Source organism: Hydra viridissima, unplaced genomic scaffold (assembly GCF_058129835.1).
Source record: "Hydra viridissima isolate aposymbiotic clone 2 unplaced genomic scaffold, HvirCarnegie_v1 scaffold_1, whole genome shotgun sequence".
NCBI lineage: Eukaryota > Metazoa > Cnidaria > Hydrozoa > Anthoathecata > Hydridae > Hydra > Hydra viridissima.
Genome location: NW_028324300.1, coordinates 18,953,334 through 20,106,766, shown reverse-complemented (window position 1 = coordinate 20,106,766; position 1,153,433 = coordinate 18,953,334). Strand labels below are relative to the sequence as shown.

Genomic DNA, 1,153,433 nt, shown 5'->3' with positions numbered 1-1,153,433 from the left:
CTTACAACTACAATAATATTACAAGTCAATCTTATCCCCATCTACAGGGTAAAATTGGCATTTGAGGAGATTGAAAAAATTAATAAAGTTTAAAGTATATTTCCCAGAACTTAGATATTATAATAGTGAGTGATCAATAGAACTTAGGGAACCATGAATCAGTTGAAAATATTTTACTCTAATTAGAATTATTTACACATGTCACAATTACCCTGGGTTCCCTTAATTGATTTTGGTTAGTTTGGATGGGAATCATCAATCAAAAAAAATTATTTAATAAAAATGTTTAAATAGGAATAATCCTTGTATGAGTTGAAATCTCTCCAACAAACATAATATTTTGTTTGATGTGATCTGATGTTTAAAAATATTTAAAAAATATTCAAACAATAAGATGTTGCATATTGCCAAATAACTTATATACAGCTAAGAATAACTTACCAGCTTCATCTTCAATGGATGATTTCAGGGGGTTTTCTGTCTCAAATGATTTATCTAATAAGTATATTATCAAAATTTTGTTTGTGTAAAAAATAATTTCAGCTTCTACTAATAAAAGCAAAAAACAAGAGAAACAATATTTTGAGAATCTTTTTATTTTGTTTATAAACTTCGGAGAATAAATTTTAGTTTATTAAATTCTGTGAATTCTCAAAATTAGAAAAAAAACAAAAAAGAACTGAATTTTCAAAATAAAAAATATTGCTACAAATTACTTTATTTCAAATGTATTAAAAAAAAAAAAGTTTGTACTTGAGAGCTTTTCCATCACTCTTATCAAATCTGATCTATTGATCTTGTATATTGCATTTGCTAAATCATCTAAGGTAGGAGACTTTTGTTGGTTTTTCCATGCACATAGCATTCTGTGTGCTTTCTCTTTCAAATCATCATATTCAAGATCTATAAAATTAAGCTCATGATCTTTGACTGATAAAAAGCGTCCTAAAATCAACCAGTCTTTCCCAACCATCATTTCTAATTGTAACAGTAGGTCTGAATTATCAACAATATCACTCATTTTTTCTTCATCTTTTAACACAACAACATTTTTCTAAACAAGAAACATTATTATTGTAGTCCTTGAATAAATGTTCTCTTTACTTTTCCAAAACCAGTTGTTTTTTTTTTTAGTTTTGAAATAAAAATTATAATTAATATAGTATAAAAAGTATAATATGAAATTCTCAAAGTGAATACAATCTCTTTTTTCCACTTTACCAGATGCCAGAACATGAGGAAAAAATGATTTAAAAAAAAAGAAATTTAAAATTTTTAATTCTATATACTCATTTTAGTTTTGTATAAAAAATTAGAGGTAGGGCTGAGGGTGAGGGTGTCTTTAATGACTATTGTAGACAGCCAATTTTTTTCTAATTACACTGATTATAAAAATGAGCTTTTTAAATTTGCTAAAACTCCACATTTATTAACCATTTTACCATTATGATAGATGCTTAACTCCCCTTATAACCCATTATGCAAAGAAAAGTAACAATAAGCATAAAGCATAAAACATATTTTAAAGTATAATATGTAATATAAAAAGTATTATAAAAAAGTTTATAATAAATATGTGAAAAATACCTTATTGTCATCAGTAGCTGATGATGGTACAGATTTTGTCAGATTATGATCAGTTGTTGTAGAAACAGCTGCTTTACCACTTCCCGAATCATCTTGAGCTACAAACTGTTCATCTATAAATAGCATGTATGCTACATATAGTTAAACATTATACTTATTCAAGGACTACAATAATAATTGTGATGCTATAACTAATAATACAGTGTTCAAAAAAGACTAATGATTACTATAAAAATAAAGACTAATGAAAAGTGACTAATGATAAAGACTAATGAAAATTGTATATAGTATACTTGCTAGAAATAGATGAACCAATCATTCACCTATAATTAGCATGTTTGTTATATATAGTTGAACATTACATATATTCAAGGATTACAATAATAATTGTGATGCTATAGCTAATAATACAGTGGCGTGCAAATGATTAATCTCAGTGACATTTTGTGCTCTAATTAATTTTTTAAAAAGACTAATGATATTTAATCATTATGAGTTGATAGTATGAGATATAAGAAACAAAATAATAGTAAAAGAATGATATTTATGTTTGTGAATGTATTTGTTACAAGTGTTATATTTACATGTGAAAAAATATCTGGTCGCATAGCATACAATGATGCAGTGGGAGATTCAACTAAAGGATGAAATGTTATTCATAGTACTATGACACAAAGACTACATGAGTAACTTTTTGGCAATAGTAAAAAGAACAAGAAGGTCCATTTAAAATTTGTCAAAGATCTCTGACAGTGGACAAAGATTAGAAAAAACTAGTTTTCTAAGAGGATTTTAATTTAATTTTTTTGGAAGCAATGGTAGACTACATGCACCATTAGTACAAGAAACAACCTTTGGTATTAAATTCCAACTGCAAAACATGTTGACGAAGTGTGTTGGTATTGGGCATTTTCTCTGCACAAGAAGTTAATTATTGGTTTACTAGGGTGTCCCAAAATTATCAAGAAAAATTTATTTGAAAACTGTTACATATACCCTCCTAAAAGTTTCTCCTATGTCTGATAAAACCTCAAGAGATAATTGAGTGGAATTAGAGATAATTGAGTGGAATTAGAGATAATTGAGTGGAATTAGAGATAATTGAGGACTGAATCTTAATATAATTAGTACAGAAACGTTTAAGGTCGTTTTGTCATTAGTCACTAGGCTTTGAAAAAGTGCGTTCTCTTAATGCACGAGGCCATTGAAGAAAAATCTCTTAAGCAAGTTAAAACTTTTTTCCTTATGAAATTTTATTATTTGTTTAGATATATTACATAAAGAATCTTATTAAGATAAATGATAATCATTAAGACCATATTATAATTGAAGTAAGTATATAAAATAGCTATATATACATTTTTATTAGAAAAAGTAGAAAGGATCTTAATTTTTTAAATCGTTTGTATTTTTTTTGTTTTAGCTTTTCTTTTAGCAGATTTATTTTTGTTACTTTTTAGAAGGAAAATAAGGGTATGGATGTTATTTAAAGTTTTACTAATGCTATTTCCATAAAATGGTTATTACTACTTTGAAATTATTACTACTTTGAAATTTCTGTGATGCTATTAACTATTATTGTTCTTTTTTAGAAAATAAATTAAAATTTTGTGCCAACACTGACATGGCATGTCACATGTTAATAAAGGTAAAGAGTAATGTTTGTAAATATATATTTTGTATCTTTTTAAATTTTCTGGCATCATTTTTAAAATTTTTATTTGCACACTTATAGCTGTTTTATCAATGTGTTTTTATAATAATGTAAAGTGTTTTTTTATTGTTTGTGTATGTGTTGATATGTGTTATATAATTGTTTGAAAAATGTGTTTAAATATGTATATGAGGTATATATATTTAACCTTATATACTATATATTAAATACGTTTATTGTGTTTATAGTTGGTACGTATGTTTATATTATGTTGTTTCTGTGTTTTAAAAGTGCTGTGACTTGGTAAATGTGTAGAGCAAGATTTGTCAACTTTGCCAGCCAAGTGATGTACTTTTAACAGAGGGTTACACATTGGTGTTTAGTGTCAAACTGTTACTGCTTTAGGTTTAGCTGTTTTCAAGCCTTTATTATTAAAGATTATTCTAAAAATACATAATAATGTATTTTAATAACATTTTGCGTAATGTTGTTACTTATGTTTTGTTTTATATGAATGTTATCTTACTTAAGTTATTATATACATACATTATATTAACTTATGGTGTGTGCTATTGTTGTGTTGTTGCTGTTATTTTTTTATGTTATCTTTTGAGTTAGTAGACATTTGGCTTATCTTCATGTTGGTGTCTATTGTTAAAAATGGTTAATAGGTAGTTTTATTAAAAATCAATAATCTAAAAGCCAATCGAAATTATTTTGCCATATATACAATTTGATTTATCTCAATTTGATTTTTTGTCTTTAGCGCTGTTTACTACATGATTTTGCTATAAATATTCTGGAATCATGATGTTCCAGCATGAATTATTTTTTAAAGCTAACATAAAATATTAATATTTTACAACTCCTTCTCTGGTAAATCATTACAGCTTTTCTCTATAAGGTAAATTGATTTTCATTTTTTGTATGTAATATTTTTCTTATTTATTTATTTTATTCATTACATTTTTTTATTTTAGATTTATCAGATGATGTATTTATGTGGTATAGAAGAACAAAATATTGTAAAGTTTTGTGAACTTTTAAAAAATGTTTGCTAATAATTTTTTTTGAAGAAATAATGTTTAAAATTGCAAAAAAGAGTTTACAACGTTTTTTTTATTTTTTATTTTTCTTTGTTAGCAGTATGTTTATTATTAGAATTGTATGTTTTTAATAACTTTTTAATTATTTGCTAAGCTAATTTTTTTCAAACATCTAGCTGATATATTTATTTTTTTAAGGTCATAAGATTATTGTATAATTTAATTTAAATGACAGTCTGTTATATTTAAAAATTATTTGTGTTTGCTATTTAGAGTAGAAAGGAAATTATATAGGAAAGATCGCAATCTTCAGGATTCGTTTCTTTTCCGATTCGTATAACTTTCAATTGAAAATGAAGTTTAAATGGATGATATTAGGCTAGAAGCAGATATTAGTTTAGAAAATGGAAATGTTAATAAGCAAGTTAATCGTCGCAGAAATGGAAGAGATAGGCTTAGGCGAGATGAAATTAATAATTGACAAAATGCTAAATGCTGCTCGGCAAGCAGCAAATAATTCAAACCCAAATGAGGAGAGCTTGGTTAGGCAAGTTGAAAATAATCGTTGCAGAAATGAAAGAAATAGGCTTAGGCGAGATGAAATTAATAATCCACAAAATGCTAGAAATGCTGCCCGGCAAGCAGCAAGTAATTCGAACCCAAATGGGGAGAGCTTGGTTAGGCGAGTTGAAAATAAACCTTGCAGAAATGAAAGAGATAGGCTTAGGCAAGATGAAATTAATAATTGACAAAATGCTAGAAATGCTGCTAGATACGAAAGAATGTATTGTATAGCAAGAAGTAATACTATTCCAGATTATAATTATTTAGGAGAAATGAATTATGTTTGTCAGCATTGTGGTGCTAAGAGATTTCCTGATGAAACATTTTTTATGTTGCCATAATGGAAAGGTGGTTTTGTCGCAACATTCATCATTTCCACAAGATATAGAAGATTTATTTAAAGGAAACTATGCAAATAGAAATGCCAATCTGAATTTTTTAAAATATATTAGAAATTAAAATGCCTGTCTTTCTTTTGCTTCATTGAAGCTAATGTAGTTCAACCCATGAACCATGGGCCGCCATGTTTTAGAATATGTGGTCAAGTTTTTCATCGTATAGGTAATCTAAGACCAAATCAAGATGTTCCGCCGACATATTGTCAACTATACATCTATGATCCACTTGCAGCAGTAAATTTTAGAATGCAACAACGTGGTAATGATCTTTGCTTAAATGATTTAATGTTTCAATTGCAAACTATTATTAGTGAAGAGAACCCATTTGCTCTTGCATTTAAAAACATGGCTGAAGTGGAAGATGAAGAAGTTCGTCAAGCAGCTCTAGAAGGGCGCTCAGTGTCAGTTGTAAAAATGTCTTTACTTGAAGGGCAAGATAGACGTCACTATAATCTCCCTTCACATAACGAAGTTGCAGTTGTATTTGTTGGTGAAGATGGTGCACCACCTGCTTCCAGGGAAGTTGTTATTTACCCAAGAGGTCATCCTCTTAAAACTATATCAACTTTATCTGCCAACTTAGATCCTATGGTTTATCCTCTATTTTTTCCGAGGGGTGATGCTGGTTGGCATAATCAATTGGTTCACAACCCTGAACGTGCTACATTGGTTAGAAATCATGTTACATTATCTCAGTATTACAATTGTAAACTTTCAGTTAGACAATTTTTTTCTTCACTCTTTTATGGCAAAAAACTGTTTCAGCAAATGCTGTTGATGCGAATGTTAAAATTGAAGGCCAGCGCCTTGCTTTCATCAGAAATAACCAAAACAAACTAAGAAGCGAGCAGTATGATGTCTTACACGAACATGTAAACAACCTCGGAAATGATCATAATGTTAGACCAGGGCGTGTTGTAGTTTTGCCATCAACTTATGTAGGAAGTCCTAGAGCTTTAAAACAAAACTTTGAAGATGCTATGGCTATAATTAAAAAGTATGGTAAACCAGATCTTTTTATTACTTTCACTTACTTCTCAAAATGGCGCAAGATAACTGAAAATTTATATCCAGGTCAGACAGCAAATGATAGGCCTGACTTGGTTATTCGAGTATTTAAACTCAAATTAAATAACCTTCTCAATAACATTTTTAGGCACAGTGTATTAGGGAAAGTTGTAACACATGTTCAGGCTATTGAGTTTCAAAAATGTGGTTTGCCACATGTTCATATTTTATTTCACTTTGCAAATGATGATAAGCTTGAAACAGCACATGATATCAATAATTTAATATCTGCAGAAATTCCAGATCCGATTTTTAATCGAGACCTTTATGACGTTGTTAAAACTTGCATGATTCACGCTCCATGTGGCATACTGAATCCAAATTCTCCCTGCATGAAAGATGGAGTGTGCAGTAAAAACTATACTAAAGAATTTAACACAGTAGCAGTTCAAAATGGTTATCCACGATATAGACATCATAATAATGGTTTGGTTATCAATATTAAAAGAAACAATGTAGATAACCGCTGGGTGGTACCTTACAATCCATGGTTATCAAAGAAATATCAAGCTCACATTAATGTTGAAGCTTGCATGTCTGTTAAGGCTGTTAAATATTTGTACAAATACATATACAAGGGTCACGGTTAGTTTGCTTTTGCTTGATGAAACATCCATGATACTTAAACATGCCTTAAATGCAATTGATAGGTTGTTAAAAGATATTTGCAACAACAACTTTCCGTTCGGAGGAAAAATCATTCTTTTTGGTGGTGACTTTAGGCAAATTCTGCCTGTTGTGAAAAGAGGACAACCAGCTGAAATAGTGGAATCAAGTATAAAATGTTCTTTGCATTGGCAATGGGTGCAGAAGTTTGCATTAACTGAAAATATGAGAGTACAAGATGGGAAAGGTGAATTTTCCCAATGGCTACTAAAACTTGGGAATGGAACAAAACCTGTGAAACAAGAGGATTCTTTTAAAGGATGCATTGAAATACCAAATCAGTGCATTATTAGAGAAAATGTTTCGATAGTTGAAAAGATTTTTGGAGATGCTTATCAAAATGATTATTCAAAACGTGTGATTTTAACATCAACTAATGTTTATTCATTTTCAATTAATGAAGAAGTGCTTGAATGTCTACCGGGTGCATGGTCAACTATATGTTGCATGTTCAAGAACTAGAGCATATAATAGTTTGTTTTTCAAAATTGATAAACATCTCAAACACAAATGTTATATTTTCTAATGTTCTTAATTTATAGTCTTCAGATTTTCATTTTGAAAATTTACTGTTTGTAGGTTGTGAGTACATTTTGTATGTATAAATTTATTTTTTATTTTAATATTTTTTTTCATAGTTTTTGATAAATATATCTGTCATTTAATATTGTATATATGTTAAAACTATGTTGTTTCCATGTTTTCAAAGTGGTGTGAGTTGGCATTATGTTGTGCAAGATTGATAACCTTGCCAGACAAGCGATGTACTTATAGCAGTGGTGTGACTTGGCAGCATTTAGTGCCAGGCAGTGTTACTGCTTTAGAGTTAGGTTGTGTTCTCTAGCCTTTTTTAGTTATTCTGGAAACACATAATAATGTCTGTTAATGTTTAGCGTAATGTGTTTGAGAGAGTATGCAACCTTGATCTTTAAATCTAGGGTGTTTTAATGTCCTAAATTTGAAGTAATTGAATAATTAATGTTAAATATAAAAACAAATATACTTTATGTATTTATATGTTTAGTAAAAAGATAAATATAGTTAACTTTAAATTAGTTCTCGAATTTTGCCTTTCATATTTTAATTTGGTTTGTTATTTTTGCTGGATTTTAGGATCAAAGGTGTAAATGTTCTATTGTTATGTGTTATTGTTGTGATGTTTTGTGTTGATATTCATGTGTTTAACAATAGACACCTTCACGTTAGTGACTATTGTTAAAAATGTATAATAGGTAGTTTCATTATTGGAACTTACTGCTTTTATTTACTAAAAGCAAAGACAGCATTATGCTAAAAATGCAATTTACATTTTAATTTGATTTTTTTTTTTTTAAAATTAGTATTGTTAATTCTTTTGTACTTTGAAACAGATTTTATAGTTACATTTTCGATAAATGTTTATATTAACTGCCATGTCAAAATAGGTTACTATAAATAGGTACATCGATTTTCAGTTTTTTTTTTTTTTTTTTTTTTTTTTTAATGGTGTCATTTTTTTTGTTATGGTATCAATTTGAATTTTTTTTTTCTTTAAGATTTACGATTGACACATTTATACGATTTATAAAAAAAAAACCTGATTACCTTTTATTGTAAGTTTTCTTCAGTCAAAATGATATAAATATATGCAATTACTTCAACTTTTTTAAAATTTTCTCTATTTTATGCTTATTAATTTGTGGTACGTAACTTAGGGGATCTTTTTAAACGGGGGGTGAATATTGTAGTTTTGCGCATTTGTCAGGTATGGAATTACTTAAGTTTTATAAGGTGTTTAACTAATTAATTAGCTTAGTTTACATTTGCAACACTTTTGAGGAAAAAAAAATTCTTATATATGTTAAATTCTTATACATTAAAAAGAAAAAATTCTTATACATGTAAATCATTGTGTTATTTTTTATTATTCTGGTAAAAGGTCTTCATCAAAAACTTTATTACTCTTAATAAAGATAACTCTATTCTCCTCACCACCATTAAGGCAAAAACATGAAAGGGAGGTCTTTATTAGTGTCAAATTATTAAAGATAATTAAATTTTGAGTAACAAAAGAAGTTTTTAGTAAATGGTAGCAAATTACTGTTTACCCAAAGCTATTGAAACAAAGAGGCCATATACAAAAATGGTCAGATTAGTGCCATATATAGTTATGGTCAAATGGTCAGATATTTTTAATAAATTGACCGTTTATTTTGAAAGTGATGCAAATCCATTTTTTCCGCTCTCAAGGTATTTAAAGGTTAGCATTTTAGTTGATTAAAAAGTATGCATTAATTGTACTAAGTTTGGCAATGTCTCTACGAATTTAGAAATGTGAAATTTGATTACATAAATAACTTGCATGTGAATTTAACTAAAATAACATATTCTTTCAGGGTCGTAAATGGACATTTTTATAATCAATTGTTATGCAATTTCATTTATTGACAAATTTTAAATTGATCAAAGCATATGGATGTTTAAATAATAACTGTAAATTGATTACAAATAAGAGTGCACACTAGGTTTTATGTAAACTGTGATTTCTTTTTTTTGAAAAATGGATTTACACCACTTTCAAAATAAATGGTCCAAATTTATTTAGTTGTGTGCATTTAACGTTTTAAAGACAATTTCCTTTTTTAAAGAAACATGTATCAAGCGGATAACAAAAAATTAATAACGTCAAAAAGAATTTAGCTTTACTTTTTCATCAATTTAAAGCATGATGAAGTGTTATTATTTTGTGTCAGTAACTAAAAACGTATTGTTTAGAACTTAGTAATGTCGAGGAAAATGGTTCTGCCTTACACTGATATGACCTATGTCAGTTGTAAATTACTCAAATAATGTCAAATAATAGGTAAATTATTTACCTCCGCATATTTTTTATTTTAATTTTACAGATGGTTTGGTTTTTACAATTTGAAGGCGTTTTTCTAAAAGGGTATAGTAAAGGTTTCGCAACTTTAAATTGTGGAAAACAGCCACTATAAATTAAGTAACAGACCGACCATAACCCGTATTACGGGTTGCTTTTTGCTAGTTTAAATTATCATTACCTGAAAGTTATTGATCCTATCGATTCCCTAACATGATAACCTGTTAATAAATTATTCTTGAACAGTTGTTCCAACATAAAAGATATTTCTAAAAAAATTACAATAATTACATTTTCACTTGGCCTTTTGGCAGTTAAACAAAATTTTATATATTTCCTCATGCTATTTACGCGATTCGGTTGGCAAAAATCTTACCCTTTATTTGAAATGCTCAAGTCTGATTAGTTATTAAGAAGACCATTAAACAATTTGTAAAGCCAACTTTATTTAAACTTTACACTATGCTTTGTTTTTAGTGCTCCAGCATTTTAGGGTAGGAGCAGCAGCTGGAACTTCTATGAAAAGTTAGACAATCTGGAATATTTAGTACACATTTTTCCTTAGCTTATGATTATTTTAATACCTAGCTTACTAAGAAATATAATTGAATAGTTAAGTTGTTTAAATACAAAATTAAGGAGTAGGATCTCCTCAAAAATCTTTTTTTTAAAAATGAGAAAGCAAACCTAACAAAAATTTTTTGAATAACACCAAGACCCATTTTTTAAAATTAATGAGTTCATATAAAAGTAAGAACCATATGCCCTGATAACTTTAAAATTTACAAAGTATTTTAAATTTTAATAATATTTGTGAATTTGTAAAGTGGAAAAATTTTCAACCTGGTTTAAGAAGTTATAACCCTCAAAATTCATTTGAAACTTAAACTGAAGTCTTTTTTAACTTCTTGTTTCAAATATCAATTTATTTCTAAATTCTTTAAGATAGAATTAACATAAAAATGAAAAGAAAAAGATCACTCACCATGTTTAACTTCTTTTTTGATTGATTTTGACTTGTTAAAAGTATCAGAAACCATTCTTTCATATCTGAATATAATAATACAAAATGATTGAAAAAGAAAACTTTAACTGCTGAGAGATCTTTCTAAATTCATAAAACAAACATAAAAAAAAAAAAAAAAGAAATTATATTGAAATTTACAATAAAAAAATATCTAATACTTGATAACCAAAGCATACAAAAAAATTATAACCAGAACATATATTATTTATCAAGTGCTCTATATACTTTAAAAAGGCTCTACATACCTTATCAGTCAATAACTGATAAAGTATGTATGTAGATCCTTTAGCACATGATAAATGGATAAGTGCAGAACTGTTTTATGTTTAAAACATCATTAAATTGTCAAATGAAATAACATTCCATCAACCTCATTGAAATTTTCTTCAGATTTATAAAAGGCTACAAAAAAACTTTTTCTATTATTTCTTTACGAAGAATTCCTTACAATTACTTTGTTTTTCAACATGTATCAAAATATATCAAAAGATTCTTAACCTTTTAAAGAACTTATATCAAAATATTTCATTACCATCCCTTCAAATTTAAGATTAACAGAAGTTTGTTGTGAGGAATTTAAAAATAAAAAACTCAAAAAATAAGCGCATAAAAAGGGCAATATAAAAAATTTGTTCAGACGTTAAAAAATCTCTAGCATTTTAACATGTTTTTTTTTTTGATAATTTGAGAATGGAGTCTTTTTGCGATTGATCATACTGATTTGGGCCTTTAAATATTTTAAAAGGCCTGCAATTCCAATCTTTTTTCTTTCAGAAGCTCTTTTCATCATTGAATCCAGAAATATATTAGATAAAGTTCATCCTGATCTTTATTTCTGTTAAAAAAAAGACTTACAATATTTTTTAGCTTCAAAAAAACACTAATAACTCTTCTACAAAGTACATCAGCATCAGCTTTAATAATATCTAAACCGCCTCCCATTTATCTAGCAGATACTTGGGAGGTTGTCAAATAGTATTAGACAAAGAAATCTTGAAATTATGTTAAACAAAAAATCTTCAAGACAACAGCACCAAAAATCATTAATTATCAGAGGTGACCTTTTAAAATTTTTTTTAACAATATGAATTTTTGGTGTTTTTAATTCCATCAAGCTCACATAGTTCAAAAGTATCTTCATTAAGGTAATTTTTCTCAATTGACAGAAGTTTATCATTATCAACTACTTTAGCATCCTCTTCTATGTTGTCACTGCAAGTCTTTATTTTCTACTAGATTGTTTCCTTTTTTATAAGGTACATTAACTAATGCCAAGAATATTTTATAAGAAAGTTGGTTGATGAGTTATTCTAGAATCTTACGCTTTTTTTCTTAACTTGGCTCCATCATTTACCATTCCAAAAATATGGATTCAACTCTTTAAGCTCTGTTTCAATCAAGTTAAGACCATCTTTAGCCTTAATTGAACTAACAATCCTCATCATTCCAAGTCATTGAGCTGAACTGTCTGAAAAGTGTAAGTTAAGCCACTAATACCTTTGATTTCTATTAGAAATCCATTCAGCTAGAGCAATCAAAATCTATCATCATAATCCATCACTTTTGAAAAATCATAAATCATTCCAATTTCTTTTTTTTTTTTTTGTATTCTAAAAACATTGAAGTCATAGTTTGGCTTGAACTCTGAATTATAATATTTTGAAAACAGCCCATCCTTTTGAGTATCAATACTTTATAATGCCTTTTATGCGAGAATAAGATCAACAGCAACGATTCCAGCGATAACAAGTTCCTGAAGATCTTTCTTTGGAAAAACTGGTAACAATTCAAAGTTGATTTCATCATTTAGTCTCGGATTAGGGCCTGAATTCCAACCTAATGTTGATATTGTCAATGAAGTAAGGTGAGAAACTCACATCGCTTTTTTTTATTTTCATCTTTTCTACTTTTTCTAAATAATGAAGTAATACTGTAGTTGCTTGATTTGCCTTAAAATTTCAAGGACTTTATTTGCACTTAACAATATTTCAATCCCTTGTAATTAAAACATATTTCTGAATTTCAGATAACTTTTTTCTGTGAAGGCTCTCCCATTCACTTCCATTTTTAGTTATTTTTCAAATATTACTAAAAATATACACATAACAAAACAAGATAAAAATAAGTAATATATGAGACAAAACTACTAGAAACAAAACAAAAACAAAAAAACAAAACAAATTCTTAAGACGCCTGGCTATATATTCAGCAAAATCCATTAAGGTTGACATGGTAAAACAACGCTAATAAATCAAAATGTAAACCAAAAAAAGGTAACATTTTACTTTTATAGAAGCTGTGTGCAAAATTGATAATCACTTAGGTATAACACAAGTATGGAAGAGTACAATTTTATGGTTTTATAATTTTATGTTAGAAATGAAATTCATCAATGGCCCAAAAAGGATTTGTGTAAGCTTATGATTTGTTATTGTTGTTGTTGTTGTTGTTATTTTTGTTATTATTATTATTATAATTATTATTATCATAATAATAATAATAATAATAATAATAATAATAATAATAATAATAATAATAATAATAATAATAATAACAATAATAATAATAATAACAATAATAATAATAACAATAATAGTAATAATAATAATAATAATAATAATAATAATAATAATAATAATAATAATAACAATAATAATAATAATAATAATAATAATAATAATAATAATAATAATAATAATAATAATAATAATAATAATAATAATAATAATATAATAATAATAATAATAATAATAATAATAATAATAATAATATAATAATAATAATAACAATAATAATAATAATAATAATAACAATAACTATTATTATTATTATTACTATTATTAAAAATGTTTTTTTAACTACTTTGTACATGATTATAAATTTTTATAACTTGTTTTTTGCTCTAAGAGCAAAAAAAAAAACAACCTAAATGTCTTAGCTAAGATAAAAAGTAATGATAATAATGATAATTATAATAAATTTAATCTTTTTTTATATGACATGTTATCAGTGAACTTTCCAGTATTATTGTGTTTACAGAAAGTTTAGATTATTTAAATAAAACCAAATAAAATACTTACATTATGTTATTTGCATCATTAATTTTGAAGCAATCATTTTCAATATATTCATTAAAATTCGTTTTTTTGGCTCCACGATCTTTAAAATCTTTGCATTCATCATTTATATACCGAAAGCAGTCTTTACAACTCCATAGTTGATTTTCATCATTACTGATTTTAACTTGGATCTTTTCAACAAAGTCTTCAGACCAATTATCTAACACTTCTTGAGTGGTTCCGCCCTTTTGGAAATCTGCATTTTCTGAAGGTAAAACAAAAACTATTAAATACGAATTGCATCTTGAACAAATGTCTGCAATGACATGTCTAAGATAATACTCTTCTGGTTTTACTAAGACAATAACAACTTCTGATTCTGCTCCACACATTGCCCTGCTGTCAGCTACAAGCACATTTAGTTTACTTTTTTTAACTTCATTGGTCACAAAGATCATTTCTTTCATTGTTGGAATGTATTTTCGTAAATGTGGCGTATAAACTACTGGTTGATGAATTTCATCAATATATATTGCATACGCAACCACTTTAACTTCATCCATATTGTTACATATAACAGTAGTGCCCCTAACGTTGTCAAAACAAATCTTCTCCAATACAACTGATAAAACCTTTGCAGAGCTTACTTCCGTCCAGATTAGGGAAGGAAGAAATACTATTTTAGGTTTTTCGCCTTCAATTGAATGTCCACTAAGCCCAGGTTTAAAAACAAACTGAGTTTCAATATAATTATTTGATCCAACAACATTTTGAAGGTTTGATACTATCTTTGCCCCTTGATCTAAATCATAATCGTGATAAACTTTTGCAGGTGTGGCATCATCTTCCTGTTTAATATTATCTTTCTTGTTTGATACTATCTTTGCTTCTTGATTTAAATCATAATCATGATTACCTTTTACAGTTATAGCATCATCTTCCTGTTTGATATTATCTTTCTTGTTTGATACTACCTTTGCTTCTTGATTTAAATCATAATCATGATAACCTTTTTCAGGTGTGGCATCATCTTCCTGTTTGATACTATCTTTCTTGTTTGGTACTATCTTTGCTTCTTGATTAAAATCATAGATCATGATATCATGATAAGCATCATTTTTTTGTTGAACTTTAGATGAATGTCCTTGCTGTGTCATACTTTGTGCTGTGTAAAGATTAGTGATCTCTGTTCTTATTGTTTTAGTTATTTGTTCATCACTTTTTACACTTATTTGTTCAACTGTTTTTTGTTGTTCTAAGTTGCTTATGTTATACTGAGTTTCAATACTATGTGATTCAAAAACAGAATTATGCTGAGTTTCCATATCACTATGTGAGCCATTATCTTTTTCATTACTTGATTCTATGTTGGAATTCTGAAACAAAATAGTATTTGATTTACTAATAGTGTCTTGAGCCAAATCAATTAATGATTTAATAGATTTTGTAACTCTCATTGACTTATCAAGAACTATCCTCTTCATCCCTATCTTTTCTTCATTAAAATAAGTACTTTCTAATATCTGTTTTTCACTATCTTTATTTAAGTATCGATTCTTCTCAATACTTTTAGGTATAAAGACCACTAAAGATTCTTTTAAAAGTGAGGAAAACAACTTCTTCAACTGATTTGCATCTTCTTCTCTGACATATTCTCCTGGAAGTTCATCAAGTACAAAGTTTACTTTAGTGCCACCATTTTTACTGTAATGTTGCAGTAATTGTGGGAGAGAAATATCTTTATTTTCAAGCATTTTTTCGTTTTCACACATACGTTGCCATAACTCTAACAAATTTTCACACACGATTTCAACATTGGTATTTGAGTCATTCTTTAATCTATCAGTAAACTCTTTCATCTCACATTGAAATAAAGAAAAATGGTCACAGCAAATGTAATACAAAGTGGACTTTTTTAATGATTTTTCATAAAATCTTTTTACAATCTGTTTCCCTACCACAGATTTTCCAAAGCCAAATCCACCAGAGACGACTTTTTTAAGCTCTTTGTCATTTATTGCAATAATTTGTTCAGGGTTAAGAATCAACGAGTTAATCTGTTCTAAAGTATCTGAATTGAGTGTGGGCAAGTTCTCATCACATTTAGCAATAATCAACATGGTCAACCCTATAACTTTCTTGAAAAGTGCTTCATCCTTTGTCTGGGAATTTTTTTCGAAACAGTATTCATAAAATTCTTTGCGCCACCAACTGTTTAAAGTCTGATATGTTTTAAGTTCATCTCGGCATAAAAATAAAATATTGTACAGTTTAAACTTTGAAGAAAACTGGAAAGTTAGCTCTTTTTCTAAATCCTTTCTTTCAACTGAACAACAAGCAACTACTCCTAATATAGTTAAGGCTTTTTTTTCAATAACAGGTTTGTTGATACTTGCAAAATATTTGACATCAGCAGAGCAGCTTTTAGATTCTTGGTTGATGCAATCTGATGAAGAAGCAGCACGAACAATAAAAATCAAGTTTATTTTTGAGTAAAATATTACAACTCTATTGACTGAAGATCGCTGAAAATGTTTTTGAGACATAAAATTTAGTAAGGTTGCATGGTGATATAGGTCATAATCAGATAATACAGCACGAATACCTTCTGTAAGCTCTTCTTTAAACAGTTCAGTAAACAACCGCGGAATGCATATGGTGTCCATTTGTTCATCGATTGTCGAGGGAAAACAAATTACTTGGTTAAGATCAACAAAATTCCTTTCGAAATATTCCATCGCAAACTCTTGAATGGGTTTTTCTTTTGATATTTTAGATTCAGAACCCACTTTATCTCTCCAGTCCAAATACTCTGCCATAGAAGGATTTTGATCAATCCAAGGGAACTGATTGCTGAAACACGGATCAGGAATTATGATGCTCAATTGATTACATGAAATTTCATAGCTACACCATTCTTTAAAAAAAAATTTAAATAATTTTAAATATTGGAGAAAAAAAAAACAAATTATTCAAAAACTTCTTCAAAAAGAATATAAATATAAAAACTATATATATAAGAATAAAAGAATTTTTTAAAGCTAACAGGTAATTAAAATGTTTTAAGATTCACACTTTGAAGTTAAATATATACCATTAATCAAAACCTCAAAACTATCTGATTGCCATTTTTTTCCTTTTGAGTCTTCAAATGAAAATTGAAATTCAACTTTACCATAATCTTTAAAGTTTTCAACTTTAACAAATAAGACTTTTTCTTCCTGTTTGACGATATAATAAGAACCTGATTTGTGGTAACCTTTACTGATAACTTCCCATTGGATTTCGGCTTTTTTAGGTTTAAACTCCACTTTTGAGAGTTTCTCATTGCCTGTCAGTAAATACTTGAATACACAGCCACCTGGAAATTTTTCTACAATTCTAAATGGAACAAATTTTTAACAGTAACTTTAAATCATTTGTAATGCTTTTTTAAATTCTCTTTTATTTCAAAATATGAAAGAAAAGGGAAGAGCTATGTTGTAAGATTAGGCACAACATCTAAGAGTTAGGATTCACAGCACCAAAAAAGTTGATGAAAAAATATGTCTTACAGATTACTGGTTATGTCTGGACTCTTTGGTGGTTCTAAAAATTTTAAAATTTCATTAAAAAACATTTGAACTGACTTTGGTTTTAAGCCAAATTATTTAGAAAATTGGCCGATAAAATATGTAACATAGTTTTTTTATTTAAGTTTACTTGAATAAATTAATTTTGCTTAAAATCTTCAGTATTCAATGTTATAAAAGAAATTAGTATAAAAAATCATAAAAGTATTTGTGTGAGGTGAATGAATTAAAAACCAAATATCAGCTTTTATGACAATAATAACAGAGGAGATAGTGATTTTGCCGGTTATCCGGTTTTTTGGTTAACCGGATTTTCTTCGAATATCAAATATCTATTTTCGAATAATAAAAACCGACTTAAAATTTTAATAGAAAGTAACAACTTACTTATGACGCTTAATGTTTGACAAATCTTAATTGATAAAAGATTATAATAAATTTCTTTTATTATTTAAATGTTAATTTAATCAGTTTTGTTTGATAATATATTCTTATAACAACTTACAATAGAAATCTCAAAGTATTACTTATTACTTATGCAACTTAAACAATACATTTTTAAGAAAGTTTTTTCGGAATATTCTGGAACTTTTTTTGCTTACTCAGCGTGTTTTTTGAATCAATAGTCTATTGGCAATAGAATTCGTTTATTTGTAGATTTGGCGGTATTTTAGTGTTATCAAATGTTCTTTAAATTATGTTTCCGGACCAAGATGTTTTGAGAACATTCAAGTTTATCCATGTTTCAATCTATGTCCGCATAACAATAAGTTTTTTAAATACACGCAATTTAACTTTATAACAACTTTCTTTTCCTGATCAAATGTTCTCATATGAGAGAATGCTTTTAAAAATCCACTGATATTAAAACATATTGGTAAAAAAAATTTGCAGAAGTTTGTAATTATAACTACATAGTAAAACTACATAGTTTAGTTATGTAACTTATGTTATGACCTTAACTTTTTTAACTTAATAGCATGAATATGTCATCATTTTAATTTTTCTATATGACAAGTTATTTATTTGTTTAGAGCATGATGTCTAGTCTTAAAAAGAGTATTGTATGGAATTTTTTTAAAAAAGTTGACAGTAATTTTTCTGTGTGTAATGTGTGTGGTGAGAAAATCATCATAAAATATCGTGCAAAGGAGGAAGTACATCTGCTATGCAGAATCACTTAAAATTGCGTCATCCTCCTAATCTGGTTGTTGCTGGAAGATCTGATGCAGGTTCGTCAACAAGTGCTAGAAATACCTTCATAAGTACGTATTTTAATACAACAACTGTGGTTATGAATCGTGCCAAAAAAGAGGAGTACTGCAATAAGTTGGCAATGATGTGCGTTCAAGATCTACGTCCTATCAGTTTTGTCTTAGGGAGAGGATTCCGTGCAGTGGCACAATTTTTGTATCCAGGTTGGTGCCACTTTTTTTTATTAATTTATTATTTATGTATATATATATATATAGATATATATATATAAAGTTTTGCATAGTAGATATCTGGCTGTTCTAATAACAGCATTTTAAAATGTTATTAGCGTATTTTGAATCGTAACTAACACTTGAAAAGTAATGCAAATAAAATATCTTATATTAATATGATAATTTCCATTACTTCCATAACTTTATTACATTATTTACATTTTACTTACAGGTGCTCCACCAATAGGATACACATCAATTGTCTTACGAATAGCTTTGCAATTTGAGGCAAGAAAGGCTGTCATTTTTTCAGAAGTTCACACAATTATGGGACAATTAAACATATATCCTTGTCTCACAACAGATGGCTGGACATCAAATTCTAACGAAAGCTTCATAGCTATTTCAATTCATTTAATTGACAAGAACTGGAACCTTGTCAGTTATGTTATCAATTTGGTTCACTCCCAGGAGCGTCACACAAGCGTCAACCTACAGAAAAGTTTGGAGGCTGCAATGGATGCCTGGCAAATTCCGGAAGCCTTTGCAGTGGTGTCAGATAATGCTGCAAACATTGTGCTGGCACTAACTTCAAGCAAACATGTGCAGCATATGGTACGGTGTCGGTCACACAAGCCAATTGGCCATTAATGACAGCATAAATGCTATCCAGACAGTTAGGGGTGCGCTAGCAGCCATCCAAAGAGTGGCACAGTTCTTCAGAAGTTTGAATCCGTCCTGGAATGTCCTCAAACAAATTCAGAAAGACGAAATCAAGAGGAATTATAAAAACCGTGGTACTACAGTATCTAGACTTCCAAAGCCTATCCGCCCTATCATGGACTGTGAAACCAGGTGGAGCAGCAAAATCCATATGGCAGAAAGAATGGTGAGGCTACAACAGAACATCATTGCGGCAATGCAGGTAAGATAAATTGTTATAATTTACTATAAATAATTGATTGATTATTGATTGCAAATGCAAGCTTGTGCGCTTTTATTTTTATGAATATCTTTTCGAAAGGATCCTCAAGTGAAGAAAGACATGGCTAGATCAAAGTGTGGCATGCCCAATGCTGACTATTGGGGCGTTGCGCAAACAGTGGTGGAAGTTTTAAAACCCTTTGCTGCCCAGGTTACTCGCTGGAGCGGTCAGAGGTATGTTTTATACTTGGCGATTTATCCAGCAATTTTTCGGATTGCTAGATTTTCTTAAGCCGGATGATGAGAACGACACGTGGGCTGCTGTACAGCTGAAAGAAAAGCTGAAAAGCAAAATAAAGCAACGGTTTGGTTTGGTTAGCAGTATTAGCAATGATTTTCCTTGCTATTTAGGCATGGTTGCTGCCCTCTTGGACCCTCGATTCAAAAGCCTCCCATTTCTGACCACCGAAGAAAAAGCAAGTGTGATAACGTATGCAGAAGAATTGCAGGCTATCTTGCAGCAGCAACCTGTCATGGGCCCTGCTGCAACCACTTCTGCATCTTCGAAATGCAAAGACTTTGATGCTTTTCACATAAGTAAAAAAAAAGTTGATTTACTCTCGCGTATTTACAAGCCAACAACAAATGCCAGCTCATTACCAACAACTTTTTGTCAGGAAATACAGATTTATATAGCAGAAGCTGCTGAACCGCTCACAGGAGATCCACTAATGTGGTGGAAGTTGAATAGTTCTCGATTCAACCTTCTTTCTCGTTTGGCTGCACAGCTTTTCTGCATCACAGCAACCAGCTGTCCGAGTGAATGAATATTTTCAACCACCGGAAATGTTATCACAAAGAAAAGAAATCAATTAACGCCAGAACATGCAGAGATGCTAGTTTTTCTGTGTGAAAATTCAGAGTTACGTGGAAACTTGGTTGATGATAACGAAGAAGAAGATGATGATGATGATGATGATGAAATTCAATTTAGCATCGATGTTGAGATGAATGATAATGCCGATAATTAAACAATACTTGTACATTATTAATAATGTACAAGTAAAAAAAAGTACAAGGAATATATTCCTACCTGTTTTAATTATATAATTAAAAATCGTATATTATATTATAATATAAAAAATATATGTTTTTTATATCTTTTTCCATGTTTTTATTCTCATGCTCCTAATAAACATCCCCCCCCCCCCATTTATTAATTTTTGATTATTTTTCCCACTCACCCCAAGCTTATTAAGACCCCCCTTGTTTATTAATTTTTACTTGTTATCAAAGTTAAATTTATATCTTAGATTTAAAAAAAAAAACTCTGAAAATCAGCCTAAAAATTAAAAAATAATTATATCAGTCACAAATAAAAACAAAAAGTTCAGTGAAAACAAGCTTTAAAAATTGTCGAACTTAGTTTATTTCTCACCAAAGCAAAAGCAAATTAAATTATATTGAAATTATAATGAAATGGCTGATAGAAAATGTGCATTTGACAGCAAGCCGCGCTAGAATTAAAAAGTTTTATTCGTATTTTTAATTTGAATTTATAAATTAAAATTTTTTACAAAAATTCCCCCCCTTCCCCCCATAACCGAATAGTCGGTTAACCGCAAAATGATGGGAACTGTTATCTGGTTTTTAAAACGGTTAACCGGCGAAATCACTAAGAGGAGAAGTAGGAGGGAGAAGATAGATGTTAGGGGAAGAAGAAACTGCTGCTTCAATAAGTGTTATTTTAATAAATATTTTTTGAAAGACATGAATGAAAAATATTTAGCATGAGACATGATTTTTTTTTTTTTTAAACTGTTTTTAGCAACCTTCTGTTATATGCTAACCCCTCATAATATCTAAAAACTAGAGGAAATATCAAAACATATCAGCTCTGACATAATTAATAAGAACATTTGGAACTACTAATTATCTTCCTAAGTAGAATTTCACAGTATGGTGATCATTTCACAGTATGGTGATCATTTCACAGCAATTGTGAGATTTGCACTATATTTAGGTCTAAGTACAAACTAAAAGATGGTGAAAAAAATGGTATCTTTTAGTTTCTCTTGTTTATCTGTGGTTATTGCACATCTATGCTAAAAGTATATTATTGTCTTTTTGTGTAGTCATTGTGCAACATGTGCAAAATAAAAACTACCAATGGAGGCTTCTCTGTTGTAAATAATGGTATTTTTATCATATAGTGCTCATATAAGTAAAGTAATTAGTAGTCATGTGAAACTATAAATTTTGTTTTTCTAAATAAATATTAGCCAAAAATATTTTAATATGCGTAAACAAGTCAAAGTACAAAAATTTATTATTACAAATAGAGAAGATGAAAAGGGCCTAAGAAGAAATTAAGAAATTTTTTCTATTTACATTGGTTCCTTCAATGTAGGAAACTTAATCAAAATAGATTTTCATATGTCTGTTGCTAAAACATAGGAAACTTAGTCAAAATAGATTCTAAGATGTCTGTTGCTGGTTACATTAACATTTCGGGTGAAAATCTTTATTTCAGTGCTGCTTAAAACAGTTTGGAGTTATATTTTTCAACAAAGATAATGACCCGAAACATATATCACCTATAACGTCTCAGAACTTTGAGACAAATCCATTTAATAAAATGATTTAGCTTTTACTATTTCCAAATCTAAACCCCATCAAGTACCCATGGCCAATACTTAATAGTAAAATACCATAAAAATGTATAATCTACTTTGGATCTCATATTATTCTTAGCGTAATATCTTTGTGTGGAAATTTCACTTTTATTAGAAACCCTTCTTATTTTTTTAATAAATGATAAAAGAAAATGTTGAGCTGATTTTAAAACTCTGAAATATATAACTCTTATAAGTTTCATATATACATTAATATAAATATTTCTATAAATATACATACAAGCATGTATGTATGTATGTATATATGTATGTATGTATGTATGTATGTATGTATGTATGTATGTATGTATGTATGTATGTATGTATGTATGTATGTATGTATGTACAAAAGAGTGAAAAAGTAACCGGAAAAGCACATAACTTTAGAAAACTTTTGAATGAAAGTCAAATTCTTTCAAAATTTCACTGGAATGTCAAAAAATTGATTACAATTCTAAAAATAAATAAACTTTTACTAAATCTAAACAATCTAATCTTAAAAGTTCATTTTATTGAAATATGCACGTCCAAAAGTATCCAGGCAAAAAAAAAATATTTGAAGTAGATTTTTTTTTAAACATTTTTTTTGGTTTTGAAAAGGTCTTTCACAAGGGTTAAAATGTGCTTTGGGTCATTGTCCTGCTGAAATATCCATCCTCGAGCCATTTTGTCTTTAGCATGTGGTTGCATAACATCCTTAATGATATCTGTGTACATATTTTTGTCCATTATGCCATCAATCAAATGGATAGGAGTGACACAATCTCTATTGAAGCAACCCCAGACCATACCATTTCCACCTCCGTGCTTTACTGTTGGTAGCTGGTATTTAGGATTGTTTCTATGGCCTTTTGGTCAACAAACATATCTAATACCATCAGATCCAAATAATACAAACTTAGATTTATCACTAAAAAGTACTTTCCGCCATTGTTCTCTTGACCAATTCAAATGTTCAATTGCAAATCTCAAGTGTGCTTTTCGATTCTTTATAGAAATAAAAGGTTTCTTTGCAGGACGTCTTCTAAATAGATTTGCAGACCTCAAATGACACTTGGTTATGTCAACACTACATTTTTCATTATAAAACTCTTTCATTTCAGCATTTAACAAGACACCATTTTTGCATGGATCATTTTTTACAGCACGAATTAAAACTTTGTCTTTCAGATGTAATTCAAGGCCTTCCTGACTTTAGAGAAATTCTATTGTGATTTCTTTCATTACATATTTTATATATACCCACTACTATTGATTTTCCTATATCAAAATGATCCGCTATGTCTCTTGTAGTTCTGCTTTGTTCAATTGCATGCAATACCGCTTCTTTGACAGCTAAACTTGTATATTTTTGCTTTGTTATTTTAAAAATTGTGACACTATGTAACATTTTAGATCTTCACAAAATCTCCCTAAATATCATAAATGTGACTAAACTAGTCATTGTTACAAAAAGTCAGTAAGAATATATAGTTTCTGTAACAGGAGTTGCAGTTCTTATAACAAGTATAGAGCAAGAAGAAGTTTTTCAGTTTAGTTAAGGAAGTATGATATTATGGATGATTGGATTGTGAAATGAAGGCAGATTACCTCTGGAATTGAAAACAAGATTGTTTTGAATACAAGAAATAATTTTCAGACTGTGTTGAATCCTTGCTGACTAATGGTTTACATTCCAGTAAATAAGATGAGCAATAATTGGAAGTTATATTGTAATACTTTGACTTTAACAGGTTGCTCTAGTAAAAAAAGGTGGGTTAGAATGGCTCAGTGAGGATAAAAGTGTCTATTTAAAGAGAAAGATGTTGCATTGTTTGAATGAGGTTGCAACTAATTTGAAGGTAATTTCTGATTTTTAAAAACCCTAAAGTACTTATGTAAAAAAAAAATTTTTACAGGTTATTAAAGCTCTTAAATTTAGCACCTTTAAATTATTTTCAGAATTTGTATATGTAAATGAATATTTGTATATGAAAATTCTCAAAATAATTTAAAGGTGCCAAACTTAAGAAGGCTTTTTGTTTATTTTCAGAAGTTTATATATGAAAGATGTGTGCATCATTTGTTAATTTTCAGAAAAAAAAAATTGGTAGAAAAAGAAGAATTGAACTGATCAAGTAAAAATAACATGATTTCGAGCCTTGAATCCTCAAATAAGAAAATTACATCATTTTAAGCATGATGTGCAAAAACCTCAATGACATAGCAGAACATTTACAAATAGCCTGCACCCAATGAAGTACTAAAGGTTACTAATTTTGCAGTTGTAAAACAATATAACATGATTAGCATATAATATTACCGTTATGTGGTTAATTGTTTCAACCCTATTGAAATTGTGAAATCAATATGTGTTATTCCAAATGATTTATTTTTTATCCTAGCAACAAACTTTGTTTGACAAACACTAACTTATAAATTGCAAAGTTCAATTGCTTATCTCATGGCAACAATAAAGAAATAAAGCACTAAATTTGTGTTACTATATAAACAACTTTTTTGCTGACTGTATTCAACTGTTTTGTTAGTTACAGTAAAAAAATCAGCAAGAGTAAGTTAACAAATCAAATTTTGACAAAATGTCTCTGAAAAGATTGCAAGGATATAAAACTTGTTTATGTTAAAAATCATTAACTGCCTTTTGTAAAAGGTTTGATGAACAGAATTTGAAACTGAACAGAATTTGATTTTAACAATAAAAGCATAAAACCAATTTGTGCATAAAATATTTGCAGCAAAAAAGCACTGCTATTCCCTTTTATGTCCATTTACATAAGCTACAATACCTGGCTTCTGATTTTACTAAACTTGGCAAATAGAATTTATAATGTTATATACAGTGATCACAGAAATAGCATTTCTGTGATCACTGTATATAACATTTTCTTCATAAGAGTTAAAAAAGCTTCTTCCTTTGTTAGAGAAATAAAAAATATTGATTTCTGTTTATTAGCTGTAAATCATAAAAAAAATTATTTTCAACTGAAGTATAGCTACAATTACTGAAAAGTTTACAAAATACCATGAAAAGTTGTGATCATAAAAATAACACATGGTGTCCCATTATGTCCCAAAAATGCTCCATTTGGTTCATATCTGAACTGCAAGCTGGGCACTCCAAAACTTGAATATTAACATTAAGTATTCAGTAACAATATATGCTGTATGTGGTCTAGCATTGTCCTGCATAAGAAGGAATCCATCTCAAATGTACGGTGCAAAAGGTACAAAAAAAGGTTTCAAAATGTCTGCTATGTATTATTGATAAGTCAGACATCCACCACCAACAATAAAAAGCCATGTGCAAGCTGTTAAAGATATTCCACCCCATACCATCAATTAGCTGCCTCCACATAAAGTGGTTTCTCGAATGTTACAAGCGAAATATCTTTCATTTGGTCTTCTGTACACTCTTGGGTGCCAATCAGAACTTACAAAGCAAAACCTTGACTCGTCTGTAAATATGACCTGTGCCCAATCACGTATTTCCCAATTCATATGCCTTCTTGCAAAAGCCAGTCTGTTTCTTTAGTGGTCTACAGACAATCTGGGACCAGTAGCTGCTGTCCAAGGTTATAAATTTAAAGCACAAAGTCTTCTTCTTATGGTATCTTGACTAACATCAGTTCCATGAACATCAGCAAGTTGGATTTGGAGACTTTGTGCATTAGTGAATGGTTCTCTCAGTGTTCAAGGCATTAAAAATGCTTTGGATCATTGGTTTCTACAAACCTTTGTAGAACCCTACCAACTGTTGTATGAGACACTTCAAATCTTCTATTAAGTTCACAATTTGTCAATCCTTCATTGAAAAAGTAACAATTGCAAAACATTGATCACAACTTAAATTTTGTTTAGAATGCTGAATTGCAAACAGATGTGTTGCTCAAATGATAGACATCTTTTCTGCTTTTAAAACAATTAAAAACCAATACTTACTTTTCTTTTAGAAGTGAGGTTTCCATCAATTTTGAACTCCAGACCAACACCATGCCAGAACATACAATCGGTTGTTTTTTTTTTTTTTTTGTTTCATAGGACTTCAATTTTAGTTTTTATTTTATGAGAAGTTAAAAGAAGATTTTTTTAAGATATCCTCTCTACTAGCATTTGCTATTTCATCGAGCACATTCACATAACAAAATTTGACAAAAAATTTTAAAAGTTTTTGTCAAATTATTGTATGTACATACTTACAATAATGCAAGTTCCAACTTGTAAGTTATCATAAGAAATACCATCATAATATAATTCCTACAGAAATGCTTAATGTTTAATGTTCAACGTTGTTTCGTCATTAGTTCCTAGGCTTTGAATTAGTTACTAGGCTTTGGTAGAGCGCGTTCTTTAAATGCACGCGGCCATTGGAGAAAGATATTTTGAGCGAGTTAAAACTTCTTTCCTTTTGGAATTTAATTATTAGTTTAGATATATTACATAAAGAATCATCTTAATCAATTATATATCATATTATGATTGAAGTAAGTATATGAAATAGTTATATATACATTTTTATCAGATAAAGTAGAAAGGATTAAAACTTTTATTAGATAAAGTAGAAAGGATTTAAAGTAGAAAGGATTTTAATTTTTTAAATTGTTTAGATTTTGTTTGTGTTAGTTTTTCTTTTAGCAGTTTTATTTTTATTATTTTATATTTTAGAAGGAAAATAGGGGTATGGATGTTATTTAAAGTTATACTATTGCTGTTTCCATAAAATTGTTATTTTTACTTTGAAATTTCTGTGATGCTATCAACTATTTTTGTTCTTTTTTAGAAAATTTAGAAAAAAAAAATTAAAATTTTGTGCCAACACTGACAATGCATGTGACATGTTATTGTATGTAAAGGTTAAATGTTGTTATGAAGATTACAGTTCTTATGAGAAAAAAAAGAATATAAAGTGAATTGTTTGTAAATATATATTTTGTATCTTTTTAAATTTTCTCGCATCATTTTTAGAATTTTTGTTTGCACACGTTTATTGTTTGCATATATGCTTTTTTGATATGTATGTGTATGTGGTAATAAGTGCTTTATAGTTGTTTTATCAATGTGTTTTTATAATAATGTAAAGTGTTTTTTTACTGTTTGTGTATGTGTTAATATGTGTTACATAATTGTTTTAAAAATGTGTTTAAATATGTATATAAGGTATTTATTTATTTTAGTATTAGTATATATTTAACCTTATATACATATTTAAACACATTTATTGTGCTTATAGTTTGTACATATGTTTATATTATGTTCTTTCTGTGTTTTTAAAGTGCTGTGACTTGGTAAACATCTACCTGAAAATCAATTAATTTATTTTAGAGAAGGAGCAGAACATAAGGCTTTAGATCGTGCAGCTCAGCGTGATATGCACCTAATGGCATGGTTTAAGTTAAATACTGAAAATGAAAGAGCATATTGCTATTCGTATGTAGACATTCCTTATCACTTTATATTTGATGATAAACATTGTAAATGGAAGGTTAGACAAAGGGGTGGTAATAAGGTGATAGTAAGAATGTATAAAGTTAATCCAACTGGAGAATAGTTTTTTCTTAGACTGTTACTTTTGCAAGCAAAAGGAGCAACATCTTGGGAGGATGTGCATACTGTTAATGGTATTGTCCTTGAAACGTTTTGTGTAGCATGTGATTTGAAAGGTCTGTTGCAAGATGACACTGAATGGCAGAATACTCTTTCTGAGGCGGTTTTAAGACATGCCAAAGAAAATTAAACAGTTGTTTTCAATTATTTTGACCTTTTGTGAACCTGACAATCCTTTACATCTCTGGAATATACAAATTTTTTATGATGGAAGATTTCATTCACCACTCAGTCCCACTTCTAATAGCTGAACAAGCTACTCTTCATCAAATTGAAAAGATTATTAATCAAATGTGTTATATAAAACCATATTTGTTTATAGTTGTATATATGTTTAAACTATGTTGTTTCCATGTTTTCAAAGTGGTGTGATTTGGCATTATGTTGAGCAAGATTGATAACCTTGCCAGCCAAGCGATGTACTTATAGCAGAGTTGTGACTTAGCAGCATTTAGTGCCAGGCGGAGTTACTGCTTTGGAGCTAGGTTGTGTTGTCTGGCCTTTTTTAATTATTCTCAAAACACATAATAATGTCTGTTAATGTTTAGCGTAATGTGTATGAGAGTATGCAACCTTGATCTTTAAATCTAGGGTGTTTTCATGTCCTAAATTTGAAGCAATTGAATAACTAATATTGAACTTAAAAACAAATATACTTTTATGTATTTATATGTTTAGTAAAAAGATAAATATAGTTAACTTTAAATTGGTTTTCTAATTTTGCCTTTCATATTTTAATTTGGTTTGTTATCTTCACTGGATTTTAGGATCAAGGATGTAAATATTCTATTGTTATGTGTTATTGTTGTGATGTTTTGTGTTGGTATTCATTTTTAACAATAGACACCTTCATGTTGTAAAAAATGAATAATAGGTTGTTTCATTATTGGAACTTACTGCTTTTATTTATTTACTGAAAGCCAAGACAAAATGGTAAAAATGCAATTTATATCTTAAATTGGTTTTTTTTTTATATACATATATAGTATTGTTAATCCTTTTGTACTTCGAAACAGATTTTATTGTTACATTTTCGATAAATGTTTATATTAACTGCCATGTCAAAATGGGTTACTATAAATAGGTACATCGATTTTCAGTTTTTATGCGGTGTTTTATTTTTGTTTTTTTTGTTGTTGTTGTAATTATAGTATCATAATTCCATTTTTTTTTTTCTTTAGGATTTACGATTGACGCATTTATACGATTTATAAAAAGAGACCTGATTACCTTTTATTGTAAATTTTGGTCAGTTAAAATGATATAAATGTATGCAATTAGTTCAATTTTTTTTAAAGTTTTCTCTATTTTAAGCCTAATAATTTGCTGTAAGTAATTTGGTGGTTAATATTGTAGTTTAGCGCATTTTTCAAATATCGAGTTACTTAAATTTTATAAGGTTTTTAACTAATTAATTAGCTTAGTTTGCATTTGCAACACTTTTGAGGAAAGAAAAAATTCTTATATATGTTAAATTCTTATAAATATTAAAAAGAAAAAATTCTTATACACGTAAATCATTGTTTTACATTTCGGTATTCTGGTAAAAGGTCTTCATCAAAAACTTGACTACTCTTAATAAAAATATTCTCCTGACCACCATTAAGGTAAAACGGCAAAAACGGGAAAGGGAGGTCCTTTATTAGTGTCAAAATATTGAAGAGAACTTAACGTTTTAAAGACAGTTTCCTTTTTTAAAGAAACATGTATCAAGGGGATACCAAAAAGTTAATAATTCATGTATAATTAATGTTTGCTTTATATTAATCTTATAAATTAAAGTTCATGTTATAAAAAATATCACAAGAATTTAGCTTCACTTTTTCGTCAATTTAAAGCATTATGAAGTGTTATTATTTTGAGTCAGTAACTAAAAACGTATTGCGTTGAACTTGGTAATATTGAGGAAAGTGGTTCTGTCTAACACTGATATGACCTATGTCAATGGTAAATTACTCAATATTAAATAATTGGTAAATTATTTTACCTCCGCATACTTTTTATTTTAACTTTACAGATGGTTTAATTTTTTAAATTTGAAGGCGTTTTTCTAAAAGGGTATTAGTTATGGTTTCGCAACTTTAAATTGTGGAATACAGCCACTATAAATTAACAGACTGACCATAACCCGTTTTACGGGTTGCTTATTGCTAGTTAAAATAAAAAACATAGAAAAATGCTATAAAATGCAATTAAAAGAAAACATTATGAGGTTTGCTATTTCTATGATCACCACTGTATAATTTGAATGTTTGTATTTCATTAATACAAATTTTCTAATAGTTTCTACTTACAACCAAATGTTTTATCTAAAACTTAATTTACAAACAAATCTTTACTTAAACTTTTTTTTTTAAGCAAAAAAAACTTTTAAATTGATATTCTAACATAATTTACTATGATAGCAACCTTTTAATTCAATTTCAATTTTAACACAAAACCTTTTATTAAATTTCAAAAAAGCTAATTCTTTTTTGGATGCACAATTAGCAATTTTTCATGCTAAAGGAAAACAAACTAACAATTTATGGAACATTTTTAATGTAGCTTTTTTATATAAATAATTGCCAAAAGATTTTGGTTAATAAAAAGTTGAAGTCTTACTTGCTTTTACTGTATTTACCAAATCATGCCTTCCTGCCTTTTCCAATTCTTTCACTAAAACATCAAGTGTTGGAGACTCATGATGTTTTCTCCACAAGCATAACATTCTGTATGCTTTCTCTTTCAAACAGACTTTTTCATGGTCAATGTTGTCCAGCTCGGCATCTTTAATAGATAAGATACGACCCAACATCATCCAGTCTTTTCCAATCTCTTCACATAATGATATGAACACTGATTTTAAAATGTCATAATTTTTAGGTTGGTGTTTTGACGTGGCTTTTCCTAAAAGAGAAACAGTAAAAGAAAGTACCTTAAGAACAAAAACGTAAAACTCAAAGCTATTTATTAACTTGCTCAAACTTTATAAATGTATCACCTTAATGAAAGTAAAAAGTTCAAATTTTAAGGTAATTTTAAGTATACTAAAAATTGCATGCAAAAAATTTTGCATATTTTCATTTGAGTTTAATGCAAATTCTTTGATTTACTTTTATTTACCATATACAAATATTTAAATCATTAATTAAAGAAGTTAGAGTTTAAATCTGTAAAAATTTTATAAAATTTAAAAAATTCTAGAGAAACTTAATAAAAATAACAACAATTTAATATACAAAACCAAATTTTCCCAATTCAACATCCAGAACTTCTTTTTGGCAAAAACTAATACTATTATGGTGATATATCAGCTCAATAACTTTGTTCTGACATGGCAATCTTAACAATCACTGCTTTTTTTTCATCACAAACTCAATAGTACCTTTCTTTAAAGTTTTTAACAAAGTTTAATAACAACTTTTTCATGAACGTTTCATGTTTATATATTATTTTACACTTGAAAAGATATGTATCTAAAGCAGAAGATTTTGTAGCAAAAAAAGCAAAATTTTGCATTTTAAATTTTATGTTTTAACTTCCCAAAAATAAAAACTCAGGCTTAAAACAATAAAGGCAGTGCAAAAGCTTGATTAAGGACAAATAGAAATTAGTTCAAATAGGTAAATGAATTCACAAAAATTGGCAAAACTGATTCATTCATACATACATACATACATACATACATACATACATACATACATACATACATACATACATACATACATACATACATACATACATACAAAGTCATACTGTTGAGAAATCTTTCTCTAGCAGTTTGAAGAATCTTAAAGTATACTAATTTCAGTTACCAATTTGATGGTCAAACAACATCAACACAAGGAGAAATATTCTAAAAATTCTTAAAATTGTTAATTATCAGCTTTTCTTGGTTGTAGTTCTTTTTTTTTTTCAAGCTGATTCTGCAATTGACTATTCAACAACACCACAGCTTTTTTGTGTTAAACTTCTTGTCACATCATTTTGTGTTTGTTTTGGCATCAAGATTGACTTGTTGACAAATGAAGAAAATGATTCATAATAAGTAGGAAGAAAAACTTTTTTAAATGTTTTTCTTCAAATGTTTAAAAAAATTCAAAAACTTAGAGTTTTATCTGAGAACTTAGGTGGTAGCATTGTTCATTTGAGGTTTAATATTCTGATTTTCAATCTTGTGAGATCAATATATTTTGGAAAACAGTTTATGAAAATTATTTTGTGTAATAAGCTGTTCATGTTAAAAGTGCATTCTTTACACATGGAGTTAATTTTTAGTGCTTGGTGACATAGAGACAGTAAAACATTCAGAAATACAGAAAAAAAAGAAAAATTTGCAGTTGTTAAACATTAAAACACTCTGTAAGTAAAATTTCTCTTCATCTGAAGAAAATTTTAACTTATGCAACCTCTTTTTCTTTTGTTTTGTTTTGTGATAGGAAAGGAAACATTTTGTTTTGTTTTGTGATGTGAAAGGAAACATGTTAATATAGTAAATTTGTTCAAAATAATTTTTTAAGGGAAGATTACAGCCCAATAGCATTAAATTCTTAAATTAATATTTTAATCAGAACACAGAGAAACCTTCATTCATGTGTTAAACTTAAGTAATAATTAAAATTGTTTGAAAAACTGAAACTTGTAAATTAATTAAACAATCTTGATAAATTTTCACTAAATATAGAGGTCCTTTTAATAAATTTCATCATTTTAAGTTCACTAACTTTAAGAAAGAAATGTTTAAGAAATAAATAATTTTGTGATCAAAAATAATGTAAAAATAAGGTTTAAAAAAGCCATGAACAGTTTTGAAGGATTTAATCTTCACCATAAGTTTTCTTATCCTAAAGCCTTATTATGTTGTTTTTTTAAAAAAAAAAAGAATAACAAATTATAACTGAATCATTATAATATTGTATCATAAAAATTGTAAAATCATAAAGGTTTTCGAATATTCTATTACTTAATGCAACCTCTATTGTATGTAATTTTCACATATAAACAGATACATATAACAGAATGTAAATAAACGCATATATACACATACATGCATATACAAACATTCAAAATATTTAATATAATATTTATCCCAGGCTGCTTGTATTTTCATACAAAGTGTATTTGTTTATATATGGTTCACCATCCTGTTGGAGAATACAATTTTTATGCCTTCCAAAAAATGATCTAGCAGTAAGTTTTTTTTCAAAGCTTTTTTTCCAAAGTCTTTTTGTAAGTATACTGGTTAATTCTCCCTATATAAATATTTTGAAATCCTATCCCTTAATGAGAAATAAATCCCTGTATACCTATCCAGCCACCACTGCCTTTTACTCTTGGTACCCAAAATCTTTTCTTATATTTCTCTGAAGCTAAATCTTTTAACAATTAATACTGAATGCTTCAGACCCGCTGATTAGTTTTAACTTATTTGCTAAAATATTGAAAAAACAAGAAAACTTCAAGAAAGAGTTGAAAGTTTTTTAGTGAATTTTCACTAACAACTGATATGAAATCAAATGAGCTTTTACTATTACCACTATAAATGAAAAGAATGATTTAGAAGAATTATATTTTTTTGTTGATTCAGTTGAATTATAGATTATCTTGAACTAGATAAAGATGCAGATAAGAAATGCGCTGAAATCAATTCAATTGCTTTTGAACTGCATACCATGTATAAGCTTGTTGACATTTGTTTATTATATAAATTTAGTAAAGAAAATAAAGAATTAACAAATTTTGCATTTTGTGTTAAAGATAGTCTGGATTAAGATAATCTGGATTTCTTCAAAGATTTCTTCATTTTTTCTTTTAAATAATTATTTTAACATTAACATAACTGTTACTCAATAACATACACATAAGCTTACCTTGAAATATCATTTTCTAAACCTTCTTGCATTCATGTAAAAAAAAAAAAAAAAAAAAAAAAAAAAAAAAAAAAAAAAAAAAAAAAAAATCCATACCATTTAATGGTTAAAAAATATGAAAAACCATCCTGCCTATTGAGAGCATTTTTATTATAAAACAAAAATCAAAATTTTAAATAAAAAAAAAATTAAAACTTAAAAAAACATTCATTTAAATTAAGTCTGAAAACTTTAACTTTTGCAACATTTAACATTTAGCAGATTGAAACACTTAAAGAATTCCAACTAACTATATATTTTTGAAATTAACAGAAACAAATTATAAAGTTAAGATTTCCTCAGTTCTGAGAACTGAAGTTTTTTAAAGTTCATTTTTAACTTGTAATTTTCTGAAGAAAGATAAGCAAAAACAACAAGAAACTCACCCAAGAAATCTATATCTTGTAAAACATCATCCCTTCTCATAACCTTCAAAGAATTCTGAATGCAAGTTCTGTAATCATTTGGATGTTGTTCATAAAGTTTCTTTAAGAAATATTCAATTTTACACTTTTCTTTTATCAAATCATCTTGACCTTTTAGATCAATATCCACATCATGATCTATTTGGTCAACAACAGCAGCCACATCATTAAAACCAGTGCAAAATGCAAATATTTTCCATTCTGATGCCACCTCATCTTTTAAAATATTCACTAATTTTGCATCCATTCCTAAATAAAAACTATTCATTGTCTACTATGTTATAAATAATTCAATCAACAAACATATTCATTCAAATGTGTTTCACTATCACTTTTAGTATAGACTACAAAATACAGAGGCTTAACTGATACAATAAATAATTGAGTCACAGCTCTCATCAGCATGAACTACTGGAAAATGAAATAAGTGCCCAACAACTTATGCTCTTTAAACTTTATTTAAATGAATTGAAACAAAAATAACTGATACAAATGCTTTCTCCTGTACCAACCTAATTGTGAATAAGATGCAAATATGAGGCTGAATGAAACTGAATGCAACAGCACTTACGTTTGGTGACATAAAAATCTAAAATTCTTGATAATTTCTTACAAATTTAACAAACAAGTACAATAATGTTAATTGAAGAAGACTTACATGAATGAAGTTTTCATGAAAAAGTCACCAGTTTCTACCTAAATGATTTTTTCAGTAAAATACCTGCATATGTAAATGTAAATTAGATTTACACCAATTAATATGCTAACCACAAGAGAATGACAAGGAGTAACAACCCTTTGTTGAAAATACAAGAACAACATAATGCATTGATAAATAACAGCAATATCCTGGTTTCCTGGTTTGGCAGCCATAATATCACTGTTCTTTTTCATTTTAAACACAATAGTACCTTTCTTTAAATTGAGATTCTAATAAACATTTCAAGAAAAGCTTTTTGATGAATGTTTTATGGTTATATATTTTTTTATATTTCAGAAGATATGTACTTAAAACAAAAGCATAGCAGAAGATATTTATATCAGAAGCATGGTAGCAAAATAAATAAAGTTTTGCATTTTTAAATTTCCATTTTATCTTTCCTTTACTACCCCTCCTCCTAATTAGTTAGTCTTTAATATTATCCACTGTATTTGTTATTTTCATTCACTTTATCTTTAGGTTGCTTGATTAAGGACAAATAGATATTAGTTCAAATAGGTAAAAGATTTCAAATATATTGACACAGTTGAATTGAAACTAGCAGTTTTAGCAAATAAGATATACTGTTGGAAACCCTTTCTCCAGCAACTTGAAGAATCTTAAAGTATACTAATTTTCATTAGTTACCAAGCTGATAGTCAAACAATATCATTACAATTAGACACATTCTAAAAATTCAAAAGATGGCAATTGTCAGTTTTTCTTGATTGCAGCTCTTTTTTTTTACACTTATTAAGAAAATATTTTTGCTTTCAAGCTCATTTTGTACTATTCTTCATAAGCCTAACAAATACAACATGATGTGACAAGAATTTTAACACAAAAAAAGATCTTCTAAGCCACAACTGTTTTTTGTGATGAACTTCTTGTCAATTCATGTTGTATTTGTTAGCATAGCAAATAACATCAACACCTCTGAAACCAGGTGATTAGGATTGTTAACAAATTATTTAGACAATAATTTAAAAAATACACAACTTTTACATTTATAATAATTTAAAAAACACACAATATTTACATTTTTAAATTGTTAATATCAATTAAATTAAGATTGATTTATTGACAAATAAAATGAAAAGATAAATAGGTGGAAATAATTTTCAAAATTGTTCTTCTTCAAATGTTATTTTATTGCTTCAATAAAAATTCCACAAAACCCAGATTTTTATCTGAGGTTTGAAGCATATTTAGGAAGTAGCTTTGCCCTTTAGAAGTTTACTTTGCTTGTAACTTTGAATAAAATACAAGAGATTGCTGAAACATTCACCTCTGATTTTTAACATTGTAGGATTTGTCAATAAATTAACATAACCAGTTTATAATAATTATTTTGTGTAAACAGTTATTAATCAATTCATTTTACACATTATGGAATTCATTTTGAGAGTTCTGTTAGATAAAAACAGTATAATATTTATAAAAACAGAAAAATTTTTTTTTTAAAATTTGTATTTGCTGACTTTAAAAACGCTCTGTAAGTTTATCTGTAAATAATTTTCTAAGTAAATTTCTCTTCAACTGAAAAAAAAATTTTTGTTTTACGTTTTAAGGAAGTATGTAAATAAACTAAAACTGTTCAAATCAACTTTTTAAAGGAAGATTATATCCCAATATCTTAACATTTAAGTCAGAAACACAGAGAAAACTTTAATCATGTGTTAATCTTGTAATTAAACAGTTTTGATAAACTTTTGTTAAATGCTTTTCATCATTTAAAATTCATAAACAACCTAGAAAGAAATGTGATCAAAATTTAATGTAAAAAGTCAGGTTACAAGTGAGAACTTGCTGGTAACATGTAAGGGTCAGTAACATCATCTAGCTTATTATTACTTCCTTGTGTGTCAATAATGCTTTGTTCATCAAATGTTTTAACTTGAATGTTACCCATTGAGCCTAGTGTGTCAAAAGCAAGTGCATTTTGTAAAAAAATATAATTTTGATATATATATTTAAATGACTTTATACATATGATTTGAGTAAATATACTGAACCTTTTTGAAAAAATTTTAACTTTAGAGCACATCTTTTGACATTACAAAATTTCTATTTCATTTGAAAAGGTTTTTTGAGCGTGAACTTAGTTTTTTTTTAAAAAAAAGAAAAACCTAAAGCAACTTTATGACAACCTTTGTAAATCATGAAGACCTTTATAAATTTTTTACAATGACTTTTATAAATACTCTATAGATTGCTATCAGGAGCTGTCTTATAAATGAACTAAAGTTGTTTTCTGGTCTGTATATCAGTAAGTTGCTTAATTTTAAATGACAGATTGGTTTGTTAACTTTTTGCCTTCTAAATGTTCAAAGTTGAAAAACGTTTAAATGTGCAATAATTAATAAATAATCACACAAAAAATGAATCTTAAAAAAACAAATTTAATTAAGTCAAGCCCTGTCTGGGAAAACCTTCTCAAATCAGTACCCTTCCAGTTCAGCAAAAAGTAATATTTGATAACTAGATGCCTACCTGTTTGACAGCTTATCTCTCTCAAGCAAAGGAATGCAAACAGTGTGAAGCTTCGCACTTTGCTGACAATTTTGATCACTCCCAAAATTCCTGCGGTCATGTGATACTTAAGTGACAGGCTGGACCGCGCGCACTCGTTTACTTATACAGAAACAGTGATGTTGCTGTGTCTAGGCTATAAAAGGGTGATATAGAAAGCTTTTTCTCTCCTAATATTTTCTCACCTAACTTAACAACTAGATATCTTCCGAAAAATTCTGAGTTGGGAAAATTTTTTGTTATAAACAAGATTTACATTTTGTAAAAAAACCTCAAAATAGTAGATTTAAAATGGGGGTTTGACGTCAGTGACTCGAAAAGTCCAATGGCTTAATGCCTCCATTTTACATCTTTTACCTAAAAATCGTATTTGAGTTAGTACATATTGACCAGTTTCCACGAATGTGAAAAAATTAGAGCTAGGAAAAAATGGTTGCTAGCAAGTGAGCAAATTAGAAATACAAAATTGTTGGGCCCGAAAGAACTATTATGAGAAATTCAAATTGCTCACAAATATCAACCATCTTGATAAATTTGTAGTTTTCTACAGTTACATATAGCAATTACTAAAGATTCAGTGGTATGGTTTTCATAAGTTTTACATTCATGCAAACAGTGGGCCTCTGTCTCAATAAGCAAAGATAGAGGTTAATTCTAAATTTGACTCTAATGTTGACTCTTGGTGAGCGCTAATGACATATCACAGCGCGCACATTCGCATACATAAGAGCACACAAGTTGTTTTCTGCTTAAGAAATCAGGGGCGTGTCTAGGGGATGTCTGCTACGTCGCTGGACATAACCAAAAATATATATATATATATATATATATATATATATATATATATATATATATATATATATATATATATATATATATATATATATTCATAAATTTAAATATTTTGTTGAATAAATATGATGCATCGGTAGATAAAAGCAAACAGAGCGAATAATTATAGCAAACTAAAGCAATAATTAAACAAACTATACAAGGTTAATTGTTCGAACGGATGGTATTTATCCGGGATAACAGTTAAATTTACGGTTAGGTATTTTATTATAGTGCTTGTCAAATCGAGAACGGTCTAAAGTTTATTAAAAAAAACGATTTATACATTTAAACGGAGGTTGTTTTAATTTTTGACTTAAACAAATTAATAAGAAACTTAAATGGACATACCTTTTTTTATTAAGTTATTATGTATTTCATTTCTTAAATATTTTCTTTTATTAATTTAAAAAAAATAAAAGTTATTATTTCTTAGAGAACAAATTCCTGACTTTCCTTTTCAATTATACCCTGAGTAAAGTTTTAGTCAAATTCTATTGATATTTATCATCAGGAGGAGAAGACTATAATTAACAACAAGCATATATTAAAATATATCAATGGACATCCTCAATTATTTTATACGAAGTTGTTTATCTTTCTAATTACTTGCATTTTGAACAATATAAAAAGGAAGAAAGGGTTTTAAACATTAAAAATTAAATTCGGACTTCCCTCAATATATACACCCTGTTTGGTATGTATTTATTAAACATGTCTTAAACATAAAATTTAGACAGTTTTTTAAACAATTTTTTTTGCTTCATATAAGAATAAGTCGTGTGTAATTGTTAAGCGTTGGTGCTGACTATGGTTATCATCATTTTCTTCTAAAAAAAGATAGCGTGCGAAGCGATTATGCTTGATAATGGTTAGCATCATGTGCGATAAAATATCGGGCGATTGCTAAGCTGTCTTGCTTCATATATGCGTTTGTCAATGAGGAAGGAAGGGGGGGGGGGGATGCTAAAATTTAGCATTTTTGGGGAGGGGTTAAAATTGCGACTTACCCAAAAATATTTCTGTACACGTCCCTGGAAATGTGTGCATTTTTTAACATTCATGCATATTCCACACCTTATGTCACCCCTTATCTCCCCCCAATAAGTGTTGACTGTGTAAGTACTTGTGCCCCGCACCAGCGCTTTCTAACTGATAAACCATGAAGAGGATTTGTTTGTAAAGAGCCAACCACCAGATCGGATTCTCTTCAAGAAATGCCTCTAAAGCAGCAGCAGGTTCAAACCAAAGCGTTAGCGTTGGTTCCCGATTTATGAGGTTAAGGCTATAGGCTCTAGTTGTAACACCATCGTCTGTGATCTCCGTTTTTGTGTCAAGATGGACTCTCTGCTCGTAGACTACTATTTGAAGGCCGTAGCTCTTTAAAACTACCCGTTTTTGCTTAAACTCTTTGCGCTCGAGAATCTGCTTGAACTATTAATGGCGCAACTCCTTTTTGACCTTTACGCGTTGAACACACTTGGCCTTGAGTTTGCAGGTACAACATGCCTCCTGAATCGAGTACATTTTTGGTCGAAAAGCAACAGACTCAGCAATGAGTTAGTTGTTACATTCGTTTTTGAATTTACCAACAATCTTGTTTTCTGTATTATAATATGGACTATCAGTGCGTCTGTATGTCTTTGTAGACATCTTCAGTCTCAACCTGGAACAACAAGCTGTTGGTATCGGTTGTATCAGAATCGATACCGATAGCTTGCCTTTTCACCATATTGAGCTTTAAAATTGCTAGACCAGTAGTCATACATTAATTGTTTGAATATATTGAGAACACTCTGGCCAACATATATTGCCCTATTCAGTTCGACTTCGCCGCCTGGTTGCAGATCCGTGGTACACTGGACCAAAAGTCTAGCGTACCACGGATCTGCAACCAGGCGGCGCATCCTATCTATCTTATAGCTACAGGTTCAATCAACCCTAATGCGGATTCGAAAATTTCCCATGGTCTTGTCAAAGAGCTAGTTGTTTAATAATTTGAACCATTCCTTTTCAAACTTCGTGGTGACCCTCGTCCGAAGATCAGTATTCAGCTGAATAAATGGTGCCATCATGGCTTTTATGTTGATAAAAAAAACTTTAACAAATAAGGAAAAAAATTAATTTGTTTTTAATAAAGAAAAGTTTCTTGACGAAAAGAAGAACAAAATTTATGCAGCAAAATTGAAACATCACAATCCAAAACTTTTATGTTTGAGAAAGAATTGAATCAATCTAAATCAATCAAGAATTTCCTCAGCCAGTTAATCAAGAATAGCCTCAAATTTGCCTCAAACTTTTGTTACACTCAAAATTGTGTCTAAAATTTAAAATCTGCTTAGCGATGAATTGCGCCTTGAAAGCTTGTTGGAAATGTTATGTCGCTTCACATAAGAAATGTTTAGAAAGTTAATTTTGATTCTATTTCAATTATAGGTATTTGATTCAGTACAGTTTTTTTTTAATATATAAAAAATTGAGACTGATAATAGATCAATAATAAAAAGTTAATGTTTTAAACTCTACTCATTATTATAATAAAATATTTTTTTTTTTTTTTGTTTATTATTAAATATTTACAAAAACCACAAAGAAATAGTTCATGTTAAAAAAACGAAATCCAGAAATTATCATTATACCATGCTGAGCCACTGTGAGTAATGCTCATCTTTTAAAAAACGGTTATTTTAGTAGTCTCGATTGATAAAAAACCTGATTTAGAATCAGAACCCTACAATTGACAGGAATCGAACTCCTGGAATTTTTACTTTACTTTTATTGATAATCAAAATACTAATATCTAAATTTTAAATAAAAAAAGGAAATAATATTAATAGCAGACCAAAAAAATTCTTTAACCCCTCAAAAAGGTAAACTTAAAAGCTAAATTTTTACATTAAAGTTACACAAATGTGAATACAAAATTAATATATAACAATAATAGCAATAAGCATCAGCGGCATTTGAGATTATGTTTAAACAGGATTTTAATAACATTTTTGTTTAGTAAAATTTTAAACGTTTTATGATCAACTTTCATAATACAAATTCACCTCAAAAAGTTTTTGTACTTTTCAAAAACAAATTCCCACAGGATTTTGATATTGTCCGCTTCATTTTCTGATTTTTATGCTAAAAAGTCAGTTAAACAATATTCAAACGATAGGAATTTGCATAAAAATAAAAACCTTCATACAAAGTTAACAACTTACAAGATTTGTATTCATGGAGCTCTCTGTTTCATATCCAAATGATTTATCTAAAAATTTGATTTATCAAAAGCGAAAGAAAATACTTATAAACTTCATAAAAAATGCGCTTAATTTAATAATTTTTATAAAAAAAACACATAATTCATTTATTACATAATTCAGTAATTACCAAAAGACAAGATTTCAGTTTATAAACAACTGAAGCCATACTTTTTCCGTGCTACTATCATTTTCATTCAACCAACTTCTTTTGCCAGATGTAATAATGCACTTGCTAAAACGTCATCGCCTCGGAAACTCTGAGCTCGAATTGCGTAAAGTTTTTTCCTAATCGAAACAGAAAATTTCTATTAAAAGCATCATCACGATGTTTCTTAAAAGTTTCATCGTAAGTTGTAAACTTTTTTCTTGATTCAAAAACAAAACAATCGAAGTTTTATTTTGCTTCATAAATTCAATCCACGTGATGAACAAGTAAATATCCATCGTTTAGCATCACCTTGCTTTCATTTGCACCGTGAATGGAATCATGTTTCCTTTATGAGTATCCGGTCTACTCACGTCTTTGCATTCAGGCCATGACGATTATGACCACTCTCTAAGTTTTTCGGTTATTTTTTTGACCTGCACAAGTATCAACATTTATATTTTTCAAAAAACATGAATTAAACGCAAAGAAAAAGCAAAAATTGAAATCCTCATCGAAAACCTCCAAGCTGACAATTTTATCTGTTAAACGCTACAAAAAACATTTTTTTCGTTCCCCTTAAAAATGATCTTCTCGAATTTTTGCTTATGAAACCAAGAGCCTTCATTATGAAACAACATTTAATACAGAGTTCTTGAAGATTAAATGCACAATAAAAATTATGAAAATTAGAACATCATGGTTCACATTTTAAATACAGACAACCCTGGAATGTTTTTGGTAGAGATGGAACAAGAGCACGTGGTTAACTTCGAGAAGTTTGCTTATCGTAGTTGCATATCTAGAGATAAAACGATCAACAATTAAAATATTTGTAAGAGTTGTAAGACTGAAAGTCACAACTCCTTAAAAAGTATTTGTGTAAATGAAATATACGTTTCCTTTGTACATGTATTCATAAAATGGAAGGTGCAGTGTTGCATCATTTACATAAAGCATTTTATTTGAACTTCTCAGCTTCGTGTATCAGCAAAATTTTTTGACGCATTAAAAAAAAAATTATTTCTCTCCTTGTTTAAAAAAGATGAAGCAGTTAATTTAACGAAAGACAAAGGTGGATGACGTAATTTAACACGAAGTCGTCTAGACAGAAGTTGCTGACTAAGTAAACTTTAGGTCAAGATATTGTTGCGAAACATCCAATAAAGTCCTTGCTTACAGAAACAAGAAGCTGAATATAGCTTTAGTTTAAATTTTGGAAAAAACTCCCGATCTGCTAAAGTTTTGTCACAATATACGTATTGATATAAAATCAAAAAGAACGTTCTTCTATTACAAATCGCTCTCAATTCTTTCGCCTCCAAACTAAGATGTTCGAGATGACGAGAGGTGAAAGTCAAAACAAAAAATAAAAAAAATCACTGGGGAGAGAACACTCACTTACACAACTCGTCAACAAATAACAACTTATTGAAAGAAGCGTCTTTTTTTTATACAAAACCCAGAAATTAATTTAGTTTCCTTCAAGTTATGAGAAAAAGAAAATTCGAATAAGATTGTTGTAACAAAATGAATTCAAATATAAATTAAACTTACAAAAGAATTTTTTTAATCTTCTCTTAAAATATTTTTATCCTTCTTAATCGTGCATCTTCTTCCGATATGATTCTCTATTACTTTTAATACCCTCATCATATTTTCTTCCTTTTTGCATATAGTTGATGCCTCCCTCTTCTTCACTAAAGTGAAGAGAGCTATTTTGTAAAAAGATGGAGCCAGATAATTTTCAACTTGTTTACTATGATTATTTTCTGGCACGAGTTAGCATGGGTGTATGCTGATATAGTTATAAGTATTCTCGTTTTCTGTTTCTGAAATTAGTAATAAATGAATTTCAGAGTTTGCTATACCTTTTGCCATTTCACTTTCTAACACACCAGCCATTCATTTCTTCTATCCAAATTATTTACAAATAGTCATCAACCCAAACTGTTTATATATGTAACCTATCATACGTATATAGCCATTTTCGGTCAAAACTTTACACAAATCATTTGGAAGTTCTTCACTCGTTTTCCAATTATATGATATTAACATGCCTTACTTCTTGTTTTCTGCAGATCCTGCTGTCAGTTTTAACATGTTTTCATGCAAATTTCTCATCTTTAGTCTTCTGCAATCATTTTAAGTTGTCGAAGTTATATTTCAGTTAAAAACTCTCATTTTAAAAGTTTAAACCTAATGAAAACACTCAAAAGGTTTTAACGCGTTGATGACGAAGTTTTGTTGACAAAACGGTTTAAAATCAGCACGATAGCTAACATAACAAACATAACAATCTTAAATCTAAAAACTTTCATTTGCACAAAGTAAATATAATCAAATAATATATTAATTCATAAAAAAAGAAAATGTTTATCAAAAATTAATCAAAATTATACAGAATTTGTTTCATAAAATCAAAAACTCAAAACAACAATTTTCATCAAATAAATTCAATTTTTACATAATTACAAAAATAAATATGCGAAAAATGCAAATTTAAAGTAACATCAAAAATTATATAGGTTGCTGTTCGATGCATCCTTGGTCATACATTGATTTAGCACCTTTAGATCGTCCAAATCAATATATCTATGGCTTTCTAATTGATTTCTAGCAATAGCAAGGTTGGTTTGGTCGAATGCGTAATCGCTTATCTCTTGTTGTTCATATTTTAGTTTATTACTAATGCCTTCATTTGCCCTGTTTAAAAGTTCCGTTATTTCTTTGAATTCTGTAATATCTTCTAATTTTTTATTAATTCCTCTCAACGTATCCTTGTGATTATCTAATACCTATAAAATCGCTTTAGACAAAACAGTTACATCTCCACCGGTCTCAAATCCTTAATGGAATACATCTTCCAAAGAAGCTATCTTACCCTCAACCCAAAAAACTCCAGAAAAGGAATGGCTTCATTCCTGATACTTTCACGGATAAAGTTTAATATATCAAACAACTCTGTAACGGCTTTTAGTAGCAGGGGCGGTTTCAAGTGCTAGCTCAACTAATAGATGCTTAAAATGTTAAAAACAAGTACAGAATTACCCGTAGCATATTCTTCTTTTAATTCCTCCGGAGTTGTTAATCAAAGATTATAGAATTCTTGAATTTACCTTAGACAAACTTTCTGCTACCAATATGAGCAGTTCTTGTGCCGTGACCGATTAGAGGCAAACCAGCGGAGAATATACTCGTTTCTGAAATGTTTTTTAAAGACTTGCTGATACCGTATTCTCTTTGTTCTAAATCCATTTGCCTCGCAATTAACGGCTCTAATGCTGCTTGTCCTATGTCATCACCTATTGCATATTTTTTCATGTTAGTCTTTGCGGGATTATATCAATAAACTACAATAACGCATTGAAGTTTACTTTTCTGCCAAATCCTAAACCAAAGTTTACTTTGACCGAGATCTATGACACTGTACATGGCTATTCTATTGCATCAAATTTTAATTTTATTGTGATTTTAACATTATCATTCGTTATTTTATAGTATTTTTCATATCATTATTGTATATGAATGTCATTATTGTATATAAAGGTCATTTTAACATTAATATAAAAATGATAATATTGTTATTTTTATATTGTGAAAAAACATTCTCAAATAGGCTCTCGTTTCAAGAAAGCAAAATTCGATTCGGGCTGCTATTCCTCGACCACGATACTTCAAAAACCTGCGTTTAAATATTTCAGTTAAGTTAATTGTTATGAATAAATATTTTAGAAATTACATTTTTGTGCCGTGGTTACAACTAATTTAATCATTTGTTAATATTAATTTCGCGGAATGTTATTTTTTTTTAAATGATCTATCCATTATCCTTGCTGAAATATTAGTTCCTGTTGCTTTAAATTTTCTTGTTACTTTTGCCACTTACACTACCAGACATGAATTTTTATACAAGACAAACTGTAACGAAAACATTTAGTTCTTAACAAATGATGAAAGAAAAAGTATAGTTTTGATAGTCTAGGTCGAAACATTTTTTTTGTAAAATGGAAATTTTTATTTCTCCATTTTTCATATACTTTATACTAAGAGTAGTCGATGGTTAAAATTTCTATGATGCTTTTACTCTAATGAATGCATAGGACAAATACATTTATTTGACTTGATTTTAAAAAAATTATCATGTATTATCACTTAACATTATTATTACTTGAGCTGAAGAACAAATTAGTGAAAATGGTGATAATTTTAACTGTTGTAATGAACCAATTTATTTTTGGCAATTTTATCTAATTCTTCATCGACCGTTTAATTCATGTGAGCAAATGTTAAGTTTCAGTTTTGATGAATTATAATTCTTACTATTTTATAACTATTTTTGCTATTTCAGATTATTTGGAATGTCTCAGAGACGGAAGTGCTATAACGATCCTAACAAGTTCTGTTACATTTGCGGGAGGTTTATGTTTAAAGGAGATGAGCGTTCTATTACACCTCGAGTTAAGACCCTGTATTATACTTATTTCAAGATGAAACTAGGGATGAGGACAAGGTTTTCGCCCCCCATAAGATCTGTGTTAAGTGTCTGTCTAACCTGTCCCTGTGGTCTAAGGGTAAATTGAAGAGAATGCCTTTTTCCACACCTATGTCGTGGCGCGACCAAAAAGATCATTTAACTGATTGCTATTTTTGTTTGACACACATAGTGCAATTTACCAGAAGGACAGCTAACAACATAATTTACCCTGACTTACCATCAGCGATAAGACCGAGAGCATATGATGAGGCAGAAGAGCATCCTGTGTTTTCTTCTGATCTTTTCGATGTTGTTTTAAGTGATGATGATGATGATGTGCTGAACATGAAGAAGAGCGATGAAGATGATGATGATTGGCTGCCTAACGACGAGCCGAAGTCTATCAGCCAGAGACAGCTGGACTTGTTTGTTAGGAGACTTGGCCTGTCCAAACACGATGCGTGTTTGGCTGGTTCAATGCTATGAGAATTCGGTGTCCTTGCTAAGGAAACGAGAACGTCTGTTTATAAGACAACAGACGCAGCTTACGTGCCATTTTTTAAGAGAAGTGAAAACAATAACTTTGTATTTTGTTGTGATATTCCTAGTTTGCTGATGAAGATGGGTATCTATACACAAGTGGAAAATGACTGGTGGTTGTTCATCGATGGCAGCACAAGAAGTGTAAAGGCAGTCCTTTTGCATAATGAGAACGCATATTCAGCCATCCCGATTGCTTACTCAATTACAGCAAAAGAATCTTATGAAACTATGAAATCTATTTTGCAGCTTGTTCGTTATGACACATTTCAGTGAAGAGTTTGCTCGGATCTGAAAGTTGTAGGTCTGCTGACAGGTATGCAAGGAGGTTCCGTGAAATACACATGCTTCATATGTTTGCGGGATAGCCGCGCTAAACATGAGCATTACATCAGGAATGAGTGGCCAGCACGAGGCAATGCGACCCTTGGTGTTCACAATATTCGCTTTGAGCCACTTGTTCAGTCTGACAAAGTTATTATACCTCCATTGCACATAAAGCTTGGCCTGTTTAAGAACTTTGTTAAGGCATTACACTCTGACGGCGAACCGATGAAAATCATAAAGGAGACCTTTCCAGAACTGTCACTTGCAAAAGTTAAGGAAGGGGTATTCGTTGGACCAGACACTTGAAAACTTTTGAAAAACCAACAGTTTACTGATTCTTTGTCCCCGATTGAGCTCAGAGCATGGAAGGCTTTGAAAGACTGTGTGGAGAACTTTCTGGGTAAGTATCTGAAAGTTTTAGGAATTAAGTACTTAATACTTGTATTCTATCAAAGAATTTCTTCTTTGCATTCATTTATTCAGGCAAGCACCGGTCGGACGGCTATAAAAACATCATCTCAGAACTGTTATCAGCCTTCAAAGAAATGAATGTGCACATGTCCCGAAAGATTCACTTTTTGCATAGCCATTTGGACTTTTTCCCCAAGCATTTTGAGAGAAACATTACAGACGAGCATGGAGAACGTTTCCACCAAACGATTTCAACTATTGAGCATTGTTACCAGAGGCGCGCCGATGAGAGAATGATGGCTGACTTATGCTGGCTGACTTACAATCCTATTTAGTTTGTCTTTTGTCAATTATACACTCATACCTTAACAACATCGCTTAGTTTTATTACAAAAATGGGAAAACCGGTACCTCTAGTTTACCAAAAAATGGTTCCACCCTGACAAATTTGGCTATGCATTTGGTCTTCAGGGCCATCCAAAAAACATTATTTTCGTTTCAAATCTCTTGTATAAAGTGAAAAGTGAGAAAATGTCTAGAAGTGTTATAGGTTGCGGTAAGTGTCCGCCAAGTAAGGTTGTAATTCAATTCTTAAATTGGAGCCCAGACCTTTACGCAATCGAGTGAGTACAGCTTTTTTTTTTTTCTTACCACTTACAAAAGCTGTACATTGTTCTCTGAAGAATTTAAGTTAATAAATCGTATTATAAAAATTTAATTTAATTACGTTCGCAAAGTTTGCTCAGTTTTATTTTGAAACTTAAAAATAGTAAAATTATAGTGTAGAAAATTATTGAATTATTATTTCTGATTATCTAAATCAATGTTATTGTAAATCAATTTAAAATTGCTTGAGTGGCTCACTTGATGAAAAATCAGCAGACGAATGATAAGTTTGCTTTAGATAAGAAAATTGGCAAAGGAGCTTTAAGTACTGTTTTTATTGCAAAAATTAACGCATGGATTATTGCAAAGACAAAATATGCGAAAGAGAAAGATGAAGTTGCTTTACTTAAACAACACAAAAGATTCTGCTATTAATGTTGCTGTGAAACTTTTAAAAAGTTATTTTTTTAAAAGATTGAGATTGAAATGTTTTAAGCAAGTTTAGCTAAAGAGTTTTTACAACGAGAAACATATATAATTACTTGCCAAAACACAGGACCGCGAAATTGTTTTAAATAAAGCTTAGCAGCACACGCAGACTCTCTCTCTCTCTTTAATACACTTGGTGCCTCTCAAGTCTTTTGTAAACGGTTATCTTAAGAAATATACATAAAGAATCTTACCATAGTATTTAATCTAGAATTGAAGTAAATAAACGCATTTCTTTATGAAGCCCAAAGATGAAGAAGATATTTAAAGATTAGCGAGTGAAACATTCTTCGTGAAGAGTTTGTTTATCTCAAAGAGCAGGGTACCAGCTAAGTAATTTTATTATTCGAGATATAAATATTAAGGTTTTATGTTGAATTAAAATAAGTTATGTGATATAAGGTTAAAATAAATAAGTTAAGAGAGTTAAGTTTACAAATACTGAGGTAAAATTCGACAACATAAGGGATACTCTTTAGCTAAACTTCATAAGTTATAAATTCAGTCGCTAAAGTTAATTTACTAACATTTTTGGATTGCGGTCGTCGATAACTGATAAGTTTTTTTTTTAACAAATTATTACAAGCAACAAAAATATTTTATTAAAAGTTCATTAGAAACGTTTAAAGCGTTTAAAATTCAACAAAACATTCGAAAATTAATTGCCGTTTGTGAGAAAAATACTTTGAGTTAGAAAATCCCGTATAAATTTGAAATCAGATTTGCGAAATGTCTGTCCTTACAACTAAAAGAAGAGTGAGAACTACGAATGCTAATTCTATTTAAAAAATAATTCGATCAGGCTAATGATTTAATAGAAGATGTAAATCAAAATGATAATTTATCAGAACTTATTAATTTGAGAGAGACTGCAAATGATAGATTCGAGAGAATTCTAAATGATGAAATTTCAACGTCGATTGAAGATGCAGATGAACAGCAAATTAATGATGATTTAGCAATCGAATTTGAAGAAATATATGTAAAGAATCTTGTCATAGTATTTAATCATAGAATTGAAGTAAATAACAATTCTTTACTGTGCTTCATTAATTTTCCATTTAACGATAGGTAATTTTCCTCTTTAATTCTCCATATTTCTTGAGATAGTTCTGTGTCGTTCTTATACTTTTCAATAATAAAAGATTTTAGGTGGTTTGCATACCTTAAATTGAATGGTGTTCCACTGATGCCGTAATATGCTTTTTCTTTCATTTCTGGTTTGCTGGAGGAGACGATGGCTTGGTAATGTATGTTTCTTGTAAACTATGTTTCTTATAAGGCAGTTCTTATGTAAAGGACACTTTTTTTTATCCATGCAATTATAAGTTTTTACTCTCATATTGTGTTAATTTTGCAGAATGTGCTGGTTGTGTGGATATATGATGTCTTTTATGCTTGGCATGCAGCTGTAACTAACTTTGATGGAACTTCTATTGAGTATTTTACGGAGTTTGTCGACCAGATTTAAGACCGCGCAACAATATTTGTGCAAACATTTTTACTGTAAGGTGGTTTAAACCAGATAATTTTTTGCTCACAACTTTTGTTATTAATGGTTTGTAAGTTGGGAATGTATTTAAGCTTTTGGTTGTAACCGGATATTTTTAAAGCTTCCTCGTACATATAGGAAGAATTTCTGAAGAAGTGTTCGCTAGATGAATTGGTCGACAGTTGTAGCTCAATAGAATGCGGAATTTGTTTTAAGATGTTTGGTGGATGGTTGGATTCAGTATGAATATAGCTTCGAAAATTCTCGGGTTTACTATAAGGCCGGAAAGAGTTGTCATCGAGGTTTAAAGTAACATCAAGATAATTGACACATTTAATATTACATTGGATGGAAATAAGCAGGCCATTGTCTTTGAAGATTTGAACTAAGTGCTTTTTGATTTGCGGACCACTGGTGTTTTTAAATACAGCTAAACCGTCATTTCGATATAGTCCAAAATCAGTCTGGTTTTAATGTAGCGATAGTTGGAAAGGAGGAAAATACTAACAAGTTCACAAACCTCAGCCCCGTCGAAAGCACCCATGTTAACATCAAACAAACCGTTTTTCTTTTTATCCAAACTTGTTCATTATTGAAGAGCAAAGATTTTCTTGCGTGTTTACTTTTTTTAATTTAAAAAAATCTTTTAATAGAAAGGAGTTTTCCCCATTTAAAAGCATTCTCATTTTTTTGTCATCAGCCGTTAATTTTAAAAAACTTGTTTAATGATTAAAAGAGTACTTTACTCTTATGAGACTCAAATGTTACTAATAAGAATATATTAAATATGAGTGTAAAACTAATTACTAGTGCATTTTAGCGACAATTTTGTCAAGTAATTTACTTATTTTTATATTAAAAAGTGATCTGATCAAGAAAAAACAAACATGATTTGCAGTTTCAGTCTAAATTCTTCAAATAAATGCTACCTTAAGTTTGAATTTGAAAAATAAAAGCAAAATATTCTATTAATGCTTCCTAAATTATTAAAACAAGTACAAGATATTAATTGCTTAGAATTATGAAAATGCGCATAGTATTTTACTTACCTAATGAAAGCACGAAATGCAGGTTAACAAGGACAAACACGTATGTGAAGATGAATTTCTTAACCAACATCTTTAACCTGAGAATTACTGTAACAGATATATTTAAAAATATACAAATACATATATATGAAGTTGTTAATTTATTAATTTCTACACTTAAAAAAATTTCCTTTTTTATTTGAGAATCAAGAAAATGCAAATTCTACTTTTATTATTATTCAGATATCATTAGCTAACGAAATGTACCTTGTCCTGTGGTATAGATAAATAAAACCTTTTCCAAAGTAACGGGAAGAAATTCCAGGTGCAAATGAAAAAACCTTAGAAGACTGACATTTTAATATATTAGTTTATTATCATACTCATATTAATTTATGTAACTAAATCTTGAAGAAATGATTGCTTCAAAACATTTTATTAAGTTTTTTTTTTTACTATTAAAAAACCCCAAGCAAATATCTTTCTATCTTTCGTTACGTATAACAAGTCTTTTTTCAATACATAAAAAAATCATTTTGTTACTGATACTAAACTTGATTCTAAGAAATGCGCAATATATTTTTTAAAGAGATATTTATTAAAACTAGATGCGTGCCTCTTCGTCAGTTAATTTTTGTCAAAGAAAGAATGCAAAAACTCCCAAGAGAACTTTCACTGTACCAAGCAAGTACAGTGAAAGTTCTCTTGGGAGTTTTTCAAGTGTCTGCTTCTCCAAAAAGAGCTACTTTTTTGTTTCACCAAAGTTTAGATGTTAATATTTATTTTTTTAAGAGCAGTGGAAATGTAATGGTGGTAATCATCCATTAGTTTTATATATTTTGATTTATTTTGGAAGAATGAAACTTTATAACGTAACTTAATCTCATTTAAAATGAGCGGCGCATTTGAGCCATTTGCACATGCGCCAGTATAAAAAATTAGAAACCAAAATGTTCCAGATTACATTTATACCAATACCCACTTTATTGTGTTAGTGCATAAAGCACTAAATGTTTTAGAAAAAGTTGCTTTTAGAAGAAAGAAAAGAAATGGAGAGTGGAGCAGAGTTTATGTACAATATTTGAGAAAAAAGAAAATCAACACAAATCTTGTTTTTGCATGGGTATGAAGCGGGAAGGAAAACAAATGATTAGATCAACTGCATGTTTTAGTAAGCGAGACATCGAAACACTCATGAGTATATTCAGAGGTAACGCCCAATATCAAAAAATAAAATTATTATCTTAAGTTATCGAATTAAGAAAACACAAAAAATAATTTAATTAAATAGTAGTTAACGGATTAACATATCCTGATCCGTTGAGTATCATGCAGTGTATCAATAAATAGAGGAACTCTAACTCTAGTTATTAAAAAAATATAGATTTTTTTAAAATCTTGTTTTTGAGATTAACTAAAGAAAGAGTTTCTCTATTTATTGACACCTTTTTTGAGCGTGTGGGACACTTCCCTCTCGTCTTTTGATAATCGATCCATTACCGATTTTTTTTACCTGGGAATAAATGAGCATTAAATTTAAACAAATTGTGTTTGATTTGTGTTTTGTTGAACCTGTCCAACTTTCGTTTCCTCTGAAAATGACAATATTTGTTATTTATTAATTATATAATATCCCGCCAAAAATATGCATGAAGTATCAACTAATTTTTGAAATAATTAACGAAACTAACTGAGATTGCTAAAGATTCTCCAAGGTCTGATTGGTCATACATCGCTAATAAAAAACCACTATTGACAGCAAAAGACCGCCTAAAATATTAGAAGTTATGCCGAGAAAGGATCAGCTGATTTGCTGAAGAATGGTCTCTTGTAAGTTTTAGTAATGAGGCTAGTTTTGAGTACAATCGCAAAGGTACAATGTTAAAAGATACAAGCATGAGAAGTATTTATCATGCTAAGTTATATCAAGATTGCAAGGAGATGGAAGCTTGGCTGGAATATGGGGATGCAATTCTTACAAAGGTCTAGGTGTAAGCAGTGTATATACCGGAAGAATTAATCAATATAGCTACAAAAATACTCTAAAAAAGTGTTTATAACAGAAAAATAGTGTAGAGTTTGTCATTCTTTACCATTACCAATCTTTGGTGTTTTATTAGCTTTTGTAGACGAGGAAGGACAGGAAAAAAAAAAAATGTTTTTAAAAATGGTTTTTTAGTGAGATAGTTTTTGTTGTTTTATCCCTATCCAGCGTTTTTCCCCTGTTGAGTACTCATACTCTCTAAACTTTAGCAACCCTGGGCTGGGATGATGCCCACTTTAAACAACAACCATGTTGTGTTTGAAAGTGCTCACTTAGAGCGTTTCAATGGCTATTATTGCTTAATTCAATAATAATAATAAAAGCGAGCAGCGAATGTCTCAGCGAAGAAACAGCCCTAAGATTAGGAGTAGTAAAAATAATTTCGAAAGTTCACAGCAAATTAAAGACTGACGAAGATGAAAAAGGTTTTTACGTCGAATTGATGCATATGTACCAGATCGTTATACATCCCATCCTTACATAATATTACCTAATACATCTAAGTTATCCCTAAAAATCTTTTTTTTTTGTTATATCCCAGGTTCAACAAATTTATATGTAATAATACCACTAATAATACTAATAATAATAATTTTTAATAAATTTAGTTTCTGGTCCGTGTACTTCTAGCTTAATGTTCCAATAGCTTGCTTTGTATTAGTGATCGTTTTAAAGTGGATCAAGTTTTCAAATTTCTTGCCCAGTGTCACTATACGCTTTAAAATTGACATTTCTTATTGGAAGAAGTTACTGTTTGACGTATATCTAGCTTTATTGTCCAAGTTCTAGCCTGGTGTCAATATTCACTTTTTTCTTTGAAATTAACATTTCTAATTGGATTAAGTTTCTATTCGGTTGCAGAATGAATTAAATATTGGAGCATCTTTCATGGAAGTATTTTGCTTTTGGTATTATTTTTTATTATTAGAGCGTTGCATTTTACTGGAATTCACTGTGATTCACATGAAGTAAAACAAGAAAAACTGGTTTTAGCTTTATTACACATTTTTTTTATAAATGTTATAAATTTTTCACATAATGAAAAGAAAAGAAAGGGTATAGTTGAGTAACTGAAATATTCTGTTTTTCTTGATGCGATGGGAGTTAAAAAAAAAAAACTTCTTAAGAGTCTAATTTTGAGACTTTTTTTTCAAAAAGCTGGAAACAACGTTTTACATTTAGAACAAAGAAAAAACGTTTGAAAAAAAACTTTTTTTCTGACAGAAAAATATTTCTCTTCAACTGTCATTGGTTACTTTTTTATTCAGTTTTATCAAATGAACGTAAAAAACGTTCAGAAATGAAACTATGAAAAAGATTTATCCTACAACTTCTAAAAAAATGGATCAACTTGAGCATAATTTAACAAGTCACACTTAAGGTTGAGCTTTTTAACAAATTTGTAGAATCGAGGCGTTAGATTCAAATGAAGTTGTAAAGAGTTCTGTAATTGTTGCTGATTGAAAACTATTTCTTTAGATTCAAATGACCCATAAGCCAATTGAGTTTAGCACAGTGTTTTCAAAGAACTACCCTTACACTTGGGTTCTTGCGGAGAAATCATATGGTTTGGTGCCGACACATAATTTGGTTAGAAGTATAAAAAATGACTTCATAAAAAAAAAAGATTTTAATGTAATTAAAAACCATTTCATTTTTATTTATTTTCGGTTCAAAAAATGAAAAAACTTTTGATCTTTTGCGAAGTAAAAAAAAAAAAAAAAAAAAAGTGTCAAGTAAATAGAATTGGACAAAAAAAAGGTGGCCGAAAAAAATCAACTTATAGAGCTAAATTACTAATCAAATGTAAATACAACTCAGTATTTATATCGGGCCTCAGAACTCTGCTGGGTGGCGTTTTTAAAAAAAGGCTCATGGTTGTTAGTAGAAAAAAAAAAAAAAATGAAAATTAATAAATTTCTTTTCATTTCCACTATTTTGTTTTCATTATTTTTTCAGTTTTTGATTGAATCTTTTGTGTATTTTTTTCGATTTCTACCATCAGGTAAAAACTCAAAACGTTTTTGAATCAATTTTAAAAAAAAGGGCTGATGAGCTTTTGTCACATGAAAAACTATTTTTAAAGAAGGAATCCAAATCAAATCAAAATCAAAAAAATAAAGAATTTTTAATGAAAATAATAGATAAGTGACTTCATAAACACAATTCATGTCAATCCACACGGCGAACATTTCAGTTAAAGTTTGCAATATCAAGTTCATATGAAAAATAAAATTTTTTTCCTTCGTCAAATATAAACATATAACTAATAAACATTTTCTAACAATTTAACAAAATAAAATAAAACTGGCACTGAAAACAAAAACTCACAAAATAGAAATTATTGAAAATTTGAAAATTAAAACGAAGCTAACAAAGTGAACTGACAAAACCATCCGCATTTTTTTTCTTTAAAAAAATTTAACGTAAAAAAAAATTAAAAAAATAAACCCGTAAAAAATTACTTTCTTCAAATTTATTTCATTGAAACACAATCTTCATTACTTTTCACTTAAATAGAAATAAAGCCTAATAAATAACACAAACTCTGAAGCATTAAATGTTCATTTCGAGTTATATAAGAAACAAGCTTTGTTTTTAAAGATATGATTCATTTAACTGACCCGAGTCATGTTAATTATTTTTCAGGTTTTTAAAAAGGTATAAAAAGGTGGTTAGTGTTCCTCCGATATTGCTATTGTTCTTTTAAAGTTTTTAGCTGCTGACGAATAAAAAACATCTTAACAGAATATAATGTACGGAGTAATTATTAGTTAATTTTGCAAAAGATATTGACAAAAAGAAGTTATCAAATGTAGTAAAAGGTTTTTTTGTCTTAAGAAGCGAGTTATAAGCTAGATTAAATTCATTCATAAATTTATTCATTGGTCCAAGACAACTTAAACCTAAATTACTTGAATATTTCTATCATTACCAAAAGCCCACAACCTTCCTTCAAAGGTACTGAGGCTACTAGTCTTTAAAATATTTATTGCTTTTTTAGGTGTATCTCTAAACTTTTCATCGACTTCTTTGTCTTTGTCGAACAATATTTGTCTCTAATTTTATTTTGTTGTGGCTGCTCTGTAAGACATGTACCAGAAAAAATCTGTGCGAATATTTTAAAGGATATTTATTCAACTATTTTATTTTGATAATAAATGTTATATATACTTTGAAAGTACACACAGTGTTATAAAATGGGTTCTAACCTTGACTTTCTGACCCGAGAAAACCCTTTTATGGAATGATAGCCCACACTATGGGGATCACTTGGATATAAGTATTAAAATCAGATTACAACGTCCTGGCAAGTTATTGATGTTTAAATTTTCTGAATTTATTGATTACACACACATTCGAAATGACAGCTTGTTTTGCATTTTTACAGTAAGATATAATTTTAAATTCAAGTAAACAAACATACAGTAGTATAAAGAGCATTATGTTTTATGAAAACATAAAAAAAAGTTGAAAAATTATAAGATATCAAGAAGATAAGCTTCCTTTATTACAAAACAAATATAATATTTTTTTATTCTACTGTTTTTCTGTTTAACTTTTCGTAAAAATTATTTTTAACTGTGAAAATAACACAGTTTTTGAACTTCGGGAAAATTTCGGGAAAATAAAAATTTCGGGAAAAGGCATGATTTATTTACTTTATTCACGAGAGCAAAACTGCGCACATCTAATTTTATAAAGAAATGTCGAATACCGCAAAAAACCACCAAGACTGCAGGAAAACTGTCTGTTTTCTTTGCTTCAGTAAATGTCAGTGGGAACTGACACCTTTCCTAAAAGAAAAATGCCAAACAATACTCAATGAGAGGATCAATTATAGTAATGACAAAGTTCCACTTGGAATTTGTGAAAAGTGTCGTTCTTGTTTAAGAAGAAAGGATTCTGGAGAACACATCAATCTCCCATCACTTTACAATTTTGAGACTATAAAAATTCGACCTCAAACTAGAGACACACAATGTGACTGTTTGATTTGTTCTGTTGGAAAACTGAGAAATAATGGTCAACAGAAAACTCAGCTTTTGCAGAGCTCAGCACAAAATACTCCATCTTCAACTGTCCAAAAACGATGCTCTGACTGTTTTTCAATTATTGGAAGAGGATTACCTCATCATTGCACAAAGGGCACTTTGCGAAATAACCTTGTTGCTGTTGCAACCAAGGATCCTGTTGCATCTGAACGAGTTGCTGCTCTTGTTGTTTCAAGTAAGGATTCTTCTCCACATGGCACTGTTCGATTGAGTCAACCACAAGGTGGAAGAATGCTTCCAATAATGCCAGGTAAAAGTTTAACTTTCATGAAAAGATATTTTAGAAATTTCAAAATTAAACAATATCTGCATTTATTTTAGGTTCCTCATCAGCTAGAAAACTATTTCCTCCAAACCCATCAATTAGTATAAAAGAACTTGTTCAAGTTCAGGCAAACACAGGGCTTTTAAACAATGGCATCAAGAGACTAGCTGCTACAATTAATCAGTCAACTTCACAACATATTGTTGAGAAAAACTATGCTGTAAAATTTGATGCAGTTAGTAAGCAGCTTTCTCACCATTTCACGAGTTCATTGATTAAAGATCATGCTGGATGTGGAAGGACTGTCATTCATTGCAAGGACTTCAAAGAGCTTAAAAATGAACTCATTTCTATGAGAAGCACATCAAACAATCATATTGTGAAAGTTGGAATTGACGGTGGGAGAGGATTCCTGAAAGTAAGCCTTGGAATTATTGAATTAAATCGTGAACCTAACACTCCCCCAACAAAACTCAATTGCACAAACAAGTTTTTCAAGGACACTGGAGTTAAGCGGCAACTTATTATTGCTGTCTCTGAGGACCTGCAAGAAAACTACTCAAATGTGTCTCAAATTTTCGAATTGACCAATATGAGAGACCAAGATTTTGTTTTGTCCTGTGACCTAAAACTGGCAAATATAATTTGTGGTCTCCAAGCACACTCAAGTGCACACCCCTGCACCTGGTGTGAGTCAAGTGCAACGGACCTTTTAAATCAAGGAAAATTAAGAACTTTCCAATCTCTTGATCAGAATGTCTCACTTTTCAATGCAGCAGGATCAAACATCAAAAGAGCTCGTGATTACATGAATGTTGTTCATTCTCCTGTATTTGATCTTGCTGGTGGCACATTAGTTTTGGACTTCATACCGCCAATCAAGTTGCATCTCCTTATTGGTGTTTTCAATCATCTCTTTGCTGCCCTACTAAAAGTTTTCCCTCAAGGAACTCTTTGGACTGATTCACTGCACATTAAAAAACAGCCTTATTATGGAGGGAATTTTGCAGGAAATGAGTGCAGGAAGCTGCTAAAAAATATTGATCTTCTTCAATCTATTGTCGAGAAACACTCATGCTATGCTGCAATACCATTAGTTGATGTATTTCGAAAATTCAATGCAGTAGTGTCTGCCTGTTTTGGATACGTTCTTGATCCAAGTTATGTACAAAAAATTGAAGCTTTCAGAGTGGCTTATGTGGCACTGCAAAATGTTTCTGTGACACCAAAGGTTCGTACTGTATTTTTTCATGTGAAAGATTTCATTGACAAACACGGCCAAGCTCTCGGACTTTACTCAGAACAAGCAACAGAGGCAATGCATCACAACTTTCAAGTGCATTGGCAAAGGTACAAAAGACCTAACCATCATCCTGAATACAGTAAAAAGTTGCAATGCTGCCTTGTGGACTTTAATAGTAAACATTGCTTGTGAAAAGAGCCATTTTAGAATGATTTTTTCTTGTATTAGAATATTTATTTTAAAGCATAATTTTCATTTTAGATACACGATAAACTCTCAGAATATGTCTTTTTGTTTCCCTAGTTCATATTTATTGGAATAACCTATATTTTGTACTATATTCTGTCGGTTTTTGACGGAAAACTCGAAAATTATGGTTTATGTCGGTTAAAACTGAAATTTGGCTTCTAAAAAAAAAAAAAAAAAAAAAATCTTGTCGGTAAAATTTGTTTTTTTCATTTTCACCCCCACCTCACCCCACGTCTTCGTCGTTCGGTACGGCCCTGTCAATAACTTGCCAGGACGTTGTAATCTGATTTTAATACTTATATCCAAGAGATCCCCATAGTGTGGGCTATCATTTCACAAAAGGGTTTTCTCGGGTCAGAAAGTCAAGGTTAGAACCCATTTTATAACACTGTGTACATATATTAATATTCTTAAATTTCACTTCAGCTTGTGAAGTTGTGTTCCTGAGAACGCAAGTTGAGTTAAACCCTCGACATCAGCTTTGGCACGATCTTCGGCTGAACTTTCTTGGTAGCTCTGATCGATTTACTTTTGAAGTTTTTTTAGCTTCTTTTACATTGAACTTCAGTTTTCCACAGTAACGGATTACCCGTATGAGATATTAAAAACTGCAAAAGACGCTTCTCGAGGCATTCTATGATCAACATTTCGGTGTTAAATGTTCCCGTAGTCACAAAACAAGAGCTTCTTTCACTACATTTGCAAATTGCTTGCCAAACTAAATATTTTTTAGCAAGCTTTTGCGTTCCAATCAGTTTATATTTGGAATTTTTTAGAACATGATTTTTTATAGAGAAGCTTTGAAGGACAAGTTGCAACATTTTCTAGCTTTTCTTCACGACGTGGAACTTCTTTTTTTTATAAGATTTATTGTCACAATTTCTCTTCACTCTTTGTATAGTGGAAGCACTTATCTTAAACTTATTCGCTAAACCTCGAACGAAAATCTCCGGATTTCTGTCAAAGGCTTCATTCACTTTTTTAACAAGATCTCGTCGAAAAATTCCGTTTTCTCATCCACTTCCTGATTTCCTTTTGATTGTACTGATGTCCTTAAACCGTTTCACACAACGCTCTGCACTGTTCTAAAAGCAATCTGCAACTCTTTAGAAATTGTTTTGTTTGATACACCAGGATTTTTAACAAGAAAATGCAAAAACTTTTCTCGCTTCTTATCTCGATTTGATGACATTTCAATTAAAGCTAATTGTTTTGATAAAAAAGTTGATTAAATTTTGAATAACACTAATGCAAAGACATTTTAAAACAATTAGCTATTTAAAATAACGCACGGTTACCGTAAACACCACATCAGAACACGCGCAGACTTTTTCAGGTACATATCTTATTTACTATCCGTTTTATAGCTATTTAACATATTATAACTTATTTCAAACTTTACGACTTTTTTTTCAAGTCTCTTAGATGTTACAAAAATATAATGCACGTTACCAGACCTCCAACATCTGGTAGTTCGAACTACGAAGCCATTCACAAATAGCGAGTTTTCACGATATGACGAAATCTTCGAAACTATCCGTTCAAACGAAAAAGTAAATGTCCATCGATAGATGAAGCCCAAAGCATAAGTTGAGTTCTTATAATATGTACTCCGTCCATTGATCTTCAACGGATCATGGAAGTAGACAGAAAAATTTAGAAAAGTATGAACCTCTAAAAAATAATAATTATATTATCATATAATGCTATTAATTTATTTCAAAACTCATTCCTTTTAAAAATCTTGAAAATATAATTTTTTGAATTTAAGAAAGAAATGAGAAATAAGAACAAATTAAAATTTACATTCGATACTTTCCAACTCTTGTGAAGCTTGTAACGAGAAAATCTTCTTGCAGGTAAAAAAGTTTTCGCTTTATTTGCACGTTCAAATATATTTAGCCATAACTTTGAGTGAACACATTATTCAATGTCCAACTGGCAGCTCAGTGTGCTTTTATTAAAAATTATTGACCATTTTATGGTTCTTCTGATTGTTCTCAAAAAATGAATGAGAAATATGTTTCATATTTCTTCTAAAAATTTAAAGAAACAAAAACTATAAACCTCTATAACCATAATAGAGAAATAATAAAAATAGAATAATAATGAAAATTCAAGAATTTTGGAAATTTTGAAAATTCAAAACTTTAATTTGTTGAAAACTTTTCATGAACTTACCAAAGTAAAGAACTCCTTTCTTCATTTGAATTCTTTAAGTCAGAAAGAAATCTAACAAAATATCCTTTGTTTTTATTTTGTAGTCTGGAGATCATCAGACAAACTTTAAAAATACTTTTGTTTAAAATATTTTCAAGACACACACGACTGTTTCTTTGAAGAGAATGTCAAGAACTAGAAGATCTGTTCGTTATGACGGTGTCAAATTCAGTTGCTCAGCATTTAAATGCAATGAAGAACGCCTTTAGGATCTCAATTTTACGGCATATGCTCGAAATCAGCTCTAACCAATCCAAAAGTATTTGTCAAAGTTTGAATGTGCTCTGTTGTAAACCTTTTTGCTGAAACTTCTTACAATCATCGTCATCAACGACGTCATACATGCGATACATACATCGTGCCGAAGTTGGTAAAGAATGTTCACCGTTCAACTAAGTCATAGGAGCATTTGAATAGACTGGCAATGCTAAATTGGAAATTCCGATCATTGAGCGCAGACTAAATTTTTCATCAACCATAACCAAATTTGCTGCAATAATTGCATTATTTGATAATTTTAAGAAAAGCAGTTCTGTAATTAAATTTGATGTTCAATCATTGGAACTTTAGTTTTTTGAACATAAATATTTAGTAACAAAATGGTGCAAAAAACAACGACGGTTTCATTCGTTTAATGTGTTTCTAATAATCAACAAAAATTGATGTTAAAATGGTTAAATTAAACCGTTTTATGTTTTCTCTCTTCTTTAAATTAATGAGAAGTTTTTTAGAATGTATATGTTCGAGTTTTGTCCTACGCCTCACATTCGAATTTGATGTGTTCAATTTCATTTCCTTATTTTTCTACGAAGATGAATTAATTACGTGTTCAAAATCAATAGAAAGCAAATGATGTTCAAGATCATTAAAAAGAAAAATGGGTTATTGAAATTAAAAAAAAAAAGACCAAATGAAGTTTAGGAATTCGGCGCTTCAATTACTTCAAAAATCAGTTATGTTAAGCGTTGTGTCAAATCTTAATAAGAAACTTCTTTGTTGGTGAAAATCATTAAGGTCAACACAATGCTTTCCTTTCACTTCGTCCCTCGACTGTGGTAGCACCGTAATAGTTTCTATAAAGTTCCATTTCAAAATTTATTAGTGAACCATTACAACTTTTGTACTTTTTTTAATAAAAACTTTCAACAAAAACTTTGTTTTCAATTTTGTTTGAATTCAGAAACGTTTGAAATTATGATTAAAAAAGTTAAAAAATAAAACTGACTTTATATCTCTCTAAAGTTACAAGAATGAACATTTTGGTTAAAAGAAGAGTTTTTTTCTGTTAACAAAACGTTATCGAGTGTAAGTAAATTTTCATTTACAAGTGAAATCATTAAGTGAGGCTTTTCATTTTAAAATTTAGATTAGCATCATAAGAAAAGTGGTCAGTCTGATTAAAAGAGACCACATGCTTTATCTTTACTTCCAAAAAATGTGACACTTTTATTACATTTTTACCTCAACAAGTAAACAAATTAAAACCAGAAGGAAAAAAAAAAAGACACTGATAGCGAATATGATTTGTTTAGCACTTTAAATAAATTGTTTCTTCTATCTGCTGATTGGTTAGAAAAGTCGTAAAACATAAGACATTCTAAACATTTCTTATGTATTGCAAGTTATATTCGCAAGAGAGCCATTACATCTCTTTGAACTATATTTTTCAGTCATATTACAAAAGTACATTTTTTTTTATATGAAGGGTACAAGATATTAAGATCGAGTTTCAATTTTTGTAGATATTACTGTCAACGTAGGGTACACATTGTATCTAAGCCTAATTAATTAATAACTGCCAAGTGTAAAATCCAAAACAATCCGTTGAAATGAGTGATTAAAAATATTCTCTGCTACTTAAAAGCAGGGATCACCACGCTGGTGCTACAATAAAGTCACAAAATATCAAAAGAACTTTTCAGCTCTTTACAGCCACACCCTTAATATTTTTTCTAAAAAACGGGCATCGAGAGACAATCTGATTAACAAAAAAGAGTAACAACAAGTCGTAAAATAAGCTTTTTGAAATTTCTTAAAAAAATGACATTTTCTTTTCCCTTGCATCCTTCAAATATTAAGTATAATAAAAGATTTCTTTTAGTAAGTTTAATAGAAAACTGAAACATCAGAAACTATTTTTTCTAAAATTCCATTACTTTTGAATTCTTACGTTTTTTGTTAACGAAAATCGGAAATACGTCATCTCAAAAAACAAGCCAATATTGAAATAGATGACTAGTAAGATATTTAAGCCAATACCTATTGAGCTCCTTTACTCTATTGGGTGTGCTTTAAAAAAACGTTTTTCATCACCTATATGTAACAGCATTCTTAAAAACAAAAGTATATTGATAAACGAGTTTTTAGTTTAACTATCCTTTTTCAAGTGGCAACCCCCCTGTCAGTTCCCAACTTACTGTTAGCAATGTTCAACAACGATAATTTTTTAGTAACTAAAACTTTATGAACCTTAAGCCGAAGTGAATGCAGCGATAAATTGTCAATAAATGATGTTGAACTTAAAACGTTGTTACGGGTGTAACAGCTCTGAGTGCTTGCTTTTAGCAGCAATTTGACTAACACTCTTTACTTCAATAATTTTATGAATTCAGTGTCATAAGATGCTATTTTAGAGCATAATGATGGATATTGTTTTTTGATCTGGTGTTAATATCAGCGAACGACCTACTAAAAGTTAAAGTTTATACTTAGAATGAGTTTTAGTTTCTACTTTCGTTTAGCAAAGAAGGATGAACTTCAATGTGCTGAGGATGATCTGAGTCTCATTGCTGCTGTCATTTTGGTGATACTCATGAAGACTTGAGTAACTTCTAGTATTCGCTTTATTTCTGTTTAAAATTTGTGATAGATTTTTTTTTTTTTGATCTTTTATGCTAATAAGTATTTCATTTTTTTAAAATTCAAGAAAACGCGTAAATTAAGATTTTAAATGAATACTTTTCGTGCACATGCGCGGCGTCCTCTCCTTTCTTACCTAAATCTTGGTAGGTTGGAAAATGCTGGCCCAAAGGGTTTTGTCTTAGGATAGAACAATACGTTTCTGTTTAATGAAAGGGTAAGGAGAGGGTGTTTTGAAAAAAATAGAAAGTGGTTACATGTGCATTTTTTGATTAAGAGGAGCTGCAATTTTTTCCTCATTTTTAATAATGTGTGGGTTTTTAATTCTCCAAAATTAGGTCCCTAAACAAATGGAAGGATTAATCTTTAAAGATTGTGATTCGGAGTTGATTTTCTTACTTTTTTTGCTCCTATAATATTTAAGTTGTGAATCAAATTAGTTCGTTGATATATTCCTTTAAAGCTCTAATGATGATGAAGGGGTAGGGGAGGGAGGGGAAGGAGGGTATTTTTTAGAGAGAGAGAAGTTTTTTTTTATAATAGAGTCTACGCCTATGTATAAGAGTGACTTGTAGGTCTGAGTTTTCTTTACATTAAATATTTTGCCACATGTATAAAGAAAATTAGTCATTAAAACACTCTTGAACATTTTTTTTAAACGAAAATTTCTACGGGCCGCCAAAGTTTTATAAGAGGTTAAAGAAAGTTTTATCTGATTCCTACAAATTTTCTGAAATGCATCCAATCCTTTAAAATTTTAAACTTTGATATCAAATTATTTGATTAAGAATGAAATAATTAGAAAAACCTCAGATGCTTCAGAAATATCCAAATATATTATATAACTACTTCTAAACTAAATCAAGAACAAAATGGTAGACTACAACAGAAACTTATGGAATTGTTATTACAGGTATTATGAAAGAATCTAAAAGTTTTGAAGAATTTAATGGATACTGCATATTCTTTGGGCACAGCAAATGCAGAAATTGTAGTTCAGTGAAAGAGGTTATAGTGGCAACTGTCCAATATCAAAGGATTTGAATAGAAAAAGTGGTTTTAAAGTGTCTCTACAAAAATTCACTTTTAAGGGTTCATTGTTTTAAGAAAAAGTTTAAATGATGAATTGAATATGTTAAGCTTGAATATTTTTATGTACTCATTGTATTATATTACTATAAGATATACTATCATAAATTACATTATTTTTTCTTACATCACATATTATTTTTCAATATATTAAATTATATTATTGTATATTCCATTATAACATATTACATTATATCATTACATATTATACTTAATTATATTATACTATATTATATTATTTTATCAACCGAGTAAAGTTTAGTGTTTAAAAAACTCTCTTAACGTTGTACACAAAGAAAGAAAAATCATACTTATAATCTGGGCAAAAACTGCTTCGCGTGAACTTATAAAATTTATTGGCAAAAAAAAATCTCATCTAAAAGAAACTTTTTTACATCATCACAGAAAAGATAATCTACATGCAGTTTGGAGGTGGTTTTGCTAATCAACTCTTCGCTTGATAAACACTTTATAATCACCCAACTCTATACACTGCTACAGAATCTATGCACCATTTCATTAATATTTTGTCTATATTTTTTAAAAGAGCTTTGTCATCATTTTTTGGCAAAAAACTTTTTTTCCATTTTTGCTAATGTCAGTAGACTTTTTAAGTATTTTATGCTGGTTTATGATGATTTGGGGATTTAAAGTAGATCTGTGCCAAAATTAAAATTTTGACCGATACCGATACAGAGTTATTTTCCGATTCTGACACCGATGCTTTAACCGGTTCTCTCAAAGACAAAAACATGGAATAATTTTTTATTTTAAAATTTGTATATTTAAAAAATAGGTTGAAGAGACAAAATCAAATATTTTGAATTTCTCATAATATAATTCAGAAACATTAATATTTCATCATGAGCTCCTGTTAAGCAATTTCTCTTTGCAGTATATTATAGTATATGCATTTCCACCAATACTAAAAAGTCTTTCACTCTCCACAAAAGACGGTGGGTAGCTTAAATACTTTAAAGCAAGCTTTGCTAATAGTGGCATTTTGGTTTTCTGTGATTTCCACCACAGCAAAGGATTGCTTTCTTTGTCAATAAGGTCTTCATTTGAGTTGAGTTGAATTTCTTTTAATAAAGTTTAATTTGAAATTGAAGTTTGTGGTTGACCGATTTGTTTAGAATTAAATCTTACAAGTTCTTCAAAGCAATTGTCAAAATCCATTTCTACTATATCTTTTTATTCATTTTGTACTGTACCATTATTTGCATATTCTGAGTCAATAATTTCAATGTCTGCAGACCGATCATTTTCAGTAACTTTGATGTTTTTTATGTTTTCATGGGTTTTAATACGTTGAATGGTTATGTTCTCATCACTTGTTTTAGCAGCTGAGAAGGTGTTTTCATTTTTGAACATTTTTAATTTGAATCTGGGATCACGGAATGTTGACAAAATGGTGTTATAGTTATCAGTATATTGTTTGAATCTATTCTCCATTGACTTAGTTAAATCAGTTAGTGTACTCTCCAGGCCAATAAACTTGTCATCAATTGAAGCTTTATTAATGAAATGCTTCAAAAACTGTATCTGTGGTAAAATGCATTCTTTATATCTGAGACAATAGAATTTCTTTCACTCAAGTGAACTGTTGTTTTGTGGAAATTTTTTAGCAAAACACAAAATTGTCCAATAATCATGTATTTGTTTGCATTTAATGAAGGAAGCTTACCATTTTCAAGTGCAAATATGGTTAGAGGTTTCCTTTGTTCATAAATTCGTTCTAACATATGATAGGTACTATTCCACCATGTTAGAACATTTTGAATAAGTTTGTGCTTAAGAACATTGTTTGCTTTTTGAGGAGCTTTAAGTTCATGTCAGGCTTGGGGAGACTGGCTGAAATGCCCAACATTTGAAAGACAGTTTGCAATAACATTCTTGACTACTGTTTGTTCAAAAATACACTAATTAATTACTAGTTGCAATGTGTGCAAAAAACAAGGCATACCATCATATGGGCCAGCTTTAATAGCCTTAACATTATTTGCACCATTATCTCTAGCTATTAAATGACTTTTTTAAAGGTGATATTTTAAATTCAGCCGTTATATCATCAATTAATTCAGAAATATTTGCTGGTGTATGTCTCTCAGGAAATGGAGCTACTTAAGTATAACAGTTCTCTGATTAAATGTATTGTCTAAACAGTGACCTGTCAGGCTCATAAAGCTTTCATTTGAACTACTGGTCCATATATCAGTAGTAAAGCTTATGAATCCAGCATTGTGCAATGTAAATTCTACCTTATCCATTATTGTTGATTGAATTGATGGTTATACTCTATTTGTACAAAACTTTATTATTTTTTTGTTAAAGTTCATCTTACATTTAGGTCATAGAATGGAAAACCAGAAGTTTCAAGCCAGAACTGAAAAAGAGAAGCTTTCTGTAAATTTAAGGAAGAATTTAACTAAATCAAAGTTCAGAGAAAAGTTGAGTCTTATTGTTGACCAGCCCAAAGTAGGTTTTGATAATAGCAATGATGGAAACACTTCAAGAAGAGCATTTGAGAACTCTGAGATTTTCTCTGAAATAACAGGGCTTAATATAGAAGTTATAAATAGAATGCACATTGTTCTTACTGCAATGTCATGTGGGTACCATATTGATACTGACCAATTTGAAGTTTACTGAACTGATACAGCTAAAATTATAGTTAATAAATATGGTTGGTATATAATGCCACCCAGTGTTCACAAAATTAAGATACATGGTTGCTCTATTTCAAAGCAATTTGATTTGCCGATTGCGCAATACTCGGAGGAAGCTCAGGAAAACCTAAACAAGCAAATCCGAAATGCATGGTTGCACCACACAGCAAAAGTATCAAGAATCAGCACTATGAAAGATCAGATGCACTACCTTTTGATTAGATCAGAATTTATATGGAATTTATTAACATTTAAAGTTATATTGTGCTGCAAGCATTATTTATATAAAAATGAGAGCCTAATTACCTTATTTTAAAAATGATATTCTTATTCGAAGTCTACTCCGTTACGCTTTTTTATTCCGTAAAATAACAAATTTTTATATGGCGTGTTTTAGTACTCTTTAAATCTTTTGGACAATATAGCAATAAAAGATTTTAAAGATGTTTTCCAATGAGTAATAATGAGATATTATTGATTATGTATAATTATGTCTACTCCGTTACTGTCAACTCCGTGATTTCCTCTTAATAACGGAGTTGACAACAGCATAACGGAGCTGACATCACGAATATAAAAAAAATCAAAAGCTTTAAACTAAGTTATTTCTTGCATTAAATAAACACGTCAACCATTAGGGACTTACTGCAGCGATAAAATATGATTACCTTGCAGCGTTAAATATAATTACCATATATACGCAGCGTTCTTTTACTTTCAAGTTATTGTAAGAGTAATTTGTAAGTATTTTAGTATTAGGATTTCATTCATTATTTGGTTTTTATTTACATTTGACTGTAATAGGTTTGGCTTTTAAAATAAGTGTAAATCTTGAAATATATTTTAATAATAATAAATAAATAAACTTTTGGTGTATTAACAATTACAGTTATTATACTATTTTTCCAAAAGAAATACAACTAGGCATATAACATGAAAACTTCAAAGAAATCTCGTGCTGAAATTCAGAAAGCGTTTTGGGACAGACAATTAGAAAAAAATGCAGACATATTTCGTGAAAAAGAACGCAAACGTTGGCATATGCGGCAGAGCAGAAGAAGGTTAAAGTGATATCAGAATTATCAGATAGAAAAAAACGAATTGTTCGTCGTTGTTGGCGCGTCCAGAAAGCAAAATTTAGAGCTGCAAAAAGAAAGATTGAAACATCGTTATCAGAGTCACCGGAACGCGAGTTGAGTAGGAATAACGAACGCAAACAAAGAGGTAGAGCAAAGGTTGCTTACCGAAAAACAAAGGCTTATAGAAAAATACAAACATTAACGGACGAGTTGGAAACGGCTAATTGTTCAGCCCAAAAATACAAAAAACGTTGGTTAAGGCTTAAAAGTTTCCTGCCTGGTTTACAAGCAAATTCACCTACAACCACTGATAGATCATCTACTTCTTCTGAAGAAAACGGTTTTATTACAAATGAAACAAGCAGGATGTCAAATTTATTAGCAGGTAATAAAACCCCAAACTCTTCTTTTTCATCAAAAAGTACAACTCCAAACAGCGAATGCCATCGTGGTAATGCATCGCTTGATGCTGAAACACAGGATTTGATCAGAGAGTTTCTTACACGTGATGACAATTCTAGAATAACAACTGGAAAGAAACAAACTGTAACAAAAAATTAAGATAAAAAACAAAAGCGACTACTACTCGATTCATTAATAAACCTTTATGAAAAATCTAGCGCGGAATATACGAGAAACAACATTTCATATACAACGTTTACTCGTTATCGCCCATTTTTTGTCTGCAAACCGTCGGCTAAAGATAGAGATACATGTCTGTACAAAAAACACGAGAACATACAATTACTTTGTGATAAACTTGTTAACCTGCGTGTTCTGAAAGAAAAAAATATTGAAGAAGTAGTGAAACAAGTTTGTTGTAGTACTGATAGAAGAGAATGCATGTTCAGAGAATGTAACATTTGTTTTAAGTCTCGTGTTCAATTTCAAGCAAAAGGATTGCTAAAAGATGAAAGTATTATAGCTTGGTTCCAGTGGGAAAAAGAAAAACAGGAATATGAAAATATGGGAGAAAAGAAAACAACAAATGTTATCAGGAAAAGTGTGAAGCGTGGAACACTTAAAGATCTTAAATAAAAATTCTGTGAATCAATTCGAAACGAGCTATGCAAGCATGTTTTTATAATAAGACTCCAGTTCAGAATGTACAAACAATTAAAAGAAACAGTAAATGTGAACGAAGCTGTTATACATATAGATTTTTCTGAGAACTATGTGTGCAAGAATTTTGCTGCAATTCAATCTTCACATTTTGGAGCAAGTAACAAACAAGCTACATTGCATACAGGAGTAATTTATAAAATGGATGGACATCAGTCATTTACAACTATATCCGACTCTTTGAGGCACGATCCTCCTTCTATATGGGCACATCTGGAACCCGTGCTAATTGAACTCAAGATAGATAACCCACAAATTACAGATCTTCATTTTTTTTCTGATGGACCAACCACACAATATAGGAATAAGCTAAACTTCCTCTTATTCTCTACATTGGTATACGAATTAAAATTTAATTTAGCCAGTTGGAATTTTTTTGAAAGTGGGCATGGCAAGGGAGCACCAGATGCGATAGGAGGATCTGTGAAACGTCAGGCAGATCAATTGCTTAATATGGTTTGTGACCTTCCAGATGCAGAAAGTTTATATAACTTTCTTAACAATGGACATTCATTAATAAAGTTTTACTATATTGAGGGATCCAAAATTATTTCTTTTGACTCAAAATGTTCCAAAACATTAAAGGCTATTACAGGCACTATGAAATTGCATCAGCTGCACACAGACAGAAAATTTAATGTTTTGTATCGAGATTTAAGTTGCTTCTGTAAGAGGGCTACAGTTTGCACATGCTACAATTTAAAGCGATATATGTTTTCCAAAAACACTAGCACGGTAAAAAAATATTTGTGCATTTTATTATTTTGCTAATTTATTTGCTTCTAAAATAATTAAATTTATTTTAAGTACTTCCGTGAATTTCTTTTTAATATTGCAGAATTTTAACAGTAATGAAAGCATTACTTCGGCCAATGCAATGGATGTCAATGATTACCAATTTATACATTTAAGCAACAATATCATTGATCTGGTTAATTTCGATGAAAATTTGAATATCTTGTTGATTGAAGCAAATGATGTTGCGAGCGACCACGACTTTCTTCACATTAATGATGTATGGTAATGATCCAGTAACGGAGCGGACAGTATTTGTACAATTTAAATCCGAAAAAGATTTCTGTCGAGTTAGTTTCTTTTTTTAAAGACGCTTTACCTTTTTTAAAAAAAAAAATGTACTGAATTTATTTGTATACTAAGATTTTCCCTTTAATTTAAAATGTAACTTACACTGTTTTGCTTTTAAATAATAAATAATTAGCAAATGTCAGTAACGGAGCAGACATTGTCACATAAATTAAATTTTTATGTCATTAACTTTGGCTAATATACTTAACATGTAGGGTGTAGTTATAGTACCCAGTATATTTCATTACAAAAATAGAATTTGTTACAAAAATAATAATAATTCACAGATGTAGTTACATTTATATTACGGTAAAGGAGTGGAAAAAATTATTGGGCCTCATTACTTGATGATATCCAAAAACATTTAAAAAGCAGATTCGTGCAACACCAAATCTATTTTGTACATCCCTAATGATAAAATTTACCATACTTGTTAAAATTTTATAGATAGTCCAAACTTTATTTTCATGCAACATTACTTGCGACAAAACCGTCTTATGAGAAATTGACTCGTAAACATAAAATGCCGTTAATGAAGTTGCAACTATGGGAAAAAAACACCTTTTCTTTTAATTTAAAAAATCAAACTCAAAAGAAATAATGCTGTCCAATTTTGATTTTATACTTAAAATCATTTAAACAATATTCAAACAATAGGAATTTGCTTTTTAACAAAAAAACCTTTATAAATCGCTAACAACTTACTCGATTACGCTTCAGAAGGAGGTTTCATGCAGCTTTCGGTTTCATATCCAGATGATTTATCTAAAGATTATATTTATCAAAAAAGAAAACACTGATAAATTTTATATAAAAAAAAAAAAACTTAGGAATTGCCAATAGACATGATTTAATTTAAACAACATAAGTCATTCTTTTTCGTGCCTCTATCTTTTCATTCAACCTATTTTCTGCACTTGCTAAAATATCAAGTTTCGGAAACTCTTGCTTAATTCGAATTACATAAAGTTTTTTCTCAATTGAAGCAGAAAATTTCTATTAAATGCATAATGACGATGTTTCTTAAAGATTTCATCGTAAGTTGTAAAGTGTTTTTTAAATTGAATGGAATCAAGTTTTTTTAACGGTCTGCTCACGTGTTTATATTCGATCTGCTCACGTGTTTATATTCGGTCTGCTCACGTGTTTATATTCTTGCTAAAACGATTATGACCTCTCTCTAAGATTTTCGATTATTATCGTGATCTGCACAAGTATCTAATTATCTAAATTTTGCAAATGACATGATTTAATCGCATAGATTTCGGAGCTCTAAGAGCTTGCTGTAAATATGTAAGAGCTTGCTGTAAATATTTTTTAAGGACATACTGCAGTGCGTGGTGCCCACAGAAGATACTTGTTCATTAGTAATTGTTGAGAGTTTTCAAATACTGTTGCATTCAGCGGTATTTGATTTCTTTGCAAATCGATTGAGAAACAAAAAAATTTTCAACGAAAACCTCAGAATTTCACCTGTTTACATTTTAACATTCTATTTGAACTTCTCAGCGTCCTGTTTAAGCAAAAATTTTTAAACATTAAAAAAAAAATGAAGCTGTTAAAAGAAAGAAAAAGAAATGAGGATGAAGTAATTTAACACGTTTATCGTATGTTAAAGTCATCTTTAACGAAAGCTTCTGACTATGTGAGCTTTAGTTGGAATATTGAAAATAAACTCCTAATCTGCATAAGACCTTCTCACAATATACGTATTGATATGAAACCAAAAGAACGTTATCCTATTACAACCGCTCAAAATTCTTTAGCTTCAAATTAAAAGTGTTCGAGATGGCAAGAATTGGAAGCGAAAACAAAAAATAAAACAGTTATGGAGGAGAGCACACTCGCTTACACAACTCGTCTACTAACGACAGCTTATTGAAATATGCAGGACCGGTGCAAGGGCTATGCGAATTATGCGGTTGCATTGGGCACCGGCTTTTCTGGGGCGCTGCGCTGGCGTAGCTAACGTTTTTTTTTTTCGTTTTTTAAAAATTACTGATTTCAAATTCCTCTGCTGTTTGGTCATTTGGTATGATGTTTTGTTCAAAATTAAATTAGTAAGCAAAACACTTCAAATGAAAACTGTTGATTTGCGGAGCGCTTTGAAACTAATTGAAAGTGTCAAGTATTTTTTGGAGAACTTGAGATCAGAAAATGGACTGAATAACGTTATTACAAATGCAAAGGAACTAGCCGAAAAACTGGACATCGATCCAAATTTCTCTGATGAAGTAGTTCTGTCATTAAACTTGTTGGACGTTACTGACATGCACGGTATTAGAGGCGTAATAAACAGGTGACTATAGTATTGTCTATGCAATTTATTTATTATGGAAGTGGAAACCTCATATGTCTTATTTTAATCTTTTGCAAAGCTCCTCAAGAGGCAATCCAGGAGCTTCTTTGTTAAGCCTACGTCATCTCTAGGTGGCGTCAAAAACTCTCAACTTTATATATCTCTGCGAGTTTTAAAAAAAGCACACTTTTAAAATCTGGCAAAGACACCAACCTTTAATTGAAGTAAACTCAGAGTTAAAGAATTTCAATTTATTTCAAGGGAAAAAATATCTTTTAATGAGTTTTATTTCGAAAACTTTATTATCGCATCATATCGAATTAGTTATAAAATTTTAAGCTAATCATACTACTAGTTCATGACTGCACCTATTATAATGAACAAAAATTCCAGGATTTGTTTAAATCAGGAACTAAGAATATTTAGAAGGGTATAGAAGATTTATCTTTCATTAATAACGCGACAAACAATTTTAGATTCAGAGTTAAAAACGATTTTCAAAACAAACCTTTCATGTTTTATTTTCTGTTCATAGATGATTTTCTCACAAATTAATATAAAACTGATGGTGAAACTAAAAATTCACTAAATACTGATTTGGATTATTATATATAGAATCATAGAAAAATCAATTTTTTTACAACGTCGGTAAAAAAAAACTTTATACCAAACAGCATTCATTTTACAACAAGTTTATGTTTCAAAAATAGAAATCCCTCACCCCACCCCCACCCCCACCCCTACCCCTTTTCCCCACTCGTGGAATTTTAGAAGAAGATAAATTAATAATTACTTTGCTTTTTATATCTGTATCTATTAATTTGTGCGAAAGAGAGCTGAACGGAAGTAATATTCCCGTTCAGTTTTATTCTCATTACTGCAACAGTTCTATGTTCTTCCGATTGTTAAAACGAAATTCCCTTCCATTCATATTCCCATATTTTCGTAATAATGGATGATTTTGAAAAAATTTTTTTCGATTGCGATGCATATGACTTAAGAGTAAACAAATTTCGTAAAACTCAAATTTTCAGTTAAAATCGTGTAACATTCTTTTTCTCATTTTTAGATTTTTTAATGAATCAGATCTCGTTCTCATTTTCGTAGAATGGATGAGATTTCCGCGTCTCTCATTTTCTCGCCAACCTTTACTGTTCAAACGTTTTGATTTTGCCAACTTGCAATTCCTTACGAGCTTATGCACTCTAAAACTTTAACACAAAAAAGTTTGAAACACCTTTTAAATAATGCAAGTTTGAAAGAAGATAATTTATTTTGCTTTTGTAATTTTTTAAATTCATCTCACCTTAAAATAACATGGTGATAAATGTCATACTGGTTATAAGAGAAACTAAATAAATATATATACAATAAGCATAAGTGGTTCTCACAGGCTTCTACTGAAACCAGTTAAATTCCATTGAGAAAATTCTGTCGAGATCTCAATAAGTGATACTCAGAGGGTACTATACGGTGGATGCAATAACATTTCCTATTTCAATTTTCGTAATTTTTAACGGTTCATGATGAAAGACAACACCTTTCTTTTTATTTGATTTAGACTATTTTCTTTCAATAACCTGGTGTATTCTATCTACTCCATAAGACTAAAGAATCCATTGTCGGTTCAACTACCGTAGTTCATAGCGGACAATACCCTTCCAGTCCCAACACATCTCAATTCTCACTTCACGAACTCTTATGACGGCCCGGATCGTGAAAACATCTTTCCCATAGACGAAAAAATTAACTTTTGGTGAAAGTAAAATTCTTGTGAACGCAACAAAAAAACCATTACACTTCTTGATAAATTAATACTTTTTTTTAACAAACGCAAAACAAAATTTTAGAAAGAAAACTTAAATAAAATTATTTTAATATAAGGTTTTGACTTATCTTTATATTTATATATTTATCATATTTCGTTTTTTTTAAATTATTTATTTTAATCCACAAATATTATATTGCGAAAGAAAGAGATATTTACTCAGTTTGAAAACACAAATAATTTGAAAACAAGAAAAAAGGTAAGCACATCTATGTTTGAATTAATTGATAATTTATACAATTTTTTAAAATAAATGTCTTAGCATTTTCTTATTATTATAAGTAATGTTTTAATAATATAAATATTAATGTTTTCTTATAAAAAAATTACTGAAGAAATAGTAAATAATTTATCTTCAAATTAGAAATGTCTATCAACAATACCAGACAGTAGTTCAGCATGGCATTCTCATTATAAAATCTCATTACAAAGATTAATTTGCAGCCAAAACAAGATTGAAAGGGAATTTGCGGTTAATGATATTCTGAAAACTATAAAACATCAAAATGAGAAGCCTCCCAGATAATAGCTACCAGAGCATACGAGAGTCCTAACTTAAACTTACATACAACCACATTGACTGACCTTATAACATGGAAAGAAGCCTTTAAACCTATCTTAACCTGTCAAAAGAATAATAGTGATCTAGAAAAATTCCTGAAGGGTTCTTGGCTATTTCTAAATTTCCCTGTTCACACACAAGGGGTTGAGAGGGTAGTTAAGGAGGTAAAGTTGATTTTCCTTATGCGTAACAATATGTTTAATAAAAATTTAAGAAATATTTACTGCTATAAAATAGTTTTTAACCAATCAGATTTTTTTTGGTAACTGTAGCTTCTGAAACAGTTTTTGGTTTCGAAAGAAAAATAGTTTTATCCTAACAAAAGCAGAAAATAGAGCAATGTCTCCTTTTAATAGCAAGAAGGACCTCTATCCATTTTCGCATTCATTTTTGTCATTTTTAGTGCCTATAACAGAACAAGTTAGAGGAATTAAATTATAAAATAAAATAGAGATATTAGTTTTATTTTTGTTTGTTAAATTTTTTAACTTTAATATCGTATTGTAGAATAAGCATTTATGAAACCTGGCACTTACACATGGGATATGAAGGGGGGCTTATGCATCTCTCCAATTTTTCAAAAAAATTCCATATTTAATTACATTTAATCAAGTGAAAAAAAAATCGTTTTTTATATAATCTGTATGAGATTGTTTTACAAATTTTAAACTTCGCTCCTCCCTCACCATTTGAGTTAATATTTGCAAAAATTAAGGTCAATTTTTGCAAATGTTTCGTTCATTTTATAAATTTATCTATGCCCCCCCCCCCCAAAAAAAAAAAAAAATTCCTTGGGGCCGACCTTGCTAATGAAAGTTGAAACGTACAGGATGCCTTAACACATATACCTATTTCATTATTGAAGTATATTGTTTATTTTATACTGATATGTAAAGCTTAAAATAAATAGGTAAAGAGCGGACGAACTAGTGAAGAGAACAAATATACCAAATAAACACCTATAGGCTTTATATGAGTATATAAAAGCCTTGTTTCTTCAATATCGGAATGGATTACGACTTCATTTAATCGTGAAGAAGTAGAGTTTTTACCGGCTTCAATTTGAAGTTTAACGATTCAAGTTCATGAGTTTTTTATCGTTGATAAAACCAAAGATTTCAGGGATAAGACATGAAATCTTTGGTTTCCAAAAATCTTTTATAAACAAAAAAAACTTCACTAGACTATAAAAAAAATATCTTACATTGAAGATTGGTCATACAAAAATAGCAGTCTATCGTATGGTCCTTGCCTTCTCTTCATACCTTCGGTACACCAAATGACATGCAGTTTGCTTTTTCTCATTCCAGCGCCTTGAGGCTACGACACAGGCTGTGCTGCATATATGTTGGGCAAAACTTTTGTCTTGATCGCCAAGCCTTATTCCAAAATATGCATTGTAAAGGGACTTTACGTATTACGTATTATGGTGCATTGCTGATCACTAAAAGTTACCTTTCCACACAATAGCAGAATCTGTCGGGACTGTTTTTACACTTTCTATTAATTTTTATGAAATAAATTTTATTTATCTCTTATATTAGCCTTTAAAAAATTGAAAATAATAAATAAAACTTTACAAATATACTTTAGATAGCGTTTATAGATACATTACTACACAACTGTCACCTGGGAATTGCAATAAAATGGACACTTAGCTGTTATATGCGGTAAAGAGCCTTAAGTCTGTATCTAAAACCTGATTGAAAAATTTGAATCCTTTATTCGGATTTAGAAGGCAAATTTTATTGAGAATCATCAAAGAAAACCCTGGGAACATTTTTGACGCAGGCCAGTGTTATCTTACATCACATTATATTATTTTTCAATATATTAAATTATATTATTGTATATTCCATTATATTATATATCATATTTAATACAATTCAGCTATTTTATATAATTTTATCAACCGAGTAAAGTTTAGTGTATAAAAAACTCTCTTATCGTTGTACACAAAGAAAGAAAAATCACACTTATTACCTGGACAAAAACTGCTTTGTGTGAACTTATAAAATTTATTGGCAGAAAAAAAATCTCTTCTAAAAGAAACTTTTTTACGTCATCACAGAAAAGATAATCTACATGCAGTTTGCATGTGATTTTGCTAAACCTAATCAAAAACTCTTCGCTTGATAAACACTTTTTAATCACCTAACTCTATACACTGCTACAGAATCTGTGCACCATTTCATTAATATTTTGTCTATATTTTTTAAAAGAGCTTTGTCATCATTTTTTGGAAAAAAACTTTTTTTTCAATTTTTGCTTATGTCAATAGATTTTTTAAGCATTTTATGCTGATTTGGGCATTTAAAGTAGAGCTGTGCCAAAACCAAAATTTTGACCAATACCAATACTGAGTTATTTTCCGCTACAAACACCGATACTTTAACCGCTTCTTTCAAAGATAAAAACATAGAATATTTTTAAAAATTGTATATTTAAAAAATAGGTTGAAGAGACAAAATCAAATATTTTGAATTTCTCATATAATAGTTCAGAAACATTAACATTTTACCATGAGCTTCAGTTAAGCTATTTCACTTTGCAGTATATACATTTCCACCAATACTAAAAAGTCTTTCACTCTCCACAGAAGCTTAAATACTTTACAGTAAGTTTTGCTAATAGTGGCATTTTGGTTTTCTGTGATTTCCACCACAGCAAAGGATTGCTTTTTTTGTCAATAAGGTCTTCATTTGAGTTGAGTTGAATTTCATTTGATAAAGTTTCATTTGAAATTGAATTTTGTGGTTGACCAATTTGCTTAGAATTAAATCTTACAAGTTCTTCAAAGCAATTGTCAAAATCCATTTCTACTATATCTTTGTATTCATTTAGTACTGCAACATTATTTGCATATTCTGAGTCAATAATTTCAATGTCTACAGACTGATCATTTTCAGTAACTTTGATGTTTATTATGTTTTCATGGGTTTTAATAAGTTGAATGGTTATGTTCTCAATATTTGTTTTAGCAGCTGAGAAGGTGCTTTCATTTTTGAACATTTTTAATCTGAATTTGGAATCAAGAAATGTTGACAAGATGATGTTATAGTTATCAGTATATTGTTTGAATCTATTCTCCATTGAATTAGTTAAATCAGTCAGTGTACTCTCCAGGCCAATGAACTTGTCATCAATTGAAGCTTTATTAATGAAATGTTTCAAAAACTGTATCTGCGGTATAATATCTGAGACAATAGAATTTCTTTCGCTTAAGCGAACACTGTTAGCAAAACACAAAGTTGTCCAATAATCATCTATTTGCTTGCATTTAATGAAGGAAGCTTACCATTTTCAAGTGCATATATGGTTAGAGGTTTCCTTTGTTCATAAATTTGTTCTAACATATGATAGGTACTATTATACTTTGTTGGAACATTTTGAATAAGTTTGTGCTTAGGAACATCGTTTGCTTCTTAAAAAGCTTTAGTTCATGGCAGGCTTGGGGAGGCTGGCTGAAATGCCCAACAATTGAAAGACAGTTTGCAATGACATTTTTGATTGCTGTTTGTTCAAAAATACACTCATTAATTACTAGTTGCAATGTGTGTAAAAAACAAGGCATGCTATCATATGGGCCATCTTTAATCGCCTTAACAATATTTGCACCTTTATCTCTAGCTATTAAATGACTTTTTTAAAGGTGATATTTTAAATTCAGCCATAAAATCATCAATTAATTCAGCAATGTTTGCTGCTGTATGCCTCTCAGGAAATGGAGCTACTCTAAGTACAACAGTTCTCTGATTAAATGTGTTGTCTAAACAGTGACCTATCAGGCTCATGAAACTTTCATTTGAACAACTGGTCCATATATCAGTAGAAAAGCTTATGAATTCAGCAATGTGTAATGTATATTTCACCTTATTTATTTTTGTTGAGTGAATTGATGGTTATTCTCTATTGGTACAAAACTTTATTATTTTTTTGTTAAAGTTCATCTTACATTTGGTTTATAAAATGGAAAACCAGAAGTTTTAAGACAGAACTGAAAAAGAGAAGTTTTCTATAAATTTAAGGAAGAATTTAATTAAATCAAAGTTCAGAGAAAAGTTGAGTCTCATTGTTGACCAGCCCAAAGTAGGTTTTGGCAATAGCAATGATGGAAACACTTTAAGAAGAGCATTTGAGAACTCTGAGATTTTCTATGAAACTACAGGGGTTAATATAGAAGTTATAAATAGAATGCACATTGTCCTAATTACAATGTCATGTGGGTACCATATTGATACTTTTCAATTTGAAGTTTACTGTACTGATACAGCTAAAATTATTGTTAATAAATATGGTTGGTATAGAATGCCACCCAGTGTTCACATAATTCTGATAAATGGTTGCTCCGTTTCAAAGCAATTTGATTTGCCGATTGCTCAATACTTTGAGGAAGCTTAGGAAAGCCTAAACAAGCAAATCCAAAATGCAAGGCTACACCACACAGCAAAAGTCAAAAATTGACACTATGAAAGGTCAGATGCACTACCTTTTGATTAGATCAGATCCAAAAATCTCAAGCATTTCATTTGTAAAACACAGGAGTTATCAAGTAAGAACTTTTTGCCTCCAGAAGAATTGAACTTGTTAGTAATTTAAGTTGTGAAAAGATTTTAATATTTTAGTTTGTTTATTTTTGAATTATAAAATGTTTGTGTGTGTGTTAAACACTCATAACGCATTTTATAACGCTTTCACGCGTGTTTAACGCGTACGGCAATTTTTGTGTATTGATAAAATAATGATATAATTTGGGTCAAGGAAGCTAAATTTTTACTAAAATTAGAATTTACAAATTGAGAATTATAAGTCCACTAACGCGCGTTTTAACGCGTACATGTGCGTGAAACGGGTAATTGGTGCATGTTAAAATAGTTTTAACTTCCTTATTTGAATTCCTTGATCCCAAAATGCCCTATTTTGATGTATAGTTTATGTTTAATGTACATGCATTTAGTAGTTAGGTAATATTTGCCGCTTTTAACTTTAAAACTTTAAAACTACAACTAACATCCTTTCAAGAAACGGAAAAGGAAACAATTCTGACAACACACAATGATGTATTACGATCGCTTTTGCTGTTTTTGGATCAGAGTGGAGCATTTCAAATAAAGGTTGAGATAGAGTTATTTTGTCAAACGGTTGGCGTGAATTGTGTGAAGAAATATATTACATTTTGTTTAACTGCCAAAAGTTCAAGTGAAAATGTGATTATTGCGATGTTATGGCTATTACTTTTGGTAATTTTTTTAGAATTATCAATTATTTTTTAACAAAATGGACCTTTTTCACAGAATACCCGACAGGACTGTTCGGGAATCGACAGAACTGGTAATCGGGTACCAAAAGTATCAGTTAGAGTTAAAGAGTGATTAGGTTAGCTCTGACTACCGTAACTTTTTATAAATCATCCTCATTCAACATCATTCTAAACATCCTAAACATTAGATTGTGCCCATGCCTCTTTGAGAGCTATCTTAAATTTTTTTCAAAGTTTTTTTCTCAAGGTCATTTTAATTGCTATGGAAACAGGAGGTATAAGTTGATCCAAGTTATTGATCCAAGCGTATAATAAAGATAAACAAGTTAGATATCTGAATACAAAAATCTATGTAAAATTTTGATAGATATTGCTTTTGTCTGTTAAAATAGTGTTTAGTATTGTTTAAAGTTAGACATTATTTTATGTTAAAAAATAATCAGAAGCTATTATTCAAAATTAAAAAAATATGAGTTTTAAGGACGGTTATGGCAAAACGACATTCGGCCGAAACTCTGTAGCCGCCACAATTGGGCCAGTGTTGGCCCAATAACAAATGCCATCGCAATGGCGTACGACTACTCGCCAGAAGCATGTCAGATTCGGGCCTGTACTGACCCGTTAGTAATCTAGTCGTCACGGCGTTCGATGATTCGCCGGAACTCTGGCCCAGTGTCGTAGGCTGTCTGGGAAGAGTAAGTTGAAACAATGCGGTTTAAAGAATGGTTTTACCTATTTTTTTACTTGTTTCTTAAACAATATAACTATAACTTTAACACGTCAGCTGTAAAAAACATACATTTATTAAAAAAAAATTTTAATATCCTAAAAACAGAAAAAAAACAGAATTTAAATATCCTAAATACTCCTCTTGCCATTTTTTAAACTTAATTGTTGTTTATCTGACTAAGAGAATTTTTTTTTTTTTCAAAAACAGTTTATAGTTTACTAAACAAGTCAGGTATTTGTAAAGTGTAGCATAATAAATTTTATTGCAGCTCAAAGAAAATACTACTTTCTTTTATTTTATTTATAAAATTTTTGTTCTCAAACAGAAATTACACATTAACAAGTAATTTTTCTGTGAACTCTACGAAGCTTATACTATTAGAGTTTTGTATTGCAACATACCCCGTTCACTGTTGCAACCTGCCCCGATGCAAGGTAAGGATTAATACGTCACTAAGATCTATTTAATAACCCTGAAAAAAAAATTTTTTTAATATTAAAGTTTAAGGAGATAAATGTTGTTTTTTAAATTTTGTTGCAACTAGCCCCGGTCTCCCCTATACAAATGCATACTTTTTTTTTTTATATCATTTTTCTGTTTGACTTTACAAATTTTAAATATATTCAAGTCAAAAAGCGACTAAAACAATATGATAAAAAGAAAAAAAAAACATATAGGTGAGCACTGGCGCACAGTGGGACAAATCCCGATTTCGTTGCCAAAAGTCAAATTTTTGAGTTTTATATTTTCGTCTTTTTACGTTCAGATCTTGTTTACAGATAGTCCTAGAACAAAATTCCGAACAGGGCAGGTATATACCTGCTCTAGGGTGGCCTGGACATCAGTTGACATTTAGCCTCCGTTCGGTACGCACTAAACAAGTGGAAACGTCGAAAAATTCTTCGCCTGTTTTAAAGTGCTGTAAAACTGAAGAAACTATTTCAATTGGAATTCGGCAAAAAAATGGAATCACTTTCTGGAGGAATGTAGAATATATGGTTATGCACTGTTATTGCTCATTTTAATTTTTTAAATATTTAAATCGCGCGACAAGTAAACATAAAAAATTGTAAATTTTTTTATCTGAAATCGATTTTCTAATGTCGTTTTAAAAATTTAACCGCGGTTATCCACCTCCTTTCGACAAGGAATTGATAGTGTATAGTGTTAAATATAACATGTTAAAAAACTGGCTGCCATTGAGTGCCATTTTAACAGAGGCTAGTTTTAATGGAGGAATACGTGGTGCGACATTAATCTATTAACATAGATTAATGTCTGAAAATGGTCATGGAAATTAGTGAATTAACATTATTTAATGGCACTAACTACTTTTTAATACAATTTATTATTTTAAATATATGCTTTAAAAGTTACTTTTCATTTCGTTTTATGATAATCTCAAAGTTTTATAAAATAGTCCTCATAGAACTAGAGCAGTTATAACTGTATTTTTTTTTTACAGAGTCTTCCAAATCTTCAAATATGGAATTGTCAAGAAAAGATACATTCTTTATGGTGAAAGACAGTTTAAAAAATGAATATAAATTCATCATTGATGTTTTGACAGATGCAATTTTCAAATAAACGGAACATGTGATACAGGTAGGCGAGGATAAAATGTCATTATCACGGTTATTTTCAATATTTCGATCGAGATGGAGAGCAGCAGGAAGATGGGAAAATTTTTTCTAAAAAAAAAATTAAGAATGGTTGAATGGCACCGTACAATTTTCAAAATTATCCAATACTGAATGCACAATATCTGAGAAAATTGTGAAGAATGATAATAAAAAAGGAACATGTGGGCGACCTTCGCAATCCTTTGCTTCATTTAGTGATAGATCAAAGAGGCGAAAGACTCAAGAAGTCCGTTCAACTTTTTCTACAGAAGAATTGGCATATACTGCTCAAATGAGTTTAAGGACTTCTGGTCAAGTACATGCTGCTCAAGTTGTTAAAGATGTCGCGTTAACAACCCCAACAAGAGCCTATATATATCCGCTGTTAGTTCACAAAATGAAGTACCTTTAACCCCAGATGAAGCACTTTCTTTAATGATCGAGAAAAGATAATCTGTACATAAATTGGTGATCCATGGAGCAAAAATTGTAAAATATGCCCTTTTACCGATTGGACAATTTTCTGAAGATGCCCAAGAGTCACGCAATAAGGACATTAAAAACTTCAGATTACATCATTCAAGAAAATGCTCAAGGGAATTGAATACGAGAGACATTTTTAATAGGCTCTTATTGTCGTAGTACTTATATACAATGTAAAGAATTTTTATTTCGGTCTTCATTTCTTGTAAGAGAGAGATAAGTAACAAAATGCTCGTTTTTATATAACAACTAAAAGGAAGCGTTAGAGGCTTGAATGACTGCGCGATTGCGCCCAACATTCGCCCAACATTAATTTTTAACTAAAAGTTCAATGTCATCTTCATCGCAAAATTTCACTTGAATAACCTTTTCGTCCATTGTTTTATATGAGGCTTCCAATAAATATAGCTTGTTTAAAGGTCGTTCGATGACAATCGGTTTTCCATTATAAACGTATCTAACTTCTGCTGCTCGAGTTTGCTTGTCATGTGATTTGATTAATTTCTGTACTATTCCAGTTTTCCACAAACCGCGTTTAGCATTTGGGTCATGAATTAATACAAAGTCATTTAATGCAATTTGATTTGTGCCATTTCTTTTTTTTTGTTTATGATGTTCTCTTAGCTCTGTGATGTACTCTTCTCGCCAGCGCTTCCAATAATGATTTAGTACACTCTCAATATATTTACTACGTGTATCTAAATTGTATTCTATTAGGTCTCTCTTAATTGCTTTAAAGTTCATTGTTCTACCATATAACATGTGATTCGGTGTTAATGGGGTGTCTCCAGGCATTTCGTATGTAAATGTAATTGGGCAATTATTAATAACGGCTTCAACTTCGGCTAATATGGTCAGAAGTTCTTCGTATGTAAGGCGGGCATTTGCTATTACTTTGCGGAGGCAACGTTTTGTTGAAGCAACAAGTCTTTCGAAGAATCCTCCCCACCAGGGCGTAGCGGCAGCGTTGAAATGCCATGATATACCGCGAGATGAAATGAAATTTTGAGTAATTTTAGATATGAATTGTGAGCCGTTATCGGAAATGATTTTAGTAGGCGCGCCTCGTTTCGCAATAAACCGTTGTAAACTTCGTACACAAGAGTCAGCTATAGTTTTCACTAGCAAGATTTATATATTGTCCGTTAAGAGGAGAACATATATCTTTTACGTAGCAAACTATTCGTATTGTGCGGCCGAGTAGACATTTAATTCGTAACTCAACTTTTTCTAAGATTTCTGTTGTATTGTTGTTACCAAATGTTTTTATACATATTTCTTTCGTACCTAATGTTTTGACTTTTAACTTTGAATGTAACTCAGGTGATATATAACTTAACGGAGAGCAATTGTCGAAAAGTATTCTGCAATTATGTAAATTGCCATCGCTGTCCAAGACTTGAGTTGATGCAGTTTGTAGCAAAACAGATTGTTGACCTTCAGATGTAGCTTCTGCAACTGAGGTCAATTGTCCTTCAGATTGATTATGATGAGATTGATTTTGTAGGTTAGAATTCTGTGTATCGATACATAATGCAACATGATGACGACGTCCACATTTAAAACATTTTATTTGAGATGAACACTGTTTACTTATGTGACCACTTCCTAAACATTTGAAGCAAAGTTTTTTATCACAAATGATTTTCTTTTTTGATTGAATATTCGTAACTGATCGACAATATTGTGATTTATGTGGCTGGTCACAAAATAAACATTTATTTAGTTTTTTGAGATCTCTTGGATTTGAATAGGAATTGTACCGATGGGGTATCCTGTTAAACGAACTAGAGGAATGAATTCGATTTGATTCCCTATTCTTTGCACTAGTAAGAAATATTTCTGTCTTCTATCTTTTCCAAAATTACTGGGATAAGAAGAGGTCCGTACATATTGCTATTAATACCTAGGTTCTCGAGACTTCTTACTTGTATTTCTAAGTTGTCAAAAAATTGTCTTAACATTTCAATTTTACTAGTACTATGAATTTTTTCTAATGACAAGAGTTTACGCATATGTGATGATATAAGAGCTTGCTTATTGTCATAGCTTCGTTTAAGTATTTCTAATGCAGCCTTGTAGTTTTCGTTTGTCAAGGCGAGACCGGTTTTAGAGGCTAGGGCAGGTCCCTGAAGTAAGTTGCGTAAGTAAGTCATTTTTTGGATGTCAGATAAATCCTCATTAAGATCGATTGCACAATTAAAATTTTCTATAAAAGTTACCCAGCTTTCTGGTCTGCCATCAAATGGTTCTAGTTTTAATATAGGAAGTTTGATTGTTTTATTTTTAGAATTACTTGATAAACTTAAGGAATCAATCTTGGGATCGTGTTTTTTTAAATGCCTGTTAATAATTGAAAGCTCGTTCTAACATAAGAGTGTAAATTCTGTGGATGATTCTGCGTCCTGTTGTAGTTCATCATCATTTTCAATAAGCAAGGAAATTTCTTCATCAAATTGAATAACCTTAGTGAATTTCTCATTAATAGTGTCGCGAATATCGATTAAAAGTTGATATTGGTTTTCGTCATTGTTATTAGATAGAATTTCGGATGATTTTTTAAAAAGTTTGTTTAATAAATTCATATTAACCGTTCTAAGTCTACGTTTTGATTGCAGGTTTGACATTTTGGCAAAATTAACAAACTTTATAACTCGACAATAATAATAATAATCTAGTATCTGAACTGATTGGAGCGTGATGTGAATTTAATAATTAATCACGAGCAATTGCAAATCGAAATAAGAATCAGCGACCTAGAAAACCCATGTGTAGGTAATTTGGGAATTTTGGACACAAAATCAGGATTTCGTCCCACTGTGTGGCGGTAGTTCAAAAACGTAGGGTACGAACATTGGAAACACGCCTCTTTGAGAGCGTGGGCACAATCTAATTTTTATGATTTTAAGAAAAAAATTTAAATGATCTAAACAAAAAAACTGTTTTCAAAGTTTTTTTCTTCAGGTCATTTTAGTTGCTATGGAAACGGCAAATGTAAATTGATCAAAGTTACATGAAAAATGAAATCAGCCAACTTAAATGATTGGGGTTGAAAAAAACTTGATTTGAAAACAAAAAAGTTTTTCGAAACAAAACACAAGTCTAAAATCTTTAATAAAATTATACTACTTTATTTACAAAAAAAAACTTTAAACCGCCTTCCTCTTTCGAGAAAAAAAAAATGTCCGCCGTTCGAAGCTTTTAAAAAATTCGCTAGAATTTTGTTTTTCGATTTTCCGAGTTCCAATTTTTTTTTTTTTTTTTTAATCATCATCAAAAAAAATTTTCCGTTCTAAAAATTTATCGAATCTCATCTTAAAAACTCGAATATTTTTTTCATAACTGTTACCATTGACAACAACAAAAAAATAACCTAATTATTTTATATTTCCATTATTATTACATTAAATTATCCTCATTAGTAGTTCTTAAAAATCTTCTTTAAGTTTTAAAAAAGAACAAATATTCGCAACAAAAACTCGAAATAAAAATGAAAATCTTTCCATTTTTTTCCACGTTTCAAGTTTTAAAAGAAAATCGTTTTTTTTTCCTTTTAAAATTACTTTATATTTACAAATATAAACAAATTTACAATAAAAGGTAATTTTCAACGTAAAATTGAAAGTACTAGTAAAATTGCAAAAGTACTAGTAAAATTGAAATGTTAAGACAATTTTTTGACAACTTAGAAATACAAGTAAGAAGTCTCGAGAACCTAGGTATTAATAGCAATATGTACGGACCTCTTCTTATCCCAGTAATTTTGGAAAAGATAGAAGACAGAAATATTTCTTACTAGTGCAAAGAATAGGGAATCAAATCGAATTCATTCCTCTAGTTCGTTTAACAGGATACCCCATCGGTACAATTCCTATTCAAATCCAAGAGATCTCAAAAAACTAAATAAATGTTTATTTTGTGACCAGCCACATAAATCACAATATTGTCGATCAGTTACGAATATTCAATCAAAAAAGAAAATCATTTGTGATAAAAAACTTTGCTTCAAATGTTTAGGAAGTGGTCACATAAGTAAACAGTGTTCATCTCAAATAAAATGTTTTAAATGTGGACGTCGTCATCATGTTGCATTATGTATCGATACACAGAATTCTAACCTACAAAATCAATCTCATCATAATCAATCTGAAGGACAATTGACCTCAGTTGCAGAAGCTACATCTGAAGGTCAACAATCTGTTTTGCTACAAACTGCATCAACTCAAGTCTTGGACAGCGATGGCAATTTACATAATTGCAGAATACTTTTCGACAATTGCTCTCCGTTAAGTTATATATCACCTGAGTTACATTCAAAGTTAAAAGTCAAAACATTAGGTACGAAAGAAATATGTATAAAAACATTTGGTAACAACAATACAACAGAAATCTTAGAAAAAGTTGAGTTACGAATTAAATGTCTACTCGGCCGCACAATACGAATAGTTTGCTACGTAAAAGATATATGTTCTCCTCTTAACGGACAATATATAAATCTTGCTAGTGAAAACTATAGCTGACTCTTGTGTACGAAGTTTACAACGGTTTATTGCGAAACGAGGCGCGCCTACTAAAATCATTTCCGATAACGGCTCACAATTCATATCTAAAATTACTCAAAATTTCATTTCATCTCGCGGTATATCATGGCATTTCAACGCTGCCGCTACGCCCTGGTGGGGAGGATTCTTCGAAAGACTTGTTGCTTCAACAAAACGTTGCCTCCGCAAAGTAATAGCAAATGCCCGCCTTACATACGAAGAACTTCTGACCATATTAGCCGAAGTTGAAGCCGTTATTAATAATTGCCCAATTACATTTACATACGAAATGCCTGGAGACACCCCATTAACACCGAATCACATGTTATATGGTAGAACAATGAACTTTAAAGCAATTAAGAGAGACCTAATAGAATACAATTTAGATACACGTAGTAAATATATTGAGAGTGTACTAAATCATTATTGGAAGCGCTGGCGAGAAGAGTACATCACAGAGCTAAGAGAACATCATAAACAAAAAAAAAGAAATGGCACAAATCAAATTGCATTAAATGACTTTGTATTAATTCATGACCCAAATGCTAAACGCGGTTTGTGGAAAACTGGAATAGTACAGAAATTAATCAAATCACATGACAAGCAAACTCGAGCAGCAGAAGTTAGATACGTTTATAATGGAAAACCGATTGTCATCGAACGACCTTTAAACAAGCTATATTTATTGGAAGCCTCATATAAAACAATGGACGAAAAGGTTATTCAAGTGAAATTTTGCGATGAAGATGACATTGAACTTTTAGTTAAAAATTAATGTTGGGCGAATGTTGGGCGCAATCGCGCAGTCATTCAAGCCTCTAACGCTTCCTTTTAGTTGTTATATAAAAACGAGCATTTTGTTACTTATCTCTCTCTTACAAGAAATGAAGACCGAAATAAAAATTCTTTACATTGTATATAAGTACTACGACAATAAGAGCCTATTAAAAATGTCTCTCGTATTCAATTCCCTTGAGCATTTTCTTGAATGATGTAATCTGAAGTTTTTAATGTCCTTATTGCGTGACTCTTGGGCATCTTCAGAAAATTGTCCAATCGGTAAAAGGGCATATTTTACAATTTTTGCTCCATGGATCACCAATTTATGTACAGATTATCTTTTCTCGATCATTAAAGAAAGTGCTTCATCTGGGGTTAAAGGTACTTCATTTTGTGAACTAACAGCGGATATATATAGGCTCTTGTTGGGGTTGTTAACGCGACATCTTTAACAACTTGAGCAGCATGTACTTGACCAGAAGTCCTTAAACTCATTTGAGCAGTATATGCCAATTCTTCTGTAGAAAAAGTTGAACGGACTTCTTGAGTCTTTCGCCTCTTTGATCTATCACTAAATGAAGCAAAGGATTGCGAAGGTCGCCCACATGTTCCTTTTTTATTATCATTCTTCACAATTTTCTCAGATATTGTGCATTCAGTATTGGATAATTTTGAAAATTGTACGGTGCCATTCAACCATTCTTAATTTTTTTTTTAGAAAAAATTTTCCCATCTTCCTGCTGCTCTCCATCTCGATCGAAATATTGAAAATAACCGTGATAATGACATTTTATCCTCGCCTACCTGTATCACATGTTCCGTTTATTTGAAAATTGCATCTGTCAAAACATCAATGATGAATTTATATTCATTTTTTAAACTGTCTTTCACCATAAAGAATGTATCTTTTCTTGACAATTCCATATTTGAAGATTTGGAAGACTCTGTAAAAAAAAAATACAGTTATAACTGCTCTAGTTCTATGAGGACTATTTTATAAAACTTTGAGATTATCATAAAACGAAATGAAAAGTAACTTTTAAAGCATATATTTAAAATAATAAATTGTATTAAAAAGTAGTTAGTGCCATTAAATAATGTTAATTCACTAATTTCCATGACCATTTTCAGACATTAATCTATGTTAATAGATTAATGTCGCACCACGTATTCCTCCATTAAAACTAGCCTCTGTTAAAATGGCACTCAATGGCAGCCAGTTTTTTAACATGTTATATTTAACACTATACACTATCAATTCCTTGTCGAAAGGAGGTGGATAACCGCGGTTAAATTTTTAAAACGACATTAGAAAATCGATTTCAGATAAAAAAATTTACAATTTTTTATGTTTACTTGTCGCGCGATTTAAATATTTAAAAAATTAAAATGAGCAATAACAGTGCATAACCATATATTCTACATTCCTCCAGAAAGTGATTCCATTTTTTTGCCGAATTCCAATTGAAATAGTTTCTTCAGTTTTACAGCACTTTAAAACAGGCGAAGAATTTTTCGACGTTTCCACTTGTTTAGTGCGTACCGAACGGAGGCTAAATGTCAACTGATGTCCAGGCCACCCTAGAGCAGGTATATACCTGCCCTGTTCGGAATTTTGTTCTAGGACTATCTGTAAACAAGATCTGAACGTAAAAAGACGAAAATATAAAACTCAAAAATTTGACTTTTGGCAACGAAATCGGGATTTGTCCCACTGTGCGCCAGTGCTCACCTATATGTTTTTTTTTTCTTTTTATCATATTGTTTTAGTCGCTTTTTGACTTGAATATATTTAAAATTTGTAAAGTCAAACAGAAAAATGATATAAAAAAAAAAAGTATGCATTTGTATAGGGGAGACCGGGGCTAGTTGCAACAAAATTTAAAAAACAACATTTATCTCCTTAAACTTTAATATTAAAAAAATTTTTTTTTCAGGGTTATTAAATAGATCTTAGTGACGTATTAATCCTTACCTTGCATCGGGGCAGGTTGCAACAGTGAACGGGGTATGTTGCAATACAAAACTCTAATAGTATAAGCTTCGTAGAGTTCACAGAAAAATTACTTGTTAATGTGTAATTTCTGTTTGAGAACAAAAATTTTATAAATAAAATAAAAGAAAGTAGTATTTTCTTTGAGCTGCAATAAAATTTATTATGCTACACTTTACAAATACCTGACTTGTTTAGTAAACTATAAACTGTTTTTGAAAAAAAAAAAAATTCTCTTAGTCAGATAAACAACAATTAAGTTTAAAAAATGGCAAGAGGAGTATTTAGGATATTTAAATTCTGTTTTTTTTCTGTTTTTAGGATATTAAAATTTTTTTTTAATAAATGTATGTTTTTTACAGCTGACGTGTTAAAGTTATAGTTATATTGTTTAAGAAACAAGTAAAAAAATAGGTAAAACCATTCTTTAAACCGCATTGTTTCAACTTACTCTTCCCAGACAGCCTACGACACTGGGCCAGAGTTCCGGCGAATCATCGAACGCCGTGACGACTAGATTACTAACGGGTCAGTACAGGCCCGAATCTGACATGCTTCTGGCGAGTAGTCGTACGCCATTGCGATGGCATTTGTTATTGGGCCAACACTGGCCCAATTGTGGCGGCTACAGAGTTTCGGCCGAATGTCGTTTTGCCATAACCGTCCTTAAAACTCATATTTTTTTAATTTTGAATAATAGCTTCTGATTATTTTTTAACATAAAATAATGTCTAACTTTAAACAATACTAAACACTATTTTAACAGACAAAAGCAATATCTATCAAAATTTTACATAGATTTTTGTATTCAGATATCTAACTTGTTTATCTTTATTATACGCTTGGATCAATAACTTGGATCAACTTATACCTCCTGTTTCCATAGCAATTAAAATGACCTTGAGAAAAAAACTTTGAAAAAAATTTAAGATAGCTCTCAAAGAGGCATGGGCACAATCTAATGTTTAGGATGTTTAGAATGATGTTGAATGAGGATGATTTATAAAAAGTTACGGTAGTCAGAGCTAACCTAATCACTCTTTAACTCTAACTGATACTTTTGGTACCCGATTACCAGTTCTGTCGATTCCCGAACAGTCCTGTCGGGTATTCTGTGAAAAAGGTCCATTTTGTTAAAAAATAATTGATAATTCTAAAAAAATTACCAAAAGTAATAGCCATAACATCGCAATAATCACATTTTCACTTGAACTTTTGGCAGTTAAACAAAATGTAATATATTTCTTCACACAATTCACGCCAACCGTTTGACAAAATAACTCTATCTCAACCTTTATTTGAAATGCTCCACTCTGATCCAAAAACAGCAAAAGCGATCGTAATACATCATTGTGTGTTGTCAGAATTGTTTCCTTTTCCGTTTCTTGAAAGGATGTTAGTTGTAGTTTTAAAGTTTTAAAGTTAAAAGCGGCAAATATTACCTAACTACTAAATGCATGTACATTAAACATAAACTATACATCAAAATAGGGCATTTTGGGATCAAGGAATTCAAATAAGGAAGTTAAAACTATTTTAACATGCACCAATTACCCGTTTCACGCACATGTACGCGTTAAAACGCGCGTTAGTGGACTTATAATTCTCAATTTGTAAATTCTAATTTTAGTAAAAATTTAGCTTCCTTGACCCAAATTATATCATTATTTTATCAATACACAAAAATTGCCGTACGCGTTAAACACGCGTGAAAGCGTTATAAAATGCGTTATGAGTGTTTAACACACACACAAACATTTTATAATTCAAAAATAAACAAACTAAAATATTAAAATCTTTTCACAACTTAAATTACTAACAAGTTCAATTCTTCTGGAGGCAAAAAGTTCTTACTTGATAACTCCTGTGTTTTACAAATGAAATGCTTGAGATTTTTGGATCTGATCTAATCAAAAGGTAGTGCATCTGACCTTTCATAGTGTCAATTTTTGACTTTTGCTGTGTGGTGTAGCCTTGCATTTTGGATTTGCTTGTTTAGGCTTTCCTAAGCTTCCTCAAAGTATTGAGCAATCGGCAAATCAAATTGCTTTGAAACGGAGCAACCATTTATCAGAATTATGTGAACACTGGGTGGCATTCTATACCAACCATATTTATTAACAATAATTTTAGCTGTATCAGTACAGTAAACTTCAAATTGAAAAGTATCAATATGGTACCCACATGACATTGTAATTAGGACAATGTGCATTCTATTTATAACTTCTATATTAACCCCTGTAGTTTCATAGAAAATCTCAGAGTTCTCAAATGCTCTTCTTAAAGTGTTTCCATCATTGCTATTGCCAAAACCTACTTTGGGCTGGTCAACAATGAGACTCAACTTTTCTCTGAACTTTGATTTAATTAAATTCTTCCTTAAATTTATAGAAAACTTCTCTTTTTCAGTTCTGTCTTAAAACTTCTGGTTTTCCATTTTATAAACCAAATGTAAGATGAACTTTAACAAAAAAATAATAAAGTTTTGTACCAATAGAGAATAACCATCAATTCACTCAACAAAAATAAATAAGGTGAAATATACATTACACATTGCTGAATTCATAAGCTTTTCTACTGATATATGGACCAGTTGTTCAAATGAAAGTTTCATGAGCCTGATAGGTCACTGTTTAGACAACACATTTAATCAGAGAACTGTTGTACTTAGAGTAGCTCCATTTCCTGAGAGGCATACAGCAGCAAACATTGCTGAATTAATTGATGATTTTATGGCTGAATTTAAAATATCACCTTTAAAAAAGTCATTTAATAGCTAGAGATAAAGGTGCAAATATTGTTAAGGCGATTAAAGATGGCCCATATGATAGCATGCCTTGTTTTTTACACACATTGCAACTAGTAATTAATGAGTGTATTTTTGAACAAACAGCAATCAAAAATGTCATTGCAAACTGTCTTTCAATTGTTGGGCATTTCAGCCAGCCTCCCCAAGCCTGCCATGAACTAAAGCTTTTTAAGAAGCAAACGATGTTCCTAAGCACAAACTTATTCAAAATGTTCCAACAAAGTATAATAGTACCTATCATATGTTAGAACAAATTTATGAACAAAGGAAACCTCTAACCATATATGCACTTGAAAATGGTAAGCTTCCTTCATTAAATGCAAGCAAATAGATGATTATTGGACAACTTTGTGTTTTGCTAACAGTGTTCGCTTAAGCGAAAGAAATTCTATTGTCTCAGATATTATACCGCAGATACAGTTTTTGAAACATTTCATTAATAAAGCTTCAATTGATGACAAGTTCATTGGCCTGGAGAGTACACTGACTGATTTAACTAATTCAATGGAGAATAGATTCAAACAATATACTGATAACTATAACATCATCTTGTCAACATTTCTTGATTCCAAATTCAGATTAAAAATGTTCAAAAATGAAAGCACCTTCTCAGCTGCTAAAACAAATATTGAGAACATAACCATTCAACTTATTAAAACCCATGAAAACATAATAAACATCAAAGTTACTGAAAATGATCAGTCTGTAGACATTGAAATTATTGACTCAGAATATGCAAATAATGTTGCAGTACTAAATGAATACAAAGATATAGTAGAAATGGATTTTGACAATTGCTTTGAAGAACTTGTAAGATTTAATTCTAAGCAAATTGGTCAACCACAAAATTCAATTTCAAATGAAACTTTATCAAATGAAATTCAACTCAACTCAAATGAAGACCTTATTGACAAAAAAAGCAATCCTTTGCTGTGGTGGAAATCACAGAAAACCAAAATGCCACTATTAGCAAAACTTACTGTAAAGTATTTAAGCTTCTGTGGAGAGTGAAAGACTTTTTAGTATTGGTGGAAATGTATATACTGCAAAGTGAAATAGCTTAACTGAAGCTCATGGTAAAATGTTAATGTTTCTGAACTATTATATGAGAAATTCAAAATATTTGATTTTGTCTCTTCAACCTATTTTTTAAATATACAATTTTTAAAAATATTCTATGTTTTTATCTTTGAAAGAAGCGGTTAAAGTATCGGTGTTTGTAGCGGAAAATAACTCAGTATTGGTATTGGTCAAAATTTTGGTTTTGGCACAGCTCTACTTTAAATGCCCAAATCAGCATAAAATGCTTAAAAAATCTATTGACATAAGCAAAAATTGAAAAAAAAGTTTTTTTCCAAAAAATGATGACAAAGCTCTTTTAAAAAATATAGACAAAATATTAATGAAATGGTGCACAGATTCTGTAGCAGTGTATAGAGTTAGGTGATTAAAAAGTGTTTATCAAGCGAAGAGTTTTTGATTAGGTTTAGCAAAATCACATGCAAACTGCATGTAGATTATCTTTTCTGTGATGACGTAAAAAAGTTTCTTTTAGAAGAGATTTTTTTTCTGCCAATAAATTTTATAAGTTCACACAAAGCAGTTTTTGTCCAGGTAATAAGTGTGATTTTTCTTTCTTTGTGTACAACGATAAGAGAGTTTTTTATACACTAAACTTTACTCGGTTGATAAAATTATATAAAATAGCTGAATTGTATTAAATATGATATATAATATAATGGAATATACAATAATATAATTTAATATATTGAAAAATAATATAATGTGATGTAAGATAACACTGGCCTGCGTCAAAAATGTTCCCAGGGTTTTCTTTGATGATTCTCAATAAAATTTGCCTTCTAAATCCGAATAAAGGATTCAAATTTTTCAATCAGGTTTTAGATACAGACTTAAGGCTCTTTACCGCATATAACAGCTAAGTGTCCATTTTATTGCAATTCCCAGGTGACAGTTGTGTAGTAATGTATCTATAAACGCTATCTAAAGTATATTTGTAAAGTTTTATTTATTATTTTCAATTTTTTAAAGGCTAATATAAGAGATAAATAAAATTTATTTCATAAAAATTAATAGAAAGTGTAAAAACAGTCCCGACAGATTCTGCTATTGTGTGGAAAGGTAACTTTTAGTGATCAGCAATGCACCATAATACGTAATACGTAAAGTCCCTTTACAATGCATATTTTGGAATAAGGCTTGGCGATCAAGACAAAAGTTTTGCCCAACATATATGCAGCACAGCCTGTGTCGTAGCCTCAAGGCGCTGGAATGAGAAAAAGCAAACTGCATGTCATTTGGTGTACCGAAGGTATGAAGAGAAGGCAAGGACCATACGATAGACTGCTATTTTTGTATGACCAATCTTCAATGTAAGATATTTTTTTTATAGTCTAGTGAAGTTTTTTTTGTTTATAAAAGATTTTTGGAAACCAAAGATTTCATGTCTTATCCCTGAAATCTTTGGTTTTATCAACGATAAAAAACTCATGAACTTGAATCGTTAAACTTCAAATTGAAGCCGGTAAAAACTCTACTTCTTCACGATTAAATGAAGTCGTAATCCATTCCGATATTGAAGAAACAAGGCTTTTATATACTCATATAAAGCCTATAGGTGTTTATTTGGTATATTTGTTCTCTTCACTAGTTCGTCCGCTCTTTACCTATTTATTTTTAGCTTTACATATCAGTATAAAATAAACAATATACTTCAATAATGAAATAGGTATATGTGTTAAGGCATCCTGTACGTTTCAACTTTCATTAGCAAGGTCGGCCCCAAGGAATTTTTTTTTTTTTTTGGGGGGGGGGGGCATAGATAAATTTATAAAATGAACGAAACATTTGCAAAAATTGACCTTAATTTTTGCAAATATTAACTCAAATGGTGAGGGAGGAGCGAAGTTTAAAATTTGTAAAACAATCTCATACAGATTATATAAAAAACGATTTTTTTTTCACTTGATTAAATGTAATTAAATATGGAATTTTTTTGAAAAATTGGAGAGATGCATAAGCCCCCCTTCATATCCCATGTGTAAGTGCCAGGTTTCATAAATGCTTATTCTACAATACGATATTAAAGTTAAAAAATTTAACAAACAAAAATAAAACTAATATCTCTATTTTATTTTATAATTTAATTCCTCTAACTTGTTCTGTTATAGGCACTAAAAATGACAAAAATGAATGCGAAAATGGATAGAGGTCCTTCTTGCTATTAAAAGGAGACATTGCTCTATTTTCTGCTTTTGTTAGGATAAAACTATTTTTCTTTCGAAACCAAAAACTGTTTCAGAAGCTACAGTTACCAAAAAAAATCTGATTGGTTAAAAACTATTTTATAGCAGTAAATATTTCTTAAATTTTTATTAAACATATTGTTACGCATAAGGAAAATCAACTTTACCTCCTTAACTACCCTCTCAACCCCTTGTGTGTGAACAGGGAAATTTAGAAATAGCCAAGAACCCTTCAGGAATTTTTCTAGATCACTATTATTCTTTTGACAGGTTAAGATAGGTTTAAAGGCTTCTTTCCATGTTATAAGGTCAGTCAATGTGGTTGTATGTAAGTTTAAGTTAGGACTCTCGTATGCTCTGGTAGCTATTATCTGGGAGGCTTCTCATTTTGATGTTTTATAGTTTTCAGAATATCATTAACCGCAAATTCCCTTTCAATCTTGTTTTGGCTGCAAATTAATCTTTGTAATGAGATTTTATAATGAGAATGCCATGCTGAACTACTGTCTGGTATTGTTGATAGACATTTCTAATTTGAAGATAAATTATTTACTATTTCTTCAGTAATTTTTTTATAAGAAAACATTAATATTTATATTATTAAAACATTACTTATAATAATAAGAAAATGCTAAGACATTTATTTTAAAAAATTGTATAAATTATCAATTAATTCAAACATAGATGTGCTTACCTTTTTTCTTGTTTTCAAATTATTTGTGTTTTCAAACTGAGTAAATATCTCTTTCTTTCGCAATATAATATTTGTGGATTAAAATAAATAATTTAAAAAAAACGAAATATGATAAATATATAAATATAAAGATAAGTCAAAACCTTATATTAAAATAATTTTATTTAAGTTTTCTTTCTAAAATTTTGTTTTGCGTTTGTTAAAAAAAAGTATTAATTTATCAAGAAGTGTAATGGTTTTTTTGTTGCGTTCACAAGAATTTTACTTTCACCAAAAGTTAATTTTTTCGTCTATGGGAAAGATGTTTTCACGATCCGGGCCGTCATAAGAGTTCGTGAAGTGAGAATTGAGATGTGTTGGGACTGGAAGGGTATTGTCCGCTATGAACTACGGTAGTTGAACCGACAATGGATTCTTTAGTCTTATGGAGTAGATAGAATACACCAGGTTATTGAAAGAAAATAGTCTAAATCAAATAAAAAGAAAGGTGTTGTCTTTCATCATGAACCGTTAAAAATTACGAAAATTGAAATAGGAAATGTTATTGCATCCACCGTATAGTACCCTCTGAGTATCACTTATTGAGATCTCGACAGAATTTTCTCAATGGAATTTAACTGGTTTCAGTAGAAGCCTGTGAGAACCACTTATGCTTATTGTATATATATTTATTTAGTTTCTCTTATAACCAGTATGACATTTATCACCATGTTATTTTAAGGTGAGATGAATTTAAAAAATTACAAAAGCAAAATAAATTATCTTCTTTCAAACTTGCATTATTTAAAAGGTGTTTCAAACTTTTTTGTGTTAAAGTTTTAGAGTGCATAAGCTCGTAAGGAATTGCAAGTTGGCAAAATCAAAACGTTTGAACAGTAAAGGTTGGCGAGAAAATGAGAGACGCGGAAATCTCATCCATTCTACGAAAATGAGAACGAGATCTGATTCATTAAAAAATCTAAAAATGAGAAAAAGAATGTTACACGATTTTAACTGAAAATTTGAGTTTTACGAAATTTGTTTACTCTTAAGTCATATGCATCGCAATCGAAAAAAATTTTTTCAAAATCATCCATTATTACGAAAATATGGGAATATGAATGGAAGGGAATTTCGTTTTAACAATCGGAAGAACATAGAACTGTTGCAGTAATGAGAATAAAACTGAACGGGAATATTACTTCCGTTCAGCTCTCTTTCGCACAAATTAATAGATACAGATATAAAAAGCAAAGTAATTATTAATTTATCTTCTTCTAAAATTCCACGAGTGGGGAAAAGGGGTAGGGGTGGGGGTGGGGGTGGGGTGAGGGATTTCTATTTTTGAAACATAAACTTGTTGTAAAATGAATGCTGTTTGGTATAAAGTTTTTTTTTACCGACGTTGTAAAAAAATTGATTTTTCTATGATTCTATATATAATAATCCAAATCAGTATTTAGTGAATTTTTAGTTTCACCATCAGTTTTATATTAATTTGTGAGAAAATCATCTATGAACAGAAAATAAAACATGAAAGGTTTGTTTTGAAAATCGTTTTTAACTCTGAATCTAAAATTGTTTGTCGCGTTATTAATGAAAGATAAATCTTCTATACCCTTCTAAATATTCTTAGTTCCTGATTTAAACAAATCCTGGAATTTTTGTTCATTATAATAGGTGCAGTCATGAACTAGTAGTATGATTAGCTTAAAATTTTATAACTAATTCGATATGATGCGATAATAAAGTTTTCGAAATAAAACTCATTAAAAGATATTTTTTCCCTTGAAATAAATTGAAATTCTTTAACTCTGAGTTTACTTCAATTAAAGGTTGGTGTCTTTGCCAGATTTTAAAAGTGTGCTTTTTTTAAAACTCGCAGAGATATATAAAGTTGAGAGTTTTTGACGCCACCTAGAGATGACGTAGGCTTAACAAAGAAGCTCCTGGATTGCCTCTTGAGGAGCTTTGCAAAAGATTAAAATAAGACATATGAGGTTTCCACTTCCATAATAAATAAATTGCATAGACAATACTATAGTCACCTGTTTATTACGCCTCTAATACCGTGCATGTCAGTAACGTCCAACAAGTTTAATGACAGAACTACTTCATCAGAGAAATTTGGATCGATGTCCAGTTTTTCGGCTAGTTCCTTTGCATTTGTAATAACGTTATTCAGTCCATTTTCTGATCTCAAGTTCTCCAAAAAATACTTGACACTTTCAATTAGTTTCAAAGCGCTCCGCAAATCAACAGTTTTCATTTGAAGTGTTTTGCTTACTAATTTAATTTTGAACAAAACATCATACCAAATGACCAAACAGCAGAGGAATTTGAAATCAGTAATTTTTAAAAAACGAAAAAAAAAAACGTTAGCTACGCCAGCGCAGCGCCCCAGAAAAGCCGGTGCCCAATGCAACCGCATAATTCGCATAGCCCTTGCACCGGTCCTGCATATTTCAATAAGCTGTCGTTAGTAGACGAGTTGTGTAAGCGAGTGTGCTCTCCTCCATAACTGTTTTATTTTTTGTTTTCGCTTCCAATTCTTGCCATCTCGAACACTTTTAATTTGAAGCTAAAGAATTTTGAGCGGTTGTAATAGGATAACGTTCTTTTGGTTTCATATCAATACGTATATTGTGAGAAGGTCTTATGCAGATTAGGAGTTTATTTTCAATATTCCAACTAAAGCTCACATAGTCAGAAGCTTTCGTTAAAGATGACTTTAACATACGATAAACGTGTTAAATTACTTCATCCTCATTTCTTTTTCTTTCTTTTAACAGCTTCATTTTTTTTTTAATGTTTAAAAATTTTTGCTTAAACAGGACGCTGAGAAGTTCAAATAGAATGTTAAAATGTAAACAGGTGAAATTCTGAGGTTTTCGTTGAAAATTTTTTTGTTTCTCAATCGATTTGCAAAGAAATCAAATACCGCTGAATGCAACAGTATTTGAAAACTCTCAACAATTACTAATGAACAAGTATCTTCTGTGGGCACCACGCACTGCAGTATGTCCTTAAAAAATATTTACAGCAAGCTCTTACATATTTACAGCAAGCTCTTAGAGCTCCGAAATCTATGCGATTAAATCATGTCATTTGCAAAATTTAGATAATTAGATACTTGTGCAGATCACGATAATAATCGAAAATCTTAGAGAGAGGTCATAATCGTTTTAGCAAGAATATAAACACGTGAGCAGACCGAATATAAACACGTGAGCAGATCGAATATAAACACGTGAGCAGACCGTTAAAAAAACTTGATTCCATTCAATTTAAAAAACACTTTACAACTTACGATGAAATCTTTAAGAAACATCGTCATTATGCATTTAATAGAAATTTTCTGCTTCAATTGAGAAAAAACTTTATGTAATTCGAATTAAGCAAGAGTTTCCGAAACTTGATATTTTAGCAAGTGCAGAAAATAGGTTGAATGAAAAGATAGAGGCACGAAAAAGAATGACTTATGTTGTTTAAATTAAATCATGTCTATTGGCAATTCCTAAGTTTTTTTTTTTTTATATAAAATTTATCAGTGTTTTCTTTTTTGATAAATATAATCTTTAGATAAATCATCTGGATATGAAACCGAAAGCTGCATGAAACCTCCTTCTGAAGCGTAATCGAGTAAGTTGTTAGCGATTTATAAAGGTTTTTTTGTTAAAAAGCAAATTCCTATTGTTTGAATATTGTTTAAATGATTTTAAGTATAAAATCAAAATTGGACAGCATTATTTCTTTTGAGTTTGATTTTTTAAATTAAAAGAAAAGGTGTTTTTTTCCCATAGTTGCAACTTCATTAACGGCATTTTATGTTTACGAGTCAATTTCTCATAAGACGGTTTTGTCGCAAGTAATGTTGCATGAAAATAAAGTTTGGACTATCTATAAAATTTTAACAAGTATGGTAAATTTTATCATTAGGGATGTACAAAATAGATTTGGTGTTGCACGAATCTGCTTTTTAAATGTTTTTGGATATCATCAAGTAATGAGGCCCAATAATTTTTTCCACTCCTTTACCGTAATATAAATGTAACTACATCTGTGAATTATTATTATTTTTGTAACAAATTCTATTTTTGTAATGAAATATACTGGGTACTATAACTACACCCTACATGTTAAGTATATTAGCCAAAGTTAATGACATAAAAATTTAATTTATGTGACAATGTCTGCTCCGTTACTGACATTTGCTAATTATTTATTATTTAAAAGCAAAACAGTGTAAGTTACATTTTAAATTAAAGGGAAAATCTTAGTATACAAATAAATTCAGTACATTTTTTTTTTTAAAAAAGGTAAAGCGTCTTTAAAAAAAGAAACTAACTCGACAGAAATCTTTTTCGGATTTAAATTGTACAAATACTGTCCGCTCCGTTACTGGATCATTACCATACATCATTAATGTGAAGAAAGTCGTGGTCGCTCGCAACATCATTTGCTTCAATCAACAAGATATTCAAATTTTCATCGAAATTAACCAGATCAATGATATTGTTGCTTAAATGTATAAATTGGTAATCATTGACATCCATTGCATTGGCCGAAGTAATGCTTTCATTACTGTTAAAATTCTGCAATATTAAAAAGAAATTCACGGAAGTACTTAAAATAAATTTAATTATTTTAGAAGCAAATAAATTAGCAAAATAATAAAATGCACAAATATTTTTTTACCGTGCTAGTGTTTTTGGAAAACATATATCGCTTTAAATTGTAGCATGTGCAAACTGTAGCCCTCTTACAGAAGCAACTTAAATCTCGATACAAAACATTAAATTTTCTGTCTGTGTGCAGCTGATGCAATTTCATAGTGCCTGTAATAGCCTTTAATGTTTTGGAACATTTTGAGTCAAAAGAAATAATTTTGGATCCCTCAATATAGTAAAACTTTATTAATGAATGTCCATTGTTAAGAAAGTTATATAAACTTTCTGCATCTGGAAGGTCACAAACCATATTAAGCAATTGATCTGCCTGACGTTTCACAGATCCTCCTATCGCATCTGGTGCTCCCTTGCCATGCCCACTTTCAAAAAAATTCCAACTGGCTAAATTAAATTTTAATTCGTATACCAATGTAGAGAATAAGAGGAAGTTTAGCTTATTCCTATATTGTGTGGTTGGTCCATCAGAAAAAAAATGAAGATCTGTAATTTGTGGGTTATCTATCTTGAGTTCAATTAGCACGGGTTCCAGATGTGCCCATATAGAAGGAGGATCGTGCCTCAAAGAGTCGGATATAGTTGTAAATGACTGATGTCCATCCATTTTATAAATTACTCCTGTATGCAATGTAGCTTGTTTGTTACTTGCTCCAAAATGTGAAGATTGAATTGCAGCAAAATTCTTGCACACATAGTTCTCAGAAAAATCTATATGTATAACAGCTTCGTTCACATTTACTGTTTCTTTTAATTGTTTGTACATTCTGAACTGGAGTCTTATTATAAAAACATGCTTGCATAGCTCGTTTCGAATTGATTCACAGAATTTTTATTTAAGATCTTTAAGTGTTCCACGCTTCACACTTTTCCTGATAACATTTGTTGTTTTCTTTTCTCCCATATTTTCATATTCCTGTTTTTCTTTTTCCCACTGGAACCAAGCTATAATACTTTCATCTTTTAGCAATCCTTTTGCTTGAAATTGAACACGAGACTTAAAACAAATGTTACATTCTCTGAACATGCATTCTCTTCTATCAGTACTACAACAAACTTGTTTCACTACTTCTTCAATATTTTTTTCTTTCAGAACACGCAGGTTAACAAGTTTATCACAAAGTAATTGTATGTTCTCGTGTTTTTTGTACAGACATGTATCTCTATCTTTAGCCGACGGTTTGCAGACAAAAAATGGGCGATAACGAGTAAACGTTGTATATGAAATGTTGTTTCTCGTATATTCCGCGCTAGATTTTTCATAAAGGTTTATTAATGAATCGAGTAGTAGTCGCTTTTGTTTTTTATCTTAATTTTTTGTTACAGTTTGTTTCTTTCCAGTTGTTATTCTAGAATTGTCATCACGTGTAAGAAACTCTCTGATCAAATCCTGTGTTTCAGCATCAAGCGATGCATTACCACGATGGCATTCGCTGTTTGGAGTTGTACTTTTTGATGAAAAAGAAGAGTTTGGGGTTTTATTACCTGCTAATAAATTTGACATCCTGCTTGTTTCATTTGTAATAAAACCGTTTTCTTCAGAAGAAGTAGATGATCTATCAGTGGTTGTAGGTGAATTTGCTTGTAAACCAGGCAGGAAACTTTTAAGCCTTAACCAACGTTTTTTGTATTTTTGGGCTGAACAATTAGCCGTTTCCAACTCGTCCGTTAATGTTTGTATTTTTCTATAAGCCTTTGTTTTTCGGTAAGCAACCTTTGCTCTACCTCTTTGTTTGCGTTCGTTATTCCTACTCAACTCGCGTTCCGGTGACTCTGATAACGATGTTTCAATCTTTCTTTTTGCAGCTCTAAATTTTGCTTTCTGGACGCGCCAACAACGACGAACAATTCGTTTTTTTCTATCTGATAATTCTGATATCACTTTAACCTTCTTCTGCTCTGCCGCATATGCCAACGTTTGCGTTCTTTTTCACGAAATATGTCTGCATTTTTTTCTAATTGTCTGTCCCAAAACGCTTTCTGAATTTCAGCACGAGATTTCTTTGAAGTTTTCATGTTATATGCCTAGTTGTATTTCTTTTGGAAAAATAGTATAATAACTGTAATTGTTAATACACCAAAAGTTTATTTATTTATTATTATTAAAATATATTTCAAGATTTACACTTATTTTAAAAGCCAAACCTATTACAGTCAAATGTAAATAAAAACCAAATAATGAATGAAATCCTAATACTAAAATACTTACAAATTACTCTTACAATAACTTGAAAGTAAAAGAACGCTGCGTATATATGGTAATTATATTTAACGCTGCAAGGTAATCATATTTTATCGCTGCAGTAAGTCCCTAATGGTTGACGTGTTTATTTAATGCAAGAAATAACTTAGTTTAAAGCTTTTGATTTTTTTTATATTCGTGATGTCAGCTCCGTTATGCTGTTGTCAACTCCGTTATTAAGAGGAAATCACGGAGTTGACAGTAACGGAGTAGACATAATTATACATAATCAATAATATCTCATTATTACTCATTGGAAAACATCTTTAAAATCTTTTATTGCTATATTGTCCAAAAGATTTAAAGAGTACTAAAACACGCCATATAAAAATTTGTTATTTTACGGAATAAAAAAGCGTAACGGAGTAGACTTCGAATAAGAATATCATTTTTAAAATAAGGTAATTAGGCTCTCATTTTTATATAAATAATGCTTGCAGCACAATATAACTTTAAATGTTAATAAATTCCATATAAATTCTGATCTAATCAAAAGGTAGTGCATCTGATCTTTCATAGTGCTGATTCTTGATACTTTTGCTGTGTGGTGCAACCATGCATTTCGGATTTGCTTGTTTAGGTTTTCCTGAGCTTCCTCCGAGTATTGCGCAATCGGCAAATCAAATTGCTTTGAAATAGAGCAACCATGTATCTTAATTTTGTGAACACTGGGTGGCATTATATACCAACCATATTTATTAACTATAATTTTAGCTGTATCAGTTCAGTAAACTTCAAATTGGTCAGTATCAATATGGTACCCACATGACATTGCAGTAAGAACAATGTGCATTCTATTTATAACTTCTATATTAAGCCCTGTTATTTCAGAGAAAATCTCAGAGTTCTCAAATGCTCTTCTTGAAGTGTTTCCATCATTGCTATTATCAAAACCTACTTTGGGCTGGTCAACAATAAGACTCAACTTTTCTCTGAACTTTGATTTAGTTAAATTCTTCCTTAAATTTACAGAAAGCTTCTCTTTTTCAGTTCTGGCTTGAAACTTCTGGTTTTCCATTCTATGACCTAAATGTAAGATGAACTTTAACAAAAAAATAATAAAGTTTTGTACAAATAGAGTATAACCATCAATTCAATCAACAATAATGGATAAGGTAGAATTTACATTGCACAATGCTGGATTCATAAGCTTTACTACTGATATATGGACCAGTAGTTCAAATGAAAGCTTTATGAGCCTGACAGGTCACTGTTTAGACAATACATTTAATCAGAGAACTGTTATACTTAAGTAGCTCCATTTCCTGAGAGACATACACCAGCAAATATTTCTGAATTAATTGATGATATAACGGCTGAATTTAAAATATCACCTTTAAAAAAGTCATTTAATAGCTAGAGATAATGGTGCAAATAATGTTAAGGCTATTAAAGCTGGCCCATATGATGGTATGCCTTGTTTTTTGCACACATTGCAACTAGTAATTAATTAGTGTATTTTTGAACAAACAGTAGTCAAGAATGTTATTGCAAACTGTCTTTCAAATGTTGGGCATTTCAGCCAGTCTCCCCAAGCCTGACATGAACTTAAAGCTCCTCAAAAAGCAAACAATGTTCTTAAGCACAAACTTATTCAAAATGTTCTAACATGGTGGAATAGTACCTATCATATGTTAGAACGAATTTATGAACAAAGGAAACCTCTAACCATATTTGCACTTGAAAATGGTAAGCTTCCTTCATTAAATGCAAACAAATACATGATTATTGGACAATTTTGTGTTTTGCTAAAAAATTTCCACAAAACAACAGTTCACTTGAGTGAAAGAAATTCTATTGTCTCAGATATAAAGAATGCATTTTACCACAGATACAGTTTTTGAAGCATTTCATTAATAAAGCTTCAATTGATGACAAGTTTATTGGCCTGGAGAGTACACTAACTGATTTAACTAAGTCAATGGAGAATAGATTCAAACAATATACTGATAACTATAACACCATTTTGTCAACATTCCGTGATCCCAGATTCAAATTAAAAATGTTCAAAAATGAAAACACCTTCTCAGCTGCTAAAACAAGTGATGAGAACATAACCATTCAACGTATTAAAACCCATGAAAACATAAAAAACATCAAAGTTACTGAAAATGATCGGTCTGCAGACATTGAAATTATTGACTCAGAATATGCAAATAATGGTACAGTACAAAATGAATAAAAAGATATAGTAGAAATGGATTTTGACAATTGCTTTGAAGAACTTGTAAGATTTAATTCTAAACAAATCGGTCAACCACAAACTTCAATTTCAAATTAAACTTTATTAAAAGAAATTCAACTCAACTCAAATGAAGACCTTATTGACAAAGAAAGCAATCCTTTGCTGTGGTGGAAATCACAGAAAACCAAAATGCCACTATTAGCAAAGCTTGCTTTAAAGTATTTAAGCTACCCACCGTCTTTTGTGGAGAGTGAAAGACTTTTTAGTATTGGTGGAAATGCATATACTATAATATACTGCAAAGAGAAATTGCTTAACAGGAGCTCATGGTGAAATATTAATGTTTCTGAATTATATTATGAGAAATTCAAAATATTTGATTTTGTCTCTTCAACCTATTTTTTAAATATACAAATTTTAAAATAAAAAATTATTCCATGTTTTTGTCTTTGAGAGAACCGGTTAAAGCATCGGTGTCAGAATCGGAAAATAACTCTGTATCGGTATCGGTCAAAATTTTAATTTTGGCACAGATCTACTTTAAATCCCCAAATCATCATAAACCAGCATAAAATACTTAAAAAGTCTACTGACATTAGCAAAAATGGAAAAAAAGTTTTTTGCCAAAAAATGATGACAAAGCTCTTTTAAAAAATATAGACAAAATATTAATGAAATGGTGCATAGATTCTGTAGCAGTGTATAGAGTTGGGTGATTATAAAGTGTTTATCAAGCGAAGAGTTGATTAGCAAAACCACCTCCAAACTGCATGTAGATTATCTTTTCTGTGATGATGTAAAAAAGTTTCTTTTAGATGAGATTTTTTTTTGCCAATAAATTTTATAAGTTCACGCGAAGCAGTTTTTGCCCAGATTATAAGTATGATTTTTCTTTCTTTGTGTACAACGTTAAGAGAGTTTTTTAAACACTAAACTTTACTCGGTTGATAAAATAATATAATATAGTATAATATAATTAAGTATAATATGTAATGATATAATGTAATATGTTATAATGGAATATACAATAATATAATTTAATATATTGAAAAATAATATGTGATGTAAGAAAAAATAATGTAATTTATGATAGTATATCTTATAGTAATATAATACAATGAGTACATAAAAATATTCAAGCTTAACATATTCAATTCATCATTTAAACTTTTTCTTAAAACAATGAACCCTTAAAAGTGAATTTTTGTAGAGACACTTTAAAACCACTTTTTCTATTCAAATCCTTTGATATTGGACAGTTGCCACTATAACCTCTTTCACTGAACTACAATTTCTGCATTTGCTGTGCCCAAAGAATATGCAGTATCCATTAAATTCTTCAAAACTTTTAGATTCTTTCATAATACCTGTAATAACAATTCCATAAGTTTCTGTTGTAGTCTACCATTTTGTTCTTGATTTAGTTTAGAAGTAGTTATATAATATATTTGGATATTTCTGAAGCATCTGAGGTTTTTCTAATTATTTCATTCTTAATCAAATAATTTGATATCAAAGTTTAAAATTTTAAAGGATTGGATGCATTTCAGAAAATTTGTAGGAATCAGATAAAACTTTCTTTAACCTCTTATAAAACTTTGGCGGCCCGTAGAAATTTTCGTTTAAAAAAAATGTTCAAGAGTGTTTTAATGACTAATTTTCTTTATACATGTGGCAAAATATTTAATGTAAAGAAAACTCAGACCTACAAGTCACTCTTATACATAGGCGTAGACTCTATTATAAAAAAAAACTTCTCTCTCTCTAAAAAATACCCTCCTTCCCCTCCCTCCCCTACCCCTTCATCATCATTAGAGCTTTAAAGGAATATATCAACGAACTAATTTGATTCACAACTTAAATATTATAGGAGCAAAAAAAGTAAGAAAATCAACTCCGAATCACAATCTTTAAAGATTAATCCTTCCATTTGTTTAGGGACCTAATTTTGGAGAATTAAAAACCCACACATTATTAAAAATGAGGAAAAAATTGCAGCTCCTCTTAATCAAAAAATGCACATGTAACCACTTTCTATTTTTTTCAAAACACCCTCTCCTTACCCTTTCATTAAACAGAAACGTATTGTTCTATCCTAAGACAAAACCCTTTGGGCCAGCATTTTCCAACCTACCAAGATTTAGGTAAGAAAGGAGAGGACGCCGCGCATGTGCACGAAAAGTATTCATTTAAAATCTTAATTTACGCGTTTTCTTGAATTTTAAAAAAATGAAATACTTATTAGCATAAAAGATCAAAAAAAAAAAAATCTATCACAAATTTTAAACAGAAATAAAGCGAATACTAGAAGTTACTCAAGTCTTCATGAGTATCACCAAAATGACAGCAGCAATGAGACTCAGATCATCCTCAGCACATTGAAGTTCATCCTTCTTTGCTAAACGAAAGTAGAAACTAAAACTCATTCTAAGTATAAACTTTAACTTTTAGTAGGTCGTTCGCTGATATTAACACCAGATCAAAAAACAATATCCATCATTATGCTCTAAAATAGCATCTTATGACACTGAATTCATAAAATTATTGAAGTAAAGAGTGTTAGTCAAATTGCTGCTAAAAGCAAGCACTCAGAGCTGTTACACCCGTAACAACGTTTTAAGTTCAACATCATTTATTGACAATTTATCGCTGCATTCACTTCGGCTTAAGGTTCATAAAGTTTTAGTTACTAAAAAATTATCGTTGTTGAACATTGCTAACAGTAAGTTGGGAACTGACAGGGGGGTTGCCACTTGAAAAAGGATAGTTAAACTAAAAACTCGTTTATCAATATACTTTTGTTTTTAAGAATGCTGTTACATATAGGTGATGAAAAACGTTTTTTTAAAGCACACCCAATAGAGTAAAGGAGCTCAATAGGTATTGGCTTAAATATCTTACTAGTCATCTATTTCAATATTGGCTTGTTTTTTGAGATGACGTATTTCCGATTTTCGTTAACAAAAAACGTAAGAATTCAAAAGTAATGGAATTTTAGAAAAAATAGTTTCTGATGTTTCAGTTTTCTATTAAACTTACTAAAAGAAATCTTTTATTATACTTAATATTTGAAGGATGCAAGGGAAAAGAAAATGTCATTTTTTTAAGAAATTTCAAAAAGCTTATTTTACGACTTGTTGTTACTCTTTTTTGTTAATCAGATTGTCTCTCGATGCCCGTTTTTTAGAAAAAATATTAAGGGTGTGGCTGTAAAGAGCTGAAAAGTTCTTTTGATATTTTGTGACTTTATTGTAGCACCAGCGTGGTGATCCCTGCTTTTAAGTAGCAGAGAATATTTTTAATCACTCATTTCAACGGATTGTTTTGGATTTTACACTTGGCAGTTATTAATTAATTAGGCTTAGATACAATGTGTACCCTACGTTGACAGTAATATCTACAAAAATTGAAACTCGATCTTAATATCTTGTACCCTTCATATAAAAAAAAATGTACTTTTGTAATATGACTGAAAAATATAGTTCAAAGAGATGTAATGGCTCTCTTGCGAATATAACTTGCAATACATAAGAAATGTTTAGAATGTCTTATGTTTTACGACTTTTCTAACCAATCAGCAGATAGAAGAAACAATTTATTTAAAGTGCTAAACAAATCATATTCGCTATCAGTGTCTTTTTTTTTTTCCTTCTGGTTTTAATTTGTTTACTTGTTGAGGTAAAAATGTAATAAAAGTGTCACATTTTTTGGAAGTAAAGATAAAGCATGTGGTCTCTTTTAATCAGACTGACCACTTTTCTTATGATGCTAATCTAAATTTTAAAATGAAAAGCCTCACTTAATGATTTCACTTGTAAATGAAAATTTACTTACACTCGATAACGTTTTGTTAACAGAAAAAAACTCTTCTTTTAACCAAAATGTTCATTCTTGTAACTTTAGAGAGATATAAAGTCAGTTTTATTTTTTAACTTTTTTAATCATAATTTCAAACGTTTCTGAATTCAAACAAAATTGAAAACAAAGTTTTTGTTGAAAGTTTTTATTAAAAAAAGTACAAAAGTTGTAATGGTTCACTAATAAATTTTGAAATGGAACTTTATAGAAACTATTACGGTGCTACCACAGTCGAGGGACGAAGTGAAAGGAAAGCATTGTGTTGACCTTAATGATTTTCACCAACAAAGAAGTTTCTTATTAAGATTTGACACAACGCTTAACATAACTGATTTTTGAAGTAATTGAAGCGCCGAATTCCTAAACTTCATTTGGTCTTTTTTTTTTTAATTTCAATAACCCATTTTTCTTTTTAATGATCTTGAACATCATTTGCTTTCTATTGATTTTGAACACGTAATTAATTCATCTTCGTAGAAAAATAAGGAAATGAAATTGAACACATCAAATTCGAATGTGAGGCGTAGGACAAAACTCGAACATATACATTCTAAAAAACTTCTCATTAATTTAAAGAAGAGAGAAAACATAAAACGGTTTAATTTAACCATTTTAACATCAATTTTTGTTGATTATTAGAAACACATTAAACGAATGAAACCGTCGTTGTTTTTTGCACCATTTTGTTACTAAATATTTATGTTCAAAAAACTAAAGTTCCAATGATTGAACATCAAATTTAATTACAGAACTGCTTTTCTTAAAATTATCAAATAATGCAATTATTGCAGCAAATTTGGTTATGGTTGATGAAAAATTTAGTCTGCGCTCAATGATCGGAATTTCCAATTTAGCATTGCCAGTCTATTCAAATGCTCCTATGACTTAGTTGAACGGTGAACATTCTTTACCAACTTCGGCACGATGTATGTATCGCATGTATGACGTCGTTGATGACGATGATTGTAAGAAGTTTCAGCAAAAAGGTTTACAACAGAGCACATTCAAACTTTGACAAATACTTTTGGATTGGTTAGAGCTGATTTCGAGCATATGCCGTAAAATTGAGATCCTAAAGGCGTTCTTCATTGCATTTAAATGCTGAGCAACTGAATTTGACACCGTCATAACGAACAGATCTTCTAGTTCTTGACATTCTCTTCAAAGAAACAGTCGTGTGTGTCTTGAAAATATTTTAAACAAAAGTATTTTTAAAGTTTGTCTGATGATCTCCAGACTACAAAATAAAAACAAAGGATATTTTGTTAGATTTCTTTCTGACTTAAAGAATTCAAATGAAGAAAGGAGTTCTTTACTTTGGTAAGTTCATGAAAAGTTTTCAACAAATTAAAGTTTTGAATTTTCAAAATTTCCAAAATTCTTGAATTTTCATTATTATTCTATTTTTATTATTTCTCTATTATGGTTATAGAGGTTTATAGTTTTTGTTTCTTTAAATTTTTAGAAGAAATATGAAACATATTTCTCATTCATTTTTTGAGAACAATCAGAAGAACCATAAAATGGTCAATAATTTTTAATAAAAGCACACTGAGCTGCCAGTTGGACATTGAATAATGTGTTCACTCAAAGTTATGGCTAAATATATTTGAACGTGCAAATAAAGCGAAAACTTTTTTACCTGCAAGAAGATTTTCTCGTTACAAGCTTCACAAGAGTTGGAAAGTATCGAATGTAAATTTTAATTTGTTCTTATTTCTCATTTCTTTCTTAAATTCAAAAAATTATATTTTCAAGATTTTTAAAAGGAATGAGTTTTGAAATAAATTAATAGCATTATATGATAATATAATTATTATTTTTTAGAGGTTCATACTTTTCTAAATTTTTCTGTCTACTTCCATGATCCGTTGAAGATCAATGGACGGAGTACATATTATAAGAACTCAACTTATGCTTTGGGCTTCATCTATCGATGGACATTTACTTTTTCGTTTGAACGGATAGTTTCGAAGATTTCGTCATATCGTGAAAACTCGCTATTTGTGAATGGCTTCGTAGTTCGAACTACCAGATGTTGGAGGTCTGGTAACGTGCATTATATTTTTGTAACATCTAAGAGACTTGAAAAAAAAGTCGTAAAGTTTGAAATAAGTTATAATATGTTAAATAGCTATAAAACGGATAGTAAATAAGATATGTACCTGAAAAAGTCTGCGCGTGTTCTGATGTGGTGTTTACGGTAACCGTGCGTTATTTTAAATAGCTAATTGTTTTAAAATGTCTTTGCATTAGTGTTATTCAAAATTTAATCAACTTTTTTATCAAAACAATTAGCTTTAATTGAAATGTCATCAAATCGAGATAAGAAGCGAGAAAAGTTTTTGCATTTTCTTGTTAAAAATCCTGGTGTATCAAACAAAACAATTTCTAAAGAGTTGCAGATTGCTTTTAGAACAGTGCAGAGCGTTGTGTGAAACGGTTTAAGGACATCAGTACAATCAAAAGGAAATCAGGAAGTGGATGAGAAAACGGAATTTTTCGACGAGATCTTGTTAAAAAAGTGAATGAAGCCTTTGACAGAAATCCGGAGATTTTCGTTCGAGGTTTAGCGAATAAGTTTAAGATAAGTGCTTCCACTATACAAAGAGTGAAGAGAAATTGTGACAATAAATCTTATAAAAAAAAGAAGTTCCACGTCGTGAAGAAAAGCTAGAAAATGTTGCAACTTGTCCTTCAAAGCTTCTCTATAAAAAATCATGTTCTAAAAAATTCCAAATATAAACTGATTGGAACGCAAAAGCTTGCTAAAAAATATTTAGTTTGGCAAGCAATTTGCAAATGTAGTGAAAGAAGCTCTTGTTTTGTGACTACGGGAACATTTAACACCGAAATGTTGATCATAGAATGCCTCGAGAAGCGTCTTTTGCAGTTTTTAATATCTCATACGGGTAATCCGTTACTGTGGAAAACTGAAGTTCAATGTAAAAGAAGCTAAAAAAACTTCAAAAGTAAATCGATCAGAGCTACCAAGAAAGTTCAGCCGAAGATCGTGCCAAAGCTGATGTCGAGGGTTTAACTCAACTTGCGTTCTCAGGAACACAACTTCACAAGCTGAAGTGAAATTTAAGAATATTAATATATGTACACAGTGTTATAAAATGGGTTCTAACCTTGACTTTCTGACCCGAGAAAACCCTTTTGTGAAATGATAGCCCACACTATGGGGATCTCTTGGATATAAGTATTAAAATCAGATTACAACGTCCTGGCAAGTTATTGACAGGGCCGTACCGAACGACGAAGACGTGGGGTGAGGTGGGGGTGAAAATGAAAAAAACAAATTTTACCGACAAGATTTTTTTTTTTTTTTTTTTTTTAGAAGCCAAATTTCAGTTTTAACCGACATAAACCATAATTTTCGAGTTTTCCGTCAAAAACCGACAGAATATAGTACAAAATATAGGTTATTCCAATAAATATGAACTAGGGAAACAAAAAGACATATTCTGAGAGTTTATCGTGTATCTAAAATGAAAATTATGCTTTAAAATAAATATTCTAATACAAGAAAAAATCATTCTAAAATGGCTCTTTTCACAAGCAATGTTTACTATTAAAGTCCACAAGGCAGCATTGCAACTTTTTACTGTATTCAGGATGATGGTTAGGTCTTTTGTACCTTTGCCAATGCACTTGAAAGTTGTGATGCATTGCCTCTGTTGCTTGTTCTGAGTAAAGTCCGAGAGCTTGGCCGTGTTTGTCAATGAAATCTTTCACATGAAAAAATACAGTACGAACCTTTGGTGTCACAGAAACATTTTGCAGTGCCACATAAGCCACTCTGAAAGCTTCAATTTTTTGTACATAACTTGGATCAAGAACGTATCCAAAACAGGCAGACACTACTGCATTGAATTTTCGAAATACATCAACTAATGGTATTGCAGCATAGCATGAGTGTTTCTCGACAATAGATTGAAGAAGATCAATATTTTTTAGCAGCTTCCTGCACTCATTTCCTGCAAAATTCCCTCCATAATAAGGCTGTTTTTTAATGTGCAGTGAATCAGTCCAAAGAGTTCCTTGAGGGAAAACTTTTAGTAGGGCAGCAAAGAGATGATTGAAAACACCAATAAGGAGATGCAACTTGATTGGCGGTATGAAGTCCAAAACTAATGTGCCACCAGCAAGATCAAATACAGGAGAATGAACAACATTCATGTAATCACGAGCTCTTTTGATGTTTGATCCTGCTGCATTGAAAAGTGAGACATTCTGATCAAGAGATTGGAAAGTTCTTAATTTTCCTTGATTTAAAAGGTCCGTTGCACTTGACTCACACCAGGTGCAGGGGTGTGCACTTGAGTGTGCTTGGAGACCACAAATTATATTTGCCAGTTTTAGGTCACAGGACAAAACAAAATCTTGGTCTCTCATATTGGTCAATTCGAAAATTTGAGACACATTTGAGTAGTTTTCTTGCAGGTCCTCAGAGACAGCAATAATAAGTTGCCGCTTAACTCCAGTGTCCTTGAAAAACTTGTTTGTGCAATTGAGTTTTGTTGGGGGAGTGTTAGGTTCACGATTTAATTCAATAATTCCAAGGCTTACTTTCAGGAATCCTCTCCCACCGTCAATTCCAACTTTCACAATATGATTGTTTGATGTGCTTCTCATAGAAATGAGTTCATTTTTAAGCTCTTTGAAGTCCTTGCAATGAATGACAGTCCTTCCACATCCAGCATGATCTTTAATCAATGAACTCGTGAAATGGTGAGAAAGCTGCTTACTAACTGCATCAAATTTTACAGCATAGTTTTTCTCAACAATATGTTGTGAAGTTGACTGATTAATTGTAGCAGCTAGTCTCTTGATGCCATTGTTTAAAAGCCCTGTGTTTGCCTGAACTTGAACAAGTTCTTTTATACTAATTGATGGGTTTGGAGGAAATAGTTTTCTAGCTGATGAGGAACCTAAAATAAATGCAGATATTGTTTAATTTTGAAATTTCTAAAATATCTTTTCATGAAAGTTAAACTTTTACCTGGCATTATTGGAAGCATTCTTCCACCTTGTGGTTGACTCAATCGAACAGTGCCATGTGGAGAAGAATCCTTACTTGAAACAACAAGAGCAGCAACTCGTTCAGATGCAACAGGATCCTTGGTTGCAACAGCAACAAGGTTATTTCGCAAAGTGCCCTTTGTGCAATGATGAGGTAATCCTCTTCCAATAATTGAAAAACAGTCAGAGCATCGTTTTTGGACAGTTGAAGATGGAGTATTTTGTGCTGAGCTCTGCAAAAGCTGAGTTTTCTGTTGACCATTATTTCTCAGTTTTCCAACAGAACAAATCAAACAGTCACATTGTGTGTCTCTAGTTTGAGGTCGAATTTTTATAGTCTCAAAATTGTAAAGTGATGGGAGATTGATGTGTTCTCCAGAATCCTTTCTTCTTAAACAAGAACGACACTTTTCACAAATTCCAAGTGGAACTTTGTCATTACTATAATTGATCCTCTCATTGAGTATTGTTTGGCATTTTTCTTTTAGGAAAGGTGTCAGTTCCCACTGACATTTACTGAAGCAAAGAAAACAGACAGTTTTCCTGCAGTCTTGGTGGTTTTTTGCGGTATTCGACATTTCTTTATAAAATTAGATGTGCGCAGTTTTGCTCTCGTGAATAAAGTAAATAAATCATGCCTTTTCCCGAAATTTTTATTTTCCCGAAATTTTCCCGAAGTTCAAAAACTGTGTTATTTTCACAGTTAAAAATAATTTTTACGAAAAGTTAAACAGAAAAACAGTAGAATAAAAAAATATTATATTTGTTTTGTAATAAAGGAAGCTTATCTTCTTGATATCTTATAATTTTTCAACTTTTTTTTATGTTTTCATAAAACATAATGCTCTTTATACTACTGTATGTTTGTTTACTTGAATTTAAAATTATATCTTACTGTAAAAATGCAAAACAAGCTGTCATTTCGAATGTGTGTGTAATCAATAAATTCAGAAAATTTAAACATCAATAACTTGCCAGGACGTTGTAATCTGATTTTAATACTTATATCCAAGTGATCCCCATAGTGTGGGCTATCATTCCATAAAAGGGTTTTCTCGGGTCAGAAAGTCAAGGTTAGAACCCATTTTATAACACTGTGTGTACTTTCAAAGTATATATAACATTTATTATCAAAATAAAATAGTTGAATAAATATCCTTTAAAATATTCGCACAGATTTTTTCTGGTACATGTCTTACAGAGCAGCCACAACAAAATAAAATTAGAGACAAATATTGTTCGACAAAGACAAAGAAGTCGATGAAAAGTTTAGAGATACACCTAAAAAAGCAATAAATATTTTAAAGACTAGTAGCCTCAGTACCTTTGAAGGAAGGTTGTGGGCTTTTGGTAATGATAGAAATATTCAAGTAATTTAGGTTTAAGTTGTCTTGGACCAATGAATAAATTTATGAATGAATTTAATCTAGCTTATAACTCGCTTCTTAAGACAAAAAAACCTTTTACTACATTTGATAACTTCTTTTTGTCAATATCTTTTGCAAAATTAACTAATAATTACTCCGTACATTATATTCTGTTAAGATGTTTTTTATTCGTCAGCAGCTAAAAACTTTAAAAGAACAATAGCAATATCGGAGGAACACTAACCACCTTTTTATACCTTTTTAAAAACCTGAAAAATAATTAACATGACTCGGGTCAGTTAAATGAATCATATCTTTAAAAACAAAGCTTGTTTCTTATATAACTCGAAATGAACATTTAATGCTTCAGAGTTTGTGTTATTTATTAGGCTTTATTTCTATTTAAGTGAAAAGTAATGAAGATTGTGTTTCAATGAAATAAATTTGAAGAAAGTAATTTTTTACGGGTTTATTTTTTTAATTTTTTTTTACGTTAAATTTTTTTAAAGAAAAAAAATGCGGATGGTTTTGTCAGTTCACTTTGTTAGCTTCGTTTTAATTTTCAAATTTTCAATAATTTCTATTTTGTGAGTTTTTGTTTTCAGTGCCAGTTTTATTTTATTTTGTTAAATTGTTAGAAAATGTTTATTAGTTATATGTTTATATTTGACGAAGGAAAAAAATTTTATTTTTCATATGAACTTGATATTGCAAACTTTAACTGAAATGTTCGCCGTGTGGATTGACATGAATTGTGTTTATGAAGTCACTTATCTATTATTTTCATTAAAAATTCTTTATTTTTTTGATTTTGATTTGATTTGGATTCCTTCTTTAAAAATAGTTTTTCATGTGACAAAAGCTCATCAGCCCTTTTTTTTAAAATTGATTCAAAAACGTTTTGAGTTTTTACCTGATGGTAGAAATCGAAAAAAATACACAAAAGATTCAATCAAAAACTGAAAAAATAATGAAAACAAAATAGTGAAAATGAAAAGAAATTTATTAATTTTCATTTTTTTTTTTTTTTCTACTAACAACCATGAGCCTTTTTTTAAAAACGCCACCCAGCAGAGTTCTGAGGCCCGATATAAATACTGAGTTGTATTTACATTTGATTAGTAATTTAGCTCTATAAGTTGATTTTTTTCGGCCACCTTTTTTTTGTCCAATTCTATTTACTTGACACTTTTTTTTTTTTTTTTTTTTTACTTCGCAAAAGATCAAAAGTTTTTTCATTTTTTGAACCGAAAATAAATAAAAATGAAATGGTTTTTAATTACATTAAAATCTTTTTTTTTTATGAAGTCATTTTTTATACTTCTAACCAAATTATGTGTCGGCACCAAACCATATGATTTCTCCGCAAGAACCCAAGTGTAAGGGTAGTTCTTTGAAAACACTGTGCTAAACTCAATTGGCTTATGGGTCATTTGAATCTAAAGAAATAGTTTTCAATCAGCAACAATTACAGAACTCTTTACAACTTCATTTGAATCTAACGCCTCGATTCTACAAATTTGTTAAAAAGCTCAACCTTAAGTGTGACTTGTTAAATTATGCTCAAGTTGATCCATTTTTTTAGAAGTTGTAGGATAAATCTTTTTCATAGTTTCATTTCTGAACGTTTTTTACGTTCATTTGATAAAACTGAATAAAAAAGTAACCAATGACAGTTGAAGAGAAATATTTTTCTGTCAGAAAAAAAGTTTTTTTTCAAACGTTTTTTCTTTGTTCTAAATGTAAAACGTTGTTTCCAGCTTTTTGAAAAAAAAGTCTCAAAATTAGACTCTTAAGAAGTTTTTTTTTTTTAACTCCCATCGCATCAAGAAAAACAGAATATTTCAGTTACTCAACTATACCCTTTCTTTTCTTTTCATTATGTGAAAAATTTATAACATTTATAAAAAAAATGTGTAATAAAGCTAAAACCAGTTTTTCTTGTTTTACTTCATGTGAATCACAGTGAATTCCAGTAAAATGCAACGCTCTAATAATAAAAAATAATACCAAAAGCAAAATACTTCCATGAAAGATGCTCCAATATTTAATTCATTCTGCAACCGAATAGAAACTTAATCCAATTAGAAATGTTAATTTCAAAGAAAAAAGTGAATATTGACACCAGGCTAGAACTTGGACAATAAAGCTAGATATACGTCAAACAGTAACTTCTTCCAATAAGAAATGTCAATTTTAAAGCGTATAGTGACACTGGGCAAGAAATTTGAAAACTTGATCCACTTTAAAACGATCACTAATACAAAGCAAGCTATTGGAACATTAAGCTAGAAGTACACGGACCAGAAACTAAATTTATTAAAAATTATTATTATTAGTATTATTAGTGGTATTATTACATATAAATTTGTTGAACCTGGGATATAACAAAAAAAAAAGATTTTTAGGGATAACTTAGATGTATTAGGTAATATTATGTAAGGATGGGATGTATAACGATCTGGTACATATGCATCAATTCGACGTAAAAACCTTTTTCATCTTCGTCAGTCTTTAATTTGCTGTGAACTTTCGAAATTATTTTTACTACTCCTAATCTTAGGGCTGTTTCTTCGCTGAGACATTCGCTGCTCGCTTTTATTATTATTATTGAATTAAGCAATAATAGCCATTGAAACGCTCTAAGTGAGCACTTTCAAACACAACATGGTTGTTGTTTAAAGTGGGCATCATCCCAGCCCAGGGTTGCTAAAGTTTAGAGAGTATGAGTACTCAACAGGGGAAAAACGCTGGATAGGGATAAAACAACAAAAACTATCTCACTAAAAAACCATTTTTAAAAACATTTTTTTTTTTTCCTGTCCTTCCTCGTCTACAAAAGCTAATAAAACACCAAAGATTGGTAATGGTAAAGAATGACAAACTCTACACTATTTTTCTGTTATAAACACTTTTTTAGAGTATTTTTGTAGCTATATTGATTAATTCTTCCGGTATATACACTGCTTACACCTAGACCTTTGTAAGAATTGCATCCCCATATTCCAGCCAAGCTTCCATCTCCTTGCAATCTTGATATAACTTAGCATGATAAATACTTCTCATGCTTGTATCTTTTAACATTGTACCTTTGCGATTGTACTCAAAACTAGCCTCATTACTAAAACTTACAAGAGACCATTCTTCAGCAAATCAGCTGATCCTTTCTCGGCATAACTTCTAATATTTTAGGCGGTCTTTTGCTGTCAATAGTGGTTTTTTATTAGCGATGTATGACCAATCAGACCTTGGAGAATCTTTAGCAATCTCAGTTAGTTTCGTTAATTATTTCAAAAATTAGTTGATACTTCATGCATATTTTTGGCGGGATATTATATAATTAATAAATAACAAATATTGTCATTTTCAGAGGAAACGAAAGTTGGACAGGTTCAACAAAACACAAATCAAACACAATTTGTTTAAATTTAATGCTCATTTATTCCCAGGTAAAAAAAATCGGTAATGGATCGATTATCAAAAGACGAGAGGGAAGTGTCCCACACGCTCAAAAAAGGTGTCAATAAATAGAGAAACTCTTTCTTTAGTTAATCTCAAAAACAAGATTTTAAAAAAATCTATATTTTTTTAATAACTAGAGTTAGAGTTCCTCTATTTATTGATACACTGCATGATACTCAACGGATCAGGATATGTTAATCCGTTAACTACTATTTAATTAAATTATTTTTTGTGTTTTCTTAATTCGATAACTTAAGATAATAATTTTATTTTTTGATATTGGGCGTTACCTCTGAATATACTCATGAGTGTTTCGATGTCTCGCTTACTAAAACATGCAGTTGATCTAATCATTTGTTTTCCTTCCCGCTTCATACCCATGCAAAAACAAGATTTGTGTTGATTTTCTTTTTTCTCAAATATTGTACATAAACTCTGCTCCACTCTCCATTTCTTTTCTTTCTTCTAAAAGCAACTTTTTCTAAAACATTTAGTGCTTTATGCACTAACACAATAAAGTGGGTATTGGTATAAATGTAATCTGGAACATTTTGGTTTCTAATTTTTTATACTGGCGCATGTGCAAATGGCTCAAATGCGCCGCTCATTTTAAATGAGATTAAGTTACGTTATAAAGTTTCATTCTTCCAAAATAAATCAAAATATATAAAACTAATGGATGATTACCACCATTACATTTCCACTGCTCTTAAAAAAATAAATATTAACATCTAAACTTTGGTGAAACAAAAAAGTAGCTCTTTTTGGAGAAGCAGACACTTGAAAAACTCCCAAGAGAACTTTCACTGTACTTGCTTGGTACAGTGAAAGTTCTCTTGGGAGTTTTTGCATTCTTTCTTTGACAAAAATTAACTGACGAAGAGGCACGCATCTAGTTTTAATAAATATCTCTTTAAAAAATATATTGCGCATTTCTTAGAATCAAGTTTAGTATCAGTAACAAAATGATTTTTTTATGTATTGAAAAAAGACTTGTTATACGTAACGAAAGATAGAAAGATATTTGCTTGGGGTTTTTTAATAGTAAAAAAAAAAACTTAATAAAATGTTTTGAAGCAATCATTTCTTCAAGATTTAGTTACATAAATTAATATGAGTATGATAATAAACTAATATATTAAAATGTCAGTCTTCTAAGGTTTTTTCATTTGCACCTGGAATTTCTTCCCGTTACTTTGGAAAAGGTTTTATTTATCTATACCACAGGACAAGGTACATTTCGTTAGCTAATGATATCTGAATAATAATAAAAGTAGAATTTGCATTTTCTTGATTCTCAAATAAAAAAGGAAATTTTTTTAAGTGTAGAAATTAATAAATTAACAACTTCATATATATGTATTTGTATATTTTTAAATATATCTGTTACAGTAATTCTCAGGTTAAAGATGTTGGTTAAGAAATTCATCTTCACATACGTGTTTGTCCTTGTTAACCTGCATTTCGTGCTTTCATTAGGTAAGTAAAATACTATGCGCATTTTCATAATTCTAAGCAATTAATATCTTGTACTTGTTTTAATAATTTAGGAAGCATTAATAGAATATTTTGCTTTTATTTTTCAAATTCAAACTTAAGGTAGCATTTATTTGAAGAATTTAGACTGAAACTGCAAATCATGTTTGTTTTTTCTTGATCAGATCACTTTTTAATATAAAAATAAGTAAATTACTTGACAAAATTGTCGCTAAAATGCACTAGTAATTAGTTTTACACTCATATTTAATATATTCTTATTAGTAACATTTGAGTCTCATAAGAGTAAAGTACTCTTTTAATCATTAAACAAGTTTTTTAAAATTAACGGCTGATGACAAAAAAATGAGAATGCTTTTAAATGGGGAAAACTCCTTTCTATTAAAAGATTTTTTTAAATTAAAAAAAGTAAACACGCAAGAAAATCTTTGCTCTTCAATAATGAACAAGTTTGGATAAAAAGAAAAACGGTTTGTTTGATGTTAACATGGGTGCTTTCGACGGGGCTGAGGTTTGTGAACTTGTTAGTATTTTCCTCCTTTCCAACTATCGCTACATTAAAACCAGACTGATTTTGGACTATATCGAAATGACGGTTTAGCTGTATTTAAAAACACCAGTGGTCCGCAAATCAAAAAGCACTTAGTTCAAATCTTCAAAGACAATGGCCTGCTTATTTCCATCCAATGTAATATTAAATGTGTCAATTATCTTGATGTTACTTTAAACCTCGATGACAACTCTTTCCGGCCTTATAGTAAACCCGAGAATTTTCGAAGCTATATTCATACTGAATCCAACCATCCACCAAACATCTTAAAACAAATTCCGCATTCTATTGAGCTACAACTGTCGACCAATTCATCTAGCGAACACTTCTTCAGAAATTCTTCCTATATGTACGAGGAAGCTTTAAAAATATCCGGTTACAACCAAAAGCTTAAATACATTCCCAACTTACAAACCATTAATAACAAAAGTTGTGAGCAAAAAATTATCTGGTTTAAACCACCTTACAGTAAAAATGTTTGCACAAATATTGTTGCGCGGTCTTAAATCTGGTCGACAAACTCCGTAAAATACTCAATAGAAGTTCCATCAAAGTTAGTTACAGCTGCATGCCAAGCATAAAAGACATCATATATCCACACAACCAGCACATTCTGCAAAATTAACACAATATGAGAGTAAAAACTTATAATTGCATGGATAAAAAAAAGTGTCCTTTACATAAGAACTGCCTTATAAGAAACATAGTTTACAAGAAACATACATTACCAAGCCATCGTCTCCTCCAGCAAACCAGAAATGAAAGAAAAAGCATATTACGGCATCAGTGGAACACCATTCAATTTAAGGTATGCAAACCACCTAAAATCTTTTATTATTGAAAAGTATAAGAACGACACAGAACTATCTCAAGAAATATGGAGAATTAAAGAGGAAAATTACCTATCGTTAAATGGAAAATTAATGAAGCACAGTAAAGAATTGTTATTTACTTCAATTCTATGATTAAATACTATGACAAGATTCTTTACATATATTTCTTCAAATTCGATTGCTAAATCATCATTAATTTGCTGTTCATCTGCATCTTCAATCGACGTTGAAATTTCATCATTTAGAATTCTCTCGAATCTATCATTTGCAGTCTCTCTCAAATTAATAAGTTCTGATAAATTATCATTTTGATTTACATCTTCTATTAAATCATTAGCCTGATCGAATTATTTTTTAAATAGAATTAGCATTCGTAGTTCTCACTCTTCTTTTAGTTGTAAGGACAGACATTTCGCAAATCTGATTTCAAATTTATACGGGATTTTCTAACTCAAAGTATTTTTCTCACAAACGGCAATTAATTTTCGAATGTTTTGTTGAATTTTAAACGCTTTAAACGTTTCTAATGAACTTTTAATAAAATATTTTTGTTGCTTGTAATAATTTGTTAAAAAAAAAACTTATCAGTTATCGACGACCGCAATCCAAAAATGTTAGTAAATTAACTTTAGCGACTGAATTTATAACTTATGAAGTTTAGCTAAAGAGTATCCCTTATGTTGTCGAATTTTACCTCAGTATTTGTAAACTTAACTCTCTTAACTTATTTATTTTAACCTTATATCACATAACTTATTTTAATTCAACATAAAACCTTAATATTTATATCTCGAATAATAAAATTACTTAGCTGGTACCCTGCTCTTTGAGATAAACAAACTCTTCACGAAGAATGTTTCACTCGCTAATCTTTAAATATCTTCTTCATCTTTGGGCTTCATAAAGAAATGCGTTTATTTACTTCAATTCTAGATTAAATACTATGGTAAGATTCTTTATGTATATTTCTTAAGATAACCGTTTACAAAAGACTTGAGAGGCACCAAGTGTATTAAAGAGAGAGAGAGAGTCTGCGTGTGCTGCTAAGCTTTATTTAAAACAATTTCGCGGTCCTGTGTTTTGGCAAGTAATTATATATGTTTCTCGTTGTAAAAACTCTTTAGCTAAACTTGCTTAAAACATTTCAATCTCAATCTTTTAAAAAAATAACTTTTTAAAAGTTTCACAGCAACATTAATAGCAGAATCTTTTGTGTTGTTTAAGTAAAGCAACTTCATCTTTCTCTTTCGCATATTTTGTCTTTGCAATAATCCATGCGTTAATTTTTGCAATAAAAACAGTACTTAAAGCTCCTTTGCCAATTTTCTTATCTAAAGCAAACTTATCATTCGTCTGCTGATTTTTCATCAAGTGAGCCACTCAAGCAATTTTAAATTGATTTACAATAACATTGATTTAGATAATCAGAAATAATAATTCAATAATTTTCTACACTATAATTTTACTATTTTTAAGTTTCAAAATAAAACTGAGCAAACTTTGCGAACGTAATTAAATTAAATTTTTATAATACGATTTATTAACTTAAATTCTTCAGAGAACAATGTACAGCTTTTGTAAGTGGTAAGAAAAAAAAAAAAGCTGTACTCACTCGATTGCGTAAAGGTCTGGGCTCCAATTTAAGAATTGAATTACAACCTTACTTGGCGGACACTTACCGCAACCTATAACACTTCTAGACATTTTCTCACTTTTCACTTTATACAAGAGATTTGAAACGAAAATAATGTTTTTTGGATGGCCCTGAAGACCAAATGCATAGCCAAATTTGTCAGGGTGGAACCATTTTTTGGTAAACTAGAGGTACCGGTTTTCCCATTTTTGTAATAAAACTAAGCGATGTTGTTAAGGTATGAGTGTATAATTGACAAAAGACAAACTAAATAGGATTGTAAGTCAGCCAGCATAAGTCAGCCATCATTCTCTCATCGGCGCGCCTCTGGTAACAATGCTCAATAGTTGAAATCGTTTGGTGGAAACGTTCTCCATGCTCGTCTGTAATGTTTCTCTCAAAATGCTTGGGGAAAAAGTCCAAATGGCTATGCAAAAAGTGAATCTTTCGGGACATGTGCACATTCATTTCTTTGAAGGCTGATAACAGTTCTGAGATGATGTTTTTATAGCCGTCCGACCGGTGCTTGCCTGAATAAATGAATGCAAAGAAGAAATTCTTTGATAGAATACAAGTATTAAGTACTTAATTCCTAAAACTTTCAGATACTTACCCAGAAAGTTCTCCACACAGTCTTTCAAAGCCTTCCATGCTCTGAGCTCAATCGGGGACAAAGAATCAGTAAACTGTTGGTTTTTCAAAAGTTTTCAAGTGTCTGGTCCAACGAATACCCCTTCCTTAACTTTTGCAAGTGACAGTTCTGGAAAGGTCTCCTTTATGATTTTCATCGGTTCGCCGTCAGAGTGTAATGCCTTAACAAAGTTCTTAAACAGGCCAAGCTTTATGTGCAATGGAGGTATAATAACTTTGTCAGACTGAACAAGTGGCTCAAAGCGAATATTGTGAACACCAAGGGTCGCATTGCCTCGTGCTGGCCACTCATTCCTGATGTAATGCTCATGTTTAGCGCGGCTATCCCGCAAACATATGAAGCATGTGTATTTCACGGAACCTCCTTGCATACCTGTCAGCAGACCTACAACTTTCAGATCCGAGCAAACTCTTCACTGAAATGTGTCATAACGAACAAGCTGCAAAATAGATTTCATAGTTTCATAAGATTCTTTTGCTGTAATTGAGTAAGCAATCGGGATGGCTGAATATGCGTTCTCATTATGCAAAAGGACTGCCTTTACACTTCTTGTGCTGCCATCGATGAACAACCACCAGTCATTTTCCACTTGTGTATAGATACCCATCTTCATCAGCAAACTAGGAATATCACAACAAAATACAAAGTTATTGTTTTCACTTCTCTTAAAAAATGGCACGTAAGCTGCGTCTGTTGTCTTATAAACAGACGTTCTCGTTTCCTTAGCAAGGACACCGAATTCTCATAGCATTGAACCAGCCAAACACGCATCGTGTTTGGACAGGCCAAGTCTCCTAACAAACAAGTCCAGCTGTCTCTGGCTGATAGACTTCGGCTCGTCGTTAGGCAGCCAATCATCATCATCTTCATCGCTCTTCTTCATGTTCAGCACATCATCATCATCATCACTTAAAACAACATCGAAAAGATCAGAAGAAAACACAGGATGCTCTTCTGCCTCATCATATGCTCTCGGTCTTATCGCTGATGGTAAGTCAGGGTAAATTATGTTGTTAGCTGTCCTTCTGGTAAATTGCACTATGTGTGTCAAACAAAAATAGCAATCAGTTAAATGATCTTTTTGGTCGCGCCACGACATAGGTGTGGAAAAAGGCATTCTCTTCAATTTACCCTTAGACCACAGGGACAGGTTAGACAGACACTTAACACAGATCTTATGGGGGGCGAAAACCTTGTCCTCATCCCTAGTTTCATCTTGAAATAAGTATAATACAGGGTCTTAACTCGAGGTGTAATAGAACGCTCATCTCCTTTAAACATAAACCTCCCGCAAATGTAACAGAACTTGTTAGGATCGTTATAGCACTTCCGTCTCTGAGACATTCCAAATAATCTGAAATAGCAAAAATAGTTATAAAATAGTAAGAATTATAATTCATCAAAACTGAAACTTAACATTTGCTCACATGAATTAAACGGTCGATGAAGAATTAGATAAAATTGCCAAAAATAAATTGGTTCATTACAACAGTTAAAATTATCACCATTTTCACTAATTTGTTCTTCAGCTCAAGTAATAATAATGTTAAGTGATAATACATGATAATTTTTTTAAAATCAAGTCAAATAAATGTATTTGTCCTATGCATTCATTAGAGTAAAAGCATCATAGAAATTTTAACCATCGACTACTCTTAGTATAAAGTATATGAAAAATGGAGAAATAAAAATTTCCATTTTACAAAAAAAATGTTTCGACCTAGACTATCAAAACTATACTTTTTCTTTCATCATTTGTTAAGAACTAAATGTTTTCGTTACAGTTTGTCTTGTATAAAAATTCATGTCTGGTAGTGTAAGTGGCAAAAGTAACAAGAAAATTTAAAGCAACAGGAACTAATATTTCAGCAAGGATAATGGATAGATCATTTAAAAAAAAATAACATTCCGCGAAATTAATATTAACAAATGATTAAATTAGTTGTAACCACGGCACAAAAATGTAATTTCTAAAATATTTATTCATAACAATTAACTTAACTGAAATATTTAAACGCAGGTTTTTGAAGTATCGTGGTCGAGGAATAGCAGCCCGAATCGAATTTTGCTTTCTTGAAACGAGAGCCTATTTGAGAATGTTTTTTCACAATATAAAAATAACAATATTATCATTTTTATATTAATGTTAAAATGACCTTTATATACAATAATGACATTCATATACAATAATGATATGAAAAATACTATAAAATAACGAATGATAATGTTAAAATCACAATAAAATTAAAATTTGATGCAATAGAATAGCCATGTACAGTGTCATAGATCTCGGTCAAAGTAAACTTTGGTTTAGGATTTGGCAGAAAAGTAAACTTCAATGCGTTATTGTAGTTTATTGATATAATCCCGCAAAGACTAACATGAAAAAATATGCAATAGGTGATGACATAGGACAAGCAGCATTAGAGCCGTTAATTGCGAGGCAAATGGATTTAGAACAAAGAGAATACGGTATCAGCAAGTCTTTAAAAAACATTTCAGAAACGAGTATATTCTCCGCTGGTTTGCCTCTAATCGGTCACGGCACAAGAACTGCTCATATTGGTAGCAGAAAGTTTGTCTAAGGTAAATTCAAGAATTCTATAATCTTTGATTAACAACTCCGGAGGAATTAAAAGAAGAATATGCTACGGGTAATTCTGTACTTGTTTTTAACATTTTAAGCATCTATTAGTTGAGCTAGCACTTGAAACCGCCCCTGCTACTAAAAGCCGTTACAGAGTTGTTTGATATATTAAACTTTATCCGTGAAAGTATCAGGAATGAAGCCATTCCTTTTCTGGAGTTTTTTGGGTTGAGGGTAAGATAGCTTCTTTGGAAGATGTATTCCATTAAGGATTTGAGACCGGTGGAGATGTAACTGTTTTGTCTAAAGCGATTTTATAGGTATTAGATAATCACAAGGATACGTTGAGAGGAATTAATAAAAAATTAGAAGATATTACAGAATTCAAAGAAATAACGGAACTTTTAAACAGGGCAAATGAAGGCATTAGTAATAAACTAAAATATGAACAACAAGAGATAAGCGATTACGCATTCGACCAAACCAACCTTGCTATTGCTAGAAATCAATTAGAAAGCCATAGATATATTGATTTGGACGATCTAAAGGTGCTAAATCAATGTATGACCAAGGATGCATCGAACAGCAACCTATATAATTTTTGATGTTACTTTAAATTTGCATTTTTCGCATATTTATTTTTGTAATTATGTAAAAATTGAATTTATTTGATGAAAATTGTTGTTTTGAGTTTTTGATTTTATGAAACAAATTCTGTATAATTTTGATTAATTTTTGATAAACATTTTCTTTTTTTATGAATTAATATATTATTTGATTATATTTACTTTGTGCAAATGAAAGTTTTTAGATTTAAGATTGTTATGTTTGTTATGTTAGCTATCGTGCTGATTTTAAACCGTTTTGTCAACAAAACTTCGTCATCAACGCGTTAAAACCTTTTGAGTGTTTTCATTAGGTTTAAACTTTTAAAATGAGAGTTTTTAACTGAAATATAACTTCGACAACTTAAAATGATTGCAGAAGACTAAAGATGAGAAATTTGCATGAAAACATGTTAAAACTGACAGCAGGATCTGCAGAAAACAAGAAGTAAGGCATGTTAATACTAACAAGGCATGTTAATACTAACAAGGCATGTAAGGCATGTTAATACTAATACAAATCAAAATACTAACATTTAGGAAATAACATATGTAGCAGACCAAAAATGTCTTTAAACCCTCAAAAAGATAAACTTAAAAGCTAAATTTTTACATTAAAATTACACAAATGTGAATACAAAATTAATATATAACAATAATAATTAAATGCCGCAGATGATTATTGTTAACAATAATCATGAGCGGCATTTGAGATTATGTTTAAACAAGATTTTTATAACATTGTTTAGTAAAATTTTAAACGTTTTATAATCAACTTTCATAAAACAAATTCACCTCACAAAGTTTTTGTAATTTTCAAAAATAAACTCCCAAAGGATTTTAATATTGTCCGCTTCATTTTCTGATTTTTATGCTTAAAAATCAATTAAACAATATTCAAACAATAGGAATTTGCATAAAAATAAAAACCTTCATAAAAAGCTAACAACTTACAAGATTTGTATTCATGGAGCTCTCTGTTTCATATCCAAATGATTTATCTAAAAATCAGATTTATCAATAACGAAAGAAAATACTTACAAACTTCATAAAAAATGCGCTTAATTTAATAATTTTAATTAAAAAAAAACACATAAGTCAGTAATTGCCAAAAGACAAGATTTCCATTAATAAACAACTAAAGCCATACTTTTACCGTGCTTCTATCATTTTCATTCAACCAACTTCTTTTGACAGATGTAATAATGCACTTGCTAAAACGTCATCGCCTAGGAAATTCTTGCTGAGCTCGAATTGCGTAAAGTTTTTTCCCAATCGAAAAATTTCTATTAAAAGCATCATCACGATGTTTTTTAAAAATTTCATCCTAAGCTGTAAACTTTTTTCTTGATTCAAAAACAATTGAAGTTTTATTTTGCTTCATAAATTCAATCCTCGTGGTGAACAAGTAAATACCCATCGTTTACCATCACCTTGCTTTTGTTTGCACCGTGAAAGGAATCATGTTTCCTTTGTGAGTATCCGGTCTTCTCACGTCTTTGCATTCAGGCTATGACGATTATGACGACTTTCCAAGTTTTTCGGTTATTGTTTTGACCCAAAATAATAATTTTGCAAAAAACATGAACTACTCGCAAAGAAAAAGTAAAAATTGAAATCATCACCAAAAACCTCCGACTTTCAACGCCACAAAAAATGTTTTTTGCGTTCCTCATAAAAATGATTTTCTTCTAGAAGTTTGGCTTATGAAACCAAGAACCTTGTTTATTAAACCACATTGAATATAGAGCTTTTGAAGAAAAAAATACACAATAAGCATGATGCAAATTAGAAAACCATGGTGCACATTTTAAATACAGACAATCCTGGAATATTTTTGGCGGAGATGGAACAAGTACACGCGACTCACTTCGAGAAGTTTGCTTATCGTAGTTGCATATCTAGAGATAAAACGACCAACAATTAAAATTTTTGTAAGAGTTCTAGGACTGAAAGTCACAACTCCTTAAAAAGTATTTGTGTAAATGAAATATATGTTTCATTTGTACTTGCATCCATAAAATGGAAGGTGCAGTGTTGCATCTTTTACATAAAGCATTTTATTTGAACTTCTCAGCTTCGTGCATCAGCAAAATTTTTTGACGCATTAAAAAAAAAAATTGTTCCTCGCCTTGTTTAAAAAAGATGAAGCAGTTTATTGAAAGAAAGACAAAGGTGGATGACGTTATACAACACGAAGGTCAAAATTTTGTCGCGAAACATCGAATCAATGATATATTATATATACTAGATGTCTAACTTGAGGGACGAAAAGTGAAGTCGCTTTTTTTGTTTACAAATTGAATCCGCCATTTGTAATAAGGGCAAAAGCTGTATCCGACGTGCGAAATAAAAGCTAAAAATGCATGTTTTTGCCAGAATTAGAAATGGCTTCCACGGCTTAACTTTTCTGATCGAAGTTAGACATCTAGTATATATAATATACAACTGCATTGAATAAAGTCCTTGTTTATAGAAACAAGAAGCTGAATATAGCTTTAGCTTGAATTTTGGAGAAAACTCCCGATCTGCTAAAGTTTTGTCACAATATACGTATTGATATAAAATCAAAAAGAACGTTCTCCTATTACAAATCGCTCTAAATTCTTTCGCTTCCAAACTAAACTGTTCGAGATGACGAGAGACGAAAGTCAAAACAAAAAATAAAAAAATTACTTAGGAGAGAGCACTCACTTACACAACTCGTCAACTAATGACAACTTATTGAAAGAAGCTTTTTTATATATAAAACCCAGAAATTGATTTAGTTTCCTTTAAGTTATGAGAAAAAGAAAATTTGAATAAGATTGTTGTAACAAAATGAATTCAAATATAAATTAAACTTACAAAAGAATTTTTTTAATCTTCTCTTAAAATATTTTTATCCTTCTTGATCATGCATCTTCTTCCGATATGATTCTTTATTTCTTTTAATACCCTCATCATATTTTCTTCCTTTTTGCATATAGTTGATGTCTCGCTTTTCTTCACTAAAGTGAAGAGTGCTTATTTGTAAGAAGATGGAGCCAGATAGTTTTCAACTTGTTCAGGTATGATTATTTTCCGGTACGAATTAACATGCGTGTATGCTAATAAAGTTATATGTATTCACGTTTTCTGCTTCTGAAATTAGTAATAACTTAATTTCAGAGTTTGCTACACCTTTTGCCATTTCACTTTCTAACACACAAGCCATTCATTTCTTCAATCCAAATTATTTAAAAGTAGTCATCAACCCAAACTGTTTGTATATGTAACCTATCATATGTATATAGCCTTTTTCGGTCAAAACATTACACAAATCATTTGCAAGTTCTTCACTCGTTTTCCAATTATATGATATTATTATGCCCTACTTCTTGTTTTCTGCAGCTCCTGCTGTCAGTTTTAACATGTTTTCAAGCGAATTTCTCATCTTTAGTCTTCTGCAATCATTTTAACTGGTCGAAGTTTTATTTCAGTTAAAACTTTAAAAGTTTAAACCAAATGAAAACATGCAAAAAGTTTTAATGCGTTGATGACGAAGTTTTATTGACAAAACGACTTAAAATCAGCACGCTAGATAACATAACAAACATAACTATCATAAATCTAAAAACTTTCATTCGCACAAAGTAAATATAATCAAATAATATATAAACTCATAAAAAAGAAAATGTTTATTGAAAATTAATCAAAGTTATAGAGAATTTATTTCATAAAATCAAAAACTTAAAACAACAATTTTCATCAAATAAGTTCAATTTTTACATAATTACAAAATTAATATGCGAAAAAATGCAAATTTAAAGTAACATCAAAAATTATATAGATTGCTGTTCTATGCATCCTTGGTCATACATTGATTTAGAACCTTTAGATTGTCTAAATCAATTTATCTAAGGCTTTCTAATTGATTTCTAGCAATAGCGTGGTTGGTTTGGTCAAAGGCGTAACCGTTTATTTCTTGTTGTTCATATTTTAGTTTATTACTGTCTTCATTTGCCCTGTTTAACCGTTATTTCATTGAATTCTAAAATATCTTTTAGTTTTTTATAAATTCCCCTCAACGTATCCTTGTGATTATCTAATACCAATAAAATCGCTTTGGACAAAACAGTTACATCTCCGCCGGTCACAAATCCTTTATGGAACACATCTTCCAAAGAAGCTATCTTATCCTTAACCCAAAAAACTCCAGAAAAGGAATGCCTTCAGTCCTGATACTTTCACGGATAAAGTTCAATATATCAAACGACTCTATAACGGCTTCTAAAGTAGCAGGGGCGGTTCCATGTGTTAGCTCATCGACTAGATGCTTAAACTGTTGAAAACAAGTACAGAATTACCCGTAGCATATTCTTCCTGTATTTCTTTCGGAGTTGTAAAACAATTATGGAATTCTTGAATTTACCTTAGACAAACTTTCTGCTACCAATATGAGCAGTTCTTGTGCCGTGACCGATTAGAGGCAAACCAGCGGAAAATATAGTCGTTTCTGAAATGTTTTTTAAAGAGTGGCTGATACCGTATTCTCTTTGTTCTAAATCCATTTGCCTCGCAATTAACGGCTCTAATGCTGCTTGTGCTATGTCGTTACCTATGGCATATTTTTCCATGTTAGTCTTTGCGGGATTAGTCGCCCATTATGCTCTTTAAAATGTGCTACCTACAGGTATGAAACCGAATGCAACGTTAAGAGCTAGATTAACGGAAGCAACAATACTTCCTAATATGCTACCTGCTAGTTATCCCGTTTTATCAAGTAAATCACCTTTGCCGCTAGCTATTATGTCGTTGTCAATAACAACCTTCTTTCTTTTTTTCAATTATTCTCACAACTGTTTCTAGAGTAGAATTAGTACTATACTCAAAACCTGAATCTCCATGATGAGTTAAGAACTCTTCTTTTGTATATTTTTTATTTTTAAGATCTGCATTTTACATTTCCTGTAAATGTAATATATCAGGATCAAATTCTCGTTAGTTTGCTAAATCAGAACCTGTTTTAGGTATATCAAGAAATGCACTTCTTGCAACAGCTTTTAATGTAGTTATTCTTGAGACTTTTAGGGGATAGCAAGTATAGTGTCCAAAGTGTTAAGTTGACATTTTATGCGCTGTTAAAAGTAAACAAAAAATCGCGATCGAAATGCAGCGAAATTATGAGGAGTATTTTTATGCTCTTGAACAGGAATACATGTCCAAAATAATAAGCCAACAAGTCAGTAGCGGGCAATCTGGCAAGTACCACGAAGTTATGCTTGATAAATACATTATTATTGTAACAAAAAACAATATATTTCCAGAGAGAGTAGTAAAAGATGCTAAAAAAAAAGGAAAAATTTCAGAAGATTTACGATTTAGACAAAAAACATAAAAAAGATGAATTTTATTACTTAAAAGAGGTGGTCCCAATGACTAAGAAATATAATATAGAAATACCAGATAACAAAATGCACTGGGTGTTTTGCGAACTATCGAAATTCAAAAAACAACAACAAAATCTAGTAATAACAGGAGAGAACTCTTTGAAAGAGCAATGGAAGGATTTTTTTATTAATGGTTGTAAAAAGCGAGATATACCGAGGAACTTAAATGAAATAATAAATAAAGCTTATGAAATTATGAAATCAGTCCTAAGTAACGAAGACTCAAGAATACTTTGTTGGAAAGAAAAAAGAGACAGAGAATCGCAAAAGCTCTAGAAGAAGAAAAATCCTTAGCTTTTAAGGAAGGCAAATTAGAAGGAGAAATCATAGGACAACTCAAAGGAAAAATCAAAGGAGAAATTAGAAAAATTAAAATGGGTATTGAAGCTAAATGGGAAGATGATAGAATTCTCAAAAAATTAAATAAAACGAAAGATAAACTGTCAGAATTTAAAGCATACTTTGAGCGACATCCCGAACGTTTGGAGATTAATGATAATGAAAGTTTAATAATGGAGGATATGGGCTTAGAATATCAAGATATGATTTGAGATTTTTTGGTGTTCAACTTGAGTCGAGTCTTTTGAACTTGTTGTGTTAATTGACTTTAGCAAGTTGTGTTAATTGACTTTTGATCTGTTTTTGAAGATATTTCTCAAAACCCTTTTTAAGATTTTCTACCTTACATTAACAGACTTCTGTGACAAAGTTGGAAATAAAAACTTGAGCCGCAGTACTATCAGTTGTAAGCAAATAATTTTGAAACGATTGAACTTTGACTTTTGAGAACACACAATTCTTCTGAATCTTTTGATCACTGTAAACTGTTCATATGAAACTGTCTTCATTCTTCAAAAACATTTTGAAGCTTATTTTTTTCCGAATTTTATGTCTAATTACTTTTGTGTTTTCTTTTTAATTCTGATTTCTCATACGCTATCTTAAAAAAGAATTACTTTGCATCTTCAGTTTTAGTAATTTTAACACTTCAATTTACCTTTAAAAAATATTATACTCTATTTCAGGACAAGTAAGAAAAATGTATGGCTTTTTCACATCAGACTTTGTAAAAGTAAAAATCAACACTAAAATGTAAACAACTAAACATATTTAAAATTTTACATTTCTCAAAATAATTTTAAGTTAACTTTTAAGTTAACTTGCGTTAAAATGAACCTAAACAACATAAAAACTGATGAAATGTGCACTAAAAGTTTTTCTAGAAAACAATAAAATATAAACTTTTTTAAATAAGTTTGCAATCGAAGCTTCGATTGGCTCTCGTTTCAAGAAAGCAAAATGCGATTCGGGCTGCCTATTCCTCGACCACGATACTTCAAAAACCTGCACTTAAATATTTCAGTTTAACTATTTGTTATGAATGAATATTTTAGAAATTACATTTTTGTGCCGTGGTTACAACTATTTTGATCATTTGTCAATATTAATTTCGCGGAATGTTATTTTTTTAAAAATGATCTCTCCATTATCCTTGCTGAAATATTAATTCCTGTTGCTTTAAATTTTCTTGTTACTTTTGCCACTTCGAGGTTGCGGTAAGTGTCCGCCAAATAAGGTTGTAATCTAATGGAGCCCAGACCTTTACACAGTCGAGTGAGTACAGCTTTTTTTTTTTCTTACCACTTACAAAAGCTGTACATTGTTCTCTGAAGAATTTAAGTTAATAAATCGTGTTATAAAAATTAAATTTAATAACGTTCGCAAAGGTTGCTCAGTTTTATCCTGAAACTTAAAAATAGTAAAATTATAGTGTAGAAAATTATTGAATTATTATTTCTGATTATCTGAATCAATGTTATTGTAAATCAATTTAAAATTGGTTGAGTGGCTCACTTCATAAAAAATCAGCAGACGAATGAGAAGTTTGCTTTAGATAAGAAAATTGGCAAAGGAGCTTTCAGTACTGCTTTTATTGCAAAAATTAACGCATGGATTATTGCAAAGACAAAATATGCGAAAGAGAAAGATGGAGTTGCTTTACTATATAACACAGAAGATTCTGCTATTATAGTTGCTGCGAAGCTTTTAAAAAGTTATTTTTTAAAAGATTGAGATTGAAATGTTTTAAGCAAGTGTAGCTAAAGAGTTTTTACAACGAGAAACATATATAATTACTTCCCAAAACACAGGACCGCGAAATTGTTTTAAATAAAGCTTAGCAGCACAAGCAGACTCTCTCTCTCTTTAATACACTTGGTGCCTCTCAAGTCTTTTGTAAACGGTTATCTTAAAATATACATAAAGAATCTTGCCATAGTATTTAATCTAGAATTGAAGTAAATAAACGCATTTCTTTATGTAGCCCAAAGATGAAGAAGATATTTAAAGATTAGCGAGTGAAACATTCTTCGTGAAGAGCTTGTTTATCTCAAAGAGCAGGATACCAGCTAAGTAATTTTATTATTCGAGATATATATATTAAGGTTTTATGTTGAATTAAAATAAGTTATGTGATATAAGGTTAAAATAAATAAGTTAAGAGAGTTAAGTATGTTAAGTAGAGTTACGTTTACAAATACTGAGGTAAAATTCGACAACATAAGGGATACTCTTTAGCTAAACTTCATAAGTTATAAATTTAGTCGCTAAAGTTAATTGCTAACGTTTTTGGATTGCGGTCGTCGATAACTGATAAGTTTTTTTTTAACAAATTATTACAAGCAACAAAAATATTTTATTAAAAGTTCATTAGAAACGTTTAAAGCGTTTAAAATTCAGCAAAACATTCGAAAATTAATTGCCGTTCGTGACATAAATACTTTGAGTTGGAAAATCCCGTTTAAATTTGAAATCAGATTTGTGAAATGTCTGTCCTTTCAACTAAAAGAAGAGTGAGAACTATGAATGTTAATTCTATTTAAAAAAAATTCGATCCGGCTAATGATTTAATGGAAGATGTAAATCAAAATGATAATTTATCAGAACTTATTAATTTGAGAGAGACTGCAATATTACATTGGATGGAAATAAGTAGGCCATTGTCTTTGAAGATTTGAACAAAGTGCTTTTTGATTTGCGGACCACTGGTGTTTTTAAATACAGCTAAACCGTCATTTCGATATTGTCCAAAATCAGTCTGGTTTTAATGCAGCGATAGTTGGAAAGGAGGAAAATACTAACAAGTTCACAAACCTCAGCCCCGTCGAAAGCACCCATGTTAACATCAAACAAACCGTTTTTCTTTTTCATCCAAACTTGTTCATAATTGAAGAGCAAACATTTTCTTGCGTGTTTACTTTTTTAATTTAAAAAAATCTTTTAATAGAAAGGAGTTTTGCCCTTTTAAACGCATTCTCAATTTTTTGTCATCAGCCATAAATTTTAAAAAACTTGTTTAATGATTAAAAGAATACTTTACTCTTATTATCTTATGAGAGTCAAATGTTACAAATAAGAATATATTAAATAAGTGTGTAAAACTAATTACAAGTGCATTTTAGCGACAATTTTGTTAAGTAAATTAATTGTTTTCATATTAAAAAATAATCTGATCAAGAAAAAAACAAATATGATTTGCTGTTTCAGTCTAAATTCTTCAAATAAATGCTACCTTAAGTTTGAACTTGAAAAATAAAAGCAAAATATTCTTTCAAACTTTGTTGTTTAAAATTTATATAAATTATATCAAAGTTATTTCTAAGTATCACATTTTACTGATTCACATACCAATTGACGGTTAAAAAACATGAATAAACCTTCAGCATATTAAAAGCATTTTTGTAAATAAAAGTACTCAACATATTTGTTTTCTGCTGCATTTAATTTGCTTTATTTGTTTTCTGCTGCATTTAATTTGCAAAATAAATACTGCCAGGACTGGGATAGGCGGTTTTAAAGTAATAAAAACTTAAGTAATCAGAGGGGTTTCTCCTTTTTGTAATATTTTATTGAGTTCAGACTGAAACAGGAAGTTATTGCGCTACAACTCTCATCATCATGAACAACTATAAAACGAAACAAGCGGCACACAGCTTAAATTCTTTAAACTCTTTTTACATGAAGAACTAACGATCATTAGAACTGACGATCATTAGAACTGACGATCATTAGAACTGACGATCATTAGAACTGACGATCATTAGAACTGACGATCATTAGAACTGACGATCATTAGAACTGACGATCATTAGAACTGACGATCATTAGAACTGACGATCATTAGAACTGACGATCATTAGAACTGACTATCAGAACTGAAACTAAAAAACTGACGCGGTTACTTTCTCCTGTAACAAACAAATTGTGAACAAGAAGCAAATGTAAGAGAGAATGAAATTGAATGTAACAAAAAAGCATTAATATTTACTAACATAAAATCAAAAATTATTTATACTTTCTTATACATGAATTTTAAGTAACAGAATAATTACATTAAATTGCTACCTAAATGATTAAAACAAGTACAAGATATTAATTGCTTAGAGAAAAGATTTCAATGAAAAAAAAAAAGCATTCTTTCTAACGCCAAATCAAAAAAAACTTTGGAAGAATTAATGAAAAATTCTCTGAAACAGTTTTTAAATTAATGCTTGTTTTTAGAAAAATACCAGCATGCATTAAATGCATTGCAAATATTGGAACAAAAAAATTTGAATATATTATTAGCTAAAGAAATGTACCTTGTTCTGTGGTATAGATAAATAAAACCTTTTCCAAAGTAACGGGAAGAAATTAAGGTGCAAATGAAAAAACCTTAGAAGACTTACATTTTTAATTTATTAGTTTATTATCATACTCATATTAATTTATGTAACTAAATCTTGAAGAAGTGATTGCTTCAAAACATTTTATTAAGTTTTGTTTTTTTTATTAAAAACCCCAAGCAAATATCTTTCTATCTTTCGTTACGTATAACAAGCCTTTTTTCAATTCATAAAAAAATCAATTTGTTACTGATACTGAACTTGATTCTAAGAGATGCGCAATATATATTTTAAGGAGATGTTTGTTAAAACTAGATGCGTACCTCTTCGACAGTTAATTTTTGTCAAAGAAAGAATGCAAAAAGTCTCAAGAGAGCTTTCACTGTACCAAGCAAGTGTCCGTTTATATTTTGTGAAGTGATTACTCCTAAAAATCCTGTGGTCGTGTGATATTTAAGTGACTGCTTGAGTGGCGGCTCGGTGTTGTCATTTTCACATGAGACAAAACAGCGCCGGGTATTCTAGCTTGTATTTTGTATAGGGTAATTGAAAATCAAAGTTTTGACTTTCTAATGCTATTCCTACCTCTAACGGAAAACGTTACTTGCATAATTTAGGCCTTCAGCATCCACAAACTTTTCTTGACTTTGTCGAGTAGAATTAGTTACCACCTCACTTGAAAAAGTGTTGCGTTTGCCGCATGTATAACTTCCTCAGCTGAAAAGAACGAACTGTCAATGGGGCATTTTAAACTGTTTTTGGTTTACATTTAAATCAAAATATAGAGTGTATACAGAAAAATTTAATGTGGAGTGTATGTATATTGAAAAAATAACAGACATTTTTCTACTTTTTTGCTTCTCCAAAAAGAGCTACTTTTTTGTTTCACCAAAGTTTAAATGTTAATATTTATTTTTTTAAGAGCAGTGGAAATGTCATAGTGGAAATCATGCATTAGTTTTATATATTTTGATTTATTTTGGAAGAATGAAATTTTATAACGTAACTTAATCTCACTTAAAATGAGCGGCGCATTTTAGCCATTTGCACATGCGCCAGTACAAAAAAGTGGAAACAAAAATGTTCCAGTTCACATTTATACCAATACCCACTTTATTGTGTTTTAGAAAAAGTTCCTTTTAGAAGAAAGAAAAGAAATGGAGAGTGGAGCAGAGTTTATGTACAATATTTGAGAAAAAAGAAAATCAACACAAATCTTGTTTTTGCATGTGTATGAAGGGGCAAGCAAAACAAACGATTAGATCAATTGCATCTTTTAGTAAGCGAGACATCGAAACACTCATGAGTATATTCAGTGGTAACGCCCAATATCAAAGAATAAAATTATCTTAAGTTAACAAATCAAGAAAACACAAAAAATAATTTAGTTAAATAGTAGTTGACGGATTAACATATCCTGATCCGTTGAGTATCATGCAGTGTATCAATAAATAGAGGAACTCTAACTCTAGTTATTAAAAAAATATAGATTTTTTTAAAATCTTGTTTTTGAGATTAACTAAAGAAAGAGTTTCTCTATTTATTGACACCTTTTTTGAACGTGTGGGACACTTCCCTCTCTTCTTTTGATAATTAATCGATCCATTACCGATTTTTTTTACCTGGGAATAAATGAGCATTAAATTTAAACGAATTGTGTTTGATTTGTGATTTGTTTAATCTGTCCAACTTTCGTTTCCTCTGAAAATGACAATATTTGTTATTTATTAATTATAAAATATCCCACCAAAAAATATTTATTAATTATAAAATATCCCACCAAAAAATATGGATGAAGTATCAACTAATTTTTGAAATAATTAACGAAACTAACTGAGATTGTTAAAGATTCTCCAAGGTCTGATTGGTCATACATCGCTATTAAAAAACCACAATTGACAACAAAAGACCGCCAAAAATATTAGAAGTTATGGCGAGAAAGGATCAACTGGTTTGCTGAAGAATGGTCTCGTGTAAGTTTTAGTGATGAGGCTAGTTTTGAGAACAATCGCAAAGGAAAGGTGTATGTTAAAAGATACAAGCACGAGAAGTATTTATCATACTATGTTATATCAAGATTACAAGGAGGTGGAAGCTTGGCTGGAATACGGGGATGCAATTCTTACAAAGGTCTAGGTCTAAGCAGTGTATATACCGGAAGAATTAATCAATATAGCTACAAAAGTACTCTAAAAAAAGTGTTTATTACAGAAAAATAGTGTAGAGTTTGTCATTCTCTACCATTACCAATCTTTGGTGTTGTACTAGCTTTTGTAGACGAGGAAGGACAGGAAAAAAAAAAAAAAAATGTTTCTATAAATGGTTTTTTAGTGAGATAATTTTTGTTGTTTTATCCCTATCCAGCGTTTTTCCCCTATTGAGTACGGATACTCTCTAAACTTAAGCAACCCTGGGCTGTGATGATGTCCACTTTAAACAACAATCATGTTGAGTATTGAAAGTGTTTACTTAGAGCGTTTCAATGGCTATTATTGCTTAATTTAATAATAATAATAAAAGCGAGCAGCGAATGTCTCAGTGAAGAAACAGCCCTAAGATTAGGAGTAGTAAAAATAATTTCGAACGTCCGGAGCAAATTAAAGACTCACGAAGATGAAAAAGTTTTTTACGTCGAATTGATGCATATGTACCAGATCGTTATACATCCCATCCTTACATAATATTACGTAATACATCTAAGTTACAAAGGTTATCCCTAAAATTTATTACATTAAGTAACAGAATAATTAAATTAAATTGCTACCTAAATGATTAAAACAATTACAAGATATTAATTGCTTAAAAAAAAGATTTTAATGAAAAAAAAAAAGCTCTCTTTCTAACGCCAAATCAAAAGTAACTTTGGAAGAATTAATGAAAAATTCTCTGAAACAATTTTTAAGCTAATGTTTGTTTTTAGAAAAATACCTCTAAGGAAACACTTTCAAACACAACATGATTGTTGTTTAAAGTGGGCATCATCACAGCCCAGGGTTGCTTAAGTTTAGAGAGTATGCGTACTCAATAGGGGAAAAACGCTGGATAGGAATAAAACAACAAAAATTATCTCACTAAAAAACCATTTTTAAAAACATTTTTTTATTTTTTCCTGTCCTTCAGTGGATTAGATAATTCCTAGATCTAATTCTAGTCAAGTTTTCAAATTTCTTGCCCAGTGTCACTATACGCTTTAAAATTGACATTTCTTATTGGAAGAAGTTTCTGTTTGACGTATTTCTAGCCTTATTGTCCAAGTTCAAGCCTGGTGTCAATATTCGTTATTTTCTTTAAAACTAATATTTCTAATTGGATTAAGTTTCTGTTCGGTTGCAGAATGAATTAAATATTGGACCATCTTTCATGGAAGTATTTTGCTTTTGGTATTGTTTTTTTATTAGAGCGTTGCTTTTTACTGCTATTCACTGTGTTTCACATGAAGTAAAACAAGAAAAACTGGTTTTAGTTTTATTACACATTTTTTTTATAAATATTTTAAACTTTTCACATAATGAAAAGAAAAGAAAGGGTATAGTTGAGTAACTGAAATATTCTGTTTTTCTTGATGCGAAGAGAGTTAAAAAAAAAACAACTTCTTTAGAGTTTAATTTTGAGACTTTTTTTTCAAAAAGCTGGAAACAACGTTTTACATTTAGAACAAAGAAAAAACATTTGAAAAAAAATTTTTTTCTGACAGAAAAATATTTCTCACCAACTGTCACTGATTACTTTTTTATTCAGTTTTATCAAATGAACATAAAAAACGTTCAGAAATGTTATCCTACAACTTCTAAAAAAATGGATCAACTTGAGCATAATTTAACAAGTCACACTTAAGGTTGAGCTTTTTAACAAGTTTGTAGAATCGAGGCGTTAGATTCAAATGAAGTTGTAAAGATTTCTGTAATTGTTGCTGATTGAAAACTATTTCTTCAGATTCAAATGACCCATAAGCCAATTGAGTTTAGCACAGTGTTTTCAAAGAACTACCCTTACACTTGGGTTCTTGCCGAGAAATCACATGGTTTGGTGCCGAGACATAATTTGGTTAGAAGTATAAAAAATGACTTCATAAAAAAAAAAGATTTTAATGTAATTAAAAACCATTTCATTTTTATTTATTTTCGGTTCAAAAAATGAAAAAACTTTTGATCTTTTGCGAAGCAAAAAAAAAAAAAATAATAAAGTGTCAAGTAAATAGAATTGGACAAAAAAAAGGTGGCCGAAAAAAACCAACTTATAAAGAGCTAAATTACTAATCAAATGTAAATACAACTCAGTATTTATATCGAGCCTCTGAACTCTGCTGGGTGGCGTTTTTAAAAAAAGGCTCATGGTTGTTAGTAGGAAAAAAAAAATAATGAAAATTAATAAATTTCTTTTCATTTTCAATATTTTGTTTTCATTATTTTTTCAGTTTTTGATTGAATCTTTTGAGTATTTTTTTAAATTTCTACCATCAGGTAAAAACTCAAAACGTTTTTGAATCAATTTTAAAAAAAGGGCTGATGAGCTTTTGTCACATGAAAAACTATTTTTAAAGAAGGAATCCAAATCAAATCAAAATCAAAAAAATAAAGAATTTTTAATGAAAATAATAGATAAGTGACTTCATAAGCACAATTCATGTCAAACCACACGGCGAATATTTCAGTTAAAGTTTGCAATATCAAGTTTATATGAAAAATAATATTTTTTTCTTCGTCAAATATAAACATATAACTAATAAACAATTTTTCTGACAATTTAACAAAATAAAATAAAACTGGCAATGAAAACAAAAACTCACAAAATAGAAATTATTGTAAATTTGAAAATTAAAACGAGGCTAACAAAGTGAACTGACAAAACAATCCGCATTTTTTTCTTTAAAAAAAATGTAACATAAAAAAAATTTAAAAAAGAAAACCCGTAAACAAACCTTATTTTTTCTTATAAATTTTGCAAACGACAGAAGAAAATAAAAGAAAAATTTTCAAATGAAAACTTCTTAAACAAGAAAAATCTTTCCATAAAAAATATTGCTAAAAAATAATTTCTATGATAAATCTATTATCATTTTAAAAAAATGAGTTGAAAAAAAACAAAAATTTTTATGTAAACTTTAATAAAAAGGATGGAATGAGGGGCCCTACGTGTGTTTCTCGTGCACAAAAGAAAATAATGGGAGTAACAAAAAGAAAAAAAGATTTCAAATTTTAACATTAATTATCAACCCACGAAATGACAAATATTCTCCATAACTTCCATGAATGAAAGATTTTTTCTTGCAATTGAAAAACACGTCACACTACTTTTGTAACCATTTAAAAAAAATTACTTTCTTCAAATTTATTTCATTGAAACCCAATCTTCATTATTTCTCACTTAAATAGAAACAAAGCCACAAATAAATAATACAAACTCTGAGGCATTAAATGTTTATTTCAAGTTACATAAGAAACAAGCTTTGTTTTAAAAGATATGATTCATTAAACTGACCTGAGTCATGTTAATTTTTTTTCAGGTTTTGAAAAAGATGTAAAAAGTTTGTTAGTGTTCCTCCGATATTACTATTGTTCATTTAAAGTTTTTAGCTGCTGACGAATAAAAAACATCTTAACAGAGTATAATGTACGGAGTAATTATAAGTTAATTTTGCAAAAGATATTGACAAAAATAAGTTATCAAACGTAGAAGATAAAAAAGAGACGCTAAACACAGATAAAGGTTTTTTTGCCTCAAGCAGCGAATTATAAGCTAGATTAAATTCATTCATTGGCCCGAGACAACTTAAACCTAAATTATTTGAATATTTCTATCGTTACCAAAAGCCCAAAGCCTTCCTTCAAATGTACTGAGGCTACTAGTCTTTAAAAGTTTAAATTGTTTTTTTTGGAGTATTTCTTAACTTTTCATCGACTTCTTTGTCTTTGTCGAATATTATTTGTCTCTAATTTTATTTTGTTGTGGCTGCTCTGTAAGACATGTACCAATAAAAATCTGGGCGAATATTTTAAAGGATATTTATTCAACTATTTTATTTTGATAATAAATGTTATATATATTTTGAAAGTACATATATTAATATTCTTAAAGTTCACTTCAGTTTGTGAAGTTGTGTTCCTGAGAACGCACGTTGCGTTAAACCCTCGACATCAGCTTTGGCACGATCTTCGGCTGAACGTTCTTGGTAGCTCTGATCTATTTACTTTTGAAGTGTTGGATGTTTTTAGCTTATTTTACATTGAACTTCAGTTTTCCACAGTAACGGATTACCCTTATGAGATATTAAAAAAGGCAAAAGACGCTTCTCGAGGCATTCTATGATCAACATTTCGGTGTTAAATGTTCCCGTAGTCACAAAACAAGAGCTTCTTTCACCACATTTGCAAATTGCTTGCCAAACTAAATATTTTTTAGCAAGTTTTTGCGTTCCAATCAGTTTATATTTGGAAATCAGTTTCTCTTGATTAATTGCTGAATAATATTGGTGTCCTGGAAGAGATTGGAAATATGCAGCACAATAAGTTTCATCATCAATAATTAAACAAGATTTTTTAGAACATGATTTTTTATAGAGAAGCTTTGAACGACAAGTTGCAACATTTTCTTGCTTTTCTTCACGACGTGGAACTTCTTTTTTTTTATAAGATTTATAGTCACAATTTCTCTTCACTCTTTGTATAGTGGAAGCACTTATCTTAAACTTATTCGCTAAATCTCGAACGAAAATCTCCGGGTTTCTGTCAAAGGCTTCTTTCACTTTTTTAACAAGATCTCGTCGAAAAAATCCGTTTTCTCATCCACTTCCTGATTTCCTTTTGATTGTACTGATGTCCTTAAACCGTTTCACACAACGCTCTGCACTGTTCTAAAAGCAATCTGCAACTCTTTAGAAATTGTTTTGTTTGATAAAATGTGTTTATATTTTCAACAAGAAAATGCTAAAACTTTTCTCGCTTCTTATCTCGATTTGATGACATTTCAATTAAAGCTAATTGTTTTGATAAAAAAGTTGATTAAATTTTGAATAACACTAATGCAAAGACATTTTAAAACAATTAGCTATTTAAAGTAACGCACGGTTACCGTAAACATCACATCAGAACACGCGCAGACTTTTTCAGGTACATATCTTATTTATTATCCGTTTTATAGCTATTTAACATATTATAACTTATTTCAAACTTTACGACTTTTTTTTCAAGTCTCTCAGATGTTACAAAAATATAATGCACGTTACCAGACCTCCAACATCTGGTAGTTCGAACTACGAAGCCATTCACAAATAGCGAGTTTTCACGATATGACGAAATCTTCGAAACTATCCGTTCAAACGAAAAAGTAAATGTCCATCGATAGATGAAGCCCGAAGCATAAGTTGAGTTCTTATAATATGTACTCCATCCATTGATCTTCAACGGATCATGGAAGTAGACAGAAAAATTTAGAAAAGTATGAACTTCTAGAAAATGATAATTATATTATCATATAATGCTATTAATTTATTTCAAAACTCATTTTTTTAAAAAATCTTGAAAATATATTTTTTTGAATTTAATAAAGAAATGAGAAATAAGAACAAATTAAACTTTACATTCGATTCTTTCCAACTCTTGTGAAGCTTGTAACGAGAAAATCTTCTTGCAGGTAAAAAAGTTTTCGCTTTATTTGCACGTTCAAATTTATTTAGCCATAACTTTGAGTGAACACTTATTCAATGTCCAACTGGCAGCTCAGTGTGCTTTTATTAAAAATTATTGACCATTTTATGGTTCTTCTGATTGTTCTCAAAAAATGAATGAGAAATATGTTTCATATTTCTTCTAAAAATTTAAAGAAACAAAAACTATAAACCTCTATAACCATAATAGAGAAATAATAAAAATAGAATAATAATGAAAATTCAAGAATTTTGGAAATTTTGAAAATTCAAAACTTTAATTTGTTGAAAACTTTTCATGAACTTACCAAAGTAAAGAACTCCTTTCTTCATTTGAATTCTTTAAATCAGAAAGAAATCTAACAAAATATCTTTTGTTTTTATTTTGTAGTCTGCAGATCATCAGACAAACTTTAAAAATACTTTTGTTGAAAATATTTTTAAGACACATACGACTGTTTCTTTACACAGCATGTCAAGAACTAGAAGATCTGTTCGTTAAGACGGTGTCAAATTCAGTTGGTCAGCATTTTAATGCAATGAAGAACGCCTTTAAGAACTCAATTTTACGGCAGATGTTCGAAATCGGCTCTAATCAATCCAAATGTATTTGTCAAAGTTTGAATGTTGCTCTGTTGTAAATCTTTTTGCTGAAACTTCTTACAATCATACATATTGTCATAATCATCATATCATACATGCATACATTGTGCCGAAGAAAGTAAAGAATGTTCACCGTTCAACTAAGTCGCAGGAGCATTTGAATAGACACACAATGCTCAATTGGAAATTCCGATCATTGAGCGCAGACTAAATTTTTCATCAACCATAACCAAATTTGCTGCAATAATTCCATTATTTGATAATTTCAAGAAAATCAGTTCTGTAATTAAATTTGATGTTCAATCATTGGAACTTTTTTTTTTTTGAACATAAATATTTAGTAACAAAATAGTGCAAAAAACAACGACGGTTTCATTCGTTTAATGTGTTTCTAAAAATTAAGAAAAATTGATGTTAAAATTGTTAAATTAAACTGTTTATGTTTTCTCTCTTCTTTAAATTAATGAGAAGTTTTTTAGAATGTATACGTTCGAGTTTTGTCTTACGCCTCACATTCGAATTTGATGTGTTCAACTTCATTTCCTTTTTTTTCTACGAAGATGAATTAATGACGTGTTCAAAATCAATAGAAAGCAAATGATGTTCAAGATCATTAAAAAGAAAAATGGGTTATTGAGATTTAAAAAACAAAAGACCAAATGAAGTTTAGGAATTGGGGGCTTCAATTACGTCAAAAATCAGTTATGTTGAGCGTTGTGTCAAATATTAATAAGAAACTTCTTTGTTGCTGAAAATCATTAAGGTCAACACAATGCTTTCCTTTCACTCCGTCCCTCGATTGTGATAGCACCGTAATAGTTTCTAAAAAGTTCCATTTTAAAATTTATTAGTAAACCATTACACGACCTTTTGCACTTTTTTTAATAGAAACTTTCAACAAAAGCTTTGTTTTCAATTTTGTTTGAATTCAGAAACGTTTGAAATTATGATTAAAAAAGTTAAAAAATAAAACTGACTTTATATCTCTCTAAAGTTACAAGAACGAACATTTTGGTTAAAAGAAGAGTTTTTTTCTTTTAACCAAAAAGTTATCGAGTGTAAGTAAATTTTCATTTACAAGTGAAATCATTAAGTGAGGCTTTTCATTTTAAAATTTAGATTAGCATCATAAGAAAAGTGGTCAGTCTGATTAAAAGAGATCACATGCTTTAACTTTACTTCCAAAAAATGTGACATTTTTATCTTATTTTTACCTAAACAAGTAAACAAATTAAAACCAGAAGGACATAAAAGATAGTTTTTAGACACTGACTGCAAAATGATTTGTTTAGCAATTTAAATAAATTATTTCTTTCTATCTGCTGATTGGTTAGAAAAGTCGTTAAACGTAAGACATTCTAAAAATTTCTTATGTATTGCAAGTTATATTCGCAAGAGAGCCATTACATCTCTTTCAACTATATTTTTCAGTTATATTACAAAAGTAGATTTTTTTTTTATATGAAGGGTACAAGATATTAACATCGAGTTTTAATTTTTGTAGATATTGCTGTCTACGTAGGGTACACATTGTATCTAAGCTTAATTAATTAATAACTGCCAAGTGTAAAATCCAAAACAATCCGTTGAAATGAGTGATCAAAAATATTCTCTGCTACGCTACTTAAAAGTAGGGATCGTCACGCTGGTGCTACAATAAATTCACGAAATATCAAAAAATCTTTTCAACACTTTACAGCCTCACCCTGAATATTTTTTCTAAAAAACCGACGTCGAGAGACAATCTGATTAACAAAAGAGAAACAAAAAGTCGTAAAATGAGCTTTTTGAAATTTCCTAAAAAAAATGTCATTTTCTTTCCCCTTGCATCCTTCACATATTAAGTATAATAAAAGATTTCTTGAAGTAACTTTAATAGAAAACTGAAACATCAGAAACTACTTTTCTAAAATTCCATTACTTTTGAATTCTTACGTTTTTTGTTCACGAAAATCGGAAATACGTCATCTCAAAAAACAAGCCAATATTGAAATAGATGACTAGTAAGATATTTAAACTAATACCTATTGAGCTCCTTTGCACTATTGGGTGTGCTCACCTATATGTAACAGGATTCTTGAAAACAAAAATTTATCGATAAACGAGTTTTTATTTTAACTATCCTTTTTCAAGTGGCATTTCCTTGTCAGTTCCCAGCTTACTGTTAGCAATCTTCAACAACGATCATTTTTTAGTATCTAAAACTTTATGAACCATAAGCCGAGGTGAATGCAGCGATTAATTGTCAACAAATAATGTTGAACTTAAAACGTTGTTACGGGTGTAACAACTCTGAGTGCTTGCTTTTAGCAGCGATTTGACTAACACACTTTGGTTCAATAATTTTATAAATTCAGTGTCATCAGATGCTATTTTAGTGCACACTGATGGATATTGTTTTTTAAATCGGAGATAATATCAGCGAACGACCTTTAAAAGTAAAAGTTTATACTTAAGTTTTTGTTTCTACTTTCGTTCATCAAAAAAGGACGAACTTCAATATGCTGAGGATGATCTGAGTCTAATTGCTGCAATCATTTTGGTGATATTCATGAAGACGTGAGTAACTTCCAGTATTCGCTTTATTTGTGTTTAAAAATTGTGATTCTGTTTTTGTTTTTATCCTTTATGCGAATAAGTATTACATTTTATTTAAATTCAAAAGAAGGCGTAAATTAAGATTTTAAATGAATATTTTTTATGCACATGCGCGGCGTCCTCTCCTTTCTTACCTAAATCTTGGTAGATTGAAAAATGCTGACCCAAAGGGTTTTGTCTTAGGATAGAACAATACGTTTCTGTTTAATGAAGGAAAGGGTAAGGAGAGGGTGTTTTGAAAAGTAAATAGAAAGTGGTTACCTATTTATTTTTTGATTAAAAGGGGCTACAATGTTTTCCTCGTTTTTTACTTTGGTGTGGGTTTTCAATTTTCCTAAACTAGGTCCCTAAACAAGTGGAACGATTTATCTTTAAAGAAATAGGTGATTCGGAGTTGATTTTCTTATTTTTTTTTTTGCTCCCATAATATTTAAATCAAGAATTAAATTAGCTTGTTGGTATATTCCTTTTAAACTCTAATGATGAGGAAGAGGTGGGAGAGGGAGGGGAGTGTATTTTTAGAGAGAGAGAAGTTGTTTTTATAACAGTCTACGCCTATGTATAAGAGTGACCAGTAGGTCTGAGTTTTTTTTACATTAAATATTTTGCTGGTTTACTTAGCCACATGTATAAAGATAATTAATCAATAAAAAACTTCCGAACATATTTTTAAATGAAAATATCTAATGGCCACCAAACCTCATAAAAGATTAATGAAAGTTTTATCTGATTCCCACAAATTTTCTTAAATGCATCCAATCCTTTGAAATTTCAAATTTTGACATCAAATTATTTGATTAAGAATGAAATAATTAGAGAAACCTCAGATGTTTCAAAAATATCCAAATATATTTTATAACTACTTCTAAACTAAATCAAGAACAAAATGGTAGACTTCAACAGAAACTTATGAAATTGTTATTACAGGTATTATGATAGAATATTAAAGCTTTGAAGAATTTAATGGATGCAGCATATTCTTTGGGCACAGGAAATGCAGAAAGTTTAGTTCAGTGAAAGAGGTTAAAAATGCAACTGTCCAATATCAAACGATTTGAATAGAAAAAGTGACTTTAAAGTCTCTCTACAAAAATTCACTTTCAAGGATTCATTGTTTTAAGAAAAAAGTTTAAATGATGAATAGAATATGTTAAGCTTAAAATATTTTCATGTACTCATTGTATTATATTTCTATATGATATACTATCGTATATTAAATTATATTATCTTACATCACATTATATTATTTTTCAATATATCAAATTATATTATTGTATATTCCATTATAACATTTTACATTATATATTATATTTAACAAAATTATGCTATATTATATTATTTTATCAACCGAGTAAAGTTTTGTGTATAAAAAACTCTCTAAACGTTGTACACAAAGAAAGAAAAATCACATTTATTATCTGGGCGAAAACTGCTTAAAGTGAACTTATAAAATTTATTAGCAGAAAAAAGTCTCTTCTAAAAGAAACTTTTTTACGTCATCACAGAAGATAATCTCCATGAAGTTTGCATGTGATTTTGCTTAACCTAATCAAAAACTCTTCGTTTTATAAACACATTTTAATCACCCAACTCTATACACTGCTACAGAATTTGTGCACCATTTCATTAATATATCGTCTATGTTTTTTAAAAGAGCTTTGTCTTCATTTTTTGGCCAAAAACTTTTTTTCCATTTTTGCTAATGTCATTAGACTTTTTAAGCATTTTATGCTAATTTATGATGATTTGGCCATTTAAAGTAGAGCTGTGCCAAAACCAAAATTTTGAACGATACCGAGTTATTTTCCGATAATGACACAGATACTTTAACCGGTTCTCTCAAAGACAAAAACATGGAATATTTTTTTATTTTAAAATTTTTATATTTAAAAAAAAGGTTGAAGAGACAAAATCAAATATTTTTAATTTCTCATATTATAGTTCAGAAACATTAACATTTCACCATGAGCTCCTGTTAAGCTATTTCTCTTTGCAGTATATACATTTCCACCAATACTAAAAAGTCTTTCACTCTCCACAGAAGACGGTGGGCAACTTAAATACTTTAAAGCAAGCTTTGCTAATAGTGGCATTTTGGTTTTCTGTGATTTCCACCACAACAAGGGATTGCTTTCTTTGTCAATAAGGTCTTCATTTGAGTAAAGTTGAATTTCGTTTAATAAAGTTTAATTTGAATTTGAAGTTTGTGGTTGACCGATTTGTTTAGATTTAAATCTTACAAGTTCTTCAAAATAATTGTCGAAATCCATTTCTACTATATCTTTTTATTCATTCAGTACTGTACCATTATTTGCATATTCTGAGTCAATAATTTCAATGTCTGCAGATTGATCATTTTCAGTAACTTTGATGTTTTTTATGTTTTCATGGGTTTTAATACGTTGAATGGTTATGTTCTAAATACTTGTTTTAGCAGCTGAGAAGGTGTTTTCATTTTTGATCAATTTTAATTTGAATCTGGGATCAAGAAATGTTGACAAGATGGTGTTATAGTTATCAGTATATTGTTTGAATCTATTCTCCATTGACTTAGTTAAATCAGTTAGTGTACTCTCCAGGCCAATGAACTTGTCATCAATTGAAGCTTTATTAATGAAATGCTTCAAAAACTGTATCTGTGGTAAAATACATTATTTATATCTGAAACAATAGAACGTCTTTCACTCAAGCGAACTGTTGTTTTGTGGAAATTTTTTAGCAAAACACAAAATTGTCCAATAATCATCTATTTGTTTGCATTTAATGAAGGAAGCTTACCATTTCCAAGTGCAAATATGGTTATAGGTTTCCTTTGTTCATAAATTCGTTCTAACATATGATAGGTACTATTCCACCATGTTGGAACATTTTGAATAAGTTTGTGCTTAGGAACATTGTTTGCTTTTTGAAGAGCTTTAAGTTCATGGCAGGCTTGGGGAGACTGGCTGAAATGCCCAACATTTGAAAGACAGTTTGCAATGACATTCTACTGTTTGTTCAAAAATACACTAATTAATTACTAGTTGCAATGTGTGCAAAAAACAAGGCATACTATCATATGGGCCATCTTTAATAGCCTTAACAATATTTGCACCATTATCTCTAGCTATTAAATGACTTTTTTAAAGGTGATATTTTAAATTCAGCCATTATATCATCATTTATTTCAGAAATATTTGCTGCTAAATGTCTGTCAGGAAATGGAGCTACTCTAAGTATAACAGTTCTCTGATTAAACGTATTGTCTAAACAGTGACTTGTCAGGCTCATAAAGCTTTCATTTGAACTACTGGTCCATATATCAGTAGTAAAGCTTATGAATCCAGCATTGTGTAATGTAAGTTCTACCTTATCCATTATTGTTGAGTGAATTGATGGTTATACTCTATTGGTACAAAACTTTTTTATTTTTTTTGTTAAAGTTCATATTACATTTAGGTTATAAAATGGAAAATCAGAAGTTTCAAGCCAGAACTGAAAAAGAGAAGCTTTCTGTAAATTTAAGGAAGAATTTAATTAAAGCAAAGTTCAGAAAAAAGTTGAGTCTCATTGTTGACCAGCCCAAAGTAGGTTTTGGTAATAGCAATGATGGAAACACTTCAAGAAGAGCATTTGAGAACTCTGAGATTTTCTCTGAAATAACAGGGCTTAATATAGAAGTTATAAATAAAATGCACATTGTTCTTACTGCAATGTCATGTGGGTACCATATTGATACTGATCAATTTGAAGTTTACTGCACTGATACAGCTAAAATTATAGTTAATAAATATGGTTGGTATATACTGCCACCCAGTGTTCACAAAATTCTGATACATGGTTGCTCCATTCAAAGCAATTTGATTTGCCGATTGCGCAATACTCTGAGGAAGCTCAGGAAAACCTTAACAAGCAAATACGAAATGCAAGGTTGCACCACACAGCAAAAGTATCAAGAATTAGCACTATGAAAGATCAGATGTACTACCTTTTGATAAGATCAGATCCAAAAATCTCAAGCATTTCATTTGTAAAACACAGGTAGAGATCTCAAGGTAGAACTTTGCCTCCAGAAGTATTGAACTTTTGTTTGTAATTTAAGTTGTGAAAAGACTTTAATATTGCAATTTTTTTATTTTTGTATTATAAAATGTTTTTGTGTGTGTGTGTGTGTGTGTGTGTGTGTGTGTGTGTGTGTGTGTGTGTTAAACACTCATAACGCGTTTTGTAACGCATTCACGCGCGTTTAATGCGTATGCGAACGTTTGTGTATTGATAAAATAATGTTATATTTTGGGTCAAGGAAGCTAAATTTTTTACTAAAGTTAGAATTTACAAATTTTAAAGTCCACTAATGCGCGTTTTAACGCGTACATGTGCGTGATACGGGTGGTTGGTGCATGTGAAATAATTTAAGTTCCTAATTTGAATTCCTTGACCCCAAAAACCCCTATTTTGATGTATTGTTTATTTTTAATGTACATGTATTTAATAGTTAGGTAATTTTTGCCGCTTTTAACTTAATCTGGCCCAGTGGGCAAAGCGACGTCGGAACAACGTCGGATCGATGTCGGAGCTGACGTCGGATCGATGTCGGATTTACGTTGGAAATGGAAAGGTTGGGCGACGTCGAAAAAAAGACATCGGGCGACGTCAGAATTTCGATGTCATTCAACGTCGAGCGATGTTAAACCAACGTCGGAACGACGTCAGATTACTGACGTAAAGACGATGTCATTATGTGGTAGAGCGATGTTAAACCAACATAATAAATACAATTAAAGAAGAGCACATATTTTCTGGCGTAAAAGTATTCATTACAAAAAACAACTTTCTATTTTGCATCAGTATCTTTCTGGAGACGCCCACCATCCCCGCCAACAACTTTGCTAGAGCCTACCGCAACACCTTTTGAATATCCACTTGGATATCGACTACCGTTACCTCGCTTCTTTTCGTCATGACGCTAGCTAAATAGAAGTTGAAAGTATAACGGCATAAATATATAAAGACTAACTTTAATTAATTTAGAATTTCAAATCATATAAGTAAAGTTATTTCGGTTTCAAAAACAAGCAGCTAATGAAATTTAAAAAAAATAATCCATTGACTACCCGACAAGAACAGCTTAAATTGACTGAAAACGTTAAAAACTTTCAGAAAACTAGACCCATTTACCATCTTTATTGGTAAATAAAACAGATTTATATTAAGGCTGTTTTGTTACTTCAGGATTTCGTCAATGTCGAAATCAGCTAAATTATTGTCAAACTTAGGATCCAATTGTTAAAAGGATATCTGGTTCTCAAATGAAGTGTGTATCCATTCTCTGTATCAGACTCTGAAGTTGATTCTAAAAACAAAAGATACTGTTTTTGGAATAAATATCATAATTATAATTCCTACAGAAATGCTTAATGTTTAACGTTTAATGTTCAACGTCGTTTCGTCATTAGTTACTAGGCTTTGAATTAGTTACTAGGCTTTGAAAAAGCGCGTTCTTCAAATGCACGCGGCCATTGGAGAAAGATCTTTTGAGCGAGTTAAAACTTTTTTCCTTTTGGAATTTAATTATTAGTTTAGATATATTACATAAAGAATCATCTTAATCAATTATATATCATATTATAATTGAAGTAAGTATATGTAAATAGTTATATATACATTTTTATCAGATAAAGTAGAAAGGATTAAAATTTTTATTAGATAAAGTAGAAAGGATTTTAATTTTTTAAATCGTTTAGATTTTGTTTGTTTTAGTTTTTCTTTTAGCAGTTTTATTTTCATTATTTTATTTTTTAGAAAGAAAATAGGGGTATGGATGTTATTTAAAGTTATACTAATGCTATTTCCATAAAAGGGTTATTAATACTTTAAAATTTCTGTGATGCTATTAACTATTTTTGTTCTTTTTTAGAAAATTTAGAAAAATAAATTAAACTTTTGTGCCAACACTGACATGGCATGTCACATGTTATTGTATGTAAAGGTTAAATGTTGTTATGAAGATTACAGTTCTTATGAGAAAAAAAAGAAAGTAAAGAGAATTGTTTGTAAATATATATTTTGTATCTTTTTAAATTTTCTTGCGTCATTTTTAGAATTTTTGTTTGCACACGTTTATTGTTTGCATATATGCTTTTTTGATATGTATCTGTGTGTGGTAATAAGTGCTTTATAGTTGTTTTATCAACGTGTTTTTATAATAATGTAAAGTGTTTTTTTACTGTTTGTGTATGTGTTAATATGTGTTACATAATTGTTTTAAAAATGTGTTTAAATATGTATATAAGGTGTTTATTTATTTTAGTATATGTTTAACCTTATATACATATTTAAACACATTTATTGTGCTTATAGTTTGTACATATGTTTATGTTATGCTCTTTCCGTGTTTTTAAAGTGCTGTGACTTGGTAAACATCTACCTGAAAATCAATTATTGTATTTTAGAGAAGGAGCAGAACATGTGGCTTTAGATAGTGCAGCTCAGCGTGATATGCATAGTTTAAGTTAAATACTGAAAATGAAAGAGCATATTGCTATTTGTATGTAGACATTCCTTATCACTTTATATTTGATGATAAACATTGTAAATGGAAGGTTAGATAAAGGGGTGGTAATAAGGTGATAGTAAGAATGTATAAAGTTAATCAAACTGGAGAATTGTTTTTTCTTAGACTGTTACTTTTACAAGCAAAAGGAGCAACATCTTGGGAGGATGTGCATACTATTAATGGTATTGTCCTTGAAACGTTTCGTGAAGCATGTGTTTGGAAAGTCTGTTGCAAGATGACACTGAATGGCAGAATACTCTTTTTGAGGCGGTTTTAACACATATGCCAAAGCAAATTAGACAGTTGTTTTCAATTAATTTGACCTTTTATGAACCTGACAATCCTTTACATCTCTGGAATACATACAAATTTTTTATGATGGAAGATTTCATTCACCGCTCAGTCCCACTTCTAATAGCTGAACAAGCTACTCTTCATCAAATTGAAAAGATTATTAATCAAATGTGTTATATAAAACCATATTTGTTTATAGTTGTATATATGTTTAAATTATGTTGTTTCCATGCTTTCAAAGTGGTGTGATTTGGCATTATGTTGAGCAAGATTGATAACCTTGCCAGCCAAGCGATGTACTTATAGCAGAGTTGTGACTTGGCAGCATTTAGTGCCAGGCGGAGTTACTGCTTTGGAGCTAGGTTGTGTTGTCTAGCCTTTTTTAATTATTCTCAAAACACATGTCTGTTAATGTTTAGCGTAATGTGTATATGAGTATGCAACCTTGATCTTTAAATCTAGGTTGTTTTCATGTCCTAAATTTGAAGTAATTGAATATCTAATATTGAGCATTAAAAAAAATATACTTTAATGTATTTATATGTTTAGTAAAAAGATAAATATAGTTAACTTTAAATTGGTTTTCTAATTTTGTCTCCTATTTTAATTTGGTTTGTTATTTTCGCTGGATTTTAGGATCAAGGGTGTAAATATTCTATTCTTATGTGTTATTGTTGTGATGTTTTGTGTTGGTATTCATTTTTAACAATAGACACCTTCATGTTGGTGACTATTGTAAAAAATGAGTAATAGGTTGTTTCATTATTGGAACTTACTGCTTTTATTTATTTACTGAAAGCCAAGACAACATTATGCTAAAAATGCAATTTATATCTTAAATTGGTTGTATGTTTTTTTATATATATATATATAGTATTGTTAATCCTTTTGTACTTCGAAACAGATTTTATTGTTACATTTTCGATAAATGTTTATATTAACTGCCATTTCAAAATGGGTTACTATAAATAGGTAAATCGATTTTCAGTTTTTATGTGGTGTTATATATATATATATTTTTTTTTTGGTGTAATTATGGTATCATAATTCCTTTTTTTTTTTTCTTTAGGATTTACGATTGACGCATTTATACGATTTATAAAAAGAAACCTTATTACCTTTTATTGTAAATTTTGGTCAGTTAAAATGATATAAATGTATGCAATTAGTTCAATTTTTTTTTAATTTTCTCTATTTTAAGCCTAATAATTTGCTGTACTAATTTAGGGAATCTTTTTAAATGGGTGGCTAATATTGTAGTTTAGCGCATTTTTCAAATATCAAGTTACTCAAATTTTATAAGATTTTTAACTAATTAATTAGCTTAGTTTGCATTAGCAACACTTTTGAGGAAAGAAAAAATTTTTATATGTTAGATTCTTATAAATGTTAAAAAGAAAAAATTCTTATACACGTAAATCATTGTTTTACATTTCATTATTCTGGTAAAGGTCTTCATCAAAAACTTGACTACTCTTAATAAAAATAACTATTCTCCTGACCACCATTAAGGCAAAAACGGGGAAGGGAGGTCCTTTATTAGTGTCAAAATATTTAAGAGAATTAAATTTCGAGTAACAAAAGGAATTTTTAGTAAATGGTAGTAAATTACCGTTTACTAAAAGCTATTGAAACAAAGAGGACATTTATAAAAATGGTCAGATTAGTGCCATATATAGTAATGGTCAGTTATTTTTAATAAATTTATTTGGTTGTGTGCATTTAACGTTTTAAAGACAATTTCCTGTCTTAAAGAAAAATGTATCAAGGGGATACCAAAAAATTAATAAATCATGTATAATTTACGTTCGCTTAATACTAATCTTATTAATTAAAGTTCATGTTATAAAAATATAACAAGAATATAGCCTTACTTTTTCGTCAATTTAAAGCATGATAAAGTGTTATTATTTTGTGTTAGTAACTAAAAACATTGTGTTGAACATAGTATTGAGGAAAATGGTTCTGCCTTACACTGATATGATCTATGTCAGTTGTAAATTACTCAATGTTTAATAATTGATAAATTATTTTACCTCCGCATACTTTTTATTTTAATTTTACAGATGGTTCAATTTTTTCAATTTAAATGCGTTTTTCTGAAAGGGTATCAGTTAAGGTTTCGCAACTTTAAATAGTGGAAAACAGCCACTATAAATTAAGTGACAGACCGACCATAACCCGTGTTACGGGTTGCTTTTTGTGTTGATAAATAAATATTCTTAACTATCAAATATGCATGTCAGTAGCACACTCAGGTCTCCAAATATTTGATAACCAGTGAGAACTTCTGATTTTTTTAAAATGTTTCTGCTGATGCAAGGTAAAAAAAAATATTTTTTCAAAAATTCAAAACATACTTTGAAATAACTCATAAATAGCCATTTTTTTAGTCTGCATAGAAGAAATTGTTAAAAAAATTAACACCATGAACTACAATAGCATAGAAAAATAAAATTTTATAAACTTGAAAGTTACTCTACCATTAATACGCTTTGACAAATTTTTGTGTTTGTTATTATATTGCCCATTTAATGTTTACTCAGTGCTATCAGTCCCCACAAAAGCATCATAATATTACCTTTCTAACATGTTGTTAAAATTTTCTTTTAATTTAGTCCCACCATCTCTTGAAAGACGAGCAACCTAAAAGAAAAGCATTAAGATACTATTGATATTATGTTTTACTTTTTATCTTATTGCTTGTTTTACTGTAAATAGTATAAAAACAGATATTTTTATTATACAATTTGTTAATAATTTTAAATTATAATAACAAGAGAGAATTTTTATGTCTATTCACCCTAATTTTTAAACCCCAGTTTTTATGGTTGTTGTGATGTTGATTTGATATGATTTGAGGGATGTATTGAACTATTTTTTTATTAGGATGACGAATAACTTAACAAAAAAACATTAATAACACATAACAAAATTCCTATATATTTTAATATGTATTCTAAAGTCTACCCTCTTATTTACAAAGTCATTTACAAACTTGGATCCCTTAACTATACCAACCGGTTATTATTTTATCATTATTATTGTATTAGGGTCACTCACCCTAATACAATAATAATGATATTTATTAATAATAATAAATAATGATCAATTACTACTGTTAGCTGACTCAGAACGAAGAGATTCAACTTCATTGTTAACAAATTGTACATTGTCATCAGAATCATTTCGCAGAGCATCATTAATTAGATTATTGATTTCTTGATTCTGGGCTCTCCAATTATTAATGTAAGACATCTAAAGAATAATGATAAAAAGCTGTTGAAAAAGTTATAGATTGTGAATCAATCCATTTAAATGCATTTTTGAATATTCATGTTTATCCCACTGTGTGTCTATCCAAAAAAATTAACATGGAAACAAAAAAGTGGGACAAGATCCATAAAGCATGATGAAACAGTTAATACATCTAACAAAGTGTATATTGGTATATCCGAAGAAGAATGGAAATAAATATGTGCAAACCACAAACATTTATTCACAAAAAGCTCAAATAATGTATTTTTTACCTGATGATTGCAATAAGCATGAAACTTAAAGTAGTAAACATTATGTAGTTTTATTTTAAATTTATCACATAAAATAAAATATATTACTCTGATTTTATTCATTGAGCACTCTTGTTGAATAACATGCACAAATAACCTTAAAAACAGTGCAATAATGAATTAATAAAAAAAGTCAGATAAATATTTGGTTGAATCGTATTTTATGTTATATTACAAATAACCTTAAAAACAGTGCAATAATGAATTAATAAAAAAAGTCAGATAAATATTTGGTTGAATCGTATTTTATGTACGTAAACTAAAGCAGTAAAAAGCGCAACTTTTTCATTACGTAATAAAAAGTAATTAAAAAGTTCTTTTGTTTTCGGATTATTTTTAAACAAAAGAGCTTGCATAATTAAGAATTTCACAAAACTTTAAATTTTATTTTAAAGAAAAGTTTTAAATTGAAAATATTTGTAAAATGGAAATAAGTGTCTTTTATTTAAAAAACTGTAAAATGCCAAGACCTCGAGCATCTCGTATTATTGTTCCAGATAATGAGTTAGGTTCATTATCTTTTTAATATACAATCTTACCACATTAGATCGTCTTTTATCAGACCTAATGGCTAAGGTCAAACGAGGCTGGCCTAGACCGGTGTGCTTGTATTAAACTAATGCTTTTCTTTTTTTTCTCGCCCGCTCTTCAAAAGGGAGGCAAACTCAGGGTCGACGTTCTTCTGGGTTTTCCCTGGAGAGGAGTGAGCAGTTTGCAAGGCAGTTGCTGGAGGACTTAAAACACTACAATAACTCGTCTTTTATCAGATGAAAGTTCGGTCGCAAACAAGGCTTTAATTTTAAATGAATTTCTTAAACTAGTCATATTAACTTACCTAGTTTGAATAAATTTAAAAAAAAGAAAAAAACAAAAGATAAAATTTAAGAAAATGATAATGAAGAACTTTTATTGTAGAAGTACTTAAAGAACGTGATTTAAAAACATATATTTGAGGTCTTTAGAATTGTTGCATAATAATAGACGGGTTCGTGATGACGCGTTTTGTTTTTATTCCCCAGTCCCACGCGGTTTCGGCAGTATAGAAAATAAACATAAACAACCGCATAACAAGTTTCATTCTGCTAATATAAAATTTAAATTTAGTATATTTTATATATTATTAAGTATAATAATTTATAATACTATAATAAATTTTATATATATTATTTAAATAGCTTCAAAAAAATTTATTATGTGGAATAAATCAAAATATTTTCTAACTCTTAACAATGAAGAGCAAGTAAAATACAAAGAAAAATTAACTCTTGGAAACGGATCGGTCTTGCCAGATCCATTATCAATTGATGACTGGCATGTTGAGAAAACCTGACTGTATTGTAATTTGTTTATCTGAAACACGGCCACCCCAGCCTTCAGAACAGAAACTTACAGAACCTGTTGGGGTGATACTTATAAGATATTTAATTGTATTACTATTTTATACGATGACCAAGACTGAGCCCTAGAGTTTAGTCCTAGGGATCTTTGTATAAATATTTCAAAGCAGTCAATAATTGAAATACAACTTCTGAAATTATAAAAACAACGAGGTAAAACTTTTCTCATTGCAATTCGGTCAGGCCAATTTATTAAAAATTTAAGTCTAGTTGCTATAACAACAATCCAACATCTAAATATTTTTGATGCCAAACCATAATTTAATGAAAACCTAAAAGCAAGATCTTTTATAAATAATCCTCTACGTAATCGCATTAAAACCAACAATAAATGGTCTTCTAAGGATATTTTTTTTGAAAAGCTTTTGACATGGTTTTTAATTCTTTCAAATAGCCAGATAAAGTTTTCTGCACTTATACCAGTGTAAAATCGAACCTTTGCATTGTTTTTTGAAATACTTTTGTATGAAAACTTGTGTGACTCCAATTTTGTAATTTTATCACGCAACTGATATAGCTCCAAATTTCTTTCCATAAGTTCTTTTTGTAGGCTTTCAAATTGATTACACTCAATCTGTGTACCTAAAGATGAATGTTACTGTAGATAAAGTTACACAAAAAATAACTTTGAAATGAGAGGAATATAAAAATGAAGTAAATAATAAGTTTATTGTTAAGAATATTGTTCTTATAATAGTTATTTTTATTTTAAATCTTATTTATCTTATTCTTATTTATTTATATAATCTTAGTAAATACTTCAATAAAGTTTAACAAGTAGCTTATAAGCTACAAAAGCTACAAAAAGTAAATAATGCAGGTAATAAAATATTATTTAATTATATTTTATATGCTGCATTATTTAGATTTGCGTTATTTACTTTTTGTTACATAGTATATAAAAGTATTTATAGATATGAATATAACAAGTTATTATCAAGATCAAATAAAAGCAAATGCAAAAATAGAATTATAAAAATATGTACCTTTTTCAAAAGTTAATGGTTCCATATTGTCTTCTGCTGGAGAATCTAAATTAGAAAAAAATTATAATTTTTGTGATGTGAATATAACAATAGATTATCAAGATTAATTGTATGCAAATAAAAAAAATTGAATTATAAAAGTATTTACCTTTTTCAAAAGTTAATAGTTCCTTGTTGTTTTTTGCTGGAGAATCTAAACTAGTAAAAACTTGGGTTTTTCTTTTCTGAGCACGTTTAAAACGATCTTTTTTTTGGCTTAAAACATTTTCTGGAACATTTTTATAATTAAAAATGCTTGGTACATAATCAAGAGTTAAAGGATTGTCAGACTTTTTTCCTATAATAAACCAAATCTGAAATTAGAGGACAATTTAACAAAAAGAATATTTGATTTATGCTCTATATTCAATGTTTATTCAAAGTATATATAAAAAAAGATCAATAAAAAAAATAATATAAAAATCTATAAATATTTACCAGAAATAAAATGATCACTGCAAAGTCTAACACATTCTATGGATTTTTCAGACCAGTTTTTTCTTCGAATTGCTATTAGCCATAATTTGCGTTTCTCGACTTGTTTTTTATCTGGTATTCTGTAGAAGCTTCTTCTGATATCATTATAATTTGTTCTAACATTATTACAACCAACAGCACAACAATTATCTGGCATATTTCTTAGTTTGTTGCAGTTTAAATACCTTTAGTTTGTGTGTGAAATACGATACTTCGTTTTTTCTATACTGCCAGCAAAATACGCATGCGCAAAATAATGTAAACATCTAAACCCGTCTATTGCATAATTATGCGCTTTTCCATTACGCAAAGTTGCGCTTTTCACTGTTTTAGTTTACGTACATAAAATACGATTCAACCAAATATTTTTACTAATTTAAATACATACATACATACATACATACATACATACATACATACATACATACATACATACATACATACATACATACATACATACATACATACATACATACATACATACATACATACATACATACAAACATACATACATACATACATACATACATACATACATACATACATACATACATACATACATACATACATACATACATACATACATACATACATACATACATACATACATACATACATACATACATACATACAAACATACATACATACATACATACATACATACATACATACATACATACATACATACATACATACATACATACATACATACATACATACATACATACATACATACATACATACATACATACATACATACATACATACATACATACATACATACATACATACATACATACATGCATGCATGCATGCATGCATACATACATACATGCATACATACATACATACATACATAAATACATATACATACATATATATACATATATATATATATATATATATATATATATATATATATATATATATATATATATATATATATATATATATATATATATATATATATATATATATATATATATATATATATATATATATATATATTTATTTATTTATTTGTATAAAATGAATAAAAACACCTTTTTATGGAACTCTGAGTTTGATGCCTTACGGCAATCATCAGCCATAGTGTATATCGTTATTTAAAAACCGTTTAAAAATTACAAATTAAAATCACGGTAGAACGAGTTCTGACGTTACTAAACATTAATAAAGGACAAAACATTAATAAAGGCAGATAAAACATCTAATTTGTATAAGTTATCTAAAGATGAATACAACAAACTGCTAACAAATGCAGTTACTTCTACCTACAAAAAATCAGAATTAAAAGATCAAATAAATAAGGATGGAAAAAACCTTTTAATCCACCATGAAGTGTATAATAATATTGAGATAAACGGATCATCCGGTTGTTTTTTCACTTTAAAAGACCATAAAGATAACTTTATTAACAACCCTTCAGTTCGCCTTTTAAATCCATCGAAAAACGAGGTAGGAAGAATTAGCAAAGTCATTTTATCAAAAATTATCCACGAATTAAAAAGCAAACTACAGTTGAATCAATGGCAAAGCACCCAATTTGTTATAGATTGGTTTAAAAACATCAAAAATAAACCCCTTTGCAAATTTCTAATTTTTGATATAAATGATTTTTACCCATCTATTAGTGAAACCACTCTTACCAATGCAATCAGTTTTGCCGAACAACATGTTGTTATAAATGATGACGATAAAAAATTAATATATCATGCAAGAAAATCTTTAATTTTTAAAAACGATGAAGCTTGGATAAAGAAAAGAGGCGGATTATTTGATGTCACAATGGGTGCATTTGATGGAGCTGAAGTTTGCGAACTAGTTGGTATCTTTATATTGTTTCAGCTTTCTCAACATTACGATAAAAATAATTTTGGCTTGTATCGTGATGACGGACTCGCTATTTTTGAAAACAAAAGCGGCCAACAAATGGAGAAAATTAAAAAGCATTTTACGCATATTTTTAAAGATAACAACCTAAATATCTCCATTCAATCTAATATTAAAATTGTCAATTATCTGGATGTAACATTGAACCTGATCGACAGTTCTTATCAACCATATTGTAAACCTAATAACCAACTTTCGTATGTTCATTCTGATTCAAACCATCCACCTAATATAATAAAAGAAATCCCTCGCACTATTGAGTCAAGATTATCAACTATGGCAATAAATGAAACTGTGTTCAATAACTCTATTCTTCCTTATGAAGAGGCTTTACGGAAATCAGGATACAATTCAAAACTCACCTACCAACCACAAATAGACAAGCATCAAAGTAAACATCGCAAACGTAAAATTATATGGTATAACCCCCCGTATAGCAAAAATGTTGAAACTAATATTGGAAAGCGCTTCTTAGCTTTAATTGACAAACACTTTCCAATAGGACACAGGCTTCATAAAATTTTTAATCGAAACTATATTAAAGTTAGTTATAGTTGCATGCCCAATATCAATTCTTTAATAAATGCACATAATAACAAAATTCTTCAAAGCGATAAATATAAAACAACAAAAGAATGCAACTGCATAGACAAAAAAAATTGTCCGTTAAACAACCAATGCCTTTCTAGCAATGTCGTATACCAAGCCACTGTAAGTTCTGGAGATCCTCAATTCAAAGACAAAGTTTATTTCGGTATAAGTGAAACTACATTTAAACTTAGATATGCCAACCATCTTAAATCTTTCAACGCACTAAAATATAAAAATGACACCGAACTTTCCAAAGAAATATGGATGCTAAAATCTAAAAATCTGAAACCGGTGATTACATGGAAGATTGTAGCACAATGCAAACCCTACAATCAAGCAGCAAAAGTTTGTAACCTTTGTCTCCGCGAAAAATTTCATATATTATCATACAAAGGAGAAAACTTACTTAACAAAAGATATGAAATAATATCAAAGTGCCGGCATGCAAAGAAATTTTTGCTATCCTTATTCGACACCAGGGACTAAAACCTTTGACGTCTTTTTGTTTTGTTTCGGTTTAGTAACGTCAGAACTCGTTCTACCGTGATTTTAATTTGTAATTTTTAAACGGTTTTTAAATAACGATATACACTATGGCTGATGATTGCCGTAAGGCATGAAACTCAGAGTTCCATAAAAAGGTGTTTTTATTCATTTTATACAAATAAATAAATATTGCTCTATTATTCAATAGTATCGAGCACTCTCAAACGCACAAGAGTATTTGTATTATTATACTATAACAATACATTATATACTTTGTATATATATATATATATATATATATATATATATATATATATATATATATATATATATATATATATATATATATATATATATATATATATATATATATATATATATATATATATATGTGTTTTAAAGTATCACAATTAATTAAATCAAGTAAAAAAATAAACTATCTTTCGCTTGCCATAAAAAGCATGCGTTTTATGGTTTGTCGCACGATGTCAGAACAACGTTGGTAAGACAACGTCGTTTTGATGTCGTTATCGCGATGTTATAACAACGTCGTAATAAGTTGGTTGACATCGCCGATGAAAACCCAACATAAACCCGACGTCGGTTTGACATCGGGTGCCCATTGGGGGGTCACTGTGCGCCGTGAAAAAATTTTCTGGCTTTAAGCAAAGAAATTAAACTAATTATATTAAACAATTTATCACCTGTTGTTCCGGCTTCGCTTTCATGGGGAGGCAAGTTATATAGATCTGAAGATTGTGTTGGATTTTCTTTTTCACGTTCTCTTCCTTCTTTGTTTTCAGTAACAACATCGCCTAGTCTTTGTGATGGCAGAGCACTTGACTGGCTAGCTAATATTTTCGAAATATTTTTCTCTTACGCACGCCCGATTTTATTTTCAAAACTTTAAAACAACAACTAACATCATTTCAAGAAACGTAAAAGGAAACAATTCTGAAAACACACAATGATGCATTACAATCGCTTTTGCTGTTTTTGGCTTACCTTGGATTTTTCGTAACAACCAATCAGAGTAAAGCATTTCAAATAAAGACTGAGATTGAGTTATTTTGTCAAAGAGATGGCGTGAATTGTATGAAGAAAAATATTAAATTTTGTTTAACTGCCAAATTGCCAAGTGAAAATGTGATTATTGCAATATTATGGTTATTACTTTTGGTAATATTTTTAGAATTATCAACTATTTTTGAACCAAAGGGACCCTTTTTACAGACTACACAACAGAACCGTTCGGGAATTATTATTTTAACGGGTAATCGGGTTCGGGTACCAAAAGTATCAATAACTTTCGGGTATCGATTATTTAAATTACCCGAAAGATTGTGTTGGGTTGGGTACGAAAAATTTCAATTACCTGATTTAATCGGCGTTATCAGGTAATACCCGTTCGGGTAATCGGAGTCTAATTATTATATTTTTAGCTTTTATCGGTGTCCGATACCCGTTCGGATCGGATCTCGCTCGGTTCCTGTTGAGACCGGACATTCCCTTCATTTTTGATATCAGTCTTTTGTTTGTCTTTATAGATTTTAAATACATTTAAGTCAAAAAGCGACCAATAGAATATATTAAAAAAAAAAAAAAGAAAACATATTGGTGAGCCCTGGCGGAAGTTCAAAAACGTGTGGTGCGAACATGTGAAACACGCCAGTAGCCGCCGTTCTTTATTTTATGGAGCTATAGTTCCCTTATTTATTATCGGAGGTCATTCGTTTCAAGGGCATCGTAAAGAACAATCTTCTCTCTTTACGATCAAACTTCGAGATCGATAATTTATTAAAAAATGAGTGAGAAAATGATTTTTATATGGGACTTGGTCGAAAAATCGGCAAACACTTGGTGGTTTACCCTGTCAGTCAATAATGATATTAAACAAAATAATGAGACAGTAAAAACAAATAGTAGACCTACAAAATATAGAAAAAGAAGGCCTTCTGCAAATGACTCATATTATTAAGACACAGTGAGCAGTAAAAACTTTATTCTGAGAATTTCTTCACTTGACGATTTTCAGAATTTAACAACTTTGTTCATTTAATGAATGTCGATCTAATTTATGAAAAAGCCAAAAAAAAAAAAAAACTGATTTTAGAAGACGTAGTTCTAGGAAGAGGGCAGTTAGGGGTTAAAGCGGGATTAGGTTAACTCTGACTACCGTAACTTTTTACAAATCATCCTCATTCAACATCATTCTCAATATCATAAAAATTAGATTGTGCCCATGCATCTTTGAGAGCTATCTTTACAAAAACTTTTTCTCAAAGTTTTTTTCTCAAGATTACTTTAATTGCTATGGAAACGGCAAGTATAAATTGATCAAAGTTACATGAAAAATAAAATCTGTTAACATAAATGATTGGGGTTGAAAAAAACATGGTTTGAAAACAACTGTAAGTTTTTCGAAACAAAACACAAACTTAACCCTTTGAGGTCTTTAAAAAAAATTTTTTTTTGCCTATCAGGTCCAAATTTTTTTTTTACTTATTGACCTTAAATATAACAGAAAATATATGTTTGACCCATGGCTTTTCTTTATTTTTTACAAAAAATAGGTTTTTAGTGTAGCACTAAATTGTTTAATTTTTATTCTGCCAAAAACACTATGACCTAAGTGCAAGTACTAAACAAGAAAGAAAAACCAAATATATGTACAAGCTTGTTTTTATTCTTAAGTAAATTGCAATATTGACTTTGGATATCCTATTTTACATGAAACTCAGTCTCTGTATGGTAAAGTTCAAAACAATCAGTAGGGTGTAGTCCTGGTTTTCTAGTGCAGGTTTTACAATAGTACACGGTTTTTTTTCTACCACCTTGTGTTTTTCTGTCACTGCATACTAAACAGTCTTTGGCATTATTACTTGGAACTTGTGCAATAAAATGTGGCTTTTGGTTGAGGCGCTCATTATCATCTAGTGATGATCGCCTTCCTTTTCGTTCTTGAATGTTACGAACTGTTCCTACTAATTGCTCAATGAGGTTTTGTCTGTAGGTTAGGTGTCGAAGTTTGTTTTTACCATTGCTTTCACAAAACTTATTGAACAATATATAACTGTTTACAACTGCAACTTCCAACAACCAGAAAAATATTTTTCTCCACCATTTTAAAGACTTGCGTAGAAATGAATAGCTGGAACAATAGTGATCAGCTCGATCAACAGCTCCCATATGTTTCGAATAATTTACAATAACAGTTGGTTTATCAATGTCTACAATACCTTGTTTTGTTCTTTGTTTTGCAACTTCAGTTGTTGAATCATGGAAAGTACTCAGCATCAGAACTTGTCGCCTGTCCTGCCATGCCAAAACCATAACATTGGAAGAGTGTACATATGCAGAAACTTCGTGCTTCTTTAATTTGAGTTTTTTTATATCTTCAGGTAACTGTTTTCTATTTTTCATTATTGTTCCTGTAGTTTGTATGCTCATTTTGAGGAGTTCTTGTGCAAGAGGAAAACTAGTATATAATCTGTCAGTGAATAAGTGATAACCACTACCTTGGGCAACCTCTAAAAGCTCATCACACAAATGCAACACGATTCGACTTGTAAACTGCATCATAGGTCTTGCCAAACTTTCAGTAGTGCAATTACCATAATACGGTTCAAAGAAACTAATATAACCTGTTTCACTATCAGCTAAAACAAAAACACGAATGCCCCACTTTGTGGGTTTTTGTGGATTGTACATGCGAAATGCAACTCTACCTTTGAATCCAATAGTACTTTCATCAATTGCAATATTACGAGATGGGACAAAATTTCTAGAACAGGAACTTTTCATTTCTGATACAACTCGATGCACTTTCCTTGCACGTTTATTCAGTTCATTAGATGAATTTGATGGTGGGGATACATGCAGCATCCAATGTATCTGAAGAAACCGAGTTCGAGAAAAAACTGCTGAAAAAAATGGCATGTAGTTTAGCCAATCACAAGAAAAATAATGTTTTATACTTGATTTTTCATTCAAAGCCATATTCAAAATAGTACCAAAATAAGCATGAATTTCTTCAAGTGTCACATCTTTCCATTTATGCCAAATAGAATGAGATTTCAATTTGTTATTTTTAATTTTTGACTTAGCATAACGATTAGTTTCAGTTACAATATCTGCAAGTAACTCATCAGTAAAAAATAACTTGAAAAAATCTAGTTCACGTCTTAAATTTATTGAATGCTGAGGGCCTACATTTGCTACTGTGAATGGCAATGCTTCAAATGCAGGAGTATCTTGCACTACTTTTATCCATCCTATGTTTAAAGCAGGTTCGTTATCATCAATTTCATTCAGTTCAATATCTTCCTCTGACTCTGATATCTCTGAGAATTCAGTCTCAGATTCACTAAAAGTGTATTCACTGTCGTTTTCAGTACTTGTTTCATCCAATGCCATCAATACTTCTTCAGTTGTAAAACGCTTCCTTGCCATTAGTAAGTAAATTTTTATAAAAATTTCTAAGAGTATAAGTAAGGCTAGACGTTCAAAAAATGTTACTGAAAAGCACAAAGTTAAAAACACACTATAATATTACCAATTGAACCTATTAAATTATCCAAGTTAGCTTAAAAAGATAATTTTTTCTGTATAAACATCAACATAGTAGATGTCCCGTGGCACGGGACATTAGACCGCAACGACATTTTCATAATGTCCCGTCACACGGGACATTGGACCGCAAAGGGTTAATATCTTCAAAAAAATTTAACAACTTTATTTACAAAAAAAAAATTTTTTTTAACTGCCTTCCTCCTTTGTGAATAAAAAAAATGTTCACCGTTCGAAGCTTTTAAAAAGTTCGCTAGAATTTTGTTTTACGATTTTCCGAGTTCCAATTTTTTTTCTCTCTTTTTTTTCTCAACATCAAAATAAAACTTTCCGTTCTAAAAAATTGTCGAATCTCATCTTAAAAACTCGAATATTTTTTCATAACTGTTACCATTGACAACAACAAAAAAACAATTAAATATTTTTATATTTCCATTATTATTATATTAAATAATTATCATTTTATTATATTTCCGTGATTTTCGCAGTATTTTAAAAACTTTTTTTAAAACTAAGTTTTAATAAACAACAAATATTCGCAACAAAAACTCCAAATAAAAATGAAAATCTTTTCATTTATTTCCGCGTTTCAAGTTTTAAAAGAAAGTTGTTTTTTTCCTATTAAAATTACTTAATATTTCATTTCATAAATAACTTTTGAATTATTTATACATTTTACATTTTTATTTAACATATTTAAAATATTTAAACAATCAAAAGTATTTCGTATCACTTCAATTTTCTCAACTCTTCGATGTTATAAAAACTTTCTTGTATTACATATACTTTTCACATATTTACATTTGTATTTATTTTTTATTTAACATATTAAACATTTTTCGAGTTTCTTACTTTTAACTTTCCGATGTTAAAAAAATCTTCTCCACGGTACTCGATCCACAACTCCTTGAAGTTCGAACCACAAAGCCATTCACAAATGTCGTCGATGAAGTTCGTGTCTTTGTGAAGGTAAATTTTTAATTCTTCAGCGAGTCGAATCCACGGGACGAAACCTTCGAAATCGTTCTTTGATACGAAAGTATGACTGATGTTTATCACCAACCTTTCAATCATATGCTTCGGTGTCCATCCATCGATCTTCACTGGATGAACTAACAAGACAAGACGAACGTTGGTCGAACATAAAATGATAAGTTTTTTCTCATCTTCAGATAAAATCTTTTTATCAACAAATAATACATTCAACTTGCATCCTGCGTTTAAAAATTTCTCCATGAAATATTTCTGATGTGAAACTTCATGAGCAGTTTTTCCATCGCTTATAAAAATCTTCCACTCTCGTTCATCGACTGATCTTTTCATATCCTCGGCAATCAACGCCTGCGCTTCAAAGAAGCATTCCATGAACATCTTTCGATCTGAATAATTATAAAAAAATAATATTGATAACATATTAACATTATTATTAATATTTATTTATTTGCAACAACAATTATTCAAGAAAATCAACTTTCAAAAATTTGAAAACACGATATCGTGTTTAATAAATATATTACGGATATTATTTTCTTTATAAAAAACATCAAAACAGTTCAAATGATCACAATGCAGTTCAAAAAATATTTTTTATTTATCAAATATTTATAAAACAAATAAATAATTTACGAAATACAAAATTAAAATATTTATTGAAACTTGTCATACATCGTTTTCAAACTTTGGTTGCGCTCCAACCAATAGAAATACGAATAACAAATCAGCCAATCAGATGCTTGACCAAAAGCATTAAAAGAGCGCTCGACTTTATTTAAAAGTCGCGTGAGATTTTTGATACAAAAATAATTTATTTTCAATCTGAAATAAAAACATTTTCGCTTTCTATTTCTTTGCTGTAGCAACGAAAGATATTAAAAACTAAATGAAAAGTATGTCAACTTAAAGCGGTATTAGTCGAATAAAGTTGTCAAAACGGTTGGAAATTATATTTTAAAAGTTTCACACGAAAAGAACCATATGAGGAGTCATTTCTTTTAGAGACATCTTTCTTTTAAACTTTCAAACTTATTTTGAAGAGAAAAAATTATCAAAAAACGCGTTTTTTAGTTTTTTTGGTGACATTTTGATGTCACCAAAAAAACTAAAACTCTTTAAACTTATAACTAAAATCATTGTATTAATTGAACTTGTTATCGCTTTTTCCCTAAAAACCTAAGTAATAGAAATATATTCTGCTCTAAACTGATTTTAACAGCTACTTAGCAACAAAATCTTAAACACTTACTTCTTTCACATCGTTCGTTCAGAAATTACAAGAAACAAAAAAATGAAATTAGAAGTTTGCGATTTTCACCAATGAAACAACTCAACTCAAAAAGAAGGACAATGACCAATAAAATCAATAAGACATGAAACATTGTCAACAAAAATTCAAAATTTCTTTTTGAATTTTTGATGATTATGTTTCATGTCTTATTGATTTTATTGGTCATTGTCCTTCTTTAATAACACAATCAAGTTCCTCTTCAGTACTTAAAGTATTGCTTTAAGACTCATGTCCCATTTCAGGTTCCTCAATCAAATCCACCATGTCAGACTCAACTAATGCTCTTACTAGAGCAGGATTGGAAGCATTTAATCTTTCCAGCAATTCTACCGAAAGTTTTCGACATTTAAATGAAGAAGGCACTGTTATTATTTCCTCATCGAGGCTTCGACCGTTATGCAGGTATTGCAGAAGTCCACTCATATTGGTTCGGCGTTCATGCATGCGAGTCATTAAAGCTCTACGCATTTTTTTGCTTGTATTATTGTCAGCATTTTTTAATTTTGAGCATGAAATTAATAGCAATGTTGGCTGTAAATAGGTTGGAATCTCGACGACATATTGCTTCAACCGTTGCTTTAATGGGAACTAAAGTTGTAATAATCTCTGATAATATTGTCAGTTCATCATGTAACAGAGCTATAGAATTATCTTGCACTGGGTAAATATCAATTAATGCTTTTTGTATACAACTTTTTACTTTGTAAAATTGTTTAAGCATTAACAGAAGGCTGCTCCACCGTGTCTTGCAGTCCATTATTAAAGACAGTTGTTTACCAAATTCAGCCTTAATATATTTTTATAAGATGTCGTTCTTGGTAGGTGATCGTCTATATTTTAGCATTAGTTTGCGTACTTTTTTAATGACTGGCCCATAATGAACTTCATTAAGTAAATTTTAGGTCTTAGATTTTCATGATTGTGGTCCAACAAATCTTCCTCAATGTCCTCATTTTCGGATCAACTACTGTCAGAAAATTCATTGTTAAAATCTGGCTGATTTGCATCGAATTCTCTCTTTTTACAAAGAGCATCAATTACAGCAAGTTGTATGCCGTGAGCAAAACATAACTGTTGGTTAGCAGGCAGCAACCTGCCAACCTTTTTCACGACACTAGCTCTGTCGGTCATTATAGCCACAATGTCGCTGTATAGATCAAGAAAATGGTCTTTAAGTCTTTTTTCTAATAGTTTTCAAAAGACAAAGAAAATCTCTCTCCCAGACCGAATTCCGTTTTCTTGCGCACTTCAATTTGATGAACTAAACCAACTAAACCTAATCTTATTTTTTTCCTGTACTCTACTACATGATTACGAATTGTGTTTACTGACGCTGGTAGATTTCTGAATTCTATAGCAGTTAGAGCGGCACGTAAGTCTGTTGAAGAACAAATCACATTAAATGAAAGCCCGTCAGACGCCGTTAAACGAGCAAGTGTAGCACAAAGTGTTTTATCTTCCCTTTCATAAATCGAAAAGTATTCTGTTAGTGGTTTAGATTTCTTTTTTGGTGGTTTATTTGGTGTGCATTCTCCGGTAATATTAAGTTGGGTTGGAATTTCGACCTTCACATTTTGCACCGACAACATGTGTGTATGAAGTCCTTTTGTTGAGCCACCACTAATATTTAAAATCTTCTTGCAGTTTGGCAATTTACTTATCGCTGTTTGGCTTTTTTCACCCCGTAGAAAATATTTCCAAGCAGCTGAGTTACTTTGAATTGTATAATGATACAAAGTCTGGGTATTATACATTGCTTACAAATCTATTATTTAAATCAGATTGTACTCAATTTTTAAATAGTGTAGATGCTAACCAACATGACATAGTGCGAAGATTTTCTCTTTTGTTGTTCTCTAAATCAATCCTTTTCGATATCGTATTTTATTGTACAACGGAAAATTCAATACTTTTTACAATTTTATACTAAATAAAAGTTTTTTTATTGATACGCAAAATTGTTGTTATTTTTATATATTCTTACATTACGCTTTGTTTTGTTCGATCTTATAGGAAATCCCTGGATTGATGTTAGACAATCCCGGGATTTCGGGATCATAAAAAAGGCCGGGATCCCGGGATTTCGGGATCCCGGCCTTTTTTATTTTAGCTTAGTTTTTAAAGAAATAATAATTTATGCTTTAAATAATTTTGATTTAAACAAATTATTTAGAAAAAAATTTAAAAAATAAAATATATTTTAAAAGTAATTATTACTTACTAAAATTACTAACTCATTTTCTCCCAACACTTAAAATGAGAGATAGAACAAAATAATTCTAAATTCGCGGTATATTACACATTAGGTTATGTATTGTTATGTATTATGTTATGTATTGTAGTGATGTGCGAATTGCAAAATTTTCACTTTTTCAAACGAATTTGGTTTGGTTAGGGTAAGGACAGTTGGATTAATTTGGTTCGTTCCCAACAGTTTTAAAGTTCGGGTTCGGTTCGGTTTGGTAACAACTAAAGTTCGGGTTCGGTTCGGTTCTGTCGTAAATGAGGTTCTAGTTCGGTTCGGGTTCGGTTCGTTTCCCATCTCTATTGAAAACTCATCCAGAGTGAGGGTTTAGTTGTAATTGAAAACTCAAACGTGGATTGTGGAACGACAGTTTGCAATGTTTCTCTTCGCTTAATTTGTCACGGTACGCTTTGTATATTCTCAGTTCTCCTGAGAATATTTAAAGCATCTCATGGCAATTTTTGAAAGCAAGAAAGTGATTGAAGTATTTGTACTTTTAACAGGAACTTTCAAACAAATAAAAAATACTTGTTTTCAATTTTCTTAAAATCGAGAAACATTTGCTTTATAATAAAAAAACTCAATTCTTACCTCTCTATCTAAAGTTATAAAAGCGACCTTTTTGGTTAACAAAAGTTTACTTCTGTTAACCAAAAACTCAAAATGTACAGAATGCAGATAAAACATTTTATTTTCAACTGAAATTTTAAAGTGAATCTTTTCATCTTTAAATTTAGATCAATATCATAAAAAAGTAGTCAGTCTGACTAAAGGAGACCACACATTGAATAAGTAAGGAAATTAAAACTACAAACAAAAGTTCTGTAGCCATCATTTTTTTCAAGAGTCTTTTGTTCTCTATATCTCTTAACTAGTACACTAAATGTTGATTTAGCCACATCACAAAGCTCAGAAATTTGCTTACAAGAATCTTCTTCTCTCCAGCGCGTATTATTAAATTTTTCTTTTTTCGTGACAATTCCTTAGACTTTCCCATTATTTTTCATATTCAACTTAAGTTAAATATTATCTTCAGTAAATTAATTTTAACATAAATACATTTCTCTTAATGAAATTTTGATTTTCTGAATGGGAATGGAACTGTAATCAATATTTGCACGGTTATGTCTTCCATTACAAGTTATCATTCTTTTGAGTAAATTATACGATCACATTATAGGAGCAATTGTTGAAAACTTCATTCATTTTCAGTGAAAAGTCAAAAAGTTATGACAAAAAAACTTGAAAAATTTAGCTAATTATAAACTTTTGCACTCTACTGTAAATCTGGATGGGTAGGAAAATGCTGGCCTGAAGCTTCATGTCTTAGGGGAGGATAGAATGTGTCAGTTTAATCAAGAACAGGGTTAGGAGGGTGCAACTTTGATAAAAAGGGGCTGCAATGGTTTTCTTGATTTTTAGTTTTATGTGGGTTTTTAATTATCCAAAAGTAAGTACCTAAATAAATCGAAGGATTTATTCTTAAACAATAGATATTTCTAAGATTATTTTCTTATTTCTTTTTTTCCTCTTTAATATGCTAAAAAGACACATCTCCCTAAAGCTTTAAAGGTGAGTAGGGGGTGGGTGGGGGAGGGCTGTTTTAGAGAGAGTGAGAATTGTTTAGACAAAAAAGTTTATATAAAGCTTGAATAAGAGGTTATTTGGGTGTATCACCCTCTAGAGCTGATCTAATTATGTGGCCGAACGAAGTGGATTTTCGAAGGCTCTTAAAGTAAAACACAAGTGTAAATGAATCTATTTTTCAAAATTCTGTTGATGGGCTTTCATCACATTGAAAACTAATTTTCACAAAGAATTTCAATGGATCAGTGAAAGTATAAAATCAAATCATTTCAAGTAAAACAACAAGAGCAATACTACAATTATAGCTTACGGTTTCAAGTGCACAAGGAAAATGAATGTTTTTCAATATAAACATTTACAGTTGTCTTATACACATTGCTAACCTATTGATACCTAACAAATTGATAACTAATAACTATTTTCTACAAATTTAACAAACTAATAAAACTGACACTGAAAACAAAAACTCACAAAATAGAAAATATGTTAAAACTAAAGTTTATCATAAAAACGAGGCTAACAAATAAGACTGACAAAACAATCCACCTAACTAGGTAACAAACGCAACTGATAGAAACATCATTTACACTGCTATTACTAAAATACTGAATCTCTATAATATACTGAAAGTCATGAGAGTCTTTTTTTATAGCAAAACAGACCGAAAAAACTCATGTCATAAAAATCTTCACAATTTCCTTTCAGCTATTGAAACTTTCTTCAAAAGGCTTTCTTCCCGTGTTTTTATAGAAAAAAGAGCATTTTTAGCTAGTAATGCTCAATGGTGTTTTGTAAATGAAAAAAGAAAATTAGTCCAAGTCATCAATTATTTTAAATTTGTGGCGCGGGAACGAACCGATGAAATATTCTCCAAAAATAAAGCAATCGCATTTTCAAAGCATTGATCACGTAAAAGTTTCCCTAAACAAATTAAAATAAATAATTCTCACCACTTAAAGTAAGCAGATCAAATTCTTTTGGTACCAAACCTAAAAACAAAAAAGCAGGATGTATGAAATTTTATTTTAGAAAAAACTTATTTAATTAGAAATGAAAACAAAAAAAGGTAGGGGAAATAAAATTAAATCGTTTATCCTGTGGCTCAGCAAAAGTTCAAAAAGTGAAATTTCTAAAACAATATTTTTTGGCATAAGCAATCCCGAGTGATAAGGAATCAACATATTTTCCCCATATTTTAATTATGTTATTGTCTTGTAGCCATGTTGAAAAGTCAAAGTTCGTGTTTTTGCTACGGTAAAAAACAAAAAAAATTGCAAAGAAACTACAAAACTTTAAAACGCCTTCTGCCTCTGAAATGTTTATATAAGTCTTTTTCCAAATAAAGGTCAATAAGGAATAATACTATACATTATGTACATATCAATACTCATAATAAGGGGTCCACATTTTTTTTCTCCATCTTTTAATAATCTCATGGTCTTGTAATCTTGAAAAGTCAAAATTGGTGTTTTTTTATGATAAAAAAAAAAAAAAAATGTTCTGGTAGTGTAATAAAAGTCAAATATTTATGTTAAACTTTTTATGGTCAAAAACAATAAAACTACCCTTAAACTCTGCATAATGTTTAAACGCTTACATTAATCTTTTTTTAAAAATTGACTTTTTTATTATTTTACTTTTTTTGACAGATATCTTGACAGATATTTTGACAGATATTTTTTGACAAATATCTATTAATCTAGAAGCAAAAAACAGAAACCTTTCGTTTTTAAAATGATATGCATATAAATATAGATAACAGGTATGTTATGTTTATGTCTGAAAATTTTTTAAATGAGCATTTGTTGCAAATGCTGGTCAATATATTTTTTTAAAAATGTCTTATTACTAAGTGATTTAATTTATCTTAAATATCTAAAGAATTGTTATTTTAAAGGAGGATAAACAGCTTAAATTTTGTAAATTAACACTGAAAAATATTTCACTTAAAAGTAAAATAAATTTATACTCCCACTTTATACAACTTTATGTAAGGAGGTTAAATTATTTGATTGACCTTTGAAAATTTAACTTTGAAAAATTTACTTTTATAAAATTCACTTAAACTTAATTTATTCAAAGGTGATGAGTAGACTTCTTAGTTAAGTTAACCTTATGTAGTAGTACTTTACTGGAAACAATATAACATGTAAAGTAAACGTATACATAAAAAATTTGAAACAATAAAAATATAACATTTAAAGCAAAATAAAATATCAAAAAGATATTAACAACATAAGAACATCAAAGTATACATTTTTTTTACATTACTTCTTTGGCAAAGTCATTGATTGCATGTTGCATATTCAACTTATTTTACACTTTTAAATTAAAAGATTAAAAAAATTCTTATTTCAATTTTCATGTTTTTAACTGTTAAATTATTTCAAAAGTTGTTCTTCTAAAAAACTTACTTATAAGCATTTTTTAAAAGCAGGTTACAATTTGAAACTTGATAATAAAAAGACACAAAAGTATTTTTAGTAACTTCAAATGAATAAGTTGAGATGACATCTGTTGTATTATTTCTAAGTTAACTTTAATTACCTTGAATTAGCTTTTACATGGACGAAACCATTTTTTAACATGTAATAACGAAATTTTATTGAATATTACATTTGAAAATACTTTAATAACCTTGTCATCTGTTTTGTAGAACTTAACACATATTGAAGAAAAATTATCTTTTAAAATTCAAAATGTGTATTAAAACTTCTTAAAAAAAACCAAATTCATGTAACTTAATTCTTTACTTAAGGTTGCAATAAGTTAAATTCACTAGTACAATCAAATCTGTAAAAGTACAAAGTTAGCCCTGTAGAGCTACTTCATACTTTTAAAGGCCACATAAAAATTGTTTGGGATGTTCTTCCAGAAATATTGAGCTGCAGAGAGAAAAAAGTATTTCAAGATGAAACATAAATTAAAGAATAAAATTTTAAAAAAAGGTATTAAAAAGGTTAAGGGAAATCAAACTTTTGCAGTACAAAATTTCACAACTCAATTTTTTCGAATCTCAAAGTGTTGATTGACTCTGTTTGCATATAAACAAAAATATATATAAAAAAAATACAAGAAATTTCAAAAGTTTTTAAACATTTTTTCTTTTACACTTATTTAATATTGTTTGAGGAACATCTTTTAAATATTGAATAATTTATCGTCCTTTAAAATGTTGCTTTGTCTAATTTTATTACATTGCTAAGTATTACAAGTTTTTGATGGTTATCATTCTTTTTTTTTTCAGTTGATAGATATTTTTAACTTAATAAAGTCAGTCAACATATTTAAAAGTAATATTAAAAAATTAATTAACTTGAAAAACGCAGATATCAAAGATAAAATATAACAAGAAATCTCCCAGGTCAAAAAGAATTTGTTTAATTTGTAGGTTCAAATAATTTTTTGAGCAAACACTCTAATGATACTTTAATGTCCAATTGTCAAGTGTATTTTTTTTTGAGAATAAGTAGCATTGTAATCAAATAATTGACGACTTAGTCATTTTACTTTTTATAATTTTTATTCTTAAAAAAAAACAAACAACAACAACAACAACAAAATAAACAACAAAAAACTGGGAAAAACAAACAAAAATAATTAAACAAAAATTAAGGGGAACAAAAACTAGAACTCATTATAACCATAATATAAACAAATAAAGAAAGCTCAAACAAAGTTGTAGTTTATAAGTAATTCTTTAACATCTTAAATGAACTTCCGAAGTACAGAATTAAGTAATGAATTTCTTCATTTGAGTTCTTTAAGTTAGCAAAAAATCCCACTAAACCACTTTTGTTTTCATATAAAATATATTTCTCATAAAAAATAATTTTAAAATATCGGAAAAACAGCACTAAATAAAACAAAAATTCTATATAATTAAAGAAAAATTAAGAGAAACAAATATAGAACTCGTTATAACCATAATAATCTAATGATGAAAATTCAAACAAAGTGTAATGTTTTTATAAATATTTAATTGGAACTTACCAAGTACAGCATTAAGCAATGAATTCCTTTCTTCAATTGAATTCTTTAAGTTAGCAAGATATCTCACTAAACCACTTTTGTTTTCATTTGCTAGACCACAGATCATAGGCAAACAGCTAAGCAACTTTTTATTACTTATAATCTCCTCAGTTCTCAAATAAATGTGTGCATGAACTGAAGCACAAAACTCCATTAAAGTGAGGTGAGCAAACTGATATTGATAACCAAGTTGTGAGTCAACTCTTTCAATGAAACCCAAAAGTTCATTTTGAACTTCATCAAAGTCATTCACAATATCTTTCATTTCATCTTGGGAGAAAATAATTTTACCTTGATTGAACAACTCCCATGCAACTTTACAAACTCTTAAAACATGTTGCTTATTACTCTCACTTTGCATCATAACATGAATTGCTTCATCGGTTTTACAAATGTGTTTTTGAAAAAAGTATAAGAAAATAGAGCAATACAACTCAGTCATAGTGTTGAAAGAATAAGAACCACTTGCAGCAATAATTGTACACATTGTTGATAAATAAAAGGGAACAGATGCCATGGCTTTAGCATAGAAAGAATCTTTCAGAACACTTTTAATGACTTCTTTTTTGTTGCGAAATTTTTCAATATACTCATTTTTTCCCTTGTCATTTAAACCCATTATTTGAATTGTTAACTTGTCTGTACATTCCCTAACTTTATCTTTATATTGTGATATAGCTCCAACTCTTCCAGCAACAACACATTTGTACTTTTGAATATTCAATGCTTCTGCTAATGCATAAATAATGGATTCTTTGCTTGAGTTAAGTAGATTATGGTTTATTAAATCATCTAAGTGAGCAAACTCATCCAACCCATCAATCACAAACAAAACAGAAAAATGCTCACAAATATTGCATTCTTGAAAAACATCTTTGTAGAAAACTTTTAACAGCTCATCTATGTTACTGATTTTTTGATGTTGATTTAACTTTCTACATTCAATATATAAAACAAGATCCACATTTTTCCATAATATACCATTGGCCCAGTCAAGTAAGCACTTCCTGAGCAAACAAGTTTTTCCGATTCCAGCAATACCAGATATCAAGAGTAAGGGTGAATTTTTTGAGAACACTTCATTAAACTTGATTGGTTTATATGTCATTTGTTTCTTAAGAAAAAACTCTCTTTCAACAATATTTACAATGTCATTTTCCACTTCATCTGCATCAACTACAGTCAATTCAACAAACTTATTTAAGAGTTCAACTTTAGCTGGAGTCTTTACTAAACGCCCAATTTCATCCATTTTTCCATATGTGTCACAATAAAACTTTTTCAGTGCTTTACGCATTTCTGAAAGAGCATAAAAAAAAACTTTATTTTAGGTTTCTAAAAAATTTAATGTAAAATATTGTAAATCAAACAATCTGAACAAAAACTTGTGATTTTGTTATCATGATGAAATTCAATAAAAAGTTTAAAAAAAAATCCCAATTTATGTTTATTTTAAAAAATAACTGAGAATGTTATAATTTTTATTTCTTCTTTTTTAAAAGTTTGGTTTATACATTCTTGTACTTGTTTTGTAAATAATGTGATTTTATTACTTAGTAGATTACTTACTTAGTAGATTACTTGTGCATTAGATCACTTGTGCATTTTAATGCCTTTTTTTAATGATCATTTTAATGCCTTTTTATGATGTGAATTTCAAGTATTTTTTTATCATGCAAATTATTTAACTTTGATTTTTTTTTTTTGTTGCAAGATTACTGAGTTTTCTCTTGTATTGTGCATACAATTATTTCTTTGTTACATTGAAAAAATATTTTTTAATTTTTTTTATAAAATATTTTGTGTGATGGTATTATTAACAGCAACAACAAGAACAACTACAGCAACAACTTAAAATAATAATAATATAGGAATTATGAATTTGTTTTTACAAGATTTTAAAGGAAAACTTGCCATGGCAATAACAATCAATTTTTATGCACTTCAATTCTTCTATACCTTGTACTTTATTTTTATTATTTTGTTATTAAAAATCAAATTAATTGCAAAAATGCAATATTAATGAATCAACAAAACCAACATATTTGATTGACTCAGTTAACACACAGATTTATTTAAGAGACAATCTGGGAGAAACATATAAAACAAGAAAGACAATTTGAAATTTAGTGAAATTAAAACAAACAAAAAAAAGAAATATAAAAATTACATGTTTAAACAATCAATTGCTTCTGGTTTTGACAGTATTTTTCAAAGACTATTTATACTTTTTTTTAATTTAATTTTATATTCTCTATTTTTACATTCATAATTATGTAATGGAAATTGCATCCACTGAGATAGATCACTGAGATAAATAGAATCCACACAGATTTGCTGCTGTTTATAAGCCCTCTTAAAATAATCCTTTATTTTTGTTTGCTAGTTGTCATAGCCACAAGATGCTTAAGGCAGATGTCACATTGCCTCCACACTGTAATCATAAACTTCAGTCACGCTAATTTTTTCAAATTTCTTAACAGCAAATATAATAAGACAAGAACCTGGATGCTTAGCAATCCTGGATGTAAAATTTTTTTTTAAAGTTGCAACTATGTTTTAAGCTACTGAGTTGATACCTAAGTTAAAGTTTTAAGTTTTCTGAGTTTAAAAAAAACATAAAAAGATTATTAAAGAAAATTTTTGAATTCCTACATCTATAAAACAAGAGCAGATTTCAAAAAGAGCAAAAATAACACCTAACACTTGGATGGTACAAATCAATAGAAAGTATCTTTTTATGAAAAATATATTTAGAAGCAACTACTTTTGGACCATTTTACTTTTATTTAATATTTTTTTTTTTTTTTTTTCAAGCAATATAAAGATTTTAATATGGCAAAACTAATAAAAGAAAATTATAATTAATCTCAGGTTAACAAAGATAATCTAGACAGATCTAGACAGGTTAATGTATGAAATAAAAAACCAGTTACAGACTCTGACCATCATAAGGTGTAATAAAAACCAAAATCTAATTAGAATCATGGACACATAAGATTTTTTTAGAGGGTCTGAGTATCTTGATAGAGCTACACCAAAAGTTAAAGAAGAACAAAGATTCTATCATTATCAGGAAAAAAACTTGGAAATCCTGCTTCACCAAAACAGTTAAACTAGTAATTGACTTCTATCTAAATGATGCAAGGGCAAAAAAACTTTATAAGCATTCAGAAGAACCAGCATGTTCAAAAAATACAGCTACTACTCAATTCCAATGAAATATTAATTACATTTAAAAACCTTATCTGAAACTTAAGTAGTGCACTACAACTAATGCTTCAGGCAATCAAAATGTCTATGCATCCACTACCAAAATGCCATACAACATTACTGACCAAACAACACTAGTATTACAAACAGTGCCACTCAATGAGCTTACTAATCTGTTATGCAAACAGAATTGACAACCTTATCACGCATATACATCTTAACCACAAAGTAGCTACCTAAATAACTGTAAAGAAAATCTGAAGCAAAAAGATGCCTAATATTGATCAAAGTTAACATGTTGTCCAGAATGAGGTTCAAGAGAATCACTGGAGCAAAAGTTAATGCTCACTTTACCCAATTGTGCTTTAATTTAAAGAGGATACATTTCTCGGACAAAAATATTTTTGATTCTAATTGTTGTGAGCCCGCAACAAAATACAATATTAAATATTAAGCTTTAATCAAATATATAAAGTCATTACAATAACAACAGCAAAGTAGGTTAAAAACGCAAGGAATAATTATAATTAATAAATATGGATCACTGAAGCGTTAAACCATAAACGAAGGGAAATGACGTCTTTCGTTCAGAGCTTTTAATATATAACACTAATTAATAATCATGTTAGATTCTGTAGACCAAATGTGTTGGAGTTTTGAAAGAAAACCAAGAAATGATATTAAAAATTAAAGAGGATATTGAAAAAGAAAATTGATTTTTATCCAGTGAAGATGGACCTTCCTGGAAGTAAGCATGTTATGATGGACCAAATTTAACTTCATAAAGATTGATGAGGAAAGCAGCAAAAATTATCAAAATAATAGATTAGACACAATTTTAACACAATGTTGTCCTATTTGACATGTAATGTGCTATGGCAGTTCACTACTACATACTTGACTTATAAAATTTGACAAATACTGCAAAGAAACTTACCAAAATTCTTCAATTTACAAAGTATTTGAACATGCTAGCGAAATCAGAAAGTACGGAAGTCAGCTGAAGAATTTGGATTCTCAAAAGGCAGAAAAGATTGCCAAAAAATACAGAAAGATTATGCCAGCATTTAAAAAAGTTGATATATGTCAAAAAAACTTTTAGTGCAGCTTCACTAAAAAAAACTAACCATGTATATAACCAGCCTTATGATGTGTAACCAGCTTTATGATACTGTGTTACAATCTTTTCAGGGAGTAAAAAAAAGGTTGTTAAATGTGGTAAAAAGAGTTTTTTCAACTTTTTAAAACATATATCCACCAACATAAGTAAATGTGATCATCAAACTACTGCTCGATAATAAGGCTTTTTTAAATCATAAATTTAAGCAAATGTCTGACAGTGAGCTTTGTTGCTAACACCCCAGACAAGACTTCCCCAATGTTAAGATATAATATATAATACTCATGACAGCATAAAGAATACCAGATTCTTAGTCTTTTTAAAAATTCAGAATCAATAATAGAATCAGAAATTTATGGGATGACATCTCTTAAAGTATTAGTTCTGTATACCACTTATATTAAAGTTTTTGAAGAAATACTAAAAATTAAAAATTAAGGATGAAGTACAAAAAGAGAACCAATACGTTAAACCATTTGTTGTGAACCATATGTTGTGAATATTGACTTTCCTGAAGATATATGTAATTTGATGGAGTATAACTTTACCCTTTCAATCATTTGATGGAAAAAATCTTACTACTTATCATCATGGAGACTTTGATGCAGTGTTATTTTATCTGTCCTGCCATGTGTTATGGCGTTTCACAAATTACATAACACTCTAACTGCTACCAACTGCAAAGAGGCAATTAATCCAGAAAAAACTGACAAATACTGTAAAGAAACTTTTAAGAAATGTTTACAGAAATATGACTAGTTTAAAGTCCCAGCTTCAAATAACAAAGTATTAGAACATGTTGGTAAAATCCACAGTTTAATGGGAGCAGAAGCAGCTAAATCTAGACAAAAAATTTGTAACCCTTATTGTGAAAACCATCCAGAGAAAACATACATAGAGAAACTTATTTGACATTTTCATTCAATCTATGAATACTTCAGACCCACTGATTAGCCTCATTTGCTAAAATATAAAAAAAAAGGAAACTTTAAGATAGAGTTGAAGGTTTTTTAGCAAGTTTTCATTAACAACTGATATGAAATCAAATGAGCTTTTACTATTACCACTATAAATGAAAAGAATGATTTAGAAGAACTATATTTTATTGTTAATTGAGTTAAGGATAATCTTGAACTAGATAAAGATGTAGACAGGATAAAGGAATGCACTGAAAATATGTATAAGTTTGCTGACATTTGTTTATTATATAAGTTTATTAAAGAAAATAAAGAACTAAAAAATTTTGGATTTTGTGTTAAAGATAATGTGGATTGATTCAAAAGTATTTGATGAATAAACCACTTTTAAAAATATTATGGTTTGTGCATGAAGAGTAATAAAAGTTAATTAAGTATTATAATTTATTACAATTGTTTTAACATTAACATAACTGTTACTCAATAACATACTTATACACTTACCTAGAATTCATAAGCTTCTGATTTTATTAGCAATTGGTAAAGAAAAGAAATCAAATGGAAAGAGAATTGAAAAAAAAAAGCTATGAAAAATATGGAAGATGAACAATGCTCATACTGAAATGATTTAAAACTAAAAAAAATCCATACCATTTAATGGTTAAAAAATAAGAACAACCATCCTGCTTATTGAGAGCATTCTTATTAAGAAAACAAAATCTTAAATAAAAAATCATATAAACTTAAAAAAAAAAAAAATCATTTTTATTAAGTTTGAAAACATTAACTTATGCAACATTTAACATTTAGCAGTTTAAAACATTTAAAGAATTCCAACTAAATACATATTTTTGAAATTAACATAATAAAACAAATTATAAAGTTAAGATTTCCTCAGTTCTATAATTAATAAGAGAACGGCAATAAATTGGATAGTAACAAAAAATCTAAAAAACTACCTTTTTTTTTTTTGGAAGAAGGCTTCATTAGTTTTACTTTCTTACATCCAAATGACTTATCTAATAGAAATATTTATTAAAAGTGACATTTATAAATCTTTACTGAAACTTTTTTCAATTAATAAATAAATCCAATACAAGGAAAAAAACTGAGTATAAAATTGAAATAAAATATTGAGATCACTGATACCACTTACAGTTAATAAAAGCTCTGTTTTAATTGAATACAGAAAAAAAAAATGAATACAGTAATTTTGATGTTAATTTATAGAATAAAGTAAAAAAAGAAAAAGTATAGCTATTAAAATAACACCAATAATCAAAATTATTTCCAAAAAGAATCTCATCTCGAAAGAATATTAAATAACCACTGTTAAAAGATGTACTATTTTGGAAAGAAAACTGATTATATTAAAAAATATCTATAGTTGTAATACTTTAATAATAGCAATATTGTTAATAACAACAATAATGTTAATAACAACTACAACAAGATAATAATAATAATAATAATAATAATAATAATAATAATAATAATAATAATAATAATAATAATAATAATAGTAATAATAATAATAATAATAATAATAATAATAATAATAATAATAATAATAATAATAATAATAATAATAATAATAATAATAATAATAACAAAAATAATAATAATAACAACAACAATAAAAATAACAACAACAATAAAAATAACAACAACAATAATAATATTAATAATAATAACAACAACAACAACAACAACAACAACAATCAGAATAAGTTATTATAATGTAAGGATAGGAAATAATTATTTAATACTAATTTTTTTTTTAACATTTTGTAAAATAAAACTTTACTTATAGTTATTGATGATGATGATTATAATGATGATGATGATGATGATGATGATGATGATGATGATGATGATGATGATGATGATGATGATGATCATATAATGATGCTGATAATTAGAGCTATGACATTATTGTCATGTTGGTTGACATGCTTGCAGATTTGACATTATCACTTATTTGTTATTAATTACAATTACAAATAAGTATGTCCTTGAAAATCTTATTTTTTAGGTTTTTACAATATATGCTATATCAAAAATTTCTTTCTTTGTTTTTAGTATCTTTAATAGGGTATTTATAAGTATTTGGAATATGGTTTGGTATTTTTATACTTTAGTCTCTAAACTTCTTTTATACTTTAATAATTTAAATATCAAATTAAATAATTACTTTAAGGATAAATGTAATTTTAAAAAATCTTTAAACAGCAAATAAAAGCAAGGTTTTGGAGTTCAAAACAAAATTAAGAGGTATGTTTCCTTAAATGTCAATTTTACTCCCAGTAATGGGGTAGCAATGATATTTGAGGAGATAGAGTAAATAAAAACTTCAGTAAATTTATTTCAACTTCAGTAATATTGGTAATATTATATGAAAATAAAGTTTTACGATGCAAAGTGACAGAGTTGGCAAAACCCAACTTACAAGGGCTTTTGCAAAATAGCTTTGTTTATTATAATTTTGTACCAAAACTAGGCTTTTTGATAGGATAAGTGAGGGTGAAAAATGCTTCACCATCGACTATAGAGTTATTTAATTGATTGTTAAAAAAATTATTTTAAAAATTCAATATTTTAAAAAAATAGCTTTTCAAAATAAAGTTTTTTAAAGTTCTTTTCTAACTTGTAATTATCTGAAGAAAGACAAGTTAAACAACAACAAACTCACCTAAGAAGATTAAATCTTGTAAAACATCATTCCTTCCCATAACTTTCAGAGAATTTTGAATGCAAGTTCTGTAATCATTTGGATGCTGTTGATAAAGTTTTTTTAAGAAAGATTCAATTTTAGACTTTTCTCTTGTCAAATGACCATGACCTTTTTGATCATTATCCACATCATGATCTATTTGATCAACAACAACATCCACATCATTAAGACCAGTGCCACGTGCAAATATTTTCCATTCTGATGCCACTTTATCTTTTAAAATATTCATTACTTTTGCATTTATTCCTAAAAAAATTATTTGTCACCCACTATACTATAAAGAATTCAATCAATTCTATGACCTTGTTTTCAATAAATTTCAATCAAGAAACATATACATTCCAATGAGTTTCATTACCAATTTTAGTACTGATTACAAAATGCAGAGGTTTAACTGACACAAGAAATCATTGAGTCACAGCTTTTATGTTAACCAGAAGAGAATGACATGGTAAAAAACCTTGATTGAAAATACAAGAAAAATACAAGTGCATCAATAAATAGCAAGTGTTTAATCAAACCACAATTCTCTTTAATCAATAAAGTCAGTCTTTGAAAAACTCTTTAAAAATAAGTCAACACATGTTTTGTTTAACAGTTGTGTTATGTGTTACCCATTAAACCTAGTGTGTCAAAAGAATGTTCTAAGTTTTCAAAAAAATCTATAAATTTAGTAAGTTTTAAGTCTTGTTTTGTTAAGTAAGTTTGTTAAGTAAGTCTTAAGTCTTGTTTTGGACTAGGAAAGAAATGATACTGATATTGTTGTTATAACTAAACTTTACTCTGAAAAGAAAGAGCAATCACCACTTAAAGTGAGCTTAAAGTGTCGCTTTAACTCTTAAAGCCAATAAAAATGCTTTTAAATTTATGTTAAGATTCAAATGTAACTTAATAACACAACTGATGTATATTCAAGTTCTGACACTGCTAAAACAGGGATTGAGCATGTGTAGTGAGATTGCAGTCTCTAATTAGTTACGAAAACCCTTAATTTTTGGTACAAATGTAACATAAATGCAATCCACTCTTATTTTATAGCAAAAGCACCTTTTTAAAAAACTGTTGATTCTCTTCAGATAAATATTTTAACTAAAAAAAAGAATGGGTTTATTTAATATTTGGGTTAAATTGACACCTGAGATTGTGAATAAAGGTTTTTTTAAAAATCTCTTAACAAACAATCCTCTTTAATGTTTTTTTTTGAGTGTAATGATAAAAGTAGAAAGAGTGTAAAACTAATTGCTAGAGCATTTTGACTTTTACTTTGTGAAGAATATTTGAACATTTCTTTTTGAAGTTATTTTGAAAATAGTTTTCAAATAACTTGCAAATAACTGCACTTTTCCACTCAAGCTTTTTTATCCTTACTTATAAGCAATAAGCAACAATATGTAAGCAAAAAGTAAGGAGAAAAGCAGCCATTTTAATTTAAGAAAAAAAGTGCAAGCCTATTTTTGAACTTGAAAAAAAGATTTTACTCTGCTCAACTGTATTGTTTACAGGTCAGTTAAAAGTTATTTCTAAACTTCATATTTTACTGATTCACAAGAACAAGGCTTTGTTTAATAAAATGTTTCTTGCATTCATTAGAAAAAAAAAAAATCCACACCATTTGATGGTTAAAAAATATGAACAACCATCCTGCCTATTGAGAGTATTTTTATTAAGTAAACAAAAATTTTAACTTAAAAAAAAAACATTTTTATTAAGTCTGAAAACTTTAACTTGTGCAAAATTTAAAATTTTGCAGATTAAAACATTTAAAGAAACGCAAAAAAATGTATAACTTTGAAACTAACACAATGAAACAAATCATACAGTTAAGATTTCCTAAATTCTGTGATGACGTGAGAAAAGCAAGAAGTTGCATATTGACAAAAAGCCTCACACATATAAAAAACTACCTTTTTTTTCTTTGGAAGAAGGCTTCATTAGTTTTACTTTCTTACATCCAAATGTTTTATCTAATAAAAATATTTATTAAAAGTGACATTTATAAATCTTTATTGAAACTTTACTTAATTAAAAAATCCAATACAAGGAAAAAAAACCGAGTATGAACCTAGAAACAAAAGATCAAGATCACTGATATCCAATTACAAATAATAAAAACTCTTTTTTTTTAATTATTGACTACAGTAAAAATAATAATGATAAAAATAATAATAATAAAAATAATGATTAAAGAAAAAAATGTAAGGTTTTACTTCTTTCGCAGCAGAATAATTGCAGCAAATGAAATAAAACCTCACATTTTAAACTTACATTTTTTCTTTCTCTTTCTATCATTTCCACCTTTTTTTATTAACCTTTAATACTATCCCACTAAATTCATTATTTTCATTTTATCACTTTATTATGGTTGTCTAATGGTTAAAACCTATTCTAAATGAAAATAGGATGAGCAAAGGTATTCTGTTGCATAATAGAAATACTCATGCTTCGATGCCTATTGCTCATTCAGGCCATATAAAGAAAACTTATGAAAATCTTAACACAATTATTCAAAAAATTAACTATACAGCTCAATACTGGATGCAGTGTGGAAGTTTAAAAGTGGTCTCCATCCTCAACAAAAACGTCTATGTTTTGTAAGTGAGTGGGATAACAGAGCAAAGGATTAGCTTTGGTTCAAAATACATTGGCCTATAAGAAAAATATTGACACCTGCCAAGAAGAACATTTTGCATGGTAGTTAAATAGACCAAATATGATTCTTTTACCCTTACCAAAACATAAAGTTGGCCTAAAGAAACAATTTATAAAAGCTTTCTCTAAAGATGGTGATTGTTTTAAATATGAGTAAAACATTTCCTAATTTATCAGAAGCTTAACTACAAGAAGGAATTTGTGTTATATGTGATATTCCACTCCAGCTTTGAAATAACAATAAATACAACAGAAAAGGAGGCTTGGATATCAATTTAAAGAAGTTGTGACTAAGTTTTTGGGTAATCTGAAAGCATCTAACTATAAACTTATTTTAGCCAATATGACATATAAGTTCAAAACTCTTGCTTATCTACTGAGCCTTAAAGTTCACTTCTTGCACAACCATCTTAACTTTTTACTTGAAAATTTTTCCTGAAAACATTTTAGGGAAAGATAGAATATCAACATAATGGGTGATTACTGTTGGTCACTTTACAGAGAACAACAAAATGCATTGCATCAGAAAAAAATGTATACAAGAAACTTTATAGAAAAAAATGACAAGAAATATTAAAATATAAGCACCTAAAATATTTGTGTTGTAATTTTATATTATTGTAAATAAAAATTGTGACCTGATAAAAAGAATGAGAAGGCTTTCAAAAATATAAGGTCATTAAGATTTTTTAGCAATTACTTAAATTATTTCAATGGTTTAAAAAAAGTAAAAAAAAAAGAAGGGAGATTTTTTTAAAAATTTCTATTTGGAATACATTGTATAACAAAAATAAATAAAAAAATTTTAAAAAAATATCATTTTGGTTCTGTAATAAATCAAAAAAGAGAACCAAGTCAAAAAACTATAATAAGAAAAATGTGTCAAAAAGGTCACCCTTTAACTTAGTATTTTGCATGACCACCTCATGCTTTTACACAAGCTTGAATATGTGTTGGCATAGATTCAACCACATGCATACATATTTCCTTTGGAACTTTGTTTCTTATTTTTTGAAGTGCAAGTTTCAATTGCACAATATTTTCCTCTATCTCTCTTGATAATTTCTTGTCCATCCATGATCAAATATTTAGATGGGTTTCAGGTCTGGTGATTGTGCTAGCCTGGGTAGAAAAGTAATATGTTTCCTTTAAAACCACTCTATCATCGAGTTGGTAATATGTGCTGTTTCACCGTCTTGTTGGAGAATCCAATTTTTACGCCTTCCAAAAAATGATCTAGCAGTAGGTTTATTTTCCAAAGTCTTTTTGTAAGTATACTGGTTAATTCTCCCTATATAAATATTTTGAAATCGTATCCCCTTATGAGAAATAAATCCCTATATACCTTTCAAGCCACCGTCACCTTTTACTCTTGGTACACAAAATCTTTTCTTATATTTCTCTGAAGCTAAATCTTTTAACAATAAATCTTGATTTACGATTAACCACCTCAAAATTTGATTCATCTCTAAAAAATGACCTTAGACCAATCTTTTTCAGATCAGTGAAGTCTATCCTTACACCAATTACATCTTTTAATCTTAGCTGACACCTTTAAAAGCGCATTTCTAACAGCAACATAACAGTCAATACCTTTTTTATTAAGACACCTTCTAACTGTGTTGTAACTAATACTAATGTAACCAGCCTTATTACTAAACTCTACTGACAGTTCTTGGTAGCTAATTTTAGGATCTTCCCTTACCCTTCAATACAATAAGCTTTGATCCCAAGAATTAAGATTTGACGGCCTACCAACTCTTGGTGAATCTTTTACGTCATTTGAAAGTTTGTAGTTTTTCTGCATTATTTGGACACAAACATGGTGAAACACCACATATTCTTGCTATTTCTTGTTGACTTTTTGTATTATCTTTGGATGGATATATTTGGAATATTTGCCATTTGACTTCTTATGATACTGATTTTCTGCCCATTTTTCTTTTTCTGGTGTGCCAAGAATTTACCAGCTGAAATATTTCTTGAAATACTGGTTAGATATTGATTTTTTTCAAATTTATTTGTAATTTATATTGGTCAAAGCAAGTACAAATTTTCAGGATTCTCATATAATTAATTTAAGAGTTATAAATTTAAATTAACTGATATTTTTTTATCATAGTTTTTTGAAATAATTCTCCTTTTGAATTGATTTTGGTACCAAAATAATATTTAAAAAAATCTCCTTTCTTTTTTTATTTATTTAAAAAGCATGAAAAAAATTTAAGAAATCACTTAAAAATCTAAGTAACCTTATATTTTTGAAAGCCACTGTATAATTTTTTAATATCTATAAATAAAGTTTTCTGTGTTAGAAATATATAATTCAATTTCAAATTATGAGAGTTGTAGATAATTTAAAAAAATGATGCTAAATATGGTTTCTACACACAAAAATACATAAGACTTTAGCTTTTATAATTATCTTTTTTGTTGGCCTGTGCAACCTTTTTTGCAGTATAAAGTGGCCAGAAACTTTTTCACATGTAAATGCATCAATTATAATAATAAGAGAACAAAATGTCACTGGCCAGAAACTTTAATATGCTTATCAAAAAAGCTACCATAGCAAAAACAACAGAAAATTCACCAGAGTATTAGAACAATAAAAGTCGAAAAGGTGTAGCCTAGAACAATCTGATATCTTTTGATTTTTCGTATAAATAAGTGACCTCATTAGCACTCCATACATTTCTTCAGACTGAAAAATGGTCCAATAATAGATACTGTATTTCAACTAATTACACAGCTTTCTTTCTATTAGATTTCATACCCAGTTTAAATGCTAAAGAACCCACTTCATTATCTTTATTATAATTTAACATATATTTTCCTGTTCCACTTCATGGTGAAAAAAATAAAAAGTATGCTGCTTCTATATATAAGACTGTATTACACTATCTTTTTTTTAACATTATGTTCTGAAAATTTTTTTTTTATTTGATTTAATTTTCTTTTAATATTTTAATTAAACTTTTTTGTTCACTTGTATGGGTGTACATTAGGGTGATGACTTTTTGATTCTTTTAAAAAATAATAGTGTTAGAGGACAAAAGAATAGTGCTAGAGGACGAAAAAATAATTTTCTTATAATTTAAATTTTTCTTTATTGGTTACATGCTAACTTTTAAATGCTAAAAAAAAAACTGAAAACTTACAACAAATACATATTCTAACAATAGACAAATAGTTAACATTAATTACACAAAATACTATTTATATATAAAAAAAACTTCAGCTGTATCAATTAACATCATTACGAATTAAATGAAAGTTATTTAATGGCTAGAAAATCTAATATTAAAAATAGACTTTTTAAATATTTTTAAAATTAGAGTCATCCATAAATTACGCAAGAAATAAGCAAGAGAAAAAAGATGGCAAGTATTCTGTCACAGAGCCTTTAACTAAACCAATAATTAAAATTGACCTTTAAATTCATGTCTGTGGAATGAGTGACTCTTCATTTGCACATTGTCTTTGTTTGATATATCAGACTATACAAATCAGGCTATCAACTATCAATTAAAAATATAAACTTTTTCCCAATCAAAAAAACACAATTTTTTCTAAACCTGCGCCTGCTACATGGATCCCTAGAATGTGTGCTGTAGACCCCTCAGAGGTGCACAGACCATAGGTTAAAAAACCCTGTTTTATGTTATCTGGTTGTTTTATATTTTTTAAAACTAGCTAGGAGTAAATGATAGCTTAATAGTTTTACTTTTTTTCATAATTTCTATGGAAAGTGAAATTCACCTGAGATTTTCAATACTTTGCTGAGATTAGATCAGTTTACTATGTTTGAATTGATTATTATCATCTTGTACAAGAATGAATTTTTGTTTTTACATTATTATTACTAAGCATCTGCATATTGAAACTTTTTTGTTACGATGAGATACAATACTGGGTAGTGCGCACTGTTTGTTTTGATATATAACAATAATATTGTTTCTGAAAAATACTTATGATGAAATTGATATTTATTGTTGACTTACAATAAATATAACTTTTACAATGCATTTGTAATTCATATTTTAAATACAACAAATAATGATACGTATTGATACATTGCAACATTAAACAATATTTTTTACTCCTTTTGACTAAAAAATTAATTTTTTTAAAGACCTAACTAACTGTAATGAAATTACTGACAAATGCACTTTTTAATTTAAAAAAGAAATAAACAAAACTTTATTTGTAGCTTTGATTTTTTAATTTATTCAAGATTTAATTTTGATTTTTTAAGTTATTCAAGATTAAGCTGAAGCAAAAACCAGCAAAAAACAAAAACAAAACGTTTTACTTGATAAATTGTTGACTTGCCATATTAAACATGTTAAAGTTTGTGCTTGTAACTTAATTTAAAAAAAAAGATAAAAGATTAAGTTTTAATCTCAAAGACTAGGTTTATTGAAATCATAAAATCACCAAACAGCTAATTTTATAAGTTTTAAGCAGTGAAGTTTACTGATGACACCACAAAGGCAATAAGGCAATTTAAGTTTGTCATCAATATCAACCACTGGTGAAAGAACCAAAATAGGAGGTCCCTGACTTAAAGCAGCTGAATCCTGAGAGTGCTTGGCAAAAACCTCTTCAAACAAATCTTCTTTTTCTTTTTCATCCAGACTGTTTAGAAGCCATCTGGACCTTAGGGTAGTTTTGATCAATGTACAACAATTTTTCAACTTGTTGAGGCTAGAATTTTGTTCTTTTATAAGAGACAATTGCATCACTGGCACTGAAAGCTCTTTCTGAAGATGCTTAGGAAGCAGGCACACATAACCATTTTTGAGCACTCAGAGCAAGGAGAGGAAATTTCTATTTGTTTGCTCTCCAAAAATCCAGCATGTTCACACCAACAAACCCAGGGACTTTTTCAAACATTTCTCATTCAGTGACAATGTGTCTGCCAGCTTGCAAATTCCAGAACAATACTTGCATTTTGCAATAACAACTTGCTATCCATTAGGTGTAGTATTGACTTCTTCCTCAAAGTGATTCCAAATTTTGGTCCTTGGCCTTGGCCATCCTTCAAAATGTTGTTCAAGTACAACTTTAATACTAACTCAAACTAAAATTTTAACATCTTTCTTCAAAAAAAAAAAAAATTTTTCAAGAGCTTAATTATGTACATCTAAGTACTTTAAAGAGGATCCTAAAACTTGCTTAATCCCAGTTTTTAAAAACATTTCTAATACAATTAGCAGCAACATTTCAACATGACATTTTAACTACAAAATAAGTATTTATTATTAATTTAAAAAATGATCTTACCTGAATTTTAATTGAATTAACCACAATTGTTATAATTATTTTTAAAAAAAAACTATTTTGTTTTTAAAACAAGTTTTCTTGAATGCTTTTCTTTTGCTTGTTTTTATTTTAAAAAAATAAACAAAGAGTTGATATGTTCTCCTAACTGGCTTCATTGTTTTTAAAAACTTAATCTTAAAAATGGCATTAAAAAATAGGCGATTTTTAATTTTTATCAATATTTTAGTCGATAGATTAAGAAAATATTTTGCAAAATAGGTAAAAATAATATTTTTAACTTAACATTTACTTATAACTAATACAAAATAATGTAAATTATAGAAAAGTCTTAACAAATATTTACGATAATATTGATTTAATTATCATTAAAAATGTATAACAATATTTTTTAAAAATAAATGCTGTAATACATTTTTAACAATAATTAAATCAATATTATTGTTATCCAGTCAGATGATACTTGCTCAACCAAAATCTTTCTAACTCTTTCACCTGTATCTAGATTTAAGAGAATAAAAAGGTTTATGTCATAAACATTTTTGGTGCCCAAAAAAAATATTATATTGCTTTGGAATTAATTGTTTTCTAAGGGAAAAAAAGTGACAGAACAATCTTCAAAAAAACACTTTTAAAAATTCTGGTTTAGAAATTTCCTTTATCATGAAAATGCCTTCTAACATTTGCTCTTTTCTAAAACTTAGAAATCCTAATGTTTTCAGTTTGGTAATAAATTCCATTTTTGATTATCAAAAAAATTATTTTGTGAAAAAATATTATATTGTTTTGGAATTAGTAGTTTTCTAAGGGAAAAAAAAATAGAACAATCTTTTAAACCTTCTACTTTAAAAATTTTTATTTTCTGAAAATGCCTTCTAAAATTTGACCTTTTTCTAAAGCCCTTTGAAATCCTGGACCTTTCAGTTTGGTATTTAATTTCATACTTTTTCTTTTTTGATTTTGCACTTGAAGATTTCCAGTAAAATATAATTAAATATTAAGCCATTGCAAACAGTTATTTAAACATACACAAACGTTTCTAATAATCAGAAGGAGGATATTGTTATATTATTTAAAGAAGCATTTATTTCTATAAGAAACCATTTTTTTCATTAGTACTTTAAAGCTACTTGAAACAATACATTGATAAATTTTTGCATTTAAGCATTTTTAACATTTTTCACAGATTTTTTTGATGATTACCAAAAAAAATTTTTAATTTTCTAATTTTCCACAGAATTTTATTAGAGATATTTCAGTCACCAAAGAAGATTGGTTACAATTTTCTTAAAGGACCATATTTTTATAACATTTTTGCAATTTTAAAATACTGAATTTGGATGTTGAGCAAAAATCATTTATTACTTTATTATCTCAAGAAATACAAAAAGTAAATTAAATTTTAGGATTAGGTTAATTTCATTTCATAAAAAGTTAAAAATTAGGAATAATTTTTCAATAAATTTCCATGACTATAAAGTTGATGATAACTGCTTGATCTGATATAGAAACACAGGGGAACCTTTCATTCAATAAATTTGCAAAGTTTGATGGCTATTCTGATGGCAACAATACAGAAATACAATACAATTTTTTAGCTGACTGTTTTCAACTTTTTTTTACTTTTGTATAGCTAGTCAAGGCAAGTTACCTTAGTGGCACAGTAAAAAGATAGCAGCAGAATTAAACAAATCAGATTTTGACTAAACATGTTTCTTAAAAGATCTTAAGGATATTGCTGTTTTTGTTAAAAATCGACTGCATTAATGTTACTGAACAGAATTTGAAATTGAAGAAAATATACTAAAGAAAACCAAGTTGCATAAAATCTGTCAAATTTGGATTTTATATTGAAAATAAATTCAACTGCATAATAAACAAGGAAAAAGTCAAAGCTAATCCAAGAGCCACATGCCACTACAACTCAGAAATATCCCCATTTACTTGAGCTAAATGAATTCGAATTTTACTAAGTTTAGCAAGTAGACTATATATTAAATCTTTATAATTCAATAATGAGTCATTCCATGCCAACTGGACCAAGGTCCAACATGGACCCCCTCAGATTTTGATGAAACTTAGTGGGTTTGTTAATATCAATGAGAAAAGCAATTCCTGAAAATTTCAGCATAAAATCTTTTGTGGTTCATAAGGTACAGTCGTTTGAAATTTCTGATTTTTCCAAAAATAAAAACTTCAGTAGCAAAAACATGTCTTGTTCATACTTTGAAGCTCTATATTTTAAAAACAAAATGTCAGAAAACCTTCTAGTTTTTTTAATTGTATACAACTCTTGACTTACTTTAATTAAACTTTGACATTGAATTCTCAAATGTCACATTTTTTCCATAATGGCTACCTAAAAAAGCTAAAAAATTGTTTGCAAATGTAAAAAGTTGATTTTTGATGAGTCAATATACATAAACTGCAATTTAAGAAGTGAAAAGACATATTTTTTTAGTTTCTATATATGGTAGGCTTCCAAATTTTGTAAAATTTACTGATAAGATACAAATCAGTAAAAAGTTATAGACTTCTAAAAATGGCTGCGGCTAAATCTTAGGAAAATGTGCCTCCACTTCAAGCCACCGGTAACCAAGGACCAACACAGTGGTTTTAATAATTTTTTTTTTTCTTCTAATTTAATAGACTTTATTTCAGTGATTTCAGAAAAAAAAATAGTGGGTACTCATGGGGAAGTTACAAAATCAGAACAATGAAAATTGCCCAAAATGCATTAAAAACAATAAAAATAAAGTTGTTGTTGTACTTTAGTTTGTGTTATATATTCTAATACAAAGTATGTATGAATTTAAAAGTATTTCACAATAAGTACTAGAAATAAGTTTTTAATTAAGTTTGAATTAAACTCAGCTTTTAAATAGCCCCAGCTCATACCTGCTCCCTCCCCCCCCTTCCACCCCTCCCCCAACCATTTACTTTTTCACATTTTTGCCTAGAACTTAGAAAGAAATATGTCTGATGTATGAAGTGTCTATATACACAAACAAAGAATTCACCATACACATTTAAAAGCTGTGACATAAAAAACAAGCAAATTATTGAGTTTTCTTTTTATATCTTTTTTTTTTACTTACAAATTTTATCAATTCCTATATACTTGTTGTGCCAAAACATATGGAAACCTTAGTTTCAAAACTTGTTTTTAAATAAATTTTTTTAGGACTTTGCTGAAAATTACAGTTTTTTAATTCAAGATGCAGTACAAGGTTTCCATTCGAACAACAGTCAAGCAACATTGCATTCTTTTGTTATTTACTATACGGAAGAAAATATGATAAAAAGTAAAAGTGTTTGTATTATTTCAGATCATTTGCAACACAATACAAACTCAGTTCATTGTTTCATTTATGAAGTAATAAAACATTTAAAAGAGTTGATGCCTTACTTTAACCACTGCATTTATTTTAGTGATGGTGCAGGTTCACAATATAAAAATTATAAAAACATATCTAACTTATGTCACCATGAACAAGATCATAGAGTATCTGCAGAATGGCATTTTTTTGCCACATCACATGCTTGTGATGGCGTTGGGGGCTCTGTCAAAAGACTTGTAGCTAGGACCAGTTTACAATCACTAACAGATCCTATCAATTCACCTGAAAAAGTGTATGATTGGTGTAGACAAAATATTAAAGGAATATATTTTCAATACATTTCCAATGATGCAATTGTATTACATTGCATAAAGTTTAAATTAAAAGAACATTATGCTACTTGTTCAACAATTCCAGGAACAAGAACCCACCATTGTTTTATACCACAATCATTAACTACTTTACAGATGAGACGGGTGCCATCTGATAATAAATTTAACTAATGTAAATGTTTCTAAAACGCATCATATGGTTCCACTAGCTTCTCTTTCACCAGGAATTAATATAGCATGTGTTTATGATGCAAAATGGTTTTTAGGCAATATTGTGGAAATATCTGAAGAAAATCAAGATGTTCTTATCAAGTTCATGAAGCAGTCTATTTTGTTAAACACTTTTACTTGGCCACATAAAGAAGATATTTGCTGGGTTCCAATAACGCACATTTTATGCAAAATTTCATCTTTAAAAGTTCAATCAACAACTGGTAGATGCTATGAACTATCAGCTCAAGAAAAAACTGAAATATTACATTTGTACAATAGCATAAGTAACATAATTAAATAACAATTTAGCAAAATTATTATAAGTTAGATTTATTTTTTTAGCAAAAATTTATTTGAAAGATTCAATGTTGATTGTTTATTAGATAATGTTTTTTATTACATAATCAACTTGTGTATTGTGTTGACAAATCAAATAACTTATATAAGTTATTATATTAACTTGGTATAAGTTGTAATCTAAATTTGAACATGATAATCAAATAAGTCAAATTAATGGGGAGGGGTGGAGTAGTGAGTATTAGAAAAATATTACAAAATTTATGGTCATGGTATTAAATATTGAGTAAATTAGACTAGAAAGTCTTTTTTTTTCATTTAAACCTAATAGGCTACTTATAAGTTTTATATGTAGTCTTTTTACTGTTTGACATTTAAAACTAAATTTCACAGTTTTTATATATATGTATGTTTAGTGGTGTGTTTGGGTATTAAGGTACTTCATACATCAGAGATAAAACCAGACACACCGTGTAATGAAAAGTGTCCAATTACAAATTTTTTTTAAGTTTTCTATGTCTAACTTTGTATAATTTGGATGAGCAATCAATAAAATTTATCAATATTTGTTAAAAATAAAAGATAGTGAAAACTGAAAACCTAAAACAAGTGTTGTATTTATTTTTTCATAAAAAGTGAAAACTTGCTTTACAATGAAAATTTCTTTAGCATTTTTTTTACCTTCATGATCCAAACATTTTATTGATAACAAAATAGGATATGGTAGTGCATCTTCATTTACTTGGTCTTCAGTTCTAAGCTCCTTAACACAGATGTTACCCATTACACCTAGTGTGCGAAAAGCAAGAATGATCTGTAAAATATCATATTTTAATATAATCTAAAATAATCATTTTAGATTGCTACTATATTAGTAATATTTGCTACTAAAATAATAGAGACAAGTAGGAAGTGTTACTTTCAGAAAACTTCAATGATTAAAAATCAAATCTTCTTTTTAACACAGAATCAAAAATCATGTAGTATAGAAATGACAAGTTTAAAATGAATGGTTTTCATGTAAAATTCTCTCAGATCAAATACAGTTTCTACCTAAAAGTTTCTATCAGCAAAATACCTGCATACATATATGTATGAAATTTAAAAAAAAACTTCAATATATTGTTGGTTTGTTAATTTTACCTTGTCCTGTGGTATAGATAAATCATGACTTTCCCCAAAATATTTATAATTTTTAGTTTTTCTGTTATTAACAAATAAATTACAAGCCATGTAAAATAACTTGAAATTTTTAACTTTATTAAAGTAGAACTCTTCATGAGTTTAAAACAGCAAATCAATTTGGGTGGCAACTTTTTATTCATAAACTATGTTATCTTTTAAAAATAAGTTTGGTGAATTTAATCAAATAGTACTTCTGTGCAACCTCTTGAAGGGTATAGACAAAATAATATAAATTATATGAAGTATTGCATATTTATTTCAGGAATATTATAATTCTGTATGCTTAAACAAGTAAAATATTTTAAATTCAATTCATTTCAAATACTGATATAGAAGTTTGCACTTTATTCATTTTTATTTAACAATGACAGAGTGAAAAATAATGACATAGTTTAGAACATTTTACTTGATTCATTCGAATGGAAAAGGTTTGCATTTTTAAACTATGTTGATCTTGAAAACAAATTTTTTTCTTAGAGGAAATATTACAAATGTTTAAAAAGTAAAAAGCATCACTTTAATTGCAAATTTAAATTTTCCAAATATTTTGTTTCAAAGAATCAATGAGTATGCTTATTTCTGTCCTAGATATGATATTCCACCTATCATTAGATTATTTTCACACAACTACACTGTCACATGCACTCAACAGCTCACTTTTTTTTTCAATATTAAAAAAAAAAACGTGCAGTCAATCATAAAGAAAAAGTTTCTAACTGAATATTTTATATCATTATGGTTCAGCATGTAATTTTCATCTTATAAGTGAGAACTTGCTGGTAACATGTTAGGGTCAGTAGTGTGTAGTGTATTATTACTTCCTCAAGTGCTAACAATCCTTTGATCATCAATAGCTTTAACTGGAGTGTTACCCCTTGAACCTAATGTGTCAAAAGCAAGTAATTTTTTAAAATAATACAATTTTAGAAAATACTTTTGTCAGGAACTGTCACTTGTAAGTTGCTTAATTTAAAATGACAAATTGGTTTCAACTTTTTTTTTTCTAAATGTTTAAAGTTTGAAAATGTTCAAATGTTCAATTGTTAATAAATAATCAGGAAAAAATATGAATAAAAAAAAAAGTAATAGTCAAGCCTTGTTTGCGAAAAACTTCTCAAACCAGTAACCTTTTAGTCAGGAAAAAGCAATATTTGTTAAAACTAGATACTTACCTATTCGATAGTTTAACTTTCTCAGGCAAATAGATGCAAAGAGTTTATAGTCAATATATATATAGACTACACTGCCGAACTCATCTATTTATATTTTGACAACACCCTAAATTATTGCGGTCATGTGATACTCAAGTGGCAGGTAAGGCACACTCGTGCCTTTACTGACACTTAAGCTGGATGGCGCATGTTCGTTCACTTTCAGCGAAACATCGTTATCAAGTTATATTATGTTTTTATGCTTAGGCTTCAAGAGTGTGAAATCGAAAGCTTTTTCCCTCCTAACATTTTCTCAAATAATTTCACAACTAGACGTCTTTCGAAAAATTGCAAGTAGGGAGCATTTTCTATTACAAACGAGATTCTCATGTTGAAATAAAAACCTCGAAATAGTTGATTTAATACGGGGGTTAGACGCCAGTGACTCGAAAGGTCCTATAGCTCTAAGCCTTGAATTTATTTTTTTACATCTACAGTCAATCAAAGATATTTGAGTAAATGTTAACCAGTCTCATCCCAAAAAGTGTTTGCTGTGTAAGCACTTGTACCAGCACCTGCGCTATGCTAAATTTCAACAACTGAAATCATTAAGTAGTTTTAACGGAGAGTGATTAACTATTAAAGATATACTATGTACTGAAGGTACACATTATATGGTAGGCTACAAAACTTATAAATACGCGCTGATCATTATTGACTTTCTTTTGCGATATTAGGAAGCTGAAGCCCTCATAGACAAAAGTTCTGCTGAAGTTACTGCAACTTTTACTCAAATTTATAAGCGAGGGTATCTTACTTTCCAAATCTGCTACAGATAGAACCAGGTCGCAAGATAAGGGACACCTTTAATCAGTTGCTAGCCTAACACTATAAGCAGGTGAGTAGTTATGTCAATCTGGACAGGAGCTTCTGCTGAATGCAAGGGGTTCTTTCAACGTAGCACTCTGAATGGATGGGAAACTTGCATGAAGTTGTGCGTACGCTCAAAGAATGAGCCAACCCGTCTGACAGAGAAGAAACCTTCAGAGGCAATAAGATCCGAGGTTGTTGCACAAAAACCCGCTCTTTCTGCTTTAACACGTGCCGAAGGACTCGAGGTGCCATTTCTTTCATCTGTTGTGCTAGTTCACAATTTGTGTCAGCGAGGCGAACTCGAGGGTAGACGCTGTAGTGCAATCAATTCAGTTTGGTCGCGAAAAGTGTACAATTTTAAAATTTTTGTGGATTTGTTTGTAAAGAGCTAAATACCAGATCGGATTCTTTTCAAGAAATGCCTCTAAAGCAGCAGCAGCAGCAGGTTCAAACTAAGGCGCTTGCGTTGGTTCTCGGTTTATGAGTAATGGTTACAAACTCTAGTTGTAACACCATCGTCTGTAATCTACTTTGTGTCAAGAGGGCTGAAGCTGATCTTGATCTGCTCGTAGACACCCAGTTGATTACCGTGGCTCTTTAAAGCTACCTGTTTTTGCGCTCGTTCTTTGCGCTCGTTGAGAATCTGCTTTTACTCTTAATGGCGTAAATCTTTTTTGATCTTTGCTTGTTAAGCACACTTGGCCTTGATTTTACGGGTACAACTGGCCTTCTGAATGGAGTACATTCAGAAGGCCAGTTGTTTTTAATGAAAAAAATTTTCTTAATGAATAGAAGAGCAAAATGCATGAAGTATAAAAACAAAATGATGATTCAGCTAATAAATGTACTTAAGCTAAATTTTGCTGGAAGCTTAAAATCTACTCTTTTTTTTTCCAACTCATCGATAGAAATATTGAAATATCAAAATCTTAAACTTTTTATGTTTGAGAAAGAATTGCACCAATCAAAATCTCAAAAATCCCTCAAATTTTTGTTTTACTCAATAATGTGTCCGAATTCTAAAATCTGCTTAGCTATGCATAGTGCGTTATAAGCTTGTTGTTAGTATTAATTTTCGCTCCACATAAGGATTGCTGAGACATGTTTAGAAAGTTAATTTTGATTCTCTTTCAATTTTATGTAATTGAATCTGTGAGTACTTTTTTTTTTATATACATATTTAAATTTGAATGAGAATTTGATTATAGATCAACTCTATAATAAATAGTTTACGTTTTAAACTTTATTCTCTATAATAATAATAAAACATTTTTCACTTTATTTTTTTACTCTTTTTGTTTGTCATCAAATAAAAGTCGAAGACAAAAGGTTCATGTTAAAAAAGCTAAACCAAGAAAGTATCATTAAAATATGTTGAGCAGCTGCAATTCATTTGCAACTCTTAAAAAACGGCTATTTTCATAGCCACTTATTGTTAAAAAACCTATTTTAGCATCAGAATCTTCATTCTGCAATTCAAAAGAATGGAGCTCCTAGAAGTTTTACTTCAATTTTCATAATCAAAGTATTAATATTTATATTTTAGATAATAAAAAGGAAACAAAGTAGGAAACTAAAAATGGATTTAGCCCCCAAAAAGATAAACTAATTATTAGTTTTTACATTGAAATTTTACACAAAATGTAAACACAAAATAAATATATTAATTTAACGATGAGCATCAGCGGCATTTGAGATTTTGTTTAAACAAGATTTTTGTAAAATTTGTTTTTAGTAAAATTTTAAACGTTTTATCATCAACTTTTGTGATATAAGTTCACCTCAAAATGTTTCTGATATTTTCACTGAATAAAAAACTCAACAGTATTAATACTGTCTAATAATGCTGCAGATCATTAGCTTTTGTTACTAATATATTTCAGACTAAATTCGGGCTGATAGTAAATAAAATTTCGCATGATTTTTGCAATATTTGACCCAAGTAATAATGTTTAGCTCTGATTTGATGCTTAAAATCATTTAAACAATATAACCTTTACACATAGCCAGCAACTTACCAGCTTTGGCTTCGGAGGGAGGCCTCATGGAGCTTTCTGTTTTATATCCAGATGATCTATCGAAAAATTTTTTCTACTAAAAAAGAAAGAAAGCACATAAATTTTATAAAAAAACTTAGAAATTTTTATAAAAAACGCAAAACTTAAGTAATTGTCAAATGATAAGGTTTTAGTTAAACAACTAAAGTCATACTTTTCTGTGCTTTCGTCTTTTCATTATTTTGTTAACTTTTTTTTGCTAGGAGTAATAATGCACTTGCTAAAATATCTATTCTCAGAAACTCTTGCAAAATTCGAGTTATATAAAGTTTTTTCTCAAACCGAAAGAGAAAACTTCTAATAAAAGCATTATGATGCTATTTTTTTTATAGATTTCATTGTGAGTTGTAAACCTTTTCTTGATTTAAAGACAAAATAATGGAATGAAGTTTTGTTTTTCTTCTTAAATTCGATGCTCCTGGTGACCAAATAAATATCTATCGCTTACTATCACCTTGCTTTCTGTTGTATTGTGAAGTATTCTATCTTTTGTGATTTTTTTTATCTGATCTGCTTACGCGTTTGTTACTTAGACGATTAAAACTAGTCTCTAAGTTTTTCTGATGTTGTTTTGACCCGCACAAGTATCAACATATATAGTTTTGCAAAACGATACCTAATTAAGTAATTATTAAGAGTTTTCAAATACTGTTGGATTCAGCGTTACTAGATTTCCTAGGAAATCGATTAAGAAACACTGAGATCTTCACCGAAAACCTCCGACTTTCACCTATTTTTTCATCACAAAAACTTTTTTTGCGTTGCCCATAAAAATAATCTTCTCGAAATTATGCTTGTGAAACTAAAAACCTTGTTTATGTGACCAAATAGAAAACAGAGTTCTTGAAGAATGATTGCAGTAAGAATGATGATAAATTAGAAAATCATGGCGCTTATTTTAAATACAGACAACCCTGAAGTATTTTTGGCGGAGATGGAACATGAGCACGTGAGTCATTTCGAGAAGTTTGTGTATCAAAGTATCTGGAAATCACATAATCAATTGACCAACAAATAAAATATTCTTTAGAGTTCTACGAATGAAAGTCACTGCTCTTTTAAAAGTATTTACGTAAACGAAATATATTCTTCCTTTTTGCATGTATACATAAAATGGTAGGGGCAGTGTTGAGTCATTTACATAAAGGATTTGTTTGAACTTCTCAGCGTTTTGCATTTGCAAAATTCTAAGAATGAAAATCAAAACTCGTTGAAAAAGTATTTTTCGCCAAGTTTAAAAAAAGGTGAAGCAGTTAGCTGAACTAAAAAAGAATGCAGGATGACGTCATTTAACACGCAAATTTCAAATAAGAAGCTGATCATATTATTGGTACAAATATTGGAAAAAACTCCTCATCTGCAAAAGACCCTCTCATAATATACGTATTGATATGAAATAAAAAAAAAACGTTCTCCTATTACAACTGCTCTAAACTCTTTAGCTTCCAAACTAAAAACTGTTCGAGATGACGAAAGGTGTAAACAAAAACTAACACAACTCATCAACTAATGACAACTTATCGAAAGAAGGTTTTTCCTATATAAAAATCCAGAAATTGATTTCGTTTCCTTCAAATTATAAGAAAAAAAAATTGGAGTATTTAGAATTAGATTCTAATATTGGAATAAATTCAACTGAAAATTAAACTCAAAAAAGAATTTTTTTTAATCTTCTCTTAAAATATTTTTATGTACCTTTGATCGAGCATCTTATTCCGATGTGATTCTCTGTTTCTTTTCATATTCTCATCATATTTTCTTCCTTTTTTCATATTGTTGATGCCTCCCTCTTCTTCCTTGAAGTGATGAGAGCTAATATGGAAGAAGATGAAGTCAGGTAATTTTCAACTTGTTTAATTATGGTTATTTTCCGGCACGAAATAGTATTCTGATACATTTATATGATTTCTCATTTCTAGTAAAATTAGTAATAAATTATTTTCAGAGTTTGCTACACCTTTGCCATTTTACTTTCTAAACAACCAGTCATATTCTTTTCATCAATCCAATTTGTTTATAATATAATCATCAATCTAAACTTTGTATATGTAACCTATCATGTATACAGCTTTTTTTAGTCAAAACGTTATACAAATCGTTTGCGTATTCTTTACTCTTTTTCCAATTAATATGATGTCATTATGTCCCAATTTTTGTTCTTCTGCTATCAGTTTGAATATGCTATCTAGCAAAGTCTTTTGCAATCATTTAAAGTGGTCGAAGCATGAGAACACACTTTTATTTCAGTTAAAACTCTCAATGTAAAAGTTTATACCAAATGAAAACATTTGAAAAGTTTTAACGCGTTGATGACGAAGATTTGTTGACAAAACGGTTTAAAACAGCACGATAGCTAACATAACAAATATAACGATTATAAATCTAAAAACTTTCATTTGCACAAAGTAAATGAAATTAAATAATACTTAAAGTCATAAAATAAAAAATTCTTGATTTAAAATTAATAAAAGTTAAACAGATTTTTTTTCATAAATCATCAAAAGTTATACCCTACCACATCTGATTATTTTTTCAACTTTCTCTAAAATACTTGATTTTTGATAAATAATATCACAATATGTTTTAAAGTCCCTGAAAACAAATGTGATAAAAAAGGTGGTAAAAGTTGGTTGAACGAGAACTACAATGTTACAATGCAACTTTTTTTTTGTTGATAAAAACTCCATGGACTTTGATTGGTAAAACACAACCCAAAATACAACTTTGAAGTTTACAACTGAATATAAAACATAAATCAGAAACAAACCCCTAATAACATGTGAGATATTTTATCAGCCTGCGTATTTAAATTTTGTTATGAAACTTTGTATCAATTTAATTTTAATTTGATTGGTCAATAAGCGCTCCTGTTTCTTTCTTCTGCTTTTTTCTCCTTTAAATATTTTTTACTAAAAATGTAAAGCTACACAAAAACAAGAAAAAAATCAAAACAATAAAAACTGCCATTGATTAATGAAATAAAAAATCTCTTTTACAAAAGGAGAATTTACTTTGGGTGTATTTTTCGATCTTTCCACAAAATGTGACGACCATGGTCCTACACTATGAGAAAAAAATTGAAATGGGGGAAATATATATTTATTTTTGGTTTTTATTTCAAAAATATCATCCACCAAAAAATGTAAGATTTGTTCTTTGTGTAATAATGTTATTGAAAGTGAAGCAACAAGTTATATTATAAATTCTTGTTACTGAATATAAAGCGTAAATTGAGACTCTCATGAGTTTTGCAATTCAAAGACTGCATAAAATTTATGTGCTCTATACTAAAATGGTTATCAAAACACTTTTTACCATTTTCATAATTTTGAACACTTTCTGTTAACTTAGTATAGGAGTTTTCTTGAAAATGGTGATCTGAAAACCAAAGGTCCAGCCTAATTCCACAAATAAATAAACTAATCTGCTACAATCGATTTCTCGTTTAAGGAAATAAAATAAAAGCCATGACAGCATAGATTCCACATGAATTCCACCGTGCATTACTCAAATTTGGCAGTCAACGAAACTTAATTTACGGGAATTCTCAAGTGATGAGCAAATAGCGAAAGACATATCCGTTCCAAAAAAAGTCCAGTTCCATAGTAGGGAGATTTAATCTTGTCGGTCTCTGCACAATTTTTTTTTTTTAGAGAACCATATTCCCCTACAATAACATCGACGTAATTGTACGCAATGTCTGAAAAACGAGTAGCACCTCTAAGGTTTCATCCATGACGTGTTTTAAAATGCGGTCCAAAACATGATGTTGGCTGCCGACATATTGTGCTAAATTCAGCAATTTCTGCTGACGCTGTATGAATGACTACAACTAAATTTCTCCTGCCAGTATTCACAACCGTTGCATTCGTGACAAACATTTTTATTGATGCCAACAATTCAAAATAATCCAGAATATCTTTTATGCCCATGGCAATTGATGCGCTCTCGATTTTTCCAGAGTTTGTACCCCGAATCTGACTTCTTTTTCAGCATTTTTGATTAACACCACTAGCAATTTCTTGCCATTAACCTTCTTTCTATCAAAATGCAGTGCCCAATTCTTTTTCTTTAAAGTTCTCTTCATATTTATTTTCATCTTTTCAGCCTGTTTCTTGATTGCTTTCAGAATTCCTACATGGGAGGGCGTGGGCAAGCTGATACCGTCAGCAGAGAACTGCTTGCATAATGCAGACACCTCCTGGTGCTAGTGTTAACATTGCTGATTAAGGTTACTGCTGCAGTTGTTGAATGGTGTGGTAAGACAATATCCATTTTTTCAGGAGGCTCGAAGGATTCGTCGTTGTTAGTGTCTGAGTAGTTTTCTGAGTCGCTAGACGAGAGAGGTTTTGCCGAGGAATCAGGGAATGACAAAGTGGACTGACTGGACTCCTTTATTGTTTTACAGGGATGCACTGGTGTGCATTTCGACGTTGTATACCCCACCTCTCCGCCACTTAAGACTTACTTTTCATACAGCTGCTTATCTTCCCCGCTAAGCCACTCTCCATTTGTACAGCTGATGTCAAATACACCAGTAAAAGTTACTTTTTTATCTTTCTGACCAGGGCGCTTTATAAAGATGTTGTGTTCAGATATTAAATTTTCTACTCTTCTTACTATAGATTTTAATTTTATGAAAGGGAAATTTAATTTTCTAATCCACAAAGATTCTAATTCTTCCGCGATCATTTTAAATCTGCTTTTGCAACACTTCTCGTTTTTTGCAAGATAATTGTATCTACCAATGATAGCACTTTTTAAAGGTATTTTTCATTAATTCTCCATCGATGCTTCTATACATAAGATGCTTTTCGTAGTTTAATGTCTTTTTCAAATCTTAGTTTTATTTAGTGGGTGAGGTTTTCGATTGAACAATAAATAAAAACAATATAATAATGTTTCTAGACCATTCCTCATAATGTAGTACGATGGCCATATAAATTTAAAAAAAGTTACCTCCCTATTGACCACCAGTTTCTATCGTTAGAACTTCATGGACATCACTGACATGCATGGCATGAGAGGCGTAACAAACAGGTGGCTGGAGTACAACCAATGCAACTTTTATATAACGGAAGTGGAAACCTCACATGTTTCATTTTAATCTTTTGCAAAGCTCCTCAAGAGGCGATGCTGGAGCCTCTTTTTTTTTAAATCTACGTCATCTTTGGGTGGCGTTAAAAATTCTCAATTATATTGTATTGTATATATTTAACTCTTAATTATATTGTATTGCATATAATTATATTATATGATTTTGTATAAAAATCTCAATTGTGTATTGTATATATTTTTTGCCACATATAAAAAGTAAACTCACAACAGTAAATTTTCGCAAATCTTGCAAAAAGAAAAATCAACCATTTTTTGATGTAAACTCAGATTTTAAGTATATTTGAATTTGTTTTAAGACGAAGTTTTAACTTAACAAAAAGTATATAAACTCATAATGAAATCGCGCAAAACTTCAACCTTTTTTTTATATCATAAAAGATTTCTGCCGGCGTCAAATTTGATAGAGACGTCAGACCACGAACTTTTCAACGAAATTAAAGTTATCGCTAAACAAAAGATCAAAAACTTAAAGAATAAAGCAACAATAAAAAGATTTTTAAATTTTCGTGTGACGTCTGATTTTCTTTGTATATATTTTTGTGTGGTTTATTTAAATTTACACAAAATACGGAATATAATCTGCATTCAGTTCGATATTCATGTGCTTCAGTGAAAGAAGAATCGTCCCTTTCGGTCATCCATTTCAAAAGTTTTCTTTATATGAATATTAATATTATATGTGATATATAGATATAGGTATACAATAAATATACACCTTGTTCAGAAAGTTTAAACGCACTAGTTTTTTTAACGTCATATTTAGAAGGGAATATTCCCTTCTAAATATTCTTAGTTCCTTATTTAAACAAATCATGAAATTTTTGTTCATTATAATAGGTGCAATCAAGAAGCAATTGCATAACTAACTTAAAATTTTGTAACTATAAGATATGATGCGATAACAAAGTTTTCGAAATAAAACTGATTAAAAGATTTTTTTTCCGCTCGATAATAAAAAAAAATGTGCCGGACTAAAAAATGAAATCTTTAAGATTTATCTTTCATCAAAAACGCGACAAACAACTTTAGACTTTCAAACTTTCATTAAAAATATTTTCAAAACAAACCTTTTATATTTCATTTTCTGTAAATTCATAGATAATCTTACAATTAATAAAAAAAAACTGTGAAAACAAAAACTCAAAAAATAACTTTTTTTAAGATTTTTGATCTTTTTAATGACCAAAAAAATTCCTTCTATGGAAGCATTATAAACTTCTATGGAAGCATTATATGGACCTTATAGGTACATTTGGAAGTGTTTTTAAAATCTTTTAATTTTGTCCAAGCCTGATTTTTTCGTTTTAACAGGTAGATTTTTTGTGTTCGAGATGGTTAACTTCCCAGCATGGTGCAAACTCAAAACTTTTATAGGTTCATGATGACGTCAATTGAGGATGGTTAACAAAAAATTATGACAATCGGAGCGTAGGGAAAAAAATACCCTAATAATTTTGCCCTCTTGACCCCCGTCGAAGAAAAATTATTTTGAAAAAAAAAAGTTCCGTTATTCTTTTATATAATTCATTAACAATGCTCTTAGTGTTTAGAAACGGTGATCATGTGACTGTTTGTTTATAACCTATTACTATATACACCTTGTACAGAAAGTTTAAACGCACTTGTTTTTTCGTATTTTATGGTAAATTTGGACTGATGTAAAGAGAAAATCTGATGCAAGGTCTTCGTTTTTTGTTTTGTTTTTTTTTCTTAGTCAATTATTAATTAAGAAAAAAACACAAAACTTTAAAAAAAAACACAAAATCTTTTCTGAAATGTAATATCAAACAGAAATAATCAAAAAATTGATGAGAAGAAAGTGCAATAAAGTTTAAACGCACTTATTAATTTTTTGTCATGGAAATATGATAATATGGGATATGACCCCCGTTGTTTTTGATACATGCTTGTAATCGCCTTGGCATTGATTCAATAAGACTTTCAATCATCTTGATTGGTATTTCAAGCCACAATTTTGTTAGTTCTTTTTTAACCAGTTCGTGACTTGTTATTTGCTTTTTGTTAGTTGTTAATCCATCCAGCTCCATAAATTTTTAATCGGGTTTAAGTCAAGGTGATCGTGCTGGCCAACTCATGAGCCAGCGCGATCACCTGGTTTAAACCCGATTAAATTGGTTCAATCTTCCTTCGTATATTTTATGACAACCAAAGCCTGGGCCTTGATATGCATCCCTATATGCCGACAGAGCCACCACTTTTTTGAATACAGATTTGTATGTGTTGCCTCAATTATTTTTCCGTATTTTTGCGACAAACAAATCTTTTGTTTTTTCTGTTAATAGTTTCAAAATTTGACTTATCGCTAAAGATACTCATTTTTCATTGTTCCACTGAATAATTTAAACGCTCTTTGCACCATTTTTTTTGTTTTAGACGATCGGTTAACGACAACATAGGCTTTCTTACAGCATGAAAAGAATTTAATTCTTTTTTGCGTAATAACTTATTTATTGTCGTACGACTAACTGTTTTGTCTACAAGCAAACTATCGATTTCTGCACTCAAAGCTGATACTCCTGCTTTTGGGTTGCGTCTACTAAGCCTGTAAAGCATGTTTTCATCACGAGCTGACAGTTTTTTTGGGCGCCCAATTCGAGGTTTATCATTGACACTACCAGTCGATAAGTAATTTTTTATTGTTGTACGAACGCTAAATTCAGAAATATTTAAGTGTTTGCCGATTTGTCGATTGCTCATTTTTATTTTATGCATGCCAATGACTTGCCATTTATTTTTCGATGAGAAAGCTCTTTTACCACATCTCATCGATTTATCTGTTTATCATTTCTTAAAAAAATTATACACGTTAAAAAAACTAGTGCGTTTAAACTCTCTGTACAAGGTGTATATTTATTGTATACCTATATCTATATCTATATCTATATATATATATATATATATATATATATATATATATATATATATATATATATATATATATATATATATATATGACTCTCATTCAGAATAATATTTTACTTTCTTTATGTTATTTTAGTTACAGCCAATAAAGGCCTTGTCTGTTTTAATCTGAACTAATGAATTTGATTTCATTGCATTCTGATTAACGATTATGTACAAAGCTGTTATTTACAACTGTAGGTGGAATAATATAAGGTGACATGATAGTTTAGCGCATGCTACGGTGTGTATTTTTGTCTTGGAAAAGCAGAAATTTAATTATTTGATTTATAATTATTAAAAATTTTAATTTTACACTGAATATTCACAAATGAATTATTGCACTTTTCCGTAAATAAGCTTGAGAGGATGAGAGAACTTTTAGCTGTAAATTAGCTGTATATAAAAAACTTTTACCGTAAATCAGGGTAAAAAAATAATTCAGCTAGCTTAAAAACCGCCGAGTTTTTTGATGAGCCAGCTTTAAAAAATAGGTTTAAAGGTTAAAAGAAAATTCTACAAACGGAAAAAAAATTGATTTATGGTTAAAAAAGTTGAAAAGTACATGCACGTGGCCCTTTTCTTGGAGTGTTATTGATTAATGCAGTCAAATAGCATAATAATTCGCTTCCGCTGGAATTGTGGTCTGTCTCTCTACCAAGGTGTCTGGCCAGCTATTGGTAAAGCAAATTTTGCAATTTCTAAAAAACTCATATAAAATGATAGTTAAAAACTAAAAATATTGTAAAGACTACATTTTACATTCCCTTTTTATTCTATTATAACCATCTTTTATGACCATAATGTACAGAAAATTATTTAAAGAAACTAATAAAAATATTAGCTATAATAAATAAACTTACTGTAAAATCCACTAAACTATTTTTAAATGACATAAAAAAGCAACTAAATTATCTCCCTAAATTCAAACCATATTCTTTATTTAAAATGTTTTCCACTTTGATGCATAAATTTTTTTTGTAGCATTAAATTCATAACTGTTATTTGGTTTTAGACAATATATGATCACACAACCTATATATATATATATATATATATATATATATATATATATATATATATATATATATATATATATATATATAACCATATATGGTTATAATGATGATAGAACCAGTATTTTAAAAATATATGAAATTATATTAATCAAAGCCCAAAATAAATTTCATTTGCATTGATATTATTAATTGATAATAGGTATTGATAAAAAATTATAACCTGGTTATTTTGAACATCATCTCACTTACAAAAAGGTTGATTAAATCTAAATCAAGTTTTATAAAGCTCTTAATCAGAATTACGAACAACGAGTGACCTGATTATTTCTTCAACTTATTTCTTTTACAGAATTCTACTGACTATATTTGAATTTGAGACTATTACAACTTCTCTTTTCACTTAAAGGGGATGTTTACTTCACCTATGTAAGAAAAATTTGTAGTCAAAAAGTTCTTAGAAATTTAAGTCAAACATAAGAATTAAAATCAACCATTTTTGTTGCCTTACACAACGGAACTAGGCAAGGCCGGATTAAGGGTCTTGGGGGCCGGGAGCCGAAAAATATTTGGGGCCCCATTCCTAAAAAAGTGTATTTAAAAATGAATGCAAAATACATAACATTACTTTTTTATTTAAATAGAAACTTTTCTTGCTTTTTTATTTGCAAAATCAATTACAACATCTTGAAAATTTATATTTTTTAACAGTGTTCTTTCAATTGTCATTAAACAAAGAGCATTTAAACGATCATTTAACATTGAGGAACGGAGATCATTCTTAACTATTGCCATTTTTGAAAATGCTCTCTCTGCATTACAATTAGTAATGGGAAGAGTAAGAAAAATCCGATATGCGATGTCAACATTGGGAAAAACTGATTCTAACTTATTCCTACGAATTGCTTGTAAACATTCAAGTGCTGATATATTCTTCTCATTAGATAATTTCTTCATAACTTGTTGATGAAATGTATGAAACATTTCCTCTGCCCTGGTTTCCTCGGCTTTCTAAGTGTTTAGCAAGGAATGGATCAAATTTTGCTAAGAACTCTAAGGCCCCGAGAAAATTTCCATTACTGAAGCCACCTATTTCTTCTGAATCACCTCTAAGAGCTAGTTATCGACTGCACAAAAACTTCAAGCATTCAACAACACTTCTCAGAACTTCTCTCCAGTAACGCTTTTCATCCTTCAACTGCTGTTTTAAATGAATATCAATTTTTCCTTTTAATGTAACTTTTCCAAAATAGTACTGGACTGCATCAGAATGCTGCTTGCTTTGTTCGTGTCTATGTATAGAACGCAGTCCATGCGCCCAGTCGTTGAATTCAGATCTAAAATTGTCGTCTGAATCTTAAAAAAGCAAGCAGAAGAAAAAAAATATTTTTCCTGTGGATGGTGAATAAGTAAGCCAGTCTCTCTTTCGAATTTGATCATTTTTCAACTTAAAAGAAAAATAGATAAGAGAGCAGCACTTTATTTTGGTGATTGTTACTTTTTTAGATTTTTCAAAACTTTTGTATTCAACATTTTGATCAGGAATTTTTTTTATAGAAATCCAGTAGCGCTGTGCTTCTTTCAAATCCGTCCACAATGCTGGGTCAGATTGACATATTAACAAACTGGACTAAAACAAAAAACAACGGTGCAGCTTAAGTTAACGATTAAAGATAATAATGCGTTTAATAATATTACTCATAACAAAAATAATAACAATAATAATAATAATAACAATAACAAAAGAAATAATAATAATGGTACTAACAATAATAACAATAAATTTAACTATTTATTCCTTCCTCTAAATTCAAAGCTATTCTTACATTGCCATATGACACATTTTTTTGCTGCGCTGTTGAATTGGATAACACCGATACATTGTTCATTGAAGAATTATCTGTTACGTTCTGCAATTGTGAACTTTCTGCAGTTGGGTTTGATTCAGTTGACAAACATTGATTCTCCTCTAATGCTTTATAAGGAGATCGAAAAAAACTAGTCAAGTTTGGGATTTTTTTTAATATTGTTTGCTGTCTGTCACATTTTTTTTTTTTCAGTTTGAGTTTTAAATTCCCGCTTAGATATTTTCTGTACATTATTGTCCAATTATTGCAAAAATAATTGTAATCTTAATTTATAACTCTATTGTGGTAAAAAAAAAAAAAGAAGTAAAAAACTAATATTTCAAAAAATATATAAAATATTTAATACATATTTACCAATAAATAAAAAAAAATAAAAAAACAAACAATTATTAATTTAAGTGATATTATTTGTTCTCAAATAAAGTAAAAAATTCAAATCAAAATGTCAATTCGCATTTCTTGATAAATAATGAAGCAGTTTAGCATTTAGCTTGTATCCGTTTATTTCACTTTTTCAAGTAAGTAAAAAAAGATAAAAATTGTTCGAACTTTTTTCCAATACAGTTCGAACGTGTTCAAGTTCGAACTTCTTTTTAAAAGTTTAGAGTTTTTATTTTTAATTACATGAGAAATTAATGGAATTAATTTGATTAGAAGTTATCAAAATTAATTTCCTTAGAAATTAATAAAATTAATTTAGAATGTCAAATCATATACAATAAAAAAAATAATATAAACGTTAAAAATCGGGGGCCCCACTGATACCGTAATTTTTGGGGGCCGGGCGCCTAAGCTCCCAGGAACCCGGGTTAATCCGGCATTGGAACTAGGTATACATAGTTTGATGACATGGAAAAAGCAGCGCCTCATGGGTTGTGCATGCATGACTGACGAGATAACAAAACGCGTAGAAATTTTATTTTGAGGAAAAAGACAACCATTACCTAGGATCGGATGGTTACGAGGTATTGCCAGTTACCCAACAATGTTTGTTTCGTCGTAAACATGTTAAAACTTTAAGTTAAATAAGGAAATTTAAATGGGCTGCAATTTAAATTTTTTTAAATTAACCATGATAAATCTGAATGTAAATGTTAACTGGTTGTTTTTATGGCAACCTAGAAGATTTCATCGTGATCATTTTTTTATGATTTTTGTTTCACAAGAGTTTATTTATGAGTTGGAAATGTTTTATAAATCTCAAGAGCAGGGCTATCAGTAAGTTTTCCTAAAAATAGACCCAACAATGTTTCTTAAAAGTACCAATAACAATTTTTAGACTTTTAGAAGACGTAGTCCTAGGAATAGGCCAGTTAGGGGTCCGGGGCGGGATTGTTGGTAGAAACGTTTTGCAAATCATCCTCATTCAAGATCATTATCGACATTCTAGAAATTAGAGTATGCCCCATACCTCTTTGAAACCTATCTTGAACAAAAAATTTTTTTTCAAATTTTTTTCACTTAAGATCATTTTAATTACTATGGAAACGGCAAGTGTAAATTGTATGAAAAATGAAATCAGTTAATATAAATAATTAGAGTTGAAAAAAACTTCATTAGAAAACAACCAAAAATTTCACGAAACAAATTATCTTATAAAATTCAAGCATTTTTTTACAAAAAAAGAATTTTTAAGCTATTATCTTCCTTTGAGAAAAAAAAAATGTCCACCGTTCGAACTTTTTTTTCGATTTTCCAAATTCCAATTTTTTTTTTACTTCTTAACAACTAATAAAAAAAACTTTTCAAAAAATTTCGAATCTCATCTTAAAAACTCGATTTTTTTTTATGTCTGTCGCCATTGACATCAACAATAAAACCAAGGTAATCTTTTTATATTTCCATTATTGTTATTACATTAAATTATTATCATTTTATTCTATTTCTGTGATTTTCTGAAGAATTTAAAAAAACATTTTTAAGTTTTAATAAACAACAAATATTTGCAAAAAAAACTCCAAATAAAAATGAAGATCGTTCCATTTTTTTTCCACTTTTCATGTTTTATAAGAAAATTGTTTTTTTTTCTTTTTAAAATTACTTAACATTTCATTTCATAAATAATTCTTGCATTACTTATTTAACATTTAACATTTCTATTTAACATATTAAAAATATTTAAACAATCAAAAGTATTTCGTATCACTTCAACTTTTTCAACTCTTTGATGTTATAAAAACATTCTTGTATTACATATACTTTTTACATATTTGCAGTTGTAGTTATTTTTTATTTAACATTTTAAACATTTTTTCGTGTTTCTTTAAACTCTTCGATGTTGTTAAAACATTCTGCACAGTGGTCGGTAGAAATCATCAACCTCCTGAAATTCGAACCACGAAGCCATTCGCAAATATCGTCAATGAAGTTCGTGTCGTCGTGAAGGTAAAGATTTAATTCATCAGCGAGTCGAATCCACGGAAGAAAGAAACCTTCGAACTCGTTCTTTGATACGAAAGTATAATGGGTGCTTATCCGCAACCATTCAATTTTATGTGTCGGTGTCCATCCATCGATCTTCACTGGATGATTTAAATTGACATCACGAACGTTGGTCGAACTTAAAATGACAAGTTTTTTCTCATCCTCAGATAAAATATTTTTATCAACCCATAAATGATTCAACTTACATCCTGCTTCAAAAAATTTCTGCATGAAATATTTCTCATGTGAAACTTCAATAGCAGTTTTTCCATTTTTTATAACAATCCCCCACCGAGGTTCATTAATTGATCTTTTCAAGTCCTCTGTAATCGACGCCTGCGCTTCAAAGAAGCATTCCAAGAACAACTTTCGATCAACTGAAGAAAGACCTTCATATGAAGAAAAATAAGATATTAATATTATTATTAATATTTATTTGTTTGCAACAAAAATTAATCAAGATAAAATTTGAAAAATTTGAAAACGCAATATCGTGTTTAATAAATATGTGGATTTTATTTTTATATCAAAGAGATTAAAACAGTCCAAAAGATCACAAATTTCAAAAAAAAAATTTTATTAGTTAAATATTTGTCAAACAAATAAAAAATTTGCGAAATACAGAATCCAAATATTTTTTGAAACTTGTCGTACGCAAATCTCAAACTTTGGTTGCGCTTCTACCAATAGAAATACGAATAACAAATAAGCCAATCAGAAACTTGGCCAAAAGAATTAAAAAGCGCGCTATTTGATTTTAAAAAGAAACTAAAACATTTCAAATTTATAACTTTAGGCAAAGAGACATAAAGTAATTGAATTAACTGAGCTTTTTATCGCTTTTTCTCTAAAATCCAAACTAATAGAAATATAATCTGCTCAAAACTGATTTTAACAACTACATGACACATAACAACAAAATCATAAACACTTCTTTCGCATCGTTCGTTCAGAAATCAACAAGAAAATGCACATAGAAGTTTGCGATTTTCATCAATCAAACAACTCAACTCCTGCGGCGATGTTTTCATTTGAAAAACGTCCGTTTGCTCACAGAGTTGTTTTAAAATATCAAACAGAGTGAGGGTTTAGTTGTAATTGAAAACTCAAACGTGGAATGTGGAACTACAGTTTGTAATCGCTCTCTAGGCTCACTTTATCATGTCACGCTTTACATATTCTCAGTTCTCCTGAAAATCTCTATATTCTTTTTATTCTCATTTTTCCTGAAAATATTAAAAGCATCTCATGACAATTCTTCAAAGTAAGAACGCGATTGAAGCTTTTATACTTTTTTTGGTATTTTAAACAAACACAAAATACTTGCTTTCAATTTTGTAAAAATAGAAAAATTTTTGCATAATAATAAAAAAATCTATAACTCAATTCTTATCCTTCTATCTAAAGTTATAAGAGAGACTTTTGGTTAACAGAAGAGTTTGCTTCTGTTAACCAAAAAAGTCATAATATACAGAATGCAGGTAAAAAATGTTATTTATAAGTGAAATTTTAAAGTGAGGCTTTTCATTTTTAAATTTAAATCAATATCATAAGAAAAGCAGTCAGTCTGACTAAAGAAGACCACATGTTGAATAAGTAAAGAAACCAAAACCAGAAACAAAAAAAAAAAAAGAAAAAAAAAAAAAACTTGCTTAAGTCTGATTTGTTCAACGCTCTATATAATTTGTTTCATTTCATCATTAAACGTAATATTATCATTAAACAATAATATCATTATTATCGTAATAGGGGCATTCCACGTCAAGTGGAACCACTTTTTGGTCAAATTCGACATCACCGACTCGGATTTTGATGAAAATTGGCTCACATGTTGGGCATATGGACAGAAGAAAAACTTGTAAATTTTTTTGACTTAGGTCAATTATTTCCTGAGATATGACCGTTCAAAGTTTTGACCTTTTCACTTGACCATGGTTATTTAAAATGTCATAACTTTTTTTCTATTATACTTAGGAAGTTGATTTTGGTGGCAAACAGAAGCTCTTGCATAGACGAACAACTTTGTGTCTATGCAAAAAAGTGATAAGTTCAATAAAAAAAAAGTTATTGGTCATTTGGTCATTTGACCTTTGACCCCGGTCGATGGCAAAGGTCAAAGGTCATAATTTTTATTTTACACATTGCTTTTTCTATTGTGGATGTCCCATGAAAAAATCTTTTTGGGATTCCCACAAACAGCTTTGGGATTAACGTTAAAGTATAAGTAGGTTCTAAAAATTTATTATTTAAATACCTTATAATTATACAGTATTTCAAGGTAATTTATTGAACGTAGGCCCTAAGTTATATAATAGCTACCACATACCAAGTATATTACAATTTGGTGATACTTGGCCTGTATATATATATATATATATATATATTTATATATATATATATATATATATATATATATATATATATATATATATATATATATATATATATATATATATATATATATATATATATACATATACATATACACATATATTGTTGAAAAGTAACAAAAATGCCTTATTTAGCAGTTTTAACTACATGGCAGTACAGTACTGAATGCATTATGATATTTACACCATTGCAATACATATTTGCTAATAATAAATTAAAAAAGCTATAATAGTTAACGATGATGCAAGTTAAGTGCTTTGGTTGCTCTTTTAGACTCTTTAGAAGTAATGAAGTATGACCAACCAGTTGTAGTTTTGGGTTCGACTGCTAGCAAAAGATCATTCAAATCAACAGTAAAAATATCTGGAGGATCTCTGAAGGAGAAAAGTTGACTTGGACCATGAGGGTGAAGAAAGTTCATGGTTACTTCTCTTTTTTCTGGATTGCTCTCCAACACACAACCTATCCACCAATGTTCATCATACTCTACAACCATGTAACCAGTAATTGAACTGAAGTTGAGCTGGCTAACTTTCTGTGACGTAATTTTTTCAATTCTAGACACAGAACTGAAACTATAATCTTGTACTTGAAGTTCATTCGTGGATAATGGTTTAAAGCAATGAAGTTTTTTGGTACCAGGAATTGTTTTAGCATTCGAAAATCTTTCCTTCAATATTGTGGATTCGATTTGCCAATCATTTGCAGTGAGGTATTCAAAGGAAATTCCATGGATATTTTCTTTAGCAAAAGTATATAATTGATAAGTGGTCATTATTTGGTCATGGTACGGACGTTGTAAGCTTGCTTTTGCGGCTTCACGTTTAACAGTTCCTCCAACTCCATCACAAGGGCCCTTACCATGACTTGTGGCAAAGAAATGCCATTCAGCTGGAATACCAAAGTCCTCTTTGTGATAGCACAGATTTATTAAATTCTTGCAGTTTTTGTATTGTGCTGCACAGCCATCACTAAAATATGTTATTTTTGATACCTCAAATTTCACTTTTAAAAAATTAATTAGTTTACGCTGAAAAAGATGAACTGCAATTGTGTCATGAGTATTACATTCCAAAAGCAGCACATAACTTCCATGACATAAATTTCCTTCATATTTATAATAAAAAACAAAAGGATGTAAAGTTGCTTGACTATTTGTCCAATGATATCCCTGTGCTGCATCTTGTATGATGAATGCATAATTTTCTGAAAAATCACCAATAACCAGAAATTCTCCATCAGATAAATTGTTTTTCTTCCAGTCTAAGTATTTTGCCTGCTCTTGAGCAATAAAATCATGTCTAGTTAGTGTTTTCAAGCTCCCTAAAAATCTTTCAATAAATTCATCAGTAGACTGTATAAAGGTTTGAAGCTGGGACCTATCTGTTGTAGTCCACTGTTTATACTCAATTTCTTCAACTCCTTTAATTTCAAAGCATTGCAACAGCCATTCCTTTAGCATAGCAACTCCAGGGCAATTTTTACACTCGCCTAGAGGACATGCTGGTAAGGAAGGATTGCATTGGATTTTAGCCAAAGCATGTTTGTAGTTCTTAATAGGGGTTTCTAGTTCATCTTCTAGTTGTAAATCATCCATATGTGATCCGACTATCATGAGTATAACATTTTGATGAATGGTACATACACATACACAGTGAGTACCACTTGCTCCTGCAAAGACACATTCTTTTGGACGTAGCTCTGCAAACTTCGAAAAACCAATTCTGATATTTGGATACTTTTCTGAAAATAATTGATAAACTTCCTTCAAATTACTTAAAACTAATCTTTTCTGAATATGTTTTCTTTCCCCATTTTCCATAACAGATAGAAAATCTTTTTTTCCAGGCATTACACGGCTAACAGTGTCAGAGTAATAAAACTCTTTTACCATATCTTTCACATGTACAGGTAGTGATTTCCCTTTTTTTGGGTTAGAGGTTGATAAAACACCTTTGGTTATTAAAACTTCTTTTGCTTGAGATACAAGTCGATGAGAACAACTGAATTCTCTCATCACTTTTCGATTACTCCATTGAGCAACAAATATTGTTAAAATCATGATTTTTTCACTCTTACTTTGTGTTGATTTATACTTATCCTGGAGCACTTTAACAATGTCATCAGCACATGTGTTGGAAACTTTTTTTTTAGTTGCTTCGTATTCATCATCCTGTGAAGTATCAATGGCAATATCATCTGAATAAGGAGATAAAAGGTCTAACTTCCTTTTTACAAGTTGTTTAAGCTTTTTCTTTTTCTCCGGAATATAACTTTTAACAGTTTGTAACTTGCGTTTATCCAAGGGTGACTCACCCAAAAACGACAAGGATTTATTAAAAATTGAAATTTCTACATCCTGGCACTGATAATTTTCATCTCCCTTATCACTGTAAGTATCTTGAGATCTGGAACTGCCTTGAGAATCTAACTCTGTATTACAATTTGCAGAACTTTCATCATCACATAATCCTATTTCGGAAGGTAAGCCAGTGATCCTCTTTCGACAAGTATCACATAATTTTGCTCCAGCCATAAGTTTTGAGGGATACATAGCTACCTGCTGACTAGTAACTACCCTTAAAGTTTTATATTGTTTTTTCTTATGGTGTTGGAAAGGATCATAACAATAGTGCTGTCTCTTCTTTAACTCTTTCACTTGCGCTTGAAATGCCATTTTTAATCTAAATTTAATTTGAAAGTTGCTAAAAACTTCTTTCTAAGTTGTCTTTTGATGACTAATTCAATGGAAATGAATTGATTTTTTTAATATAAAATATATATTGCTTTATATATTGCTCATATCATTTAATACTGACTTAGTATGTATATATAGTACTAGTAATTAAATTACAACCTATAAAATAAAAGGAAAAAAGGAAATAATTAATAATATATATCTACAATAGGTTATTTACAGAAAATGACCTCAAAATATCGCATTTGTAAGGCCGATAAATAATAAATTTTTAGAACCTACTTATACTTTAACGTTAATCCCAAAGCTGTTTGTGGGAATCCCAAAAAGATTTTTTCATGGGACATCCACAATAGAAAAAGCAATGTGTAAAATAAAAATTATGACCTTTGACCTTTGCCATCGACCGGGGTCAAAGGTCAAATGACCAAATGACCAATAACTTTTTTTTTATTGAACTTATCACTTTTTTGTATAGACACAAAGTTGTTCGTCTATGCAAGAGCTTCTGTTTGCCACCAAAATCAACTTCCTAAGTATAATAGAAAAAAAGTTATGACATTTTAAATAACCATGGTCAAGTGAAAAGGTCAAAACTTTGAACGGTCATATCTCAGGAAATAATTGACCTAAGTCAAAAAAATTTACAAGTTTTTCTTCTGTCCATATGCCCAACATGTGAGCCAATTTTCATCAAAATCTGAGTTGGTGATGTCGGATGGGTGGTTCCACTTGACGTGGAATGCCCCAATAGTATCATCAAACATAAGGTATTTTAAACGTTTCCTATATATTGCATATTACAATCCCAAGGGAGCCATTATATCTCTTTCGACTATATTTTGCAACCTTATTACAAAAAAGATTTCTGTTTTATTTTAAAGGTAATAGAGATTAACATCGAACTTCAATTTTCGTAGATTTTTAAATATTGCTGTCCGCGTATAGTACACATTGGATACAAGCTTATGTATTAACTGCAAAGTGTAAAATCTAAAACCATGCGTTGAAATAAGTGATTAAAAATATTCTCTAAGGCTTAAAAACAGGGTTTGTCTCGCTGCAGCTACAAAAGTTCTAGAAATATCAAGAGATCATTTCAGCTCTTTACAGCCATTCCCCAAATATTTTTATTTCTGAAAAACCCAACATCGAGTAGCAATCTGTTTTACAAAATTATGACAAAAAGTCGCTAAATATTCTTTTTTTAATTTCTAAAAAATCACATTCTATTTTCCCTTACACCCCTCATATATTAAATATAAAAAAGAATTTCTAAAAAATAACTTTCAATTGAAACATTAAAACTCTGATATCAAAAACTCATCTTTTTGAACTCTTGTTACATTTTCAGGGGGTAAAAACTGCATGATAAATAAAGCCGATTTTGAGTTCAGATTCAAAGTGTCGTTTTTAAAGGGAACGATTAAGTTCAACAAGTCGATAAAAATAGAGAATAGAACTGTTAGAGTCGAAACAAAAGCGATGCGCTTTATTTTAGCGGTAAATTTATTTTTCTTTATCGAAAGAAATTTGCTTACAAGAGAATAAACAATTTAGAGACTTAGCTGAGAAGAGTAAAAGGAGCTACTACCCTCCCAGCAAAGCACACAACGTTGAAATAACGTTGATCAACGTCGATCAACGTTATTTCAACGTTGTGTGCTTGCTGGACTATCTTATCTATTTATTTTAACCTAATATCCTATTTTTTAAGTGGTGCTTTCTGTTACTAATGTTCAATTTCGAACATTTTTCTTCACTAATACTTTATGAACTTAGGGCCGAGGTGAATGCAGCGATAAAAATGTCAACAACTTAAAGTTTAGCTTAAAGCGTTGTTAGGGTTGTAATAACTCCTAATGCTTGTTGTTAGCTGCAACTTTACTAACACAATTTGTTTTTGTAATTTTATAAAATCAATGTCAGCAGGTCAATATCAGCTAAACATCCTCCCGGAGTAATAATTTTTACTTCTTATTTTAACAGGGTAAGAAGGGTGCAACTTTTGATTAAAAGGGACTGCAATGACCTTCTTGTATTTTAATATTGTGGGTTTTCAATTATTCAAAATGAAGTCACTAAATAAATGGAAGAATTTATTTTTAAAGAAATGCATGTTTTTAAGTTTTTTAATATAGTGGATTTTCAAGAATGCAAAAATAAGTCCATAAAAAAGTGGAAGAATTTATTTTTAAAGAAATGCATATCTCAAAGTTGATTTTCTAATTTTTTTTTTCCACTTCTAATATGCTAAAGGGAGACGTTTCCGTAAAGCTTTAAAGGTGAGTAGGGTATGGGTGGGGAAGGGGTGTTTTAGTGAGAGAGAGAATTGATTAGACAAAAGAGTTTACATAAAACTTGAATAGGAGGTTATTTGGATGTATCACTCATGCTCGTATGTATTTTGGTTATATGGGTGTATCGCCCTCAAGAATTGATATACTCATAAGGCCGAACGAAGTCGATTTTTGAAGGCTAGTAAAGTAAAACAAAAGTGTAAATGATTCTATTTTTCGAAACTCTGATGGGTTTTTATCACATTAAAAACTAATTTTCACAAAGAATTTCAAGGGATCTATGAAAGCATAAAATCAACTCTTTTTAAGTCAAACTACACGAACAATACTACAATTAACCTTTACAGTTTCAAATTTACAAGGAAAATGAAAGTTTTTCAATATAAACATTTACAATTGTCTTATACGCATTGCTAACCTATTGATACCTAACAAATTAATAACTAATTATTTTCTAGAAAGGTTTTTTCTAGGGTAGGGGAGGGGTGTTTTTAGAGAGAAGTTGTTTAGACAAAAGAATTAACATAAAACTAGAATAAGAGGTTATTTGGCTATCTCCCTCTTGAATTGATCTACTTACAAGTTCGAACGAAGTCAATTTTCGAAAGCTAGTAAAGTAAATCAGAAGTGTAAATAACTCAAAATTTGTCAAAATGTTTTGCTGATGGTCTTTTGTCACAGTGAAAACTTTGATTTTTAAAAGGAATTTCAACGGATGAGTGAAAGCATAAAACCAACTCTTTAAAAGTCAAACTACACGAGCAATACTTCAATTAATGTTTACGGTTTCAAATTTAAAAGGAAAAGGAGTGTTTTTCAATAGAAACATTTACAATTGTCTTCTACCTACTGATACGTAACAAATTGATAACTAATAACTATTTTCTCGCAATTTAACAAAGTAATAAAACTGACACTGAAAAGGAAACCTCAGAAAATAGAAAATATGTTAAAGTTGAAGTAAATCATAAAACGAGGCTATCAAATAAAACTGACAAAACAATCCATCTAATGAGAGCCAATTTGTTCATAAAAATCTTCACTATCTCCCTTCAGCTATTGAAACTTTCTTTAAAAGAGTTTCTTCCCGTGTTTTTATTGAAAAAAGATCATTTTTAGCTAGAAATGCTCAATGGTATTTTGCAAATGAGACAAGAAAAGTAGTCGAATTCATCAATTATTTTAAAGTTGTGGCGCGGAAACGAACCGAAGAAATGTTCTCGAAAATAAAACAATCGCATTTCCAAAGCATTGATCACGTAAAAGTTTCCCTAAACAAATTAAAATAATAAATAATTCTTACCACTACGACGGACGAACTTTTAGTAGAAAATCTAAGAAAAAAAGTATCAAATTTTATTATATAAAAATAGGGAGTTTTGTCACGTGATATTTTATCGCGGAAAAAAATATATCGTACGTTTTTGAAAAACTTTGTCTAAAAAACGCAACAAATGAATTTATGTAGGTGTCGAATAATGAAAACCCACCCATGAAAATAAATAGTATATATGTATATATAGATGTTATTTTTTTTAGAAAAGGTTGCACTACAATAATTTTTTTGGGGACATCGTTTTGCTTTAAATGTTTCAGTTTTATTTATATACAAGTAAATTAAGCTAATTCTTTCGTCCCCACATAAAAATAGATTCTGCAACTATTTACTTATTATGTCAATCAGCTGTTTTTTTTGTTTTTGGTTATCTAATAGGGTGGGTTTTTTGTTTTCTAAGTAGAAATTTTATAAATTTCCCCCGTCTTTAGATATTTTATTGTTAACGCAACTTTTTGCTCAAGAAAAAAAAAAGATAAAGTTTTTTTTTTTCGGTGCCAAAAGTTTAACGAGAAACTTTACGGAAATATTTCATAAAGTGAATATGAATTGAAAATATTAAAACACGAATATCTTTGGAACTAAATAAGCTACAGAAGTGGTTGAAACCATTTTGAAAAGAAAATATATTAAGGAATCCAATGCATTTTAAATAACAAAGATTTACATTGGCTATAAAAATTGCCTAAGCTCCCTACTCAAAGTTTTATTGTAAGAAGTTTATTGAAAGAAAGACAAAGGTGGATGACGTTATATAACACGAAGGTCAAAATTTTGTCGCGAAACATCGAATCAATGATATATAATAGATGTCTAACTTGCGGGATTTTATTGGACGAAAAGTGAAGTCGCTTTTTTTGTTTACAAATTGAATCCGCCATTTGTAATAAGGGCAAAAGCTATATCCGACGTGCGAAATAAAAGTTAAAAATGCATGTTTTTGCCAGAATTAGAAATGGCTTCCACGGCTTCACTTTTCGGATCGAAGTTAGACATCTAGAAAATATAATATATCATTGCTTCGAATAAAGTCCTTGTTTACAGAAACAAGAAGCTGAATATAGCTTTAACTTGAATTTTGGAGAAAACTCCCGATCTGCTAAAGTTTTGTCTTAATATACGTATTGATGTAAAATCAAAAAGAACATTCTCATATTACAAATCGCTCTAAATTCTTTCGCTTCCAAACTGTTTTGATCTTTCATTTAATCTCTCATCATCACAAACTGTAAAGCTGTTTGTGATGATGAGAGATTAAAGTCAAAACAAAAAATAAAAAATATCACTGCGGAGAGGACACTCACTTACATAACTCGTCAACTAATGACAACTTATTGAAAGAAGCTTTTTTTTTTTATATAAAACCCAGAAAATGATTTAGTTTCCTTCAAGTTATGAGAAAAAGAAAGTTGGAATAACATTGTTGTAACAGAATGAATTCAAATATAAATTAAACTTACAAAAGAATTTTTTTAATCTTCTCTTAAAATATTTTTATCCTTCTTGATCGTGCATCTTCTTCCGATATGATTCTCTATTTATTTTAAAACCCTCATCATATTTTCTTCCTTTTTGCATATAGTTGATGCCTCCCTCTTCTTCACTAAAGTGAAGAGTGCTAATTTGTAAGAAGATGGAGCCAGATAGTTTTCAACTTGTTTAGGTATGATTATTTTCTGGCACGAATAAGCATGGGTGTATACTGATATAGTTATTTCTATTCTCGTTTTCTGCTTCTCAAGTTAGTAATAAATGAACTTCAGAGTTTGCTACACCTTTTGCCATTTCACTTTCTAACACACCAGCCATTCATTTCTTCAATCCTATTTATTTACAAATAGTCATCAACCTAAACTGTTAATTTATGTAACCTATCATATGTATATTGCCTTTTTCGGTCAAAACTTTACACAAATCATTTGCAAGTTCTTCACTCGTTTTCCAATCTTATGATATTATTATGCCCTACTTCTTGTTTTCTGCAGTTTCTGCTGTCAGTTTTAACATGTTTTCAAGCAAATTTCTCATCTTTAGTCTTCTGCAATCATTTTAAGTGGTCGAAGTTTTATTTCAGCTAAAACTTTAAAAGTTTAAGCCTAATGAAAACTTGCAAAAAGTTTTAACTCGTTTATGACGAAATTTTGTTGACAAAACGGCTTAAAATTAGCACGATAAGTAACTTAACAAACATAATAATCATAAAAACTAAAAACTTTCATTTGCACAATGTAAATGAAATCAAATAATATTTTAAACCATGAAAAAAAAATTTTTAATTGAAAATTAGTTAAAGTTATGCGGAATCTATTTCATAAAATAAAAAACTCAATTTTCAACAAATAAATTCAATTTTTACATAATTACACAAATTAATATGCGAAAAATGCAAACTTAAAGTAACATCAAAAATTATATAAATTGCTGTTCTATGCATCCTTGGTCATACATTGATTTAGCACCTTTAGATCACCCAAATCAATATATCTATGGCCTTCTAATTGATTTCTAGCAATAGCAAGGTTGGTTTGGTTGAAGGCGTAACCGCTTATCTCTTGTTGTTCATATTTTAGTTTATTAATAATGTCTTCATTTGCCCTGTTTAAACGTTCCGTTATTTCTTTGAATTCTGTAATATCTTCTAATATTTTATAAATTCCCCTCAACCTATTCTTGAAATTATCTAATACCAATAAAATCGCTTTGGACTAAATAGTTACATCTCCACCGATTGCAAATCCTTTATGGAACATATTTTCCAAAGAAGTTATCTTATCCTCAACCTAAAAAACTCCGGAAAATGAATGCCTTCATTCCTGATACTTTCACGGATAAAGTTCAATATATCAAACGACTCTGTAACGGCTTCTAAAGTAGCAGGGGCGGTTTCAAGTGCTAGCTCATCAACTAGATGCTTAAACTGTTAAAAACAAGTACAGAATTACCCGTAGCATGTTCTTCCTTTAATTCTTCCGGAGTAGTAAAATATAGGTTATGGAATTCTTGATATTTACCTTAGACAAACTTTCTGCTTGTTCTGCTAAAGCAGTTCTTGTGCCGTGACCGATTAGAGGCAAACCAGCGGAAAATATACTCGTTTCTGAAATTTTTTTTAAAGAGTTGCTGATACCGTATTCTCTTTGTTCTAAATCCATTTGCCTCGCAATTAACGACTCTACTGCTGCTTGTCATGTGTCGTCACCAATAGCATATTTTGCCATGTTAGTATTTGCGGGATTAGTTGCCCATCATGCTCCTTAAAATACGCTATCTGCAGGTATGAAACCGGTTGCAACGTTAATAGCTAGATTAACGGGAGCAATACTGCTTCCTACTATGCTACCTTATCCCGTTTTATCAAGTAATTCACCTTTGCTGGTAGATCTTATGTGGTTGTTAATAACAACCTTCTTTCTTTTTTTTAATTATTCTCTCAACTGCTCCTAGAGTAGATTTAGGATTATACTCAAAACCTGAATCTCCATGACGAGTTAAGAACTTTTTTTTTGTATATTTCTTATTTTTAGGATCTGCATTTTACATTTCCTGTAACTTCCTGTATCAAATTCATTAGTTTGCTATATCAAGTAAAGAATTTAAATCAGGTGTATTAAGCCATGCATTTCTTGCAACAACTTTTAAAGTAGTTATTCTTGAGACTTCAAAATTATCATTGAGAACAGCATGTTCTTCTATGCTAGATTTTTTTATTAAGAGATTTGGACACAGTTGTCAAAGCGTCATCAAAATATGCGTCTCTATTTTACTCAAGCCCTTAAACCTATTATCAAAATTTTCATCTTGTGTAGGTAGCAATGCAAACCCATTTACCTATTTTCAATCTGAATAAGTCACACGGCAATAATTTTTTGTTTTTATGTTCTATCAACCAAATATCAAATTTTTTTTAAATGTTCTTTTTGAGATACTATGAATTCCGTTTTATTTTTTTCCAGCGCAACTGTGTTGAAGAAATGAAGGAAGATGGAAAACTTTTTAACTGTTTGATTTGTGCAATTAGGTCACCTTAAAAGTAGTTTGTTCGAAAGTTATGACGTAAAACGTCAAGTGTACAACTTCTAAGTTTTTAACTGTAATATGAAGTTTACAAAAGTAACCTCACTTGAATAAGGTAAAATTAACTTAAAAAAAAAAAGCATTTCTATTCGTTTATAATTTAAAAAATGACAGTTGATCAAATTAATTTCCAACCGAAAACCTTAAAATATATTTTGGATCTTTTTCTAGTGCGAATAGCTTGTTGCGGAAAACTTAAGGTATAAGACCCCTTAAAAAATTTTTTAATTAAATTAACTCTTTTAACAATAAACCAACTATATACTGAGAAAGGACTAGGTCACAACATTTGCAAAAAAGTTTAAAAAAAAAAGTCTATTAGTTGTCATGGCTACCAATTATAATGGTCTGCATTCAAAAATGTTTGTACCACCCCAGTCATACTCTCAGTAACCGAAAGCATTTAGGGTGGTATGAAATTTTAGCAAATGGTTAACAACATGTTGATTTACAAATTTAACTAAAACTATTTAAAAAAATAAAGTATTTGACTTTCACTGAAATTTTCAAAATGGTACATTAAAAAAATAGAATTTTTTAAGATCAAGCTTGTGTAAATAAAAAAGTTCTAATTGTAAAACAATATGAAATAAACGTTTGCTGAAAGTTTCATGCAAATTGAACATACCATTAATGAAATAGGATGGCAGGGTGGTCAAAAGTTTTACATATTGAGAAAAACGCGTCGAAATAAAATATTCACAATTGCACTAAATATATTCAATCAAAATCTTAGTTTAAAAACAGTTAATTATATGAAGATGAACCAGGGTCATATTGGTTACTTTCTTGGTTATTATTTGCATATAGTTTTTTTTTTTTTGCATCCACCCATAACTTTTCGTTGCTTTTTAGATAATGTCCAATTTTGATATTCTGCAAAAATTAGAAGCTTTTTGTTTATGTTTGAACAACCTGATAGAGTATATATTCCAGGAATCATATTCATCTTTTAAAATAAAAGAACGGTTGAGTTCTTCCAAAGTTAAAATTTGAAACAGCATCATAAACTCCTAACTCCAACTATGTTAACGAAACATACTTTGTTTTGGGTATGCGCTGCCGTATTATCTCATTAAAACTTTCATTTTGGTTTTGGATCTTACTATGAAGATACTTTTTTAAGAGTTCTTCTTGTGATAGGTCAATTTATATAGTTTTTAAATGACTGACAACTGAAAATGGAAAGCCAGTGCCTGGTTTGTAGGTAGAGGTTTTATTAGCTTTGTCCTGTTTATAACGACACCAGCTATTGATAGCATCAGGGCAATGATCATGCCAGTTATTTTCAGCTGACAAGGCTACATGAAACTAATTTGCATATACGGCCTTTTTTATACCTTCAAACCGTGATCACATGCATGTATGGAATAAATTTTTCTATTGTTTACATCAAAATTTTTCTTCCAGAGCATGTCTTTGAGGTAAAGAATCAAGTTTTTTCGTTGCAGTTAAGACACCAAATGTATAACATTAAACTGAGTCCTTTTTTCTTAAAAAAAGATTCTGAAAGATTTAAACCAGATTGTACACGTTTTTTACAACAATTGATAAACCACACTATAAAAAATTTCCATGTCAATAATATGTCTCTTTTTTTTCAATTTTTTTGAGGATATCGATAAATTAAACAAAGTGTTAGAAGATTATCGTTTTGACTACTAATAAAAATTCTAATAAAAGAAGGTTTTTGAATTCGAATTTCATGTTCAGCAATAAACTTCGTGCCAGAAATGCATAAAGAAAAAAGGAATTTTAGAGATTTTTGAGGGGTCTTATACCTTAATAAACCATAATCGTGTAAATCTTTTTTGAAAATAAACGTCTTTGAAAACACAGAGCAAATGTGACATCATCATAAGTATTTTGTAAAATAGATAAAAAACTACTCCAATTTTCATGAAAGAGTTTTGCATTTTGTATTACATTAAATATTAGAGCGTTGCTGCACTAGATAATTAATAAGTATTTTGCAGAATATTGAAAAACTGTAATTCACCATGATTCACACAAAAACAAGAATTCATGGCTTTAATTTTGTTAGATCTTTTTATTAATGTTATAAATTTTGTAACATTAATAAAAAGATGCAACAAAATTAAAGCTAAAGAAGGGCATAACTGATTAACTGCAATATTCAGTCTCTATCAGAAAGTTAACAATAAAAATCTTTTTTCTTATAAGTGCTAAAAAAAAAGAAAAACTTGAGCATCATGTAATAAGTTCCACAAAAGTTAAGTTTTTAAATAAGTTCGTAGAATTGAATGCAGAGGATTGAACTGATTTCTGTATATATTGCTGAACTATTTACAGAAATCATTTCAATCTACTGAAGTCATTTCTTCAGAGACAAATGACCCATAAGTCAATTTAGCTTTGCACAGTGTTGCCAAGGAATTACTAGTAAACTTGATGAGAGCCTCATTTGGTTCGTTAAAGCTCTGTCGTTTAAAAGACAATTTTAAAGTAAGCTAAGAGCTTCATTAGAATTCGGTTATTAATCAACTTCATTTTTTCTCTAAAGTTTATTTTCATTGCTATGGAAACGGCAAGTGTTTATTGATCAAATTTATAAGAATATTGAAATCAGTGAACATTAATGATAAAAATGTCAATAAAAACAATTGGGGTTGAAAATATTTTTGAAACACAAACTGATAATCTTCAGTAAGATTCAAATTTTTTACAAAATAAAACATTAAAACTGGCAATTCTCCTTCGAAAGAAAAAATGCCCATTGATCAAAGCAATTAAAAAATTCTCTGGAATTTAGTTTTTTGACTTCAGAGATTCTTTTTAAATTTATTGACATCAAAAAAAACTTTCCATTTTAAAAAATGATTGATCTCACATCATCATCATCATCATCATCATCATCATCATCATCATCATCATCATCATCATCATCATCATCATCATCATCATCATCATCATCATCATCATCATCATCATCATCATCATCATCATCATCATCATCATCATCATCATCATCATCATCGTCATCATCATCATCATCATCATCATCATCATCACCACCATTATTATTACTATTATTATCATTATTATTATTATTATTATTATCAATAATGAATATATATTTGATGATTCAAAATGTAACTGTGCTTTGATTACTGTTACGCATTTTTTTAGTTAAGCCTAACAATAAAGAACGTTTTTTTTGAATAATGGACAATAATGATTACTTAAAAAGTTGTTTACAAAAAAACAAAAAAAATCAAAATTTAACGATTGAAAATGAAAATAAACAAATCTAATCAAGAGCTACTCCGTGAACATGGAAATGGTTTTTAGCTGGACAATAAGCAGCATGGTAAATATTACACTTATTTTCATTTTAACGCAGAAAAATATTAAAAGCAACCATATATCATATAATTGAACGCGCAGAAAATGGAATTCAACGATGCAAAGGAAATGGTTGAATCGCTAAAAAATTAATAGAAAGAACATTACTAAGCTGAAGATTATGTTTGACCACAAGGATGGCATCTCAAAAACTTTTTTTTAGTAACAGTTCTTTAACACCACCAAGTGTAAAAAATAATCCAGTTGAAAAATACAAGCAAAAAAGTGTTACTCTATATTTGTATTTCAGCTAAATGTATTTCTAAAACTTTATTTGTACCTTGTAAGCAATCATTTAAGGAAGAAATACACGAGAGCGAATGCTTCATAAAAAGAATTTTTCCTTTCATCAAAGCAACCATCTAGATGGTAATTACATATTCTGGCCTAACCTAGTAAAATTACATTACGCAAAACTTGCAGTGGAGTGTTTCAGGCAAACAACATGAATTTTATTAAAAAGGAAGACGACCCTCCCAACGTAACTGAATGCAGGCCTATTGAACGTAACTGAATGCAGGCCTATTGAACGTAAATGAATGCAGGCCTTTTGGTCTGAACTGAAAGGAGAAGTATACAAGAATAACTGGAAAGCAGAAACTATTAATTACATTTGCAATAGAATACAGTATTGTTTGAATAAGATCGGTTTTACTGTCATACAACGTCTTATTGGATCGGTAAAAGATCGAATCGATAATCAATTCGTAGAAATGGAGTTATAGAAGATAAATAATATATTTTTTAAGCTTAAAAATTCTCTACTTGATACTTTTTTATAATTTAAAAAAATCTTTTAAAAATAAAAGATTTTTGCCCTTTTAAATAGGTGTGTATGTAAAAATTTCAAACCATTTATTTATTCAAGTTTTATATATGGTTCGAAAGAGCTCTGAATTTGTAATAAAATGGTGAAAACTTTATGAAAAAACAATCATTACAAAAAAAGTTATGCTCATTTAAGTAACATTATTTTTATGAAGCATTGCTTAAGAAAAATGCAACTTTCGTATTAAACTCGCGTTCGGCTAACGGCAGTTTTGTAATAGAATCATTGTTGATTTGCGCATGATTTTGCATGGTGAAATGTGCAAAACGATTAAAAAACGTAACTAAAAAAGTTTCGAATTAAAGAAACAAAGTATTTTTAATGATTAAAACGTAATAGTAAAATTTGAAATAATATTTTATAAAACATGCATAAAAAAATATCGCGTTTTTTTTGCAATATTTACAAAAGTTATATATATATATATATATATATATATATATATATATATATATATATATATATATATATATATATATATATATATGGAGGTGATCTTTAAATACATTAAAAGCCTAAGCGTTTTCGCTTAAAAAATCAAATATACTGAATTCTCTACTGTCAAAAACCGCCCCTCCCCCTAACACTATGTAACGGAAGTGGAAATACATACCTCCACTGGGTGGAACAATAGGGTATGTGGTCATGAATATTTTTTGATGAAATTTGGCAGGGACATAGAAAATAGATCTATACAGTTGCCTGAAAAATTTTAAATATGTACCAACATGGCTTCAATATTAATGCACCTCCGGAACAGAAACGAAATTTTAAAACCGAATGAAAATCACTGGTAACTGTAAAAAAAACAACAGAATTTATTACAAAAAGTAACAGTAACAATAGCAGAAACAGTTTTATAAAGTGTAACAGTCACAGTAACGCTAAAAGAGGTGGAAATGGTACCTCCACTGGGTCGAAAAATACGGTATGTGGTCATAAATATTTTTTAATGAAATTTGGCAGGCACATAGAAAATAGATTTATACAGTTGACTGAAAAATTTCAAATATGTACCAACATGCCTTCAATATCAATGCAGTGCCAGAACAGGAACACAATTTTAAATAGCAATAAAAAAACTGAAAAATTTATTACACGTAAAAAAAAACCATAATTTATTCAACATAAAACATTTTACTTTTTTAATAAAGTCTAAGCTGATATAAAATTCTAAAAAAAAAAGACAAATAAATACATCATTACCACACCGACTTCGAGCACGCTGTGAAAAAAAAGGTCACAGTTTTTGTCTTTAAAATCGGTGCCGTAAAAACCCAGATACGCACATACCTATTTTAAACGCACTCTGATTTTTTTGTCATCAGCCGTAATTTTTAAAAAACTTGCTTAATGATTAAAAGAATACTTTACTCTCATGAGAGTGAAATGTTACCAATAAGATTATATTAAATAAGATTATCTTATGAGAGTGATATGTTACCAATAAAAATATATTAAATAAGATTATCTTATGAGAGTGATATGTTACTAATAAGAATATATTAAATAAGAGTGTAAAACTAATTACTACAACATTTTAGCGACTATTTTGTCAAGTTATTTACTTATTTTCATATTAAAAAGTGATCTGATCAATAAAAAACAAACATGATTTGCAGTTTCAGTCGAAATTCTTCAAATAAATGCTACCTTAAGTTTGAACTTGAAAAATAAAAACAAAATTCTGTCAAACTGTATTGTTTAAAATTTATATAAATTATGCTAGAAAGTTATTTCTAAGTATCACATTTTACTGATTCACACACCAATTGACGGTTAAAAAACATGAATAAACCTTCAGCCTATTAAAAGCACTTTTGTAAATAAAAAATACTCAACATATTTGTTTTCTGCTGCATTTAACTTGCTTTTAAGTTTCCAAACAAATTTTAACCTGCAATTTAAAAGAAACTTGTGGTTGCAAAATATATACTGCCAGACGAGGGATAGGCGGTTATAAAGTAATAAAAACTGAAGTAGTCAGAGGGGTTTCTCCTTTTTGTAATTTTTTATTGTTTAACAAGAAAGATTTGAATTTTATTTATTTGATTTAAGTGACTTAAATTCAACAAGTATATATCCTCACATCAATAAGTATCTTGATTTAAAGATTGAAGATAAAAATACTAAACATATTAATTGGCCTGTAAATATTGTTGCCTATAAAATAGAGAGTTTAGACTGAAACAGGAAGTTATTGCGCCACAACTCTCATCATCATGAACAACTAGAAAACGTAACAAGCGACACACAACTTGAATTCTTTAAACTCTTTTTACATGAAGGTCTGAGGATCATCAGAACTGACGATCATTAGAACTGACGATCAGAACTGAAACTAAAAAACTGACGAGGTTACTTTCTCTTGTAACAAACAAATTGTGAACAAGAAGCAAATGTAAGAGAGAATGAAATTGAATGTAACAAAAAAGCATTAATATTTGCTGACATAAAATCAAAAATTATTTATAGTTTCTTGTACATGAATTTTAAGTAACAGAATAATACATTAAATTGCTACCTAAATGATTAAAATAAGTACAAGATATTAATTGCTTAGAAAAAAGATTTCAATGAAAAAAAAAGCTCTCTTTCTAACGCCAAATCAAAAGTAACTTTGGAAGACATGTTTAGAACAAATGGTTATAATGAAAAATTCTCTGAAACAGTTTTTAAGTTAATGTTTGTTTTTAGCAAAATACCTGCATGCATTAAATGCATTGCAAAAAAGTATTGAAACTAAAAAATTTGAATATATCATTAGCTAACGAAATCTACCTTGTCTTGTAGTATAGATAAATAAAACCTTTTCCAAAGTAACTGGAAGTAATTCCAGGTGCAAATGAAATAACCTTAGAAGACTGACATAATTAATATATTAGTTTATTATCATACTCATATTAATTTATGTAACTAAATCTTGAAGAAGTGATTGCTTCAAAACATTTTATTAAACTTTTTTTTTTATTATTTAAAACCCCAAGCAAACATCTTTCTATCATAAGTCTTTTTTCAATCCATAAAAAAATCATTTTGTTACTGATACTAAACTTGATTGTAAGAAATACGCAATATGATTTTTTAAAGAGATGTTTGTTAAAGCTAGATGCGTACCTCTTCAACAGTTAATTTTTGTCAAAGGAAGAATGCAAAAAGTCCTAAGAGAAATTTCACTGTACCAAGCAAGTGTCCGTTTATATTTTGAGAAGTAATTACTCCTAAAAATCCTGTGGTCGTGTGATATTTATGTGGCTGCTTGAGTGGCGGCTCGGTGTTGTCTTTTTTACATGAGACAAAACAGCGCCAGGTATTCCGCCTAGCATTTTGTATAGGGTAATTTTAAATCAAAGTCTTGACTTTCTAATGCTCTTTTTACCTCTAACGAAAAACGTTACTTGCATAATTTAGGCTTTTAGCATCCACAAACTTTTCTTGACTTTGTCGAGTAGAATTAGTTACCACCTCACTTCAAAAAGTGCTGCGTTCGCCGCATGTATAACTTCCTCAGCTGAAAAGAACAAACTGTCAATGGGGCATTTTAAACTGTTTTTGGTATACATTTAAATCAAAATATAGAGTGTATATATTTCTTGCTTTTAGAATTTTTACCAAATAATATCATTTCATTTTCTTTTCAATTTTATTTAAATGCAACAAATTTGACGTCATTAAACGTGCCACCGTAAAAAATTCAAATATTAGCAAATACTTTTTATTCATTATGCTTGTAATTACTTTCTAAACGTAATTTTTCAAGAACAAAATTGGATAAGAGGGAGAGGTGCTAGTTCTTATCATTTTTACCAGAGCTTAAAAGGGTTTTGGAGCCCAGGGGAATGTTTTTAAATTTTTTTCGCTAATGGCGGATTGAAGCCTTTATAATTTTTTTTTTCCAGATCATAGAGCAAGCCCACGCGCACACCATAAGACTTTATAAGGATTCATTATTTTAAGAAAAAGTTTAAATTATGAATAGAATTTATTAAAATTGAAATATTTTATTAAACTCATTGTGATGCTTCTTTTTTTAGATACTGTATTACATAAAATTATTTAGTATATATTACATAGAATTATGCTATTATATGGTATACTGTGTTAAGTTACATTATATTGTCTTGTATTATATCATATTTTATTGTATTAAGGTATATTTTATTAATTGTATTATACTTTATTATACTATAATATATTACAATATATTATATCATTGTATTTTGTCAACCAAGTAAAATTTAGCGTTTGAAAAAACTTACTTAACATTGAAAGAAAAATTGCAATTGTTACCTAGGCGAAGACTGTCTATCATGAACTTATAAAATTTATCATCAGAAAAAAATCTCTTCTATAAGGAAACTTTTTTATATCATCAGAGAGGAAAATGAATTTGGATGTGATCTTTGATGGAATCTCGTTCAACTGGTTTCTTTCTTTTAACACTTATTACGTTTTTTGTACATCTAATCTAAAACTCTTCGCTAGATTAACTTTTTAACCACCCAACTCTGTACACTGCTACAGAACTACTAGAAAGTGCGGATTCTGAGCCATTGATACCTTTCCATACTTAAGGAAATTCAAGATGGTGTCGTTTTTAGATTCTGAGCCATTGATACTTTTCTATACTTAAGGAAATTCAAGATGGCGTTGTTATTTCTAGGCATGCATTGATATTTTTCAAGATGTGCATTTTGTCGTTTAAAAAAAATATAAATGGTTATATTTTTTATTGTGACTATCATGCCGTAAATTAATCTGTAGGAAAGAGTTTATCATAATCCATAAATGTAAATCATGGTTTTAGTTTGTAGTGTCCGAGAGCTAGAGTGTGAATTCCGTCTTGTAAGATGTGTCTTTTGTCATCGTTAGAGCTGAGAGCAATTTTGTTGATTTCTTCGGTGTAGATATCGTGATGATGAGATCGGATAACGTTCATGGCTGCAAGCTTTTCTGTCTTTTTCATTAAGCAGTCGTAATAGTCTTGATGAGTGATGTGTTTCTCAACGACTTTCTTTTTAATCCCTTTGCATTTTTTGTGTTCTTTTTTATCAATTTTGTAAGAGTAGAGTTTGGGTCGAAGTCCAACAAACTCTTTAATTTGTTTTCCTCCAGCCTCGTCTTTAAACTTACCTATAACCTTTTTATTTTTAAACCCAATATCAAATCCAAATTTTTCAATAGCAGGATGATCATTAGGAAATTCGCTTGTGTCAAATTTAGCTTCAATATCGTTAGCAATGTCTTGATAAAAATCATCCGTTTCAATTTCATAGATGAGCGAGTCAGTGTCGGTCATGAGTAATTTCGCGCGGTCTCCGTATTTAGGTTTGATATAGTCATAATGATGTTCAAACATGAGAATTTTGCTTATGTCTAGAACGCTTAGTCCTAAATAAACAGGCTTGTCGTAAAAGAGCTTTGTTCTTTTCATGTGAATTGCAGTAAGGTTTTCATCAAAAATGGTATTTCTATCATAATTTACCTTTCTTGACAATTTTAAGACTTCTTTTTTAGTGGTAACGAGTTTAATATTAACATGCTTTCGAATATTCTCCATGGTTTTTCCAAAGACAGAGTTGTTCATCAATTTAAAAAATTCTTTTTCAAATTCGTTTTTAGCTTTTGCTCTTAATGTGGTGTTGAGGTCAATGTATTGTTTCATGAAGGTTTCTTCTTCAAAGGTGATTCCTCGATGAATTTTGGTAATGATCAGTCCCAATCGCTCATATATTTTTAGACTTTCATGATGAACGACATATTTTTCTTTATTGTTTAAATTAGGAACCAGCTTGTCTACTTTATTAATTTTTAGTCTTTCAGGAGCTAAAGGATAGTCGTTGTGTAAATCGTGTAGACTTTTAAGATAATCCAAGTCCACTTCGAGAATACAAGGCATGGATTTCCAATTTTTTAGCTCTTCATCAGTCATCCATCTGAATTCTCTAACAGGAAGAGGCTTACACATAGCCCATCCATATAAATTATTGGCGTCTAAATACTGAATGAATTTCGATGGTTGTGAAGGATCATAATCACTCATGTATTTATTGTTAGCAGTTCCATGTCGTTTGCTGATCATGCAAATTCCACCGCGTATCCCTTTTTCTATCATATTAAGCATATCAATATCAGACAGAAGCTCTAATTGAATTCCAGTGAGTTTCAACATAGCATCCCAAGCCAAACCAGGGGAGGTGTAATACCAAGCAGGATCAAGTTTGTAATAGCTGCAACACACGTCTCTGAAATTTTCAAAGATATCGGCAAGTATCAGCACGTCAGACTTGTTGTACAGCTCATGATAGTCTTTAAACGTTTTACATCCAAATACATTCCAAACGTTTTGAGCATGTGTATAGTCTTCACAGTTTATTCCATCATCATTAAGTTTGGAATAAAAGGCTTCAATAGGTGGCAATTGCGTTTCTTTAAACTTTTCAATGGAGTCAACCCAGTCATAAGGGTAAACGCCTTTTTTTCTTAATAAACTAAACTTTTCTCCAGAGTAATATCGAGCGACGTTTTTGCATTGGTCATCAGTCAGATTTTTAGATAAAGCGTCTAAACTGAAGGACATGAATCTGATGCTGTCGATGAACCTCAATTCTTTCCATACTTCCTGAAGTTCACCTTTCTTATCAGTAAATTCTCTCACTTTGATTTGTTTAGAGAAGCTGATATACTTTTCTTCATTGTTGGGTATGCAATTGAGTTTCCCTCCTAATTTCCTGATGAACAAATGGCTGTCATAGCCGGACAAATTATGTAAAATGATGGGTATGAATTTTGGAATTTGATAATCCAAGTTGCATTTGTTATGAGCAGCTCCACGATACTTTCCAGTCAAATGACAGTGATCCCATACTTTATCATCGTTAAGATCTTTTTCGCAAATATGACATAGGGTTGTAGTCTCAAAATTCTTTTCATCCTTATCAGTAACCACTTTCTTTTTTACTATATCAATCTTGTATAAAATCTTTATAAGGTCTGCTTCAAGCATGGTTATAAACTTTTGAGCCACATCATCCTCATCGCTTTCTGCTGTGTACATGACAGGTTCTCCTTTGTAAAGGTTATCGTCAAAGCATTTGATGTAATAGCAGAAAGAGCTTGGTACGTGCTTTTGGTATTGTTTGGTGTATGACTCTTTAGAATTTGGTGCGCAAGTGTTAAGAGGTTTGATGAAACTTTCAAAGTCTGCATATACAACGTACGGAACTCTCATAGACTTGTTATAGTTTTTAAACTGAACGGTTGTTCCTTCTTTTGGAAGTTCGATTCTGACTGCATCGTTATCATAACAATAAGGCTGATGTTGTTGGAGCTTTTCTTCCAGGTCATAGCCTTGCAAGCAATTTCTGCAATAATGTTGTTTTCTTTTACCTTTTGATGTTTGTGTAGACAATAAGCGACTCAAACTTTTAATCACGCAATAATGATCAGTGTCGTCGTTTGAAATGAGCAACAAATCAACACAGCGCTTTCGATCTTTAAATTTAGATATTTGCAAAGGATAAAGTTTTTCATTTTCATATCCAAAGACGTTTATTCTGATGTCAGTATTTCTTTTTTCAAACTTTTTAACTTTAGCAGTCTTGACAGGAAACTCCATTCCATCCCAATTCAGCTCTTCAGATTTTAAAACCAAGTCTTCATCGATTCTTCCGTTATGCATATTTTTAAGATTAACGCTCGAGTGACTGACCATTTAAAGCATTGATTGTCATCGTTTTCCATGTTGATGATTGCCTTTTTGTCTTTCAGCTCTTTAGGAAGTTCAATGTAGGAAGAGCCGCTGAGAGGCTTGTAATCGATAAAGTTAATATCCATTCTTAAAATCTTAGATATAGTGCAATTGGAGCCTAAAGCATTGTATTTGACGCTATTTTCCAAGATTTTTTCTTCCATTTCGCTCATTAATTCTCTTACATCTGTAGCTGCAAGAATAATCTCCGACCTTGATGAAAAGCTTGCTTCCCGAGTCACTTCTTCACCAGTCATGATGCTTACAGATTTCATTTCACACGTTAAAATAATTCTTACCTTTGTGTTTCTTTCTCCTTCCATGGTTTGAATGGCTGACTCTCTCACCAAATTAAAAAAGGCTGTAAGGTCTTGATATTGAGAAGACGGAGTGTAAGAAAATTGTCTAACAGATTGCTCCACTGCATGTTCAGTCAACTTGAATTTTATTTTAATTGGTTTTACCGCAGGCTTCTTATACACTGTTCTTAATACAAGCGATTTGATAGACTTTATCTTTTCATCGATTTGTTCCACTGATTCGTTTACTTGATTCTTAACTACTTCAGGAACGTAGGGCTCTACCCATTCTTTAATATCATTAAATTTAGTTTTAACATAAGATGCCACACTTTTTGCAACTGCATTCAGACTTGAAAAAAATGAAGGTCTAGGTGGAATGACTGGTCTAGGCGTCATGACAGGCAATGAATCTGAAACAGGATCATCAAGAATCTGTTTTTGCAAATGAATTGGTTTAGGAGCAATAGGAGGTTTTATAACTGGTTTTATTACTGCAGAAGGAACAAACCTTACTTTTGTCGGCTTTATTGAAACTTTTGTAGGCTTTACAGAAACTTTTACAGCTGGTTTAACAAACCTAACCACAGTTTCTCGTCTACGAATAGAAGCAGGAGCAGAGACAACTCTAGGAGGATCTAAAATCATTATAAGATCACTCTTTCTCATTCTAGAGTAACCTCTTATTTTTTGCTCTTTAGCAATTTCTTTTAATTCTTTCAACGTTTTGTTTTCCATTTTTATTAATGAAAGATTTTTATTTAAGCCATTTTCAATTTTTAAATTCAATATATGTCAAATTTAAAAATTCTTCCGAATTTTCATGGATCTGAAGGATCTAAAAAATCTCTACCTCCAGAAATCTCATATTTGTATCCATCTATCACTTTTCCATTTCTGCATTCAAAGTACTGCCAACTATGTCCTGTCTTTTTATGTGTCTCGTAAGCAGACTTGTATTCCACCACCTCGCCAGTATCCACATTAGTTATTTTCAAATGTAAAGGATTATTTCTAATTAAACCAAGTCTAGCATATTTTGGATCAAGAGGTTTCTTTTCTTTTTTCTCATGTATTCTAGGTCTGCCAACAGGTTTCTTGTCTTTAGATTTTTTTAAAACATCTTCTTTACTAATCAGATTGTTTTCAACCGCAAGCATCATGAGAGACATTTTATTGTCTGACGTTTTGGAAACGCCGTTTTCTTTTAACAAATTTTTCAAAAGCTTTCTTGTATATCTCATCTTTTTTATATGTAAAGATTTTTTTTAAATCAAATTCGATTTTTTTAAATTTGTGTTATTGATGAAAACTATTTTAAAATTTTTATATACAACATCATTAGGAGAAAGAGAATGGTTTAAAATCGCGCTTTTTAGATTTCCAGAAATCTTTTTCTTCTCCTCGAAATCACAATCCAAACCAAGCACATACTTGTCAATCATTCTTAGCTTTTCTTTTTTAGGTAAGCCTTTCCAAGTACTGAGACGCTCTTTGATTTCCTTTTCTATTTGCGAATATTCTGTTTCGCTATTCCATACAAGTCGGTAAAGCCTGTCTCTCTCTTCGTCGCTGTACTCTTTTGGAATATTAAAATCTCCGTTTTCAGTGATGTAAACAGATTCGCGAAACATACCTGCTCTTTCAAATGCAAGAAGCTCAAGATGTCTTTTTTTATTTACGTCAGTCTCTTTAATACTACATTCTAGAAAAAACGGAAAAAACTGTTTCATTTTATTCTTCTTGAAAATAGATTTAACCCTTTTTCGGTCTACCCACTGGTCGGTCTTCCTTCACGTCTTTAATCCATTCATCTTTACTAATCAAGTTGTTTTCAAACGCGAGCATTAATAAAGACATTTTATTGTTTGACGTTTTGGAAATTCCGTTTTCTTTCAGCAATTTTTTCAAATCCTTTTTCGTATATCTCATTTTCTATTTAAAATATTATTTTTGAGTCCTTTAGACTTAAAATTCAACACTCATTCTGCTTCCATCTGATTTAAGTCTAAGCAATCTATCAGAAATGACAACAGCAAAAGCCTGAGTGTTTGCAGGAACGTTCGCATTAAATGTGGCTTTTATTTGTACATCTACCACTGAAGTTTTTAGTCTCTCAGCCTGTTTGCTCACATCAAAAACAAACAGAGGGCAAATGTATCTATAGTTTAAGGCTGATATATTAGGTTGAGTTATGATATCGCTTACTCCATAAAGCTTATTGTCAAATTTAGAAGCGTCCTTATAAGCTCTTGAGTATATTTGATTGTTAAAGTCCAAATTGTAATCAACAGCAGGATACCTTTCACTGTTTAAAGTAACATACATGTTTTTCAAGTCGCAGTGATCAAAGACTGCAGGATTTAGTTCTTGACTTCCAGATTTATTGGTTTGGAATCCAACAATGATATACCTAGGTCTTTCGCTAGCTGATCTTGTGCTTAATCTCCAACTAAAGTTATTGGTTACAGGAACAGCGATGGTGTCGCATTGTCTAGATCTGAACGAAAATGGAACATCCACTTTTGATTCGATGATTTTGTAAAGATTGTTACTGCTCGCTACAGAGGGTAAGACATGAGGCATAAACAAAGACAGTTTAGTCAAATCCACTTTTCCTGCAGCTGTTGCATTTGTTCTAAAAATAGCATCGCTATCGCTCTTTCTCACAAGAGTAAGTGTATGTCTGAATCCATAGAGCACTTTTTCGTAATCATCGCAAAATCCAAAAATGTGCTTTAAAGGAATGCAAAACGAAAACGTTCCTTTTTCTTCACTTTTTTGTATGATATATTCTTGTCTTTGCTTAAATCCAGTGTTGGTGACAAGATCTGCTAAAGCTGTCGTGTCTCTATTCCACAGCTGATTCATTCCTTCCGACACTTGGAACTCTATAGGATACTTGAGATATCCAATCATGGTGGTCGTTTGTCCAGGCTCAACAATGGCTTCCACCAATTGACTCGATAAATGATAAGTAATCTCTCTGAACATGTACATGATACCATTGTTAACCAAAGTAACAACATCTGCATCAGCGTAAGAAGTTCCATCCGCTTTTAAAAGTCTTCCTTCAACCAAAATGTAGGCTTCAGATGGAAGCGTGAACAAATCTTGCTGTTCAATATTGATTCTTATTTCTCCATCCACGTTTATATTTTTAAACGAGGACTCGTATTCGTGAAACTCAAATCTCTCAATTTCTTCATCCACAATAATCTTTTCTGTAAAATTTAAAATATCGGAATTTACCATTTTTATACATCTAAGAAAAAAAATTTCTTAGATTCTTTGAATCCGTGGAAAAATCTTTAATTTTTTCTCCTCATGCAATCAAAAGTCCATTTCCCCTTTTTACCAAGTCTTGTATTCTAATCGCGCTGTTCTTCGACAATCCTGATCCAAACATAGAATATTCATCATCTATCACCGGAGCTGCTGCTGCTGCTTTGTTAACAATGCTTGAAATAATTTCTTTGCTTTTAAGACTGAGATCATTCTTTGCAGCTGGCTTTGGAGTTCCAGTCTTAGCATACAATTTTTCAATAGTTCTTTTACCTTTGTCAATAGCTACATCTTTAGCAGTGGAAATGGCTGTTGAAGCTAGCTCTTTTCCTGCAGATTTAGTAGCCATGATAGCTTCTCTTCCTAGTTCAGTTTTTGCAATTTTATTAGCTAAAGTAGATGCTGCTCTTGAAGCGCCTGAAGATGCTGCTCTTCTCAATAAATTCTTAAGCGTGTCAATTATTCCACTTCCACCAACAACATGCTTCTTCACATATCTATTTCTATAAACGATCATTTTTTATTTCCAAAGATTTTTTTATTTCATATCGATATACGCCATAATCGACTTGTACTGATCTTTATTAATTATATTTTGTCTCAACAGCTCATCGCAAATGGAAACAGCTACATTTCTAGACTCTTTATTTCCAGCATACCATGCACCAATACTCAATTCAAGCTTCTCAACAAGAGCATTTAGATCGCTTGGAAGTATAATCACGCCATTACCTTTTTTGACTTTGGTTTCACTTTTTAATCTATCCAAAAGCGGTTTTATAATTTCTCGGTATTTTTTACTTTTTGAAGATTTTGGCTTGTTTGGATTTGATCCCAAATAAATAGCACCACTGTTTAAAATAATTTTTTCATAATTTTCCAAATCTTTATCCGTATACTCGCTCAATTTTTTGTTTGGAGGTACAGGTTCTGTCATAAGCTTCCAAAGACCATCTGTTCCTTCATACTTTTCTCCTCCAACAACGATATCATTTCCATCCACCTCCACACCCATTTTTCCAATGTATAATTCATTATTATAATTTTTACTAATTTCGAAATTTCTTTTAATATGTTTTACGAAACGCTTATTACACCTATTTAAATAGAAGGAAGAAATGTCTCCTAAATGATATGTCTCATCCAAACTGGGAGACGCTTTTTCATTGCGACTTTCTTCGATGCTTTTGATCATCTTTTCATTGCGACTTTCTTCGATGCTTTTGATCATCTTTTCATTGCGACTTTCTTCGATGCTTTTGATCATCTTTTCATTGCGACTTTCTTCGATGCTTTTGATCATCTTTTCATTGCGACTTTCTTCGATGCTTTTGATCATCTTTTCATTGCTTTCAATCAAAGGCTTGTAAAGCTCGCTCAAATCTGTCTGAAGATTAGCATCGTAAATATTTTCATTCAAACTATCTTGATAGATTCTTTTTCTTCTTTCAACATATTCTTTCACCAGTTCATCCCTCTTGTTAGGGTCTAGTATTTTAAAAAAGGACATTTTTTAAAACGCAAGAAAAAACTTAAACGCAAACACAGATAAGTTTGCGTTTGCGTTTGCGTTTGCGTTTATTTTCACTTTTTGTAAAGGTTGTTAAACGCTTTTATCGCGTCTTCTCTTCCTTTTTGGATCAACGACTCTTTAGTTATCTCGTCAATGTTGATTTTTGTTTTAGCTCTTATTTCTTTCGTCAAGCTCTTAAACTTTTGAAGCTCGTCTAAAATCAATTCATACTCTGAATCGCTCACAATGTTGTCTACTAAAGCTTTTGAAATGTGACTGTTGATGGTGTTCAATTTCGACTCTGCCAACACTTTTATCTTCTCATGCTTCTCCGCTTTTAATGCTAGTTTTTTGTTCACATGTCCTCCTACAATGGACAAAAGCCCCATTCCAATAGCCACACCTTCACACGCAATCGCAACAGGAGCAGCAGCGATGGTGCTCAAAGTTCCAATTCCAACAACTCCAAGTGCAACGCCACCTGCTTGCAATGTAGTATCTACAAAAGAAATGATTCTGAAAGCGCGATGATACTTTTTGCTTAGATGCACTCTCTTTTTCCTCTCGTTGTCCATCTCTCTTTGGACTTCGCTTATTTTCTGAAGACGGTAATTATGTCCTCCATCATCTGCAGGAGCTGTTGGAAGAACTGGATAAAGTTTAGATTTAGCATCGTAATTGTATTCCATTTTTTATTACAAAAAAAATTATTTTTTTTCACTCATTTATGAAATTGACAAAGCATAAACTTTCCCCTTTTTTAATAATGACATCTGACTTGCTGTTATTGTAAATCTCCATGATCACATTATCCACCGACTCTGATACTATGATACTGTGACTGTAATAATCCAGTTTTGATTTTAGGCTTTCTCTTAAATTCACTAAAGCTAATCCGCTTTTAAGCTTTATTCCAAACATAAAAGTTATTTTCTGATGACTCAGTTTATTGAGCGTAATGTCTTTTTGAGCAAATATTTCATACTTAGTTCCCACTTTTACAGGAGGATGCTTCAAGTACTTGTCGAAAAAAAGATATGATTTATGACTCGTCTTTCGATTATTATGAAATAATTTTTTATGTACATGTTTTTCCATTTTATTATCACAAAAAAAATATTTTTTATACATCATTTTATTCCTCACAGGTAAAGAATAAAATGACTATTGTCTACGTCCATTAAGTATTACTGTTGGTCCTCTTTCAAGTATTTCATATCGTTTTTGTTTTTTAAGAGTTAATTTCTCTTCTAATGTAATTTCAACTACTGACGGTCTCCTAATAACAAGCTTAACTTTAATTTTTCCACCAGGTTCAGCTGGTTCTGTTATAATTATTTCAGACGGAGGTCTTTCAATTATTCGACGTCGTTCAATAATATCATGTTCTTCGTCTCTTTCTCTCTCATCACGTATTCTGTTTGCTCTAGCTTCATAATTACTGTGAGCAACTTCCATTAACGCTGCATTTCTATACCTTGATATAGGTACTCGTTCCATAATAATAATGTCGTCGTCGTCAATTATACTTCTAGTTCGTTGAATTGCTGTTTCACGTCTGTTACTCATTATTTTATATCGTAAGAAATTTTGTTTAAGTCAAAATCAATTTTTTTATTTTCACTGTACATTATGCGTAATAATAGGCTTGTCCGAGGAGAAGGTAAAAGCTTCCGGATTGTCCGACTTGCTCGTCGCCGGAGTTGAGAGTGACCACAAGCCTTCTTCCGGCTGCGACGCTGGGCATTGAATCTGCTTCTCCGAAATTTCTGTAAAAGGAAATGGTGGTAGTGGGCACGATGGAAGCATTGGATTGGTAAAGAAGACCTGTGGATTTGTTGTTGAAGGAGGTGATGTTTGATCCGTTCCACGAAGACAAGTAAAAATCTTCCAATCCGGAGGAGGAAAAAATGCATGTGCTGTCAGCGTCGTATCCAGGAAAGTAGGTGTAATTGTTGGTGTTGTAAGGAGTTCAAGGAGTGAGAACGGTTCCGTTTCCAGGAGGCAAATTCCCATCATACATTCTGACTCTGGATTCCCACCAGTTTCCAGAAGAGCCGATGATGTGCATTCTGATGTATTTGAGAAAGACTCCGTTTCCTTTCCCGTTGGTGTTCATCAAAACGTATTCGCTGCCATACGTTGTGTTTAAATATCGGAACGTCTTGCTGTACAGCTTGTAAAGAGGAATGGAGGCAGGAATGGAAGCAAGTGTGGAAATGAACGGTTGAATCCAATACGTTATGGCTGTGGCATTTTTGTTGGCTAGTTGAATGGAGACGTCGTTTCTGAAAGGCATGTCCAACGTCAAGTATCCTCCCAAAGAATTGGAGTTGAAAGCGTTGCATCCTTGCAAAGAGTTGACGTAAAACGATCCTCCGAGAGGGGAAAAAAGCAAATCGGTAGCAAGTCCTGTTTGATCCACTCCAATTCCGTCAGTCACTTCTGCATAATTCCCCACATTGATTTCTCCGTCTGTGAAGATTCGAATAAAAACTTGACCAGGAACATTGGTTCCAGAGATGCTGTATAAAGCCAGCCACAATCTTCTCAGCACTCCAGATTTTCCAGAAAACGAAAACACAGGAGCAGTCGTTCCCGCTGCCAACGTCTGAGACTTAAAGCCCAAACTGGTGAATCCGGATCCTGGAACAACGCTGGTCAAGCTCGATTTTTGCAAAAGCAAGTCCACATAATTTTTTGTTGCTCCGTCTTGCGCTTACTGGATCAGTCACATTGATCAACTTGTGAGAATTTAAATCCAAGTCTGCTGTTCCAATAGTCGTTCCACCTGACGCATGAGTGTCCACGTAATTTTTGGTGGCTGAATCTGAAGCTGATGTAGGCTCTGCTAAATTAGTTAATTTGTGCGATGTCATGTTAATGTCGACATAAGAAATGTTATTGTATGCCACTTTGGTGTCTACATACCCTTTTGTCGCTGCGTCTTTTAAAGCGGTGGGGTCGGAAACGTTGATCAACTTGTGAGAGTTCATGTCGATGATTCCAGTGATCGTGCTGGATCCGTCCGTTTTAACACACTGACTCGAACTCACATCGACGTAATTTTTTGTGGCAGCATCATGAAGATTAGTCGGTTCGTTCAAATTGATCGCCTTGTGAAAGTTCAAATCCAAGTCTACCGTTCCAATCGATGATCCTCCACCTGAAGCATGTGTGTCTACATAGTTTTTAGTAGCAGCATCGTGTGCGTTAGTCGGTTCACCTAAATTGATGATTTTATGAGAATTGTAATCCAAATCTGCAGTGATGGTGCTGTTTCCATCTGTTCTGACATAGAGATCACCTGTTATAACTGTTGATGAGGAAGGATCATAAAAGTACCTTCCTAATTCAGTTCTACCAAATTTGTCAATCATTTTATATAGACACGACTTTTTTTTACCAAAGTGTGTTAATAACGCTTTGAAAGTCATTCCCCTCTTGTAATTTTTTCAAGACATAAAGACACAAGTGTCCACAATAAGACGTGTTACCAAACTGAACTCTTTCGCTGTTATAATAGACTGGTCTTTTCAAATAATGGACTATCTCTACAAGAGGAGGCTGAGCATAAGAGTCAAAGCTGTATTTTTTGTCTCCGTCTTTATACCAACAGACCCAATGAAATCCATCTGTGCTAGAATCTCCCGTATTGGTAATGCCACATTCTTTTACTCTTGTCTTTTCTGGCAATTCATCCCTCACAAAAACACCTCTAAAGTTTTTTATTTTAAGCTTTTTTGCAGCCTCTATTAATTGAAAGTTGGTAAGAGGTTTGTTCGGCAGTACAATCCCTTCAACGTTGATCATTTTTTAAAATTCAGAAAATTTTAAAAATTCGAAGAATTTTAATTAATCCTGCTCTATTTCATCTGATTCTTTCACCTCTAAATCAAAGTTTTCACACAGCATCATGCTATGAGGCAAAGGCGCATTTTTTATGATGACAGCCTCCACCAGTTTAACTTGAATAGACACAATCGAAGGACCAATATACACCCCCTCAATTCTAAGTCCTCCAATAGCATAACATCTTTGGTTGATAAAATCATGTCCAGAGCATTTGACCAAATTTCTATTACTGCGTTCTCCTTTAACTCCATTTTGTATATCAAGATTTGTTTTCTTTCTATGGAATAAAGAAGTAATGAGTATTTCATCTTGCACATTTTTAGTATACGTCTTTGCATAAAAGACTGGAGCAGATTCAGCATTATCAGCTTTATATTTTAAAATACTCAATTCTTCAGAATTAATTTGCTTTTTTCTTCCTCCTTTTTTAAGTTTGGTTGACAATTTATCTACTTCACCTCTAATAAACAAAGTAATCTTTTCCATCATGCTAATAAACTTTGCTTCTTCTTCCGTCTTTCCCTTTTTAGCATCAAAGCAGACAAAAGACATGGAATAACCAGTCAATTTTTGCGTTGCCGGTTCTTTATTCTCGCATACACCATACGAAAATAAGATGGGAGATCGTAATACAAGATGAGCATCGCCATTGGAATAAGAATATTTTAATGGTATTTTTTGATAAGTGACTGGTTTGGTCGCTGAGTAAATTTCTCCGACTGATAATTTACTCTCATCAAAATTTTCAATTGTAATAAAACTCATCTCTTTTATATAGAAAGAAAATTATTTAACTCGTTTTTCGGAATAATGAAAGTCTTTGAATTTTTAGATTTTTTTAAGATCATTTTTTCATAGAAATCACTTTTTTATTGTTCAGCCAAGAGTTAAAAGAGTCTGGATATCCTAACCATTTGACTAGTGATCTGTTCTTTTGCTTACGAATGACTTTTTCAATTCTGAATATGTCTTGTTGCGTCTTTTGCATTTCTTGTTCATAAAATGTACCTTGTATTTCTTCATTGTTAGCATCAGCGATTTTATACGTAGGCGGATTAGTATGCTGAACTTTTGACACTGTAAAAACCTCCTCGGTCCATCTCGGAGTGTACCCTTTTTCAAAATGTGATTTCTTTTTAGTAATCCTCACTTTATCCCCTATGGAAAATTTTGGTTTTTCTGGTAATGCTTGATCCTTTCCATACAGATTCCACCATACCCTACCTTTATTCTTTTCATCGCTAGCTTCCACTGGAGTCATTTTGATGGAAGAATGCACTGTGTTGTTATAATTTTTCACCATTTCATCTAATACGTCAATGTATTTATTGGTATTGTTGGCTGAAAAATATTTAAACATTCTCTCTTTCATTGTTCTGTTCCATCGCTCGACGACAGAACTTTTTTCTTCATTTTCAGTAGAGTATAATTGCACACCTAGAGCTTTTACATGCTTGTTATAAAACTCTTTACCTTTATCCACCCACATTTTTACACACTTTCTCTCCTCAAATATTTTACTTAGAGCGCTAGCTACATCAACTCCAGTTTTACTCTTTAACGGAACGATCCACCCATACTTTGAAAACACATCAATCACCATGAGCAAATATTTTACACCGTTGTTGAATTTTGAAAACGATTGCATGTCAACCAAATCTACAGCCCATATTTCATCCATGTCATTCACAAACACTTTTCTTCTTCTAAAATGATGCATTACTGGTTTATGAAGCTCGTTTGCAAGTTGATCTGTCCATTTCAGGTTCTCCGGTGCTTTTTTTTAGATCTGTTGAAATTTTTTGCAACACCTAATCCAAATTTAGCTTTTGCTTTGATGATGGGAGTGATCAGTTTTCTTTCGTTTATTTCTTTCTGAGTTGGGTTTTGTATGGAGTTCATTTCTTCAAGCATCATTTGATCTGCTACATTTCTGCTTTTAACGTCATTTAAATATTTGTAAGCTAAATCGTGGTGATATGCAGCATTGTCTACTCTGTCTACCGGTTTGCTCCACTCTTGATACATGTCAGTGGAAGTGAGTCTTTTGTCTAAATTGGTTCCCGGTCCTGCAAAATTCATCCCTGGAATGTGCATTTCTCCTGGAAACTTTGCCCATGGGAGCTTTATTTTTTTTGAAAAATTGTTGATCGATTCCACCAAGTCTCCTCCATTGACTTTATTCGCAGAAACAAACTTGCATTTACCCTTTCCGCAAACAGCGCAAGTTCCTCTAAGCATATTTCTATTGCTTTTGCTTATAGCTTGCTGCACGTTGTTCGTTTCTGTTATTCTTTTGCATTTGACACAATACATTTTTTATATTCAACATAATAAAAAATGGAAGTGATTGATTTGTCATGGAATGTAAATAAAAACAAAAGGAAAAACAACAAGCTTTTGCCTAGAAGTATACGCGGAATCATTATTGGGAAATCAGGATGTGGAAAAACAACGTTGCTACTCAATTTACTTTTAAGACCTGGATGGCTAGATTACAATCGTTTGCAAGTCTTTGGAAAATCTCTTTTTCAACCGGAATACAAAATACTCAAAAACTCGTTCGAGAAGAAATTGCCAAAGGAAGTTATTCTTAATTTGTTTAACATTCAAAACAAAATTGATGAATTAAACGTAAGCCCCGAATGCGTTATTAATGAAATTTCAAAAAAATGGGATAACACAGAAGATATGGAATGTCAATTTTTCGAAACGGCTGACGATGTACCTAATCCTGAAGATCTTGATTCATCCAAAAACAATTTAATGATCTTTGATGATTTGCAATTGACTAAACAAAACAAATGTGAAAAATACTATATCCGAGGAAGACATTCTAACGTTGACTGCTTTTACCTCGCTCAAAACTACTTTATGCTACCTAGACAAACCATCCGAGAAAACGCTAATTTCATTTGCTTGTTTCCTCAAGACTTTAAAAACATTAACCACATTTATCAAGATCACGTTTCAAGCGATATGAAAATAGAAGAGTTTAAAAAGTTTTGTAAGTATTGCTGGTCTCAACCTCACGGATTTGCAGTCATTGATTTATCCTCGAAAAAGGATTGTGGAAAATATCGAAGCGGATTTGACAATTTTTATTTTCCCATCTCTATATAAAAAGATGAGCAAATTTTATCTCCTTACAAAAGCAAAAAAAGAAACCCCCACCATAGGAAACAGCGTCATCCAAACCGTATTTGACAACCCCATTGAATTTAACCCTAATAAAAAGTATGAAATGGCTCTTGTTGGCTTTGACACTATTCACAGCTACACCAACATCAATTCGACAAATAATGTTTTCAGATACAGTTCCAACGCTGGTTCAAACAGTTACACCATTTACATTGAAGAAGGCGCGAATGAAATTAGTGAGATTAATGATTATCTTCAGAAGGAAATGCAAAAACAAGTTGGAACCTTGTATAGAGTGGATGGTGTTGTGATCGGTGCAAACCTAACCACGTTGAGATCTACTCTAACATTTGGAAAACCAGGAGCAACAACAAAATATTGGGTGGATTTTAACGTGAACAACAGTTTAGCTCCTGTTCTTGGATTTAATAAAGCAGAGTATACCTATGTAGAGAAAAAAGAAGATCCGACAGACCCAAATAAAGTCACAAGTTTTATTAACTATTACGAGTCTGAGTCGATTTCGAGAATAGATGATGTAAGCATCATCAGAATCACAAACGATGTGATTGGAGCCTCTTATGATAACGGAAAAAGAACATCTGACATTTACTCTTTTCATCCTGACACTCCTCCAGGCTACAAAATTACCGAAAAGCCGTTCCACTTGATATACTTACCTATCGATGTGGGTAGAATTTCAAGAATGGAAACAAGAATTCTAGATCAAAACGGTAACTTGATCGACTTTAGAGGTGAAGACATTATCCTCAGATTTCACGTTAGAGAAAAAATAACCTCTATGCTTCAAGACCTTTTTACGAGCAGCGCTGTTCAACGATAATTTTTTTTCTTTTATTTAAAAAATGAGTTACCAAAAAGTAAAATTAAACATTTCACAAAGTCAATCTGACAAAATAAAAAAAGCGATTCAAGACAAGACTGATGTTAATATAAGACTATCTCATCAAGACTTGAACGGTGAACATGTTCTCGCTCTCACTCATGCGCAATTGAACAAAATCACAAAAGCTTATGAAGCCGGTAACGGAGTCACTCTTAAATTGAGCAAAAGACAACTCGCACACAACTCAACCATTGAAGGTGGCTTTATCGGTGCTCTTTTGCCGTTATTAGGCATGTTAGGTAGCACTTTGGCTACAAGAGTAGTTCCTGCTCTCGCCACTGGATTGTTAGCAGGTGTAGGTTCTTCTGCTGGCTCTGCTATGGTTGATAAAATTGCAGGAAGAGGAATCGTTTACTTGAAAAAGAATGGAAGTGGAATGAAAATGACTGCTGCAGGATCAGGAGTCTTTTTAAGACCTTGGGTGAAACCTACTATAGGCGAAGGACTCTTTGTTAAAAATGGAAAAGGCTATGAATCTATTGGATCTGGCTTATTGCTCGGACCTAATTCACCCTTTTCAAGCATTCCCTTTTTAGGTGCTATTCTATAAGTCTCTTTAAAATTTTAGATCCTTTGGATCCATGGAATTTCACAAGTGAAATTTTATATAAAAAAATATATAAAATTATTCTTTACTATCTGAATTTGCTTTCGAATTACTAATAATATTTGCTCCATAATTTCGATAAAGTCTTTTTGCTGAAAAAGCGTTCGATAACCTTTTATTCGTTGTTTTCTTCATTTCAATATGATTATATGTGTCAATAGAAGATTTTAATATTCTAAAAAATTCTTCGAATGGTAACTTTTCAATCATTTCTATAAACGACATCTTAACACACTTTGGAAGCTTTCGAACGTTCTTTTCAAACTTGATATACCTGCTAGATTTATCAGTAGAACATTTTACTTCTTCTCCATGAAGCATGCTAATAAGATCAACTTTAGTTATCGAATCCATTATTTTATTACATTAGAAATTTATTTAAGTCAAAATTAGAAATTTATTTTTTCACACTATTTTACTGTAGAATAGAAAAAATACGATGAATTAAAAAGAATTAACACGCTCTCATAAAAATGAGCATTGTCTTATTAAACACGAAAATTATGGGCAAGTTTGACAAGGATAATCTTGACGATATAGCACACTTAAAATCCATAGTTCTTCTTTTAGAAAACAAAAACGACCTGTCAGATGAAGCTCTGAAGCATCTGATGGAGACAAAAGACGAATTGGATAAACGCAAGACAGAGAAAATGACGTTTATCGCCAAGACAAACCATCTCATCCAGCGATATCAAGACATCCTGCAGACGCAGCTTTCGTTTGAAGACCGTGCTAAATTTGACGAAGAAAAAAACCAGCTTCAACGTCAATATTTTACCATTGCAGAAGAAACGCTTTCTCAACGACAATGGATCGATATTAAAATTGCCCAAAAACTCATCTTGCACACCAAATGTAAATTTTGCATCAACAACGATCTGAGTCAGTTTGAAATGGACGACAGCAATAAAAAATTTTGTCTCGTATGCTCGGGGCAGCAAGAAATGTTAGAAACGGCTGTTCCGTATAAAGACTACGACCGATCCAATTCAGTAAACAAATACACTTATTCGCGTATCATTCATTTTCAAGAATGCATAAAACAATATCAAGGCAAACAAAATTGCAAGATTCCTGAAGAAGTTTTTGAAAAATTGGAGAAAAAATTCAAGGCGCTCAACTTGCTAATCGATTCTGAAAACACCAATGTGAAATATTCTCGCATCACCAAAGAACACATTTTGATCTTTTTAAAACAACTCAACTACACGAATCAGTATGAAAACGCCAACTACATCTATTATGTGCTCGTCGGAAAGCGAGACGATATAGAGTACCTAGAAGAACAGCTCATCAAAGATTTTAAGGATTTGTCTTTCTTATACGATCTGGTGTACGGAAAAGACAAGCCAAAAGAATTAAAAAGAAAAAGTTTCATGAACGCGCAGTACATTTTGTTTCAGCTGCTCCAAAATAGAAATCATCCGTGTCGCCTGGAAGATTTTTCAGTTTTAAAGACCATTGATAAGAAGAGATTTTACGACGACATTTGCTCCCATCTGTTTGCAAAACTCGGATGGAAATTCACACCCACCTTTTAACTCTTTCCTACAGATTAATTTACGGCATGATAGTCACAATAAAAAATATAACCATTTATATTTTTTTTAAACGACAAAATGCACATCTTGAAAAATATCAATGCATGCCTAGAAATAACAACGCCATCTTGAATTTCCTTAAGTATAGAAAAGTATCAATGGCTCAGAATCTAAAAACGACACCATCTTGAATTTCCTTAAGTATGGAAAGGTATCAATGGCTCAGAATCCGCACTTTCTAGTAGTTACAGAGGCACCAATTCAGTAGTAATATTTTGTTAAACTATTTTTTAAGTGAATTGCCATCATTTTTTTAACACTTAAAAGTTTTTTTCCGATTTTCTTACGCTAATAGGATTATTTGTACCAAAAATCAGACTTTTTTGAGCATTTTATATTGCTTTGGGCGTTTAATCGCTAAAAAAATGTGAAGTGAACAACAAAATTTAACGAGTTCACATTTGTAGTAAAATACAGTAATATATTCAAAAAAAGAGTGGAATTTTTCATTATAAAACAAATTACTAACACAAGACATAACATTGGTTATTAATGTAACTTGTGTTTTGTTATAAAAAACACAACTTACATCACAAACACAATTTTACTAAGTCTTGTTTTGGGGCTTTCTTATTGAAGTTGCATTTTTTTTGTTCGTGGTTTTAAAAGTGCATCAACATCAATTTTGAATTTAAAATTCTATAAACTAGAACGCCCCCAGCATTTTTCTTTGTAATTGTTGTTGTTACTGTTTTCTGGGCGGTAGTTTTAAGTCTGCCTTGCGGACCTTGCGAGGTGTAGACAAAAGGTAGGGCATTTTGAAACTAAACATGAACAAGAGCTGTGCTATTTTTTTTTTTTTTACTTCTACTGTCTCCATTATATTTAAAACACTAAAATGAACGAAAGAGGAAGATATACTTTAAAAAGTATTAGATAATCCAGTCCGAGATTACCAAGATGCTAGGTTCGACGGAACCTTATAGTGGTGATCTCGCAGTATCGGATAGACCTGATTTTGATGTTGGAGACATAAAAATCCTTTTTGACTGATCATAACTCAATAATCACTGACTGTGTTTCTTCATGTTCCGGAAGTTCTCGAAGCCAAAAAAATTGGTCTTAGACTCTTTAGTGAAGCAATAGAAGACCTTCAATAATATTTTAAGACACATTGGAACCAATAAAAAAGAAATCCAGAGCATCCAGACCACTCTATGCAGCTCCTGTACCATTGAGACTACAACAGTAAAAAAGTTCTCTCAAATTTTCGAGTTCCTGTTGAAAAATGAATATCACTTTGAAGAAGAGAATTGGAATATTTGAATTTTTAAGTGTATTTATGGTTTAGAATTGTGTTTTGTTCTTCAAAGAGAGTAATAAAAGTTTTTTACGGAAAGAAAAATAAGAATGAAAACAAAAAAAGTTTCAACACAGAATAAAGAAATCTTATTCCATTTGGTCAAGTTTTGAAAGATTCTCAGAAAAAAAATGAATAAAAAAGCATTTATAGCCCAAATTAAGAGGAATATTTTATTTTTTATGATTTTATTTTATTTTATTTTTTTATTTTATTTTAGATCTTACACTTTATGGTTTTTCTGATTAAAACTGTTTTATGCAAGAAAACTGTGAAAATTCTAAACTAAAGAGTAGCAAAGATTTTAAAGAATTGAATTTTAAAAAAATCTCACTGACGCTACTACTCTCACCATTTAAAAGAATTTTTCGGGGGTTTTTGTTGATACTAATATCAAAAATTTTCAACAGTAAACAATGGATTGAAGCCAGCGGAAGTGAACTAAAGAAGCCAAATAAGCTCCATCAGCAAGTAAGATTACAGTAACAATTTTTCATATTTTTATATATGAAAAATTGTTTAAATTACTTAAAAGTACAAACTGAGATTTGATTGAATCTCCTTTTGAGAATAAAAGTTTTTAAAACATTGTTTAAAAAAAAAACAACTTCCGAAGTTTAAAAACTTCTTAGAAAACAAAGCTTAGAAATGCTCCGAACGTCCGAATAACCAGACTGAACGCATTTTACATTTATCTTATGATAAAAATATTGATGCTATTTTATGACAAATATATAAGTTCTCGAACGAAAAGACTAGTTCAGTGAGTTTCATATAACTGCATAATTTATACAAGTTTCTTATAACTGAATAATTCATTTATTTTCCTCGTAAAACCATTGTTATTAATTTATTACATTGTTAATATTGTTAATAGATATTATCTAGCTAAAAAACGACAAAAAAACGTATGTAATTATGATTGCCATAAACGTCTGCAAACATTTTATCAACCGAGTAAAGTTTTGTGTTTAAAAAACTCTCTTAACGTTGTACACAAAGAAAGAAAAATCACACTTATTCTCTGGACGAAAACTGCTTCGCGTGAACTTACACAATTTATGAGCAGAAAAAAATCTCCTCTAAAAGAAACTTTTTTACATCATCACAGAATATAATCTACATGAAGTTTGGATGTGGTTTTGCTAAATCTAATCAAAAACTCTTCGCTTGATAAACACTTTATAACCACCCAACTCTAAGCACTACTACAGAATCTGTGCACCATTTCATTAATATTTTGTCTATATTTTTTAAAAGAGCTTTGTCATCATTTTTAGGCAAAAAACGTTTTTTTCATTTTTGCTAATGTCAATAGACTTTTTAAGCATTTTATGCTGATTTATGATGATTTGGGCATTTAAATTAGAGCTGTGCAAAATCCAAAATTTTGACCAATACCAATACCGATACTGACAACGATATTTAAACCGGTTCTCTCAAAGACAAAAACATGGAATGTTTTTTTATTTTAAAATTTGTATATTTAAAAAATAGGTTGAAGAGACAAAATCAAATATTTTGAATTTCTCATGTTATAATTCAGAAACATTAACATTTCACCATGAGCTCCTGTTATTTCTCTTTGCAGTATATACATTTCCACCAATACTAAAAAGTCTTTCACTCTCCACAGAAGATGGTGGGCAACTTAAATACTCTAAAGCAAGTTTTGCTAATAGTGGCATTTGGTTTTCTGTGATTTCCACCACAACAAAGGATTACTTTCTTTGTCAATTAGGTATTCATTTGAGTGGAGTTGAATTTCGTTTAATAAAGTTTCATTTGAAATTGAAGTTTGTGGTTGACTGGTTTGCTTAGAGTTAAATCTTACAAGTTCTTCAAAGCAATTGTCAAAATCCATTTCTACTAAGGTAAGTATGGGTATTAAGGCCCACCTAACAGACTTTTGGTCATTTAGGCTTTAAAAATTAAGTTTAAAAAAATATTTTTGATTGCTGCTTAAGATTAATCATTCCTTGATGTAAAAATCTTATCTGCATATTGAGGAAATAATTATAACAAAAGTTATTCATGTTTTTGTAGCATACCTTAATTGGGCCTTATTACCCCCTTATGGGGGTAATAAGGCCCATGTAAAAAATACAAAAAATAAATAAAGAAAAACCAGAAAAAAGTTTGGAAACATTCTTTTAATGCATAGTTTATCTCACATTTATAAAATAATAAGTAATCTTGCATATTTATATACTTTAAAAGAATCAATTTTTTATACAACAGTGAATAACAACAGAAAATTAAAAAATTCAATAAAGAAATGTTACAAAGAAAAACATTATTCTTCGCAGAATGGACATATTAATTCTTCCTCATCTTCAGAATCATACCCCATGCACCCCTCGTGGTACCATACTTTACATTTACAACATTGTCGCATACTTTCTACAGACTTTTGCTGGCATAACAAACAAAACCAATCATTCACATCCACACTTACAGACTTACTTTTCTTTGCACTTGGTTTTCCTTTGCCTTTATTCTTTTTATTAACAGCTTTAGAAGTGGAAGATTGAGAATAATCTTTTTTCAGGTCTTTAGAAACATTTGCTTTTCCTTTGCCCTTATTCTTATTATTAACAGCTTTAGAAGTAGAAGATTGAAAATCTTCTTTCGTTAGGGCTTCAGCAACATAGTTAAAACTTTTTTTGCGACCGACCATAGCCATATTTTTCTTTTTAGCAGGACTCGGCATTAAATCATTGAAACTTGCACTAAGATTAATTTCAGGTTGATCGACTGAAACTGTTGAGGGACTAGGTTGGGTGACTGAAGCTGGTGAAGGACCAGATTCAGTAAGGCACGTGTTAAAAGATGCACTATCAATTTCTGTCAAAGTACTTGGCAAAAAAGCAGTATCTGGAATGGCATTTGGGTTAAAAGGATAAATCCCAGTAGCCCTGAAACCACTTGTAATATTCCCAATTGACATGCACTTGTTCCATGCTGGTGTAAAAAGTTTGCCAAATAGAGATTTGGTTATTCTTCTATCTGGATGTCTCCTCAAATATTTCATGACTTCTTCATCCCAATAGGGCTCGAAAGCTTTAAAGACAGATTTGTCCATGGGCTGCAGTTCATGGGTAGTATTGCTTGGTAAGCAAAAGATGTGAATCCCAAAGCGTTCCGCCTTTTCAACTATTCGAATATTAATATGGGAATCAGCACCATCAATAATTAACAGAGTCTCTCCACTTGTTTTATATTTGTTGAAGTGGTCAAGCCATATAAGAAAGGATTTGATGGTCATCGACCCCTTCTCCGTCATTAATGTAGTTGAACCTGGAGGCAAATCATCACTGAATTCACTCTTCAGGCGAATACCTTTGAAAAGCACCATTGGAGGTATAGCACTTCCCATAGCATTGGTACAGCCAACCACAGTCACATTTTCTGCATGTTCCTGAGCAACAAGATGAACTCTCTTCGCTCCCCGTTGTACTAAAACAGCTTGTTGGTGATGAACTGTAAGCCTGACTCCTTTTTCATCCATGTTGTAGAGCCTTTCTGGAGTATTAAAAAAGCCATGCAATGACATTAGTTTTTCTAATTTGGTGAAATAGTCCTTAACAATAAACGGATTCATTTTTTGTGCCCTTGCTGGGTTCATAAATTGCGCCTTTCGGCAGCTAATTTTTGGGTAGCGCCTTAAGAAATTATTACACCAGTCTCTACCAGCCAGTTTTTTGTTGACATTGAAGCAATGATTAATATTGTTTGCTTCGACAAACTCAAAAGCATATGCCCTCAAGAGTTTTGGTGTTATTGGCATACCAATGTCTGACAATCTGAAAATTCTTGACACTAACTTTTGCTCCTGCTCACTAGAAAGCGTAGTTTTTCTTCCTAAAGACTTTTTCTGGGATCCTGTACACAATTGATTTCGTAGAGTTCTACGAGGAATTTTGTATTTTATGGCAGCTTCTCTTTGCGATGCTCCGTTTTGCACAGCTTTGAAAGCCTCCTGCAATTGACCTTCTGTCCAATTAGCTCTACTTTTTCCATTAGCAGTTGCCATTTCCAAAGACAATATTTTAAATATATATTTTTTTAATAAATAGTATTTAAGTCTATAAAAATAAATATATAATTTTTTCTTTTAAAAAACAACATTTTATAAATTGATTAAAAAGTAAAAAATAAATTTTTTCAAAAGTAGTAAAAGTATAAAATCTATAAATTCCAGAACAACAACGTTTTTGTAAATAATATTTAACAATTTTATTTATTTACACTAAAGTTTGTTGTTTATTGTTTGTATTAATTACTTTTCTTAACTATTTCTTTTATTTACGCTAAACTTAAGTCAGTTTCAAGTTATTTGTTTTAATTACTTTTCTTAATAAATTCTTTTGTAACGCTAAACTAAAGTTTAGCGCATTTCTTTTATTATTACCGTTGACCTCGTGTTTGGGCCTTATTACCCGATTTTTAGTGGGCCTTATTACCCGCTTTGAACCTGTTACGTTTATCGATAATGTATCCTTTTGTTTCAACACTTGCATAAATCTTACATGATGAGTAATGATAACGAATAAGTACTTAATGCAAATAAATGCAATTGAAAAAAATAGAAGCTTTATAAAATATTTTAAAATGTAAAAACACGTATCTTAAAAATTAGACTTAAGCAATTTTTGACGAAACTAACAAAGTAATCTTGCTTTGTCGAACGCGCGGTAAAGAAATGCTGATTTTTTTTTGCTGCCAGTGATAAAACCAGATAACTCTAATATTTTAATGTCGAAAAAAAGTTTCACAATTTATTTTTTCCCTAACTTTGGATTAGTGGGCCTTATTACCCGCCGGGCCTTAATACCCATACTTACCTTATATCTTTGTATTCATTTAGGACTGAACCATTATTTGAATATTCTGAGTCAATAATTTCAATGTCTGCAGACTGATCATTTTCAGTAACTTTGATGTGTTTTATATTTTCATGGGTTTTAATAAGTTGAATGGTTGTGTTCTCAATACTTGTTTTAGCAGCTGAGAAAGTGCTTTCATTTTTGAATATTTTTAATTTGAATCTGGGATCAAGAAATGTTGAGAAGATGATGTTATAGTTATCAGTATATTGTTTGAATCTATTCTCCATTGAATTAGTTAAATCAGTGTACTCTCCAGGCCAATGAACTTGTCATCAATTGAAGCTTTATTAATGAAATGTTTCAAAAACTGTATCTAAGGTATAATATCTGAGACAATATAATTTCTTTCGCTCAAGCGAATTGTTGCTATGTGGAAATTAATTACACTCATTAATTACTAGTTGCAATGTGTGTAAAAAACAAGGCATACTATCATATGGGCCATATTTAACAGCCTTAACAATATTTGCACAATTATCTCTAGCTATTAAATGACCTTTTTAAAGGTGATATTTTAATTCAGTCATAATATCATCAGTTAATTCAGCAATATTTGCTGCTGTATGTCTCTCAGGAAATGGAGCTACTCTAAGTATAACAGTTCTCTGATTAAATGTATTGTCTAAACAGTGACCTGTCAGGCTCATGAAGCTTTTATTTGAACTACTGGTCCATATATCAGTAGTAAAGCTTATGAACTCAGCATTGTGTAACGTTAATTTTACCTTATCATTATTGTTGAGTGAATTGATGGTTATACTCTATTGGTACAAAACCATCAGAGGTATAGAGCTATCTTAAAAAAAAATTTTTTTCAAAGTTTTTTCTCAAGGTTACTTTTAATTGCTATGGAAACGGCAAGTATAAATTGATCAAAGTTACATGAAAAATGAAATCTGTCATTATAAATGATTGGGGGTTGAAAAAAACATGGTTTGAAAACAACTGAAAGTTTTTCGAAACAAAACACAAACTTAATACCTTCACAATAATTTAACTACTTTATTTACAAAGAAAAAATTTTTTTTAACTGCCTTCCTCCTTTGGGAATGAAAAATATGTCCACCGTCCGAAACTTTTAAAAAATTTGCTAAAATTTTGTTTTTCGATTTTCCGAGTTCCAATTTTTTTTCTTTTTTTTTTTTTTTTTATCAATATCAAAAAAAGCTTTCCGTTCTAAAATTTATCGAATCTCAACTTAAAAACTCGAATATTTTTTTCATTACTGTTACCATTGACAACAACAGAAAAATAACCAAATTTTTGTATATTAACATTGTTATTACATTAAATAGCTATCATTTTATTATATTTCCGTGATTTTTTGCAGTATTTAAAAAACTTCTTTAAGTTTTAATAAACAACAAATATTCGCAACAAAAACTTAAAATAAAAATGAAAATCTTTCCATTTTTTTCCACCTTTTATGTTTTAAAAGAAAATCGTTTTTTTTTTTCATTTTAAATTACTTAATATTTCATTTCATAAATAATTCTTGCATTATTTACACCTTTTACATTTTTATTTAAAATATTAAAAATATTTAAACAATCAAAAGTATTTCGTATCACTTCAACTTTTTCAACTCTTCGATGCTATAAAAGCTTTCTTGTATTACATATACTTTTTACATATTTACATTTGTATTTACTTTTTCTTCTTTACGTGTTTCTTACTTTAAACTCTTCGATGTTATAAAAAGATTTTCCACGGTACCAGATCGTCAACTCCTTGAAGTTCGAACCACGAAGCCATTCACAAATGTCGTCGATGAAGTTCGTGTCGTCGTGAAGTTCAAGATCTAAATTTTCTGTGAGTCGAATCCACGGGACGAAACCTTCGAACTCGTTCTTTGATACGAAAGTATCTCTGATGTATATCCGCAACCATTCAATCTTATGCTTCGGTGTCCATCCATCGATCTTCACTGGATGAAATAAGGCGACACTACGAACGTTTGTCGAACATAAAATGATAAGTTTTTTCTCATCCTCAGATAAAATCTTTTTACGAACATTTAATCCATTCAACTTGCATCCTGCGTCAAACAATTTCTCGATGAAATATTTCTCATGTGAAACTTCATAAGCAGTTTTTCCATCGCGTATAACAATAAACCACTCTCGTTCATCGATTGATCTTTTCATGTCCTCTTTAATCGACGCCTGCGCTTCAAAGAAGCATTCCATGAACATCTTGTATTGTATCTGACCTGAAGAATAATAATAACATATTAATAATATTATTAATATTTATTTATTTGCAACAACAATTGTTCAAGAAAACCAAATTGCAAGAATTTGAAAACACAATATCGTGTTAAATAAATATAAAACGGATATTATTTTCTTTATAAAAATCATCAAAACAGTTCAAAAGATCACAAATTAGTTCAAAAAATATTTTTTATTTAAATATTTACAAAACGAATAAATAGTTTACGAAATACAAAAATAAAATATTTATTGAAACTTGTCATACGCCGTTTTCAAACTATGGTTGCGCTCCAACCAATAGAAATACTATAAACAATTCAGCCTATCAGAAGCTTGACCAAAAGCATTAAAACAGCGCTCAACTTTATTTAAAAGTCGCGTGAGATTTTTGATACAAAAATAACTTATTTTCAAACTGAAATGAAAATATTTTCGCTTTTTATTTCTTTGCTAAAGCAACAAAAAATATTTTAAAATATTGTAAAAAAGTAAACTTGTTATCGCTTTTTCCCTAAAAACCAAACTAATAGAAATATATTCTGCTCAAAACTGATTTTAACAACTACATAACAACAAAATCTTAAACACTTACTTCTTTCACATCGTTCGTTCAGAAATTACAATAAACAAGAAAATGAACGAAGAAGTTTGCGATTTTCATCAATGATATAGCTCAACTCATGCGGCGATGTTCCCACTTAAAAAACGTCCGTTCGCTCACTCACTCACAGAGTTGTTTGAAAACTCAACCTGAGTGAGGGTTTAGTTGTAATTGAAAACTCGAACGTCGAATGCGGAACAATAGTTTAAAATTGTTCTCTTTGCTCTATTTGTCATTGTGCGCTTTAAATATTCTCAGTTCTCCTGAGAATATTTAGAGCATCTCAAGACAATTCTTAAAACTAAGAACGTGAATGAAGTTTTTATACTTTTTTCAACAGTATAAATTTCAAGACAATGCGTAGAAATGAGGGATTAAAAATGTTCTCTGAGACATAAAAAACAGGGATTTTCATGCTGCTGCTGCTACAAAAGATAAAGAAATATCAAAATATACTTTTAGCTTTTTACAGCCACACCCCTAATATTTCTACTGAAAGACCCAACATCGAGTAACAATCTGTTTAACAAAGCAATAACAAAATGTCGCCAAATATTCTTTTTGAAACTTCGAAAAAATGGAATTCAATTTTCCCTTACATCCCTCGTATAAATAATATAAAAAAAGATTTCTCAAAGTAACATTAAAACTTATACTTTACATGATTTTATCCATTTCTCTTTTCTTAGGATAAAAAAAATACATTTTCGTCAGGTTTTGAAGGCCGAAAAGTTTTATTAGGGGGATTGTGTTGACGATAGAGTAGAAAGCAATTAAGTACATAAAGAATTGAGTTTCTTGATATACAAATAAGGTGTAATTGAACGATTCATTTATCGTATGGTGCAAACTGTTTTAGTCCGATTTATTAATTGCCCTGTTACCAAGTTGCTTCGTTACTTGATCTTTCATTTCCTTCTGGCATTTTAGAAGTTTTGTTAGAAACAACTCACAAAAATGTTGAAAACCATGCTGTCAATAATTCCAAAAAACAGTGCCTACAAACTGAAAGTGCATGAGTAACAGCGATGAGCTTTCTTTAAGCAAAAAAGATTTTTTTATAGAAAGATATTGCTTACAAGAGAATAAACAACAAAAGACCAGGCTTAAAAGAAAAGAAAGAGATACTACCCTATCTTATCTATCTATTTTAACCTAATAAGGTAGATTAGGGTACTATTTGCACCTTAAGCGAAAATTGGAATATTTTCAAAAATGATTATGCTTGATCCAAAATTTTTGCGAATTAACAATTTTTAGGGATCCCTACTCATAGTTTACCTAGATATTTGGGCAACCGAATTTTTTTTTTAAAAGCACAAAGGTTCTAAAAAAGTCGCAAAAGTGCTCATATTACCAATACCACTCGGTAATATGAGCACTTTAATTTAGCTCAAAAAAATTAGCATTAATTAAGTAAAAAAATATCAACCTGACATATAGAACTAATTTTTGGAATATAATGATTCGTTATCAACAAAACTTATCGTTAAAAGATCAAATTTTAAGCCACTTTTTGTTAAAACAACACGACTATATTTTCCGCAAAAAAAAAAAAAAAAATTTTTCGTTCATTTTTCAATTTTATCGACTCATACATTTGAACGATAAACATTCAAATATTTTGAATTTAAATTACAGAAGAATATTCAGTATTGTTAAAATAATATAATACTTTGCTATGTTTTGTTTTTATTCAAATAGTTATTAAAACCACTGCTGTTTTACGACTTTAAACTTGGTAATTTCAATGAAAAACATGGGGTAATTTGAGCATGCTCATATTTCACAAAAATGGCATCTTTAAGTAAAGTCAAAACTAAATGTTTCTATGCATTGTTTTTCAAGCAAAAACGGAACAGATTTTTAGCTAATATATTTTTCTTCATAAAAAAATTAATTTCATTATTTTTGCACCAAAATTTCGCGCCACAGATACATTCGTGCGTGACGATATTATTTTAAAAATGCAAAAAATTTAACAGCGTTTTAATTAAATAATACCCTCTAATTACTGCTTATAAATTTACGCTAATTGTACTGATTCCTGTTATCACCATATAAAGTCGATTCAAAAAATACAAAGCAACTTTAATGCTTACGTCTACGAAATCTTTAGGTATGTTCATATTACCAAGGTGCTCAAATTACCCTAATCTACCCTATATTTTTTTTAAATTGTGCTTTCTGTTAGCAATGTTCAAAATCGAACATTTTTCGTAGCTAATACATTATGAACTTAAAGCCAAGGTGAACGCAGCGATTAAATGTCAACAATTGATGCTTAACTTAAAGAGTTGTTACGGTTGTAATAGCGCTTAGTGCTTGTTTATAGCTGCGATTTTACTAACACAATTTGTTTTCATAACTTTACAAAGTCAAAATCAGCAGGTCAACATCAGCCAAACATCTTCTCAGAGCAAGAATTCATACTTAGCATTTGTTTTCGTTCAACAAAGCAAGATGAACTCAAAAGTGCTGAGGATGATCAGAGTCTTGAAGTGCTGTAGTCATTCTAGTGATACTCGTGAATAAGCTTGTAACTTCATATATTCGCTTTGTTCCAGTTTAAAAAATGCTTACAGAGTTGTTTGAAAACTCATCCAGAGTGAGGGTTTAGTTGTAATTGAAAACTCGAACGTGGATTGTGGAAAGACAGTTTGCAATCTTCCTCTTCGCTCTATTTTTTACACAGTTCGCTTTACATATTCTCAATTCTCCTGAGAATATTTAGAGCATCTCATGACAATTTTTGAAAGCAAGAACGTGATTGAGGTATTTGTACTTTTTTTAATCGGAACTTTCAAACAAATAGAAAAATACTTGTTATCGATTTCGGTAAAATCAAGAAACATTTGATTTATAATAAAAAATTCAAAACTCAATTCTTACCTCTCTATCTAAAGTTATTGGAGCGACCTTTTTAGTTAACAGAAGAGTTTGGGTCCGTTAACCAAAAACTCAAAATGTACAGAATGCAGGTAAAACATTTTATTTTCAAGTGAAATTTTCAAGTGCGGATTTTAATTTTTAAATTTAGATCAATATCATAAAATAGTAGTCAGTCTGACTAAAGAAGACCACATATTGAATAACGAAAATAAAACTACAAACGTAAGTTCTATAGCCATCATTTTTTTCAAGTGTCTTTTGTTCTCTATATCTCTTAACTTGTTTACTAACTGTTAACTTAGCCACATCACAAAGTTCAGAAATTCGCTTATAAGAATCTTCTTCTCTACAACACGTATTATTAAATTTTTCTTTTTCGTGACAATTCCTTAACCTTTCCCATTGTTTTTTTTAATTCAACTTAAGTTAAATATTATCTCCAGTAAACTAATTTTAATTTTTCTTAATGAAGTTTTGATTTTCTAAATGGGCATGGAACTGTTTATAAAGTTTTGTTCGGTTATGTTTTCAATAAAATTTGAATTTCTACCTACCATTACAAGTTATCATTCTTTTGAGTAAATTATACGATCCCATTATAGGAACAATTGTTAGATATTTCATTCATCTTCAGTGAAAAGTCAAAAAGTTATGACAAAAAAACTTGAAAAATTTAGCTAATTATAAACTTTTGCACTCTACTGTAAATTTTGATGGGTAGGAAATTGCTGGCCTCACCGCTTCAACACAAAGCTCAGAAATTTGCTTATAAGAATCTTCTTCTCTGCTGGCCCACAGCTTCACTTCTTAGGGAAGGATAGAATGTTTCAGTTTAATCAAGAACAGAGTTAGGAGGGTGCAACTTTGATTAAAAGAGGCTGCAATGTTTCTCTTGATTTTTAATTTTAGGTGGGTTTTTAATTATTCAAAAGTAAGTCCCTAAATAAATGGAAGGATTTATTCTTAAAGAATAGATATTTCTAAGTTTATTTTCTCATTCTTTTTTTCCTCTTTAATATGCTTAAAAAGACTCATCTCCGTAAAGCTTAAAAGGTGAGTAGGGGGTGGGTGGGGTAGGGTGTTTTAGAGAGAGAGAGAGAGAGAGAGAAATTTTTAGACAAAAGAGTGTAAATGATTCTATTTGTCAAAATTCTGTTCATGGGCTTTTATCACATTGAAAACTAATTTTCACAAAGAATTTCAATGGATCAGTGAAAGTATAAATTCAAACCACACGAGCAATACTACAATTAATGTTTACGGCTTCAAATTTACAAAGAAAATAAAAGTTTTTCAATATAAACATTTACAGTTGTCTTATACTCATTGCTAACCTATTCATACCTAACAAATTGATAACTGATAACTATCTTCTAGAAATTTAACGAAGTAATAAAACTGACACTGAAAACAAAAACTCACAAAATAGAAAATATGTTAAAACTAAAAGTTTATCATAAAACGAGGCTAACAAATAAAACAGATAAAACAATCCATCTAACTAGATAACAAACGTAACTGATAATAACATTATTTACACTACAATTAGTAAAATACTGAATCTTTACAAAATACTGAAAGTCATGAGAGTCATTTTATTAGCAAAATAGACCGAAAAAACTCATGTCATAAAAATCTTCACTATTTCCTTTCAGCTATTGAAACTTTCTCCAAAAGTATTTTGTAAATGAAAGAAGAAAAGTAGTCGAATTTATCAATTATTTTAAATTTGTGGTGCGGGAATGAACCGATGCAAAAATCTCCAAAAATAAAGCAATCGCATTTTAAAAGAATTGATCACGTAAAAGCTTCCCTAAACAAATTAAAATAAATAATTCTTACCACTAAATTCAGTTATACGTTTTGGTACCAAATCTAAAAACAAAAAAGCACAATGTATGAAATTTTATTTTAGAAAAAACTTATTTAATTAGAAATGATAACAAAAAAAGGAAGGGGAAATAAATTTAAATCGTTTATCCTGTGGCTCATTCAAAATTCAAAAAGTGAAATTTCTAAAACGATATTTTTTGGCATAAGCAATCAATATTCCCAAGTGATAAGAAATCAACATATTTTCCCCGTGTTTTAATTATGTTATTGTCTTGTAACCATGTTGAAAAGTCAAAGTTCGTGTTTTTGTTACGGTAAAAAACAAACAAAAAATTGCAAAGAAACAAGAAAACTTTAAAACACCTTCTGCCTCTGAAATGCTTATATAAGTCTTTTTCCAAATAAAGATCAATAAGGAATAATACTATACATTATGCACATATCAATACTCATAATAAGGGGTCCATTTTTTTTTCATCTTTTTTTTCCATCTTATGGTCTTGTAATCTTGAATAGTCAATATTTATGTGAAACTTTTTATGGTCAAAAACAATAAAGCTACCCTTAAACTCTGCATACTGTTTAAACGCTTACATTAATCTATTTTTAAAAATTGACTTTTTTATTATTTTACTCTTTTTGACATATATTTAATAATCTAGAAGTAAAAAACAGATACCTTTCATTTTTAAATTGTTATGCATATAAATATAATTAACAGATATATTTGTTATGTTCATGCCTAAAGTTTTTTTAAAGGAGCATTTTTTGCAAATGCTGGTCAATATATATTTTTAAAAATGTCTTATTACCAACTGATTTAATTTATCTTAAATATTTACCATTCCAACGAATTTAAATATACGAATTTATCAAATTAAATCTCAAAAGTTTTTCTTCTAAAAACATTTTTTTAAAAGCATTTTTTAAAAACAGAACGCAATTTGAAGTTTAATAATAAAAAAAGGCTTTAAAGCATTTTTAATAACTTCAAACGAATAAGTTAAGATGACATCGATTGTATTATTTCTAAGTTAACTTTAATTAAAATAAATTAACTTTAACATGGAAAAAACTATTTTTTACCATGCAGTAAAAGAATTTAATTCAATATTAAAATTGAAAAATACTAAATATAACAAAATTCTTGAAGTTAAAAACCTTGTCATCTGTTTTGCAGAATTTAACACATTGAAAAAAAAAATATCTTTTAAGCAGTAAGAGATGTCAAAACAACTAAAAAAACTGTTTTATTCTTTTGAAGAAAGATTAGTTAGACACTTAATTAAACTGCAAAGTTGTATAAAAAAACATTTTGAAATAGTTTAAAAAAATTGGGTTTGGATGAAGTCAATGACAATCTCGATAATAGTTCAAAGAAATATTTACTTTGTAAAAAAGGCATAAATCTCAAAAGTTATAAAACAGACATTTATAGTTAGCATAAAAAAGCTTGTTCCCACTAACTTTGTTTGATTTTTGCAATTTGTAGGAAAATCTACCCAAGTTAATTACCCGGGTAATGCAATTGCTTATAGAATTGAAGTTTTTGCTAACCCTGATTTAACTACACTTAACTACAAGCATCAAGCAACCTGCAAACATGAGAAAAATGTTGAACAACTCGATTTTAAAAAAAATGCTTGAAGGAAGAAGAGCAACTGGTTTGAATCTCGTGAGTTTAAAATTTAATTTCAACATGAAATCTTTTTGTAAACTTTGTTTTTCTTTTTAATTATCTAAAAAACATTTTAAAAGTTTTTATCTCATTACTTTTATTAAACATCTAGTGAACAGTGACATTCAGTGAAAAGTATCTTTGAACAAGTATACAAAACTTCATCTCACACATCATATTGTTTTCTGTCCTCTCCTTCCCCTTACAACCAATACACAAACACATAAACACAACATATATGAAAACAAAAACACACTAATCTCTAACACATAAAAATGCGATGCAAGGCCTACTAAAAAGAAGGTAAAAAACAAAACAAACATTCAATCAGTTTTTGTAATTTCTCTGTACTGGGACTATACAAGAAATATTTATTAAAACAACAAAGTAAAATAATAGAAAAAGATAACTTAGCATTTCAACTTACCAAGGACTTCTAGTAACAACGAATGCACTTCTTCTTGTGACTTCTTCATTTTGGCAATAAAATTTACAAAGCAGCTGGAATCTCTATTAGCTAATCCACATATCATTGGCAATAAACTTCGAATTCTTTTGTCTCTCATTATCTCACTTGAAGTTAAACAAATGTATGCATGTACAGATGCACAAAACTCCATTAAAGTGAGGTGAACAAACTGATACCGATAACCAACATGTGACTCAATTTTTTCAATGAAACCAAATACTTTATCATTATCACGATCATCAAAGTTACCCATCTGTTTCATCTCAGAATCAGTGAAAATAACTTTGCCCTGATTCAGCAACTCAAAAGCAATTTTACAAATTCTATATACATTTTTCTTATTACTGGCACTTTCCATCATCTTCCAAATTGGCTCCTTAATTTTGTTGATGTGTTTTTGTAAAAAGTATATAAAAATGCAGCAGTACAACTCCGTCATAGTGTTAAATGAATAATACTTTTCCAATGTAGAAGTGATGATTGCACACATTACTGCTAAATAGAATGGCACAGATGCCATAGCTTTTGCAGCATAAGATTCTTCAAGTACATTATTTACACTTTCAATTTGATTTTTATTTGTGTTTTTTTCTATGTAATCTTTAATTCCATCATTATTGAAACCCATTATTTGAATGATTAACTTATCTTTCTTATCCCAGACTTTATACTTGTATTTTGATATAGCACCAACCCTTCCAGCAATAACGCATTTGGCTTTATCAAAATTTAAAGTATCTGCTAATGCATTAACAATGGGATGTTGACTCAGTTTATTTGAATCGTGTTTTAAAAGTTTATCTAACCAGAAAAACTCATCCAACCCATCCACCACAAACAACATTGAGAGATGTGGAGAAATATCAAAACCATTAACAAAATCTTTGTAAAAATAATTTAGCAGCTCATCTACACTGCTAATATTCTCAATCAGATTTAACTGCCTGCATTCCAGAAAAAACACAAGATCTATACTTTTCCATATTGAACCCTTCGCCCAATCAAGTAAGCATTTCTTAAGAAATAATGTTTTTCCAATACCAGCAATCCCAGAAATCAACAGTAAAGAAGGACTTTCTGATAACACTTCTTGCAAACTTATTCTTTCATAACTCAAATGTTTTTGAAGAAAATATTTTCTTTCAGAATTATTCACAGCATCTTTTTCTACTTCATTTGCATCAACCAAAGTTAGTTCTACAAACTTATCAGAAAGTTCAACATCAATAGGGGTTATCATTTTATGTACAAGTTGCTCAGTTGTTTTATAGATTTCAAGATAATGGGTTTTCAGTGCTTTGCTTATATCTAAAAAAAAAGTTTTCATTAAAAAAATGCCATTAGGAAGTTTCTTTTAACCATAATAGCCCAGTGTTATATGCTAAAGACCTCAATCATTTAATTCACATATAGTTTGGGAAATTAGAGTTTATTGATGAGATAATCAATGCTAATTTGTTTATTGATGTTTTGGCCATAAGTTTAAAACATTCAGCTCAAAGACATAGATAAGGAAATGATTTTTTGCTTCATCAGGACAATGACCCAAGACACACCCACCCCTTTCTTTAAATAAAATGATGTAAAAATGTACTATTATTATTAATATGTGAAATTCTATTATTTTTTAAAGGGTGAATTTTTTCTTGTACTATATATTTAATTGTTTATTGTTTATTACAGTATTAAGCTTTAAAAATATTTTTTTAAATCACTTGATAAAATATCTTTTATAGCTATGATAACAATAATAATAACAATTAATAATAATAATAATAATTTTTTTTTTCTTTAGTAAACATTTGCATGATTTTTAACTATTCAATTTTATTTACTTTATTCTATAAAAAAAAAAATAAGCTAAAGATATCAAGAGGATAAGGACTACCATGAACTACATGAACTTTATCTACACTGACCTCCATAAAATTTAAGGAGCTCTAAAAGAAAATACTTTTCCAGGAAACAAAAACATTTAAGATAATTAAAATAATTTTAATTTAAATACCTTTATAAGCTACGACATTTGCTTATAAATATGGAATATAAAATTAATCAAGGTCAAGATGAGGTTTTACCAAAGATGGCTAACTTAAACAATTTCTGTATGATAGATGAATTTGATGTCAGAGATACTGAATAAGTTATCATATGGTAAAATAAGAACTTTAACTTAGAATAGTCCTTTTCAAAACATAAAAAATTTCTTCCAATATCTTGAAAATGAATCTACTTTAAAAGATTTTTGTTTTGGCTTTTTCAGCAAAATGAATTGAATTAAAACTAGAGGAAAAAAAAGGCAATAACAAATCAAACAAACAATTATTTTTAATAAACTTTTATTGAAGTTTTTAGAGAATAAAATGATAATTTTACTTGTTTTTACTTTAAAGCATTTTGTGCTGTTTGATATGTTGTTTACAATAATGGTAATAATTTATAGGAAGTACAACTTTTCATAATATAACATTATCATTAAACTTACTGTTTATGAAAATTCTATTTGTGCATGCTTTTAAATTATCTCTTAAGTTTCATCTAAAGGCTCTACGTAAGTACAGCTGTTTTTTTGCTCACACTCATTTAAAAGTAAAATTGTTCAAATAAAATGATAACATGATAACAATTATAATAACAAAAATGATTTATAATAAAAAATTCATGATGACAAATAAAATTTTATCAGTGGTTTATCAATGTTGCGAAAAAATTGTTTTTATTAAAAATCAAAATAAAAGAAAAATTATATGTTATTTTTTATAACATTTCATTGAAATGTCTAAGTTAACTAAACTTATCGATATAATAGTAGTTGTAGTAGTAGTAGTAGTAGTAGTAGTAGTAGTAGTAGTAGTAGTAGTAGTAGTAGTAGTAGTAGTAGTAGTAGTAGTAGTAATAATAATAATAATAATAATAATAATAATAATAATAATAATAATGATGATGATAATAATAAATAAAAATAATAATAATAATAATAATAATAATAATAATAATAATAATAATAATAATAATAATAAATAATAATAATAATAAAAACAACAATAACAAAAATAATAATAATAATAATAATAAAAACAACAATAATAATAAAAACAACAACAATAATAATAATAATAATAATAATAATAACAATAATAATAACAATAATAATAATAATAATAATAATAATAATAATAATAATAATAATAATAATAATAATAATAATAATAATAATAATAATAATAATAATAATAATAATAATAATAATAATAATAACAATAATAAGAAGAAGAAGAAGAAGAAGAAAAATAATAAAAGTAATAATAATAATAGCAATAATAATTATATAATAATAATAATAATAAAAATAATGATAACAGTAATAATAAAAATATATCACTAATATACCTTTTACAATGTTTCTAAAAATCTATGGATATTCTTTCAGAGAAAATGTTTTGTATTACTGATCTCTCAGTCTATTCAATTTTTTAAAAGATGCTAATATCTAACATTAACACACTTTCTTAGTTTGTAAGATTGGATTTCAATAAATCCTATCACAACTCCTTTAGACTTCATGACTTTGACAGAAAAGGTAACTATCACAACTAGCTATTTCTAATCTTTTGAGCTTTGCTTGAGGTTTTAACAGGTGTTGAAATGTGGTAGTAAAATCTTTATAAAATTTTGTTAACTTCTTTTTAACTTTACATAATTTATTAAAACTAAAAATTATTTTATTCAAAATACAATTTGGTATTTACTTGCTTACCATCTTTATGCTGCTCTGCATCTGGAAAAATGAACAGAAAAAAAACCATAAAAACTTTTAATGAACACAGAAAAACATGTGATAGGAAAATATATTATCTTCTATATTATTAATATATTATCTTTTATGTTATTTAAAAAATTAACCAACAGTTATTAAAACAGCAATTATTCAACAAAGATGACTTAAGTAAAAACTATAAATCATAATCTCAACAATGTTCTTGGTTGTTAGTATAACAAATATTAACATATCATCTTTTATGTTATCTAAAACATCAACCAACAGTTCATAACTCATAATCTCAACAATATTCTTTAAATTATTGTTTATAACTTGGTTGGTAGTATAATAAATCCTAATGAATGTCCTTGGTTGGTAGTATAATAAATCCTAATGAATGTATTAGAGGAAAAGAAAGAGTTACTAGATACCAATTTTTATTTTTTATTTTTTTTTTTTTATTTTTTTTTTACTTTTTTTTTTATTTTGATGTTGATATTTAAATTTGAAATTCCTCTTAACTTTTACGTTTTTTCATCTTTTTAATCTTGCATTTTCTTTCAAAATGTTAAAACCTTTATTTATTTCAGTGCTTATGTTTACAAAAAAGAGAAATTCTTTTTAAAATATATATATATATTTTTAAGAAATTCTCCTTTTTTATCAAAGTTACTTTTCTGATTTAAAAAATATTAAATTTTAAATGAATTATTTGAGCTTGAAACAAAAAATGAAAAAAAAATCTCTCTGATGCTTAACATTAACATAACTGTAATTTGTTTTTTTTAACATTTTATAAAATAAAGCTTACTTATAATTATTTTCTGTATATTTTTTCAATCCTTACATAACATATTCTTTACTTTTATTCTTTTGTCATAAAAATTGATTTTACTTAAGAAAACAATTTTACTAAAAATTATTCCTACTTTCTACAAATAATTTCTTTTGAAAATAATTTCTTTCTATTATTTATTATACTCTTTGCTGCTCTTTTCTCTTTTAAAACATTTTATTATAAAACTTTGAAATGAAAAATAATTATAGAAAAATGCAATATCATTCAATCAAGTAAATCAATTTCAATCAATTTTCATTAATTTTGTCACTTTAGCATGGGATAGTAGGGTGTGAAGATTTTTTTTTTTTTTTATGTTAAAAAAGAGTAGTGAAAGAATTTAAGTTTACAATTAGTTAAACTTTATTAGGGAAACTTTCAAAACTAAATTCCAATAAATGCTAGCTCGCTAAATATTGATTTCAATACTAAACCTTTTTGGTCATTTTAGATGTTAGTCATTATATTTATATTTGTTTATGGAATAGCGCTACTAATTTTTTTATCAATTTGTATGGTGTACAACGTACACCATGCATAGGGGTAGGAAAAGAGTAAAAAAAATAAAAAGTGTATATAACAATAAAGGTCGAAGTTTTTAGCTATTTAAACATTTCTGAAAGTCTTTATCTACTTCCCTACATTTTTTCGAGGGTTGCCATATCTTTTTTGCTTCTATTTCATGACATTAAATGTCTACATACAAGCTGAGCACATATAAATGATTCTCTTCGCTCATGTGTGTAAACATGGCTTGCAGCTTCAGTTACCAATTTGACAAATTTTTCAACTGACTGCGTATGAGAATTCCAGTGAGGAGCTTCGATAGAATAGTTAACAAAATCTTTGATTGTAGCAGAGGTAAGAGTGCAGGTAAGTGGAGGCTCAGTTACACTTAAATTCCATGTTATAAGGTCTGATAGCTGTTTAGCATTAGGATTTATTTCTGGTGTTCTTCTTACTCTGAGACTACTATCTCCAACTTGAGTTACCTCATCTCCTATTCCTCGTATGTTAAGAATTCTGTTTACAGCTTCTTTTCTTTCTTCTGCATTTTTGCTGCTAAGCATGGATTGCAAAATTGCTTCAGAATGTGCATACCACACTGATCGTCTAATTGTTGGCATAACAATATCTAAAACATTTGTACTCTGAGTTCTAAGTAACTCTAGTTGATACAAGACATGTCTAGGTCCCTCAACCCAACTTGAATGCACTTTAACATTAAACCAGTTAGGTATATAAGCACTAACAACAAAATTTACAATTATTTTTAAATTATCTAGATTTGTACCAGTAAGCCCATGATTAGACACCCAAATTCTGCAAAATCGAAGTGCTGTTGTTAGCCATCTACTGTGACAGACTAGTCCAATTTCCAGCATTGCTAACCTGGTAGGCATATCTCCAGTCTTTATTGCTTGACAAATTTGATAAGCATAATTTTGGTCAGTGCTTAAATCCTTAACAATTTTCTGACTGAGATAAATCAAAGGAGGACCTAAACTTATTTTAACAAAGTTGGTATTGATTTCAATCTCAGTTGCTGTGTCAAGCAATTTCCCAAGTGGCCCAGACCATTTATTATGAGAAAGCATTGGACCATCTAAATGTTCAATTAAATGTCTTAACCCTAATTCACCAGTATGTAGATCACAAACAATCCAAACTAATTTTCTATTTAATCTTTTTTCTACCCATTACATGACTCCACCCGCCCAACCAGTATTGACATTTGTGCTATCTCCTCCCATAACCATGAGATTTTGATTTTGATTTTTACTGTTTAACCAGTCTACTATGTGATCTGCAATAACTTCAGCTTTTTTTTATTATTGGTCATATCTGGAACAAAATGAAAAAGATGGTCACCACCAGAGTCTTTCACAACAGAGTAATGTTTTTCTTTAATCAGACTAGGAAAACTTCTTTCATTTACCTTTATAAACATTTTTGTGGCATCTATCTCTCCCAAAATAAAAAAAGACATGCACAGGGTTTTTTTCTAGGTCTACATCAAACTGACTGTCTAATTCTTTTGCCAATCTTTCCTGAGCTCTTTTTACTTTATTATGATCTATAATAAGATGGCAATCACTCTTGCTTATAATCTTTGTATCTATCAAAGTTGCTGTAGCTATTTCAGCAGTTTCTCTTAAACTTGTTTTGTGTCATACTAGCCAGAGCAATATTTTCAATACCGATAGTATTATAAATTGAATATGTTTGATTCAGAGAAGATTTACATTGAAGTTGGTTATCAACTTGGATTGTTTTCTGACCACTACCATCTTTAAATGATGAAGAGCAACTGTTTATGTAAATTGTTTGAACATTTTCCCTATACTCATAATCCTGATTTATAAAATAAATTGTTTATATTTTTAACCTGTATTTAAACTAAAGTATATACAACTAAGAGTTTTAAACTTACTTGCTCAATATGTGGCAATAAAAGAGATAAGGATTCTTTCTTGTTCTATTTGATTGTAAGTTTCATCTGGCTTTAAAATTAGTTTTATATATATATATATATATATATATATATATATATATATATATATATATATATATATATATATATATATATATATATATATATGTTTATATATTATTTTTATTATTAGTATTATTTGTATTCCTTCCAAAAATAACAAATTCTTCCCTTTCCTTCCCAAAATAACAAATAATTTCATTAAAATTTTTCTTTTTTACCAGTCTTAACAAAGTTCACAGAAAAAGTCTAATACTCCAAAGGATTTAGTATCCACTTAAACTTCTTTGAACTTAAATCAACTTAAAATCTGTATGATTATTCATTTAGTTTATCCATTTAACAAGTTAGTCATTATAAGAAGATTGACAAAAGTTTGTCAGTAAACTTATGTCAATGGTTCAAGTTGAATATTATAATATTCAACTTGAACCATTGACATAAGTTTACTGACTAACTTTTGTCAATCTTCTTATAATGGCTAACTTGTTATAAATTGTTATAAATGAATATATTCAAATATTAAGTGCATATTTTTGTTTAACTTGCATTATTTTGCCAATTAAAAAATTGGGGTTTTTAGGTTTTGCAAAAAGACTTATACTAATTAATCAATTAAAAAATATATTTAATTGTTAAAAAAAATATTTTAAAAATTCAATAACTTAAGAACAACTTTTTTAAAAAATTTTTATCCAACTTGTAATTATCTGAAGCCAAATAAAACCCAAACAATAAGCTACAAGAAACTCACCTAAGAAGGATATATCTTGTAAAACATCATTTCTTTTCAAGACTTTCAAAGAATTCTGAATGCAAATTTTGTAATCATTTGGATGCTGTTGATAAAGTTTTTTTAAGAAAACTTCAATTTTATACTTTTCTCTTGTCAAACAATCATGATCTAATTGATTAATATCCATATCATGATCTATTTGATCAATAACAATGTCCACATCATCAAAACCAGTGCCACGTGCAAATATTTTCCATTCTGATGCCACTTTATCTTTTAAAATATTCACTACTTTTGCATCCATTCCTAAATAAAAATTATTTATCGCCTACTATACTTTAAATTATTTCTTTCAATTGATCAAGAAACAAATACAGTCCAATGTGTTTCACTATTAATTTTAGTGTTGACTATAAGATAAGGGGGTTTTACTGAAACAAGAAATCATTGAGTCACAACTCTTGTGAACTACTTGAAAATGAAATAAGCAGCAAACAACTTAAATTCATTTAATTCTATTAATGTAAAGGACTGACTTTCAGAATCAGTACTAAGAAATTGACATGGTTACTTTCTCCCTTAACAAATAATTATAAACAAGAAGCAAATTTAAGAGGGAATGAAATTGAATGTAACATTATTAACATTTGGTAGCATAAGATCTAAGTTCATTTATAATTTCTTGTACATAAATGCTATGTAACAGAATAATTATATTAGTTTGTTACTTAAATAATTGAAACAAGTAGAAGCTTCTATTTGCTTTGAAGAAAGATTTCAATTAATGATAAAACAAGCTTTCTTTCTAACACCAAATCAAAAGTAACTTAGGAAGATATGTTTAGAATGAGTGGTTTTAATGAAAAATTCTCTCTAAAAAAACTGCAATTTTTTAGTGAATGTTTGTTTTGAGTCAAATAGCTTCATGCATAAATGCTTTATATAAAAATTTTGACTAAAAAATTCGAATATATTATTGGTTTGCTAACTGTACCTTATCCTGTGGTATAGATAAATCAATAATATTCCAAAATAATGGAAAAAAATTCCGGGTGCATATGGAAAAACCTGAGAAGAATAACACTTTGATGAAACATTTGTCAGCTAAACTGTTATTTTATTGTATTAATTTAAGTAAATCTAGTGAAACAGATTGCTTCTAATTATATTATTTCATTTATTTATTTTTTTCATTTTCAGTTTAGTCCCGGTAAGTCGAATCTTCAAGAAAATGGTTCGACATAACTAATGTTCGATCATAGTGATATAATTTAGCCTTTCTTGAATGATTTTTTTTTGTGTGTGAAATAAATCAGTGATATAGTTTTGGTTCTTTGATTGAAGGAAAAATGATTAAAAAATATCAGGCCAAATATATAAGAAATAATCACCTAAACGGGTTGAATGTAAGATGCAAAGAAGGGTAAGCTGTATATTTTTTAAAACTACATTTGATAAAACTAGATGCCTACCTGTTTAACTGTTAATTTTGCTCAAGAAAAAACGCATAAAAGTCTGAAGAATTCTTGCACTGCACTAACAAATTTGTCGGCTCATATTTGAGCACTGATTACTCACTCCCGAAGTTCTTTCGGTCACGTGATACTTAAGCGATATCTTGAGTGACAGGCTCGAAGTTGTGATGTTTATATGAAGCAAATTAGCGCTGTTATTATCCCCATGCTACAAAAATAGAAATCCATAGCGAAGTAAACATTTTACAAAATTTTACAATTTATAAAAGAATTTTAATAGTTTCTATTAAAAGCAAAGTTCACGTAAAAAGTGAACTATTATTTCATAAAAAAATGTTAGGATGATTCATCACACTTATGATATCTATATCACATGTGTATTAGTCTGTATTTCTAAAATCTTATATTCTTAAAGTAAAACCGACTTTTTTGTTTGCATTTTCTTACATAATTAAGACAAATAAGCAACACAGTGCTACCAATTTCTCTTTGAGCGTTTTTTGAAAATGCACTTTTAGGAAGTTCATTGTAATTTTATATTTGAAATTGCAAAAGAGTTGGTGGCGTCATGTATCAGTCATGTTTTTTAATAATCATTTTAGAGAGGGACAATATGAAAAAGAAATAAACGAGTATAACAATAACATGAAGCCATTTGTTGAACCAAACGTAACAACGATTTAAATTGATGTAAGAGATTTCAATCAAAATAAGAGAATCATTTTTTTTTCGAAGTCAAAATAATAGTTTTAAGCATTTTTTCAGAATTTCAACGAATTCGTAACTTTGCTTGATAAATCTGGATAAGGTCAACATTGTTATATCTAAAGTCATTTTTGTCAAGTTGAGATGAGCAGTTTTTTAGTTTTTAAAACAAAACTTTTTATTTCAACTTTTAAATCTTAAACTTGTTTTTAATAGTTGCTTAAAATTTAATGAGTTCTTTTTAAGAAAACTTTTCTTAAATAAAATGAACCTACTTTTGATAGAGTTTTTGAAAATAAGCAATTACGTCATTTCAAGCAAAGAAAGAGCAATTAAGTAATTGTAAGTTGTTTAAAAAAACTTCATAATCTTTAAGATAAATAAAATAACCTCATCCTATATCTACCATTCAATTGTTGTTTTCAAAGTCTCTTTCAAATTTCCTTGTAGACAATTATTTGTGAACATTGTTTCAGACAACAGGAAGTACAACTATGACCTTGATCATTTTTTAAAAAGCTGAGAAGCAGGTGGGGCCTTTCCAACTACTTTAAGATATCTTAAAACATTGATCAATATTTCAAACAAAATTCACTCAAGTTTTCAAAACTAATTCAATTTAGTTGTTCAAATAAAAAGTATAATCTATTCTACTCTGCTTCAATGTTTTACTTAATATTTATTCAAAAAAAAACTTCTACTTGTCATTTAAATTAAACAAAAAAGAAAATAAGCTCTAGAAGACCATCAGTGTAGTTTGAGAAAAAATCATTACGAGGAAAGCAACTTGAAAACATGAGCTTGGTGCCATTTTACTTGCTACCACTCAGCAAACAACAAAAGCGGTAATTTCTGAGGGCTGAGATGGTGTAAGGGTGGGGATAATAGGGGATATGTTCAATCTTTAGGGAATGTGTTTTTTTTGTTTGGTTGCGTTAGGGTGTTTGGGTGTTTATGATTGGGTTGTTGGGTTGCTCAAGTTCGTTAGTGTTTTTGTTTCAACCCTTTAGACATGGCTCTCTTAACCAGCTATCTTTTGATTAGCGTTTGCCTTTGGTCTCGACTTGTATGTAAAAATCATAAAATAATTAAAAAGTTGTCGCGTGCCTTCCTAATTGAACTATTACCATTTATCAGTAAAGTTATAATGGAATATCTGGTTGTTATTACAAAAACAGTCTTAACTTTTGATGGCGTAACTGATTTGTTTTGTTGCTACCTCTTGTTTTGTCTGACTCGCACTTTTCTACATATCGACTGACCTAGTTACTAGGGTCAATGATCCAAAAAAAAGTTATATTCAAAAGTGTCACCAACCCTTTATATTAAGACATACGAGCTTTAAACTCCTTAAATAAACGTTTAAGAAGAAGACTTAGGCTTTGAAGACTTACACTCTGAAAATGAAGATTAGCAATAGAAATCCCTTAAAATGTTCTTCATTCATGCTAATTCTTACTATGAAGTAGAGGACTGATTCTAAATTCCATCCATCCAAGCTCTTCAACTTTTTCAATGATGTCTTTTTTCAATTGTTTAAATATTAAAAAAAACAGTCCAGAAAATAAAAATAAAGTAACTTTAATCTTGTATTTTTTCTTCTGTTTTATTTTGTAACCAATGATCTACTCGGATACCTACGGCAATTAATCTAAGGTATCAAAGCAACTATAACTAGGAGTAGTTGTCAAGGGATACGGAAGATAAACCATTCTTAACATCATTGATTTAACTCTCGTAAAATAAAACTGGTCGTCGACTGAATACAATAAGAAGCCTCTCATTTTTTCAATGAATCGATGAACTTAATTCATATATTTTATTGATCAATTAAAAAGAAAAACACAAAAGTATTACAAAAAATAATTTTTATATTTAATTTTTATACTTAAACATGTTGTACTTTAGTTCAATAAAATGAATCATCTTTTATACAAAATATATTATAAAATATATTATTAAGGTATAACATACAATATAAAAGTTGAACTTGTATTCATCTTTCATCATTTAAAAGACTTCACTTTAAAAGATTCAAACTCAGAATTTGAGCCAGTGCCACATACACTGCCCTGAAACTAAACATCTGCATTTTGTTTAATTATCTATATGCTACTTTTTTATGATTTTTAAAAAGTGTAGTCTTTTATTAACAACGGTTATGAAAGATGATAGTTTAGCAATTCAAAAGATTATAAATATCATACTGCGATTAAAACACTAAAAACACATATATTCTCAATTTTTAAATCCCAATTTACAAATTTTAAAAACCCATAAATATAAATGTAGTTGTATTTTACACTTCAACAAAAAACTTGCACAGACTTTAGCATCGAAGAGAAAAAAACAAATTGAGCGGGTTTTAGTGGTTGAAATATTTCGGATTTGTCAGCTTTGTTTATTCTAGCGGAATTAAACACGTGTTTTAAAATCCCAAATTAAGTTGCTTGTCAGTGTAATTTCTAGCTTTTTTATTTATTGACTAAGACAGAGTGAGTCATTTTTAAATTATAAATTTACGTGGGTGACTCATGTTTATGTAAGGACTAGATGCTTAATTAAATTTGATTAATAAGTGTTAGATAATTATGTAAACATTTAAAATAAATAAACTGTTTTCAATTAAACAAGAAATCTTTTTATTTCAGTTTTTCTTCATAACTTTCTTCCGAAACTTGTAAATTCAATTCTGAAAAAAGGATCATCGTCAGCAGAAATTCTACTACAAAACCACATTTTTATGTTAAGCACGAAAAGTTTTTATTTACGAAACTGGGGAGTCGGAGAGTGAATAAAAATTTAAAATAATTTCTTTAGAGTAACTCCTTTTAAGTCGTGTTAAAGTTTTTAACTAAAAACCAAAGAGTTTTATACGGTATGATAGAGAGCAAAAAAATTCTATACAAAAATAAAAATAAAAAATTCAAAATGTCTTTCCTTTTTAAAAGATAATTTCATAAAAACTAAAAATACAAAAGTTGTTCAATTTTATTTGCTTTTACTCTGCAATTTTTTTGTCTTTGAATCAAGAAAAAGTCTAAAGCTTTGGGTGAAATCAAAAAAAATGTTTTTGATAATGCTTTCACTTGAAATTTTCTGTTTTAATTGAGAAAAACTTTGTTATGTAATTCAAACTCAGCAAGATTTTACATGCTTTAGCAAGTGAAGTGTTACACGAGGCAAAAAGAATGGATGTCAAGATAGTGCGCGGGAAAGTTGGACCTCACTTGTGTCAGTTTTGTAGAACGTTGAGTGAAAGAAAATCTAGAGAAAGTTTAGTGAATTTAACTTTATACATTTTATTGGCAGAAAAATTTGCTGATTATGTATTAAAAGTATTTTAAAATTATTTGAAGAAAAATAAAGTATCTTTGTGTTTAACTATAATTGATGTCAAATGCTAGAATTTACTCTTTACGGTAATAGGGTTTACACCTAAAGAAAGTTATTGTGATGATTTATAAGTACTTCCCCTCATTTTAAACAAATATATTTGTTAGATAAATCATTTGTATATGAGACAAAAAAAGCCAAGAAGCCTTCTTCTGAAATCAAAGTTATCAGCTATGTATGAAGTTTATTTTAATATCAAATCGCGTAACTGAACATTATTAATCCTGTTTGTAAGTTTTTTTTAAATTGATTTTCATTTTAATTGGTGAAGATTTCAAAATGCTTTTGTTTTTAAAGTTGTGTTTCTTTAACTTTTTAAATCTGAGAAGTTTGATTTTTTTTCAATTCCTGCATCTATGTAATTGCACAACGAGAAAGAAACTACGTCAAGTAGAAATTGACGAAGTTTCTTTGAAATGTTTTTAATATTGTTTGCGGCGTTCTTTTTTTAAATGTATTTGAGGTAACTTTGTAAAGTTCTAATTAAACGCGATATTCTAATGAGAAAAGAAGACTTACAATTGCAACTTTGTATTCTCTGCGAGTAAACTACAATCTGTAATGCTCAGGTAGAACTTTTATTGTTATTTTGTTTCGATGCAGAACAGTATAAACTTGAAAAGCTAGTTAATATCAAATTATTTTTTGATTCACTCAATATTTTTATATGATACTTATATAATAAAAGATTCGAAATTTTACAAATACCAAATTAAAAAAAACTTTCCTGGCATAGCTTTTCAAAACTTTCTGAAAGGGATAGTGATAAGAGGTTTGCATATAAAAAAAAACTGCATTTTTTTGCTTCAATCTGCCTATGAAGAATTAAGACTCCAATATTTTAAACATGCCATTGTTTATGCAAAATGATATTTTCGGATAACTTTTTAATACAGGCAAATCTAATGACTAACATGTACTAAAACGAAGTAAAAAATGATGCTCGGGTAGAAATATGATGTTTCTTTAATGTACTCATAAATTTGGAACAAAAATGACAGAAAAAAAATGCTGTCTCACTTCTCCTTTGTCCAACTTTTCCCTTATATTTAAAATGTCTTTTAGTTAAAAATAATCAAATGAGAAGCCAGGTTTTCTAGTTTAAATTTCTGGGCCTGTTATTGAGGTGTAAGTGAGTAGCAGTACAACTGTGCTTTTGAATTAACTTAGATTTTCTTCATGCTTAAGTCTGAATTGATCAAGTATAGATTTAAAAAATGTTCTCGAGTAAAGACTAGGCTGGAGAAAGTACAGAAGATAAAACTAAAATCTTAAACTCATTGCATTGAAGATAACTTCAGCTACCAACAGAACAAAACCATGCAAATAAATAAATGTATTGAATTTCAATTACTTATTTTATTACTTGTTAATTTTGCTTTTTTCAACATTTTTTTTTAAAAGCCAAAAAAGAAAAGGGAAATTATGTTTTATTATCATTCTTCTTCTTCTTCTTCTTCTTCTTTTTATTGTTGTTGTTGTTGTTGTTGTTGTTGTTGTTGTTGTTGTTGTTGTTATTATTATTATTATCATCATTATTATTATCATTATTATTACATTATCTTAAAATGTAAATCATGATGTATAAAAACCCAACAGCTTAGAAAATGAACAAATCTGAAACCAGCAGTTGATGTGGCTATTCTAAACAACTTATATAATATTATATTAATATTTATATAGCACTAATACCAAATTATATTGTCATAATTTTTTAAATGTGTATGTTCTAATTTGTATAATGCATATAGGGTTGAATGAAACTTAAATAAAAATGGCTTACAAGTCATTATGAAGCCAAATTTAAATATTTTTTACAACATTATACAAAATTTAAATATTTTTTAAACAATTTTACAAATTACAAGCCTAATTTAAATATTTCATTGATACAAGTATCAAGGAAATATTTTAATTCTCTATAAATTTATTTAAATTCTCCATAATAATATTTACAATAATTGATTATTCTAAGTAAATAGATACCTTGGACATTTTTAACAGAGGATTTAGGAAAGAAATTGAAAATAAAGTTACAATAAAGATTTCTAAGTATTTTCTTTCATTTTTGATAAATATAATTACTGGATAAATCATTTGGATTCAAGACGGAAAGCTAATCAAAGTGTTCTTCTAAAGCCAAAGCTGGTATGCTAGTATGTAAATTCATATTACTTGAATATTACTTAAATGTTTCTAAGCATAAAATTACATAAGAACGACATTAAATTCAAATGCCACTTGTTCAAATTCATTATTTTGTTAAAATTATTTTAATTTTAAAACAACTTTATTAAAGCTTAAATAATTTGCATTCTATATCTTTAATTTTAATTCATTTTGGAATACAGCACATTAAGCATAGAGCTTAATGTGCTGTATTAAAAATAAATGCTGTAAAAACAAATACAGAGCTGTATTTTTTTTTAGATTCTTTCAATTCCCTTGTTGTTTAATCACTTTGTTTTCTGTTCATGCATCTTTTATGTTTATGAATGACTATTACAGGTAGTTTCATTTCCCAAATGCAAAACAATTTGAAACTGAAAAGCAAGTTAATCTCAGAATTTTTTTTTGAATCATCTATAAAAAAATTTTTGAACTAAAAACATTAAAGTTTTTCTTCAAATTATTATGAAACAACTTGACAATTTTATAAAAATCTTGTTTAAATGAAATTTTAAAGTTCAACATTCTATTTGTAGAACGTAATTTTTATTTCATTGAATCAAAAACCAGGTATTCTTGCTTTAGTTTGTGAGTATGCAAGTCAGTAGCAGTATAATTGTTCTCCTAAATTAAGCTGTCTTCAAACATAACTAATGTAATGTAAAAGAATCTTAAAGGATCATTAGCTAGTGAAATAAGTAATGTAAACAAAACAGTTAAATGATTTAAAAATGACGTCTATATACCTTTTGTATGATGGGTTGATGAATAATTAGAGAGCAAGAAAAATAAATAAATTTTGTGATGGAAAAGATTTTCATGGAATTTAAGTAATTTTTTTTTAAGTAATTTTTTTCTCTTTCAAAAAAAGTAAGCAACAGTTATTTAATGTAAACATAATGTAAGAGGTGAAAAACAAATTTAAAAAGAAATGTTAGCTCAAAATTACATTTTACAAACTACATAAAACTTTACTTTTAATAAAGTAAAAATTATGATAATAAATTAACTATTAATTATGGTCTTCCTTTCTTTTTTTTTATTTTACTGCAATAGTTTTATTCTCTGTAAAATTTCAGAATTATTTTTTGAATAATTGTATTCTTTTAACAATAAAAATTTCAAAACAACTTATTTAATTTATTAAGAAATAAACAAATAAAATTATTGTATATTACTTTAAAGTTTTAATTGTTTTCTATACTGATTATTTTTTTAGTGGTTAAGAATAGTATTTCTCTTTTGCTTGGTTCGTACTTAATTTTAGTAATGATAAGTTTATAATTCTTTTAAAGTTCAACTTGATAATTTCTACAAGAATTTTTTCAGCAACATTACGATTGACAATTACTGCAGCAAATATTTTTTGAAAAATAATTCAATTTTTTTCATAGATTTAAAGAATATTAACTGTTATTTTTTTTTTCATAATTTAATTTGTTTTCTATGTTTATTAATGTATCTATGATTATAATACAAATGAGAGATTTAATTAAGCTTATAATTTTACTCTTTTGTGCTTAATTTATTATAAAGTATAACACAAATAAGAGATTTAATTATTCAAGCTTATAATTTTATTACAAATTGATTTTACATTGATGTAAAAGCTTATCATTTTACTTAATTCCCAGTCCTCAACCTTTTTGTAAATCTTTTAGAATTTTATATTTAACATTTAATCCTGTGGCAGATTTTTATTAATGATGTATTAAGTTTTTTTAACAATTATATTTCCATTATTTTGATTTGCTGGTTGCAATAGAATTAGTTGTAGAATTAAATGTCTTAGGAATGCTGTATTATAGTTTATTGGTAAGCCTATAAATTATATTATTAATAAGAAAATATATAGTATTCTTTAAAGGTTGGGGATATTTTATTGAAAAAACTCAAAGCTTGAAGAAATTTGGTTGCAAAAAGTTTTAAAATTGGAACATTAACTTTTTGTTTTACACTTAAGTACAAAATCTTTGGATTGAAAGGGACGTAATATGTGCTGATCTTTATTTTTTTAAGTATGTTTTCTTTGTAATATTTTTGAATAAACTTTTAAATTCTTTTTTCTGGCAATAAAATTCTTAGACATCTCTTTTGGTGTTTTATTGTCTGCGTGAGTTTAAAATTCTTATTTATTTGAAAGGAGTTGGTTTTCAAACAAAATGGTAGCACTTTCTGTATCAAAGTTTTTCGATTATAATGATTTTTTGTGATTTTGATTTTTCGATATTTGGTTGGAATTCAATGTATGTTGCCATAATTAAGTAGCTTTAAACAGGTTGAAAACATTTTATTTCATTCATTTTGTATGAAATAAATATTTTTTATAGTCTCTTGCCTTCCAAAAAAAAATTAAAGTAAAAAATCAGTTAAAAGATTAAATAATAAAACCATTGTTATTTCCATGGCAAATTTTATTTTATAACATGTTGTAAAAACGAATTTATATTAAGTTATTATTTGATTTCTTATCATTATATTGTATAACTAATTTTCTTATAAATTAAATTTTTATTACTAAAAAAAAGTATTTTGACTCAGTTACATGCACCTGACATAAAGTTTGAAAATAAGTAAAAAGTTTGTAAAGCCAGCTTTTCTTGTTCCTCTCCTAAGGACTTCTTGTCTCATGAACTGACCTCTGATATCTTCCTTAAGATGTTTCTTTTCATTTAATACATTATTTTGACACAAAACGTCAAATTAAATGCAAAGTAATAAAGTTAAAATTATGTCAACATCTTTCTTCTTTAGATGAAGATCAAAAAATGATCATAAAATGGTTCTTTGAAGTGCAGGCGTCGATAACTTAGGACTTGAAAAGATCAATCGATGATTGATTGATCTTTTCATGTCCTAAGTAATCGACAGACGATTAAGATACGCGATGGAAAAACTGCTCATGAAGCCTCATGTGAGAAATATTTTACGGAAAAGTTTATAGACGAAGGGATTCAAGTTGGATGAACTGATTGTTCATAAACATATTTTGTCGGAGGAAAAAAAAATTTTCTTGTTAAATGTTCGACTAACGTTGGTTGTATATTCTTAAGTAACCTATTGCAGATCGATAGATGGAGTCTTAATCATATGATTGAAGATATGTGGATAAACATCAGGAAAATACTTTTGTATCAAAGAATGTGTTCGAAGGTTTCCTTTCTATGTTTTTACTCGCTGAACAATGTTAAATAAATATGTAAAATATAGAAATAATACAAAAAATGTTCATGAAATATTTAGTAATTTTAAAAAGAAAAGATTTTTGAAAAATTTTCTTCTAAAACATGAAGCCTTTAAAAAGTTGTTACTAAAAATATATCAAAATTTTAATTAGAAAATAAAAAATGTTAGTTCTCCAAGTCGTCAATGGTTACAGTTTGAACAAAATTTTGTACTTTTAAATTTTTCTTTTGACGTCGTTGAAATTTGTAAAAAAATAAAATTAAAATTTGAACTCTAAAAATCTTAAAATTCCAGTAAAAAGTTTATACTATAAAAGTTTATAGTGACTTTTTTTTTCTCTAGAAAGAAAATCGAAAGTTTTACATTTTGTTTTTGTGAAAAAATGTTGCATTTTGTAAAAAAATGTGTTATTATTTCGAAAACCTAACTGTTTATCTTAAATAAAGTTATTCAAACCTCAAGATTCGCTAGTTGAAAGATAAAAGTAAGTACCGATTTTTTGATTTGGAGTACACAAGAATTTATATGTAAGTCTGGAAAAAATCCCGGAAAAATTTACTTCTTGTCTAAACACAATTAAAGAGAAACAAATTTTTCATAAAAGAAAAAATTTAAAAATGATGAATGCTTAGCATCAGATTAACACAAAATAGGGTCAGAAGTCCAAACATTTAGAAAACGAATAACCGCAGTTGCTCATCCTTTTCTACCGCCTTTCAGTTAAGTGCAAATTTTCAGCTTTTTTGGTCCAAAGATTGTGTAATTTTTCAAAGTACGAGTATTGGCTGATTTTTATGTCATTTTCATGGGTTAAATATAATTAAAAGTAACAACGTTTTATCTTTAAAAAAAAGTAGAGTAAATAGTATCTTTCTTTAAATCATAAATTTTTCAAACCTCTATTTCAGGTTTACGGTAACGTCTTATCTTTTGTTCTCTTTCTTCGCTAACTATCAAAAAATGTTCTGAATTTGCTTCTCATTTGTCGAAGTTGAGAAAAAAGTTTTAATCAAACTCTTAATGATGACTTAGCATTTGCTTTCAGATGAAGATCACTTATTGATAGCATCACAATCTTAGGAGAAAAATACCATCAGTATTTGCTCGTTTTTTTTTGAAGCTCGAAGTTTTCATCTTCATAATTCCATTCTATTCGAACTGTTTTTGCAAATATGAATGCATTTGAATAATTGAGAACGGCATGATTTGCTTCGCTGGTTTTTTTTTGTTTAGACTTTTGGGCGCTGTTTTTAAAGCGTCAACAAAATTGACATCTTTATCTTGCTCAAACCCTCAAGTTTATTGTTAAAATTTTCATCTTCAAGTGAAGATTGTTATGCAAACCCAATCACCTGTTTTCAATCTGAATAAGTCTCGAGGTAATAATTTTCCTTTCTATGTTCAACTAATCAAAATTGTATTTTTGTAATCAAAATATAATTTTTGACAAAATTGTTTAAAGCATAGAAAACTTTATTAAAACAATTATTTCTCGCACTTTTTTTGACGACTTTCATACATAACTCAGCAAACTTTTCTGTTTTTCGTTTTTAGAATAAATATGATAAAATAAAATACCAATTCTCAATAAAGCTAAGTACAAATTTTAAATTTAGTTTGTTTAATAGTGTGAATAAGTATAAAAACTGAACTGAAATTTTATTGATGAGATTTTACATTTTTTTCCTAAGCTCCTCTTTTTAAACTTAGTTATTTTAAATCCATTTTCTCCAAGAAATTTTCTCTAGGAAATAGGATTTTTCAAATCTATCAAACAAACTTGGATGTTGTGTGCCAAAAGATCTACTCCAGTCACGCCGTAGAACTTTGAAAATAAAAGATGAAGAAGTAGATGTTGTATTTCCCAAAGGGTGATTGAGTTTTGCGTTTGTGTCCTGCGAATAACACTATTTAACCTGATGTGAGGAATTATTTTAATCTTCTCTGAGACACTAATAAGAGTCTGCTTTTTAGTAATTTTATATTATTTTTACCATCTGACTGCGAATCTGCAATTTTACAAACTCTACTCCTTTTTATAAAGTTTTACAATCGCGTCATTTATTAACACATTAAGGTGGTCCTATACCATCAAACTTGTGTCGCTGACGTTTGACCTTAAAACACTTTTTACTGCATATAATAGGATGCCCAGGTATAAAAAAAGAAAAAAAACTAAAAAAATTAAAAAAAAATAATTTTACGGGGTTAATAAACCATGTTGGAACCCGAAATACCCCAATTACTGTTTCCTTAATAACTTTTAAACCGTATTTACTTATTGAATAAAATTTTACAAAAAGTTTTGTATTACTATGAAGAACAATTTGAACTAAAATCAATAAAATTTATTGAGTAGTTTGTATTTTATAGACAAAAGACCATTTATATCAAAAAGTAACTATAGTTATGTTAGTTCTTAGACCGAAATTTCAAAAAATACGAAATAAAAAACTTTCATTTTAGTTCAAGTTGTAGATCAAACTTAAACGAATAACTTGGGAATTTTTTAGGTCAAATTGTAAAACCTAGGAAATTTTATTCTGGGAACGGTGACTAAAAATAGGCAAAAATCAAAAACTGAGAAAAGCGAAAATAAGAAAATAAATAGAAAATAACGAGCATCAAAATAACATCACAATAACATCAAGTTGCCAAACTATACTTTAAAAATGCATTGGTAACATTTTCAAACATTCATTTTAGCAGTGGGTAAAAACTTTTTTGATTTTAAAAGTGCCGTTGCTAGGGGCGTAACTACGGAAAACAATTTCAGCACTTTGTTTAAAATTAAAAATATATCAACTTGTGCTCTGAATTTATTTAAAATTATTAAAAAATCTTAAACTAGTATAAATTTTGCACAGAACTAAGTAAAAAAAAAAATTTGAAGTTTTCTATTTTTAATGGTATAGGACCACCTTAAATAAATTAACACCTTACATACAATAACACCTTACAATATTTTGTAGTTACAGTTATCAAAACCCGCTAAAAGCATCTTGAAGACGTTATTCACGACACTGACATCCAGATCCAGAATAAAGGAACAGGCTTGGGAAGTTGTTGATTACAACAGCACAAGGTTGTAATAGCAATTAAACTTTACTAGTTTTGAATATAAGTTTGTGAGTTTTGAATATAAATTTAGTATAAATTTTGAATATAAATTTAGCAATATAGTAGATGGTGTAGTTCACTAAACATGGAACCAGTGTGCTCCTGGTAGCTACAATACTATTTGGTATTTTGTATTATTTATAACATCTCAAGTTATACATGTATAAAGCAGTCAAGTAAATGATCTCAATTTCTTTTCATCATCCTCGTTATTTCTTAAAATATTAAAAATGTCTAGCTATATAAAATTAAGCTTAAAACTTGGTTCTATTGCTGTTATCTTTAATAAGTAAAAGAAAGTTGATGTGACTGGTTAGTCGAGACCAAATATTTTTGACGAGTCCGACAGACTTTGAGAGAATTAAATTTATAGCGTTTAAGACAATAGATTTTTAACAATGCGCAACTGCATGGCTCGCAAAAAAACAATAACGTTGCATGTCCATCTCTTTTACGTCTATTATTAAACTGGTTATTCCGAAAGACGTCTTGTTTAAGTGTCTTAAAGATGTCTTAAGCTGGTTTTTCCGAAAGAGGTCTTGTTAAGATGTCTTAAGAATGTCTTAAACTGGTTGTCGGAGATGTCTTAATGACGCGTGCAAAAGCCGTCTTAAACACGTTTTTAACTACATGCAGACGTCTAGACGAGTTAAAGATAAGCAACAGACGTCTTAAAGACGTCTTATGTTGGGTGGGAAGACATACCAAACATCTCCTATATATTGCAAATTATAATCACAAGATAACTATAACATCTCTTGCAACTACATTTTCTAATCTAATTACAAAAGTATGTTTTTCTTTTATATAAAGGGGGTAAGAGAATAATATCGAGTTTCAATTTTTGTAAATTTTTTGGATAATGCTGCTTTTGTTGTAATATTTATTGTATACAAGCTAGTTCTCATGCTTTTAAGCTTATTTATAGAAAAGTGCAATAATTGAGGTGTGGTAGGGCTAAGTAATTTATGTGCCAAAATTGTGAAATCAAAAAAAAAAGCTTTGGCCATCCCATTTTCATAAAAAAAATTACATTTTTGGCCATTTTATTTTTTATAAAAAAAATTACATTTTTATTCAATAAATTTTTATCTAATAAGAAGCGTAAGATTAAAAATATTTCAAAAATATTTAATATAATATAAAAAGTGAACGTTTTAAAAATAAAAAAATGACCGAAATGATCTATATCCATGTTTACACAAAAAACTCCAACAGTTTAAAAATCTAAAATTTTTTCAAAATACAACCTATTTTCTTCATCTAAATACTGCATCATTGAAACTATGATATCACCAAAGGCTAAAAGATCTACGCTTGTCCAAAACAACCCATTACAAGACATACGACATCGCAAAAAAAAAAAAAAGAAATTCAAAAATATTTTTATTTCTGTATTTTGCAATCGAAAACATGTTTTTACGCGGTTAAAATATATATATTTTTAAATTAACCTTGGGTGGGCTCTAAAGGGTTACTTCAGTTTTTAAAGGGTTACTTCAGTTACAGCAGGAAAAGAAGAAGGTTACGGAGATCTTGGTTTTTTTCGACTATGAGTTCCATATCATCTGGCTCTATCAAAGAAAGTATTAAGAAGCAGAAGTATCAGGGCTCAAAATAATATGAAAGAACAAAAGAAAGGCTAAAAAATATTACACTAGCTCAATTGCGAGCCAGTAGTTTTAACAAATTTTCTTATTTAGATAAAAGAACGGCACAAATTAATTGGACAACCCAATGCTACTATTTTATGATTTAAAATGAATATTTGCGCCCCATAAAAATTCACATTTTTCTCGCATTAAAATAAATGTTTGCATCAAAACTTAAATGTCATCTTTAATCCTCTCAAAACCTCTCAAAAAGTTTTTCATGAGAAATATTTCATGGAGAACTTTATTGAAGTAGGATGCAATTTGATTAAATCATTTGTTCATAAAAATATTTTATCTGAGGATGAGGAAAACATAAGATTGAAGAGGTTTGTATAAACACCCACTATACTTTTGTATTAAAAAACGAGTTCGAAGATCTCGTCCTCCTATGGAATCGACTCGCTAAAGAATTAACTCTTTCCCTTTACAACGTTACGAGCATCGACAATATCTATGAATGGCGTCGTGGTTCAAACTTCAGGAAATTGAGGATCTTGTGTCGTGGTAAATTTTTTTATAAATCGAAAAGTTTAGGGTAAAAAAACCTCGTAAACCCTCGTGTCAAGAAAAAAACAAAAAATGATGTAGAAATAAACAAGAAAAATATATTTACAGTAAAGCTGAAATAGAAAATTTCAAAATCATATTGAAACAACTAAAAATTTTTTAATGTATTTTTTGATAAGAGACCTATATGAGAGTTTACTTTTTCGTTACTTTAATTCAAAAGATGAGAAATATTTAATCATTTTTTCTTCTTCACTTAAAGTTAAATAACTGTATCTTTCTTAAAATATTTACAGTAAATTTTGTAAAATATCGTAAATTTATATTCAAAACTCACAAACTTATATTCAAAACTAGTAAAGTTTAATTGCTATTACAACCTTGTGCTGTTGTAATCAACAACTTCCCAAGCCTGTTCCTTTATTCTGGATCTGGATGTCAGTGTCGTGAATAACGTCTTCAAGATGCTTTTAGCGGGTTTTGATAACTGTAACTACAAAATATTGTAAGGTGTTATTGTATGTAAGGTGTTAATTTATTTAAGGTGGTCCTATACCATTAAAAATAGAAAACTTCAAATTTTTTTTTTTACTTAGTTCTGTGCAAAATTTATACTAGTTTAAGATTTTTTAATAATTTTAAATAAATTCAGAGCACAAGTTGATATATTTTTAATTTTAAACAAAGTGCTGAAATTGTTTTCCGTAGTTACGCCCCTAGCAACGGCACTTTTAAAATCAAAAAAGTTTTTACCCACTGCTAAAATGAATGTTTGAAAATGTTACCAATGCATTTTTAAAGTATAGTTTGGCAACTTGATGTTATTGTGATGTTATTTTGATGCTCGTTATTTTCTATTTATTTTCTTATTTTCGCTTTTCTCAGTTTTTGATTTTTGCCTATTTTTAGTCACCGTTCCCAGAATAAAATTTCCTAGGTTTTACAATTTGACCTAAAAAATTCCCAAGTTATTCGTTTAAGTTTGATCTACAACTTGAACTAAAATGAAAGTTTTTTATTTCGTATTTTTTGAAATTTCGGTCTAAGAACTAACATAACTATAGTTACTTTTTGATATAAATGGTCTTTTGTCTATAAAATACAAACTACTCAATAAATTTTATTGATTTTAGTTCAAATTGTTCTTCATAGTAATACAAAACTTTTTGTAAAATTTTATTCAATAAGTAAATACGGTTTAAAAGTTATTAAGGAAACAGTAATTGGGGTATTTCGGGTTCCAACATGGTTTATTAACCCCGTAAAATTATTTTTTTTTAATTTTTTTAGTTTTTTTTCTTTTTTTATACCTGGGCATCCTATTATATGCAGTAAAAAGTGTTTTAAGGTCAAACGTCAGCGACACAAGTTTGATGGTATAGGACCACCTTAATGTGTTAATAAATGACGCGATTGTAAAACTTTATAAAAAGGAGTAGAGTTTGTAAAATTGCAGATTCGCAGTCAGATGGTAAAAATAATATAAAATTACTAAAAAGCAGACTCTTATTAGTGTCTCAGAGAAGATTAAAATAATTCCTCACATCAGGTTAAATAGTGTTATTCGCAGGACACAAACGCAAAACTCAATCACCCTTTGGGAAATACAACATCTACTTCTTCATCTTTTATTTTCAAAGTTCTACGGCGTGACTGGAGTAGATCTTTTGGCACACAACATCCAAGTTTGTTTGATAGATTTGAAAAATCCTATTTCCTAGAGAAAATTTCTTGGAGAAAATGGATTTAAAATAACTAAGTTTAAAAAGAGGAGCTTAGGAAAAAAATGTAAAATCTCATCAATAAAATTTCAGTTCAGTTTTTATACTTATTCACACTATTAAACAAACTAAATTTAAAATTTGTACTTAGCTTTATTGAGAATTGGTATTTTATTTTATCATATTTATTCTAAAAACGAAAAACAGAAAAGTTTGCTGAGTTATGTATGAAAGTCGTCAAAAAAAGTGCGAGAAATAATTGTTTTAATAAAGTTTTCTATGCTTTAAACAATTTTGTCAAAAATTATATTTTGATTACAAAAATACAATTTTGATTAGTTGAACATAGAAAGGAAAATTATTACCTCGAGACTTATTCAGATTGAAAACAGGTGATTGGGTTTGCATAACAATCTTCACTTGAAGATGAAAATTTTAACAATAAACTTGAGGGTTTGAGCAAGATAAAGATGTCAATTTTGTTGACGCTTTAAAAACAGCGCCCAAAAGTCTAAACAAAAAAAAACCAGCGAAGCAAATCATGCCGTTCTCAATTATTCAAATGCATTCATATTTGCAAAAACAGTTCGAATAGAATGGAATTATGAAGATGAAAACTTCGAGCTTCAAAAAAAAACGAGCAAATACTGATGGTATTTTTCTCCTAAGATTGTGATGCTATCAATAAGTGATCTTCATCTGAAAGCAAATGCTAAGTCATCATTAAGAGTTTGATTAAAACTTTTTTCTCAACTTCGACAAATGAGAAGCAAATTCAGAACATTTTTTGATAGTTAGCGAAGAAAGAGAACAAAAGATAAGACGTTACCGTAAACCTGAAATAGAGGTTTGAAAAATTTATGATTTAAAGAAAGATACTATTTACTCTACTTTTTTTTAAAGATAAAACGTTGTTACTTTTAATTATATTTAACCCATGAAAATGACATAAAAATCAGCCAATACTCGTACTTTGAAAAATTACACAATCTTTGGACCAAAAAAGCTGAAAATTTGCACTTAACTGAAAGGCGGTAGAAAAGGATGAGCAACTGCGGTTATTCGTTTTCTAAATGTTTGGACTTCTGACCCTATTTTGTGTTAATCTGATGCTAAGCATTCATCATTTTTAAATTTTTTCTTTTATGAAAAATTTGTTTCTCTTTAATTGTGTTTAGACAAGAAGTAAATTTTTCCGGGATTTTTTCCAGACTTACATATAAATTCTTGTGTACTCCAAATCAAAAAATCGGTACTTACTTTTATCTTTCAACTAGCGAATCTTGAGGTTTGAATAACTTTATTTAAGATAAACAGTTAGGTTTTCGAAATAATAACACATTTTTTTACAAAATGCAACATTTTTTCACAAAAACAAAATGTAAAACTTTCGATTTTCTTTCTAGAGAAAAAAAAAGTCACTATAAACTTTTATAGTATAAACTTTTTACTGGAATTTTAAGATTTTTAGAGTTCAAATTTTAATTTTATTTTTTTACAAATTTCAACGACGTCAAAAGAAAAATTTAAAAGTACAAAATTTTGTTCAAACTGTAACCATTGACGACTTGGAGAACTAACATTTTTTATTTTCTAATTAAAATTTTGATATATTTTTAGTAACAACTTTTTAAAGGCTTCATGTTTTAGAAGAAAATTTTTCAAAAATCTTTTCTTTTTAAAATTACTAAATATTTCATGAACATTTTTTGTATTATTTCTATATTTTACATATTTATTTAACATTGTTCAGCGAGTAAAAACATAGAAAGGAAACCTTCGAACACATTCTTTGATACAAAAGTATTTTCCTGATGTTTATCCACATATCTTCAATCATATGATTAAGACTCCATCTATCGATCTGCAATAGGTTACTTAAGAATATACAACCAACGTTAGTCGAACATTTAACAAGAAAATTTTTTTTTCCTCCGACAAAATATGTTTATGAACAATCAGTTCATCCAACTTGAATCCCTTCGTCTATAAACTTTTCCGTAAAATATTTCTCACATGAGGCTTCATGAGCAGTTTTTCCATCGCGTATCTTAATCGTCTGTCGATTACTTAGGACATGAAAAGATCAATCAATCATCGATTGATCTTTTCAAGTCCTAAGTTATCGACGCCTGCACTTCAAAGAACCATTTTATGATCATTTTTTGATCTTCATCTAAAGAAGAAAGATGTTGACATAATTTTAACTTTATTACTTTGCATTTAATTTGACGTTTTGTGTCAAAATAATGTATTAAATGAAAAGAAACATCTTAAGGAAGATATCAGAGGTCAGTTCATGAGACAAGAAGTCCTTAGGAGAGGAACAAGAAAAGCTGGCTTTACAAACTTTTTACTTATTTTCAAACTTTATGTCAGGTGCATGTAACTGAGTCTAAATACTTTTTTTTAGTAATTAAAATTTAATTTATAAGAAAATTAGTTATACAATATAATGATAAGAAATCAAATAATAACTTAATATAAATTCGTTTTTACAACATGTTATAAAATAAAATTTGCCATGGAAATAATAATGGTTTTATTATTTAATCCTTTAACTGATTTTTTACTTTAATTTTTTTTTGGACAGCAAGAGACTAAAAAAAATATTTATTTCATACAAAATGAATGAAATAAAATGTTTTCAATCTGTTTAAAGCTACTTAATTATGGCAACATACATTGAATTCCAACCAAATATCGAAAAATCAAAATCACAAAAAATCATTATAATCGAAAAACTTTGATACAAAAAGTGCTACCATTTTGTTTGAAAACCAAGTCCTTCAAATAAATAAGAATTTTAAACTCACGCAGACAATTAAACACCAAAAGAGATGTCTAAGAATTTTATTAACAGAAAAAAGAAATTAAGTTTATTCAAAAAATATTACAGAGAAAACATACTTAAAAAAATAAAGATCAGCACATACTACGTCCCTTTCAATCCAAAGATTTTGTACCTAAGTGTAAAACAAAAAGTTTTTTATGTTCCAATTTTAAAACTTTTTGCAATCAAATTTCTTCAAGCTTTGAGTTTTTTCAATAAAATGTCCCCCCAACCATTAAAAAGTACTATATATTTTCTTATTAATAATATAATTTATAGGCTTACCAATAAACTATAATTCGGCGTTCCTAAGACATTTAATTCTACAATTAATTCTACTGCAACCAGCAAATCAAAATAATGGAAATATAATTGTTAAAAAAACCTAATATATTTTTAATAAAAATCTGCCACAGCATTAAATGTTAAATATAAAATTCTAACAGACAGACAAAAAGGTTGAGGACTGGGAATTAAGTAAAATGATAAGCTTTTACATCAATGTAAAATCAATTTTTAATAAAATTATCAGCTTGAATTTTTATATCTCTTATTTGTGTTATACTTTAATATAAATTAAGCTCAAAAGAGTAAAATTATAAGCTTAATTAAATCTCTTATTTGTATCGTAATCATAGATACATTAATAAACATAGAAAACAAATTAAATAATGAAAAAGAAAAATATAACAGTTAAATATTCTTCAATTCTATGAAAAAAATTTAATTATCTTTCAAAAAATATTTGCTGTAGTAATTGTCTATCGTAATGTTGCTGAAAAAATTCTTGTAGAAATTATCAAGTTGAACTTTAAAACAATTACAAACTTATCATTACTAAAATTATGTACGAACCAAGCAAAAGAGAAATACTATTCTTAACCACTAAAAAATGATCAGAATAGAAAACAATTAAAACTTTAAAGTAATATACAATAATTTTATTTGTTTATTACTTAATAAATTAAAGAAGTTGTTTTGAAATTTTTATTGTTTAAAGAATACAATTATTCAAAAAATAATTCTGAAACTTTATAGAGAATAAAACTATTGCAATAAAAAAGAAAAAAGAAAAAAAGAAAGGAAGACGATAATGAATAGTTAATTTATTATCATAATTTTTACTTTATTAAAAGTAAAGCTTTATGTAGTTTGTAAAATGTAATTGATTTTGAGCTAACATTTCTTTTTAAATTTGTTTTTCACCTCTTGCATTATGTTTACATTAAATAACTGTTGCTTACTTTTTTTGAAAGAGAAAAAAATTACTTAAGCTAATTCCATGAAAATCTTTTCCAACACAAAATTTATTTATTCTTCTTGCTTGCTAATTATACATTAACCCATCATACAAAAGGTATATAGACATCATTTTTAAATCATTTAACTGTTTTGTTTACATTACTTATTTCACTAGCTAATGATTCCTTAAGATTCTGTATCCCAAACTAACTTGTTTTTTTTTTTTTAATATTCTAGGGTTTGCAGGAATGCCAAATTTACTCAAATTTTCTAGTCTTTATGTTGTAATAAATCTTTATTGTAACTTTATTTTCAATTTCTTTCCTTAATCCTTTGTAAAAAATGTCTGAGGTATCTATTTACTTGGAATAATTAAACATTGTAAATATTATTATTGAGAATTTAAATAATTTTATAGAGATTTAAAATATTTCATTACTACAAGCCATTTTTATTTAAGTTTCATTCAACCCTATATGCATTATACAAATTAGAACAAACACATTAAAAAAATTATGACAATATACTTTGGTATTAGTGCGATATAAATATTAATATAATATTATATTAGTTGTTTTGAACAGCCACATCAATTGCTGGTTTCAAATTTGTTCATTTCCTAAGCTGATGTGTTTTTATACATCATGATTTACATTTTAAGATAATGTAATAATAATGATAATAATAATAATAATGATAACAACAACAACAACAACAATGATAATTACAAAACATAATTTCCCCTTTCTCTTTTGGTTTTTAAAAAAAAATGTTGAAAAAAACAAAATTAACAATTAGAAAAACTTAATATAAGTAATTGAAATTCAATACATTTATTTATTTTTTTGCATGGTTTTGTTCTGTTGGAAGCTGAAGTTATCTTCAGTGCAATGAGTTTAAGATTTTTGTTTTACCTTCTGTACTTTCTCCAGCCTAGTTTTTACTCAAGAACTTTTTTTAAATCTATACTTAATCAATTCAGACTTGAAGCATGAAGAGGATCTAAGTTAATTCAATAGCACAGTTGTACTGCTACCTCAATGACAGGCCCAGAAATTTAAGCTGGAAAATCTGGCTTCTCATTTGATTAATTTAAACAAAAAGACATTTCAAATATAGGGGAGAGTTCTGAGAAGTAGGGCAAAGGAGAAGTGAGACAGCAAGTTTTTTTCTGTCATTTTTATTCCAAATTTATGAGTACAAAAAAGAAACATCATATTTCTACCCGAGCATCATTTTTTACTTTGTTTTAGTACATGTTAGTCATTAGATTTGTCTGTATTGAAAAGTTTTCTGAAAACATCATTTTGCATAAACAATGGCATTTTTAAAACATTGGAGTCTTACTTCTTTATAGGTAGATTGAAGCGAAAAAAAGCAGTTTTTATTAATATGCAAACCTCCTACCACTATCCCTTACAGAAAGTTTTGAAAAACTTTGCAAGCAATTTTTTTTTAAATTTGCTATTTGTAAAATTTCGAATCTTTTATTAAATAAGCATCATATAAAAATATTGAGCGATTCAAAAAATAATTTGATATTAAATAGCTTTTCAAGTTTATACTGTTCTGCATCGGAACAATATAACAAATGATTAGCCAATAAAAGTTCTACCTGAGCATTACAGATTGTACCCTACTCGCAGAGAAAACGTTGCAGTTGTAAGTCTTCTTTACTCATTAGAATTTCGCATTCAATTAGAACTTTACAAAATTTCCTCAAATACATTCAAAAAAGAACGCTGCAAACTATATTATAAACCTTTCAAAGAAACTACGTCAATTTCCACTGTGTAATTACAAAGATGCAGGAATAGAAAAAACAATCAAACTTCTCAGATTTAAATAGTTAACCCTTAAATGCATGATTTTTAAAAAAAAACATTAGAAAAAAGCATATACATGTATTTTGATATGTCTGTTCGCTTAAAAAAATTTTTGAAAATGATATTTTAAAGTTATAATTTTTTTAAAAGAAAACCATGTGTTGGATATCTGCAACAGTATAGGGGAGAACGCGGTGAGATGGGACAAAAAAATTTGCTTGCGTGCCGCGCTTTAAATTTTCCACAATAACCATACAAATCGGTTTAAAACTATAGTCCAATGAATTGTCATGTTAAATTATTGCAAAACCCATTATTTAACCATCAAATTAAGTTCAAGAGCTTGGTTTTTTAAAGTGACACTGTTTGTCCCATGTCACCCCATGTTGGGGTGAAATGGGACAATGGTTGGGGTGAAATGGGACAAAAATAGAAACAAATAATTTTAAGCATTATTTTATTGTTTATTCTACTCCTTATAAAACATAACAATACAAAAAATTTATTTATGTTTAACAAAATAAAATACTATTCTAAATGCATTTGTAACTTTGTTCAACAGATTGCTTGATGTTTAAATTGAGTCAAAATTACGTTGATGTCTGAGGGGGTAGCTTTTTTTCTTTTTCTTATCTTTATCTTCTTTTTTTCTTTTACATTCTGATAAACTTTCAACTAGTTCATTTCTTGTTGGTGTGTCAGTCAATACCAGAGACCTAGAATATTTTTTTTTTGCACTTTTTCTCTTTGCCACCCTTTCACCCGCTTTTGGAAATGGCCTTATATCTTCTGCTGTCCAATGGTAGGCAGAAGTGCTGATTTGCTGTTTCTTTTCATTAGTAACTTCAGATACAATACACAGTGATGTGGGGATTGTTTGTTTGTCGGAATTGTCATTTGCTGGAATTGGTCAATCAGATACATAAGAACATAAAAAGTCGACATCACGGAAAACATATGGATTGTACGGGAAAATGCCAGCTGCTTTAAAACCATTTTGAATGTTTTGGGAAGTAAAGGCTCTCGTATAAGCTATTCCTAAATTTTCAGAAATGTCATATATCGTCATAGGACTATTTGGATGTGCCTTTAACCATGAATCACATGCTGAATTGTAAAATTTCTTTAATGGCCCAAATACTGATCTGTCAAGTGGTTGGAGTTTGTGGCTGCAATGGGGTGGCAATGTCAAGAGCACAACATTGCTTTCCTTAGCTTTATCTATCAGTTTAATCGATATATGAGTTTTGTGGTTGTCCATTATTAAAAGTAATGGATGATCCTTGCTGGGATGTCCATACTCCACAAAATGATCAAACCATTTCAAAAAAATTTCTGTATTTATCCATCCACTAGGATTAGCATCACCTTTTGTACCTGTTGGTGCACCTTTAAGCATATGGCTACGAAAGTGGACACGAGGAAATATCAAAAACGGTGGAATAAAATTTCCAAGGGCATTAATGCAACCCACCATTGTAACTAGGGTTCCCCTTTCAGCAGAAGTTACCTGTCCTACTTGCTTTACTCCTTTACCAGCAATCACTTTCACTGGCTTATGAACAGTTGTCAGACCTGTTTCATCAATATTGTAAATGCAATCAGCAGAAAAGTTATAGCGCTTCTGCACACTGTCAAGGTTTTTGAAGAAAGTATCTACATTTGTGCGATTGAAACTAGTTGTTTGACTGAGGCTGGTAGCTTCTGGCGTACGAATAGATAATTTTGTACGATTTAAGAATAAATAAAACCATTCAGTTCCAGCTGTTTCACTCTTTTTCCAGTTTTCTGGTATTTTAATGTCATTTTTAATTGCATATTGATATGCAAGTTGCTTTGTTTCTCTAACATCAAGTCCATAATGCATATTAGATGCTTGACGAAAATATATTGAAAGTTCATCTTCTTGTGTCTTATCAAAAATATATTTATGTTGTTCATCAAAGTATAAGTTACTGTAAGAAGTTTCTTTATTAACGTTTATTTTCCGCTGTAAACTTGATTTTGAAATTGTATACTCTTGTGCAGCTGCTCGTAGTGATAAACAGCCAGATTCGACAGCCATCACAGCAGCTTTTATTGTATGAGCATCAGGCTTTAACCGACTTGTCACTCGTTTGTACTTTCTTGGCATCTGAAAAATTATTACTCATATTACTCACTCCATTATTAAAAAAAATTATGCTCTTTTTAATTGCATTAACCAAAATCCAGATTAGGCTATAAATTTTAAATTTATTTTAGTGAAAATAAAATAGTATCACAACCCTATAAAACGTATAATGTGATTAAATTTAATAAGGCTTGTAGTGAAGAACTTTATTTAAACTGAATTTAAAATACAAAAATGATTGGCATTAAAACAATACTTACTGTGAAAGATGTCTTCAGAACAAAGTAACAAAGAAATCCAATATAATTATTATTTTCTATGATAAAAAACACTTTACTATAAAGTAAACATTGAAATCTTATCATAAACATAAGAATAATTTTCTGTTCACTTGCTTTTTTACAAAAATATTGATTATAAAAGTTAAAGTACAGTAAATTAAAAAAATGATAAAATTGAACAGTGTCCCATTTCACCCCATATCTCCTGTCCCAAGTCACCCCATTACTAGTAAGTGTGAGAAAACCTTTATTTTATATAGTTCTCGTAGCCATATGCTAATCATATTTCTTCAGTAGTTAAATAAAACAATAGTGACTAATTAAAAACCATAAACATAAAAATATATGCAAACAACACATAAATATTTAATATTAATGATGTCTTCAAAATCCAGGAAAATTGTTAGATTTTTACATATTCGCAAATAATCCGAAAAAAAAATACTTCTGAAACTTAAAAAACACAATAATATAAAGAAGCTATTGCAAACTTATAACATATATAAAAAACTTTTGCTTTATTAAATTTTTCACTGAGATATTGCCAAGTCCCATTTCACCCCATGTCCCATCTCACCTCGTTCTCCCCTCCATCAAAATCTAATTTTATTAAGAAGTATGGTCATTTTTAAAACAATTCTTTTTCTTATTGCAGCATATATGCACCCCACATTTCTCATATAAAGTTTGTGCATACCCTTTGCATTTAGGAAATTTACATCTGACTCGTCCATCAATCCAAGTTAGGCAATGTCCTTCTTGATTAGGCGAATTTCCTTTGGTGGCGCATACTAAGACGATCCACTTTTTTGGCCATCATTTCCTCCAATGTAACATTACTTTGGCGACCTCATTTTATGGTATTAATTTGTCCAATTATAATTAGACAAAAAGACAATTCTTTCCGGAATTCAAAATGTCGTTTTTTTCTTGGTGATTTTCATAAGATATTACAAAGAATCCATGAACTTGCTAATGACATGTTAATGAAAGGATAAAAAAGACGCATAAACCATTTCTTGCTATTTAATACAATTTTTTTCCATAGCAATTAAGGCATCCATCAAATCATCATCTCTCATGTTACAATTGTACTCTTTAATTACAAATGGACAGCTAATATTTATCATTTTCCTTGTTTGTTTTTTTTGTCGAAGCGGTTTATGGTAGTCAATGGTAGCTTGCCTGCGTATGTGGACAACAGACAAACTGCTTTATTATCTTTCCAGACCAAGGAGCTTATTTCTATTCCGTTTACATCTCCAATAAACTCATATGATGCCCCTCTAACATCTTTTTTAACTATTTTTTCTGTTGAATGTTTGCAATCAGGTATTCTAATGGGTCATATAGTGTCTAAGCTTAGAATATCTTTTTTAGCTAGAAAAGCTGATGGAGCAGGACAGAAAAAGTTTTAGAAAAACGAAAATAATTTTATTTGTATATAGATGAACGCATTATATTCTATAAAAGTCACTGGAAAATCAAATAAAGTAGTAAACTCAGAAAAATATGATGCGACCAATTAAAACCTCTCTTGCGCAGTGGTTCAGAGCATGCGCAAATTTTAGTTTTACAATATGTTAATACGGCAACACCATCCTTTGCTCATAAACTAATTTTAAAAAAGTTCTATATGTGTTAAATAAGTATGTTGCATTTTTGCAACACGATGGATTTAAGGGTTAAAGAAACACAACTTTAAAAAAAAAAGCATTTTGAAATTTTCACCAATTAAAATCAAATTCAATTTAAAATAAACTTACAAGCAGGATTAATAATGTTCAGTCACGTGGTTTGATACGAAAAATAAACTCCATACATAGCTGAGAGCTTTGATTTCAGAAGAAGGCTTCTTGGCTCTTTCTGTCTCATATACAAATGATTTATCTAACAAATATATTTGTTTAAAATGAGGGGAAGCACTTATAAATCATTACAATAACTTTATTTAGTTGTAAACTCTATTATCGTAAAGAATAAATTCTAGCATTTGACATCAATTACAGTTAAACACAAAGAAAATTTATTTCTATTCAAATAATTTTAAAATACTTTAAATAAATAATCAGCAAATTTTTCTGCAAATAAAATCTACAAAGTTTATTTCACTAAATTTTCTCGAGATTTTCTTTCACTCAACGTTCTATAAAACTGACACAAGTGAGGTCCAACTTTTCCGTGCACTATCTTGTCATCCATTCTTTTTGCCACGAGTAACAATTCACTTGCTAAAGCATGTAAAATCTTACTGAGTTTGAATTATAAAACAAAGTTTTTCTCAATCAAAACAGAAAATTTCAAGTTAAAGCATTATCAAAAACATTTTTTTTGATTTCACCCAAAGTTTTAGACTTTTTCTTAATTCAAAGACAAAAAATGGCAGAGCAAAAGCACGTAAAATTGAATGACTTTTTTATTTTTAGTTTTTATCTTTTAAAAGGGAAAAATATTTTGAATTTTTTTTTTTTACAATATTGTGTAGAACTTTTTGCTCCATCATACCATATAAAACTATTTGGTTTTTACTTAAAAATTTTAACACGAGTTAAAAGGAGTAGCTATGAATAAAGTATTTTAAATTTTATTCACTCTCCGACTCCCCAGTTTCGTAAATAAAAACTTTCCGCGCTTAACGTAAAAATGTGGTTTTGTAGTAAAATTTCTGCTGATAATGATCCTTTTTTCAGAATTGAATTTACAAGCTCCGGAAGAAAGTTATGAAGAAAAACTGAAATAAAAAGATTTCTTGTTTAATTGAAAACATTTCACACTTATTAATCTAATTTAATTAATCATCTAGTCCTTATATAAATATGAGTGCCCCACGTAAATTAATAATTTAAAAATGACTTTGTCTCAGTCAATAAAGAATAATGCAAACAATTGCAAAAATAAAACCAAGATATTACACTGACGAGCAACTTATTTCGGGATTTCAAAACACGTGTATAATTCCGCTAGAATAAACAAAGTTGACAAATCCGAAATATTTCAACCACAAAAACCCGCTTAATTTGTTTACAACTTCCACCAGCTGTAACTCCACTACGTAAATCTATCGAGTCGATAATAATAACTTATACACTCACACTAGTCTTAATTGGACTTAATCAGTAATTGTGATAAAATCCGAAAGCAAATGTTGATCAAATTTAAACTGCTGTTCAAGGAAACAGAATTGCTCTAGAAAGTGGTTTAAAAGAATAATTACGATGTCAACATTATGAAGCGAAAAAATGCCAGAATTAGCATGATCTGAAAGAGAATGTCTAAATTTCAAAAAAAAGAAGACTTGATTTTAACACTACGCAAATAAGCCAGGCATTGGAGAGTCAATTCACGCAACAAACATTGAAGGTTCAAACAAAACAAAGAAAATGCAAGAAGTGTCCCAAATGTTGGAACGAAAGTGCAACAAATGAAAATGACCGATGGTTTACATGTGAAAATTTTACTTCCTTAGCTTTATAGTTCAATGTAGTAATTAATCTATTTAACTGCTTTATTTCTATCAACTGCGTAATTAAATTTATATTATTTTTGTTAGTTAATAACAGCTCCATTAAATTTAAAACTAAATATAAAATATAAATAAGAAAAAATTTTCTAATGTCACGTGACACATTTTATCAACATTCAAAAAAATGTTCTATCACCACACTACTAACTACAGTTAATTATGTTAATTATGTCTTGAAAAATTGTATCAAATCAATTTTAATTTGATTGGTCAAGAAAATCAATTTTAATTTGATTGGTCAAGAAATGCTCTCATTTCTATTTTTTGTTTTATGAAAATTTTATGAAAACTAAAGTTTTCTAAATAAAAAAACAGAAGCAAGATACTATAAATGAAATAAATCTTGGATATAGTAAATTAAAAGCCCGTTTATAAATAGAAAATCAAAGACAAAAACATCGAGATGATGGAATAAGCAGTAGCAAGCAGTTCCCCTGGTAGTGAGCAATCTCATGCAGATCAGTCAACAACAACATCCTACTGCCGACAGCTTACCGATTGTAGAAAACTGTAAAAAATGTGGAGCTGCAGTGATGGAGAAGAATAACGAGTAGTAAAAATATACTGGCAGGTCAAAAACTAATAATAAACTGAAATAAGAATATCAAAAAACTTTTAAAAAGTTATTCAAAATACTACAGAACACAGTGGACCTGCGGTGAACAAAAGATTTATTTTGAATGTACCCGGCTGCAAGAGGTAACGTTCTATTGCATCCTTAACACTCTAAAGCGTGATAAGGTTATTAAGCCCAAATGTCAAAAATTTTAATAAAAATTTCATGGAGAAAGCTTCAAAAACGAAGGAGTCATTAATTTTTGCTTAAAAACTGCGCATCTTGGTTCACAGTGCAGAGGCTTCATTTTCTTTTCTAGCTAATTCATTCTTATTTAATCCTGATTTTTCAAACGCTTGTTTAAAAAGCTCAGTTCACTGGATTCACAAAAATGAATCACAACAGGTTATTGGTTTGCAATTTTATTGTGATTTTATATTGTCGAATTACTGTTCGTTTTTTTAATTCAAGAGGATTTTGAAATTCACAAAAGGAAAAAGAAATTTTTCGTTGTTTTCTTCTCTTCGATGCTTAAAATCTGTGCAAGTTTTTTGTTGAAGTGTAAAATACAACTATATTTATATTTAAGGATTTTTAAAATGTGTAAATAGGGATTTAAAAAATGAGTATATATGTATTTTTAGTGTTTTAATCGCAGTATGATATTTATAATCTTTTGAATTGGTAAATTATCATCTTCCGTAACCGTTGTTAATAAAGGATAACACTTTTAAAAAATCACAAAAAAGTAACATGTAGATAAAAAAACAAAATGCAGATGTTTATTTAGTTTCAGGGCGTTGTATGTGGCACTGGCTCAAATTCTGAGTTTGAGCCTTTTAAAGTGAAGTCTTTAAAATGATGAAGGATGAATACAAAATCAACTTTTATATTGTATCTTATACCTTTATAATATATTTTATAATATATTTAGTATAAAAGATGATGCATTTTATTGACCTAAAATACCACAAGTTTAAGTATAAAAATTAAATATAAAAATTAGTATTTTTTGTAACACTTTTGTGTTGTTTTTTTTAAATTGATTAATAAAACATATGAATTAAGTTCATCGATTCATTGAAAATATGAGAGATTTCGTATTGTATTCAGTCGATGACCAGTTTTATTTTACGTGAGTTAAATCAAGTATGTTAAGAATGGGTTACCTTCCGTATCCCTTGATAGCTACTTCTAGTTGTAGTTGCTTTGATACCTTGGATTGATTACCGTAGGTATCCGTGTAGATCATTGGTTACAAAATAAAACAGAAGAAAAAATACAAGATTAAAGTTACTTTATTTTTATTTTCTGGACTGTTTTTCTTAATTTAAACAATTGAAAAAAGACATCAATGAAAAAGCTCAAGAACTTAGATGGATGGAATTTAGAATCAGTCCTCTTTTTCAAAGTAAGAATTAGCATGAATGAAGAACATCTTAAGGGATTTCTATTGCTAATCTTCAGAGCCTAAGTCTTCTTAAACGTTTAGTTAAGGAGTTTAAAGCTCGTATGTCTTAATATAAAGGGTTGGTGACACTTTTGAATATAATTTTTTTTTTGGATCATTGACCTTAGAACTAAGTCACCCAAATCCTTCAAACAAGTAACTAGGTCAGTCCATATGTAGAAAGGTGCGAGACAGACAAAACAAGAGGTAGCAACAAAACAAATCAGTTACGCCATCAAAAGTTAAGACTGTTTTTGTAATAACAACCAGATATTCCATTATAACGTTACTGATAAATGGTAATAGTTCAATTAGGAAGGCACGCGACAACTTTTTAATTATTTTATAATTTTTACATGCAAGTCGAGACCAAAGGCAAACGCTAATCAAAAGATAGCTGTTAAGAGAGCCATGTCTAAAGGGTTGAAACAAAAACACTAACGAACTTGAGCAACTCAACAACCCAATCATAAACACCCAAACACCCTAACGCAACCAAACAAACAAAACACATTCCCTAAAGATTGAACATATCCCCTATTATCCCCACCCTTACACCATCTCAGCCCTTAGAAATTACCGCTTTTGTTGTTTGCTGAGTGGTAGCAAGTAAAATGGCACCAAGCTCATGTTTTCAAGTTGCTTTCCTCGTAATGATTTTCTCTCAATCTACACTGATGGTCTTTCACATCATTTTCTTTTTTTGTGATTTTAAGTGACCAGTAGAAGTTTTTTTTTGAATGAATAATAAGTAAAACATTGAAGCAGAGTAGAACAGATTATACTTTTTATTTGAACAACTAAAATGAATTAGTTTTGAAAACTTGAGTTAGTTTTGTTTGCGATCTTGATCAAGGTATCTCAAAGTTGTTGGAAAGGCCCCACCTGTTTCTCAGCTTTTTAAAAAATGATTAAGGTCATAGTTGTATTCCCTGTTGTCTGAAATAATGTTCATAATTCTCTACAAAAAAAATTTGATCGAGATTCAGTGTTTCATCCAATGCCTTCAATACTTCTTCTGTTGTATAACGTTTCCTTGCCATTTGTAAATAAATTTTTTATAAAGTCACTCCGTTAGGGTTTGTAATCCCGTGCTATATTTAAAATCCCGGGATTTTGGAATTACATTTACCTATTCCCGGGATCCCGGGATTAATCCAGGGATTTTGAAATACCTGTTCTTGAAAGATTTTAACATATCATTTTAGAAAAATGTAAAAAGTATGTTTAGAAAAAACTATTTATCAAATTACAAGGAAATTCTTTGGTTTTTTAATATTATGCATACTTAGTTATTAAATTATAAAGAGTTCGTTGTTTTTGTATAAATAATATACATATGTAATTATTTTTGATTATTTTTAAAATACGATTTGAGGAAGCAGAGCACATCCAAAGTTTCATTGACCAGACGACTTCTTATTTTTGTTGCAAAAAGTCCGGCCGCAGAAAAAGCTCGTTCTGATTCCACACTGGTAGGCTTAATAGTCATTAAAAAATTATACGCTCTTTGCAAAAAATCACCACGTGTTCCTCCATTTTCAAACAACACCATTTCCTTTTGAATTTGCTGGGCAAATATGCTTTTTTAATAGCTTTATTAAGCTCGTATGTTAAAAGAAATAGATTAAGATGAAGAGTCAGAAGAATCAGAAACAATTTCGAGTAATGCCTCATTTGAAACAGAAAGTTCAACTTCTGATTCAGACTCATAAGCTGTTAATGATATAGCTGGATTTGTAACGTATAGTCTTTCGAGTAGCTCAACTATTGATTTGTGATATTTTTTTGAAGTCGAAACTGTTACTAGCTCTATTTCAGATTCGGACTGAATGTTGGTTCTACTATTGTGCAGATACTGAAGGATCCCACTTACATCGTACGCCTTTGTTGCATTCGAGAGATGAATGAACAAGAGATTGTTAGCATCTTTACATTTTTTTAACATGAAAGTTATGGCAATATCGGCTGTAAACAAATTAGCATCCCGACGGCAAAGGGCCTCAACTGATGCTTTTACTGGGACTAGCGCATTAATGATAGCAGATACAGTTTTAATCTTAATATTAGATAAAGCCAAAGATTCACCTTCCGGTAGACTTATGTCTATTAATGCCTTTTGCATACAACTTTTTAATAAATAGATGCATTAAAGCATTGACAAAAGACTGTTCCATCTTGTCTTTTATTAGAGTTATTTGTTTCCCAAATTCAGCCGCAACATACTTCTGCAAGATTTCGTTTTTTTTTGGTGATCGTCTGAACATTACTATTAATTTTCGTACCTTTTTGATCACTGAACCTCAATTTACCTCAGTAACATCACATTGGTTTCCTCGATGCCAATTATGACTAGCATCGGGATCAACCAATTTATCGTTGTCAGAAAAATCATCATCCTCGCAAGAGTTACTCTCTGAAAAATCGTCTTCTATATCTGAATGTTCGTCTTCGTCTTGCTGATCTATTTCTCTTTCTATATCCTGCTTTTGATATAGTACTTCAATAACGGCCAGTTGCACACCATGGGCAAAACATAACTGTTGATTTCCAGGTAAAATTCTCCCAACTTTTTTTATCACACTTGCTCCTTCAGTCATAATACTAACAATATCTTTTCTCAAATCAGCTCCATGTTGTGTAAGCTTTTGTTCTAATAGCTCAAAACACTTATCTGCAGACATTGATCCCGTTATACAAATTAAGCCTAGGCTCTAGAACAGACAATTTCGTGCATGTAAATTAATATTCATGTAGCAACGATTACGCAGTGATGTTCATCAAAAGATAAAGGAATTCAGGTTTTTTTTTGCAAGCTATTTCAGTAATTAAAAAACTCCTTATTTTTTTGCTGTAATCTACAACCATTTTACGCACAGTGTTGACTGTTGTTGGTAAACTTTTGAATCCTGTAGCTATAAGACCTGCACGTATATCACTAGAACGGCATATTACATTGAACGAAATCCAACAAGGGCTGTTAATCGTGCAAATGTAGCAGGATGTGATTTTTCTTCTCGCTCCAATATCGGAAAATTATTGGTTAACATTTTTTTTTTTATTATTGGTGGTTGATCTCGTGTGTTTGCTGAAATAGTAGTTGGTGTAAGGTTAATTTTATGGACGGAAAGTAAGTGCGTATGGAGACCTTTCGTTGAACCACCTCCAATTTTTAAAATCTTTTTGCAGTCAGCAGACTTACACATTGCTGTTTGTCCTTTTTCTTCTTTTAAGAAATGTTTTCAAACAGCAGAATTACTTTTTTTGTCATATTCCATGTAAGAAGCCATTATAATTTTAGAAAATTTACTGTTCAAATAACCAGCAATTTTATTTTTTATTAAAACTTGTACTATAAAATAGTCACAAACAGATAACGTCTATTCGAGATAAAAGTTGTCAGAAACTTGAATAAATGCGACTAAGCACCAAAAATTTTTAAGAATGTAATTGCAATCCAATTTCAATTGTTATAACAACTTTAATCCAATTATTCAAAAACATAACTGCAAGAATTTCGATATTGTAAAGTTCGAATTTGATTCGAATCGAACGAAAAAAATAATTCAGGAATTTTCAATACGAAAGTAGTCAAATCTTAAGCGAAGAAATTTTAATTTAAAAATTTTTAACTGAAAACGATTTCAAAAAAAATCCCAGGATTAAATGCTTAATCCCGGGATTTCGGGATTGTTAAAAAGCGCGGAATCCCGGGATTCCCAACCCTAGTTGCAGTAGACTTTACTAAAATTACCGAGATTTGCAACATCATCATTGATGATGAACCAAATTTGACTTTAGATCACAGTTCGATTAATTGAAAACCTAATGAATTGCAAAACTGAACCATACATGCAAAATCTTGAGAGAAGTCGCTACAAAAAACAAATATCATTACGCTGGGTGTGGAAAGGATAGTAAGGTACTCCATAGGAGAATTTATTACTTCTTATAAGTCTTTTTTTGTCATATTGGATGTGAAATTCGGCTCCACGACTTGTTCATTACTTCAGTCAATGAGTTCAAGGAGAGCCACAGCATCAAAGTTGAGTGTATGTTATTTTCGGTTTCTTACGCTTGCATCACCTTGCTCTGAATCTCCTATAACTTTTAACTGCAAAAGTTTCATTTGATTAGCTTGTAAGAAGAGAAATAAGAATAGACTTAGAATGAGCATGAATGGCGTCATTTTGAATAGACTTTGTAACGACATCCTTAACTTCTTAGTTTATACATAGTTTTGTGTAAAGAAGTTTGATTAGATGATGGAGCCCATTGGCAATAAAGTGTTTTACCTTGATTCTAAACCGTATATAAAAGAATGCTTGAGCCACAAGCTGATAAAAAACTTTTAGATTTTTTAAAATATCACCTTCCAAGCCATGTTCACTAATATAAAGTCAAAGGATTACCTGACCAATTTTGAGCCACCTACTATGGTGTTGTTTTCTCGCAGCGAACACAACGTTTCAAAACTACATTTTCTCTTCTCCTAAAAAACTCTCCTTACAAAAAGTTTGCCTTCAATTTATAATTTACAAATAACCTCAATTTTTCTCATAAAATAAACCGCTTTAACTATATTTACAACATTTCAAGGAAACTATGTCAATTAAACCCGCTTAACGTAGTTTCTTCACGCAATTCAAATACATCCCAGCAAACAAAAAGACGACTTTTAGACGTCTTAAAGACATCTGTTCAAGATTGAAAAGGACGCCTTAAAGATGTATTAAAAAGGTCTATGTTGTCCGTCGAAAAGACGTCTTACTCAAGATTGCGTAAAGACGTCTTACTGAAGACAGCTTAAAAACGTCTTGTCCAAGACGGACTACAGTAGCTTTATTCAAGACGGTTTCCTGAGTATAATCAGCACACATAAGACGTCTTTTAGTCGTCTTAAAGTCGTCCTTTAAACATGTCTTAAAAAAGACGTCTTAAAGATGTCTTAAAAAGGTCTACGTTGTCCGTCGAAAAGACGTCTTACTCAAGGTTGTTTAAAGACGTCTTACTGAAGACAGCCTAAAGATTTATTTAATTATATTTTAAGAAAACTGTGTAGTATTAATGATATATATACGTTGCAACTACCGATTATAATGGGTATTGACAACATTATAAACACCATTAAGCAAGTTCAAGTTCTTACTTTGTTTTTTAGAAACATTATTAAAGAAGAAAAAGAAAATTATTTAAAAAAAAACAACGCAAATAAATTAAAAAGGTACATATAATCCACACTTGTCCAAAATTGGAAATAACTACTCCGAAGCTTCCCGAAAAAACCCTTTGGAGCGGAGTATCTACATATGTTCCTGATTAGAAAAATGAAAAAAATGAAATCCTTCATGACCGTCCGAGCGAGAAATTTCAGTTTAAAAAATAAGATTTTTGCCAAAAAAAATTTTAATTTTTTTTTTCAAAATTTGATGAAAAAATCAGTTCTTAAGTATTAGTGGCACATCCCTAATAAAATATTGAACCAAATTTCGGGAAAAGGCATTTTAATGACATATTCATGTTTTCATTCGTGGAATGCACAACTCAAAAATGCCAAACTCAGCAAAAGATTATGAAGACTGTCGGAAGTCAGTTTGTCTCCTCTGTATGAAAAAATGTTCTAGGGAGCTAACAAATTTTCTTAAAGACCAAGTCAAGAGTCTGATTTCTCAGGATGTTGACTTTTGTGACACACGAGTCCCACTTGGAATGTGTGATTCTTGCAGACTGCTTCTGAGGAGAAAGAAAAATGGTGAGAATGTCTCTGTCCCTCCCATTTTTGATTTCTCATCTGTCATGCCTAGGCCTGAGACAAGAGGACAGCAGTGTGATTGCATCATTTGCAAAATTGGACACCTGAAAGCATTGCAAAAGCACCCATTTGAAATGCCACAACAGCCTTTACCATCCCAAGACCAAAGAAGATGTTCTGATTGCCTCTCCTTAATTGGAAGAGGAGTACCTCATCAATGCAATCAGTTCACATTCAGGCATAACATAAAGATGTTGGCATCAAAAGATTCCAAAGTCAGTGAACAGATTGCTTCAGCAGTCATTTCATCTAAAGAGGCTTCTCCTCATGGAACCCTAAGAATAGCACAAAGTGGTGGTGGGCGACCTTTGCCAATTACTCCAGGTAACAGTAACTTGCAAATCTTTTATCTGATAGTAATTAAAACTTTGTCATTGTCTTTGTCTTTTACAAAAGAAAAAACCTTTAACAAATAAAATTTGCAGTTCAAATCTAAACTTTACTTTCCATAAAGAAAACTTGGTTGTTTATGTGAAAAATTTGCTCCTACTCATAGCAATGTTTTTAATACAGGTGCAGCAAGCGCAAAAAGACTCTTTGGTGATGAAGTAGTTCTAAAAGCCCAAGACCTTGCAAACATTCAGACAAACACAGGGCTGTCTAATGCAAGCGTCAAAAAATTGGCCTCAACATTGAACCATGTTGCACAAGCCAGAGTTGTTGAACCTCAATTCCGGGCAAAATTCCATCAAATAGGTACACAACTATCTGAACATTTCACTCACACAAACATAACTGTGACACATGAAAAGTCTCAGACAAAGAAACAAATTGTGGTTCACTGCAAGAATCTCTCTGAACTTCTCAATGATGTCTTGCTCAAAAGACAAGTGTATAAAGAGCACATAGTCAAGCTTGGAATTGACGGTGGTGGTGGTTTCCTCAAGATTAGCCTTGGGATTCAAGAAGATGAATTGATTTCTCAAGTTCAAGCTCCACCAGACAAGAAGACACTTACATCTTTTGCAGCAAAAGACAGTGGTGTGAAATCTCAACTTCTTGTTGCTGTAGCAGAGGATGTACCAGAAAACTATGAGAATTTGAGAACAATACTATCTCTCATCTTCTCTGAGCGAGTTGACTTTCTTCTTTCAAGTGACCTGAAGGTGGCAAACCTTGTGTGTGGGCTTCAGTCACATGCCAGCTCACACCCTTGCACATGGTGTGACATTGACCACAATAGGTTATCACAGAATGGTAACTTTCGAACCTTTGGATCCATCAGAAGATCTTATGCCTCATTTAAAGCAGCTGGTTTAGACATGAAAAAGGCTAAACAATTTCAGAATGTGGTGCATAGGCCCCTCTTGGATTTTTCTGACAATGCACTTGTTCTTGACATCATACCACCAATGGAGCTACATCTCCTTCTCGGTGTAGTGAACCATCTGTTCAAGGCACTAAAGGACTCCTGGCCTGAGGCTGAAGAATGGCCTAAAGCTCTTCATATCAAAGAACAGCCTTTTCACGGAGGGCAGTTTGCTGGGAATGAATGCCGCAAACTCCTCAAAAATGTTGACCTTCTTCAAAGACAAGCAGAGAATTGTTCAGCTTTTCATGTTTTTCCATTCATCGACACTTTGAGAAAGTTTGATGCAGTTGTGAATGCCTGCTTTGGAAATCATCTGGATTCAAACTACTCAAAGAAAATTGACCAATTTCAACTGGCTTTCCTCTCCTTGCCAAAAGTAAGTGTGACTCCAAAAGTCCACACTGTCTTCTTTCATGTCAAGGATTTCATTGATCGTCACAAAAAGTCTCTTGGACCATTCAGCGAACAGACAACAGAAGCCCTTCATCACAGTTTCCGAACCCACTGGGAGAGATACAAAAGGCCTCTGGGTCATCCAGACTATCCAGAAAAGTTGCTGAGTTGCATAGTAGATTTCAACAGCAAGCGTCTTTAATGCAAAGTTATCAAGAAAACATCGTCTCTTTGTTTCAGTTTATTTATGTTTTAGTTTTTCAAAAAAGCTTGACTAACTAACATTAAAGCTGCCCCCAACTCAATTTTTTAAAGAGTACATTGTTTTCTCACATTGTTTTCTCACATTATTTCTTTGTTATGTGTTCATAAAATAAAAAGAATAAAAGCAATCTACAGTGGACAATTGTTAAATCATTTTAAAAAAAATCAAAATTAAACTTGCTAAACAATCATTTTACTTTTGATTTTGAAGTTTTTTAAACATTTTAGTGACTTACCCATGCATCAGGGATCTGTTATGTAGTGTAGATCAATGTTTAGTGAATAAAAAATGTGTTTTCTTTTGATTGCAAAAAAATATTTTTTGTCGCAATTTCTTACATTTTAAAACTAAAATTTCTCGCTCGGACGGTCATGAAGGATTTCATTTTTTTCATTTTTCTAATCAGGAACATATGTAGATACTTCGCTCCAAAGGGTTTTTTCGGGAAGCTTCGAAGTAATTATTTCCCATTTTGGACAAGTGTGAATCATACATTGGAATGCAAAAAAAACTGCGTTTTGCGTTTGCGTTCCAAAATAAAAACTCACACGCAAACTCAAACGCATTTGAAGCAATTTATTGCGTTTACTTACGTAAACGTAAACGCAATTTACGCAAATAACTGCGTTTACGCACGCATTTAATACGCAACTTACTCATATAAAATGCGTTTAAAAAAGTAACTCAAACGCAACTTACGCGTATAAATGCGTTTACAAACGGAACTCAAGCGAAACGTACGCATATATATATATATATATATAATCCGTATCATAAAATTTACAGTAAGAAAGATCGTGTATATATAGCATATATATGTACGATATATAATAAAGTTACTTACTTTGACTCAGTCTTCTCCCCCTTCGTTCGTTGCACCTTGCAGTTTAATTTTTTCATTTCATTTTTTTTAACAATTGTTTTTATTCTCTTCTTTTGCTTTCTTATTTTTTCAAGTTTAGGATAGGGTTGGGCAAGATGTCCATAAAGTCAACATTATTAATTTACCTAGGTCTCACAAATGCGCAAGGGACTTGACTTTAAGAACATCTTGCTCCACTAAAAGTTACAGAAAATTAGTTGTATTATTTGTGTGATTGTAATAAAGAAATATTTGTTTTGTGGGTAATTTATTCCACAATATTCCAAGTATAAAAACTTTAAAACTCAATCAATAAAACTAGTTTATTTGCAATTAGCTGGTTTTGGATGAAGAAAAATGCCCTTTTATGTGGGGGCAAAACGTCCTATGATTATTTAGTGTTTAAAACTTTTAGGTAAGTTTATTTCTTTTGAAACAAAACATAAGTAATTAAACTAAATATATACAGGGCGTTTTATATGTAAGAAAGATTGCTTAAAACGGGCAATTAACCACAAAAACACTATGTTATTGGTCAGCGCACGAGCACACTTTAAAAATTGCTTAAAACAAAGGAAAACTCATTTTCCGCTCACAAATTGAACACAATAATACTCAGTTGTATACGGTACTATTATTTTAACCAAAACTATTTTTAGAAAAAAGTATAGCTTAATACCTTTAACTAGCAAGCTCATTTCAATTATTATAAAAATCTGGCTATATTCACTCAATTTAAAAACATAATTCACTCATTTTAAAAGGAGCCATTACAATGAGAAATTAAATATCATTTTTAACAAATTTGATTAATAATTATTTTTTAAATTCGTTATAAAATGACCTAAATACATGTAAAACACGTAATAATTTGTTTTAAGGGATATGTCTAATGGCATTTCCTTATAGCTTAAGGAAGTTCCTATAGGCATTTCCTTATGGTATGCAGCTTATACATAAAAGTATAAAAAAAAATAGTTTAGGAAACAAAACCAAGTTTTACTAAATCGTTTCATAAATATCTAATTTAATATGACACATCAATCTCGCAAGAGTAAAATCTATCATGAGGATATCATAAAGTCTAGTTCAAAAAAGCGACATGAAGAAGATATATTGCAATCACAACAGTTGCAATTGCAACCTTATTTATCTCAAAGTTCGTCTGCATCTAAATCTGGAGAAGCAATTTCAAAAAGAACAAGATCTGTAAATCCTACAAAAACGACGAAATCTACTATACAGACAACAAGTGCTGCGTTGACATCATTATCGGGAGAGTCTTCGAATAATACTCCAGTTTCCAATAGTTCTATTCCTCCTATTCAGCAAGACCCAAGATTAAGGTTTCAGAGTTATAGTCTTTTGGCAAAATTATCTGAAGACTCGTGTAATTTGATAAAGAAAATGCAAGATTTTGGTCAAAGAAACATTTTTCCCAAAAAGAAGTTTATTGTAAATTTAACTGAACGGGTAATTAAATTACTTTTTCTTAAATTTAAAATGTTATTAAGAACAATGTAGCGTATGATTTTTATATATTTTAGGAGTATACTTCTTATCTTCATTTCACTACACCTGATACTCAAATAAATAAATCACAAAATGATGTTGAGTTTTTCTGCATATTGTGTAATCAAAAGTTTACTGCTCGTATTGGTCGAACATCCAACATTAAGAAGCATTTACAAAGAAAACATCATGACATTTTGGGTAAGTGGTTTGACTCATACGATACACTAAACAAATCAAATAAAAAGCGAAACGTGCTAGATGCCGATACTTTGAACGCTATCAAGTTCTTTATTACATCAAACTGCTCGATTAATGCATTTAATAATCCCTTTTTGAGGAAAACAGTCAAAGTTCCACTTCCTTTTGCAAAAAGTTTTAGAGAAAACTTGATACCAGAAACGATGGCAAAATTATCAAACATAATTAATGAAAAATTAGACGATGCCCTGGTTGTCACTTTATTTAGTGATATATGGACATCTCCTGAAATGTTGGACTTTATTGCAGTTGGTGCAACATTAACGAACAGTGATTTAAAAAAAGAAATCATCATTATTGGTATGGAACAGATGACGGGACGTCACAATGCAGAAAATATCTTGAAAATTGAATTGGGAACATCGAAACTACCGCGGTTTTCTTGCGCAGCTCATAAAACAAACATCGCTGTACGAATCGCTATTATGAAACAAAAATATGTGTCGTTTACTTGCGACGCTTTCAAAGTACGCAAGAAGCATCAATCAATCTATAAATAGCGTTCAATACCACATAAAAAATGAAGCTAAATTACAAACAAGCTGTGATGGAATTCGTTGGTCAGCTGCTTTCCTAATGTTACAGAGTTTTCAAAGTGCTTACAAAAGAAATGCATTTGATCCGGAAAATCAATGCCCAATCGAATTAGATAAGATTGAACTATACCTACAAATCCTTCTTCCCGCGTACCAGTTCAACTTAATTGTACAAAAAAATCTTTCATCGATTGCTGATGTTTTGCCTGCATTGACTATTATGATTTCAAAATGGAGTAGAATGGAATTACAAGGAAATGGAAAAGAATTTGCTTACTTGTTAATTTCTTCTTTTAAATTAAAGTTTGAGTACGAACTTAACTCAGGAATTTATCAAGTAGCATCACTGTTGAATATCTCAAAGCTTAAATTGTGGTTCTTTAGACCTGATTGTCAATTTATTGTTAAAGGTATTTAGTTATTAGGTTTTATTATTTAATTAAGACAAAGAAAAAGTTTGAAAATTTAGTTTAAAAAATAGTTCTTCAAAACCTAATTTTTAAATTTAACTACTTTTATATATTAATTTATTATATTAAAGTTTGTATCGCAACCTAAAATTATTTAGGAGCAGTAGAAAAGCTACACGAAGTTCTGAAATTCTTTACACCACGTAATATTTATCAAAGTGCTTTAGAATCGCAACCAGGATGTGAGCTTACACAAGCGAAAGAACGATTGAATTCAAATGATCAGCAAACTGATTCGCTCAGCGGATTTATGCTAGATGATAACTATTGCCCAGAAGCTCGGCATTCTAATTTACAACTCTATTTACTTGAAATCGAAAAAGGAAAACTTTACTTTTTTAAGCAAATTGAAGAGAAAGGACTTGCTGTATCTGTGTATCCTTCTTATGATTTTTGGTTCAAAAATTCTAAAATGCCAATTTTACGAAAGCTATTTGTCACCTTATTAAATATTCCATCATCAGCAGCTTTTATAGAGAGATATTTTAGTACTTCTGGTTTTGTATGTGAAAAGAGACGAGGCAACATGACTGCTGATCTGATTATCAGTCGCTCATTGTTAAAAGTAAACTTAAAACTTCTTGAAAGTTTAAATGATTTTTCGGACGACGATGACTCAGATAGTGAAATGTAAACTTATCATATAAAGATAATATATTTTTTGAACTTGAAAAGCACAAAAATAAAATGAATATATAATGCAATAGTTTCAATAAATAAAAAGTTATATTATATCTTTGAATTATTCGATTCGCGTTTTCTTAAAAAGACACATTTTTTATAATAGATTAGGTAAGTCGCATTTGTGTCAAGTTTGCAAACCCATTTATTCGCGTAAGTTCCGTTTGAGTTCCGTTTGTAAACGCATTTATACGCGTAAGTTGCGTTTGAGTTACGTTTTTAAACGCATTTTATATGAGTAAGTTGCGTATTAAATGCGTGCGTAAACGCAGTTATTTGCGTAAATTGCGTTTACGTTTACGTAAGTAAACGCAATAAATTGCTTCAAATGCGTTTGAGTTTGCGTGTGAGTTTTTATTTTGGAACGCAAACGCAATTTTTTTTGCGTTCCAATGTATGCATATAATACAGTTGGATTGTTACCAAGTATCTTTCTATTTATTCGAATCGAACGAAAAAAATAATTTAGGAGTTTTCAATACGGAAATAGTCAAATCTCAAGCGAAGAAATTTTAATTTAAAAATGTTCAACCGAAAACGATTTTAAAAACAATCCCGGGACTAAATGACCTGTGTTTTTTGTAACATCCTTAACACGAAATATATTGATATTGATTGATAAAAATTTCTAAGAGTATAAGTAAGTTTAGACCTTTAAAAAATGTTACTGAAAAGCACTAAGTTGAAAACACACTATAATATTACCAATTGAACCTTGTCCAAGTTAGATTAAAAAGATATTTTTTCTGTATAAACATCAACTTAGTAGATGTCCTGTGGCACGGGACATTAGACCACAACGACGATTTCATGATGTCCCGTCACGCGGGACATTAGATCGCAAAGGGTTAAACAGGTAGGCATCTTGTTTTATCAAATGTCGTTTTAAAAAATTTACAGCTTACCCTTCTCTGTATCTTACATTCAACCCTTTTTAGTGATTATTTCTTATATATTTGTCCTGATATTTTTTAATCATTTTTCACTCAATCAAAAAACCAAAAATATATCACTAATTTATTTCACAGACACACACAAAAAAATCCAGCTCATGCAAAGAAGGATTAAACTCGGAAGCTTGAACACCGATTAACTTGATCACCTCGAACTTATTTCTTTGGTCCTTGGAAAACTCAGTTGTGGAAAAAAACTTCACTTAAATCGAACATTCGTTAAGTCGAACCACTTTCTTGAAGATTCGACTTACCGGGACTAAACTGAAAATAAGATAAATAAATAAGTAAAAAAGCATAATTAGAAGCAATTTGTTTCACTAGATTTACTTAAACTAATACAATAAAATAATAGTTCAACTGACAAATGTTTCATCAAAGTGTCAGTCCTCTCAGGTTTTTCCAGTTGTACCTGGAATTTTTTCCCACTATTTTGGAATATTATTGATTTATCTGTACCACAGGACAAGGTACAGTCAGCAAACCAATAATATATTCGAATTTTTTAAGTCAGCTATTTTACTCAAAACAAACATTCACTTAGAAAAATTCTCTCTAAACAGTTTGTTTAGAGAGAATTTTTCATTAAAATCACTCATTCTAAGCATGTCTTCCTAAGTTACTTTTGATTTGGTGTAGAAAGAAAGCTTATTTTATCTTTCTTCTAAGTAATTAACATCTTCCACTTGTTTCGATCATTTAAGTAGCAATCTAATATAATTATTCTGTTACATAGCATTCATGTACCAGATATTACAAATGAATTTAGATCTTATGCCACCAAATGTTAGTACTGTTACATTCAATTTCATTCCCTCTTACATTTGCTTCTTGTTTACAATTATTTGGTAAGGGAGAAAGTAACCATGTCAATTTTTTAGTAATAATTCTGAAAGTCAGTCCTTTATATTAATAGAATTAAAACAATTTAAGTTATAAGTTGCTTTATTCATTTTCAAAAATTAATTATACAATTGAAAGAATTAATTTAAAGTATAGTAGGTGATAAATATTTTTTACTTAGGAATGGATGCAAAAGTAGTGATTATTTTAATAAATAAAGTTGCATCAGAATGGAAAATATTTGCACGTGGCACTGGTTTTGATAATGTGGATGTTGTTATTGATCAAATAGATCATGATGTGGATGTTAATCAATTAGATCATGATGATTTGACAAGAGAAAAGTCTAAAATTGAAATTTTCCTAAAGAAACTTTATCAACAGCATCCAAAGGATTACAAAATTTGCATTCAGAATTCTCTAAAAGTTATGAAAAGAAATGATGCTTTACAAGATATATCCTTCTTAGGTGAGTTTCTTGTAGCTTGTTGTTAAGGTTTCATTTGGCTTCAGATAATTACAAGTTGGATAAGAATATTTAAAAAAAGTTGTTCTTAAGTTATTGAAATTTTAAAATAATTTTTTTAGCAATTAAATATATTTTTTTGATTAATTAAATAATTAAGTCTTTTTGCAAAACCTAAAAACCTCAAATTTTTTAATTGGCATAATAATGCAAGTTAAACAAAAATATGCACTTAATGTTTGAATAATATTCAACTTGAACCATTGACATAAGTTTACTGACAAATTTTTGTCAATCTCCTTATAATGGCTTACTTATTAAATGGATAAACTAAATGAATAATCATACAGATTTGTAATTAAAGAAATTTAAGTTGATACTAAATCCTTTGGAGCAACAGACTTTTTTTCTGGGAATTTTGTCAAGATTGTTATAAAAGAAAATATTTTATGAAATTATTTGTTATTTTGGGAAGGAAAGGGAAGAATTTGTTATTTTGGGAAGGAATACAAATAATACTAGTAATAAAAATGAAAACAAAAATACTAATAAAAAGCTATGGAAAGGAATGATTTGCACCAAGATATAGCCTGTATATGTATGTTTCAAACATTTCTTTCGGGTTTTATTCTTTTTTATGTGATCTCTACAAATAACTATTATAACTATCTTTATTTTCAGATGCAGAGCAGCAGAAGATTGGTAAGCTAATTTATTTTAGAATGTTTTTTTTTTTTACTTAAATAGGTTTTTGATTTTTGATAATGATAATACTATTGCTGCTGCTGCTGCTGCTACTGCTACTACTACTACTACTACTACTACTACTACTACTACTACTAGTAGTTATATTGATAATTTTAGTTAACCTAGACATTTCAATGAAATGTTATAAAAAATAACATTTAATTTTTCTTTTATTTTGATTTTTAATAAACAATATTTTTGAAACATAAATAAACCACTGATAAAATTTTATTAGTCATCATGAATTTTTTATTATAAATCATTTTTGTTATCATAATTGTTATCATGTTATCATTTAACTGTACAATTTTACTTGTAAATGAGTGTGAGCAAAAAAATAGCTGTACTTACAAAGAGCTTTTAGATGAAATTTATGCTCATGAAGAACTATTATGGTACATTTTATCCTTTAGATGCAGGACAGTATAAACTTGAAAAGCAAATTAATCTTAAAACAATTTTTGAATTGCTCATAATATTTTTAAAGTTGTAAAATAAATTTTTTAAGTTAAAACTGTACTTTAAAAAAATATAACTAAACAGAAAATTTTGAAAGAATATAAAATTTTAACGTGTTTATTTAAACTGAATGGATGAAATTTAAAAAATTTTTTACAAATTTGTTTCTTTGTTTATTATTTAATCCAAAGATTGCACATTTTCATGCATCTTTTAGTGGTGATTATTTAATATTCTTTCATGGTGAGTTGTTTCATAGATGTTTCATAGATGTTTCAATAACATTTGATGTAATGATGAGTTCATGTTCATGATGAGATGTTTCATTAATGTTTCAATAACATTTGATATAATGCAATTTTATTATAAGAAATGTAATTTGAAAGTAATTTTGATTAGCGCTGACACTTTAGTTTTAATAACTGCATATTCTTTTTTTTTACTATACTCAATAGATAAAAATGTATGGCTTTTATTAACTATAATTGACAGTAACAGTTACACATTGTCTCAAAAACTATTACTTTAATCTTATAAATATTTTAGTTTTCCATCTGGTATATTATTTGATTCATGCATGGTTCCTAACTTTGATTTAAATGAAGGTAATTGTAGGTTAATAGAAATGATAGTGGTTTAGTTTCACTTTAGTTTAGTACTAAAATTAAGTTCGTTGTATCAAATGCAGCTGTTAATCATTGTTGAACTAAGACATTAGTTTTGTGTTCATTCCTGTGTAATTTTACATTTTACAAAAATTAATATAATTTCACTTAAACCCCAGTCCTTTTAATAAATCTTTTGAAGTTTTATATCTAATTTTTAATGCTGCTGCTGATTTTCATTAAACAATTTATCCTTTATAATTAAATTTTTTTTATTATAATTGCAGGCCTTCCCAGGAGAGGCGTGCGGTCGATCGCTTTGAGTGACCATGCATACATATATATTTTTTGAGAATTTGGCCACGGTTTTTCAGCGCCTTTTTAAAAATGCGTTATTTTTAATATATGCTAAAAAAGCGTGGCCGAGTTATCCAAAAAAAAAAAAATATCCGTGTTCACTCAAGGCGTGCGACCGCACGCCTCTCCTGGGAAGGCCTGAATTGTGTGTGTACTGTTAGGGAATTTTTTAAACAAGTTTAAAATTTGTTTTATTAATTTTGTCTAAAATATTTGATAACTTTATGAAGTTTATTTTCATTTTGCTGTAAATTCATTTTCTGTTTCTTTACTAAAAACAGTGTAACAAACAAAAAAAGTATTAGATTACTGTAAGAATAATATATTAGAAATGATTTGCCAACATATTCTAATAATTTGTGAATTGAAGATTTTTCATAACTTTCTTTGCAGTATTTGTCAATTTTTTCTTTACCAAAGTATTTAGTAATGAAATACCAGAGAACATGACATGACAATTAGGACAACATTGTATTCAAGAAGTGTCTAAGTAATCTAAGTTTTTCTCATCAATCATCAAAAGGATAAATTTAATCCATCAAAACTTATTTCAAGGAAAGTTAAAAGTATTTCACAGGATAAAATTTATAACATTTTTAAATTTGATTAAAATTTGCTTTCTTGACACTCCAGTTTTGTGACATTGAATGCAGAGAGTTCTTCCAGTTTTAATGTTTCTCCATATTCAGTATATTATTTATTTAATTGGTATAATAAAAATTGCAAAAAATAAATTACCCATGCTTCTTAACGTTATTTAAAGAAAATGAACAGAAGTAAAGTGTATGATGTTATTTTTTTAATGCAGTCTTTTGTTTGCACAATTAGTAGCCATTTAATAAAATATAAAGAAATTCAAGTTTAAAACTTGTCTTTGCAAAGCATTTTTAGGTTTTCATCTTAAACTTTATGTATTAAAAATTCTACTTATGAGTTTTGAAAGAATATTTTGATGAACGATTAATGAGAAAAAGCAAGAAGAAGGTTTTTTTTGAGTCATCTCAAAATAAGATAATAGTATACAAGTTGGGTCACTTTTGCTTTAAAAATCTATAGTCTTTAATCAATATTTTAAATTAAACTTGGCTAAACAAAGCATTTTTATTGTATGTAAAGCAGGATAAGCCACAGCAACTTTGACCTTTAATATCTTTAAAATTTTTTTAGGTAAACTTCCTAAAATTTGGTTCCCTGTAGATTTTTGCTCAAGGGATTCAAAAATGACACTCTAAAGTCTTTAGAGTGTCGTTTTTCATTTCCTTAAGCAAAAATCTACAGGAAACCAAATTTTAGGAGCTTAACCAAAATCATCATACTGTCACTAAAATGCTGAATCTGCAGAATCGTCAATATCTCAAGAACCAAAGTGTATTTTTATTTTCATTTTTGTAACTTTATTTATTATGAACAACAAAAAGTGTAAATGTCAATTAATTTTGAGATGTAAGGGTGTCATAGTTTGGATGACTTGATGTTGATTTGATCTGGTTCTAATAAAGCAAACTTATAGAATGTAAAGTTTTCAACAGTTTGTTATCTTAAGTAAAGAGCACTTTAATTTTGCATAAAAAAAGATTTGCTGACATATTTTAACTTTTAAAAATGCTGGCATATAATTTTTTTTTTTTTTCTGAAAAGATCCTTATAAACTCATACTAAATTAGTAAAATTACCTAACTGTAGTAGTATCTTTGCTTAGCTGTAATAAAATTTTTGCTTAGGTATAACATAATCTGTATATTTATATAATTAACTCTAATATTATACAAGACTAGAAAATAAAATGAATAACTAAAAAGCTGTAATAGTCAATTCCAGCAAAGTTGAGTATCATTATAAATGATTAGATCTGCTACAATTTATGGGGCTAAATCCTCCAAATTCAAGCTTGTGATTGCCTTTTGCTGAGAGAGTGCATAGCTATATTTATGTGGATTACCATCTGGTGCATAAAGTTTTATAGGATGTTTTTTTAATTAAGGAGTTTTTTCCATATTTTATCAAAAGAAGTCTGGTATTAAGGTTTGATTGTCATTTGAATAGACTTTAAATGTTTCACAAAGTTTGATGTTAATCCTAAATGATCAGTTGTAGCAGTTGTTTTGTGGCAATGTTTGCGCGGCAGAAAAAATAATTCTTTAATTGCACCATTTTCAAATCCAAAACTCAGAGCACATGTTGCTGCCTTTTTAAGTGATTTTACTGGAATACATCAATATATTTCAATATATTTGAATGATTTTACTCTAACATATCACATGATCAGAAAGGTGAATTTAATACTGCACCCAACACAGTTCTATGCTTTTTTATCAGCCTTTGACCTTCTACTCTTATTGTTACTATTGCACAAAATATTTTTTCAAGTGAATAAAAAATTATTTTTGAAATATAAAACTGTAATAAACAATAAAGAAGTATATTTACCATTCAACAGATTCAGCAATAAAAAAGTTAAAGTTTTATCAATTTTTAATAACAGTACGAAAAAAAAAATCAAAAACAAAAATGTTTCATAATAAAAATAGACTTAAAATTTACATAATAAACATAGACAATAAAATGAGATTGTATAAGAAAAGAACAACACACAAGTAAACTAAAATAAATAGAAACACAAGTTGTTTACAAAATAAATAATTGTTATTTTTAAAATGAAGCTTTTTTATTGTTCTATGTATAAAAAAGTTTTTATAAAATTGAAATCTTTAATTTGATATTATTTTAACTTGACATACCTTTCAATTAATCTTAAAAAGTTTCTGATTAACGTTTTTAAACAAAATTATTTGATTTTAATAAAAACCATAATCTGATTAAATGTTGTCAGTTTTGTATTTTTCAATATCAGTAATATTACTTCAATATTAGAAATCCGTTCAAAGATTTTTTTCATTTTTTGACATCAGGTTTCTTATACTAAACTTGTACCAATGATTTTTTTAATATTTATTTTCTTTTAGAAATGCGTGGAACACTAAAGATGTTTTATCAAACAACTTATGGAAAAATTGACCAACTTGAGCACAATGTAATAAGTCCCACTAATGTTGATCTTTTAAACAAGTTTGTAGAATTGACGGTAGTTGATGCAAATGATACAGAGAGAGATACTGTAAACATTGCCGAGCGAGAGTTGTTTCTTCTCAAACAAAGCAATTATAAACCAATTGAGTTTTATGAATTATGTTCAAAAGAACTGCCTTTACTCTTAATTTCTGGTATTGCTGGAATAGGAAAAACTTGTTTGCTCAGGAAATGCTTACTTGACTGGGCCAGTAATACGTTCTGGAAAAATGTTGATTTTGTTCTTTATTTTGAATGTAGAAAGTTAAATCAATATCAAAATGTTGCTACCATAAACGAGTTGCTAAAGGTTTTTTACAAAAATGTTTTTAAAGAATGTAATATTTGTGAAGACTTTTCAATATTATTTGTAATAGATGGGTTGGATGAGTTTGCTTATTTGGATGAGTTAATAAATCATAATCCACTAAATCCTAGCAAACAACCAATTGCTAATGTGTTAGCAGATGTTTTGGACTTTCACAAATACAAATGTGTTGTTGCTGGAAGAGTTGGAGCTATATTACAATATAAAAATAAAATGACAGAGTGTAGTGAGAAGTTGACCATTCAAATAATGGGCTTTAATGATGAAGGAATAAATGAGTATGTAGAAAGAGTTGGAAATACAAAAGGCGCTATAAAAAATGTACTTAAGTCTTCTCATATTGCTAAAGCAATGGCATCTGTCCCTTTTTATTTATCAGCAATGTGTACAGTTATTGGTTCATCCATACTCAGTGATTCTTATTCATTCTTCACTACAACAGAGTTGTATTGTTGTCTATTTATATACTTTTTGCAAAAGCATATAAACAGAAACAAAGAACCAGTTTACAAGTTGATGGAAAAAGAGAGCAGCAAGCAATACATTTTAAAAGTTTGTAAAGTTGCTTTTCATTTGTTTAATGAAGGCAAAGTGGTTTTTTCTGAAAAGGAAATTAAAGTACTTATCAATGACATTGATAAAGTTGAAAATGATAATTTGGGTTTCATTGAAAAAGTTGAATCACAGCTTGGTTATCAATATCAGTTTGTTCACCTGACTTTGATGGAGTTTTGTGCTTCAATTCATGCGCACATTAACTTTAGTTCTAAGGAGATTCTCAGTAATAAAAAGTTGAAAAGCTGCTTGCCAATGATCTGTGGACTGAAAAATGAAAATGGAGGACCTTTTTTGAGATTGCTTGCTAACTTGAAAGCTAACTTGAAAGCTAACTTGAAAGCATCAAAGGAGGAAAGTAACTTCATGCTTGGTAAGTTCATGAAAAGTATTTATTTAGAAACGATTTTGTAATTTATTTGATAGTCATGTGTGTGATTTATAGTGAAAATCAAACGACTTTCATCTTTTTCAAATGAAGAAAGAAAACCATTGCTTCATGCTGTGCTTGGTAAGTTTATTGTTTAAGTTAAAGAGTTTATAATATTACTTTTAAATATGTGGACTGTTTTTGTAAAATTTAAAGTATCATCGACTGAAAAAAAAAACAGCAAAACAATGATGGCCATCAAAAACTTGTAAAATTTAAAATAGATAAAAGACTAAAAGTATACAAATGAATATTATAAAGTAAGATAAATTATCAAATATTTAAAACATATTTATCATAGAAATTTAAAAAAATGTAAAATAGAACATTGTTTAAACATTTACAAAGTTTTTTCTATTTTGTTAACATTTGTTTTTTGTTTTCATGTGAACATGGACAACATAATCAACTCCGTAACACAATATAATCAACTTAGTTTGATTTCAAGTAAATGAATGGAATTGTAAAATTTTGTAAACAATTGATTTAAATAGCATTTTTTATCTACAGCTGAATATTTCTGGAAGAACATCCCAAAAATGTTTTTTATGTGGCCATTAAAATCATGAAGTAGCTATACAAGGCCAAGTTCATAGTTTGGTAAATTTGATTGAACTTGTGTACTTAGCTGATTAGCAACCTTTAGTTAGGAAATGTTAAGTTTCATGAGTTGGACATCAACATCTGTCACAATTACAAATAGTGCTTTCCAAAACAAAAAGGGCTTTGTTATTCATTTAACTTGATATAATTAACTAAAAATGGCTTATAAGTTTATAAGAGGTAGGTAGCGTTTGAAAGTTATGTTGTTCCTTTGGAATTTTATTATTTTTGACCTTAAAATATCAATTTTAACTTTTCAGCATCATTATGAGACCATAACATAATTAAAATATGGAAAATTTCTTATCACTGAGAAATGAGCATTGATTGCTTGAACCAAAAAATATCGTTTTGCAAATTTCAGTTTTTGAGTTTTAGCTAAGCACAGGATAAATTATTTAAAATTATTTCTCCTCGTACTTGTTTTCATTTCTTATCAAACAAGAAGTTTTTTTCTTAAGTTAAATTTTATAGGGTAAAACACCCAGTGTTTGCCAATTTTTTCGATCTAGTCCCATGTAAAATTTATTTTCTCACTCGCTTTTTGATAAATTATCGATCTCGAAAATGATCGCATAGAAAAAAGATTGCTCTTTATGATGCCCATAAAATGAATAACCTCCGATAATAAATAAGGGAACTATAGCCCCCAAAAATCAAAAACGGTGGCCAATGGCGTGTTCGCTATATTCGCTTCCCACGTATTTGAACTTTTCCACCAGTGATCGCCTATACGTTTTTTTTAATAAAAATATATATTCTTTCAGTCGAATTTTGACTTGAGTCTATTTAAAATTTACTAAGACAAAAAAAAAATGATTTCTAAAAAAATTTACATATTTGTATGCTTTACAACTAAAGTTTGTAAAGTTGCTCATGTAGTTTCACCAGCTCAAACTTCTTTGCACCTGCTCAATGAGGTATCTCCTGAAAAATAAAGATAAATTTAATTAACACATTTTGTATCAAAATTGCAATTAATTGATATTAGTATAATCAAAAAGTTCGTATAATTCGTGTTTTAATATTCTTGCCAATAAAATTTTTTATAGATATTCTTAACATTAACTTATGTACTTATATCCTTAAGAAAATAAATATTTTTAAATTTAGATCATTTAAATAATTAAAGCTATAATGCAAATTGACAAAGTTGGTATTAGATTGTTAATTGAGACTTGTCGTCGTAATCAGAAGTCTCCATCTGATGCTCACAAAATCATAACTACTGCCTGGGGTGAGGATGCAACTTCCATTCAAACAGTATACAAGTACTATCAAAAGTATTCTACATCAAACATAAGTGATTATAGTCAGTTTTCAGATGAATTAAGGTCAGGTAGACCCAGTACCTCAACAACTATAGACAACATTGAGATCATTCAACAACTGCTTGATGAAGACAAATTTTTAACAATAGAGCAAATTTGTGATGTCGTAAACATTTCTTTTGGTTCAGTTTATTCAATAATCACCGAAAAATTGATGAAAAGATCAATTTGTTCACAATGGATTCCATATGGCCTCACCCAAGCAAATCAACAAAATCGGGTTGAATTTGCGCATAAATTTCTGACCATCCTACGAGATGAATTGAATGTTGAACAACGTCTAATTGTTGTGGATGAGAAGTGGATTTACCACAGATCGATCGGGTGCAAACGCAGTAATCGCGCTTGGATTTCAAAGGGTGAAGAAGCTCCGAAACGTATCAGGAGATCACAATTTGATGCAAAAAGTATGGCAATTTGCGCTATCTCATTTGATGGCAAGGCCTATGTTGAGGTACTTCCAAATGGACAATCGGTCAATTCAGAAGTGTACATGCTTTTCCTATCAAATATGCATTCTAATTTTGTCAACAAAGGCATGAAAAGAGTAACATGGAACACAATGCTCCTTCAGCACGATAATGCCAGGCCACATGTGTCTGCTGCAGTCAGAGACTTTCTTGCTGAGAAAAAAGTCACCCGTGTCATTCTACCTCCATATAGCCCAGATTTTAACTTGTTGGACAGATATGCTTTCTCTTCATTTGAATTTTATCGCAAGGATTTGGATTTTCAGACAAAGGAAGAGGTTCAAGAAGCCATGGAGACAAACTTAAGGTCACATTCACATGATCATATGCAATGGCAACTGGAAAAACTGAAAAGAGATTTAAATGAGATTATTTTGAAGCATGGTGCCTACTTATGATCCATTCTTAATTTAATTGTTCTATGCTTATTCTTTGTTATAAAACAAATTGATTATATGAACTTTTTGATTGAGCCTAGTAGATATTTTTATGTTACGTTATAAAAGAACAGAGATGTTACATTATAAAAGAACAGAGAGGTAGATAGACTTATGTTAAGTTTAAGAAGTTCTTACCAGAATCATAAGTGTATTGCACAACTGTTTTTTTTTCTTTTTTGGCCTATTCTTAGGTTTAGCTGACACTTTATTTTTAATTAATCAATTTAATTTTAGAAAAACTACGTTTTGAGCTGTAAAAGGTTTTTTGACATTTCTTACTGCTCAAAAGATAAATTTTCTTCAATATGTGTTAAGTTCTACAAAACAGATGACAAGGTTGTTAAAGTATTTTTAAATATAATATTCAATAAAATTTCGTTATTACATGTTAAAAAATAGTTTCGTCCATGTAAAAGCAAGGTAATTAAAGTTAACTTAGAAATAATACAACAGATATCATCTCAACTTATTCATTTGAAGTTACTAAAAATACTTTTGTGTCTTTTTATTATCAAGTTTCAAATTGTAACCTGCTTTTAAAAATGCTTCTAAGTAAGTTTTTTAGAAGAACAACTTTTGTAATAATTTAACAGTTAAAAACATGAAAATAGAAATAATAATTTTTTTAATCTTTTAACTTAACTGTGTAAAATAAGTTGAATATGCAACATGCAATCAATGACTTTGCCAAAGAGATAATGTAAAAAAATGTATATTTTGATGATCTTATGTTGTTAATATCTTTTTGATATTTTTTTTATTTTGCCTTAAATGTTATATTTTTATTGTTTCAAATTTTTTATGTATATGTTTGCATGTTATATTGTTTCCAGTAAAGTACTACAACATAATATTAACTTAACTAAGAAGTCTACTCATCACCTTTGAATAAATTAAGTTTAAGTGAATTTTATAAAAGTAAATTTTTCAAAGTTAAATTTTAGGTATATCAAATAATTTAACCTCCTTACATAAAGTTGTATAAAGTGGGAGTATAAATTTATTTTACTCTTAAGTGAAATATTTTTCAGTGTTAATTTACAATATTTAAGTTGTTTATCCTCCTTTAAAATAACAATTCTCTAGATATTTAAGATAAATAAAATCACTTGCTAATAAGAGACTTTTAAAAAAATATATTGACCAGCATTTGCAACAAATGCTCCTTTAAAAAAATTTCAGACATGAACATAACATATCTGTTAATTATATTTATATGTATATCATTTTAAAAATGAAAGTATCTGTTTTTTGCTTCTAGATTCTTAAAAATGTCAAAATGAATAAAATAATAGAAAAAGTCAATTTTTAAAAATAGATTAATGTAAGCGTTTAAACAGTATGCAGAGTTTAAGGGCAGTTTTATTGTTTTTGACCATAAAAAGTTTAACATAAATATTTGACTTTTGTTACACTACGAGAACATTTTTTTTTTTTTATCATAAAAACGCTAATTTTGACCTTTCAAGATTACAAGACCATAAGATGGAAAAAAAAGATGGAAAAAAAATGTGGACCCCTTATTATGAGTACATAACCCCTTATGATATGTACATAAAGTATAGTATTACTCCTTGTTGATCTTTATTTGGAAAAAGACTTATATAAGCATTTCAGAGGCAGAAGGCGTTTTAAAGTTTTGTAGTTTCTTTGCAATTTTTTTTGTTTTTTACCGTAACAAAAACAAGAACTTTGACTTTTCAACATGGTTACAAGACAATAAAATAATTAAAGCATGGGGAAAATATGTTGATTCCTTTTCACTTGGGAATATTGATTGCTTATGCCAAAAAATATCGTTTTAGAAATTTCACATTTCGAATTTTTGCTGAGCCACAAGATAAACGATTTAAATTTATTTCCCCTTCCTTTTTTTGTTATCATTTCTAATTAAATAAGTTTTTTCTGAAATAAAATTTCATGCATCGTGCTTTTTTGTTTTTAGATTTGATACAAAAAGGTTATAATCTGTTGACTAATGACATATTTGGAGATATATTATTTGGAGGTAAGAATTATTTATTATTTTAGTTTGTTTAGGGAAGTTTTTACGTGATCAATGCTTTGAAAATGCGGTTGCTTAATTTTTGGAGAATATTTCATCGGTTCGTTCCCATGCCACAAATTTAAAATAATTGATGAATTATTATAAATTTGTATAAATTATAAATAAATGAACAATTAAAAACATGATAGAAATAATTTATCCTCCTTTAAAATAACAATTCTCTAGATATTTAAGATAAATTTAATCACTTGCTGATAAGACATTTTTAAAAATATATATTGACCAGCATTTGCAACAAATGCTCCTTTAAAAAAATTTCAGACATGAACATAACATATAATCTGTTAATTATATTTATATGCATATCATTTTAAAAATGAAAGGTATCTGTTTTTTGCTTCTAGATTCTTAAAAATGTCAAAATGAATAAAATAATAAAAAAAGTCAATTTTTAAAAATAGATTAATGTAAGCGTTTAAACGGTATGCACAATTTAAATGTAGTTTTATTGGGTTTGACCATAGAAAAACACTAATTTTGACTTTTTAAGATAACAAGACCATAACATAATTAAAATTTGTAAAAAATGTGGATTCCTTATCCTTAGGGAATTGATATGTATATGATGTATAATATTATTCCTTTTTGATTTTTGTTCGGAAAAAGACTTATATAAGCGTTTCAGAGGCAAGAGGCGTTTCAAATATTTGCAGTTTCTATGCACTTTTATTGTTTTTGACCATAATAAAAACACCAACTTTGACTTTTCAACATGGTTACAAGACAATAATATAATTAAAACATAGAGAAAAATGTTGGTTCCTTATCACTAGGGAATATTAATTGCTTATGCCAAAAAATATCGTTTTAGAAATTTCACTTTTTAAATTTTTGCTGAGTCACAGGATAAACCACTTAAATTTATTTCCCCTTCCTTTTTTTGTTTTCATTTCTAATTAAATAAGTTTTTTCTAATATAAAACTTTATGCATCGTGCTTTTTTGTTTTTAGATTATGTTATGCCGTTAAGTGGTAAGAATTTATTTAATTTGTTATTTTAATTTGTTTAGGGAAGCTTTTACGTGATCAGTTTGAAAATGTGATTACCTTAGTTTCAAGAACGTTTCTTCGGTTCGTTCCCGCGCCACAAATTTAAAATAATTGATAAATTCGACTACTTTTCTTCTTTCATTTACAAAATACCATTGAGCATTTCTATCATTCTAGCTAAAAATGCTCTTTTTTCTATAAAAACACGGGAAGAAATTCTTTTGAAGAAAGTTTCAATAGCTGAAGGGAAATAGTGAGGATTTTTATGACATGAGTCTTTTCGGTCTGTTTTGCTAAGAAAATGACTCTCATGACTTTCAGTATATTATAGAGATTCAGTATTTTAGTAATTGTAGTGTAAATGATGTTATTATCAGTTGCGTTTGTTATTTAGTTAGATGGATTGCTTTGTCAGTTTAATTTGTCAGCCTCGTTTTTATGATAAACTTTAGTTTTAACATATTTTCTACTTTGTGAGTTTTTGTTTTCAGTGTCAGTTTTATTACTTCGTTAAATTTCTAGAAAATAGTTATTAGTTATCAATTTGTTAGGCATCAATAGGTTAGCAATGTGTATAAGACAATTGTAAATGTTTATATTGACAAACATTCATTTTCCTTGTGCATTTGAAATCGTAAACATTAATTGTAGTATTGCTCGTGTGGTTTGACTTGAAATGATTTGAATTTATGCTTTCACTGATCCATTGAAATTCTTTTGAAAATTAATTTGCAATGTGATAAAAGCCCATCAACAGATATATGGAAAATAGAATCATTTACACTTGTGTTTCACTCTACTTCCCTTCGAAAATCGACTTTGTTCGGCCACATCAGTAGATCAACTCTAGAGTGTGTTACACCCAAATAACCTCTTATTCAAGTTTTATGTAAGCTCTTTTGTGTAAACAATTCTCACTCTCTCTAAAACACCCCTCCCCCACCCACCCCTTACTCACCTTTAAAGCTTAACGGAGATGTGTCTTTTTAGCATATTAAAGAGGAAGAAAAGAAATAAGAAAATAAACTTAGAAATATCTATTCTTTGAGAATAAATCCTTCCATTTATTTAGGGACTTACTTTTGGATAATTAAAAACCCACATAAAACTAAAAATCAAGAAAAACATTGCAGCCCCTTTTTATCAAAGTTGCACCCTCCTAACCCTGTTCTTGATTAAACTGAAACATTCTATCCTCCCCTTAGATATGAAGCTGTGGGGCAGCATTTTCCTACCCATCAAGATTTACAGTAGACTGCAAAAGTTTATTATTAGCTAAATTTTTCAAGTTTTTTTGTCATGACTTTTTGACTTTTCACTGAAGATGAATGAAATGTTTAACAATTGTTCCTGTAATGTGATCGTATAATTTACTCAAAAGAATGATAACTTGTAATGGAAGGTATAAATTCAAGTTTTATTGAAAACGTAACCGTGCAAAAGATTAATAACAGTTCCATGCCCATTAAGAAAATAAAAAACTCATCAAGAAAAATGTATTTATGTTAAAATTAATTTACTGGAGATAATATTTATTTTAAGTTGAATTAAAAAAACAGTGGGAAATTCTAAGGAATTGTCACGAAAAAAGAAAAATTTAATAATACGCGCTGTAAAGAAGAAGATTCTTGTAAGCAAACTTCTGAGCTTTGTGATGTGGCTAAATCAACAATTAGTGTACTAGTTAAGAGATATAGAGAACGAAAGACACTTGAAAAAAATGATGGCTATTGAACTTTTGTTTGTAGTTTTAATTTCCTTACTTATTCAATATGTGGTCTCTTTTAGTGAGACTGGCTACTTTTTTATGATATTGATTTAAATTTAAAAATGAAAAGCCTCACTTTAAAATTTCACTCAAAACTAAAATGTTTTATCTGCATTCTGTACATTTTGAGTTTTTGGTTAACAGAAGCAAACTCTTGTTAACAAAAAAGATCGCTCTTATAACATTAGATAGAGAGTTAAGAATTGAATTTTGAATTTTTTTATTATAAAGCAAATGTTTCTCGATTTTAACGAAATTGAAAACAAGTAGTTTGTATTTGTTTGAAAGTTCCGATAAAAAAAAGTACAAATACTTCAATTACGTTCTTACTATCAAAAATTGTCATGAGATGCTCTAAATATTCTCAGGAGAACTGAGATTATGTATTAAGGTGTATCGAAAAGCAACTTTTTTTTAATTTGAAATTGTAATAGAGCGGAAAAGTTGCATAATGCTATAAAAAGTAATTGTGCCAAATTTTTTTGTATATTTTTTATGTCTTCAGTTCGCGCTAGGGTTTTATTTTTCTTACAAAAACACGTTTTCTGACCTTTTTTATAAAATAAAAATAACAAACTCTATGCATATGCTAAAGTTGTATTAGAGTTTAAGCATTACACAATGATCAGGTTAGAAATGGTTACAATTTTTAAGAAAATATTTTAATGTCTTCAGTTGCCGCTAGAGGGCTGAGTTTTTAAGAAAAAACACTGTTTAACGAGTTTCTGGCAAACAAGCTCTGCAATCCATAATGTACAATTAAAGTTATGTGGAAAATATTTTTGAAAAATGTTTAAAGTTTAGCTGTAATAAAGTTCAACTATCTAATCCATTTGGATCTGTCTCATATTGACTTTTTGTGTTGAATGAAGGTATTATTTTTTGCGATGCAAGTCTTGCACGAATGAAGCCGTCTCTTTTAGCCAAACCGCAAACCTGATCTGAAGCTTCGGTTACAAGTTTGATGCATCTCTCTACTACTTGAGTATGGCATGGAAAATGCTGCACATCTGGAAGATAAACATTTGTTAACATTTCAATTAGATTTTCATCTGAAATGTGAGTAGTAATCAGAGGTTCATTTAGTTCACATTTTTTCTAATCAATTAGATCTACATAGTTGAGTTTTTAAGAAAAAATACAATTTTTACTTAAAACAAAGTAATTTTAATTAGATAAAGTGTAAATAGAACAGGTTATAATTTATTTTATAATTGATTTACATCTGTTTATTATTAAAATAGATTGAAATCAAAGAAAATTTTAATGGCAAAAATGTCTTCTGCTGCAATAACAACAAGAAAAAAGTCTTCTTGTCCTATCTTCGGTTCACCAGCAGACTTACGTGAAAATGTCTTGCCAACATACAGACATGTCATGCTAAGTTGTCTTTTCTCAATGCAGAAAATGAGAGTGGAAAGTGGTGGAAAACAACCTTCTTTGAAAGAAATATCGGAAAATTTGGCGCACAAAATAGAAAATTTGCGGAGAAAAGCATCGATACCTACTGTGTCTCATAAACGCATTGTAAAAATGTTTCTTGATTACAATCAAAAGTATAGAAATATTATGAAGTCCGTTAACAAAGCAAAACAAACAGACAAGTTAAAGTCCAAAATAATAACATTTCAAAAGCATGCAGAAAATACTTTATTTGACGTTGCAGCATGCAAATGCCTTGATTTTTCTAAATGCATCTGTGAAAAAGTAAAGAAGGTACCAGAGAAAGAACATGATTTTCTCAGCGATCAGAGATTTATGAGAATTATGTATATGGAAAGACTCGATATTCAAAGTACTTTAAGATTACGGCGAAAAGAAGCAAGAAAAAACAGAGTAAACAGCCCCTTACTGTCTAACCCATCTGTGTTGATGGGTCTTTAGCTATTACAGGTATTAAAGCTCAAGCAATATCATCAAGCCGCATTCAGAATTCAATTTTTTATTCTATATCTCAAGATTCTGACTCTGATGACACTGATTTGGAATACTGACTTTTTCAGAAGCTGATTATTTAGACACAGCTGAAAGCCGCAAGCGAAAATGGAACGGAAAAGATAAAACTGAACAAATGAGATCACCGTTACTATCCTTAGCACAAGCCTGCGATAGAGTACTCTTTGGTACCTAATAGACGTCCCCTCCCGCTAATTAATTTTTCAAAAATTTTCCACCCAAGAAATTCTTATTCCTACCCCCCCCCCCCCCCCTACCCCCCGGCTATTAAATTTTAGAAAAAATTCCATCCAAGACAAGACAATACCATTCTATCACTGACAAATGTTTCAGATGATCCATTGATTAATAAGGACGCAACGTTTTTAGATGCACTGCAGAAGGTGTTTGAGGAAAATGAAACTAGTATTATTTTCAAGCCACATCTAAAAAAAATGAAATCAGCTTTTTACGAGGCTCGAAAAAGCGTCAATAAACGAATAAAAGAGGCTCATAATACCGATGTTGAGCAAGAGGACGAGGGTAACATATTTGATATTTTACAAAATATGTAAAGAGAGAAACTTATTTGAACTGGACTTCTGTTGATATTTCTTCTTTGGACTTTAGTAATTCTTTATTATATATTTACTTGTTTTCAGACACTAATATATATGTTAGTAATTAACAAAAACATTACTTAGTTATTGCTTTAAGTATTTAAAAAAACTCGAAATTTTCCAACCCCCTCCCCCACCCCCACTTCCGCTTATTCCAGCCCCCCTGCTTATTAAGTTTTAGTGATAATTCCAACCCCCGCTTATTCCAAACCCCCCCCCCCCCCCTTCTGTTAGGCACCAAAGAGTAGGTGTTTCAAGCAGAGGTGCAGCATTTATAGCGTGTGCTGTGCTGGAAGATATGAACATAATTTCAAAAGGAGACAAATCTAAAGTAATTGATAAAAACAAGATTCAAAGAGAACGAAAGAAAAACAGACTTAAAATGCAACATTTAGACCATGAAAATATTCAAATGTTAGAAGGTTTGTATTTTGATGGAAGAAAAGATATAAGATTAGAAATTGATACAAACAAGGAGAAAAATATACAAAAAACTATAAAAGAAGAAAATGTAGTTTTAGTACAGGAACCAGGTTCAAAGTATCTAGGGCATATAGAGACTGCATCAGGGCATGGATACAGCATTAAGTCAAGTATAAAAACATTTTTAACTCAAAACAACATTGATACATCTAAGTTAGTTGCCATGGGTTGTGACGGGACAGCTGTCAATACCGGATTTCTTAATGGTGTTATTCCTTTGTTCGACATAGAACTAAAAAGACCTGTCCACTGGTTTATCTGTCAAATACATGCTAATAAACTGCCTCTACGGCATCTAATTCAAAAACTAGACGGACCTGCATAAGGACCTAACGGATGGTCTGGACCAATCGGAAGAGAAATTAAATTGTGTAAGACCTTGTCAATAGTCAACTACATTCCTGTCAGTGGCACATTGCCAAAAATAGACAAAAAATCTCTTAGTTCTGACCAAAAATACTTACTTGATATTTGCAAAGCAATATCTACAGGTTATTGTCCAAACGCTTTGGCTAACCGAAATTCTGGAAAACTTAACCATGCCAGGTGGGTGACCACTGCAAACAGAATATTGAGGTATTATGTTGGATGTAGCGAACCGTCACACAGGCTGAGAGAAATAGTTGAGTTTGTTATTAAAGTTTACTGCCAAATGTGGTTCAATATAAGATGTAATCCCTCGTGCACGGAAGGTGTTAGACATATATGGCTAACCATCAATTTATCCTGGTATGCCAGTGAAATAAAAAGTATCATCGATCCAGTTATACAAAGGAACGGTTTTTTTGCGCATCCAGAAAACTTGCTTCTTGCTATGATATCGGATACTCGCCCAAATGTGAGGAAATTGGCATTACAACTGATAATGAAAGCAAGATCGGTGAAAACAAACAAAGTCCGAAAATTCTCTATACCAGAAATCAATTTTGAAGCAAAAGACTATGTAGATCTAATTGATTAGAAAAAATGTGAACTAAATGAACCTCTGATTACTACTCACATTTCAGATGAAAATCTAATTGAAATGTTAACAAATGTTTATCTTCCAGATGTGCAGCATTTTCCATGCCATACTCAAGTAGTAGAGAGATGCATCAAACTTGTAACCGAAGCTTCAGATCAGGTTTGCGGTTTGGCTAAAAGAGACGGCTTCATTCGTGCAAGACTTGCATCGCAAAAAATAATACCTTTATTCAACACAAAAAGTCAATATGAGACAGATCCAAATGGATTAGATAGTTGAACTTTATTACAGCTAAACTTTAAACATTTTTCAAAAATATTTTCCACATAACTTTAATTGTACATTATGGATTGCAGAGCTTGTTTGCCAGAAACTCATTAAACAGTGTTTTTTCTTAAAAACTCAGCCCTCTAGCGGCAACTGAAGACATTAAAATATTTTCTTAAAAATTGTAACCATTTCTAACCTGATCATTGTGTAATGCTTAAACTCTAATACAACTTTAGCATATGCATAGAGTTTGTTATTTTTATTTTATAAAAAAGGTCAGAAAACGTGTTTTTGTAAGAAAAATAAAACCCTAGCGCGAACTGAAGACATAAAAAATATACAAAAAAATTTGGCACAATTACTTTTTATAGCATTATGCAACTTTTCCGCTCTATTACAATTTCAAATTAAAAAAAAGTTGCTTTTCGATACACCCTAATATAAAGCGTACCGTGACAAATAGAGCGAAGAGAAAGATTGCAAACTGTCGTTCCACAATCCACGTTCGAGTGTTCAATTACAACTAAACTCACTCTGGATGAGTTTTCAAACAACTCTGTAAGCATTTTTTAAACTGGAACAAAGCGAATATATGAAGTTACAAACTTATTCATGAGTATCACTAAAATGAATGCAGCACTTCAAGACTCTGATCATCCTCAGCACTTTTGAGTTGATCTTGCTTTATTGAACGAAAACAAATGCTAAGTATGAGTTTTTGCTCTGAGAATATGTTTGGCTGATGTCGACCTGCTGACATTGACTTTATAAAGTTATAAAAACAAATTGTGTTAGTAAAATCGCAGCTATAAGCAAGCACTAAAAGCTATTACAACCGTAATAACACTTTAAGTTAAACATCAAATGTTGACATTTAATCGCTGCATTCACCTTGGCTTTAAGTTCATAAAGTATTAGCTACAAAAAATGTTCGATTTTGAACATTGCTAACAGAAAGCAAAAAGTATATTAGGTTAAAATAGATAAGATAGGGTAGAAGGAGAACATGGGGTAAGATGACGAATGGGGCAAGATAAAAACATTTTGTTATCTTCAAAACTCAACTAAATATGAAATCTGACTGTAGCTGAGAGGGAAGTAGATTACATCTACTAGATTTATTTATGCTTTCTTTATAAATATTATTTTCGTAATCAAAGATAATTATTAAAAAGTTTTTTCCTATATTAAGGGGAAAAAAAATTTATCCACTTGTATTTGATTTATCTCATCATTACATCACCAGCCAAAGGTAAGCAAAAATTTCTCATTCAGTTTGTTCAATTTGGAAGCCACACAAGTAGTATTAAGTCATGATGACTTATTTATGTAGAGTCCTGAGTCATTTTGAAGATTAAGTAGCCTAGGGGCAAGATGAACGGGGCAAGATGACTCGTTTGTCGTTTCGCCAAAGTACATGTTTTAATATAAACCTGTACTGTAATAACTTTTGTGTAGCTTAGTTATTATTAGATTGCTTTATATTTTGTTTTGCATTTGCTTTATTTTGTTGTATTGGAATTTGCTTTGAACTGATTAATAGACTTTTTTTTGCATAGCCCTATATAAATATATAGTTTAATTGTTTAAAAAATTACATAACCGTTTGTATTACGTATCTTATTAACTAGAATTTATGATATCGTGTTATTTGAGAAGGTAATGGTGTAATGGAATTTACTTTTTTTAAACTCGCCATCTTGCACCGCATACGGGGCAAGAGGATAATTTGAGGTAATTTTGGTTAATGAGTTTTTTCCAGGCTATCTTTAATTTTTATATGGGTTATTTTTATACATATGTGACGCATAATAATTTTTTTTCCACTTTTTGATAAAGTTTTACTTATTGAAACAGTTATTGAATAAGATATAAGTGCTTTTCAAAATGTTCATCATCTTGCCTCATGTTCCCCTATCTCTTTCTTCTCTTTTAAGCCTGGTCTCTTTTTATTTATTCTCTTGAAAGCAATTTCTTTCTAAAAAAAAAACTTTACCGCTTAATGAAAGCTCATCGCTGTTACTTTTGCACTCTCAGTTTGTAGGCGCTGTTTTTTGGAATTATTAACAGCATGGTTTTCAACATTTTTGTGAGTTGTTTATAACAAAACTTCTAAAAAGTCAGAAGGAAATGAAAGATCAGGTAACAAAGCAACCTGGTGACAGCGCAATAAATATAACGGACTAAAACAGTTTGCACCCTACGATAAATGACTCGTTCGTTTACACCTTATTTGTATATCAAGAAATTCAGTTCTATATGTACTTAATTGGTTTCCACCTCTATCGTTAACACAAGCCCCCTCATAAAACTTTTCGGCCTTCAAAACCTGACGAAAATGTGTTTTTTTATCCTAAGAAAAGAGAAATGGAAAAAATCATTTAAAATGTAAGTTTTAATGATACTTTGAGAAATCTTTTTTATATTAAATATATGAGTGGTGTAAGCGAAAATTGAATTCCATTTTTTAGAAATTTCAAAAAGATTTTTTGGCGACTTTTTGTTATTGCTTTGTTAATCAGATTGTTACTCGATGTTGGGTCTTTCAGAAGAAATATTAGGGTGTGGCACTGATCTCTATAATAACTGGATAGCGCATCTCTAATATCAAATTGACGCCAAATTGCCATATTGGAAAGCCCCAGAACAATGAAATCTGATATGTGCGATAAAGCGATAAAGCGTTAAGCCGAAAAACAGAACTTAACGCTTACGGGATTAAAATTTTTGGGGCTTTCCAATCTGGCGATTTTGGCGTCAAAAAATAAGAAGTTTTGCTCGGAGTTGCGCTATCCAGTTATTATAGAGATCAGTGGGGTGTGGCTGCAAAGAGCTAAAAGGATCTTTTCATATTTCTTGACCTTTAGTAGCAGCAGCGTGAAAATCTATTTTTTATGTCTCAGAGAATATTTTTAATCCCTCATTTCTACGCATTGTTTTGGATTTTAAACTGTTAAAAAAAGGTTAAAAACTTCAATCACGTTCTTACTTTTAAGAATTGTCTTGAGATGCTCTAAATATTCTCAGGAGAACTGAGAGTATTAAGAATATAGAGATTCTCAGGAGAACTTAGAATATTTAAAGCGTACCATGACAAATAGAGCAAAGAGAACAATTGCAAATTCTTATTCTGCATTCGACGTTCGAGTTTTCAATTACAACTAAACCCTCACACTGATTGAGTTTTCAAACAACTCTGTGAGCGAATCGACGTTTTTTAAGTGAGAACATCGCCGCAGGAATTGTTTCATTGGTGAAAATCGCAAACTTCTATTTTCATTTTCTTGTTTAAAGTAATTTTTGAACGAACGACGTGAAACAATTAAGTGTTTAAGATTTTGTTGTTAAGTAGTTGTTAAAATCAGTTTTGAGCAGAATATATTTCTTTTAGTTAAGTTTTTAGGGAAAAAGCGTTAACAAGTTCAATTAATACAATGATTTTAGTTAGAGTAAGGTTGCCAATATTGTAGCCCCTAAGACAAAATTAAAACATGTAGGCAAACTACTGAGTGGAAATATGGATTTTCAATTAGATTTCATAATTTAGTGATTGTTTGATGTAAAGATGTTAAAAAAACTCAAAATTTAAAAAGCGTTAAGTCTCGAAGAATCAAACTAAAAAAATAGCGCTAAGAGTACAATTAAGGAAACTAGATCCTTAATTGTACTATTGCAATCCAATATTGTACCACTTTCTTGATTTCAATTACTTTACATCTTTGCAAATATTTTATGATTTTAGATTTAAGGGATGAAAAGAACTGATTAAAACGAATGGTTTTTATAACTGCCCATAATATAATGAAATGAAGTTTTTTATTTAATAAACTCTATGCAACTTGAATTTTTTTTCTTCTGGAAAATGCCGAAAACAGTTATCACCACATGGTACAATTTTTATTTAAATTGTTTGTTTACCAATGGTTTAGAATAGAGGAGGAAGGTAGGTATTAAAGATATATATACTAGATAATGTAAAACAATATATACTATATCTGTTTTAAAAACAGCCACACTAATCATTGTAAAATAAAATACGTAAAAACTTTATTTTTGGAAAAAGTTTCAGATATATTGTGTCTGTTTTTTATTAACACCTGCACAGTCAACATGACACCAGCCTTGACATATTGGTAAAACTGAACAAGAGAGTGCATCTTTTTAAGGACTACTTGTCAATACAAGAGTAATACTGAAATTTTTCTTTTTTTGTTTAAGTGGTGAAGTTCGTATTGTAAGTATGCATATTTCTGTAATTGAAATCTCAAAAGGAATTTGTTAAACTTTACACGCGTTTTTTAGCGGCCAGAATGGTTGCGTCGGCACAATCAAGGACGTATTAATAGATGGACGTTCAACGCATTGTTATAGATCAAAAGTGCCGCCAATCAGCCAAAAACTGTGTGTTACCGTCAGTTTTCTAAATTCATGATACAGATATTCCGACTGCTACCCGTCAAATTTCCGTCAAAAAACCACCCTCAGTAAACCCATTATAATTACGCATTTACTGAAGCTTATGGTTATAAAAGACAAAAATATTAATCAAGAATAGTTCACAAATCTGAAAAAGGTTGATTTGAGCTATGAACTTTGCTTAATAAAAATTTAACTGTTTAAACTTTGACGTCTAAAACTAGGCTTTTGCAAAAAATCTGTGTATGGTTTACTAGAATGGATAGAGTAAAGTGAAACAAATTTTCCTTATTAAATTGAAGCTGCTATGACATAGTTTAAAGGTCGAAAAAGATATTTTTAGTGTTCTTTTCACCCCACTCTCAGATTATGCTTCCCAATTTAAGGTTCAAATCAGAGAGTATTTCTTATTTTTGTCGGAAATGTCCAACTTATTTGCCTCGCTTTTTTTTTCTCTTGAGTTTGTGATTTTTTTTTTTTTCGTCCTAATTATAAATTTTCTTATTTTCGATACCTAAATCGCATTTCGTCTAAATGTATTATAACTAAAATCATCTTAACTCTTTCATGCGCTGGGTTGTTTTATAACAACAAATTAAACTAAGCTTCCCCAATGCAAATAGTGCATTCTAACCGATTGAAAACAATATTTTCTAAAGGAGAGTTGAAAAAGGCTGTAGAAAAAGTCTACTTTAACATTTCATAGTACCACTGTCATTTTGTAGATAATTTTTTATGGGTTATGTTAGTTATGGGAAAATAATCGGAGCATGAAAAGGTTGAAGTTCATAAAAAACTATTGATTTCAGAAGTTGGAAAGAAATATTAAGTATTATTAGAAATATTAAGTATAAGTATTTTTAGTGAGCATTTTTAAGCAATCAGTCATGTAAACCTACTTTAACTTATAATGATCTTATTATTTTTATTATTATTGTTGTTACTAATAGTAACAGCATATGATAATAAAAATGATAAGATCATACCTTTCGTTGCATATTCTTGAGCCTTCTACAAATGATGTACAACCTTATTTTTAACCTTTTCTAGATATATCAAAAGAAGTAATCTTATATTCCTATCTATTATCTCGTTACTGGATAAATAATGAGTCTTCATGAGGAGTCATTAAAACGTTTATGTAGAAAGTGTGGCTGCATAATAAAACCGGATAGTTACTACCAAATAAAACCTGTTGTTATCTTTAAACAAACAACTCTTAGTTTTTACAAGCTGGATATAACCTCAGATTATCAAAAAGTTCATCCTGAATATTTATGCAAATCATGTTATATGGTCTTATACAGGTTAGATTTAAAATTAAAAAAAAGGCTTTGAAGTTGAGAGGAATGATAAATTCTTCACTTTTTCTGAACACACAGAAAGCTGTTATGTATGTAACACACTCACAAGAGTTGGAAGAAATAAAAAAAAATACATGCGATAAGTATTCATCAACAGTTAAAAGCATTTGCATCAAAACATGGTTTTGACTGTTACAATAAAAATAACAAAAATTATTTTGTAATAGTTAAAATCAATAGTTATCACCAATCAAATGGCATGTGGAGACTAATTGTTTAAAATCGTGAAGTGCCATTATCCATTAATATTAACAAATCTCTTCCAGATCAACTAAATCTTCAATCTGCTAATATTATATTCTCCAACATTTCATGCATAAACATCGGTAAAGGTAATAATGACTTCCACTATCTTTTTTTCTAATCAGAAGTAAATTTTCTGATTTTAAAATTTCCGAAGCACATCAAATGAGGATGTTGGAATAATTGAAACAAAAGAAGGCAATACAGTTGAAAACTTTAAAGTTATTAGAAATAAAGATTGTTCATTAACATGGTCAGAAGTCTGTTGTTATTTTAGTACCATCTACCGTACTAACTTGTGTATAATAGAATGCAGGTTAAAGAGTAAAGAAAGTCAATCATCTATTACCTTTAACTAGCCATTTTTTAACTGTGCACATTTTCTTACACCAGTATATGTAATAAATGTAATAAAGACAACTTGCATTTTTCTACATGGAAGTTCAATAGAACATTACAACAATTTATAGTTTTGAATAATTTCTAAAATCAAAGTTAAGAGTTATTGAAATATTTTTATAATCTAGGAGTGATCGCAAATATAAAATAGCACCACTTAAGACGTTAAGTTCCATAACATGTGGGTATAAACACACCTTTAGTACTAATGTAACATTTCTTTTCATGCTTTTTAAAATTCGATTCTCTAAGATATTTATTGTGACATTTCGGACAGGTAGATTTAGTTATTAAGCGTTCTTCTATTTTTTTCAGCATTTTGGTTTCTTTTTCTGCAATCAGCTTCTCTGTAGGAATTGCTGGTGGTATGAGCTCCAATCCAAAATCCTCTGATAACAAGTCTGCTAACTCTTCAAGATCTATCTCAATAAAATCATCCACAACTATTTCAATTTCGTTATCAATATTTTTAAGCAAAAAAGAATAATCTTCTTGATTAATAGCAAAGTTTTCTGTCATACTCATTTTATGTATCGCTGCTCAGAAAAATATTTTTTTAAATATTTATATTGGATCTTTTTCCGACGTCGAATAAAATAAAAAATACTCCCTGGTTTCGCAATTATCACCTATTGTTTCGGTTTTGTTATCTAAACAATACCGTAACACGCATATCTTTTTTATGAAACAATGCGTTGAACGTCCATCTATTAATACGTCCTTGGTACAATTTAGGATATGCCTTGAGGTACAATTTACGCAACTAATCTGACATTCATTTAATAAAAAATTTGACAACTAAAAATAAGGTATTTTTAATTCTAGGTATTTATTTTGAATTTAGATAAATTATGCTTTAACATAAATACACTGAACAAATCATATCTTCTACTTTCTTTAGTGAAATACGCTTAGCCATAAATCCCTAAAATAAGAAATCTCCAATAACAAACCAACAAAAGCTTACTCTCGCCTTAATGCAGTTGGATGACAAAAAAAAAAACAGTTGACTACTTAATTTCAATCAGCAAAGATAAAAACTAAATTAAAAAATTTCTTGTGGTTTGTAAAAATAACAAGTTATGTTAAAAGTGTAATATAGGCATCGGTACAATATTATTAACCTTACCCTATAAATTTAAAAAGTTTTAGTTTTTTTGGTGATATTAAAATGGTTTTTTGATAATTTTTTCTCTTCAAAACAAGTTTGAAAGTTTAAAAAAAGATGTCTCTAAAAGAAATGGCTCCTTATACGGTACTTTTCGTGTGAAACTTTTAAAATATAATTTCCAACCGTTTTGACAATTTTATTCGACTAATACCGCTTTAAATTGACATTGACTTTTAGTTTACTTTTTTATAATACTTTAAAATATTTTTCGTTGCTTCAGCAAAGAAATAGAAACCGAAAATGTTTTTATTTTAGTTTGAAAATAAACTATTTTTGTATCAAAAATCTCACGCGACTCTTAAATAAAGTTGAGCGCTGTTTTAATGCTTTTGGTCAAGCTTCTGATTGGCTGAATTGTTTATCGTATTTCTATTAGTTGGAGCACAACCAAAGTTTGAAAACGGCGTATGACAAGTTTCAATAAATATTTTAATTTTGTATTTCGTAAATTATTTAATTTCTTTATAAATATTTAGCAAATAAAAAATATTTAGCAAATAAAAAATATTTTTTGAACTAATTTGTGATCATTTGAACTGCTTTGATCTTTTTTATAAAGAAAATAATATCCGTTTTATATTTATTTAACACGATATTGTGTTCAAATTTGGTTTTCTTGAATAATTGTTGTTGCAAATAAATAAATATTAATAATAATATTAATATGTTATCATTATTCTTCAGATGAACACAAGATGTTCATGGAATGCTTCTTTGAAGCGCAGGCGTCGATTAAAGAGGACATGAAAAGATCAATCGATGAACGAAAATGGAAAATTTTTATAAACGACGGAAAAACTGCTCATGAAGTTTCACATGAGAAATATTTCATGGAGAAATTTTTTTGACGCAGGATGCAAGTTGAATGAATTACGTGTTTGGAAAAAGATTTTATCTGAGGATGAGAAAAAACTTATCATTTTATGTTCGACCAACGTTCGTGATGTCTGGTTAGATTATCCAGTGAAGATCGATGAATGGACACCCACACATAAAATTGAATGGTTGTATATAAACATCAGATATATTTTCGTATCAAAATACGATTTCGAAGGTTTCGTCCTCCCGTGGATTCGACTCGCTAAAGAATTACATCTTGAACTTCACGATGACACGAACTTCATCGACGACATTTGTGAATGGCTTCGTGGTTCGAACTTCAAGCAGTTGGTAATCAAGTACCGTGGAAAAGATTTTGATAACATCAAAGAGTTTAAAGTAAGAAACACGAAAAATGTTTAATATTTTAAATAAAAAATAAATACAAATGTAAATATGTAAAATCTATAAATGTAATACAAGAAAGTATTTATAACATCAAAGAGTTGAAAAAGTTGAAGTGATACGAAATACTTTTGATCGTTTAAACATTTTTAATATGTTAAATAAATATGTAAAATGTATAAATAATGCAAAAATTATTTATGAAATGAAATATTAAGTAATTTAAAAAGAAAAAAGAAACGATTTTCTTTTAAAACATAAAACGTGGAAAAAGTTGGAAAGATTTTCATTTTTATTTGGAGTTTTTGTTGCGAATATTTGTTGTTTATTAAAACTTAAGGAAGTTTTTTAAATACTGCAAAAAATCACGGAAATATAATAAAATGATAATTATTTAATGTAATAATAATGGAAATATAAAAAAATTAGGTTATTTTTCTGTTGTTGTCAATGGTAACAGCTATGAAAAAAAATATTCGAGTTTTTAAGATGAGATTCGATCATTTTTTAGAACGGAATTTTTTTTTGAAACTAATAAAAAAAATAAAAAATAAAAAAATTGGAACTTGGAAAATCGAAAAACAAAATTCTAGCGAATTTTTTAAAAGCTTCGAACGGCGGACATTTTTTTTCCCGAAGGAAGAAGGCAGTTCAAAAAAGTTTTTTTTGTAAATAAAGTTGTTTAATTTTTATAAAGATATTAGGTTTGTGTTTTGTTTCGAAGAACTTTCGGTTGTTTTCAAATCAAATTTTTTTCAACCGCAATCATTTATGTTGGCTGATTTCATTTTTCATGTGACTTTGATTTATTTACACTTATCGTTTCCATAGCAATTAAAATGACCTTGAGAAAAAAACTTTGAAAAAATTTTCTTTGTTAAGATAGCTCTCTAAGAGGCATGGGCACAATCTTTTTTATTTTTAGGATGATGAGAATGATGTTAAATGAGGATGATTTGAAAAAAGTTACGGTAGTCAGAGTTAACCTAACTGCCTTGACCCCTAACTGCCCCCTTTCTAGAACTATGTCTTCAAAAATCATTATCTTTTTTTCTTGGTTCTTTCATAAATTAGATCGATATTCATTAAACTTTAAAATTTGTCGAGTGAAGAAACTCTCAGAATAAAGTTTTCACTGCTTACTTTGTCTTGATAATGTGGCGCATTTGAGAAAGACCTCCATTTTCTACATTTTGTTGGTCTACTATTCGTTTTCGCTGTCTCATTATTTTGTTTAATATCGTTATTGACAGATAGGGTAAAGAACCAAGTGTTCGCCGATTTTTCGACCAAGTCCCATATAAAAATTATTTTCTCACACTTTTTTTGAAAAATTATCGTTCTTGAAGTTTGATCGTATTGAGAAAAGAATGATTGACCTCCGAAAATAAAAAACGGCGGCCACTGGCGAGTTTCTATGTTCGCACCACAAGTTTTTGAACTTCCGGATATTAAAATTTATCAAAGTAAAATGAACATTTGCAAAAATAGACCTTAATTTTCGCAAATATTAACTCAAATGGGGAGGGGGGAGCGAAGTTTAAAATGTGTAAAACAATCTTATACATATGGTATAAAAAACGATTTTTTTTTTCACTTGATTGAATGTAAATAAATATGGATTTTTTTTGAAAAATTGGAGAGATGCATAAACCCCCCTTCATATCCCATGTATAAGTGCCAGGTTTCATAAAATGCTTATTCTACAATACGATATCAAAGTTAAAAAATTTAACAAACAAAAATGAAACTAATATCTCCATATAATTTTATAATTTAATTTCTCTAACTTGTTCTATTGTAGACACTAAAAATGACAAAAATGAATGCAAAAATGGATAGAGGTCGTTCTTGCTATTAAAAAGAGACATTATTTTTGCTCTATTTTCTGCTCTTGCTCGGACAAAACTATTTTTCTTTCAAAACTAAAGACTGTTTCAGAAGCTACAGTTACCTAAAAAAACCTGATTGGTTAAAAACTATTTTATAGCAGTAAATATTTCTTAAATTTTTATTAAAATGTATTGTTGAGCATAAGGAAAATTAATTTTACCTCCTTAACTACCCTCTCAACTCCTTGTGTGTGTTCAGGGAAATTTTTTAATACCATAGAACGCTCCAGGTATTTTTTTAGATCACTGTTATTCATTTGACAGGTTTAGGCTTTTTTCCATGTTTTAAGGTTAGTTTATGTGGTTAAATGCAAGTTTAAGTTAGGAATCTTGTATGCTCTGGGAGCTATTATCTGGGAGGCTTCTCATTTTGATCTTTTATAGTTTTCAGAAAATCATTAACCGCAAATTCCCTTTCAATCGTTGTTTTGGCTGCAAAGTAATCTTTGTAATGAGATTTTAGAATGAGAATGCCATGCTGAAGTTCTCACATATTTTTCAATAATATTATGTGCATTTTCATCTTGAAGTTTTATAAGGGTGAGTTGGTTCAAGATGTGTTGTGTCCCTCTATCCAACTATCCTACACTTTGCAACTGCATGGGGAAACAATAAACTTAACTAATAAGTCTAAGTTTTTCAGCTTCTCTCCATATGATCCACGTTTTACATACTCACAATGAAAATAAGGAAGAACTTTTATTGAGCCACCTTAAATGGAATGTATTGCCTTGTTTTTGGTTTACCAAACTTTCAGCCATGAGTTCCTGTAATTACTTTCTGGAATTGTTTATAGGGATATTTCTGAACTGAAGACAACTCATTTACTAATTCTTCAGTAATTTTTTTTTTTATAAGAAAACATTAATATTTATATTATTAAAACATTTCTTATGATAATAAGAAAATGCTAAAACATTTATTTTAAAAAGTTGTATAAATTACCAATTAAATCAAACATAGATGTGCTTACCTTTTTTCTTGTTTTCAAACCATTAGTGTTTTCAACCTGATTTAACTTTCTAAAACTTTGTTTTGCGTTTATTAAAAAATGTTTTAATTTTATCAAGAAGTGGTCAGCGGTTTTTTTTGTTGCGTCCGCAAGAACTTTATTTTCGCCACAAGTTAATTTTTTCGTCTAGAAAATGAAACAATGAAGTCCATTTTTACAAATGAAGATTTATATTATAAGTTTTTTTAAAATAGATTCAACATTTATATACCTTTAAGTAAAAAAATTCTTGGAGCCTTAATATAATAGAAAGTTGTGTTTATGGTAAAAAACGGCGATTTTTGAAAAGTAAGGGATGGGCTATTGCTCCTGTTTGCGAAAAAATTTGTATTGCGTACGGTGAAAGCTGTTTTATCAAAATCTGCTTCACAGAAATGGTTTTCTCGCTTTCGTTTTGGTAAGTTTAATGCAAAAGATCGAATGGGAAATGTTATTGCATCCACCGTATAGTCCAGACGTAGCACCCTCTGACTATCACTTATTGAGATCTCTGCAGAATTTTCTCAATGGAATTAAACTGGTTTCAGTAGAAGCCTGTGAAAACCACTTATGCTTTATGTATGTATATATATATATATATATATATATATATATATATATATATATATATATATATATATATATATATATATATATATATATATACAGTGGGCAAAATAATTGTCCGTACATTAATGAAAAATAAGGATTTTTCATTAATGTACGGACAAGTATTTTGCTTTTTATTTGAGTTGAATAAATTTAATATATGAACTTCAATAAATACGAATTCTCTCAATACTAATTTTTTATTTTATCTAAGAAATTTTCGCTAGATTATTGATACAAGCATCTTCAACTTTAATTACAAATATTTATTTAATTAAATTACAAACAAACTTTAACGGTAATGTCACTTTTTAATGGCTTCTTTAAACTTCGCTTTAATTGGGCTTCTTTAATATTTCGTAGGTATAAAAAGTATGGCATCCAGAATTGCGTTTTTACATATTGATCGTCATCTAAATTCATACCTCCATTTTTAGGTCCGCATTTGTTGAACTGAATTTCGATTGCCTTTCGAACTTTTCGAACAAAGCCATTGAAAAAATTCGTCAAGAGATTGGCAAAACAAAGATAATTAAAGAGGACCCTACCATTACATTTGCTAATAAAATTAGAACTTACCTATCAAAATTGAATAAAAAAGGGCAATTTACCAAAAAAGAATATGAAAGTCTTTACCCAAGCGACCCAGTACCGCCACGTATGTATGGTGTAATTAAAGCGCACAAACCGGAAAAATCATACCCTATGCGATTAGTAGTTTCAACCATCGGGACACCAAGTTATGGAATATCACAATTTTTTTTTTTTTTTTTTAATTATTTTTAGGTGCCCCCAAGAAGATCCAACGATCTTATCATAGGGCACACCGCGGAAGTGCATTTAACTAGGAAGTTCACGCCTCCTTCCTTACCGTGACACGAAAATTTGTCCAAAGCTCGTATTGATCCTGGAGCTCCTTGCTTATTATGCAAGCGCTTGCATAAGTGCGCCGTGGCGCACTGGTTAGAGCGCTTGCATAATATTTAGTAAATATTGCACAATATCTAGTAAATATATTTTTACCAATCTTAGATAAAAACATAACAAAGTTAAAAAGTTCGTCAACTTTTGTAAAAACAGCTAAACTTTGGAATATATCAAATGATGAAATACAAGTATCTTATGACGTTGTCAATTTATATCCATCAATTCCTCTGGGAGAGGCTACAAAAATTCTTCTTGATATGTTAGAGCACTTCCCAAATTTAAATAAACTAACAAAACTAAGCGTTTCAGAAATAAAATCACTAATAGAACTGTGTTTATATAAATGTTATTTTTTATGGAATGAAGAAATTCATGAACTTTTAGATTCAGGTCCAATAGGACTTTCACTCATGGTAGTACTTGCGGAAGGTTTCCTGCAATTTTTTGAAAATAAAGCAATCAATATTACGCTTCATTCTAATCCACCGTTAGAAATAAAATCGTTTTTCAGGTACGTAGATGATAGCCACGCAAGATTTACAAATAAAGATAATGCCATCCGTTTTCAACAAATATTAAACAGTCAACATCATGCCATCAAATACACAATTGAATTGGAAGATGAAAACAAAAGATTAAATTTTTTAGACATCCAAATAACATATAATCAAAAAGGTAAATATGATTTTAACATACATCGAAAAAAAGCAATAACAAATATTCAGGTTAAGCCCAATTCAAACCACGATCCAAAAATCTTAGAAGGAATATTTAAAGGATTTATTCATAGAGCTTTATCAATTTGCTCTGAAAAATTTTTAAATAAAGAAATCGATTTCCTAATAAATGTGTTTGCTGAAAATGGATACGAAAAGAAGAAATTACAAGACCTTGCAAATATTGTTATAAAAAAACGACACTCAAATAATGAAATAGTTTTATCTAACAACAAAGCAACTATGCCAACTATATCACTACCGTGGATACCAGTATTATCACCAAAACTTCGAAAAATCTTTAGGAAAGCAGGTTACAGGGCAGTCTTTAAATCCAGTGCAAATCTTAAATCTTTACTAACTTCGCGCAACAAAACAAAACTACCATCAAATAGCCATCCCGGAGTATACCTAATAGAATGCGAGTGTAAACAAAAATACATCGGTGAAACAAAAATGAAAATAGCAACAAGAACGAAACAACACCAAAAAAATGTTTTTGAAGAAAAATTAGAACAATATGCAATTGGCCATCATAAAATTAAATGTTCAGGTAATATAAAATGGGATCAAGTAAAGACGCTAAAAGTAGAACCCAAAAAATTTGAAAGAAAAGTTCGAGAGGCAATCGAAATTCAGTTCAACAAATGCGGACCTAAAAATGGAGGTATGAATTTAGATGACGGTCAATATGTAAAAACGCAATTCTGGACGCCATACTTTTTATACCTACGAAATATTAAAGAAGCCAAACTAAAGCGAAGTTTAAAGAAGCCATTAAAAAGTGACATTACCGTTAATGTTTGTTTGTAATTTAATTTAATAATATTTGTAATTAAAGCTGAAGATGCTAGTATCAATAATCTAGCGAAAATTTCTTAGATAAAATAAAAAATTAGTATTGAGAGAATTCGTATTTATTGAAGTTCATATATTAAATTTATTCAACTCTCATACAAGATGTCGTCATTTAAAATATATATATATATATATATATATATATATATATATATATATATATATATATATATATATATATATACTTAGGTTAATTATTTTAAAAAATTATTTTAAAAATTCAATTACTTAAGAACAACTTTTTAAAAAATTCTTATCCAACTTTTAATTATCTGAAGCCTATAATACCCAAAAACTTCAAGAAACTCACCTAAGAAGGATATATTTTGTAAAACATCATTTCTTTTCATAACTTTAAGAGAATTTTGAATGCAAATTCTGTAATCATTTGGATGCTGTTCATAAAGCTTCCTTAAGAAAACTTCAATTTTATACTTTTCTCTTTTCAAGTCATCATGATCAAATTGATAAACATCCACATCATGATTTATTTGATCAATAACAACGTCCACATCATCAAAACCAGTGCCACGTGCAAATATTTTCCATTCTGATGCCACTTTATCTTTTAAAATATTCACTAATTTTGCATCCATTCCTAAATAAAAGTTACTTATCATCTACTATACTTTAAATTAACTTTTTCAATTGTATGATTTCATTAATTTTTAATCAAGATGTATATACAGTCCAATGTGTTTCATTATCAATTTTAGTATTGACTATAAAGTACAGAGGTTTTACTGAAACAAGAAATAGTTGAGTCACAACTAAGGGTCTGCGTCTCGGAATCGTTTTCTCGGGTTAGCCTTAGAGAAGATGCACTAAAAGGTGGTTTTGATTTTTTGAAAAAACGCCGACCTAGAAAGCGCGTCACAAGTTTAGCGCATGCGTTGTTCTGAAGTGTTCCGTCGTAAAAACCTCGTGGATTCAAAGTAACTTTTCATTCTAGAGATTAAAATGATTGAAAAAGATTTGGAAGATGTAACGAGTAAGATTTTTTATTATTAGTTTATTATTTATCTACTATTCAAGTATTGAGTAAGATTTTCATTCAATTTATATATTTAATAAAAATAAATTTAAGTGTAAACACATATATGTTACAAATATATATATATATATATATATATATATATATATATATATATATATATATATATATATATATATATATATATATATATATAAAATATATATATATATTATATATATATATATATTAGGGTGTTTCTTATTTTTGAAGATTCGATTTTTGTATGGGCCACCCTGCCATTTGGTTCATTAGCATAAAAAAGTAATGCACTTTTTTTTTTTTTTTTTTAAAAGGATTTTTAGGGGTCGCTACCGACCCTACAGTATTGCGCAAATGTACCCTAAAAATGCTTATGTTGCATATGATGTTATGCAACAAAAGTGGTTGGTGCTTAGGGTACAAACCTCTTTCAACTAGTAATTTTTTTACTTTTAGTGTGCAGAATTGTGTCTATAATGCTTAATTGTTCCTTTTGCAGGTTAAACTAGTGTAACTACTGTACAATGATGGCTTCATCAACCAGTGTAACAATAGCTACCAGAAAGAAAACGGAGATATGGCTTATTGGACAAATGTCCTCTTCTTTAGATTGTGTTATGCTTCCATCAAAAAGGGAAGTCTTGGCCCTTTTCTTCCATTACAAGCAGATTGCCAAGCAAAGCATTAGGGAAGCATTACATTCCACAGCAAATGATGTTTTCGAAGTTTGGTCAAAGGCCCGAATACCAGTGCAATTAAAGAAGCACGTTGTCCCTAAAATCGAAAACATTTACAAGGAATGGGAAAAGTTGAAGAAAAATAAAGAGGATAAAGCTAAGCGTTCAGATGATTTGAAACAAAAGGAAGACCAATGGAATAAAGGGTTAGAAGATGGTCCAAGCATTGAACAATGTTTCAGATCAGATACATATGAAACGGGCTACTGTAGACTGCTCGGTTATCCAAGAAAAGAAACTGGAGGACTTTTTCACGTTTAATACATGAAGATTTTTCAGCATCACAGGACTTCCATCACACTTTCTTCAAAACCGTGTGAGTGAATGGGAACATAATGATGAGTTCAAGACTGTAAAGTCCACTGTTCGAAGCATGAAGGTTGTCAACGACATTGCAGAACGTGGTGTAGCACTAATGGGCGAATATAATAGACTACATACAAACTATGAAGAGCAAAAGCAGTTCCTGTTGTTGGTAGTTCAAAAATATAGACAGAAATATCCTGACAGAAAAAAGACAACTCTCATGAGCGATTAATCTTAGTACAGTAACTATTGTCTTAAATGAACCTACAATCAAATTAAAAAAGCATATTTATTGCTGTCTTTTAATAAATAAGTAGAAAAGCAATGACAGAAAATGGATGTTTTTAATGCATGTAATAAGTAAATAAATGTGTACCAAGTAAATGAGTCATTATCACCAGTCTCCATCAGTTTTATGATTTTTTCCTATGTTAATGACTAAGAGCGCATAGTAAAATATGCCTTAAATTTCAATGACTGGTAGCGCCCAGTAAAAATGTTTTTTTCCCCTTTAAATTTTTACACATTTATTTTCTCACCAAAATGAACCATTTCAGTGGGTGGCCCACTGAAAAACAAAAAAAAAAATTTTAACCCCAAATAAGAAACACCCTAATATATATATTATATATATTATAATAATATATATAATTATGAAAGAGTGGGGCTCAATCACTCCAGAAATTACCTAAAAATTAGTTGATACTATAAAAAAACAGACTGCATGAGACAATAAAAGCTTGTGGTGGAAACACAAGATATTAAAACATTAGCAAATTGAGTTTGCACAACAATTTTATTTGGATTTTGTAAAGTGGATCAAAAATCTTTTGGCGCAAAAAACAGGCATTGTGTAGTTTAAAATGCGATATTTAATTTTCTATTCTTTATTTTGTAAAATCTTTTTTTACAATACTTCTTGAATGGTTAACTGATATCATTTAGTTGAAATTTTGCTTATATCTTTGTTCAATAAAAAGTTATCGCGTCTGAAAAATGAACAGGACAGGTGGATGAAAACTTTTTTGGCACAGTGTATATATATTACAACAGTATTTGTATTGTTGCATAAATGAGATCATTTAAAAGGTTTATTATCTTTTTAGATGCAAATTCTGTTGCATCAACTTCAATTTCAAATTCAACTTCCATTATGGAAACAAAGCATATTTTAGGTACATATGCAGATGTTTGTGCTAAAATAAAAGAGCATGAATTATTGCACACTGTTCATTACATTGTTGGTTTTACAAGAAGCATGGAAAAAAGTTTTGAAGGTTTTTGTTATAATTTTCATATTTACAATAATATTTTATTTTTATGTGACTAAGTTACCTATTATATTGTGTGTGTTGATGATAAACAAAAGGAATGAGGTGTTACACAAATTGCATAACTATCTGGTTTATGAAATGAGCAATATTAATTTAAGTATGTATATTTTCTGAAAATTTACATTATATGCTGTAACTACGTATATAAATATCTGTCTTTTTAGAAGTATTACTGAAAAATCATAAAGTGTTTTTTGAGGATAAAGATGTCACTTACACAGGAGTACCATTCATTGTTTCATCAAATAGCACTCTAGACTGTCAACACGGCAAGGACAAAAATAGCAATAAAAAAGCTCTGTACAAAATTAAAAAAAACACAGAAGCGGTAAAATACTTTTTCAGATCTAATGACAAACTGGAGAATTCGTAAGTTAATTTTTTATTTCTTTTCTGTTTATTTTTACTATTGCTAAACCAAAATGTTTTCTAACTAAATTGCCTAATACAATAATTTTCTCGTGTTTCACTTTTTTTATGATCAGAGTTTAGATCATTCTTGCAAAAAAAAAAGAATGGCTCTCCAGGTTACCAAGAAATTTGATTGTCCGGCCAAAGTTTATATCAAAGAAATTATTGAATTTCCTGAATATAAGGTTTGTATTCTTAATTTCCATAAATCCTTAGGTTTTAATATTCATATGTATTCATTATATTCATAACACTTTTAAATATATATGTAATTGTTAAAAATTTGTTTAGCTGGATCGAGATTCAAGTTGGTTAAGAAAAGAAATTTCCAAAAAATTGCGTGCAGTTTTAGCTTTGAAAAATACAGTTTTAATGTGCAGAAAATATATATTGCTAATTCCTTCGATTTCTGCTCATAACAACCATCTTATTGGTGATGTAAGTAACACTATAAAAAAACTCTACATTAGCATCTTGTTATTGACTATTTTGCTTAATCTTTTTTAATTGAAAATAATTCCCACTTTTTTCTAATTATTAGGTAGGAGGTCTTAATCAACCTATATGCCAAGAACTCATTATTAAAATCGGTGAGTTGGTCAAAAAGGGTGTAAATTCTGTTTCTGAAATTAGACGTCATCTAGATGCCTTTATTCAGGTCGAATTTAATTCAAATGACATTCTTCAGAAGACAAACAAACGTTTTTTCCCAAGTAATGATACAATTGCAAATCATATATTGAGAGCTAGACAAAAGCTTTGCAGATCACTGATAGATCAAGAATGTCTTTTGGACAAGATTAATGAATGGAAAATACACTTTCAAGATGCAACAATCAAGTTTAGACCCAAAGGAGGATTTAATTTAGAAAAGAATGATTTAGACCTTAAAAGTACACTGTTGTTTGTATATCAAGATATATGGCAAAAGAGACTACTGTTACGATATGGTAATGAACTTGCTTTTCTTGATGCTACATACCGAACAACCAGATATGCACTGCCTCTCTTTTTCCTTGTTGTTAAAACTAATATTGATTACCAAATAGTGGCTATTTTTGTGTGTGAGAATGAAACCACTGAAGCCATAACAGAAGCACTTACATGCATCAAAGAATGGAATCCATTGTTCCAGCCAAAGTTCTTTTGTACTGATTATTCAAATGAAGAAATAAATTCACTTGAATCTGTGTTTCCAGGTTAAAATTGTAATTGTTAGTTAATTGTAATTGTTTGTAATATATATATATATATATATATATATTACAAACAATTACAATAAATATATATATATATATATATATATATATATATATATATATATATATATATATATATATATCAACCCTCAGAATTAGGGTCGGCATTCGGCAATGCCGACCTAACTGCTTACCTGAAAGTGTTTGAGGTTGGCAAATAATAACCGACCTCGTTTCTATATTTTATGGTAAGACCTTTGTATGAAATAGTTTTTGCCGACCTTTATATATATATGTATATGTATATGTATATATATATATATATGTATATATATATATATGTATATATATATATATGTATATGTATATATATATATATATATATATATATATATATATATATATATATATATATATATATATATATATATACAGTAATTATTATATATATATATACAGTAATTACATATATATATACAGTAATTATTTATCTTAAAGTAATTCAAGTCTCAACAATATGCATACATACGCTTAGACTCTTAGAGACCCTTTTCTCCATAAAATAAATATAGTGGGAGTTAATGAATTTCTGTATTACAATATACTCTTCTTTTTATATGTATTTTTATATGATTTATTGTCATTGCATCAGCTGAGAACCAAGAGGCTGTATTTCCACCTTTTGTAATGGGATGGGGTGTGTGTCCACCAAAAAATCTAGTCAAAAAATGATAAGCATTTAGGAACTATTTAAACAGTTAGTCGGAAATTTTAACAGGAAGTCTTCACAAATTAAAATTTAAAACTCGATTTTCTTAGAAACACAAAAATTGGAGATACAGCCTCTTGGTTCTCAGCTGATGATTGTTTGTAGTTCATAATTGCAAATATAGTTTAATATAGTAATTTGACTTAGGATGTAAATTGTCCATTTGTGATTTTCATCGAGAACAAGCTTGGGAACGATGGCTGTCTAAAACTACTAATGGCTGTAGCAATATAAAATATGATGTTAAAGTTAAGCTTCGTGAAATTGCACATGCTAAAACAATAGATGATTGCAAAAAAGCTATTCAGAACTTAGAGGAATCACTAGAATGGCAAAATAACCCAAAACTTGTAGAATATTTGAAAAGCACTTGGTTATGTATTCAAAAGGTTGTTTCTATATAATTAAAACAAAAAATTTTATACTCTCATAAAAGTTGATGTTTTTATTGAAAAAAGTTTTATCTTAATTTTTGAGTATAGCTTTGCCTTCATTTAGTACTTATATTACTGAAGTATTTATAAACTTTATTTCACTTTTAGAGATGGGTATTTGCTTATAGGCTAGATCGAATTTTGCTGAATGTCAACACCAATAATGGAACTGAAAGGCAGAACCAATCTTTCAAATACAGTTTTTTGGAAAAACGAAAGAATTCTTCACTAACAGCTATGCTCAGCATTTGCATAGAAGAATTTCTTCCGCACAAATATGATAAGTTAGTTGATACATTTACTACAACTGCTTCTTTTTTTGGTTTCATAAATGTCCTTTATAAATAATTAAGAACACTCTTTTTATTCTAACTTCACTAGTTCTTTTGATAGTTATCAAATATTTTATGATTTTCTTTATCTTTAAAAATATTTAAAACTCATTTCATTCCAGATTTGTAAATTGAACAAACAAAAAAAATCTTTAATTTTTTGAAACTTATGATTAAGACATAGTCATAACTTTCTAGCAATATAAGATTAGTTTATTAATGAACTTAAATTTAGTAACAGAGATAAATTTATTTAGATGTTCGTCGCTTCAACTACATAATTTGTCTATTCATAATTTTTTTATGTCTAGTTACACATAAGCAGTAATGTTGTCATACATACTACAAAATTTAAAACCATTATGGCAAGTAGAATCCAACTTAGGTTTTGTATTTTTGTCTAGTTACCAGGTAAATGAAACTTTAAGAAGAAGTAAATTTAAAAAAAAAAAATGAAGGTTTCCTAAATTCCACTGTTAAAAGAATTTGTCTTCCTTTTTTTTAGTTATTGTGATGAAAATAGAAAAGCACATTCCTCATATAGGAAATACCATGACAAAATTCCAGCCTATTTGATTAATCGGCCACCATCTTTAGTTAAGCATTGTATGAAGTTGATAGATAAATTACAAGGTGTGGATTTGCGTGGCGTTAGTGCCGTGACAGACAAGCTGTACAATGTTGCTTCTTTTAGTTCGAACAGAGAAATATACCAATGTTACCTTGGGGATTCAGAACACTTGCCGACTTGTTCATGTCCTAATTGGTTTCGTAGCTTCTATCCTTGTAAGCATTTCTTTGCCATTTTTATTAAAGAAAATCTCACATGGTCTGCATTTGGCACCTCATATGCAAACTCTCCTTATTTCAAGCTGGATTTATTTTCACAGGAAATAAGTTCACCACAATCCAATGAAATTTTCTTACAAAATATTGATTTCGGACATACACCACATTTCGAACATACAGCATCACTAGCTAAATCGCCTTTATCTCCACTTACTAAAGAGAATGTAATAGAATTAAAAAGTATTCATTGCACACAAGTAAATAATAGTCATGGTCTGATAGCTGAGGACCATACATCTGCAACTTGTCGTGAGCTTTTAAGTGAAATTAGGCAAATGAGTTATTTATGTCAATCACAACAAGCCATTGATAATTTGTTTGAAGGGTTACGTCAACTTAAAAAAAATTTAGCTGACAGTCTTCCAGCAGAAAAAGGAATTCTGCTGCGCCCAGAGCTTCAACCTGATACTTGGAGTAAGTCGCTAACAAATCGCTGCTGCATGTTCTCCCTAAAAGTCAGTCGATGCATGTGGACATTTTTTTTTAAGCACAATTTCCGATTATCAGACACGAAGGACGCCTAACGTTGGAATAAGGATTTGACAAGAGTGCGTACCGACAATCTAAAACTTGCAGAGAGAAATAAAAAGGTTGCTCATTATAAAGCTGGAAAGTTGAAGAATATTACGTATCAAAAAAATATTAAACTTTAAATATACTTATTAACAATTTTATTTACCAAGAATTGCTTTTCTTTTTGCTAAAAAAAAAAAAAAAAAAAGTAATAACTCCAGCTTACTGCAATCAAATAATTGAAAATTTAAAAAAATGCTGCAGCATAACTGTAAGTTAAGTCATTTTACTTAAGTAATTCGGTTTACTGAAGTCATTTTACTTAAGTAATTTAAGTACGAAATTCATAACTGCTACTTGGACTGACACAGAATACAGTGATTTGGAATTCAGTGATAGGTGTTACACTCCCTATGCACCAGGACCTGTTAGCAGTTATGAAATCCGTGTCACTATAGACAGTTATTTATCAATAATAACTATATATAGTGACACAGATTTATAATATTACCTATTAATAATAAATACCTATCTGCTTTTCAAGTGATTCTAAAAAAAAGATATGAAATTAATAGGTTTATTGCAAAATAAATAAGATTCTATCGTAAGATATTAAATTTAAAAAATGAAGATATTTAGTAAACAACTCACCTTTTCTTGTTTCTAACTCTTTTAAAGCTAAATATATAATATAAGTTAACAATTAAATATATCATGTATTATATTTGTTAATAGTTAAGTATGAAAGGGTGACTAGACTTTTCATTTTAAAACTCTTACCTATTTCGTTCTCTTCCACTCCTAGATACAAAAAGAAGATTGTAATTACTTAAATCAATAATCACATACAACATATAAAACAATTACTTTTAAAACAGGTACAAATTTAGCAATTTGTACCTGTACTTCATTTGTAAGAATTTTTTATCGAGCCCTTTAATACAACCTTCTCAAATAACATCGTTATGTTGTGGAAAAAACTTGTTGAAGATAGAGAATATAAGGCGAGAGAAAGTCAGAGGAGAAAGCTTGTTGAAGATGAAGAAGTGTTTTGTACTGCTCTTTTCATTAAGAAAATTGAGCACTCTATTTGTAAAATATACTAACATAATTTATATATATACATACATACATGCATACACACACACACACACACACACACAAACACACACACACACACACACATATATATATATATATATATATATATATATATATATATATATATATTTGTAACATATATGTGTTTACACTTAAATTTATTTTTATTAAATAGATAAATTGAATGAAAATCTTACTCAATACTTGAATAATAGATAAATAATAATCTAATAATAAAAAATCTTACTCGTTACATCTTCCTAATCTTTTTCAATCATTTTAATCTCTAGAATGAAAAGTTACTTTGAATCCACGAGGTTTTTACGACGGAACACTTTAGCAACAACGCATGCGCTAAACTTGTGACGCGCTTTCTAGGTCGGCGTTTTTTCAAAAAATTAAAACCACCTTTTGGTGCATCTTCTCTAGGGCTAACCTATCCAGATAGATAGTTTTCAGTTCAGTTACATTGTATTAATGCTACAGAGCATATTTTTAAGAAATATTATATTTTACAGAACAATAGAAAAGCATAATAGATCTAACATTGAAAAATACTTCAAAACTTTAAGTTGAAACCTTCCAGAAGTAATGAATAAATTTGTTGTTTATACCGTTGCTATGACGTTGCTAAGGAGTAGGAAACTGTATTAACCACAAAAATGGTATTTTTTGTTACTTTTTAAGCATATAATAGTAAAAATATATTATGGATTTTGTACTTCAATGCTTAAAATAACATAATTCAAAAGAAAAAAAAAAAATTTTTTTTTGATTTTTAATGGGGGTGAGCCACCTTAAAGCGAATATTAACTTATGGCTAGAACATAGAGAATAAGGCTAGAAATGCGTTTATTGGAATCTTAATTTAATCAGAACTTTGATCAGGGACTTCAGATTTAAAGGAAATAAAAGCGTTAGGTATAACTTTGATGACTCTGATGTATTAGGGAATATTGATTGAGGAAGGGCTGTTTGACGATCTTATGCGTGTGCGGCGTTGAGCATAGAAACTTTTTCATCGACGTGACTCTTTAATTTCTTCATCTGTGAGAGTCTTTAGTTCACTCTGGACATCTGTCCGAAAACAATTTTACTAATTCCACTCTTAGGGCTTATGCTAGTTCTTCCCTGAGGCGTTCACTGCTCAGTCTTGACCAAGCAACGCAATTCTATTTCCAAATAAGCAAAAACAAAATTTTTTCACTTCCAAACTAAACTGCTCGAGATAACGAGAAGTAATTTTCAACTTGTATAGGTATCATTATTTTCCGGCAAGAACTAGCATGCGTGTATTCTGATACCGTTATATGATTTTTCATTTCTTCAGAAATTAGTAATAAATTAATTTCAGAGTTTGCAACACCATTTCACTTTCTAAAATCAACAGCCATATTCTTTTCATCAATCCAAATTGTTTATATATAGTCATTAACCCTTTCTCTCCCGGGATATTTCCCGCTATATTCCCAGAGTCAAAATTCCTGATTCTGACTCAAACACTTTGAGACCTTGTAGTGACTAAAATAATAAACCAACCTCTCTGAAACTTGGCCTCTTTTTTACTGATACATTGATCGAACAAAATAACTAAAAAAAAATTATTTATCACAATTGTAATGACCCGCTGTGCCGGTCACAGGGAGTGAAAGGGTTAATCCAAACCATTTATATATGTAATCTATCATATATATATAGCCTTTTTTAGTCAAAACTTTACATAAACCATTTGGGAATTCTTCACTCGTTTTCCATTTATATGATATCATTATGCCCTAATTTTCGTTTTCTTCAGTAGTGGGGGCTCTAAGCATAAAAATAGTTCAAATGGTGATACCAGCATAAAACTTGGCAAAATTGTTGTTAATAACTATACAAATTGATATAGAAAAGGACCCCACTAGTCAATGTCTTAGGTTTTGAGTTATGGAGTCTCCTATTTTTAGTGGAATGGGCTTAAAGAATTTCATTTTATATAGAGGGGGCATTAAGCATAAATAATTCAAGTTGTGATACCAGCTTGAAAATTTCAAGATATTGTCTAAAAACTAAAAGAATTAAAAAAAAAAAAGAGACCTCGTTCTAAAAATATTTTTTTGGTCCTGGGGCGACCCCCAAGTTTGAACCTCTTTATTTTATATAGTGAGGGCCAATAAGTTCAAATAGATCAAATATTTATACTGGTTTAAAATTTTCAGGAAATTCTCTATGATTTAAAAAGAAAAAAAAAAAAAAAAAAAAGACTGTTTTAAAAATATTTGTTTGGTCCTGGGGCGAATTTGTAGTCAAAACCCCTTTATTTTATATAGTTGAAACGGTTGAAACTTTCTGGAATTTGTCTAAGAACTAAAAGAATTCAAAAAAAAAAAAAAAAAGAGACACCGTTCTAAGAACATTTCTTTGATCATAGGGGGACCCCCGAATTGACTGTAAAAAAAAAAAAAATCTTCAAAACTTATAAAAATTAAAAGCAGAATTTAAAGAAGAATTAACTTCAAGTAAACAAATATATCATATTATATAGAAGAATAAGGCTAAAGATATAAAACGAAATTAAAAGGGTGGATAACAGATTTATTCTATGGATGAATACTTATTGGATTTGAACAAAACTAGTTTTTTTGAGGTAAGCTCAAATTTCTTCTAAACACTGACCAGAACACTCGCATAACTCCGTGCAGCTTAACCCCGCCCTGCAAAGGATGACACAGTATCACAGCCAGTGAATGCAAACCACAATGAAACAGCTTGTGCTTTTTCACCTAACTTTTGAGCATAATAATGTATGGGAAGCCAACGTTTCAGTTTTCCAACTCCAAACTCTATCCAAAGTTGTTTGATACCCGTTAATTGTTTAAAAACGGAAATTGAGATTGCAACAATATCTGTGTCAACTGTCTGAATACAAACAACTTGGTGGCCACCGTCAACAGCGTTTTTAACGTGTAGCAAAATCCGAGTGTCACCTTCCTCGTGGTTACAAGGTGAAATAGATTTTTGGTTAAAATATTTGGAATTAGATAAAACAGTTTCATCAAATGTTGTTACTAAAAGTAAGTCAAATGTCGGTACTTGTACAAAGTTTGTTGCAAGCATTTTAAACAACTCATTTTTATTTTCATCCAATCGTAAGAACTGTGACCAATTTTTCCAAATAGGAGTTGAATCAGAAACACACACTCTAACTCCATTACCACGACTATCCCTGGTCTGGGTTTTTAAACTACATTCAAAATAACGGTCAAACACAATGTCAATCCTTTGTATTTCTTTATGTTTTGCTGATGAGATATTGATTATTTTGTCTCGAAATTCAATTTCTGAATACTCCTTGAATGTCTTCGAATTTACTGGATGAAATATATGAACAATTGCTCCTCCATCTAAGACTTTTGCAGTGATACCATCAGGAGTAGTCAAAGAAGGTGCCGAATATTCTTCAAGGCATTTAAGATAATCCGATTTATTAGTTTTTCGGAGTTTGCCGTATTCAGATATTGCTGGTGGATAAGCATGATTTTCATGTCGAAAAAAATCATCTAAATCTCCATCTCTATGTTGAGATGCAACGTAAAGTGATGCGAACATTTTACATTCTTCTTTGAGCATTACTGTTTTTAACCTTCCTTTTTGAGTGGCAAGGATTTTTTTCTCTCTAAACAAGCATAAGTTATTTTTGGGGATTGTCTTATATATTGAATCACTTCCAATTGTTAAACAATTCTGAATATAACATCTGGATGACTCAATACCCATTTGCTTAGCTTTTCTTACGGATGCTCTAGCTTCTGCATCAAGTAATGTCTTTGTTGATAAATTCATGAGAATGTCTTCTTCTACTAAAAATGGATTTCCAAAATCTTTTATAACTTCAATAAACTCTGATACATGTTCTTTATAATTTTTTTCAAAGGCAGGTGTATCTTCGTGATGATTTTTCTCATCATCATCTTTTTCTTCTCCAAATCTTTCTAGAAGCTCAGCAAGTAGTGGTTCACACACCATCCACTTTATCAATGCACTTGGGTTATCTAAAATGCCAATTGAGCCACCATTTCCCTTTATGATCTTATTGTTTTGTTCATGGGCTTGATCTGTAGCCATAGACGAAAAAGGGTGTCTTGTCTTTTGAAACGCGAAAAAACCTTTGCAGAACTCGGTGTAAACCTCAGGGTGTCTATGAGGTAGCATCTTCATGTCAGAAAGAAAAATTGGAAGCCATCTAGAGTAGTGCGTGTGATCTAAAGCAAACATCCAAGGAATAACTTGTTCCAAGGCACTGACAAACATATTGAAATTTCCCATTCTGAAACTCTTAACAAGCAACAAGACTATTGCTTGTAACTCCATAGCAGTAAACCAATAGTTAAATTGGATGCTGTTCTTTGTTGTTGGATCCACAGTTCAAAGGAAATTGTAGATAGTTTTTCAAATGCTTCAGTCAATAGTGAGTATAAACCAGCTAATGAAACTTGAACTGCATACCTGGAGCGTTTTACTTTTCGACCAGTTAGCATAGATTCGGCTCGACCAGAAGTTGTTATACCGGCTTTAACTATGGCATCACACCAACCACTGCCTTCTAACCAATCTCCAACCAAAGATAATGAGGCCATTTCTATGTGTAACCCGCCCATCATCATTAATAATTTATCTTCACCATATAGTTCCAGGTAGTGCCACTGAACTTGTTTACCTAATGCATACACTGGTTGGTCAGCAGTTATTATGGGGACTTGATCTGGGTTGATTTTTGCTAAAACTTTTTTAACTATGTTAAAAGTTTGTCTAACCATAGATGTCGAGTTGATAGATTCATTAATAAGTGGTAACAAAACAGAAGTATGTTTTGTTTTCTGGTTATCTTTTACTGTCTTCGAATGAAAAGCTGCCCAGGATATTTTTGCTATTTCTTCTCCTTCTGATTTTTTCTGTAAAACTTTAAATACAGCTGTCAACCATTCTCTTGATTCACTTAAAGCGTCAAAGTTTTCGAACTGGTTGAAATTGATTGTTTGTAATGGATATTCTACAGAATGGTCTTTATTAGGCTCTATTGTAAAGTAATATGATGGTAACTCCAAAATATTTTTAGTAACTTTTCCCGAAAAATCATAATCAAACTTCTTTACAACTAGTTCTACTTCAGCATGTTGAAATATGGATATTGATGTTCCATGAAAAGATTTGGTAGCTGTACTAGAAGTTGGGTTGTGATCAATGTTATCAATTGCTGCAGTTGTAAAAACATTTTCGATAAGTGAAGGAGGACACACGATGTTATTATCATTGTAGAGTTTACATAGTTGATTGGTAAGTGTGGTTTTAATGGCATCAACTCTTGAGGTACACTAACTCCAAACTTTGCTAAATTATTTACAATGCCTTTCTTTCTTGTTTTGGAATGTATATTTAAACCAACATATAATGGAAAAGGTGGAATTCTATCTTTTTTATGAAGTATATATTTTCCTTCTTGTTTGTTTGGAACTTTTTTTTTTAAACAATTGTAAAATATGAGTTGAGAAATAGTAGATGCAACTTTACTATGTGCTGAATTAATGTTAACATCTTTTACCTCTTTTCCATACAACACCATTCTAATAAAGCTTTTTAATATGTTTGGGATTAGTTCACTATCTAAACCATTCAAAAATATTGGAACATTATCAGTATCTAGGACTTTAAAAACTTGGTTTCGCAAAATAATTGCTGCTTTTACCAAACATAAACCCTCTTCCTCGTTTGTTAAATAACAAGCATCAGAAATAGCAGTTCCCAGGTTTGCCTTAAATGTCAGCAAAACTTCTCTACCTTTTTTAAATTCTCCTAATTCTGGTACTAGGTTTAAAATTTTTACTTTTAGTCTTGTTTTGTTTTCACATTTTGAATTTATACCATTACTCTTTAAACGATTGCAAAATAATTGGTATAGTCCTGAAAGTTGAAACACAGGAATAGTTGATTCATCTTCATAGCACTGATAGATATATTCCACTATCTCTCCTAGAACAATCCCATAAACAATGTTGTTTTCACTTTTAATTACTGGTTGGTCTTTCTGTAACGAACGCAAGGGGTTATATAACTGGCTAAGACACGTTTTATGATAATGAGCCTCAGTAGCTACCAGATCACCTTCACTCAGCTTTGCAAGTAACTTAGCATCTGATAGAAGTTCAGCACAACTGCGAACCTTTTTATCTAGTTCAAGAGTCATCACTTGACTTAGACTTTTGTTATCCACCTTCTCACACAAGAAACAATTTTCTTGATAGTTGTTGGCCTGAAACTTTAACCTTGTACCATGGCTAAGGATTGGTAGTTCTTCTGTCGTGTCTAATGTCTTTCTTCGTTTAGATGCTCTCTGGTAGTGATAGTTATCAAAATTTGTATAACATTTTTTGTGATATACTGCATTGTTGTTGCAAAGCTGTTGCAGCAAATCTTTGCACTGCAGTCTGGAAGTTAAATCAGCTGACAAACTACCAGTATAAAATAAATCTCAAATTTCAGCAAAATATTACTCACTAGTTTCTTTGAATAATATAAAAAAGATATGGGGCATTAAAAAAAGGCTAAACTTTGCAAAAGAGTAACAAAACAAAAGTCTGGTTTAATACTTGGGAAAGTATGAAAGCAAAACATGATTATACCTAAGATCAACTAACCTATTCTCTCTCAAAAACAAATGTCAAAAAAGATGTATTACTAAAATAAATATATTGCTATAAAATAAATATATTGCTATAAAATCAAACCCATTTCTTTGAACTTCTCTAGATTACTAAGTAATGTCTTATATCCAGTGTCTCTTGGTAGTTTTTTGGATTTAGAAGGATTAACAATTTCGCAACTATTTGATGATAGCTCTTGACATATGAAGTATTTATCCCATTCATGGCATTATCTGTTGTTGTTAGTAATTCATAACCAGTTGCAGCATTTACAAATTTAAAACTCTTCTGAGACATTTATTAAAGTTACTTATTTTGAAAGATACGTTTACTTACGAACAAAAAACAACTTTAAATAAACATTTTTTGTTTACATACACTGTTTGCACTAACCTAAACAAATTTTTAAATTATGTTTGTTATAAAACTTTTACAGTATAACCACGCACATAATTTATGTCTTTATTTCAAGCCGATTTTACACTATAAGATGAAGTTTTTTAAGTCCATTACTAAAAAAAAAAATCTCTATAACTCAAAACCTAAGACATTTACAATTGGGATCCTTTTCTAAATCAATTTGTATAGTTGTTAACAACAGTTTCGCCAAGTTTCATGCTGGTATCACATCTTGAACTATTTTGCTAAATATTTATGCTTAGAGCCCCCACTACAGTTTCTGCTGTCAGTTTTAACATGGTGTCAACCTAATTTCTTATCTTATGTTATCATTTTAAGTGGTCGAAGTTATATTTCAGTTAAAACTCTGACTGCAGAAGATTAAAGCTTATGAAAACATGCGAAAAGTTTTAACACGTTGATGACGAAGTTTTGTTGACAAAACGTCTTAAAATCAGCACGAAAAGCAACAAAACAAACATAACGATCGTAAATCTAAAAACTTTCATTTGCACAAAGTAAATGAAATCAAATAATATTTTAAATCATAAAAAAAGAGTTTTAATTGAAAAGTTAAAGTTAAACAGATTTTATTTTATAAAATCAAATTTTCTTAGCAAATAAGTTAAACTTTAGCATAAAATTACACAAAGTAATTTGCAAAAAACGAAAATTTAAAGTGACATAAAAAATTATACCACATTTGATTATTTTATCAACTTTCTCTAAAAAACTTGATTTGTGATAAACAAGAACACAATATGTTTAAAAGTCCCTGAAAACAAACGTGATAAAAGAAAAAACACGATTAAAGTTGGTTGAACGAGAACTGCAATGTCACAATACAACTTTTTGTTTATTGATAAAAAAATCCGTGGACTTTGATTGGTTAAACACAACCCACCATGCCATTTTGATAGTTTAAAACTAAATATAAAAGAAAAATCAGAAAACAAACCTCTAATGGCACGTGACATTTTACTTGCCTACGAAATAATGTTTTAATATTGTCATTGAATCAAATTTAATTTTGTTTTGATTTGTTTTGAACTTTGTGTTATTTCAATATTAATTTGATTGGTTAATAAGCACTCCTATTTCTGTCTACTGAAGTGACATAAAATACGAAGAAGTATTTAATACAAGTCATCTTTAGGTTAGATAAAAATTATTTAAACGAACTCGAAAGATTTAAATACTATGCACAAATAGTTGTTGCTACAAATAAGTCGGCAAAATTGCTTAAACTTACATGCAACCACATTGAGCGACCTTATAACATGGAAAGAAGCCTATAAACCTATCTTAACCTGTCAAATGAATAATAGTGATCTAGAAATATTCCTGGAGGGTCCTTTGCTATTTCTGAACTTTCCTGTTCACACACAAGGAGTTGAGAGGGAAGTTAAGGAGGTAAAATTTATTTTCCTTATGCGTAACAATATGTTTTAATAAAAGTTTAAGAAATATTTACTGCTATAAAATAGTTTTTAATCAATCAGATTTTTTTAGGTAACTGTAGCTTCTGAAACAGTCTTTAGTTTCGAAAGAAAAATAGTTTTATCCAAGCAAAAGTAGAAAATAGAGCAATGTCTCCTTTTAATAGCAAGAAGGACCTCTATCCATTTTCGCATTCATCTTTGTCATTTTTAGTGCCTGTAACAGAACAAGCTAGAGGAATTGAATTATAAAATAAAATAGAGATATTAGTTTCATTTTTGTTTGTTAAATTTTTTAACTTTGATATCGTATTGTAGAATAAGCATTTATGAAACCTGGCACTTACACTTATGCATCTCTCCAATTTTTAAAAAAAAAAACATATTTATTTACATTCAATCAAGTGAAAAAAAAATCGTTTTTTATAGCATCTGTGTGAGATTGTTTTACACATTTTAAACTTCGCTCCCCCCTCCCCACTTGAGTTAATTTTTGAAAAAATTAAGGTCAATCTTTGCAAAAGTTTTGTTCATTTTAATAAATTTATCTATGCCCCCCCCCCCAAAAAAAAATAAATAAATAAAAATAAAAAATTCCTTGGGGCCGACCTTGCTTATGAAAGTTAAAACGTACAGGATGCCTTAACACATATACCTATTTCATTATTAAAGTATATTGTTAATTTTATACCGATATATAAAGCTAAAAATAAATAGGTAAAGAGCGGACGAACTAGTGAAGAGAACCAATATACCAATAAACACCTATAGGCTTTATATGAGTATATAAAACCCTTGTTTCTTCAATACCGTAATGGATTACTACTTCATTTAATCGTGAAGAAGTAGAGTTTTTACCGGCTTCATTTTGAAGTTTAACGACTCAAATTCATGAGCTTTTTATACTTGATAAAACCAAAGATTTCAGGGATAGGACTACCCAAAAATCCTGCTAAACTACCGAATAATGCTATAATTTTTTTATTTACTAATCTTTTACCGATCAGCTTCTGGTTCGGATTTGTCAACTAGAGAATAATAAATAATAGACTCCCAACCATCCTGATTTCTTACCGATTGTGTATGAACCTTAATAGTTAACTTTCCAGAATAATTTTTTAATCATGTTTATGTAACACCCAGCGCCGGCCTTAGCTTTTTTGACAGGTTGGGCAAAACTTGTGAACGCGCCCCTAGGTATATATGGGTGGGTTGTTACCGTTAACAACGACACCAATGCTCTTAAATGATGAACAAGAGTGCTAAAGGGAATATATAGTTTAATGCAAAGAGATCAATATTGTGCATCAAGTTTCTTATTTAATTAATTTTTTTATTAAAATTATAAACTTAGACTTTTCATGATATGTGTTTATAGAAATGAGTGACTAAAATAAATAGACAACGCAACGCTGCTTTTAAAATAACAAATGTTTTTATTAAACATATAATAAATCCTCTAACTATATAAACAAGAGTTAAAAATTTTAAAATGTAACTTTTCTAGCTTTTTTGTCCGCGAAATCTCTTATCAAACTAGAAAAATCTAAATTTTCAGCTATTTCTTGCTCGATTGATAACATAGAGAATTAAGTCGATCTTGCAACATGGTATTTCTTAAATATGTTTTGATAAACTTCAGTTTAGAAAAACTACGTTCTCCACTAGCAACAGTAACAGGTATTGTAAGAAGAATGCGCAGAACAATCCATGTATTTGAATATAACTCTTACAGACAATGTTTTTTAATAAAATTCAGTACAAAAAGTGGTGTCATCTCTTTTGTATTTATTTCATTTTCAACATTGCCTAATTTATCTTTAATAAAAAACTGCACACTTATTAGTTCGTCGCATAGCAAAGCACCATCAATTTCTGATTTTGTATTTACAGTTAATTTTTCTTGTAACTGTTTACACAATTTTAAAAATTCATTCTTGATGGGCAAATTATCCAAATTAAAAAAAACTCCATATATTTACATATTCATTAAGTTGTTCAAATCTTTCATTTATTGACGACAGACATGTATCTAATAAAGGGTTAAAAAGTGTCACTTCAAGTTTCTTCTCGGGATTTTGAATTGGTTCGTCAGCAGCATTTTCATCATAATGACGTATCACTCGTCGCACTCTTTTAAGCGGCTTAAATATTGGATCGATGTTTAAATTTTCATCTAACTCTTTGGCATCAACCGTTGCTTGTTTAAAGCCAAACGTTCTGTAATTTTCCAAAAATATGATGCATTTTTTCAATATTTCAGCGCACTGTACTAGATCCATGTCTTTGGCTTGCATTGCTTTACTAACAATGTTTATTTGGAATAGTACATCTTCAAATTATCAACTTTTTCTGCTTTACGTTTTCTGTATTGAGCACCAGATGGTTTCTTATTATTATGAGTTTTAAAAACATTTTTTTCTTTATTATGAGTACTCTCCATTGATTGCTGCTGACAGTTTCTATTTGTCTAAAATTTTAAAATAAAAAATTACTCGCAAGCTAATAATTCATAAACAATTTCATTATTTATACTTACCTGCTTTTTATTACCGCAAAATTTGAAAACTTGACAAAAACTGAATTTGAATCACAAATACAACTTTAAATTTCTTCTACAAATTAATAAACAACGCGCTCGCAACTCGTACCGAAAATAATGTTTAAAATTTAAACTTTAAATAGATGGAACGCAAAATAATTGGCGCCGAGAAAGATACAAGTAAAAAATGAATTTAAGTCACAAAATATATGGTATGATTGAAACACTTTTAATCAAATTATTAATTTTGCATAAAGAATTTTTAACAGTGCAATAATACAATAAATAAATTATTTAAAGAAATTATTTTTATAAAAAAAACAAACATTCGAAAAAATTTAGATTGACTTAATTTTTCTATTTATTATATTGTTAAAGTTTGCATACAACGTTTGGCGCCCCAGTTTCCTCGCGCCCTTGGGCGGCGCCCAGCCTCGCCCCCCCCCCCTAGGGCCGGCACTGGATTTCATATTTTGAACGTATGAATAGTTTTGGCCGCCATATTGGAGCCGCTATTTTGAATTTTTTAAATCTGGGGCCAATGCTATAAACAATTCGAAGTTTTTTTCGAGAAAAAAAATGTTTCGTAAAAGCGTAATTTACTTAAGTAAATTCTTTTCACGTAAAAAAATGCGTAAACTCGAAGAATTTATCGCTGTTTGTATTTTTTTCGGCCAAAAAAATAAAATATGATAGATACTTATATTATGTTAATATATACTGCATTGCACTTAAATATATATATATATATATATATATATATATATATATATATATATATATATATATATATATATATATATATATATATATATATATATATATTTATATATATATATAATGTAATTATACATATTTTCATTTTTATTTATAATATAATGTAATTATACATACTTTTATTTAAATAGTTTTGCTAACTAAAACATACTAAGCTTCACAAGAAGAATCTCTTTGTGTTCTCTGTAGAGAGCTGCACGGGGACAGGAATTTGTTTGATCCCCACCCATCCCCGCAGAAACCGAAGCCATCCCCACCCATCCCTGCAAGCATCTCTTTCCATCCCCACCCATCCCCGCAAGCATTTTCTTCCATCCCCACTCATCCCAACAAACATTTATCGGCCCTTCCCATGAAATAGCATAAAAAAATCATTAAAATATAGTTAAGAGTTTAATTAATAGAGTTAAATAGCTTATAAAAAAGTTTCTCAAAATATATTCAAAAGAATTTATTTTATTTAAAAATACACAAAAAAGAAATAAAATGAAACAATGTTAACCATAAATTTTGAAAAATTGAATAAAGTATGTTTTCAAAATAATACAATTAAAAATGTCATGAATTGAAATACAAAACATCATTGAAAGACAAAACCACAATATGAAATAAAGTAGCAGTAATACCTCATGTTCTTCTGATATCCCATTTGATATATTATACAGATATCCAAAAAAACTGTCCTCTAACTTGGCCTTTTTTGGTGGTGGGATTGATTGAGATGTTTTTTCAGAAACAATATTTGTTGATTTAGTCAGTTGTTTCACAAGATGTTTTAAATTCAATAATCCTTCAGCATACTCTGTTGGTGCCAAAGTTTCAAAATTGTTTTTAAATCTTGGGTCCAGTAATGCTGCTGCATAATGAATTTTACCAACATGAAAATATTTGAGCAGCATATTGAAAAGATGATCCTTCAACTGTTTAACTATTGTGCTGTCTGAAGATTTGGATGTAAAATGTTGCTTCAATTTTAATTTTGTTGGTAGAACCATATGAATAGTGGGTGATTGATCTTTAGAAAGACAAAGTGTAGCCATTTCTATGGGTTCCCACACTTCGATAACATTGTTCAAGGTATTTTCGTTTAAATCAGCCAGCAACAACAATAATTTTCTATTGAAGCCTGGCTCATTAGATAAATTATGTAGTGGAGCAAAATTTAATGATATTGATTTTAGCATGTGAGGAACACTATTCCACCGAGTTACTACACATTGCTTGAGTGTAATTGCCAATTGAGTATTAATTTTGGTTCTTTTGGCAATTGTTACAACTTCTTTAGAAATTTCAATCATGTTACTGATTTCCACTGGTAGACAGCAATTATTATTGGAATTACTTTTAGTCAACCCATGGGACAAAACAAGATTAAGGTTGTGACTTGAATAGCCTAACCATATATATTCTTTAAATGCTGCTTTCATGCTACTAGCATTATCTGTAACATAAATGTTTTCTGGTAGCCAAGCATTAAATTCTTCCAAGATTCCCTTTACTGCCTCTTTAATAATCTCAGCAGTATGCCTTTCATCCAGTATGCGAGTGGCTAACAGATATGTTTCAATTTTCCAATCAGCCAGAAACTGAACTGTTACTGCAATGTAATTGTTTGAGCTTTGTTCATGCGTCCATAGATCGGTTGTAACACCAAAAAGTGATATTTTTGTTAAATGGGTACGTAATAAATCTTTTTCTTTTTTCACAACACCATTTAAATGGCGGGCTATGGTAGTTGCACATGGTAATATTTCTTTTACATCTGCCTTTCCATAATTTGCCCCAACAGCAATCAACTTTCTAGCAAAATTTTTAAAACCCTCACCTTCAACTATAGAAAAAGGTGTTATATCTTTAGCACACATGGATGTAATAGCGTCAGCAACTTCTGATTTAACCGATGCCGGAACTTTTTTCGAACTAGTTAATGAAGATGAAGCCCCAAATAAAGTAGTTATTTTAACTGATGGAGTTCTATTCATGCAAAAATCCATATGGGCCCATGAGCCATTTGTGCCATCTCGTGCCTTCCATGATAAAACCGTTATGCAACGCGAGCACGTCACAAACGATGATTGTTGACCGTCTACAAACACTAATTTAAAATTACGCCAAACGTTACTTTTTCTATTATTTACTTCAAAAGAAATTTGTTCGTTTTTTGTATCGATCAATTTCTGAATATCATTTTTCTTTAAAATAACACTCATTCTTCCGCTAAAATCTCAGATTTTCATGAAAACACTTTCTTTTTTGATCTTTTCTTATTTTTTTAATTCCTCATCTAAGAAAATAGCAGTCAAATGCGAAAAATAAATTCAATAAAATAATCAAAACAAGCTGATAAAATTCACTTCTTTCTCACCATCCAGTTCATTTTTGAAAGTTACGAATTTGCAAAGTTGATATAAAGCAAAGGAGATATGTACAAAAGATTATAAAAATCAATTGTTTTATGGAATTTATAAAAAATCAGCCCAAAAGTAAGCATTGTTTATAGTTACTATGCAGTTGCTTAGGGCATTTTTCCCTAAAAACCTAACTAATAGAAATATATTCTGCTCAAAACTGATTTTAACAACTACATAACAACAAAATCTTAAACACTTACTTCTTTTGCGTCGTTCGTTCAGAAATTATTATAAACAAGAAAATAAAAATAGAAGTAAGCGATTTTCATCAATAAAACAACTTAACTCCTGCGGCGATGTTCTCATTTGAAAAACGTCGATTCGCTCACATAGTTGTTTGAAAACTCAGCCAGAGTGAGGGTTTAGTTGTAATTGAAAACTCGAACGTGGAATGTAGAACAAATGTCTGCAATTGTTCTCTTTGCTCTATTCGTCACTGTACGCTTTAAATATTTTAAGTTCTCCTGAGAATCTCTATATTCTTAATACTCTCTGTTCTCCTGAGAATATTTAGAGCATCTCATGACAATTCTTGAAAGTAAGAACGTGATTGAAGTTTTTAAACTTTTACTAACAGAGTAAAAATTAAAGCAATGCGTAGAAATGAGAGATAAAAATATTTTCTGAGACATAATAAACAGATTTCATGCTGCTGCTACAAAAGGTCAAAAAATATCAAAAGATCCTTTTAGCTCTTTACAGCCACACCCTAATATTTCTTCTGAAAGACCCAACATCGAATAACAATCTGATTCACAAAGCTATAACAAAAAGTCGCAAAATAATCTTTTTGAAATTTCGAAAAAATGGAATTCAATTTTCCCATACACCCCTCATATTTAATATAAAAAAAGATTTCTTAAAGTAACATTAAAACTTACATTTTAAAAGATTTTATCCATTTCTCTTTTCTTAGGATAAAAAAAAATACATTTTCGTCAGGTTTTGAAGGCCGAAAAGATTTATGAAGGGGATTGTGTTGGCGAAAGAGCAGAAACCAATTTAGTGCATATAGAACTGAGTTTCTTGATATACAAATAAAAGGTGTAATCGAACGAGTCATTTATCGTAGGGTACAAACTCTTTTTGTCCGCAACATTTATTGCGCTGTTAACAGGTTGCTTTATTACATGATCTTTCATTCCCTTCTGGATTTTTTATAAGATTTGTTATAAACAACTGACAAAAATGTTAAAAACCATGCTGTCAATAATTCCAAAAAACAGCGCCTACAAACTGAAAGTGCAAGAATAACAGCGATGAGCTTTCTGTAAGCGGTAAAGTTTTTTTTATCGAAAGAAGTTGCTAACAAGAAAATAAATAACAAGAGACCAGGCTTAGAAGAGAAAGAGCTACTACCCTATCTTATCTATCTATTTTAATCTGATAGGGTAAATTAGGGTATTATGAGCATCTTAAGCGAAAATTGGAATATTTTCAAAAATGGTTCTGCTGGATCCAAAATTTTTGCGAACTAACAATTTTTAGGGATCCCTACTCATAGTTTACATAGATATTTGGGCGAATCCGAATTTTTTTTTTAAAAGCACAAAGGTTTTAAAAAAAGTCACAAAAGTGCTTATATTACCAATACCACTCGGTAATATGAGAACTTTAATTTAGCTCAAAAAAAATAACATTAGTAAAAAAATATCAACCTGACATATAGAACTAATTTTTGGAATATAATGATTCGTTATTAACAAAACTTATCATTAAAAGTTGAAATTTTAAGCCATTTTTTGTTAAAACAATACGACTATGTTTTCCTCAAAAATAAAAAAAAAATAAAAAATTGTTCGTTCATTTTTCAATTTTATCAACTCATACATTTGAACGATAAAAATTCAAATTTTTTTGAATTTAAATTACAGAAGAATATTTATTATTGTTAAAATAATAAAATATTTTGCCATGTTTTGTTTTTATTCAAATAGTAATTAAAATTACTGCTGTTTTAGGACTTTAAACTTGGTAATTTCAATGAAAAACATGGGGTAATTTGAGAGCATGCTCATATTACACAAAAATGGCAACTTTAAGTAAAGTAAAAACTAAATGTTTCTATGCATTGCACAGTGGGCCAGAATGCACTTTTACTGGACAAAATTTGTAAATAATTTAATATTAGAGCTATATTAACTAAAATTAGTATGAGTACTAATATGATGACTGCGCTTTTTATGAAGGTAATATTTTTTTATTTCGTTGCTATGGATACCTTTATTTTGCTTAGTAACAACCTACTTTTGTTATCTGCAGATACTTTATAAGTGCTATATTCACTAAATTTGGCATGAGTACCAATATGAGATCACACTTCTTACAAAAGTGATAATTTTTTAAATTTAGTTGTTATGGATACTTATATTGCTTAGTTACCGGATACTTTCCTTAGTTACAAAGTGGTAAATTAATATTTGAATATTTTATCGGATTTTTGACCCACCTATAGTGAATAACAATTGAGTATTTAGGTAAATATTGTTTTAGGAATAATAAAAGCAAAAAATAGTGCAAGAAAACATTATCAATTTTAAATTACATCAAAAAATTATAAAACAATAATATCGTTTGAAGATTGTTTAAGTAATTGTAAAACATCTGAAGGAAACCCAGCAAGCACACAACGTTGAAACAACGTTGAAATAATGTTGATTAACGTCGATCAACGTTTTTTCAACGTTGTTTCAACGTTGTGTGCTTGCTGGAAATGCTTTAAGATTTATTTGGTGTGATGTTGAATTACGCAGTGATGAAATAACAGGATCACTGGAAGCTAGGAATCTATTGATAAGATCAGTATTTGTTACCTTTCTGGATGTTTTTCGGCTGAAATTTTTGCGATAAGATTTGAAGTCTTTATTTCTAGCCTCTTGAGCTTCCTCTGACATAAGTCCGATGGGTAATGTAAGGCTTTTAACTATGTCATTTCCATGTATCAATACTTTGTGAACTGATTGAGCCATGTAATACCATGGATAAAGGGACACATATAGTCTAAAAGTGTCAAAACAATAATCCTTGAACTTTAAGCAGTCTATTTCATATCCTGAAGAGAGCGTTACCAAGATAATGTAAAATCTGAATATAAGGTTTTGATCAATACCCAGAATTTCAGCTGTTTGTTCATATACTGCAAAAGCACGCCTTGAGGTATTGCCATCATTGCTTGTTCCAGAACCACCACTTTTAGGGAAATCAACAACAAGTCCCATTTTGTTCATAAAATCAGTCTGAGTCTTTTGTTTAGCTACAGATGCCTTTTCTTTGTGTTCTTTAGATCTTGCTTGCTACTTTCTTGTTTCTTTTTTATATGCAATGTGCAATACCATCTCAAAAAATTGAATCCATGCATGAAGACTGGAAAGACCATTTTTGAACTCTCTGTTAGTATAATCTATGTTAAGGATATCAAGACTATTCATATTTTTTGGAGAGACACCACACACTGAACAGCATTGGTATGAGTTATTTTTCTCAGATAATATTGTTTGAACCTTCCCATCAATCATTGTAAGTTCAATAATACTATTCACATCAATAGAAGATCCTCAAACCTCTAATAAAATCATACCCAAGCTTTCTATCTCACTTTTAATGTACTGATCTTCTTTCAATCACAGATTCCTTGGATTCCATTTTGTATGCAAATCTTATAGGTCTACATAGGCTATGGAGGACGACTTTTGATTTCTCCAAATAGACACCTTTTCGTTGCTGTTGTTAAATCCAGTCAAATCCAATGGGACTAGATAAGTAATAAATAAAGATTCTTCACGCTTTAAATCTCTGCTAATGTCAGGTTCTGATAAAACTTGTTTATAACTGGTTTGGCCAGTAGCACCATCAAAACCAGCCTTACACGTTAGTGTCATTGTTTTTATTGCTTTGTCGTTCAATATCAAGTATCTTAGCACAGGTTCCTAAACTGCACAGATTCTTTGCAAAATATGAATCATTAAATCTTTTAAAGGAACTGAAGCTGAATAGTCCTCCACTGTTATGTTTGCAGGATAACATTTCAATTTTGCGTCTCTGACATCATTGTAAGCGTGGTAAATGTTATATTCTTTCTCCAAGGCTCCGCTTCTAATCAATTGATAGGAAGCTTTTGATGCATCAATTATTAAAGCCAGTGCTTCGTCTGCTGAATATTTAGTTGCTTTATCTGTATTTGAAATATTTAAAACATTCTTGGCAGCAATAACAATAGATTTATCTCTAAATTTTTTATTAGCAGCAAAAAATAATTCATTGGATGAATGAGATTCAATTAAACAAGATACACGCCGTTTTTTAGTTTTATTAGAACTATTATCAAATGCAACTGGTTTTCGACCACGTCTACTTGAAGTTGGTTCATTGTCTTTTTTTCTGACAATTAAGTATTCATTGAGCCAGTTCACAACCTTCTTTTCAAAATTTTTGACAGTTTGCAGATTTCCACTTTTTTTATACAAGTAAACAAATTGTTGAACAGCATGTCTAAAATCAACGTCTTTAAAATCAGCAAATTTTTGCTGAATAAATTTTAATATATCTTCAGTAATATTTTGTTTTGAAATACTAAGATTGTTTTTTTGGAGAAAATTATGAATGTCTAAGTTTAACAAAACCATATCTAAATAATTATTGTAACAAGTATTTTATATTTAAAAGTAAAATGTTATAATATATATGCCGCCTGGACTACTAATACTTGTTAGTAATTAAGTTACTACAAGTGTTAGTAATTAAAATTAAAAGTAGTTAAATTACTGTTAGTGTTAGTAATTAAATTACTAACAACTACCAAAAATATGTTGTTACTATGCTCTGCAAAGTAAGGTATTCATAGTAACCAAAAAAAGTTAACCTCATAAGAATTGTGAATCTCATTTTAATACATACCCCCAATATTGTGTACTTAGCGCAAGTAAAATACTGTTAAAACAACGTTAATGTAAAAATGAGTTGTTGCTATGCAAAATTTAGTACCATAGCAACCAAGTTAAAACATACATAAAATCTGAACGGGGATTTAAGGGGACGAGCAATCAATTAAAACTCGATTGAAGCATCATATAGCTCAAATAAATATAAGACAAAACATGGCATATTGTGGTAATTATTAGTTATTGTGCGGCAAAAAATAAGTTTCTTAAGAAATTTTTTTTTTTAATCTGTGATTTTCAAAGTATAACTGAGATAACATGCTATGACAAATTTATTTCACACATTGGTTTTTCTTATCTCTAAATACTCTAGAATAACATGTACTAATTTTTTGTTTCAAAAACGTAGATGTAATTGAAATATAACACAACGTTGATGTCACCGTTAATTACTTATTTATAATTTTTTTTTTTAATTTCAATATTCAAATGCTTAGAGTCCTGGTAACTTAGGGGTTTAATATAAATAAATTATCAATAAATTTCTCCTAATATATGTAGATACTAAAATTAAATAGGTTTTCAAGATTAGACAACTAAAATTTTTCCCATTTTGTCCACCTACTGGCCCACTGTGCAATCGGAGTCGAGCATTTCAAACAAATAGTAAGAGTAAATTTTCCAAACGGATGACGTGAATTGCATAAGGAAATATATTAAATTTTGTTAAACTGCCAAAAGGCCGAGTGAAAATGTGATTATTGCGATTTTATGGTTAAATTCTATTTTCGGTAATTTTTTTAGAAATATCAATTATTTTTGAACAAAATGGACCTTTTTCACGGAATACACGACAGAACCGTTCGGGAATTATCATTTTAACGGGTAATCGGGTTCGGGTACCGATAATATGAGTAACTTTTGGGTACCGATTACTTAAAACACCCGAAAGATTAAGTCAGGCATGAAAAACTTCAACTACCCGATTTATTGGTGCTATCGGGTAATACCCGTTCGGGTAATCGGAGTCCGATAAAATTCTTTTTAGCTTTTATCGGTGTCCGATACCCGTTCGGGTTGGGTCTTGTTCGGTTCCAATGAAAACCCGGATATTTCCTAGTTGGAGCTGGTGAAACTTATATGTGTGTGTGTGTGTGTGTGTGTAGTTCCCTTATTTATTATCGAGGTCATTCGTTTTAAGGGCATCTTAAAAAGTAATCTTCTCTCTATACGATCAAACTTCGAGATCGATAATTTATTAAAAAACGAGTAAGAGAATAATTTGTATATGGGACTAGGTCGAAAAAATTGTCGAACACTGGGTGTTTTAACCAGTCAGTCAATAATGACATTAAACAAAATTAATGAGACTTTTAAAACGATAATAAAAAAAAAAAGATTATGATTTTAAAAGACGTAACTTTTGGAAGAGGGCAGTTAGGGGCCAGGGCGGGATATGGTTAGCTCTGACTACCGTGACTTCTTACAAATCATCCTCATTCAACATCTTTCTCAACATCCTAAAAATTAGATTGTGTCCACGCCTCTTTAACAGCTATCTTAACAAAAAAATTATTTCAAAGTTTTTTTCTCATGGTCATTTTAATTGCTATGGAGACGGCAAGTGTAAATTGATCCAAGTTACATGAAAAATGAAATCAGCCAACATAAATGATTGGGGGTTGAAAAAAACTTGATTTGAAAACAATCGAAAGTTTTTCGAAATAAAACACAAACCTAATATCTTTAATAAAATTATACTACTATATTTACAAAAAAAATTTTTTAAACCGCCTGCCTCGTTCGATAAAAAAAAATGTCCACCGTTCGAAGCTTTCAAAAAATTCGCCAGAATTTTGTTTTTCGATTTTCCGAGTTCCAATTTTTTTTTTTTTTTTTAACAACGTTAAAAAAAAATTTCCGTTCTAAAAATTTATCGAATCCCATCTTAAAAACTCGAATATTTTTTTCATTACCGTTACCATTGACAACAACAAAAAAACAACCTAATTTTTTTATATTTCCATTATTATTACATTAAATAATTATCATTTTATTATATTTCCGCGATTTTTTGCAGTATTTAAAAAACTTCCTTAAGTTTTAACAAACAACAAATATTCGCAACAAAAACTCCAAATAACAATGAAAATCTTTCCATTTTTTCCACTTTTTTTGTTTTAAAAGAAAATCGTTTTTTTTTTCTTTTTAAATTATTCAATATTTCATTTCATAAATATATTTTGAATTATTTATACATTTTACATTTTTATTTAACATATTAAAAATATTTAAAAAATCAAAAGTATTTCGTATCATTTCAACTTTTTCAACTCTTCGATGTTATAAAAACTTTCTTGTATTACATATACTTTTTACATATTTACATTTGCATTTATTTTTTATTTAACATATTAAACATCTTTCGTGTTTCTTACTTTAAACTCTTCGATGTTAGAAAAAGATTTTCCACGGTACATGATACTCAACCGCTTGAAGTTCGAACCACGAAGCCATTCACTAATGTCGTCGATGAAGTTCGTGTCGTCGTGAAGGTGAAGAGTCAATTTTTCAGCGAGTCGAATCCACGGGAGGACGAAACCTTCGAAATCGTTCTTTGATACGAAAGTATAACTGATGTTTATCCACAACAATTCAATCTTATGCTTCGGTGTCCATCCATCGATCTTCACTAGATGATATAAGAGGACACAACGAACGTTGGTCGAACATAAAATGATAAGTTTTTTCTCATCTTCAGATAAAATCTTTTTACCAACATGTAATTCATCCAACTCGCACCCTGCTTCAAAAAATTTCTCCATAAAATATTTCTCTTGTGAAACTTCATGAGAAGTTTTTCCATCGTCTATAAAAGTCATCCACTGTTGTTCATCAATTAATCTTTTCAAGACTTCTGTAAGCAACCCTTGCGCTTCAAAAAAGCATTCAAAGAACATCCTTCGCTTTACTTGTTCTAAAAAAGAAGAATTACATAATAATATTATTGCTAATATTTATTAGCAACAACAATTATTCAAGAAAATCAACTTTAAAAGATTTGAAAACACAATATCGTGTTTGATAAATATAAAAAACAGATATTATTTTCTTTATCAAAGAGATTAAAACAATCCGAAAATTCAAAAATTATATTTTACTACTTAAATATTTATTAAACAAATAATTTAAGAAAGAAGAAATTCAAATATTTTTTGAAACTCCTCAAACGCCCTTTTCAAACTTTAGTTATGCTTCAACCAATAGAAATACGAATAACAAAGAAGCGAATCAGAATCTTGGTTAAAAGCATCAAAAAAAGCGTGCTATTTAATTTTAAATTCTCGTGAGATTTTTGATACACGATATATTATCTTTTAACTGAGTTTAAGCATTAGTCTCGGTCCGGAAAGTATCGTGTGGTCATTTTTTACGATACCAGTTCTACGATACCGATAAAGGTCGGAATTGGAAAGACTAAGTTTTCCGAAACCAACTTCGAATTATCGTTGGACGTAGTACGTACATACTAGACTTCCGAGACTCTGTTGGTTAACTGATATAAAAACATTTCGTTTTCTATTTCTTTGTTGTACCGACGAAAAATGTTAAAAAGTAAACGAAAGCATATCAATTAAAAGCGGTAAGCTCAGTATGTCAAGAGGTTTGTAAATTTAAAACATTGGATTGTGTTCAAACTACGTTTGTAAAGCTACTTAATACAGTAACTAAATTGTAGAAAGTGTTTCAACCTTTTTAGCTAATTAAAATCGAACAGGTAAGAAAAATCACAAACTCAATTCTTCACGGTTATCACGGATCAAGATAATGCCAACCTAGCTGGTGGCGTTCTTGAGTCAGCTAGGTCGACTATATCTTGATCATTAGCGTGCACCTCAGCGTGTACCCTGTGATGCAAATCTTGAAATCATTTTATTTTGTCTGCGGAAAATAACTTCATTTGAATGTTCAAATGGAGTGAAATTTTGACTTCATAGTGCGCCTATAAAAACACCTGTAGAATGAGAACCACTCTATATAGTTTGATAAAAATTGGTGCAAACGGTGCCTACAGCCACACCAAGCTCTGGATAAAATTTCAGTCGGATTGGTTCACGGGTTACGGATTTATGGCAGCTCTAGTTTAAGTTTTGTTAGTTTTTTGCTACTTATACCTCAAAACGTTACCAATTACTGTGATATTCGGTCACTATTTTCAAAATAACTGTTACATGAATGTTCTACTATGTAATACCTACAGTTTTTATTATCATTGTTTAATTGCTACATGTACCGTTTTCATGAAATAGACCAAAATATTGAATTGCTATTTAAAGTGTGGTTTGAGTTGGCTAAGCGTAGCATGAGAACCTCAGCATTTTTCTAAAGTACAAACTACTGCCAAACTGCAAAAAAATTCTAAAAACTAATTGAAAAGCTTTTCTAAGGATACCTACATAGAAAATAAAAAATGTTTATTTTTCTTTAAACAGAAAAACTGTGAGAAAGCCAAATATTTTTTATATTGAGAAAACTGACTTAAAAAAAAAAGATAACTAAGAAAACTGACAGCTAAAGAGTTCGGAGGGCCAATAAGAGGAAAATCAGTCTTTACAGATTAGAGTTGTTTTAAAACAAAATTTGTAAAAATTTTGTAAAAATGATTGCAGAGGCACAGAAAGAGAAAATCTTCATTAAAAGTTTTCGAAAAGTGCAATAATTTTTGAAGAGAGAAATGTTATGAAGGGGAGAATATTCCTTTGAAGTGCAGTTAAAATCGTTTGTAGGGCTGTCTCATCAAATAAGATCTCATCTAAATTGTTATTAGGTGTGACAAGTATCATTAATTTAAATAATTGAAGGTATTTTAAAAATTTTAAGTATGTCAAGTGGGTGGTTATGAAATATAAACTTAGCTTAAATTTTGTAAAATCCAGAATTTGATTCCAAATCAATACAGCAATTCTCGGGTACCATAAGGACTCTGCAAATTATGCAGAGCTACTTTGCTTACAAAACAAGAAGAGAAAGAAGTTGCACTCCCCCCATTTTTTGATTTCAATTCAATAAAAGTGACATTTGAAACAAGAGTCACGATGTGTTATTGCAAAATCTGCAAAATTAGTCGTTCCAAGCTGCAAGAAGAACATCCTCTTGAAGAGCAAACCACTAATAAGAAAGAAACAAGTGTGCGTTGTAGCACATGGCTCAGCCCTTTAGGAAAAGGTTTGTTCCACCAATGCTCTCAAATAAAGTTCAGGGAAAACCTTCAATCTTTATCATCGAAAGATGTCAAAACAGCCGAACAAATTGCATATCCAGTTATTTCCAATAAAGAATTATCCCCGAAAGGTACTGTTCGACTTGCTAAAGCATCCGGCGGGCCTCCACTTACAACTAGCCCTAGTAAATGTTTATACTTACAAAATTTTTACATACATATACTAAAAAAATGTCTTGACTATTAAGAAATGAGACTAGATAGATTTCAGAAAGTACACTTTTGAGAAGTTTCTAATCTCTTTAAAAATGAATAATTCAAAAGTTTTACCCGAACTTTCTGAATAAACATGCCAAAGTGTGCATATTTTGGTTTCAGATCAATGAAGTGTCCAGCCACCATCAAGCACTCCAAAATTGACCACTGTAGCTCTTGTAAATGTACAGCTATATATGGACCTATCAAACAACGGATTAAAAAAAACTAGTTAGAACTGTAAACTGAACATCAAGCAGCAAGATGGTAGTGCCAAATTTTTACATGGATTTTCTAAAAGCAGGTCAACACTTAAGTGATTTCTTCACTTGTGGTGAGTTAAAAATTACCGATGGAAAAGGAGATTCTAGTACAGTTCGGGTTATTGCTCACTGCATTGATTTATCAAATCTTATGAATTATTCAATCGCTGGTAGGTATATTGTTAAAATTTTGTCGATATTGCGTTATGGGAGAAAAACCAGCTCACCGCCACAAAAACAAAAGTCTGGCAAAGACACTGAGGTCAAGAGACAAATTCTTGTTGCGATATCAGAAGAAGTGCCAGAAACTCACTGCAATATTTAACAAATCTGGTCACTAAATAATGCAAATGGACTCAAAAAAGTTTTAGCTTAATATATAAAAGTTGGAAATATGATTTGTGGTCTTCAAACCCATTCAAGTATGCACATGGTGTGACGTCAAATCCAAGTGTCTTACCAAATCTGGAAATTTGTAAAGACAGGGCTTAATAAAATCTAGCCTCGAGTCTTTTCAGCAATCTGGTGGGGTTGTTGCTAACGCAAAGCTGTTTGGCCATGTCGTTCAAAAGCCAATCATCAGCGGCAATGTTCTGATTTTGGAAATCATCCCACCGATGGAATTGCATTTCCTTTTAGGAGTTGTCAATCATCTTTTCAAAATCGTTAAAACTGCTTGGACATTAGCTGTTACGTGGCCAGCTGCCGTTCACATTCAACTGAGCCTACATCACGAGCACCAGTTCGACGGAAATGAATGCAGAAAGCTTCTTAAATATGTGTATGTGCTGCAGCAACTTGCTGATGCAAACTTGGTTCCCAATATCTTACACATATTGAAGCATTCAAAAGTTTCAACTTAGTTGTCAAGACTTACTTTGGATTCATCCTACAGCCGGACTTCGCTGAAAAAATTGTAAATTTCAAAAGGTGTTACTTAATGTTAACTGGTGCAACCTTAACACTTAAAATTCACACCATCTTCTACCGCATCAAGGATTTCATCAGCCTCAAAAGATCCCCCCTGGGGTCCTATAGTGAATAAACTGTCGAAACTGCTTATCAAGATTTTGGTTAAAATTAGTCAAAGTATAAGCGAAACAATAATCATTCAGAGTACAAAGAAATAATGCTGTGCTGAATAACTGATTTAAACAGTAAGCATCTTTAAAGAACTGCTTGCATAATTTGAGTTACTAGGGAGAAGGAGCAGAAAATCATAGCTCACAGTTCATAATGAACATTTTAACCAACCTAATCCTTAAATGCTGTTATTTTAAAAATTATGAATTTTAATATTACATTTCAAAATAGCATTTTAGATTATTTGTACTAAAAGAGTATATTGAGCTATTAATTAATAATTTTTGTGTAGAGAAAATCAAAAAACATTTCTTAAATTGTAATCAGATGTTATTTAATGGTAATATAATGTAAAAAAAAGGTTCAAATAGTTATTTTTTCACTTTGTTTTGAAAGTAAATGTATTTAAGAAGGCTTCAGGAGTAAATAAAAATCTGTTAAGAGACATCTTTTTTTTTTGAATTATCAAACGGTAGTCCTTTGACTAAGTTTTTCACTTTTTTATAGGATTTTTTTGCAATTTGGCAGTAGTTTGTACTTTAGAAAAATGCTGAGATTCTCATGCTACGCTTAGCCAACTCAAACCACACTTTAAATAGCAATTCAATATTTTGGTCTATTTCATGAAAACGGTACATGTAGCAATTAAACAATGATAATAAAAACTGTAGGTATTACATAGTAGAACATTCATGTAACAGTTATTTTGAAAATAGTGACCGAATATCACAGTAATTGGTAACGTTTTGAGGTATAAGTAGCAAAAAACTAACAAAACTTAAACTAGAGCTGCCATAAATCCGTAACCCGTGAACCAATCCGACTGAAATTTTATCCAGAGCTTGGTGTGGATTTTAAGATTTGCATCACAAGGTGCACGCTGAAGACACTCTGTCTTCCCATATAATTTGCATTCTTGAGTCAGCTAGCTTGGCATTATCTTGATCCGTGATAACCATTTCTTTCCAAATCAAACCACATGACCAATGATTACAATTTGGATTTCACAAGGAAAATAAAAATTTTTCAATATAAACATATTTTGATAAGGTCGAACGAAGTTGATTTTTGAAGGCTTTTTAAGTAAAACACAAGGTTAAATAATTCCATTTCTCAAAAATATGCTGATAGACTTTAGTCACATTCAAAACTAATTTTGACAAAGAAATCCAACGGAGATATGAATTCATAAATTTAGCTTTTTTCGACTCAAACCGCAAAAATTTCAGTTAATGTTTTTAATTTCAAACTCAAAAGGAAATTGAAAGTTTTTCAATGTAAATATTTACAATTGTCTTCTACACATTGCTAACCTATTGATACCTAAAAAACTGATAGCTAATGACTGTTTTCTAGAAGTTTAACAAAATATTAAAACTGACATTGAGAACAAAAAATTACAAAGTAGAAGCTAGTAAAGTTTATTAAAAAATGAAGCTAACAAATAAAACTAACAAAACAATCCATCAAACTAGATAACGAACTCAACTAACAATAACACCAATTTAACTACAATTACTAAAATACTGAATCTTTATTATTTACTGAAAGTCATATGAGAATCATTTTCTTCCTAAAACAGACCAAGAAATTTTATATCATAAAAATCTTTTTTTTTCCTTTCAACTAATGAGACTTTCTTCACAAAAAACTCTTCCCATGCTTTTATAGAAATTAAATCATTTTTAGCTAGAAATGTTCAATCGTATTTTACAAACGAGAGAAGAAAAGTAGTTGAATTCATCAATTATTTTAAATTTGTGGCGAATGAAGGAATCAAAGAAATGTTCTCAAAATCAAAGCAATGATCACCTAAAATCTTCCATAAAAAAATTGAAATAATAAACAATTTTAATCAAATAATACCTATCTCATAAACGCTTATAAAGTGTTTTTTCGAAAAATGAGATTTTCTTACTTTTTTTTTTATTTAAGAATTTACAAGCAATAAATAAATGCTTTTCAGTTTAAAAAAATTTAATGTAATAAACAGATTATATTTCAGATTTATTGACACACAAAGAAAAAAAAATACTGGAGAGATAACCAATTAAGAATATATAACCATAACTAATATTATTATTAATATAGATATCTTTATTATTTTTTTTTTACTATCATCATCATTATTAATATTACTAATATTATTTTCATTATTTTTATCATTATCTTTTTTATTATTATATTATTAGTATTATGAGTGTTATGATTATTAATATCATCAGTATTACTATTAGCTAATTATATCAAGGTAAATGAATGAGGAAGCCCTTCTTGACAGATATTGATTTCCAACTCATAAAACTTAACATTTCCTAACCAAAGGTTGCGATGAGCTAAATACACTTGCTCAATCAAAATTGCAAAGCCATGACTTCAACCTCAAAGAGCTACTTCATGATTTTAAAGGCTATATATAATTTATTTGGGATGTGCTTTCAGAAATATTGAGCTGCAGGAAGAAAAATGAAACTAAACAATTTAAATAGATTAATTAAATTTTAATTTAAATTAATTTAAATATTTAATGATTAACTAAAAAACAAGTTAAATGTTAAAGAATAAAATTTAAAAGAATTTAAATCAACCTTTGAGTACAAAATCTTATATTTTCTTCATATTACTTTAAACTCAAACTTAGTTGATTATGCTAAGTCCCTGTTCACATAAAAACAAAAATATGTTTTTCTATTTTATTAAAGTTTATTTATAATCAAATGAATTATTTTTCACTTCTTTATATTCTATGTGAAACGTGTTTTAAATATTTAACAAATTATGCTCCTTTGCAATATTTAATGATCTATCTTTCTTTACAATTTTATTTACAATATTGATTTGCATAATTTTAGTCTCCTATGCATTTTAAATATTACAAGTTTTTGGTGGCCATCATTAATATGTTTTAGCTTTTTCTTATATCAAATGATATTTTTATATTAACAAAACAGTCAACATTTTTAAAAGAAATATTACAAACTCTTTAACCTGAACAATTAACTTACTAAACACAGCATGAAGCAATGAATTCCTTTCTTTATCTGAAAAAACAAGTTAGCAAAAAGTCAATTGATTTTTACTATAAATCATAAACATGAGTATCAAATGAAGTACAGAATCGTTTTTAAATTTATTTAACACTTTCAAAAACTTACCAAGCATGGAATTACTTTCCTCCTTTGACGCTCTCAAGTTAGCAAGCAATCTCAAAAAAGGTCCTCCATTTTCATTTTTCAGTCCACAGATCATTGGCAAGCAGCTTCGCAACTTTTCATTACTGAGAATCTCCTTAGAACTCAAATTAATGTGCGCATATATTGAAGCACAAAACTCCATCAAAGTCAGGTGAACAAATTGATATTGATGACCAAGCTGTGATTCAACTTTTTCAATGAAACCCAAATTATCATTTTCAACTTTATCAATGTCATTGATAAGTACTTTAATTTCTTTTTGGGAAAAAACCACTTTACCTTCATTAAACAAATGAAAAGCAACTTTACAAACTTTTAAAATGTATTGCTTGCTGCTCTCTTTTTCCATCAACTTATAAACTGGTTCTTTGTTTCTGTTTATATGCTTTTGCAAAAAGTATAGAAATATACAACAATACAACTCTGTTGTACTGAAGAATGAATAAGAATCACTGAGTATGGATGAACCAATGATTGTACACATTGCTGACAAATAAAAAGGGACAGATGCCATTGCTTTAGCAATATGAGATGACTTAAGAACGTTTTTTATAGCTTCTTTTGCATTTCCAACTCTTTCTACATACTCATTTATTCCAAGGTCATTAAAACCCATTATTTGAATGGTCAACTTCTCACTAAATTCTGTCATTTTATTTTTGTATTGTAATATAGCTCCAACTCTTCCAGCAACAACACATTTGTATTTGTGAAAGTCCAAAACATCTGCTAACACATTAACAATTGGTTGTTTGCTAGGATTTAGTGGATTGTGATTTATTAATTCATCCAAATAAGCAAACTCATCAAACCCATCTATCACAAATAAAATTGAAAAGTCTTTACAAATATTACATTCTTTAAAAACATTTTTGTAAAAAACATTTAGCAGCTCATTTATGCTAGCAATATTTTGATATTGATTTAACTTTCTGCATTCAAGATAAATAACAAGATCAACGTTTTTCCATAAGGTATTACTGGCCCAGTCAAGTAAGCATTTCCTGAGCAAACAAGTTTTTCCAATTCCAGCAATACCAGAAATCAAGAGTAAAGGCAGTTCTTTTGAAAATAATTCATAAAACTCAATTGATTTATAATTTCTTTGTTTGCGAAGAAACAACTCTCGCTCAGCAATGTTTACAGTATCTCTCTCTGCATCATTTGCATCAACAACTGTCAATTCTACAAACTTGTTTAAAAGATCAACATTAGTGGGACTTATTACATTGTGCTCAAGTTTGTCAATTTTTCCATAAGTTGTTTGATAAAACTTCTTTAGTGTTCCATGCATTTCTGAAAGAATATAAATATAAAAAAAATCATTGGTACAAGTTTAGTATAAGAAATGTGATGTCAAAATATGAAAAAAATCTTTGAACGGATTTCTAATATTGAAATAATATTTCTGATATTGAAAAATACAAAACTGACAACATTTAATCAGATTATGGTTTTTATTAAAATCAAATAATTTTGTTTAAAAACATTAATCAGAAACTTTTTAAGATTAATTGAAAGGTATGTCAAGTTAAAATGACATCAAATGAAAGATTTCAATTTTATAAAAACTTTTTTATACATAGAACAATAAAAAAGCTTCATTCTTTAAGAGCTTCATTTTAAAAATAACAATTATTATTTTGTAAATAACTTGTGTTTCTATTTATTTTAATTAACATTTTATTGTCTAAGTTTATTATGTCAATTTTAATTCTATTTTTATTATGAAACATTTTGATTTTTGATTTTTTTTTCGTACTGTTATTAAAAATTGATAAAACTCTAACTTTTTTTATTGCTGAATCTGTTGAATGGTAAATATACTTCTTTATTGTTTATTACAGTTTTATATTTTAAAAATAGTTTTTTATTCACTTGATAAAATATTTCGTGTAATAGTAACAAAAAGAGTAGAAGGTCAAAGGCTGATAAAAAGTATAGACCTGTGTTGGGTGCAGTATTAAATTCACCTTTCTGATCATGTGATATAATAGAGTAAAATCATTCAAATATATTGATACATTCCAATAAAATCACTTAAAAAGGCAACAACACGTGCTGTGAGTTTACCAACACTTATTGCATACAGATTTGAAAATGGTGCAATTAAAGAAATATTTTTTCTGCGGAGCAAACATTGCCACAAAACAACTGCTACAACTGACAATTTAGGATAAACATCAAACTTTGTGAAACATTTAAAGTCTATTCAGAAAAAAAAGACAATCAAACCTTATTACTAGACTTCTTTTGATAAAATATGGAAAAAACTCCTAAATCAAAAAACATCCTATAAAACTTTATGCACCAGATGGTAATCCACAAAATCATTTAAAATTATACTCAACTTTGCTGGAATTGTCTATGACAGCTTTTTATTTATTTATATTACTATTTCATTTATAGCATTAGAGTTTATCATATAAATATACAGAATATGTTATACCTAAGCAAAAATTTTATTACAGCTAAGTAAAGATTCTACTACAGTTAAGTAATTTTACTAACTTAGTAAGATTTTGTAAGGATCTTTTCAGACAAAAAAAGTATATGCCAGCATTTATAAAAGTTAAAATATGTCAGCAAACCTTTTTTATGCAACATTAAGGTGCTCTATACTTAAGATAGCAAACTGTTGAAAACTTTACATTCTATAAGTTTGCTTTATTAGAACCAGATCAAATCAATATCAAGTCATCCAGACTATGACACCCTTACCTCTCAAAATTAATTAACTTTTACACTTTTTGTTGTTCATAATAAACAAAGTTACAAAAATGGAAATAAAAATACACTTTGGTTCTTGAGATATTGAAAACTTTGCTGACTCAGCATTTCAGTGACAGCAGGATGATTTTGGTAAAGCTCCTAAAATTTGGTTCACTGTAGATTTTTGCTCAAGGAAATTAAAAACGACACTCAAAAGGCTTTAGAGTGTTATTTTTGAATCTCTTGAGCAAAAATCTACAGGGGACTAAATTTTAGGCGCTTTACCTAAAAAAATTTTAAAGATATTAAAGGTCAAAGTTGCTGTGGCTTATCCTACTTTACATACAATAAAAATGCTTTGTTTAGCCAAGTTTAATTTAAAATATTGACAAAACACTATAGATTTTTAAAGCAAAAGTGCCCCAACTTGTATACTATTATCTTATTTTGGGACTGCTCTAAAAAAAACTTTCTTCTTGCTTTTTCTCATTAATGGTTGATCAAAATATTCGTTCAAAATTCATAAGTAGAATTTTTAATACATAAATTTTAAGATGAAAACCTAAAAATGCTTTGCAAAGACAAGCTTTAAACTTGAATTTCTTTGTATTTTATTAAATGGCTACTAGTTGTGCAAACAAAAGAATGCATTGAAAAAATAACATCGTACACTTTACTTCTGTTCATTTTCTTTAAATAACATTAGGAAGTATGGGAAATTCATTTTTTGCAATTTTTATTATACCAATTAAATAAATAATATGCTGAATATGGAGAAACATTAAAACTGGAAGAACTCTCTTCATTCAATGTTACAAAACTGGAGTATCAAGGAAGCAAATTTTAATCAAATTTAAAGATGTTATAAATTTTATCCTGTGAAATACTTTTAACTTTCCTCAAAATAAGTTTTTATGGATTAAATTTATCCTTTTGATGATTGATGAGAAAAACTTAGATTACTTAGACACTTCTTGAATACAATGTTGTCCTAATTGTCATGTCATGTTCTCTGGTATTTCATTACTAAATACTTTGGTAAAGAAAAAATTGACAAATACTGCAAAGAAAGTTATGAAAAATCTTCAATTCACAAATTATTAGAATATGTTGGCAAATCATTTCTAATATATTATTCTTACAGTAATCTAATACCTTTTTGTTTGTTACACTGTATTTAGTAAAGAAATAGAAAATGGATTTACAGCAAAATGAAAAGAAACTTCATAAAGTTATCAAATATTTTAGTTAAAATTAATAAAATAAAACAAACTTTAAACCTGTTTAAAAAAATTCCAAACAGTACAAATACAATTATAATCAAAAAAATTTAATTATAAAGGATAAATTTTTTATGAAAATCAGCAGCAGCGTTAAAAATTAGATACAAAACTTCAAAAGATTTATGAAAAAGGACTGGGGTTTAAGTGAAATTATATTAACTTTTGTAAAATGTAAAATTAGACAAGAATGAACACAAAACTAATGTCTTATTTCAACAATGATTAACAGCTGCATTTGATCGAACCAACTTAATTTTAGTACTAAACTAAAGTGAAACTAAAGCACTATCATTTCTAATAGCCTACAATTACCTTCATTTAAATCAAAGTTAGGAACCATGCATGAATCAAATGATATACCAGGAGGAAAACTAGAATACTCACAAGATCAAAATAGTTGAGACAATGTGTAACTGTTACTGTCAATTATAGTTAATAAAAGCCATACATTTTTATCTATTGAGTATAGTAAAGAAAAAGAAAATGCAGCTATTAAAACTATAAATCAGCACTCATCAAAATTACTTCCAAATTACATTTCTTGTAATAAAATTGCATAATATCAAATGTTATTGAAACATCAATGAAACATCTCATCATGAACATGAACTCATCATTACATCAAATGTTATTGAAACATCTATGAAAAATCTATGAAACATCTATGAAACAACTCACCATGAAAGAATATTAAATAATCACCACTAAAAGATGCATGAAAATGTGCAATCTTTGGATTAAATAATAAACAAAGAAACAAAATTGTCAAAAATTTTTTTAAATTTCATCTGTTCAGTTTAAATAAACACATTAAATTTTTAGACTCTTTCAAAAATTTTTGTTTAGTTATACTTTTTTAAAGTACAGTTTTAATTTAAAAAATTTATTGCATCTGAAGGATAAAATGTACCATAATAGTTCTTCATGAGCATAAAAGTTGCATGAATAGAAAACAAAATGAAGTTTCTCAAATTTAAACATTTATGTAAACACAACTAAAAAAAAAGCAGTTTAAAATTTTTTTTAACTAAAGTAAAACTCTATTTTAAAATATCCTGCAAACAGGATTAATAATGTCCAGTTTATTATCTAATTTTTTTCTTAAAATTATTTAAAGATGAGATTTTGCCAAAGGTGGCTAACTCAACTTCTGTATGATAGATGAATTTGATGTCAGAGATACTGAATAAGTTATCATATGGTAAAATAAAAACTTTAACTTAGAATAGCCCTTTTCAAAACACAAAAAATTTCTTCCAATATCTTGAAAATGAATCTTCTTTTAAAGATTTTTGTTTTGGTTTTTCAGAAAAATGAATTGAGTTAAACCTAAGAAAAAAAAGGTGATAAAAAATCAAACAAAAAAAATTATCTGTGCTTTTATTGAAATTTTTAGAGAATAAAATGATATTTTTACTTGTTTTTACTTTAAAGCATTTTGTGTTGTTTGATATGTTGTTTACAAACACGGTAATAATTTGTAGGAAGCACAACTTTTCAAAATATATAATTATTATTAAACTTACTTATACTGTTTATGTAAATTCTATTTGTGCATGCGTTTAAATTATCTCTTAAGTTTCATCTAAAGGCTTTACGTAAGTACAGCTGTTTTTTTGCTCACACTCATTTAAAAGTAAAATTGTAGAAATAAAATGATAACATGATAACAATTATAATAACAAAAATGATTTATAATAAAAAATTCATGATGACAAATAAAATTTAATCAGTGGTTTATTAATGTTGCGAAAAAATTGTTTTTATTAAAAATCAAAATAAAAGAATAATTATGTTATTTTTTATTACATTTCATTGAAATGTCTAAGTTAACTAAACTTATCGATATTATAGTAGTAGTAGTAGTAGTAGTAGTAGTAGTAGTAGTAGTAGTAGTAGTAGTAGTTGTAGTAGTAGTAGTAGTAGTAGTAGTAGTAGTAGTAATAATAATAATAATAATAATAATAATAATAATAATAATAAAATAATAATAATAATAATAATAATAATAATAATAAAATAAGAAGAAGAAGAAGAAGAAGAAGAAAAAGAAGAAGAAGAAAAATAATGATAATAGTAATAATAAATATATAATAATAATAATAAAAACAATGATAATAATAATAATAAAAATATATCACTTATAAAATCCACAAAAACCTTTTCCAATGTTTCTATAAATATTTGGATATTCTTTCAGAGAAATTGTTTTGTATTACTGATCTCTCAGTCTATTCAATTTTTTAAAAGATGCTAATATCTAACATTAACACACTTTCTTAGTTTGTAAGATTGGATTTCAATAAATCCTATCACAACTCCTTTAGACTTCATGACTTTGACAGAAAAGGTAACTATCACAACTAGCTATTTCTAATCTTTTGAGCTTTGCTTGAGGTTTTAACAGGTGTTAAAAGTGGTAGTAAAATCTTTATAAAATTTTGTTAACTTCTTTTTAACTTTACATAATTTATTAAAACTGAAAAATATTTTATTCAAAATACAATTTGATATTTATTTGCTTACCATCTTTATGATGTTCTGCATTTGGAAAAAAGAACAGAAAAAAAACCATAAAAACTTTTAACGAACACAGGAAAACATGTGATAGGAAAATATATTATCTTCTATATTATTAATATATTATCTTTTATGTTATTTAAAAAATCGACCAACAGTTTTCAAAACAGCAATTATTAAACAAAGATGACTTAAGTAAAAAATATAAATCATAATCTCAACAATGTTCTTCAAATTATTGTTTATAACTTGGTTGTTAGTATAACAAATATTAATATATCATCTTTTATATTATCTAAAAAATCGACCAACAGTCCATAACTCATAATCTCAACAATATTCTTTAAATTATTGTTTATAACTTGGTTGGTAGTATAATTAATCCTAATGAATATCCTTGGTTGGTAGTATAATAAGTCCTAATGAATGTATTAGAGGAAAAGAAAGAGTTGCTAGATACCAATTCTGATTTTTTTTTTCTTATTTTTTTTTTACTTTGACGTTGATATTTAATTTTGAAATTCTTCTTAACTTTTACGTTTTTTCATCTTTTTAATCTTCCGTTTTCTTTCAAAATGTTAAAACCTTTATTTATTTCAGTGCTTATGTTTACAAAAAAGAGAAATTCTTTTAAAAAAAATATATATATATTTTTAAGAAATTCTCCTTTTTTATTGAAGTTATTTTTCTGATTTAAAAAATATTAAATTTTAAATGAATTATTTGAGCTTGAAACAAAAAATGAAAAAAAATCTCTCTGATGCTTAACATATTAACATAACTGTAATTTGTTTTTTTAACATTTTATAAAATAAAGCTTACTTATAATTATTTCCTGTATATTTTTTCAATCCTTACATAACATATTCTTTACTTTTATTCTTTTGTCATAAAAATTGATTTTACTTAAGAAAACAATTTTACTAAAAATTTTTCCTTCTTTCTACAAATAATTTCTTTTAAAAATAATTTCTTTCTATTATTTATTATACTCTTTGCAGCTCTTTTCTCTTTTAAAACATTTTATTATAAAAATTTGAAATGAAAAATAATTATAGAAATATGCAACACCATTCAATCAAGTAAATCAATTTCAATCAATTTTCATTAATTTTGTCATTTTAGCATGGGATAGTAGGGTGTGTAGATTTTTTTTTTTTAGTATAAAAAGAGTAGTGAAAAAATGTAAGTTTACAATTAGTTAAACTTATTAGGGAAACTTTCAAAACTAAATTCCAATAAGTGCCAGCTCGCTAAACTTTGATTTCAATACTAAACATTTTTGGTCATTTTAGACGTTAGTCATTATATTTATATTTGTTTATGGAATAGCGGTGATAATTTTTTTATCAATTTGTATGGTGTACAACATACACCATGCATAGGGGTAGGAAAAGAGTAAAAAAAATAAAAAGTATATATAACAATAAAGGTCGAAGTTTTTAGCTATTTAAACATTTTTGAAAGTCTTTATCTACTTCCCTACAGTTTTATGAAGGTTGCCATATCTTTTTTGCTTCTATTTCATGACATTAAATGTCTACCTACAAGCTGAGCACATATAAATGATTCTCTTTGCTCATGTGGCTAACATGGCTTGCAGCTTCAGTTACCAATTTGACACATTTTTCAACTGACTGCGTATGAGAATTCCAGTGAGGAACTTCCATAGGATAGTTTACAAACTCTTTGATTGTGGCAGAGGTAAGAATGCAGGTAAGTGGAGGCTCAGTTACACTTAAATTCCATGTTATAAGGTCTGATAGCTGTTTAGCATTAGGATTTATTTCTGGTGTTCTTCTTACTTTAAGACTACTATCTCCAACTTGAGTTACCCAATTTCCTATTCCTCGTATGTTAAGAATTCTGTTTACAGCTTCTTTTCTTTCTTCTGCATTTTTGCTGCAAAGCATGGATTGTAAAATTGCTTCAGAATGTGCATACCATGCTGATCATCTAATTGTTGGCATAACAACATCTAAAACATTTGTACTCTGAGTTCTAAGTAACTCTAGATGATACAAGACATGTCTAGGTCCCTCAACCCACTTTGAACGAAATTTTATATCAAACTAGTTAGGTATATAAACATTCACAATAAAGTTCACAATTATTTTTAAATTACCTAGTTTTGTACCAGTAAGGCCATGATTAGACATCCAAATTCTGCAAAATCGAAGTGCTGTTGTTAGCCATCTACTGTGACAGACTGGTCCAATTTCCAGCATTGCTAACCTGGTAGGCATATCTCCAGTCTTTATTGCTTGACAAATTTGATAAGCATAACTTTGGTCAGTGCTTAAATCCTTAACAATTTTCTGGCTGAGATAAATCAAAGGAGGACCTAAATTTATTTTAACAAAGTTGGTATTGATTTCAATCTCACTTGCTGTGTCAAGCAATTTCCCAAGTGGCCCAGACCATTTATTATGAGAAAGCATTGAACCATCTAAATGTTCAATTAAATGTCTTAACCCTAATTCACCAGTATGTAGATCACAAACAATCCAAACTAATTTTCTATTTAATCTTTTTTCTACCCATTTCATGACTCCACCTGTCCAACCAGTATTGACATTTGTGCTATCTCCTCCAATAACCATGAGATTTTGATTTTGATTTTTACTGTTTAACCATTCTACTATGTGATCTGCAATAACTTCAGCTTTTTTTATTATTGGTCATATCTGGAACAAAATGAAAAAGATAGTCACCACCAGGGTATTTTCCCTACAGAGTAATGTTCTTCTTTAATCAGACTAGGAAAACTTCTTTCATTTACCTTTATAAACATTTTTGTGGCATCTACTCTCCCAAAAAAAAAAAGACATGCGCAGGGTTTTTTTCTAGGTCTACCTCAAACTGATTGTGTAATTCTTTTGCCAATCTTTCCTGAGCCCTTTTTACCTTGTTATGATCTATAATAAGATGCCAATCACTCTTGCTTACAATCTTTACATCTATCAAAGCTGCTGTAGCTATTTCAGCAGTTTCTCTTAAACTTGTTTTGTGTTTTATACTAGCCAGAGCAATATTTTCAATACCGATAGTATTATAAATTGAATATGTTTGATTCAGAGAAGATTTACATTGAGTTTGGTTATCAACTTGGATTGTTTTCTGACCACTACCATCTTTAAATGATGAAGAGCAACTGTTTATATAAATTGTTTCAACATTTTCACTATACTCATAATCCTGATTTATAAAATAAATTGTTTATATTTTTAATCTGTATTTAAAATAAAGTATATACAACTAAGAGTTTTAAACTTACTTGCTCAATATGTGGCAATAAAAGAGATAAGGATTCTTTCTTGTGCATGCAATTGATTTGTTCTATTTGATTGAAAGTTTCATCTGGCTTTAAAATTAGTTTTATATATATATATATATATATATATATATATATATATATATATATATATATATATATATATATATATATATATATATATATATATATACATACATACATAAATATATGTTTAAGTATGTGATGTAGTTGTTCAAGCTTTCTACTTAAACAATTACCTTATCTTCTTTATTTGTTTTCATTGTTCTTTTTTTTTTGTTGTTTTATTTGAATTTTTGTGGATTCTTTCCTATCTGCACCACCAATATGGAAAGTTCCAAAACTTCCAATTTTAGTCCTCTGAGAGTGGATGAATTGAAGCTCTAAAATCGGTATTTTTTCATCTCTCTTACATTGACACTTTATATGAATTTTTTTCCATACATTCTGAATCACATTTGTACTCTGAACAAAGGATTTTTTTACATTTGCAAAATAAGATGTCCACAAGATTGTCTAACTTTAAATTAAATCTTTCTTTTTCAGCTTTTTTTACCACGTCCAATACTAAAATTAACAGCTGATTTCCATAATAACTTAAGTTTTTTGAAAAATGGCAAAGTTATATTTTTTCACTACTCTTTTTTTTGAAATTTGAAAAAGTTCATTTTACCTTGAAAATTGACACACCCTAATGGGATAGTTATGTTTCTGCTTATACATAGTTTTTTTTTTTTTAATTATACTGTTTGCTGTTTTTGTCTCTTTTTTAAGTCTAGTTTGTTATATAAACTACCTAGATTCTTGTTAAATTAAACATTAAATTACTTGTGTGATTATCTTTGTTCACTCTTCATCATGTTTAGTTATTTGCATTTTATTAGTGATCTGCGAGTGCTGTGCAATATTATTATAAACACAAAATTACAGATTTTGATATTTAAGTGAGCTGACCTTCTAGCATACTTAGAACAATTATACAAGCACTTATATCTGTACTGACATTCTTGCTAAAGAGACCGTAGACAGTCTTGTTAGTATATGGTCTCTTTTACAAAATATAACCTGGTTAAACAAATTTGTTCAAAACAATTCCAATTTTTGAAAATTAGTAAAGCCATAGATCTTATTACGATATAGGTTAGAGATACCCTTACTACTGCACAAAATATGCTTTATCAGCATATTTTAGGTTCAAAATAACAAATAATTTCTTAAAACTTTTTACTTTATACCAGTCTTTATACTTTATACAAAATTCCCAAAAGAAAGCACCATTCTCACCACTTTATTTTCATTTTTAATGATTTATTTCTATTGATACTTTTTTTATAAGTATTTTTGTTTTTATTTTTATTATCATTTTTGTATAAACATTCTTGCTAAAGAGACCGCCTTAATCTGTATAAACATTCTTGCTAAAGAGACCGTCTTAAAGAGACAGTCTTGTTAGTATATGGCCCCTTTTACAAAATATAACCTTTCACAAAATATAACCTGGATTTATATCTATTGTTATTATTTTTATTAGTACATTTGTTTTTATTATCACTTTTATTATTAGTACTTTTATTTTTATTATTATTTTTATAATTATTACTTTTGTTTTTATAATTATTTTTATTATTAGTAATTAAGTTTTTATTATTAATTTTATTATTATTACTTTTGCTTTTATTATTATTTTTATTATAAGCACTTTTGTTTTAATTACTATATTTATTATTAGTATTTTTGTTTTTATTATTATTTTTATTATTAGTACTTTTGTTTTAATTACTATTTTTATTATTAATATTTTTGTTTTTATTTTTATTTTTATTATTAGTACTTTTGTTTTAATTACTATTTTTATTATTAGTATTTTTGTTTTTATTATTGTCATTATTTTTATTATTATTGTTTTTATCATTATTATTATTTGTAGTAGCAGTAGCAGTAGCAGTAGTAGTAATTATAATTAATATTGGTATTATTATTATCAAAAATCCAAAATCTATTTAAGTAAAAAAAAAAACCTTAAATAAATTAGCTTACCAATCTTCTGCTGCTCTGCATCTGAAAATAAAGATAGTTATAATAGTTATTTGTAGAGATCACATAAAAAGACAAACCCTGCAAGAAATGTTTGAAACATATATATAGAGGCTATATCATGGTGCAAATCATTCCTTCCCATAGCTTTTTATTAGTATTTTTGTTTTTATTTTTATTATTAGTATTATTTGTATTCCTTCCAAAAATAACAAATTCTTCCCTTTCCTTCCCAAAATAACAAATTCTTCCCTTTCCTTCCCAAAATAACAAATAATTTCATAAAAATTTTTCTTTTTTACCAGTCTTAACAAAGTTCACAGAAAAAAGTCTGATACTCCAAAGGATTTAGTATCAACTTAAATGTCTTTGAACTTAAATCAACTTAAAATCTGTATGATTATCCATTTAACAAGTAAGCCATTATAAGAAGATTGACAAAAGTTTGTCAGTAAACTTATATCAATGGTTCAAGTTGAATATTATTCAAATATTAAGTGCATATTTTTGTTTAACTTGCATTATTTTGCCAATTAGAAAATTGGGATTTTTAGGTTTTGCAAAAAGACTTATACTATTTAATTAATTAAAAAATACATTTAATTGTTAAAAAAAAATTATTTTAAAAATTCAATAACTTAAGAACAACTTTTTTAAAAAATTTTTATCCAACTTGTAATTATCTGAAGCCAAATAAAATCCAAACAATCAGCTACAAGAAACTCACCTAAGAAGGATATATCTTGTAAAGCATCATTTCTTTTCAAGACTTTCAGAGAATTCTGAATGAAAATTCTGTAATCATTTGGATGCTGTTGATAAAGTTTTTTTAAGAAAATTTCAATTTTATTTTTTTCTCTTGTCAAACAATCATGATCTAATTGATTAATATCCACATCATGATCTATTTGATCAATAACAATGTCCACATCATCAAAACCAGTGCCACGTGCAAATATTTTCCATTCTGATGCCACTTTGTTTTTTAAAATATTCACTATTCTTAGATCCATTCCTAAAAAAAAATTATTTATCACCTACTATACTTTAAATTAATTCTTTCAATTGATCAAGAAACAAATACAGTCCAATGTGTTTCACTATTAATTTTAGTGTTGACTATAAGATAAGGGGGTTTTACTGAAACAAGAGATCATTGAGTCACAACCCTCATGAACTATTCATGAACAAATTCTTGTGAGCTACTTGAAAATGAAATAAGCAGCATACAACTTAAATTGTTTTAATTCTATTAATATAAAGGACTGACTTTCAGAATCAGTACTAAAAAATTCACATGGTTACTTTCTCCCTTAGCAAATAATTGTAAACAAGAAGCAAATGTAAGAGGGAATAAAATTGAATGTAACATAATTAACTTTTGGTGGCATAAGATCTTAATTCATTTATAATTTCTTGCACATAAATGCTATGTAATAGAATAATTATATTAGTTTGCTACTTAAATGATTGAAACAAGTAGAAGCTACTAACTGCTCTGAAGAAAGATTTCAATTAATGATAAAACAAGCTTTTTTTCTAACACCAAATCAAAGGTAACTTAGGAAGATATGTTTAGAATGAGTGGTTTTAATGAAAAATTCTCTCCAAAAAAAACTGCAGTTTCTTAGTGAATGTTTGTTTTGAGTCAAATAGCTTCATGCAAAAATGCTTTATATAAAAATTTTGACTAAAAAATTCGAATATATTATTGGTTTGCTAACTGTACCTTGTCCTGTGGTATAGATAAATCAATAATATTCCAAAATAATGGGAAAAAATTCCGGGTGCAAATGGAAAAACCTGAGAAGAATAACACTTTGATAATAAAAACATTTGTCAGTTAAACTATTATTTTATTGTATTAATTTAAGTAAATCTAGTAAAACAGATTGCTTCTAATTATATTGTTTCATTTATTTTTTTATTTTTTTTTTTCATTTTCAGTTTAGTCCCGATAAGTCGAATCTTCAAGAAAATGGCTCGACATAGCTAATGTTCGATCATAGTGATATAATTTAGCTTTTCTTGAATGATTTTTTTTGTATGTGAAATAAATCAGTGATATAATTTTGGTTCTTTGATTGAAGGAAAAATGATAAAAAAAATATCAGGACAAATATATAAGAAATAATCACTTAAAAGGGTTGAATGTAAGATACAAAGAAGGGTAAGCTGTATATTTTTTAAAACTATATTTGATAAAACTAGATGCCTACCTGTTTAACTGTCAATTTTGTTCAAGAAAAAAACGCATTAAAGTCTGAAGAATTCTTGCACTGCACTAACAAATTTGTCGGCTCATATAGGAGCAGTGATTACTCACTCCCGAAATTCTTGCGGTCACGTGATACTTAAGTGCTATCTTGAGTGACAGGCTCGAAGTTGTGATGTTTATATGAAGCAAATTAGCGCTGTTATTATCCCCATGCTACAAAAAAAGAAATCCATAGCGAAGTAAACATTTTACAAAATTTTACAATTTATCAAAGAATTTTAAATTTTTTCTATTAAAAGCAAAGTTCACGTAATAAGTGAACTATTATTTCGTAAAAAAATGTTGTGATGATTCATCACATTTATATCTAAGGCATGTTATCGGAAAAATCTGCCCACTTTTTGCGGTGTGGTAAAGCTAGTTAACGGTCGTTTTTTGAAATTACTTTTTTGTGTGTGGTAGTGTTTGTATAATAGAACATTTTGGCAGAAAAAAATAAATAAAAATATTATTTAGTTTCAAAATGTCAACCGAGCAAACTAAACAAAGATTTTTGATTGTGGACAAACACTTAAAAAATCCAACTTTATCGAATAGAAATCATTTAAAATACCAAGAAGAGCTGTAGATACTGTTCTTAAACGGTTTACAGAACAGAAAACTGTTTAGAGAAAACAAGGAAGTGGTCGAAAAAAACGCACAGCAAATCCTAGAGCTCTCGAACAGTTGGAGACTTCATTGGAAGAACATCCTGATTGGTCTTTTCAATTTTTTCAAGGTTTCCAATTTTTTTTTTACACAAATGGCGACAGAGACTTGGATATCAAAGTTATAAAGTAGTTAAAATGCCAAATCGAAACGATAAACAAAGTTCAACCGCAAAGAGTCGAGCTCGAAAGTTGTATGACAACTTGTTAACAAAACATAATGGATGCATTTTGATGGATGACGAAACTTATGTTAAAATGGATTTTAAACAAATTCCTGGGCAGTGCTACTATGCTTCTAAAATAAGAGGAAATATGAGTGATAAATAAATGTATGTAATGACTGATAAATTTTCGAAAAAATTGATGATTTGGCAGGCACTTCGCTCTTGCGGCAAAAAATCGCCAATTCATGTTTGTTTGGGCACAATTAAATCTTCGGAATACGTGGAATGTCGTCTCTCTCGTATAAAACGACTAATTAAAGCTCATAGAAGTACTTCAGTATTGTTTTGGCCTGATTTAGCCACAATACATTACTCAAAAGATGCTCAAAAGTTTTACGATGATAATGGAGTGATGTTGGTTCCGAAAAAGATGAATCCTCCAAACTGTCCCGATTTACGTCCTCTTAAAAAATATTGGGCCATCATAAAAAAGAAATTGAAATTGAGTGGAAAAACAGTAAAATCAGCTACAGATTTGAAGAAAAAATGGGATTACGCTGCTAAAACTTACAAAAATCACTCTGTCCAGAAACTTATGGGAGGCATCAAAAAGAAAGTTAGAAGTAAAACTTAATTTTATTTAGTTTTTTCTCTATTAATATGTAATCTTTACAGTCTTAATTTTTCAGAAATATATTGATTTAAATACATTTAAGCTTTCTTACATCCTTTTTTGATCAAGAAAGGTGGGCAGATTTTTCCAATAGCATGCCTTATATCAAATGTGTATTTTTCTGTATTTCTAAAATTTTATATTCTTAAAGTAAAACCGACTTTTTTGTTTACATTTTCTTACATAATTAAGACAAATAAGCAACACTGTGCTACCAATTTTTCTTTGAGCGTTTTTTGAATATGCACTTTTAAGAAGTTGATTGTAATTTCATATTTGAAATTGCAAAAGAGTTGGTGGCGTCATGTATCAGTCATGTTTTTTAATAAACATTTTAGAGAGGGACAATATGAGAAAGAAATAAACGAGTATAACAATAACAAGAAGCCATTTGTTGAACCAAACGTAACAACGATTTAAATTGATGTAAGAGATTTCAATAAAAATTAGAGAATCATTTTTTTTCGAAGTCAAAATAATAGTTTCATCCATTTTTTGAGAATTTCAACGAATTCGTACCTTTGCTTGATAAATCTGGATAAGGTCAACAATGTTATATCTAAAGTCATTTTTGTCAAGTTGAGCAGTTTTTTGGTTTTTAAAACAAAACTTTTTGTTTCAACTTTTAAATCTTAAACGTGTTTTTAACAGTTGCTTAAAATTTAATGAGTTCTTTTTAAGAAAACTTTTCTTAAATAAAATGAACCTACTTTTGATAAAGTTTTGAAAATAAGTAATTACGTCATTTCAAGCAAAGAAAGAGCAATTAAGTCTTTGTAAGTTGTTTGAAAAAACTTCAAAATTTTTAAGATAAATAAAATAACCTCATCCTATATCTACCATTCAACTGTTATTTTCAAAGTCTCATTCAAATTTTTGTGAAGACAACTATTTGTGAACATTGTTTCAGACAACAGGAAATACAACTATGACCTTGATCATTTTTTAAAAAGCTGAGAAGCAGGTAAGGCCTTTCCAACTACTTTGAGATACCTTAAAACATTGATCAATATTTCAAACAAAATTCACTCAAGTTTTCAAAACTAATTCAATTTAGTTGTTCAAATAAAAAGTATAATCTATTCTACTCTGCTTCAATGTTTTACTTATTATTCATTCAAAAAAAAACTTCTACTTGTCGTTTAAAATCACCAAAAAAGAAAATAAGCTCTAGAAGACCATCAGTGTAGTTTGAGAAAAAATCATTACGAGGAAAGCAACTTGAAAACATGAGTTTGGTGCCATTTTACTTGCCACCACTCAGCAAACAACAAAAGCGGTAATTTCTGAGGGCTGAGATGGTGTAAGGGTGGGGATAATAGGGGATATGTTTAATCTTTAGGGAATGTGTTTGGTTTGTTTGGTTGCGTTAGGGTGTTTGGGTGTTTATGATTGGGTTGTTGAGTTGCTCAAGTTCGTTAGTGTTTTTGTTTCAAAACTTTAGATATGGTTCTCTTAACAGCTATTTTTTGATTAGCGTTTGCCGTTGGTCTCGACTTGTATGTAAAAATTGTAAAATAATTAAAAAGTTGTCGCGTGCCTTCCTAATTGAACTATTACCATTCATTAGTAACGTTATAATGGAATATCTGATTGTTATTACAAAAACAGTCTTAACTTTTGATGGCGTAACTGATTTGTTTTGTTGCTACCTCTTGTTTTGTCTGTCTCGCACTTTTCTACATATGGACTGACCTAGTTACTTGTTTGAAGGATTTGGGTGACTTAGTTCTAAGGTCAATGATCCAAAAAAAAATTATATTCAAAAGTGTCACCAACCCTTTATATTAAGACATACGAGCTTTAAACTCCTTAACTAAACGTTTAAGAAGACTTAGGCTCTGAAGATTAGCAATAGAAATCCCTTAAGATGTTCTTCATTCATGCTAATTCTTACTTTGAAAAAGAGGACTGATTCTAAATTCCATCCATCCAAGTTCTTGAGCTTTTTCATTGATGTCTTTTTTCAATTGTTTAAATGTTAAGAAAAACAGTCCAGAAAATAAAAATAAAGTAACTTTAATCTTGTATTTTTTCTTCTGTTTTATTTTGTAACCAATGATCTACACGGATACCTACGGTAATCAATCCAAGGTATCAAAGCAACTACAACTAGAAGTAGTTGCCAAGAAATACGGAAGGTAATCCATTCTTAACATAATTGATTTAACTCACGTAAAATAAAACTAGTCATCGACTGAATACACTAAGAAACCTCTCATATTTTCAATGAATCGATGAACTTAATTCATATATTTTATTAATCAATTTAAAAAAAAAAAACACACAAAAGTGTTACAAAAAATACTAATTTTTATATTTAATTTTTATACTTAAACATGTGGTATTTTAGGTCAATAAAATGCATCATCTTTTATAGTAAATATATTATAAAATATATTATAAAGGTATAAGATACAATATAAAAGTTGATTTTGTATTCATCCTTCATCATTTTAAAGACTTCACTTTAAAAGACTCAAACTCAGAATTTGAGCCAGTGCCACATACAACGCCCTGAAACTAAATAAACATCTGCATTTTGTTTATTTATCTACATGTTACTTTTTTGTGATTTTTTAAAAGTGTTGACCTTTATTAACAACGGTTACGGAAGATGATAATTTACCAATTCAAAAGATTATAAATAACATACTGCGATTAAAACACTAAAAATACATATATACTCATTTTTTAAATCCCTATTTACACATTTTAAAAACCCTTAAATATAAATATAGTTGCATTTTACACTTCAACAAAAAACTTGCACAGATTTTAAGCATCGAAGAGAAGAAAACAACGAAAAATTTCTTTTTCCTTTTGTGAATTTCAAAATTCTCTTGAATTAAAAAAACGAACAGTAATTCGACAATATAGAATCACCATAAAATTGCAAACCAATAACCTGTTGTGATTCCTTTTTGTGAATCCAGTGAACTGAGCTTTTTAAACAAGCGTTTGAAAAATCAGGATTAAATAAGAATGAATTAGCTAGAAAAGAAAATGAAGCCTCTGCACTGTGAACCAAGATGCGCAGTTTTTAAGCAAAAATTAATGACTCCTTCGTTTTTGAAGCTTTCTCCATGAAATTTTTATTAAAATTTTTGACATTTGGGCTTAATAACCTTATCACGCTTTAGAGTGTTAAGGATGCAATAGAACGTTACCTCTTGCAGCCGGGTACATTCAAAATAAATCTTTTGTTCACCGCAGGTCCACTGTGTTCTGTAGTATTTTGAATAACTTTTTAAAAGTTTTTTGATATTCTTATTTCAGTTTATTATTAGTTTTTGACCCGCCAGTATATTTTTACTACTCGTTATTCTTCTTCATCACTGCAGCTCCACATTTTTTACAGTTTTCTACAATCGGTAAGCTGTCGGCAGTAGGATGTTGTTGTTGACTGATCTGCATGAGATTGCTCACTACCAGAGGAACTGCTTGCTACTGCTTATTCCATCATCTAGATGTTTTTGTCTTTGATTTTCTAATTATAAACGGGCTTTTAATTTACTATATCCGAGATTTATTTCATTTATAGTATCTTGCTTCTGTTTTTTTATTTAGAAAATTTTAGCTTTCATAAAATTTTTAGGCACCGCCGATTCGGTTCGTAAAATCCGCAAAAAGCCAATCCGACTTATTTTGCGGATTAAAATAGTCAGTTCGTAAAAATTTTTCGGATTAATAATCCGAAAACTAATTTACGAACCACCAGCGAATTTTTTTTTTGCGGATTCACTTCGCTGTTCGGATTATCAATCCGAAAAATTTTTACGAACCACTGGCGGATTTTTTTTTTTGCGGATTCTCTTTGCTGTTCGGATTATTAATCCGAAAAATTTTTACAAATCAATTTAACTTTAATTCGTTTAGCGAATCATACGAATCGCGTTCCGTTCGCGTCACCATTAAATGGTGTGGTCCAAAAAAATTACGCTTTTATTATGTGCGCGTCCTACAAATAGTGGATCTTTTATTTTCAATCAGTTCTATTTGGAAATCTTAACATACAACAATTCGTTCAACAGATCAAGTCTACTATTCTTCACCTACATTTATTACGGTAAGCCAATATTATATTAATTTGATTTAAAAGTTAAGAATATTTCAAACTGAATTTTTGCGGTTTTTTTTTTTTTTTTTTTTGTGGATCGAATTCCTTTGCGAATTATTTCGCTTTGCGGATTGCTTCAATTAGTGGATTGGTCCGATAAAATTTATATTGCAATATTTCTTCTACTTAAATATTAACAGAAATAAAAATAGAAATAGAGATAAAAACTAGTTTGAAAAATTGTTACGCTCATTTCAATAATTAAGGCAAATAATTAGTTCTTTTATTGAAAACTTTATGCATGCCTCTAAAATATCATTTATTGTTAAGACAAATATTAAGGAAAATTTTCAAATAACTTAATAAATAATTAGTTCTTTTTCGGAAACTGTTTGTATGCATCAAAAACTATCACGTTTTATTAAGGCATATATTAAGGAAATATTGAGGCAAATATTTCAATAAAAAGTCAGTAAATCGAAAATGTGATTTGATCCGTGTTTTCGAATTTTTAATCCGAAAAGTAATCCTTATTAACAATCTGATCCGTTTTTGTGGATTTTAAATTCAATAAATAATCCGAAATATTCGTCCGATCCGATATGGCAAACTCAATCCGATTCGTTTCTTTTTTTTTTTTTTTATTTCACTTTTTTTTTCTTTTCAGATGCCTAAGCTGTCTAATATTTGGGAATTCTTCAACAATGTGGAGGAAAACAAGGCAAAATGCAAGGCCTGTGGCAAAATATACTTAATCAATAAAAGCACCACAAGTCCTTTAAGGAACCATTTGAAAAGAGTCCACTTGAATTTATATAAACAATTAGAAAGGAAAGACAAGCAAAAATCAACAATACCAGACATTTTTGATGAGCTTGCCTCTGAAGACTCAGATTTTGAACAAACACAAGAAAGAGGAAAAAAGAGGAGATGTCCACAAACACAAAAAGATACACCAGTATCGCCACAGCCTGGACCAAGTGGAACTTGTGGCACTTCCAACACACAGACACTGCAAGGCAGAAAACAGGCTACCAAACCTGAATGGGAAGTTACTGACATCAATCAAATAAGAACTGTTGTTGACATTACTAAATGGGTGATTGAGGACACTCAACCATTTTCTATTGTAGAAACTGACGCACTCACCCGGATGATGAGAACTGCAACCAACGGTCAATTCAGAGCCATTACAGCAAAGAATATATCTACAAAATACATTCCTCTCCTTTTTAAATTCATCAAGGAACAAGTAAAAAACATTTTCAATTCAGACAAGTTAAATCTTGATGGAGTGGCCTTTACACCCGACGTGTGGACCACTGATCACACCAATTTGTCTTTCATGAGCCTTACACTCCACTATATAGATTCAAAGTTCCAATTAAAGCGCTTCTTGGTAGAAATGTCCTACTTCCCCGAACAACATACTGCCGACAATATTGCCAAGAAGCTCAATGAATCTATCAACAAACTGGAACTTGATTTTGGAGTCAAAACCTGGATAACAGTCAACGGTGCAGCTAATCAGTCCAAGCAGGTGTTAGGAAATCAATTGGGGTTCAAAGTGCAATTTGGTGTGTCGACCACCGTCTAAATCTAGTTGTCAGTGGTGCTGTCGATGATAAAAGATGTCCAAAATGGTCAATTCTCAACCACAAAATAACAAAATTAGTAGGTCACTTCAACCAGTCCTCTCAAAAAGCTATGACTTTAGTTAATGCTGCCAAAGCCTTAAAAAACTCCAGAACGAAGTTAGTACAGAGATGCCCCACAAGATGGAACTCTGACCTCCATCAAATGGAGTCTGTGGTGGATCTTCTTCCGGCGATGCATTCTTTAAAGAATCCGAACCCTACTGTTTCTGGAGGTTGTAAGTTGACAGATCTTTTACCAACAGATGATGAAGTGGAATCTATTCAATCTGTCATCCGGCTTCTGAGAGGCTTTTCAGAATTCTCTGAGAAATGCAGCAGTGAAAAGAATGTTAGCATCTGTTCCGTTATTAATTGCCTATACAACATCAGAGGAAGATTAGCAAGGGAGATGATCAAGCCAAAAACCGAGGTGTCATCAGAGCTTGCTCACTACTTCAATGAAGATCTAAACAGAAGATTCGAAGGGGAGTTGATGAATATTGAATTCTCTATAGCTCATTTTTTAGATCCTAACAGCAAGGGCATGTGCTTTGTGGATGAGGGGGAAAAATTTGAAGTAGTCAAAACTGCAGTAAAAAAAGCTATGGAAGAACTGTCAAAAAAAGAAATTTTGGCTAGCCAAAGCACTCCTTCCCCTTCAATGTTGGATGATGAAGATGATTTCACTGAACAACTGAGGAAGAAAGTGTTTGGTGCAGGTTACATTAATCCTGGAGGTGAAACAAGCACCAAGAAAGGCATTTCTACTGAAATTGAGGGGTATTTGAATTCAAAACCAGTTCCAGCAAATACAAATGTACTGGAATTCTGGAAACAAAACCAGTATATTTACCCAATAATGTCAAGGTTGGCCAGAAAAAACCTCTGTATACCTGCTGCATCATCAACATCTGAAAGAGTTTTCTCAACAGCAGGGAATATATACAGCTCTAGAAGAACCAATCTTTCAATCTCAAAGGTTGAGATGTTGGTATATATGAAAGAAAACACTAAGCAACTCAGTAAAATTCAAGACATTGTGTGGCCAGGAAATGAATTTGGAAAATGATTAACTTTCAGTGTGATTTTGACTTTTTTTTATTTCTTAACAAGGAAATCATTTCGTTTCATTGTATATTTGAATATTATAAATAAATAAAAATGAATCTTAATTCGAAAGCTTTTTTTATTCTGAATCCGTATAAATCCGTAAAAATAATATCGGTTCGGATTCCAATTCGAAAAAAATTTTTCCAATTGCAATCCGATCCGAAAGTATCGAATCGGATTGCAATCCGAAAAAATAATCCGAAAAAATTTTAACGAATTATTTTCCGATAAATTATTTTCGGATCAAATCAATCCGTAAGTAGTTTGAACCGTTTAGCATAGATAATTCGGTGCACAATCCGCAAACCGATAAACAGTAACGAATCGGCGGTCTCTAAAAATTTTCATAAAACAAAAAATAGAAATGAGAGCATTTCTTGACCAATCAAATTAAAATTGATTTTCTTGACCAATCAAATTAAAAATGATTTGATACAATTTTTCAAGACATAGTTAACATAATTAACTGTAGTTACGTAGTGCGGTGATAGAGCATTTTTTTGAATGCTAATAAAATGTGTCACGTGACATTTAAAGAATTTTTCTTATTTATATTTTATATTTAGTTTTAAATTTAATGGAGCTGTTATTAACTAACAAAAAAAATATAAATTTAATTACGCAGTTGATAGAAATAAAGCAATTAAATAGGTTAATTACTACATTGAACAACAAAGATAAGAAAGTAAAGTAATACATATCAGTCTCTACGTTTTGTGATACAAATGAACTCATCTTCAAGCGAACATTTTTTTGACAAGCATGCAAAACACACCCAGCTTTGACATCTAAAATTTTCACATGTAAACCATCGGTCATTTTCATTTGTTGCACTTTCGTTCCAACATTTTGGACACTTCTTGCATTTTCTTTGTTTTGTTTGAATCTTCAATGTTTGTTGCGTGGATTGTCTCTCCAATGCCTAATTATTCTGTGTAGTGTTAAAATCAAGTCTTCTTTTTTTTGGGGTAAATTTAGACATTCTCTTTCAGGTCATGCTAGTTCTGGCATTTTTCGCTTCATAATGTTGACATCGTAATTATTCTTTTATACCACTCTCTAGAGCAATTCTGTTTCCTTGAACAGCAGCTTAAATTTGATCTACATTTGCTTTCGGATTTTATCACAATTACTGATTAAGACTAGTGTGAGTGTATAAGTTATTATTATCGACTCAGTAGATTTACGTAGTGGTGTTACAGCTGGTGGAAGTTGTAAACAAATTAAGCGGGTTTTTGTGGTTGAAATATTTCGGGTTTGTCAACTTTGTTTATTCTAGCGGAATTAAACACATGTTTTGAAATCCCGAAATAAGTTGCTCGTCAGTGTAATTTCTTGCTTTTTTGTTAGCAATTGTGTTCATCATTCTTTATTGACTGAGACAGAGTGAGTCATTTTTAAATTATTAATTTACGTAGGTGACTCATGTTTATATAAGGACTAGATGCTTAATTAAATTTGATTAATAAGTGTGAAATAATTATATAAACATTGAAAATAAATAAACAGTGTTTTCAATTCAACAATAAATCTTTTTATTTTAGTTTTTCTTCATAACTTTCTTCCGAAACTTATAAATTCAGTTCTGAATAAAGGATAATCATTAGCAGAAATTTTACTACAAAACCACATTTTTATGTTAAGCACGGAAAGTTTTTATTTACGAAACTGGGGAGTCGGAGAGTTAATAAAATTTAGAATAATTTATTCATAGTAACTCCTTTTAAGTCGTGTTAAAATTTTAACTAAAAACCAAATAGTTTTATACGGTATGATAGGGCAAAAAATTCCATACAATAATGTGAAAAAAAAAATTCAAAATGTTTTTCCCTTTTAAAAGATAATTCATAAAAACTAAAAATGCAAAAGTCGTTCAATTTTACTTGCATTTACTCTGCAATTTTTTGTCTTTGAATCAAGAAAAAGTCTAAAGCTTTGGGTGAAATCAAAAAAAATGTTTTTGATAATGCTTTAATTTGAAATTTTCTGTTTTGATTGATAAAAACTTTGTTATGTAATTCAAACTCAGTAAGATTTTACATGCTTTAGCAAGTGAATTGTTACACCTGGCAAAAAGAATGGATGACAAGATAGTGCAAGGAAAAGCTGGATCTCACTTTTGTCAGTTTTATAGAACGTTGAGTTAAAAAAAAAAGTGAAGTCTTGAAAGTTTAGTGAAATAAACTTTATACATTTTATTTGCAGAAAAATTTGCTGATTATGTATTATAAGTATTTTAAAATTATTTTGAACAGAAATAAATTTTCTATGTGTTTAACTATAATTGATGTCAAATGGTAGAATTTATTCTTTACGCTAATAGGGTTTACAACTAAATAATGTTATTGTTATGATTTATAAGTGCTTCCCCTCATTTTAAACAAATATATTTGTTAGATAAATCATTTGTATATGAGAAAAAAAGAGCCAAGAAGCCTTCTTCTGAAATCAAAGCTATCAGCTTTGTATAAAGTTTATTTTAGTATCAAATCGCCTAACTGAACATTATTAATCCTGTTTGTAAGTTTATTTTAAATTGAATTTGATTTTATTTGGTGAAAATTTCAAAATGCTTTTTTTTTAAAGTTGTGTTTCTTTAACTATTTAAATCTGAGAAGTTTATTTATTTTTTCTATTCTTACACCTATGTAATTAAACAAGGAGAGAGCAATTACGTGAGTGGAAATTGACGTTATTACTTTGAAATGTTTTTAATATCGTTTGCGGCGTTCTTTTTTGAATGTATTTGAGGTAATTTTGTCAAGTTCGAATTGAACGCGAAACTCTAAAGAGAAAAGAAGACTTACAATTGCAACGTTGTATTCTCTGCGAGTAAGCTACAATCTGTAATGCTCAGGTAGAACTTATATTGGTTAATCATTTTCTATATTGTTCCAATACAGAACAGTGTAAACTTGAAAAGCTAGTTAACATCAAATTATTTTTTTAATCACACAATATTTTTATATGATGCTTATATAATAAAAAATTCGAAATTTTACAAATAACAAATCAAAAATAAATTTGCTGGCATAGTTTTTCAAAACTTTCTGTAAGGGATATAGTAGTAAGAGGGCGCTACTGCAGTTTCTCCCCCCCCCCCCCCTTTTTATTTTTATTTTTGATTATGATAGAGAATTTTATGCTGATTCAGAAAAATATAAGAACATGGGTCTCAAAATTAACGGAAAATGCTCTAATTCGAAGTCAAAGTTGTAAAAAATCCCACTAAAAACCCTACTATTCGCCATTTTTTTTCAAAACGCTTTCAATTTTAACGAAAATTAATTACCGTTACATTGTGCAATAAAATGACCTGGTTTCCATCAGCTTTCGCATTACTATTTTAAAGTGTTATAACGAAAGTGTAATAAACGAAATGAAATTAATGGAAGATTTCAAATAAAAGTTGAACGTAGAAAGTGGAAATGTAGACAAATTGATGAATAATTATTATTGTATTATACGCTGGTTCTTTTTATTAAAAAAAACGGTTTAACGGTGACATTTTCTAAATTTTATATGTGATAAAACAACTATGAACTAAGTTTTAAAAGTTCTTCTTTTAGGAAACAAAGCTGTTGAATTCTTTTTTAAAATTCATTACAAAAGTACATTACTTGCAATATAGTTTATTCTCTAATAAATCAAAAAACGGCTATTTTCATTGCCACAAAAAATTGCGCGAGATAAACATACTTTAATGACTTTTTTTAATGTAAAAACCATGCTATAAATTTAATGCTTTTGTCAGCTAAAAAATATTCTCAAAATGGCGAATATTAGGGTTTTTAGTGGGATTTTTTTCAACTTTGACTTCGAAATAGAGCACTTTCCGTTGATTTTCAGGTCCATGTTTTTATATTTTTCTGAATCAGCATAAAATTCTCTATCATAATCAAAATTCAAAAAAAAAAAAAGGGGGGGGGGGGGGGAGAAATTGCAGTAGCACCTAGTAAGAGGTTTGCATATCAATAAAAACTGCATTTTTTCGCTTCAATCTGCCTATGAGGAATTAAGACTCCAGTATTTTAAACATGCTATTGTTTATGAAAAATGATATTTTCGGATAACTTTTCAATACAGGCAAATTTAATGACTAACATGTACTAAAACGAAGTAAAAAATGATGCTCGGGTAGAAATATGATGTTTCTTTATTGTACTCATAAATTTGGAACAAAAATGACAGAAAAAAAATGCTGTCTCACTTATCCTTTGTCCCACTTCTCACCATTCTCCCCTATATTTGAAATGTCTTTTTGTTAAAATTAATCAAATGAAAAGCCAGGTTTTCTAGCTTAAATTTCTGGGCCTGTCATTGAGGTGCAAGTGAGTAGCAGTACAACTGTGCTTTTGAATCAACTTAGATCCTCTGCTTAAGTCTGAATTGATCAAGTGTAGATAAAAAAAGTTCTCGAGTAAAGACTAGGAGAAAGTACAGAAGATAAAACTAAAATCTTAAAGTCATTGTATTGAAGATAACTTCAGCTACCAACAGAACAAAACCATGCAAATAAATAAATGTATTGAATTTCAATTACTTGTATTAAGTTTTTCTAATTGTTAATTTGTTTTTTTTAACATCTTTTTTTAAAAACCAAAAAAGAAAATGGAAATTATGTTTTGCTGTTGTTGTTGTTGTTGTTGTTGTTGTTGTTGTTCTTCTTCTTCTTCTTCTTCTTCTTCTTCTTCTAAAAAATACTATGGTTAACTTCATTCTCCTTTTTTTAGCACTTTTCAGAATTTTTCCAAAGTTGAGGAGACTGTAGTTTTTTTCTAACATGATACAGCTAATGAAAATCACTATTTTTAAGACAAAAATATCTGGAAAATAGTTCTAGAAAGAATGAGCCATTTGTTGTTAGAAAAAAGTTATGAGGCCTTAAAGTTGTCAATTTTTACCATTCAAGGAACCGAGGGGGGCTAACTGAGAGTGTAAGGCTATAATTTCTAAACCATTGCACTTGGAACTCTAAAACTGGACATTTAACCTATTTACATCATGTAGATAATGATATGTAAAATCAGAGATGGTGCCCCACAGGCCATTGGTTGAAATATAATGATTTGACTCTTGTATCAATGAAATATTTAAATTCTCTATAAAATTATTTAAATTCTCCGTAATAATATTTACAATAATTAATTATTCTAAGTAAATAGATACCTCGGACATTTTTGACAAAGGATTTAGGAAAGAAATTGAAAATAAAGTTACAATAACAATTTAGAAGAATTTTCTTTCATTTTTGATAAATATAATTACTGGATAAATCATTTGGATTCAAGACAGAAAGCTACACAAAGTGTTCTTCTAAAGCCAAAGCTGGTATGCTAGTATGTAAAATTCATATTACTTGAATATTATTTAAATGTTTCTGAGCATAAAAATACATAAGAATGACATTAATATTCAAATGCCACTTGTTCAAATTGATTATTTTGTTAAAATTATTTTAATTTTAAAACAACTTTATCAAAGCTTAAATAATTTGCATTCTATATATTTAATTTTAATTCATTTTGGAATACAGCACATTAAGCTAGAGCTTAATGTGCTGTATCAAAAATAAATGCTGTAAAAACAAATACAGAGCTGTATTTTTTTTTAGATTCTTTCAATTTCCTTGTTGCTTAATCACTTTGTTTTCTGTTCATGCATCTTTTATGCTTATGAATGACTATTACAGGTAGTTTCATTTCCCAAATGCAAAACAATATGAAACTGAAAAGCAAGTTAATCTCAGAATTTTTTTTTGAATCATCTATAAAAAAATTTTTGAACTAAAAACATTAAAATTTTTCTTCGAATTGTTTTGAAACAACTTGACAATTTTATAAAAATTTTGCTTAAATGAAATTTTAAAGTTTAATATTCCATTTGTAGAACGTAATTTTTATTTAAATGAATCAGAAACCAGGTATTCTTGCTTAAGTTTGTGAGTATGCAAGTCAGTAGCAGTATAGTTGTTCTCCTAAATTAAGCTGTCTTCCTTCATTAGTTTTACACCTAGGAAATTGGGGGTGGGGGGGGGGTGGTAGAAAGACAATATAAAGACTGGAAAATCTGAATAAATGGCATTCCTGAAAACCTTAGAAAATTAAAAAAAAAAACAAATAAATTTGGGATACAACATAACTAATGTAATGTAAAAGAATCTTAAAGGAATCATTAGCGAGTGAAATAATGTAATCAAAACAGTTAAACAATTTAAAAATGGCGTCTATATACCTTTTGTTGGATTAATGAATAATTAGCGAGCAAGAAGAATAAATAATTTTGGTGGTGGAAAAGATTTTCATGGAATTAGTTTAAGTCATTTTTTTCTCAAAAAAAAGTAAGCAACAGTTATTTAATGTAAACATAATGTAAGAGGTGAAAAACAAATATAAAAAGAAATGTTAGCTCAAAATCAATTACATTTTACAAACTACATAAAACTTTACTTTGAATAAAGTAAAAATTATAAAAATAAATTAACTATTAATTTTTGTCTTCCTTTCTTTTTTTTTTTTTTTTTTGAATTAGTTTTTTTCTCTATAAAATTTCAGAATTATTTTTTGAATAATTGTATTCTTTAAACAATAAAAATTTCAACAACAACTTATTTAATTTACTAAGTAATAAACAAATAAAATTATTGTATATTACTTTAAAGTTTTAATTGTTTTCTATTCTGATCATTTTTTAGTGGTTAAGAATAGTATTTCTCTTTTGCTTGGTTCGTACTTAATTTCAGTAATGATAAGTTCATAATTCTTTTAAACTTCAACTTGAAAAATTTCTACAAGAATTTTTTCAGCAACATTACAATAGACAATTACTACAGCAAATGTTTTTTGAAAAAATAATTCAATTTTTTTCATAGAATTAAAAAATATTTAACTGTTATATTTTTCTTTTTCATTATTTAATTTGTTTTCTATGTTTATTAATGTATCTATGATTATAACACAAATAATAAGATAATAAGAGATTTAATTAAGCTTAAAATTTTACTGTTTTGTGCTTAATTTATATTAAAGTATAACACAAATTTCAACTGTAAAAAGAATTATTTCTAAAATCTTTTTAAGTTTCCTCTCAGAAATGCAAAATGATCTCTTGTATTTGTATTCTTAATAAACAAGAATAAATGTTCTTAATGAGTAACTTTAAATATTCTTGAGGACACACTATTAGTATTTATATGAAGATTGCTTCTACCAAATTTTATAAAATGAATATCGTTGCATTATTTGCTGCATCAACAGGTTTTTGTAGTCTCGATGTTTCAAAGTTCACTTCGTTCTATCTGATTTTTTAGATCTTAAAATTTAACTGATCTAATACTGCATTTAACATAGCATTTAATACTAGAAAATTACTAGCAATTAATGCTAGGAGATCACAAAATTCTAAAATAAGGAAAACAGCAGTAATACTTTTGGAATACGTTTAATAGATTACTTTGATAAAACATACTTTTCATAGAAAGTTGTTATCAAAAAATTATTTTTTTAATGCTATTTTAGATATAAAAGTAAATGACCTTTTTGATCATACTTTCTTTATAATGGACTCTTTTAATGAAAAACCATAAAAAGCGGAGCTTTGTCACCAATCACGTTAATAGTGAAATACACCAAAAAGAGCAGGGCTTTTACTGCCAAAATAACTCGCCTAGCACAATGTTTGAATTTGGATATTACAAACCTGAATTGAAAATTTTTAAATTGAAATTATATGCTGATTTTTTGGTTTCTTTTCTCGACAATTCATAATGATATTTACAAGATTTCAATCGTGCATTGATTTTCCTTTATCATCACAAAAAATTGTTCGTACGTTTGCATTCGATGCATTCCATTTTAACATGTTTAGCTTTTGCTGCATGTGAAGATGTGATAAAATGTTTAGATACATCTTTAAATGTGTGCTGTTCACCAGTTATGGCAGCCTTTTACGCAGATTCTGACAAAATTTTTAAAGTTGAAGATTACTTTAAATCGAGGCAAAATAACTAATAGACTACAGCTAATAAAAAATAGGTTATAGCTAAATTTATCTTCAATTAGTTTTAAATTGCTCTTTGCACAGGTTACTGATGATTGCTAATGATTACTGATATTTTCTAATTCATCTAAAAACTAATTTTATTACAAAATTGATCAACAAAGTCACAATACTCTTCACTTTTACAACTTCTTTCTTGTTTTCAAAAACTTTTTCTATGCTTCATGGTCTTATCCCACATATTGGAAGTAGATCATTTTAATCTTGAAATGCTTTAATGCTTTATGAGATTTTTCTCATATATTTTCAGAAGACATAATAAAAATATTCGATTCATCAATTATTTTAAACATGTGAAGTGGAAACGAATCGCGCAACGTTCTCGAAAATAAAAAAAATCACATTTCCAATACACTGTGCACATAAAAGAATCCATAAACAAGTTTATGTACAAATAAAAACTTGTCGCACATGAAAAATCTTTTCGTACTAAAGCTAAAATAGTAATAAACTATAAATCTAAAATTAATATTTCTTTTCAATATGAAAACAAAAAGTGGACACACGTCATCTGCTATCTCAGTTACTTACCAGCTCTACAAGAATGATATTTTTTACATTCGTTTTGAAAATAATTTAAATGAATTTATGTGTATATTTACTAATTTTACTCAAATTTTGGTAGTTCTTTATTAAAATCCTTTTTTTACTATACAAATTTTAAGTCTTTTTTTATTATGTGAATAATTTATTTTGCTACATTTTTTATCATCTTTAGGTTTTTAGATTTTATTAAGTGAATCTCTGTTCACACCGTGACCTATGTTTTGTAATATTTTTATAACACAACATATAAGAATATTGAAGTGGCTTGCATAGAACTTCATTTACGCAAACACATAAATTAGTACTAACATTCTTTTAAATGACACCATAAAAATTAATTTCATAGAATGTTAATAGTAGTTTTTAACTAAAAATAGAAAAATCAGCACTACAACTGAAATCTATAATCAGATTTCTTTTCATTTAAAAAAAAAAGAATTAAAAAACTTCAATGTGAATTGGATTACTCAAAAATCTTCTCATTTCTTGTTTCCAAAATCTAAAACTGACAAAATATAAAGTTGAGATTTTTTCAGATATGTAAATGATGAAAGATAAAAAGTTACATACTATCAGAGAAATTAGTAAATTGCAACAACTTACCTGCTTTGACTTCGAAAGAACGAATCATGCGTGTTTCTGAATTTTACTCAAATTAATTATTTGATCAGTATTAAAAATGAACACTTACAAATCTTTATATCAATCTTATTTAAAACAGCTTCTGTGCTTAAGGTTTACAACTAAATAATTGCTCTAAGTCTTTGAATTAATAAACAAGTAAATTCATACGTGTCTGTCCTTCTATCATATTATTACAATATCAATACTTAAAACCAGTTTAAATGCACTTTTTAAAACATCATGAGACAACAAGTATAAAGAAACTCTTTCATGAAAACCATTATGAAGTTTTGCTTTTAATTTCTCTTTTCTTAAAAAAAAAAAAAAATCAAATATGGGTTTATTCAACAAATGTAATTATGCTAAAAAAACACAGCATGGCGTCATTATTTGACGATCATGATTAAAAATCGATATTCAAGGGTAATAAGGATATCTTCAGCATTTTGTGCTGTAAAGTTACTGATTTGTCGTTTTAAAGATAATTGTAAAGAAAGTGAAGTATTTTATTAGAATACCGATATTAATTCTCAACATTTTTTTTTTCTCTAAACGTTATTTTAATTGTTATGGAAATGCAAGTATTGATGAAATTTATATGAATATTGAATCAATCAACATAAAGGTTTGGGGGTCAAAAAAAGTTAATCTGAAAATAAACGAAAAATTCTTATGACAAATACACAAGGTATATTATCTTTATTAAAACTCCATCATTTTTTTATAAAAAAAAAAATTATCTAAATTATAAATATTGTTTTTCGATTTTCCAAGCTCTAATTTTTTTTATTGACATCAAAAAATTTTCCGTTCTAAAAAACAATCGAATCTGAAATCATCCTAAACACACGAATATTTTTTAAAAATAACTGTAACCATTGGCAGCTACAAAAAAATCGCTTATCTTTTTTTTACTTTCATTATTATTATTATTGTTGTTGTTATTCATAATCATCATCATCATCATCATCATCATCATCATCATCATCATCATCATCATCATCATCATCATCATCATCATCATCATCATCATCATCATCATCATCATCATCATCATCATCGTCATCATCATCATCGTCATCATCATCATCATCGTCATCATCATCATCGTCATCATCATCATCATCATCATCATCATCATCATCATCATCATCATCATCATCATCATCATCATCATCATCATCATCATCATCATCATCATCATCATCGTCATCATCATCATCATCATCATCATCATCATTATCATCATCATCATCATCATCATCATCATCATCATCATCATCATCATCATCATATTACTATCATTATATTTTCATGATTTTTTGAAGTATTTAAAAAAACTTACAATTTTAATAAATATCAGCAACAAAAACTCCAAATAAAAATTAAAATCTTTCCATTTTTTTCCACGTTTCATATTTTAATAAGAATTTTTTTTTTTTTTTTTCAAAATTACTTAACATTTCATTCCATAAATAATTTTTATATATTTATATATTTTACATATTTATTTAACATATCAAAAAGATTTAAACAATCAAAAGTAATTCGTATCACTTCAACTTTTTCGACTCTTAGATGTTATAAAACTTTCTTGTATTACTTATACCTTTTAAATATTTACATTTGTACATTTTTTATTTAATATATTTAACATTTTTCGTGTTTCTTACTTTAAACTTAACGATGTTTTCAAAATATTTTACACAGTACAAAATTTTTTCAACTCTTCGCTGTTACGAAACTTTTTTCGACGGTACATGATCATCAACTTCTTGACGTTCGAACCATAAAGCCATTTAGAAATGTCACCAATGAAGTTCGTGTCGTCGTGAAGGGAGAGACGTAATTCTTCTTCAGCATGTCGAACCCACGGGAGGACGAAACCTTGAAACTCGTTCTTTGATATGAAAGTTTTACTGGTGAATATCTGCAAACATTCAATTTTATGCTTCGGTGTCCATTCGTCGATCTTCACTGGATGATATAAGTCGACACGACGAACGTTGGTCGAACATAAAATTATAAGTTTTTTTTCATCCTCAGATAAAATATTTTTCTTAACAGTTAATGAACTCAACTTGTATCCTGCGTCTAAAAATTTCTCAATGAAATATTTTTCATGAGAAACTTCATGAGCAGTTTTTCCATCGTGTATATAAATATAGAGTTTAGTCCACTCTTGATCATCAATTGCTCTTTTCAAGTCCTCAGTTATAAACGCTTGAGCTTCAAAAAAGCATTCCATGAACATCTTGTGTTTAACTGAAGAAGTAGAATAATAGCATATTATTAATAGCATAATATTATAGATAGCATATATATTATAAACATATATATTATAAATAGCATAATATTATTATTAATATTTATTTATTTGCAACAACAATTATTAAAAAAAAAACAACTTTCAAAAATTTGAAAACACAATATCGTAATAAATATAAAATGGATATTATTTTCTATATCGAAGAAGTTAAAACAATCCAAAAGATCACAAGTCAAAAATAATTTTTTTTTTCATAAATATTTTTTAAAGAAATAATTTGCGAAAGACAGAAAGTACTACAAGTAGCCAAATACAAGTCAGCCAATCAGAAGCTTAGTCAAAATCAACAAATGAGCGCGCTTTTCTTTTTAAAGTCTCCTGAGGTTTTTCATGCAAATTCTTGCTTTTTTAAATTGAGATAAAAATATTTCGTTTTCTATTTCTTTGCTTTGACAGCAAAAAATATCAAAAAGTTAAATGAAAGCATGACAATTTAAAGTGGTAGCAATCGATTAAAATTGTCAAAACGGTTGGAATTAAATTTTAAAAGTTTTACACAAAAGGTACTGTATAAATCGCATACACATTTCTTTTATGGCCATCGTTTTGTAAACTTTTCAGTTAGTTATGAGAAGAGAAAATATTGAAATATCATTTAAATGTCACCAAAAAAATCAAAATTTTATAACTTCAGACAAACTAACATTAAGTCATTGCATAAGTTCAACTTTTTATCGCTTTTTCCCTAAAATCCAAACTCTTAGAAATTCTGCTCAAAATTGATTCTATCAAGTTAAAGATACATAACAACAAAATCTTGTTTCAGAAATAATAAAAAAAAAATAACAAAGAAAATGAACATAGAAGTTGGTGATTTTCATCAATGAATCAACTCCAGTTTCTCCGACAATGCTCTTGTTCAAAAAAAGTTTGTTCATCACATGCAGAGCTTTTAGAAAAGCTCAACCAGAGTGAGGGTTTAGTTGTAATTGAAAAGTCGAACGTGGAATATGGAACTGCAGTTTGCGATTGTTCTCCTCGTTCTAATTGTCATGATACACTTTATATATTCTCAGTTTTCCTGAGAATATTTAGAGCATCTCATGACAATTCAACAATTGATAGTTTAACGGGTGACAACTAAAAAACGAGACTGGATTTAAAGACATATCTCTTTAAAGAAGTAGGATAAAACAAAAAGGAAAAATTTTCTAGAAAGTATTTTTATTCTAGTTTTTATATATATAATCAGTTGTTCTCAATTAAACCATTTCTTCTGACTTTATCAACTAGGCCTGGTATAGACTGAGCTAGGCTCCGTATGAGCTCAATATCAATTTTGTTAAGGCAATAATTGATTCTAGAACGTAATTTTTTAAGATTTTCTGCATGCCAATTATTCTTGTAGACAAGGCCTTTCAAAATACTCCAAAAATTTTCGATAGGACGACATTCTGGCAAGTTTGCAGGGTTATCCGCTTTCTCAACATAATGCACGTTTTCCTTGTTTAGGTACATGATTACTGTTTTTGCATAGTGAGATGATGCTAAATCTGGCCAGAAAACATATGCACCATCTAAATGATACTTATTGATGAATGGAATAAGTCTCTTCTTAATACATTTGTTTAAATAGATTTTTTGATTTACAGCCAGTTCACTTGGTACAAAATAAGGCCGAGAAATTCCATTTTCAGAAAAAGCAATCCATAGAAGTAATTTCTTTTGAAACTTTTGTTTTGTTTGGTATTTAACTGTAGATGGAGTAGATTTTACATCACTAGTATAAAATATATCATTTCCATTGATACTGGAGTGATTTAACGTGAAATAAGACTCATCGTCAATGATTGGTTTACGATTTTTGAATTTCTGACATAATCGACTGCACTTAGTTCTAGCTGCTGCTTTTTGCTGGTCAGAGCGTTTTGGAATTGTCATTTTTTTTCTTGACTTAATATTTGTTCTTTTTTTTAATGTTTTACAAATGTGTTGCTGAGTACAGTTGAACTTTTTAGCTGCCTGTCGTTGAGAAACTCTGTCTTTATGGTCTAACATGAGTTTGAGCCTTTCAATGTTTGTCCTGGTCATTTTTTTAGCTTTTATTCCACTTCCTTGAACTCTTTGGTACCCAGATTCACTTTCAACACGTTTAATTATCTTGTAGATAGTACTTTTAGGTATATTCTCAACTTTAAAGTGGTCATAAGTGAACTTTTTACCAGCATTTTTGTAACTTGAATAAAATTCATACACACGTTTTCTAATTTCTTCTTGTTTTGAATTTATTTTTTTATTCATTTCTCTATAAAAAATAAAAATACATAAAATATTTAAAAACTAGAATAAAAATACCTTCTAAAACAGTTTTCCTATTTTTAAAATCTTATTCCTTTGAGAAGATATGTGTCTTTAAATCCAGTCTCGTTTTTTAGTTGTCACCCGTTAAGAGTAGGAACTTGATTAATAATTTTGCACTTTTTTTTTTAATAGAAACTTTCAACAAACAAAATACTTGATTTCATTTTTGTTAAAAACGAGAAACATTTGCAATCACGTTTTTTTAAATAAGAAACCAAGTAAATGAGCAAATACTTGATAGTTTCTTATTTTAAGGGGAACTATTTTACAACTCTAGTATTAAATAATTTTTTCAAATTGCATTTTATTTACTTTTTCTCACTTTAAAGCTTAAAAGGGGAAAAAAGTAAATAAAATGCAATTTGAAAACATGTTTACAAGTTCTTATCACTCTATCTAAAGATATGAGCGATCTTTTTGGTTAACCAAAGAGTTTGCTTCTGTTAACCAAAAAGTCGAAATATACAGAATGCAACTAAAATTTTCATTTACAAGTGAAATTTTAAAGTGAGGCTTTCATTTTCAAATTTAGATTAATATCATAAGAAAAATAGTCAGTCTGACTAAAGGAGACCAAATGCTGATTACGTAAAGAAAATAAAACCAGAAAAAACATAAAAAAAAAAAAAAGAATTGCAAATATTTTTTGTTAAATATTGTTACAAGGATTTTTTTGACACTAAATAATTTGTTTCTTTCACTCTTGTGCTTGATAAGAAAAGTCATTAAACGTAAGATATTCTAAACATTTCCTATATATTGCAAATTATAATCGCAAAAGAACCATTACATCTCTAGCAACTATATTTTGTGACGTCATTACAAAAGGTTGTTTTTTTTTACGTTAGGGTTGTAAGAGATTGATCACCGAACTTCAATATTTTTAGATTTTTAGATAGTTGCCTTTGTGTAATATAGATTGTATGTGAGCTTAAGTAATAACTGCCAAGTGTAAAATCCAAATCAATTCATTGAAATGAGTGATTAAAAATATTCTTTGCAAATTAAAAATAGGGATTGTCACTTTGATGCTACGAAAAAATCAAAAAACATCAAAAGATATTTTCAGCTCTATTTAATAAAAAACCAAAAAGGCAACATTAATTTGGTTTTGAATATCAAAAAAGAGCAAAATCAATAGCAGTTTGTGTGCATCATAATCGTAGCTTAAAAACCTTCGGGCGATTGAAAGTGGAGCTCGTCATGCAAACTCACTCATTGGAATATTGTGGATCTAGCGTCTATAGGATATAAGTAAACGTAATATTCGGACTTTATTTTTGGCATGAAGGGAGCATGAGGATGAGGAGGAGGATGAGGGCACAGTCTTGATGAGAGGGATTACTGGTTTAAATGAGGTGTTGAAAACAGCATCATGATGCTAAAAAAACTTAAAGCGCAGCAGCTGAAACAACAATTTTTTTAGAAAATTCAACAATGATTCTTTGTTTTTTTAGGAATTTGAAACGGTCACGTGAGTTTTAAAACTCGTGATTTTTTACAGACAAGCGTTAGAACCAGACTAATGAATGTCATCGGGTCCCGTTCGGCCGCTAAACAGGAAATTTCAAAAACTTTTTGTTGTCCGGAACCCTTTTGGGTATAGAACCGTTAAATACCCGATAGCCCGACAACCTGAAACAATCATCGAGTTCGGGTATTGAATTTTTTAATACCCAAAAACCCGAACCCGTTCGGTTTTTGACTTTATCACCGTTCAGGTCCCGAAACTTAGTAAAAGATTTTAAAAAGTTGAGAAAATCGCTTAAAGCCACTAATTTAAAAAAGGTGCTAAATAAAACTTATTTAAGCTGAGAATTAATTAATGAAGTATTTAATTAAAGTCCACAGTTAATTAAACAACATGAGTAAATGAATAAAGTTAAATAATGTGAAAATTAATGCAGTTTTGATACGAAAAGTTAATTTTCTAAACACATGAGTTGCTTTATCATCATAGAAAAAGTACAGGATTTTCACCTTAGAATTTTTACCTAACACTGATCACAAAATAAACATTTAAAGTTTGGAGATGTACTGATTCGGAGACTGTTTTCATGAGTTTCTTAACAGAAATAAATTGAAAAAAGTCTGAACCTAGTTTTAAAAAATCATTTTCGACAAATTCTTTGTCTTCTTCAATGACATACATGTCATCCATAACGTCAAATGCAACAGGGCTTCCTCGATGTCATCATCTGGCTCTTCATTTGAAATTGATAAAGAGTTTTTTTTTCTGAACAGAATTTGAACAACATTTTTCTCTCAAACTTAGAGTAGTTGCTCTTTTGTCGGAACGTAAATCCAATTCTTACGTTTCAAAAACTTAACTTCATTTTCATAGACAAAAAGCTCTCCTTTCAATCAAGTCGCGCTCTTCTTTTGCTTCTTTGGATGGATGAAGCTCAAAGAGAAGCATTCAAGTTTTGAATGCCGAAGGCTGTCATCGACGAGGAATGGTTCAATCTTGGAGTCTTCTTCCCCACTTTTGCCGAAAAAACATGATAAGAACTCTTTGACAGCTTCTTCAGGATCCTTGGCCAACTTCTGGAGACTGAACATGACTTCTTTGAACTTGGTTTTCAAGAACTTTCCGTGTTTTGGTCTGAAAAATATAAAAGAGAATTTAAAAAGTTTGACTTTCATGGTCAAAAAAACTTTAAGAGCAGAATGTTTTTCATACTTAAACCAATTTTTACTGAGTTTTTATGTCCTAATATTTAATTCTATTTACATTTTTGGAATTATTTGCAACTATTCCCTCTCATTTTATTTAATTATTCGCATCATGAACAGTTGATGAGCTCCTTTTTCAGATTCAGTTGGTTTCCGGAAATACTGCAAAGTTAGGGAGCGTTTCTGTCTTCCTCACTTCCTTGATTACGTGAAAGCTTCAGTTTTGAGCGGCCATCTAAGATGACAAATTTAATAAAAATTTGGAAAAGTAATTTACTATATCATTAAAATTAATTTTAAACAAAACTTTGAATGCTTCAAATTGTCTATTGATTCTTTGCAACTTTAAGCAATGCCTGAAAGTAATTAGCACCCTGTGAAAAAATATACAAGCATTAAGCAAAGAAATTAAACTAGTTATATTTAACTATGTATAACCTGCTTTTTCGGCTTCACTTTCATGGGGAGGCAGGTCATCTGGATTTGAAAAAGGTGTTGGATTTTCTTTTTCACGTTCACACCCTTCTTTGTTTTCAATATCAACATTGCCTAGACTTTGTGATGGCAGAGCACTTAACTAGCTGGCTAACATTTTCGAAATGTTTTTTTTTAAATCGGACGTACCTAACCGATCTTAGTTTCAAAAATTTAAAATTTATCTAACATCATTTCAAGAAACGGAAAAAGAAACAATTCTGAAAACACACAATGATGCTTTACGATCGTATTTGTTTTTTTTAACCTACCTATGACTTTTTGTAACAATCAATCAGAGTCGAGCATTTCAAATAAATGTTAAGAGTAATTTTTCCAAACGAATGACGTGAATTGCATGAGGAAATATATATCAAACTTTGTTGAAATATATATCAAACTGCCAAAAGGCCGAGTGAAAACGTGATTATTGCGAATTTATGGTTAAATTCTATTTTCGGTAATTTTTTTAGAAATATCAATTATTTTATAACAAAATGGACCTTTTTCACACAATACATGACAAATCCACTGGACCAAAAGGGATCTTTTTCACAGAATACACGACAGAAACGTTCGGGAATTATCATTTTAATAGTTAATTGGGTTTGGGTACCGAAAATATCAGTAACTTTTGGGTACCGATTACTTAAATGACCCGAAAGATTGAGTCAGGCATGAAAAATTTCAACTACCCGATTTGTTAGCGTTATCGGGTAATACCCGGTAATCGAAGTCCGATAAAATTCTTTTTAGCTTTTATTGGTGTCCGATACCCGTTCGGGTTGGTCTTGTTCAGTTCATATCAAGACCCGGACATTTCCTAGTTTGAGCTGGTGAAACTACATGAGAAACTTTACGAATTTTTAGTTGTAAAGTAGGGGAGACCAGGGCTTATTGCAACAAGGGTAAATTGCAACAATGCGGTTTAATGAATGGTTTTGTATAATTATCCTAAGTTTTTCTTAAACAATATAACTATAACTTTAACACGTCAGCTGTAAAAAACTTACAGTTATTAAAAAAAAATTTCAAAAGTTGTTGATTGATTTTTTTTCTTTCGATAAAAAAATCTAAACTTCGTTTTTGAAGTTTTTTTGGGTTTTACTTTAAACTTAGAGGTATATAACCATAATAAAGTAATGGTAAGTTAAAAAAATCTTTTCCAAACACGTAAAGCAAAAAAAATTGATTTTTTCAATATAAATAATGATTTACAATGATTAGAGGGATTATGATACCTATGGGGTAAGTTGCATCAAATTGCTTGGGGTAAGTTAAATCATTAATTAACTGCGGGTTTTGCTGATTTTACGCACTTTTCTAGTTTTTTCTAAAATAATGGACACTTTTTTATGTAACAGTGTAGCAGTAAACAAAAACAAAAACTTTAATAAGGAAGTTAAGTATATATAAGTTGTATATGTATATAATATATATGAAGCATATGTATTAGGGTACGTCACTTAAAAAAAAAATGAGCAAAGAAACTTCTAGCATCAATATTATAGTGCCAATATGTATAATAAATAAAAGTTCGAAAAAAAAAATTGAAAAAACTTTTTTTTACCTACCGGGGAACTCGTTCTTTTAGGAAGATGTCAGATTGTAAAAAATCACAAATTTAAAAAAGTCATATCTCAGTGAGTTTAGTTCGATTTTGATGTTCTTTGTGTCTAACAAATAATAAAAAAAAGGTAACATGATTGGCGTTGAAAAATTGAGATTATACCAGGGCTGATGACGCCAGAGGATCAAGGGGTCACTGCCCCCTCCCCTCACTTTTTCTATAAAGCCCCCTCACTTTTTCTATAAAATTTTTTTTTTTTTACAAAGGTTTTGAAGTTTTTAGATATGGAGGATCTTTTATAGTAGTTGATGATTGTGCTCCCCACAACTCCCCCAACTTTGAGAACCGTGTCGTCTGCCCTGTATATTTAGAAATGCAAAGTTCGGAAAAGTTGTAGGTTATTTTTAAATATTTATTTCTACATTTATTACATTGTACAGAAATATTGTTTGTATTTACTTGTATTCACCAGTTATCTCTACATTTATTGCATTGTACAGAAGTGCACATTATTTTCTACGTTTATTACATTAATACAAAAGTGTAGTTTGCGCACAATGTACATAATACACACTTCTGTACTAATGTACTATTCTTTATGTACTCTGGAAAAAGTACAATACATCACATTCTGAAATATTTTTTTTTAACCATATGTTTTTGTTTATTCATGCTAGCAATCAATAAAACTGGAAATAAATTACTTCCGTAAGTGCATTTATGTACCTCATACAAGGAAATGCGGTACAAAAGTACTTTACTTCCGGTTTGGTTGATTTCCAGTTTTGTTAATTGCTAGTATTTATTTGATATTAATAGGAAGAATGAGTGCTCCTAAAATTACTAGATTCAATTTGGATAAAAAAGAGTCAAAATTTTCACTGTATTTGGGTGGAAGTAATGATCTTAATCCTTCAGAAGTGCCTACTATTAGAGATATCCTGAGAAAAGGGTCTTTTAATACAAGAAAGTATGCTCATTGAAAAAGATATTGACAAGTATGTAATGAAAAGTTAAATTTAAAGATTGCAGAAATATTGTTTGTATTTACTTGTATTCACTTTGTTTTATTTTTAAGGAGGCTTATGTCTGTAAGAGAACTTAGTGTACAATTAGCAGACTTGGTTCTTCAACAGTGGACAAGATCGAATGCTCTTTTCAAGTTTCCTGTGGTAATAAACAAGATATCTTTGGTACAAAAAATAGAATTAGCCTGGAATAAGTTTAGTCAAATTTCTAGAGGAAAAACAACCCAAAAAACTGTTTCTACATGGGAAATTAAATTAGATCAATTGCTTGACATTACATCTTGTAAATGTGAAATCACTTTATGTAATGAAAAATGCTCAAAATTAAATAGTTGTCTAGATTTTGCACATATTCAGTGTACTTGTCCGAGGGAAAATAAGATTCCAAAAAGTGAACTTATTTGGTTAAAAGCTGAAAGAGAAAAAACGGGGTCACTATCAAAATATCAAATGACTTGTAAAGATACTAAGGAAACAGCTAGACAGGTTTCTTTAGAAAAGAGGAAGCTGAAAAGAAAGTCAAGTCTAGAAAAACAAATTAGAAAAAAAGAAGAGGAAGAAACTTCAAAAAGTAAAGATTATATTGAGTCTTTCATACGTGATGATAATTCAAATAGAATAGAAATGGAAGATGAACCTGCTTCAACAGATAAATGGAAACTAAATTTTTTGTCCATTAGTAATACTGCTGAAGCTTCTTTGAGATTTGATATTTCACCAGCTGCAACATCAGCAGTAGTTTCAGCTTTCCTTCAAGACCTTATTCTTGGTAACTTTTTAACACCTGAAATGTCCTATTTGGCTGTAGATCCTAAGAAAGTTATTAGGGCTAGGAAAGCAGTAATGACTAAAGCAAAGACATCTGATGAAATGAAGTTTCAATTACAATCTATCAAAGGTATATTTGCTGATAGCAGAAAAGATTTTACCAGAGTTTTAAAGCACAACCCTGTAACAAAACGATTTCATCAAAGGGTTGTAAAAGAAGAACACATTACTGTTACTTCTGAACCTGACGGTCACTATATTACACATTTTACACCCATGAAGGCAATACCTCCTAATAAGCCTGCTAAACAAGCAGCTATTGGACTCTTTAACTGGATGGTTCCTCGGGGAGTACATAAATCTCTAGAAGTAATAGGAGGAGATTCAACAAACGCTGTAACTGGTTCAGGGAAAGATGGAGGTTTGTTGACAAATCTTGAACAATTGTTAGGTAGAAAGTGTTTCTGGTCTATTTGTATGCTACATTGCAATGAGCTTCCTTTGAGACACATTATTGTCACTCTGGATGGACCCACCAATTCAAATGTTGGTTTCACTGGACCAATTGGAAAAGCTCTTTTAAAAGTAAACAGTATGGAAAGACTTGATACATTTGAACCTATTGCGCAGTTGGAACCATTAATCCAGATCCCTGAAAAAATTCTAAGTTCAATGTCAACAGATTCAGCTCTCTGCTATAAACTGATTACATGTTTGACTACAGGCAAGATGGACCCAAATCTTAAAATGGCTAAATGTGGCAATTTGTCTCATAGCAGATGGCTTACTATTGGCGAAGCGATTATTTTTCTCCATATGAGTAACCATGGCTTGACTGATGATGTGCTAAGAAGATTTCACTTAATTTTAAAATGGGTAGTTCAAGTGTATTTTCACATGCGGTATAAAATCAAAGTGAAACACAGTATTGTTGAGGCCCCGGAACACATAGTAACACTGTTAAGGCTGCTAAAAAAACAGGAGGATGAGATAAAAGAAATTGTTACTCCCTACATAAAAAATGGAGCTTATTTTGCTCATTCTGAATCTTTGATTCTTTCCCTTATAGCAAGCTCAGATAAAGAATCTAGGAGATTTGCCATTAAAACCATCAAAGAGATACGGAGAAGTTCGGAGTATGGAGACACTCGATTCAGGATAAGGAAGAAGGTCCAACTCAATCTGGGAGCTATATCCATACAAGAACTGATCAACTGGGACAAAGAAGATAAATCAGAACCTGTATTTACATGTCAAATACCTACAAAAGATCTTGACAATTTCTTAGAGATACCTTTTGAAGCACCCTACTTTCCCCTACACACACAATCTTGCGAAAGAGCGGTAAAAGAAGTGACAGATGCATCTGCATCTGTTTGTGGATTCGAGAGAAGAGATGGATTTGTCAGGGCTAGGTTGGCTCATAGACTATTAATGCCTAAGCTGCACTCTAAAAAAGATCTAAGAAACATTTTTTTAACAGACACTTGAATTTGATTATATATACAGTAAATATGTTTTAATATGAATATGTCACTATGCCAAACAAATGGTTAATATTAATGTCATTTGTTTTTTTCTTTTTCATATCTGACATCTTAAAAATAAACAAATTACCGGGTAGATAGAGAATTTTTTTTTCTTTCTAATTTTTGTATTATTACTTAATATTACTTGAAATTTCTAAAAAATAAAAAAAAGATCTGGTAACCCCCCGGGCTCCCAGCTCGCCGGCCCTAGTTTAAACTTGGTTTTTCGATGCCAATCATTTCCCTAGTTTTTTTCATGTGTTATACACAAATAAAATGAAAAGTTCACAGATGTTCACTGAGATATAATTTTTTTTAATTCGAAAACTTTACGTTCTGATATAAGGATAATTTACAATTTTACGGTGACAAAAGAACCAGTTCCCCGGTAGGTAAAAAAAAATTTTTTCAAATTTTTTTTTCGAATTTTTATTTATTATACATATTGGCACTATAATATTGATGCTAGAAGTTTCTTTGCTCATTTTTTTTTTAAGTGACGTACCCTAATATGTATATATATTTATGTATTATATATTATGTATATATACATGTATCTTATATGCATATTATCTATAAATTTACATATATTAATTTCTACATAATATACATATAACACAATATATATATATATATATATATATATATATATATATATATATATATATATATATATATATATATATATATATATATATAGACAGGGTGCGTAAAAAGTTCCCGCACTCCTCTGGCAACGACGTTGTTTCCCTTATTTTAAAGCATACCGTTTATTTTTCTGCATTATTTATGCTCTTCTCTAATCTTTGAATATGTTTTAACACTGAAGTTTTTAGGTTCCATGAGGAAATCAAGAGATTTGCAGCCGGCAATCGAGAGGCTAGCTATAGAGAAAATAAAAGCATCGGAGATCGCTCGTCTTCTGAATGTTACGCGGCGTACGGTTAAAGATAGCTTAAAGCGACTTGAAGAAACTAGTTCCATTGATGATCGTCGACGTTCTGGAAGACCAAAAACTGCAACTTCGGGTAAAATTGTCAAAAAAATCCGCGACAAGATTCGGTACAACCCAAAACGATCGATGAGACAAATGGCCAAGGATGAAGGGATTTCGGAAGGTTCAGTTCGGCAAATCGTCCACAAAAAGCTCGGAAAATACCCGTACAAAATTCAAAAAGCTCACGGACTTACTGATCGAATGAAAGCCACTCGTTTGGCCCGTTGCAAGAAGCTTCTCAAGCGATTCAAGAAGACGGCGAACGTTTCGACGATTCTCTTCAAGGAAGAGTGTCTCTTCACTGTCGAGCAGTTCGTGAACCATCAGAATGACCGGATAATTGCTGGAAACGTTCAGGAAGCAAAACCAGAAAGGTCGAATTGCTTCAAGGACAGCTCACCCCTAAGCAGTGATGGTTTTCGGAGCGATTACAAGAGACGGCAAGATGCCATTGGTTTTTGTCGATCAAGGAGTGAAAATCAGAGCTCAAAACTACCTGGATGATATTTTGAGGACAGAGGTATTCACACTTCGGACAGCGGTTTTGGACGTTTCAACAGGATTCCGCCCCAGCCGACAAAGCAACGGTCGTCCAGGATTGGTGCTAAGCCAATTTTCCGGGTTTCATCACACGAGAAGAGTGGCCTCCAAACAGCCCGGATTTTAATCCCCTCGACTATTCCATTTGTGGAATTATGAAGGCCAAGGTTGAAACTGTTCGTCATCCAAATTTGAACTCTCTACGGCAAGCACTCGAAAAAGAATGAGCCACTCTTGACGATGATATGGTGTCCGCCGCAGTTGAAGCATTCCCCAAGCGCCTAAGGGCGTGTATCAAGGCGAAAGGAGGACTTTTTGAGATCTGACTTGTTTTTGTTGTTTAGTATGTTATCGAGAACAAATGTTTAAACTTTTGGCACATTATGATTGTTTTACGTGTTTTTACGTCATAAATACTGAGTGCGGGAACTTTTTAAGCACCCTGTATACATGCATTCATATATGCATAATTACAATAATCATTCATATATAAATAAATGATGATGTAGGTTAAGTCGGATAAGTAGGTTAAGTTAATACTCCAGTAAAACAGCAAATTTTATGGCTGAAAAAGAAGTTCAAGAAAGAGAAAGTCTAATACTTCAACATAAACAATAAAAAACATTAAAAGTGAATTAAAATGGAATTAATGTAATTTTTTTGCATTAAAAAAATTGTTTTTTAATCAAAATGTTATTGTGTTTTTATATCCTAAAACAGAAAAAAAACAGAACATAAATATCCTAAATACTCCTCTTGCCTTTTTTTAAACTTAATTCTTGTTTATCTGACTAAGAGAATTTTTTTTTTCAAAAACAGTGTATAGTTTACTAAACAAGTCAGGTATATGTGAAGTGTTGCATGATAAATTTTATTGCAGCTCAAGAAAAATACAAGTTTCTTTTATTGTAATTATAAAATTTTTGTTGTCAAACAGAAATTACACATTAACAGGTAATTTTTCTGTGAACTCTGCAAACCTTATACTATTAGAGTTTTGTGTTGCAACTTACCCCGTTCACTGTTGCAACCTGCCCCGATGCGGGGTAAGTTGCAACATTTTTTTTTCATTTTTGTTTCACTATTGTGGAATAACTAAGTTTTATATAACATTTATCAATGATGGATTAATATGTCACTAAGATATTTTTAATAACCCTGAAAAAAAAAAATTTCAAATATTAAAGTTTAAAGAGATAAATGTTGTTTTTTAAATTTTGTTGCAACTAGCCCCGGTCTCCCCTATACAAATGTATACTTTTTTTTTTTTTGATATCTTTCTTCTGTTTGTCTTTACAAATTTTAATTATATTAAAGTCAAAAAACGACTAAAAGAATATGATAAAAAGAAAAAAAAAAACATATAGGTGAGCACTGGCGCACAGTGGGACGAAATCCCGATTTCGTGGTCTAAAGTCAAATTTTTGAGTTTTATATTTTCGTCTTTTTACGTTCAGATCTTGTTTACAGATAGTCCTAGAACAAAATTCCTAACAGGGCAGGTATATACCTGCGCTAGGGTGGCCTGGACATCAGTTGACATTTAGCCTCCGTTCGGTACGCACTAAACAAGTGGACACGTCGAAAAATTCTTCGCCTGTTTTAAAGTGCTGCTAAACTAAAGAAACTATTTCAATTGAAATTCGGCAAAAAATGGAACTTTCTGGAGGAATGTAGAATATATGGTTATGCACTGTTATTGCTAATTTTAATTTTTTTTAATATTTAAATCGCGCGACAAGTAAACATAAAAAATTGTAAATTTTTTTATCTGAAATCGATTTTCAAATGTCATTTTAAAAATTTAACCGCGGTTATCCACCTTCTTTCGACAAGGAATTGATAGTGTATAGTGTTAAATATAACATATTAAAAAAACTGGCTGCCATTGAGTGCCATTTTAATAGTGAGACTAGTTTATATGGAGGAACATGTGGTGCGACATTAATCTATTAACATAGTTTAATGTCTGAAAATGGTCATGGAAATTAGTGAATTAACATTATTTAATGGCACTAATTACTTTTTAATACAATAATTTATTATTTTAAATATATGCTTTACAAGTTACTTCTCATTCCGTTTTATGATAATCTCAAAGTTTTATAAAATAGTCCTCAAAGAACTCTCAGCAGTTATAACTGTATTTTTTTTTTACAGAGTCTTCCAAATCTTCAAATATGGAATTGTCAAGAAAAGATATATTCTTTATGGTGAAAGACAGTTTAAAAAATGAATATATATTCATCATTGATGTTTTGACAGAAGCAATTTTCAAATAAACGGAACATGTGATTCAGGAAGGCGAGGATGAAATGTCATTATCACGGTTATTTTCAAATTTTCGATCGAGATGGAGAGCAGCAGGAGGATGGAAAGATTTTTGTCGGAAAAAAAATGAAGAATGGTTGAAGGGCACCGTACAATTTTCAAAATTATCCAATACTGAATGCACAACACCTGAGAAGATTGTGAAGAATGATAATAAAAAATGAACATGTGGGCGACCTTCGCAATCCTTTGCTTCATCTAGTGATAGATAAAAGAGGCGAAAGACTCAAGAAGTACGTTCAACTTTTTCTACAGAAGAATTGGCATATACTGCTCAAATGAGTTTAAGGACTTCTGTTCAAGTACATGCTGCTTAAGTTGTTAAAGATGTCACGTTAACAACCCCAACAAGAGCCTCAAAATATATATCCGCTGTTAGTTCACAAAATGAAGTACCTTTAACCCCAGATGAAGCACTTTCTTTAATGATCGAGAAAGGATAATCTGTACATAAATTGCTGATCCATGGAGCAAAAATTGTAAAATATGCCCTTTTACCGATTGGACAATTTTCTGAAGATGCCCAAGAGTCACGCAATAAGGACATTAAAAACTTCAGATTACATCATTCAAGAAAATGCTCAAGAGAATCGAATACGAGAGACATTTTTAATAGGCTCTTATTGTCGTAGTACTTATATACGATGTAAAGAATTTTTATATCGGTCTTTATTTCTTGTAAGAGAGATAAGTAACAAAATGCTCGTTTTTATATAACAACTAAAAGGAAGCGTTGGAGGCTTGAATGTCTGCGCGATTGCGCCCAACATTCGCCCAACATTAATTTTTAACTAAAAGTTCAATGTCATCTTCATCGCAAAATTTCACTTGAATAACCTTTTCGTCCATTGTTTTATATGAGGCTTCCAATAAATATAGCTTGTTTATAGGTCGTTCGATGACAATTGGTTTTCCATTATAAACGTACCTAACTTCTGCTGCTCGAGTTTGCTTGTCATGTGATTTGATTAATTTCTGTACTATTCCAGTTTTCCACAAACCGCGTTTAGCATTTGGGTCATGAATTAATACAAAGTCATTTAATGCAATTTGATTTGTGCCATTTCTTTTTCTTTGTTTATGATGTTCTTTTAGCTCTGTGACGTACTTTTCTCGCCAGCGCTTCCAATAATGATTTAGTACACTCTCAATATATTTACTACGTATATCTAAATTGTATTCTATTAGGTCTTAATTGCTTTAAAGTTCACTGTTCTACCATATAACATGTGATTCCGTGTTAATGGGGTGTCTCCAGGCATTTCGTATGGAAATGTAATTGGGCGATTATTAATAACGGCTTCAACTTCGGCTAATATGGTCAGAAGTTCTTCGTATGTAAAGCGGGCATTTGCTATTACTTTGCGGAGGCAACGTTTTGTTGAAGCAACAAGTCTTTCGAAGAATCCTCCCCACCAGGGCGCAGCGGCAGCGTTGAAATGCCATGATATACTGCGAGATGAAATGAAATCTTGAGTAATTTTCGATATGAATTGTGAGCCGTTATTGGAAATGATTTTAGTAGGCGCGCCTCGTTTCGCTATAAACCGTTGTAAACTTCGTACACAAGATTCAGCTATAGTTTTTACTAGCAAGATTTATATATTGTCCGTTAAGAGGAGAACATATATCTTTTACGAAGCTAACTATTCCTATTGTGCGGCCGAGTAGACATTTAATTCGTAACTCAACTTTTTCTAAGATTTCTGTTGTATTGTTGTTACCAAATGTTTTTATACATATTTCTTTCGTACCTAATGTTTTGACTTTTAACTTTGAATGTAACTCAGGTGATGTATAACTTAACTGAGAGCAATTGTCGAAAAGTATTCTGCAATTATGTAAATTGCCATCGTTGTCCAAGACTTGAGTTGATGCAGTTTGTAGCAAAACAGATTGTTGACCTTCAGATGTAGCTTCTGCAACTGAGGTCAGTTGTCCTTCAGATTGATTATGATGAGATTGATTTTGTAGGTTAGAATTCAGTGTATCGATACATAATGCAACATGATGACGACGTCCACATTTAAAACATTTTATTTGAGATGAACGCTATTTACTTATGTGACCACTTCCTAAACATTTGAAGCAAAGTTTTTTATCACAAATGATTTTCTTTTTTGATTAAATATTTGTAACTGATCGACAATATTGTGATTTATGTGGCTGGTCACAAAATAAACATTTATTTAGCTTTTGGAGATCTCTTGGATTTGAATAAGAATTGTACCGATGTGGTACCCTGTTAAACGAACTAGATGAATGAATTCGATTTGATTCCCAATTTTTTGCACTAGTAAGAAATATTTCTGTAGTAGTAAACCTGTCTAATTTATCTAATGAGTTAGTTAATGCTTTTCTCGCGCACGCAAGTCAGTCTTTAGAATATCAACTACTAATTTAACATGCCAGCTGTCATTGTTATTAAATTGACGGTTGATAATTAATGTTAGTTCTTCTGGTATCTTTTCCAAAATTACTGGGATAAGAAGAGGTCCGTACATATTGCTATTAATACCTAGGTTCTTGAGACTTCTTACTTGTATTTCTAAGTTGTCAAAAAATTGTTTTAACTTTTCAATTTTACTAGTACTATGAATTTTTTCTAATGACAAGAGTTTACGCATACGTGATGATATAAGAGCTTGCTTATTGTCATATCTTCGTTTAAGTATTTCTAATTCAGCCTTGTAGTTTTCGTTTGTCAAGGCGAGACCGGTTATAGAGGCTAGGGCAGGTCCCTGAAGTAAGTTGCGTAAGTAAGTCATTTTTTGGATGTCAGATAAATCATCATTAAGATCGATTGCACAATTAAAATTTTCTATAAAAGTTACCCAGCTTTTTGGTCTGCCATCAAATGGTTCTAGTTTTAATATAGGAAGTTTGATTGTTTTATTTTTAGAATTACTTGATAAACTTAAGGAATCGATCTTGGGATCGTGTTTTTTTAAATGCCTGTTAATAATTGAATGCTCGTTCTTACATAAGAGTGTAAATTCTGTGGATGATTCTGCGTCCTGTTGTAGTTCGTCATCATTTTCAATAAGCAAGGAAATTTCTTCATCAAACTGAATAACCTTAGTGAATTTCTCATTAATAGTGTCGCGAATATCGATTAAAAGTTGATATTGGTTTTCGTGATTGTTATTAGATAGAATTTCGGATGATTTTTTAAAAAGTTTATTCAATACTTTCATATTAACCGTTCTAAGTCTACGCTTTGATTGCAGGTTTGACATTTTGGCAAAATTAACAAACTTTATAACTCGACAATAATAATAATAATCTAGTATCTGAACTGATTGGAGCGTGAAGTGAATTTAATAATCAATCACGAGCAATTGCAAATCGAAATAAGAATCAGCGACCTAGAAAACCCATGTGTAGGTAATTTGGGAATTTTGGCCACAAAATCAGGATTTCGTCCCACTGTGTGGCGGTAGTTCAATATCGTGGGGTACGAACATTGGAAACACGCTTCTTTGAGAGCATGGGCACAATCTAATTTTTATGATTTTAAGAAAAAAATTTAAATGATCTAAACAAAAAAATTGTTTTCAAAGTTTTTTCTTCAAGTCATTTTAGTTGATATGGAAACGGCAAATGTAAATTGATCCAAGTTACATGAAAAATGAAATCAGCCAACATAAATGATTGGGGTCGAAAAAAACTTGATTTGAAAACAAAAAAGTTTTTCGAAACAAAACACAAGTCTAAAATCTTTAATAAAATTATACTACTTTATTTACAAAAAAAATTTTTAAACCTACGTCCTCTTTCGAGAAAAAAAAAATGTCCACCGTTCGAAGCTTTTAAAAAATTCGCCAGAATTTTGTTTTTCGATTTTCCGAGTTCCAATTTTTTTTTTTTTTTTAATCAACATCAAAAAAAAACTTTCCGTTCTAGAAATTTATCGAATCTCATCTTAAAAACTCGAATATTTTTTTCATAACTGTTACCATTGACAACAACAAAAAAACAACCTAATTATTTTATATTTCCATTGTTATTACATTAAATTATTATCATTTTATTATATTTCCATGATTTTTTGCAGAACATAAAAAACTCCTTCTTTAAGTTTTAAAAAAGAACAAATATTTGCAACAAAAACTCCAAATAAAAATGAATATCTTTCCATTTTTTTCCAAGTTTCAAGTTTTAAAAGAAATTCGTTTTTTTTTCTTTTTAAATTACTTAATATTTCATTTCATAAATAACTTTTTGAATTATTTATTTAACATATTAAAAATATTTAAACAATCAAAAGTATTTCGTATCATTTCAACTTTTTCAACTCTTCGATGTTATAAAAACATCGTTCAACAAAAGTTGAAATGATCTTCTTGTATTACATATACTTTTTAAATATTTACAATTGTATTTATTTTTTATTTAACATATTAAACATTTTTCGTGTTTCTTTCTTTAAACTCTTCGATGTTATAAAAATATTTTCCACGGTACCTGATCGTCAACCGCTTGAAGTTCGAACCACGAAGCCATTCACAAATGTCGTCGATGAAGTTCGTGTCGTCGTGAAGGTAAAGATGTAATTCTTCAGTAAGTCGAATCCACGGGAGGACGAAACCTTCGAACTCGTTCTTTGATACAAAAGTATTACTGATGTCTATCGCCAAAAATTCAATCTTGTGCTTCGGTGTCCATCCATCGATCTTCACTGGATGATATAACCAGACATAACGAACGTTGGTCGAACATAAAATAACAAGTTTTTTCTCATCTTCAGATAAAATATTTTTCCAAACATTTAATTCATTCAACTTGTATCCTGCGTCTAAAAATTTCTCCATGAAATATTTCTCATGTGAAACTTTATGAGCAGTTTTTCCATCGCTTATATCAATCAACAACTCTCGTTCGTCGATTGATCTTTTCATGTTCTTGGTAATCGACGCCTGCGCTTCAAAGAAGCATTCCATGAACATCTTGCGTTCATCACCTGAAGAAGAAGAATAATAATAACATATTAATATTATTATTAACATTTATTTATTTGCAACAACAATTATTCAAGAAAACCAAATTGCAAAAATTTGAAAACACAATATCGTGTTTAATAAATATAAAACGGATATTATTTTCTTTATAAAAAAGATCAAAGCAGTTCAATTGATCACAAATTAGTTCAAAAAACATTTTTTATTTACTAAATATTTATTAAACAAATAAATAATTTACGAAATACAAAATTAAAATATTTATTGAAACTTGTCGTACGCCATTTTTCAACTTTGGTTGCGCCTCAACCAATAGAAATACGATAAACAATTCAGCCAATCAGAAGATTGACCAAAAGCATTAAAACAGCGCTTAACTTTATTCAAAAGTCGCGTGAGATTTTTGATACAAAAATAATTTATTTTAAAACTTAAATAAAAAATATTTTCGCTTTCTATTTCTTTGCTGAAGCATGGCCTACTATATTACACGGCCGTATATGTTACATTTTAGAGGCCGATTCTAAGAGGCCTATTTGCGCAAAAAAAGTAAATGACACAACTACAAGTGATAAAGTGTAAAATTGCAAGTGTAAAATATTAAACTTGCATAAGATTATTGGTTTAAAAAGGATATATATATATATATATATATATATATATATATATATATATATATATATATATATATATATATATATATATATATATATATATATATATATAGCTATTTTAGAAAGTTAATAAAAGTTTAAAAAGTTAAATCATATCATGGTTAACAAGTGTGTTGCATATGGTTGTAAAACTGGATACATCAGTTCTTTGGAAGATAAAAAAGTTGCTTCTTTTCATTTTCCTTTAAAAAATGAAGAGTTACTAAATTATTGGGTTCATTTTGTAAACCGTAGTGATTGGATGCCTTCACCTAACTCTGTTTTGTGTGAAAAGCATTTTAATGAAAAGTACATTATCCGTGGTGTAAAATGCAAGTTAAATTGGAATTTGGATCCTATTCCTGAAATTTTTTCAAGTGAGTGCTTAAAACGTCCTTCCACACTACCATCACCTATTGCTATGAGAAGACCACCTAAAACTCGGATTTATCAAGAAGATGAACTTAGTTCTTTTTCTAAAAATGATAAAATTACTGACTGGAACATGTTAAATAGTAAACATTCACCAGAAGGCTTTGAATTTAAAAAACATCTCAATTGTATAATTTATTATAGTTTAGTATTTGATCCAATTACACATTTTCCTTTAATTCTTGAATCAATAAAAATTGACAATTGTTTATGTGTAGCTTTACAATATAAAGGAAATAATGTTCCACTTCCTCCATGGTTAACTAAAGGTCATAATGCCAAATTAACTTGTTTGAGTATGTTAGAGAATCTTGCTTCATACATAAAAATCATTGCTTCTTCTAATAGAAATATGCTTCTTGATGAAATAAATAGTCGAATATACTATAAATCCAAGGGTCAACCACAGTATTCTGCCAATATGATTAGACATGCTTTATTATTAAGATATACATCTAAACAAGCATATAAAATGTTACTTGAATTTTTTCCGTTACCTTCAATTTCTTTATTGAATAAAATAAAACAAGGTGGAGTTGATGCAATAAAGGGTGCTAAAATACTGCTTGAGAAAGGTTCAATACATGAAGATATAATACTAATTGTAGATGAATTTTATCTTCAGAAACAAGCACAATATTGTAGTGGTGTTTATGTGGGTGCAAATGACGAGGGTACTCTGTACAAAGGAGTTGTTGCATTTATGATAGTTAGTTTAAAAAAATCTATTCCTTTTATTATAAAAGCAATACCTGAAGTTACTATAAGTGGTAAATGGCTTTCAGATCAAATATCAGATTCTATTAGTTCTCTTTCTCTATCTGGTTTTAAAATTCGAGGAATTGTTACTGACAATCATCAAGCAAATGTAACTGCATTTAGTTTACTTCATTCTAAATTTGGTAACCAATCAAGTTTGTTTATTCATCATCCTGATAGTCCGAATAATAAAATATACTTATTTTATGATAGTGTTCACTTAGTTAAAAATATCAGAAATAATTTATTACACTGTAAAAAATTTGTCTTTCCATCGTTCACATACAATATAAAGGATGATTCTTATAGTTGTCCAGCTGGTTATATTACTTGGGGAGATTTTCATCATCTACATTCTAAAGATGAGCAACTTCAGGGTAATTTAAGAAAAGCTCCAAAAATCACATATCAAAGTCTTCACCCTGGTAACAGAAAGCAAAATGTTTCTCTTGCACTGTCCATTTTTGATGAAACAACAATTGCAAGTTTTAAAAGTTATTTTCCAGAACGAAAAGACATTTCTGGTTTTCTTACTATTTTTCAAAAATGGTGGACTATTTCAAATTCTAAACAACAATTTAGTCCAAATAAACTTGGTAATGCAATTGTTTGTGATGATGGTAAAACAACTTTTTTTAGGCAACTTGCTAATTGGATTGAACTTTGGCAGAAATCTCCATATTTTACACTATCAAAACAAACATCATCTGCTCTTATCACAACTCTGCGTTCCCAAGCTTTACTTATAGATGAGCTTATTGAAGAAGGATATTCGTATGTGCTCACTTCACGACTTCAAAGTGACCCAATAGAGCGTAGATTTTCACAATATAGACAGATGAGTGGGGGGAGATTTCTAGTAAGCTTAGTAGAAGTTCAACATTCAGAAGTTATTTTAGCATGTCGGTCTTTAATTAAGGAGAATGTAAATTTTTGGAAAGAGGATCTAAAGAAAGACCATAATAACCCTAATAATAAAGAATTACTGGAAATATTAGATTTAAACTCAAATGAGATATCTGAATCAACTCTCTTACCTGATACAGAAGAGGTTGCAACAACAATTGCTGGTTATATAGCTAAGAAATTGATAAAAAGAAGCAAATGCAGTTATTGCAAATCTATGCTAGCTACAGATACAAACAATATAGTTATTTGTCCATATCTACAATTACTTTCAAGAGGTGGTCTTACTGTACCTTCACTTTCACTCAAAGATTTTACATGTGGATGTTTTGCAGTCTTAGATAAACTTTCAAATTTAATAACTAAACAAGGGGCTAATGTCAAAGAAGTATCAACCTTTGTTTTATCAAAATACTTCCCAACAATTACTTTTACTTGTGATTTACACAAAGAATGGGGTTTTAACTTTGCTTCTAAAATTATAATTAATATCTTTTTTAACAATAAGCAGAACCTTATCAATGCCACTGTAAGAAAAGATGCTGTTAAAAGTTTTAAAAGTAGACAGAGACAAAAGTAAAGTTAAAAAAACAAACAAATATTATAAATAGATAAAACATAGAAATGGATAAAATATATAAAAGAACATAAACCTTAACCTGTGATTTCTTTATAAATTCCCAATGTTGTTGTCAATTTAAATGTATTATTAACAGATATAAAAATGTATATTAGACACAAATATATATAATATACATAGATATATATGTTTATATATACATAAATCGCTGGTATGAAAACACAAAATGCCAGTTTTCTGTGAATACTTTTTATTTGTACTCGTAATATTACATTTATTTCGCATGAGATATGTTTTTTCTCTGTAATTGCGCAGCCATCTTATTTATAAATAGGCCTCTTAGAATCGGCCTCTAAAATGTAACATATACGGCCGTGTAATATAGTAGGCCATGGCTGAAGCAACAAAAATATTTGAAAGTATTATAAAAAAGTAAACTAAAAGTATGTCAATTTAAAGCGGTAACAGTCGAATAAAGAACGGTTGGAAATTATATTTTAAAACTGTTACACCAAAAGTAACGTATAAAAAGCCATTTCTTTTATGGTCATCTTTTTTAAACTTTCAAACTTGTTTTGAAAAGAAAAAATATCGAAAAAACCATTTTAATGTCACCGAAAAAACTTTTCAAATATTTAACTTTAGGCAAAGAAACATAAAAATACTGTATTAACTGAACTTTCAATCGCTTTTTCCCTAAAAACCTAACTAATAGAAATGTATTCTGCTCAAAACTGATTTTAACAAGTACATAACAACAAAATCTTAAACACTTACTTCTTTTGCTTCGTGCGTTCAAAAATTACTACAAACAAGAAAATAAAAATAGAAGTTTGCGATTTTCATCAATGAAACAACTTAACTCCTGCGGCGATGTTCTCATTTGAAAAACGTCAATTCGCTCACAGAGTTGTTTGAAAACTCAGCCAGAGTGAGGGTTATGTTGTAATTGAAAACTCGAACGTGGAATGTAGAACAAATGTTTGCAATTGTTCTCTTTTCCTCTATTCGTCATGGTACGCTTTAAATATTTTAAGTTCTCCTGAGAATCTCTATATTCTTAATACTCTCTGTTCTCCTGAGAATATTTAGAGCATCTCATGACAATTCTTGAAAGTAAGAACGTGATTGAAGTTTTTAACCTTTTTTTAACAGTGTAAAATTGAAGGCCGAAAAGTTTTATGATGGGGATTGTGTTGACGATAGAGCAGAAACCAATTTAGTACATATAGAATTGAGTTTCTTGATATACAAAATAGAGTGTAATCGAACGAATCATTTATCGTAGGGTGCAAACTGTTTTAGTCCGCAACATTTATTGAGCTGTTAACAGGTTGCTTCAATACCTGATCTTTCATTTCCTTCTGCAATTTTTATAAGATTTTTTATAAACAACTCACAAAAATGTTAAAAACCATGCTGTCAATAATTCCAAAAAACAGCGCCAACAAACTGAAAGTGCAAGAATAACAGCGATGAGCTTTCTGTAAGCGGTAAAGTTTTTTTATCAAAAGAAATTGCTCACAAGAAAATAAATAACAAGAGACCAGGCTTAGAAGAGAAAGAATTACAACCCTATCTTATCAATCTATTTTAATCTAATAGGGTAGATTAGGGTATTATGAGCATCTTAAGCGAAAATTGGAATATTTTCGAAAATGGTTATGCTGGATACAAAATTTTTGCGAATTAACAATTTTTAGGGATCCATACTCATAGTTTACATAGATATTTGTGCGAATCCGAATTTTTTTTTAAAAAAGCACAAAGGTTTTAAAAAAAGTCACAAAAGTGCTCATATTACCAATACCACTCGGTAATATGAGCACTTTAATTTAGCTCAAAAAAAATAACATTAAGTAAAAAAATATCAACCTGACATATAGAACTAAATTTTGGAATATAATGATTCGTTATTAACATAACTTATCATTAAAAAATTAAACTTTAAGCCACTTTTTGTTAAAACAATACGGCTACGTTTTCCGCAAAAAACAAAAAAAAAAAAAATTGTTAATTTCTCATTTTTATCAACTCATACATTTGAACGATAAAAATTCAAATTTTTTTGAATTTAAATTACAGAAGAATATTTATTATTGTTAAAATAATAAAATATTTTGCCGTGTTTTGTTTTTATTCAAATATTAATTAAAACCACTGCTGTTTTAGGACTTTAAACTTGGTAATTGCAATGAAAAACATGGGGTAATTTGAGCATGCTCATATTACACAAAAATGGCATCTTTAAGTAAAAGTAAAAACTAAATGTTTATATGCATTGTTTTTTAAACAAAAACGGAACAGGTTTTTGGCTAATATATTTTTCTTTATAAAAAAATTAATTTCATTATTTTTGCACCAAAATTTCGCGCCACAGATACATTCATGCGTGACGATATTATTTTAAAAAATGCAAAAAATTTAACAGCGTTTTAGTTAAATAATAACCTCTATTTACTGCTTATAAATTTACGCTAATTTTACTGATTCTTGTTTTAACCATATAAAGTCGATTAAAAAAATACAAAGCAACTTTAACTTCAATGCTTACATCTACGAAATCTTTAGGTATGCTCATATTTCCAAGGTGCTCTAATTACCCTAATCTACCCTATATTTTTTTTAAATGGTGCTTTCGGTTTGCAATGTTCAAAATCGAACATTATTCGTAGCTAATACATTATGAACTTAAAGCCAAGGTGAATGCAGCGATTAAATGTCAACAATTGATGCTTAACTTAAAGTGTTGTTACGGTTGGAATAGCTCTTAGTGCTTGTTTATAGCTGCGATTTTGCGAACACACTTTGTTTTTGTAACTTTATAAAGTCAATGTCAGCAGGTCAACATCAGCCAAACATTTTCACAGAGCAAAAATTCATACTTAGCATTTGTTTTCGTTCAACAAAATAAGATGAACTCAAAAGTGCTGAGAGTGATCTGAGTCTTGAAGTGCTGCAGTCAGTTTAGTGATAGTCATGTACAAGTTTGTAACATCATATATTCGCTTTGTTCCAGTTTAAAAAATGCTTACAGAGTTGTTTGAAAACTCATCCAGAGTGAGGGTTCAGTTGTAATTGAAAACTCGAACGTGGATTGTAGAACGACAGTCTGCAATCTTTCTCTTCGCTCTATTTGTCACGGTACGCTTTATATATTCTCAGTTCACCTGAGAATATTTAGCGCTTCTCATTACAATTTTTGAATATAAGAACGTGATTGAAGCATTTGTACTTTTTTTTAATTTCAAACAAATAAAAATACTTGTTTTCAATTTTGTTAAAACCGAGAAATATTTGCTTTATAATAAAAAATTCAAAACTCAATTCTTACCTCTCTATCTAAAGTTATAAGAGCGACCTTTTTGGTAAACAAGAGTTTGCTTCTGTTAACCAAAAACTCAAAATGTACAGAATGCAGATAAAACATTTTATTTTCAAGTGAAATTTTAAAGTGAGGCTTTTCATTTTTAAATTTAGATCAATATAATAAAAAAGTTCCATAGCCATCATTTTTTCAAATGTCTTTTGTTCTCTATATCTCTTAACTGGCACACCATTTGTTGATTTAGCCCCATTTCAAAGCTCAGAAATTTGCTTATAAGAATCTTCTTCTCTACAGCGCGAATTATTAAATTTTTCTTTTTTCGTGACAATTCCTTAGACTTTCCCATTGTTTTTTTAATTCAACTTAAGTTAAATATTATCTCCAGTAAACTAATTTTACTATAAATAAATTTTTCTTAATGAAGTTTTGATTTTCTTAATGGTCATGGAACTGTTTATAAACTTTTGCACGGTTACGTTTTCAATAAAATTTGAATTTCTACCTTCTAGCGATTGCAATCCCGGGATCCCGGGATCCCGAAATCCCAGGATCCCGACTTTTTTTATGATCCCGAAATCCCGGGATTGTCTAACATCAATCCCGGGATTCCCTTTTAGATCGAACAAAACAAAGCGTAATGAAAAAATATAGTAAAATACCAACAATTTTGCGTATCAATAAAATAATTTTTATTTAACATAAAATTGTAAAAAGCATTGTATTTTCGGTTGTACAATAAAATACGATATCGAAAAGGATTGATTTAGAGAAAAACAAAAGTGAAAATCTTTGCACTATGTCATGTTGGTTAACATATACACTATTTAAAAATTGAATACGATCTGATTTAAATAATAGATTTGTAAGCAAAGAAAAAAATTATTATAGTATGCTTGCTTACGATACCCACACTTTTTATCATTACATACGGTTTATATTTATTTTATAATAATTTGTTATATAATACAAATTTACGTTGTTTCTAAAAAGTTACTTACGTAAACACTTTAAAAATATTCGCGATAAATTAGTTAGATTTTTTTTAATACCTGAGTTACTATTGTTAATAATTTTTTGTAGGTTCTTTACTATTGTAAGTTTTTTCAAACTGAAGAAAAGCGCGTTTCTTATAAGGGAGAATCTTATAATTAAAAAATAAATCAGCATGTCGTATGTGGGTTTTACAATTAAAAGTAACTCAGCTGTTAGGAAATATTTTCTACGGGATGGAAAAGGTCAAACAACGATGTGTAAATTACCAAACTGCAAGAAAATTTTAAAAATTGGTGGTGGCTCAACAAAAGGACTTCATACATATAGACCTGCATGAATTCAATGCAAATCAGCCAGATTTTAACAATGAGTTTTCTGACAGTGATTCATCCGAGAATGAGGACACTGAGGAAGATTTGTTGGACTACAATCATGAAAAGTTAAGACCTAAAATTGAACTAAATGAAGTTCATTATGGGTCAGTCATTAAAAAAGTACGCAAACTAATACTAAAACTTAAACAATCACCTACCAAGAACGACATCTTACAAAAATATATTAAGGGTGAATTTGGAAAACAACTGTCTTTAATAATGGACTGCAAGACACGGTGGAGCAGTCTTCTGTTAATGCTTAAACAATTTTACAAAGTAAAAAACTGTATACAAAAAACATGAATTGATATTTAACGGGATATTTAATGGGAACTAAAGTTGTAATAATCTCTGATAATATTGCCACTTCATCATCTGACAGAGCTATAGAATTATCTTGCACTGGGTATACCCAGCGCAAGCCAACCCTAACGGTTGAAGCAATATGTCATCGAGATTCTAACCTATTTACAGCCGACATTGCTCTTAATTTCATGCTTACAAAATTAAAAGATGCTGACTATAATACAAGCAAAGAAATGCATAGAGCTTTAATGACTCGCATGCATGAACGCCGAACCGATATGAGTGGACTTCTGCAATACCTGCATAACGGTCGAAGCCCCGTTGAAGTCGATGAAGAAATAATTACAGTGCCTTCTTCATTTAAATGTCGAAAACTTTTGGTAGAATTGTTGGAAAGATTAAATGCTTCCAATCCTGCTCTAGTAAGAGCATCAGTTGAGTCTGACATGCTGGATTTGATTGAGGAACCTAAAATGGCTCCTGAGTTTGAAAGTAATACTTTAAGTATTGAAGAGGAACTTGATGTTATTAAAGAAGGACAATCACCAATACAACCAATTAGACATAAAATTTTGTCATCAAAATTTCAAAAAGAAATGACACTATTTGAAAATGTGGATACACGTGGCGATTAGTTAGAAAGAGTTTATTCTTTTCTAACGACCGTGAAATCGACAAGTGTCGAGGCTGAGCGGGCATTTTCTTCCGCTGGACTGTTCAATACAAAAATTCTTAACCGTTTAGGCGATAAAACTTTGGACGCGTTATGCTTCCTGAAGTCGCATTTCGAAGCACACAAAACACAACATATCTCCTTATTTCTAACATAATTGTTTAACATTAATTAACATGTAAAATTTAATTAACATGTTAAATTAAAGTCATTTAATAAATGTATTTTTAATTAAATGTAATGTTTTTATTCTAATTAATACTATATAGAAGTTGTATCTGCTTTTCAATCCCGGGATTAATCCCGGGATCCCGGGATTGATGTTTTTCAATCCCGAAATCCCGGGATTGAAAAAAACCTCCGGGATTGCAATCCCTACTACCTTCCATTACAAGTTATCATTCTTTTGAGTAAATTATACGATCACATTACAAGAGCAATTGTTAAAAATTTCATTCATCTTCAATGAAAAGTCAAAAAGTTATGACAATAAAACTTGAACAATTTATCTAATTATAAACTTTTGCACTCTACTGTAAATCTTGATGGCTAAGATATTGCTGGCCCACAGCTTCATGTCTTAAGAATGGGGGGGGGGGGGGGGGAATAGAATGTTTCAGTTTAATCAAGAACAGGGTTAGGAGGGTGCAACTTTGATTAAAAGGGGCTGCAATGTTTCTCTTGATTTTTAATTTTATGTGGGTTTTAAATTATCGAAAAGTTATTCCCTGAAAAAATGGAAGGATTTATTTTTAAAGAAATAGATTTTTTTCTTCTCTTCCAATATACTAAAAAGTGACATATCCGTAAAGCTTTAAAAGTGAGTATAAAGTGGGTAGGGAAGGGGTATTTTAGTGAGGGAGAGAATTGATTAGACAAAAGAGTTTACATAAAAATTGAATAAGAGGTTATTTGGATTTGTCGCCCTCTAGAGTTGATATAATGATAAGGCCGAACGAAGTCGATTTTCGAAGGCTAGTAAAGTAAAACACAAGTGTAAATGATTCTATTTTTCAAAATTCTGCTGATGGGCTTTTATCACATTGAAAACTAATTTTCACAAAGAATTTCAACGGATCAATGAAAGCATAAAATTAAATCATTTCAAGTCAAACCACACAAGCAATACTACAATTAATGTTTACGGTTTCAAATTTGCAAGGAAAATTAATGTTTCTCAATATAAACATTTACAATTGTCTTATACACAAACTAACCTATTGATACCTAACAAATTGATAACTAATAACTATTTCATAGAAATTTAACGAAGTAATAAAACTGACACTGAAAACAGTAACTCACAAAATGAAAAATATCTTAAAACTAAAGTTTTTCATAAAAACGAGGCTAACAAATAAATCCATTTAAATAGATAACAAACGCAACTGATAATAAGATTAATAAGGAATAATACTATACTTTATGCACATATCAATACTCATTCCCTAATATTAAGGAATCCACATTTTTTCCAAATTTTAATTATGTTATGGTCTTGTAATCTTGAAAAGTCAAAACTGGTATTTTTCTATGGTCAAAAAAAGAATGTCTTGGTCATGTAATAAAGTCAAAAATTGGTGTTTAATTTTATATGGTCAAAAACAATAAAACTGCCTTTAAACTGTGCATACCGTTTAAACACGTACATTAATCCATTTTTAAAAATTAATATTTTTTATAATTTTTTTCATTTTGACATATATTTAAGAATCTAGAAGCAAAAATTAGATACCTTTCATTTTAAAAGTGTTATGCATAAAAATATAATTAACATATATGTTATGTTCATCCCTAAATTTTTTTAAATAAGCATTTGTTGCAAATACTGGTCAATATATTTTTTTAAAAATGTCTTATTACCAAATGATTTAATTTATCTTAAATATCTAGAGAATGATTATTTTAAATGGACGACCAATAATTGAAATTTAGTAAATTAAAACTTAAAAATATTTAAGTTAATTTTTTTTTATTTTAATTTAATGTTTTAGTTGTATAAAGTGAGAGTAAAATAAATTATACTCTCACTTTAAACAACTCTATATAAGCAGGTTAAATTATTTAAAACTTAATTACCTAAAATTTAACTTAAAAATATTTAACTTGTTATAAAATTCACTTGATCTTAATTTATTCAAAGGTGATGAACTGACTTTGATAGTTAAGTTAACATTATGTAGTCGTACTTTACTGGAAACAATGCAATATATAAAGTAAACATAAACATAAAAAATTTAAAACAATAAAAATATAACATTTAAAGCAAAATGAAAAAACATCAAATAAGATGTAAACGATATAAGAATATCACAATTTACATTTTTACATTTTCTCTGTGGCAGAGTCATTGATTACATGATGCACATTCAACTCATTGCAAAACTACTGCAGGTTAAAAAATTATTAAAAGAATTTTTTTATCATGTTTTTAACTGTTAAATTAAATGTTAAATCAAAAGTTTTTCTTCTAAAAACTTTTTTTAAAAAGCATTTTTTAAAAGCAGGTTACAATTTGAAGTTTTACAAAAAAAGACTCAAAGTTTTTTTTGTAACTTCAAATGAATAAGTTGAGATGACATCTGTTGTATTATTTCTAAGTTAACTTTAATTTACTTGAATTAGCTTTAACATGGACGAAACTATGTTTTAATACGTAATAATGGAATTTTATCTAATATTATATTTGAAAAAACCAACTATAACTAAATATTTGAAGTTAATAACCTTGTCATCTGTTTTGTAGAACTTAACACATATTGAAGAAAAATTATCTTTTGATCAGTAAGAAATGTCAAAACACCTTTTATAGCTCAAAACGTGATATTTTTTAAATTAAATTGATTAATTAAAATTAAAGTGACAGCTAAACCTCAGAATAAGCCTAAAAAGAAGTAGCCAGTTGTGCAATAAACTTCTGATTCCGGTAAGAACGTCTTAAAATTAACATAAGTCTAACTACCTCTCTGTTATTTTATAACGTAACGTAAAAATATCTATCAATTAGTTGTTATATTGATATAAAAACGATTTAATCAAATTTATCTTTATTTTTCAGGTGATATGTCAATGAGCAGGTGATATGTCAATGAGCAGGTGCAACGAAGTTTGAGCTGGTGAAACTACATGAGCAACTTTACAAACTTTTAGTTGTAAAGCATACAAATGCATAGATTTTAGATATATTTTTTTGTTTTTGTAAATTTAAAAAAACGTATAGGCAAACACTGGTGGAAGTTCAAAAACCTGGGAAGCGAACATAGGGAACGCGCCAGTGGTCGCTGATTTTGATTTTCAGGAGCTTTAGTTTCCTTATTTATTATCGGAGGTCATTCGTTCTAAGGGCATCGTAAAGAGAAATCCTTTTTCTATACGATCATTTTCGAGATCGATAATTTATCAAAAAGCGAGTGAGAAAGTAATTTTCATATAAGACTAGATCGAAAAAATTCGGCGAACACTAGGTGTTTTGCCCTATGAAACTTACCCTATGAAACTTCATGTTTGATGAGAAATGAAAACAATACGAGGAGAAATAATTTTAAATACTTTATCCTGTGCTTAGCTAAAACTCAAAAAGCGAAATTTGTAAAACGATATTTTTTGGTTCAAGCAATCAATGCTCATTTCATTGTGATAAGAGATCAACATTTTTTTCCATATTTTAATTATGTTATGGTCTCGTAATGATGTTGAAAAGTTAAAATTGATATTTTAAGGTCAAACACTACCTCTTACATACTTATAAGTCATTTTAAGTTAATTACATCAAGTTAACTGAATAACAAAGCCCTTTTTATTTTGGAAAGCGCTATATGTACTTGTGACAGATATTGATTTCCAACTCACGAAACTTAATATTTCTTAACTAAAGGTTGCCAATCATCTAAGTACCTTAGTTCAATCAAATCTGCCATACTATAAACTTAGCCTTGTATAGTTTCTTCATGATTTTAATGGCCACATAAAAAACATTTTTGGGATGTTCTTCCAGAAATATTCAGCTGTAGATAGAAAATACTATTTAAATCAATCGTTTGCAAAATTTTACAACTCCATTCATTTACTTGAAATCAAACTAAGTGGATTATATTGTGTTACGAAGTTGATTACATATAATCAAAAGTAATTAAAAATAACAGGGACATTATATTATCCCTGTTCACATGAAAACAAAAAAACAAATGTTAACAAAATAGAAAAAACTTTGAAAATGTTTCAACAATGTGTTATCTTACATTTTTTTATTTCCTGTGATAAAAATGTTTTAATTATTTGATAATTTATCTTACTTTATAATATTCATTTGTATACTTTTAGTCTTTTATCTATTTTAAATTTTACAAGTTTTTGATGGCCATCATTGTTTTGCGGTTGTTTTTTCAGTCGATTGATACTTTTAATTTTACAAAAACAGTCAACCTGTTCATAAGTAATATTACAAATTCTTTAACTTAAACAATGAACTTACCAAGCACAGCATAAAGCAATGGTTTTTCAAAAAATCGATGCATTTTCACTATAAATCACAAACATGATTATCAAACAAATTACAATATCGTTTCTAAATTTCTTTAATACATTTCATGAACTTACCAAACATTGAGTTACTTTCCTTCTTTGACGCTTTCAAGTTAGCAAGCAATCTCAAAAAATCTCCTCCATTTTGATTTTTCAGTCCACAGATCATTGGCAAGCAGCTTCGCAACTTTTCATTACTGAGAATCTCCTTAGAACTCAAATTAATGTGCGCATATATTGAAGCACAAAACTCCATCAAAGTCAGGTGAACAAATTGATATTGATGACCAAGCTGTGATTCAACTTTTTCAATGAAACCCAAATTATCATTTTCAACTTTATCAATGTCATTGATAAGTACTTTAATTTCTTTTTGGGAAAAAACCACTTTACCTTCATTAAACAAATGAAAAGCAACTTTACAAACTTTTAAAATGTATTGCTTGCTGCTCTCTTTTTCCATCAACTTATAAACTGGTTCTTTGTTTCTGTTTATATGCTTTTGCAAAAAGTATAGAAATATACAACAATACAACTCTGTTGTACTGAAGAATGAATAAGAATCACTGAGTATGGATGAACCAATGATTGTACACATTGCTGACAAATAAAAAGGGACAGATGCCATTGCTTTAGCAATATGAGATGACTTAAGAACGTTTTTTATAGCTTCTTTTGCATTTCCAACTCTTTCTACATACTCATTTATTCCAAGGTCATTAAAACCCATTATTTGAATGGTCAACTTCTCACTAAATTCTGTCATTTTATTTTTGTATTGTAATATAGCTCCAACTCTTCCAGCAACAACACATTTGTATTTGTGAAAGTCCAAAACATCTGCTAACACATTAACAATTGGTTGTTTGCTAGGATTTAGTGGATTGTGATTTATTAATTCATCCAAATAAGCAAACTCATCAAACCCATCTATCACAAATAAAATTGAAAAGTCTTTACAAATATTACATTCTTTAAAAACATTTTTGTAAAAAACATTTAGCAGCTCATTTATGCTAGCAATATTTTGATATTGATTTAACTTTCTGCATTCAAGATAAATAACAAGATCAACGTTTTTCCATAAGGTATTACTGGCCCAGCCAAGTAAGCATTTCCTGAGCAAACAGGTTTTTCCAATTCCAGCAATACCAGAAATCAAAATTAAAGGCAGTTCTTTTGAAAATACTTCATAAAACTCAATTGGTTTATAATTGCTTTGTTTGCAAAGAAACAACTCTCGCTCAGCAATGTTTACAGTATCTCTCTCTGAATCATTTGCATCAACTACTGTCAATTCTACAAACTTGTTTAAAAGTTCAACATTAGTGGGACTTATTACATTGTGCTCAAGTTGGTCAATTTTTCCATAAGTTGTTTGATAAAACGTCTTTAGTGTTCCACGCATTACTGAAAGAATATAAATATAAAAAAAATCATTGGTACAAGTTTAGTATAAAAAAACCTGATGTCAAAATATGAAAAAAATCTTTTAACAGATTTCTAATATTGAAATAATATTTCTAATATTGAAAAATACAAAACTGACAACATTTAATAAGATTAATGGTTTTTATTTAAATCAAATGATTTTATTTAAAAACATTAATCAGAAACTTTTTAAGATTAACTAAAAGGTAGGCAAAATTAAAATGACATCAAATGAAAGATTTCAGTTTTATAAAAACTTTTTTATACATAAAGCAACAAAAATGCTTCAGTTTTAAAAAGCTTAATTTTAACTTTAATAATTATTTATTTTGCAAATAACTTGTGTTTATATTTATTTTAATTTACTGGTATGTTGCTCTTTTCTTATACAACCTCATTTTATTGTCTAAGTTTATTATGTCAATTTTAAGTCTATTTTTATTATGAAACATTTTTATTTTTGATTTTTTTTTTGTACTGTTATTAAAAATTGATAAAACTTTTTTATTGCTGATAGTAACTGATGATATAAAGTTGCTGTGGCTCATCCTGCTTTACATACAATAAAAATGCTTTGTTTAGCCAAGTTTAATTTAAAATATTGACTAAAGATCAGCACTAATCAAAATTACTTTCAAATTACATTTCTTATGATATAATTGCATAATATCAAATGTTATTGAAACATCTATGAAACAACTCACCATGAAAGAATATTAAATAATCACCAATAAAAGATGCATGAAAATCGTGCAATTTTTGGATTAAATAATAAACAAAGAAACAAATTTGTCAAAAATATTTTTAAATTTTATCTGCTCAGTTTAAATTAACACATTAAATTTTTAAATTCTTTCAAAATTTTCTGTTTAGATATATTTTTTTAAAGTACAGCTTTAATTTAAAAAATTTATTTTACAACTTTAAAAATGTTATGAGTAATTCTAAAAATGTCTTAAGATTAATTTGCTTTTTAAGTTTATACTGTCCTGCATCTGAAGGATAAAATGCACCATAATAATTCTTCATGAGCATAAAAGTTGCATGAATAGAAAACAAAATGAAGTTTCTCAAATTTAAACATTTACATAAACACAACTAAAAAAAAAAACAGTTTGAAATTTTTTTAACTAAAATCAAACTCTATTTTAAAATAACCTGCAAACAGGATTAATAATGTCTAGTTCATTATCTGATTTTTTTCTTAAAATCATTTAGAGATGAGATTTTACCAAACTCAAACAACTTCTGTATGATAGATGAATTTGATGCCAGAGATACTGAATAAGTTATATGGTAAAATAAAAACTTTTACTTAGAATTATACTTTTCAAAACATAAAAAATTTGCTTCCAATATCTTGAAAATTAATTTAAAAGATTTTTGCTTTGGTTTTTTCAGCAAAATGAATTGAGTTAAGCCTAGAGGAAAAAAAAAGGTGATAACAAATCAAACAAACAAATTATCTGTGCTCTTGTTGAGATTTTTAGAGAACAAAATGATTTTTTACTTGTTTTTACTTTAAAGCATTTTGAATTGTTTAATGTGTTGTTTAAAATAATGGTAATAGTTTAGAGGAAGCACATCTTATCATAATATAATATTATTATTAACCTGTTGATGCAATTTCTATTTGTGCTTTTAAATCATCTCTTAAGGCTCTACATAAGATAACAGCTGTTTTTGTGCTCACACTCATTTAAAAGTAAAATTGTACAAATAAAATGATAACATGATAGCAATTATGATAACAAAAATGATCAATGATAAAAATTTTTTTTTAAAGTTTTAATTATTATGAAATAGACAATCAAAAAGAAAGATTATAATTAAAAATACTTTTGCAATTTCTTTTTTTTTTTTAAGGACTATTATACTTAAAATGTACTAATTCTGTTTCACAAATCAGAAGGAACTCTATATCAACTAAAGATGAAAACCAAAAGTTTTGAGTCATAAAGGAAATATAGTGTAAATATTTAAATCAAAAATCATTTTAATTTCTTTAACAAAATATACGAAACTATTTCAAAAAAAATTTATTAACTTCATTGACAAAAATACATAAAACAATTCATACCTAGTAAAGTTAAAAATCACAGGAAAAGGTTCCCTTTCTCCTGCTGTTACAACTTCCTATTGTGGCTGTTTGTATTCAAATTTACACTTATTCATTAAAATATTTTTAATTTCAAATAAATATTAATTCTCTTTTAAATAAATTTTTCTTTAGCGATTCATATAAAAATTAATGTTTTACAAAATCAATATTTTATATTTACAGTCTTTAAAAATTTATTTGTTAAGTATCACAGTGTCTGCTACAAATAATTAAGTTAAATTAATTTTGTGCCAGCATAATTTTCTTTTATCATGCTGGCACATACTGCTTACAATTAATATCTAAATTACTTTAATTGAACTTTTTATACTAAAAAAATTAAAAAATTGTTTAAAACAAAAATTACTTAAAAGTAAAACTTTCGTTAATTAATTTAATAATCAACTGACAAAATAAACAGTTTCATATTAACAAAAACTTTCAACTTGAAATCTTTAATAAAGATGTTAACATTAAAAAAATGTATAAATATAAGAGTATACATAAATATACAAAAAACAATTAAATTTTGTCTACAAATGTTCAATATTATTATTTTGCTTCAAAAGTAAAATGATGAGAATTGGTTAAATGAAAACATTTTAATTTTAAAAATCAAGTCATTAAAAATATGGTATTTATTACAACATGAAAACTTTCTATTACAACATGAAAACCATGAAATCCTGTCGCTACAAAAAATATTGAACTATAAGTTGAATCAGAGAGACAAAAAGGAGATTTGAAATGTTCAAAATGTTGTAAAGTTATAAAAGTTATCCTAAAATTTGCTTATAACGTCAAAACATTTCAAATATAATTATAATACAAGTAATAATAATAATAATGATAATAATAATAATAATAATAATAATAATAATAATAATAATAATAATATTAATAATAATAATAATAATAATAATAATAATAATAATAATAATAATAACAACAACAACAATAATAATAATAATAATAACAACAATAATAATAATAATATTAATAAAAATAATAATAGTAATAATAATAATATTAATAATAATAATCATAATAGCAATAATAATAGTGCTAATAAATATATCATAATAAAAATAATTATAATAGTAATAAAAAAAGTATATCACTTATAAAATCCACAAAAACTTTTTACAATGTTTCTATAAATCTATGGATTTTCTTTCAGAGAGAATGTTTTGTATTACTAATCTCTCAGTCTATTCAATTTTTTATAAGATACTAATATCTGACATTAACACACTTTCTTAATTTGTAAGATTGGATCTCAATAAATCCTATCATAACTCCTTTAGATTATATATATTATATATATAATTATAGATATTTATTTATTCTTTAGATTATATATATTATATATATATATTTATACATATTTATTTATTCTTTAGATTATATATATTATATATATATATTTATATATATTTATTTATTCTTTAGATTATATATATTATATATATGTTTAGATTTTGACAGTAAAAGTAACAATTTCATTACTCTTTCTAATCTTTTGAGCTTTGCTTGAGGTTTTAACAGGTGTTAAAAGGTAGTATTAAAATCTTTATAAAATTTAGTTAACTTCTTTTTAACTTTAAATAATTTATAAAAAATGAAAAATATCTAATCCAAAATATAACTTGATATTTATTTGCTTACCATCTTTATGCTGTTCTGGAAAAAAGAACAGAAAAAAAAAACCATAGAAATGAACACAGAAAATTGTGCGATAAGAAAATATATTATCTTTTATATTAATAATATATTTACAGTATGTGCCAAAATTGTCACCATGTTTGAACAAAGAAATATTTTATATTTTTTTTTGTAGAAAAGCTGTGAAGAAAAATTAAATTTTAGTATTATTAATTAAGTTTTGGCTAACTGAATATGCTAACTGCTAACTGCTATTAATTAAGGCTAACTGCTATTAATTAAGTTTTGGCTAACTTAATTAAGACTTGGCTAACTGAAAATATTGCTTTTTGTTAAATTTAGAAAATATTTTATGATATATATAATTGTCACCATTAGCTTTTCACGTAAAAATTTTATGTGAAAAGCTTATAGTGACAATTTTGTCGCAAATGAAAGCAACTAACATATTTGCCCACAGTTAATTAGGCATATGACATAAATTATTAGCCTTATGACTAAAATGATTGAGTTATCAACTTTTCACAGATTTTTAACAATTAAATATCATTTAAAGTTTGATTTTGTTTACAAAACATAAAAAAAGTATTGTTATATCATGAGGAAAATAAATCTTGAACTAAAAAAAAATATTGTGGAAGGGCTTAAATCCAGACAATCTAATCCTGAAATTGCTGCTGAGTTCGGAAAGTCTCATAATCTCATATATAAAATCAAATTGCGCAATAATTTAGAAGTAAATGAGCCTAAAAGTGGTCTAAAGAAAATTTTTACACCAAGAGACCGAAGAACAATCGCTCGTTTGTTCTGGAGAGTCTAAAACTGCAAAGGATGTTACTAATTTAATGAATAACAGCTATGGGACTCATGCTTCAGTGCGGCCAGTCAATAGAGAGCCCAAAAGAATTGGTTTTCAATCCAGAAGAAAGATCAAGAAGCCATTGTTAGTTTCTTGTCACTGCCAAGCTCGTTTAAACTATGCTAAACTTCATGCACACATGACTTTTGATGACTTTTATGACTGGATTTGGACAGATGAAAGTAAAACTAATATGTTTGGATCAGATGGTATAAGATATACTTGGAGAAAGCCTAATTCACCATTAAGTGCTCAAGATTTTACACCAACCGTTAATTATGGCGGAGGAAAACTCTTGTTTTGGGGATGTTTCTGTGCTCATGGAGTCGGTGAATTAGTGAAAATTAATGGAATAATGAACGCTGATGACTATATCAACATCCTTAAGGTAGGATATTTCAAGTCCCTTCGAAAACGGGGCAGAACTGTACGTAACACGATGTTCATGCAAGACAACGACCCTAAGCATAAGGCTGATAAGACCATTAAATTCCTTCACAAGAAGAAATTGAAAGTCGTTGACTGGCCAGCACAAAGCCCTGATCTTAACCCACTCGAAAATTTATGGGCAATAGTTAAACAAAGGGTCTACAACTTTCCTACTCCACCTAAGAATAAGGATGAACTTTGGGCTAGTGTACAAGAGGTTGCTATTGTTCCTGAAAGAATTCAGGCTGTCATTAAATCTAAGGGAGGATACACTCGATATTAATTTACTACAATATGTTATTTGCTTTTATTTGCAACAAAATTGTCACCGCTAGCTCTTCACATAAAAATTTAAAAAAAAATTCAATATCCTATAAATTCAATAAAAAGCAGTATTTTCAGTTAGCTAAGTCTTAAATTTAATTAATAAAACTAAAATTTCATTTTTCTTCACAGCTTTTCTATTAAAAAAATATATATATATATTTCTTTGTTCAAACATGGTGACAATTTTGGCACATACTGTATTTTTATATTATTTAAAAAAATCTACCAACAGTTTTCAAAACAGCAATTATTCAACAAAGATGACTTAAGTAAAACTATAACTCATAATCTCAACAATGTTATTCAAATTATTGTTTATAACTTGGTTGATACCGGAACCTAATGAATTTTGCACAGTAGTAAGAGAGCCACTTACCTATATTACAATAAAAAACTATGACTTTACTAATTTTAGGAATTTGGAATGTTTTCAATAAACTCTTTTTATTGCTATATCTTGCAAAGGAGACCATATACTAACAAAGCTGTCTATGGTTTCATTAACAAGAATGTTATTACAGATGTACAGTAGTAAAGATGTAAGGGCTTGTATAAAAGTTCTTAGCTACACAAGAAGTTCTATGCAACTCACTTAAATATCAAAATCTGTTACTTATGGGTTAATAATAATATTACACAACACTTGTTGCCAATAGCAGTTTAATAATAAAATGCAATTAACAAAATAATAGGTTTAATTTAACAACAAATTATTGCTTTATTTATTTTTATATAATTATAGTATTAAGTTGGTAATTTATATGGCAAACAAAAGACTTTTAAAAGAGATATGAGCAGCAAAGAGTGTAATAAAATTAAAAAAATCTATGTGTTAACAGAAACAAAACTAACTCATGCTAAAGTAACAGAACTAATGAAAGTTCATTGAAGTTGATTTTCTTGATTTAATAATACTTTATTTTTCTACGATAACTTTTCTATAATAATTTGCATTTAAAATTTATATAACAAAATATTTTAAGAGATGAGAGCAGCAAATAGTTTAATAAATAATAGAAAAAAATTATTTTCAAAGGAAATTATTAGCAGAAATGAAATTTAAAGAAATACTAATAAAGTAAAAAAATGATGAAAGGTTAAAGTTTTCTTGATTCACCACCTTCCCAAATGATTTTTTTTCACTAACCAAAAAAAAAATATAATGCATAAAAAGTGAAATAAAGAGACACCAGTTTTGTATATTTTTCATATGGAAAAAAAAATTATTTTGGTACACATCTGACACGCTATAAAGTTAAGGTAATAATAAAAAGGATAAATTATTTTGGATCATTTATGATTCATTATGTGGTAAAGTGGTTAATGATGCTGCATTTTTAAACCAACTCAAAAAATATAGGAATAATTTTTATTTAAACTGTTTTTTAAGTAAAATCAATTTTTAAAGATACTTTTAAAAAAAAAACTGCATTTTTTGACAAAAGAATAAAGGTAAAGAATAAGTTATATAAGGATTGAGAAATATACAAAAAATAAATTATAAATCAAATATTTTAAGCTTAGTTTCTTTTTGTTTAAATCATTAACCTCATAGAGAATTTATGAGTTTATAATCATTAACCTCATAGAGAATTTATGAGTTTATACTTTATACAAAAGAAAAAATTTTTACATTGAGTTAGTGATCGACCGAAACCGAAAGTTGAGCCGAAACCGAAAGTACCGAAATTTCGGTTCAGTAAAGCCGTAGCCGAAGCCGAAATTGAAACAGCCGAAATTTGAAAAAAAATGTTAAAAATCCCTGAACCTTTTATGATCACCGAGTTAAAACAAAAAAAACTATTTTACGTATATCTAAGCAATCACCATGTAACATAATTTGATAAAAACTATAATATGTCAAAAAAAAAAAGTAGAATATGTCAAGACATTTTAATAATTAAAGTTAACAATTGAAATATTTTCTCTACAGAATAAAATTTTTTCCATGTTTTCTGGCAAAAGTCTGTTTCTTTCATTTGAAAGAATGTCTCCAGCAGTTGAAAACAACCTTTCAACTTCGGTAGATGTTGGTGGAGGTGTAAGGAATCTCTTTGCCATTTTTGCCAAACCAAACTTTGCTTTTAATGTTGTTTTTTCTTCATACTCTTTCCAAAACTCTAAACAGCATGAAGATGTTGGGCTTTCTAAGTACTCGTTTAAAACTTCCTTTGCTAATTTGGAAGTTGGATTTTTGGACCTTGCATTTTGTGACTGTGCAATTATATTTTGCATCATTGAAGAAAACCCAGTGTTCTCAATAGACTTAGTTTTCATCACAGGAGTAGTTTCATTTTGGCTCAAAATGGAACTGTCTAATTCCAAAAGAACTTGTTTTTTTGCAGCTTGAAAGGCTTCTTGGGATCTAAAGAAGTGGTGCTTGTATCTGGGATCAAGAAGTGTTGCTATTGCAAAATGATCAATGGTCTCTAAATCAAAAAAACGTGCCTCCATTGCTTTCTTTAAAGCATTTTTCATGCCAATCACTTCTTTGTCATCAGAGGGAACTTCGAATGATTTCAGGATAGTTGTCACAATTGGAATACATGCACTGATGTAAGCATCCTTTCCAGAGAGCAATTTGGTGGCTTCTTCGAAAATCGCTAAGATGTGTACCAGCTTTTCACACAGGTTCCAATCCTGTACAGTGAACTCAATGCCGCTGGAAGGACGGATTAGCAGCGTGGTAGCAATTGCTGATTTCAAGTACAGAATTCTTTCAAGCATGTAATATGTTGAATTCCAGCGTGTTGGGACATCATTTTTGAGTCCGAGCCTGTCAAAATTAATCATTTGAACCTCTTGTTGTTTGTAAAGCTCAGCAAAGAAGGAATTTGAAAAAGAAGCATGAGTGCAAAGCTTTCGACATTTTTCTATCAAGTTTACAGCACTCTGAAGTGAAAAAAGTTCTTTTTTAATCACTAGTTGAAGTGAATGATTTAGACACCCAGCAGACTTGTAAACACACTGTGGTTCTTTGAAAGCTGCTTTTATATTTGCAGCATTGTCTCTTAAGCAGAATGTGATCTTGTCCTTTAGCTCCCACTCTTTCACAACATTCTCAAGTCTTTGAAAAATGTTTGAAGCAGTATGTTTTTCATCAAACTTGGAACATGACAGGCAGAACTTGATCCGCTCCCATTTGTCTGAAATGAAGTGTGCCATCATGCCCAAGTACTTATGATGAAAGGATGACCAAGCGTCCAGAGAGATGGAGATAGTTTCAGCATTTTTTTCGTTAAGGATAACTTTCGTTGCAAGCTTAATCTTTTCATAGGTTGGATTGAGCATGCTTAGGTAGTATTTCTCACTTCCAATGTCAAAGTGTGGTGTAAAAACTGCATGATGGCGTAAAAATCCCGGATTATTCACAATTGACCAAGGCTGTAAGTCGAGGATAATCATTACAAATATAGATCTATGAAACTTAAGACCTTCTTCGGAATTTGAATCAATTTTTGAGATATTGTCAACCCAGCCAGGCATTGTAAATTGCAGCATCTCAGTCCTCTGGCGTTTTGATCTGATGTCAAATAAAGGTATTGTTCTTTTTTTAATTGTAAGAGGCTCAAGCTGATCTGAAGTTGGTATATTTTCAGGATTGTCGGTAGTTGTGAGTATTGCTTTTTCAGTTAGGAGATTTTTCAGAGTAAGCTGTGGATGCCGACTTCTTAAATGTGATGAAAGTCCGCTAAGTGATTGAAGTTTTGGATTGTGGGATCCACGAGATATTTTCAAATTGCAGATGTTGCAAGTTGCGTATTTGGAATCACTGGCTGTTACGGTAAAATGATTCCACAAATAGCTTTTCTTTCGATTATTTTCCATTGTAAAATTTAGCACTGAGAAACTTTGATTAAATTATTGATTTTGGTTACTTAACTTAAATGTTAACTTATTTAAAGAATGATTTGAGAATAGTAACTTGAATCAATTATGTAACGTGACTTCAATTAAAATTTCTACAATTGTTATAATTAAAAATTGATTTACTAACAAACGATTAAAATTAGGAAATCGTCATGATCCCACTCTAAATTAAAAAAAAGTTATCTAGACTTTTAAAAAAAATCTTATAAAAGTTTCGGTTCATTTCGGTTGTGGTTTGAACCGAAATTTCGGCCGAAACAGGAAAAGTAAAAAATTGCTGACGCAGAAATTTCGGCTTCGGCTTCGGCCGAAGCATTTACAGCATGCTGAATTAGTTTTTTGTTGCCAATCATAAAAAAAAATCATTGTCAGCTATCAAAACAATACAACAAAAAAAAAAAAAAAAAAAAAAAGCTATCATTAATTGGTTCATTTTCAAAAAAATTTAAGAAAATCATTTTTGAATTTGATTAACTGGAGATAGAAACTTATTTTCAGACTCTAATGTATGACTGGTCAATTCTCAGGTAATCAACTAAACCACACTTGTACAATTTTAAAGAGAGAATGATTGTATTTATTATAACCATCATAATGTCAAAGGTTTTATAGCATTATCATAAAACTTTCAGATGACTGTTTGCTAATATTATTTCAGCTGTCAAATTGTTAAACTTATGTCAATAATAAAATTTTTATAAGATAAACATTTTTTGTACTTAAGTTAAGAAAAAACCTTCTGAATTTGTTGTATTTTATAAACAATTACTTTATATTAGTTTTACATTTAAGAAAAATTTTTTTATTCTATAATTTTTTACTTTACTCATTAATAAAAATAATAAATGCATTAAAATATTAAAAATACAAGAAATAATAAAAATAATACCAACAATGATAATAAAAATAGTAATAAAAATAGTAATTGTAAAAGTATTAATAATAATAATAATAATAATAATAATAATAATAATAATAATAATAATAATAATAATAATAATAATAATAACAATGATAATAATAATAATAATAATAATAATAATAATAATAATAATAATAATAATAATACTAATAATAATAATAATAATAATAATAATAATAATAATAATAATAATAATAATAATAATAATAATAATAATAATAATACTAATAATACTAATAATAATAATACTAATAATAATAATAATAATAATACTAATAATACTAATAATAATAATACTAATAATAATAATAATAATAATACTAATAATAATAATACTAATAATAATAATAATAATAATAATAATAATAATAATAATAATAATAATAATAATAATAATAATAATAATAATAATAATAATAATAATAGTAAAAACAATAAATATAGAAATAATAATAGTAATGATAATAGAAGTAATGCTAATATTATATATATGATAATACCAATAACAACAATTATGAGAATAACAATAACAAAATTAGTAACAACATTAGCAACAACACAACAACAATAATAATTTTAATAAAAAGAATAATAATCATAATTAAAAACAAATACTTTTTTTAGTAATTAGAACTTTTTTAATAATTATTTGTATGCATCATTAACAAATGCGTTTGTGTATATTATTTATAACTGTTTCAACTATAGCATTGTTAAAACTGTGTCAATAAAAAAACAACGCTCAAATTGAATCGATGTAAACAAAAACGTTCTAAGTCATTAAATAGTTTTTATGACTTAGAACATTTTTGTTTACATAGATTCAACTATGCTCTTTAAAAAATGATGAGAATTGGTAAAATGAAAACATTTTAACTTTAAAAATTAAGTCACTAAAAATATTGTATCTGTCACTACTTGAAAGCCATGAAATACTGCTGATACAAAAAATATTGAGCTATAAGTTGAATCAGAGACAAAAAGGAGATTTGAAATGTTCAAAAAATTGTAAAGTTGTAAAAGTTCTTCCTGAAAATGCTTTGTTAATAACAACCTATTATAGTTTGTTTCAACTTTTTAATTGAACTGTGATGAGAACAAGTAACAGTAAGCTGTGAAGATTATAGTTTTACTGTATTTTAAAAAGAAAGGTATTTTATACCCTTTATAAAATTATTTTCAAAGGAGGCCAATTAGTGTGTGTAACTATAACAACTATGAAAAAAAACATCAAACAAAATGAATAAAATAAAAGATCCCATCAACCTGTTTATAACAATTAAAAACAGTACAAATATAAATTTAATTTTTTTTTCATTTTCAAAAATTTAATTCACAAAAATCAGCTTAATTTTAGTACTGGTAAAACTAATGCATTGTCATTTGTCATAGCCTACAATCTCCATTAAAATCAATTTTTAAAACCATGCAAGAATAAAATTCAATACTAGGAAAAAAAAACCTAATGTATTGAACCTATAAACATTCATAAGATCAATATCACTGATGTCCATTTATAGTTAATTAAAGCTTTATGTTTTCATATCTTGAATACATTAAAAAAAGTAAATTTATTAAAATTAAAATAAACATACAAATCAAAACTTTTTCCAAAAAACATCTCTCTCAATAAAATTGCACTAAAATATGCATCTATGAAACAACCCACATCATTGAATAATCACCACTAACAGATGTGCTTTCTTGGAAAGAAACTGAATATATTCAAAAATACCTTTATATATAAACTTTGGATTAAATAATATACAAATTCATTAAAAATGTAAAAAGATTTCATTTATTCAGTTTAATTATTCACATTAATTTTTTTTAGACTCATTTAGAATCAAGTTTTATTCCATTCTAACTAAAATAAGAAATTAATTTTGTCACTTTTGATAGAAACCTTCTCACCTTATGATGAAATGAACTTTTGGAAGATTTTAAATGTTAAACAGACCCTTAACAACTGCTATGGCCTAAAATAAGCAAGAAAACCTTATTTTTTTGAAAAATGTTGCACATACTCATTTTTTTATTTTTACATTAATTGACATTTAGGGGTCCCCAAAGGTTTATGAATTTCTTGCAAACCAATGCCAAAAAATCAATGAAAATTGCATTCAATGTGTGATAATCTTCTGAAACTTTCTACAAATCAGTCATTATCCTACTGTTGATTGTATTTCATCATTAAAGAACTTTTTATCATTAGAACTCAAATATGTTTTTCTATTTATCCCCCACCGGAGTTTGAGATACAATCAAAGCAAAAATCCTGTAAATACAAAAACATTAAATCATAACCAGGCTGAATTGTCAATTCATTGTGTCCATGGCATTAACTAAAAATACAAAATTACAATTGGATAAAATGTTGCATGAGTATTCAGTACCAAGAAACAAATACAAAAATAATAGCACAAAATTACAAATGGATAATACTTTGTTTGGTTATGCTCAGTATTACAGTTTGGAAAATTTCTAATGTCTTGATAATAACATATCATCCCATCAGATGTTTTGCTTAGAAGATTGCTATGATTTAACTTTGCAAATTCACTCCAGTGTTTTTCCACAAGTTGCAAAAGGTACTCTTTTTGTTCTGTATGAGAGAATTGAATATTGAATATGAATTGAATATGAATTCTGTATGAGAGCAACACCAAATCACAGTCATTAACACAGGCCAAATTATTAACCATCTCAGATGCAGTCTTGAATGATTGTTTTTCAGCCCTCTCTGTAACTGAAATCTCTAAAAAACTGTCTCAAATGGTGGTGGTCTTGAAAAAACTTCTAGAGATTGATAATTCTTGCACTGCATGATACAGAGTCTTAAGTACATGTAGTCCTCAATCATCTCGAATTCCTGACACAAGTTGTACCTTTTCTGACAAGAGAGATACCAAGAAAACAAAGAGAGGGTTCCCAGCTTTGGGCTCAAGTATCATGAGTGCCATAAACTTATTCCTATATTAACTATTTATCATAGCATTATATAAAAAAAAAATGAAGCTATATAAAAGAAGATTGTAGTAGGAGCTTCTAGTGCAGTTCATTTAATAGTTTCAAAGGCAATAGACAACTAATAAATAATTCATTGGACAATAAAATGAGTTTAAAAAAAAAAGTGAAATCAGCAAAAAGAAAAAAAAATCAGCATAACAATTCAAAACCAAAACAAAAACCTTTCTTTATTTCAAATTTATGAAAAAATCATTTTTGTTACTAATTGGATAACTGGAGTTGGAAACTTATTTTCAGACTCTAATGTATGACTTGTCAATTTCAGGTGATCAATTAAATCACACTTGTATGATTTTAAAGAGAAAATGATTCTATTTATTATAAACATCATGTCAAATGCTTTATACCATAATCACAAAATTTACAGATGATTGCTTACTGGTATTATTTAGGCTGTCAAATTGTTAAATTTATGCCAAAATAAAATTTTAATTGATAAACATTTTTTGTAATTAAGTTTAGAAAGAACATTTTTATTCTATTGTGTTTTACATAAATTAATTATTTTATATTAGCTTTACATTTAAAAAATATTTGTTTATTCTTTATTTTTTTACTTTAGTTATTATTAAAAATAATAAATGCATTAAAAATATTAAAAAGTTTAAAAATAATAAAAAAAATAGTAGCAATGATAATAAAAAAAAAATAACAACAACAACAACAATAACAACAATAGTAAGAAGAAATAATAATGATAATAATAAATAATAATAATAACAATAGTAATAACAATAATAAATATAGTAATAATAATATGAACAATAATGAAAATAACAACATTAATAAAAAAACATTTTAACAGTAACAGTAATAACATTAAAACAACAATAATAAAAATAACAGCAATAGTAATGACAATAGTAATAACAATGTTTAAAAATATTATAATAGATCCATTAAAACTAAAAATTTTATATTATAAATAATGTTATAATATAATGATGATAACAATGATTTTATGTTTAAAGATATTCAAAAAATATTCAATCAATAACATGTTGTAATTGCCAAATAAATTATACACAGCTAACAACAACTTACTTTCTTTTTCTTCAATGGATGGCTTCCGAGGGCTTTTTGTCTCAAATGATTTATCTAATAAGTATATTATCAAAAATGAGCAAACTATCCAAACATTTTGTTTGTGTAAAAAATAACTTCAACTTCTATTGTAAAAAGCAAAATACAGGAAAACAACAATTAAAGAACCTATTGTACAATCCTTTTAAACTTTAGAGAACTTTCAGATTTAGAAAAAAAGAAAAGAAAAAAAGAAAATAGAAAAGAAAAATCAGATAAATACAAAAGAACAAAATTTTAATAATCTTTTTACTATGTTTATAAACTTAAGAGAATTTTCAGAAAAAGAAAAAGAAAAAGAAAAAGCATTACTATAAACTATTTTACTTCAAATGTATTGAAAAAGATAAGTTTGTACTTGAAAACTTTTCCATCACTCTCATCAAATCTAAATCTATTTATCTTGTATACTGCTTTTACTAAATCATTCTTGTTGGCTAACATTAACCTGCAGAATCTTGTGATATTATGTTTTAATTTCCAAACCTACTAAAAATCTAAAGCTGTTTGCCGAATATATAGTGAAGGTGTATTTTTCTAGTTGCTTTGATAATTAGATTAATCAATATTTAACTGGCAGTCCCAAAAACCTAATTGAAAAGCCTCATTGAAGACTTTGAAAGTGTAGATGATTATGTAAGGGGAAGGGTTGAGAGTGATGGTGACAATGAACCCTGGCTGTAAGAGTGTTTCTAAAGCCCAAGATTAATTTCAAAGCTGTGTCTTATTATAAAATGACCCCAATTTCCCATTGGTACACAGTTCCACCAGTTTTGAGACTGATTGAAGAAGATAAAACAGTTAAATTTATTGAAAAACCAATTAAGTTAAGACATGAGTGTCACAGCCAAAATGCTGAAAGATGTATAAACGTGTTACTTCAGCATCTGTGGTTGGACTTGAAGCAGAGATGGAGTTATATCAAACAAAACTACGTCCAGGAAACTAATTAAAAATTTTAATTCAAAAAGTGATTTTAAATGTTAATATTTTATATATGTTTCTCTGTTTTCTATATAAATAAACACTGCACTACAATTGTAAGAATTTTTTATCTTGATAGTTAATTTGAAAATAGATGTAATATGGTCAGATCATTATATTTTTAAACCAACTTCAAGAAAACTTTGTGGGGCACCTCTCTTATTTTCCTGATTTTTACACATATAATTTCTACATTATGTAAATTTGCATATATAATTTCTACATAATGTAAATAGGCTTTTGATTATGCTGCATGTTATACTTAAATTAAATTATTAATAAACAAATGTCTTTAATGAACATTTTTGTAGCCCAGCTTGCCATAAGAAAAATTTTGCAGAACATTATCTTAATTCAAAAATTATTATATGGTGAAAATCTAAAGACATTGTTAACCAAATGTTAAAATTCCTAGCATTGAGAGCAACATTTTTACAACTTCACTCAGTTGAAGAGCAATTGATGTAGTAACTGAGTTGAACTTTGAGTAGGATACCTGACTAAAAATGAAAAAGATTTCTGACATAAGAAGAAATAGATAAACCTGATAAGGGATGAAAGCACTGTTTCAGTCAGCCTTGTGATATGCTGGTATGGACAGAAGAGTTAGAGACATAATATTACAGGAGTGTTAAAAATGAATTTCTTGATTAAATGCAGCTAATTAACTATATCAAATAAAAACAATCTTTTCTATCTCTGTTTGGTCAGTTCAAATTATGATTTAATTTAAATGTATCTCTCACATGACTTTGAAATTTTTAAAATTTGTCTTTTTTCAGACTTATACCAAGAAACTCTCTTTAGAATTTTTGAAAATATTTTTTCAATTATTTAGCATATTACTAAAAATCTAACTCAATAACAACAAAAATTTGTTGTATTTGTTGTTGGCTCAAAATTCTATCGCAAATGTGACAATAAACTAACATTCCTTTAGAGTACAAAATGCAATATATTTTACAAAATAACACAAATACTTAACACTAAATATTTTTAGACTTTTCTGAAAAGTATGGTCTATATAAAATACTGTTGCGCAAAAAAATTTGCTGTAAAATAAAAGTCACTCAAGAAAATCCATCTTAACCTTGTAAAATAGTGCAAGGTTAGAAAGATCTCCATTTAGAAAAATCAGAAGGAAAGATATTGAAATGATATATTAGAGAAGAAATCTTTTTCTTAGTTTGAAAAAATAATGAATTTTGGGGACTGAAACTTTAAAGTAAGAAAATACAATCTTTTTGAACTCTTTGCATTATTTCAATGGCCAGACATATAGAGTTATTCATGGTTTATTCTATAATTTAGTTAGTATTTGTAAAAATGTTATAAGCAATACAATAAGCTATGACTCATAAATATTAGGAATATAAAGGAGGTTACAAAATAAAAAACATGAAATTATGGAGTTAAAATCAAATTGATCAAGTAATGAGGAAGATATTTTAACTGAGTGAACACAAAACAATTACTGTGTTTACACTTACCCTAACTCTAACTCTATCCCAGGATTGGTTTTTCACCAACTCACTTAATACACTGTTTTTCATTAAAGTTTAAAAGGATTTAATTAACTGTGCATATCTAATAATCCATTAATACTAAAACACTAAAACTACTAAGTATCTTATTTTGGCACAATAATCAAGAACAGAGTAATGGAGTTACATTTTAAACAGGCTATGTATGGCTTAATTGAAATCAAAATAGTAAAAAAAAAAAAAAACATTTATGTAAAAGAAAAATATCTTGAGGGGAATCTGGAGCAATACTTTTGTTCTGGAATACAGCTGCTGATATAGTAGAAGGGTTGTTCAAACCTTAGAAAATAATAAACTAAAATGGTGATACATACACATACATACATACACACACACACACACACACACACACACACACACACACACACACACACACACACACACACACCTTCAAAGATACATATTACTAAAACAGCTTAATATAAAATTACAATACAAGACTTAAAAGTTAAAGACCAAATGTACTTTCATGAGACATTAAAAAAAACTTAAAGCATATTAATAGCTCGCATAATTTGAGATACTTTATAGCTATCAATTTACTTAAAGCTTGAAAATTTGTTCAGCAAAATATGAAAGTGTTTCCTGATTACTAAAAACCCTGAAGTACTAAATGCAATAAAATGCTTATACAAGGTATGATAGTGGTTTTCAAATTCACCACTTTTAAATTGTTTTGAGAATTTGCATATTTAAGCTATGTGCAGGCTTTTTGTTTATTTTCAGAAAAAGAGGAATTAAACTAATCAATAAAAAACAACATGATTTGTTATTTCAGCCTCAAATCCTCAAATGAGATAAATAGATCATTTTAAGCAATTAGTTACAACAGGTCAAAGTAACCTGATAATTACCAATTCTCTTTAACAGCTCATTTTAATGATATGTGAAAGTCTCAATGACATAGCAGTGCATTTACAAATAGCCTGCACCTGATAAAGTACTAAAGGTTGGTGATTTTGCAGTTGTAAAATGACACAACTTGATTAGCATACAATATACCATATATCCAGTGGATTATAGTTTTAATCCTATTGAAATTGTAAAATTAATATGTTAATTTTAATGACCTTTTACATTGTCTTTGTTTTTTTATCATGATTAGCATGAAACTTTGTTTGACAAAACATTAATTTATAAATAGCAAAATTCAATTGCTTTTCTGATAGCAACATCACAAAAAAGATAATAACTTTGTGTAACTATATAACCAATTTTTAACTGACTGTATTCAAATGATATTTTTTTACAGAAATCTTAATTGAAATATTTCATATATAAAATAAATACAATAATTATATTCATTTGCTAATTATAGTATGCTATGTCATAAATTTGTATCATAAATTTATTTGCTAATATTTTGATATGCTATATAAAAAAAAATACAACAAATTATAATGCCACTGTAGTACTTTTTACATTGTTATACTGATTGTATTCTTTTTTTTTTTTTTTTACATTTTTAAGAAATTCTAATTTGCTAACACGAAGGAAAGTATGTTTAAAAAAAGTTTTTTTTGACAAAAGCATAAAAAAACATATTCAGAATTACATCTGTAAAAAAACACATTCAAATCTACATCTGTAAAACATGCATTTTTTTGTTAAAAATATTTTAAAATGTAAATTAATGATACAATTTTCTATTTATTTATTTTCTAAACAAAAAGAGTATATTATATTTCAAACAGAACCTGTTAACCATATGTATTCAAAATATTAATTTTCCTAAAATCAATATTTGCCCCGTCCCACTAAATATGCTGCTGTGAGTTTACTGAATTTATTAGTATTTGGATTCCAAAATTATGCAATTAAAAAAGATATGTAGTATATGCCAGGTGTGAATTTTGTAAAAATTTAAAACAAATCCATTGTAAGAAGTATGACAACCAAATCATATTATAGTTGAACAAACTGTTTATGCTGCATAAAACAAAATAAAATGGCAATTTCTTATATTAAAACATGCTACAGGGCTTTATGCATCTTGTGGTGAGCCACATAACTATTGTTATGCATATTCTCAGCAGAAGCTAATCACAAGCTTGATTAGGAAGATGCAGTCATACAATGTCTGTTGCCTAATTGGAAAATCTGCTTTTTTCTAACACTTTCTTACATTCGTAGATAGAACTTCATAGCTGTGTCACGAAAAAACATAATAACATCATATATGATGCAGATGCAAAGCAAGACAGTCTTAGGTGAGAAACTTGCCCAGATAATACCATTAATATGACAATGGATGTATTATTTGATAATGAAGGGATATTTAAGATGCAAAAGCACCTAAGTAATTTTCAATACCTCTGAAATGAGTTACATAAATCTCCTAGTGTAGCAAAGTAACTTTATGCTAACTTAAATGGGCCACATAAAGACCCCTATAAATTAGCATAAAGTTACTTTAATGATTTATATACCTGGGAAAAGTTGAATTCAAATTGTAGAAATGCAAGTAAATCATTTGTCTTCTTTGTCAGAAATAAATGCAAAGTGGCTGTTGATGAAGGCAGTCTGGCTATTGACAAAGAGTAAGAATATTTAAATAGAACTTTAAACAACAGTTTTCTCCATTTAAGTTTCAATACTTGCCAGCATCATTCAACAAATTTTCAACAACAATAGTCTACAGACTAAAGAAGAGGATTTAGATTTATTTGAGCGGAATAAAGACCAAATGCAGAGAGCAATAAAGATTGCTTGCATTTTTTAACATTATTCTTGAAGTTACAGAAAGTAAGGAAGTCAGGTGAAGAGTTTGGAGTCTCAAAAGGCAGTACACAAATCCCAAGAATGAAGAAAAACTTCAAAATAAACTTAAAAGGAAAAAACCAGACAGCATTAAGATTAACTTAAAGATTTGTTAGCGAGTTATTACTGACAACTGATATGGAATCAAATGAATTTTTACTGTTACCACTGTAAATGAAATAAATGATTTGTATAGGTTTTATATGTAAGTTTGCTGAAATTTGTTTGTAAAATAAATTTAGTAAAGATATAAGAGTTAACAAATTTTAGATTATATGTTAAAAACAATGTGGATTAATTCAAAGGTATTTGTTGAATAAGTTACTTTTAAAGACAATATGATTTGTGAATGAATAAAGTAATAAAGCTCAAGAAAATCAAGAAGTCAAATAAAATATTATAATTTATTGTAATTATTTAAACATTAATCTAAACGCTACTCAATGACATCAAATACACTTACCTAGAAAACATAAGCTTCTGCTTTTATCAAAAACAATTTATAAAGAAAAGAATTCAAATGAGAGAAGAATTGAAAAAAAAACTGCAAAGCAGAACAATGGTCATACTGAAATTATTTAAAATTAGATAACTAAAAATCAATTTTATTGAAAGCTTGAAAACTTTAACTTATTCAACATTTAAAAATTTGCAGATTAAAACTTTAAAAGAAATGCAACTAAATAAATAACTTTGAGACTAACATTATAGAACAAATTATACAGTTATGATTTCCTCAATTTTGCAAATGATGAGAGAAAGGCAAGAATTTTCATACTAAGAAAAAGCTTCACATAAAAAATTATTTGCTTTGTCTTTCAAAGGAATAGAAATTACTTGAAATGATTAGATTTTTAATTAACGTAAAATTACACAAAAATGAACACAAAAGTAATGTTAGTTCTGCAAAGAGTAAGAGCTGGATTTGATACAATCAGATTAATCTTAGTACTGGAAAAACTAAAGACTTATCATTTTAATTTAAGCCTGCAATCACCTTAATTTAAATCAATATTAACAACCATCTATGAACTGATTATATTTTAAAATATCTTCAGAAATAAACTTTAGAATATTAAAATTTTCCTTTACATATTAAAACTTTTGATAATATTTTTTGTGCAATAATAATAATAATGTTAGTAAGAATAATAATAAAAATAGAAATAACAATAATATTAAAAACAAATATGATAATAATAATAACAATGATAATAATAATAACAATGATAATAATAATAATAATAATAATAATAATAATAATAATAATAATAATAATAATAATAATAATAATAATAATAATAATAATAATAATAATAATAATCATAATAATAAAAATATTAATAATAATAATAATAATAATAATAATAATAATAATAATAATAATAATATAAATAATAATAATCATGATAATAACATAAACAATAATAATAATTATCACAGTAATAATAATTATCACAATAATAATAATAATAATAATAATAATAATAACAATAATAATAATAATAATAATAATAATAATAATAATAATAATAATAATAATAATAATAACAACAATAATAATAATATTAACAATAATAATAATGTTAACAATAAAAATAATTATATCAATAATAATAACTTTAATTATAATAAAAATAATAACAGAAACAATAAAAATAACAATAATAATAATAACAATAATAATAATAATAATAATAATAATAATAATAATAATAATAATAACAATAATAATAATAATAATAATAATAATAATAATAATAATAATAATAATAATAATAATAATAACTTTTCATGCAACTCTAGAATCAAATAGATACTAGGAGAAAAACTAAAATATTCAAAAATTCAAAATGTCCAGTTATTGTTAATAAAAGCTTTATATTTTCAACTATTGAGTTTTAGGGTGGGCCGAAACCTAAAAATAAAAATGCATCCTCTCTAAATACTTAGCTCTTGATGCAACATGAAGATTTATCATAAAAAAATCATTTTGTTACCAGTTTAAGCCAACTCTCTCAAGAAAGTCTAAAACAAGTAACCAATTGACAGACTATGGATATCGAAGAATAGGATGAATTTATATGCTGTGAAATACTTTTAATTTTCCTGGTAATAAGTATGCTTTGATGAATTGAATTAATGCTTTTAATGGTTGATGAGAAAATCAAAACAATTATACAATTATAATTAAAAAAAACTTAATCCTAAAGAATAAATTTTTTATGAAAATCAGCAACTGTATTAAAATTTAGATTTAAAACTTTAAGAGATATATGAAAAAAAACTGAGATTAAATTCAATTATAAGTTTTTACATTGTGTAAAATTACACTAAAAAATGTCTTAGTTCAACGATGAGTATACTAAAAAATGTCTTAGTTCAACAATGAGTAACAGCTGCATTTTATACTAACAACTTAATTTTAGTTCAAAACAAAAATGAATTTGAAGCATATTCTTTTCTGATAGCCTAAAATTACCTTCATTTAAATCAAATTTCGGAATCATCTCAGAATCAAATACAATACTTGTAGAAAATCTAGAATATTTAAAAATTCAAAATGTCCATCTATAGGAAATAAAAGCTTTATATTTTCATCTATTGAGTATTAGGGTGGGCAAAAACCTAAAAACAAAAAATATCCCCTCTAATTACTTAGCTCTTGATGCAACATTATTTATCATAAAAAAACCATGTGGTTACAAGTTTAAGCCAACTCAATTGAGGTTATGTAAAAGACCTAAAAAAATTGTCAAATTTCTTTGGTTAAAAATCCTTAAATTCTTCATAAAGTGCTTCATATTTTTTCAATGTGCATAGGTTCTACACTAAAAGATGCAGAATGTAACACTTTTATTTAAAAAGTTATTTACAAAAAACAAATTGACTTTTTTTCCAAATATTGACTCATTTAACATCTATTTGGTTGTTTTTCAAATATATAGTTAAATAATTATCATCATTTTAACATATTTAGCAATTTCTGCAACAAAACCAGCAAATAAATCAAACAAATACATTGTGGATGAATGCTTTAAACCCTTAGAAAAATATCCATAAGGAATATTTCCCACTTTAAAGCAAAGGCTTGAAAGATTTTTTTAATTTGAAGACTATAGAAAAGACAGTGTTCAGAGAGATGTTAGTGTAGAACTATTCAATCTATGGCTAAATTATAATGCTTATCTAATATCTATCATTGGAATTAAAACAGAGCTCAGCAGTTACATTGAAAAATTTTATAAATTTGTGAACTATGTCAAATAGAAAACAGGACAAAAATATGAAACAGATGCAGCAGGTTTTATAGAAGAGGCAAATCAACTATTTGATGTGTATCAAAAAGACCACAAGAAACTAGCAGAAATCGAAAAGAAATTTCTATTAAAAATGATAGATGAAGATTTCAAGTTTCATGAGGTGAGTATAACATCAATGTTATTAGAAATTTCTTTTTTCAGATGACTTTTACCTTGATCACATCACACCAAAAAGCGCAAGGGGAATAGATGTAGCTCATGGAATATTCAAAACACTGCAGGGAACAGAGCTTCAAACAAGACTGAATTAAGCAAAGGCAGATAGAACCAATGTCAATATTAGTTATTCTTGTGGTTCCATTAGATACTTGGAAATGTTTCTGGGAGTTCCATTACTGTAGGATATTTGCATTTTGCATCTAAATGAGTTACCTTTAAGGCATAGTTTTATGAAAATTGATGGAACTACCAAAGGGCCAGATAAATTATCTGCAGCTATTGCCTCACAGATGAGTGGCAATGTGTCCAAACGGGGTGTTGTTAAGTTTAGGCCAATTCCAAATGCAAAATTTGTTATACTAGACAATAAAGTAACTGATTTTTTATCGACTGACCAGTACTATGCTTATCGCACCTGTTGGGGTGTAATCACAGGAACCATAAATGATGACCTTTTTAGAAGATGGACCTATTAACCATTCTTGTAGGCTAACATTAGCATGCATAAACTCGTAGCTTTATGTATCTATTACAAACCAATTAAAAATCTAAAACTGTTTGCCAAATTTATAGTAAAGGTTCACTTTCCTTGTTGGTTTGATATTAAGATTCATAAACATTTAACTGACGGCCCAAAAACCTATTTCATGTGATTCAAAGAATCTATAGATTACCTGATTCCAATCCTAAGAACATTTGTTATAAAGTTATAGATAATAACAGTTATTTGGTTCATGGTGAAAATATTGTGGAATGTTAGCCAACAAGGATGAAAAGATCAGAAGGAAAGCAGTTAATAAAGTTTTGCATTTGAAAGGCCTCATAGAAAGTTTTCATGACAAAGAAGATGATGAGGAATTCCACTGGGTTTGAGACTGTTTGAAGAAGATAAAATACTTGAAATTATTGAAAATTCACTTAAGTTAAGACATGAGTGTCACAGCCAAAATATTGAAAGAATATTACACTTGTTACTGAAGCTTCAGCATTTGTGGTTGGACACGATTGCAGAGCCGGAGTTATTTGAAACAAAATTAGGTCCAGGAAATTTTTAAAAAATTTTAATCAAAAAGTGATTTTAAATGTTAATAATTTTTATAAGTTTCTCTGTTTTCTATATAAATAACCACTGCACTATAATTGTAAGGATTTAATATCTTGATAGTTAATTTGAATATAGATGTAATATGTGAAAAGTATCCGCTGTCATATTTTTGCAATATTTGCCATTATTTCATCTTAAAAACAATAAAAATATTAAACAAAAAAAATATTAAGTGGGTCTGATAAAAATAATGATCACTGACTTTTTTCTTCATAAGTTTTACAAATCAAAAGCCAGGGGACACTTTTTGATTTGTTAAAAATTTTTTTTTTGGTCACCCTATTGAGTATAGTAAAAAAAGAAAAAGTACAGCAATTAAAAGTAAAATATCAACACTAATCAAAATTATTTCCAAATAAAATTTCTTTTAGTTTAACATTAACCAAATCATCACTTTTAACAAATTACTTTTTAAAATTAAACTTTCTTAACAGGAAGTCTTCACATCTGACCCCTTCCCCCCCCCCCCCTGTTTCCTGGGCTTAAAACCTAAGATTGAGAAGCCTCTAACTTTGTTCAGAAACATAGTTAAACTGCTGCTCACCAACATCTTAATGGCATACTGTTATATATTTATAGCTCTGATCTAAAGATGTGACGTCATTTCCCTACCTTTATGGTTTAACGCTTCAGCGAACCTTATTTATTTCTTGCATTTTTAACTTACGTTGTCATTATTGTATTGACCTTATACATTTGATAAATGCCTAATATTTAATATTGCATTTTGTTGCCGGCTCACAACACAGGCCCAGAAATTTAAGCTAAAATACCTGGTTTTCTAAAAATCAAGTTTAACAGTTTATAAAGACAGAGAATTTTAAAATTCCTTTTAACAAGATTTTTTTTAAATTTTTTTTTGTGAAATTTCAAATGCTTTATTTACAACTTTAAAAAAATATTATGAGTAATTCAAAAAATGTTTTAAGATTAATTTGCTTTTCAAGTTTATCATATGCAATTGGTTTATCTAATAAGGATGTTTATTAAAAATGAAAGAAAGCACATTATAAATTTTTACTTTATCTTTATTATTAAGAAAGGTCAAAATATTTAAAATTCACAAATAGCAAACTTTCATTAAAAAAAAAAAAAAAGTTCAATCAAACTAAACTTCCAATAAAAATTGACATTTAATTTTCATTAAATGTCAAATTTATAGCAAGGAACTCTATTTATTTAGCTAAACTTTTAACTGTGTCCAAAGTTAAAATACAGGAGTGTGAAACCTTAGACAGAGTCAAGGCAATGCCTTTTTCTTCCGGCTCCCTACTCCTGCTTAAAAAGTGAACTTTAATAATTGCTAAAAGACATGATTTTAATTAACACTGAGATCACGCTTTTCTGAGCATCTATCTTTTCATTAAAGCAATTCTTTTTTAATAATGCACTTGCTAAAACATCTAGTTTTGGAAACTTTTGCTGAACCACTGCTTAGAAATTTGACCGTCAAGTTAAAGTTTGTGTCAATCGAAAATTCTGATTAATATAGTCTCTACTAACTTATAGCAATGGGAAGCAATTGAGTTTGAAACCAAAATTGCGTGTTAAGTATAAAAAAAAGTAAATTTTCATTCTTTTTTTATTACTATTATTAAACTTTTCTTGCGTTGGTCCAACAGAACAAATATACTACAGCCTTTTATTAATTTTTCTCCATGTTTAATATGTACTGCTTTGAAACATTTCGAAACAGTAAAGTCAGCAGCATCTGAAAACTTGCAGGTTTGGTTCTTTTTGATTTTAAATCTGAGATTCCTACGCTAATCTGAATTATTGGGTTACCATCTGTTGATAGATTGAATGTTGCCCCTTGTATTAAATTTCTTTCTCCTTTTTAGTCTTGATAATATTTGAAGCCAACTGTTCTGCCTGTAAAGCACCAATACCAAAGGCTAAATCAGTAAGGCTTGCAACTGATTAACAACTTTACAACCTAATTTTAACTGTAAATTTATTTAATCGGTTTTGATGTGATGTTTTTTATTTAAAGAATATTTATTGTTCAAACACAATACCATTTATAACATGTTTTTGATCAACCTTAAAGTAAAAGGGCTTGAAATAATAAATTTTTATAATTCTTTTAATCCCTAGGATAACCAAGAACCTCTTGCAGTACTTTTGCCCTAGTCAAGCAGGTAAAGGTTCCTTTGACAAGTAGAGCAATTTATTGCAGAATATGCTTCTAAGTTAGGATCATATTTGTAATCAACAAAAGCATTTATTTTCTGAATGACACGTTCAGAAAGTGTAATTAACCTCTTTGATCTTCTTTGACCTTTATGTTCCAGACAGACGTAGCAAACACCGAAATATGTCGCCGTTTTCTGTAAACATTGTTATGTACTTTGTATAAAACTGTGTAGTTCCCAGAATTTTTCAGCGCATTTTGTAAACTTTTAACTTATAAGAAATAGATGAAATAGAACATTTATTTTTTGAAAATGCACTAACTTAGCACGCGATTTTGATTTCAAACTCAATTGTTTCCCATTACTATAAGTAATTTCCGAGTACTATTAAGTAAACATTTTCTTGATTCAAAGACAAAACAACCGAAGTTTTATTTTGCTTTACAAATTCGATGCTCACGGTGACCAAGGGCCAATCCTATAAAGCTGAAAAATTCATTATTTACGCAAAGAAAAACAGGATTTTTCTTACGCAAAAAAATTTCCGTAAACTGCAATCCTATGAACAAAATAACGCAGAATTTTTGAGAAAATTACGCAAAAAAATCTGTTCGCAAATTCTAAATTTTAACTACGCAAAATTTTAACCAAAGAATGTGCAAAGTGTAAAGGTTTGTGTAAAGGTTTGTGATTTTTTTTTAAACCATAGACATATTTTTGGAAACAAAAAGATTTCTCCTTGAAAAACGTAGATTATAAAATTTTTAACAATTTCAGTGAATATTGTTTTAGTAATATTTTAGACATTTTTCTAAAAATAAGCATTGTTTAACTTTAGTTAATATATACTATAATCCATTAACTTAAAGTTAAAACATTTATCAAAGTAGTAAGTTTGCACTAGAGCAAACTCACGATTGATTTCAACATAAGTTGTGAAAGACGGTAATACTGCAGTTGATGTGAAGATGATGTGAGACAGTAATACTGCAGTAAGATGTGAAAGACAGTAAAAAATTATTTTACGCAGCGGCGTAAAATAGTTTTTAGTTTTTGCTTGATTAAACTCTGCGATGGTGAAAATGAATAAAATTAATCTGAAAGTGACGTTGCGAAAAGTAAACGAAAACCACATTCGAAATATGGAAAAATTCGAAATGTATAAAAAGAAAAGAAAAGAAAAGAAAAGAAAAGCCTCATACAAAAGATAAGTAAAATTAATAGTCATTAATAGTTAAAATTTTTTTATTTTTTCATTTATATTATATATTATACGTATTATAATTATATATACAAAAATTAAATTTATTAATTAATTCTGCACTGAATAAATCGTTTATATTAAGTAAATAGTTATTCATGGTATTCTTAGTTAACATGAAAGACATAGCAATAGGCGTTTGTCACTCTACAAAACAAGAGGATGAAAGCTGTAGTATTTACCATTCATTAAAAAAGCTAATGAGCAAATTAGTCATCGACCAAAATTTCTTTGTCATCTTCATAATTTATGACATAAATGAAATTAATAAAAATTGAACATTATATAGGGGAGAGTATGCACTCGTCATCCTAAAATTCTATCCAGCCAATTTGCTGAATTTTTTCATTTCAAACTCTAAAGTAACATGATAGCAAAAACTTCATTCTTTATTATATTTTTTGTGTGGAAGTGTGTGTTTATGTAACTGCTTTTGTATGTACTTTAAAATGCATAATTTTATTTTATATTTTAGAAACATTAGTGTCACATTCAACAAAACTTGATTTGGTTGATAAGTTAATAGGGGACCATTTGAAAAGAGCTCCATATCGAATAGAATAACAAATAATTAATTTTGTATTTTTATGTTAACATTATAAATGAATACAAATTGAAAAAACTTTAAAAGTCTTAGTTTTACACCTAATTTTCTTTTTGGTTAAGGACTTTTTTTTTTGGATAACATAAGTTATTTACTTAACTTATACATAAAAAATGTTTTTTCTCAGTGGGCACAAGAATGTATTGCAAATGTTTAGTAAACGATTAATGGTCGCAACATTTATGTTTAAAAACGTTAATAAACCTTTTAATAGGAAATTTTTTCCATTTGATTTATTATTTTATATGCACACAAAAATGTCCCAAATCATATGTTTGTCCCAGATGTATAACTTTTTTTGTAAATTTGTAAGTGATGTATATATATATATATATATATGTGTGTGTGTGTGTGTCTGTGTGTGCATGTATGTATATATATATATATATATATATATATATATATATATATATATATATATATATATATATATATATATATATATATATATATATATATTACATATTTATATATATATATATATATATATATATATATATATATATATTGCATGTAATTTTATTTTTAAGATTTCATTTTAAGTATTTAAAAATGACCACCTTCAAAGAAAGACGTCATTGTAGAGACTTAATACATCTTTTTAAAATTAAATGTAGTAAAGAAACTGTTAAGTTGCACCACACTCCATTACGCACTGCATCTCGCCACGGTCATAGAAGTCAATTTGTCAAAAAGATAGTTTGATCCAATAATAACAGAATTAACTTATTCACAAATTGAGTTGTTGACAGCTGGAATTGCCTGCCAGGTGAGATAGTAAATGCTAAAAGCTTAATTGCCTTTAAGAATTAGTTGGACTTGTTCCAAAAAATCCGCCACAGTGCAGCTAAGGCGTTCTATGCAACACAATAATGTTGCATTGTGGTTAACTAACTAATTAACTAACTATTTATTCTTTTTTAAATATACTAAAAAAGTAAAATTATTATTCGCAATTATGAGTATCAAAGGTCCAGACATAGTTACAGGCAAATGAATGTAAGGTATGTTTGAGCTAAAAATATTATATAAATAAATTCCTTAATAAATGTATGAAGCTATTTCTATTTATATTTGAATGAAACAGTGCAACATGTCACAGTTATTTGCACATAAGAGAAGCAAGTCCTATTATTAAAGTGCAAAAAGTTGCTGAATATAAGTTTATCAAAGAATGTCATCTGGTTTTGTTTAGCATTTTATGTAAATAAATATTTTTTCTCAAGTTTGAAAGTATTTCCAACGTTAATAAATAATATATGAAGTTTTTTTCATCAAGTTTAAAAAACTACCCAAGAAGCATCACTTGAATTTATTGATATGAGGAACACTTTTAACAGATTTTTTTTTATTTTATTACATAATCAAATTATAACAAGGTTAAAAAAATTGTTAAATAAACTAAAAGTAAAGTCTAGAATTTACCATGAGTATAAATGTGTGTTCAAGTAACACCCTTTATTAGTGCTAGTTGGAATCCATGAAAGATTTCTATAGTATTTTTGTTTTTAGAAACACTGGTGTCACATACAACGAAGTTCAATTCGGTCGATGATCATTTGAAGAGACCTCTTGACAGAATAGCATAACAATTATTTTATTACGTTTTTGTAGGCTTTTTTATAAATGTAAGCTTTTTTTTTTGTATGCTTATATTATAAATAAACAGAAAATTAAACTTTTAGAAATTTATTAAATTATCGGGATCTAGGCTGTTGCTCCTAAATTTTCGTTTGCAAAAGATTATTTTTTAGCATAACATAAGTTATTTACTGAAATATCCTATACATAAATAAATGCATTTAGAATAATCCTTGGAAAGGTTAAAACGTTTCATTTACACAATAAATACCCATAAAAAAACGTTTTCGTGATACCTTAAAAAACGTTCAAAAAACGTTTTTAGGAAAACGTCCGGTCACCGTTTTTTATATGGACGTTCAAAAAACCATTAAAAAACGTTTTCAAAATGTTCTTGTGCCCACTGGGTTAGAAGAACAATTATTAATTTATTGTAATTTGATTCTAGCGAAATCTGAGGCTGAAAATTTCTGATTTTCCGTGTAACAAAAGTTTGTTTTCCAACTATACCCTCACCAAATGTCACGAGATATTATTCTAATAAGATAATATATGAAAGGAAGATAAATCGAGAAGGTTCCTAGATTTAAATAAACGCTTTTTCAGAAAACGTTACTAACAAAGATTATTCGAAGTAAAAATTTTATTGGAGATTTTCAAACATTTTTGGCAGAGATAGAAGAGCACAAAATTCACTTACAAGAATTTTGCTTATTCAATAATTTTGCAAATTGTGAAAAGTCATTGGAATGAAAATCACAACTCTTTTAAAGGTAAATGTTTTTAAAGGTAATTGTGTGGATAAAAAATACATTTTGTTTGCGCATGTAGATCCATAAAATGGTGAGGTCAGTTGCATCATTTGCATGAAGCATTTTATTTTAAAAAATATTTTGATAGATTTCGAAAAAAATATTGTTTCTTGCCATGTTTAAAAAAAGGAGAAGCAGTCAGTTGAACGAAAAAGTAAGGAGGGTGACGTAATTTAACATGTTTAACATATATTCTTTTGCCTATATAAACATTAGTTCAGGATTGTGTCACGAAAAAGAACCTTAGAACCTTAGTTGCTTCCTATATTCTAAATAAAGCCATATTCAGCTTCTTATTTTCGTAAAAAAGTTCTTACTTAGAGAAATAAGTTAGAATGTAGGAAACAACTCCTGACCTGCAATAGACTTTGACATATATTATGGGTTATTTCAATACTTATTGATACAATACCAAAAGAATGCTCTCCTGTTACAACCGCTCTAGATTTTTCGCTTTAAAATTTAACTGTTCTAGATGACGAGAATTGGAAGCAGAAAAGAAACACAAAAGAAAACATACACGGAGGAGAGCGCGCTCGCCTACACAATTCATCGTTGAATGTAACTTAATGATAAAAGGTGTATTCAATGTAAAACCGAGAAATTGATTAAGTTTCCTACAAGTCTCGAGAAGAAAAAAAATGGAATTAGATTGTAATAATAAAATAAATTAACTAGGAAAATAGTTTAGAAAAAAAAATTTTTAAATACTTTTACGTACCTCTTTTTCCAATAAGTTTCTGAATTGCTTTTAATATCTCATTCAATTTTTTTTCCTTATTTTCATATAGTTCATAATATATCTTCCCTGAAATGATGATAGCTAGTTTGGAAGAAAGAGGAGGCTTATAATTCTCAACATATATAGGTATGATTATTTTCTTGCAGTGATCTGCATGCGTGTATTCTTTTTCACAGTTAGGTGAATTCTTGTATTCTTCTGAAATAAGTAACAATATAATTTTGGAGTTTGCAACACCTTTTGCCATTTCACTATTTAAATCACCAGCCATATTCTTTTGATCGATCCAAACCTTATAACGGTTTTCGGTCAAAACTTTGTATAAATCATTTGCGTATTCTTTTCCCGTGTTCCAATTATATGAAATCATCACGTCCCATTCTTCGTTTTCTGCAGTCATTTTGAGTCTTCTGGAAAAATATAAGAAAACAGTTATATTTCAATTAAACATCTCTAAATAAAAGTTTTAAACCCTAATGAAAATATGTGCAGTCTTAACACGTTATTTACAAAGCGTTGTTGACTTAAATTAACGTGAAGTCAAAAAGAAAAGAAAGTTTAACTTAACAAAGCAACAAGAAAAATAATTTCACAAACTTTTTTTTTTCAGTTCAACATTCATGTGCTGCAGAAGAAAAAAGAATCGGTCGTGCAATATAAAAGTTCTCTTGAATTAAGTATTCCCTTTTAAATATTCAAAGTTCCTGTTTTAAAATTTTCTGAAATTTTTTGTATATTATAAAACATGCAATCGAGGTATAAGTAGCATTGACGAACTTAAAACTTTTGATAATAATCCGATATGATGCGATTATAAAGTTTTCGAGATAAAACTGATTAAACCATTTTTTTTTATCTATTTGTTTTTTTAACACTTGTATATATTAGTTGGTACAAAGTACGAAGCTGCACAAAAACGACATTCCCTCTCAATATTGTAACACTTTCCCATTCCCTCTCGCAATTAAAATGAAACTCCGTTTCTCTTTCATTACTATTCCCATATTGTCGTAATAAAATTTGGTTTTGGAAAATTGTTTTCAACTGCCATGCATGCGACTTAATAGTAAAGAACTTTCCTTAACCTCATTTTTAATTAAAATTGTGGAATAAAAAAATGTCGTTTTCCCGCTCCTATTTTTAGATTTCAAGTGAATTACTTCCCACTCCCATTTTCATGGAATGAATTGGATTTCCACGACTGATTTTGACTAGAAACTCTATTGTTTAAAAAGTCTTTGATTTTGCTTACGTGCAATTTTTTGTGAACCATTACACGTTTTATACAAATATGTTTCAAATATGTTAATGATGCAAGTTTGAAATAAGATAACTTGTTTTGGTGCGCTCTCGTTTTAATCTGGTAACAAACTTCATATGGGTCATAAAAAAAAAACTACTCATGAAACACTAAAAAATGTAGGGAAAATTAAAAAACTTTTTCAGAAAAGGTTTGGATCCTAGTATATTTCCATTACCGTGACTAATGAAAAATTCGAAACATGTTTTTAGTATTGAATTCGAATTTTTTCCCAAAACCCATCACTTTGGAAATCGATGGAGTTTAAAAACAAATATTTCAAGTTGAGCTTTTGTCCTTTTTTGTAAAGAAATCTCTTTTTTTGTAGAATCAGCAAAGAATGATACAACATAATTTTTTTGAAACTTTTAAAATAAAACTTCAGTTTCTGCTTACATTTAAAGCAAACTGTTATAATTTTATTGAAAACGAAACGTCGAAAATCTGAAGAAATGCGTTTCACATTCAGTTAGTCCGAGTTAGCATTTGCAATTCAGAGGAATTTCCGGGCTTCGGGCAAATAACTTTTTTTTTTTTATCATCTTATGACAAACTTTTGTTTTGTATCTGAAATATTGAATATTGTAATTAATGTCAAATTTCGGTTCAACGAATAAAAAAGTATTATACATAAAGTTTTATTCTACTAAACTTTCGACTTTCAACCGCTGCGCGACAACAACAGCATTGAAATAGAAAATCATTAAATTTAAAATAAAAATGAAAAGTGAAGTTTTTATATTTGATGACTTCCGTTATGTGAAAGGGAATGTTTCTAATGACTTCAATTCATTCACGCTTTTTAAACAGATTTGTTTCTTTTGGATTTATGTAGATATAAAGGTAAAAACGATAATAATAATGATAATAATAATAATAATAGTAATAATAATAATAATAATAATAATAATAATAATAATAATAATAATAATAATAATAATAATAATAATAATAATAATAATAATAATAATAATAATAATAATAATAATAATAATAATAATAATAATAACAATAATAATAATAATAATAATAACAATAATAACAATAATAATAATAATAATAATAATAATAATAATAATAATAATAATAATAATAATAATAATAATAATAATAATAATAATAATAATAATAATAATAATAACAACAATAATAATAATAACAACAATAATAATAATAATAATAATAATAATAATAATAATAATAATAATAATAATAATAATAATAATAATAATAATAATAATAATAATAATAACATAAAAGAAAGAAATTCCAGGTGTAAATAAAAATACCTGAGATAACTGACACTATAACCAATTAATTTACTAGTTTATTATCATACTCATATTAATTCAAATAAGTAAATCTTTTGAAACTGATTCCTTCTAAATATTTCATTACACTTATTATTATTATTACTATTACATTTTTTCACTTACAGTAAAAACTCTAAGCAAACTTTCGTTATTTTCGCGAACTTTATTAATTTTAAATGAGTCTGTTTTTAATTGAAAAAAATTACATGTCCCTTATACTTATCTTAAACTAGGAAATGCGCAATTTATTTTTAAAATGACATTTGATAAAACTAGATGCCTACCTTCTCGATAATTAACTATGCTCAAGGAAAAAACGTAAACAGCTTGAAGTGATCTTGTACTGTACTAACCAAAATTTTTGTTCAGATTTTTTGTATTGAAAAGTCACTCCCAAAACTCCTGCATTAGTGTGACAGCTTGAATGACAGCTCAATGTTCGCACTGTTGTTTATATGAAACGAAACAGCGCTTTTATTGTGCCCATGCTACAAAAAAATAGAAGTCAAAACCAAACATTACATAATTTGTTAAAGGATTGTAATTGTTTCTGTTTATTTCATAAAAAAATCTCGAATTTTAAATGTGCGCGAATAAAGAATAACTGAAAATGCAGCTTTTTGATGCTAAATTAAAAAAGTAAAGACAGAATAACAGAAAATGAAATTTAGAATGTTGAAAATTTTCTTTTATACTGAAGTTTAAAAGCTGCTCCAGGTGTAAATCTAATATATGAATTGAATATAAATATATAAATAAACATTTATGAAAGCAGTGGTGTTTAACTGCCTGTTATTAGCATTTTTTTGAATGTACTTAATGGAACGTCATGATTTTCTTCACATTTTCGAGGTTTATCCCAGATTTGTCCCAGATTTGTCCCAGATTTGTCTCAGTCGATTCTTATGATGTAATTCTTATATATTCTTCATCATTTATATTTTATTTGATTTTTATCATTTAATAAACATATATCATCTAGTTGACAATAACTGCAATACCTTTTTCTTTCCTGTAATTATGGCATATATATTGAAAATAAATAGACAAAAATTAGGAATTTTAAAATGATTGTTATCATGTTTATATTATCACATGCACACAAATTTCTTTTGTTTCTGGTCCATTCTGTTCCAATTTTGGGTAATGTTCATCATTTTGAGTTTGTGATCAGATCAATTTTTGATAAAGACTTTTAAAGTTGCTGTAAAACTTGTAATAGTCAATGCATCCAAATTTTAATTGTGACAAGTTCGTAAATTGACCAAGTGATGATCTAATTTGTCTTGAGATGACCAAGAGATGATCAAATTTGTATTGACTGCTTTTTTACTGTGAACCTTTCTTAGTACTTAACTTTTTATATATTTTTTCTTTTGAGATGTGGTTATGGCATATGCTGATAAATATATGAATAAATATACATAAAGTATGATAAATATATATATAAACATATTGCTGATAAATATTCAAGTTTGAAAAGTTTAATGATTAAAATAGGCTGGTAGTTTTTGGTTTAAGATTTGTGGAATAAGATTATGTAGTTATTGTAAAATGTTCAAAGGACTGCCAACAAGGAAGTAAACAAACGTTATAGTCTTAAGACATTTATAAACTTGAAAAACTTGAAAGAACTAAAAAACCTTGAGCAGAGTTAAACTTTAAAATGTTCTTCTGAATTTGTCAAAAAATTGTCAATGACGTCAATTTTCCTTCTCAAAATATGTTAAAAGCTACTATATAAAATCTTTTTTTTCTTTTTTAAAGTTTAATAGGAATTAATAAAAATGAAGTAAAAAAACTTTTTCGAAAATATTGTAAAACAAACATTCTTTAGCAAAGTACTTACTGCTCGACAATACTTTAAAACCAATATGGTGCTTTTCCCTAATTTCTTCTCCTACAAGTAGTATTTTCCTAACAAATAATTATTAGGGTGCAATTAATTATTAGGGTGCAATTAAATATTAGGGTGCAATTAATTATTAAAGTGCAATTAATTATTAAGGTGCAATTAATTAATAGGGTGCAATTAATTATTAGGGTGCAATTAATTATTAAGGTGCAATTAATTATTAGGGTGCAATTAATTATTAAAGTGCAATTAATTATTAGGGTGCAATTAATTATTAGGGTGCATTTAATTATTAAGGTGCAATTAATTATTAGGGTGCAATTAATTATTAGGGTGCAATTAATTATTAGGGTGCAATTAATTATTAGGGTGCTAGTAGATCAAATGGACAGAATTAAGATTAAAAGTAGCATGTAAGTTTTTATGCATATATTTATTTTATTGCGAGGAAAATGTGAATTTTTATGAGGCGTAAATATTCATTTTAAATTATAAAGTAACAGTATTGGGTTGTTCAATAAATTCATGCCGTTCTTTTATTTATATAAAAAAATTTGTTAAAAAAATTGGCTTGCAACTGGGCTATTGTAACATTTTTTAGTCATTCTTTTGTCCTTTCATAGTTTTTGGAGCCCTGATATTTCTGATCATTAAATCTTTCTTTTATAGATTCAGATTTATGGAACTCCAAGTTGACAAAAACCAACATCTTCGTCACCTTCTTCTTTTCAAGAAAGATCCCAGGGCTTCATAGGTGGAAAAACAGCTCGCAAATGGTTCAGTGGTTTGAGCTAAAAGATTCTCCTTGGTCTGGGCGCCCTGTGAAATTTGATGAAGTGAGTTCAGAAGCCCTTCTCTACGAAGAAAACTACCAAACAATTCAAAAACTGGCTAAATAAATTGACTTTTCAATTTATCCAGAGACGGTCTCAATCATTGATTCTATAGTAAAAGTCTAGAAGCATGGTGGTTGAGTCCAGCACCAACTGAGCCAACTGCAACAAAAATCAGATGCTGTTGCTGCTTCTCTGCTTGCTAGGCATCACTTGGTAACCTAACAACATCGGCCATTTCTCTACCATATTAATACTAAATATTTCAGTTTGAAATGATTGAAAAAAGCTACTTCACCTATATTTTGTTTGTAGTTTTCTTGAATTGAATGTTTTTACGGCATAAACTTATTAAATAATCCAATAAAAAAAATCTCATTTTTGCGTTAAAAAATAAAAAAACAACTGAAACAATAAAAGTATCAACCAATGTGTATTTGATTACGTCAGCACCGATTTGAAATGAAATTGTGTAGATGTATGTTTAACTGATCTTCAGAAATTTCAACTGTACAATCCTCATGTTTACATTAACGTCGCAGTTTAAGTTTTTTCAGAGATTAATTCAGTTTTTAAAATTTAAAATGTATATTACAAAGGGCCGCATAAGAGAATAGCTCCTGGAGCACACTGCAAAAAATTACTACTTTTTGATTATGAAATTTCTGAAAAACTCAAGGAAATGACAAAACAGCAGGTCAATCAAATTCATTTACTATTTTACTTCAATTTTGGTCTTGATGGCTGTGGATCTCTCAATACATTCATGCAGAAGGATGAAAGAGGCAAAGTACCAGAAAGAAGTACTGTGTTAGCCAGCCAAATGTTCCCTTTAAGCATTGTAGTATTTGATAATAAAGACTGCATTATCTACAACAACAACAACTGTCCAAACAATGCCAATTCATACAGGCCTTTTAGACTTTGTTATGAAAAAGAATCTAAAGAAACAATTAGAACTAAGATTGCAAGACTATTGAATGAGGAAACCAACTTGAAAGATATAAAACTCATGCTAGAGCAAAGGTCATGGTAAAATTCAATGGTGTGTTTACTATGATTAATGAAAAAGTGCTAAACGAATTAACAAACAATCCAGCTTCAACATCTTGTCCTATCTATAATTAGACCTAGAGACAAGTTTCAGATCAAAATGGATATTGCACACCTAAGCCTGGAACATTGGAGTTTGGAGCAAGCATACTCCACTTTGGAATTTGAGCTTTTGAAGCAACTTCCCATATAGGTTATAGGCAAGATGTTAAGAAATCTTTTGTTTGACTCAGTCAATAAGAAAAAGAAATGATTGACTCCAGAGAAAAACAAGTTAAAGCTCTATTTCGAGAAAAATTGGGTTTAATTATGGATCAGAGAAGAGACGGTGGAGCTAGAAACACTACAATTGGAAATGTTGCTTGAGTGGCCTTTAGAATGCCAAAATAACTGCATAAATTTGTAGTTTTCCTGTGAAAATGGTGAAAAACATTGGAATCATATGGGGAGTTTTGTCTTGTGGCTTTGCAGTTGATGCTAAAAAGTTTGAAAATTTCTGAAAAAACAATTGGTATTTCATGGTTTTCTATCTCTCCAACACTGCACAAAATTTTATTCCATGGGAAAGAAATAATTCAAAATTGTGTTCTACCAATTGGATTTACAAATGAGGAAACAGATTAATCAAACAAAAAGCACTTCGTAATTTTCGATTTATCATCCAAGAAAAACTTCTTGGTATAAAGGAATGTCAGACATGTTTCATAGATTGATGGAAGTAAGTCTTATGAAAAGCACAAAAACAAGGCTAAAAAAGGAAAGTCATTGTCACCTGAAATCGCACATTTTGTACAAACACCTGTACTTAACCTTTTCGAAAGTGTGCTTGAGAGTGATTACGAAGAGTGACCTACTCATTCTTATGAACTTATTGCTTTCTTAAATAATTATTTTTGTCAGTGCTTTTATGTGGTTATTTTTTTACTGCCTATTAAATTTTCCATTGATATATGATTCATATGTTAAATTCATTTTCTAACATTTTTGTAAAGGTTTTTAATCGTAAAATAAATGTCAATTTCTTTGAAAAGGTTCAACTACCATCTTTTCTACAGGAATTTACTAGTTAACATTCTTAGAATACTTTGAAAACCTTAATTATAAGTAATTTTCTATTTTTATTATTGGTTTTTAAAGTAAAATTAGGAAGTGCGCGGTTTTTTTTTACATTTAGAACATTGTGTCCTTCGGGTAATGATGTCATTGAGAGAAACCATTGACAAGAGAGTCAAACCATTGTCAAAATTGCTTTTCTTAAAGAATGATTTAGTTAAGAATGCTTCAGGAAAAAAATCCAAAATCAAAAAATGCGATTACATTAGTCAAAGCGGTTTTATCAAAAAATAATTACCAACGGAGTTATCGCCTCATATTATAAAGCTATGGAGTTACAGAACCTTTGTTCTGAATAAACAAAACAACACTGGCAATGCCATTAGTACTAATTTTTTAAACAAATTTGAAATCAATTGCTTCTTAAATTTTCATTATATTTCATTGTTCTTTCCAGGTTTTTCAAGTCTAAAGAGTTAAACTTGTAAAGAGCGATAAAAAATATTAAATTCGAGAAGCAATTTTTAAATTAATTATATTCTTTTTGTTTTTTTTGCAGGATGCAAAAAAGAAATATTGAAAATATATTAAACTTTTTTTGTAAACAAAAATAAGTTATTAATATGTTTAATAATATATTAATATGTATAATAAATTGAAAGATAAATAAAATTACGATATTTTGCTTTAATGTTGTTTTTTAATTTTTTGCTTTAATTGGTTTTACGTCACACTTTGTGCTGAAATTAATTCTGCTGAACATTTCTTTTCTGCATCTCTTGATGGAAGTTTTTTTAACAAAGAGCGCCTATGAATCCATCGTACACCTGTGCTTGCTCATCAAAATAAATACTGGGTCATTGCTGTCAATTGCTTTACGTGTTGAGCAGCGTGCTTGTTTCTCTCTAAAACCTGTAAATAAAAACAAAATAATGACATTAAATAGTGGCACATTAATAGTGTTGTAATTAGCTCAACTCTTAAAATTGTAAAGACAAAAAAATCAGTAAATAATAATATTAAACTTAAAAATAGTAGAGAGTAAAAACAAAAAAAAAGCAGTTGCTTCTGAAAAATTGTTCATTCTTCGTTTTTCAAAGTTTAAAAACTTAGATCATTTAATGAATACCGATCTAATTTTTGGAAAAACCAAAAAAAGATAAAGATTTTAGAAGACGTAGTTCTAGGAAGAGATCAGTTAGAGGGGGTCATAACGGTATTAGGTTAGCTCTGATTACCGCAATTTTTGCAAGTCATCCTCATTCAACATCATTATTGAAATTCTAAAAATTAGAGAACGCCCCATGCCTCTCTGAGACCAATTTTGAACAACAAAAATTTCTTTCTCTAAAGGTCATTTTAGTTGCAATGGAAACGGTAAGTGTTAGTTGATTAAGTTATATGAAAAATGAAATCAGTCAATGTAAATGATTAAGGTTATAAAACAACCACAAATTTTTGGAAACAAATTATTTTTAATAAAGTTCAAGTATTTTTTTACAAATAAGTTATTTTAGTTGTCAACGTAACTAAAATAACTTATTTGTAACGCCACCAAACTTTAAAAACGGCATACGTTGGAACGTATGTCGTTTTCAAAGTTTGGTGGCGCTTCAAGCAATAGAAATATGAAAAACAAGTCAGCCAGTCAGAAGCTTGGCCAAAAGCATCAAAAGAGCGCGCAACTTTGAAACACGTGTGAGATTTTTTTTTTAAATCGAGAAACATTTGCTTTATGATAAAAAATTTAAAACTCTTATCCTATCTCCACAACATCTCTTTCAACTATATTTTGCAACCTTATTACAAAAAAAAATTTCTCTTTTCTTTTAAGGGTAATAGAAATTGCAACCAAACTTTAATTTTCGTAGATTTTTAAATATTGCTCCCGCGTATTGGACACATTTGATACAAGTTTATGTATTAACTGCGAAGTGTAAAATCCAAAACAATGCGTTGAAATGAATGATTAAAAATATTCTTTGAGACATGAAAAACAGAAATTGTCCCGCTGCGACTACAAAAGATCAATAAATATCAAAAGTTCCTTTTAGCACTTTACGGCTCTAATATTTTTTCTGAAAAACTGGAAGACTGGAAAATCTGAGTAAATTTGGCTTTCCTGTAAACCCTAGAAAATTGAAATTTTAAAGTTCAACATTCTATTTGTAGAACGTAATTTTTATTTCATTGAATCAGAAACCAGGTATTCTTGCTTATGTTTGTGAGTATGCAAATCAGTAGCAATATAATTGTTCTCCTAAATTAACTTAAGCTGTCTTCCTTCATTAGTTGTAAACCTAGGAAATAGGGTAGGGGTGGTGGTAGTGGTGGTGGTGAAAGACAGCATAATGACTGAAAAATCTGAGTAAATGGCATTCCTGCAAACCCTAAAAAATAAAAAAAAAAAAAACAAGTTGATTTAGGATTCAACATAACTAATGTAATGTAAAAGAATCTTAAAGGAATCATTAGCGAGTGAAATAAGTAATGTAAACAAAACAGATAAACAATTTAAAAATGACATCTCTATATCTTTTGTATGATGGGTTGATGAATAATTAGCGAGCAAGAAAAATAAATTTTGGTGTTGGAAAAGATTTTCATGGAATTAATTTAAGTAATTTTTTTCTCATTCAAAAAAAAAAAAAAAGGAAGCAACAGTTATTTAATGTAAACATAATGTAAGAGGTGAAAAACAAATTTAAAAAGAAATGATAGCTCAAAATCATTTACATTTTACAAACTACATAAAACTTTACTTTGAATAAAGTAAAAAATTATGATAATAAATTAACTATTAATTATTGGCTTCCTTTCTTTTTTTTTTTATTGCAAATAGTTTTATTCTCTATAAAATTTCATAATTATCTTTTGAATAATTATATTCTTTAAACAATAAAAATTTCAAAACAACATATTTAATTTATTAAGTTATAAACAAATAAAATTATTGTATATTACTTTAAAGTTGTAACAGCTTCCATTTTGACTATTTATTTACTAGTAAAGAATAGTATTTCTCTGTTGCTTGGTTCATATTTAATTTCAGTAATGATAAGTTTATAATTCTTTTAAAGTTGATTTTGAAAAATTTCTACAAGAATTTTTTCAGCAACATGATAGACAATTACTACAGCAAATTTTTTTTGAAAAAATAGTTCAATTTTTTTCATAGAATTAAAGAATATTTAACTGTTATATTTTTCTTTTTTATTATTTAAATTGTTTTCTTTGTTTATTATTATATCTATGATTATAATACAAATAAGAGATTTAATTATTCAAGTTTATAATTTTACTAAAGATTGGTTTTTCATTGATTTAAATGCTTATCATTTTACTTAATCCCAGTCCTCAACCTTTTCGTCAATCTTTTAGAGTTTTATATATTTAACGTTTAATGCTGTGGCAGATTTTTGTTAAGGATATATTAAGTTTTTTTAACAATTATATTTCCATTATTTTGGTTTACTGGTTGCAGTAGAATTTATTGTAGAATTAAATGTCTTAGGAATGCCGTAATATAGTTTATTATTGGTAAGCTTGTAAATTATATTAATAATAAGAAAATATATGGTACTTTTTAAAGGTTGGGGGGACATATTTTATTGAAAAAACTCAAAGGTTAAAGAAATTTGGTTGCAAAAAATTTTAAAATTGGAACAGAAAAAACTTTTTGTTTTACACTTACAAAATCTGGATTAAAAGGGACGAGTAAACGCCAATCTGTATTTTTTTAAGTATGTTTTCTCTGTAATATTTTTGAATAGAATTTTAAATTCAGTTTTCTTGTATTATTAACTCGTGGACATCTCTTTTGGTGTTTTATTGTCTGTGTGAGTTTGAAATTCTTGTTTATTTGAAAGGAGTTGGTTTAAAAAAAAAATGGTAGAACTTTCTGTATCAAAGTTTTTTGATTACAACGATTTTTTGTGATTTTGATTTTTCGATATTTGGTTGGAATTCAATGCAGGTTGCCATAATTAAGTAATTCTAAAAAGGTTGAGAACGTTTTATTTCTTTTATTTTGTATAAAATATATATATATTTTTATAGTTTCTTGCCTTCCAAAAAAAATTAAAGTAAAAAAATCAGTTAAAGGATTAAATAATAAAACCATTATTATTTCCATGGCAAGTTTTATTTTATAACGTTGTAAAAACAAATTTATATTACTTTGTTATTTGATTTCTTATCATTATATTGTATAACTAATTTTCTTATAAATTAAATTTTATATACTAAAAAAAAAAAAAGTATTTTGACTCAGTTACATGCACCTGACATAAAGTCTGAAAATAAGTAATAAGTTTATAAAGCCAGCTTTTCTAGTTCCTCTCCTAAGGACTTTATAGTTCTCTGTCTCATGACCTGACCTCTGGTATCTTCCTTAAGGTATTTCTTTTCACTTAATACATTATTTTGACATAAAAAGACAAATTTAATGCAAATAAGTAATAAAGTTAATATTAAGTTAATATCTTTCTTCTTCAGATGAAGATCAAAAAATGATCATAGAAGGGTTCTATGAAGTGCAGGCGTCGATAACTTAGGATTTGAAAAGATCAATCCATGAACGATTGATCTTTTCATGTCTTAAGTAATCGATGGACGATTATGATACGCGATGGAAAAACTGCTCATGAAGCCTCACGTTAGAAATATTTCACGGAAAATTCTTGTCATCAGGGAAGGATTCAAGTTGGAAGAACTAATTGTTCATAAAAATGTTATGAACAATTAGTTCATCTTAAGTAACCTATTGCAGATCAATGGATGGAGTCCTAATCATATGATTGAAGATATGTTGATAAACATCAGGAATACCTTTGTATCAAAGAACGAGTTCGAACAGTTTGCTTCCTTTCTATGTTTTTACTCGCTGAACAATTACGTTATTACCTCAATGATGACAAGAACTTTATTGACGTTATCTGAGAATAGCTTCGTGGTTGGAGCTTCAATAGGATGTGTATCATCACAACTTCTTGAAGTTCGAAACACGATCTTTAAAACACAGAAAAAATGAAACACGAAAATATTTTGAATGACGCAAGTTTCAAAATTTAATTAAACAGACAACGGAAAATAACGTCACAACAAAAATGTCACTTAAAAAATATAAAAGAAAAAAAAAAGCTTTAGTGAGTGGAATCAAAGTAAACAAAGTCAGGAATAAGAAACAAAATGCGCTTTTTTTTGCTGCAAACCATGAAAAATTTAAGCCATTTAACCATAGAAAAACATGAAAAATTTAAACCATTTAACCATAGAAAAACATGAAAAAGTTAAGAGATTAAAAATTAGTCAAAAATGATCCGTTTTGACAGAAAATATAAGATTAAAATGGGGGTGTTTAAAAAAAAAAAGAGGGGGGGGGGGGGCTCATTGTTTATTATATGTAAAATAACAATTAAAGCAATGTTGAAATTACAGTTTACGTTTTTGTGCACATGACATATTTTGTACATCATAAATTTTCACCCTAAATTTTACAACCCTTGTTGTATATTTGAGATTGTTCGATTTATTTAAGGATTTTTTGAAAATTTAATATTGTGAATTCCTTTAAGGATTATTTTTTTTTTACAATAACTTTTATGTTTTTCGTTTTTAGAATAAACATAATAAAATAAAATACCAATTCTCAGCTAAGTATAAATTTTATATTTAGTTTGTTTAATAGTAGTGAATAAGTATAAAAACAAGCTTCAAACTTAAATGTATAAAAACTGAACTGAAATTTTATGATGAAATTTTACATTTTTTTCCTAAGCTCGCACTTAAGTCTTTTCTAACTTGGTTATTTTAAATTCATTTTCTCCAGGAAATAGGATTTGTCAAATCTATCAAACAAACTTGTATGTTTGTGATGTTAGTGTGCCACAAGGTCTCCTTGAGTCACGCCGTAGAACTTTGAAAATAATGGACCCTTCATTTCTTTTTTTTCAAGGTGGTTTTGTACTTTTGTTTCAACTTCTGAGTCATGGTATTCTAAAACAGGTTTTACTAGTTCTCTTTTATAAGTCTTTGTCTTAGAATGTCTACAGAACTTTCGAGAACTGACTCGCTCTTTCCTTCGTTTGAATGTTATATGCTTGAGTCGGGTAAAACTTAAAGATAATGTTTATAATTCTCTCATTTTCCCTCCTCACACAACGTAGCTATGAGTGGATGAGAGATTGGCCTGAAATTGAGAGTACGCTTAAAGAATGTGCCAACTCGTCTGATCGGGAAGATGCCTTCAAAGGCAATAAGGGCCTAGGTTGTTATATGCTGAGAACACTTTGGCCAGCATATAGTGTCCTGTTCAGTTTGAGTTTTTTTTTTACCCTATAGGTATGTAATTAAATATTTTTAAAAATCACAGAGTAATAGTTAATGTTGAAAATACGAAATCTAGAAATTATTCTTATTATATCATGCTGAGCAGCTGTGATTGATACTCATCTTTAAAAAAACAATTATTGAAAAAGGAAAAAAATTAACTTTAAATTTTAGCTAAAAAAAAAGGAAATAACATGAGACCCAAAAATGCCTTTACCCCCAAAAAGACAAACTAATGATAAATTTTTACATTGAAATTACGCAAGTGTGAACACAAAATTAATATATTAGTTTAAAGATGAGCATCAGCGGAATTTGAGATCTTGTTTAAACAAGATTTTTGTAAAATTTATTTTTAGTAAAATTTTAAACTTTTTATTATCAACTTTCATAACACAAGTTAACCTCAAAAAGTTTTTAAACTTTTCAAAATCAAATTCTCACAGGATTAATCCACTGATTTGTGCTTAAAATCATTTTAAAAAGATTCAAACAAAGAAACATGTATTTCAACAAAAACCTTCATGCATAGCTTACAACTTACTAGATTTAGCTTCAGAAGGAGGCTTCATAGAGTTCTCTGTTTCATATATAAATGTTATATCTAAAAATTATATTTATCGCAAATGAATGAAAATACTTATAAATTTTATAAAAAATACTATTAATTTAATAATTTTTTATAATTTTTTAATTTTATAAAAAAAACGCTTAATTCAGTAATTGCCAAAAGGCAAGAATTTAATAAACAACCAAAGTCATACTTTTCCGTGGTTCTATCTTTTTATTCAATCTTTTGTCAGGTGTAATAAAGCACTTGCTAATGCATCTAGTCTCGGAAACTCTTCCTGAACTCGAATTACGAAAAATTTTTCCCAATCGAAACAGAAAAATTTCAATTAAAAGCGTTATCACGTGATGTTTCTTACGAAAATTTCATCGTAAGTTGTAAACATTTTTCTTGATTCAAAGGCAAAACAAACGAAGTTTTATTTTGCTTCATAAATTCAATGTTCGTGTTAATCAAGTAAATATCTCTCGCTTACCATCACCTTGCTTTCATTTGCACTGTAAATGGAATCAAGTTTCTTTTGTTAGTATCCGATCTGCTCACGTGTTTGAATACTTGCTTTGACGATTATGACGACTCTCTAAGTTTTTCGGTTATTGTTTTGACCTGCACAAGTATCAGCATTTACAATTTTGCAAAAAACATGAGTTACTTGCAAAAAAAAAAACAAAAATTGAAATTCTTACCGAAAATCTCCGACTTTCATCTGTTTGACAATTTTATCTGTTAAACACTAGAAAAATTTTTTTGCATTCCCCATAAAAACGACCTTCTCGAGAAATTGAAGATAAGTTTTGCTTGTGAAACCAAGAGCCTTGTTTATAAAACCATATTGAATACAGAGTTCTTGAGGAAAAAGGCACAATAGTAATGATGCAAATTAGAAAATCATGGTGCACATTTTAAATACAGACAATCCTGGAATGTTTTTGACGAAGATGAAACAAGTGCACGTGACTCACTTCGAGAAGTTTGTGTTTCGAAGTTGCATATCTGGAGATGAAACGTACGAAACGCAAAGTAATCAAATGGAACAACAAAAATAATTGTAAGAATTCTTAGACTGAAATTCTTAAACGAAATATAAGTTTCCTATGTGCAATAGTGCATATATAAAATAGAAGTTGCAATGTGCATCATTTACATAAAGCATTTTATTTTAGCTTCTTGCATTAGCAAAATTTTTTGATGCATGTATGCATTGATTTAAAATCAAAAGAACGTTCTCTTATTAAAACCAATCAAAATTTTTTCACTTCCAAACTAAACTGCTCGAGATAACGAGAAGTTAAAGAGAAAAAGAAAAGCAAAAATATTACTGTGGAGAGAGCACTCACTTACACAACTTGTCAACTAATGACAACTTGGGTTTTATATAGAAAGAAATTTTTTTCTATATAAAACCCAAAAGTTGATTTAGTTTTCTTTTTATTATGAGAAAAAGAAAATAAGAATTAGATTGTTGTAATGGAATAAATTCAACTACAAAGTAAACTTACAAAAGAATTTTTTTAATCATCTCTTAAAATATTTTCATGTGCCTTTTTGATCGAGCACCTTCTTCCGATGATTCTCTATTTCTTTTAACATCCTTATCAAATTTTCTTTTTAACTTTCATATAGTTGATGCTTCCCTCTTCTTTACTAAAATGATGAAAGTTAATTTGGAAGAAGTTGTTAAATAACTTCTTCTTGACCCCCGTATTTTAAAATTTATTCAAAAAAATCTTCTTTTTAACTAAAAATCTTCTTTTTTAAAAAAAATCTTCTTTTTAAAAAAATCTTCTTTTTAACTAAAAATCTTCTTTTTAAAAAAATCTTCTTTTTAAAAAAATCTTCTTTTCAAAAAAATCTTCTTTTCAAAAAAATCTTCTTTTTAAAAAAATCTTCTTTTTAAAAAAATCTTCTTTTTAAAAAAATCTTCTTTTCAAAAAAATCTTCTTTTCAAAAAAATCTTCTTTTTAAAAAAATCTTCTTTTTTAAAAAAATCTTCTTTTCAAAAAAATCTTCTTTTTAAAAAAATCTTCTTTTTTAAAAAAATCTTCTTTTCAAAAAAATCTTCTTTTTAAAAAAATCTTCTTTTTTAAAAAAATCTTCTTTTTAAAAAAATCTTCTTTTTAACTAAAAATCTTCTTTTTAAAAAAATCTTCTTTTTAAAAAAATCTTCTTTTTAAAAAAATCTTCTTTTTAAAAAAATCTTCTTTTTAAAAAAATCTTCTTTTTAAAAAAATCTTCTTTTTAAAAAAATCTTCTTTTTAAAAAAATCTTCTTTTTAAAAAAATCTTCTTTTTAACTAAAAATCTTCTTTTTAAAAAAATCTTCTTTTTAAAAAAATCTTCTTTTCAAAAAAATCTTCTTTTTAAAAAAATCTTCTTTTCAAAAAAATCTTCTTTTCAAAAAAATCTTCTTTTCAAAAAAATCTTCTTTTTAAAAAAATCTTCTTTTTAAAAAAATCTTCTTTTTAAAAAAATCTTCTTTTCAAAAAAATCTTCTTTTTAAAAAAATCTTCTTTTTAAAAAAATCTTCTTTTTTAAAAAAATCTTCTTTTTAAAAAAATCTTCTTTTTAAAAAAATCTTCTTTTTAAAAAAATCTTCTTTTTAAAAAAATCTTCTTTTTAAAAAAATCTTCTTTTTAAAAAAATCTTCTTTTTAACTAAAAATCTTCTTTTTAAAAAAATCTTCTTTTTAACTAAAAATCTTCTTTTTAAAAAAATCTTCTTTTTAAAAAAATCTTCTTTTTAAAAAAATCTTCTTTTTAAAAAAATCTTCTTTTTAAAAAAATCTTCTTTTTAAAAAAATCTTCTTTTTAAAAAAATCTTCTTTTTAAAAAAATCTTCTTTTTAACTAAAAATCTTCTTTTTAAAAAAATCTTCTTTTTAAAAAAATCTTCTTTTCAAAAAAATCTTCTTTTTAAAAAAATCTTCTTTTCAAAAAAATCTTCTTTTCAAAAAAATCTTCTTTTCAAAAAAATCTTCTTTTTAAAAAAATCTTCTTTTTAAAAAAATCTTCTTTTTAAAAAAATCTTCAGGACTTTTACAGCAGAATTGCGGGTTGCTATAGCTATAATATATAACTCTCTAGAGTTATATATTATAGCTATAGCAACCCGCAATTCTGCTGTAAAAGTCCTGTAATTTTTTTACGGTAATATTTTCTATAGTTTCGACGATTTCTTTATAAAACCCGAGTTTATTATTAAATAAGATTTTTTAACCTGAAAATAGTTGATAAAACTTTCTTCTAAACAAAAAAACATGAAAGATTATTTAAAATAAACCTTCGTAAGATAAAATCATTAAAATATCAAAAGTGTTTTTACTTGTTGTTTTTCTCTGTTTATCAACTGTCATTCTTTATAGCATTGTATGTTCGGTAAAATGTAATTTTTAAATTACGACAACAAACAGGATTTACGAGCTTGAGACCGGTGATAAAGTAAAAAATGAATTAGTAAATATACATGAAGATATTGATATTGGTATTGCTCCTATTAAGCCCAATAATCTGCAGCTAGGAGGAGACGGCAAAGTAGTTGAAGCAATAGCATTTTATGGAATAGAGAGTAATAACGACTATTTTAGGGTGCAACGAGAAGGAATGGGAACGGAAAAAGTAAGTTATACAAAGATCCCGACAAGAAAGGTATATGTGGGCCACATGTGGCCATAGTGCTTATAAGTGGATTTAAAGCGTGAAACTATATTCTAGATGTTTATCGATATATAAACTGATGATGAGTGTGGCCCACGTGTGAAACACATAATGCGGTCCACATAATTATCCCACTTAATGCGGTATACTCTTTAAATAAACACATGCTAAAATAGATGTGGTTATGATATGGGCCATTCATTATCTTGCCACATCATACCACGCTTTAAACTTTAAAATAAATTACTTCATTCCATTGTGAAAAGCGCAATATTATTTTATTACGTCAGACGCTTATCAATTTAATATATATATTTTTTTGTTAACATGTTTAAGTGGTTTTGTAATGCAAATTTGTGTTTTTTTAGTTTATACGGTATTAACAACTTAAATAAATGTATATATATATATATATATATATATATATATATATATATATATATATATATATATATATATATATATATATATATATATATATATCAGAGCCGTCCTTAGAAAACGCGAGGCCTTGAGAATAACATTTTTGCGAGGCCTTCTTGAAAGTCGTTATTTAAGGCGCTCTTACTGTCTAAAAAGGTAGTGTGTAGATGCAAAACACAAAATTGTTATTTTCTTGTAGGTTTATAAAGGAACTGAGTGTTTTATAAAATAATCTATAATAATAACAATAAAGTTTATTCTTCAATTTATTATAGGCAGGGCCGCCAAGAGCCGACACGCCGCCTGGGACAGCAACTCTGATTGGCCCCCTTATTTAACGAATTATGGCTTCTGTCGGTTAAAACTGAAATTTGGCTTCTAAAAAAAAAAAAAAAAAAAAGATCTTGTCGGTACATTTCGCTTTTTCCATTTCCCCCCCCCCCCCCCACGTCTTTGTCGTTCGGTACAGCCGTGCTTAGGAGACCTTGCTAAGCGCGAGGCCTGGAGCGGCTGCCTCAGGACGGTTCTAATATATATATATATATATATATATATATATATATATATATATATATATATATATATATATATATATATATATATATATATATATATATATATATATATATATATATATATATATATCTATATATATATCTATATATATATCTATATATATATATCTATATATATCTATATCTATATATATATATATCTATATATATATATATCTATATATATATATATCTATATATATATATCTATATATATATATCTATATATCTATATCTATATATCTATATCTATATATCTATATATATATATCTATACACTCTAAAAACAATCCGTTAGAAAAAGTAACGGACTGCGTGTCTCCGTTAACTTAACGAAGTAATTCGTTTCCAAAAACAACAAAATTAACGGAGTAAAGTTAACAAATTACGTAATCTTCGAAATTCCATTAATTCAACGGATTAAATAATAAAATACGTTGAAAAAAAAAAAATTTTTTTTTAAAAAGGTTACCGAAAGAAATTATGAAGTGCTTCCTCTGTAGATTGTATTTTTCTTCATTACATGTCCTTTTTTCTCATTTTCGAAATTTACATGGATTGACTTCGAGAGGTTCAGAAGTCAAATGCACTTTTGATAAATGCAGTAGAGTTTTCGGCGCTACTCCACTTTCTCCCCCCCCCCCCCCTAATTTTATGATTGATTCTGATAGAGAATTTTATGCTGATTAAGAATCGTATAAAAACATGGGTCTCAAAATCAACGGAAAGTGCTCTAATCTGATGTCGAAAGTACAAAAATATACCACAAATCGCTAATATTCGCCATCTTGAATTCACTAACTTTACGGTTGATATTGTTTTTAACCGCAAAACATTGCCAGCCTGGTTTTTACTATAAGGAATTTTTTCTGGTTTAATATAGATAGCGATTCCACGGCTCAACGAAAAACATCTGACGTTTGACAAAAAACACGAAATTTTCTTTTTATTTTCTTTTCTCTTTTTATAACAAGTATTTATTTATGTTTTTTTGAAGAATAGATTCTAAGGATTTGTATACAGAAATTATGTATATATATATCTATATTCCTTCGCATATTTTATGACGTTTTTTATTTTTATTTTCGCGACGTAAGAATCATTGTATATGTTTATTTGAATTATAAAAAAATCGTCTGGAATGGCTAATATAGACGCGTAAGTTCTTTCCAGAGCTATCAGGCAGACGATCGAGTTATAAAGTTATAAAACGTGTCGCTCTTGCGAAATTGCGATTCCTTCTTATGAAATTTAGTTTTGTAACAGAATTTACGATTATTTTTTCGGTTATTTTTTTTTTTTTGTTATTAAAGAAAAAAATTAATTGGAAAGACAAACTTTCATGGAGTAATAAAAAAGGGCTTTCTTAATGTTCTTTGCAAAAAATGTTCTTAATAATTTTGTGTGGCTATGAAAATAGCCGTTTTTTGATTTACACAACCTTAGGCATGAATTATAATGTATGTTACGTTTGATGCACACAGGATGTCAAACAGGATATGCTGTTAAAACTTGATCCCAAAAGTGAAAAAACCGGTGTTCGGAAAATCTCTGCATCCACATAAACTCGGATAAATAATCAGCTACCATTTCGCGATTAGTTGGCCCCATCATTGATTTGAATTTTGCTTTTGCTCGACACCACATAGCTTCCACGTGATTTGTTGTTACACCTGTCTGTGGATCTACAAAGTTGAGGGTGTGGTTAACGGTACCATGTAAATATGCTGGAGCTTGCAAATCATTATATGCTCTCCACATGTCACTCCAGACAATAGAGCCAGGAAGTATCCATTGATGTATGATAGGAATTAATGTTGCAGCATCGCGGTTCTGGACAGGAATCAAAAAGCCTTTCTTCGTTGCAGGTTCATACCCACCAAATATCCACTGCTGCGGGATTATTCTACCAACTTGATATTTTCTTCGACAAAAAACAGATTCATCTATTTCAACAATGCACCCTGGACCGCCTATTGGATCAGGGTTATTGAGGAAATATGAGACGCAAATGTCTCTGCAAAATTGATTCCAATCAACAATGGTGCTGTCGTTTCCGATATTTAACTCTTGCCTTAAATCACTTATTGATAATCCCCGGCTCTTACCTGCACTTCTACTCCAAGCGTAAGTTAAGCCCAATATTTGCCACAATTGTAGGTGAGATTTCTCAAAGAAGCTGCCTTTTCTAATGTTAAAGGTTCTTTTGCAGCGCTTGACTGGACATCTCCAAATAACTTGATCAACTGACCCATTCTTTGTTTGCTGTGTGCAGGGCACGTTACATACACTACAATTCATGCTTTCAGCGAGTAAACCATAAGTTCTGCACCAGTGAATTGTAGCTTCGATATCGTATTTGAATTTTGCTCCTATTTCTGTCAAAAAAAGTGAGTCAAAAACGTCTATTGTTGGTCTTCGAAGAGCCATGATATGTAGATAAATGAAGAAGCAGAAAAACTATTCTGAAGCACTCCTTTTTATATGACAAACATAATGAAAATGAATTCACGGGGGGTTAACTTGAAGTTTTAAAAGAAAGTCAATAGTTTTAAAGAATTATTTTTATAATTAAAAAATTTTTATCTTGTTTTAAAGTGAATTGTAAAATATAATCAATGAAAGAATTTTTCAACTTATTTGACAAAAGTTTTAAAAGACACTCAAGCTAACAAACTAAGAATCCAGTTGAAGCAAATTGACGCGATAAGAGTAAATGCCATTGAATTTCATTACCTGGTAAGAGAAAAAAAATGCGGTCAATACACCTGATTATGAAACTTAACGCACCGGTTCTTTGTTCTTTTATTCGAAATCTTTTATATAAAAAATAAAAACCAGGCTGTTGATACTTTGAAAGGATAACTTTTAAACAAAAAAAAATCACTTTTCAAGATGGCGAATATTAGCGATTTGTGGTATATTTTTGTACTTTCGACATCAGATTAGAGCACTTTCCGTTGATTTTGAGACCCATGTTTTTATACGATTCTTAATCAGCATAAAATTCTCTATCAGAATCAATCATAAAATTAGGGGGGGGAGAAAGTGGAGTAGCGCGTATATATATATATATATATATATATATATATATATATATATATACATATATATATATATATATATGTATGTATATATATATATATATATATATATATATACATACAATTATATATATATATATAAATTTTTTCTTTTATATAAATTGTTTTCTGTAATTTTTTTTTAGATATCACTGATGAAGAAATAACAATTGAAAGCCAAAGGATTAACACAGATGACATTATTGAGGATGTAGAACAAACCACATCCATTAACTTGGAAGTTTCAATTATGAAATTTTTTTCAGAATTATCTGCAAAAGGTAACATTACTTTAAGTAACTCACAAATGATAATGGAAAATATAATTGGAGTTGTAAATGACATATCATTTTTTGGTTCACAATTGCTTAAAGATCTGATAATCCAGTTAAGTTTAACACAGGATAATACAAGTATCAATGAAGCTTTAATAAAAATGCAAAACATTTGTAATATAACAAATAACATTGATACAATTCATAAAAGGGAAAAGTGGTTAGTGGACAATGGTTTTTTTATAAAACCGATAGAAATACCTCTTGGCATGCGATTAGAACAAAGATTTTCAGCTGGTTTAAAATCAATGCAATCTGTAATTGTAGAAGATAAATGTTATTTTGTTCCAATTGATCAGCTTCTTGCAAAGATAATGGAGTCTGCATCCGAAAAAATTATTTTTCCAATGTACCGTCCTAGTTCAATTCCAACAAGAATTAGAGATTTCTTTGACACACGAAGATTTCACAGTCATCCTTTTCTCCAAAAATATCCAAAAACATTTTTACTTCATTTTTTTGTTGATGCATTTGAAGTAACTAATGTGTTAGGAAGTCATACAATTGTTCATAAACTTGAGGCTTTATACATGCAAGTTAGAAATGTTTTGCCAGAGTATCAGTCCAAGACAGACAGCATTTATTTGATTGGAATATGGTATGCTTTAGATGCCAATATTACAAGCTATTCATATGATAACATTTTCAAAAATGTTTTATGTCAGCTCCAAGAATTAGAAAGTGAGCAAGGGGTTCAAGTTATAGTAAATGGAAAGAAAATAACTATTCATGCAATAATTGTCATTTTTTCTGCAGATAATTTAGGAGCACATTCCTTATTTGGTTTTATGGAAAGTTTTCGTGCCACCTATTTTTGTCGTTTTTGTAAATGTACTCAATCTGAATTGCAAGAAACCTATAGGTCAATAGTTTTTGAAAAACGAACAATAGCTGATTACAATCTGTGTGTAGTTGAGTCTCAATCAACTGATTATGATCCTTCCAAAACTGGCATAAAACATGGTTGTTCTTTAAACTGTCTTAACTGGTTTCACTGTATAGAACAAAGTGCTGTAGATTGTATGCATGATTTGTTGGAAGGAGTAGTGCCGTTAGAAATATGTCTTGTGTTACGGACTCTTACAGACAAAAAAATTATTTCCCTTGTAGATATAAATAATGCAATAAATAATTTTAATTACTCCTTGGCAGACAAAAATAGCAAACCACCAGAAATAAATCTTCAGAATTTACGTATTGAAGCTGCTGAATCATGGTGCTTGATACGGAATTTGCCTCTCATGATAGGCAAATATATTCCAGATGAAGAACCCCACTGGAAACTTTTGGTTCTATTATTAGGATGTTTGGATATTATTTTTGCTCCTGAAATAACAGATGGTCTTATTACTCAACTTGAATTTTTAATCGAAGAGCATCATTACTACTTTAAATCAGTTTACCCAGAAAACAGTTTAATCCCAAAGCATCACTTTATGCTGCATTACCCAGAGTGTATGGCTAAGTTTGGGCCATTAAGTAGATATTGGTGTATGCGATTTGAGGCAAAACATCGTTTTGCTAAAGAACTTTCTTCAGTTATACGTAACTTTAAAAACATCTGTTACTCAGTCATGCATCGATACCAATTGAAACTTGCTAATTGCTTATTTAGTAGGTCATTGTATTCAGATAATAAGCAGCTTGGTAAATGTGATAAGGTTATTGTTGGAAATTTGCAGGTAGAAATTGGAAACACCATATGTGAATCATTGAATTTAAATATATTTGATGAGGTTTATGTTGCTCATTCAATTACTTTTGGATCATATGAAATCAAATTAGGTTGCATTTTATGTCATGATGTTGTTGAAAGTTATCCACAATTAGGAGAGTTGCTCTGCATTGTTCATATTAAACCTAAAACTTTTTTGGTGTTGAATCCACTAGAAACAGTTAATTTCAATGAGCATTTTCATGCTTATGTGGTAAAAAGAAATGAAAATTTGTTTAAAAATATTGTTATCAATGCAGATGATTGTAAAGATTATCACCCTTATAACATTACTAACTTAAATGATCAAATGTTTGTCGGCATACGCTATAGAATTTTTTAATTGTTATTGTTAGCAGTTATGATTTTGTCAATAGTTAAATTCATTACTTATTGAGAATAACTTTAAATTTTTGATTACTTACAGAGTTGTACATTTTAACAAATACTCTTTTTCTCATTTTTTAATATTTATTACATGAAGGTGTTGTTTTTTTAAGCAAATACTGCTTTATAATACTTGTTATGTTTATATAAAGTAATTTTGAAAACAATTTATGATTTTTGTTTTGATTTATATCATTGTTGAATGATATGTATAGAATGTCTCTAATTTTGAAAATATGGTCTGTTGATCAATCAAAAAAAAAGTTAATTCTGCTGAAGAAAGATGAAGACTTCGTTACTAAAGGTGAAATAATTATTAGATAAATAGATAGCATTTTATGTTTTGTTTTAAATTTTTTTTACGGACAGTTTGTAAAACTTGTAGTCATTTGCTATTTTAGTTGCCAGTAAATTTGGTTTGTTGTCTGGAAATGATTTAAGATTTGCATTTCAAAGTGATGGAACAGAAATTGATGATTTTGACTATGAAGTTCTGAAACATTTTTCTGATAGTGGCACAAATATTACAGTGCTTGTCAATGATGAGAAATGGGTACCTAATAACTTGGTAAGCAAATTATTTTAAAGTATTCAAAATTTACATGTTTTTAATGATTTAAATCCATTTATATATTTTTAAATTTATTTTTGTATAAAAAAGATATTAATACCACATTACACAGATTGCGTGTACACCTGAAGTTTGCAGTTCTGCAAGTATAAAAGATGATTTTGTTGATGCCAATAAAGCATTTGTGTTTAATGATCAAACCTCGTTGAGCCTTAAGCAGGATGACACATTTTCTTGTTCAAAAACGTTAAAAGCTTACCTAGCACAACATCCGGTGAGTATGTAGCGGAATATATTTTTAAAATTATGAAGTTTCATTAATTGTCTACTATGTCCTATAAATTATAGGTATTGTCAACAGTAATTGTTTAAATTACAGGAAAAAAAAAACTGCATTAGTAGTGCATTTATTATTTTTATTTTACTGCTTTACATTTACTATAATTTATTATGTTTTTCCTAATAAAAAAAATTTCCTTATCTTTGTTAAAAGAATACCTTACAATATATGAGTGAAATAAATAATTTCAATGTCAATTGCAATGCAAGACAACATATTGTTAGAGTGGTTGTGCACAAAATGGTTTGTCTTTATGGAAACTATCCAAACAAATTTCAAAAAAGTAATGTTGCAGTATTGCTAGGCGAAACACTTGGATTGCCAAGCACCCTTTTTTATGATCCTGTAAGTTATCATGGGTATCTTGACAGGGCTCTGGAAAATGCTAGGAGAAAATTGTTACGTGAGTATTTTATAACATTTGTATTATTATAAAAACACTGGCTTCTATTTTTCAATTGTGTTTCTCATTTTAATGTCATCATGAAACATTTAAAGTTGTATTACAAATATTTAAAGGAACTTCTACCCCCACCCAACTTTCATGGAGGAATCAGCTCATAGTAAAGTGGCACTACAAATTATAAATAAAATTGTTCTTAATTCATGCATTTACCTCTTATAATGGTAATAATTAAGAAAGTATTTACGATGTTCATTTAGCTTCAGCTAAAAAGCATTCATGGTCAAAAAAAGGGGAAGCAGATAAAATCAAAATACCTGATTCTACTGTTTTGGGGTCATTTACAGAACAAACAGAAGGAGCCTCGTGCTCAAAACAATTGAAAGAAGGGTGTCCTCGTGACTTGGCAGATTGTATGATTTGTGGAGGTTTATTTTCATTTTAAGTTTATGAACATGTATACTAAATCTTCAATAATAGAATCCAGTGCAGTGGTTTTTCTAGATTGTGATTTAATTTTAATTTCATTTGCAAAATATTATATAATGGTGAAAAATTTTAAATAAACTGTCACTTTTATAAAGGTGTTTCAAACATTGAAGATGTTGAGAAACTAAGATATCTTGCCTTGTCGAGAGTTGAGGAAATAAAACAATGTACGCAATCTACCTTTTGTTTGCGACAGACATGGATTGCAGATGAGAAACCAATCTTGTCTACTATTATAACAAATTATCCCAAATTTGCCTTAATTCCCAAACTGGTAATATTCTGTATTTGCTTTTATATATTTGAAATTTTATGTTTAAACATACTTTTTATTTTTTTATGTGTGACATATCTTTAACAATAACATGAAATGTTTTTTTTACTTGTAACACTTTCAGTGTCTAGTTTTAGAAATAACTTTTGCTTATACTACTATACTATACGATTAGATTTGTATTATATTCGATTATAAACTTTTGGACATCAATTGAATAGAATACACTCTGTCAAATTTTATAACACCTTGCTTTTTTTTTCAAAAACCATTTTGTATTTGATAAGTTTTTTTGAAATAATATTGACTTTTTTAGATTGATATGGAATTTTCAACCAAATATCCTTTATGTAAGCTGAATGTAATGGATACGTTTTTGACTAAAATCGTTCAGCCACTGTTTCAGTATTGTGGACAAATGAAAGTTCTTTATCTGACAAATCTAGTCAAGGCACCTAACCAGAGCAACATTGGTATACTCTTTGTATTTCAAATTTTATCATAAAAATTTTTTTAAGCATACCGTTGAAAATGGTATGCTTTAAAAAAACTTTTATGAAAAAATAATTATTTATTACCTAGATTGGAGAGTGTACAATGCATGCAAAATGTTATGCTATTTACTGCGACAAGGAGGAAAGCAAAGGAAATCTGCTCCTGAGATAATGGAACACATCATGATATGCAATGTAAGTATCATCTCTATAAAAGAAATTTTTGCCTAAAAAATTTTTATGCAATGTAATTAAGAAGAACAACCACCAGATACCTGATTTTTTGAGAGAAGAGAAACGGCAGTGAGGTGTTAAATCCTCAACAATAAATTTTATTGTTGAGGATTAAAAATAGTATTTTATTATTTAGGTAGGTGATGCAATCTCATATTTTGCAGAAAATCTTGATAACCCATATCCTGTACTGTTAATACAAGGACAAGAAGGCGAAAAAATTTTATCAATAAAAATTGCATACGAAAAAAAAATAATCAATGCGGGCCAATCTATAATGGAAGGTATAGATCGAATGCTCAAACTTTACTGGTGTTTTAACATTCAATACAATCCGATTTCCAATTATTTTTGGCAGTTTATTCAAGCTTATTATGATCTTGACTATGGAAAAAAGCCTAAATGTGTTATTGAACTGCTTGCTAATTTAATAAAATATACCACATAGTCATGTGGCTAATTTTTTTTTAACACATCCCATGACCTATAATATTTAGGTGTCTTGAAAAACAATATTTTTTGAAAATGTTTTTTAGAGTGTAAATTTGTTTGTATTTTATAGCTTTACTCTAACTATCTTGATTTTCCAGATATTTGAGATTTAATATTATTTTTATTCTTGTCCATATGGCTATAGGAAAAAGGTCTTACAAAATCATCAATAATTTTAATAAATTTTTAGATGACAAAACATTTATATATTTTAAAAACTTTTACACTTCATTTTTAACCTGGAAAATAACTTGTTATCACTGTTAACTAAGTCAATCAATGACTAACAAATTAATGGCCATAATAATAGTTATAGTTTTATAAGTGTGTGATGACACGCAGCTCGTTTTATTGAGAAAGATATTCTTTTGATAAATTATTTTTAAAATCTTGTTTGTTAGAGTTTTATCTGTCAGCATATTTAAGTTAATTGCATAAAAAATAATAAAGTTTTGAATTGTTTTTTCTATAATCATATAACAATAAAAAAATAAATAGATGTGTTTTTTATATTTGTATTATAATTTTATATGTTTTTAGCTTTAATATGTAGTTTAAGCAAGTTAAGGACTTACATGGACATCAACTTACAATGGTTTAATCATGTTCAAGTATTACAGTTATTTGTTCCTTGTTATTATACTTTTTTTTTTAAATAAATTTGTCAGTTACATCAGATAAATATTTTAAAAAATGAGTTGTTAACAATATTTTTTGTTTACAGGATCTTTAAATCACATTTACATCGTAGATAAAAGGTTTGTTGCAATAAGTTTAATTTGCTAGCTTTTTTGTAGTCACACAGTTTTAGTATAAACTAAATGGTCATTTACACAATTTTATTTATATGGCTTGTTTATATTCTTATAATTTGCTATTTTAGACACATGGCATGCAATATCACGCTGTAAGTTTAAATTAGTTGTAAAATTAAAAATTAGATTGTAATTTGCATTTCTTTTGATGGGGATATTTATTTAGGTTAGGTACAACTAAGTTTATGTATGTCTTGTTTATATTTGTTTAGAATTTGCTACTTAGACACGAGGGATGTGGTATCAAATTGAACTTCTGATATTGTTATTTGCAACTCTTTTGGTGAGCTTATTTATTTTTGTTTTAATTTATCGTTATTTAAGTTTAAGACCTTTTTTTTATTTTGTTCCTGACAGGTTTTGAAGTATGTGGAAATTATAGAACCTTTTAGTTATCAGATAAGATTATCTTTTGTTACACATTTTTGTTAAAGATATTATTTAGTTGTTGCATTGAACTTTATCTTTAGAAAATGGTATCAGAAATTTATAAAATAAAAAAATTTCTATTATCAATTTAAAAATAAAGAATTAGCAATGAATATATTTCTTAAAGGTAATTAGTAAAATTTTATTTTCATTTCATACTATTTATATCATTTAGGTTCCATATTTTCTTTATTGTATTTTATGTTATATTTACCTTTAGGAATTGACAACACGTTGCTGGAATTGAAGCGTGAAACATGGAAATATATTTAAAAATATATTTTTAAAAAAACTATTTTGATTGTAATTAAAAGTTTGTGTACTGAATTACATTATTATAAATATTTGGTTAGTTTTCAATGTCCAGTTAAAGAGTTTTTGAAGCTTGCTAACAAATTGAGCACTATATTTCTCCCAACCATGTTAGTTTGTATAATTAGTACTGCTTGTATCAGATAGTAATTATTACATTTATAATGGTAAGAACCAATGTGTATTAAGAATATTTTTATGAAATAATCCATGTATTAAAAAATGTAAGGATTATTTTATTATCAAATTTCAATATTATGTAGCTTAATTCATCTTTAATTATAATGGAATGATTTAAACTGATTATTCCCTACAATAACGTATGCACTAACGTAAAAACTCCTTTATTTAAAAGGATTGTTTTGTCGGAAAAATATCAACGGACTTCAATCCGTTAAAACTTTAATCCGTTAACCTAACGGAAAAGCCGTTGGTGCAATAGCGACGGATTGATCTGTTACCCAATTCGTTGTATTCAACGGATTTTTTTTTAGAGTGTAGTTGTAAGCAAATTATTTTGAAATGATTGAACTTTGACTTTTGAGAACACACAGTTGTTCTGAATCTTTTGATCACTGTAAACTGTTCAAATGATATTGTTTTCATTATTCAAAAACATTTTGAAGGGTATTTTTTTCCGAATTTTATGCCTAATTTCTTTTGTTTTTTCTTATTTAATTCAGATTTCTCATACGCTTAAAAAATGCGTTACTTTGCATCATCAGTTTTAGTAATTTTAACACTTCAATTTACTTTTAAAAATTATTATTCTCTATTTCAGGACAACTAAGAATAATGCATGAAATATTTGACTTTTATCACATCAGATTTTGTAAAATTAAAAATTAATACTAAAATGTAAACAACTAAACTTATTTAAAGTTTTACATATTTTAAAATAATTTTAAGTTAACTTCGATTGCAAACTTATAAAAAAAACTATATATTTTATTGTTTTCTAGAAAAACTTTTAGTGCATATTTCATCAGCTTTTATGTTGTTTAGGTTCACTTTAATGCAAACAATTTTAAAAACTATTTGTGCTTTGGTGAGTTGACTTTTATGCATATTAATTCAAATAACAGATATATTTAATCTGTATAAATACTCACCCAATAATAAAATCCAATAATGCTACAGTGTTTTGAAAATCACATAAACTTTAGGGATGCGCATAATACTCAGGTGTATATATGTATATTTATACATATATATTTATATGTATGTATAGATATATACGCACACACACACCATTGCATTTTTCTGACTCTTCGGCGAATTTTGAAAGAGGTTCTGCACCTCTTTCTGTAGAAAAGTCAACTGCTCCAAAACCAAAGTTCTGGGGACCTCCATTTGCACTTGGAGTAGTTTTAAAACTTATTGAACATGGCAACTTCATAGCAACTCATGAACTTCATTTCAAGCTTAATGATGACCGACAAAATCTATTTTGTAAATAAACGATTATGTAAATAAGCGATTCTGCAAATAAACAAAAACGCAGATTTGCGGGATCAGAATGTCCCAAAAATATTCATTTTAAAGCGAATGTTTTTCTTCATTCAATTCAATACCTATTTAAAAAACAAGTTGTAGTTTCTTTTGATGCATCCTGCATAAAATACCGCTGGGGCGCTGCGAGATCAAAAAAATATAATAATGCATAGAACTTTAATTTTCTGTCAAATCCTAAACCAAAGTTTATTATAACTGAGGTCTATGGCACTGTAAATGGTTATTCTGGTGCATCAAATTTTAATTTTATCGTGATTTTAACATTATCATACGTAATTTTATAGTAATTTTCATATTATTGTTGTGTATTAATCTCATTTTAATATTAATAAAGAAATAATAATATTGTTTTTTTTATATTGTGCAAATACATTCTTAGTTCGACTCTCGTTTCCAGAAAGCAAAATGCAATTCGGGCTGCCTATTTCTTAACCACGATACTTCAAAAACCTGCATTTAAATATTTCAATTTAGTTTATTGTTATGAATGAATATTTTATAGAAATTACATTTTTGTCCCATGGTTGCAATTATTTTGATCATTTGTTAATATTAATTTTGCAGAATTTTATGTTTTTTTAGATGATCTCTTCGTTATCCTTGCTGCAATATTATTACCTGTTGCTTTAAATTTTCTTGTTATTTTTGCCACATCGAGGTTGTGGTAAGAGTCCGGCAATTTAATGTTGTTTTTCTGTACAGCTAAATTGGTGTTTTTAAATACAGCTAAACTGTCGTCTCGATATAATCCAAAATCAGCCTGGTTGTAATGTAGCGATAGTTGGAAAGGAGGAAAATACCAACAAGTTCACAAACCTCAGCCCAGTCGAAAGCGCCCATGGTAACATCAAAAAAACCGCTTTTCTTTTTTAACCAAACTTGTTCATTATTGAAGAGCAAAGATTATCTTGCGCATTTAATAATCACTAATGACGTCGTTTAGAAGTTTTTCATTAATTTATGTCAAAATAAGAAACTTATAAAGGTGTTTTTCAGTAATACTCTTAAACCAATCAGTAGCATTGTGAGTGCATATCCATTGGTTGAGAGCAAGTATATGTTTGATATCAGAGTCTATTTTTGAAAGTATACTTTTACTGATTCTTCCAATTTCATTTTTTGAAGAATTTAGAAATCGGACTGTTGGGTTGTTTATAAAGTTCTCGCGTGATCTAAGAACGATATATGATCTAAAACCGGCATTCTACATCTACTTCTTAACATTGCATGTAACCATCTATGTTCTTCTGAACGTGCATTGGTCTTTTTTTTTTAAGTTTTGTTTTGTTTAAGTTTTAATTTTTCTAAATCTTGTTTTGGGGCTTTCTCATCAAAGCTGCATTTTTTTAGTTCGTAATTTTAAAACTGCATCGATATCAATTTTGAATTTAAAATTTTATCAAATAAAACGCCCCCCGTAGGTTTCTTTTGAAGCTGTTGTTGTTGCTGTTTTCTTGGCGGTAGTTTTAAGTCTGCTATGCGGACCTTAGGTGTAGACAAAAGCTAGTGCATTTTAAAACTAGACATGAACAAGAGCTGTGCTATTTTTTTTTTTTTACTTCTACTGTTGTCATTATATTTATAACACTAAAATGAACGAAAGAGGAAGAATATACATTAAGAAGTATAAGATAATCCAGTTCGTGACTACCAAGAAGCTATCGGAAAGACCTGATTTTGACGTTGGAGACATAAAAATTCTTTTTGACAGAAGTCATTTTTTAATGATTGCAGTGTTATAAGAATTTATTTTTTATGATTTGGAAATGTTTTTTAAATCTCAAAAGGACTGTCAGAAAGCCTTTTCTAACAAGAGGGTCAAAAAATTGATTTTCACCAATTTAAATTGGAACTCTGCCCTTTTGATTGTTTGTTCATTTGATTATTTGTTTTTTTGTTCTTTAAACTCCTTTTTACACTCTTTGTAGTATTGAAGTTCCCATTTTGACTAATTTAATGGTTTGAAAAAGTTTTGCGAAACTCAAAAGTAGCGCCGTTCAAATGTCTTACTGGCTGGAGAGTCACTTTTTCTAGTATTAGGATTCTCATCCCAACTAGAAATCAAAGTATTTTTGGTTGTTGTATTTGTGAAATATCTTGCACAAAATGTACGACTCCTTGCCAGAAAGCTGACAAACTGAAGAACTAAAAAAAATTAAAACTTCATTTCACTTAATGCTCTCTCCTGGTTTAGTTACTTTGTAAAATTTCGGAAGAAAATGTTGTTAAAACATAAATTCAAAAAGGTTCTTTTTGCATGAAGGAAATTTTTCATGTTAAAAACTAGCAGTTCAAAAACTGCATGAAGAAATATTAAATAGGTTAACGTTGCTGAAAATCATTGGAGGAGGTTGCAATTCCATTAGAAAAATCCGCTTGAACAAAAGTTCTTTTCTTAAAAAATGATTTAATCAAAAATTATGCTCATAAAAGAAATTCAAAACCAAAGAGCGATAAGATTATTCAAAAAAAAAATTATTTAATACTTAGTCATCTGACCTTTTTTTTAAGTACCATTTCAATACGTTATGCAATTCTTTCAGAGAGTTTTTATTATTGTAGAGACATGTAGTTGATCAAAACTCTTTTAATTTCCGTCTTTAGTAGCAAACAGGGCAGAGGAACACTATACTTTTGTTTAAGAGGAACGCTATGTATATGTTTGACAGTTCTTTGGGTGTATTTGGGATTGAGTCTGTTAAAACCATGGGAGGGGGGGGCACTCTCATTTGGCCTCTTGATATCAGTGAAAAATTGCTTTCATCCGACCACGTGACGTATACCATTGTTCTAGTGTCCAATGCTAATGATTATTTAAAAACACTAGTTTTTTACCTTTTCGTACGCTCCATTTTTATTTAGATGGGAAATTTTTCTTAACGCTTAGCAATTATTTGGGCTTTTTCCACGTCCGTTTACTCTTCACCTCCCATTGTAAATTTTTTATTTTCTTAATTCTCATTACGCATTAAACTATTTAATATTACGTTTACCCCCAATAAAAAAGTGATTCATTTACATTTTTGGAAATGTATTCTGATAATAAAGCAAAAAAATGTCTCTGAAGATGTGTTGAAAGGTCTTAGTAGATGTTCCTAAGCGCCGTTAACACATACAATGTTTTATATACTGCTATTATATATAAGTTTACAATAAATTATTTCATGCATTAACTTTACCTATTTATTTACTTATTACCTACTGTTAGAAACGTTTAAACTTTTGTTTGCATAAAAACTGCAGCAAACTAAAATTCATTTTGGAATGAACAATTTCATTTCTGAAACTTGAAAAAATTTAGAATATGTACAACAATGTAATCCAGATCTCTTTTGGCCATCACTTCACGCAAATCACATGGTTTGGTGCCGAGACATAATTTGGTTGGAAGTATAAATAATGACTTCATAAAAAAAAAGATTTTATTATAATTAAAAACCATTTAATTTTTATTTATTTTTGGTTCAAAACATGAAATTTTTTTTGATCTTTTGCGAAGTAAAAGCTAAATTAGTAATCAAATGTAAATACAACTCAGTATTTATATCGAGCCTCTTAACTCTGCTGGGTGGCGCACAGTGGAAAATTGTAGAGCAACAGCATATCATAAATGTTTTTTACTAATGTCGCTACTATCATTATATTTCAATTTTATTTAATAGTTTAATAGTCAATCATTACTATAATGAAGGAATTTCACATAATTTTATGTAAAAAAAAAGTTTTGAAACCCAACTGTTTATTACTTTTGTGGATGTTCAATTCAAACCTGTTCGCTTCATCACTTTAAAAGTTGATTTTATATAAAACTTTCTAGGAATAAATATAAAGTATTATACATTTTTGAAAAGCTCATCTTATGGAGATTTTAAGAAAATTATACTTTTTTACTTAAATGGTTCAGTTTAGAAGTAATTATTTGAACAATAAAATAAATGAAAAAAAATAATATTCTTCAAGTTCACTGAGACTTTTGGCAATTACCCACGCTTCCCCACGCTTTACATTTGATAAAATATTGTAGCCTAGGTGTTTATTTAAAACATGTAAAAGAATGAGTTGCAGAAACTTGGGGTTTCCGAAGTTATCGAGAAAAAAGTGATAAAAGTAAAAAAAAACAGAAAACCGCTTTTTATCGCGGTTTCAAATTTTGTTCATTTATAACAATAGCTTGGTATATGTTTCTTAATTTATTATCAATTTTTTATTGATACCATGGCATTCTTGTATTTTTGCACTCATTTTGTGGTGTATGCACACTGCCAATATATAAAGAGTTGAAACATTTATATTAGTATAACATATTCACAGTGGAAATTAAACCGACACGTTTGACTATTGAATATTACGTACATTACTTTTGTGACTTGTTAAAATGACAACTTTTAAGTGTTTGAAACGTAAATTATTGCTTTCCTATATTGATGGAGGAAAGACAGTTGAGGCACTGTCAACAATTTTAAAAGAAAATTATCAACTTTCTGAGGACAACTTGTGTTTCATCATTAGTGATATTCAAAGACACATTATTCCGTCGTTTAATAAACGATGGATACAGGCGTCACGGAAAAAGGAAGCTTTTTTTTATCAAAGAACAGTGATTGGATTCTGAATTTTGTGTATCTTTACCTAACTCATAAGAGGCATTACCGACTCCACGCCATCTACTTCTTTTGAAAAACGCGGAAGACCGTGCGTGTCTTATGTAGATTCGTCAGAATCCAGCAAAAAAAGAAAAAATTCCTTGGTACCTAAGAAATATGGATTCGAGCACATCTTTAATACATATCTTAAATAGAAATTACGAACACACATGCGAAAGTTCTGAAACTGCAAGATTTATTGGATCAAACTATAGCTAGAATTTTGACCATAGATTCCGTGTACAGTATTGAACTCAAACATCTACTTATATAGTAAATGGGGCTGTGATGGTTCCTCTGGCCAAAGCCAATACAAGCAGAAACTTCCAGAGGAACCTGAACTTGATTCTGATGCAAATTTGTTTATTGGTTCTTCGGTGCCTATCAAACTAATTGATAAAGTAACTGGCGCAGCTGTTTGGCAAAATCTGGCACCTTCATCTGTTCGTTTTTGTCAACCTATATGCATAGAATTTTGCAAAGAGACTCCCGAGAAAACTAAAGCCATTGTAGATGAAATAATGAGCCAAATAAACTCTTTACGGCCGTCTATAATTAATAAAAATGGTAAAAGTGTACAAGTAAAACATGAACTTTTTCTAACAATGATCGATGGAAAAGTTGCTCAGGCATTAACGGATACTCCTTCTGGGTCTACATGTACAATGTGTGGAGCTACTCCACGGCAAATGAAAGATTTGACCAAAGTGGCTTGTAGACCTGAAAATTTAAAATTCGTATCAATACGGATTGTCTACATTACATGCCTGGATTCGTTGTATGGAAATGATACAACATATTTCTTACAACCTTTCTTTCCAAACATGGGCAGCCACAAGTGAAAAAAAAACAAACGGCTAAAGCAAGAGAAAAAGATCTTGGTGTAGGAACGTTTTCGTGAGGAGCTAAAAGTTTTGGTAGTTATGCTGTAGAAACTGCCCGAATCAATGTGACCCATTATGGATGGTACTATATGCCATCTTCAGTACACAAAATCTTACTTCACGGAGAAAATATCATAAAGCATTTCGCAGTACTTCTTATCGGTCAGAAAATGTTCTCGATCAGATACAAATGAGGATGTATTTCATACTCTTCTGTACACTTCCAATCCGTACATCACCAGCATTAGAAAACCGTATAACAAAAATGTGCAAGAACTTGATGAAGATACTCTGCAGCTTTTGAAAGTCAACGAACTGATTTCAGGAACTGAAAGTCCTTATGCAGTTATGATATGGTACCTTTAATATACCTATACATTACTTCATAAAAACAACTATTTAATAATTTTTATTAAGAAACTGTTTTAAATATTTCTATAATTAGTAGGCAAGCATTTTATGTATTTTTCGTCGTTTCTAATAATTTTAAGGTATTTTCATACATTTATAAAGTATTATGTTAAAGCGTAAATTAACAAACTGCCAATTTTGAAGTTTTTGAAGTTTATTTATTTATTTTTAATATTGTATTACAAAAAATTCTTACTAAAAGTATTTCATTAGAAGCGTCATATACTACTTTACATTTGTGCAAAATTTCAAATCTCTTTTTTTAGTAACAAAAAAGTTTTTTGGTTCGAAACCTTTATTTTCCACTGTGTGACGCTTTAAAAAAAGGCTTTTTTGTAACGATTTGAATAATATAACGATTTGAATAAATACTTGAGTAATTAACGTAGTACCTTTAACATTCAAACTTCATTTGTAAAAAGTAAGATCAGGATTATTAGTAGAAAAAAAAAATCAATGAAAATTAACAAATTTCTTTTCGTTTTCAAAATTTTGTCTTCATTATTTTTTCAGTTTTTGATTGAATCTTTTGCGTATTTTTTTCGGTTTCTACCATCAGGTAAAAACTCAAAACGTTTTTGAATCAATTTAAAAAAATGGCTGATGAGCTTTTGTCACATGAAAAACTATTTTTAATGAAGGAATCCAATAAAAGAGTGACTTCATAAATACAATTCTTTTCATGTCAAACCATACGGCGAACATTTCAGTTAAAGTTTGCAATATCAAGTTCATATGAAAAATAAAGTTTTTTTCCTTCGTCAAATATAAACATATAACAAGTAAACATTTTCCAACAATTTAACAAAATAAAATAAAACTGGCACTGAAAACAAAAACTCACAAAATAGAAAATATTATAAATTAAAACGAGGCTAACAAAGTGAACTGACAAAACGATCCGCATTTTTTTCTTGAAAAAAATGTAACGTAAAAAAAATTAAAAAAAGTAAACCCGTAAACAATAATTTCTGTGAAAAATCTATTATTTTAAAAAAATGAGTTAAAAAAAAAATTTTTAATGTAAATGATAAAAGTGTAAATATAAAGTCATTTTTAGCAAAATTGAGATGAGTTTGAAATGAGTTTTTTAGCTTTTAACACAAAGCTCTTATTTCAACTTTAAAATCTTTAACTTTTTTTTAAAAGTTAATAAAAATTTTATTGTTCTTTTGGAGAAGAAAATTTTTATTAACTTTTAACTACTTTTGATGGAGTTTTTTGGAAATTATTTTTAATTTGATTGAAATAACTTACAAATACAACTCTTTTAGGTAAATAAAATAACCTCAGCCTAAGTCCACCATTTATTCAATCGTCGTTTTCAAAAATTATTTATAACTTTAAATAAATTTCTCAGAACTTCTTCACACACGTTTTTCAAAACTTTAAAACTTTGATCATTTAATGAATTTGTAAAAATTGTAAATCAAGATTTTGGCTAATGTTCTTCAATTCTCCATTGGAGAAAAGTAATTTGCGTCATTTAGACCTTTAACATACGCAGATTTTCTTGACTTTGTCTGGTAGCATTAGTGAAACGTAGCCCCCTCCTTTTAAAAAGTGTTGTGTGGGCCATGAGCAGGGGCGATTCTAGGAAAAATACGAGGGGGGGTGAAATATGTTAAAAATACCGACTCAAAAATCCTATCCTAAAAATAGATATCGCCACTGTAAAAGGTAATTATATCGCGACTATCGTATATAAGCAGATTTTAAAAATACTCAAAAAACTTGTTGTTTTTAAATTCTATAAAAATCATGTTGAAAAATAATCCATGAAATTTACCGACTATAACTTTTTTTCAAAAAAATACCGACTTTAAGTTTGATTTTACAATTGCTAGGGGGGTGTAACACCCCCCCACACACCCCCGTAAAATCGCCCCTGGCCATGAGTATTATTTCCTCGGCTCAAAAAGAAAAATGGCGCATCAAAAAATATTTTCGTTTTACTTATAAAACAAAATACAGAGTGTATATACGCTATGTATATTGAAAAATATCAAAACATTTTTCTCTGCAACTCTCTTCTTGCTTCTCTAAAATTAAGATGATTTCGTTCATTTTTTTGTAGTGGTGAAAATTTCATGCTGGAAATCTGGCATTAGTTTGTACTCTTATACTAAAGAAACCTCGAAATATTTCTTTAGTATAAAAGCAGAGTTTTATAATAAAGTTACCTCAAAGGAAGAAATTCTCATAATGCTTTTTTATTTGTAATTGATGTCTGGTAAATTAACTTTCTAACCTTTAAAGTGCTAAATTTTTAAGCTGTTTAGCTTTTTTTAAAAAAAGTTCATAAAAAAAAAAAGAAATTCATGATAAAAATTTTCCCGTATGTATGTGTTACAATAACAGAGGTTGTCAAAGTTTTTAGTGTCGAGGACTTGACAAGATTGAATTTTAAAAAAAGTGGGAACTTTGATTTTGTTTAAAAATTGATGAGTTTTGATTTATTGATCTCAGCTTTTAAAATGGTTTTCAAATGAGCATGATTAAAACCAACTCTTTGATTTTTTTTTTTAACCTGCAATCTTTTCATGATTAAACAACAACAGGGGAAAATCTGTGTACATCATGGTCTTTGGAGCGCACACTCCTATAATATTGTAACCGTGGTTAAATTTGCATGCAAATTTAAATTACAATTACAATCAAAGCACTCCAACTTTGCATAATAAATCTAGACAAGTTCTTCATTATTCCTTTTCTTTTTTCAGTAGATGTAAAATGACCTTAAACAATAGAAGTGTAAATATCTAAAGTCATTTTTTGTGGAAGTTGTGATGAGCAGTTTTTTGAGTTTTTAACACAAAACTCTTCAATTTTAAAATCTTAAAGTTGTTTTTAATAAAAATTTAGTTGTTCTTTTGGAGAATAAAATTTCTTAAATAAAATGAATCTACTTTCGATTGAGTTTTTGGAAGTAAGTATTTGTAAGTTGTTTGAAAAAACTTACAAATACATAACAACTCTTTCAGGTAAATAAAATAACCTCATTCTAAATCCACCAATCAACCGTCGTTTTCAAAGTTTATTTACAAATTTAAATAAATTTTTTGAAACTTTTTCACTAAACTTTTTTTTTAAAACTTAAAAACTTTGATAATCTTATGAATTTGGTTGATGGTGTGGGGATTGCTTTGTAATAGAGTATTTGGTTACAATGACTAATGATTGTTTTTTAAAGGGTTAAGATTGTATTTACCGTCCTTAATATATACAATATATCTCAATAAACACTCTATTAGTTTGCAATGATTAAAACGCTTTTATTTATTACGTTTATAAAATAAAAGTATTACTCTTTTACTCTACTTGTAGTATTTAATACCTTTTTTTACCAATTACTCCTCTTTGATTATTCTTCTTCTTTTAACAAGTCTCTTCTTCTTTATTTGAAACGGCAAAACTTCCGTATACTTTAATCAATATTACTTCTGACTTCTTTTCAATTCTTTACTTCTTCTGTTTATCAAAAGTCTCTCTTCTTTTTTTCTTGTTCCTTATAAAGCTTCTTGTTTATCCAAAAACTCTTGAACCACAAGACTTCTCTCTCTCTAAAAATTCTTCTCAAAATCTTACTTCTCTTTTACTTCTCTTTAAAACTCTCTCTTTACTTCTCTGTAAAACTCCATCCCCCTCTTCATCTCTTCTGTCCTTCAAACTCTATTTTGTTGTGCTTTTATAGTTTTTGCTTGTTTTCGGTGGCAATATCTGTTCATCATTTATTTATATGACAGGTTGATGAGTCTTCGTGTTTGCGTCTTTTCCCGGTTGTTTTTAACTTTTCTAAATTTCAAATTATCTTGAATCAAAAAAAATTAAAACACTTAAAAGAAATCATCATAGAATCAGTAGCATCTGCATGCGGTATATTAAGGAAAAGATTGCCTCAGATGATGACCCATGATGTTAAAAGTGTGCAGACGTTATTTAAAAAGTGTGCAGACATTTTTTAAAATTTCATTTCGTGATTCATAATTTTAAAACTTTCCCAATATTTTGTACTTGAAATGTCACGTGTTTTATAATTTTTTCGGTAACCTAAGTATCTGCAAATCATCAGAACATGACTTGATTCCTTTCATAAGAGCATTGTTTTAATAAAAAATATCTGAAATTATTAAATCAGAATTAAGTAAATCTTCTTTAAAAATGAGAGTCTTTTGAAGCACAGAGCAAATGCTATATCAATATTCTGCAATTTTAAGTAAGTAATTTGCAGAATAAAGTAAAAATTGGACCAGCTTTCAAAGAAGTATTATTCTTTTTAGAATTATTTTTCATATTAAAGCGCTGTTTCACTGTAATTTGCTGTTATACACGTAAAGTAAAACAATAATAACTGGCTTCAACTTTTTACACATAGCTTTATAAAGTTTGTTTATAATAAAAGGTCGTTAAAACCTGGAGATATATGGTTTGTGAAAATGTTTAGTTTTAATCTTTTACTAATAATTTTTTAGTTTAAAAATCATTGATAATAACATTGGCAATTACTTAATTTAATAATACAACTTGTAATAGGCCTATAATTACATATTAATTTAACCATGAAACTTAAAAGTACGCTACCGTATTATTTTTACTAATCTTTTCTAAGGTACAAAATACTTATGGCGAGGCACTAAATGCTATAAATACAAAATGCTATTTAGTCTAGAATGTTAAACACATTTAATTCTTGATCAAATCATTTATGATATTGATGAAGACATTTTTCGTTTCTATTATGAAAGGCGATCAACTTTTTTATACCCGATGAGCTTGGCTAAATGACTGTTTTCGCAAAAATTTGTCATAAAAGAGACATAAAGCCGATATCATTTTGCTGTTTTTCATGTTAAGTTTAAAAGTGTTTTAAATATTTCATAAAAGTTTTGCCTGTATGGCACAAAAACTCGCATCTCCCCAGTATTATCCATAACCTGGTGGCTACTAATCCTATTTACAAATAATATATATAATACAAATATAATACAAATAGCAAAAAAATTTTTAGCAAGCAACTAATCTATAGTTAATGGCAAAAATAAGTCAATTTCTGATAAACATGGTCTGTTTATAAACAAAATGTTGAGCAAGTATAATGCAAATATAAGATTTAAATTGAAACAAAACCAACTTTTGAAACACAGCGTCTTGTATTTTGTTAACTATATAAACATACAACACTACAGCCTGTATTTTATAAAAATCTCATGGTCTGTGTTACTCTGATGCTATTTTTTTCGTTGCTAAATGTAGCATGCAATACAGAAATTAACATGAGATATAAATTTATTATGCTAATAGTACTAATGATTTGTACCATGTAGTCATACATTATTTTTGCAAATGATCTTAAAGACATTTTTATGTAAATGCAGACTAAAAATTTAAAAACAACGTCACATTTTGACCGTTAAGTAACTGTTTTTACAATAATGAGCATCTTTTTTTTTTTTAAATATAAAATCATCTGGCTGCATGAAAAAGCCTAACATATTAAATGAATTATTTCAGTACAAATATTACGTTCAGATGTTTCTAAGTATTGCTCGGTTTGCCTTTTTTAAATTCGGTATTACATTTTGTCTTTGAGTAACTAAATGTAACAACTCTCCATGTTTAGAAACGACCTTTTGTTATTAAAATTCAGGGGTTGCAATGAGTCTTTCTTTTCAAAGTTGAAGAGACATCGCATTATTGTGTTGTATTTTAAAAAGGATAGAAGAAAAATGATTGCAAAAGAAGCGGGCCTCCTGGGAAACCAGTCAAACGCGTATATTTTTAGACATAACACAACACACTTTTTAACAAACCTCAGGAAAAATTTAATGTTTCCAAAATGAACTCAGGAAAAATTAAACGTTTCAAAAAGAAGTTTTTAATCCAACAGGTTTTTTTTGAGTCATTTAAAAAAATTGAATCAAAGAAGAAAAGTACAATCACCATCATCCACAGCAACGTTTAAAATAGGATTAAGAAGTATCCTCCTAAACAATTTTAAAAATACTTAAAACTTATTCTTTTTAAAAAAGGTTGGTTTTTACTCAAAATATAATCCAGGTTCCGAATTGGGACAATTCAAAAACCATTTCTATTTTTTTTTTTTTTTTTTTTTTTTAAATGAGTTTTGTTCATCATATTTTTATGACAATTAAAAAGTCTTACAGAACTTTGCAGGTCTTTTACTTAAAATGAGTGTTTTTCTCGATGAATCAGTTTTCTTGATGAACCAGTTTTATCTCTAACTATAAAGGGCAGTGTTAAACTTTTCAGAGTCTTTTCTTATGGCTAAAAACATTTGAACTTATAAATCAAATTATCAATCATTACCACCATTTTAACTGATTATTTAAACATACTCTCTACCCAAATTTCACCAGCTGGATGAACAAGAAATAAAATCTTATGCTGTGATTCAAAACTTACACGTAGTTTGCGTGGATTGCATTTAGATCATATAAACTTCTGGGTTTTTTGGTTTCTCGAGTAGCAACTCCACAGTGGAGCCCTTAAATGCATGTGGCAATATGAACAGTTCAAGTTTGCCGCCAATAAAACTTAAACTTTTTTAGAAATCAAAGGTCCCCAGGACCTCTGGCTAATTTTTTTCAGTTTCCATTTTGTATTTCGACTATTTTCGACTATTTTCGACGCTTTTGACTCAATGAAAGAAATGGCTGATGGGTTTTAAGTCACACAAAAAGGTATTTTTAACGAAGAAATCCAACAGAGAGAGTTTTTAAGAAAGTTTTTTATTTACGGTTATTTTTGATTAAACCAAATAATTTTAAAGTTAAGCCAATAAACAGTTGAATTAGAGAAATTCATTTGAAAAACAGATCTTTTACAAATTCTAGGGGATTCAATTAGAATTGGTTCGAGACAACTCTGTAACTACGCTCCCCGTAATTATAATTACACCATCATTAAATTCATTTGCAAATTATTTAAACTTTTTAATGGTGTGTAAGGGCGGGATTTTCTTTGTAATTTAAATTAAACAGTTTTCTTTCGGGCGCCGTTGGTTCTATGTATGTGTAATGGTAGCGTGATGTAGAATAGTGTAATGACAACTGTGGTTTGAGTATGAGAGTAGTGCATATATAGAATGTGATAGAATGTGAGGTACGTTTGTCAGTGAGTAACGCAGATAGAAGGTAGAAGCGCGGTAGGAGCATTAGACTTTTTAATAACAATTATTAACACATATAGTAATAATAATAATAATAATAATAATAATAATAATAATAATAATAATAATAATAATAATAATAATAATAATAATAATAATAATAATAATAATAATAATAATAATAATAATAATATAAAAAATAATAATATAAAAAATAATAATATAAAAAATAATAATAATAATAACAATAATAATAATAAAAATATAAAAAATAATAATAATAATAATACTAATAACAATAATAATAATAATAACAATAATAATAATAATAATAATATAAAAAATAATAATAATAATAATAATGATAATAATAATAATAATAAAAATAAAAATAATAATAATAATAATAATAATAATAATAATAACAATAATAATAATAATAATAATAATAATAATAATAATAATAATATTGCCTTAATTGAAATGCAAACAAAAATAAAAATGCTTACGACTGGTCTTTGATCTCTTACTAATATTTCTTAATAAATATTCTCAATAAATTCTCATCGATATATATATTCTCTTAATATTAGCTCATGCAAATAACAATACATTATTACTTATAACAACGCTTGTTTAAAGTTACTCAAATATATTTCCTTATCAATCCTTCTCTTAAGTTTCTCTTTAAATTCTTCATAAATTCTTTTCATTAAATTCTCTTTAAATCTTCAAAAATCCTTTTCCCATAAAATCTCTTTAAAATTTCTCAAAACTGTTTTCTCTTAAAATCTTCTTATAAAGTCTCTTGAAACTCTTTTCTCTTAAAATCCTCTTTAAAATCTCTTAAAACTCTTTTCTCTAAAAATCCTCTTTAAAATCTCTTAAAACTCTTTTCTCTTAAAATCCTCTTTAAAATCTCTTAAAACTCTTTTCTCTTAAAATCCTCTTTAAAATCTCTTAAAACTCTTTTCTCTTAAAATCCTCTTTAAAATCTCTTAAAACTCTTTTCTCTTAAAATCCTCTTCAAAATCTTCAAAATTACTTTCTCATCAAATTCTCTCATAAGGAGAATCTCTCAAAATCTCTTAAAACTCTTTTTTCTTAAAATCCTCTTCGAAATCTCTTAACACATTATAAGCGGGTAGCGAAATAGACTAAACAGGTGTGCGTAGCGGGCAAAAATTCGCATAAAACTACGCGTTTGAAATCTAATATGCGGTTCATAAAATAGATGAACTGATGTATACAAAAACATATTTTAATAAAAATTAATAAAACTGCAACAATTTTTTATAATAATATAATATATTGTTTAAAAATATTTACAATTTATATAAACTAATTAATTTCTAAAAATTGTTTTTGAAACTAATTAACTTATTTAAAACTAATATTTTTGTACTGTGTGGTGCTTAAAAAAACATTCTCCTTTATGAAGAGGCACTTTGCAAAACTCGCACATAAAGACGTTAAACTTTTTTTTTTATGTGTAGCACAGACCCGGCATTGTTTTTGAGGGTGCCTTTTTAGGCCACCAATTCTAACTATTTTCACTATTTTATGTTTTTTGGCATCCAATAGTCTGTGTGGTAAATCACTTCTTGTGGGTGTAGATGCAGACGTACTTGGTACTGGATCATCCGAATTATCAATAGCTTTACCACTTATCCAATCTTTGGCAACATCGAGTAGAAAGTTTTTATAACTTTTTTTTGAGTTGTTATTTAAAGTTTTGAATACTCTGAATGCATTAAATAGAGCGCCATTTAGCATGAACATGACTGTCCAATGAAGACGACTGCCATCACCAGCATATACTTTGAAATTGCAAATATATCCACTCTTTGCTTCACAGACCATTCGTATGAGCAGCCCATATTTGTGGATTTTAGATGCGTTGTACACTTTGAATGATAATCGACCTCGCCACGCATAATACTTTCGTCTAATGATAATTCTCGTTGCGGCTTATAAACATTCTCAAATTTGGGTAAGAAATATTTTAGAATTGGACGAATTTTTTTTAAGCCGGTCTCTTTCATTTTGATTGTTTGAATTGTTGGAAAAATGCCAAGAATACCATATTTGGCGAAAAACGATCACGACTCATTACTTCCGCAAAAATTGGGGTTGCAATTGCTCTTTCTGTTGACCAATATTCAACCCTGGTATCTTTGCGAACTTTGCCCATAAGAAGAAGTAATCCCAACATTTTTTTAATTCTACCGTAGAAACGTCTTTCCATTTTATACTTTTTGCTCTGTCCTTAAACCTTTCAATATTTTGTTGATGGTAACGATTAGTTTCTTCGGCCATGTAATCGAATAAATCATCTCCTATAAAAAGTTGAACAACTTCAGCTACACTTTTTGAATCACTTGGTATCACAACAACGCCACTTTGTCCTAAAAATTGTTCTATAATTGGAGGATTGTCATATTCTGACCACTCCACTTCTTCATTCTCACTTTCTTCAGAATCGCTTGGCGGTATGGGTAAAGTCCTACGTCTTCTAGGATGAATAAAGTCCTCATCAATTTCACACTCGCTTTCAACTTCTGCAATATCGGCATCACTTGCAATTTGCGATAAATTGTCTGCGTAAACTTCACTGTCACTACCACTATCAGAATCCATTTTTTGCGACAAAAATTTTTGTAATAAAAAAATATTTAAAAAAAGATGTTCGATCGTCAAAAGCTCAATAAAAACTGTCTGAAATATTTTTAAAATATCCGTTTAACATTCCTTAATTAATGAAAGTTTATATAAAAGAGAAAACGATTAGAGATTGCCTAGTCTATGCATATAAATTATGAGCAATCGGAATGTAAACAATAACATAACAAAATTGATGATTTTTTCGTTATTTTTATTATATAAACAAATGTTAAAGAAATTACGTTGAAGAGTCTGAAGAGTCTAAACAAAAAAGTACGAGCTAGTCTTATCAGTTTCATATGTAAACCAATCGAGTAAAATTACTTTGTGCCGCTTTTAAAGTAAATTCATTCAAACGGGTAAAAATACCCGACCCGCTAATAGACAGCAGTCCGCAAAGCAGGTATTTTTACCCGCCCCGCTTGTAATATGTTAACACTCTTTTCTCTTAAAATATTCTTTTAAAATCTCTATCCTCCTCGTATTCCTCGTCCTCATCTCCTCTTTTCCGATCTTTTAATAGTTTTTTTGGTTGTTTACAGTTGCGTTACTTATTCATCAATTACTTATATGCAAGGTTGGATAAGTCTCCATGTATACGTCTTTTCTTAGTTGTTGTGTTTAACTTTTCTCCCTTCTCACAATATATATATATATATATATATATATATATATATATATATATATATATATATATATTAGGGCAATTCCATTTTTTCTATTTAAAATTGGTATAGATGAGGAAAATTCTGTGACTAAAACTAAGAATAATGGTATAATTAATTTTTAATCAAAAACAAAAACTGATTTGGGCAAGTTATTTTTAATGCTTTTTTCTATCAAAAAAGAAAAATTTCAAGTTGAACTAATTACCTTTATAGCGAGCTGTACGGTACTTTTAAACAATAAACTTCCACATAAATAAACAAACCAACATAATGGTAGTACCTTTATATATATATAAAATATATATATATATATAAAACGTCAAAAAGAAACTCAAAATGCCATATTTATTGCTAATAATATTAAAACTATTTTTTTGTCTATCAATATTTTTAATGGCATAAAATGCATAAATTTAACTGAAATAGAAAAATATATATATCAATATTCTGTTGATTTTTTCTACTATGCAGCTATTTTTCAAATAGATAATATTTAAAATGGGAAAAGTTGCTGAGTTACTTAAAAGTAGAACTCGTCACACAAGTTCTCGGTTTGCAGGACTACCAAATGATCTACCTATTAGTGACCTTCCCACATTTAAACAAGTTGTACAGTTCAGCTACAAGCTCAATAGACATTTCATTTCCAAAAAAATAACTGATCAACAAATAGTTTCACAAATAAGCATCAAACTTGTTGAGTTATGGGGAAAAGTGAACCTTAAATTGCCCTTGATACATGAGAGAATAGCATAAGGAAAAAACTTGAGACACTTTTAAAAAGAGTTTTGTGTGCTGAAAACAAAAAATCAAAAGGGAACAAATCTAGCATTGCTTATTTGGAAAAGAATTTTGATTCATTATTTGATTTATCTGCGTGTAAATGTGAACTGCCTGTGGCTAAATGTAATGACAGGTATTGTAAAAACTTATTCCTCAAAATTTGAATTTTTAAAAAATTATTTGTCACCTTAACTTACTTTGAGACAATTTCTTGCATACTTTATTTTTACATGTAAATAATATTTCAAAATTTAAATATAATATTTCTGCAGACTGGTTAGATGTGATGTTAAAGACTGTAAGAAAAAACATATTTTATGCATTTGTGATGAAGAAAGAAAGGTATTTAACAACATGAGTTTTAGATTATATTAAGATTTACTTGATGATTATCAAAAATGGATAGTTTTTTTTTAAAAAAATTTAGGTACCAGTGAATGAAAGGGAGTACTTAAAAGACCAAAGAGCTAAAAAAGGTGAAAAAGGGTCATTTCAAATTGGCAAAGTTGATCAAAAAGAAAAATTAAACATAAAGAGAAACCAAGTAAATGGAACATTGAAAAAACAAGAATCTTGTGGTGAAAGCCTTAACAAATCGAATTTAGAGGTTGGTATGAATATAAATAGTTAAATTCATTGTTATTTTTTCATTTTATGTTTATACTAATTTTTTTACTTTTGCTTTTGTGTCTTCTTATTCTTAGGTTTTATAGTACAAGTACTTAAGTACTCCTGCTCTAGTGGCACTTAATGTGGGTTTACAATCCGTTTTGGGTCAGCAGAATTAATGGTGTAAGTAATTTTTTAAATTTAACTATTTTTAAATCAATTTCATTTTTGTTTAGTGTGATAATGTATCATCTGATGACAATGTTTGTGATGATGATAGTGAAAATGTTGAAAACAGCCATGATCTAGCGTTTTATGGAGAAATACCAAATTCATACAATTACAAAACCTTGCCTAACTTTGCAAAAGCAGTCATATGTTATGAAATTAGTAACAATGCTGCTGCTCATTTAGCTACAGGATTACTCATTGACTATGGCATAGTAACAGTTACTGATAGAGCTAATATTATTACAGAAAAGAAAGTTTTTAATGAGAAGTTTCGAATGGGAGTACAACTTGGCATCAAACATAAAAAAGAGATTTTTCAATTAAAAGTTATTGGAGTTGAATATGAAAAAGATAAAGAAACACTTGTTCACAAAATTAGTTACAATTTGAAAGGTGAACCAATAATAATACCAGGAATTGAAAAAGAAGAACATCTTACATTTACTGCAAAGCGTGGAAAAAAGGCAAGAAGGTATTTAAAACATAAAATTATTATGAATGGAACTGGAGTTACTAAAGCAAATTAAATTAAAGAATTTCTAGAAGAATTTAATAGTGTAAAAACTCTTGAAGCTTTGGTTCTTGATATTAAAAGTTCAAATACTGGTGCTGACAATAGCTTAATTGTTCACCTGGAAAAAGCTATAAGTAGAAAATTACATTTAGTAGGATGTCAACTCCACCAAAATGAATTACCATTTAGACAAGCAATTACTTTATTTAATGGAAAAACAAATGATCCAAAAAAATTTAAAGGCGTGATTTGTTCATCTGTTTCAGAAGATTCCATGCATGAACTCCCTATAATACTTTTTTCTACAATAAAATCAGAAATTCAATCATTTGTAGATGAAACTGTTATTTCTGATTTAAGTAATGATCAAAGAAACTTATATGAATAGACTGTTGGCATAAGTAAAGGCAAAGTCTCCAAAAATATGCAATGACAAAACCTAGACCTGTGAACCATGCAAGATGGCTGACACTTGCGTTACGTATTATGTATAAATACACAAGAGAGGAAAATCCATCTTCAGAGTTAACTATGATAACAAAGTATATAGTTCAAGTGTATTCTCCAATTTGGTTTGCTTTAAAAAGATCAGGTCATTATAAAGATTCAGCAAAAGTCTTTTTTCAAAATGATTGAGCTGACTAAACTACAAGATGAAAAGATACAAGAAGTTGTCTTTAGAAACTTAGCTGGTAATTCATTTTGCTGTTTACAGGAAAACTTTCTCTATTGCATGATTATGGATGATGAGAAAAAAAATCGAGACAAAGCTCAAATACTCAGCAAATATTCAAAATTAGGAAGCTAAATGAGAAAATTAAAAACTTTATTCCTAAGATTAAACCCAAAACTATTATGAAGATTGATTTTGGTTGTAAAAGTTGGACTGATCTAGTACAAGTACCTGAAATTGAAGTGGAACCTCCTACTACAATATATTTTTCATCTGTTTACCTGATGAAGGCAAAAGAATCTGGAGAGGTTTTGCAGCTCACTTATCTTCCTAACAACTCTCAATCAGTTGAACGTGCTGTAAAGTCTGTTACCGAAGCCTCAAAACTAGTTTATGGTCTCAAAAAAAGGCACAACTTTATACTTACTAAAGATCAGAGTAGAAAAGAAATTCACAAAATTGTTAACAAAACCAATTATTTTATTCCAAAAAATGAAATATTATAAGTTACAGTTATTTATTTAAAATGCTGTATTGTGTTTGGTTTGCCGGGATCTTCGCCGAGAAAATATGGAGGAAGAGGCTTATTTTTAAAGAACATTGATTTCTCGGGGAGAATTTTTTATTTCATTTTTTCTTAATAGAATAAAGAAAGTGAAATATTTTAGTGGGCCATCTTTCTTTGGTTTGGGGCGCTTTAAACAATATTTGGGAATGGTGCCACGAATCCTAACGCAGCCCTTCCCTGTAAAAAATACCTCAAAGTAACAATTGTTTTGTATACTGATGGTTACTAATTTTGTAAAACTGATGTTTTGATTTCATCAGATCAATGTGTTATGTCTCTTAATATTAATACTTTAAACATACTAATCAGGTTTTGATCTGAGATGTGGCATATTCAGCGCCTCAACTCTATTGTTTTAAGGGTGACAGCTTAGAATATCATAAATCCTATATATTACATTTCTGAGCAAGTTTTTGAAATAAGCTTTATTTAACTAGAGCTTCTGTATCTGCACCATAATTCTCAATTTTGTCAACTTTTTGCTGTTTTTAAATATTGAAGCCCAAATCAGTTTTAAGTTTTTTTGAATTAATTTTTTTGAAATTGCGATTGGTTTTGTACATAGAACCTTCCGCACCCATACCAATTTTTGTTTTCAAAAAATTTTGCTTCATGGAATTGCCCTAATATATATATATATATATATATATATATATATATATATATATATTAGGGCATTTAATTACTTTTGGAAGCTACTGTATATATATATATATATATATATATATATATATATATATATATATATATATATATATATATATATATATATATATATATATATATACAGTAGCGTCCAAAAGTAATTGGACAAACACCTTTTTTGTTATATTTTTTCATTAAGTTAACATTTTTACATGAAATTTCGCGTAAGCATGTCAAATTATGCTACAATTATGAAAAACAAAACAAAAATCCTAATTTGGGAGTAATTACTCAAAATTTTGCTAAAAGAATGGAAATGATTGGCTCAAAAGTAATTGGACAAACTAAATTCTAACAATGTTGATATAACTTAGACTATTTTAACTGCTTTTTCTGAAGGCAGATTTTTATAAAAACATTCAATGATCAATAATTTGCAATGGGACATAATAAATATTTAAGCGAGGCAGTGAAAAAGTTGATTGTACAAGCATCTAATAACGGTAAGACTGTGCAACAAACTTCAATAGATATGAACATTCCGCAATCAACAGTTGGTTATACATTAAAAGTTTTTCAACAACGGAGTTACTTCCAAGTTTCAACAAAGCTAGGACCCCCAAAATCAACAACTTTTCGCCAAGATAATGTTGTAGTAAGATCGTCAAAGGCAGACCCGCGCAAGAGTGCTAAAGAAATTCATAGAGAATTTATTTGCTCTTATGCAACAGCAGAGCGTCGCTTAAGACAAAACAACCTTTTTGGCTGTCGTACTGTTAAAAAACCTTTTGTTTCTGCAAAAATTGTAGAGCACGGTTAAAATTCGCTAAAGAACATCTAAATTGGACAGCAAACCAATGTTCGAAAATACTATGGAGCGATGAGTCGAAGTTTAATATGTTTGGTTCTGATGGTATTAAATATGTTCGACGTCCAATAGGTCTTCGAAATGATGTTGAGTACCAAGTTCGTACAGTAAAGCATGGTAGTGGTTCAGTAATGGTTTGGTCATGTTTTAGCCGTGATGGAGTAGGTCCAATCTATCGAGTTCAAGGCATTATGGACCAAAACATGTATAAAGGAATAATCAAAGATATAATGCTGCCACATGCAAAAGACAAAATGTTGTGTGGTTGGACTTTCCAACACGATTACGGTCCAAAACACATCTCCAAGCTAGTCACGGAACTTTTAGCTTAAAAGAAAGTTCGTATCTTGGAATGGCCGTCACAATCTCCGGACCTGAATCTAATCAAACATCTTTGGGAACATATTGAGAGAAAAATTAGTGTTTGGAAACGATCTAATTAGCATGATTTGTTTGAGTTGATTAAGCGCACTTAGGAGGAAATACCAATTGATGTTTTAATTAATTTGGTTGATTCAATGCCGCGTAGATGTAATGCTGTCGTTGCGGCAAAAGGTTTTCCAAAAAAGTACTAGGATTATGCACAGAATATATACATTATGTAACAGAATATAATACTATGTGACATTATATATATTATTGAACAGAAATCTTCATAAGAAATGCTGAGATTTTATCCTTTGTCGAGAAATTTTTTTTTTTAAACAACATATTTAGTTTGTCCAATTACTTTTGAGCCAATCATTTCCATTGTTTTATTAAAATTTTGAGTAATTACTCCCAAATTAGGATTTTTGTTTTCTTTTTCATAATTGTAGTATAATTTGACATGCTTATGCAAAATTTCATTTAAAAATTTTAACTCGATGAAAAAATATAACCAAAAAGGTGTTTGTCCAATTACTTTTGGACGCTACTATATATATATATATATATATATATATATATATATATATATATATATATATATATATATATATATATATATATATATATATATATATATATATATATATATATATATATATATATATACACACAGATATATATGTAAAAACTATTGAAGAATCATTTAACAACATTATTTAAGTAATAAATAATAAAATTTTTTTGTATAACAGTTTAATGAATGCTTTCGAGTCTATTCCGTAAGCGCACATTCCGAAACGCTCTTTCCGTAAGGAACTGTTTCGCAAGTATTCTAGTAATTTGTAATTTGCGCAAGAACAACTTCCGTAATAGCAACTTGAAATACGGAAGATAAAAATGCGAAGTTTTCGTGAGTTTTTGTTTACGGCGAAGAACCTTGCTGAAAATCATTGGAGAAGAAGGGGTTGCATACTCATGACAAAAACTTGCTTGAACATAAGTGCTTTTCTTAAAGAATGGTAAATTAAGTATGCTCAAGGAAAAAATCCAAAATCAAAAAGAGCGGTTGTATTATTCAAAGCGGTGTCAATAAATAAAAATCAATGATAGAGTTAAATTACAGAACCTGTCCTGCAAAAGCATAACAACACTGGCAATGCTAATACCAAAGTACTGATCTTTGAGACAAATTTGAAATCAATTGCTTCTGAGTTAAATATATTTCTATTGTTCTTTCCAGTTTTACCGCTCTAAAGTGGTAAACCTGCAAATAACAAAAAATTTAATATATTAAATTCAAGAAGTAATTCTTAAAATAAACTTTTTTTTTTGTTTTTTGCAGGATTCAAAAAAATAATATTGAAATTTAATTAAACTTTTAAACAAATGAAAATAAGTAATTAAAATGTATAAAAATATATTAACATGTAACGAAATTGAAAGATAAATAAAATGACGACATTTTGCTTTAAATTCGTTTTTTATTTTCTCTTTTTTTTTTTTTTTTTTTTACTAATTTAGAGTTAAACTGAAGTGCAAAAAATAATTCTGTCAAACTTTTTTTTATTTCTCTCGATGAAAGTTCTTTTAACAAAGAGCAACAATGAATCCATCTTAAACTTGTCTTTGGTTGCCAAAACAACAGCTAGTTCATTATTGTGAATGGCTTAACGTTTTGAACAGAGTGCTCGTTTCTCTCTAAAACCTTTTAAAAATATTTAAACAATCAAAAGTATTTTGTATGACTCACTTCAACTTTTTCAACTCTTCGATGTTACAAAAACCTTCTTGTATTTACATATACCTTTTGCAAATTTTCATTTGTATTTTTTTAATTTAACATATTAAACATTTTTCGCGTTTCTTTCTTCAAACTCTTTGATGTCATAAAACTTTTTTCCACAGTACTCAATCGCCAACTCCTTGAAGTTCGAACCACGAAGCCATTTACAAATGTCGTCGATGAAATTCGTGTCCTCGTGAAGTTCAAGTACTAATTCTTCAGCGAGTCGAATCCACGGGAGGACGAAATCTTCGAACTCGTTCTTTGATAAGAAAGTAAAACTTATGCGCAAACCTTCAATCTTATGCTTCGGTCTCCAGCCATCAATCTTCACTGGATCTTCTAACCAGACATGACGAACGTTGGTTGAACATAATTTGAGAAGTTCTTTCTCATCCTCAGATAAAATCTTTTTACGAACATTTAATTCTTCCAACTTGCATCTTGCTTCAAAAAATTTTTTCATGAAATATTTTTCATGCAAAACTTTATAAGCAGTATAAAAATTGCGTATAAAAATCCACCACCTTCGTTTATCGATTGAACTTTTCATATCGTTGTTAATTGACGCCTGAGCTTCAAAGAAGCATTCCATGAACATCTGAAGTGAAAGTTCATCATCTGAAGAAGAAGAATAATAACATACTAATATTATTGTTAACACTTATTCAAGAAAATCAACTTAAAAAATTTGAAAACACAATATCATGTTTAATAAATATAAAACGAATATTATTTTCTTTATCGAAGAAATTAAAACATTCCAAAAGATCACAAACCAATTCAAAAATTATTTTTTACTTCATAAATATTTATTAAGCAAATAAATAATTTACGAAATACAGAATCAAAATATTTATTGAAATATGTCGTACGCCGTTTTTAAACTTCGGTTGCGCTTCAACCAAATTAAATACGAATAACAAAATCAGCCAATCAGTAGCTTGCCCAAAAGCATAAAAAGAGCGGGAGGGCAAAATTGTAAACAAAATTGTGAGAACGCTGAACTTTTTTTTTATTATTTGTTTTAAATAAAATAGTTTTTTTGGAATACAGCATTGAAAGTAGCTTTTAACATGCCACTTTTTCGAAGATTTATCTGTCAAATAGCTTATTAGTTTTTTAACTGTTCTTGGCTAAGTACAACTGGACGTACAATTGAGGTTGTTGCTAGAGCATTTACTGTAATGGAATTAAATATAGAAGTTATAGAAACAGCAGAAGAACAGGAGAAAAACCTTAAGCAATCATATGCGGACAAACCAAAATCTTTAGATCTAATTGACCCAAACACTATTCCTATGGAAAACAGAAAAGACTTAGTAGCCTAATATAAAAATGGGAAATATTTTTTCGTTTACCCTTAAAAAAAAAATAGTTTTTTTCGGAATATATTGGCAAGTACAAATACCAAAAAGCATTTTAATTTTTTGAAAGTGGCTTTGTAGGTCCTATAATGCACTTCAGGCTTAAAAATGATGTTTTGTTTGCATATTCCAAAGTGTGGTTCGCAAAAAATTAACGAATTAAGAGAACTTTGGATTGCCTTTAGTAATAACGATATAATTTCTGATTGGTGTTCGTGTATGGCTGGAGATTTTGAAGTTTGTAATCATGTCATTGCCATCATTTATAAAATGGAATATGCTAATAACAAAGGTTGGTGTAATCCAACACGCACTGAATAAGCATGTGTTTGGAATAAATCTTCTCGAAAAGATATCAATCCATGTTTAATAACTGATCTAGTTGTTAAAAAAAGAATAGCAAATAATGTAACAAATAATAATGAGGAAAACACACAAATGAAAGTATTTCAAGAATTTGATCCTAGAATTGTAAGCCATCGTGACTTTAATGAACATTTATTTGAAACTTTTTTAAACATCATTCATATATACGAGCCTTCTGCTTTAATATTTAAATCAAAAATTAAAAAATGTGATGAAAATATTGAAAGTAATCCTGATCTTGAGAAGTTATCCTTTAAAATGACCATCCTAACACTGATGGTCATTTCTTTCTTTCTTTCTTTCTTTCTTTCTTTCTTTCTTTCTTTCTTTCTTTCTTTCTTTCTTTCTTTCTTTCTTTCTTTCTTTCTTTCTTTCTTTCTTTCTTTCTTTCTTTCTTTCTTTCTTTCTTTCTTTCTTTCTTTCTTTCTTTCTTTCTTTCTTTCTTTCTTTCTTTCTTTCTTTCTTTCTTTCTTTCTTTCTTTCTTTCTTTCTTTCTTTCTTTCTTTCTTTCTTTCTTTCTTTCTTTCTTTCTTTCTTTCTTTCTTTCTTTCTTTCTTTCTTTCTTTCTTTCTTTCTTTCTTTCTTTCTTACGAAAGACCCTATATTGCTTGTTCCCCAGATGGATTTGTAGTATGCTATAAATCCATCTGGGGAACAAGCAATATAGGGTATTTCGTAAAAAATTCCTTGGCATTTGCATATATGCAAATGCCAAGGAAGGTTGTGTTTGGAAGTTAAATGTCCTTTTAAAATTTCTAATAAAACAATTAAAGAAGAAGCTAACGAATGTGATTTTTTTACAATAAAAAATGATCAAAGAGAATTAAATAAGAGTCATAAATTGCATCACAAATTGCAAGTCGGCATATATTAGTATTAAATTGTAAGAAACATATTATTATATGATATACTATGATAAATTACACTATATTATCTTACATCATATTATATTTTGTTACAATATATAACATTACATTATGGTATATTCCATTATAACATATTAAATTATATCATTATATATTACATTTAATTATGTTATGCTATATTATATTAATTTATCAACCGAGTAAAGTTTAGTGTTTAAGAAACTCTCTTAACGTTTTACACATGGCCGCCGAGAAAACGGGGTGGACAGGGAAGATTCCTGGGGCCCCTTGTGTGTCAAATAATTTTTTAAAATATTTTTAAAAATATTTAAATAGTTTTGACTTTTAAAAGATTTAATTAACTTTCATTTTTAATTTTCAATGACCAGAGCACGCTTCTAAAGGTTCCGGGTATATAATTGATCATAATGAGGGTCCCTTAAGAAAACTTCCCCAGGGCCCAAAATTTCTCTCGGTGGTTATGGTTGTACGCAAAGATAGACAAATCACACTTATTATCTGGGCGATTTAAAGTAGAGCTCGTCATGGAAACTCACTAATTGGAATATTGTGGATCTAGCGTCTATAGGATTTAAATAAACGTAATATTCGGACTATATTTTTGGCATGGAGGGAGCATGAGGATGAGGATGAGGAGGAGGAGGGGATAGTCTTGATGAGAGGGATTATTGGTATAAATGAGGTGTTGAAAACAGCATCATGATGCTAAAAAAGCTTAAAGCGAAGCAGCTGAAACAACGTTTTTTAGAAAAGTCAACAATGATTCTTTGATTTTTTAGGAATTTGAAACGGTCACGTGCATGTTCAAATTCCTGATTTTTATCAGACAAGCGTTAGAACCAGACTAGGGAATGTTATCGGGTCCCGTTCGGCCGCTAAACAGGAAATTTCAAAAACATTTTGGGGTCCCGAACCCTTTTGGGTATAGAACCGTTAAATACCCGATAGCCCGACAACCTGAAGCAATCATCGAGTTTGGGTATTAAATTTTTTAATACCCAAAAACCCGAACCCGTTCGGTTTTTGACTTTATCACCGTTCAGGTCCCGAAACTTAGAAAAAAATTTTAAAAATTGCGAAAATCGCCACAAATTTAAAAAAGCTACTAGATAAAGCTTATTTAAGCTGAGAGTTAATTAAACAACATGAGTAAATGAAAGAGGTTAAATAATGTGAAAATAAATGCAGTTTTGATACGAAAAGTTAATTTTCTAAATACATTAGTTGCTTAATTTTCATGTAAAAAGTATAGCATTTTCACCTTAGAATTTTCACCTACAAAATAAAGAATTAAAGTTTGGAGATCTACTGATTCAAAGACTTTTTTCATGAGTTTCTTAACAGAAATAAATTGAAAAAAATCTGAACCTAGTTTTAAAAAATCATTTTCGGCAAATTTTTTGTCTTCTTTAATGTCATACATGTCCATAACGTAAAATGCAACAACAGGGCTTCCTCGATGTCACCATCTGGCTCCTCATTTGAAATTGATAAAAAGCTTTTTTTTTCTGAGCAAAATTTAAGCAACATTTTTCTTTCACTCATAGAGTAGTTGCTCTTGATGAAAAGCAGTTTTTCAGCCTTTAGAGGATCCATGCAATTTCTTCCCTTCGTGACTGTCAGGCTGGAAGCCCTGAGCAAGCGTTTTATTGAGGCAGAACTTGCAGGAATGCTCAGGCTAGCGAAGACAGCCTTGGAAAGAATTGGATTTACGCTCCGTTTTGTCACCCAGAACTGCATTGGCTTTCCCATCCATGCAGAAACTGCCTCAACATCGTTTTTATAGACAAAAAGCTCTCATTTCAATCAAGTCGCGCTCTTCTTCTGCTTCTTTGGATGGATAAAGCTCAAAGAGAAGCATGTAAACTTTGAATGCCGAAAGCTATCATTGACGAAAAATGGTTCAATCTTGGAGTCATTTTCCCCACTTTTGCCGAACAAACTTGACAAGAACTCTTTGAAAACTTCTTCAGGATCCTTGGCAAAATTCTGGAGGCTGAACATAGCTTCTTTAAACTTGGCTTTCAAGAATTTTCTGTGTTTTGGTCTGAAAAATACAAAAGAGAACTTAAGTTAGAATTTCATGGGCAAAAAGATTTTAAGGGCAGAAAGTTTTTCATACTTAATCCAATTTTTACTGAGGTTATGTCCTAATATTTACATCTATTTTCATTTTTGGAATTATTCGCAACTCTTCCCTCTCATTTTATTTAACTATTCGCATCATGAACAGTTGATGAGCTCTTTTTTCAGATTCAGTTGGTTCCCGTAAATACTTATAAGTTAAGGAGCGTTTCTGTCTTCCTTACTTCTTTGAGCACGGGAACGCTTCAGTTTTGAGCGGCCATCTAAGATGACAAATTTAATAAGTATTTGGAAAAATAATTAACCACATCATTAAAATTAATTTTAAACAAAACTTTGAATGCTTCCAATTGTCTCTTAGTTCTTTGCACCTTTATACAATTCCTGAAGGTAATTAGAACCCCCTGTGAAAAAATGTACATGCACTGAGCAAAGAAATTAAACTAGTTATATTAAACAATGTATAACCTGTTTTTTCCGCTTTGTTTTCATGGGGAGGCAGGTCATCTGGATCTGAGGATGGTGTTGGATTTTCTTTTTCACGTTCACATCCTTCTTTCTTTTCAATATCAACATCGCCTACACTTTGTGATGGCAGAGCACTTGACTGGCTGGCTAACATTTTCGAAATGTTTTTTTCTTAAAATCGGACGTGCCTAACCGATTTTAGTTTCAAAATTTTAAAATTAAAACTTCTCTAACATCATTTCAAGAAATGGAAAAGGAAACAATTCTGAAAACACACAATGATGCTTTACGATCGCTTTTGCGGTTTTTGGCCTACCTTGGATTTTTTGCAACAACTAATCGGAGTCGAGCATTTCAAATAAATCGTATAAGTAATTTTTCCAAACGGATGACGTGAATTGCATGAGGAAATATATTAAATTTTGTTTAACTGCCAAAAGTTCCCTTATTTATTATCGAGGCCATTCGTTTTAAGGGCATCTTAAAGAGTAATCTTCTCTCTATACGATCAAACTTCGAGATCGATAATTTATTAAAAAACGAGTTAGAGAATAATTTGTATATGGGACTAGGTCAAAAAATTGTCGAACACTTGACTGACTGGGTGTTTTACCCAGTCAGTCAATATTGATATTAAACAAAATTAATGAGACACTTAAAACAATAAAAAAAAAAAAAGATTGATTTTAGAAGACGTAATTTTTGGAAGAGAGCAGTTAAGGACCAGGACGGGATGAGGTTAGCTCTGACTACCGTGACTTCTTACAAATCATCCTCATTCAACATCATTCTCAACATTCTAAAAATTAGATTGTGCCCACGCCTCTTTGACAGCTATCTTAACAAAAAACTTTTTTCAAAGTTTTTTTCTCAAGGTCATTTTAATTGCTATGGAAACGACAAGTGTAAATTGATCCAAGTTACATGAAAAATGAAATCAGCCAACATAAATGATTGAGGTTGAAAAAAACTTGATTTGAAAACAACCGAAAATTTTTTCAATTCCGAACTTGATTTGAAAACAACCGAAAGTTCTTTAATAAAATTATACTACTATATTTGCAGAAAAAATTTTTTAAACCGCCTTCCTCCTTCGATAAAAAAAAAATATCCACCGTTCGAAGCTTTTAAAAAATTCGCTAGAATTTTGTTTTTCGATTTTCCAAGTTCAAATTTATTTTTTTTTTAACAACGTCAAAAAAAACTTTCCGTTCTAAAAATTTATCGAATCTCATCTTAAAAACTCGAATATTTTTTTCATAACTGTCACCATTAACAACGACAAAAAAACAACCTAATTATTTTATATTTCTATTATTATTACATTAAATTAATATCATTTTATTATTTTTCCGTGATTTTTTGCTGGATTTAAAAAACTTCTTTAAGTTTTAACAAGCATCAAATATTCGCAACAAAAACTCCAAATAAAAATGAAAATCTTTCCATTTTTTTCCACGTTTTATGTTTTAAAAGAAAGTCGTTTTTTTTCTTTTTAAAATTAATTAATATTTCATTTCATAAATAATTTTTGAATTATTTATACATTTTACATATTCATTTAACATATTAAAAATATTTAAACAATCAAAAGTATTTCGTATCACTTCAACTTTTTCAACTCTTCGATGTTATAAAAACTTTCTTGTATTACATTTACTTTTTACATATTTACATTTGTAATTATTTTTTATTTAACATATTAAACATTTTTCGTGTTTCTTACTTTAAACTCTTCGATGTTAAAAAAATCTTTTCCACGGTACCAGATCTTCAACTTCTTGAAGTTCGAACCACGAAGCCATTCACAAATGTCGTCGATAAAGTTCGTGTCTTTGTGAAGGAAAAGAATTAATTCTTCAGCGAGTCGAATCCATGGGAGGACGAAACCTTCGAACTCGTTCTTTGATACGAAAGTATCACTGTATATATTCAACCTTTTAATCTTATGAGTCGGTGTCCATTCATCGATCTTCACTGGATGATATAAGACGACATCAAGAACGTTGGTCGAACATAAAATTACAAGTTTTTTCTCATCTTCAGATAAAATCTTTTTCTTAACAAATAATTCATTCAACTTGCATCCTGCGTTAAAAAATTTCTCCATGAAATATTTCTCATGTGAAACTTCATGAGCAGTTTTTACATCGCGTATATAAATCATCCAATATCGTTCATCGATTGCTCTTTTCATGTCCTCGGTAATCGACGCCTGCGCTTCAAAGAAGCATTCCATGAACATCTTGTAATCAACATCTGAAGAAGAATAAAAATAATAACATATTAATATTATTATTAATATTTATTTATTTGCAACAACAATTATTCAAGATAATCAAAAATTTGAAAACACAATATCGTGTTTAATAAATAGAAGACGGATATTATTTTCTTTATAAAAAAGATCAAAACAGTTCAAATGATCACAAATTAGTTCAAAAAATATTTTTTATTTACTAAATATTTATAAAACAAATAAATAATTTACAAAATACAAAATTAAAATATTCATTGGAACTTGTCATACGCCGTTTTCAAACTTTGGTTGCGCTCCAACCAATAGAAATACGATAAACAATTCAGCCAATCAGAAGCTTGACCAAAAGCATTAAAAGAGCGCTCAACTTTATTTAAAAGTCGCGTGAGATTTTTGATACAAAAATAATTTATTTTCAAACTGAAATAAAAATATTTTCGCTTTCTATTTCTTTGCTGCTGCAACAAAAAATATTTTAAAGTATTATAAAAAAGTAAACTGAAAGTATGTTAATTTAAAGCGGTAACAGTGAAATAAAATTCTCAAAACGGTTGGAAATAATATTTTAAAAGTTTCACACGAAAAGTACCGTAAAAGGAGCCATTTAAACTTTCAAACTTGTTTTGAAAAGAAAAAATTATCAAAAAACTATTTTAATGTCACCAAAAAAACTAAAACTTTTTAAATTTATAACTAAAAACATTGTATTAACTGAACTTGTTATCGCTTTTTCCCTAAAAACCTAAGTAATAGAAATATGTTCTGCTCAAAACTACGTAACAACAAAATCTTAAACACTTACTTCTTTCACGTCGTTCGCTCAGAAAATACTATAAACAAGAATATGAAAATAGAAGTTTGCGATTTTCATCAACTCAACAACTCAACTCCTGCGGCGATGTTCTCACTTAAAAAACGTCCGTTAGCTTACTGAGTTGTTTGAAAACTCAACCAGAGTGAGAGTTTCGTTGTAATTGAGAACTCGAACGTCGAATGCGGAACAATAGTTTGCAATCGTTCTCTTTGCTCCATTTGTCATGGTACGCTTTAAATATTCTCAGTTCTCCTGAGAATATTTAGAGCATCTCAAGACAATTCTTAAAAGTAAGAACGTGAATGAAGTTTTTATACTTTTTTTAACAGTGTAAATTCCAAGACAATGCGTAGAAATGAGGGATTAAAAATATTCCCTGAGACATAAAAAACAGGGATTTTCATGCTGCTGCTGCTACAAAAGATCAAGAACTATCAAAAGATACTTTTAGTTTTTTACAGCCACACCCCTAATATTTCTACTGAAAGACCCAACATCGAGTAACAATCTGATTAGCAAAGCAATAACAAACTGTCGCCAAATATTCTTTTTGAAATTTCAAAAAAATGGAATTCAATTTTCCCTTACATCCCTCGTATAAATAATATAAAAAAAGATTTCTCAAAGTAACATTAAAACTTATATTTTTTATGATTTTATCCATTTCTCTTTTCTTAGGATAAAAAAATACATTTTCGTCAGGTTTTGAAGGCCGAAAAGTTTTATGAGGGGGATTGTGTTGACGATAGAGTAGAAACCAATTAAGAGCCATTTTCTGAGAAGACCAGGCAATGCTCAAAAGTGATATCTTTTAATTATTTTCAATTTTACATATTGCGTTGTTTGTAATATCAAAAAGCTTCCTGTTAATTTTTCTTTTTTAGATATTCCAAGTTCCTGAGTTATGGTCGGTCAAACTTTTGCCCTTTTAATACTTGGAAAGTCACTTTTGGGGTTTTATGATTTTTAAACTAAGATTAAAAGCAATGAGACCACTGCACCCTAAGTTTCTTTTCATATTATGAAAGTATAGGTAGAATTTAAAAAAAAAAATTAAAAAACCTGAGGACAACTCCTCCTTTGTCTAAAAATCATAAGCTGAAATCACACACTTTTGAATTTGGGGCCTACTTTAAATACATTTATCTCGGAGCGTAAAAAGTGCCCGCGACTTATCTTATTCTTTTGCGAAAGAGTATCTCATTGTTATTTGAATGGTCTAAAGAAAGTGAGAGGATATTGTTTACAAAAAAACTTATGAGTCATCAAAGTGTCAAAAAATGTTTCAACTAGCGTTCAAATATCAGCCATTATGGGAAATGGGAAAGGTCCCAAGATTGAATGTATAGATTTTCTATTACTCCTTATTACCATTTTTTTAATGCAAAAAAAAAACTTAGGGGGTAATATTACATTGTTGAAATAACTTTACGTCAAATGATGCAAAATGTGATTTTTTTTTTTTTTTCATTTATACGATTGTGGACCTTAATAAATTTTTTTTCCAGTAAACCTTTTTAACTTGATGTTTATTGAACATAATAAATTATTGTGAGGCATTATTTCCTAATTTACAGTTATTCAGTATGGTTTATTGAGCATTTACTTCTGAATTATTCAGAACAGAGAATGAGCACTTTATGCTAAATGTACTTTAAAAAAAAAACACTTAGTTGCAAAAAATATGTCAGAGCAAGAAGTTGCTGTTGAAAATGTTTGCAAAGTTAATAATTTCAAGTGCGGACCATATCCTCGTTTCAATGAAAAAAGGTTATTCAAGATACAAGATCTGACTTTGGATGTCAAAGCACACTTTGTAAAAGTTAAAGTAAGAAATGCTCTTCGCAGTTGTAAAAAAAAAACCCGCTAGCATCATATAGTAGTGTAAAACGATTGTTGTTTAATTCCCTCAGTTTACATTGTTTAATATCTAAGTTTAATGCTTTTAGGTTTTAAAGGCGCACCAAGAAAAAGAATGGACAGAAAAGTCTCTTATAGAAAACCGAGGATGCATATCACTTTCTGATAACGACTATACATGTCCTTACCATAGATTTAACTTTGGTAAGAACTTGTTTACAACCGTATTTCAACAACAACAAATTTAGTTATTTAACCTTTAAAATAAATATTTCAAATTTTGATTTTTGTTAAAATTCAAGGTATTGGCTGGGTTCCTCCAAGAAGATGCTGTCATCCAATTCATGAACTAAGTGTTGGTAAAAAATCACCAGCTGTAAGAAGTGTTTCAATAAATATATCAACAAATGTTTCAAAACATTACAAAAAAAATGTTCCTGTAGGTTCCGTATTTTGTCACAATCACCTTAAGCCAGAGCGCATTCTTATTCAAACTAAAACAAGTACTGCCACTAACGAAAAGTTAGTTGAGGACACAACTGATTTTGATTTTGAGCCTAAAGAAATTTTACTTTCTCGAGAAAAGGTTGAAGGTGCTACATCTACTGGTAACAACCTATCAGAAGCACTCCATATCAGCCCTTTTCAGTTTCAGACAAAGAATAAAAAGATGGCTGATCTCAGCAATAGAACCAAAAACAATTTACGAAGAAAATTTGAAAGAGCCAAGGTACAGCTTGCAAAGAGGTTCGCTGAAGCTGTTGCCCCAGATCAGAGTGAAGACTTTATCTCAATTTTTTTAAATAGATCTTTTAAATAGAAACTTCAGACAACGATGCAGTACCTGATGATCTAAAAAAATTTGTTAAAATTTATGAAGAAAGTGGCTCTATGGGTAAACCTATTGTTCTGTGTTAATTGAACAAGAAAAATTTACTAAGAAGTTACTTATGAAAGTTTTTGGGAGCTCCAAATACGAGATAGACCAGGCACGAAAAATGAAGAATGCTAACATAGGTATAACTATTCCTGTCGAAAAAGAAGTTACGCGAAATCGACTAGACCAGAAAAAAGCTGAACATTTTCTCGATTTCATATTTAACAGCAGCCCTCTTCAAGATGTTGCATATGGAGTCACAAAAATTAAGTTTGACTCAAATGATGTATATAAAATATCTCGTGCAGTTTTGACAGCTAAAATGAGCCTTGCAATTGCATTTTATAATGAAGTTTGCAGAAGTGAGAACTACTCTCCTTTATCGGAAAGCAGTTTGTGGCGAATACTACATGCTGTTAAAACATCTCAACAAAAATGTTTAGCGGGACTGGATGATATTAATGCTGATATTACTGGTTTCTCTATGTTGCAAGATTTATCTTTGAAGTACAAGAATAGAGAGCTGAGTAATTTATTTGAACGCAGCAAACGATATTACAAAACTAATTTCCAGTTTAACTGCAGTGCGACCTACCGTAATTCTATCTCCTACTGCCCAATATTTGCTTTGAGTGATTTAACCGACAAGCAATTGCAACAGATTTCATTAGCATCTAATGATAAAATTTGTTATGACTGTAAAAATTTAAACAAATCCTTAGTTGAGATAAAAAGATTAGCATCAAATAATTCAGCCGACGAGGATGCTATTTATGATATTGAAATTGGTGAAAAAGATATCATTGATTATAAAAAACATTTAATGCGTGATTGTCAACAGAAAAAAGCCAAAGTTTTTGCTTTTGAAAGTCTTGATGAAGAAACTGGATTTTGGTTGAAAGACTATTGCCAAAAAGTTCTAGCATCCAAATTCAGGGAAGGTCAAAAAGAATATTTTGGAAAAAAGGGGATGTCACTGCATGTAGACATTTTCTTAACTAAGATAAACAACATTTTACAGAAAAAGGTGTATTTTACAGCTCTTTTTAGGTGTGAGCAAGGTTTATCGGAAACACTATCAATTGCCCAATTAGTTCTTCCGAAGTTTAAGCATGACCATGCTGGTGTTAATAAACTCTTTGCAAAATCTGACAATGCTTCATCGTACCATGGCAAATTTGTAAAGGAAGCTCTTTTTATGTTGTGCAAAAACAACCAAATACTGCTTAAGCGCTACAATTATAACGAACCTTGTCGTGGCAAGGATCAGTGCGACAGAGAAGCTGCCGGAGCAAAGTCATTGATTCGTAGCTTTGTTGATGCTGGGAACGATTAACTGTGTGCAAAGGAGATTTATACTGCTTTACATTACGGACATGCGCTGAAAAATTCTGCTGTTGGTGTTGCCGCTATAAAAGCAAGTTGAGTGGAACAAAAATAGCTAAAATAAGTCAGTATCATTCGTTTGAGTTCTTTCATAACTATATGACAATGTGGCGATACTATGCAGTTGGAGATGGAGTTAAACAAGAATATTCTAATGTCAATTTTGATCTGCAAATGTTTTTAACACACCCATATAGTGATACTGACAAGAAAACAAGAGTTTTTAAAAGCAATATGAAGGAAAAGTTCGCGAAGATAAATCACTAAGTTTGTTTCACTTTTGCTCTGAGCCAATTTGTAATAGATCATTCCATGCATCAGAAGAACTAGAAGAACACATGATGTCGGGAAGACACATTATCAGCACTTTAAAATCAGGAATGGATAACGTGAGACAGTTTCCTAATGAAGATGTAAGTTCAGTAAAACTTACATAGTTATAAATCAAACTCACAACAGGAGGTATTTGAAGAAGTATGTTCTGACTAGAGTTTAGACTGTCTGCGCAGATCTGCGCAGACAGTGTAATTTGTCTGCGCAGACGTTGGCGCCGACAAAATTTACTGCTTTGCAGACGATTTTTTGAAATCAACAATAAAAGTTTTGAACTTAAAAAATGTTTTAAGTAATATTTTAACTTTATTATAAATTCAGTTATTGTAACAATAGGAGTTTTCAAAGATTCTTACAGTAATAAAAAAAATATAATGCTGGCGCCTATTCGGTGATTTCTTGACATTCAATTTCATTGAGAATTGCACCTTCTTCAAGAATAAAAATCAGTCTTGTCATTTGTGTCCATCAGCACGCTATTGGTATCCAAGAATACCAGCTTTTCAACTCTCTCATTCGTAAGACGATTTCTTAGTCGCGAGTGAATAAATCGAAAAGTTGACCAAGCTCTTTCTGCTGTAGCCGATGAGCAGATCATTTCGTTAATAAGCTTTGTAATTTCGTAAAGAGCAAGATATTTATCGCCACCGATAATGTTCCAATAATTTCGCGCGTTCATCTTGAATATTGTTTCCTCTCTTCTTTCAGGCAGCGCAGCCATTTCTTCTATAAAAGCAATCAATTCATCCTCAGCAGTGTCAGCAATTTCAGGTTTGATCTTTTTGGCGAATTCAACTGTAGCAGTGATAAAATCGGTTTTATCTTCATTCAAATATAAACCTTCTGCGGCATTTTTGGGCGTTAATATGAAAGCAATTCCAATACCTGGTGTAAATAGAAAATCGAGGCGAGATTGCACTTTTTGTTTTATGTCTTTATCGTCCATATATGAATTGTACATTTGACCAAAGTAGTCATACACGAGAGACAATGGAGCTTCATCTTTCTAGCTTTCCGATCACGTTGGAAGGAAATTCAATGCTTTTGACAAGCTTAGAGAGACGGTCCCAAAATGGGTTAGATTTTATCAATGCCATAACATCAGCAGATGTATTCTTTGGTTGAATTTCCTTCAGTAATGTACTTTTTTCGTCTACCAACTTAATAAGAACGTATTTTGATAGCTGGAGACTGCTCATTGATTTATAATAACTAAACCATTGTGTATATACAGGCATGGACAATGAAAGAGAAATATTTGCTGCAATTCGTCTTTCTTTTTTCTGCATCTTTGACTGTTTTTGTGGCCCCAGTTTTAGAAACTATGTCCTTCACAAGCAAGTTGACTTCATGAGCTCCGCACCCGCTAGCCGAGATGTGTGGATATTTCTCTTCGATGATCCTCCACGCTGATTTCATAACAGGAGCGTTGTCGCTTATGAAACTGGTAAATTTTTGTGAGCCAATCTTCTCAATAACTTGTAAGATTGCCGCGGCAATTGCAGATGAATTTTGAATGATTCCCAATGTATTTATCGAGGTGTAAAAAAAAGGCTTCTGATTGGGCGCTTTAATACAAAAATTCACTATTTGATCGCCTCATATGTTCGTCCAGCCGTCAGACATCATTGTTAAGTTTGTTTCAGAATTCAAAATTTCATTTACAGAAGTAGAACATTTTGTGTATTGTTTGTCGAGCAGAGATCCTGATAAGGCTTTAGCATTCAGGATGACAGATGCGTACGATGGATTGAGCGATTTAACGAAATCCTTAAAGGCCTCCGATTCGACTAAACGAAATGATATACCCGTACGGTAAAAGAAATTAGCAAGCTTCGTGTCGATATCATTTTTGAGCTCTTCATTAATTGGTGGATGTACACGCTGCGTCGGTGAATCAGACGTAGACGGAACTTGCTGAGAATCATTGATTAGATGTGACGATTCATAATCACGCTTTGAAAACAATCTTTTTTCCTCGACACTGGCGTTTGAACATGTTGATCTTTTATGCGCTGCAAGGCGTTCCTTCGACCATTGAACAATTTTGTTGCATGCTAAACAAGTGCCAAAACGCTTCTCTCGATCAAGATTTGTCAAAAAATTCGAAATTTTGATGTTTTCCATTTTAAATATTTTGAATGACGAAAATGCAAGATTTCTTGATTCTAAATCACTTTAAGTTGTAGTAAGAAACACATACAAAAGCTTATATCGATTGATTATACGTAGCTCGAACCAAAAAGAAACAGATAAGTAATGAAAAACTCGTAAAAAGTAGATAATTATGCAAAAATAATTTCAGACATTTGATTCAGATAATTTAAATTTTTCTTTTCCATTAAAGTGTCTGCGGAGACGTCGGCACCGACGTCTGCGCAGAAATGCGCATATTTTTGTCTGCGCAGATCTGCGCAGACACATTTTCCGAACAGTTGTTCTGACATAAGCAAATATGTTAAAGGTTGGGCTTTATCTACCCGCAGTACCTTCCGGTATAGTATGAGACAAAAAGATATATTATATAAACTCTTTATGGAAGGTGAAGTATCTGGAAAAAAGCTTAGCCCAGAGCAGGTGCACCTTTTGATAAGAAAAGAGCTTCAAGTCTCAGAATACGTAATAACTCAGCAAATAAGATCACTATTTTCACGTTGGAGCAGGCTAAAAACAGACAAAAGATTAGATGAACCAATTGATGTTGGTAGTACGAATGCGGATAACGAAGAAAAAGAAGAGATAGCAGATCAAGGTAATAATTTTTATATCTACTCTCATTAACATGTATCTTAATATTATTTTGTAATTATAAATATTTGGACAGGTGTTTAAATAAATATTTATATTTTTCTTTCTGTAGATCAGGAAGAATTAGCAAATGAAGAATTTGAAAAGGAATTTATAAGCATTGCCATTGATTTATCTGGTGCATGGCATGAAAACGATTGGATTGTTGTTATTTATATGGGCAATTGGTATCCTGGGATTATAAATGAGGTACTTCATTTTCATTCAATGTTTAAAAAAAAATGTTTTTCATTGAAATAAAAACATTTTTCTTTAAACATTATTTGATCATATTAATTGTGTCACTAAATTTAAACGAAGTTTTACTTTTGTCAAGTGAGAATCAGATTATTCAAACTATTTTTCCAATTAGAAAAATCATTACTCATATTAGGTTCTCAGTGATGGTTACATGGTGAGCTGTATGAAGTATGCTTCTGCAGTCAAGAATCTTTTTAAGTGGCCAGCTTTTCCTGATGTTATAAAGTACAAAGACAGTGAGGTCATTTGTGGAATTCTACCACCATTCCCGTTAAAACAGTCTGGAGACTATAAGCTTATGGATGATCAATTTGAAAAAGCCCAAAAGGCATTTCAATCAACAATGCATTAAGATCAAAGACATAAGGATAAGGATATGTAAAACTGATTTATTACGCAAAAAATGAAATAATAAGATAAGGACGTCATATAATATATTGAATAATTCCGCTGCTACATTCTTTTTTTTTTTTTTTTTTTTTAAATATATAAAAAATTCAACTTTTTGTGGTGGAGTTATTTTAACAATGTAATATTATTAATATTCTAATATTTACCATCTAAGTTTTTTTTTTGCATTAAAAAAATGGTAATAAGGAGTAATAGAAAATCTATACATTCAATCTTGGGACCTTTCCCATTTCCCATAATGGCTGATATTTGAACGCTAGTTGAAACATTTTTTGACACTTTGATGATTCATAAGTTTTTTTGTAAACAATATCCTCTCACTTTCTTTAGACCATTCAAATAACAATGAGATACTCTTTCGCAAAAGAATAAGATAAGTCGCGGGCACTTTTTACGCTCCGAGATAAATGTATTTAAAGTAGGCCCCAAATTCAAAAATGTGTGATTTCAGCTTATGATTTTTACACAAAGGAAGGGTTGTACTCAGGATTTTTGATTTTTTTTTTAAATTTCTACCTATACTTCCACAATATGAAAAGAAACTTATGGTGCAGCGGTCTCATTGCTTTTAATCTTAGTTTAAAAATCATTAAACCGACTTTCCAAGTATTAAAAGGGCAAAAGTTTGACCGACCATAACTCAAGAACTTGAAATATTTAAAAAAAAAAAATTAACAGGCTTCTTTTTTACCCTATCAGCATTACTGTATATTAAATTAAGCGCGATTAATGGATATCACTTTTGAGCCGACAGTACTTTTGCCTGATTTTATCAGAAAGTGGCTCTTAAGTACATATAGAATTGAGTTACTTGATATAAAAATAAGGTGTAATCGAAGGATTCATTTATCGTAGGGTGCAAACTGTTTTAGTCCGATTTATTTATTGCGCTGTTACCAGGTTGCTTCGTTATCTGATCTTTCATTTCCTTCTGACATTTTATAAGTTTTGTTATAAACAACTTACAAAAATGTTGAAAACCATGCTGTCAATAATTCCAAAAAACAGCGTCTACAAACTGAGAGTGCAAGAGTAACAGCGACGAGCTTTCTTTAAACGGTAAAGTTTTTTTTATAGAAAGAAATTGCTTACAAGAGATTAAACAACAAAAGACCAGGCTTAAAAGAAAAGAAAGAGATACTACCCTATCTTATCTATCTATTTTAACCTAATTGGATAGATTAGGGTACTATGAGCACCTTAAGCGAAAATTGGAATATTTTCAAAAATGATTATGCTGGATCCAAAATTGTTGCGAATGAACAATTTTTAGAGATCCCTACTCATAGTTTACCTAGATATTTGGGCAACCGATTTTTTTTTTTAAAAGCACAAAGGTTTTAAAAAAGTCACAAAAGTGCTCATATTACCAATACCACTCGGTAATATGAGCACTTAAATTTAGCTCAAAAAAAAACAAACATTAATTAAGTAAAAAAATATCAACCTGACATATAGAACTAATTTTTGGAATATAATAATTCGTTATTAACAAAACTTATCGTTAAAAGATCAAATTTTAAGCCACTTTTTGTTAAAACAACACGACTATGTTTTCCACAAAAAAAAAAAAAAAAAAAAAAAAAATTGTTCGTTAATTTTTCAATTTTATCAACTCATACATTTGAACGATAAAAAATTCAAATTTTTTTGAATTTAAATTACAGAAGAATATTTAGTATAGTTAAAATAATAAAATATTTTGCCATGTTTTGTTTTTATTCAAATAGTTATTAAAACCACTGCTGTTTTAGAACTTTAAACTTGGTAATTTCAATGAAAAACATGGGGTAATTTGCATGCTCATATTACACAAAAATGGCATCTTTCAGTAAAGTCAAAACTAAATGCTTCTATGCATTGTTTTTCAAACAAAAACGGAACAGATTTTTGGCTAATATATTTTTCTTTATAAAAAAATTAATTTCATTATTTCTGCACCAAAATTTCGCGCCACAGATACATTCATACGTGACGATATTGTTTTAAAAATGCAAAAAATTTAACAGCGTTTTAATTAGATAATACGCGCTAATTACTGCTTTAATTTACGCTAATTGTACTGATTCCTGTTATCACCATATAAAGTCGATTCAAAAAATACAAAACTACTTTAACTTCAATGCTTACATCTACGAAATCTTTAGGTATGCTCATATTTCCAAGGTGCTCAAATTACCCTAATCTACCCTATATTTATTTTAAATGGTGGTTTCGGTTAGCAATTTTCAAAATCGAACATTTTTCGTAGCTAATACATTATGAACTTAAAGCCAAGGTGAATGCAGCGATTAAATGTCAACAATTGATGCTTAACTTAAAGTGTTGTTACGGTTGTAATAGTGCTTAGTGCTTGTTTATAGCTGCGATTTTACTAACACAATTTGTTTACATAACTTTATAAAGTCAATGTCAGCAGGTCAACATCAGCCAAACATCTTCTCAGAGCAAAAATTCATACTTAGCATTTGTTTTCGTTCAACAAAGCAAGATGAACTCAAAAATGCTGAGGATGATCAGAGTTTTGAAGTGCTGTAGTCATTTTAGTGATACTCATGAATAAGCTTGTAACTTCATATATTCGCTTTGTTCCAGTTTAAAAAATGCTTACAGAGTTGTTTGAAAACTCATCCAGAGTGAGGGTTTAGTTGTAATTGAAAACTCGAAAGTGGATTGTGGAACAATAGTTTGCAATCTTTCTCTTCGCTCTATTTGTCATGGTACGCTTTACATATTCTCAGTTCTCCTGAGAATATTTAGAGCATCTCACGACAGTTTTTGAAACCAAGAACGTGATTAAAGAACTTTTTCTTTTTTTAATCGGAACTTTCAAACAAATAAAAAATACTTGTTTTCAATTTCTTTAAAACCGAGAAACATTTGCTTTATAATAAAAAATTCAATTCTTACCTCTCTATCTAAAGTTATGAGCGACCTTTTCGGTTAACAAGAGTTTGCTTCAGTTAACCAAAAACTCAAAATGTACAGAAGGCAAATAAAACATTTTATTTTGAAGTGAAATTTTTAAGTGTGATTTTCATTTTTTAATTTAGATCAATATCATAAAATAATAGTAAGTCTGACTAAAGGAGACCACAAATTGAATAAGGATATTAAAACTACAAACGAAAATTCTATAGCCATCATTTTTTTTCAAGTGTCTTTTGTTCTCTATATCTTTTAACTACTACACTATTTGTTGATCACAACATCACATCACAATGTTCAGAAACTTGTTTATGAGTCTTCTTCTCTACAACACGTATTATTAAACTTTTTTTTTTCGTGACAATTCCTTAACCTTTCCCATTGTTTTTTTTAATTCAACTTAAGTTAAATATTATCTCCAGTAAATTAATTTTAATTTTTCTTCATGAAGGTTTGATTTTCTTAATGGGTATGGAACTGTTTATAAACTTTTGCACGGTTATGTTTTCAATAAAATTTGAATTTCTACCTTCCATTACAAGTTATCATTCTTTTGAGTAAATTATATGATCACATTGTAGGAACAATTGTTAAAAATTTCATTCATCTTCAGTGAAAAGTCAAAAAGTTGTGACAAAAAAACTTGAAAAATTTAGCTAATTATAAACTTTTGCACTTAACTGTAAATCTTTATGGGTAGGAAATTGCTGGCCCACAGCTTCATCTCTTAGGGGAGGATAGAATGTTTCAGTTTAATCAAGAACAGAGTTAGGAGGGTACAACTTTGATTAAAAGGGGCTGCAATGTTTCTCTTGATTTTAATTTTAGGTGGGTTTTTAGTTATTCAAAAGTAAGTCCCTAAATAAATGGAAGGATTTATTCTTAAAGAATAGATATTTCTAAGTTTATTTTCTTATTTCTTTTTTTCCTCTTTAATATGCTAAAAAGACACATCTCCGTAAAGCTTAGGGGTAGGGTGTTTTAGAGAGAGAGAGAGAGAGAGAGAGAGAATTGTTTAGACAAAAGAGTTTACATAAAACTTGAATAAGAGGTTGTTTGGGTGTGACACCCTCTAAACTTGATACTGATGTGGCCGAACAAAGTCGATTTTCGAAGGTTAGTAAAGTAAAACACAAGTGTAAATGATTCTATTTTTCAAAATTCTGTTGATGGGCTTTTATCACATTAAAAACTAATTTTCACAAAGAATTTCAATGGATCAGTGAAAGCATAAAATCAAATCATTTCAAGTCAAACTACACGAACAATACTACAATTAACGTTTACGGTTTCAAATCTACAAGGAAAATGAATGTTTTTCAATATAAACATTTACAATTGTCTTATACACATTGCTAACCTATTCATACCTAACAAATTGATAACTAATAACTATTTTCTACAAATTTAACAAACTAATAAAACTGACACTGAAAACAAAAACTCACAAAATAGAAAATATGTTAAAACTAAAGTTTATCATAAAAACGAGGCTAACAAATAAAACTGATAAAACAATCCACCTAACTAGATAACAAACGCAACTGATAATAACATCATTTACACTACAATTACTAGAATACTGAATCTTTATAATATACTGAAAGTCATGAGAATCATTTTCTTCATAACACAGACCGAAAAAACTCAAGTCATAAAAATCTTCACTATTTCCTTTCAGCTATTGAAACTTTCTTCAAAAGAGTTTCTTCCCGTGTTTTTATAGAAAAAAGATCATTTTTAGCTAGAAATGCTCAATGGTATTTTCCAAATGAAAGAAGAAAAGTAGTAAAATTCATCAATTATTTTAAATTTGTGGCCCGAGAACGAAGCGATGAAATATTCTCCAAAAAATAAAGTAATCGCATTTTCAAAGCATTGATTACGTAAAAGCTTCCCTAAACAAATTAAAGTAATAATTAATTCTTACCACTTCTATACAAATTAATACGTTTTGGTAGCAAATCTAAAAACAAAAAAGCATGATGTATGAAATTTTATTTTAGAAAAAACTTATTTAATTAGAAATGAAAACAAAAAAAGGAACGGGAAAGAAATTTAAATCCTTTATCCTGTGGCTCAGCAAAATTCAAAAAGTGAAATTTTTAAAACGATATTTTTTGGCATAAGCAATCAATATTCCCAAGTGATAAGGAATCAACATATTTTCCCAATGTTTTAATTATGTTATTGTCTTGTAGCCATGTTGAAAAGTCAAAGTTCGTGTTTTTGTTTCGGTAAAAAACAAAAAAAGTTGCAAAAAAACAACAAAACTTTAAAACGCCTTCTGCCTCTGAAATGCTTATATGAGTCTTTTTCCAAATAAAGATCAATAAGGAATAATACTATACATTATGTACATATCAATACTCTTAATAAGGGGTCCACATTTTTTTTCCATCTTTTTTTTCCATCTTATGGTCTTGTAATCTTGAAAAGTCAAAATTGGTGTTTTTTTATGATAAAAAAAAAAAAAAAATGTTCTCGATGTGTAATAAAAGTCAAATATTTATGTTAAACTTTTTATGGTCAAAAACAATAAAACTACCCTTAAACTCTGCATACAGTTTTTCTTCTATAAACATTTTTCTAAAAGCATTTTTTAAAAACAGAACGCAATTTGAAGTTTAATAATAAAAAAGGCTTTAAAGCATTTTTGACAACTTCAAACGAATAAGTTAAGATGACATCGATTCTATTATTTCTAAGTTAACTTTAATTAACATAAATTAACTTTAACATGGAAGAAACTATTTTTTACCATGCAGTAAAAGAATTTTATTGAATATTAAAATTGAAAAATCCTAAATATAACAAAATTCTTGAAGTTAAAAACCTTGTCGTCTGTTTTGCAGAATTTAACACATTGAAAAAAAAAATATCTTTTAAGCAGTAAGAGATGTCAAAACAACTAAAAAAACTGTTTGATTCTTTTGAAGAAAGATAAATTAGACACTTAATTAAATAGCAAAGTTGCATAAAAAACATTTTAAAATAGTATAAAAAAATTGGGTTTGGATGAAGTCAATGACAATATCGATAATAGTTCAGAGAAATATTTACTTTGTAAAAAAGCCATAAATCTCAAAAGTTATAAAACAGACATTTATAGTTAGCATAAAAAAGCTTGTTCCCACTAACTTTGTTTGCTTTTTGCAATTTGTAGGAAAATCTACCCAAGTAAATTACCTGGGTAATGCAATTCTTTATAGAATTGAAGTTTTTGCTAACCCTGATTTAACTACACTTAACTACAAGCATCAAGCAACCTGCAAACATGAGAAAAATGTTGAACAACTCGATTTAAAAAAAATGCTTGAAGGAAGAAGAGCAACTGGTTTGAACCTTGTGAGTTTAAAATTTAATTTAAACATGAAATCTTTTTGTAAACTTTGTTTTTCCTTTTTAACTATCTAAAAAACATTTTGAAAGTTTTTATCTCATTACTTTTATTAAACATCTAGTGAACAGTGACATTCAGTGAAAAGTATCTTTTAACAAACATACAAAACTTCATCTCACACATCATATTGTTTTCTGTCCTCTCCTATCCCTTACAACCAATACACAAACACAAACACAACATATATGAAAACAAAAACACACTAATTTCTAACACATAAAAATGCGATGCAAGGCCTACCAAAAAGAAGGTAAAAAACAAAACAAACATTCAACAGTTTTTGTAATTTCTCTGTACTGGGACTATACAAGAAATATTTATTAAAACAACAAAGTATAATAATAGAAAAAGATAACTTAGTATTTCAACTTACTAAGGATTTCTAGTAACAACGAATAACCTTCTCTTGACTTCTTCATTTTGGCAATAAAATTTATAAAGCAGCTGGAATCTCTATTAGTTAACCCACATATCATTGGCACTAAACTTCGAATTCTTATGTCTCTCACAATCTGACTCGGAGTTAAACAAATGTATGCATGTACAGATGCACAAAACTCCATTAAAGTAAGGTGAACAAACTGATACCGATAACCAACATGTGACTCAATTTTTTCAATGAAACCAAATACTTTATCATTATCATGATCATCAGAATTACCCATCTGTTTCATCTCAGAATCAGTGAAAAGAACATTGCCCTGATTCAGCAACTCAAAAGCAATTTTACAAATTCTATATATATTTTCCTTAACACTGGCACTTTCCATCATCTTCCAAATTGGTTCCTCATTTTTGTTGATGTGTTTTTGTAAAAAGTATATAAAAATGCAGCAGTACAACTCTGTCATAGTGTAAAATGAATAATACTTTTCAGATGTAGAAGTAATGATTGCACACATTACTGCTAAATAAAATGGCACAGATGCCATAGCTTTTGCAGCATAGGATTCTCGAAGTACATTATTTACACTTTCGATTTGATTTTTGTTTGTGTTTTTCTCTATATAATTATTAATTCCATCATTATTGAAACCCATTATTTGAATGATTAACTTATCTTTCTTATTCCAGACTGTGTTCTTGTATTTTGATATAGCACCAACCCTTCCAGCAATAATGCATTTGGCTTTATCAAAATTTAAAGTATCTGCTAATGCATTAACAATGGGATATTGACTCAGATTTTTGGAATCGTGTTTTAACAGTCCATTCAACCAGAAAAACTCATCCAAGCCATCCACCACAAACAACATTGAGAGATATGGAGAAATATTAAAGCCTTCTAAAACATCTTTGTAAAAAAAATTTAGTAGCTCATCTACACTGCCAATATTCTCAAACAGATTTAACTGCCTGCATTCCAGAAAAAACACAAGATCTACATTTTTCCATATTAAACCCTTCGCCCAATCAAGTAAGCATTTCTTGAGAAATAGTGTTTTTCCGATACCAGCAATTCCAGAAATCAACAGTAAAGAAGGATTTTCTGATAATACTTCTTGCAAACTTATTCTTTCATAACTCAAATGCTTTTGAAGAAAATATTCTCTTTCAGAATTATTCACAGCATCTTTTTCCACTTCATTTGCATCAACCAAAGTTAGTTCTACAAACTTATCAGAAAGTTCAATGTCAATAGGGGTTATCAGTTTATGTACAAGTTGCTCAGTTGTTTTATAGATTTTAAGATAATGGGTTTTCAGTGCTTTGCTTATATCTAAAAAAAAAAAAAAGTTTTCAGATAAAAGTGCCATTAGGAACTTTTTTTTAACCACAGTCTCAGTGCCACCTTAATCGTTTAATACAACAAGGTAATATGGTCTGGGGTTGTATAGTTTGGAAAGTTGTTGGTAAATTAGAGTTTATTGATAAAACAATTAATTAACAATTTGTTAATTGATCTATTGTCATACGTTTAAAAACTTCAGCTCAAAAACATAGATTAGAAAATGATTTTTTGCTTCAATAGGAAAATGACCCAAAAGGCACTCACCCTTTTTCTTTAAATAAATTGATGTAAAGATGAACTGTTATTATTAATAGGTAAAATTCTAGTATTTTTAAGTGCTAAATACTTTCTTGTATTGTACATTTAATTGTTTATTGTTTATTACAGTATTAAGTTTAAAAAATATTGTTTTAAACCACTTGATAAAATATTTTTTATAGCAATAATATAAACAATTTATAATAATAATAATGAAAATAATAATAATTTTTTTTCTTTTGTAAACATTTGCACAGCTTTTAACTATTTATTTTATTTACTTTATTCTATAAAAAAAAATAAGATAAAGATATCAAGAGGATAAGAACATCATCTACACTGACCTCTGAAACTAAGCAGCTCTAAAAAAAACTTTTCTAGGAAACAAAAACGCTTAAGTTAGTTATAAAATGATTTTAATTTAAAAACCTTTATTAGCTACGATATTTGCTTACAAATATGGAACATAAAATAAATCAAGCTCAAGATGAGGTTTTACCAAAGGTGGTTAACTCAAACAATTTCTGTATGATAGATAAGTTTGATGTCAGAGATACTAAATAAATTATCATATGGTAAAATAAAAACTTTAACTTAGAATAGCCCTTTTCAAAACACAAAAAATTTCTTCTAATATCTTAAAAATGAATCTACTTTTAAAGATTTTTGTTTCAGCTTTTTCAGAAAAATGAATTGAGTTAAACCTAGAGGGAAAAAAGGTGATAACAAATCAAGCAAACAATTATCTGTGCTTTTATTGAAATTTTTAGAGAATAAAATAATATTTTACTTGTTTTTACTTGAAAGCATTTTGTGTTGTTTGATATGCTGTTTACAAACGTGATAATAATTTGTAGGCAGCATAACTTTTCATAGTATAACATTATTATTAATCTTACTTATACTGTTTATGCAAATTCTATTTGTGCATACTTTTAAGTTATCTCTTAAGTTTCATCTAAAGACTCTATGTAAGTGCAGCTGTTTTTGCGCTCACACTCATTTACAAGTAAAATGTACAAATAAAATGATAACATGATAACATGATAACAATTATGATAACAAAAATGATTTATAATAAAAAATTTATGATAACAAATAAAAGTTTATCAGTCGGTTATTTATGTAGTGAAAAAATTGTTTTTATTAAAAATCAAAATAGAAGAAAAAGTAAATAATTTTTTAACATTTCATTGTAATGTCTAAGTTTATTAAACTCATCAATATAATTATAACAAGATTAATAATAATAATAATAATAATAATAATAATAATAATAATAATAATAATAATAATAATAATAATAATAATAATAATAATAATAATAATAATAATAATAAAATAGTAATAATAATAACAATAATAATAATAATAATAATAATAATAATAATAATAATAATAATAATAATAATAATAATAATAATAATAATAATAATAATAATAATAATAATAATAATAATAATAAAACTAATAATAATGACAGCATCAACAATAACAATGAAAAGAATAACATAATCAAACTTAAAGTTGATCAACTTCAATTTTTATTTCAAGTTAATCAACATAATGTTAAATTATATTGAAAATTTCAAACTTTAAAGTTTTAATTACTATGAACTAGAACATTAAAAAGAAAGATTGTAATTAAAAATACTTTTGCAATTTCTAATTTTTTTTAGGACTTATATACTTAAAATATGCTAATTTTGTTTCACAAATCAGAAGGAACTCTATTACTATCAACTAAAGATGAAATCAAAAGTTTTTAGTCAAAAAGGAAATATGCAAAAAATACTTTAACTTCGTGAATTTATAATAGAGAAGATATTTAATGAACAACATAAAGCACAAGAAAATATTAAATTTAAATAAAGAAGTTAAGAAAGCATATTTTGAACCTGATGTTAAAATAGCATAAGCAAAAATAACAACAAAAAAAAACACTTCTAAATTTAAATCTAATATAAACAAAAAAGATTCAAAGATTAAAAAAAAATTTCCTATTATTGTATGTAAAAATTTTAGGAAATAGTTTCTTTGAAGAAAAATATGAATATAGTGTAAATATTTAAATCATTAATCATTTTAATTTCTTTACAAAAACATAAGAAATTATTTCATTCAAGATTTATTAATTTCATTGACAAAAATACATAAAATAATTCATTTGTAATAAAGTTAAAAACCACAAAAAAAGGTTCCCTTTCTTCTGCTGTTCCAACTTCCTATTGTGGCTGTTTTTATTCATATTTACACTTATTTGTTAAACTGTATTTTTAATTTCAAATAAGTATCAATTATCTTTTAAACAAATGTTTCAATTTTAGCTTTGATATATGACATTAATGATCTATATTAATTAGCTATTGATATACGACATTAATGATCTATATTTTACAAAATCAATAATTTATAATTACATTCTTTAAAAATTTATTTGCTAAGTATCAGTTTCTGCTGGCACATAATTAAGCAAAATTAATTATGTGCCACCACATACTACTTACAGTTAATATCAGAATTTCTTTAATTGAGCTTTTTATACTAATAAAACTTAAAAACTTGTATAAAATAAAAATTACTTAAAAGAAAAACTTTTGTCAGTTAATTTAGTAATTAATCAACTGACAAAATTAAATTTTCATTGTAGCAAAAACTTTCAACTTGAAATCTCTAATAAAGATGTTAACATCAAAAAAAAGTATATATATAAGAATATACATGAATATATAAAAGCAATCAAACTTTGTCTACAAAAGTTCAATATTATGATTTTGCTTCAAAAGTAAAATGATGAGAATTGCTAAAATGAAAACCTTTTAACTTAAAAAAATCAAGTCATTAAAAATATTTTTTCTGTTACTAGATAAAAACCATTAAATCCTGTTGCTAAAAAAAATATTGAATCATAAGTTGAATCAGAGAGACAAAAAGAAAATTTGAAATGTTCAAAATGATGTAAATTTGTAAAGGTTCTTCCTAAAAATGCTTTGTTAATAGCAACCTATTTTAGCTTGTTTCACTTTTTCAATTAAACTATGATAAGAATAAGTACCAGTACACTATGAAGAGTGAAGTTTTGCTGTGTTTAATAAAGAAATAGAATAAAGATTTACAAAAGGTATTTTCAAAGGAGGCCAATTAGTGTATGTAACTATAACTAAACTATACTATAAAAAAAAGAAAAGGTCTCATCAACCTGTTTATAACAATTAAAAACAGTACAAATATAAATCATGATCAAAAAACTTGATTATTAAAATGAAAATCAACAACAGAATATAATTTTAAATATAAAACTCTAAGAGATCAAAAAAGGACTGGGGATTAAGTGGAATGAAAAGTTTTTGCATTAATGTAAAATTACACAAAAATTAACACTAAATTAAAAAGTTAGTTCAACAATGAGTAACAGCTGCATTTGATACAATCAACTTAATTTTAGTACTGGTAAAACTAAAGCATTTTCATTTGTAGCCTACAATCTCTATTTAAATCAGTTTTGGGAACCACATAAGAATAAATTTCAATACTAGAAAAAAAAAAATCAAATGTATTGAACCTTTAAACATTCATAATATCAGTATCACTGATGTCCAATTATAGTTAATTAAAGCTCTATGTTTTCATCTCTTGAATCCATTAAAAAAAAGTAAATTTATTAAAATTAAGATAACCATGCAAATCAAAACTATTTCCAAAAACATCTCTTGCAATAAAATTGCACTTAAATATGCATCTATGAAACAACCCACATCATTAAATAATCACCACTAACAGATGTGCTATCTTGGAAAGAAACTGAATATATTCAAAAATACCTTTATATATAAATTTTGGATTAAATAATATACACATTTATTAAAAATGTAAAAAGATTTCATTTATTCAGTTTAATTATTCTTATTAATTTTTTAGACTCATTTAAAACTTTTTTGTAGATTTTTTGAAAAAGAATCAAGTTTTATTCCATTCTTACTAAAATAAGAAATTAATTTTGTCATTTTTGATTGAAACCTTCTCACCTTATGATGGACTTTTGCAAGATTTTGAAGAAACTGTAAGATTTTAAATGTTAAACTGACCCTTAACAAAAACTATGGTGTCCTAAAATAAGCAAGAAAACTTTTTTTTTTGAAAGGTGTTGCATATACTCATTTTTTTTTTAACTTTTACATTAATTAATTGACATTTAGGGATCCCTAAAGGTTCATGAATTTCTTGCAAACCAATGCCAAAAAATCAATTAAAAATGCATTCATTGTGTGACAATCTTCTGAAACTTTCTACAAATCAGTGATTATCCTACTGTTGATTGTTTTTCACCATTAGAGAACTTTTTATCATTAGAATTCAAATGTTTTTTTATTTATCCCCCACTGTAGTTTGAGATACAATCAAAGCAAAAATCCTGTAAATACAAAATTATTAAATCCTAACCAGGCTGAATTGTCAATTCATTGTGTCCATGGCATTAATTAAAAATACAAAATTACAATTGCACAATGTTGCATGAGTATTTAGTACCAAGATACAAATACAAAAATAAAAGCACAAAATTACAAATAGATAATACTTTGTTTCGTTATGCTCAGAATTACTGTTTGTAAAATTGTCAATTCCTTAATAATAACATATTATCTGATCAGAAGCTTTTGTTTAGAACTGCAAAACAGTTCAGTTCTAAAAGCTTACAAGATTGCTATGATTTAACTTTGCAAATTCACTCCAGTGTTTTTCCACAAGTTGCAAATGGTACTCTTTTGGTTCTTCATCCTTTGTTATTGTGACATTGAAACTCGGTACGAGAGCAACACCAAATCTGGCACAGTCATTCACACAAGCCAAATTATTAAACATCTCAGATGCAGTCTTGTATGATTGTTTTTCAGCCCTCTCTGTAACTGAAATCATTAAAAAAACTGTCTCCAATGGTGATGGACTTGAAAAAACTTCTAGAGATAAATAATTCTTGCACTGCATGAGACAGAGTCTTAAGTAGATGCAGTCCTCAATCATCTCTAATTCCTGACACAAGTTGTGCCTTCTCTGACAAGAGAGATACCAAGAAAATGAACAGAGGATCCCCAGCTCTGGACTCAAGTACCATGAGTGGTGAACTATCATCTTTACATCAATAGTCTAAAAAACAACACAATTGTAGGGATAGAGCTTTTGGATGAGTTAAATGTTATTTTATGGTGCATCAACAACTACTCAAGATGTGAACCATGACTGAAAGTAGATACCAACTACAAGTTAGTTAAATTATGGCATTCTCTTCAGTTCACAACCCACTTAATCTGAGGAGGGTACCTGGACTTGACCAGACCTACAGTTAGTAGGAGAAATTTTCTACAACCATATATTGGATGGCCAAGGTAAAGTTAGTCAGCAATTAGTGCCTTTCTTTTCATTTTTGGCAGTCACAAGCAGTGATTAATGGTGTTGCAGTTGTTTTTGATTGAAAATGGATCAGATTGAACCATTTTTCTTTGAATCTCTTAAAATGCAGATTAGCATGTAAAATAACATTAATGATTGATAATAATTGTCTAGTTTTTTAAAACATTGTTTCAGATAACATATTTCATTTTTTGGTACCTTGAATTGATAAAATTTCAATTTTTTTTTTTGATCAAGTTTTCTAAATTTTGATTCCTGGCAAAAAAGCAAACCACCTTCAATATATAATTTCCAAGGTTAATTTTTTTTAGCTGAAATGAATCATATAATGACATTTATCCGGATATTAAATAAAATATTTAACAAACTCATGATTCTTTAAATGGTAATTTTTAATTTTGTATTTAGACTATGTTAATTTGTACAGCAGGGTAGTAATGCTGATGAGTTTTTCCTTAACCACTTTATAACTTTTTAACAAATGGCATTTGCACACTTTGTATGTATAACATAGTGCTAACCCAAATGCTGTTCATATGTTTGAGTTGTTACATTTTATGCAATTAATAAATCCATAGCATTTGCTAATCTTTATTTGATGCTAAACTGACTTGTTCTGTTAATAACAGAAGATACAAAAACTAGCAAACTGTCCAATTGCAGAGTATCTTCTCCAGTTATATCAGGCAACATCTCAGTGCAAAACAGTTTTGCTGGCTTAAAATTCTTCCTTATCTGTTTTGAAATTTCTATCATTTTTAGTGAACTGTACTTTTGAAAGTACATGGTGTTTTTTTATAAGCATATGAAATTTTTGAAACAGGCTCGGGTATGCTTAAGCGAAAAGTTAAAAGAGGCTCAAAAATATGCTTAAGCTTAAGCATATTTCTAATAAAATATGCTTATTTCAATATTTTCTTAAAGTGTGCGCGTTACTAAAGGTTAATGGGTATAAGAAAAATAAAAAATTGACTTATGCTCTGTATTTTCTTTGGTTTTAATGTAGCTGAATTAATGTTATAGTATAATAGTAATAAATAAAACATATATACTATATACAAATGTTATCAATGAAATCAAAGATAGAACTTAGAAATAAAATAAACATTTTAAATATGGTATTAAATAAACTACACATTAAAAGTGAGAGAGAAAAAAAGAGAAAAATAAGTCACTTCAGAGCGACTCTTAAACTTTATGTTTTTTTGTTCAAGTATTGAGGTTTAGGTTTTGCTACACAATGATTTCATTACTTCATAAAGTCGTTGCATTGCAAAACATGAACTTCGATTTTTGTTTAAACTTAGAAACATATAAATTTAAAGTTTTTAATTAAATAAAATTTAAGTTTTTAAAATAGTTTATTGAGGCTCAGGAATATGCTTACAAATCCTTTTTTTTTTTTCCAAATCTGAGCCTCCATATGCTTATAAGTGTTATGCTTATAAAAAAAAAACATGTAATGTAGAAAATATGCAATAACCTATTTTGTTAATCATAGATGCTAGTATCACTATTGATCTATAAACACTTTTATTTGATTAGATTTAAAACAGATGATCACAGTTATATAAATGTAATAATTAAGCAACGTAATCATAAAAACCAAGCAAGCTATACAATGGTTCAATAATATATATGGACTATGGGTATAACAACAGATAACAATGTAAGAAACTAAATAATAAATATTTTCAAATATTAAAAAACACAAAGGATGTTTACATAAAAAAAGTAAACATCCTTTGTGTTTTTTTAATTTCTAACATTATTTATGCTTGGAATCTTCTTTCCTTTTACATCAATTTTGTTGTACAGTAGACTCTACTAGTCAAGAGACTTTTATTGCTTCCAAATAACCTATCATTAGAGAAACCTGATAAAGCCTAAAAATATTTAAATTCAGGTATATCAAGCACAATTTGTACCACTTCTACAAAAACTTCATGACCCTTTGGGATGTCCGAAATGTTATTTTAAATCACCACAAATTTGCAGTTAAGGAACAAAAAAAAATTTCTGGGACGCTCTTGATAACTACGGTGCTATTAGGGTACTATAAATACATATATACTTAGGTAGCAAACTTTATATTTGATAGAACAAAATTATCATGCTATCACTAACATAATTAAACATTCAAACTGTTTGTGTTAAAATAAGTTTCATATCTACATATGTTGAATGTCTTAAATATGTTGAAAAATATTGCTTATTCTATGCTTGATTTATAATTTCACTAAACATATTCTATTTTAAAAAACAATTCAAAAGACTTCTTTTTTAATGGGAAAGTTAATCATCTGTAAAATTTGAAATTCAAAAAGAGAAAAACTTCCTTCTAGAGAAAAACTTGACTTTTTGAATAAGTTTATATTAAGAAGTTTTTTTAATTAGAGAAATTTGTTGTAAAATAGAGATGAGACTAAATTTTACTTTTGTTATTACTCATTTTATAATTTCATTAAAAATAAATAAAACTAATTTCCTCAAAGACTTTAATTAACTTTAATTAAGTTTACTGTTGTTATAACTTTTTTTCAAAATAAAATTTTACCATTAAAAATATATCTGATTTTAAGCTTAGTTTCTTTTTGTTTAAATTATTAACTTATAAAGAAGAGTTAGATCTTTACAAACTCATAAAGAATTTATGTGTTTATTCATTAAACAAAGAAAAAAATTGTTTTCACTGAACTGTTTTTCACTCATCATTATAACCTTTGTATTAAAAAAATGTGTCTTTTTTTATAAAAAACTTCCTTAACTTTTATAAAAAATCTTGTACTAAATCAAATAATTCTTCAGAAGTTGTAATTGCTGGTTGGGCTATTTCAAAATCAATGGAAAAAGATAACTCAATAAATGGTCTTTTTCCATTGATTTAGTTGTTTAAAATCAAATTCTAAAAAGAATGTCTGAATATATTTTTACTTGAACACCACTTTTTCAATCGTTTGATTTTTAACCTTCATAGAAGTCAATTTAACTTATTCCTATATTATCTATTTGTCATAGCATTATATAAGAAAATAATAAGGCAATATAAAAGAACATTGTAGAAAGAGCTTCTAGTGCAGTTCATTTAATTATTTCACATAAGGCAATAGACAACTAATAAATAATTCATCATACAATAATGATGAGTTTAAAAAAAAAAGGTAAAATCAGCAAAAAGAAAAAAAAATCAAAATTGCAATTGAAAACCAAAACAAAAACATTTCTATATTTCAAAAATATGAAAAAATCATTTTTGTTACAAATTCGATGACTGGAGTTAAAAACATATTTTCAGACTCTAATGTATGACTGGTCAATATCAGGTAATCAACTAAATCACACTTATACAATTTAAAAGAGAGAATAATTGTATTTATTATAACCATCATAATGTCAAATGCTTTATACCATTATCATAAAATTTTCATATTATTGTTTGCTGCTTTTATTTTGGCTGTGGTATTGTAAAATTTATGCCAATAATAAAATTTTCATTAAGTAAACATTGTTTGTACTTAAATTAAGAAAAAAACATTTTTATTCTGTTGTAATTTATAAACAGTTATTTATTTTATATTAGTTTTACATTTAAAAAATATTTGTTTATTCTTTGTTTTTTTTACTTTAGTTAAATAATAAAAATAATAAATACATTAAAATAGCAGCAATAGTAATAAAAATAGTAATAACAACAACAACAGCAACAACAATAATAAGGAATAATAATAAGAATATAAACAATAATGATAATAATAAATAACAATACTAAGAATAAGAATAAAAGTAGTAATAAGAATATAAACAATAATGAAAATAACAATAATAATAAAAAAAAGCATTTAAACAGTAACAGAAAAACAACAATAAAATAACAGCAATAGTAATGACAAAAGTAGTAAAAATATTATCTTACGTTTAAAAATATTACAATGTGATCTATTAAAACTAAAAATATTATAGTATGAAATATCATAATATGATGATGATAATAATATGATCTTATAAAACACAGCTAACAACAAAAACAAACAATAACTTATATACAGCTAACAACAAACAACTTATACACAACTAACAACAACTTACTTTCTTTTTCTTCAATGGATGGCTCCATGAAGTTTTCCCTCTCAAATGATTTATCTAATAAGTATATTATCAAAATTGAGGAAATTATTCAAAAATTTTGTTTGTGTAAAAAATAACATAAACTTCTTTTATAAAAAGCGAAATTCAGGAGAACAACAATTAAAGTACCTTTTTTACTATGTTTATAAACTTCAGAAAATTTTCAGATTTAGAAAAAAAAAAAAGGAAAAGAAAAAAAGAATTTCTACAAATTACACTGGTAAAAAGGTGTTTTGGTGCCAGGATATTTTTAGCTGATTCTATATGAATTTTATGTCCTGAATTCAGATATAGGATTAGTTTTTTTCTAGGAGCTCTAGTTTTTGAGATATAACGGTTTAATCATTTTTAAGATATACTAATATTAGTTGAACCAATGTAACATAATTAAATGTTTAAAATTATTTTTATTAAAAATATTACCACTTTTTATATACAAATATTCACAAAAATGTTCAGCTGTAACAATAATTATATTATTATAACAATAGATTAATGAGCATTTAAAACTTTTTCTCTTTGCCATCCTTGAATATATTTTGGAGCAGTCTTTTTCCAAACTCCAACAGTAATCTGCCATCATATGCATATGACATCTTCCTTGATAGCGATTTTCTAGGGTTTTAATGTCCTGATTAAATCTTTCCCCTTGTTCTTCACTGAAGTCACCTAAATTTTCAGGAAAACATTCCAAGTGGTTATGTAAATAGTGCACCTTGATGCTCATGTTACACCCCAGAGATTCAAAACTGTTGAGCATTTCATTTACCACTTCCATATAATTTTCTGATTTGTGATTGCCAAGAAAATTTTCTATTACTGCTACAAATGAAGTCCAAGCTTTTAGTTCAACCTCATTCATTGATTGTAAGAAGGCAGTATCATTAATTAGTTGTCTTATATGTGGGACATCAAATGTTCCTGCTTTTATTTTTTCTATACTCAACTTAGGCATATTTTCTACTAAATACAAAAAACATGATCCATTTTTATCTAAAGCTTTCACAAACTGCTTCATTAGCCCTAACTTGATGTGCAGTGGAGGAAATATTATTTTTTCACTGTCAACTAGAGGTTCATTAATGATATTGTTTTTTCCAACATCCATGCTTTCTCTGTTTGGCCAATATCTTTTTATCCAGTGGTTTGATCTATCTCTGCTATCCCAAAGACACAAAAAGCAAGGAAACTTATTGTAACCACTTTGCTGTCCAAGTAGAAAATTTACCATTTTTAAATCCACACATATGACCCAATGATGTTCATGGTATTTTATCTTTTCCAACACCAAAGATATTGTGTTATAGTCCTCTTTCATTTATGTTAAATGAGCTATTGGTATTGAGCCTAGTTTGTTCCAATTGTGTAGAAGAGCACATTTTAAACTGAGCTTTGAGCTGTCAATAAACAAACGCCAATCATGTGGAAAATATTATGTTAAACCCATTTTTTCCAGAAGTCCTCTTACTTCGTGACAATATACAAGATTGTTTTCTTGAGAGAAGAAAGGTAAAAGATTCTTTTCTCTTGTAGGGTAATAAATAATTTTTGTTTCTCTTTCTAGCAAGTTTTTGTCATTCAATCTGGAAGCAAGTAACTCAGAAGCTGTTTTTGTCAAGCTGAGGTCTCTAACCAAATCATTTAATTCTTCCTGACACGTTGAGGTACTGATGACATTCCTTCATAATCACCATCCCCTTCATTTAAATTGTTATCAAAATACTGATCAGATGAATATTGTCCATCTTCTAGTTCTGGTAGTTGGTGAAACGTTGGTATTGGCACTTCATGCGAATGAGGACTCGGGCATCTAGCAGAAGGTGGATCAGGATATGTCCACTTGCTATGGTTTTTTTGATTTATTCCAGTAATATTTACCATGCAAAAATAACAGTCATCAACGTGATTTTTGGGTTCTCTCCACACCATTGGGATACCAAATTTCAAATTCTTTCTTTTTCCGGTAGTCCACTGTTGTAAATGTTCGGTACATGTTTTACAAACCTGGTGGGGTGCCCAGTTTTTATCTTGATCACCAAGTTTAACACCGAAGTAGCCAAGGTAAGCTTTTTTTATAAAATCACTAAGAGTTTTTCGGTTTTCCTTGAATGTGTATTTGCCACATATATTGCAAAAACTGTCAGGATTATTTAAACAGCTTCTTCTACCTGAACTCATTTTATTTTATTTCTGAAAATCCCAAACATAACGTTAAAAAACCATGTTTCTAGTCAACTACTTCAGAACTAATAAAGTATTAGTTTGCGGCCAAACGATAAAAAACAGTACAATATGGAGAGTAAATCAAAAGTTAAATGTGAAATTATCTAAAAAAGTAGAGCTGCTAGAAAAAAACTGATTTCATATTTGAATTCAGTATACCAAATATAACTAAAATTAGTTTTCAAAATCTTGGCACCAAAAGAAAAATTTTTTTCGGTTGACCAGTGTTATTTTACTTCAAATGTATTAAAAAAAATAATAAGCTTTTACTTGAGAACTTTTCCATCACTCTTATCAAATCTAATCTATTTATCTTGTATATTGCTTTTGCTAAAGCATCTAAGGTAGGAGACTTTTGTTGCTTTTTCCAAGTGCTTAACATTTTGAACGCCTTCTCTATCAAATCATTGCAGTCAATCCCTATAGCATCAAGCTCATGGTCTTTGACTGATAAAAAGCGTCCTAAAATCCACCAGTCTTTCCCAACCATCATTGCTAATTGTAACAGCAGCTCTGAATTGTCAAGAATATCACTCATTTTTGCTTGATCTTTTAACACAGTAACTTTTTCCTAAACAATGAACAACAACTTCATAAATGTTCTCTTAACTTTTCGAAAGCCAGTTGTTACAACTTTGTTTTGAAATAATTATAATTAAAGTAGTGTAAAAAGTATAATAAGAAATTCCCAAAGTGAATACAATCTTATTTTTCCACTTTACCAGATACTAAAACATGAAGCAAAAATGTTTTTGTAAAAAAGAGACTTAAATTTTATTATTGCATACACTAATTTTAGTTTTGTATAAAAAAATTAGAAGTTGGGGGAGAAGGAGGGTGCCATTAATGTAAACCATTCTGTCATTATGGTAATAGTCTAATAATATGTATAAAGCATCATATATATCTTGATAAAATAGTATGATAAAATGTAATTATGAGTATACAAAAAAATACCTCATTGCCATCAGCAGCTGAGTAATCATGAATGGCAGCAACTCTTGATGGTCCCTCATTAGAAGATGATACTGAAAAGCATATTCACAATGGCATTTTACAATATTTTACTATGTATTAGTTATATAATAATGGTATTTTACAATATTATATTTATTATTGCTGGAACAGCTACTCAAAAGTTATTAAGGGAAAAAATAAGACAACTGGACCCAGTCAAATCTATCCATTCCAAATAAAACAGCCCAAATATCAACTTTATCACTCCACCTTAGTACAACGCAATTACTATACTTCTCAAATTTATACCTTTTTTAAGATCTTGGCTTTTCCTATTTATTGCCTCAAAGTTACTTTCATTACTGACCTCTGGCAATCATACTTGATTTTCTGAAGATGATGACTAATTTACCAATGCTTTTTCTAAGTAAAATATTTTAAACGGTATTTCAAGAAACAAAATTTTCAAGGTTTTAATTGAAGGATTTGGTAAGTTCATGTTCAGTAATCTGCAAGTTTTTTATTTTGCTTACTGCTTATCAACAAATTTCTATGTAACTTAACTTTTAGATCTTTACAAAATCTCCCTAAAAATCTTCAATATGACTAAACTAGTCATTGTTATCACAAGCTAGCAAGGATATAAAAAGTATGAAAAAGAATTTCAGTTTAGTTAAGGAAGTATGATAATATGGATGATTGGATTATGAAATGAAGGCAGACTAATTCTGAGAGTTCAAAACAAGATTGTTTTTTAGAACACCCTGGTTGATGAGAATTTTGAGAAATGTGAAGTCCACTCAATAACATATATAAAATTTTTTTGTTTTTTACTACAGAGTGATTATCATTTTGCCTCATGTTTAAGAAATTAAGTGTACATTACAAATAATATCTACAATGCCTTGTTCCAGTTCTCACTTAAAAATTTTATTGAAAGTCAAATTTTTATTAATAAATTCTCCACTAGTATCTGCTATTTCATTGAGCACGCCACGAATTTAACAATAAACATTTTTGTCAGATTGTTGTATTTACATCCATACAATAATACAAGTTTCAACTTGTAAATTAAAAGAAATGCCAAGAAAATTAAAAGCATAGAAAAATTTTATAAAATGCAATTCAAAGAAAATTTTAAGGGGTTCATTTTTATGATCATCACTGTATTAACCACCATAGTTAAAAACAAAATTATAATGTGCAAAACTTATTGTGAAAGTGAGAAACTTTTTTTCTATACTAAAAAAAAATTCTAAAAAGTTAAAAAATCCTACCTTAGAAACTGAAATGGGTACCCAGTTACTGACCAGACATTTCATATATATGAAAGTCTGACTAACAGAACAAAAATGGTCACTTCCTCTTATAGTAGAGGGGGAATGAAATTAAATGTAACAGATAATCAATAACTTATATACTTACAAATAAGCATTTATAATTGATAACATAAAAACCTAAAAGTATTGTAAACAAGTGTTATGCAAATGAAAAATTGCATTAGATTTTACTTAAGCATTAGACACAAGTAGAAAATGTTGCTTTGAGAAAACTTCAATGAATATAATAAATCTTTTTAACAGAATCAAGTCACTTAGGAATGACATGTTGAAAATTAATGATTCTTATAAAAAATCCATGTTTCTTTCTAAATATTTTTTTCTGTTAAAACTCCCACATATATAAGTGTACTACAATAGAAATGTATATAAATGTACTACAATAGAAATATTGTATTAAACAAACTTGCAAATATTTTTGATTTGCTAATTGTAGATTGTCTTGTGGATTATAGATAAATCCAGATTAAGGAAGAAATTTATAGTTGCAAAAAGGAAAAACCTGAGATGACTGTGTAATTATAGTGTTACTTGTAAATAATTGTATGTGTAAAAAGATATGTGTGAATGTCAAGGGAATTAATTTGTATATAAATTATGTTGAATTTCACATAGATACATTGGCGTTTAGGCATAACTATAAACGATCTTTTTTTATGTAAAACTACAGACTGAAATTTTAATGAAATACTAGATTAACTTACTAGTTTATTATTTTATTCATATTAATTTATTGAAGTGAATCAATTCTAAAATTAATTGCATTTACTGAAAAGTCACAAGCAAATTATAGTATTCAATACCAATAACAAATTCCTTTTCTTTTTTTAAAAACACTGCATCCCTAAAACTAAACTGAAAACTAAGAAGTGTGCAATACTTTATTTAAGATTTGTTAAAACAGATCCCTACCTTTTCCACAGTGCATTTTGCTCAAGGAAAAAATCCAATGAGTATGATGAAGACTTACAATGTAGTAACCATATCATCTATTCATAATCAGCAATTATTACTCCTAAAACTCCTTTTATCATGTGATACTTAACTGACAGATCAATGTTCATGGGTGTTTACTTTAGGCAAAAAAGTAATCTTAACCAGTCCATACTCCAGAAATAGATATTGAAAGTAATTTGAACTTTAAAATATTTTTTCATCAATAGATGCTCTGAAAAAGCAGCTTGTTGATAGTGCTAAAATTAAGAGTTTAAAGAAAAGAAAGATTTTAAATAAAATCTGATTGTAGTCATTTGAGATTTCTTTTAGACTGAAGTTTATTTGCTGTACAACATAACAAAGAGAGTTTTACTGAACATTCAATTTTTTATTTTTACATGGATGACCTGTAGGTGATGACAATATTGCACTTCTTTGGATTAATTTAAAACTATATGCAAATTGTCATAATTAATGTTTTTAACTTTCTGTAGATTTTTTTTTTCTAAATAGTTGCTATATTAACTTTTTTGTCCATAGGTGGGTCTACACAACACAAATGTGGAATTTGTGTGCAGAATTTGTGGAAAATGGAAAAAAAAAACCTTTAAATCTGACACAAATAGAATGTGTTCATCCCAAAAACTCCATAACAAATACAAAACAATGATAAAAAAAGAAACAAAACCACTGCCTTTATTTTATAACTTTCTTTGCACACAATAACAACAGTGCAACATGTCAGATGGCAGAAAAACTGTGAAAAGACATATTTGTGAATATTTGTAGGGAGATCTGGAAAACTTAAACATTGGACATTTTTTGCCATATTTGCATGAATAAAAGAAAGCTTTACACTCACAGTCAGAGTAAAAATATAAGAACTTAAAAATGTTTTTAACTCTTACTTTGAGCTAAACCTATGCTGCATATGCAAAAAAATACTTAAACTGCTTGTTACACTATAACAATGTGAACACTTGTTTTGCCTGCTATGTCTAGAAAATATCATTTATAAAAGCAACATCTTTTCTGAAAATATCACTTACAAAAGCAAAATCTTTTTTGAATATCACACAATTTTATATCAAAACAATAACAACTGTCAGATCTTCAAAGCTCCATTTTCTTGATAAGCAGAATGGAATCAATAGATATTATTTAATTAATTTATAACCTCAACCTGAATTTTTTTAAAAAACAAAGAGAAAATTATAAAATTGAAGACTGTTTTGTTCTTCAATCAAAATGCAGATTTTTATCTGAAGATTAAAGCATGTTTAGGAGGTAGCTATGCCCTTAGAAGTTTAATTTGCTTGTAGCTTTAAAAAATACTTAGATTGTTGACACATTCAGTTTTAATTTTTAACATTGTGAGATTTGTCAATATATTTATATAACATGTTTATAATAATTATTTTATGAAATCAGTTATCAATCAAAGCATTTTCCATATTGTGGAATTAACTTTGAGTGTTTACGTTAAGACAGTAAAATTTTTCTAAAAACAGAAAAATAATTGAAGAAAAGTTTGCATTTGCTAAATACTAAAAATACTTTTTAAGTAAAATTTCTCTTCAACTGAAAAAAAAAATTTAACTTATGCAACCTCCTTGAAAGAAAAGCGAAAATTGCAAATCTAAAACAAGTTTTAGGAATATTTTGCCATAAAAACTTAAATTTTTCCTAATGATAAAATAATATTCTTATGCATATCTCATACCTTCGTGATCCAAATAACTTGCTGATGATGTGCTAGTATCATTGTCTAGCTGTTCATAATTTGCTTTAACTTGCCAGGTGTTACCCATTGAATCTAGTGTGTCAAAAGAAAGAATGTTCTGTAAAATATTATGTTTTATATATTTTTTAAAATTATTTTATAGGTATCACTTTACGAAGTATATTGAATCATTTTATAAACCTGCAAATTTTTTTATTTGGGAGAATTTATTATTAGAATATGTAATTTAAAAAATAATTAAGATTGTTGACACATTCACTTCAGATTTTTAATTTTGTGAAATATGCCAATACATTATTGTAGCCAGTTTATAATAATTACTTTGTGTAATCAGTTACTAATTAATGCATTTTACACATGAAATTAATTTTGAGAGCTCTATTGCATAATGACAGTACAATTTTCATAAAAACAAAAAAAATAATTTGAGAAATATTTGCATTTGCTAAACATTAAAAACACTCTGTAAGCTATGTTTCTCTTCACCTGAAGAAAAATTAAACTTATGTACCCTTTTGTTTGTTTTGTTATATTAAAAAAAAAACTATTGAAATTAACTTTATAAGGGAAGATTACACTCCAATAGTGTAACATTTTAGTCAGAACACAGAGAAAACTTCATGTGTTTGTTGTTTGATGTGCCAAACTTGTAAAATAAATAAATTTGATAAACTTTTACAAAATGCTTTTTATCATGTAAAGTTTACTAACAACTTTAGGAAAACAAGATTTAAGAAATGAACAACTTTTAATCAAAAATTATTGTAAATAATGTTTAAAACTGTCAAGGGTGATTTTGAAGGATTTAATCTTAATCAAAGGTTTTTTTGTCCTAAACATCTTTTTTTTTTTTAAAAAAAAAAAGAATAACAAATTACAATTGAACCATCATAACAATCATAATAATCAAAAGTCTTCATGTTAGCAAAAGGTTTACATTGCTAATTACAACCACATCCTACAAGGATTCAATTTTCAAATGAAAATTAAGCATTCTCATGATGATTTACAAAAGTTTGAAAAAAAGTTTTTGCATTTTATGCAAATTTTTTTTGTCAGCAGTAACAGTGACAGTAAGGTTTTTGACTTATGATGTCGATTCTTTAAAAAAAAATAAGATCACCATTTCAAAAAAAAATTTAAAAGTAGAGTGTCTCAGTTGGTATCATGAGATGAACTGCCTTCATTGGTTTAACAACTTTTATAAATTACAATTCATTCACAAGTACTGTAAATGTCACAGTTGTAAATTATATCAAAGAGCTGAGAATAATTTCTTCAGTCAGTTTAAGAAACATTTTACTTAAAAATGTTGCGTTTAAAATGTTATCAATTGTAGATTGGTGTTTTAACAGTTTATCCTAAAAGAAGAATACCAGCAATAATAGAAAGTTCACAATGAATAGAAATTTTAACTTTAAAGTTATTGATTCTGTCTTTCAACAACACACAATATGATTGTTCATTCATATGATTGTTACTTTTACAGAGCTGTTTTTAAACATGTAACAAATTATGATTGTTTATCCTAGCCTTACTTCAGATAATCAACTGGTAGAGCATGGATCAGGAGTTCCTGTTCCTGAACCATCTCAGTCTATTGATACTCAATATGAGTTCCAATACTCTCCATAAAATTTAAAACCAAAGTTCACACTATCTGAGTTGAGTGATTTAGTGAGAGGTATGGGCTTGACTAAGTAAAAAGCACAACTGTGTGATTCTAGAATGAAAGAAAGGCATTTATTGAATCTGTAGCAGGGTCAAATCATTATATTTCTACCAATGGCCTGTGGGGCACCATCTCCGATTTTCCTGATTTTTACATATTATTATCTACATGATGTAAATAGGTTAAAAGTCCAATTTCAGAGTTCTAAGTGTAACGGTTTAGAAATTATAGCCTTACAAACACTCTCAGGTAGCCCCCCTCGGTTTCTCAAATGGTAAAAATAGACAACTTTAAGGCCTTACAACTTTTTTCTAACTTTCAACAAGTGGCTCATTTTTTATAGAACTATTTTCTGGATATTTTTGTCTTAAAAATAGTTGTTTTCATTAGCTTGTATCATGTTAGAAAAAAACTACAGCCTCCTCAACTTTGGAAAAACTCTGAAAAATGCTAAAAAATGGTGAATGAATTAAAAACTAAATATCAGCTTTTATGACAATCATCACAAAGAGAAGGAGAAGTAGAAGGGAGAGGATAGAGATAAGAGAAAGAAGCAATTGCTGTTACAATAAGTGTGTTATGGTAGCAACTGAGGATGCAGCAAGCATACTTTCTGTAATCATATAATCATATTTTAACAAACATTTTTTAAAAAAATTTATCTGAACAAACAATATTTAGAATGAGACATTTTTTTTTTTTTTAATCTTTCCCGATATCTTTACTAATACCAGCAGGAATTCTGTTACAAGAATACTGTTTATCATGGCTTGATATTTTAGAAGAACAATTAAAATAGCTCTATCCAAAGGTCTAAATTGTTTGATTATTTAGGAGATTTCAAGAACATTGGAATTTGATTAACAGAGGCTTCTCTGTTGTAAATAACTATTTTTATCATGTAGTGTTCATGCAAGTAAGTAATTAGTGGTCATGTAAAACTATAAATTTTGTATTTCTATATAAATATTATTCTAATATACAGCGTGCAGCAGCGATTTGCTGACTATATTTTGGCTAGGTTTTGTAATTTAAATAAAATACTTCCGCAATTTGTTTTCATTCATTAATTTTCAACTTCTTTGATTTGAATAAAAATGTGAATAAAAAATATCTTACTGTATATACTCGCGTATAAGTCGATCCAAAAATCAGTACAAAATCAATATTAAATGAAACATTTTTTAATCAATATTAATAAGAAATAGGAAAAAAATTTCTAGGAATGAATTTGTTTTTTTTCTGACCCGCATATAATTCGAATTGCTGTTTTAGAGTAAATATTTCGTCCAAAATTTCTCCACTTATACGCGAGTATATACGCTAGTTCAAAGTTTTACAACGGAAGACAAAAGAGCTGAAGTTTTAAATTTGATTCACATGGGTTTGCCTGCGAATGAAGTGATTCGTATTTCTGGAGAATCTGAAAACATGTGACTGTGCTGAGAGAGCCCAAATGTCCTCTCCAGTGAACAAAAAAGGGCAATTAACCAAAAAGGGTTTTTTATAAAAGGATAAAGATACTGACTTTCTTTCCTTTGTTTTGATTCAAACTGTTCAGAAAACATTTCATCATACCTAAAAGTAAAAATAATATAAACTGCAGTGAAACTATTTGTTTTTGTACTAATATGCCAATGCTGGCCCGCAGCAATATATAGCGCGGCTTGCCGCCTTTGGCAAAATGATGAAGGTCTGTTATGCCCTTTTTTTTGTTGGTTTCCGCCATCGGCTGCAGAGCGGCAAAACGCTTCGTCGTAAACGCGTTTTAAAATAGGCATGCCAGCATCGGTAAATAAATTGCGGTACGCTATAGTTTTACCAACATAATGCCAGTTCTGGCATTATGTTGAGAAAATTTGAAAAACAAAAAAATAGACTATGCAGTGCTAAACCAAAAACTAGGTTAAAATGTCCCATAAAAGAGTGTAAGTGTATTTTTGGTAAGGCTGGTTGAAAACCAAGCCCCAATGTTAGAAACCAGGAACTTTTAAAAGATGGATGCAATTAAATATAAACTAGTTTCTTGAATCCTTGTCCTTACCTTTAAGCAAAGAACAAGTTTCTGAACAGAATCTTCAGCTAAATCTACAGATTACATTGAATATTTGTAAGTTTTGTGGGAGAATAATGCGTCAGACAATCATGAACAACGATTGTCAGCACTCGTTTTGCAGTCTGTATTATATCAATTATTACAGGTTAGCTAGAAAGTGAAGCAAAATGTCCTTTACTCTCAACCCACATCATGATTAATAGCTTTTTCAGCTCTGTCCATGAAGTGTAGATTATGAAACTTTTGTATATTTCATGCAAGATTTGTGGAAAAAGTTTTTTTTAAAGACAAATGTGTAAATCATGAGTGTAAGAAAAATCATTTAAGCAATAACTGCAGCACAATATTTGATGATTTATGTAAAGTTAGTAAACCAAGTCATATTCCACATGATATTGAAGATGCAGTGTTGCATGTCATTAAACAAAAACTCAAGAATTCAAAAAACTATAACAGAATTTCTATCTAGTGGGCTAAGAGTAACAGTAATAAAATTTGTTTAGTACATATATATGAAATTTAGCCTCAAACTTTTTCCCTTTTACCATAACCTTTTGTATATAAGAATTTAGTGTAATAGTTATCATGATATTAAATGTTACCAGTAAATGGAGTACCTAAGGGCTGTTTTATTGTTCTTTGTTATGTAAAGATGAGCTTTCTTTTTATTTATTAATGTTATTTTTAAAAGAAATACTACATCCATAATATAAGTTCTGGAACGTCGGTCTGCTGTTTGATCTATGTTTGAACATATCAAAGTTAAATTTAGTGTAATTTAATAGTATTAAGTTAAAAAAATATGTGAAACTATCATAATGTATGATGAAGGAAGAGTAAACTAACTTGGTACTCAAACGCTGAAGCAGATGAATGAAAATCTAGCAAAACTTGGCTGTGAGGTTGTTTTTGTTATTTTATAACGCAATATTTTAAAAGATTGTTTAAAAATTCAGCATCTAGAAACATGCTTGTGATTTAATGTTATACTTATGATTTACTGATGCTTCTTTACAGGTTTGGAAGCTTATACCTCTACCTTATTCAAAAGTTGTTGACCATGGCCCTAATATTCCCATGGGGCTAACAGAGTTGTTTGACTTGAAAACTAGATCTCATGCATGTTTTTTTTGAAGTATATTTTTTTGTTCTTTATATGCTTGCTGGAATTTTCTTTTAAGAAAAAAAATTGTTTTATATACTTATTTACAACCCTCAACCAATCGTATAGAATCAATATGCCAGTAATGCGCCTCTTTTATAGCTTTTTTATTTTTTCAGGGAACTTTCATAGTTTATAATATTAAGTTATGCTTTTGTTTGTACAGTGAAAACTATGTTCAATATGTAAACTATATTTGTAATTCCTAGCTAAAAACTTGCGATGAGACACCTTCAAAAGACGCATATAAAGTCTGAGAAGGCTAGAGTTATTTTTTTTATACAGTGTAAGTATAGTGTTACATATAGTAAAACAGGGTAGAATGAAATAGAGGGTAGAATGAAATAGTTATGACTATGCTTACTCTTTTGTTCTTAATTAGTTATTGAATAGACTTTTTGCAAATATTTTTTGATCATGTTGTAGAGGATTTCTTTCTGAATAAGATGATATCAAATTTTAATTTAAAAAAAAAGTTTTTTTGATAATTTGCTAAGTTTTCGAATGCATGATGATATTTTTTTTCTTTTTTTGAAAAGTGGACATAAAACTCTCGGAAATTAAATTTGATACTTTTGAACTTAATAAGTTTACTGGTAGAACTTTTTACGCTGGTCAAGAATCTTTTTTCAAAATTAAGTTTGCTATTCAGGGAAAAAAGTTATGAGAAAAAAGCGAAAACGGAGACATGTGGGGTTGAATGAAATATGCTAATTGCTCACTTGTTAAATGCGGCTTTTATTAATTAAATCTCAAGTGACCAATTAATGTCTATGAAATTTTTGTATAAATTTTAAATTAATTCGTGTTAAATCTATTCTAATATAAAATATGCCTTGAAACAAGTTGCTCTCAAAAAAAAAAGGAAAAACCATACACCGAAGAGCAAGTTGCGCTTGCAGTGGCTAAAGTACAAAGCGGTGAATTTTCACTTAAGAAAACTGCTCAATCATTCAGCATACCAGTAGCAACTCTTCACAGGCGTGTCCACGGCATAGTTGAAACAATTGGGAGTGGTTCAATTACGAGATTGTCGCAACAACTTGAATCAACTTTGGTAGATATCCTAATCAAATTATCCGATTGGGGCTTTGGTAGAACTTACAATGACGTCATCACACTTGTTACCGACTATTTGCAACACCAAGGTCAATCTCATTTGTTTCCTAATGGTACACCAGGGAGAGATTTGTTTAAGCTTTTCATAAACCGGTGGAGTCATAAGTTAAGCATCAGGGCCATAGGCAATATTTCATCCTTCAGAGCCGCTTCTTGCACACAAGAAATAGTTGCAAAGTATTTCAACACACTGCAAAAAGAATTCAACGAAGCAGGAATCAATGAAAGTACTTCATGTCATTTGTGGAATTTTGATGAAATTGGATTTTCTGGTGATCAAGGCAAGCAACATATAGTTTGCCGGCGTGGTGCAAAACGACCATTGAAATTGGTTGGCAACAATGAAAAAATCCATTACACAGTTGGAAACTGCATCAATGCTGCTGGTAATTGTCTTGCTCCTCATATTATTTTTAAATCAAAAAAACGCCTGTACAGAAATTGGTGCTTAAGTGGTCCAGACGATGCTGTTTACGCCATATCTCCATCCGGATGGATGGAAGATAAGCAATTTATGAATTGGCTCACTGGCGTGTATGTTCCTGCCATTAAAAAAATTCCAGGTAATTAGTTTAATCTTTACTTTAATCAATTAATTACTTAATTAAATAAATCTAATTATAGTTATCCAATTATAGGCATTCATATTTTAGTAGTTGATGGACATGTGACACATGTCACCTATCGGGTCGTACTTATTTGTATCAAAAACAATATCTTGTTAATTTGCTTACCAGCTGATTTGTAACACATTCTGCAGCCACTAGATGTTGGTGTTTATTGTCATGTCAAAAGAGTTTGGCGCATATTACTTCAACGGTTTTATGCAGAGACAAAGTTCAGTATATTATCAAAAGAATGTTTTAGCCAACTGCAAGCAAAACTTTTTAGCTCTGGTGAAGTTTTTACACGCACCCAAATAGTTAGTGAATTTGAGAATACTGGCTTGTTTCCACTCGACATCAGTAAAATCGATCAGTCAAAATTGCAAATTGCTAATACGTTTGAAACACCGTCATCTCAACCTGAGTCTTCATTATCTCAACCACCAGAATCTATGAAAGTACCACAACCACTACTAGCACCAGGAACTACACCATCTCAGCCACTGCTATCTGAATCTATATCAACAACATCTAGCATCAGCATGTGTTGCATAGTATCAGCTTCAAAGTCACCTCCAAAGCCAACTAGCCTGCAAACAACCTTTAATAGTCTAGTAACTCCGGCTATTCAAATGGAAATTCAAAAAGAGGTTGAAAAACAATTGCAATCGGCCCAATTGCTTGCAGCAGCTCTGCAAAAAATGTATTGTATCCAACACGTTGACACAAAAAAACGAAAAAATGTAGATGTACCAAGGTTCGATGGGGAGTGTCTTAGTAAACCTGAAATACTCGAAAGAGTGAAAGATGCTGAGAGCAAAAAAGCAGCGAAGCAAGCTAAAAAACAACGTAAGCTAAGCTTTAATGACGAGCTGCAAATAAATCAAGCAACAACAGCAACTCCAACAACAATAACAGCTGCAAACCAAGTGAAATGTAAAAAGTGCCGTAAAGTTTTAGGCGAAGCTTCAACAAGTCAATACATGGAATGGTATCAATGTGAAAATTCAAAATGCAAGGCTTGGCTTTGTCAAACATGCATACCAAAGCGATATGTAAAAGGCGCTGAGTTTTATTGCACCAAAAAGTGTCGCACAAGTGACAATTCAGCTCAACCTCTAGTACCTCTTTACGACTTAATATCATCACAAAAATAAAGTTTTTTTTATTTGGTTGTTTTTAATTGCTATTATTGGTTGTTTTTTAAATTGTTATTATTGGTTGCTTTTTGTTTTTTTTAGTTAAGTGTTATTTTAATTACACATAGATTTGCGTATTTCATTCTCCCCGAATGTGAGGGTAGAATGAAATAACTTTTCTTTTCAATTAAATAAAGTTTCTTAAAAAACTAAAAACTTTTTTTACTTGATTTGTATATATTTAAATACAGCTCAAATTTCTCTACAACTTTAAAAAAAAAAAAAATTAAAAACCTTTTTCACTTAAAAAAAATTAATTAAAATTCTTAACTATTTCAATTGACCCCATTTTACTCTAGTGTTTTTTGTAATATCTTCATTGCAATATCTCTTAAATGTAGGGCTGGGAGTTAAGGTTAGTTTTAGAGTAACTAAAATTAGTCGACTAACTTTTTAGCGTAACTAAAATTAGTCGACTAACTTTTTAGCATAACTAAAATTAGTCGACTAACTTTTTAGCATAACTAAAATTAGTCGACTAACTTTTTAGTCGACTAACTTTTTAGCGTAACTAGAATTAGTTGACTAGCATTTTAGTCTAACTAAAACTAGTCGATTAAAACAAGATTTAGTACTAAAAACTGAATAACCTATACCATGAAATTTTCACACACGATGGCACATTATTGTGGCGGTTGAATGTCACCAATTATGGTTCATAGGGGCCAGTCAAATCAAATTCGTAACATATTAAATCAAATTTGATTATTAGAATTTTTTCCCAGCTCTGAAACAACTACCAATGCGGTTGTTGCAACTGTTTATTAACACCCAATGGGCACGGAATCTAAAAAAGGCACCCTTTAGATGTTTAATTAACATTCCGGAGTTTAATTGAACGTCTAACTCGGGGTTGGGAAAGCGAACTTGTCAAGGTATTTTTGTTCTCACGATCTAACCACCGCAATTTTTTTGAGAAACATTTTCATTTGACTTAACAATATTCTTGAGTTTGGAGTTCGCATAATGCCTAAAAGTGTCATATCTGAAACATCAAAAATCCTGCCCACGCCGCTGGTAAAGCTATATACGAAAAATAAAATTTTCTCAAGAATGATAAGCGAAAAGAAACTTGCTAATCGATTCATTTCGAAAGAAGATTTTCGGAACCTACAGAAAGGACTCAGTTAAAAGAAAATATCAGTTAAATCTTCATAAATATTTGCATGCGCGATAATTGACTCTTATGAGTAATGAGCATTTAATTACTTAGTTCATTGAACGAAATATTTAATGGAACATTTCAATCTTGTTTTAATGACGACGAATTTTAAAAGTTTTCTTCCGTAAGTGACCGTTCGTCAAGTGGATTTATCGAAAATTTTCCTTTCGAAATAAATTTTTTGATCATTATTTAAAAAAACAAACTAGTAAAATTTTAATGTTGCTATACTGAAGATAAAATTTCATTACAAACAGTTTGATATATACAGATATTTTATTTTCAGTTTGATATATACAGATGTTGTTTTTTTTTATGAGTGTAGAACGAAATAAAATAGGTATTATTACCTCAAAAAATCATTGCAGGTATTAAATAAAGGAAATCCGAAAATGCTTCTGCACATGACATGCCTTTCAAAAACATGGCACCACTTTTTTTTTATAAATTGATTTCACATGTGTTTTATAATTTAAATTCCCTTTAATTAGATATTGAAAAAACCCAGATCAGAACCGCTTTTCATTGAAATTTAAAACAAGTACTTAACAATAACGGGGAACTAACTAGAAAAGTTTTATTACAAAATTCCAAGTGTATATGTCGCAAACCTTTCTACAAAAACTTGAAAAACTCTGAAAATCGACCTTGAAAAAGATGCCCTGGAGATGTAAATTGTAACTTACAGCAATATGTTATTAAAAAAATGGCGCCCAAACCACTTCACAACTAACACATAAAAAGATTTAAAAAAAGTATTTTTTGGGTAAAAGTAACAATATATTTTTGGAAAATTAAAAACCTAGTCGCCAAAACATTAGTTCGACTAAAAAGTTAGTCGACTAAATTTAGTTAGACTAAAAAGTTAGTCGACTAATTTTAGTTACGCTAAAAAGTTAGTCGACTTATTGTGGTTAGACTAAAAATTAGTCAACTAATTTTAGATTGACTAAAAAGTTAGTCGACTAATTTTAGTTAGACTAAATTTAGTCCACTAATTTTAGTTAGACTAAAAAGTTAGTCGACTAATTTTAGTTCGACTAAAAAGTTAGTCGACTAATTTTAGTTCGACTAAAAAGTTAGTCGACTAATTTTAGTTCGACTAAAAAGTTAGTCGACTAAATTTAGTTACGGTTTTTTTAGTTAAGTTAGTTACATCTTTTAGTTTTGGTCACAACACTACTTAAATGTCTGATTGCTGTATTATGATTATATATCTGTGTCTGTTTTCAGGAGAAAATTAGAAATATGCAGACGAGTAAAGTAACATAAAGTGATTTTTACCACGAAATGATTTGCCCACTGTAAACTGCGTCTGATTGACATGATGATAAACATGGCTTAAAGCTAAAGCACTGCAGATTTAAAAAAAAAACTGCTTATATTGGAAGAGTTAAAAATTGATCAGCAAATACAAATTAAACACTAACCCGCCAATTTCTTGTATATTATACTTTTTGTTCACAATTTCATTTTCACTTTAATATGGAATATGTTATATCGTATTATTAATATGTTATAGTGTTTCTGAATTTATTTGTGTCTATATATCTAAGCATTTGGTCAAAAGTATCGGCTGTGTTTTCCAAGAATGTGTCAGCCTGTTGCACTCTTCAAATAAAAATGCTCTTTCTTAGGATTCAATTACTTGAAAAAAGTAATTATCAGTTAATTTTGCAATAGATAAGAACGTAAAAAAAATTAAAAATGCAAGTAAACAAGTATATTTATCCCTAAAAATGGTATTACAAACCACTAAAAGTCCTATATTGAACCACTATTGTACAAATATTGCTTTGCCAAAAACGGATCGTTGTTAAAAAGTTAGCGATTTGCCGCCATCGGTCCACTGTTGAACCGCCTTCAGCTTGTAATAAACAGACCGAAATAAATGCGATATGCAATACAGCACGGCACCACAGCGGGCGGCCGACGTCGTCACGGCATAAGTGCTGACAGCAGTCCTCTGCCGGTCCGACTACTTAATGTTTGCTGGGCTTGCACGTGGAACGCAGTTTTGTTAACAAGAAAAGTTTTATATAATATATCAATAATAATAAGTCCCATGTTGTAATTTACCAACTTTTACACAAATTTTTATGAGAACTTTTTTAAATGACGTAAGTTACATATTTTTAAGATTCAATTTCGCAATTAATTCCGTTAATAAGAGTAAAATAGTAAATTACAAATCAAGAAATGACGTTTTTACAAAAACTACAATCAGTTGAATCAACTTTTGGGATATAAATTCTCCTCATTCTTTATTAAACTGAAACAACTTCGTTTAATCGCATGCGTAAGTCTTTCTCTAATACTTATTAACTGTAAAATGGACCTTCAGAAGAATGTCTGCTGACCATTTATTTAACACATTTTCAACAGTTACACCGAGGCAACTTATGAACATACGCATATTAGTAACACGGTAATCAAAAATATTGTAAAATTGAAGTATAAAACAAGGAAAAATTTAGAACAAAAACTAGTCTTTTTCACTATTTCTTCTCGGTTATGTTTTAATATTTTCACCGCTAGTCCAGATCACATATAAACCTAATTAAATAAACATATGAAACCTCTTGGAGGGGATGGGGGGAGGGGGTTATTCTACTCTGTATTGATAACGTTAATGCAAAAACTAAAATCTATGATTGGCATCCGAGAAAGTAAATTTCATTCAAAATTTATTCTATATTAAAGAAGAAACTACTACCCAAATGCCAAATAAAAAGAATAAAAAAAATGAAAAGAATAAAAAAATGCCAAAATAAAAAGAATAACTGCTTTATATGATACTTTCTTATTTTGTTTTGTTTAAGAATGTCCTTGATATGTACGAATAATTTTCATTTCAATAATACATCACATTTTGCCAGAGTGAAAGGTTAGCCTCAACTTCTATTTTCCAGACAAACCCTTTGGTGAGATGTTAGCTGACACCATCCAAGTGACTCAAAAAATGTTTCAAAATCTTTTAATTACTTCTTCAAGAGATATTAAAATTATTTTTTTTTTGACTACTAATTTTCAAAAACCGGCATCAATTATTAGCCTCATTTGCCAGATTTTTCAAACATTTATTACAACTTGTTGCTTTATTTTACACATTTTTTACTAAAGAGATATACTTTTTACTTTTTGAGTCACTATAACATTAACTTTCCTGTATCTTCACTGTATCTTAAGTATCTTTTATAAAATTTCTGAAAATGAATGATAATAATATCAGCTGATAGGTAAATTAAGTAATAAAAATATTTTCATTTCTAATAAATAAAGGCAGAAAAATTAAAAGTAAATAATTTGTATGGACCTAATTTTTACGGGAAATTGTGTGGTCCTTACTTTTTTGTTGTCATAATGTCAAGTTAATCAACGAAAATGCCTAACCATGCTAAATATCATGTAGAAAATCTGTTTGTTTCCTGTGTATGAAGAAGAGTGATCGTGAGCTTACAGTCTTTATTATTAACAGAGCTTCTAAACTCCTTAATATCAACCTGAACTTTGAGGATAAAAGTAATCCACTAGGCTTTTGGATTGCATGTTGAGTTCATTTGTAGAAAATGAACCAGAAAATTATTCATAAGTCCACTTCCCACTCTTTTTAACTGCAAGTTGATTGTTCAATAACCTCAACCAAGGACATCCGCTGTATGTGACTGTCTAATAATCAGAATTGCCAGGAAAAAATTGCATGAAAAGAATCCACTTGATAAAGTTTCTCAACAATCAAAAACTTTGCAATGTGATAAAAAGCTAAAAACAATGTTCTAAGAGTTTTTCAGTAGTAGCATGAATCCACACCACTGTACATTAAGGAACTGTATTTTTCTCGCAGCGAACTCAACGTTTCAATTCTTTATTTTCTCTTCTCCTAAAAAACTGCCCCCACAAAAAGTTTGCCTTCAATTTATACTTTACAAATAGCCTCAAATATGCTCATAAAATAAAACGCAACAAAGCGAACTTCTGAACTCACTGGAAGAACAACGTATAGAAAGAGAAATTACGAAAAAGAAGATGCACAAAGATAATGCTTATGTAAAAGAAGAACTAAATGAACGAAAACAAGAACCAACTTAAAGCACTCATAGTGCACACGCAAATAATTTTAAAGCAAAAACCCTCAGACTACAAATTTCAAAATTTGATGGGACTATTCTAGATTGGGTACGGTTATGGGAACAATTCAGCAGAGAAATTGACAACACAAGCTATCCTCCAGTAACTAAATAATCATACCTACTTGAACTATTATCAAGCATGCCAAAAGAGGAAACTGCTGGACTCCTTTTAAATGCAAATGGATTTGAAAAAGTGAAAACGATTCTAAATCAAAAGTATGGAATCACTTCTGAAATTATACGCCAGCACGGTCAAGATATCATGGATCTTCCATACATAAAAAATACCGACGTAGATCAAATACATCATTTTTACAAAAAATTAAATGTAAGCATAAACTCATTGAAAAATTTAAATGATTTGGAAACAGCAGAAATACTGGTATGCAAATATCTCGACAAACTTGGCCCTGTTAAAGCTGATATTACTCGAACAGATCCAAAATGGCAGGAGTGGGGTTTTGAACAGCTAATTGAAGCTCTACGTGAATATACATTACGAAACCCGGAATCATCTATTGGACGACTAAGTCATATTATCAAAAAAGAAAATAAAAAACCTCACAATAATTGGGAGCACAAACATCGAAAACACTTCCAACATAACGAAATTAAAAATATTGCCTGTGTCTACTGCAGTTCGATTCATCGCAGTCACGAATGTACGACACGTTATTCAACACAGCAAAGGAAACAGTATCTTAAAGAAAACCATCGCTGCTTCAACTGCATGTCAACAAACCACGCAGTATCCAACTGTCGTAGCAAACGTTCTTGCTACCATTGTCAAGGAAGGCATCATTCATCTATATGCACTGGGGTTAATAGAGACGAATCTAAATAGGGTATCCTTATGGCCGGACACGAAGGACAAATTATTCATCCAACAGTTGTTGTGAATGTTGGCAAATACAAGGTGAGAGCACTCTTGGATACGGGAGCTGGTAGTTCTTATGCTTCATCTACGCTAATTAACTACTAAAAGTTAGAGCCAAATAATTGGGAATCGAAAAACATTGAGTCAATGACTGGATCATTAAATCAAAACCTTCCGTTGTTCTACACCACTCTACATTCAATAAATGGACGCTACAGCTTTAATATTAAAGTTTACAAGTTAAAACGGAAAGTGCTTACAGTGCTACAAAATCCGAGGATATCCGTCCGAAAAAAGAAATACAAACACTTAGACGGATTGCATTTTCACAATAAAGATGACTACGATGATCATAAAATCCATCTTATAATTGGTGCTGGTGATATTTCAAGAATAAAGTTGAAATGTTTCAGGATTGGAAATGACGGAGAAGCTATTGTGGAAGGAACCATATTTGGGTGGACGGTTATGATACCAGGACAAAGCAATTCGGACTGTTTATATTTTACAAAGTCAACCAACGACTGCTACAAAGAACTATACAGCTTGGATGTTTTTGGTCTGGAAGATCTAAGCAAAAGAAGTCAAAGTGAAGTGTATGAAGAATATAAAGAACAGCTACAACCAGACTCCACTAGTTTTTATTATACTGGATTACCATGGAAAGAGAAAAGTTCAAAAGTAACATCTTATTCAGATGGGAGTATCTCGAGGTTGCATAGCGTACTAAGAAAACTGGAAACGAAACCAAATGATCTTATAAAATATAGTGGCATCATTCAAGAAAAACTCAAGGATGGGAGAATTGAGTATGCACCAAACAAATCAACTGGTAAGAGAATATTCTACATGCCTCATCGAGCAGTGATAAAAGAGAATTCCGAAACAACCAAGCTAAGGATTGTTTTTGATGCGTCAGCTAAAGAGTACGGATCACCCTTACTTAACGACTGTTTACAATATTGGTCCTCCATTACAACTCTTACTACTCAATGTTATTTTGCAAAACAGGTTGCAACCTGTTTGTTAAAAACCCTTAAACAAGCCTATCTACAAATAAGAGTTGATACCAAAGATCGTGATTTTTTCCATTTCTATTCGATATCAGACTTGAAAAGTAAAGAAGTAATAACTCTAAGATTCATTCAAATCCCGTTTGGCTGTGCATCTAGTTCCTTTATTTTGGGGGAGTAATCAAGCAACATTTATTGACATATGAAAAACATCAGCATAAAAAGAATGAAAATCAGTTAGTCAACAAGGGCATACATGTTTTTTGAAACAAACAGCAATTCATTTGCTCGAAAAGGTAGGATTCCAGCTTCATAAATGCCATTCAAACTTTTCTGTATTGGAAACTAATGATTCAGAAGAGAACTATCATGAAGTTACAATCAATGAACAAAATCAACGTTATTCAAAAACCCTTGGTTTGCTGTGGGACAAAAATGAGGACACTTTAATAATGGATCGTAGACCGACTCGCCATACAAATATCACAACCGAAAGAGGAATTTTAGAAAGTTTATGTAAAGTTTTTGATCCACTTGGTGTGATTAAAAACTTTAGCCAAACAAATATCGACAAATCTGTGATTTAAAGTTTTCTTTGGGACAAAAAACTTCCGGTAGGGTAGGGTGGGGTAATCTGAGCCTATTTTTGCCTATTTCTGACTTTGAGTTAAAAAAAACAATGTTTTGGTATCGGCTTTCTGACAAAAGATGTCTTAAAATCGTGATTGGACATCCTTCTAAACAAATTTAACAAAAAACTATTACTTAAAATACTACCAATATGTCTGGGGAGCCTTTATTTGAAGATGCCTATATAGACCCACATAACGTGGGTCTACGTAAAACATTGTGGTAATGTGGGTCTGCATAAAATATTGGTAGTTCTGGTTTAGAATGCTGCTGCTTATGAAAAACCTGACATACATTCTATTTGCACGCACTTTTTTTATAGTATATATACAAGGTTTTATTTTAAAAAGTAGTCTTAACATATTTTTATTGAAAAAGAAAGTGCATACATACACAGCACAACAATAGAAATTAAAAACTTGGACAAATAAAAGTAAAAAAATGATGATTTAAAACAGAAATAATGTTTTAACAAAGTGTTTTATAAAAATATAACTATTTTTTTGATCACTGCACTTTTATGGTAACATTCGTGCTATTTTAGGCACTTCTTAAATCGTTTTGGGTATTTTTTTGATACTTCAGTAGAGGGAATAGTTTTTTTTGTACATTTTTTTTTTAATTTGGTTTTTAAATACTTTCTGAAGTAATATTTATGAAAATCTGTTAAATTTTTTGTGAAATATTAGCATAAATCATAACATATCACAAAAAAAATATTTTAACTCCAAAAATAGGTCTTATATAATATTTTATTTGACCTTATTTGACTTAGGAGAACGTACTCATTCATACAAATAAACACACGTTTCTTAATATAAACTTCAAAGATATAAACTTCAAACACAAGAGTTTAATAGTACTAAAGAACTATTAATACAAAAATAGTTAGGTCTGATGAAACTAATAGGTTTATAATGTTACTAACAACAACTTCGATAATATAATTACATGTCATAATGTTATACATACATAGGCCCACTTTACCCCACCTGATTGTATTTCAAATTTTAAACAAACCATGTGCGTTAGCGTCTTAAAGGTATACTATCCTTAAAGTAAAGTAATTTAACTTTCAAAGTAACCATTTTTCATACGCTTATGCCTTATTTGAATATATTTTCTCCTAACTTTAAAAACGGAGAAAAAAATGACTTTGTTGATGTATCTAGCATTTTAGCTAAATAAGTGCTGTTTCTAACAGCATAGCTAGGTTATATTTTAAAATTAATAAGCCTAATATGCTATAACAAAGTGGTAAAAATTACAACTTTATACCTAAAGCCATTATCAATGTAACATATAAATATGAATAAGACCCAGATTACCCCACCCTACCCTATTAACACCAATCAAGATTTTACATCGGAAAGGTATTACTATCCCTTTTGAAAATCCAAAAGATGGCGGTGATGAAGAATTTAACAACAAAACAACTACACGAGCAATGAAATAAATCACAAAATGCAAGAACATAACGTGGAAAAGGTGGACGAACGAGTACTTAAGATCATTACGAGAAAATTACCAGCACAAAGACTATAATTAAAAGGACATAGCAGTGTGAAAGATTTTCTTGCTTAAAGAAGAAGAAAAGAATAGAGATGAGTGGAAAATTGGTGTGGTAACGAAACTTGCGGAGAAGAGAGTATAATTCGCGGTGCCAAATTAAGTACGGAAAATAATCAAATAGTGGAAAGGCCAATTCAGATGCTCTATCTGTCGGAAATTTGTTCCAAAGGTCCTACTGAGATTTAAGAATACCTAAAGGATTCTAAACCTAGCGAAAACGCACCACAAGAGCAAACAAAACCACTGAAATTATGACCTTCACGAAAGACGAAATCAAAGGCTGAGGAACTTATAAAAATAACAGCCCTTGATAACCATTTTGATGAGAATTTGTAGATATTCTCTATACAAAATGGGGGAGTGTGTCATAAACATTCATTTAACCACGTGATGACGTCTAGTTTTATTACAGTAAATAATATATGGTATCAAGTTAGTAATTATTACTGTATTTTTAGTTATGGACAGCTGCCAATTATGTCAGATTTAGTATAAATAACGCTGTTTTCTTAATAAGAATATAATCAAAAAGTTATAAAAAAGGTGTTGAGTTGATCTGCCTTGTCAGTTGAACAAAAAGAAATATTCACAACAAAGTCATATAGGGGTGTTAGATTGACTTTTCCCCTTGCTGATATAAAGAGAATGGTGTGGCATGTATTACAAATGCCTGATGAGACACACACATCATCAAAATCTATTGACATCAGGATGGTGTGTTGGGCTCTCTCCTTGAGTATGTCAATGATGAATGCATGTTACTATTTTGAGACAATGGAAGCACAGAGCTTTTCTATATTCCTCATGATTTCTTGCTTTGTTCGGCATTTTGAACAGAATGAATTAGCAATCATCAAGAGCCTAGAATATATAGCCTCTTGAAAGTGCATGAAACGGCTTGACAATCTAGTGTATTAACTAGCTCATGAGCATGGAAACATTTACAGGTAAGGTTATTCAAACTCAAGGGAAAAGTTTTAATTCATTTCATTGTTTTCTACAGTTAGATTTTTTGGTTAAAGCTGATATAAATTAAATACCAAGTTGTGATAAAAAATCTCCCAAATTATGTTATGACTTAAAAACATTAAATTATCATCTTTTAAGAAGTTATGGAGTAAATCTTGCTCCAAATATTCCAATATAAGTTAATTTTCTCTCTCGAACGCAAATCCCAGATTTTAATTTTTGTACCTAGGTTATCAGTAAAAAGTGTAGAATCATCCCCAAGAGGGTTTCTTCTGTTCATTCAATTAGAGTTACCTGTGGTTTGGACAAGATTATTTATTTTTTTTAAAGTTGACATTTTTGAACATTGAGCTTTGATATTGAAATAGAGTGTCATTCAATTTTCTAATGTAGCTGTTATTACCACATTTTGAGACTGCTTATTTTAATTGATTTTTTGTGCATTGACTTACCACGTGTTAATGTTTATTACGTATTCCAGCATCTAGCTTTACACTTTTGAAAAACCGAAGACATATTAATAACCAACTCATATATCCAGCATGACGCACGTCATCTTTTATTCATCTCAGCAGTTTAAAAATTTTTTATTTCAAAATGAATAAAAACAGTTTTTGTGAAAGAATTAACATTCTTAAATGAGAAAAACTGGCCTCAAAATATTATTTTTAAGGGTGTAATTTCCATTGCATAAAAATAAATTCACTTACTTTGATTTATTTTCTTCATAAATTTTAAAGGACTTGTCCTTTATATAATTCTCGAAAATCTTTTCAGCTCCAAGGGTTTTAAACTCATTACTTTGATCATTAATACTCACAACCTGTTCTGTTTTTAGTTTGCATAGCTCTTCTTGATTATTAGTAACTTCAATTAGAAATGTTAAATCTGAATTATTTCTTGCACAATCATTTACAATGACATATTCCTCGAAATTCTTTTCAGCTCCAAGAGCTGTAAACTCTTCAGATGGATCATTAATATTCACAACTTCTTCTGTTTTTAGTTTGCATAGCTCTTTTTGATCATTAGTAACTTCAACGTGGATCTTTCGAACTAAGCCTTTAGACCAATTACTTTGCACATCTTCAACAGCTTCATTATTTTGGGATGCTGTACTTTCTGCAGGTAAAATTAGCAATGTTAAATATGAATTACTTCTTGCACAAACATCTACAATGACATATTCCTCAAAATTCTTTTCAGCTCCAAGGGCTATAAACTCTTCACATTGATTATTAATACTCACAACTTCTTTTGTTTTTAGTTTGCATAGCTCTTCTTGATCATTTCTGACTTTAACGTTGATCTTTTGAATGAACTCTTCTGACCAATTACTTAGCACATCTTCAACAGTAACGCCATTTTGGGGTGCTGTACTTTTTGCAGGTAAAATCAGCAATATTAAATATGAATTACTTCTTGCACAAATATCTACAATTACATGTCTGAGATAATACTCCTCTGGTTTTACAAAGACAATAACAACTTCTGATTCTATTCCGCACATGCCTCTGCTGTCTATTACAAGCACATTTCGTTTACTTTCTTCTCGTTCTTTTGCCACTTTCATTTTATCATCAATTGCTGGTATTTTTATCTGTAAATGCGGTACATAAACTATTGGATTATAACTTTCAATGATATCTATTGCATAAGCAACCAACTTGACTTCTTCCATATCGTTACATATAACAACAGTACCCTTATCTTTTTCCAAACATATCTCATTTAATACAACTGATAAAATCTTAGCTGATCTTTCTTCTGCCCAGTTCAGAAAAGGAAGGTATATCATTTTAGGTTTGTCACCTTTAATTGAGTGTCCAGCAACACCAGGTTTAAACTTACAGTGAGTTTCCATATAATTTTTTGATTCAAAAACATTTTGATTCATTGATAACTTTACCGCTTGATCTACATCCTCATCATAATAACTTGTTGAATAACTATCATTTAGTCGTTTTCCAGATGCTGCTTGATGTAAACTTTCATAATTATCACTTTTTAAATCATTATTTTTCAGTGCATTTCCGGATGGGTAACTTTGTTCCAATTGGATTTGTGTGACATTAAAACCACTGTTTTCTAATAGTTTACTCATTTTCGATATTTCTTCCTTACTACTCGTTTTTTGTTGATACAAAACAGTACTTAACATGCTACTGTTGTCTTGAAAACTACCAATTGATTCATCTCTTTCATTCTGTAGTTTATTCTGATCTAACCTATTATAGTCATGATAGCAAACAGTGCTTGACTTCATAATGGTGTTTTGGGCAGACTGAATTAGTGAGCAAACATGTGTTGTAACTCTCATAGAGCTTTTAAGAGTAATGTTCTTTATACCTAAGTTTTCTTCATCGAAACACATACTTCTCATTTGCTGCTTTTGACCATCTGTGGTTATAAATCGATCTTTCTCAATGCTTTTAGGTATAATTACCACTAAAGAGTTCTTTAAACTAAATGAAAATAACTTCTTTAACTGATTTGCATCTTCTTCTTTGACATATTCACCAGAGAGTTCATCAAGTACAAAATTTATTGTATTACTCCCATTTACTGTAGTGTTACTGTAATATTCCAGTAATTCTGGTAGAGAAATGTTTCTGAAAGTTGATATTTCTTGCTTCTTACACATATCCTGCCATAACTGGAATAAGTTATCGCAAACAATAGTAACATAACTATTTGTTTTTTTTAAACTATCAACAAATTTTCTCATCTCACATTCAAATTACGAAAAGTGATCGCAGCAAATATAATACAATGTAGTGGGGTTCATTGCTTTCTTATAGAGTCTTTTAATAATCTCTTTTCCAACTATAGACTTTCCAGAGCCAAATCCTCCTGTGATTACTTTTTTAAGGCTATTGTCTTCTATTGCAACAACTTGTTCACGGTTAAGAATCATTGTTATAATTTGTTTATTAGTATTTGATTCAAGTGTGGGACAGTTTTCTTCCCATTTAGCAACAATCAGCATAGTTAAACCGATAAGTTGCTTAAAAAGTATTTCATTACTTGTTTCATTATTTGTTTTGACAGTTTTCTTTGAACAGTATTTTAAAAACTTATTGCGCCACCATTTGTATAATGTGCTATATGATTTAAGTTCGTCTTTGCATATAAATAAAATATCAAACAAATTAAAGTTGCATGAGAACTGGAGAGCTAGTGTTTCTTTTAATTTCTCTCGTTCAACTGAAGGACAAGCTACTACTCCCAATACAGTTAAGGTTTCATTTTCTATTATTGGTTTATTGATTGAGACAAAGCATTTGACATCAGTTGAGCAGTTTTCAGATTCTTGTTCGATGCTTAAGGCTGAAGAAGCAACACGAACAATAAAGATCAGATTTATTTTCGAGTAAAATATTACAGCTCTATTTTTGTTAATGTCTTCTTTGGGCTTATATTTTAACAAACTTGCATGGAGAGTTAAGTTATAATTGGCCAAAGCTGCACGAACACCATTTTTAAGCTCTTTTTCAAACAACTGAGTAAACAATTGAGAAATGTATTTGGCGTCTATTTCTTCGTTCTGCACTATTTCTTCAAACAAGGGATGAAAAGAAAGTACTTGGTTTTGACTGTCAAAATTTCTTTCAAGATATTCTATTGCAAACTCTTTAATAGGTTTTTCTATTGATATTTTACATTCAGGACTTTTTTCTCTCCAATCTAAGTTATCTTGACCTGATGGAGGTATTACCCAAGGAAAATTATTCTTGAAATACGGCTTAGGTGTTACAATCCGTAAATTTTTAAATGGGATTTCGTATTTGCATTTTCCTGAAGAATATCAGACAAAAAAAGTTATTAGAATTTGGAAACGTGTATTAGTTTCAAGAAAGAATGAAAATATTGTTAATATTCAACTTTAAGGCAAAATAAGCAACAACAAAATTACTTAATCATTTAGAAAAAGTTAACAATTTATGATGTTTCTCGACATACTTTATTGTCACGTCAATTTTAAGCTCTTCTTCAACTCTTATTTCAAGACAACTTTTAGTTGTTGACAGTTTTTCCGAGAAAGATTTTTCTGAACTTAATTTTGCTTGTACAGTTGCTGTTGATCTTGTTCCTATTTATTAACTGTCAAAAAGTATTGATTAGGCTATTCAAGTTCCAAAAAACTCTAGTTCAACGTAATCTATTACTTCAATATTTTTTAAATAGGGGAAAAGCTTTATTATAATTGAAGTGTTTGAAAAGATTAAAAAAAAAAAGGTTTATGATATGTCAGAAAGGTTTGAGAATGAAGAAAGATTATCATTAACTATAGATGAATGGAATTTTTACTTGAAAGTTTTGTTAACTTTTTGTAATACTTAAGTAGACACACTAAAATGTATCTAATATTGCATTATTTAGAAAGTGATTAAAATTAATCAGACTTACTTTAGTAATTATTATAGAGTTATTTAGTAATATTAGTAAACATTACTTTAGTAACAATTAAGTAAATTTTTCCCAATACTTAAACAACCTAACCAATAAAATTATTTATAAAAGATTTTATGAACTGTATTAATCCTTGAATTGTCCTTCTTGATCTGGATTTTTATTTGAGTATTTAGTTTCTCTTCTTTAACTGAAACTTTAAGGTTATATCTTAGTAATAATAGTTTTATAAGTTATAGAAGTTGTGAATTAGTTAAAGTTGAAGTGGTGAAGATGAATTGTAAGTTATTGAATTAACCCTCATGATGTCCTTTGGAGAAAATGACCCGCCACTTTGTTAAAATTCGCTAAAAAATTCACTAAATTCAGTTTTTTTCACTTGAAATTCTCTGACATTTTTTATATTAACCCCAACAGCAAAAAAGTGAATTTTCCTTTTATTCAAATTTCCATGCAAGCTCTACAAAAATAGTACGAAGGTGTATACAGAAAATGAGGATAACAGGAGGCTTAAATATAAATTCTGGTGTTAAAAAGTTGTTTATAAATTATTTGCTTTAAGAGAAAGATATGTTTTAGCGTTATATAGATGTAGAAAATTTACAAGTTTTAATGTTTTAATTATAAGCTTTGTTAAGTCATAATTATTTGAGATGAACAGCAGCGTGAACGGTTTGGGATCGACTTTTTCAATTTTGTGTTGAATAACTTTTTATTTTTTCTTTGTTTGATTGAACTGAGATAGGAACATAGATGTTGAGTTGCACCATTTACCATTATTTGCGTATTAACATTTTCAACTTGTCATTTCTTTTAAAAACATATTCATGTTGATAACTTAAAACTTATCAACACCTCAATAACAATAAAATTACTGCAACCTTATTTAAAAAACCACTCTATAAAATTAGAATAGATCGAAAATTCTAAAAAAATAAAAGTAAACTTCTCTAACGCTAACACCTATTTACACCATTTTTAATCAATTACTACTTCTTTATTAACAAATCGAGACCATTTATGTCTAACTTTAAAACTTAAACTTTATCTTTAGTTCATTAACCTAAAATTTATATACAGGTCTATTACCCTACAATTTATCTACAGCTTATACAGCAGTGGCCAAAAGTTAAAGACCACTCATTTTTTAGTTGGTTTCTTAATCTTTCAATTAAAATTAAGAAGATTCTAATTGACATATTAAATATTTTTTTTTAATATCTTGTTAATTAAAACATACGGATTAAAGTGGTATAATTTTTTTAATCTAATTTTAATTAAATAGCGTTTAACTTATTAAAAAACTGATGAGTACTTATAAATCTTCTTTAAATAAGTTGGACAAAATTTGACGACCACTTTCAAATCTTTAATTTGCACTTATTAAAAATAATAATCCATTATTTTTTTTTAACTGTCTTAATTGCTTACTACGTTGGCTATAAAATAAAATGTGGAAACCTGAGTTTCGATATCAAATAAACATTTATTTTTTGAATTGCAATAAGGATATAAAAATATTGCAAAAATGCGTGCAAAGATCGAAGAAAAAGACAGATACGCGGCTCTTGTATTAAAAGAAGAAGGCTATAGCATCAGACAAATAGCAGAAAAGCTCGGAAGGTCTCACTCTTGCATTACTAACATAATTCAACGATACAAAGAGACCCAGTCAATTAATGATCGTCATAGGACTGGACGCAATAAAATTTCAAATGACCGTGATGTTCGCTCATTAGTGAGATTAATGAAAGAAAACAGACGAGCATCATCTACAGACTTGTCTACGAAATGGACACTGTCAAATGGTCTGAAAGCAAGCCCTAGAACTGTGCGAAGGGTCCTCCACAATTTAAATTATTTATGGCGTGCTGCTGCAAAAAAACCACGCTTAAATAAAAAACAAAAATTTGCCAGGAAAGAGTGGTGCAAACTACATAAAAATTGGTCAACAGATCAGTGGAGCCGTGTGGTCTTTAGTGATGAAATGAACGTTGAGGTAGACAACAGAAAAGGTCGCGTAATGTTGCGTAGACTTCCAAGCGAACGGTTCGATGAATCATGCATTTTGAAACGAACAAAACAAGGCAGTGGTTCAATAGGCATTTGGGCCTGTATGAGTGCCTATGGAGTTGGCGTTTTTCATTTATTCGATGGTAGACTCAACAAAGAAAGGTACATCGAAATTTTGGAAAACTCGCTTATTCCTAGCATTGATTTATGGCAGTTGCAAGATGGATTTATTTTCCAGCAAGATAATGCGTCGTGTCATAAAGCGCATGTTGTTAGCGATTGGTTCAATTCTAATAAAATTCAAGTGCTTCCATGGCCTGCCAATAGTCCAGACTTGAATCCAATAGAGAATTTATGGTCATGGCTTGATCAAAAGCTTGGTAAAGAACAACTTTTTGAAAAACTTTTTAAAAAAATTATAAATTCTTTTATAATAAATATAAAATACAATAAAAATTCTTTCTAAAAATGTTTTTCTTTTTTTGATACCTTTTTCCAAAATAAAATAATACTAAGGTTAAAAATAAATTTTGAAAAAAGAAAGAGTGGTCTTTAATTTTTGGCCACTGCTGTATTAGCTCTGTCGAGATGTTGATGAAGTATAAGTTGTAAAGTATTACATAAAATATTGCAGAGAGTTAACAAATTATATTTTTTGGAGTTTTGAAATCTTCTACAGCGGTGGTGAAAAACTAAATTTTTAATAAGGTTTGCTTCGACCATAAATTATTAGACCTATCCTGGAACGGAATTAAATATTCTGACAAAGAGTTATTTTCTATTTTTATTATGCTGCAGACGATTAGATCGTCGAATTTATGCTGTAAATGGTTCGACCCTTTAAAAGTTATACTTTTCTTTCTACTTAACATAATTTCTAATGTGGTACAGGACGCCATATAAAAACCACACTCAGTAATAAAAACTTAGTTTGAGACTAAGTTATTACATTCTAATAAGGGGAAATCGAAACTTTTGTTTTACTCGTCAAATTAATCTGAAATGAGCTATAAAGTTGTAAGATTTTTTCTTCTAAAATAAGAAACAGCAAATGTCTCAGACATGAAATTATGTCAAAATATGAGGATAGAGAATATTTCTGACATAATTTATATCGGCAGAAAATGTCTCAGATATAAAATTATGTCAAAATATGTGGACAGAAAAATGTTTCTGACATAATTTATGTCGGCAGAAAATATTTCAGATATAAAGTTATGTCAAAATATGTGGACAGAAAAATGTTTCTGACATAATTTATGTCGGCAGAAAATGTCTCAGACATAAAATTATGTCAAAGTGGACAGAAAAATGTTTCTGACATATTTTATGTCGGCAGATAATATCTCAGACATAAAGTTATGTCAAAGTAAGTTGGCAGAAAAATATTTCTTGCATATTTTATGTCGGCAGATAATATTTCAGACATAAAATTATGTTAAAGTAAGTTGGCGGAAAAATATTTCGGACATATTTTATGTCGGCAGAAAATTTGTCTTGGACATTAATTTACACTAGCATATAGAAAATTGAAGATTCTTGTGTTGGTGTACATAAAAGCAGTAAAATATTTATAAAAACAGAAAATAATTGAAGAAAAATTAGCATTGTATTTTGTTTGTTTGATTGGTAATAATTATGCAAGGAATAATTACAGTTAAATGGCATTGATTTCTAGCACAACTATTTTAGTTGCCAGAATCCAAGGTAAATTTTCAAGTTTATTTGACTTATGTAACATTGAAAACTGTTTTGAAATATTTTGAAACTAATAAATTAATTACACAACTTTCATAAATTATTAATAAAATATTTCATATTTTAGAACAATTTGTAGGTAAAAAAAAATTGTAAAAATTTGTAAAAAGTAAAAAATAGTGAAATCAAAAAATCTTAAACAAATGTTATAAATGTAAGAATATATATCAAACTTTCATGATTCAAAGAAGTTGCTAGTGATTTGTTAGGGTCAGTACCATGTAAATTATTATCAGTTTCTTGGAAATCAACAATACTTTGCTTAATAGTTAGTAAAACAACTGAAGTTTTACCCATTAAACCTAATGTGTCAAAAGATTATTGTAAGTTTTAAAACATTTTATGTACAATAATATTCAATAAAAATATCTGAAAATTTAGTAAGTTCAAGTTTAATCTTGGGACCAAGAAAGAAATGATACTGATATTGTTGTACTAAACTGTACTTTTTATTGTTGTACAAAACTGTACTATTGTTGTACTAAACTAGCTAAAGTGTACTCTAAAGAGCTATCACCACATAAAGTGAGTTTTAAATGTTGCTTTGTCTCTTTATAAAGTCAACATTAAAAAATTATATGATTAAAATTTACATTGTCAAGGTTGAAATATAACTTAACAATGGGAATAATGCATATTCAAGCTACTGCCAATACAGAAATATAACAAGTGGGATATAAATAACTGGATTAGAATATATATGTCAAGGTTGAAATGTAACTTATCAATATTATTTTTATATATTCAAGTTACTGCTAATACATGGATTGAACATGTATAACGGAATTACAGTCTCTAACTATTAGCAAAAACTTTAAATTTTAGGTACTAACATACTGCAATAACTATTTTGATACATAAACATTGATCTCCATATCTTTGGAGAAGCATCGAGCTTGATTCTGTATTGCTAATGGCTGTAAACCAGGTTATATCCCAATGGCATTTTCAGTGATCTTTCATAATTTCAAGAGAATATATTATGATGGCAGATTATTGCTGATGTTAAATGAGAAACTTGTAAAAAAAAAATTTTTTTAATCAAGATTGTCATAAAAACTGCATAAAAAAATAATTGAAAATTACCTAGAATGATAAAACTCAAATATAAATTTCAAATACAAAAATAATGAGTTGGTAAAATAACTTACAAAAGAAAAATATTTAAAAAAAAATTTAGCATGATTTTTAGAATGTTATTACATTTCTTATAAAACCAACAAAAACCTTTTACAATGGTCTTGTTTCTATAAAATCTTTAGATGTCCTAATGGAGAAAATGTTTTGAAGTGGCTACTCTATTTTTTAAAAGATAGCATCTAACATTGTACCAAAACTTTCCTAAATTTTAAGATTTGATATCCAATAAAACCTATTACAACTCCTCTAGACTTCATGACTTAGATTTCATGCCAGAAAAGGTAACAATATCACAACTATTTCTAATCTTTTGAGTTTTGCATGAAGTTTTAACAGGTCTTAAAAGGTGGTGTTAAAACTTTTATAAAATTTTGTCAACTTCTTTTTAATTTTACATAGTTTATCACAACTGAAAAAAATTTTATTCAAAATATACTTTGACATTAACTTGCTTACCGTGTTTATATTGTTCTGCATCTGGAATAAAGAACAGAAAAATCATAATGGTTAATAATGAGCATAAACAATGCATAATTGGAAAATAAATTATCTAAAAGAATCAAATGAGAGGAGAACTAAATAATTGTTTAAGTATGAATAAAAACTGAGTAAATAAGAAACTGAATGAGGCTTTTACTCAAATGATTAAGGATTAAATAACTTTGAATGAAATTGCTATATAATAAATGAATAAAATATTTAAGAAATAAATTCATTCACCAAGTTTGATACGCTTTGCATCAGGAACTAAAAAAAAACAAAAAGCAGTTATGAGCATAAAATGTAATACAGGTTTTATATCAATAATATTAAATGTATTAGAGGATTTATCAATAATATTAAATGTATTAGAGGAATTATAAATAATATTAAAGCTAAAAAAATATCAGAGCAAAGGGGAATTGAAAGACTTTAAATAAGATCTAAAAATCTAAATAAAAAAGTTTGCAATTTTCATTAAAAATTTGCATAAAAAACTTATCAAATTCAATCTTAATCTAATCAACATACTTAATAACATAATCTTTATCTGAACAACATACTTGTCCAAATATATTGTAATGCCAGATTGGCAATACCGTGTTTTTTTTACACATTGGCAATATAATATTAACACAGAATTTTCACCCAATATGCATGAACTTTAAAACTTCTTTCGTTAACAGATCAATAGTTACTTATATAATTACTTCTGTTTTAAATTTTTCATTCTACCAGAAAAAAAATGCTACAACTACTGTCACTGTTGCCTATAGTGTCAGAAAACAATCAACAACTGAAAACCTTTTATATGTTTTTTGGTTTAATAAAAAACCCCAAAGACAATAGAGTTTATTAAGCCTACATTTAGTCTACTTAAACATTAAAAGCTATGAAATTTTAATGGTAAAAAATATTCATCTATGCTCTTCTCTTTCTTCTTAGATCAAAGAAGGAAATGCAGTGGCTTAAATGAGATATTTGATTATTTTTCACAACAAATAGCCACTTGAAGCATATCAAAGTAATATTAAAATTTGCAAACACATTTTCTAGTTAAGTTCATAAAACAAACGTTTTCAAATAGATAAAAACTAATAACTTGATGTAATTATGGTTTGAAAATAGTTAGTAATAAACCAATTAAATGGGTATTTGTGTGTGTTTGTGTCAAAAAACTTACCTACAGGGGTATCAGCAACAGCAGTAAACTTTATTAAAGGATAATGCGTCTTACAATAAGGTAATTTTTTATAATCTTGGTAAGTTTCCATACTCAAAGTCATGTGGCACACTTCGCACGTAAAGCAACCTTTGTGCCATATTTTGTCTAAACAATTCAATTTTTCAATAGGGTAAACTGTTTTGTTACATCTGTGGCACTTTGCACTCATTTTTGTAAGCTTTACTTGAAAGATGTTGAATAAATGATGAAAGTCAATGTACAGTCTTTTAAATACAAACTCCCTGCGTTAAATTTAACTTGAAATAAAATGTGAATTTTAAAATAATGGTTCAGTTCCCGTAAGTTCCTTTATATGATGAGCAAAGATTAATCCTTTGTAATCCTCAGCCAAATCACCAAATTGCTATTGTTAAAATAACCAAGTTTTTGAAAAGGCTTTAATTCTTCCTAACAATATATTTGCTCTTTAAATCCAAACAGTTTTCCTTTAAATTCACGGGTGCACTATGATAACTAAAACGAAAAATTTACAAACTTTTTCTTGTAACAAATATGACAAGAAGCAAATATAAGAGGGAAGGAAATTGAATGTAACAAGTAAAAATTAATAATTGGTGTCGTAGTATCTAAAATTATTTGTAATTTCTTGAACATGAAATTTGTGTAATAGAATAATTATATGAGATTGCCATTTAAAAGGAACAAGTAGAAAATGTTAATTGCTTAGAAAAAAGATTTTAATAAATGATAAAAAAATAAAATTTCTTTCTAACACCAAATTAAAAGTAACTTGAAAGACATGTTTAGAATGAATCGTTTTAATGAACTATGCTACTAAACCAATTGGATTTTCTAAACTTGATGTTTATTTTGAGCAAAATACCTGCATGCAAAAAATGCACTAAATCAAAATATTGGAACTAAAAAGTTCGAATATATTATTAGCTTGCAAATTGTACCTTGTCCTGTGATATAGATAGATCAAGATAGTTGATTTTGTTCAAGGAGAGAACGCAAAGAGTCTGAATAGATCTTGCACTGCACTAACCAAATTGACTGTTTTTATTTTGGGTAGCGATTACTCCTAAAGTTCATGCGGTCATGTGATTGCTTTCAAAATGGCCAAACCAATTGGTACCCACTCTTATGGGGATTTTGCAGCAATATGCACGAAATTCTTTGTTCTCGTTCTTTACCTCTTTGATTTTATAATGCTTCAGCTTCTAAATTCGTTAAAGGAGAAAAAGAAACGAAAAAATAGAAAAATTGTGAAAAGTATTTTAATCAAAGTTTAACTAAAATTTTTTTAATGTTTTTTTAATATCAGAAACTAAATTAATATCATTAATCATTATTAAATATCATTAACTATCATTAAATATCGTTAATCATTATGCAATAATTAAAATCATTAATATTATTAGTATCATTAATTAAAAAAAAAAAAAAGAATCTTCTCTAAAGTCTTAAAATCTCAATAATATCTAAAATACGTAACTAAAAGTAATTAATAACATGCAAGCATAGCTGCCGAGAGAAATTTTGGGCCCTGGGGAAGTTTTCTTAAGGGGCCCTCATTATGATTATTTATATACCCAGGACCATTAGAAGCGTGCTCTGGTCATTGAAAACTAAAAACGAAAATTAATTAAACCTTTTAAAAGTGAAAACTAATTAAATCTTATAAAAATTATTTTAAAAAATTATTTGTACACACACGGGGCCCCGGGAATCTTCTCCGTCTACTCCTCCCACCCCCCACCCCCCACCCCTCTCTCTCGGCGGCCATGCATCCAAGCCTTAAATTTGAAATATAAGATCATATAACTATCCAGCTGGTGTGATTCAAAATAAAAAAAAATATTTCATCGTTTTTAAGTGTTACTTAAAAACTTGCATTCATATAATTTGTGATGACGTCACAGATGATGTAACAACAAATTTGTGATACCCGCTTTAAAAAAAAAAAAAAAAAAAAGTTTTCAGAAAGGAAACTTATAGGAAGCAATTAAATAATCAAGTAAAATATTTTACTCATCATTTGTACACTTACATTAAAGAAACCATGTTACCCCTGAGTAAGAAAGAGCAGTTGCGATGAGCAACTATTAAACCTTTTTAAAGTTAACTCGTATTTCAACTTTAAAATCTTAAATTCTTTTTTTAATAGTTAATTAAAGTTTAAAAGATCCTTTTTAGAATAAAATTTCTTAAATAAAATGAATTTGCTTTTGATAGAGTTTTAGGGAACAAGTTTTTATAAGTTATTTGAAGTAACTTCAAAATCTTTTAGATGAATAAAATGACGTCATCCTAAATCCACCATTCTTAACAGAGTCTTAGTCTATTTAAAAAGTCATTTTGCATAAGAACCTGAAACTTTAATAACGTATCAGGGCCACGCAAACAGGAGGAAGGGAAGGGGCCCTGGGAGGCCTTGCCTCCCTCTATCTTTTTTACTATGCCTCAAAAGCGATTCAGTGGATTGGCAATACTTGGATAGGCTTTTTTTTTAGAACTTATGTTACTGTGCTTTATTTACATTAGAAGGAAAATGCAGGATTTATCAAAGGCATATAGTTAACATAGGGTAATTGTAAATCAAATTTTGGCTTCCTTAGGCTATTCCTATTCACTGTTATAATTTTTCACAAACTCATAAGTTATTTTAATAAGAAAGCTGCCGCGGATCGAAAGTTTTTCTTTTTTAAGACAACAATCAATAACTTTGATGATGCTTGATTATTTACGTCCTTCTTGGAGCCTTTCTTTAAAAACTTTTGAAATAATATCAAAATGCTTCGAAAAAAAGTTCCCTAAAATTTGGACATTTAGGACGAAACAGATGATGAAGGATGAAGATGGTTACTATTGGATTACAAGTTCTTTAGTAAAATATTTTACACTCGTCATTTTTTCGCTCATTCATTTTGTTTGGAGCTCTCATTTTTTATAGTTTTTGATTCAAAAACGTTTAAATTATCTGCACCTTTGTTACATAGGAAATCATTTTTGCGGCGCTCTCGTCTAAAGGCTTCAAACGAGAAAGGTAGAAAAAAATCGTTTTTGTATTCTTGTAGTTTTCACACAAAATGGTTTTCAGGACGTTTTAAAATAATTTTTGGATTTACCAATATGTAAATGTAAATTCCGTGTAAAGAGGGGGCAAGCGGCTATTGCTTTTCATGTCAAGTTTTCTCAGGTTATTTTCAACGGACATCAAACTTATGTTGCATTATTTATCTTAAACTACTCTTTTAAGACAAAGTAAAAACTGGGAACGCCTCGTTTATCATGTAGCGACTGCAAAAAAATGTAGAAGCTAAGTAGATATCTCTTTTAAGTCAGTTTAAACTAAATTTTTAATGAGAAAGAAGTTCCGAATGTTGTGTCTTCTTTCTGACTTACATCATTTCATAGAAAGCTCTACAAAATGTTTTAAAGTCATTTGTTGTAAATACGAAAATGCATTTCCCTCTTCCTTTGACTTATTCTCAAATAAAATGATAATAATTTAAAAAAGTGTTTAAAGTATAAAGATTACATCTGACCAGTGATAGCTTCACTATAACCATTACATTATAACCACAATACAAAATTTTGGACGTATGGTAAAAATGCAATAGTAATAAAAGTCAGAACGGAAAAACCAAAAATTTTGTTAATTAAAATTCTACGATTCTTACTTCCTCTAATTTGCCTTCAACTCAACTTTAAGCTGCAAACAAATCTGTTTAAGCTCGATGATCCACAGCTTATGAGTGGTTTTATTGTAAATAGAAATGAAATAAAGGAATTAGACAATATAGATTCGCGCTCGCAACGTTCGCGATAAAAATGATCGATATGAGAGAATGTTCATATGTTCAACTTCTTAATACTTTATTTAAACATTTAGAACAAGTAACATAAAAAAATTAACGTAAAGTATATAAATATATTAACTAATATTCATTTAACATTTATTAATAATATTTATTAACTAACAATCTTTATTAACTAAGAATATTCATTTAACATTTATTAATAATGTTTATTAACTAGTAATATTTTTATTGACAACGACGTCGTAATTAAACTTTTTTAGTTAAAGATTAGCAACGAGTGTGTGACGTAATATGAAAAAATATAAAAATATATCAAGTAATATAATTATTAAAAATATTTTACAACACACACGGATACGGTGTAATAAATTTTACTATCAAAAAACTTTTAATCATCTTTAAGAAAAGAAAGTAAAAATCTGAAAAGAAATTATTATTGAATTGGTAGCATCTGCATAAGTCTCAGATGATGACCCTGCTTGAAATGAGTTTTTGAGTTTTTAACACAAAACTCTTATTTCAACTTTAAAATCTTTAACTTTTTTTTAAAATTCAAATAAAAATTTTATTGTTCTTTTGGAGAATGAAATTTTTATCAACTTTTAACTACTTTTGATAGTTTTTTGGAAAATAAATATTTGTAAATTGATTGAAATAACTTACAAATGCATAACAACTCTTTTAGGTAAATAAAATAACCTCAGCCTAAATCCACCATTTGTTCAATCGTCGTTTTCAAAAATTATTTATAAATTTAAATAAATTTCTCAGATCTTCTTCACCAACGTTTTACAAAACTTTAAAACTTTGATCATTAAACGAATTTGTAAAAGTTTTATATCAAGATTTTGGCTAATGTTCTTCAATTCTCCAATGGAGAAAAGTAAGTTGCGTCATTTAGACCTTTAACATACGCAGACTTTCTTCACTTTGTCTGGTAGCATTACTGGTAGGCCTAGTTTTTCTTGACTTTGTTTGGTAGCATTAGTGAAACGTAGCCCCCTCACTTTAAAAAGTGTTGTGTGGGACATGGGTATTACTTCCTCGGCTCAATAAGAAAAATCGTCGATGGCGCATCTAAAAATATTTTCGTTTTACATATAAAACAAAATATAGAGTGTACATACGTTATGTATATTATGTATACTGCAACTCTCTTCTTGCTTCTCTAAAAATAAGATGATTTTGTTCATTTTTTTGTAGCGGTGAAAATGTCATGGTGGAAATCTTGCATTAGTTTGTACTCTTATACTAAAGAAACATCGAAATTTTTTTTTAGTATAAAACTAGAGTTTTATAACAATGTTATATCAAAAGAAGAAATTCTTATATTGCTTTTTTATTAGCAATTGCTGTCTGGTAGATTAACTTTCTAACCTTTAAAGTGCTAAATTTTTAAGCTGTTTAACTTTTGTTTTAAAAAGTTAATAAAAAAGAAAAAGAAATTCATGATAAAAATTTTCTCGTATGTATGTGTTATAATAACAGAAGTTGTCAAAGTTTTTAGTGTGTTATAATTTTTAGTGCAGAGGATTTGACAAGATTGAATTTTAAAAAAAGTGTGAACTTTTGGTTTCTCTTTTTTTTGTTTAAAAATTGGTGAGTTTTGTTTTATTGATTTCAGCTTTTAAAATGGTTTTCAAGTGAGCATGTTTAAAACCAACTCTTTGATTTTTTTTTTAATCTGCAATCTTTTCATGATTAAACAACAACAGGGGAAAATCTGTTAGGGTTAGGGTTAGGTTACATTATGGACAATTTGGAGCGCACACTGCTATGATATTGTAAGTGTGGTTAAACTTACATGCAAATTTAAATTACCATTACAATCAAAGCACTCCAAATTTGCATAATAAATCTGGACAAGCTCTACATTGTTCCTTTTCTTTTTTCTGTAGATGTAAAATGGCCCTAAACAATAGAAGTGTAAATATCTAAAGTCATTTTTTGTGGAAGTTGAGATGAGCAGTTTTTGAGTTTTTAACACAAAACTCTTCAATTTTAAAATTTAAAATTTTTTTTTTAATAAAAATTTAATTGTTCTTTTGGAGAATAAAATTTCTTAAATAAAATGAATCGACTTTCGATTGAGTTTTTAGAAATAAGTGTTTGTAAGTTGTTTGAAAAAACTTACAAATACATAAAAACTCTTTCAGGTAAATAAAATAACCTCATTCTAAATCCACCACTCAATCGTCGTTTTCAAAGTTTATTTACAAATTTAAATAAATTTCTTGAAACTTTTTCACTCTACGTTTTTTAAAACTTAAAAACTTTGATCATCCAATGAATTTGGTTGATGGTGAGGGGGATTGCTTTTTAAGGGAGTATTTGGCTAGGAATGATTAATGATTGTTTTTTAAAGGGTTAAGATTATGTTTACCGTCCTTAGTATACTCTTTTATACAATATATCTCAATAAACGCTCTATTAATGTGCAATGGTTAGAACGCTTTTATTTATTACGTTAACAAAATCCAAATAACTCTCTTTTACTCTACTTGTAGTATTTAATACCTTTTTTTACCAATTCCTCCTCTTTGCTTATTCTTCTTTATTTGAAACGACCAAAACTTCCGTTTACTTTAATCAATATTACTTCTGACTTCTTTTTAATTCTTTACTTCTTCTGTTTATCAAAAGTTTCTCCTTTTTCCCTTTGTTCTCTTTAAAACTCTCCTTTTACTTCTCTGTAGAACTCCGCGCCCCCCCCCCCCCCCTCTTCCTCTCTTTTGTCCGTCAAACTCTATTTTTTTGAGCTTTTATTGTTTTTGCTTGTTTTCGGTTTCGATACTTGTTCATCATTTATTTATACGGCAGGTTGATGAGTCTTTGTGTTTGCGTCTTTTCCTAGTTGTTTTTAACTTTTCTAAATTTCAAATCATCTTAAATCAAAATAGTAAAACACTTAAAAAAAAATCATCATAGAATCAATAGCATTTTTATATGGTATATTAAGGAAAAGATTGCCTCAGATGATGACCCAACATGTCATAAATGTGGAGACAGGTTGGATGAAAAAAATGGATAAAATGGTAAATGCTTTGAAGGTAAAAAAGAAAATCAATTATATTACTTAGTTTTAATCATTTTTTTAAACTTCATTTTTTTAAACTTCATTTTTTTAAACTTCATTTTTTTAAACTTCATTTTTTTAAACTTCATTTTTTTAAACTTCATTTTTTTAAACTTCATTTTTTTAAACTTCATTTTTTTAAACTTCATTTTTTTAAACTTCATTTTTTTAAACTTCATTTTTAGTTTTAATTATTTTTTTAAACTTCATTTCGTGTTACCTAATTTTAAAACATCCCCAACTTTTTGAACTTGAAATGTCAGGAGTTTTTGGTAATGTTTTGTAACATTTTTTTGATAACCTAATTATAAAAGAACAACGAAGTTTCCCAAAATTTGAAGAAAGCTCTGAGTTCATTTTAATGGACAGAAAAGTAGGTTTTCCAGAATTGAAACCAAGCAATCCACATCCTTCAACAATAACACAACTTTTAGTTTGTAGAACTGTTATTAAGACAGACAATAAGTTACAAAAAGTTACAAAAATTTGTCAAGAAGCTTTTGTATCTAACTGAGCTTTCTGAGATCTGTCCCAGAGCTCCAAGCTCTTTGTATAATTGAATATCAATAACAGGCGCATCAGAACCAATTGTTGGTTCTAGCCGAGATTTAAGAAAAAGGAGCTAAAAGTCAAAAAGAAATTTTAACTAAATCAGAATTAAGTAAATCTTCTTTAAAAATGAGAGTCTCTTGAAGCACAGAGCAAATGCTATATCAATATTCTGCAATTTTAAGCAAGTAATTTGCAGAATAAAGGAAAAAATTGGACCATATTTCAAAGAAGTATTATTCTTTTTGGAACTATTTTTAATATTAAAGCGCTGCTTCACTAGAATTTGCTGTCATACACGTAAAGTAAAACAATAATACCTGGCTTCAACTTTTTGCACATAGTTTTATAAAGTTTGTTTATAATAAAGAGTAAAAAAAAAAAGGATGTATAACTGAGTAACTGCAATATTCAGTTACTCTTGATGTTGAGAAAGATATTTTAAAAAAATGCTTCTCAATAACCTCTTTTTAACCATTTTGTGGTAATTTTTTTCATCAATAAATCACAATAATCTTCTCACTAAACAAAAACTTGTCTTTTAAAATTTTCTCATTCATTTATACTTTTCCAAAAATATCCATCAAAAATCGTCATAAAAAACTGCTTACACATATTTACAATTTTTTGGATTTCACTGGTAAAAACTATTAAAATTATTAGCTCCATAATCACCATCTCCCTTGGGACAAGGAGTGGTTGGAGGGGGCTGGAATTGTTTCACTTAAAAACATGCAGAGCAAAAACTAATTGCTGGAAAGTTCAAATCGTATCTAAAAAAACTTTGATGTTCTCTTTAAAACTGACAAAGATTTGACTATTGTAACATTAAATATTAAGGCACAAAATTTATTGGCAAAAAAAACCGTCCTAAAAAATCCTTTATGCTTAATGACAACTTTTTTTAAAGCTTTTGGAATATCATTCAAAAATCATATTATTTAAAATCTAGTTTATGTCTTCTTTTTCAGGGTGTTATTAGGATGCAGGAATATCTTATAAAAAAAAAGTTAGTGGGGATGAATGTAAAAAGTGGGCGTAGGGTGGTGGTGGTGAACACTGGAAGCAATATAAACGACTTGCTAGTAATCGGCATCAACATTTTTTTTAAAACAAATGACTTTTTTTTGTCCTTATCATAACACACAAATTCTGACACATAGGTCAATCCGCGTATTGCTCGATTTTATATTAAAAAAAGCTATGTAATAAGCAGTTAAATCTTTGTCTGTCTTTACCACACCCATTTACTATTTGTCGCCACCGTTGATAATTGCCATTTTAATTTTTTATAAACTTTTTTGCTTTAAAGTTAAAGAAAAAATTACAGCATATAATTGAACTTGAAATTATAATATATTTTTAAATTAAATCATTAAATATAAAAAAAAGTAAATCGTTTACAAATATATATATTTTTCTATTAATTTTTTTCTACTTCTAGACTTTCTTAAGAGGTTTTAATCAATTTTAAAACCAACTTTATGGTGCATCAAAGAATTATGGTATTCCTAGAACAGCCTTGAGAGACAAGATTGACGCAAAAGCCCGTATGGTAGAAAAACTGCGCCCCTGCATTTTTTTGATCAAAGTTGAGGGGCAAGTGTTGGTTAACTATGTAATCAGCGCATAAAGGAGAGCTCATCCTCTCACCAAAGGTACCACATGTCACTTGTGTTCACTCTTTTGTCAGATGAAAGTTTGATGAGGAAAATAAATAGAGAGAGACCATATAAGTTTGGTAAATCAGGGTCGTTAAAACCTGAAGATATATGGTTTGTGAAAATGTTTAGTTTTATTCTTTTACTAATAATTTTTTAGTTTAAAAATCATTGATAATAACATTGGCAATTACTTAATTTAATAATACAACTTGGAATAGGCCTATAATTACATATTAATTTAACCATAATAACTTAAAAGTACGCTACCGTATTATTTTTACCAATCTTTTCTAAGGTACAAAATACTTATGGCGAGGCACTAAATGCTACAAAAACAAAATGCTATTTAGTCTAGGAATGTTAAATGCATTTAATTCTTGATCAAATCATTTATGATATTGATGAAGACGTTTTTTGTTTCTATTATGAAAGGCGATCAACTTTTTTATGCCCGATGAGCTTGGCTAAAAGACTGTTTTCGCAAAAATTTGTCATAAAAGAGACATAAAGCCGATATCATTTTGCTGTTTTTCATGTTAAGTTTAAAGGTATTTTGAATATTTCATAAAAGTTTTGCCTATGGCACAAAAACTCGCACCTCCCCAGTATTATCCATAACCTGGTGGCTACTAATCCTACTTTATTTTTTTAACAAGAAAGGAGCTGTGATATAAGTAGCAAAAAAATATTTAGCTAGCAATTAATATATAGCTAATGGCTAAAATAAGTCGATTTCTGATAAACATGGTCTGTTTATAAACAAAGTGTTGGGCAAGTATAATTTAAATATAATATTTAAATTGAAACAAACCCAACTTTTGAAACACTGGGTCTTGTATTTTGTTAACTATATAAACATACAACACTACAGCCTGTATTTTATAAAAATCTCATGGTCTGTGTTACTCTGATGCTATTTTTTTCGTTGCTAAATGTAGCATGCAATACAGAAATTAACATGAGATATAAATAAAACATGAGAAATAAAAAAAAAAATAAAAACATGAGATAAAATTAACATAAGAATAAATTTATTATGCTAATAGTATCAATGATTTCCATGTAGTCATACATTATTTTCGCAAATGATCTTAAAGATATTTATATGTAAATACAGACTACAAATTTAAAAACAACGCCATATTTTGACCGTTAAGTAACTTTTTTTAGAATAATGAGCATTTTTTATTTTTAGATATAAAATCATCGGGCTGCATGAAAAAACCTAACATATTAAATCTATTATTTCAGTACAAATATTACATTCAGATGTTTCTAATTATTGCTCGGTTTGCCTTTTTTGAATTCGGTATTACATTTAGTCTTTGAGTAACTAAATGTAACAACTCTCCATGTTTAGAAACGACCTTTTGTTATCAAAATTCAGGGATGCAATAAGTCTTTCTTTTCAAAGTTGAAGAGACATCGCATTATTCTCGTGTATTTTAAATAAGATAGAAAAAAAATGATTGCAAAAGAAGCGGGCCTCCTTGGAAACCAGTCAAACGCGTATATTTTTAGACATAACACAATAGGCTTTTTAATAAACCTCAGGAAAAATTGAATTTTTCCAAAATGAACTCAGGAAAAATTAAAAGTTTCAAAAAGAAGTTTTTAATCCTACAGGTTTTTTTTGAGTCATTTAAAAAAATTGAGTCAAAGAAGAAAAGTACCACCACCATCATTGGCAGTAACGTTTAAAATAGGATTAAGAAGTATCCTCCTAAACAATTTAAAAAATACAGTTGCGTTACTTATATATATATATATATATAAACTTTTAAAAACTTTTTAAAAGGTTTTGCTTTATCAAATGAATTATAAAAAAGCTTAAAGAGTAGACGAGGCAAAACAACTATATTCTTTTACCTTCGTGTGATTTGTTTAGTAATTTGTCAACACGTGAAGTAGTTACTTATCCTGAACAGTCTTATTAAACAAATGCTATAAAAGTTTAAACTAATAATAAAACTTTAAACTATAATAATAAGTTGCACGTCCATCTCTTATACGTCCATGCTTTTCCTTCCTTAATTCCGTCTTTAATTCTAATTACGGAAGATGAGTGCTCACCATTTTCTTTTCTTTAAGAAATTTTTATCTTTTAATAAAGTTATAACTTTCTTTAAAAAGTTGTGGGTAAAAATTTGTCTGCATTAAGAAAAGATTTAAGGAGTTGGAGAAAATTAAATAAATCAGTTTAAGAAGACGCTCAAGACGAAAGTGCAGATGAACGTCAACAAAACTGTGCACAACCTCAAGATGAAGCAATTATAGATTCTTTTCGTATTAGCAGTCAGAGTTGTTGTCGTTTACCTGTGAAAAAAAATATGGAAGTAGAGTCGAACAATTCTCCTGAGTATTGGCCCGACAATTCTAGCGACAGCGAGTCTTTTAATCCATCCACCTGTAAAAAAAACCTCTCAGGAGAACTGCCACCCTGGTGTCTAAAGTTTAACTGTAACCAAGCAGCCATGAATAGTGTACTCGATACACTTCGAAAACATGATAACACGCTACCCACCCAACAATAAGTCGTCTTAAAGACGAATTTAAGATGTCTTGAGATTGGTCTTTAAGACGACTTGTCTAAAAACTGGTCGAAAATGAAACACTGTAAGTCATCTAATCTAAAACATCTTAAAATTGTCTTGTAACATCTTAAAGTTGTCTTTAACTGGTTTGTCGGAAGAAGTCTTAACGACGTGTGCAAAAGCCGTCTTAAACACGTCTTTAACTAATTGCAGGCTTATGTTGGGTGGGTACCCAAAAGATGCAAAACACTTTTAAAAGTGTTATAAGAAGTTCAGTGTGTTCGAAAATGTGGCATTAAGAATCAGGTATTAAAAAACAATTTTTCAGGGTCTTAAAGAGAAATATCACTTAGTTTGAGTATTGATAGGATACCCTTATTTAAATCATCCATTACCAAAATGTGGCTTATTCTTTATGAAATTAGTGGTGGAAAGATTTTATTGTGGAATACACAGGGAAAAGTAAACCATCAAGTTTATGTTTTTTAAATGATTTTTTACAGGAATTTGTTTGGTTTAAAGTTACACACACGGTTAAAGTTAGAGCTTTTCTCTGTGATGCCCCAGCAAGTTCATTTTTAAAATGGACTGTTACTCATAATGGATATTGTTGTGAAAGGTGCATTATCAAAGGTTCTTGGAAAGGGAGGGTAGTGTTTAATGAAGAACAAGAATTTTACAAGCGGATAGATTAAGATTTAGCTGCCAGTCGTATAAGCAACATCAGAAATATAAGCCTCCTCTTACAGCTGCTGGTATTAAGCGTGTTTCCAGATTCTACATGCATTTGATATGTCTTGGGTTTGTTAAAAGAATCTTGAATTATTTCCATAAAGGTCCTATGGCTAGGTTATCACAAGCACATATTTTACAGATTTCTGAAAAACTAATCGTATTTAGAAATTACATTGTTCGCTTATAATAAATTTCAACATGGATGGACAGAGAAGCGGAAAGAGAAGTTTTAATGAAATTCACCTTTATAAATGTGTAATTGATTAGTGTCTTCTAACGCTGCTTTCCAAAAAAACAATGATTTTCTTGACCTATTATTGTTTTAATAATTTTCTCTTTTTAGCGGCTGTCCGAGAGACATCCAATAGAATCGGAGAAGACAGTCCATAAATTTATTCAGGGTATGTTAAAAAACGCACCAACATCACGAAAATCATATTAAAAATATAATCATGTGCTCATTTTTGTGGATGCTGTGAAATATATTTCTATAGTAAATCGTGTTCCTTTTTTTCAGTTGACTTAATACAACTTACAGTGTTTCATTTTACACCAGTTTAAGACAACTTTAAGACGTCTTTAATATGACAACTTTAAGACGTCTTTAATAAGATAACTTTAAGACGTTTTAAACGAGACGAAATAAAAACAAGAAATATTTATTCAACGCTTTTGACCAGTGGCTGACAGATAATAATACTCAAAGAAAAGTTATTGTTTGGACCAACAAACATTAAAGTTTGATACAATTTCATTTAGTGAAGAAGCTAGCAGATTTTAAAATGATTTTTATCCTCATTCCACCTAATAACACTCATTTCTTGCAGCCACTCGACGTGGGACTATATAGTCCCATGAAGAGTGGCTGGACGAAGATTGTGGACGCTTTCCGCCTCGTCAATCCTAATGACTACGTTTCAAAAGAAAATTTTGCGGGCCAACCACGTGGTGGTAAAGAAGAGGCTAATGTCATCAGCTAAACCTAAGAATAGGCCTAAAAAGAAAAAGCCAGTTGTGCTGTACACTTCTGATTCTGGTAAGAACGTCGTAAAATTAACTATCTGTTCTTTTATAACGTAGCACAAAAATATCTAGAACTTTAGGCCTATGCCTATCAATTAATTGAAACATTTATACGAAATGTGAACAATTGCATGAGGAACTTTAAAAATTTTTAGTTGTAAACTTTTTATTTTTTTTTTTGATATCATTCTTTTGTTTGTCTTTTTAAATTTTAAATACATTTAAGTCAAAAAACGACTAAAAGAATATAATAATAATAAAAAAAAGCATAGAGGCGAACACTGGTGGAAGTTCAAAAACGTGGGGTGCAAACATGAGAAACAGCCGTTAGCCGTTTTTATATTTTTGGGGCCAAAAGCTCCCTTGTTCATTATCGGAGGTCATTCGTTCTAAGGACATCGTAAAGAGCACTCTTCTCTCTATACGATCAAACTTCGAGATCGATAATTTATCAAAAAACGAGTAAGAAAATAACTGTTATATGGGACTTGGTCGAAAAATCGGCGAACACTGGGTGTTTTACCCTATCAGCCATTAGTAAAATTAAACAAAAAAAAAGATAAACAGTTGAATCAAATAGTAGCCCTACAAAAGGAGGAGGCTTTTTGCAAATGCGCCATATTAATAAGTCACAGTGAGCAGTGAAAACTAGATTCTGAGAGTTTCTTCACTCGACGATTTTAAAAGTTTAAAAACTTTGATCATTTAATGAATATCAATCTAATTTATGAAAGAACCAAAAAAAAAATAAATAATGATTTTAGAAGACGTAGTTTTAGGAAAAGGGAGGTTAGGGGTCAAGGCGGGATAAGGCTAGCTCTGACTACTTTCATTTTTTACAAATCACCCTCATTTTCAACATCATACTCAACATTCTAAAAATTAAATTACGCCCATGCCTCTTTGACAGCTATCTTAACAGAAAAATTTTTTTCAAAGTTTTTTTAAATTTTAGTTGCTATGGAAACGGCAAGTATAAATTGATCCAAGTCATATGAAAAATGAAATCAGCCAACAAAAATGATTGGGATTGAAAAAAACTTGATTTGAAACAACAGAAAGTTTTTCGAAACAAAACACAAACTTTATATCTTTAATAAAATTATACAACTTTATTTACAAAAACAATTTTTTTTAAACTGCCTTCTTCCTTCAGAAAAAAAAAATGTCCACCGTTCGAAGTTCGTAAAAAATTCGCTTTAATTTTTTTTTTTCGATTTTCCAAGTTCCAATTTTTTTTTTTTTTATCGACATCAAAAACAACTTTCCTTTTTCGAATCTCATCTTAAAAACTCGAATATTTTTTTCATAACTGTTACCATTGACAACAACAAAAAAACAACCAAATTTTTTTATATTTCCATTATTATTACATTAAATAATTATCATTTCATAATATTTCCGTGATTTTTTTGCAGTATTTAAAAAACTTCTTTAAGTTTTAAACAAACAATAAATATTCGCAACAAAAACTCCAAATAAAAATGAAAATCTTTCCATTTTTTTTACGTTTCATGTTCTAAAAGAAAATCGTTTTTTTTTCTTTTTAAATTATTTAACATTTCATTTCGTAAATAATTTTGGAATTATTTATAAATTTTACATATTTATATAACATATTAAAAATATTTAAACAATCAAAAGTATTTCGTATCACTTCATCTTTTTAAACTCTTCGATGTTATAAGAACTTTCTTGTATTACATTTACTTTTTACATATTTACATTTGTATTTATTTTTTATTTAACATATTAAACATTTTTCATGTTTCTTACTTTAAACTTTTTGATGTTAGAAAAATATTTTCCACGGTACCCGATACTCGATCCTCAACCACTTGAAGTTCGAACCACGAAGCCATTCACAAATGTCGTCGATGAAGTTCGTGTCGTCGTGAAGGCGAAGATTTAATTCTTCAGCGAGTCGAATCCACGGGAGGACGAAACCTTCGAAATCGTATTTTGATACGAAAGTATTATTGATGATATTCAACCTTTCAATCTTATGCTTCGGTGTCCATCCATCGATCTTCACTGGATGAAATAAGGCGACACTACGAACGTTGGTCGAACATAAAACGACAAGTTTTTTCTCATCTTCAGATAAAATCTTTTTACGAACAATTAATCAGCCATATGTAATATTATTGATGTCTAGTATCATTTTAAATCTTTTTTCTTAGACAACAAGAAATGTGAAATGCACAAATAAATTTTTGAATAATTATTAATAATATAAAAAATATAAAACTCTTTAAATTTATAACTAAAATCATTGTATTAATTGAACTTGTTATCGCTTTTTCCCTAAAAACCTAACTAATAGAAATATATTCTGCTCAAAACTGATTTTAACAACTACGTAACAACAAAATCTTAAACACTTACTTCTTTCACACCGTTCGTTCAGAAATTACTATAAACAAGAAAAGGAACGAAGAAGTTTGCGATTTTCATCAATGATATAGCTCAACTCCTGCGGCGATGTTCTCACTTAAAAAACGTCCATTCGCTCACTGAGTTGTTTGAAAACTCAACCAGAGTGAGGGTTTAGTTGTAATTGAGAACTCGAACGTCGAATGCGGAACAATAGTTTGCAATTGTTCTCTTTGCTCCGTTTGTCACGGTAAGCTTTAAATATTCTCAGTTCTCCTGAGAATATTTAGAGCATCTCAAGGCAATTCTTACAGAACGTGAAGGATGTTTCTATACTTTTTTTAACAGTTTAAATTCCAAGACAATGCGTAGAAATGAGGGATTAAAAATATTCTCTGAGACATAAAAAACAGGGACTTTCATGCTGCTGCTGCTACAAAAGATCAAGAACTATCAAAAGATACTTTTAGCTTTTTACAGCCACACCCCTAATATTTCTACTGAAAGACCCAACATCGAGTAACAATCTGTTTAACAAAGCAATTGCAAAAAGACGCCAAATATTCTTTTTGAAATTTCGAAAAAATGGAATTCAATTTTCCCTTACATCCCTCGTATAAATAATATAAAAAAAGATTTCTCAAAGTAACATTAAAACTTATATTTTATATGATTTTATCCATTTCTCTTTTCTTAGGATAAAAAAAATATATTTTCGTCAGGTTTTGAAGGCCGAAAAGTTTTATGAGGGGGATTGTGTTGACGATAGAGTAGAAACCAATTAAGAGCCATTTTCTGAGAAAACCAGGCAATGCTCAAAAATGACATCTTTCAATCATTCTCAATTTTACATATTGCGTTGTTTGTAATATTAAAAAGCTTCCTGTTAATTTTTTTTTAAAAATATTTCAAGTAAATTAAACATTTTTGAATTTGGGGCCTACTTTAAATACATTTATCTCGGAGCGTAAAAAGTGCCCGCGACTTATCTTATTCTTTTTGGAAAGGGTATCTCATTGTTATTTGAATGGTCTAAAAAAACTGAGAGGATATTGTTTACAAAAAACTTATGAGTCATCAAAATGTCAAAATATGTTTCAACTAGCGTTCAAATATCAGCCATTATGGGAAATGGGAAAGGTCCCAAGATTGAATGGATAGATTTTCTATTACTCCTTATTACAATTTTTTTAATGCAAAAAAAAAACTTAGGGGTTAATATTACATTGTTGAAATAACTTTACGTCAAATGATGCTAAATCTGAATTTATTTTTTTTTCATTTATACGATTGTGGACCTGAAAAAAGTTTTTTTTTCAGTAAACATTTTTAACTTGATGTTTATTGAACATAATAAATTATTGTTAGGCATTATTTCCTAATTTACAGTTATTCAGTATGGCTTATTGAGCATTTACTTCTGAATTATTCAGAACAGAGAATGAGCACTTTTTGCTAAATGTACTTAAAAAAAATCACTTAGTTGCAAAAAATATGTCAGAGCAAGAGGTTGTTGTTGAAAATGTTTGCAAAGTTAATGATTTCAAGTGTGGACCATATCCTCGTTTCAATGAAAAAGGTTATTCAAGATACAAGACCTGACTTTGGATGTCAAACATGCTGGTGTTAATAAACTCTTTGCAAAATCTGACAATGCTTCATCGTACCATGGCAACTTTATAATGGAAGCTCTTTTTATGTTGTGCAAAAATAACCAAATACAGCTTAAGCGCTACGATTATAACGAACCTTGTCGTGGCAAGGATCAGTGCGACAGAGAAGCTGCCGGAGCAAAGTCATTGATTCGTAGCTTTGTTGATGCTGGGAACGATCTAATGTGTGCAGAGGACATTTATACTGCTTTACATTACGGACATGGGGTGAAAAATTCTGCTGTTGGTGTTGGCGCTATAAAGGGCAAAAGCAAAATGAGTGGAACAAAAATAGCTAAAATAAGTCAGTATCATTCGTTTGAGTTCTTTCATAACTATATGACAATGTGGTGATACTATGCACTTGGCGATGGAGCTAAACAAGAATATTCTAATATCAATTTTGATCTGCAGATGTTTTTAACACACCCATATAGTGATACTGACAAGAAAACAAGAGTTTTTAAAAGCAATATGAAGGAAAAGTTTCGCGAAGATAGATCACATTTGTTTCACTTTTGCTCTGAGCCAATTTGGATCATTCCATACATCAGAAGAACAAGAAGAACACATGATGCCGGGAAGACACATTATCAGCACTTTAAAATCAGGAATGGATAACGTGAGACAGAGTTTCATAATGAAAATGCAAGTTCAGTCAAACTTACATAGTTATAAACCAAACTCACAACAGGAGGTATTTGAAGAGGTATGTTCTGACATTAGCAAATATGTTAAAGGTTGGGCTTTACCTACCCGCAGTACCTTTCGGTATAGTATGAGACAAAAAGACATATTATATAAACTCTTTATGGAAGGTGAAGTATCTGGAATAAAGCTTAGCCCAGAGCAGGTGCACCTTTTGATAAGAAAAGAGCTTCAAGAGAGTAGATACAAAAATTATTACCTTGATCTGCTATCTCTTCTTTTTCTGCGGATAACGAAGAAAAAGAAGAGATAGCAGATCAAGGTAATAATTTTTGTATCTACTCTCATTAATATATATCTTAATATTATTTTGTAATTATAAATATTTGTACGAATGTTTGTATAAATATTTATATTTTTCTTTCTGTAGATCAAGAAGAATTAGCAAATGAAGAATTTGAAAAGGAATTTATGAGCGTTACCATTGATTTATCTGGTGCATGGCATGAAAACGATTGGATTGTTGTTATTTATATGGGCAATCGATTTTTAATTTACATGGGATAATGATTTTTCAAACTATTTTTCAAATTAGAAAAATCATTACTCATATTAGGTTCTCAGTGATGGTTACATGGTGAGCTGTATGAAGTATGCTTCTGCAGTCAAGAACCTTTTTAAGTAGCCAGCTTTTCCTGATGTTATAAAGTACAAAGACAGTGAAATCATTTGTGGAATTCTACCACCATTACCGTTAAAACAGCCTGGAGACTATAAGCTTATGGATGATCAATTTGAAAAAGCCCAAAAGGCATTCCAAGCAACAATGCATTAAGATCAAAGACATAAGGATAAGGATATGTAAAACTGATTTATTACGCAAACAATGACGTAATAAGATAAGGACCTTATATAATATATTGATTAATTCCGCTGCTACATTCCTTTTTTTTTTTTTTAAATATATAAAAAAATTCGACATAAGGATAGGATATAAAAAACTAATTTATTACGGTTTAAATTATTCCCGATTTTATCAGAAAGTGGCTCTTAAGTACATATAGAATTGAGTTTCTTGATATACAAATAATGTGTAATCGAACGATTCATTTATCGCAGGGTGCAAACTGTTTTAATCGGACTTATTTATTGCGCTGTCACCAGGTTGCTTCGTTACCTGATCTTTCATTTCCTTCTGACTTTTTATAAGTTTTGTTATAAACAACTCACAAAATTTTTGAAAACCATGCTGCCAATAATTCCAAAAAAACAGCGCCTACAAACTGAGAGTAACAGCGATGAGCTTTCTTTAAACGGTAAAGTTTTTTTTATCGAAAGAAATTGCTTACAAGATAATAAACAACAAAAGACCAGGCTTAAAAGAAAAGAAAGAGATACTACCCTATCTTATCTATCTATTTTAACCTAATAGGGTAGATTAGGGTACTATGAGCACCTTCAGCGAAAATAGGAATATTTTCAAAAATGATTATGCTGGATCCAAAGCTTTTGCGAATTAACAATTTTTAGGGTTCCCTACTCATAGTTTACATAGATATTTGGGCACCCGAATTTTTTTTTTAAAAGCACAAAGATTTTAAAAAAGTCACAAAAGTGCTCATATTACCAATACCACTCGGTAATATGAGCACTTTAATTTAGCTCATAACATTAATTAAGTAGAAAAGTATCAACCTGACATATACAGTATTGTGAAAAAGTTAAGAACCACTAAATAAAAAAAAATATTTTTTTCAAATAAATTTAATTAATTCTTATTCTATAGATAATAAAATAGTCTTTTTTTTTTCAAACATATTAAATATAGCATGAGAAAAAAGAAAAAAATTTTTTTTTTGAAAATAAGTTAATAGAACCTATAAAAAATAAGGAGTAAATATTATGTGTTAATTTTTTAAAATATTTTTTTTGTGAAAAAGTTAAGAACCACAAAGAATTTTTTGTGCTAAATGCGGCGGAAACGTCTTTTTAAATTTATTTTTACCTTTTTTTTTAAATATTCTATTAATGACCTGAGTCATTACCAAAGAACCAATAAAAACATTTGAAAAAAATTAATTTTTTTAAATACTTTTAAAAAAAGTATTTAATTTCAAACAAAAAAAAATTCTTTCCTTTTGAAAAAATGAGCAGAAAAGCTATTACCTATGAAGATCGTGTAAAAGTGGTGCATTTTCACCAGGAAGGTAAATCCGCTCGCGAAATTGGAAGAATAGTAAAGCGATCACATAGTTCGGTGCTAAAAATCATCAAAAGATTCAAAGAGACGAAATCTTACGTTGATCGCCATCGTTCTGGAAGACCGCGTTTGACGACACCCAATGATGATCGCCTTTTAATCAGGTTGGCAAAGAAAAATCGAACCATGCCGTCGCATGAATTAAGAAGGGAATGGAAGCTTTCAAATGGACGTCAAGCATCGGCATCACTTGCGCGTAGGAAACTATTAGCTAACAATATGTTATGGAAAAAAGCTGTTCTAAAACCGCGACTTACCAAACAACATATAAAAAAGCGAAAAGAATTTTGCCAAAGCGTCAAAGAATGGACTAAACAAAAATGGAGGACAGTAATGTTCAGTGATGAGATGAATATCGAGGTTGATAACCGAAAAAATCGAATTATGATTCGCAGGCAGCCTTCAGAAAAATATAATCACGATTGTATCGTTCAAAGAACAAAACAAGGTAGCGGGTCGGTTGGAATATGGTGCTGCATGACATATTATGGTCTCGGTATGTTTAAATTATTTGATGGTCGACTCAACTCTAGTTATTATGTCGATATTTTAAATAACAACTTGTTACCGTCAATTGGTGCACTTGAGCAAAGCGTTCCGTTCATTTTTCAGCAAGACAATGCACCATGTCACAGGGCTAAAATTGTCTCTGAATGGTTCGAATGTAAAAATATTGAGCGTCTAACTTGGCCACCAAATAGCCCAGATCTAAATTGCATTGAAAATCTTTGGAGTTGGCTTGATAAAGAGATTGCCAAGAAAGCACCAAGGAGCCTTGAGGAGTTGCGCAATATTTTACCAGCAATACTTGGAAATGTTCCCAAACATATTTTAGAGAATTTAATAGACTCAATGCCAAATCGTATGAGTGCTTAAAAATTCATGGTAGAATTACGCGGTATTAGGTAAAAATTATCGTTTCTTGTTCTGTGGTTCTTAACTTTTTCACAATTTTTTTAAAATAAAAATTACCTATAAAACTTTAAATACATTTTTTATATTTGTTCAAAAGTTTTTATCACTATTATTATTTTTTATTTTGTTTGTCTATTTTCTTAAATTTATTATTATTTTTTTTTTTACCAGAAAAATATATTCGGTTAAAAAGAAATTTAAAAATAAAAATAAATTACGATTTGTTTTTTTTGTGGTTCTTAACTTTTTCACAATACTGTAGAACTAATTTTTGGAATATAATGATTCGTTATTAACAAAACTTATCGTTAAAAGATCAAATTTTAAGCCACTTTTTGTTAAAACAACACGACTATGTTTTCCGCAAAAAAAAAAAAAAAAAAAAAAATTGTTCGTTAATTTTTCAATTTTATCGACTCATTTGAACGATAAAAATTCAAATATTTTGAATTTAAATTACAGAAGAATATTTATTATTGTTAAAATAATAAAATATTTTGCTAGGTTTTGTTTTTATTCAAATAGTAATTAAAACCACTGCTGTTTTAGGACTTTAAACTTGGTAATTTCAATGAAAAACATGGGGTAATTTGAGCATGCTCATATTCCACAAAAATGGTATCTTTAAGTAAAGTTAAAACTAAATGTTTCTATGCATTGTTTTTCAAAACAAAAACGGTACAGATTTTTAGCTAATATATTTTTCTTTATAAAAAAATTAATTTCATTATTTTTGCACCAAAATTTCGCGCCACAGATACATTCATGCGTGACGATATTATTTTAAAAATGCAAAAAATTTAACAGCGTTTTAATTAGATAATACGCGCAAATTACTGCTTATAAATTTACGCTAACAGTACTGATTCCTGTTATCACCATATAAAGTCGATTCAAAAAATACAAAGCAACTTTAACTTCAATGCTTACATCTACGAAATCTTTAGGTATGCTCATATTTCCAAGGTGCTCAAATTACCCTAATCTACCCTATATTTTTTTTAAATGGTGCTTTCGGTTAGCAATGTTCAAAATCGAACATTTTTCGTAGCTAATACATTATGAACTTAAAGCCAAGGTGAATGCAGCGATTAAATGTCAACAACTGATGTTTAAATTAAAGCTTTGTTACGGTTGTAATATCTCCTAGTGCTTGTTTATAGCTGCGATTTTACTAACGCAATTTGTTTTTATAACTTTATAAAGTCAATGTCAGCAGGACAACATTAGCCAAACATCTTCTCAGAGAAAAAATTCATACTTAGCATTTGTTTTCGTTCAACAAAGCAAGATAAACTCAAAAGTGCTGAGGATGATCAAAGTCTTGAAGTGCTGCAGTCATTTTAGTGATACTCATGAACAAGCTTGTAATTTCATATATTCGCTTTGTTCCAGTTTCAAAAATGCTTACAGATTTGTTTTAAAACTCATCCAGAGTGAGGGTTTAGTTGTAATTGAAAACTTGAACGTGGATTGTGGAATGACAGTTTGCAATCTTTCTCTTCGCTCTATTTGTCACGATAAGCTTTACATATTCTCAGTTCTCCTGAGAATATTTAGAGCATCTCATGACAATTTTTGAAAGCAAAAGCGTGAAGGAAGTAATTAAACTTTCTTTTAATCAGAACTTTCAAACAAATAAAAATTACTTTTCGATTTCGTTAAAATCGAGAAACATTTGCTTTATAATAAAAAATTCAAAACTCAATTCTTACCTCTCAATCTAAAGTTATAAGAGCGACCTTTTTGGTTAACAAAAGTTTGCTTCTGTTAACCAAAAGCTCAAAATGTACAGAATGCAGGCAAAACATTTTATTTTCAAGTGAAACTTTAAAGTGAGGCTTTTCATTTTTAAATTTAGATCAATATCATAAAAAAGTAGTCAGTCTGACTAATTGTTGATTTAGCCACATCACAAAGCTCAGAAATTTGCTTACAAGACTCTTCTTCTCTACAGTGCGTACTGTTAAATTTTTCATTTTTCGTGAGAATTTCCTTAGACTTTCCCATTATATTTCTAATTCAACTTAAGTTAAATATTATCTCCAGTAAATTAATTTTAACAAAAATACATTTCTCTCAATGAAATTTCGATTTTCTTAATGGGCATGGAACTGTTATTAATCTTTTGCACGGTTACGTTTTCAATAAAACTTGAATTTCTACCTTCCATTACAAGTTATCATTTTTTTGAGTGAATTATACGATCACATTACAATTGTTAAAAATTTCATTTGTCTTCAGTGAAAAGTCAAAAAGTTATGACAAAAAAACTTGAAAAATTTAGTTAATTATAATCTTTTGCACTTTACTGTAAATCTTGATGGGTAGGAAATTGCTGGCCCACAGCTTCATGTCTTAGGGGGGGGATAGAATGTTTCAGTTTAACCAAGAACAGGGTTAGGTGGGTGCAACTTTGATTAAAAGAGGCTGCAATGTTCCTCTTGGTTTTTAATTTTATGTGGGTTTTTAATTATGTAAAGTAAGTCCCTAAATAAATGGAAGGATTAATTTTTAAAAAATAGATATTTCTAAGTTTATTTTCTTACTTCTTTTTTTCCTCTTTATCATGCTAAAAAGACACATCTCCGTAAAGCTTTAAAGGTGAGTGGGGGGTGGGTGGGAGAAGGGTGCTTTAGAGAGAGTGAGAATTGTTTAGACAAAAGAGTTAACATAAAACTTGAATAAGAGGTTATTTGGGTGTAACACCCTCTAGAGTTGATCTACTGATGTGGCCGAACAAAGTCGATTTTCGAAGGGTAGTAAAGTAAAACACAAGTGTAAATGATTCTATTTCTCAAAATTCTGATGGGCTTTTATCACATTGAAAACTAATTTTTACAAACAATTTCAATGGATCAATGAAAGCATAAAATCAAATCATCACAACTCAAACCATACGAGCAATACTTCAATTAATGTTTACGGTTTCAAATTTACAAGGAAAATGAATGCTTTTCAATATAAACATTTACAATTGTCTTATACAAATTGCTAACCTATTTATACCTAACAATATGATAACTAATAACTATTTTATAAAAATTTAACGAAGCAATGAAACTTACACTGAAAACAAAAACTCACAAAATAGAAAATATGTTAAAACTAAAAGTTTATCATAAAAACGAGGCTAACAAATAAAACAGATAAAACAATCCATCTAACTAGATAATAAATGCAACTGATAATGACATCATTTACACTACAATTAAAATATTGAATCTCTATAATATACTGAAAGTCATGAGAGTCATTTTCATAGCAAAACAGACCGAAAAAACTTATGTCATAAAAATCTTCACTATTTCCTTTCAGTTATTAAAACTTTCTTCAAAAGAATTTCTTCCCGTGTTTTTATAGAAAAAAGATCTTTTAGCTAGAAATGCTCAATGGTATTTTGTAAATGAAAAAAGAAAAGTAGTCGGATTCATCAATTATTTTAAATATATGGCACGGGAACGAAACGAAGAAATGTTCTCGAAAATAAAGCAATCGCATTTTCAAGGCAATGACCACATAAAACATCCCCTAAACAAATTTAAAAAATAAATAATTCTTACCACCCCACAGATTAAGATATTTTGGTAGCAAATCTAAAAACAAAAAAGCATGACGTATGAAATTTTGTTTTAGAAAAAACTTAATTAGAAATGAAAACAAAAAAAGGAAGGGGAAATAAAGTTAAATCATTTATCCTGTGGCTCAGCAAAAGTTCAAAAAGTGAAATTTCTAAAACGATATTTTTCGGCATAAGCAATCAATATTCCCACGTGATAAGGAATCAACATTATTTCCCCATGTTTTATTTATGCAATTGTCTTGTAACCATGTTGAAAAGTCAAAGTTGATGTTTTTATTATGGTCAAAAACAATAAAATTGCAAAGAAAGTATAAAACTTTAAGAGGCTTCCTGCCTCTGAAACGCTTATATAGTTCTTTTTCCAAATAAAGATCAAAAAGGAATAATATTATACGTCATATACATATCAATACTCATTCAATTGTAACATGGAATCCACATTTTTTTCCATCTTTTAATAGTGTTATGGTCTTGTAATCTTGAAAAGTCAAATATTCGTGTTAAAGTTTTTATGGTCAAAAACAATAACACTACCTTTAAACTGTGCATACCGTTTAAACGTTTATATTAATCTATTTTTAAAAATTAACATTTTTTATCATTTTAACATATTTAAGAATCAAGAAGCAAAAAACAGTTACCTTTCATTTTAAAAATGATGTGCATATAAATATAAATATAACTAATAGATATATATGTTATGTTAATTTCTGAAATTTTTTTAAAGGAGCATTTGTTGCAAATGCTGGTCAATATATTTCTTTTAAAATGTCTTATTACCAAATGATTTAATTTATCTTAAATATCTAGAGAATTGTGATTTTAAAGGACGATAAATTATGTAAATTTAAACTTTGTAAATTAACACTGAAAAATATTTAAGTTTATTCTTTTTATTTTATTTTTTTTAATATTTTAGTTGTATAAAGTGAGAGTAAAATAAATTTATACTCTCACTTTATACAAATCTATATGAGGAGGTTAAATTATTTAAAATCTAATTTCCTAAAATTTAACTTTTTATGAAATTCACTTGATCTTAGTTAATTCAAAGGTGATGAATTGACTTCTTAGCTAAGTTAACATTATGTAGTAGTACTTTACTAAAAAACAATGCAACATATAAAGTAAAGATATACATACAATACAATATAACATATGAAGTAAACATATGCATAACATTTGAAACAATAAAAAGAGCAAAATAAAAAAACATCAAAAAAGATGTTTATGATATAAGAATATCAAAATAAACATTTTTATATTTTCTCTGTGGAAGAGTCATTGATTGCATGATATATATTCAACTTATATTAGACTGCAAAACTAAAAGATTATTTTATTAAAAATTTTCTTTTAATTATGTTTTTAACTGTTAAATCTAAAAAATTTTTCTTTTAAAAACTTTTTTTTAAAAGAATTTTTTAAAAACAGAATGCAATTCGAAGTTTAATAATAAAAAAGGCTTAAAAGTATTTTTAGTAACTTCAAATGAATAAGTTGAGATGACATAGATTGTATTATTTCTAAGTTAACTTTAATTAACGTAAATAAACTTAAACATGGAAGAAACTATTTTAAACCATGCAGTAAAAGAATTTTATTGAATCTTAAAATTGAAAAATACTACATATAACCATGGCCGCCGAGAGGGGGAGGGGGGGAGGACGGGGAAGATTCCTGGGGCCCCGTGTGTGTACAGATAATTTTTTAAAGTAATTTTCAAAAGATTTAAATAGTTTTGACTTTTAAAAGATTTAATTCACTTTTATTTTTAATTTTCAATGACCAGAGCACGCTTCTTTTGGTCCTGGTTATATAATTGATCATAATGAGGGCCCCTTAAGAAAACTTCCCCAGGGCCCCAAATTTCTCTCGGCGGCTATGCATATAACAAAATACCCGAAATTAACAATCTTGTCATTTGTTTTGCAGAATTTAATACATTAAAAAAAAGATCTTTTGAGCAGTAAGAGATGTCAAAACATCTGTTACAGTTCAAATTGTAATATTTTTTGTCTTTGAAATCAAAAACAATAACTTTGTTAAATTGTAGGGAAAAACATAAACGTAATTAGTTTGATGCGTAATAATGGTGTGTAATATCTGTAATATAAATCTAACTATATATTTTACATTTTGTATTACTTATCTTTATTCACAAAATACAAGTAGATGAGAGAAGAATAAAGGTAATTTGCAATTCTCTAAAATTTTCATATAATATCTCTACTTTTGTTATTATTTTTTTGTTCAATTTTGTTCAATTGTTTTGAATAAATGAACTTTAAAATAAACAACAGGTCTGTTATTTTAAAAACGCTGCAATCTTTAAACTAAAAAACTGTTTAACTTTTTAGAAGAAAGATTAGTTAGACACTTAACTAAATAGCAAAGTTGTATAAAACTTTTCAAAATGGTATTTTCGATTACCATTTAAAACATTTCATTAAACTTTGAAAATGTTTATTAAAAGCTTATTAATTCTTAACTAAAGATTGCAATAAGTTAAATTCATTATTTCTATCATATCTGAAAAACTATGAGGTCTCACTGAAAAATATTTAAGTTTATTCTTTTTATCTTATTTTTTTAACATTTTAGTTGTATAAAGTAAGAGTAAAAGAAATTTTTACTCTCATTTTATTGTTATTGTTATTGTTATTGTTATTATTATTATTATTATTATTATTATTATTATTATTATTATTATTATTATTATTATTATTATTATTATTATTATTATTATTATTATTATTATTATTATTATTATTATTATTATTATCATTATTATTATCATTATTACTACTACTACTACTACTACTACTACTACTACTACTACTACTACTACTACTACTACTACTACTACTACTACTACTACTACTACTACTACTACTACTACTACTACTACTACTACTACTACTACTACTACTACTACTACTACTACTACTACTACTATTACTATTATTATTATTACTACTATTATTATAATTATTATTATTACTAATATTAATATTAATATTAATATTAATATTAATATTAATATTATTATTATTATCATTATCATCTATAATATAATTCCTACAGAAATGCTTAATGTTTAATGTTTAATGTTTAATGTTCCATGCTTAACGTCGTTTCGTCATTGGTTACTAGGCTTTGAAAGAGCGCGATCTAAAAATGCACGCGGCCATTGGAGAAAGATCCATGAAGCGAGTTAAAACTTTTTTCCTTTTGGAATTTAATTATTAGTTTAGATATATTACATAAAGAATCATATTAAGATAAATAATAATCGTTAAGATCATCTTATAATTGAAGTAAGTATATAAAATAGTTATATATACATTTTTATTAGATAAAGTAGAAAGGATTTAAATTTTTATTAGATAAAGTAGAAAGGATTTAAAGTAGAAAGGACTTTAATTTTTTTAAATCTTTTAGATTTTGTTTGTTTTAGTTTTTCTTTTTGCAGTTTTGTTTTTATTATCTTATTTTTTAGAAGGAAAATAGGGGTATGGATGTTATTTAAAGTTATACTAATGCTATTTCCATAAAATGGTTATTATTACTTTGAAATTTCTGTAATGCTATTAACTATTTTTGTTCTTTTTTAGAAAATTTAGAAAAATAAATTAAACTTTTGTGCCAACACTGACATGGCATGCCACATGTTATTGTATGTAAAGGTTAAATTTTGTTATGAGGATTACAGTTATGAAAAAAAAAAAGAAGGTAAAGAGTATTGTTTGTAAATATATATTTTGAATCTTTTTAAATTTTCTCGCGTCATTTTAAAAATTTTTGTTTGCACACGTTTATTGTTTGCATATATGCTTTTTTGATATGTATGTGTATGTGGTAATAAGTGCATTATAGTTGTTTTATCAATGTGTTTTTACAATAATGTAAAGCAGTACAATAATGTAAAGTGTTTTTATTGTTTGTGTATGTGTAAATATGTGTTATATAACTGTTTTAAAAATGTGTTTAAATATGTATATAATGTATATATTTAACCTTATATACATATTTAAACACATTTATTGTGTTTATAGTTGGTACATATGTTTATATTAAGTTGTTTCCATGTTTTCAAAGTGCTGTGACTTGGTAAACATCTACCTGAAAACCAATTATTGTATTTTAGAGAAGGAGCAGAACAAATGGCTTTAGAATGTGCAGCTCAACGTGATACCCACCTAACGGCATGGTTTAAGTTAAATACTGAAAATGAAAGAGCACATTGCTATTCTTATCTAGGAATTCCTCATCACTTTGTATTTGATGATAATCATTGTAAATGGAAGGTTAGACAAAGGGGTGGTAATAAAGTGATAGTAAGAATGTATAAAGTTAATCCAACTGGATAATTGTTTTATCTTACTTTTGCAAACAAAAGGAGCAATATCTTGGGAGAATGTGCGTATTGTAAATGGTATTGTCCTTGAAATGTTTAGTGAAGCATGTGTTTTGAAAGGTTTGTTGCAAGATGACACTGAATGGCAGAATACTCTTTCTGAGGCGGTTTTAACACGTATGCCAAACTAAATTAGACAGTTGTTTTCAATTATTTTGACCTTTTGTGAATCTGACAATCCTTTACATCTCTGGAATACATGCAAAGCTTTTATGATTGAAGATTTCATTCACTGCTCAATCCCACTTCTAATAGCTGAACAAGCTACTCTTCATCAAATTGAAAAGATTATTAATCAAAGTGGTAAAATGTTGGCTGATTACAATCTGCCTGTAATTAATGAGTTTATAGGCTTAAATCTAGAATAATTTGATGAAAATGTTCAACAACTGAAATAGTAGAATTGTGTATAAACACAACCAGCTGAAATAGTATAATTGTGTGTAAAATGTTCTTTGAATTGGCAATGGGTGCAGAAGTTTGCATTAACTGAAAATATGAGAGTACAAGATGGAGAAGGTGAATTTTCCCAATGGCTACTAAAACTTGGGAATGGAACAATACCTGTCAAAGAGGAGGATCCTTTTAAAGGATGCATTGAAATACCAAAACAGTGCATTATTAGAGAAATTGAATCAATTGTTGAAAAGATTTTTTGAGATGCTGATCAAAATGATTATTCTAAACGTGTGATTTTTAACACCAACTATTTTTGATTCATTATCAATGAAGAAGTGCTTGAATGTCTGCCGGGTGAGGTCAAAATTTATTTAAGTGCTGATCAAATTGATACTGATGACCTTAATGAAAGAAATAATTTTCCTGTTGAGTTTTTGAACAGCTTAACTCCTTCAGGTATGCTACCTCATTGTTTAAAATTGAAAATTGGTTGTGTAATTATGCTACTTAGAAATTTAGATCTCAAAGCTGGATTTTGCTATGGTACTCGAATGAAAGTTTGTGCTCTTCAAATTAATTACATTGATGCAGATATTTTGACAAGTGTTTCCGGTTGTAAATGGGTTTTTGTTCCTCTAATTCAGTTTGCTCCATCAGATTCTAATTTACCTTTCGTTCTGAAAAGTCATCAGTTTCCTGTCAGATTGGCTTATTCAATGACAATTAATAAAAGTCAAGGTCAAACATTTGATAGAGTTGGGGTATATCTCAAAAAACCGTGTTTCTCTCATGGTCAACTATATGTTGCATGTTCAAGAACTAGGGCATTTAATAGTTTGTTTTTCAAAATTGATAAACATCTCATTCAAGGTATGGTAGGTGTGACTTGGCAGCATTTAGTGTCAGGCGGTGTTACTGCTTTAGAGCTAGGTTGTGTTGTCTAGCCTTTTTTAATTATTCTGGAAACACAATAATGTCTGTTAATGTTTAGCGTAATGTGTATGAGAGAGTTTGCAACCTTGATCTTTAAATCTAGGGTGTTTTAATGTCCTAAATTTGAAGTAATTGAATAACTAATATTGAATATAAAAACAAATATACTCTTATGTAATTATATGTTTAGTAAAAAGATAAATATATAGTTAACTTTAAATTGGTTTTCTAATTTTGCCTTTCATATTTTAATTTGGTTTGTTATTTTTGCTGGATTTTAGGATCAAGGGTGTAAATATTCTATTGTTATGTGTTATTGCTGTGATGTTTTGTGTTGATAGACTGCTTGGCTTACCTTCACTTTGGTGTCTATTGTTAAAAATGAATAATAGGTAGTTTCATTATTGGAACTTACTGCTTTTATTTATTTACTAAAAGCCAAGACAACATTATGCTAAAAATGCAGTTTATATCTTAATTTGATTTTTTTTTTTTTTTTTTTTTTTTTTTGTAGCATTGTTAATCCTGTTGTACTTGGAAACAGATTTTATAGTTACATTTTAGATAAATGTTTATATTAACTGCCATGTCAAAATAGGCTACTATAAATAGGTAAATCGATTTTCAGTTTTTATGTGGTGTTTTTTTTTTTCTTTAAGATTTACGATTGACGCATTTATAGGATTTATAAAAAAAAAACCTGATTACCTCTTATTGTAAATTTTTGTCAGTTAAAATGATATAAATATATGCAATTAGTTCAATGTTTTTTTAATTTTCTCTATTTTATGCCTAATAATTTGTTGTACGTAACCTAGGGGATCTTTTTAAACAGGAGGTGAATATTGTAGTTTTGCGCATTTGTCAAATATCGAGTTACTTAAATTTTATAAGGTGTTAAACTAATTAATTAGCTTAGTTTGCATTTGCAACACTTTTGAGGAAAGAAAAAATTCTTATATATGTTAAATTCTTATATATATTAAAAAGAAAAAATTCTTATAAATGTAAATCATTGTTTTACATTTTATTATTCTGGTAAAAGGTCTCCATCAAAAACTTGATTACTCTTAATAAAAACAACTCTATTTTCCTGACCACCATTAAGGCAAAAATGGGGAAGGGAGGTCCTATACTAAAAACTATTGAAACAAAGAGGGCATTTGTAAAAATGGTCAGATTAATGGTCAAATGATCAGTTATTTTTAATAAATTTATTTAGTTGTGTATATGTGTATATAACGTTTTAAAGACAATTTCCTTTTTTAAAGAAACATGTATCAAAGGGATACCAAAAAAATTAATAACTCATGTATAATTTACGTTCGCTTTATATTAATCTTATTAATTAAAGTTCATGTTATAAAAAATATTACAAGAATTTAGCTTTACTTTTTCGTCAATTTAAAGCATGACGAAGTGTTATTATTTTGTGTCAGTAACTAAAAACGTATTGTTTTGAACTTAGCAATGTCAAGGAAAATGGTTCTGCCTTACACTGATATGACCTATGTCAGTAGTAAATTACTCAAATAATGTTAAATTATTGGTAAATTATTTTACCTCCGCATACTTTTTATTTTAATTTTACAGATTGTTTAATTTTTTCAATTTGAAGGCGTTTTTCTAATTGGGTATTTGTTAAGGTTTTGCAACTTTAAATTTTGAAAAACAGCCACAATAAATTAAGTAACAGACCGACCATAACCTGTATTACGGGTTGCTTTTTGCTATTTATTATTACTATCATTATTATTACTATTATTACTATTATCTTACAACTTAACTATGTTAATTACATTAAGACCCTGTTCACATGAAACTAAAATGATATAAAAACAAAAAACTAAACCCTTTTAATGTTTTTAAACATTTTTTTTTTACACTTATTTTGTATTCCATGAGGAATGTTTTTGAAATAATTTATCATCCTATCATCCCCTTAAAACAAAAATCTAAACCCTTTAAAAGTTTCCATGAGGAATTTTTTTTGAAATATAGAATAGTTTATCATTGTTTAAAATATTATTTTGGAAAAATTTATGTAGTTCATATGTTAAATATTACAAGTATTAAAATAACAACTTCTTTTACTTGAATAATAGTGATATCATAGATAAATCATAATTAGAAATCTCACAGGTAAAAATCTTTTTGATTCATTTACATTTCTTTAACATTAAACAATCAGGTAGCTTAATTTCTTCAAAATCAAATAGTTATCAATAGTAAGTGTTTTCAAAAAAGTATATAAACTATTTATAACTATTTATTTATTTAATGCTGTACATATTTATTTAGTATTTATTTACTTAGCGGTTCTTCTCAAACCAAAAAAATCTTACTTTATATTAAAAAAAAAATCTTATTTTATATTCAAACTTACAAAAAAATTTAAGAAAATTAATAAATCTTTATAACTATGTTCATGAAAAAACTGTAACAGAAGTAATTTAACAATTTCATGAACTTACCAAGTACACCGTTAAGCAATGAATTCCTATCCTCATTTGAATTCTTAAAGTCAGCAAGAAACCTCACAAAACATCTTTTGTTTTCATTTGCTAGTCCACAGATCATAGGTAAACAACTACACAACTTTTTGTTACTCATTATCTCTTCAGTACTCAAATAAATGTGTGCATGAACTGAAGCATAAAACTCCATTAAAGTGAGGTGAGCAAACTGATATCGAGGTCCGAGTTGTGTTTCAACTCTTTCAATGAAACCCAAAAGTTCATTCTCAACTTTATCAAAGTCATTCACAATCCCTTTCATTTCATCTTGCGAGTAGATAATTTTTTCTTGATTGAAAAACTCCCATGCAACTTTACAAACTCTTAAAACATGTTGCTTGTTACTCTCTCTTTGCATCATACTATGAACTGCTTCATTACTTTTACAAATATGCTTTTGAAAAAAGTATAAAAAAATACAGCAATACAACTCAGTCATTGTGTAGAAAGTATAAGAATCACTAGCAGCAATGATTGCACACATTGGTGATAAATAAAAGGGAACAGATGCCATAGCTTTAGCATTGCAAGACTCTTTAAGAACTTTTTGAATGGTTGTTTTTTTGAAGTCAATTTTTTCAATATACTCATCAACTCCCTTGTCATTAAAACCCATTACTTGAATGGTTAACTTGTTTTTACATTCTCTAACTTTATCTTTATATCGTGATATAGCCCCGACTCTTCCAGAAGTAACACATTTGTGTTCTTGAATATTTAATGCATCTGCTAATGCATTAACAATGGGTAGTTTGCTTGGATTAAGTGGATTATGCTTTATTAATTCATCTAAGTAAGCAAACTCATCCAAACCATCTATCACAAACAGAATGGAAAAATGTGCACAAACATCGCATTCTTGAAAAATATTTTTGTAGAAAACATTAAGCAACTTGTTTATGTTACCAATATCTTGATATTGATTTAACTTTCCGCATTCAACATAAATAACAAGATCTGCATTTTCCCATAACATACCAATGGCCCAGTCAAGTAAACACTTTCTGAGCAAACAAGTTTTTCCAATTCCAGCAATACCAGATATCAAGAGTAAAGGTAGTTCTTTTGAAAACACTTCCTTAAACTCAATTGGCTGATTTTGTCTCTTAACAAACAACTCTTGTTCAGCAATGCTTACAGTATTTTTTTCCACTTCAACTTCATCAACTACAGTAAATTTAATGAGTTTATTTAAAAGTACAACTTTAGCTGGAGTTTTTACTAAGTGTCGAATTTCATCCATTTCACCATACTTTTTAAGATACAACTTTTTCATTGCTTCACGCATTTCTAAAAGAACAAAATAGAGCTTTATTTTAACCTTCTTAAAAAACATTTTCATTCCTTTTTTAATGCTGAAATCTAAAGATTCTGAAAAAAACTTTTGTATGATTTTTTTTGTTAAAAATTCATAAAAAATTCAAAGTGAATTCCTAATACATGTTTTTTTTAAAAAACAACTGATAAAAAAAAATTTCTTTAAATCTAATTTTTTTACACTACTTTTAATTGCTCTTATTTTTACTTATTTATTGAGCATTTATTTATATCTTAATCTTACTCTACCCTATTCTTTTAAGTAAAAGGTTATAAAACAATATGAAAAGCTTAGTTTTTGTATCATTACATAAAATTAAATTACTTTTTAAGTGCTGAACTTTTTCTTGCATTGTGCATATGAGCCATTCAGTGTATATATTAGTTAACTCCGAAAAACAAAAAGTTGAGAAGTACAATTAGATAATGTACCTTGTTTTTTAAAAATTCTTCTATTTTTAAAATTTTTGTTGTTCAGGAATTAATCAGGAAAGTTATTAAAACTGTAAAAAACTTTGACTATACCACGTGTTTTGACAATTAAAGTAGAGTTAACAAATTAAGTACAAGTACAAAAAGTAAGTACAAGCCGACATACCTGCTTTGAGAGGAGATCCAAATTGATCTCTTAGATATATATCTAAAATATTTAAAAGTATCAAAACTAACTTAAAAAAACCTTATGCGCAAAAAAAAAAACAAACTATTTTTAAGAATAAAATTTATCATTTCTTAAAGTATAGATAGAGGTTTTTCTTAAATAATGATAAACAACAGAAAAACAAATAAAGAGAAATATTTAAATTTTAAAAATGTTTATAATATTTGAATGATTTTTATCAAAGATAAAACAAAACAATATCAAATGTACACAAATCTATCACAAATAAAACTCAAACTGTTAAAGCTTATTATTCATAAGTGTTTGAACCTGCTATTAAAAGAGAAAGTTCAATGTCATAAATGCATACTGATCTTGTTAGGAATTTATTAGAAAAAATTTTAGGTAAAAATGTTACATCATGAAAACTCATGAATCTTGACAACTTTTTATGATTTTTAGATTTTTTATGCTTGGAATTATATTCCCTTGCACATAAAGTTTATTCTAAAGAAGATTCTTGAAATTAAGAGATCTTGATTGGTTGCAAACAACCTATAATTAGAGCAACTGTAATGTCTAAAGAATTTTTAATTAAGGTATATCAAACACAAATTATACTGCTATTTCAGAAATTTCATGATCCCTTAATGTCAATATAATCCACTACAAAGTTGCAAGTTGCATAAAGTTGCATGTAAAAAACACTCTCCTAAAAACTTTCTTCATTTAACTGGTTGTCTTGTCAATTATTGGTAACATTTCTTTGCATCAGTTGATAACTTGGTTGTCTTGTCAATTATTGGTAACATTTCTTTGCATCAGTTGATAACCTGGTTGTCTTGTCAATTATTGGTAACATTTCTTTGCATCAGTTGATGACTTTTTTATTAAAATCTTTTTTTTTTAGATATATTAACAAAGCCATAAGTTTTGAGTGAAAATTTTTTAATAATCGTAAGATTCAATTGAAGATATCTTTTTTTAATAATCGTAAGATTCAATTGAAGATATCTTGTTTTTTTTAAAATTAAGAAAAGAAAACAGCTATTTTTGAAAACACCTATTTATCAAAAAACCCACAAGAAACTTAGTGGCATGCATCAACATTCTCATTAACTGCCTTCAAAAGAATTTTGAGAAAATTGAGAACAAGTTTTTAATTATTTATATTCAAATCTTTGCAAAAATTTGATTTAACAAATTGGCATATAAAAAATAATCAAAGGCATTAAAACAATCAAATCTCAGTATTTTAGCACATATCAATTTTGATAACTCATTTCTGTACTTAACTTGTTCAAAAAATTAGAGATATAATTATTTAAAAAGCTTATTGTTTTTCATCTTCACTTTCAATTATACCAAATGAAAATATCTCAACTATTTTGTAAAAATTCACTCATAAACTTGAATTTAAAAAATTGTTATTTTTTTTTTACAAAAAGTTTAATTACCTACATTTTATCAAAAGGCAATTAGGAGAGTTAGACCATATAACATAACATAGAATGAATCTACAAACATGCAGTTGTAGCAAATTTAAAAAACTCATTTTTACTTTCAGCTGTGTAACTAAAAAAGTTTGGCTGTCTACAAATGTCATTAGAAACCCCCTTTTCTCTTCCCTAACCTCAAACCTTTTTATACAAAACTAAATTTAGTAAATACACTGAAAAACATTGCCCCTCTTAATAAAAAAATAAACAGGTAACCATTTTCTATTTTTTTCAAAACACCCTCTCCTTACCCTGTCCTTCATTAAACGTAAACGCATTTTTCTATTCTAAGACAAAACATTTAATATTCTGTAAATGATGAGAAAAATGCAAGAAATCGCATATTAACAAAAATAAATTCATATATCTAAAAAAAATTACCTGCTATGTCTTTGGAAGAAGGCTTCACTAGTGTTGCTTTCTTATATTCATATGATATATCTAACAAAAATATTTATTAAAAGTAAAATTTCACTCACATAAAAAAAAACAAATCCAATACTAGAAAAAAACCTAGTATGAACCTTGAATCTGCAATTAAAAGAGAAAATTCAATATCATAAAAGCACACTAATCTTGTTAGGAAATTAATAGATAAAATTTTAGGTAAAATTGTTGCATCATGAAAACACATAAAACTTGACAACTTTTTATGATTTTAAGATTTTTTATGCTTGAAATTATATTTCTTTGCACACAAAGTTTATTATAAAGAAGATTCTAGAAATCAAGAAATGAATCTACAAACATGCAGTTGTAGCAAATTTAAAAAACTCATTTTTACTTTCAGCTGTGTAACTAAAAAAGTTTGGCTGTCTACAAATGTCATTAGAAACCCCCTTTTCTCTTCCCTAACCTCAAACCTTTTTATACAAAACTAAATTTAGTAAATACACTGAAAAACTTTATACTTCTTTTTTAAAAAAACACTTTTGCTTCATGTTTTAGTATCTGGCAAAGTGCAAAAATAAGATTGTATTCACTTTGAGAATTTTTTCATTTATACTATTTTAATTACAATTAAAATAGTATAAATAAAAAACAAGAAATTCTCAAATTACAATTTCAAAAACAAAATCAAAAACAAAATGTTCCCACAGCTGGTTTTGGAAAAGTTGAGAGAACATGTATGAAGTTGTTTGTTTTTTTGTTAAAAATCAAGCAAAATGGGTGAAATTCTTGGCATTTAAATTAACAGATAAACTGCTGCTACAATTAAAAATGAAGATTGGGAAATACTATTATGAAGGCGGAAAGAATATTAATACTGGCTAATTGAAATATAAAATTTTCAATATTTCAAATAGCCAATACTATTCCTATTTTAACTCTTTTTCTTATAACCAGATACTAATTCTGTTTCAAAAATTAGAAGGAACTCAAAATTTAGTTGTCATTAAGGAAATATGCATAAAGAACTTTGATTTGGTGAGTTTATCATAGAGAAAATATTTAATGAACAACTTAAAACACAAGAAAATATTAAACTTAGATGAAGAAGTTAAGAAAGCATATTTTGAATTACCTGATGTTGAAATAACAAAAGTATTTATAGAAGAAAGAGCAAAAAAAAATTTTTCTAAATTTACAATAAAGAACAATAAAGGTTTAATGTCTTAACTAATAATAATAACTAATAAATATTAAAGATTCAAAGTTAAAAAAACAAAATTTTCTTTTGTTACACATAAAAGTTTTAAAATGTTGTTGAAGAAAAATATGAAATTTTGTTGATATTTAAAACAAAAGTCATTTTAATTTCATTAACAAATTAAATGAAAAGAATTTTATTCAAATTTTTTCAATTTCATTGACAAAAGTATATGAAATAATTCATTCTTAACAAAGTTAAAAAACACAGAAAAAGGTTCTCTTTCTCCAGCTGTAACAACTTTCCATTGTGAGAGGTTATTTGTATTCGTATTTACACCTTATTTGTTAAAATATATTTTTGATATATATTAATTTCTCTTTTAAACAAATGTTTCATTAGCAATTATTAAGTATTTAAATTACTAAATTACTCTTATATAAATTTATATTTCTTTATTTTACCAAATCAATACTTTATAGTACTTCTTTAAAAATTTATTTGTTGAATATCAAAATGTCTGCTGGCACATAATTAAGCAAAATTAATTATGTGCCAGCATAATTATTTTTTTTTTATTATGCTGGTCACTGTTCCAAAAAAAGGCTTCCCACCCGAACCTTCTGACCCAGAGAAACCCTCTTGAGGGATGATAGTATGTACCTAGAGGATCAAAAAATATTTAACTCAAAATCACTGATTGGCGTCCGAGAGAGAAAATTGCATTTAAAGTTTATGCTATAAATGAATAGGTTCAAAGAAAATAAAATCAGTTGTATTAAAAAAAACTTCTGTATTAAGTCAAAGTAACTCTACATACATAAAAAACAATGCAATTAAATTCACTGTCAAGAAAAAAAATGAAAAATCTTTTAAAATTTTTTTTCTGGAGTTAAGCGAACAAACCCTTCGGAGTTTTGTAGCGCAACACAAACCTAAAAGTTGCGTAAAATTCTGGGAAAAGACATGTATATGTTTGTTTACATTTGTGTTTTTTAGATTTGTGTTTATTTAAAACAAAAAATATAGTTTTGCATGACAAAATGCCTAATAGGGCAAAGACTCATGAAGAAAACCGAAAATGTGTCTGCTTTCTATGTTTCAAAAAGGCTTCTAGAGCACTGACTGACAATATGAAACACAGATCACAGGTTATTTTACAGAAACAGATTGATTTTCAAGACCCAAGAGTCCCTCTTGGTGTATGTGAGACCTGTAGATCATCACTTAGAAGATGTGATGAAGGTCAGAAGGTCACTTTGCCAGAACTTCACAACTTTAATTCAATCAGGCTAAAAACACTGACCAGAACTTCAACCTGTGATTGCAAGATTTGCTCAACTGCAAGACTATCTGGAAAAACTAAGCCTACTTTTCTTGGAAACTCATCCAACCCAGGACCAGCCAAGGTTACAAAAGCTCAAAATACTGTAGTGAAAAGATGTGGAAAATGCTTTTCAGTCATTGGCTGTGGTTTTGCTCATGTATGTACATAGAGTACTCTACACAAGAACTTGGTTGAAGTCACATCAAAGGACAGACTTGCAGCAAATTAAAAAAAAAAATTCTTGTGTGGATTACCATATCCCCTCGTGGAATCTCGAAACCATTTATTGCTCCTGCGAGACTGGCAATTAACCAAACAGTGTACAAAAATGATTGCATCATCAAACGATTGATTCCTTTTATCAACAAACATCACAGTGATGGTAATTATGTATTCTGGCCTGACTTGACCGCTTCACATTATGCTAGAAGTGTGACCAATTACCTCAATGAGAAAAATATCCGTTATGTAACAAAATTTGATAATCCAGCATGTGTCCCAGAATTACGACCAATTGAAGATTTCTGGTCAATCCTTAAAGGCTACGTGTATGAAAACGATTGGGAAGCTGAAAGTGAAGATCAGCTGCAAAAAAAAATCCAATTTTGTTTAAAAAAAATTGATAAAAATCTTGTACAAGGCATGTGTGAACATGTATACAAAAAAGTTGATGCCGTACGTTGTAATGGCGAAAAATCATTATTGCAGTCCCGAAAATAAAAAAATAATATATTGTTTAATATTCTGTACAATATTTTTTGATCATTATACTTTTAGTTGTACTATTACTGTCTGTGTTTATTTTGTGCCAAATTTTTGTCACCAGGGGTTATCAGTCTCCTTGATGATTCTCTCCTTATTGACCTTATCCCTCCAAATTTCAATGCTGTTGTAGAGTCATGCTCTGGCAATGAACTTGACAAAGACTATTCTGAAAAAATCCAAGCTTTCAAGGAATCCTACATTGCTCTCAATGGGCCATCTGTAACACTGAAAGTTCACACAGTTTTTCACCACATTCAACATTTCATCAACAGAAGGAAATGCTCTCTAGGCATCTTCAGTGAACAAGGGACAGAGGCACTAGATAATGAGTTTAAGCTCAATTGGCAAAGATTCAAACATTTTCCTGGTCATCCTCAATATGCAGAGCACTTGACCAACTGTCTGGTTGATCTTAACAGCAAGCACATGTGAAGAATGAAAACTTAGAATTAAATTCAGAATTTGTGATCAATTTTTAAGCTTGTCAAAGAAAGAAAAGTAGTATTTTCTCATCTTATTTTTAGAACTTTATCACCTTTTCAATCTTTTGTGATTGTTTGATAAGTTTATGTTAGAAAACATATTTTTGAATAATAAAAATTAATAAATTCCTTTCAAAGGTTCTTCAAATTTTAGGCATAAATTTAAAATGCAATTTTCTCTCTCGGATGCCAAAAGGTGATTTTGAGTTTAACTCCGAAGGGTTTGTTCGCTTAACTCCAGAAAAAAAACTTTAAAAGATTTTTCGTTTTTTTTTCTTGACAGTGAATTTAATTGCATTGTTTTTTATGTATGTAGAGTTACTTTGACTTAATACAGAAGTTTTTTTTAATACAACTGATTTTATTTTCTTTGAACCTATTCATTTATAGCATAAACTTTAAATGCAATTTTCTCTCTCGGACGCCAATCAGTGATTTTGAGTTAAATATTTTTTGATCCTCTAGGTATATACTATCATCCCTCAAGAGGGTTTCTCTGGGTCAGAAGGTTTGGGTGGGAAGCCTTTTTTTTGGAACAGTGTGGTACATATTGCTTGTAATTAATCCATATCTAAATTACTTTAATCAAACTTAATATATTTAAAAAAATTAAAAACTTGTATAAAATAAAAATTACCTAAAAATAAAACTTCTGCCAGTTAATTAAATAAATAGCTGACAAAAGTAAAGTTTCATCATAAAAGCTCTCAACTTAAAAATCTCTAATAAAAATATTACAAATAATTTTATTAAAGATTTCAAGTTGAAAGTTTTTGGAAAAAAACTTTTCAATTTAAAGAGTAAATCCTTAAATGTAAAAATATATATAAAAAAAAACTTTGTCTACAAAAGTTCAACAATATGACTGCTTCTAGAGTAAAATGACGAGAACTGGTAAAATGAAAACATTTTAGTTTTACAAATGAAATCATTAAAAATATTCCATTACAACATGAAAATGCTGAAATTCTGTTGCTACAACAAATATTGAACTTTAAGTTGAATCAGAGAGACAAAAAGGAGATTTGAAATGTTCAAAATATTGCAAAGTTGTAAAAGTTCCTCTTGAAAATGCTTTGTTAACAGTAATCTTATTTTAGTTTGTTTCAACCTTTCAATTGAACTATGATGAGAACAAGTAACAGTAAGCCTTGAAAGATGAAGTTTCACTGTATTTAATAAAGAAATAGAAAAGTTATTTACAAGAAGTACTTCCAAAGAAAACCAATTTGTGTTTGTAACTATAACTATTATGAAAAAAAGCTTCAGACCTGTTTATAACAATTCAAAACAGTACAAATAGAATTTTAGTCAAAAAGCTTAATTATAAAAGATAAATCCTTTATGAAAAAAACAACAGCATTTAACTTTAAATATAAAACTCCAAGAGATCTAAACGTGATTAGAGATAAAGTGAAATGATAAGTTTTTACATTAAAAAAATATTACACAAAAATAAACACAAAATTAATGTTAGTTCAACAATTAATAACAACTGCATTTAATATTCTGTAAATGATGAGAAAAAGGCAAAAAAATGCATATTGACAAAAAACATATATCGGAAAAAATTACCTGCTTTGAATTTAGAAGAAGGCTTCACTTGTGTTGCTTTCTTATATTCATATGATATATCTAATAAGAATATTTGTTAAAAGTAAAACTTATAAATCATTATTTAAACTTCATTCACATAAAAAAACAAACCCAATACTAGAAAAAAACCTACTATAAACCTTGAACTATTCATCATATCACTGATGCCCAATTAAAGTAAATTAATGCAAGAGATGAAAACAAAAACTAATTCATAATATTTTTACATTAATGTAAAATTACACAAAAATGAACACAAAATGAACATGTTAGTTCAGCAATGAGTAACAGCTCCATTTGATACTATTAGCTTAATCTTAGATATGGTAAGACTAAAGTACTTTTATTTCTAACAGCCTACAAACCACCTTCATTTAAATCAATTTTAGGAACCATATACGAATCAATTAATATGTAATAAATTCATGTAAAATTTTAAAGAACATGAAAGATTTTAAAACATACTCTAAACAACTACTGCATTATAAGAATACTATAATTCAACATACTTAGGCGACAAACTTTGTGATTGAAAATCATCCTGTGATCACTAAGTTAACAAACCTTCCAAACAGATTTTATTTGAATAAATTTAATATCTTTATATGAAGATTTATTTGAATAAATTAAAAAACTTTACTCGTTTAGATTTTCACAAAATATATTTAAGGAAATTCTACTAATAAAACAAATTTGAAAGGCTCCTTCTTTCAATGGAACCTTAATCACCTGTTAAATTACAAATGAAAAAAATATAATACAATAATAATAAAATTTTTTTTAAAAATAATAATAACAACAAAAATGATAAAAAGAAAATAATAGTAAGAGTATGATAGTAATAATAGTAATAATAAAAATAAAAAGAATAAAAATAATAGTAATAATACTAATAAAAATAGAAATAATAATATGATTAATAATGTTAACAACAACAAAAATAATAATGACAATATATATAACAACAATAATTAAAATAATATTAATAATCAAAAATATAAAATATATAAAATATATAAAATATATAAAATATATAAAATATATAAAATATATAAAATATATAAAATATATAAAATATATAAAATATATATAACATATAATATATATAAAAATATAAAACTAATAAAAGTACTAATACTATAAATAGTAGGAATAATAATAACAATGATAATAAAAATAATAGTGATAATAATAGTAAAAATAAAAACAAAATAATCAATAATAATGATGATGAAAAAAATAATAGTTATAATAATAAAAAGAATAACAAAAAATAGTAATAAGATTAATATTAATATTAATAATAACAATAACGATAACAATAAAAATGATAATAATACCAAAATAATAACAATAAAAATAAAAAATTATTAACAATAATAATAGAAATAATAACAAAATGATAAAGAAAATATTAATAAAATGAATAGTAACAAAAATAACAGTAATAATGATAATAGAATTAGTAATATAAGTAACAAACATAATAATAATACAGTGGGTTTCAAAATTATAAGGTCTTTTAACTTTTTTTGATGGATACTTAATCATTTTTTAACTATTTTTTTAAATGATAAGCATTTAAAAAATTTTTTTAGTTTCTAAGTTAGTTTATAAATTAGCTTTCTAATGATAAAACACGTATCGGTCCTCTTTCTCCTTTCTGAGGAATTGAATGGTAAATTAAAGCAACCCTGTTAACTACTTACTAAAAAAAGTGTAAAAAATATAAGGTCAGTTAATTAAAATTTAATAACTCTTAAACTTATTATACAGGAATCCTGAGAATTTGTACTCACTTTGACCAATATAAATTAAAAACAAATTAAAAAAAAGTCAATTTCTAACTAGCTTTTCAAGAGATATTTCAATTGGTAAATTCTTGGCACACCAGAAGCAGAAAAATGGTCAGAAATCAGTATTACAAGAAGTCAAATGTTAAATAGTCAGTCTATCCAAAGATAAGTTAAAAAGTCAACAAGAAATAGCAAGATTATGCTGTGTTTCACTATGCTGTGTCTAAGTAATGCTGAAAAACTACAAATTTTCAAATGACATAAATGATTCACAAAGATTTGGCAGGCTGTCAAAACTTAATTATAGGGATTAAAGCTTATTGTATCATAGGGTAAGGGAAGACCCTTAAATTAGCCACCGAGAACTGTCAGCTAAGTTTAGTAATAAGGCAAATTTCATAGTATTAGTTATTGCACAGTTAGGTGTCTTAATAAAAAAAAGTATTGATTGGTATGTTGCTGTAATTGAAACTTGCACTTGTTGCATTGTGCAATCAAAACTTGCACTTGAAAAAATTTGGAATGAAATTCTAAATTTGGAATGAAATTCTCAATCAATACTTTTTTTATGAAAGCATCTGATTGAATTTATGCCAAAGCATATTTGAACCTGTGTAAAAGCATGTGGGGATCATGTAAAATACTAAATTAAAGTGTAACCTTACATTTTTGACACATTTTTTTAATTATAGTTTTTTGACCTGATTCTCTTTCTTGATTGTTTTTGCTACCAAAATGATGATTTTTAAAAATTTTATTTATTTTGGTTATACAATGTATTCCAAACAAAAAGTTTTTAAAAAATCACTCTTCCTTTTCTTTTATCTTTCTTAAAAGGTATAGAAATATGTTAAGTAATAATAATAACAATAATAATAACAATAATAATAATAATAACAATAATAATAATAATAATAACAATAATAATAATAATAATATTAATAACAATAATAATAATAAAAATAATAACAATAATAATAATAATAATAATAACAATAATAATAACAACAATAATAACAATAACAACAATAATAATAACAATAATAATAATGATAATAATAATAATAATAATAATAATAATAATAATAATAATAATAATAATAATAATAATAATAATAATAATAATAATAATAATAAAAATAATAATAAAAATAATAATAAAAATAACAAATAGTAATTATAATAATAATGATAACAACCTAAAGGATGGACCAAAAGCACAATTTTTATGAGACATTTTGCTGCTGTTATCAAGACCTCTAAAAATAATCCCCGTTTATTTTTGCTTAGCAGTCATCATAGCCACAAGACACTTGAGGTAGTTAATATTGCTAGTGAATATGGCCTAACTGTTATCACACTGCCTCTTCTCTATGATTATATACTTCAGCCACTAGACCCTACTTTTTTCAAATCTCTTAACTTTAATTATAACAAGGCAAAAAACTGGATAACAACCCTGAATGCAAAATATTTTTTTTTGAAGTTGCAACTATATTTAAATCTGCAAGATTGATACATAAATTAAAGCTTTAAGCTTCTTTTTGAGTTTTAAAAAATGACAAAAAAGAATATAATGGGTGATGCGGAAGTTATCGGACAAATCCTAATTTCATTATTTGAGCATAATAATTATTGTGGTTTTATGCGTAGGCATAAACGTTCTATAAAATATAAACTTTATTATTTGAAACACAATTATTTAAAATGAGGTTAAATGCAGCTGAACAAGAATCTTTTCGAAAGCAACTAAAAATGTTTTTTGTAAATAAACTTAATATAAAAAAAAAAAAAATCGTAAATCATTTTGAAAAAGAAGGATTTGCTCGAAGTACAATATATGATAACCTAAAAAGACTTGAAACTATTCAATCATTTTCTGATAGAAAGCACCCTGGTCGTCCGACATCCTGGACTAGAGAAAAGAAAGCCGAATTAACGAGACTTGTCAACAATCAAAAAGGGGTCAGTCAGAGAAAAATAGGTATTAAATTCAGTGTAAATCAATCGACAATTGGTCATCAATAAAAAAAATGAATATTAAATTTAGAAAATGTGAAGACTCCAAAATACACTATAGAACAACAAATAAAGGCAAAGAAAAGAAGCAGGAAACTAGTTAACCAACTCTATAACACAAAATCGCTTCTAGTCATCGATGACGAAAAATACTTTTGTTTTTCAGGGGACAACATGCCTGGAAATTCTGGATACTACACAAACAACAAAAAGACATGCCCAGAAAGTGTTCGTTTTATAGGAAAAGAGAAATTTCCAAAAAAATTATTAATGTGGATAGCCATATCTGACCGTGGTATGTCCGAGCCATTGTTTCGCACTTCCAATGCTATAGCGATCAATTCATCAATCTATATTAATGAATGTTTAGAAAAACGACTTCTTCCATTTATTCACAAGTATCATGGAGACTTTAACTATTTATTTTGGCCAGATTTAGCAAGTTCTCATTATTCTAAAGATTCTCTAAATTGGATGGACCAATATGTCTATTACGTTGATAAAGAATCCAATCCCCCAAATGTGCCTCAAGCACAACCAATTGAAAATTTTTGGGGACATTTGGCACAGAAGGTTTACGAGGGAGATTGGCAAGCTTCAACAGAGCAAGTTTTGATTGATCGCATTAAACTAAAACTACAAGAAATTGATTTAAACTTTTTACAGTCGCATATGAAAGGCGTCAGAGCAAAATTGAGATCAATTGCAGATGGTGGTGTTTTTTCATATAAAAAATAATATATTTTTATTAAAAGATAAATGCTTTATTTAAAAAAAATATAATAGTAGTTTGTTTTTTTATTTATAAATAAGCTATTGACGTTTTTATTTTGTCCGATAACTTCTGCATCACCCATTATATATATAAAAAGATTGTTTGAAGATTTTTGAATCTCTACATTAATAAAATATGCATGAGCAGATTTCAAAAAGAACAACATCTAATACATGGATGCCATAAATCAATAGAAATTATTGCCTAACAGCTTACACTTGAATGACATCTTTTCATGAAAACTATTTTTAAAAACATGTATTTGGACTATTTTACTTTTGTTTTTTAGGTTGCTTAGCTATAAGATTATATCGTAATATTTTAACAGAATTTATAAACCAAAAAAAATCAAAATATTGCATTTCTTAAAATGATGTGGTACTTGTATTTGCACTTTTACTTAACCCTTTAAGATAATTTTGCTGAGTCAGCATTTTAGTGACAGCAGGATAAACCACAGCAACTTTGACCTTTAGTATCTCAGAACATTTAAGGTAAATTTTCTAAAACTTGGTTCTCCTGCAAATTTTTTCTCAAGGGATTCAAAAAAGACAATCTAAAGGCTTTATGTACAGTAGAAATGCTTTGCTTACCCACTTTTATTCAAAAATATTCACTAAAAACTATGAATTTTTGAACAAAAATGACTTGTATAGTAAAACTCTATTTAAAAAAAAAAATTGTCCTTAATTTTTCTTATCATTAGTTAATCAAAATGTACTTTCAAAAATCAGAAGTATAACTTTAAATACATAAATTTTAAGACAAAAACCTAAAATTTTCAGGTAAAGACAAGTTTTAAATTTGAACTTCTTCATATTTTATTGATTGGCGTATTTATTGTGCTCTTCAAAAGTAAAAAGAAACAAAAGCTTTAAAAAAAATAACAAAGCACATTTTACTTCTGCCCATTTCCCTTAAAATAACATTAAGAAGTATGGGTAATTTGTTTTTGGTAATTTTTATTATAGCTATTAGGCCGGGTGAATAAAAACGAGCAATTGCTTTTATTCAGTAATTGGTCAGCTTTACGTGAATTAAAACTTCAGCAGTTTTCCTCATATTTTTATTCACGTAAAGGTAAGCAATTTACTCAGTTATTGCTCAATTTTACGTGAATAAAAACTTAAGAAAAGTTGTTGAGGTTTCTATTCACGTAAAGCTGACCAATTACTGAGTAAAAGCAATTGCTCATTTTTATTCACCCGGCCTATTAAGTAATATATTGAATATGGAGAAATATTAAAACTAGAAAAACTCTCTGAATTCAATAGCACCAATTTTTCAAGGAAGCAAGTTTTAATTAAATTTAAAGATGTTATGTGTCAGAAGTAAGAAGAAATATTGTAATGAGCAGATTTAAAAGAAGAATATGGTTCAATAAGCATGAAAAATTCTAAAGCAAGTATTTTAAGAGAAAGATAAAATTGGTTATGTTATTAGTTTATTAATAGTTATTAGACTCAGTGAAATAAATGCATGTTGTTAGAGTAATATTTAGTTAAAAAAATAATTTTAATTTGTTTTTCAGGCAATTTAAAAGATTTTGCTTTGGCAAAACTGATAAAAGAAAAACATGAGTAATCCCTGGTCAAAAAAGATAATCTAAACTGATCTAGATAAATTAATGAGAGAAAAAAAAAAAAAAATCAGTTACAGAATCATACTATAAGGCGCAACTAATGCCAGAATCTAAAGAGAGTCATGGACACATAAAAAGATTTCTTTCAAGGGTCTGAGTCTTATTAGAGCTGCACCAGAAGTTAAAGAAGAATAAGGTATTTTATTATTACTAGGAAAAAAACTTGGAAACCATGTTTCACAAAAAGCATTAGAACTAGTAATTGACTTCTATCTAAGTGATAAGTTTTGAGACTTGGTTCAAAAAAGGCTGCTACTACTCAATCCTAATGAAATATAAATTGCATTTAAAAATTCAATCTGAAACCTAAGTGGTGCACTACAACTAATGCTTCTGCCGATCCAAATTATGTTTGCATCCACTACTAAAATACCACAACATAATACTGACCAAATAACGCTAGTATAGCAATCAGTACAACTCAATCATTGAATTTTTTACAGAATAAATAACTTTCCCACACTCATAGTACAGCTTAAACTCAAAGTAGCTACTTGAAAAACTGTAAAGAAAATCTGAAGCAAAAAGAATGCCTAATGTTGATGAAGTTTCTCAACATGATGTCCAGGATAGGATCAAAAGAATTACTGGAGCAAAATTTAATGCTCACTTTACCCATTTATTCTTTATTTTAAAGAGGAAGAATTCCTCAGACAAAAATCTTTTTGGCTACAAAATTCAAGATGATATAATTAGATATATTAAAGATTATATACCTAATATATTAGGTGTTAAGTATTACTTAAATGGCTGTGTAACACAACTTAAAAATTTTAAAAACTTTATCAATCTTTGCCATTCAATGCTAATCAGCAATTTTTTGCTACCAACCATGGTAAATACCCTTGTAATTGGTGGGACTGTTAAATGATTATTCACTCAAGAAAGTTTGAAACAAATAAGTAATGGGCAGATTACGGATTTTAAGATAATAAACTCCTTTTGTAAAGACAAAAAAATAAATAGCATCTATTTTGACCTATTTTAAAAAGTGGAGATTTGCCAAATTTGAGCACAATTTTTAAAATGTAACTACAATTACAACATTTTTAATATGGTTTTAACATCAGTAGCTCGTCAAAGCATTTTAATTACAAATAATTTGATACTTTTTACTTTTTATTTTTAATGTTTTACAATATCAAAATCTTATGAACTTTTATGAGGATTCCCTTAAACATTATAATTTAAACATTTAATAAGTCATTACTATAAAAATATGATAAAAAGATGTTAAACTTATGCCAATGTTTCAAATATCAGAAATATCATTAAAACATTAAGTGTATATTTTTTTATAACTTCTATCACTTAGAAAATTAAAACAATAAAACCTGTTAAAACAAAAACTTTATGCATCAAAAAATGATTGATTTAAATAAAGTTGCTATGCATAAAATTTTGGTTGGCATAATAATGTAGTGTTACAAAATATATTATGATCTTGTACATTCAGATTTGACATAATCATTTAATTTTGACAAGTTACAAGTACAACAATGCATGTCAGAATGTTAACCTTATCAGTGGTGGAACATTGACATATGAGATAATTGAATTATGGGATCCCTTACAATTGATTTAATTAGATTGAATGGGAATCATTAACTTATGAAACAATCAGAATTGCTAAAGCTACCCTTGGTTATTTTATAATTGATTAGTTTGGATAGGAATCATAGAAATTAATAAACAATCAAAAAATTATTGAAAAAAATTGAATATAGGGAAATGAATCCAAAAAAATGAGTGACAAAAATTTCACCAACAAGAATGTTTTGTTGATGGGATTTTATGTTTAAAATTTTTAAACATTAAAAAAAATGCATATTGCCAAACAACTTTTACAAAGCTTACATTAACTTACCTGCTTTTGCTGTAATGGATGGCTTCAGAGGATTTTGTGTCTCAAATGATATATCTATAAAATATGTAAAATGATATATCTATAATTTATGTATAAAAAATAAGCAAAACACTTAAATATCCAAATGTTTGTATAAAGAATTACTTTAACTTCCTGTTAAAAAAAAGAGAAAAAAAAAAGAAAAAAAAAAGAAAATAGAAAACAAAACAACATTTTATAAATCATTTTACTGTAATTGTGAACTCCAGTGAAACAGGATTTTTTAAAAAAAAAAGTTATTTAATACATATTTAAAAAAAGTTTGTAACAAAAGAGTTTGTACCAAACAACTTTTCCATCAAACTTATCAAATCTCTTCTATTTATCTGGCATATTACTTTAGATAATGCATTTAATGAAGGAAATATTTGCTGCCTCCACAAACATAGCATTTTGTGTGCCTTTTCTTCCATCTCATTATATTCAGCATCAATTGCATCAAGGTCATTATCATTAACTAATAAAAAACGTCCTAATTTCAACAGCAATTCTGAATCTTGGAGAGCTTTGTCTAAAAAAATCAATCATAATAAAAGTAATATAAACAGCAGTATATATATATATATATATATATATATATATATATATATATATATATATATATATATATATATATATATATATATATATGTATGTATGTATGTATGTATGTATGTATGTATGTATGTATGTATGTATGTATGTATGTATGTATGTATGTATGTATGTATGTATGTATGTATGTGTATGTATGTATGTATGTATGTATGTATGTATGTATGTATGTATGTATGCATGTATAATATATATGCATGCATATACAGATAGAAATTAATTGATGTAAATAAGAGAGAATTATTTTCAAAAGATTATTGAAGAACTAGAGGATAAACTTTAAAAAAATTCAGTTCATTTTATTTCAGGTTGGTTGCATCTTCAATGGACTTTTTTTGTTAGGAATTTATTTATATGGTACCTTTACATGTATGATACTGAATAATGACAGTGCTCTATTCTCTAACCTTACATTTGATCATTTTATAGGTAAATGTTAGAAAAAAAACTACCAATATTTGTTAAAAACAAAGATTGTGAAACCTGAAAACTAAAACAAGTGTTGTAATTATTTAGTCATAAAAAATGACTTTTTTAAAATAAGAAATTAAAACCTTTAAGCATTTTTCATACCTTTAATTTCCAAAGAACTTTCTGATGACATTTTAAGGTCAGTAACATTGAGTGAATTATTACTTTCTTGAGTGTCTACAATGCTTAGTTCATCAAATTCTTTGACTGGAGTGTTACCCATTAAACCTAGTGTGTCAAAAGTAAGTACGTTCTGTTAAATAATATAATTTTAATATGTTTTTAAATGACTTTCTACATGACTTTAATAAATACATTGAATGGTTTTGTAAACTTGCATAAAATTTATTAAAGTATGGGACTGATTTTAATAATCCAAAAACTTTATTTGTTCTTCTATTATGATTACCAGGTCCTTCAAGTGCAAGAAAGCTGTTTTACTACAGCTCAAAACTTACAGTTGAGGACTTCATCCAACTTCAAGTAAACACAGGCTTGTCAAATGCAGGTATAAAGAATCAGGCAACATCTTTCAATCAAGCGGCAACCACCAAATTTGTTAAACCAGATTTTCAAGCCAAGTTTTGAGAGGTCAGCAAACATCTCTCAGACTACTTCACCCAAACAATACTGAGCATGATCAGTAGAGGTGACTTAGAGCTACTCAGCTATTGTGGTGTCTAGCGACAGCTGTTAGTTGCTGTTGCTGAAAATCTCTCAAAGAACTTTGAAAATGTCAAGCTTGTTCTCTCCCTCATTAAACTGGACAAGCTTTATTTTATCACATCATGTGACCCGAAGTTGGAAAACATTCTAACTGGTCTGGAGTTCCACTCCACCTCTCATCTATGCACATGGTGTAATGTTATCTCTCTGAATCTTGCCAAAGTTAGAATCCTGTGAACCTTGGGTTCTGCCAAATGCTTGTACAGAGAGTTCAAGGCTTCTGGTGGCAACATCAGAAAACCCAAGGTCTTCAAAACTGTTGTTCTTTAACCTCTGATTCCTGTCCCTGACAGCAAGCTTATCCTGGAAGTGATTCCTGCAATGGAACTTCATCTCCTTGGAGTTGTCAACTATATGTTCAAGACCCTTATGGAAGTGTGGCCAAAAGCCATGGAATGGCCCAAAACTCTTCACATTCAGATCCAGCCTTTTCATGGAGGTTACTTTGCATGAAATGGCTGCTACAAATTTCTGAAAAACGTAGACCTTCTTCAAAGGCTAGCTGAGTCAGATTTTACATTACAGGTCTTTGGCCTGATTAATTATTCCAAAAGTTAAGTGGTGTAATCACTGCCTGTTTTGTGATCTTTCTGGTTGAGGAATACGAGGAGAAAATTGCTTAGTTTCACCGCTCCTGCCTTTCCCTGCAACGCATCACCATCACTTTGAAAGTTTGTGCAGTGTTCTTTCATGTCAAGGACATTATTGCCATGAAAAAAATGCAGTGAACAAGCTCTCAAATCAATGCATCACAGCTTCCATAATCACTGGGAAATGTACAAAAGGAATAAAACCCATTCAGACTATGGAAAATGGCTTGTATTGTGTATGGTCAATTTCAAAAGCAAACACTTGTAGAACTAATTGTTCTTGAAAAGCACAGTCAACTTAGTACCTTCTGGATTTTCTTCTATACCTCTTTTTTCATTTGTGTAGTATTCCTGTGCATTATATATTATCTGTGGAATTCCATGCTCATCTATATCATTTTTAATGCTGCAAAACTGTAAAATTTTTCAAATGTCTTTTTCTGTGATATAAAAAATAAAAACTAAGAATTTTCAAATGCAACTTTTTTCTTGAACAAAATAGTTCATTTCAATTTTGTATGAGATGATCCAGTGGGACTGAACTAACATCCTGGACAGAGCATTTTTTTGGGAACAGCCAAAAGGTTTTACTCAATTCTAACCAAAAGTGAGCTACTTTTTGAAAATATTCATAAATATTTTATAGATTGTTGCTAGGAACTGTCCCATAAATGAACCAAAAGCTGTGTTTTCTGGTCTGCATATCAGTAATTCAGTTGTAAGTTGTTTAGTTTTAAATGAGAAACTGATTTTGTAAGCTTTTTTTCTTCTGAGGGAAATGTTTCGTGTTAAAAAATGTTTAATTGAGCAACCAATAACCAAATTCAATAATCTTAAAAAAATTAAATTTAATAAAAATCAAGCTTATTAATTTCAAGTCTTGTATGGGAAAATCTTAATTCTTAATTTATATGTATATGTATGTATATATATATATATATACATATATATATATATATATATATATATATATATATATATATATATATATATATATATATATATATATATATATATATATATATATATATATATATATATATATATGGAGAGAGAGAGAGACAAACACACTCATACAAAAACAAACAAAATATTTAGTATAAATATATTTAATAAAACTGGACATCTCATGTTGCTTGTATTTTCAACAATGTGACTTGGTCTATCATTTATAGATGGTTCTGAATATTGACTGTGCTCTGTTATTTAAATATATCTGTTCATTTTATAAGTATCGTAAGAAAAGTAATTAGCAATGTTAAAAAAATTATTAATATTTGTTAAAAATAAAAGATGGTTAAAACTGAAAACCTAAACTAAGTGTTAGAATTATTTTTTCAAAAAAACTGAAACTTTTTTTAATAATAAAAAAAATTCTTTAGAATTTCTCTTACTTTCATGATTCAAAGAATATGCTGGTGACATGTAGCATATTGTTGCTTTCTTGGATGTCAACAATGCCTTCTTCTCATCATCTGCATTGTTCTCGCCATTTGCTTTAGGACAACATGTGTTACCCATGGAATCTAATGTGCCAAAAGCAAAAATGTTTTACAAAATAATATACTTTAGTATACATTTTTTTAAATAGCTATAATAGGTATCACTTTAGTAAACAAAATGAATTATTTTATAAATATTTGAGGCACTCAAATTTTTTAAAATTCCTATTTGGAAAAACAAATTGTACAGACTATAAAAAAGAGGTTTGACTGAAAAGAGAAATTACAAGTCACAAGTCTCAAAAGCAGAAATTCCTTAACAATGATATAAATAATGTTCAACTTAAGTTGTTTAAATTATAATTATGTGAAAGACTAACACAACAAAATCTGCAATAAACTTGTAATGAAAAGGTGGCAAGTAGAATGGGGAATGAAGTTAAATGTAACAGATAATGTCTTTTGGTGATATTAAAACAAAACTTTGTATTAGATAGCTACTATTCTATACAAACTGTTATTTGCTACTTAATGTAATAAAAACAAGCAGAGAGTTTTTTTGTGAGGAAAATTCAATGAATAAAAAACAAATTTTCTTTTTAACACAGCATCAAAAATCATCAATCATGTAACTTAGAAATGACATGTTCAGAAAAATGGTTTTCATGAAAAACTCTCTCAAATCAAATGCTGTTTCTACTTAAATATTTTTATTGTTAAAATACCTGCATACATTTATGAACTATAATTTGAAAAATTTGAATATACAATTGGTTTGTTTCTTGTATTTTGTCATGTGGAATAGACAAATCAAGACTTTCCTCTAAATTAAAGAGAAGAAATTCAGTGGCAAATCAAGGTACCTAAGGAGACTAACACTTTAATGATTTTTAGCAATTAATTTACTACATCCACTTTAATTTAGGTGAATCACTTGTGAAAGTGATTGCTTCTAAATGTGTTATTACAATTACAGTAAGATCCCTAAAAAAACTCTATCTTTATTACATAAATCCCTTTTCAATTCCTAAAAACAACTCATCCCTAAAAAAAAACTGCTATGCATGTTTTTGATTTTTCCATTAACAATAAAGTACAAGTTTCTTCAAATTTTGTAATATAAATTTAAATTTTTCAAGTTTGTTAAAGTAGAACTCATTTAGAGTTTAAAACACCAATATAATGTTGTGTATCAAGTTTATTTTCATAAATCTTTTTTTTTTTTTCAAAAAAATAATTTTAATGGATTTTATCAAATAACACTTGTGTGATGAAACAAAATAATATAAAGTATGTGAAGAATCACTAATTTATTTCAGGAATCTTATAGTTCTCTATGTCTAAACATGTAATATAATTTAAATTCAATTTTGATTAAACAAATTAAGTAATCAATATTTATTCAATCAAAAAAAAAAAAAAGAAAGACAGATACAGAAGTTTGCACTTTATTCATTATTATCCAGAAATGACAGAGTGAAAAAGGATGAGAGTGAAGGCTATCATTTGAAAATTATGTTGATCTTGAAACTGAAAATTTTTTAGAAGAACTATTACAAATCTTTTAAAAACAAAAAGCATCAGTTTAATTGCATTTTTAGATTTTTCTACTAATTTGCTCTGAAGAATAAATGAGTATGCTTATTTCTGTCCTTGGTATGATGATATTCCAAATGTTACATTATTTTCACACAATTACAGTGTCATGTGCACTCAACACCCCACATATATTTTCAAGGTTTTAAAAAAGCTATGCAATAAGAAAAGAAGGAAAAGATAAAGGAAAAGTTTTAAATAGATAATCTTTTATAATTATGGTTCAGGAAACAATTTCAGAGTTCTAAGTGAGAACTTGCTGATGACATGTTAGGACCAGAAATATTGTGTAGTGTATTATTACTTTCTTGGGTGTCAACAATGCTTTATTCATCAATTGCTTTAACTGGAGAGTTAACCCATTGAAACAAGTGTGTCATAAGTGATAATTTTATGAAAAATAATTGAATTTTAATACATATATATTTTAAATGTCTTTATACATATGACTTAAGTAAATATATTGAATCATTATATAAATCTGCAACCTAGTTTTAAAACCTTTAGCTTTATATTATATCTTTTGACATAACAAAGTTTTTATTTTATTAGAAAACGTTTTTTAAGAGTGAACTTAGTTTTTATTTTCAAAGCATAAAGCAACTTTATGAAAACTTTTGTAAATATTATATGTAGACTTATATGAATATTTAATGTTGAGTTTTATAAATATTTTATGAGTCTTTAATATTTTATAAATTTTATGAATACTTTATGAGTTTTTTAAAATTTTATGACTTTCATAAGTACTTTATGATGACTTTTATAAATACTTTTTTAGATTTTTGTCAGGAACTGTCTTCTGAGTGAACTTAAAGCTGTGATGTTTTCTGGTCTGCATACCAGTAAATCAGTTTTAAGTTATTCAAGTTTAAATGACAAATTCGTTTGGTGAACCTTTTTCCTTCTAAATGTTCAAAGTTTTAAAAAAGATTAAATATCCAACGAGTAATAATATTCGTTAAATAATCAGAAAAAAATTAATAAAAAAAAAAAAACAAGCTTTATAAAGTGAAGTCGATATGGGAAAACCTTTTTCATGTCAGTAAACTTCCAGTCAGCAAAAAGCAATATTTGTTAAAACTAGATCCTTACCTAATCGACAATTTATCTTTCTCAAGTAAAGGAATGAAAAGAGTCCGAAGTCTTATACACTGCACAAACAAAATCATCTATTCATATTTTGAATACTCCCAAAATGTGGTCATGTGATACTAAAGTGAGAGACTGGATGGCGCACACTTGATTACTTTAAGCGAAACTGCGATTTAACTGTCTGGCTCACGGTCGTTCAGAGGTGACAAGTTATTTTACGCAAGCGCAGTAGTAACTTTAAAAAAGTAAAATTTTAATAATGACTACGGTCCGTAGCAACGAATTTTTTTATTTAGTTGACTGATTATTTATAAGTTTTTCCATATAAATCAACATTTTAAACTCTTACTAAAACTAAAATCATAATAAGCATATCTCAGTTGCATAAGAAAATGATTCAAATAAGATAAAGATTATATCAAAAAGTTTAAAGTTGCGCTTTTCTAAGTAAATTAACATTCTTGAATATGCTGATTTGTTTACACTTTTAAAAGCATATTATCTAATTTTCTGAGCGTAGAAATTAAGTAATTTCTTTTTTAAAATTCAGATGAGTTTTTATAGTATTTAATACTTTTATCAGATCTTAGCACTCAATTTTTTCTTCTTGTAAATAAACATACAAACACACACACACACACACACACACACACACACACACACACACACACACACACACACACACACACACACACACACACACACACACACAGATATATATATATATATATATATATATATATATATATATATATATATATATATATATATATATATATATATATATATATATATATATATATATATATGTATATACATATATATATATGTACACACATAAATACATACATTACATACATACATACATACATACATACATACATACATACATACATACATACATACATACATACATACATACATACATACATACATACATACATATATTTTTTCTTTTACATTTTGATATTTTTTACCTTCTGAATTGGGTTTGATTGCTATTTGTTTGCTTAGGCAAACCAATAGCAAGATTTGTTTAGTTTTTCAGGTGTTTTTTTTAAATTTTAATTACTTCTCTTCTCACTCCTTACTCTTACAGGTTTATTTACTTTTGTTTTGTATTCATAATTGGTCTCTTTATTCTTTGTTATTACAATAAAAATTTGTGTGCTATTTTAGGATCAAGGACATATATTGATGCAATGTTTTCAGCTGTTTGGCAACTTTTTACTGATCAATTTAAAAGATTTAATTTTTTAAAAATTAGCTTGAGTTACAATTTTGGTCAATTTAGATTAAAAATGTGCTCTAAACAGAGTGGTTAGTTTTTTCTTTAATACTTTCAACATTTTTCACTGAATTATGTGATTAGCCTTTTTTTTATTTTTTTTTTATTGTTTGACATGATACCAGAACTTTCATTATATTTTTAAAATACAAAAATGTTTTTCAATTATTTCAAAAATATATTTGTATATATAAACATGATAAAATGAGTTTATCTTTTAATACAAGAAATATAAGCCAAAATTTTATCTATTACCCATTTATATATATATATATATATATATATATATATATATATATATATATATATATATATATATATATATATATATATGAGTGAACCGGTGAAAAGTTGCCAAACAGCTGATGAAACATTGCATCAATACATAGAAGTTGTTCATGAATATGAAGCAAAAGGAAGGGCAGATCGCAAAAAAACCTGGAAGAGTAAGGAGTTTCCTGCTATTGGTTTGTTTAAGCCTCTTCTTAAGCAAACAAATTATCAATTCATCAAAATATATACTAACATTAATAGCAATGAGAAGATAAATAATATCAAACTGCAACAAAAAACTTTTTTTTCATGAATTGGTTTTGACAAGGCTATGTGGGTGTGTTTCCCTCGTCAGTTATGCCTTTGCCACAGCAATCTTGGTTTCTAGTTTGGTAATGTAGAGACAGTTATTGAGAATATAACTACATCTAATTAGATAATACAGCTGTTTTATTGACAATAAATGCTTATTAAAAGCCTTAGTTAAAATTAGAAATGTTGTTGTTGAATAAATGATGATGAAGATGATGATGATGATGATGATGATGATGATGATGATGATGATGATGATGATGATGATGATGATGATGATGATGATGAAGATGATGATGATGATGAAGATGATGATGATGATGATGATGATGATGATGATGATGATGATGATGATGATGATGATGATGATGATGATGATGATGATGATGATGATGATGATGATGATGATGATGATGATGATGATGATGATGATGATGATGATGATGATGATGATGATGAAGAAACCAAATTAGATGCAAATGAGAATATTGATGATGATAACGATGGGGCTGATTGTGGTAATATTAATGATTTATCAAGGCAGATGCACTTATGATTAATATCTAAATCATATTCTTTGATTGAATTAAACTTTTTTTTACATATACATGCAACAGTCAACATAATTAAAAGAGAATTTGTTTTAATACTGAAAATCAAATCTTCAGGTAAAATAAGCTGTTTATATTTTGGACATAATGTTTCATTGAGTTGGTTAACCTTTATATTTTCCACAAGACAGAAAAAACAAAATAAGTGTTTGTTTAGACTTGCTGGTTGTTTTGGTATTTTACCATAAAAATTACACTGATAAAGCTGTAAATGAGGATTGATTTCTTTTTTTTAGTTCTTCAATATCTATTTCCAAGTCATGTGCTGTCACAATGATTTTTTTAATGGTAGCAATCATGGAAGATGACCACAATTTTTTACCAATACCAGGGCAACCAATAAGCTTTTTATTTAAAACATTTAAACTTTTACTGAGTTTTTCTAACTGCTGACAACAATAGCATTCATTACAATGAGTTTTCCAGTTGATATTTAAAAGAAGTGTTGTTGATTTCATTCTTTTGATCGTATTATTTATGGTATCATAACGTTTTGAAAATTTTTAGGTGAGTGTCATTCTCTAAATCTGACAACATGACATGGAATACATATTTCAATGTTACTTTTTTGGTTTATTCCAATATGATTTTTTTCCAACCAAATATCCACAGACCATGTAAATAAGATTCAAATTTTTGTAATGGATTTTCATCTAAAAATAATAAATCTTTTTGGATAGTTCTTGTGAATAACCATCAAACTTAACTACATGCATTATGTAGTGTTTATATTCATGAAGTAAATTAAGCTAATAAATCAATAAAAAACTTCATATAAAGTAAAAGATTTTATTTAAAATTATTAAAAACATTTAGTCAAATTTTTTACATAAGGACAATTTTTATTTCACAAACGATATAAATAAAATGTTATCAATTTAGAACAATGGTTAGATGTAAATTTTGAACAAGAAAAAAAATTGAGTGCTAAGATTTTTTATAAGTAATAAAAAGTTAAAAGATTCATATAAGTAAAAGTAGAAAAACTTTTAAGTTTTACCGCTCAAAAAAAATGTAAAAAGACTTCCAAATTTGTAAACAAATCAAAGAAAAAGTTTTTTTAGGTAGATCCTCTTCAATCATAAAATAATATTCCCCTTTCATTTTACTTACTTCTTAATAAAATTAAGTTACCGAGACATTACTAACAGTCTAAAAGCTAGTTATCAACGTAGACGATTTTAAAAAACGTGATAAGTAATGAAAAATTGGTCGCTAAGTAAAAATTCATTCTGTAACGAAGGTCCGTAGCCATTTTGAAAGCTCTAAAATTTTCATAATCCAACTGCGCTTGCGCACAATAACCTGTCGCTTATTAACAGAGTTTGAACGACCCACGTAGGAGTATTTGACGATTTTAGCTGGCCAAAATTATTTCTCTAATTTTAACAGCTGAAAACTTTACCATATGACAAGAACTTGTAAATTAAATGTTTTTTGTACAAATCCAAGCCAGTGGCGTTCAATATAGGGTAAAGATGGGTACTTTAGGGATTACATTTTATTCTATTCAATAGGATTTGAGGAAATAAAAGATATATTATTTTTCAAACTTTATTATGGTAAATAACATACTATATTTTGATATTTAATTAGATTCCACTTCGTCATTGTCAGAATATTCTTCATTTTCGTTGTTTTCAGTGTCGGAATCTTGGACTTCTCCAGGAAGAAGCAATTCCACAGCTTCTTTTGAAAAAAGCTTTGTAAGTTTGTGTTTCTTTTTCCCAATGCTGGACAACAGAGGGTCGGATGTTAACAATAGCCTATTGATGATATCTTGGTTACAATCTTTTCTAGAAAGTTTTCTAGCATAGCTAAGTCTGTACTCCCGGAAATGTTTGTTTCTGGCTTCGGCAGCCTCTTCCGAAAATTGTCCAATTGGCAAAAGCGCATTCTCTACTATATCAGGACCATGTACTAAAACTTTATGCGGAGTTGGAGTCATTGGACACCAGGGGTATAGTTCAACATAAAGCTTTGCAGTATCCAAAGTATACTGTCTGAACTTTTCTACATCAATCTTGTGGCCACTGGAAATTACTTCTAGGATAATTTTCATTCTGGAAATTAAACGGAAGTCTACTCCAGTGATATCTGCAGATGTTTCCGGGTCGTTGAAGAATCTCCTGCTTGTGTTGCCGTTATTGGTATTCCCAAATCCAACCTTAGGTATGTCGACAAGAATGCCCATTTTGCTCTTGAATTCATCCTGGATTTTCTTTTTCCTATCTGAGATGAGTCTCTTGTCATCTTCATTCAGCCTTTTCTGCCATTTTTTTACAGGCAATTTATATGATAGGTGAAGGAGGCTTTCAAAACACCGTATTCTAGCATGCAGAATGGATAGTCCAAATTTGTAGCTGCTTTGATTGTCAACACATGTTCTGTCCAAATCATTAAATTGTCTTGATGTTGCTCCACAAATATAACATCGCATGGTCAATTTAGTGGTGGTTGCTGCGTTACAGACTTTTCCGTCATTCATAGTTAACATCATCACATATTCTACTGCTATGTCTTGAAGTTGAGTTGGTTTCAAGCCTGCAATTTTGTTTTCCATGTAAGCAATTTCTTCAGCTATTACATCAGCAGTTTCTTTTATGAACCTAATTCGAATTGGCCTGCAAAACCTTGGAGACGATGGTGTAGGGTTTTGCCAGATAACCTTTTTATTTACTCCACAAGTTAGCTGTAATGGAACCATTGAGCATTGAAATATACTGGCATCAGAATTAGAGTCATCCTCAAACTTTTGATTAAACTGTGTCTGCTGGGAGCCATCACAACCCCATTTCGTAGATAATTTCATATGTTTACGCCCACTTTCCGTTAGAGTCTTGATAACTTCTTCTAAATACAACACCAATCTTTCGGCAGTATGGTTTAACAGACTTTGTAAGTTTACTTCAGCTAAACTTTCTGTGACTGTGAACGAATCAGGATCAGGATAGCATGTTTTTTTTTCTTCGACCAAAATACTGTAGCAGGGCCATTGCTTCTTGTCACTTGTACGTACGATTTCATATTGAGATTTTGTTAGGCCTGCGTCAATAAATATTAAAAGAGCCTCTAACGGTGTCAATGGTTTTTTTGTAGGTTCAAGACTGCTGCGATAGGCTTTTTTATACTTTCCCGCTCGTTTGGGAGATGTTTTAAGATCTTTGAGGACGGTTGCAGCACTTCTTTTGCCACTTGTTGTCAAACAAGTTTCAGCTGCAAAAACAATAGCTTCTGGTTCCACATCTTTCCTGAGCTGTTCTGTTTTTCTCCTCTTTGAACGTTCACTAGAATCGACAAAACTTTTTCTTGGTCGTCCTGCTGATGATGGAGTGGATGGCCCTTGGCTGCAAGGGATTTTCCAAATACCCGGTATTTGGAAACTCCCTTGCAGCCAAGGGCCATGCTTCTTAATAAATATTTCATGAGTTCTGGATGAAGACGACCACATTTTTCTAAAAATAGCTTTCAACCTCGACATTTGACACTTGTATACTGTTTTTAGTTCTTCGGTATATTGATTTCTTGATAACAAATTTTGATCAGCTAAGTCCATTTTTTCATTGAAATTTGGAGCCTCCTGCTGCTGAATACTGTTGTAGAAATCCAAACGAGAGATTGTTTGCATTCCTGATGACCCATCTAGAAAAAAAAATTAAGTTGAAAAATTCATCTTGGACCTTGATGTGCTTAGAACATGATTAAAATTTAGATGGCATCAACAGGCAGTTGAAATTAAGATTTTTAAATAGCTAGTGGTATAAACTCATAGAAAAACGAAAAAAACTAAGAGGGTTTCAATGCGCACTACACCTTTTTCACTTTTAAAGTCAAAATTTACTTTAAAATTCGTTAAAAAAATGCTAAGTTTCATGGTACATAACTTTTGTGATAATTAATATTTCAAAACGGTAGTAAGAGTAAATAATGTACATACCTGTCACAGATTCATCCATGATATAACACTGTAAAACTTCTGTTGTAAACACTTGTACACAGCTTCAATAAACACCACTAAAATCGCTCGTAAATAAAATGAACCACGCAGTTATAGATCGGATATTTAACTAGACTGTGTAGTTCCAATTACTACTTTTATAACCAAACCATTAACTGCTCATAAAGCGACCATTATCGAGAGATAATAAGGGTAGGTAATTAAGTGGGTACGGCCACTTTTAATAATTCCAATTTTGGCTAGCTAAAATCGTCAAATACTCCTACGTGCAACCGTGGGCTCTAAAAGTGTGAAATCGAAAGCTTTTTCCCTCCTAATATTTTCTCAAATAATTTCACAACTAGACATCTTTCGAAAATTTGTAAGTTGGGAATATTTTCTATTACAAACAAGACTCACATATCATTAAAAAAATCTTGAAGTAGTAGATTTAAAATGGGGGTTAGGCGCCAGTGACGGGAAAGGTCCAATAGCTCTAAGCCTCCATTTTACATCTACTAACAACAATTGGTGTCCATACATGTTAAAGTATAAAGGCTAGGAAAAAATTATAAATGCAAAATGGCCCGAAAGGACCATTATGAGAATTTCAAACTGCTCACTAACATCAACCATTTTGGTAAGACTTAAGTTTTCGACAGTTATATATATATATATATATATATATATATATATATATATATATATATATATATATATATATATATATATATATATATATATATATATATATATATATATATATATATATATATATATATACTACTGTGATCAAAAAGTAAGGTGAATTTTTAATTTAAACTTCCCGCCTTATTCGAATCGTCCAATCTTTTTTATTTTTAAGTTGGTAGGAATGTCATTAACATTTGCGCCAAATTACATGTCAAACTCATAATTATTTTTTTTTGTTTACGCTTGTTTTTGAAGTACCAAAAGTGCATTCGGCGATTTTCACGATGTCTAATTTTGTTGAGCAAAAAAGTGCTATTAAATTTTGTTTGCGGAATGATATTTCTGCTGCTGAAACGTATCGAATGTTGCAAAAGGCCTTCGGTGAAGAGACTATGTCTCAAAAAAATGTTTACAAGTGGTACAAAGACTTCAAAGAAGGCCGAGAACGTGTTGATGACTTGGAACGCTCCGGACGACCATCGACTTCGATTGATGATCGCTTAGGGTGGTCCATTTTAAACTTTTTTTTGAAATTTTAATCGGGGTTTTTACCAGTAATAACATTTGATCTAAAAACCCTAAATACAAAAAATTTTGAATTAAGGACAATTTTTAGATCCCCCACAAAACATTGGAAGTTAGAATAACAGATTGCGCAAGTGTTGCGCAACTTTTTTATTCACTAATTGTTATAGTTACTTAGTGGGGTTTACACAATTTAATCATTAACCATTAGAAAACAATTATACAAAATTTTATTAATTTACGACTATTTGTACATATCCCACAAAAGATTTATTGAAGTACTAATAAATATACAATTAATAACTTCACTGAAATTTTATTTGTTTGTTTGTTGAAAATTAATTTCAATTGATTTCTTTGAGTATATGCACCTTTAAAGCTGTTTCGATGCTTTTCCACAACTTGAGGAAGTTGTTCTCTCTCTACTGGATCAAAACATTTGTCTTTGATGTCTCCTATAAGCTTGATACCTCGCTCTGCAATATCGTTGACACAAGAAAGATTGCATACAAATTTTTTTGCGGCGATTAAGTCTTCGAATTTGTTCCAATGTTCTGATGGAACGTTTAGCCATTCTTGGGGTCTGTTTAATTTTAACAAATGAAAAAGCAACCATGACTTTTCGCCAATAAAAGACGATAAAAAAGGTTTTTCTTCGTTGCGCCAAATAATAATTGGAGTCTTCAGTTTATATGATGTAAATACTTTAGGTCTTGGTAAGTTTATAAGTTTCTGACCCATCATAGTCTTTTCTGCATAACTCACAGAGTCGTCGAACAAGGAAAAGTCTACTAGCTCCTCAGATAAGTATCCAAGGTGACTTTCAAAAGACTTGATGGTTTCCTTTGTACTTTCAAGGTCGATTGATTTAAATTTCTCATAAATTTAAATCAATCGACCTTGAAAGTACAGAGGAAACCATCAATCGACCGTTTCTTTGCATAAAAAAGACAAATGTACTCAGCCATCCTCTCAACATTTCTTGCTTCTTCATCAGTAAGTTCAAAAATAGGAGATAGTAGGAATATTTTTGTATAATAAATGGCTTTTGACATCCACCTTGCATGATGATCAGAACCAGCATACCGAATGTGGAAACCTCTTTTAATATGTCCACCGAAAAAAAATAGAGTAAGCTCCACTAGTTCGCGATGGTCCTCACGAGGAAATATTTTTCTCTCCAAGCAATCCATTGCCCATTTCTTTACTTCAAGTGCTTGTTGAAATAAAAAACTATTTTGATCATGAGGCCAGTCCCACACTCTAAGTTCTTTTATATTCTTGTTAAGGTTATGAAATTCTTCTTTGAACCTTTCAAACAACTGAACTCTTGGTGATTTGTTTGGACCACAAATAGCATTGGATGTTCCTTTTATAAAGAGCTCTGGAATATAATGTCTACATTCAAGTCGGAGTAGAGAACGACCAATTTGCTTCTCAATTAGAATTGCAGCCCATTATATGCTCGACTGTTTGCAGATGTTGTATCATAGACAAGTGCAACAACAGATGCTTTAATTTACCAGTCCCGTCAGCAATTTTAGGAGTACCTAGCAATTTAGGAGGTGGCAGTGCATACACAGCAAGTCGCTCTTCCTTTTTTCCAGCAGCTTGCTTGAAAGTTTTTCCGTCCCAATGAAATTCCAAATATTTAGGTGGAATACAAGTTTTTTCAATTAATTTAGTTTCTTCAATTCTGTTAGCTGATCTTGCTCTGTGAACTGATGATTTAGAAAGTGTAACATCATTTAAAGCTGCTCCACCTAATGCTAAAGTCTTTCCCAAAATAAGTAGCTGTTGTCTTTCGTTAATACCGGATGTATCAGCAACTGTACACGTTTCTTTTAATAGTTCTCTTTTTGAAATTTTTGAGCTATTGTTGTCTCAAGAGATTTAAGACTTAATCACTTCCTTAAATGCAATTTCACAATATTAAATTCATAATGGAACGAAAGTATCAATATTGTAATGTTTGAAATGTATTGGAATAAGAGTAACTAAACTGAATTATGGTACGCAATATCTGTGGTGTTTTAAAACAAGTCTCTTGTGGGATAAGTACAATAAGTCGTAAATTAATAAATTTTTGTAGAATTATTCCTTAGTGATTGTCAAATAAATTGTGTGAACCCCATTAAGAAAAAACAACAGTTTGTTAGTAAAAACTTTGTGCAACACTTGCGAAATCCATTACTTGAACTTCCAATTTCTTGTGGGGGATGTAAAATTTGTTCTAAATTCGAAATTTTTGGTATTTAGCGTTTTTAGATAAAATGTCATCACTGGTAAAAACCCCTGTTAAAATTTCCAAAAAAAGTTTAAAATGGACCACCCTAATGATCGCCACATCAACAAAATCAAAGAATTGGTGCTTGCAAATCGTCGGTTAACCATTCGAGACCTTGTTGACATGGTAGGAATATCATTTGGGTCGGTGCAAGCGATTTTGAAGGATCATTTGGGCCTCAGAAGACTCAAATCACGTTTGGTGCCGAAATTTCTCAATTTCTTTGAAAAAGAGCGTCGCGTTAAAACGTGTGAAGCAATGCTTTCTGACTATCAAGACGTCTACAAACAAATTATTACTGGCGATGAGACTTGGGTCTACGTATACGACCCTGAAACAACCGACCAATCGAGTGAATACCGTGAAAAAGGCGAGCCGAGACCGAAGCAACCACGTCAAAGTCGCTCAAAAATCAAGGTCATGTTGACTGTTTTCTTTGATTATTGTGGTGTCGTGCACTACGAATTCCTTCCAACTGGCCAAACTGTCAACAAGGAATATTATTTAAGCGTTATGCGACGTTTGCGTGAAGCTATTCGCAAAAAGAGACCGGAATTATGGGCCAATAACTCTTGGATTTTGCACCACGATAATGCGCCTTCGCACACAGCACTGGTTCTTCGTGAGTTTTTCGCCAAAAACTCTACCCATGTTGCTCCACAACCACCGTATTCGCCCGACTTAGCACCGTGTGACTTCTGGCTGTTCCCAAAGCTCAAGAGACCACTCCGGGGAAATCGTTTTGAGTCCATTGAAGAGATCCAACGTGAATCGGCACGCGCATTGAAGGCTATCCCTACCGAGGACTTTTCGGCATGCTTCGAAGACTGGAAAAAACGTTGGCAAAAGTGCATTGGGGCCGGGGGGGATTATTTTGAGGGGGACGATACAGATTTGGAAGAATAAATAAAGATTTTTCATTTTATAAAAAAATTCACCTTACTTTTTGATCACAGTAGTATATCAATTACTATAGTTCCAGTGGTGTGGTCTTCATAAGTTTTACATTCGGGTAAGCAGCCGGCCCCGTCATAAAAGTGTGAAAAGAAAGGTTGACTTTCAAGTTCCCAGCAAGCACACAATGTTGAAACAACGTTGTGTGCTTGCTGGGTTGGCTCTAAGTGAGCGCTGCTGACGTTTTAAAACATTCACGCCTCATGTCAATCTTTATCTCCCTCATATAACCTGCGCTTAAAGTATAACTCTATGTTAAAGAAATCATTGACGGAGAGTGAGTGACAAACTATTAAATATATGTTATGTACTGTAGTTACCACATTATAAGGTAGGTCACAAAACTTATAAATATCTTATAAATAAATTTACAGGTACCACTCGCCTCCTGAATGGAGTACATTTTCGGTCGCAAACAAACAAACTCAGCAAAAAGTTGATTGTTTCATTCATCTTTGAATTTACCAACTTTGTTTTCTGTATTGTAATAGGGGCAATCAGTCTATTTATCTTTGAAGACATCTTTAGCCTCAACCTGGAACAACAAGATATCGGTAGATATGTTTTACCAGAAATCATATATCAAGTGTTTGAATATGTGGAGAACACACCTTCCAACATATATTAGCCTGCTCAGTTCGAATTGCTTTTGATCCTACACATTGCTGCTTGGTCTCCATCAAATATCTTGTGTAACAAATAAGCCGAATCTGCAACCAGGCGGTTCATCCTATCTATTTTATGATCGCGGACTAAATCAGCTCTCTTGCACATGCGGAGATTTTCCATTGCCAAAGACCAAGCTGTTCAGTAATTTAAACAATTTCTCTTCAAACTTTGCATGGGACCTCGCCCGTATATCGGTATTCAGTTGAATATATAGTGCCATCAAGGCTTTTAAGTTGATAAAAAAACTTTAACAGATGTGGAAAAATACCATTATGTTTTTGATAAAAGAAAGGTTTGAAAAGAAAAACCAAATGCATGAAGTATTAAAACAAACTGATGATTCAGCTAATAATTATAGATAAGGTAAATATTGCTGAAAGCTTAAAGTCTAATTTTTTTTTTTTAACAAATGGTCAAAGAAATTCAAACATAAGAGTCCTATAATTTTATTATTGAGAAAGAATTTGTGTCAATCAGCCTCCATTTTGCCTCAGGATTTTTTTTGAACTAAAAGTATCTTTAAAATCTAAAATCTGCTCAGCGATGCATCTTCATATTAAAGAGATCAGTTTTTCACTTTTAACAGTTATTAACTATTTTCATGTTTAATCATGAGGAATCCTAGAAAGTGGTTATTACTATAGTTTTGATACAAATTTTTTAAAAAGTTTGGCTTTGTCAACACTATACTTTACATTATAAAATTCTTTTATTTTAGCATTTAACAAGACAGCATTTTTGCATGGATGATTTTTACGGTACAAGTTAAAATTTTATCTTGTCTTTCAGATGTTTATCAAGGCCTTCCTGACTTTAGAGAGATTCTACTGTTATTTCTTTCCTTATATCTTTTATATATATCCACTGCTGTTGATTTTCCTATATCAAACTGATCGGCTGTGTCTCTGTAGTTCTGCCTTATTCAATTTTAAAATTTATTCAAAACAATCTTTTTTTTAAATCAAAATTTTATTTAAAGTTTTTATATTTTAAATAAAAAAAGAAATAACATAAGTAGGAGACCAAACCATAACCCTCCAAAAAGATAAACTTATGATTTTTTGATAAACTAAAGTTTTTACATTGAAATTACTTAAATGTGAACAAAAAATTAAAATATTTAAAGGTTTTTATAAAAATTGTTTTTATTAAAATTTTAAATAATATATCATACAACTTCTATAATAAAAGCAAAAAGCAACCCGTAATACGGGTTATGGTCGGATTTGTTATTTAGTGTGGCTGTTTTCCACAATTAAAAGTTGCGAAACCTTAACTAATACCCAATTTGAAAAACGCCTTCAAATTGAAAAAATTAAACCATCTGTAAAATTTTTAAAAAAAAGTATGCGGAGGTAAAATAATTTACCAATTAATTAACATTGAGTAATTTACAACTGATATAGGTCATTTCAGTGTAAGGCAGAATCATTTTCCTAGGCATTGCTAAGTTCAAAACAATACGTTTTTAGTTACTGAAACAAAATATCACTTCGTCATGCTTTAAATTGAGGAAAAAGTAATGCTAAATTCTTGTAATATTTTTTATAACATGAACTTTAATTAATAAGATTATTATAAAGCGAACGTAAATTATACATGAGTTAATAATTTTTTGGTATCCCCGTGATACATATTTCTTTAAAAAAAAGGAAATTGACTTTAGAACGTTAAATACACACAACTAAATAAATTTATTAAAAATAACTGATCATTTGACCATTACTATATATGGCACTAATCTGACCATTTTTATATATGCCCTCTTTGCTTTAATAGTTTTTAGTGAAGGACCTCCCTCTCCCGTTTTTGCCTAAATGGTGGTCAGGAGAATAGAGTTATTCTTATTAAGAGTAGTCAAGTTTTTGATGGAGACCTTTTACCAGAATAATAAAATGTAAAACAATGATTTACATGTATAAGAATTTTTTCTTTTTAATATATAAGAATTAAACATATATAAGAATTTTTTCTTTCCTCAAAAGTGTTGCAAATGCAAATCCCCTAAGTTACGTACAACAATTATTAGGCATAAAATAGAGAAAATTAAAAAAAAATTGAACTAATTGCATATATTTATATCATTTTAACTGACAAAAATTTACAATAAAAGGTAATTTACAATAAAAGGTTTTTTTTTACAAATCGTATAAATGCGTCAATCGTATATCTTTAAGAAAAAAAAAACACCACATAAAAACTGAAAATCGATTTACCTATTTATAGTAACCTATTTTGACATGGCAAGTATTATAAACATATTTCGAAAATGTATCTATAAAATCTGTTTCGAAGTGCAAAAGGATTAACAATACTAATATAAAAAATAAAAAAATCAAATTAAGATATAAACTGCATTTTTAGCATAATGTTGTCTTGGCTTTTAGTAAATAAATAAAAGCAGTAAGTTCCAATAATGAAACTACCTATTATTCATTTTTAACAATAGACACCAAAGTGAAGGTAAGCCAAGCAGTCTATCAACACAAAACATCACAGCAATAACACATAACAATAGAATATTTACACCCTTGATCCTAAAATCCAGCGAAAATAACAAACCAAATTAAAATATGAAAGGCAAAATTAGAAAACCAATTTAAAGTTAACTATATTCTTATCTTTTTACTAAACATATAACTACATAAAAGTATATTTGTTTTTATGTTCAATATTAGTTATTCAATTACTTCAAACTTAGGACATTAAAACACCCTAGATTTAAAGATCAAGATTGCATACTCTCTTATATACATTACCCTAAACATTAACAGACATTATTATGTATTTACAGAATAATTTAAAAAGGCTAGACAACACCTAGCTCTAAAGCAGTAACACCGTCTGGCACTAAATGTTGCCAAGTCACACCTCTGCTATAAGTACACCGCTTGGCTGGCAAGGTTATCAATCTTGATCAATATAATGCCAACTCACACCACTTTGAAAACATGGAAACAACATAATTTAAACATATTTACAGCTATAAATAAATATGGTTTCATATAACACATACAAACATATTATAACACATATAAACATATTATAACACATATAAACATATTAAATGACAGGTATATTTATCAAAAACTATGAAAAAAAAAATTTTAATATTTAAAAAAATATAACATTATTTGTGTAACATTTTTCACCTACCATACCTTGAATGAGATGTTTATCAATTTTGAAAAACAAAAATAAAATGCTCTAGTTCTTGAACATGTAACATATAGTTGACCATGAGAGAAACAGGGTTTTTTGAGATATACCCCAACTCTATCAAATGTTTGACCTTGACTTTTATTATTTGTCATTGAATAAGCCAATCTGACAGGAAACTGACGACGTTTCAGAACAAAAGGTAAATTAGAATCTGATGGAGCCAACTTAATTCGAGGATCAAAAACCCGTTTACCACCAGAAACACCAGTCAAAACCTCTGCATCAATATAATTATTTTGAAGAACACAAACTTTCATTCGAGTACCATTGCATAACCCAGCTTTGAGATCTAAATTTTTAAGTAGCATAATTACACAACCAATTTTCAATTTTAAACAATGAGGTAGCATACCTGAATGAGTTAAGCTGTTCAAAAACTCAACAGGAAAATTATTTCTTTCATTAAGGTCATCAGTATCAATTTGATCAGCACTTAAATAAATTTTGACCTCACCCGGCAGACATTCAAGCACTTCTTCCTTGATAATGAATCAACATTAGTTGGTGTTAAAATCACGCATTTAGAATAGTCATTTTGATCAGCATCTCCAAAAATCTTTTCAACAATCAATTCATTTTCACTAATAATGCACTGATTTGGTATTTCAATGCATCCTTTAAAAGGATCCTCCTCTTTGACAGGTATTGTTCCATTCCCAAGTTTTAGTAGCCATTGGGAAAATTCACCTTCCTCATCTTGTACTCTCATATTTTCAGTTAATGCAAACTTCTGCACCCATTGCCAATTCAAAGAACATTTTACACACAATTATACTATTTCAGCTGGTTGTGTTTATACACAATTCTACTATTTCAGTTGTTGAACATTTTCATCAAAATTTTCTAGATTTAAGCCAATAAACTCATCAATAACAGGCAGATTGTAATCAGCCAGCATTTTACCACTTTGATTAATAATCTTTTCAATTTGATGAAGAGTAGCTTGTTCAGCTATTAGAAGTGGGATTGAGCAGTGAATGAAATCTTCCATCATAAAAGCTTTGCATGTATTCCAGAGATGTAAAGGATTGTCAGATTCACAAAAGGTCAAAATAATTGAAAACAACTGTCTAATTTGCTTTGGCGTACGTTTTAAAACCGCCTCAGAAAGAGTATTCTGCCATTCAGTGTCATCTTACAACAGACCTTTCAAAACACATGCTTCACGAAACATTTCAAGGACAATACCATTAACAGTACGCACATCCTCTGTTGTGATTCTTAGTGTTTATATTGTTTTTGAACTTTTTGTGTTATGAACTTTTTGTGTTATGAACTTTTTGTGTTATATTTAAAACTCTTGTATCTTTAGATAAGTATATTATTGTTGAATAAAGCCTTTATCAAGAGGTTTATGTTTATTGGGTTCATCACAATTTATTCAACATATATATATATATAAAATGTCAAAGATCTTAAAACCAACAAGGCTTGATCTTGACCATAATGCACCAACTGCTTCAAAAGAATGGAAGCATTGGAAACGAACATTTGAGAATTTTATTGAGGATTGTGGAGAGGATGCTCCAGATAAATTTCGCTCCATCATTAATTTTGTATCATCCAATGTTTATGATTACATTGAAGAGTGTGATTCCTATGAGAGCATCATTGAAACACTGGAAAACTTATATATAAAAACCCCTAATGAAATTTTTGCAAGGCATCAATTACTAATAAGGCATCAAACATCAGGTGAATCTCTTGAAGACTTTCTTCAGGAACTACGCAAACTTAGCAAAAACTGTAATTATAAAGATGTCTCAGCTGAACAATATCGAGAGGAACAAATAAGAGACGCTTTTATTTCTGGAATAACCTCAAATTACATTCGTCAACGCCTTCTTGAAAATTCAACATTGAATTTACAATCAGCATTTAACCAAGCTCGCTCTCTTGACATTGCTCAGAGGAACTCTGAGTCTTATATACAGAAACCTCCCTCATCATCAATCAGTCCAAATATTGTTGCTACTATAGAGTTACCAGAAGAATCTACAGCAGCACTTAATGCAATGCCTGTTCATCCACAAACAAATTGTATTTATTGTGGTAATCAATCTCACAACCAACTCAATCGAACCTCTGCTCGGAAAAATTGTCCAGCTCAAAATGTTACATGTTTTAAATGTGGAAAAAAAGGACATTTCTCCAAAGTTTGTCTTGGCCGGTCAATCAATAAGACCCACAGTGTTACTGCTGCAGTGCATAAACCAAGTTTGTGTACTCTTTCAAGTGGCTGTCCTGAGAGCCTTTCTCATGCATCTGTTGTTGTCAAAATTAATGATGAATCATTAACAGCACTAATTGATTCTTGTAGTTCAGATAATTTTATAAGCAAAAAAATTATTGATAATTTGAAAATAAAAACGATACCCAGTAAAAGAAAAATTTCTATGGCCCTCACAACAATGGAGTCTGGTTTGGTGGGTTGTTGCTCAGTTAACCTCGAACTAAATGGTTTACTGTATAATAATGTTCGGTTTGGTGTCTTGGAAAATCTTTGTAGTGATATCATACTTGGATATGACTTCCAAAAGCAACACAAAAATCTTATTTTTCCGTTTGGTGGAGAAAAAGAAGACTTAATAGTCACGAAGGAAAATAACCTATGTGCCCTGCAAATGGCTCAAATAAAAATACCTTCCTTGTTTATGGGTATTTCAAACAAAACGCAGCCAATAGCTACTAAATCAAGAAGGTTTAACAAAGATGACCAAAATTTTATTGAAAGTGAAATATCACAGCTATTATCAGATGGTATAATTGAGCCATGCTTTTCACCATGGAGAGCCCAGGTAGTGGTTGTAAAGGATCTTACTAAATCAAACAAAAAAAGACTTTGCATTGATTACTCTCAAACAGCTAACCTTTACACTGAATTAGATGCATATCCTCTCCCCAGAATAGGATGATATGGAGTGGAATTACTTGTTGCAATTCCTTTCTGAGTCAGGTAAGATTTTAGTTCATTAGATATGAATGACGAGCCTCTGTCAGAATGAATGTAAGTTGGAAAACCACAAAAAGAGAATATTTGGTCTAAACATTTTTACTAAACGAGTTTACCTTTTGTTGTTGAATGTGATGCATCAGATGTAGCTGTATCAGCTACCTTGAATCAAAATGGTCGCCCAGTTGCCTTCATGTCTCGGACATTAAACAAAAGTGAAACTAATTACCCTGCAGTAGAAAAAGAAGCAGTGGCTATTATTGAAGCTGTTCGAAAATGGCGGCATTTATTGCTACGAAATCAATTCCAGTTAATCACTGATCAGCGTTCTGTAGCTTTTATGTTTGATAACCGAAAGAAAACAAAGATTAAAAATAGTAAGATTCAGTGCTGGAGGATGGAGTTAGCAGAGTTTAGCTATACTATATCGTATCGTCCTGGAAGTGATAATGTAGTCCCTGATGCACTTACGCGTGCTTTTTGTGCCACAACTCAACCTCAAACAAACCTAAGCGATATACATAACTGTTTATTAGGGCATCCCGTACTTTTCAAAAAACATATTTTTTCATTACAAAATCTTGGCCCCAAGTATTTTTTTGCCTGAACATATATATATTTTAGTTCAGTTTAAAAAAAGTTGATTTTAAAAAGTCTTCATTTGCAAAAATTGGTTTTTTGTTGACCAAAAATATAACTTAATACAAAAAGAGATTTTTTTGCGGAAACAACTAAAAGCCCGAGAAACTTCTTGATAAAATATCAAACACAAAGGAATGTTTCGGGAATATAAATTATTTTGAATATTTGTTTTAAAGCAGGGGTGGCCACAATAAGGCCCGCGGGCCAACTCCGGCCCTCAGCAACCTTTTATCCGGCCCGTCAGTTAATTGTAAAGATAATAAAAAAAACTATAAACACAAAATATTAGTAAATTATATAATATTTAAATTTACAAATTAATAAATTTTAAAACATTTTTTGTAAAAAAACAATCGCTTTAAATAATTAAAAATGTATTAAAAAAATCCTGCCGGCAATTAATCGCAGGATTAATTTCCGGCACTGCCGGCAATTACCATTTGCGTTTTTTAATTGTAAATGGCATCTTCAAAATCAAAACAACGAAAAATCGACAAAGAATGTCGTTTATTTAATGATGAATGGCAAACTAAATACTTTTTTGTTGAATGTAATTCAGTGCTAGTATGTTTAATATGTAATGAATCGGTTGCAGTGTGCAAAGAATATAATTTAAGGAGGCACCATGATACAAAGCATTCAAAAGCTTATAATCAGTTTGTCAACAAGGTGCGGAAAGAAAAATCAATTAAATTGAAAAACAAGTGATTTGAACAACAAGATTTGTTAAAAAGGGGCAACACTGAAACAGAAAATGCTGCTATTGCAAGTTATGAAGTGAGTCTTCTTTTAGCTAAAAATTGTAAACCATTCAGTGATGGGGAAATTATTAAGGAATCTCTTGAAATTGTGTTCAAAAACATTTGTCCTGAAAAATTGAAAATTTTAAATAATATCTCCCTCTCAAGACAAAAAATTACACGAAGAACATGTGATATTGCTGATGATCTGAGTTTGTCATTGACTGAAAAAATAAAAGCATTTCAGTATTATTCAATAGCTATTGATGAATCAACTGATATATCACAAACTGCTCAATTAGCTATTTTTATTCGTGGTATTGATAATGATTTTCTTGTTACTGAAGAGCTACTTGACATCTATCCTATGCAAGGCAAAACAACAGGAGAAGACATTTTTCTTGCCATGAAGAAAGTTTTTAAAAAGTTCAACTTGACTTACAACAGATTAATTTCAATTACATCAGATGGTGGCAGCTCAATGATTGGAAAAAAAATTGGTGTTGTTTCCAGACTGAGAAATGAAATGGCAGAAAACATCTTGTCATTATTTGTATTATTCATCAGCAAAATTTAACAGCAAAGACTATGGATGTGGAAAATGTAATGTCTGTAGTAGTTAAAGCAATAAACAGCATTAAGTCCAGTGCATTAGGAAGTAGGCAATTTGAGGCTTTTCTTGCTGAAAATGACTCTGAATATGGTGGTCTGCTTTCTTATACTGAGGTGAGATGGCTTTCTAGAGGTAATATACTGAAAAGAACTTATGATTTGAGACAAAATAGTTTGGATTTTTCAAAATTATCAACAAAGATTATCCACCAGAGCTAAAAGAAAAAGAGTTTATTGAAAAATTTGCATTTCTAGTAGACTTGACCCAACATTACAATATACTTAACAAAGAACTCCAAGGAAAAGATCAATTAATTGGAAAAATGTACAACCTTATTCTAGCTTTTCAGTTGAAATTAACTTTGTGGGAGTAGCAGTTAAGAACTGGAAATTTGAGTCATTTTCCAACTTTGGGTGAGGTGAATCCTGGAAACACAGCAAAATTTGTTACCTGTATTGCTGAATTGAAAACAAGATTTTCAAAAAAGTTTGCAGATGTTAAGAATCATGCAGACAAAATCCAATTGTTCACAGTGCCATTCTCTGCTGATATTGAAGCTGTACCAGATAAATTCCAAATGAAGTTAATTGATCTTCAATGCAGCGATGCTTTGAGAGAAGCATATAATAAACAAAGTTTATTGTTATTTTACAAAAATCTTGACCAAAATAAGTACACCAACTTAGTCAACAATGCAAAAATGATGGGTGTCTTGTTTGTGTGAAAGTGTTTTTTCTCGTATGAAATTTGCAAAATGCAAAACAAGATCTGTACTGACAGATACTAACTTGCAGAATACATTAAGAATCGCAACCAGTCAGTTGCCTATTGACGTTAAAAGTATTGTGAAAAAAAGGCAGGTTCGTGATTACCAATAAACTATAATTTGTATTATACCTAATAGCCTTTTGACCAGCATATGTTGTTAGCTAGTAAATATGTGTGTTTTAGTGTTATTCCTTTGCAAATCAATATTTTTAAAAAACTATATTATTAAAAATCTCCGGCCCCATTTAACAGTTGAAAAGCTAACTTTGGCCCTTATCAAAAAAGTTGTGGCCACCCCTGTTTTAAAGCATTTTTCAATACTTTATTTTACTTTTCAGTCATATTGTCATATATTCGTGATATAAAATATATAATAAGCAATGAGTGGTATAAAAACAAGAAAAAAAGCAAGCACAGTAATGTCCGACTTAATAGGTAATAAAATTGTTGTGAATATAATATTTTCTATATATTATTAATATTATTTTAGTAATGTTACTAAAATAATATTTGTAATACAAAGATAATATTATATTCACGACAATTATATCATATAATGTTATTAATTTATTTTATTACTATTATCATTAGTATTGAATCATGAATACATTTCCTTCTATAAAGTTTTATCATCAACAACATTATGAACAGTAACCATTTTATCAACAATAATAATAAGAGTAATAATAATAATTAATTAAAAACTATATATAGTATGATAATATTTTATCTCCAGGAAAAGGAAGAGACTTTATTCCATCTGAGCTACCAACTCTTGGTGCTGTTCTTCGTAAAGCTATACTGCTTAAAGAGTTGTCAGAAAAGAAGATATATCCATTGGATGATTTGATTAGGGAGACAAGATTGGAAGTTGTTAATCAATGGAAAAAAGCAAATTCAGATTTTTCTTCTCCAGTAATATTTACAGATAAGTCCATTGACAGAAAGATCAAAAAAAGTTATTGTGATGTTCAGGATATTTGCCGAAAAAGATTAACCAAAAAGGAAAAAATTAACAACATAATGGATTCTATGTCACGACTGTTTGATATAACTAAATGTAAATGTGAAATTCTTTACTGTAATGAATCAAGTTGTCTGGGATGTGAGAGAAAAGTTCATATTAACTGTAAATGTGAAAAATCAGCAAGGATTCCCTTGATAGAGTTAGAATTTATTCAATCACAAAGAAACAAAAAGGGGGACAAAGCTCAAGTTATGATAGGATCAAAAGATTATAAAGAGGTTAAAAGGAAGCGAAAAGCAATTGAGCGAAGCAGTAAAAAAGAACATAATCTGAAAAAGTTCAAAAAAAAGAAGATGGTAAATAGTTGCTATTTGAAAAAAACATGATGAGTTTTTGGAAAATTTTACTGACGAAGAAGAGTGGTCAAACAGTGAGTTAGAGTGTTCTTATAACAAAGAAAGTTCTCATGTACTAGATAAAAGCGAGGATATTAAATTAAAGAGAAATTATATGAAGATACAAAATACAGCTATTGCTGCAATTAGGTATGAAGTTTCAAACACTGCTGCTGCTGCTATTGCTTCAGGATTTTTAAAAGATTTGGTGGAGGCTAAAATTGTCCCAGAATCAGCTATTTATTTGTTATTAGACAAAAACAAAGTGCATAGAGCCAAAGATAAAGTTATGTCAGAGTGTCAGAATATTGGAGAAAATAGATTTAGAAGTGAAGATATTTCTTGCATTCTTTTTGATGGAAGAAGTGACAAAACAAATGTATTGACATTTAATGATGAAACTAAAAAATTTTATCCTTCAGTTCAAAAGGAAGATCACTATACTTCAACTGATGAATATGGTAAATATCTTCATCATTTAACCAAAGAAGAAATACCCAAAAAATCAAAAATTAAACCTGCTGAACATATTGCAAAAAAAATATTTCAGTGGTGTAATTTGCATGGGGTAAAAAATAGCTTAAAATTCATTGGTTGTGATAGCACGGCAACAAATACAGGTCATATTGGAGGTGTTATCCATTATTTAGAAACTAGATTAGAAAGAAAATTAGGATGGCTAATATGTTCTCTTCACACAAATGAACTTTGTATTCGACATTTAATAGAAGAGCTTGATGGTAAGACAACCTCAAAGACAGGATTTTCTGGACCCATTGGGAAGTTGCTTACAAAGATTACTGAAATGGAAAGAAATTACAGTTTTAAGCCAATATCTATAGGTCCTGGTCTAATTGAACTTCCTGAAGAAATAGTAAAAGAGTTATCTTCAGATCAGAAATATGCCTATAAAATATGCCAGACAGTAATTAATGGAACTCTTACTGAAGATTTGGCTAACCAAAAACCAGGTACTTTAGTCCATTCAAGGTGGCTCAATACAGGTTCTTCCTTGCTTTTATTGTGGGTAAGCAAGCATGGGTTAGAGGGGGATGACCTAAAAAATCTAGAGTTAATTGTTAAATTTCATGTATCAGTTTACTTCCCTATGTGGTTCCAAATTAAAGTGAAGCATAGTTGGATAGAAGGGCCACGACACATCTTGAACCAACTCACTCTAATAAAACTTCAAGATGAACTTGTACAAATGATTATTGAAAAGTGTGTGAGATCTTCTGCATGGAATTCTCATTCCGAAATTCTATTGCAAACATTACTCTGCAGCGAAAATAAAATTGAAAGAGAATTTGCTGTCAATAAAGTTCTGGAAATTAGAAAAAATTTGGAAATGGGAAATCTAGCTACCAGAACATACAAGCTTCCTTATTTAAACTTGGATGCAACCATATTAACAGAGCTTATAACATGGGAAGAGGCTTATGAACCCATCTTAACCTGTAAAATGAACATAAGTGAGCTAGAAATGATTGTGGATTGTCCTATGGTAGTTCCGTATTTCCCTGTTCACACACAAGGAGTTGAGAGAGCAGTTAAAGAGGTAAAGGGTTTTTCCTTATACTTAATAATATGTTAATCAATAGAAACTTTCAAAAAATCTTCTTAAAATGTGTTTTTTTTTTAAGGTAACTGCAGCTTCTGAAACAGTGTTTGGTTTTGAGAGGCGCGATGGATTTATTCGTGCTAGAGCAGAAAATAGAGCAATAATTCCTCGTTTTAACAGCAAGCAGGACCTCATTTTAGTTTAACTTATATTTTTTATCATTTTTAGTATCTCTGATGTAATATATTAGAAAGATAGAGTTATGAGTTTCATTTCAACTTTAACTTGTGTTCATTTGTGTTTTTGATTTTATGGTGTAAAACAAGCACTTAAGAAATTTTTTATAGGCAAAGGAGGGGGGGGGGGGCGTGTGCATTACTTCTAAATTTTAAAACTGTTCTCTATTTACTTTAATGAAAAAATGTTAAAACATAAAAAAAAAAATTTTCACCGTCTATATGGGATGTTCTTAGACATATGTGATTTTTGGTCCCCCTCCCCAGTTCAATCAAATTTTGAAAAATTAAGGCCTGTTTTTGCAAATGATGCATTTATTCTGGTAAAAAAAATTTTGTATTTTCTTAATGTGTGCACCTAATGGCAAAAAAATCCTTAGGGCCAACTTTTTTAACAAATGTTGAAAAGTACGGGATGCCCTACTGTTTATGTCATCCAGGAGTCACTCGCATGCTTCACTTTGTTAAATCTAAGAACTTACCTTTTTCCACCGAAGAGGTCAAGAAAATTTGCTCTAACTGCCATATTTGTTCAGAATTAAAACCAAAGTTTTATCGATCTGCAAATGTCAGTGAGTTAATCAAATCGATACGTCCAATGGATCGTCTAAGTATAGATTTTAAAGGACCATTGCCATCGAATTCTAGAAATAAGTATTTATTTACAGCTATTGATGAATATTCTCGGTATCCATTTGCAATCCCGTGTCCAGATATCAGTTCAACAACCGTTGTGAAATGTTTAGACCAAATATTCTCTTTTTGTGGTTTTCCAACTTACATTCATTCTGACAGAGGCTCGTCATTCATATCTAATGAACTAAAATCTTACCTGACTCAGAAAGGAATTGCAACAAGTAATTCCACTCCATATCATCCTATCAGTAATGGACAAGTTGAGAGGTACAATGGGTTGATTTGGAGAAATATTTGTTTGGCACTAAAAACCCACAACCTAGATGTTAGAAATTGGGAGATTGTTCTATCCGATGCCCTTCACTCACTACGTTCGTTATTATCAACTGCAACTAATTGTACACCCCATGAGAGATTATTTAGTTTCCCTCGGCGTTCATCATGTGGAACTTCATTACCCTCATGGTTAACTCCTGGTCCCATTTTTCTTAGACGTTTTGTGCGAACAAACAAAAACGATAATCTTGTTGATAAAGTCGAATTAGTGGATGTAAACCCAACATATGCTAATATTCGTTACCCGGATGGAAGAGAATCAACTGTTTCACTTCAAGATCTTGCACCATACTCTGCCCCACAAGAAAAGTCTTGTAATATCAACGAGAATAGAATTATTGAATCTCATGATAATGCAACTGCGGAAGTGTTTAATGTAAATAAAAGCCCATCACCGAAAATTGCATCGGAAATAAGTGTCGAAGTCAATAAACCAATAAATGAGTCATCTACTGACGTTTTGCGACGTTCTACAAGAACTTGCAAAGTTCCTGCAAAATTTGATGACTTTATACTAAACTGACGAAGCTAGTGTCTTTTCTATATAGATGGGAAAATTGTTGTGATTCTTAGTGTTTATATTGTTTTTGAACTTTTTGTGTTATGAACTTTTTGTGTTATGAACTTTTTGTGTTATATTTAAAACTCTTGTATCTTTAGATAAGTATATTATTGTTGAATAAAGCCTTTATCAAGAGGTTTATGTTTATTGGGTTCATCACATCCTCCCAAGATGTTGCTCCTTTTGCTTGCAAAAGTAACAGTTTAAGAAAAAACAATTCTCCAGTTGGATTATTTTTATACATTCTTACTATCACCTTATTACCACCCCTTTATCTAACCTTCCATTTACAATGTTTATCATCAAATATAAAATGATAAGGAATGTCTACATAAGAATAGCAATGTGCTCTTTCATTTTCAGTATTTAACTTAAACCATGCTGTTAGGTGCATACCACGTTGAGCTGCACAATCTTAAGCCATTTGTTCTGCTCCTTCTCTAAAATACAATAATTGATTTTCAGGTAGATGTTTACCAAGTCACAGTACTTTAAAAACATGGAAACAACATAATATAAACATATGTACCAACTATAAACACAATAAATGTGTTTAAATATGTATATAAGGTTAAATATATACCTTATATACATATTTAAACACATTTTTAAAACAATTATATAACACATATTAACACATTCACAAACAATAAAAAAACACTTCACATTGTTATAAAAACACATTGATAAAACAACTATAAAGCACTTATTACCACATACACATACATATCAAAAAAGCATATATGCAAACAATAAACGTGTGCAAACAAAAATTTTAAAAATGATGCGAGAAAATTTAAAAAGATTCAAAGTAAACAAAATATATATTTACAAACAACACTCTTTACCTTCTTTTTTTTTCATAAGAACTGTAATCCTCATAACAAAATTTAACCTTTACATGCAATAACATGTGACATGTCATGTCAGTGTTGGCACAAAAGTTTAATTTATTTTTCTTAATTTTCTAAAAAAGAACAAAATTAGTTATTATTTTCATTTGCAGTTATTTGTCTTGTTTTTGCATTCCAGCCGTTCTCCTACACTTTTCAATAAACCGGACCAAAGCCTTGAAAGGCTTTTATTTTTTAGAAATATTTCTTGTTACAGGTATATTATTGTTAAGAACATACGTCATTTTTCAGTTAAGAACATGCGTCAAATTTGTTTTGCAAGAAAAAAACAATTGGTAGCTTCGATTTTAAGAAAAAAAAAAAAAATTATTTGAACTAGCTCGACTTTGCTTTTTTTTGAAGAACGAATACCTAAATTACCTTTTTCAGCCAAAAATTTAATTTTTTGTCAAACAGTATGAAATCTGTAATATCTTTTTAAAAAAGTGTCCTAATGTGCCCCCCTCTCCCTTACCTAAGATATTTTATTTAACTTTTGATAGTTGACTTCTTGCGCCTTTAAAAAGCAAGAAATAAATTTATAAAACCGAGTTTTTTAATTACTAAAATTTTGATTATAACGTGTGTACTGGAAACGATTATGCAGCGACCGTTTTCAATTTTGACCAATAAAAAACTTTCATTTTTACTTGTTTGATAAAATAAAATCTTTGCTTGCATTTGTAACTCCGCGTACATTTTTTTATTTCCTTGTTAAAATGAAAGCAAATTGGAACTTATTTACAGACTTAAAAAAATATAAAAGAAAGAAAATAACAAGATATAATTATTTATTTATTATTTATCATTCGTAAAAGAATGATTTACTATTCGTATTAGAAAAAATATTTTTCATAAAAACAGCATTTTTGAAGTTGCTTAAAATTACTGACATTTTTGGATTTTGCATTTTGCTTTAGCCATAACTCGCAGTTTAAACAGTTTCCGCAAAGTGTTTACGTTAAAGACGGAAAAATCAAAACTTAGATGTTGTTTTTAAATTAAGTTTAATCGAATTGCAACTCAAAGAATTAATCATTAGGAAAATCTGTAAACTCATGTGGAAACTGACTTGTTTATGAAACTTTTTTTCTCTGACATTTTTAAAAAAAAAAAATTTTCTTTTTACTTCATTTCCATCATTTTTAAGCAGAAAACTGACGTCATCGAGTCGTTTTCAACAAATCAGCAAGAAGATTTTAATTAAATTTTAATTCTTTTCTTGGTAATTTCGTATCTGGGTTTTTCTGTTCTAAATTTTTCTTTTCTAGCAAGTTTTTCTAGTTTAAAATCGTTGTATTAAAGTTTTAATGCAAGAAATGATGATTCTGATACCTGAAACTTTTGATTAAATCAATAAATTTTTTGTTTTTCAAGTTTGTTTTTAAATTTTCGTCTTTTGACAAAAATTTAAAAACAAACTTGAAAAATAAAAATTTTATTTCGTGTTTAGAATGATACGCAGTGAATTGGCTCCGTACGGTTCGTTCTTCGCAAACATTAAATAAAATACTTTCTTCTGATTTAGCACTTGAGTGAACTTTGATGCTCATACAGAGCTTTATTCCGAATAATTCCTACATCGTCTCCTTATATCAACCTTCATTCAGTTGTCTTACGTTTTGACTTTTGGTGACAGCGTCGCTGATGGTAAAACCTTTTCTGCTCTCTAAAAAACTTGTTTGTTCCGAAGCATTCATCATCACAATGAATTATTTCGGAAGAGCAACAAGTGAAGAATTCTTAAGCTTTTTCATTGGTTTTAAGAAATTTTTCAAAAATATTCCTCCTTAATGATTTTACCTTGATATTTTGAGCTTTTTGCGTTTTGGGTGCGTGTCACTTCTTTATTTTTTGTTTTTTAATCTTTTGCTTTTTTGTTTTTTAATCTTTTGCTTTCTGGTACTTTTCTTTCGCAAGGATTGTTTACATCAGGTCGTTGATGAAGAACATATTCTTGCTGTTGGTTTTTCTTTTAGCCCAGGAAAAAAATCCAAATAAGGATGAAATACTGCGTCTCATCTGGTTTTATTCATCCTTGTTTCAGATTTGGTTTGGATTGATGAAGGGACTTAATAGATGATAGAATTTTATTAACTATAAGAAAATTAAAAATTTGTAAAGAAAAAAAAAATCTGACAATTATTTTTTTATCTGATAATTTTTCCCACCGACTTCATGGTGCAGTTGTAAAAACGTCATTTAAGTTTGTATTAGGGAATTCCGGTTTTCTAGTGTATTTATTTATTATATATATTTCAGGGGAACAACAGCAGCAAAAACATAAATTTATATAGCAACAACGTCATATACGTACATTGAATACAACTGAACAACAAACAAATAAGTCTTTTTAATGGTTAATTTTACGTTTCTTAAGACAATAAGCATGTAAAAAACATAAAGCATTAAGTGTTTCATTATTTAACCTTGACCTTAGTTTAGTGACAAATAGACCACTTGCAGAAAATGACCTTTCACCCCCCACACTTGTTACTTGGATTGACTTCAAAGGCGTGTGCAACAAATCTAAGTTGCTTGTTCGTTTTTTTGTTAGCTCAAATACAGCCATTTCTTTGAGCGTTAGTTTGGAAGTTAGTTCTATTTTTTATTTCTTTGGTGAAACCCCTTTGGCTGTCTCTCTGATGGAGAACTCGAGCTCTTGTGACAAGGAAGTAAATTGTTGTACTTGCTCCTGATTAGATTCATTATCTGTCAAATTTTCCTCATCTATAGACTCACTTCTCTTTTGCTCAAACAAACGATTAAACAAACTTGATGCATTAGTTGCATGTGCATTTCTCTTTGGAAGTTTGTCTTTCTCCTCAAAATAAAATTTCTCCGCGTATTGTTATCTCGTCAGCCATGCATGCAAAACCAATTATGCGCTGCTTTTTCGATGTCATCAAACTTTGTATATCTAGTTCTGTTGTGTAAGTGAAAAGAGAAGTTTTAATAGTCACAAAGTTAGCTCAACCCTTGATGAGTATACTTCATTAAGAAGCAGAAGATATATGAACAAAAATGTTCATATGAAAGGTGATTATTGGATCCTTGGAATGATCAGGGTACATGGGTCTATGCCAGCAGAGAAATTTTTTGTAATTGTTGACAAGAAACTGAAAGAATTTGGGCTACGTTTTGCCTGTGATATTATTGCAGTAACCACAGACAGAGCTGCTGTAATGAAAAACTTTGGTAGCTCAATTTTACCAGACCATCAGCTGTGCCTCGCACATGGAATCCACTTGGCTTTCTGTGATGTTCTATATAGGCAATCTAGGAAAGAAGATAATGGCACACCTGAGCAAGTCACTATTCTAGAAGAGGACCAAGAGGATGATGACAGTGATGAGAAAGGAGGATTAGAAGTTTCAGCAGAAGCAGGTGCATCAGCTCTTCCAATGATCAGGGAGGATGTCACAGAACTCATCAACAAGGTCAGAAAATGTGTCAGATTGTTTCGAAAGTCTCCAGTTAAAAATGACATGATTCTGCAAAAGCATGTCCAGTTTGAGTTTGGAAAGAAGCTGTAGCTAATCTTAGACTCTAAGACACGTCGGAACAGCTAACTAGAAATGATTTCAAGATTTATTACCCTTAAGAAATGTATTCAAATTTCACTGATTGAGTTATCAAGCGATATTATGATTTCTGAGTCTGAATTTACCACCTTACAAAATCTATTAAATGCTTTAGAACCAATCAAGGTTGGTGCTGAGGTACTTTGCAGAAGAGATTCGAATTTGCTCTCATCTGATGGCATTCTGAAGTTCATTTTCAAGCAGCTAAAAAGCCAGAAAAACACCTTTAGTCAAGAGCTAGTTGACTCGTTTACTAAAAGAGTCACTGAGAGGAGGAATGCTATGTTAGTAAACTTAGTGAAATATCTGAATAATCTTGATATCATTAATGGAGCAACTCATGACATTTTCAAAAAATCCATGTACCAAGGATCGGATGGTTACGAGGTACTGCCAGTTACCCAACGATGTTTGTTTCGTTCTAAACATGTTTAAGTTTCAAGTTAAATCAAGAAATTTTAATTAACTGGAATTCTTTAACTATGATAAATCTAAATATAAATGTTAACTAGTTGCTTTTACGGCAACCTAAAAGATTTCACCGTGATTATTTTTTAATGATTTTAGTTTTACAAGAGTTTTTTTATGATTTGGAAATGTTTTATAAATCTCAAGAGCAGGGCCGTCAGTAATTCATCCTAATCGTGGACTCAAAAATGATTCTTAAAAGTACCAATAACGCAGTTGGATTTCTATTCGTTCTAAGAAGACTTTTTACACACAAAAAAAATCACCGATGGAGTTATTACTTTATATTATACAACTTTTAAATTAAAGAACCCATGTTCTGTATAAGCAACAATGGGAATGTCAATACCAAATTGTTGTTCTTTGAGACATTTGAAATCAATTGCTTCTTGAATTAAATATACTTTATTGTTCTTTCCAGGTTCACCAGTTTAAAGTGGTAAACCTACAAAGAACAATAAAATATATTAAATTCAAGATGCAATTCTTAAACTAAATATACTTTTTTGTTTTTTTTTGCAAGATGCAAAAAAGTAACATTGAAAATTAATTAAACTTTTAAACAGACAAAAATATGTAATAAATGTGTTATAATAATTAACATTTAACGAAATAGAATGATAAATAAAATAACGATACTTTGTCTTAAAGTTATTTACTATTATTTTTTTTTTTTGCTTTTACTAATTTAGCGTTATATTGTAGTGCTAAAAATAACTCTGTCATTTTTTTTTTCTTTCTATTTCTCTCGATGGAAGTTCTTTTAATAAAAAGGAACAATGAATACATCTTAAATTTGCTCTTGCTCGTAAAAACAACAGCTGGCTCATTACGGTCAATTGCCTTACGCTTTGAGCAGCGTGCTCGTTTCTCTCTAAAATCTGTAAATAAAAACAAAATAATGACATTAAATAGTGATGTAATTAGTCCAACTCCTAAAAACTACAGAGATTTAATCGATATCAGTTAATGATTAAATTATAAACATTACAATTGTTAAAACAAAATAATGATAGACAGTAAAAACAAATAGTTGACCTACAAATATCGATCTTGTTTTTGGAATAAGCAAAAAAAATTTTCAGACTTTTAGAAGACGTTGTTCTAGGAATAGGCCAGTTAGGGGTCAGGGGCGGGATTTTTTGTCAGAAACTTTTTGCAAATCATCCTCATTCAAGATCATTATCGACATTCTAGAAATTAGAGTATGCCCCATACCTCTTTGAGACCTATCTTGAACAAAATTTTTTTCAGACTTTTTTCACTTAAGATAAATTTAATTACTATGGAAACGGCAAGTATAAATTGTATGAAAAATGAAATCAGTTAATATAAATGATTAGAGTTGAAAAAAACTTCATTAGAAAACAACCAAAAATTTCACGAAACAAATTATCTAATAAAATTCAAGTATTTTTTTACAAATAAAGAATTTTTAAGCTATTATCTTCCTTTGAGAAAAAAAAAATGTCTACCGTTCGAACTTTTTTTCAATTTTCCAAATTCCAATTTTTTTTTTACTTCTTAACAACTAATAAAAAAAACTTTCCGTTCTCAAAAAATTTCGAATCTCATCTTAAAAACTCGATTTTTTTTAACTGTCACCATTGACAACGACAATAAAACCAAGGTAATCTTTTTACATTTCAATTATTATTATTACATTAAATTATTATCATTTTATTCTATTTTTGTGATTTTCTGAAGAATTTAACAAAACATTTTTAAGTTTTAATAAACAACAAATATTTGCAACAAAAACTCCAAATAAAAATGAAGATCGTTCCATTTTTTTTCCACTTTTCATATTTTATAAGAAAATTGTTTTTTTTCTTTTTAAAATTACTTAACATTTTATTTCATAAATAATTCTTGCATTTACTTATACATTTTACATTTTTATTTAACATATTAAAAATATTTAAACAATCAAACGTATTTCGTATCACTTCAACTTTTTCAACTCTTCGAAGTTATAAAAACATTCTTGTATTACATATACTTTTTACATATTTGCAGTTGTATTTATTTTTTATTTAACATTTTAAACATTTTTTCGTGTTTCTTTAAACTCTTCGATGTTGTTAAAACATTCTCCACTGTTGTCGGTAGAAATCATCAACCTCCTGAAATTCGAACCACGAAGCCATTCGCAAATATCGTCGATGAAGTTCGTGTCGTCGTGAAGGTAAATATTTAATTCATCAGTGAGTCGAATCCACGGAAGAAAGAAACCTTCGAACTCGTTCTTTGATACGAAAGTATAGTTGGTGCTTATCCGCAACCATTCAATTTTATGTGTCGGTGTCCATCCATCGATCTTCACTGGATGATTTAAATTGACATCACGAACGTTGGTCGAACTTAAAATGACAAGTTTTTTCTCATCCTCAGATAAAATATTTTTATCAACCCATAAATGATTCAACTTGCATCCTGCGTCACAAAATTTCTGCATGAAATATTTCTCATGTGAAACTTCAATAGCAGTTTTTCCATTTTTTATAACAATCCCCCAACGATGTTCATTAATTGATCTTTTCAAGTCCTCTGTAATCGACGCCTGCGCTTCAAAGAAGCATTCCAAGAACAACTTTCGATCAACTGAAGAAAGACCTTCATATGAAGAAAAATAGCATATTAATATTATTATCAATACTAATATTATTGTTAATATTTATTTGTTTGCAACAAAAAATTAATCAAGATAAAATTTGAAAAATTAGAAAACGCAATATCGTGTTTAATAAATATGTGGATTTTATTTTTATATCAAAGAGATTAAAACAGTCCAAAAGAAAACAAATTTCAAAAAAAAAATTTTCATTTGTTAAATATTTGTTAAACAAATAAAAAATTTGCGAAATACAGAATCCAAATATTTTTTGAAACTTGTCGTACGCAAATCTCAAACTTTGGTTGCGCTTCTACCAATAGAAATACGAATAACAAATAAGCCAATCAGAAACTTAGCCAAAAGAATTAAAAAGCGCGCTATTTGATTTTAAAAAGAAACTAAAACATTTCAAATTTATAATTTTAGGCAAAGAGACATAAAGTAATTGAATTAACAGAGCTTTTTATCGCTTTTTCTCTAAAATCCAAACTAATAGAAATATAATCTGCTCAAAACTAATTTTAACAACTACATGACACATAACAACAAAATCATAAACACTTCTTTCACGCCGTTCGTTCAGAAATCAACAAGAAAATGCACATAGAAGTTTGCGATTTTCATCAATGAAACAACTCAACTCCTGCGGCGATGTTCTCATTTGAAAAACGTCCGCTTGCTCACAGAGTTGTTTTAAAATATCAAACAGAGTGAGGATTTAGTTGTAATTGAAAACTCGAACGTGGAATCTAGAAATACAGTTTGCATTCGTTCTCTTGGCTCAGTTTATCATATTACGCTTTACATATTCTCAGTTCTCCTGAAAATCTCTACATTCTTTTTATTCTCATTTTTCCTGAGAATATTTGAGCATCTCATCACAATTCTTAAAAGTAGGAATGCGATTGAAGCTTTTATACTTTTTTTAGTATTTTAAACAAACAAAAAATACTTGATTTCAATTTTGTAAAAATAGAGAAATTTTTGCATTATAATAAAAATATCTATAACTCAACTCTTATCTTTCTATCTAAAGTTATGAGAGACTTTTGGTTAACAGAAGAGTTTGCTTCTGTTAACCAAAAAAGTCATAATATACAGAATGCAGGTAAAAAATGTTATTTATAAGTGAAATTTTAAAGTGCGGCTTTTCATTTTTAAATTTAAATCAATATCATAAGAAAAGCAGTCAGTCTGACTAAAGAAGACCACATATTGAATAAGTCTGCTAAAATCTGATTAGTTCAACGCTCTATATAATTTGTTTCGTTTCATCGTTAAACGTAATATTATCATTAAACAATAATATCATTAATATCGTAATAGTATAAATAAACAGAAGGTACTTTAAACATTTCCTATATATTGCATATTACAATCCCAAGGGAGCCATTATATCTCTTTCGACTATATTTTGCAACCTTATTACAAAAAAGATTTCAATTTTCGTAGATTTTTAAATATTGCTATCCGCGTATGGTACACATTGGATACAAGCTTATGTATTAACTGCAAAGTGTAAAATCCAAAACGATGCGTTGAAATAAGTGATTAAAAATATTCTCTAAGACTTAAAAACAGGGTTTGTCTCGCTGCTGCTACAAAAGTTCTAGAAATATCAAAAGATCATTTCAGCTCTTTACAGCCACACCCCTAATATTTTTATTTCTGAAAAACCCAACATCGAGTAACAATCTGTTTTACAAAATTATGACAAAACGTCGCCAAATATTTTTTTTGAAATTTCTAAAAAATCACATACTATTTTTCCTTACACCCCTCAAATATTAAATATAAAAAAGAATTTCTTAAAGTAACTTTCAATTGAAACATTAAAACTCTGATATCAAAAACTCATCTTTTTGAACTCTTGTTACATTTTCAGGGGGTAAAAACTGCATGATAAATAAAGCCGACTTTGAGTTCAGATTCAAAGTGTCGTTTTTAAAGGGAAAAATTAAGTTCAACAAGTCGATAAAAATACAGAATAGAACTGTTAGAGTCGAAACAAAAGCGATGCGCTTTATTTTAGCGGTAAACTTATTTTTTCTTTATTGAAAGAAATAGATTACAAGAAAATAAATAACTAGAGACTTGGCTGAGAGGAGAAAAAGGAGCTACTACCCTCCCAGCAAAGCACACAACGCTGAAACAACGTTGATCAACGTCGATCAACGCTATTTCAACGTTGTGTGCTTGCTGGGCTATCTTATCTATTTATTTTAACCAAACATCCTATTTTTCAAGTGGTGAGAAGTAGTGGGTGGGGGAGGAGTGTTTTTAGAGAGAAGTTTTTTAGACAAAAGAGTTTACATAAAACTAGAATAAGAGGTTGTTTGGCTGTATCGCCCTCTTGAATTGATCTACTGATAAGGTCAAACGAAGTCAATTTTCGAAGGCTAGTAAAGTAAATCACAAGTGTAAAATAACTCTATTTGTCAAAAAGTTGCTGATGGTCTTTTGTCGCAGTGAAAATGATTTTCAAAAAGAATTTTAACGGATGAGTGAAAGCAATACTTCAAGTAATGTTTACGGTTTCAAATTTACAAGGAAAATAAAAGTTTTTCAACATAAACATTTACAATTATCTTCTACCTATTGATACATAACAAATTGATAACTAATAACTATTTTCTCACAATTTAACAAAGTAATAAAACTGACACTGAAAAGGAAACCTCAGAAAATAGAAAATATGTTAAAACTAAAGTTTATCATAGAACGAGGCTATCAAATAAAACTGACAAAACAATCCATCTACTTAGATAATAAACGCAACTGATAATAACATCATTTACACTACAATTAGTAAAATACTGAATCTTTACAATATACTGAAAGTCATGAGAGTCATTTTCTTCCTAAAACAGACCGAAAAAACTCACGTCATAAAAATCTTCACTACTTCCCTTCAGCTTTTGAAACTTTCTTCAAAAGAGTTTCTTCCCTTGTTTTTATAGAAAAAGGAGCATTTTTAGCTAGAAATGCTAAATGGTATTTTGCAAATGAGAGAAGAAAAGTAGTCGAACTCATTAATTATTTTAAATTTGTGGCACGGAAACGAACCGAAGAAATGTACTTGAAAATAAAGCAATCGCATTTTTAAAGCATTGATCACGTAAAATCTTCCCTAAACAAATTAAAATAATAAATAACTCTTACCACTACTCGGACGAACTTTTAGTAGAAAATCTAAGAAAAAAAGTATCAAATTTTATTATATAGAAAAACTTCTTATTTAATTAGAAATGAAAATAAAAAAAGGAAGGGGAAATAAATTTAAATCGTTTATCCTGTGGCTCGTCGAAAATTCAAAAAGTGAAATTTGTTAATTGATATTTTTTGGCATAAGCAACCAATATTACTATATTAATTAAACTCCATTTACTAGCTAAAAGAGAAAAAAATCATTTCTAACTGAAGCATAACTAATTATTGAAAACTTTACAAAGTGCAATAGAAAGTTGTGATCATAGAAACATCAAAAAATTAAGACTAACATTAATATTTTGTTAAGCTATTCTTAACATGGCATTTTGTTAATAACCTTTTGACATCGTTAAAGAGACCACATTATGGTCAAAAACATTAAAATGGTAGAGAAACTACAAAACATTAAAAACGCCTCCTGCCTCTGGAACGCTTATATAAGTCGATTTCAAAATAAAGATCAAAAAGGATTTATATTATAGATTGCGTACATTTACATATCAATACTTATTCATTCCCTGGTAATAAGGAATGCACATTTTTGTCCAAAATTTTAATTATGTTATGGTCTTGTAATCTTCAAAAGTCAAAATTGGCATTTTTCTGTGATCAAAAAAAAAAAAAAATTCTGGTCGTGTAATAAAGTCAAATATTGGAGTTAAATTTTTTATGGTCAAAAACAATATAACCACCTTTAAACTGTGCATACCGTTTAAACGATTACTTTAATCTATTTTTAAAAATCAATATTTTTTATTATTTTATTCATTTTGACATATATTTAAGAATCTTGAAGCAAAAAACATATACCTTTCATTTTTAAATTGATATGCATATTAATATGATTAACAGATATATGTTATGTTCATGTCTGAAATCTTTTTTAAAGGAGCATTTGTTGCAAATACTGGTCAATATGTTTTTTTAAAAATGTCTTGTTAACAAGTGATTTAATTTACTTTAAACATCTGCAGAATTTTTAATATTTTAAAGGAGGATAAACAATTTAAATTTTGTAAATCTTAAATTGTAATAAACACTTAAAAGGAAAATAAATTCATACTTTCACTTTATACAACTTTATATAAGGGGGTTAAATTATTTAGAATTTAATTACCTAAAATTTAACTTAAAAAAATTACTTAATCTTAATTTATTCTAAGTTGATGAGTAGACACCTTAGTTAATAATGTGTAGCAGTACTTTTTACTGGAAATAATACAACATATAAAGTAAACATCAACATAAACTTGAAACAATAAAGATATAACATTTAAAGCAGAGTAAGAACACATCAAAAAGATGTTAACAAAATCAAAATATAAATTATTTGATTTTCTCTGTGGCAGTTATTGATTGGAGCATGCATATTAAACTTATTTTACACTGCTAAGCTAAAAGATTTTCTTTTTATCATGTTTTTAATTTTTAAATTATTTCAAAAACTGTTCTTCTAAAAACCATTTGTTAAAAGCATTTTTTAAAAACAAGTTGCGATTTGAAGTTTTACAAAAAAAAGTCTTAAAAATATTTTTCGTAACTTCAACTGAATAAATTGAGATGGCATTGATTACATTATTTCTAAGTTAACTTTAATTAACTTGAATTTGCTTTAACATTGATGAAACTATTTTTAACTTCTAATAAAGGAATTTTATTGAATATTAAATTTGAAAAAACAAACTATAACCAAATGTTTGAAGTTAACAACCTTGTCACCAATTTTGAAGTAGAAAAATGATCTTTTGAGCAGTAAGAGATGTTAAAACATCTGTCACAGCCCAAAATATAATTTTTTTTTTTCAATTTAACAAAGTTAAATTGAAGGGAAAAACAATAATTTTATACCTATATATAAAAATTATATCTTATATATATGTATATGTATGTATATATATAATTAATCTAATTATAGATTTTACATACTTTTATTCAAAAAATACAAGTACAAGAGTGAAGGAAAAAGTTATTACCTCATCTAAAAATTTAACATAATATTTCTGTTTTGCTCTAATTTTGTTCAATTGTTTTGACTAAATAAACTTTGAAATAAGCAGCAAGTGTGTTAAGTACACTGCAATCTTTAAACTAAAAAAACCCGCATAATTCACTTGAAGAAAGATTAGTTTTACATAATAAATAACAAAGTTGTATGAAAAAAATTTTCAAAATAGTATTCGCGAATGCTATTAAAATATTTTAATAAACATTTAAAATGTTTATTAAAAGCCTAATAAGTCTTTTATTTTAACTAAAAACTGCAATAAGCTAAAACCACTTGTTCAATCTGAAAAAGCATGAAGTCAGTTTCTCAGTATAATCAACAGTTTGAGATTCAAACTCAATTTCTTTGAATCTCAAACTGTTGATTATACTAAGACCCTGTTTACATGAAAACAAAAATGCAACATTTTTTAAAACATTTTTCTTTTAAAATTGTTTTATATTGTATGAGAAACATCTTTTAAATATTGAATAATTTATCCTCCTTTAAAGTATTTTTTCTAACTTTATTACACTGCATATGTTAAAGATAACAAGTTTTTGGTGGCTATCATTCTTTTGTTGTTTCATTTTTTTTCAGTGGAAAAGTATTTTTAACTTAACAAATCATTACTATTATTGATTTTATTATTATTTTTGTTTTTATTATTTATTATATTAGCACCTTCATTATTATTGTTTAGAAGTAAGTTCAATGAAAAACTCACAATTTTTTTGTAGTGAGTGCTTGCTATCATAAAAACACCAACATCAATCATCATCCATCATCATCATCATCATCATCATCATCATTATTGTCATTGCCATTGCCATCACAATCATCATCATCATCATCATCATCATCATCATCATCATCATCATCATCATCATCATCATCATCATCATCATCATCATCATCATCATCATCATCATCATCATCATCATCATCATCATCATCATCATCATCATCATCATCATCATCATCATCATCATCATCATTGCTTTTGCAGCATAAGACTCTTCAAGTACATTATTTACACTTTCAGTTTGTTATTTCAAAGTAAATTATTAAGATCTCTGATTGATCTTTGAACAAATATGCAAAACTTTACCTCACACATCACATTGTATTCTGTCCTCTCTTACCCCTTACAACCAAACAAGTAAACGCAACATAAATGCAAACTAAAACACTAATCTCAAACACATAAAAATGTGTTGCAAGGCCTACCAAAAAGGTAAAAAACAATAAAAAATTTCAACCAGTTTTTGAAAACTCTCTGTCCTGGGACTATACAAGAAATATCTTATAAATCCACAAAGTAAAATAATAGGAAAAGATATAACTTAGTATTTAAACTTACTAAGGACTTCTAGTAACAACGAATGCTTTTCTTCTCTTGACTTCTTTATTTTGGCAATAAAATTTACAAAGCAGCTGGAATCTCTATTAGCTAATCCACATATCATTGGCAATAAACTTCGAATTCTTTTGTCTCTCATAATCTCACTTGGAGTTAAACAAATGTATGCATGTACAGATGCACAAAACTCCATTAAAGTGATGTGAACAAACTGATACCGATAACCAGCATGTGACTCAATTTTTTTAATGAAACGGAATACTTTATCATCATCATGATCATTAAAGTTACCCATCTGTTTCTTTTTAGAGTCAGTGAAAATAACTTTGCCTTGCTTCAGCAACTTAAAAGCAATTTTACAAATTTTACAAATATATTCCTTAACACTTGCACTTTCCATCACCTTCCAAATTGGTTCCTTATTTTTGTTAATGTGTTTTTGTAAAAAGTATAAAAAATTGCAGCAGTATAACTCCGTCATAGTGTTAAATGAATAATACTTTTCCGATGTAGAAGTAATGATTGAACACATTACTGTTAAATAAAATGGCACAGATGCCATTGCTTTTGCAGCATAAGATTCTTCAAGTACATTATTTTCACTTTCAGCTTGATTTTTGTGTGTGTTTTTCTCTATATAATCATTAATTCCATCATTATTGAAACCCATTATTTGAATGACTATCTTTTCTTTCTTATTCCAGTTCTTGCATTTTAATATTGCATCAACTCTTCCAGCAATAATAAATTTGGCTTTACCAAAGTTTAAAGTATCTGCTAATGCATTAACAATGGGATGTTGACTAAGTTTTTTTGAATCGTGTTTTAAAAGTTCATCTAACCATAAAAACTCATCCAACCCATCTACCAAAAACAACATAGAGAGATGAGAAATATTAAAGCCTTTAACAAAATCTTTGTAAAAAAAATTCAGCAGCTTATCAATGCTGCCAATACCATCATTTAGATTTAACTGTCTGCATTCCAGAAAAAACACTAGATCTATACTTTTCCATATTGAACCCTTTGCCCAATCAAGTAGGCATTTCTTAAGAAACAATGTTTTTCCAATACCAGCAATCCCAGAAATCAACAGTAAAGAGGAATTTACTGATAACACTTTTTGCAAACATATTCGTTCATGACTCAAATGTTTTTGAAGAAAATCTTTTCCTTCAGAATTATTCGCAGCATCTTTTTCCACTTCATTTGCATCAACCAAAGTTAGTTCTACAAACTTATCAGAAAGTTCAACATCAATAGGGGTTATCATTTTATGTACAAGTTGCTCTGTTGTTTTATAGATTTTAAGATAATAGGTTTTCAGTGCTTTGCTTATATCTAAAAAGAAAAGTTTTCATATAAAGGTACCATTATGAAGTTTCTTTTAACCATAACAGCCCAGTTTTATATGCTAAACACCTCAATCAGTTAATGCACAAACATTATATGGTATGGGGTTGCAAATTTGGAAAGTTGTTGGAAAATTATAATTTATTGATAAAACAATGAATACTAATTTGTTAATTGCTGTATTGGACACAAGTTTAAAACATTCACCTCAAAAACATAGATGAGGAATTAATTTTTTTGCTTCAACAGAACAATGACCAAAAACACAAATAACTACAAGAATAATATAAATGATAATAATAATAATAATAATAATAATAATAATAATAATAATAATAATAATAATAATAATAATAATAATAATAATAATAACAATGATAGGAGTAATAATAATAATAATAATAATAACAATGATAGGAGTAATAATAATAATAATAATAATAATAATAATAATAATAATAATAATAATAATAATAATAATAATAATAATAATAATAATAACAATGATAGGAGTAATAATAATAATAATAATAATAATAATAATAATAATAATAATAATAATAATAATAATAATAATAATAATAATAATAATAATAATAATAATAATAATAATAATAACAATGATAGGAGTAATAATAATAATAATAATAACAATAGTAACAATAGTAATAATAGTAATAATAGCAATAATAATAATAATAGTCGTAATAATAAAATTAATGATACTAACAATAAAAAAAATAATAAGAATAACAAAAATGATAATAATAATAAAAATAATAATAAAATTAAAAATAATAATAAAAATCAACCACCAAATAAGACTGATTTATTTTCATGTTTAATTTGATTTATTTTCATGTTTATTTTCATGCATTTTTATTTTTTTTAGTTTTCAAACTTTATGTTTAGAATTTTGCTTGGCATATCTATATGTGATGTTAGAAAAATTATTCTGTGCTGGAAATTGAAAAAAAACTCCAGTTTACTTCCCTGAACTTGGACAAAATTATTGTAATAAAGTAGAGAAAGAGTTCTACCATGCAGTAGAACTGGAGAATATAATTCATTTGAGAATATTTTAATCTAATTAGAGTTGTTTAAACCTGTCAAAATTACCCTGGGTTCCCTTACAATTGATGGGAATGGATGGGAATCATGTCATTTAATCATTAATCAAAAAAAATATTTAATAGAACTGATTGAATGGAAATAATTCTTGCATGAGTTAAAATCTCAACTGCAAAAATGTTTTGTTGATGTGATCTGATGTTTAAAAACATTTAAAAAATATTCAAACAATAAGATTTTGCATACTGCCAAATAACTTACAACAACTAACCTACTTTATCTTCAATGGATGGCTTCACTGAGTTTTCTACCTCAAATGATTTATCTAATAAGTATTTTATCAAAAATGAGCAACACACTTAAACATTCTAAATATTGTTTGTGTAAAAAATAATTTCAACTTCTACTACAAAAAGCAAAATATAAGAGAGAAACATTTTAAGAATCTATTTACTATGTTTATTACCTTCAGAGTATTTTCAGAATAAGAAAAAGAAAAAGAAAAAGAAAAAGAAAAAAAGAAAAAAGAATTTCTACAAGAATTTTTACTTTAAATGTATTAAAAAAATAAGTTTGTACTTGATAACTTTTCCATCACTCTTATCAAATCTAATCTATTTATCTTGTATATTGCATTCGCTAAAACATTTAATGTAGGAAACCTTTGTTGGTTTTTCCATGCATTAAACATTCTGTGTGCCTTCTCTTCCATATCATAATAGTCAGCATCTATCACATCAAGTTCATTAATACTGACTGATAAGAAGCGTCCCAATTTCTGCCAGTCTTTCCCAATCATTATTGCTAATTTTAATAGAAGTTCTGAATTGTCAAGGATATCACTCATTTTTGCTTGATCTTTCATCACATTAAGTTTTTCCTGAAAAAAAAAACAAACAACTTTATAAATATTCTCTGAATTTTTCCAATACCATTTGTTAAAATAGAGTAAAAAGTATAATAAGAAATTCTTAAAGTGAAAACAATCTTATTTTTCCACTTTACCAGATACTAAAGCATGAATGTTTTTGTAAAAAAGAAAGTTAAAACTTTTAGATGAATATACTAATTTTAATTTTGCTTAAAAAAGTTAGAGGTTGGGGGAGGAGGAAGGGGCCACTAATGACTTGTAAACAGCCAATTTTTTAAAAAATTATGCAAACCGTTCTACCATTATGGTAAATGGTCTAACTCCCCTTATTATCCCTTGGTTTAAAAAGTAATAATATTTAAAACATATACCATGCCTTTAAAAGCATAATATATTTTTTAAAGTATGATATAATACAAATAAGAATATACAAAAATATACCTCATTGTCACCAGCAGCTGAGTAATTATAAAGGACAGTTCGTCTTGGTGATCCTCCATTAGAAGGTGATGCTAGTGCAGGTTGGGATAAATTATGATCAACTGGTATAGAAACAGCTGTTTTACCACATTCCAAATCAACTTGAGATACCAATGGTTCACCTATAAATAGAATTTATGCTATTTACAGCTAAATGTTATATTTACATGTGAAAAAATTTCTAGCCACATAATATACATTGATACAGTAGGAAATTCAAAGAAATCTTCACAAATAATAGCATTATGAATGTTTACATTTAGTTCATAGAAGGTTGTGGGAACATAAACATGACTTGACATACGCAAACGCAAATTTGTGAGAGTAATAAAATTTGCAAAGGAAAGAAGAACTTCTCATGAAATTTCATGTTGAAATTGCATGCATCATTGATAGCAAATCAAACGTGAACAATAATGTTGTAAATTAAATTTGTGGATATGCTACCGAAAAGCATATCCACAATGGAATTTTACAATATTTCTGGAACAGCTACTCAAAAATGAATTAGGGAAAAAATATGAAAACTGGACCCACTTTCCCTGATTTGTTTCAAAAAATTTCCATTGCATAAGTTCTTTAAAACTACGTTTGAAACAAAGGAAAGTATGAAAAAAAATTATTTTTTACAAAAGAACACTAAAAAGTATCTACTTCTTGCTTTAGGTTATTTATTTGATATTGAATAATTATTTCACCATCCAACCCAAAATAGATTTAGTTTAATTCAAATCTGGTGATCATGTTGGCCAAGTTTATCAATTTATTTCATTTTCTTTCATCCAAGTTTAATCTTACCTTGTAAAACTGCCACCATTAGTTTTTGATCAACCAGCTGATGTCAGCTGATGGAACTATGCTGTTAAACAAACCTAGTCATATCAATTAAAGCAGTCCCAATTACCAGTACTATCCACCTTGGTACTATAATTGGGAATCTGTAAATTACCGGTAAATATTTACTGGTAAATCATGGTTATTTTATGGAAAAAATATTTACCGGTTTTTTATAAAAACTACCGGGGTTTTTACCCACTGAAAAATTAAACAAAAAAGTGTAAATTATTTTTTTAAAGATATTTGTTTTTCATCTTTTTATATATTACATATATATATATATAAGAAATAACCTTTCAAAAAGCAAAAACTATCAAAGAATTTAGCACTTATTCGTGACCTTCTCTTTGTAGCAAAGCAACCGGCAGCACTAAATGCTCTTTCACTTTCAACAAAAGTTGGAGTAATAGTTTTAAGTGTCGACAATAGTGTCTTTAAATTTTTTTTGTTCTTTTACCATTACTTACATACAAAGGTTGAACTCTTTGGACAATGATTTGAATTTTTTATCACTGCTATCTTTTCCAGCAAGAGACTGACTTATGGTCAAATCTAATTCTTCTTCAAATAGCAGGTTCAGTTAACTCTCAGGATTTGATGAACTGTTGTAAGAAAGCTCTAGGTTTCTTACTGAGTCAGTTATTTCAAATGTCTTAATAAAGCAAGAAAATTGCTCTGTTGTTTTTCTCTGTATCTTTTTAATACAGCTTCTTTCATGCTTCCTGCAAGATAGGGTTAATATCTTCTAACTTGCTGATAATGACATGGATAGCTCCATGTGTAGTAAACAAAATAGCTTCTCTGCTGCAAATTTTTTTCAAGACAATTTCTAATGGCTCAAGATTCAAAACTTTAATGTTCAAAAGTTCAATTTATTCACTGGTAAACTCAAAGTTTGTTCCAATCTCTTTAGAAACAACATAAACAACATCTAAAACCGGGAGAAATCTCCTGATCATGATCATCATGCTGCTCCATTTTGTGTTTACATCTATAAGAAGAGAGTTTTTTTGCCATACTTCTCTTGAACTTTTTTGTGAATAAAATTGTTTTTTACAGGGGATTTTCTAAATTTTTTCACAACATAGCTGACTTTAGATATAAGAACTAGTATATCTGGAGCCATATTTCTAGGATTCAATTCAACCATGTCTAGGACAAAAGGTACATTTAAATCCACATCATTATCTTCTTCCTCCTCTATATCCATGTCAATTTCTACCTTCTTGTCCTTGCTCTTTTCGTCTTCTATGTCTGCATGTTTCATTTAAAACACATCAGTAACTGCTTTTGGCAGTTACTGATGTGTTTTAAATGAAACATGCAGACATAGAAGATAATTGTATATTAATAAATTATAATAAATAAATTTAATAGACCCTAAATATGATTCTTTTACATTTGTCAAGCTTTGTCTAAAGATGGTGAGTGTTTTAAATATTTGTAAAAACTTTCTAATTTTTCAGAAGCTAAACTGCAAAAAGGGATTTACGATGGGAAGCTTCACTGCAACTTTAAAACAACAATACAATAGAAAAAAAAAAGGCTTTGATATCATTTAAAGAAGCTGTGAATAGTAGTTATGAAGTTTTTAGGCAATATAAAAGCTCCTAACTATGAACTTATTGTAGCTAATATGATAGATGAGTTGTCTGCTGAGGCCTAAAGTTTACTTCTTGCACAACCATCTTGACTTTTTTTTAAAAAACTTTTTCAAAAACATTTTAATTAGGACATAAAAGAGATAACAAAACCATGTCAAGGAAGGTGGAATATCAACATAATTGATGATTACTGTTGGTCATTTCATAGAGAACAACAAAATGTATCACATCCAAGAAAAAGGTTTACAAGAAACTTTACAGAAAAAAGGGATATGAAATGTTAAAATATAAGCACCAAAAATTAACGAGATGTAATTTTATAATATTGTAAATAAAAATTGTAACCTATTACAAAGAACTTTGGCATTTAAATCTTTAGGTATCAAATTATCTGTATTGAGAAATATGTAATAAAATGTCAATCAGAGAGAATTGCGGATAGTAAAAAACTGATACTAGATATGGTCTCTGCACACAAAAATACATAAGACTTTAGATGAATTGCTTTAAAATGTTTTTAAAAACATCTTTTAGTTCTAGTACAAATTAACTCAAAACTTAATCATTTGGACATTGTTGATAAAGTTTTTTTAAGAAAACTTCAATTTTAGATTTTCTCTTGACAAAAATCATAATTTATTTTATCAACAGCAACATCCACATTATGATCAATTTGATCAACAACAGTATTTACATAATTAAAACTAGTGCTACATGCAAATATTTTCCATTATGATGCCACTTTATCTTTTAAATTATTCACTATCCTTACATCCATTCCTAAATAAAAATTATTTATTGCCTTCTGTACTCTAAGAATTGTAAAAAATGTTTTCTTCAACTTTTAACCAGAAAATAAACACATTCCAATATGCTTAATTATCAATTTTAGCATGAAGACTATGAAGTAGAGAAGTTTTACTGAAACAAGAGTCACAACTCTCATCATCACAAACAACTTGAGAATGAAATAAACTGCACAAAACTTAAGTTGTTTAAACTTTAATTAAATGAATGACTGACTATGAGAACTGAAATTAAAAAACTGACATGAATACTTTCTCCTGTACAAATCTAATTGTCAACAAGATGCAAATATAAGGGTAAACGGGGGGAAGGGAGGGGGGAGGAGAAATAAAGCTAAATGTAACAGCATTTAAATTTAGAAACATGTTTCTTTTGAAATCAAGATTGATTTATTGATAAATGAATAAGTCATACAAGATAAAGAAGAGGATAAATATTTCAAAATTAATCTACTTCAGATATCATTTTATTCCTCACATAAAATATCCAAAAGTGAAGATTTTTATCTGTAATTTGAAGCTCGTTTAGGAGGTAGCTTTGCCCTTAAGAAGTTTGGTTTGTTTTTAACTTTGAAAAAAAACTTAAGATTGTTGAAACATTTGCTGCTCATTTTTTTAACTTTTGAGATTTGTGAATATATTAATATGACTATATTAATATGATTTGGGAATATATAATATACCAGTTTATGATAATTATTTTGTGTATACAGTTACTAATACGCTTTACACATGAAATTAATTTTGAGTGTTCCATTATATAAAGACAGTACAATATTTATAAAAAAAAAAAAATAGTTTAAGAAATATTTGCATTTGCTAATTAACAACACTCAGTTAAATTTCTTTTTACCTGGAGAATAATTTAACTTATGCACCCTCTTTTTTTACTTTGCTACATTAAATGTCAATTAAAAATAAACTTTTCAAATCAACTCTTTAAGGGAAGATTACACTCTAATAGCTTAACATTTTTAGTCAGAAAACAGAAAAAACTTTTATCATTTGTTAAACTTGTAATTAAACAATTTTGATAAATTTTTGTTATTTTTGTACATGAAATAAGATTCATGAATAATTATGTATGAGATTCACCTTTACACAGATACATACATAACCTGTAAATAAACACATATATACACATACATTCATATGGAAACATGCAAAATATTTAACATGAATATATTTAAAATAACAATTTATCTCAGGTTGATTGTATTTTCAAAAGTTAGAGTGTGTAAAAATCATTCCCTGATTTCATGACAGCCTTATTACAAACTTTATATTTTTGGGATGAGCAATCAGTAAAATTTATGAATATTTGTTGAAAATTAAACATGGTGAAAACTGAAAATCTAAAACAAGTGTTGTAATTATTGTCATAAAAACTGAAATTTTTCTAAACAATAAAAAAAAATTTCTTAAGCATTTCTTGTACCTTCATGATCCAAAAAACTTGCTGATGTGGTGTTAGGATTGTATAGTACATTGTTAAGCTCTTGGGTGTCAACAAAACTTTGCCTACCATCTGCTTTAATGCAGCAGGTTTTACCCATTGAACCTAGTGTGCCAAAAGCAAGAATGTTCTGTAAAATATCATATTTTAATATATATATACAGTTTTTATATAACTTTACACATATCACTTTAACAAATATACTGAATCATTTTATAAGTCTGCAAAGTACTCAAACATTTTTTTAAAGTTATGTTTGGGAAAACAAAAAGCACAAACAGACAATAAAATAAAGAGATTTGAATTAAAAGAGAAATCACTAAGTCACAACTCTCACCAGCAAAAACTCAATGACAATCAAGCAAATAGCATTCAAATTGAGTTTTTAAATTTTATTTATGTGAAGGACTGTCCAAACACTTTTAAACTGGCATTTTAACATCATATACTAAAGCAGCAACCTTTTCATTCAGTTATTTTTTCAAATTTAAATTTTTTGGATAAACAATCAACAATTTTTCCAGGTAAAGTTTAATAAACTGATATTTCATGAAACTTTTTTAACACATTCATTGTACATATCATGTTGTCTTTCTCAACCTCTTTACTTAGTGACAGAAATATTAATTTAAAAATCTCATTTATTGTAGATTGGTGTTTTAATATAGTTTATCCTGTAAGAAGAATACTAGCAACTATAAAAAGTTCATTTTGAACAGAAAACTAAAACTGAAGGTTTTTGATTTTGTTGTTAAACAACAAATTTTATAAATACAACACTTTAATGGGAAAAAAAAAATTCAAATTTAGACACAAAGTTGAGCATACTCAAAAAGGGGGCTAGAACTTTTCTGATTTCATTTTCCATATATATATGTATATATTTAAAATCCCAATTCAAGCCAAAACATTTGTTTTGGAAAATAGTAACCTTACTATGGTGATATATCAACTCAAACAATTTTTCCTGGTATGGCAGCTACAATATAATTGTTCTTTTTCATTTTAAACACAATAATAACTTTCTTTAGATTTAGCTTCTGATAAATATTTCACGAAAAACTTTTTAATGAATGTTTTATGTTCATATCTTTTTATACTTCAGAAGATATATCTTTTTATACTTCAGAAGATATGTATTTTTATACTTCAGAAGATATGTATTTTTATACTTCAGAAGATATGTATTTAAAACAGAAGAATGGTAGCAAGAATAAAATTTTGGACATTTAAATTTCCATTTTATCTTCTCTTTACTACCACTACCACTCCCCCTTCCTCCTTCCTTACTATATTTATTAATCTTTAATGCTATCCCATTGTATTTATTATTTTCATTATATCTTTTTGTCTTGGTTGCTTGATTAAGGACAAATAGTTATTAGTTAAAACTGGTAAAAAATTTCAAAAAAATTGGCACAGCTGATGTGAAACTAGCGGTTTTAGCAAATAAGGTATACTGTTGGAAAGTTTTTCTCCAACAGTTTGAAGAATCTTAAGGTATACTTTAGACATGTCCAAAAAACAACTTTTTTTAAAAATGTCTGAGCACAGCCGCTAAATGTGTTCTTTGTAATAAATTAATACTAAATTTAAAAAATTTTTGAATAAAAAAAATTTTTAGGGGTTGCTCAAGACCCTTAAACATCAGACAAGTCCCTAATATTTTGAAAAAAAAAGTTTTTTAAAACCATATTATGTTGGGTCTCAAAAGAAGTGAAATTTTATAAAAATTTCAAAAATATTAACTATTTTATATAAAAATTACCAGTTCAAATTTTATGAATTAAAAACTATCGTTTTTTAACAAAAAATAAAAAAGTGCATATTTTTAAAGTTTTTTTTAATAAACTTTTTAATTTGTGTTTTTTATAAACTTTTTTTATTATTTTTGAAATTTTTATAAAATTTCACTTCTTTTGAGACCCAACATGATATGGTTTTAAAAAACTTTTTTTTTCAAAATATTAGGGACTCGTCTGATGTTTAAGGGTCTTGAGCGACCCCTAAAAATTTTTTTTATTCAAAAATTTTTTAAATTTAGTATTTATTTATTACATAGAACACATTTAGCAGCTGTGCTCAGACATTTTTTAAAAAAGTTGTTTTTTGGACATGTCTAGTATACTTATTTCCATTAGTTAACAACTTGAAGGTCAAGCAATATTGTCAAAATGAGACACATTCTAAATATTCAAAAGAGGTTAACTGTCTGCTTTTCTTGGTTGCAGTACTTTTTTAACAATTATTAGGAAAATATTTTTGCTTTCAAGCACATTCAAGCTTCAAGATTTTTCATTTTATTGTCACACTGTCATTTTTACGCCCAAACAATAACGCAAGTTTCAGCTTGTAAATTATCATAAGAAATCCCATCAAAATAAAAAACAGAAACATATTATAAATCTGGGCTATGGAGTCGGAGTTGGAGTCGTGGAGTTGGAGCTCATTTTGGCTGAGTTGGAGTCAGAAAAATTGTACTGACTCTGAGTTTAGTTTAAGAAAAATCTTTCAAAGTTTCATAATTCTCATAAGGATTTTAAAGATGTTATTCATTAAAATTTTTTATGTTCTGTCAGTCTAAAGCACAAGTATCAAACTCTAGCCCTCCAGTTGTTACAAAACTGCAAGTCCCAAGATGCTCTGAAAGCTGTACAATATCCAGACACAATGGGAATTGTAGTTTACAACAACTGGAGGACAAGGAGTTTGACATATTATTTTAAGGCCTTTAAAACAGTGATAAGCAATAGGGTATTTTGTTGCTTATCACTGAGAATCATAAATCACCTCCCTTGCGCTCTCCTCTACCATCCCTTAAACTAGATAACTTTATGATGCTCCAACTCCTGACTTAAATTGTCTGACACTGTGCTGCATATTTTTTCTAGAAAGCTAGGCGTGCCACCACCAAGTACCAAAGAGCTACTCCACAAACAAAAAGACTGTAAGTATTCAATTAACTTTGCATTAGAAAGACTGTAAGTATTCAATTAACTTTGTTTCTCTGGAGAGAGAGAGTAGTAGAAAATTAGTGATTGAAGAAGCTGTTAAACAAAAAGATGAACTTAAAGAATCTCTCATGGGACCCTTTGTGTTTCTTAACAGAGTGAACTATTTTGCAACCAATGTCTAATTTTGTTTTGAAAAAATGAAGTAGTTATCAAGACATTGGCAGAAAAAGACACCAAAGCTCATCATACCAGCAAATTTCTCCAGGTCTTAGTAGAAAAGATTCTTAAAGAATATGAACTTAAAGAAGAACAATTTCTTTCTGTCCAACTGACAATATTTCAATCATGATTTTGACAAATTCATAATGTTATTAGCGGCTGCAAAAGAGTTTATTGCATAACAAGAGTTCAGAAAAGTTGTTTGCAAAGAAATTGTTTTCTAATAAATTTTGTTTAAAGCACTAAGTGGTTGGATTATTTGTATCATATTGATGAAATAGCCAATGTTAACATCGTACTACAGTAAATTTATTGTTACATATTGGTTACTTATGAAGGAGTTGGAGTCGGGAGTCGATCCATAATAAAATCAAGGAGTCGGAGTTGGAGCAGCAGCTTACCGACTCCACAGCCCTGCTATAAACTGCAATAAAATATTATGGGGTTTGCAATTTCTATGATCACTATTATATATATTAAATCTTTGTATTTCATTAATGCAAAAATTTAATAGTTTTTTCTCATAATCTAATGATTAACCTAAAACTTACTTTTATAAAAAAAAAAATGACTTAGATCAATCATTTTGTTGTGATAAATTAAAAGAAACGTTGTGAGAAATTAACTTTTATTAAAAAAGCACTAATAAATCTTTACTTAAACTTAAGTAAAAAAACACTTTTAAATTGACATGTTAGCATTATAAACTGTGATAGCAACCTTTTAATTCAGTTTTTTAACTCAAAATCTTTTAATTCACTTTCAAAAAAGATAACACTTTTCGGATGCACAATAAAAGATTTTTCTGCCAAAGCAAAAAAAACTGGCATTTTATGAAACATTTTTAACACAGCTTCTAACTGTCACTGAGGCTGCTATTCAATAAAAAAATAATAACTAAAAGCTTTTTATTCATAAAAAATTAAAACTGTACTTGCTTTTATCCTATTCATCTTTTTCAATACAATTACTTAAGCATCATATGTTGGAGACTCATAATATTTTCTCTACAGACATAACATTCTGCATGCTAAATAAATAAAAATTCAAAAATCCAGAGTTTTATCTAGTTTGAAGTATGTTTAGGTGGTAGCTTTGTCCATTTGAGGTTTAACATGGTTGGAACTTTAAAAATATACTCAAGAGTATTAACACATTCACTTCTGATTTTTAATCTTGTGAGGTTCTTACTTTTTTAATAACAGTTTGATAATTATTTTGTGTAATAAGTTGTTAATGTAAAAATTGCATTCTTTAAACATAGAGAATGTAAAACATTTATAAAAACAGAATTAAATTTTAAAAAAATTTTTTTTAGCTAAGTGTAAAAGACACTCTGCAAGTAAAATTTCTCTTCAACTGAACAAAACTTTAATTTATGCAGCCTCTTTTTTTTTGTTTTTTTATATAAGGAAATATGTTAATATACTAAAACTGTTCCATCAATTTTTTAACTGAAGATTACAATCCAATATTACAATACAAAAATATTGCAATATTTTTAGATTTATTTAATGTTTCAATCAGAAGACAGAGAAAACTTCATTCATGTGATAAACTTAAGAAGCAATGAAAATTACTTGAAAAACTTAAACTTAAAAGTAAATTAAACAATTTTGATAAATTTTTATTAAACACATTTCATCATTTAAAGTTAAGTAACAACTTTAGAAAAACAAGATTGAATGGATAACAAAAACAACAAGAAATGGATAACTTTGAAATCAAAAATTTTTGTATATAAAGTTTGAAAATGCCAGGGACAGTTTTTAAAGATTTAACTTTAACCAATTTGTTTTCTTATCATAAACTTTTATCTTTTTCTTTAAAAAAAAAACAACAAATAATTTAATAATATTATTGCATCATAAAAATTGTAAAAATCATAATGGTTTTTGAACAACCTGTTACTTATTACAACCTCTATGCTATGTGCGTTACATAATATTTTATTACATACATGAATATATAATGTTCAATTTGCAAACATACATAGATGCATACATAACATATAAATAAACATACATATACACATACATGCATATACAAATAAACAAAATATTTAAAATGAATATATTTAACATAATAGTTCATTCTAGGCTGCTTGTATTTTCATCAATATGTTTTTTTCTATAATTTTCACAATCTTCAGAATATTGACAGTGCTCTGTTATTTAAATACCTTTGATCATTTTTTAAGTGTCATATAAAAAAGATCAATATTTGTCAAAAATAAAAGATGGTGAAAACTGAAAACCTAAAACAAGTCTTAGAACTATTTTCTCATAAAAACTAAAATTTTCTTTAACAGTACAATAAAATTCTTAAACATTTCTTGTACCTTCATGATTCAAAGAACTTGCTGATGCCATGTTGGTGTCAGTAACATTGTATAGAGCATCTTTATATTCTTGGGTGTCAACAATAGTTTGTTCATCCTTTGTTTTAATGCAGCAGCTGTTACCCATAGAACCTAGTGTGCCAAAAGCAAGAATGTTCTGTAAATAAATGCATTTTAATGTATATCTTAAGTTCTTTAATTTATATTTATATGAAAGACTGACAAACACAACAAAACCTGCAACAAACTTATAATGAAAAGTTGGCAAGCATAAGGTGGAATGAAGTGAAATGTAACAAATAATCAATAATTTATGAGATAAAAACAAAAATATTTTTTATAATTCCCTATAAATGAATGTCATGTAACTGAGAATTTGTATTAGATTGCTACTGTATTACTGTTATTTGTTATTTAATGTAACAAAAAAAAGTAGAGAGTCTTTCTTTGAGAAAACATCAATGAATAAAAAAACTTCTTTTCTTTTTAACACAATTGTCAAAATTCATCAGTAAAGTAATTTAGAAATAACATTTTCACAAAAAATTGTTTTCATGAAAAACTCTCTCAACTCAATTACTGTTTCTAAGAAAATATTTTTATTGCTAAAATACCTGCATACATTTATGTACTATAATTTAAAAAATTTGAATATATAGTTTCTTTGTGACTTGTACCTTATCCTGTGGAATAGATAAATCAAAACTTTCCTTAAAAAAAAAAAAAAGGAGAACTTCAATTGCATATTGAAATACATGAGGAGGCACTTTCATAAAACATTTAGTACTTAATTTATAATATTTACTTTAAGAATAGTAAGATAATCACTTGTGAAAGGGATTTACTTACCTAACTTCTAAAAAAAAAAATCACTTGTGAAAATCTCTTGTTAAGGTGATTGCTTCTAAATGTTTTTTTACATTTACAGTAAAATCACAAGCAAACTCCATCTTAATTACTTAAATCCCTTTTCAATTCCTAAAAACAACTCATCCCTAAAAAAAAAATGCTAAGTATTTGTTTTTGATTTTTCCATTAACAATTAAATACAAGTTTCTTTAAGTTTTGTAATATAAATTGGAATTTATCAAGTTTGTAAAAGTAGAATTCTTTAAGAGTTTAAAACACCAAATGAATATGGTGTGGCAAGTTAACATTCATAAATCTTTTTTTTTTTTCAATAAATAATTTTAATGGATTTAATCAAATAGCAATTCTGTGTTGAAACAAAATAATATAAATTATGTGAAGCATCACAAATTTATTTCAGGAATCTTACAATTGTCTGTCTAAACATGTAAAATAATTTAAATTCAATTTATTCAATCAAAATAACGATTTAATTGAATAAATTGAATAATCAATAATTATTCAATAAAAAAAAACTCCATCTTTTGACATAAAGTTTTTATTTCATTTTAAAGCAACTTTATGATAACTTTTTGTCAATATTTTATGAAGACATAAATATTTAATGTTGACTTTTATAAATATTTTATGAATCTTTTAATATTTTATAACTTTTATAAATATTTTATGAGTTTTTTAGAGTTTTATGACTTTTACAAGTACTTTTTGATGACTTTTATATATTTTATTTTAGATTTTTGGCAGGAACTATCTTCTGAATGAACTTAAAGTTGTGGCGTCTGTATACCAGGAAGTCAGTTTTTAGTTATTGAATTTTAAATGACAAATTGGTTTGGTAAACATTTTTACTTCTAAGTGTTTAAAGTTTTAAAAAAGATTAAATTCGCAACAAGTAATAATATTCGTTAAATAATCCGAAAAGAATTAAAAAAAAACAAAACAAACTTAGGGGCTGTTTACATGAAAAGCGGGCTAGCTTGTTTGCAGGGCTAGCCCATTTACCAAGATCTCGACGTAGTCTTTATTACAACTTAATTTTATTTTGCGTTTATATGATTAAGAGAGCCCGGCAAGTGAGATCTCACTGTTTTTTGCCGAGATCACGGCAATCGGGTCATCCTTTGCCCATATAAACAGCCCTTTAATAGTGAAGCCCTGTTTGGGAAGACCTTTTCAAGCCAGTAACTTTTCAGTCACCAAAAAGTAATTTTTATTAAAACTAGATGCCTACCAAATTGACAATTTATCTTTCTCAAGTATAGGAATAAAAAGAGTGTGAAGTCTTACACAACACAAATAGAATCATCTATTCATATTTTAAATACTCCCAAAAAGTGGTAACATGATATTAAAGTGACAGACATAAATATTTAAGACTAAAAATGGCGCACAATCGATTACTTTCAGCAAAACATTAATTTTATTTTGTCCAGGCTTCAAGTGTGTGAAATCGAAAGCCTTTTCCCTCCTAACATTTTCTCAAATAATTTCACAACTAGACATATTCCGAAAAATTGTAAGTGGGGAATATTTTCTATTAAAAACAAGATTCACATGTCATAAAAAAACCTTGAAGTCGTAGATTTAAAATGGGAGTTAGGCGCCAACGACCGGAATGGTCCGATAGCTCTAAGCCTCCGTTTTACATCTACTAACAACGGTTGGTATTTTAGTTAGTACGTGTTTACCACAGTGTTCACCCAACTGAAAATATAAAGGCTAGGAAAAAACTAAAAATATAAAATTGGTTGGCCCGAACGAACTGTTATGAGTATTTCAAACTGCTGACTATCTTTAACCCCAGTGCGAAAAGTGTGCAATTTTAAAAACGTTGTTTCTAAAAGAAACTGACCAGCATAGTGCTATCCAACTAATAAAACATGACGCGGATTTATTTGTGAGGAGCTAATTACCAGATCGGATTTTCTTTAAAACATGTCTCTAAAACAAAAGCAGGTTCAAGCCAAGGCACTTGCTCCGGTTCCCAATTTATAAGGTAATAGCTCCTAATTTATAAGTAACGGTTCCTAATTTATAAGGTAAGTTGCAACACCATCGTATGTGATTTACTTTGTGTCAAGAAACCTGAAATTGATCTTCATCTGCTCATAGACTCCCAGATCCCTGCTCTTTGAACACATTTGGCCTTGAGTTTACTGGTACCACTAAATATAGCTGAAAGAATAAAATTTACCCTCTTTATTTTTAAAAAATTGTCAAAGAAATTGAAACATAAGAATCCTAAACTTTTATGCTTGAGAAAGTACTGTGTCAATCAGCCTCAAATTTGCCTCAGGATTTTGTTTGAATCAAGAATGTGTTTAACATCTAAAATCTGCTCAGCGATGCTTAGTGACTTAAAGTTTCGCTGTAAATTTTGATTCTTTCTAAATTATTTGTATTTGATACAGTGAAAAGAAATTTTTTTTTTAAATATATAAAGGTTTGAATGAGAATATGATAACCAATCAGCTCTATGATAAATAATGTTTTAAACTCAACTCTTTATTGTAATAATGAAACATTTTTTAACATTATAACTTCACTTTTTTACTCTTTTTGATTATTGTTATTATATTTTAAAAAGTCAAAGACTAATGGTTCATACTAAAAAAAAAATTAAGAAAATATCATTAAACCATGCTGAGCAACTGTAATTGATACGCAACTCTTAAAAAATGATTATTTTCATTGCCACCTAATGTTAAAAAAAACTTATTTTAGCATCAGAATCTTCAATCAGCAATTGAAAGGAATCGAACTCCTGGAAGTTTTGCTTTACGTTTTAGAATCCAAATACAAATTTTTATATTTTAAATAAAAAACGGAAATAACATAAGTGGGAGACCAAACTTTAACCCCCCAAAAAGACAAATAATGATAAGTTTTTACATTAAAATTACACAAACTTGAACACAAAATTAAAATATTAGTTCAAGGATGACCATCAGCACCATTTGAGATTTTGTTTATGGAAGATTTTTGTAAAATTAGTTTTTAGTAAAATTTTAAATAATTAATAATACAACTTTTTAAATATATATTCACCTCAAAAAGCTTTCGATATTTTCGCTGATTAAAATCAAACTCAAAAGAAATAATACTGTCCAACTTTAGTTTTATACTTAAAATCATTTAAACAATATTCAAACAATAGGAATTTGCTTTTTAACAAAAAAAACCTTTATAAATCGCTAACAACTTACTTGGTTTCGCTTCGGAAAGAGGTTTCATGGAGCTTTCAGTTTCATATCCAGATGATTTATCTTAAGATTATATTTATCAAAAAAGAATAAACTGATAAACTTTATAAAAAAATACATCTCTTAGGAATTGCCAATAGACATGATTTAATTTAAACAACATAAGTCATACTTTTTTGTGTCTATATTTTCATTCAACCTATTTATTATTTCTTTAACCTATTTTCTGAAAGTATTTTTTAAAATATCAAGTTTCGGAAAATCTTGCTAAATTCGAATTACATAAAGTTTTTTCTCAATCGAAACAGAAAATTTCTATTGTAAGAATAATCACAATGTTTCTTAAAGATTTCATCGAAAGTTGTAAAACTTTTTTTAATTAAATGGAATGACGTTTTTTTAATGGTCTGCTCAAGTACGTGTTTATATTCTTGCTAAAACGGTTATGACCACACTCTAAGATTTTCGATTATTATCGTGATCTGCACAAGTATCAGTATGTATAATTTTGCAAATGACATGAATTAATCGCAAAGATTTCAGAGCTGTTAGAGTTTGCTGTAAATAAGCTGTAAGGACATACAGCCGTGCGTGGTGCCCACCGAAGATACTTATTCATAAGTAACAGTTGAGAGTTAATTCCTTTTGAAATCGATTGAGAAAAACAAAAATTTTCAACGAAAACCTCAGACCTTCACCTGTTTACATTATACCATTCTATTTGAACTTCTCAGCGTCCTGTTTAAGCAAAATTTTTTACACATTTAAAAAAAATGAAGCTGTTAAATGAAGCTGTCAAATAAAAAAAAAAAATGAAGCTGTTAAATGAAAGAATAAGAAATGAGGATTAAGTAATTTAACTCCTTTATCTAACTTTAAAAAAGTCATCTTTTACAGAATCTCTGATTATGTATACTTTAGTTGGAATATTGGAAAAAAACTTCTAATCTGCATAAGACTTTCTCACAATATACGTATTGATATAAAACCAAAAGAACGTTATCCTATTACAACTGCTCAAAATTCTTTAGCTTTAAGTTAAAATTATTCGGGATGACAAGAAGTGGAAGCAAAAACCAAACATAAAACAAATACGGAGGAGAACACACTCTCTTACACAACTCGTCTACTAACGACAGCTTATTGAAATATGTGTTCTACATAAAACCTAGAAACTGATTTGGTTTTCTTCAAATTATGAGAAACAAAAAGTGGAATTAGATTATAATAATAAAATAAATTCAATTAAATATTAAACTCATAAAAGAATTTTTTAAATTTTAAAATATTTTTATCTACCTTTGATCCAGCATCTTTTTCCAATATGGTTCTCTATTTCTCTTAATATCCTTATCATATTTTCTGCCTTACATTCATATAGTTGATGCCCCCCCCCCCTCTTCTTTTCTAAAATGATGAAAGATAATTTGTAAGATGGAGGCAGGTAATTTTCAGTTTGTATCGGAAAGATTGTTTTCCTGCACGAATTAGTATTCTGATAAATTTATATAACTTCTTGCATGCTTCTGAAATTAGTAAGAAACGAATTTTAGACCTTTATATAACTTTTGCCATTTCACATTTTAACTCACCCGCCATATTTTTCATCAATCCAAACTATTTATATATAGTCGTCAATCCAAACCGTTTACATATATAACCTATCATATATATATAGCCTTTTTAAGTCAAAACTTTATATAAATCATTTGTGCATTTTTCGCTCATTTTCCATTCATATGATACCATATTGTCCTATTTTTCGTTTTCTGGAGCTCTGCTGTCAGTTTTAACATGGTTTCACGCGAATTTCTTATATTTAGTCTTCTGCAATCATTTTAAGTAGTCGAAGTATGAGAACAGTTAAATTTCAGTTAAAACTATCAACGTAAAAGATGATAAAAACATACGATAAGTTTTAACACGTTGTTGACAAAATTTTATTGACAAAACGACTTAAATCAGCACGATAATCAACAAAACAAATATAACAATCATAAATCTAAAAAACATTGTAAATGCGACCAAATCTAAAAAATCTAAAAAAAAACCTAAATCTAAAAAACATTGTAAATGCGACCAAATCTAAAAAATCTAAAAAAAAACCTAAATCTAAAAAACATTGTAAATGCGACCAAATCTAAAAAATCTAAAAAAAAAATCATAAATCTAAAAAACAAAGTAAATGCGACCAAATCATACTTTAACTAATAAAAAAAAAAGTTTTTATTCAAGTTTAATGTTAATCAATTTTATATCATAAAATCAAAAATTCAGAGCAATAATTTTTGTCAAATAAATTAAACTTTTGCATGTTAATGGTAACATTTACATATTAATTTATATGAAACAACCCCCTAATGGTACTTGAAATTTTATAACCCTGAAAAATAATCTTTTACTGTAGCAATTGTATGAAATCTAATTATGTTTTCAAAACTTGTGTTAATTCAATATTAATTTGATTGGTCAATAAGCGCTCCTATTTCTGTTTTCTTAAGTGATTTAAAGTAAGAAGAAGTATTTAAGTGAAATTCATCTTGAGGTTTGAGAAAAACTATTTGAATGCAACTGAAAGATTTAAATACTAAGTACAAATTGTTATTGCTGTAAAAAAATCGGCAACTTGGACTGTTTTTTCCTTCTTTCAAATATTTTTTACTAAAATTTAAATCTACACAAAAACAAGAAAAAAAATTAAAACGATCAAAACTGCTGCTTAATTAATGAAATAAAAATCTTTTTCACAAAAGGAGAATTTACTTTGGAGTATTTATCAATCTTTCCAAATCATTTGATAAAGTTAACCACAAGTTTCTGTCATTAAACTTGTTGGACGTTACTGACATGCACGGTATTAGAGGCGTAATAAACAGGTGATTGTAGTATTACCTATGCAACTTATTTATTATGAAAGTGGAAACCTCGAAATGTCTCATTTTAATCTTTTGCAAAGCTCCTCAAGAGGCAATGCAGGAGCTTCTTTGTTAAACTTACGTCATCTCTTGGTGGCGTCAAAAACTCTCAACTTTATGTATCTCTGCCAGTTTTAAAAAATTTGCTCACAAAAGCAAACTTGTCAAATCTGGCAAAGACACCAACCTTTCATTGAAGTAAACTCAGAGTTAAGAATTGACTTTGAGATTTTTAAATGCGCTTCAACAACTTTTTTTTTTTTTTTTTTTTGGTAGAGCCGTTGGACCGCGAACTTGTCAAATTGGTTTAGTAATAAACCTTTAAAACAGAACGAAAATAAAGTTTTTGCTTAACTAAAAATTATTGATATTCATTTTTGTGTGGTTTGATATTCATTTTTGTGTGGTTTATTAAGATTTACACAAAATACGGAGTATGATCTGCATTCAGTTCAATTTTCATGTGCTATAGAGAAAGAACAATCGTCTCTCTCGGTCGTCTATAGAAAAAAATTCTCTTTATTTTAGCATTCCCTTCTAATTATTCTTAGTTCCTGACTTAAACAAATCCTGTATTTTTTGTTCATTATAATAGGTGCAGTCATGAACTAGTAGCATGATTAACCTAAAATTTTATAACTAATTCGATATGATGCGAGAATATAGTTTTCAAAATAAAACTCATTAAAAGATATTTTTTCCACTCGTAAATAAAAAAACGTGGTGGACAAAAAAAAATGGAATCATTAAGAAGATTTATCTTTCATTAATAGCGCGACAAACAATTTTAGATTTATCAGAGTTAAAAAAGATTTTCAAAACAAACCTTTCATGTTTTATTTTCTGTACGTTCATAGATGATTTTCTCTCTAATTAATATAAAACTGACGGTGAAACTAAAAGTTCACTAAATACTGGTTTGGATTATTATATATAGAATCATAGAAAAATAAATTTTTTTACAACGTCGATAAAAAAAACTTTATACCAAACAGCATTCATTTTACAACAAGTTTTTGTTTCAAAAATAGAAATCCCTCACCAACTTTAACACAAAAAAGTTTGAAACACCTTTTAAATAATGCAAGTTTGACAGAAGATAATTTATTTTGGTGTGTTTTGTAATTTTTAATTTCATCTCACCTTAAGATAACGTGATGACAAATGTCATGTTGGTCATAAGAGAAACTAAAAAAATGTATATACATTAAGCAAAAGTGATTTTCACAGGTTTCTACTGAAACTAGTTTAATTCAATTAAGAAAATTCTGCAGAGATCTCAATAAGTGATACTCAGAGGGTGCTACGTCTGGACTATACGGTGGATGCAATAATATTTCCCACTCCAATTTTCGTAATTTTTAACGGTTCATGATGAAAGACAACACCTTTCTTTTTATTCGATTAAGACTATTTTCTTTCAATAACCTGGCGTATCCTTTCTACTCCATAAATGACTAAAGAATCCATTGTTTGTTCAACTACCGTAGCTCATAGTGGACAATACCCTTCCAGTCTCATCACATCTACAGCATTACCTTGTTAAACGTCAATTCTCATTTCACGAACTCTTATGACGGCTCACCAATCCTTAAGAAATCCATCAGTTTCACTGATTGGACGACCGGATCGTGAAAACATCTTTCCATAAAAGTTACCAGAACGAAAGCGAGCAAACCATTTCCGCCAATTTTGATTTTGATTTTGATAAAATACCTTTTACCCTACAAAACACAAATTTTTTCGCTAACCGGAACAATTGCGCATCTCATACTTTTCAAAAATCGCCCAAAGAATTTTTTTGCCTGAAGGTATATAAATGTTGAATCTGTTTTAAAAAAACTGATGGTATAAAGTTTTCATTTGCAAAAATGGACATTGTTTCATTTTATAGACGAAAAAATTAACTTTTGGTGAAAATGAACGCAACAAAAAAACCATTACACTTCCTGATAAATTAATATTTTTTTAACAAACGCAAAACAAAGTTTTAGAAAGAAAACTTAAATAAAATTATTTTAATATAAGGTTTTGACTTATCTTTATATTTATATATTTGTCATATTTCGTTTTTTTTTAATTATTTATTTTAATCCACAAATATTATATTGCGAAAGTAAGAGATATTTAATCAGTTTGAAAACACAAATGATTTGAAAACAAGAAAAAAGGTAAGCACATCTATGTTTGAAATTAATTGATAATTTATACAATTTTTTAAAATGAATGTCTTACCACTTTCTTATTATTATAAGTAATATTAATTATTAAGTAATTACTAAAATAAATGTCTTAGCACTTTCTTATTATTATAAGTAATGTTTTAATAATATAAATATTAATGTTTTTTTATTATTACTGAAGAAATAGTAAATAATTTATCTTTAGATCAGAAATGTCTACCAACAATACCAGACAGTACTTCAGCATGGCATTCTGGGATTCTCATTACAAAATCTCATTACAAAGATTACTTTGCAGCCAAAACAACGATTAAAATTTCCGGCTAATGATATTCTGAAAACTATAAAACATCAAAATGAGAAGCCTCCCAGATAATAGCTACCAGAGCATACGAGATTCCTAACTTAAACTTACATACAACCACATTGACTGACCTTATAACATGGAAAGAAGCCTTTAAACCTATCTTAACCTGTCAAAAGAATAATAGTGATCTAGAAAAATTCCTGAAGGGTCCTTGGCTATTTCTAAATTTCCCTGTTCACACACAAGGGGTTGAGAGGGTAGTTAAGGAGGTAAAGTTGATTTTCCTTATGCGTAACGATATATTTTAATAAAAGTTTAAGAAATATTTACTGCTATAAAATAGTTTTTAACCAATCAGATTTTTTTTGGTAACTGTAGCTTCTGAAACAGTCTTTAGTTTCGAAAAAAAAATAGTTTTATCCAAGCAAAAGCAGAAAATAGAGCAATGTCTCCTTTTAATAGCAAGAAGGACCTCTATCCATTTTCGAATTCATTTTTGTCATTTTTAGTGCCTATAACAGAACAAGTTAGAGGAATTAAATTATAAAATAAAATAGAGTTATTAGTTTTATTTTTGTTTGTTAAATTTTTTAACTTTGATATCGTATTGTAGAATAAGCATTTATGAAACCTGGCACTTACACATGGGATATGAAGGGGGGCTTATGCATCTCTCCAATTTTTCAAAAAAAATCCATATTTAATTACATTCAATCAAGTGAAAAAAAAATCCTTTTTTTATACCGTCTGTATGAGATTGTTTTACACATTTTAAACTTCGCTCCTCCCTCACCATTTGAGTTAATATTTGCAAAAATTAAGGTCAATTTTTGCAAATGTTTCGTTCATTTTGATAAATTTATCAATGTCCCCCCCCCCCCCCCCCCAATAAGAAAAAAAAATTCCTTGGGGCCGACTTTGCTAATGAAAGTTGAAACGTACAGGATGCCTTAACACATATACCTATTTCATTATTGAAGTATATTGTTTATTTTATACCGATATACAAAGCTAAAAATAAATAGGTAAAGAGCGGACGAACTAGTGAAGAAAACAAATATACCAAATAAACACCTATAGGCTTTATATGAGTATATAAAAGCCTTGTTTCTTCAATATTGGAATTGATTACGACTTCATTTAATCGTGAAGAAGTAGAGTTTTTACCGGCTTCAATTTGAAGTTTAACGATTCAAGTTCATGAGTTTTTTATCGTTGATAAAACGAAAGATTTCAGGGATAAGACATGAAATCTTAGTAGTATATAAATGCGGGTTCTAGCGCATTGACCCCTTTCCATACTTAAGGATGTGATCGTTGTCATCATCATGATAATAGGGTTCTAGCGCATTGATACCGTAATATATTGGGGGGTCTCGATGTTATTTCCAAGATGGCGTCTGTTGTAAATAAGATATAAAAATAATCATGTTATTTGTATACCCTTCAAGTTGGTTTCCAAAAATCTTTTATAAACAAATAAAACTTCACTAGACTATAAAAAAAATATCTTACATTGAAGATTGGTCATACAAAAATAGCAGTCTATCGTATGGTCCTTGCCTTCTCTTCATACCTTCGGTACACCAAATGACATGCAGTTTGCTTTTTCTCATTCCAGCGCCTTGAGGCTACGACACAGGCTGTGCTGCATATATGTTGGGCAAAACTTTTGTCTTGATCGCCAAGCATTATTCCAAAATATGCATTGTAAAGGGACTTTACGTATTATGGTGCATTGCTGATCACTAAAAGTTACCTTTCCACACACATAGCAGAATCTGTCGGGACTGTTTTTACACTTTCTATTAATTTTTATGAAATAAATTTTATTTATCTCATATAATAGCCTTTAAAAAATTGACAATGATAAATAAAACTTTACAAATATACTTTAGATACTGTTTATAGATATATTGCTACACAACTGTCACCTGGGAATTGCAATAAAATGGACACTGTTATATGCGGTAAAGAGCCCTAAGTCTGTATCTAAAACCTGATTAAAAAATTTAAATCCTTTATTCGGATTTAGAAGGCAAATTTTATCGAAAATCATCAAAGAAAACCCTGGGAACATTTTTGACGCAGGCCAGTGTTATCTTACATCACATTATATTATTTTTCAATATATTAAATTATATTATTGTATATTTCATTATATTATATATCATATTTAATACAATTCAGCTATTTTATATAATTTTATCAACCGAGTAAAGTTTAGTGTTTAAAAAACTCTCTAACGTTGTACACTAAGAAAGAAAAATCACACTTATTACCTGGACAAAAACTGCTTTGTGTGAACTTAAAAAATTTATTGGCAGAAAAAAAATCTCTTCTAAAAGAAACTTTTTTACGTCATCACAGAAAAGATAATCACATGCAGTTTGCATGTGATTTTGCTAAACCTAATCAAAAACTCTTCGCTTGATAAACACTTTAAAATCACCCAAATGTATACACTGCTACAGAATCTGTGCACCATTTCATTAATATTTTGTCTATATTTTTTAAAAGAGCTTTGTCATCATTTTTTGGCAAAAATTGTATATTTAAAAAATAGGTTGAAGAGACAAAATCAAATATTTTGAATTTCTCATATAATAGTTCAGAAACATTAACATTTTACCATGAGCTTCAGTTAAGCTATTTCTTTTTGCAGTATATACATTTCCACCAATACTAAAAAGTCTTTCACTCTCCACAGAAGCTTAAATACTTTACAGCAAGTTTTGCTAATAGTGGCATTTTGGTTTTCTGTGATTTCCACCACAACAAAGGATTGTTTTTTTTGTCAATAAGGTCTTCATTTGAGTTGAGTTGAATTTCATTTGATAAAGTTTCATTTGAAATTGAATTTTGTGGTTGACCGATTTGCTTAGAATTAAATCTTTAAAGTTCTTCAAAGCAATTGTCAAAATCCATTTCTACTATATCTTTGTATTCATTTAGTACTGTAACATTATTTGCATATTCTGAGTCAATAATTTCAATGTCTGCAGACTGATCATTTTCAGTAACTTTGATGTTTGTTATGTTTTCATGGGTTTTAATAAGTTGAATGGTTATGTTCTCAATACTTGTTTTAGCAGCTGAGAAGGTGTTTTCATTTTTGAACATTTTTAATCTGAATCTGGGATCAAGAAATGTCGACAAGATGATGTTATAGTTATCAGTATATTGTTTGAATCTATTCTCCATTGAATTAGTTAAATCAGTCAGTGTACTCTCCAGGCCAATGAACTTGTCATCAATTGAAGCTTTATTAATGAAATGTTTCAAAAACTGTATCTGCGGTATAATATCTGAGACAATAGAATTTCTTTCGCTCAAGCGAACACTGTTAGCAAAACACAAAGTTGTCCAATAATCATCTATTTGCTTGCATTTAATGAAGGAAGCTTACCAGTTTCAAGTGCATATATGGTTAGAGGTTTCCTTTGTTCATAAATTCGTTCTAACATATGATAGGTACTATTCTACCTTGTTGGAACATTTTGAATAAGTTTGTGCTTAGGAACATTGTTTGCTTCTTAAAGAGCTTTAAGTTCATGGCAGGCTTGGGGAGACTGGCTAAAATGCCCAACAATTGAAAGAGAGTTTGCAATGACATTCTTGGCTACTATTTGTTCAAAAATACACTCATTAATTACTAGTTGCAATGTGTGTAAAAAAACAAGGCATGCTATCATATGGGCCATCTTTAAAAGCTTTAACACTATTTGCACCATTATCTCTAACTATTAAATGACTTTTTTAAAGGTGATATTTTAAATTCAGCCATAAAATCATCAATTAGTTCAGAAATATTTGCTGCTAAATGTCTCTCAGGAAATGGAGCTACTCTAAGTATAACAGTTCTCTGATTAAATGTATTGTCTAAACAGTGACCTGTCAGGATCATGAAGCTTTCATTTGAACAACTGGTCCATATATCAGTAGTAAAGCTTATGAATTCAGCAATGTGTAATATATATTTCACCTTATTTATTATTGTTGAGTGAATTGATGGTTATTCTCTATTGGTACAAAACTTTATTATTTTTTTTGTTAAAGTTCATCGTACATTTAGGTTATAAAATGGAAAACCAGAAGTTTCAAGACAGAACTGAAAAAGAGAAGTTTTCTGTAAATTTAAGGAAGAATTTAGTTAAATCAAAGTTCAAAAAAAAGTTGGGTTTCATTGTTGACCAGCCCAAAGTAGGTTTTGGTAATAGCAATGATGGAAATACTTCAAGAAGAGCATTTGAGAACTCTGAGATTTTCTCTAAAGCTACAGGGGTTAATATAGAAGTTATAAATAGAAAGCACATTGTCCTTATTACAATGTCATATGGGTACCTATTGATACTGATCAATTTGAAGTTTGCTGTACTGACACAGCTAAAATTATTGTTAATAAATATGGTTGGTATATAATGCCACCCAGTGTTCACATAATTCTGATACATGGTTGCTCCATTTAAAATCAATATGATTTGCCGATTGCTCAATACTTTGAGGAAGCTCAGGAAAGCCTAAACAAGCAAATCCGAAATGCAACCACACAGCAAAAGTATCAAAAATTGACACTATGAAAGATCAGATGCACTACCTTTTGATTAGATCAGATCCAAAAATCTCAAGCATTTCATTTGTAAAACACAGGAGTTATCAAGGAAGAACTTTTTGCCTCCAGAAGAACTGAACTTGTTAGTAATTTAAGTTGTGAAAAGATTTTAATATTTTAGTTTGTTTATTTTTGAATTAATAAAAATGTTTGTGTGTGTGTGTGTGTTAAACACTGATAACGCGTTTTGTAACGCTTTCACGCGCATTTAACGCGTACGCGAATGTTTGTGTATTGGTAAAATAATGTTATATTTTGGGTCAAGGAAGCTAAATTTTTTACTAAAATTAGAATTTACAAATTTTGAAGTCCACTAACGCGCGTTTTAACGCGTACATGTGCGTAAAACAGGTAATTGGTGCATGTGAAAATAATTTTAGGTTCCAAATTTGAATTCCTTGACCCCAAAAACCTCTATTTTGATGTATAGTTTATGTCTAATGTACATGCATTTAATAGTTAGATAATATTTGCCGCTTTTAACTTAATCTGGGTCACTGTGCGCCGTGAAAAAATTTTCTGGCTCTAAGCAAAGAAATCAAACTAATTATATTAAACAATTTATCATCTGTTTTTTTGGCTTCGCTTTCATGGGAAGGCATGTTATCTGGATCTGAAGATGGTGTTGATCTGAAGATGGTGTTTCTTTTTCACGTTCTCTTCTTTCTTTGTTTTCAGTATCAACATCGCCTAGACTTTGTGATGGCAGAGCAATTGACTGGCTAGCTAATATTTTCCTTGGATTTTTTGTAACAACCAATCAGAGTGGAGCATTTCAAATAAAGGTAGAGATAGTTATTTTGTCAAACGGTTGGTGTAAATTGTATGAAGAAATATATTACATTTTGTTTAACTGCAAAAAGTTCAAGTGAAAATGTGATTATTGCGATATTATGGCTATTACTTTCGGTAATTTTTTTAGAATTATCAATTATTTTTGAACAAAATGGACCTTTTTCACAGAATACCCGACAGATTCGTTCGGGAATTATTATTTTAATTGGTAATCGGGTACCATAAGTATCAGTTAGGGGTTAAAGCGGGATTAGGTTAGTTCTGACTACCGTAACTTTTTATAAATCATCCTCATTCAACATCATTCTAAACATCCTAAAAATTAGATCGTGCCCACGCCTCTTTAAGAGCTATCTTAACAAAAAAATTTTTTCAATTTTTTTTTCTCAAGGTCATTTTAATTGCTATGGAAACGGCAGGTATAAATTGATCCAAGTTATTTATCCAAGCATATAATAAAGATAAACACGTTAGATATCTGAATACAAAAATTTATGTAAAATTTTGATAAATATTGCTTTTGTCTGTTAAAATAGTGTTTAGTATTGTTTGAAGTCAGACATTATTTTATGTTAAAAAATAATCAGAAGCTATTATTCAAAATATGTTAAAAAAATATGAGTTTTAATTAGTGGGCTAAAACTTATTCACAATACTGTATATCTTGTAAGCATTTGGCTTCGCTTCTATAAAATCATAATGGATGACGCAGAAAATATTCAAAATAATGACGGTTATGGAAAAAAGACATTCGGCCGAAACTCTGTACCGCTACAATTTGACCAGTGTTGGCCCAATAACAAATGCCATCGCAATGGCGTACAACTACTCGCCAGAATCATGCCAGACTCGGGCCTGTACTGGCCCGTTACTAATCTAATCGTCACAGCGTTCGATGATTCGCCGGAATTCTGGCCCAGTGTCGTAGGCTGTCTGGGAAGGGTAAGTTGAAACAATGCGGTTTAAAGAATGGTTTTATATATTTTTCCTACGTGTATCTTAAACAATATAACTATAACATTAACACGTCAGCTGTAAAAAACTTACAATTATTAAAAAAAAATTTCAAAAGTTATATCGATATTTTTTTTCTTTCGATAAAAAAATCTAAACTTCGTTTTTGAAGTTTTTTTGGGTTTTACTTTAAACTTAGAGGTATATAACCATAATAAAGTAATGGTAAAAAAATCTTTTTCAAACACGTAAAGCTAAAAAAAATTGATATTTTCAATATAAATAATTATATACAATGATATAGAGTGATTATGATGCCTATGGGGTAAGTTGCATCAAATTGCTTGGGGTAAGTTAAATCATAAATTAGCTGCGGGTTTTGTTGATTTTACGCACTTTTCCAGTTTTTTCTAATATAATGGACACTTTTTTAACAGCGTAGCAATAAATGAAAACAAAAACTTTATGATGAAGTTATGTTTATATAAGTTGTATATGTATATAATATATAAGAAGCATATGTATAAAAAAAACCCATATAAAAACTAAAAAAAGCCTGGAAAAAACTCATTAACCAAAGTTATCTCAAATTATCATCAAAGTCGCCATCTTGCCCCGTATGCGGGGCAAGATGGCGACTTTGATGATAATTTGATGATAGCTATGCAAAAAAGTCTACTAATCAGTTTTTAGCTAGTTCCAACATAACAAAATAAATATTTTAGTGCATAATAAAGCAATGTATTAATGTCTAAGCTACACAAAAGTTATTACAGTACAGGTTTATGGTAAAACATTTAGTTTGGCGAAACGACAAACGAGTCATCGTGCCCCGTTCATCTTGCCCCTAGGGTACTTAATCTTCAAAATGACTCAGAATTTTACATAAATAAGTTATCATAGCTTAATGCTACTTGTATGGCTTCCAAATTGAACTAACTAAATGAGAAATTCTTGCTTACCTTTGGCTGGTGATGTAATGATGAAATAAATCAAATTTAAGTGGATAAATCTTTTTCTTCCTTAATATAAAAAAAACCTTTTTGATAATTATCTTTGAATCCGAAAATAATATTTATAAAGAAAGCATAAATAAATCTAGTAGATGTAATCTACTTCCCTTTCAGTTACAGTCAGATTTCATATTTATTTGAGTTTTGAAAATAACAATATGTTTTCATCTTGCCCCATTCGTCATCTTACCCCATGTTCCCCTATATATATATATATATATATATATATATATATATATATATATATATATATATATATATATATATATATATATATATATATATATATATATATATATACAGTGGGGTGCAAAGAAAAAGCCACCGTGACATTTTTTTTTTATTTTAAGTATAAAATGTATAATCAAGCAAAACAAAAAAAATTGAATGTGGCAGTCAAAAATTCAGGAAAGAAGAGGTATGTATATATATACACTATTATTTATATAACAAAAGTCTTTAAAAATACAGAATAATATGGGCACATTTAATATTTTAGAAAACAACTAACGGATATGGATTTTGGACAAATTATTGAAGCTGCTGACCGAGGAGAGTCTCATAGAAGCATTGGAAAGCGTTTTAAATGACAAAACTCCACTATTAGCAGATTTGTGAAGAAATATAAACAAACTGGTACAACTGATAGGTCTATTGGATCAGGGAGAAAACCTAAAACTTCAAAAAAGGAAGATCGCTACATTCTTAACGCCGTCAAAAAAGATCGTAAAATCACATGTAGTGATATAAAACTAGATTTGAACCTTACTAATATCTCAAAGTGAACAATATCTCGTCAAATAAAAGAATCAGGTCAATTTTTTTCTGGAAAGCAAATAAAAAAACCATTTGTTAGTGAAATCAATCGCAAAAAAAGATTAAAGTGGTGCATTGAGCACAAAGATTGGACATGTGAACAATGGGCTAAAGTTATTTGGAGCGACGAGTCTCCTTTCATCTTGTTTTATAATGGTCGATCTCACTGTTGGAAATTAATTGGGAAAAAATTTAACCTCCAAACATGCAAAGCAACCATTAAACATGACAAAAAAGTTAATGTGTGGGGTTGTTTTAGCGCACACAAAGTTGGACTTTACCGGGTGAAAGGCACCATGGACCAGCATTTGTATCACAAAATCTTAGTTAATCAACTTTGACCAAGTTTAAAAGTACTTTTTCCTCATGTTGACTACGTCTTTCAACAGAATAACGATCCCAAACATACAGCACGGTTGAATAAAAGATATCTAGAATCTAAATTGATACCAGTTATGTCTTGGCCAGCACAGTCTCCTGATTTAAATCCAATAGAAAACCTATGGTCTATATTGGATAATAAATTAAAAGACCATAGGGCAACAAATGAAGATGAACTGTTCCAAGATCTTCTTGTTGGTTGGAATGCTTGGCCAAATGACTTATTAAAAAGACTTGTAGATAGTATGTCTTCTAGATGCGCAGAAGTCATAAAAAACAAAGGGTGGCCAATTAAGTACTGATACAACTAAAACTTAAAAAATACTACAAAAATTCTAATTTCTTTTTATTAAACGTAATATACAATAATATCAAAAGGATTTCTATCAAAATTGTCTTATATTACTTTTATTATATTAGTTTAAGATATTTTTTTGGCTTTTTTTATCAAAAAATTGAGTGTGGCTTTTTTTTTGCACCCCACTGTATATATATATATATATATACATATATATATATATACATGCATTTATATATGCATAATAACTTTAATCATTCATATATAAATAAATGATGACGTAGGTTAAATTGGATAAGTAGGTTAAGTTAATACTCCAGTAAAACAGCAACACGATTGAATGTAATTTTTTGCATTAAAAAAATTGTTTTTTAAACAAAATGTTATTGTGTTTTTATATCATAAAAACAGAAAAAAAACAGAACATAAATATCCTAAATCCTCCTCTTGCCTTTTTTTAAACTTAATTGTTGTTTATCTGACTAAGAGAATTTTTTTTTTTTTCAAAAACAGTTTATAGTTTACTAACCAAGCCAGGTATATGTGAAGTGTAGCATAAAAAATTTTATTGCAGCTCAAGGAAATCTCTACTTTCTTTTATTGCAGTTATAAAATTTTTGTTGTCAAACAGAAATTACACATTAACAAGTCATTTTTTTGTGAACTCTGCAAAGCTTATACTATTAGAGCTTTGTGTTGCAACTTATCCCTTTCACTGTTGCAACCTGCCCCGATGCAAGGTAAGTTGCAACATCTTTTTTTTCATTTTTGTTTCACTATTGCGGAATAACAAAGTTTTATATTATATTTATCAATGATGGATTAATATGTCACTAAGATCTATTTAATAACCCTGAAAAAAAAAATTTCAAATATTAAAGTTTAAGGAGATAAATGTTGTTTTTTAAATTTTGTTGCAACTAGCCCCGGCTTCCCCTAAACAAATGTATACTCTTTTTTTTTGATATCTTTCTTCTATTTGTCTTTACAAATATTACATATATTAAAGTCAAAAAACGACTAAAACAATATGATAAAAAGAAAAAAAAAAACATATAGGAGAGCACTGGCGCACAGTGGGACGAAATCCCGATTTCGTGGTCAAAAGTCAAATTTTTGAGTTTTATGTTTTCGTCTTTTTACGTTCAGATCTTGTTCACAGGTAGTCCTAGAACAAAATTCCGAACAGGGCAGGTATATACCTGCTCTAGGGTGGCCTGGACATCAGTTGACATTTAGCCTCCGTTCGGTACGCACTAAACAAGTGGACACGAGAAAAATTCTTCGCCTGTTTTAAAGTGCTGTTAAACTAAAGAAACTATTTCAATTGGAATTCGGCAAAAAATGGAACTTTCTGGAGGAATGTAGAATATATGGTTATGCACTGTTATTGCTAATTTTAATTTTTTTAATATTTAAATCGCGCGACAAGTAAACATAAAAAGTTGTAAATATTTTTATCTGAAATCGATTTTCTAATGTCATTTAAAAAATTCAACCGCGGTTATCCACCTTCTTTCGACAAGGAATTGATAATGTATAGTGTTAAATATAACATGTTAAAAAACTGGCTGCCATTGAGTGCCATTTTAATAGTGAGACTAGTTTTTATGGAGGAATACGTGGTGCGGCATTAATCTATTAACATAGATTAATGTCTGAAAATGGTCATGGAAATTAGTGAATTAACATTATTTAATGGCACTAATTACTTTTTAATACAATAATTTATTATTTTAAATATATGCTTTACAAGTTACTTCTCATTCCGTTTTATGATAATCTCAAAGTTTTATAAAATAGTCCTCAAAGAACTCTCAGCAGTTATAACTGTATTTTTTTTTACAGAGTCTTCCAAATCTTCAAATACGGAATTGTCAAGAAAAGATATATTCTTTATGGTGAAAGACAGTTTAAAAAATGAATATAAATTCATCATTGATGTTTTGACAGATGCAATTTTCAAATAAACGGAACATGTGATACAGGTAGGCGAGGATGAAATGTCATTATCACGGTAATTTTCAAATTTTCGATCGAGATGGAGAGCAGCAGGAAGATGGAAAGATTTTTTTCGGAAAAAAATTGAAGAATGGTTGAAGGGCACCGTACAATTTTCAAAATTATCCAATACTGAATGCACAACACCTGAGAAGATTGTGAAGAATGATAATAAAAAAGGAACATGTGGGCGACCTTCGCAATCCTTTGCTTCATCTAGTGATAGATCAAAGAGGCGAAAGACTCAAGAAGCACGTTCTACTTTTTCTACAGAAGAATTGGCATATGCTGCTCAAATGAGTTTAAGGACTTCTGGTCAAGTACATGCTGCTCAAGTTGTTAAAGATATCACGTTAACAACCCCAACAAGAGCCTCAAAATATATATCCGCTGTTAAATCACAAAATGAAGTACCTTTAACCCCAGATGAAGCACTTTCTTTAATGATCGAGAAAGGATAATCTGTACATAAATTGCTGATCCATGGAGCAAAAATTGTAAAATATGCCTTTTTACCGATTGGACAACTTTCTGAAGATGCCCAAGAGTCACGCAATAAGGACATTAAAAACTTCAGATTACATCATTCAAGAAAATGCTCAAGAGAATCGAATATGAGAGACATTTTTAATGGGCTCTTATTGTCGTAGAACTTATATACGATGTAAAGAATTTTTATTTCGGTATTTATTTCTTGTAAGAGAGAGATAAGTAACAAAATGCTCGTTTTTATATAACAACTAAAAGGAAGCGTTGGAGGCTTGAACGTCTGCGCGATTGCGCCCAACATTCGCCCAACATTAATTTTTAACTAAAAGTTCAATGTCATCTTCATCGCAAAATTTCACTTGAATAACCTTTTCGTCCATTGTTTTATATGAGGCTTCCAATAAATATAGCTTGTTTATAGGTCGTTCGATGACAATTGGTTTTCCATTATAAACGTACCTAACTTCTGCTGCTCGAGTTTGCTTGTCATGTGATTTTATTAATTTCTGTACTATTCCAGTTTTCCACAAACCACGTTTAGAATTTGGGTCATGAATTAATACAAAGTCATTTAATGCAATTTGATTTGTGCCATTTCTTTTTCTTTGTTTATGATGTTCTCTTAGCTCTGTGATGTACTCTTCTCGCCAGCGCTTCCAATAATGATTTAGTACACTCTCAATATATTTCCTACGTGTATCTAAATTGTATTCTATTAGGTCTTTCTTAAATGTTTTAAAGCTCATTGTTCTACCATTTAACATGTGATTCGGTGTTAATGGGGTGTCTCCAGGCATTTCGTATGTAAATGTAATTGGGCAATTATTAATAACGGCTTCAACTTCGGCTAATATGGTCAGAAGGTCTTCGTATGTAAGGCGGGCATTTGCTATTACTTTGCGGAGGCAACGTTTTGTTGAAGCAACAAGTCTTTCGAAGAATCCTCCCCACCAGGGCGCAGCGGCAGCGTTGAAATGCCATGATATACCGCGAGATGAAACGAAATCTTGAGTAATTTTAGATATGAATTGTGAGCCGTTATCGGAAATGATTTTAGTAGGCGCGCCTCGTTTCGCTATAAACCGTTACACAAGATTCAGCTATAGTTTTCACTAGCAAGATTTATATATTGTCCGTTAAGAGGAGAACATATATCTTTTACGTAGCAAACTATTCGTATTGTGCGGCCGAGTAGACATTTAATTCGTAACTCAACTTTTTCTAAGATTTCTGTTGTATTGTTGTTACCAAATGTTTTTATACATATTTCTTTCGTACCTAATGTTTTGACTTTTAACTTTGAATGTAACTCAGGTGATATATAACTTAACTGAGAGCAATTGTCAAAAAGTATTCTGCAATTATGTAAATTGCCATCGTTGTCCAAGACTTGAGTTGATGCAGTTTGTAGCAAAACAGATTGTTGACCCTCAGATGTAGCTTCTGCAACTGAGGTCAATTGTCCTTCAGATTGATTATGATGAGATTGATTTTGTAGGTTAGAATTCTGTGTATCGATACATAATGCAACATGATGACGACGTCCACATTTAAAACATTTTATTTGAGATGAACACTGTTTACTTATGTGACCACATCCTAAACATTTGAAGCAGAGTTTTTTATCACTAATGATTTTCTTTTTTGATTGAATATTCGTAACTGATCGACAATATTGTGATTTATGTGGCTGGTCACAAAATAAACATTTATTTAGTTTTTGGAGATCTCTTGGATTTGAATAGGAATTGTACCGATGGGGTATCCTGTTAAACGAACTAGATGAATGAATTCGATTTGATTCCCTATTCTTTGCACTAGTAAGAAATATTTCTGTAGTAGTAAACCTGTCTAATTTATCTAATGAGTTAGTTAATGCTTTTCTCGCGCACGCAATTCAGTCTTTAGAATATCAACTACTAATTTAACATCCCAGCTGTCATTGTTATTAAATTGACGGTTGACAATTAATGTTAGTTCTTCTGGTATCTTTTCCAAAATTACTGGGAGAAGAAGAGGTCCGTACATATTGCTATTAATACCTAGGTTCTCGAGACTTCTTACTTGTATTTCTAAAATGTCAAAAAATTGTCTTAACTTTTCAATTTTACTAGTACTATGAATTTTTTCTAATGGCAAGAGTTTACGCATACGTGATGATATAAGAGCTTGCTTATTGTCATATCTTCGTTTAAGTATTATTTCTAATGCAGCCTTGTAATTTTCGTTTGTCAAGGCGAGACCGGTTATAGAGGCTAGGGCAGGTCCCTGAAGTAAGTTGCATAAGTAAGTCATTTTTTGGATGTCAGATAAATCATCATTAAGATCGATTGCACAATTAAAGCTTTCTGGTCTGCCATCAAATGGTTCTAGTTTTAATATAGGAAGTTTGATTGTTTTATTTTTAGAATTACTTGATAAACTTAAGGAATCGATCTTGGGATCGTGTTTTTTTAAATGCCTGTTAATAATTGAAAGCTCGTTCTTACATAAGAGTGTAAATTCTGTGGACGATTCTGCCTCCTGTTGTAGTTTATCATCATTTTCAATAAGCAAGGAAATTTCTTCATCAAATTGAATAACCTTAGTGAATTTCTCATTAATAGTGTCGCGAATATCGATTAAAAGTTGATATTGGTTTTCGTCATTGTTATTAGATAGAATTTCGGATGATTTTTTAAAAAGTTTATTTAATAATTTCATATTAACCGTTCTAAGTCTACGTTTTGATTGCAGGTTTGACATTTTGGCAAAATTAACAAACTTTATAACTCGACAATAATAATAATAATCTGGTATCTGAACTGATTAGAGCGTGATGTGAATTTAATAATCAATCACGAGCAATTCGTCAGCTCGGAATACAAGTGTCGTATACGACGCTGTGTTTAAATTGAGAATTTTGCATTTAAAGTTTAAAGTACAAAATCTCTTTATGTAAATTTAATTACAAGTTGAAATTTAACAAAGTTGACTAAAATCAATATAAGTTTTTGTTTAAATTGTCAAAAAAACAAACAAAAAAAAACTTCCCCTGTAACTTTGAGTACGATTTTTCAAATACGACAAATGTATTTCGAAATCAGAACATTTTGTCGGAATACAATTGTCATAGATGCAATTAATTTGATAGTAGGTGAATTAAAGTTAAATTACTTATGTTGTAACTAACAATGACTTATAGCATTAATATAATTTTAGTTTGACTGTCTCTCGCATTTTTTTTCTTTAATTCATTCCCGGTAACCAATTTATCGGCATTATATACAGAAATATACAGTTTTCAATCTTCAAGCTTCTTATATAAAAATTAATAAGCTTCTTATACAAATATACTTATTGACAAATTGAGTATGATATAAGGTTTCACTTACTCAATTTATAAATAACTAAATATTCACAATTTTTTCTTTTTTTACATTAAGCAATTTTTATTACCATTATTTATTTTTGAATAATTAAAAATAAAATAACTAATTTATCACACATATCTTTTAATTTGTCTGTGAAAAATGATATAAAAAAGTTAAACCTTAAATATAAAAAACAAACATTTTTCATTTTTGTACCTTTTTTTTATAATAAAGAAATAAATATATAGAATGTTTATCAAAACATTTTACAAAGTGATATATTTAATTGTTCAGGCTTTGTGACTTAAAAAGAGTATTATAAAATTCAAGATCATCGGCAACAAAATATTTGACTCAAGGTCATTAATTTTTTTATCTGAGAGCAAAAAACGTGTTGAATCATTTTTTAATGGAGGAAATTCTTTCAGAACTTTAACTTTCTGCTTATTTTTTCTCTGAGGGGTACCTTTTACCAATCTTTCTTCAATTAACTGACCAAAGAACGATTTTTTGAATTTAATATGAAAAGGTAGATGTTTTTCATGACACATTAGTTTTACCTTTGCAAAAGGCGCTTTATGGAAATATAAAGACTTTGAAGCAAGTTTGAAGTTTTTGAAGTCATCTTTGTACATTTATATGACTTTCAATTCTACTGCAGAAGTTTTTTCAATAGATGACAGTAACTTGAATAAGGTAGGAGGGCTGTAAATCTATTGTATTGGAAACTATTTATCAAACTGCTTTTTAAAAATAGAAAAATTATTGTTATTAAAACAGTAACTTAGAGTATTATAAAAAAAACAATGCATAAATACAGTTGATGTAAAAATAAATAAAAGGTAATAATGAAAGAAATTTCAAGAGCTTATTTAGAATGTAAAAATAATGATCTCTTTAAAATTATTTGAACACAAGACGTATTGTAATGAAATCTTTGTACACAAGTATTATATATTTGCTTTTCATTGCTAGGAGAAATTATAGTAGAAAAAGATGAATATGTAGGACCTTCCGCTACATATCCAGGAGTTTCTTCCTCCATTTGCTGGTTTAGCTCCAATACTATTGGTATCGGATTATCAGCATCAGAAGCCATAAAATACTCCAAATTTGTTATGAAATATTCCATATTTGTTACTTATCTTTAAAAACAAACTACATATTTATAAATACTGTTTAGTCCTTTTAATTACGAGTAATAATTTTTATTTACTGAACATTTCGATTCAATTCAAAGAAAAAAAAACAAATGGGATGTATCACTTTTTATTTACAAAAAACACATGTTAAAAGTAAACAAATGAACGGAATATACGTAGTTAAATCTAAAGTCACGTGAGCAAATAGAAGGCTACTATTGGTCTACGCTAACTACAACAATTGTACCTCGAGCGTCTCGTATAAAAAGTTGATTTACGACAAATGATCTACTGAACTATATTGGAAAAAAATTTAATTGAGCTATCGGATAATTTTTTTAAAAATAAGTCCACAAAAAATAGATTGTTCGCATATATAAGTCATTTTTTTCAAAAATGTCGAATACGACACTTGTATTCCGAGCTGACGAATTGCAAATCGAAATAAGAATCAGCGACCTCGAAAACACATGTGTAGGTAATTTGGGAATTTTGGCCACAAACTCAGGATTTCGTCCCACTGTGTGACGGAAGTTCAAAAACGTGGGGTACGAACATTGGAAATACGCCTCTTTGAGAGCGTGGGCACAATCTAATTTTTATGATTTTAAGAAAAAAATTTAAATAATCCAAACAAAGAAATTGTTTTCAAAGTTTTTTTCTTGAGGTCATTTTAGTTGCTATGGAAACGGCAAATGTAAATTGATCCAAGTTACATGAAAAATGAAATCAGCCAACACAAATGATTGGGGTTGAAAAAAACTTGATTTGAAAACAAATAAGTTTTTCGAAACAAAACACAAGTCTAAAATTTTTAATAAAATTATACTACTTTATTTACAAAAAAAATTTTTAAACCGCCTTCCACTTTCGAGAAAAAAAAAATGTCCACCGTTCGAAGCTTTTAAAAAATTCGCCAGAATTTTGTTTTTCGATTTTCCGAGTTCCAATTTTTTTTTTTTTTTTTTTAATCGACATCAAAAGAAACTTTCTGTTCTAAAAATTTATCGAATCTCATCTTAAAAACTCGAATATTTTTTTCATAACTGTTACCATTGACAACAACAAAAAAACAACCTAATTATTTTATATTTCCATTATTATTACATTAAATTATTCTCATTTCATATTTCCGTGCTTTTTGCAGTACTTAAAAAACTTCTTTAAGTTTTAAAAAAGAACAAATATTTTTTTCCACGTTTCAAGTTTTAAAATGAAATTCGTTTTTTTTTTCTTTTTAAATTACTTAATATTTCATTTCATAAATAACTTTTTGAATTATTTATACATTTTACACTTTTATTTAACATATTAAAAATATTTAAACAATCAAAAGTATTTCGTATCATTTCAACTTTTTCAACTCTTCGATGTTATAAAAACTTTCTTGTATTACATATACTTTTTACATATTTACATTTTTATTTATTTTTTATTTAACATATTAAACATTTTTTCGTCTTTCTTTCTTTAAACTCTTCGATGTTATAAAAATATTTTCCACGGTACTCGATCGTCAACTCCTTGAAGTTCGAACCACTAAGCCATTCACAAATGTCGTCGATGAAGTTCGTGTCGTCGTGAAGTTCAAGATTTAATTCTTCAGCGAGTCGAATCCACGGGAGGACGAAACCTTCGAACTCGTTCTTTGATACGAAAGTTCGACTGATGTCTATCCGCAACCATTCAATCTTGTGCTTCGGTGTCCATCCATCGATCTTCACTGGATGATATAAGGTGACATGATTAACGTTGGTCGAACATAAAATAACAAGTTTTTTCTCATCTTCAGATAAAATATTTTTATCAACTTCTAATCCATACAACTTGCATCCTGCTTCGAAACAAATAAAATTAAATAAAATTTCGTTACAAAATTTCTCCATGAAATATTTCTCATGTGAAACTTCATGAGCAGTTTTTCCATCGCTTATCAAAATCCTCCACTCTCGTTCATCGATTGATCCTTTCATGTCCTTGGTAATCGACGCCTGCGCTTCAAAGAAGCATTCCATGAACATCTTGTATTCATCATAATCTTTTACATCTGAAGAATAATAATAATAACATATTAATACTATTATTAATATTTATTTATTTGCAACAACAATTATTCAAGAAAACCAAATTGCAAAAATTTGAAAACACAATATCGTGTTTAATAAATATAAAGCGGATATTATTTTCTTTATAAAAAAGATCATAACAGTTCAAATGATCACAAATTAGATCAAAAAATATTTTTTATTTACTAAAGATTTATTAAACAAATAAATAATTTACTAAATACAAAATTAAAATATTTATTGAAACTTGTCGTACGCCATTTTTCAACTTTGGTTGCGCCTCAACCAATAGAAATACGATAAACAATTCAGCCAATCAGAAGCTTGACCAAAAGCATTAAAACAGCGCTCAACTTTATTTAAAAGTCGCGTCAGATTTTTTATACAAAAATAATTTTTTTCAAACTGAAATAAAAACATTTTCGCTTTCTATTTCTTTGCTGAAGCAACAAAAAATATTTTAAAGTATTATAAAAAAGTAAACTAAAAGTATGTCAATTTAAAGCGGTAACAGTCGAATAAAGAACGGTTTGAAATTATATTTTAAAACTGTTACACCAAAAGTAACGTATAAAAAGCCATTTCTTTTATGGTCGTCTTTTTTAAACTTTCAAACTTGTTTTGAAAAGAAAAAATATCGAAAAAACCATTTTAATGTCACCAAAAAAACTAAAACTTTTCAAATTGTTAACTTTAGGCAAAGAAACATAAAAATATTGTATTAACTGAACTTTCAATCGTTTTTTCCCTAAAAACCTAACTAATAGAAATATATTCTGCTCAAAACTGATTTTAACAACTACATAACAACAAAATCTTAAACACTTACTAATTTTGCGTCGTTCGATCAGAAATTATTATAAACAAGAATATAAAAAAAGAAGTAAGCGATTTTCATCAATGAAACAACTTAACTCCTGCGGCGATGTTCTCATTTGAAAAACGTCGATTCGCTCACTAAATTGTTTGAAAACTCAACCAGAGTGAGGGTTATATTGTAATTGAAAACTCGAACGTGGAATGTAGAACAAATGTTTGCAATTGTTCTCTTTTCCTCTATTCGTCATGGTACGCTTTAAATATTTTAAGTTCTCCTGAGAATCTCTATATTCTTAATACTCTCTGTTCTCCTGAGAATATTTAGAGCATCTCATGACAATTCTTGAAAGTAAGAACGTGATTGAAGTTTTTAACCTTTTTTTAACAGTGTAAAATCCAAAACAATGCGTAGAAATGAGAGATTCTGAGACATAAAAAACAGATTTCACGCTGCTGCTACGAAAGGTAAAAAAATATCAAAAGATCCTTTTAGCTCTTTACAGCAACACCTTAATATTTCTTCTGAAAGACCCAACATTGAGTAACAATCTGATTCACAAAGCTATAACAAAAAGTTGCCAAATATTCTCTTTGAAGTTTCAAATAAAATGGAATTCAATTTTCCCTTACACCCCTCATATATTTATTATAAAAAAAGATTTCTCAAAGTAACAGTAAAACTAACATTTTAAAAGAATTTATCCATTTCTCTTTTCTTAGGATAAAAAAATACATTTTCATGAGGTTTTGAAGGCCGAAAAGTTTTGTGATGGGGATTGTGTTGACGATAGAGAAGAAACCAATTTAGTACATATAGAATTGAGTTTCTTGATATACAAAAGAAAGTGTAATCGAACGAGTCATTTATCGTAGGGTGCAAACTCTTTTAGTCCGCAACATTTATTGAGCTGTTAACAGGTTACTTTAATACCTGATCTTTCATTTCCTTCTGCAATTTTTATAAGATTTTTTATAAACAACTCACAAAAATGTTAAAAACCATGCTGTCAATAATTCCAAAAAACAGCGCCTACAAACTGAAAGTGCAAGAATAACAGCGATGAGCTTTCTGTAAGCGGTAAAGTTTTTTTTATCGAAAGAAATTGCTCACAAGAAAATAAATAACAAGAGACCAGGCTTAGAAGAGAAAGAATTACAACCCTATCTTATCAATCTATTTTAATCTAATAGGGTAGATTAGGGTATTAGGAGCATCTTAAGCGAAAATTGGAATATTTTCGAAAATGGTTATGCTGGATACAAAATTTTTGCGAATTAACAATTTTTAGGGATCCATACTTATAGCTTACGTAGAATTTTTTTTTAAAAAGCACAAAGGTTTTAAAAAAAAGTCACAAAAGTGCTCATATTACCAATACCACTCGGTAATATAAGCACTTTAATTTAACTCAAAAAAAAATAACATTAAGTAAAAAAATATCAACCTGACATATAGAACTAAATTTTGGAATATAATGATTCGTTATTAACATAACTTATCATTAAAAAATTAAATTTTAAGCCACTTTTTGTTAAAACAATACGACTATGTTTTCCGCAAAAAACAAAAAAAAAAAAAAAAAATGTTAATTTTTCAATTTTATCAACTCATAAATTTGAACGATAAAAATTCAAATTTTTTTGAATTTAAATTACAGAAGAATATTTATTATTGTTAAAATAATAAAATATTTTGCCGTGTTTTGTTTTTGTTCAAATAGTAATTAAAACCACTGCTGTTTTAGGACTTAAAACTTGGTAATTGCAATGAAAAACATGGGGTAATTTGAGCATGCTCATATTACACAAAAATGGCATCTTTAAGTAAAAGTAAAAACTAAATGTTTCTACTTTTACTTAAAGATGCCATTTTTTTGGAACAGATTTTTGGCTAATATATTTTTCTTTATAAAAAAGTTAATTTCATTATTTTTGCACCAAAATTTTGCGCCACAGATACATTCATGCGTGACGATATTATTTTAAAAATGCAAAAAATTTAACAGCGTTTCAGTTAAATAATACCCACTAATTACTGCTTATATATTTACGCTAATTTTGCTGATTCCTGTTTTAACCATATTAAGTCGATTCAAAAAATACAAAGCAACTTTAACTTCAATGCTTACATCTACGAAATCTTTAGGTATGCTCATATTTCCAAGGTGCTCAAATTACCCTGATCTACCCTATATTTTTTTTAAATGGTGCTTTCGGTTTGCAATGTTCAAAATCAAACTTTATTCGTAGCTAATACATAATGAAATTAAAGCCAAGGCGAATGCAGCGATTAAATGTCAACAATTGATGCTTAACTAAAAGTGTTGTTACGGTTGTAATAGCTCTTAGTGCTTGTTTATAGCTGCGATTTTACGAACACAATTTGTTTTTATAACTTTATAAAGTCAATGTCAGCAGGTCAACATCAGCCAAACATCTTCCCAGAGCAAAAATTCATACTTAGCATTTGTTTTCGTTCAACAAAACAAGATGAACTCAAAAGTGCTGAGGATGATCAGAGTCTTGAAGTGCTGCAGTCAGTTTAGTGATACTCATCAATAAGTTTGTAACTTCATATATTCACTTTGTTCCAGTTTAAAAAATGCTTACAGAGTTGTTTGAAAACTCATCCAGAGTGAGGGTTCAGTTGTAATTGAAAACTCGAACGTGGATTGTAGAACGACAGTCTGCAATCTTTCTCTTCGCTCTATTTGTCACGGTACGCTTTATATATTCTCAGTTCTCCTGAGAATATTTAGCGCTTCTCATTACAATTTTTGAAAGTAAGAACGTGATTGAAGCATTTGTACTTTTTTTAATTTCAAACAAATAAAAATACTTGTTTTCAATTTTGTTAAAACCGAGAAATATTTGCTTTATAATAAAAAATTCAAAACTCAATTCTTACCTCACTATCTAAAGTTATAAGAGCGACCTTTTTGGTAAACAAGAGTTTGCTTCTGTTCACCAAAAACTCAAAATGTACAGAATGCAGATAAAACATTTTATTTTCAAGTGAAATTTTAAAGTGAGGATTTTCATTTTTAAATTTAGATCAATATAATAAAAAAGTTCCATAGCCATCATTTTTTTCAAATGTCTCTTGTTCTCTATATCTCTTAACTAGCACATTATTTGTTGATTTAGCCACATTTCAAAGCTCAGAAATTTGCTTATAAGAATCTTCTTCTCTACAGCCCAAATTATTAAATTTTTCTTTTTTCGTGACAATTCCTTAGACTTTCCCATTTTTTTTTTTAATTCAACTTAAGTTAAATGTTATATAGTATCCAGTAAATTAATTTTACTATAAATACATTTTTCTTAATGAAGTTTTGTTTTTCTTAATGGTCATGGAACTGTTTATAAACTTTTGCACGGTTACGTTTTCAATAAAATTTGTATTTCTACGTTCCATTACAAGTTATCATTCTTTTGAGTAAATTATACGATCACATTACAAAACCAATTGTTAAAAATTTCATTCATCTTCAATGAAAAGTCAAAAAGTTATGACAAAAAAATTTGAAAAATTTAGCTAATTATCAACTTTTGCATTCTACTGTAAATCTTGATGGGTAAGAAATTGCTGACCCACAGCTTCATGTCTTAAGGATAGGGGGGAAGGGGGGAGGGGGGGGGGGGGGGGGAATAGAATATTTCAGTTTAATCAAGAACAGGGTTAGGAGGGTGCAACTTTGATTAAAAGGGGCTGCAATGTTTCTCTTGATTTTTAATTTTATGTGGGTTTTAAATTATCGAAAAGTTATTCCCTAAAAAAATGGAAGGATTTATTTTTAAAGAAATAGATTTTTTTCCTTCTCTTCCAATATACTAAAAAGTGACATATCCGTAAAGCTTTAAAAGTGAGTATAGAGTGGGTGGGGAAGGGGTATTTTAGTGAGGGAGAGAATTGATTAGACAAAAGAGTTTACATAAAAATTGAATAAGAGGTTATTTGGATTTGTCGCCCTCTAGAGTTGATATAATGATAAGGCCGAACGAAGTCGATTTTCGAAGGGTAGTAAAGTAAAACACAAGTGTAAATGATTCTATTTTTCAAAATTCTGCTGATGGGCTTTTATCACATTGAAAACTATTTTTCACAAAGAATTTCAACGGATCAATGAAAGCATAAAATTAAATCATTTTAAGTCAAACCACACAAGCAATACTACAATTAATGTTTACGGTTTCAAATTTGCAAGGAAAATGAATGTTTTTCAATATAAACATTTACAATTGTCTTATACACAAACTAACCTATTGATACCTAACAAATTGATAACTAAAAACTATTTCATAGAAATTTAACGAAGTAATAAAACTGACACTGAAAACAGAAACTCACAAAATTGAAAATATGATAAAACTAAAGTTTATCATAAAAACGAGGCTAACAAATAAATCCATTTAAATAGATAACAAACGCAACTGATACTAACATCATTTACACTACAATTAGTAAAATACTGAATCTCTATAATATACTGAAAGTTGTGAGAGTCATTTTCTTAGCAAAACAGACCGAAAAAACTCATGTCATAAAAATCTTTACTATTTCCTTTCAGCTATTGAAACTTTCTTCAAAAGAATTTCTTCCCATGTTTTTATAAAAAAAGAGCATTTTTAGCTAGAAATGCTCAATGGTGTTTTGTAAATGAAAAAAGAAAAGTAGTCAAATTCATCAATTTTTTTTAAATTTGTGGCACGTGAACCAACCGATGAAATATTCTTTAAAAATAAAGCAATCGCATTTTCAAAGCATTGATCACGTAAAAGTTTCCCTAAACAAATTAAAATAATAATTCTTACCACTACTTGAACTAGTTCTTTTTGGCACCAAATCTAAAAACAAAAAAGCACGATGTATGAAATTTTATTTTAGAAAAAAACTTATTTAATTAGAAATGAACAAAAAATGAAGGAGAAATAAATTTAAATCGTTTATCCTGTGGTTTAGCGAAAATTCAAAAAGTGAAATTTCTAAAACGATATTTTTTGACATAAGCAATCAATATTCCCTAGTGATAAGGAATCAACATATTTTCCCCATGTTTTAATTATGTTATTGTCTTGTAACCATGTTGAAAAGTCAAAGTTCTTGTTTTTCTTACGGTAAAAAACAAAAAAAATTGCGAAGAAACTACAAAACTTTAAAACGCCTTCTGCCTCTGAAATGCTTATTTAAGTCTTTTTTCCAAATTAAGTTCAATAAGGAATAATACTATACATTATGCAAATATCAATACTCATAATGAGGGGCCCACATTTTTTTCCCCATCTTTTAACAATCTTATGGTCTTGTAATCTTGAAAGTCAAATATTGGTGTTTTTTTATGACAAAAAAAAAAATGTAAAAAAAATGTATAAAAGTCAAATATTTATGTTAAACTTTTTATGGTCAAAAACAATAAAACTACCCTTAAACTCTGTATACGCTTACATCAATCTATTTTTAAAAATTGACTTCTTTATTATTTTACTCTTTTTGACATATATTTATTAATCTAGAAGCAAAAAACAGATACCTTTCATTTTTAAAATGTTATGCATGTAAATATAATTAACAGATAAATGTTATGTTCATGTATGAAAATTTTTTAAAGGAGCATTTGTTGCTAATGCTGGTCAATATATATTTTTAAAAATGTCTTATTACCAAGTGATTTAATTTATCTTAAATATCAAGAGAATTTTTATTTTAAAGGAAAACAAACAACTTAAATTTTGTAAATTAACACTGAAAAATATTTCACTTCAGAGTAAAATAAATTTATACTCCCACTTTATACAACTTTATGTAAGGAGGTTAAGTTATTTGATGTACCTAAAATTTAACTTTGAAAAAATTACTTTTATAAAATTCACTTAAACTTAATTTATTCAAAGGTGATGAGTAGACTTCTTAGTTAAGTTAACATTATGTAGTAGTACTTTACTGGAACCAATATAACATGTAAAAGTATACATAAAAAAGTTGAAAAAATAAAAATAACATTTATAACAAAATAAAAAAACATCAAAAAGATATTAAAAGCATAAGAACATCAAAATATACATTTTTTTACATCTTTTTTACATCATTTTTTTATCTCTTTGGCAAAGTCATTGATTGCATGTTGCATAGTCAACTTTTTTTACACTGTTAAATTAAAAGATTAAAAAAATTATTATTTCTATTTTCATGTTTTTAACTGTTTAACTATTTCAAAAGTTGTTCTTCTAAAAAATTTACTTAGAAGCATTTTTTAAAAGCAGGTTACAATTTGAAGGTTCATAATAAAAAGACACAAAAGTATTTTTAGTAACTTCAAATGAATAAGTTGAGATGATATCTGTTGTATTATTTCTAAGTTAACTTTAATTACCTTGAATAAGCTTTTACATGGACAAACTAATTTTTAACAAGTAATAGTGAAATTTAATTGAATATTATATTTGAAAATACTTTAACAACTTTGTCATCTGTTTTGTAGAACTTAACACATATTGATGAAAAATCTTTTAAGCTGTAACAAATGTTTTTACCTCTGTTAAAGCTCAAATCATAATTTTTTTTTTGTATATGAAATCAAAAATAACCTTGCTCATTTAAAGGGAAAAGCATAAACAATTTATTTGGTGTGTAATACTAGTGTAATATCTCTAATATAAATCTAATTACGGGTATTACATACCTTTATTCACATAATATAAGTAGAAGAGAGAAGAAAAAAGGTAATATGCCATCATCTAAAAATTTCTTATAGTATTTCCATTTTTCACCTGTGTTTTTTACCTTTTCTTGTTACATCAAGTTTCTTGTTACATCAAGTTACTTGTTAAATACAAGAAACCTTATAAAGGTAAAAAGTTTTTAACTGATTTTTAGATTTAAAAAATTTTGAGAGCTAATTATTTTGAGAAAACACATTAATGGTCTTTTTAATATCCGACTGCCAGGTGAATTTCTCAATAGCTAATTTTCAATCAGAGAAATAGATATTACTATTATTAACTTTATTATTATTATTATTATTATTATTATTATTATTATTATTATTATTATTACTATTAATATTACTATAATAATTACTATTATTATTATTATTATTATTTTTATTATTATTATTATTATTATTATTATTATTATTATTATTATTATTATTATTATTATTATTACTATTATTAATATTATTATTATTATATTATTATTATTATTATTATTATTGTTATATTATTATTATTATTATTATTACTATTACTATAATTATTATTATTTTTATTATTATTATTATTATTATTATTATTATTATTATTATTATTATTATTATTATTATTATTATTATTACTATTATTATTATCATTATTATTATTATTATTATTGTTATTGTTGTTATTGTTGTTATTGTTGTTATTGTTGTTATTGTTGTTATTGTTGTTATTGTTTTTATTGTTATTGTTGTTGTTGTTGTTATTATTATTATTATTATTATTATTATTATTATTATTATTATTATTATTATTATTATTATTATTATAATAATAATAATAATAATAATAATAATAATAATAATAATAATAATAATAATAATAATAATAATAATAATAATAATAATAATAATAATAATAATAATAATTATTATTATTATTATTATTATTATCTTACAACTTAACTATGTTAATTATATTAAGACCCTTTTCACATGAAAACAAAAATATATTAAAACAAAAAACTAAACCCTTTTAAAGTTTTTTAACATTTTTTCTTTTACACTTATTTTGTATTCCATGAGGAATGTTTTTGAAATATAGAATAATTTGTCATCGTTTAAAATATTATTTTGGAAAAATTTATGTACATCATATGTTGAATATTACAAGTATAAAAATTACAATTTCTTTAACTTGAATAATTGTGATATCATAGATAAAATGTAATAAGAAATCTCACAGATGAAAATCTTTTTGATTCATTTACAATTCTTTAACATTAAGCTATCAGGCAGCTGAGTTTCTTCAAAATCAAATAGTTATCAATAGTAAATGTTTTCAAAAAAGTATATAAACTATTTATAACTAGTTATTTATTTAATGCTATACATATTTATTTAGTATTTATTTACTTAGTGGTTCTTCTAATTATTCTCAAACAAAAAAAATCTATTTTATTATTCAAACTTACATAAAAATTTTAGGAAAATTAATAAATCTTTATAACTATGTTCATGGAAAAACTGTAACACAAGTAATTTAACAATTTTCATGGACTTACTAAGTATAAGATTAAGCAACGAGTTCCTTTCTTCATTTGAATTCTTCAAGTTAGCAAGAAACCTCACAAAACATCTTTTGTTTTCATTTGCTAGCCCGCAGATCATAGGCCAACAGCTACATAACATTTTGTTATTAATAATTTCCTTAGGACTCAAATAAATGTAGGCATGAACTGAAGCACAAAACTCCATTAAAGTGAGGTGAGCAAACTGATATTGATAACCCAGTTGTGATTCAACTCTTTCTATGAAACCCAAGAGTTCTTTCTCAACTTTATTAAAGTCATTCACAATACCTTTCATTTCATCTTGCGAGTAAATAGTTTTTCCTTGATTGAACAACTCCCATGCAACTTTACAAACTCTTAAAATTTGTTGCTTGTTACTCTCACTTTGCATCATACTATGAACTGCTTCATTACTTTTAAAAATATGTTTTTGAAAAAAGTATAAAAAAATACAGCAATACAACTCAGTCATTGTGTAGAAAGTATAAGAATCACTTGCAGCAATAATTGCACACATTGGTGATAAATAAAAGGGAACAGATGCCATAACTTTAGCATTGTAAGGCTCTTTAAGAACTTTTTCAATGGTTGTTTTTTTGAAGTCAATTTTTTCAATATACTCATCAACTCCCTTGTCATTAAAACCCATTACTTGAATGGTTAACTTGTTTTTACATTCTTTAACTTTATCTTTATATCGTGATATAGCCCCAACTCTTCCAGCAATAACACATTTGTGTTCTTGAATATTCAATGCATCTGCTAATGCATTAACAATGGGTAGTTTGCTTGGATTAAGTGGATTATTCTTTATTAATTCATCTAAGTGAGCAAACTCATCCAACCCATCTATAACAAACAAAATGGAGAAATGTGCACAAACATCGCTTTCTTGAAAAATATTTTTGTAGAAGACATTTAGCAACTTGTTTATGCTACCAATATTTTGATATTGATTTAACTTTCCACATTCAAGATAAATAACAAGATCTGCATTTTCCCATAACATACCAGAGGCCCAGTCAAGTAAACACTTTCTGAGCAAACAAGTTTTTCCAATTCCAGCAATACCAGATATCAAGAGTAAAGGTAGTTCTTTTGAAAACACTTCCTTAAACTCAATTGGCTGATTTTGTCTCTTAACAAACAACTCTTGTTCAGCAATGCTTACAGTATTTTTTTCCACTTCAACTTCATCAACTACAGTAAATTTAATGAGTTTATTTAAAAGTACAACTTTAGCTGGAGTTTTTACTAAGTGTCCAATTTCATCCATTTCACCATACTTTTTGAGATACAACTTTTTAATTGCTTCTCGCATTTCTAAAAGAACAACATAGAGCTTTATTTTAACATTTTTGAAAAACATTTTTTATTGAGCATTTTTTTATATCTTAATATTACACTACCCTATTCTTTTAAGTAAAATGTTATAAAAAAATATAAAAAGCTTAGTTTTTGTACCGTTATTATTAGATAAAATTAAATTACTTTTTAAGTGCTGAATTTTTTCTTGCAATGAGCATATGAGCCATTCAGTGCATACATCAAATAACTCCATAAAACAAAAAGTTAAGAAGTACGATTAAATAATGTACCTTGTTTTTTAAAAATTCTTCTATATCTTTAAAATTATTTTGTTCAGGAATTAATCAGGAAATTTATTAAAACTGTAAAACATTTTGACTATACCAAGTGTTTTGACAATTAAAGTAGAGTTAACAAAATTCGTGCACTAAATGGCTCATATAATCATTTCCTATTTTTTACTTTTTCAAATTTCAAAAACATTTTTTAAAAATATTTTGACAATACTTGTGTGCAATATGGTAAAAAAAAAATAGCAAGTACAAGCGGACATACCTGCTTTGAGAGGATATCCAAATTGATCTCTTAGATATATATCTAAAATATTTAAAAGTATTAAAATTAACTAAAGAAAATCTTATAACTAAATCATGCACTAAAAAAGAAACTATATTTAAGAATAAAATTTGTTATTTACTGAGGTATAGATAAAAGTTTTTCTTAAATAATGATAAACAACAGTAAAACAAATAAAGAAAAATATTTAAATTTTAAAAATAATACTTTTATCAAAGATAAAACAAAACTATATCAAATGTATACTAATCTGTCACAAATAAAACTCAAACCATTAAAATTTATTAATCATAAGTGTTTGAATTTGCAATTAAAAGAGAAAATTCAATGTCATAAATGCATTCTGATCTTGTTAGGAATTAATTAGAAAAGATTTTTGGTAAAAATGTTACATCATGAAAACTCATGAATCTTGACATTTTTTTATAATTTTAAGATTTTTTATGCTTGGAATTATATTTCCTTGCACATAAAGTTTATTGTAAAGAAGATTCTAGAAATCAAGAGATTTTGATTGATTCCAAATAACCTATAATTAAAGCAACTGTAATGCCTAAAAAATTTTTAATTCAGGTATATCAAACACAAATTATACTGCTATTTCAGAAACTTCATGATCCCTAAATATCATTTTAATCCACTACAAAGAATACATGTCGCATATCATAAAGTTGCATGTTGCATAAAGTTGCATGTCTTAAAAAACACTCTCCTAAAAACTTTGTTCATTTAACTGGTTGTCTTGTCAATTATTGGTAACATATCTTTGCATCAGTTGATAACTTTTTTATAAACATCCTTTTTTTTTAGATATATTAATAAAGCCGTAAGTTTTGAGTGAAATTTTTTTATAACCATAAGATTCAATTGAAGATACCTTAATCATAAAAGAAGATAACAAAAAATAGTTAAATTTAAAAAATATGTTAAAAAAATGGTAAACAGCCATTTAAAAATTGTTTTTTTAAAATTAAAAATGGAAAACAGCTATTTTTGAAAAGACCTATTTATCAAAAAACCCACAAGAAACTTAAAAGTGGTATGCATCAACATTCTTGTTAACTCCCTTCAAAAGAATTTTGAGAAAATTGAGAACAAGTTTTTTTGTTAATTATTTACTTTCGAATCTTTGCAAAAGTTTGATTTAACAAATTGGCATATAAAAAATAATCAAAGCCATTAAAACAATCAAATTTCAGTATTTTAGAACATATCAATTTTGATAACTCATTTCTGTACTTAACTTGTTTTGGCGCAAATGTATGGATTTATCTAACTTTGTTTTAAAAAATAAGAGATAATTACTTAAAAAGCTTACTGTTCTCTATCTTCACTTTCAATTACACCAAATGAAAACATCTCCTCAACTATTTTGTAAAAATTCACTCAAACAAATTTGAATTAAAAAAACTGTCATTTTTTTTTTACAAAAAGTTTAATTAACTACAATTTATCAAAAGGCAATTAGGAGAGTTAGACATTTAACATTACAGTAGAATGAATCTACAAACATGCAGTTCAGCAAACTTAAAAAACTCATTTTTACTTTCAGCTGTTTAACGAAAAAAGTTTGGCTGTCTACAAATATCATTAAAAACCCTCTTTTCCCTTCCCTAACCTCTAACCTTTTTATACAAAACTAAAATTAATAAATACACTGAAAAGCTTTATACTTCTTTTTAACAAAAACATTTTTGCTTCATGTTCTGGTATCTGGCAAAGTGGAAAAATAAGATTGTATTCACTTTGAGAATTTTTGTATTGATACTATTTTAATTACAATAAAAATAGTATAAATAAAAAAGAAATTCTCAAATTACAATTTCAAAAACAAAACCAAAAACAAAATGTTTCCACAGCTGCTTTTGGAAAAGTTAAGAGAACATTTATGCAGTTGTTTCTTTTTGTGTTAAAAAACCAAACAAAAAAAGGTGAAATTCTTGGTATTTAAATTAAAAGATAAACTGCTGCTACAAGTAAAAACAAAGATTGGGAAATACTGTTATGAAGATTGAACTATGAAAGCGGAAAGAATATTAATACTGGCTAATTGAAATACAAAAGTTTTCATATTTAAAATAACCAATATTATTCCTATATTAACTCTTTTTCTTATAACCAGATACTATTTCTGTTTCAAAAATTAGAAGGAACTCTATTAGTATCAACTATAGATGAAAAACAAAAGTTAGTTGTCATAAAGGAAATATGCATAAACAACTTTGATTTGGTGAATTTATTATAGAGAAGATATTTAATGAACAACTAAAAACACAAGAAAATATTAAACTTAGATGAAGAAGTTAAGAAAGCATATTTTGAATTACCTGATGTTAAAATAACAAAAGTATTTATAGATGAAATAACAATAAAAAAATATTTCTATATTTAAATCTTATAACAAATATTAAAGATTTAAAGTTAAAAAAAAATTTTTTATTTTGTTACACATAAAAGTTTTAAAATTTCGTTAAAGAAAAATATGAAATATTGTTGATATTTAAATGAAAAGTCATTTTAATTTCATTAACAAATTAAATGAAATAAATTTTAATTGAATTTTTTAAATTTCATTGACAAAAGTATATGAAATAATTCATTCTTAACAAAGTTAAAAAACACAGAAAAAGGTTCTCTTTCTCCAGCTGTTACAACTTTCTATTGTGAGAGGTTATTTGTATTCATATTTACACCTTATTTGTTAAAATATATTTTTAATAACTAATAATTTCTCTTTTAAACAAATGTTTCATTAGCAATTATTAAGTATTTAAATTACTAGATTACCCTTATATAAAATTATATTTCTTTATTTTACCAAATCAATAATTTATAGTACTTCTTTTAAAATTTATTTGTTCAGTATCACAATATCTGCTAGCACATAAAAAGCATTTAAAATTTATTTGTTGAGTATCACATTATATGCCAGCATAATTAATTTTCTTTTATTATTTTATTACTTAATAAATAGCTGACAAAAGTCAAGTTTCATGATAAAAACTTTGAACTTAAAATCTCTAATAAAAATTTTACTATAATTTTATTTGAGATTTCAAGTTGAAAGTTTTTGAAAAATTATTTTACAGATAAGAATATATTCTTAAATGTAAAAATATTTTATAAGAGTAAAAATATATATAAAAAAAATAAAACTGTCCAAAAAAGTTCAATAATATGACTGCTTCTAGAGTAAAATGATGAGAATTGGTAAAATGATAACATTTTAATTAAGTAAGTCATTAAAAATATTGTATCTGTTATTACATGAAAGCCATGAAATCCTGTTGCTACAACAAATATTGAACTTTAAGTTGAATCAGAAAGACAAAAACTTCAGAACTGTTTATAACAATTCAAAACAGTACAAATATATTTAAAATCAAAAAAATTAATAAAGGAAAAATCCTTTATAATTACAACGGCATTTAATTTTAAATATAAAACTCCAAGAGATAAAAAAGTTATTAGAGATTAAGTGAAATGCAAATTTTTTATTAAAAAAATATTACACAAAAATGAACACAAAGTTAATGTTAGTTCAACAATGAATAACAACTACATTTAATATTCTGTAAATGATGAGAAAAAGGCAAGAAATTTCATATTAACAAAAAACTTCATATATCTAAAAAAAATTACCTGCTATGTCTTTGGAAGAAGGCTTCACTAGTGTTGCTTTCTTATATTCATATGATATATCTAATAAGAATATTTATTAAAAGTAAAACTTATAAATCATTATTTAAACTTCACTCACATAAAAAAACAAATCCAACACTAGAAAAAAACCTACTATGAACCTTGAAGTATTCATCATATCACTGATGTCCAATTAGAGTTAATTAATGCAAGAGATGAAAACAAAAACTAATTCATAATATTTTTACATTAATGTAAAATTACACAAAAATGAACATGTTAGTTCTTTAAAAACTAACATGTTAGTTCAGCAATGAGTAACAGCTTTGCTTGATACTATTAGCTTAATCTTAAATATGGTAAGACTAAAGCATTTTTATTTCTAACAGCCTACAATAGGGTACATAACTTAAAAAAAAAAAGAGCAAAGAAACTTCTAGCATCAATATTATAGTGCCAATATATATAATAAATAATATTTGAAAAAAAAATTTGAAAAAAATACTTTTTTATCTACCGGGGAACTGTTTTTTTTTGTCATCATAAAATTGTAAATTATCCTTATATCAGAACGTAAAGTTTTCGAATTAAAAAAAATTATATCTCAGTGAACATCTGTGAACTTTTCATTTTATTTGTGTATAACACATGAAAAAAATTAGGGAAATGATTGGCATAGAAAAACCAAGATTAAACTAGGGCCGACGAGCTGGGAGCCCAGGGGGCTACCAGACCTTTTTTTTATTTTTTAGAAATTTCAAGTTATTTTAAGTAATAATAAAAAAATTAGAAAGAAAAAAAAATTCTTTACCTACCATGGAATTTGTTTATTTTTAAGATGTCAGATAAGAAAAAGAAAAAAAAAACAAATGACATTAATATTAACTATTTGTTTGGTATAGTGACATATGTTAAAACATATATTTACTGTATAAATAATCAAATTTAAGTGTCTTTTAAAAAATTTTTTCTTAGATCTTTTTTAGAGTGCAGCTTAGGCATTAAAAGTCTATGAGCCAACCTAGCCCTGACAAATCCATCTCTTCTCTCAAATCCACAAACAGATGCATTTGTCACCTCTTTTACCGCTCTTTCGCAAGATTGTGTGTAGGGGAAAGAAGGGTGCTTTAAAAGGTATCTCTAAGAAATTGTTAAGATCTTTTGTAGGTATTTGACATGTAAATACAGGTTCTGATTTATCTTTTTTGTCCCAGTTGATCAGTTTTTGTATGAGTATAGCTCCCAGATTGAGTTGGACCTTCTTCCTTATCCTGAATTGAGTGTCTCCATACTTCGAACTTTTCCATATCTCTTTGATGGTTTTAATGGCAAACCTCCTAGATTCTTTATCTGAGCTTGCTATAAGGGAAAGAATCAAAGATTCAGAATGAGCAAAATAAGCTCCATTTTTTACGTAGGGAGTAAGAATTTCTTTTACCTCATCCTCCTGTTTTCTTAGCAGTCTTAACAGTGTTACTGTGTGTTCCAGGGCCTCAACAATACTGTGTTTCACTTTGATTTTATACCACATGTGAAAATACACTTGAACTACCCATTTTAGAATTAAGTGAAATCTTCTTAGCACATCATCAGTAAAGCCATGGTTACTCATATGGAGAAAAATAATAGCTTCTCCAATAGTAAACCAACTGCTATGGGTAAGATTGCCACACTTAGTCATTTTAAGATTTGGGTCCATCTTGTCTTAGAATTTTTTTAGGGATCTGGATTAATGGTTCCAACTGGGAAATAGGTTCAAATGTATCAAGTCTTTCCATACTATTTACTTTTAAAAGAGCTTTTCCAATTGGTCCAGTGAAACCAACATTTGAATTGGTGGGTCCATCCAGAGTGACAACAATGTGCCTCAAAGGAAGCTCATTGCAATGTAGCATACAAATAGACCAGACACTTTCTACCTAACAATTGTTCAAGATTTGTCAACAGACCTCCATCTTTCCCTGAACCAGTTACAGTGTTTGTTGAATCTTCTCCTATTACTTCTTGAGATTTATGTACTCCCCAAAAAACCATCCAGTTAAATAGTCCAATAGCTGCTTGTTTAGCAGGCTTATTAGGAGGTATTGGCTTCATTGGTGTAAAATGTGTAATATAGTGACTGTCAGGTTCAGAAGTAACAGTAATGTGTTCTTCATTTACAACCCTTTGATGAAGTTGTTTTGTTACAGGGTTGTGCTTTAAAACTCTGGTAAAATATTTTCTGCTATCAGGAAATATACCTTTGATAGGTTGTAATTGAAACTTCATTTCTTCAGATGTCTTTGCTTTAGCTTTGACAGCCAAATAGAACATTTCAGGTGTTAAAAAGTTACCAAGAATAAGGTCTTGAAGAAAAGCTGAAACTACTGCTGTTGCATCTGGTGAAATATCAAATCTCAAAGAAGTTTGAGCAGTATTAATGGACTAATGGACATAAAACTAATAGACATGAAATTTAGTTTCCATTTATCTGTTGAAGCAGCTTCATCTTCCATTTCTATTCTATTTGAATTATCATCATGTATGAAAGACTCAACATAATCTTTATTTTTTGAAGTTTCTTCCTGTTTTTCTAGACTTGACTTTCTTTTCAGCTTCCTCTTTTCTAAAGAAACCTGTCTAGCTGTTTCCTTAGTATCTTTACAAGTCGTTTGATATTTTAATAGTGACCCAGTTTTTTCTCTTTCAGCTTTTAACCAAATAAGTTCACTTTTTGGAATCTTTTTTCCCTCTGACAAGTTCACTAAATATGTGCAAAATCTAGACAACTATTTAATTTTGGCACTTTTCATTACATAAAGTGATTTTACATTTACAAGATGTAATGTCAAGCAATTGATCTAATTTAATTTCCCAGGTAGAAACAGTTTCTTGGGCTGCTTTTCCTCCAGAAATTTGACTAAACTTATTCCAGGCTAATTCTATTTTTTTACTAAAGATATCTTGTTTATTACCACAGGAAACTTGAAAAGAGCATTTGATCTTTGACCACCACTGAAGAACCAAGTCTGCTAATTGTACACTAAGTTCTCTTACAGACACAAGCCTCCTTAAAAATAAAACAAAGTGAATACAAGTAAATACAAACAATATATCTGGAATCTTTAAATTTAACTTTTCATTAGATACTTGTCAATATCTTTTTCAATGAGCAAACTTTCTTGTATTAAAAGCCTACTATTAGAAATATTCTTTCTCAGGATATCTCTAATAGTATGCACTTCTGAAGGATTAAGATCATTACTTCCAACCAAATACAATGAAAATTTTGACTCTTTTTTATTCAAATTGAATCTAGTAATTTTAGGAGCACTCATTCTTCCTATTAATATTAAATAAATACTAGCAATTAACAAAACTGGAAATTAACCAAACCGGAAGTAGAGTACTTTTGTACTGCATATTCTTGTATGAGGTACAAAAATGTAATTACGGAAGTAATTTATTTCCAGTTTTATTGATTGCTAGTATGAATAAACGAAAACATATGTTTAAATACAAAAATTATTTCTGAATGTGATGTATTGGATTCTTTCCAAAGTACATACAGAATAGTACATTGGTACAGAAGTGAGTATTATGTACATTGTGCGCAATTTACACTTTTGTACTAATGCAATAAACGTAGAAAATAATGTACACTTCTGTACAATTTAATAAATGTAGAAATAAATATTTAAAAATAACCTACAACTTTTCTGAACTTTGCATTTCTAAATATACAGGGCAGACGACACGGTTCTCAAAGTTGGGGGAGTTGTGGGGAACACAATCATCAACTACTAAAAAAGGTACTCCATATCTAAAAACTTCAAAACCTTTGTTAATAAAAAATCTTTTATAGAAAAAGTGAGGGGGCTTTATAGAAAAAGTGAGGGGAGGGGGCAGTGATCCCCTGATCCTCTAGCATCATCAGCCCTGGTATAATCTCAATTTTTCAACACCAATCATGTTACCTTTTTTTTATTATTTGTTAGACACAAAGAACATCAAAATCAAACTAAACTCACTGAGACTTTTTTAAACTTGAAATTTTTTACAATCTGACATCTTCCTAAAAGAACCAGTTTCCCGGTAGGTAAAAAAAAAGTCATATCTCAGTGAGTTTTTTCAAATTTTTTTCGAATTTTTATTTATTATATATATTAGCACTATAATATTGATGCTAGAAGTTTCTTTGCTCATTTTTTTTTTAAGTGACGTACCCAAGCCTACAATCACCTTCATTTAAATCAATTTTAGGAACCACATAAGAATCAATTTCAATGCTAGAAAAAAAAACGTAATGTATTGAATCTACAAACATTCATAAAGCAGTATTACTGATATCCAATTATAGTTAATGAAAACTCTTAATTTTTATCTCTTGAATATATATAATAAAAAAAGAAAATACAACTATTAGAACTAAAATAACAACACTCATTAAAAGTGTTTTCAAAAAACATTTCTTGTAAAAAAATTGCACCATGATAATAAATCTAAGAAACATCTTATCATGAAAATTTGTTAAATAATCACCACTAAAAGATAAAGACTATGTTGGAAAGAAATTTGATTATATTCAAATACATTTTAACAAAAAAAAATCTTGAACTAAGTAATAAAGAAACAAACAAACTTATTGAAAATTTAAACAAATTCATCCATTTAGTTTAAATCATCACATTAAAGCTTTTACTATCTTTTAAAGTTTTCTTATTAGCATTTTTGAACTAGAATGAAGCTTTATTCCATTCTTGCTAAAAGTGTAAGACAATTTTATAATTAGAGATTGAAACTTTCTTGGCTTACACTGTAATAAACTCATGTAAAATTTTAAACAACTTGAAAGATTTTAAAACATACTCTAAACAACAACTGCATTATAAGAATACTATGATTTAACATACTTAGGTGACAAACTTTGTGATTAAAAATCATCCTGTGATCAGTTAACAAACCTTCCAAACAAATTTTATTTAAATAAATTAAATATCTTTATACGAAGATTTATTTGAATAAATTAAATACCTTTATATGAAGATTTATTTGAAAAAATTAAATATCTTTATATGAAGATTTATTTGAATAAATTAAATATCTTTATATGAAGATTTATTTGAATAAATTAAATATCTTTATATGAAGATTTATTTGAATAAATTAAATATCTTTATATGAAGATTTGTTTGAATAAATTTAATATCTTTATATGAAGATTTATTTGAATAAATTTAATATCTTTATATGAAGATTTATTTAAATGAACTAAATATCTTTATATGTTTAGATTTTCACAAAATATATTTAAAGAGATTCTACTAATAAAACTAATTTGAAAGGCTCAATCTTTCATGGGAACCTTAATTATCTGTTTAATTACAAATGAAAAAAATATAATACAATAATAGTAAAATTAGTTTAAAAAATATTAATTACAACAAAAATAATAAAAAGAAAATAATAGTAAGAGTATGATAGTAATAATAGTAATAACAAAAGTAATAAGAATAAAAATAATAGTAATAATACTAATAACAAAAATAGAAAAATGATTAATAATGTGAACAACAACAAAAATAATAATGACAATAAATATAATAACAACGATATTAATAATAGTAATAAGTATACAAATAGTAATAATAATAATAATGATAATAATAATGATAATAATAATTATAATAATGATAATAATAATGATAATAATGATAGTAATAACAATAACAATAATAATAATAATAATAATAATAATAATAATAATAATAATAATAATAATAATAATAATAATAATAATAATAATGATAATAGTCATCATAGTCATCATAGCCACAAGACACTTGAGGTGGTTAATATTGTTAGTGAATATGGCCTAACTGTAATCACACTGCTTCCACACTATGATCATAAGCTTCAGCCACTAGACCCTACTTTTTTCAAATCTCTTAACAGCAATTATAACAATAAGGCAGAAAACTGAAAACCTAGCAATCCTGGATGCAAAATATCTTTTTTTGAAGTTGCAACTTTATTTAAATCTACAATATTGATACATAAATTAAACTTTGAAGCTTCTTTTTGAGTTTAAAAATATGACAAAAAAAAAATATATAAAAAGATTGTTTGAAGACGATTTTTGAATCCCTACATCAATGAAACATGCATGAGCAGATTTCAAAAAGAACAACATCTAATACTTGGATGCCACAAATCAATAGAAAGTATCACCTACCAGATTAAACTTGAATGACATCTTTTCATGAAAATTATTTTTAAAAACAAGTATTTGGACCATTTTACTTTTGTTTTTTAGGTTGCTTAGCTATAAGATTATATCATAATATTTTAACAGAACTTATAAACCAGAAAAATCAAAATATTGCATTTCTTAAAATGATGTGGTACTTGTATTTGCACTTTGCTAATTCAGCAGGATAAGCCAACTTTGACCTTTAATATCTAAAACTTGGTTCTCCTGCAAATTTTTGCTCAAGGGATTCAAAAATGACAATCTAAACGCTTTATGTACAGTAGAAATGCTTTGCTTACCCAATTTTATTCAAAAATATTAACTAAAAATTATGAATTTTTGAACAAAAATGACTTGTATAGTAAAACTCTATTTTTTAAAAAAATTGTCCTTATTTTTTCTCATTATCAGTTAATCAAAATATTCTTTTAAAAATCAGAAGTGTACCTTTAAATACATAAGTTTTAAGATAAAAACCTAAAAATGTCATGTAAAGACAAATTTTAAATTTGAACTTCTTCATATTTTATTGATTAGCATTTTATTGTGCTCTTCAATAGTAAAAACAAAAGCTTTAAAAAAATAACACAGCACATTTTACATCTGCCCATTTTTCTTAAACAACATTAAGAAGCATGGGTAATTTGTTTTTGGCAATTTTTGTTACAGCTATTAAGTAATATATTGAATATGGAGAAATATTAAAACTGGAAAAAATCACTGAATTCAATATTTTTTAAGGAAGCAAGTTTTAGTTAAATTTAAAGATGTTTTGTGTCAGAAGGAAGAAGAAATATTGTAATGAGCAGATTTAAAAGAAGAATATGGTTCAATGAAAAATTCAAAAGCAAATATTTTAAGAAAAAGATAACATTTGTTGTGTTATTAAAGCAAGTATTTTAAGAGAAAGATAATATTGGTTGTGTTATTAGTTTATTGATAGTTATTAGACTCAGTGAAATAAATGCATGTTGTTAGAGTAATTTTTAGTTAAAAAATAATTTTATTTTGTTTCTCATGCAATTTAAAAGATTTTGCTTTGGCAAAACTGATAAAAGAAAAACATGAGTAATCCCTGGTCAAAAAAGATAATCTAGACTGATCTAGATAAGTTAATGAGAGAAATAAAAAAAAAAATCAGTTACAGAATCATCCTATAAGGCGCAACTAATGCCAGAATCTAAAGAGGATCATGGACACATGAAAAGATTTCTTTCAAGGGTCTGAGTCTTTATTTAGCAATTTATTTTCTGCCAGTAAAGAAAGGTGTGTTGACATCATATTATTGTTATAGCATCGTTTATTCTCATTAAACACAAAAATAGCTTAGGTTAGTGACCAAATATTTAACACAAAAATAACTTACATTTTACACTAAAATATTGACCAAATATTGACTAGATTTGATAAAAAGTAGCGAGTAAAAACAGCACGAGTGAAATTGTTAAAATCTTTTGTTGTATGGTATGTAAATCTGTTCAAATCATCAATTGTATTTTTAGATATTCTTACTTTAATAAGTTTCGTATGAAATTTTCTTAGCCAACAAAACAGATTTGAGAAACTTGACTTAAAAAAAACTTGGAAACCATGTTTCACAAAAAAACAGTAGAACTAGTAATTGACTTCTATCTATTGATGATGTGATGAGTTTTGAGACTTGGTTCAAAAAAGGCTGCTACTACTTAATCCTAATGAAATATAAATTGCATTTAAAAATTCAATCTGAAACCTAAGTGGTGCACTAAAACTAATGCTTCTGGCGATCCAAAATATGTTTGCATCCACTACTAAAATATCAAAAAATAATACTGACCAAATAGCACCAGTATAGCAATCAATACAAATCAATCATTGATTTTTTTATGTAGCAGAATAAATAAATTTCCCAAACTCATAGTTCAGCTTAAACTTAAAGTAGCGACTTGAAAAACTGCAAAGAAAATCTGAAGTAAAAGAAAATCTGAAGCAAAAAGAATGCCTAATGTTGATGAAGTTTCTCAACATGATGCCCAGGATAGGATCAAAAGAATAATTGGAGCAAAAATTAATGCTCACTTTACCCATTTGTTCTTTATTTTAAAGAGGAAGAATTCCTCAGACAAAAATCTTTTTGGCTACAAATATCAAGATGATATAATTATATTAAAGACAATATACCTAATATATTAGATGTTAAGTACTACTTAAATGGCTTTGTAACACAACTAAAAAATTTTAAAAACTTTATCAATCTTTCCATTCAATGCTAAACAGCAGTTTTTTTGCTACCAACCATAGTAAATACCCTTGTAATTGGTGGGACTGTTAAATGATTACTCACTCAAGAAAGTTTGAAACAAATAAGTAATGGGCCGATTATGGATTTTAAGATAATGAACTCCTTTTTCAAAGACAAAATAAATAGCATCTATTTTGAGCTATTTTAAAAAGTGCAATTTTGCCAAATTTGAGCACAATTTTTAAATTGTAACTACAATTACAACATTTTTAATATGGTTTTAAAAAACATCAGTAGCTCGTCATAGCATTTTAATTGCAAATATTTTGATACATTTAACTTTTTAATTTTAATTTTTTATAATATCAAAATCTTATTAACTTTTATGAGGATTCCCTTAAATATTATGATTTAAACATTTAATAAGTTATTACTATAAAAGTATGATAAAAAGATGTTAAACTTATGCCAATGTTTCAAATATCAGAAATGTCATTAAAACATTAAGTGTATTTTTTTTATAACTTCTGTCACTTAAAAAATTAAAACAATAAAACCTGTTAAAACAAAAACTTTATGCATCAAAAAAAGATTGATTTAGATATACAGTGTCTCAAAAAATTATCCGACCAAACAAGTTTTTCCCAAAAAAAAATGTTTATGCTCTAAATTATACTAAAAACAATGAATAGCGATACTTACTTTGCCTGTCATTTTAATTCTATTGGGAATAGTATGTTATTTAGCGTTCATATTTTTTGATTTATGCTTCAGTTGGTTTATTATTTGTCCTAAGAGAAACTTAGTATTGAATAGGCTTGTAAAAAAATTATCCGACCAAGCGATATTTAGGTAAGTTTAATTAATTTTACGTGAAATTTGTTGAAATATTTCAGCAAATTTTTATACAATTAATGAAATTGCATAAGAAAAAACTGTTTTTTTGTAGTAAAAAAAATAATTATGTATAAAAAAAAGGTTTCATGTTTTTTTAAGTAAAATGGTGGGAGGTAAACGTCACTGGACTGTTTCTCAGAGAAATTTAGCTGTTGATTTAGTCAATCAGGGTAAAACCTATCGTCAGGTGCAGCAAGAGACTGGAATTCCTCATAATACAGTATCTGACATAATGAAGAAGTATAATTTGATCGGAACAACAGCCACAAAAGAAGGGCAGGGTCGCAAAAAAAGACTTCTAAGAGTTTTGATAGAAACTTAATTATACAAGTCAAGAAAAATCGCTTCATTTCTGCTCGAAAACTGGCTGAGCAAGCTGAAGAGAATTATGGAATCAAATTATCCCATCAGACAGTCAGAAATCGTATCCAAGACCAGGGATTTCAAGGACAACTTGTGCGTAATAAACCATATTTGAGTAAGAAACACATGAAAAGAAGGTTGGAGTTTGCTAAGAAGTTCAAAAACATGCCGTTAAGTTTCTGGAAAAAGATCCTGTGGAGCGACGAATCGAAATTCAACTTAAAGTCATCTGATGGAGCCTAAAAAGTTTGGAGAAAAGCCGGAGAAGCCTACAAATTAAGCTGCGTGAGAGGAACTGTCAAGTATGGTGGTGGTAACGTGATGGTATGGGGTTCAATGGCTTGGAAGGGTTTCGGAAAACTCCAATTTATTGATACTACAATGGATCAGGTGCAATACAGAAACATATTAAAGCAAAATTTGAAGTCATCTGCTCGAAAACTTCGGCTAGGATCTGATTTTACATTTCAGCAAGATAACGATCCCAAGCATAGTGCCACTAAAACCAAGGAGTGGTTTGCTGAAAATAATGTTGATGTCTTGGAATGGTCCGCACAATCACCGGACCTTAATTTTAGACCGAAAAATTGGAGATCGGTCATTTTCCAAAAAAGATAACCTCAAAGTGGCAATTGAAGAAGCCTGGGAAAAGATTCAACCAGAAGAAACAAAATCTTTAGTTGAATCAATGCCTAGACGTCTAGAAGCTGTAACCCAAGCAAAGGGAGGCCCAACAAAGTATTAAAATAATTGTTTTGTTATATAATAATTTGTTATAAAACAAATAATGTGTTTGGTCGAATATTTTTTTGACAATAAAAAAACGACCTAAGTTCCTTTATTTTAAGACTGAAAACCTTGTGATTCATATTTTACATTAAAATAAATAAAATCGATTTAAAAACAAGTCTTTTATTTTCATTAATCTTGAGTTTACCAAAAAAGTCTAAATTTATGAAAATACAGCACTTTTTTTAAGAAAAATATTTTTAAAAATGTTTGGTTGGATAATTTTTTGAGACACTGTAGTTGCTATGCATAGAATTTTGGTTGGCATAATAATGTAGTGTTATGAGATATATTATGATCCTGTGCATTCAGATTTCACATAATAATTTTGACGAGTTACAAGTACAACAACGCATGTCACAATGTTAACCTTATCAATGGGTTCCCTTACAGTTGATTTGATTAGATTGAATGGGAATCATTAACTTATGAAACAATCAGAATTGCTAAAGCTACCCTGGGTTTTTTATAATTGATTTGATTAGTTTGGATTGGAGTCATAGAAATAAATAAACAATAAAAAAATTACTGAAGAAAACTGATTATAGGGAAATGAATCCAAAAATGAGTTACAAAAATTTCACCAACAAGAATGTTTTGTTGATAGGATTTTATGTTTAATATTTTTAAACAGTAAAAAAATGCATATTGCCAAATAACTTTTACAAAAATTACATTAACTTACCTTTCGCTTTTGCTTTAATGGATGGCTTCAGAGGATTTTCTGCCTCAAATGATGTATCTATTAAATTTGTAAAATGATATATATCTACAATTTATAAATAAAAAATGAGCAAAACACTTAAACATCCAAAAGTTTGTATAAAGAATTAATTTAACTTCTTATTAAAAAAAAGAAAAAAGAAAACAAAACAACGTTTTATGAATCATTTTACTGTAATTGTAAACTTCAGTGAAACAAGATTTAAAAGAAAAAAAAGTTATTTAATACATATTTTAAAAAAAGTTTGTACCTAACAACTTTTCTATCAATTTTATCAAATCTTTTCTATTTATCTGTTATATTGTTTTAGCTAATGCATTTAATGATGGAAATATTTGCTGTCTCAACAAACATAACATTCTGTGTGCCTTCTCGTCCAAATTATTATAGACAGCATCAATTGCATTAAGATCATTATCATTAACTGATAAAAAACGCCCTAATTTCAACAGCAGTTCTGAATCTTGGAAAGCTTTGTCTAAAAAATCAATCATAACAAAAGTAATGTAAACAGCAGTATATACATATACATGTATGTATGTATGTATGTATGTATGTATGTATGTATGTATGTATGTATGTATGTATGTATGTATGTATGTATGTATGTATGTATGTATGTATAACATATAAATCAACACATATATAGATATGCATGCATATACAAACATAAAAAATAATTGATACAAATAAGAAACAATTATCTTCAAAAGATTGTTGAAGAACTATGGGATAAACTAAAAAAATTCAGGTCATTTTATTGCAGGTTGCTTGTATTTTCAACAATCTGTTTTGTTAATAACTTATTTGCATGGTATGTTTACATGTATGGTACTGAATATTGACAGTGCTCTATTATCTAATCTTACATTTGATCATTTCATAGGTAATTGGACATTTTATAGGTAAATGTTAAGAAAACTACCAAAATTTGTGAAAAACAAAGATTGTGAAACCTGAAAACTAAAACAAGTGTTGCAATTATTTTGTCATAAAAAAAGGAACGTTTTTAAAACGATAAAATAAAATCCTTAAGCACTTTTCATACCTTCAATTTCAGAACAACATTCTGGTGACATGTTAGGATCAGTAATATTAAGGAGCACATTATTACTTTCTTGGGTGTCTATGATTGTTTGTTCGTCAAATACTTTAACTGGAGTGTTGCCCATTGAACCTAGTGTGTTAAAAGCAACTATGTTCTGTTAAATAATATAAATTTAATACATATATATATTTTTTAAATAAATTTCTTCATATGACTTTAGTAAATATATTGAATTACTTTGTTAACTTACATATAATTTATTAAATTATGGGACTATTTTAATAATCCAAAAACTTAATTTGCTCCTCTATTATGATTACCAGGTGCTTTAAGTGCAAGAAAGCCATTTGACAACAGCTCAAAACTTACAGTTGAGGACCTTGCCCAAGTTCAAGTCAACACAGGCTTATCAAATGCAGACATCAAGAATCAGGCAACATTTCTCAATCAAGAGGCAACCACCAAACTTGTTGAGCCAGACTTTCAAACCAAGTTTTGAGAGGTCAGCAATCAACTCTTGGACTATTTCACCCAGATAACACTGAACATGACCAGTAGAGGTAACTCAGAGCTACTCAGCTGTCATGGTGTCAACCGACAACTGTTAGTTGCTGTTGCTGAGAACCTCTCAGAGAACTATGAAAATGTCAAGCTAGTTCTCTCCCTCATTCAACAGGACAAGTTTGACCTTATTACATCATGAGACCCAAAGTTGGCAAACTCTTTAAAGCAAGCACCTGGAGAACTAATCATTCTTGAAAAGCATATTCAACTTAGTACCTTTTGGATTGCCTTTTACACCTCTTTTTTCATTTGTGTAGTTCTGTACAAGAGTTTTAGTTCTGTATTTGTGTATTCCTGTACAAGATATTATCTGTGGAACTTTCCATGCTCATTTAGATTATTTTTAATGCTGTAAAATTCTGTAAAATCTATTATTTTTCTTTTTTGTGATAAAAACTAAGAATTTTCACTCAAAAAAAATTTTCTCAGCAGTAACAATGACAGTAAGGTTTTTGATTGACAATCTCCATTCTTTAAAAAAAAATTAGCATTTTTAAAGTTCCCTTTTGTTTTCCCCTTTTACTATCACTCTCTTTCTTATTTTACTAATCTTTAATATTATCCCACTTTTTATTCTCATTATATCACTTTGTCTTGATTGCTTGATTAATAAAAAATAGGTATTAGTTCAAACAGGAAAAAGATTTCAAAAAAAATAGGCACAACTGATGTAAAACTAGCAGTTTTAGTATATTAACTAAATTTAGTATATTAAATACACAGCAGTTTGTATACTTTATTATAAAAGTTGTCAATATGTTAATATAACCAGTTTATAATATTTGTTTTGTGTAATCAGTTAATAAATAATGTACTTTACATATGAAATAAACTTTAAGTGTTCCATTACATAAAGATAGTACAACATTCATAAAAACAGAAAAATAATTTGAGAAATATTTGCATTTGCTAAACATTGAAAGCGCTCTGTAAGTTTAGTTTCTCTTCACCTGAAGAAAAATTTAACTTATGCACCCTCTTCGTTTGTAGTGTTATGTCAAAAAAGGAACTATTCAAATCAACTTTTTAGAGAAAATTACACTCCAATAACTAACATTTCAGTCAGAACGCAGAGAAAACTTTATGTGTTAAACTTGTAAATGAATTAAACAAATTTGATAAATTTTTATTAAATGCATTTCATAATTTAAAATTAAGTAAAAAACATTGGGAAAACAACATTTAAGAAACCAATTACTTTGTGATCAAAAATTATTGTAAATAATAATTATTGAAACTACCGTGGATAGTTTAGGAGGAGTAAGTTTCAATGAAAGGTTTTCTTTTTTCTAAAAACGATGAAAGAGCTTTTACTTAAATCAATTTTAATTTTATTTTTGTAATATCTATCTATATCTATATCAATATCTATATCTATATCTATATATCTATATCAATATCTCTATATATCTATATCTCTATATCTCTATATCTCTATATCTCTATATCTCTATATCTCTATATCTCTATATCTCTATATCTCTATATCTCTATATATCTATATCTCTTAGGGTTTTTCAAAAACAGTGGTTTTGAAAAAACAGCTGTTACTGTTTTTCAATTTCAAAAAAAACAGCTGTTAACAGCTGTTTTTACTGTTTTTTAAAATCTTATAAGAAATTAAAATAATGACACAAGTTAAGGAGCAAAAAACGTCAATGTCCTTATATTTGTCATTGTCATTTACAAAAATAAATTTAGAAGCTTTACTTGAAGCAGACAAAATAAATAAAGCTATTAAAAAATGCAATTTTTGAATTTTATTAAAGGATGAAAAACTTTAACTATTTATTCAGCTATTCGAATACAAACTACAATTTTTTCTTCATTTTTTATAATAAAATTTTAAAAAGACAAGAGCTTTAAGTGACTCGTCGGACAAACGCGATCTAATTTTTGTGCAAAAAATTTGTGCAAACTGAAAAAACACGCTCAACATCAGTTGATGTTGGTGTAATACTTAAAAGTGCATTGAATAATTTTTGAAGGTTTTCCGTACGTTGTCCAGTGTTCTTATAAAGAGTGAATTCCGATTTTAACCATTTAAAATCTGATCCAGTTGTTGTTGTATGTTCTTTACAAAGAAGCAAGTTTAATTTGTCGTTTAGTGATAGACTAACATTTTCAGATTCGGATTGTATCGACTCATCTATTTCAGTTTCTTCATCAAATCCAAACAATCGAGAAGTAAGACAACCGGCAAATATCAATGTTGCTTTTGTTGGAGTGTTTGAAGGATCTTTTAAACTCTTTAAAAGATTCATAACATCCTTGTTCAATCTTTCATCAGTACGGATTTTCAAGTTATTTTACAATTCTTCACAGATTTTGCTGTTGATCATTGACAATTTTTTAAACATAAACTCCAAAATTATTTCAGCACTTGCTAATGTTGCATCTTCCTGACTTAAACATTGAACTGCAAGTTTTATCGATTTCATAGCATCATTTCAAAAATCCAAAATGTGTGTAGCATTGAACTCAAATAAAGTCTCTCGAATTGCCATTTCAGTCCTAATAATCGAGTCCAACATGGTTGGAATTGAATTCCAGCGAGTTTTTACATCAAGATGTAGTTCAATTTCACGTCCTGTTAAAGCTTTCACTTTACTCAAAAAAATGTTGTTGCGAACTGTTGAATTTTTTATGAATTTGACAAGCTTTCGAGAATTTTTAAGCAAATCGTGATAACTAATTTCAGATTGTTCAATGTCGTCATCATTTAGCAAATCAAGGCAATCATCAAAGCAATCACTTTCATCATATTCATTGCTATCAAAATAGTGTTCCTCAATTTCATTCTCTTTCTTATATAAAGTATCGCAGACACCCAAATGTAGAGCATGGTTTAGGCAAAACTGGCCAATTATATCCTCAAGTCTAATGAATTTTTTATTCACTGCTGCTCCATCCTGAGTTGAGCCAACAATATCTTTGTTCATGTCAATTCCAAATTCAGTTAAATGTTGTTTCATAGCGACATCCATGTCTTCAGCAGAACAAGATCCAACAATGCAAACAAGACCAGTTTTAATAGTGACTTTATCATCGCTGCTGTGTAAATTAATTCCAAAGAATCGTCTTCCTCTTATTGTTGTATATTCGTCTACGCACATACTGAATTTTGCTCCATTAGCAAGTTTTTCCTTAATTATTTCAACAACTTTTGCTTTCTTCTCATTAAAATCTTCAATAATTAATTTCATGACATCACGTTTATTAGCTGGAAGTTTGTAACCATCTCGTGATATAGATTGACGAATATAATTGTTTCTAGTTATTGCTCTAATTGAAATACCATCAGTTGCCATATCTGTAACTATTTCTTTGAGGGATTTTTGATTGAAAAATTCAAAAATTGATTTTGTTCTTTTCTCTGCTGTTGGTTCTTCATTGGATGTGCCAGCTGCTGACCTTTCAAAATCAATTCCATGTGTCTTCAGATGTGCTTTCAATGTAGTTGTAGAATTTCCAGAACAGACAATGATTTTGTTGCATCGCGAGCATTGTCCTTCGAGAGATTTTGTTTTTGGATTTTTTCGTTTTGTAGCAAAATCCCATACTGACGACATTGCTGAAATATATAAGCATTGTTATTGTATTCTTAAATCAAATTAAAATGATTTAATACGTACTGTTAAATGTGTTACTTTTAAAAACACCCAAGATTTTACTTTCTTCTCTTTGAAAAACACAAGGAAAAACACTAACTTATCACTAATACGTAATATTTTTTAAACATGAAAAAGTCGTTAAAAACAGTAAAAACAGTTCTGAAAAAACAGCTGTTTACTATTTTTGATTTTTGACCAAAAAACAGCTGTTTTACTGTTACTGTTAAACAGTAATGAAAAACCCTAATATCTCTATATCTCTATATCTTCATATCTTCATATCTTTATATCTTTATATCTCTATATCTATATCTCTATATCTCTATACCTCTGTATCTCTATTTCTCTATTTCTCTATATCTATCTATCTCTGTGTGTGTGTGTATGTGTGTGTGTGTGTGTATACACATAGATAGATAGATATATACATAGATAGATAGATATATAATAACATATTATAAAAATTATTTTAAAACTGCTTTATTAAAAATGAACTAATACCAAATATTATAAAAAAATCATCCTTTATAATATTATAAAGTAAAATCATCCTGTAAAAGACCAATTTTATCTGCCATAAGCTAATTAGGGTCTAAAAAATGCACAAACAGGTTGAATGAGCGATGTTCAACTAAAACCTTTTAAAGGTCATTAATCAAATATATAATTTCAGAAATTTTATAAAAGAATTTTTATATAAAATAGAGATGAGACTAAATTTTACTTTTATTTTAAATTTAATACAAACTTTAATACTTAAGTAATAATAATAGTAAAATACTTAAGTTTAATCTGATTTTAAGTTGTTTTTTTTTTCTTTCTTAAATTGTAAACTCATAAAAAATATATAAAATTATATTATATCAACAAACTGTATTTTTAAAGAAAACTCCTCAAATCTCCTTTGAAAATCACCAAGTTTACTTTTTCCCTCATTTTTAACGGGGAAATTTTTGTTAAATAATTAAATTTTGTGATCAGATGCATTTTTACAAAGAAAAAAAAATATTTTAATAATAGTAATAATAATGGTAGTTATAAGTAAACTAAAAAATTAAAACATGAAGAAATATTTTTTAAAGCTAATGTATAATAACTTAAAATTAGTTATTATAGTGTTAATAATAGGAGTTATTATTAACTATTATTAAAATATAAATAATAATAATAATAATAATAATAATAATAATAATAATAATAATAATAATAATAATAATAATAATAACAATAATAATAATATTAATAATATTAATAATAATAATAATAATAATAATAATAATAATAATAATAATAATAATAATAATAATAATAATAATAATAATAATAATAATAATAATAATAATAATAATAGTAAAAGTAATAACAAAGTTAAAAATAATACTGGTAAGAATTAAAACAATAATAATAATAAAAAAAATAACAATAATGATAACAATTACAACAACAACAATATAAACAACAAAAATAATAATAACATTAATAGCATTAATAGCAAAAATGATAACCACAACAACAGAAATTACAGTTTTTAAATTAGCTAATAGTAAAGGTAGAGAAAAAAGGTATTACTAAACTTGTACAAAGGTCACCCATCATAGTTTCAATGGAATGAAATTAATAATATCATTTCATAGTTTCAAACTATGATGCCAGATCATTAGTGACAGTATATGATAAATTTGAAAAAAAATGGACGTGATAACAACAAAAAGTTTATTGTGTAAAATCATGATTGTGATAAGAAACTGCAATTTTAGTATAACTTTCTGTTTGTTTTTATATCTCTTATAAAACCCACAAAAACCTTTTACAATGGTCTTATTTTGAAAGTTCTAACAGAGAAAATGTTTTGTATTGGTCAGGCTATTCTATTTTTAAAAGATGCTAAAATCTGACATTTCAACACACTTTCTTAATTTGTAGGATTGGATCTCAATAAAGCCTATCACAAATCCTTTAGACATAATGACTTTGACAGAAAAGTTAACAATTTCACAACTAGCTATTTTTAATCTTTTGAGCTTTGCTTGAGGTTTTAACAGGTATAAAAAGGTGGTGTTAAAATCTTTATCAAATTTTGTCAACTTCTTTTTAATTTTACATAGTTTATTATAACTGAAAAATATTTTATTCAAAATATAATTAGACATTAATTTGCTTACCATCTTTATGCTGTTCTGCATCTGTAAAAAAGAACAGAAAAAAACCATAAAAGTTTTCTAATGAATACATGATAGGAGAATGTTTTATCTTTTGTACTGAAATTATAATAGACTGAATAAAATTTGAATAAAAGATTTAAGAAATCAAATCATCTACCAACATTCAGATCAGAAACTAATATAAAAAGTAACCATGACAGTTTTTCATGAAACTTATTGAAGGAATTATCAATAATATTATATTTAAAAAAACAATAAAAATAATGAAACATAATCTAAATAAATCACTAAAAAATAATTAACAAAAATAGTTCTCTACTGAATTAGAATTAAATAAAAAGAATGTAAAATGAACTTTTGCTGATTAAAAAAAAAGAAACAAAATAAGCAATTTAAAATTTCACAAAATAAAATCATAAATTTAAATGAAGATGCAAAATTAGTACAAAATTTAAAAATTTCATTACTTTTCTCATCACACAATTTTTTTTCAAAATATTTTCATGAATTCAAATAAAAGTTTTGGGGGGAAAACTGAAGTTTAAAGCTTATTTTTAGACTAATGATTGTCGTGTGCCAGTCAGTCAAATGAGTCAAACTAGAATTATCTTAGAGAGAAAATAATTGCATTTATAATAGAAGAGGAAGAGAGAAATAAAAACTATAAAAATTTGTCTAATTTCTTAAAATTTCATTAAAAAAATTCCAAAGGAATGCTTACTAATTTAATTTCAAATAGTCATCTGCAAGTCTTTTGATTGTTATGTTAAATTTGTGTAAAAATAAAACTTTGTATTGTTCTTAATATTTATGATAACAAATGTTACTTTTTATTTACTTTAATTAATAAATTTTTTCACAAAATATTTTGTGTAAAAATAAAAAATACTAGTACTAACTGCTAACTACTACTAATAATAACAATAATAATAAAAATAATAAAATAATAATAACAGCAACATTAGTAACAATAATGATAATAATATAAATAATAACAATAACAATAACAACAATAATAATAATAATAATAATAATAATAATAATAATAATAATAATAATAATAATAATAATAATAATAATAATAATAATAATAATAATAATAATAATAATAATAATAACAATAATAATAATAATAATATTAATAACAATATTATTAATAATAATAATAACAATAATAATGATAATAATAATAACAACAACAAAAACAACAACAATAACTATAAAAATAATAATAACAATAATAACAAAAATAGCAATAATAACAACAATAAAATTGTGAAACTTGTGAAATTATCTCCCACCACAATTTTAATGGAATGAAATTATGGTGGCAGATCATTGCTGACATTAAATGAGAAATTTGAAAAGCTGCATAAAAAAACTAATTGAAAACCCAGAATGAAGAAAATCTAATACAAACACTTATGAAATACAAAAATAATGATTTGGTAAAATATCTTTTAACAGCAGGTTGTTTAGAAAAAGTTTAGCTTATTTTTCAGAGCATTATAACATCACTTATAAAACCCGCAAAAATATTTTACAATGTTTTTATAAAATCTTGTAAGTTCTTATAGAGAAAATGCTTTGTTTAGGCTAAAAAATGTTTAAAATCTTCAATTTTTAAAAGATGCTAACATCTGTCATTAGCAAACTTTCTTAGTTTTTAAAATTGGACCTCAGTAAAGCCTATCACAACTCCTTTAGACTTCATGACTTTGACAGAAAAGGTAACAATACCACAACTAGCTTTTTTTAATCTATTGAGCTTTGCTTGAGGTTTTAACAGCTGGTAAAAGGTGTTATTTAGTTCTTTTTAATTTTGTCAACTTAATTTTACTTTTACATAGTTTATATAACTGAAAATATTTTATTCAAAGTATTATTTGACACTAATTTGCTTACCATCTTTTTGCTGTTCTGCATCTGTAAAAAGAATAGTAAAAACTATAAAAGTTTATTTATGAACACAAAAAATTGCATGATATTATTATCATTTACATTATTTCAGCATTATCTTTTACATTATTTAAAAAATCTGAAAGAGTCAAATGAGAGAAGTAAATGACTGTTTTAAAAAAAACTGAATAAATAAGACAATGAATGAGTCTTATAAAAAGTAATCTTGACAGTTATTCATGAAATGTATTAGATAAATTACCAATAATATTTTATTATAATATTCAATTTGTGTCACTTTTACAAAAACTTCATGATCCTTTGGGATGCCCAAAATGTTATTTTAAATCACTACAAACTTGCAGCTAAGGAACAAAAAAAAATATTTTGGGACATTCTTGATAACTACGGTGTTATTAGGGTACTATAAACACATATATTAGGGTACTTTAAAAACACATACATTTGTTCTATCAAATATAAAGCTTGCTACTTAGGCAGCAAGCTTTATATATGATAGAACAAAATTTTCATGCTATCTTTAAGGTAACTTAAACATTTAAACTTTTTGTGTTAAAATAAGTTTAATATCTACATATGTTGAATGTCTTAAAAAATGTTGAAAAATATTTCTTATTCTATGCTTGATTTATATTTTCACAAAACATATTCTATTTTAAAAAAAACAATTCAAAAGACTTCTTTTTTAATGGGAAAGTTAATCATCTGCGAAATTTGAAATGAAAAAAGAGAAAAATTTAACTTTTTGAATAAGTTTATATACAGAAGTTTTTTTAATTAGAGAAATTTGTTGTAAAATAGAAATGAGACTAAATTTTACTTTTATTATTACTCATTTTATAATTTCATTAAAAATAAATAAACTTAATCTTTACTTTCCACAAAGACAGTAATAAAGTTTACTGTTGTTATAACTTTTTTCAAAATAAAATTTTGCAATTAAAAATTTATCTGATTTTAAGCTTAATTTCTTTTTGTTTAAATCATAAACTCATAAAGAAGAGTTAGATCTTTACAAACTCATAAAGAATTTATGTGTTTATGATTTGAATAAGGAAAAAAGTTTTTTACACTGAAATGTTTTTCACTCATTATTATAACCTTAGTATTAAAAAACTGTATTTTTTTTTATAAAAAATTTCCTTAACTTTTATAAAAAAGCTTGTACTAATTCAAATAATTCTTCAGAAGTTGTATTTGCTGGTTGGGTTATTTCAAAATCTATGGAAAAAGATAACTCAATGAATGGTCTTTTTCCATTGATTTAGTTGGTTAAAATCATATTCAAAAAAGAACGTTTGAATATATTTATTTTTGGTAACTGTCCTTTAAAAACTTTTACTTGAACAAGACAACAAAACTTTTTAATCTTCATAGAAATCATTTTAACTTATTCCTATATTATCTATTTGACATAGCATTATATAAGAAAATAAAAAGGTAATATAAAAGAGCATTTTAGTAAGAGCTTCTAGTGCAGTTCATTTAATTATTTCACATAAGGCAATAGACAACTAATAAATAATTCATTGGAAAATAAAAATGAGTTTTAAAAAAAAGGTAAAATCAGCAAAAAGAAAAAAAAATCAAAATTGAAAATCAAAACAAAAACATTTCTTTGTTTCAAAATTATGAAAAAATCATTTTTGTTACAAATTTGATAACTGGAGTTAGAAACTTATTTTCAGACTGTAATGTATGACTGGTCAATCTCAGGTAATCAACTAAATCACACTTGTACAATTTGAAAGAGAGAATTGTATTTATTGTAACCATCATAATGTCAAATGTTTTATACCATTATCATAAGATTTTCAGATGATTGTTTGCTAGTATTATTTTGGCTGTGGTATTGTTAAATTTATGCCAATAATAAAATTTTTATTGGGTAAACATTTTTTGTACTTAAGTTAAGAAAAAACATTTTTATTCTGTTGTATTTTATAAACAATTATTTATTTTATATTTGTTTTAAATTTTAAAAATGTTTGTTTATTCTTTTTTTTTTTACTTTAGTTACTAATAAAAATAATAAATACATTAAAAATATTAAAAAGACTAGAAATAATAAAAATAATTGTAGCAATAGTAATAAAAATAGTAATAACAACAACAACAATAATAATAAATAATAATAATAATAAATAATAATGATAATAATAAATAATTATAATAACAATAATAATAACAATAATAAAAATAGTAATAACAATATGAACAATAATGAAAATAACAATATTATTTAAAAAAACATTTAAACAGTAACAGTAATAACAACATAAAAACAACAAGAATAAAAATAATAGCAATAGTAATGACAAAAGTAATAACAATATTATCTTATGTTTAAAAATATTACAATGTGATCTATTAAAACTAAAAATATTTTAATATGAAATATTACAATATGATGGTGATAATAGTATGATCTTATGTTTAAAAATATTCAAAAAATATTCAAGCAATAAGATGTTGTATATTGCCAAACAACTTATACACAGCTAACAACAACTTACTTTCTTTTTCTTCATTTGATGGCTTCAGGGGGTTTTCTCTCTCAAATGATTTATCTAATATGTATATTATCAAAAATGAGCAAATTATTCAAAAATTTTGTTTTTTTTAAAAAATAACTTGAACTTCTTTTATAAAAAGCAAAATTTATTATGTTTATAAACTTTTAAAATAACAATTAAACTTCAGAGAATTTTCAGATTTAGAAAAAAAAAAAAGAAAAAGAAAAAAAGAATTTCTACAAACTATTTTACTTCAAATGTGTTTAAAAAAATAAGTTTTTTACTTGAGAACTTTTCCATCACTCTTATCAAATCTAATCTATTTATCTTGTATATTGCTTTTGCTAAATCATCTAATGTAGGAAACTTTTGTTGGTTTTTCCAAGTGCTTAACATTCTGTGCACCTTCTCTTTAAAACTATTATATTCAAGATCTATGATATCAAGCTCATGATCTTTGATTGATAAAAAGCGTCCCAAAATCTGCCAGTCTTCCCCAACCATCATTGCTAATTGTATCAGCAATTCTGAATTGTCAAGAGTATCACTCATTTTTAATTGATCTTTTAACACAGTAACTTTTTCCTAAACAAGGAACAACTTCATAAATGTTCTCTTAACTTTTCCAAAATCAGTTGATAACTTTTTTATTTTGAAATAATTATAGTTTAAATAGTGTAAAAAGTATTAAAAAAAATTCTCAGTGAATAAAATCTTATTTATCCACTTTACCAGATACCAGAGCATGAAGTAAAAATGTTTTTGAAAAAAAGAACTTTAAAATTTTTAATTGTACATACTAATCTTAGTTTGGTATAAAATAGCTAGAGGTTGGGGGAAGAGGAGGGGGCATTAATGACTTGTAGATAGCCAATTTTATACAAAGATTTTTAAACCACTTTACATTATGGTAAATGGTCTAACTCACCTTATTACACCTCAGCTTAAAAAAGTAATAATAAGTATAAAGCATAACATATACATTTTAAAGTATGATATAATATGATTATGAGTATACAAAAAAAACAACCTGATTGTCATAAGCAGCTGAGTAATCATGAAGGGTAGCAAGTCTTGCTTCTATAAAAAAGTAAGAAAAAAATGGTTTTTTATAAAGAACTCTAATCCAAATGGTATCTACTTCTTGCTTTAGGTAAGTTACTTATTTGATTTTGAATAGTTATTTCCCCATCCCACCCAAAATAGATTCAATTTAATTCAAATCTGGTGATCATGTTGGCCAAATTTACTAACTTATTTCATTTTCTTTCATCCAAGTTTGATAATACCTTGTTAAACTGCCATCATTAGTTTTTGATCAACCAGCATGTCAGCTGATGGAACTATATGGTTGCTCAGCTGACATGCTGGTTGATCAAAAACTAATTGTATTTATAAGCTCAAAGTTATTTTCATCACTGACCTCTGGCCATTATTCTTGATTTTCTGAAGATGATGGCTTATAACTGTTTAAACTTCTTTCCTTTTTTTTCACATTGTCGATTTTTAGGGCACTTTTTTTTTTTTTTTTTCATCCTTTAACCATTTTTATTTTTTTTCTACCCAGTTGAGATTTTTCCTTTTCTGCTTATGATTTAACAATTTTGTTTTTGAAAAAAGATTTTAATATCATACTTAAGATGTCTAAAACTTCAAAAATCATAAACTCTATTTTATGTGTCCAAATACAAAAGACTAAAACTTGGTCATTGAAAGAACAATAACTTTGGACACCAAATGACTTATTTGTAGTAAATTCTTACTTACCAATAACAAAATACATACATACATACATACACGCATACATACATACATACATACATACATACATACATACATACATTCATACATACATACATACATACATACATACATACATACATACATACATACATTCATACATATATACATACATACATATACATACATACATACATACATACATACATACATACATACATACATACATACATACATACATACATACATACAAACATACATACATACATATATACATACATACATACATACATACATACATACATACATACATACATACATACATACATACATACATACATACATACATACATACATACAAACACACATACATACATACATACATACATACATACATACATACCTACATGGTTACATACATACATACATACCTACATGGTTTACATAAAAGCAGAAAAATATTTATAAAAATGGTAATAATTATGGAAATTATTAAAGGAAAGATTACAGTTCAATAGCATAAATTTCAACTCTAAATATTAAATCCAGAACTAAATATAATTTTTCAAGTTATATTAAACTTATGTTACATTGAAAGCTGTTTGAAAAATGAAAATTGATTTGATTGAAAATTGAATTTTTGAAATTAATTGTTTGAAACTGTTAAAAATACTTTGAAATTTATAAATTAACTAAACAATTTTCATAAATACTTTTAATAAATACTTATAGTACTATATAAAAAATTTAAAGCATTTCATAGGTAAAAAAAAAAAAACTATAAATATTTGTAAAAGTAGAAGATGGTGAAAGCAGAAAATCTAAAATAAATGTTACATATATCTTACCTTCATGATCCAAAGAACATGATGGAGAATTGCTAGGCTTAGTAATGTGTAAATTATTATCAGTTTGTTGAAAGTCAACAACACTTTGATTAATAACTGTTTTACCAGGAATTTCATCTATTACACCTGTCAAAAAGAATGTTCTAAGTTTTAAAATATTTAATGTACATTATTTATAAACAATAAAATATTAATTATAAATTAATAAAATATTAAATTATAATTTAAAACAATAAAACATTAATTGTAAACAATAAAAAAAAATCTGAAAATTTTTTATGTTTAAATCTTGATTCTGGATCAGTATAGAAATGAGATTACTCTGAAGAGAATATGCAATCACCTTATAAAGTGAGCTTAAAGTGTTGCTTTATCTCTTTTAAAATCTGTCAGTAAAAATCAACTTTAACTTTATAAGATTCAAATAAAACTGTAATAACACAATTGATGAATATTCAAGTTCTGATACTGCCAATACAGGGATTGAACATGTATAGTGGAATTGCTGTCTCTGTTTGTAAAAACCTTTTTTTTTTTTCAATACAAACATAACATAACAGCAATGCACTCTTATTTTATAAGAATAAAACATTGAACATGTTAGTTCAGTTATGCTGTTAAGTTAAGCACCATAGAAATTTTTTTTAAAAATCAAAATTTGAAATGCAATGTCTCAAATTAGACAACTTTTTGTTTTTCTAAAAAAAAGAATAAGCTAATCAGACCTCTTAACTAAAAAATGTTTTTAATTCAATACATAGATTAAATAACATGACTAATTAAAATATACAAACAAAAGTGTTCATTTTTGTAATTAAAAATACAACACCAATTAAGTACAACATAAAGAGAATAAGTTATGTAAGGATATCCAAAGGCATAAAGTAAAATAATCAGTAGAAATAAAAGTAAACAAATTGCAAGTCACATGATTATTTATTATGTCACTAAAATGGTTGGTTTTACCCAGGAGTTGAGAACAAAATCAGTAACTATTCTGAGTTGGGTCTAAATAATAAAATGTGTGATTAGTCTTTTATGTTATAAAGAGGCAGGGTCAGTTTGCAAGTGAAAGGAAACTGATAGACCATAGAAGATTTTAAGTTGTGCAATTCGAAATTTGATCTACAGCATGAAAAAAAACAAACAAACAAGAATTGTCAAATAAGCTACCAATTAGTATTTTAGTTGATGAAACTTCTCTTCAATAAAGGTTATAACTGGCATACTATAATAAAAAAACCAAGACTTACAAAAAAGCAATTTAAAATTCATTTGCATTTTGCTAAAGACAAAATTTAAAAGCCTTTATATTGGTGGCAAAATGTGTTGTTTAGTGGAGATAAATGTTGAGTTTGATAATTTCGGTAAAGCATAATTCAAGCTAAGGGTTGAGTTATGCTTTGCCAAAAAACCAGGTAAAAATACAGCAAAGATTGTGTGCTAAAATGAACAAGGCAAGGTGGTGGTTCAATTGGTATTTGGACTTGTATTTCATATGAAGTGTCTGAACTTTTACTTGTTCAATGTTAGTTTGAATGCTGTGAGGTTGAAATTCTTGGTGACTATCTTTAGCCATCCATACATATATTCTTGATAAACCAATTAAAGATCTAGTTTTTTAGCAAGATAATCCTCCATGTCGTTATGCAATAAATGACTAAGATTTATTGTTATAACAAAACAAAATCAATGACTTGGTTTGTTACAGCGTTGAAAATTTATTATCTTGGCCGAATCAACAGCTTGCAAAACAACAATTATTCAACAAAGATGACTTATTTAAAACATCATCTCAACAACTCTCCTCCTATTTTTGTACTTATGTTTGCAATTTATTTATTTTTATTCTAAATAATGTATTTTTTAAATAAAAAAAATTCTTTCTTTTTTTTTTTTTAAATGATTTTTCTGAATTAAAAAAATATTAAGCCTTATTTGAATTGTTTGAATTTAAAATGAAAAATGAAATAAAACAAAGCTTACTTATAAATATTTTTTTGCATGTATCTTCAATCCTTACATAACTTATTCTTCACTTTTATTCTTTTGTCAAAAAATTTAGTGTTTTTGAAAAAATAAATTAATCTTAATTTTTCAGAAAAATTGATTTTACTAAAAAAAAAGTTAACTAAAAACTATTCCCACTTTATTTGGAATCATGTAAAAAATACAACATTATTAAATCAAGAAAATCAAGTTATTTATTTTTCATCATTTTTTTTTTACTTTATTTGTATTCTTTAAATTTTATTTTTTCAAATTATTTCTTCTGAAAGTTATTTCCTCTATTATTTATTTTCCTCTTTGCTGCTCGTATCTCACTGAAAACATTTTACAATGTAAATTTTAACTGCAAATTATTATAGAAAAATTAGTATAGAATTATTATATTTCTATACAAGTGCTAATATCTGTACTAACATTCTTGCTGAAGAGATTAAAGACAGTTTTGTAAGTCTCTTGTAAGTTAGAATTTTTCTATTCATATAATTGTAGTGTTTGTGCTTTTGAAAATTTTTAAAGAACATGCCGATTTCTGCTGTGAAATTTTTGCCATGTTTGCAGATTTGACATTATCACTTAATTGTAACTAGTTACAATTACATTTAGACATGTCTCAATGTTAAAAACAGTAATGGGGTAACATTGACATTTTAGGAGATTGAACAAATGAAAAAAAATTCCAGTAACTTATAATTCTTTACTTACACTAGACAAATTCAAAAGAAAGCAAGGATTAAAAATGCTTTTTTAAAGACTTGTTTAAATCATTATTAACAAAAACTATTTTAAAAATTCAATAATTTAAGAAAAACAACTTTTCAAAATAAAAGGTTTTCTATAAAATTTTCTCCAACTTACAATTATTTGAAGAAAGACTAAAACTAAAAGTAACTCACCCAACAAATCTATATCATGTAAAACATCATTCCTTTTCATAACTTTCAAAGAATTCTGAATGCAAGTTCTGTAATCATTTGGACGTTGTTGATAAAGTTTCTTTAAGAAATATTCAATTTTAGACTTTTCTCTTGTCAAATCATCATGACCTTTCTGACTAATATCCACATCATGATCTATTTGGTCAACAACAGCAGCCATATCATTTAAACCAGTGCAAAATGCAAATATTTTCCATTCTGATGCCACCTTATCTTTTAAAATAGTCAATACTTTTGCATCCATTCCTAAATAAAAAATATTTATTGTCAACTATGTTATAAGTAATTCAATCAACAAACATATACATTCAAATGTGTTTCATTATCACTTTTAGTACAGACTACAAAATACAGTGGTTTAACTGACACAATAAATCATTGAGTCACAGCTCTCATCAGCATGAACTACTTGAAAATGAAATAAGTGCCCAAAAACGTATGCTCTTTAACTTTATTTTAATGAATTGAAACAAAAAAAACTGATACAAATACTTTCTCCTGTACTAATCTTATTGTGAATAAGATGCAAATATGAGGGTGAATGAAACTGAATGCAACAGCACTTACATTTGGTGACATAAAAATGTAAAATTCTTGATAATTTCTTACAAATGTAAGAAACAAGTAGAATAATGTTAATTGAAGAAGACTTATATGAATGAAGTGTTCACAAAAAAGTCACTACCTAAATGTTTTTTTCAGTAAAATACCTGCATATATAAATGTAAATTAGATTTACACAAATTATTTGCTAATCATAAGAGAATGAAAAGGGGTAGCAACCCTTTGTTGAAAATACAAGAACAACATAAATTGATTGATAAACAATAAGCAAGAATTCAATCAAACCAAAAATCTTTAATCAATAAACTCAGTCTCAGTCTCTTCGAAAATGAGTCAACACATGCTTTGTTTGTTAGTTGCTTTAACTGAAGTGTTACCCATTAAACCTAGTGTGTCAAAAGAATATTCTAAGATTTATAATGTTTAATGTACAATAATACTCAATAAAAAAAATCTGAAAACTTAATAAGCAAAAATCTGAAAACTTAATATTTTTTTTCATGAATGTGTTATGTTTATATATTTTTTTATACTTTAGAAAATTTAATTTAAATTTAAATTTAAAACAGAAGCATAGTAGTAGAAGAAATAAAGTTTTGCACTTTTAAATTTCTATTTTGTTTTCCCTTTGCTACTCTTCCTCCCTACCCCTTTAAATTTCATTGGTCTTTAACATTTTCCACTGTATTTGTTATTTTCATTCACTTTATTTTGGTTGCTTGATTAAGGACAAATGGATATTAGTTCAAACAGGTAAAGATTTCAAAAACATTGGCACAATTGATGTGGAACTAGCAGTTTTAGCAAATAAGTTATAATGTTGGAAAGTCTTTCTCCAGCAGTTTGAAGAATCTTAAACTAAACTAATTTTCATTAATTACCAATTTGATAGTCAAACAATATCATCACAATTAAACACATTCTAAAAATTCAAAAGAGGGTAATTGTCAGCTTTTCTTGATTGCAGTTCTTTTTTTACACTTATTAAGGAAATAACTTTGTTTTCAAGCTAATTTTGCATTTTGTACTATACCTTATAAGTCTAACAAATACAACATGATGTAACAAGAAGTTTAACAAAAAAAAAAAGGTCTTCTAAGACACAAATATTTTTTGTGATGAACTTCTTGTTGATTCATGTTGTATTTGTTAGTATAGCAAATAGCATCAACACCCCTGAAACCAGGTGATTAGGATTGTTAACAAATTATTTAGACATAATAATTTAAAAAATACACGATTTTTATATTTTATCAATTTTTAATTGTTAATATAAATTAAATTTGAATATTAGAAACATATTTCTTCTGGCATTAAGCTTGATTTATTGACAAATAAAATGAATAAATAGTAAATAGGAAGAGATAATTTTCAAAACTAATCTTTTTCAAATATTATTTTATTTCTTCAATAAAATATCCAAAATCCTAGATATTTATCTGAGGTTTGAAGCATGCTTAGGAAGTAGCTTTGCCCTTCAGAAGTTTAATTTGCTTGTAACTTTGAAAAAAATATATAAGATTGTTGAAACATTCACTTCTGATTTTTAAAATTATTAACATAGCCAGTTTATAATAATAATTTTGTGTAATTAGTTGTTAATCAATTCATTTTATACATTATGGAATTCATTTTCAGAGTTCTGTTTTATTATAAAAACAGAAAGAAAAAATTTTTTTTTAATTTGTGTTTGCAGACATTAAAAACTCTGTCAGTTTATCTGTAAGTAATTTTCTAAGTAAATTTCTCTTCAACTGAAGAAAAACTTATGCAATCTCCATTTTTGTTTTGCAATATAAGGAAGTATGTTAATTAACTAAAACTGTTCAAACCAAATTTTTAAGGGAAGATTATATCCCAATATCTTAACATTTAAGTCAGAAACACAGAGAAAACTTTTATGTGTTTAACTTGTAATTAAACAGTTTTGGCTAACTTTTATTAAATGCTTTTCATCATTTAAAATTTATAAGCAACTTAGAAAGAAATTTGATGAAAATTTAATGTAAAAAGTTAGGTTCCAAGTGAGAACTTGCTGGTAACATGTAAGGGTCAGTAACATTATCCAGTTTATTATTACTTCCTTGTGTGTCAATAATGCTTTGTTCATCAACTGTTTTAACTCAAATGTTACCCATTGAGCCTTGTGTGTCAAAAGCAAGTGCATTTTTTAAAAAAATATAATTTTGATATAATGACTTTTATATATGACTTTTATAAATATTCTATAGATTGCTATCAGGAGCTTTCTTATAAATGAACTAAAGTTGTTTTCTGGTTTGTATATCAGTAAATCAGTTGTAAGTTGCTTAATTTTAAATGACAAATTGTTATGTTAACTTTTTGCCTTCTAAATGTTCAAAGTTGAAAAACGTTTAAATGTGCAATAATTAATAAATAATCACACAAAAAAATGAATCTTAAAAAAAAACAAATTTAATTAAGTCAAGCTCTAATTGGGAAAATCTTCTCAAATCAGTAACCTTCCAGTCAGCAAAAAGTAATAGTTGATAACTAGATGCCTACCTATTTGACAGCTTATCTCTCTCAAGCAAAGGAGTGCAAACAGTTGTGAAGCCTCGCAATGTGCTGACAATTTTGATCACTCCCAAAATTCCTGCGGTCATGTGATACTTAAGTGACAGGCTGGACCGCGCGCACTCGTTTACTTACACCGAAACAGTGATGTTGCTGTCTAGGCTATAAAAGGGTGATATAGAAAGCTTTTTCTCTCCTAATATTTTCTCACATAACTTTACAACTAGATATCTTCCAAAAAATTCTAATTTGGGAAAATGTTTTGTTTGAAACAAGATTCACATGTTGTAAAAAAAACCTCAAAATAGTAGATTTAAAATGGGGGTTTGACGCCTGTGACTCGAAAGGTCCAATGGCTTAAAGCCTCCATTTTACATCTACTACCTAAAAATTGTATTTGAGTTAGTGCATATTGACCAGTTTCCACGCATGTGAAAAAATTAGAGCTAGGAAAAATGGTTGCCAGCAAGTGAGCAAATTAGAAATACAAAATTGTTGGGCCCGAAAGAACTATTATGAGTAATTCATATTGCTCACAAATATCAACCATCTTGATAAATCTGTAATATATAGCCATTACTTAAGATTCAGTGGTATGGTTTTCATAAGTTTTTTATTCATGCAAGCAGCGGGCCTCTGTCTCAATAAGCAAAGATAGGGGTGAATTTTAAATTTGACTCTAATGTTGACTCTTGGTGAGCGCTAATGACATATCATAGCGCACACATTCGCATACATAAGAGCACAGAAATTGTTTTCTGTTTAAGAAATGTGTACATTTTTTAACATTCATGCACATTCTTACACCTTATGTCACCCCCTATCTCCCCCAACAAGTCTTGACTGTGTAAGTACTTGTGCCCCACACCCGCGCTATCTAACTGATAAACTATGATGAGGATTTGTTTGTAAACAGCTAACCACCAGATCGTAATTTATCAAGAAATGCCTCTAAAGCAGCGGCAGGTTCAAACCAAAGCGTTAGCGTTGGTTCTCGATTTATGAAGTAATTGCCATAGGCTCTAAATGTAACACCATCGTCTGTGGTTAATTTTGATACTATTTCAGTTATATCTATTTGATTCAGTAAATACATTTGTTTTTTTTATCAATATATGAAAAATTGAATGAGACTTTGATAATAGATCAATAATTAGTAGTTAATATTTTAAACTCCACTCATTATTATAATAATAAAATATTTTGTTTTATTTTTTTATCCTTTTTGTTTATTATTAAATATTTAAAAAAACCTCAAAGAAATAGTTCATGTTAAAAAAACGAAATCCAGAAATTATTATTATACCATACTGAGCCACTGTGAGTAATGCGCATCTTGATTCTCAAAAAACCTATTTTAGCATCAGAACCCTACAATTGACTGGAATGGAACTCCTGGAATTTTTACTTTACTTTTGTTTAAAATCAAAATACTAGTATCTAAATTTTAAATAAAAAAAAGGAAATAACACAAGTAGTAGACCAAAAAAACGTCTCTCACCCCTCAAAAGATAAACTTAAAAGATAAGTTTTTGCATTAAGATTACACAAAAATTACACAAAATGTGATTACAAAAATATTATATAATAATAATAACAATAAACATCAGAGGCATTTGTTTAAACATGGTTTTTATAACATTTTTGTTTAGTAAAATTTTAAACGTTTTATGATCAACTTTCATACTACAAATTCTCCTCAAAAAATTTTTGAACTTATCAAAAACAAACTCCCACAGGATTTTAACATTGTCCGCCTCTTTTTCTGTTTTTTATGCTTAAAAATCAATTGAACAATATTCAAAGGATAGGAATTTACATAAAAATAAAAACCCTCTTACAAAGCTAACAACTTACTAGATTTGGATTCATGGAGCTCTCTGCTTCATATCCAAATGACGAAAAAAAATACTTTAAACTTCATAAAAAACGCGCTTAATTTAATAATTTTTATAAAAAAACGCATAATTCAGTCATTGCCAATTACAAGATTTCAATTAATAAACAACTGAAGCCATGCTTTTTCCGTGCTTCTATAATTTTCATTCAACCAACTTCTTTTGCCAGATGTAATAATGCACTTGCTAAAACGTCTAGCCTCGGAAACTCTTGCTGAGCTCGAATTGCATTAATTTTTTTCCCAATCGAAACAGAAAATTTCTATTAAAAGCAATCATCACGTGATGTTTCTAAAAAATTTCATCGTAAACTTTTTTCTTGATTCAAAAACAAAACAATCGAAGTTTTATTTTGCTTCATAAATTCAATCATCGTGGTGAACAAGTAAATACCCATCGTTTACCATCACCTTGCTTTTATTTGCATCGTAAATAGAATCATGTTTCCTTTGTGAGTATCCGGATTATTCACGTCTTTGCATTCAGGCTATGACGATTATGACCACTCTCTAAGTTTTTCGGTTATTTTTTTGACCTGCACAAGTATCAGCATTTATAATTTTTCAAAAAACACGAACTACTCGCAAAGAAAAAGCAAACATTGAAATCATCAATTTTATCTGTTAAACTCTACAAAAAATTTTTTTTTGCGTTCCTCATAATAATGATTTTCTTCTGGATATTTGGCTTATGAAACCAAAAGCCTCGTTTATGAAACCACATTGAATATAGAGCTTTTGAAGAAAAAATGCACAATAAGCATGATGCAAATTAGAAAATCATGGTGCACATTTTAAATACCAACAATTCTAGAATGTTTTTGGCGGAGATGGAACAAGTACACGCGACTCACTTCGAGAAGTTTGCTTATCGTAGTTGCATATCTGGAGATAAAACGATCAACAACTAAAATATTTGTAAGAGTTCTAAGACTGAAAGTCACAACTCCTTCGAAAGTATTTGTGTAAATGAAATATACGTTTCCTTCGTACATGCATCCATAAAATGGAAGGTGCAGTGTTGCATCATTTACATAAAGCATTTTATTTGAGCTTCTCAGCTTCGTGCATCAGCAAAGTTTTTTGACGCATTAAAAAAAAATTATATCTCGCCTTGTTTAAAAAAGATAAAGCAGTTAATTGAACGAAAGACAAAGATGGATGACGTAATTTAACACGAAGTCGTCTTTACAGAAGTTGCTGACTATGTAAACTTTAGGTCAAGATTTTATCGTGAAACATCGAATAAAGTCCTTGTTTACAGAAAAAAGAAGCTAAATATAGCTTTAGTTTAAATTTTGGAAAAAACTCCCGATCTGCTAAAGTTTTGTCACAATTTACGAATTGATATAAAATCCAAAAGAACGTTCTCCTATTACAAATCGCTCTAAATTCTTTCGCTTTCAAACCAAGCTGTTCGAGATGACGAGAGGTGAAAGTCAAAACAAAAAATAAAAAAATCACTGAGGAGAGAACACTCACTTACACAACTCGTCAACTAATGACAACTTATTAAAAGAAGCGTCTTTTTATATAAAACCCAGCAATTGATTTTTGTATAAAACCCAGAAATTGATTTTTGTTTCCTTCAAGTTATGAGAAAAAGGAATAGCATAGATTTGGAATAGAATTGTTGTAACAGAATGAATTCAAATGTAAATTAAACTTACAGAAAATTTTTTTAATCTTCTCTTAAAATATTTTTATTCTTCTTGATCATGCAATTCTTCCGATATGATACTCTATTTCTTTTAATACCCTCATCATATATTCTTCCCTTTTGCATATAGTTGATGCCTCCCTCTTCTTCACTAAAGTGAAGAGATCAAATTTGTAAAAAGATGGCGCCAGATGATTTTCAACTTGTTTAGGTATGATTATTTTCCGGCACGAGTTAGCGCATGCGTGTATGCTGATACAGTTATATGTATTCTCGTTTTCTGCTCCTGAAATTAGTAATAAATGAACTTCAAAGTTTGCTACACCTTTTGCCATTTCACTTTCTAACACACCAGCCATTCATTTCTTCAATCCAAACTATTTACAAATAGTCATCAACCCAAACTGCTTATATATGTAACCTATCATATGTATACAGCCATTTTCGGTCAAAACTTTAAACAAATCATTCGCAAGTTCTTCACTCGTTTTCCAATTATATGATATTATTATGCCCAACTTCTTTTTTTCAGCAGTTTCTCCTGTCAGTTTTAACGTTAAACTGCTGTCAGTTTTAATGTCTGTTTTAACATGTTGTCAAGCGAATTTCTCATCTTTAGTCTTCTGCAATCATTTTAAGTGGTCGAAGTTATATTTCAGTTAAAACTCTCATTTTTAAAGTTTAAACCTAATGAAAACATACAAAAAGTTTTAACACGTTGATGACGAAGTTTTGTTGACAAAACGACTTAAAATCAGCACGATAGGTAACTTAACAAACATAACGATCATAAATCTAAAAATTTAATTTGCACAAAGTAAATGAAACCAGATAATTTTTATTGAAAATTATTCCAAGTTATACAGAATTTATTTCATAAAATAAAAAACTCAAAACAACAATTTTTGTAAAATAAATTCAATTTTTACATAATTACACGAATTAATATGCGAAAAATGCAAATTTAAAGTTAAATCAAAAATTATATAGATTGCTGTTCTATGCATCCTTGGTCCTACATTGATTTAGCACCTTTAGTATTGTCCAAATCAATGTACCTATTGCTTTCTAATTGATTTCTAGCAATAGCAAGGTTGGTTTGGTCAATGTTGTAACCGTTTATCTCTTGTTGTTCATATTTTAGTTTATTACTAATGTCTTCATTTGCCCTATTTAAACGTTCCGTTATTTCTTTGAATTCTGTAAAATCTTCTAATTTTTATAAATTCCCCTCAACGTATCCTTGTGATTATCTAATAACAATAAAATCGCTTCGGACAAAACAGTTACATCTCCGCCGGTTGCAAATCCTTTTTGGAATATCTTCCAAAGAAGCTATCTTACCCTCAACCCAAAAAACTCCAGAAAATGAATGCCTTCATACCTGATACTTTCACGGATAAAGTTCAATATATAAAACGACTCTGTAACGGCTTCTAAAGTAGCAGGAGCGGTTTCAAGTGCTAGCTCATCGACTAGAAGCTTAAACTGTTAAAAACAAGTACAGAATATTTACCCGTAGCATATTCTTCCTTTATTTCTTCCGGAGTTGTAGAACAAAGATTATGGAATTCTTGATATTTACCTTTGACAAATTTTCTGCTACCAATATGAGCATTTCTTGTACCGTGACCGATTAGAGGCTAGTCAGCGGAAAATATACTCGTTTCTGCAATGTTTTTTAAAGAGTTGCTGATACCGTATTCTCTTTGTTCTAAATCCATTTGCCTCGCATTTAACGGCTCTAATGCTGCTTGACCTATGTCGTCACAAATAGAATATTTTACCATGTTAGTCTTTGCGGGATTAGTCGCCCACCATGCTCCTTAAAATACGCTACCTGCAGATATGAAACCGGTTGCAACGTTTATAGCTAGATTAACGGGAGCAATATTACTTCCTACTATGCTACCTGCTATTTATCCCGTTTTATCAAGTAAACCACCTTTGCCGCTAGCTATTATGTGGTTGTTAAAAACTACCTTCTTTCTCTTCTTCAATTATTCTCACAACTGTTTCTAGAGAAGAATTAGGACTATACTCAAAACCTGAATCTCCATGATGAGTTAAGAACTCTTCTTTTGTATATTTTTTATTTTTAGGATCTGCATTTTACATTTCCTGTAAATATAACATATCAGGATCAAATCCACATTAGTTTGCTAGTTTGAATCTGATTCAGGTGTATCAAGCCATGCATTTCTTGCAACAGCTTTTAATGTAGTTATTCTTGAGAAATTTTCATTGAGAACAGCATGTTCTGATTTGCTAGATTTTTTTTATTAAGAGTTTTGGACACTGTTGTCAAAGCGTCATCAAAATACGCATCTCTATTTTACTCAAGCCCTCAAACTTCTTATTAAAATTTTCATCTAGTGAAGGTAGCTATGCAAACCCAATGACTTATTTTCAATCTGAATAAGTCACACGGCAATAATTTTTGTTTTTATGTTCTATCAACCAAATATCAAATTTTTTTCAAAATGTTCTTTTTGAGATACTATAAATTTCGTTTTATTTTTTTCCAGCGCAACTGTGTTGAAGAAATGAAGGAAGATGAAAAAATTTTATAACTGTTTGATTTATGCAATTAGGTCACCTTAGACGTAGTTTGTTCGAAAGTTATGACGTAAAACGTCAAGTGTACAACTTCTAAGTTTATAACTGTAATATGAAGTTTGCAAAAGTAATCTCACTTAAATAAGATAAAATAAGTTAAAAAAAAAACATCTCTATTCGTTTATAATTTAAAAAGTGACAGCACAGTTGATCAAAAAAATAACCAACTATATACTGAGAAAGGACTAGGTCACAGCATTTGAAAATTTTTTTTTAAAAAAAAAAAGTCTATTAGTTGCCATGGTTACCAATTAAAATAGTCAGTATTCAAAAATTTTTGTACCACCCCGGTCAAACTCTCAGTAACCGAAACAAAATGTTGATTTACAAACTAAAACTATTTAAAAAAAGAACTATTTGACTTTCACTCAAATTTTCAAAATGGTGCATTAAAAAAACAAAAATTTTTTAAGATCAAGCTTGTGAAAACAAAAATTTTTTTACAATATTGTAAAACTTTTAGTTCCAATTGAAAAAATAGATGCAATAAACGTTTGCTGAAAATTTCATGCAAATTGAACATGCCATTAATGAAATAGGACGGCAGGGAGGTCAAAAATTTACATATTAAGAAAGACGCATTGAAATAAAAATATTCACAATTGCACCAAATATTTTCAATCAAAATCTTTGTTTAAAAACAGTTAATATAAACATAAACCAGGGTCATATTCATTACTTTCGTGGTCATTATTTGTATATACTTTTTTTTAATTTTGCATCCACCAATAACTTTTCGTTGCTTTTTAGATATTGTCCAATTTTGATATTTAGCAAAAATTAGAAGCTTTTTGTTCAAGATTGAACAGCCTTAAAGAGTATATATTCCAGGAATCATATTCATCTTTTAAAATAAAAGAATGGTTGCTTTTCTTCCAAAATTAAAGTTTGAAACAGCATCATAAACTCCTAACTCTAACTATGTTAACGAAACATACTCAGTTTTGGGTTTGCGCTGCCGTATTATCTCATTGAAACTTTCATTTTGGTTTTGGATCTTACTATGAAGATATTTTTTTAAGAGTTCTTCTTGTGATAGATCGATTTATATAAATTTTAAATGACTGACAATTGAAAATGGAAAGCCAGTGCCTGGTTTGTAGGTAAAGGTTTTATTAGCTTTGTCCTGTTTATAACGACACCAGCTATTGATACCATCAGGGCAATCATCATGCCAGTTATTTTCAGCTGAAGAGGCTACATAAAACACTTTTGCAAATACGGTCTTTTTTATACCTTCAAAACGTGATCACATGCACGTATTGAATAAATTATTCTATCATTTAATTCAAAGTTTTTCTTTCAGAGCATGTCTTTGAGGTATAGAGTTAAGTTTTTTCGTTGTAGTTAAGAAACCAAATGTATAACATTGAGCTAAATCTTTTTTTCTTAGAAAAAGATTCTGAAAGATTTAAACCAGATTGTACACGTTTTTTACAACAATTGATAAACCACACTATAAAAAATTTCCATGTCAACAATACGATAACCAATAAATTTGTTCTCATTTTTCTAGGGTATCTCTTTTTTTTCAATTTTTTTTGAGGATATTGATAAATTAAACAAAGTGTTAGAGGATTATCATTTTCAGTACTAATAAACGAAGCTAAAATAAGGTTTTCGAACTCGAATTTCATGTTCAGCGATAAGTTTCGTGACAAAAATGCATTAAAAAAAAAAAGGAATTTTAGTGAGTTTTGAGGGGTCTTAGACCTTAATAAACCATAATCAAGTAAATTTTTTTTGAAAATAAACGTCTTTTGGAGCACAGAGAAAATGTGACATCATTATAAGTATTTTGTAAAATAGATTAAAAACTGAACCAATTTTCATGAAAGAGTTTTGCATTCTGTATTATATTAAATATTAGAGCGTTGCTGCACTGGATATTTAATAAGTATTTTGCAGCATACTGAAAAACTGGAATTCATTATGATTCACACAATAACAAGAATCCATGGCTTTAATTTTGTTATATCTTTTTATTAATGTGACATCATAATAAGTATATAATGATGTAACATTAATAAAAAGATGTAATGTTATAAATTTTTGTAACATTAACAAAAGATGCAACAAAATTAAAGCTAAAATAGGGCATAGTTGAATTACTGCAATATTCAGTCTTGATCAGAAAATTAACGATTAAAATATTTTTTCTTGCAACTGCTATAAAAAAGAAAAACTTGAGCATCATGTAATTAGTCCCACAAAAGTTGAGTTTTTAAATAAGTTCGTAGAATTGAGTACAGAGGATTGAACTGATTTCTGTAAATATTGCTGAACTATTTACAGAAATTATTTTAATCCACTGAAATTATTTCTTCTGAGGCAAATAACCCACAAGTCAATTTAGTTTTGCACAGTGTTGTCAAGAAATTACTAGTAAACTTGATGAGAGCTTCATTAGCTTCGTTAAAGCTCTGTCGTTTAAAAGATAATTTTAAAGTAAGCTTAAAAGCTAAGAGCTTCGTTAGAATACGAACTCTAATCAACTTCATTTTTTCTCTAAAGTTTATTTTAATTAATAACAAAAAATTTATAAGTTTATTCCCAATTCTATAAAACCATTTACCCGGGTATTTTACCCAAGGAAATTACCTGGATAATGCAATTGCTTATAGAATTGTGGTTTTTGTCAACCCTGATACTCAACTACAGGCATAAAGCAACCTGCAAACATAAGAACTATATCAAACAACTCCATTTTTAAAAAAATATTTAAAAGAAGATGAGCAATTGGTTTGAGCCCCGTGAGTTTAAAACCCTACCCCTTACAACCAATAAACAAACACATAAAAACAACATATATGCAAACTAAAACACTAATCTCTAATACATAACGATGCGATGCAATGCCTACCAAAAAGAAGGTAAAAAACAAAACAAACATTCAATCACTTTTTACAAACTCTTTGTAATGGAACTAAACAAGAAATATCTAATAAATCCTCAAAGTAAAATAATAGAAAAAGATATAACCTAGCAATTTAACTTACAAAGGACTTCTTCTAACAATGAAGGCTCTTCTTCTCTAAACATTCATTTTGGCAATAAAATTTACAAAGCAGCTGGAATCTCTATTAGTTAACCCACATATCATTGGCACTAAACTTCTGATTCTTTTGTCTCTCATAATCTCACTAGGAGTTAAACAAATGTATGCATGTACAGATGCACAATGCTCCATTACCAACATGTACATTAATTTTTTCAATGAAACCAAATACTTTATCATCATCATGATCATCAAAGTTACCCATCTGTTTCATCTCAGAATCAGTTAAAACAATTTTGCCCTGATTCAGCAACTCAAAAGCAATTTTCCTTAACACATGCACTTTCCATCATCTTCCAAAATGGTTCCTCTTTTTCGTTGATGTGTTTTTGTAAAAAGTTTTAAAAAATGCAGCAGTACAACTCCAACATTGTTTTAAATGAATAATAACACAATGTAGAAGTAATGATTGCACACATTACTGCGACCTTGTGTTATTATTCATTTAACACAATGATGGAGTTGTACTACTTTTCCAATGTTGAAGAAATGATTGCACACATTACTGCTAAATAAAATAGCACAGATGCCATAGCTTTTGAAAAATTTATCAGAAATTTCATCATCATTAGGGTTTATCACTTTATACACAAGTTGCTCTGTTGTTTTATAAATTTTAAGATAATGGTTTTCAGTGCTTTGCTAATATCTAAAAAAAAAGAGTTTTCTTATAAAAGTGCCATTAGGAACTTCTTTTAACCATAAGAGGTCAGTGTTATATGCTAACACCACAATCATTTAATACACCAAGGTAATGTGGTCTGGAGTTGCATAGATAGGAAAATTGTTGGTAAATTAGAGTTTATTATAAAACTTCTCATTTGTCAGTCTAAGCAATTTCTAAATTGATTTACAATAACATTGATTCAGATAATCAGAGATAATAATTCACTAATTTTCTAGAGTATAACTTTACCAGTTTTAAGTTTCAGGATAAAACTGAGAAACCTTTGTGAACAGAAATAAGTTTTTTTTACAAGATGATTTATTAAAAATTTATTAAATATATATAAAAATATTTTTGGGATTTTTTGATCCCCCAAATCTTTTTTTTGTTTATTTACAAAATCGCTCGAGCAAAAATAGTTTTTGTCGGTTATCATAAAGCTTGTGATGAAGTTCATGAGTTTCCATGAAGTTGCCATGCTTAACAAGATATAAAACTGCTCCAAGTGCAAATGGAGGTCCCCAGAATTTTGGTTTTGGAGCAGCTGACTTTTGCACAGAAAGAAGTGCAAAACCTCTTTCAAAATTCGCCGAAGAGTCAGAAAAATGCAACGGTGTGTGTATCTATCTATACATACATATATATGTATAAATAAACATATATACTCCTGAGCATTTAGTGCATCCCTACAACTTATATGATTTTCAAAGAACTGTAGCATTATTGGATTTTAAGATGACGTTTGAGAAATCAGAATTAAATGAGAAAACACAAAAGAAATTAGACACAAAATTCGAAAAAAAATATGCTTCAAAATGTTTTTAAAGAATGAAGACACTATCATTTGAAGAGTTTTCAGTGATCAAAAGAATCAGAACAATTGTGTGTTGTTAAAAGTCAAAGTTCAATCATTTCAAAATAATTTGCTTACAACTTATAGTACTGTGGCTAAAATTTTTATTTCCAACTTTGTCACAGAAGTCTGTTAATGTAAGGTAGAAAATCTTAAAACCACCGTTGCTAGTTGGTTTGACACTAATTCCAAGGGTATGTAGCAAGTGAAGACAAGTGAAGACATAGTTATGATGTCACAATATCTGAATCAGCATCTTCTTAATGTGAGCCATTTTATCATTTATTTTGGACTTTTCCAGTATTTTATCTGATGAACTATTTTTGAGTCAGTTGCTCTATTAGTAAAGTAACCAGCTCTTTTCTGGGTCACTATTTGCAGCTAATAAAACTTTTTGTCTTCACTTGTTAACCACATACACCTGTTATTAAGTATCAAATGATCTGGGAAGGGTGTTTTTAGGATCTTTTTTTGATCCGTTTCATCTTCTTTATAAGAGCATAACTGAGTAGATACATAAAGCTTAAGGAGGTTATTAATCCATCTTAAAAAGTACACTTTGCAACATTAAATATTGACATGGGTCTTTCAATGTCTCAAATTGCCACTCTTGTAAAAGTTAAGATGATGAGACTTAAAAAATTTGCATTTGGTAAGATATGCAAGATTCAATTAACACAACAAGTTCAGAAGACTCGATTCAAGTTGAACACCTAAAAATCTCAAATCATATCTTGATATTCTAAGCCCAAATCCTCCATTATTAAACTTTCATTATCATCAATCTCCAAACGTTCGGGATGTCGCTCAAAGTTGTAAATTCTGACAGTTTATCTTTTGTTTTATTTAATTTTTTGAGAATTCTATCATCTTTTCATTTAGCTTCAATACCCGTTTTAATTATTCCTATTTCTCCTTTGATTTTTCCTTTGATTTCTCCTTTTAATTTACCTTCCTTAAAAGCAAATGATTTTTCTTCTTCTCGAGCTTTTGCGATTAATTCTCTGTCTCTTTTTTCTTTCCAGCGAAGTATGTTTGCGTCTTTGTTGTTTAGAACTGATTTCATTATCTCATAATCTTAATCATAATCATAAACTTTCATAATCATATGCAAACATAAGCAAATGAGCTAATACTCCCACAGAGCTAGAAAGTTTCTTATTTTAAGGGTACTTTTTTACAACTCTGGAGCTAAAACTTTCTTAAGAGTTTCTTAAGTTTCAGATTATCAAGAGAGAAAAAGTAAACAAAATGCAATTTAAAAATACTTTGACAATTAACATAAAATGTTTTTAAGTTAGTTAAATAAAATTATTTGAAATCCATCAATATCATTTAATGTTATATTATCCCTAGATTTGTCCCTAAACAGAACACAAATGAGGAAATACTCTTCGAATTCTTAATGAAATAAGTTTCTTATCGAAAAGTAACTAAGTACAATAGTTTCTTAAGATTTTGCGACTTCTAGTACTAGTTTCTTATCAATAAGTTTTTTTATAAAAAACAAAAAAAAAAAAAAAAAGGTGCTGTGCAATAGTGCTATTATCTTTACGAGATTTTTTTGCACGGAGCTTTCAGCACCCATTAAAAAAAAGCGAGTGGCGAGTTAGTCAGGGTGTTTAGGGCTCAAGTTACATCCCCCTCCAACCACTCCTTACCCCCGGCAAGGAGGTGATTATTTTAATTGTTTTTCTAATTAATGCAGTAAAGTCTAATATATGCTAGCTTGAAAATCCGCTTTGCACCGGGTATTCTAGCCAGTACAGAATAAATGATAGGTGTGGAACATAGAATCTACAATGACCCGTATGGTGGGTCCTAGTATATGTTTGTCTTGTATATATTATTTACAATAGTGAAATGTATACGCGCTGAACTGAATAATTTATAAAACTAAGAGCTGCTTTAGGGCAATCTTAGATTTGAACAAAAAATAAAAATTAAAAAACAGAGCCACAAACTTTAAACATTCAACTTTTATGCTTCATAATATTCTTCAACTTTTCCTTGCCTTAACTTTTATTGTGATGAGCAGTGATCATATATTGTTAGGAGATTCTCAGTGCAATATTTATAAAGTATAAAATAAGTATGAAGTTTTGTAGTTAAATATCTGTAAGTTTTTTCAAAACAAATAAATGTATGCATTTATATATGATCAATTGTTAACTGCATATTCTTAAAATAAATTTAATGAAGAAGATTTATTATTAACTTTCTTTTAAAAGAAGTGAGTTGATAATATTTACTCAACGAAAGCGCTTAAATTCAGCTTTAAAAAAGAGGTCTAAAAAACGCTGTTTAAAGACCTCTTTCAGATATCTATAAAAATGCGTCTTTCTTACTGACTTTTTAGAAGTCTATAATGTGGTTTTAAAGCTAAAAAAAAAACAAACATTTATAGACATACAATTTGCTCGCTGGGTTCACAAACGTAACATCCCCAGCCAGTACAAAGACGACTTAAAGACGTCTTTGTGCCGGCTGGGTTGTTGCGTTTATATATAATATAGTTTTTTAATTTTTAATAAGTTTTTTAATTTTTAATTTAGTTTTTTAAGTTTCTCTAATATTGTGTTTACTTTGCAGAATGTGTTGGTTGTGTGAATATATGATGTCTTTTATGCTTGGCATGCAGCTGTAACTAACTTTGATGGAATTTTTATTGACTATTATACGGGGTTTATTGTTTACTGGAAAATGTTTGTCGACCAGATTTAAGAACCGCTCACCAATATTTGTGCAAACATTTTTACTGTAAGGTGGTTTAAACCAGATCGTATTTCGCTCACGACTTTTGTTGTTAACGGTTTGTAAGTTGGGAATGTATTTAAGCTCTTGGTTGTAACCGGATATTTTTAAAGCTTCCTCGTATATACAGGAAGAATTTCTGAAGAAGTGTTCGCTAGATGAATTGGCCGACAATTGTTGCTCAATAGAATGCGGAATCCGTTTTAAGATGTTTGGTGGATGGTTGGATTCAGTAGGGATATAGCTTCGAAAATTCTCGGGTTTACTATAAGGACGGAAAGAGTTGTCATCGAGGTTTAATGTAACATCAAGATAATTGACACATTTAATATTACATTGGATGGAAATAAGTAGGCCATTGTCTTTGAAGATTTGAAAAAAGTGCTTTTTGATTTGCGGACCACTGGTGTTTTTAAATACAGCTAAACCGTTGTTTCGATATAGTCCAAAATCAATCTGGTTTTAATTTAGCGATTGTTGGAAAGGAGGAAAATACAAACAAGCTCACAAACCTCAGCCCCGTCGAAAACACCCATGTTAACATCAAACAAACCGTTTTTCTTTTTTATCCAAACTTGTTGATTATTGAAGAGCAAAGATTTTCTTGCGTGTTTACTTTTTTAAATTTAAAAAAATCTTTTAATAGAAAGGAGTTTTGCCACTTTAAACGCATTCTGATTTTTTTTCATCATCCGTTAATTTAAAAAAAACTTGTTTTATGATTAAAAGAATACTTTACTAAAATGTTAAATATATATATATATATAATATAATATTAATGTATAATATTATAATAGTATAATAATTAGTGTATAATATTAAAAAAGAGTGTAAAACTGATTACTAGAGCATTTTAGCGACTATTTTGTCAAGTGACTTACTTATTTTTATATTAAAAAGTGATCTGATCAAGAAAAAACAAACATGATTTGCAGTTTCACTCTAAATTTTTCAAATAAATGCACCTTAAGTTTGAACTTGAAAATTAAAAGCAAAATATTCTGTCAAACTTTATTGTTTAAAAGTTATATAAATTATGCCAGAAAGTTGTTTCTAAGTATCACATTTTACTGATTCACATACCAATTGACGGTTAAAAAACATGAATAAACCTTCAGCATATTAAAAGCATTTTTGTAAATAAAAATACTCAACACAATTTTTTTTCTGCTGCATTTAATTTGCTTTTATGTTTCCAAACAAATTTTAACCTGCAACTTAAAAGAAACTTGTGGTTGCAAAACATATACTGCCAGGACTAGGATAGGCGGTTTTAAAGTAATAAAAACTTAATTAATCAGTGGGGTTTCTCCTTTTTGTAATATTTTATTGAGTTCAGACTGAAACAAGAAGTTATTGCGCCACAACTCTCATCATCATGAACAACAAGAAAACAAAACAAGCGGCAAACAACTTAAGTTCTTTAAACTCTTTTTACATGAAGAACTGACAATCATTAGAACTGACGATCATTAGAACTGACGATCATTAGAACTGACGATCATTAGAACTGACGATCATTAGAACTGACGATCATTAGAACTGACGATCATTAGAACTGACGATCATTAGAACTGACGATCATTAGAACTGACGATCATTAGAACTGACGATCATTAGAACTGACGATCATTAGAACTGACGATCATTAGAACTGACGATCATTAGAACTGACGATCATTAGAACTGACGATCATTAGAACTGACGATCATTAGAACTGACGATCATTAGAACTGACGATCATTAGAACTGACGATCATTAGAACTGACGATCATTAGAACTGACGATCATAAGAACTGACGATCATTAGAACTGACGATCATTAGAACTGACGATTATTAGAACTGACGATCATTAGAACTGACGATCATTAGAACTGACGATCATTAGAACTGACGATCATTGGAACTGACGATCAGAACTGAAACTAAAAAACTGACGCGGTTACTTTCACTTGTAACAAACAAATTGTGAACAAGAAGCAAATGTAAGAGAGAATGAAATTGAATGTAACAAATAAGCATGAATATTTGCTGACATAAAATCAAAAATTATTTATAGTTTCTTGTACATGAATTTTAAGTAACAGAATAATAACATTAAATTGCTACCTAAATTATTAAAACAAGTACAAGATATTAAATGCTTAGAAAAAAAGATTTCAATTAAAAAAAAATGCTTTCTTTCTAACGCCAAATCAAAAGTAACTGTGGAAGAATTAATGAAAAATTCTCTGAAACAGTTTTTAAGTTAATTTTTGTTTTTAGAAAAATACCTGCATACATTAAATGCATTGCAAAATATATTAGAACAAAAAAATTTGAATATATTATTAGCTAACGAAATGTACCTTGTCCTGTGGTATAGGTAAATAAAAACTTTTCCAAAGTAACGTGAAGAAATTCCAGGTTCAAATGAAAAAACCTTAGAAGTCTGACATTTTTAATATATTAGTCATACTCACTTTAATTTATGTAACTAAATTTTGAAGAAGTGATTGCTTCAAAACATTTTATTAATTTTTTTTTTCATTAAAAACCCCAAGCAAATATCTTTCTATCTTTCGTTGCGTATAACAAGTCTTTTTTCAATCCATAAAAAAAATCATTTTGTTACTGATACTAAACTTGATTCTATGAAATGCGCAATATATTTTTTAAAGAGATATTTGTTAAAACTAGATGCGTACCTCTTCGACAGTTAATTTTTATCAAAGAAAGAATGCAAAAACTCCCAAGAGAACTTTCACTGTACCAAGCAAGTGTCCGTTTGTATTTTTAGCATCCACAAACTTTTCTTGACTTTGTCGAGTAGAATTAGTTACCAGCTCACTCCAAAAAGTGTTGCATTGGCCGCATGTATAACTTCCTCGGCTGAAAATAACAAAGTGTCAATGGCGCATCTTAAACTGTTTTTGGTTTACATTTAAATCAAAATATAGAGTGTATACAGAAAAATTTAATCTAGAGCGTATGTATATTGAAAAAATACCAGACATTTTTCTACTTTCTTGCTTCGCCAAAGTTTAGATGTTAATATTTATTTTTTTTATGAGCAGTGGAAATGTTATGGTGTAAATCATGCATTAGTTTTATATATTTTGATTTATTTTGGAAGAATGAAATTTTATAACGTAACTTAATCTCATTTAAAATGAGCGGCGCATTTGAGCCATTTGCACATGCGCCAGTACAAAAAATTAGAAACCAAAATGTTCCAGTTCACATTTATACCAATACCCACTTTATTGTGTTAGTGCATAAAGCACTAAATGTTTTAGAAAAAGTTGCTTTTAGAAGAAAGAAAAGAAATGGAGAGTGGAGCAGAGTTTATGTACAATATTTGAGAAAAAAGAAAATCAACACAAATCTTGTTTTTGCATGCGTATGAAGCGGCAAGCAAAACAAACGATTAGATCAATTGCATGTTTTAGTAAGCGAGACATCGAAGCACTCAAGAGTATATTCAGAGGTAACGCCCAATATCAAAGAATAAAATTATTATCTTAAGTTATCCAATCAAGAAAACACATAAAATAATTTAATTAAATATTAAGTATTGGATTAACATATCCTGATCCGTTGAGTATCATGCAGTGTATTTATAAATATAGGAACTCTAACTCTAGTTATTAAAAAATATACAGATTTTTTTAAAATCTTGTTTCATATTAACTAAAGTAAGAGTTTCTCTATTTATTGATACCTTTTTTGAGCGTGTGGGACATTTCCCTCTCGTCTTTTGATAATTAATCGATCCATTACCGATTTTTTTTACCTGGAAATAAATGAGCATTTATTTTAAACGAATTGTGTTTGATTTATGATTTGTTTAACCTGTCCAACTTTTCGTTTCCTCTGAAAAAGACAATATTTGTTATTTATTAATTATATAATATCCCACAAAAAAATATGCATGAAGTATCAACTAATTTTTGAAATAATTAACGAAACTACTGAGATTGTTAAAGATTCTCCAAGGTCTGATTGGTCATATATTGCTATTAAAAAACCACTATTGACAGCAAAAGACCGCCTAAAATATTAGAAGTTATTTTGAGAAAGGATCAACTGGTTTGCTGAAGAATGGTCTTATGTAAGTTTTAGTAATGAGGCTAGTTTTGAGTACAATCGCAAAGGAAAGGTGTATGATACAAGCATGAGAAGTATTTATCATGCTAAGTTATATCAAGATTACAAGGAGGTGGAAGCATGGCTGGAATATAGGGATGCAATTCTTACAAAGGTGTAGGTCTAAGCAGTGTATATACCGGAAGAATTAATCAATATAGCTACAAAAGTACTCTAAAAAAGTGTTTATAACAGAAAAATAGTGTAGAGTTTATCATTCTTTATCATTACCAATCTTTGATTATATAAAAATATATTCGAACAGATGTCCAGAGCAAATTAAAGACTTTTTTACGTCGAATTGATGCATATGTACCAGATCGTTATACATCCCATCCTTACATAATATTACGTCATACATCTAATTTACAAATGTTATCCCTAAAAACCTTTTTTTTCTTATATCCCAGGTTCAACAAATTTATATGTAATAATACCACTAATAATACTAATAATAATATTGTAATAAAATTAGACAAAGTTTCTGGTTGGTGTACTTCTAGCTTAATGTTCCAACAGCTTGCTTTGTATTAGTGATCGTTTTAAAGTGGACTATACGCTTTAAAATTGACATTTCTTATTGGAAGAAGTTTCTGTTTGACGTATTTCTAACCTTATTGTCCAAGTTCTAGCCTAGTGTCAATATTCGTTTTTTTCTTTAAAATTAACATTTCTAATTGGATTTAGTTTCTGCTCGGTTGCAGAATGAATTAAATATTGGACCATCTTTCTTTGAAGTATTTTGCTTATGGTATTGTTTTTTATTATTAGAGCGTTGCTTTTTACTGGAATTCACTGCGATTCACATAAAGTAAAACAAGAACACCTGGTTTTAGTTTTATTTCACATTTTTTTATAAATGTTATAAATTTTTCACATAACGAAAAGAAAAGAAAGGGTATAGTTGAGTAACTGAAATATTCTGTTTTTCTAGATGCGAAGAGAGTTTAAAAAAAAACTTCTTAAGAGTTTAATTTTTGGACTTTTTCAAAAAGCTGGAAATAACGTTTTACATTTAGAACAAAGAAAAAAAGATTTGAAAAATAAATTTTTTCTGACAGAAAAATATTTCTCTCCAACTGTCACTGGTTACTTTTTTATTCAGTTTATCAAATGAACGTAAAAAACGTTCAGAAATGAAACAATGAAAAAGATTTATCCTACAACTTCTAAAAACTTGGATTAACTTGAGCATAGTTTAACAAGTCATACATAAAGTTGAGCTTTTTAACAAGTTTGTAGAATCGAGGCGTTAGATTCAAATGAAATTGTAAAGAGTTCTGTAATTGTTGCTGATTGAAAACTATTTATTCAGATTCAAATGACCCATAAGCCAATTGAGTTTAGCACAGTGTTTTCATAAAACAACCTTTACACTTATGTTCTTGCTGAATTTTGAAAAGCTTTTTCGCTCAAAAAGTGATTATTTGAGTGGACCAATGCTATGAGATCTTGCGCTTCATCTTGAATGTTGAAAGTTAAATCATCAAAATATATAAACGAAGTAAAAGTTTTCTAGAAAGATATTTTTGATTATGCCGCCCCCCCCCGCCCCGCCCTCTTCCTCCCGTGAGATATTTTAAAGGGAGCAATTTATGTTGCATCTTTCAATTTGAAATTTTAATCTTGAAAACTTGCGAGAATCGAAAGATTTAGAGCTGAGCGTTTTCACAAGAGTTTTTTGAATAAAGTAAGCGCAGTTGGGACATGGAAAGATCATAGTTATCAGAACTTATTGCAATAAATTTAACTATAAAAAAATAATTTGTAAATAGATCAAATCAACCAGAATATTTTAACGTTTGGAGGTGTAAAGTTTTCCCTTATAATAAAATTTTTCTTTTTCTTTCTCTTAGTTTTGAATTAAATTTCATGATTGTAAAACAAAAACCTTAATAACTTAGCGATTTTCCCCACTTTCTTCTCCTACTTTGTAATTTTCCAAACAATAGAATTAAGAATTAAGTTTAAAAATAATTAATAATACATACATACATACATACATACATACATACATACATACATACATACATACATACATACATACATACATACATACATACATACATACATACATACATACATACATACATACATACATACATACATACATACATACATACATACATACATACATACATACATACATACATACATACATACATACATACATACATACATACATACATACATACATACATACATACATACATACATACATACATACATACATACATACATACATACATACATACATACATACATACATACATACATACATACATACATACATACATACATACATACATACATACATACATACATACATACATACATACATACATACATACTATTGCGGCAGAAAGTAAGTATACACCCTACCCAAATCGTAAAAATAATAGTTTAATGTGGTATTTCTTATTTTTAGAAACATAATAGAAGCAATTATAAAAATATCTGATTCATCTTGAATGGTTATGTTACGTATACTATAAGATTTCTTTGTTGGATCTGGAACAGACCATAACTTCAAAAATGGAATTTTTTCACTGAACTGTTTGAATCAATATTGGATCAACTGGTATCGGATCAATATCTTAAAATAAGAGTCATACATTAAAAACTTCGGATCAAATTGGATGCTACAAACACTTGAATACTCTATAGATGACCAATTCTTACTGCTGACCAACTAAATCCATTTTTTTTCGCAATTCAAGTTTTTTTTTTTGCACCGGGAAAACCGACAAAGAAAATATTATTTTCTTTGTTATAATTAAATGTTTCTGAAGTCAGTTTTTTAAATGTCACTGACTCACTATTTTTTCAATGATTCACTTTTCTATCCACTGCAACAACACCATATGCGAACTTAAACTTCGAAATGTATTTCCCGCTACTTTTTGAAAATATTTTGACAGAATTCTTTACTTTTTTCTTTCAAGCAGTGGTAACAATACAATAGCAACTTTGAAAAGTTTATTTTTCAGCCAGTTATTAAGCTCTACCTCAATAGCCTCACGCGCAGAGACATTGTCATCAAGTTGGAAAGCCAGGTCAGCTGTATTTAATCAGTATAAGAAACTTTAAACAGGAAGTCATGCAGTTGATTAATGAGAAAAGTTAAAACTCCTCTTATGAAGGCTGTGATTGAACTCGTCGAAATCCAGTCTGAAGCATGAGGAAGATAAGGAACTGAAGGTGAATGCTAAACCAAGGGTTTAGAAATAGAAGCATTTCGTTGCTGAGGCTGTTGAAGAAAGGGAAGGTAAAAAAAATCTTTAGCTACCTCAAGAAAAGACTTCACACGGTGCCCTACTCCAACAAAAAACTCGTTGTCAAATAGTGGAACTAATCACTACATAATCCCCCTGAAAATAAATGAGTTACCAGAGAATGTTAGGTACAAATTTCGGAACAAACATCCTGCGTCTGTTAGGATCTTTAGCCTTATTGCCTCTAATTGCATAGTCATTTCTCTGGTGGAAGACAACATGCAAGATTTCTAACCCATGGATATGTGGTCACCTTTATTCGCAGATCTTAATCCTCTTGATTTTAGTGTATGTTGAGCAAGGTCTGCAGCAAGCATCACAATGACCTTGAGGTCCTGAAGGTTTGCATTACTAGAGAGTTGAACAATATGTTGCCAGAGTATGTCAGGAAAACGTGCACCGGTTCATACCTAGAGTTGAAGAAGTTGTTGCTAATAATATCTCGCATTTTGAAAAGTTTTTTGCCATACTTATTTTGAGTCTTTTATATAAATAAAGTTTGTTTGTCAAGCAACTTGTTCATGATCTGGTTGAAGTTTGTTTACGGTCAGATAGGGTATATCACTGCACACTTACTTAGGATCGCGGTACGGAATATCACTGTACCCTTATTTGGCATTGTAAATAATTAGAAATCTCAATATAAAAAATAAAATTTATTTCTTGTTTTTTGAAAGCGCAATACGCATAAGCTTAAGAGCATATTAAAACTTCAATAAAAATTTATTAATTTGCTTCTTATAAATAAACACATACTTTTCTCGAAATGTTAATTCATAAATAAGAAAAAATATCATAAATAACAAGAAAATTACAACCTCAAGTTTAAAGATGCTGTTTTTTATTGCACGATTTCTTATTTTACGTTTTTTTATTGCTCGATTTCTAATTTTAATGCTACGAAAATATTAATTGCATATTTCATAATATAAAAAACCGGCCTCCTCATTTGTCCTCGTTAAAACCAACAAACCCGGCCGTGCAATTATAGTAGGCCTTATGCAAAACTTGTTTGAGAAACAAGTTGTATTTTTATTACCATTTAATAAATCAAGAATTGAATTTGCAAATAAAAAAAAAAGAACTCAAGGCTTTAAATAATCTTTCATCAAAATTTTGTTAAATTTCTATAAAATAAGTTTGTCATTTTTCTCACAAATGATGCACGACAGTAGTACATCCAAAGATATAATTGTCAAACTAAAGCCATATTCATTCAACTCATCAGTAACAATAATAATTTATTCCGTTTTTTGTGATATGAGATGAGACCATGTTTTTTGTGTCATTGATGATGTTTTTTGAGATCATGTTTTCAACAAAATTATAACAGTTTGCTGTAAATGTTCGCATTTAAACTTCAAATTTAAAACTAGAATTTCAAAAATTTCAAAAATCATTTTTTGCTGATTTTTATTAAAAAATTTTTACTTGAAAGTTTTTTTTGAAATTGTTTTTATGAAACAAAAATTTCAATTTTTGTAAAATAAAAATGTTGTTGGATTTCAAGTTCTTTTTATCATTGTTGTGACAAAGTTCATTTTTCCGTTATTCAATATATAATAATCCAAATCAGTGTATTAGAAAGATGAGTTCTTTAGGTCCGTCTTTTGGATCAGGTTATTTTGTGAGTTTTTATTTTTACCGTCAGTTTTATTATGTTAATTTGAAAAAGATATTTATCTATGAATTTAAGTAATATGAAATATGACAGGTTTCTTTTGAAAATATTGTTTATTCTAATGAATTTAAAATTGCTTGTCGCGTTATTGATGAAAGATAAATCTTCTTAAAGATTTTTCATTCTTTCATTTTTTTGTCTTTTTTTTTTATTAACGAACGGAAAAAATATCTTTTTATGAGTTTTATTTCGAAAACTTTATCATCGCATCTTATCGAATTAGTTATAAAATTTTAAGTTAATCATACTACTATTTCATGAGTGCATCTATGATAATGAACAAAAATTTCAGGATTAATTTAAATCAGGAACTAAGAATATTTTGAGAGGAGTACTCAAATAAAGAAAACTTTTACTGTAGATGACCAAGATAGATAATTCTTTTTTCTCTGAAGCACGTGAAATTTGAATTAAGTTCAGATCATACTCCGTATTTTGTGTAAATCTTAATAATAGCCACGCAAAAAGTTTTACGAAATCAAGAAAATGGATACCAGACCTCCCACGAAAATTTAAAAATTAAAAAAGTGTACACACAATGTTTCTTTCACTTTTTCTTATCAAAAAAGTAAAAGAAACATTGTGTTTATCCTTTTTTCGTTTAAAAAATTTCACGCCGACAGAAATCTTTTATGAGATGAAAAAAATTAAAGTGCTGCGATATTTCATTTTCAAGAAGTGGGCAGCTGAATTTAAACGAAAATGTAGGCTACAACTGTAGTAGAGGCAATCAAAAAAGTGAATGTTGTCTTGCATGGTCGACGATTGAAGATGTCAAACATTATGGTTTTAAAATTTGTAAATGAATGCGTGTTTTATATCCTCGCTAACTACCCTAACTTTAATGAAAGCTTTCCAAGTGAAAAAATATTTACTGACCATTTTTTAAAAAGTTGTTTCATCCTGAATTTAGCTTATGGTAAAAAAGTCTATTCTCCGACAAAAGTGTTTTGAGGTCCTGGGAAGGAGTTTATATTTTAGGAAAAAACAAAGGGACAAGTGTTTTGGAAAAATCCTAAAAATAATTATTCAGTAAAATTTTTTCATTCTATTTATTCACTTTTCATTTTGAACTATTTTGTAATACTTTCGAGATTAAAGTTTCGTTTATTTTTTTAATTGTTTTTGTTCATTTTTATTTAAATTTTTTGGTGGTGTTTTTTATTCTTAAACTTCGTTTCATTGAACTGTTTCTTAAACTGTTTCGTAGCTTAAAAATCGTAAAAATCTTCAACAAATATTTTATATCTTTAATAACAAAATCAAACTTCGGTTCATTTTTTATGATGTATTCAAAGCTGGTCATGCAGCTTTGATCCTTCTTAAACTTTTTATTTTCATGATTGATTTAATGAATTCACAGCTTCAGTTATTCTGGAAAATTTTCTAATAAAAGATGTCTTAACAGAGATCATTCTAGAAGATACCTTAGAGTCCTAATTTATCTCTTTTTATATCCAGTCTTTTAATTTAATCCCTTTTTAGATCCAGTATTAAATATTTTTTTATCAGCTTAAATTCCAAAAATAAGGTTTTTTTCAGCGCCCGTAGTTTTTCTTATATTTGTATTTTGTATCTTCTCTTTAGTGAAACAGTTTTACAATTTCATAAAAAAAAAGGTCGTGGACATTTTGTTAAACAACTGTTATATAAACAAATGTAATGAAAATCAATGTAATGGTAAATCCTATCAAAAAAAAGGTTTCAATAAAAATGAGGGGAACTTGCACAAGAACAATAACTGTATATAACATATCAATAACATGTTCAAATCAATATCGTTGATATGAACTTCACGAAATTAAAACTGAAAACAAAAAAACAAGCAAATTTGTTTAGTTATCACAATTTTTATCATTTATCATATTAGTTATCACAACTATTATGTGTACAATTAAAACATGTGATAAAACACTTTTTCATATTTTGTTAACCTAAGTAGGCGACATGTTTATTTCAGTTCAAATTTTCATCTACAAATAAATCAAGAAATTTGGCTACATGATTTTGATGCGCATGTACTTTCTTTCGTCATCATCTGACTGATTTCTGTATTTTTGAATAATTAGTTTTAAAAGAAAATTTGCAATTTTTCTACTAAAACTAGTTAGTCAAAAATACTTCCTAAAAAAATTCTCGTTTTTTTGAAAGAGATTTTTTTTTTTCATGAACCAAGTTTTGATTATTTTGATTTTTTTCTTATCTTTGTGTCGTTTTTTATTTTTGGCAAAAAGATTGTAGATTTGTAGGCCTTCAAAATTGCATTGTGGGTTGTGTTTAACCAATCAATGTCCATCGAGTTGTTACCAATAAATGAAAAAAATTTTTTAATGATATTTGCTATTAGGGACTTTCAAACACCTTGTTAACTTATTTATCATAAATCACGTATTTTAATGAAATTGATCAAATGTGGTTAAGGAGTCATTTTTGATATCACTTTAAATTTGAATTTTTTGTATTTTAACTTGAGTGCAATTAATATGCAAAAGTTGAATATATTTGATGAAAATTGTTGTTTTGATTTTTTGATTTTATGAAATAAAATTTGTTTAACTTTTATTTTCAATAAAAACTTGTTCTTTTATGAGTTAAAAACATTTTATTTCATTTCATTTTGTGTAAATGAAGGTTTTTAGATTCATGATAGGTATATTTGTTATGTTGCTTATCATGCTGTTTTAAGCCGTTTTGTCAACAAAACTTCGTCAACAACGTATTAAAATTTTTACAAAGTATTAGGTTTTGATTAATGAAGAGAACATGACTGGTTTAAAGAATGTTCTTGATTTAGAGAATGAAATGGCAAAAGATGTTGCAAACTCTGAAATTAATTTATTACTAAATTCAGAAAAATATGAGAAATCATATAACTGTATCAAAGAATACACACAGCTTATTCGTGCCGGAAAATAATCATACTTATACAAGTTAAAAATTACCGGCCTCCCTTTTCTCCCGAATACCGAATAAACTACCATCATTTCAAGGAAGAAGAAGGAGGCATCAACTGTATGAAAATAAGGAAGAAAATATGCTGAGAGTATTAAAAGGAAAAGTGAATCAAAAAAATATGCTCAATCAAAGGTACATAAAAATTCTTTTGTGAGTTTAAAATTTTAATTGGATTTGTACCATTATTTTAAACTCATTTCGATTTTTTTTCTCATAGTTTGAAGGAAACTAATTCAATTTCTAGGTTTTATGAACACATCTTTCAATAAGTTGTCGCTAGTAGACGAGTTGTGTAAGCGAGTGCGCTCTCCTCCGTATTGTTTTATTTTTCGTTTTCGCTTCCACTTCCTGTCGTCTAGAGCAGTTTATTTTGAGCGGATAGTAAGAGAATAATGTTCTCTTGGTTTTATATCAATACGTATATATTACAATAAAGTTTATTATGAGAAGGTCTTATGCAGATAAGGAGTTTTCTCCTATATTCGAACTAAAATTATATAGCCAGAAGCTTCTTTGTAAGATGACTTTAAAATACAATAAACGAGTTAAACTACTTCATCCTCCTTTCTTTTTCAATTATTTTTTTAAACATTTATTTTTAAACACGGCGAGAAATCATTTTTTCTTTTTAAATGTGTAAAAAATTTTGCTAAAACAAGAGGTTAAGTTCAAATAGAATGCTAAAATGTAAACAGGTGAAAGTCTGAGGTTTTTGGTGTAATTTTTAGTGTTTCTCAATCAATTTCCAAAGAAATCAAATACCGCTAAATGCAACAGCATTTGAAAACTCTTAACAATTAATAGTGAACTTGATGTCTTTGATGTTTTTCTTCATGCTGCGCTGTGCAGTCCTTCTATGGATTTAATGCAAGCTCCAACAGCTCCGAAAATCTTTGCGAGTAATTCATGTCAAAATTATTTATACTGACACTTGTGCAGGTCAAAATAATAACTGAAAATACTTAGAGAGTGGTCATAATCGTTTTAGAAAGAATACAATCACGTGAGCAGACCGGGTACTCACAAAAGAAACGTGATTCCATTCATTCAAGAAAAGGTTTACAACTTACGATGAAATCTTTAAGAAATATCGTGATTATGATTTTAATAGAAATTTTCTGTAGAATTTTCTTTAAAGCTCTTTCTTGAGAAGAAATTTTATGTAATTCGAATTCAGAAAGAGTTTCCGTAACTTGATGTTTTAACAAATGCATTATTACACCTGACATAAGAAATAGGTTGAATGAATAGGGAGAAGCACGGAAAAGTATGACTTTAGTTGTTTAACTTTTAAATATTTTTTTATAAAATTTATCAGTGTTTTCTTTTTCAACAAGTTTATTTCTTAGATAAATCATTTGGGTATGAAACAGAAAGCTTTATGAAGCCACTTTCCAAGGCAAATCAAGTAAGTTGTTAGCGATGTATGAAGGTTTTTGTTAAAATGCATATTCCTATCGTTTGAATACCGTTTTAAGCATAAAATCAAAACTGGATAAATTTAATCCTTTTAAGTTTGATTTTAAACAGTGAAAACATCAAAAGTTTTTTTGAGGTGAATTTATAGTTGTTTGATAAATCATTTAAAAATTTTACTGAAGTAAATTTTTACGAAAATCTTCTATAAACAAAATCTCAAATGCTGCTGATGCTCATCGTCGAACTAATATTTTAATTTTGTGTTTACATTTGTGTAATTTCAATGTAAAAACTTATTATTAATTTATCTTTTTGGGGTGTTAAGGTTTATCAGTTCCAGTTGTTGGTGCATGGTTTAATGATATTTTCTTAATTTCTTTTTTTAGTATGAATCATTAGTCTTTGACTTTTTAAAATATAATAACATATATAAGGAAAAGCGGGCTCTGGCGCATTGACCCATTCCCATACTTAAGGATGCATAAAAAATGGCGAACACTTCATATCATGATAAAACCAATACAGTCGTCTTTAAAAATCAAGAAGAAGTATATAAATAATCATGTTATTTCTATACCAGTTCTTCAAGATGTCTGTTCTTGTTTATTGCCTTGTTTTGTAATGTCCGATAGCCAAGGTGTGAATTCCGTCTTGTAAGATGATTCTTTTGTATCGTTAGCGCTGAGTGCGACTTTATTAATTTCTTCGGTGTAAACGTCGTGAAGATGAGATCTGAAAACGTTCATGGTGGCGAGCTTTTCTTGTTTACCCTGCAAGCAGTCATAGTAGTCTTGATGAGTAATCTTATTTTTGACCACGTTCTTTTTGACTCCTTTGCATTTTTTGTGCTCTTTATCTTCTTTTTCAATTTCTTCAGGGATGCAGTAGGAGTAGAGCTTAGGTCGAAGCCCGACAAACTGCGTGATTTGCTTTCCACCGGTCTCATCTTTGAACTTGCCAATAACCTTTTTATTTTTTCCTACTTTGAAGCCAACGTTTTCAATGGCAGGATGGTCTTTTGGAAATTCGCTCGTGTCAAATTTTTCAAGTACATCATCAGCAATGTCTTTGTAAAAATCGTCTGTTTCGATTTCATAAATGAGCGAGTCGGTGTCAGTCATGAGAAGTTTTGCTCGATCACCGTATTTAGGTTTCATGTAGTCATAGTGGTGTTCAAACATGAGAGTTTTGCTCAGGTCGAGGATGCTCATTCCCAAGTAAACAGGTTTATCGTAAGTAACTTGTGTTTTCTTCATGTGAATCGCAGCAAGGTTTTCATCAAAAATGTTGTACCAATCATAACGAGGATTTTTGGATAATTTTAAGACTTCTTTTCTTGTGGTAACCAGTTTAATATCAACATGCTTTAGAATGTTTTCCATGGTTTTACCAAAGACGGAGTTGTTCATGAGTTTGAAAAAATCCTTCTCAAATTCGTTTTTAGCTCTTGTTCTTTTATCGGTGTTGCCATCAATGTATGATTTCATGAAGGGTTCTTCTCTGAAGGTAAAGCCTCGATGAATTTTGGTGATGACCAATCCCAATCGTTCATAGAGTTTTAGGCTTTCATGGTGAATGACGTATTTTTCTTTGTTGTTTAAATTAGGAACGAGTTTGTCAACTTTTCCAATAGTTAATCTTTCAGGTGCAAGAGGGTAGTCGTTAAGTAAATCGTGAAGCTCAACAGGATAGCTCAAGTCAACTTCAAGAATGCACGGCATGCTGCGCCAATTTTCAAGATCAGTCATCCATCTGAATCCACCAACGGGAAGAGCTTTACTCATAGCCCATCCATAAAGATTGTTGGCGTCTAAGTACTGAATAAATGTGGATGGTTGTGAAGGATCATATTTGTCCATGTATTTGTTATTAGCATTTCCAAGTCGATTCGAGATCATGCAGATTCCACCGCGTATTCCTTTTTGGATCATGTTGAGCATGTCAATATCGATTATCAAGTCCAGCTCAATTTTAGTTTCCTTTAACATAGCGTCCCAAGCCAAACCAGGAGAGGTGTAATACCAGGCGGGATCAAGGCCGTAATATTCCATGCAAGTGTCTCTAAAATTTTCAAAGACATCGGCAAGAATCAGCACGTCAGACTTGTTGTACAGCTCGTGATAGTCTTTAAAGGTTTCACATCCAAATACGTTCCAAACGTTTTGTGCATGCGCGTAGTCTTCATCGCTGATGCGTTTATCATCTAGTCTAGAATAAAAGGCTTCTTTCGGAGGCAATTGCGTTTCGGAAAACTTTTCAATCGAGTCCACCCATTCATAGGGGTAAACTCCTTTTCTTAGTAGCAAATTTCTTTGTTCTCCGCTATATAATGAATTGAGATGTTTGCACATGATGTCTCCTTTTTTAAATCTTCTATGAGCGCAGTCTTTACAATTGTCTTTGCACTTGCATTTTTTACCTTTCTTATCAAGGCAGTCCTTTTTGCATGTCTTAGGGTCTAATTTAGAGCACTCCTCACACAAATCTTTAACAAGGTTGCTAGTCAAATCTGCTAACGAGCTTTGCATGAACCTATAGCTGTCAACGAACCTTAAATCTCTATACACTTTTTTCGGATTACCTTTCTTATCAATCGAATCTCTCACTTTGATGCTTTTTGAGAAGCTGATGTATTTTTCTTCGCTGTTGGGTATGCAATTGAGTTTTCCGTTTTTTCCACCTAATCTCTTGATGAACAAATGACTGTCATAGGCAGACAAGTTGTGGAAAATGACTGGTATGAATTTTGGAATTTTATAATCCAAGTTGCATTTCTTATGAGCAGCACCGCGGTATTTTCCAGTCAAATGGCAGTGATCCCACACTTTGTCACCGTTAAGATCCTTTTTGCAAATGTGACATTCAGTTGCATCTTCAAACTTCTTTTCATCCTCATCAGTCCTATGTTTCTTGTTTTCCCATTGTTGTTTAAGTGAATAACTATCACAGCAAATCTTTATAAAGTCAGCTTCAATACTGGTAACAAACTTTTTACCTACGTCATCCTTATCGCTTTCGGCTGTATACTCAAAAGATTTAATTTTTAAACCATCAGGTCCTATGATGTAATAGCAGAAGGAGCTTGGAACATGCTTTTGGTATTTTTTGGTGTATGACTGTTTTAAGTCAGGGGTGCAAGTGTTGTCATTGATGGGTTTGATGAAACTTTCAAAGTCGGCATAGACACAGTACGGAACTCTCATGGTGTTGTTGTAGTTTTTAAACTCAAGGGTTGACCCTTCTTTAGGAAGATCAATTCTCATTGGGGCGTTCTCATAACAGTATCCTTTGTGAATTTGAAGCTTTTCTTCTTGGTCATAACCATGCATGCAATTTCTGCAAAAATGAAGTTTTCTTTTTCCTTTCGTTGTTGAGGAGCCGGCAAACCGACTGAAATTGTTAATAAGGCAATAATGGCTGTTGTCTTTGTTTGAAATATACAGCAAATCAACACAGTGCTTTCGATCATGAAATTTGGATATAAGCATAGGTTGAGGCTTATTCATTTCATAGTGAAAGACGTTCACGCTGATGTCAGGATTATTCACTTCAAACTTTTTGATTTGAGTTGTCTTTACAGGAAATTCCATTCCTTCCCAATTCAACTCTTCTGATTTTAAAATAAGATCATTGTCAATTCTTTCATTGTCTCTATTTTTAAGATTCAACGCTCTGGTGACGCACCACTTGACGCATTCATTGTCGTTGTTTACCATGTTGATGATAGCCTTTTTGTTTTTCAACTTGAGAGGCAGCTCCATGTAGGAAGAGCCCTTGAAAGGTTCATAATCAACAAAGCTTATATCCATTCTTAAAATCTTTGACAAGACGCAATTGGATCCCATCTTGTTGTAATTAGCGCTACGTTCCAAGATTTTTTCTTCCATTTCAGTCATAAGCTCTCTCACATCATCACCCTCTAATAATCTTTGCGCATTAGATGAAAAGTTAGCTGTCTGAGTAGTTTCCTCACCAGTCAAGATGCTTACGCGAGTCATTTCACAGATTAAAACAATTCTTACCTTTGTGTTTCTTTCTCCATCCATGGTTTGAATAGCAGACTCTCTCACCAAGTTTTGAAATGAAACAATGTCTTGTTGCCGAGAAGACGGCTCGTAAGAAAATACTCTGGTTGAACGCTCTGCTGAATGCTTAGTCATATTAAACTTTACTGTAATTGGTTTTGGCGCGAGAGGTTTATACACTGTTTTTAATACAAGTGACTTTATCTTTTCATCGATTTGTTCCACTGATTCGTTTACATTCTTCTTGACTACTTCAGGAACGTAGGGTTCTACCCATTCTTTAATATCATTAAACTTAGTTTTAACATAAGATGCCACACTTTTTGTAACTGCCGTCAGAGTTGAAAATAAACCAGGTCTTGGAGCAGGAACCGGTCTAGGTGTAATAACGTTTGTTGAATCGATAACCGGTGTGTTAAGAATAGAGGGTTCATCTCCTGTCACCCGATTTTGCAAGAGAGTAGAAGGTTTGAATGAAATCAAGTCGTCAGACCTTGGTCTTGGAGCAGGCACAGGTCTTGCCTCAGTCGTTCGTCTACGAGGAGCAGGCACAGGTCTTTCAGAACCAACAACAAACCTTACTTTTGTCGGTTTTACAGAAACTTTTACAGGTGGTTTAACAAACCTTACTTTTATCGGCTTTATTGAAACTTTTGTTGGTTTTACAGAAACTTTTACAGGTGGCTTAACAAACCTAACCACGGTAGGTCTTTCATTAACAGGCAACGGTCTTGCCTCAGTCGTGCGTCTACGTGAACCACTTCCAATGATGGTAATATTTAAAGCTGCAATGAGATCAGCCTTTCTCATTTTATAGATACCTTTGATATCACCACGACCTTTAGCCATCTCTCTTAATTCTTTTACAGTCATTTTGGAATAGTTTCGATCTTTTCGATCATTAACAGACTTTTGACCAATGATAGGTCTTGTTGTTTTAATAGCCTCAACAAGCTGTTCCCCTGTCATTTTGGTATAGCCTTTGATGTACCTTTCTTTAGCATCCCTTCTTAATGATGCCATTGATACTTTTCGATCTTTCACAGTTTTACTTTCCATTTTTATTACGGAAAGATTTTTCTTTTTTGTCACTTTCAATTTTTCGCTCTTTAGCGGTAGTTTTTGCTTTTTGCTTTTTAGCATCAGTTTTATCACCCATTTTATTAAGGGAAATAAAATTTTTTTCAATGCATTCAAGTTTTCGCTCTTTAGCAATTAATTCTGGTTTTGAAGAATAGATACTCATTTTATCTCTGCCGTGATTTTCTTTAAGTCAATTCAATTTTTTTAAATCTTGGCACACTTTCAGCATATTTTCTTCTTCGAAAAGTTTTCACCGTTTTTTAATTCTTTTCGCGGGAGAATTAAAAACTTATGAAACAAGATAATTGGCAAAAATTTCGTTTATTGAGTCGTATACATGTGCTTGACCCATTTCATCAAATCTAATCGTATACTTTCTTCCCCACTCGTCATGTGCAGTAAATTCGCATCCAGCCGCATGAATTTCTTTTTCTTCATCAAACAGATGCGCACGACCCATGGTATCAAATTCAATCACATACTTCCTCTCCATCTTTTTATTTATGCCAAGAATTTTATTTAAGTCAATTTTTTAACATGTTAAAAGTTAAAAAATCAATTTTGCTGCTTTTTACGTTTTTCAAGCTTTTCAGAATTTAAAAATTTAATCTTGATTCCATCATCCACCTTTCCATCTCGACGCTCTAAATATCTCCATCCACGTCCAGTCCCTGCCATCGCTTTGTAAAGAGACTTGTATTCAGTCACCTCACCCGTTTCAATGTTGGTTATTCTCACAGTGATGGGTTTTTTCTTAACTAAACTAAGCCATTCCCATTTTGGATCAACAGGTTTTTTTTCTTTTGGAGGAGGCTTTACTTTTTTTTCTTTTGCTCTTTCTAAAATCTCATCTTTACTGATCAAATTATTTTCAACCGCAAGCATCATCAACGTTATTAAATCATCTGCTGTTTTACTAACGCCGTTTTCATTCAACAAATTTTTCGAATACGATGTTGTATATCTCATTTTATTATACCAAGATTTTTTTTAAGTCAATTCAATTTTTCCTGAAAAGACATCTTTATAAACAGCAGTCATGTTGGTTCCGTCTGAAACAAATTTAAGCAGTTTGTCAGAAATAACCACTGCAAAAATAACGGTATTTGCAATAGTTGAAGTTCGAAATTTAAGGTTTACCACTAATTCAGCTGTTTCTGACGCCACTCTTTCTTTTTGCTTGCTGATATCCACAAAGAACAACGGATATAATTTTATATATTCAAGCAAGCTTAACCCAGATTGACAAACAAGTTCATTTGTGCCGTAATATTTTTCATCAAAAGAGAACGCATCTGAATAAGCCATAACCACTCTCTTTTCTCCAAAATTCAAGTCGTAATTGTAATTTGGATACTTTATTCCATTAACAGTCACGTAAAAATTGCTAACATCACAATGGTCGAATAGTGACGGATTAACTGTTTGACTGGAATTTCTGTTTGTCTGAAGTCCGAACAAGATAAATCTTGGAATGCTTTTGTCAGTGACTCTTCCAAGCGACCAGGTAAATTCTGTTTGACCGGCTGGAATAAGCTGTCTTTCACATTTGTTTGATTTATAAGCCACTTGAATAGGAATTTTTTGAGCCATTAAATTCATGAATTCAGTCTTTTTCGAAATATCTAATTCAACGCGAGGCATAAAAGTCTGAATTTTTTAAGGTTGATCATTCCTGCACTAACGCTCTCCGCTCTATAAATCGCATCATCACATTCTTTCTTTGTAAAGGTGATGGTATGCCTAAACCCATAAACAACTTTGTCATAGGTTTCGGAAAATCCAAAAATGTGCTTCAACGGAATTTTAAACGAAAAAGCTCCAACGGATGTAGTGTCTGCAAACAAGTGGTCTCGTCTAACATTGAATCCTGAATTTCCAACAAGATTTGACGTATCCATATACCACATCTGTTTTAATCCATCAGCAAACTGAAATCCATAAGGATATTTCATCAATCCAAGTATGGTGGTGGCTGGACCTGGATACATCACTCTTTCCACTTGCTCTCCCGACAAGTCATAAGTCACATCATTAAACAAATACATCAAAGCATTGTTCACCAGTGCAATGTTGTCTTTAGCATCATAAAAGGTTCCATCGCTCTTTTTCAACACTCCTTCAATAAGAATGTAAGCCTCTGATGGTACTGTTTGAATCGATCGACAGTCAATCTCAAAAGTAATCGTGCCTGAAGAATTTAAATCGAGATTGGTTGGAAGATACTCAAAAAAATCAACTTTTTCAATACCAATATCATACTCTGGGTTCTCAGTAACTCTTAATCGCTCAGTACTTATCATTTTTTATATAATAAAAAAATTATTTAATTCATTTAAATGTCTCTCATCGCAAGAAATCGCAATTTTATAACAAGCCATCGCAACAGAAATCTTCATACTATTTTCATGCCCTGTCCCATTTTCACCAGGTCTTGAATTCGAATCGCGTTCTTTTTAGACATTTTCTTACTTTGAATAGATGAACCAGTCTTTAATTTCTCAATGGTCTTTTTACCTTTATCAATAGCCACGTCTTTAGCAGCGGAAATGGCTGAAAGGGCTAACTCTGTCCCAGCAGATTTTGCAGCTGTAATCGCTTCTTGTCCAATTTTGCTTGTTGCAGCATTTTTAAGCAAATTCACTGTTGCTTTTGTAACACTTGACGCAGCTGCTCTTTTTATGAAATTTTTAATCATGCCTACAATACCACCTCCACCAACAACGTTCTTTTTCACATATCTTCTTTTGTTCACAATGAGCATTTTTTTAAAATAAAACAATTTTTTTAAATAATTTTATCAATAGTCCTCATTAACGATTTATATTCCTCTTTATTAATCTCCCCTTGTCTCAACAGCTCATCGCAAATAGCAACAGCCATATTTCTTGACTCTTTATTCCCAGCATGCCATGCAGCAATACTCAATTCAAGCTTTTCCATCAACGCATTAGGATCGCTCGGAAGAATAATAACACCACGACCTTTTATACCCTTTTCAATACGCATCATTTTTTCCCAAATAGGAGCAATAAGTTGTTGATACTTTGGTCTTCTTGATGATTTCGGTTTATGCGGTTGCGAATCAGATCTTATAGCATCACAATCCATTAAAATTTTTTCATAATTTTGCAAATCTTCATCGGTATAGCTCTTTGGTATTGTTAATTCAGTCATCAGTTCCCAAAGACCTTTTGTTCCATTATACTTTTCTTCACCGACAATGATATCATTTCCATCTATTTCAACCTCCATTTTTCCAATGTACATTTTATCTCCAACTTTGTTCACTTCGAAAGGTCTTTTCTTTTTTTGATCGACTGACAGGTTTTTGATCATCTTTTCATTGCTCTCGATGATGGGTTTAAATAGCTTGCTCACATCAGCTTGAAAATTCGTATCTGAAATGTTGTCATTCACGCTGTTCTGATAAATCCTCTTTCGTCTGTCATTAATTTCTTTCACAATTTCATCCCTTTTATTCAGGTCTTGTATTTTAAAGAAAAACATCTTTTTAAAATACGTGGAAAAATACATAAATTGGTTTTTACGACTACGTTGATCCTTTCTTAAACAAATTGTTAAACGTTTGAATCGCGTCTTCTCGTCCTTTTTGGATCAAGTTTTCTTTAGTAACTTCATCTATTCCCTTTTTGGTTTTGGTTCGTATTTCCTCCATCAAGGATTTAAATTTTTGAAGCTCATCAAGAATCAATTGAAACTCTGAATCGTTTATTTTTCCATCCATCAACGCTTTGGAAATGTGCTCGCTAATCGTATTCAATTTCGACTCTGCCAACACTTTGATCTTTTCATGCTTCTCCGCTTTTAATGCTAGTTTTTTGTTGACTTGACCTCCTACAATGGATAAAAACCCCATTCCAATAGCTACACCTTCACACGCAATTGCAACAGGGGCAGCAGCGATGGTTGATAAAAGGCCAATTCCAGTCACACCCAAAGCAATGCATAAGGTTTGCATTGTATTATCTACATTAGAAATGATCCTAAACACGCGATGATACTTTTTGCTTAGATGAACTCTTTTTGCTTTTTCACTCTCTATCTCTTTTTGTATCTCGCTTATTTTCTGAAGCCGGTAACTATGTCCTTCATCTGAAGGAGCTGTTGGAAGAACTGGATAAAGTTTTTCATTCAATATTTCCATTTTTTTATCAATAAAAAAATTATTTTAAATCAATGTAATTAATCTTACAAAGTTTTTCTCCTTTTTTAACAATCACGTCCTGTTTGCTGTTACTATTCACATCCATAATAACATCATCTACAGACTCTGAAATAATAACTTCGTTTTTTCTATAATTCAATTGATCAGTAATTTTATTCATTAATGTTATCACTGCAACACCTTTCTCCAAATTCAACCTAATGGATAAAGCTATCATTGTATGTGAGAGAGCAGCAAATTTAATGTCTTTCTGAGCAAAAATCTCATATTGTTCATTAACGTTGAAATAAGGTGGATGATCTAACGTTTTCGTAGACACAATAATGTTGTTCGGTCTTCTTTCCTCCAACTCTCTAACCCTCTCTTCCAAAATTTTTAATTGCAAATCCAAACTGTGGACTTCTGCTGAGGTAACATTTCTAAAAAACTTGTGAGGAGCATGCATTTTACATATTAAAAATAAATTTTTAGATCATTTTTGCAAACTTAACAATTCATTATTATCTACCCATGAATTAAACGAGTCTGGATATCCCAGTTATTTGACTAACGACTTGCTCTTGGTTTTGCGAATGATTTTTTCAATTCTGAATACGTCTTGTTGCGTCTTTTGCATCTCCTGCTCGTAAAAAGTGCCTTGAATTTCTTCACCGTTGACGTCAGCGATTTTATACGTGGGTGGATTCGTATGCTGAACATTTGACACGGTAAAAACCTCTTCAGTCCATCTCGGCGTATACCCTTTTTCAAAATGAGACTTCTTTTTTACGATCCTCACTTGATCACCTATGGAAAATTTTGGTTTTGCTGGTAATGTTTGATCCTTTCCATACAGATTCCACCAGACCCTACCTTTATTCTTTTCATCGCTAGCTTCAACTGGTGTCATTTTGATAGAAGAGTGCTTTGTGTTGTTGTAATTTTTCACCATCTCATCTAATACGTCAATATATTTATTGGTATTGTTGGCTGAAAAATATTTAAACATTCTCTCTTTCATCGTTCTGTTCCATCGCTCGACAACAGAACTTTTTTCCTCGTTTTCAGTGGAGTATAATTGCACACCCAACGCTCTCACGTGCTTGTTGTAAAACTCTTTTCCTTTATCTACCCACAATTTGACGCATTTTCTTTCACCAAAAATCTTTTTCAACGATTCTGCCACTTCAAGACCCGTTTTGCTTTTTAACGGAACGATCCATCCATACTTTGAAAACACGTCAATCACCATGAGCAAATATTTTACACCCTTGTTGAATTTTGAAAACGATTGCATGTCCACCAAATCTGCGGCCCATATTTCATCAATGTCGTTTACAATCACCCTTCTTCTTTTAAAATGATGAATCACCGGTTTATGAAGCTCCTCTGCAAGCTGGTCTGTCCATTTCAAATCACTTACACCCAATCCGAATTTAGCTTTGGCTTTGATGATGGGAGCGATGATTTTTCGCTCGCTTATTTCTTTTTGAGTGGGATTGGGAATCGAATTCATTTCTTCAAGCATCATTCGATCTGCTAAATTTCTGCTTTGAACGTCGTTTAAATATTTATATGCCAAATCATGGTGATACGCTGCATTGTCCACTCTGTCTACCGGTTTGCTCCAATCTTGATACATGTCTGTGGAAGTGAGTCTTTTGTCCAAATTGGTTCCAGGCCCTGCAAAATTCATCCCTGGAATGTGCATTTCTCCTGGAAACTTTGCCCATGGAAGTTTGATTTTTTTTGAAAAATTGTTGATCGATTCCACCAAGTCTCCTCCATTGATCGCATGCGAAGATGATCCTTTGGGCGTATGCGAAGAAACAAACTTGCATTTTTTTATCCCACAAGAGTCGCAATTCCCTTTCAACATAGACCTATTGTTTTTTGTCATTTCCTTTTTCAAGTGAATGGTTTCAGTCTCTCTTCTACACTTAACGCAGTACATTTTAACATATATAAAAACTTTTTTAATATAAAAAATATGGAAGTGATGAAATTGTCGTGTAAAATTGGGAAAACCAAAAGAAACAACAGCAAGCTTTTACCGAGAAGTATTCGAGGAATCATCGTTGGAAAGTCTGGATATGGAAAAACAACGCTGCTCTTAAATTTACTTTTAAGACCTGGATGGCTAGACTACAATCATTTACAAGTGTTTGGAAAATCTCTTTTCCAACCCGAATACAAAATACTCAAAAGGTCTTTCGAAAATAAACTTCCTAAAAAGGATATTGTTGATTTGTTAACGGATGATGTACAAGACGAAATGGAAAAATTGAATTTAATCCATGAAGATGTTATTAACGATCTTTCAAAAAAATATTCCGACAATGATATGGAATGTCAATTTTTCGAAACAGCAGACGATGTGCCTGAACCAGAAGATCTTGATTCATCTAAAAACAATTTGATGATCTTTGACGATTTACAATTAACCAATCAAAACAAGTGCGAAAAATATTATATCCGAGGAAGACATTCTAACGTCGACTGCTTTTATCTCGCTCAAAACTATTTTGAGATTCCAAGACATACCATCAGAGAAAATGCTAACTTTATTTGTCTCTTTAAACAGGACCAAAAAAGCGTTAATCACATTTATCAAGATCACGTTTCCTGCGATATGAAAATAGAAGAATTTAAAGCCTTTTGCAATCATTGCTGGAATGAACCTCACGGATTTGCCGTCATTGATCTCTCTTCTAAAAAGAACGAGGGAAAGTACCGAAGTGGGTTTGATGATTTTTTATTTTTCTAAAACAATTTAAAAAATAATTATTATTTAAAAAATGTCAGGTATAATCATCGATGTAGATGGAAAATCAAGTGTTATCACCACTGATTTTTTGGATAAAATCGTTTTTAACGAAGGAAAAAGTTATGAAATGGCTTTTCTCGGTCTTGAGACTTACAACAGCATTCCAAATGTAAACAGTAAAAACAATTCTTTCAAATACAGCATGAACAATGGAGCTCATTGGGAGAACGTTATCATTCCATCAGGAAGCTATGACATTAAAGACATCAATGAGTATTTGCAAAAGTCTATTTTTAACACAATAAAAACAGCTCAACGTGGAAGTTATATTATTGCAAATAAAATTAATTACTCTCCAAACAACCTTCAAATTGGAATCAATCTTAATACTTTAAAATCAACCATTAAACTTGGTTTGAATTATTTGATTGACTTTAACGTGGAGAACAGCATCTCTTCAGTTTTAGGGTTTACTAAAAGAAAATTGAATTCCAATTCCGAATACGAGTCGGATCATATCGTTAGAATTTCAAGCATTAACACCATCAGAATCGTTAACAACGTTATCGGATCATCCTATATTAATGGAACCCAATTAAATTGCATTTACTCCTTTTATCCAAATGTTAGTCCAGGTTATAAAATCATCGAGAGACCAATGCATTTGATTTATCTTCCTGTTAAACTGTTTGAAATTTCAACAATGATTACTCGCATCATTGATCAGAATGGAGATTTGGTTGATTTTCGTGGAGAAGATATTACAATACGATATCATATTCGAGAAGTGAAATAAATAATTTTTAATACATAAAAAATGAGCAATTATCAAAATATCAAAATTAACATCTCACAAGATCAAGCTGATAAAATTAAAAAAGCTATGCATGATAAAACCGATACTAGCATTAAGCTTTCTCATCAAGACTTGAACGGTAAACATGTTCTCGCTATCACTAATTCGCAATTGAACAAAATCAGAAAAGCGTATGAATCTGGAAAAGGAGTCACTCTTAAATTAAGCAAAAAACAAATTGCATACAACTCAAAAGTCGAAGGTGGATTCATTGGAGCTCTTCTACCGTTACTTGGTATGTTAGGCAGCACTCTTGCCACAAAGGTTGTTCCTGCTCTCGCCACTGGATTGTTAGCAGGTGTAGGTTCTTCTGCCGGCTCTGCTATGGTTGATAAAATTGCAGGAAGAGGTCTTTTTTACATGAGCAAAAATGGAAAAGGAATGAAGATAAAAACTTTAGGTGGAGAAGGATTGTTTATCACCCCATGGACTAAAAATGTTCACGGTGATGGACTCTTCATTAAAACTGGAAAAGGTTATCAATCTGTTGGAGCTGGTTTATTACTCGGGCCTAACTCACCCTTTAATAGTATACCCTTTTTAGGTGCTATTCTATGAAAATCGCTTGTTAAAAAATTCGGATAAACTTTTTAAGAAATTAAAAAATGATCGACTTTCAATGGATTGACGTAGAAGGAATTGTTTTACCTAATGAAGCTTTAACTAACTTTCAATTGATAAAGGCTGCTAAACAGTTAAAATTGAAAAACTTTCGAGGTGTTTTTGTCAGGGATGAGTTACCAAAAAAGCCAAGAAAAAAAGAATGTGGTATTGTGAATACAGGAGATTCAAGCACTGGTGGATTTCATTGGATCTGCTGGTATAAAGACGGTGACAAAAAATATAGTTTTGACTCTTATGCTCAGCCTCCTCTTGTTGAGCTCATTGATTATTTAAAAAGCCCGGTTTATTATAACAGCGAGAGAGTTCAGTTTGGTGATACGTCTTATTGTGGCCACTTGTGTCTTTACGTCTTGAAAAAATTACAGGAAGGGGATGACTTTCAAGAAGTTATCAATACCTTGTGGTGACTACTTAACAAATAACAAAGAAAAACTCACCACCATGAACGTTTTCTGATCTCATCTTCACGACGTTTACACCGAAGAAATTAATAAAGTCGCACTCAGCGCTAACGATACAAAAGAATCATCTTACAAGACGGAATTCACACCTTGGCTATCGGACATTACAAAACAAGGCAATAAACAAGAACAGACATCTTGAAGAACTGGTATAGAAATAACATGATTATTTATATACTTCTTCTTGATTTTTAAAGACGACTGTATTGGTTTTATCATGATATGAAGTGTTCGCCATTTTTTATGCATCCTTAAGTATGGGAATGGGTCAATGCGCCAGAACCCGCTTTTCCTTATACATAATAACAATAATCAAAAAGAGTAAAAAAATAAAGTAAAAATGTTTCATTATTATGATAAAGAGTAGAGTTTAAAACATTATTTATCATAGAGTTGATCGATTATCAAATTCTCATTCAAATTTTTAAACATTAAAAATAAGTAGGGGAACATGGGGTAAGATGACGAATGGGGCAAGATGAAATTATATTGTTATCTTCAAAACTCAACTAAATATGAAATCTGACTGTAGCTGAGAGGGAAGTAGATTACATCTACTAGATTTATTTATCCTTTTTTTTATAAAAATTATTTTCGGAATCAAAGAAAATTATTAAAAAGGTTTTTCCTATATTAAGGAAAAAAAAAATTTATCTACTTGTATTTGATTTATTTCATCATTACATCACCAGCCAAAGGTAAGCAAGAATTTCTCATTCAGTTTGTTCAATTTGGAAGCCATACAAGTAGTATTAAGCTATGATAACTTATTTATGTAGAGTTCTGAGTCATTTTAAAGATTAAGTAGCCTAGGGGCAAGATGAATGGGGCAAGATGACTCGTTTGTCCTTTCGCCAAAGTACATGTTTTACCATAAACCTGTACTGTAATAACTTTTGTGTAGCTTAGTCATTATTACATTGCTTTATTATGCATTAAAATGTTTTGTTTGACATTTGCTTTATATTGTTGTGTTGGAATTTGCTATGAACTGATTAGTAGACTTTTTTTTGCATAGCTCAATATAAATATATAGTTTAATTGTTGAAAAAATTACATAACCGTTTGTATTACATATCTTATTAATTAGAATTTATGATATCGCATTATTTGAGGAGGTAATGGTATAATGGAATTTACTTTTTTTAAAGCCGCCATCTTGCCCCGCATACGGGGCAAGATGATAATTTGAGGTAACTTTGGTTAATGTGTTTTTTCCAGGCTATTTTTAATCTTTATATGGGTTTTTTTATACATATGTGACGCATAATAATTTTTTTCCACTTTTTGATAAAGTTTTACTTATTGGAACAGTTATTGAATAAGATATAAGTGCTTTTCAAAACGTTCGTCATCTTGCCCCGTGTTCCCCTACTTTATTCATTGTATCAAATACAAATAATTTAGATTAATCAAAATTAACTTTCTGAACGTGTCTCAGCAATCCTTTTGAGAAGCGACACTTAATTCTATGCATCGCTGAGCAGATTTTAGATTTTAGACATATTTTTGATTCAAACAAAATCTTGAGGCAAAACTGAGGCTGATTGACACAGTTCTTCTTAGGTTTCCGAAGCAAGCTCCTTGGCTTGAACCTGCTGTTGTTTTAAAGGCATTTTTTAAAGAAAATCCATCTGGTGATTTGCTCCTTACAAATTAATTCGCGTCGTGATTTATTAGTTAGATAGCACTATGCTGGTCAGTTTCTTTTATGTCAGTTTTTTTTTTTATCTTTTAGAAACAAAGTTTTTAAAGTCACACACTTTTCGCAACCACACTGGTGTTGATGTTAGTGAGCAGTTTAAAATACTCATAATAGTTCTTTCGGTCCAACCAAATTTGCATTTTTAATTTTTTCCTAGTCTTTATATTTTCACTTGTGTGAACACTGTGGTAAACATGTACTAAAATACCAATCGTTGTTAGTAGATGTAAAACGGACTCTAAGAGCTATTGGACCTTTCCGGTCGTTGGCTCCTAACTCCCATTTAAACCTACGACATCAAGGTTTTTTTATGACTTGTGAATCTTGTTTTTAAAAGAAAATATTCCCAACTTACAGTTTTTCGGAAGATATCTAGTAGTGAAATATAAGAGAAAATGTAAGGAGGGAAAAAGCTTTCGATTTCACACTCTTAAAGTCTGGACAATATAACATTAATGATTCGCTAAAAGTAATCGAGTGTGCGCCATTCAGTCTGTCACTAGTATCACATGACCACATCTTGGGAGTATTCAAATTATGAAGAGATGACCTTGTTTGTGCAGTGCAAGACTTCAAACTCTTTTCATTCCTTTACTTGAGATAGATAAATTGTCGATTAGGTAGGCATCTAGTTTTAATAATATTGCTTTTTGCTGAATGGGAGGTTACTGATTTGAAAATGGTTTTCCCAAACAGGGTTTGGCTATTAAGTTTGTTTTTTTTAATTAATGTTTTTTGATTATTTAACGAATATTATTACTTGATGCATATTTAATCTTTTTTAAAACTTTGAACATTTAAAAGTAAAAATGTTTACCAAACCAGTTTGTTATTTAAACTTGAATAACTTAAAACTGATTTACTGGTATACAGACCAAAAAACATCACAACTTTAAGTTCATTCAAAAGACAGTTCCTGACAACAATCTAAAAAAATATTTATAAAAGTCATCATAAAGTACTTATAAAAGTCATAAAATTTTAAAAAACTCATAAAATATTAATAAATGTCAACATTAAATATTTAAAAGTCTTCATAAAATATTTACAAAAGTTTTCATAAAGTTGTTTTATTCTTTTAAAACAAACACTAAGCTCACTTTTAAAAAATTTTTTCAAATGAATTAAAAACTTTGTCATTTCAAAAGATATACTATAAAGCTTAAGGTTTTAAAACTAGGTTGCAGATTTATAAAATGATTCAGTTTACTTGAGTTCTATGTATAAAGTCATTTAAAAATACATGTATTAAAATTATATTACTTTACAAAAAATTCTTGCTTATGACACACTTGTTTTAATGGGTTAACACTACAGTTAAAGCAATTGATGAACAAAGCATTATTGACACAATGTTACTGACACTAACAAGTTATCAGCAAGTTCTCACTTATAACCTGAAAATTATCTCCTGAACCATAATTTTATAAGATAATCAATTTAAAACTTTTTCTTTATCTTTGCCTTTTTTTATTGCATAGCTTTTTTAAAACCTTGCAAATACAAGTGGGCTGTTGAGTGCACATGACACTGTAGTTGTGTAAAAATAATATGACAGTTAGAATGTCATCATAACAAGGACAGAAATAAGCATACTCATTTATTCTTTAGAGCAATTTGGTAGAGAAATCTAAAAATGCAATTAAACTGATGCTTTTTGTTTTTAAAAGAATTGTAACAGTTCCCCTAAAAAATTTTCAGTTTCAAGATTAACATAATTTTCAAATGCAAACCTTCTCCAATCAAATGATTAAGTAAAATATTTTTCATTGTCATCTTTTTTCACCCTGTCAATGCTGGATAATAATGAATAGAGTGCAAACTTCTGTAAATGTCTTTTTTTTTATTATTAAATAAATAAATGTTGATTATTTGATTTATTCAATCAAAATATTATTTCGATTGAATAGATTGAGTTTAAATTATTTTACATGTTTAGACATAGAAAATTGTAAGATTCCTGAAATAAATTTGTGATGTTTCACATACTTTATGTTATTTTGTTTCAACACAGAAGTTCTATTTGATTAAATCCATTAAAAGTATTTTTTGAAAAAAAAAAAAGATTTTTAAATGTAAACTTGCCACACATCAAATTCATTTTCTGTTTTAAACTCATAATGAGTTCTACTTTAACAAACTTGATGAATTCCAATTTATATTACAAAACTTAAAGAAACTTGAAGTTTATTGTTAATGGAAAAATAAAAAACAAATGCCTAGCGGTTTTTTTTTTAGGGATAAGTTGTTTTTAGGAATTGAAAAGGGATTTAAGTAATAAAGATAGAGTTTGCTTGTGATTTTACTGTAAATGAAATAAAATATTTAAAAGCAATCACTTTCACAAGTGATTTACTTACCTAACTTAAAGTGAATATAGTAAATTAAGTACTAAATGTTTTATTACAGTGCTCGTCTCCTCAGATATTTCAATTTGCAACTGAATTTCTTCCCTTTTTTTTTTTTAGAGGAAAGTCTTGATTTATCTATTCCACAGGATAAGGTACAAGTAACAAACTGACTATATATTCAAATTTTTCAAATTATAGTACATAAAATGTATGCATGTATTTTAGCAATAAAAATGTATATGTAAAAACAATATTTGATTTGAGAGAGTTTTTCATGAAAACCATTCTTTGTAAACATGTCATTTTTAAGTTAAATGATTGATGATTTTTGATGCTGTTTTAAAAAAAAAAATTGTTTTTTATTCATTGATGTTTTCTCAAAGAAACATTTTCTGCTTGTTTTTATTACATCAAGTAGCAAATAACAGTAATACAGTAGCAATCTACTACAAATACTCATTTACATGACATTCATTTACAGAAAATTATAAACAATTTTTTGTTTTAATATCACCAAAAGTTATTGATTATCTATTACATTTAGCTTCCTTATAAGTTTATTGCAGGTTTTGTTATGTTAGTCAATCTTTTATATAAATATAATTTAAACAACTTAAAGTATATATTAAATATAACATTTTACAGAACACTCTTGCTTTTGGCACACTATGTTCTATGGGTAACAGCTGCTGCATTAAAACTAAGGATGAACAAAGTATTGTTGACACCCAAGTACTTAAAAATACTCTGCACAATGCTACTGACACTAACATGGCATCAGCAAGTTCTTTGGATCATGAAGGTAAAAGAAATGCTTAAGAATTTTATTTTACTATTAAAAAAAAATTTAGTTTTTATGGCAAAATAATTCTAAAACTTGTTTTAGGCTTTTAGTTTTCACCATCTTTTATTTTTAACAAACAAATTTTTCATCATTTTTTCAATGATACCTATAGAATGATTAAATGTATTTAAATAACATAGTACTTTCAATATTATGAATACTATATAAGTATTCTGAATACTATATAAGTATATAGAAAAATACATGTTGAAAATAAAAGCAGCCTGGGATGAACTATTTTATTAAATATATTCATATTAAATATTTTGTATATTTGTATATGCAAGTATGTGTATATATGTTTATTTACATGTTATGTATGTATCTGTGTATATGTTCAAATTGGACATTATATATTCATGTATATAATAAAATATTATGTAATGTACATAGCATAGAAGTTGTATTAAGTAACAGGTTTTTCAAAAACCTTTATGATTCTTACAATTTTTATGATGCAGTATTAATTATAATTTGCTGTTTTTTTTTTTGTTTTTTTTTTTAAATAAATAAAAGTTTAAGATTAAAAAACCTTTGGTTAAGATTAAGTCTTTGAAAACTATCCATGGCATTTTCAAACATACAATAATTTTTGATCGTAAAGTCATTGATTTCATGTTATTTTTGTTATTCATTCAATTTTGTTTGTCTAAAGTTGTTAATTAACTTTTAATGATGTTCTGAAATTTATCAAAATTGTTTTATTAAGTTTCAAGTTTAAGTTTTTCAAGCAATTTTCATTGCTACTTAAGTTTAACACATGAATGAAGTTTTCTCTGTCTTCTGAATATAAATACTAAAATTTAAAAATATTTGATTGTAATCTTCCCTTAAAAAATTGATTGGAATAGTTTTAGTATATTAACATATTTCCTTATATAACAAAATAAAAAAAAGTGGTTGCATAAATTAAAGTTTTCTTCAGTTGAAGAGAAATTTTACTTACTGAGTGTTTTTAACATTTAGCAACTGAAAAGTTTTTAATTTTTTTTTTCTGTTTTTGTAAATGTTTACATTTGGAATTAATTTTAACTCAAAATTAATTCAAAGTGTAAAGAACATTTGCACTTTTAATATTAGCAACTTATTACACAAAATAATTATCATAAACTGTTTTCCAAAAAATATTGACCTCACAAAATGAGAAGTGTTAACACTCTTGAGTATATTTTTAAAGTTCCAAGCATGTTATACCTCAAATGGACAAAGCTACCACCTAAACATTAAAATACATGCTTCAAACTAGATAAAACATGTGGAGAAAATACCATGAATCTCCAACGTATGACGTTTTAGTAAGTGCATTGAAAAAGAAAAATAGGATAAAAGCAAGTACAGCTTCAATTTTTTATTATTTAGCAGGAAATTATAAGCAGGAAAAATTGCTGATTGTGCATCTAAAAAGTGTTAACTTTTTTAAAATTGAATTAAAAGATTTTAAGTTAAAAAACTAAATTAAAAGGTTGCTGTCATAGTGTATAATGTCTATTTAAAAGTGTTTTTTTTTTTTTGTTGCTTAAATAAAGATTAAGTAAAGATTTATTAGGGTTTTCATTTTTAATAAAAATAAATTTTAGATAAATCAATTTGTTTTGAGAAGAAACTATTAAAAATTTTGCATTAATAAAATAAAAAGATTCAATATATACAATGGTGATCATAGAAATAGGAAACCCATAATATATCCTTTAATTGCATTTTATAGCTGTTTCTGTTTTTTATTTTATGGCATTTTTTATGATAATTTACAAACTGAAACTTGCGTTATTGTTTCGGCATAAAAATGACAGTGTGACAATAAAAACATTTGTTGTCAAATTTTGCTATGTGGGTGTGCTTAATGAAATAGCACATGCTAGTGGAGAATCCCATTTATTAGTAAAAGTTTCAGTTTCTTAACAAAATTTTAAAGTGAGAACTGAAGCAAGGCATTGTAAATATTATTTTTAATGTATTTGGTCCAGAAATTAATTCATGCAGTTTAACAAGGGATTACGAAACTAGCTTATTGTCTCAGCGTTTCGTTTAGCAACGCATGCGTGCGAAGATCACTGTTATTGCGCTTCATTTTCATTATAAATCATTTGATTTAAGCGTAATTAACACTATTTTTAATTTATCTGATAGTGTCGATTTTAGTTCCTGATAAAGTGTTTTTGCGGGGGATCCTTCTTCATTACTTTAACATGAAGAAAAGTGCTACCGAAAGTCATCCTATTATGGTTGAAGTTTATGGTGACCATGCTCTAGCTGAGTGAACGTGTCAGAAGTGGTTTGCATGGTTTAAAAGTGGTGATTTTTGTTTGGAAGACCAAGAGCGACCAGGACATCCAAAAAAATTTGAAGATGCAGAATTGGCAGCATTGCTCGATCAGGATTCTTGTCAAACGCAAGAGGACCTTGCAAAATCGTTAGGAGTTGAACAATCAACAGTTTCCAGACGCCTCAAAGCCATGGGTATGATTCAAAAAATGTCTCATTGGGTTCCACATGAATTGAAAGACAGAGACGTGGAAAGAAGAAAGACCATTTGTGAATTGCTGCTTGAAAGACAGAAAAGAAAGGGATTTTTGCATCGAATCGTTACTGGTGATGAGAAATGGATTTATTATGAGAATCCTAAACGAAAAAAGGCGCCTTGGTAAAGCCAGGTGAACCAGGTCCATCACAACCCAAACGGAATATTCACTGTGCAAAGGTTATGCTGTGTATATGGTGGGATATGAAAGGTGTGGTGTACCATGAGCTTCTGACACCTGGTGAAACTTTCAATGGAGAACGTTATCGACGACAATTAATGCATTTGAAGCAAGTTCTGGTCATAAAACGACCAGATTGGGGTAACAGACATGATAAACTCATTTTTCAGCATGATAACGCTTGACCACATGTCGCAAAACCTGTCAAAAATTATTTGGAAAATGTCGGATGGGAAGTGCTACCCCACCCGCCGTATTCTCCGGACATTGCTCCTTCTGACTACTACTTGTTCGATTGCATGAATAACGATTTGATTGGACAGCGCTTCACTTCTTCAGAAAATATCGAAAAATGGGTGTCTGATTGGATCACTTCTAAGGATGAAGCATTTTTTCGACACGGAATTCGTAAATTGCCGGAAAGATAGGCAAAAGTAGTGACTAACGATGGACACTATTTTTATTAATGTATTCATCTATTTAGTTTTTGAAATAAACCTTCAATTTTCAATTAAAAAGCGCATGAATTAATTCCTAGACGAAATACATTTAATTTTCATGTAATAACTTAACATGACATGGCTCGTACTGTATCTGGAAAAGCTGGAAAACCTGGAAAATTAGCCAATTTTGGCTAAAGTCATGGAAAACCTGGAAAAGTCAGGGAGTTTTTATTTTTTCTTCAAATAGTCAGGGAAAAGTCAGGGAATTCTGATTGAGAAGTTTTACAATTAAGCTATTATGCTTCTGTTAGTGCTACCCATTTATTTTGACAATTAAAAAATACCCTACAGTGTTTCACAGGAAGGCATGTGATCGAACACCTTTATATGACCACACATATTTTGTTTTCACAATTTGACTGCGGTTTTTTAACTTTTTTAAAAGTTGAATATTTTTTAACGTATTTAAATTCTGCAAAACGCTTTCAAATCAAGTAACAAATTACTTTGTTTATTACTAACAATTGTTTTCAATAAACACATTTTATTTAAATTATGGTTGTTATTTTATTATTACAATAATAGTGCATGTTTCTTTTTTTTATTTGTTATAATAAAAACCATTGCAAATTTTGAAAATGGTCAGGGAAATTCATTTGATTTTTCAAAAAAGTCAGGGAAAAGTCAGGGAACTTTGTATAAATTTTTGGCTACGAACCCTGCATGAGGTGAAACAAATTGCTTTGTAGTAAAAAACAAAAATAGTTTTAAATATATGATCAAATGCAATTCACATTTCTCAAATTTTGTGTCAACAAGGGTGTTCTAGAAAATTGGTTTAATGCTGTCATTAATATTGAAAAATACAATACTACTGATGATAAAATTCAAAAGCCACTGCCAAGATAAACTTCAACTGTAATGGATTGCCAAATTGTTAGAATATCTAAAGAAAACCCTTTTTTAACTTCTCATGAAATTAAAATGGAAGAACAGAATCAAGTAGTTGTGTCAGCTCCAACGATTAGTCATTGTTTTCAAGAAGCAGGCTTTCGAGGCTGTATAGTGAAAAAGAAACCCCTTATTTTAAAACAAAACTGGCTTAAGTGTTTAAGCTGACTAATGTGATTAAGGTTTGCAAAAATGTTCCTAAATAAAAAGGTTTTCTTTTTGGAAAAATGTTTTCTGGACTAATGAATCCAAAATTACTTGCTTCCATTCTGATGGGAAAGTAAATGTCAGGCATACAATGAAGCAAGAAAACAACTGATTGTATACTCAAAAAATGGTGATGCATGGTTAAGTCCTAAAAGCATACTGCAAGATTTGTAAAACCTAAACCTAAGAAAAAGTAAAAGTCCAGATCTGAATCTGATTGAGAACTTTTGGTACAATATTGGGGTGGCTTTATGAGATAAACAAACCTTTGTTATATAATTTATGTTATATAATAGTTTGAAGAAGGGGGGGGGGGGGATTCAAAAAGTTTGAAATGCCACTACTGTTGAACAATGTCAAAACTTGCTAACAGTATGCCATTAAGAAATGCTGCATTTCTAAAGAATAAAGGCTACTTAACAAAATATTGATAAATATTTTCAATATTTTGATGTAGACTTTTAAACAGCACTATTTTTTTGTTTGATGAGCTTTTTCTATGATCACAGTTATTTGTTGAATTTTGTAGGTTTTTCAACAATTATAGTTATGCTTCCGTTAAAAATATTTTTTTTTTCTTATGATTTATAGCTAATAAATGGAAATTTATTAATTGATATGGTTTTTTTTACTTCCCTGATAAAGAAAGAAAATATATTAACTCTAATGAAGAAAATGTTAAAGTGTACTTTTTCTGTGATCACCACTGTATATAAAGTCTATTTGTCAAATTTAGTAAAATCTGAAGCTAGGTATTCTAGCTTATGTAAATGAACACAAAAGGGAGAAGCAGTGCTATTTTGTTGCAAATATTTTTATGCACAAATTGGTTTTCTTTAGGTTTTATTGTTTAATATCAAGTTCTGTTCAGTTTTAAATTCTGCTTATTAAACCATTTACAAAAGGTAGTTGATGATTTTTAACAAAAAAAACCGTTTATATCCTTGTGATCTTTTCAGAGGCATTTTGGCAAAATGTGACTTGTTAACTCACTTCTGGTGATATTTTTACTACAACTAATTGGAAAAAAAAACAAAAACAGTTGAATACAGACAACTTAAAAAATTGTTTATATAGTGACACAAATTTATTTTTTTATTTCTGTATTGTTGCCACCAGAATAGCAATCATACTTAACTTTTATGTTTTGTCAAACAAATTTAATTACTACTAATATGATAAATTACTACTAATATGATAAATTACTACTAAATGATAAAAAACAAATATAGTAGCATAAATCATTTGAAATAACACATTGATTTTAATAAGGTTGAAATTACTAACCACTTGATTTAAGATACCATTGTATGCTAATCAAGTTGTATCATTTTAAAACTGCAAAATCACCAACCTTTAGTATTTGTCATTAAGGTTTTTACATTTTAAAAAGAACTGTTGAAGGGGATTGGTGTTTATGAAGTCACTTTGATCTGTTGTAACTAATTACTTAAAATGATGTAATTATCTCATTTGAGGATTTGAGCCTGAAATAGCAAATCATTTTGTTTTTTCTTGATCAGTTCAATTTTTTTTCTTTCTACAAACTTTTTCTGAAAATCCTGCACACACATACATACACATATGCAAATTTTCAAAACAATTTAAAGGTGCTGAATTTGAAAATCATTATCATAGCTCGTGAGAGCATTTTTTTTTTTTTTACATTTAGTACTTTAGATTTTTTTAGCAATCAAGAAACTATTTCTAACTAATCGCAACATCCAAGATAATGCAACATCTTTCTCTTTAAATAGACACATTTTATTCTCACTGACCCATTTTAACCTACCTTACTCTATTAAAGCAGCCAATGAAAACCAAAGCATTAAAATCCAATTTCCCATTATTATTCACCTTTGGATTGAAATATATAATCCATTATTCAGCAAGGTTTTTAGCACAGTCTGAAAGTTGTTTCTTGAATTCAAAACAATCTTGTTTTGAACTCCAGAAATAATCTGCCATCATTTTATAATCCAATCATCCATATTATCATTCTTCCTTAACTAAACTGAAATTCTTCTTCTTGCTCTTTACTTATATCCTTGCTAGCTTGTTATAACAATGACCAGTTTAGTCACATTGAAGATTTTTAGGGAGATTTTGTTAAAATCTAAAAGTTAAGTTACATAGAAATTTGTTGAAAAGCAGTAAGCAAAGTAACAAACTGGCAGATTACTAAAAATGAATTATCAAAACCTTCAAATAAAACCTTGAAAATTATGTTTCTTGAAATACAGTTAAAAACATTTTACTTAGAAAAAACATTGTTGTTTAAACAGTTATAAGCCATCATCTTTAGAAAATCAAGAATAGTGGCCAGAGGTCAGTGATGAAAATAACTTTGAGGTAATAAATACCATTAGTTTTTGATCAACCAGGATGTCAGCTGAGCAACCATATAGCTCCATCAGCTGACATGCTGGTTGATCAAAAACTAATGGTGGCAGTTTAACAAGGTATGATCAAACTTGGATGAAAGAAAATGAAACAAATTGATAAACCTGGCCAACATGATCACCATATTTGAATTGAATCTATTTTGGGTGGGATGGGGAAATGACTATTCAAGATCAAATAAGTAACTTAACTAAAGCAAGAAGTAGATACCATTTTGGATTAGAGTTCTTTTATAAAAAACAATTTTTTTCATACTTTTTTATAGAAGCAAGACTTGCTACCCTTCTTGATTACTCAGCTGCTGATGACAATGAGGTATTTTTTGTATACTCATAATTATATTATATCATACTTTAAATTGTATATGTTATGCTTTATACTTATTATTACTTTTTTAAGCTGAGGGGAGTTAGACCATTTACCATAATGTAAAATGGTTTAGAAATCTTTGTAAAAATTAGCTGTTTACAAGTCATTAATGCCCCTTCCTCCTCCCCTAACCTTTAGCTATTTTATACAAAACTAAAATTAGTATATAGAATTAAAAATTTCTTTTTATCAAAAACATTTTTGCTTCATGCTCTTGTATCTGGTAATATGGAAAAACAAGATTGCATTCCACTCTGAGAATTTCTAATTATACTTTTTATAGTATTTTAATTATATTTATTTCAAAACAAAGTTGTAAAAACTGGTTTTGGAAAAGTTAAGAGAATATTTATGAAGTTGTTCCCTGTTAAGGAAAAAGTGAATGTGTTAAAAGATCAAACAAAAATGAGTGAAATTCTTGACAATTCAAAACTACTGTTACAATTAGCACTGATGGTTGGGAAAGACTGGCAGAAATTGGGACGCTTTTTATTAGTCAGTGATAATGAACTTGATGTGATAGATGCTGACTATAATGATTTGGAAGAGAAGGCACACAGAATGTTTTGTGCATGGAAAAACCAACAAAAGTCTCCTACCTCAGATGATTTAGCAAACGCAATATACCAGATAAATAGATCAGATTTGATAAGAGTGATGGAAAAGTTCTTAAGTAAAAACTAATTTGTAAAAATTCTTTTTTCTTTTTCTTTTTCTTTTTCTTTTTTCTTCTAAATCTGAAAATTCTCTGAAGTTTATAAACATAGTAAAAAAGGTTCTTTAATTGTTGTTCTCATGAATTTTGCTTTTTATAAAAGAAGTTGAAGTTATTTTTTACACAAACAAAATTTTTGAATAATTTGCTCATTTTTGATAAAATACTTTTTAGATAAATCATTTGAGAGAGAAAACCCCCTGAAGCCATCCATTGAAGAAAAAGAAAGTAAGTTGTTGTTAGCTGTGTATAAGTTATTTGGCAATATGCAACATCTTATTGTTTGAATATTTTTAAAATATTTTTTATATTACTATAAAATTTTAAGTTTTAATAGATCATATTGTAATATTTTTAAACGTAAAATGATATTGTTATTACTATTGTCATTACTATTGCTAATATTTTTATTCTTGTTGTTTTTATGTTATTATCACTCTTATTGGTAAAATAATATTTTTATTAATATTGTTTTGTTTTATTATTATTATCTTTATTACTGTTCATTTTATATTTAATATTTTTCTTATTGTTGTTGAAATTATTGTTATGGTATTACTTTTATATTATTTTATATTATTGTTCATATTATTATTACTATTTTTATTATTATTGTTGCTATCATTTTTATTATTTCTAGTATTTTTAATATTTTGAATGCATTTAATAATTTTATTAGTAAGTATAGTAAAAAACTATATAAAATAACAAATATTTTTTAAATGTAAAACTAATATAAAATAAATAACTGTTTATAAAGTACAACAGAATAAAAATGTTTTTTCTTAACTTAAGTACAAAAAATTTTATGATAATGCTATAAAACCTTTGACATTATGATGGTTATAATAAATACAATCATTTTTTCCTTAAAATGGTACAAGTGTGGTTTAGTTGATTACCTGAGATTGACAAGTCATACGTTGCAGTCTGAAAATAAGTTTCAAACTCCAGTTATCCTAATAGTAACAAAAATATTTTTTTCATAATTTTGAAATAAAGAAATGTTTTTGTTTTGGCTTTCAATTGCTGATTTTTTCTTTTCTTTTCTATTGGATGATTTTACCTTTCATTTTTAAACCCATTTTATTGTCCAATAAATTATTTTTTAGTTGTTTATTGCCCTGTTTGAATTTATTAAATTAACTGCACTAGAAGCTCTTTCTAGAATGTTCTTATATATTGTCTCATTATTTTCTTATATAATGCTATGGTAAATAGATAATATGGGAATAAGTTAAATTGAGTTCTATGAAGGTTAAAAAGTGTCTTTTTACATTGATTTAATGGGTTAGAAATCAAACTTCCCAACCAACAAATACAACTTCTAAAGAATTATTAGAATTAATGCAATGAAGAAATTAAGTTTTATTAATTAAATCTGAAGCTTAGTGATTTAATTGTGAATTATTTTGAAAATGAACCAATTGATGATAACTTTTTTTTTCTTTTACAATTGGCAGCAAAAAACTAATTCAGCTATAATTGTTTTTTCATAAAATGCAGTTAAGTAAATTAAAAAAAAAAATGCAGTTTTTTTAATACAAAATATATGATGAGTGAAAATTCAACGTTCTTTTGTTTAAATCATAAACACAAATTCTTTATGTGTTTACGATTTAAACAAAAAGATACTTAGATACTTAAAATTAGATATATTTTTAACATTACAATTTAATTTTTAAAAAAGTTAAAGCAATAATAAATATAATTATTGTCTTTGAGGAAATTAGTAATTAGCTTTATTTATTTTTGATGAAATTGTAAAATGCATAATAATAAAAGTAAAGTTTAGTCTCATCTCTATTTTACAACAAAATTCTCTAACTTTGTGCATTTTTTAAGATCAAGATAAGCTTATGGCAAAAAAATTCATCTTTTAAAAGAATTTTATTTTCTATTGATTTTTTTTTATCATTTTTTGTATAAGAAGTAATATAGAAGCAACTTAAAAGTTGTTGATAATTAATTTCTTAATTGTTAAATTTATTCATAAAACTTTATTCAAACACTTATTCAAAAAATTAAGCTTTTCAAAAGTTCATTCCATTGTAAAATGGGATGGTTTCTATCTAAAATGACAAAACCAATTTTTAATTTTAGTAAGAATGGAATAAAGCTTCATTCTTTTTTAAAAACACTGCAAAGAAAATTTTAAATGATTCTTGAAAAACTATTGTGATTAATTAAACTGAATGATTTAAATCTTTTTACATTTTTAATGAATTTGTTTATTATTTAATCCAAAATTTGTGTATGTAGGTATTTTTTATTCAGTTTCTTTCCAAGATAGTACATCTGTTAGTGGTGATTATTTAATGATGTGGGTTGTTTCATTGGTGCATTATTTTAGTGCAAGAAATGTTTTTGGAAATAATTTTGATTTGTGTGGATATTTTAATTTTAATAATTGTACTTACTCTTTTTTTACTATATTCAAGAGATTAAAATATAGAACTTTAATTAACTATGGTTGGACACAAGTGATATTGATTTTATGAATTTTTGTATGTTCAATGCAGCAGGTTTTTTTCCTGGTATTGAATTTGATTCTTGCATGGTTTCTAAAGTTGATTAAAATAGAGATTGTAGGTTATTAGAAATGAAAATGCTTTATTTTTACCAGTACTATGATTAAGCTGATTGTATCAAATGCAGCTGTTACTCATTATTAAACTAACATTAATTTTGTGTTAATTTTTGTGTAATTTTACATTAATGCAAAAACTTATCAATTCACTTAATTCCCAGTCCTTTTTTGATCTCATGGAGTTTTATATTACTTTTTTATATTGTTTTACAGGTTAATGAGGTCTTTTCTTTTATTCATTTTGTCTGATGTTTTTTTATAGCTATAGTTACACACACTTATTGCCTCTTTTGAATATGCATCTTGAGTCAATAGAACTTTTAAAATTGGTAATCTAATGTAGAATGTCATATTTTGGCACTATACCCAAGTATAGTTGTGAAAAAGTCAACCCCCTAATCTTCATAGCTTACTGTTACTTGTTCTCATCACAGTTCAATTGAAAAGTTGAAACAAACTAAAATAGGTTGCTATTAACAAAGCATTTTTAGAAAGAACTTTTACAACTTGACATCATTTTGAATAAATTTCAAATCTCTCTGACAAAAAGTAATTTTTATTTTTTATATGTTTATAGTTTTTTTTTTTTTTAATATAAAAAGTTCAATTAAAGTAATTTAGATATGGATTAATTGTAATTAATATGTTGAAAGCATAATTAAAGAAAATTAATTGTGCTAGTACATAAATACTTTTGTTAAATTATGCGCCAGCAGACACTGTCATAAAATAGATTTTTAAAGAATGTAAATAAAAAATATTGGTTTTGTAAAATATAGAAATATAAATTTATATATGAATAGCTGAAGAAACATTTGTTTAAAAGAGAATTAATATTTGTTAAAAATATATTTTAAGGAATAAGTGTAAATATGAAAACAGCTTCTTACAATAGGAAGTTGTATTAGCAGGACAAAGGAAACCTTTTCCTGTGATTTTTAACTTTTTTAAGAGTGAATTATTTCATGTGTCAAAGATGTTGTCATTTCATGTGTCAAAAATGTTGTCAAAGAAATTAATAAAATTTGAATAAAACTAATTTCATATATTTTGTTAATGAAATTACCATGATTTTTTTATTTAAATATTTACAAAATATTCATAATTTTCTTCAAAGCAATTATTTCTTTAAAATTTTTACACATTATTAAAAGGAAATTATTTTTTAACTTTGAATCTTCAACATTTATTATTAGATTTTAATTTTGAATTAATTTTTTTCTATAAATATTTTTGCTATTTTTACATCAGATTCAAAATATGCTTTCTTAACTTCTTTATTTAAGTTTAATATTTTCTTGTGCTTTGTGTAGTTCATTAAATATCTTCTCTATAATAAATTCACAAAATCAAAGTTTTTTATACATAATTTCTTTTTGAAAAATAAATTTTGTTTTTCACTTTTGTTGATACTAATAGAGTTCCTTCTAATTTGTGAAACAGAATCAGTATCTTTTTACAAGAAAATAGTTAATATACTACTGTGATCAAAAAGTAAGGTGAATTTTTTTATAAAATGAAAAATCTTCATTTATTCTTCCAAATCTGTATCGTCCCCCTCAAAATAATCCCCCCGGCCTTAATGCACTTTTCCCAACGTTTTTTCCAGTCTTCGAAGCATGTTGAAAAGTCCTCGGTAGGGATAGCCTTCAATGCGCGTGCCGATTCAAGTTGGATCTCTTCAATGGACTCAAAACGATTTCCCCGGAGTGGTCTCTTGAGCTTTGGGAACAGCCAGAAGTCACACGGTGCTAAGTCGGGCGAATACGGTGGTTGTGGAGCAACATGGGTAGAGTTTTTGGCGAAAAACTCACGAAGAACCAGTGCTGTGTGCGAAGGCGCATTATCGTGGTGCAAAATCCAAGAGTTATTGGCCCATAATTCCGGTCTCTTTTTGCGAATAGCTTCACGCAAATGTCGCATAACGCTTAAATAATATTCCTTGTTGACAGTTTGGCCAGTTGGAAGGAATTCGTAGTGCACGACACCACAATAATCAAAGAAAACAGTCAACATGACCTTGATTTTTGAGCGACTTTGACGTGGTTGCTTCGGTCTCGGCTCGCCTTTTTCACGGTATTCACTCGATTGGTCGGTTGTTTCAGGGTCGTATGCGTAGACCCAAGTCTCATCGCCAGTAATAATTTGTTTGTAGATGTCTTGATAGTCAGAAAGCATTGCTTCACACGTTTTAACGCGACGCTCTTTTTCAAAGAAATTGAGAAATTTCGGCACCAAACGTGATTTGAGTCTTCTGAGGCCCAAATGATCCTTCAAAATTGCTTGCACCGACCCAAATGATATTCCGACCATGTCAACAAGGTCTCGAATGATTAACCGACGATTTGCAAGCACCAATTCTTTGATTTTGTTGATGTGGCAATCATCAATCGAAGTCGATGGTCGTCCGGAGCGTTCCAAGTCATCAACACGTTCTCGGCCTTCTTTGAAGTCTTTGTACCACTTGTAAACATTTTTTTGAGACATAGTCTCTTCACCGAAGGCCTTTTGCAACATTCGATATGTTTCAGCAGTATCATTCCGCAAACAAAATTTGATAGCACTTCTTTGCTCAACAAAATTAGACATCGTGATAATCGCCGAATGCACTTTTGGTACTTCAGAAACAAGCGTAAACAAAAAAAAATAATTATGAGTTTGACATGTAATTTGGCGCAAATGTTAATGACATTCCTACCAACTTAAAAATAAAAAAGATTGGACGATTCGAATAAGGCGGGAATTTTAAATTAAAAATTCACCTCACTTTTTGATCACAGTAGTATGAATAATATTTGCTATTTGAAATATAAAAAGTTGAAAATTTCAAATAGCCATTATTATTCCCATATTTGAATTTGAAAGATCCTAGGAACACTTCTTATGCAGGAATTCTTTAAAACAGGGTGACACAAAAAAAAAAGGCTGCTGATCTAACTGAAAGTTTATAAAGCAAAAAAAAAAAAGAAATTAACAATAATGAACACACAGACCTTTGATATCCAACTTTAGCATTGATGCAAAGCCTCAAATGTGTCTTGAAATTTTTATTGAGTTCCCATATTCCAAATATTTACTATTTTAAGTATAATTGTCCTAGAAAAAAAAAAGAAATAGCATAAATTTTTTTTTAAATATCTTTTTAAATATCTTTTTCTTTGATTTTCTATTTAATAGTAATTAAAATTTCAAAGTTTGGAATTTTCAACAAAATCTAACATGTTGATTGATGTCAAATCCAAATTGAAGTTGATCAATTTTAAGTTGCATTATGTTGAAAATTGGTTTTAATTCAAAGTTAATTTTATTTTATTATTATTGTATCAATGAGTTTAGTTGACTTAGACATTACAGAAAAAATGAAATATGTAATGAAAAAAATAACGTTATTCTATTATTTTGATTTTTAATAAAAACAATTTTCTCACAACTTAAATAACCCACTGATAAAATTTTATATGTTGTCAAAAATTTTTGTCATAACTCATTTTATTTGCACTGATAAAATTCATCAGTTTTAAGTTGGATTATATTGAAAATCGGTTTTAATTCAAATTTAATTTTTGCAATAAATAAAAAGTTCATCATGTTTCATAGGATAAAGTATGATCCTTATTCATATAGGTTTCATTATAAACATGTTGTCCTTTTTTTTGCAAATTTTTCTAAATTATAATAATGATAATAATAATAATAATAATAATAATAATAATAATAATAATAATAATAATAATAATAATAATAATAATAATAATAATAATAATAATAATAATAATAATAATAATAATAATAATAATAATAATAATAATAATAGTAATAATAATAATAATAATAATAATAATAATAATAATAATAATAATAATAATAATAATAATAATAATAATAATAATAATAATAATAACAATAACAATAACAATAACAATAACAATAATAATAATAGTAATAATAATAATAGTAATAATAATAATAATTATAATAATAATAATAATGATATTAATACAAAATAATAATAATAATATTAACAATAATAATAATAATAGTAATAATAATAGTAATAGTAATAATAATAAAAATGATTAAAAAAGGAATTTCACTTATTATTGAGAACATTATTCTTGATGTTATTGGTGTCGTAATTATCATAATTATAATTGGTGTTATTATTGTTTTTGTTGTTGTAATTATTAGGATTGTTGTTGTTACAATTAAATAATTAATTAAACAATAAAATTTTTGATTATTTTTCATATTTATTATTAGTTTTATAATTTATTGCTAGTAGCAATATTTTTTTTTTAACAGTAAAATAATTTTTAGTTTACTTGATAAAATATTTTGTGTAATACATAAAATTATTACGCAAAATATTTTATCAAGTAAACTAAAAATTATTTTACTGTTAAAAAAAAAGTCACTGTTACAAACAATTAATTATAAAACTGCAACAAACAAATATTTGTATGTACAGTAGAAGAGAAAGTTTGTCAATGATTTGCTTTATAGAAATTTGCTTAATAGAAATGGGCTTAAAATTCATAATAAAAATGGACATTAAAATAAGATCATATCAGCAAAGAGCACAAGTAATCTAACGGAAACAGAAACTTATATTGATTACAAAATAAATGCAACAATTTTTAACCCTTTCATGCTTCAATTATTGTCTCATAACAAAAAAACACACAGGCTTATCTTGGATTTCATGCATTGAATAAAAGCAAAACAATTTCCACACTGCCTCCAACAACTTTGTTTCTCTTGAAATACTGGGAAATGGCTACGCATATCAAATCTTATATCTTTATATAAATATATATATATATATATATATATATATATATATATATATATATATATATATATATATATATATCTTATATCTTACATCTTTAAGTAAAATTACTGTAGATGCACAAATCTTTTTCTATATTTGTATCCTTGAGATCACTATTATTATTATCACTATCAACATCACTATCGTCAAAATCTATGACTAAAGTTTCTTCAGAAACTAATTTTGTTATAACTTTTTGTGTGTGTTTAGAAGAATAAATATTTTTTACCTGTGTTATTGTTTATTTTACTTTAAGTTCTGAAAATAAATAAGTTGCATCAAATTACACACACTCACACACCCATATATATATATATATATATTATATATATTTATGTGTGTATATAAACATGTACTAAGCACACCCAGTAAATAATATAGCATTGATTTCAATATGACCATAAGTAACATATAATCACATTCACAGAATATATACTATATTTACTAAAAAATGAAAATAAGAGTAATGATATATATGATAATAACAATAAAAAAATATTTTAATCTTTAAACTTATTTTAACATTTAAATGATAAAAAAAATAATTTAATTAAAAAATCTTATCGCATAAAAGAATAATAATAATGGACGGGATTTTCATTGAAGCGCAGTGTTGTTCTACAACAACAAATTAACTTTGTTTATTAGATCAAAAAGGTATTAATAAAAAAAAATATAAATGAGTAGTAAGAACAGTACTATGTTAAACTAACATTAAATATTTTTTTCACAACAAGATCAGAATTATAAATCCTTTAAATTAGTAGTATTTGTTATCTGCTCCCAGTACCAACTTCACCCATAAAAAATCATCTACAAAATATCTGTGGTACTCTGAAATGTTAAAGTAGACTTTTTCTACAGCCCTTTTCAACTTTCCTTTATAAAATAATATTGTTTTCAATTGGTTAGGATGCACAATTTGGGGAAGCTTAGTTTAATTTGTTGTTATAAAACAACCCAGCGCATGAAAGGGTTAAAACAAACTTTTAAGAAAAGAATAATAAAGATTACAACTCCAGCCAAAGTAAAAGTTATAAGTTATTTTTTAAAATAAACTTATATTGGGAATCAATTTTAAACTTTCTATTGAACTTCTAACAAAATAACAAAATCAAACACCAGTTTTTGTTCAAATTATTTGATTTGGATTATTTAGCATTTAATTTTTAGAAACCTTCTTCAGAAAAATTCTTTTTTTTTCTTAGAAAAGTTCTTTTTTTGTTCTTTCAGAAATGCAAGAAGCACTGAAAAGTTATTATCTTAAAACTTATGGAAAAATGGACGAAATTGTGCACTTAGTAAAAACTCCAGCTAAAGTTGAACTCTTAAATAAGTTCATTGAATTGACTGTAGTTGATGCAGATGAAGTGGAAAAAGACACTGTCACCATTGCTGAGCGAGATTTATTTCTTCAAAGACAACTGACATATCAGCCAATAGAGTTTAAGGAGGTGTTTTCGAAGGAGCTATGTTTACTCTTGATATCTGGCATTGCTGGAATTGGAAAAACTTGTTTGCTCAGAAAGTGTTTATTGGACTGGGCCAATGGTACCTTATTGGAAATTGTTGATTTTGTGGTTTATTTTGAATGTAGAAAGTTAAATCAATTTCAAAACATTGATAACATAAATGAATTGTTAAAAGTTTTCTACAAAGATATTTTTCAAGAGTGCAATGTTTGTGAGCATTTTTCCATTCTGTTTGTGATAGATGGGTTGGATGAATTTGCTCACTTAGATATATTAGTAAAGCATAATCTACTTAATCCAAACAGTCTACCAATTGTTGATGCATTAGCAGAAGCATTGAATATTCAAAAGTACAAATGTGTTGTTGCTGGAAGAATTGGAGCTATATCACAATACAAACATAAAGTTACAAAATGTACAGACAAGTTAACCATTCAAATAATGGGTTTAAATGACAACGGAGTTAACAAGTATATTGAAAATTATGGCAACAAAAAAGAAGCCATTAAAAGTGTTCTTGAAGAGTCTTTCTATGCTAAAGCCATGGCATCTGTTCCCTTTTATTTATCAGCAATGTGTGCAGTAATTGCTGCAAGTGGTTCTTATTCTTTCAACACTATGACTGAGTTGTATTGCTCTATTTTCTTATACTTTTTTCAAAATCACATTTGTAAAACCGATGAAACAGTTTATATTATGATGCAAAGTGAGAGTAACAAGCAACATGTTTTAAGAGTTTGTAAAGTTGCATTTGAGTTGTTCAATCAAGGTAAAATTCTTTTCTCCCAAGATGAAATGAAAGGGATTGTCAATGACTTTGATGGAGTTGAAAATGAACTTTTGGGTTTCATTGAAAGAGTTGACTCACAACTTGGTTATCGATATCAGTTTGCTCACCTCACTTTAATGGAGTTTTGTGCTTCGGTTCATGCACACGTTTATTTGAGCACTGATGAGATTATCTGTAACGAAAAGTTGTGTAGTTGTTTGCCTATGATTTGTGGACTAGCAAATGAAAACAAAAAATGTTTTGTGGGATTACTTGGTAACTTGAAGAATTCAAATAAAGAAAGGAATTCATTACTTAGTTCTGTACTTGGTAAGTTCATTTAAAATGTTAAAGAATTATTTATAAACTACAACTTTGTTTGAGCTTTCATTATTTGTTTATTATGGTTATAATGAGTTCTAGTTTTTGTTCCCTTTAATTTTTCTTTAATTATTTTTGTTATGTTTAGGGTTGTTTTTCCCAATTTTTATTGTTTTGTTTTTTGTTGTTGTTGTTTTTTTTAAGAATAAAATAACTAAGTAGTCAATTGTTTGATTTGGTAATAATTGACTACTTAATTGGACAATTAGACATGAAAAAACCATTATTGTGTTTGCTCAAAAAATTTATTTGAATCTACAAATTAAACATTCTTTTTTACCTGTGAAGTTTCTTGTTATATTTTATATTTGATATCTGTGTTTTTCAAGTTAATGAATTTTTTGATATTACTTCTAAATATGTTGACTGATTTTGTTAAGTTAAAAATATAAATCAACTGAAAAAAAAAAGAATGATAACCATCAAAAACTTGTAATACTTAACATATGCAATGGAATAAAATTAGGCAAAGCAGCATTTTAAAGGAGGATAAATTATTCAATATTTAAAAGATGTTCCTCAAACAATAATATATAAAATATATAAATAATATAAAATAAGTGTAAAAGAAAAAACGTTTAAAAACTTTTGAAATTTCTTTTATTTTTTTTATATATATTTTTGTTTTTATGCAAACAGAGTCAATCAACAGTTTGAGATTCAAAAAAAATTGAGTGGTGAAATTTTGTTCTGCAAAAGTTTGATTTACCTTTTTAATACCTTTTTTTAAAATTTTATTCTTTAATTTATGTTTCATCTTGAAATACTTTTTTCTCTCTGCAGCTCAATATTTCTGGAAGAACATCCCAAACAATTTTTATGTGGCTTTTAAAAGTATGAAGTAGCTCTACAGGGCTAACTTTATACTTTTACAGATTTGATTGAACTAGTGAATTTAACTTATTGCAACCTTAAGTTAAGAATTAAGTGACATGAATTTGGTTTTTTTTAAGAACTTTTAACATACATTTTGAATGTTTAATAAAGAATTTTAAATGGCAATCGTAGATTTGAAAAAGATTTTTTATACAACTTTGTTATTTAATGTCTAACTAATCTATCATCAAACTAATTAAATAGTTTTTTTAATCAAAAGATCGCAGCGTTTTTAAAATCGCACCTGTTGTTTGTTTCATTTATACCAAACAACTGAACAAAATTGAAACAAAAAAGCAAAGACAAAAATGGAAGTACTATGAGAAATTTTTAGATAATGGCATATTACATTTTTTCTGCTCTCTTCTACTTATATTATGTGAATAAAGGTATGTAATACCCGTAATTAGGTTTATATTACAGATATTACACATCATTATTACACACCAAAATAATTATGCTTATGTTTTTCTCTTTAAATTAACAAAGTAATTTTTTTTTGATTTCATATACAAAAAAAAAAAATGATTTGAGCTGTAACAGATGTAAAAGCATTTGTTACAGCACCAAAGGAAAATTTTCTATCAATATGTGTTAATTCTACAAAATTTAACTTTTGAAATAATTTAACAGTTAAAAACATGATAGAAATAAGAATTTTTTAAATAATCTTTTAGTTTAGCAGTGTAAAATAAGTTGAATATGCAACATGCAATCTATAAAATTTTGATGTTCTTATGTTGTTAATATCTTTTTGATGTTTTTTTATTTTGCTTTAAATTTTATATTTTTATTGTTTCAAATTTTTCATGTATATGTTTACTTTGCATGTTGTATTGTTTCCAGTAAAGTACTACTACATAATGTTAACTAAACTAAGAAGTCTGCTCATCACCTTTGAATAAATTAAGTTCAAGTGAAATTTATAAAAGTAAATTTTTCAAAGTTAAATTTTAGGTATATCAAATAATTTAACCTCCTTACATAAAGTTGTATAAAGTGGGAGTATAAATTTATTTTACTCTCAAGTGAAATATTTTTCAGTGTTAGTTTACAAAATTTAAGCTGTTTTAAAATAACAATTCTCTAGATATTTAAGTTAAGTTAAATCACTTGGTAATAAGACATTTTTAAAAAAATATTTTGACCAGCATTTGCAACAAATGCTCCTTTAAAACAATTTTAGACATAAACATAACATATATAGGTTATCTATCTGTTAATTATATTTATATGCATATCATTTATAAATGAAAGGTATCTGTTTTTTACTTCTAGATTTATAAATATGTCAAAATGAGTAAAATGATAAAAAATATTAATTTTTAGAAATAGATGAATATTAAATATATAAATATATATAAGCGTATAAACGGTATGTAGAGTTGAAAGGTAGAAGGCGGTTACAAGACAATTTCATAGGCAGAAGGCGGTTACAAGACAATAACATAATTAACACATGGGGAAAAAATGTTGATTCCTTATCATTTGGGAATATTGATTGCCAAAAGCATCAATTTAAAAATTTTACTTTTTGAATTTTCGCACCGATTTCAATTTATTTCCCCCTTTTTTATTTTATTATTTTTTTTTTTTCTTTTCTTTTTTTCTAAAATAAAGTTTCATATATCCTGCTTTTTTGTTTTTTGATTTGGTACCAAAAATACATAGGAAACCTGGTAAGAATTATTTATTATTTTAATTTGTTTACGGAAGCTATTACGTAATTAGTCCTTTGAAAATGCGATTTTTTTATTTTCAAGAACATTTCTTCGGTTCGTTTCCGCGCCACAAATTTAAAATAATTAAAGAATTCGGCTACTTTTCTTCTCTCATTTGCAAAATACCATTGAGCATTTCTAGCTAAAAATGATACTATTTTCTTTAAAATCATGGGAAGAATTTCGTTTGAAGAAAGTTTTAATGGCTGAAAGGAAAAAGTGAAGATTTTTATGACATGAGTCTTTTCGGTGTTTTACAAAGAAAATGACTCATTACTTTCAGTATATTGTAAAGATTCAGTATTTTACTAATTGTAGTGTAAATGATGTTAGTATCAGTTACATTTGTTAGATGGCTTGTTTTGTCAGTTGCACTTGTTAGCCTCGTAATGGTTCGCCTTGTTTTTATGATGAACTTTACCTAAGGCATATTTTCTATATTTTTTTTTTCAGTGTCAGTTTTATTAGTTTGTTAAATTTCTAGAAAATAGTTATTAGTTATCAATTTGTTAGGTATCAATAGGTTAGCAATGTGTATAAGACAATTGTAAATTTTCATATTGAAATACATTCATTTTCCTTGTAAATTTGAAACCGTAAACATTAATTGCTCGTATGGTTTGACTTGAAATGATTTGATTTTATGCTTTCACTGATACGTTGAAATTCTTTGTGAAAATTAGTTTTCAATGTGATAAAAGCCCATCAACAGGATTTTGAAAAATAGAATCATTTACACTTGTGTTTTACTTTACTAGCCTTCGAAAATCGACTTCGTTCGGCCTCATCATAATGTCAACTCTAGAGGGCGACAAATCCAAATAACCTCTTATTCAAGTTTTATGTAAACTCTTTTGTCTAAACAGTACTCGATCTCTCTAAAACAGCCTTCCCCCACCCCCCACCCTCTATTCACCTTTAAAGGTTTACGGAGATGTGTCTTTTTAGCATATTAAAAATGAAAGAGGAAAAAAAGAAATAAGAAAATAAACTTAGAAATATTTATTCTTTAAAAATAAATCCTTCCATTTATTTAGGGACTTACATTTGGATAATTAAAAACCCACATAAAATTAAAAATCAAGAGAAACATTGCAGCCCCTTTTAATCAAAGTTGCACCCTCCTAACCCTGTTCTTGATTAAACTGAAACATTCTATCCTCCCCTAAGACAGGAAGCTGTGGGCCAGCATTTTCCTACCCATCAAGATTTACAGAGTGCAAAAGTTGATAATTAGCTAAATTTTTCAAGTTTTTTTGTCATAACTTTTTGATTTTCCATTGAAGATGAGTGAAATTTTTAACAATTGTTCCTATAAGTGTGATCGTATAATTTACTCAAAAGAATGATAACTTGCTTTGGAAGGTAGAAATATAAATTTTATTGAAAAAAGAAAAATTTAATAATACGTGCTGTAGAGAAGAAGATTCTTATAAGTAAATTTCTGAGCGATGTTTTCTGATTTCTTGTGATGTGGCTAAATCAACAATTAGTGCACTAGTTAAGAGATATATAGAACAAAAGACACTTGAAAAAAATGATCGCTACTGAATTTTGTAGTTTTAATTTCCTTACTTATTCAATATGTTGTCTCCTTTAGTCAGACTGACCACTTTTTTATGATATTGATCTAAATTTAAAAATGAAGAGCCTCACTTTAAAATTTCACTTGAAAATAAAATGTTTTATCTGCATTCTGTACATTTTGAGTTTTTAGTTAACTAAGTCAAACTCTTTTGTTAACCAAAAAGGTCGCTCAGAAAACTTTAGATAGAGAAGTAAGAATTTAGTTTTGAATTTTTTATTATAAAGTAAATGTTTTTCGATTTTAACGAAATTGAAAACAAGTGTTTTATTTGTTTGAAAGTTCCGATTAAAAAAAGTACAAATACTTCAATCACGTTCTTGTTCTAAATATTCTCAGGAGAACTGAGAATATATAAAGCGTTCACCTTGACAAATAGAGCGAAGAGAAAGATTGCAAACTGTCGCTCCACAACCCACGTTCGAGTTTTCAATTACAACTAAACCCTTACTCTGGATGAGTTTTCAAACAACTCTGTAAGCATTTTTTAAACTGGAACAAAGCGAATATATGAAGTTACAAACTTATTCATGAGTAGCACTAAAATGACTGCAGCACTTCAAGACTGATCATCCTCAGCACTTTTGAGTTCACCTTGCTTTGTTGAACGAAAACAAATGCTAAGTATGAGTTTTTGCTCTGAGAAGATGTTTGGCTGATGTTGACCTGCTGACGTTGACTTTATAAACTTATAAAAACAAATTGTGTTAGTAAAATCGCAGCCATAAACAAGCACTGAGAGCTATTACAATCGTAACAAAGCTTTAAGTTAAACATCAGTTGTTGACATTTAATCGCTGCATTCACCTCGGCTTTCAGTTTATAAATTATTAGCTACGAAAAATGTTTGATTTTGAACATTGCTAACCGAAAGCACCATTTTAAAAAAATATAATAGGTTAAAATAGATAGATAAGATAAGGTAGTAACTCCTTCTCTTCTTAGCCTTGTTTTTTGTTGTTTCTTCCAGGCTTGTAGAGCCGGAGCCGTGGAGCCGCTGTTTTTTGGTGGAGCCGGAGCCGGAAAAATCTCGCGGCTCACGGCTCTCTTGTATTTTGAATGTAATATATAATGTTGTTTATAATAGTAGACAAATATTATTCACTCATTGTTGAACGAACTTGTTGAATAAATCGTTTTAAATTATTATAATATCGATTGCTAACATTGCTTAATTGACACATTATTATTTTCTGTTTTTAGAATAGGTTTTTATTAGCTTTATTTAGCCTCCCAGTTGGTTTAATTTTAAATCATAATGCATGTAACATGTAATATTGGAAACATAGTCAAGAGAAATTTTTTTTTTGTTTACAACTTTGAGAAATAATTATATTCATTATTAGCGGCAGCTGGGCGATATTAAAAATGGAATAGGGGAAATTTGTCCATCCCAAACCCCCTCCCCCCCGTCCCCCCTGCAATTTTAGGAGCAGCCGTTGAGCAGTAGCTAGATCTCTTAATTCAGAAGTTGAAAATAAAGTTAATCATTGTTTCTTTTAATATAAAACGTTTCAGGTAACGAGAAACTTTGTCTTAATTTTAGGTGTCATTTTACGTTTATTATTGTTATTATTCTTACTTTAAAAAAAAAATTCCGACGAGCAAGTTTGTAAGTTGTTATTTGTATTTGATATACTCATTCTTATGTACGCACGTTTTATAAGTAATTTAAAAAAACATCAACCAATTAAAAAAGTTAAAACTTGTAAAAAAAAAAAAATTGGCGCGAAACCTATAATTTTTTACAATATAAATATGTGGTAGTAATGGATTCACATTTTAAAAATGAGGGTTGGATAAAAACTAATAGGTGTAGTTTTTATGTAACTTGGGAAACAAGCCTTAATATTTTTAATTTTCATTCAAAATTTAAATTTAACTTATTAGGTATAAGATGAAAAATAGTTTAAAATAGAGCCGGAGCCGAGCCGGGAGCCGGACATTTCTTTGGAGCCGGAGCCGAGCCGTGAAAAAAACTTGCGGCTCCACAAGCCTGGTTTATTCTCTTGTAAGCAATTTCTTTCGATAAAAAAAACATTACCGCTTAAAGAAAGCTCATCGCTGTTATTCTGGCACTTTCAGTTTGTAGTCGCTGTTTTTTGGAATTATTGACAGCATGGTTTTCAACATTTTTGTGAGTTGTTTATAACAAATCTAACAAAAGTCCAGAAGGAAATGAAAGATCAGGTATTAAAGTAACCTGTTAACAGCGCAATAAATGTTGCGAACTAAAACAGTTTGCACCCTACGATAAATGACTCGTTCGATTACTCCTTATTTGTATATCAAGAAACTCAATTCTATATGTACTAAATTGGTTTCTACTCTATCGTCAACACAATCCCCCTCATAAAACTTTAAGGCCTTCAAAACCTGACGAAAATTTAGTTTTATCCTAAGAAAATAGAAATGGATAAAATCATATAAAATATAAGTTTTAATGTTACTTTGAGAAATCTTTTTTTATATTAAATATACGAGGGGTGTAAGGGAAAATTGAATTCCATTTTTTCGAAATTTCCAAAAGAATATTCGGCGACTTTTTGTTATTGCTTTGTTAAACAGATTGTTACTCGATGATGGGTCTTTCAGAAGAAATATTAGGGATGTGGCTGTAAAGAAATAAAAGTATCTTTTGAATGTTCTTGATCTTTTGTAGCAGCAGCAGCATGAAAATCCCTGTTTTTTATGTCTCAGAGAATATTTTTAATCCCTCATTTCTACGCATTGTTTTGGAATTTACACTGTTGAAAAAAAGTATAAAAACTTCAATCACGTTCTTACTTTTAAGAATTGTCACGAGATGCTCTAAATATTCTCAAAAGAACTGAGAGAATTTAGAACGTAGAGATTCTCTGGAGAACTGAGAATATTTAAAGCGTACCGTGACAAATAGAGCAAAGAGAATAATTGCAAACTTATGTTCCGCATTCGACGTTCGAGTTTTCGATTACAACTAAACCCTCACTCTGGCTGAGTTTTCAAACAACCCTTTTGAGCGAACAGACGTTTTTTAAGTGAGAACATCGCCGAGAGCATCGCCGCAGGAGTTTAGTTATTTCATTGATGAAAATCGCAAGCTTCTACGTTCATTTTCTTGTTTATTGTAATTTCTGAACGAACGATGTGAAAGAAGTAAGAACCGTTTTGACAATTTCATTCGACTATAACCGCTTTAAATTGACATACTTTTCATTTAGTTTTTAATATTTTCGTTGCCACAGCAAATAAATAGAAAGTGAAAATGCTTTTATTTCAGTTTGAAAATAAATTATATTTGTATAAAAAATCTCACGCGACTTTTAAATAAGCTTTTAAATAAGCCTTTTTAAGCTTTTGATTGGCTGATTTGTTATTCGTATTTCTATTGGTTGAAGCGCAACCTAAGTTTAAAAACGACGTTCGACAAGTTTCAATAAATATTTTACTTTTGTATTTCGTAAATAATTTATTTGTTTAATAAATATTTGATAAATAAAAAATATTTTTTGAATTGATTTGTGATTATTTGAACTGTTTTGATCTTTTTTATAAAGAAAATAATATCCGTAATATATTTATTACACATGATATCGTGTTTTCAAATTTTTAAAAGTTGATTATCTTGAATAATTGTTGTTGCAAACAAATAAATATTAGTAATATTAATGCTATTGTTATTATTCTTCAGATGAAGATGAAGATGATTACAAGATGTTCATGGAATGCTTCTTTGAAGCGCAGACGTTAATTACCGAGGACATAAAAAGATCAATCGATGAACGAGAGTGGATAATTTTGATAAGGGATGGAAAAACTGCTCATGAAGTTTCACATGAGAAATATTTCATGGAGAAATTTTTAGACGCAGGATACAAGTTGAATGGATTAATTGTTACGAAAAAGATTTCATCTGAAGATGAGAAAAAACTTGTTATTTTATGTTCGACCAACGTTCATCGTGTCTTTTTATATCATCCAGTGAAAATCGAAGGATGGACACCGCAGCATAAGATTGAATGTTTGCGGATGAACATCAACAATACTTTCGTATCAAAGAACGAGTTTGAAGGTTTCGTCCTCCCGTGGATTCGAGTTGCTGAAGAATTAGCTCTTGAACTTCATGATGACACGAACTTCATCGACGACATTTGTGAATGGCTTCGTGGTTCGAACTTCAAGGAGTTGAAGATCGAGTACCGTGGAAAAGATTTTTATAATATTGAAGAGTTAAAATAAGAAACACGAAAAATGTTTAATATGTTAAAATAAAAAATAAATACAAATGTAAATATGTAAAAAGTATATGTAATACAAGAAAGTTTTTATAACATCGAAGAGTTGAAAAACTTGAAGTGATACGAAATACTTTTGATTTTTAAAATTTTTTTAATATGTTAAATAAATATGTAAAATGTATAAATAATTCAAAAAGTTATTAATGAAATGAAATATTAAGTAATTTAAAAAGAAAAAAAAACAATTTTCTTTTAAAACTTGAAACCTGGAAAAAAATGGAAAGATTTTCATTTTTATTTGGAGTTTTTGTTGCGAATGTTTGTTCTTTTTTAAAACTTAAAGAAGTTTTTAAATTACTGCGAAAATCACGGAAATGTAATAAAATGATAATTATATTATATAATGTAATAATAATGGAAATATAAAATAATTAGGTTGTTTTTTTGTTGTTGTCAATGGTAACAGTTATGAAAAAAATATTCGAGTTTTTAAGATGAGATTCGATAAATTTTTAGAACTGAAAGTTTTTTTTGACGTTTATTAAAAAAAAAAAAAAATTGGAACTCGGAAAATCGAAAAACAAAATTCTTGCGAATTTTTTAAAAGCTTCGAACGAGGGACATTCTTTTTATTTCCAAAGGAGGAAGGCAGTTAAAAATTTTTTTTTTTGTAAATAAAGATGTTAAATTTTTGTGAAGATATTAGGTTTGTGTTTTGTTTCGAAACTCTTTTAGTTGTTTTCAAACCATGTTTTTTTCAACCCCAATCATTTATAATGACTGATTTCATTTTTCATGTAACTTGGATCAATTTACACTTGCCGTTTCCATAACAATTAAAGTAACCTTGAGAAAAAAACTTCGAAAAAATTTTTTTGTTAAGATAGCTCTCAAAGAGCGTGGGCACAATCTAATTTTTAGGATGTTGAGAATGATGTTGAATGAGGATGATTTGTAAAAAGTTACGGTAGTCAGAGCTAACCAAATCCCGCTTTAATCCCTAACTGCCCTCTACCTAAAATTACGACTTCTAAAAACAGTTTTTTTTTTTTTGGTTCTTTCATAAATTAGATCGATATTCATTAAATAATCAAAGTTGTTAAACTCTGAAAATTGTCAAGTGAAGAAATTCTCAGAATAAAGTTTTTACTGCTCACTGTGTCTTAATGATATGGCTCATTTGCAGAAGGCTTTCTTTTTCTACATTTTGTAGGTCTACTATTTGTTTCTACTGTCTCGTTTTGTTTAATATCATTGACTGACTGGGTAAAACACCCAGTATTCGCCGATTTTTCGACCTAGTCCCATATAAAAATTATTTTCTCACTCGTGTTTTGATTAATTATCGATCTCGAAGTTTAATCGTATAGAGAGAAGATTGCTCTTTACGATGCCCTTGAAACGAATGACCTCCGATAGTAAATAAGGGAACTAAAGATCCCGAAAAAAAAGAACGGCGGCCACTGGCGTGCTCACCAATATGTTTTCTTTTTTTTTTTAAATAAATTCTTTTGGTCGTTTTTTGACTTAAATGTATTTAATATTTATAAAGACAAACAAAAGAATGATATTAAAAATGAAGGGAATATCCGGTTTCTATCCGAACGGGTATCGGACACCGATAAAAGCTTAAAATAACATTATCAGACTCCGATTACCCGAACGGGTATTACCTGATAACGACCGATAAAATCAGGTAATTGAATTTTTTCATAACCAGCCCGACACAATCTTTCGGGTAATTTAAATAATCGATACCCGAAAATTATTGATACTTTTGTACCCGAATCCCATTACCATTACCGTTAAAATAATAATTCCCGAACGGTTCTGTCGTGCATTCTGTGAAAAAGGTCCATTTGGTCCAAAAGGTTTAACGTTTATGTCGGGTATTCTGTGAAAAGGGTCCATTTTGTTCAAAAATAATTGATAATTCTAAAAAAACTACCAAAAGTAATAACCATAAAATCGCAATAATCACATTTTCACTTCTCCTTTTGACAGTTAAACAAAATTTAATATCTTTCTTCATGCAATTCATGCCATCCGTTTGACAAAATAACTCTATCTAACCCTTTATTTGAAATGTTCGACTCTGATTGGTTGTTACAAAAAATCCAAGACAAGCCAAAAACAGCAACAGCGATCGTAATGAATCATTGTGTGTTTTTAGAATTGTTTCCTTTTCCGTTTCTTGAAATGATATTAGTTGTAGTTTTAAAATTTTGAAATTAAAATCGGGCGTGCGTAAGAGAAAAATATTTTGAAAATATTAGCTTGCCAGTCAAGTACTCTGCCATCACAAAGTCTAGGCGATGTTGATAAAGAAAACAAAGAAAGAAGAGAACGTGAAAAAGAAAACCCAACACCATCTTCAGATCCAGATAACTTGCTTTCCCATGAAAGCGAAGCCAAAAAAACAGATGATAAATTGTTTAATATAATTAGTTTAACTTCTTTGCTTAGAGCCAGAAAATTTTTTCACAGCGCACAGTGACCCAGATTAAGTTAAAAGCGGGAAAAATTACCTAACTATTAAATGCATGTACATTAAACATAAACTATACACCAATATAGGGGTTTTTGGGGTCAAGGAATTCAAATAAGGGACTAAAAATTATTTTCAAATTACCCGTATCACGCATATATACGCATTTAAACGCGCGGTAGTGGACTTTAAAATTTGTAAATTCTAATTTAGTAAAATATTTGGCTTCCTTGACCCAAAATATAACATTATTTTATCAATACACAAACGTCCGCGTACGCGTTAAACGCGCGTAAATGCATTACAAAACGCGTTATGAGTGTTTAACACACACACAAACATTTTATAATACAAAAAAAAACAAATTAGAAAATTAAAATCTTTTCACAACTTCAATTACTAACAAGTTCAGTACTTCTGGAGGCAAAGTTCTTCCTTGATAACTCCTGTGTTTTACAAATGAAATGCTTGAGATTTTTGGATCTGATCTAATTAAAAGGTAGTGCATCTGATCTTTCATAGTGTTAATTCTTGATACTTTTGCTGTGTGGTACAACCTTGCATTTCGGATTTGCTTGTTACACTCTTTGTAGTAATAAAAATCCCATTTTGACTAATTTAACGTTTTGAAAAAGTTTTGCGAAACTCAAAAGTAGGGTTGTTCAAAAGTCTTACAGACTGGAGAGTCACTTTTTCTAATATTAGGATTCTCATCCGGACTAGAAATTAAAGTATTTGTGGTTGCTGTATTTGTGAAATAGCTTGCACAGAATGCACGACTCGTTGTCAGAAAGCTGACAAACTAAAAAGAACTAAAACTTCATAGCACTTGATGCTTTCTCCTTGTTTGGTCATTTTGTAAAAATTAGGAAAAAATTATTGCTAAAACATAAATTCAAAAAGGTTCTTTTTTGCATGAAGTAAATTTTTCATGTCAAAAACAAGCAGTTCAAAAACTGCATGAACAAATATTAAATAGGTTAACGTTGCTGAAAATCATTGGAGAAGGAGGGATTACAACTCCATTACAAAAATCCGCTAAAAAAAAATTCTTTTCTTAAAAAATGATTTAATTAAATTATGCCCATGAATAAAATCCAAAATCAAAGAGCGATAACATTATTCAAAGCGGTGTTAAAAAAAAATGATCACTGATTATTATTGCTTCATATTATACAGCTATTAAATTACAGAACACATGTTCTGTATAAGAATAACGCTGGGAATGTTAATACCAAAGTACTGATGTTTAAGACAAGTTTAAAAGTTTATTTAATTCTTGAATTAAATAAAGTTTTATTGTTCTTTCCAGGTTTACCAATCTTAAGAAGAATGATGCTGGTTCAATTGCAGGACTTGCAGCTGAAAGAGGGTAACAAACTCAAACGATTTGGTACAAAATGTTTGGGTACAAACTCAGCAGTGGACCCCTTATGTAAAATGATTGTACAGTCCTACTCCAATTCTTTAAGATTTTCACCGATGCAAAAATGTAATAATAAAAATTAGACTTTTGAACAAACGAAAATAATAAACAAATTATTAACAATTAATATGTAACGAAACTGAAAGATGTTTTTTACTTTATTTCGAATTTTTATTATCTTAATGTTAAAAATTGCTTAATGCTAAAAATTGCTAAAAACAATTCTGTTGAGTTTTTTTTTCTGCTTCTCTCGATGGAAGTTCTTTTAAGAAAGAGCGGATATGTATCCATCTTAAACTTGTCCTTGCTTGTCTACTGCAATATTTTTTTTTGCGTTCGTTTCTCTTTAAAAACTGTAAGTAAAAATAAAACCATGATGTTAAATAGTGGCAGAATTAGCTCAACTCCTTAAATTACAAAGGCAACTATCAGTCAATAATAAAATTAAACAAAGCGATGGCTGTAAAAATGTAAACTCTAGAAAATGTAAACTAACAAGTAGTCCTGATACAAATACATCATTTAAGTAAGAAACATTTGGCAGTGAGAAGTTATTTCTCAGAATTTCTTCCTAATGCGTTTTTCAAAACTTAAAGATCTCATGAAGTTCGATTTACTTTTTTGGTAGAACAAAAAAAAAGCCTATGATTTTAGAAAACGTAATTTGAGGAAGAAGGTATTATGGGATCGGAGCAGGCTTAGGTTAGCTTTGATAACCATATGTTTTTACAAGTCATCGTCATTAATATCATTATCAATAAACTAGAAGTTTGAGTAAGTCCCACGCCTCTTTGAAGCCTATGTTGAACAAAAATATTTCTGTGTACTCCATAAAAAACGAAAAAGCTCCCAGTAAAAAAGTGATTTATTTACATTTTCGGAAATGACAAAATTTTTTCTGATAGTAAACCAAAAAAAATGTTTCAGCGGATGTGTTGATAGGTCTAAGTATATGTTCCTAAGCGCCGTTAACACATACAATATTTATATATTGCTATTATATATAAGTTTACAATAATTTATTTCATGCATTAACTTTACCTATTTATTTACTTATTACCTACTGTTAGAAACGTTTAAACTTTTGTTTGCGTAAAAACTGCAGCAAAGTAAAACTAACTTTTGGAATGAACAATTTCATTTCTGACACTTGAAAAAATTTAGAATATGTACAACAGTGTAATCCAGATCTCTTTTGGACATCACTTCACGCAAATCACATGGTTTGGTGCCGAGACATAATTTAGTTGGAAGTATTAAAAATGACTTCATCAAAAAAAGATTTTAATGTAATTAAAAACCATTTCATTTTTATTTATTTTCGGTTCAAAAAAATGAAAAATTTTTTGATCTTTTGCAAAGTAAAAGGTAGCCGAAGAAAACCAACTTATAAAAAGCTAAATTACTAATCAAATGTAAATACAACTCAGTATTTATATCGGGCCTCTTAACTCTGCTGAATGGCGCTTTAAAAAAGGCTTTTTTGTAACGGTTTGAATAATATAACGATTTGAATAAATACTTGTGTGATTAATGTAGTATCTTTAACATTCAAATTTCATTTGTAAAAAGTAAGATCAGGATTATTAGTAGAAAAAAAAAACAATCAAAATTAACATATTTCTTTTCGTTTTCAATATTTTGTCTTCATTATTTTTTCAGCTTTTGATTGAATCTTCTGCGTATTTTTTTCGATTTCTACCATCTGCTAAAAACTCAAAACGTAAATTTTTTTTTCTTCGTCAAATATAAACATATAACTAAAAAACATTTTCTAACAATTTAACAAAATAAAATAAAACTGACACTGAAAACAAAAACTCACAAAATAAAAATTATTGTAAATTTGAAAATTAAAACGAGGCTGACAAAATGAACTGACAAAACAATCCGCATTTTTTTTCTTTAAAAAAATGTAACGTGAAAAAAAATTTAAAAAAGTAAACCCGTAAACAAACCTTATTTTTTCTTCTATATTTTGCAAATGACAGAAGAAAAGAAAAGAAAAATTTTTAAATGAAAACTTCTTAAACGTGAAAAATCTTTCCATAAAAAATATTGCTAAAAAAATAATTTCTATGATAAATCTATTATCATTTTAAAAAAATGAGTTAAAAGAAATTTTTTTTTTATTTGAATTATAATAAAAAAGAAGGAATGAGGAGATCAACGTGTGTTTTGGTGCACAAAAGACAATAATAACAGTTATAAAAAGAAAAAAAGATTTCAAATTTTAACATTAACTATGAACCCACGGAATGACAAATATTCTCAACAACTTCCATTCATGAAAGATTTTTCTTGCAATTGTAAAACTTGCAATTGTAAAACTTAACACGTCACACCACTTTTGTGATTCAGAAGCTTCATTCAAGAACACAAACCATTTTAAAAAAATTACTTTCTTCAAATTTATTTCATTGAAACCCAATCTTCACTATTTCTCACTTAAATAGAAATAAAGCCTAATAAATAACACAAACTCTAAACTATCTTAAGAACCCCACATCTAAACGTCATTAAAGTTGGCTCGCATCACGTTCAGGTACATAATGTTTTAATAAAATAATAATTTAAGGTATAGCTTGCCTGTATCCGGTTAAAAGCCCATTTTAAAATGATATTTTTTTTAATACGAAATTAGGCTTTTCTTTGTAAATTTTAGGAACTATGCCTCAAAATTACAAAAGAAAGGAAAACAGTCGTGGTTATAAAACAAGCTACACAAAAAAAGACATAGAAACAGCTGTAATTAAAGTAAAAAACCATGGATTTACCATAAGGAAGGCTTCAAAAATGTACAATATTCCATTAGGAACATTACATAAAAAAGTAAAGCTTGGGGATCAAGTTTCTAAAAAGCATGGCGGACAAACCAGACTTGATAGTAAAATTGAAAAGTCATTTGTCCAAACAATTATTCATATGACTGACTGGAGAGTACCATTTGATTCTTTGGACATTAGACTTTTAGTCAAATCTTATTGTGATAAAGTGAAAATAAATGACGCTCGATTCAAAAATAATATGCCTGGGGTAGATTGGGTTCAGTCTTTCATGAAGAGACATTGTTTAACAAATAGGGTTGCAGACAATGTGAAACATAGTAAAGCCGTGGTAAACGAAGAAACCCTTAACAAATATTTTGATAATTTGTACCCTTGAGTTAAAGGATATACCTCCAGAAAATATTTACAACTATGATGAGACCAATATAACAGATAATCCAGGGTCCAAATCCGTTATTGTTCGTCGTGGCCATGGAAACCGTGTTGAAAAAAAACAAGAATATTCAAAGCAGTCGACCAGTTTAATGTTTTCTGGCAATGCTGTCGGAGAGTTTTTCCCGCCTATGGTTGTTTATAAAGCAAAGAATCTTTACCAGGGTTGGACTGAATGTGGACCACCTGGAACTGTTTATGACATCACTCCCAATGGGTGGTTTGATAGTAGAACATTTACTAGATGGTTTATGGAAATATACTTACCTGTTGCTATTTCAAAAGCCGGAACAACATTGTTAATTGGGGATAATCTTGGTTCACATTTTTCTCCTGAAGTTATTGAAGCCACGATTCAACATAACATCAAGTTTATAACAATGCCCCCAAATGCAACTCATCTCTGTCAACCACTAGATGTTGCTGTATTTAGAGGATTAAAGCAGTGGAGGAATATTCTTTTGAAGTGGAGAGTAGAAAGTCGTATCAAAGGAGCAATCCCAAAGGAACACCTACCTACGCTTTTTAATAAATTGAATAACACTTTGCGGCCAGAAGCTTTGATTAGCGGATTTCGAGCAACAAGGATCTACCCTATGGACAAAACAGAGGTTATAAAACGCCTTCCAGGAAAATATAAAGATCCTAGTGGTAAAGACACCGTAATGATTCTTAACGAATCTGTTTTAGATATTTTAAAAAATAATTTAGGATTAGGCGCAAATCCACCTGCAAAACGCAAACCACGTGGTCCAAAGGTGGAACCAGGTAAAAGAATTCATTGTTTAGAAAAGTCAATGCCATCAAGTTCAACAGAGCTTAACAACAACACAGATAGTAATTGGTACTGTGCTTTATGTAACAAAAAGTGGGTAGAGTTAAGCAATGATGTATGGATTCAATGCAATAGTTGCAGTAAACCATATCACCTCCAGTGTTGTGGCCTCATTTATGATAAAGATTATTTTTATGAGCTCAATATTGAAAATATCAACTTTGTATGCAGCATGTGTGAATTATTTGAGAAATTGAAGGATAGTGTCAGTTGATGTGCTATTTTATGTAGGATAGCTTTGTAAATATTGTGATACATGTAAATATATTAAAAAAACTAGGTTTTAAAAGTAGTATATTAATTTTTTAACATGAACTGAATTTTAAAAAAAAAATTGTTCTATTTACAATAAACTTTCTGTTATCTGTTTGATCTTTAACAGTACTTTCCCCCATTGTATTATTGTAATATAGCCTTAACTTAGGATATGGAAACGATGTGTAGTGTTCAAAGTCACCCCAAATCGGCTGTTCATTTTCACTCCGTTTCGGAAATACGTATATACTCGTGTAAAACCAGAAAACTAAGGCATTTACTTCAAAGTGTTAATCAGGCTTACAACTTTTACAGAAAGCTGAAAAGTATAATGTTTTGTTGCAAAAAAAAAGGTAGTGATTAAGCAAACAGTTTTCTTCCATGATGCAAAAATGTTCAAAAAGCGTTCATAGTCACCCCCATTCACGGTACTTGAATATTTCTATCGTTACCAAAAGCCCACGACCTTCCTTTAAAGGTACTGAGGCTACTAGTCTTTAAAATTTCTATTGCTTTTTTGGGTGTATTTCTTAACTTTTCATCGACTTCTTTGTCTTTGTTGAACAAAATTTGTCTCTAATTTTATTTTGTTGTGACTGCTCTGTAAGACATGTACCAGAAAAAATATGCGCGAATATTTTAAAAGATATTTATTCAACTATTATATTTTGATAATAAATGTTATATATATTTTGAAAGTACATACATTAATATTCTTAAATTTCACTACAGTCTGTTAAGTTGTGTTCCTGAGAATGCACGTTGCGTTATACCCTCGACATCAGCTTTGGCACGATCATCGGCTGAACTTTCTTGGTAGCTCTAATCTGTTTACTTTTGAAGTGTTGGATGTTTTTAGCTTCTTTTACATTGAACTTCAGTTTTCCACAGTAACGGATTACCCGTATGAGTTATTAAAAACGGCAAAAGACGCTTCTCGAGGCATTCTATGATCATTATTTCGGTGTTAATTGTTCCCGTAGTCACAAAATAAGAGCTTTTTTCACCACATTTGCAAATTGCTTGCCAAACTTAACATTTTTTAGCAAACTTTTGCATTCCAACGAATTTATATTTGGAATTCAGTTTCTTTTGATTAATTGCTGAATAATATTGGTGTTCGGAAGAGATTGGAAATATGCAGCACAATAAGTTTCATCATCAATAAGCAAATAAGATTTTTTAGCACGTGATTTTTTATAGAGCAGCTTTGAACGACAAGTTGCAACATTTTCTTGCTTTTCTTCATGACGTGGAACTTCTCTTTTTTTATAAGATTTATAGCCACAATTTCTCTTAACTCTTTGTATAGTCGAAGCACTTATCTTAAACTTATTCGCTAAAGTTTGAACAGAAATCTCCGGATTTCTGTTAAAGGCATCTTTCACTTTTTTAACAAGATCTCGTCGAACAAATCCGTTTTCTCTTCCACTTCCTGATTTCCTTTTGATTGTACTGATGTCCTTAAACCGTTTCACACAAAGCTCTGCACTGTTCTCAAAGCAATCTGCAACTCTTTAGAAATTGTTTTGTTTGATACACCAGGATTTTCAACGAGAAAATGCAAAAATTTTTCTCGCTTCTTATCTTGATTTGATGACATTTCAATTTAAGTTAATTGTTTTGATAAAGTTGAGTAAACTTTGAATAACACTAATGCAAAAACATTTTAAAACAATTAGCTATTTAAAATAACGAACGGTTACCGAAAAACACCACATCAGAACAAGCGCATATTTTTTCAGGTACATATCTTACTTTTTATTCGTTTTATAGCTATTTAACATATTATAACTTATTTCAAACTTTACAACTTTTTTTTCAAGTCTTAGATGTAACAAAAATATAATGCACGGTACCAGCCCTCGAACATCTGGAAGTTCGAACTACGAAGCCATTCACAAATTGCGAGTTTTCACGATATGACGAAATCTTCGAAACTTTTTCCGTTCAAACGAAAAAGTAAATGTGCATTGATAGATGGAGCCCGAAGCAAAAGTTGAGTTCTTATAATATGTACTCCGTCCATTGATCTTCAACGGATCATGGAAGTAGACAGAACGAACATTTGTAGCATAAGTTCTAGAAAATTTGGTGCGGGTTTTCAATTCTCCAAAATTAGGTCCCTAAACAAACGGAAGGATTGATCTTTAAAGAAATAGGTGACTCGGAGTTAATTTTCTTATTTATTTTTTTCTCCTATAAAATTTAAATCAAGAATTAAATTAGCCCGTTGGTATATTCCTTTTAAGCTCAAATGATAAGGAAGGGGTGGGGGAGGAAGAGGATGGAATTTTTAGAGAGAGAGAAGTTCTTTTTATAATTGAGTCGACGTCTATGTATAAAAGTGACCAGTAGGTCTGAGTTTTCTTTACATTAAATATTATTGCTGGTTTACTTAGCCACATGTATAAAGATAATTTATACATGTGGCTAAGTAAAAATTTTTATTCAATAAAAAACTTTTGAACGTATTTTTAAATGAAAATTTCTACGGGCCGCCAAAGCTCGTAAAAGGTTAATGAAAGCTTTATCTGATTTCCACAAATTTTCTTAAATGCATCCAATCCTTTGAAATTTCAAACTTTGACATCAAATTATTTGATTAAGAATGAAATAATCAAAGAAACCTCAGATATTTTAGAAATATCCAAATATATTATATAACTACTTCTAAACTAAATCAAGAACAAAATGGTAGACTACAATAGAAACTTATGGAATTGTTATTACAGGTGTTATGAAAGAATGTTAAAGCTTTGAATAATTTAATAATTGAACTTTTCTTATTCAAATGTTTAAATGATGAATTGAATATGTTAAGCTTAAAATATTTTCATGTACTCATTGTATTACATTACTATATGATATATTATCATAAATTACATTATATTATCTTACATCTCATATTTTTCTCCAATATATTAAATTATATCATTGTAACATTTTACATGATATCATTATATACTATTTATATCATTATAGTTTATTATATTCATTATAACATTTTACATGATATCATTATATATCATATTTAATAAAATTATATACTATTTATATCATTATATATTATTATATTCATTATAACATTTTACATGATATCATTATATGTTATATTTAATAAAATTATGAAAAACACATGATAATTGCAGAAAAACAGTTTGTTTCATTTCCGATTACAGGTTTTCAAACTTCTTAGAAAACAAAGAATAAAACTGCTCCAATGGTTCTTGAATGATGTAGAACAGCTAGCTTCAGCAAGCATCCATGCTGTTTGTATGAGGTGGAATCCTAGAATAATTTGTCAAATCCGGAAACAGGACGCAGATCTCATATGTTTCAGGGGTGACATTCATAGGTCAGAGGATTTTTAAAATGCCATTCATCCTCCTTTCTTGGATTTTCCAAATGACAAACTTGTGGTAGATGCTTTATCCCCAATGGAGCTTCATTTATTTCTTGGCGTGATAAACCATCTTCTCAAAAACCTCTGTGACCTTTGGCCAATTGCAAAAGAGTGGCCAGCTTCTTTGCACATCCTAATTTAGCCTTTTTATGAAAGCCACATTATTGGGAATGATTGCCTGAAACTGCTGAGAGGATTAGATCGTTTGGAGCCAACCTTCAGCTTTGTTTGTAGATTTTATTACAACTTGCTTTGGAAATGCTTTGAAGCCTAATTATGAGTTGCATAACTCTTCCAATCACAACTCCATAAGCACTGACTGTGTTTCTTCATGTTCCGGAAGTTCTCGAAGCCAAAAAAATTGGCCTTAGACTCTTTAGTAAAACAATAGAAGCCCTTCAATGATATTTTAAGACACATTGGAACCAATAAAAAAGAAATCTAGAGTATCCAGACAGCTCTATGCAGCTCCTGTACCATTGAGACTACAACAGTAAAAAAGTTCTCTCAAATTTTCGAGTTCCTTTTGAAAAATGAATATCACTTTGAAGAAGAGAATTAATATTTGAAAGAAATATTTGAATTTTTAAGAGTATTTATGATTTAGAATTGTGTTATGTTCTTCAAAAAGAGTAATAAAAGTTTTTTACGGAAAGAAAAATAAAAATAAAAACAAAAAAAGTTTCAACACAGAATAAAGAAATCTTATTGCTGCTATATTGTTTATTTTATATAGTATATTGTTTGAATCTATTCTCCATTGAATTAGTTAAATCAGTTAGTGTACTCTCCAGGCCAATGAACTTGTCATCAATTGAAGCTTTATTAATGAAATGTTTCAAAAACTGTATCTGTGGTATAATATCTGAGACTATAGAATTTCTTTCGCTCAAGCGAACACTGTTAGCAAAACACAAAGTTGTCCAATAATCATCTATTTGTTTGCATTTAATGAAGGAAGCTTACCATTTTCAAGTGCATGTATGGTTAGAGGTTTCCTTTGTTCATAAGTTCGTTCTAACATATGATAGGTACTATTCTACCTTGTTGGAACATTTTGAATAAGTTTGTGCTTAGAAACATCGTTTGCTTCTTAATGAGCTTTAAGTTCATGGCAGGCTTGGGGAGGCTGGCTGAAATGCCCAACAATTGAAAGACAGTTTGCAATGACATTTTTGACTACTGTTTGTTCAAAAATACACTCATTAATTACTAGTTGCAATGTGTTTAAAAAACAAGGCATGCTATCATATGGGCTATCTTTAATAGCCTTAACAATATTTGCACCATTATCTCTAGCTATTAAATGACTTTTTTAAAGGTGATATTTTAAATTCAGCCATAAAATCATCAATTAGTTCAGCAATGTTTGCTGCTGTATGCCTCTCAGGAAATGGAGCTACTCTAAGTACAACAGTTCTCTAATTAAATGTGTTGTCTAAACAGTGACCTATCAGGCTCATGAATCTTTCATTTGAACAACTGGTCCATATATCAGTAGAAAAGCTTATGAATTCAGCAATGTGTAATGTATATTTCACCTTATTTGTTATTGTTGAGTGAATTGATGGTTATTCTCTATTGGTACAAAACTTTATTATTTTTTTTGTTAAAGTTCATCGTACATTTAGGTTATAAAATGGAAAACCAGAAGTTTCAAGCCAGAACTGAAAAAGAGAAGTTTTCTGTAAATTTAAGGAAGAATTTAATTAAATCAAAATTCAGAAAAAAGTTGAGTCTCATTGTTGACCAGTCCAAAGTAGGTTTTGGTAATAGCAATGATGGAAATACTTCAAGAAGAGCAATTGAGAACTCTGAGATTTTCTCTGAAACTACAGGGGTTAATATTGAAGTTATAAATAGAATGCACGTTGTCCTAATTACAATGTCATGTGGGTACCATATTGATACTTTTCAATTTGAAGTTTACTGTACTGATACAGCTAAAATTATTGTTAATAAATATGGTTGGTATATAATGCCAGCCAGTGTTAACATAATTCTGATACTTGGTTGCTCCATTTCAAAGCAATTTGATTTGCCGATTGCTCAATACTTTGAGGAAGCTTAGGAAAACCTAAACAAGCAAATCCAAAATGCAAGGTTACACCACACAGCAAAAGTCTAAAATTAACACTATGAAAGGTCAGATGCACTACCTTTTGATTAGATCAGATCCAAAAATCTCAAGCATTTCATTTGTAAAACACAGGAGTTATCAAGTAAGAACTTTTTGCCTCCAGAAGAACTGAACTTGTTAGTAATTGAAGTTGTGAAAAGATTTTAATATTTTAGTTTGTTTATTTTTGAATTATAAAATGTTTGTGTGTGTGTGTGTGTGTGTGTTAAACACTCATAACTTATTTTATAACGCTTTCACGCGTGTTTAACGCGTACGGCAACGTTTGTGTATTGATAAAATAATGATATGATTTGGGTCAAGGAAGCTAATATTTTTACTAAAATAAGAATTTACAAATTTAGAATTATAAGTCCACTAACGCGCGTTTTAACGCGTACATGTGCGTGAAACGGGTAATTGGTGCATGTTAAAATAGTTTTAAGTTCCTTATTTGAATTCCTTGATCCCAAAATGCCCTATCTTGATGTATAGTTTATGTTTAATGTACATGCATTTAATAGTTAGGTATTATTTGACGCTTTTAACTTAATCTGGGTCTAAGCAAAGAAATCAAATTAATTATATTAAACAATTTATCATCTGTTTTTTTGGCTTCGCTTTCATGGGAAAGCAAGTTATCTGGATCTGAAGATGGTGTTGGATTTTCTTTTTCACGTTCTCTTCTTTCTTTGTTTTCAGTATAAACATCGCCTAGACTTTGTGATGGCAGAGCATTTGTCTGGCTAGCTAATATTTTCGAAATATTTTTCTCTAACGCACGCCCTATTTTAATTTTTAAAACTACAAAATTTTAATTTTAATTTAAAATTTTAAAACTACAACTAACATCATTTCAAGAAACGGAAAAGGAAACAATTCTGACAACACACAATGATTCATTACGATCGCTGTTGCTGTTTTTGGCTTACCTTGGATTTTTTGTAACAACCAATCAGAGTGGAGCATTTCAAATAAAGGTTGAGATAGAGTTATTTTGTCAAACGGTTGGCGTGAATTGTGTGAAGAAATATATTACATTTTGTTTAACTGACAAAAGTTCAAGTGAAAATATGATTATTGCGATATTATGGCTATTACTTTCGGTCATTTTTTTTGAATTATCAATTATTTTTGAACAAAATGGACCTTTTTCACAGAATACCCGACAGAACTGTTCGGGAACCGACAGAACTGGTAATCGGGTACCAAAAGTATCAGTTAGGGGTTAAAGCGGGATTAGGTTAGCTCTGACTGCCGTAACTTTTTATAAATCATCCTCATTCAACATCATTCTAAACATCCTAAAAATTAGATTGTGCCCACGCCTCTTTGAGAGCTATCTTAAATTTTTTTCAAAGTTTTTTTCTCAAGGTCATTTTAATTGCTATGGAAACGGCAGGTATAAATTGATCCAAGTTATTTATCCTAGCATACAATTAAAATAAACACGTTAGGTATCTGAATACAAAAGTTTATGTAAAGTTTTGATAAATATTGCTTTTATCTGTTAAAATAGTGTTTAGTATCGTTTGAAGTTAGACATTATTTTGTGTTAAAAAATAATAAGAAGCTATTATTCAAAATATGTTTAAAAAATATGAGTTTTAATTATTGGGCTAAAACTTATTCACAATACTGTATATCTTGTAAGCATTTGGCTTCGCTTCTATAAAATCATCATGGATCACGCAGAGAATATTCAAAATAATGACTGTTATGGCAAAACGACATTTGGCCGAAACTCTGTAGCCGCCACAATTGGGCTAGTGTTGGCCCAATAACAAATGCCATCGCAATGGCGTACGACTACTCGCCAGGAGCATGCCAGACTCTGGCCTGTACTGGCCCGTTACTAATCTAGTCGTCACGGCGTTCGATGATTCGCCAGAATTCTGGCCCAGTGTCGTAGGCTGTCTGGGAAGGGTAAGTTGAAACAATGCGGTTTAAAGAATGGTTTTATATATTTTTCCTAAGTTTTTCTTAAACAATATAACTATAACTTTAACACATCAGCTGTAAAAAACTTAAAATTATTAAAAAAAAATTTCCAAAGTTATATTAATATTTTTTTTCTTTCGATAAAAAATTCTAAATTTCGTTTTTGAAGTTTTTTTGGGTTTTACTTTAAACTTAGAGGTATATAACCATAATAAAGTAATGGTAAGTTAAAAAAATCTTTTCCAAACACGAAAAGCTAAAAAAAATTGATTTTTTCAATATAAATAATTATATACAATGATTAGAGTGATTATGATGCCTATGGAGTAAGTTGCATCAAATTGCTTGGGGTAAGTTAAGTCATAAATTAGCTGCGGGTTTTTTTGATTTTACGCACTTTTCGAGTTTTTTCTAAAATAATGGACACTTTTTTAGTATAACAGCGAAGCAATAAAAACAAAAATTTTATGATGAAGTTAAGTTTATATAAGTTGTATATGTATATAATTTATAAGAAGCATATGCATAAATATGTATATATATTTATGTATTACATGTTATGTATATATACATGTATCTTATATGTATGTATATATTTATATATATATATATATATATATACATATATATATATATATATATATATATATATATATATATATATATATATATATATATATATATATATATATATATATATATTTATATATATATAAAGGGGAACATGGGGCAAGATGACGAACGTTTTGAAAAGCACTTGTATCTTATTCAATAACTGTTTCAATAAGTAAAACTTTATCAAAAAGTGCAAAAAAAATTATTACGCTCCACATATGTATAAAAAAAATTCAAAACAAATTCCAACTCAACAAAATAAAGCAAATGTCAAACAAAATATTTTAGTGCATAATAAAGCAATCTAATAATGTCTAAGCTACACAAAAGTTATTACAGTACAGGTTTATGGTAAAACATGTACTTTGGCGAAACGACAAACGAGTCATTTTGCTACTTAATCTTCAAAATGACTCAGAACTCTACATAAATAAGTTATCATAGCTTAATACTACTTTTATGGCTTCCAAATTGAACAAACTGAATGAGAAATTCTTGCTTACCTTTGGCTGGTGATGTAATGATGAAATAAATGAAATACAAGTGGATAAATTTTTTTCTTCCTTAATATAGGAAAAACCTTTTTAATAATTTTCTTTGATTCCGAAAATAATATTTATAAAGAAAGCATAAATAAATCTAGTATATGTAATCTACTTCCCTTTCAGCTACAGTCAGATTTCATATTTATTTGAGTTTTAAAAATAACAATATGTTTTCATCTTGCCCCATTCGTCATCTTACCCCATGTTCCCCTATATATATATATATATATATATATATATATATATATATATATATATATATATATATATATATATATATATATATATATATATATATATATATATATGCATTTATATATGCATAATAACATTAACCATTCATAAATAAATAAATGATGATACAGGTTAAATTGAATAAGTAGGTTTAGTAAATACTCCAGTAAAACAGCAAATTTTATAGCTGAAAAAGAAGTTCGAGAAAGAGAAAGTCTAATGCTTCTGCATGAACAAAAAAAAATCATTAAAGTGGAATTAAAATGGAATTAATGTAATTTTTTGCATTAAGAAAATTGTTTTTTAATCAAAATGTTATTGTGTATTTATATCCTAAAAACAGAAAAAAACGTAACTTAAATATCCTAAAAGAGATTTTTTTTTTTCAAAAACAGTTTATAGTTTACTAAACAAGTCAGGTATATGTGAAGTGTAGCATAATAAATTTTATTGCAGCTCAAGGAAAATTCTACTTTTTTTTATTGTAATTATAAAATTTTTGAAACAGAAATTACACATTAACAAGTCATTTTTTTGTGAACTCTGCAAAGCTTATACTATTAGAGTTTTGTGTTGCAACTTACCCCGTTCACTGTTGCAACCTGCCCCGATGCGGGGTAAGTTGCAACATCTTTTTTTTCATTTTTGATTCACTAAAACAATAAAACTATATGATAAAAAGACTAAAAGAATATGATAAAAAGAAAAAAAAAACATATAGGTGAGCACTGGCGCACAGTGGGACGAAATCCCGATTTCGTGGTCAAAAGTCAAATTTTTGAGTTTTATATTTTCGTCTTTTTACGTTCAGATCTTGTTTACAGATAGTCCTAGAACAAAATTCCGAACAGGTCAGGTATATACCTGCTCTAGGGTGGCCTGGACATCAGTTGACATTTAGCCTCCGTTCGGTACGCACTAAACAAGTGGACACGTCGAAAAATTCTTCGCCTGTTTTAAAGTGCTGTTAAACTAAAGAAACTATTTCAATTGGAATTCGGCAAAAAAATGGAACTTTCTGGAGGAATGTAGAATATATGGTTATGCACTGTTATTGCTAATTTTAATTTTTTTAATATTTAAATTGCGCGACAAGAAAACATAAAAAATTGTAAATATTTTTATCTGAAATCGATTTTCTGATGTCGTTTTAAAAATTTAACCGCGGTTATCCACCTTCTTTCGACAAGGAGTTGATAATGTATAGTGTTAAATATAACATGTTAAAAAACTGGCTGCCATTGAGTGCCATTTTAATAGTGAGACTAGTTTTTATGGAGGAATACGTGGTGCGGCATTAATCTATTAACATAGATTAATGTCTGAAAATGGTCATGGAAATTAGTGAATAAACATTATTTAATGGCACTAATTACATTTTAATACAATAATTTATTATTTTAAATATATGCTTTACAAGTTACTTCTCATTCCGTTTTATGATAATCTCAAAGTTTTATAAAATAGTCCTCAAAGAACTCTCAGCAGTTATAACTGTATTTTTTTTTACAGAGTCTTCCAAATCTTCATATGGAATTGTCAAGAAAAGATACATTCTTTATGGTGAAAGACAGTTTAAAAAATTGATGTTTTGACAGATGCAATTTTCAAATAAACGGAACATGTGATTCAGGTAGGCGAGGATGAAATGTCATTATCACGGTTATTTTCAATTTTTCGATCGAGATGGAGAGCAGCAGGAAGATGGAAAGATATTTTTCTGAAAAAAAATGAAGAATGGTTGAAGGGCACCGTACAATTTTCAAAATTATCCAATACTGAATGCACAACACCTGAGAAGATTGTGAAGAGTGATCATAAAAAAGGAACATGTGGGCGACATTCCCAATCATTTGCTTCATCTAGTGATAGATCAAAGAGGCGAAAGACTCAAGAAGTACGTTCTACTTTTTCTACAGAAGAATTGGCATATGCTGCTCAAATGAGTTTAAGGACTTCTGGTCAAGTACATGCTGCTCAAGTTGTTAAAGATGTCACGTTAACAACCCCAACAAGAGCCTCAAAATATATATCCGCTGTTAAATCACAAAATGAAGTACCTTTAAGCCCAGATGAAGCACTTTCTTTAATGATCGAGAAAGGAGAATCTGTACATAAATAGCTGATCCATGGAGCAAAAATAGTAAAATACGTCGTTTTACCGATTGGACAATTTTCTGAAGATGCTCAAGAGTCACGCAATAAGGACATTAAAAACAAGAGAATCGAATATGAGAGACATTTTTAATAGGCTCTTATTAACATCAGATTCATTTCTCTCGATCATCAGGAAATTGCCCCAGAGACCGTTAAAATCTCTTCATCAAGAAGCTATACAATTGTTAAAACAACCTGAAGTCACCGAGAAGAGACAAGGAACGATTTAGATTTAGATACAAGTGGTTCAACATCAGATTCCGAATCGAATGATTCGAACATTGATGAATATGACATACGTGATTTTTGTTACTAGGATTAAAGAAACAATTTTTTTACGTATATGTAACTTAATCTTTTACCAATTTTAAAAAAATAATAAAATTAAAATTACAAATTTCTGTTTTTTTATTAATACTATAAATTTAGAAATAATTTTACAATGTTTTTGCTCTAATTTAGCTCCTGAATCATTAGCAATGACCTCGAAAACCAAACTACATGAGATTTCATATTTTGAACGTATGAATAGTTTTGGCCGCCATATTGGAGCCGCTATTTTGAATTTTTTAAATCTGACCTCAGATTCGTAATCAGCGACCTCGAAAACCCTATTGTAGGTAATTTGGGAATTTTGGCCACAAAATCAGGATTTCGTCCCACTGTGTGGCGAAAATTCAAAAACGTGGGGTGCGAACATTGGAAACACGCCTCTTTGAGAGCGTGGGCACAATCTAATTTTTGTGATTTTAAGAAAAAAATTTAAATGATCTAAACAAAAAAATTGTTTTCAAAGTTTTTTCTTCAGGTCATTTTAGTTGCTATGGAAACGGCAAATGTAAATTGATCCAAGTTACATGAAAAATGAAATCAGCCAACACAAATGATTGGGGTTGAAAAAAACTTGATTTGAAAACAAAAAAGTTTTTCGAAACAAAACACAAGTCTAAAATCTTTAATAAAATTATACTACTTTATTAACAAAAAAAATTTTTAAACCGCCTTCCTCTTTCGAGAAAAAAAAATGTCCACCGTTCGAAGCTTTTAAAAAATTCGCTAGAATTTTGTTTTTCGATTTTCCGAGTTCCAATTTTTTTTTTTTTTTTTTAATCAACATCAAAAAAAAAATTCCGTTCTAAAAATTTATCGAATCTCATCTTAAAAACTCGAATATTTTTTTCATAACTGTTACCATTGACAACAACAAAAAAACAACCTAATTATTTTATATTTCCATTATTATTACATTAAATTATTATCATTTCATAATATTTCCGTGCTTTTTGCAGTACTTAAAAAACTTCTTTAAGTTTTAAAAAAGAACAAATATTCCCAACAAAAACTCCAAATAAAAATGAAAATCTTTCCATTTTTTCCCACGTTTCAAGTTTTAAAAGAAATTCGTTTTTTTTTTCTTTTTAAATTACTTAATATTTCATTTCATAAATAACTTTTTGAATTATTTATACATTTTGTATATTTATTTAACATATTAAAAATATTTAAACAATCAAAAGTATTTCGTATCATTTCAACTTTTTCAACTCTTCGATGTTATAAAAACTTTCTTGTATTACATATACTTTTTACATATTTACATTTGTATTTATTTTTTATTTAACATATTAAACATTTTTCGTGTTTCTTACTTTAAACTCTTCGATGTTATCAAAAGATTCTCCACGGTACCTGATCGTCAACTCCTTGAAGTTCGAACCACGAAGCCATTCACAAATGTCGTCGATGAAGTTCGTGTCGTCGTGAAGGTCAAGATCTAATTCTTCAGCGAGTCGAATCCACGGGACGAAACCTTCGAACTCGTTCTTTGATATGAAAGTATGCCTGATGTAAATAGTTAATAAATTATCAGCGAAGAAAATATTCAACCTTTCAATCTTGTGCTTCGGTGTCCATCCATCGATCTTTACTGGATGAAATAACCAGACATCACGAACGTTGGTCGAACATAAAATGACAAGTTTTTTCTCATCTTCAGATAAAATATTTTTATCAACAATTAATCCTGCGTCTAAAAATTTCTCCATGAAATAATTCTCATGTGAAACTTCATGAGCAGTTTTTCCATCGTCTATCCAAATCATCCACTTTCGTTCATCGATTGATCCTTTCATGTCCTCGGTAATCGACGCCTGCGCTTCAAAGAAGCATTTCATGAACATCTTGTATTCATCTGGAGAAGAATAATAATAATAACATATTAATATTATTATTAATATTTATTTATTTGCAACAACAATTATTCAAGAAGACCAAATTGCAAAAATTAGAAAACACAATATCGTGTTAAATAAATATAAAACGGATATTATTTTCTTTATAAAAAAGATCAAAACAGTTCAAATGATCACAAATTAGTTCAAAAAATAGTTTTTATTTACTAAATATTTATTAAACAAATAAATAATTTACGAAATACAAAATTAAAATATTTATTGAAATTTGTCGTACGCCATTTTTCAACTTTGGTTGCGCCTCAACCAATAGAAATACGATAAACAATTCAGCCAATCAGAAGCTTGACCAAAAGCATTAAAACAGCGCTCAACTATATTTAAAAGTCGCCTGAGATTTTTGATACAAAAACAATTTATTTTCAAACTGAAATAAAAATATTTTCGCTTTCTATTTCTTTGCTGAAACAACAAAAAATATTTTAAAGTATTATAAAAAAGTAAACTAAAAGTATGTCAATTTAAAGCGGTAACAGTCGAATAAAGAACGGTTGGAAATTATATTTTAAAACTGTTACACCAAAAGTAACGTATAAAAAGCCATTTCTTTTATGGTCATCTTTTTTAAACTTTCAAACTAGTTTTGATAAGAAAAAATATCGAAAAAACCATTTTAATGTCACCAAAATAACTAAAACTTTTCAAATTGTTAACTTTAGGCAAGGAAACATAAAAATACTGTGTTAACTAAACTTTCAATCGCTTTTTCCCTAAAAACCTAACTAATAGAAATATATTCTGCTCAAAACTGATTTTAACAACTACATAACAACAAAATCTTAAACACTTACTTCTTTTGCGTCGTTCGTTCAGAAATTATTATAAACAAGAAAATAAAAAGCGATTTTTATCAATGAAACAACTTAACTCCTGCGGCGATGTTCTCATTTGAAAAACGTCGATTCGCTCACAAAGTTGTTTGAAAACTCACCCAGAGTGAGGGTTTAGTAGTAATTGAAAACTCGAACGTGGAATGTGGAACAAATGTTTGCAATTGTTCTCTTTTGCTCTATTCGTCACAGTACGCTTTAAATATTTTAAGTTCTCCTGAGAATCTCTATATTCTTAATACTCTCTGTTCTCCTGAGAATATTTAGAGCATCTCATGGCAATTCTTGAAAGTAAGAACGTGTTGAAGTTTTTATACTTTTTTAAAACCTTTAAAGGTGTAATCGAACGAGTCATTTATCGTAGGGTGCAAACTGTTTTGGTCCGCAACATTTATTGCGCTGTTAACAGGTTGCATTAATACCTGATCTTTCATTTCCTTCTGCAATTTTTATAAGATTTGTTACAAACAACTCACAAAAATCTTGAAAACCATGCTGTCAATAATTCCAAAAAACAGCGCCTACAAACTGAAAGTGCAAGAATAACAGCGATGAGCTTTCTTTAAGCGGTAAAGTTTTAAAGAGCTACTACCCTATCTTATCTATCTATTTTAATCTAATAGGGTAGAATATGGTACAATGAGCATATTAAGCGAAAATTGGAATATTTTCAAAAATGGTTATGCTTGATTCAAAATATTTTGCGAATTAACAATTTTTAGGGATCCCTACTCATAGTTTACATAGATATTTTGGCATCCAAATTTCTTTTTTAAAAGCACAAAGGTTTTAAAAAAAGGCACAAAAGTGCTCATATTACCAATACCACTCGGTAATATGAGCACTTTAATTTAGCTCAAAAAAAATAACATTAAGTAAAAAAATATCAACATATAGAACTAATATTTGGAATATAATGATTCGTTATTAACAAAACTTATCATTAAAAGATCAAATTTCAAGCCACTATTTGTTAAAACAATACAACGATGTTTTCCGCGAAAAAAAAAAAAAAAAAAATGTTCATTTTTCAATTTTATCATACCTTATGAACGATAAAAATTCAAATTTTTTTAAAATTTAAATTACAGAAGAATATTTAGTATTGTTAAAATAATAAAATATTTTGCCGTGTTTTGTTTTTATTCAAACAGTAATTAAAACCACTGCTGTTTTAGGACTTTAAACTTGGTAATTGCAATGAAAAACATTGGGTTATTTGAGCATGCTCATATTACACAGAAATGGCATCTTTAAGTAAAGTAAAAACTAAATGTTTCTATGCATTGCTTTTCAAACAAAAACGGAACAGATTTTTGGCTAATATATTTTTCTTTATAAAAAAAATAATTTCATTATTTTTGCAGCAAAGTTTCGCGCCACAGATACTTTCATGGGTGACGGTATTATTTCAAAAATGCAAAAAAATTAACAGCGTTATAATTTAATAATACCCGCTAATTACTGCTTATAAATTTACGCTAACTGTACTGGTTCCTGTTATCACCATATAAAGTCGATTCAAAAAATACAAAGCAACTTTAACATCAATGCTTACATCTACAAAATCTTTAGGTATGCTCATATTTCCAAGGTGCTCAAATTACCCTAATCTACCCTGTATTATTTTTAAATGGTGCTTTCGGTTAGCAATGTTCAAAATCGAACCTTATTCGTAGCTAATACATTATGAACTTAAAGCCAAGGTGAATGCAGCGATTATATGTCAACAATTGATACTTCACTTAAAGTGCTGTTACGGTTGTAATAGCTCTTAGTGCTTGTTTATAGCTGCGATTTTACTAACACAATTTGTTTTTATAACTTTATAAAGTCAATGTCAGCAGGTCAACATTAGCCAAACATCTTCTCAGAGCAAAAATTCCTACTTAGCATTTGTTTTCGTTCAACAAAGCAAGATGAACTCAAAAGTGCTGAAGACGATCAGAGTCTTGAAGTGCTGCAGTCATTATAGTGATACTCATGAATAAGTTTGTAACTTCATATATTTGCTTTGTTCCAGTTTAAAAAATGCTTACAGAGTTGTTTGAAAACTCAGCCAGAGTGAGGGTTTAGTTGTAATTGAAAACACGAACGTGGATTGTGAAACGACAGTTTGCAATCTTTCTTTTCGCTCTATTTGTCACGGTACGCTTTATATATTCTCAGTTCTCCTGAGAATATTTAGAGCTTCTCATTACAATTTTTAAAAGCAAGAACGTGATTGAAGCGTTTGTACATTTTTTAAACTGAACTTTCAAACAAACAAAAAATACTTGTTTTCAATTTCGTTAAAACTCGAGAAACATTTGTTTTATAATAAAAAATTCAAAACTCAATTCTTATCTCTCTATCTAAAGTTATAAGAGCGACCTTCTTGGCTTACAAGAGTTTACTTCTGTTAACCAAAAACTCAAAATGTACAGAATGCAGATAAAACATTTTATTTTCAAGTGAAATTTTAAAATGAGACTTTTCATTTTTAAATTTAGATCAATATCATAAAAAAGTAGTCAGTCTGACTAAAGGAGACCACATATTGAATGAGGAAATTAAATCTACAAACAAAAGTTGTATAGCCATCATTTTTTTCAAGTTTCTTTCGTTCTCTTTATCTCTTAACTAGTACACTAATTGTTGATTTAGCCACATCACAAAGCTTAGAAATTTGCTTATAAGAATCTTTTTCTCTACTGCGCGTATTAACACCTGTTCCATAATATTTGAGACTAACTTAAATAAGCGATATTTAATTAGTAAGCTTGATAAAATAATTAGTATTTGGTATCAAATGAAAGCTCTATCTTTCCTCTTTCAATTAGCATATAAATTCTCTGATTATTTTTTGTTTAGGTAACAATTTAAAATGCCAAATCAACAAGCCCTAAAAAGTCGTGTGTATAATTTTTATAAAAAAAAACATGAAGATGGAAAACACGTTGTTTGGAACCATTTCAAGATGGAGGACTACTCAAAAGCTACAATTTAAAGATATATGAACAGTTACGATCAAAATAAACCATTGGGTCGCAAAGCTGGAAGTGGAAGAGGGCCTACTCCTAATACACAAAACAACCGCATCAAATTAAGAAAAATGTTTAACAATCGAAGAGGTGTGTCACTTTCAAAGGCTTCTAGAAGACTTGGTTGTAGCAAAAGCACCATCGGACAAATCTTAAAATGCTTTAAAAAGCCTTTCCATTGTTATAAAAGAAAAAAAAGACCAAGCAGAACTCCTGAACAGAGGCTTTGGGGTCGCCGAAAATGTGGTCGACTTTATTCAAAATATCGCAACCATGAAATTACTATTGATGATGAGTCATACTTTACTTTGTCGAATAGCACACTGGCTGGTAATAATACATACTATTCAAATGATCAAAAATTGACACCAGACATTATTAAGTATTATGATGTTGCTAAATTTGAAAAAAAATGACTTGTATGGATGGCAATCTCCCCTCGAGGGGTCACCTATATTTACATTGCTCCTTCTGGCCAAGCGGTAAACCAAGAGATCTATTTAAAAGAGTGTTTACAAAAGCGCTTGCAACCTTTTATTAATAAATATTATCGAGACACCAAGTATATCTTTTGGCCTGATTTAGCAACATCTCACTATACTAATTCAGTAACAAAATGGTTAAAAACCCAGAAGATACCATTTGTTCAAAAAAAAGTCCATCCAGCAAACTTACCAAAAGCTCGTGCTATAGAGGATTTTTGGGCAATTCTTAAGCGGGATGTGTACAAGAATGGATGGTCTACAAATAATATATCTAACCTTGACCGTCGGATTCGTTATTGTGCCAGTAGACTTGACCTAAATGCTGTACAAAAGCTAGTACAAGATACCAATACCAGACTTGATCAAATTCGAAGATATGGAGTCTTGTGATAAATTTATTTTAATTTTCCTATTCTGCATATTTAATTCTAAGAACATACCAAAAAAAAATTTTTATTGTGCTTATTTAAGTTTTTATTCAAGTTTAAATCCAGTCTCAAATTTTATCGAACAGGTGTTATTAAATTTTTCTTTTTTCGTGACAATTTCTTAGACTTTCCCATTATTTTTTTAATTCAACTTAAGTTAACTATTATCTCCAGTAATTTAATTTTAACATAAATACATTTTTCTTCATGAAATTTTGATTTTCTTAATGGGCATGGAACTGTTATTAATCTTTTGCGAGGTTACGTTTTCAATAAAATTTGAACTTCTACCTTCCATTACAAGTAATCATTCTTTTGAGTAAATTAAACGATCACATTATACAATCATATCATTAATCTTCAGTGAAAAGTCAAAAAGTTATGAAAAAAAAACTTGAATAATTTAGCTAATTAAAAACTTTTGCACTTTACTGTAAATCTTGATGGGTAGGAAATTGTTGGCCCACAGCTTCATGTCTTAGGGGAGGATAGAATGTTTCAGTTTAATCAAGGACAGGGCTAGGAGGGTGCTGCTTTGATCAAAAGGGGCTGCAATGTTTCTCTTGATTTTTAATTTCATGTGGGTTTATAATTATCCAAAAGTAAGTCCCTAAACAAATGGAAGGATTTATTCTTAAAGAATATTTATTTCTATTTTTTTTGTTTCTTTTTTTTCCTCTTTAATATGCTAAAAAGACACATCTCTGTAAAGGTTTAAAGGTGAGTAGGGGGTGGGTGAGGGAGGGGTGTTTTAGAGAGAGTGAGAATTGTTTAGACAAAAGAATTTCAATGGATCCGTGAAAGAATAAAATTTACTCTTTTCAAGTCAAACCACTTGAGAAATACTTCAAATAATGTTTACAATTTCAAATTTACAAGAAAAATGAATGTTTTTCAATATAAACATTTACAACTGTCTTATACACATTGCTAACCTATTTATACCTAACAAATTGATAACTAATAACTATTTTCTAGAAATTTAACAAAGTAATAAAACTGACACTGAAAACAAAAACTAACAAAATAGAAAATATGTTAAAACTAAAAGTTTATCATAAAAACGAGGCTAACAAATAAATCCATTTAACTAGATAACAAACGCAACTGATGCTAACATCATTTACACTATTATTAGTAAAATACTGAATCTTTACAATATACTGGAAGTCATGAGTCATTTTCTTCCTAAAACAGACTGAAAAAACTCATGTTATAAAAATCTTCACTTTTTCCTTTCAGCTATTGAAACTTTCTTCAAAAGAATTTCTTCTCGTGTTTTTATAGAAAAAGGAGCATTTTTAGCTAGAAATGCTCAATGGTATTTTGTAAATGAGAGAAGAAAAGTAGTCATATTCATCAATTATTTTAAATTTGTGGCATGAGAACAAACTGATGAAATATTCTCCAAAAATAAAGCAATCGCATTTTCAAAGCATTGATCACGTAAAAGCTTCCCTAAACAAATTAAAATAAATAATTCTTACCACTGAATTCTTTTGGTACCAAATCTAAAAACAAAAAAGCACGATGTATGAAATGGTATTTTAGAAAAAACTTATTTAATTAGAAATGAAAACAAAAAAAGGAAGGGAAAATAAATTTAAGTCGTTTATCCTGTGGCTCAGCTCAAAAAGTGAAGTTTATCCAGTGGCTCAAGTTCAAAAAGTGAAATTTCTAAAACGATATTTTTTGGCATAAGCAATCAATATTCCCTAGTGATAAGGAATCAACATTTTTCCCCATGTTTTACTTATGTAATTGTCTTGTAACCTTGTTGAAAAGTCAAAGTTCGTGTTTTTGTTACGGTAAAAAACAAAAAAAATTGCAAAGAAACTTCAAATCTTTAAAACACATCCTGTCTCTGAAACGCTTATATAGGTCTTTTTCCAAATAAAGATAAAAAAGGAATAATATACATCATATGCATATCAATACTCATTCTCTAGTATTAAGGAATCCACATTTTTTCTAAACTTTAATTTTGTTATGGTCTTGTAATCTTGAAAAGTCAAAACTGGTGTATTTCTATGGTCAAAAAAAGAATGTCCTGTTCGGGTAGTAAAGTCAAAAATTGGTGTTTAATTTTATATGGTCAAAAACAATAAAACTACCTTTAAACTGTGCATACCGTTTAAACGCGTACATTAATCCATTTTTAAAAATTAATATTTTTAATTATTTTTTTCATTTTGACATATATTTAAGAATCTAGAAGCAAAAATTAGATACCTTTCGTTTTAAAAGTGTTATGCATATAAGTATAAGTAACATATATGTTATGTTCTTGCCTAAAATTTTTTTAAATGGGCATTTGTTGCAAATACTGGTCAATATATTTTTTTAAAAATGTCTTATTACCAAATGATTTAATTTATCATAAATATCTAGAGAATGGTTAATTTAAAGGAGGAAAAATTAACTTAAATGTTTTTAAGTGTTAGTAAATTAACACTTAAAAACATTTAAGTTAATTTTTTTAATTTTAATTTAATGTTTTAGTTGTATAAAGTGAGAGTAAAATGAATTATACTCTCACTTTAAACAACTCTATATAAGCAGGTTAAATTATTTAAAACTTAATTACCTAAAATTTAACTTGTTATAAAATTCACTTGATCTTAATTTATTCAAAGGTGATGAACTGACTTTGATAGTTAAGTTAACATTATGTAGTCGTACTTTACTGGAAACAATGCAACATATAAAGTAAACATAAACATAAAAAATTTGAAACAATAAAAATATAACATTTAAAGCAAAATGAAAAAACATCAAAAAAGATGTAAACGATATAAGAATATCACAATACACATTTTTACATTTTCTCTGTGGCAGAGTCATTGATTACATGATGCATATTCAACTCATTTTACACTGCAAAACTACTGCAGGTTAAAAAATTATTGAAAGAATTTTTTTATCATGTTTTTAACTGTTAAATTAAATGTTAAATCAAAAGTTTTTCTTCTAAAAACTTTTTTTAAAAAGAATTTTTTAAAAGCTGATGAAAGATGACATCTGTTGTATTATTTCAATTGTATTATTTCTAAGTTAACTTTAATTTACTTGAATTAGCTTTAACATGGACGAAACTATGTTTTAACATGTAATAATGGAATTTTATTATATTTGAAAAAACCAACTATAACTAAATATTTGAAGTTAACAACCTTGTCATCTGTTTTGTAGAACTTAACACATATTGAAGAAAAATTATCTTTTGAGCAGTAAGAAATGTCAAAACGCCTTTTTTAGCTCAAAACGTGATACTTTTTAAATTAAATTGATTAATTAAAATTAAAGTGTCAGCTAAACCTCAGAATAAGCCTAAAAAGAAGAAGCCAGTTATGCAATAAACTTCTGATTCCGGTAAGAACAATTTAAAATTAACATAAGTCTAACTACCTCTCTGTTCTTTTATAACGTAACGTAAAAATATCTATCAATTAATTGTTATATAGATATAAAAATGATTTAATCAAATTTATCTTTATTTTTTTAGGTGTTATGTCAATGAGCAGGTGCAACGAAGTTTGAGCTGGTGAAACTACATGAGCAACTTTACAAACTTTTAGTTGTAAAGCATACAAATGCATAGATTTTAGATATATATTTTTGTTTTTGTAAATTTAAAATATTAGTTTAGATTCAAGTCAAAATTCGACTGAAAGAATATAAATTTTTATTAAAAAAAAAACGTATAGGCGAACACTGGCGGAAGTTCAAAAACGTGGGAAGCGAACATAGGAAACACGCCAGTGGCCGCTGATTTTGATTTTCGGGAGCTTTAGTTTCCTTATTTATTATCGGAGGTCATTCGTTCTAAGGGCAACGTAAAAATCAATCCTTTTTCTATACGATCATTTTCGAGATCTATAATTTATCAAAAAAGAGAGTGAGAAAATAATTTTCATATGGGACTAGATTGAAAAAGTCGGCGAACACTGGGTGTTTTGCCCTATGAAACTTACCCTATGAAACTTCTTGTTTGATGAGAAATGAAAATAAATACGAGGAGAAATAATTTAAAAAAATTAATCCTGTGTTTAGCTAAAACTCAAAAAGTGAAATTTGTAAAACGATATTTTTTGGTTCAAGCAATCAATGCTCATTTCATTGTGATAAGAGATCAACATTTTTTCCATATTTTAATTATGTTATGGTCTCGTAATGATGTTGAAAAGTGAAAATTGATATTTTAAGGTCAAAAACAATAAAATTCTAAAGAACTTTCAAACACTATCTACCTCTTACACGCTTATAAGTCATTTTAAGTTAATTACATCAAGTTAACTGAATAACAAAGCCCTTTTTGTTTTGGAAAGCGCTATATGTACTTGTGACAGATATTGATTTCCAACTCACGAAACTTAATATTTCCTAACTAAAGGTTTCCAATTAGATAAGTACCTTAGTTCAATCAAACCTGCCATACTATGAACTTAGCCTTGTATAGTTACTTCATGATTTTAATGGCCACATAAAAAACATTTTTGGGATGTTCTTCCAGAAATATTCAGCTGTAGATAGAAAGTACTATTTAAATCAATCGTTTGCAAAATTTTACAATTCCACTCATTTACTTGAAATCAAACTAAGTTAATTATAAAAACAGACTGCAAATTGAAGTTTAATAATAAAAAAAGCTTAAAAGTATTTTTAATAACTTCAAACGAATAAAAGTTGAGATGACATCGATTGTATTATTTTCAAGATAACTTTAATTAACGTAAATGTAACATGGAAGAAAGTATTTTTTGCAGTAAAAGAATTTTATTGAATAATAAAATTGAAAAATACTAAATATAACCGAAATACTTGAAGTTAACAACCTTGTCATCTGTTTTGCAGAACTTAAGATATTGAAAAAAAAAAAAATCTTTTGAGCAGTGAGTGTCAAAACATCTTTTGCAGTTCAAAACGTATTTTTTTTTGTCTTTAAAATTAAAGATAAGACATGTACCAGAAAAAATCTGCGCGTGTTCTGATGTGGTGTTTACGTAAACCGTATATCATTTAAAATAGCTAATTGTTTTAAAATGTGATTGTATTAATGTTGTTCAAAATTTCAACAACTCTGTTATTAAAACAATTTGCTTTAATTGAAATGTCATCAAATCAAGATAAGAAGCGAGAAAAAATTTTGCATTTTCTCGTTGAAAATCCTGGTGTATCAAACAAAACAATTTCTAAAGAGCTGCAGATTGCTTTGAGAACAGTGCAAAGCGTTGTGAAACGATTTAAGGACACTGGTACAATCAAAAGAAAATCAGGAAGTGGAAGAAAAAAATGTTTTGTTAGACGAGATCTTGGTAAAAAGGTAAAAGATGCCTTAGACAGAAAACCGGAGATTTCTGTTCGAACATTAGCGAATAAATTTAAGACAAGTACTTCCACTATACAAAGAGTAAAGAGAAATTGTGGTTATAAATCTTATAAAAAGAAAAAAGTTCCTCGTGAAGAAAAGCAAGAAAATGTCGCAATTCGATGTTCAAAGCTGCTCTATAAAAAATTATGTGCTAAAAAATCTTGTTTGAATATTGACGGTGAAACTTATTGTGCTGCATATTTCCGATCTCTTCCAGGACACCAATATTATTCAGCAATTAATCGCAAGAAACTGAATTCCAAATATTAATGCATTGGAATGCAAAAATTCGCTAAAAAATTCTTAGTTTGGCAAGCAATTTGTGAATGTGGTGAAAGAAGCTCTTGTTTTGTGACTGCGGGAAAAATTAACACCAAAATATACATAAAAGAATGCCTCAAGAAACGTCTTTTGCCGTTTTTAAGAACACACACGGGTAACCCGTTATTTTGGTCCGATTTAGCATCATGTCACGACTCTGGGACAACTTTAAACTGGCTTAGAGAACATAAAGTAGATTTCATTGAAAAATACTGCAATCCACCAAATTGTCCCGAACTACGCCCTATCGAAAGATATTGGGCTCTTGTCAAAAGAAAACTAAGGTTCAATGTAAAAGAAGCCAAAAACATTAAAGACTTCAAAAATAAATGGATGAGAGCTACCAAGAAAGTCCAGCCGAAGACTGTGCAAAAGCTGATGTCGAGTGTAAAACGCAAAGTGCGTGCGTTCCCACGTACAAAACTTCACAAACTTTCTTAAGTGAAATTTAAAAATATTAATATATGTACTTTCAAAATATACATAACATTCAATATCGAAATACAATAGTTAGATAAATATCCTTTATAATGTCCGCGCAGATTTTTTCTGGTACATGTCTTAATAAAACTGACATTGAAAAAAAAAAAAAAAAATCAAAAAATAGAAAATATGCTAGAGGCAAAGTTAATCATAAAAACGAGGCGAACCATTACGAGGCTAATACAACTGACCAGATACAATTGACCAAACGAGCCATCTAACAAGCGTAACTGATGCTAACATCATTTACACTACAATTAATAAAATACTGAAAGTAATGAGAGTCATTTTCTTCGTAAAACAGAGCGAAAAGACTCATGTCATAAAAATCTTCACTATTTCCTTTCAGCCATTGAAACTTTCTTCATATGAAATTCGTCCCATGATTTTAAAGAAAGTAGGTTATTTTTAGCTAAAAATGCTCAATGGTATTTTACAAATGAGAGAAGAAAAAAAGTCGAATTCATCAATTATTTTCAATTTGTGGCGTGGGAACGAACCGAAGAAATGTTCTTGAAAATAAAGCAATCGCATTTTCAAATCATTGATCACATAAAAGTTTCCCTAAACAAACTAAAGTAATAATTCTTACCAACAATCCCAAGAAAAATTTTTGGTAGTAATTATTGAAATAATTTTCTTTTTATCATAATTGTAACTGTTAAATTAAATATTAAATCAAAAATTAACTTCTAATAACGTTTTTTTTAAAGCACTTTTTAAAAGCAGCTTACAATTTGAAGTTTTACAAAAAAAGACTCAAAGTATTTTTTTTATAACTTCAAATGAATTAGTTATCAAATAAGTTGAGATGACATCTGTTGTATTATTTCGATTGTATTATTTCTAAGTTAGCTTTAATTCACTTGAATTAACTTTAGCATGGACAAAACTATGTTTTAACATCGGGGTAAGTTGCAACATTTTTTTTATTTTATTTTTTTTTATTTTATTTTTTTTATTTTTATTTTATTCAGAACTGTCTAATTCAACTGAATCTTCTTGTAATTTACCTGCCAAGCAGGCTTCTAGAAAACCAAGCCGTAAATTTCTCAATTCCTGGCTTGACACGTACAAATGGCTTCATTATGACAAAGACAAAAATAAAACATTCTGTTCAATATGCCAAAGAAACGAAACTAACAAGGCCGTTTATTCAAATTTTACTACAGAAGGATTTGATAATTGGAAAAAAGCCGTTGAAAGATTTAATATGCATGAAAAATCAGTAAATCACCGACAAAATATTACCAAAGAATCTTACAAAGATAAAGGTATAAATATATCTTCCCAAATTTCGTCCTCGCACCAAAAATATATGAAGGAATCAAGAAAAGCTCTTGATAAAATTATTTCCACTGTTGCCTTACTCGGAAGACAAGGACTAGCCATTCGAGGTCATACAGAGGAAGCTTCAAATTTGAGTCAGTTTTTAAGAGTTAGGGCTACAGATGTTTCGCAATTGAGTTCTTGGTTACAGAGAACGAAATACAAATGGATTTCTCATGAGATAATAAACGAATTGCTTCAAATGATAGCATCCGAAATAATCAGAGTTATTACTGCCAAAATTAAGAAAAATAAATATTTTTCAATAATGCTTGACGAGACTTCAGACATATCTATGATGGAACAGGTTTCATTGTGTGTTCGATCGGTCGACCGTGACACGTTTCAAATTGAAGAATTTTTTTTAGGTTTTTATGGAACAAACAAAACTGATGGTAAAACCCTTCTCAAAGTAGTTTGTGATTTGTTAACCGCATTAGATTTACCCATAAATGATTTACGAGGGCAATGCTTTGATGGTGCGAGTAATGTTTCGGGAGTTTATAACGGCTTACAAGCAAAAATAAGAGTCAAACATTTAAAAGTAGCATCTTTCATGGACGTTTTAAATGTTTTGAAATTTCATGAAAATAGCATGATTCATCTAACGGAGCTAAAAAAATTCGTGCACTTAATTATGACAGTTCCATTAACAACATGTACTACAGAGCGATCATTTTCTATGCTAAGAAGAATGAAGACATATTTAAGAAATATAATGACCCAGAAGAAATTAAATCACTTGTCCATTATCAATTGTCACAATGAAGAACTGGATATTCTGGATATGACAAAGATTGGTAATGACTTTGTAAAAAAGACAACCATTCGAAGCAATACTTTTCCTATAAAAATTGTTAGTTCAAAAGTTAATAAAAAATACCATATTTTATATTGAATAATATGTGTACCTTACCAAGTACCTTTTTCATTTATTTTTAACTTATTTCAAAAATAAAATTAATTTTCTCTCTTACTTTTTGCATTTCAAGTAGATAATAGTCTCTTGTGTTCTTATTGAAGTTAGGAGTCATCCATAAATGATGTCAGTAGATTAAGGAAGGGGAGGGGGAAACTTTTGCCTCCTAACATTTCAGTTCGCCCCCTTGGTCAAAATCAAAAGTCGGCGCCTATGTATACATGTATCTTATATGTATATTATCTATAAATTTACATATCTAAATTTCTACATAATATATATATATATATATATATATATATATATATATATATATATATATATATATATATATATATATATATATATATATATATATATATGTTTTATATATATATATATATTTTATATATATATGTATATTTATATATTTTTTTTGTTACAGTTTTAGTTTTTGAGTCTGTGCATTTCTAGGTGAACTTTTTTGAGGATATCAAATTGCACTTCAAAAGAATATGATTTTGGCAAGCATGTTTAAGTGTCAAACATTAAAACAAAAATAATTGGTAGCCCAAAAAGGGCATCCAAAAAATTTATCTCCGCCCGGGGTAAGTTGCCTATACTCTCAGGGTAAGTTGGCACACCATATAAAAAGAGACCAGTTTAGCAACATTAAGCATATATTTCAAGCGCATCTGTTATATGATGAGAAATAATTTAATAAAATAATTTTTAATAATTATCAGATGTTATTGCATGATGTCTTAAAATTTCTCTACATTGTTCTCCTGTTAGATGATGAAATACAACCCCAAACTAAAACAGAACCTCCCCCATGCTTGATTGTTGGATGTGGACAATCAGGACAATAAGCCTTTTCTACCCTTTTTCTTACATACTGATATCTTTTGCTACCGAACAATTCAAATTTTGATTCATCTGTGTATAGTTCACGGTTTAACATTTCTTGCGCCCAATTATTATGCTGTTTTGCATATTTAAGTCTTTTTTCTTTATTGCCACGACGCAGTAAAGGCTTTCGAACTGCAACACAACCTCTTAACCCAGCTTTTAGCAAATGTCGTCGAATGCAAGATGAAGAAACATTTGTCCCAGTCGCAGACTGAATGTCTTGGGCTAGTTCACTGGATGTTTTTTTCTGATTTCGCAGAGACACATTTTTTTAATACTTTGTCATGTTTTGTAAGCTTTGGAGGTTTTCCACTTCAAGTTTTATCCTCAAGAGATCCCGTGTTTTTAAATTTTTTTTATAATTTCCATAATGGCTGTCCTGGAATATTTTGTTTTTTGGACAATTGTTGTTAAGAATAACCTTTTTCATGAAGCACAATAATTTTTTTACGTTCCAGTAGTGGAACGTAAAAAAATTATTGTAAATTATTGGAAAAATTAATTATTGGAAAAATTATTGTAAATTATTGGAACGTAAAAAAATTATTTTACGTTCCAGTTGTGGAACCCATTTTATTACTTAAATAAAAACAAGCAAACTGAACAAATGCAAGAGCAAACTGAAAACAAACGAGCTGGATACGAATTGGGTTCAGATCAGCATATAGTAAAGATGATAAACACGTTAGATAAACAATTAACTTTTGTTTTGTTCTTGGCTTCAATTTTGTAGAGGAACAAGCTGACTTACTCCATTAGTTGAGTCATTTAAAAGGAAACTATAACTTTCTTTCTGCATGATTGTGTTGAAACATCCACATCCATCCAAACCAAACTTGAAGAAGAATAACAACTCTAAAGTTTTTGATTTGTGTTGTAGAGTTTAAAGAACAGATCTTCTTTAAGAATTCTACTGGCTGTGTGATCAAGCAGTTTCTGGAGAGGAACAAATGCTGTGTGATCATTAATAAAGACCATCAGGGCGACAGTTTTTTTTTTACCTCCAGAACTTTGTTGTAACTTGACCATATATTTGCCTTGCCCTCTGTAGAAGCTGATTTCAAACTTCAGTAGACCTCTTTAGTCAACTTATTTGAAAGAAGAAAAGCAAGGGCTTCAAAAGGAGACTTTTTTATAATCTCATTTGATTTTGTTTTGAAATAGAATCTAGGGCTCTCTTTGCTGTAGCAACTATTGGACTATTTGATTGCCTGACAAGTTTACCCAGATGGGTTGGTTGCTGAAATGCTGCATACATGATGGCTTCTGGCTCATGCTCTGACCGAACTCTAGCACTTGAGATCTTTTTTGAATGTTTACTTTTGTCATCAATAGAGTAAGTCTTTCTTCCAGGTCTTTTCTTTGCTTCAAATTTCGATGCTTAGTTGAAATTTTGTAGTAATTGGTTGTAGTTGCTCTAAGATTTCCTGTATCAAACCAAAGCAGGAGAAAGAAATGATTTCAATTTCTTTCTAGCTGGCAGGTCCATTTTTCACCTTCATCAACTTCAATTGCATGTTTTTTCAAAATAAACTGAATCAGAGATCTTAATTGGTTTAGACAATCAGTAAATTAAAAATAATTTTCTTTCATAATAGAACAAAGATCTGCATGAGTGAGGGTGCTTTGTGAGTCCAATGGTGCCATTTTCATGGTCTGGGGGTACCTGTAATAACAAGTATTCGTGAGTTTTGAATGAATGTTTTGCAAATATACTATGGTTGCTTTAAATGAATGAACATGGAATTTTAAAGTTATATAAATTTTAATGGAAAATATAATTAAGTTTCCTTTTATTTTTCTTTCACTTACAGTAATCAATTTCCATTTCATATGAAATTATTTTATTGTTACCAGTCGCCTAACAAAAACGAAAAATGGAAAAAAAATTTAGAAAAAGACTTACCATGACATATACCTGAAGTCATCCAAAGATAAAATTCAATAACATTTTCTTTTTTAAAAATGTCTTTAGCTGAGCCAACTTCACGAATTTTTCATGTTTTACACTTCTTCAAACAACCCCCATCCCCCACCCCAACCTGTGACCCCAGGCCCCTGCCCCCTTAACCCTGCCTGCCTCCTGGCGTACGCAAATTTTAACCACCAAAATTGAACCAAAAAAATTTTCAGTGCAAAAGTTTTTGATGACACTTTTCTCTAGGATGGTCATTTACGGTCCGGTTTTTACTTTTAAACAACTGAAAATGGATAAAATTTTTTTATCAATACATCATGCATATTGTTAAGAAAATAGACAAAAAGATAGTGAAAACTTGAGTTTTTACAATTTCATAAATGATCTTGATATTAAAAATATTTGGGCCTTGCAAATGCGTGTGTATCTTTAAAAACTTTATCATAATAAAGTCAATTTACAAAGATTAAGCATAATCAAGATATTAAAAAATTTCATTTTTTATTAGATTGGCTGTATTTTTGTCAAAATTCATTTTTTTTGCTTTTCTGACATGCCGTGTAACGTTACCAGGCGTATTTATGAACCCTTCAGCAGGTTTGTGGTAAGAACTTTTAAGGTCTTGTCTACCACGCCTCGGTAAAACTTTGATATCATTATGAAGCTCGTGGTTTTTCAACTTTGTTTGTACACATTTAAGCTAAACATTGCACATTCAAGCTATTTCTCCTTGACTTTTTGTTTTATCTTTTGGCAGACCTACAATTTTCCATCATATGGAAATAATATTAATAATAATAATTGCCAATGCAAATAGCTCAAGATATGGAAATGATAAATTTATTTTTGCAAGAACATTTATATAGTTTGAAAGAAATCAACTACCAAATTTTATACCATTGGGATTATATTTTGTTAAGATATTTCAACTTAAGTTGTTAATTTTTAACTGACTCTATATTTTTGCTACATTAGAAATACAGGTATGTTCTAATTGGATTAATATTTACTCAAGAATGGTAAACCTAACGAGTTCGAATTATATACTATTCGATAGAGAATGTTTATTTAACACATTTAATACACTTTTAATCGTATTAATTGGTTGGTTTTAAAAATAATTTTGAAAAAAAAAAAATTTCGCATAAAAAAAGTAATGACTATATATTTATGCAACCCACTGCAGAAGTTCTTATATATGTTAAATTCTTATATATATTAAAAAGAAAAAGTTCTTATACATGTAAATCATTGTTTTACATTTTATTATTTTGGTAAGAGGTCTCCATCAAAAACTTGATTACTCTTAATAAAAGTAGCTCTATTCTCCTGACCACCATGAATGCAAAAACGGGGAAGAGAAGTCCTTTACTAAAAACTTTTGAAACAAAGAGGGCATATATAAAAGTGGTCAGATTAGTGCCATATATAGTTATGGTCAAATGATCAGTTATTTTTAATAAATTTATTTAGTTGTGTGTATTTAACGTTTTAAAGTCAATTTCCTTTTTTTAAAGAAACATGTATCAAGGGGATGCCAAAAAGTTAATAACTCATGTATAATTAATGTTCGCTTTATATCAATCTTATTAATTAAAGTTCATGTTATAAAAAATATAACAAGAATTTTACTTTACTTTTTCGTTAATTTAATGCATGACGAAGTGTTATTATTTTGTGTCAGTAATCAAAAACGTATTGTTTTGAACTTAGCAACGTCGAGGAAAATGGTTCTGCCTTACACTGATATGACCTATGTCAGTTGTAAATTACTCAATGTTAAATAATTGGTAAATCATTTTACCTCCGCATACTTTTTTTAATTTTACAGATGGTTTAATTTTTTCAATTTGAAGGCGTTTTTCTAATTGGGTATTAGTTAAGGTTTCGTAACTTTAAATTGTGGAAAACAGCCACTATAAATTAAGTAACAGACCGACGATAACCCGTATTACGGGTTGCTTTTTGCTTGTGCTTATAATTTCTGAAGTGCTTTATACAGATTGTTCTTTCAATTTATACTACTTACGCACAAAAATCATCTGATTTATACATTAACAGATGAAAAAGAGTTTGTTGCATAAATTCAATTTTACTAATATTATAACTCATTTCTTAGGCTGTGCCCCAAATGCTTTAACAAAGAATGAAGTTCATTCGATTGTTGGAAACATTCTAAAACGTGCTCCAGATCGAAAAAATGGTGATGGAAGAAATTGTTCTTCCGTCTTGTCTGCTAACAAGGATGATGTTAATGATTTTTGTGGAAGTGATGATTCACAGCATTCGTAGCATCAAACCATTTTTTGTAAATAGTTTTCTGTAAATAAATTTTACTTTACTAATTTGTGTGTTGAATTCGAATTTTTCTGCTTCTATTCAAAATGAATATGGTAGTTTAATTAAATTTGTTTAATTTATATAATTAAGAAAAAATGTTTTTAGAAAAAATAATTTAGAATTAATATTTAAACTAAAAATTAAATTAAAAAAAAAACGAATAAGACGTTTTTTCGGCGTTCCATCTATAACGTTTTTCCGTATTTCCAAACTGAACCAATTTTGTACGTCCGATCGAGACGTCTTTTTTACGTTTCTCAAAGGATGTCTTTAAACAGTTATATAAACAGTTAAATACAAAAAGCAACCTGTCCCAGACCTCTAAGATCTTTGTATAATTGTATATTAATAACTGGCAAATCAGTACTTTTTTACTATAAGTCAAGATTTAAGAAATAGGAGCTAAAAATTTAAAAGAAACTATTTTCATTGAATCGGAATCAAGTGAATCTTCTTTAAAAAAGAACGTCTTTAAAAGCATCGAGCAAATGGGACATCAACCATTGAGTAATAATAATAATATTGAGCTTTTTTTTGATGCAAAAAAAGTTTAAAAAAAAAGTTTCTCAAGAAAGAGCTTCTCTCTTTTCAAAACGCTGGGATTAACATTTTTAATTACAACGTAACTTTTCTTCCATAGAAAAAATGTTTCTCTTCAAATGCATCTGGTTACTTTTTTATTCAGTTTTATCAAATAAACATAAAAAACGTTAAAAAAAAAATTTCAGAAATAAAACAAAAAAAAACAAAACATTTGTTCTACATCTGCTAAAAAAAATGGATCAACTTAAACATAATGTAGCAACTCTTTTAAAGTTAAGCTTTTGAGGAAATGAAGTTAAATCAGTATCTAAATATCGTCAACATAACGGAGCTAAAAGTTTTCTAGAAAGATACTTTGGTTCCCCCCTGTAATTTATTTTATAGAGAGCAATTTATGTTGGATCTCTAAATTTGATCAATTGAGAGATCAAATCGAGGGCTTCGTGCTGTTCCCTAAAATGATAACGAGTTCAAATTTATGATCAGTTGGAAGTTTACTTAAAAAGCTGATTACTATGATTGATTTCAAGAAGTGGAGACATGGGAATGAAGATGAGTAATAATATTTTTCCATCAAATTCTCTGCAATTTCAATTGATAAGATATATAGTTAGAATTATAAATTTACTAAAGTTTTTGTTTAAGCTTTGTGAAATTCAAGTCCACATTTAATCTTGCCTCTTTTTTTAATGTTTGAAATTAGGGTCGTTTGCAGTTTTGCCTCTTTTTAAAAATATTCAACGCACTTGTAACCACTTATTACCCAGTTACCACTAACTTTTAATAATTTCAGTTTTAGTGAGAGAACCCTTAGCTAATAGATTTTCACTTATTTAGCTTTTTCAGCAGAGACCTGTATTTTAATTTTTCAAACTTTTATATCTAATAACTTCAATCGTATTCTTTCATACTTTAAAATATCGTGGTTTTGACCGACTTTACACAGTTTTTTCCATTTTTATTGAAAATTTAAGAAGTTAGTGATCGAAATACATTCCAAAACTGGTACACCTTTAACATTTTGGGCGTTAATTCTGAGGTTTAGACACATTGAGACCACCAATGCGAACAACATTTTTACCCATATCTAACAAAAGTTATTACATCCCAATTTTGTTCTGTTTTTTCATTATTTTGATTTTTTGAACTGTACACTTATGGTAACAGTCAACTAAAAAAAAGAGTAACTTTAAGTAATTTTTGCTTTAATGTTTTACAGCTGTGAGCAGTCATCCCACGTGGTACGGGGTGATTTTACACTTTTCTTTTATATTGAAAAACAAAAATTAAGAATTTTATGATTTTTATCATGTGTATTTTATCACTCAAATGTCTTTACTTTACTTCAGTGAGACAACATTTATTTTTTTTGTCATATGTTGTGCTTTTTTTGTAATTCATGACTCGCTCAGGGCGTATTTGTTACTCTCTTTTAAATTGTAATTTTAGTCCGGAAAAATCTAAAAAACTTCTTTTCATGAGAAAAACTTGTTTTATAATAGTTTATGATGTTTATTGAAGTCTGTTATTAGCATTTTTTTGAGTTGTGATTAATGAAAAGTCATGATTTTACTTCACATTTTCGAGATTTGTCCCAGATTTGTCTCAGTTGATTCTTACAATCTAATTCTTTTAAACTCTTCATCATTTATATATAATTTCGTTTTTATAATTAAATAAACCTTTATCATTCAATTTACTATAACTGAAATATCCTTTTCTTTCTTGTAATTATGGTATCTCCAAGCTCCCATATCTCAATTATAACGTTTTTTTTTTATCCTTCACATTAGGATTTACTCCTTTTAATAGGGAAAAAAAAAAGAGAGAGAAAATGAATTGAAGTTTCAAATAAATGATTTTTTTATAAATGAATTTTTTTCCGTTTTCTTTTAGCGACGCCGTTTGATAAACTCACACTAATAATACCATGAACTGAATCACCATGTGTTTTTCAAGCAAACAAGAATATATCTACAATCAACGACCTGATATAATTGAATAATTCATCGCAATGCTTTTTCCATCAGCGATCCTGAGGCCAAAAGTCAAACTTCAGACAACCGAATGAAGGTATTCATAATTAAACAAATAACGAGGAAGAAGACAAACATTTTAGTCTTAATGCAATCGTAAACTTGAAACACTTGCTAGAACCGAAAAACCTTGAGCAGAGTTACACTTTTATTAAAATGTTTGTCTGAACTTGTCAAAAAGTTGTCCGTGAAGTCGTTTTTTTTTTCTCTAAATATGTGAAAAACTTTATCCATAAAATCATTTTTTCTTTTTTAAACCTTAATAGAAATTAATAAAAATGAAATAAAAAACGTTTTAGAAAATATTATGAAACAAAAAAAATTCTTAAGTAAAGTAGGTGCTGCTCTACAAAATATTAAAACTATGATGTCGATTTTATCCACTTTCTTCTCCGACTTTGTTATTTTCCTAACAATTAATTATAGCAGTGCCATTAGATCAAATGGATAGAATTATGATTAAAAGTAACACCTAAGTTTTGATGCAAATGTTTATTTTGTTACGAGGAAAATGTGAATTTTTATGGCGCGCAAATATTCATTTTAAATCAAAAAATTACAATATTGGATCGTTCCTTAAATTGAGACATATATGCACCTTATTGCATTCTCAAGTTATTATCTTGATCATTTTTCAGAAGTTAAAAAGTATGCATGGAGAATGAGCACTAGTAAATATTCCTAATCTCCAATCGGAAAGGAATTGCTAACTTTTTTGGGAATCCTAGTACCCAGTAAGTTGAGTAGAGTAACGGAACATAATTTTTGATTATTGAACGGATTTTGCAGTCTATTTCATACAGTTAAAGAAGCATTTTCTGAAACTTTTTTACTAATATTAAGTTTCTTGTATAAAGTTTGTTATATTGATGTTCTGATATTCAGTTACTCTTGCTTCATTCTGTGTTATTTATTCGCTTCTCCAAAATCTTTTTTCTGATTTTGAAAAAGTGAAAAATTACTAAAGAATCAGATAACAAATAACACAAGTAGAACAAAACAAATTACCTACAATAATGACGTACCGGTTAATTCCGTGTTCTAGTATCTTAATTGTTTTTACTACAAATATTTCTTCAATCTTTATGGAAACAACTGGTTGATCGACAAAACCAGTGTTTCTTTCTGCAGTTTTTGTTGAACTTATATAAACCAACTTGTTAATGAATTTACAATTAAAACTTAAACCTCAACACTAAATAAAAAAAACTGAATCTTGTAAACATCAAACAGTAAACAAATCATTAAGTAAATAAACTCTCTTGCATTGAGTTAAAATCAGTTGTGTTAACGAGATATTCTTGAACGAAATAGATTATTTGCCACGAAGGTGGATCTTTAAAAAATTGATTTGTAAACTTTATTTTGAAGCGTGAGTTCCGATTGTGAATTCAGCTGGTTAGCTATTATACTTTAAACTAACATCGACGTTTTTTCCCATCAATAACAAATAATATCGAATTTTAATTCGTTATTATAACTTGTATATCTGTCGCAGCTGATTTTCAAAACCTTCAACAACAGTTTTGATAATTCACTAAAATAATACTTTAGATGACGTTTTTTCGTCGAATAAGAAAAAAGTCGAAAGTATAATTTTTGCTTAAAATATGAGAGAATAACTCAAAATTTATAATTAATTGGTAAATTAATAATTAATTTAAGAATGAATTAAAAAGCAACTTAAACAAAACACTTTATTAATTGAAATTACAAACATTTAAAAAACAGGTTTTTGTTAAACTACATCTTTTTCTTAAAATTTTCAATAGTTTTGAGTTATTAAAAACAAACTAAAAAAAACAAAAAAAAAACTGAACAATGCATGTGAAGTAAAAACCAAAAAAAAAAAGAAAAAGCAACTCTCAAAAACCACCGTTGGGGGGGGGGGGGAGGGGGTGGTCGAGGAAAAGATTTGCAATATGCCACCATTAGGGGGAGTCGAGAAAAAGATTTGCAATATGCCTCAAGAGGTACCATCCTTAGAACGCCATTTTAACTAAACGGACATTTTAACTAAACGGAAAAAGAATAGATATTAGGAATGAGAGGGAAAAAAACCTTTGAAAATCTAATGGCAGCCATTTTAAAACGTGAAAAATACAGAGTGTGAGCTGAATTCAAACCTAACCTTAATTTTTAAAAATTTTTTGAATTTTCCTTTATATATTTGTTGATAGAACTTACTGGATTTATCAAATGTTTACTTGAAATTTTAAACTAAATGTTATGAATATAAACTTATGATAATTTATTAGGGTGCAATTAATTATTAGGGTGCAGTTAGATCAAATGGACAGAATTAAAATCAAAAGTAATATTTAAGTTTTGATGCAAATGTTTATTTGTTGCGAGGAAAATGTAAATTTTATGGGGCGCAAATATTCATTTTAAATCAAAAAATTGCAGCATTGGATAGTACACTAGATTGAGACATCTGCACCCTATTGCATTCCGAGGGCAATTCAATACTCTGAGTATCCCAGTGGGCAAAGCGACGTCGAAACAACGTCGGATCGATGTCGAATTTACGTTGGAAATGGCCATTTCCAACGTAAATTCGACATCGATCCGACGTTGTTTCGACGTCGCTTTTGCAAAAGTGACGATGCATCGTCATTTTGCATTTAATAGAAAATTTCTGCTTCGATTGAGAAAAAACTTAATGTAATTCGAATTAAGCAAGATTTTCCGAAACTTGATATTTTAGAAAATACTTGCAGAAAATAGGTTAAAGAAATAATAAATAGGTTGAATGAAAAGATAGAGGCACGAAAAAGTATGACTTATGTTGTTTAAATTAAATCATGTCTGTTGGCAATTCCTAAGTGATGTATTTTTTTATAAAATTTATCAGTGTTTTCTTTTTTGATAAATATAATCTTTAGATAAATCATCTGGATATGAAACCGAAAGCTGCATGAAACCTCCTTCAGAAGCGAAGCCGAGTAAGTTGTTAGCGATGAATGTTTTTTGTTAAGAAGCAAATTCCTATTGTTTGTATATTTGTTTCAATGATTTTAAGTATAAAATCAAAATTATGCAGTATTATTTTTTTTTAGTTTGATTTTAATCAGCGAAAATATCGAAAGCTTTTTGAGGTGAATTTATATTATAAAAGTTGTATTATTAACTATTTAAAATTTTACAAAAAACTAATTTTACAAAAATCTTCTATAAACAAAATCTCAAATGGTGCTGATGCTCATCGTTGAACTAATATTTTAATTTTGTGTTCAAATTTGTGTAACTTCAAAGTAAAAACTTATCATTATTTTTGGGGGGTTAAAGTTTGGTCTCCCACTTATGTTATTTCCGTTTTTTATTTAAAATATAAAAATTAGTATTTGGAATATAAAAAGTAAAGCAAAACATCCAGGAGTTCGATTCCTTTCAATTGCTGAATGAAGATTCTGATGCTAAAATAGTTTTTTTTTTTAACATTAGGTGGCTATGAAAATAATCATTTTTTAAATGTTGTGTATCAATTCCAGTTGCTCAACATGGTTTAATTTTTTTAGTATAAACCATAAGTCTTTGACTTTTTAAAATTTAATAACAATAATCAAAAAGAGTAAGAAAGTAAAGTAAAAATGTTTCATTTTTACAATAAGGAGTTGAGTTTAAATCATTATCTATCATTGAGTTGATCGATTATCAAATTCTCATTCAAACTTTTATACAAATAAATAACTCTATTCACTGTATCAAATGCAAATAATTTAGATAGAACCAAAATTTACAGTAAATCTTCAAATCACGAAGCATCGCTGAGCAGATTTTAGATTTTAAACACATTTTTGATTCAAACAAAATCCTGAGACAAATTTGAGGCCGATTGACACAATTCTTTCTCAAGCATAAAAGTTTAGGATTCGTATGTCTCAATTTCTTTGAGAATTTGTTAAAAATAAAGAGGGTAGATTTTAATCTTTCAGCTATATTTAGTGGTACCAGTAAACTCAAGGCCAAATGTGTTCAATGAACAGAGATCTGAGAGTCGACGAGTAGAAGAAGATCAGTTTCCGGTAGCTTGACACAAAGTAAATCACATACAATGGTGTTACAACTAGAGCCATTACCTTATAAATTAGGAACTGGAGCAAGTGCCTTGGCTTGAACCTGCTGTTGTTTTAGAGGCAGTTTTGAAAAGAAAATCCGATCTGGAGTCCTTCACAAATAAATATGCTTGTCAGTTTCTTTTAGAAACAACTTTTTTATAATTTTTTATAAACGCGCACTTTTCGCAACCACACTGGGGTTGATGATAGTCACCAGTTTGAAATACTCATAACAGTTCGTTTTTTCCTAGCCTTTATATTTTCATTTGTGGTAAACATGTACTAACTAAAATACCAATCGTTGTTAGTAGATGTAAAATGGAGGCTTAGAACTATCGGACCTTTCCGGTCGTTGACGCCTAACTCCCATTTTAAATCTACGACTTAAAGGTTTTTTTTGACATGTTAATCTTGTTTTTAATAGAAAATATTCCCAACTTACAATTTTTCGGAAGATATCTTATTGTGAATTATTTGAGAAAATCTCAGGAGGGAAAAGGCTTTCGATTTCACACACTTGAAGCCTGGACAAAATAAAATTGTTTCGCTGAAAGTAATCGAGTGTGCGCCATTTAGTCTATCACTTTAGTATCATATTACCACTTTTTGGGAGTATTCAAAATATGAATAGATGGTTCTATTTGTGTTGTGTTAGACTTCACACTCTTTTTATTCCTATACTTGAGAAAGATAAATTGTCAATTAGGTAGGCATCTACTTTTAATAAAAGTTGCTTCTTGGTGACTGAAAAGTTACTGAATTGAAAAAGGTTTTCCCAAACAGGGCTTCACTATTTAGGGGCTGTTTATATGGAAAAAGGATAGCCCGTTTGCCGAGATATCGGCAAAAAACAGTGAGATCTCACTAGCCGAGCTAGCTCTCTTAATCAAATTAATGCAAAATAAAAATTAAGTTGTAATAAGGACTACGTCGAGATCTCGGTAAATGGGCTAACCCTGCAAACAGCCCGCTTTTTATGTAAACAACCCCTAAGTTTGTTTTTTTAATTCTTTTCGGATTATTTAACGAATATTATTACTTGTTGCGAATTTAATCTTTTTTAAAACTTTAAACATTTAGAAGCAAAAATGTTTAAAAAACTCATAAAATATTTATAAAAGTTTTAAAATATTAAAAGACTCATGAAATATTTATAAAAGTCAACATTAAATATTTTTGTCTTCATAAAATATTGACAAAAAGTTATCATAAAGTTGCTTTAAAATGAAATAAAAATTTTATGTCAAAAAGATGGAGTTTTTTTTTTTATTGAATAATTATTGATTACTTAATTTATTCAATTAAATCATTCTTTTGATTAAATAAATTGAATTTAAATTATCTTACATGTTTCGACATAGAGAATTGTAAGATTCCTGAAATAAATTTGTGATGCTTCACATAATTTATATTATTTTGTTTAAACACAGAAGTGCTATTTGATTAAATCCATTAAAACTATTTTTTGAAAAAAAAAAAAGATTTATGAATGTAAACTTGCCACACCATATTCATTTGGTGTTTTAAACTCTTAAAGAGTTCAACTTTTACAAACTTAACAAAATTCCAATTTATATTACAAAGCTTAAAGAAACTTGTATTTAATTGTTAATGGAAAAATCTAATGCAAATACTTAGCAGTTTTTTTTTTATCTTAGGGATGAGTTGTTTTTAGGAATTGAAAAGGAATTTAAGTAATTAAGATGGAGTTTGCTTGTGATTTTACTGTAAATGTAATAAAACATTTAGAAGCAATCACTTTCACAATTGATTTTCCTAAGTGATTTTTCTTTTTTATTGGAAGTTAGTTAAGTAAATCACTTTCACAAGTAATTATCTTGCTATTCTTAAAGTGAATATTATAAATTAAGTACTAAATATTTTATGAAAGTGCTAGTCTCCTCATGTATTTCAATATGCAATTGAATTTTTTCTTTTTTTTTTAGAGGAAAGTCTTGATTTATCTATTCCACAGGTTAAGGTATAAGTTACAAACAAACTATATATTCAAATTTTTCAAATTATAGAACATAAATGTATGCAGGTATTTTAGCAATAAAAATATTTACGTAGAAACAGTATTTGATTTGAGAGAGTTTTTTGTGAACATGTCATTTCTAAGTTACATTATTGATAATGTTTGATGCTGTTATAAAAAAAAAGAAAAGAAGTTTTTGTTCATTAATGTTTTCTCAAAGAAAGAAACCTCTCTACTTGTTTTTTGTTACATTAAGTAACAAATAACAATAATACAGTAGCAATCTAATACAAATACTCAGTCACATAACATTTATTTATAGGGAAATAGAAACAATTTTTTGTTTTAATCTAAAAAGTTATTGATTATGTTATGCTTGCCAACTTTTTATTTAAGTTTGTTGCAGGTTTTGTTGTGTTTGTCAGTCTTTTATATAAATATAAATTAAACAACTTAAAATATACATTAAAATATAATATTTTACAGAACATTCTTGCTTTTGGTACACTAGGTTCTATGGGTAACAGCTGTTGCAGTAAAACAAAGAATGAACAAACTATTGTTGACACCCAACAACTTAAAAATATTCTACACAATGCCAGTGACACTAACATGGCATCAGCAAGTTCTTTGGATCATAAAGGTACAAAAAATGCTTAAGAATTAGTTTTTATGAGAAAAAAGTTCTAAAACTTGTTTTAGGTTTTCAGTTTTAACCATCTTTTGTTTTTAACAAATGTTGATATCTTTTGCTGTCAACCTCAAATCAGGGCAAAATGCCTGAGCTCATATATCACCATATTACAAAAAAGATTTTAGAACTGGTTTATGTTGTTTAAGGCAGTTGAAACCACTTATTGTTACTTATAATACATATAATACCATATTAGACCAAATTTGTCGAAGAGTACAATTTTCTTATAAAGTTTAACGCTTGTGATTTTTCAAATATATCTTAGAGTAATGCTTAAATATGAAAATTTTCATAAAAACCATTTTTTGTGAACATTTCATATCAAATTTAAATGATTGATGATTTTTGACATTGTCTTAAAAAGAAAAGAAGTTATTTATTGATTGATGTTCTCTCAAAGAAAGAAAACTAATTTGTTTCATTAAGTAACAGGTAACAGTAATACAGTAGAATGGACTGTTATGTTAAATATATTAATTTTAAATATTTTGTATGTTTGTATATACATGTATGTGTATATGTGTGTTTGTTTATATGTTATATATGTATCTATGTATGTGTGCAAATTGAACATTACATATTCATGTATGTAATATTTTTTTATGTAACACCTTTATGATTTTTACAATTGTTATGATGCAATATTATGACTCAATTATTTGTTGATTTTTTTTTAAAAGAAAAAGTTTAAAGTTTATGATAAGAAAAACATTGGTTAAAGATAAATCCTTAAAAACTGTCCATGGCATTTTCAAACATTATATACAAAAATTTTTGATCACAAAGTTATCCATATCTTGTTGTTTTAGTTATTCATCTTGTTATTCTAAAGTTGTTTCTTAACTTTAAATGATGAAATGTATTTGATAAAAATTTTTCAAAATTGTTTAATTAACTTTTAAGTTTCAAGCAATTTTCATTGCTACTTAAGTTTATCACATGAATGAAGTTTTCTCTGTTTTCTGATTACACCGTTAAGACAAAAAATTTAAAAATATTGGATTGTAATCTTCAGTTAAAAAATTGATTGGAACAGTTTTAGTATATTAACATATTTCCTTATATAACAAAACAAAACAAAAGAGGCTGCATAAGTTAAAGTTTTCTTCAGTTGAAGAGAAATTTTACTTGCAGAGTGTTTTTAACACTTAGCAACAGTAAATTAAAAAAAAATTTAATTCTGTTTTTATGAGTGTTTTTCTCTATGTTACTGTTTAAAGAATGCACTTTTAAGATTAACAACATATTATACAAAATAGTTATCAAACTATTTTCAAAAAAGTAAGGGCCTCACAAGATTAAAAATCAGAATTGAATGTGTTAACACTCTTGAGTATATTTTTAAAGTTCCAAGCATGTTAAACCTCAAATGGACAAAGATACTACCTAAACATGTTTCAAAGTAGATATTTTTTGGGCGTAAAAAAAAAACTTTTTTTGTTAAATTTTGTTATGTGGGTGTGCTTCATAAAAATCCTTGAAGTTTGAATGTGCTTGAAAGCAAAAAAAGGAGAGTGGTTGTGGTAGTAAAGGGAAGATAAAATGGAAACTTAAAAATAAAAAATTTCATTCTTGCAACCATGCTTCTGTTTTAAATACATATCTTCTAAAATATAGAAAGATATGAACATAAAACATTCATGAAAAATTTTTTCTTGAAGTCTTTATCAGAAGCTAAATCTAAAGAAAGTTATTATTGTGTTTAAAACGAAAAAGAACAATTATATTATAGCTGCCATACCAGGACAAAGTGTTTGAGTTGATATACCACCATAGTAAGATTACTAATCTCCAAAGAGAAGGTTTTGGCTGGAATTGGGGTTTTAAATATATTTATATGGAAATTAAATTAGAAATTAAATCAGAAAAGTTCTTTGCCCCCTTTTTGAGTATGTTCAACTTTATGTCTAAAACTGAACTTTTTTTTTCCATTAAAGTGTTGTATTTACCAAATTTGTTGTTTAAAAACAAAATCAAAATCCTTCAGTTTTAGTTATCTGTTCATAATGAACTTTCTATAATTGGTAGTATTCTTCTTATAGGATAAACTGTATTAAAGCACCAATCTACAATGAATGACATTTTTAAATTAATATTTCTGTCATTAAGTAAAGAGGTTGGGAAAGACAATATGATATGTACAATGAATGTGTTAAAAACGTTTCATAAAATATCAGTTTATTAAACTTAACCTGGAAAAATTGTTGATTGTTTATCCAAAAAATTTAAGTTTGAAAAAATAACTGAATTAAAAGGTTGCTACTTCGTATATGATGTTAAAATGCCAGTTTAAAAGTGTTTGGACAGTTCTTCATATAAGTAAAATTTAAAAACTTAACTTAAATGCTATTTTTTTGATTGTCATTGAGTTTCTGCTGGTGAGAGTTGTGACTTAGTGATTTCTCTTTTAATTCAAATCTCTTTATTTTATAGTCTGTTTGTACTTTTTGCTTCCCCAAGCATAACTTTAAAAAATTGCTTGAGTACTAAAGTTATATGTGTAAAGTCATATAAAAACTATATATATACTAAAATATGATATTTTACAGAACGTTCTTGCTTTTGGCACACTAGGTTCAATGGGTAAAACCTGCTGCGTTAAAGCAGATGATAGGAAAAGCGTTGTTGACACTCAAGAACTTAACAATGTACTATACAATCCTAACACCACATCAGCAAGTTTTTTGGATCATGAAGGTACAAGAAATGCTTAAGAAATTTTTTTTTATTGTTTAGAAAAGTTTCAGTTTTTATGACAATAATTAAAACATTTGTTTTAGGTTTTCTGTTTTCACCATCTTTAATTTTTTAACAAATATTGATAAATTTTATTGATTGCTCATCCAAAAAATATAAAGTTAGTAATAAAGCTGTCATGAAATCAATGAATGATTTTTAGACACTCTAACTTTTGAAAATACAATCAACCTGAGATAAATTGTTATTTTTAATATATATTCATGTTAAATATTTTGCATGTTTCCATATGAATGTATGTGTATATATGTGTTTATTTACAAGTTATGTATGTATCTGTGTTAAGGTGAAAATTGGACATTATTATTCATGAATCTTATTTAATGTACAAAAATAACAAAATTTTATCAAAATTGTTTAATTACAAGTTTAACAAATGATTAAATTTTTCTCAGTTTTCTGACTAAAAATGTTAAGCAATTAGAGTATAATCTTCGCTTAAAAAGTTGACTTTTTTTTTTTTTTAATGTAACAAAGTAAAAAAAGAGGGTGCATAAGTTAAATTTTTCTTCAGGTAAAGAGAAACTTAACTGAGTTTTTTTTTAATGTTTAGCAAATGCAAATATTTCTCAAACTATTATTATTTTTTTATAAATATTGTACTGTCTTTATATAATGGAACACTCAAAACTAAATTCATGTGTAAAGTGTATTAATTAGTAACTGTTTACACAAAATAATTATCATAAACTGGTTATATTGATATATTCACAAATCTCGAAAATTAAAAAATGAGCAGCGAATGTTTCAACAATCTTAAGTCTTTTTTCAAAGTTACAAACAAACTAAACTTTTGATTTGTTGTTCTCTGTGAAATGACCAACAGTAATCATCAATTATGTTGATATTCCAACATAAATGATGATTACTGTTTACAACAAATCAAAACGGTTTCTCCATCTCTTTTATGTCCTAAATAAAAGATTTTTGAAAAAGTTTTTTAAAAAAAAGTTAAGATGGTTGTGCAAGAAGTAAACTTTAAGGCTCAGCAGAAAAGCAAGAGCTTTGAACTTATCTATCATACTGGCTACAATAAGTTCATAGTTAGGAGCTTTTATATTGCCTAAAAACTTCACAACTACTAGTCACAGCTTATTTAAATGATATCAAACCCTTTTTTTTTTCTATTGTATTGTTGTTTCAAAGTTGCACTAAAGCGTCCCATCATGAATCTCTTTTTGCTGTTTAGCTTTTGATAAATTAGAAAGTTTTTTATTCAAATATTTGAAAGAATCACCATCTTTAGACAAAGCTATACAAAGGTAAAAGAATCATATTTAGGGTCTGTTAAAGTACTAGTAAAGTACTAGAAAATGTTCTTCTCGCCAGGTGTCAACATTTTTCTTGTGTTCATTGTATTTTAGACCAATACTGATAAATTGTTTTGCTGTCAACCTCAAATCAGGACAAAATGCCTGAGCTTATATATCACCATAATACAAAAAAGATTTTAGAACTGGTTTATGTTGTTTTAGGCAGTTAAAGCCACTTTTTGTTACTATTACATATAATACCATATTAGACCAAATTTGTAGTAGAGTACAATTTTCTCATAGAGTTTAACGCTTGTGATTTTTCAAATATATCTTAGATTAATGCTTAAATATGAAAATTTTCATAAAAACCATTTCTTGTGAACATTTCATTTCAAATTTACATGATTGATGATTTTTGACATTGCGTTAAAAAGAAAAGAAGTTATTTGTTGATTGATGTTCTCTCAAAGAAAGAAAACTAATTTGTTACATTAAGTAACAAATAACAGTAATACAGTAGCAATCTATGAATACTCAGTTACATGACATTCATTTACTGGGAATTATAAACAAATTTTGTTTTAATCTAAAAAGCTATTATCTGTTATGCTTGCCAACTTTTCTTTATAAGTTTGTTGCAGGTTTTGTTGTGTCAGTCTTTTATATAAATATAAATTAAAACACTTAAAATATACATTAAAATGTAATATTTTACTAAACACTCTTGCTTTTGGCACACTAGGTTCTATGGGTAACAGCTGGCACATTAAAATAAAGGATGAACAAAGCATTGTTGACACCCAAGAACTTAAAAATATTCTACACAATGCTAATAACACCAACATGACATCAGCAAGTTCTTTGGATCATGAAGGTAAAAGAAATGATTAAGAATTTTATTTTACTATTGAAGAAAGTTTTAGTTTTTATGATGAAATAGTTCTAAAACTTGTTTTAGGCTTTCAGATTTCACCATCTTTTATATTTAACAAATATTGATCTTTTTTTTATGACACTTGTAAAATGAAAAAATGTGTTTAAATAACAGAGCACTATCAATATTCTGAATAATATGTAAGTTATAGAAAAAACACGTTGTTGAAAATACAAGCAGCCTGGAATGAACTGTTATGTTAAATATATTCATTTTTAATGTTTTGTGTATTTGTATATACATGTATGTGTATATGTGTGTTTGTTTATGCTATGTATGTATCTGTGTATATGTGAAAATTGGATATTATGTATTCTTTTATTTCATATGTTATATAATTTACTTGCTTTAGTTTTTCAAAATTTTTTTGTTGATACTTAAGTTTAACACATGAATGAACTTTTCTCTCTCTTCTCACAAAAATATTAAGGCTAAGAATTTAAAGCTATTGGATTGTAATCTTCCCTTAAAAAATTGATTTGAACAATTTTAGTATATTAACATATTTCCTTATGTGAAAAAACAAAAAAAAAAAAAAAGAGGCTGCACAAATTAAGGTTTTCTTGAGTTGAAGAGAACTCTTACTTACAGAGTGTTTTTAATGTTTAGCAGCAGTAAGTTTAAAACTTTTTTTCTGTTTTTATAAATGTTTTACTATCTCCAGTAGTTGGATGGTAGCCATCCATCAGAATAGGTGTTCCTTTCAAGAAAGCTAGATGAGTTTAGTCTAAATTGGGAACAAGTAGTTTGCCTCACAACAGATGGGGTATCTGTTATGATCAAACTTGGAAAGTTTTTACCTTGTTCCCACCAATTGTGTTTGGCATATGGATTGCTTTTGGTATGTTTTAAATGAATTTGGATGTGTTTTAAATGAAACATGTAGAAATAGAAGACAAAAAGAGCAAGGACAAGAAGATAAAAATGGATATGGATATTGAGGAGGAAGAAGATAATGATGTGGATTCAAATGTACCTTTAGATTTACTAGTTCTTATATCTAAAGTCAGCTATATTGTAAGAAAATTTAGAAAATCCCCTGTAAAAAACAACTTCCTTCATGAAAAAGTCAAGAGAGGTATGGCAAAAAAACTCTCTCTTATAGATGTGAACAAAAAATGGAACAGCATGATTATCATGATTAGGAGGTTTCCCCCAGGTTTTGGATGTTGTTCATGTTGTTTCTAAAGAGATTGGAGCAAACTTTGAGTTTACCAGTGAATAAATTGAACTTTTGAACAATATAGTTTTGAATGTTGAGCCATAAGAAATTGCCTTGAAAAAAATTTGCAGCAGAAAAGCTATTTTGTTTACTACACATGGAGCTATCCATGTCATTATCAACAAGTTAGAAGATATTAACCCTATCTTGCAGGAAGCATGAAAGAAGCTTTATTAAAAAGATACAGAGAAAGACAACATTTTTTTGCTTTATTAAGACATTTGAAATAACCCGACTCAGTAAGAAACTTAGAGCTTTCTCACAACAGTTCATCAAATCCTGAGAGTTAACTGAAGCTGCCATTTGAAGAAGAATTAGATCAGACCATAAGTCAGTCTCTTGCTGGAAAGGATAGCAGTGATAAAAAGTTCAAATCATTGTCCAAAGAGTTCAACCTGTATTAAAGTAATGATGAAAGAACAAAAAAATTTAAATACACTACTGTTGACACTTAAAACTATTACTCCAACTTTTGTTGAAAGTGAAAGAGCATTTAGTGCTGCAGGTTGCTTTGCTACAATGAGAAGGTCACAAAGAAGTGCTAAATTCTTTGATAGTTTTTGCTTTTTGAAAGGTTATTTCTTATATATATATATGTAATATATAAAAAGATGAAAAACAACTAAATTAAAATAATAATTTACACTTTTTTGTTTAATTTTTTAGAGGGTAAAAACCCCGGTAATTTTATAAAAAAACAGTAAATTTTTTCTGTAAAATAACCATGATTTACGAGTAAATATTTACGAGTAATTTACAAATTCCCAATTATAGTACCAAGGTGGATAGTACTTGTATTTCGTTTTAATTATAGTACCAAGGTGGATAGTACTGGTATTTTGTTTTAATTATAGTACCAAGGTGAATAGTACTGGTATTTTGTTTTAATTATAGTACCAAGGTGTATAGTACTGGTATTTTGTTTTAACTATAGTACCAAGGTGGGTAGTACTGGTGTTTGGGTTTTAATTATAGTACCAAGGTGGATAGTACTGGGGTTTGTTTAACAGCATAGTTCCATCAGCTGACATCAGCTGGTTGATCAAAAACTAATGGTGGAAGTTTTACAAGGTAAGATTAAACTTGGATGAAAGAAAATGAAATAAATTGATAAACCTGACCAACATGATCACCAGATTTGAATTAAATTGAATCTGTTTTGGGTTGAATGGTGAAATAATTGTTCAATATCAAATAAATAACCTAAAGCAAGAAGTAGATACTTTTTAGTTTTCTTTTGTAAAAAACAATTTTTTTTTTTACTTTCTTTTTGTTTCAAACAGTTTTAAAGAGTTTATGCAATGGAAATTTTTTGAAACAAGTCAGGGAAAATGGGTCCAGTTGTCATTTTTTTTCCCTAATTGATTGTTGAGTAGCTGTTCCAGAAATATTGTAAAATGCCATTGTGGATATGTTTTTCAGTAGCATATCCACAAATGTATTTTACAATATTATTGTTCACGTTTGATTTACTATCAATGATGCATGCAATTTCAACATGCAATTTCATGAGAAGTCTTTCTTTCCTTTGCAAATTTTATTACTCTCACAAATTTGCATTTGCGTATGTCAAGCCATGTTTATGCTCCCACAACCTTCTATGAACTAAATGAAAACATTCATAATGCTATTATTTGTGAAGATGTCTTTGAATTTCCTACTGTGTCAATGTATATTATGTGGCCAGAAACTTTTTCACATGTAAATATAACATTTAGCTGTAAATAGCATAAATTCTATAGGTAAACCATTGGTATCTTAATATTATATCATATATTATTATTAGTATTATCCTTATTGTTATTATTATTATTATTTTTATTATGATTATTATTACTATTTTTATTATTATTATTATTATTATTATTATTTTTATTACTAATATTATTATCATTATTATTATTATTGTTATTATTGTTATTATTATTATTATTATTATTATTATTATTATTATTATTATTATTATTATTATTATTATTATTATTATCATTATTATTATTATTATTATTATTATTATTATTATTATTATTATTATTATTATTATTATTATTATTATTATTATTATTATTATTATTATTGTTATTACTACTACTATTATTATTATTATTATTGTTATTATTATTATTATTATTATTATTATTATTATTATTATTATCATTATTATTATTATTATTATTATTATTATTATTATTATTATTATTATTATTATCATTATTATTATTATTATTATTATTATTATTATTAGTATTATTATTATTATTATTATTATTATTATTATTATTGTTATTACTACTACTATTATTATTATTATTATTGTTATTATTATTATTATTATTATTATTATTATTATTATTATTATTATTATTATTATTATTATTATTATTATTATTATTATTATTATTACTATTATTATTATTATTATTATTATTATTATTATTATTATTATTATTATTATTATTATTATTATTATTATTATTATTATTATTATTATTATTATTATTATTATTATTATTACTATTACTAGTATTACTATTGTTACTATTACTACAATAATAATAATAATTTTTATTATTACTATAACTATTGTTTATATTATTAATATTATTTTTGTAATTATTTGTGTTTTGGGTCATTGTTCTGTTGATGCAAAATATTAATTCCTAATCTATGTTTTTAAGCTAAACTCTAATTTTCCAACAATTTTCTAAATTATGCAACCCCATGCCATATTATGTTTGTGGATTAGCTGATTGAGGTGTTTAGCATATAACACTGGGCTATTATGGTTAAAAGAAACTTCATAATGGTACTTTTATATGAAAACATTTCTTTTTAGATATAACCAAAGCACTGAAAACCTGTTATCTTAAAATCTATAAAACAACAGAGCAACTTGTACATAAAATGATAACCCCCATTGATGTTGAACTTTCTGATAAGTTTGTAGAACAAACTTTGGTTGATGCAAATGAAGTGGAAAAAGATGCTGTGAATAATTCTGAAGGAAAAGATTTTCTTCAAAAACATCTCAGTCATGAACGAATATGTTTGCAAAAAGTGTTATCAGTAAATTCCTCTTTACTGTTGATTTCTGGGATTGCTGGTATTGGAAAAACATTGTTTCTTAAGAAATGCCTACTTGATTGGGCAAAGGGTTCAATATGGAAAAGTATAGATCTTGTGTTTTTTCTGGAATGCAGACAGTTAAATCTAAATGATGATATTGGCAGCGTTGATAAGCTGCTGAATTTTTTTTACAAAGATTTTGTAGAAGGCTTTAGTATTTCTCATCTCTCAATGTTGTTTTTGGTGGATGGGTTGGATGAGTTTTTATGGTTAGACGAACTTTTAAAACACGATTCAAAAAAGCTGAGTCAACATCCCATTGTTAATGCATTAGCAGATACTTTAAACTTTGATAAAGCCAAATGCATTATTGCTGGAAGAGTTGATGCTATGTTAAAATACAAGAACAAAGTCCAGAATAAAAAAGATGTGTTAATCATTCAAATAATGGGTTTCAATAATAATGGAATTCATGATTATATAGAGAAAAACACAATAAAAAATCAAACTGAAAGTGTAAATAATGTACTTGAAGAATCTTATGCTGCAAAAGTTATGGCATCTGTGCCATTCTATTAGCAGTAATGTGTGCAATCATTACTTCTACATTGGAAAAGTATTATTCATTTAACACCATGACAGAGATGTACTGCTGCATTTTTATATACTTTTTACAAAAACACATAAACAAAAAGGTGATGGAAAGTGCAAGTCTTAAGGAAAATATATGTAAAATTTGTAAAATTGCTTTTAAGTTGCTCAAGCAAGTCAAAGTTATTTTCACTGACTTTAAGAAGAAACAGATGGGTAACTTTAATGATCATGATGATGATAAAGTATTCCGTTTCATTAAAAAAATTGAGTCACATGCTGGTTATCGGTATCAGTTTGTTCACATCACTTTAATGGAGTTTTGTGCATCTGTACATGCATACATTTGTTTAACTCCAAGTGAGATTATGAGAGACAAAAGAATTCGAAGTTTATTGCCAATGATATGTGGATTAGCTAATAGAGATTCCAGCTGCTTTGTAAATTTTATTGCCAAAATAAAGAAGTCAAGAGAAGAAAAGCATTCGTTGTTACTAGAAGTCCTTAGTAAGTTTAAATACTAAGTTATATCTTTTCCTATTATTTTACTTTGTGGATTTATAAGATATTTCTTGTATAGTCCCAGGACAGAGAGTTTTCAAAAACTGGTTGAAATTTTTTATTGTTTTTTACCTTTTTGGTAGGCCTTGCAACACATTTTTATGTGTTTGAGATTAGTGTTTTAGTTTGCATTTATGTTGCATTTACTTGTTTGGTTGTAAGGGGTAGGAGAGGACAGAATACAATATGATGTGTGAGGTAAAGTTTTGCATATTTGTTCAAAGATCAATCAGAGATCTTAATAATTTACATTTCACTGAATGATGATGATGATGATGATGATGATGATGATGATGATGATGATGATGATGATGATGATGATGATGATGATGATGATGATGATGATGATGATGATGATGATGATGATGATGATGATGATGATGATGATGATGATGATGATGATGATGATGATGATGATGATGATGATGATGATGATGATGATGATGATGATGATGATGATGATGATGATGATGATGATGATGATGATGATGATGATGATGATGATGATGATGATGATGATGATGATGATGATGATGATGATGATGATGATGATGATGATGATGATGATGATGATGATGATGATGATGATGATGATGATGATGATGATGATGATGATGATGATGATGATGATGATGATGATGATGATGATGATGATGATGATGATGATGATGATGATGATGATGATGATGATGATGATGATGATGATGATGATGATGATGATGATGATGATGATGATGATGATGATGATGATGATGATGATGATGATGATGATGATGATGATGATGATGATGATGATGATGATGATGATGATGATGATGATGATGATGATGATGATGATGATGATGATGATGATGATGATGATGATGATGATGATGATGATGATGATGATGATGATGATGATGATGATGATGATGATGATGATGATGATGATGATGATGATGATGATGATGATGATGATGATGATGATGATGATGATGATGATGATGATGATGATGATGATGATGATGATGATGATGATGATTTTAATAAACATTTTAAATGTTTAATAAAATATTTTAATAGCATTCGCAAATACTGTTTTGAAAAATTTTTCATACAACTTTGTTATTTTTTTTGTAATAACTAATCTTTCTTCAAATGAATTAAACAGTTTTTTTAGTTTAAAGATTGCAGCGTTTTTAAAATAACGCACTTGTTGCTTACTTCAAAGTTCATTTAGTCAAAACAATTGAACAAAATTAGAACAATATAGAAATATTATGTGAAAATTTTAGATGAGGTATGACCTTTTTTCTTCACTCTTGAACTTGTATTTTGTGAATAAAAGTATGTAAAATCTATAATTAGATTAATTATATATATATACATATATATATATATATATATATATATATATATATATATATATATATATATATATATATATATATATATGTATATATATATATATATATATATATATATATATATATATATATATATATATATATATATATATATATACATATATATATATACAGGCCCGGCTCATGGTGTTTTTTGTGTGTGCAAAAAAAATTTGGTGCCTTTGAATTTTTTTCAATAAGGTACTAAAAAGCCATATTATAAGCAAAACCCGGCCACTATTTTCTATGGTTTTATATTATTATCGTTTAAAAGTAAAGAGAAGCCATTATCAATTTTTTTTATGTTTTATAATTTCTAACTATCAAATTATTTTAAAATAGGTTTATAGTTTATAAACTATAATATTTTGATTATAATTTTAAGGCAAATTAAATTCATTTATGACAAAAAAATTAAACAAAAAGAGTTGTGATTAAAACTTATTTCTTTATTAATCAAAAAAAAAAATAACAAAAATTAAATAATCCAAGTAATAACAGTAGAAAAACGAAAATAAAGTTAATTAGAAAAACATGACAAAAAAATGTCTAAATAAAACATAAAAAATATTGCATAAAATATTAAGCTTTACTACAAAAGGAATTCGCCTGGCTTTGATTTTAGCAAAATTTAGCAACAGATCTAGGTTAATAGAATTGGCAATGTCTGATTCTATGGAGATTATTGCCAAACCATTCAATTTTTCTTGCCCCATAGTTGATCGCTGGTAATTTTTAATCATTTTTAATTTAGAAAAGGTTTTTTTACCATTAGCAACAGAAACGGGCAAAGTTAATAGCACTCTTAATGCAATCAGTGCATTTGGAAAGAGTTCTTCAATTTCAGCTCAATTTGTAATTCGTTTGCGTCAAGATCTTTGCTTTCTTTATAAGTTAATTTGTTTCTAATAATTTACATTTATCTATGAGTTCATTGTTCTTCATTTCATCACATTTTTTAATATCATACAAAAGTTCAAAAGGTAGCATAACACTTGAAAATGATTCAAAACGTTCTTTCATTGAAGAAATTGCTATTGTAAATAGTATGTCGAAAAAATTTCCTTTTGAATTTCATTTTAGGATTAATGGACTCGGGTGCTTCAGGCTCCTCTCTAAAAAAAAGCGTTCTTTTTCGAATCCAACTTTCTACCTCAGGCCTAAAATCGTTAGTTTAATCCGCATCTATAGCGCATACTTTAGCTTCTGAAATATATTCAGCGAAAGAAACTTCGGAATTACGAGAAATAAAAAATTCAGTTGTTTTTTTTAACACACTATCTGCTGATCTCACATCCATGCTCTGTGATTGTAATAATTTGCTCGTACATTTTATTTCTGATAAAACATCTTGCCAGATTATTACACCACAGATAAATTCAAAACTGTCTAATTTTGATGCAATTGATTCAGCTGTTATGCGTGTAAGTGCATCTTTTTCCAATTGAACAACTTCTTTTAACGCTGAATAAATGACTTTCAATCCGCTTTTAAAAGCACTAACGGCATTAACATGGCTTTCACATCGTGTATTACTTAATGATTTCACTGTCAATTTACAACACATGGATTTGAAAATATGCCAAAGCTTTGGCAATCTTGAGAAAAAATTGTAAATTATTTGGATTGTTGAAAGAAGATTAATAATTTCAATAGCTCCTTTTACTGCATCAACAACGACTAAATTTAAGGAGTGGCAGACACATGCAATGAAGAAAGCCCTTGGATTTATGTTTGCAATATGAGCCTGAACACCGTTTATTTTTCCACGTATATTGGCTCCATTATCGTAGCCTTGACCACGAAGATTCATAATTGATAAGCCATTTTGTGTCAAAAAAATTAACATTTCTTCGGTCATCTTTGCTCCTGTTGAATCCAAAATGTTAATAAATTCCAAAAAACTTTCTTTAACTTCCACACTAGCATTATTACCTTTGGTTGATTTTGTTATGTGGACGTAATGCAGAACAATTGACATTTGTTCTTTATAGCTGGCATCAGGTGTACAGTCTACAATAACGGAAAAATACATTGCATTTTTTACCATTTCCAAAATGTTATCCTTTGTAGCTTTAGCGATCAATAAAATAATTTCTTGCTGGATATTTTTTCCCAAGTAATGAGGCTTTTTTGGATTTTCTACTGCTCGTTTAACATGTTTCTCTAACACCGGATCAAACTTTGAAAACAACTCAATTATTTTAAAAAATTTACCATTATTTTCGGTAAATATTCTGTCTGAAGATCCTCTAAATGCAATATTTTCTGAGGCCATCATTAAAATAATTGAGATTATTCGCTTGAGCACTTCATCCCAATGTTCTACTTCACTCAAGTATAATTTATTAGCTAGACAATCAACGGCTTGACCACAAGAAAGCTGTTTTTTAAGCTCAATCCACTTTCCATAGCAGTGAAAATGCTCAGTACTTTGCTCATGTCTTTTTAAAATTATTATTATGTGGCCCCAATCATTTGTTCCTCTTTTTCCAAAGGCAAATTCATCGCTACTAAATATTTTACAACAAAAACAGAATACCCGATCTACTTTGGATGAAAATACAAGCCAGGTTCTTTTAAATAATTCACCATTTGCTGTTTTTCAATGAAAATGTATTTTGTTAAATGATCGACCCAAACTGTCTTTTGGGTACTGGTTAATATTAGCTTGTATTGGACCTTTGGAAACTATATTTTGAATTTGGAAATTCTGCCAATTTTCTGGCCAATCCGTTATATTACAAAAATCATTACAGCTAGATATATTCTCAGCACTTTTTTCTACCTCATTATTTAAACATTCATCTTGATTATTTGTACTAGTGCTAGCATTTAATTCAACATTAACGTTAGTCTCTTCAGTTTCAGATACAGACTTCTCACCAGTTACAATATATTCATCATACTCACGCTCATGTGTATCCATTTCTTCAACTATCTTATCAGAAATGTCTTCATTTTGCCTAACTTGCAGAAAGCTGTTCAACGTTTTTTGGTTTTTAAATTGTTCTTTCAGCCTGTTTTCCCTATTTTGTTTGTTTTGCCAACCAGACAATTTCTGTTTCCAGACAATTTCCATGTTACAGCAAATAATTTTTAATATTTAATTTCTCAGTATTATATTTCAAATTCACTTACAGTGAGTTTATGATTCAAATTCACTTACTTATAAAATTTAAATTCCTTTTCAAAGTGTGAAAATGAAAATTAACTGACAACATTTTTATGTGGCGCTGAAAATACAATACTTACATATCTAAATTTTGAAAAAATAGAAATTAAGATAACTTTGGTAATAAAAATTCATTTGGAGGCCCTTTTTCATTTATAAAAAAAGGAAAAAACTACTTTACAAAAATTAAAAACTAAAAAATTGTAATTTCATATTGTATAAAATTTATATTTCATATAATCTTGCAGGTGCCTTTGAATTTTCGGCGCCTGCGACGTCTGTGTGCATTGCACACTTCGAACATGCTTCGAGCCAGGCCGGTATCTATGTACTGCACTGTTTTTAAGGTTATTTGTGTATGTAAATTCAACAAGAGTGCTCAATTAATAAAATCAGAGTAATATATTTTATTTTATGTGATAATTTTAAAATAAAACTACATAATGTTTACTACTTTAAGTTTCATGCTTATTGCAATCATCAGGTAAAAAATACATTATTTGAGCTTTTTGTGAATAAATGTTTGTGGTTTGCACATCTTTATTTCTATTCTTCTTCGGTCTTCGGATATGCCATTATGCACTTTGTTAGATAAATTAACTGTTTCATCATGCCTTATGGATCTTGTCTCTGTTGTTTTCATGATCTTGTCCCACTTTCTTGTTTCCATGTTAATTTTTTTGGATAGGCACACAGTGGGATAAACATGAATATTCAAAAATGAATTTAAATGGATTGATATCACAATCTAAAACTTTTTCAACAGCTTTTTAACATTATTCTTTAGATGTCTTACATTAATAATTGGAGAACACAGAATCAAGAAATCAATAATCTAATTAATGATGCTCTGCAAAATGATTCTAATGACAATGTACAGTTCGTTAACAATGTAGTTGAATCTCTTCGCTCTGAGTCAGCTAACAGTGGTAATTGATCATTAACAGCTAACAGTGGTAATTGATCATTATTTATTATTATTAATAAATATCAATATTATTGTATTAGGGTCACTCACCCTAATACAATAATAATGATTAAATAATAACCGGTTGGTACAGTTAAGGAATACAAGTTTGTGAATGACTTTGTAAATAAGACTTTAGAATGCATATTAAAATATATAAGAATTTTGTTACGTGTTATTAATTTTGTTTTGTTAAATTATTAGTCATCCTAATAAAAAAATAATTAAATACATCCCTCAAATCATATCAAATCAACATCATAACAACCATAAAAACTAGGGTTTAAAAATTAGGTTGAATAGACATAAAAACTCATTAACAATTATTAACAAATTGTATAATAAAGATAACTGTTTTTATATTATTTACAGTGAAACAAGCAATAAGATAAAAAGTAAAACATAATATCAATAGTATCTTAATGTTTTTCTTTTAGGTTGCTCGTCTTTCAAGAGATGGTGGGATTAAGTTAAAAGAAAATATTAACAACATGTTAGAAAGGTAATATTATGATGCTTTTGTGGGGACCGATAGCACTGAGTAAACACTAAATGTGCAACATAATAACAAACACAAAAATTTGTCAAAGTGTATTAATGGTAGAGTATCTTTCAAGTTTGTAAATTTTTATTTGTCTATGCTATTGTAGTTCATAGTATTAATTTTTTTAACAATTTCTTTTATGCAGACTAAAAAAATGGCTATTTATGAGTTATTTCAAAGTATGTTTTGAATTTTTGAAAAAATATTGTTTTGCCTTGCATCAGCAGAAACATTTTTAAAAAGTCAGAAGTTCTCACTGGTTATCAAATATTTGGAGACCTGAGTGTGCTACTGACATGCATATTTGATAGTTAAGAATATTTATTTATTAATATATTTTGATGATGATATGGATACAACCAATAAAATGACTGCAATATCTCCCATACAGCAATAGCGAGCTAGAATTATCATATTGGGAAATAGGCTCCCTCCACAACAAAGAACTCAAATATATATATTTTAAATGTAATATATATTTTTAAGGAGCTTGCAAAAAATTTTTTAGGTCTTTATGGCAGTCGCAACACTTTACACCAAAATCTGCACTTTTTAAGGATTAATTGATTGAGTTTTAAAAATTATTTGGCACAAGGTGATGCAAGAGAAATAGGTACTCCAATTTTTTTACACATCACATTGACATGATCAATTACCAAATATGTCATATACTTGTCTGTAGCACACTCATGTCTCCAGATATTTGATAACCACTAAGAATTTTAAACTTTGAAAAAAAAAAAACATCTGCTGATGCAAAGTTCAAAAAAAAAATTATTTGTAAAACATTAAAAGTATACTTCAAAATTTCTCATTATCTTTTTAGTCTACATAAAAGTCAGTAAGAGGAAATTGTTGATTTCATTTTTCTAATTTTAGTGAGTTAACAGTTTTAGTGGCTATAATCTATGTATCTATGAGAAATGACAACATCTCATGAGAGATGTGTGGCCACTTATGAGAGTTGTGTCATTTTTTTTCAACTCTCAACTCTTAACTTCGAAATATGAATTGGTCTCTACGCGGAAAAAAGAATTATGTGCGGTACTTTCAGAGACGTAGGAAAGGGTTGAACTGCAAACCTCATGAATACAAGGCGAGCGCTCTTACAACTATTCTACTACCGCACTAAAGTTGACAACTATTTAGCTGATTTCGACATTGACGAAACCCTGAAGTAACAAAACAGACTTAATATAAGTCTGTTTTATTTACCTGTAAAGATGGTAAATTAGTCAACTTTTCTGAAAGTTTTTAACGTTTTCAGTCAGTTTAAGCTGTTCTTGTCGGGTAGTTAATGGATTATTTTTTTAAAGTTTCATTATTTGCTTGTTTTTGTAACCGAAAATAACTTTAGTTATGATTTGAAATTCTAAATTAATTAAATTTGGTTTTTATATATTTATGCCTTTATACTTTCAACCTCTATTTAGCTAGTGTCATGACGAAAAGAAGCGAAGTTACGGTAGTCGATATCAAAGCGGAAGTTCAAAAAGTATTGCGGTATGCCCCTAGCAAAGTTGTCGGCAGGAATGGTGGGCGTCTTCAGAAAGATACTAATGCAAAATAGAAAGTTGTTTTTGTAATGAATGCTTTTACGCCAGAAAATATGTGCTTTTTTTTTAATTGTATTTATTATGTTGGTTTAACATCGCTCAACGTTGAATGACATCGGAATGCTGACGTCGCCCGATGTCTTTTTTTCAATGTCGCCCAACCTTTCCATCACTGTGCACTCCTGAGACCGCCAGGGTAAATTTTGGTTTACTCTAAATTTTTTTTTTTATTTAATATTAATGGATTAAACAAAGTATTTTGAAATAATTTTTAAAATCTAAACTAACTTTTAAACATAGAAATTTTAGATTTAATTAATTAAAATGTCTAAAATAAATTGCGTCATTTTATGATTGCATCATCTATTCTATTTGGTACTAATTGTTGCAATACCGATGAAAACAATTACTACAGTTAAAAGCGATCGTATAAAACTTATATTTTTTTGTCAAAATGGCCGACGAAAAATGTCTAATTTGTGCATGTTGCTTTATTTCCTTTGGAAAAGGATCACATAAACTTATTAAAGTAACTCCCGCATTACAACTTCACATTCAAAATTTGATTTGGAGAGAATATGATGTAGAAAAAGAGTGTTGTCCAAAAAACATTTGTAATTCTTGCAAAACAAATTTATATGCATTGAACAGGGGTGAAACATCAAAATTAAATGATTGGATTGAGAAAATATCTCAAATAAACAGACAAAAACTCAGAAGATCATCTGATATTAGTGAAATATCTGAACAGATCACAACAAATAATCAAGATATCGTTGATAAAATTGTTAAAAAGATATGTCCTTCTTGCTTTTCTACAATAGGTATGATTTCCTTAAACAAATTAAAAATATTGTATAACTTGTATATTTTAGTTAAAAAACTATTTCTTCAATTATTAAAAAAAAAGTAATTTAAATTTAGCATAGAGTCTATGCTAGTCAATGCATAGTCTATGATAGACTTATTAAATATTAGTGTATTATTTTTATATGTTTTACAAATATAATAATATCAGAGTTTTTTCTACCCTAAATTTCTATTTAGGCAAAGGAATTTCTCACTTTTGCTGTAAAAGTGAAGCTGTAAAAAACCTAATTATGTTGGCTGAAGGTCTTGGAAATGTATCCAGTGAACAAGTTGCTTCTGGAATTCTCAAAATAAAAATGAAAAGAGACGATATTAAATCTGGAGACAAGTTTCCTTTAAAAACAATCTTCTTCTTGTTGTTGGCCCACCTGATAATAAATGCACCAGAACATCCGTTAAAAAGTTATCTCTAGAAACTAAAATGGAAATCTCTAATACTCTAAACCTGAGTAAAAGAAAGACTAACCTACTTTGTAAACATATGCGACAAAATTTAGGGAAGAAAATATTAGAACCTAATATTTCAATCAGATAGAGGAGCTGCATAATGTATTTTCAGATTTTTATGATGTCAAAACTGAATCATTCATTTCAGGGGATGAAGAGATAAGTCGTAGTTTAGTATTTGTAAAAGATACTTCTGATTTAATTCTTTATATGATTAACGAAAGAAGTTTGAATCCTTATAGCACTATTGCTAGGATTTCCATTGATGGTGGACAGGGTTTTCTTAAATGCATTATAAATGTTTTTGACCCACTATGTAAACATACAACTTCAGAAAGTCTTGATGATTGTGGTGTAAAAAGATCATTGATTTTGGCTTTAATTGAAGATGTTTCAGAGCATAATGGTAATCTTAGCAAACTATTGAAACCACTAGCTCTGAGTGATGTAAAATATTCAATAGCATTTGATCTAAAATGTGGTAACTCTTTATTTGGTTTAAGCAGTCACAGCGGCAAGTATGCATTCTCTGGTGTGAAGGGGAAAGTACTCTTGAGAGCAGAAAAAAAAGAACCTTAGGTTCAATTGATACCAACTACAACAAGTTCATTGAAGATGGATGTAAAAAGAATCACATGATGGAATTTAAAAACTGTATTTCTCCTAGAGTTGTGTATCTTGATGAACCTCTAGAAACTTTAGTAGAATATCTCATTCCTCCACCAGAGTTACACATTCTAATTGGTATTACTTCTATGTTTGTAAAAATATTAATTACATTGTGGCCTGATTTTGATTCGTGGCTTAAGTCAAACTATATAATCTTTAGAGGTTACCACGGAACTGGTTTGGATGGTAATAATTCACAGAGGCTTTTAGATAAATTAGATAATTTAGAAGTTGACCTTTTAAGTGCAGCCTCTATATTACCAAATATGATATTTCTCCAACCTGTAGTTAACTGTCTTAGAAAGTTTTCAATTATTAAAACAAAAGTTTTTAGCATGTTTATTGGAGAATCTATTGCTGAATCAGTTTTAGATTTTAAAAAAGCTTTCGAAAATCTGCAGCTTCATCTTCTGGAAAAGTTTAACTACCAATTAAATATTAGCTGGAAATTTCATATTTTAGTATGTCATCTTGTTCCTTTTCTTCAGCATAGTAAGTTTGGGGTTGGTGTATATGCCGAGCAGGCAGGAGAAAGTGCTCACCACTATCACTATCAAGTATGGAAGCGATACAAGTGTCGTTTGGAACACAATGATTATGCAAAACAGCTTAAGAAAAGTGTGATTGAGTTCGGTATAAACAGTTTCAAGTAGTCCTTTTCTCTCATTTTTTAAAATTTTTAATTATTGTGAACTTTGAAATGATTGAATTATTTTATAAGGAATTTCAATATTTCATGTTAAACTGCTACATTTATTGCCTTAATGTTATATTGTTAATCTAGAATTTATCTTAATTTTATCATTAAAGATCTCATTTTTTCATTTTAAAGTTGTATTTTTTGTAACAAAAGTTGTTTTAGAAGTGTAATACCCCTATAAATTTTGAAAAAAATCCCCGCCCTCTCATATTACCCCCTCCCCCTCCATATGTTATTTTAGGTAAAAACTATTTTTGCAAAAAAAATATGTTTAAAAGTTAGTTTAGATTTTAAAAATTATTTTAAAATACTTAACTAAACCCAATATTAATAATTAAACAAAAAAAATTAGAGTAAACCAAAATTTACCCTGGCGGTCTCAGGAGAGCACAGTGGATGTTTCTTAAAGATTTCATCGTAAGTTGTAAACTTTTTTTTAAATTGAATGGAATCAAGTTTTTTTAACGGTCTGCTCACGTGTTAATATTCGATCTGCTCACGTGTTTATATTCGGTCTGCTCACGCGTTTATATTCTTGCTAAAACGATTATGACCTCTCTCTAAGATTTTCGATTATTATCGTGATCTGCACAAGTATCTAATTATCTAAATTTTGCAAATGACATGAATTAATCGCATAGATTTCGGAGCTGTAAGAGCTTACTGTAAATAAGTTTTAAGGACATACTGCAGTGCGTGGTGCCCACCGAAGATACTTGTTCATTAATAATTGTTGAGAGTTTTCAAATACTGTTGCATTCAGCGGTATTTGATTTCTTTGGAAATCGATTGAGAAACACAAAAATTTTCAACAAAAACCTCAGATTTTCACCTGTTTACATTTTACCATTCTATTTGAACTTCTCAGCCTCCTGTTTAAGGAAAAATTTTTACACATTTAAAAAATAATGAAGCTGTTAAATGAAAGAAAAAGAAACGAGGATGAAGTAATTTAACAAGTTTATCTAACGTTAAAAAAGTCATCTTTAACGAAAGCTTCTGACTATGTGAGCTTTAGTTGGAATATTGAAAATAAACTCCTAATCTGCATGAGACCTTCTCACAATATACGTATTGATATGAAACCAAAAGAACGTTATCCTATTACAACCGCTCAAAATTCTTTAGCTTCAAATTAAAAGTGTTCGAGATGGCAAGAATTGGAAGCGAAAACCAAAAATAAAACAATTATGGAGGAGAGCACACTCGCTTACACAACTCGTCTACTAACGACAGCTTATTGAAATATGCAGGACCGGTGCAAGGGCTATGCGAATTATGCGGTTGCATTGGGCGCCGGCTTTTCTGGGGCGCCGCGCTGGCGTAGCTAACGTTTTTTTTTTTTCGTTTTTTAAAAATTACTGATTTAAAATTCATCTGCTGTTTGGTCATTTGGTATGATGTTTTGTTCAAAATTAATTTAGCAAGCAAAACACTTCAAATGAAAACTGTTGATTTGCAGAGCGCTTTGAAAGTGTCAAGTATTTTTTGGAGAACTTGAGATCAGAAAATGGACTGAATAACGTTATTACAAATGCAAAGGAACTAGCCGAAAAACTGGACATCGATCCAAATTTCTCTGATGAAGTAGTTCTGTCATTAAACTTGTTGGACGTTACTGACATGCACGGTATTAGAGGCGTAATAAACAGGTGACTATAGTATTGCCTATGCAATTTACTTATTATGGAAGTGGAAAACTCACATGTCTCATTTTAATCTTTTGCAAAGCTCCTCAAGAGGCAATCCAGGAGCTTCTTTGTTAAGCCTACGTCATCTCTAGGTGGCGTCAAAAACTCTCAACTTTATATATCTCTGCCAGTTTTAAAAAATTTGCTAACAAAAGCAAACTTTTCAAATCTGACAAAGACACTAATCTTTTATTGAAGTAAACTCAGAGTTAAAGAATTTCAATTTATTTCAAGGGAAAAAATATCTTTTAATGAGTTTTATTTCGAAAACTTTATTATCGCATCATATCGAATTAGTTATAAAATTTTAAGTTAATCATACTACTAGTTTATGACTGCACCTATTATAATGAACAAAAATTACAGGATTTGTTTAAATCAGGAACTAAGAATATTTAGAGGGGTAAAGAAGATTTATCTTTCATTAATAACGCGACAAACAATTTTAGATTCAGAGTTAAAAACGATTTTCAAAACAAACCTTTCATGTTTTATTTTCTGTTCATTGATGATTTTCTCACAAATTAATATAAAACTGACGGTGAAACTAAAAATTCACTAAATACTGATTTGGATTATTATATATAGAATCATAGAAAAATCAATTTTTTTACAACGTCGATAAAAAAAAACTTTATACCAAACAGCATTCATTTTACAACAAGTTTTTGTTTCAAAAATAGAAATCCCTTACCCCACCCCCACCCCCCAACCCTACCCCTTTTCCCCACTCTTGGAATTTTATAAGAAGATAAATTAATAACTACTTTGCTTTTTATATCTGTATCTATTAATTTGTGCGAAAGAGAGCTGAACGGAAATAATATTCCCTTTCAGTTTTATTCTCATTACTGCAACAGTTTTATGTTCCTCCGATATTTAAAACGAAATTCCCTTCCATTCATATTCCCATATTTTCGTAATAATGGATGATTTTGAAAAATTGTTTTCGATTGCGATGCATGTGAATTAAGAGTTAACAAATTTCGTAAAACTCAAATTTTCAGTAAAAATCGTGTAACATTCTTTTTCTCATTTTTAGGTTTTTTAATGAATCAGATCTCGTTCTCATTTTCGTGGAATGGATGAGATTTCCGCGTCTCTCATTTTCTCGCAAACCTCTACTGTTCGAACGTTTTGATTTTACCAACTTACAATTTTTTACGAGCTTATGCACTCTACACCTTTAATATACACATTAAGCATAAGTGGTTTTCACAAGCTTCTACTGAAACATTTTAATTCCATTGAGAAAATTCTGCAGAGATCTCAATAAGTAATAGTAAATGAATGCAACAACATTTCCCATTCCCATTTTCGTAGTTTTTGACGGTTCATGATGAAAGACAATACCTTTCTTTTTATTCAATTCAAACCATTTTCTTTTAAGAACCTGGCGTATTGTTTCTACTCCATAAAAGGCTAAAGAATCAATTTTCTGTTCGACTACCGTAGTTTATAGCGGACAATTCCCTTTCAGCTCCTTCACACACAGCATCACCTAGTTCAGCGTCAATTCTCACTTCGCGAACTCTTGTGACGGCTCACCAACCCTTAAGAATTCCATCAGTTTTACTGATTGGACGACCGGAGCGTGAGTCATCTTTTTATTAAAGTTACCTGAACAAAAGCGAACAAACCATTTACGCTAAGCAGATTTTGATAAAATAACTTTCACCCTACACAACACAAATTTTTTTGCAAACCGGAGCAATAGCGCATCCTATAATTTTAAAAAATAGCCGTTTTTTTACCATAAACACTAGACCCCAAGAATTTTTTTGCCTGAAGGTATATTAATGTTGGATCTGTTAAAAAAAACTGATGATGTAAAGTTTTCATTTGCAAAAATAGACTTTATTGTTTCATTTTCTAGACGAAAAAATTAACTTTTGGTAAATATAAAGTTCTTGCGGACGCAACAAAAAAGCCATTACACTTCATGATAAAATTAATACCTTTTTTAACAAAAGCAAGACAAAGTTCTAGAAAGAGTACTTAAATAAAATTGATTAAATATAAGGTTTTGACTTATCTTTACAGTTTTATATTTGTCGTATTTCGTTTTCTCTTTTAATTGTTTGTTTTAATCGAAAATATTATATTGTCAAAGTAAAAGAAATATTTAATCAGTGTGAATTAAAAATGGTTTGAAAACAAGAAAAAAGGAAAGCACATCTATGTTTAATTTAGTTAGTAATTTAGACAACTTTTTAAAATAAATATGTTTTGGCATTATTATAAGTCCCTATAAACAATTTCAGATAGCAATTACAGGAACTCTTGCTAAAATTTTTTGCAAACTAAAAACCAGGCAATATATTCCATTTAAGGTGGCTTATTTTCATATCTTCCTTCTTTTCATTGAGAGTATGCAAAGGTAGATCAGAGGGAGATGAGCTGATAAACTTAGATTTATAAGTTAACTTTATTGTATCAGTTCGCTTTCCCATGGGATTGCAAATCAAAATTGGAGGATAGTTGGATAGAGGGGACACAACACATCTTGAACCAACTCACCCTTAATAGTGATCTAGAAAAAGTCCTGGAGTGCCCTACGCTATTTTTGAATTTCCCTGTTCACACACAAGGAGTTGAGAGGGAAGTTATGGAGATAAAATTGAATTTTTCCTTATGCTTAACAATATATTTTAATAAAAATTTAAGAAATATTTACTGCTATAAAAATAGTTTTTAAAACAATCAGATTTTTTTAGGTAATTGTAGCTTCTGAAACACTCTTTAGTTTTAAGAGAAAAATGGTTTTATCCGAGCAAGAGCAGAAAATAGAGCTATCGTGTCTTTTTAATAGCAAGAAGAACCTCTATCCATTTTCTCATTTCCTTTTGTCATTTTTAGTGCCTATAACAGAACAAATTAGAGAAATTAATTTAAATTTTGTTTGTTAAATTTTTTAAACTTAATTTCGTGTTGCAGAATAAACATTTATGAAATCTGGCACCTATACATGAAATATGTAGGGGGGCTTATGCATCTCTCCAAATTTTCAAAAAAAATCCATATTTATTGACATTCAATCAAGTGAAAAAAAAATCGTTTTTTATACCATCTTTATGAGAATGCTATACACTTTTTAAACTTCGTTTTCCCCTCCCCATTTGAGTTAATATTTACAAAAATTAAGGTTAATTTTTGAAAATGTTCCTTTCAATTGGATAAAATTTCCTTTTCCCCCTCCCCCCTCCAAAAAAAAGTCTTTGGGGCCGACTTTGTTAATGAAAGTTGAAAAGTACGGGACCCCAAACACATATACCTATTTCAGTATTTAAGTATATTGTTATTTTATACTGATAAATAAAGCTATATATAAATAGGTAAAGGCCGGACGAATTATGGAAGAGGACAAGTCTACCGAAGAAACACTTAAGGGTTTCTCCCAACCTTCCTGATTTCTTACTAATAGTGTATAAACCTTAATAGTTAACTTTCCAGAATAACTTTTTCAACATGTTTATGCTACACCTGCTCCTAATTTGATCTTATTATCGGTGTTGGTTACTGACCCGTAAAGAGGATACTGGCTTAGGTTCATATTCGAAACCATTCTTTGGATTAATTAGGTTATTAACCTGATTTTGTAAATTATTGCTTTCGTTAGTCAAATTATTGACTTTTACTTGTTCTCCCATAAACTTACTTTGCCAACACTTTCAATGACAATTACTATTGAGGTATTATTTAACTAATTTTCTGATGTAGAAATTTTATTTTGTCTTTCTGTTGATAATTCTTTGTATTGGTTGACTTCATTTTGTTAGTAACTTTTAGTCGTTCAGCTTTTATTTCGCTATCATAAAAAAAAGTTGATTTCTTTTCGTTTTACATTACTAATCCCTTCTTTTTTTTAACTTCACTTTGTTCATTTTGTAAGCAGACGTTTAATCGGTTAATTTCAGCTTAACCTACATCTATCGCTTCTCGACATCAATTTCATCCTGCATATGAGCAACTACCTGTTCTTTATCTTTTAATAAGTGATTTCATCAAAGTTTTGTTTAAATTCAACTTGATGTTTTTTTATATCATTATTAAGAACATTTAATTTGCTGTTCGGCAATAATATTTTCATGTTTCTATTTTTCCTCTTCTTGTGACCGAAATAAACCGACAAGACCCCCGTCCGGTTTATCTGTACTTTCACTAAAATTTATTCTTGTATTAAAAGAAGTATTTAATTAACCTGGTTTTTACTCAATAACGAAATAAATATTGTTTTATTTTTTATTTTCTAATTCCTATATAATACCCTTATCTAATTCCTATATAACTAAATAACACCCTTAGCTTCTTGTGTATTATTAAAGGGTAATCAATAATAATTGTCTTCTTCTCTTGCTTTAGGATTAACTTCCGATAATACTGTAACTGTTCCCTTACACCATGATAATTCTGATAGAACTATACCTAGTGTGTTATTTGCATCTTCTTGATTCTTTCCTCCATACCATCCAATAAAAATCCAATAAAGATTTCACTGAAATAGGTTTAAAACTGAAACTATTAACTTAAAAATTTTTTAAAAAATATTTCGATTTTCTACTACTTTTTTTTTTTTAATTAAATTTGTTGAAGCTTTTAAAGCAGTATTTTTACTGATTAAAATATGTTTCATATACAAAGTACTGATTTATTTATACTTCATATTATAACAAATCTCATTTTTAAAATGGTGCAGTTGTTTAATATTTTTTCCATTTTTATCCACACCTGACTTACTTCATTTTCTCTTCACGTAAGGGGATAAATAAAATAAATTTCTACAAGGTGCTAGCCGATGTAGTAGCATTTCAGTTTTTTTGTCTGCTTTGTTTATTTTTCCTTCCTTGACGTCTCCCATGATAAAGAATAAATCCACACCCGTACTAACAGCAGGTGATGCCATTGTTTGCCTTATATCATGACCGCACCTGTTACAATGTCCTAAGAGAAAATCTTCGTGTAAACCAAGACTCCCTCCCTTTAAAATAGAAGCCTCTATTACAATACTTTAAATCTCCGGTAGTTCCACTTCACCTATAGCGCTAAGTAGCATGGCAGATAATGTCTTGGGGTTTCCTTTGTAAACTTTTATTGCTCTCATTAAATAGACAATTGGAAAAAACAATCCTGTATCCGGAATCGTTTGCCACTAAACTCGGATTATCAAGCAAAACTCCTATAATAACTCGGAGTTGTATATAACGATTACTAAATTCTTGATATTTATCTTTGACAATTTTTCTGCTGCCAATATTAGCAGTTCTTATGCCATGACCGATTAGAGGCAAGCTAGCGGAAAATATACTCGCTTCTGCAAGTAATTTTTAAAGAATTGTTGATATCGTATTCTCTTTGTGCTAAATCCGTTAGCTCCACATATAACGACTCTAATGCTACTTGTCCTATGCCGCCGCCAAATACAAATTTTACCATGTTAGTCTTTACGGGATTAACTGCCCACCATGCTCCTTTAAATACACAACTTGCAGACTACCATGCATTTCTTGCTACAGCTTTTAAAGTAGTTATTGTTAAGACTTCAAATCTATCCTAAAAATACTTATCTGATTGTGATTCAAGTTTTAAGAGGATAATTTTTCTATACAAATTATTATTTGCCATTATTTCATTCCAAAATTTACATCATTTTTCTCATTCCTATTTTTCCTATAAGTGTTTTAATAATTAAAAAAGATAATAATCGTGTTATTAAAATTAATTAATTTATTTCATTTACTACTAATCTAATTACAGAACGTGTCCATAATTTTCTTCTGTTAAACATATCTTTATATTTGTTAAAATTAAGTAATCCTTTAAAGATTAAGTATAGTAGTATAAAAATTGTCAATGTAAACAAAAATTTTAATATAGTAAATTTTATAATTCAAACTTTACAAATTAAATCTACATTTTTCTTGTTTAAGTGGAAATGATGAATTTTGCTCATTGAAAAAATGATGCATTTTCAAATGCATCATTTTTTCAATGAGAAAAATGAAACTTTTAGAATTACGTACCAAATCTTTGTCAGAGATCCGAACAAAAGAGGATTCTTTACCAAATCTGTAATTAATGTAATGAATGTAAGCCTTAATGTAATCATCAATCTTTTTAGAAACTACAAAAAATCTATGACTTTGCTTTTTACGACTGTTAACTTTGAGACTTCAAAATTATACTTAAAACACTTATTTGCTTGCCATTAAGGTTTAAGGTGCGGTAGTGATACGTCACTTATTATATTGCTTCGTATGAGTGGAGATATGGTAATGTATCCGGTATTATAGCATCATTTAAATCCAGCAAATTCCAAATCATAAAAGTGATAACTTATCTTTCACTCCGTCAATACCTTTGTTGGGACATAATATATTTTTAAAATGTACCTCAGATAATTTCTTAAATTCCTTGATGTTTTTAATTATATTATTATATTTATTGTATATATTATATTATATTATAGTATTATAGATAACAGAGGCTTTTGCCTAATTTTCTATTCTAACCAGACTTCAATAATTCAAATTCTTCTTCCACTTGTATTCAATATCATGATTTAATATACCTGCAAGGTTAGAAATAAGAATGCTACTTGCAGCAGCTTCTGCCATTTCCTCTCTTGCTTTGCGTGCAAACTTCCCTTAATGAATCGGATCAATATTGTGAAGGCGGGGGTTGTTTTTTTTAATGAATTTTTTAATGTTAAACATGGTTAATGTTTGTCTGTATGATGAGGTAAGGGATAATGGAGGTTTGAGCTCAAGGTTTATATGGAAGGGTATATGGAAGGTTGAGATCGAGGTGAGAGTCTAGAGAGTACTTGGTTAGGAAAGGGCGAGGTTTAATTTTCAAATGGTTTATGTTGTGTTTACCGTCCTCAGTATTATTCGATTATACAATACAACTCAAAAAAACGTTCTATTAGTGTGCAACGGTCAGCACTCTTTTATTCGTTATGTTTATAAAATACAAATAATATTCTCTTACTCTACTTGTAGTGATCAGTTACTCCTCTTTTTGTTCTTATTTTTTTATACGAATATCTCTTCTTTATTTGATATTAGTTCATTATCTCTGATAAACCCCACTTTTATTTCGCCGTATATTTTATGTAGCTCTTCTGAGTCAACTTTATCTAACCTTGCATTTACAAGTCAACTTTATCTAACCTTGCATCAGGGAAATTCCCTCTAAAAATAGGAAATATTCTCTACTCAGTAATAAGTATTTTTCAATCTTGGTTAGATGTGATCATTCCTCAGATAACCTTAATAATTCAAAATTTTCAGAAGGCACAAGAAAAATTTAAAATATAAATAAGATTTTTAAATATATTTAATTAAAGTTTTATCAAAATTGTTGATATTTGTTGCTAAGATACAAGATACATGTTTGAACATTCTATAAGTTCAAAGTATACTTCGCAAGATACATTAAAGTCATTTTCTATATCGTTAATAGCTCCATTAGTAATCTCCTCTGCATGTTTTGATTCTACTAAAGCTCCAATAATGACTCATCTTCTTCAAGAAATAAAAGGTTGTTGTTCCAGTAAACAAACCTGCCTTACATGCAAAACGGGACATTTTGCAAGACACTGCAAGCAAGAATACCAAGATCCTAGGATTCCTTAAGACAACAACCAACAATATCCGTACAGGAAAAACTTTGCTCAACAATTGCAAAAACCAATTTCTTCCTGTCTGTTAAACAACTTTTGAAACCATTCGAGCTCTACTTCTTGATCCATATTTGCTTTCCATTTATTCATTTCATTTTATTCATTTATTCATTTTCGCTCAATGGATCTACTTCTGACTCTTCTTCTATTTCAAAAATTAAAACCAGTGCAAAAAAATTCATGTCCTTCAATAAAAATCGGTCAATAAATGCATTAACTAATTTTTCTAAATTCCAAACTTTCTTTATCTCTTTTTAAAACTATACCGAGTATATGTCGACAAATTTTTTAAAAGTTAAATGCATCTCCTCTTTTAAAAATTGGGGATTAAAAATTACCGTAGCATAAAAGAATTATTATTTAACATACCATAACTTATTTCAAACTTTACAACTTTTTTTCAAATCTTAGATGTTACAAAAATGAAATGCACGGTACCTGACCTCCAACATCTGGAAGTTCAAACTACAAAGCTATTCACAAATAGCATTTTCACGATATGAGGAAATCTTCGAAACTATCCATTCTTACGAAAAAGTAAGCATCCATCGATGAACGGAGCTAAATCATAAGTTGATTTCGTATGTTTTGTACTCCGTCCATCGATCTTCAACGGATCATGGAAGTAGGCAGAACGAACGGTGGTAGCATAAGTTCTGGAAAATTTTGAAAAGTGTGATTTTCTAGAAAATAATAATGCTAATAATTTGCTTGAAAGCTTATTCCTTTTAAAAATCTTAAAAATATAATTTTTTGAATGTAATAAAAAAATGAGAAAAAGAAATAAGAACATGATAAAATTAACATTTAATCCTTTCCAACTCTTGTGATGCTTGCAACGAGCAATCTTGCAGGTAAAAAAGTTTTCGCATTATTTGACGTTCAAATAAGTTTTGCCGTAACTTTGATTGAACACATTACTCGATGTCTAACTGTCAACTCAGTGTGTTTTTAATAAAAATAATTGACCATTTTATGGTTCTTCTGATTGTTCTCAAAAAATGAATGAGAAATATGTTTCATATTTGTTCTAAAAATTAAAAGAAACGAAAACTATAAACCTTTACAACCATAAAAGAAAAATAATGAAAATTCAAGAAAAACTTCAGCGCTTTATAATTTGTTGAAAACTTTTCATAAACTTACCAAAGTAAAGAACTCGTTTTAGAATTTGTTTTTTAAGTTAGAAAAGTAAGCAAAGAACAACTATCTTCATTTGAATTCTTTAAGTCAGAAAAAAATCTCACAAAACATCTTTTGTTTTTATTTTGTAGTCTGCAGATCTTCAGACAAACTTTTAAATTTTTTTTGAAAATATTTTCAAGACACATTCAGCCTGTTTCTTTGCAGAGAATGTCAAGAACTAGAAGATCTGTTTGTTATGACGGTGTCAAACCAGTTGCTCAGCATTTAAATGTAATGAAAAACACCTTTAAAAACTCAATTTTACGCCAGATGTTCAAAATCAGCTTTAATCAATTCAAAAGTATTTGTCAAAGTTTGAATGTGCTCCGTTGTAAATCTTTTTGCTGAAACTTCTTACAATCATCATCGTCTCAAAGAAGATAAAGAATGTTCACCGTTCAACCAAGTCACAGGAGCATTTGAATACAAATTTGATGTTCAATCATTGGAACTTTTGTTTTTAAACTTAAATATTTAGTATAAAAATGGTGAAAAAACAACGACAATTTCATTTGTTTAATGTGTTTCTAAAAATCAAGAAAAATTGATGTTAAAGATGTTAAATTAATCCGTTTATGTTTTCTCTCTTCTTTAAATTAATGAGAAGTTTTTTTAGAATTAATATGTTCGAGTTTTGTCCTACGCCCCACATTCGGATTTGATGTGTTCATTTTCATTTCCTTATTTTCCCACAAAAATCAAATGATGTTCAAGATCATTAAAAAGCAAATGATGTTCAAGATCATTAAAAAGCAAATGATGTTCAAGATCATTAAAAAGCAAATGATGTTCAAGATCATTAAAAAGCAAATGATGTTCAAGATCATTAAAAAGCAAATGATGTTCAAGATCATTAAAAAGCAAATGATGTTCAAGATCATTAAAAAGCAAATAATGTTCAAGATCATTAAAAAGCAAATGATGTTCATGATCATTAAAAAGCAAATGATGTTCAAGATCATTAAAAAGCAAATGATGTTCAAGATCATTAAAAAGCAAATGATGTTCAAGATATGGATCAATAGAAATACTATTGATCAATCAATAGAAATACTATAATCAATAGAAATCAAATGATGTTCAAGATCATTAAAAAGCAAATGATGTTCAAGATCATTAAAAAGCAAATGATGTTCAAGATCATTAAAAAGCAAATGATGTTCAAGATCATTAAAAAGCAAATGGATTATTGAAATTTAAAACAGCAAAAGATCAAATGAAGTTAAGGAATTACTTAAAAAATCATTTATGTTAAGTTTTGTGTCAAATATTAATAAGAAATTTCTTTGTTGCTGAAAATGATTGGGGTCAACACAATGCTTTCCTTTCACTCTTTCCCTCGACTGTGATAGCACCGTAATAATTTCTTAAAAGTCCCATTACGAAATTTGTTAGTGAACCATTTACTCACCGTTTGTACTTTTTTTAATAGAAACATTCAACAATCAAAATCTTTGTATTCAATTTTGTTAAAATCGAGAAACGTTTGAAATTATGATTAAAAAAGTGAAAATATAAAACTCACTTCTTATATCTCTAAAGTTACAAGAGCGAACTTTTTGGTTAAAAGAAGAGTTTGTTTCTGTTAACCAAAAAGTTAAAGTCATCGAGTGCTAGTAAATTTACATTTACAAATGAAATCCTTAAGTAAGGCTTTTCATTTTAAAATTTAGTTTAATATCATAAGAAAAGTAGTCAGTCTGACTAAAAGAGACCACTTGCTTTATCTTTACTTCAACAAAATGTGACATTTTTATTAAGATTATATCATAATATATATATATAAAACAAATATATATTGTTTCTTTCTATCTGCTAATTGGTTAGTAAAGTCGTTAAACGTGAGACATTCTAAACATTTCTTAAGTATTCCAAGTTATATTCGCGAGAGAACCATTACATCTCTTTCAACTATATTTTTCAGTCATATTACAAAAGCAGATTTTTTTTTTATATGAAGGGTACAAGACATTTATATCGAATTTCAATTTTTGTAGAAAATGCTGTCTGCGTATGGTACATATTGTATGTGAGCTTAATTAATTAATAGCTACCAAGTGTAAAATCCGAAACAATCCATTGAAATGAGTAATTAAAAATATTCTCCTTTAGTTAAAAGCAGGGATTGTCACGCTGGTGCTACAATAAAGCCACAAAATATCAAAAAATCTTTTCAGCTATTTACAGCCACACCCTGAATATTTTTTCTAAAAAACCGACGTCGAGAGACAATCTGATTCACAAAAGAGTTACAAAAAGTTGTAAAATGATCAATTTGAAATTTCTTTAAAAAATGACATTTTCTTTTTCCTTCATATGTTAAGTATGATAAAAGATTTTTTTGTAGTAACTTTAATAGAATACTGAAACATCACCTGTATGTAACAAGATTCTTGAAAACAAAAGTTTGACAAACGAGTTTTTAGTTTAACTATTTTTTTTTCAAGGATAGTTAAACTAGAACCTCAACCCGAGGTGAATGCATCGATTAACTGCTAACAAATGATGATGAATTTAAAACGTTGTCACGGATGTAACAGCTCTGAGTGCTTGCTTTTAGCTGCGATTTGACTAACACACTTTGCTTCAATAATTTTATAAATTCAGTGTCATCAGTTGCTATTTTAGGGCATACTTCATGGATAATGTTTTTTGATCGGGTGTTAATATCAGCGAACGACATTTGATTGGTTGGTAATATCAGCGAACGACATTTGATTGGTTGGTAATATCAGCGAACGACATTTAAAAGTAAAGGTTTATACTTAGCGTAAGTTTTAATTTCTACTTTCGTTCAGCAAAGAAAGATGAACTTCAATATGCTGAGGATGATCTGAGTCTCATTGCTGCAGTCATTTTGGTGATACTCATTAAGACGTAAGTAACATCCAGGATTCGCTTTTTATTTCTGATTAAAATTTGTGATAGATTTTTTTTTTTTTATTCTTTATGCAAATAAGTTTTACATTTTATTTAAATTCAAGGGAAAGAGTAAATTAATTGAATATTTTTCGTGCACATGCGCGGCGTCCTCTCCTTTCTTACCTAAACCTTGGTAGGTTGGAAAATGCTGATCCAAGGGTTTTGTCTTAGGATAGAACAATACGTTTCTGTTTAATGAAGGACATGGAAAGGAGAGGGTATTTTGAAAAAAATAGAAAGTGGTTTCCTTTTTATTTTTTGATTAAGAGGGGCTGCAGTTTTTTCCTCGATTTTTACTTTGGTGTGGGTTTTCAATTCTCCAAAATTAGGTCCCTAAACAAATGAAAGGATTGATCTTTAAAAAAATAGGTGATTCGGTGTTGATTTTCTTATCTTTTTTTGCTCCAATAATATTTAAATTGAGAATTAAATTAGTTCGTTGATATATTCCTTTAAAGCTCTAATGATGAGGAATGGGTGGAGGAGGAAGGGGAGGGTATTTTTAGAGAGAGAGAAGTTGTTTTTATAATAGAGTCTACGTCTATGTGTAAGAGTGACCAGTAGGTCTGAGTTTTCTTTACATTAAATATTTACTTTGCCACATGTGTAAAGATAACTATTCAATAAAAAACTTCCGAACCTTTTTTTACGGGCAAAATTATGAAAATTTCTACGGGCTGCCAAAGCTCATAAAAGGTTAATGAAATTTTTATCTGATTCCCACAAATTTTCTTAAACGCATCCAATCCTTTGAAATTTCAAACTTTGACATCAAATTATTTGATTAAGAATGAAATAATTAGAAAAACCTCAGATGTTTCAGAAATATCCAAATATATTTTATAACTACTTCTAAACTAAATCAAGAACAAAATATTAGACTACAATAGAAACTTATGGAATTGTTATTACAGATATTATGAAAGAATCTTAATGCTTTAAAGAACTTAATGGATGCAGCATATTCCTAGGGCACTGGAAATGCAGAAATTGTAATTCAGTGAGAAAGATTTTAAAGGCAACTGTCATATATCAAAAGATTTGAATAGAAAAAGTGGCATTAAAGTGTCTCTACTAAAGTTCACTTTTGAGGATTCATTGCCTTAAGAAAATGTTTAAATGATGAATTGAATATGTTAAACTTAAAATATTTTCATTTACTCATTGTATTACATCACTATATGATAAATTACCATAAATTAGATTATATTATCTTACATCACATTATATTATTTTTCGATATATTAAATTATATTATTGTATATTCCATTATATTATATATCATATTTAATACAATTAAGCTATTTTATATAATTTTATCAACCGAGTAAAGTTTTGTGTTTAAAAAACTCTCTTCACGTTGTACACAAAGAAAGCAAAATCACACTTATTATCTGGACAAAAACTGCTTCGCGTGAACTTATAAAATTTATTGGCAGAAAAAAATCTCTTCTAAAAGAAACTTTTTTACGTCATCACAGAAAAGATAATCTACATGAAGTTTGGATGTGATTTGGCTAATCAAGAACTCATCGCTTAAAAAACACTTTATAATCACCCAACTGTATACACTGCTACAGAATCTGTGAACCATTTCATTAATATTTTGTCTATATTTCTTAAAAGAGCTTTGTCATCATTTTTTGGCCAAAAACATTTTTTCCAGTTTTGCTTATGTCAATAGACTTTTTTAAGCATTTTATGCTGATTTATGCTGATTTGGGCATTTAATGTAGAGCTGTGCCAAAACCAAAATTTTGATCGACACCGAAAGCGAGTTATTTTTCGATACTGACACCGACACTTTAACTGGTTCTCTCAAATACAAAAACATGGAATTTTTTTTTATTTTGAATTTCTCATATAATAGTTCAGAAACATCATTTCACCATGAACTCCTGTTATGATGTTATAGTTCTCAGTATATTGTTTGAATCTATTCTCCATTGACTTAGTTAAATCAGTTAGTGTACTCTCCAGGCCAATGAACTTGTCATCAATTGAAGCTTTATTAATGAAATGTTTCAAAAACTGTATCTGTGGTATAACATTTGAAACAATAGAATTTCTTTCGCTCAAGCGAACACTGTTAGCAAAACACAAAATTGTCCAATAATCATCTATTTGCTTGCATTTAATGAAGGAAGCTTACCATTTTCAAGTGCATATATGGTTAGAGGTTTCCTTTGTTCATAAATTTGTTCTAACATATGATAGGTACTATTCTACCTTGTTGGAACGTTTTGAATAAGTTTGTGCTTAGAAACATCGTTTGCTTCTCAAAGAGCTTTAAGTTCATGGCAGGCTTGGGGAGGCTAGCTGAAATGCCCAACAATTGAAAGACAGTTTGCAATGACATTCTTGACTACTGTTTGTTCAAAAATACACTCATTAATTACTAGTTGCAATGTGTGTAAAAAACAAGGCATGCTATCATATGGGCCATCTTTAATCGCCTTAACAATATTTGCACCATTATCTCTAGCTATTAAATGACTTTTTTAAAGGTGATATTTTAAATTCATCATCATTAAATCATCAATTAATTCAGCAATGTTTGCTGCTGTATGCCTCTCAGGAAATGGAGCTACTCTAAGTACAACAGTTCTCTGATTAAATGTGTTGTCTAAACAGTGACCTATCAGGCTCATGTATATATCAGTAGTAAAGCTTATGAATTCAAATGTATATTTCACCTTATTTATTATTGTTGAGTGAATTGATGGTTATTCTCTACTGGTTCAAAACTTTATTATTTTTTTTGTTAAAGTTCATCTTACATTTGGTTTATAAAATGGAAAACCAGAAGTTTTAAAACAGAACTAAAAAAGAGAAGTTTTCTGTAAATTTAAGGAAGAATTTAATTAAATCAAAGTTCAGAGAAAAGTTGAGTCTCATTGTTGACCAGCCCAAAGTAGGTTTTGGTAATAGCAATGATGGAAATACTTCAAGAAGAGCATTTGAGAACTATGAGAATTTCTCTGAAACTACAGGGGTTAATATAGAAGTTATAAATAGAATGCACATTGTCCTAATTACAATGTCATGTGGGTACCATATTGATACTGATCAATTTGAAGTTTACTGTACTGATACAGCTAAAATTATTGTTAATAAATATGGTTGGTATATAATGCCACCCACTGTTCACATAATTCTGATAAATGGTTGCTCCATTTCAAAGCAATTTGATTTGCCGATTGCTCAATACTTTGAGGAAGCTCAGGAAAGCCTAAACAAGCAAATCCAAAATGCAAGGTTACACCACACAGCAAAAGTCAAAAATTGACACTATGAAAGGTCAGAAGCACTACCTTTTGATTAGATCAGATCCAAAAATCTTAAGCATTTCGTTTGTAAAACACAGGAGTTATCAAGTAAGAACTTTTTGCCTCCAGAAGAACTGAACTTGTTAGTAATTTAAGTTGTAAAAATCTTTTAATATTTTAGTTTGTTTATTTTTGAATTATAAAATGTTTGTGTGTGTGTGTGTGTGTGTGTGTGTGTGTGTGTGTGTGTGTGTGTGTGTGTGTGTGTGTTAAACACTCATAACGCATTTTATAACGCTTTCAAGCGTGTTTAACGCGTACGGCAACGTTTGTGTATTGATAAAATAATGATATATTTTGGGTCAAGGAAGCTAAATTTTTTACTAAAATTAGAATTTACAAATTTAGAATTATAAATAAATGTGCGTGAAACGGGTAATTGGTGCATGTTAAAATAGTTTTAAGTTCCTAATTTGAATTCCTTGATCCCAAAATGCCCTATTTTGATGTATAGTTTATGTTTAATGTACATGCATTTAATAGTTAGGTAATATTTGCCGCTTTTAACTTAATCGGGGTCACTGTGCGCCGTAAAAAAGTTTTCTGGCTCTAAGCAAAGAAATCAAACTAATTATATCAAACAATTTATCATCTGTTTTTTTGGCTTCGCTTTCATGGGAAGGCAAGTTATCTGGATCTGAAGATGGTGTTGGATTTTCTTTTTCACGTTCTCTTCTTTCTTTGTTTTCAGTATCAACATCGCCTAGACTTTGTGATGGCAGAGCATTTGACTGGCTAGCTAATACTTTCGAAATATTTTTCTCTAACGCACGCTCTATTTTAATTTTTAAAACTACAAAATTTTAATTTAAATTTAAAATTTTAAAACTAAAACTAGCATCATTTCAAGAAAGGGAAAAGGAAACAATTCTGACAACATTGATAGATTGTGCCCACGCCTCTTTGAGAGCTATCTTAAATTTTTTTCAAAGTTTTTTTCTCAAGGTCATTTTAATTGCTATGGAAACGGCAGGTATAAATTGATTTAAGTTATTGATCTAAGCATATAATAAAGATAAACACGTTAGATATCTGAATACAAAAATCTATGTAAAATTTTGATAAATATTGTTTTTGTCTGTTAAAATAATGTTTAGTATTGTTTGAAGTCAGACATTATTTTATGTTAAAAAATAATCAGAAGCTATTATTCAAAATTAAAAAAGTATGAGTTTTAATTAGTGGGCTAAAACTTATTCACAATACTGTATATCTTGTAAGCATTTGGCTTCGCTTCTATAAAATCATAATGGATGACGCAGAAAATATTCAAAATAATGACGGTTATGGCAAAACGACATTCGGCCGAAACTCTGTAGCCGCCACAATTGGGCCAGTGTTGGCCCAATAACAAATGCCATCGCAATGGCGTACGACTACTCGCCAGGAGCATGCCAGGCTCGAGCCTGTACTGGCCCGTTACTAATCTAGTCGTCACGGCGTTCGATGAATCGCCGGAATTCTGGCCCAGTGTCGTAGGCTGTCTGGGAAGGGTAAGTTGCAACATTGCGGTTTAAAGAATGGTTTTTATATATTTTTTCTTAGTTTTTCTTAAACAATATAACTATAACTTTAACACGTGAGCTGTAAAAAACTTACAGTTATTAAAAAAAAATTTCCAAAGTTATATTGATATTTTTTTTCTTTCGATAAAAAATTCTAAACTTCATTTTTAAAGTTTTTTTGGGTTTTACTTTAAACTTAGAGGTAAATAATCATAATAAAGTAATGGTAAGTTAAAAAAATCTTTTCCAAACACGTAAAGCTAAAAAAAATTGATTTTTTCAATATAAATAATTATATACAATGATTAGAGTGATTATGATGCCTATGGGGTAAGTTGCATCAAATTGCTTGGGGTAAGTTAAATCATAAATTAGATGTGGGTTTTGCTGATTTTACGCACTTTTCCAGTTTTTTCTAAAATAATGGAAACTTTTTTACATAACAGCGTAGCAATAAACAAAAACAAAAATTTTACAATGAAGTTTATATAAGTTGTATATGTATATAATTTATAAGAAGCATATGCATAAATATGTATATATATTTATGCATTACATATTATGTATATATACATGTATCTTATATGTGTATATATATATATATATATATATATATATATATATATATATATATATATATATATATATATATATATATATATATATAGATATATACATATATATATATATATATATATATATATATATATATATATATATATATATATATATATATATATATACATTTAGCCTCCGTTCGGTACGCACTAAACAAGTGAACACGTCGAAAAATTCTTCGCCTGTTTTAAAGTGCTGTTAAACTAAAGAAACTATTTCAATTGAAATTCGACAAAAAATGGAACTTTCTGGAGGAATGTAGAATATATGGTTATCCACTGTTATTGCTAATTTTAATTTTTTTAAATATTTAAATCGCGCGACAAGAAAACATAAAAAATTGTTAATATTTTTATCTGAAATCGATTTTCTAATGTCGTTTTAAAAATTTAACCGCGGTTATCCACCTTCTTTCGACAAGGAGTTGATAATGTATAGTGTTAAATATAACATGTTAAAAAACTGGCTGCCATTGAGTGCCATTTTAATAGTGAGACTAGTTTTTATGGAGGAATACGTGGTGCGGCATTAATCTATTAACATAGATTAATGTCTGAAAATGGTCATGGAAATTAGTGAATTAACATTATTTAATGGCACTAATTACATTTTAATACAATAATTTATTATTTTAAATATATGCTTTACAAGTTACTTTTCATTCCGTTTTATGATAATCTCAAAGTTTTATAAAATAGTCCTCATAGAACTAGAGCAATTATAACTGTATTTTTTTTTACAGAGTCTTCCAAATCTTCAAATATGGAATTGTCAAGAAAATATATATTCTTTATGGTGAAAGACAGTTTAAAAAATGAATATAAATTCATCATTGATGTTTTCACAGATGCAATTTTCAAATAAACGGAACATGTGATTCAGGTAGGCGAGGATGAAATGTCATTATCACGGTTATTTTCAAATTTTCAATCGAGATGGAGAGCAGCAGGAGGATGGAAAGATTTTTTTCGGAAAAAAAATGAAGAATGGTTGAAGGGCACCGTACAATTTTCAAAATTATCCAATACTGAATGCACAACACCTGAGAAGATTGTGAAGAATGATAATAAAAAAGGAACATGTGGGCGACCTTCGCAATCCTTTGCTTCATCTAGTGATAGATAAAAGAGGCGAAAGACTCAAGAAGTCCGTTCAACTTTTTCTACAGAAGAATTGGCATATACTGCTTAAATGAGTTTAAGGACTTCTGGTCAAGTACATGCTGCTTAAGTTGTTAAAGATGTCACGTTAACAACCCCAACAAGAGCCTCAAAAAATATATCCGCTGTTAGTTCACAAAATGAAGTACCTTTAACCCCAGATGAAGCACTTTCTTTAATGATCGAGAAAGGATAATCTGTACATAAATTGCTGATCCATGGAGCAAAAATTGTAAAATATGCCCTTTTACCGATTGGACAATTTTCTGAAGATGCCCAAGAGTCACGCATTAAGGACATTAAAAACTTCAGATTACATCATTCAAGAAAATGCTCAAGAGAATCGAATATGAGAGACATTTTTAATAGGCTCTTATTGTCGTAGTACTTATATACGATGTAAAGAATTTTTGTTTCAGTTTTTTATTTCTTGTAATAGAGAGATAAGTAACAAAATGCTCGTTTTTATATAACAACTTAAAGGAAGCGTTAGAGGCTTGAATGACTGCGCGATTGCGCGCAACATTCCCCACCCAACATTAATTTTTAACTAAAAGTTCAATGTCATCTTCATCGCAAAATTTCACTTGAATAACCTTTTCGTCCATTGTTTTATATGAGGCTTCCAATAAATATATATAGGTCGTTCGATGACAATTGGTTTTCCATTATAAACGTACCTAACTTCTGCTGCTCGAGTTTGCTTGTCATGTGATTTGATTAATTTCTGTATTATTCCAGTTTTCCACAAACCGCGTTTAGCATTTGGGTCATGAATTAATACAAAGTCATTTAATGCAATTTGATTTGTGCCATTTCTTTTTCTTTGTTTATGATGTTCTCTTAGCTCTGTGATGTACTCTTCTCGCCAGCGCTTCCAATAATGATTTAGTACACTCTCAATATATTTACTACGTGTATCTAAATTGTATTCTATTAGGTCTTTCTTAATTGCTTTAAAGTTCATTGTTCTACCATATAACATGTGATTCGGTGTTAATGGGGTGTCTCCAGGCATTTCGTATCTAAATGTAATTGGGCGATTATTAATAACGGCTTCAACTTCGGCTAATATGGTCAGAAGTTCTTCGTATGTAAGGCGGGCATTTGCTATTACTTTGCGGAGGCAACGTTTTATTGAAGCAACAAGTCTTTCGAAGAATACTCCCCACCAGGGCGCAGCGGCAGCGTTGAAATGCCATGATATACCGCGAGATGAAATGAAATCTTGAGTAATTTTAGAAATGAATTGTGAGTCGTTATCGGAAATGATTTTAGTAGGCGCGCCTCGTTTCGCTATAAACCGTTGTAAACTTCGTACACAAGATTCAGCTATAGTTTTCACTAGCAAGATTTATATATTGTCCGTTAAGAGGAGAACATATATCTTTTACGTAGCAAACTATTCGTATTGTGCGGCCGAGTAGACATTTAATTCGTAACTCAACTTTTTCTAAGTACTCTGTTGTATTGTTGTTACCAAATGTTTTTATACATATTTCTTTCGTACCTAATGTTTTGACTTTTAACTTTGAATGTAACTCAGGTGATATATAACTTAACTGAGAGCAATTGTCGAAAAGTATTCTGCAATTATGTAAATTGCCATCGTTGTCCAAGACTTGAGTTGATGCAGTTTGTAGCAAAACAGATTGTTGACCTTCAGATGTAGCTTCTGCAACTGAGGTCAATTGTCCTTTAGATTGATTATGATGAGATTGATTTTGTAGGTTAGAATTCTGTGTATCGATACATAATGCACCATGATGACGACGTCCACATTTAAAACATTTTATTTGAGATGAACACTATTTACTTATGTGACCGCTTCCTAAACATTTGAAGCAAAGTTTTTTATCACAAATGATTTTCTTTTTTGATTAAATATTCGTAACTGATCGACAATATTGTGATTTATGTGGCTGGTCACAAAATAAACATTTATTTAGCTTTTGGAGATCTCTTGGATTTGAATAGGAATTGTACCGATGTGGTATCCTGGTAAACGAACTAGATGAATGAATTCGATTTGATTCCCTATTCTTTGCACTAGTAAGAAATATTTCTGTAGTAGTAAACCTGTCTGATTTATCTAATGAGTTAGTTAATGCTTTTCTCGCGCACGCAATTCAGTCTTTAGAATATCAACTACTAATTTAACATCCCAGCTGTCATTGTTATTAAATTGACGGTTGACAATTAATGTTAGTTCTTCTGGTATCTTTTCCAAAATTACTGGGATAAGAAGAGGTCCGTACATATTGCTATTAATACCTAGGTTCTCTAGACTTCTTACTTGTATTTCTAAGTTGTCAAAAAAATGTCTTAACTTTTCAATTTTACTAGTACTATGAATTTTTTCTAATGACAAGAGTTTACGCATATGTGATGATATAAAAGCTTGCTTCTTGTCATATCTTCGTTTAAGTATTTCTAATGCAGCCTTGTAATTTTCGTTTGTCAAGGCGAGACCGGTTATAGAGGCTAGGGCAGGTCCCTGAAGTAAGTTGCGTAAGTAAGTCATTTTTTGGATGTCAGATAAATCATCATTAAGATCGATTGCACAATTAAAATTTTCTATAAAAGTTACCCAGCTTTCTGGTCTGCCATCAAATGGTTCTAGTTTTAATATAGGAAGTTTGATTGTTTTATTATTAACATATTAAAAATATTTAAACAATCAAAAGTATTTCGTATCATTTCAACTTTTTCAACTCTTCGATGTTATGAAAACTTTCTTGTATTACATTTACTTTTTACATATTTACATTTTTATTTATTTTTTATTTAACATATTATATACAAACATTTTTCGGATTCTTTCTTTAAACTCTTCGATGTTATTAAAAAGTTTTCTATCGTACGTGATCCACGTGGTTCTACAGTTCAACCCACGAAGCCATTCACAAATGTCGTCGATGAAGTTCGTGTCGTCGTGAAGGTCAAGTTCTAATTCTTCAGCGAGTCGAATCCACGGGAGGACGAAACATTCGAAATCGTTCTTTGATATGAAAGTATCTTTGATTTTAATACTCAACCATTCAATCTTGTGCTTCGGTGTCCATCCATCGATCTTCACTGGATACCTTAACTCAACACGACGAACGTTGGTCGAACATAAAATGACAAGATTTTTCTCATCTTCAGATAAAATCTTTTTATCAACATATAATCCCTTCAACTTGCATCCTGCATCTAAAAATTTTTCCATGAAATATTTCTCATGTGAAACTTCATGAGCAGTTTTTCGATTGCCTATCCAAATCACCCACTCTCGTTCATCGATTGATCCTTTCATGTCCTCGGTAATCGACGCCTGCGCTTCAAAGAAGCATTCAAAGAACATCTGAAGAACATTGTATTTATCTGAAGAAGAATAATAATAATAACATATTAATATTATTATTAATATTTATTTATTTACAACAACAATTATTCAAGAAAATCAAATTGCAAAAATTTGAAAACACAATATCGTGTTTAATAAATATAAAACAGATATTATTTTCTTTATAAAAAAGATCAAAACAGTTCAATTGATCACAAATTAGTTCAAAAAACATTTTTTATTTACTAAATATTTATTAAACAAATAAATAATTTACGAAATACAAAATTAAAATAGTTATTGAAACTTGTCGTACGCCATTTTTCAACTTTGGTTGCGCCTCAACCAATAGAAATACGATAAACAATTCAGCCAATCAGTAGCTTGACCAAAAGCATTAAATTAGCGCTTAACTTTATTCAAAAATCGCGTGAGATTTTTGTTACAAAAATAATTTATTTAAAAACTTAAATAAAAAATATTTTCGCTTTCTATTTCTTTGCTGAAGCAACAAAAATATTTTAAAGTATTATAAAAAAGTAAACTAAAAGTATGTCAATTTAAAGCGGTAACAGTCGAATAAAGAACGGTTTGAAATTATAATTTAAAACTGTTACACCAAAAGTAACGTATAAAAAGCCATTTCTTTTATGGTCATCTTTTTTAAACTTTCAAACTAGTTTTGAAAAGAAAAAATATCGAAAAAACCATTTTAATGTCACCAAAATAACTAAAACTTTTCAAATTGTTAACTTTAGGCAAGGAAACATAAAAATACTGTTTAACTAAACTTTCAATCGCTTTTTCCCTAAAAACCTAACTAATAGAAATATATTCTGCTAAAAACTGATTTTAACAACTACATAACAACAAAATTTTAAACACTTAGTACTTTTGCGTCGTTCGTTCAGAAATTATTATAAACAAGAAAATAAAAATAGAAGTAAGCGATTTTCATCAATGAAACAATATAACTCCTGCGGCGATGTTCTCATTTGAAAAACGTCGATTCGCTCACAAAGTTGTTTGAAAACTCACCCAGAGCGAGGGTTATGTTGTAATTGAAAACTCGAACGTGGAATGTAGAACAAATGTTTGCAATTGTTCTCTTTTGCTTTATTCGTCACGGTACGCTTTAAATATTATAAGTTCTCCTGAGAATCTCTATATTCTTAATACTCTCTGTTCTCCTGAGAATATTTGGAGCATCTCATGACAATTCTTGAAAGTAAGAACGTGATTGAAGTTTTTAAACTTTTTTTAACAGTGTAAAATCCAAAACAATGCTTAGAAATGAGAGATTAAAATATTTTCTGAGACATAAAAAACAGATTTCACGCTGGTGCTACAAAAGGTCAAGAAATATCAAAAGACCCTTTTAGCTCTTTACAGCCACACCTTAATATTTCTTCTGAAAGATCCAACATCGAGTAACAATCTGATTAACAAAGCTATTACAAAAAGTCGCCAAATATTCTTTTTGAAATTTCGAAAAAATGGAATTCAATTTTCCCTTACACCCCTCATATATTTATTATAAAAAAAGATTTCTCAAAGTAACAGTAAAACTAACATTTTAAAAGAATTTATCCATTTCTCTTTTCTTAGGATAAAAAAATGCATTTTCATAAGGTTTTGAAGGCCGAAAAGTTTTATGATAGGGATTGTGTTTGGGGATTGCAAACTCTTTTAGTCAGCAACATTTATTGAGCTGTTAACAGGTTACTTTAATACCTGATCTTTCATTTCCTTCTGGATTTTTTATAAGATTAGTTATAAACAACTCACAAAAATGTTAAAAACTATGCTGTCAATAATTCCAAAAAACAGCGCCTACAAACTGAAAGTGCAAGAATAACAGCGATGAGCATTCTGTAAGCGGTAAAGTATTTTTTATCGAAAGAAATTGCTTTTTTATTTTTTATCGAAAGAAATTGCTCACAAGAAAATAAATAACAAGAGACCAGGCTTAGAAGAAAAAGAATTACAACCCTATCTTATCAATCTATTTTAATCTAATAGGGTAGATTAGGGTATTATGAGCATCTTAAGCGAAAATTGGAATATTTTCGAAAATGGTTATGCTGGATACAAAATTTTTGCGAATTAACAATTTTTAGGGATCCATACTCATAGTTTACGTAGATATTTGTGCGAATCCTAATTTTTTTTTTAAAAGCACAAAGGTTTTAAAAAAAGTCACAAAAGTGCTCATATTACCAATACCACTCGGTAATATGAGCACTTTAATTTAGCTCAAAAAAAATAACATTAGGTAAAAAAATATCAACCTGACATATAGAACTAAATTTTGGAATATAAGGATTCGTTATTAACATAACTTATAATTAAAAAATTAAATTTTAAGCCACTTTTTGTTAAAACAATACGACTATGTTTTCCGCAAAAAACAAAAAAAAGAAATTGTTAATTTTTCAATTTTATCAACTCATAAATTTGAACGATAAAAATTCAAATTTTTTTAAATTTAAATTACAGAAGAATATTTATTATTGTTAAAATAATAAAATATTTTGCCGTGTTTTGTTTTTATTCAAATATTAATTAAAACCGCTGCTGTTTTAGGACTTTAAACTTGGTAATTGCAATGAAAAACATGGGGTAATTTGAGCATGCTCATATTACACAAAAATGGCATCTTTAAGTAAAAGTAAAAACTAAATGTTTCTATCCATTGTTTTTCAAAAATAACGGAAAAGTTTTTTGGCTAATATATTTTTCTTTATAAAAAAATCAATTTCATTATTTTTGCACCAAAATTTCGCGCCACAGATACATTCATGCGTGACGATGTTATTTTAAAAATGCAAAAAATTTAACAGCGTTTTAGTTAAATAATAACCTCTAATTACTGCTTATAAATTTACGCTAATTTTACTGATTCCTGTTATCACCATATAAAGTCGATTCAAAAAATACAAAGCAACTTTAACTTCAATGCTTACATCTACGAAATCTTTAGGTATGCTCATATTTCCAAGGTGCTCAATTTACCCTGATCTACCCTATATTTTTTTTAAATGGTGCTTTCGGTTTGCAATGTTCAAAATCGAACATTATTCGTAGCTAATACATTATGAACTTAAAGCCAAGGTGAATGCAGCGATTAAATGTCAACAATTGATGCTTAACTAAAAGTGTTGTTACGGTTGTAAAAGCTCTTAGTGCTTGTTTATAGCTGCGATTTTACGAACACAATTTGTTTTTATAACTTTATAAAGTCAATGTCAACAGGTCAACATCAGCCAAACATCTTCCCAAAGCAAAAATTCATACTTAGCATTTGTTTTCGTTCAACAAAACAAGATGAACTCAAAAGTGCTGAGGATGATCAGAGTCTTGAAGTGCTGCAGTCAGTTTAGTGATACTCATGAATAAGTTTGTAACTTCATATATTCGCTTTGTTCCAGTTTAAAAAATGCTTACAGAGTTGTTTGAAAACTCATCCAGAGTGAGGGTTCAGTTGTAATTGAAAACTCGAACGTGGATTGTAGAACGACAGTCTGCAATCTTTCTCTTCCCTCTATTTGTCACGGTACGCTTTATATATTCTCAGTTCTCCTGAGAGTATTTAGCGCTTCTCATTACAATTTTTGAAAGTAAGAACGTGATTGAAGCATTTGTACTTTTTTTTAATTTCAAACAAATAAAAATACTTGTTTTCAATTTTGTTAAAACCGAGAAATATTTGCTTTATAATAAAAAATTCAAAACTCAATTCTTACCTCTCTATCTAAAGTTATAAGAGCGACCTTTTTGGTAAACAAGAGTTTGCTTCTGTTCACCAAAAACTCAAAATGTACAGAATGCAGATAAAACATTTTATTTTCAAGTGAAATTTTAAAGTGAGGCTTTTCATTTTTAAATTTAGATCAATATAATAAAAAAGTTCCGTAGCCATCATTTTTTTCAAATGTCTTTTGTTCTCCATATCTCTTAACTGGCACATTATTTGTTGATTTAGCCACATTTCAAAGCTCAGAAATTTGCTTATAAGAATCTTCTTCTCTACAGCGCGAATTATTAAATTTTTCTTTTTTCGTGACAGTTTCTTAGACTTTCTCGTTTTTTTTTTTAATTCAACTTAAGTTAAATATTTTCTCCAGTAAATTAATTTTACTATAAATACATTTTTCTTAATGAAATTTTGATTTTCTTAATGGTCATGGAACTGTTTATAAACTTTTGCACGGTTACGTTTTCAATTAAATTTGAATTTCTACCTTCCATTACAAGTTATCATTCTTTTGAGTAAATTATACGATCACATTATAGGAACAATTGTTAAAACTTTCATTCATCTTCAATGAAAGGTCAAAAAGTTATGACAAAAAAACTTGAAAAATTTAGCTAATTATCAACTTTTGCACTCTACTGTAAATCTTGATGGGTAAGAAATTGCTGACCCACAGCTTCATGTCTTAAGGATAGGGGGGGGGGGGGGGGAGGGGGAATGGAATGTTTCAGTTTAATCAAGAACAGGGTTAGGAGGGTGCAACTTTGATTAAAAGGGGCTGCAATGTTTCTCTTGATTTTTAATTTTATGTGGGTTTTAAATTATCGAAAAGTTATTCCCTAAAAAAATGCAAGGATTTATTTTTAAAGAAATAGATTTTTTTCCTTCTCTTCTAATATACTAAAAAGTGACATATCCGTAAAGCTTTAAAAGTGAGTATAGAGTGGGTGGGGAGGGGTATTTTAGTGAGGGAGAGAATTGATTAGACAAAAGAGTTTACATAAAAATTGAATAAGAGGTTATTTGGATTTGTCACCCTCTAGAGTTGATATAATGATAAGGCCGAACGAAGTCGATTTTCGAAGGCTAGTAAAGTAAAACACTAGTGTAAATGATTCTATTTTTCAAAATTCTGCTGATGGGCTTTTACAACATTGAAAACTAGTTTTCACAAAGAATTTCAACGGATCAATGAAAGCATAAAATTAAATCATTTCAAGTCAAACCACACAAGCAATACTACAAGTAATGTTTACGGTTTCAAATTTGCAAGGAAAATGAATGTTTTTCAATATAAACATTTACAATTGTCTTATACACAAACTAACCTATTGATACCTAACAAATTGATAACTAAAAACTATTTCATAGAAATTTAACGAAGTAGGGTAAAGTAGGGTAATTTCGGCGTATTAAGCTATTTTGTTGTTTATAGACAATGGTTGCTTTAATAACGTTAAAAAATCATGCATATCGATGTCCTGCAGATATATCTATTAAGTAATAGTTAAAAAATTGTTTCAAACTTACAAAGTTTTATGTAAAATTTGTTTTACAAAATACTCAAAAATGACGAAATTAGCGACCTAGTATGGTAATTTCGGCACAATGATACGGTAAATTCGGCATACTTAAGAAAATTAAGATGTTCGTTGAAAACGCATTAATATAATTAAAATATTATAAACAGCTATAAATCTGCATTGTATAAAGTAATTGTCTCTTAAATGGAATTTGTTACACCTAATTGACATTTAATTAAGGGCGTTGCAATTGCAAAGATTCATATTTTTTGAACCACCTATTTTAGTAAAGTATGAATACATCACCCAAAACAGAAACCTTATTAGAAAAATGTGCCTGTAAAGTAAAATTGTAAATAAAATGATTACTAATTTCTATGATTTCGATGATTATTTCTAAATTCTGTTTAAATAAGAATTCATGTTTATAAGCTCATAAGTAGTTCATAAAATAATATTTTACATAACTACAATAGTTAAACATAAAAAAATAAAATACAAAGAAAACTTTATAAAAAGAGATTTATTTAAGAAAGTTAAAAAACAGCTTAAAGAATCAGTGTTTCATACAGTCATCACAAGTAAATACTTTTTTAGCATAAACACCACATATAGCAGCACATGTCTCATGCCACCATCTACAGCATTTATGGCATTTATCCCAATTATCCTTTAAGTATGGATCGACAGGATCCCCATAACTGTATTGACACATTGCACAAAGTTGTTTATTAATTGCACTTTTAGCATCAAGGTTACTCAAACACGTCTTTTGATGTGTAGATATATTTTCTTTAATGCACTTTTTACGTGGCTGCCTGTTCTTATATTTCAAAGTTAAAGATTCCTCTAGCTGAGATTTATATGGTGATCCAGTAATTTTTTCAGCATGATTTACCCTCCTTTTTATACCTGTTCGTTTTTTATTTTTAATGTCAAGTCCAGCTAGTGATCCGAATGTAACACCATGAGGTTGTGAGGTTTCATCAGAGGTGGCTAATTCTAATGACTTCTGAAGTGTAAATGATGAGTTTGGTGAAGCAGATTCTAAATAAAAATATTTAACTAAAAAAGGTGAATAAAATTAGGCAACATATAAATTATAAAAAATTTGAACTATTTGTTTAAGAAACTTTTTTTTAGGTTAATAAAACAACAGATAAGTTATTATTTTGCTTGATTTAAAAAAAATTACATTTGTGTTTTAAATAAATGGTGGAAGATAGTAAAAATAATACATCTTTTAAAATGATTTACCTTTTTGAGAAGCAATTACACATTCTGTGACAAAATCAACATGATCTAAATCTTTAGCAGAGTCTAACCCATTGTCGAGAGTAGGGTGCATTTCAGAGGTAATATTTGGTTTTGAAATTTTTGATACAATATACGAGTGATCAGTAGCCTTAGCTGCAGCAAAGTCTTCTTCAGTAAACACATTTCTATCAAATGGATATATTCCACATTTTTTAAACCCTGACTGACAATTTTGAACAGTTGCAGCTTTCCCATAAGCTATTCCAAATAATTCACTAACCTCTAATTCAGTTACAGGACGACCTGGATGGTGACGAAGCCAAGTACCAACTTCTTGATCATAGAATATTTTGAGACTTTTAAAAAATGAAACATCAAGTGGTTGCAGTTTGTGCGTGCAGTGAGACGGAAGTGATAGTATAATAACATTTGTCTTGCGAGCTTTTATAATAACACTAAGATTTTTTTTATGACTTGAATGTCCATCTAAAATTAGAAGAACTGGTTGGTCTCTTGACTGTGGCTGGACTGCTTTTAAAAAATGATCAAACCATTTTTCTAACAAATCAGTTGTTATCCACCCATTTTTGCTGCCACCAGAAATAGAACCGATTGGGGCTTTATCTAAAAATTCAGGTCTCACTCGAATACGTGGATAAATCAACATTGGAGGGACAAAAAATCCGCTTGCTGATTGGCAACAAACTATTGTGATTGTTTTTCCTCTTTCAGAGCTTGTTAAGCCACCAACACTATGTTTTCCCTTCAGGGCAACAACTTTTCCTGGTTTATGGCATATAGACAATCCAGATTCGTCTACGTTGAATAAGTTTGCTGGTGGAATAATCTGCATTTCATCAGCATTAAACATTATTTTTTCTAGTTCATCATAAAAACGATTAACTTTTATTCTATTAAAACCAATGGCTCGATGCAATGACGTTGATTCAGCAACTCTTACAGAGAGTTTATTATGACGTTTCAAAAAACCCCTAAACCATTCTTTTCCTGCTGACTTAGTTGCACAATTAAACTTATGAATAATCCCATTTTCTTCACAAAACTGGAATACCATTTGTTTTACATCTTTTGGAGACAGACCAAATAATCTCTGTGACATAGTCAGAAGAACTTCAACAAGTTCTTTTTCTTGAAAAGCTGAGAGTGTTATTGGGTGCCCTGCTCTTAACTTTTTAACACAATTATCAACAGAAACTCGTTTTATATAGTCATGTAGCGTTTGCCTTGGTATTTTATATTGTTTAGCAGCAGAATATTTCGAGCATCCATCAACTAAAACTGCATTTACTGCTAGTTTTAATGATTCATTTGACCAATTACCATATTTTACACGTTTTGAATCCATTATATAATGCTAACACACAATAATATATATATATATATATATATATATATATATATATATATATATATATATATATATATATATATAATTAATGAACTATTAATTTATTGTATGACATAAATTTAATTTATATGGTGGGGAACTATTATTTTATTAAGTTTCACAGAGACACTAACGAATTCAAGTTTTTCCTAACTCGTTATTATCTTATTACTATCTGAATTACTAAAATCAACTTCTTCTATACATAATATTTCAAACGGTTATTTACATTTTGGTTTCAGAGAAAGCACAGGTCGGCAAATTCGGCACTGCCGAAATTAAAAACTATTAATAAGCCGAAATTATCTCCTTAGAGCAGTCCTTGGAGAAACTTTTATATCTTGTAACATACTTTGATTTTTATCTTATTGCTGCTCACATTTTATTCAGTTTATATTTTTGAATAAAATAAATAACAACTTTTGGTAAAAATTTTCGAGAAAAAATCATTTATCCAACATTTTCAAATAGGTAAAAATGTTAAGAAAAAGCTAATAATCATAAATTAATGCACCTATAATGTAAAAATAAAAGTTTAAAGCAATATTTTTAGGAAAATTGTTTATCTTGCTACAATACCCAACTATGATTTAATTATTCCAATAAATAAATATTTTTAGGTGTTTTTTGAAGGGGTGCCGAAATTATCTCCCTGCCGAAATTACCCTACTTTACCCTAATAAAACTGACACTGAAAACAGTAACTCACAAAATCGAAAATATGATAAAACTAAAAGTTTATCATAAAAACGAGGCTAACAAATAAATCCATTTAACTAGATAACAAACGCAACTGATAATAACATCATTTACACTACAATTAGTAAAATACTGAATCTCTATAATATACTGAAAGTTGTGAGAGTCATTTTCTTAGCAAAACAGACCGAAAAAACTCATGTCATAAAAATCTTTACTATTTCCTTTCAGCTATTGAAACTTTCTTCAAAAGAATTTCTTCCCGTGTTTTTATAAAAAAAAGAGCATTTTTAGCTAGAAATGCTCAATGGTGTTTTGTAAATGAAAAAAGAAAAGTAGTCAAATTCATCAATTATTTTAAATTTGTGGCACGTGAACGAACCGATGAAATATTCTTTAAAAACAAAGCAATCGCATTTTCAAAGCATTGATCACGTAAAAGCTTCCCTAAACAAAATAAAATAAATAATTCATACCATATTCATAACCTTTTGGTACCAAATCTAAAAACAAAAAAGCACAATGTATGAAATTTTATTTTAGAAAAAACTTATTTAATTAGAAATGAACAAAAAAGGAAGGGGAAATAAATTTAAATTCCCAGTGTTTTAATTATGTTATTGTCTTGTAACCATGTTGAAAAGTCAAAGTTCGTGTTTTTGTTACGGTAAAAAACAAAAAAAATTGCAAAGAAACTACAAAACTTTAAAACGCCTTCTGCCTCTGAAACGCTTTTATAAGCCTTTTTCCAAATTAAGATCAATAAGGAATAATACTATACATCATGCACATATCAATACTCATAATGAGGGGCCTACATTTTTTTCCCCATCTTTTAATAATCTTATGGTCTTGTAATCTTGAAAAGTCAAAATTGGTGTTTTTTTATGATAAAAAAAAATAGAATGTTCTGGTAGTGTAATAAAAGTCAAATATTTATGTTAAACTTATTATGATCAAAAACAATAAAACTACCCTTAAACTCTGCATACTGTTTAACGCTTACATTAATCTATTATTAAAAATTGACTTTTTTATTATTTTACTCTTTTTGACATATTTATTAATCTAGAAGCAAAAAAACAGATACCTTTCATTTTTAAAATGATATGCATATAAATATAATTAACAGATATACAGTGAGAACAGAATTTAATTGTACAAAGTAATTTTTGCATTTTATTTTGCTAAAACTTGCTTTAATCTTGATTAATAATGAAAATAACTGAACCAATTCTTTTCAAATTTATTATGGCTATTTCTTATTTATAATTAATCAGTAAAAATATAAGAAAATGTGTTTGCTATACAATTTTTGAATTTTTACTTACAGATGTAACAATTTGCATGCACAACAATTAATTGTACAAAACTGTTTTATTATTTGTTATTAATGTTTATGGTTTTTTTAATTTATAAAATATCAATTTTATTATTGAATTTATATTTCTAGAATATTATTTTCAACAATTATTAACATTTTTGATAAATAAAGGTCATTAAAAACTCTGTTCATCGAACATTATGGCACCCAAAGGTAAGTATTTAAATACTACTCAACGAAAACTTGTTGTAGACTTGGTTAAACAAGGAAATACTTATAGAAAAGTTGAACAACTTACAAATATTCCATTTACAACAGTTGGAGCCATTGTAAATAAATACAAACAATATGAAACATTTGAAATTCGAACTGGACGAGGGCGAAAGCTGAAGACAACCTCACGAGATGATGGAGAAATTTTAAGAATGATTAAAAAAAATCGGTTTGAAAGTGCAAAAAATATAGCAAATCATCTAAAAAGTTTAACAGGAAACAAAATTTCACTAACATCAATTAGAAATCGCATTCATAAAGCAGGGTTTAGTGGATGTATAGCTCGGAAAAAACCGTTTTTAACAAAAAATCATATGAAGAGAAGAATGAATTTTGCAAAAAAGTATTATTTAATGCCAGCATTATTTTGGAAAAAAGTACTTTGGTCTGATGAATCCAAGTTTAATTACTGATTATATTAAGACCCTGTTTGCATGAAAACAAAAATATACACCAATAAAATATATACAACTTCAAAAGTTTTTAAATACATTTTCTCCTATGCTTATTTTATATTGTATGAGAAACATCTTTTAAATATTGAATAAGTCATCCTCCTTTAAAACAATGTTTGGCCTAATTTTATTCTATTGTATATATTAAAGATTACAAGTTTTTGGTGGCTGTCATTCATTTGTTGTTTTTATTTTTCAGTTGATTAATATTTTTAACTTAACAAAGTCAGTCAACATATTTAAAAGTAATATTAAAAAATTCATTAACTTGAATATTTATAAATAAATGCACAAGTTAAACAAAAACTTTTTAACATGTGAGATTTCTTATAATATCAATACAAGAAATATATGCAAGAAATCTCACATATATAGAAATCTTTGATGTGTTATTTAAGTTAACAAATTTTTTAACATGGCTGAAATATGTTGACTGTCTTTGTTAAGTTAAAACTATCAATCAACTGAAAAAAAACAAAAAAACAAAAAGGATATGATAACCTTCAAAAACTTGTAATATTTCTTGTTATATCCAAATTAAAAAGGATATTAAAAGGTTTATAAAATATAGCTCAAGTAACTAGCTCATTTTTTATGAAAAAATTTGCTTTGCAAAAATTTGAAAACACAATATCGTGTTTAATAAATATAAAACAGATATTATTTTCTTTATAAAAAAGATCAAAACAGTTCAATTGATCACAAATTAGTTCAAAAAACATTTTTTATTTACTAAATATTTATTAAACAAATAAATAATTTACGAAATACAAAATTAAAATAGTTATTGAAACTTGTCGTACGCCATTTTTCAACTTTGGTTGCGCCTCAACCAATAGAAATACGATAAACAATTCAGCCAATCAGTAGCTTGACCAAAAGCATTAAATTAGCGCTTAACTTTATTCAAAAATCGCGTGAGATTTTTGTTACAAAAATAATTTATTTAAAAACTTAAATAAAAAATATTTTCGCTTTCTATTTCTTTGCTGAAGCAACAAAAATATTTTAAAGTATTATAAAAAAGTAAACTAAAAGTATGTCAATTTAAAGCGGTAACAGTCGAATAAAGAACGGTTTGAAATTATAATTTAAAACTGTTACACCAAAAGTAACGTATAAAAAGCCATTTCTTTTATGGTCATCTTTTTTAAACTTTCAAACTAGTTTTGAAAAGAAAAAATATCGAAAAAACCATTTTAATGTCACCAAAATAACTAAAACTTTTCAAATTGTTAACTTTAGGCAAGGAAACATAAAAATACTGTTTAACTAAACTTTCAATCGCTTTTTCCCTAAAAACCTAACTAATAGAAATATATTCTGCTAAAAACTGATTTTAACAACTACATAACAACAAAATTTTAAACACTTAGTACTTTTGCGTCGTTCGTTCAGAAATTATTATAAACAAGAAAATAAAAATAGAAGTAAGCGATTTTCATCAATGAAACAATATAACTCCTGCGGCGATGTTCTCATTTGAAAAACGTCGATTCGCTCACAAAGTTGTTTGAAAACTCACCCAGAGCGAGGGTTATGTTGTAATTGAAAACTCGAACGTGGAATGTAGAACAAATGTTTGCAATTGTTCTCTTTTGCTTTATTCGTCACGGTACGCTTTAAATATTATAAGTTCTCCTGAGAATCTCTATATTCTTAATACTCTCTGTTCTCCTGAGAATATTTGGAGCATCTCATGACAATTCTTGAAAGTAAGAACGTGATTGAAGTTTTTAAACTTTTTTTAACAGTGTAAAATCCAAAACAATGCTTAGAAATGAGAGATTAAAATATTTTCTGAGACATAAAAAACAGATTTCACGCTGGTGCTACAAAAGGTCAAGAAATATCAAAAGACCCTTTTAGCTCTTTACAGCCACACCTTAATATTTCTTCTGAAAGATCCAACATCGAGTAACAATCTGATTAACAAAGCTATTACAAAAAGTCGCCAAATATTCTTTTTGAAATTTCGAAAAAATGGAATTCAATTTTCCCTTACACCCCTCATATATTTATTATAAAAAAAGATTTCTCAAAGTAACAGTAAAACTAACATTTTAAAAGAATTTATCCATTTCTCTTTTCTTAGGATAAAAAAATGCATTTTCATAAGGTTTTGAAGGCCGAAAAGTTTTATGATAGGGATTGTGTTTGGGGATTGCAAACTCTTTTAGTCAGCAACATTTATTGAGCTGTTAACAGGTTACTTTAATACCTGATCTTTCATTTCCTTCTGGATTTTTTATAAGATTAGTTATAAACAACTCACAAAAATGTTAAAAACTATGCTGTCAATAATTCCAAAAAACAGCGCCTACAAACTGAAAGTGCAAGAATAACAGCGATGAGCATTCTGTAAGCGGTAAAGTATTTTTTATCGAAAGAAATTGCTTTTTTATTTTTTATCGAAAGAAATTGCTCACAAGAAAATAAATAACAAGAGACCAGGCTTAGAAGAAAAAGAATTACAACCCTATCTTATCAATCTATTTTAATCTAATAGGGTAGATTAGGGTATTATGAGCATCTTAAGCGAAAATTGGAATATTTTCGAAAATGGTTATGCTGGATACAAAATTTTTGCGAATTAACAATTTTTAGGGATCCATACTCATAGTTTACGTAGATATTTGTGCGAATCCTAATTTTTTTTTTAAAAGCACAAAGGTTTTAAAAAAAGTCACAAAAGTGCTCATATTACCAATACCACTCGGTAATATGAGCACTTTAATTTAGCTCAAAAAAAATAACATTAGGTAAAAAAATATCAACCTGACATATAGAACTAAATTTTGGAATATAAGGATTCGTTATTAACATAACTTATAATTAAAAAATTAAATTTTAAGCCACTTTTTGTTAAAACAATACGACTATGTTTTCCGCAAAAAACAAAAAAAAGAAATTGTTAATTTTTCAATTTTATCAACTCATAAATTTGAACGATAAAAATTCAAATTTTTTTAAATTTAAATTACAGAAGAATATTTATTATTGTTAAAATAATAAAATATTTTGCCGTGTTTTGTTTTTATTCAAATATTAATTAAAACCGCTGCTGTTTTAGGACTTTAAACTTGGTAATTGCAATGAAAAACATGGGGTAATTTGAGCATGCTCATATTACACAAAAATGGCATCTTTAAGTAAAAGTAAAAACTAAATGTTTCTATCCATTGTTTTTCAAAAATAACGGAAAAGTTTTTTGGCTAATATATTTTTCTTTATAAAAAAATCAATTTCATTATTTTTGCACCAAAATTTCGCGCCACAGATACATTCATGCGTGACGATGTTATTTTAAAAATGCAAAAAATTTAACAGCGTTTTAGTTAAATAATAACCTCTAATTACTGCTTATAAATTTACGCTAATTTTACTGATTCCTGTTATCACCATATAAAGTCGATTCAAAAAATACAAAGCAACTTTAACTTCAATGCTTACATCTACGAAATCTTTAGGTATGCTCATATTTCCAAGGTGCTCAATTTACCCTGATCTACCCTATATTTTTTTTAAATGGTGCTTTCGGTTTGCAATGTTCAAAATCGAACATTATTCGTAGCTAATACATTATGAACTTAAAGCCAAGGTGAATGCAGCGATTAAATGTCAACAATTGATGCTTAACTAAAAGTGTTGTTACGGTTGTAAAAGCTCTTAGTGCTTGTTTATAGCTGCGATTTTACGAACACAATTTGTTTTTATAACTTTATAAAGTCAATGTCAACAGGTCAACATCAGCCAAACATCTTCCCAAAGCAAAAATTCATACTTAGCATTTGTTTTCGTTCAACAAAACAAGATGAACTCAAAAGTGCTGAGGATGATCAGAGTCTTGAAGTGCTGCAGTCAGTTTAGTGATACTCATGAATAAGTTTGTAACTTCATATATTCGCTTTGTTCCAGTTTAAAAAATGCTTACAGAGTTGTTTGAAAACTCATCCAGAGTGAGGGTTCAGTTGTAATTGAAAACTCGAACGTGGATTGTAGAACGACAGTCTGCAATCTTTCTCTTCCCTCTATTTGTCACGGTACGCTTTATATATTCTCAGTTCTCCTGAGAGTATTTAGCGCTTCTCATTACAATTTTTGAAAGTAAGAACGTGATTGAAGCATTTGTACTTTTTTTTAATTTCAAACAAATAAAAATACTTGTTTTCAATTTTGTTAAAACCGAGAAATATTTGCTTTATAATAAAAAATTCAAAACTCAATTCTTACCTCTCTATCTAAAGTTATAAGAGCGACCTTTTTGGTAAACAAGAGTTTGCTTCTGTTCACCAAAAACTCAAAATGTACAGAATGCAGATAAAACATTTTATTTTCAAGTGAAATTTTAAAGTGAGGCTTTTCATTTTTAAATTTAGATCAATATAATAAAAAAGTTCCGTAGCCATCATTTTTTTCAAATGTCTTTTGTTCTCCATATCTCTTAACTGGCACATTATTTGTTGATTTAGCCACATTTCAAAGCTCAGAAATTTGCTTATAAGAATCTTCTTCTCTACAGCGCGAATTATTAAATTTTTCTTTTTTCGTGACAGTTTCTTAGACTTTCTCGTTTTTTTTTTTAATTCAACTTAAGTTAAATATTTTCTCCAGTAAATTAATTTTACTATAAATACATTTTTCTTAATGAAATTTTGATTTTCTTAATGGTCATGGAACTGTTTATAAACTTTTGCACGGTTACGTTTTCAATTAAATTTGAATTTCTACCTTCCATTACAAGTTATCATTCTTTTGAGTAAATTATACGATCACATTATAGGAACAATTGTTAAAACTTTCATTCATCTTCAATGAAAGGTCAAAAAGTTATGACAAAAAAACTTGAAAAATTTAGCTAATTATCAACTTTTGCACTCTACTGTAAATCTTGATGGGTAAGAAATTGCTGACCCACAGCTTCATGTCTTAAGGATAGGGGGGGGGGGGGGGAGGGGGAATGGAATGTTTCAGTTTAATCAAGAACAGGGTTAGGAGGGTGCAACTTTGATTAAAAGGGGCTGCAATGTTTCTCTTGATTTTTAATTTTATGTGGGTTTTAAATTATCGAAAAGTTATTCCCTAAAAAAATGCAAGGATTTATTTTTAAAGAAATAGATTTTTTTCCTTCTCTTCTAATATACTAAAAAGTGACATATCCGTAAAGCTTTAAAAGTGAGTATAGAGTGGGTGGGGAGGGGTATTTTAGTGAGGGAGAGAATTGATTAGACAAAAGAGTTTACATAAAAATTGAATAAGAGGTTATTTGGATTTGTCACCCTCTAGAGTTGATATAATGATAAGGCCGAACGAAGTCGATTTTCGAAGGCTAGTAAAGTAAAACACTAGTGTAAATGATTCTATTTTTCAAAATTCTGCTGATGGGCTTTTACAACATTGAAAACTAGTTTTCACAAAGAATTTCAACGGATCAATGAAAGCATAAAATTAAATCATTTCAAGTCAAACCACACAAGCAATACTACAAGTAATGTTTACGGTTTCAAATTTGCAAGGAAAATGAATGTTTTTCAATATAAACATTTACAATTGTCTTATACACAAACTAACCTATTGATACCTAACAAATTGATAACTAAAAACTATTTCATAGAAATTTAACGAAGTAGGGTAAAGTAGGGTAATTTCGGCGTATTAAGCTATTTTGTTGTTTATAGACAATGGTTGCTTTAATAACGTTAAAAAATCATGCATATCGATGTCCTGCAGATATATCTATTAAGTAATAGTTAAAAAATTGTTTCAAACTTACAAAGTTTTATGTAAAATTTGTTTTACAAAATACTCAAAAATGACGAAATTAGCGACCTAGTATGGTAATTTCGGCACAATGATACGGTAAATTCGGCATACTTAAGAAAATTAAGATGTTCGTTGAAAACGCATTAATATAATTAAAATATTATAAACAGCTATAAATCTGCATTGTATAAAGTAATTGTCTCTTAAATGGAATTTGTTACACCTAATTGACATTTAATTAAGGGCGTTGCAATTGCAAAGATTCATATTTTTTGAACCACCTATTTTAGTAAAGTATGAATACATCACCCAAAACAGAAACCTTATTAGAAAAATGTGCCTGTAAAGTAAAATTGTAAATAAAATGATTACTAATTTCTATGATTTCGATGATTATTTCTAAATTCTGTTTAAATAAGAATTCATGTTTATAAGCTCATAAGTAGTTCATAAAATAATATTTTACATAACTACAATAGTTAAACATAAAAAAATAAAATACAAAGAAAACTTTATAAAAAGAGATTTATTTAAGAAAGTTAAAAAACAGCTTAAAGAATCAGTGTTTCATACAGTCATCACAAGTAAATACTTTTTTAGCATAAACACCACATATAGCAGCACATGTCTCATGCCACCATCTACAGCATTTATGGCATTTATCCCAATTATCCTTTAAGTATGGATCGACAGGATCCCCATAACTGTATTGACACATTGCACAAAGTTGTTTATTAATTGCACTTTTAGCATCAAGGTTACTCAAACACGTCTTTTGATGTGTAGATATATTTTCTTTAATGCACTTTTTACGTGGCTGCCTGTTCTTATATTTCAAAGTTAAAGATTCCTCTAGCTGAGATTTATATGGTGATCCAGTAATTTTTTCAGCATGATTTACCCTCCTTTTTATACCTGTTCGTTTTTTATTTTTAATGTCAAGTCCAGCTAGTGATCCGAATGTAACACCATGAGGTTGTGAGGTTTCATCAGAGGTGGCTAATTCTAATGACTTCTGAAGTGTAAATGATGAGTTTGGTGAAGCAGATTCTAAATAAAAATATTTAACTAAAAAAGGTGAATAAAATTAGGCAACATATAAATTATAAAAAATTTGAACTATTTGTTTAAGAAACTTTTTTTTAGGTTAATAAAACAACAGATAAGTTATTATTTTGCTTGATTTAAAAAAAATTACATTTGTGTTTTAAATAAATGGTGGAAGATAGTAAAAATAATACATCTTTTAAAATGATTTACCTTTTTGAGAAGCAATTACACATTCTGTGACAAAATCAACATGATCTAAATCTTTAGCAGAGTCTAACCCATTGTCGAGAGTAGGGTGCATTTCAGAGGTAATATTTGGTTTTGAAATTTTTGATACAATATACGAGTGATCAGTAGCCTTAGCTGCAGCAAAGTCTTCTTCAGTAAACACATTTCTATCAAATGGATATATTCCACATTTTTTAAACCCTGACTGACAATTTTGAACAGTTGCAGCTTTCCCATAAGCTATTCCAAATAATTCACTAACCTCTAATTCAGTTACAGGACGACCTGGATGGTGACGAAGCCAAGTACCAACTTCTTGATCATAGAATATTTTGAGACTTTTAAAAAATGAAACATCAAGTGGTTGCAGTTTGTGCGTGCAGTGAGACGGAAGTGATAGTATAATAACATTTGTCTTGCGAGCTTTTATAATAACACTAAGATTTTTTTTATGACTTGAATGTCCATCTAAAATTAGAAGAACTGGTTGGTCTCTTGACTGTGGCTGGACTGCTTTTAAAAAATGATCAAACCATTTTTCTAACAAATCAGTTGTTATCCACCCATTTTTGCTGCCACCAGAAATAGAACCGATTGGGGCTTTATCTAAAAATTCAGGTCTCACTCGAATACGTGGATAAATCAACATTGGAGGGACAAAAAATCCGCTTGCTGATTGGCAACAAACTATTGTGATTGTTTTTCCTCTTTCAGAGCTTGTTAAGCCACCAACACTATGTTTTCCCTTCAGGGCAACAACTTTTCCTGGTTTATGGCATATAGACAATCCAGATTCGTCTACGTTGAATAAGTTTGCTGGTGGAATAATCTGCATTTCATCAGCATTAAACATTATTTTTTCTAGTTCATCATAAAAACGATTAACTTTTATTCTATTAAAACCAATGGCTCGATGCAATGACGTTGATTCAGCAACTCTTACAGAGAGTTTATTATGACGTTTCAAAAAACCCCTAAACCATTCTTTTCCTGCTGACTTAGTTGCACAATTAAACTTATGAATAATCCCATTTTCTTCACAAAACTGGAATACCATTTGTTTTACATCTTTTGGAGACAGACCAAATAATCTCTGTGACATAGTCAGAAGAACTTCAACAAGTTCTTTTTCTTGAAAAGCTGAGAGTGTTATTGGGTGCCCTGCTCTTAACTTTTTAACACAATTATCAACAGAAACTCGTTTTATATAGTCATGTAGCGTTTGCCTTGGTATTTTATATTGTTTAGCAGCAGAATATTTCGAGCATCCATCAACTAAAACTGCATTTACTGCTAGTTTTAATGATTCATTTGACCAATTACCATATTTTACACGTTTTGAATCCATTATATAATGCTAACACACAATAATATATATATATATATATATATATATATATATATATATATATATATATATATATATATAATTAATGAACTATTAATTTATTGTATGACATAAATTTAATTTATATGGTGGGGAACTATTATTTTATTAAGTTTCACAGAGACACTAACGAATTCAAGTTTTTCCTAACTCGTTATTATCTTATTACTATCTGAATTACTAAAATCAACTTCTTCTATACATAATATTTCAAACGGTTATTTACATTTTGGTTTCAGAGAAAGCACAGGTCGGCAAATTCGGCACTGCCGAAATTAAAAACTATTAATAAGCCGAAATTATCTCCTTAGAGCAGTCCTTGGAGAAACTTTTATATCTTGTAACATACTTTGATTTTTATCTTATTGCTGCTCACATTTTATTCAGTTTATATTTTTGAATAAAATAAATAACAACTTTTGGTAAAAATTTTCGAGAAAAAATCATTTATCCAACATTTTCAAATAGGTAAAAATGTTAAGAAAAAGCTAATAATCATAAATTAATGCACCTATAATGTAAAAATAAAAGTTTAAAGCAATATTTTTAGGAAAATTGTTTATCTTGCTACAATACCCAACTATGATTTAATTATTCCAATAAATAAATATTTTTAGGTGTTTTTTGAAGGGGTGCCGAAATTATCTCCCTGCCGAAATTACCCTACTTTACCCTAATAAAACTGACACTGAAAACAGTAACTCACAAAATCGAAAATATGATAAAACTAAAAGTTTATCATAAAAACGAGGCTAACAAATAAATCCATTTAACTAGATAACAAACGCAACTGATAATAACATCATTTACACTACAATTAGTAAAATACTGAATCTCTATAATATACTGAAAGTTGTGAGAGTCATTTTCTTAGCAAAACAGACCGAAAAAACTCATGTCATAAAAATCTTTACTATTTCCTTTCAGCTATTGAAACTTTCTTCAAAAGAATTTCTTCCCGTGTTTTTATAAAAAAAAGAGCATTTTTAGCTAGAAATGCTCAATGGTGTTTTGTAAATGAAAAAAGAAAAGTAGTCAAATTCATCAATTATTTTAAATTTGTGGCACGTGAACGAACCGATGAAATATTCTTTAAAAACAAAGCAATCGCATTTTCAAAGCATTGATCACGTAAAAGCTTCCCTAAACAAAATAAAATAAATAATTCATACCATATTCATAACCTTTTGGTACCAAATCTAAAAACAAAAAAGCACAATGTATGAAATTTTATTTTAGAAAAAACTTATTTAATTAGAAATGAACAAAAAAGGAAGGGGAAATAAATTTAAATTCCCAGTGTTTTAATTATGTTATTGTCTTGTAACCATGTTGAAAAGTCAAAGTTCGTGTTTTTGTTACGGTAAAAAACAAAAAAAATTGCAAAGAAACTACAAAACTTTAAAACGCCTTCTGCCTCTGAAACGCTTTTATAAGCCTTTTTCCAAATTAAGATCAATAAGGAATAATACTATACATCATGCACATATCAATACTCATAATGAGGGGCCTACATTTTTTTCCCCATCTTTTAATAATCTTATGGTCTTGTAATCTTGAAAAGTCAAAATTGGTGTTTTTTTATGATAAAAAAAAATAGAATGTTCTGGTAGTGTAATAAAAGTCAAATATTTATGTTAAACTTATTATGATCAAAAACAATAAAACTACCCTTAAACTCTGCATACTGTTTAACGCTTACATTAATCTATTATTAAAAATTGACTTTTTTATTATTTTACTCTTTTTGACATATTTATTAATCTAGAAGCAAAAAAACAGATACCTTTCATTTTTAAAATGATATGCATATAAATATAATTAACAGATATACAGTGAGAACAGAATTTAATTGTACAAAGTAATTTTTGCATTTTATTTTGCTAAAACTTGCTTTAATCTTGATTAATAATGAAAATAACTGAACCAATTCTTTTCAAATTTATTATGGCTATTTCTTATTTATAATTAATCAGTAAAAATATAAGAAAATGTGTTTGCTATACAATTTTTGAATTTTTACTTACAGATGTAACAATTTGCATGCACAACAATTAATTGTACAAAACTGTTTTATTATTTGTTATTAATGTTTATGGTTTTTTTAATTTATAAAATATCAATTTTATTATTGAATTTATATTTCTAGAATATTATTTTCAACAATTATTAACATTTTTGATAAATAAAGGTCATTAAAAACTCTGTTCATCGAACATTATGGCACCCAAAGGTAAGTATTTAAATACTACTCAACGAAAACTTGTTGTAGACTTGGTTAAACAAGGAAATACTTATAGAAAAGTTGAACAACTTACAAATATTCCATTTACAACAGTTGGAGCCATTGTAAATAAATACAAACAATATGAAACATTTGAAATTCGAACTGGACGAGGGCGAAAGCTGAAGACAACCTCACGAGATGATGGAGAAATTTTAAGAATGATTAAAAAAAATCGGTTTGAAAGTGCAAAAAATATAGCAAATCATCTAAAAAGTTTAACAGGAAACAAAATTTCACTAACATCAATTAGAAATCGCATTCATAAAGCAGGGTTTAGTGGATGTATAGCTCGGAAAAAACCGTTTTTAACAAAAAATCATATGAAGAGAAGAATGAATTTTGCAAAAAAGTATTATTTAATGCCAGCATTATTTTGGAAAAAAGTACTTTGGTCTGATGAATCCAAGTTTAATTACTGATTATATTAAGACCCTGTTTGCATGAAAACAAAAATATACACCAATAAAATATATACAACTTCAAAAGTTTTTAAATACATTTTCTCCTATGCTTATTTTATATTGTATGAGAAACATCTTTTAAATATTGAATAAGTCATCCTCCTTTAAAACAATGTTTGGCCTAATTTTATTCTATTGTATATATTAAAGATTACAAGTTTTTGGTGGCTGTCATTCATTTGTTGTTTTTATTTTTCAGTTGATTAATATTTTTAACTTAACAAAGTCAGTCAACATATTTAAAAGTAATATTAAAAAATTCATTAACTTGAATATTTATAAATAAATGCACAAGTTAAACAAAAACTTTTTAACATGTGAGATTTCTTATAATATCAATACAAGAAATATATGCAAGAAATCTCACATATATAGAAATCTTTGATGTGTTATTTAAGTTAACAAATTTTTTAACATGGCTGAAATATGTTGACTGTCTTTGTTAAGTTAAAACTATCAATCAACTGAAAAAAAACAAAAAAACAAAAAGGATATGATAACCTTCAAAAACTTGTAATATTTCTTGTTATATCCAAATTAAAAAGGATATTAAAAGGTTTATAAAATATAGCTCAAGTAACTAGCTCATTTTTTATGAAAAAACATGGCTTTTTAATATCCAACTGTGAGGTGCATTTCAATGGAAATTACTGACTGCTTAATCATTCTACTTCTTACTCAAAAAAAGAATTAAAAAAATTATTTTTAAAAACAGCACTAAATAAAACAAAAATTCTCTATAATTAAAGAAAATTTAAGGGAAACAAATTGATAGAACTCATTATAAATATAACAAACTAATGATGAAAACTCAAACAAAGTGTAATTTTTCTTTAAAATTTTAATTGAAACTTACCAAGTACAGAATTAAGGAATAAATTCCTTTCTTCATTTGAGTTCTTCAAATTAGGAAGAAATCTCATTAAAGATTTTTTGTTTTCATTTGCTAGTCCACAGATCATAGGCAAACAACTGCTCAACTTATCATTACTCATAATCTCTTCAGTACTCAAATAAACGTGTGCATGAACCGAAGCACAAAACTCCATTAAAGTGAGGTGAGCAAACTGATATTGATAACCAAGTTGTGATTCAACTCTTTCAATGAAACCCAAAAGTTCATTTTCAACTTCATCAAAGTCATTGACAATACCTTTCATTTCCTCTTGGGAGAAAATAATTTTACCTTGATTGAACAACTCCCAAGCAACTTTACAAATTCTTAAAACATGTTGCTTATTACTCTCACTTTGCATCATACTATAAACTGTTTCATCAGTTTTAGAAATGTGTTTTTGAAAAAAGTATAAGAAAATAGAGCAATACAACTCAGTCATAGTGTTGAAGGAACAAGAACCACTTGCAGCAATAACTGCACACATTACTGATAAATAAAATGGAACAGATGCCATGGCTTTAGCATAGAAAGACTCTTTAAGAACCCTTTTAATTGCTTCTTTTTTGTCGTCATAATTTTCAATATACTTATTAACTCCCTCATCATTTAAACCCATTATCTGAATGGTTAACTTGTCTGTACATTCTCTAACTTTATATTTATATAGTGATATAGCTCCAACTCTTCCAGCAACAACACATTTGTGTTTTTGAGTATTCAATGCTTCTTTTAACAAATTAACAATAGGTTGTTTGCTTGGATTAAGTGGATTACTCTTTATCAATTCATCAATGTGAGCAAACTCATCCAACCCATCCACCACAAACAAAATGGAAAAACGTTCACAAACATTGAACTCTTGAAAAAGATCTTTATAGAAGACTTTTAACAGATCATTTATGTTACTGATATTTTGATGTTGATTTAACTTTCTACATTCAAGATAAACCACAAAATCCACATTTTTCCATAATTTACCATTAGCCCAGTCAAGTAAGCACTTTCTGAGCAAACAAGTTTTTCCAATTCCAGCAATACCAGATATCAAGAGTAAAGATAGTTCTTTTGAAAATACTTCATCAAACTCGATTGGCTTATAGATCATTTGTCTCTTAAGAAATAATTCTCGCTCAGCAATACTCACAGTGTCTTTTTCCACTTCATCTGCATCAACTACAGTCAATTCAATGAACTTATTTAAAAGTTCAACTTTAGCAGGAGTTTTTACTAAGTGCACAATTTCATCCATTTTTCCATATGTTTTAAGATAAAACTTTTTCAGTGCTTTACACATTTCTGAAAGAACAAAAAAAGAATTTTACTTTACATTTTTAAAGAAACATTTTCATTTTGATTTTAATAAATTTTGTTTCAACATAAATATAAAATAATAAACTAATCTCTTTTTCAGAATTCAAAAAATTGTAAAAATAAAAATTAATTTATGATTTTATGTATATGTTGAAAATCCAAAGATAGTTTAAAATGGATTCCTAATACACATTTATTTTAACAAATAACTGAGAATAACTGAGGTGGATTTTATATAATTGCTAGCATTTTATATTTTGTATTTTATCATATACTACACTTATTTTTATTTGTTCAACTTTCATTTTTATCTTAATCTTACACTACCTTTATTCTTTTAAGTAAAAGGTATACAAGCAAAGTTATAACAATCAATGAGAGATTTAAGTTTTACAATAACCATTCCAAATTTAAAACAATATAAAAACTTCTTTTATAAAAAGCTTGGCTTTTGCAGTGTTATAATAATAATAATAATAATAATAATAATAATAATAATAATAATAATAATAATAATAATAATAATAATAATAATAATAATAAAAATTATTGTTATTATTGTTATTATTATTAGATAAAATTCTATTACTTTTTAAGTGTTGAATTTTTTTCTGGTATATTTCATTGTTAAATGTTTATTACATACTAATTATTGTTTATTATTAAACTTTTAAAACTTGTTAAATTAAAAAAATTTTTTTTAAAACTACTTACATAAATTGTGTGACATTAATAATAATAATAAAAATAATAATAATAATAATAATAATAATAATAATAATAACAACAACAACAACAACAACAACAACAACAACAACAACAACAACAACAACAACAATAATAACAATAATAATAACAATAATAATAATAATAATAATAATAATAATAATAATAATAATAATAATAATAATAATAAAAATTATTGTTATTATTGTTATTATTATTAGATAAAATTCTATTACTTTTTAAGTGTTGAATTTTTTTCTGGTATATTTCATTGTTAAATGTTTATTACATACTAATTATTGTTTATTATTAAACTTTTAAAACTTGTTAAATTAAAAAAATTTTTTTTAAAACTACTTACATAAATTGTGTGACATTAATAATAATAATAATAATAATAATAATAATAATAATAATAATAATAATAACAACAACAACAACAACAACAACAACAACAACAACAACAACAACAACAACAACAACAACAACAACAATAATAACAATAATAATAATAATAATAATAATAATAATAATAATAATAATAATAATAATAATAATAATAATAATAATAATAACAATAATAATAATAATAATAATAATAATAACAATAATAATAATAATAACAATAATAATAATAATAAAAATAATATTAATAATAATAATAATAATAATAATAACAATATTAATAATAATAATATAATAAAAATAATAATAAATAATAATAATAACAATATTAATAACAATAAAAATAATAATAATAATAAAAATAATAATAATAATAACAATAAGAAGAAGAAGAAGAAAACGAAGAAGAAGAAAAATGAATGTTTAAGCTGATAATTCTAAGATTAAGTTATGCTTTGTTGAAAAAATATGTAAATTTTAAAATTTTCAGATGATTGCTTAAGTTTCCTCAAATTATTGTTCATAACTTGGTTGATAGTAGGATGAATCGAATGGATGAATGTATTTGAAGAAAAGGAAGTTTTACTAGATACTAATTTTGATTTTTTTTATCTTAATTTTTTTTTATTTTGAAGTTGATACTTAAATTTGAAATTCTCCTTGCCTTTTTTTTTTTTAAACTATATTTCAGTACTTATGTTTGCATTTTTTTTTTTAGTATTTAATATAACTTTTAAATTAAAAAAAAAAATTTTTTTAAAGAATTTCTTTCATTTTTTAAAAAATTATTGTTCTGATTAAAAAAATTTTAAGTTGTATTTGAATTATTTGAATTTGAAATGAAAAATGAAAAATAAATCTCTCTAATTACATAACTGTAATTTGGGGAGAGTCATCAACAAAAACACCCAAAAAAACCCCTTTGGAGGGATGGTAGTACATACCCATAGGATATCATAACAAGTGATTTTAAAATCAACAATTACATACGTCATTACCATACAACACAGTTAAATAATTGCAGTCCATGTTTTGGATGAAGTGCATGTCTCTTGAATTGTTGCCATTGAGGCTTGAAGTTTGCATGAAGAGCTTCAGTGGCTTGTTCACTGTATATTCCAAGACTTTGATGACTCAGAGAGATGAACTGAGCCATCTGAAAGAACACAGTGTGGACCTTTGGAGTGATTGAGAATGGAAGAGCAAGGTGTGCAACTTTGAAGTTCTCAATGTATTCTTGAAAATTTTGTATCCAGATGGGTTCCAAAGCATGCTGTAACTAACTCATCAAATTGCCTGAATGCTTCAGCATATGGAAATGCTGCACTTACAGCTGCTGCTTCAAAAACTTGCTGAAGAATATCAATATTTTTCAACAGCCTTTGACAATGATTTCCATGAAAATGTCCTCTATGAAATGGTTGGAGGGGTATGTTTAAAACCTCTGGCCATTCTTTGGCCTCTGGCCAAACTTTGCTCAGACTCTTGAAAAGGTGGCTGACCACACCCATCAGTAGGTGAAGTACCATTGGTGGTTTTGCTTTTAGAATGAGTATTTCATCTGAAATATTGAGCAAGGGCATGTTGATGACATTTCCAAAGCATTAAGCACCCTTTACATTACTTCCTTCAGCAACAAAAGCTTGGTGAGCCTTTCTGATGCTTCCAAAGGTTCTCAGTGCACCACATTTTTCAAGGTTTGAAGAGTCTGAATCACACCAACAGCAAGGATGTTTGCTAGCATGAGACTGAAGTCCACAAAGAATGTTAGCAACTTTCATGTCACAAGACAAAACAAAGGAAAAATCACCAATATTGGCAAGGTTCAATAGGTTTTTAATGTTCTCATAGTTTTCTACTATTCCTTCAGAGATTGCTATAATCAGCTGTTTCTTTACTCCAGAAACTTTGAAGGAAGAACTACAAAGCTTAGGAGTCTTCGGGATGAGACTGGTTGGTTCTGGGACTACCTTGATAATGCCCAGACTCATCTTAAGAAAGTCACCTCCACCATCAAGTCCAATCTTAATTAGGTGTTCCTCGGAGACAGATCTTGCTGATACCTTAAATTGAAGAAGGCTGCCAATATCATTACAATGAACAACATCTCTAAGTAGGTCAATGTCAGAACATTTGATTTTAGTGACAAAAAAGTGATCTTTGAGCAACTTTCCTTGCTCTGCAAATTTCCTAGCAAAATATGGCTAAAAAATATTTTGTTGGCCTGCAGAGTTAAGAGTTGAAGCAAGTTGTTTCATCTGGTTGTTGGACAAACCAGTTTTAAGTTTACACTTTGACTTACCAATTTGGCAAATAATGCATTCACATGCAGGAGAATTTCTTGTTGATGGCTTCACAACAATTGAACTGAAATCATACAATATGGGAAATGGCTGTGATGTTTTTCCCTCATCAATTTTTTGCAGAATGAAACAACAATTTGTGCACATTCCATTTGAAAGATGATCGTCATTAGTCTAATGGTTTTGGAGAGTGTTTTTCTGCTTATCAAGAAAGGTGTTATACTTCGATCACGTTTTGACATTCAGAGAATGCAAACTGTGTTTTGATACTCAGCATGAGTTTCAGCAGAATTGGGCAATTTAAATGTATTTTTTTAGTTCCTCTAACAAAATTTTATCAATTTTAGTTTGAATACTAGAACAAAACTGATGAACTTAAAAAAATGTTGTGGATTAACAAGAAATCAAAACAAAACTGATGTTCAACATTAGAGATGTGGTGGGTTCTAGTTTAGTAGAAAAAAAAGCAATTTTTTTTGTTAGAGTTGGAATTTTTAAGAATGTTTGTTGTTATTTATTCTATATTTACAATAAAATATCAATATAAGCTCATAAAAATGTTTTTACTTCTTAAAACCCTTTGAAAAAAATTCATAATATAAGCATTTTTACTATAAAATTTATTAAAATTGAAATTTCCTTCTCAGATGGTAATGGTTGATTTTAAAACCACTTGCAATAGTATCCCAAGGGTCCATATTATCACCCCTCCAAAGGAGTTTTTCGGGTGTTTTTGTTAATGACTCATCCCAAAATTTTAAAACTGTGGTTTTTTAACATTTTATAAAATAAAGCTTATTTATAATTTTTTTTTTTTAAATATTTTTTTGATCCTTACATAACATTGCTTTTACTCTTTTTTCATAAAAATTGATTTTACTTAAAAAACAATTTAACTCAAAATTATTCAAACTTTATTTGGAATCAAAAAATGCAACATTATTTTTTTACTTTATTTGTATTTCTTTCTGCAAGTAATTTTATTTCTGCAAATGTATTTCTTTAAAAATAATTTCTTTCTATTGTTTGTTATGCACTTTGCTGCCCCTATCTCTCTTAAAACATTGTAAAAATTATTATAAAAATTTTAAATGCAAATAATTACAGAAAAATTATTATTGAAGAAGGCAATATTATATTAAATCAAGTAAATCAACTTCAATCAAATTTTATTAACTTTCTTACTTTAGCACGGGTAACACTAACACTAAGCATATTCAAAAGAAAGTAAGGGTTAAAAATGCTTCTGCAAAGACTATAGAATTATTTAATTAATCATTAAAAAAACTATTCAAAAAATTCAATAATTTAATAAAAACTCTTTTTGCAAAAACCAAGCAGGGTTGGATTTTTTTTTCAACCTTGTCACTCTGAATTGTAAAATTCTTTATCTACTTTATTTTCACATAATATTACCCAAGTTGACTGAAATTTACAGGATTTTTTTATTTATTTATTCAATCTCCTCAAATGTCTATGTTATCCTGTTATGCATACAACTACATGTATCAGTGTTGTGCTGGTGCATGTATTATTATAAAAAGAACATTTATTTTAGTTAGCATAATGGTGCAAGTAAAACAAAAATATGCATTTCATTTTTGAATATTATTCAACTTGATACATTTTTCGACATAATTCATTCAGCTAACACATTTAACAATACTTATACAATTTAAGGTGACACTAAATCTTTTCTAACCTCAGAACTTTTTTCTTTTAAGAATTTTTGTTAAGAATTGGTATATAAAAATTTTTTTTATAAAACCATTTGTTTTTTTGAGTCTAAAATATGCTAAAAAAAGCATATTTTGCACAGTAGTAAGAGGGCCACTTAACTATAAAACAATAAAAAACTATGACTTTACTAATTTTAGGAATTTGGAATGTTTTCAATAAACTATTTTTATTGTTACATCTTGCAAAGGAGAGTCTATCTATGGTCTTTTTAACAAGAATGTTACTACAGATGTACAGTACTACAGATGTAAGAGCTGTATAAAAGTTCTCAGCCACACGAGAAAATTAAATTAACTTTAAATGTTTCAATAAAGGGAAAAATCAGCATAATCCAACTTAAAATTAAAAAATTTTATGTTATTAATCAGTTTTATCTTTTCATTAAAAGTAATTTTTCATTAAAATTTTTAACATAATGTTAGATTATGTTGAAAATTTCAAAGTTTTAATTCACTATGAAATAGAACATCAAAGAGAAAGATTAAAATTAAAAATATTTTTAGTATTTTTTTTTTCATTCTAAGACTATTATACTATTATATCTTAAAATAGTAGATATTGGAATAATATTGGCTATTTAATATATAAAAAAATTTATATTTCAAATGAACAATATTATTCTGATATTAACTCTTTTTCTTATAACCAGATACTAAGTTTGTTTCACAAAACAAAAAGAACTCTATTATTACAGAACTCTATAAACATAAGTTTTTATAGAAGAAAAAGAAAAAAAAAAAAAAAAACATTTCTTAATTTAAATTTAACATGGAAGATTCAACATAAAAGACTCAAAGTTAAAAAATTTCCTTTTAACATAAACAAAAATTTTAAAGAAATAATTCTTTTGAAGGAAAATTTGAATATAGTAAAAATATGAATATTTAATTCAAAAATCATTTTAATTTCATTAACAAATATGAAATTTAATTCTAGATGAAAAATTAATTTTATCAAAATTTTATCAGTTTTATTGACAAAAATATATGATTCATTCTTAATAAAGCTAAAAATCACCGGAAAAGGTTTCCGTTCTCATGTTGTTTCAACAACTTTCTATTGTGAGAGACAATTTGTTTTTTTATTTACACTTATTCGTTAAAATATATTTTTGATAACTATTCATTCTTTTTTAAACAATTGTTTTTTAGGTATTTATATATAAATTTATATTTCAATATTTTTTCAAATATAGGAACTTTATAAAGACATTCTTAAAATTTCTATATGTTAAGTATCACAGTGTCTGCTGATACATTAAGCAAAATTAATTATGTGCCAGCATAATTAATTTTCTATAATTATGCTGGTGCATATTGCTTACAATTAATTCATATCTAAGTTACTTTAATTGAACATTGTATATTAAAAAAAAATTAAAAACTTGTATAAAATAAAAATTACTTAAAAGTAATACCTTTGTCAGCTAATTTAATAAATAATCAACTGACAAAATAAAGTTTTTTAATAACAAAAACTTTCACTTTGAAATCTTTAATAAAGATGTTAATATTAAAAAAGTGCATACATATAAGAGTATACATAAATATACAAAAACAATTAAACTTTGTCTACAAATGTTCAATATTATGATTTTGCTTTAAAAGTAAAATGATGAGAATTGGTAAAATGAAAACATTTTAATTTTGAAAATCAAGTCATTAAAAATATTGTATATGTTATTACATGAAAGCCATGAAATCCTGTTGCTAAAAAAATATTGAATCATAGTTGAATCAGAGAGACAAAAAGGAGTTTTGAAATGTTCAAAATATTGTAAAGTTGTAAAAGTTCTTCCTGAAAATGCTTTGTTAATAACAACCAATTTTAGTTTGTTTCAACTTTTCAATTGAACTGTGATGAGAACAAGTAACAGTAAGCTATGAAGATTCAAGTTTTGCTGTATTTAAAACAGGAATAAAAAAAGGATTTACAAGAAGTATTTGCAAAGGAGGCTAACTAGTGTGTGTAACTATAACTGCTATAAAAAAAACATCAGACAAAATGAATAAAAGAAAAGATCTCGTCAACCTGTTTATAACAATTAAAAACAGTACAAATATAAATCATAATCAAAACACTTGATTATTAAGATGAAAAGACAAGACAACAACAGAATATAATTTTAAATATAAAATTCCAAGAGATCAAAAAAGAACTGGGAATTAAGTGGAATGATAAGTTTATGCATTATGTAAAATTACACAAAAATTAATACTAAATTAAAATTTTAGTTCAGCAATGAGTAAAAGCAACATTTGATACAACCAACTTAATTTTAGTACTGGTAAAACTAAAGCACTTTTATTTGTAATAGCCAACAATCTCCATTAAAATCAATTTTTGGAGCCACTTACAAATCAATTTCAATACTAGAAAAAAAAACCTTATGTATTGAACCTATAAACATTTATAAGATCAGTATCACTAATGTGCAATTATAGTTAATTAAAGCTCTATGTTTTCATCTCTTGAATGCATTAAAAAAAAGTAAATTTATTAAAATTAAAATAAATATGGTAATCAAAACTTTTTCCAAGAACATCTCTTGCAATAAAATTGCATTAAAATATGCATCTATGAAACAACCCACATCATTAAATAATCACCACTAACAGATGATCTTGGAAAGAAACTGAATATATTCAAAAATACCTTTATATATAAATTTTAGATTAAAAAATATACAAGTCTACTAAAAATGTAAAAAGATTTCATTCATTCAGTTTAATCATTCACATTAATTTTTTAAGACTCATAACTTTTTTTGAAGTTTTTTTTGAAAAAGAATCAAGTTTTATTCCATTCTTACTAAAATAAGAAATTAATTTTGTCATTTTTGATAGAAATCTTCCCACCTTACTATGGAATGAACTTTTGCAAGATTTCGAAGAACCTGTAAGATTTTGAATGTTAAACAGACCCTTATTAACTACTATGGTGTCCCAAAATAAGGAAGAAAACTTTTTTTTTGAAAAGTGTTGCACATTTTCATTTTTTTTTTTATTTTTATGTTAATTGACATTAAGGGGTCCCCTATAAATGTCAATTATGTAAAAATAAAAAAAAAAAGAAATTTCATGAATTTCTTACAAATCAATGTCAAAAAATCAATGAAAATTGCATTCAATGTGTGGCAATATTCTAAAACTTTCTACAACTCAGTGATTATCCTACTGTTGATTGTTTCTCACCATTAGACAATTTTTTATCAGTAGATTTCAAATGTTTTTCTATTTATCCCCCACAGAAGTTTGACATACAAGCAAAACAAAAGTCATGTAAACACAAAACTATTCAATTGTAATAAGGCTGAATTGTTAATTTATTGTGTCCATGGCATTATTAAAAATATAAAAATAAAATTTCATAATATGTTGCATGAGTGTTCAGTACCAAGACAAAAATACAAAAAAAAAAAGTACAAAATTACAAGTGGATTTACAAGTGTACTTTGCTTGGTTATGCTCAGTATTACAGTTTGGAAAACTATCAATATCTTAATAATAACATATCATCCGATCAAAAACCTTTGTTTAGGAGTGCTAAACAGTTCAGTTATAAATGCTTAGTTACTGTAGCATTGAAATTCTGTATGAGAGCAACAACACAGTCATTAACACAGGCCAAATTATTAACCATCTTAGATGCAGTCTTGTACAATTGTTTTTCACTGAAATCTCTAAAAAACTGTCTCCAATGGTGGTGCTCTTGAAAAAACTTTTAGAGATAGATAAGTTTTGCACTGTATGAGGTAGACTCTTAACTAGATGCAGTCCTCAATCATCTCTAATTCCTGACACAAATTGTGCATTTTCCTGACAAAAAAAACACCAAGAAAATAGGGAGGGAGTCCTTAGGTCTAGGCTCAAGTACCCAATTAATCTGTAGAGGCTACCTGGACTTAACCAGACCTGCAGTTAGTAGAAGAAATTCTCTATAACCATCTAATAAATGGCCAAGATGAAGTTTGTCAGCAATCAGTGCCTTTCTTTTCTATTTTGGCTGTCACAAGCAGTGATTAATGGTGTTGCAGATTGGTAATGGATTAGGTTAAACCATTTTTTTTTTTGAATCTCTTAAAAAGCAAGATCATCAAAGAACATGCCCTATTACCTAGTACCTCAGATCTTTTTAAACACTGGTCTTGGGTTTACATTTTCTTACAGATAAAATTTTCTTGGGGTGAGGATGATGAAAGAGGCTGAGATGGTATTAAAATGTTTGAGTAGCTTGTAACTTTGATTGTTCAATTTTGCTAATATTATGTTGAAACGAATCAGTATTTTAAAACCCAGCAAATGGTTGTGCAAATCCAGCAATTAATTGTGTAAATCCAACAAAGTATTTTAAGGTAGTGCCCAGGGTTTTTGTTGCTCAAGATAGGTAACTAAGTTAACTCAGGCCCAGTTGATAAACTAAAGCACACTCTTAGAGCATCAAATAAAAGCACTTCAAACATATGATGGAAACAGGCTATCTACAGCAAACTGCAATCAAAATTTATCTCTAAAAGTGTGCAGGTTCCATTAAGTCTACCAGTATTTGAAACCATCATATCAAAGAACATGCCAATTACAGGTGTATCACATTTCCATGACTTCAAAAGTTCTAGAACTGTCACCATTGCAGTCTTTTTCTGAGCCTTAGGCCAACTTTGTCACACCAAGAAGTTTTGTGCATCTGTCAATAACAGAAGATACCAAAACTGGCAATCATTCCCATTGCTGAGTATGGGTGAATGGTTAGATAAATATAAAAACCAATTCCAAGTTATTTTTTTTAGCTATAGTCTTAATTGTGCATTTAATTTTCTCAATTAAGTTTTTGCTTCACTTTTTTAAGTACATTAAAATGATTAATATTTTTTTCCGGCCATTTGCCTTGTAAACATGATATTAATCATCTACTTTAATAATCAAAAACATTGTTTCAGAAAACATTTTTCCTTTTTTGGTATCTTGAATTGATAATCTAGTGCTTTTCTAATTTTTGATTTCTTTCAAAAAAGCAAACCATCAAATATAAAATTTCAAAGGGTTAAACAAAACATAAGAAAGTTTTAGGATTTTTACAAATTCTTTTAATTTAATGACATTTTTCCAGATATTAAAGAAAATATTTAATAAACTCATGATTCTTTAAATGGCAATTTTTTAATTTTGTATTTAGACCATGCTTATTTGCACTGCTGGGTAATAATGCTAATGAGATTTTCCTTAACCACTTCATACCTTTGAACAAGCAACATTTGCACGTTTTGTATTTATTGCATAGTGCTAATCTAAATGCTGTTTATGTGTTTGACTTGTTTACATTTTATGCAATTAATAAATGCACAACATTTGCTTGTCTAAATTTGACACTGAGTTGATTTGTTCAGTGAGTAAGAGAAAATACAAAAACTGGCTATCTATCCAACTGCTGTGTATCTTCTCCAGTTATTTCAGGCAACATCTCAGTGCACAACAGTTTTTCTAGCTACTGGATACTAATAACTACTGAATGCGAACCTCAAATCTATTGAGTCACTGGATTCTCTGTAGTTTATAACAGATTCTTTGTTAGCTTCATAACAGATTTGTTGCATTCAAAGAGCATTTCCCATTTCATTGAGTAGACGACCTTAATCATCCAACATGCTCTGTAGAGGATACCTGTTTTTTGAAGAATTGTCAACATGGCCAAATCAACCAGACCTATAGCTAGTTGGAGAAATTCTCTATAACCATGTATTGAATAGACAAGGTGAAGTTGGTCAGCAATTAATGGCTTTAGGCTGTCATAAGCAGTGTTTAATGGTGTCCCAAATGGCTTTGGTTGACAATGGATTAGATTGAACCATTTTTTTTTTTTTGAATCTCATAAAAAGCAAGGTGTCAGGCCCAGTTGATGAACCAAAACACACTCTAAATTGTCTAATGTGACCATTTATAACATTATTTCAAAAATTCATCATCATTGAAAGGTCCAAAAATGTTATTTTAATTCACTAAAAAATTGCAGTTAATATCAGAAGGCTGAAAAGAAACATTAAGGAGGGTATGCAACAACATTCCTGAGAAAAAAAAATTTTTTTTTCTGAGACACCCTTAATAACTATTGCATTTTTTTGGGTATATTAATTCAACATACTTAGATGAAAAACATATTTGTATTTGAATAAGTTTAACATCTATATATACTGAGTGTTTTAAATAAATTTTAAAAAATTACTTATTCAAGGTTGATTTAGATTTTCTATATCTATATATCTATATATCTATATATCTATATATCTATATCTCTATATCTCTATATCTCTTTATCTCTTTATCTCTATATCTTCATATCTTCATATCTTCATATCTTCATATCTTCATATCTTCATATCTTCATATCTTCATATCTTCATATCTTTATATCTCTATATCTCTGTATCTATATCTATATATATTTATATCTATCTATCTATCTATCTGTGTGTGCGTATGTGTGTGTATATACACATAGATAGATATATATATATATAGATAGATATAGATATATAATAACATATTATAAAAATTATTTTAAAACTGCTTTATTAAAAATGAACTAATTCCAAATATTATAAAAAAATCATCCTTTATAATATTATAAAGTAAAATCATCCTGTAAAAGACCAATTTGATCTGCCATAAGCTTATTTAGGTTTAAAAAATGCGCAAACAGGTTAAATGAGCGATGTTAAAGTAAAACCTTTTAAAGGTCATTAATCAAATATATAATTTCAGAAATTTTGTAAAAGAATTTTTATATAAAATAGAGATGAGACTAAATTTTAAATTTAATACAAACTTTAATACTTAAGTAATAATAATAGTAAAAACTTAAGTTTAATCTGATTTTAAGTTTTGTTTTTTTTCTTAAATTGTAAACTCATAAAAGATATATAAAATTCTTTTTTATTAACAAACTGTATTTTTTAAGAAAACTCCTCAAATCTCCTTTGAAAATCACAAAGTTTACTTTTATATTAGCTAACATTAAAAGTAGAGAAAAAGATATTACTAAACTTGTACAAAGGTCACCCACCATAGTTTCAATGGAATGAAATTAATAATATCATTCCATAGTTTCAAACTATGATGCCAGATCATTAGTGACAGTAAATGATAAATTTGCAAAAAATGGACGTGATAACAACAAAAAGTTTATTGTGCAAAATCATGATTGTGATAAGAAACTGCAATTTTAGTATAAACTTTCAGTTTGTTTTTATATCTCTTATAAAACCCACAAAAACCTTTTACAATGGTCTTATTTTGAATGTTCTAACAGAGAAAATGTTTTGTAGAGGTCAGGCAAATCTATTTTTAAAAGATGCTAATATCTGACATTTCTATGTACTTTCTTAATTTGTAAGATTGGACTTCTTTTTAATTTTACATAGTTTATTATAAATGATAAAGATTTTATTCAAAATATAATTTGAAATTAATTTGCTTACCATCTTTATGCTGTTCTGCATCTGTGAAAAAGAACAGAAAATTTTTTAATGAATACAAAAAAATACATGAGAGGAGAATACATTTTCTTTTGTACTGAAATTAAAATAGAATAAAAAACTTTAAATAAAATTTGAATAAATTTTTTTTATAGTAAATGAATAAAAAATTAAGAAATCAAATCATTTATCAGCATTGATCAGAAACTAATACAAAAAGTAACTAAGACAGTTTTTCATGAAATTTATTGAAGGAATTATCAATAATATTTTATTTAAAAAAAAACAATAAAAATAATTAAACACAATCAAAATAAATCACTAAAAAAGAATACTAAATATAGTCTTCTACTGAATTAGAATTACATATAAAGAATGTAAAACGAAGTTTTGCTGATTAAAATAAAAAAATAAAAAACAAACAAAAAAATAAGCAAATTAAAACTTCACAAAATAAAATCAAGTTCATAAATTTAATAGAAGTTGCAAAGTTAGCTCAAAATCAAAAGAAAAATCATTTTAATTGAAATCTAATACAAAATATTTACTTTACTTCAAAATCTGTTGACTAATTTTAACTGATTTTCAGCTGATGACCATTTGCTAATGTAATTTCAAATAATCAACTGCAAGTCTTTTAATTGTTAAATTTGTGTAAAAATAAAACTTTTTATTATTCTTAAAATTTATAAAAAATGATATTTTTTTTACTCTCTTTAATTATTAAACTTTTTGATAATTATTTTGTGTAAAAATTAATAATTGATGATGATGATGATGATGATGATGATGATGATGATGATGATGATGATGATGATGATGATGATGATGATGATGATGATAATAATAATAATAATAATAATAATAATAATAATAAATAAATAAAAAAAAAATAATAATAATAATAATAATAATAATAAATAAAAAAAAAAAAAAAATAATAATAATAATAATAATAATAATAATAAATAAAAAAAAAATAAAAAAATAATAATAATAATAATAATAATAATAATAATAATAATAATAATAATAATACTAATAATAATAATAATAATAATAATAATAATAACAATACTAATAATGATTAATAATAATAATAATAATAATAATAATAATAATAATAATAATAATAATAATAATAATAATAATAATAATAATAATTTATTATTATTATTATTATTATTATTATTATTTTTTTTATTTATTATTATTATTATTATTTTTATTATTATTATTATTATTATTATTATTATTATTATTATTATTATTATTATTATTATTATTATTATTATTATTATTATTATTATTTTTTTTTTTTTTTATTTATTATTATTATTATTATTATTATTATTATTATTATTATTATTATTATTATTATTATTATTATTATTATTATTATTATTATTATTATTATTATTATTATTATTATTATTATTATTATTATTATTATTATTTTTTTTTTTTTTTATTTATTATTATTATTATTATTATTATTATTATTATTATTATTATTATTATTATTATTATTATTATTATTATTATTATTATTATTATTATTATTATTATTATTATTATTATTATTATTATTATTATTATTATTATTATTATTATTATTATTATTATTATTATTATTATTATTATTATTATTATTATTATTATTACTTTTTATTAGTATTATTATTATCGGAAGAAGTAGTAGTAGTAGTTGTTGGAGTAGTTATTAACATTGGTATTATAATTATCAAAAATCTAAAATCTATTAAAGTAAACATAAACATTCTAAAACAAACTAGCTTACAAATCTTTTGCTGCTCTGCATCTGAAAATAAAATAAAACATCGTTATAATTGTTATTAGTTATTAATATGTAACTGTTAAAACCTGCAAGAAATGTTAGAAACTCACATATAGAGGCTATATCTTGGTGCAAATCATTCCTTCCCATAGCTTTCAGAGATTTCTGTATATAAGTTATGTAATCATTTGGGTGGAGTTCAACAAGATTTGTTAGAAATCTTTCCACTTTAGACTTATCTCCTCCAGTCACATCATGATCTATTTGCTCAACAATAGCATTCACCTTATCGCTACATTCAGTAAGACGTGCAAATTTTTTCCAGTTTGTCACTTTCTCAATTATAATATTCTTTACTTTTGCATCCAAACCTAAATAGAAACAGCTTAGCATTTGCAACTAAATGAAGTGATAATATACCTTACTATAATACATATTTCAATCTTATCTTACACTTTTTAAAAATTTCTTTACTTAAAGATGCAATTGGCACAAATATCTATGAAGACAATTATTTGCAGTGCTTACATAATTGTTAAAGCTTTTACCATTCATGTTAGTAAAGCTCTAACATTTACAATAAATAAAATCCACTCATTTAAAAGTCATTTTAAGCAGAAAAATTTTTCTCTTCATATTTCTTTAATCCTTCAAAGGAGTATTTCCAATTTCGGTTGATCATCTCATTGTGAATTTCTTCTACACTGAATTATATTTATAATGTGAATTTCTTCTATTTCTTCTTGCCTTGGTCTCAACTTATAAGTGAAAATTATGAAATAGTTACAGAATTGCTGCGAACTTTACAAATTATATTTATTTTAACAGTTATCATTTTGTTGGCAAAAAATACAATTGAATATCTAGTCATTATTCTTACAAAAATGTTTGACTCTTTGAAACCCAACTCTCAACTCTAAATATCCATTGCAGATTGAATTTACTAGAGCAGAATAATATACAAAACCAAGTTTTCTTAATTTAACTTGCATCATATGTAAGTGATTTCCAAAAACAAGTAAATTTTTAAAATTGGAAACCATGTGATCATTTCAGCAGAATGTGTCTTAAAATGAAATCTTTTTTTTATGGAAGGGTCAATTATTTCAAGTTTTAACATTCTTCTTATACTAAAATACAATGGTAAATTTTTTTTTTTTTAAATATTAAATAGAATAAAGAAATACAGATACATTAATTGTTAATACAATTAAATTATAACCTTAATAATTAATGACCTACAATCTTAATGCAATTTTAAATGAGAAATTATTTTTTAGCTTAAATTACTTAGACAAACAATCAAATAATACCTCTCCCCCCCCCCCCCTTCTTCCCTGTTTTAATATCTTTTATCTCTTGCTTTGTGTTTGTTATTTTTATTTTATCACTTTATCTTGGTAGCTTGGAGGACAATTAGCTATTACTCCAAACAGGTAAAAGATTTCAATAAAATAAAAAGATAAAAAGGGGAAAGAATTTTCAAAATTTATCTTCTTCAAATATTTTATTTTTTTCATAAAATATCCAAATATGCTGATTTTTATCTGAAGTTTGAAGCATGTTTGAAGGAGGTAGTTAGGCCCTTTAGAAGTTTGATTTGCTTGTAACTTTAAAAAATACTTAGATTGTTGACACATTCAATTTTAATTTTTAACATTGTAATATAACATGTTTATAATAATTATTTTGTGAAATCAGTTATTAATCAATGCACTTTCCACATTGTGGAATTAAATTTGAGTGTTTACATTAACGCAGTATAATAATTCTAAAAACAGAAAAAGAAGTTAAGAAAAATTTTCATTTGCTAAATGCTAAATTAAATTTTCATTTGCTAAATTAAATTTCTCTTCAACTGATAAAAAAATTTAACTTATGCAACCTCCTTGAAAGAAAATTAAAAATTGTAAACCTAAAACAAGTTTTAGAATTATTTTGTCATAAAAACTGAAATTTTTGTTTAATAGTAAAACAAAATTCTTAAGCACTTCTTGTACCTTCATGATCCAAACAACTTGCTGATGCCATGTTAGCATCAGTAGCATTGTGTAGAGTATTTTTAAGTTCTTGGTTGTCAGCAATACTTTGTTCATCCTTTGCGCTAATGCAGCAGCTGTTACCCATAGAACCTAGTGTGCCGAAAAACTGTTTTTAATTTCCTGTAAATGAACATCCTGTAAATGAATGTCATGTAAACAATTATTTGTATTAGATTGCTACTATATTAGTGTTAGTTCTTACTGAATGTAATAAAAAAAGCAGAGAGTGTTTCTTTGAGAAAGCTTCAATGAATAAAAAAACAAATATTCTTTTTTTAAACAGCATCAAAATCATTAATCATGTAACTTAGAAATGACATGTTCACAAGAAATGGTTTTCATGAAAAACTCTCTCAAATCAAATACTTTTTCTACATAAACATTTTTATTGCTAAAATACCTGCGTCTTTGTACTATAATTTGAAAAACTTAAATATATAGTTGGTTTGTTACTTGTACCTTATTCTGTGGATTGGATAAATCCTGACTTTCCTTTAAAACAAAGAGAAGAATTTCAGTTGCAAATTGAAATACCTGAGGAGACTAGCACTTCAATAAAACATTTAGTACTTAATTTATTTAAGTACTAAATGTTTTATTGAAGAGCTACTTTTATTTTATTTACTTTAAGTTAGGTAAGTAAATCATTTGTGAAAGTGATTGCTTCTAAAGGTGTTATTACATTTACAGTAAAATTACAAGCAAACTCTATCCTAATTACTTAAATCCCCTTTCAATTCCTAAAACAACTCATCCCTAAAAAAAAAAGCTAAGCTTTTGTTTTTGATTTTTCCATTAACAATAAAGAACAAGTTTCTTTAAGTTTTGTAATATAAATTGGAATCCATCAAGGAATACTGGAATTCTGTATGTCTAAATATGTAAAATAATTTAAATTCAATTTATTCATTCAAAATAATATTTTTACACTTTAACACTTTATTCATTATCATTCAGCAATGACAGAATCAGAAATGATGACATAGTGAAGAATATTTTACTTCATTATTTGAGTGGAGGTTTGCATTTAAAAACTATGTTGATCTTGAATTTAAAAAAATTTTTTAGAGGAAATGTTACAAATGTTTTAAAAGCAAAAAGCATCAGTTTAATTGCATTTTTAGATTTCTCTACTAACTTGTTCTGAAGAGTAAATGAGTATGCTTATTTCTGTTCTTGGCATGATGACATTTCACATAACAATAATGTCATGTGCACTCAACAGCCCACTTGTATTATCAATGTTTTAAAAAAGCTATGCAATAAACAAAAAGGCAAAGATAAAGGAAAATAAATAGATAAATCTTATATAATTTTTAAATCTTTTATAAGTTTTAAATAGATAATCTTATATAATTATGGTTCAGGAAATAATTTCCATGTTATAAGTGAGAACTTGCTGATAACATGTTAGTTTGTTTCAGTAAGACTGTGTAGTGTATTTTTACTTTCTTGGGTGTCAACAATGCTTTGTTTATCAATTACTTTAACTGGAGTGTTAACCCTTTGAACCATGTGTGTTATAAGTAATAATGTTTTGTAAAATAATTGAATTTTAATCTAGATAACTTTAAACATATGACTTAAGTAAAATATATTGAACCATTTTATAAATCTGCAACCTAATTTTAAAACCTTTAGCTTTATTTTTTAGCTTTTGACATAACAAAGTTTTTATTTCATTTGAAAAAGTTTTTTAAGTGTGAACTCACTTTTTGTTTTAAAAACATAAAGCAACTTTATGAATATTTTTTTAATCATTATATGTAGACTTACATAAATATTTAATGTTAACTTTTATTAATATTTTATGAGTCTTTTAATATTTTATAACTTTTATAATTATTATATGAGTTTTTAATATTTTATGACTTTGGTAAGTACTTTATGATGACTTTTATAAATATTTTTTTATGTTGTTGTCAGGAACTTTCTTTTGAATGAACTTTAAGTTGTGATATTTTCTGGTCTGTATATCAATAAATCAGTTTTAAGTTATTCAATTTTAAATGACAAATTGGTTTGGTAAACATTTTTACTTCTATATGTTCAAAGTTTTAAAAAGATTAAATGTGCAACGAGTAATAATATTCGTAATATTCACTTAATAATCAAAAAAAAATTCATTAAAAAAAAAAAATTTATGTCAAGCCCTGTTTGGAGAAACCTTTTTCAAATCAGTAACCTTCCAACCAGCAAAAACCAATGTCTATTGAAATTAGATGCCTACCTAATCGACAATTTTTCTTTCTCAAGTAAAAGAATGAAAAGAGTGTGAAGTCTTGCACTGCACTGACAATTTTGACAACTCCCAAAATTTTGACAACTCCCGAAAATCCCGAGGTCATGTGACAGAGTTAATAAACACCAATGTTTTTATGTGCAGGGCTTCAAGAGTGTGAAATCGAAAGCTTTTTTCCTAACATTTTCTTAAATAATTTCACAACTAAATATCTTCCAAAATATTGTAAGTTGGGAATATTTTCTATTACAAACAAGATTCACATGTCATAAAAAAAACCTTGAAATAGTAGATTTTAAATGGAGGTTTAGGCGCCAGTGACCGAAAACTCCATTTTATATCTATTAACAACCATTAGTGTTTCAGATAGCACATGTTGAGCATAAGTGAAAATATAAAGGCTAGGAAAAAAATAAAAGATACAAAATTGTTGGGCCCAAAAGGACCATTATGAGTATTTCAAACTCCTCACTAACAACATTTATCTTGGTAGGGCTGCAGTTTTTAACAGTTATATATATCAATTACTATAGTTTTGGTGGTGTGACTCTCAAAAGTTTTAGATTCGGGCAAGCAGCGAGCTCCGGCATAAATGTGTAAAGATGGAGGTTGACTCTCAAGTTGACTCTTGGTGAGCGCTGCTACATTTCACAGCGTGCTCATTTGCATACATAGGAGCACACATATTGTTTTCTGTTTAAAAAATATGCGCATTTTTTAACATTCACGCCTCAAGTGAACCTTTACCACAAAACTTATAAATACGCGCTAATCATTGCCAACTTTCCTTTGCTATATAAGAAAGCTTCCTTAAATCGAGAAGGCCTGACAGACAAAAGCTCTGCTGAATTAGCAGCAACTTGAACTCAAAATTGTAAACAAGGGCCTCTTACTTGTCTAAACCTGCTACAGATAAACCTAGGTCGCAAGTTAAGGGACATCTTTGTACGTGCACACTCAAAAAATGAGCAAACTCATCTGATGGGGGAAAAAGCTTTCAGAGGCAATAAGAGCCTTAAGATTGTGGCACAAAAACCAGTTCTTCACCTTTTTAACACGTGCCGTACGACTCAAGGAGTCATTACATTTATTCGTTGTGCTAGTCTGGCTTTGCGTTAGTCAAGTAAACTCGAGGTTGGACGTCGTCGTGCAACCAACCAACCAACCCTAAATGTGGTCACGAAAAGTGTTAAATTTTATAAATTTTGTCTCTCAAAGAAACTAACCAGCTACCTAATTGATAATCCACCTCTGAATTAGCACATTTTCGGTTACAAGCAAACCAACTCAGCAATTAGTCAATTGTTTCATTCATCTTTAAATTTACCAACAAATTTGTTTTCTGTGCTTTAATATGGGTAATCAGTGTGTCTTTTTGTCTTTGTAAACATTTTTAGTCACAACCTAGAATAACAAGCTGACGGTATCGGTTGTATCACAAGCTCGCCTTGTCACCATATTTTAGCTTTAAGATTGTTTTACCAGATTAAGTGTTTTAATATGTAGAGAACACTCACGAGTTTGTTTTTGGTCCTGCATATTGCTACCTGGTCTTTATCAAATATCTTGTGTGAGAAGCAAGCCGGATCTGTAACCAGGCTGTACATCCTATCTATTTCATAATTGCGGACTAAGAAAACCCATGTGCAATGCGCATGGGTTGTCTTAGTCCGCAATTATCGAAAATCTCCGCATGCGCATGCGATTTTTACAACAATCAAAAATATCCGCATGCGCAATGCGCATGCGGAGATTTTCGATTGCCCTGTTAAAGACCAAGCTGCAGGGCCGCCGAGAGGGGGGGGCCAAAGGGACAGTTTGTCCCGGGCGGCAGATGTCGATGGGGCGCCAGATGCCAAAGTAAAATAAAAATAGTTTTTTTAAATTTAAAATGCCATAATTGAAATGTATATATTACTCGAGTTATATCATTATTTTTAATTCCTCGAAAAAATAACAAACTGTGAATACAATTTAGAAATAATTCTAATCAGAATTTAGAAAGTAATAGTAAATATTTTTCAACTCTTTACGATCAACTTATTTATGGTAATTCATGTTTAAGATTTATATTTAACTATTGAAATATTGATATATGACATTAGCTTTTTGAGATTGAGTTTATAATTTTTTGATGAGTTTGCGTAGTTGACAATGCTATTATTTTATTGATGCGTACGGTTATTTACAGTAACTGTTGATAATGAATCGTAAAAAACTTTCTGGTGCCCAAAATAGGGCATTGGCTTCCAAAAGGGTAAAAGAATGTGAAAAAAATAAACAAATGCTCCAAGAATTACGTTGGTTTTACAAAGCTACTAATCAAAATACTTATTTGATATATATGTATATATTTGATATATATATATATATATATATATATTTGATATATATATATATATATATATATATATATATATATATATATATATATATATATATATATATATGTATATATATATATATATTATTTCCGAAGCAATTTACGAATATTTTCGAAATTAATTATTTTTCACACAATGCCAATATCCGTTGCAGAGGGTGAAAGATCTTTTAGTAAACTTAAGATTATAAAAAACCATTTCAGAGCCACCATGGGACAAGAGCGACTTTCAAATCTTATGATCTTGTCTATTGAAAATGATCTCGCGAAATCATTGTCATATGATGAAGTAATTTATAATTTTGCCTCGAAAAAAGCTCAAAAGTTTTATTTAAGTTAGGAATTGTTTATTCTGCGGTTAGTTAGCAAAAAATGAAATAAAGTTAAAGTAGCTATAAAGGCATAATGTATTTTTTTGCTTCTATGCTAAGTATATACATGAAGCGAAATCTATAAGGGCGCCAAAAAAGGTTTTGTCCCGGGCGGCTTGAAGGCTCTCGGCGGCCCTGCCAAGCTGTTCAATAGTTTGAATGACTCCTGTTTAAACTTTTGAACAGCTTGAGCGGTAGCGTAGATCAGTATTTAACTGAAATTTAAAAACAAAATAATGGTTCAGCTAATAAATGTACATAACGTAAATATTGCTGAAAGCTTAAAATCAACTCTTTTTTTTTTAACAAATTTTCAAAGAAATTGAAACATAAGAATCCTAAACTTTTATCCTTGTGAAAGAATTTTGTCAATCAAAACCTCAATTTTGTCTCATGTTTTTGTTTGACTCAAAAATGTGTTTAAAATCTAAAATATCCTCAGCAATGTATAGTACCTTGAAGATTTACTGTAAATATTAAGTGTCGCTCCACAAATGGATTGCTGAGACAAATGGATTGCTGAGACAAATGGATTGCTGAGACATGTTTAGAAAGTTAATTTTGATTCTCTCAATTATTTGCATCTGATACAGTGAACTCAGTTTTTTTTTCAATTTGTAAAAATTTGAATGAGATCAACACTGGAATAAATAGTTTATGTTTTAAACTTTACTCTTAATTGTAATAATGAAGGCTTTTTACTTCATTTTTTCAGTTACTTTATCTTTTCGATTATTGTTATTATATTTTAAAAAGTTAAGGACTAATGGTTCATGCTAAAAAAACGAAATCAAGAAAATATCATTAAACTATGGGGAGTAACTGGAATTGATGCGCAACTCTTAAAAAAACGGTTATTTTCATATCCACATAATGTTGAAAAAAACCTATTTTAGCATCAGAACCTTTCAAGAAAAAGAATATTCAGCAGCTGAAAAGAAATCGAACTCCTGGAAGTTTTACTTTACTTTTTACAATCAAAATATTTTTACATTTTAAATAAAAAAAAAAGGAAATAAGATAAGTAGGAGACCAAACCGCCCAAAAAGAAACGACCAATAAAAAGATTTTAACATTGAAATTACACAAATGTGAACACAAAACTAATATATTATGTTATGTTATTATAATATGTTCAACGATGAACATGTTTAAATAAGATTTTTGATTAGAATTATTCAATTTTTAAATAAATTATTCAAAATTTTACTGAAAACAAATTTTATTTAAATAAAATTTTTTTTTAGAAAAATTTTGAACAATTTATTATACGACTTTTATAATACAAATTAACCTCAAAAAGTTTCTGACATTTTCACTTATTAAAATCAAATTCAAAAGGATTGAAATTAGAGATTTTTTAACTTGTGTTTCAAAAAAACACAAGTAACAATAGGAATAACAATAGGAATTTATATTTTAACAAAAATCACTAACAATTTACTTGATTTGACTTCGGAAAGAAGCTTCATGGAGCTTTCTGTTTCACTCCCAAATAATTTATCTAAAAAATAAATTTATTAAAAAAGAAAGAAAAAACTTATATGTTAAATAAAAGAAACGCTTGATAAAATAAATTTTATAAAAAAATACATCATTTAGGAATTGCCAAAAGACAAGATTTAAGTTAAACAACTAAAGTCATACTTTTCCGTGTTTTTATCTTTTCATTCAACCTAACTTTTTTTGTCAGGTGTAATGTACTTGTTAAAACATCTAGTTTCAGAAATTCTTACTGAATTCGAATTAAATAAAGTTTTTTTCTCTTTCCTAATAAAAAAATTTCTATTAAAAGCATTATCACGATGTTTCTCTAAGATTTCATCGCAAGTTGTAAACCTTTTCTTGATTAAATGGAATCACGTTTCTTTTGTGACCATCCGATCTGTTCATGTGTTTGGTTAATTTGGAAGAAGAGGACAGCAGGTAGCATTTTCAACTTGCATAAGTATGATTATTTTCCGGCACAAATAAGCATGTCTATATTCCCTAATGCAGTTATGTGATTTCTCATATTCTTCTGAATTTAGTAATAAATTAATTTCATAGTTTATAACATCTTTTTCGCCATTTCATTCTCTAAATTACCAGCCATGTTCTTTTCATTAATCCAAACCTAATATTAGTCAATACTTTATATAAATCATTGCTTTTTACTTATTTTCAATTTATTTGACACTAATTCGTCTCATTTTTCATTTTCTGCAGTTTCTGCTGTCATTTTGAATATGCTATCAAGCGAATTTCTCATCTTTGGTTTTCTACAATCATTTTTAAGAACACAGTTATATTTCAGTAAAAAATCTCAGCGTAAAAGTTTAAACCTAATAAAACATACGACAAATTTTAACGCGTTGTTGACGAAGTTTTGTTGACAAAACGACTTAAAATCAACACGATAAGCAACAAAACAAATATAACGATCATAAAATTCCATTTAAACAAAGTAAATGAAATCAAATAATATTTTAACTCAAATCAAATATTAACTTAAAATCAAATATTTAAAACAAGACATTTCATCAAATATATTCAACTTTTGCATATTATTTGCACTCAAATTGAAATGCAAAAAATATAAACTTAAAATGGTACCAAAAATGATTTTCTAAGCATATTTGCTAAATATATAAACTTAATATAAAATGTAAATCAGAAACAACCCCCTTATGACACGTGGCATATTTTATCAGCCTGCGAAATAATGTTTTGTTATTATAATTGTATCAAATTTAATTTTGCTTTGAAACTTTGTGTTAATTCAATTTTAATTTGATTGATCAATAAGCGCTCCTATTTCTATCAGCTGAAGTGACATAAAATAATGAAAAGTATTCAAGTACAAGTCGTTTTTAGACAAAAATTATTTGAATGAACTCGAAAGATTTAAATACTACACACAAATATTTGTTGCTACAAATAAGTCAGTAAATTGGACTGTTTCTTCTTCCATTTAAAATTAAAAATCTATAATCTTTTTTGCTAAAGATAAAAATATACACAAAATAAGAAAATAATCAAATCAATCCGCACTGCAACTTGGTTAATAAAAAAAAAAAAAATCTCTTTTACAAAAGGAGAATTTACTTTGGTAGTATTTTTGAATAACTAATTTTAGTAGAAAAATCGCAAATTTTTCACTACAACTAGTTATTCAAAAATACTAAAATCAGCCTGATGATGACGAAAGAGAGTATATGCGCATCGAATTCATGTGACCAAGTTTCTTGGTTTATTTGAAGATGAAAATTTGAACTGAAATAAACATGTCGCCTATTTAGGTTAACAAAATATGCAAAAGTGTTTTATCACGTTTTTAATTGTACACATGATAAGTGTACACATAATTGTTTTAAAATTGTAACAACTAAACAGATTTGCAAGTTTTTTATATTTGAATTATGATTGCGTGAAGTTCATATGAACGATGTTGATTTGACCGTGTTTTATTGATATGTTATATACAGCTGTTGTTCTTCTGTAAGTTTCCCTCATTTTTTTGTATCCTTTTTTTTTTTTGCTAGAATTGAACATTATATTGATTTTCGTTACATTTGTATACATAACAGTTGTAAACAAAATGTGCATATTTGCTGATGCGCACAACTTTTTGTTTTATGAAATCATAAAACTGTTTCACTAAAGAGAAAATACAAAAAACAAATCCAAAAAAACTAAGGGGCGCTGAGAAAAACCTTATTTTTGGAATTTAAGCTGATAAAAAAAGTATTTAATATTAAATCTGAAAAAAAAGATGAATTAAGATTTTAAGGTGTTTTTATAATAATCTTTGTTAAGACGTATTGTATTAGAAAATTTTCCATAATATTAGATGTTGTGAATTCATTAAATCAATCATGAAAATAAAGAGTAAAACGTTCTTAAAAATGTATTTAAACAAGGATCAAATCTGCATGGCCGATACATCATGAAAAAATCAACCAAAGTGTGATGTTGTTGTTAAAGATAAATAATTATTGAAGATTTTTAATATTTTAAAGCTACGAAACAAGTTCAAGAATAAAAAACAGCTACAAAAAATTTAAAATATGAAAATGAACAAAAATAAACAAAAATTAAAATGAACAAAAACAACTTACAAAAAATAAACAAAACTTTAATCTCGAAAATATTACAAAAATAGTTAAAAATGAAAAGTGAATAAATAGAATGAAAAAATTTTGCTGAATAATTATTTTCAAGATTTTTACAAAACACTTGTCCCTTAGTTTTTTTCGTAAAATATATACTCATTTCCAGGACCCCAAAACACTTTTGTTGGAGAATAGGCTTTTTTACCATAAGCGAAATTCTGAATGAAACAACTTTTTAAAAAATGGTCAGTAGAAATTTTTTCACTTGGAAAGCTATCATTAAGCGTTAGTTAGCTAGGATATAAAACACGCGTTCATTTACAAAATCTAAAACCGTAATATTGGACATCTTCAATCGCCAACCATGCGAGACAACTTTGTGCACTTTTTTGATTGCCTCTACTACAGTTGTAGTCTACAACTTCGTTTAAATTAGCTGAAATCGCTCGGCACTTTACCCTTTTTCATCTCATAAAAGATTTCTGTTTGCGTGAAGATTTTTTAAACGAAAAAAGGTACACAGATTGTTTGTTTCACTTTTTCGATAAGAAGATTTTAAAATTTTTTTAGGAGGTCGAATATCCATTTTCTTGATTTAGTATAACTTTTTTGTGTGGTTAATCAAAATTTACACAAAATACGGAGTATGATCTGCATTCAATTCAATATTAATGTGCTTCAGAGAAAAAGGAATTGTCTCTCTCGGTCGTCTATTGCAAAAGTCCTCTTTATTTGAGTATTCCCCTCTAAATCTTCTTAGTTCCTGATTAAACCAATCCACAGTGGGCCAGGGGTGAGCAAAACTTCCCCCAAAACCATCTTCTAATTTGGGGTAATTTCTTTTTTTAAATGAAATCTAGTGAACTCCAGCACTCTAAAACTGGCTTAATTTTTTCCCTACTATGATTTTTAAGCTCAGCCTATGTTATGTCTATGTATTTTTAAGCTCAGTCTATGTTATTTATATATTTTGTCTATATAGATTTTACCACGGAAATGTCAATATGTTAGTTTTCAAATATCGATCAAAATGAAAAAACCATATAATAAAGAAACATGAGGCCAGAAGAACGATTTCAGAACATTTTAATAATATGAATGGATGTATTAGTCCATAGACATCATATATTGAAATAAGAAGAAGAAATATGAAAATTTATTTTTTATACTTGCATTTTCAATAAAATCTTTTTTTAACACTTAACTTTACACATGAAAAAAAAACATAAGGCCACACTAGGCCGCACTTCTGATTAACTTTAAACAAATTTTACCATGGAAAAGGGAAAAGAAGAAAAACGATCAATGGTTGGATCAATGAATCAACGATCACTGCAAAAACCTGCAAGACCTAACAAATCACGGGGGACTTCAAAGAAAAAATTGTAAAGTTCAAAGATTCTTTTTTCTCTCTGCCATTTACAGTGACTTCAAAGGCACATGCAGTTTTTTATCACATTTCCGAGTTCATTGATCGACATGGTCTGCACTTGGATTGTTAAGTGAACAAGCAACTGAAGCAATGCAATCAAAGTTTAAGACTTACTGGCAAAGATTTAAGCAAAGCCCTTCACATCCTGAGTATACAACCCAGCTTCTACACTGTGTTGTGGAATTTAACAGCAAACATGCTTAAAAGTTAGAAGAAATATTTTCAGAAAAATGTTTAAAAGAATTTTCAAAGAATTTTGTTTCCAAGTGTTAAAAACATTGAATTCTTAACTCTGATAGAAGCAATATTTGAAATTATTAGCACAAAATTGTAAAACTAATTTAGTTAATTGTGTTTGTAATATTTTGGTATCTTTGTACAAGAAAATTTCACTTTTGAAGAAAATTAATGCAAATCAACAAAAATGATTTTTGACATTTTTGGTTCTTTTTTGGATATTTTTACCAAAAACTTCAAATTGTTTTTTCTCCCTGGGACGTCAGTAAAAAATTTTGAAAATTTGCCAGGTAAGTCACCTATGTGTATATAACAAGACCCCAAAAGGTTTTTTTCGGTGCTCTCCAAAATTATTATTTTCCAATATTTAAAGGGTGTGTATAATTAAAAACAAGCATATATTAAAATGTATCTAAAGACATCCCCAGTTATTTTATACAAAGCTGTGTATCTTTTTAATTACTTCCATTTTTGAACAATATAAAAAGGAAAATATACTTGCCAGAGGAATTGAATGTTGCAAAGATGCATCAAATGTTTGTAAACTCTTGCCCTGCACGTAAAGTTTTTTATGAATTAAATGTAGTGTTGAAGATATAGACATATCTTCAACACTACATTTAATATTGGATTTGATATCCAAGAAAAGTACATGTAATGTCTGTGATGAGCTGAAGCAGAAGATGTCACATGTAGAGTCAGACCCAGAAAGTGGCAGAATGAAGCAAGAACTGGAACTTCATCAAAGAAAAGCTGCAACTTTCTTCAAAAGAAAACGCGAGGCGAAAGATCTTGCCCGGAGAGATAATTCTAAAGAGGCAGTTGTTTTCGATTTTCAGAAAAATCCTTGCACTCCCAACAAAACTTCCAACGATGTTTATTACAAGCGTCAACTGACCTGTGTCTCGTTTAATATTCACTTACTGTTAATAGATGATGTATACTTCTAATTTTATGATGAGACTGTTGCCAAAAAGGGTGCTGATGGTGTGTGCTCCATGCTTTATCACTTTATAGAGACATACATCCCGCAAGTAGTGACAAAACTGGATTTGTTTTGTGATGAGTGTGCAGGGTAAAACAAGAATTATACTCTACTCAGATTTATGCATTGGTTGGTAAACACAAAAAAGCGACTTGAGCACATCTCAATCCGTTTTCCAATCCGTGGGCATTCGTATCTTGAATGTGACCGCGACATGGCCCTGATCAAACAGTCAACAAATCTGGATCTTCCCAGCCAGTGGGTTCAAGTGTTCAGGAATGCACGTGTCAAGCCATCTCCTTTTACAGTGATTCCCTGTGACCAGAATATGTTCAAGGCATTCAAAGAGTTCCTAAAGCCAGGCTACAAGACATCTTGTCCCTTTAAAACAACACCTTTACGAGAAGTCTACATCTAAGCCTCTTATCCGCAATTAAAGAAAGTTAAGGACTTGCAATATCTGAAAAAACGATGCAATTCTGTGAACCAGGAATTTTTCAACAATCTTCCTGTTGCTGGACCCTCTTATTGTGAAGATGGTTCTTCAACAGACACGCGTTTTATACTATTTTTGTTGTTGAAAAAGGTCTATACTTTGTTCTGGGCTTTTGATTTTGAGTGGTATATAACTTCAGGCCCACCCTTAAAACACTCTTCAAAATCTCAAATGATACAAATTATGGTATATACATATATATATATATATATATATATATATATATATATATATATATATATATATATATATATATATATATATATATATATATATATATATATATATATATGGGCAATTCCACGCAAGTGACGGTCGTAACAGTTGACGCTTTTTTAGCCAAAAACTAACCAAGAATGATATTTACATGAAAATTTCCAGAAATGTTAAATACTATTATATAATTTAGTATGCAAAAGTTAAATCATTCAAGTGTTCAACTTCTTTGAAAAATCAACTTAACGTAGCGTGACGGTCGTAACGCTTACTTTTTGACAAATCTAAACAAATAAACTTTGTCAATCTTTATGCAGCCATCTACACAGTAAAAAAAAAATCTATTGCTGTGTTCTTTAACTACACATTGAACTTACTATATCGTGAGTTTCATAGTTTTTGCCTGAAGTTTTCCGAGAATTTTATTAAGATTTATATCGTGACGGTCGTAACTGTGGCGGTCGTAACGAAAAAGCCAAAAATGAAAAACAACTAATAACGCAATGAATGACATAATAAAAGATGAATGATTATAAAAACCAATTAAATTATGTTAAAAGATATGAATTTTATAAAATTATCAAGGTTATCCATAATGGTTCTTCAATACTGGGATCGTTTTATTTGGAGTTGGCAACAAACGCTTATTGCTATTTATGGTCCCTGTTTTTTTTGTTTTATTAACTCTATTTAATACAACTCAATACCTAGGAGTATGTACTTTCATACGCCTCGCAAATGTTTTGCAGAGCCGGGAATCCAATATAGGAAAAAAATATCTTAGATAAGTAAATTTTTTTACTAATATATAGATTTTAAAATTGTTTCGCAACCCCATTACAAAATATTAGACAACTTTGAAACCAAAAACTTTCCATTTTTTACTTGCCAAAAATGCATTTTAGTAATATTTGTAACGGCTTTCGCTTCTTCTATTTTATTAGCTATTAAGGCCCACCTTAGATTAATATCATCTGTATTGATAAGTCTAACATAAGTTTTTCACCCATTTGATGCTAAGAGAAAGTCTTTAGCGTTTAAGACGACCACTTCACGAGATTTTACGCTGTTTCAAACAAATCGCTTTAATGAACCTCCTACTCCATCAACAGTTCCTTTTTCGTGAGAGGTAGCAAAGAAGTTCCATTCTATACTTTGAAAATGATATTTCACAGAGCAATGTTGTATGAATTTGGCCATGTAACTATTTTTGAATTGAGTGCATGGACCATCACTCCATAATATAACTTTTTTTATATAATCAATGCAATAGAGGTCAAATATTTCACTTAAATATGTAGTAGTGGCGCGTTTTGATTTATCGTTATCATCGGATATTATTACAACTGATTTTGGCAACGATATGACTAATTGGTAACGATAGATTACAACCGTAAACAAGGTAATAGTTGACTGCGACCAATAAGCAGCTTGAACAGCATCTTGATAACCACATGTATAGTTTTGTGAATAATCAAAGTGTATCAAATAAGGGTCTGCGTCTCGGAATCGTTTTCTCGAAATGAACCGGAACATGCATAACGAGACAAGAAATGTCCCGGAAAAAATTGACAATTAAACTGTCCCGAAATAAAGTCATGAACCGGGACAATAAATTTTCTTTCGGATTTTAAAAATTGTGCCCCGGATATCATCATCTCGTCTCGTCTCGAATAAAAAAAATAACGAGACGCAGATGCTTAGTATCAAAGTTTGGTCTGGTTCGAGATTTTCTTTTTGACTGCGATTTTGCTCAGACTGGTGCTTTTTAGTGAGATGATGCTCAGTAAACTCTAGTAAATTGTCGCGGAAATGTTTAAAAATACCTTTTATGTTTTTTTTATGTTGACTGAGTACACAGCGATGATCTTCTTTAATCAACCAATTATAGGTGATAAAGGTATCCATATCTCCTTTTTCGGGTAAGAAACTTTCAATAGTTTACTATCACAGCACAATGAACATTTCATTATCCAACATTGGTACGTTGGGGGCTTGCACAATACATAATTTTCTAACCATTTATTGCAATACAATGGAAAAGGTATTTTACTTGCCAAAGCAGCACACAAATAAATAAAATTACTGTGATAAATACAACCACATGTTTCAAGTGGTGTATCTTTGCACGTAAGAATGTATGGAGGCCTTAATTCACAAAACTTACTCAATTTAATTGTTTTGCTAGCACTCTCCTCACAATACAGTTGATGCAGCTCCTTTAAATTCATAACTAAAAAGCGCTTTTGAACTTTTTCTCCGTCGATTTTCATAGAATCTTTTCTTCTAGGAGACATAACTGATCTTCTCTTTCATAAAATACTTTTACTTTTTCAATTTCTTCTTATGTGAAGTGAACTTGATGTGTTTCTTTAGCAGTGCATAGGCCACATTCAGCACCCAACTGCTCTACAATAGAATATATGTATAAATATTAAAATGTCATTTATATAAAAAATTGTTGTAACATTATGTTACAACAATTTTTTATATAAAAATTCACAATATAAAATTCAATAGACGTTATTCTCTCAAAACATGTTCTTTTGTAGAATATCTCTATGATCTGATATTAGATCAATTCTATGGACAAAGTTTGTAGAACCCAGAACAAAATGTTCTATAAATTTTCTATAAAACCATTTCATTTCAATAGGAGTTCTATAAAAATAATTGAGTGCTATAAAGTTTCTATAGACAATTTCTTGAAGTCTATAGAAATTCAAAATATATTTTGAAGTGTATAGAAGTTTCTATAGACTTTAAGAAATTGTCTATAGGAATTTTATAGAACTCAACTATTTTTATAGAATTCCTATAGAAATCAAATGGTTTTATTGAAAATCTATAGAATTTTTTGTCCTGGGTTTATATGGAACTACACGTCAAAAATTTGAAACTCATGGAGCACAAACCTTGCACATGAAATTCAAACTTTTTTGTTTGACTTACAGTTTTTTAAATGCGCATCACGTTTTTTTTTTTGTTTTTTTTTTTTGATAGAGCCGTCGGACAACGAACTTTTGAAATTGACTGTATGTAATACTCTCAAAACAAAACGTGAAGAAAGTTTAACTTCACAAAGCAACAAGGAAATTAATTTACAATCTTTTTTTTTTCAGTTCAACATTCATGTGCTTCAGAAGAAAAAAAAAATCGGCCATGCAATATAAAAGTTCTCTTGAATTAAGTATTCCCTTCTAAATATTCAAAGTTCCTGGTTTAAAATATTCTGAAATTTTTGTTTATTATAAAACGTGCAATCCAGAATATTAGTATTAGCAAGATATTAGTAGCATTGACGAACTTAGAATTTTGATGAAAAAACAATATGATGCGATTATAAAGTTTTCAAGATAAAACTGATTAAATTATTTTTCTTATTTTTTTAAACTTTAACGCAATTAAAATTGCATATATTTTTAAAACTATATATTTAAAACTATTGAATTATTTTACTTCTTCAAGTTAAGCCCCCGTTAATTTTTTTTTTCTTTATTATACGTCGCATACTTGTCATATCGCACACTTAGTTCAATAGGCCCAAATAACCAAAATTGTAAAATCACTGAAAATAAAGAAAATAATTTTATGGAGAGTTTAAAATTACTCCTAACCTTACTTTTTTAATCATATTACAATTAAATTATAATACAACAAAAAGAATTAAGGTTACGATAAATTTTATAGGGTAGGGCGGGGCTAGTTGAGCGTAAGGACAAGTTGTGCTACAAAAAATATGCCAAAAACTACGCATCAAACGACAAAACATCTAACGGATGAAAGATAGGTATATATAATGGTAATACAATGCGTATCAAATGGATGTTCAACGTCGGTCAAATGAGGTGCACAGCCACTTTTTCAATTTCGGACCAAAAAAGTAAAAAAAAAAATAATTTTGCTATTTTTCTCTAAGATGCTTAAAAAAACATTTATCTGGCATCACTTAAGTGTTGATATTTTATCTATTTATTTAACTCTCGATTTTACTTAGCCATTTTTCCCTAATTTTTAGAGTTCTTTTTATAGCCACACATCTGTGTTACCTTGTCTAATCGGGGTAAGTTAAGCTGGTTTGAAAAAATTTGATAAAACGGCGCTATTGAATTCGGAGAGCAAATTTCGTTGGGTAACATTTTACGGTCCTTAGACACTTTTAAATTAATCACTAAATCATTAAATACTCTTAACAACTTAGAATAATGATAATAATATTATCTTAAATCCATTTTTTTTTAAATATGTTAATATGATTTAAAACTATTTAAATTTTGCTACTTTTAAAAATATTTTTTGTTAAATATTACTTGGTCAATAAAAATATATAATTTAAAATGTTCATAAATAAAAAAATTTTAATTTAATCTTAAATTACGTGTTATTGGTTTGTTATGTTTATTAGAATGGTATTACATATTACATATATTTTTTAATTATATGTACCATATATAAATAATTTATATAAAGAGTTATATATTATTTCATTTACTAATTCTATATTTGTAAATCCAGATTTGTCCCAGATTTGTCCCAGATTTGTCCCAGATTTGTCCCAGATTTGTCCCAGATTTGTCCCAGATTTGTCCCAGATTCGTCCTAATCCATTCTTATAATCTAATTCTTTTAAATTCTTCATCATTTATCTTTTATTTGATTTATATTATTTCATAAACTGATTTCATTCAACTTATTATATCTGCAATAACCTTTTCTTTCCTGTAATTATCTCCGAGCTCCCAGAACTCAATTATACCGTTTTTTTTTCATCCTTCACATTAGGAATTACTTCAAATAGAAAAAATAATAATATTAAAGAAAGAAAACGAATTTACATTTGCAATTAAATGAATTTTTAAATATTTATTAATGCTTCCTTTTAGCGATGCTGGTTGATATACTTTATACAAACCTAGTCCTTAGCTGCGCTAAGAGTACTCAATAAAGTATGAATTATTGCTAATACCATGTACTCGCTCACCATAGATTTATTGTTGCATTACCATTGTATTTATCGTTAGGAAGTTGACTCCTTTTGTTATTGCTCTTACTTTTCAAGAACACAGCAAAACCAAATATGGAAGACCCAACATCATTTTTCTGATTATTAGGCTCTTAAAATCATCTAGTTTATAATGGTTGCTGAAGATTTGACTAATTTTATTGAGTGTAAACTGTATACGCTTAGTAACCATTACCCGTTTCTTACAAAGATTTTGATCTTTTAAACGAAATTTGTGAAAAAAAATATTAACAGTGTCGCAAATCTACTTTTAACAGTTAAAGGTTTTTCAAAAAAACAAAAATGTATCTATCATCAACGACCTGTTGTAAAAAATCCCTGCAAGAGAAAAATCAGACATCAAAAGATTTAGGAAAAAATAAATAAAACGAGTAGGCATCACACACCGCAAAAAATACGGAAAAAAACTTCTTTATACAAGTGTAAACATAAAAAACTTTCGAGACTTCTACTTTTTATATTAACAAAGTTTATTTCAAATGTTCTTCTATATTTGTTAAAAGCTACTTGATAAACTCATTTTTTTCTTTTTCAATTTTTATAAGAATTTATAAAAATTAAGTAAAAAAAAAATTATTTTTAGGAAATATTATGAAACAAAAAACATTAACAAGCAGTTACTGCTCGACAACTTGGCGATATTTCCCACTTTCTTCTCTTATTTTTTAATTTTCCTAACAAGCAATTAATAGGATGCAGTTAGATCAAATGGACAGAAATAAGATTAAAAATGACAATTAAGTTTTGATGCAAACATTCGAAGTTGTTCGTAAGAATCATTAAACATTCATTTTACTACGAGGAAGTTGAAGCGTAATTTTTATATTCATTTAAAACCATAAAATAACAATATTGGGTTGTCCAATAAATTCGTACCGTTCTTTTGTTTAAAAAAAATCTTTGTCAAAACTATTATTCTTTATCATTTTCTATTATTCTTTATCATTTTTTGGAGCCCTGATATTTCTGCTTATTAAAACTATGTTTTATAGATCCACTTTATGAAATTCCAAGTCGGTAAAAACCAACATCTCCGTTCCTTTCTTCTTTTGAAGTAAAGTTGCAATCCAGCTGAACTCAATGCTGCTCAAGTCGCTGGAAACATCTGTTCAGTTTACGGAGAAAGTTCTTTAGCTGAAAGAACTGCTCAAAAATGATTCAATTGATTCAAAAACAGTCAGTTTGAGTTAAAGGATTTTCTCAGTCTGGGCGCCCATCAGTATTGGATGAGGTGAGATCGGAAGCCCTTCTCTAAAAAGTTAATCGCCAAACAACTCAAGAATTGGCTGAATTAATCGGCTGTTCTCCACAAACAGTGCTCAATAACCAGGGTCCCGCGTCAACGAAGTCGAATGCAAAGAAAATCAGAGGGTTGCTGTTTCTACTTCTCTGCTTGCTAAACATCACCTGGTTGCCTAACAACAGCGGCCATTTTTTATTACTAATTGTCACCGGTGATGAAAGAAAAAAAAGAATGGGTGAACAAAAAGGAGCAAGTGACGTTGCTGGCTGCTGCTTCCCTTTTTTGAGAATATCGAAGGCTGGCTGCTTCCCTTTTTTGAGAATATCGAAGGCTGGCTGCTCTTTCCCTTCTTTGAGAATATCGAAAAGTCTCTCTTGGCTTTTTACTTTAAAAATGTTATTTTCAATTTTTAATATTGTGAAGGAAAAGATGCTCACTGTTTTAATATTGTGAAGGAAATAATGTATTCAGGAAGCAACACATGTCACCATGTCAAAGTTGACAACAGAAGCTTGTTTGCCAGACATCCTGCAATTTTCAAAGAAAGTCATTAAACGCACCAAATCACCAAGCTATTCGTTGCAGGAATAGCCATGCGGTCGAGGAGCGTTTTACTGCGCAGACCTAAAACTCTTTGCGTGGGTAAACTTTAAAGATCACATAGGTGTCATGTTTTACAGTGAAGTTTCAATTTTTGTCAACTCCTACAAAAATCTAACAAATCAAGCCTTAGCTCATTGCAATCTCTCAACAACCTGATCGTTGATTTAATTCAAAGCTAAAAATACGCTTTCGTGTCCAGGTTTCAGCCCATGATTATTGATCTGGTTTCAATCTTAACAATCTTTTGCTATTCATTACGAATACGGCAATTTGCTACCATGTCCGAGCGTTATCGGAACTGCGTTTAGAGCTGCGGTGTCAGTTAAACCGGCGAGAACATTTACTATTTGTTATGATGCTTACTAACAAACAATCACAAACTTGATTTTAACTTTTATGCAGAACTATTGCACCAAGTCGCCAAAACCGTCAATAAACTGTGTTTAGAAAGAAAGCAAGTTGGAAGGGGATTGCTCTCTGAAGTGTTGTAAATCGTTTTGTTGGTTTTTTTTTTTCCTTCGACATTAACTAACATGTTTTATGAGTTATTTGTTCTAATCACTCTTCAACTTATTTAAAATTGTTAAAAATTAAAGTTAAAATTTTACCAAGTATTTTACCATTTTTTTAAAATTAACGATAAGTTTTAGAATTTGAACAAGTTTATTGTTCGGGCCTTTTTTAAGGTGTGTGTGTGGGGGGGGGGGGGGGGGGAGTGGAGTAGAAGGAGGGGATAATCTTGATGAGAGGAGCTATTTGAATGAGGAGTTGAAGCCAGCTTCTTGATGCTCAAAAAACAAAAAAAAACGCAACAGCTGTATATTAAGCCACTGTAACATTAATTAACGCTAAAGCTAAAGGTTCCATCTCTATCAAGTATGCAAACAAGAAACTTGGTCCACTCTGCCATGCACGGCTAACTCTTGTTCTAAGAATTATGATGGTTTATGCAAGAACTGAAATACCTACTTATGATTTGAACTGCATCACAAAGTACCTAATTCAGGTTTACCATCCTAAGTGGTTTGCTGTAAAAAGTTCTGGGCATTAAAAAAGTGCGCCCAGGCTTCTCCATAAAAAAAATAGTTGATCAAGAAACAGGATGAATGAATTCAAAAGATTTTGTGTTTATCAACAAAAAAAAATCTTTAGAAAAACTCCTACTGCTGCAGTCAAGAAAACTTTCTCTTTGCTATGCTGCTAGATAATGAGAAAGTTTTAAGAGATCGTGCTCTCAATCAAACCCTGCAGATTAGGTTATCCAGAGAAATTGATCCATATTTCATGCCAAAAATCAAAACTAAGGCAGTTATGCCCTTGAACATAAATCTGATGTTTGGACCGACTAAGTTGAGGTTTCTTCAATACGGGTTGAGCTTCCTACTTCAGCTTTCATTTCCTCAAATGAGTTACATCAAACTATTCAAACTGGTAATCAACTTTTTCTTACTGATCTGCCAAACAATTCTCAATCGGTAGAAAGAGCTGTAAAACTCACATCTGAAGCCTCTAAAATGGTTTATGGAAGGGTGAAGAGAGTTAATTTCATTCTGGCTAAAAACCAGAAGCAGAACGGAAATCAAGAGAAATACGACTAAGTTAGAAGATTGTATACGTTCTTCAGAGTAATTTTGCCAACTTTTATGTTACAAATATAAATATTAAAATTGACAAACATTTCTGTATAACTTTAAAAATTAATAAATGTGAGTTCAAAGTGCTCTTTTAGGGTAAGACATACTTCAACAATTGTATTAAAAAGATTCGGCTTAGTCTTTTTTTCATTATGAGAGCTGTAAAAAAAGTTTTTGAATTTTAATAAGGAATGTTAGAAATAACTAAAGATAAAGATATCATTTGGAAGAAATTATGTTTTTAACCAAAAATCTTTGAAGTTGTGGTGTTAAATATCTAAGCCCCTGCCTATGTTAAAATGCCCCTGCGTATGGTAAAAAGCCCCAACTATTTTTAAACACCACCAATTTTAAAGAGCTTTTTGTGAACAATCAAAACTTCGAAAACGGTTCATATATAAGGATTTTGCAAAATATCTAATTTTTCTAAATATTTGGGAAAACACATAAATTATTGAAAACTTTCAAGTGAGTTTCCAAAAATATTATAACTCCAATTTTGTCTAAATTTTTCGAAATTATGCTTATAATTATGTCTCACATTAATCACAAAGTCGGCCAGTGCACTGGCTTACTTTGGGATTTATGTGAGACATAATTATAAGCATAAAAAAAACTTATGGATAGACAATGGCTTAATGGATATAGGTCTATGAATAATGCGCACCATGTAAGATTGTCTATAACTCAGACGTAGATGTAACAACGCAGCTTATCGAATATTATTAGGTTAAAGTCAAGCATTCTAAAGAAGTTTTAGAAATTGTAAAAAAAAAATATCCACCGACAGATTACTGTGTAATTAACCAATTGACTGCTAGATTAGAGTTCTGGAAAGCACAAATAAAGAATGCTAAAAATTACAGCTTAGAGAATAGAAATTATCATTAGAAATAGGGTTTATATTTTTAGTTAATAGTTCTAATACTAACAGAATTCTTTTATAGCTTTTTCCGCGTTTTAACATAAGTCGCATTTCTTTTTTATAACGACTTTTATATTTAAGCTCTATCGTAATTCAGAAATTCAAAAAACTTCTGACATCATATGTTTCGTCAAACTTCTCTTTCCATAAATTTACGGTATAAACGTTATTAATAAAAAAAAAAACGTTAAAAAAGGTTCTTCTAAAGCCCAAATTGTTTTATAGTAAGGAAAAAAAATTAGCGGAATGTAAAAAACTAATTTTTAAGAACACATTACAACAAAAATACTTGTAGACCTGGATGAACTTTTCAATCCCTCGATGTTTTTTATTGTTTCTAAGAAAATCTGATGTCTCTGATATGATGTTGTTAAGATGATTTAATATTCTTGTATGCAGATGTATGGTCTGTTATGGTATTGTATGATTTTTTGTTGTTTTGTTTTATGTTGTAATGTATTAACTAAGAGTGTGAAATGTATACAACTTTATTTATACGACATTATATAGTATTATATATATTTAAAAGGGGTAGAATGCATATTTTGTATTCTTAGCCAGATGATAATAAAACAAAACAATTTGAAAAGCAAATCTTTTGTGTCACTGGGGAAAAGGTGTAAACCCACCTTCAAAATTTTCCTAACAAATAAATAGAAAAAATGTTGCAGTAAGAAGAAACGAACAAATTTGAAGCATCTAAATAACCTGTTAATATACCTCATTTTCAGAAATAAGATTTTCATTGTGATTTTTTTCTTAAACGCTGCATTCTAAAAGAATCTGAAAGCAAGCTTATCTTCTCTTACTTTTACTGGACCAATCATTTCACTGGACCAATCATTTGTCAATAAAATTACTCTTTAGAAACTCAAAGATAGTATTTATAATAAAAACAGGAAGAAGGAATATTTAAAGCGGTGTAATACTATTAATTATAGATTGCATCATTTATCTTCTACTGGATATTTATATCAACCATCTTCTGGATATTTAGATAAAAATTAACTTTTGAAAACAAAATAAATATTATAATATGCTTTCTGAGCTTTTTAAAGTTGATTCTGGCTTAAAATAAATAAGCCTCAAAAAGTTAAGAATTTGATACTCATCGAAAATTTGTGTGAAACAAAGTTTTTAATGTGAGATTTTATTTCGTCATTTTATAAACTTAATTTTTTATTTTTATATTTTTAAGGTACTTTTTATAAAAGACAAACATATTGTTACAAAAAACGCATAAATAGTTTTTAAATTCAACTTATTCATGGCTCAAAAATTTTCTGACCTCTGTGAGATTATTGACTTAAAACTAACAAGAAAAAACATTTTCAGAAAATTTGTTGAAAACTGTTTGTAAATTATCATAGCATATATTTTATATAGGGTAATGGCTAATTAGTGGTAAATGCTGCTCCAAAGGAGAAAAGCAACTTGCTTAAATTCAGACCTTTAACATTCGCAGATATTCCTGACTTTGTTTTCTAGCATTAACAAAACGTGGTTCCCTCACTTTAAAAAGTGTTACGTGACCCGTTTGTAAAACTTCCTCAGCTAAAAATAAAGAATTTTCTCAATGGCGCATCTAAAAATCTTTTTCGGTTTACATTTAAGATAAAAAACAGAACGTATAAATATTTTTTATATTGAAAAAGATTTTTTATATTAAAAATATTAATCTGAAAAACTCTCTTCTCTAAAATTTAGATAATTTTGCTTTTTTTTTTTTGAGCGGTGGAAATGTTCATGCTGGAAATCATGCATTAGTTTTACATCTCTTTATGCATGGTTTTCTTAGAAAAATAAATAATAGCATAGAAAAAAATTTGAAGTTTTTAACTGCGATAAGAACGAGCAAATTATTTTGTAATGTAACTTAATCTTATTTAAAAAGAGCGTCGCATTCGCACATACGCCAGTTCAAAAAAGTGGGAATTTAAAAAATTTTTCCCGTGTACTCGTTCCAGTTCACGCATATTTCAATACGCCCTTTTTTCTGTTAATGCATAAAAAACTGACTAAAAGTTTTAAAAAAAGCTGTCTTAAGGAGAAAGAGAAGGTTGGATAGTGGAGTAAAATTTATATAAAATATTTGAGAAAATGAAAATCAACACAAATCTTTTTTTATTTTGCTTTTGACTATAGAAAAGTTTTTTAATAAAAAAGAACCTTTTAAAGTATCGCATGTCACTCTATCAATCGAATAGTTGGTATTCAAACGACCCTAAAGCACATGCTATAAAAATCAATTAATTTATAGTTGGCTTAAAATCCTGATCCATTGAGTTTCATCGGATGCTACTCTGCTTCTTGATATAAACCGAACTGATATTTATTAAAGCTACTTTATAAAACTTACTTCTTTACTACTTTATATTATTATTTTTCTATTTTATACTACTTTACATAACATACTGGTATTTATCATAACTTATTTCGCGCAGCCAGCAATTTTACTAAAGAAGATCATAGAGCATTCTTTTAAGGGGAAAGGGTTACTGTAAAAACTTAAGGTTTAAAAGAGTGAAATTTAAAATTACCCAAGGGGTAAGAATATTGACATTATTGTACAATAAACATTTAAGAGGTCATGTCTAACGGTACGTTTCAATACATTTTATCCTTTTTCACCATTTAAGGAATGCCATGGGATTTTCTGGCATTGCGCAAAATTTATTACGTTTATGCACAACTTTCATGAAACATTGAGATATTTTTAATCTACACTTGATAAACAGTAAAATCGATATCTGAAATCATTAGGCAAGTAAATGTAAGGAAATGTAAGGATATAAATAATTACATTTATATCCTTACATTAACTATAATTAAAACAAAATTTATAAAACCTAATTTTGTGTTTAACATTTGTCTGATAATTTTGTTTTTATTAATTTATTGTCTGATAATTTTGTTTTTATTAATTTATTTTTAGATTTCAACTGTAAAAAGAATTATTTCTAAAATCTTTTTAAGCTTCCTCTCAGAAATGGAAAACGTTCTCTTGTATTTGTATTCTTAATAAAACAAGCATAAATGTTCTACATGAGCAACTTTAAATATTCTTGAGGACACACTATTAGTATTTATATGAAGATTGCTTCTACCAAATTTTATAAAATGAATGTCGTTGCATTATTTGCTGCATCAACAGGTTTTTGTAGTCTCAATGTTTCGTAGCATTATTTGCTGCATCAACAGGTTTTTGTAGTCTCAATTTGATTTGCCGATTGCGCAATACTCTGAGAAAACTCAGGAAAACCTAAACAAGCAAATCCGAAATGCAAGGTTGCACCACACAGCAATAGTATCAAGAATCAATACTATGAAAGATCAGATGCACTACCTTTTAACTACCATTTGTAAAACACAGGAGTTATCAAGGTAGAACTTTTCCTCCAGAAGTACTGAACTTTTGTTTGTAATTTAAGTTAGAAAAGACTTTAATATTCTAATTTTTTTATATTTGTATTATAAAATGCTTTTGTGTTTATGTGTGTGTTAAACACTGATAACGCGTTTTATAACGCATTCACGCGCGTTAAACGCGCACGCGAACGTTTGTGTATTGATAAAAAATGTTATATTTTGGGTCAATGAAGCTAAATTTTTTACTAAAATTAGAATTTACAAACTTTAAAGTCCACTAATGCGCGTTTTAACGCGTACATGTGCGTGATACGGGTAATTGGTGCATGTGAAAATAATTTTAAGTTCCTGATTTGTATTCCTTGACCCCAAAAACCCTTTTTTTGATGTATGTTTATGTTTAATGCATATGTATTTAATAGTTAGGTAAATTTTGCCGCTTTTAACTTAATCACTGTGCGCCGTGAAAAAATTTTCTGGGTCTAAGCAAAGAAATTAAACTAATTATATTAAACAATGTATCATCTGTATTTTCAGCTTCGCTTTCATGGGAAGGCAAGTTATCTGGATCTGAAGATAGTGTTGGATTTTCTTTATCACGTTCACATCCTTCTTTATTTTCAATATCAACATCGTCTAGACTTTGTGATGGCAGAGCACTTGACTGGCTAGCTAATATTTTCGAAATACTTTTCTCTTACGCACGTCAGATTTTAATTTCAAAATTTTAAAAATTCAACTCACATCATTTCAAGAAACGGAAAAGAAAACAATTCTGAAAACACACAATAATGCATTACGATCGCTTTTGCGGTTTTTGGCCTACCTTGGATTTTTTGTAACAACCAATCTGAGTAGAGCATTTCAAATAAAGGGTGAGAGTTATTTTGTCAAACGGATGACGTGAATTGAATGAAGAAATACATTAAATTTTGTTTAACTGCCGAAAGGCCTAGTGAATATGTGATTATTGCGATATTATGTTTATTACTTTTGGTAATATTTTTCACTTGTTTTGTTTGATACACTAGGATTTTCAACGAGAAAATGCAAAATATTTTCTCGTTTCTTATCTCAATTTGATGACATTTCAATTAAAGCTAATTGTTTTGACAAAAAAGTTGAGTAAATTTTGAATAACACTAATGTAAAGACATTTTAAAACAATTAGCTATTTAAAATAACGCACGGTTACCGAAAACACCACATCAGAACACGTGCATATTTTTTCAGGTACATATTTATTATCCATTTTATAGCTATTTAACATATTATAACTTATTTTAAACTTTAAAACTTTTTTTTCAAGTCTTAGATGTTACAAAAATATAATGCACGGTACCAGACCTCCAACATCCGGAAGTTCGAACTGCGAAACCATACACAAATAGCGAGTTTTCACGATATGACAAAATCTTCGAAACTATCCGTTCAAACGGAAAAGTAAACACTCATCTATGGATGGAGCTCGAGACGTTAGTTGAGTTCTTATATATGTCCATTGACCTTCAACGGATCATGGAAGTAGACAGAACGAACGTTGGTAGCATAAGTTCTAGAAAATTTAGAAAAGTATGAACCTAGAAAATAATAATTGTATTATCATATAATGCTATTAATTTATTTCAAAACTCATTCTTTTTAAAAATCTTGAAAATACAATTTTTTGAATTTAATAAAGAAATGAGAAATAAGAACATTTTAAAATTTATATTCGACTTTTTCCAACTCTTGTGAGAATTCAAGACAAACTTTAAAGCTTTATAATTTGTTTAAAACTTTTCATGAACTTACCAAAGTAAAGAACTCCTTTCTTCATTTGAATTCTTTAAGTCAGAAAGAAATCTCACTAAACATCTTATGTTTTTATTTTGTAGTCTGCAGATCATAGACAAATTTTAAAATACTTTTGTTGAAAATATTTTCAAGACTCATACGCCTGTTGCTTTGCAGAGAATGTCAAGAACTAGAAGATCTGTTCGTTATGACGGTGTCAAACCAGTTGCTCAGTATTTAAATGCAATGAAGAACGCCTTAAAGATCTCAATTTTACGGCAGATGTTCGAAATCAGCTCTAATCAATCTAAAAGTATTTGTCAAAGTTTGAATGTGCTCTGTTGTAAATAATTTTGCTGAAACTTCTTACAATCATCGTGTCGAAGAACGTAAAAAAGTCCACCGTTCAATTAAGTCGCAGGAGCATTTGAACAGACTGGCAATGCTCAATTGGAAAGTATCATAAGAAAAGTAGTCAATCTGACTGAAAGAGATCACATTCTTTATCTTTACTTCCAAAAAATGTGACATTTTTATTAAGATAGTATAATTATATATATATATATGAAGACTCCACGGGAAGAAACGGCAGGGTCACATTTTGAAAATTTTGACTTTTTACACATTCTAGCTTTATTAACCACAATAGCATAGTTTGTATTTGAATTCAAATCAAATAAACAATTTGATGCATATTTAAAGTTTGACGGAATGAAATCTCTTTTCTTCATTATACAAAAAATTACCTCCCCAAAAAACTAATTTTTAAGAATGTGAATAATGTTGTGCACTTACTAAAAGACATCAACCAAGTTTACCTTCCTTATTTTTTGAATTATCAAGACTGATATTGATAGCTTTAAGTCCTTGTTTTTCAAAATAGTAACAGATGACTTGACTGATGACTTGGTTGATGTAAATTTAGTAAAAATGGCGGCTAATGAAAAACCATTAGAAATGCTAAAGAAATCCAAAAAAAGAAAAAGTAAGGAAAGATTGCGTGAAAGTAAAAAAAACAAAGACTAGCATCACATAAAACAGGACTTGAATGTAACTGTAAAAGGTTGAAATGCTTCGAAATTGTTAAAAGAGAAGATAGAAATTTTTGATTAAGTTATTTTAACTCTCTAGCCAGCAAGGATGCTCAAGATTCGTATCTTTTTAGTTTAATAACTTTAAATAATGTTTCAAGAAGAAGACCACGAAATATCGATTCAAAAGTTTATAATAGCAGTTACAAATATAAACTTTTTATTACAAATCAAGAGGTAATAACGAGTAAGAATTCGTTCGTTCATGTTTGCTTTTCTGCATTTACTTCAATCTTTGGAATAAAGAAGGGAAGAGTGGAGACAATAAAAAGAAGTCTTTTAACCACAGACAAATTATAATTTTTTATTGATAAATTGTCATATGAATCTTATCGCAACATATTTAACACTAATTTTAACATTTCTTTTGGGTACCTTAGAACTGACACTTGTTCTAAATGTGATGAGTTTAAAATTAAAATCGAATCAATAAAAATTGAACTCTCTTAATTCAGAGTGCAAAAAGGTTAAATAACAGTTAGATGAGATAGTATTACAGAAAGAACAACACCACAAAGATGCTGAAACATTTTATGTTAGAAAACGAAATGCACAGTTTAAAGCACAAAGGGAACAAAGATTTGAGTCAATTGCTTTTGATTTCCAAAAAAATCTCAATTTACCAAATCTATCAACCAATGACTTTTACTACAGAAAATTGGCATTTTATTCATTTAATATTCACGTGCTTTCAAGTAATGAAGTTTTTTTGTATTGTTATGATGAAACTATTGCTAGAAAAGGGGCTGATGAGGTAACGTCAGTGTTATATAATTTTTTTATGAAACATTTAGACAAAGAAATTCGAACTGTAGAGCTATTTTGTGATTCATGTGCTGGCCAAAACAAAAACTATACATTAATTCGTTTTATGGATTTCCTTATTCATGAAAAAAAAAGGTTTGACTTCATTAAGGTTATGTATCCAGAACGCGGACATTCTTATATGGAGTGTGATAAAGATACGGGGTTAATTAATTGCAAAACACCTGCATGTATTCCATCAGATTGGATTAACATATTCAGAAATGCTCGTAAAAGACCCACTCCATTTCAAGTTGTAGAATTGATGCAAGATATGGTAAAGAATATAACTGATTTTTTAAGACCATTTTATAAGAACAAATGTCCAATTCCAACACGTCCTCTTCCTGAAATTTGTTTTAGAGGAGACTCTACTGCCATTATATTTCATCGTGATTCGTGGAATGGGTTATTATTAAAAACAAATTTAAAAAATAATAGGAAGATTGCTATAAAAGGTGAGATCCCGATTCTATATAATGCAAAACTTTGTATCTCCGAGGCAAAGTACAGAGACCTACAAGTATTAAAAAAGTTGACATCCAATACAGAGTTTTATGATTCTCTGCCTTACAATCAGGAGCTTGTCGAGACGTTTCATGAAAATATTGACTCTGAAGATGATGAATAAATAGAGGCTTTTTTTCATTTGTTGTTTGACCTTTCTTTTTTTGTTAATGTTTCTTAAAAGATTTTTAAAAGTTAATGTTTTTTCTTTCTCTGCATTTAAACTGAATCAATTTATAAAATTAATAATCACAAGATATTGAAATATTGATATTAAGATAAAAATTGAGAATACACATAAATATTAGTTTTTTAGTTACATTAACCCATAAAAATTTAAAACTCGTTTATTATCAAGAAAGACTCCCTGCAATATATACCTGTTTGTACATATAGTTTTGTGAAAGAAAAGTGACATCTGTATGGGCAAAGCTTTAAACCTTAGAATTAAAAAGAAAAATTGCATTTTGTCATCAACAACAAAAAAGTATTTTTAATTAATACTGGCCCCAAGACTGTTTTAAGGTCGATACTAGATTCCAGTGGTGAAGTCGGTTGATAAAAAAGCTCCTGTCTGATTTTATTTACAAGCTAATATAAAATAGTTAATAATTTAACTTTTCACTTGATCTAAAAACTAAAAAAGACATTATACCGGGGAAAAAACGGCAGAGTCCAAAAAAAACTTCACTTAAAAAAGAAAGTCTAATATGAAAATTATTGCACTTAAATTGAAAGTATAGCTTTAATTGCATACAAAAATGGTTATTTTTGCAATATATTTTAAAAATCCACACATTTTCCCTAAAAATTTAAAACCTATATAGGATTAAAAGTTTAATAATGAATTATCTCAAAACGAAAAAATGTGACCCTGCCGTTTCTTCCCGTGTAGTCTTCATATATATATATACAGTGAGAGAAATAAGTATCCGAACAAAAGATTTTTTTATGGAAAATAAACTTTGTCAGGTTTTTTCCGAAAAAAAAAACTTTATAGAAATAAAAGAAATGATTATTCTGAAAGAAAATTTTATTACGAATTCAATATGCAAAAAAAAAATATCAATAATGATATTTAATTGATAAAAAATTAAGATACATTTAAACTATGCAATTTTTTAGCATTAAATAAGTATCCGAACAAAATTTTAAAGATTAAGGCTTAAAGATTAACGTTTCTCCGAGTAATTATTTTTTTGACTTTTTAATATCGAGTTAGACCGCCTTTAGCTTTTATGACTTCTCCAAGTCGACATGGCATCGAATCAACTAATTTCTTTGTCGTATCTGAGTCGATATCAGCCCATGCTTCTTGGAGCATGATTTTTAAATCTTCTTTTCTTTTTAGACATCGTGTGCCACATTTTTTATCCAGAATTGCCCAGAGATGTTCAATTGGATTGAGATCTGGACTTTGCGCAGGCCATTCAAGTAACTCAATTTGCTTTTGGATGAAAAACTCTTTTGCTTTCTTTGACGTATGTTTAGGGTCATTGTCTTGTTGGAAGATAAAATGCTTTCCTAATCGCAGTTTTTTAGTTGAAGCCAGAAGATTTTTATTGAGAATTTTAACATAAACCTCAGAGTCCTAAATTCCATCAATAAACTCCAGTTTTCCTGTTCCGTTCCAAGCCATCGATCTCCATACCATAACATTGCCTCCACTAAATTTTACTGTGCCTCGAATACAACTGAGTGTGAATGCTTCACCTTTTTTTCTCCATACTTTTTGAGCTCCATCGGACTTCACAAGATTAAATTTTGACTCGTCCGTCCACAAAACTTTCCTCCAGAATGATACCGGCATATTTACATATTTTTTAGCAAATGCAAGTCTTCGTTTTCGATGGATTTTTGAAAGGGATGGTTTCTTGGGTGGAACTCTTGCTTTGAATCCACTTTCTTTCAATCGATTTCGAATAGTACATGAGCTCACTTTTAACCCAAAATCTTTCTCAAGGAGGCTTGACACTTTTGGTGCTGATAAAAAACGGTTTTTTTGCACCTTCTTGACAATTTATCGATCTATTCTTGATGTTGTTTTACGCTTTGCTCCGAATCTGGGCTGATTTTGCACATATCCAAACATATTATACCTTTTAACCAGATCGCTGATGGTTCCTAATGCCATTCCAGTCGCTTTATTTATCGACCTAAACGTTTTACCTTGCTTGAACAAGTCAATAACCAAATTGCGCTGAGCTTGGGACCATTCCTTGATTTTAACTCCCACACTTGATGATATCAATGGTAAATCAAATGAATTTAAAAAAATATCAGTCAATTATTAAAAATTACTCGTTGTAAAACAACAATATTTCTAAAACCATTGGTTTAAAAACTTTTTTTAATAATCAATTTCAAAACTTCGTTTACAAAACAACATGTTCGGATAATTATTTTTCATTGAAGTTTTAACACTCCTTCGGGAATCGTTAAATTTTAGCAACGCAAGTTAATTACCTTTGATTAATTTTTTGCAACATAAAATCGTAATTAAATTTGCTTTTAGAATAATTATAAAAGTATTTATCAAAAACATATGTTTTTCTGAAAAAAACCTGACAAAGTTTATTTTTCACAATAAAATGTTTTGTTCGGATACTTATTTCTCTGACTGTATATATATATATATATATATATATATATATATATATATATATATATATATATATATATATATATATATATATATATATATATATATATATATATATATATATATATTGGGTTGTCCGATAAGTTCTTGCCGTTTTTTTAAATTAAAAAATTTGCGATCGAAATGAAATTATTTTGTATAATGTTTTGTGTAATTCGAAAGAGAATTTTTCGCTCTACAAGAAAGTCTATTTGGTTATTTGTTTTGATTCATTTTTGTTAATTTTCAAAGCATTTAAATGGAGTGTCAAGTCGACAAAAACGAGCATTTTCGACACCACCTTCTTTTTGCGTTTAACCGAGGTGCCAAAGCCATGGAAGCTACTAGAGAGATTTCTGCCGTATACAGAAAGGGTGCCATAGCTGAAAGAACTGCTCGATATTGGTTTGCGAAGTTCTAAAGTGGCAATTTTGACCTCAAGGTTGCACCTCGTTCCGGGCGACCAAGTGAGTTTGATGAAGAGTGTTTGAATCAACTTCTGCACGAAGACGCGCGTCAAACAACCAGAGAATTGGCAGAGCGTATAGGATTCAATAAATCAACAGTAGCAGAACATCTCCACTCAATGGGAAAGTATTCAAAAACTTGGAGCTTGGGTGCCGCACGTATTGAGCGAAAACAATAAAAATCAACGATCCACCATTGCTGCCAGTTTGCTTGCTCGTCATCTCTCAACTCATGGACATAAGCAAAGATTTCTTTATCGAATTGTCACTGGTGACGAAAAATGGTGTCTCTACATCAACAGGAAACAGCGCAAAGAATGGTTAAGCCCGAAACAACAAGCGACCCAGCGAGCAAAGCAAGCTCTTCATCCACGGAAGACACTGTTGTGTGTATGGTGGGACTGGGAAGGCATTATCTATTGGGAATTGCTTGATTGCAACCAAACAGTCAATGCGGAACTTTATGTTCTGCAGATGCAACGATTAAACAACGCCATCCAGCAAAAACGACCTGATAGGCAATATGACGTTCTTCTGCAACACGACAATGCCCGTCCCCACATTGCCATTATGACCAAAGAGGCGATTCAAACGCTTGGTTGGGAAGTGCTGCCACATCCTCCATACTCTCCAGACTTCAGATTTCCACCTCTTCCGATCTCTTTCAAACGCTTTGAGAGGCGTTTCATTCAATAATGACGTCGAATTATGGGCGTGGTTAGAAAAATTTTTCGAATCGAGGCCGGGCGATTTCTACCGAAGAGGAATCGAAAAAATCGTTGAACGTTGGGAGCAAGTCGTAACAAACAACGGAGAATACATTACTGATTAAATTGTTGTTATTTTATGTTAAAAAATAGTTAAATCAAATGTAGAAAAACGGCAAGAACTTATCGGACAACCCAATATATACATACATACATACATACATACATACATACATACATACATACATACATACATACATACATACATACATACATACATACATACATACATACATACATACATACATACATACATACATACATACATACATACATACATACATACATACATACATACATACATACATACATACATACATACATACATACATACATACATACATACATACATACATACATACATACATACATACATACATACATACATACATACATACATACATACATACATACATACATACATACATACATACATACATACATACATACATACATACATACATACATACATACATACATACATACATACATACATACATACATACATACATACATACATACTTACATATTGTTATTATTATTATTATTATTATTATTATTATTATTATTATTATTATTATTATTATTATTATTATTATTATTATTATTATTATTATTATTATTATTATTATTATTATTATTATTATTATATTATTATTATTATTATTATTATCATTATTATTATTATTATTATTATTATCATTACTATTATTATTATTATTATCATTACTATTATTATTATGATTATTATTATTATTATTATTATTATTATTATGATTATTATTATTATTATTATGATTATTATTATTATTTTTATTTTTATTATTATCATTATTATTATTATTATTATTATTATTATTATTATTATTATTATTATTATCATTATTATTATTATTATTATCATTATTATTAATACTATTATTAATACTATTATTATTACTATTATTATTACTATTATTATTACTATTATTATTACTATTATTATTACTATTATTATTACTATTATTATTACTATTATTATTACTATTATTATTACTATTATTATTACTATTATTATTACTATTATTATTACTATTATTATTACTATTATTATTACTATTATTATTACTATTATTATTACTATTATTATTACTATTATTATTACTATTATTATTACTATTATTATTACTATTATTATTACTATTATTATTACTATTATTATATAATAAAAACTAAGAATTCTTTAGTGCTGTGCTTTTCTCTCGTTTTCTTTTTTTTTTTTGTTTTTTACATCTCTTTCAACTCTATTTTTCAGTCATATTAAAAAATAGATTTTTCTTTTAAATGAAGGGTACAAGATATTAACATCGAGTTTCAATTTTTTTAGATATTGCTGTCTACGTAGGGTACACATTGTATCTAAACTTAATTAATTAATAACTGCAAAGTGTAAAATCCAAAACAATCCGTTGAAATGAGTGATTAAAAATATTCTCTGCTACTTAAAAGCAGGGATCGTCATGCTGGTGCTACAATAGCCACCAAATATCAAAAAAAAATTTTCAGCTCTTTACAGCCACACCCTAAATATTTTTTCTAAAAAATCGACGTCGAGAGACAATCTGATTAACAAAAGAGTAACAAAAAGTCTAAAATGAGCTTTTTGAAATTTCCTAAAAAAATGACATTTTCTTTTCCCTTGCACCCTTCACATATTAAGTATAATAAAAGATTTCTTGAAGTATTTTTTATAGAAAACTGAAACATTAGAAACTATTTTTCTAAAATTCCATTGCTTTTGAATTCTTACGTTTTTTGTTAACGAAAATCGGAAATACGTCACCTCAAAAAACAAGCCAATATTGAATTAGATGACTAGTAAGATATTTAAGCCAATACCTATTGAGCTCCTTTGCTCTATTGGGTGTGCTTTAAAAAAGCGTTTTTCATCACCTATATATAGCAGTATTCTTAAAAACAAAAGTTTATCGATAAACGAGTTTTTAGTTTAACTATCCTTTTTCAAAAGGTATTTTCTTGTCAGTTCCCAGCTTACTGTTAGCAATGTTTAACAACGAACATACTGATGGATATTGTTTTTTGATCGGGTGTTAATATCAGCGAACGACATTTAAAAGTAAAAGTTTACACTTAGCATAAGTTTTAGTTTCTACTTTCGTTCAGCAAAGAAGAATGAACTTCAATGTCCTGAGGATAATCTGAGTCTCATTGCTGCAGTCATTTTGGTGATACTCATGAAGACGTGAGTAACTTCCATTATTCGCTTTATTTCTTTCTAAAATTTGTGCAGGCTTAGGGAGACTGGCTAAAATGCCCAACAATTGAAAAACAGTTTGCAATGACATTATTGACTACAGTTTTTTAAAAAATACACTCATTAATTACTAGTTGCAATGTTTGTAAAAAACAAGGCATACTATCATATGGGCTATCTTTAACAGCCTCAACATTATTTGCACCATTATCTCTAGCTATTAAATGACTTTTTTAAAGGTGATATTTTAAATTCAGCCATTATATCATCAATTAATTCAGCAATGTTTGCTGCTGTCTGCCTCTCAGGAAATGGAGCTACTCTAAGTATAACAGTTCTCTGATTAAATGTATTGTCTAAACAGTGACCTGTCAGGCTCATAATGCTTTCATTTGAACTACTGGTCCATATATCAGTAGTAAAGCTTATGAATTCAGCATTTTGTTATGTAAATTTCACCTTATCCACTATTGTTGAGTGAATTGATAGTTATACTCCATTGGTACCAGACTATATTATTCTTTTTATTAAAGTTCATCTTACATTTTGGCTGTAAAATGGAAAACCAGAAGTTTCAAGCCAGAAATGAAAAAGAGAAACTTTCTGTAAAATTAAGGAAGAATTTAATGAAATCAAAGTTCAAAGAAAAGTTGAGTCTCATTGTTGACCAGCCCAAAGTAGGTTTTGGTAATAGCAATGATGGAAACACTTCAAGAAGAGCATTTGAGAACTCTGAGATTTTCTCTGAAATTACAGGGGTTTATATAGATGTTATAAATAGAATGCACATCGTCCTTATTACAATGTCATGTGGTACCATACTGATACCAATCAATTTGAAGTTTACTGTTCTGATAAAGCTAAAATTATTAATAATAAATGTGGTTGGTATATAATGCCACCCAGTGCTCACAAAATTCTGATACATGGTTGCTCCATTTCAAAGCAACTTAATTTGCCTATTGCGCAATACTCTGAGGAAGCTCAGGAAAGCCTAAACAAGCAAATCTGAAATGTAAGGTTGCACCACACAGCAAAAGTATCAAGAATCAACACTATGAAAGATCAGATGCACTACCTTTTGATTAGATCAGATCCAAAAATCTTAAGCATTTCATTTGTAAAACACAGGAGTTATCAACGAAGAACATTGCCTCCAGAAGTACTGAACTTAGTAATTTAAGTTGTGAAAAGATTTTAATATTCTAATTTGTTTATTTTTGTATTATAAAATGTTTTGTGTGTTTGTGTGTGTGTGTGTGTGTGTGTGTGTGTGTGTCTGTTAAACACTCATATCTCGTTTTGTAACGCATTCACGCGCGCTTAACGCGTACGCAAACGTTCGTGTATTGATAAAATAATGTTATATTTTGGGTCAATGAAGCTAAATTTTTTACTAAAATTAGAATTTACAAACTTTAAAATCCACTAACGCGCGTTTTAACGCATACATGTGTGTGATACGGGTAATTGGTGCATGTGAAAATAATTTTAAGTTCCTGATTTGTATTCCTTGACCCCAAAAACCCTTTTTTTGATGTATGTTTATGTTTAATGCATATGCATTTAATAGTTAGGTGATTTTTGCCGCTTTTAACTTAATCACTGTGCGCCGTGAAAAAACTTTCTGGGTCTAAGCAAAGAAATTAAACTAATTATATTAAAAACAATTTATCACCTGTTTTTTCGACTTCGCTTTCATGAGGAGGCAAGTTATCTGAAGATAGTGATGGAATTTCTTTTTCACGTTCTCTTCCTTCTTTGTTTTCAGTATCAACATCGCCTAGACTTAGTTATGGCAGATCACTTTACTGGCTAGCTAATATTTTCGAAAAATTTTTCTCTTACGCACGCCTGATTTTAATTTCAAAGTTTTAAAACTACAGCTAACATTTCTAAAAAATGGAAAAAATTCTAAAAACACTCAATGATGCATTACGATCGCTTTTGCTGTTTTTGGTTTACCTTGGATTTTTTGTAACAACCAATCAGAGTTGAGCATTTCAAATAAAGGGTGAGATAGAGTTATTTTATCAAACGGAGGGAGTGAATTGTATAAAAAAATATATTAAATTTTGTTTAACTGCCAAAAGGCAAAGTGAAAATGCGATTATTGCGATATTATGGTTATTACTTTCGGTAATTTTTTTTTAATATTCAATTATTTTTGAACAAAATGGACCCTTTTCACAGAATTATTATTTTAACGGGTAATCAGCTTCGGGTACCAAAAGTATCAAAAGTATCAAAGCGGGATTCGGTTAGCTCTGACTACCGTAACTTTTTACAAGTCATCCTCATTCAATATCATTCGCAACATCCTAAAAATTAGATTGTGCCCACGCCTCTTTGAGAGCTATCTTTACAAAAAACTTTTTTCAAAGTTTTTTTTTCAAGGTCTTAGTCAAGATTTTAATTGCTATGGAAACGGCAAGTATATATTGATCCAAGTTACATGAAAAATGAGATCAGCCAACATAAATGATTGGGGTTGAGAAAAACTTGAATTGAAAACAACCGAAAGTTTTTCGAAATAAAATACAAACCTACATACTTATTTAACATATTAAAAATATTTAAACAATCAAAAGTATTTCGTATCACTTCAACTTTTTCAACTCTTCGATGTTATAAAAACTTTCTTGTATTACATATACTTTTTACATATTTACATTTGTATTTATTTTTTATTTCACATATTAAACATTTTTTGTGTTTTTTACTCTAAGCTCTTCGATGTTATGAAAATATTTTCCACGGTACTTGATCACCAACTTCTTGAAGTTCGAACCACTAAGCCATTCACAAATGTCATTGATGAAGTTTGTGTCTTTGTGAAGTTCAAGACGTAATTCATCAGTGAGTAGAATCCACGGGAGGACGAAACCTTCGAAATCGTTTTTTGATACGAAAATATATCTGATGTTTATATACAACCATTCAATTTTATGTGTTGGTGTCCATTCATCAATCTTCACTGGATAATCTAACCAGACATCACGAACGTTGGTCGAACATAAAATGATAAGTTTTTTCTCATCCTCAGATAAAGACTTTTTACCAGCATATAAAATCTTATTATAAACACGTAATCCTCTCAACTTGCATCCTGCATCAACAAATTTCTCCATGAAATATTTCTCATGTGAAACTTCATGAGCAGTTTTTCCATCGCTTATAAAAATCTCCCACTCTTGTTCATCGATTGATCTTTTCATGTTCTCGGTAATTGACGCCTGCGCTTCAAAGAAGCATTCCATGAACATCTTGTGTTTACCTTTATCTGCAGAATAAGAACAATAAGAATAATAAGAACAGATTTATCATCTGAAGAATAATAATAACGTGTTAATATTATTATTAATATATATTTATTTGCAACAACAATTATTCAAGATAATCAACTTTCAAAAATTTGAAATCACAATATTGTATTTAATGAATATAAAACGGATATTATTTTCTTTATAAAAAAGATCAAAACAGTTCAAATGATCACAAATTAGTTCAAAAAATATTTTTTATTTACTAAATATTTATAAAACCAATAAATAATTTAGGAAACACAAAATGAAAATATTTATTGAAACTTCATTTAAAAGTCGCGTGAGATTTTTGATACAAAAATAATTTATTTTCAAACTGAAATAAAAAAATTTTCGCTTTCTATTTCTTTGCTGAAGGGTAATTCCGCATCAAATCACCCAAAATTTAGAAAATTTTGAACCATGGGTCCTCAAATTTTTTAAAAATTTCTTTGGCTGTTGCATCTTAAAAAGAAAAGTTAACACATAAAATTTCAGCTAAAAATGTTGAGCGGTTGACAAGATACTGCAATTTTAATATCGACCTGGTTTCCCAAAATGACCCGGTTTTCATAACATTCTGAAAAAACATTTTTCTTAAAAAAATAAGAAATAAAAATGGCAAAAATATGAAAATAAACATATATAATGTTTTTTTGATGCTGAATTCAATAAAAGTACTTAAAATGCTAAAATATAAAAGGAACATGCTTAAAAGTTAATAAAACAACTAGTTTCTATAAACCAACTTTGGGGCCCAATATCTCAAAACACCCCTGTCAAATTTTTTTTTTTTTTGCTGTTAATATTTTCAACTGCTTATAATCTTACTAGGCACAAAAAATCTAACTGGAAAAACAACTGAAACATATGGAACTTTAATTTCAATGATCTATTACTTTTTAAAGAAATTATTTTAAAAAACATGCAAATAGAATTCTGTAAAATATTATATTTAGTTTATAGACTCCTTAAAAAAAAAAAAAAAAGAATTTTGTTATATTTAAGGAAGTCTTAATTATATGATAACTTAGTTATTTGATCTTAACAACTGAAAAAAACATCCTGTTATGTTTTTATATAAAAACTGAATAAGTGTGATATTGATGTGCATTTGTTTTTAAAATTTTGGTAACTACATTTTGTAAAAGTTTATAATAACTAGTTTATAAAAAGTTCAGTTATAAAACAATATTTATTGGTAAATTTTATTTAAATTTTAACAAATTAACAATTTCATATATATATATATTTCATATATATATATGTAGATTGTATATATATATAAATATATCTATAAAGAAAATAACCAATATCTATCAGTGTAAAAAAATATACAACAGAGGGATTCTGAAAAGGTTTGAATTATTTCTTTATCAAAAAATTTTTCAATCTGTCTAAATTACATATATTAATTGATGGTTGCGCAGGACAGTACAAAAGCTGTAAAATCTTTTACAATCTATGCCAACTAGAAAGTGAATTTGACCTTAAAGTTGAATGGAACTTTTTTGCCACGTCCCATGGAAAGTCACAATGCAATGGGATTGGTGGTACTGTAAAAAGGTTAACAGCACAAAAAAGTTTAAAACGACCATACAGAAACCAAATTCTCACATCAGAAGCTATGTATGAATTTTGTATTGAGAAAATCAAGGTTGTTAACTTCATTTACATAAAGGGATTGGACTTACAATTGCAACATGAAGAGCAAAAAGAAAGATACACTGGTGTAACAACTCTACCTGGTACTGGTAGCTTTCATCAATTTATGATCTTAGAGATAACAGGGTTGGGGCAAAGAGGTGTAGTACGGACATTAATTATTCAATAATCCACAATCTTAAAAAGAAACAAGATATATTTCAACTTGATACTGTTGCTTTAGGTTGTTATGTAGCTGTAGTCTGTGTAGTAATGGATCGGCATTGTAACTAAATCCAACCTAGAAAAAGTTGATGCTAAAGTTAAATTTCTTCACCCAAATGGTCCATCAATCTGTTTTAACTGGCCTGAAAGAGATGACTACTGTTTTATTCCCAACACCAACATATTGAAAAAACTATCTGTTCCACAAGCTTGCTCCAGTTCCGGTAGAAACAATGTGTTTGAAAATACTGAAATAGAGGAAGTACAAGTAAAATGGGAACAATATTGTAAACTATTACAAACACAGTCAAAATAACTGACATTTTCAATACCTTTAAAAATCTTGTATATTTAAGTGACTGTTTAAATTACGATTAACTTATTTTTATTTTATTTACAAATATTTTTTGGGAATTTCTTGAAAAAGTAATAGATCATTGAAATTAAAGTTCCATATGTTTCAGTTGTTTTTCCAGTTAGATTTTTTGTGCCTAGTAAGATTATAAGCAGTTGAAAATATTAACAGCAAAAAAAAAAAAAATTTGACAGGGGTGTTTTGAGATATTGGGCCCCAAAGTTGGTTTATAGAAACTAGTTGTTTTATTAACTTTTAAGCATGTTCCTTTTATATTTTAGCATTTTAAGTACTTTTATTGAATTCAGCATCAAAAAAACATTATATATGTTTATTTTCATATTTTTGCCATTTTTATTTCTTATTTTTTTAAGAAAAATGTTTTTTCAGAATGTTATGAAAACCGGGTCATTTTGGGAAACCAGGTCGATATTAAAATTGCAGTATCTTGTCAACCGCTCAACATTTTTAGCTGAAATTTTGCATGTAATATTTTTTTATAATAAGGAATAATGTGTCAAAATATAACACAAAAGGAAGACACATGGTTCAATGGACTGGGTGATTTGATGTGGAATTACCCTGAAGCAACAAAAAATATTTTAAAGTATTATAAAAAAGTAAATTAAAAGTATGTCAATTTAAAGCGGTAACAGTGAAATAAAATTCTCAAAACGGTTGGAAATTATATTTTAAAAGTTTCACACGAAAAGTACCGTATAAGGAGCCATTTCTTTTAGAGACATCTTTTTTTAAACTTTCAAACTTGATTTGAAGAGAAAAAATGATCAAAAAACCATTTTAATATCACCAAAAACGCTAAAACTTTTCAAATATTTAACTTTAGGCAACGAAACATAAAATTATTGTATTAACTGAACTTTCAATCGCTTTTTCACTAAAAACCTAAGTAATAGAAACATATTCTGCTCAAAACTGATTTTAACAACTACGTAGCAATAAAATCTTAAACACTTCTTTCACGTCGTTCGCTCAAAAATTACTGTAAACAGGAGAATGAAAATAGAAGTTTGCAATTTTCATCAATGAAACACCTCAACTCCTGCGGCGATGTTCTCATTTGAAAAACGTCCGTTTGCTCACAGAATTGTTTGAAAACTCAGTCAGTGTGAGAGTTGAGTTGTAATTGAAAACTCGAACTTCGAATGCGGATTAAGAGTATGCAATTGCTCTCTTAGCTCAATTTGTCATGGTACGCTTTAAATATTCTCCGTTCTCCTGAGAATATTTAGAGCATCTTATGACAATTTTTAAAAGTAAGAACGCGATTGAAGTTTTTAAACTTTTTTTAACAGTGTAAAATCCAAAACAATGCGTAGAAATGAGGGATTAAAAATATTCTCTGAGACATAAAAAACAGATTTTCACGCTGCTGCTACAAAAGGTCAAGAAATATCAAAAGATCCTTTTAGCTAAGCATGGGAATTTCGGCCTTCGAAATCGACGAAATTAAACGAAATTCGTGTTTCAATTTCGGATCGAAATTGAGAACGAAATTTCGATTTTTTGGATTGTTTAATTTCGCGAAAAAATTTCGTATAATTTCGGGTCATTGAAAGTAACGAAATTGACACGAAATTAAACATAAGTTTTAATTTCGAAATTCGTGAATTTGTAATGTTTAAAAATTTCGTCTTTCGAAATTCAATATAAATTTCGATACGAAATTGAAACAAGAATTTCGTTTAATTTCGTCGATTTCGAAGGCCGAAATTCCCATGCTTACTTTTAGCTCTTTACAGCCACACCCCTAATATTTTTTTCTGAAAGACCCAACATCAAGTAACAATCTGATTAACAAAGTAATGACAAAAAGTCGCCAAATATTCTTTTTGAAATTTCGAAAAAATGGAATTCAATTTTCCCTTACACCCCTCGTATATTTTAAATAAAAAAAGATTTCTCAAAGTAACATTAAAACTTATATTTTATATGATTTTATCCATTTCTCTTTTCTTAGGATGAAAAAACACATTTTCTTCAGATTTTGAAGGCCTAAAAGTTTTATGAGAGGGATTGAGTAGAAACCAATTAAGTACATAAAGAATTGAGTTTCTTGATATACAAATAAGGTGTAATCGAACGAGTCATTTATCGTAGGGTGCATACCATTATAGTCCGCTATTATTTTATTACGCTGTTACCAATTTGTTTTGTTACCTGATCTTTCAGTTCCTTCTGGCTTTTTATAAGTTTTGTTATAAATAACTCACAAAAATGTTGAAAACCATGCTGTCAATAATTCCAAAAAAAAGGGCCTACAAACTGAAAGTGCAAGAATAACAGCGATGAGCTTTCTTTAAGCGGTAAAGTTTTTTTTATCGAAAGAAATTGCTTACAAGAGAATAAACAACAAGAGACCAGGCTTAGAAGAGAAGAAACTACAACTTATATATCTTATATATCTATTTTAACCTAACAATTTTTTTTATATGGTGCTTTCTGTTAGAAATGTTCAAAATCGAACATTTTTCGTAGCTAATACATTATGAACTTAAAGCCGAGGTTAATGCAGCGATTAAATGTCAACAATTAATGCTTAACTTAAAAAGTTGTTACGGTTGTAATAGCTCTTAGTGCTTGTTTATAGTTGCGATTTTACTTACACAATTTGTTTTTTTAAACTTTATAAAGTCAATGTCAGCAGGTCAACATCAGCCAAACATCTTCTCAGAGCAAAAACTCATACTTAGCATTTGTTTTCGTTCAACCAAGCAAGATGAACTCAAATGTGCTGATTATGATCAGAGTCTTCAAGTGCTGTAGTCATTTTAGTGATACTCATGAGTAAGTTTGTTACTTCATATATTCGCTTTGTTCCAGTTTTAAAAATGCTTACAGAGTTGTTTGGAAACACATCCAGAGTGAGGGTTTTGTTGTAATTGAAAACTCGAACGTGGATTGTGGAACGAAAGTTTGCAATCTTTCTCTTCGCTTTATTTGTCACGGTACGCTTTATATATTCTCAGTTCTCCTGAGAATTTTTAGAGCATCTCATGACAAATTTTGAAAGTAAAAGCGTGATTGAAGTATTTGTACTTTTTTTAATCGGAACTTTCAAACAAACAAAAAATACTTGCTTTCAATTTCGTTAAAATCGAGAAACATTTGCTTTATAATAAAAAACTCAAAACTCAATTCTTATCTCTCTTTCTAAAGTTATAAGAGCGACCTTTTTTTGTTAACAAGAGTTTGCTTCTGTTAACTAAAAACTCTTAATGTACAAAATGCAGGTAAAAAAATTTATTTGCAAGTGAAATTTTAAAGTGATGCTTTTCATTTTAAATTTAGATCAAAATCATAAAAAAGTAGTCAGTCTGACTAAAGGAGACAACATATTGAATAAGTAAGAAAAGAAAACTACAAACAAAATTTCTGTAGCCATCATTTTTTTCAAGAGTCTTTTGTTCTGTATATCTCTTAACTAGTACACTAATTGTTGATTTAGCCACATCACAAAGCTCAGATTTGCTTACAAGAATCTTTTTCTCTACAGCGCGTATTACTAAATTTTTCTTTTTTCGTGACAATTCCTTAGACTTTCCCACACTTGTCCAAAATTGGAAATAATTACTCCGAAGCTTCCCGAAAAAACCCTTTGGAGCGAAGTATCTACATATGTTCCTGATTAGAAAAATGAAAAAAATGAAATCCTTCATGACCGTCCGAGCGAGAAATTTTAGTTTTAAAATGTAAGAAATTGCGACAAAAAATATTTTTTTGCAATCAAAAGAAAACACATTTTTTATTCACTAAACATTGATCTACACTACATAACAGATCCCTGATGCATGGGTAAGTCACTAAAATGTTTAAAAAACTTCAAAATCAAAAGTAAAATGATTGTTTAGCAAGTTTAATTTTGATTTTTTTAAAAATGATTTAACAATTGTCCACTGTAGATTGCTTTTATTCTTTTTATTCTATGAACACATAACAAAGAAATAATGTGAGAAAACAATGTGAGAAAACAATGTACTCTTTAAAAAATTGAGTTGGGGGCAGCTTTAATGTTAGTTAGTCAAGCTTTTTTGAAAAACTAAAACATAAATAAACTGAAACAAAGAGACGATGTTTTCTTGATAACTTTGCATTAAAGACGCTTGCTGTTGAAATCTACTATGCAACTCAGCAACTTTTCTGGATAGTCTGGATGACCCAGAGGCCTTTTGTATCTCTCCCAGTGGGTTCGGAAACTGTGATGAAGGGCTTCTGTTGTCTGTTCGCTGAATGGTCCAAGAGACTTTTTGTGACGATCAATGAAATCCTTGACATGAAAGAAGACAGTGTGGACTTTTGGACTCACACTTACTTTTGGCAAGGAGAGGAAAGCCAGTTGAAATTGGTCAATTTTCTTTGAGTAGTTTGAATCCAGATGATTTCCAAAGCAGGCATTCACAACTGCATCAAACTTTCTCAAAGTGTCGATGAATGGAAAAACATGAAAAGCTGAACAATTCTCTGCTTGTCTTTGAAGAAGGTCAACATTTTTGAGGAGTTTGCGGCATTCATTCCCAGCAAACTGCCCTCCGTGAAAAGGCTGTTCTTTGATATGAAGAGCTTTAGGCCATTCTTCAGCCTCAGGCCAGGAGTCCTTTAGTGCCTTGAACAGATGGTTCACTACACCGAGAAGGAGATGTAGCTCCATTGGTGGTATGATGTCAAGAACAAGTGCATTGTCAGAAAAATCCAAGAGGGGCTCATGCACCACATTCTGAAATTGTTTAGCCTTTTTCATGTCTAAACCAGCTGCTTTAAATGAGGCATAAGATCTTCTGATGGATCCAAAGGTTCGAAAGTTACCATTCTGTGATAACCTATTGTGATCAATGTCACACCATGTGCAAGGGTGTGAGCTGGCATGTGACTGAAGCCCACACACAAGGTTTGCCACCTTCAGGTCACTTGAAAGAAGAAAGTCAACTCGCTCAGAGAAGATGAGAGATAGTATTGTTCTCAAATTCTCATAGTTTTCTGGTACATCCTCTGCTACAGCAACAAGAAGTTGAGATTTCACACCACTGTCTTTTGCTGCAAAAGATGTAAGTGTCTTCTTGTCTGGTGGAGCTTGAACTTGAGAAATCAATTCATCTTCTTGAATCCCAAGGCTAACCTTGAGGAAACCACCACCACCGTCAATTCCAAGCTTGACTATGTGCTCTTTATACACTTGTCTTTTGAGCAAGACATCATTGAGAAGTTCAGAGAGATTCTTGCAGTGAACCACAATTTGTTTCTTTGTCTGAGACTTTTCATGTGTCACAGTTATGTTTGTGTGAGTGAAATGATCAGATAGTTGTGTACCTATTTGATGGAATTTTGCCCGGAATTGAGGTTCAACAACTCTGGCTTGTGCAACATGGTTCAATGTTGAGGCCAATTTTTTGACGCTTGCATTAGACAGCCCTGTGTTTGTCTGAATGTTTGCAAGGTCTTGGGCTTTTAGAACTACTTCATCACCAAAGAGTCTTTTTGCGCTTGCTGCACCTGTATTAAAAACATTGCTATGAGTAGGAGCAAATTTTTCACATAAACAACCAAGTTTTCTTTATGGAAAGTAAAGTTTAGATTTGAACTGCAAATTTTATTTGTTAAAGGTTTTTTCTTTTGTAAAAGACAAAGACAATGACAAAGTTTTAATTACTATCAGATAAAAGATTTGCAAGTTACTGTTACCTGGAGTAATTGGCAAAGGTCGCCCACCACCACTTTGTGCTATTCTTAGGGTTCCATGAGGAGATGCCTCTTTAGATGAAATGACTGCTGAAGCAATCTGTTCACTGACTTTGGAATCTTTTGATGCCAACATCTTTATGTTATGCCTGAATGTGAACTGATTGCATTGATGAGGTACTCCTCTTCCAATTAAGGAGAGGCAATCAGAACATCTTCTTTGGTCTTGGGATGGTAAAGGCTGTTGTGGCATTTCAAATGGGTGTTTTTGCAATGCTTTCAGGTGTCCAATTTTGCAAATGATGCAATCACACTGCTGTCCTCTTGTCTCAGGCCTAGGGATGACAGATGAGAAATCAAAAATGGGAGGGACAGAGACATTCTCACCATTTTTCTTTCTCCTCAGAAGCAGTCTGCAAGAATCACACATTCCAAGTGGGACTCGTGTGTCACAAAAGTCAACATCCTGAGAAATCAGACTCTTGACTTGGTCTTTAAGAAAACTTGTTAGCTCCCTAGAACATTTTTTCATACAGAGGAGACAAACTGACTTCCGACAGTCTTCATGATTTTTTGCTGAGTTTGGCATTTTTGAGTTGTGCATTCCACGAATGAAAACATGAATATGTCATTAAAATGCCTTTTCCCGAAATTTGGTTCAATATTTTATTAGGGATGTGCCACTAATACTTAAGAACTGATTTTTTCATCAAATTTTGAAAAAAAAAATTAAAATTTTTTTTGGCAAAAATCTTATTTTTTAAACTGAAATTTCTCGCTCGGACGGTCATGAAGGATTTCATTTTTTGCATTTTTCTAATCAGGAACATATGTAGATACTCCGCTCCAAAGGGTTTTTTCGGGAAGCTTCGGAGTAGTTATTTCCAATTTTGGACAAGTGTGTTCCCATTATTTTTTAAATTAAACTTAAGTTAAATATTATCTCCAGTAAATTTATTTTAATTTAAATACATTTTTCTTAATGAAGTTTTGATTTTCTTAATGGGCATGGAACTGTTTGTAAACACGGTTCCATGCCCATTAAGAAAATCACGGTTACGTTTTCAACGAAAATTTGAATTTCTACCTTCCATTACAAGTTATTATTCTTTTGAGTAAATTATAAGATCACATTATAGGAACAATTGTTAAAAACTTCATTCATCTTCAGTGAAAAGTCAAAAAGTTATGACAGAAAAAATTTAGCTAATTATAAACTTTTGCACTCAACTGTAAATCTTGATGGGTAGGAAATTGTTGGCCCACAGCTTCATGTCTTAGGGGAGGATAGAATGTTTCAGTTTAATCAAGAACAGGGTTAGGAGGGTGCAACTTTGATTAAAAGAGGCTGCAATGTTTCTCTTGTTTTTTAATTTTACGTGGGTTTTTAATTATCCAAAAGTAAGTCCCTAAACAAATGGAAGGATTTATTCTTAAGGAGTAGATATTTCTAAGTTTATTTTCTTATTTCTTTTTTCCCTCTTTAAAATGCTAAAAAGACACATCTCCGTAAAGCTTTAAAGATGAGTAGGGGGTGGGTGGGGAAGAGGTGTTTTAGAGAGAGTGAGAATTGTTTAGACCAGGGATGGTCAAAACGTGGCTCGCATGCGAGTCGAAACGAAATTCCAAGAGCCGCATGCGCGCATGCGGCTCTTGGAATTTCGTTTCGACTCTTTTCGTATTAACTTTACTTAATCGCAAAACTTATTTTTTTTGAAATTGATAAAGTAAATGCTAACAATAATTCACTTCGCTACAACTGTAAGAAAAGAAAAATTGATGACGAGAAAAGAATATTTAATGAAGATTGGAAAATTTGCATTTGTTGAAAAAGAAAATAAACCGATATGTTTAATTTGTAATAAAGAACTTGCTCACAACAAGTCAGGGAATATTAAACGCCACTATGAAACTAAACATATAAATTTTTCTAAGGAATATCCATTAAATTCAGATTAAAGGAAAAATAAAATTGAATTACTCAAAACAATAATTAACAATCAAATGAATACTTCATCTTTCAGTAAAGAATCAACTATTTCTACAGAAGGAAATTTTGTTATAACATGGAACATTGCAAGAGTAAAACATTCTTACTCTGATGGAGAATTTGTAAAGCAAAATATTTCAGATCTCCTCTTAGTTTTAGATCCTAAAAATAGCAAAATCCAAAGGTTAATTTCACAGATTCCTATTTCTCGACATTCAATTGAAAGAAGAATATCTGAGATTAGTGCTGATATTGGGCAGCAACTGTTAAATGACTTAAACTGTAAAGCATTTAGTTTAGCTCTGGATGAATCAACAGATGTTCAAGATAAATCTCAAATGGCAGTATTTGTTAGGTATGTAACATCAGATGTAATTGTGAAAGAAGAATTTCTAGATTTGGTTGAGCTAAAAGATACAACTCGTGGAGTTGATGTAAAGGAAGCTCTTGAAACAGTTCTACTTAAAGCCAATGCACCTATCAACAAACTTGTTAGTGTTGCTACAGATGGTGCACCAGCAATGGTTGGCAAACATGTTGGACTTATTGGTTTATTAAAAAGTGATCCTAAGTATCCAGAGTTCATTCCAGTTCATTGTTTGATTCATTGAAAACATTTAGTAGCAAAACATTTTAATTTTTCAATCGTTCTAAAATCAGTGACAGAAATTGTAAATTACATTCGATCAAATGCTAAAAATCACAGACAGTTTAAAAACTTTATTGATGAATTGGATCTTGCTGACAAACCAAATGACCTATCATTTTACTGTGCTGTACGGTGGCTTTCAAGTAGTGATGCTTTTTATAAGTTCGTAGAATTATTAGAACCAATTAAATCTTTTTTGATTGAAAAGAAAAAGACTTGAAATACTTGATGATATGAATTTTTTGCAAGATCTTTTGTTTTTGACTGATATAATGCAACATTTACAAAGTCTGAATTTATCTCTTCAGGGAAAAGAAAAAATTATATCTGATCTTGCTCAGACTATTTTTAGTTTTTCAAAAAAAATTACCCTTTTTCAGAGAGATCATACTTTAAAAACCTTTAACCATTTTCCTCAAATGAAGAAGATGATTATTTCTAATCCTTTAATTCAGTATGATGACCATAAGATTGAATCATACAGGGAAAAACTACAGAATTTACTAGAAGACTTTCAAAAAATGTTTATGGATTTGCATGCACTTAAATCATCTTTAGGATTTATAATAAATCCTTTTTAAATTGATATTATTGGTGATGGTTGTCCAATTCCATCAAACATAGTTGAAGAAGTATCTCAATTTGAAACAGAACTACTAGATCTCCAAGAAGATCAAAATCTTCTGATGTTGCATAAAATACTAACTTTATTGGAATTTTGGAAGATAGTGCCTGAGGTTAAGTATCCCCTACTGAAAAAGATTAGCATAAAATTTATTTCAATTTTTGGTTCAACATACACATGTGAATCTTTATATTCCACTATGAAATTTGTCAAATCAAAGTATCGTGCAAATCTAACCACTGAGCATTTGTCAGAATTACTTAGAACAGCAACTACAAGCTTGAAGCCAGATTTTAAGAGACTTACCAGTAAAGTTCAGAATCTTAGTGCCTGATTGGAAAATTCATAACTGTTTGTAATTTTGTTACTTTTTTAAAAACTTATGACGTGAATATGCTTCTTAAAACAATTCTATAACTAGTTTTTCTTGTGTGAGAGTAAAAGGGAATCAGATTTTTATTTAACTTGATTGAAATGAGTTTTTCGAAACACTCAAGATAATTTGAAATTCTAAACAAGCTTACATTTAAAGTAAAGTTTTTGCCTTTGAAAAAAAATTTTTTTAATTTAGACATAAAAACTAGTTGTAAATATAAAATTTGTACACGAAAAGTTTTTTAGAAAAAGTTCTTTAGAAAGATTGATTTCTTTTCATAAAAATTTAAATTTAACTTTATGGAGTATTTTACAGCACTTATTTTGCCACCAGTTTCTAATTTTTTTATAAGGCAAAATATCTTTAAAAAAAAAATGCAGAAAAATTTTCTTAACGAATTAGTTAATGCGGCTCTTCGGTTCACGTAAGTATTTGAATGCGGCTCTCGTGCCAAAAAGTCTGGCCACCCCTGGTTTAGACAAAAGAGTTTACATGAAATTTATTAAGAGGTTATTTAGGTGTATCATTGACACTGAAAACAAAAACTCACAAAATAGAAAATATGTTAAAATTAAAGTTTATCATAAAAACGAGGCTAACAAATAAAACTGACAAAACAAACCATCTAAATAGATAACAAACGCAACTGATAAAAACATCATTTACACTACAATCAGCAAAATACTGAACCTCTTTAATATACTGAAAGTCATGAGGTCATTTTCTTAGCAAAACAGACCGAAAAAACTCATGTCATAAAAATCTTCACTTTTTCCTTTCAGCTATTAAAACTTTCTTCATATGAGTTTCTTCACGTGTTTTTTATAGAAAAAAAATTTCAAACGAAGTTCTTCCCATGATTTTAAAGAAAATATATACGAATGTTTATCAATATAAAAATTTACAATTGTCTTATACACAAATTAACCTATTGATCTCTAATAAATTGATAACTAATAACTATTTTCTTGAAATTTAACAAACTTATAAAACTGACACTGAAAAAAAAAAATTATCGAAAATATGCTAAAGGTAGAGTTCATCATAAAAACGAGGCGAACCGTTACGAGGCTAACAAATACAACTGACAAAACAAGCCATCTAACAAATGTAACTGGTACTAACATCATTTACACTACAATTGGTAAAATACTGAATCTTTACAATATACTGAAAGTAATGAGAGCCATTTTCTTAGCAAAACAGACCGAAAAAACTCACGTCATAAAAATCTTCACTATTTCCCTTCAGCTATTGAAACTTCTTTCAAAAGATTTTCTTTCCGTGTTTTTATAGAAAAAAGATCATTTTTAGCTAGAAATGCTCAATCGTATTTTGCAAATGAGAGAAGAAAAGTAGTCGAATTCATCAATTATTTTAAATTTGTGGCGTGGGAACGAACCGAAGAAATGTTCTTGAAAATAAAGCAATCGCATTTCCAAAGCATTGATCACGTAATAGCTTCCTTAAACAAATTAAAATAATTAATAATTCTTACCACGTTTCAAACATGCTTTTGGTACCAAATCTAAAAGCAAAATTTTTTTAAAGGAGCATTTGTTTCAAATGATGGTCAATATATTTTTTTAAAAATGTCTTACTACCAAGTGATTTAATTTATCTTAAATATCTAGAGAATTGTTATTTTAAAACAACTTAAATTTTGTAAATTAACACTGAAAAATATTTCAATTGAGAGTAAAATAAATTTATATTCCCATTTTATACAACTTTATGTAAGGAGGTTAAATTATTTGATATAACTAAAATTTAACTTTAAAAAATTTAACTTTTTATAAAATTCACTTAAACTTAATTTATTCAAAGGTGATGAATTGACTTTCATAGCTAAGTTAACATTATATAGTAGTACTTTACTGGAAACAATATAACATGTAAAGTAAAAGTATACATAAAAAATTTGAAACAATAAAAATATAACAATTAAATCAAATAAAAAAAATATCAAAAAGATATTAACAGCATCAAAATTTTATAGATTGCATGTTGCATATTCAACTTATTTTACACTGCTAAATTAAAAGATTATTAAAAAAATTCACATTTCTATCATGTTTTTAACTGTTAAATTATTTCAAAAGTTAAACTTTGTAGAACTAACACATATTGAAAGAAAATTTTCCTTTGGTGCTGTAACAAATGCTTTGACATCTGTTAAAGCTCAAATCATAATTTTTTTTTGTATATGAAATCAAAAATAATAACCTTGTTAAGTTAAGGGAAAAACATAAACATAAAAAATTTTGTTTCAATTTTGTTCAATTGTTTGGTATAAATGAAACAAACAACAGGTGCTATTTTAAAAACGTTGCAAACTTTAGATTAAAAAAACTATTTAATTAGTTTGAAGAAAGATTAGTTAGACATTAAATAACAAAGTTGTATAAAAAATCTTTTTCAAATCTGTGATTGCCATTTAAAATACTTTATTAAACATTCAAAATGTATATTTAACCAAAATCATGTCACTTAATTCTTAACTTAAGGTTGTAATAAGTTAAATTCACTAGTTCAATCAAATCTGTAAAAGTATAAAGTTAGCCCTTTAGAGCTAATTCATGCTTTTAAACGCCACATAAAAACTGTTTGGGATGTTCTTCCAGAAATATTGAACGGCAGAGAGAAAAAAGTATTTCAAGATGAAACATAAATTAAGGAATAAAATTTTAAAAAAAGGTATTAAAAAGGTAAAGGTAAATCAAACTTTTGAAGAACAAAATTTCACAACTCAATTTTTTCACAACTCAAACTGTTGATTGACTCTGTTTGCATAAAAACAAAAATTTATATAAAAAAAATACAAGAAATTTCAAAAGTTTTTAAACATTTCTTCTATTACACTTATTTTATATTATTTATATAATTTATATATTATTGTTTGAAGAATATCTTTTAAATATTGAATAATTTATTCTCCTTTAAAATGTTGCTTTGCCTAATTTTATTACATTGCTAAGTATTACAAGTTTTTGATGGTTATCATTCGTTTTTTTTTTCAGTTGATAGATATTTTTAACTTAACAAAGTCAGTCAACATATTCAAAACTAATATCAAAAAATTCATTAACTTGAAAAACACATATATCAAAGATAAAATATAACAAGAAATCTCCCAGGTAAAAAAGAATTTGTTTAATTTGTAGATTCAAATAAATTTTTTGAGCAAACACACTAATGGTTTTTCATGTCCAACTGTCCAATTAAGTAGCCAATTATTACCAAATCAAATAATTGACTACTTAGTCATTTTATTCTTAAAAAAATAACAACAACAAAAAAAAAACAACAAAAAATTGGGAAAAACAACCCTAAACATAACAAAAATAATTAAAGAAAAATTAAGGGGAACAAAAGCTAGAACTCATTATAACCATAATAGACAAATAATGAAAACTCATACAAAGTGTAAAGTTTCTTTAAGATTTTAATTGGAACTTACTGAGTACAGCATTAAGCAATGAAATCCTTTCTTCATTTAAATTCTTTAAGTTACCAAGTAATCTCACAAAACATCTTTCGTTTTCATTTGCAAGTCCACAGATCATAGGCAAACAACTACGCAACATTTTGTTACACATTATCTCTTTAGTACTCAAATAAACGTGTGCATGAACTGAAACACAAAACTCCATTAAAGTGAGGTGAGCAAACTGATATTGAGGACCAAGTTGTGAGTCAACACGTTCAATGAAACCCAAAAGTTTATTTTCAACTTCATCAAAGTCATTGACAATTCCTTTCATTTTATCTTGTGAGAAAACAATTTTACCTTGCTTGAACAACTCCCATGCAACTTTACAAACTCTTAAAACATGTTGCTTGTTACTACCACTTTGCATCATACTATAAACTGTTTCATCGGTTTTACAAATGTGTTTTTGAAAAAAGTATAAGAAAATAGAGCAATACAACTCAGTCATTGTGTTGAAAGAATAAAAATCACTTGCAGCAATAATTGCACACATTGCTGATAAATAAAATGGAATAGATGCCATGGCTTTAGCATAGGAAGACTCTTTAAGAACACTTTTAATGGTTTCTTTTTTGTTGCCGTAATTTTTGATATACCTATTAACTCCCTTGTCACTTAAACCCATTATTTGAATGAATAACTTGTCTGTACATTTTCTAACTTTATTTTTGTATTGTGATATAGCTCCAATTCTTCCAGCTACAACACATTTGTGTTCTTGAATATTCAATGCCTCTGCTAACACATTATTGATGGGCTGTTTGCTTTGATTAAGATTTATTAAGCCATCTAAGTTAGAAAACTCATCCAACCCATCTATCACAAACAATATGGAAAAATGGTTACAAACATTGTACTCTTGAAAAATATCTTTGTAGAAAACTTTTAACAGTTCATTTATGCTACTGATATCTTGGTATTGATTTAACTTTCTGCATTCAAGATAAATAACAAGATCTAAATTTTCCCATAAATTACCACTGGCCCAGTCCAGTAAGCACTTTCTGAGAAAACAAGTTTTTCCAATTCCAGCAATACCAGATATCAAGAGTAAAGATAGTTCCTTTGAAAACACTTCCTTAAACTCTATTGGCTGATAGTTCAATTGTCTCTGAAGAAACAACTCTCGCTCATCAACATATACAATGTCTTTTTCCACTTCATCTGCATCAACTACAGTCAATTCAATGAACTTATCTAAGAATTCAACTTTATCTGTAGTTTTAATTAAGTGCACAATTTCATCCATTTTTCCATAAGTTTTAAGATAAAATTTTTTCAGTGCCTCACGCATTTCTGAAAAAACAAAAAAAACTTTATCTTAGGTTTCTAAAAGTTAAATACAAAATATAAAATCCCAGTGGGTTTTTTAACAACTGAAAACCTGAAATTCAGTAAAATAATTCAGTAAAACAGTAAAATAATATTGTAAAATCAAATAATTTGAACAAAAACTTTTGAATAATTTTGTTATCATAGTTAAAATTATGTTTTATTAAAAATCATTAGAAAAGTTCAACTTGATTCCCAATTTAAAAAATTTTAAAAAACAACTCTTTGTCTGGAGTTGTAACTTTTATTTCTTATTTTCTTAAAAGCTCGTTTTAAACATTGTTGCATTTATTTTGTAAATAAAATGTGTTTCTATTTATATTAGATTACTTGTGCATTGCTCTTCGCTGTTAGGATCTCAAATTAATGTCTGTTTTTATTATGAACTTTAAGTCTATTTCTATTAAGTTAGTAAAAATTATAAAAATAAAAAAAAAACAATAATAAAATAAATAATAATAACAATAATAATATAAATAATAATAACAATAATAAAATAAATAATAATAACAATAATAAAATAAATAATAATAACAATAATAGTAAAAATAATAATGATAATGATAGTAATAATAATAATAATAATAATAATAATAATAATAATAATAATAATAATAATAATAATAATGATAATAGCAATAATAATAATAATAACAATAATAATAATAATAACAATAATAATAATAATAATAATAATAATAATAATAATAATAATAATAATAATAATAATAATAATAATAGTAATAATAATAATAATAATAATAATAATAATAATAATAATAATAATAATAATAATAATAATAATAATAATAATAATAATAATAATAATAATAATAATAGTAATAATAATAATAATAATAATAATAATAATAATAATAATAATAATAATAATAATAATAATAATAATAATAATAATAATAATAATAATAATAATAAGGATAATAATAATAATGGTAGTAGTAATAATAATAATAGTAAAAATGATAGTAAAAATGACTATGATGATAATAATTATAACAAATATTATTACTTTGTTTTTATTATTTTTATGATAATAATAATGATGACAATAATAATAACAGCAACAATAACAACAACAACACAAATTTCTGCAAGAACAAAAAAAAAGAACTTTACATTTCTACTTTTCATTTTATTTTTAACGCAGATGTTAAATTTTACAGTTAATAAAAGCTCTGTTTTAATTGAATACAGTAAAAAAAAAATGAATACAGTAATTTTGATGTTAATTTATAGAATACAGTAAAAAAAGAAAAAGTATAGCTATTAAAATAACACCAATAATCAAAATTATTTCCAAAAAGAATCTCATCATGAAAGAATATTAAATAACCACTGTTAAAAGATGTTTAATTATCAATGTGTATGTTATAGAAATAAAATCCTGTTGTATCATTCTGAGTGCTCCTTTTATCAAAAAGCTATGTGTCAAATATAATGCATTTTACTAATTATATTTCACATCTGATTAAGGTAAATTATGCTCTAAATATGGTTCCATCAATGTAGAATATGGTCATTTTTTTAAACCTAATTTTATATGCATAGAGGGTGTGAACTTATTTATCAAAGAAATTGTAATAAAGTTGAAATAATAAAAAAGGAATGTTGAAATAAGCTGAGAGTCCACAAATTTTATTCTCGTTGTTAAAAATTCTGAAAAAAAATATTGATTTTGATTTTATGTTTATGTTAAAAACCCTTAGAAAGTTTAAAATGGATTCCTAATACACATTTATTTTAATAAGTAACTGAGAATAATTACCTGAGGTAATTTCAATATAAATTGCTATCATTTCATAAATTTGGCTATTTGAAATATGAAATATTTTATATTTCAAATAGCCAAAATAACAAAAAAAAATTTTTCAAAAATTTTCTTTTTGTTTTATGTAAAAAATTTTAAGATAATAGTTCCATTGAAGAAGAATATATGAATATAGTGTAAATATTTAAATCAAAAATCATTTTAATTTCATTAACAAAATATATGAAACTAATTTTATTCAAATTTCAATAATTAAATTGACGAAAATAAATGAATTAATTCATTCTTAAAAAAGTTAATAATCAAATGAAAAAGTTTCCATTCTTCTGCTGTTACAACTTTGTATTGTAAGAGGCTGTTTGTATTCACACTTATTTATTAGTTATATTTAGTATTATTTACACTTATTACACATATTTACACTTATTCATTAAAATATACTTTTAATAAATATTAATTTCTCTTTTAAACGTGTCATTAGTTACTCATGCATAACTTTATATTTCTTTATTTTACCAAATCAATATTTCGTAATTACATTTTTAAAAATTTTATTTGTTAATATGTGTCTGCTGACACATAGTTAAGCAAAAACATTTTTGTGTCAGGATAACTAATTTTTTTTAAATTATGCTGGCACATAATGCTTAAAATTTAATCCATATCTAAATTGCTTTAATTGAACTTTTTATATTAAACTGATATTCCTGCAATGCTCATTCCAAAGTGCTTATATTTTCAATAATTCAGTTTCTTTCACTTAAGAGTTTTTTGATTACTCAAAAAGAGTTTGTCCTTGCTTTTCTCTTATTAAGACTTGATAAAAAAATTCTCTCAAAAATCAGGTGATTTTAGGAACTTTTAATAAATAAATTTCAATAAAATAAAGAAAAGTAAAGAATATGGAAAAGCATAAAGGTGGAGAAACTCTCTTCAGTCAATGCAACAAAACTGGATTTTCAAGGAAACAACATTTTATAAAAATTAAAGGATCTTCCTTGTGAGAATTAAGTTTAACTTAAGCTTACGGTAAATATACTGGAGATCTGAGTACCTTCTTGGTACCAATCAAAGCCTATACAACAGTATGACTATTGCTTCAATGCAACCACATACTCTGAAAAACTGTAAAAAAATTTAAATAGAAAGAATGCTTTTTTGCTAAAAATTGTCAATGCTGTTCAAAATGAATTTCAAATTTACCACAGGAGCATAAGTCAAATCTCACTTTACCTAATTGAGCTTTATCTTATAGACAAAACATTCCTCAAACAAAAATCTTTTTGTTTACAAAACTCAAGAAGATTTAAATAGATATATAAACAGAGTTTTCTATGATTTAATGTTGTCCTATTTGTCATACCATGTGCTATAGCATTTTACCACTATATGCTTGAAAAACAAACAAACAAACAACTAACAAGATATGACTGATGTATTCTAATGTTTAAACAGTTTCTTTGCTTAGATCATTGGTTGGCAGAGCTATTTGTTAGGAAATTTATTCTGTGCTATTGATATTTTATATAGAATATTCCCATCGCTGCAACATTATTTGACATTATTCCTATGCATTAAGATTTGACATCATCATTTAAATTTGACTGGTTACAGCTGCAACCTTACAACTAGTGATCGACCGGATTTCAGTTCGGATCCGGTTTCCGGCCAAAATTACGACCGGAACCGAAATTCTGGTTCCTGTTCCGGGTATATTTAAGATTTCGGTTCCGGCCGGATTTCCAGTTCAAAATGCTACCGAAAATATATATTATAAAGCTTTATTTAGCATAATACTGTCATGATCATTTTGATAAAAATGATTAAAAAATTTTTTAAATTAGTTTTTAAGCTTGAGAATTAATGTTAATAAAATTTGGCTTTGTTTGAAAACTAATTAATTTTCTTGTTTAAATTAATTTTAAATTAATATTTATATCTTGTAATGTTTTTATCGCTATTATTTGAGCTGAAGTTACACCATTCTGATTCTTACCAGCTCATTTTCTTAAACATATTGTCATGATCCAAATGGACAATTTTGAACCTCCTAAAGATGAATTTTACTCCTGCAGCTTTTCTTTTTGCACATTGTAAAAATTATTGCACAACTTCGAACAGGGGAAAATGATTAATGTGCATTTTGACAATCCAAAAAATCATTTAAGTGTTAAATGATTTTTTTGGATTGTCCAATTGCATCTCTATGCCTTGGGTTTCAGAAAAACTTAAAAAAGAAAATGTAAAATTTTAGTTATTTTTACTACATTAATTTTTGCTTAAATTAGAACTAACTTTTTAAAAATATATTACTTATTTTCGGTTCCGGTTTCTGTTCCTGTTCCGGTTTGGATTTATTTTTGGTTCCGGTTCGGAATAATTAGAATCTATTACCGGTTTGATTCCGGTTCCGGCAAAATATCTGTTCCGATCGATCACTACTTACAACTACAATAAAATTACAAGTCAATGTTACCCCCATCAACAGAGTAGCATCAACACTTGAAAAGATTGAAAAAATGAATAAAAACTACAATAAATTTTCCTTGGGTATTATAATAAGTGATCAATAGAACTAGAGAACCATGAATCAGTTGAAAATATTTTACTCTAATTAGAATTGTTTACACATATCAAAATTACCCTGGGTTCCCTACACTGATTTTGGTTAGTGTGGATAGGAATCATCAATCAAAAAAATTATTCAATAAAAATGAATGAATAGGAATAATCCTTGTATGAGTTGAAATCTCTCCAACAAACATAATGTTTTGTTGATGTGATCTGATGTTTAAAAATATTTAAACAATATTCAAACAATAAGATGTTACATATTGCCAAATGACTTCTACACAACTAACAACAACTTACTTTCTTTTTCTTCAATGGATGGCTTCAGGGGGTTTTCTGTCTCAAATGATTTATCTAATAAGTATATTATCAATAATGAGCAAAACACTTAAACATTCAAAATTTTATTTGTGTGAAAAATAATTTCAACTTCTACTACAAAAAGCAAAAAACAAGAGAAACAATATTTTAACAATCTTTTTACTATGTTTATAAACTTCAGAGAAAAAAATTTACTTCCTTAACTTCAGGAAATTTTCAAAATTAAAGAAAAAAAAAAAAAGACAACAAAAGCTAAACTTTCAAAAAAAAAAAAATTTTACTACAAATTACTTCATTTCAAATGCATTAAAAAAAAAAAATAAATAAGTTAGTACTTGAGAACTTCTCCATCACTTTTATCAAATCTAATCTGTTGATCTTGTACATCGCACTTGCTAAAGCTTCTAATGAAGGAAACTTTTGTTGGTTTTTCCATGTGCATAACATTCTGTAAGCCTTTTCTTCTAAATCATCATTATTTTCTGCATTTATGACATCAAGCTCATTAACATTGACTGATAAAAAGCGTCCCAAGTTCATCCAGTCTTTGCCAATCTTCATTTTTAATTGTAATAGTAATTCTGAATTGTCAAGAATACTACCCATTTTTGCTTGATCTTTTAACACAACTTTTTCCTAAACAAGAAACAACTTCAAAAATGTGTTCTTTTCCAAAACCTTTTGTGGGATTTTTTAGTTTTGAAATAAAAATTATAATTAACAAAGTATGAAAAGTATAATAAGAAATTCTCAAAGTAAATACAATCTTTTTTTTCCACTTTACCAGATATCAGAACATGAGGCAAAAATAACTTAAAAAAAGAGAAATTTAAAATTTTTAATTTTACGAACTCATTTTAGTTTTGTATAAAAAGTTAGAGATAGGGGTGAGGGTAAGGGGGCCTTTAATGACTATTGTAGACAGCCAATTTTTTTAACAATAAGCATAAAGCATAAAACATATTTTAAAGTATAAAGATATGTAGTATAAAAAGTATTATAAAAGAGTTTATTATAAACATGTAAAAAATACCTCATTGTTATCTGCAGCTGAGAACTCATTAAGGGCAGCATGTCTTTGTGGTCCTGTATTTGTAGATAATGATGGTGCAGGTTCTAACAAACTATGATGAATTGGTATAGAAACAGCTGTTTTACTGCTTCCCAAATCAACTTGAGCTACCAACCGTTCATCTATAAATAGCATGTATGCTTTATATAGTTGAACATTATATATACTCAAGGATTACAATAGTAATTGTGATGCTATAATTAACAATAATATTATTGGAAGCGATGGTAGACAACATATACAACATACCATTAGTACAAGAAACAACCTTTGGTACTAAATTCTAACTGTAAAACATATTGAGGAAGTGTGTTGGTATGGGGCATTTTCTCTGCACAAGAAGTCTATCTATTGGTCAAGATCAACAGAATAATGAACATCGCTGTTTACAAGGACATTTTAGAAAACAATTTACGAAGAATCATATGCTGATAAAACAATGCTAAAATATTGGAGATTTCAGAAAAATAATGACCCAACACACATTGAAGTTGTAAAAGCATTGGTTTTATGCTTTAAATGTGAGAGCATTGAGCTTGGGATCTCAATAATTGGACTTGAACCCAATAGAACACTGACGAGAAACGCTAATTTGTCAAGTTCTAAAGCACAGTTACTTAAATAAAGCAACATTATTCAAATAATTGAAGAACGAATGGGATAGAAATCTATCACTTGATTAATTGGATCAAAGCCACATCATTTTGAGGCTGTTATTACTGCAAAAGGTATGGCTACAAATGTAATCAATATTTAACTTAAGTCAATTAAAGAACATGTGCACTAATAACACATCAACAATGAAAAAAACTTTTTCAATAATTTAACCTAATTCCTGTTGTTTGGTGTGCTGATTGTTGTCACTTGTGGTGACTTTGTACTAAAAACATCAAAGGAGCATTACTGACTTTGAGAAAAAATTATACTTAGCATATTTTGGTCTAAAAGTTGGTAACCAAGACAAATCTTGTGTTTCTCACAAAATATGTTATGTTTGTGTCACCAAAGTTTACTTCACAGTTGTTTACACCAGCTAAGTTGAATGATTTAATAAGAGATTTGGGTTTGACTAAGTAATAAACAGAACCATTTGATCTGTAGTATCTATTGACAATTATAGAACAAGAGAGCAACAGTTTGCTCAGTTTTTCAAGCAGGAAGAGGATTTGGTTCACTGCCATGATACTGACAGTAAAACAAATCCTCTTCCTGCTTGAGTTTGGCATTGAGTACAAGAAGGAAGATTGGAGACTTTTTAAAGACTCATCAAAAACTAGCATAAAAGCTGTTCTGTAGTACAATAGAAATAATTATGCTTCAATGCCTATTGTTCATTCAGTCCATATAAAGCAAGCTAATGAAAATCTTAAAATAATTTTACAGAAAATTAACTATACAGCTCAATATTGGATGCAATGTGAAAACTTAAATGTAATCTTTATGCTCCTTAGTCAATGAAAAAGATTCACAAAGTTTCTTTTTTTTATATATAAGTGGATCAGAAGAGCAAGAGATCAACCAATATTGATCTCTTACTCTTCTAATATCTAAGTTTTTGGGCAATCTGAAAGCTCCACACTATGAACTTATTATAGCAAATAGGATAGATAAGTTCAAAACTTTTGCTTTTCTGTTGAACCTTAAAGTTTACTTCTTGCACAACCATCTTGACTTTTTTCTAAAAAGTTTTTTCCAAAATGGCCATAAAAGATGGATCAGACATCAGTTGGAGAAACAATATAAGAAAAATGGAATATCAACATCTTGGGTGATTACTGTTGGTCACTTTACAAAGAACAACAAAATCACATCAAAAAAGGTATACATGAAGCTTTAAAGAAAAAAAGAGATAGGATATGTTAAAATGTAAGCAGCTAAAATACTAATGTTGTAATTATTATTGTAAGTAAAAATTCTAACCAAATACAAAATAGGATAGGCCAACAAAATGTATTGAAAAATATATAATCCAATATAAAATTTGGAGAGAATTGTAGATAAAAAAAAAAAAAAAAACAATACCAAATATGGTTTCAGCACCCAAAAATGCTTATAACTTAAGTGAATTGGTTTGAAATGTTTTTACAAACAATTTTTTTGTTGGCATGTGTAATTAATTTTTGCTTGTACTGCAAAGCTGTCAGAAACCTTTTCACATGCAAATATAACAATTATAATAAGAGAACAAAATGTCACTGGTCAAAAACTTTAACATGCCACTATATACTTATTAAAAAAACAATGGGAAATTCACCAGAGTATTCAAGCAATAAAATTTTAAAAGTATAGCCTAGAACATTATGATATCTTTTCATTTTTTGTGTAAGTGACCTCATCACAACTCAGTGCATCTTTTCTGACTGAAAAATGGTCCAAAAATAGTTACTGTATCCCAACTAACTACATACCTTCATTTCTTTTAGACTTCATAACTGGTTTAAATGCTAAAAAATCCTCTTATTCATACAATTTTATTATATATTTAATATAAATTTTTACGTTATCAACTGCAAATTAAGAACTTTTTTAATAAAAGATTTTTCAACAGAAGAATATACAATTACTTTTGAGTAAAAATTGAGTGTTTTTTAAAATGTATATATCAAGGAGTGTTATCTATAGAATATAAATTGAGGAGTGTTGTATATAGATGTTTGTTTTATGTTTTTTTGTTAATTTAAATTTTCATATAGTAGCAGAGTTAATAAAATTCTCTGAATGCTTCATTTTAAGTTTAAACTGAGAAACATAAGATAATCTTTTTATTTTTAGAATTCTAAAATTTTTCTAATGTAGACTAGATTTATATAAATTAACAACTTTTAATTAAAGAATAAAAAAAGTGCAAACTTTGGACTTTCCATGAAGTAATATGTATCATGAACAATCTATTAACTTTGAGGTAAATAATATTGCATTGAGAGATGCTTAAATCTGTAAAGCACTATTTATAAATACTTTGATAAAGTAATTCTTGTAAGAGATTCAGGTAACTTAATGTTGTAACTACATAAACAGCATTTACAGAACAATTTGAGTGCTTTTCTTGTCTGGCTGTTTTATATTTATTTAAACTAAGCTATGACTAAATGATAGGTTAATAGTTTTACTTTTTTATATAAAGTTAACTCATGTTCTTTCAGCTGTTCATTATTTACATACTTGTGCTAATGCGTTATAAGAGGAATATTTTTTCCTTCTTGTTTGGCTGCTGGTGAAAATTATTTGTGAATTTATCTTATAAGAACTTTATTTATTGATACTTTTTGCTGACGAAATGTAAATTTGAACATTCAAATTTAACTTCAAGAAGAAAAAAATTTTCATTTTTCTATGGCAAGAAAAAGTTAGAAAGTATGCAACAGGTGAAATTAAACATTTAAAAAGATACCACTTGTAAGAACAGGTTTTTTATATGTTTCTTCTTTTTCTTTTCCATGACAACCATCTTCTTCAAATGCTGATAAAACACTAAATCTTTTCATTGTAATCAGAGTACTTTTTATCAACTCTTTAAACTGTAATGAATTAATATCATAAAGCTTTTCAAGTACTGTTTTCATTTTCATTTGATTGCTATTATTTTCTTGGTCAATATTCTCTATAATCCTGTTAACCTCATATAAACAGGCATAAATAGCAAATTTCTTCCAGTCAGAAGATGCACGCTCAAGCAATAACTTCATTACAATTTCAGGAGTTTCTAAAAGTATTTTTAAAAAAACTAATCAAACACAGGATCAAAAATATAATATATATACATATAATATAAAAACTATATATATATATATATATATATATATATATATATATATATATATATATATATATATATATATATATATATATATATATATATATATATATATATGTATATGTATATATAAAACCAGGACAATTTATTTACTCCTGCTTCAAAATTTATCAACAAAAACTAAAAAAATATATTTTGTTGAAACTTTACCATTAACAAATTTTTTTGTTTTAAAATTCTATAAGTATTACTGTAAAAAGACTAAAATAACAGATCATTACCAACCAAAGCCAGTCTGAACAAAACATCAAATCTCCTTGCAGCGTTGAGAGAATTTACAATCAACCTTTTATAATTTAAAGGAGCAAGTTCATAGAGCTTGTCTAGGAAAGCAGCCATTTTTGATTGATCATCGCTGTAACCACAGTCAATCTGTTTTACAATACTGTTAATGTCATGCAGACTAGTATGACGAGCAAACCTCTTCCAATCACCAGATACACTCTCAACTAAGATGTGCTCAACTGTTTCATCATTTTCTGAAAATAGAATCATACCTTTTTTAAAAGTAGATCATTCATAAAATAATAGTTTTTTTAAGAAAATTTGATTGTTTATAAATGTAAATATGTATGCATAAAGCAAATATTTTATAAACCAAACTGCATGTTTTTATTTAGCAGCAGCTTTTAAAAAAACAAGTAACAACTTTTTTTTCAAGCTTTCTAAGAATCAAATCCCAACAAATGGGGATTTTTAAGCATGTTGTTGTAGTCTTAAGATTGATGAACATGAATCTAAAATCATTTTCAAAAGAGTGCAAAAACTGCCAGTTGAAGTGAAGAATGCTCCATCTATTATTTGCAGCGTAATGTAATTAGCATATAGAGGCTTTATCTAAAGGCACATAAAGTTGAAAATACCCTAAGTTAATACAAATGACAGCTCTGTTTTAAAATAAATGAAATTATTTTCAAAAGCCATTTGATGTTTACAGTTGTAAATGTTATGATGCCTAGAGCCACATAAAGAGAAAAGAATGCAGATACCTGATTTCAAAAATCTTTACTATTAAATGTGCTTTAAATGAATTGAAAATTATCAGGATATTTTCATAGATAAGATCAAAAAAGAAACTAAAAGTTTTTCTTTAATGAAATAGAAAGAAAGCATGCTGCAACCAACAATAAAAAAGAATACAAATTTAATTTGGGTTCAGAAACAACAGAAAGGAAAGTGACTCTGAGGAAAATTTGCAACAAGGAGTTTGATTTATTATTTATTATTTGATAGTAACTCAAATGTTACAGATGATTTTCTTTGGTGAAGAACAAAAATAAATATAAGGAATTATGTAATGCAGCTACTTGATGTAAAACAAGCAACTGAGGTCCAAGCTTTAAAGTAAATGTAGTTTTGAAAGACCTGAATATGTTACCTCCAGCAAGTGAATGATCCTGCTAAGTTGCAACAACAAAGAAAGTTTGGAGGAAGAATCTTAATATGGAGCATAATGATGAGAGAAAGAAACTACAAAGTATTAGTTCTGGAGGAAAGATGTTAGGCTGGCATATGTTACAGACTGCTGAAGGACAATCATTTTATCCTTTCCAGAAGATAATTATGAAGATGTTGCACATAGTAACTAAAGTTAACTGTATCATATCAATATTCTTCAAATTTAAGTAAACTCAACATGTCCTATAACCAACTCACAGCATTTAACAAGATCTTTGATAGAAAAACACAAAAATATAATCTTACCATTAAATCCCACATCAAATAAGATATTAAGTTTTCCTAATGTGTTAAGAGAGTTTCCAATTATGTCTTTGTATTGTGTTGGGTTAATTTCATAGAGCTTTTTAAGGAAAGATGTCATTTTAGATTTATCATCCTTGTTATCTCGATCAATATGTTCAACAATAGTTTCAATGTCAATTAAATGAGTCTCATATGCAAATCTCTTCCAGTCAGTTGATAAATGTTCAATCAAGAACTTCTTCACTTTTGAAAAGTTTTCTACATACAAGAAAAACTCATTTAAATTAAAGATAACATAAAACAGATTACTACCACACAAAATGTATGTGTATATACAGAAAATGTAAATACAATTGTTTAAAATATACAACAATATTTCAGAAAATTCTATTTAGAGAGATCATATCAAAACAACAATCAGTATGACCACTCAAAATGAATTTTACTGGTCACTCTGATACATCTACACACCTATGTACCTATGTAGTAAGTTAAATTTTATATTTGATTACTTATTCACATGTATGAAGATAATTAGCCAATAGATAAAAAACATCAAAATGTCATTGAAGCCAATAGATAAAATATATAATAAATAGCCAATAGATAAAAAACATCAAAATGTCATTGATTCATAAAATAGCTCTTCTTTTTCACACATAGTACAGGTCTAAAATCATTCTGTTGATACACTTTATTTTTTATAATTTGTTATACTTGAAACAAAAATAAACTTTTTAGGAGATCTGGGTTCCAGTAGAAAAACATGTATTTCAACAAATAGACTTTTTGGCTTCAAATTATTTGATCAAGAGTCAAATATTTAGAAAAATCTCAGATGTTTCAATAATATCCAAAGACATCATATAACTACTTCTAAACTGAACAAAAAACAAAAAATGTATTTTTTATTCAGTTTAGAAGTAGTTATACTTATAGTTATACTAATTTGCTTTTTTAGAGCAAATTAGTACACTATGCCTGAAACTTATGGAAATGTTATTTCAGGTACAATTCATCTGTAAGAGAATATTCAAGCTGTGAAGAATTTAGTGGATGGAGCATATTATATAATTACAGCTTTAAGAATTTTTAAAAATTAAAAATGGAACTTGATAACATCAGCAATTTCAAGGCAATCAAGCTAGCATCATGGAAAGTTATTGATATATTATTCTGTTAAGAAAGAGTTTGGGACATCAAGGCAAAAAAATTAAATATTGAAAAATTGAAAACTAAAAATAGCATAAAATTTACACTAAGTCCTGGTGAAACTCTACATATTTTTAACACTCTGGATGTTTATTTATAACTATTAAAAAAAAAAAATAATTGCATTACTAATTAAATTTTAGTACTGCAGTGTACTGCAATATTCTGAGGCATTAAAACTTAAAACTTTAATTTTAATGCATGCATATATAAACTTGTTTTGAATTCTTTGGCTGTACATTACTTGTAAAACTCTAAAAGAATATAAGTAATTGCAATTCAACTTAAGTCATGGATACAGTAGTTCTGAAGAGAAACTACAATAAAACCATATCAACCATTTACAAAGATTCTTTTTAAGCAGATCGCAGCTGCCATTTGCCATTTCACAATAAAAATATAAGATTTGATAATCTATACTTTGTGACAGCTATACCACAGTTTGCTGTATGCCTCAACTTATTGTCAATTTATAGAAACGAGTAGACAATTGAAATTTTTTGGCAACAGTAAAAACTCTTATTCATGCTAATTGCAATATCTGGAAAAACAACATTCTTATAAAAAAGTAAATGATGAAGTAATAAAAATGTCTAAAAAGTGACTGAAAACATAATATTTATTCCAAATATTATCTGAATCATAAAAAGTATGAGCACCAACAATACAGTTATATAATGATAGTAAAATTTGATACATTCATTACAAATGGATCTTAACTGCACTTAATTGACATTGTAAATTCAGTCAGAGTGGCTATAAACTAAGCTCAGCCGTCTTGAAACATTTTGAGAATTTTCAATCGAGATTTTTATTTCGAGATGATACAAGAAGTTACGAGATTGGGTTTGAAAACTCACCAAAATATCTCAAAAATTTCAGAATTTTTTCAGTTTCTTTCAAGAGTTACGAGATTCTTTTTGAGATTAGTTACGAGAATCTTGTAATTACTTCATTTCAAGATAAAGCGAAAATTTCAAGATATTATGAGATATTACAAGTTTCTCGTAATGGTTTGTCAAAAAAAAAAAAGGGATAAATTAGTTAATCCGTACAAAGTACACATTTTTAAGACAATTGACACGCGTGACAGCTGAATTGTTATTGATTTTTTTTTTTTTGCAATGTAAACAGAGCTAAAAGTTAAAAAACTTTAAAAGTTTAATGAAACTAGTTCAAATTATATTAAATATATATTTTTTTGTTATTCAACAATATTATCATCTTTTTTACAAAGGATCAGGTAAGAAAACACTTTATCACTAAATATTTTTATAATTTATCATTTAATTTGTTGTGTCTTTTTACTTTAGTTCATTACTTAAAAATTTTTTTTAGTTTTTTAATAAGATGACAAAGTTAAAAGTGAATGATATCAGTAAAATAAACAGTTATTGTTAAAAGTGACAGTAATATTTTAATTATTGTAAAGGAGCATGTGGAAAATGATATTTATTATTTAATTACTGTAAGTGGGTGTTGTTAAATGTGATATTTGTAAACTAAATATTGTTATTATTACTAATGGTTAATTTATTGGTGCGTGCTCTCCACAGACTTCCTTTTTATTATATATTCTGTTGGTGGAGCAGCATAGACACTCTTGTATTTGTATTAGTTTAAATACATAGTCTCTTTAAAGGATCAGTTTTCAATCCTCGAGATTTTACAGTTATATTTACACTTACAAGTTTGAATTGTCATGTAGATGAAATGTCATATTGAAGCAATTGGCTAATTGCAGTACAAACTTTGGTAATCATTTTTGGGGAAAGTGCAAGTTTTCTTTTGTAGTTCCTGGAACTTTTTAATGATTGGATTAATTATTGTCCTGGAAAAATTTTTTTTGAAAATTTTTTTTGGTTTTGATAGTGATATTTGATTTCATACTTTTACTCTGACAACATGGTTCGTCCAAGGACAGAAATATGGAAGCACTTTACTGAGGAAAGAGTCATTGAGAATGGCACTGAGAAAGTTTTTGCGAAGTGCAACATTGACAACTGTGGCCATATCTCCAAGCTTACAGATGGAAACACCAGTGGTATGAGGTGTCACATCATTAGTTCTCACTCTGTGGTCTAGCTGTCTTTGGAAAAAGAAAAGGCAGAGAAAAAGCGCCAAGGAGATGTTACCTATCAGAATCTAAAGCTGGTGAATTGTTGTTTTAAATCTTTTTAATTTATCTTTAATAAACTCTTTTTATTGAATATTAATTATTTCATTGTTGATTTAGGATTTTTGAATCATTTTTCTTTTGTTTACTTATGAATCCAAAACCTTTTTAGTTTTTACAAAAAAAGCTACTTATTATTACTTTTTTTAATTTTTAGTTATACAACGAAGATGAGCGATAGGAGCAAGAACAAGGAGAACATACACCTAAAGTCTTGGATAGAGGCGTTAAAAAGAGGAAGTTGGTAGGACAATCAACACCTGAGAAAGCCAAAAACATTGATGCATACATGGAGTATAAGCCGCAGGACAAAGAGCACCTACGAGGAGACATAGAAATTGCCAAGTTCTTCCCTTCAATCTGGTAGAAACTGAAAAAAGAGTCGAATGTTTCACAATGAGGACTACCAATGACTGCTAAGATGGCCATTGAAATAGTGTTTTGTTATTTTAATCAAAATTTAGGTACAAAAATGAACAAAAAACCTTTTGTTCCAATAATTTTCAATATATTTGAAAAATTAGAAAACTTGTCTCGTAATATCTCGAAAAACATCAAAAAAATATTTTAAATCTCGTCAATTTCTCGTTTTTCTTGTAACATTGTCATGTTTCGAGAAGGGAAATTTTGTGGCCAATTCTCAATTGAGAATCTTGTTTCAAAACAAATTCTCGAAACTTGTGAAAATCATGATCTCGATCGAAATTATTCTAGAAACTCAGTGTCATTTTGAAATCTCGTATCGCAATGTCTTGTAACAAAAATAATTTTGAGACGCCTGAGCTTACTACAAACACAACTATTTTATATCAAAAGATTTGAATAGAATAGCTAAATAGTAATATATCTCTTGATCTTATGCTATTAAAAATAATTTAAACTACAGATTTAAAAACTAAAAGTAAAAATGAAAAAAACTACACAATGCGCTTAAACATCACAATTAACTCTCTATTGTTACTTAACATATATGGAAATTTCCCCCCCAAAAAAAAACTGTTAAGTTTATTACCTTAGAACTAAGAAAAGCTTTAATTTAATTCAGAAAATTTTCCTAGAAATATAGAAACTCTATCAAATGATTTTTTAGCAACAAATCATCATACAGATAAAATGTTGCACTCTCTAACTATAATAAGAGGAAATTTAATCTCTTACCATCCAAGGCCACACACAACAAAATATCATATCCTTTAAGAGTATAAAGACAGTTTGCAATCATTTCATTAAAGTTTAGTGGATTGATTTCATTAATCCTTTGAAGAAACATTTTCAGTTTTAATTGATTGTTGTTATTCTTGTTCTGAATTTCTTCTACAATGCTGTAAAACCCATTCAAACAAACAATATGAGCAAATCTCATCCAGTCAGATGATACTTGCTCAACCAGAATTTTTCTAACTCTTTCATCTGTATCTAGATTTAAGCCAAGAAAAAAATTTATATAATTAACATGGTTGATGCTCAAAAAAATTATTTTCTTAAAGATTATTATACAGTTTTTATTTTTTATTTTTAATTTTATTTTTTTATTCCAAAATATTTTTTTAATATTTTTAAAATTTATGCTTAAAATTTTTTTAATTATTTTTTTAAATAAAAATAAAATTATTTTTTTAAATAAAAGTCAAATTATTATATTGTTTTAGAATTAGTAGTTTTCTAAGGAAAAAAAAAATTGACAGCACAATCTTCAAAAAAAACACTTCTTAACCTCTGCTTTAAAAACTTATTTATTTTGAAAATGCCTTCTAAAATTTTAACTTCTCTAAAGCCCTTTGAAATAATGAAGCTTTTAGTATGTTATTTAAATTCATATTGACTTTTTTTTTGACTTAACTTGAGGATTTCCAAAAAAAACATGATTAAATACTGAGCCATTACAAATTGTTATATAAACATACAAAAATTGTTATTTAAACATACAAAAAGGTTTCAAATAATTAGAAAGAGGATTAAAACATTTATTTCTATAAGACAACATTTTTTTCATAAACACTTTAAAAATATCTTAAGCAATGCATTGATAAATTTTAGCATACAAAAATTTTCAATTTTTTTCACACATTTTTTCCTGATTACCATCTTATATTTTTAATGAAACTCTGACAAAAATTTATGTACATGTAGAAATAAATATAAATTATCATTACCTCTTTTTACATCTTTTTAGCTTTTACATCTAAGGAAGAACTTATAGGCAAATTTTTTATTTAATATACAGGATATACTTTATACAATGTTGATTAAGTGTTTTGCAGCATAATATTACTATTATTACAACCTTAGGAATTGATAAACTTCAATAAACTTTAGTGTCAGTATTTTGCATTGCAGCAGTAGAAATGGCCATTACAATTTATCAATACAATTTATATTTCTAAGGATTTTTGTGAAGTTATACATTAAAATATGTTTGGGTTTAAAATCTTTTCTTCCATCTACAATTTTACCACAATATACAGCATCTTTACAGCTTGGGACATGGTAGGGAAAATCAAAATAAAGGAAAACATACATACATACATACATACATACATACACACACATACATACATACATACATACATACATACATACATACATACATACATACATACATACATACATACATACATACATACATACATACATACATACATACATACATAAATACATACATAATATAGCATAAAATAGCATAAATTTCAACTCTAAATATTTTAGTCAAGACTCAAATTAAACTTATGTAACAGTGAAAATTGTTTGAAAGTTGAAAATTGAGTATTGTTTGAAGTAGTTTGAAACTTACAAATCAATTAAATAATTTTCATATACTTTTTTACAATAACAATATAATTACAATAAATACATATGGTAGAATTGAAAAAGTTGAAACATTTAGGTAAAAAGAAAAACTATAATTATTTGTGAAAACAAGATGGTAAAAGTAGAAAATCTAAAATAAATATTTTATATCATACCTTCTTGATCCGAAAAAGTTGCTGGTGCATTGTTAGTATCAGTAGCATGGTGTCGATAACTATCAGTGTCTTGGAAGTCAACAATTCTTTGATTAACAATGGTTTTACCAGGAATGTCAGCCATTAGAACTGTCAAAAGAATATTCTAAGCTTTAAAATATTTAATGTACAATAATAATAATAATAATAATAATAATAATAATAATAATAATAATAATAATAATAATAACAATAATAATAATAATAATAATAATAACAAAAATAATAATAATAGTAATAATAATAGTAATAATAATATACATAATAATTTACATAATAATATACATAATAATAATAATATACATAATAATAATAATAATAATAATAATAATAATAATAATAATAATAATAATAATAATAATAATAATAATAAAATATGAAAATTTAGTTAGTTCAAGTCTTGTCTTTGGACAAGGATAGAAATGATACTGATTTTGTTATAACTAGAGTTTACTCTGAAGAGAGAGCTTTCACCACATGAGTTTGAAATGTTGCTTTGTCTCTTTAAAAAGTAACCAATAAAAACTTATTTGTTTTAGTACTGATATAACTAAAACGATATGGTTAAAATTTATAGGTTAAAATACTACTCTATGTTTAATTAAGTTGATTGATATTTAAGTCCTTATGCTGCTAATACAGGAATTAAATATGCTGCTAATACAGGAATTAAATATGCTGCTAATACAGGAATTAAATATGTATAGTGGAAACCAAGTAAAAAGATTTTGAAAATTTTCAAAGTTTTGAAAAAGTCACCAATAAAAACTAATTTGTTTTAGTACTAACAAATTCTGATTCAATTTAAAAACTGACTTTCTTCGGATTAATTTTTTAGCTTAAAAAAGGATAGAAGTTTGAACAAGTTTAATTGATATTTTGACATCTTAGATTTAGAATAAAATTTTTGTTGACAATATCATAAAAAACCAATTTTTTTTTTTCAGATAACTTTTCTTTGAAAATAAAAGAGAGCAGAACTAATAACTAGAGCATTTTGAATACAATTTTGTGAAGAATACTTGTAATTTCTTTTTGAAGTTAATCAAAATGTTTTTCAAACAGTTTTGTTTAACTTCAATATAAATTAATGGTTAAAAAACATGAACAAGCATCCTGCCTATTAAAAGCTCTTTTATTAATAAAAAATTTTCACCAAAGTTGTTTTCTGCTTGATTTCTATTTTAAATTTCTGAACAGAATTTCAACCTATAACTTAAAAGGTTGCAAAAATAAATTCTTTTAAAGTAATAAAAGCTGAAGTAATCAGAGGGGTTTCCTTTTTATTTTATTACTTAATAAGCTTTAAGTAATAAAATAATACAAAACTTTACTTTACTTATTTGATTTAAGTGATTTAAGTTAAGCAAGTATACATCCTCACTTTAAGTGATTATCTTGATTCAAAGGTTGAAGATTAAAACACTGAACAAAAAATTGGCCTTTAAATAGTATTGTCTGTAAAATAGTTTTGGTTGAAACAGGAAATCACTGAGTCTCATCAGCATGAACTAATATGAAATAAACAGCACACAACATAAATTCTTTAAACTATATTTAAATGAAGGACTGTCAGAATTGAAAGTAAACTGCGAACGAGAAACAAATATAAGAAGAAGAGCTTGGAAGGAGAAGAGAAAGCGGCATTCATGAGTTTTGTATTTATTTGTCACAGAAATATAAAAGTATGTGTATTATGGGTGATAAAAAACTGAAAGTTTGTGGTTTCGAAGTAAGTGGAAAAAATGCAACAAATTTAAGTACTGACCTTACAACTTGTTATTCAGAATTTTATAAAGAATTTAAAATAAGTGATGATGAAAGGAGAAATAACAAATTGGCAAAGGAACAGAAACTAAGTGATTCAGCTCGTGGAGGTGCGAAAGTACATACATTACGGGAGTTTATTGACAAGAGAGCCGGTAAATGGTTTACAGATTCTGAAGAGTATATTGACCGAATTCTTGCAGTTTATGAATGGATTATTGCATCTAGCTGTCCGATGCAGTATGTGAATATTCCTGAATTTAAAAATATGCTATCTGCCAGTGATAAGAAATTCTTAATTCCAGTAAAGCAGCATTAATGCTATTTGATTGTGTGTAAAAACTGTAAAAACATTAAGCAACAGATATTAACAAACACAAAATAACAATGCAACAAGTGATTTAACTAGACAATACGATTAAAAAAGTACTGTATAACACGAGAAAATTTAAAGAAAAACTTGAAATCTTCTTTACAATTGGGGTAAGCTAATTTGTTTAACTTTTTTTTCCTGCTTAATTTAGTACAGCCACACTGAGCAAGCCGCTTTAAGGTTCTTCACGGAAGCAAAAGTTGATTTTTCGATAAGAAAAAAAGTTTTCGAAACTCTATTTTTGTTTCGGTAAGTTCGAAATAATTTCAAACTAATTAATTTTGCATCGAAACGATTTTTTCATTTCGAAATTGTCAAATTTGTTTCGAAATATTTTTGCGATTTCGAAATTCTAAAAATATTACCGAAACGATTTTTTACCTTCGAAATTCTAAAATTTGCTTCGAAATGTTTTTGCGATTTCGAAATTCTGAAAATAATACCGAAACGATTTTTTACCTTCGAAATTCTAAAATTTGCTTCGAAATGTTTTTGCGATTTCGAAATTCTGAAAATAATACCGAAACGATTTTTTACCTTCGAAATTCTAAAATTTGCTTCGAAATGTTTTTGCGATTTCGAAATTCTGAAAATAATACCGAAACGATTTTTTACCTTCGAAATTCTAAAATTTGCTTCGAAATATTTTTGCAGGGATTAGAACCCCAAAGGTTCTTTTACAGGGATTAAAACGCTCAGGATAAGATAGGGGTTTGATATTTTGTGACATTTTGCGGAAAAGGGAGAAGGGGGATCTGAAAAGTTTTTTGCGTGACATAATTTGCGAATGACCACTTACCTCTACACGGTGAAATGTTTCATATAAAATATTAGCCCTCTCAAAGTGAATAAAACCTACCTATAGCAAAAGCTACTAAAGTGTTTTTGTTTACAATTTAAATTGTAAATTTTGAACGTAGAATTTTTAAAATTTTTACTATTCAAATTTTTACTTATTAATTATTGAATGAAGATGCTTAAAAGCATCTTCATTCAATAATTAATATGATGGAGGGAGATGCTATATTTTAATTTTCAATTTAATATGAAAGGAAAGGGAGTAAATATTTTATTCCGGCTCTGAAAAAACTACATTCTATTCAACAGTCATATTTGCTTTTGTTAACAAAATAAAATTAAAAAGATTTATAATGTTCAATCAAATAAAAAGATATTAGAAATACATGTATAAGTACTACTATTTAACTAAATCGACTTTTAGTCGATTAGTAGAAAATCCAAAGTCGATTACATCGACTCTTAGATTTTTCAAAGTCGACTAATTTCGACTTTTAGTCGATTTAGTCTTAGTCGATAACAACACCAGTTTAAACACTTTAATTTTAAATTTGCATAACGTAAGTTTAAACTTTAGATTTAGAATTTTTATAGAACTTTATAGAACTTTATAAAATTTTATAGAATTTACATAAAAGTTCGTGCGCTTTTCCTAAATGATATAATTTAAAAGTTATAATATGCAATTCCTTTAAGGCCTGTAACGCACGTATATGAAACCATTGTTGCAATGTAAACGGCTAATTACTCTCTTGGGATTATTTAGATGAGATTTACAGCGATTTCAAACAGTTATATTTATACCTTAGCAATCTTTTTGTTACATAACTAAAAATTTTAGTTCGAGTTGTTGAGGCAAAATCAAGTTATTAGGTTTTAAAGATTTACTAAAAACACGTGTTTTACAACACATTTTTGGCCATTATGGATAGTAAAATTAAAAAAAAAAATTAGCTGTTTTTTATTTCATTTTAATATAAATTTATTCTCATCAAAAAAAAAAAAAATCATAATTTTGATTACTAAAAAAAACAACTTGTTTTCAGTTGTGTGCCACCTTAAATTTACCAAGATAGTATTATTTTGCCATATATATATATATATATATATATATATGTATAATATATCTATATATATCTATATATATTATTCATATATATGTATATATGGCAAATTATTATATATATATATAATATATATATATATATATACATACATACATACATACATATATATATATATATATATATATATATATATATATATATATATATATATATATATATAATAATAATAATAATAATAAAAGGTATACTTGCCGAAAAACCCCGTGGTAAATTATTTAGGCACCCGGTTATTTTAATATTATTATGCAAATAAAATATAAGGTATTAAAATTACTTTTTGGAATAAATTTAACTTTCCAAAATTCTTTTTTTTTCTTCTTGTAATTAATTTCACTTTTCGAAATTCTTTTTTTTCTTTGGAAAATAATTTCACATTTCGAAATTTTGTTTTTTCTTTCGAAATTAAAATCAGTTTTCGAAATACACTTTTTTTTTTCGAAGTTAATTTCACATTTCGAAATTCTGTTTTTTCTTTCGAAATTAATTTTACTTTTCGAAATACACTTTTTTTTTTCGAAGTTAATTTCACATTTCGAAATTCTGTTTTTTCTTTCGAAATTAATTTCACTTTTCGAAGTACATTTTTTTATTTCGAAATTAATTTCACATTTCGAAATTCCTTTTTTATTTTCGAAATTAGTTTGGCTAGTTCAATTATTTTCATAAGTTTTTATAGATTTCGAAAAGAAAGAAGTATTTCGGTACCGTTTTAATCGAAAATTTTCGAAATTTGCAATTTCGATAATGAACCCTAAGCCGCTTGATAAAAAGTTTGAAGATGGCGCTTGTAAAAGAAAAACTACAACATGTAAGAAGGGTAACTTTATGTATAGACTGCTGGTCAAAAAAGAGACTAAGCTGAACTCTGAAAATTACCACTGCCTAATTAAAAAGTGAACGATAGTCTTTATACCGGCATAACAAAAATAAGATATTTCAAATTCCTTAATTAATTCCTTTGCTTTTTCTTGCGCTTTAATGTCTCTTGTTTTTATTTACACTTCCGTAGTTTTATATTTATTTATCATATAATTACCGAAACAAAATCCCATAATTACAGATAAAAGTCCCTTATCTTCATTTGTCCATACTAATTTTACACCGATATATAAAGCTAAAAATAAATAGGTAACGAGCAGTCGAACAAGTAATGAGAACTTTTACTTGTTCTCCCATAAACTGACTTTGCCAATTCTTTCTATCGAGGTATTATTTAACTTAATTTCTAAGGTAAAAATTTTATTTTGTCTTTCTGCTAACAATTCTTTGTATTGGCTGACTTCATTTTGTAGGTTACGAACTTTTAGTCGTTCTGATTTTAATTCGCTATCGTAAAAAAAAGTTGCTTTTTTTTTCGTTTTCTGTCACTAATCCCTTCTCTTTATTAACTTCACTTTGTTCATTTTGTAAAAAGACGTTTAATCAGTTAGCTTCAGCTCGACCTACATCTATTGCTTCTCGACGTATATCTAATTCATGCTGCATGTGAACAAATTGAATTTAAACAACCATCTAAATTTTGTTAAAATCCAACTTGCTGTTTTTCTTTATTATTATCATTATTATTATTATTATTATTATTATTATTATTATTATTATTATTATTATTATTATTATTATTATTATTATTATTATTATTATTATTATTATTATTATTATTATTACTATTATTATTATTATTATTATTATTATTATTATTATTATTATTATTATTATTATTATTATTATTATTATTATTATTATTATTATTATTATTATTATTATTATTATTATTAAGAACATTTAACTTCTCTTGCTGCTCGGCAATAAAAATTTCAAGTTTCCTTTTTTTCCTCTTTCTGTGACCGAAATAAACCGACAAGACCGTCAATTGGTTCTTACCTCCATGCCATCCAATAAAAGTTTCACTGAATATAATGAAATTTCACTGAATATAATATAACGGGTCTAAGACTTTCTACTTTTTTTTTTTTTTAACTAAAAGTTAAATCTTTTACAACTATTTTTTTATTGATTAAAATATTTTTCATTAAAACTGACTCACTCCACTTGCTCTTAACGTAGGGGATAAATAAAATAAATTTCTATAAGGTGTTACCAAAGGAAGTAGCACTTCAGTTTTTTTACCTGCTTTCTCTATTTTTTCTTCCTTGACGTCTCCCATGATAGAGAATAAATCCATACCCGTACTAACAGCAGGTGATGTCATTGTTTGCTATATATTATGACTGTATCTGTTATAACGACCAAAGATAAAATCTCCGTGTAATCCAAGCCCCCTCCGTTTAAAATAGAAGCCTTTATTACACTATCATCAATCTCCGGTATTTCCTCTCCATTTTACATTTTATTGGCGGTTATCGATAAATATCCACCTATAGCGCTAAGAAGTAGCATGGCAGATAATGCCTTAGTGCTAACTTTGTAATCCTTTACTGGTCTCATTAAATAGAATTTCGGATATTGCTTGAATCGCATTAACATTCGTGCTGCTTCACCAAGAGGAGCACTTGCTCTTGTTTCTCCCCTTGTTACAACGTAACGCTCTAAGGCATTTGCCGTAAAACTCTATCTTTCAAATAACTTTGTTGCCGTCTCATTAATTTGACGTGTTTTCCATTAAGGCGGAACTATATACTCTTTCCCGTCATCGGCTTTCTTTATAAAGCTTTTTATTATCTGCCAATCTTGTTCGTTAATCCCGTAACGTTTTAGATTATTTTTCAGTTCTATCAGAGCTTTCTTACAGGAGTTCTTTGAGTAATGTGCTACGTGATTTGATAAAACAAAACCGAATGCAGACTTAAAACTATTATCCCACCACTCCATTAAATTTAATTTAAAATAATAGTTAGCAGCAACGCTCATAAAACCTGATTGTCGGCATTAAAATTTGAGTAACTAAGCTCCATTAAATTTTCAGTACCGATTGACAGTAATCTTGCAAATTCTTTCTTTTCTTCGCTATTAAATTAATTTGCTACTGTTTTCAATAAATTAGCCTGTGCTTTTATATAATGTATGTATTTGCTTCGTTACAAACAATGCTGTATCCGGAATCAATGATGTTACCTTACCAACATTTGCCATGGTTATTAATATAAAATCTAATTCTTTTTAGATAATGTTATCCTCAATAGCCGCTAATTCCTGTAAGGAGAGTGCAAATTCATTCTTTAATTTATTTAAAAACCGATTAGATTCACTACCCGTGGATTCAATTAAATCTATGTTATGTTCTAAGTTTTCAAAATTCCTTGCTGTTGAGTGGGCTAAAATATGAGTGCCATATCTATTATAATATTTAAACCAACTCTCAGCCGATTTAAAATGCAGTTTTCTTAGATATGAGAATTTATCTGCAATATTGACATGATGCTTATAATAAGGCATGTACTCATTATTTTGATATAAATAGTTACCTATTACAAGATTCATCCAGATTGCTTCAAATCGAAGTCGGCATCGCATTTCTTTAGATCAAGTAAACGCTGTAAGCTTTAAAACGCTGAGCTATAAAAATATATATAAAAGATATAAAAAATCCTCAAAAATTTATCTTTTTTATTTTAAAACTATCATGAGATTGACAGGTAATATAACCTTATATATCCACCGGCATTGTTAATGCGCATAATAATTTGCTGTTGCCATTTATAAACAGTAAAGCCTATATCCTTTGATATCTTTGATCCGGTAGGAGATTTATTGGTGCTGAAATAGAGTTCAAAATCCTGTCGCTCAACTTATTTAGTGTTGTGACTTTTGTTAGGTCACGTGGTGACAATGCGATTTAGTATATAACTAGTTTAATTGTTCTCATGCGCTCTCTTGTGTTTTCCTTATCTTCTTCAAGTAACTAGCATATATATATATTAATACAGCTTATAACTGTATTTATTTGAGCATATACAAATACAATAATAGGAATGAGCAAAATTCCATAATTCCTTGACAATATCTTTTTTAAAGTTTGGATTTTTAAAAATGCTAAGTAAACCTAGCTTGATCAATAAGTCCGTTACCAAGCTCCCTTGATACAACAAAACCTCTCATGTCTGTTTCTTTTAATAATTCTATAAAACCACCTTTTACTCCTATTTCATTTGTGCGTGTTGATATAATCCCCTTGAAATTGTTTAATTTTATCAAATCCATTAACTTATCACAATAAGAAAGTATGTTTTCATCTCTTCCTTTGATAGATGCTTTTTGTAAAAATTGTTCTTATTTCTTTTTATGCTTTTCATCAGGGAAAATTTTTGCTGATACCTCTAACTCTGATATTTGTTTTTTTAACTATAAAGGTTGCTGTTCTATTTATCCTTGGTCATACATTGATTTAGCACCTTTAGGATAATTGATTTCTAGCAATAGCAAGATTGGTTTGGTCAAAGTAACCGTTTATCTCTTGTTGTTCATAATTTTGTTTATTACTAATGTCTTTATTTACCCTGTTTAAACGTTCAGTTATTTCTTTGAATTCTACAATATCTTCTAATTGTTTATAAATTCCCCTCAACGTATCCTTGTGATTATTTAATACCAATAAAATCGCTTTAGACATACATTGGTCATACATTGATTTAGCACCTTTAGATCATCCAAATCAGTATATCTATGGCTTTCTAATTGATTTCTAACAATAGCAAGGTTGGTTTAGTCAAAGGCGTAACCGTTTATCTCTTGTTGTTCATATTTTAGTTTATTAATAATGTCTTCATTTGCCCTGTTTCCACGTTCCGTTATTTCTTTTTGAATTCTGTAATATCTTCTAATTTTTTATAAATTCCCCTCAACGTATCCTTGTGATTATCTAATACCAATAAAATCGCTTTGGACAAAACAGTTACATCTCCGCCGGTTGCAAATCCTTTATGGAACATATCTTCCAAAGAAGCTATCTTATCCTCAACCCAAAAAACTCCGGAAAATGAATGCCTTCATTCCTGATACTTTCACGGATAAAGTTCAATATATCAAACAGCTTTGTAACGGCTTTTAAAGTAGCAGGGGCGGTTTCAAGTGCTAGCTCATCGACTAGATGCTTAAACTGTTAAAAACAAGTACAGAATTACCCGTAGCATATTCTTCCTTTAATTAATTCTTTAATACTTGAATTTACCTTAAACAAACTTTCTGCTACCAATATGAGCAGTTCTTGTGCCGTGACCGATTAGAGGCAAACCAGCGGAAAATATACTCGTTTCTGAAATGTTTTTTAAAGAGTTGCTGGTACCGTATTTTCTTTGTTCTAAATCCATTTGTCTTGAAATTAACGGCTCTAATGCTGCTTTTCCTATGTCGCCACCAATAGCATATTTTTCATGTTAGTCTTTGCGGGGTTAGTCGCCCACTATGCTCCTTAAAATACGCTTCCTGCAGGTATGAAACCGGTTGCAACGTTAATAGCTAGATTAACGGGAGCAACAATACTTCCTAATATGCTACCTGCTAGTTATCCCGTTTTATCAAGAAAATCACCTTTGCCGCTAGCTATTATGTGGTTGTCAATAACAACTTTCCTTCTTTTTTTCAGTTATTCTCACAACTGTTTCTAGAGTAATATTAGGATTATACGCAATACCTGAATCTCCATGATGATTTTGTATATTTCTTATTTTTAGGATCTGCATTACACATTTTCTGTAAATATAACATATCAGGATCAAATCCATGGAAGTTTGCTATATCAATTAAAGAATTTAAATCAGGTGTATTAAGCCATGAATTTCTTGCAACAACTTTTAAAGTAGTTATTCTTGAGACTTCAAAATTATCATTGAGAACGGCATGTTCTTCTATGCTAGATTTTTTTTATTAAGAGTTTTGGACACTGTTGTCAAAGCGTCATCAAAATATGCATCTCTATTTTACTCAAGCCCTCAAACCTATTATTAAAATCTCCATCTTCTAGCGAAGGTGGCTATGCACACCCAATGACCTATTTTCAATCTGATTAAGTCACACGGCAATAGTTTTTGTTTTTATGTTCTATCAACCAAATATCAAATTTGTTCAAAATGTTCTTTTTCAGATACTATGAATTCCGTTTTATTTTTTTCCAGTGCAACTGTGCAGAAGAAATAAGGAAGATGGAAAATTTTTTTAAGTTTTTGATTTATGCAATTACGTCACCTTAAACGTAGTTTGTTCGAAAGTTATGACATAAAACATCAAGTGTACAACTTCTAAGTTTATAACTGTAATACGAAGTTTACAAAAGCAATCTCACTTGAATAAGATTAAATAAACTTAAAAAAAAAACATTTCTATTCGTTTATAATTTAAAAAATGACAGCACAGTTGATCAAAAAAATTTCCAACCCAAAACCTTAAAATATATTTTGGATCTTTTTCTAGTGCGAATAGCTCGTCTCGGAAAACTTTTAAGGTATAAAACCCCTTAAAAAATTTTTTAATTAAAATAACTCTTTTAACAATGAACCAACTATATATTGAGAAAGGACTAGGTCACAACATTTGAAAAAATCATATGTCAAGGTTACCAATTAAATTGGTCAGCATTGAAAAATGTTTGTACTACCCCGGTCATACTTTCAGTAACCGAAAGCATTTAGGGTAAATTTTGGCAAATGGTTAACAACATGTTATTTACAAACTTAACTAAAACTATTTAAAAAAAAAAAAAAGAATTTGACTTTTACTGAAATTTTCAAAATGGTGCATTAAAAAAACAGAATTTTTTAAGATCAAGCTTGTGTAAATAAAAAATCTTTTACAATATTATAAAAATTTTATTTCCAATTTTAAAACTAGATGTAATAAACGTTTGCTGAAAGTTTCATGCAAATTGAACATTAATGATATAGGATGGCTGGGTGGTCAAAAATATACATATTGTTTACTTTTTTGGTCGTTATTTGCATTTTCTTTTTTTTTTTTTGCATCCACCAATAACTTTTCATTTTTAGATATTGTCCAATTTTGATATTCTGCAAAAATTAGAAGCTTTTTGTTCATGATTGAGCAGCCTTAAAGAGTATATATTCCAGGAATCATATTCATTTTTTAAAATGGAAAGCCAGTGCCTGGTTTGTAGGTAGAAGTTTTATTAGCTTTGTCCTGTTTATAACAACACCAGCTATTGATAGCATCAGGGCAATCATCATGCCAGTTATTTTCAGCTGACGAGGCTACATGAAACAATTTTGCAAATACGGCCTTTTTCATACCTTCAAACTGTGATCACATGCACGTATTGAATAAATAATTCTATTATTTACATCAAAATTTTTCTTCCAGAGAATGTCTTTGAGGTATAGAATTAAGTTTTTTCGTTACAGTTAAGATACCAAATGTATAACATTGATCTGAATCCTTTTTTCTTAGAAAAAGATTCTGAAAGATTTAACCAGATAGTACACGTTTTTTACAACAATTGATAAACCACACTATAAAAAAATTTCCATGTCAACAATCCGATAACCAATAAATTTTTTCTCATTTTTCTAGGGTATCTCTTTTTTTTCAATTTTTTTTGAGGATAAATTAAACAAAGTGTTAGAAGATTATCATTTTCAGTACTAATAAAAGAAGCTAAAATAATAGGTTTTCTAATTCGAATTTCATGTTCAGCGATAAACGTGCCAGAAATGCATAAAAAAAAAAGGAACTTTAGAGAGTTTTGAGGGTTCTTATACCTTAATAAACCATAATCATGTAAATCTTTTTTGAAAATAAACGTCTTTTGAAGCACGGAGCAAGTGTGACATCATTATAAGTATTTTGTAACATAGATTAAAAACTGAACCAATTTTCATGAAAGAATTTTGCATTTTGTATTAATTTAAATATTAGAGCGTTGCTACACTAGATATTTAATAAGTATTTTGCAGAATATTGAAAAACTGGAATTCACCATGATTCACACAAATACAAGAATCCATGGCTTTGTTACGTCTTTTTATTAATGTTATAAATTTTTTAACATTAAAAAAAGATGCAACAAAATTTAAGCTAAAAAAGGGCACAATTGAGTAACTGCAATTAGAGTTGCAAAAAAAACATTTTACGATTAAAATTTTACGATTAAAGGAGACGTAGTTCTAGGAAGGGGGCAGCTAGGGGTCGGGGCAGGGTTGGTTTAGCTCCAATTACCCTAATTTTTTGCAAGTCATCCTCATTCGACACCAGTATCAACATACTAGAAATTTGAGTATGCCCCATGCATCTTAGTTAGAGTTGCAAAAAAACCCGTTTTTTTTTGTGTTTTTTTTGTTTTTTATAGTTTTTTTTGTTTTTTTAGATTAAAAAAAATTATTTACTTTTATTTAATTTCTATTTTTATTATAAATGTAATACAATATATAATAGTAACATGATATATGATAAATATATAGTACATCACTTGAAAAATTTATTTTTAGTTAACAAAAGACTCTGTATTCTGGCTTTCTTGTTCATTAAGGTCTTCTATTGTAAAGTCAAATCCGTATTCTTCAGAGTCACTTGATACCTCTGACTCTAAACTCTGTGAAGTACCATTGTCCAGAAAAAATTCTTGGCTTTGACTTGTTGATGATTCTGCATTACAATTTAGATTTTTGAGTTGTAAATTATGTGATATAAATACTAATTTTGAAGCTCTGTCATTTGTTAATCTATTCCGTTTTTGATTGTGGATCCAAGATTGTCTACAAAATGATCTTTAGACTGCAGCACTTGTTGGTGGAAGTAATAAAATTTTACTTGCAATATTTGATAGTATTGGAGCACAAGAACAACATATTCCCTTCCACCAACTTACAGGAGATGAATGTTTTACTGAAGCCCATATAAAAAGTTTTGCAAAAAGTCCTTCGTTTGATCTATAATCAGCTATCTCACCCAAAATTTTGTCATCACATTCTTTAATAGAAGAATCCATTTTTCCTAATTTATGTAGCGTTTCAATGGCATCAATCTAAAGAAGATGTTTTAAATAAGGCATCTTAATTCATTTTAAAAATAATTTCCTTTTTTTTCAATTAATTTAAATGAGGATTAAATTCTGAAAATACTCACCATTTCATCTCCAGAGATATGACATCTTTTATAACGTGGATCCACTAAATTTGCAGCAAGATGAATGTTTCGAATGTGAAATTTCCTTCTTTTGGCAATTATTTCCATCATAGCATTTGCCTCGCTTTTTAGAATTGGACTGCAAAGGATATTGATATTGTCCTGAAAAGACTTTTCTATATCTGAAAATGTTTTTGCAACAATGGAGAGACTTATTTTATCTCCTTCAACTGCTGCAATGGCTATGGCTATTGGTTTTAATAACTTGATAAACCCATCCACTTTATCCCAGAACACTTCTGACAACAATAGGTTTTGAATAGGCTTAGAAAGAGATTTTGCTTCATCGTCAATAGCTAATCCCCGTAGTGCTAATCTGTTGTTATGAAGACTTTCCATACAATGTATAATTGAAGCCCATCTGAAGAATATATTTATTTATAATTAAATATTTATTTGCCTAATGTTATTTCCATACTAAGTATTATGATTTATAATGTAATATAAATTTTTTAAAAATTTATAATAATACTTTTTATGTTTTATTTTTTATGTTTTTATGTTTAATTTTATTATAAAATTAATTTTTAGTAAACCTAGTTGTTACTGGAAGCTTTAGTGATTGTTGAATGATTTGTCCTGATTTCTGCTGATGTTGTTTTAACAAAGCTGATAAAATTTGAGAGTTCTTTATCCCTTTTACCACCATTGTGCAATTTCTTTGGGAATCTGCTATTGATTTCAAGTTACTCGCATCAGTAAAAATTAAATTTAAGGTATGTGCCAGGCATCCATAAGGATATATGTGAGGAAATTCAGTAACTATTAGTTGCCATGCTTTTTTCATATTGGCTGCATTATCAGTACAAACACCAAGAACTTTCATAGGTCCAACATCGCATATTATTTTTTTAACTATATTTGCCATATATTCGCCAGTATGACTTTCTGCGCCTAAAATAAAGAGTTATACGTTTAATAATTATAATAAACTATAAAAATTTAAAAAAACTCTTAATGAGCACCCAGTACCATAGAGAGCGCGTGCTAAATCCATTTGCGATTCATCCTGTAAAAACATGAAATTTACAAAAATTGTTATTACAAAAATTACTTATGTACTAAATAAAGTTTGCTAAATATTTGAAAGTATTAAATATTCTAAATATAATTCTTACTATTTGTTCATTAGTCATTTTGTCCGAGAAAATGTAGGATGCAATTTTATTTTTCTGAGGTGTGAATGGAACTCTTGTTGAAGAATGCAATCGTTTCAAGGGAGGCTTATCTGAATTGGTTTTATTTGGCTTACAGTCTCCAAACTTAGGGGTTGTAGACCTACTTTGGTTTCCACAACAGCTTGGGGTTCGAAAGAAGGACTCAATTGGAATTTGCAATATAGCAGATGATAAACATATTTTTTCCTTTTTTTCCATACATTGAATAGGTAAGTTTTCAGGAATATCTTCTTCCATCATTAGTTCAGTTTAAACTTTCTTTTGTTTAAAAGGCATATCGTTCAAATATTTGTTTTTTATTTGATCTCCACATTTCATACATTTTGCAATGTGCTCGGTCATTCGAGTGCCATTTTTTGATAGCTTTAAGCTGCAAAATTTGCATATAACTTGTTGAATTTTAGAACCTCCAGATTCTAAAGGTGCCTCATTGAACAATGTAGCTACAAAACATTTCTTTCTGCCTGGCATTTTTTTTTTTAGATTTCTTTTTTTTTTTTAAAAAAATATAAACAATATTTTTAAAATTGTTTAATATTAAGTTTTTTTCATTAGTTATACAAACTTAGTTATTGTGTTATTTTTATTTACTTGAATACTTTTTGAATAAATAAAATTTTAGCTTTCTAATTGCAATTTGAATAAACATTTGAAAAAAAAGATTTAAATTTTATAAACTCAAATGAATCCAAGATAAAAAAACTTATAAAAAACAAAATTAAATCTTCAAAATAAACCAAACTATTTCAATTTTAAATTCCAATAATTAAAACTAGTTAAAATTTCAATTTTAAACTCTGTTTAAAATTGAAATATATAAAATAAAGAAATAAACTATTAAAATTTTACAAAAGTAATAAACAAAAGTAAATAAAACATTAAAGTAAATTTTATATAACTGTTGGTTCATTTTTGTATTTTGCAATGCAGTGATATTTCATTCATTTTTATGAATGAAATAACACTGCTGAAATAACATTTTTATTTCATTCATTCAGTAGTGTTATACTAACAATTAACTAGTAGCTACAAGTATAGTTTTTTTGAGATATATTAAAAAAATTACTTAATTTTTTTTTTAATATTTAATACTGTTTTTTTTTTAAATATGCATTTTATTTAATAGAAAACATTCATATTTTGAAGGTTTAATGCCTCTGAAACTGTTTCAAGTATTATTAATATCTTAAATTTAATAAATACTAAAAAAATAAAAAATAAAAAAAACTATAAAAAACAGTTTTTAAGAAGAAAAAAACCGTTTTTTTTGGGTTGCAACTCTATAAATTTGTAAGAAATATTATATAGGGTAAAATACATTACATTTAACAAAAAACATGTATATTTTGAAGGTTTACTGACACTGTAGCATTTTCAAGGATAATTGATATATAAAATTTAATGGACACCTAAAAAAAACCAAAAAAAACCATTAGAAACATGTTTTTAGGACAGGCCTGTTTTTTTTGCAAAAAAAACGTGTTTTTTATAAAAAAAACGCGCATGTTTTTTTTGAGTTGCAACTCTAACTGCAATATTCAGTCTCCATCAGAAAGTTAACAATAAAAATCTTTTTTCTTACAGCTGCTAAAAAAAAAAGAAAAACTTGAGCATCATGTAATAAGTTCCACAAAAGTTGAGTTTTTTAATAAGTTCGGAGAATTGAGTGCAGAGGATTGAACTGATTTCTATAAATATTGCTGAACTATTTACAGATATCATTTCAATCCACTGAAGTTATTTCTTCAGAGACAAATGACCCAAGTCAATTTAGTTTTGTACAGTGTTGTCAAGGAATTACTAGTAAACTTGATGAGAGCCTCATTAGCTTTGTTAAAGCACTGTCGTTTAAAAGATAATATTAAATTAAGCAATGAGCTTCATTAGAATACGGGCATTAATCAACTTCATTTTTTCTCTAAAGTTTATTTTAATCGCTATGGAAACGGCAAGTGTTTATTGATCAAATTTATATGAATATTGAAATCAGTGAACATAAATGATAAAAATGTCAATAAAAACAATTGGGGTTGAAAAAAATTTGATCAGAAAACAAGCAAAATATTTTTGAAACACAAACTGATAATCTTCAGTAAGATTCAAATTTTTTTACAAAATAGACATGAAAACTGGTAATTCTCCTTCGAAAGAAAAAATGCTTATTGATCAAAGCAATTAAAAAATTCTCTGGAATTGAGTTTTTCGACTTTCAGAGATTCTTTTTAAATTTATTGACATCAAAGCTTTCCATTTTAAAAAATGATCGAATCTCATCATCATCATCATCATCATCATCATCATCATCATCATCATCATCATCATCATCATCATCATCATCATCATCATCATCATCATCATCATCATCATCATCATCATCATCATCATCATCATTATCATCATCATCACCATCATCATCACCATCATCATCACCATCATCATCACCATCATCATCACCATCATCATCACCATCATCATCAGATTGATCTAAGAGAAAATTTGATACTTATTTTTTCTACAACATTTGGACAAAATTTTTATAACAATATTTTATTTGAGCTTTTTTTTGAAAATTATGTAACAGGCAGTAAAATTAGCCTAATTTCATTCCGGATTTATGTTTTCAGCAGTCACATACCTCTATGACCCTATCTGACCCTATCTTTGAATAGCATTTCTATCTCAATGATGAAAGGTATTAAAAACCGAGTGAATGGTAGTCCTTGTTATAAATTTAATTTGAGGCCCTTATAAACTTTAAAATTAATCACAATTCATCGTGTTTCATCTTTGCAAATATCACCAATTTCTGAAAACGAAGAAAAAAATTTAAAACCAAAAGTGTCACCCTAATACTATAAAAAAGCCCTCGTTTTTATGGTCTTTTCATGTTTTAAGAAAACAAGGTTTTTTAAAATCTGACTTAAATTTACATTTTTCTACTTTTTTTGATGAAATTTCTTTGATTTAAATCATTTTCAATAAAATGTTAAAGATTAAACATTTTCATGTAGATAACTCTTCGATTCATCTTCAGGAACATTTTTTATGTCATCCTTGTCATTATAAATATTTGTCGTTTTAACTCAGAGTAGCGATTCTATACAAGTAAGAAATACAGCAGACTTAATCATCTATTTTCAAAGCGTAAGCGAGTGTTTTTCTCAATAATTGATACTTGTTTAGCTGCAGCGATTGTATTTTTATTACTTTAAAGTTATTTATTGTAAATAAATTATATCATTTCTATAATTTTAAAATAGGCTCTCACTGTTTTACTAAGTGATAGAAGTGCTTCAGTGATCTTTTCTTCTCCAACTCATAATTGTGAATGAAATAGTAAACTAGATCTAAGAAAAGTTCGGGAAAAAATTAAAAATTAGAAATGTAAAGCTACGGTTTCATATATTTTACTCGAAAATATTCTCCGTTCGTTATTTTATTAGACACAAGTGTAATAGAATGCTTTAGTACATTGTCACCGGTCTTCCTAAGCATAGAAATGCGACATTTTTACTTTTGAGTTGCGTTTAATTGAGTTTGAGGATAATTTCTATAAATTGATATTTTGAGCTTCATATGAAATAACTTTCAATGAGTAGTTACAAGATATTTTTTGATCGAACGTACGTTTGGAGTGGTAGATAAGAATCTTATCGATTTTTCTCAAAATCGTACGCCTTTTTACTTTAGAAAAGGTACGGCAAATGTCGTGTGGAAAAAGAGAGATGTTATAACAAAATATTATCAGTGAATCAAATAAAAACGGTAGTGACAAAAAAAGGTCTATAGTTTTATCTTAATACTGAAAACTATTTAAAGACATTGGATGTATCATGATTAACCGCACATGCTCTGAAAATGTTGATATTTTGATAAAATTACGTTTTAATGAAAAGCATGGCTTTTATATTAAATGAGACGTTGAGAGCTAGATTGGTGTTGAGGGGCGGCTAGTTGGAAGTAATTCTGAGCAAACACCAAAAGAAGTTTTGAACTGAACTTATAAATTAAATGATTTCATGTTGATAAATACTTTTATACTAATAAATACTACTATCCAATAAATAGTACACTTTTTGAGTAGTAGAGGAGATAAGCTACATAAAATGTAATTGAGAAAGTCTGAGGGTTAGACAACTCTCGTTCTTAACGCCTCAAAAATCCTTTAAAACCGCAACTAAGGAAAAATACAACAAAGTGCTGAAAAAGTATTTATGAGAAAAAAAAAACAACAGGCTTTAGAAGATGAGTTTTAAATAATGCATGGAATCGGCGCTCTGTTATTGAGCTATCAATTTTGAGAAACTGAATTGGAGTTGCACCAATATCTCCTTCCATGCAACAGATTGAATTTAGCAAATAAATATGAAGGTGTAACTATAATAACCTATTGTCATTTTTTTCAAAATGTTAACATAAAGTGTAAACACTATATTTCTATAATGCTCTATATCTTTGCGTATGCATTTAAAATTATTCTTTAGGCCGAATTTCGATAAATTAAAATATTTATGAAGTGAAACTAAAGTTTAATCCACTTTGAAAAAATCTGCTTGATCTAAAAAATATTTTTTAAAAATGAAAATCAAAAATGACAAGATATAATTTAAAAATGTATAGAGTTGGCTATTCAATGAATAGAAACTAACTGTTCAAACACCAAAAACTGCAAAAATGAAAACCTTGTTATTTAAAAACCAAGAACTACAATAATTAACACCTAGTTGCTTGAAAAACCAAAAACTGTAAATTTCAAAACCTAGTTTGCTTAAAAAACCAAATATTGGCTCTTTTAATATTATAAACTGGCTGTTCAAATTTTAGAAAAAGCTTTATAGGTACGACATCATCATCATCATCATCATCATCATCATCATCATCATCATCATCATCATCATCATCATCATCATCATCATCATCATCATCATCATCATCATCATCATCATCATCATCATCATCATCATCATCATCATCATCATCATCATCATCATCATCATCATCATCATCATCATCATCATCATCATCATCATCATCATCATCATCATCATCATCATCATCATCATCATCATCATCATCATCATCATCATCATCATCATCATCATCATCATCATCATCATCATCATCATCATCATCATCATCATCATCATCATCATCATCATCATCATCATCATCATCATCATCATCATCATCATCATCATCATCATCATCATCATCATCATCATCATCATCATCATCATCATCATCATCATCATCATCATCATCATCATCATCATCATCATCATCATCATCATCATCATCATCATCATCATCATCATCATCATCATCATCATCATCATCATCATCATCATCATCATCATCATCATCATCATCATCATCATTTTAACTATTATTACAATTTTTATTATTATTACAATTTTTATCATTATTATTATTATTATTATTATTATTATTATTACTACTATCATTATTATCATTATTATTATTATTAATATTATTATTATCATTATTAATATTATTATTATCATTATTATTATTATTATTATTATTATTATTATTATTATTATTATTATTATTATTATTATTATTATTATTATTATTATTATTATTATTATTATTAATATTATTATTATTATTATTAATATTGTTATTACTGTTATTATTATTATTATTGTTATTATTATTATTACCATTATTACTATCATTATTATTATTTATATTATTGTCATTATTATTAGTGTTATTATTAGTATTATTATAAGTATTATTATAATCATTATTGTAATAATAATTATAATAATACTAATAATAACACTATTATTATCATTATTATCATTATTATCATTAAGCTCAATTAGATACTACGGTTAAATTAGAAACATTTTTGCAAAAACTCACAAAAAATTTATAAGTTTATTACCAATTCCATAAAACCATTTACCCGGGTAAAGACTTAAATTGGTATTTCCAGGTAAAACCCTATTCTTTAAAACCTTTTTGTTACCCAGGTAGATAAACACTTATCTAAAAAAAGTTACCTGAGAAAGAAACAGGTAAATCTAAATTGACATTGGTATTTAGTTTTTTTAAAAACTTTGTATTATTAAATTTTAAAATTAGAAAATAACTGTATTGGCATTTTGTGTCTGTGCCCTTAAGAGGAGTCTCAGCATCAATTAAATAAAAAAAAAAGGGTTTGGATGAAGTCAATAACAATCTTGAGAGTTGTTCAGAGAAATCTTTACTTCTTAAAAAAGTCATATATCTCAAAAGTTATAAAACTGACATGAATTTACAGTCACCATGAAAAACCTTAGAACCTGAGGATTACAAGGGTATTTTACCCAAGTAAATTACCTGGGTAATGCAATTGCTAATAGGATTATGGTTTTTGCCAACCCTGATACTCAACTACAGGCATCAAGCAACCTGCAAACATGAGAGTTATATTAAACAACTCAATATTTAAAAAATGTTTAAAAGAAGATGAGCAACTGATTTAAGCCTTATGAGTTTAAAACCCTACCCTTTACAACCAATAAACAAACACATAAAAACAAAATATATGCAAACTAAAACACTAATCTCTAACACATAACAATGATGCAAGGCCTACCAAAAAGAAGGTAAAAAACAAAACAAACATACAATCAGTTTTTACAAACTCTCTGTAATGGGACTAAACAAGAAATATCTAATAAATCCTCAAAGTAAAATAATAGAAAAAGATAACCTAGCAATTTAACTTACTAAGGACTTCTTCTAACAATGAAGGCTCTACTTCTCTTGACTTCTTCATTTTGGCAATAAAATTTACAAAGCAGATGGAATCTCTATTAGTTGATCCACATATCATTGGCACTTAACTTTGAATTCTTTTGTCTCTCATATTCTTATAAGGAGTTAAACAAATGTATGCATGTACAGATGCACAAAACTCCATTAAAATGAAGTGAACCAACTGATACTGATAACCAACATGTACATTAATTTTTTCAATGAAACCAAATACTTTATCATCATCATGATAAAAGTTACCAATCTGTTTCATTTCAGAATCAATGAAAACAACTTTGCTCAGCAACTCAAAGGCAATTTTCCTTAACACATGCACTTTCCATCATCTTCCAAAATGGTTCCTCTTTTTCGTTGATGTGTTTTTGTAAAAGGTTTTAAAAATGCAGCAGTACAACTCCATCATTGTGTTAAATGAATAATACTTTTCTGATGTAGAAGTAATGATTGCACACAGTACTGCTAAATAAAATGACACAGATGCCATAGCTTTTGAAAAACTTATCAGAAAGTTCAACATCATTAGAGGTTATCAATTTATGCACAAGTTGCTCTGTTGTTTTATAAATTTTAAGATAATGGTTTTCAGTGCTTTGCTAATATCTAAAAAAAAGAGTTTTCATATAAAAGTGCCATTAGGAACTTTCTTTTAACCGTAAGCTCAGTATTATATGCTAACACCACAATCATTTAATACACAAATGTAATATGGTCTGGAGTTGCATAGATTGGAAAATTGTTTGTAAATTAGAGTTTATTATAAAACTTCTCATTTGTCTGCTAATGAAAAATCATCATGTGGGACACATGATGATTTTTCATTAGCAATTTCTAAATTGATTTACAATAACATTGATTCAGATAATCAGAGATAATAATTCAATAACTTTCTAGAGTACAACTTTACCAGTATTAAGTTTCAGGATAAAACTGAGAAACCTTTGTGAATGTAAATAATTTTCTTTTACAATATGATTTATTAACTTAAATTCTTCAGAGAACAATGTACAGCTGTTGTAAGTAGGAAGAAAAAAATGTATGCTGTACTCACTCGATTGTGTAAAGGTCTGGTTCCATTTAAAGAACTGGATTACAACCTTTTTGGCAGTCTCTTACCACAACCTCGACAGGTATTAATATTGCAGCAAGGATAATGAAGAGATCACCTAAAAAAAAAAAAAATTCTGCAAAATTAATATTAACAAATGATCAAAATAATTGTAACCACAGCACAAAAATGTAATTTCTAAAATAATCATTCATAACAATTAACTAAATTGAAATACTTAAATGCAGGTTTTTGAAGTATCGAGGTCAAGGAATAGGCAGCCCGAATCACATTTTGCTTTCTTAAAACAAGAGCCAAACTGAGAATGTTTTTGCACAATATAAAAAGACAATATTATTATTTTTATATTAATATTAAAATTACATTAGTATACAACAATATAAAAATTACTAAAAAATTATGTATAATAATGTTAAAAAAACTATAAGAATAAAATTTGATGCACCAGAATAACTATGTACAGTGCCATAGACCTTGGTCATAACAAACTTTGGTTTAGGATTTGGCAGAAAAGTAAACTTCTATGTGTTATTGTAGTTTATTGATCTGGCAGCGCCCCAGAGGTATTTTAAGCAAGATGCAGCAAAAGAAACTACGACTTGTTTATTAAATATGTATTGAATATAATGAAGAAAAACATGCGCTTTAAAATGAATATAGTAAAAATATATAAAAATATTTAAATAATTATATATAAAAATATATTTGGGATTTTCTGATCCCCCAAATCTGTATTTTTGTTTATTTACACAATCGCTCGAGCAAAAATAGGTTTTGTCAGTCATCATTAAGCTTGTGATGAAGTTCATAAGTTGCCATGAAATTGCCATGTTCAACAAGCTTTAAAACTGCTCCAAGTGCAAATGGAGGTCCCCAGAACTTTAGTTTTGGAGCAGCTGACTTTTGTACAAAAAGAGGTAAAAAACCTCTTTCAAAATTTCCAGAAGAATCAGAAAAATGCAACTGTGTGTATATATCTATACATACATATACATATGTATAAATATACATATATACACCTGAGCATTTATGTGATTTTCAAAACACTGTAGCATTATTGGATTTTAAGATAGCGTATGAGAAATCAGAATTAAATAAGAAAACACAAAAGAAATTAGACATAAAATTTGGAAAAAAATATGCTTTAAAATGTTTTTAAAGAATGAAGACAGTATCATTTGAACAGTTTACAGTGATCAAAAGATTTTAAACAATTGCGTGTTCTCAAAATTCAAAGTTCAATCATTTCCAAATAATTTGCTTAAAACTGATAGTACTGCAGCTCAAATATTTATTTCCAACTTTGTCACAGAAGTCTGTTAATGTAAGGTAAAAAATCTTAAAATGGGTTTTGAGAAATATCTTCAAAAACAGATGAAAAATCTTAAAACCACCTTTTCCAGATAGTTTGATACTAATTTCAAGGGTATGTGGCAAGTGAAGACAAGTGAAGACATAGTTATGTTTTCACAATATCTGAATAAGCATCTTCTTAATGTGAGCCAAATAAATCTTTTATTTTGGACTTTTCCAGTTCTTTTATCTGATGAACTAATTTTGAATCAGTTACCCTATTAGTAAAGTAACCAGCTCTTCTCTGGGTCACTATTTGCAGCTTATAAAATTTTCTATCTTTATTTGTTAACCACATACCCTTGGTATTAGTATCAAATGATCTGGTAAGGATGGTTTTAGGATCTTTTTTTTCAACTTCTTGGGAACATCTGTTTTAACTTCTTTATGGGAACATAATTGAGGAGATACATAGAGCTTAAGGAGGTTATAAATCCATCTTAAAAAGTACACTTTGCAACATTAAATATTGACATGGCTCTTTCAATGTCTCAAATTGCCACTTTTGTAAAAGTTAAGATGATGAGACTTAAAAAATATGCATTTGGTAAGATATGCTAAAGTCAATTAACACAACGAGTTCAGAAGACTCGACTCAAGTTGAACACCTAAAAATCTCAAATCATATCTTGATATTCTAAGCCCATATCCTCCAATATTAAACTTTCATTATCATCAATCTCCAAACGTTCGGGATGTCGCTCAAAGTATGTTTTAAATTCTGACAGTTGATCTTTTGTCTTATTTAATTTTTTGAGAATTCTATCATCTTCCCATTTAGCTTCAATACCCATTTTAATTTTTCCAATTTCTCCTTTGATTTCTCCTTTTAATTTGCCTTCCTTAAAAGCTAAGGATTTTTCTTCTTCTCGAGCTTTTGCGATTAATTCTCTGTCTCTTTTTTCTTTCCAACGAAGTATGTTCGCGTCTTCGTTATTTAGGACTGATTTCATTATCTTTTTTTATCTCCGGCAAAATTCGCTTTTCACAAGCAGAGCCCTGCCTCTTCGCGATAATATCAGGTAACTCAGATCTTTTATTGCTACATTGTCCAAAAGATTTAAAGAGTACTAAAACACGCCATATAAAAATTTGTAATTTTACGGAATAAAAATGCGTAACGGAGTAGACTTCGACACTAGTCTAATGTAGTAGGTTTAGGTTGAAAATTTGATTACTTCAAAAATTTTAGTTTCATGATATTAAGGAATGGTAAACTGACTGATCTATGAAGAGAACGAATTGTTTGGCGTACATCCTAACGAAAAAATCAACTTTTTAGGGTATTTGGGCAAATTTTCCCCCTCCCCAAATTTTTAAAAATATTTTTGGAGAATATTTTAAAATTATTATATATTTCTTCAAAAAATATTTTAGTTTTTACTTGTTAAAATATAAAAAAAGTCCTAAATTGCAAATCTAAATGATTTTTAAATAGATTTATAGAGTATTAAAATAACAAATATGTATAATATAATACAATTATAATATCTAAGACATAATAAAATATAACTAGAATGTATTAAAATAAGAAAGTCCATGAAAAATTGAGAATCAAACTCAAACAAAATTAGGCTTAAGGATAAACTTATAGATAAAGCAACATGATTTATAAATGAATTTATTAAGTACTAAAATAACAAATATTATACAGAATATAATACAAATAGTATCATTTACAAGACATACAATTTTATATAAAAGATAAGTAATCGTATTATAATAGGAAAATCCAATAAACTTATGGATTTTACAAATTTTTCACAGACTATTTCACAGACTTTCCAATCATTGATTTATATGAAATCATCTAAACTCTATTGCTTGAGTATTCAACCACTGCTCTTCTCAGTAGTTCTCCATGGTTTGATCTGGATTCAGATGTTGCGAATCTACTCAGAGTTTTCAGCATGTTGTGATGAACAGATTCGGAACATTGCTCAGCAAATATGCCTAATGGCATTTTAATATTGTTTAAGAAATTAATGAGGTGGTGTTCAATAATATGACCTTTCCACCCCATTGAGAGATTGTGGTTTAAGTTAATTTTAACATAAAGTTCAGTTTCCTAAATCAAAAGTAAAAAATAAATAGCTAGTATGCCTATGAGTTAATATTTATAAATAAGAATTGTTTCCATGTTTATTTCTACATCATATTCAATAATTACTTTCCTAAAATTTCTTTTTTCAAACTTTTCTTAAAAATTATTTTCAAATTTTAATTTACCTTTAACTTCTTAACATACATTGCAATGGCATCTGCGTAACCCTCATGAAGTTTCATACCAAAGCACTTATTGACAACTAAAATGTCATGATTAATGTTGAAATTTAACCATATAATTTAAAGTTGTGTTTAAAATTGAAAAAATAGTTCATACACAAATATGTGTGTGTGTGTGTGAGATGTGTGTATAAATTACCTATAGAAAATGATTTTAACAGTTCAACAACTGGATTATAAGAAGGATAATGGTAAAAAATATGTTGTTCCAAATCAGGCAGAAGCTTCCGAATTTTGTTAGCATTTCTACCATCCAACCCACCTCCATTATATCCATGCCAAATTATCCCATGGTTACTTAGCCATACAGCAATTTCAGGTTCTTTACATAAAACATTAGAAATCTCTGTAACAATCTTCATCAGCAAATGAAGTTCTGGTGGAGGAACTACATCAAGTACATATGTGTCTCCAGCTACATCAAGCAGACATGGATGAATAACATTTTTGTAGATTTGCATAGAACATTTCTTAGATTCATTTTCAGCAAAGCTTGTGTACAGCAACTTTAACTTATTGAAAGTTCTCAGTTCTCCCAGATTTGACTTTTCACCATTGCAATATAAACAAGAGTATTTTCCTCCATGTCCTGATAAGCCTAAAATTATATTTAGCAGTTTAAGATCTGCTGCTAAGTAGAACTTAAGTTTGTTGAGCATTATTTTCTCGATAATTATCTGAAGGTTCGCATGATTTTCAGTAACATTTTTGACAAATGCCAATACCAGAACTTTCTTAACACCAGTATTTTTGTTTTCTCGACAGTCAATATCTGTTTCTATATTAAAAACATTCATAACAAATTTTAAGGATCCTTGACCTCCATCTATTCCAACACGAATAATAACTTTATCTTCTTCTAGTCCCCTAACAGTGCAAATATGTTCAACAAGTGATTTGGAATCTTTCACATACACAAAATCTTTAATTACAGTATGTAGGATTTTTTTATTACCAACTTTTTTCTTAGCTGTAAACTCCACTTTTTCTACTGCGTAATAATCATCAAGACTAGATGACAATATCTATATTTTATTTGAAGTGTTAGCTTCCACTCCCAATCTACCCAAATCTTTTCTGCAATCCATTGCAATTGAATTTATTGTAGAATCTGATAGATTGTGCTTTCTTTTTATACTATAGAAAGTTTGACTTGATATTGTTTTCATTGTCCTCTTCTTTCCTATCTGTAAACTTAACGGAGTCCCACCTGTCGACAATTTTATAGTTTCCCCCAATTAAATGTTTTGAACTTGTTGGATTTCTTTTAGAGATTTGGAGAGGACTTGTTCTACTGTTTTTAAACCTAAAATTTAACATTTAAAACTTGTCATAAGATTTAATAAGAACTTTTATACAGACTATAATTTATTTATTCTAATACCTTTTGAGATCAACAACATTCTTAGGTTCTCCACAGTATCTTTCTTACTACAGGAATGTCGAATTCCAACTCCAATTCTTTGATAACAGTTAAAGCAAATTTTTTTAAAAACTTCATTTGATATCTCAGGTTTTAAATAAACACTTAAAACATCCTAAGAAATAATTTTTTATACTTTATAAGTTATCATTAATGGTAAGTCAATCAATTTTCAAATTGAGTAAGTAAATTACAACTTATATTTTATGAAAGTTGATTTTCAAACATTTGTTACTATGTTTACATTAAAAGTTATACATTACCTTAAGGTTTACCTCTTTGGATTTATCTCTAGACATAACACATAGTGGACAATTACAGGTTGACTCTGCATCACCTATAAATATATATATATATATATATATATATATATATATATATATATATATATATATATATATATATATATATATATATATATTTCAGAGAAATATGGAATACATATTTACCTTTAAATCTTGGAAGTAATCTAATTCTCTCAGATGTGAGCAACCAATTTTCTATAACTAAAGTTACAATAGATAATGACTCTCCTTTTTTGGCAGAGTATAAGTAAACCTTGCAGCTTGAACATAAACCTGTTGGGCTAGAAAGTAGATCTGGATTGTAGTTACTATTTGCATACATTTGAACCAGATTTAGGAACTGAGTTCCAGGTTCCAACATAGAACATTTAAAATTTTTTTTGCCACAACAAGCACAAATAATCTTGCGAGATGATAAATGATCTCTATGTTTAAAAGGCATGTCACTTATATTAATTATGCTAGTGATATGTAAGTGAACATGTATATATATATGTATATATATATTTATATATATAAAATACTAATACAAAATATTTTGAAGTTAGAAATAAAAATATTATAAATTATCAAACTTCTTATAATATCTAATTAAAAACATTTTCATAAGGACCAAAATATTTTTTCTACAAATTCTATTAATTAATTTTCTTACTGTTTAAAAAAGTTGAAAAAAAAATTATAAAAAAATTGTATGTCACAATTTTCTTTTGGGAGGGGGGAAATTTGCCCCAATTCCCTAAAAGTTAGTTTTCTAGTCAGGATGTACGCCAAATAATTCATTCTCTTCATAGATCAGTCAGTTTACCATTCTTTAATATCAGGAAACTAAAATTTTTGAAGTAATCAAATTTTCAACCTAAACCTACTACATTTGACTAGTGTCGAATAAGAATATCATTTTTAAAATAAGGTAATAGACACATCCCGAATTCCAATGATGTAATGTTACGGCTACCTGAAATCGAGGCGAACCATGACAAAATATTAATTTTCAAAATAAAACATTTTAACTTTTTTTGTTTTTTATTTGCCACAAAAATATTTTGGAATATGATGTTTTTTATGTTTGTTTGTTTATTGTTGTTAATCTTAATAATGTTTTTTTTCATTACTTAAAAAAAGAATATAAAAAATATGGATATAAGATGAGGTTAAAGAAAGCCAAACTATTGCATCTGTAAGAATACATATAGAGCATGCTATTCAAAGAATAAAGCGATATAAAATAATTTGTAATGAAATATCTCTATCTTTGCATGGTTCAGTAAATCAAATTTTGACTATTATTTGTCTCCTTGAAAACTTTCAATCACCATTAATAAAAGATACAGAAAAAAGAATACTTTTTTAAACTAAAAGAATTTACTTTTTAATAATGAAATAAAAAAACTGCTTTTAAATAATAATATTTTGTTTGTCATATAATTTATTGTTCAACTTCATTAGTCTCAAGTTTTACGATAACAGGTAAAAGATATTTGATAAAAAATAAGTTTAGTTTATTTACAACATCTTTAAAGTACATTATATCAAAAGGAATTCAAATAATAATGCATCCTTGGAATGTATAAACAATGAAATCATAAAATGTTACTTGTGATATGTCTAGAGCCATTTGTATTTGAGTGTAATATCCATTTTCATGTTTTTTTCGCAAGACTGGATTGTCACTTTTTATTTTCACATAAAAAGATTTGTCGAGGACTAATTCTTTGGGTGTATAGTTTCTCTTTGACCAAGGACATTTTATTTCTATTAACCCAATTTCATTATTCAACACTCCATTAATTAATATACCATCAGGTGACACTGCAAGCCATGGTAATTTAGGTTGCATAACAATCCCTGTTTCTCTGCATTTTATAGAATGATTAGGTTGTGTTTCATAATGTCTTTATAAATATCTCTAGCAATAGGTTCAAACTCTTTACCATGTTGTACAGCTTTTTTAAAAAGTTTAGAATCAAATAAATTATATTTTTGTGTAAAGATGGATATTAGACTGTCAAGGTTTTTGGTTTTATAGAATGCTGGTGTGTTTGTGTAAGGTGAGACATAATAGATGTAATTCCGGATCTAATCCCAAGAGAAAACTTTTTTTTTTTTTTTTTTGATTACGAAGTCAGCTGTTTGTTTAATGTAAGTTTTATAAAAAATATTGTAATTAAAAGAAATAAAACATAACATTCATTGGAATTTGTAAAAGAAATAAGTAGAAGAAATAAAAAAATCTTAGCTCTGATTAAGAGCTTTATAAAACTTGATTAAAACTAAAACGAAGTGGATAAGGTTGCAACTGGCTGTATAATCGTATATTGTCAAAATTTTTTTTAGAACTGCTTGCTCAACACAAATATTATTAAAAAATACCTAAATATCTTTTTTCACTGAAACATTTTTTTGGGTATTCTACTTAGCAGAAACAGCTTCCTAGGGTTCAAACCAACAAAAATTAAAAAAACAAACTATTTTTCACGGAAATATGAAACCGCCCTAGTTTCATATTTCCGTGAAAAATAGGTTTTCAACTTCAGCTTGCAACAATTTCAATGCAGTCTATTTTGTTGGTGCTATATCTTCCAAAAACCAAAATTTATATTTTATTTTTCAGAAATTGAACTTCCAAAATTCGCGCAAATTCTATTTTTCATAAGCTTTTATTGCTGTTTGGTCCAAAATGAATATTTTTTTCACTTAGTGAGCATTGCTAGAAGTAATTTTGTTTCTTCGTATTACAAGCCACTTATCTGACAAATTTTGTAAAACTGTTGTTTTTTCAATATCTTTTGGCTCTAAATATGTAACTTTTATTTTTTCTAAATAGTGTTTCTTTTCAAAAGAAAATGTACAATTTGGGATGATGTCATTATAGTCATCATTTATTTCTTTTAAGAGTTAATACTCCAATTCAAATTCTGGTTCTTGAAAAGCAGATTCATCTTTAGCAAACTTTTGCATATTTGATATTATTTCAAAATAAGGTTCAACAACTTGCAAATGCATACTAAGAGGTGAGCCTGTTGGAAATTGACCAAATCTTGTATTTACATATTTGTAAGTGTGAATGGGTGGCACAACATGGGAAAAACCCAATTTTGTAGTCAACTTCAATAAGTTTTTTTTGCAACTTTAACACTTTTAAGTTCATGTGATGTTCATTAAAAAAAAGTCTTGGGTCATACAATGTAGAGTATATACCACACTTATTATTTTCTCTCTTAACAGTTGAGCTCATTACAGGAGCTTTTCTTATATTTTTTTAACAAGGTATGCCCCATTGTCGTTGTTTACTTGTACAAGAAATTTCAGTTGGGACTTTTTTAAGAAATTTCATAGAGTAATCAGCTAATTCTAACAACAAAGCCATTACATGGTTACAATATCTACTCAATCCTGCTGGACAAGAACAGTAAGCATACATAAACATGGGACGACATTTTTGATAGGTGTACAATAACTTCCCTTTTTTCCTTTTTCATACTCGCTTTACAATCCTTTAGCTTGAAATACATTTTTTGCAGAATATGTAAATATTGTGTCTGATAAAATATAACGCTCATCTTGGAATTTCCTACCTCTTAAAAGTGTTTTTTTAATTCACAGTACTTTTGATTTACCACTTAATTTACGATAATTTTGAAAGTCCTTTATGGTAAACAAGGGCATTTCTTTCAAGCTTTTGCCCCATTTGTTATGTAAAAGATACTTTTGATTTATCTTTGTAAATTTATACGGTATAAAAACATTACTTTCTTCTAAACAATCACTTTCAGATAAGTCTTCTGACAAAACAAGAGGAATAGCTTCTTCAGTATTTAAAAAATCATTTAGAGTTACAGTTGACATCTTTTTTTAAATTTTGAAAGCATGTTTTTTTCACATCTAAAATTTTTGTCATGGTTCGCCTCGATTTCAGGTAGCCGTAACGTTACATCATAGTCATAGTATTTAAATAGTCTGGAAACGCGGGCCATTTTCTCATAACACTTAAGTTCCTTTCAATACTAGTGCTCAGACTACTTTAGAGTGCATCAAATTGTAAACATAGTACTTAGCTGCTACTTAATTTCATTTACTCTGTGATAAATATTGAAAATGCCAGGAGCCAATTGCGCTATATTTGGTTGTTCAGTATCAAGAAATCATGTTGGATTGTCTATATTTCGTATTCCAACAAAAGATGACGAATATAGTGCAAACTGGAGACAGAAGTTAATAAGTGTAATTACACATGACAGAGTGATTGACAAAGGATTAAAAGCTCAAATCGAAAAAAGAAATCTTTATATTTGTGAACGTCATTACACAAAGGATCAACTTCTTCGTCGTGAGTAAATTGGAGTATTTTATATATTCAATATATCTGCTGCTTCAAGAAATTGGTTTGTATATGCCATATAATTATAATATATGGAAGCATTTCATTGACTGTATAATTAGATGGATGACTTCAGATATAATACGTTATCTTCAAAATATATTTATTTGAAATGTTAGCTAATAGAGCCTAATAAACTTTATATTTTATATAAAGTTTACTTAGCTGGATTAGTTGACAAATATTATATCAGTATTAACATTGTGTTGGTATCTATACTGGAAACAAGAAAATTCAGGTACATTTTTATAATTTTAGATGATTTAAAAACTACACTTATTCCTGGATCAATACCAAAAATAAATTTACCACAAAAAAGTTTTTCTATTTCAAGGTAAAATAAAATTATTTTGAAAAATAATAAAGAATATATATATATATATATATATATATATATATATATATATATATATATATATATATATATATATATATATATATATATATGAAAATAGTTTTTTGTTTATACTGTTGTATAATTGCAAATAAACTACTTGAATTGATAATTTTATTTTAAGCACAACTTCTCGTAAATCTGCAGAAATCATAGTTGATAAGAAATCCAATTTAAATACTCAACCAAACTCAATCCAGGAATGTTACAAATCAATGGAAGAATTTACTAAGCGTATAGTACATCTTAATCTTCCTTCTGGTTGGAATATAAATAATAATATTTCTCACGTTCATATTTTTGAAAAAGATGAAATTCATGCAGTTACAAAAACAGACATATTTATTGATGCTTCTTTAACATTTATACTTCGCATTTATGCCTGGTGTTTACCATCAACCCATGAAGTTTATAAAAGTTATGACAGTTCAATGAAAAATATCACTTTGTCAAACTTGGTCAAAGTTATTTCAAGTTATAGTATTTGTCTAGGAGTCTCACTCGATGAAGCAAAAAAGTCTGCCATCAAACATTGTGTCCCTAAAATATATAATCAAACAGAATTTAACTTTCATGGTACTTATCAAACTGAGTATTTCAGATCAAGTACATGTTCAGTTTTGAGCAAACTGAAATGTTGTGATAACTGTATTATAAATGAAAAAACTTTAATTTCTAAGTCTTCCAAATCATCAAAAAGAAAGCACAGTGTAGCAAAAAAGCCTGCTAAACTTAATGCACCAATATCATTGACTTCTCCAGATTGCCTAAAGTTAACAATTCAAAACTATAGAATTGAAAATAAGGAGTTGAAAGAAAAAATCATTGATTTACAAAATTCAATTTCAAAATCTGCCCTGACTATCAGTTCAAGTTTAAGTGATGATTTAATATCAATTATGTCAAATGCAGATCAAAACAAAATCTCACCTTTTATGAAGCTATTTTGGGAGGAGCAGCAAAAATATTTGAGGTTATCTCCAACTAATGTAAGATATCATCCTATAATAATTCGATACTGTCTTTCACTGGCATCAAAGTCTGCTGCAATGTATGATGATATACGTTACAATGAGAAATCAGGAACAGGTTTTCTTGTCCTTCCAAGTCGTCGTCGCTTACGTGATTATAAAAATTACATTAAACCTAAACGTGGATTCAATAAGGAAATAATTGATGAATTAAAAGAAAAAACCAAAGATTTTTCGGAGCAAGAAAAATTTATTGTCATTCTAATGGATGAAATGAAAATTCAGGAAAACTTAGTTTGGGACAAGCACACTGGGGAGATTGTGGGTTATGTTGATCTTGGTGATGCTGATGTTAACATAGCAACTTTGCCAAAAGTAGATGATTTTGCTACCCATGTTTTAGTATTTCTTGTTCGTAGTATTGTCAATCCTTTTAAATTTAGTTTAGCTAACTTTGCAACAACTGGAGCCACCGCTTGTCAAATTTTTTCATTGCTTTGGAAAGCAATTGGAATTTGTGAATTAAATTCCTTAAAAGTTATTGCTGTAACTTGTGATGGAGCTTCTGCAAATCGCAAGTTGTTTAAAATGCATTTTACCATGACACGTAATGATGATATGAATCCGCATGTTGATGTCACATATAGAACCCTTAACTATTTTAGTTCAGAAAAACGATTTATTTATTTTATATCTGACCCACCACATTTAATTAAGACAGTTCGTAACTGTCTTAATTAAATGTGGTGGGTCAGATATAAATGTGGTGGGTCAGATATAATTGAAGATTACAGTTCATTCAATTATAGAATCTGTTCAGTTTTTAATGCAGCAAAATGTAAAATATGTTTTAACTGAACGCTTTTGTCAGGATCCAATTGAAAATTATTTTGGACGCCAACGATCACTTGGATCACGAAAAGATAATCCATCTGTTAATGACTTTGGTTACAATGATAACATGATAAGAAATCAGAAAGTATTTCTTCCTGTAACTGGAAATATAATTAGCTATACAGATAATACGAGTGATAGTATTAAATCGTGTTAAAAAAAAATTTAAACCAAGTAAAAACTGTATTAAACATAAGATAATATTTTTTGATGAGTTCAATTATTAATATTTTTCACTTAAAATTTAACATATATAGATTTCGACTTATTTTCTTTTTTAAAAATGTAGTACACTATTTTTAAAATATTTTTTGGTATAAATGTATTGGTCAAAAATAATCAATTTTAAAGATCTGTCTATATCAAAATTTATCTTACAATTTAAAAAAATGGTAACACTATAAAGTATTAGATGTGTTATTGTTAATTTAAAATTGAAAAAACAATTATATTAATTTTGTTATTGATATTGTATATATCAAAGTTGATTTATACAATATCAATATGAAATATATCATAAACTTATACATCATAAAAGTAAGTCATTAAGTATTCATTTTACTACTTCAGGAGTAGTTAGTAATATGCTATTAATATTTTTAAAAGATATGTGGCTATGAAAATAGCCGTTTTCATAAGTCCAAGTCATGCCAAGTCTTTAACGTCCTTGTTCCAAAGTTGAGACTTTTTTTTTAATTGCTTTTCTTAATGCATTTGATTTTGTTTGACTTTTAGAAATCTTGAAAGCTTGCAACTTATCTTTCACATAGGAAAATGTACGAACACGTATATACAGAGTTAGAAGATCTTCTAATAAATTAAGTGCTATTTCTTTTTGAACTTTATCAGTTGAACTATGTATAATTTTTGAAAAGTTAACAAGCACAAGAGTCTTTAATTAATGTATCAACTATTTCTTTGCAATTGATAGTATGAGATGACTTTTTTGCCATAGAAATAAAATGGTACTCTGCAGTAGTAAAGATACAAATAACCTCTTTACTTACTTTCCATAAAACACCCCTATCATGCAAATTAACATGTTTATGCTCTGGCAAAGAAATTGTTTCTCCTGTACATTTGCCAGCAAGCAAAAATGATAAACACTGTTTATGATACAAACTAGACATGTTAGAACTAAATCTAATTCTACGATAAAAGGTACCAAAAACATAACCACTAAGATAAGCGATAATAGATTTTTCTTTTTCAGTAAACTGATAAGATTCATGTTTAAATGTTAAAACATCATTATTAAAGGAGGCACCAGTCAGATGAGCCAAGACAAGATTAGCAACTTCAAAACTTAAAAGAAGAGTGCAGTTTTGGCTAAGATTTTTAAAAGGACTTGGTGCTTCAGAAAATATTTTGTAGAAAGCTGGGTAAAAATTTTCAGCATTTCCATCAAATGATTCAATAATACTTTTTTTTAAAGAATAAGCTGTATTGACCTCTATACATGTCAATTTAAAATTTTTAAATTCAGTTCTTATTTTAGTAGGGTAGCATTCATCTATGGCAAGCTTTTCTGCACTCTGAATCAAGTAATTTTGAAAGCAATTAGAATGAAGAATAAGCTCTGCTATTTTTTTCTCTTTACTAAACTGTTTATCAATAAGCTTGTCCTTGTGCTTGGCATTGAGGTGACGAGTTAAACCACCTTGTGATAAACATCTTTTTTCGCAATATAAACACAAAAATACACGCTCTTCATTTGCGTTAGGAATATTTCCAACAGCTAACTCAACAGTTGAACTAAAATTAGGATCAGTCTCCAACAAATCTTCATCAAAGGCAGCTAAAACAGCATCAAGTTCATCTAAATTATTAGAAACTGCGGCAGAAAAAGTCATTTTAAAATTATTTGATGCACTCTCAGTCCGGTCACCCTTAAATGTTCAAGTTATTGAACGAAATCCATAGAAGACGACCCGCGTTTCCAGACTATTTAAATACTATGACTATGGTTACATCATTGGAATTCGGGATGTGTCTATTAGGCTCTCATTTTTATATAAACAAGCAAAAAGCAACCCGTAATACGGGTTATGGTCAGTCTGTTATTTAATTTATAGCGACAGTTTTCCACAATTTAACGTTACGAAACCTTAACTATACCCTTTTAGAAAAATGCTTTCATATTGATAAAATTAAACTATCTGTAAAATTCAAATAAAAAGTATGCAGAGGTAAAATAAATTACCAATTATTCACCATTATTTGAGTAATTTACAACTTACTTAAGTCATATCAGTGTAAGGCAGAAGCATTTCCCGCGACATTGCTAAGTTTAAAACAATACATTTTTACTGTTACTGACCCAAAGTAATAACACTTCATCATGCTTTAAATTGACGAAAAAGTAAAGCTAAATTTTTATATATTTTTTGTAACATGAACTGTAATTAAAGCGATAAATTATACAAGAGTTATTAATCTTTTGGTATCCCGTTGATACGTCTCTTTAAAAAAGGATATTGTCCTTAAAATGTTAAATGCACACAAATAAATAAATTTATTAAAAATAACTGACCATTACTATTAAAAATAACTGACCATTACTATGTATATGGCACCAATCTGACCATTTTTAGATATGGCCTCTTTGTTACAAAAGTTTTTATGAAACGATAATATGCTACCATTTACTAAAAAATCTTTTTGTTACTCGAAATTTAATTCTCTTAAATATTTTGACACTAATAAAGGACCTCCCTTCCCCGTTTTTGTGTTAATGGTAGTCAGAGGAATAGAGTTATTTTTATTAAGAGTTATCAAGTTTTGATGAATACTTTTTACCAGAATGATAAAATGTAAAACAATGATTTACATGTATAAGAACTTTTTTTTTTTTAAAATATATGTAAGAATTTAACATATAGGAAGTTCTTCCTTCCTCAAAAGTGTTGCAAATGCAAACTAAGCTAATTAATTAGTTAAACACCTTATAAAATTTAAGACCACAATATTCACCCCCCTCCCACCCCGTTTAAAAAGATCCCCTAAGTTACGTACAACAAATTTTTAGGCTTAAAATAGAGAAAATTTAAAAAAAATTGAACTAATCGCATATCATTTTATCTGACAAAAATTTATCATAAAAGGTAATCAAGTTTCTTTTTATAAATCGTATAAATGCGTCAATCGTAAATCTTAAAGAAAAAAAAAAAAGAACTATGATACCATAATTACAACAACAACAAAAAAAACAAAAACACACCACATAAAAACTGAAAACCAATTTACCTATTTATAGTAACCTATTTTGACATGGCAGTTAAAGCAAATATTTAACGAAAATGTAACTATAAAATCTATTTCGAAGTATAAAAGGATTAACAATACTAATAAAAAAAAAAAAAAAAAAAATCAACTTAATATATAAATTGCATTTTTAGCATGTTGTCTTGGCTTTCAGTAAATAAATAAAAACAGTAAGTTCCAATAATGAAACAACCTTTATTCATTTTTTACAATAGTCACCAACATGAAGGTGTCTATTGTTAAAAATGAATACCAACACAAAACATCACAACAATAACACATAACAATAGAATATTTACACCCTTGATCCTAAAATCCAGCAAAAATAACAAACCAAATTAAAATATGAAAGGCAAAATTAGAAAACCAATTTAAAGTTAACTATATTTATCTTTTCACAAAACATATAAATACATAAAAGTATATTTATTTTTATGTTCAATATCAATTATTCAATTACTTCAGATTTAGGACATTAAAACACCCTAGATTTAAAGATCAAGGTTGCATACTATCTCATACACATTATGCTAAACATTAACAGACATTGTGTGTTTCCAGTATAATTAAAAAAGGCTAGACAACACAACCTAGCTCTGAAGCAGTAACACTGCCTGGCAGTAAATGCTGCGAAGTCACACCTCTGCTATAAGTACATCGCTTGGCTGGCAAGGTTATCAATCTTGCTCAACATAACGCCAAGTCACACCACTTTGAAAATATGGAAACAACATAATTTAAACATATATACAACTGTAAACAAATATGGCTTTATATAACACATACAGTGGTGGCCAAAAGTCTTGGAACAACATATTTTATGTTACAGTAAATATTTTAAGTAAAATAAATAAAAAAATAAATAAGTTCTAAGTATTTTTTTAAACAACATTCTCTTTAAAAATATACCTCAAACCTTCAAAATTTATACTTTAAATCAAAAATAAATTTTTTTGGTCGTTAAATGTTTTGTTCCAAGACTTTTGGCCACCACTGTATAAACACATTTTATAACAATATTAAATGACAGATTTATTTATCAAAAACTATGAAAAAAAATATTAAAATAATAAAGTATTACATACAAAATGTGCTCAAAACCTACAAACAGTAAATTTTTGAAATGAAAATCTAAAGACCATAAATTAAGAACATTAGAAAATGTAACATTATTTGTGTAACACTTTTCACCCACCATACCTTGAAGAGATGTTTATCAATTTTGAAAAACAAACTATTAAATGCTCTAGTTCTTGAACCTGCAAAATAGTTGACCATGAGAGAAACACAGTTTTTTGAGATATACCCCAACTCTATTAAATGTTTGACCTTGACTTTTATTAATTGTCACTGAATAAGCCAATCTGACAGGAAACTGACGATGTTTTAGAACAAAAGATAAATTAGAATCTGATGGAGCCAACTGAATTCGAGGAACAAAAACCTGTTTACCACCAGAAACACTTGTCAAAACCTCTGCATCAATATAATTATTTTGAAGAGCACAGACTTTCATTAAGGTCATCAGTATCAATTTGATCAGCACTTAAATAAATTTTGACCTCACCCAGCAGACATTCAAGCACTTCTTAATTGATTGATAATGAATCAACATTAGTTGTTGTTAAAATCATGCGTTTAGAATAATCATTTTGATCAGCATCTCCAAAAATCTTTTCAACAATCGATTCATTTTCTCTAATAATGCACTGATTTGGTATTTCAATGCATCCTTTAAAAGGATCCTCCTCTTTGACAGGTATTGTTCCATTCCCAAGTTTTAGTAGCCATTGGGAAAATTCACCTTCCCATCTTGTACTCTCATATTTTCAGTTAATGCAAACTTCTGCACACATTGCCAATGCAAAGAACATTTTATACACAATTCTACTATTTCAGCTGGTTGTCCTCTTTTCACAACAGGCAGACTTTGCCTAAAGTCACCACCAAAAAGAATGATTTTTCCTCCGAACGGAAAGTTTTTGTTGCAAATATCTTTTAACAACCTATCAATTGCATTTAAGGCATGTTTAGGCATCATGGATGTTTCATCAAGCAAAAACAAACTAACTTGTCTTAAAAAATGCCCATGAAAAGAGATAGGAGTTACATTACATGTGCTATTATCCATTATTGGAACAGGTTTGAATAAGCCATGCAATGTAGATCCATTTGTAAGAAGAGTTGCTGCTATGCCAGTCCATGCAGCTGTAGCAGATTTAAAGCCCCTAATTATGGTTTCAGCAATCAAATAATTATAAGTAAAGGTTTTTCCACTACCAGCTGGTCCATCCATGAAAGACAATCTAGAATGTTGATTTTCTACACTTGGTTGCTCATTCAGTGCAGCAAGGATAGCATTACGTACATTTCATTGATTGACACTAAGAAACAGTCTCATACGATTGGCTTTGTCAATAGATTGTTGAACATTTTCATCAAATTTTTCTAGATTTAAGCCTATAAACTCATCAATAACAGGCATATTGTAATCAGCCAGCGTTTCACCACTTTGATTAACAATCTTTTTAACTTGATGAAGAGTAGCTTATTCAGCTATTAGAAGTGGGACTGAACAGTGAATGAAATCTTCCATCATAAAAAATGTGTATGTATTCCAGAGATGTAAAGGATTGTCAGGTTCTCAAAAGGTCAAAATAATTGAAAACAACTGTCTAATTTGCTTTGGCATACGTATTAAAACTGCTTCAGAAAGAGTATTCTGCCAGTCAGTGTCATCTTGCAACAAACCTTTTAAAACACATGCTTCAGAAAATGTTTCAAGGACAATATAATTAACAGTACGCACATCCTCCCAAGATGTTGCTCCTTTTGCTTGCAAAATTAACAATCTAAGAAAAAACAATTCTCCAGTTAGATTAACTTTATACATTCTTACTATCACCTTATTACCACTCCTTTGTCTATCCTTCCATTTACAATGTTTATCATCAAATATAAAGTAATAAGGAATGTCTACATACGAATAGCAATGTGCTCTTTCATTTTCAGTATTTAACTTAAACCATGCTGTTAGGTGCGTATGACGTTGAGCTGCACAATCTAAAGCCATTTGTTCTGCTCCTTCTCTAAAATACAATAATTGATTTTCAGGTAGATGTAAGTCACAGCACTTTGAAAACATGGAAACAACATAATATAAACATATGTACCAACTATAAACACAATAAATGTGTTTAATTATGTATACAATTTTAAATACATACCTTATATACATATTTAAACACATTTTTAAAACAATTATATAACACATATTAACACATGCAGAAACAATAAAAAACACTTTAAAGCACTTATCACCACATACACCAGGGCGCGACAAATCGACGAACGTGCGAACGTCTGCTTAACACGTTCGCTGCCAAGCTATTTTTAACTACGCGTTATTTCTTTGCCGAGCCATAATGTCTGCAATGATTAATATTTGCCGAGGCTGTTTTGCGTGGTTTCATTCTCACTGCCAAGACTAGATATCAACATTTCAATATAAAAAAAAATTTTAATCTGAAATAATTTTATGCTATTTCTTATTCTGAATATAACTGACAAAAAAAAAGCATTACGAGTATACTCGTAGTTTGGCAATGGCGAAGGGATTTTTTTCTCCAGTGCCGAAGTACTCGTAACACCGTAATGAATATAACTCATTGCGGTGACTACATCTTTTCAAGATGTAATTGAGAGCTTGAAAGTTGTAATTAAGAAACGTGAGATGTAATTGAGAAATACAACAGGTAATTTAGAAGTCGCAAAATGTAATTAAGAAACACAACATGTAATTTAGAAATTTTAAAATGTAACTGAGAAACCCAACATGTAAATAAGTAATCGCAATATGTAATTTGAAACATATATTATAAGCTTTTCTCAATTACAACTTTCATCTTCTCAATTACATCTTTCGTTTCTTAATTACATCTTCCATGTTCTAAATTACATATTGCGACTTTTAAATTACATTTTGTATTTCTCAATTACATCTTACGTTTCTTAATTACAACTTTCAAGTTCTCACTTACATCTTGAAAAGGTGTAGTAATGTACCTTATTTGATGCATTATTATTATAAATAGTGTTTCAATTTTTTTGCACATGCACATTGGCAGATATCATGAGTAAAAAAGGTAATTTATATTTTGTTTTCTTAATTCTAAATTGTGTTTTTTAGACTAGAAGCTAAAATATATTTAATAACAACATTATACTGTATGTTATTAAAAATGTGACAAAAAATTTGAAGTACACAATAAGATGTTTTTTAATACATTAAAAAACATTTTAGTGTGCACTTTGAATTTTTTACACAGTATACTAATTAATGTGTTTTATAGATGAGTAATTTCTTTTTTATAAACTGATAATTTGTAAATTTATCTATCTCCTATTAGCTCAACACAGATATTCCACTATTGGATCAGCACATATGATTATGGAAGACTGTGAGGATAGTGAAGATGATGATATTGAAGATTCGGATTCATTTTTCGCTTATACTACTACGTCTTCGAGCTTGACTGCATCAGAATCAGGTTCTGAAGATAATAACGCTAAAGAAAGTGATGACAATCAGTACACAGACGTTCATCTAGCAGCCACTGCAGAGGATTTTTTAATGCCGCCGAAAAGAGCTAGAACAACGGGTGGTCCATCTAGAAAATCAAACCAATGGAAAGATGAGCCGAATATTGTAAAACAAATTCAATTTTCTGCGGATCCTGGTTTGAAGATAAACATGGAGAGCAAGAAACCATTAGATTTCTTTAGACTATTTGTTACAGAAGAGCTTATAAATACTATGGTAGTTGAAACTAATCGCTACGCAACGCAAGAAATAAATAAGCAGCGTCCCCTCAGAAGAAGCTCACGTTTTAAAGATTGGAAACCAATAAATTCAGAAGATATGCGGCAGTTCCTCGGAGTTCTTCTTCATATGGGGTGTGTCAAAATGACATCTTTAGAACACTATTGGTCTAAGAACAGTCTCTATAGATTTCCCTTATTTTCTAGAATAATGTCACGAAATAAATTCCAACTAATATTACGGTTTTGGCATTTTATTAACAATGAAGATTCGGGTAGTGGACGCTTGTGTAAAATTATTGGACTTCTCGATCACTTAAATAATGCAATGGATAACATCTATTGTCCTAATAAAAATATATCAATCGATGAGTCAATGATGCTTTGGAAGGGACGTCTTGTATTCAGGCAGTATATGAAAAATAAAAGACATAAGTATGGTATCAAGTTCTATGAGCTTTGCGAATCAGATGGTATTGTACTAAAAGTAAAAATCTACTCTGGCGAGACAACTCTCGATAAACATTTGTTGGGTCAAACGGGAGCTATTGTTTTAGATTTAATGGAAAAATATCTGGGAAAAGGTTATCACCTGTACACCGATAGCTTTTACAATTCCTTTGAATTAACAAAGCAAATGATGAATAAAAAAACATATATTTGTGGTACTTTAAGAGCTGATCGAAAGTCAAATCCAAAAGAGTGTACAAAAGCAAAACTAAAACAGGGAGACGTTATAAGCAGAAGCAGAGAGGGTGTAGTGGTTGCTAAATGGAAAGACAAAAGAGACGTGCTATTGATTAGCAACTTGCATTCGTTGCAAATGATTGAAGTGAAAAACAGGAGAGGAGAGAAGAAAATGAAACCCAACATTATCAAAGATTACAATCAATATATGTCAGGAGTAGATAGGGCGGAACAAATGGTATCATATTATGATTGCCTAAGAAAGTCAATCAGATGGTATAAAAAAGTAGCACTTCATCTCTTTGATACTTTTTTGTTTAATGCTTACTGTCTAAACAGCAAATATGAGGTAGATAAAACAATTTCCTTGCTTAAGTTTAGAGAATTAGTTGTTACTGATTATTGGGTAAACGTTTGAATGAAATTGTGCCTCGAATTTTCAATAATAGCTTCCACTACTTGTCTTCAATACCAACGAATGAAAAGAAAAAATTCCCAACCAAACCATGTCGAGTCTGCTCTAAAATAAAACGTAGAGAAACACGATATGAATGTGCTGTTTGTGAAAATAGACCTCCGTTATGCATTGACGAATGTTTCAGAATGTATCATTCAAAAGAATAGGTTTACACTTGAATTTTCATGAAATAAAATTAAATCAATATCAATGTTTTATTTTTATCTGTTTTAAGCTATTTCTGTCTTTATCCGCATTTTTTGTTAGGCTCCCTGGATTTTTAAAATAAAAACTTGAATGTAATATTTTCTGAAATCAAATGTGAAGCTAAGAAAAAAAAAAAAAAAGAAAAGAACAGACAAAGCCAGTCATGCACAAATGTTATTTGAAATAAGTTAGTATAACTACGAGTTTACTCGTAGTTGGCAAGCTCATGACGCCAGCTTACTACGAGTATTCTCGTAGTTGGCAAATAAATGACGCCAACTTACTAAGAGTATACTCGTAGTTGGCAAATAAATGACGCCAACTTACTACGAGTATACTCGTACAGTGGCGTATCTAGGGTAGGGCAGGCAGGGCACGTGCCATGGGCGCCAGCCTGAAAGGGGCGCAAAAGAGGCTTGGTTGCGATACAATAAGCGAGAATTATATAAAATAAATTAAGAAATAATATATCATATAAAATAAATATATTATATAAAATAAAGTTTGTCTCATCATTTATTAAAAAATTGTAATTAAGCACTTTATGTGGGGGAAGAGGGGCGCGAGATCGGTGTTTGCCCCAGGCGCTATTTACCCTAGGTACGCCACTGTACTCGTAGTTGGCAGCGAACGTGTTAAAAAAAGACAGAAAAACGAACGTCACGTTCCTTTATTTTTCCTAACACAAACGTTGACGTTCGCTTAAAATTTTTCAAAACGAACGCATTACTTCAGCCACTTTTTTTCCAAATAATTAAGCGATTGATCGTTTTTTATTCATTATAAAAAACACGTTATTGCAATAAAAAACAATTAATCACGAAAATTTTAAACACATTTTCAAAGACTTTAAAAGAAACCACGCTAAAACTAATTTCTTTAATGGAATGAAGAAAGTAATTATGTTTGAGCATGATTTTTGCATGCATTTACAAAAACATTCAAAATTTTACTTAAAATGACTACATTTGCAATTACTTTAAAAATAAACCATGCTTAAACTTAATGATTGCTTTCTTCAATAGCCTGCTTCTTTTTTTTTCTTATTTTTCTTAAAGTGAAGTAATGTTTGTTTGCATATTTAAAAACTTCTAAAAGTTTTTAAAATAATTTTCAAGTTTTACTAAAAAATACATAATCTTTTAGAATATATAAAGTTATGTTTATTATAATTTTAATTTTTTTTATTGTGCTTTTAACAACACCAATAATATGATATTTTTAATAACTTATAATTAAATACTTAATATACTATTATTTTTAAAGTTTTTAAGAAAATGTCAAAACAACTAAGCATCTTTTCGATGTTAAAGAAAGATGGTACAGAGGAGCGTAGCATTAAACGTAAAGGAGAAGAAGAGAGAGAAACTAAGCATACGAAAAAAAATTGCAATGATTTGGATTGTGCAATGACTTTGGGAAAATTGGATAAATGGCCAAAAGATATTCAATTTATGTTTTGGAACACCGTAAATGGATTGCCGCCAAGCAATAAAAAACACGGGCAACAACTAAGCTGGATTCATATTGACAAATCAAATGAGTGTTTCTCTTGTTGGGTTTGCCAAAAGTATCCAAACATTAGCAATGCAACCAATTCAGTGACAATGGGATGTAAATTTTGGAAAAGAACATACTTGTTACGCTACAATAAAGATGATGGGCATAAAGCCTGTATTTCTAAATATCGAGAGAACCTTCACAATATAGCTCCAAGTCTTGAGAAAACTGTATCGACATCAGTTTTAAGAACTACTGAGAATAATCAAGAAGAAATGAACAGACTTTTTCGGATATCGTATTTTGTTGTTAAAGAGGATCTTGCATTTAGAAAATTTCCTCAGCTGTGCGAGCTACAAAAGCTAAATGGAATTAAGTTGGGCAAGAACTACTTAAGTGACAAAGCTTGCAAAAACTTCGTTTCGTCAATTTCGTCTGACTTAAAATGCGACTTAAGTTTAGACGTATCAAATGCCCGTTTTATTGCAATTTTATCTGACGGTTCTACTGATAAGAGTATTAGTGAACAAGAAACAGTTTTTTTAAGGTTTGTTAAAAATGGTAATCCAATAACTATATTTGCTGGTATTAACTCACCACTGACAGTTGATGCCGATGGAATATTAAATGCAATAGAATTTGTTTTAAAAAGTTTAACAACAGACAAAATGAATCAAGATTTATATTTAAACAATATCTATGCAAAAACTGTAAATGTTAACTTTGATGGTGCATCTGTAATGTCTGGCAATAAAGCTGGTGTTCAAACTAAAATGCGAAATAAAAACCCCAGTATAGTATATACCCACTGCGTGGCGCATAGATTAGAACTTTCTGTGTTAGACTCAATAAAGTTTGATATTTATTTAAAGAGGTTTGATGATAACATCAATAGTTTGTTTCGTTTTTACTATTATTCATCGCAGCGAAGAAAAGAACTGAAAGAAATAGCTTCTTTTTTAGATGAAGAGTTTAAACAGCTTGGGAGATTGAAAAATATTCGTTGGTTAGCAAGTCGGGAAAGGGCGTTAACATTGATTGAAACTGACTATAAAGTTATTATTTATGATTTAGAAAGCAAGGCAAACGAGAAAGACGAAACTGCACAGAAAGCTAAAGGATTTTTGTGTTTCATAAAAGACCCACAATTTTTATTTTATTTACATTTTATTCAAGATATTGTTAAATCACTAACAACATTGTCATTGGAATTTCAAAAAGAAGAAATTTTAATTTGTGAGATTTTGCGTAAAGTTGATGCAAGAATTGCTGTACTAGACGCGTTATCAGTTAATCCAGGCTCGAATATTGGGCGTTTACTAGATAATTTAGAAGTAAAAGAAGATCAGTTAATCTACAAAGGTATTGATTTAACAGCATTTAAAAAGTGTAATTTAAAGAGAATTGATGAGATTGTTAGACAACAACCAAATGATTATTTTGATTATTATAATAGAAAATATTTTATTAAAATTATCGACGGAGCAAAAGAATATATAGACAAGCGATTCCGCCGTGATTTCAATCAAGAACCATTAAAATCTTTAACCACAATCTTTGATTGTCGAAACTGGCCAAAATCCTTTACAGGTTTGCTAGAGACAAAGAAATAGGGATTTAACGAAATAAAAAGCGTTTGCAACTTTTATGAGAATAGTAATTTGATAAGCAGAGAAACTTCTAACTTATGTGTATTGCAGTGGCCTTTATTCAGGGAGAAAGTCTCTAAACTAAGGACAAATTCACTGTTGAGCATTTATAGAGATATCTTGCTGGAAAATGAACCTGAATTGGCAAGTATAAATATCTTGTTAGAGATTATGCTAACTTTCAGCGCTTCAACGGCATGTTGTGAACGCAGTTTTTCTTGTATGAACTTACAAAAAAATATTTTGCGAACTTCATTAAATGACGACACCTTAGAAGAAATTATGCGTATAAAGCTTGATGGCCAGTTAATTGAGGACTTTTTGCCCCAAAAACATGTCAAAAATTAGATTGACGCAGCAGTTGGTATTAGACATTTGGATGGCCATAAATTAAAAAGTTATTAACTAGAATAAAAATTCATTGAATATAAAACTCACTTATTTGACATGTATCTCTTAAATTAGACGTTCGTCAATAATTTAAGATACGAACGTCAACGTCCATTAAAAAAAAAACGATTTGTCGCGCCCTGTACACATACCACTGTGCTCTCCTGAGACCGCCAGGGTAAATTTTGGTTTACTCTAATTTTTTTTGTTTAATTATTAATATTGGGTTTAGTTAAGTATTTTAAAATAATTTTTAAAATCTAAACTAACTTTTAAACATATTTTTTTTGCAAAAATAGTTTTTACCTAAAATAACATATGGAGGGGGAGGGGGTAATATGAGAGGGCGGGGATTTTTTTCAAAATTTATAGGGGTATTACACTTCTAAAACAACTTTTGTTACAAAAAATACAACTTTAAAATGAAAAAATGAGATCTTTAATGATAAAATTAAGATAAATTCTAGATTAAAAATATAACATCAAGGCAATAAATGTAGCAGTTTAACATGAAATATTGAAATTCCTTATAAAATAATTCAATCATTTCAAAGTTCACAATAATTAAAAATTTTAAAAAATGAGAGAAAAGGACTACTTGAAACTGTTTATACCGAACTCAATCACACTTTTCTTAAGCTGTTTTGCATAATCATTGTGTTCCAAACGACACTTGTATCGCTTCCATACTTGATAGTGATAGTGGTGAGCACTTTCTCCTGCCTGCTCGGCATATACACTAGGGTGATTCTATTTTTTAGTTTGTCATGCAAACCTTTTCTAAAACATGAATAATTGTATTCTAAGAGCAACTAAATAAAAAATAATTAAAAATTTGAAAATTTTACTAGGTCAAAAAAAAAAGTTACTTTATGGAAATAAGACAAAATACTTAGGCAAAAAAATTGATAATTTGTATGATATTTTTTTAATTAGCTGAAGTTAATAGTGAATATAATATAAAACTAGCTTAACAATTATTGGTGGATTAGAAATAAAATAACTGTATTCCATTTTCTATTTTAGTTATAATTATATTTACCTAAATATGTCCCACATAAGTGCTAAAGGAGCATTAAAGAGAAAAGCAAACAACTTAACACCACCGTGTTCAAAGGAATCTCGGGAACTGCTTGCTTCAGCAGCGCCTTATGGATTACGGACTAAATCCTTAGCCAATTTCAAGACTATTCCAGAAGTCCGCCACATTCTTGGCTACTATCACCATCTAGCTGACACACGCCCCGCACCACCATCAAGAGCTGTTATGCAAATAATAGCAAAAGATTTGGAGCAGCTCTGGAATGTGAAATTTAGCATGCCCTCAGTATCCAGAGCTGGCATCACAAAAAAATTGAATGAAGTTGTGAATGCTTATAAATTAAGTTTGAAGAGAAAATCGAATATGGATTTTTTTATGCCATTTGATATCCTTAATAAAAATATAAAGCTGAAGAGGGAAGAGCAGATCTTCTATAATCATCAAATGGATGATAGAAAGAGCTGTGTATTAACCAGCCAAACAGTTGTTGAGCATCCTGCTAACAGGCAGTTGATACCAAAAAACATGGATCTTGATTATGTAGAGCAACTGTACACAGAGTCAAGCTCTGAAAATGATAATAACGTTGATGATTTTCAGCCTTTGTTTGAACGACCCAAACGGAAGTTTAAATCAAAGGTGAGTAATATTAATTTTTGGAAATAAAAAAAGTTTTTTTATTAAATTTATATTAATTTTACTTTTGGTTTAAGGCGATGCCAATTGCCATTATGTGCGCAGAAGCTGGTATCTCAACCCACAAAGGAGTTAGTGTAACTCGCTCATTAAGTTATTTCCATAGTGACATTCCAACTCCAAATCAATCGGCTATTTTCAAAGCTGGTAAAAGGTTGCAAGTCACAACTCTACTTAAACTTAAAGAAGCTTTGTCTGTTCAATTATCCTTTATATTACACTTTGATGGAAAAGGTGTGGCACCATATGATTATGGGATTAAAAAAGTGGAACGCATGGTCATTGCCCTTCAGTCTGATGGACCAATATTTTGGTACATTGGCCTCAAAACATTACATACTAGCGGAACTTCTGAAAATCTAGCCGCTATGATAACGGAAACATTGTTAGAGTATAATGTTGTGCATAAAATATCCCTTATAATTTGTGACACCTGCTCTGTCAATACAGGTTAGTAAAATTAAAATTATTTATTTTTAAATAATAAAAAAAATCCAATTAAATAAGTTATTCCATTTTACTTCAGGTGGATCTTATGATGGTTCTGGTGGAGTAGTAGGGATTTTAAGATCTAAGCTATTTAACAGGCCTGTTCCTTATTATGGATGCAATGCTCACATTTTGGACCTTGTTTTGAAAAAAATGGTAATTTTCCACTTGCCAACACCATCAAAATCGCCTACTCTAACTGACTTTAAGTTCATTCAAAAACTAAAAAATAAGTATCCGCAATTGAAAGAATCATACAATATCCTGCATAAAACACCTCATCCTCCTCCTACTGTAAAAACCTGGAGAGATGATTATAAGCTATTGGCTAGGTTTGTTTTATTAAAAATTATTATTTTCAATATCAATGATTTGTATATGTGATGAATGCGTTGATCCATTTTATTGTTTATTTTTCCAGGTTATGTATTGCATTTAGGCACTATTTGGACACCAATATTTTACCCAAACTGCAGCTACCAACGAAATTACCAAGTTCTCACTCAGCAAGGTGGAACAGCAGAGCAATATATGTCTTGTTAGGCTACTTTCTACTTCCTGAAGAACGACCATTATTGAAAGAAATAGCTAAGTTTATTAGCTGTTCTTGGTCACTTGCATGGTTTAAAATGAGAGAGGAACCCAACTGGGAAAACTTAAAAGAAACTACATCAAGTTGCATTAAAGCCCAAGAAGCTCTGACAAGACATATTCTTGGTGTTAAAATCTCATTCAAGAATGTGCATCGAACAAATGAGGTAGCTGAGAGAGGACTCCGAGCTATGGACATCCGATGTTCCCGGGCTAAGTCTGATGATGCTCTTGAGAGACTTTTTTTAACAGAAATGTTTATGCAAATGTCGAATAAAAAATAACTTCACTTTATAAACTTTGTCGTATTTCTTTTGCTTATGTATAAAATAAAAAAAGACTAAAAAAAAGAAATAATTTTGTCTTATTTCCATAAAGTAACTTTTTTTTTTGACCTAGTAAAATTTTCAAATTTTTAATTATTTTTTATTTAGTTGCTCTTAGAATACAATTATTCATGTTTTAGAAAAGGTTTGCATGACAAACTAAAAAATAGAATCACCCTAATATACACCAAGCCCAAACTGACTATGCTGAAGAAAAGGAACAAGATGACATACTAAAATATGAAATTTCCAGCTAATATTTAATTGGTAGTTAAACTTTTCCAGAAGATGAAGCTGCAGATTTTCGAAAGCTTTTTTAAAATCTAAAACTGATTCAGCAATAGATTCTCCAATAAACATGCTAAAAACTTTTGTTTTAATAATTGAAAACTTTCTAAGACAGTTAACTACAGGTTGGAGAAATATCATATTTGGTAATATAGAGGCTGCACTTAAAAGGTCAACTTCTAAATTATCTAATTTATCTAAAAGTCTCTGTGAATTATTACCATCCAAACCAGTTCCGTGGTAACCTCTAAAGATTATATAGTTTGACTTAAGCCACGAATCAAAATCAGGCCACAATGTAATTAATATTTTTACAAACATAGAAGTAATACCAATTAGAATGTGTAACTCTAGTGGAGGAATGAGATATTCTACTAAAGTTTCTAGAGGTTCATCAAGATACACAACTCTAGGAGAAATACAGTTTTTAAATTCCATCATGTGATTATTTTTACATCCATCTTCAATGAACTTGTTGTAGTTGGTATCAATTGAACCTAAGGTTCTTTTTTTTCTGCTCTCAAGAGTACTTTCCCCTTCACACCAGAGAATGCATACTTGCCGCTGTGACTGCTTAAACCAAATAAAGAGTTACCACATTTTAGATCAAATGCTATTGAATATTTTACATCACTCAGAGCTAGTGGTTTCAATAGTTTGCTAAGATTACCATTATGCTCTGAAACATCTTCAACTAAAGCCAAAACCAATGATCTTTTTACACCACAATCATCAAGACTTTCTGAAGTTGTATGTTTACATAGTGGGTCAAAAACATTTATAATGCATTTAAGAAAACCCTGTCCACCATCAATGGAAATCCTAGCAATAGTGCTATAAGGATTCAAACTTCTTTCGTTAATCATATAAAGAATTAAATCAGAAGTATCTTTTACAAATACTAAACTACGACTTATCTCTTCATCCCCTGAAATGAATGATTCAGTTTTGACATCATAAAAATCTGAAAATACATTATGCAGCTCCTCTATCTGATTGATATATTAGGTTCTAATATTTTCTTCCCTAAATTTTGTCGCATATGTTTACAAAGTAGGTTAGTCTTTCTTTTACTCAGGTTTAGAGTATTAGAGATTTCCATTTTAGTTTCTGGAGATAACTTTTTAACGGATGTTCTGATGCATTTATTATCAGGTGGGCCAACAACAAGAAGAAGATTGTTTCCAAAGGTTTTTAAAGGAAACTTGTCTCCAGATTTAATATCGTCTCTTTTCATTTTTATTTTGAGAATTCCAGAAGCAACTTGTTCACTGGATACATTTCCAAGACCTTCAGCCAACATAATTAGGTTTTTTACAGCTTCACTTTTACAGCAAAAGTGAGAAATTCCTTTGCCTAAATAGAAATTTAGGGTAGAAAAAACTCTGATACTATTATATTTGTAAAACATATAAAAATAATACACTAATATTTAATAAGTCTATCATAGACTATGCATTGACTAGCATAGACTCTATGCTAAATTTAAATTACTTTTTTTTTAATAATTGAAGAAATAGTTTTTTAACTAAAATATACAAGTTATACAATATTTTTAATTTGTTTAAGGAAATCATACCTATTGTAGAAAAGCAAGAAGGACATATCTTTTTAACAATTTTATCAACGATATCTTGATTATTTGTTGTGATCTGTTCAGATATTTCACTAATATCAGATGATCTTCTGAGTTTTTGTCTGTTTATTTGAGATATTTTCTCAATCCAATCATTTAATTTTGATGTTTCAACCCTGTTCAATGCATATAAATTTGTTTTGCAAGAATTACAAATGTTTTTTGGACAACACTCTTTTTCTACATCATATTCTCTCCAAATCAAATTTTGAATGTGAAGTTGTAATGCGGGAGTTACTTTAATAAGTTTATGTGATCCTTTTCCAAAGGAAATAAAGCAACATGCACAAATTAGACATTTTTCGTCGGCCATTTTGACAAAAAAATATAAGTTTTATATGATCGCTTTTAACTGTAGTAATTATTTTCATCGGTATTGCAACAATTAGTACCAAATAGAATAGATGATGCAAACATAAAATGACGCAATTTATTTTAGACATTTTAATTAATTAAATCTAAAATTTCTATGTTTAAAAGTTAGTTTAGATTTTAAAAATTATTTCAAAATACTTTGTTTAATCCATTAATATTAAATAAAAAAAAAATTTAGAGTAAACCAAAATTTACCCTGGCGGTCTCAGGAGTGCACAGTGGGCTGTCTCTCTTGTTAAGGTGTTTCACATAAAATTCTTTTTTGGTAAAATAACTTCATTTAATTCTAAAATCAGTTTTATAAACTTGATTTAATGAAAAAGATAAAAAATACATCGAGATTTGTTTAAATTCAAAAAAAGAGAGACTATATTCTTAAAAAAACACAAAAAAGCTCGGTTTTCTTTACTTTTCATAACGTAGTTATTCCAGAATGGCAAATTAGCTCAACTCAGTACTTTGCTATATTTTTCTGATATAGGAGTTAGTGTGAACTAGGACAATTACATAATTTTTCTTTTAAGTTATATAAAATTTAAAATTTACTGACTTCCAGGGGGGTAACAAACAGAAAAATAGTTAAAAATCGATTAATATTTAATCATCAAGGTACTTGTTCATACTTCACATATTGAATAAGCATTGAACAAATGGGGAAAATTTGGAGGTCTAAGCATTTTTGAAATTTTGGCATATCATGTTTTGAGCCAATAAGTTATGTTAAAATCTTCATTTTTAGATTAAAACAACAAATAAGTACAAAAAAAACTGGAAACTTTTTTTAACATAGCTTATGTCTGATAATTGTTTTTGCTCTTTATCAATCCAACCTTTCCTAATTCCTCTCAATTATTTTCTTCTTGTTTTTTGTGGTTTTTGTCCTTTTTTCATGATGTTGTGCAACCGCTTTTTGTCAATTTTTACTGAACCGAATATCATGTTTATTCCAATGTTTAGATTTAATTGTTTAAATGCACGATAAACACCTTATAAAACCTCAAAAAAAAAAAAAAAATTTGCAGGGTTTACTGCCATTTCTTGAACATCCGTTTTTTCATAAACAATTTATGGACATAGGGACCAGATGATATTATTTAGTCCCTCGCTACAATTTTAAGTTTGCACATGAAGACATTTTTTCAAAATATCGTCTATACTAAATTCATTAAAGTTAACAGAGAAAATTAAAGAAAATTAACATGAATAAAACAATCTTTAGAGTTGCAGTTGTTACCATCTTCGATATCAAACTCTATCTTTTTAGTACTGATGCATGAAAAACTGAAATTATTGAAAATTAATTATACCACCATTTTCAGCAGTTGGCCGAAATTGGTCGTATAACTATTTTTCAACATTAATGTTCAAGTTCTAAAAAATAATAATTTTCAAAAAAAAATTATTTTTTTTGATTCCACACCTTTTATTTCCTGTGAAACCGACATAATTTAGTGTCTTATATAATGTTATCAATTTAGAATAAAAAGTTTATTTTAAGAAAATCTCTTGAGACATTAAATTGCTAATCAAGAGTTAAAAAGTGAAAATCCAATTCCGTTTAATAGCTAAATAAAGGTTAAAAAGCAAATTTCAATTCTGTTAAACCAAGGTTACTAAGTGAAGAAAGAAAGTTAATAATAATAAAAAAAAAAAATGCAACAAATTAAAACCGAAGCTCAAGACGAAGAAGATGTGTTCGCCGACCCAACTTATGATTTTACATTTAAATTACTGTTCGGTAACGATTAAAATAAAGATGTGTTGATCAGTTTTATAAATAGTATTCTAGGTTTCGAAGGTGATAAAGAAGTAAAAGATGTCGAAATAAACACTAATGAACTTTTAGGAGATGGTAAGTATAGTGTCCAAAGTAAAGTTGACATTTTATGCACTGCTAAAGATAAGCAGAAAATCGCTATCGAAATGCAGCGAAATTATGAGGACTATTTTTTGGCAAGAGAACAGGAATATATGGCCAAAATAATAAGCCAGCAAGTTAGTAGCGGGCAATCTAGGAAGTACCACGAAGTTATGCTTGATACATATATAATTATTGTAGCAAAAAACAATATTTTTCCAGACAAAGTAGTAAGAGATGCCAAAAAAATGGAAAAGTTTCAGAAAATTTACGATTTAGACAAAAAACATAAAAACGAGGAAATTTTTTACTTTAAAGAAGTAGTTCCAATGATTAAGTATTACAATATAGAAATACCAGATAACAGAATCCATTGGATATTTTGTGAACTCTCTAAATTCAAAAAACAACACAAAAACCTTGTAATAACAGAAGAGAACACTTTAAAAGAGCAATGGTTAGACTTTTTAGTTAACGGGAGTAAAAAGCGAGATATAGGAGAACTTAATCTATCGAAGAACTTAAATGAAACAATAAAAAAAGCTTATGAGATAATGAAATCAGTCTTAAATAACGAAGATACCAGAATACTTTGTTGGAAAGAAAAAAGAGACAGAGAATTAATCGCAAAAGCTCGAGAAGAAGAAAAATCCTTAGCTTTTAAGGAAGGAGAAATCAAAGGAAAAATCAAAGGAGAAATTGGAAAAATTAAAATGGGTATTGAAGCTAAATGGGAAGATGATAGAATTCTCAAAAAATTAAATAAAACAAAAGATAAACTGTCAGAATTTAAAACATACTTTGAGCGACATCCCGAACGTTTGAAGATTGATGATAATGAAAGTTTAATAATGGAGGATATGGGCTTAGAATATTTAGATATGATTTGAGATTTTTAGGTGTTCAACTTGAGTCGAGTCTTCTGAACTTGTTGTGTTAATTGACTGTAGCATGTTGTGTTAACTGACTTTTGATCTGTTTTTGCTTATCTGTATACGCTTAAAAAAAGCGTTACTTTGCATCATCAGTTTTAGTAATTTTAACACTTCAATTTACCTTTAAAAATTATTATTCTCTATTTCAGGACAACTAAGAATAATGTATGAAATATTTGACTTTTATCACATCAGATTTTGTAAAAGTAAAAATTAATACTAAAATGTAAACAACTAAACTTATTTAAAGTTTTACATATTTTAAAATAATTTTAAGTTAACTTCGATTGCAAACTTATAAAAAAAACTTTATATTTTATTGCTTTCTAGAAAAAGTTTTAGTGCATATTTCATCAGTTTTTATGTTGTTTAGGTTCACTTTAATGCAAACAATCTTAAAAACTATTCGTGCTTTGGTGAGTTGACTTTTATGAATATTAATTCAAATAACAGATATATATTTAATTTGTATAAATACTCACCCAAAAATAAAATCCAATAATGCCACAATGTTTTGAAAATCAAATTTTAGGGATGCGCTGAATGCTCATGTGTATATATGTATATTTATACACACACACAAATACATATACATATATATATATATATATATATATATATATATATATATATATATATATATATATATATATATATATATATATATATATATATATATATATATATATATATATATATATATATATATATATATATATATATATATATATATATATATATATATATATATATATATATATATATATACACACACACACACACTGTTGCATTTTTCTGATTTTTCGGCGAATTTTGAAAGAGGTTTACACCTCTTTCTGTACAAAAGTCAGCTGCTCCAAAACCAAAGTTCTGGGGACCTCCATTTGCACTTGGAGCAGTTTTAAATCTTATTGAGCATGGCAAGCTTATTGATGACCAAAAAAATCTATTTTGTAAATAAACGATTATGTAAATAAGCGATTGTAAAAAAAATAACATTATTTTTATTTTATGCTGTGCAAAAACATTCTCAGTTCGGCTTTCATTTCAAGAAAGCAAAATGCAATTCGGGCTGCCTATTCCTCGACCACGATACTTCAAAAACTTGCATTCAAATATTTCAATTTAGTTTTATCCTGAAACTTAAAAATAGTAAAATTATAGTGTAGAAAATTATTGAATTATTATTTCTGATTATCTGAATAAATGTTATCACAATTAATAGGGCCACTTGCTGAAAAATCAGCAGACGAATGAGAAATTTGCTTTAGATAAGAAAATTGTCAAAGGAGCTTTCAGTACTGTTTTTATTGCAAAAATTAGCGCAAGGGTTGTTGCAAAGACAAAATATGCGAAATAGAAAGATGGAGTTGCTTTACTTAAAAACACGGTTATCCTAAGAAATATACATAAAAAAACTCGCCATAGTATTTAATCTCGAATTGAAGTTTATAAACGAAATTCTTTATGGAGCCCACGGAAATAAAAAAAAACTCCTTATTAAGCCAAAGATTAAGAAGATATTTAAAGATTAGCGAGTGAAACATTCTTCGTAAAGAGTTCGTTCATCCAAAGAGCAGGATACCAGCTTAGTAATTTTATTATTCGATACATACATACATATATATATATATATATATATATATATATATATATATATATATATATATATATATATATATATATATATATATATATATATATATATATATATATATATATATCAAATAATAAAATTACTTAGCTGGTATCCTGCTCTTTTAAATATTGGTTTAAAAGCATTCCGAATAAGAAGCTGCAGAAATTCGTCGTTTTTGATATTAACGATTTTTATCCAACAATTAGTGAAGAACTGTTGAGAATAGTGATGTCCTTTGCTGAGAAATTTGTTTGTATTACAGCTGAAGAAAAAAGAATAGTATACCACTCTAGAAAATCTCTTCTGTTTTATAGAAATGAGACATGAATGAAAAAAGGATGCGGTTTATTTGATGTAACAATAGGGGCATTTGACGGGGCTGAAGTTTGCGAATTAGTGGGGCTATTTCTGTTAGATAAGCTATCATCCGTTTTATAATAAAAATTTTATAGGTATTTACAGAGAGGATGGTTTGGCGATTTTTGAAAATCTAAGTGGCCCAGAATTGGAAAAAGTCAAGAAAATAATCACAAAAATGCTTAAAGAATATGGATTAAACATTACTATTAAATGCAATCTTAAAATCGTTAACTACCTAGATATTACTTTGAACTTAAACGATTCTACTTACCAACCCTATAGCAAGCCAGGAAATCAAATAAACTATATTCATAAGGAATCAAACCATCCTCCGAATATTATTAAGCAAATACCCATTTCATTGGAACGCAGATTATCAAGACTTTCATCCAGTGAGAAAATATTCGGCAAAGCGATTAAGTGTTATGAGGAGGCATTAAATAAAGCAGGATATAGTTTTAAATTAAAGTATAACAATACTCCTAATAATACCAGAAAGAAGTACAATCGAAAGCGTAACATTATATGGTTCAACCCACCATTTAGCAAAAATGTGATCACAAAAGTTAGCAAATCATGTCTTGATTTGGTAGACAAACATTTTCCATCTAAGCATATTTTGAACAAAATATTCGATAGAAACACTTTGAAAGTCAGTTACAGCTGCATGCCGAATTTAAAATCTATAATAAACTGGCATAACCAAAATATTATCGAAGATATTGAAGATCAAAATAAGAAATCCTGCAATTGTATCAACAGGTTGAATTGTTCCCTAAATCAACTTTGCCTAACAGAAAACATACTTTACAAAGCTGTTATTTCTTCAGACCTTCCGAACTATTTAGATAAAATATATGAGTCAATCTCTCATAAGACGGTTTTGTCGCAACTAATGTTGCATGAAAATTAAGTTTGGACTATCTATAAAATTTTAACAAGTATGGTAAATTTTATCATTAGGAATGTACAAAATAGATTTGGTTTTGCACGAATCTGCTTTTTAAATGTTTTTGGATATCATCAAGTAATGAGGCCCAATAATTTTTTCCACTCCGTTACCGTAACACAAATGTAACTACATCTGTGAATTATTATTATTTTTGTAACAAATTCTATTTTTGTACTGAAATATACTGGGTATTATAACTACAGCCTACATGTCAAGTATATTAGCCAAATTTAATGACATAAAAAGTTTAATTTATGTGACAATGTCTGCTCCGTTACTGATATTTGCTAATTATTTATTATTTAAAAGCAAAACAGTGTAAGTTACATTTTAAATTAAAGGGAAAATCTTAGTATACAAATAAATTCAGTGCATTGTCTTTTTAAAAAAGGTAAAGCGTCTTTAAAAAAAGAAACTAACTCGATAAAAATCTTTTTCGGATTTAAATTGTACAAATACTGTCCGCTCCGTTACTGGATCATTACCATACATCATTAATGTGAAGAAAGTCGTGGTCGCTCACAACATCATTTGCTTCAATCAACAAGATATTCAAATTTTCATCGAAGTTAACCAATTCAATGATATTGTTGCTTAAATGTTGAAATTGGTCATCATTGACATCCATTGCATCGGCCGAAGTAATGCTTTCATCACTGTTGAAATTCTGAAATATTAAAAAGAAATTCACGGAAGTACTTAAAATAAATTTAATTACTATAGAAGCAAATAAATAAGCAAAATAATAAAATACACAAATATTTTTTTTACCGTGCTAGTGTTTTTGGAAAACATATATCGCTTTAAATTGTAGCATGTGCAAATTGTAGCCCTCTTACAGAAGCAACTTAAATCTCGATACAAAACATTAAATTTTCTGTCTGTGTGCAGCTGATGCAATTTCATAGTGCCTGTAATAGCCTTTAATGTTTTGGAACATTTTGAGTCAAAAGAAATAATTTTGGATCCCTCAATATAGTAAAACTTTATTAATGAATGTCCGTTGTTAAGAAAATTATATAAACTTTCTGCATCTGGAAGGTCACAACCCATATTAAGCAATTGATCCGCCTGACGTTTCACAGATCCTCCTATCGCATCTGGTGCTCCCTTGCCATGCCCACTTTCAACAAAATTCCAACTGGCTGAATTAAATTTTAATTCGTATATCAATGTAGAGAATAAGAAGAAGTTTTGCTTATTCCTATATTGTGTAGTTGGTCCATCAGAAAAAAAATAAAGATCTGTAATTTGTGGGTTATCTATCTTGAGTTCAATTAGCACGGGTTCCAGATGTGCCCATATAGAAGCAGGATCGTGCCTCAAAGAGTCGGATATAGTTGTAATGACTGATGTCCATCCATTTTATAAATTACTCCTGTATGCAATGTAGCTTGCTTGTTACTTGCTCCAAAATGAGAAGATTGAATTGCAGCAAATATCTTCCACACATTGTTCTCAGAAAAATCTATATGTATAACAGCTTCGTTCACATTTACTGTTTCTTTTAATTGTTTGTACACTCTGAACTGGTGTCTTATTTTAATAACATGCTTGCATAGCTCGTTTCGAATTGATTCACAGAATTTTAATTTAAGATCTTTAAGTGTTCCACGCTTCACACTTTTCCTGATAACACTTGTTGTTTTCTTTTCTCCTATCTTTTCATATTCCTGTTTTTCTTTTTCCCACTGGAACCAAACTATAATACTTTCATCTTTTAGCAATCCTTTTGCTTGAAATTGAACACGAGACTTAAAACAAATGTTACATTCTCTGAACATGCATTCTCTTCTATCAGTACTACAACAAACTTTTTTCACTACTTCTTCAATATTTTTTTTTTTCAAAACACGCAGGCTAACAAGTTTATCACAAAGTAATTGTATGTTCTCGTGTTTTCAGTAAGTCCCTAATGGTTGACGTGTTTATTTAATTAAATAAACACGTCAACCATTAGGGACTTACTGCAGCGATAAAATATGATTACCTTGCAGCGTTAAATATGATTACCATACATACGCTGCGTTCTTTTACTTTCAATTTATTGTAAGAGTAATTTGTAAGTATTTTAGTATTAGGATTTCATTTATTTTTGGTTTTTATTTACATATGACTCTAATACGTTTGGCTTTTAAAATAAATGTAAATCTTGAAATATATTTTCATAATAATAAATAAATAAACTTTTGGTGTATTTTCTGCATTAATGCAGAAAATAGCTTAGTTTAAAGCTTTTGATTTTTTTTATATTCGTGATGTCAGCTCCGTTATGTTGTTGTCAACTCCGTTATTAAGAGGAAATCACGGAGTTGACAGTAACGGAGTAGACATAGTTATACATAATCAATAATATCTCATTATTACTCATTGGAAAACATCTTTAAAATCTTTTATTGCTATATTGTCCAAAAAATTTAAAGAGTACTAAAACACGCCATATAAAAATTTGTAATTTTACGGAATAAAAAAGCGTAACGGAGTAGACTTCGAATAAGAATATCATTTTTAAAATAAGGTAGTTAGGCTCTCATTTTTATATAAATAATGCTTGCAGCACGATATAACTTTAAATGTTAATAAATTCCATAGAACTGGACTTTTTTTCATTATTTTAATTAGTAAATAAGTAAAAACTACAAACCTGTGACTATTTTAGAATGTAATAACGGAGTGGACAAAAAATGTGGGGACAGCAAGTTTTTGACAAGAGCTACAACAGGATAAGGTGTAAATTAATACATGTATTAAAATACCATATATTAGCATGTCTAAAGCACCAAATTATGTCCCCGATTAGCCTTAATACAAAAGAAAAAAAATTATTGAGTATAACAATATAGTCCTAGATGCAGGACATCTACGGTGTGGACATTTTTGATTAACAATTGTGCACACAAAATTTTAAATTTTAGTTGGAAATATCCGATAAAATGCTAGTTTATATTAACGATAAGTATTACTACCCACGTTGCTGTTTTTATGTTACTTGAACAAGAATTGCGTTTTTATAGCTGTAGGACAAAATTTCAGTAACGGAGTTGACGGAATGAGAAAATGACTCATATATTGGCATAAGTGAACCACCTTTTAAATTACGTTATGCAAACCACATTAAGTCGTTCAATACTGTAAAATGCAAAAACGACACCGAACTATCCAAGGAAGTGTGGCGTATAAAAGAAAAAAACGGAAAACCTTTTATTAAATGGCGTATAATCAGGAAATGCCAACCTTATCAACCAAGCACAAGAAGATGCGCTCTATGTTTATATGAAAAAACTGAAATTGCCAGCTATAGAGGCGCAAATTTATTAAATAAAAAGCAAGAGCTGGTAAATAAGTGTAGGCATATGAATAAATACATGCTTGCGTCATTTGACAGTAAAGACTAATTTGAAGCCATTAATAAGAACAATTCTTTTTTAACGACATTTTTAACGGTTTTTTCGTTTTCTTTAATGTTTTCTTTTTGTAACGTTTTTTTCATTATGTATTTTTGGCTGATGATTACCGGCACGCCGGTATGAAACTTTAAGTACCAACAAAGTTGTCATGCTTTGCTGTATCTTTTATATATATATATATATATATACAGTGGGGTGCAAAAAAAAAGCCACACTAACACCTTTTCTTGACTTTAAGTGTAAAATGTATAATCAAACAAAACAAAAAAAATTGGATGTGGCAGTGAAAAGTTCATGAAAGTAGAGAAATGTTATATAAATACACTAATAGATATATAACAAAAATCTTTAAAAATACGGAATAATATGGGCGCATTTAATATTTTAGAAAACAACTAACAGATATAGAAATTGGAATAATTATTGAAGCTACTGACCGAGGAGAGTCTTTAAGAAGAATTGGAAAGCGTTTTAACTGGCAAAACTCCACTATTAGCAGATTGGTGAAGAAATATAAACAAACTGGTACAACTGAGAGGTCTATACCTAAAACTTCAAAAAAGGAAGATCGCCACATTCTTAACGCCGTCAAAAAAGATTATAAAATCACATGTAGTGAGATAAAACTAGATTTGAACCTTACTAATATCTCAAAGTGGACAATATCTCGTCGAATAAAAGCATCAGGTGAATTTTTTCTGGAAACCAAATAAAAAAACCATTTGTTAGTGAAATCAATCGCAAAAAAAGATTAAAGTCCTGCATTGAGCACAAAGGTTGGATATGTCAACAATGGGCTAAAGTTATTTGGAGCAATGAGTCTCCTTTCATCTCGTTTTATAATGGTCAATCTCACAGTTGGAAATTAGTTGAAAAAATTCAACCCCTAACATGCAACGCAACCATTAAACATGACAAAAAGGTTAATGTGTGGGATTGTTTTAGTGCACACAAAGTTGGAATACTTTATCGGGTGAAAGGCACCATGGACCAGCAATTGTATCACAAAATCTTAGTTAATCAACTTGGACCAATTATAAAAGAACATTTTCCTAATGGTGACTACGTCTTTCAACAGGATAACGATCCCAAACATACAGCACGGTTAAATAAAAGATATCTAGAATCTAAATTGATACCAGTTATGTTTTGGCCAGCACAGTCGCCTGATTTAATCCAATAGAAAACCTATGGTCTATGCTGGATAAAAAATTGAAAGATCGTAGGATAACAAATGAAGATGAACAGTTCCAAATTCTTCTTGTTGGTTGGAAAGCATTGCCAAATGACTTATTAAAAAGACTTGTAGATAGTATGTCTTCTAGAAGCGTTGAAGTCATAAAAAGCAAAAGGTGATAATAATGGTAATAACAATAGTAACAATAAATTTTATTATTTATTCCTTCCTCTAAATTCCAAGGTATTCTTACATTGCCATCATAGCAGCCGAGAGAAATTTCGGGCCCCGGGGAAGTTTTCTTAAGGGGCTCTCATTATGATCAATTATATACCCAGGACCAAAAGAAGCGTGCTATGGTTATTGAAAATTAAAAATAAAAGTTAATTAAATCTTTTTAAAGTCAAAGCTATTTAAATCTTTTAAAAATTACTTTAAAAAATTATTTGTACACACACGGGGCCCCAGGAATCTTCCCCGTTCACCCCCCCCCCCCTTCTCGGCGGCCATGATTCCCATATGACACATTTTCTTGCTGCGCTGTTGAACTGGACAACACCGATACAATGTTCATTGAAGAATTATCTGTTACGTTCTGCAATTGTGAACTTTCTGCAGTTGGGTTTGATTCAGTTGACAAATATTGATTCTTCTCTAATGCTTTATCAGGAGATCGGAAAAAATTAGTCAATCTTGGGATTTTTTTTTATATTGTTTGCTGTCTGTCACATTTATTTTTTTTCAGTTTGCGTTTTAAATTTTTAATGTTATTGTCCAATTATTGCAAAAATAATTGTAATCTTAATTTATAATTCTTTAGTAGTAAAAAAAAATGAAGTAAAAAACTAATATTTCAAAAAATTTATATAAAATATTTGATACATATTTACCAACAAATATAAAAAAATAAAAAAACAAACAACTATCAACTTAAGTAATTTTATTTGTTCTCAAATAAAATAAAAAATTCAAATCTAAATGTCTATTCGCATTTCTTGATAAATAATTAACTTGTATCCGTTTATTTCACTTTTTTAAGTAAGTCAAAATAGATAAAAATTGTTCGCATTTTTTTCCAATATAGTTCGAACGTGTTCAAGTTTTCTAAATTAATTTTATTAATTTCCTTCGAAATTAATAAAATTAATTAGAATATCAAGTCATATATAGCAAAAAAAAAAATATAAACGTTAAAAATCGGGGGCCCTACTGATACCCTAATTTTTGGAGGCCGGGCGCCTAGGCTCCTAGGAACCCGGGTTAATCCGCCATTGGGCTGGACTATGAATGATTGGAATAGAGTACTCTGGAGCGATGAATCAAAGTACAATTTGAAAGGTCCTGATGGAAATTTAAAGGTACGGAGACCTAAAGGTAAACGCTTAGATCCTAAATACACAAGAGGAACAATCAAGCATTGTGGTGGAAAAAGTAGAATGGTTTGGGGTTGTTTTTCTGGTTTTAGTAGAGTTGGACCTATTTATCGAATAAATGGCATTATGGATTAGTATGTTTATCGTGATATTCTCAAGGAAAAAGTGGTTCCTCATACTGATAATAATATGCCTCTTTTATGGACATTTCAACAAGACAACGACCCCAAACACACCTCTAAACTCGTTAAAGAAGGGTTTGAAACAAATCAAATTAAAGTAATGAAATGGCCAGCTCAATCACCTGATCTCAACCCGATTGAAAATTTATGGTACCAAGTTGAACTCTCCCTAAAACACAAAGGACCCTTCAAAAACGCCGATGAGCTATATGAAGCTATTGAAACCACGTGGAATGAGATTACACAAGAAAAAATTAATAAACTCGTAGAGTCTATGCCGAGAAGATGTTCCTTGATCCTAAAAAGTAAATGATCAATGAACTATTGATATTAACTATTGGTATTTTAATATTTTTTAGGGTAGTTTAAAAAAAGTTGCTAATGTTTTGGAGGACCACGTTTTTGCGTTAAAATACCAATACAAACAAAAATTCACGTTTATTTTTTTTAAGTAGTCTTATTATGTTATAATCTTTTTCCTGATATGTAACATTAACCATTTTTTTCATTTAAAGCGTAATTAAAAAAACAAAATTGCTGTAATAAGTAATCAAAGTAGAAAATTTTTTTTATTTCATTTGGTTGCTAATGTTTTGGAGAACAGTGTATGTAAACGCAATTCTTTATGTAGCCCACGGAAATATAAAAAAGCTCCTTATTAAGCCAAAGATTATGAAGATATTTAAAGATTAGCGAGTGAAACATTCTTCGTGAAGAGTTTGTTTATCTCAAAGAGCAGGATACCAGCTCAGTGATTTTATTATTCGAGATATATATATTAAGGTTTTATGTTGAATTAAAATAGTTATGTGATATAAGGTTAAAATAAATAAGTGAAGAGAATTAAGTATGTTAAGTAGAGTTACGTTTACAAATACTAAGGTAAAATTCGACAACAGAAGGGATACTCTTCAACTAAACTTCATAAGTTATAGATTTAGTCGCTAAAGTTAATTGCTAACGTTTTTAGATTTTATTTTGTTGCTAGGGTTTCCAGATTTCTTTTCTAAAAATACCGGAC

At 28.9% G+C, this 1,153,433-nt stretch overlaps 40 protein-coding genes, 8 long non-coding RNA genes and 20 pseudogenes across 131 annotated transcripts in view; 32 read left to right on the top strand and 36 right to left on the bottom strand.

Annotated features, from left to right (window-relative positions):
* LOC149893797 (uncharacterized) overlaps window positions 1-44,109 on the bottom strand; it is a 46,785-nt gene extending 2,676 nt beyond the window's left edge. Inside the window, exons 1-11 of one of the 7 annotated variants that reach the window (XM_090076276.1) lie at window positions 41,930-44,109; window positions 41,720-41,766; window positions 34,406-34,693; window positions 30,733-31,017; window positions 17,484-17,517; window positions 17,024-17,310; window positions 13,951-16,846; window positions 10,829-10,893; window positions 1,588-1,700; window positions 754-1,054; window positions 442-495 (exon numbers count right to left, since the gene is read on the bottom strand). In XM_090076276.1, coding sequence (XP_089932402.1) covers window positions 442-495; window positions 754-1,054; window positions 1,588-1,700; window positions 10,829-10,893; window positions 13,951-16,846; window positions 17,024-17,310; window positions 17,484-17,517; window positions 30,733-31,017; window positions 34,406-34,691 — 4,321 coding nt within the window. In that variant the 5' untranslated portion in view covers window positions 34,692-34,693; window positions 41,720-41,766; window positions 41,930-44,109. Of the gene's footprint in view, window positions 1-441; window positions 496-753; window positions 1,055-1,587; window positions 1,701-8,442; window positions 10,113-10,828; window positions 10,894-13,950; window positions 16,847-17,023; window positions 17,311-17,483; window positions 17,518-30,732; window positions 31,018-33,980; window positions 34,053-34,405; window positions 34,694-35,102; window positions 35,141-37,637; window positions 37,764-39,517; window positions 39,824-41,719; window positions 41,767-41,929 lie in introns of those variants that run through there. The other 6 variants (XM_090076277.1, XM_090076275.1, XM_090076274.1 and 3 more) reach the window with 6 other exon arrangements.
* Window positions 3,529-4,343, top strand: LOC149893801 (uncharacterized). Of its 2 annotated transcripts, none has more exons than XR_016449109.1 (3): window positions 3,529-3,904; window positions 4,008-4,145; window positions 4,222-4,315. It is a non-coding gene; the product is annotated as an uncharacterized LOC149893801 (long non-coding RNA). The 2 variants fall into 2 exon arrangements; XR_016449108.1 differs by having other exon boundaries at window positions 3,532-3,904; window positions 4,008-4,117; window positions 4,222-4,343.
* Window positions 4,361-6,639, top strand: LOC149893800 (uncharacterized). The gene has a single exon (XM_090076431.1). It carries the CDS (start codon window positions 5,358-5,360, stop codon window positions 6,087-6,089), a length of 732 nt encoding a protein of 243 aa, XP_089932557.1. The 5' UTR covers window positions 4,361-5,357; the 3' UTR covers window positions 6,090-6,639.
* On the top strand, window positions 18,670-20,883 carry LOC149893799 (zinc finger BED domain-containing protein 4-like; annotated as a pseudogene).
* LOC149893798 (uncharacterized) lies at window positions 27,168-30,663 on the top strand. Its single transcript, XR_016449095.1, has 3 exons — window positions 27,168-27,672; window positions 27,755-27,951; window positions 28,084-30,663. It is a non-coding gene; the product is annotated as an uncharacterized LOC149893798 (long non-coding RNA).
* A 1,492-nt stretch (window positions 44,110-45,601) lies between the features above and the next one.
* On the top strand, window positions 45,602-48,208 carry LOC149893796 (uncharacterized). The gene is made up of 2 exons (XR_016448827.1): window positions 45,602-47,650; window positions 47,734-48,208. It is a non-coding gene; the product is annotated as an uncharacterized LOC149893796 (long non-coding RNA).
* Window positions 48,209-57,027: 8,819 nt separating this feature from the next.
* On the top strand, window positions 57,028-59,159 carry LOC145189956 (uncharacterized). The gene is made up of 2 exons (XM_090099265.1): window positions 57,028-57,625; window positions 57,697-59,159. The coding sequence occupies exons 1-2, from the start codon at window positions 57,028-57,030 to the stop codon at window positions 59,073-59,075; spliced, it is 1,977 nt and encodes a 658-aa protein (XP_089955391.1). The 3' UTR covers window positions 59,076-59,159.
* Window positions 59,160-68,648: 9,489 nt separating this feature from the next.
* On the top strand, window positions 68,649-69,646 carry LOC149893795 (uncharacterized; annotated as a pseudogene).
* A 34,413-nt stretch (window positions 69,647-104,059) lies between these two features.
* Window positions 104,060-105,057, bottom strand: LOC149893794 (uncharacterized; annotated as a pseudogene).
* Window positions 105,058-114,546: 9,489 nt separating this feature from the next.
* On the bottom strand, window positions 114,547-116,678 carry LOC145186939 (uncharacterized). Its single transcript, XM_080063244.2, has 2 exons — window positions 116,081-116,678; window positions 114,547-116,009 (listed from the first exon to the last, which is right to left on the bottom strand). The coding sequence occupies exons 1-2, from the start codon at window positions 116,676-116,678 to the stop codon at window positions 114,631-114,633; spliced, it is 1,977 nt and encodes a 658-aa protein (XP_079919370.2). The 3' UTR covers window positions 114,547-114,630.
* Window positions 116,679-155,551: 38,873 nt separating this feature from the next.
* LOC149893793 (uncharacterized) lies at window positions 155,552-158,049 on the top strand. Of its 2 annotated transcripts, XR_016449111.1 has the most exons (4): window positions 155,552-155,819; window positions 155,986-156,220; window positions 156,636-156,730; window positions 156,863-158,049. It is a non-coding gene; the product is annotated as an uncharacterized LOC149893793 (long non-coding RNA). The 2 variants fall into 2 exon arrangements; XR_016449110.1 differs by having other exon boundaries at window positions 156,636-158,049.
* A 53-nt stretch (window positions 158,050-158,102) lies between these two features.
* On the bottom strand, window positions 158,103-163,903 carry LOC145192390 (uncharacterized). 2 transcript variants are annotated; one of them, XM_090076422.1, is made up of 6 exons: window positions 163,463-163,900; window positions 163,134-163,322; window positions 162,986-163,030; window positions 162,436-162,581; window positions 160,150-160,291; window positions 158,103-159,679 (listed from the first exon to the last, which is right to left on the bottom strand). In XM_090076422.1, the coding sequence occupies exons 1-6, from the start codon at window positions 163,656-163,658 to the stop codon at window positions 159,648-159,650; spliced, it is 750 nt and encodes a 249-aa protein (XP_089932548.1). In that variant the 5' UTR covers window positions 163,659-163,900; the 3' UTR covers window positions 158,103-159,647. The 2 variants fall into 2 exon arrangements, with proteins under 2 accessions (XP_089932548.1, XP_079925767.2); XM_080069641.2 differs by lacking the exons at window positions 158,103-159,679; window positions 160,150-160,291 and having other exon boundaries at window positions 161,791-162,581; window positions 163,463-163,903.
* Window positions 163,904-171,762: 7,859 nt separating this feature from the next.
* Window positions 171,763-211,793, bottom strand: LOC145195469 (NACHT, LRR and PYD domains-containing protein 14-like). 5 transcript variants are annotated; one of them, XM_090076348.1, is made up of 10 exons: window positions 210,524-211,793; window positions 208,249-209,064; window positions 206,515-206,590; window positions 201,969-202,076; window positions 191,077-191,136; window positions 189,131-189,418; window positions 187,398-187,457; window positions 181,150-182,487; window positions 178,107-178,145; window positions 171,763-172,419 (listed from the first exon to the last, which is right to left on the bottom strand). In XM_090076348.1, exons 3-10 carry the CDS (start codon window positions 206,540-206,542, stop codon window positions 171,869-171,871), a joined length of 2,472 nt encoding a protein of 823 aa, XP_089932474.1. In that variant the 5' UTR covers window positions 206,543-206,590; window positions 208,249-209,064; window positions 210,524-211,793; the 3' UTR covers window positions 171,763-171,868. The 5 variants fall into 5 exon arrangements, with proteins under 5 accessions (XP_089932474.1, XP_089932475.1, XP_089932477.1 ...); XM_090076349.1 differs by lacking the exon at window positions 210,524-211,793 and having other exon boundaries at window positions 208,249-208,365; window positions 208,511-208,827; XM_090076351.1 differs by lacking the exons at window positions 206,515-206,590; window positions 208,249-209,064; window positions 210,524-211,793 and adding exons at window positions 203,190-203,353; window positions 203,645-204,187.
* A 44,144-nt stretch (window positions 211,794-255,937) lies between these two features.
* LOC149893792 (uncharacterized) lies at window positions 255,938-256,720 on the top strand. Its single transcript, XM_090084704.1, has one exon. The coding sequence runs from the start codon at window positions 255,938-255,940 to the stop codon at window positions 256,718-256,720; it is 783 nt and encodes a 260-aa protein (XP_089940830.1).
* A 10,898-nt stretch (window positions 256,721-267,618) lies between these two features.
* LOC149893791 (protein NLRC5-like) lies at window positions 267,619-285,175 on the bottom strand. 2 transcript variants are annotated; one of them, XM_090076374.1, is made up of 6 exons: window positions 285,038-285,175; window positions 283,584-283,871; window positions 279,495-279,515; window positions 275,696-277,045; window positions 273,600-273,632; window positions 267,619-268,260 (listed from the first exon to the last, which is right to left on the bottom strand). In XM_090076374.1, exons 2-6 carry the CDS (start codon window positions 283,867-283,869, stop codon window positions 267,710-267,712), a joined length of 2,241 nt encoding a protein of 746 aa, XP_089932500.1. In that variant the 5' UTR covers window positions 283,870-283,871; window positions 285,038-285,175; the 3' UTR covers window positions 267,619-267,709. The 2 variants fall into 2 exon arrangements, with proteins under 2 accessions (XP_089932500.1, XP_089932501.1); XM_090076375.1 differs by lacking the exon at window positions 279,495-279,515.
* On the top strand, window positions 275,010-297,621 carry LOC149893790 (uncharacterized). Of its 6 annotated transcripts, XR_016449104.1 has the most exons (5): window positions 275,010-275,265; window positions 293,274-293,423; window positions 295,007-295,875; window positions 296,051-296,417; window positions 297,469-297,621. It is a non-coding gene; the product is annotated as an uncharacterized LOC149893790 (long non-coding RNA). The 6 variants fall into 6 exon arrangements; XR_016449102.1 differs by lacking the exons at window positions 275,010-275,265; window positions 293,274-293,423 and adding an exon at window positions 288,769-289,710 and having other exon boundaries at window positions 294,065-295,875; XR_016449103.1 differs by lacking the exons at window positions 275,010-275,265; window positions 293,274-293,423 and adding an exon at window positions 288,772-289,710 and having other exon boundaries at window positions 294,065-295,875; window positions 296,245-296,417.
* Window positions 297,622-299,596: 1,975 nt separating this feature from the next.
* LOC149893789 (uncharacterized) lies at window positions 299,597-304,793 on the bottom strand. 4 transcript variants are annotated; one of them, XR_016449100.1, is made up of 5 exons: window positions 304,618-304,793; window positions 304,410-304,465; window positions 301,865-304,286; window positions 301,323-301,689; window positions 299,597-300,271 (listed from the first exon to the last, which is right to left on the bottom strand). It is a non-coding gene; the product is annotated as an uncharacterized LOC149893789 (long non-coding RNA). The 4 variants fall into 4 exon arrangements; XR_016449101.1 differs by having other exon boundaries at window positions 301,865-303,675; window positions 304,618-304,788; XR_016449099.1 differs by lacking the exon at window positions 304,618-304,793 and having other exon boundaries at window positions 301,865-303,675; window positions 304,410-304,532.
* Window positions 304,794-306,324: 1,531 nt separating this feature from the next.
* Window positions 306,325-626,358, bottom strand: LOC149893772 (LIM zinc-binding domain-containing Nebulette-like). 2 transcript variants are annotated; one of them, XM_090076449.1, is made up of 5 exons: window positions 626,121-626,358; window positions 625,159-625,674; window positions 624,216-624,242; window positions 623,952-623,972; window positions 623,279-623,372 (listed from the first exon to the last, which is right to left on the bottom strand). In XM_090076449.1, exons 2-5 carry the CDS (start codon window positions 625,367-625,369, stop codon window positions 623,323-623,325), a joined length of 309 nt encoding a protein of 102 aa, XP_089932575.1. In that variant the 5' UTR covers window positions 625,370-625,674; window positions 626,121-626,358; the 3' UTR covers window positions 623,279-623,322. The 2 variants fall into 2 exon arrangements, with proteins under 2 accessions (XP_089932574.1, XP_089932575.1); XM_090076448.1 differs by lacking the exons at window positions 623,279-623,372; window positions 623,952-623,972 and adding an exon at window positions 306,325-307,150 and having other exon boundaries at window positions 624,217-624,242.
* LOC145187116 (uncharacterized) lies at window positions 307,975-309,819 on the bottom strand (annotated as a pseudogene). The gene is made up of 2 exons (XR_016456234.1): window positions 309,774-309,819; window positions 307,975-309,534 (listed from the first exon to the last, which is right to left on the bottom strand). The product of XR_016456234.1 is annotated as an uncharacterized LOC145187116 (transcript).
* Window positions 320,874-323,544, top strand: LOC149893788 (uncharacterized). Its single transcript, XM_090067081.1, has 2 exons — window positions 320,874-321,459; window positions 321,649-323,544. The coding sequence occupies exons 1-2, from the start codon at window positions 320,874-320,876 to the stop codon at window positions 323,040-323,042; spliced, it is 1,980 nt and encodes a 659-aa protein (XP_089923207.1). The 3' UTR covers window positions 323,043-323,544.
* Window positions 328,193-357,115, top strand: LOC149893786 (NACHT, LRR and PYD domains-containing protein 12-like). Of its 4 annotated transcripts, none has more exons than XR_016449078.1 (9): window positions 328,193-328,283; window positions 329,405-329,692; window positions 330,371-330,391; window positions 334,821-336,179; window positions 336,252-336,317; window positions 341,026-341,088; window positions 342,100-342,120; window positions 356,027-356,176; window positions 356,456-357,115. XR_016449078.1 is itself a non-coding variant. In XM_090076385.1 (9 exons), exons 2-9 carry the CDS (start codon window positions 329,407-329,409, stop codon window positions 356,617-356,619), a joined length of 2,040 nt encoding a protein of 679 aa, XP_089932511.1. In that variant the 5' UTR covers window positions 328,193-328,283; window positions 329,405-329,406; the 3' UTR covers window positions 356,620-357,115. The 4 variants fall into 4 exon arrangements, 3 of the variants coding, with proteins under 3 accessions (XP_089932511.1, XP_089932512.1, XP_089932513.1); XM_090076385.1 differs by lacking the exon at window positions 356,027-356,176 and adding an exon at window positions 349,371-349,430; XM_090076386.1 differs by lacking the exon at window positions 356,027-356,176.
* Window positions 351,329-355,597, bottom strand: LOC149893787 (uncharacterized). The gene has a single exon (XM_090076440.1). It carries the CDS (start codon window positions 355,123-355,125, stop codon window positions 354,766-354,768), a length of 360 nt encoding a protein of 119 aa, XP_089932566.1. The 5' UTR covers window positions 355,126-355,597; the 3' UTR covers window positions 351,329-354,765.
* LOC149893785 (uncharacterized) lies at window positions 363,881-371,056 on the top strand. 5 transcript variants are annotated; one of them, XM_090099581.1, is made up of 9 exons: window positions 363,881-363,979; window positions 366,153-366,323; window positions 366,545-366,708; window positions 366,866-366,976; window positions 367,083-367,229; window positions 367,333-367,990; window positions 368,907-369,148; window positions 369,302-369,477; window positions 370,031-371,056. In XM_090099581.1, the coding sequence occupies exons 1-9, from the start codon at window positions 363,949-363,951 to the stop codon at window positions 370,896-370,898; spliced, it is 2,568 nt and encodes an 855-aa protein (XP_089955707.1). In that variant the 5' UTR covers window positions 363,881-363,948; the 3' UTR covers window positions 370,899-371,056. The 5 variants fall into 5 exon arrangements, with proteins under 5 accessions (XP_089955707.1, XP_089955722.1, XP_089955697.1 ...); XM_090099596.1 differs by lacking the exon at window positions 363,881-363,979 and having other exon boundaries at window positions 365,984-366,323; window positions 367,333-367,381; XM_090099571.1 differs by lacking the exon at window positions 363,881-363,979 and having other exon boundaries at window positions 365,984-366,323.
* On the bottom strand, window positions 370,823-371,673 carry LOC149893784 (uncharacterized). Of its 2 annotated transcripts, XR_016456174.1 has the most exons (4): window positions 371,539-371,660; window positions 371,416-371,436; window positions 371,054-371,074; window positions 370,823-370,943 (listed from the first exon to the last, which is right to left on the bottom strand). It is a non-coding gene; the product is annotated as an uncharacterized LOC149893784 (long non-coding RNA). The 2 variants fall into 2 exon arrangements; XR_016456173.1 differs by lacking the exon at window positions 370,823-370,943 and having other exon boundaries at window positions 370,959-371,074; window positions 371,539-371,673.
* Window positions 374,542-376,338, bottom strand: LOC149893783 (uncharacterized). The gene has a single exon (XM_090071582.1). It carries the CDS (start codon window positions 376,336-376,338, stop codon window positions 374,671-374,673), a length of 1,668 nt encoding a protein of 555 aa, XP_089927708.1. The 3' UTR covers window positions 374,542-374,670.
* Window positions 374,542-378,208, bottom strand: LOC149893782 (uncharacterized; annotated as a pseudogene). Its single transcript, XR_016446877.1, has one exon. The product of XR_016446877.1 is annotated as an uncharacterized LOC149893782 (transcript).
* LOC145190941 (zinc finger MYM-type protein 1-like) lies at window positions 381,991-382,800 on the bottom strand (annotated as a pseudogene).
* Window positions 393,419-417,367, bottom strand: LOC149893780 (NACHT, LRR and PYD domains-containing protein 2-like). The gene is made up of 7 exons (XM_090076376.1): window positions 417,255-417,367; window positions 415,190-415,401; window positions 413,698-413,985; window positions 412,974-412,994; window positions 401,088-402,422; window positions 400,938-400,973; window positions 393,419-394,087 (listed from the first exon to the last, which is right to left on the bottom strand). The coding sequence occupies exons 3-7, from the start codon at window positions 413,981-413,983 to the stop codon at window positions 393,525-393,527; spliced, it is 2,241 nt and encodes a 746-aa protein (XP_089932502.1). The 5' UTR covers window positions 413,984-413,985; window positions 415,190-415,401; window positions 417,255-417,367; the 3' UTR covers window positions 393,419-393,524.
* Window positions 409,596-411,199, bottom strand: LOC149893781 (uncharacterized; annotated as a pseudogene).
* Window positions 442,945-444,905, top strand: LOC149893779 (uncharacterized; annotated as a pseudogene).
* LOC149893778 (NACHT, LRR and PYD domains-containing protein 3-like) lies at window positions 453,535-505,058 on the bottom strand. 2 transcript variants are annotated; one of them, XM_090076366.1, is made up of 7 exons: window positions 504,989-505,058; window positions 503,424-503,627; window positions 500,506-500,936; window positions 483,478-483,531; window positions 467,875-469,209; window positions 467,750-467,797; window positions 453,535-454,276 (listed from the first exon to the last, which is right to left on the bottom strand). In XM_090076366.1, the coding sequence occupies exons 3-7, from the start codon at window positions 500,924-500,926 to the stop codon at window positions 453,717-453,719; spliced, it is 2,418 nt and encodes an 805-aa protein (XP_089932492.1). In that variant the 5' UTR covers window positions 500,927-500,936; window positions 503,424-503,627; window positions 504,989-505,058; the 3' UTR covers window positions 453,535-453,716. The 2 variants fall into 2 exon arrangements, with proteins under 2 accessions (XP_089932492.1, XP_089932493.1); XM_090076367.1 differs by lacking the exons at window positions 483,478-483,531; window positions 500,506-500,936; window positions 503,424-503,627; window positions 504,989-505,058 and adding an exon at window positions 480,999-482,977.
* LOC149893777 (uncharacterized) lies at window positions 521,878-529,866 on the top strand. 8 transcript variants are annotated; one of them, XR_016449075.1, is made up of 16 exons: window positions 521,903-522,380; window positions 522,692-525,285; window positions 525,383-525,549; window positions 525,665-525,826; window positions 526,046-526,295; window positions 526,556-526,723; window positions 526,880-527,058; window positions 527,375-527,531; window positions 527,641-527,747; window positions 527,923-528,070; window positions 528,819-528,889; window positions 529,003-529,036; window positions 529,162-529,185; window positions 529,306-529,376; window positions 529,564-529,649; window positions 529,743-529,866. XR_016449075.1 is itself a non-coding variant. In XM_090076379.1 (14 exons), exons 2-13 carry the CDS (start codon window positions 525,189-525,191, stop codon window positions 529,351-529,353), a joined length of 1,578 nt encoding a protein of 525 aa, XP_089932505.1. In that variant the 5' UTR covers window positions 521,899-522,380; window positions 522,692-525,188; the 3' UTR covers window positions 529,354-529,376; window positions 529,743-529,866. The 8 variants fall into 8 exon arrangements, 4 of the variants coding, with proteins under 4 accessions (XP_089932503.1, XP_089932505.1, XP_089932506.1 ...); XR_016449074.1 differs by lacking the exon at window positions 529,003-529,036 and having other exon boundaries at window positions 521,899-522,380; XR_016449077.1 differs by lacking the exon at window positions 527,923-528,070 and having other exon boundaries at window positions 521,902-522,380.
* LOC149893776 (uncharacterized) lies at window positions 548,247-550,910 on the top strand (annotated as a pseudogene).
* Window positions 561,561-598,954, bottom strand: LOC149893774 (NACHT, LRR and PYD domains-containing protein 12-like). 4 transcript variants are annotated; one of them, XM_090076353.1, is made up of 8 exons: window positions 598,797-598,954; window positions 595,985-596,077; window positions 591,986-592,056; window positions 591,299-591,599; window positions 588,767-588,820; window positions 577,658-579,004; window positions 575,812-575,847; window positions 561,561-562,223 (listed from the first exon to the last, which is right to left on the bottom strand). In XM_090076353.1, the coding sequence occupies exons 2-8, from the start codon at window positions 596,070-596,072 to the stop codon at window positions 561,667-561,669; spliced, it is 2,454 nt and encodes an 817-aa protein (XP_089932479.1). In that variant the 5' UTR covers window positions 596,073-596,077; window positions 598,797-598,954; the 3' UTR covers window positions 561,561-561,666. The 4 variants fall into 4 exon arrangements, with proteins under 4 accessions (XP_089932479.1, XP_089932480.1, XP_089932481.1 ...); XM_090076354.1 differs by lacking the exon at window positions 598,797-598,954 and adding an exon at window positions 597,544-598,504; XM_090076355.1 differs by lacking the exons at window positions 595,985-596,077; window positions 598,797-598,954 and adding an exon at window positions 593,263-593,433.
* Window positions 564,668-570,883, top strand: LOC145192668 (uncharacterized; annotated as a pseudogene). Its single transcript, XR_016445022.1, has 6 exons — window positions 564,668-564,866; window positions 564,988-565,102; window positions 565,201-567,635; window positions 569,913-570,246; window positions 570,355-570,491; window positions 570,676-570,883. The product of XR_016445022.1 is annotated as an uncharacterized LOC145192668 (transcript).
* Window positions 567,879-568,693, bottom strand: LOC149893775 (uncharacterized; annotated as a pseudogene).
* Window positions 599,524-604,051, top strand: LOC145183453 (uncharacterized; annotated as a pseudogene). Its single transcript, XR_016445002.1, has 3 exons — window positions 599,524-600,235; window positions 601,742-602,577; window positions 603,479-604,051. The product of XR_016445002.1 is annotated as an uncharacterized LOC145183453 (transcript).
* On the bottom strand, window positions 612,895-619,354 carry LOC149893773 (uncharacterized; annotated as a pseudogene).
* Window positions 626,359-631,059: 4,701 nt separating the features above from the next.
* On the top strand, window positions 631,060-637,733 carry LOC149893771 (uncharacterized; annotated as a pseudogene).
* Window positions 637,734-640,301: 2,568 nt separating this feature from the next.
* On the bottom strand, window positions 640,302-682,298 carry LOC149893769 (uncharacterized). Of its 2 annotated transcripts, XM_090076383.1 has the most exons (11): window positions 682,102-682,298; window positions 679,363-679,494; window positions 676,755-676,880; window positions 675,871-676,098; window positions 675,549-675,602; window positions 667,429-667,488; window positions 662,070-662,129; window positions 660,187-660,228; window positions 658,230-659,561; window positions 649,984-650,016; window positions 640,302-640,623 (listed from the first exon to the last, which is right to left on the bottom strand). In XM_090076383.1, exons 2-11 carry the CDS (start codon window positions 679,487-679,489, stop codon window positions 640,601-640,603), a joined length of 2,085 nt encoding a protein of 694 aa, XP_089932509.1. In that variant the 5' UTR covers window positions 679,490-679,494; window positions 682,102-682,298; the 3' UTR covers window positions 640,302-640,600. The 2 variants fall into 2 exon arrangements, with proteins under 2 accessions (XP_089932509.1, XP_089932508.1); XM_090076382.1 differs by lacking the exon at window positions 640,302-640,623 and having other exon boundaries at window positions 648,392-650,016.
* On the top strand, window positions 640,876-642,966 carry LOC149893770 (uncharacterized). Its single transcript, XM_090076446.1, has one exon. It carries the CDS (start codon window positions 642,628-642,630, stop codon window positions 642,949-642,951), a length of 324 nt encoding a protein of 107 aa, XP_089932572.1. The 5' UTR covers window positions 640,876-642,627; the 3' UTR covers window positions 642,952-642,966.
* LOC145181798 (uncharacterized) lies at window positions 643,012-644,176 on the top strand (annotated as a pseudogene).
* Window positions 655,124-921,048, top strand: LOC149893764 (ATP-dependent DNA helicase PIF1-like). Its single transcript, XM_090076433.1, has 2 exons — window positions 655,124-656,147; window positions 920,787-921,048. Exon 1 carries the CDS (start codon window positions 655,281-655,283, stop codon window positions 655,764-655,766), a length of 486 nt encoding a protein of 161 aa, XP_089932559.1. The 5' UTR covers window positions 655,124-655,280; the 3' UTR covers window positions 655,767-656,147; window positions 920,787-921,048.
* Window positions 696,372-698,094, bottom strand: LOC149893768 (ATP-dependent DNA helicase PIF1-like). Its single transcript, XM_090075348.1, has 2 exons — window positions 696,812-698,094; window positions 696,372-696,591 (listed from the first exon to the last, which is right to left on the bottom strand). Exons 1-2 carry the CDS (start codon window positions 697,220-697,222, stop codon window positions 696,568-696,570), a joined length of 435 nt encoding a protein of 144 aa, XP_089931474.1. The 5' UTR covers window positions 697,223-698,094; the 3' UTR covers window positions 696,372-696,567.
* On the top strand, window positions 698,276-699,787 carry LOC149893767 (uncharacterized). Its single transcript, XM_090074964.1, has 2 exons — window positions 698,276-699,188; window positions 699,315-699,787. The coding sequence occupies exons 1-2, from the start codon at window positions 698,276-698,278 to the stop codon at window positions 699,785-699,787; spliced, it is 1,386 nt and encodes a 461-aa protein (XP_089931090.1).
* Window positions 700,912-705,795, top strand: LOC145194126 (uncharacterized). 2 transcript variants are annotated; one of them, XM_090066475.1, is made up of 4 exons: window positions 700,912-702,680; window positions 702,927-703,023; window positions 703,325-705,508; window positions 705,594-705,795. In XM_090066475.1, exons 3-4 carry the CDS (start codon window positions 704,066-704,068, stop codon window positions 705,714-705,716), a joined length of 1,566 nt encoding a protein of 521 aa, XP_089922601.1. In that variant the 5' UTR covers window positions 700,912-702,680; window positions 702,927-703,023; window positions 703,325-704,065; the 3' UTR covers window positions 705,717-705,795. The 2 variants fall into 2 exon arrangements, with proteins under 2 accessions (XP_089922601.1, XP_089922608.1); XM_090066482.1 differs by lacking the exon at window positions 702,927-703,023 and having other exon boundaries at window positions 700,912-701,244.
* Window positions 714,163-809,246, bottom strand: LOC145195475 (NACHT, LRR and PYD domains-containing protein 3-like). 12 transcript variants are annotated; one of them, XM_090076308.1, is made up of 11 exons: window positions 809,075-809,246; window positions 805,943-806,230; window positions 803,040-803,165; window positions 801,482-801,531; window positions 800,736-801,036; window positions 800,452-800,505; window positions 797,921-797,941; window positions 796,016-796,036; window positions 721,401-722,741; window positions 718,006-718,035; window positions 714,163-714,842 (listed from the first exon to the last, which is right to left on the bottom strand). In XM_090076308.1, the coding sequence occupies exons 2-11, from the start codon at window positions 806,226-806,228 to the stop codon at window positions 714,271-714,273; spliced, it is 2,802 nt and encodes a 933-aa protein (XP_089932434.1). In that variant the 5' UTR covers window positions 806,229-806,230; window positions 809,075-809,246; the 3' UTR covers window positions 714,163-714,270. The 12 variants fall into 12 exon arrangements, with proteins under 12 accessions (XP_089932434.1, XP_089932442.1, XP_089932435.1 ...); XM_090076318.1 differs by lacking the exons at window positions 714,163-714,842; window positions 718,006-718,035; window positions 721,401-722,741 and adding exons at window positions 788,909-789,105; window positions 789,676-789,804; XM_090076316.1 differs by lacking the exons at window positions 796,016-796,036; window positions 797,921-797,941; window positions 800,452-800,505; ... (3 more) ...; window positions 805,943-806,230; window positions 809,075-809,246 and adding exons at window positions 724,086-724,149; window positions 724,404-724,704; window positions 725,137-725,297; ... (1 more) ...; window positions 735,393-735,524; window positions 740,765-741,382.
* On the bottom strand, window positions 762,070-788,901 carry LOC149893765 (NACHT, LRR and PYD domains-containing protein 1a allele 5-like). The gene is made up of 7 exons (XM_090076389.1): window positions 788,878-788,901; window positions 788,589-788,645; window positions 777,402-777,461; window positions 773,739-773,780; window positions 771,867-773,198; window positions 768,425-768,457; window positions 762,070-762,771 (listed from the first exon to the last, which is right to left on the bottom strand). Exons 5-7 carry the CDS (start codon window positions 773,194-773,196, stop codon window positions 762,161-762,163), a joined length of 1,974 nt encoding a protein of 657 aa, XP_089932515.1. The 5' UTR covers window positions 773,197-773,198; window positions 773,739-773,780; window positions 777,402-777,461; window positions 788,589-788,645; window positions 788,878-788,901; the 3' UTR covers window positions 762,070-762,160.
* On the bottom strand, window positions 777,902-780,718 carry LOC149893766 (uncharacterized; annotated as a pseudogene).
* LOC145192496 (NACHT, LRR and PYD domains-containing protein 9B-like) lies at window positions 834,415-881,180 on the top strand. Of its 9 annotated transcripts, none has more exons than XM_090076358.1 (9): window positions 834,415-834,769; window positions 835,987-836,045; window positions 854,214-854,248; window positions 854,742-854,898; window positions 861,909-861,958; window positions 862,385-862,685; window positions 862,902-862,955; window positions 871,385-872,722; window positions 880,629-881,180. In XM_090076358.1, exons 4-9 carry the CDS (start codon window positions 854,772-854,774, stop codon window positions 881,174-881,176), a joined length of 2,418 nt encoding a protein of 805 aa, XP_089932484.1. In that variant the 5' UTR covers window positions 834,415-834,769; window positions 835,987-836,045; window positions 854,214-854,248; window positions 854,742-854,771; the 3' UTR covers window positions 881,177-881,180. The 9 variants fall into 9 exon arrangements, with proteins under 9 accessions (XP_089932484.1, XP_089932488.1, XP_089932485.1 ...); XM_090076362.1 differs by lacking the exon at window positions 880,629-881,180 and adding an exon at window positions 873,413-873,958; XM_090076359.1 differs by having other exon boundaries at window positions 834,426-834,769; window positions 862,461-862,685.
* LOC149893763 (uncharacterized) lies at window positions 901,923-924,768 on the bottom strand. The gene is made up of 3 exons (XM_090076450.1): window positions 924,595-924,768; window positions 908,923-908,946; window positions 901,923-902,608 (listed from the first exon to the last, which is right to left on the bottom strand). Exon 3 carries the CDS (start codon window positions 902,595-902,597, stop codon window positions 902,043-902,045), a length of 555 nt encoding a protein of 184 aa, XP_089932576.1. The 5' UTR covers window positions 902,598-902,608; window positions 908,923-908,946; window positions 924,595-924,768; the 3' UTR covers window positions 901,923-902,042.
* A 4,315-nt stretch (window positions 924,769-929,083) lies between these two features.
* On the top strand, window positions 929,084-948,401 carry LOC149893761 (uncharacterized). Its single transcript, XM_090076417.1, has 10 exons — window positions 929,084-929,476; window positions 929,594-929,628; window positions 930,137-930,268; window positions 932,894-933,016; window positions 935,075-935,206; window positions 939,325-940,652; window positions 946,054-946,222; window positions 946,671-946,735; window positions 947,657-948,003; window positions 948,211-948,401. The coding sequence occupies exons 3-6, from the start codon at window positions 930,142-930,144 to the stop codon at window positions 940,131-940,133; spliced, it is 1,191 nt and encodes a 396-aa protein (XP_089932543.1). The 5' UTR covers window positions 929,084-929,476; window positions 929,594-929,628; window positions 930,137-930,141; the 3' UTR covers window positions 940,134-940,652; window positions 946,054-946,222; window positions 946,671-946,735; window positions 947,657-948,003; window positions 948,211-948,401.
* LOC149893762 (zinc finger MYM-type protein 1-like) lies at window positions 943,266-944,369 on the bottom strand. The gene has a single exon (XM_090074877.1). It carries the CDS (start codon window positions 944,367-944,369, stop codon window positions 943,266-943,268), a length of 1,104 nt encoding a protein of 367 aa, XP_089931003.1.
* A 137-nt stretch (window positions 948,402-948,538) lies between the features above and the next one.
* LOC149893760 (uncharacterized) lies at window positions 948,539-951,150 on the top strand (annotated as a pseudogene). The gene is made up of 2 exons (XR_016449079.1): window positions 948,539-949,157; window positions 949,381-951,150. The product of XR_016449079.1 is annotated as an uncharacterized LOC149893760 (transcript).
* A 22,652-nt stretch (window positions 951,151-973,802) lies between these two features.
* Window positions 973,803-1,022,357, bottom strand: LOC149893759 (NACHT, LRR and PYD domains-containing protein 5-like). Of its 7 annotated transcripts, none has more exons than XM_090076342.1 (10): window positions 1,021,438-1,022,357; window positions 1,015,464-1,015,496; window positions 1,014,963-1,015,094; window positions 1,013,073-1,013,333; window positions 1,012,966-1,012,986; window positions 1,011,168-1,011,188; window positions 997,170-998,507; window positions 994,738-994,764; window positions 983,562-983,588; window positions 973,803-974,479 (listed from the first exon to the last, which is right to left on the bottom strand). In XM_090076342.1, the coding sequence occupies exons 3-10, from the start codon at window positions 1,015,087-1,015,089 to the stop codon at window positions 973,890-973,892; spliced, it is 2,412 nt and encodes an 803-aa protein (XP_089932468.1). In that variant the 5' UTR covers window positions 1,015,090-1,015,094; window positions 1,015,464-1,015,496; window positions 1,021,438-1,022,357; the 3' UTR covers window positions 973,803-973,889. The 7 variants fall into 7 exon arrangements, with proteins under 7 accessions (XP_089932468.1, XP_089932466.1, XP_089932464.1 ...); XM_090076340.1 differs by lacking the exon at window positions 1,015,464-1,015,496 and having other exon boundaries at window positions 1,021,438-1,021,504; window positions 1,021,648-1,022,357; XM_090076338.1 differs by lacking the exon at window positions 1,015,464-1,015,496 and having other exon boundaries at window positions 1,021,445-1,021,504; window positions 1,021,648-1,022,357.
* A 17,788-nt stretch (window positions 1,022,358-1,040,145) lies between these two features.
* Window positions 1,040,146-1,041,818, top strand: LOC149893758 (uncharacterized). Its single transcript, XR_016449113.1, has 3 exons — window positions 1,040,146-1,040,272; window positions 1,040,795-1,041,132; window positions 1,041,567-1,041,818. It is a non-coding gene; the product is annotated as an uncharacterized LOC149893758 (long non-coding RNA).
* A 320-nt stretch (window positions 1,041,819-1,042,138) lies between these two features.
* Window positions 1,042,139-1,045,138, top strand: LOC149893757 (uncharacterized). The gene has a single exon (XM_090076432.1). The coding sequence runs from the start codon at window positions 1,043,906-1,043,908 to the stop codon at window positions 1,044,557-1,044,559; it is 654 nt and encodes a 217-aa protein (XP_089932558.1). The 5' UTR covers window positions 1,042,139-1,043,905; the 3' UTR covers window positions 1,044,560-1,045,138.
* Window positions 1,045,139-1,053,071: 7,933 nt separating this feature from the next.
* LOC145191815 (uncharacterized) lies at window positions 1,053,072-1,090,233 on the bottom strand. Its single transcript, XM_090076280.1, has 12 exons — window positions 1,090,157-1,090,233; window positions 1,087,875-1,088,003; window positions 1,086,070-1,086,327; window positions 1,081,524-1,081,781; window positions 1,080,041-1,080,298; window positions 1,079,397-1,079,708; window positions 1,075,967-1,076,127; window positions 1,075,269-1,075,569; window positions 1,074,913-1,074,966; window positions 1,068,888-1,070,216; window positions 1,066,926-1,066,955; window positions 1,053,072-1,053,847 (listed from the first exon to the last, which is right to left on the bottom strand). The coding sequence occupies exons 2-12, from the start codon at window positions 1,087,996-1,087,998 to the stop codon at window positions 1,053,264-1,053,266; spliced, it is 3,669 nt and encodes a 1,222-aa protein (XP_089932406.1). The 5' UTR covers window positions 1,087,999-1,088,003; window positions 1,090,157-1,090,233; the 3' UTR covers window positions 1,053,072-1,053,263.
* On the bottom strand, window positions 1,059,625-1,062,585 carry LOC149893756 (uncharacterized). Its single transcript, XM_090076388.1, has 2 exons — window positions 1,061,791-1,062,585; window positions 1,059,625-1,061,601 (listed from the first exon to the last, which is right to left on the bottom strand). Exons 1-2 carry the CDS (start codon window positions 1,062,389-1,062,391, stop codon window positions 1,060,208-1,060,210), a joined length of 1,995 nt encoding a protein of 664 aa, XP_089932514.1. The 5' UTR covers window positions 1,062,392-1,062,585; the 3' UTR covers window positions 1,059,625-1,060,207.
* Window positions 1,090,234-1,100,364: 10,131 nt separating the features above from the next.
* On the bottom strand, window positions 1,100,365-1,101,955 carry LOC149893755 (uncharacterized; annotated as a pseudogene). The gene is made up of 3 exons (XR_016445736.1): window positions 1,101,602-1,101,955; window positions 1,101,006-1,101,426; window positions 1,100,365-1,100,904 (listed from the first exon to the last, which is right to left on the bottom strand). The product of XR_016445736.1 is annotated as an uncharacterized LOC149893755 (transcript).
* A 32-nt stretch (window positions 1,101,956-1,101,987) lies between these two features.
* LOC149893754 (uncharacterized) lies at window positions 1,101,988-1,102,740 on the bottom strand. Its single transcript, XM_090074702.1, has 2 exons — window positions 1,102,184-1,102,740; window positions 1,101,988-1,102,074 (listed from the first exon to the last, which is right to left on the bottom strand). The coding sequence occupies exons 1-2, from the start codon at window positions 1,102,481-1,102,483 to the stop codon at window positions 1,101,988-1,101,990; spliced, it is 387 nt and encodes a 128-aa protein (XP_089930828.1). The 5' UTR covers window positions 1,102,484-1,102,740.
* Window positions 1,102,741-1,108,468: 5,728 nt separating this feature from the next.
* Window positions 1,108,469-1,112,787, bottom strand: LOC149893753 (uncharacterized). Of its 3 annotated transcripts, none has more exons than XM_090095545.1 (3): window positions 1,112,066-1,112,787; window positions 1,110,087-1,110,201; window positions 1,108,469-1,109,638 (listed from the first exon to the last, which is right to left on the bottom strand). In XM_090095545.1, exon 1 carries the CDS (start codon window positions 1,112,408-1,112,410, stop codon window positions 1,112,075-1,112,077), a length of 336 nt encoding a protein of 111 aa, XP_089951671.1. In that variant the 5' UTR covers window positions 1,112,411-1,112,787; the 3' UTR covers window positions 1,108,469-1,109,638; window positions 1,110,087-1,110,201; window positions 1,112,066-1,112,074. The 3 variants fall into 3 exon arrangements, with proteins under 3 accessions (XP_089951671.1, XP_089951669.1, XP_089951662.1); XM_090095543.1 differs by having other exon boundaries at window positions 1,108,469-1,108,669; window positions 1,108,991-1,109,638; window positions 1,110,087-1,112,781; XM_090095536.1 differs by having other exon boundaries at window positions 1,110,087-1,112,781.
* A 278-nt stretch (window positions 1,112,788-1,113,065) lies between these two features.
* On the bottom strand, window positions 1,113,066-1,116,512 carry LOC145185119 (uncharacterized). Of its 3 annotated transcripts, XM_090095515.1 has the most exons (6): window positions 1,115,616-1,116,512; window positions 1,115,430-1,115,503; window positions 1,115,128-1,115,281; window positions 1,113,883-1,115,049; window positions 1,113,687-1,113,763; window positions 1,113,066-1,113,525 (listed from the first exon to the last, which is right to left on the bottom strand). In XM_090095515.1, exons 4-6 carry the CDS (start codon window positions 1,114,538-1,114,540, stop codon window positions 1,113,268-1,113,270), a joined length of 993 nt encoding a protein of 330 aa, XP_089951641.1. In that variant the 5' UTR covers window positions 1,114,541-1,115,049; window positions 1,115,128-1,115,281; window positions 1,115,430-1,115,503; window positions 1,115,616-1,116,512; the 3' UTR covers window positions 1,113,066-1,113,267. The 3 variants fall into 3 exon arrangements, with proteins under 3 accessions (XP_089951641.1, XP_089951647.1, XP_089951654.1); XM_090095521.1 differs by having other exon boundaries at window positions 1,115,128-1,115,503; window positions 1,115,616-1,115,690; XM_090095528.1 differs by lacking the exon at window positions 1,115,616-1,116,512 and having other exon boundaries at window positions 1,115,128-1,115,204; window positions 1,115,430-1,115,484.
* On the top strand, window positions 1,116,487-1,122,268 carry LOC149893752 (uncharacterized). Its single transcript, XM_090074607.1, has 4 exons — window positions 1,116,487-1,119,801; window positions 1,120,111-1,120,186; window positions 1,120,371-1,121,941; window positions 1,122,027-1,122,268. Exons 1-4 carry the CDS (start codon window positions 1,119,570-1,119,572, stop codon window positions 1,122,266-1,122,268), a joined length of 2,121 nt encoding a protein of 706 aa, XP_089930733.1. The 5' UTR covers window positions 1,116,487-1,119,569.
* Window positions 1,122,269-1,125,260: 2,992 nt separating this feature from the next.
* LOC149893751 (uncharacterized) lies at window positions 1,125,261-1,128,748 on the bottom strand. 3 transcript variants are annotated; one of them, XR_016449400.1, is made up of 3 exons: window positions 1,128,360-1,128,748; window positions 1,126,576-1,128,227; window positions 1,125,261-1,126,086 (listed from the first exon to the last, which is right to left on the bottom strand). XR_016449400.1 is itself a non-coding variant. In XM_090077038.1 (3 exons), the coding sequence occupies exons 1-3, from the start codon at window positions 1,128,647-1,128,649 to the stop codon at window positions 1,128,020-1,128,022; spliced, it is 360 nt and encodes a 119-aa protein (XP_089933164.1). In that variant the 5' UTR covers window positions 1,128,650-1,128,738; the 3' UTR covers window positions 1,126,340-1,128,019. The 3 variants fall into 3 exon arrangements, 2 of the variants coding, with proteins under 2 accessions (XP_089933164.1, XP_089933163.1); XM_090077038.1 differs by lacking the exon at window positions 1,125,261-1,126,086 and having other exon boundaries at window positions 1,126,340-1,128,227; window positions 1,128,360-1,128,464; window positions 1,128,603-1,128,738; XM_090077037.1 differs by lacking the exon at window positions 1,125,261-1,126,086 and having other exon boundaries at window positions 1,126,340-1,128,227; window positions 1,128,360-1,128,464; window positions 1,128,603-1,128,736.
* A 4,076-nt stretch (window positions 1,128,749-1,132,824) lies between these two features.
* On the top strand, window positions 1,132,825-1,135,101 carry LOC149893750 (zinc finger protein 862-like; annotated as a pseudogene).
* An 851-nt stretch (window positions 1,135,102-1,135,952) lies between these two features.
* On the top strand, window positions 1,135,953-1,138,202 carry LOC145186409 (uncharacterized). 2 transcript variants are annotated; one of them, XM_090068428.1, is made up of 4 exons: window positions 1,135,953-1,136,767; window positions 1,136,842-1,137,274; window positions 1,137,351-1,137,645; window positions 1,137,753-1,138,202. In XM_090068428.1, exons 1-4 carry the CDS (start codon window positions 1,136,135-1,136,137, stop codon window positions 1,138,186-1,138,188), a joined length of 1,797 nt encoding a protein of 598 aa, XP_089924554.1. In that variant the 5' UTR covers window positions 1,135,953-1,136,134; the 3' UTR covers window positions 1,138,189-1,138,202. The 2 variants fall into 2 exon arrangements, with proteins under 2 accessions (XP_089924554.1, XP_089924548.1); XM_090068422.1 differs by having other exon boundaries at window positions 1,137,735-1,138,202.
* Window positions 1,138,203-1,138,316: 114 nt separating this feature from the next.
* LOC145184967 (uncharacterized) lies at window positions 1,138,317-1,140,506 on the bottom strand (annotated as a pseudogene). The gene is made up of 2 exons (XR_016445499.1): window positions 1,140,098-1,140,506; window positions 1,138,317-1,139,874 (listed from the first exon to the last, which is right to left on the bottom strand). The product of XR_016445499.1 is annotated as an uncharacterized LOC145184967 (transcript).
* Window positions 1,140,507-1,153,433: the final 12,927 nt, after the last annotated feature.

Coding starts and splice junctions, on each gene's coding strand:
- LOC149893800 (XM_090076431.1), top strand. CDS start 5,358: ATGAACCATGGGCCGCCATGTTTTAGAATATGTGGTCAAGTTTTTCAT.
- LOC149893772 (XM_090076448.1), bottom strand. CDS start 625,369: ATGAGTGCAAAGTGCCACAGATGTAACAAAACAGTTTACCCTATTGAA. Junction 624,243..625,158: donor TGTTGCTGATACCCCTGTAG/GTAAGTTTTTTG, acceptor GTTTTTTTTTAG/TTCCTGATGCAAAGCGTATC. Junction 307,151..624,216: donor ATGCAAAGCGTATCAAACTT/GGTGAATGAATT, acceptor TTATATTGTTCC/GATGCAGAACAGTATAAACT.
- LOC149893752 (XM_090074607.1), top strand. CDS start 1,119,570: ATGCCAGGAGCCAATTGCGCTATATTTGGTTGTTCAGTATCAAGAAAT. Junction 1,119,802..1,120,110: donor AAAGGATCAACTTCTTCGTC/GTGAGTAAATTG, acceptor TTATAATTTTAG/ATGATTTAAAAACTACACTT. Junction 1,121,942..1,122,026: donor ACATTTAATTAAGACAGTTC/GTAACTGTCTTA, acceptor ATTCAATTATAG/AATCTGTTCAGTTTTTAATG.
- LOC145186939 (XM_080063244.2), bottom strand. CDS start 116,678: ATGTCGAATACCGCAAAAAACCACCAAGACTGCAGGAAAACTGTCTGT. Junction 116,010..116,080: donor AATGCTTCCAATAATGCCAG/GTAAAAGTTTAA, acceptor CATTTATTTTAG/GTTCCTCATCAGCTAGAAAA.
- LOC149893786 (XM_090076385.1), top strand. CDS start 329,407: ATGGATGCAAAAGTAGTGATTATTTTAATAAATAAAGTTGCATCAGAA. Junction 336,180..336,251: donor GGAAAGTAACTTCATGCTTG/GTAAGTTCATGA, acceptor TGTGATTTATAG/TGAAAATCAAACGACTTTCA. Junction 341,089..342,099: donor TGGAGATATATTATTTGGAG/GTAAGAATTATT, acceptor TTTTGTTTTTAG/ATTATGTTATGCCGTTAAGT.
- LOC145191815 (XM_090076280.1), bottom strand. CDS start 1,087,998: ATGGCTGACATTCCTGGTAAAACCATTGTTAATCAAAGAATTGTTGAC. Junction 1,076,128..1,079,396: donor AAAACCTGTTCTTACAAGTG/GTATCTTTTTAA, acceptor TGCTATTTATAG/ATGAACGGTTGGTAGCTCAA. Junction 1,053,848..1,066,925: donor AAAAGCATGTTTGAAACGTG/GTAAGAATTATT, acceptor CTTATTCTGCAG/ATAAAGGTAAACACAAGATG.
- LOC149893767 (XM_090074964.1), top strand. CDS start 698,276: ATGTCAAAGATCTTAAAACCAACAAGGCTTGATCTTGACCATAATGCA. Junction 699,189..699,314: donor AACAGCACTAATTGATTCTT/GTAGTTCAGATA, acceptor GTTGTTGCTCAG/TTAACCTCGAACTAAATGGT.
- LOC149893787 (XM_090076440.1), bottom strand. CDS start 355,125: ATGAGTATGACAGAAAACTTTGCTATTAATCAAGAAGATTATTCTTTT.
- LOC149893765 (XM_090076389.1), bottom strand. CDS start 773,196: ATGCGAGAAGCAATTAAAAAGTTGTATCTCAAAAAGTATGGTGAAATG. Junction 768,458..771,866: donor GTTGCTTAATCTTATACTTA/GTAAGTCCATGA, acceptor TTTTGTTTTTAG/ATTTGGTGCCAAAAAGAACT. Junction 762,772..768,424: donor AAGAACTAGTTCAAGTAGTG/GTAAGAATTATT, acceptor ATTATTCTTCAG/ATGTAAAAGATTATGATGAA.
- LOC149893792 (XM_090084704.1), top strand. CDS start 255,938: ATGGAAGTGATTGATTTGTCATGGAATGTAAATAAAAACAAAAGGAAA.
- LOC145189956 (XM_090099265.1), top strand. CDS start 57,028: ATGTCGAATACCGCAAAAAACCACCAAGACTGCAGGAAAACTGTCTGT. Junction 57,626..57,696: donor AATGCTTCCAATAATGCCAG/GTAAAAGTTTAA, acceptor CATTTATTTTAG/GTTCCTCATCAGCTAGAAAA.
- LOC149893761 (XM_090076417.1), top strand. CDS start 930,142: ATGGGTAACAGCTGTTGCAGTAAAACAAAGAATGAACAAACTATTGTT. Junction 933,017..935,074: donor AAGTTTTTTGGATCATGAAG/GTACAAGAAATG, acceptor TTGGCACACTAG/GTTCTATGGGTAACAGCTGG. Junction 935,207..939,324: donor AAGTTCTTTGGATCATGAAG/GTAAAAGAAATG, acceptor ATTTCTTTTTAG/ATATAACCAAAGCACTGAAA.
- LOC149893769 (XM_090076382.1), bottom strand. CDS start 679,489: ATGGGTAACACATGTTGTCCTAAAGCAAATGGCGAGAACAATGCAGAT. Junction 676,881..679,362: donor ATATTCTTTGAATCATGAAA/GTAAGAGAAATT, acceptor TTGACACACTAG/GTTTAATGGGTAACACTCCA. Junction 667,489..675,548: donor ATCCATTACAGCAAAAGCAG/GTAAGTTAATGT, acceptor TATTCTTATTAG/ATATATCATATGAATATAAG.
- LOC149893756 (XM_090076388.1), bottom strand. CDS start 1,062,391: ATGCACAACTCAAAAATGCCAAACTCAGCAAAAAATCATGAAGACTGT. Junction 1,061,602..1,061,790: donor ACCTTTGCCAATTACTCCAG/GTAACAGTAACT, acceptor TTTTTAATACAG/GTGCAGCAAGCGCAAAAAGA.
- LOC145185119 (XM_090095515.1), bottom strand. CDS start 1,114,540: ATGAATGTTTTTAATATAGAAACAGATATTGACTGTCGAGAAAACAAA. Junction 1,113,764..1,113,882: donor GTTAAAATCATTTTCTATAG/GTAATTTATACA, acceptor ATGACATTTTAG/TTGTCAATAAGTGCTTTGGT. Junction 1,113,526..1,113,686: donor TGTATGTTAAGAAGTTAAAG/GTAAATTAAAAT, acceptor CTTTTGATTTAG/GAAACTGAACTTTATGTTAA.
- LOC145195469 (XM_090076348.1), bottom strand. CDS start 206,542: ATGAGGCCTCCCTCCGAAGCCAAAGCTG. Junction 191,137..201,968: donor AAAATGTTTGGATCATGAAG/GTAAAAAAAATG, acceptor TATTTTTATTAG/ATAAAACATTTGGATGTAAG. Junction 189,419..191,076: donor TTCTTCCAAAGAAAAAAAAG/GTAGTTTTTTAT, acceptor TAATTTTTTTAG/GAATAAATGCAAAAGTAATG.
- LOC145192496 (XM_090076358.1), top strand. CDS start 854,772: ATGGGTAACAGCTGCTGCATTAAAACTAAGGATGAACAAAGTATTGTT. Junction 854,899..861,908: donor AAGTTCTTTGGATCATGAAG/GTAAAAGAAATG, acceptor ACTTTTTTATAG/AAGCAAGACTTGCTACCCTT. Junction 862,686..862,901: donor AGTGATGGAAAAGTTCTTAA/GTAAAAACTAAT, acceptor AATACTTTTTAG/ATAAATCATTTGAGAGAGAA.
- LOC149893757 (XM_090076432.1), top strand. CDS start 1,043,906: ATGAAACATTTAGACAAAGAAATTCGAACTGTAGAGCTATTTTGTGAT.
- LOC149893763 (XM_090076450.1), bottom strand. CDS start 902,597: ATGTTCATGAAATGCTTCTTTGAAGCGCAGGCGTCGATTACCGAGGAC.
- LOC149893753 (XM_090095545.1), bottom strand. CDS start 1,112,410: ATGAAATCAGTCCTAAATAACGAAGACGCGAACATACTTCGTTGGAAA.
- LOC149893791 (XM_090076374.1), bottom strand. CDS start 283,869: ATGGATGCAAAAGTAGTGAATATTTTAAAAGATAAAGTGGCATCAGAA. Junction 277,046..279,494: donor TGCAGAGCAGCATAAAGATG/GTAAGCAAGTAA, acceptor CTTTTTTTTTAG/ATATAAGCAAAGCACTGAAA. Junction 268,261..273,599: donor ACGTATAACTGAATTTAGTG/GTAAGAATTATT, acceptor ATTATTCTTCAG/GTCAGATACAATACAAGATG.
- LOC149893770 (XM_090076446.1), top strand. CDS start 642,628: ATGGAAGCTCTTTTTATGTTGTGCAAAAATAACCAAATACAGCTTAAG.
- LOC149893751 (XM_090077037.1), bottom strand. CDS start 1,127,671: ATGGATGGACCAGCTGGTAGTGGAAAAACCTTTACTTATAATTATTTG.
- LOC149893788 (XM_090067081.1), top strand. CDS start 320,874: ATGCCAAACTCAGCAAAAGATTATGAAGACTGTCGGAAGTCAGTTTGT. Junction 321,460..321,648: donor ACCTTTGCCAATTACTCCAG/GTAACAGTAACT, acceptor TTTTTAATACAG/GTGCAGCAAGCGCAAAAAGA.
- LOC149893783 (XM_090071582.1), bottom strand. CDS start 376,338: ATGGAGTTACAAGCAATAGTCTTGTTGCTTGTTAAGAGTTTCAGAATG.
- LOC149893759 (XM_090076337.1), bottom strand. CDS start 1,017,352: ATGACCTCGGGATTTTCGGGAGTTGTCAAAATTTTGGGAGTTGTCAAA. Junction 1,013,334..1,014,962: donor AAGTTGTTTGGATCATGAAG/GTACAAGAAGTG, acceptor GTTTCTATTTAG/GTTTGGATGCAAAAGTAAAG. Junction 1,012,987..1,013,072: donor CCAAGATATAGCCTCTATAT/GTGAGTTTCTAA, acceptor TTTTATTTTCAG/ATGCAGAGCAGCAAAAGATT.
- LOC149893780 (XM_090076376.1), bottom strand. CDS start 413,983: ATGGATCTAAGAATAGTGAATATTTTAAAAAACAAAGTGGCATCAGAA. Junction 402,423..412,973: donor TGCAGAGCAGCAGAAGATTG/GTAAGCTAATTT, acceptor ATATTCTTTCAG/AAATGCATGGAACACTAAAG. Junction 394,088..400,937: donor ATTGCTTCATGCTGTGTTTA/GTAAGTTAATTG, acceptor CTTCTTTTTTAG/AACAAGTAAAGCGAAGGATG.
- LOC149893768 (XM_090075348.1), bottom strand. CDS start 697,222: ATGCTACCTCATTGTTTAAAATTGAAAATTGGTTGTGTAATTATGCTA. Junction 696,592..696,811: donor TGATAAACATCTCATTCAAG/GTATGGTAGGTG, acceptor ATGTTTTCAAAG/TGGTGTGAGTTGGCATTATA.
- LOC149893762 (XM_090074877.1), bottom strand. CDS start 944,369: ATGGCCTCAGAAAATATTGCATTTAGAGGATCTTCAGACAGAATATTT.
- LOC149893778 (XM_090076366.1), bottom strand. CDS start 500,926: ATGACTGCAGAAAACGAAGAATGGGACGTGATGATTTCATATAATTGG. Junction 483,532..500,505: donor GAAACTTATTGGAAAAAGAG/GTACGTAAAAGT, acceptor TATACTTATTAG/ATAAATCATTTGAGACAAAA. Junction 469,210..483,477: donor ATCCATTGAAGAAAAAGAAA/GTAAGTTGTTGT, acceptor ATATTCTTTCAG/TAATGCGTGGAACACTAAAG.
- LOC145194126 (XM_090066482.1), top strand. CDS start 704,066: ATGAAGATACAAAATACAGCTATTGCTGCAATTAGGTATGAAGTTTCA. Junction 705,509..705,593: donor TTGAGAGAGCAGTTAAAGAG/GTAAAGGGTTTT, acceptor TTTTTTTTTAAG/GTAACTGCAGCTTCTGAAAC.
- LOC149893774 (XM_090076353.1), bottom strand. CDS start 596,072: ATGGGTAACACCTGGCAAGTTAAAGCAAATTATGAACAGCTAGACAAT. Junction 591,600..591,985: donor CAGCTGCTGATGGCAATGAG/GTATTTTTTTGT, acceptor TTCATTGTTTAG/GAAAAAGTTACTGTGTTAAA. Junction 562,224..575,811: donor TATTAATTTGTATAGAAGTG/GTAAGAATTAAT, acceptor ATTCTTCTTCAG/ATGTTGATTACAAGATGTTC.
- LOC149893764 (XM_090076433.1), top strand. CDS start 655,281: ATGCTACCTCATTGTTTAAAATTGAAAATTGGTTGTGTAATTATGCTA.
- LOC145195475 (XM_090076307.1), bottom strand. CDS start 739,397: ATGATTTTAAGTATAAAACTAAAGTTGGACAGTATTATTTCTTTTGAG. Junction 729,984..735,392: donor AAGTTCTTTGAATCATGAAG/GTACAAGAAATG, acceptor TTGGCACACTAG/GTTCAATGGGTAAAACCTGC. Junction 725,298..729,860: donor AAGTTTTTTGGATCATGAAG/GTACAAGAAATG, acceptor TTCTATTTATAG/GTGAACCATTGGTATCTCAA.
- LOC149893785 (XM_090099571.1), top strand. CDS start 366,119: ATGAGATCATTTAAAAGGTTTATTATCTTTTTAGATGCAAATTCTGTT. Junction 367,991..368,906: donor ACTTGAATCTGTGTTTCCAG/GTTAAAATTGTA, acceptor AATTTGACTTAG/GATGTAAATTGTCCATTTGT. Junction 369,149..369,301: donor CTTGGTTATGTATTCAAAAG/GTTGTTTCTATA, acceptor TTTCACTTTTAG/AGATGGGTATTTGCTTATAG.
- LOC145186409 (XM_090068422.1), top strand. CDS start 1,136,135: ATGTCCCACATAAGTGCTAAAGGAGCATTAAAGAGAAAAGCAAACAAC. Junction 1,137,275..1,137,350: donor CACCTGCTCTGTCAATACAG/GTTAGTAAAATT, acceptor ATTTTACTTCAG/GTGGATCTTATGATGGTTCT. Junction 1,137,646..1,137,734: donor GATTATAAGCTATTGGCTAG/GTTTGTTTTATT, acceptor TTATTTTTCCAG/GTTATGTATTGCATTTAGGC.
- LOC149893754 (XM_090074702.1), bottom strand. CDS start 1,102,483: ATGATGGAAGAAGATATTCCTGAAAACTTACCTATTCAATGTATGGAA. Junction 1,102,075..1,102,183: donor AAATGACTAATGAACAAATA/GTAAGAATTATA, acceptor ATGTTTTTACAG/GATGAATCGCAAATGGATTT.
- LOC149893777 (XM_090076377.1), top strand. CDS start 522,796: ATGAAATTTTTTTCAGAATTATCTGCAAAAGGTAACATTACTTTAAGT.
- LOC145192390 (XM_080069641.2), bottom strand. CDS start 163,658: ATGCCAGATAATTGTTGTGCTGTTGGTTGTAATAATGTTAGAACAAAT. Junction 163,323..163,462: donor CAGTGATCATTTTATTTCTG/GTAAATATTTAT, acceptor GGTTTATTATAG/GAAAAAAGTCTGACAATCCT. Junction 163,031..163,133: donor ACTATTAACTTTTGAAAAAG/GTAAATACTTTT, acceptor TTTCTAATTTAG/ATTCTCCAGCAGAAGACAAT.